Below are 1,153,433 nucleotides of genomic sequence, written 5' to 3' on the forward strand. Positions count from 1 at the left end.
TGATTCAGTTCAAACCATTTCACACGCCTCCATGTAGGCTTACATTGGAAAAGTATTGGATTTAATTCTCATAAAGAATCGATATTTTTCGATAAACTCAAGAAAATCGACCGTAGAACCCACATTATTTCAGACATTAAATATATTGTGTCAGGGTTAGGGACCACGAGTTGGTGGCACATTTGAACCGTCTCTCTTCACTGTGTACCGCTTAATTAGTGATAGCTTTGGGCCATCTATCTCTGATTGGTACCAGTGGAGATTGAACTGCCCACTCAGTCTCCAAAAGTTAGATAGGGCTAAATGGCCTCGCCTACTCCCCGTATACGGGAATAAAAAGGCGTTAGCTGATTTTTTTTTTATACAACCTATTTTTCGAACTACTGTAGGGTGAAGGCCTCTCCCATTGAATGAGGTTTGGATCTACTTCTCCCATGGTGACCCAGTCCATATTAGGAGAGTGGATCTATACTTGGTCGAATGAATGTATGAAGGTAGAAGACAATCACAAACATCCATGCCTACGCGGGATTCGAACCCACAGCCCTTGGCTGGAGAGCGGATATGCTAACCACTTGGCAATCAGGCCAGCTATATATATTCGAATTCGAATCCCGCCATGGGCATTGATGTTTGTGATTGTCTATGAAAATACTAGTGGTGGCGGGCGGTAGATGGCGTTGGTGTAGTTTTAGTTCGTTGTAGTTGGTGGATTGAGTTGTGGCGACAGAGTTGTAGCTTGTGTACCCTCCCTAGATGAGTCTTTGGACTCCCTGGAGGTGTCATGTAATAATAATAATAATAATAATAATAATAATAATAATAATAATAATAAGGTACATATTAAGGAGGATTGTGATGATGTAAGGATGCAGGGCGTGAAGGTAAAAGACATGTTCACTTTGGATGGTAGAAATGACTAAGAAGGTGACAAAAGTGGTAATCAAAAAGACATTAAACAGTTGCTGGTGCAATGAAGGAGAAGGGCGACGAAGTAAAAGTTGTGAGTCTGTTGCTACAGTGCCGTAAAGCCTAAATGAGAAAGAAAGCAATGATCGCGAATGAGTCAATGGAGGATTGCGCATCAGGAATGCTGTGGACTTTGTAGTGTGTGGAGTAACTTTGATGGAAGGAAGGATTTATTCAAGGCGGATAGCTTCATTTGAATGGATTTGCGATCAAAAGAAAGTGTGTTCAGCGAGAGTTTGGAAGTACAGAGTAAGGGAGAGTAGAATGTTTAGAGGTGGGATGCAAGTTAGCAGTGGTCCAGGCAACCTAGCGATTAGTAAATGGGAGAATGGTCACATGACGCTAAATGCAGCAACCCAGGTTCTTAATTTTATTGGACTAAGCAACACAAAGTGTAAAGAGGGTTGTCGAATTAAGAGGTGCTGCAGTTTATATACACTAATGCCAGAAGTAATCAAAATAAAGGTGAGTAGTTTTGTGCATTGGTTAGCCAAACTTGGCCAATTATAAGCATCAGTGAGACTTGATTGAACGAAGATAATATATCTATAGGAATACACCTCATAGGATATAATATCTTCAAAGAGAACAGAAAGAACAAAATGGGGAAAGGGGTTTTGCTAATAATAGTGAAAGAATTGAAGTCGAAAAGAATAGAAGTACGTCAGGGGGGAAGAAATGAAGAGAGAAGTTCATATGAGACTACCTGGTGAGATATACCAGATATAATCAATTTCATATTTTGTCTTGTTGACCCTTCTACACCCTATGTCCAAAAAGAAACTGAACTTTTCGAAAATAGAAGAAACTAGTGGCTCTACTTGTTGTATCTTTTTGTTGTCAAAAGCGAAAAACCTTCATTAGTGTTGTGTCAACTATTTATGACATTTGTTTCATTAGAAGCCGAGTTATAGTACCAAAAGTGACAGTGTGTGTTGACGAACGGTCAGAAAATGTGTTTCAAATAGAGAGCTGCGATTGACTTTTGTGTTAAACTTGGTAAATGTTTTACTGAAACGTATCAGATGCTTCAAAAAGCATATGGTGATGAATGCTTATCCTGTACTCCAGTTTACGAGTGGTTTAAGCGATTTCAAAGTGGTCGTGAGACGCTTGAGGACGACGAAAAGCCGGGCCGTTAAAACTTTGGACTGAGCGACGTTAACATCCAAAAAGTTCTTGATTCTTCAAAGAAAACCCGAAATCATCCGTGGAATAGAATTGAAGATGAATTGGGGATTTCAAAATCGACTGTGTACAATATTTTGACCGAGAGGTTGGGCCTTCATAAATTGAATTCGCGATTTGTTCCACATAAGTTGACCGACGACCGAAAAATATAACGAATTGAACTCATTAAAACCGCTCGTAAGGACTCAAACGTCCTTGAATGAGTATGAGTCAGAAAAACAAAGCTCCAGAGTGCTGAGTGAAGACCACCAGAAGATGGGCATCCGAAAAAAAGTCGCTTGGAGGAGTCAAAAGTAAAGGCAATGCTGATTTGTTTCTATGGTTCCAAGGGCATTATCCACAAAGAATTCATTCTGCTTGGCCAAACGGTCAGGTGAGTTTTATCTTGAAGTTTTGAAGAGATTGATAGCGAGAATTCGTCGCTTATGGCACAAATATCAGAATACATATAAGTGATATAAATGATTTTAATAATTATAATTGGCCTGTGTGTTATTTTCTATTAAAAGTTCGGTTTCGTTTTGGACAGAGGGTGTAGAAGGGCTAACAGAACGAAATATGAAATTGATTGCTGCCATAATCCAGTGGGTGTGTGCAGGGCCGCCCCGTGCAGTAGCATATTTTGCCGTCCCTTCTCCCTTATTTTTCGTATATTTTATACCAAGTTTGCCGCCCCAAAAAAACTTGCCACCCCATGCAAATGCACGTCTTGCACCGTTGGTAGCGCCTGTCCTCGGTGTACGGGAGAATGTAAATGACATGCACTGGCATATTAAATGATAAGTGCAGATCGAGTAATTATTACGGGATTTCAAATCGATATATATATATATATATATATATATATATATTATTTTATTTTTTCCTCGCAAAGCAGGCAAATTGGCCAAATGATATGCAATTAACAGAAATTCTGTAGAGAATTTTGTAGTACAGGCGGTGAATTCTGTAGTGTGGATTGTGTAATACAGTCCGGCCTCCGCAATGAGTGTTGTGACTCCATTGATGAGGTGTCATGTAATATTTATAAACACACCTCGATTTCTAAAGCAGCTAGATTATCCACAGAAATTATTCTTTTTAAATGCGAGTATATCAGTCATCAACGTGAAAAGATCGTTTGTCATTTAAGTCATGGGGTCCAATGATGATGATTCAGTGCAAACCATTTGACACACCTCTGTGTTTGCTTCCATTGGAAAAGCACTGGATTTGATTCTCATAAAGAGTTGAGGAATGTTTATATGAGCTATGAATACAGTTTGGCAGGGTAGTATATTCTGTAGAGGATTTTGCTGTGCATACGGTGTATTATGTAGTGAAGATGATGGATTGTGTAGTACAGAGCGTCCTCCCCAATGAGCCTTGTGACTCCATTGAGGTGTCATGTAATATTAATGAACACTGACCTTGATACAGTTTCACATTCTTTTGATGCTGAAATATTTTGCCTATCCGGATTGCTGTTTTGCGTTACTAGGTTCATATAATCTATTTTTTTTTATATAATCTAAATAAATATTATTATAATTGAATTCATAATTGGATGAATGGTCAGCAAAAGAGGGAGTCATAACATGTTTTTTTAAATCCCACCTTTCTTTATGCGTGTTATGCTTAGTTGCTTTTGAGAGAAATATGTTTAAAAAACTCAGCTTTTCTTATATTAAAAATTTTTATGCAGATAAGAATAGTCTCATGTCTTTCCAATAACTTGACAAAATTACAAGACTAAGTATCACTAATTTAAAAAGCGAAGAATTGTGAAAGTGATTAAGTTGAAAGGTTGCAACATCTGTGATTGATAAGTCAAGGGTAAGTTTGTTTTTATCCATATTTATTTATTTGTTTGTTTGTTTTTGCGATTCATGAACAGATAGATACTGTATGTAGATGTATACTTATATTCCAATTTTGAGAAATATCTTTAAATATGATATTTATGAGTGTTACGAACTCGCATAACATTAGGGCAAAGTCTTGGCAGCCATCTTATGACTCGATCTCCACCTACTGTCACCTGTTCAGTATCGTCAGGTTGCTGTCTGTTGGCTTAGTGTTTCTGAGTTTACATTTTTGAGAATAGACGAGAAGCATATAGTAATCAGCTTAAAATACAACAACCATTACGTATATGTCGTTAAGTCTGTGTTTTAGTGATTTTTAAGAAAACTATTTATGGTGAAGTTTCTAGTATATGCATTTATTTACCATTTTATCGCTAGCTTTCCTCTAATCGGTATCTGTGCACCGAGGTAGGTAGGTGTTTCCAAATGATATTTATGACTATGTATTCATTGGTACATATTGGTTGGGCAAAGGTATACAATCCATTAAATATAGATGAAGGAATAAACACATTAGTGCCTATTCATTGGTAATGATCGTTTTAGTGTGTTAAACTGTAGAAGCAAACTATGCCGCGCCGCATTAAACCGATAAATCTTATAAATTCAGACTTATAATCCTTCCTGGGACAACTGTTCATAAAATCGCTTTTCAAGAATTCCTTTTAAATTCATGATTATGTCATTTATGGGTGTAGTAGGGTTTCCCCTCACAGAACTCAGATAAAACAATGTAAAATGTGCAAACCACCCAGAGAACACATGCATTTAACAGACAAATGTAATGTCTGTCCTATAATTTTAATCATTCCCAATCCAGATTGAAGAATCTGAACAGAATTGCTTACAGTAATCTACAGGAAAGGGCTGGGAATGATTAGAATTATGGCACGTTTTTATATTTCCTTTAAGAACTATAGATATATTATTATTATTTGACATTTCCAAGGAATTCTTGGATTCATCATGGGAGGGCACACTACTCCATAATATATATAGATCTAAAACTTTTGGATTTTTGACAGGTGACTTGTGTAACCTTATGCATCCATCTAATTTTAATGAAGTAGTTTATCAGTTCATTGTCCTATAGTCAGAATACTCTTTCACTTAGTTGAAAAGATCCGAGTTGAATGCTTGTTGTAGTTAACAGAATAATTTTGCAGGCTAGAAGAATTTCATCTAGGCTTGATTTTCAGGTGTAGTATATGTACAATTATTGTACAAGCTAAGAAATAAACTACAATTATGTAGTTTATGTACAATTATTGGACAAGCTAAGAAAATGTATGGTATACATTCTCTGCTTGTACACCAGCTTGTAATGTGATAATCTATCAGATGCCTCTGATGGATATCCAGCCATTAGCTGCCTCTTGTACACCAAACTTTGTATGCCTCTTTAGAGAGGAAGTGAAGGTTGTGTATGAAAATTTTTTGCACCATTTTTTTCTCTACAGTCAGTGCCATGAAAATGAAAAGCCACATAAACAAACCACAGCATATGTCTCCTATTCTTTCACCAGAGTTTTTTTTTTTTTTTAGGATCTCTGTTAAAGGCTTCAGTCTTGGTTTCAGTCAGACTATTTGTATTGGCAAAATTGTATGCCTAGACTACATAATACAAAAATGAGTTATGTCATACATATCTTGACAGTCATTGGATGTGTACAGCAGTACCACTATTACTCAATAATTCTCAATTACCCAAAATTTGTTCCAAAGAACAAATTTTGGCCAATTTGAAGAATTAGAAGGTCTGAATGTACAATATGTTTAGAAATTTTGAACTGGAAATTGCCAACTTCCTATTGGTCTTGCAAATTTGATTTTCTCCATGATGGTTGAATATAATAAAAGCAGAAATCACAGAAGAGGATTTCTTCAAAAGTCAGCCTCTTAAGATCCCAGCATAATCCCCCCCCCCAACAATATTAAAAAATCAATAGAAAAATATACAAATCAGTGAATCAATTGAAGAAGAATGCTAAACATTTGTGAACTATCAAAATAGGCAGTATTAGAAAGCCTGGACATAAAGAAATAGACTGCATTTTAAAAGAGGTCTTAGCTTGGGGGAGGGGAAGATGATATTTCTAGGATTTTAAAAGAAATACATCCAAGAACTATTTATCAACCAGATCAATTGAAGATAAGATTGAATTCAACAGAAAGAAAGCATACCTAAAAGTGAAGTGAGGAAAAACACAGAGAAAGCTGAATTAATTTTATATCTAATTTAGAGAGAGTTAACAAAATTCAATCTAATAAGTTATAACTTAATTGAAGAAACAAGAAAGAGAACGAAAGAATCAATATGATAAAACTACATGAACTACAGTATTTTCAAAATTTTTAGTCATATGAAGAATAATATCATAATCCAAAAATAATCTGATAGAATGCATGGAACTTTTCAAATATGCTGATGAAACTCTCTAATCAAAACTTGTATATTTTATGAATAGAATATGAGATGAGAAAGACCTACCAGAATCCTAACGAATAGTTATTTTAGTTATTGAGATTTAAAAATTCATAAACATTTTTGCCTATGGTGAGATTTAAACATTCATATGCTGTCTCACTAACCAAAAGGTTGGTGCAAAGATTTGTTATCTACTCAGCAGATCATACCTGGAAAAGTCGTCACTAATAAAATTTATTTCATTTGGGCCAAAAGTGTGTACATTGTGTATCTATACCGAAAATGGTTCTATATTTAGTTGTGATAATGAATGGCATTCACAATACAAGAATGCTGTTATCAAATGCATCTTTTTATGATTGCCTGCAGTCGTGTCCTTACTTTTTTTTTGCTACAGTTTGAATTGTTTCATTATATGTGGCTACCAGGTCTTTGTTTCTGGCAAGTGTTTGTGTTGCATGTTTGAATCCAGTAAAATATCAGCATACTTCATAAATGCATCAATTAATTTCATTTTGTCATGGTATTATTATAATAATTAGAAAATATTACAAGTGGTATAGTGGTTATGTAGGATTTTAGCCTTGCTTTTTCTTTATGCAGGTTTTCCTATGATCCATATCTTTTAACTTTGTGTACAGAAGCAGCTTTGTCAGTGTAAACTTTATGCTCCAGTTTATCTCAGAAGCTGTGAGAGAAATTATTTTATTTTTTCTGAGTATGAAATTGAGATGAGTCATGTACTTCAATTTGATTTTGAAAAGCCTATGAAAGATGCCACACAACAAGCTGGTAATTAAATTAGAACAGATGGAGTTGGACAGTAGATCAGGGTGTTTGATTGGAGATTGGTTGCCTGATAGGTAATCAGTAAGTGTTGTGAATGGGGAACGATATCTCCTCTCCAATCCAACATGCTAATTTACTACCTGACCCATCTGTTCCAGTTTAATTACTAGCTTATTGTGTGGCAGTCTATTAAAAACCTTTGAAAAATTTGCCACTACATATGCATCTCCCTTGTTCAATGCATTATTGCCTTGTTATAATAAATAAGTAGATTGCTAAAAAACACAATCTTCCTTTGGAAAACCTATGCTGTCTGCAAGTTTGCCAAGGGAGGACACATTCTCTTTGTAAACCCATTGCAAAGAGAATGTGGCTGTTGTCAGCTCCATTCTGAATCTTGGTCCTCACTAACCTCTCTGACACTTTTAATCACAACTCCACATGCAGAATGGCCTATGATTCAAAGCCTTGGTTTGATCTTCTTCATGAAGTGGAACAGTTTTGTCCTCTTTCCCAAATTAAGCCCATAACAATTAAAGCCTATAATTTGGCTATATTATGTCTATAATTTGCATGCACATATATTTTTCTGGCCAGTTTGCTTTGCAGATGACCCAAGTTGCCTGAAGGGAAAAAACTCTGCCTCCTCTGTATGAGATCAGCTAATGTACTTGTAAATGGCAAAATTTTTTTCATAATTCATGTTCTAAAAAGGATTTGAATCCAGATCTTTCTGACTAAATGGTATCAATGCTCCCATCTTGAAGCAATCCAGTAACTTTATTACTGTAAGTTATGTGACTCATCTCAATTTCATACTCAGAAAATAATTTCTTCCCCAGCTTTTGAGATAAATTGAAGTATAAAGTTAATCAGCAAGTTGTGATAGGGTATGGTATCCCAGATCCGGCTCAAGAGCATGTTTTGAGGCCACTATTGTTTAATTTATATTTAATAACATTGGAAAAGGTTTGAATAGTGATATTTAGTTGTTTGTAGAAGTTGCCAAGTTTGGAAGAGCTATGATGAGTAGCACAGATGTATGATTTTGCAAGAGGACTTGAATAGATTTGGTGAGTAGGCAATAAGTGGAAGTTACCATTTCAACATTGCAAAGTGTAAGATTAGCAAAGATGGGATTGCAGAGTATAGAATTGGTGGGAATATCTTAAAGGAGATGAAGTTGGAAGTAATAGTGGATAAGGAACTGAAATTTCAGGGACATATTATGCTAAAATTGTGAGGACAGCAAAGAAGATAATGGCAATGGCACTAAGGTATTGAAGTAAGGATGTTATGGGTCTGCTATATAAAGCTTTGATCAGGCCACATGTGGATTATTTTCAAATGTTTTCAAAGAGATGGAGGGAGAGAGAAAAAGAGAGAGAATTGATTAAGATAGTTTCTGATCTCTGGAATCTTGAATATGAGGATAGGTTGAGGGAGTGTAGTTTGCAGAGTTGGGCAAATAGGAAGAGAAGGCGAGATGTGATTGGGACATAAGTTGGTTAAGGGATTATTATTATCATCACTACTTGACACCTCCAGGGAGCACAAAAACTCATCAAGCGAGGGCACCTACTCTACAACTCTCTCTCCACCACTCAGTCCACCGACTACAACGAACTGCAACTATCACCATTATCCACATCAGTGCCATCTACTGCCCACCACCACTAGTATTTTCAAAGACGATCACAAACATACATGCCCACGGTGGGATTTGAACCCGCAGCCTTTTGGCTGGAGAGCAGATACACTAACCTCTCGGCCAACCAGGCCGAGAGGTTAGTGTATCTGCTCTCCAGCCAAAAGGCTGTGGGTTCAAATCCCATTATTACTGGATTAATGGAGATGAAGATTATCATAGAATGGGAGAAGGTAAAGGACAAGAGGCCATACTGGAAGTTGCATAAGTGGGTGTGAGCACTGGAGGCAGATGAGGGGTAGGTTTTATGCATGGAGAATGGTAATTGATTCAGATGCATTTCCTGAGAGTATAGTAACTGTAGAGACAGTGAATGTGTTTAAGGCATGGTATTAATGAGCTGTATGAGTGATGAGGGGTAGGTTTTATGCATGGAGAATGGTAATTGATTCAGATGCATTTCCTGAGAGTATAGTAACTGTAGAGACAGTGAATGTGTTTAAGGCATGGTATTAATGAGCTGTATGAGTGACAGTGGGATCACCCATGATGTGTCATTGGGCTCCATGGAGTTTTGATGATGATAATACAGATAAAATAATACTTGCAAACAGCACATCTTAGAGATGATGGAAATCACATAATCTAAAGGCATTAGTTATTTAGAACTTCATAACTGATAAAAAAAAAAAAAAATGCTTTACCTTTCTAATTTGGTCAGAAATGACTGTGGGCTTATACAAAATTTGCACCATATCATTGAATGAAATGAAAATTTTCTATTAAATTTTGTCAATAATTAATTTTTGTTTTCTTTGAAGTCATCTTTTTTTGAAATGGACAATTTTGATATTTCTACTCAAATCTTGGCCTTGTGTGTAGTTATGTGCAATGCTTTTTTTTTTGTAAAACAATAGGTACTCATTCTTCACTAGCAGGAAAAATTTAAGATTTAAAAGATATGAAAAGAAAACCAAAGTGCTTACCAATATTGTTATTTCATAGTATGATAATATTTTCTTTCTTAATGATAACTGCTGCTGTCTCCTTTTGCCAAAATAAGCATCCTTATTGTTTGCTCATTCTTTCGAAATCTTTGTCCATCTTCTTTTCCACTCCAAAAGTTCTTTCCATTTGTTTACATAATGTACCTTCAAGCAGGACTATCATAACCTGCTAAGCAACTAAGGCAATGCCTAGGAACTAGCTTGGAGAGTAGCAAAATTGTATCTCATATCTTATTTTGAGAATTTAGTCAGTCAGTTATACTTCACACATAGAAGTAATTTTTTGATCAATAGTTCAGTAACTTGGCCATTCATTAATGTCAGTCATGCCTTGTTGGATGCTGATACCATCATAAACAAAAAGTCTTTGACACAGCCTCTGTGGTTAACTCTTCACTCATTTTCTCACTTGTTTTTAATTTCTTAACTGTGGGAAGGGGAAAAGAAGCTAGCAATCCTTTTCATTGTTTACTATATAGTTCAAGACATATATGTATATACGAGGGATGTTCAGAAAGTAAGGTCCAATGGGCTGTCAGAGAAACAAAAATATACTTACAAAAAAAAACTTTATTGGAAATTAAAGTAGACATCTTTCACTACTTTTCTACATAATTTCCACCATTGTTCAGGCACTTATCATAATGGGACACCAAGAGTTGTATACCTTCGTCATAGAAGGTTGCCACCTGTGATGCAAACCATATATTGACTGCTTCTTTGACCTCGTCATAGTCTTGAAACTGCTGGCCACCAAGGAAAGATTTCAGATGCTTGAACAGGTGAAAGTTGCTTGGCTCGAGGTCAGGACTATATAGGGGATGATGGAATTGTTCCCAGCCGAAGGTGGTGAGAAGTTGTTGTGTTATGCCAGCCGTGTGTGGTACTGGCATTATCATGAATCAAAACAACATCCCTGGTAAGCATGCCATGTTGTTTATTCTGGATCGCATGACGCAGTTTCTTAAGGGTTTGGTAATACATATTTGCGTTGATTGTGCAGCCTTGAACCAAGAAGTCTACCAGCAAAATTCCTTGTCTGACCCAAAACATGCACATGATTTTCTGAGTGGAAACCATTGTCTTCAATTTTTTCTTGACTGGTAATGAGGTGTGCCCCCCCCCCTCTATGAACTGTTGTTTGGATTCAGGGGTTGTGTGCAACACCCAAGTCTCATCTCTGGTGACAAGTCTGCTCAGGAAAGCATCGCCATCCTCATGTTCTCCATAAACCTCAATAATTTGCCGATGAATTTCAGCTGCTTTAACGTTTCTCGCATTCAAGAAATGGATAACTGACCTAATTTTACATGCGGCAGGCGATTCGATTTTCTTACATTAGAAACACACACCAAGAAGTGTACACACTGCAAGAATCTGAAAACGGCACCAACGACTTGCTAACGAATCAACAAACTCAGCACACATGCACACCATTGCGATCGCAGTGCTGCAGTGAAAATATTTAAAAATGGAACTTGCTTTCTGGATGTCCCTCGTGTGTGTGTGTATATATATATATATATATATCATCATCATCATCATCATCATGCGTATCAAGGATTTAGGCCTAGCATGGCCTGTTCCGGCCTTAGAAGTCATTGCTTAAGAGGATGTCCTGGTTTTCTTTTTCCTAATGGCTCGTACTTTAGTACATGGTAAAGAAATCATTTTACTAGGTTTTATCCAATTTTCGCAAATGCTGTATTCATCTAAGTGGTAAAGAAATCATTTTACTAGGTTTTATCCAACTTTTGCAAATGCTGTATTCATCTAAGTAGTAATATATATATATATATATATATATATATATATATATATATTATATTATTACTTAGATGAATACAGCATATGCGAAAGTTGGATAAAATCTAGTAAAATGATTTCTTTACCATGTTTGCAAGGGAAAAAGACAAATCGACTCATGTTGTACTTGACCTTCAGGCAGGACACAAGAATTTGTTCACTGCTTTCTATTTGCATATTCAATATATATTGATAGTTTACTAATAGAATGAAAATGATTCTGTATAGTGAAAGCCGTCTCCTTTTACAAACACAATACTGTACAAATGCTGGCAAACAAACCAAGTCAAGTTTTATTTTACCACTGAAATCAGCACGCAGCCATTGTGTACTATATTTAGTGAAACATAGGGTAATTAATTAGTTATAAAATACAGAATTTTTTTAATAGTTTATGAAATAATATGCAACTAGTTAAGTGTACCAAACTAGTCAGTGCATTATGTCTAGTAAATATTTCAGTATTTGAGTGGGATAATATTATTTGTTCCCCACATCACCAATGTGCTATATGTTCTGTATTCCCTCAACTGTGGTACTGATATTTATGAAAAAAAAAATTAAGTTACATGGAATAATAGTTATTTTTTTAATCCACGTTCTGTTGAAATGGTCTTTCATTCTTTTTTTTGGCTCTGCTTTGCATCAGCCAGACTAAACTTGAATCCCACTTTGTCATCATGGATGTTTGTGATTGTCTTTAGATAGTAAATGTAGAACGATGACCTTGTTTTTTGGATGCCTGAAGTAGTTGCAAAAAAAAGTAGTTCAACTTTCATTCATGATTGTAATGTAAGGAACAAAACTTTTACTTTAAGACATAGGATGGCTTTGCAAATTTTAGTACAGGTTTTTTGGTGTGTGTGTGTGTCTAAGGGGAAAATACCATCTAGACAGAAGAATTATTGGTATCACAACTAATGGTGATTTTTCTGGTTTTTTCTGACAAAAGATCAATGCAGGTATACAGTGGGCTGTTGATGGTATAGTGGAAAGTGATTTTTCTTAGCTGTCTACACAAGAGTTAGAGAAGACTGATACCAAGTATTCAGTCTTGTCTTTGTTACCATGGACGTGAGAGAGTTGGACGTGCATAGCATAAGTTGTACTCGGTAGCCTTAGTGAGAGACCAGAAAGATACTCTTACCATTTGATCAGGGAGCAAATTTTCTACATGTGACCAAAGTTTAATTTTTTACATTTGTTCTAGGCTGCTTCTGACTTAGTATGAAACTGAATTTTTGTAATGTGAAACTGAATCTTGAGCCACTCAAGATTATTAACATAAGACCTCCATGTATTCAAGACTCATCATGGGAGGTCCACACTTCCTGCAAAAAGTTCATTGAACTGTGTCTTAAACCCAATCATAGTTTCTGCATTCACTACACTTTCAGGCAATGCATTCCACTCACCAACCATTATCTATGCAGAGACTATCAACCAAATTCTGCAGTCCACACACCCTCAATCTGCCCTCATAGGGAATATTCCACAGAACACTCACCATCTTGGTTGCTTGCCTCTGAATCCTTCCACAACTTTCTTATCCCCAAGAAACCCAGGAGACCAGACCTGAGCACAGTAATCCAGATGTGAACTTAACGAGAACTTATAAAGAGGAATAACAACTTCCTTAACTTCATTTGTTAATGGGTTCTTCAATAACCAAATAATCTTATGAGCTACCTTAATAGTATGTCCTCTAAACTTCAACTCTGTCTGCCACCACCCCTAAATCCTTAACTACATCTGTTTCCTGGAGTACAGTTTCATCAATGTGGTACACAGCTTGTAATCTATTTATCCCAAAATGCATAACTTTATATTTCTCCACATCAAACTGATACCCATTATCTTCTGCCCATATCAACAGCTTATTTAAATTGTTCTGCAAGCCCTCCACATCACCTTGATTAACTATTACTCTATCTAATTTTACATCAGCAAACAAATGAATATTTCCTTTCAGGTTATTTCCTATATCATTTGTATACAAATTAAACTCTAGTGGTCCCAGCCCTAAAACTTGTGGCACACCACTAGTCACCTGTTTTTGCCTTGAATCTGCCCCTCCATATACCACTTTTTGATATCTGTCTAGCAGTCCACATAACCAATGTCATATCTGTCCCCATTTGCTCAAAATTTGTGTAATAGAGTTCCCTATGGTATTTGGTCAGATGCCTTTTGCAAAATCCAGTAGTCATTGTCTAGCCATTTCCTTTATCCAACTCAGCTGTCACAATTAGAAAAAGTTAGTAAATTACTAAACCATGACTGTCCCTTGACAAAACCATGTTGCCCCTCATAGAGTATCCATATTCTTTCCACCCATTCTTGAATTCTCTTTTTGACTAATTTTTCCAGTACTTTTACCACCACTCCTGAAATACTGATTGGTATATAATTTGCTATTGCAGTCTCAGAACCTCCCTTATGTAAGGGAATTATTACCCTCTTTCCACTTCCTTGGAACTCTACCAGAGCTGAGACTTTAATTAAAGAGCCTAGTCAGAGGCATTGCCAGTTACCTTACATGTTTATGTAAAACACTTGCTGATATCCCATCTAATTTCACAGCTGTATTTACATTGAGATTCTGCAATATCCTAAGAATCTCCATTTCATACACATTATTCCCACATAAGTCTGTCACATATATCGCAGTATTAACCTCAGTTGGATGATATACTCTTGCAGAGTGGTCACTCAGTAACTCAACTATTTCATCTGCTTCTGTCATCAGCACTCATTAAGGTTATTCTTCCATAGTCATTCTTCCTCCTACTTGCCAAGTAATGAAAGAACTCTCTTTGAGATTTCCTTTGGCCCACTTGGCTCATAATCTGATTTTATCTTCCTTACCATACTGGTCACCTTTCTCCTTATATACTCTCCACAGCATTTTCTTTTTTTCAAGCTCATTCTCAAATGATATTACTCATCCATCTAACTCTTACCTGATTAATCCTCCTTAGAGGTATATATACAATTTAATATAGCTTCCTTTAGATATCCCTTAAATATCACCCATATGCTACTAACATCCTAACATACAGAAAAATTAAAATTACTACATTTGGTAGATGTAGTAATTTTGTAGGTTTTACTTTCTTATAAAGAACAAATAGTTAAAATGTTATTAATGATAGGACAAATGAAAATATAGATGTTATCAAAGTTTTCATTACTCATCTCCATGACTTAAAAGATGAGTTTAAAAAAAAAAAAAAAAACATTTCTTGCCTTTTATTCCCCAAAGTGAGTTGATGGATCTTCGTACATATTTTGGGTATCAATAGATAGCCAGTCTGTCTGCTTCTAACAGTAGCTGAGACAGCTGTCAGCAGTAATTGAGTTCATGGCCGCCAATGATTTCCAAGGCACCAGGGTGAGCGATGGCCTATAACTATGCCGGGTGGTGCATTCCTAAAACTTAATTTGTATGTTGTCTGACATAATGCGACTTCTATGGCTAATTTTTTTTACTGAATTGTCTCATTAACACCCCCAACTGGCCATGATGTCTATAGATCTCCAGCAAAATCTGGATATGATTCTGTAACACCTATTGAATAACATGGATAAGAAGTGAGATTTGGTCTCACTATTTCATCCATCATGGCTGGTAGAGAGGTTAATAATTCTACTTCTCTGCACCAAGGTTTGTACTAACTTGGGAAACAGATGAAAAAAGGCCTAGTAAAAGTTCCTGTGGTCGATAATTGAATTAAATTTATGGTTTGTCTTCTGGTAGTGTAGTGTTTTGGAACCACTGCATAGCTTTACACACAAGCACTGTTAAAAAGAGAGCGAGAGAGAGATCTAAGCTAACTCCCTCCCTCCCCACTCATTTTTAGTAAATAATTGATGTTTTAAGGTTCTGTTATAGGATTCGTTTTTCTAGGCATGCTTCCCAGAATTCTTAGGCCTGTTAATTAGGGTTGTTTTGTTCGACAGCTCACATAAAACTGTTACTTTGAACAGGATGGATTAGACTCAAAATTGTAATATCAGATCTTTAATAAAACTTGTCAGTGGCTTTGTGCTTTTCATTTTAATTTTTTTTTCTTCATGTCGACATTTCTGAAATAGTAAACTACATAGACATAAATTGACATAAACATAATCTACTAGTTAAAATTAATTATTTATAAGCCAATGTTTCGTTATTTCAATAGCATTAGCAGAGACACTTTAACACTACATACTCAGTGAAGACACAAACTGAAATTACCTGGATAACAAGGATAGTTGTGCATGGAGGGCGACAGTGGTGCTCTTTGTGATTCATGTTGTTAATGATGATGGGTAGTTTGGATGGTGTGCCAAATTCTATGTAAAATCATACCATCATTGTGTTACAATTAATTGGATTCTGTAGAACTTGTCACTTCCAGGAACAGTCTTTCTGATTTAAACCAGGATTTGTGAAAGCAATTTGGCTTTCTTCCATTTTATAAAGTGGTCTTTCTGTAAAGCTTGTTGAGATAATCCACTTTTTTGGTTTATTCTGAATTTATTCAAGGTAATTTAAACTGGATTTATACTAAACTATTCAAGAAGGCTTACCCTTTTTTTAATTTTTTTTTTTTTTCCAACAGTGAACAATTCTAGTTTGTTTCAGACTATATGTAGGGGTGCAAAGGGACAAAATATGTTAATTATATATTGTAATTACTCCATTTGGAATTGAACAATTTTGGATTTAGGATTCCACACCATTGAGAGGAATTTAATAATTCTGTATTTGTGATATCTGTTAATTCAATTTTGGTTGCAATTGGAATCAATTGTAATGGCAAAAATTTGACAATCAGATATTGTGGTGCACAATTTCAGCCTGTATTGTATATAATGGAATACAAGCTGAAATCATATATAAAAAAGTGTAAGAACTTTCTTTTTTCTACCCCCATTTTGTCTGATAGGTATATTAAAGTATAGTAATTTCCATTGTTAAATTAATCATAAGTTCATGAGTGGTGGATGAAGTCCCCATTTAATCACTATAATAAAACCATTTTTGTTGGCAAAACAATCTGAAATGATAATTCCTCTCTGACTTGATGAAATTTAATAATTAGGATCATGAAAATGTGTAGGGTCATTTCATTTGGAAAAATTAGGCATATATACTGTAGACAAAATTGTATACAGTGCACATGCCAAAAATGAGTTAGTTTATTTGTAATAATGAATGTAATTATGCAATTGATAAATGCACCTTTTTTTATAATTACCTACAGTTATTTCCTTACTCGTTTTATTTAAAATGGAAATATTTTTAGTATATGAAGGCTATTTTGCTTGGGAATTTCTTTACCAATGTAGAAAAAATTTGAGTTTAGAAAAGATTGACAACATATTAAATTATAACAACCAAAGGACTATTTATTTCATTGTAATAAACTGTGAATCCTGCATTTAGTTTTTCTAAAATGTTAAATTGGACAAATTAACATCAAGCTGTGTGCATGTAAATAGTGCTTCTTTGAGATTAACATGGAATGCATTGTTTTTGTTTTCTGGTGTTTTTTCTTTTCTTTTTTATTTTTATTTTAGATATTTGGATACAGCATTTCTTGAGATAGAAAATTCACTTTTTTATGTTCTTTAAGATTGCTAGAATATAATTGTTTTACTTTTATTTCTGATTTATTGACTCTTACATTAATGCTACTTCTGTTTTAAATTGCTTTAATAGGTAGCTCCTTATCCAGATGGCAACAGGTCCATATAATTATTCTTATATCTTCAAATATATCATCATTGGTGATATGGGTGTAGGTAAATCCTGTCTCCTTCATCAGTTCACAGAAAAGAAATGTATGTTGTTTAACTTTAACAGCTTACTTTTATTTTGTTAAAATACTTTGTTAGGAATGTATGTAGTTTATTGAATTGATGTATTAATCATCAAATCACTGATACAGAATTCCATGATAGTATAATCTGATTCACTTCACATTTTCATCTAAAGCAGCCTTACTTCAGTATGTTTGATATATTTAATGCAATGCCTTTATTTGACTATATAAAATAATTGAAGAAATTCATGACTAGAAGCTGAGGGATAATAAAATAGAAAAATTGTTTATTATTTAAACAACAACCAGTTTAGTTGTTATAGAATTTATGGGTGTATAACATGAAAAGAGAAATATAAAAAAATATACATTACAGGAGAATGACAACTATAAATTAAGTTGAAAATGGATTGCTGACATTTGAAGGTATTCAGGATGCCATAGTATTGCTGGGCACATTTGTGTGGGCATGATCTCATGTATGGCAAAATTGGATAGTCTAGAAATGACAATCAAAGAGGTTATAGCTGAGGTTAATATTAAGATGTGCTAAATTGAGGACAAATTCAGTAATTCTTCTCTCAAGCTCATCATAACATCTAAAAATGTTTCTGATTTTTTTCACATCACTGGATGAGTGATAGAATCTTCATCATTAGGGTTAGCAGAATTAAGAACGTGATTAGATAGTGAGCTAGCTCTGGTTCTGCCATATGTGACGTTTCTCGCATGCTCTTGCAGGCTTTTGAGAGATAATTGCTGATAACAATGATCTCTTAATGTTTTAATTTTTAAAAAGTTGGACTAGAAAAAATCTGCATTTGCCAAGTTTTGCATTTAATACAAGAATTAATGAAATAAGAGTTGGTTATACTTTTTTGGTGCATTGACAAGAAGTCTGACATTGACAAAAAATCAAAACGTTTAATAAGTTAGCAAAAATTGAATATTTATGTTATAAGAATATACTTGAATGAATATGGCCACAACTTAAACTATTCATAATGTGGTTTAATAATGTATTTATCATGAATATCATATTTCCCAAATACTGTTAAGTTAGTTAGTACCCTTGCCTTAACTTGTCAATAACGAGTCAAGTTAGTGCTGGGCCTTACCTGGAGTGGTAGTCACAGTTGCTGTGTGTGTGTGTGTGGAAGTCACTATCAAGGCTATATGTCTATCTTTCCATCTAACTTTAAATGCGAAAAATAAAACATACAAGCATTGACAATACAACTAAAAACAAATCTCCCTTAAAAGCTAATCCCAATGAAAAAGACAGCCCAAGCACAACATGCAAAGCATTCAAGAATCCACACACACACACACACACAAAAAAAACCTCTTTCACATCTACTTAATCAACATTTATGGCATAAAAACTACCATAAATGATATATACTATTATTTATAGTTAGTGCTTTTTTTTTTTTTTCAAAAATTAGGTGCCAGTACTTATTCTTTGCCAGCAAGAAAAATTGAAAATTAAAAGGATCTGAAAATGAACTAAAAAATTATTTACAGATATTTTTAATTCATATTTTTGTAACAATAATAGTAAATTAAGAATATAACACACAGTTTATTAAGCATGAATTTATTCTACAAGGCTATAAAAAATAAGTGAAATGTTTGTGTAATTTTTTAATAAATTTATATAGAAAATATAAAAAAAATTTATATATAACATATAGTACTACATGAAAAATTTACATCACCACTAACTTTCTCTCTACAATTTTCTTCCAAATCAATTTGTTACTTGTCAAGACTCAATAGTATCAGATCTTATATTTCTGTCTTCTAAGGCACTTTTTACTGTATCAATTTACATATAGCTTGGTCTTCCTCTGGGTCTTTTTCCTGCCAACCTGGCAGAGAACACTTGTTTTGCTAATAATGTCAAATTCTTTCCTAATATCTTCATTTTTAATGTGATATTGCCATTGATGCCATCTGTTCATGCCTATAATCTTTCTCAGGACTCTCATATCTGCGGTCTATAGTCTTTGGTCAAGTGCTTTATTTCTAACCCAGCTTTCAGATCCATAAGATAAAATTGGTTTGAATATTGTCTTGTATACAGCTAATTTAGTGTTTTGACTAATTTCTCTCTTATTCCATATAAATTTTTCAATTGACTTCCTACTATACAAGCTTTGTTGATTCTGTTGTCTATTTCTATATTTCATTTACCATCTTCACTAAAAATCATGCCTAAGTAGCTGAAATGTTTTACTTGTTCCATAGGTTCTCCATTCATAGTGCAGTTGATATATTCAATGCTTTTGTCTATTTTCATTGTCTTTTGCTTGTTATTGCTGATCTTCATACCATATCAATTACATAATTACTAAATTGAATAATTGTCAATTATTCAATTTAGTCGGGGAATCTTGCAGACTTGTACTGGATTTATTTAGAAGTATAACATCATCTGCATAAAGTAAAGAGCTGAGATTAACATTTCCAATTCTGATATCAGGTTTAATACCACTTTTATGACTGTGCTGTCATCACTGCTTGTTTTCATCACCGCTAACTTTCTCTCTACAATTTTCTTCCAAATCAATTTGTTACTTGTCAAGACTTCAACAGTATCAGATCTTATATTTCTGTCTTCTAAGGCACTTTTTACTGTATCAATTTACATATAGTTTGGTCTTTCTCTTGGTCTTTTTCCTGTCAACCTGGCAGAGAACACTTGTTTTGCTAATAATGTCAAATTCTTTCCTAATATCTTCATTTTTAATGTGATATTGCCATTGATGCCATCTGGCATCAATGGCAATATCAATTCCTGATTGTATATCTGTTGAGTGTTTTTTATAACTATGCTGTCATCACTGCTTGTTTCATTTAGCAATTTTTTGAAGTAATTACTCTACAACAAGGATATCTTTTTCTCCAGTTTTCATGTCACCTTTATCATCTCTAATTCCTTTTACAGCACTCTTTCCGCCATTTCTGAGCTTTTTCAACATCCTCCAGAATATCTTGCCACCTTCGTGATATTTATTTTCTGTGTTCTTACCAAAGTCTTCGATTTTGTTTAGCTAGCTTTACACAGTGTTTAGCTTTCTTATATTTTTCTCTGTATTCTCTAAGAGCACATGCTAACTTACTTGCAAGAACTTTTGATATGCTTTCTTCTTTTCCTTCACTGCCTGTTTAACTTCCTGTGTCCACCATGGAGTTCTAATTTTTCTATCCTTGCAGACAACCTCACCACATGCCTCTCTAGCTGAATCAATCAATGTTTTCTTCAGGATTTTCCACTGAATCTCCAACATTTGGTTCATGTTCTCAATCTTTCATTTTTTCTTGAATAATGTTTGTGTATTTTAGTGTATAGTTCACATCTGAGAGCTGCTCAACTTTAATTCGCTTTAAAGCTTTCTCACATGTTCCTCTTTTCAATATAAAATTCAATTTTATTCTGCTCAAGACTAAATGGTGATCACTTCCAATTTCAGATCCTTAGTATACTCTGGTGTCCTACACCAGAGAGAAAACATCACCATCAAAAATAACACAGCCACTGAGACTTCTTATTCCTTGCCTCTTCTCTCCATGTGAATTTTTGTACATTTTTATGTTGGAACAAGGTGTTAGTAATAACCAGTCCGTGTCCTGAGTAGAAATCCAACAGGTGTTTGCTATTATTATTAGTTTGCTCTTTTCTCCAATTTTCCCAAAGTATTTTTGTATGTCTGACAATCATTTCCTACTCTACAATTTAGATCCCCAACAAGGATCAACTTCTCATTTTTCATTGTGTCAGTTGCTTTCTCTAAAGCCTCAAAGAATTATTCTACTTCTACCAATCAAAATGTAGTATTGTATTTTCTTGTGAATTGGATCTCATCTTACTTGCCCTTACCCTCATTAATACAAATCACCACACGTAATCACATCTCTCTGCTTAGCCTGATAAACACATCTCATCAATAGCTTTCTCAGCATATAAAAAAACCAGGAATTCTCCTCCACTGATGATGCTATCTTTCACTCACTCACCCAGATAACTTTGTACATATCCCAAATCTGTCTATACTTAGAATATTTTTCACATGTTTTGGATGAGACACCTGAAACCTCTCTGAAAATTCTTGATGTGGAAGAAAGCATATATAGAGGAGAGTAGTTTTTCATAGGTGGCCTCACTTACAGACTTCAACTTATCACAGACAGTTTCTGTCTTGTGTCTGTTTTATAGGTGCTTTCATGGTTACTCTTCCACTGAACTGACAACCATCATTCCTCCACTTTCTGTTGGGCCTGTTAAAACAAGAGTGGGATCTGCCCAGCATCCTTTTTCAGAACATCTGAAGACACACTGTACCTGCTTCTTCTCATTCTTTGTCTTCTGACACAATCTTTCTTATGAAGTATTCTTGCAGTTCCAAGAAAAATATTAGTGAACTTATTTCCCAATGCTGACCTGTACCCCACAATTGACATTGATGTGCTTATTGGTTTTCTACTTCTCCCATGTGGGATAATTTTTTTTTTCTTTCCAACCTGCAGCTGAAGGAAACAAGGTTATTAAGCCATTATATTATGTCTTAACTTCATGTATTAGTCTGACTGATTTGAGTTTTCAGCATGAAAAGGAAAACATTGTGCTATCACTGAATGAGACCAGCTGACTCACTCATTCACATCTTAGATATGATTGTAACTTGGCTCCTTCCAACCAAATGTCATTGTTAATAATGAGAGTATGTTGATATTAGTGCAATCTCTTTAGATAACCTTCAGTATTAAAACTGCTTGCTCTGATTAAGAAAACACTTCTGACTTCTTTTTTAAGTTAAGGGATATTACATCCCATATCGTTTCTTAGCTGAATAAGAAACTCAAAGAGTTTCATGCCGAATATAGTAGAAACTATATAAAGTTTGGCGATTCCAAGCGTAAGCAACTGACCCTAAAGGTAGTGCAAGCTGAGGCAACTCATGTCTAAGGTGGAGCAAGCTCCGATCACTATTCTTGATATTTACCCATAATATGAACTAAGCTCCTAGGAGCTGTATTTCTGTTCGACATTATGAGAGAAGGTCACTACCCAGACCGGTTTCAACCTTTATTGAGGTCTCATCAGTGAGTAGGTAGACCTAGTTAATATCAAGTTTGTAGCGAACAGAACTTACAACCCTTCTATGAGTATTGCCGAGAGGTGTCCTAATAAACTATTAGATATATGAAGAGCCAAAGGCTTCAATTCGGCGACATATGACTTGTTTAAATTAAGGGATATTACATCCCATATCATTTCTTAGCCGAATAAGAAACTCAGAGTTTCATGCCGAATGTAGTAGAAACTATATAAAGTTCGGCGATTCCAAGCGTAAGCAAATACCTGGATACTGCAGCAACTGACCCTAAAGGTAGTGCAAGCTGAGACAACTCATGTCTAAGGTGGAGCAAGCTCCGATCACTATTCTTGATATTTACCCATAATGTGAACTTAGCTCCTAGGAGCTGTATTTCTGTTCAACATTATGAGAGAAGGTCACTACCCAGACCGGTTTTGACCTTTATTGAGGTCTCATCAGTGAGTAGGTAGAAACTTGATATTAACTAGGTCTACCTACTCACTGATGAGACCTCAATAAAGGTCAAAACAGGTCTGGGTAGTGACCTTCTCTCATAATGTTGAACAGAAATACAGCTCCTAGGAGCTTAGTTCACATTATGGGTAAATATCAAGAATAGTGATCGGAGCTTGCTCCACCTTAGACATGAGTTGTCTCAGCTTGCGCTACCTTTAGGGTCAGTTGCTGCAGTATCCAGGTATTTGCTTACGCTTGGAATCTCCGAACTTTATATAGTTTCTACTATATTCGGCATGAAACTCTTTGAGTTTCTTATTCGGCTAAGAAACGATATGGGATGTAATATCCCTTAATTTAAACAAGTCATATGTCGCCGAATTGAAGCCTTTGGCTCTTCATATATCTAATAACTTCTGACTTCTGCTGTAAAACAAGCTGTTATAATGTTTAAAACTTATTCCACTTTCTTCATAAGGAACTGTTCACTGACTTGCATCTTAACATATATAAATAATTGGCGAGTTGTTACAAAGAAACTTTGTATTGCAAAAAACTGTCTATTCAACTCCTCAGTAAAGTAATATATGTTCTTTGCACTTTTGATGTTCAGTTTGATGTATCTTTTGCATTTTTTGCTGTTCCTGTTTGTCCATTGCATTTCACATTTGTGATATGTGATAGTCTATTGTTAATGTTTGCTTTCTCTAGTTGTAACTTATTTCTTTATTTCCATTACAGCTTTGTTTTTATGTAAAGCCCCCCCACCAAATGTGGTTATAAATTATCAAATTCCTGATATGTACTCTCAGGGAGTGTAAGGATATTATGATAGTACATAAAAAGTTTACATCATTACTAATTTCCTGTTGATGGTTTTACTTCAGATTAATCTTTGTCAGATGTTATATTTTGATCTTCCAAGGCACTTCTTTGTTTTCATGTGAGTCTTTTCCCTCACATCAAATACTTTTTACTAACCTTGCTCCCATTCTGTTTAAGTGACTAAGCACCACTCACACATTCCAGTATGCTAACAATGCATTCCTTGCTGATATCCTCATTTTTAATGATTGTACCATTTGAGACTATCTGTTCACTCCCCAGTTTTTATCCACATTCTCTTATCTGTGGTCTCCAGTCTTTGATCAAGTGTTTTTATTTCTGACCCAGCTCTCAGATTCCGTAAGTTAAAATTGGTTTGAATATTGTCTTGTATGTACAGCTAGGTTAGCTGCACATTCAAGACAATATTCTTGTATGTACAGCTTGTTTTGACTAATTTTTCTCTTATTCCATATAAATTTGTTCATTTGATTTTCTCTGGTACAAGCTTTGCTAATCCTGTTGTCTATTTCCATATTTAAATTGCTGTCTTCATTAAAAAATTACACCTGAATAGCTATAATGCTTTACTTGTTCTGTAGATTTTTCATTCAGGATGCAGTTGATGATGTTTTCAGTGTTCTGTGTTTTCATGACACTGAATGCCGACCTTTGAATGATCTCAGACATCTCCAGTGCTTTAGCAGCAAAAGAATTCCAGAAAATAGATGGCACATCAATAAATTTGATAATCTATTATAAAACTCTACTTTTCAGCTTCAACACCCTTTCTCAACTATTTGTCTTAAAGTGAAAATCTGATCTTGACAACCTCTATTTGGTCTGAACCCGTCTTATTTTTCTCCAAGTTTCTCTTTCACCATCTTTCTCATTCTCTTTCCAAGTATGCTTGCATAAACCTTTTAACAGTCCATAGAGAAATTCCCACATTCAGCTTTATTCCTTTTTTATAGATGGGAACAATTAAAGCTGTACTGCCATCTGGAATTCGGCCATCTTACCAGGTCCTCTGAATTATGCAGTGTAGCTACTGCAAAACTTTTATACATACATACTTAAACATTTCTGGTCAAATATCATCTACTCCAGCTGCCTTTCCACATTTCAAGTTATTTTACAGCTTTTTCTACCTCAAGTGTGATATGTACTCCTCTTTGCATTCCTCTTGAAAATTTTCTAGTATGGTTCTGTCACTGCTTGGTTCATTTAAGTCTTTCAAAGTAATTACTCCAGACATCTAGGATATCCTTATCTTCAGTTTTCATGTCACCTTTGATTCCTTTTGCAGTACATTTTCCTCCATTTCTAATCTTCTTCAATAGCCTTCAGAACATTTTGCAACCTTCCTAATATTTATTTTCCATACTCTTACCAAAGTCTTCCCATGACTTTTATTTAGCTACTTTTACACATTGCTAGCTTAGCTCTCTTGCATTTTTCTCTATTCTTTTAGGGTATCTTCCAGCTTATTTGCTAGGAACTTTTGGTATGCTTTTTTCCCAAACATCTGGGATATCTTTATCTTCAGTTTTGATGTCACCTTTATCATCTTTGATTCCTTGTACAGTACTCTTTCCAGTACTGCTTCTTTAACTTCTTGTGTCCACCATGGTGTTCTTATTTTTCTCTCCTTGCAAACAACTTCACCACATACCTCCCTAGCTGAATCAGTTAGTCTTCTTCTGAGTTTGCCATTGAGACTCCAAGTTTGATTCTTGTTTTCAGTTTGTTTCATTTTTTCTTCAATAATGTTTGTATAGTCGAGTCTATGATTTACCTATAAAAGTTACTTGACTTCAATTCTCTTGAAAAGATCAGTACGTAAGAAAGTTTTAAATGTGATATCCATTTTTATCCTGCTTAGTACTAAATAATGGTTGCTTCCAATTTCAAATCCTCTGTACACTCTTGTATCCAGAACCAGCATAATAACATTACAATCAACAATGACGTAGTCAATAAAACTTCGATGTATTTCATACAACATTACGTTGACATCATCAGGGAGATAGCAATTAACTATATTCAAAACATGAATCATAAAAATGAGTCATAAAGCATACTCATACTAACTCATTTCTTGATCACAGCTGAAAATAAATAATAATTTAGTAAACTGCTGTTGCTAGTACTCAACTGTGGAAGTTTGTGGCAGAAGATATCCTTATACCAAGTTTTGCTGTTATTAATGGAAAGAATGTCAACCAGAATTATAGCAGTCTTATGATAGTTAAGCACAGAACGTTGTAGTATTCAGGAACAATCTCTACTCTTGGACTATTATAATCATTTATTCCAAATAGAAGGAGATGAAAACCCAGATACTATAGGAGAAAGTCTGCAGTATTTTATGAATTTTGAAGCTCTGTTGTTTAAATAGTGGAATTTTAATACTGGAAGCCCAAAGTCTCCATGCCTCTTTGATATTTGAAGAAATTCCTTTTTAACTTATTGGTATTGGCTAGACAAAAAAAAATTGCACAGATTTTTCTTCAGCTTCTGTAATGTCTGTAATGTTTATTATGTACAACTAAGAAAGGAAAGTGGCTCAATTTTCCAGTCTTCTGAGGTTTCAATGTTTTTGTATTTAAGTTCTTGAACTGGTAATATTGGATAGGTGGAGAAGGGTATTACAGATGTAGTGAGAGGTTCTCTCTTAGAGGTTAGTCCAGAGGAAATGCTTCTAAAATTGTACTTTCCAAAAACTTTTAATTTTGTCTTGCCAATGTTGGCAGTTAATCCATTGATTTTTGCTGAATTTTTCTTAAAAAAAAGAAGTATGTGGCATCATTATATCCTTCACGTTGCCTACTACTACTGCTACATCAGTATATGCTAATACTTTATTTTCTTTTACAGTTGAAGGAATTGTTATCCTCGCACAGCACATAAATTGTCAACTTCCTGCAAAAAAGGTTCAAGAACCAATGCAAAGAGCAGTAGACTAAGAGTTTATGCTTGCTTGACTGCTTTTTGAATTTTGATTGGGTTTGATAGGAACTCGTTAACTAGGAGGCGGATAGTTGTATTGGTGTATGTTCCTTTGACAGATAGCAGTCTTTTGCCTATGCTAGTATGCTGAAGGATGAACAGAAACAGATGCTGGGTATTATCAAATGCTTGAGTAAGGTCTGCTGATAGTATTGCCATTGGTAACACTATCAGCAGACCTGATCTAATCTGCCTAGCTAATGTAAAAAAGCATTAACTAGGCAGATTAGATCAGGTAGCAGAAACAAATTAAATTCTCCTGCTGGGCTTGCAACGCCATACACCTGTGTACTTTTAATCATATATCTCGCTTTTACTTTGAGCCTGTTATTGATAATGAAAAAAAAATCTTGTAGGCCTCATCAATGGGAACCGGAAAGATACCACAGTTGAAGTAATGCAGAAGATATATTTTTCAAATCCAAGTAGCAAAAAGGTGTTATCATCTTATTATTAAAATACTCTAAATCTGAGATAGTTGTGTATGGTTCTAGAATGTAGAAATTACATTTATGTTTTATCCTTTACCAAAGTATAAGCAAAGTTTGCATAAGAAAGATCTGTACAATTATGTACAAGTAACCTAGTTTCAAAGATATTTCATACACAAACTTCATTGCTTACACTTGGAAAAGGATTAGTCAAGAATGTAATTTCTTGACTATATTTTTGACTTTAAATTATCTACAATATTTTTGTCTCAGTTTGTCTAATCATCTCTAGAACTTTTTTTTTCCTGCTGCTTATTGTCAAGAACAGTTGCGTCTTGAAATCTCATATGTGAGCTACTAATATATATGTTCAGAGGTATGACTAAATATTTATTTTGCATGTTCTCCTTCATCCAGTTTTTTTTCCTCACATTATTTGCTACAATGACAAAGAATTGTATAACCTTCCTGATTTACCAACAGGAAAATGGAGGACTATCTGGCTGCTTTTAGCAGGGTATGTTTAATCAGAAGAAATATGCAAATATTAATTTGTGTTGATTTTGATTTTGTAGTCATATGGTGTATGTAGGGAATCAGAGCTGTTCATTAAGCCTGTAAGATTGAGAGCGAGAATTCCAACTTCTCTATGGAGAAGTTGGAATTCTAGAGAAAACTGTTTCTTTGAAATGGAAGTTGGATGTTCAGATATTTATTTCCAAGTAATGATTTCTCTGGAATGAATTTTAGCATTTGAGAAGTTTTTTCTCCATAATGAGAGACTTCATAATCATGGGCTCTCTGGTTTACTTTGTTGATCTACACTGAGTTATCTTTGCATTAGGACTTCCTCTTCCCACTTACATATTCGGCACAATAATAAAGTACCACATGATATCAACATCGCATGCAGCTACTATAAATGGGCACACTTATCCTTTGTATATAATCAGTAAACATCTGCCAGTAATGGGGAAACATGGTGACTTAAGCCAGTTTGACTGCGATCAGATATTTGGGGCCCAGAATGCAGGTGCCAGTATTTTGGAAACAGCTGTACTTGTTGATTGCTCCTGTACTACACTATCAAGGGTACATCAGAACTGGATTACCCATGAACAGACAACTATGTACTCCCTAGGTCCATAATCAGCCATGTGTGGTTGATAATAGAGGTGAGCATCAGGTATCACGACTGGTATCTCAGTAACAATGTGCAACAGTTACATAGCTCACGACTAGTACAACAGCAGGACAGTTCGACTCATTTCCACTTGCACCATGCACTGTACCTTGTGTCGCCTGAGGTTCTACAGCCAGAGATCAACAAGGGTACCCATGATAATGGCCAGGCATAGCAAACAATGCCTTGCATGGGCAAAGGAACATTGGTAATGGACCCTTGACAAATGGAAGAAGTTCATCTGGAGTAATGAGTCCTGTTTCCTTTTGCACCTGCTGATGACCGTGTTTTGCGTTTGGCTTAAACAGCATGAAGCCCTATCGCCTGGTTGCATAGTTGAGGGCCAACAGGCCGTTGGAGGTAGTATTATGGTCTGGGTATCTTTTTCCTGGCATGTTCTAGGTTGTCGGTTATCATTCCACAAACACTGAATGGTGAATGCTACAGAGACATGTTAGCTGACCTCCTGCAGATATCTGCAGGAGGTCTGCCCCAACCACAGTGCCATCTTTCAACAGAATAATGCACTTTGTTATCGGGCTTGTACAACTATGTGACGAATTCACTACGATGAATTCGCCACATTGTCTTGGCCTTCAAACTCCCCTGACTATAACCCAATGAACATGTGGGATATGCTGGAATGGAGTGTGAGAACTGCTGATCCTCTTCCACAGAATGAGCATGAACTAATGGAGTTGCTGCAGTGAACATGGGTTAAGTTATGCATGGAGGATGTTCAACATCTCGTGGAATCTGTTCCTGGGTGTCTGTAAGCTGTGATTGTACAAAGAAGTGGAACAACACATTATTAGGTGGGTGTTCTTAATGAAAAGCTAACTCAGTGTAAATGTTTACATATGTTTTATATTTCTTGTGCATGATAGTTTACATCTTGTAAATTTAAAAAAAAAAAATAAATTTTGCAGGTAAGTTGGTCATAAATGAATTGTTTTGTAATTGCTATTTTAAACCTGTATATTTTTTAGTTATGGCCGATTGCCCACATACTATTGGTGTTGAATTTGGCACTAGGATAATTGAAGTCTGTGGTCAGAAGATTAAATTGCAAATCTGGGACACAGCTGGTCAAGAAAGGTTTAGAGCAGTTACTCGGAGTTATTACAGAGGTGCTGCTGGAGCTCTTATGGTCTATGATATTACTAGGTTTGTTTATTTATTATGCAATAGAAAATTTATTATTCTCATTATATAAGCATTATGTCAGAGCTTAAACCAAAGTGATTTTTCCTCCCAGAAGATTAAGAAAAATTACTTTGTGTGTGTGTGAGTGAGAGAGAGAGATGTTTACAAAAAAGTTTCTCCAATTTTTAAGTGTTTATATATTTAATGTTATTTACAAGCTTCAATCATTCTTGTTAAATTATTTATAAAATAGGAGTTAGTCACACATGATGCTGCTGCTTTAAGAGTAGCTTCAATACAGCAAATACTAATGGTGTGTGTATGTGTATATTTCAAGATAGTTTTTATTGTATTGGTACAGTTGCTGAATGGGACATTTATTGAGTGTTGAGTTCAGATAATCTAGCAGATTAACCATAAAAAGTTATTTGAAATAAAAAAAAAAAATTCAAATGGCAAGTTCTGTTAATGGTACAATCAATCTTTGTATATAGCAAACTCTTTGGAACCACAGGAAATTTCTTGGCTATGGTTATTTTTTTTTTAGGAATTTCATGTTCACGCCAGGGAGTTTTAGGTACATGGTATGCTGACCCTGGGAATTTGCTTTACTGTACGAGGGTGGTCTGAAATGTTCTCGGCCTTGACCATAGATGGCAACACTATCGGCAAGATTTTTTTTTTCCAATTTCTACATCTGTCATGAGCATCCATGTGAAATTGCAAGTAATTCTATCAAGTAGTTTGTTTTATACAACTGTCTGAAGCAAAAGTGTTGTCTGTAATCCTTGAAATGGATAATATTGAGTATCGTGCGGTTATAAAATTATTTTTAAAAGAAGGTTTAACGCCAAAAGAAATTCGTTGAAGTTCATAAAAGTTTATGGGCACTCTTTTCCTGTTATGAGCATCCATGTGAAATTGCAAGTCATTCTATCAAGTAGTTTGTTTTATACAGCTGTCTGAAACAAAAGTGACTGTACCAGCCTTGAAGATGATCCACGTGAAGGACGACCAAAAAGTGTATCTACACCAGAAATCATTGATCAAGTGCACGATATGGTATTGGATGACCGGCGAGTCAAAGTGTGTGAAAATGCTGAGACTGTAGGCATTTCAAAAGAACATGTAGGATATATTTTGCATGAAGAATTGCATATGAAAAAGCTTTGTGCAAGATGGGTGCTGCACTTGCTCACAGTAGATCAAAAACACACTCGCATGAAAAATCTCTGAACAGTGCTTGGAGCGTTTCATAAAGAATAAAACTGATTTTGTGCATTGATTTATTACTATGGAGGATGAGACTTGGATTCACCATTACACACCAGAATCCAAACGGTAGTCAAAACAGTGGACAGAAGCCGGTTGTTCAGTGACAAAGTCGGTTCCATCAGCAGGAAAGGTCATTTCATCGGTGTTTTGGGATGCTAAAGGCATTTTGTTTATTAATTATATTGAAAAGGGTAAAACAACCAGGAAATATTATTCGATCTTTTAGCCAGACTAGACGAAAAAATTCGTGAGAAAAGACCCGGTTTGCAGAAGAAAAAATTCATCTTTCATCAGGACAATGCACCTGCCCACAAAGGTGTTTTGGCAATGGGAAAATTAAGGGATCTGCACTATGAACTGTTGGAACGTCCACTTCATGCTCCAGATTTGACTCCTTCTGACTTCTATCTCTTCCCAAAATTAAAACCCTTCCTCGCTTGTCAGCGTTTTTCTTCAAATCAAGAGGTGATTGCAGCTATAGAGGAGTATTTTGCAGATCTTACTGACAGCTACTATAGGGACAGGATAATGGCTCTGGAGCATCGCTGGAATAAATGTATTAGTCAAGGGAGATTATGTTGAAAAATTAAAAATTATTTTGAAATTATAAATTCGTATTTTTCATTGTTTAACTGAGAACTTTTCAGACCACCCTCGTATGTATGGCTCTTCTGCATCAGGCAGTGTATTTTCATGAAGTTTATGCAACATTAACTTTTAGCATTTGTAATTTGAAATTATTTCAAGTTTTATATATAAAAAGGTGTGTACTCTACACATCCTCATTTTTTAGCTGTAAATCATTTGCTTTACATAAATTGTTTGCTGTTTGCATTATTAACAGTCATTACCACATATTTTTTGCAACTAAAAGTTTGAAAGAGTATGCTAGGACAAATGTATTTATTTACTGTTGTAGTTTTAAGTTTTTTCCACTGGGGTTGGACTATAATAAATTTAAATGCATGGATTTAGACAGTCATCCTAAGACCAAATTATTATTTATTTTTGTTTTATTTTTTTCAAACTTTGGACTACTATTTTTCAAAACTTTCAGGGACTACTATATCATCATCAAATTCCTGACATGTACCCTCAAGAGATATACAGGATATGATAGTACTACATGAAAAATTTTACATCATTATTAACTTCCTATCTACAATTTTCCTCCAAATCAGTCTGTTACTTGTTAAAACTCCAACATTATCAGATCTTATATTTCTATCGTCTAAGGCACTTTGTACCATATCAATCCACCTATATCTTTGTCTTCCTCTGGGTCATTTTCCTGCCAACCTGGCAGAGAACACTTGTTTTGCTAATATTTCCTCACCCATTCTGTTTAAGTGACCATACCACCTGAGATTAGCTCTGCTAACGCATTCCTGGGTGCTGACAATGTCAAGTTCTTTCCTAATAACCTTGTTTTTAATATGATATTGCCATTGATGCCATCTGTTCACGCCTCTAATCTTTCTCAGCACTCTCATATCTGCAGTCTCTAGTCTTTGGTCAAGTGTTTTACTTCTGACCCAGCTCTCATATCCATAAGTTAAAACTGGTTTGAACACTGTCTTGTATACAGCTAATTTAGTGTTCCGACTAATTTCTCTCATATTCCATATGAATTTATTCAGTTGACTTCCTACCATACCAGCTTTGTTGATTCTGTTGTCTATTTCCATATTTAATTTACCATCTTCCGTAAAAATCGTGCCTAAGTAGCTGAAATGTTTCACTTGTTCCATAGATTCTCCATTCACAACACAGTTGACATTTTCAATGATTCTGCCTATTTTCATTGTCTTTGTCTTTTTAATGCTGACCTTCATACCATATCTATTACAAAAGTTATTCGATTTAGTCAGGGAATCTTACAGACTTGGAGCGAATTTATTTAGAAGTATAACATCATCCGCATAAAGCAAAGAGCTGACATTAACATCTCCAATTTTGAATATCATGTTTAATACCACTTTCCTTCATAATGTGATCCATATAGATAATGAATAACAGAGGGGATAATGTACATCCTTGTCTCACACCAGATTTAACATTAAACCATCTTTCTGTACTTCCTTCAATTCTAACTGCTGACTTACAACTCAAATAAAGACTAAGTATTGCTTGATATAATGCCCCATTGACACCATATAACTGTAACGTATTGAAAAGCTTCTTTCTTGGCACCTTGTCATATGCCTTTTGCAAATCGACAAAACTTAAATACAGATCTTTGTTATATGCCCATGCTTTCTCGACTATTTGTCGTAAAGTGAAAATCTGAACTTGACAGCCTCTATTTTCCTGAATCCAGCTTGTTCTTCACCCAGCTTTTCTTCCACAATTCTTCTGAATCGTTTCTCAAGTATACTTGCATAGATCTTGCCAGGAACACTTAGTAGGGAAATACCTCTGTAATTCTCACATTCAGTTTTATTTCCCTTATTATATATGGGTATTATGAGAGCTCTACTCCAATCATCCGGAATTCGTCCCTCTGTCCAGACTTTCTGAACTATGCAGTTCTGCCACTGTAAGACTTTTATACCACCATACTTCAGCATTTCTGGTCGAATATCATCTACTCCTGCTGCCTTCCACATTTCAAGCCTTTGATGCCTTTTTCTACCTCAAGTATGGATATGTATTCCTGACTGCATGCCTGGTCAGTGATTTTTATCACTGTGCTGTCATCACTGCTTGTTTCATTTAGCAGTTTTTCAAAGTAATTACTCCATACTTCAAGGATATATTTTTCTCCTGTTTTCATGTCACTTTTATCATCTCTAACTCAGCACTCTTTCCTTCATTCCTACGGTTCTTCAACAACCTCCAGAATATTTTACCACCTTCTTGATATTTATTTTCTATGTTCTTGCCAAAGTCCTCCCATGACTTTTGTTTAGCTAGTTTTACACAGTGTTTAGCTTTCTTACATTTGTCTCTGTATTCTCTAAGAGAACAAGCTGACTTATTTGCCAGGAGCTTTTGATATGCTTTCTTCTTTTCCTTCCCTGCCTGTTTAACTTCCTGTGTCCACCATGGAGTTTAATTTTTCTATCTTTGCAGATAACTTCACTACACAGCCTCTCTAGCTGAATCAGTCAGGGTTTTCTTCTTTGGCTTGCCACTGAATCTCCAAGATTTGATTCCTGTTCTCATTTTTTCTTCAATAATCGTTGTGTATTTTAGTCTACCATTCACATCTGAGAGCTGCTCAACTTTTATTCGTTTTAAAACTTTCTTACATATTATTCTTTTCAATATGAAATTCAAGACTAAATAGTGATCACTTCCAATTTCAAATCCTCTGTACACTGATGTCCTGCACCAGGGAGAAAACATCACTATCAACAATAACATAGTCAATGAGACTTTTCTTATTCCTTGCCTCTTCTCTCCATGTGAATTTGTGCACATTTTCATGTTGGAACATGGTGTTAGTAATAATCAGTCCATGTCCTGAGCAGAAATCCACCAGGTATTTGCCATTATTATTAGCTTTACTCCTTTCTCCAATATTTTTGTATGTCTCACAATCATTTCCTACTCTGCTATTTAGATCCCCAACAAGGACCAACTTTTCCTTTTTCATTGTGTCAGTTGGTTTTTCTAAAGCCTCAAAAAATTTCTCCACTTCTACTTTAGTAGAACCTTTTATGGGACCATAGGCAGAAATAAGTCTCATTGTCCAGTTCCCCATTCTCATATTTGCCCACATTACTCTACTTGAGACTGCCTGCCATTCAAGAAAATTAGCCTCGTATTTTGTGTTGAATACTATGGCTACTCCTTCTTTTCCTTGATTTTCATTGCCTGAATATAAATACAATAAATAGAATATAACATTTTGTATTTATTGCTCAGAAAGATCCCACCAGTTTTTGTCTTTTTTGTTTCAGTCACCCCTATTATGTCGATCTGGTACTTATCTAATTCCTCAGCTAGCTCCATTTCTTTCCCATTCAGGCTTCTTATGTTGATAGTACCGATCTTTAACTCTGGTGATGTTGAGTTGGGGTGTGTTTTCAGATTTGTTCCAGTAGCTGAGTTTTTGGTGTTCGCCCTGGTTCCCTGGTGAAAACAACGGGGGCCTTGTTTAACCGGACAACGCCCCAGCCGGCATGAAATTTTGTCATGTTGTACCATCATTTTGTATTTTAATACAAATGATGGACTACTATAATTTTTTTTCAAAACTTTGGACTACTGTTTTTTAAACTTAGATGGCACCGTATTAGGACTTTAGTCTTGTGTTGCACGCTGCACTTACTTATACTAGCCCCACTGTTACATCAAATTGTGGTTGTCTTCCATTTGTAACAAACTTTGTTTGTGTGATCTGAAGGTGCTAGATATAATTCCAGTGAAATATTAGCTTTTAAGTTAATAGTTATTTTCTTATCAATCTGTGTTCACATCAGTATCGTTTAAATCAAATTCAACATGTAATAAATTTAGTTTAAGCCTTTATCCAAGTTTAAGTGAACAAAGTTTGTGCCTGAAGTATCTTCAGGACTGAGGCAACTTGTGGTAAAGGTGGACTATGCTTTCATCACTTGTCTTAGTATCTCCCAGATAATCCAGAGTAAAACTCTGTATTATCTGGGATATTACTCCATTGATTGACTGTTTTGTTTCTGAACCAACTCTCAGATCTCTGTTAAAATTGGAGGAGGTGGGAAGAGACATAAAACCAGAGAATTATTACAAGACCTATTTCTTCGATACACTGTCATCTTGTTCCAGGATGTTTCAACAATGTTTTGGCTGCTGTTCTTAGAAGAAAGAGAGGATTAGTTTAGCTATTTCTCTGCAGTGTATCAGCATTCTCATGAAATCCTTTGAAGAACAGTGTAGAAAGATAAAAAAAAAATATACAGCCTAAGGCATTTTGATATCTTTAACCAAGGTCATAGCAATATAATTTCTATGTCCTAAAAATATTTTGAGCTGCACATTATAGAAAAAGGCACATTTGTAGATATCTGCATTCTGATTCACATCACTATATTGTACAAAGGAAAGATTATTGGATACTGAGAGACAGAGGAGCAGCCTTAGTGAATAATACCATATAAACACAGGAATTAAAAAATATAAATCTTCTAACATCATTCTGGTTGAAAGGTTTATACGTTGGCTATTCATAACTATTATTTTTCAGGAAATTACAATGTATACTAAATAGTATTATAACATCATACTTTATTTTTACAGTTATTTATGATATGGATCACATGGGTTAATCTGGACACATCAGAGGTGGAGATTAATGAAAGACATGGAGAAAAAGCAAATGCTCAGGCCTCACTTAACATACCCAGCAATGTGACAAACAAAAAAAAATGGCATAGGTTTTATACAGTAATTATATAAGAAAATTGAAGAATTGACCGAAAAGATATGCACTCCTGCAAGTCATGAAATTGGCACTTATTATGCAGTTTAATGGATAAAATGGTATATATATTGTATGGTGCAAAAAAAAAAAAAAAAAAAGACTGAACTTCGATATCCCCTTAAGTGCACGTGCTGTGAGATATGCCATAAGACTACATGCACATTAATAGAAGAGCACGTATAGAGCCTACACCATTCATTTAGCTGTAGCAATGGTGTTGACATTGGAAGAAAAGACATTTATTGTTGAGCATTATTTTTGTTCATATGGAGTTGGTAGAGCAAATGGTCCAAGCCTACGATATGTTTGTAGGCTTAGTATCTTAGGCACATGTGGAGCTAGTGTTACAGTCTCTGCAACACAGTCAGTGCCGAACAGTGGGAAAAATTGGGATACTGAGGCAGTCACTACAGAGAATCCTTAAGGAGCTGGATGCCTTTTAATATGTCATTCAGGTAGGTTAGTGTTTAACGGCAACAGATTACAATGCATGGTGGGAATACTGTGCACGTGTGCTGGCTAGTGTCTATGAAAATCCATCTTTCTTCCATAATGTCTGGTTCTCAGATGAACCAGGTTTCTTGGTTTCTCAAGACCTGAATTTGTCCAAGAGAAACCTTTTTACAGTGAGGAAGTCATTGCATAGTGTGCAGTTTCTGGCCATTGCATAATTGGGCCCTTCTTCATTGAAGAGGGTGGTGTAACTCTGACCTTGAATAGAGAATGCTACATTGAGAATATGTTAGTTCTATTCACCCAAGATTTGCATAGAATGTGTCGTGCAAAATTCATTCCATTTCATGCACAGGTATTCCAACAGGATGGAGCAACTTGTTACACATCATGTGGTTCTAGAGTCTATTTATCAGAACACTTCCCTGGCAGGCTCATTTCGAGAGTCATAGAATTCCCATACCCATCACATCCTCCTGATCTCACATCACTTGATGCCTTCATTTGGGCTATGTTGAAGTTACGGGTTCCACCATGACCGCTTTCAATCCTTTCCAAACCTTTTTAACCCACTTCAACTTAATACACTCTAATTAGTTACTTTTAGCCTATGCTGTGTGGGAAAACTGATGCTAATATCAACAAATTGCAGAGGAATATTAGTTTAAAAATACTGTATAGATAGTGCAGTCACTTGAGCTCATTTAAATGGTAATTGATTTTTTTAGTTATGCTGATTTAAGTGAATAAATTTAGTGTTCACAACTTTACAGACAGACTGTTTGTTTCTCCTATTAATGTTACTCTTTTTTATAGACAAAAAAAGGGTAACATTAATAGGAGAAATATTAATTAGCATTAATTTTATTTCATTAATCCCTCATGTCATTGTTAAAATTGAAGCAAAAAAGAACTACAAATTTGTTTAAATTTAAGTGGCTGGAACAAATGTGATATAATTTGTTAATAAACCATATGCTTATGCAATATTTAAATAGCTGAAGGAGTAAGCATTTAGATATCTCTTATAGAAATATTTAGCATACAAGATATTTAACAAAGATTGTTGTCACTGGTTTTAGGCTTATGAAATTTATGGCTTGTGATATTTGCTGTTGTGAGCACTTGTTGAGTACAAGACTGGAAACTTGCATACAAAATATTTTTCATGTGTGCATGGGCCAGCAAAAATTAGAGGGAATATTGTTCGTCACCCTTACCAACAATTGCATTATCATCTGCAGTCATATGTAGATCACAATTTTCCACGTATTGTTTTTTTTTTTTTTTTTTAATAACTGAAACATTCTTTAACTGACCTATTCTAGTTTTGCAGTCTTGGAACAGACTGCAAAGTCACTGAAATTATTAAGAACTTTATATATAAATTTACTTATTTACTTATATGGTGGGCTTGATGATTATCTGAACTAATCGGGACAAAGGTTGGTTTGGTTAATCAAATAGTTCAGATAATCAAACATACATGAATATACCCAGTTTACATAAAACAAAGTGTAATTAGACTTACAATTAAGTTATTGTATGCAAGGTTATTACTAATATATTTTTAAATATGAATTGTTATAAAAAATGATCGATTTAGGAAATGGTTTGTAAATAAAATGTATATTATATTTATTTTGTAAGCTAACTCTCCCTCTCTACCATATTCGCTAGCTGACAATTGCACAAGAGGAAATGACACATCAAGGTCATGGGAGACTGTTAGTAGCTAAAACCAGCATTTAATTTTTAACTCCAATAATGAAAAATCAAATTAAGTCTCTTTGTGTGCTATACTGTATATATGTTCAAATAAAAATTAGGAAACAAATGCATTAAGTAACAGGAGTAATATTTAAGCATAGTAACTAGTGCACTAAAAGTAGATTTTGGGGACAGTGGTGGTTCGAATAACTCATGTTCAGATAACAAACATTCTACTGTACTTCTGTTTACTTGTAAACTGTGTGGCAAATACAATGAAGTCTCTTCTTAATTATAGATAACCACAAAAGTTTTAAAGATCTAAATATTTGTTTCTGAGTGAGCAATACATAAATTATGATAAGAGAATTCTGTATACCAAATTGGTTGCTTTTAAGTTATAAGAGGAAGCTGTATGCTAAATTTTCTACACTTATCATATAGGAATTCTTGTTCATTTGAGAACCATTGTGGGTTTAAGTCTCCATTGTGATTCAAAAATAGATTTTTTATCAAGGAAACTTTCAGCATGTCGAACCTTGTCTCAAATTTTGCTCAGTTATAGAACAAATACCTCCTACCCAGTCAAGTCTGGGTAGGAGGTAGATCCAAGAAACTGTGCATGGCTTATTGTGGAGAACGTTGAATGCAGATGGTTGTCTTCTTGTTTTGCAAGCAAATAGACAGCTGTCATTTTTTGACGATAGAGGCTTAACACCCTTTTTACTTTAAAAATTTTCATTACATAAAAGACAATGCATTTGCAAAGAAATGAATCTTCTTAATTGCTTTGGATGCTTGTGTAAGCTTTGTGACAACATTTCTGGTTCTATAATGCAGTACCTACTCTTCTGACTTTTGATTCATGGTTTGATGGGAATCACCAAAGTGTATTATCTCTGCTACCTTTTTCCACTCTTGATGATGAGAAAAAGTTTACTTCCTTCCTCCTCCTCCCACCCTTAAGGTACTCTTTCTATTATTTCTTTCCTTCTATTTTTTTTCTGTTTTAATATTTCACAATAATCTTGCTTATTTCAATTTTTTTTTCCCAGCAGTATTTCCTTAATATTTTGATTTTCAGTCTTTTTTCTAAACTTTTTTTTTTCATATTTTGCTTTTAATCTTATTGTTTTTTTTCATATGATGTATTTAATCATTGTTAGCTTCCTTCCACAAATATTTCTTCATATCCATCTTGTTTTCTGTTCATGTTTGTTATACAGACATTCTTTGTACTGTATCCTCTGAAGCCTTTCATAGGTTGGAGTACATCTCTCTTTGACCTGTTTTAAAAAGTGGTGAATATTTTGTTCAGCCTTTGTTGCTGATTCTGTTGGTTATAGCTTGTTGATAACTGATTTCTTAAGTTGGGTGAATTTGACATTTTAATTATTATTATTATTATTATTAACTGAGATTATTATTATTATTATTATCATTATCAGAACTCCCTGGTGGACACAGGAAGTTAAAGCGGCAGTGAAGGAAAAGAAGAAAGCATATCAAAAGTTCCTGTCAAATAAGTCAGCTTGTTCTCTTAGAGAATACAGAGACAAATGCAAAAATGCTAAACACTGTGTAAAACTAGCTAAACAAAAGTCATGGGAGGACTTTGGCAAGAATATAGAAAATAAATATCAAGAAGGTGGCAAAATATTCTGGAGGTTGTTGAAGAAGCTTAGGAATGGGGGAAAGAGTGCTGTAAAAGGAGTTAGAGATGATAAAGGTGACATGAAAATGGGAGAAAAAGATATCCTTGAAGTATGGAGTAATTACTTTGAAAAACTGCTAAGTGAAACAAGCAGTGATGACAGCACAGTGGTAAAAAACACTGACCAGGCATGCAGTCAGAAATACATATCCATACTTGAAGTAGAAAAAGCCATCAAAGGCTTGAAATGTGGAAGGGCAGCAGGAGTAGATGATATTTGACCAGAAATGCTGAAGTATGGTGGCATAAGAATCTTACAGTGGCTGCACTGCATAGTTCAGAAAGCCTGGACAGAGGGACGAATTCCGTATGATTGGAGTAGAGCTTTCATAGTGCCCATATATAAAAAGGGAAATAAAACTGAATGGGAGAATTACAGAGGTATTTCCCTACTGAGTGTTCCTCGCAAGATCTATGCAAATATACTTGAGAAACGGTTGAGAAGAATTGTGGAAGAAAAGCTTGGTGAAGAACAAGCTGGATTCAGATCAAATAGAGGCTGTCAGGATCAGATCTTCACTTTACGACAAATAGTTGAGAAAGAATGGGAATATAACAGAGATCTCTATTTAAGTTTTGTCGATTTGGAAAAAGCATATGACAAGGTGCCAAGAGAGAAGCTATTCAATACGTTACAGTTATATGGTGTCAATGGGGCATTATATCAAGCAATACGTAGTCTTTATTTGAGTTATAAGTCAGCAGTTAGAATTGAAGGAAGTACAGGAAGATGGTTTAATGTTAAATCTGGTGTGAGACAAGGATGTACATTATCCCCTCTGTTATTCATTATCTATATGGATCACATTATGAAGGAAAGTGGTATTAAACATGATATCAAAATTGGAGATGTTAATGTCAGCTCTTTGCTTTATGCGGATGATGTTATACTTCTAAATAAATCTGCTACAAGTCTGCAAGATTCTCTGACTAAATTGAATAGCTGTTGTAATAGATATGGTATGAAGGTCAGCAATAAAAAGACAAAGACAATGAAAATAGGCAGAATCATTGAAAATGTCAACTGTGTTATGAATGGAGAACCTGTGGAAGAAGTGAAACATTTCAGCTACTTAGGCACGATTTTTATTGAAGATGGTAAATTAAATATAGAAATAGACAACAGAATCAGCAAAGCTGGTATGGTAGGAAGTCAATTGAATAAATTCATATGGAATAAGAGAGAAATTAGTCGGAATAATTTCTCTCTAAACTGGGTCAGAAGTAAAACACTTGACCAAAGACTAGAGACCACAGATATGAGAATCCTGAGAAGGATTATAGGTGTGAACAGATGGCATCAATGGCAATATCATATTAAAAATGAGGATATTAGGAAAGAACTTGACATTGTCAACATCCAGGAATGTGTTAGCAGAGCTAATCTCAGGTGGTATGGTCACTTAAAGAGAATGGGCGAAGAAAGATTAGCAAAACAAGTGTTCTCTGCCAGGTTGGCAGGAAAACGACCCAAAGGAAGACCAAGATATAGGTGGATCGATATGCTACGATGTGCCTTAGATGATAGAAATATAAGATCTGATAATTATAATATTGGAGTCTTGACAAGTAACAGACTGATTTGGAGGAAAATTGTAGATAGTGTTAAATTGTGAATGAAACTATGTTGTGTAATTTATTTTTTTTTCATTCACATTTAACATTGCTTATTATGTATTAATCATGATTTGTATAAAAATTATTTATTATTCCTTAATTTAGGATTACTATTTAAAAATTAAATTTAAACTTAACCTACTATTAATTATTTAAACAATATCTGTAGAATTTATGATAACTAAATATATATATGATGTAACGAAAAATATTATTATAATTAATTCTATACGTAATGAAAGAGCGCTGATTAAGTAGCTCAAATATTCTGTTTATTCTTATTTGTGAAAATTTAACGTTATGTAATCACTCATGTAGTAGTAGAGCATTGTATTACATTAGCGAAATGTTTGCGTTCATTTGTTGTCATGGAGACGCATGAAATAAACAAGCACGAGTCGAAGAGAGCGTGACCTTCGGACTGAAAGGAGAGGAAAAGTAATAGATGATTTTTATTTAGAGAGAAGAGAGGAAGTTTTTGCGGAGCGGGAAGGAAGGTAGGATACAAGCAAAGGAAGTGGAAGAAAATTATAAGTTCTCTACGGCAGAAATTCATGAGAATAGTGTTTAGAAGTGAGCCAAAACATAGTGAATCATATACTTAGCTGCAAGTGAAGTCAGCTGTGTTGTAAAAGAAAATTAATCCCGTAACCGGATAAATAAAGAACTGGACATTCAATGGAAAATTCTGATTAGTTCCAGTTAGTCTAGGATTACATCTTAATTCTATGTTGCCCTGAGAAGAATTATATTGAAATTAACTAGTTTGAGAAAAGTAAACAAGGAAAATTATCAGTGCCTTATTGATGTGCTTTTTTTTTAGAGTAGTGAAGCGCGATTAACAGTAGTTCAGTTAAATCGTTGGAGAATTTTTATTAATGTGTTCCGCTAACGTAAATAAGTTGATTCATAAGTGTGCTCACAATTAATTGATGTATTGAAGATTGTATCTGGTAAGAGTAGTCATACTTGTTTGTTTATTCTAACATTAACATATCTTCGAAGTTCAAAGTCCGAAATAAGATTGCTTTGAATATTGTCTACCTTGATCAATGCTTCCTGTGAATTTAAACGTTAAGTACAGCTGATAGATATGTGGAGACTGATTAAATAAGAAGTTTCGTTTTTATTAACTTGAGTTAAGAAAGCTTGTGATTTTGAAACTGTGAATTGTATGTGAAAGTTTAGAACATTGAATTGGCATGAGTGACTTAGCAAGATGTATTAAGTTGATTGTATTGTTTCATTTTAAAGCAGTGTTCTTGTATTTGTTATATATATCATATATTAAATGTTTTATTTTGTTAATCTAAATATTGTGTTTGCCTGAATTCCTTTTTATTGCACCGTTCATAAATATTCGAATCTTGCAGGAACCCCAAGTAGAATAGTAAATAATTCGGCCTAAATAAATGAGGAGACTGCTAACTTAATTAAGAATTGATCCTACTATTTTATATAGACTAATCTAAAAATAGGGTGGCGCAGTATAATTATAAATTTCCCTACTTTTGGATCGGTGATCAATTTGCAATTAGTTGTTATATTGATAAGAGTGACTTAAACCAAGATGGCGGATTTAGAACATAACATGAAAATAGAACGTCACGACAATAGGAAGTTAAGAATGATGTAATTTTTTTCATGTAGTACTATCATATCCTGTACACCCCTTGAGGGTACATGGCAGGAATTTGATGATGATGATTATTATTAACTGAGACCTCCAGGGAGTCAAAGACTCATAAAGAGGCTATAAATCACCCAAACCAGCTGTCATACCTTGTCTTAAATTCATTCACACTCACTACCCCTAAAGGAAAACTATTCCACTCACTCACTGCTCTGAGAGAGAAAAATCTAACACTTACCCCTTTCTTGACGTCGAACAAACTTAATTTCCATGGATGCCTTCATGTTCTTTCTCCCACCTTCCATATAAAGAAAATTTTCATCTGATGATATCCTATAACACCCATTCAAAAGTTTGTAGACTTCTATCATATCACCCCTCTTTCTCCTGTTAACCAGAGTCTGTAATCCCCTTCACAATCTGGCCTCATAATCTAAATCTCATGATCCAGATATAATCTTTGCACCCTTTCTTGGAACAAGTGATTGAATTAGATAAATCAGAAACTGTAAAGTGGCTTTGATGTAGAGCTCTGCATTGATACTTCTCTGCTTCTGTTGAAATGCGTGTTAATGAATGCCAGAAGTATCAGAAATAAGGAGAGAAGTTCTTGCCATTAGTCATCTCGACTTGGCCAAAAATTATAGGCATCAGTGAGACCTAGTTGACAGAAAATGATATAAGACAAGGATAGAATGTAAAGGGTAATTTTTTTTTTTTTTCCAGGGTGAATAGAGGTAGTGACAAGAGGTGAGGCTGATGGCAGATTAACACAAGTGTAGGCCAAACAATTATTATGGGAGACCTGAACTATGGGGACATAGATTGGAGGGAGAAAAGGGAGCACGGAAAGATGGAAGTAGAATTTATTTGAGAGAAGCTGTGTCGGACTATATATCCAAGGTCAGGAGGTTTACTGAGCAGGAATTAAGTGGATGAGTAGAGACACAGAGCAAGAGCTGCTAAAAAAGGAAATGCTGCAGAGTGAATATAAAGAAAAAGGTGATCAGCATAGTCATGAACAGTTCAAAAGTGCAAGCCAGAAGGGTGACTAGTATGATAAGAAAAGCCAAATCAGATTATGAGAGAAAATTAGCTATGCAGGCCCAAGTACATCCACAAGAGTTATTTTATTATGTAGCAAGTAAAAGGAAAAATAACTATGATAGGATGACTTTAATCAGTGCTGATGGTAGGGAGGTGACAGAGGCGAAAGAAATAGTTGAGTTGCTGAGCGATCATTTTGCAGAAGTGTATCATCCAGGTAGAGATTTAGTAGTTGCTGATGTTGAGATAGACGAACAGGAGGTGTTCAGCATATTGAAAAATATCAATGTGAATATAGCAATGGGACTGGATGGTACATCAGCCTGTGTATTATATGAATGTGTAAGAGAATTGGCATTGCCTCTGAAATTGCTCATTCTCAGCTCTGCAAGGTTCCAAGGGAGTGGAAAGGGGTAAGATAGTTCCATTACATAAAGGTGGTTCTAAGACAGAAGTAGTAAACTAAAGTCCAATTAATATATCAGGGAGTGGTTGTTAAAATATTGGAAAAGTTGGTTAAAGGTAAAATCTAACAGTCGGTGGATAGCGATACAGTACTACATAGTGGGAAGCACTGCTGTGTAAAGGGTCTTGTGTTAGTAATTTATTCACATTTTTATAATAAAGTGACAGTGGAATGGGATAAAGGAAATGGCTACACCATGATATTGGACTTGTAAAGGCATTTGACAGAATACCACATGGGAAAACTATTACAAAAGTTGTAGCAAATGAAAATGAATATGAAGCTAGTAGCATGGATATAGGGGTAGCTGACAGACAAACAGACATCAGAGTTGTATATGGCAAAGTGGAATCTAGGAGAATGAGGGGGTGACTAGTGGAGTACTCAGTGTTCTGTACTGGGGCCATTACTCATTAATTTGTATATCAGTGAAAGAGAAAAAGATTTAAGGGAGAGGGTATTCAGTTGTTTGATGATGCCAAACTGAGGAGGGCAATAGTTGATAAGTGATGTAGATATCTTGCCAGGTCTGCAGAATGCTAAATATGAGGATAGGTTGAAGGTGTGTAGGATACAGAGTTTAATTGATAGGCAGAAAAGAGGGGGACATGGTAGAAACATAAGATATTAAAGGGGTTTTTATAAAATTGATGCAAAAGAAGTTGCATAAGAGTGTGGTTAGTAAGGCTGTGCAGACTCGATTTTTTGTGTGGTGAGTGATGAATGAGTGGAATGGATTGCCATAATTAGTTGACAATGAATGCGTTTAAGGAGAGGTATGATAGGTTTTGTGTGTATTAAAGTTAGTGTTGGTCTCCTACAATGAGTTTCTGGACTCCATGGAGATACCTTTATAATAATTGATAAATTTTATTTACAAAATACTAAAAGAAACTTTTTTATTTGGTAGAGGATTTGTGCTTGTAGTTAAATTACCTAAGGTAAGAATATTTATATTCAGTGAAACAGCTTGGATAAAGGGCCTGATAAACAACTGACTGATGAACATTAATTGTTTTTGTAGGAATTTGTCATGGAAAACAATATTCAATCTGGTCGACTGATTAAGTGCATGTAAAACAAACCAATAATAGGATGAGTCAGTGAGAGAATGAATTTTATCTTTGAAAGATACAGGAGATCTCTAAAGTATAGTTTCATTAAGAAGACCTTGAATCCAAATAGCTTTATAGTTTTTAATTTTGTTAATATAATATTTTTTATTTGGTCTTGAATCAATCATTTCCTGGATTCTAAAAAGAATGAAGTTAAATGTCATTGCACACCAGTTAGATTAAACTCTTGTAAATTTACTTAACACTTATGAAACAGTAAAGTGCATCTGTAAGTTACATCATGTGTGTAAACAGCATATACACAAACAAACAAACATTAGTCATTTAAACAAATTGTCACAGTCTCTTTACAGAGATAACAGGTTCTTCTAGATGTCTGTTACATCCCATTAAAATACATGTCTCCTGATAAATACATTTCATGAAATATAGAGTTGTAAGAACACTCACACCACTATGCATTAAGTGGAGCAAATGGATGTGTTCTTATATCTATAATTATCAGTACTAATTAACAAAGAAAGATAAACCAACTACTGGGAAGAATTCATGAATTTTAATTTGTATTTTTAGATTTTTGTATATGCTTGTATATTTTAATAAGTTCTTGATTACTTTTGAAACTTAAGTTTCATACATGAATGTTCTTTTATTCTTTTAATTTTCAATGTTAAGTTGAATTGCAATAAATCCTGGTGATGTCATTGAGATGTCAGATGAGATGTTTCTCTTGAGTACTGTTTTTTTATTAAGTTGTTTTTACTACAGGCGGAGCACATATAATCATTTGAGTAGTTGGCTGACAGATGCAAGAAATTTGACAAATCCTAATACAGTAAGTTTTGGCATTTACATTTAAGTTTCTATTTTGGAAAATATACTTCATGTACTAACATTGTGTTCAGCCTGATTTTAAATGCCAGTAAGAAATGTAATTTGTAGCTTAGAGATTTTTTTTTAATACAGTTGGTCTTCAACTCATGTTGTATGCATCTTATAACCTGTAACTTATAACTTGTACTTATGGTAGCCATCCCATTAATGCTTTTGCTGAATACCACCTCACTTCTGAACCCATGAACCAGGTTGTCATTGCTGTCTTCAAGGAATATTATTTATGAAATACTTTTGCTTAGGATATTACTGCTCCTGTGAGTGAGAAAACACTCAGACTTTTGAAAGGAATATAATATCTTGCAGCTTGAAGCAAGGTGACAGCAGAGTCCAAGTGATGTTTGGTGCAAGGTGTTGAAAATGTATTTTCATACATTCACAGGATTTGCAAGAGACAAAGCCTTACAAGAGATTCATGACAAGATAGTGCTGTTAGCTAAAGAGTTGGATATTGACAGTGAACATGTGGATCATTTGTTGGGCTGTTGAAGAACAGCCTTCTACTGAAGACCGTTTAGAGTTAGAAGGCATAGAAAGTTGGAAGAACAGAGAATAAAGCAGAAGAATGAAAAGAGAAAGAGTCTTCAAAAAAGTTTTGAAGTAAACAAATTGGCAGAGCCATTTGCCTCTGTTAATAAGGCAGTTTGGTTTTTTGAAGAAATGAATCTCAAAAATGGACATATTTAGTAAAGTAGACAGAATGATGCAATCTACAGTTGATTGTTGTAGAGAAATTTCAGCAGAAAAGAAAAAATGGCAAGCTGTGTAGTCCTTATGGTTCATATAGTGATTTCGACTTACAACCTTTTCAATTTACAACAGGATTTGTCAGAACAGTACCCTGTCAAGTCGAGGACTGCTTATATTTCAGTTTTTATTTATTTATATTGAATAATATAAATATATTGAAATTAGAAATTTTTTAATGCATCATGGTAAACCAGAACATGTTCACTGTGGTTAGGTGTTGAGGGGTTTGCAGTCTGTGTGCAGAGCCTTGGTCATTTCCCAGGGTATCTGATCATCTGTGTTTATGGACTGAAGTTTTGTCTTAATTGTTGATTTCAATAGTTTTTAAGCACATATAGCAAATTTCATTTGTAACTCTGTTGAGCACTTGTCAGTGTTGTTCTGAGGCCAGTGTTCTATGTATTGGTGCCTTCCACTGTTCTTTACACAGATGAGATTTTTAATTTCTTCTGGAAGTCTGTCAGCCAGTTTGTGCATGGCACATCCATGGCAGCTGTTAATGCGGTTATCTACTTTTCTAAGCTTGAAATTGAGTCATTGATTTTTCCTTTGCATTAATGGTTGGAAGTGATGATATTTTCAGTTGGAAGTTGAAAATATCACAACCACCAACTGGACAAAACTAACAGTTGTTAGTTTTGTCCAGTTGGTGGTTGTGATAATTTCATGTTTTGAGCCTAGTTAGAGTATTGGCGTAGGTAGCATTCTCGTTAAGCTGTAGAAGACATGCACTATAGCACGAATTGCAAACAGTAAAAGTTTAAAACCTTTCTGGTAGTAAAGTGAATTCCCTAGAAATTCATGCCCCCAAAACTTATCTGCTGAATTTTTATTTTCACATAATTCAGAAACTGTGCTCTCTGAGACAAAACATCTTTTTCCAGTCACTTTAGACCTTCTAATAAGCAGGCCAATGATCTTACACTGGACTATAAAATTCATCTCCCACCTAAAAACTCACAAAACACCAGTGCACGGTGGGATTTGATGACTAATAAATAATTATTCATTATCAGACCTATGATAAGATAATCTACCGAATAGCAATAAATTCAGAGAGAAAACTAGCTAAATAAACAAATGACAGAAAATCATACATACACAGACAACTAAATGCAAAAGATCAGCAGAACTGTACATAGAACACACAAAATAGGGGGGGGGGATCCTTAGCCCACCCGCAGTACTAATGTACGAATGCTATAGGTTTGCAAACCTATCGTGGATCATTAAAAAAAAAAAAATTCTGACTTAAGCTAACATTATCACTATTTTTATTTTAAATTAAATTTTGATTTAATTTAAGAAAATAAATTCAGGATTAAATTTTGATTTTTCTGGATCTAGGTAAAAGACCTCCCTTTTAGAGACAGCTGTTTTAAATTTATCTGAGGAATCATGATTATCTGTTTACTGAGATTTTTTTAATTTACCTGAATGGGCCACTATTAAGCACCCAGTCAGGGTGCTTAATATCTACAATTTTATAAACAGCTTGGGAAAGTCCTCCACTCCCAACTTTCCCTTTCTAACATCAGACATATCTTGTAATAACACAAGTTTTTCAAGTTCTCAATTTCATTTCTTTATATCTTTTTATGGTGAATCTTTTTTTTTTTTTCCTTCTTGAGTTTCTGTACTGTATTCTCTGACCAATTTCCAATCAATATTAGTTTTATACTGTGTCATTTAGATACAGAGAACAGAGGGATGAAAATCAGTAGAGAAAAGAGGATCAAATCCAAAAAATGGGCAAAAACAGGTTTCTCTTTGATATTAGAATAAATAACAGTCTGCTAAGCAAATAAAGTTTGTTGAAGATACAAATCCTAATCTCTTATTCTTTCATGAGATAAATTTGAAAGAATCACTTGTTGACTTGTTCAGTCTTTCACAATAGGCTGTTGTGAACATTTTATGTGTAACAGCTTATGCATTTGGAAAAACAGTTCTAAAGTAAAACTTATCTCTTCTGACAACAAAAATTCTCTGCCACCATACCTGCAAATTACCCCATCTATGAAGCATCTGGCAAGATTTTTCGAATTTTGATCTTTGACTGGAAATCCTTCAGGATATCTTATAAGCATATCTCCTACTACAAAGATGAATTTTTAAGGCAGATGGAAGAGGGTGTGTGTGTGAAGTGTGATTTGAATGCAAACTTGGGCAGTAATGTATCAGTGACGAAGGGTGAGAGTAGTGAGAATGCAAAGAGATAGCAAAGAGAGATACTATAAAAGAGCAGTGAATGAATAGTAAGGAAGTTATGAAAAAGTGAATGAGCGATCTTCGGAATGAAAGATCGATAATAGCATGAATATCACGAGCGATACAAAAAAAGTAGTGGAAGTTGGGAGTAGTGAATGTATTGCAAATGTTGTAAACGACACAGCAGAGTGTAGTAAGACAGAAGAAGATGCAAAAGATGTGGAATGGTAGAAAAACAAGTGAGGAATGGTAAAGAAAACAGCATAACAGATATGAACAGAAGTGAGGATGTGTGGACAGACTTATGTGTTCGTCGAACATGTTGTTTATTAATTTTAACGGTATAATAGAACACAGAAACTAAGTAAATAATTAATTTATTAACTTAATGCTGATATTTCGCTGGTGTTATAACCAGCATCTTCAGAGCACAAAAACACTGTTTGTCACAATACGCGAGACTAAAACAACATGGTGTACTTAAACAAAATTGTAGCAGCAACACAAAGACTAGAGTGCAGTATACACAATATGCTGGTTATAACACCAGCGAAATATCAGCATTAAGTTAATAAATTAATTATTTACTTAGTTTCTGTGTTCTATTATACCGTTAAAATTAATAAACAACAAGAAGTGAGGATATTAGAAAATAATTGGTAAGGTTGAGGAATGAATTAAGGCATATTACAGAGTGAAATAGAACATTTAGAAAATAGATTGATCAATCAGAGAAGAATGATTGCAGTGGAACTGTCAAAAGTAGCATAGTGCTATATGGGCTATAGTGAAAGATGTGAAAATGGAGCACATGTCGAAGAAGTATGTCTAAGAAGAGCAACAATAGGAAGAATGAGGATATAGAGAGGAGAGGAAATGCAGAGGGGCAAGAGCGATCATGTTGTTTGGATGTGGGGAGTAGCTAGCCAGGTATGAGATTCATGGAACAAAATATATGTGGAATTACAAAACAGGGAACTATGATAAATTAAGGGAACAGATTGGTAATGTGGAATAGCTCAATCATTTGAGAGAGAGAAATTAATAGTGCCTAAGATTTAGTTTGGAATCAATTGCTTATGGCAATGGTAAATAGTATTTCTAAGGGTCAGAGGATAAATAAAGTAGACTTATAGTAACTGAATAACATTAGAATGTTAGTTATATTATCTTATGAATAGCTTGCAGAAAGGAATTTTAGCTTAACACCATATCATTTGCTATCTATCCCAATTATCAGTCACTGTGTCTTGCATGCTTTATAACCTTTGATTAAAATATAAAGGGTGTTGATTTAACTCAAGTTTCCTTATTTAATATTGAGATAAATTGAATCCCTGAATTTCTTTAGTATATTTTGCTTTGATATTCCAATAAACATGATTTATTTGCATATACCTGAGTCATGCCTGATTACGATTCCGAATTACCACTTATAAAAATAGAATCTCTTTTGGTTGGAAGGAATTAGAAAGTGTATATGATCATAGATTTAGGTTACGACTGCAGTCTGAATTTATACAGCCATATTAAAGTAAAATATAGTGTAAGAATGCCTCAGAATCTAGTATTGTCTCCTTGAGTAAGGATCTTTTCTGCTATAGGATACTGACTGGCACAGCATAATGTAAATTTGCCAGTATTCGAAGAGGAAACAATGATAAATGTAAGTATATTAGGCCCGATATCTGAAGAAGTAAAATAGCGATTGAAAGATAGAAAGGGGAGATATAAAATAGGAAAATCCACGACTAACAATTCTTTGCAAAGTTTTTGAATAACCTACATGACCAGCCAGTGATGTAATGGTATTGGTTAATAGAGAATAACAGAAGTATCAATTTTGAACTAACACTAAAATTTTCTACCCTAATTAGCATGTAAGATCTCTTGAGTCAAATTTATTACACAGGTATCTTCATGGAGTCAGAAGACTGATTGTAGGATAACCACACTAACTTTTATATACGCAATGCTTATCATACTTTTCTTTAAACTCATTCACTGTCAGGACACTTATAACTATTTCTAGTAATCCATTCTTCTCATTCACCATGCTCCAAGCAAAAAATATATTCTACATACACTTACTAACCACACTCTTACACAACTTCCAGGGATGATCCCTAGTTCTCTGTTTGCCATATATTGAAAAATTTCTTTTGTGCCAATCTTATAGAACCCCCTTTGGTAATGTATAAGTGTCAGTCATTCCCCTCTTTTCTGCCTATCAACTAAACTTTGCAACCCACACACTTTCAATCTATCAGGAGCATTCCATAGACCTATCACCAACTTTGTTACTCATCTCTGAATCCTTTCCACCACCACCACCTCATTCCCAAGAAAACCCAGTAACCAAATCTCTTCACAATAGGCAAGGTATGCTGATTCATAGCCTTATAAAGAGGAATAATCTCTCTATCTTTATTTGTTAGTGTGTTTTTAATCTTTCATATAATCCTTTGAGCTGTTTTGCCAACTTTTGCAATATCTGAATTTCAACGTTGTCCACCATTATCCCCAAGTCCCTAGCCTCATCAATGTGATACACACTTTGTAATCTTTTCATCCTACTATGCATAACTCTTACATTTTGGCACATTAAAAAGAAAAGGAGGATTGAAAGCTCCTCTCTGGAATACATCTCTTGCTTAACCTTAAAATAGTTGCCCAAAACGAATTGCTGTTGAGCTTCTGTTATGCATTCTTCAAACCATTTTCCTCCTCCACCATGATTTGAATAGCAGATGAAATACAGTTATTATACATATTAGGATTTGCAACCTCCTCAGGGTTCTCCTGGGTTTTCTGTTGCAGCAGCCTCTGACAATTTGCTATAACATTTTGGACTCTAGGTGCATAAGAAGTTTACAGATTAAATTCTTGAACTTCCAATACCCATTTGATAATCCTTTGATTCTTATCCTTAAAGTTGTTGAGAAAAGATAATGGCTTATGGCTTGATCTGACTTGTATATCTTAACTGTACAGTAAATATTTCAGTTTTCTCAAGGAATGTTATATAGCCAAGGGCTTCTTTTTTTATTGCAGAACAATTCTTCTCTGAAGCATTGTTTCCTGCTAAGATAAGTCCCTGTTTTTTAAATGTCCTCTATCCACCTGTAACATCAATATAGGAAGTTTTGTCAAAGCTGATTCAAGAGCATCAAATGCTCTGTTCTTTGGTACTCTATTTGAACTTAATCCTCTTCTTTGTGAATGTCAAACTTTCAATAAAGTTTGACATTCTTACAAAGTACTTTACTTTAGTTTTTGGAGCAGAAAAAGAAGAGATAGCCTGTACATTAGCTGGGCCAATCTTATTCTTTCATGTGGAATAAGATGACCTAGATATAAAACCTCACTCAAGAAGAATTCATATTTTGAAATTTTTAGCTTCAGAAAAGAATTATTCATTTAATGTGACTTTATTTAACTTTATTATTGCTTTAGCATGTGAGTTTATATCTGAATTCCTCAGCTAATTGATATAACACCAAATTTATGAGCGCCTAGTAATGCTTTATATAGTCTTTCGTGCTTTGAGTCTGGTGTGCTGAAATCAAGCATTGTTGATATTCCTCTTTTAAAGATATCTGAGAGAAGCTACTGTTAAGATTTGAGTTTTGCAAATACTAGCACAAATGTAATTGAGCTGAAAGCTCCTCTGTGTTGTGGAGCTTTCAGAGGAGCTATCAGAGGTAATCAATAGGGTATGTACGTGTATCTAAGATAGCTATTTGGCTTCTCCAGAAGAATTTCACAAAGATATCAAGAGTTTAATTCCACTTTTAAATATTGTTGTAACAACATCTTCAAGCTGTCTGTATATATAAGAAAGGTTTAGTATGACTTAACAGGTTATTCAAACTTCAAGGTATTCATGCATTTTGTCACTTGACTCATTGTCCTGTGATGCTATTCTGACAAGAATCTTGTGTAATAAATCCTCAAATGGAAGATTTTTTATGTACTTAGAAATCCTGAAGATAATTCTTTTATTTAGAAGGAACAGCCATGGGAAGTCCTCTTTCTCCAGCTTTAGCCAACTTTTATTTAGAACATTTAGAAAAAGTCCTCTTCACATCTAGTTTCCCTCTACCATCTTTTTGGGTAAGATATATAGATGACATATTTGCTATTTGGCCTCACAGTAAAAACACTTTATCTTCCTTTTTAAACTGTATTAATTCCTTACATAATCTCTACTTCAAAGGAGCAAATCTCAGAAATCGAAGAATCAGAGGAATAAGGATTGGGAACTTTGGAAGTGGAGTTACATATGAAGGCTTTTGGGTATGCTATGTCTAGCAGAACAATGCCTGATTCATAGTAACAACTGTTATAGTATAATGATTAAAACTCTTCTCCAACCAAATATCAAATGAATTACTAGAAATAGTAGGGAAAAACTAACACTTCACGAAATAACTTGATACCAAAATCACATGACTCCATAGTGACGAGCAACTTTTGAACAGTTCCGCCTCTTGACTAAAGGTTTCCTTCAATATCTTTTCTCAGTATCCAATAGATTAACTTAATGTTGATGAATGTTCTTTAGTAAAGAAAATAATTCCCATGTAGTTACTGAAAAGTCCCTTTATCACATATTTTGCAAGGTAAACTGAGACATTTTACCATTAAGGGTTCCACTTTTTTATTTTTTTTTTAAGTCTAAAAGTTTTGAGACTGATGTAAATAAAACTATGAAAAAGTGATTTTTGATTTTGTTTGGAAAGGTCAGATAATCTTGTTTAAAAAAAAAAAAAAACTTGAAGTATGCTCCAAACCATTACACTTATCAGCTGTTTCCCAGAAAATCTTTTCATTCATTTAGACTGTAATGGTCCTGGCTTCTCAGAATTATGCAACTCCTGTGAGAAACAAAATTTTAATTTAGTAGTAACCATTTTCAAAATCTTCTGTGCTGCTGCAAGATTCTAATTTTAGATCCATCTTTTTGATTAATTCAGTTATCAGTTTTATTGTAAAAATCTGTGAGATTTTTACAATAAAACCAGCATATTGCTTCTGTCTTTGTATCTCCACTACTGGGCCTGGCTCTCACTGACGGGACCTCAATAAAGGTCAAAACTGGTATGGGTAGTGGCTCTTGCCTTAATGCATGGCATTACACATATCTGCAAGGAGATGTGCTTTGCATTATGGGAGATACTGAGATAGGAGTGATGGAAGCTTTCTCCACCTTTGTAATGAGTTGCCTGGTGTTGCACTACCTTACCCCCAGTCCTGAAGATACTTTCAGGTGCAAACTTTATTTGCTCACACTTGGATAAAGGATTAAACTAAACTTATTATTAATATAGTCAACTATATCAATGTAAAACGTTTGTGTCTTGCAATTGCTATATACAGTTCAGCCCAGTAAATAAAGCTTCTCATCTAAGAGAGTCCATAAACTTAACAGAAATTTAACAGAAAATACAAGCATAAATATCTCACAGAATTGCTTCCAATCTCCTCTTTTCAAAATCACAGAAATTTATAAACAGACAAAGACAAGAACTGTTTTTAAACCTCTGTGGGCACAACACATTTTCACATCTATCAAAACATGAATGTGAAGCATAGTTAGAATTGAAGAAACATTGATGGCTAGCACTTATTCAAGTGCTAGCCATCGGTTATTGCTTTCATAGTAAAGAATTTATGGAGGCACAACACACGTGTAGAATAATTACTTTACTTAACATTAATCAAGTAAGTAAAGTAATTATTCTAACACGTGTGTTGTATCTCCATAAATTCTTCACTATGAATGCAGCACTATGTAACCTTAAAAGAAAGAATCAATTATTTCTCTTAAGAGGTTTGATAATCCTTCATGCTCAGGAGAACACTTAACTGGATTAACTCATACTCATAGCTGCTTCTCAGAGCAAGAAATATGTACTTCTTACAGTATCATAGATATAGCTGTCATTTTAAATGGAGATATTAGGCTAAATTTATACAATGTTTTTGTATTTGTAGTTCTTTTATCATATAGTGTAATGGTAGGACTAGTAATATTAGATTGTCGTAATTAGTAATGCAGGATTAGTAATAGACTAATTTGGAGGAAAATTGTTGATTGGAGGTAAGTAATAATGCAAACTTAACCATGTAGTACTGTCATAGTATCCTGTACATCCCTTGAGGATACATATCAGGAAATCGATAATGGCAGGACAAAATAAGAGAAACTGCCATAATGAAATGCTTATTTTATTTTATTTTTTTAATCTTTGTAATGGGGTGGGGACAACCACTGATATGTACAGAAAATGGCTATAATTTACTGCATAAATCTTGCATTGGGTTAGAAAAGAAAATGCCAGAATCTTTTTGTTGTTGTTCTAGAAGAACTTTATTGAAGATAATTACTTTCGTTAAACAATTATTTTATAAATTAATGACATATATTTTTAAATGTTTATTTATTTGGTTTATTTATAATTCTAGCTGGAAATTGCTTCACAGAATGTTTTGTTTCTGCATTTTTTTTTCTATCGTTTTGATTTATAGAAAACAAGATGACTTTTCACATACCATGAATTTTTTTATATTTTTATAAAATTTATTTAGTATTTTATTTATTATTTTTGTTATATATTTTATTTTTATACATTATTTAAGTTAAGGGATATTACATCCCATATTGTTTCTTAGCTGAATAAGAAACTCAAAGAGTTTCATGCCGAATATAGAAACTATATAAAGTTTGGCGATTCCAAGCGTAAGCAAAATACCTGGATAGTGCAGCACCTGACCCATTTGGTAGTGCAAAACTATTCAATATAGGATGTAATATCCCTTAACTTAAATAAGTTCATGTCGCCGAATTGAAGCCTTTGGCTCTTCATATAAATAGTTATTTTTATATATTTCTATGTTAAGAAAAGATGGAAAACACTCGTGTGGAAAATCTTGATGTTTCTCTTAGTAAAATGTTTTCCTGTGTTTCATAGGCATCTTCAGTACAAAAATGGAATGGCAATTAAACAGTAACAGAAATTATAAAGAACCACCTTGGTAGCTAGTAAGATAACAAAAAAACAGTCTATATTATTCTAGCTTTTCCTAATTTTAATGTGATATGTAAATTAAAAGATAAGAAAGGCCAGCTGATTTAAAAAGTACTGTCTCTCATAAAAAGATAAACTTAGACCATCAGATCTGTTTAGGTTAGGACAGTAGAGCAGTGTTTCATAAGTTTCTTTATAAAGACATTCTATAAGAAATTTGCTTTTATGATGGATTCATGTCTTATTCCATTGAACTCTGTTTGATGGAGATGATGTGTTCAGCAGGTTCTAACTGTTCATAATATTTAGCATATGACTTATATTCTTTGTGATGAATAAAAACCGATCTTCCAGTTTGTAGTCTGTTTCCATCTTTTGAAATTTATTCTTTTTATGCGTACTCACGGTATTCCAATCTCGAAACACGTTTTAATGGTGTTGTGTTATCTGCAGTATACTTTGAGCTGCAGATCCCCTCTCTCTGTCACATTTCCAAGAATCTGCATTACATGGGGGGGGATCCCTTGTAATGCTCTTGACTCCCTGAGACCTCCAGGGAGTCAAGAACTCATTGAGGGAGGCTATAAATCATCTGAAGATTTTAACATGGGGGTTAAAAGGTTTTAACAACCCCCATGTTTCATCAAATTGTAATAATTTGTTCTTTTTCTTTTAGGCTATATAAGAAGACATGTCAATTCCTTCATGGTGATTATCACAACTTTTCAGCACACCCTCATATAAATAGAAATTAGCAGTTATGAAAGAGAGAGCCTAGCTGATCATTCATCAGCTAGGCTTTCTGATTAAAGGTAAAAATGTTAGTCATTCTTGTAATTATTTTTGATGTTCAGTTGACAAAAATAGCAAGAAAATCTTGTGCACTTTGTTTTGAAAAAGAAAGAACATTGTGAATGAAATTTGGTTGTGAAAAGATCATGTCTAGTGATGAAGAAAATACTTCATAGTTATTATTATTATGCACTCTTTTCTTAAAAACATAATTACATGCACCAAAGTGAAATATTTTAATTCTTTTGGGAACAATCTTCAAATCTGAAATATCATCTAATTCCTCCCCTCCTCCAAAAAAAAATTGGCAGCTGCACTTTTCTTTCCCTCCCATATCATTTCTTTTCAAGGCAATTGTATCAGATAATTTTTTAATAATAAAACTGAGGCTGTGATTACTAAAAATTACGAGATTGTGATCTTAGGGGTGATTAAACAGAATCAATTTTTGACAGAAATACTGTATGATATCTACAAAAAAAAATAAAAATAAATAAATAAATCAGTATTTCTATGTTGAATGTCCACTATTCATTCAAACAGTTGAAATCAAAACAACAACAACAAAAAAAAAAAAAATGATTTAGTATACAGTAAAACCCCGAAGTTACGCGGTAGGTGGGACCAACAAAAAGCACGTAAGTCGAATTCACATAACTCGGGGTATAATTTTGCATGTAATTTATATATACAAACATACAATTGGGACCAGAGGTTTACAAAAACACCTATATTTTTTAAGAAATATAATCATAATTGTAGTTTTTCGTACATAAAAAAAGAAAGTTATTTCGATGTTGATGGTTTCATAAAATCTAATAGATTCGTCTGACGGCATAATGTCTTTTTCTTGTCACGCAAAATTTCTGCATAGCAAGCTAATGATTTTTTTATTCCTTGCCTTGTGGCTACAATTCATTCCTTGTTAGAATCTATGTCCTCCAAAATCTGTAACCTTCCTTTTATGATTGTTCTTATTGTGAATTCCTGTAGATCAAACTTCTTTGCTAGCTCACAAATTTTCATTCCGTCTTCAAAATCCTTAATAATGTTGAGTTTTGTTTCCAAAGTCAATGTTTTTCTTTTCTTGCTAGCAGTAGATGAATCGGACTCGCTTCTTTTGGACAACGTTATTATTTTTTGTGATAAAATTTTTATCAAGAACATAACATTAAACAATTGCAAGGTTTGTAGACTATAAAAATCGTGTATGAATGGAGACTGCGCGAAACACATCAGTGCTTGTTCACAGCATGTGCGACACTGATGAATGCGGCCGGCACCTGAAAGATACAACTAGTGGTGAAGCAGGATGGGAATACATACATATAAGAAACCGCTTAACTCCGGATTCGCGTAAGTCGGGGTATGACTGCATATCAAAAGCTGGGTTAATGGATAGTATACTTGAATTATAACCAGAATATATGAATAAACACAGTATATACATATTATCTACACTATACTATTCAAATAGTAATTATTATTATTATCTGACACCTCCAGGGAGTCCAAAGACTCGTCGAGGAAGGGCACCTACTCTACAACTCTGTCTCCACCAACTACACCAATGCCATCTACCCCCAACCACTACCATTTTCACAGACAATCACAAACATCCATGCCAACAGTGAGATTCGAACCCACAGCCTTTGGGCTGGAGAGCAGATACGCTAACCACTCAGCCAACCAGGCCGGCTATTATGAGATTGTGATCTTAGGGGTGATTAAACAGAATAAATTTTGACAGAAATACTGTATGATATCTACAAAAAAAAAAAAAAAAAAATCAGTATTTCTATGTTGGATGTCCACTATTCATTCAAACAGTTGAAATCAAAACAGCAACAACAACAAAAAAAATTTGATTTATATATCAAAATTATAACTTGATCATGATTTTATTACAGAGCAGAGCTCTGATAGTATTATGGTAGGGAAAATTAATTATTAATGCAGGAGATGAGTACTGGCTCAGGTACATTACTGCCTAGACTTCTTTATAGGATGGTATATTTTTTAATTAGAAAACATGAAACCCTTATTAGGTTAACTTTTCTTGGAAGGAGCATAATTTGATGTAGGTTGTAAAGGCTCTCAGGAATACTTCTTGAGAAAGGCTGTTCCAGAGGACAGATGTAGACGGATTAGAAGTAGGTTTGGTGTGTTTGCAGTTGCATAGTTAAGGGTGCTGCAACCCTTGTATTAACAGGACTGAAAGTGGAGGAATGATGGTTGCCAGTTTGAGCAGCAGTGACCATGGAAGTGCCTGTAGAATAGACATAGTGCTGAAACATTGCACCTATGAGATAGAAATTGAAGTGAGTCTGTAAGAGAGGGATCATCTGTGAGCCTAATTGCTCATCTCTGGATAGCGTGAAGCATTTTAAAGAAAGTTTTAGGTGCACCACCCCAGACGTGAGCAATATTTTAAATGGGTTGATTTGGGATTTGTATATAGCGAAGAGTTAGTTGGGCATTTAAAAAAAAAAGGCTCTTGAATAAAAGAGAATGCTAAGTTTTTTGGATGTGGAGGAAGCTATTGATGTGATATGTTTATGTCAGGAAAGACTGGAGGTAATTGTTATTTTGCTGAAAGTTATTTTGGTAATTTGTGTATTACTGAGGATAAGGGTGGGTGAGCTGGGATCTCTTTCGCAAGAGAAAAGGCAAGACTGTGTTTTGGTGGCATTGAACATAACAAAGTTGTCCTCCCTTTTTGAAGGATAGTATGTAGATCAATGTTTAAGGCACTAGTTGTAGATTTTGTAGCCTGGTTTGTCAGTTGACCAGGATGAGTAGAGAGTACTATCATCTGCAAAACTGTGGATAGGATTAATGGTTATTGTGAGTAGGTTATTTATTTACAGGAGAAACTGGGTGGAGATTATAGGACAGAGCCTTGAGGCACTCCATCATTGTCAATGAAGCTTGAAGAGAGAAGCAATCTACCATCACTCAGAGAACAACCAGAGAGAAAGCTGGCTACCCAATTACAGAGAGTAGCAGGCAAGCCAAAGGATTGCAATTTGTTTAGTAGGCCTTGATGCCACACACACACAGTCAAAAGCTATGTAAATGTCAAGGGCGACAGCTCAAGTTTCTCTGAACCTTTCTGTTGCACGTATCCAGTGGTGGCTAATGCGAGCTGAGAGGTCAGCTATGAATCTTGAATAGCGGAATCTGTACTGGTGGTTGCTGATTAATTAGCGGACCTGTAAGTAGTGAAGGAGTTGAAGGTTGATGATTTTCTCCAGTTCTCCACTTTCTTATTGATGACTATTTTGGAGAGGGCAGAGGCGATGGTAATTGGTTGGTAGTTTGATGGTAGATTTCTGTCACCCTTTTTTGGAATAGGATGGACATGAGATTGCTTCTGTGCATTGAGATAAGTGCCAGATATGTATAATAAATTCTTGAGACAATGCAGGATGGATGTTAGCCCTGGAGCACAATGTTTGAGAACAATTGGAGAGATGCCATCAGGACCAGAAGGCTTTTTTAGTATCCAAGTTATTAGTAGTTTTCTGATTTCTTTTACTGGAGGCATATGGTGCTTAGATTCCAGTATGGTAGGAGGTGATTTACATTGGGCATCTATGCAAGGAAAAGAGTGATACTAGGTCAGCTTTATCTTTGGGTGACGTCACAGTGGTGTCATCAGGATGAGAGGTGGAAGTGCAGAGGAGAAGGAAGTTGCATCCAATGGCCTTAGCAAGAAACCAGAAGACACAACTTCTATTTGGACAGGTAGCAAGTTTTTTTGCTGTTGACCTTTATGAAATCAGATTTGGATTTGCTGATGACTGATTTGCATATGTTGTGTGTTTTGATATAAGCAGAATATAAAGTTGGAGTTCTTGATGTGAACCACGTGTGGTAAGCTGCTGAATTTTTTCTTTGCTTTGACACATTTTTGGATGAACCAGGACTTGGAAAGCAGATGAGGATTATGGGTTGAATGAGGATGAAGTCCTTCGTATCAGTGAGAATAATTTCTTTGACTCATTCACAGCAGGTGTTAGGGTCAAGTGAGTGGAAGCAGTAGTCAGCCAAGGAAAGCAGTAGAAATTCCAGAGGTTATCTCATTTGGCTGTTTTGTAATGCCAGAGGATGCAAGGTCAGGAGTGATTGGAAGAGGAGTGTTCTGTGAGAGAGTAGACTTGTAGAAGGTTGTAGTCTGAGTTGCTGAGAAGAGAAGTGACTTCTACAGTGTATATGAAAGGAGAACTGGTCAAAAGTAAAAAGAGATCCAGAATATGTGTAGAGTGAAGAGGGTTGTCAGGGCTTCGAGTGGGTTGATATACAATTTGTGTTAGGTCATTACTTAATAGCAAAGACTTCTGCTTCTCTTCCTACCCGGTTGGTGGTGTTGAGGAGGGAGCCAGTTAGAATTGGGGACGTTGAGGTTGCCAGGAAGATGGCCTCTGTTAGATCCTGAATGGAGATCTTTTGAAAGGAAATTATTCATTCAGGATTTAACATGTTAAAATTTAGAACTAAAGGAGATACCTGCACTCCAGCAGAAAATAAAGAAAATTGGTTGCTATATGTGAGAATATATATTCCTTATGTGTAATTTACTGAGATTTATTTCTGTCTAACCAGAAATCAAAATAGAGAATTTGTGTCAGAATAGAGAATTTGTATAAGAAAATTATTAGTTTCATTAAGGTATCTAGTATGCTGTAAATCACTAGACAAGTTGTAAGTAGTAGTCCAAAGGTCGTATGTGGGCCGTACAAGTTGAGCGTAGGGCCGGAGGCAATGGCATACGTTAAGGTGACGTTAGCACACTTTCCACAAAAACAGCACTCCAAGAGCAAAAGGAGAGTAAGGGATCAACTTGGGGGCATGAACGAAAAGGGATCGTGCGGGAAAATACGCAGCGGAAAAGAGGGCGCACGAAGTGGGAATATAAGACGATGCACGCCATTTTACAGGACTTTTTTTGGCTGTTCTTCTCGTGGGATCCTTTGACTGGTGGTTCGAGAGAGATGTGCATCGGTGCAGCGATGTCGGACAGCGGGCCTTTTCCTGGAGATGCTTGAGAGATTCCATGCGGAGCTAATCGTGAGATATCGGCCTCTGCAGAATCGAGCCCTCGCTGAATGTCCCATCGGAAGGAACGGAGAAAGTTTCCTTAGATGCGGTAACAAACACGTGCATGTCCGACAGCAGTTCAAGGACAGTGTAGCCCCAACGCCAGGCGCAGAGACAGCCTAATCGGAAGGTAACCAGACCCTACACATGGAAGCAACCTGATATCCGGAAAAGAGTTGGTAAAGTAGAGAATTTTATTATATGTTTCAGTTGTGTTAGAGGAAAGAAAATCGTGTAATAGAAGAATGTGGACAATTTACTAGAGAACTTTAGTGAGAATTCTTATTTGGAGTAGCTAGCGTCTGTTAAACAAAATTGTCTGGAAGTGAATATATATATATGAGTGAGACTGAATTTGATAAGTGATGCTGATATTGCAGAAAGTATTTAATTGAATGTCATCAGAACGTATAATGTGTAACTAATGAGTAAAACTTGTGGAAAAGGATTATAGTTTGTGTAGTAATGTGTTCCATGTACCTTATCTAGTTTTGTTTAGCATTTTCTGAACTAAGTATGATTTGAATTAACTTAGTATATATTGATTCTCTTAGCATGAATTTATTTAGTATGAAGTTGAGATCATTGAATATATGATACATCATAGTTGTAAATGTCTTGAAATCCCAATAAATATGTTTTATTACTTATGCCTGAGTTATGCCGTTATGCATGATTACGAGATCAAATTACCACTTATAAAATTGAACCTAGGCAGGAAGGAAATAGAAAGTGTATAGAGATAGATTACAGGTCATGACTGCTAACTGAAATCTATATGACCGTAACAAAGTGTTTATTAATGTGTATATGCCTAAAGTTCTAGGAAAGTCTCCCTGAGCAAGAGTCCCTTCTATTATAGGATTCTGGCTAGCGCTGCTTAAAATATAATTTGCCAGTATCCAAAAAGGAGACAACCCTAGATAGAAATTTCTTAGGTCCGTATGCAGAATAGATAATAGCGATTACAGAGATAATAAAGGATAGAAAATAGGAGAAAGCAACGACATAACACCTCACTATTTGAATAGCTGGATCACAGGTGGTCATATCTCATGGAAAGGAATGTGAAGAGATCTGAGTGATATTGGCATTTGGAGACCGGTAAATGCAAAAATTTAAGTTACTAAATGGAGCACGGAAACCTTGAGCCAGAGAAGGTCAAAAGCAGGGGATTCTAAATTAGTCGTTCCCTGGCAGTTCTGTCAGCTTTTAGAGGCACTGTGCCATTCAGTTATCTTTTAGTTATGATCTACCAGACCTGATTATTCTTTAAAAATTGATAGTTTTCATTTCTATTTCATCTTTATTACGCAGCTTGTCTGCCTAAAGTATGGCAGAATTCACGTGTGAATGATATCTGCTCCTGTTGACTGAATCTAAGATTTTTTTGATAACTGTACTTGTTTGAGTGATGTTTGACTACTAGTAATTGATTTTTGACCTTCTAGCAGACGTTGACACATGTAGAGTATGTATAAACAAATTTTTGGTATAAATTGTCTGAAAAGCATCATCTTGAAGCAAGATAATTCAGAACTATTGATAGCCTCTCATTATTACACTTTTTATTAGTTTCATTAATTGACAAGGGAACCCTAGTTAGGTTAAAGTTATTCAGCTCCAGAAGCAAGAGTGGCAAACATTTCCACTCTTCAAATGCTGTTTCATGAGCCTAGTGTGTCTATATATAATGTATGTTTTATCACTTAGCTCTGTTAAGGAGTAAAGTTACATTTATTGTTTTTATTTATATCTGATAATCTTTATGATAGGTAATCTTTCTCATTGGTAATAAGTGTGACTTAGATGCTCAGAGAGATGTAACATATGAAGAAGCAAAGCAATTTGCAGAAGAAAATGGTAAGCTTTTCTGTGTATAATAGGATAATCAACAAAAAATGTAAATGTCTACCTATAATCATCGTTCATTCCTCTTCCCCCCCCCCTCCCCCCCCAAAAAAACCTCAGTAACTTTTATATACAATAATGACATAAACAAATTTTTGTCTGTGGGAGGCAGGAATGAGTTGATATTGAAGCCTGAAAATATGTGTTTACATGGGATTAATTTTGTGAATCATGTAATTTTAAAAGTTGACTTCACAAATTTTTAGTTTTCTCAGATGGTCAGAATTAGATTTTCACTATAAGACAAATGCTTGAGAAATCATGGAAATATAACAAGGATCTATATTTAGGTTTTGTAGATCTGGAAAGGTATATGCCATTGCCAAGAGAAAAAAAAAACATAGTTATATGGTGTAAATGGGACATTATAACAAGCATTACATAGTCTATATTTGAGCTGTAAGTAGCAGTTAGAATTCAAGGAGGTATAAGAAGATGGCTTGATGTTAATTCTGGTATGAGACATTGTTGCACATTATCTCCACAGTTATTCATCATCTATATAGATCACATTATGAAAGAAAGTGGCATTAATTTGATATCAAAATTGGAGATGTACTCCTAAATAAATCCAATATATAAGTCTGCAAGATTTCCTGTCTAAATTAAATAACTGCTGTAAATAAGTTTGGTATGAAAATCAGCAGTATAGAGACAAAGATAATGAAAATAGGGAGAAACATTGAAAACATCAACTGCATCCTTAATGGAGAATGTATAGAACAAGGAAAGCAGTTCAGCTATTTAGGCACAATTTTTAATACGATGGTAAATGAAATATTGAAATAGACAACAGAATTAGTAAACTTGATATGCTAAGAAGTCAACTGAATTTATATGGAATAAGAGAGAAATTTAGTTAACACTAAGCTTTCATTTTAGTAAAATTATCAAGTCTACTATAGTGTTAAAAATAATTACTTTAATCTCCCTATGTTTCCACCTTGGTATAAACATAAAATTAAGGAGGCCTGTGAAATTGTAATCAACCACCCTGATCTCAACAATAATGGTCTAAAAATCCCAAGAATATGGATGGCACATAACTGTTTGTTCTAAGCAGTCATTATAAATTATAATGAGGACTGTAGTACTCCATGATTTTATGATTTTTTTAACACTTATGTTAAATTATGGATTAAGCTGCCACTATTGCTATATTAAAAGATATGAATTTGTTCTCTGGCCATGCAAAAATGGGATATAGCTTTGATGTTTTTTTTCACTAGAAGTCAGATCAGTAGAATAACAGTTGATCAAATTAGTGTCACGCACTTTGGCATGCTGTTTGAATTCATACACAGCATTGGGAAGATGAGGGTAATGTTATCTGTTAGGGTCAGCATGGTTTTGTTAAAGGGTGCTCCTTGTTTTAGTAATTACCTTTAAGGCATATACTGTCACTTTTTTTTTTTTTTGGTTTTACAAAGGCATTTGACAGGGTGACACATAAGCTAATATTTAAGGTACAGCATCAGTTTGGATATCAGATTAGTGAATTGGATTGGAGATTGGCTGTTTGATAGGTATCAGAGAGTTGTATATGAGAGAAAATATATCAAGGAAGGAAAGAGTTAAAAATGGGACCCTCAAGGCTCAATGTTGGGGCCCGTATTGTTTAACCTCTAATACTAATGACATTGTCAATGAATTGCAGGGAGATATTCAATTATTTGCAGATGGTGTAAAGCTTGGAAGGGGTGTCACTAATGGTTCCAATGTTGCAGCCATTTAGGAGGATTTGAATGAGCTTTACAGATAGGCAAATGATTCGGGGTGTCATTTTAGTGCAACTATGGGGAGCAGGATACGCTTTTGGAGGAAATGTATTGGATGAAGTGGGAGAGACAAGGGACCTTGGGGTGATTATTGATAGAAATTTAGGTGACATATTGCAAAGGTGGTAAACATATCCCAGAGGATTGCTACAATACTGAGAGGGATGCTGACCAGCAGAGACAGAAGAGTTGTGGTTCCATTGTATAAAGCCATGATCAGACCACATCTGGATTATTGTGCTGAAAATGTTATCAGGACTATACAATGTTAGCTATAAGAATGGACTGAGGACATGCAGACTGCAGAGTTTGGTCAATAGAAGGATAGTTTGCACCTGAAAATATCTTCAGGACTGAGGTAAGGCAGTACAACACCAGGCAACTCATAGCAAAGGTGGACCAAGCCAACATCACTCCTATCTCAGTATCTCCCATAATGCAAAACACATCTCCCTGTAGATATGTATAATATTATGCATTAAGGGAAGGGCCACTACCCAGACTAGTTTCGACCTTTATTGAAGTCTCTTCAGTGGGAGCCAGGCCCAGAAGTGGAGATACCAGGCAGAAGCAATGGTGAGGTCATCTTTACCCATAGGAGTTGCCAAAAGGTGTGCCACCTTTTTATTAAATTACTCTGGATTTAGAGAAAGATGTTGAAAGTTTATTTTTCACTTGGTTAGACTATAATAAATTTAGTTTAATCCTTTATCCAAGTGTAAGCGAACAAAGTTTGTGCCTGAAGTATCTTCAGGACTGAGGTAACTTGTGGTAAAGGTGGACCAAGCTCTCATCACTCCTTGTCTTAGTATCTCCCATAATGCAAAGCACATCTCCTTGCGGACATGTATAATGCCATGCATTTAGGGAAGGGCCACTACCCAAACCGGTTTCAACCTTTATTGAGGTCTTGTCAGTGGGAGCCAGACCCAGAGGTGGTGATACTAAGGTGGAAGCAATGGAAAAGTCATATATACCTATACAAGTTGCTAAAATGTCTCACCTCGTTATTAAATTACTCTGGATTTAGAGAAAGATGTTGGAAATTTGCACCTGAAGTTTAAGTTTAGTTTAATCCTTTATCCAAGTGTAAGCAAACAAAGTTTGTGCCTGAAGTATTTCCAACATCTTTTTCTAAATCCAGAGTAATTTAATAATAAGGTGATACACCTTTTGGCAACTTGTATAGGTAAATATGACTTCTCCATTGCTTACACATTAGTATCACCACCTCTGGGTCTGGCTCCCACTGACGAGACCTGAATAAAGGTAGAAACCGGTCTGGGTAGTGGCCCTTCCCTTAATGCATAGCATTATACATATTCGCAAGGAGATATGCTTTGCATTATGGGAGATACTAAGACAAGGAGTGATGAGAGCTTGGTCCACCTTTACCACGAGTGCCTCAGTCCTGAAGATACTTCAGACACAAACTTTGTTTGCTTACACTTGGATAAAGGATTAAACTAAATTTATTATAGTCTAACCAAGTGGGGGGGAAAAAACACTTTCAACTTCATGTAGTACACTCTTGTATATTATGGGTGTCAAACTCGTGGCCCGCGATGAATATTTTTGTGGCCCAGCCAAACGTTTGCCAATGACGATGATTATTACATATAGCCGTGTTGCATGCATATCCTTTACACGCAGGCAAACCATTTCCCCCACTATTTCTACCAGCTGATTATATACCTACTATCACGTGCCACGTCTAGTCGTCAGTCTTGTTTGAACTGACTTGTTTGGTGTGTGTAACAGGAAATATTTCGCTTTCGGTGAACAAGAAAAATAAGTTTATTTACGTTATTACACTTATTAATTTGTGCAGTTATTTAGTGTCTGGTAAGTTGATGTTCAAGAAAAAATATCAGTTTTTATTAAAATATTCTATTATTTTATGTTAACGATTATTAATTTTTATCAGTCCTTGTATTCAGCATGTCTCTATTGTAACCAAGTGATAGTAATAAACAAAAAATTGCTGACGAACATCAAAATTTCCAAGAAAAGTGGGAATTGGAGTATTTTTGCTGTGAAGTAAAAAATAAAATAATCTGCTTGATATGTAATAATGTTATTGGTGTACCAAAGTTATACAACATAAATCAAAATATGATAATTATGAAGGATTAATGAGACAAGAAAAGTGGAAAGAGCTGAAGTCAGGACTGAAAAAAACAACAGTTCATGTTTACTCAAGTATCACCAGAAAGTGAAGCAGTGGTGCATGCAAGCTACATCTTGTCAGTGTTGATAGCTAAACACTTGAAACTTTTTACTGAAGGTGATTTCATTAAAGAATGTCTAATTAATGCTGCAGAAATTATTTGTCCTGAAAATATAAAGGCTTTTCAAACAATCTCTTTGTCTCGAAATACAGTTGCAGAAAGAATTATTGATTTGGCTGACAATTTAAGTGTTCAGATCAAAGCAAAATTATCTAGTTTCGAAGCTTTTTCCATTGCCTGTGACGAGAGTACGGACATTGGGGTGTAGCTCAATTAGGTGTGTTTCTCTGTGCTTGTGACACGGATTTCAACATTTTTGAGGAATTATTGGAACTAGTACTAATGTATAACAGTAGTACAGGACAAGATATATTTAATTGTGTTTTTGAACTTCTGCAAAAATACAATCTACCTCTGTCAAAATTAACTTCTGTAGCTACAGATGGAGCTCCTTCTCTGACTGTAAAAAAACAATGGTTTCGTGGCATTACTGCAAAAAAAAAAAAACAAAGTGAAATTTATGACGGATCCAAGAGTAATCATATGCATTGCATTATACATCAAGAAGTATTATGCACGAAAATAATAAACATGGAAAATGTGTTGACATCTATCAAAAAAAATCATTGATTTCATAAAATCTAGAGGCTTAAATCAGCGACAGTTCTCTGCTTTCTTAAGTGAATTAGACAGCGAATATTCTGGTTTGTTCTACTATACTGAGGTACGTTGGCTATCCTGCTCCAAGATTTTTAAACAATTCTGGGACTTTAAAGAAGAAATATGTCAGTTCTTAATAACTAAAAATCAAGACACAAGCCTATTTTTTGACACAGTGTAGTTGCAAGATTTATCCTTCATGGTTGATATAACAAAACACTTATATGATTTAAATTTAAAACTGCAAGGATAAGATCAGATCATTACGAACATGTGTGACCAAGTTAAGGCATTCAAATGTAAACTAGTTCTTTGGGAAAAGCAGTTGAAAAATGAAGATTTAATGCACTTTCCAACGTGCAACATGAACAAATCAAGTTTAAGTGAAACTGCATTGTATGAAAAATACACAGAAAAATTTATAAGTCTTAGAACTGAATTCGAAACAAGATTTGCAGATTTAAAATTTTTGGAAGACAAGTTTTCTTTGTTTTCTTCGATTTTTTTCAATAAATATTGAATCAGTACCTAATCAAATGTAAATGAGATCCGGTGCGATTCAGATTTGAAGGCAAAATTCAGTGAAGTTGGCGTGCCTGGAGTTTACAAATATTTACCTGCCAGGTTTAAAAATATTCGAAAATTCGCATAGGAAATTATATCCATGTTTGGAAGTACTTATCGGTGTGAGCAGTTATTTACAGTTATGAAGGGAAATAAGTCTTTTGTCAGATCCAGAATTACTGACTTATCCAGAATTACCTTGGATCAGTTTTGAAAGTAATCACTGCGAACAAGATTTTCCCCCGAAGTAAGAAAGATAGTGACAGAGAAGAGATGCTAAGTGTCAGGGAGAAAACATTAATTTATCATTGTTCTTGTTCTTTTTTTATACTGTACTTTTCAAAATAAACCTGCGTTTTTATGAAAATTGAAGTTTTTGTTTTTTGCGGCCCACATAAACTTAAACCTTGATTATTTGGCCCGTATTAGCCTTTGAGTTTGACATGCTTGTTGTACATCCCCTGAGGGTGCATAGCAGGAATTTGATTACTTTTTTGTGACCTCTTCCACTGATGTTCCAGAATTTCATTTTTTGAAATAGCAGTCAAATCGAGGGATTGCTTGGTTAATAAAGGTGTAAAAAATGCAACATTACTTTTCACTGTGTTACATTTTTGCAATATTTATTTTGATGACATGTCTACAGTTTTGACCTCATTACCCATCTGTTGTTTCATAAATGTTGCTGAATGTTCAGCTAAGACAGGTGTGTCTTCAGTATGAAGATTTAAGGCCTAAGATTTTCATTGCCTAGTCAGAACCTACTCTCTTCCTTTTTGCTGACAACTGAAGTGTATTAAAAAAAAAAGTTTGTTCTCTAAAATAGAGCTTCTAGATTATTTTAATCCATTAACCATCCATGGTACTAATGTGTTATTGGCTTACAATTAAATTTTCATTTAATTCTAGCCAGCCAGTTTCAAAATGTGTCACGGATTTTGAATGTGCAAATAGTTAAAGTAAAAATACAGACATAAGGTTAATTTCTGAAGGAATTCCAAATAAATATTGCTTTTCACCTAAATTTGCCCTGCCTAGAGCTAAGGAATAATTTGATATGAACAGAATGAATATGATATCTTACTGAAAATATCTGATATTAACCTCTCAGACAGAATACATTTTGAAACACAACCTCTTGTAATAGTTTATGTGCAATACAGGTTGAAATTTTTCAGGAATAGCATTTTCAGTTAACATTTCTTTGTTTTTACGAGAATTGTTGTGATGTCTGCAAAAGTTGTTATTCAGACTTTTATTGAGTAGGCAGCAGCCCTTTTGTAAAAATCCAAGAGTGTGGAAAGTTATACATATTTTATTAACCTTCAACCTATTTTTGGATTATATCTTTAGACATACAATTTTGTTTTGACTACAAGTGATCTGATTGAAACCAAAATTGAAAACGCGGCAAATTTTAATAGACATTCTAAATGACAAATTTTATTAAATTCCATATAGACTTAGTTATTGCATCATATCATTATCATGAAATTGCATAAATTGAAGAATATGGGTTGGGATTATAAAATATTAGCATGGATAAGAGGATGGTTGATTGACATTTCAAAAAGTGGTATATGAGGAATGTGAGTCTGCAAGATTTAATATATGGTGTCTCTGGACCTCCAAAAGGCCTTTGATAGCATCTCCCTTCCTGCTCTCCTTTGAGCGCTGTCTATTGCTGGATGTCCAGAACCCTTCCTATGTTATGGAGCTATACTCGGGTAGCTCCATCACTATCACTACAAGGTCCTGTGCAACTTCTATTCCCGCAGTGCAGGGTGTTCGTTAGGGTGATTCTCTTATCTCCCTTTTCTTTAACTGCGTCATAGATGAGTTTCTTCATTCTCTTCCTAGCCATATAGGCTACTCTCTAGGCGCTTCTTCCTTTAATGCTATGCCCTTTGCGGACGATCTTATTCTCGTAGCCTCTACTAAGATACTGTAGGCTTGCAGGAACTCCTTGACCGGGCAGTTGACTTCTTCTCTATTCGAGGCCTTTCTATTAATGTAGAGAAGTCCTGCTCTTTAGCTCTTATCCCTTCTGGTCGTGACAAGAAGCTTAAGGTCGAGACTGTAGAGTTTTCCCTGCACGGGAGGCCGTTGCATGCTTTGACCATCCTGGAAGAGTGGAGATACCTTGGTATCATATTCATCCCAAAGGGAAGGTCTTCTATCCTAGAAGCTGGGATTGCTTCTTTGAGGAAAACTCCTCTCAAGCCCCAGCAAAGATTGTTTCTCCTTTCCCACTATCTCCTACCTCGCTTTTACCACAAGTTGGTGCTTGGTAGGACATATATCTCGGTACTGTCCTGAATGGACAGGGCTGTCTGTTCAGCCGTGAGATCATGGCTCCGATTGCTGCCTGACACTCCTACTGTATATTTCCATGCGAGGGTGAAGGATGGTGGGCTTGAGGTTCCATCACTTAGATGGCTGATCCCACGCCTGCGGCTGTCAAGAATCGCGCAGTTAGAACTATCTTCCCCTATCTGCAGAGCGGCTTTCTATAGCCAATTAATGCAAGAAGCCTTTAGGCGGGCTAAAGGCTGGTCCCATTATCAAGGTACTTTAATCGAGTCAGCACCTGCAGAACACGAGGGGCATCTCTGTTGCACTGTTCTGTAGATGGTGCTCCTTTAAAAGAGTCATATCTGGTGCCTCCCCAGCATGATTAGGTAAGGGATGGCACCAGACTCCTCCCTGGGTTTGAGTATATTGACCTTATCAGGACGAAGATCAATGCCCTGCCTACTCGAGCCCGCACAGCTCGATGGGGTAGTGACAACTCAAACTGTAGGGCTGGCTGCCACTACAGTGAGACATTGTCTCATATAGCCCAGTTTTGCTTCTGCACCCATGGGGTCTGCATGCAGAGGCATGATGCCATGGTCTCCATTCTGAACAACCGCTTTAAGAACAAAGGTTGGGAGACTGCGGTGGAACCACATTATAGGACCTCCGCAGGTTTGCATAAGCCAGATTTAGTGATTAAAAGAGATGGTGATATTTGGGTAGTTGATGCGCAGGTGGTGGGAACAGGGCACCCACTAACCTATAGCCATAATAATAAAGTAAACTATTATAAAAATAACCAAGATCTAGTTAGTAAGATACAGGAGGAGCATGGGGCAACTCTGAGGTTTACCAGCGCCACCATCTCTTTACATGTCGTATGGAGTGCAGATAGTTGCAAGGACTTAAAATAGCTTGTATACAGAAGGATATAAAAGTTCTTTCCTTGAGGGCCCTACAGGGCACACTGGTGGAATGGCGTTGCCACCAGAGAATGATTACAATGATAAATAGAACAGGTATAGGATAAAACACTTGTAAAGTGTGTTAGACAATGAGACCTATTTGTTCCTATATCAGTAGGATAACATCACTATCAACAATAATATAGTCAATGAGATTTTTATTTCTTACGTCTTCTCTCCATGTGAATTTTTGCATAACATATCCCAATCTTGGTTCAGAACACAAGAGTATACAGAGGATTTGAAACTGGAAGTGATCACCATTTAGTTTTGAGTAGGATAAAATTGAATATCATATTGAAAAGACAAGTGTAGAAGTTTTAAAACGAAAGAGTTGAGCAGTTTTTGCAGCAAATTCTTTAATTTTTTCTTGAACTATAGATTCAAATACACAAATATTATTGAAAAAAAAATTAAAGAATTTGAAAATAAGACCCTTAGAGATTTAATGGCAAACTCATTGATTCAGCAAAATAAACATGTGGTGAAGTTGTCTGCAAGGATAGAAATATCAGAACTCAGTGGTGAACTAATGAAGTTAAGAGGCAGTAAAGAAAAAAAAAAAAAAAGAAAGCATGTAAAAAGTTCCTGGTAAGTCAGCTTGTGCTCTTCGAGAATACAGAGAAAAAATGTAAGAAAGCAGAGCACTGTGTCAAAGTAGCTAAACAAAAGTCATGGGAAGACTGGTAAGAACATAGAAAATAAATATTAGGAAGGCAGCAAAATATTCTAAAGGTTGTTGATAAAGCCTTAGAAATGGAGAAAGAGTACTATAAAAGGAATAAGAGATGATAAAGGTGACATGAAAACTGCAGATAAAGATTATCTAGATGTCTGTAGTAATTACTTTGAAAGATTGCTTAATAAAACAAACAGTGATAGTAGTATAAAACACTCAACAAGAATTCAATCAGGAATACATATTGATAAATAAAAAAAAAGCCATCAAAATCTGAAATGTGGAAAGGCAGCTGGAGTAGATGATATTTGACCAGAAATGCTAAAATAGAGGTATAAAAGTTTTCCAGTGCTATACTGGATAATTCAGAGAGTCTGGTCAGAAGGTCGAATTCTGAATGATCGAAGTAGAGTCCTTAGTGTCCAACTATAAAAAAGGAAATACAACTGAATGTGAAAATTACAGAAGAATTTTCCTGCTGAGTGTTCCTTGTAACAATTATGCAAGTATTCTCAAGAAACAGCTAAGAGAAATTATGGAAGCAAAACTCAGAAAACAAGCTGGATTCAAGCTAAATAGAGGTTATCAAGACCTTAATTTCTTAGTTGAGAAATCATGAGAATATAATAATGATCTGTGCCTAAGTTTTGAAGATATGGAAAGGCATATGATATGGTGTCAAGATAAAAGCTGTCCAAAACACGACAGTTAGCATAAATCGGACATTATATCAAGCAATAGTTAGTCTATATATAAGTCGCAAGTCAGCATTTAGAATTGAATGGATGCAAAGAAAGGTTTGATGTTAAATCAGGTTTCAGACAAGGATACACATTATCTCCACTATTATTAATCATCTACTGAATTATGAAGGAAAATGATATTAAACCTGAAATCAAAATTGAAGATTTTAATATCAGCTCTATGCAGATGACGTTATAGTTCTAAGTAAATCCAGTACAAGTCTGCAGGATTCTCTGCCTAAACTGAATAACTGTTGTAATAAATCTGGTATGAAAATCAGCAATAAAAAAAGAAAAAAATTTGACAGAACTACTGAAAACATCCGCAACATCCTGAATGGAAAACATGTAGAATAAGTAAAAAATTTCAGCTATTTAGGCAAGAAACTAGCTCAATCAAGATGATGTTGGATTGATACAGTAAAAGGTGCCCCTTAGAAGACAGAATTATAAGATCTGATAATGTTGGAGTTCCTGACAGACAACAGATTAATTTGGAGGAAAATTGACAATAGGAAGTTAGTAATGATGTAACTTTTTCATGCAGTACAATGATGATAACCAGTACAAAGTACAAATTTCTGTACATTCCTCGAGGGTAAATGTCAGAAATGAATTAATATTATTAAGAGAGACTTCCAGGGAGTCATGGACAATGAGAGAGGCCACATACTACAAGCACCAACTGGAAAGTTAGTACTTGCACTCACATGCGCGCACACACAGAACACCAAATGGCAATCCATTCCAATGATGTACCATTCTGTGAGAGAAAAATCTATATCTCACCCCTTTGTTGATGCTGTTCATCGCCCTCTCGTCCTTTCTCTGCCCTCCATAAAATGAAAAATTACATCAACTGAAATTCTGTATAACCCTTTCAGAAGTTTGTAAGTCTCAATCATTTCTAGTGTCTACAAATTCTCAATCTGTCTTCATAATCAATGTTCCACAACCTTGATATAATTTTTAATCTCCTTTGCACTCTTTCCACTGTGTCAGAATCACCATGAAAACAAGGAGACACCAGACCTGTGCACAATAGTCCAAGTGAGGTCTTATCAATGCTTTGTAAAGAGACAAAAATGACATCCTTATCTTTACATGTCAAAGTTTCGTTTCAGCATTGCAATTATCCTCCGAGTTATATTTGCAATTTTGGAGGATAATTGTTATATGGCCTTTGAACTTCAACTTCCTATACTAAAACTCCAAGATCCCTAGCCTGATCAATTTCTTCTAGCATAATCCCACCAATACATTGGATATCTAATGTCGCTAAAGTGCATGACTACATTTACTAACATTGAACTGACGTCCATTTTCCCATGCCCAAAATTCCATCTTATTCAAATCATTCTGCAGGTATTGCATATCAGCTACATTTCTGATTACCCTGCCTATCTTTGCATCATCAGCAAATAGCTGTATGTCATCTGTCAAATCCTTCCCAATGTCATTAATGTACAGAGTGAATAACAACGGTTCAAAGACTGATCCTCGTGGTACACCACTAGTTTTTTTTTTTTTTTAATTTAATTTAATTTTTATTTTTTTTTAATCTTTGTACTGGTTATGGGCAGTACTACCCTTATATCTCGTCCAGACTTGATATAGGCCAATGAGACCTATTTGTTCCTATGGTTTCAGAGAAGATTCTAGAAAGGAAGAAGTGGAGAAATTTTTTGAGGCATTAGAGAAGGCATTTGATACAATGAAAAAGGAAAAGTTGGTAGATCTAAACAGCAGAGTAGGAAATGATTACCAGACATATAGAAATATTCTGGGAATATTTGGATAAAGAGCAAAGCTAATAATGATGGTAAGAATCTGCTATGTTTATATTCAAGGCATGGACTAGTTATTCTAACACTGTGTTCCAACATAAAAATATGCAAAAATTCACATGGAGAGAAGACATAAGAAATAAAAATCTCATTGACTATATTATTGTTGATAGTGATGTTATCCTACTGATATAGGAACAAATAGATCTCATTGTCCAGTTCACCAGCCTGATATTACCTACCATTCAAGTAAATTATCCTCATATTTAGTGTTGAATACTATAGCTACTCCTTTTCCCTGATTGTTACTGACTGAATATAACATCTTGTATTTGTTTCTCAGAAAGAGCTTAGCTGGAACTTATCTATTTCTTCTGTCAGTTCCATTTCTTTTCCATTGATGCTTCTTATTTTGATGGTGACAATCTAGATCTCTGCTGATGTTGAGTTGGGATATGTTTCAATAGCTGACTTTTTTTTACCATTTGCCATGGTTCTCTAATAAAGACAATGAGAACCTTGTTTAATTTAATCATGCCAGCTGGGATATGACATCCCAGCTGGCATGAAATTCTTTCTATCTTGTCGTTCCATTATTTTGCATTATGGTTTAAGCCAGTAAGAGTATCATTTTTTGGCTAAATCCCAAATTGCTAGCCCACCCTCTTTCGTTCAGTATCCAGGTATGTGGGTGCACCATGAGAAGGTCAGAGATCCTGGTCAGTTCTCCACATTTCTTAAAAAGACTTTGTGGAGCTCTTGTAGATGACTACAAGTCAGTAAACAAAGTTTTTTTTTTTTTTCTCTTGCTTTCCACTAAAGTTAAATTTCCAGTCAGCATACTGTCAGTTTACCACAAGCCTTGTACCTGCAATCAGTCCTGTTTCAGCTAAATAAGCCATACTGTAGATACAATATCTGATCAAAAATAGCAAGATACCTGCACATTCCAATAATGTAATGTGAAAAGCATTAATATGGAGTTGGTGTGTGTGTGTTGTGGCTGAACAGCTATAAGAACACACAAGCCTAACCGTTCTTCATCTCCTCAGGAACAGTTGTGGTACTGGCATTGCCTTCAGAGGCATTTTGGAACTTGGTGGTTAGTATTTCATTGAGGGCAGGGGATTTTTTTTGCACTTCAGCACTCAGTGCTTCTGGTCTATGATTTTATGTGGCCTACAAAGTCACAGTTGTGCTGTTGTTGCTGTAAGCATTTTCATTCCACAATGGGTGGATGGGAATTACTGTAGCTACTTGCTAAAGTCTAGTGGAAAGCCTTCCCATTGCAGCTATAACTGCCTTCAGTCTTATGGGAAGGCTTTCCACTAGATTTTGGCAAGTTGCTGCAGTAATTCCAATCCATCCACAAGAGCAATAGCGAGGTCAGTCACTAATGTCGTGATTCAGCCTGGATCGCAATTTTGCATTCCAGTTTGTCCCATGCAGTCTATTTGAGTTCTTCAACACCCATCTCATCAAACAATTCCTGCACATGGACTCATCTGTCAGACTACCAGATAGTGAAGATCAGAGAATATGTTCATTCTATAATCCAATGGCAGTGAGCTTTACCCAACACATGGCATTGCCCTTGCTGATGTTAGGCTTGTGTGCGTGCATGCAGCTGAAACAGCTATAAGAACACACAATCCTAACTCTTCTTCAGCTCGTGACAAAGTGTTGTGGTGCTGATGTTGCCCGTAGAAGCATTTTGAAACTTGGTAACTAGTATTTCAGTTGAGAACAGATTTTTTTTTTTTTTTTGAGCCATGAGCTTCAGCACTCAGTGTTCCCACTCTGTTCATTTAACACAAATTATGGACTCTACAACTGTGTTATAAATAATTATTTTAATTTCCCAACGTTTCGACCTTCATATTCATCTGGAGTATACACATCTATACAGGGATAAGCTAAATTACATTTCACATAGCATGCTGAAGAGACAATGATTTGATCAATGGTTATTCTACTGGCCCAACCTCTAGTGAAAATAAAATAAAATTACAATAAATAAATGAAATAAAATAAATTAACTACATCAAAGCTATATTCTATTTAAGACAACATCAGAGAAACATTCTTTCAATATAGATAGTTTTGTTACAGTAAAAATGATGCTGTAATTTAATATGACAATTGTTATATTAGATTTAGGATCCTGGATTACCTATGGTCCTATTCATAATTAACTCTTAGGAAGAAAGGTTAAGTGAGTAGAATATATGCCTTTCATATTCTTGAAATTTTTAGCCCATCATTATTGTTAAGATTAGGGTGATTAATGAGAATCTCACAGGCCTCCTTAAATTTACGTTCATACCATGTTTTGGTATGATGTAAACAACAGGTGCTTTTCCAGTCAATTCTATGTAAAGTGTAGAAAGACCAGCTTGACTATAGTTATTATATTTAATGTGGTGTTTTATGTTCCTTTTTTCTGATAGGAATTGCACATCCTGTTTCCCCTATATAGGGCAAATTACAGGTGCAATGAATATGGTATGCTTCAGGGTGGACCAACAGAGGGAGATGAGTTGAGTAAGTTTCTTAATTTTGTAAGAGGTTTAAAGGTGACTTTAAGGTTGTATTTTTGTAGTATTCTGTTTATTTTGTTTGATATCCCTTTAATGTATGGAATGGTTTCAGTTTTATTGTAGTCTTGTTTATTTTTGTTTTTAAGTGAGATCTTGTACAGAATTTTGTTAATAGTATTTTGGCTGTAACCATTTTTTTGGAAGGTATTGCTGATAAGATGAATTAAAAGTTTTCAGTAATACCTTCCTAAAAAATGGTTACAGCCAAAATACTATCAACAAAATTCTGTACAAGACAAAAATAAACAAGACTACAGTAAAACTGTAACCATTTCATACATTAAAGGGATATCAGATAAAATAAATGGAATACTACAGAAATGCAACCTTAAAGCCACCTTTAAACTTCCTGCAAAATTAAAGAACTTACTCAACTCATCCAAGGATCCACTCCCTCCACTGGCCCACCCTGGAGTATACCGTATTCATTGCACCTGTAATTTGTCCTATATAGGGGAAACAGGATGCACAATTCCTATCAGAAAAAAGGAACATAAATGACACATTAAATATAATAACTATGGTCATGCTGGTCTTTCTGATCATGCCCTGAACACTTTACATAGAATTAACTGGAAAAGCACCTGTTGTTTACATCATACCAAAACATGGTATAGTCCAACCACATAAATGAGAGCTGTTGTTGGGAGACTGCCAAGAAGAGTCAATTCATGTTGAAGGGGAGAAAGAAATAAGGCAATGTACGAATTGGTCACCAACACGTGAAATCACGTACTTTATACGTAAAATTTTCCAACTGTTATATAAGCAAATAGTTACCAACTTTAAAAACTACAATGATCATAAAAGAGAAGTTAATTTTCCAATGTGTAATAATAAACAACTCGTCCCACAAGACGGATTGATTACCCTATTTTTGGAATGGATTCTCCTTCTTCTGACATGCTCAGAAGTGTCGAAGGATCTCATATCTGTGGGCGTACTATATGAACATAAATTTAACGAGGCCTGTGAGATTCTTATCAATCACCCTAATCTTAACAATAATGATGGTGTAAAAATTCCAAGAATATGAAGGTGTAAAAATTCCAAGAATATGAAGGTGTAAAAATTCCAAGAATATGAAAGGCACATATTCTACCCACTTGACCTTCTCCCTAAGAGTTAATTATAAATAGACCATAGGTAATCCAGGATGCTAAATCTAATATAACATTTGTCATATTAAATTAGGACATAATTTTTACTGTAGCAAAACTATCTAAATGAAAGATTTTTCTCTGATGTTGTCTAAAATAGAATATAGCTTTGATGTAGTTAATTTATTTTATTTCATTTATTTATTGTAATTTTATTTTATTTTCACTAGAGGTGAGGCCAGTAGAATAACCATTGATCAAATCATTGTCTTTTCAGCATACTATGTGAAATGTAATTTAGCTTGTCTCTGTATATATATGTGTGTATACTCCAGATGATGACCTTAATATGAAGGTCGATACGTGGGAAATTAAAATAATTATTTATAACACAGTTGTAGAGTCCATAATTTGTGTAAAATGAATGCTGATCACCATGTAGTAATAAAGGAAAGGGTTCCCACTCTGTGATTTTATATGGCCTACCAAGTCACAATTGTGTTGTTCTAGGTATTTTCACTTCAGACTGTCATCACTTACAGTTGATTGGGGCAGCTGCAGCAGGGCAGAAATTTCCTGAACTGAGGTATTGCAAAGGTGGAATCCAAATCCTGTGATAGTTCGATATGAAATGTTAAGCTCTTCATTATGGCCCATTTTACTTTAATGTTTGTCTATGTTGATTGCGAGACCATGTGCTTCCTTTTATACCTATATGAGCCATAGTTTTGTTGTATATAACCATATGCTACTATAAAAGGATGGTCAGATATATCTAGACATCAGATAGTGTATCTGATGATCAGAACAAGTGGTACACATTTGTTTTCTACCTCTCATGGAGAACGTGAAATTTTTATTAGTCATAGTGTTAATAATTGGTGGATTTTTATATAGAGGAGATATACATATATATTATCTTAATATTTATCCTACCATAGAGATGATCTCTGTTTCTAACAGTTATTTTTTTTTAATTTCCGAGTGTACCTATATATTATTATATGCACAAGGGTTCACTCCAACTGGTGCAAGGATCTTAACTCTTTCAGAATCCAAATAATCGCTGACTCAAGACCAAAATACAAAATAAACACATTTAATAAAACAAAAACAATATATATACACTTCAAACAACTTTACATAACTAACTACAAATTAATTGGATCCAAGGCCTTTTTAAAATAGTCTTACACTTAAGACTAGACTAACACTTTGTTTGCACAATCACAAAATGTTCATAGCCAGTTTCTTTCTCTGTCAAGGCCCTTTTCTGAAGATATATAACTCCATTCTTCATTTTTACAGGATCCTTTCTCATCACTTATGTAGCACACATTAATTCTTCCGAACTTAATTCCATCTCTTTTCTTCAGTAGAAATAATAGTCAGATCCGGCGTCCTTAATACAAATGAAACTTCCTAATCAGAGTTTTCTCGAACATTCCTTTAGAACGTAAATAGCAAATTCTTCTTTTATTCACTAAATGCTTATTGACAGTCTTAACTCTTCCAATAAAAAAAACTTGCAGCTCTACGATTCCCTTTTCAGAATCTACTATTAATCTTTCAATTAGTGTTTTCTCCAATATTCCGTTTAAAACGCATATAGCAATATTTCTCTTTTATTTATCAATACTTATTCCACTTTGAAACTTAATAGTTCCACGATTCCTTTTTCGGAATATACTATTAATTTTCTTCCGACTGTCACTTAAAAAACTTAAGTTCCTTCGAACCTAAATATCTGCTTGCCTGTGTTCTAAATTCCTTCCGAACACTATCTTGTTTACAGGCATTACTCAGATACCAAATGCTTTCCTTGTCAGCTGTCAATCACACATCAGACTTCTTGGCGAGCATGCGCACTCCGTGACAAGTGAGAAACTAAGTACTGTATAATGGCTGACACGTCTCTGTTAGCGACAAGAGAACGTCCTCACAAAACTTAATATTTCAAACCATAATAAATTTGTTTAAAGTAACACAACTATTCAAATCCGGTAAGTACGTTAAATTTTTAACTGCTTTACATATCACTTTTAACAAAACAATTTCCATAATGGGCACATCGCAAGTGCCGACAATGCGTGTTATGAAAACAAAACTAATAAACATACTAACATAAACAATACGTAAAAATATTCAGAATTTTAATTATGATTATTTTTACAATAGGATCATTTGGAACAATACAAAAATTGTTCTTCTGAAATCATCCTGATTTAAACTGCAGTGACAATTTAAAAAACTGCAAAATTTTAGGAAATTGTGACCTTGAACTGTCAATTAATCCGATGAATAAGTTTCATTTTATATATGTAATCCTATGCAAATATTACATTTTTTCATATCATTTATATTTTTACGTACATTTATGTTAAGAATCTTAGTACTGTATTGCCTGTTGGCTGTGTTTTTATCTGAATAGTGTTGTCATTGCTGAGAAGAGAGTGTTAGGAAGAATGCATTTTGTAATATTTGTTTTCATTCCAGTGAAATACTTGTCACAAAATGTTTTATATTAAATACTTTATTTTATTCTATCATCAAATTCCTGATATGTACCCTCAGGGAACGTACAGATTACTAGGTGATAGTACTACATGAAAAGCTTACATTATTACTGTTTTCATATCAACAATTTTCCTCCAAATTAGTCTTATCTGTCAGGACTCCAGTATTATCAGATTTATATTTTAGTCTTCTAAGGCACTTCTAACTGCATCAGCCACCTAGTTCTTGGTCTTCCTCTGGGTTTTTTCCCTACTATCCTGACATCAAACATCTGTTTTCTTAACATTTTCTGATCCATTCTGTTTAAGTAACCATTCCATCTGAGATCAGCTTTGCTCACACATTCCCGAATACTAATAATGTCAAGTTCCTTCCTTATTCTTAATTTTTCAGAACTCTCATATCTGTGGTCTTTGATCAGTTGTTTTATTTCTAACCCACTGTTGGATTCACAAGTCAAAATTGGTTTGAAAACTATCTTGCATGTAGCTACTTCGGTGTTTTGACTGGTTCCCTCTTATTATTATTATCCCAAGACCTCATTGAGTCAAAGACTCACCTGGGAGGTCCTTTTATCACACACACACACACACACACACACACACACACACACACACACACACACACACACACACACACACACACACACACACACACACACACAGCTCATCATACCATGTCTTAAACACACTCTCAGGCAAGGCATTCGAATCATTTACAACTCTGCACGAAAAAAAACCTGTCTCTCTCACTCCCCTACTCACACCCTCTTTATACAGTTTCCAGGGATGACCTCTGGTTCTCCCCCCCGATCTCCCACTATTTTCTGTAGAACTTCTCCAGCATTGATCCTATAACTCCTTACCAACTTGTAGGTCTCTATCATATCTCCCCCCTCTTCCTCCTGTCCACCAGACTGCAAATTACATCTTCTCAATTGTTCCTCATACTCGACATTCCAGAGGTCAGAAACTACCTTAGTTCTTCTGAAAACAAGTGACCAAATCTGAGCACAATAGTCCATGTGTGGCCTAATCAAAGCCTTAATACAACGGAACAAGAATCTCCCTACTTCTACATGTCAGTGTCCTTTGCATCATTCCCAGAAGCCTTTGTGTTGTCTTCACAATTTTGGCTATGTGTCCCCTAAATTTCAGATCCTTATCCACTATCACCCCAAGATCTCTTATATCCTCCACCTCCAACAATATATCCTCACCAAGCATAAATTACATATAAATTTACTCATTTGACTTTCTAACACACCTACCCACCTACCTTGCTGATTCTGTTGTCTATTTCCATATGTAGTTTGCTATCTTCACTAAAAATTCTGCTTTGTATAGATTCTCCATTCAGGATTCAGTTACTATTTTCACTGTTCCTGCCTATTTTCATAGTCTTTGTCTGTTTATTGTTGATTTTCTCACTAGATTTATTACAGCTGTTATTCAGTTTAGTTAGGAAATTCTGCAGACTTCTATCAGGTTATAAGTTAAGGGGATAAAAATCCCTTATTGTTTTTCAGCCAGTAAGCGAAACTAAGATCGAACACTACGATCTGTAACGTTTCATGCCGACGAACTGTCAGCGTATCCAAGCGTAAGTGATCACTTGGTAGTGCCACACTACGGCAACTCGTTGCAAAGGTGAAGCAAGCTTCCTCACTGTTCTTGATATTTTCTCATAATGTAAAACACAGCTCTTAAGAGATGTAGTACTGTTTTACATTATGAGGAGAGGTCACTACCCAGACCGGTTTCAACCTTTTTTGAGGTCTCATCAGTGAGTAGCTAGACCTAGTTAATATCAGAGTTTAAGTGAAGAAAACTTACATACCTTTGCTATACGATTGACCGAAAGGTGTGTCACTATATTACATTATTATAACATAGTATAACTAAGATGAAAAGCCAAAAGGCTATTTTTTTCTGGCGAGGTTGATATAAGTTAAGGGGATAAAAATCCCTTATTGTTTTTCAGCCAGTAAGCGAAACTAAGATCGAACACTACGATCTGTAACGTTTCATGCCGACGAACTGTCAGCGTATCCAAGCGTAAGTGACCACTTGGTAGTGCCACACTACGGCAACTCGTTGCAAAGGTGAAGCAAGCTTCCTTACTGTTCTTGATATTTTCTCATAATGTAAAACACAGCTCTTAAGAGATGTAGTACTGTTTTACATTATGAGGAGAGGTCACTACCCAGACCGGTTTCAAAAAACAATAAGGGATTTTTATCCCCTTAACTTATATCAACCTCGCCAGAAAAAAATAGCCTTTTGGCTTTTCATCTTAGTTATACTATGTTATAATAATGTAATATAGTGACACACCTTTCGGTCAATCGTATAGCAAAGGTATGTAAGTTTTCTTCACTTAAACTCTGATATTAACTAGGTCTAGCTACTCACTGATGAGACCTCAAAAAAGGTTGAAACCGGTCTGGGTAGTGACCTCTCCTCATAATGTAAAACAGTACTACATCTCTTAAGAGCTGTGTTTTACATTATGAGAAAATATCAAGAACAGTGAGGAAGCTTGCTTCACCTTTGCAACGAGTTGCCGTAGTGTGGCACTACCAAGTGGTCACTTACGCTTGGATACGCTGACAGTTCGTCGGCATGAAACGTTACAGATCGTAGTGTTCGATCTTAGTTTCGCTTACTGGCTGAAAAACAATAAGGGATTTTTATCCCCTTAACTTATATCAACCTCGCCAGAAAAAAATAGCCTTTTGGCTTTTCATCTTAGTTATTCTATCAGGTTAGTTTAGAAATAGAACATCATTTGCATAATTTAAGGCCAAGTTGTATATATATATTCAATTTTGACATCAGGCCTAATGCCAATTTCCTTCATGATGTGAATCCATATAGATGATGAATAATAGTGAAGAGAGTGCACTTGTCTTGCACATGATTTTTACACCAAACCATCACTGAATTCTGTGTATTGCTCAATGTTGCATTTACACCATGTAATTGTAGCATTTTGAATAGCTTTTCTCTTAACATCTTGTCATGTGATGCCTTTTCCAGATCTACAAAACTTAAATACAAATTCTTTGTGATATTCCCATAATTTCTCACTATTTGCATTAAAGTGAAAATCTGATCCTTATAATCTCCATCTGGCCTAAACCTAGCTGCTTCAAGTTTCATCTTCCGCAATTTTTCTTATCCTTTAATTTATGCTTGCATAAATCTTAATAGAAACAATTAGAAGTAAATTCCTCTATAATTCTCTGTTTCCTTTTTTATAAATAGGTACTATGGCTGCTCTGTTCAAATCATCTGGAATTTGACCTTCTGAACATGCCTTTTGAATTTTCCAGTATAACTGCAGCCACTGTAAAACTTTTATATCCTCATACTTGAGCATTTCTGGTCAGATATCTGCTTCAGCTGTCTTTCAACATTCCTAACTTATGATGTGGCTTTTTCTATCTTAACTATTGATATGTATTGTTGCATTCCTCTTCAATATTTTTACTTTTGTCATTTCTTGTTTTATTTAGCTATCTCTTAAAGTAATTACTCCAGATAACTTTCACAATTTATGTGTATAAGTTCATCGTGTATCAGTTATGTTAGTATTAATTACAAAATGTAAAATTTCAAGTGGTCATTTAGAATTCTAAAATATTTGTGGAGAAGTTTATATATATATATATGTGTGTGTGTGTGTATTTATATATTTAACAGGGGGCTCTGCCCCCCCCCCCCCCCCGTGTTTAGGACTGGTAGGCCAGTTCTCCTTGAATTCTTCTTCTTTGTCTATGATCTCTTATGCTTTTAATCGTCGAGATTTTGCCAAAGAGATTTCCATGCCGTCCTATCCAAGGTTTGTTGTTTTGCTTCTTTCCAGTTAATTCCCTTCTTTTCCAATTTTTCTTTAATTTCCTTTTGCCAACCTTTCCTGGGTCTGCCTATGTTTCGTTTTCCCATTTTCTGGCTTTCATATACAGTTTTTGCTATTCTTCCTTCTTCCATTCAATTAAGATGTCCAAACCATCTTATTTGGGCTTGTGTTATGAATTGATTCAGAGGTGCAACTTGAAGGCCATCTCTTATGGTTTGATTTCTTATTCGGTCTAGTCTTGTTTTTTGTGCCACTTTCCTAAAATATTTCATTTCAACTGTTTGTAGTTTATTTGTGTTTACTGTTGTTAAACACCAAGACTCACGACTGTATGTTAATGTTGGTACAAACACTGAATGGTGCACTGCCATTTTGGTATTCTGGGTGACTTCTTTCTTATCTAGGAGTGGGCTTTTCATTGCATAGAATAGCTTTGTTCCCCCTCTTATCCTGTTGTTAATTTCTGTGTCTAGTCTACCATCTTCTTTATGGAATCTACCATCTTCTTTATATATGATCCCAAGTATTTAAAGGAGTGGACTTGTTCCAGTTGATGGTTCTCTATTTTTATTATGTGTTTTTGTTGGTTTCTAGATATGATCATTGCATAAATTTTATTTATATTTATGGTCATATTCCTTTTCTTTGTTTCTTCATACCAAATGTTGATATTGTACTGTAGATCTTCAGCTGTATTTGCTAGAATCACTACATCATCTGCAAAAGCCATGTGTGAAATCCTGGTTTCTTTCAGTTTCCTGTATCCTAGGTGGAATTTTTTTGTTTTTGTTTGGCATGCCTTTAAAATTTCATCCATTACTATGATGAAGAGAAGAGGGCTGAGGATACAGCCTTGCCTCACTCCTACATTTGTTTCAAATTCTTTTGAACTATTATTACATAATTTCTATTACTTTTGTAGAGGCTTTGTATGGCTGCTATTAAGTTATCTTGTATCTTGTTTTTCTTTAATGTTTGCCATATTAAGTGTCTGGGAACTCGTCAAAGGCCTTTTCGAAATCTATAAAACATGAATGTAGTTCTTTTCCATATTCCAATGTTTTCTCTGATATTTGTCTAAGACTGAAGATAAGATCCTGCATGCTTCTATTTTTTTCGAAAGCCATATTGCATTTCATCCAGTGTACCCTCTATTTGATTCCTAAGCCTCACTTCTGAAATATGGGCATATAATTTTCCTGGAACACTTAAAAACGAAATTCCTTTATGGTTTTCACATTTACGGTTGTCTCCTTTCTTAAATATAGGGATTATTATAGCCACTTCCCAGTCTTTGGGAATAATTTTCTTTTTCCATACGACATTGAATAGGTGTAAAAGAAATTTTATGGCTTCGTTCCTAAATTTTTTACTATTTCTGCTGTTATTTGGTCATGGCCTGCTGATTTGCCCAGTTTTATTTTATTTATTGCTGCTAACAGTTCATTTGCATGAATTTCTTTGCTCTGATCTTCTATTTGCTTGTGTGTCTTGCTCTCAGGGTTCTATTTTTTCCATGTCCTGCATCTTCCAATAATTCTTGAAAGTACTGTTCCCATCTTTCCATGATGTCTTCGGAATTTGTGAGTAACTTTCCATGGCCTGCTGATTTGCCCAGTTTTATTTTATTTATTGCTGCTAACAGTTCATTTGCATGAATTTCTTTGCTCTGATCTTCTATTTGCTTGTGTGTCTTGCTCTCAGGGTTCTATTTTTTCCATGTCCTGCATCTTCCAATAATTCTTGAAAGTACTGTTCCCATCTTTCCATGATGTCTTCGGAATTTGTGAGTAACTTTCCATCCTTATTTTTGATAAACTTTATGGGGCATTCTTTCTCTGACCTCATTCTTCTTAAAACATTATAGAAGAGTTTTTGGTTTCCTTTAAAATTTTGTTCTAAAGTATGTCTGAAGTCTTCTCAGCATTTTATTTTCTTTTCTTTCACTGAGGTTTTAACTTTATTTCTTTGGTTGTTGTATAGTTCTCTATCAACCTGCAGCTTTGATGTTATATATCTCTTCCATAATTGCTTTTTCTTTTTAATTTTCTTTTCTTTTTTTTTAGTTCTTCTTTGAACCTGTACCATAGGTTTTCTACATCTTGGTCATCATATATCTCTTTTTCTACTTCTTTCATCCTCTCTTCTATTTTACTTTTATACTCAATGGCTGTTTCTTCTTTCTTTAGTTTGTAGTTCTTTATCTTAACATTTATTTCCTTGCTACTTTTTCTACATTTTTCAACTTTTATTTTATGGATTGTTTCCAATACTAGTAAGTAGTGGTCACTGCCTATTTCAAGACCTCTATAGACTCTTGCATTTTTTGTATACTTCCAGTACGATCTGCTTATGATGGCATGGTCGATTATAGATTTTTCATTTCTACTGGGCTCTTCCCTGGTAAACTTATGGATTTCTTTATGCTTGAACATAGTATTTGCTATTACTGAATTATTTGTAAAGCAAAGATTTATTATTCTTTCTCCATTATTATTCTGGGTTATTTCTCCTTGAGATCCCAACACTTGTTTCATTTCCTCATCTACTTGATTCCCTACCCAGCCATTAAGGTCTCTTAGTAGTATGATATGCCCTTGAACTTCTTCAATTGTTTTTTGTAAGAGTTCGAAGAATTCATCTTTAATTTCTTTATTAGCATTATCGTTTGGGCCATATGCAACAATTACAGTGAATATTTGGTTATTTGATTTAAAATCAACAGTGATTGTCAACAACCTTTCGTTTATTAGTTGCCATTTAGTAATATATTTTTTGAGATCTGGTTTAATCATGCAAGCTACCCCTTGTTTTCCCCATTCTCTTGGGTTTATCCCTGAATAGAAAAGTATATACCCATCTTTCATTTTCTGGCAACCTTGACCTTTCTTTTTTGTTTCTGTGACTGCTAGCAGATCCAATCTTGATTTTTTAAATTCGTCTATTAATTCGTTTTCTTTTCCATGTAGACTTTTAACGTTCCATGTTCCGTTTCTCATGTACCTTTCCCCTTGCTTTATCGTTAACCATTTAGGCAGTTTGGCTATCTCTTTTTTATTTCTTTTTAATAGGTGAAATTTTAAGGTGTACAGGGGATTAGCCTTCAGCACCCGAGTCTGGTGGTGGGGCTGCCACCTTCGAGGCCCCCAGACCGGCCTATGAGGGAAGTGCTATCCTGTTGGTCCGCGGGAGGTATTTTATTTTCCTCCTACCCTTCACAGTAAACTATGACGAAAATTCTCCGATCTGCCACCAGGGGACGCGCTAGATGGCGGTTACAGGTGTCCCTCACAAGGGTTCTCCTTGAATTCTGATGACTCGAAAGGGGGGGTTCTGGCACCTACGGCGCCCAAACCCCGAGTTCCAGACTGATAGGTCAGTTCTCCTTGAATGCTGATGACTCAAATTTTGAAAACTCGAAAGGGGTTTTGCCCCCTCCCTCCGTGTTACGAACTGGTGTAGGCCAGTTCTACTTATATTCAGATGACTCGAAAGGGGGTCCGGCACCTACACCCCACCCCCTCCGATTTCTGGACTGGTAGGCCGGTTCTCCTTGAATTCTGTGATGACTCGATTTTTTGAAGACTCGAAAGGGGGTCTGGCACCTACGGCACCCAATCCCCCGAGTTCCGGACTGGTAGGCCGGTTCTCCTTGAATTCTGATGACTCGAATTTTGAAAACTCTACACTCAGGGTAGTCCCTGAGTTTCAAAACGTTTCAAATAACTTAAACAAAAAACGTTTCATAAAAAGGCTTATCATTTTATATTATAGAGTAGATTTATATATATTTATATATGTATTTTGCAAAATTCTTATCTTCTTCTTTCGCTATACCTTATCCCGTATTAAACGGTGTCGGTGTTCCCATACTTAATCTTCTTCTTCCAGATTTTCTGGTCCAGGGCATCTTCCCGACTCCATCCTTTCTCCCTAAGATCCTCTGCCATCTTATACCTCCTCTGAGTTTTGGCCTGACTCTTTTCCTCCTTTTCTCCACCTCCATACACTCCACTCGTTTACCAACATACTTCTCTCTACATGACCGAACCACCTCAGCCTGCTTTCTTGTACCTCCTTACTGATCGGTCCCGCCTTGATTGTCCCTCTGATGTATCATTCCTTATCCTGTCCTTCTTTGCACACCACTCATCCATCTCAACATCCACATCTCCGCCACCTACATCTTCCTCTCCTGTGCCTTTGTTATAGGCCACGTCTCTGTGCTATGGAGCATCGCCGGCCTCACCACCTTATGCAGCTTTCCTTTCATCTTACAACTCACTGTCTTGTCGCACAGGATCCCGCTCATCTTCCTCCAGTTCATCCAGCTGCATGTTATTCGGTGCTGTATTTCCTCATCCAGGTCACCATTCCTCTCGATGACTGACCCAAGGTACTTGAATTTCTTCCCTGAAGTTAACCTTGCACCCTGAGTCATATGATCATATCCTTGTCACTCCCCGTTGACATATATTTGGTCTTTACCCGGTTAATTTTCATGCCTCTCTCCTCTAATACCTTTCTCCACTCATCCAGGGTCTTTTCAAGCTTCTCTTGGGATGATTCGCAGAGAACAATATCATTGGCAAACATCATGCTCCCTGGCGCCTCCTTCTTGACGTCCTCCACTAATACATCCATGTTTAGATCAAAGAGGGGGCTCAGAGTTGATCCCTCATGGAGCCTTACGACAATGGGGAACCCCTCTGTCATGCCGACACTAGACCAGACCTGAGTTTTTGCTCCCTCATACATCTCCTTCACCAACCTCACGTACTTTTCTGACACCCCCTTCTTGCTCATACACCTCCATACCTCCTGTCTGGCCACTCTGTCGTATGCCTTTTCCAGGTCTATAAACACCATATGTAGCTCCTCCTGCATCTCCCTATATTTCTCTGTCAATCACCTTAGCGCAAATATTGCATCCGTTGTCCCTCTTCCTGGCATAAATCCAAACTGTTCCTCACCAATTTTTGTTTCCCACCGTATCCTTCCTTCCTTCAATTACTCTTTCCCATATATTCAACATGTGTGACATCAGCTTGATCCCTCTATAGTTGCCACAATCTTGGACATCTCCTTTTCCCTTGTAGATTGGGATATGAATGCTTTTCCTCCATTCCTCTGGTATCTTTTCCTGTTGGGCTATTCTCCTTATCAGATCCCATAACATGTCTATGCCCTCGCTGCCCAAGCTTCTCCAGGTATCTGGTCCTCCCCCCCACAGCCTTTCCATTCTTCGTTTTTCTCAGTGCCCAATACACTTCCTCTACTTATGTCCTGCACCGATTCTTCATTTGCCTCTCAATCCTCACACCTCTCTCTTGGATTCTCCTCATTTAGTAGATTACGAAAATATTCTTCCCATCTTCCTCTGATTTTGTCCTCCTCTCTTGTAGTACTACTCCTGTGGCGTCCTTTATCTGCTTAACTGATGTTATGTCTTTCGAGGCCTTATCTCTAGCTTTCGCTATTCTCAACAGCTTAGCTTCACCACCGTTTCTCTCCAGTACTTCATAAACCTCTTCAACTGCCTTCATTCTTGCCATAGCTCTCTTTGCACTTTTCTTCGCTAATCTATATGCCTCCTTGTCGGCTCTGGTTCCAGTCATGTCCCATTTTTTCTTTGTCTCTTTCTTTTCTCTGATCTCTAACTGCACTTCCTCATTCCACCACCATGCCTCCTTATCCTCAGGCGGCTCCTTTCCTGATGTTATGCCGAGCACCTCTTCTCCAATTTTTCTAATATTCTGACTATTTACGTCCCACCATTCTTCCACATCCTCTGGTAACTTCATTCCTTCCAATACCTTTTCTTTAAACTCATTCCTTGGACCTTCCTCTTCCAATTTCCACCACTTTATTTTCCTATCTTTCCGCCTCTTCCGTCTATTCTTCTTTCCCCCTTTTATATCACAGTCTATCATGACCAACCTGTGCTGTGCCGCTACACTTTCTCCGTTAATCACTTTACAGTTTTTCACCTCCTTCAGATGGTTCCTTCTGCACATAAAATAGTCAATCTGACTTATCCTATCCCCGCTCTTATAAGTTATCAGATGTCCAACACTCTTCTTAAACCACGTGTTAGCTATAGCCAGGTCGAAGGCCACAGCATGCTCTAAGATTCTTTTGCCTTTTCATTTCTTTCACTACTACTCCAACTCCTGTGCACCCTTTCGTCACCACTTTGTTGCCTTCCTACATGCCCATTCAGGTCTGCTCTGACGATCGCTCTCTCACCATCAGGGATTCCCATTACTACTTGGTCTAGTTCTCTTCAGAATGCTTCTTTCTCCTCCTCATCACAACCTACTTGTGGAGCGTATCCACACACTATCACAGCCACGCTTCCTTTAATCTCAAGTTTAACACTCGTAATCCGATCATTCTTCCGGCACACCTCGCAGACTCCACCCTTCAGCTCCTTGTCAATGATGATTCTAACTCTGTTTCTTCCATTCTCATTCACCCTGCTGTAAAACAGTTTATATCCTTCCGCCAGCTCCTTCGCTTTATTCTTCAGCTTCCTTCTTTTCATCATGTCTACTATCTCCCTACTCTTCTCATTCATTGTACCCACATTCACTGACCCGATTCTTACTTTACACACACTCTCTCTTTCTGTTGGACTCGCTTCTTTAGCCGAACCCATCCTTGGTTCGGTAGCCCAAGCCCACTTCTCACAGTCCTCGGGCGACAGAACTGCATGTCGCTTACGGGGGGATGCACTAGCCATTGTCCTTTCTCTGTTATTCAACATTTCATCCCTGGTTTTGGCATGTTTTTTATGGTCGGATGCCCTTCCTGACGGCAATCCTCCCCATTTATCCAAGCTTGGGACCGGCACTGAGATGGACTAACTTGCCTTCCCCGGTGGCTGGGTTATTTTGCAAAATTCTTATATATATAATATATATATATATACTCCCCCCCCCCAAGTTCCGGACTGGTAGGCCGGTTCTCCTTGAATTTTGAAGACTCGAAAGGGGATCCCCCCCCAGCACCTACAACATCCAACCCCCCCCCCCCCCCAGAGTTCCTGGCTGGTAGGCCGGTTCTCATTGAATTCTGATGACTTGAAAGGGAGGTACCGCCCCTATGATACCCAATCCCCCGAGTTCCAGACCGGTAGGCCGGTTCTCCTTGAATTTTGAAGACTCGAAAGGGGTTTCACCTCCTGGCTCCTGCAACGCCCAACTCTCTGAGTTCTGGACTGGTAGGCCAGTTCTCCTTGAATTCTGGTGACTCGAATTTTGAAGACTCGACACTCAGGGTAGCCCCCGAGTTTCAAAACGTTTCAAATAACTTGACAAAAAAGTTACAAAAAAAAGCTTATCATTTTATATTATAGGGTCGATAAATAAGAATTTTGCAAAATACAATGCACGATGTGCATTTACAATACCTTAATAATGTTGATGATAGGTCCATGTCTTGATACATAATATCTGGTGGCAATTTGCATGACATTTTGTGCTATTTATTTTATATTCTGGATCAGCCTGTGTGTGCATTCTTCCCCATTTACCTTACTTGTATGATTTAGATATCACTTTCTTTTGAACATTTTTTGTATAGTACTGTACATTATTTTGTACATTACTCACCCAGCAGATCCCTATCTTTTTCGTTAATTCATGAACTGTTTTGTCTTTGCATATTCCTTTAAATTTGGAAACCAGTAGCATATATTTATATATATGTGATGATTGTCTTTTTTTAAATCATCATTATGCTTATACATATTATTTTCCTTTTGTAGGCCTTATGTTTGTAGAAGCAAGTGCAAAGACGTAGGTAACCCTTTCCATATATTAAATTTATTAATTTATAAATATAATTCATTTAAATTATAATTTGTTTTTATTCATATTATTGTACATTGAAACAGCTCCATTTTTTCTAACAAATGTCTCAGTTCTTTAATCACAGAAAAGAAATTAACAGAGCTGAGGTATCTCTGTTAAGTGTAGGAAATTCACAAACTTTGGTTATCAGAAAATTTATTTACCTTATGTAAATATAAGGTTATGCACTTTGGGTTGCAAAGGTTGAATATTGAATATCACATTGATGGGTACTGGATTGCACCAAATTGATAAAGCTAGAGACTTTGGGATAATGGTGGACATAGAGTTGAAGTTCAGTGGTGCATATTGCAAAAGTTGGTAAAATAGTTCAAAGGATTACTTGAATGTTGAAAAACATGATAACAAATAAAGAAAAGGAAGTTATTATCCCTCTTTATAAGGCTGTGATTCACTGCATCTTGACTACTATGCACAGATTTGGTCACCTGGATTTCTTTGGGATCAGGAGGTGGTAGAGAGGATTTAGACAAGTTACCAAGCTGGTGACAGATCTGTGGAATCCTCCTTGTGAGGATAAGTTACAAAGTTTAGTTGATAGGTGGAAAAGAGGGGACATGATAGAAAATTATAAGATATTAAAGGGGTTTCATGAAATTGATTCAAAGGAAATTTTTCAATATATATGACAACTAATCAGAGAACTAGGGGTCATCTATGGAAGTTGTGTAAGAATGTGGTTAATAAGGTTGTGTGGGCTAGATTTTTTGCATGGAGACTGGTGAACGAGTGGAATGGATTGCCAGAATTAGTTGAGTGCCCTGTCTGAATGAGTTTTTCCTATTGCCTGAATAATTTTGAATCCTTTAATTTTTCATTTTAAAAATAGGTTTAATTTTAAATCAAAATGATGTACCCCATTAAGCATTTATTTTAGATTATTTTGAAACATTGTTTGAATTTGACTTCCTGTGTATTTTGTGTGTGTGTGAAGAAGTGTACTTATGCAGTTTTCATTCAGTGTGAATATCCTGTATTTTGCATCTTACAAAAACTTCCAGAAATGGGTTAGCAAACTACCACGTTTAATTTAGTGAATACAACTGGGTAGCATGCTCTTTCTCTCTTTAGACAGTTTGTAAACAATTGCAATAAATTTAAAGCTAGCCATCAAGAAAATTATTACAATGCAATTTTTCTTCTTTGTTTTATTAAAAATTAAATAAATTGTTAATAACTTTAGAGATTTTAAAGTAATATCCTTATCAGAATCCACCAGATCTACAGGGTGTTCGGGATAAATTTGACAATTTCGTAAGGAAAAAGAAAATCTTCTTTGTATCTATTAAATTTAATGAATTGACAAAAAAACATTACAGGCAGAGTTAATTACAATACTATCAACAAGATTTACTCAAAATAACCACCATTAGCATCGATCACAGCTTCAATTCTGCTTCGGAACCTCGAACAAGCTGATGCTACAGTCTCCCTGGGAAGGGCCGCAAAAACTGTTTTAATTTTATCCATTAACTGGGCTTTTGTATTACTGGAAGTGTGATTGGTGTCTTTTTCAACTGCGCCCCATACAAAATAATCCATGGGGTTAAGGTCTGGGGAGTTTGGAGGCCAAACATTTGGACTGGTGAAGTCGTAGAAATTTTCAGACAACCATTTTTGACTTTTCCCAGAGGTGTGGCAAGGGACCGAATCCTGCTGCCATACATACGGCCTACCATTGGCTACCCTTGTTATCCAGGGCTTGACTACAGTAAGCAACTCCACGAACAAAGCCCGAATTCCAATGCCAGGGTTCTTCAACACCTGTTCCTGCAGATTTGCGAGGAATTCTGCTGTACGAACGCAATCAGATCGTCTGCTAGGGATCTTTCTTCTTGCTACATCCTTGTAGTCACCATTGCAAGTCTCTAGTTCATGCCTGATTGTTTTTACTGTATTCAGGGAGCATTGGGCAGCAGTCGTAATATCCTTATTTTGATGGCGGGCACGAATCATCATGATACAAGTTATTCTCTTCCATGATTCAGGTGGGTTCCAGCTATCCATCCTTTCTGACATCTTGTATATGAATGAAGAAGGGTCCAAACTTTTAAATGAAGAGAAGTGTGTGTTAATACATGTAACTTACGGAAAAATATAATTAATTATAAATATGTCAAATTTATCCCGAACACCCTGTATATACTGTAGCTGTTGTCTTCCCCCCTCATTTATATAAAAACATTAACTACACAATCACCGAGAAAGGAGGAGAAAAAAATTTCCATAAAATACATAATCTTTATGTATTTTTTTTAGAAATTCTAATATTATATTTCTTTGTACCGTTTAGAACGTTTCATTTGAAATGAAGTGAAATTAGTCCATCCACAGTGCTAGGTGAACCAAAATAATTTGGTAGCACTATGGATGGACTAAGAGTTACATAATCTGGAAACCCTGGTATAGAGAGAGACCAAACATGAATATTTTTTGAGCAATTTCAGACTTTCAGTAAGTGGTTGCCTTGCATCTGGCAATGAATTCACCCATCTAAAGATATTTGCCAATTCTGTAATAAGATTCAAATCCACAGCCTGTTGGTTGGAAAGCAAAGATGATATCCACCTGGCCAACAAGACTAGTAGTCGTTTGCTTTCATGCCTCATTAGCACATTTGAAGAATGAGTGCCGTTTGATCAGAAAAACCAAGGTTCATATCCTCTAAAGGATGTGATTAATGTTTAGAACTAGCTAACTGAGGGTAAATTGTCAGTGTAGAGGTGATTTGGCAGAGAACACATGCACATTTAATAGATACAAAACTTAGTTACCTTGACATGATTCTAACCAATTATTTACTTATTTTTCTTTCCTTCTTCTGTCTTATACCAATCAAACTAATATTTATTTTTATTTTTCTCGAAACAGGTGCACATGCAGAAGTTATTACTCATTGTCTTATAGTTAATTGATATGTTTGATATATTCATTGAAATATGCAGCATCTGCATGTGTGTAGATTGCATCATTTATTTCTTTCGTGGACATGATTCTTACCTATTATATGTTGATGCCAATAATTTGATATACCAGGTGATTATAAAATGATGTCAGGTGTTCAGAGCCCTCTAGCAAGTAATGTATTGGACGAAACATACCAATATTCGGTAGACGTACACAGTGGAACATGTGGATTCGATTTAACGGGGAAAAAATAGTACCAAAAGTTACCAACAGGGGAAATTTTGGCTCTGTTTATGCAATAAAAGGAAAGCCTGAGATTTCTTATCATTCATAGATGAACTGCTTTTCGATGCCTCTTATCTTACGTGAGCGTGCTTTGTTAGTCAAACTCTATTATCAGCGGAACAATAATGCCAGTGGTTGTCTTCATGATTTTCAGCGTATGAAAAATTCACGAAAAGGACCGATTAGCATAACAAACTTACGTAAACTGATTCGGCGCTTTGAAACTACTGGAACTCTAGCAGTGCAGGTAGGCAGGGGATGCAAACCAATCAATCGCCAACAAGTTGAACGTTGCAACTGCTATTGTGGAACAGGAGATGACGAATGTGCAGGGTACCAGCAGTGCACAAGCAATATCCCGGCAAATGGATATCGCATATATGACTGTGTGGAAAATCCTACATCAGATGTTGAAGGTTTTACCCTTATAAAATCAGTCATGTTCAAGAATTGCGCCCTGGTGATGCGACCACACGAATCGACTTTTCTTTGAGATTCTTAGCGTGCATGGAAGTGGATGATGCATGGCCGTGGCAGATTTTATGAAGTGATGAAGCACACTTTTATTTGAAAGGCGATATTAACACATGCAACTGTCACATTTGGGCTGCAACTAATCCGCATGTGTCTGCAGATGCCTATTCACTCACCCAAAGTCACAGTGTGGTGCGGATTTACGGCATCTTTTATCATCGGTCCATACTTTTACGAGGAAAATCGCCACAACTGCAGTAAAGAGGATGTCTCTATTCGGCCATCTTCATGCAGGATGGTGCACCACCCCACATTGGACTTTAGGTACAGCGTATTTTGCGAAGACATTTCTCTGACAGAAGAATTATTAGTCGTGCATTTCCCATGCCGTGGCCACCGAGATCGCCTGATCTCAATCCTTGTGACTTTTGGCTGTGAGGATTTCTTAAAAGCATTGTGTATCAAGGACATGTACCCGATATTCCAACTTTGAAAGATTGAATGTTACACGTTAGACAAATCAATTCCGATATGTTGCGAGCCACTGTGGAAAATGTCATGCACCGTATGCAGTTCCTGGAACATCAGAATGAATGGTGGTCATATTGAACCTCATTTGTAATTAACAATAAACGTCATGAAATTGATGTGTGCTGTCTCTCATTTGTCATTTAGTCATTCATTAGTCACACCTACTAAAATTAATTTGGCAGTGCCAAAATTTCCCCTGTTGGCGACTTTTGGTACTATTTTTTTCCCCATTAAATCGAATCCACATGTTCCACTGTGTATGTCTACCGAATATTGGTGTGTTTCGTCCATTACGTTACTCGCTATAGGGCTCTGAACACTTGACGTTATTTTATAATCACCCGGTAAAAAAGCACATGCCATCACAGCAGTGAATCAGCATGCTGACTGATATATCATTATCAGTAGGCAGAGGACAAGATGTAACCAGGACCATAGCACAGGTACGTGAGGCACTATATGCCCCCCCCCCTCTCAAAAAAAAAAAAAAAATTAGGGCTCCCAAACAATGAGGGAGGAGCCCCAGTCTTGGGAAAAGTGTGCATACGGCTCTGGATGTAACAATAGTCCTGTAATTTAATGTATTGTGGTACTTTGTGCTCTAGTTGATGTAGGTTTTGATTTGCTTAAGTTTTCTATGATTTTTTAATTATTGCGTTTGCACAGAATGCAGTATTTTATTATTTTTGATGTTTATTTAATTCAGCACAGAAACGCATGCATAGCAAACAAAAATTCTTAATGTGAATTTTATCTGTGAATCTACCACAAAAGGTTACAAGCCTATTTTACTGCATATGGGCTTAGAATTAATTCAGCAATCCTGCCCTAAAGCCAAACATAGTTCTTTTTTAAATCACTTGTTGTTATCATGGTTTAACAGTGCATTACTCACGCAGTAGATCCCTATCTTTTTCGTTAATTCATGTTTGGACTTAACCTGCTTAGTGGAAGCAGGTGATATTCCCTCACTGAATGAGAAAAGATATCTGCCACTTAAAATTAGCATGATGACTTGATATTTGTATGATAATGGCTGAAAACAGAGCATCTATCTTAAATTGTTTTTCTCATTTAAATTTTAGATTTGCTGCACAGCATTTACTGAAATGTCATAAATGGCTTACAGTTGACTTTCACTATAGTAAACATCATTACAGCCAACTCTATAACAAATCATCAAAAAGCCCGAACAAATCCTCACAGGCATAATTCTATTATTCTAAAGTAAATTCACCATAGCAAACTGAATGATAAATGCACATAAACACAAGAAATATTTAATTAATCAAATATTTCGGTCTGGAAATAGCAGACCATCCTCAGTGGTATTACAGGAACAGTTATAAAAAATACAAGCTAGAATATTAACAATAATTTTATAACTGTTCCTGTAATACCTGAGGATGGTCTGCTATTTCCAGACCGAAATATTTGGTTAATTAAATATCATTCTTGTGTTTACGTGCATTTATCATTCAGTCTTATGTCACAAGTATCCTTAAAACAGCAAACCACAGCAAACTATTCCTACAAGTTTGCTGTAGTGAGGGTTGACCGTATATTATGCATAATGAAGAAATTAATGCACTGTTTGAGAGAGAGCATATTAACTTTATACAACTCTGTATACAAGATCAGGTGAGCAATAGTGAATTATGATTGAACAAACCATATTACAGTATACTTTCACTGTAGCAAACTCCAAGGAACCAAAAAAAAAGAAAAAAGAAAGTAGCTTACTGTAGTGGATAGTGAATGAGTCAGCTTTATGATCCATACAACTACTGAAGGACAAAAAACTTATTCTCTGCATCAGGAATACATAGCATATTAGGAAAAGTGCCAAATTTAGGCAGGAATAAAGTCATTATTCAGATAATTATTTTTTAAAAAAAAAATGAAGTCCTCTTATTTTAAACTTGATAAACTGAATTTAATACAAAATATATTTGGATTTACGCTGTTCAGTGGCAAGGTAGAAATGCCAAATCCTCTTTTATGACAAGTAAAAAAGAGTTGTTTACTGTTGGAAAATCTCATAGCATTTTTTGGATAATTACTGATGGGTATAATCATTGTATTATTAACATGTTTTAATTTTATCAGTTGTGGAAAGAAGATTGGATTGTTGTAATATTGCTTGTTGAGAAAACATTTTGTGAAAGTGTCTACCATATATGTCGGCGTATAAGACTACTCTCAAATACTACAGAAAACCCTCAATCATGGGTCGTCTTATACGGTGAGTATAAAAAGGGAAGCTTAATTTCTTGGATGAACATTTAGGTAGTTACAATACATCGTTATATAAGAAAATAGGCAGTGTTTATAAACAAATCAGATTAATTTTTTGTTACATAAATTTATTAAAAATATTACAATAGATGTAAGTCTTAAAAAAACAAATAATTATTAACCTCAATTTTCATGTTAATTTTCTTCATCTGTTGAAAATAGTTCTTCAGATTCATTGTTTAAATGATCGTCATATGGATCCCAGTTTGAATCCGGTAAATTGATTTAGTTTTCGTCATCATCTGTGTCTCACAACAGATCATCTTCCATACCGTCCATAAGATTAGAGATACCACACTTTTTAAATGATTTTATTACAATCTCTACTTTTACTTTATTCCATGCTTTGATCACAAAACTGCACAACATATCAAGTGATGCAGCGTGCATAGATCCACCCTTAAATGATTTTTCACCATTCAACATCCAATTTTTTCACTCTTCTCGCATGCGATCTTTAAATCAAGCGGATGTCTAGTGGTTGCAATATAGAAGTTAAACCACCTGGTATAACAGCAATTTTTGTGTTATTTTTTTTCTAGAAGACCTCTAGTATTCTCAGTTAAATGACTACGAAACATATCCCATACTAATAAACTGTGTTTCTTCATTATACTGCCTGGTCGCGTGTTCCACACATTATTTATCCATAATTTCACACCATTTTTGTCCATCCATCCTTTTTTGTGAAAATGTACAAAAACACCTGAAGGAAATTTTATCTTTGGTTTAGTTTTACTTTTGAAGATGATCTTAACTTGTTTCCATCAGCCAAACATGACAACACAACCGTAAACCTTGTTTTTTCATGACCTGTACTTCGAACTAGCACACTCTTACTACCTTTAGACTCCGCTGTTTTATTGCCTATCATATCAAAGCTCATAGGAGTTTCATCCATATTTCCAATATTTGACAATAGCAATTTATGTTCTTGTCTCAACTGAATAATAAATTTATGGAAACTGGTAAGTTTGTGGTCAAGATCTGCTGGTAGTTTTTGAGCAATTTTCGTTTTTGGTTGTATTACCAGATTTTGTCTGTTCATAAAACGATTACACCATCCTGAAGTAGCTTGAAATTCTATACTTTCATCTGGATTCAGTCTTGACCATTTTAGTGCATATGCCCTAATCATATTTCTTGTAACAAGATAACCATTTTGCCTTTGTTTGAATACCCATTCTGCCTTTGTTCGAATACCCATTCTGCAATGTGATTTTCCAGTTACGGCCATTTGGTGATCTCCATTCTTATTGCACATTTTTTCTTTGGCAATTTTTTTAAAATATCTTCTTTCTTCCTCCATTCTCTTACCATCTTCTCGGTTATGTGAAACTTTAGCAGCACAGTTATTAGTCTGTTTTGCCATTTCAATTACCCTTATTTTAAATCGAGCTTCATACTTTCTTCGTTTTGTTGCTGGTTCCATGATTTTAAATGATAACAATTTTAATCCTAAAATTTAAAAAAAATGCAAAAATAATAATTAATTAAAATTAGGGCTAATCACTTTTAATTAGGGTAATTTGCTTAAATACTAAATCTATGCTATGTAAAAAAAAATAACTGATATGCATAGATATAAAAATAACAGATATAACAACAATACCAAACATTGCATTAATACAAGAAAGAAGAAATTGGGGGATCGTCTTATGCAATCGACATAAGCTTAAAACCTATAAATTGCCTAAAATTTATTCCTATTCTTATACACCGACATATACGGTAATGTTTTTTTGGTATCTTTGGGAAACTTGAAATTTTATTATTCTATTGCAAATTTTATGTATTTAATATGGCTTACTGGGGTTCTTAAGAGGCAAAGCTGTATAACTGAGAGGAGACCTCCACATAGCCTTTAAAGGAATGCGGAGAACCAACCAGGGCTTCTGACCTAATGTCCAATCCTCACCTTCTTGTGGTGCTCCCTGTTGGTTATCTACTTGGATACTGAACGAACGAGGATGGGCTGGAAATTTGGGATTTAGCTGACCAAACTGTATTCTTATTGGATAAACCAAAATAAAAAATGATGGTACAACATGACAAAATTTCATGCCGGCTGGGGCGTCGCCTGGTTAAACAAGGCCCCCCGTTGTTTTCGCCAAGGAACCAGAGCGAACAGCAAAAAGTCAGCTACTGGAACAAATCTGAAAAGACACCCCAACTCAACATCACCAGAGTTAAAGATCAGTACTATCAACATAAGAAGCCTGAAGGGCAAAGAAATGGAGCTAGCTGAGGAATTAGATAAGTACCAGATCGACATAATAGATGTGACTGAAACAAAAAAGACAAAAACTGGTGAGATCTTTTCTTTCTGAGCAATAAATACAAAATGTTATATTCAGGCAATGACAATCAAGGAAAAGGAGTAGCCATAGTATTCAACACAAAATACGAGGCTAATCTTCTTGAATGGCAGTCAGTCTCAAGTAGAGTAATGTGGGCAAATATGAGAATGGGGAACTGGACATGAGACTTATTTGTGCCTATGGTCCCAGAAGGTTCTACTAAGGTAGAAGTGGAGGAATTTTTTGAGGCTCTAGAGAACTACTGACACAATGAAAGAGGAAACGTTGGTCCTTGTTGGGGATCTAAATAGCAGAGTAGGAAATGATTGTGAGACATACAAAAATATTTTGGGAAAATTTGGAGAAAAGAGCAAAGCTAGTAATAATGGCAAATATCTGTTGGATTTCTGCTCAGGACATGGACTGGTTATTACTAACACCATGTTCCAACATAAAAATATGCACAAATTCACATGGAGAGAAGAGGCCAAGAATAAGAAAAGTCTCATTGACTATGTTATTGTTGATAGTGATGTTTTCTCCCTGGTGCAGGACACCAGAGTGTACAGAAGGATAAAATTGAATTTCACATTGAAAAGAATAACATTTAAGAAAGTTTTAAAGCGAATAAAAGTTGAGCAGCTCTCAGATGTGAACTGTAGACTAAAATACACAAAGATTATTGAAGAAAAAATGAAAGAGTTTGAGAACAGGAATCAAACCTTGGAGATTCAGTGGCAAGCCTTGAAGAAAGCCATGATTGATTCAGGTAGAGAGGCATGTGGTGAAGTTGTCTGCAAGGATACAAAAATTAGAACTCCATGGTGGACACAGGAAGTTAAAGAGGCAGTGAAGGAAAAGAAGGCATATTGTTGGATTCTAATTATGTAGAAAATAGAATAAATGTTGTTTGATTCAGAATCCAACATGACTTTCCGTCACAAGAACTATATTTGTAAATATTATTTGATGTAAATAACATAAATTGTAATTGATATATAACTATGTCAAATATTTAATTGCTTAATCAAAGAAATGTTTTAATGGTAAATAGATTCTGTATTAAATATTATTAAGCTGTTTTATTTATTATTTTGTCAATATTGTAAGAACTTATATTTGTAATTTAACTATGCATTTATTGGAATGCAAATATTCTATTTATTCTTTTCATGAAAGTTAACGTTATGTAATAACTGAATGTAGTTATATAACCTAATGTAACATTCGCGAGAATGTTTACGTCTATCGGTTGTCATAGAGACGCGTGGAAATAAATGAGCGCGTGTGAAGGGAGCGTTTGTGGAGGAGAAGAGAAAAATAGATACGTAGTAGTAAGTAGGGAGTCGGAACGGAACTTTGGAACTATAAGGTAGCAAGGAAGTAAACTAAAGAAGTAGAAGTAATTAAAAGATTCCTAAGGATAGGAGTTGAGTAGATATTTTTTTATATAAGTGAATCTTATAGTTGGCTGAAAGCAAAACCAGCCGTAGTAATAAAAAGAAATTATTGCCGTAATCGGATAATTAGAGAGCTGGACATTCAAAGAAGAATACTGAATAAATCCAGTCAGTCTACAATTACGACTTATTTCTGTACTGCCATGAAAGGGAATTGTACGGAGATAAACTAGTTGATGAATGATAAATAAGAATAATTAATGTACCTTATAGTTGTTATCTGGATTTTTGAAGCGCGATTAGTAATGTTTTAGTTATTTAGTGTTTCGCAAGTGTGATAAATACAATTTGAAAGTGTGCTCACAAAATATTGGAAGTACTGAAGATTATTTCAGGTAAGGACAGTCATATTAGTTTATTTCAGTGTATGCAGATTTAAGTATTAGTTCCGTTGCGCTGTTTCTAACATTAACTGTAGCATACCATCGAGGCTGAGAGTTGAAAATATAGACATTGAAGTGATATCTACCGTGGTTAGTGCCTGTTATGAGTTAATCGTAGAGTGTAGCTGAGAGATACATGGAAACAGATTAATTAAGAATTTCTATTGTAATAAGTTGGGTATAGGAACTTTGTGATTCTGAAACTGTGAATTTGTATGTGAAAGTTTGGAAGATTGGATTAATATGAATGACTTGACTTGATGTGCTAACTTGACTGGTTTGTCATATTTAGAAGTGGAATTTATGTAATTGTTATATAACCATATATTAAATGTTTCGTTTGTTAATTTGAATATTGTGTTTGCCTGAATTTCTTTTTACTGCACCGTTCACAAAAATTCGGATCTAGCGGGAATCCCAGAAGGAAAGAAAATAAATACCATCGGCCTGAATGAGTGAAAAGACTGCTAACTAATTTTGAATTAAACTTACTAATTCATATAGACTTATCTAAGGATAGAGTGGCGCAGTATAATAGAAATTTCTCTACCCTTAGATCAGTGATTAATTTGCAATTAGTTTTCCTTATTTGATGAAAGTGACTTATAGCAAGATGGCGGATTCGAACGTCAAGAGAACACGTCACGACAATATCAAAAGTTCCTGGAAAATAAGTCAGCTTGTGCTCTTAGAGAATACAGAGACAAATGCAAGAATTCTAAACACTGTGTAAAACTAGCTAAACAAAAGTCATGGGAAGACTTTGGCAAGAACAGGGAAAATAAATATCAAGAAGGCTGCAAGATGTTCTGCAGGTTGTTGAAGAAGCTTAGAAACGGAGGAAAGAGTGCTGTAAAAGGAGTTAGAGATGATAACGGTGACATGAAAACTGAAGAAAAAGATATCCTTGAAGTATGGAGTAATTATTTTTGAAAAACTGCTAAATGAAACAAGCAGTGATGACAGCACAGTGGTAGAAAACACTGACCAGGCATGCAGTCAGGAATACATATCCATACTTGAAGTAGAAAAAGCCATCAAAGGCTTGAAATGTGGAAATGCAGCAGGAGTAGATGATTTTCGACCAGAAATGCTGAAGTATGGTGGTATAAGAGTCTTACAGTGGCTGCACTGCATAGTTCAGAAAACCTGGACAGAGGGACGAATTCCCGATGATTGGAGTAGAGCTCTCATAGTACCCATATATAAAAAGGGAAATAAAACTGAATGTGAGAATTACAGAGGTATTTCCCTACTAAGTGTTCCTGGCAAGATCTATGCAAGTATACTTGAGAAACGATTGAGAAGAATTGTGCAAGAAAAGCTGGGTGAAGAACAAGCTGGATTCAGGCAAAATAGAGGCTGTCAGGTTCAGATTTTCACTTTACGACAAATAGTCGAGAAAGCATGGGAATATAACAAAGATCTGTATTTAAGTTTTGTCGATTTGGAAAAGGCATATGACAAGGTGCCAAGAAAGAAGCTTTTCAATACGTTACAGTTATATGGTGTCAATGGGGCATTATATCAAGCATTACTTAGTCTTTATTTGAGTTGTAAGTCAGCAGTTAGAATTGAAGGAAGTACAGGAAGATGGTTTAATGTTAAATCTGGTGTGAGACAAGGATGTACATTATCCCCTCTGTTATTCATTATCTATATGAATCACATTATGAAGGAAAGTGGTATTTAACATGATATCAAAATTGGAGATGTTAATGTCAGCTCTTTGCTTTATGCGGATGATGTTATACTTCTAAATAAATATGCTACAAGTCTGCAAGATTCTCTGACTAAATTGAATAGCTGTTGTAATAGATATGGTAAGAAGGTCAGCAATAAAAAGACAATGAAAATAGGCAGAATCATTGAAAATGTCAGCTGTGTTGTGAATGGAGAACCTGTGGAACAAGTACAACATTTCAGCTACTTAGTCACGATTTTTAATGAAGATGGTAAATTCAATATAGAAATAGACAACAGAATCAGCAGAGCTGGTATGGTGGGAAGTCAATTGAATAAATTCATATGGAATAAGAGGGAAATTAGTTGGAACACTAAGTTAGCTGTATACAAGACAGTGTTCAAACCAGTTTTAACTTATGGATTTGAGAGCTGGGTCAGAAGTAAAACACTTGACCAAAGACTAGAGACCACAGATATGAGATTTCTGAGAAAGATTAGAGGCATGAACAGATGGCATCAATGGCAATATGGTATTAAAAACGAGGATATTATCAATGTCAAGTTCTTTCATAATATCCTCGTTATTATGAAAGAACTTGACGTTCTTTCATAATGTCAAGTTCTTTCATAATAACGAGGATATTATGAAAGAACTTGACATTGTCAGCATCCAGGAATGTGTTAGCAGAGCTAATCTCAGGTGGTATGGTCACTTAAATAGAATGGGAGAGGAAAGATTAGCAAAACAAGTGTTCACTGCCAGGTTGGCAGGAAAACTACCCAGAGGAAGGCCATGATATAGGTGGATTGATACGGTACAAAGTGCCTTAGATGATAGAAATATAAGATCTGATAATGTTAGTCTTGACAAGTAACAGACTGATTTGGAGGAAAATTGTAGATAGGAAGTTAGTAATGATGTAATTTTTTCATGTAATACTATCATATCCTGTACACCCCTTGAGGGTACATGGCAGGAATTTGATGATGATGATGATGAATATGGCTTACCTATTTTTATTTGATGGAAATTTTTTTTTTTTTTTTAACTCTCCTTGCAACAAGTTGCAGAACCTGTTGTGTAGATTTACTAAAAGCACGGCATATGTGTATCTTGTTGGCCGGTGCTTAAGAAAAAAGAAAGAATCTACTGATGTGTTTCTTTGAACATCTTAAGTCTTTGGTTGTACTCTTTGGAGAACTGCTCCAGAAGAAGATTTCTCCACGGTACAGAGGCAAATAGAATGAAAGAGAAGAAAAGTTGATTTTCAAGTGTTAAAACTAGAATGTTAAACTGGTTGCACCTGTTTTCGCTTCCTTAGAGAAAAGTTGAGGAATGATGAAAGTAGTTCATCAGAACATTGCAATTAAAATGCATGTAGAAAAACGTAAGGTAGAAACAGAATATTTCTAAGAAAGTGATTGGAGCGAGTCTCTAAAAGTTGTATTATCTGCTAAGTAGATTGTCCTTGTTTGGATAACATCAGGCATTTTTGGTGGATTATCCCAATTATAAATTTTAGTAGATTCAAGATTTTGTGTAGTGTGCTTGCATATGTGCAGATGAGTAGTGTCTTGAGCAGAAATGAACATGCCAAGGTTTTTTTGAAAGCTGAGAAAGATTTGGATGGATGGAAGCAATGTATTATATTTCTGCCAAGAAAGGTGAGAGGTTATTGTCAGCTCATTTAGAGAGATCTTTCTTGTGAAAAATAATCCAGAATTGTGCTTATTAGCATCAGGTTGTTATTGTCATGCTGAAGAATGGCCAAGAGATTAAGATTAACATTTAAGGCATTGGTTATGGAGAAGCTTGTAATGGTTTACAACATTTGTTAAATGGGAAGTGGAATGGAGTATATTATTGTCAATATAATTATGATATCCTAACCATTATGGTTTGGATTTTGAGGCCAATGTTTAAAATAAAAATTAGGCAGAAGAGCACAGTTGATAGTAGAGCACCGTGTATTTTTGCATTATGTATTAGAACGATAACTAAAAATCTGCAATGGATTGAAGGCGGATCATAAAATGGTAAATTATTAAGTAAGCTACTATGCTCCTGATCATATTTTCATCATCAGATCTCCATGGAGTCAAGTGATTCATTGGAGTTCTGTTGATGATGATAATATAATCAGGAGCATAGTAGCTTACTTGATAATTTATCATTTTATGATCTACTACTATTACACACACACACACGCACACACACAATCCTACCTTAATTATATTCGCTGTCTCCACATTCACAACACTCTCAGGCAATGCCTTCCAATCGCCCACCACTCTCCATGCAAAAAAATCTGCTCCTCACGCCCTCCTTGTACAGCTTCCATGAATAACCTCATGTTTTCCCTTTGTTTTTCCCCATTCTATGTAAAACATCATCCACATTAATCTGGTAACAACCCCTTAATAATTTATATCTCAATAATATCCTTCCCCACCTTCCTATTCACTAGTCACTGTAATATGCATTTCCTCAATCTGTCTTTATACTCAACATTCCACAGACCAGAAACCACCTTTTTCAATCATCTTTGGACCTTTTCCAATATTGCCTCATCCTTTTGAAAACCAAGAGACCAAATCTGAGCACAATAGCCCATATGTGACACCTAATAAATTATACAGTGGAACCATAACATCCTTACTTCTACACATCAATGTCCTCTGCATCATTGTCATAATCCGTTCTGCTGTCTTCACGATTCTAGCAGTGTGTCCCCAGAATTTTAGGTCCTTATCCACAGTCACTCCTAGAGCATCTTTGCTTCCCAAATTTTAAAACTTTACACTTTTCAACATTTAACGGGAATCTCAATTGCTTGCCCATTTAGCCCACTATGGCAAACAATTGGCTAAATCCTCTTGTAAAGCCACAACACTGGCTACATTCTTCATTGTTTTCCCCAGCTTTGCATCATCTGCAAGCAACTGAATATCACTATTCAGACCCCCTCCCAATATCATTAACATACAAGTTAAATAGCAATGGCCCCTTGGGGTATACCACCAGTAATTTTCTTCTTCTGGGATGTCACTCCTCCATACACAACTTGTTGATACCTATCAGATAGCCAATCTCCTATCCAACATACTAATCCACTATCCTTAAACTGGAAAGCCCTATGCTTTCCAGTTTAATCATCAGCTTATGTAGAAATTTATCAAAGGCCTTTGCAAAATCTGTACATGTATACATCACCTTTATCTAATGCATTGGTCGCCTTGTTATAATAAGTAAGCAGATTACTATAACATGATATTTCTTTAGTAAACCCATGCTGACCATCCAAGGGAATGCTGCTGCTGCTGTTATCAACCCAGTTCTGAATCTTGGTCCTGACTAACTTCTCCAATACTTTAAGCCCAACTTCAGACACAAGATTGGTCTATAATTCAAAGCTTTAGTCTTATCACCTCCTTTATGAAGCAGAATGACTTTACCCTTTTTCTACTCCTTTGGAACTCGGTCCAGTGCAAGACTCATGTTAAAAAGGTATGTCAAAGGTGTTAACTGTCTGGAATAATCCTTCAAAACGTGATATATCATCAAGCCCTATTGCCTTATTAACTTCAAGTTTACTAAATTCTTCATATACCTCCTGTTCACTCACTATAAGTACGATAACTAATATTTAAGGAATTGACAGCGTATACTAGAAATATAGATTAAATAAACTTTAATATATATTTTCCGATATTTCGGCGAACGTCACGTTGCCATCTTCTTGGGAACTTACTACAAAGACACGTGCACACAAGTACTAATAACAGCAAATGAGACTGAATCTAGGAAGCTAGCGTTTTCCTAAAGTCCTGATGGTGCCCCCTGGCGGGCTATATTGGTAGTTCTTGGCCTTTGGGCTGAAGTTCTTCTGATAAAAGTTTCCCAAATTTGGGGCAGTCTCATGCATCCAAATTTGTTGAGATTTGGCATGTTCCTAAGGGCCGAGGTTGATTCCATGAATCAACGATGAACAAATCAACAAATATGAAAGACTATTCATGGAATCAGCCTCGGCCCTTAGGAACATGCCAAATTTGTTGAGGTTTGAGGGTGTGAGGAGGAGATTTTTTATGTGGGGTGCATTGTGAATGCCTGTAGTGTAAATAACTTCTATATTATTATTATTTTGGTAACCTGCATGTAGTCAGACTCATTGTGGGAGGCTCACTCAACTAGCAACATGTCTATCATAATGAACTTTGAAGTTTAGACTGCAATTGTTCTAGCTACCATTTAAGGTTCTCTTAGAAATAGGTCAACGCTAGATGTCGTTGTATATATTTTTATTATTTTTTGATGTTGCAGTATGTGTAAATATATGCATATAATAGAAAAAACTTAAATGGCTGAAAGCCAAGAAGTGACAATAAAATTATTTGTTATAGGAATGCACAACTAATTTTGTCTTCTTAGGACTTCAGTGGGTACATAACATGGAAAAGAGAAATATCAAAAAATACAATTCAAAAGAATAACAGCTATAAATTAAGTTTAAAATAGATTGCTGACATATGAAAGTATTCTGGATGCCATGGTATTGTTGAGTATGTTCACTTGGGCATGATTTTGCATATGCCAAAGTTAAGCTCATCATGTTGGAGGCTTAATGGATTTTTTACAACACTCAAAAAGAATTAAAATAGAATTTAATACTTCCTATATTTCGTCCTAGTCACTAGGACATCTACGGGGATTACAAAAACAATTAATGTAACATATACACAAATAACAAACAATACTAAGCCCAACCACGTGGGTGACACTAAAGTCCTATCTAGGTAGAGCGCCCTCTAAGGGCAGTAGTAGGTGGCCTGGAATGTAAGGTGGGAACTCTGGTGATGAGTGTTTCCCAAATCTTCGGAAGCTTAATGCAACCGTATTTATTGAGATTTGGTTGGTTTTTGAGAGCTGCTGCTGCTTCTAAGAAAAGTCTCTCTTTCTTGAATTTGCTGTGGTGGAGCATGGTGGTTTTCTTCCATGATATCCTGTGGGTGGTGTCCAAAACATGGTCAGCCAAGCCTGAATGGCCATAGTTGTGTTTGAAGATGTAAGACTTGTGTTCCTCTAGACGGATGGATGCTGATCTGCCTGTCTGTCCAAAGTACGCCAGCTTACAGGAACAGGGTACTTTGTAAACTCCAGGCAGAGAGAGAGGAGGGAGCTGATCTTTCGTAGAACAGATAAGGGTAGCAAGTTTGCGGTGGGGCTTATATGCTGTGTGTAGGTTGTACTGTTTTAGTATCTTGGCTATTTTTTCGGATGTGCCACGGATGTAGGGTATGGTGATGGCATTTTTAAAATCTTGTTGACGGGGAATGGAGTTGATTATTTTTTTGATACTATGATCGCTGTAGCCATTGGAGAGGAAAGTGCTGTGTATGTGGTTAAGCTCAGTAGTGAGGGCGGTTCCACTGGAACAAAGATTGTGGGCTCTCTTGGTAAGAGTTTTAATAATGCCATATTGTGGAGAGGGGTGGTGGTGGGAGAGTTTGTGAATGTATCTGCCTGTGTGTGTGGGTTTTCTGTATACGGTGAAGGTAAGTGTATCATTAGGCAGACGTGTGACTAAGGTGTCTAGGAAGGGTAAACAATTGTTCTTTTCCTTTTCCATAGTGAACTGGATTCTTGGATGTAGACTATTGAGATGACTGAGGAAGGAGTCTAACGTGTCTGGGCCATGAGGCCAAATAGAGAACACATCATCTACATATCTTAGCCAGATAGAAGGTTTGAGTGGGGCTGAGTCTATGGCTTGTTTTTTTGAAATCTTCCATATAGAAATTGGCAAGGGGGGGGTGAGAGGGGGGAACCCATGGCAGTTCCCTCTATCTGCTTGTAGATTTTGTTGTTCCAAGAGAAATACCCAGAGTTAATGGCAAAAGAAAAGAGATCTAAGATGTCAGAGGGAAAAACGTTTTCTAAGAGAGATAAGGTGTCAATTAAGGGAATATCGGTAAACAAAGAGGAGATATCAAAGCTTACCAATATAATAAGCCCCACTGCAAACTTGCTACCCTTATCTGTTCTACGAAAGATCAGCTCCCTCCTCTCTCTCTGCCTGGAGTTTACAAAGTACCCTGTTCCTGTAAGCTGGCGTACTTTGGACAGACAGGCAGATCAGCATCCATCCGTCTAGAGGAACACAAGTCTTACATCTTCAAACACAACTATGGCCATTCAGGCTTGGCTAACCATGTTTTGGACACCACCCACACGATATCATGGAAGAAAACCACCATGCTCCACCACAGCAAATTCAAGAAAGAGAGACTTTTCTTAGAAGCAGCAGCAGCAGCTCTCAAAAACCAACCAAATCTCAATAAATACGGTTGCATTAAGCTTCTGAAGATTTGGGAAACACTCATCACCAGAGTTCCCACCTTACATTCCAGGCCACCTACTACTGCCCTTAGAGGACGCTCTACCTAGATAGGACTTTAGTGTCATCCACGTGGTTGGGCTTAGTATTGTTTGTTATTTGTGTATATGTTACATTAATTGTTTTTGTAATCCCCGTAGATGTCCTAGTGACTAGGACGAAATATAGGAAGTATTAAATTCTATTTTAATTCTTTTTGAGTGTTGTAAAAAATCCATTAAGCCTCCAATATGATGCCCTCACAGCACTTAAGCCTCTACACACGTAAAGTTAAGCTCAAGCTCATCATAGCATCTAAAAATGTTTTCTCCTTTCTTCCAGATCACTTGGTGAGTGATAGAATCTTCATTGTCAGAATTAAGAATTTGATTAGATATAACACTGGCTCTAGTTCTGCCATATGTAATGTCTCTCATATTCTTCTCTCTGCACAGCTCAGTGGATTTCTCCTTCTGATCAGAATAGGGCACATTGCAGTTACACCAAAGATGATAAACTCCTGGGCATCTTAAGCTGTCATGTTTATGTTTAGTTCTACAAAGTAAGGAACAGATTTTGGTTAGAGGAATGAAAGAAGTTCAGATTTTGTATTTTTTTTTTTAGAATTTTAGCTAACTAACTTTGGTTAAATGGAACTGATATATATGGAAGAGAGATGAAACCTTTTACATCATTACTATCTTCAATGCAGTGACCAAGCAGATTACATAGCAGCTTATTAATAGTCTGATTATGATAAACTGTTCTTCTGAAAGGTTGTATGAAGAAACTTAAGTTTCTTTGATCTCTTCTTCCCTGAGGAGGGAGCAAGCACATTTGTCTAATATAGAAATGATGCTAAGCTTTTGAGGCAGAGAATAATGAGATTGCGCATGAAAGTATCTATTGGTATGGATGGGTTTTCTGTAAATAGAGGTCATTAAATTATGGAGAGTTTATCTATCTATCTATCTGTGTGTGTGTGTGTGTGTGTGTGTGTGTGTGTGTGTGTGTGTGTGTGTGTGTGTGTGTGTGTAGATATACATTTTTTTTTTGTTAAAAATTGTTTTGTCCCAAAGAGATACTGTAATTATTTGTGATGACTTTCATTAAGTGAAAATAAATAATTAAAGCGTAGGGAGATAGTGTAAAGTTTTAAATGTGAATCCTGGTGTTATAATGCTCTGTATTTCTATTATCTATTTCTCAATCCTGCATTGTCTTTGTTCTTTACTTAATGAAATGGTTGGCTGCCACCATTATTTATATTTACTTGATCTTATGTTCTCACACTCTATAGTCTAACAAATCTATTTGTTTTTACAACTGTGCCATTTAGATTGTGTATTGAGTGTTAGATTATAAGATTTTAAACTAAAAACAAAGCAGATATTGTTAACATTCCCTACTTATGTTAATCTTTACTGTTAATTAGTTGTGGCTTGATTATTGATCACCTAAACTTTATCTTATGCAGGTTCAAAATTTTCAGGATAGTGCATTGACCATTTAATTAAATCAGAAAGGAATAGTTTGTGATTCACATTAACATATACGTACAGCTTATTACAATTTTTGTTATTTTCGATTCTTCCTAATTCAAACTTAGTTCTAATTTACTTTCTTAAAGCTAAATCACAATCTAAAATATCCTGCTTGTCATATATACACAAACTGACAATAAAGCATACCTTGAGTAAGCTTATTTCAATTTCAATTTACATTATCTTATTGTACCGATAAACAGACACTCTTGATGTACAATCTTGTTCTCAATTATCACATGCATAAGTACTTACAATTCTCATTCAGCACTGCCTCTTACATGAATTTTTTGTTCACACGAAGGTAATCTCTTTTGTCCTTCTTTCCTTCTGATGACTTGTTCTTGATTTCCTGCCAAATGTCTTCTTTGTTGAAGTCGTTGATTATTCCATGCCCTATAGGACCCTTAACATGGCAGCAATGTGCAGCTCTTTCCTTTCAATTCCTGACATCAGATCTCCCGTGGTGGCGGTCCCAGATAGAAAACTCAGAAACCTATGGTGTTTCTCTTTTGATTACTGACAGCAGACCTCACGTGACAGCAGACCCAGGTAGAAAACTCGAAACCTATGATGCTTCTCTTTCAATTACCGACAGTGGACCTCATGTGACGGCGGACCCAGGTTAGAAAACTCAGAAATCTATGACGCTTCTATTTTGATTACTGACAGCAGACCCAGGTAGAAAACTCAGAAACCTACAATGCTTTTCTTTCAATTACTGACAACGGACCCAGTAATCTGTGAAGGTGAAACCCTAAGACATAGTCCTTCTCGATGTCTTACCTTATATAGATCCGGACCTCCATTGTTATGCTTGCGCACGTCTCTCGAAACTTCCACATATGGTCACGTATTGACATCTGATCGTGATGATGTTATACTGCGCATGCCTTTTGAAATTGCTATATATGGCAATTCTTAGAATTCTTTACTATTCTTAGAATTAACTTACTAATTAGACATGGGTTAACATCGTTACATGATGTCATGCATCACATTATTTTAACAAATACTCATGGTTAATTTATTAGAAATACAAGATTATTAACAAAAATTGACATTTCTATAAGTTCAATCTACCTAGAAAAACATGTAAAAACAAATTATTAAAATTATGATTATTAGGTACATAGTAACATATCATAAGATATTTTACACTGCCACTGAAGGTAGTACATTAATATTAATACTGTGGATAGCTAAGGGATAAATAATTTGGAAAACCTTCTTCTAGAGATCAAAAATTGCACTTTTTCAAGCCACTTTAGTCCTTTAGTGATGAGGATGGTGGTTTCACTGAGTGAGGAAATCTATCTCTCACCTAGAAATATTCCCAAAATATTCATGCACATGGTAGGATTTAAACCCACATTTGATTGGGTACCAAATTAACTGCCAAGCTAGTTGTTTGGCAGTTACTCTGGATACGAAAAGCATGCTTCAGATTTTTATATAATCTATCAGTTCAGATTATTTTGTTATGCTCTTTTTTCCAGTTTTTTTTTTTTTTTACATTTTTCTAGTAGATTGAACTTATAATAAAGTTCAATCTACCTAGATAATAAAGTTAACAAAGATACCTTTCATAAAATTTTTATAAAATGGTATCTTTATTCACTCTTTCCATGATTTTTGTTTAGTTGCATATCTGTAATATATGCTGATTTTGGCAAAAAAAATTTGTATCCTTTCTTTCATAGATTCTTTAGTGTGTGTGTTGTACTCTAATTTCTTAAAACTGTGCAATTTTCTCCTCCTAGTGGTGAGAATGTAGAAGAAGCATTTCTTGAAACAGCTAAGAAAATATATCAGAATATACAAGATGGAAGGTGAGTATTAATAACACTTGAAGTAGAAAATTTCATTTTAGCATATTCTGAAATAGTTTTTTTTATTTATGTTGAATTGTTTAAAGTCAATACTGGCCTCATTATAATGAATTGCATAATTGGTTATTCTATTTTTCTTTATTCTCAGGTTTTCAAATTTCATGTGTCATTAAGATTCAGAATTTGAGATGATTTGAATTTTATATAATAATAATCCTAATTTATGTATAGATAAGCTTATAGTTGCTACTCTGTATACAGTCTTCTCTTTTATAATTATTATTATTACATGACACCTCCAAGGAGTCCTTGGACTCATTGTGGGAGGGAACATCACTACACTACAACACTACCACCATCAACACGCAATGCCATCTACTGTCCATCACTACCACCAGTAGTATTTTTTTGTCTGTAAATTGCATATGCATGTAATCAAAACTCTATCTCTCTCTGAGCAATAAATGCAAAATGTTATATTCAGGTAATGACAGTTGAGGAAAAGGAGTAGCTGTAGTATTCAATGCTATAGTAGGAGTAGCTATAGTATTCAACAATAAATACGAAACTACTATTTGATATGGCAGGCAATATCAAATAGAGTAATGCGGGCAAATATGAGAATGGAGAACTGACAATGAGACTTATTTGTGTCTATGGTCCCACAGAAGGTTCTATTAACGTAGAAGTGGAATAATTTTTTTGAGGCTTTAGAGAAAGCAACTGACAATGAAAAATGAGAAGTTGGTTCTTGTTGAGGATCTACATAGCAGAGTAGGAAATGATTGTCAGACATACAAAAATATTTTGGGAAAATTTGGAGAAAAGAGCAAAGCTAATAATAATGGCAAATACCTGTTGGATTTCTGCTCAGGACATGGACTGGTTATTACTAACACCATGTTCCAATATAAAAATGTGCACAAATTCACATGGAGAGAAGAGGCAAGGAATAAGAAAATTCTCGTTGACTACGTTATTCTTGATAGTTATGTTTTCTCATTGGTGCAAGACACCAGAGTGTACGGACGATTTGAAATTGGAAGTGATCACCATTTAGTCTTGAGCAGAATAAAATTAAATTTTATATTGCAAAGAGGAACATGTAAGAAAGTTTTAAAGGGAATTAAAGTTGAGCAGCTCTCAGATGTGAACTGTAGACTAAAATACACAAACATTATTGAAGAAAAAATGAAAGATTTTAAGAACATAAACCAAACCATGGAGATTCAGTGGAAAATCCTGAAGAAAACCCTGATTGATTCAGCCAGAGAGGTATGTGGTGTGGTTGTATGCAAGGATAGGAAAATCTGAACTCCATGGTGGACACAGGAAGTTATAGAGGCAGTGAAGGACAAGAAGAAAGCATATCAAAAGTTCCTGGTAAATAAGTCAGCTTGTGCTCTTAGAGAATACAAAGACAAATGTAAGAAAGCTAAACACCATGTAAAACTAGCTAAACAAAAGTCATGGGAAGACTTTGGTAAGAACATAGAAAATAAATATCAAAAAGGTGGTAAGATATTCTGGAGGATGTCGAAAAAGCTCAGAAATGGAGGAAAGAGTGCTGTAAAAGGAATTAGAGATGATAAAGGTGACATGAAAACTGGAGAATAAGATATCCTTGAAGTATGGAGTAATTACTTCAAAAAAATTGCTAAATGAAACAAGCAGTGATGATAGCACAGTCATAAAAAACACTCAACAGATATACAATCAGGAATACATATCCATACTTGAAGTAGAAAAAGCCATCAAAAACCTGAAATGTGGAAAGGCAGCTGTAGTAGATATATTTGACCAGAGATGCTCAAGTATGGAAATATAAAAGTCTTACAGTGGCTGCACTGCATAGCTCACAAGGCTTGGACAGAGGGACAAATTCCAGATGATTAGAGTAGAGCTCTCATAGTACCCATATGTAAAAAAGGAAATAAAAGTGAATGTGAGAATTACAGAGGTAGTTCTCTACTAAGTGTTCTTGATAAGATTTATGAAATTACACTTGAGAAACGGTTGAGAAGGATTGCGGAAGGGGAGCTTGGTGAAGAACAAGCTGAATTCAGGCCAAATAGAGACTATCCAGATCAGATTTGCACTTTAAGACAAGTAGTTGAGAAGTCATGGGAATATAGCAAAGATGTATATTTAAGTTTTGTAGATCTGGAAAAGGCATATGACAAGGTGCTAAGAGAAAATATTAAAAACAAGGATATTAGGAAAGAACTTGACATTGTTGGCATCCAAGAATGTGTTAACAGAACTAATCTCAAGTGGTATGGTCACTTAAACAGAATGGGAGAGGAAAGATTAACAAAACAAGTGTTCTCTGCCAGGTTGGCAGCAAAAAGACCCAGAAGAAGACCAAGATATAGGTGGATTGATACAGTAAAAAGTGTTTTAGAAGACAGAAATATAAGATCTGATAATATTGGAGTCTTTACAGGTAACAGATTGATTTGAAGGAAAATTGTAGATAGGAAGTTATTGGTGATGTAAGGTTTTCATGTATTCAAAATAGCCAGAGTTTACACAGTGAGATAACAGAGAGAACATTTTATTTGAAATCTTGTTTTTTAAAATATTGATAACGTCCTGTGTCGGAACGTTGGTAAAGAGTGCTACCACGTCAAAGCTCACCATGATATCAGAAGAATATTCCAACGTTCCGACACAGGACGTTATCCTTATTTTAAAAAACAAGATTTCAAATAAAATGTTCTCTCTGTTATCTCACTGTGTAAACTCTGGCTATTTTGAATTCGAAGGTAAACTATACAAACAGGTCAAAGGATTAGCTATGGGAAGCCCTCTCTCTCCTGTGTTAGCCAACATTTTTTTCGAGGACTTTGAAGAAAAGGAGATCTCCTCTTTTACTTTAAAACCAAAAATTTGGCTTAGATATGTGGACGATATATTCCTCATATGGGAGCATGGTACTGAGAATCTTAACAAGTTCCTCGACCACTTAAACAACCGCCATCAAGATATAAAATTGACTATGGAGATTGAAGAAAATAGTTCCATCTGCTTCCTAGATGTTAAACTCACCAAGACGCCTGAATCAATTAAAGTCTCTATTTTTAGAAAGCCAACACACACAGACAGATATTTGCATGCGTCCTCCCATCACCATCCAGCGCAAAAGTTGGGTATTATATCAACTCTAGCGAATCGTGCAAGATCTGTACTGTCAGATGAAGAAGAACTGAAAAAGGAACTACAACATCTTAAATGGACCTTTAAAAACAATGGCTACTCTCTAAAAAGTATTAACAACCAATTATCCCGCCAACGTAACAATGTAGAGACACAGGATGACTCCAAAGGTCATATCGTCTTGCCATATATCAGCACACTATCCAAAAAGCTGAGTAGAATTCTAAAGAAGTTTAACATAAAAATGTGCTTCTCAACTATGCCAAAAATAAGATCACGCTTCAACAACTATAAACAACCTCACAACCTTCTACAATTCCCAAGTGTATACAAGGTCACTTGTGAATGCGGAAAGTCTTACTATGGGCAGACAGAGAAATCTATCTTACTACGTCTCGAAGAGCATCAGAGAGACATTGCTTATAAGAGAACCAGAGCAACTGCTCTGTCGGGCCATGTCCTGCTTTCAATAAACACGAACAACGAAGGCCACCAACATGAAATAAATTGGACATTGACTTCAAACCTACACATCAGCCATGATGAAATAGAGCGCCGCATTGTCGAGTCAAGGGAAATCACCTTAGACCCTTTTCATTTGAATAATAATCTTAGCTATAATTTGGCAGACTCTTTCAACTCTACTATTAGATACTGGAGATCGCGTGATTCCACACACGCACAGGTGTACAACAATAGAACTTTAACTCGGACTGTAGTTCAAGCTCATAATAACTGTAATTTACAGTCGAATATTATGGCTTTATAATTGTATAGCTTTAGAGTGTGTCAATGTTAATTTAAGTGTCTTTTATTATCTTTCTATGTTCTTATCGCCTGAAGAAGTCATTTTTGACGAAACATGTTGCGTTTTTTTTTTTCAAATAAATGTCATTGTGTTATAATTCTCGGGTTTAAGTCAGTTAATTTAAAAAAAATGAACATATCCCAACCCCGAGTTAATAGTACGTTTCATATATATATATATATTAGAGAGAGAGAGATAGAGATAAAAGATATTACATCCATGGTTCTGCTTATGGATACCAGTTCAGGTGGCTCCCTATATTATGTATATTGTTAATATATGTTTCATAGTATGCTGTATTTCAAAAGCAACATCCACAGAATTCTATAACAATGCTTAATCTGATCCAATTAAACTAACCAAACATTTCAATAATATTGTTTTCACTGGAACTATCTCAAATTATTGGAAAATTGGCAAAATCTTGCATATATATCTAAAAAAAAAAGTTGATTTTCAAAATGTAATAATTATGGACCAATTACTCTTTTTTGCAATTCTTATAAAATCTTTGATTTTGTAAGAGTTTTTTTTGTTTGATTTTCTGGAAATTCCTATAGAATGGCAGTAGGTGTGTTGCTTTCCCATATACTGATTGTATATTTTTTAATTCCACAAAAAGGTGGGATGTCACAGACTCCAGAGATTTTAAATTGACTATATTTTAACAACGCTTGGGTGAGTCATGCCTGAGTATAGCTTCTCCTCCCATAATCCGCTACTTGATGCCATAGATGACAGGTTGTTGCGTGCAAGCAAGTTTAGTGTGGGACCTTACCACTTTTGTTACATTTTCTCACCTTACTAATGGCGGGTTAACTTATGTTTTTTATATGCCTCCTAGAGGATGCTTTGATAGAACATTAGTTTCTTTTCATTTACAATTTGAATTATTTCAACAACCAATCTTAGTGCTGTATTCCTTGTCACAATTATAATTTGGGCTGGTAAACTGCTGCATTGAAATTTTTTTTATTGGTGTCATTTTGAATATTAATAACTCAGGGTATGTCTGTTTTTTCTGCTGATATTTATACTGTAAAGTGCTATTATGAGTAAACAAACACACACAAAAAAAAAAAAAAAACTACACACACACTTCCATATTCACTTCACTAATATTTGCGGCCATAACATAATTTATGTGCTTCACCACCACCACTTACATATATTGATGCTACACATTATTTCTCATAGAACACCACTTGCTATGGATACCAAGTGGTGTTCTCATAGAATGCTACTTAGTGTCCATAGCAGCTATATCACTCAACTATCCAAACTACTTTGTGTGTTTTCTTCTGTAAAAAGGGCTGTGCAAATGTATTCATTTCATCTGACATCACCTGTCAGAAAATGCCAAACCTAGAATCCTCTCTTTCACTGTTCTGGCTCAATTTCATTGCATTCATTTGCTGTGTGTATTGCTTCCCAGATTCCATCCTGATCTCTAAAGCTTGATTTTCTGCATTCTAATTGTTTAAAAAGCATGGTCATCTTAACTGGAGATCTACAATGTTCTCACAACTCACTGACTTCCCTTTTCTAGCTCCATTGATCATTTTGAGCATGATCTTGCAAATTGGTCATCTACCCATCCTGAATAATCCTGATCTTTCCACCTAAAGCTTTGTTAGTCATCTGTCCTCCATATGTAATCTGTATGCTGTGTCATTCCTCTTGGTAACTCGGATCATATCTTGGTCCATGTTTCTTTTTCTGCATCATTCACCTAGCTATTTTTAGTCTTGTACCCATAGGCATAGTAATGGTGCTAAGTGGAATGATTTCTGTCATTTTTTTGCCCCTCTCCATGATGTGATTACTGTTTCTGCTTTCCTAATCCAAACATTTTTAAAGAAGACATTGATTCACAGCATCAAATACTAGAATAGTATTCTAACAGTGGACAAATTTAGGATTTATGCTGTGCTAGAAGTAATGCCACAAATAGACAAGAACATAAGTTTTCTGGAGGCTGAGAAGGTTATAATGATGTATATCAGGAAAGGCAAATTATTTCTCACTGTACCAAGAACATTTCCTATCTTTCACCAGCAAGATATCGAAAGAATCCTTAATAGCTTGAATAATACCAACAAGTCGTATAGTTCCCCCCTAAATGTGGTAAAATTTGTATCCATCGCCTTTTGCCTTCTGCATTGAATTTATCAATTTCTTCTCTCTTCATATTTCTGCACACCATTGCCAGAGTACTCTAGGACACTGTACTTTTGCCTCCACTCCTCTTATACATGAGTCCCTTCTCTTGCTAACCTTGAAACCTGTCCATATTTTTTTAATATATTCTGTTCCTCTTCATAAACTTTGTGGTGCTTAAAAATTCCAATGCTTTGGATCTTCTGTAGTACTGATCTCTTTGTCATTCTCCAGGTTCGTATCAGGATAACTTAACTTCAGTTTTACCTAACACAATCCTGTCTTATATCTTGTAATAAAGACTCATTTCACTCCCCCCCCCTTTTTTTTTTTGATATAGTTAGTTTAGTCAGGATCAAATTTTCTTCTTGACTTACATTTCCAGCTTTTCCTGACATACACTGACACACATCACATCCATAGCCTTCAGAAAAATTTGATGTCTCTTCTATTCATGACATCAGTTCTAACACAGTATAAATCTGCCCATTGTCAAAATACTCTTCTCATATTTGGGGTTATGCATTAAGGTCTCCCCCCCCCCCCATGTGGTGACCAGGGTTAAAGAATAGTCCTAGTGTAGCCATGTTTAAAAGGCAACTAAAATGGGCACCCAGTCCCTGGGATATAGCCAGATTCCTTCTTGTAAGGTTGGGCACAGAACTAACAACCCTGCCCTGTAAAAAAACTCAACTTCTTAAGAAAGTCAAAAGGAAAATTAACCAGACAGACTTCACTGAACGACCTGGACAATAGGGATTATGAATATTGACTTGGAAGCTGGAATGTCTTGAGCCTGAACAGACCAGGAGCATTGAGGAGTGTGTGTGAAGAACTACAGAGATATAGAGTGAGAATAACAGCATTGTAGGAGATATGATGGAAAGAAAGTGGCATATTTGATACCAGAACACATACTAATTTTTACAGTGGAAGAAAAAGCCTTTGGTACTGCATTCTTGGTTGATAAAAAATGGAAACACTCGGTTCTTGATTTTAAACCAGTTAATGAATGATTTTGTGTACTGAGAATAAAGTTTAAGATGTTCAATATTTCACTTATATCTACACACACACCAACCAAGGACTCTTGTGAAGAAGACAAAGTGAACTTCTACAAATCACCGGAGAGAGAGATATATATATATATATATGACCAGTCACCAAAACACGATGTTAAAATGGTTCTATGAGACATGAATGCCAAAATAATGGAAAGGAAGAGACCTTCCGACCAACAATTAGAAGAGATAGTGCACATGAAGAAAGTAATGAAAATGGCATGAGACTAATTGATTTTGCAAGTGGCATAAATATGATCATATGTACAACTTGTTTTCCACATAAAAAAAAAAAGTCCATAAAGTTACCTGGAGATCAGCTGATGGAATAACAGAAAATCAGATCATGTGATGATTGATAGAAGGCATGTGACAGATATTGTTGATGTAAGAAGTAGATACATGTTCTTTTTCCTCTACTCAACTTATTAATTTTCATTACTTGTTAAGAATTAAATATAAACAAAGAATAAAAATTAATAAGCTGGGTAGAGGAAAGAGAACATCAAGATATGACATACAAAAAGTAAAAGATGGCAAAATCAGACAAAAATATGTTGAAAGATTGAGAGAAGAAGAGAAATAAATGAAGAGAAAGAGGACAAATATATCAATAATATGACTATAGATAAAAAAAGGGAAAGGATTACCAAAGTGGCTGAAGAAGTTCTGGGATTCAGAAACAATGATAAACGAAATGAATGGTATGATTCGGAATGTAGAAAATGTGTTGAAGACAGAATACAGTTTGTCTAAAGATGCTTGAATGAAAAACTTGAGCAAATGAGAATGAATATAGAGAAAAATGAAAACAAGCCAAAAAGATGTGCAGAAGAAAGAAGCATGAATGGGAAGAGGCAAGGTTAAATGAAATTGAGATTTTGAAGAATACAGGACAAATTAAGAAAATATATAATAAGATAAAGGAAATTAAAGGTGGATTTCAGCCTAGGAAAACAACTTCTTGCGCAGACTGTGAGGGCAACTTGCTTGGTGGAAAGGAGGATATTTTGAGAAGGTGGGTAGAATATTTTGAAGATTTCCTTCAGGGCAAAACAAGCTTGGAAACTAATGTTCCAGAAGAAGATGAGCTTAACAAACCCCTGGCAAGTATAAGAAAAGCCAAGATAGAGGAAGCACCAGAGCTACACTAGGTGGAATTAGCTCTAAAGAAAATGGAAAAATAATAAAGCACCTGGTGAAGATGGAATACCAGTCGAGCTATTAAAAATGGTGGGCAATCACTATTAATCAAAATCCATAAATGCTTGTCAGAGGTATGAGAAACTGAGTCTATGCCTACTGAATGGTATCTTCCAGATAATCCAGAGTATTACTCACCTTATTAATAAATTACTCTATTCAGAGTAATTTAATAATAAGGTGAGACACCTTTTGGCAACTCGTATAGGTAAATATGACTTCTCCATTACTTCCACCTTAGTATCACCACCTGTGGGTCTGGCTCCCACTGATGAGACCTCAATAAAGGTCAAAACCGATCTGGATAGTGTCCCTTCCCTTAATGCATAGCATTATACATGTCTGCAAGGAGATGTGCTTTGCATTATGGGAGATACTAAGACAAGTGATGAGAGCTTAGGCCACCTTTACTCTGAGTTGCCTCAGTCCTGAAGATACTTCAGCCGCAAACTTTGTTTGCTTACACTTGGATAAAGGATTAAACTAAATTTATTATAGTCTAACCAAGTGAGAAAAAACTTCCAAAACCTTAATAAAAGCTTCAGCTGAGAGTGAGTCAGCTGGTCTGACATAAAAATGGTAGTTTTTTTTTTCCTCCAGAAGCTTGGGTTTTTCATTCCACGACACAGGCAAACGGACTGCAATATATATGCAATTAACAGACATACAGATTTTGCAGATTGGATTAACCACTATTGTAGTAGTAATTTGCTGTGAAGCCAAGTTACTTGATTATGACAAGCCATGAGTCTGACGCTTTGAGGGAAGGTGAGATATAAAAACACAAACAACTACGGATTAATATTCATACTTAGCTGGGCTTCAAATTTATTAAATGAACTTCTTGTCTTCCTTAAAATCCATCTGTTTAAGAAACATGAAGGGATTCCTTCTTTCTGCTTAATTGCTTGCCTGCAATTGGTACCATTTTGTTATAGGTATTGCTATTTTTCAAGTATGGAGTTTATTTTAAAGTGCTATCTTCCCTTAAAAAGATTTGTATAGCTTTCTAAATTTTGCAGTATTACACTCCTCACAAAAAAGATGACATTTGGACATAATGGCAAAGCATTACACTGTGCCATTACAAAACGTGATGTTTACCATATACACATTGTACAGACTTTAGCCAGTGAAATGTTCATGCTTCGTATATTTATAATCTGTAATTATTATATATGAATTTTTGAAGGTGCAATTTAAAAGTTTTAGGAATTAATTCCTGAAACTTGTAATATATTCAGGCAATAATGATCAACAGAAGAAAGGAATAGCGATAGCAATCAACACCAAACATGAAGATACTTCTCAATTGGAAGGCAATTTCAAGTTTATGTAAGCAAACTTCAAAATAGGGGAAATGGACAATGAAAACAAGTGGAGGAATTTTTTGAGTCATTAGAGCAGGCAGGTGACAAAGAAAAATGGACAAACTGGTTTTTGTTGGCAACATTTTGGGAAAATTTGGAGAAGAGAGAAAAACCAATAATAACATTATCTGCTGGATCTCTGCTCAGGATACGGACTAATCATTACTAATACCACGTTCCAACATCAGGATGTGCACAAGTTCACGTGGAGAGAAGATGGAAGAAACAAGTAAAGCTTCATTGACTATGTTGATGTTGATAACAATATCTTCTGACAAGTTCAGGATACAAGAGTGTACAGAGGATTTGAAATTGGAAGTGACTATCACTTAGTGCTGAGTAATATAAAAATGGATATTACATTGAAAAGAACAGTATGTAAAATTTAAAAAAAATTAAAATTCAGCACTTTTTATAGGTAAACTGTACCCAACTACACAAACATTATTGAAGAAAAAAAATGAAACAGTTGGAAACAAGAATCAAACCTTGTAGCCTTGCTAACAAACTCTGAAGAAAACAGATTCAGCTAAGGAGGTATGTGGTAATGTATGCAAGAATAGAAAAATAAGAACACCATGGTGGATGCAAGTTGTTACAGAAACAGTCCTGGTTTAAAAAAAAAAAAAAAAAAAAAGTTCTTAGCAAATTAGTCTGCAGAAATCCAAAAAGAATACAAAGAAAAATGTAAGAGAGCTAAGCTATATATAAAAGCAGCTAAACAGAAGGCACGAGAAAGACTTCAGCAGTAAGAATATAAAAAAAATAAATATGAAGAAAGTGGCAAAATACTATGGTGGCCATTGAAAAAAAAAAAAAAAAAAAAAGCTTAGAAATGGAGGAACAAGTACTGTAAAAGGAATCAAAGATGCTAAAGGTTACTTGAAAACCGAAGATAAGGATATCCTAGATATTGTAATTACTTTGAAAGCCTGTTAAATTAAACAAGAATAGTAGAGGAAAGTTTTCAAGAAGAATGCAAACAGAGTATACATTGCTTGGAAAGAAGTCAACAGTTCTTTCCAAGCATTTCAGGGTGCATTGCACCATGGAATGAGTCATGTGTTTGTAGTTGGTATAAATTGGAGGAATATGATGCTTCCAAGTCAGTGCAACTGTGTCTGGGTTAAATGAATGCAAGAAGGGAACTGATGGAGTTTGAAAGAGCCATTGTGATAGGATGCCATGTTGCAAGCCTCTCTGTTTGGCAAATTGTTGATAAATTGGACCATCCCAAGTCAACAATCAGTGATACCATACTTAGATGGAAGCACAGAGAGTCAAGTGCTAACCACAGTGGGTGATCCACCACACTCATTGAATGTGACCATAATGTGCTATGAAGGATAATATGTAAAAATTGCCATTTGTCAGCTGACACATTGAATGTGGAGTTCCAGGCATCAACTGGAGCACTAATCTGCACAAAAACATTCAGAACTGAAGCTTACAACATGGGTTTCTTGGTAGGACTGCAGTATGCAGACTCCACATTATTCAAACCATGTGCAGTGTCGTCTTCAGTTTACAAACTTTCGTCTTCATGCTACAAACCTTCTAACCAAGCAGATGGATTGGTGTGGGTATGTGGATGCCCAGTGAACATCAATTGAATATAGACGTTCACTGGGGGTGCATAACCCCCCCCCCCCTTATCTATGAAATTTGGAGGTGGCTGTGTGATGGTATTGTCCTGTTTTTTCTGGTTTGGCCTTGGACCACTTCCACAAACATTAAATTCTGAGAGGTATCTGAACATTCTGGACAATGCAATGCTTCCTGCTTTGTGGCTTTTCTACAGAACTGACTATTGTCTCTTTCAGTAAGACAATGCACTGTGTTGTCGTAAGTCTACTGCTGCTATAACCGTATGATTTGTGGACATGAGTGTCTTCACACTTGACTGGCCTTCAGGAGCCCTGATCCTCACCCCCTATCGAACATCTGTAGAATGAACTGGAGTGTTGGGTGGGTGAGGTGAAGGGACATCTGTATTTCAGTTGGAAATCCAGCAAAATATTACTGTGAAACACTTGTTGAAAGTTTTTCACTTGGTTATAAAATTAAATTAAAAATGCCAAGAAATTATATTTTTGTTTAATCCTTTATCCTAGTGCATGCAAACAAGTAGCCTAGTCATGAATTTCTTCATGACCAGGCTACTTGTATATAGAGGTTAACAACTTCATGTTAATTACTTTAGTATCACATGATACAGAACACACATCCTTTTGGGTATGTATTATGGGAAAGGCCACTACCCAGACTGATGTTGACCTTTGTCGATCAATGTCTCACATATGACTTCTGCATTACTTACCTTGGTATCTCTCCTGGGTCTGACTTCAACTGCTGAGATGATCTGGACAGTTGACTTTCTCAGAATGTGCATAGCCTCATACAGACCAGAAAGGATGTATTCTTTGCATTATGGGATACTATGGCAATTAATGTGAAGTCGTTAGCTCTGTACACAAGTAGTCTAGTAATGAAGATACTTCATGTACAAACTTTGCTTATGCTCCAGTGAAAGAAAGAAGGAAAAATTAAGGAGCGAGTGTTGTACGGTGACAGTATAAAAGGTGTAATAGATGAGAGTTTGACAAAATCGTGCTTTCCAGGTGCGAAAATTAATGATGTAAATGACACTATTAGAACACAAAAGCATAGGGTGAAAGAAATTATAGTAATGGCAGGAACAAATGATTTAAAAGGTGAAAAACTTGCTATGAGAGAGGACTTGAAGGAATTATTAGAGGTAGCAAAAGAAAAGAGTGAGAAAGTTAAGATAGTGAGTCTGTTACCGTGGTATTGACAGAGTAGAATTGAGGAGGGGGCCATAATTGTGAATGACTGCAGGTTATGCAGGAGGAGTGGTGTGGAGTGAGTTTGATGGGCGAAAAGACTTATACAAGAAGGATGGTTTGCATCTGAATGGATTTGGTGTGCAGAGACTGAAAAAAAGTGTTATTGAATGAAGTGAAGTGGATGTGCTGAATCAGGGAAACTGGAGCTATTGGGGGGGGGGCTGATATGCAGACATCAGTGAGGCAGTCGAGTGTAAGAATGTGTATAATATGCCTGAGCTAGTACGTAGGACAATAAACCAGAATGGGAGATAGTTAGTAAAAGACATCAAGATAGGGGTGGGACTAATGGGCTTCTGCACTTTATGTATACTAGTGCCAGGAGTGTTAGGAACAAGGAGGAGGAATTTTTGGCCTTGGTTGGCTCTTCCTGGCCACAAGTTATTGGCATTAGTGAAACATGGCTGACAAAAGATGATATAGCTAGTGGGATTGAATGAGAGGGGTATAGTGTGTTCAGGAGTGACAGGGAGAATAAAATGGGGGGAGAGGAGTGTTATTGATGATAGCTGATGAACTACAGCCAAGGAGAAGAGAAGTTGAACTGCAGGATAGTGAAAAGAGCACATTTGAGGCTATTTGGTGTGAGATTGAGGCTAGCAGAACAAAATATACAGTTGGGTCCTGCTATAGACCAGGTGATTACTTCTTAAATTGGAACATTTGATGGAGATAGCATGCATAGGCAAATAGACTCAATGAGTGGAAGACAGGTAATTATTATGGGGAATTTCAACTATGGTAACATTGATTGGAATGAGGAGAGGACACATGGGAGGAAGGAAATGTATTTTATTCTGTTACTAAGGTATAACTACCTGAGACAACATGTAATGGAATATACTAGGGGTTTGAGAGTGCTTGACCCAGTAATTGCATCTGAGAATTTGACTAATGAATATGACCACGTTGCCAACAATTTGTGAGAGTGATCGTAAGCTCTTGACCTGGGAGGTGGCTAAATGTGTGGAATTTTCAATTAAGACAGGGTATATGTGGAATTGCCGGGCTGGTAAGTATGACAAGCTTAGGAGATTTTGCTTGGTTCAGTGCCATAGCATGTAAAACTGCAAGGGCTGGATGTTGATAATGCATGGGAAGTGGTTAAGGAGCGTTTGCAGGAGGTAATGGCTGACTGCATACCTAGAGTCCGGATAGTAAATCAAGTTGGGGTTAAATGGATGAATAACACCATTAAGCTTGAGCTGCAAAAAAAGAAACAGCTGTGGAGGGAATTTAAGGAGAAAGGTGATCTGCAGCACACGAACAATATAAAACTCAGGCCAGAAGGGTAACTAGTGTGGTAAGAAAAGCAAAAGCAGATTATGAAAGGAAATTAGCAATGCAAGCTAAAGAGAATCCCAAACAGTTTTTTCGATATGCTACAAATAAAAGAAAAAATGTATACAGCAGAATGATTTTAAGGAAGCCGATGGTAGGGAGGCAACTGAATCAGTTGAAATAGCGGAATTACTGAGCGAGCACTTTGCAAGAGTATATCATCCAGGTGGTGATGTTGCAGGAATGAAGGAACCAATAGCTTATACAGGAATTGAGGTGAATGAAATGGAGGTGAATAGTATATTACAAAACCTTAAGGTGAATACATCTGTGGGATTGGATGGTATACCAGCTCGGGTCTTATGTGAATTGGTAAAAGAATTGTCAGTGCCCTTGACCATTTTGTTTAATTTGAGTCTCAGGTCTGGGTTAGTCCCGAGGGGGTGGAAGTAGGGGAAAACAGTTCCATTGCATAAAGGAAGTTCCAAGACTGCTGTTGCAAATTTCCGACCGATCAGCATATCAGGAGTCGTTGTCAAGGTTTTGGAGAAAGTATCAAGAGAAAAATGCAGGAATAGATAGATGATAATGGGATACTGTATGGGGGACAGCATGGTTTTGTGAAGGGTAGATCATCCCTCAATAACTTGCTCACGTTTTATAACACTGTGACTGCTGAACTGGATAAGGGTAATGGGTTTACAGTGATACTGCTGGACCTTGCTAAGGCCTTTAACAGGATACCACATGGAATTCTAATCAGTAAACTGTAGCATATGGGGATGGATATAGAGTTGGTGAGATGGATAGGAGGGTGGTTGATGGAGAGATATCAGAGAGTAGTTTATTCAGGAGTAGAGTCCAAAAGAAGGCCTGTGACTAGTGGTGTGGCGCAAGGTTCTGTTCTTGGACCACTGCTATTTAATTTGTTCATTAACGATATAGGAAAGGATCTGAGAGTAACTGTTTATTTGTTTGCTGATGATGCAAAGTTGGGTAGAGCAATAGTGAATGCACATGATGTCAAAATTTTGCTGGATGAATTGGATAGATTGGAAGACTGTGCTAAGGAGAATTGATATCAGTTTAATGCGGCAATGTGTAAGGTTATGCATTTTGGGGTGAAAAGAATAGCAGCAGTATACCACATTGGTGGAACTGTAGTCAGGGAGATTGACGAGGCCAGGGATTTGTGAGTGTTGGTGGACAGGGAGTTGAAGTTTAGGTGACACATTGCAAAAGTGGCTAGATCAGCTCATCAGATCACTTGGTTACTAAAGAATATTTTGATGAGCAGAGACAAGCAAGTTATTGTTCCTCTTTATCGAGCCTTGATAAGACCCCATCTTGACTGCTGTGCCCAGATCTGGACACCAGGGTTTCTTCTTGATGGGGAGGAGGTAGAGAGGATCCAGAGGTGAGTGACCACAATGATAGCTGGTCTATGGAATGAACCTTATGAGAACAGGTTGAAGATCTGTGTGTTGCAGAAATTGGTTGATAGGCGGAAGAGGGGTGATATGATTGAGACATCATATCACCCCTCAGAGGAAATTTTTCAGAAAAGGTCAGGTGGTGAGAGAACTAGGGGCCATCCATGGAAACTGGGCAAGAGTGTGGTTAGCAAGGGTGTTAGAACTAGGTTATTTGCTTGGAGAGTGGTGAATGAGTGGAATAAGGTGCCAGCGTCTGTTGTGGGTGCCATGACTGTGAGTGAGTTCAAAGCAAAGTATGATAGATACTGTGTGGATGCTGAATAGTTGTTCTGGACATGATGTTTAGGGCCTCCCTCGATGAGTCTAAGGACTCCTTGGAGTTGCCCATAATGATGATGATAATAATAATAATAAAAAATAAAGGAGAAATTATATTCTTGTTTAAACAAGATATAATTTCTTGGCATCTTTACTTTAATTTCCAACCAAGTGAAAAAAATAAACTTTCAACAACTAGCTCTAATTCAGAATATTTTTAATAAATAACATAAAATGGATTTAACTTATATTTTTTATTAGTATGAAATTTTCATCCTAGTATCAAAGGCATCTTCAATATGACTTTCAAATTAAACAATGGATTTAACTTATATATATATTTTTATTAGTATGAAATTTTCACCCTAGTATCTTCAGTATAACTCTCAAATTAAACAACAAGAACAGAAACTGGTATATTCAACAGTGACACATGCAAACTGCACATACATGATGTAGGGTGTTGTCACGGTCTAATTATATTAAAGTTTTAGTAAAAATAACTTTTAATAAGATTTAATAACAAATAGAAATATATGTATAATTAAATTTAAGTTATTCTAGAATTTGTGGAGAAGAACTGTTGCCCACAAGAGGGATAATTTAGGTCACTCTCTTTGTATCGACTTCCAGGAGATTTTTACTTTTATGAAGAACCTTAATTTTCTTCCAAAGAACTCGGTGTCTGGTGGTGATAGCATGCTGTGCAAGTCCCGATTGCTCTGGCTGCAGATCTCTGTGTTTGGCCATATGATAATCTACACTGGCAAAGAATTTGATACACTCAAGGGTGGGCTAAAGGCAGAAGTTTATCTTTAGCTGAGCCTTAAAAAAAAGTAGATATCTTTTTGATAGGAGGACACTTGTAGGTCAACGGATCTAAATAGTTTGGCTATACCTTCTAAGATGCCTTTAACATAGGGAATGGTGACATGACGGACCACCTCTGTATCACTATTTTATGAAAGGCAGATGACAAGATAACTCTCTAATTATTTATCTTGTTGACATTTGATTTGGTAAAGCCATTAGTAAGAAAAGTGGACTTGATGTGATTTTATTCGTGGGAGAGCAGCAATTCAGTGGAACAAAGAGTGTCTGTGCTCGATGTACTAAAGTCTTAATGGTGCCAGATTTTTGACAATTATGATGGTATGAAAGAGGATGAATGTAAAGTCTAGTATGTGTTTTCTTTCTGAATACTGAATTTGGTTGACGAAGTAACATGAGATCTTAAAAGGCAAACTGATGGTTCTCTTCTAACCCAAGAGTGAGCTGGATATGATGGCGAAAGGTGTTGATCTTATTGACAAACTCTTGTAGGTCTGTACGGGACTAATGCCAAACTGCAGAAACATCATCAACATATCTCTGGTAGGATGCTGTTCAGTATACGTTGTTCAGATCTTTCCATGAAGTAGATAGCTAGTGTTGGAATGTCAGCAACTGTAAGTTTCTTACATCTGATACAGAATGATATCAGAAACTTAGTTGCTGGCACTGCAAATTAAAAGGATATATAAATGAAGATTATAAAAATACTATGAGTATGTAATAAATAATAATGTATAAATAAAGAGTGAAAATAAGAATCCCAAGGATTGGGTTGAACTATGCACGTAATATTCCTTTTATCCCTGGAGGAGGAGTTTCAATATGCTCTGATAACTGATTGACTGTTTTCATATATTTTACTATTTTTTTTTTTTTTTTCACCAGCTCTTGAGACAATCAGGTTATGTGTGTGGTGCACCTGCACAATATATATTTGTTTCTAAAACAAATAGCTTTACTTAATCATTTGACCACTTGATAGATGCCTACATCCTCAGTTAAAATTGTCATATACCTGTTTATTAGAAAGAGAGATTGGGTTCAAATTCCATTTAGGACATGATGAATTTCCAGTTAACTATCAAGATACTTAACCCCCCCAATCTTGGTATTAGATTATTCTCACCTGCCCTTTTTTGCTTGAGAATGTTGGAAGTTGCTATATTTAAAATTAAAATGTTGCCAAATGTGAAATATCACTGTGAAATAATGTGCATTATTCCTATATTCAGGTAAATTTGTCTTATAAAAGTTTTTGCATCCTTTATTTTTTCAGTCTTGATTTGAATGCTGCAGAATCTGGAGTTCAGCATAAGCCAACGACACCAAGAAATGTACTAAATACTGACCAGCAACCAAATAAAGAAGGTTGTGCCTGTTAGCTCATTGAATAATTTTGGTAAGTTATGTTTTCAGTGTCATGTGTTGTGTCTGGGATAGTTGAGAACCTTTATAAGGGCTTTTCAACTGAAAATGAGTAGCTGATCTCATATGGATTTAGGTGTTGGCTATCCATATTTCAGTAGTTGACTTAACACCATACCCTAAATTAAAAGTTAATTTATTAAGCTGCTGTTATTTCTATGGGTTTCAACCCAGCACATTGGGGTACAAAACATACATAATAGAATACAAGGCACTAGTCATGTAACTATGTAAATAGTTCAAATTGCAACAGAGCAAAAAAATTAACATCTTATAATTGCATTCTCTAGGATGGAATATACAACATTCTATGGCCATTGTGTTGAAAGTGGTTTAAAGTAAAATTCTCTTACATTTTGGATAAAACTCAATTTGAATGTAGTGTTCTGTGTTCTCTGACAGTTGCTGTTGCTTTAAGGATGCTGATATTTCACTGGATTTGGAATCAAAGTGAATATCATCACTTAAATTGTCATATTTGAATGTACAGTACACAGTTTGTGCTTGAAGAATGGAACATTTATATTGGTAGTTGTATTTGTGGGTCATATGCTAGTACAAAGTTCCAAAAGCTAGCAGTTCTAGAAATACATTACTGTCGTTTATGGTTGGTTGAAAAGTATATAATTTCATCTTCCCTTGATGTTAGGTTCAGTGCCCTGTCATGGCCAAGTAGTGGTTTGCACATGAAGTATGTATGCTAATTGTTTGTTTGTGCTTGTGACACTAGTAAGCCTTCTTTGTGGAATGAAAATCCTGTTTCTGGTGTGGGGACCTACCATCTCCATATGAGATCAGCTAACTCATCTTCAGTTGAAAATCCCTTATAAAGGTTCTCAACTATCCCAGACACGATTTGGAACCAGATCTTTCCTGCCAAAGGGCATCGTTGTTACTAAGCTTTTGATGCTATAAAAGTATATTATAATATTGTTATTAATATCAGTATATTACTATGAAAGTCTATTATGCATCACCAAAAATTATATTTTCTTCATCCAAATTTTATCCTTGCATAGAGAAAAAAGTTTGCGCATTGAAGGATCTTCATGACTGAGCTTCTTGCAGAAGAACAGTTGACTGTATCCATAAAGTTGCCTTTTGTATCCCATATGATACAGCAACACTATATAAGTAACTTAGTCATCTATGCTACATAAGCTTTTATTTCTTTATACTAGAGTAAAATATATGCATCCAAATGATATAATTTCGTGTTAAGTATAATGTGGAGTACTCTAAAATCTGATTTTAAGTTTTAAGGAATGCATGTCACTGGTACACTATGAACTTGTAATAAATCATGTCAGCTGTTCATGTCCGGTTAAAAATCCTGTCAGCTACTCCATTTATGTTATATCCTTGTTAAGAGACTATTCTTACACCAGGTGTTAGGTAGATTTTCAAGAGTTCAATCCAGTTGGTGTAGTGACTTTTAACCATTTCTTTTAGAATCCAGGAAATGATTGACTCGAAACCAAATAAAAAAAAATATATATTTAATAAAACTAAATTAATGACTATAAAACAAGGCCTTCTAAATTAAATCTATACTTCAGAGAACTCCTTTATCTTTAAAGGAATATTTTCATTCTATTATTGGCTTGTTTAACATGGGCTTAATCAGTCTGCTAGACTGAACATTTTGTTTTTCGCAGTGAATTCCTACAAACAATAAATGTTCATTAGTCAGTTCTTTATTAGGTCCTTTCTCAAAATATAAAACTTCTCCTTAACTTCCATGGGATTATGCAGTTTTTTCACTAAGCATACATTGTTCCACTCATCCTCACTGTTAGACTAAGTATATTTATTCTTACCTCAGACAGTTAAATAAGAAGCACAAACCACTAATTCTTTCAGAGAAAAATAGGTTCTTATACTAATTTATAAACACTGTATCAAAGTGGACATCTTCATTAAAGCTGCTTCACAGTTTCAGATTTCTCTAATTCTGTCATTTGTTTTGATAAAAGAATTATCACTGGCATCCTTGAGACAGAAGACAAAACTTTTCATTTAGCATCTCTTTAAACATTGCAATAGGATGTCTATTTAATATCTCCTTTTATTTACTGTTCGCTTGTTGACAGTCCCAACTTTTCCAGTCAAAGATTTACCTTGCTAAGATTCCCTTTTTGGAATCCTGTATTAATAAATTTCAGCTGTCAAGTTTACTTAGAAACTTACTAAAACAAAATTCTCTGGTCTGCATTCTCAGACTTCCATTTTTTCACTTCTTGTTTCCTTTTGTTATCCATGTACCAAATGCTCTCTCTCTCTGTCAACTGTCAGTCACCCATCAAACTCCTCAGTGAGCACATGCACTAGTTCCATTAAGCAGCAGGTGAATAATAAATGCTGGCATGTTTTCGTCTTTAGTGAAAAGAGAAATGCCTTTATAACAAACACCAGATATCACTGTACACTTAACAATTGTGAATTACAATAAAGAACATTCAAATTATTACAACTATCAGATATAGTAAGTATAATTCATTTGAAATAATTTATATTTAATTTTAACATAAATATCAATATCGGACACTGCAAGTGCTGACATACCTGGTTATGAAACTGAAACTAATAAAATACTAACGTAAAGAAGGAATCGTAAAAAGATTATTGATTATAAATTATGACTATTTTTTACAAACTGATATCATTTCACGAGTAATTGTTGGGAAATATATAGTGTTCAGACATTTTTAATGCATTGTTAAGAGAGAAAAACAAATTCCACGCAAAGTAGTTGGGGGGGGGGGAAGAAAATCATAATTTACTTAATTTATAAGTACTTTTTCATGTGTTACATAATATCAAGGGAATAAAAATATTCCTATTTAAGAATTCTTTTACTAGACAATAAATCAGTAAATACAGTCAAAAAAAAATTGGGAAGATACTGTTTAAAAAAAAATAGCCATAAGTTTGTACTTATCATCACCATTTACAACGCTCATGTTTCTGCTGGTCCTCTATCAGGAAGTTATCGGAAATTAATTGTGGCATTGGAATTTCATTGTACAGCAAACACTGTCAGCCTTATCAAGATGTTTAGGTAGGCACATCTCCTGAGACACAAATGTATAGTTCGTTATTTTTGTTTTCCCCCACTCTTTTGAGAACTTAGATCTATTATATTTTGAAGAGGGTGCTTAACGGTCAAAGCTGTATAACTGAGAGAAGACCTCCACATAGCCTTTAAAGGAATGCGGAGAACTGACCAGAGCTTCTGACCTAATGCCCATTCCTCACCTTCTCGTGTTGCACCCTATTGGGCATCTACCTGGATACTGAACGGACGAGGATGGGCTGGCAATTTGGGATTTAGCCGACCAAATTGTATTCTTATTGGCTTAAACCAAAATACAAACTGATGGTACAACATGACAAAATTTCATGCCGGCTGGGGCGTCGCCCAGTTAAACAAGGTCCCCATTGTTTTTCCCAAGGAAAACAGCGAAAAGTTAGCTACTAAAAGAAATCTGAAAACACACCCCAACTTAACATCACCAGAGTTAAAAATCGGTACTATCAACATAAGAAGCCTGAATAGCAAAGAAATGGAGCTAGCTGAGGAATTAGATAAGTACCAGATCGACATAATAGGGGTGAGGTGACTGAAACAAAAAAGACAAAACTGGTGAGATCTTTCTGAGCAATACTAAATACGAGGCTAATCTTCTTGAATGGCAAGCAATCTCAAGTAGAGTGATGTGGGCAAATCAGAATGGGGAACAGGACAATGAGACTTATTAGTGCCTATGGTGCCACAGAAGGTTCTACTAAGATAGAAGTGGAGGAATTTTTTGAGGCTTTAGAGAAAGCAACTGACACAATGGAAAAGTAAAGGTTGATCCTTGTTGGGGATCTAAATAGCAGAGTAGGAAATGATTGTCAGACATACAAAAATATATTTGGAAAATTTGGAGAAAAGTGCAAAGCTAATAATAATGACAAATACTTGTTGGATTTCTGCTCAGGACATGGACTGGTTATTACTAACACCATGTTCCAACATAAAAAATGTGCACAAATTCACATGGAGAGAACAGGCAAGGATTAAGAAAAGTCTCATTGACTATGTCATTGTTGATAGTGATGTTTTCTCCCTGGAGCAGGACACCAGAGTGTACAGAAGATTTCAAATTGGAAGTGATCACTATTTAGTCTTGAGCAGAATAAAATTAAATTTTGTATTGAAAAGAATAACATGTAAGAAAGTTTTAAAGTGAATTAAAGTTGAGCAGCTCTCAGATTTGAACTGTAGACTAAAATACACAAAGATTATTGAAGAAAAAATGAGAGTTTTTGAGAAAAAATGAGAAGAAAAAATAGGAATGAAACCTTGGAGATTCAGTGGAAAATCCTGAAGAAAACGCTGATTGATTCAGCCAGAGAGGCATGTGGTGAGGTTGTCTGCAAGGATAGAAAAATCAGATCTCCATGGTGGACACAGGAATTTAAAGAGGCAGTGAAGGAAAAGAAGAAAGCATATCAAAAGCAAATCAGTCTGCTTGTGCTCTTAGAGAATACAGAGACAAATATAAGAAAGCTAAACACTGTGTAAAACTGGCTAAACAAAAGTCATGGGAGGACTTTGGCAAGAACATAGAAAATAAATATCAAGAAGGTGGCAAAATATTCTAGAGGTTGTTGAAGAAGCTTAGAAATGGAGAAAAGAGTGCTGTAAAAGGAGTTCATCATCATTATCATCAAATTCCTGCCATATACCCTCAAGAGGTGTACAGGATATGACAGTATTACATGAAAAAATTACATCATTACTAACTTCCTATCTACAATTTTCCTCCAAATCAGCCTGCTACTTGTCAAGACTCCTACATTATCAGATCTTATATTTCTATCGTCTAAGGCACTTTGTACCATATCAATCCACCTATATCTTTGTCTTCTTCTGGGTCGTTTTCCTGCCATCCTGGCAGAGAACACTTGTTTTGCTAATCTTTCCTCTACCATTCTATTTAAGTGACCATACCACCTGAGATTACCTCTGCTAATGCATTCCTGGATGCTGACAATGTCAAGTTCTTTCCTAATATCCTCATTTTTAATATGATATTGCCATTGATGCCATAGTCTTTCTCAGGACTCTCATATCTGCGTTCTCTAGTCTTTGGTCAAGTGTTTTACTTCTGGCCCAGCTCTCAGATCCATAAGTTAAAACTGGTTTGAACACTGTCTTGTATACAGCTAATTTAGTGTTCCGACTAATTTCTCTCTTATTCCATATGAATTTATTCAATTGACTTCCCACCATACCAGCTTTGCTGATTCTGTTGTCTATTTTTATGTTTAATTTACCATCTTCAGTAAAAATTGTGCCTAAGTAGCTGAAATGTTTTACTTGTTCCATAGGTTCTCCATTCATAACACAGTTGACATTTTCAATGATTCTGCCTATTTTCATTGTCTTTGTTTTTTTATTGCTGACCTTCATACCATATCTATTACAACAGCTATTCAATTTAGTCAGAGAATCTTGCAGACTTGTAGTGGATTTATTTAGACGTATAACATCATCCGCATAAAGCAAAGAGCTGACATTAACATCTCCAATTTTGATATCAGGTTTAATACAACTTTCCTTCATTATGTGATCCATATAGATAATGAATAACAGAGGGGATAATGTACATCCTTATCTCACACAAGATTTAAGACATAACATTAAACCATTTTCCTGTACTTCCTTCAATTCTAACTGCTGACTTACAACTCAAATAAAGACTAAGTATTGCTTGATATAATGCCCCATTGACACCATATAACTGCAGCTTATTGAATAGCTTCTCTCTTGGCACCTTGTCATATGCCTTTTCCAAATCGACAAAACTTAAATACAGATCTTTGTTTATATTCCCATGCTTTCTCGACTATTTGTCGTAAATTGAAGATCTGATCTTGACAGCCTCTATTTGGCCTGAATCCAGCTTGTTCTTCACCAAGCTTTTCTTCCACAATTCTTCTCAACCGTTTCTCAAGTATACTTGCATAGATCTTGCCAGGAACACTCAGTAGGGAAATACCTCTGTAATTCTCACATTCAGTTTTATTTCCCTTTTTATATATGGGTACTATGAGAGCTCTACTCCAATCATCGGGAATTCGTCCCTCTGTCCAGGTTTTCTGAACTATGCAGAGCAGCCACTGTAAGACTTTTATACCACCATACTTCAGCATTTCTGGTCGAATATCATCTACTCCTGCTGCCTTTCCACATTTCAAGCCTTTGATAACTTTTTCTACTTCAAGTATGGATATGTATTCCTGACTGCATGCCTGGTCAGTGATTTTTATCACTGTGCTGTCATCACTGCTTGTTTCATTTAGCAGTTTTTCAAATTAATTACTCCATACTTCAAGGATATCTTTTTCTCCTGTTTTCATATCACCTTTATCATCTCTAACTCCTTTTACAGCACTCTTACCTCCATTCCTAAGCTTCTTCAACAACCTGCAGAACATCTTGCCACCTTCTTGATATTTATTTTCTATATTCTTGCCAAAGTCCTCCCATGACTTTTGTTTAGCTAGTTTTACACACTGTTTAGCTTTCTTACATTTGTCTCTGTATTCTGTAAGAGTAAAAGCTGACTTATTTGCCAGGAACTTTTGATATGCTTTCTTCTTTTCCTTCACTGCCTCTTTAACTTCCTGTGTCCACCAGGGAGTTCTGATTTTTTTATCCTTGCACATAACCTCACCACATGCCTCTCTGGCAGAATCAATGAATGTTTTCTTCAGAGTTTACCACTGAATCTCCAAGGTTTGATTCCTGTTCTCAAAATCTTTCATTTTCTTTTCAATGATATTTCTGTATTTTAGTCTACAGTTCACATCTGAGAGCTGCTCAACTTTTATTCGCTTTAAAACTTTCTTACATGTTATTCTTTTTAATATGAAATTCAATTTTATCCTGCTCAAGACTAAATAGTGATCACTTCCAATTTCAAATCCTCTGTACACTCTGGTGTCCTGCACCAGGGAGAAAACATCACTATCAACAATAACATAGTCAATGAGACTTTTCTTATTCCTAGCCTCTTCTCTCCATGTGAATTTGTACACATTTTTATGTTGGAACATGGTGTTAGTAATAACCAGTCCATATCCTGAGCAGAAATCCAACAGATACTTGCCATTATTATTAGCTTTGCTCTTTTCTCCAAATTTTCCCAAAATATTTTTGTATGTCTCACAATCATTTCCTACTCTGCTATTTAGATCCCCAACAAGGACCAACTTTTCCTTTTTCATTGTGTCAGTTGCTTTTTCTAGAGCATCAAAAAATTCCTCCACTTCTACCTTAGTAGAACCTTCTGTGGGACCATAGGCACAGATAAGCCTCATTCTGCAGTTCCCCATTCTCATATTTGCCCACATTACTCTACTTGAGACTGGCTGCCATTCAAGAAGATTAGCCTCGTATTTTGTGTTGAATACTATGGCTACTCCTTCTTTTCCTTGATTGTCATTGCCTGAATATAACATTTTGTATTTATTGCTCAGAAAGATCTCGCCAGTTTTTGTCTTTTTTGTTTCAGTCACCCCTATTATGTCGATCTGGTACTTATCTAATTCCTCAGCTAGCTCTATTTCTTTGCCATTCAGGCTTCTTACGTTGATAGTACCGATCTTTAACTCTGGTGATTTTGAGTTGGGGTTTGTTTTCAGATTTGTTCCAGTAGCTGACTTTTCGCTGTTCACCCTGGTTCCCTGGCGAAAACAATGGGGGCCTTGGTTAACCGGGCGACGCCCCGGCAGGCATGAAATATTGTCATGTTTTACCATCATTTTTTATTTTGGTTTAACCAATAAGAATACAATTTGGTCGGCTAAATCCCAAATTGCAGCCCATCCTTGTTCGTTCAGTATCAAAGTAGATACCCAACAGGGTGCACCACGAGAAGGTGAGGATTGGACATTAGTTCAGAAGCCCTGGTCGGTTCTCCGCCTTCCTTTAAAGGCTATGTGGAGGTCTCCTCTCAGTTATACAGCTTTGACCCTTGAGAACCCCTATTCTATTCTATTCTATTCTAGAGGTTGTTGAAGCTTAGAAATGGAGGAAAGAGTGCTGTAAAAGGAGTTAGAGATGATAAAGGTGACATGAAAATGGAAGAAAAAGTTATCCTTGAAGTATGGAGTAATTACTTCGAAAAATTGCTAAATTAAACAATCAATGAAAGCACAGTGGTAAAAAACACTCGACAGGCATACAGTCAGGAATACATATCCATACTTGAAGTAGAAAAAGTTATCAAAGGCTTGAAATGTGGAAAGGCAGGAGTAGATGATATTTGACCGGAAATGCTGAAGTATGGTGGTATAAAAGTCTTACAGTGGCTGCACTGCATAGTTCAGAATGCCTGGACAGAGAGACGAATTTCCACTGATTGGAGTAGAGCTCTCATATAGTACCTATATATAAAAAGGGAAATAAAACTGAATGTGAGAATTACAGAGGTATATCTCTATTAAGTGTTCCTGGTAAGATATATGCAAGTATACTTGAGAAACGGTTGAGAAGAATTGTGGAAGAAAAGCTTGGTGAAGAACATGCTGGATTCAGGTCAAATAGAAGCTGTCAGGATCAGATCTTCACTTTACAACAAATAGTGGAGAAATCATGGGAATATAACAAAGATCTGTATTTAAGTTTTGTTGATTTGGAAAAGGCATATGACAAGGTGCCAAGAGAGAAGCTATTCAATACGTTACAGTTATATGGTGTCAATGGGGCACTATATCGAGCAATACTTAGTCTTTATTTGAGTTGTAAGTCAGCAGTTAGAATTGAAGGAAGTACAGGAAGGTGATTTAATTTTAAATCTGGTTCAGACAAAGATGTACAGTGGTATCTCGCTAATCCGAACTAATAAAAACAGTGTCATTTGGATTAGCGAATTTTTCCCCCAAGAGACAACCATAACTAGTGTTTGAGACAAAAATAATAAGATTCTAATGTTACATCAATTTAATTCTGTAAATAAATGAAGTAACTGATAGAAAAAAAACTACTCCACTGTAATGTAAAAACTTGAAAAATTATGCAGTACACAAGATTATTTTAGTAAAAAATTTAGTTTTGTATGTACCTATATTGTTGAGGATTCTGATTTAATAAAATTGCATAGTTCAGTACATAACTTAATTTGCATAAAAAATATCACTTTCTTGTACACAACACAAAAGAAAGTTTCACAATAATAACACACAAAAAAGTTTTATTTCTTTGTAAAAAAAAGTCACTGATTTTCTTTTGCTTCTTGGAAGCTAAACTTTTTTGAATGCTTCTTCTCGGAGCTGCATTAGCAATAAAATTTTGTGGAATGATGCATCATTCTGCTTAGCCCATTCTATACACACATTAAACTTGTCAACTGCCTCTTCATGTTTTACTTTTTTTTTCTTTGAGTTCTTTATCGTCATCATTATCAAATTCCTGCCATGTACCTTCAAGAGGTGTACAGGATATGATAGTACTACATGAAACATTTACATCATTACTAACTTCCTATCTACAATTTTCTTCCAAATCAGTCTGTTACTTGTCAAGACTCCAACATTACCAGATCTCATGTTTCTATCATCTAAGGCACTTTGTACCATATCAATCCACCTATATCTTCGTCTTCCACTGGGTCGCTTTCCTGGCAACTTGGCAGAGAACACTTGTTTTGCTAATCGTTCCTTGCCCATTCTGTTTAAGTGACCATATCACCTGAGATTAGCTCTGCTTACGCATTCCTGGATGCTTACAATTTCAAGTTCTTTCCTAATATCCTCATTTTTAATATGATATTGCCATTTATGCCATCTGTTCAATCCTATAATCTTTCTCAGGACTCTCATATCTGCCGTCTCTAGTCTTTGGTCAAGTGTTTTACTTCTGACCCAGCTCTCAGATCCATAAGTTAAAACTAGTTTGAACACTGTCTTGTATGCAGCTAATTTAGTATTTTGACTTATTCCATATGAATTTGTTCAATTGACTTCCTACCATACCAGCTTTGTTGATTCTGTTGTCTATTTCCATATTTAATTTACCATCTTCACTAAAAATCGTGCCTAAGTAGCTGAAATGTTTTACTTGTTCCACAGGTTCTCCATTCACAACACAGTTCACATTTTCAATGATTCTGCCTATTTTCATTGTCTTTGTCTTTTTATTTCTGACCTTCATACCATATCTATTAAACCAGTTATTCAATTTAGTCAGGGAATCTTGCAGATTTGTAGCAGATTTATTTAGAAGTATAACATCGTCCGCATAAAGCAAAGAGCTGACATTAACATCTCCAATTTTGATATCACGTTTAATACCACTTTTCTTCATAATGTGATCCATATAGATATATTGAATAACAGAGGGGATAATGTACATCCTCACACCAGAATTAACATTAAACCATCTTCCTGTACTTCAATTCTAACTGCTGACTTACAACTCAAATGAAGACTAAGTATTGCTTGATATAATGCCCCATTGACACCATATAACTGCAGCGTATTGAATAGCTTCTCTCTTGGCACCTTGTCATATGCCTTTTCCAAATCGACAAAACTTAAATACAGATCTTTGTTATATTCCCATGATTTCTCCACTATTTGTCGTAAAGTGAAGATCTGATCCTGACAGCTTCTATTTGACCTGAATCCAGCTTGTTCTTCACCAAGCTTTTCTTCCACAATTCTTCTCAACCGTTTCCCAAGTATACTTGCATATATCTTAGCAGGAACACTTAATAGGGATATACCTCTGTAATTCTCACATTCAGTTTTATTTCGCTTTTTATATATGGGTACTATGAGAGCTCTACTCCAATCATCGGGAATTCGTCCCTCTGTCCAGGTTTTCTGAACTATGCAGAGCAGCCACTGTAAGACTTTTATACCACCATACTTCAGCATTTCTGGTCGAATATCATCTACTCCTGCTGCCTTTCCACATTTCAAGCCTTTGATAACTTTTTCTACTTCAAGTATGGATATGTATTCCTGACTGTATGCCTGTCGAGTGTTTTTTACCACTGTGCTTTCACTGCTTGTTTCATTTAGCAATTTTTCGAAGTAAATACTCCATACTTCAAGGATAACTCTTTCTTCCATTTTCATGTCACCTTTATCATCTCTAACTCCTTTTATAGCACTCTTTCCTCCATTTCTAAGCTTCTTCAACAACCTCTAGAATATTTTGCCACCTTCTTGATATTTATTTTCTATGTTCTTGCCAAAGTCCTCCCATGACTTTTGTTTAGCCAGTTTTACACAGTGTTTAGCTTTCTTATATTTGTCTCTGTATTCTATAAGAGCACAAGCAGACTTATTTGCTTTTGATATGCTTTCTTCTTTTCCTTCACTGCCTCTTTAAATTCCTGTGTCCACCATGGAGATCTGATTTTTCTATCCTTGCAGAGAACTTCACCACATGCCTCTAGCTGAATCAATCAGGGTTTTCTTCTTTGGCTTGCCATTGAATCTCCAAGGTTTGGTTCCTGTTCTCAAACTCTTTCCTTTTTCCTTCAATAATCTTTGTGTATTTTAGTCTACAGTTCACATCTGAGAGCTGCTCAACTTTTATTCGCTGGAAAACTTTCTTACATGTTATTCTTTTCAATACAAAATTTAATTTTATTCTGCTCAAGACTAAATAGTGATCACTTCCAATTTCAAATCCTCTGTACACTCTGGTGTCCTGCACCAGGGAGAAAACATCACTATCAACAATAACATAGTCAATGAGACTTTTCTTAATCCTTGCCTGTTCTCTCCATGTGAATTTGTGCACATTTTTATGTTGGAACATGGTGTTAGTAATAACCATTCCATGTCCCGAGCAGAAATTCAACAGGTATTTCCCATTATTATTAGCTTTGCTCTTTTCTCCAAATTTTCCCAAACATTTTTGTATGTCTGACAATCACTTCCTACTCTGCTATTTATATCCCCAACAAGGACCATCTTTTCCTTTTGCATTGTGTCAGTAGCTTTCTCTAGAGCCTCAAAAAATTCCTCCACTTCTACCTTAGTAAAACCTTCTGTGGGATCATAGGCACAAATAAGTCTCATTGTCCAGTTCCCCATTCTGATATTTGCCCAAATCACTCTACTTGACACTGCCTGCCACTCGAGAAGATGAGCCTCGTATTTTGTGTTGAATACTATGGCTACTCCTTCTTTTCCTTGATTGTCATTGCCTGAATATAACACTTTGTATTTATTGCTCAGAAAGATCTCACCAGTTTTTGTCTTTTTTGTTTCAGTCACCCCTATTATGTCGATCTGGTACTTATCTAATTCCTCTGCTGGCTCCATTTCTTTGCCATTCAGGCTTCTTATGTTGATAGTACCGATCTTTAACTCTGGTGATGTTGAGTTGGGGTGTGTTTTTCGATTAGTTTTCTAATCTCATCATCTAATTCATTCTGTAGCATCATGTTTATAATTTCGGCATCCGATTTGATTTCAAATTTTGTGATTCATGCCGACAATACAGTACGTACTGTACAGTATAAAAAAGCAAATGTGAACATACACAATAATCAAAATAGGCCTACAGTATAATCATACAATCGAAGTAAAAATAATACTGTACTTTAATAATAATAGTTTAAATAATAATTATTAAATAAAAATAATAGTGCATAAAATAATAATACGTAATAAATAAAACTTTTTTTCCTTTCAAATCACAGTTTGGATTACTGGAGGGTAGGATTAGCGAGATTTTATGTCACCAACAAGAATCAGCTTGTCCTTAAATCAGCTACCATCTCCAATTACTCAAAAATATTCAAATAATTCCGTGTTGAAATTATTTGCATCACTAAAGGTGCAAATAAATCAGTCTACATCACTACTTGAAATTAACTACCAATCGAGTTTATAATCATCGTTTGTGTTGAATATATAATTTCCTCCTTTGTCTAATTCCTAGTGTTTGAATTGTTCTTCTGAAGGATTTCATCTATTTTGAATTTCTTAGTCTCCATAAAACTAATTATTTCAATGTATTTTATTCCTGTGCTAGTTCTAATTACTCTCCATTGTTTTTTTTATTATTATGATGGTATCCATTACATAAACTTGACTTCAAAAAATCATCATCAAATTCTCGACATGTTTCCTCAAGGGGTGCACAGGATATGATAGTACTACATGAAAAATTTACATCATTACTAACTTCCTATCTATAATTTTTCTCCAAATCAGTCTGTTACTTGTCAAGACTCCAACATTATCCGATCTTATATTTCTATCGTCTAAGGCACTTTGTACCTTATCAATCCACCTATATCTTGGACTTCCTCTGGGCCGTTTTCCTGCCAACCTGGCAGAGAACACTTGTTTTGCTAATCTTTCTTCTCCCATTCTGTTTAAGTGACCATACCACTTGAGATTAGCTCTGCTAACACATTCTTGGATGCCAACAATGTCAAGTTCTTTCCTAATATCCTCATTTTTAATATGATGTTGCCATTGATACCATTTGTTCGTGCCCCTAATCTTTCTCAGGGCTCTCGTATCTGCAGTCTCTAGTCTTTGGTCAAGAGTTTTATTTCTAGCCCAGCTCTTGGATCCATAAGTTAAAAAAGGTTAGAACACTGTCTTTTATATAGCTAATTTAGTGTTTTGACTAATTTCTCTCTTATTCCATATAAATTTATTAAATTGTCTTCCTACTATACCAGCTTTGTTCTCTATTTCCATATTTAATGTATCATCTTCATTAAAAATTGTGCCTAAGTAACTGAAATGTTTTACTTGTTCTGTATGTTCTCCATTCACAATGTACTGTATTTGCCGGAGTATAAGAAGCACTTTTTTCTTTGAAAATAGGTCTGAAAAACAGGGTGCATTTTATACGCCGACACTCAGTTTTTTTATGTTAATTTCATTTCTGGAAATTTTCTCTGTTCCGAGTTACGCGATTTCTCTTGCTTCCTTGTGGTGTGTGAGAGCATCCCAGTTACATAGAGTTCAGTGGATGCGCATGTTGTTGCGGTTGTTGTGAACGGTGATAAATTTCTGCCGTTCAATTTTCTCTAAATTTCTTGGCAAATTATGGCCGAAAAAGGTCAGCATTGCTACAGTATTGCATACAAGCTACGTGTGATTGCGTATGCTAAAGAACATGGAAACAGAGCTGCAGAAAGGCAATTCGGGCCACCCCCAACTGAAAAATGATAAGATCTTGGCGGAATCAGGAAGAAGATCTAAAAAAAGCAACTCACAGTAAATATAACCTACGAAGTGGAACTGCAAAATGGCCAGAACTGAATACTTGGATTTTTGACCACAGAAAAGCGGGACTTTCAGTTTCTACAAAAATGATTATTCATGAAGCAAAAGTGATAGCCACTAACAGAGGGATTGCCAACTTTACTGGATCAGCATCATGATGTTCCAGATTCATGTATGTGGACTGAAACAAAAATATCACAAAAGATGCCAACTGAATATGAAGAAAAAAATTATTGAATTTCATCGATTCGTCATTAACGCAAGGAAACAAGAAAATTTTGAACTTGCACAAATACGAAACATGGACGAGGTGCCGCTGACTTTTGATGTGCCCTCAAACAAAACTGTAGATTCCAAGGGCACAAAAGGTGTTACTGTTAAAACTTTGGGGCACAAAAAACCTCACTACACGGTTGTTTATCCTGCTGTGCTCATTGGACAAACTGGCTGCCACTATTGATTTTTGAAAGGAAGATGCTATCCAAAGAAAAACTGCTTAAAGGAGTGTTTGTACAAGTTCACGCAAAAGGCTGGATGGATGGAGGAGGAATGAAGTTATGGATAGATAAAATTTGGTCTAGGCGCCCTGACGGACTGTTGAAGAAGCCTGCCCTGCTAGTATGGGATCAGTTTCGTTCTCACAGAACAGAAGATGTTAAAAATAAACTCAAGGAATTGAAAACTCAGTTAGCTGTAATTCCAGGAGGTCTAACTAGTTAGCTTCAACCTTTAGATGTCTGTATTAATAAACCATTTAAGGGATTTATGAAGGAGAAGTGGAACAGCAGTCTTCAGATTTTGAGGTTACACCATCAGGAAGAAGGAAGAGGCCTGGCATTTTGCAAGTTTGTGAGTGGGGTCAATGCTTCATGGGATGCTGTGAAACTGACAGTGGTTGAATCATTTAAGAAGTGTGGCATTAGTAATGCACTGGATGGTACAGGGGCCAATTTGCTGTATGAGGACTCAGATTCTGATTTAGAAGAGGTTTGAAGTGTCTCTTCATTTAGCTCTGGAGATGAATTTCTGGGTTTTGACAAAGAAGATTAAAAGGTGGGTACTCTTCCTAGTTAGATTATGTATTTGTTGAAAGTAGACCTGCTTATTACTTTAAATTTGAAATACTGTAAATTCATTATTATATTCAGCGATAAAGTTTTTTTCCTAAAAAAAAAATGTGTACAAAAAAGGGGGTGAGTCTTATAGGCCGATGCATCTTATACACCGGCAAATACGGTAATTGATATTTTCAATGCTTCTGCCTATTTTCATTGTCTTTGGCTTGTTATTGCTGACCTTCATACCATATCTATTACAACAGTTATTCAATTTAGTCAGGGAATCTTGCAGACTTGTAGCAGATTTATTTAGAAGTACAACATCATCAACACACATATTGATTGACTTAAGCATGTAATGAAGTTGCTGTGAATAGAGAAAGTAGTAGTCCATGTGCTGGGCACTAGAAGTTAAAGAAATAGTGTAAAAAGAAGAATAATTTAAAATTTTTCTGGCAAATAGGTCAGCATGCACTATTATGGAATATGGAGAAAAATGTGCAAAAGATCTGTGTGGAAGTAGAAGAATAAAAAACATGGACATACAAATTTTGGAAAGGATAGAGAATATAAATATCATAGCTGAAGCTAAAAAAAGTTCAGAAAGGAAGGGGGAAAAGTATATGAAAATGAAAGCTCATAAAGATGATTATAAAAACTGAAGTTATCAGTCTTTTGGATGTCTGGAATGATTACTTTGAAAAAAATATTCCATTAAGTAACAAATGGTAAAACAGTGGTAGGAAATAACCAGGAAGGAGCATGCACTTATGAGTACATATTAATTCTTGAAATAAAACCATCAGAAATCTCTGAAATGTGAGAAAGCAACTGGAGTGGATGATATTCAACTAGGAATTTTCCTAAAATATGGTATATAAAAGTTTGTAAGATTGTACACTAGGTCAAATGTCGTTTAATTACAGTAATAACAGATCTTATTGTATCAGCTTATATTAAAAAAAAAGATAAAAGGTGGGGAACATTTGGTAAATTACAAAGGAATTTTGTTGCTGTGTATTTATGCAAGTGCAGTTGAGAAAAGGCAACGGAAATTGCTAAAAGAAAAATTTGGATAAAGGCATGCTATATTTGGGCAAAATATAGACACTGCAGGGACTAGTTATTTCAAAATATGAAAATTAACAAGAAATAACTAAGTTTCATAATCAAAATATTCAAAACATAACTAGAATGAAGTAAGGAATTGATAATGCAAGAAACAAGCAAGATTTAGTACAAATAGCTCATGCATAGATCAGATAACTAAGATTAATTAGTGAACAATCTGTTCAGTAATTAAATAATAACAAACAATATGTGTTTATAGGCTTAGGAACACATAAGTCTATAAAACTAAGGTTTGCCTTGATATTATGGCATATCTGCCTATTTTCATTGACAATAAACATTGCATATGAAAATTGCGAAAGATAAGTTATTGTAATGGAAATTTGAAAGATAACATTACAAACAAAATTGTACTCGAATAGAAAAGGATGTAAATTCTTCCAAAGTCTTATAGATGGTGATAAAACAAGCAGTTTACAGGGAATAATTAATAGATTAAATGATTAACTTGTTAATGATATATATATATTTTTTGATAGCTCAAAACAGCATGTGCATCAAAAAAAAAAAATACTCATTAAAGCAATATATCAATAAAGTTTGTTTAAATGAAAACAAAGCAGAGATAAAGATTAATTTAAAACAAAACAGAAAATTAAATTAGGAGATAGAACCTTTGAAAAAAAAGGAAACTGCATTCATCATAGCTTAGTAGTAAATAAATTCAAGACAATATTCAGAACAGAACACAAAATCATAGATTGCTTACACTCTCTAAGAAAGGTATATAAGTCTAAAGGAATAAAAAAAACAAAGATTTTCAATACAAGTATTAAAATAGTATTGTTCCAGAAAAATATTAGGAATATACTGGCTAAATAAAAAATGCTATCTCCCTCCCCTATAAATTTATATTTCAGTCTAATACAAGAAGAATAGAAATAATGAAAGGAAAATGGAAGGATAAAAAAAAAAAACCAAAACAGTATGAAATTGGAACTGACATTGGAGAGGGAAACAGATCTAAGATCAACTTGATATAGGGTCTTTTCAGAGATGAAAAAGATAGAGAATTTCTGGAAGTGGAATGAATAAGAACTGATGCTAGTGACACTGGTGAAAAACTGAGAAATATTTTATGCTCCATATGAAAGGTAAAGAATATATTGCTGACCTGGTGGCCAAGTGGTTTGCATATTTGCTCTTTGACTGAAAGACTTTGGGTTCGAATCCTGCCATGGGCATAGATGTTTGTGATCGTCTTTAGATTGGAGATTGATTTCATTGTGCAGTGTTGAGGCCACTGCCCCACTCATTAGATGCCTAAAAAAGAGTTCCATGTTTGTAAATAAAAAAATGCAAAAAAAGTATATGAAATTAATAAAAATAGAAAAAAAAAAAAATGCTTACTCCACCCATGCTACAAATGTACTATAGGTTTATAATTAACCTTTCATGGATGGGACAAACATAAAAAAAAAAAAGGAAAAAATAAAATTTTTACATTGCAACAAATAACAGCAAATCATGGAATATAATATTTTCTTCATCTCTATAAATCATATGATAATGGAATAAAAGAAAAAAAAAACACCCTCCAATAGAGCAATACACACACACACACACACACACACACGCCTACTTGAATATATACCTATAATTCATGAGATTTATCTGAATTTTTATGCATGCTTTCTTTTGAAATATAACTGATGGACTAAAATTTTTCATTTCATTTGTAGTTTAATATAACATTAACTATTGGCTAATCTATAGCATATTACAATTGACCTCTCGTTATAGCAAACAATAACCACAGGAATTGTGTATAAATGTTTGCTATAGTGAATATCCTTTTGCATTATACAACTAGGATTTTAGTCAGAAGTTTCTTCTGGTTTGTTATTAGTAAGTGTGTTATAATGGTGTTTGCTATAGTCCAAGTTGTATCTTCCACTCAGGTGTACAGAAATTCCACATTGGATGCTTGTAGCAGATTCTTTTCCCAGTAGGAGAAAAAAAAAGCATCGGACCATAAAAGGCCTCTTTAATATGTGGCTTTCACCTTTCCATCAAGATATTTCTGTAGATGCGTCTAGTTTTCATGAATTTTTCAAATCCAGATCAGTGTAAGATAGTTTTAAAATGTGTTTTTTGTGCAGAATGACCAAACATGTACATTGAAGAACTGGTGACTTTATTTATATATAAATAAATAAATATATATATATATATTGTATATTGTAATTGCTTAAATTGATAAAAACTTCAGTGCATGTGAGTTGTTGACATATCAGCAGCCATTTTAGCAATGACTGAGAAGCTCTCAGCCTCTATACCATCAGTACTACATTTAGCAAATCATTGGTGCACTGGAGAAATTACAGGAAAGCAATGTTGACTTAGAGCAGTATTTTGTTATGTGAATCCATTTAATTCATAGCACTCATTGAAATGTATATGAATAAATGAATGTAATGTAGGTATTTTCTAGAAATTTCTTTGTATAAAGATTGCTTTTCTCAGTTTCATGGACAATTTTAGTTGAAATAAAATGCAAAACAGTAACGTTTTTTAATGAGTGGCATTTTTTGCTTAGTAAATCAACATTTCATTTCTCTTTCAATTTTAACTTGGTTTTAATGTATAATTTACTTCTGATTTAAAATAGTTGAAAAAGAAACAGATAATAATCCAGTACACATTAGATTTAGCAATATATATCTAAACTGATTATTTATTTATTTATTTGTTATTTTTCAAGTTCTGCTCAGGACAATCTAACAGTTAGTAACCTATAGCACACTTATACTTTGGTTATAGCTAAAAGTTGGATAATCCAGAAACCTTGCTTTAGAGACTAAACATGGAATATATATATATATATACATACATACATACATACTAGGGGGGGCTATGGCACCCAGCACCCCCCCCCATTGTTCCAGACTGGTAGGCAGGTTCTTGAATTCTGATGATTTGACACTCAGGGGATTACCCTGAGTGTCGAGTCTTCAAAAGGGGGAGCTCTGGTGCCCAACCCCCCTAGTTCTGGACTGCCAGTTCTCCTTGAATTCTAATGACTCAAATTTTGAAGACTCAAAAAAAAAAAAAAGGGGGGTCCCCCTGGCGCCTATGGTGCCCAATCCCCCAAGTTCCGGACTGGTAGGCCGGTTCTCCTCGAATTCTGATGACTCGAATTTTGAAGACTCGAAAGGAGATTCCACCTATGGCGCCCAACTCCTCAAGTTCCGGACTGGTTCTCCTCAAATTTTGAAGACTCGACACTCAGGGTTTAGCCCCTGTGTTTCAAAAAATGTGACATAAAAAGCTTATCATTATATATATATATATATATATATATATATATATATATATATATATATATATATAGTTTTATTTTTTTATTTTTTCCCAAGTCACTTCTAACCTTCAGTAAGTGGAATGAGGATCTCATGTTGAATGATGAAATTCATCTACAACCTAAACTTTCACAAACATTTTTGCCATAATGAGATTCAAGCCCAACTCATTGGTTGGAAAGAAGATGCTATCTGTTTGGCCATCCAGGCTGGCAGATAGTTTATGTATCATACACATACAGCATAAAACTGACTAAAGTAAACATTAAAGTCTTTTTATTCCAGTGAAGTCAGTTTCTTTAACATTCTTGAAAAAACCAGAATACTGAGCTTGGTGTGTTATATAAGGCATATTAAAATCATACATTTATTTACGAAAATGTTTACAGGCATTCAGTGTATTATCCATTCTTAATTATCACTGCTTCCACATTTGGTTATGTCTTGTATTCCTTTTACCAATCCTTTTTTTCATGTTTGATAAGGCAGGTCATTTCAGCAAAAGATCTTGCTAATGGTAGTGAAGCATTTCTCACCAAGTGATTCTTTCAACTTGAACATATTAAAATCTGAAGGGTTTGTCAAAACTATATTAGAAGGGGAGGGAGAAGCACTTGCCATCTATGGATTTATTTAAGATTGGATACTTGTTGTTGAAGTATGCAGCTGATCATTTGCCCAATATCTGACCTGAGTCAGATTCTTCTTCTATATTGAAGTTGTCTTTTTTTCAGAACAAGAAAACTAGAAACAGAAATGTGCACACAATGTTTTTACTCAGCCTGACTTAAGTTGACATGAAGGTTAAAAACTGTTATTGCCTTAATATCCCATAATGCAAAACATGTATCCTTACAGACTTGTATAATGCTGTGCATTATGGGAAGGGTCACTTCTGCATTACTTCAACCTTGGTATCCCTTCTGGGTCTGGCTCCCACTGATGAGACCTCAATAAAAGTCGAAACCAGTCTGGATAATGACCCTTCCTATATTGCATAGCATTATACATACCCATAAGCTTTGCATTATGGGATACTAAGGCAAGTGATGTGAAGTTGTTAGCCTCTATATATTAGTTGCCCAGTCATGAAGTTACTTCATGCACAAACTTTGTTTTCTTACACTTGGATAAAGGATTAAACCAAGAATATAATTTCTTGGCATCTTTAATTTATAGTATAGCTAAGTGGAAAAACTTTCAACACCCTAGCCCTTTATGTACAGTTTTATGATATAGACGAAAGTAACTTAAAGAAATATGTGACCTTAATGAAATAGTTGTGAACATTTAACTAAAACCAGTTAACAAATATTTTGTTTTGATATTTAGATGTTTTGATATTGACAAAAAAAAAAAAAAAAAAAGTGGGAAATTTAAATGCAGTTAACCTGTTCATAGCAATGGCTATCTTTTTTAAATGTGTCATGTGTACTAGTCCTAGCATTTAGGAACTAAGGGATTTTTTTTTAAAAAAATCAGCTAATGCCATTTATTCCTGTATAGGGAGTAGATGAGGCCATTTTAGCCCTATCTAACTTTTGGAGACTGAGTTCAATCTCCACTAGTAGCCAATCAGAGATAGCTGGCCCAAAACTATCACTAATTAAGTGGCATGCAGTGAAGAGACAGCTCAACAAGTGTTGCCATCTCATGGTCCCTAACTGTAACACAATATATTTAATGTCTGAAATAGTGTGGGCTCTACGGTCTATTTTCTTGAGTTTTCTTGAATTTTCTTGACAAAAAACCCGAGATTCTGTAAGAAAAAATCTGCTTGCCCTTGCCAGAGATCGACTAACTCAGGAATCAGTCGAAAAAAGGCTTAGAAAAATTTCCTCTAATTGCCAAAGACTTGCATTTGAAAGCATGTCTTCCTTCGTGCGATCAAGCACTGTAGTGAAAATGCCACATCCACTGAGCTACATAGGCTAAGGGATTGAGGAGGAAAACAAAAATTATGATTTGCTAAAGTTTGGAAATAGTAAGTCTAATCTTACGATTAAGATTGGATGATAATTTAAAGCTTTGGAGCTTCCTATGAATAAACATTCCTATTTTATGATGCATCAATGCAGTGGCTGGGAATTATCTCTTAGAATCCTATGGCTAGTATTTACTCCACACTTGGGCACCAACCAGAAACATTTATTTGATTTGGTAAGTCAAGTAGAACCTTGATGTTTCAAGATCTGCTTTTCAGCTAACCTATGCCATAGTAACCCATTTATTACTAAAGGCATTTTCTTATGTGCAGCAAAGACTATGGGGTCAAATTTCACAGTAAATCAAGAATTTTTGTATAAACCTTCATTGGAGATGCTTATAGTTTTTTAGTTTTGTCTATTTTAATATATATATATATATATATATATATATATGTTAAAGATACCAAACAATTTTATAAACTTGATTTTAATCCTTTTTCTCAAGTAAGCAAACAGACAAGTCATGTTTGCGCTTGAACTATGTTCAGGTCTGAGGCAGCTCGTGGTAAAGGTGGAGTAAGCTCTGATCACTTTCCCTTAGTATCTTCCCTAATGAAAAGCACATTCCCTTGCGGAGATGTATGATGCTATGCATTAAAGAAAAGGGCCACTACCCAGACCGGTTTCGACCTTTATTGAGGTCTCATCAGTGGGAGCCGGGCCCATAGATGCCAAGGTTGAAGTAATGCAGAGCTTATAAATTTTACCTAAACAAGTTGCCACAAGGTGCTTTGACCTTATTAAATAAAAATCTCAAGATGAGAGAAAGATGTAGGAAGTTTTTTACCTTGGGTATATTATACGTTAAAGATATCAAGCAATTTTATAAACTTTCCTTTAATGCATAGCATCGTACATCTATGCAAGGTGATGTGCTTTGCATTAGGGGAGATACTAAGCAAAAGTGATCAGAGCTTACTCCACCTTTATCACGTGTTGCCTCAGACCTGAACATAGTTCAGGCGCTAACTTGACCTAATTGTCTGTTTGTTTGCATGGGAAAAAGGATTAAAACCAAGTTTATAAAATTGCTTGGTATCTTTAACGTATAATATACCCAAGGTAAAAAACTTTCTACATCTTTCTCTCATCCTGAGATTTTTTTTTAATAAGGTCAAAGCACCTTGTTTAGGTAGAATTTATAAGCTCTGCATTACTTCAACCTTGGCATCTATGGGTCTGCTCCAACTGATGAGACCTCCAATAAAGGTTGAAACCGGTCTGGGTAGTTGCCCTTTCCTTTAATGCATAGCATCATACATCTCTGCAAGGAGAGGGTGTGTGCTTTGCATTAGGGGAGATACTAAGCAAAAGTGATCAGAGCTTACTCCACCTTTACCACGTGTTGCCTCAGACCTGAACATAGTTCAGGCACAAATTTGACTTGTCTGTTTGCTTACTTGGGAAAAGGGATTAAAACACCAAGTTTATAAAATCGCTTGGTATCTATCTTTAACGTATAATATACCCAAGGTAAAAAAAACTTTCTACACACACAATGGTATCTCGATAATCTGAACTAATAAGAACCGTGCTCATTCGGATTAGCAAATTTTCCCAAAAGACAATAACTAGTGTTTAAGACAAAAATAATCGGATTCTAATGGTACATAAATTTAATTCTGTAAATAAATGAAGTAACTGATAGAAAAAAGCTACTGTAATGTAAAACTTAAAAAATAATACGGTACACAAGTTTCTTTTAGTAAAAAATTTTGTTTGTATGTACCTGTATTGTTGAGGATTCTGATTTAGTAAAATTGCATAGTACATAACTTAATTTACTTAGAAAATACCACTTTTTTGTACACAACACAAAAAAAATGCAAAAAAGTTTTTTTTATTTCTTTGTAAAAAAGTCGCTGAGTTTCTTTTGCTTCTTGGAAGCTAAACTTTTTTTCGAATGCTTCTTCTTGGAGCTGCATTAGCAATAAAATTTTGTGGAATGGCGTATCATTCTGCTTAGCCCATTCTACACACATTAAAACTGTCAACTGCCTCTTCATGTGTAACTTTTTTTTCTTAGAGTTCTTTATTGTCATCATTGTCTTCTAATTCATTCTGTAGCGTCATATTTATAATTTCAGCATCCGATTTGATTTCGAATTCACTTTCGGTTCTACCTGTAATCCTAGTTCTACTTGTTGAAGTAACGTAAAGATACACAAACATTGAGCAATAGTGGTGACTAATCAGTTCATTAACAACAGCAGTGATTCATGCCAACAATACAATACGTACTGTAAGTATAAAAAAGCAAACATGAACACACACAACAGTATGAAAAAAATACTGTACTGTAATAATAATAAAATAAAGAAACAGACTACACTTTATATTTATAATGAAGAATGTTCTTTGAGAAAATTGGACATCATCTCCCTTTAGAAAAACATGCATATTCCAAATTAAATTGATAATATTGGTTGGGAAATATCTCCTCTGAGTGATAGGGTATCTTAATGAAAAAAAAAGACTATGTTGGAAATATAATGAAGTTCGTGATAAACAGCATAAGATAAAAACAAGAACATTATGAGAAGAGATGAGCAAAGCAAGCCAAACCAAAGGAATCTTAGGGAATTTTATTGTGACACAAAAATGAAGGCAAGTTTAACAAGTTTTGTGTGCATGTTTCTCCTCACCTGGAAACTCAGGTTTTTCATGTTTCAAATAATCAGAGAACACATGGAATTAAAAGACAACATAGGTACATTTAATAGCCTTAGTTACTATGGTGTTGATCATAAATAACAGCAACAATGTATTATGCGATTGGTAAAGAAAATGAGAATGAGAGCATTTCTGATGGAAAGCACTTATGAGAATATTTTGACTAGAATAACATTGGTTTCAATCAAGTTCCAGATTCCGTGGGCCATTACAAAGAAATCAGCATGCTGAATTATTTTAGTAGTTGGAAATGATGAGAAGGTGACTGCTGCAAAAGAAATGGTTAAAGTATTGAATGGTTATTATGCCAAAGTATATTATGAGGATCAAAATGACAATACAGCTTAGATGGGAAAAAGAATAAAGAAATGTGACTAGTATCTGCTAAAAAATCTTGCTTATTTTGGATACTAGTGTGCATTGTTAGTGTCTAGAATAAGCAATATTTCTATCACTAACATCCAATGAAATTGGATATTACAATCAGTCAATCCTTGACTTATGACATATGTGACTTACAACTGCTTGTACTATTGAACATGTTGACTGAATACTACTACATTTTTGCAGCCCATGGACTGGATTTTATTGCTGCCTTCAAGAAATAACTTGCATTTTACAACAAATGTAGATGGAGCAAAGTGCTAGTAGAGTGTATGAGTAGTGTTTGAAAGAACTTGCTGAAAGGGTATGTTCATACAATCACAGGATTCGACAAGCCTTTCAAAAGGTTGGTGATCAGAGTGTTACTTGCTAAAGCGTTGAAGGTTGACATTGGAAATATAGATCATTTGCTAGAAGTTGTGGAAGAAGAGCTCCCAAATGAAGACTTATAGAGCTAGAATCACAGTTTCAGAAGATGAGAGAAAGAAGAGAAAAAAAAGCAGAGCTCTCCTTGCTAAAAAGAAAAGTTTACATTGACAAAATTGGTAGAGAAATTTGCCTCTATTAATAAGGTTATTTATTTATTTGTATGGCATGAATAACAAAACATGTAGTACAATACACTGTCATTTTAAAAACATAAAATTAAGTCATTTTAAAAACCAATAAAATTAAAAGGTTACATCCATATTGGTAAAATAATTCATAGCTTCGGGTGTAGCACTTATAATCTAGCTCACCTCCTCATGGTGCAACCTGGGTAACGCTAATTGAGCTATAGCGATTTGGCAGCCAGTCTAACTCTTAGTTCTCCTGGCTAAGTCATGCAGTCAAACAATACTGTTAAGGTAATTAATAATTAATAAGTAATTAATAAGGTAACTAATAAGGTAATTCAGTAGTTTGAAGAATTGGACCCCATAATGTAGAAATTTTACAAAATAGACAATGATACAATTGCTAGCTACTGAGAAATTTATACAAAAAAGAAGAATAAGGCAAACCATGTACACTAAGTTGGGTGTAATGTACAAATGTTTAAAGAAACCGACTTCTGCTGTCGCCTTATCTCCTGAAGATGAGCTTAGACTTCCCATAAGTTATGCAGCTGGTGAATCATCCTCAGAACGCTTCATTGCAGTTCATGAATTCAAAAATTTTTTGTTGGTGACTTAACCACTCTTGCCTCCTCTGATGAATTGTCTAATTGATAAACCAGTGGCTTTGAAGAATTACCCTTGCTCTATATGTGCTTCCAGTTGATTATTTTATTAGTAGGCACACAAAAGCACTGTACACTGATATTTCATTATTTATTCTAATGCAGTACTGCATGCAGTAGTTTTATTTATAATTTGTACATTGTATTATTTCATTACAAAGAAAGTAAAATTCATTAAAAATATAAAATGAATGTATACATTTTAGCATTCAGGTATGTTATTTGGTTATATACCCTTATGGTTGATATAGTATTCCAACTTATGACCTTTTTGACTTGGAATCCTGTAGTAAGTCAAAGGCTTTCTGTATCACAAAAGAGTTTTGTGATTCAGTACAGGAGCAGAAAGAGCATTTTGTGGAAGTTGTTGATGGGTTTTAGAGAAGTTAAGATGAATACTGGATCGGTAGGATGAGGATATGAATCTGTGTGTGTGTGTGGAGGGGGGGGGGGACATCAAATTTATTAATGAAAAAATGTTATTACTTTATATAAAAATAGTGGATATTAAAGATCCAACATTATATTCCTCCAATTATACTGGCTACAAATATGGAACTCATTACATGATACGATGCAGTTAATGGACATCCTTCCATGAGGATGTCCATTAACTTCTTTCCAAGCAGTGTGTGTTGTGTGTGTGTATACACACACTTTAAGATCCTCTGCTGCTCTGTCAGTATAGATTAGTGTTTCTCAACGTTTTTTGGATCATTCCCCACCTCAACGTCTCAAAGATTTTGATGCCCCCCTCTAGCATAATAGTCAACCAAGTTCTGAAAAAGTATAATATAAATATGTACATGTACATTTTCTAACCCCCCCCTGCGGGGCGTACTCCCCACGTTGAGGAAACACTGGTATAGACGAAGACCTAGATTCGATTTCGACGTGACGAACATTTATATGGTCTCTTTCTATTAAAGGTCAGTTAGCCGGTCTCATACGGTGGCGGAGGATTTTTTCCTTCTGGAAACTCGGGTTTTTCGTCCCTCAGAACAGGCAAACCGACCCCGTGAACACACTTATACAGACAAAAATACCTCCCTCAACGGCATGCTATTCGGCAAGTCGGTTGGGATTTACGTGCTTAAGTCGCATCATGTAAAAGGCCGACCCCAAATGGAAATAGGAAAAGGCACAGGAAGATATATACACTTTAATCGTCAAAAAATTCCATTTGAGAGACTTTTTTTATTCATATTATGAGTAAAAAAAATCTCTCAAATGGAATTTTTTGACGATTAAAGTAGTAAAGCCATCAGTGTTGTAATATCCTTCCATTAGAAAGTCTGTCTTCCTTTTATTTACATGAAAATTATACGCTTTAAAGTTTTTCTAGTACTTATTTTGTACTGTTTATAATAATGAACAATGGAAAATTGACCTGACCTAAATGGCAATGCCATTAATAACTGTAATATTTGTAATCTGTATAATTCAAAACTACAGCAACCCTAAAAGTTAATCAAAAGCAGCACATTTTTTTTTTTTTAAACTGACGAAAATGTAGTGTGTGTAGCCACTCACGTAGAACTATCAGTATTTAGTCAAGAGAGCTTGTCGAATGAATGGTAGTTACGACTGTATGCCACTGGTTACGCTAAGGATATACATTTGATTATGGAATGTTAGTCTTACAAGTGTTGCTCTCCATGTCTGTGCTGCCTTTCACCTCGTGCTAGGAAGAAAACAAATTACATCAATTATCCGTAAATGAAGAGCAAGTAGCCAGGATGATGTGGTACAGAAGTGTTGATATCTGCTCCTAGGTTTAATTTTTGACATTTAAAAAAAAAAGCATCGAACTATGTTGGATCTTCTTCCATTTATTTTGTGTTTAAGTTTGTTGAGTTTGACAGTCATGGCTTTTCCTCAAGGTGCTCCTGCCGAGGCATGTGGATCATTATTGCCCAGACATTATGGTACTAAGCCGCTACCTCCATACGAGTCACCGTATACTTTTACAGCATCGAGCAGCCACTATACCTATAACACTGATGGTATACAAGGTAATTTTATTTTTTTAAATTTTTTTAAGTGCTATTTACGGGGCCAGCGGTAAGCTTTCTGGCACTTAGGAAAAAATAACTGTCCCTCCTTTTTTTTCTATTTTGGAAACTGATGCATTTGTAAAATTACATTTTTGTAAATAAGCACCTTTTTTTTTTTTTTTTTTTTTTTTTTAATTTGCTGCCTTAAAAAAATGTACCGATTTGCCAAGCTGTAGTGTTAGCCCTGGTTATTGTGTTTTAATTATCAGTTTATATCATTCAAAAAAATAATGTTGGTATGAATATAAAAGTTATTGTCACTCATTCGTATCAATATATAACATATTGATACGAATATAACGTCAGTTAAGATTATAAACACTGCTTTAAAATTTGCATTTACAAGGCATTTTCTTATCATTAAATCATTTATTTATTTATGGAGAATTCGTGTCCTGTGCATAATTTCAAAATTGTTTTTTTTTTTTTTTTTTTTTTTTTTTTTTTTTTTTTTTTTGAAAGTCCATGTTGTGCTTTGGAACTACTCATCACGTGAATATATGTAGCATTTTTGTGGAAAGCAGTGCATCAGGAAGTGTTTGGTAGTAAAGGAAAACAACAACAACAACAACAAAAAAGTTAGAAGAAAAACGAACCATAGATAGATGGAGTCGGAATAATATTTTTTCGTGAAAGATAAGAACACTTCTCCAAACGCCTTTCCCGGAAAACGGGAACAAACTGGTTAGGCTAACAATCGTTTGTCCCCTTAAAAGGTCCGTAAATCTATTTTACCTTAATAGCATCTATTTCGGTGCCGACCTCCTCCCCACCGCTATCTAGTGGCTGGTCAATGATGCAACTAAGCCAGCCAAGCTTACCCTTTCTTGCTGGAAAGGCCGTAGCCCACTTTATTCTTTGTCTCCCATTCATTCCATGAATTCCACAGAAGTAGCAAACCAGTATAGATTTGAATGTCTAATTAAATTAGTCCCTATTATTAATTTCATACTAGTTATAAGAAACAATTGTTACAAGTTACTTGATGAACAACATCAGCATTACTGTAGGTATGATTTTTTTATTTTTAAATCGACTCCTTACTCGTGGCATTGTGACATAATTCATGTGTCAAAACAGAATGAAGATTAAAGCCTACGAATTGTGGCGTTTGTTAATGGTTATTGCCTTTGAAAGGCGCTATGGATAACAAACCATAAATAAGCTGTAAATCCAAACTGATCCAGTTTAGTAGACAGAAACTATTTGGTCATCATCAGTACAATAATATTACACATGTTCACAAGAATAAATAATTTTTATTATTGCGAAGAACCTTTATCATCACTGTTCAACTAAAGGTGGGTTAGCCGGTCTCATACGGTGGTGTTGAGATTTTCCTCCCAGTAATTTGTCTAGAAGAATATGCACAGTTTACATACATTAATATCGCTTTGAAAGAAGTCAACGGATGCCCCCATGGGCAAGGTGCATCCTGCCATGTAACGAGTCACGTTTGTAGCTGGTATAAATTAGAGGAATATGATGCTGCCAAGTCAGTGTGACTGTGTGACTGTGTCCAAGTGATACAGTTCTCAGTGTGGGGTCTTATGAGAGGGACTTCATTCCAGATGATTATTTTAGCATACCAATACAGCTTTCGTATTTGCACTGTAGTCAGTCAATAGATTATAGCTATCGGAAGCACCCGGTAATATGAAGTCGACCAAATGTTATTTCTATGTGCTAGGATTATTACGAAAAAAAAAGTGTCAAAATGACCATCTTGTAATTACAATGCAATTAAAAGATGGTCATAAAACTTTGAAACTTTTTTGTGCCATATAAGCTGTTGGAATACGATGGGCAATTTAGAATAAACCCATGACCAGTCTTTAGTGATGAGCTGGTGTAAAGTTCAAACAATGGAACCCGACTCCTGATTGACGGTTACAGTGAACCATTGGTGAACTACTCCTCACCCACCCAGCAGATTAAACCAACCCATGGTGAAGAAGAACTTATTAGGAATATATTACACTGCTTTATATGATATCAGTATCAATAAAATTGGTAAAGCAATTGAAAAGCTGTGAAATATGAACGAAAAATACTTCACATTGAGGTGAAGTAAACCGAAACATGGATTCCTAAATGTGCCAGGGAGATGGATTACGTGCGAATGCAAAGTACTTTTTTAAACGGAACTGCGTATTAAACAAAAAGCTGAACAACATGATATAAAATATTCAATGCCACAGAACTCTCCTGGTGCCATGTACGGACATCAGGAAATGAAGAATCGTGACACAAGGGTAGACATAAAACGTAGCTGCTATTGTGAATTAACAAGACTTATTATTTCATTGATGGATATAATGCGTAACCCGTAACGAACCATAACAAGTCCAAGCTTTGTCCTCTCAGTTATCAGCCAAGCAGTGTAAACGAGATATAACTTCCTTTCAATGCACAAATGCAAAGAAGAATGGCAGGCAGGCAGGAGAAAAAAAAAGAAAAGAAAACGAGTATAATTTCTTAACTCCTCAGCTTTTAAACAAAATCTTAAGAAATGATTAATAATAATAAAAGAAAAGTAAAGTCGTTATATTTTATTTTTCTTGTATGATTCTCTCTCACGCTTCATATTACTTTTCTTTTATTATTATTAATTCAACTCTTTCTCAAATTGTGATAGAAAGCAAACTGCTCTTTTTGTACTTGTAAATTCGCGAACAAACGGCACACACACACACCTGTGAATAATGAGTAATTCTCTTGCTTGCACGATACTTATTTGATTGTATTGTGTGATGTTTCATTTGAACGGGAAACCCTTTATGCCTCAATTGTGCGCTCTGTAATAAGACAGTATTTTCACGAAGACACACGCAATGTGCCAATTAAAAGCAAGCTGTTATATACCTTTCTGGGATTTTCAACCCGGAACTGAACGTATTTTGATATATGTCTTAATTACTGTTTATATTTTATGTGCATGTATTTAGCATTAAATTTTTAATTATTTGAAGAAAATGTTATCAAGCTCTACAATTCGCCATGCTTAAGCTCACAGAAGTGTTGAAGGCTTTTTGTTTTGTAATATTTTCTTTAAATTTTGTCTTGAAAAATGCAAGTACCTGTTTGATTCGACAAATGATTTGTCTTTTTTTTTTTTTTTTACAAATATAATAATAATAATAATACAACCTCACATGTCTACCAGTAACCACAGTGATGAGATGATGTAAAGGGTATATGGAGATATTGAAATTTGATAAATCTCACCAAAAGTGAAGACAATCTCATTTTCTTGGGCGATTGAAATGTAGTAATTGAAAAAGGAAAGTAGTACTTGTAATGCAATCGGAAACTACTGACTAGGATGCCGAAATGAAAGAGAAGATAGGCTTCCAGAATTCTGCCACCAATTTAATCTGATAATTATCAATACCTGGTTTGAGGTACCAAAAAGAATGAAGATATACTTGGAAAATGCCAGGGATATACAAAGGTGTCAAATTGATTATATTATGACAAGAAATAGATTTAAAAATCAAGTAAAATTATGCAAAAGTTGGAGATGACGCACACCGTGATGACAATTGGGTTTTATTGAAATGCAATTTGAAATAGACTTTCAGAACCAAGGAAAAAAAAAGCCAAAACGAAATGTGCTGTTTTCTTGTATTTTTTCTTGAGATTTGGCAGAAAAACAGCCAAATTGCTTGTTAAAAAAAATAGTAAAATATTACTCACACTAGGAAAAATAGACCTGTAATTAACATTATTTCATTGATCGCGCTACAGAATCATTCGTAAGAAACGGACTCCTTCGTAAAAAAAGGTTGAACGCCAGTGACGTTCGACCTTTTTTTTACTATGCGAGCTACTTTTCTATAAAAAGTTATTCGGCGATCTACTCTCTTATATAGATCACGTTCCCCCAACCTGATATCTGATTACGCACAAATAAACAACTAAAAAAAATACACAACTAAAAACTTTATTTGCCTATTTAAAAATTTATTTATCACTTTTAATTATTTTAATACAAAAAAAAAAAACATATTGGAATAAAATATTTATTTCTCTATTTTGGAAAACCAAAGTTAGAAAAAAAACTAGAGATTGATTACAAACTCACAAGTTACAGGAAATGCTGGTTGATTAAAAAAAAAAAAAAGGTTAATGTGTAATTTGGCATTGTTTGGACCTCGCAATATTTTCATAGTCAAGTTGATATGAAGAAGTGGCCAATCGCAGACAATCATCCAAATGATCATTTGTAATTTGGTTTCTTAATTGATTTTTTATGACCGTCCTCTTTGAAAAAGCGGATTCTGACAAGTATGTCGATCCGAAACACAGAATTTTTCGCGCAATAACAGTTAATATTGGGAATTTTTCATGTGCATACTTCCAAATGACTTCATTGTTTATTGATTTTAAATGTAAACTATTCTGAATGTTTATTATCTCAAGTTTTACTTCAGCTTGGTTTATATCAAACAGCCCACTAATTTTATTTGAAATTTCTGTGATGTTCAAGTTTTCTTAAAATGGATTATTGATGAAAGATACAATCATTTCAGTTTTATTAAAATCTTTAAATCTTGAATTTATTTCTCCCTCAACTAATTCTATTCCACGAATAAATTCTTTTAAATCACAACGAAGCATTTCTTGATTTTGTTCAAAAATTTTTAATAAATATGGGAGATGCCTAAATTCGCGGGCATTTATATTTTTCTTTAATAAAAGTAAGTATTGTTGGAAAGTTTTTATTGAACTTAACATGTCAATTAAATTTTTATCTCTACCTTGTAATCTAAATTTAAATTGCTTAATTTCGTACAAAAATCTACTAAAAATGATAAGTGTAACAGCCATCTTTTATCACTCAATGGTGGATAAATATCTCCTTTTTCATCAAGAAAATTTTTTATATTGTTAATTAATACAAGAAATCTTTCTAAAAATTGACTTCTGCTGAGCCAGCGAACATTATTGTACAACAGAAGTTCCCTCTCATCATCTGCCTGTAATTTAAATAACCGCCTTTGCAGGGCTTTTCCTCGAACAGAATTTACAATTTTAAATGTAATATCCAAAACATCTTTTGTTTTTAATCTTTTACTACAGTACTTGTTGGTGAATAATACAGTGGTACGTTAAAAAATCTGGATATTTGTCATCGTTTTTACATAATGGAATGAAGCCTGATTTATTACCTATCATTGCAGGATCACCATCAGTAGTAATAGACACAAGTTTAAAAAGCGGAAGTTTGTGTTGTTTCACAAATTCATCAAATGCCAAAATAATGTCTTCTCCCCTAGTCCTTCCCAATAATGGTATAATTTTCAAAAGTTCTTCTTTACTTGAATAATCTTGAAATACCATTAGCTGAGCAATATCAGTGAAGTCGTTTGATTCATCAAATTATAATGAAAACGCAACACACTGGTGAATGTCTAACATTAACCTTGCCTGGAAACTTTTCTCTGGCAATTGGAACTCTTCCTTTCGGCAATTTGAAACCTTGTCTGCAGCCTAGAAGTAGTCTCTCTCTAGCGACGTCTCGAACCGAGAAGCTCCTTTCTGGAAGCGGGAAACTCCTCTCTCAAGCAACGTGGATCCGGGCAGTCTCTCTGACGGCGACTCTGGACTGGGCGGCCTCCTCTCTGACAGCAATTCTGGAACCGGAACCCCCTCTGCTTGCTTCAGTTCCTTTTTATTAAGGACTGAAGCAAGCAGAGGATCTTCATGCGAGGTCTCAGAGGAGGACCTCTGAGACCTCGCATGAAGTTTGGCAACCCCCAAAGAATGGCAACCCCCAAAGAATCGGTATGTCTTTCATCTTAAGTTTCAGTTCGGCACTGCTTTAGTTCTCCTTCGCTTTCTTTTGATTGTAAGTTGCCGGCCATCGGAAAGTTGTTTGAACTCTTTCTGACTGACTTCGGAGATGTTTACACCTGGGCCTGCAAGCCTTTCTCATACAAGTTTCAATAACAATCTTTCTAATGCCGCCATCTGCAGCTTCGGCGACAAAAACATTGCCTTTGTTTTTAATACTCTGACATATTCTTATTAAAGCAGTATATACAGTTAGTTTCAAAACAGTTATTTACAAAAACATCTAATACAAACTATACCGAGACAAACAAAGTTTATTTTTTTACAATATTCACATGGGACTTAACCTAAGTAAAAAATTGATGTAATGTGCTTTGGAATATTTAATCTACAATCGAGTTTTTACACTTTGCTTATAATCGTATTCACTCGGCTCGCTGTTTGACTTTCACTGATCCAAATTAATTCATTTACCCAGACTTATAAGAAAATTACTGATTTGACAGTTTTAACGAAAAATAAACAATAGCAATACACTTAAAGCGAATTAAAAATGATACAAAATAATGCTAAATAAAATATTATGTTTTCAGTTTTAATTAAATTTGTAAGTAAGGAGGAGGAATACACAAGAGATCGACCAAAAATCGCTCCGCGATCGACGGGTTGAACACCCCCAGTATATGCAGTGCCGATTATACCGGTCTTACAGTTGTAATAAAAGTGTGTATGTGAAATATGTTCTCGACTTGCTTTAACTTTGTATTACGCTTTGGTTTTTTTCGGCTGGAATGATGGCGAAAACAACTGAGTCAGTATATTATGTGCGGTGATTGTATTTGCTCTTCTGGCTGATTTGCTTGTTTTGAGGGGTGAAAAAACCGGCCTCCTCTTTATGGCTAATTCATGCTTTGGTTAAAAAGAACTTATAATAAAGGCTTCTCGCTTGCTGGACTGGATTCGAACCGAGGTGTTTCCAGCCGAAGGGGGAACTTAGGATAAAATGTTGATGAAAATGTAATTTGTCCAGTACAAATTCAACCTGGTGGAGAGATTCATTAACAACTATTTCATATTCATTTCAGGAAACAATTACTTGAAATTTATGAACGAATTATATATATATATATATATATAAGAATAAGAAAAGTTTCATGAGAAGATCTTAATATTTTTGTGGATACGGGTTATTCCTGTTATTTATTTTTAATTAAAAACGATTATTAAATTTACGACTAATCGTAACTGTATACTATAGTTTCAATGAAGTCATTTATTTTCTAATTAAAGTCATGCATAGTTGATTTCATGTGCCAAATTGTTTTGACACGTGAAATATTAGATTTGTGAAGTGCAGGGGAATGACTATTTTGACCCTCCCTCCTTTTTTTTTCCTTTTTTAATCAATCCTCACACACGAAATGTCTCAAGACGTATCACACGGCAGTACCATGTATGGACAAGTGAGGTCGAGATAGGAAATGAGGATGTTAATATGTTGCTCGAAGAGCTGGAGGTTGTATTCTTCGGAGAAAACGGTAAGGGCAAAGACTATTCCCAATGACAAAAGTATACGGAATGAAGGAGGATGAGAAGTTGGTTCAGTGAGTCAATATTGCGTTTTAATTGGAGCTCAATGTATATGAATATTGACCAGCAACTGTCTGTCTTCGTAGAGGAGAATGGTGCTCAGTGATTGGAGGACGTAAGAGGGCAGGGTCATCCACTCAGTGAATATCCTTTTCTTCTTGGTACAAGCATGCATTTCACTTATCCACATATAAGTGAAAAATGGTATAGTAGGAGAACAGAAGTAAGTTCATTGACATACTGTTTATTTCCAGAGCTGGTTATTTATGCTAAAACAACTTTCCTTTCAATAATACATAATTATGCAAGATAACCGGCGGTTTGGATAAGATTTTAGTGATCAAAATATCATCAGCCAGTATTTTGATAAAACAGACTCCGCTAATCGATGTGTGTTAATATATATTGTAATTTTTGAATGGACCTGAAATGTTTTAATAAGCAACAAATTCTTATCGGTTCACATGTGAGATTGGATAATTTCTGAGTTAGAGAAGTTATGCATCTGCAGTCGGGAAGAGCAGGCCTTCCCCTTTTGTAGATTTAGTTAGCTCCTAGAGCTTTGAAATAAGTGAATACAAATATTTTACTACGAAATGTGAAGCGATATTAAGTGGTTGGCCAGTTGGAATTACGGTCGAAGCAACTAAAGCTACGAAGCCAGTGTGTTATGTTTATTAAGTGTATTCCTGCGCTGGTTTAAAAGTTTTGCTAGCGAAATCCAAGTTTTTAGGAGGAAAGAGCTGCCACCACTTACCAGACCTAACGCGTCCATTTGAAAATCCCTTATTATGGTTAATTGCGTCCTACAAAGGAAAAATGTCACGCGACGTCTCGCGCTTGAGTTACGTAGATATCCTGGAGACAATTTCTGATTTTCTTCTGCGTTTCACCCTTACTCCCATACCTCTTTTGACTATGATTATCTCTTTATTTGTCTTCAGTTTCTTTAACCATTCCCTTAATCGGACGATGGCGTTTCTATAATTGAGCTTTCTCCTGTTGAGTATTTTTGGTTTCTAAGAGTTTAGTTGGACATACTAAGAAGACCTTAATTCATCCCTTCGGTTTCTTGGTATACTATTTACCCTGCGGGAAGGTAGAACAGTTTAGTAGAAACTGCCGATACTACTATCACAATCTTCTAAGGACACGATCGTATTTACATTTTCCAGAAGAAGGAGGAGGAATTGGTACAACTTATTTCTTTCTTTATTTTATTTTTTTTTTTTTATTGATCTGTACCCGAAAATAATCGAGTATTATTATTTCCATTAAAATATTTTATGGGAAAAATGCGACATATTCGTTGCACTTTCTCAATGGAAAGTGGGATGTTTTAGCCTGCGGAGCGCGCGCATGCACACTCCCTTCACACACCACAGCCTTTTGCAAATTAATGCGGACTTGCATATATTTTGAAATAAATAACTTTCAGACATTTTTTTGGTTGTACGGCCTGCACTTCTGAGGTGTTTTAAATAGCCAAGAGATTTTCTTGGATTTATAATGGAAAAATTCCAGGTTAATGCTCAATTAATGCCTTTATTTATGCGGTTCCCAGTCACGAAAGGTGGCAAACCTATAGTACATTAGTACCGTAAGTGGATTAAGGATTTTTTTAAATTAATTTTTTATATTTTTTTAATATTTTGATATAGTCTTGAAACCTTGCTCTAGAGACCAAAAATGGAACTTATTCAAGTCTCGAATGAGCGGGGCGATGAAATTCATCTACCACTATTTAATTCCCTTAATATATATATATATATATATATATATTTATTTTTTATTTATTTATTTTTTTTTTACGAACAATAATACACAGATAAACGTTGTTAGAAAAACGCCTTTTACCTGTAGATAAAATTTTCTTGAAATAATTATTTTGTTTCCTTTAAACCCCTCCCCCTAGATGCAGAAGAGAATAGCTCATCAAGCTTTGTCTTATGTTTTACCGCACATATCCTTTCTTGGAGTCATTCTCTTCTCGAGGTCAGAAAGAATAGCTAATATGACTTCCGAAATTATTTCTTATTATTTAGCTCTTTCCCAATGAGTTTATTATTATTATTATGTTTTAATAATATTATTATTCACGAGAGGATGGTTGATCACCCTATAGTACATTAGTACCGTATATATGGGTAGTGGGTTAAGAAAGGAGGAACTTGTTTACATTTGATTTAAAAGACTGCATATTATATTCCTTTGGAAACACGTCAGGGGGAAGATTGTTCCACAACACAGCAGTTGCAGAGACGAAGGAGGAGAAAAAGAAACTTGTTCTGTGGGTTTCGAGGTGCACTGTGAATGTGAAGGGATGTTGAGCAGCAGCTGCACGTGTTCCAAAGAGAGCACTAAGTGGGGGAATTATTGATGCTATATCAGGTGAACTTTTCTCATGGAAATATTTCTAGAATACACATATTACTGAAGCCAAACGTCTGTGCGAAAGTGTTGCGAAATAGTTAAATAATGTGTAGACTACAAGTGGCTTTCTTGAAATCAGTTATTTACACATTTAAAGTTTAGCTCGAAATAATTTACAGGCAACATCAAAAGATTAAAAAAAAAAAGATTCTCTTTGAAAATATAAGCCGTTTATAAGGTGAAATTCAATGAACACAGCTATTATCAAGTGGTATACAAGGAAAAGTATTTATAAAATTATCAAGTTTGCATGTTCCAAATCATTTGTACAGGGATGTACAGTATATGCATACACATATCAAAATTTATGCTGAAATATTGAAAGGCGAAACAACAAATCAGCTATAGAAAAAATAATATTGATAGGGAAAATCGGGCACTACTAATAGAAAATCAGAACTCAAACATTGCATAGGGAACATGTTCAGTTCATCTAAGTATAGACCACTTAGATCTGAGATCTCTCTTTCCCCATGGAGCAACGTGTACACAACCATTTTCATTCACACGTTGTGTGACATTATAAGAATGCAAAGTGGAATGATCTTCCTACTTCTCTGCTTCATTTACTTAAATTAGCTATTTCGACCAACTTATGCACTGAGCCTATCACTGAAATAATTCTTACTGGCATGGAAATATTTATTCTCAATTCCACCATAAAAATTCCCCTAATTCTCATTCTCCAGAAGGTATACCAAGGCTGTACAAGAGAAGAGTCAAACATTCTGGCTTTCATCCAAACTCCATTTGCTATACTGCTTATGCTAAGAAAATTATCAATACATATAAAACTAATCTTGAACTCGAAAAAGTTAAAAGCCAGAACTTTGCATCCTGTCCGAATGGCAGTCCTACCTTCTCTGGTCTCTTGTGAAATCTATTCGTGTAACTTCTGTATATCGTTTTTCGTATCATATTACACATGGATGGTTCTATCGCATCGCCATCTTTCACAGAAGTAAGAAGTAAACGTCTTACTTCTAAAATTCATCTTGTACACTTGATCTTTGTTAATATCTTTCAACCATTAAATACTCCAAACTCAATGCATCCTTAAACCTTTCGCCAGAAAAGGATCAGAAAAAAGTTATCCAAATTGGATACAAAAAAAAAAGTCTCCTGGTCCTAATGGCGTTTCTTCTAAAGATTTGTGCTCCTTTTCTTTTTTTCCCCTTTTATTCCACTTTCATCTATCCTGCAGCCTGGAAATTTGACCACAGACATACAGTCCATTCCTAAGAAGGGTGACAAAATTTACCTTTAAACTATCTCCCAGTTTCTTTTGACTCATTCTGTCTACAATAATAAAAAGAACTATCAACTTTTACATCATCTAGAAGATCAACTAATAAACGATGGAGTCTGCCATTGTCATTCAATGGGAACGGGGAGATCTGCTTGCTTACTTATCTAACCATGTTTGGAAAAATGCCATGGAAACGTTTGACGAATCTCAACTGGTTGCTCTTGATATTTCCAGACCTTTTGACTGGATTTGATACAAAACGCTATTATGTAAGTGGCGACCATCTCTTGGCCGCCCCCCCTTCTTTACATGAACTATCTATTCAGCTGACCACCAATCTAGTAAACAGTTTTGTTGATAAGAACCCTTGAAATGCAAAGATCACTACAACATTTAAAATATAAACCTCAACTACCTTAAATCTCAAAACCATTCTTCAATGTGGTTTGAATACCCTTGTTAATTTCATCATCATGAAACCCAACTCTGCCTTATTTCCCATTAAAAAGAACCCTTTTCTGCCAGTCTTACTTTTGGCAACACCTAAATCTCTATATAAGGTTTATCTTTATAGAAGTACTCTAACCTCAGATTATCTTGGCATAAACAACTTATTAATCTTGCCTCCTCTGCATAGTTTTTTCTCTTTCGCTCGAGGCATTTACCTCTGAACAGCTTTTAAGTCTATGCAAATTGCAAATGTGTCCAGTCACTGAATACTGTTCTCACATCTTGGGTGGTATCCCTAAGAGTTCCCTAAAAATACACGATTCAGTGCAGTAAAAGAGCAGTTTTATTGATTCACAATCCTCTCACCACAATTCACTCACTCTCATACAGACATTCAGTTTTCACTGCTTGAATCAGATTACATGGATTATCTGTAATCTGACTACCAGTAAATGCGTGTGTTCACGGAGCCGGTTTGCCTTCTGAAAAAAAACCAGAGTTTCTGGAGTGAAAAATTTCCTTTATCTGTATGAGACCAGCTAACTCACCTTTCGACTAAAGGTGAGTTAGCCAGATAAAGGTTCCTCACGTCTTGGACGGGAATAGAACCCATGTCTTTCCAATCAAAGGGCTTCGTCTATACTGACCGAGCTACAGAGGCTTTAATGCAATCCATAGTACCTAAAACTAAATACGAGAGTTTCTTGCTCATCCACGTTACTAAGTTACCATTCATTGATCAACCTCGTATATGGAATCCGCTAACCCATTTCATTTCTGATGGAAGTAGAAGAGGCCGTTAAGTACTGAGTAACTTTTGAAGACTGGTGGGCAGCTAAGTTCCACCCTTCCAATCACAGATGGCAAGCCAAAAGTTACCAATGATTGTAATTTGTATCCAGGGAGGAGAGCGTGGCAGACAACTGTCGTCATTCGTAATTTCTAACCATAACACCATTTTATTTTGTCTGAAATAACACGATTCTACGGTTTATTTTCTGCGTTATGGAATTAAAAATCCGAATTTGGGAGCCAAACTCCTATTTGTTTGCTGTAAAAATTGACTATCTCAGGAATCGATCGAAGAAAAGTATGGAAAAAGTTCCTCTAATCGGCGACTAAAATTGAACTTAGAAGTCTTTTTTGTTGTTGTTAGTTACTCGCGATAACCACGTAAAAATTAAAGCACTTTAATAAATTAAATTACTAGTTTCGTACAACACTATTGTGTCCTCTTCAGATTGGGACAGAACACTAATAAAACAGGTATTTACAATGAGATTGCTCAATTAACACTTTTTAATTCATTCAACATGAGAAAGAGAGAGAGAGAGAGAGAGAGAGAGAGGTGTGGAACGTTGAAATGCGATATCTGACGCGAGGTTCACTCTTCAACATATTATCTTTGTAAATATCTACTTTACTAACTCCTCAGCTAGGAAAAATATTATATATAAAAAACTCCAAGGATTTCATAAACAAAACAGAAGTCTCACAGGATATTCCACAGATACCTTGGATACTTTGGACGGTAAAAGCTTGTTCATCAATGTTCCAAGAAAAGAGACATCAACCTTAAAAACATTTTTCCACCTGATCCTGTTCAACTTTTCAAGCATTGTCTAGAGAACCCTTTCTACTACAGAACACTTAGCTAATTTATACATGGAAAGGCTTGAGCAAACAGATATTGAGAGATAATACCATATACCACACCAAGATTATAGTTAAAATATGTAGACGTCATCATTTGGCCAGACTCAGAAGAAACCATCCATAACCTGACTTCCTTAATAGTTTAAACCACAAAATCCAATTCACATCATAAGTAGAAAAAGATAGATCCAATTGTTTCTTGTGTATCCTCATCTCAGTTGAAGATCATAGAAATCTTACTTTTAAAATATACAGAAAGAAGTTCAATACAGGCCGCTGTCTATATGCTAGTTCCCACCACCTGGCACAGAAGCGAAACAATCAAAATTCATAAAAAGAGAACTATTACGATATCCAGTGATGATGATGATGATAAAAAATAACTTATATTACAGACATTCTTTTAAAAAATGGTTACAACATCAGAACCACCAATAGCGTCTTGAATGCAGCATCTCATATTCCAAGACATCAACTAGACTACAAAGGTGCATTTCCCCCCCCTTATTTTGCATCAGAAATGTTACAGACAAAATAACAAAAATCTTACAATAATATAATTTAAAAGTTGCAATTTAACTGCTACGAAACGTCGTAAGATTACCAAAACAACGCTTATAAAGAGACCAGGAGTAATAATCAAAATCTTTTGTAATTGTGGCTTTTGTCACGTTGGACAGACAGGAGAAATCCTGTCAGAGACGTGGAGATAAAACTAGAACATAAATCTGCACTGGTTTTTCACACCACCAACGAAAAACATCAAGATAATTGGCAACTCACTAAAATGCCATATATAGAATTTAACAATTATGCACGTCAATTTAAGGAGGCAAATGAGATGATACGATGTCCGACAGTGCAATAAAAACCGGTCTAATCTTAAATCAACTCTAGACAGCATTCACAAAAGATCTACATATTCGTATTAATGAATTAGGCAAATACGACAAGCTATGCGATATTTTGCAACAATGAACCGCGGCTCTTTTTATTTGTGTTCTGTCCCATTTTCTTACAGAAGTATTAAGTACAATACTGCTGTACGAAACTAGTAATTTATTTTATTAAAGTGCTTTACGTTTTACGTGGTTTTCGTCAGTAATTAACAAAACATGGATACAGCAACCCACGGAAATTTTAACTCAGAACAGTTTCTCTTTGCACAGCCTAATATTGTAAATGCAAAACTCCACTTCCACAGGGCTACACACTTGTGTATGGGATATTCATTAAATAATAATTATAATAAATGAAAAAAAAAAACTGTATATTAGTTAATCCTGAAAACTAGTTTGCCAGATCCTTTATAAGATCGACATGACTCCTTTGTAATTATTAACAATAGTAATATAGTTCAGATTGTGGATCCAAATAACCTGGCAACTTTTGGTGGTGCAGCTGGATGTCATTTAAGTAATATATCTCTGACCGCAGATGTGTTGTCAGTAGTTGCTGCTAACTGTTAAGAAATGCTGAAAGCACTAATGTAAAGTCCGCTGGACTAATGATTTAGCAAATGTCTGAATTCCGGTTATGCTTATTGCTTTGACCCAATTATCGCCAAAAGTTCGCTATGTTTTTTGACACGCAACTATTAACCTGTTCATAGAATACCGGGGTCGAAGGGAGGAGTATGAAGTTAACATCATGAAGTCGAAGTACCAGTGTTGTTGCTTTTCTCTTGTAATGGGATATAAAGTAGGACAGTCCTTCCTTTTATCTTTACCTCATTCTCTTTTATGAAATAATCTATGGACATCTAGCCACTGTGAGAAAAGTCTTCAATACTCGATAAGCTGGAAAAGAATAAATTATTATATAATATAAAATAAATTATAAATATATTCTTAAAATATAGCATAACTAATACGTTTAAAAAAAAAAAAAAGGCTGGCTAGAAATAAACACCGAATGGGCAATTCTGATGAAGACGATAATTTAGAAGGCAACAAGTGGATGCTATGTAAAATTTAATAACAAGGCTAAGGATATGATAAATGTACAGATTCATTCAGAACCGTTATTTCTTAATTTTCGTTTCATATACTTGCCAAATATAAAATTTCACGACAGAGTTTCGAAATATAGCAGCAGATAAGACTGTGAAGTCGTTTGGCATCGTCAGCGAAGTTTGGCTTCTACAAATCGGAAAAAGCTTAACTGCTAGGGAATTCTTTGAGTTATTTATTTTTTATTTATTTATTTTTTTTAATTATTTATTTATTTTTATTTTATTTTATTTTATTTTTTTTTTTTTGCGACAGCAGCGCACAACACCGCCTTATTTCCCATCAAAAATCATTACGTTTACCTGTTCATTTGTCTTTCAGTTTTAGTTTATTATTTCAGCATTTGTCATGAAAGGTCTCTTCTCTTATCAGAAAGTGAAATAAGGGAAGTCTTGTTACTGAAAACTTCCTGCTAAACAACTTTTAGTATATGACAAAGAGTTGGCATAGAAATTGAGAACCTCATATTCTTAATAATTATATAAAGAAAGCTTTATTTTGGAAGTGCAGTGCAGGATATAATTTTGGAAATGCAAAACAAAATTACTACATAGATTTTAGTTTCCACTTATGTTATCGAGTTCCTTGTATACATGGCCTCCACTATATTGAATACGGACAGTTGTAAGAAGACCAATGCGGATGTCTTTGCCACTAGTTGGAAATGCAATTCATTTGAGAAGAACCAATATTAAATCATAGTTTGATTTAGTTGTTCTTCTGCTCAGTGTGTTGTTTTATTACGATGAAGCCGTCCTGCTTCAGTATGAGCTCGGTTAATTCACCTTAAAATATTAAAAAATGGGTGGCGGACCATGATTTAGAATCGATGATAAAGTACAGCCTGGAGAAAGGTCGATACAAGGACTCGCGTACCTCTCAATGAACCTCCAGCTATTCTCACTAGGAAGATAGGGGGGAAATCAGAAGTGTATACGCATTTTCTGTTTAATAAGTTTTAGATTACTGCTTATGATAATTAAAATTTAATCATATTTCGACATGAGAAGTTGGTTGAAAAGTATACTGGTTGACTTTGCCAAAATGGAGCTTTAGTTGATAAAAAAAAAACTGCTGTTTAGTAACTACTCCACTTAATGAAAAGTGTTTTCTTTCATTTTTGAAAGAGAATTAGCTTCTACACATTATTCTGGATGTGGGTCTGCTGTAGTTTTTTCAGCAAGGCTTTGAGACTGCTCCATTTTCAAGATTTTGGAGTATTTGAATTTCAGATAATATTCAAGATCTCAAGATTATCTGGGATCTCGCATTGCATCAAAGGGATGCAAATATTTATTATAACGATAAATTATAACGAATAGTAAAGAAAAAAAACTGACATGAAAAGCTGAGTTTATTTGTTCTTTATTTAATTTCTACTTGAACTCTCGAACTGCAAAAAAATCCGCTAATGCCTTTTATTCTCCTGCATAACAATTTTTATTATGTGATATTATGACGGCCTGCCAACTCCTTTTAAGGAGTTGGCAGGCCATTTGAGAGCTATATAGATTTTGGAGACTGAGGGGAAAGTTCAGTCTCTACCAGTAGCCAATCAGATATAGCTGGCACAAGACTATCACTAATTATAAATGGCATCCAGTAAAAGTGAAGACCAGTGCTGGCACATTGTGGTGGTCCATAATGCTAACACAATATGTTGTTAGAAATAGTGTGAAAAATCAATCGTATAGCTCACACCATTTCAGACAAGAAAATTGACTCTTGAACCACTCATATATATTATTGTTTTCCACCTTACTATTATTTATTATTATTATTTAAAGTGAGTGATTTACTAGGAAGCATACTTTATGGTCATCTGTCACCTCGTCCGAAATTAAACTGTTCGAACTTCATTTTCCCAACCACTAAAGTACTCATCTGGAAAATCACAATCGTATGAAATTTATAACTGGTGAGTTATTTATTGCAAATTTATTTTATTTTATTCCATTATTATTATTATTATTATTATTATTATTATTATTATTATTATTATTATTATTATTATTATTATTATTATTATTAAAAAACCAATATATAATAACCAACTGGTGTCATCCTCAGATAAGCTTCGAGGATGAAAGCAGAGAAATTAGTTCTCATCCAAGATGTATCATATGTAAACAAATGCATGTAATGTACATATCACATCTAAACCAAAGTATGTATTGTTAAGTATTATATGTAAACAAATGTATGTAATGTAAGTATCATATGTAAACAAATGTAAGTAATGTATCATATGTAATCAAATGTATGTAATAACTGTAACAAACGTATGCAATATAGAGTGATTATATCCATTGATATTGTATATATAGAGTATAAAATTGCAAAGAAACATTTGTAATAATCATCATTATGAATATTATAATAATATATGTTGTAAACAGTTATTATTATTATTTCAAAAAAAACTTTATGTACTAGAAAGTATTTGTTATGCATAATTGTCTTCATATAATGTATGTAATTTATCTGAGAAATAAAAAAATTATATACTAAAAAAAAATATTACGGACAACTCCAAGGAGTCCTTAGACTCATCGAGGGAGGCCCTAAACATCATATCAAGAACAACTATTCTGCATTCGCGCAGCATCTATCATACTTTGCTTTGAATTAATTTACAGTCATGGCACTCACAACAAACTCTAGCAGCTTATTCCACTCATTCACCACTCTCCAAGTAAAAAACGTAGTTCCGACACCCTTGCTAACTACACTCTTGCTTAGTTTCCATGGATGGCCCCTAGTTCTCCCATCACCAGACCTGTTATGAAAAATTTCCTCTGAATTAATCTTGTAAAAACTCTTCAGTAATTTGAATGTCTCAATCATATCCTCTTTTCTGCCTATCAACCAATTTCTGTAACCCACAGATCTTCAACCTGTAAGGTTCATTCCATAGACCAGCTATCATCTGGTCACTCGCCTCTGGATCCTCTCTACCTCCTCCCCACCAAGAAGAAATCCAAGAGCCCAGATCTGGGCACAGTAGTCAAGATGGGGTCTTATCAAGGCTCGATAAAGAGGAACGATCACTTGCTTATCTCTGCTCGTCAAAGTATTCTTCAGTAACCAAGTGATCTGATGAGCTGATTTAGCCACTTCTGCTATGTGTCCCATAAACTTCAACTCCCTATCCACCAACGCACCCAACTCTCTGGCTTCGTAAACTTCCTGGAGTACAGTTCCACCAATGTGATATGCTGCTGCTAATTTTTTTCACCCCAAAATGCATAACCTTACACTTTGCTACATTAAACTGACATTCATTGTCATTAGCCCAGACTCCAAACAATTACAACAAAAATTTGACAACAGACAATAACAGTACGAAAATCGATTTCGGAATAGAGTGAGAAGCATTCATATGTATATCTTCTTGTATTTAAGAAGCGTTTGTAAGCATATGTTATTAAATTATTTAGAATCACTAACTTCATTTTTAATTTTTTTTCCCCAGAAAGTATAGATATATTTGTAAACTTCTAATGGTTTGTGTATTGAATCTCAGAATTATGGAACATATATGATGCATGAGTGATTTTTGTAGCCATGAATGAATCCAGTCTACGGTATACCATGGATTGGATTCATAGTGTCCAAATCAAAGAAGACTACGAGGCCAGTGTATGATAATCTTAAACTGACTTTCTAACCGGATTGCCAGATTTGCGGGATGAAAAACCCTTCCATCTTAAATCTACCTATGATATTGGTAACTCACCGTCACCTGAGAAAAGCCTTTGTTAAGATTCTCGCATTATAGAAGAAAATTTCCAGGTGGAAAAAAAATCTAGATTTTATCCCCCAAATCTTATAATTACCGCAGGCATGGCGGTTGTTTTGGAGCCTTTCTTCCTAAATTAATTCGTTACTGATCCTTTCAAATGTCAGAAACAAAGGAGGGGGGGGGTCAGGAATATTCCACGATGCCTTATTTATTAGTTGTCGGACATCAACCTCCAAGAAATGTCGATGGAAGATTAATGTTGAGAGAGAGAGAGAGAGAGAGAGAGAGAGAGAGAGAGTATGCTACCTTTCCTCTGTCAACTGGCAATTCCAACGCTTAGTTACATTAAAAGAATGTTACACTGCATCTCTATTGTTTTACCTTTAATGACATAACTATAAACTATAGAGAGTGAGCGAGAAGAAATTATAGGGAAAATCCTGGTGTAGATTATATGCTTCGTATATAACCTACAGCCTCGAGAACAGTTGTTCTCTACTGAGAATTAAAGTGCAATAGAAAAAAATAAGCGCACGATGACATCTAAGACAAGTGCTAATATAATGAAATAATCGCATAATTAAGAGAGACAGCGAGAGATAGAATGAAGGGTAGGAACAAGTCATTGCAAAATACCAGTATTCAACGCCTACATGAATTAATTAAGACAAATCCGGAAAGTCTTAAAAATGTTATTATCCATAATTAGGTCATAGAATCAAATAATAATGTTATGAATAGCGAGCTCCTGCACCCTCACTATTATCAGAATTCGTCTCCTTTTTCTTAAATTTATTTTTATTCCTTGCCTACAGATGACAGACTTAATTATAATTATACTTAACTCGAAAAATTACTAGCATTACTTGAGTCCTTAACTCAGTTATTCTCTTCATTTTAATTAATTGCGAAATTAAAAACCAAGTTTTTAATTTCGCAACCCAGAAAAATTGATCGTTGATCTCACTCTGTTCTGAACAATAATATACAGTCAAGGTTTAGGAATACGGGGTGCTGGCATTTTCTGTCTTCCGTGTTCTCACTCTACCTCTTAAAATCGTCGGTGGTCAGGCACTAGCTACCATCAACAATTAGAAGAGTAAATTGGCTTCCTACTTATTTCTGAAATGTTAGCGAGGGCTAAAAGAGTTCTGCCTTATTTTATGAGAATAAAAGGCATTAGCGAATTTATTTTTACCAAGCAAAATTATCTCTTTTTCACCCTCTTCAGGCTTATTGCGTCCATTTCAGAGTTAAGCAGATTCTTTAATGTTATGGATCCACTTTATCCTCACTTCCTGGTAGTCAATTTCCCTGAACTTTTCTGTTTAGAAGCGTGTGAGATAGTCTATTAAAATTTGTGCTGATTACATGTCCTAGTCAAGGAGCTACTATTTAGCAGTCCATTAATATCACTTTTACACTGCTCTCCTGTTATTCTCACATTTGTATCATAGTTTTCCCATATGTTTTGATTTCATTTATAAGTATTATTTTTGCTCTGCAACTTTTAGTTGCAGGGCAAAACTTTCACGACTTTCTCACGAAGTCTTGAAAATCATCGGGCAGCCAAGAACTCAGCTATCGGTGAGGAATAAAGATTGAGCAGGATGTCTACTCATTTCCAAAAGTTAGGGCTAAGTGAGTTTCGACCAGTACTCTCTCTCTCTTAAAACTCTCTCTCTCTCTCTCTCTCTCTCTTTCTCTCTTAAAACTTACTATTAAGTTGTAAAATTAATGACTTTTAATTGATTTTGCTTTTACTTGTAATGTAGCAGGTATTCAGAATAATGCCTTCGTTCTCTGTGATTTCGAATGTAGTCTGTAATGTCCAAAATTCTTCAATACGTCTCTCGTTGTCATTCACTTTTTTGGTGTGTATTATACTAACGCTTTCATGTGCCTTCAGATGCAATAGTTCAAGGATTATGATTGAGAGTTCTAGCTGGCTAAAAATAAAGATCTCTTCAGCAAGGTATACAGCTAAGAGAATGCCTCAACACCGACTAGCTCACTTTCAGCTAAAAAGCTCAGAATTGGGATCTAGATTTTTCCAATCAGTGACGTGTTTTTACAACTGCGTTACAGAAACGCTTCCATTGCACAATTTGAAAATATTTTTTATAATTAATTAATGTCAATTTTATTCTCTATAGGGAGCAAGCGAGCCTTCAAATAACATATTGGCTCAGAATCCGGACCATCTTTAAGATGGAATTGAATATGATATTTAATTCAATTCGTTTGTCTGAAATTTCCCAAATATAGATATAATCAGCGACATATAAAACCAAAATATTTTATTAGTAGGAATTGCGAGATTTTCGTTGGAGCGTATCATTTTCTGATTTAATCCCATAATAAAACTTATCAGTAGTTCCTTCAGTTTAAAATCACTCTTTCGTAGGGTAGCAAAATTCAAATTGCGTTCGCAGGGAATTCCCCAACAGACGCCTCTTCATTAAATCTAGGTCACCACCTCTTTTCTCTAGGAGTACCTCGTGATGCGATTCCCTCTACTCCCCCCTTCTTTCACTGAAGTGTGCTACACTGCTAGTTTGTCTGCCCTCGTTTGCCCCGACGTCATTATGATAAGTATTATGTCATTTAGCAACTAGAGCAGAATTGGTCAGTTTATGAAGGATGTTAGGGAAGTTCTACATCATTCGCATAATTGCTTTATTATGTATCAGGAAGTCGTGTACACTCTGACTTGGTCTACTAACCAGTGTTTGTCAAATTACGTTACAAATCACCAGGCGGATGGGTGGGAGAAAAAAGAAAAAAATCTTGAAATAGTGATATTTCCTGTATAATTCAGTTATTCTGAATTTTTATTTTATATGAAAAGCCCTACCTCTCGTTTTCTAAACAAGACGAAAACAAAATTAAAAACATATCGATTTGTAAAGTTACTCTGGCCAACTTTTTTTGTAAATTTCACACAGCGCACTCAGGATTTAATCTTGGGGGGGGGGGGGGGCGAATTGAGTAGACAATTTGAGAACACACACTACGCATCGCATACGACCTATGACTACTGAGCATCTGCAATGTTCGCTAATTTATAAGTAGTACAGAAATAGAAGACACGACACAACATAAATTAAAAACGGAATTTTTCTAGTGTTTTTTTCCCGTTTTTTTGGGGGGACAAGGCCCCCCCAGGGTGCGCCACTGGCCATATATATATATATATATATATATATATATATTAGAATATTCCTTAGCGCCCAATTTTTAGGATAACTTTTATTCAACGAATGCACATTTTCTTGGCATTATTACAGTTTAGGGGATAATTTTAGGATGATGCACGTCACAAAATGGTCAGAGCATTTTTAATGTAAATTTAAATTTGAATGACCACTAGATGGCTGCACTTATGTGTGTATATTATGCTTCAAAGCGTAAAGATAATTTGTGAAAATCAAGTATTGCATAATGCATGATTTCTTTTATATTCTATGCATTGGCATTTTTTTTAGAATAAGCATAGAAGTGACTTTTTTTTTTTTTTTCTCGTAGCGCACAGAATTCAAATATTATTGAAGCAATGTATGTAATTAGTAAATCATTTTTACTGTTACGTATGAATCAGGAATAATTGCAATACAGTACAAATGACCATATTTGTCTGGTGCCTATTATGCAGTATGGTGCAAAAAATAAAATAAAATAATAATAATAATAATAATAATAATAATAATAATAATAATAATAATAATAACAACAACAACTACAGCGATATATGTTATGGAGTAAACAGGTGTCAAGTTCAGGTTTTTTATTTATTTATTTGTTTATTTATTTTTTTTAATATAGCCATATCGTATTTTGCGATGACATTCTGTTGAATAGGAAGTTTTATTATATTTTCTTTCTAATAATATAATATGTTAATATTCGGAGGAATATTTTATTACGAGGCGTACTACATTTATCTGCGAAGACACATAACCTCTTGCATTGTGAGGACATGATATGAAAACGGGTTCACGCATAAAACATAATGTCAAAATTCATGGAGGTGAAAAAAATAAAATAAATATTAAAAATATAATTATCATCAGACCTCCATGATAGTCAAAAAAGACTCATCGCTAGCCTTTTGGATCAATAAATAAAAAGTATTTTAAATAAATAAGTATACATGCCTTGCCACTTTCCATAGGAATTAGTTTATTAACCGTGTTGGAAAGATTGTTCAAGGGGTACAGAAGCTGGCTATTATGACGGATCATTTCAAATATGTTTCATTGAAATAAATCATAGAGACTCGACGAAATAACGAACTGCAAACGAAGACATATGTAACCAGGGCTGCGCCAACCCGAGGATGCAAGGGGTGCACCGCACCAGGGCGACAACATTAATAGGGCGACATTTTATGTAACTAATATCTAATTTGGATTATACAATGCAGTATTAGGGGCGGCCGAAAAAGTTTGCACCCAGGCGACAAATACCCTTGGCGTTCCCCTGTATGTAACCTTTCTCCTTTCATTTGGTACCGGACTTACATGAGATTACTCTTAAGAGTGGTGGACTACGCAGGATGGTTTCTAACCAATAAGAAATGGAAGTGTTTTTTTTTTTTTTTTTTCGAAATTTCCTTTATTGCTGTGTTACTTGTATCTACTTGTAGCTTCTCTAATTCTTTATTAGGAAGAACTGGAATTCTGTTAGTATGTAACAGAATGTCAGATATTGAGGGAACAAGACAGTCATCTGATGGATGCATTTGGAGACCAACCAATAATAAAACAGAAACAATTGTTTGCTCGAAAAAACGCGTGTCTTATATCTAGATTAGTGTTTCCTAACGTGGGGGGCATATGCCCCACGCATTTGATATACTCAAATGCATTTGATATACTCAAAATACTCACCATTGTCGGCGAGGGGGAACATCAAAATCTTTGAGGCGTTGAGGTGGGGGCATGATCCAAAAAACGTTGGGAAATACTGATCTAAATCAACACTGCTTTGGTCTTTGTACTAGATGCTTTCATATAGGCAATGCATTTTGAAAGGCAGTTTTGCTGTAGGTGAAAGAGTATCTATTATCTTTTATTATGTTTTAAGTTTGTCGATCATAAGGAGCAGTTTATGCTCATGTCACAATCAAGTTGGAAGCTTCATTCCCAACATTTTTTTAACAAACCACATAGAGTAGAAATGTATTGTGAACATCTGTACTTATTGAAAATAAAACATGCTACTATCGGACCACAGATGCGAGACCCTCGGCTGGCAATGAGCCAAGAAGAGTCAATTCATGTTGAAGGAGAGAAATTTAATAAGGCGATGTGCGAATGCGTTACCAACACGCGAAATCACGTGCTTTATACATAAAATTTCCAATTGTTATACATTTTCATAAAAATGTAAATTTTCATAAAAGACAAGCTAATTTCCCGACGTATAATAATAAAAAAACACTCATCCCACGAAACGCATTGATTTCCCTAATATTGGAATGGATTCTCCTTCTTTTGACATGCGCAGAAGTGTCGATGGGTCTCGTATCTGTGGTCGCATACATGCAGGGGAGGCTCGTGCATAGGCACTGCAGAACTGCAGCAACTCCAATTTTTCTCGATATATAAATATATTTATTAATTTATTTATATTTGCTTGTAATATTTAATTTTATCATCAACAATCCTATACAATTTTCTTATTTTGTATAAAAAATAATAAAAATCCATCTTGTAGCACTTGGGAGGGCGAAGGACGCTAGCAGCACTGTGTTTTCCACAGTGTCATATTGCTACGCGCGCAAGCTGCATGTCATAGTGAGATGCGAGCTATTAGCGTAATGCGGCACTGTCCGTCGCGCAGTTCCATTGTTGTTTATTTGCAGTTTGCGCCAGTAATGGAGTGTTCGTAGTGCTTATCGTGTTTACTCCGTCTCTTTAAATATTTGGACATTACAATTAAAGATTTAATTATAATGTCCAAAAAATTAAATCCATTCCTTTAATTACAATTAAAGGAATGGATTTTATTTTTAAGTAATTTTGAATTATACTAAACTGTATAATTTTATCGATAATAAATAATATTTTTTCATGTTTAATTTTTTTTTTTTTAATTTTTACCATAATTTTGATATTTTATCCAAACACGTATGCACTGAACTTACAGTGTGCATGTATATTTCGAAAGTTGCAGCACCCCCACGATTTCAAGCCACGAGCCGCCACTGAGTACATGTATGCTTTAAAACTAAAGCAGTTGGTGAAATGTCAATAATTTCTTTCGCTAATATAAACAAACGAAATAAACGAAGAAACTAGATACTGTTTTTTCCTTTACTTATTCTCACCTAACTGTTCATTAATTTTACACTTGTAAAGTGATCTAGACTGCTTCACTTCTTATAAACACAAGGCGCCTATAAATTGTTTATTTTATTTTATTTTTATTTTTTAAAAAGTACATAAAGTGTATAAATATTCAGTGTGCTATACCAGTACTTTCATACCTTTAAATTTCTGTTTCGTATATCATTACACTCTTTATAATATAGACTTCGTTTTTTATTACAGTGGAGATATCCGGCAGGAAATTTAAAGGTTTCCTCGTAGCTGCCATTGACCCCTACACAAATGAGAGAATCGGGAAGTGGATAAAAGTAAAAGGTACTGATACATTACCATGTGCTGCGGTCAGCCATTCAGACGGCCTTCTAAAAAGGAAAGTAATACTGTTGTGGCAACCCCCACGTGATCATGCACAAGGGAATGTTATTTTTGTGTAAGTATTTTGTATAATAGGCATAATAATAGTCGGTATGTTATCTGGTACTTATTGGCCTATTCTTTATACCGAAATATCTGTTTATAGCTTGAAAAGACGGGAAGTACTTTTCATATAGTTATATATAGACTCATGTTGTGTGGGAAATCTTTTTAGCCAATATTTGTTCACATTATTATTATTATCATTCAGATTGAGAGAGAGACGTTTTTCAATCTTTCATTAAATAAAATCTTTTTTTTTTTTTCAATTACAATGATATTATTATTTGACACCTCCAGGGAGTCCAAAGACTTATCGAGGGAGAATGTGCCAACAACATCGAACGATTGAAACCCTTCCAACTACTAACCGCGCTCAAACTTGCTTAACTTTTTGCGTGAACCATTAATAGCAGAGGCTTTACCAATCGACCAACCTTTAATAAATAAGAGCTTTAGCAACGTCATAAGTTTCACTTATAAAAACATTATAAGATAATAATCCATAAAGCTATTAACATTAATGCATTAGTAGTCTGATTAAGATAATTATAATTATTATTACTGCTGTCATCATCAGACCTTCATGCAGTTCAAAGACTCATCGTAAGAGGTTCTAGTACCGTATGCCTTAAATACATTCATTCTCTGCACTCACCACACTAAGTCAATGCACTCCAATCACCCACCATTCCATACAAAAAACTTATTCCTCACCCTTCCTACTCCCACCCTCCTTATATAGATTGCGGGGATGATCCCTGTCTAAATTAATGTATTAAACAAGAACTTGTTTATCCTTTATCCACGTGTAAACAAAGTTTGCGCATGAAGATACTTCATGCGCAAACTTCATACGATTAGGCCACTGGTGTATAGAAGCTAGTGACTTCACATTAATTGCCTTAGTATCACACAATGCAAAGAACACATCCTGCTATACATTATGGGAAGGTCCAACACCCAGACCGGTTTCGACCCTTATTGAGATCTCAAGGATTAAACAAGAATATAATCTCTTGGCATCTTTAATTTATTTTATAACCAGGTGAAAAAACTTTCAACAACTAGCTCTAATCCAGAGTATTTTAGCAATAAGGTAACTCGCATTAATTGCTTCAACTTTGGTATCTCCTCTGGGTCTGGCTCCCACGGATGACATTTAATAATGTCCGTCTTTGAGCTTTCTTTCTTTCTGGGAAGTAGAGCAGTTCTGCTCAGTGTGGGGATTTCTGCCTGTCTGAGTTGAACCACAGCTGAGTTTCATGTCCTGGAAATGAGTTTAGTAGTAATCCTTTAAGATCACTCAGTGGAATTTATAGTGTTCATGTAGATCATTCAGAGTTTTTGGAAAGTTGCCTCCACACTTTAACAGTACCTCAATAAAGGTTTGGCTCCCAGTTCTTTGTGTCTAGTTCTGGTGAATAGAGCGGCAGTGCTTGGGGGGGGGGGTGCCTGTCACTGAGTAAAGACACCAATTACAATTTGATACGTTTCGGAGTGATCCTTTTGAGTCACACCTTGAGATTTAGAGTGATCTAGTAGATCACTCAGAGGTTTTGGAGAGAGGTACACCCTACACTCACTAAACCTTAACAGTACCTTAGTTCAAATCGTAACCGGTCTGGGTAGTGGCTCTTCCATAATGCATAACATTATAATACCTGAAAGGATGTGCTTTGCTTTCTGGGATACTCAGGCAATTAATGTAAAGTCATTAGATTCTATACAAGTAGTTTAGCCGTGAAGAAAACTTTCAACTGGTAATAAGTGATGAATGAAGTGGAAGTGAGTAGTCTATTACAGAACCTTAATGTGAATACATCTGTGGGATTGGATGGTATACCGGCACGGGTCTTGCGTGAAGCGGCTAAAGAATTATCAGTGATTGCCCTTGACCATGTTGTTTAATCTGAGTCTCGGGTCTGGTTTAGTCCCGAAGGTGTGGAAAGAGGGGAAAATAGTTCCACTGCATAAAGGAGGATCCAAGACTACGGTTGCAAATTACCGACTGATCAGCATATCAGGAGTCATTGTCAAGGTTTTGGAGAAAGTAGTCAACGGAAAAATACAGGAATGGATTGATGAAAATGAGATACTGTACACGGGACAGCATGGCTTTGTGAAGGGTAGATCATGCCTCAGTAACTTGCTCAAGTTTTATAACATGGTGACCGCTGAACTGGATAAGGGTAATGGGTTTACAGTGATACTGCTGGACCTGGCTAAGGCGTTTGACAGGATACCACATGGAATTCTAATCCGTAAACTGCAACATATGGGAATGGATATAGGGTTGGTGAGATGGATAGGTGGGTGGTTGATGGAGAGATATCAAAGAGTAGTTTATTCAGGAGTAGAGACCAAAAGACGGCCTGTGACTAGTGGTGTGCCACAGGGTTCTGTTCTTGGACCACTGCTGTTTAATTTGTTCATTAATGATATAGGGAAGGATCTAAGAGGAACAGTTCATTTGTTAACTGATGATGCAAAGTTGGGTAGGGCGATAGTGAATGCAGAAGATGTCAAAATCTTGCAGGACGACTTGGATAGATTGGAGTTCTGGGCTAAGGAGAATGAATGCCAATTTAATGTGCCAAAATGTAAGGTTATGCATTTTGAGGTGAAAAGATTAGCAGCAGTATACCACACTGGTGGAACTGTACTCCAGGAGATTGATGAGGCCAGGGACTGGTGAGTGTTGATGGATAGGGAGATGAAGTTTAGGGGACACATTGCAAAAGTAGTTAAATCAGCTCATCGACTCACTTGGTTGTTGAAAAATACCTTGACGAGCAGAGACAAGCAAGTTATTGTACCTCTGTACTGAGCCTTGATAAGACCTCATCTCGACTACTGCGCCCAGATTTGGTCACCTAGGTTCCTTCTTGATGGGGAGGAGGTGGAGAGGATCCAGAGGCGAGTGACTAAGATGATAGCAGGTCTATGGAATGAACCATATGAGAACAGGTTGAAGATTTGTGGGTTGCAGAAATTAGTTGATAGGAAGAAAAGAGGAGATATGATTGAGACATTCAAATTACTAAAGAGTTTTTATAGGATTAATTCAGAGGATATTTTTGAGATCATTTTTGAGATTACTGGTGGTGGGAGAACTAGGGGATACCTGTGGAAGCTGGGCAAGAGTGTGTGGTTAGCAAGGGTGTTAGAGCTGGGTTCTTTACTTTTAGAGTGGTGAATGAGTGGAACAAACTGCCAGAGTCTGTTGTGGGTGCTATGACAGTGAATGAGTTCAAGGCAAGGTATGATAGATACTGTGAGAATGTCGGATAGTTGTGTGGACATGATGTTTAGGGCCTCCCTCGATGAGTCTAAAGACTCCCTGGAGTCGCCCGTAATAATAATAATAACTTCTTACTAACTTATATGTCTCGATCATGTCATCCCATCCACTGGACTCTGTAAATCGAATTCCCGCAATTCTGTCTTTATACTCGATATTCTAGTGACCAGAAACTATCTACGTCTATCATCTCTGAACCCTTTTGAAAACCAGAGTATATTTGCGGGTTACTCGTAAAAGATTCTGAATTTAATAGCTTTTTGGTTTCGGCATGGCAATTGTGGTATGGAGCATCGGAGTGTCGTCTGGAGTATCGAAATTCCTACTTATCGTTAATACTGACGACGTTGACACAGAAATCTGTGGTGTAGATTGTTTTCTAGAACCAAATGACTGCATTTGTCCCAGCTGCAAGGAACCAACGATGTCTGCATCAAAATTTTCATTCAGCGACGTTTGAGAAGGGAATGGTCGATCACATTCACAGTTGAAGTGTCACCTGATTGTGTAGTGGTTTGTAAAACATACCTACTAATTTCTTATCCACTTGCAATTCGTCTTGTAACTTAATTTTCTAATCTTCTCACGATCACCTTGCACTTTCCTTTTTTTGACATTTTTATGATTCTATTATATAATAACACTATATAATTGTTATTACTATTATTTAGCAGCTACAAATACATCTAGTTACGAAGTAAACAAATAAATGCAGAATGGCTGAACGGCCGATATGCAGTTGCATGATTGTGGGGCTCATTGTCTGTGAGTCCCCTACCCAAGTATCGTTCCTTACATTGTCATATGTTTTTTTCGCTGTATTCGACGCTGAAATTTGAGAAACATTTATTAAAGGGTATTTTCTGAATAAAAATGACTCTTGAACGATCTTTAAAAATACTGTGGCAGATATTAAGGCCTATTAGCACATACATCCATCGGGAAATTCTCGATAGCCCCCTCTCCCCAGGGGTAATTCGCCTTTGCTTAGCGTTAGTTGTTTCTGCTGTAATTTCAAACAGTATAAAAATTTGGAACTGGCGATCAATTAGCATTTTTTCCCATTGGAAAAGCATCTGTTGTAGTATGGCGCTAATTATGACACGAAGTCTTAAGGTAATTAGTATAAAATGCTTATGATGACTTGAATACATAATAAGATGTTATTTCTACTTTGCCTAATATGAAAAGATTATGATTGTATACATTAAAATCTAAGCGTCTTTCTTCGTTGCAGGGCCACCATCCTTAGTTCTTTTTCAAGATACTACAGTGGAGTGATCGCATCCGTCCCTTCTACAGATTTTCCACAAGATTATTTAGCATAAAGTTACAATATGGAAAAGTTTTAAGCCGAAGACTAAATTAGTTTAGTTTTGTTTGCAAAATATTCTGCCTCTTCGCTATGCACAAGTGGGGAATTCATCTAAGGCTGAATCATCACACAAAGCTGATTTGATTCTTTTATATTTGTCTCTTTATAGCAATCTACATTTTTCGACATCTGAATATCTTTAATGACAATACAGACTTACTGATTTTAACCTGCTCTGAATAGATTAGAGTTGGAAGAAAGAAGATACATATGAATACTGGATTCAACACTGTAATTGTTATTATGGAGAGATTCTGATGACTTAAATGACATTTCTGTGAAGGTTGTTCTGTTTTTATTCTCAAGAAGAGACACAAAAAAAATATTTCAGTAAATTCGAAGGTGAACGACAATGATGATGCGTAGTAGTTTTAGAAGAAAGAAACAGATAGGAATTCAGCTTAGAAATGGCTATAGAAATATGTAAAAAAAAACAAAAAAAAAACATGTAGCCTGTGTACAAGAGAAGTGTGGAGAGACACAATAAGTCATTTATTGTTCTCTCCTAGATTTTAAGATGACTTTAGGAGCACTGCTCACAAGTTTACAAACTAAATTTTGTAGTGGATTGGATTTTGTACGTATTATATAAGTAATTGTTTCAGGACAGATGCAGTGTCCTTCAGGATGAAAAAATATTTCGGGATCTAGATCATGATGCCTTCTGATTGTTTTCTGTGAACGATAAGCAGAGGCATAGAAAGAGTGATGCCTTTGATATTGTAGGAAAGTGACTTTTATAGATCATCGCTGGAAAATTCAACTTCTAGTTAGCCAGCTTTTTTTATAGGCAACCAAAAAAAAAAAAAAAAAAAAACGAATACAATCTTCGGAATTAAATTGGGATTTGGAAATTTCTGGATATTTAAAATTATTATACAAAAAATAAATAAATAAAAATAAATATCAAAAACTGAGTCCTGTCTAATTTCTCGTAAGGAAGATCTCATAGCACTTCCCCTAACTTTCAATAATTTTCAAAAAAAAAAAAAAAAAAAAAATCAGCTAACGCCTTTTTATTCCCGTATATACGGGAGTAGGCGAGGCCATTTAGCCCTATCTAACTTTTTGGAGACTGAGTGGGCAGTTCAATCTCCACTGGTACCCAATCAGAGACAGATGGCCCAAGGCTATCACTAATTAAGCGGTACGCAGTGAAGAGAGGCGGCTCAAATGTGCCGCCATCTCGTGGTCTCTAACCCTAACACAATATATTTAATGTCTGAAATAATGTGGGTTCTACGGTCGATTTTCTTGAATTTACAGGACGAAAAACCCGAGTTTCCGGGAGGAAAAACCTGCTTGCCCGTGCCAGAGATCGACTAACTCGGGAACCGGTCGAAAAAAGGCTTAGAAAAATTTCCTCTAGTCGCCGACTAGACTCGAAACCAAGACTTCCTTCGTGCGGCCTAGCGCGATGGTGTGCAAACGCCACATCCACTGAGCTACACAGGCTCTTTTCAATAATTTTAATAATACCAAAATATCCTACGTAATCAGTTGTGTCTCTCTTCGGCAGACGTACACCTACTGCCTTTCCTGAAGGTGTAAGTCATCTTCTGCCGCTTTTATTTAAAAAAAAAAAAAAATGGTGTACTTTTCCGTTCAAGACATTTACTTCTCATCTGTACAACTGTTAACATTGTATAAATCTGAAATCCAACCAAATCCACTATGGAATGTTCTTCAGACATTTCGAGTGGCGCACTCAAATCCTCTCAAAAATGACCCGTTGCTATTCGAAAGAATCGCAAACCAGTTAACTAAAAATCCCTCTTCTTGCAGACGTTTAGTTTCTTATGCATATTCTACGGGTACTTCCATGGACTATGCGCTGTTTAACCGGCCACTATCCTTCGTGCAGTTTCTTCTAAAACTGTAAGAAAACTACTGGTCAACACCCATTTACAGTCCAGCTCCAAACTTACTAAACCAGCTTCTCGTCCTCTTGCAATCCATCAACTTTTGTTCTTTGGAAGATTCTCTCTCAATCTGTCTTCCCCAAATACTACATCTTTCGGCTGTTCAAAAAAAAAAAAAAAAAAAAAACAACAAAAAAAAACATGTCAACCGATTTCCATTTTTTTTCTTGGTCTGCTGTACGTATACGACAGTCATGTACTATAGGTATTGAGACCTTTCGTGTTTATATTGACTACCTATTTTTCATCCTACTGAACAGAGGAACTACAGAAGGTAGACCACCAATACCATGATTAACCAGCTCTTTAGTTACCGTTTTCTTTAATCTAAAATAGGCAATCCATTTTTATTGTTTCCTTCTTTAAATTTCTCTTTCTTCTGAAAGACAAATTTAAAGAATTTTTGACTATAATCGAATCAATAAGATTCTGTTGACCTACCCTAATGGGAGAAACTATGAGGTTCCTGTTCTACTATTAATGTAGAGAGAATTTTTAATATCGGCATTCAACTTTATTCTGAAAAGTTGCATGATAATAATCTGTACATTGTATTTAATGAATCATCAGTGTGCTTCTTTCTAATATAACTGATTAATAAATTTGACAAGTGACAATGAATGTCAACCTACCCAGTCCAACTTTGCATGCATATCCTTCATCAGTTCCTGCTGCACTACTGCTTCGCCCTGTTGCGAATGAAATCATTTATATTGAAAAACTTTCTTGCAATGGTTAGGTAAGAATTTTTTTAACAACTGGATCTCTTTCAAGGAATTCTGGCTTAAAAAAAAGAGATGAAAACAGAAATAAAATAAATGCAGAAATAAAAATAAAACAATAGAAAGAAACATGATTGTATATATACTTCATATATATTGCACCATTAAGCAACTCATTTTCATTATTTTTGAAATATCGCAGTTTTTAGTTCTTAACAACTTGTAAAGAGCTTGCTAATTTTTAATCCACTAGATAGTACAAGAGTAACTTCTAAAATTCTTCCACATTAATTGTAGAACAGGTTAATAATGTCTGTAATTTCATAGTAACTTCCATGACAGTAGGTCAACAGAACCTTATTGATTTGATTCTAGTCAAAAACTAGAATTATTATTTTTACTAGGACTAGTAAAAAACCTTTTTTCAGTCAATACCCGAGCTAGTCAAATTTTGGTATATGCTTTTTTTATGCAAGAAGAAACGCATCAGAATCCACCATAGAACACACCTCAGTACATACAAATGAATACTAGTTACGAATAGGAACATCGCTTCTTATCTTAGCATACCGTTAAAATGCACTCAACCTCGGCGATGATGACAAGTGCAGATTGATTACAGAATTCTAAAATGGTAGAGCTAAAAGAATGCTGCTACTTACTCCCGATTTGGGAGTAAAAATGACGTTAACCATGCACTGAACTATATTATATCACATATCACCAGGTTTCAAATGAATCTGTGAGAATTCGACATGTCACTGCTAAAGTGTTACTACTCTACTAAAATTACACACACACACACACACACACACACACACACACACACACACACACACACACACACACACACACACACACACACACACACACACACACACACACACACACACACACACACACACACACACACACACACACACACACACACACACACACACACACACACACACACACACACACACACACACACACACACACACACACACACACACACACACACACACACAGTATTCTTCATTCTACAGTCTGTTCCTCTGAATAATATTTCAGAGATTAATAATCACAGTTACCGGCTTCATTCACTTCCGAAAACTAAAGTTGGGTGGGCAGTACCTTATATTTTTATATTTACCTCATAGCCTCCGATACAATACTGTTTGTAGAAGAAGACATAAGTAATTTATTTATGCATTTAATGTATTTTTTATTATTTTGTTCGATGCAAAATTGATTTGATTTCTTATCTGGATAAAAGGAAAGTATACTTCGATACAAACAATGCTCAATCTATCGACAAAAGAACAAATGACTTCAATAAAAGTTTCTTCAATTTAGTAAAAAAAAAAAGTAAAATAAAAAGCTCTATTCCCACCTAGGGGGTGTTTCATTATTTAAGTCTTTGGAAATATGTCTGCAATTTTACACAAAATGCACAAGGTGTGACGATGGCTAGTATCTCAAGGTCTCAAGAAAGGGATTTCAAGTTGTTTTACAAAGGCCTTGTTTATCATTTATTTTGATTTCTTAAAATTGAAATTAGTGTCTTAGTATAGATCTTCGGACACCAATGTACTCCGAGAAACATTCTTTTATTTCGAAGTAGTCTTCCAAAACATATGATTTAGTTTGGAACTACATAAATTAAAGATCGTTCGTATGTGGATGCAGTGATTCCAAGCCTTCTTGTTGCTGGAACACAACATCTAAGATTCCCTTTTTGGCAGGAAAACCTGGATTTGAATCCTATCTAGGAAAAGAAGAATCCTTATCTGGGCCTTTCCAAATGAAAGCGAGTTAGCCAATTTCATATGGAAGTGTCAGGATTTTCTTCTCGGAAAGTCGGATTTTTCATCTCGAAAGCAGGCAATCCCGTCAGAAGAATATACGCAATTGACAGTTATTAAGCACTATGACAAGAGGATTAACCACGCAGTACCCAAATCAAGATTCAAAGAAGCCAACGTACTTGTCCTTATCAGACCATTGAGCTTAGAATTCAAGATAAAATGGAGGATCCGGATATTAATGATTTCTCTAGTTAACTATAAAGCCTTATTTCTAATTTCATTTAAAATACTTATAATGTTTGCAAATATAAACATAAAATATGCTTTGAAATTATCTTAGTCTAAATCCTATTCTGAACAAAAATAAAAAAAAAGACCTTGAAGTCGTTGCGAGCGAGCTTCTTTAGGCCAGCCCATGTTTACATTCCCATATTCGTTCCTCATTCCTCCTTTTTATTGCTGTATTATTCGATTCCACCATCGTTTTTCGTACAGATTTATTCCTATTTATCAGATATCATGTATTCAAATGAGATGGCATGAGACTAAATCGTATAGTTTTGAAATTTCGTACAACCTTTAATGTTTTCATCTTCAGAATCTTAAAACAATGTGTTATTTAGAAAAGACACAAAATCCACCTTGTGTTGCGCTATGTCAACTTTATCTTCTTTAGGAATATGTTCTACTCTTTGTGTAGCTGAGTGGAAATGGCGTGTGCATTTTCGGCGTCGTAAATTCTCTCCTAGTCACCGACGAGACGAATGTTTACTAAGCCTGTTTTCGACTGGTTCCCGAGTCAGTCGATCTCTGGCACAGGCAGGTGGTTCCCCCCCCCCCCCTGAAATTCGGGTTTTTTGTTCCGTAAACACTCAAGAAAATCGACTGTAGAACCTACACGTTTTCCAGACACTGAAAACACAGTGTCTCTGATAGGCTACCTGTAGATATTGAACTGCTTCCTCCGTCTTCAAAATTAGATAGGGCTAAAATGGCCTCACCTACTCCCTATACGAGAATAAGACACATTAGCTGATTTTTTAGATTACTATATTATTGTATATATTGCACCGTTCAATTTAAAATAAGTAAACTATATATGGAAAATGAAAGTTTCCCTCCAGGAAATTTGGAATTTCCTTTTTCCACTGAAACAATTGAACCAACCAGAGTACACACGCAGTTGATTAACATAGTAAACAACGGAGACAGAAGTGTTTGCTTTGTCTTAGAAACTATTACATTTAAGAAATCTAGGACAGATACTTAGCTATAAGGCAGAAGGATCGAAGGAAATGAGAAAAGGACGTTATCACTGAATAACTATACATCTACTGATAAGCGTTTATAGCCAGCGTGAAGTTGAAGTTTACACAGAGCTCCAGAGTTATCAGAAAGATAGCGAGAAGTGGCTTCCATCATCACCTGATAGTGACAAACTCTACCTCCTTTTTTTATCTATCTTTCTGTAGTTTAAATTTCTTCTTCTTATAATTCTTTCATTTTATTGTTTGAAAACAGTGATTAAATGTTTCTGATACAATTATAAATAAATAAATAAATAAAAAGGTGCGTTAGTAGTCGTTATAACTTTCATTATGAACTGTGTGCAGATTGCTAGTTCAATCTCCATAAATAGATTCGATTCTAATCAACTATTACAGAAAAATCGATTTCAGAGTTAATTGATCTCTGGCTTCGAAAAAAAAATGGTTTTAACTCTAATAAAGGGAAACAAACTCAGAAAAATCGACCACAGAACACACACTCCAGCACAAATGAATACTAATTAATACTAGTTACGATTAGGAACATCACTTGTTATCAAGCACTCCATGAGCATGTGCTTAAACCCAGGGGCGAGCCGGCACAGTGTGCAATGTGTGTGCGACGCACACAGGCGCCAAAGAGGAGGAAATCCTTAAAAAAAACGTTTTTTTAAAGTGATTTTATTAATTTGTCAGACACCTGTGTGCCAACTAAGTTTTGCACACAGGTGTCAGACACTACTGGCGCACTACTGGGTATAGGGGCACCAACTAAAGTTTTGCACACGGTGCTGGACACTACTGGCGCATCCCTGCTTAAACCTTACAATGGACAGAGAGATAGAGATTAAACGGCCCATCAATTTCCGAGATGTTAGGTCCAAAAAATCAGTTCAGCATAAGCCCTTTAGGAAATGAAAAGACACTGGAGGATTTTACAGAGCAGTAGGAACTTCAGGTTTATTTACAACATATTATAAACAAGAAGAACATTCTCATAAACCGAACACACAGAAGTTCAATAAATTCGCGCTGTTTCAGACAATAACATACCAGTTTTGATTTAGAAAGGAATGCTACGAATAATATGAATACTCTTTAACCGAAGTCATTAAATCGTCGGTAGTCGTGAACTCGACTATTAGCAATAAGATTTCCAAAACTTATTTATGGTTAAAGAGTTTTGCACAGTCCTTTATGAGAAGAAATGACGTTATAGGATTTTTTAAATTTAATTTACTTTTATATTTGAATATATAAATATTAATTTATTCTTTTAAACTATATCTTGAGATATATGCCGCTAGGCATCGCGCTATTTAAAACTTATGAGTATTTACTCATTTATCAACAGATCATCTTTAAATAAGATTTATACTTTTTTTTTATCTAACTGCTGTTGATTACATGGAATTAATATTTACTGTGATCATATTTATAATATTTCTCAATATTGAAACATCATAATTTGCACCTTATGAAATTTACTCACATTACAAAATTCGTTCCCTGCTTATACCAATGAAGTTGCGTGCAACAGACCGACTTGAGTATCACAAAATCAAGTATGGGGAGAAAAAAAAAGTCATTGTTCAAGATGTAACGATGCAATTCTGAGTGGGTTATAATTACTATTATACAGTAAAATTCAGTGCTGGATTACCAAATAGGTAGAGTAGGCACTGGCCTATGGGCCCCCACTTCGTTTAGGGCCACGCGACAACAGATCAAAATAATATTGATTTGATCTTGAAAGAAAATTACAGTCAAACTTTCTTAAATTGTTTCCAAAAGATAGAAAAAATGAATCAACTCAAAGAAACGAAAACTTTACATTAAAGACTCTATAAAGAAAATACTATATTAATGTAATGTACCCATTAACAACTTAAAGTACATAAACCATAGGCATCAGGTTCATACTACAGTTTGCCTCCTAAAAGCTCATTTTCTGTCAGCTGTCAGTTAGTAAAAAATTTCGATGCAACCTACGTACGTGTAATGTACAGTAGTAATGGTCATCTCCATCTAGTGGCCGACGTGCACACTATTTAGTTCAATGTTATCCCACTAGAGCGCGCGTATTAGGAGATAATTTGCGAGGGGGACCCAGAGATTTCGACTGTCTAGGGTAGGCTGACCATGCGTACCGTTTTGAACGGGACAGTGCCGTTTTTTCTCATATTTCCCAGCCGTCCTGTCGTTTTAATAATAATGCCAATTTTGTCCCGTTTTTAATAAAAGCTATAAATATACTTTAATATTGGTCATTCATAAATTATTATTCATATAATTCATAATTCTTCACTGCATGCCGATTAATTAGTGATAGCCTTGGGCCAGCTATCTCTGATTGGCTATCAGTGGAGATTGAACTGCCCACTCAGTCTCCAAAAGTTAGATAGGGCTAAAAAACGGCCTCAAAAAAACGGCTAAAAAAAATCGGCTAAAAAAAATCAGCTAATGCCTTTTTGTTCCCTATACGGGAACAAAAAGGCATTAGCTGATTTTTTTTTATATAATTCATAATTCAAAACCTATAATCGTATATATCAATATCAATATAACCATGGAGTCGCACTGTTCAATACTAAATATCGATATCTGCAGTGATTTACATGTTCAATGTAAACAGTGAAATACATGTTGGTAACGCCTTGCGCATCTCAGATGAGGCGTCTGTTCTGCTGCAGCGTAAGTTTTTTGTTTTGCCTGTATTATAACAGGTGGCTTTATTATTCAATGACGGTTTTTTAAATTTCATATTTTTTAAACTTTTTACTTATTTTTTAAAGCTTTAAGTATATCATTGCAATGTCAAAGAAGCAAATATGCAGTTTTAATGACGATCTCCAGAAAGAATTCAAATTTATTAAACTGACAAGCTGTGTAGTGATGGAACTAAAGTGGTATGCCAGCATTGTAATGTCCATTTTCCCTTGCTCATGGAGGCAGAAGCGACATCAACCAAAGCTGAAAAGCTGAAAAAGCTGAAAAGACTCTGGCTTCAGTTGAACACACCAACTCGTTTATGGTGAGACGTGATGGTGATAGTGAAAGCGATAAAATTGCAGCAAGTGAAGCTCTTAGTTGCATATCATACTGTGCTTCATGGCCAAAGTTTTCGCGCAAATGACTGTTGTCGACATTGATAAAAAAAATTTATGAACCAAAATTTTCTTCAGCATGTACCCAATCAGAAGCAATAATTACCAACGTTTTATCACCATACATATTTGGCGAAGTAATAGAGGATGTGTATAAAACCAAAAGCATTACAGTCAGTTTAGATGCATCAAACAAAAAAGACATCAAACTTCTTCCAGTTGTGCGGTACCTTTTGCAAATTGTGGTGTTCAAGACAAAATTATAGACTTTATTTCTTCCTTACCTGGTGAAACATCCGACCAACAGTGTGCTATGTTGAAGGAAGTAAGTGACAAATTTTCCTTACAAAACAAAATTGTTGCTTTGTGTGTAGATAACATGAACACCAAATTTAGTGGTTGCAAAAGACTTCAGTTCAGTTTCAAAAACTTGAAACTGAACTGAAGAGGCAGATTATCAGTATTGGTTGCGGGGCACACATTATACACAATAGTCTCCAGTGTGTTGTCAACTGCTTACCAATTGATATTGAATGTTTTGCAGTGAAAGTATACAAATACTTCAATATATACGCAGTCAAAGTTGAAGAACTGAAAATCTTTTGTGACTTTGCAGCAAACAATTACATTAAATTGTTAGAGCATGGAAATACAAGATTTTTATCTATGGGTCCATCAACTGACAGAATTTTAAGCATATTTGATGGGTTTCGTTTTTATTTTCTTTCTTAAGAAAAATGCCCTGTTATGTTGCATAAATTGTTTGAAGATCCCCGTTTGCAATTGTGGTTGCCATTTTCAAGAGATCAAGTGTCTACGTTCCAAACATATATTAGCTTAATTGAAACAGATAATATTTCAACTACAGAAGAAGCCATGAACATTGAAAATCTTGTAAAAAATTTAGAGTCCAGAAAAAGTGAACGGTTTTTGTAACTATTAATGTCAAAAAAAGAAAAAAGTAAATGTTAGTAAATTCAGAAGAAATTAATGAGGCTAGGTTAAGCGCCTGTGTGGCTCAGTGGATGTGGCGTTTGCACACCACTGCGCTTCATCGCACGAACGAAGACTTTTTGGTTTCGATTCTAGTTGGTGACCAGAAGAAATCTTGCTAAGCCTTTTTTCGATCAGTTCCCGAGTTAGTCGATCTCTGGCACGGGCAAGCAGGTTTTTTCGTCCCGTAAACTCAAAAAAAAATTGACCGTAGAACCCACATTATTTCAGACATTAAATACGAGTGTTAGGGTAAGGGACCACGACATGGCGGCACTTGTTGAGCCGTCTCTCTTCACTGCGTGCAGCTTAATAGTGATAGTTTTAGGCCAGTTATCTCTGATTGGCTGCCAGTGGAGATTGAATTGCTCACTCAGTCTCTGAAAGTTAGATAGGGCTAAATGGCCTCGCCTACTCCCTATATACTGGAATGAAAAGGAGTTAGCTAATTTTTTTATATTTTTTTATTTGAAGTTTTTGAGGTAGTTAGTTGAGAATTTCTATGAAACCAGTTTAGAACATGTCAATAAGTGGGATTTTAAGGAACACTGAAAAGTTCATGTGGATGCTACTAAGGAAGACACCTGAATGGAAAGAAATACAGAACAGCCTGAACGAGGAACTCATCACATGCACAGAAACAGAAGAAACTCGTGTATTCTATCAGTGGACCCAAATAAAATCTATAATTGTAAGGCAGTTGAATAAATGAAATAAAGAAAACATTCCTGCATCCGATGGATGGGTACAGATTTTTTTTTTCTGAAATGAGCAAGAAACGCCTAGACTTTCAAAACTTTTATATAATATTGTAGAGTTTATTCTTTCTCTTCCAGGAAGGACAGCACCTGTTGAGAGAATATTTTCTGTTATAAGCAGTATGTGGTCAACGGAGAATTCTAGATTAAGTGTTGAGACAATGAGGCTATGTTATTTGTAAGAAAAAATTGTGTCATGGAGTGTGAGAAGTTTTATGATAAGATGTTGGACGACTGAAATCTGCTGCATAAGATCACTTTATAGGAGAATATTCATAGTACGATCGTGGTGAAATGCAGTCTCCCTCTACGCCTCCCTAAATTTTTGAATGTGTTTTGTCACTGAAGAATAATGGTAAGCTCAATATGTTTATGTAATAAAACGTTTTTTATCATCTTACTTTTTACTTTTTTCATGAATACAGAATATTACATAACCCTCGTCCCGTTTTTGTCTCAAGGAAATATGGTCAGCCTAACCTAGGAGCTTCCATAGGGTTTAATTCGGCACTGGTAAAATTCTGTTAAAATAAGTATTTGAGAATGCATACGTTTTGGAACTATTGCATCCCAAGGATAGCTATGTATTTGATTTTACGCATCCCACAAAATATTCACTAAAAAAATAATATACTAAAATAATATACTATAAAATAATATATATAAAAAATAATTCACTAAAGTTGTCTTTCCTAAATCATTTGATAAAATATAAAAATTTCCAGTTCATTTGCAAATTCATTTGATTTTCTTAATATTTTAAAACTGGATTTTGATATTTTTTCCCTAATCACGGAATACTATGAAACATTCTTCGCATGAAAGTTTTTACTGGCAATAAGTATGGCGAAAGGCTTAATCTATTCGAACGAAGATGGAATTCGAATGTCGTTGAGTGTTGTTAGCTTCTTATAAAGTAACCCCAGAAAAATAGTACAGGAAAAAACTATATTTATAAAGAGTGCTGTGTTGGCACGTATTAAGGATAAAGTGTCGAAATGAATCTGTAGATGTGTTTCTTGAACAGCTGGGGGATCGTAGTCTTTGGGGAAAACTGTGAAGGGGAGGATATCTGCTAATGTCTTTAATTTCCTTATAGGGAGTAGGCAAGGCTGTATAGTCGCATCTAACTTTTAGAGACTGAGGGGAAATTTCTTTCTCCACCGATAGCCAATTAGAGACAGCTGGCCGTAGGTTATCATCGCTTATACTCAGCAACTGACGAAGAGAGACTGCTGACAAGTCCCGTCATCTCGTGGTCCATAATACTAAACTATTTCTTATATATATTAATTGCCTGAGATGGTGTGTTCTACGGTCAATTTTCTTGAGGTTACGAGACCGAAAAACCCGTGTTTCTGGGGAAAAAATCCGATTACTCGTGCGAGAGATTGACTAACTCAGTAGCCGCTCGAAGAAAGGATTAGAAAAATGTTCCTCTAGCCAATCTAGAATCAAACCCATGCCTTTCTTCAGGCAGCCAAGCGCTGCGGAATGCAAACGCCACTTTCACTGATCTACAGAGGCTCTCTGTGTATGAAGAATGCGATTCCAAAAAACAAAGTAGGAGAAGACCGGGAAGAAGGAAGCTATATCTGAACATTTGAAGCTAAACAAAATGGATTTTGGCCAATATTTGCACTTAATTTTAAAAGAAAGTGCAAAAATGATATAGTCAGATCATTGGAGTAGCAGCAATAATAGATAAACGAAACGACATAATGAAGAAACAGAACATCGCTGAAGAAGCGTTTGAATTATTAAGCCATGTTCTATCCTCTGGATACCAACAAGCAATTTTATGGAGATTTTTGATATTGGTATTCGAAGTTCTGGCAAAATTTGGATTTATATAGTTCTATGGGTTGTGATGGTGAGCATTAATGCCTTGAATGGAAGACACCAAAGATTTTGGAAGTTAGGGAGATTATTGATTTTGTAATCTATGCTATGAAAGGCTAAAGGTGTAAATTAATCTGAGATGTGAAATCTAATATTGTATCATCAAAGGTAAAAGGAAGTGAAATGAGATCTTTCTTCTGTGAAATAAGACAGAACAGCATTTTGAACTTCACAAGTATATCCTCACCCACATGAAGAATACCAAGGTATTAGTTATGGAAAAATTTTAAACTTGAAATGATTATGTGCTACAAGGTTTGCTGAAGAAGAGGAATGGCGAGAGAGAGAGATTTGTCATCAGAAAAACTGTGGAATGTATATGTAGTCAGCAAAAAGAAGGTCGTTTATATGTAGGAGGAAGAGTGTGAATGAAAGTAAAGAGACCCTGGATATTCTGGTATTGATTAAGAAACATAAGGAGATGAAACGATGCACCATGGCAAGCAGTGATCTGCCCTATATGAAACTAATAACTCGATTGAAAAGAGTAAAAGATGGATAATAAGATGTAGATTGTTAAGTAAATCTCTTTTCTTGACTGATCAAATGCGTTTTTCCACTGTTTCCCGAGATTCGATCTTTGACAAGGGGAAAGTAGGTTTTTAACCCCAAAAACGACTGAAGAACTTACACACTATCACAAACAATAATATGAGTGTTGGAGTTTAGGGACAAGATATGTCGGCAGTTGCCTGCCTCTCTCTCGCTCTCCCTCCGTCTCCTGAAAAGCTTTGATTTATTGATAGCTTGAGTTCATATAAGTGAAGGCTTGCAGGATAGAGACTATTTTCCACTTATCTTCATAAGTTTTAGGACACAAAGGAGGTTTCACTTCTTTTGGAGAATTAAAAATAAACATTAGATTATTCATTTTATTTTTGAGAATCAGTAGGAACCTGATACTACTTACCATTTCAGTGAACCGTAATATATTCTGTGTTGTGTCCTAAGTACCAGCTGCAGTTAACTAACTATATTTATGAGCAGGTGGAACTGCTTCTTCTAGAAAAAACTTGAGTTTTGAAAAATGAAATTCAACAAAATCGACATTAGCGCGCACGCACGCACACGCAGGCACGCACACGCAGGCACGCACACACACACACACACACACACACACACACACACACACACACACACACACACACACACACACACACACACACACACACACACACACACACACACACACACACACACACACACACACACACACACACACACACACAGTACAGTACATATGAATAAATACTATTTAGATTAGAATGATATTCTCTTATCTAGCATGTAAAGTAATTCAAAAATTTGGTCTCTCTTTTAGTAAGGTTATTCAGAGGTGTACTCCATGAAACCTCAATGAAAATCTTTTTAGAGAAATAAAACAAATATCAATAAGCAAAAACAACAGTAACACAGTTTATAAAATAGGTTGTAGGAAAGTTGCTATGTATTGCTCATAAGTTTCATACAGAGTCTTTCATGATGTCCTTCAGGAGTAGCAGAACACTTCTGCAACTGCTAGATACTTCCCCCCCCCCTGATAAAACATTGAAAAACAAAGCTAAAGAAATATTTCCAAACAATAGGCCATTGAACTATTTATAAAGCACCTAAAATATAGAATACTGACACATCTTATATATATATATGACCTCATGAACATGTAAACTTATTGAGTCCAGTTTAGATGAGAAAAGTTAGTAATGAAATTCATTAGTACTAGAAGAAAATGCAATCAATACATCCTCTGTCCAAAAAGAAACCGAACTTTTCGCAAATAGAATAAACTAGTGGCGCCACCTCTTGTATCTTTTTGATATCGAAAGCGGCATCCTTCATTAGTGTTGTGTCAACCGTTTATGACATTTGTTTCATTAGAAGCCGAGTTATAGTGCCAAGAGTGACAGTGTGTTCAGACGAACGGTCGGTCGTCACGGTATTCATGCCGTACGCGAGGAATTCTTGCTATCAATCGCTTCAAAACTTCGAGATAAAACTCGACATTGGCCGATAGTCCAGGCGGACGAATTCTTTGTGAATAATGCCCTTGGAATCATAGAAACAAATCAGCATTGTCTTTACTTTTGACTTCTCTAAGCGACTTTTATTTCGGATGCTTCTCTTCTGGTGGTCTCTACTCAGCACTCTGACGCTTTGTTTCGAGCTCATACTCAAAACACCACGTTTCGTCACCAGTAACCTTCCTTTCAAGGTAAGTTTGAGTCTTTACGAGCGGTTTTAATGAGGTCCTTACAATGTTCAATTCGATACATTTTTTGGTCGTCGGTCAATTTGTAGGGAACAAATCGAGAATTCAATTTACGAAGGCCCAAACTCTCAGTTAAAATGTTGTGCATAGTTTGTTTTGGAATCCCCATATTCATCTTCAATCAATCTCACGGACAATTTCGGGTTTTCTTTGATGAAATCACTCACTTTTTGGATGTTAACTTTGCTCAGTCCAGTTTTTGGACAGCCCGGCTTTTCGTCGTCCTCAAGCATCTCACGACCACTTTGAAATCGCTTAAACCACTCGTAAACTTGAGTACGGGATAAGCATTCATCACCGTATGCTTTTTGAAGCATTTGATGCGTTTCGGTAAAACGTTTACCAAGTTTAACACAAAAGTCAATCGCCACTCGGAGATAACCAGGCAATGTACAGTTACTTGTCCTGTAGAAACATTTGGCATATCTAACCATATTAAATGCTAACTTATTTTTATTCCTTCTAACAATTGATGCAACAGCCAGAAACTTAAAAAAAGTTTATTTGCAAGAGAACTCATGTGTGCAGTTTGTATTCCCTCACTGTAGTATCCGTTTGCATATCTGAAAAACGCCGTCTCTCAGAAAAGTATCAGTCGTGAATTTCTTTTTATAAATTATGTAACACTGTGGTAGATAGTTAGTATATTGTGAAAATTAGTGTAGTCCCTTATACGAGGATGTTCCCAAAATTCTTTCTAGGTTTTAAGAGACTGTATCATCAGAACCCTCACATATCTGAAAAAACAAACAAACAAAAACATAAATACCAACTTCAGACTTTGTTTCGTAATCATAGTTTTGTCTTACTCTGCATTAGCCAAAGATAGATAAAACAACGAATTACTGGAGCAATTGAAAAAATGGCTATACACCTTCTGTCCAAAAAGAAACCGAACTTTTCGAAAATAGAAGAAACTAGTGGCGCTACCTGTTGTATTTTTTGATTTCGAAAGCGGCAATCTTCATTAGCGTTGTGTCAACTGTTTATGACATTTGTTTCGTTAGAAGCAGAGTTATAGTGACAAGAGTGACAGTGTATTTTGACAAATGGTCGGAAAATGAGTTTCAAACAGAGAGCTGCGATTGATTTTTGTGTTAAACTTGGTAAACGTTTTACCGAAACGCATCAAATAGCATACGGTGATGAATTCTTATCCCGTATTCAAGTTCACGAGCGGTTTAAGCGATTTCAAAGTGGTTTTGAGCTGCTTGAGGACGACGAAAAGCAGGGCCGTCCAAAAACTGGACTGAGCAAAGTTAACATCCAAAAAGTGAGTGATTTCATCAAAGAAAACCCGAAAGCGTCCGTGAGATTGATTGAAGATGAATTGGGGATTCCAAAAGCAAACCGTGCACAACATTTTAACCGAGAGTTTGGGCCTTCGTAAATTGAATTCGCGATTTGTTCCCCACAAGTTGACCGATGGCCAAAAAATGTATCGAATTGAACACTGCAAGGACCTCATTAAAACCCTCGTAAGGACTCAAACTTCCTTGAAACGATCGTTACTGGTGACGAAACGTGGTGTTTTGAGTATGAGCGCGAAACAAAGCGCCAGAGTGCTGAGTGGAGACCAGCAGAAGAGGGGCATCCGAAATAAAAGTTGCTTGGAGAAGTCAAAAGTAAATACAATGCTGATTTGCTTCTACGATTCCAAGGGCATTATCCACAAAATATTCGTTCTGCCTGGCCAAACGGTCAATGGTGAGTTTTATCTCAAAGTTTTGAAGCGATTGATAGCGAGAATTCGTCGCGTACGGCATGAATATCGTGACCGTTTGTCAAAACACACTGCCACTCTTGACACTATAACTCGGCTTCTAATGAAACAAATGTTATAGACAGTTGACGCAACACTAATGAAAGTTGTCGCTTTCGACATCAAAATGATACAACAGGTGGCGCCACTAGTTTCTTTTATTTTCGAAAAGTTCGGTTTCTTTTTGAACAGAGGGTGTATATCTTCCACATCACAAAAGAGAAAATCCGCTAAAACTATTTTATTTCCTATAAAGAGTATGCGAGGCATTTTAGCCCGATCTGACTTTTGGGGATCGAGAAGGAAGTTCAGTGTATACTGGTATCCATCTGGAATCCCATCTAGGATGCGAAGAATCTTTATAAGAACTTTTCACCTGAAGGGTGAGTTACCCGGTCTCATAAGGATAGAGAAGGAGTTTTCTCTCCAGGAAATTCAGATTTTTTCATCATTCAAGAAGACAAACTGGGCAGAAGAATGCATAAAGTTAACATACATAATATGCTAGCCTCACAGTTTAGTTGATTTGACTGTAATTCAAAACAAAGAACACCGTATACTAAACAGAAAGCGTACGAGATGCAGTAGCACCTTTAGAATTATTATGAAAAAAGTACAAAATAATAATATAATTTCATTTAGTCAGCACTTAGCTAGGTTTTCTACTCCTCTTGCAAGAAAGTTTTGTTGGACATTCTTGAGCACTGATGTTTGAAAGGCTTTTAAAAGTGATGGATTTCTAGGAACCTCAGTTGGACCCGCCTAAGCTGCATTACCTTAAACTTCGCAATGTTGAAGAACTGTGAGAGCTTAGGAGGTCCAGTTCGGATTCTGAAGATGCATAACGAAAATTCTAAAGGGGATACAACGAACCTTGTTTAAATTTTGACAGGATGGGGGACATACGTTGTATATATACCAGTTTTCATATAAAATGTATTATATTATTATTTCTTATTTTTGTCTTAAATAATTTGCAGTTCAAATATCCACTGCTTAGTTTATTTTTGTGACTTTATGAATATTCTGTTTATAACTATGGTACGGTAGAGAAGAAGAGTTGTGCAGGAATATTAACCGTAACCCAAAAGTATGCAGGAAGTCCCGTCATTGATTTCGTAACGATGGTCAGTACTGCAGCCTCTCAGTGGTTGGACAGATAAGGAATTTCGCCATATTTTATACGTCATTCGGAGAAGAGGTCGAAGGAGCAAGAATCTTTGAGGTTTTTATCATCTGATGTGGTGAAAATCATTCAGGTGAGTGACTTTAAAAGGAAATTGCATTGCGGATAACGTATTGTAAATCTGCTATTTTATGAATATCACATATTAAGATACTGTTCTGTTTGATTAGCCGGCATTTATTTTTTTGAAGTTACGCTGGTTGCCGATCTTGCTTATTAGCCAACGCCCATATGAATTAAGAAGAGTTCAGTAATTTATGAATATTATTTCTGGAAAATTTTGGTTGTCAGAATTTACTAATCGATGCTTACTTCGTTTTTCAGCATTGCCGATACAAGATGCTGCATTTTTGCATGTTAATGAACTTTTGGATGTTAACTACTAGAGAGGCGTTGGTCTTTAATTATTGAGGATCTTCTCCTAGGAATTTATGTTGTGTGTGATAACTTCCATTATATAAGCCTCTGTTCTTCTTTTATTTTTTATGCATTATAAAATCTAGAGGATAATTTATTTTTATGTGTAGATTCGTGATCAGTGTTAAATCGATGTAGAGAAGTTCTTCAGCCAGTTGACGAAAACAAAAAATATATTTTTAAGTCACAGTGCTTATGTGAAACTCATTTTGAAGAACTTAAAAGCGTTATAAATATGAAATTACATTTACAGTTATATGTTCCAACACGAAATATCTGTTTCTATTCAGAAGCGCATAGAAACCGTGGTATTACTGAAGCGGAGTATAATACCCTTGAAATTTCAAAATTTTCATATTCAAGAAGGACCCTGATATACCTTAACTGTGGGGAAAGATTGCATATTTCTTGACGTTTCCAAAGAGTGAGGAGGGGATGGATACATCAGAGCAATGAATCTCTGCTTTAATAAATAATTCTCATTATTATTTAATTCTCATTTCAGCTTTTTATTTATTATTTTTTTTTTGTGAAGGGGGAAGCAATTTTGTTTCTTTACTCAATAGAAAATTATAAGTTTAAAACCTGATAACACTGATATCACCAGTTGCTAATTTTGTTTTAGGGCATTTTCCATAAGTAGTAGTTATTCCTTGCAGATATAAGCATTTGAACAAGTGTTTTATTCTTTCTGAAAAAATAATTAACATATAATTTGTTTTATATTCCATAAATCTTAACATTGCTCCCAGATACAAAATTGCATTGGAACTCCACAGGAAGATTCATTTGACTCTTATTTATAATTTAATGACAATATATATATATATATATATATATATATATATATATATATATATATATATATATACACATATATATATATATATATATATATGATGATGATATATATATATATATATATATATATCATCATCATCATCAAATTCCTGCCATGTACCCTCAAGGGGTGTACAGGATATGACAGTACTACATGAAAAAATTACATCATTACTAACTTCCTATCTACAATTTTCCTCTAAATCAGTCTGTTACTTGTCAAGACTCCAACATTATCAGATCTTATATTTCTATCGTCTAAGGAACTTTGTACCGTATCAATCCACCTATATCTTGGTCTTCCTCTGGGTCGTTTTCCTGCCAACCTGGCAGAGAACACTTGTTTTGCTAATCTTTCCTCTCCCATTCTATTTAAGTGACCATACCATCTGAGATTAGCTCTGCTAACGCATTCCTGGATGCTGACAATGTCAAGTTCTTTCCTAATATCCTCATTTTTAATATGATATTGCCATTGATGCCATCTGTTCACGCCTCTAATCTTTCTCAGGACTCTCATATCTGCGGTCTCTAGTCTTTGGTCAAGTGTTTTACTTCTGACCCAGCTCTCAGATCCATAAGTTAAAATTGGTTTGAACACAGTCTTGTATACAGCTAATTTAGTGTTCCGACTAATTTCTTTCTTATTCCATATGAATTTATTCAATTGACTTCCCACGATACCAGCTTTGCTGATTCTGTTGTCTATTTCTATATTTAGTTTACCATCTTCAGTAAAAATTGTGCCTAAGTAGCTGAAATGTTTTACTTGTTCCACAGGTTCTCCATTCACAACACAGTTGACATTTTCAATGATTCTGCCTATTTTCATTGTCTTCGTCTTTTTATTGCTGACCTTCATACCATATCTATTACAACAGCTATTCAATTTAGTCAGAGAATCTTGCAGACTTGTAGCGGATTTATTTAGAAGTATAACATCATCCGCATAAATCAAAGAGCTGACATTAACATCTCCAGTTTTGATATCAGGTTTAATACCACATTCCTTCATAATGTGATCCATATAGATAATGAATAACAGAGGGGATAATGTACATCCTTGTCTCACACCAGATTTAACATTAAACCATCTTCCTGTACTTCCTTCAATTCTAACTGCTGACTCCCAACTCAAATAAAGACTAAGTATTGCTTGATATAATGCTCCATTGACACCATATAACTGCAGCGTACTGAATAGCTTCTCTCTTGGCACCTTGTCATATGCCTTTTCCAAATCGACAAAACTTAAATACAGATCTTTGTTATATTCCCATGCTTTCTCGACTATTTGTCGTAAAGTGAAGATCTGATCCTGACAGCCTCTATTTGGCCTGAATCCAGCTTGTTCTTCACCAAGCTTTTCTTCCACAATTCTTCTCAACCGTTTCTCAAGTATACTTGCATAGATCTTGCCAGGAACACTCAGTAGGGAAATACCTCTGTAATCCTCACATTCAGTTTTATTTCCCTTTTTATATATGGGTACTATGAGAGCTCTACTCCAATCATCGGGAATTCGTCCCTCTGTCCAGGCTTTCTGAACTATGCAGTGCAGCCACTGTAAGACTCTTATACCACCATACTTCAGCATTTCTGGTCGAATATCGTCTACTCCTGCTGCCTTTCCACATTTCAAGCCTTTGATGGCTTTTTCTACTTCAAGTATGGATATGTATTCCTGACTGCATGCCTGGTCAGTGTTTTTTATCACTGTGCTGTCATCACTGCTTGTTTCATTTAGCAGTTTTTCAAAGTAATTACTCCATACTTCAAGGATATCTTTTTCTCCTGTTTTCATTTCACCTTTATCATCTCTAATTCCTTTTACAGCAGTCTTTCCTCCATTCCTAAGCTTCTTCAACAACCTCCAAAATATTTTGCCACCTTCTTGATATTTATTTTCTATATTCTTGCCAAAGTCCTCCCATGACTTTTGTTTAGCTAGTTTTACACACTGTTTAGCTTTCTTACATTTGTCTCTGTATTCTGTAAGAGTAAAAGCTGACTTATTTGTCAGGAACTTTTGATATGCTTTCTTCTTTTCCTTCACTGCCTCTTTAACTTCCTGTGTCCACCATGGAGTTCTGATTTTTTTATCTTTGCACACAACCTCACCACATGCCTCTCTGGCAGAATCAATCAATGTTTCCTTCAGAGTTTGCCACTGAATCTCCAAGGTTTGATTATTGTTGTCAAACTCTTTCATTTTTTCTTCAATAATCTTTGTGTATTTTAGTCTGCAGTTCACATCTGAGAGCTGCTCAACTTTTATTCGCTTTAAAACTTTCTTACATGTTATTCTTTTCAATATGAAATTCAATTTTATCCTGCTCAAGACTAAATAGTGATCACTTCCAATTTCAAATCCTCTGTACACTCTGGTGTCCTGCACCAGGGAGAAAACATCACTATCAACAATAACATAGTCAATGAGACTTTTCTTATTCCTAGCCTCTTCTCTCCATGTGAATTTGTGCACATTTTTATGTTGGAACATGGTGTTAGTAATAACCAGTCCATGTCCTGAGCAGAAATCCAACAGATATTTGCCATTATTATTAGCTTTGCTCTTTTCTCCAAATTTCCCCAAAATATTTTTGTATGTCTCACAATCATTTCCTACTCTACTATTTAGATCCCCAACAAGGACCAACTTTTCCTTTTTCATTGTGTCAGTTGCTTTTTCTAAAGCCTCAAAAAATTCCTCCACTTCTACCTTAGTAGAACCTTCTGTGGGACCATAGGCACAAATAAGTCTCATTGTCCAGTTCCCCATTCTCATATTTGCCCACATTACTCTACTTGAGACTGACTGCCATTCAAGAAGATTAGCCTCGTATTTTGTGTTGAATATTATGGCTACTCCTTCTTTTCCTTGATTGTTATTGCCTGAATATAACATTTTGTATTTATTGCTCAGAAAGATCTCACCAGTTTTGGTCTTTTTTGTTTCAGTCACCCCTATTATGTCGATCTGGTACTTATCTAATTCCTCAGCTAGCTCCATTTCTTTGCCATTCAGGCTTCTTACGTTGATAGTACCGATCTTTAACTCTGGTGATGTTGAGTTGGGGTTTGTTTTCAGATTTGTTCCAGTAGCTGACTTTTCGCTGTTCGCCCTGGTTCCCTGGCGAAAACAACGGGGGCCTTGTTTAACCGGGCGACGCCCCAGCCGGCATGAAATTTTGTCATGTTGTACCATCATTTTTTATTTTGGTTTAACCAATAAGAATACAATTTGGTCGGCTAAATCCCAAATTGCCAGCCCATCCTCGTTCGTTCAGTATCAAAGTAGATACCCAACAGGGTGCACCACCAGAAGGTGAGGATTGGACATTAGGTCAGAAGCCCTGGTCGGTTCTCCGCATTCCTTTAAAGGCTATGTGGAGGTCTCCTCTCAGTTATACAGCTTTGACCCTTAAGCACCCCATATATATATATATATATATATATATATATAAAACTATAAAGCTGGGCTTTAAAAAGTTATTAAAATATGAGTCTCATCATATCACTGTGATTTAAAAGTATATTTTGTTATTTGTTAATTTACTGATGAATCTATTTTTCTAGTGCCCCAATTTAATGCTGTACAATTTAACCTGAATCTACACATCCAAAATAAATTATCCTTTAGATTTAATAACACAAACAAAAAAACAAAAAAAAAAAAAAATATGAGTGATTATCATTTATTCATTCTAATCTTGCTTGTTTTGTACTGTTTTCAAACTAAGCTTCAGAATAAAAATAACACAAACCTTCAGAAACTTTGTGACATTGAGTTACTCTTGTGCTGAACCAAATAACATGACATATTGCTAAATATTTCCTAATTTGATTAGGACTTATTAAATTATGAAAAGTATATAGTGCGACAGTGCATAAGAGGTATTTTTAGTGAGTTAAAAAAGAAAGATGAATGCAAGTGAAGGACATCAACCACCACAGAATTAATGGCAGCACCGAGAAGGTAGCTGAGATGTTATCTAGATATGGTAGCAATAAGCTTAGGAGAAGAGCAGAGAGATGATTGATAGTAGTTTGTGTATATATTGGAGTAAATTTAATGGGAAAATAGAACAGTATAAGAAAGGATTATAGATAATGAGGAAATAGAGCATAGTGTATTGTATGAAAAGGTAGAAAAAAAAAGGACCATAAGAGAATATGTGTGAGAGAAAGATTGTTGGAAGGACACAAGATAATGTATGACCACATAAGCAGGAAATTTTTTTTTTTTGGTGGTTGTCTTGTATTTATGGTCAAGCTACTAAGGTTAGAAGCCAGTGTATATCTGTAAATTGTACATAGATCTTCTGATCGGTTTGCCTGTTTTGTGGGAGTTAAATAACTCTGCTGGGAAACAAGAAATGAAAATAGTGAACAGTTAAATTATGTATGAAAACAGTAATTTACATCTGTATGCCAAAGTTTACAAGGTTTAAATAAGTATGAAAATGATCCAAGAGAATTATAAAAGATGCAGTTTGTACCTGAGTCAAGTGAACACAAACAATATTAATGTTATGAAATGCAATTGTGCACTTAGCTGATTAATTGAATCAAGCAATACATTCTTGTAAAAGCATGTGATGTCATTCATTATCAGTGATTGAACCCAGAGCTGTTTAGTACAGTGGATGGGCAGAACATGAGAACAAAAAAAGAAACTTTGTCTAGGAAATACATAAGAAGGAAGACTGTTCCAAAAGAAATAAAGGAATAAATGAAGAAAAAAAATTGTTATGTGAATTTGGAGTTGTCTTATAGTGATGCTGAATTGAAGTGATGCTGAATAGCTGCTATGGCACAAATTAAACAGCTTGGTCAGAGAAGCTGATAATTCCCTTTCACATTATCATAATATATGGGCTGATATGCCATCTATTCCCATGGTCATGTTCTCATTGTTTATACATTACATTCTGAATATTCTAAATGCTTCCAATTCTTCAACCTCTATTTTTCTATAAGTCAATATCACATCTGGCATTGCAATACCACTATCACCTAAATGGCACCCTTTTGCAAAATGATCACTCAGTAAATCAACTATTTGGTTTGCATCTGTTGCCTCCCAGCCATCAGCACTTTTTTTAAAGTCACCTTCCATTGTCATTCCTCCTTTTATTTGCCACATTGCAAAATGACTCTAAGATTTCTTTTGGCCTTATCAACTGGCTTTCTCTCATAATTCTCATAATTAGCTTTGGTCTCCCTTACCATACAGGTTACCCTTCTTTTCTCTGCCTTGTCCTGCTCATGGGCATGCTGATAACCTTTTTCTTCATACTCTCTGCACAACTTTTCTTTTTCTGCAACTCCTTTTTAATGATGCTGTTCATCAATCTAACTCTTACATGATTTATCCTTCTGCTTTCTCCAAACATCCCTTGACCATGCACCACCAATAGTGGTTGAAGGACATCTCTCCCCTCCAAATTCTTTTGCATGGCACTGCTGAAAGCTGACTGCTTAGCTTGTCATAATTACCTGCTTTGTAATTCCACGTATTTCCTTTCTTAACAGAAAATTCTGCATGTCTATCAATCTCCCAGGTCAAGACTACATGATCACTTCCTCCAGTTGGAGGCAGCATAGCTAGGTTGGTTACTGTTAAGTCCTCTGATGCTATGACCACATCTAGCACTCTCGAACCTCGTGTCCCCTTCATTACATGTTGTCTTTATTAATTATCTCTCTTAGAAGCTGTATAAATTCCATTCCATTTCCTTCCCTCCCTGTGACCATTCCTTATCCCAATGTAATCCCCATAGTTGAAATTCTCATAATAATTACTCCACCTGCATTCATTGTGCTAATTTGCCAATTTATGCTATCTATGTTCACCCTTATACTCCCTGGGTTATAGCAGCAACAAATTATATATTTTGTCATCATTATTATCATTTGAGACTATCATAATTATGTGATAGTCTCAAATGAAGTGCCCTCTGCATTCCTCTCCCTCTCCTGATCCGTTTGTCCTCGCTGAAGATACTATATCATTTGTATTCTATTCCTATGGTTATATCATCCTGAGTCAACCAAAACCACATGGTCACTCTCTCCAGCTGGTGGGAGAGAGATGTCATCTCGGTTATTATCAACTCTTTTTTGATGCTATGACCAAATCCAAAACTCTTGAACCTCTTGTTCCCTCTATTACATGTTGCCTAAGACATTTGTCCCTCAAGAATTCTAGAAATTCCATTCTCTTATTGCTACACGCATCTTCCTCTCCCCAATTTATACTGCTGTAGTTAAAATCTCTCATAACAATCATTCTTCTTGCACTTGCTAAGCTCAACTGTCTAAACATCTCCTGATCCCCACCTTGTATTGCTTAGCCCACTAAAGTTAGATCCTAGGGAGTTACATTCAATCATGTGATCACTCTTCCACTTACTAACCTCTGAGTTGCCTGGACCCACACTCACTTGCAGCCCCCCCCCCCCCCCAAACATTCTAGTTCCTGTCTTTTAGGGTTACACGGTGATCAGCACTCATATTTGTAGATTTAGGGACTCAAAAACACACGTGTTGAACAGATTATTTTATTAATTACAAATAAAATAAAACTTGACGTTTCGACCTCTATATCGAGGTCATCATCGGAAGAATACAACTGTATACAGAACCAAGCTACATGCTCATGCTTTTTATATCAGTAAACTATAAATCTACGTAGTTAATAAATTTTTTTTCTAGCCTGGCCTCTAGTGATAGAAAGGAAAAACAAAAATAAATAAAGAAATAAATAAAATTATATTAAAAAAAAAATATATATATATATATATATATATATATATATTATAAATAGATAAATGCAACTACAATAAACTGTTAGAGTCCTCATGTATTAATATTCTGGATAGTTACAAAATGATTTCTTTCAGTTGCTATTGAATGTTCTAAACACTTCACCAGGTCACCAGGTTGTCTTCTTGTAGTGGGAATTTTTCTAATGCTAGTTTAGGATGTTATACAGGTTGTAGATGGGTCCTCCACATTTTTGAAATGGTGAGGCCATCATTTTTGTTGAGATCTGGGTTGTGTTTGAGCATTTCACAAGACTCTTTAAATTTTCTCTCAAACCAGGTTTTGGTGCGGTGTAGGGACTTGGTATTTTTCCAGTCAATTCTATGGTATGTTTGGAGTGCATGGTCAGAAAGGCCTGTTTTACCGAAGTGGAGGTATTTAATGTGTCGTTTGTGTTTGTCTTGTCTGATTGGGATAGTTCGCCCTGTTTCCCCTATGTATGGTATGTTACATGTACAGTGTATTTTGTATACCCCTGGGTGTGCTAGGTGTGGAAGAGGATCTTTAGAGGAACTGAGTAGGTGTCTTAGCTTATTTGGGGGTTTAAAGGTGGTTTTAATGTTGTATTTGCGAAGTGTTCTGTCTATTTTTTCAGAAATGCCTCTAACATAAGGAATGGCAATGGCATTCTTGAAATCTTTTTTGTTCTTACTGGATTCTTATCTTTATGGAGGATCTTGTGAATAGTTTTTTTATTTTATCCATTTTTGATAAATGTTTGGTTGATGATTTTGTATTCTTGGTTTAGAGCCTGTTCATTCGAACAAATAGTTAAGGCTCTGTGTTTAAGGGTGCTTATGACACCTAATTTTTGTGTTGGGTGGTGGTAAGAATTTTTGTGTATGTATTGGCCTGTGTGTGTAGGTTTGCGGTAAACTGAGAAGGAGCGACAGCCAGAGGGAAGACGTGTGACAAGTGTGTCTAGGAAAGGAAGAGAGTCGTTTTTTTCCATTTCAATGGTGAATTGGATACGTTTGTGTTGTTTGTTTAGGTGGCTAAGGAATGTATTTAGAGCTTCGCGGCCGTGGGGCCAAATGGCGAAAATATCGTCGACGTATCTGAGCCAAATTTTGGGCTTTAGATATGCTGTCTCTAGAGCACGTTGCTCAAAGTCTTCCATATAAAAGTTAGCTATTGGGGGAGAAAGTGGTGAGCCCATGGCTGTACCTTCTTTTTGAAGGTAAAAATTGTTTTGCCATACGAAATATCCGGAGCGGAGTACGTGGGCAAAAAGGGCTGTGATGTCATGTGGAAATATGTTCTGTAGTAGTAAGATCGTGTCATTGATTGGGACATTGGTGAAAAGGGAAGTTATGTCAAAGCTGACTAATAAATCTTGGTCGGTGAGTGTAATGTTTTTGATTTTACTGATGAAATGTTGTGTATTTTTTATGTAGGAAGGGGACTGACCTACCAATTCCTTGAGTGTGGCAGCTAATTTTTTTGCTAAGAGATAATTTGGGCTGTCAATTCCTTCAACGATTGGGCGAAATGGTGTACCAGGTTTGTGTATTTATGGCAGGCCATAAATTCTGGGTGCACAGGCATACTGAGGTATTAATTTTTTTGTCGTTTCTTCGGGCCATGTGCGGACGGATTTGATTAATTCAGTTGTTTTCTTTTTGTTACGTTTTGTGGGGTTGTAGTTAACCTTTTGGTAGGTGTTATGGTCCGATATTAACTGGTTCATTTTTTCAATGTATGTCGTATGGTCTAACAGGACGGTGGAATTGCCTCTACAGTTTATTGTAGTTGCATTTATCTATTTATAATATATATATAATTTATATATATATATATATATATATATATATATATATATATATATATATATATATATATATGTAGAAATCTCTGGAACCTGGTTTTACTCCATTTCCCAAGTAAGCAAACAGACTAAAAGTCAAGTTTGTGCCTGCAATTGATGCAGAGATTTTTATTTAATAAGATTAAAACACCTTATGGTAACTTGTTTTGGCGAAATACTTACAAGCTCTTTATTACTAAATCTTGGTATTTCTATTTCTAGCCTAGCTCCCACTGACGAGACCTCAATAAAGGTCGAAACCGGTCTGGGTAGTGGCCCCTTGCCTTTAATACAAAACATCATACATCCCCTTCTTGGAGATGTGTTTTGGCATTAAGGGTAAATATTAAGATTAGTGACCGGAGCTTGTTCCACCTTTGCCACGAGTTGCCCTGGTCCTGCACTACCTGTGGGATCAGTTAGACTTGCATCAATTGCAGGCGCAAACTTGACTTTTAGTCTGTTTGCTTACTTGGGAAATGGAGTAAAACCAGGTTTAAAATTGCTTGGTATCTTTAACATATATATATATATATATATATATATATATATATATATATTTTTTTTTTTTTTTTTTAAATTTTTTTTTTATATAATTTTATTTCTTTCTTTCTTTATTTTTGTTTTTCCTTTCTATCACTAGAGGTCAGGCTAGAAAAAAAGATTTATTAACTACGTAGATTTAGTTTACTGATATAGAAAGCATGAGCATGTAGCTTGGTTCTGTATACTGTATGCACAAGTACTAACATTACCAAAGGCTAACTTCCTAGCATTATTTCCTGCTCTTTCAAATTCTGTACAGATGTTAAAGCAGAGAGAGACTAAGCACATCTCTTCCTACTTTACCAAAAACAGTTGACTGCTTTGTTGTTTTAAGGATACTTGCGACATAAGACTGAATGATATAATCACGTAATCACAAGAAAGATATTTATTTAACCAAATAAATATCTGGTTAAATATTTATTTAACCAAATACATTTGGTTAAATAAATATCTTTCTTGTGATTACGTGATTATATCATTCAGTCTTATGTCGCAAGTATCCTTAAAACAACAAATTCTTATCCTTCACGGGGAAAATGCTACCAAAATAACTGGTAAATTAGGAAAACTTTCAGTTATACAAGGTAGGTTACGAGCAAAGATTAATTTCTTAAAAAAGTGCCGCGACAACAAGATTATTCCCAATTTCGCTAAGATTAAAGAAACAATAAAATCTCCTGGAGCTCATAATATTTACCGGAACACAAGTTTATCTCTAATCCGTAATCAACTTAAAGCTGCTAAACGTGATCTTGCTATTCACAGTCATCAGACTTCTGATTTACGCACCTATATATCCACAAATTTGGATCCACATCTTTCTCACATAGTTCTAAATGTAGCTAAACGTTCTACTCAACGTGCTTATAATAAACTAAGTCAACATCTTAACCGTAAATATGAGGCTCTTTCGTCTAAACAATCCAAGCCATTCATAACTCCAGATAATTGGATTGTAAATATATCCGGACGTCCTTTGACTAAAAGCGAAACCCTCATCCTTTCAAAAGGACATGATTTTTCTATTGTTCCAAATAAAATACCATATCTAGATTTCCTAGTTAACATTGAAAGGAATCTTAATCATCTAACCAGCGATAAAGCTAATGCTCTTCGCCTAGAAGTCGCTTCTTCTCTACTTAAGGCTAAACTTCCTCCTTCTAACATATCTCCTTCTGAAATGAAATCTTTACAGTCCTTGAGAAAAAATAATCACCTCATTATCACTAAAGCTGACAAGGGAAAAGCAACAGTAGTTATGGACTCAGTAAATTACAGAAGAAAACTTTCTCTTTTGCTTCGAGATCGCTCCACATATCAAGAAATTGATTATAATCCAACCAACAGACAACTAAAGAAATTAAATTCTCTCCTTGATGAAGTCATCAGTTTAGATAAAGACACAATTGAAAGACTTAAAACTCATTTTGCAAGACCTCCTAGATTTTATGGCCTTCCAAAAATCCATAAGATTGACTATCCTCTTCGTCCAATAGTAGATTGCATTGATTCTCCTACTTACCGTATAGCCAAATATCTAGCTAAATTACTGAAATCTTACATTGGCAACTCGAGTTCTTTTTTAAAAAACTCCTCAGATTTCTTAGAAAAATTAAAAGATGTCTCATTACAACCTACAGATCTTATGGTTAGTTTTGATATAGAATCTTTATACACCAATGTACCTCTTAAGGAAACTTTAAAACTACTTGCTGACATCTTTCCTCAAGATATTATAAAACTATTCGATTTCGTTATACATTCTGGTTATTTCATATGTCAAAACAAATTTTATAGCCAAGTAGAAGGAACAGCCATGGGAAGTCCTCTTTCTCCAGCTTTAGCCAACTTTTATTTAGAACATTTAGAAAAAGTCCTCTTCACATCTAGTTTCCCTCTACCATCTTTTTGGGTAAGATATATAGATGACATATTTGCTATTTGGCCTCACAGTAAAAACACTTTATCTTCCTTTTTAAACAGTATTAATTCCTTACATCATCGCATAAAGTTTACTATGGAATTAGAAGAAAACAACCAGTTATCTTTTTTAGACGTTCTCCTCATCCGATCATCTTCAAATATTCTTACAACTACAGTATACAGGAAACCAACATTCACAGGTCGTTATATTCTGAAAGAATCAGCCCATCATCCATGTCATAAAACAGGAATTATAAAATGTCTCATCAAAAGAGCCAAAACTAATTGTTCTACTTTTGATTATCTACAGAAAGAACTTTCTACTATCCAGCAACACATGAAACTCAATGGCTTTTCTGAAAAAAGTATTCAACGTCTTCTTACATCTTATAATCCTCCACAAAACAACAAAGATTCAATACGTCGAGTACCTATTCCTTATATCTCCGGTATTTCAGAACCTATCGCAAGAATTTTGAAGAAATATGATTTAACAGCTACGTATTCTCCTATTAACAAATTGTCTTCTCATTTTCCTTCTCCTAAAGACAAATGCTCAACTTTATCTCTTCCTGGAGTTTATCAAATTCCTTGCAACTGTGATCTCTCTTACTTTGGACAGACTGGACGTTCTCTTGAAAAAAGAATCCAAGAACATCAATCATCCATTCTTCACAATAAACCTGAAAAGTCTGGTTTGGCTCAACACGGGATTGAAACTGACCACAGCATCCTTTGGTCCAAGACGCGCCTCTTACATAGATCCCGTTACAGGTTCGAACGTTTGTTCAAGGAAAGCGTGGAGGCCTTGCTCCATCATCCCAACCTGAATCGTAATGACTGCATATCTATATCAAAAATCTGGGAAAGCCTAATCAAGATTACTCATTAATTTTTTTTTTTTTTTTTTTTTTAATAGCAAATTCAATCATGTTTCTACTTCAAAATATTTCGTTTCATACTTAGTGATATAACATCACGCGGCATGTTCTAATTTCAACGATCTATTGTTAGTATTCTAGCTTGTATATTTTTTAAACTGTTCTTGTAATACCACCGACGATGGTCTGCTATTTCCAGACCGAAATATTTGGTTAAATAAATATCTTTCTTGTGATTACGTGATTATATCATTCAGTTGACTGCTTGTCTTCTCTGATTTTCTCTGAAGCCTGGAAGCAAGTTTCTCAAGGTTAAAGGAACTTTCTCAGCAAGTTCCTTCATCCTGACCTGATTGTATTCGTCCTCAAAAGTGCTTAAAGCTTGTGCTTTAGAATCATATTTGTAATCTTTTATGAGTATTAAAGATTGCAAAGACTAGACCAGTATCTATGCTTAGCATGGAAACAAACCTCTATTCAACCTATCCCCAAAAAAAGCAAGATAAAAGTTAATGATCAAGCTATCAATTACTTACATCTCTTATGCAATCGGTCCATGATTTGAAAGTCATCAGCAACTTGTTGGTGTTAGGTGTCTAAAGAGTGCTTTGTTCACCGAGCATGCTGAAGCACAAATTGAGGAAAAATTAAGCAGTTAAGGTGGAAGCAGGTGAGTTTGTGTGAAGGCACCCATGAGTCAAGTGAGTGTGAGAATGAAGAAGTGTGGAATTTAGTGTCTCAAGCAAAAATATTAATAGGGTTGTCAATTCAGGAAGTAAGAGTAATTGGGGTCCTAAAGGGATTCTTTAATTTCTATATACTAATGCCAGGAGTATCTGGAGCAGGAGGGAGGAGTTTTTTGGAATTGGTTAGTGCAACCTTGAGAAAAGTTATGGCCATTAGTGAGACTTGGCTAACCTCAGATGATGTAGTTACAGGGATAGAATGTGAAGGGTTTCATATTTTCAGGGAAGATTGAGAAGATAGGATGGGGAGAGGGGTTCTACTGATGATAGTGGTTGAATTGTTGAGCATGCTGAAGCACAAATTGAGGAAAAATTAAGCAATTAAGGTGGAAGCAGGTGAGTTTGTGTGAAGGCACCCATGAGTCAAGTGAGTGTGAGAATGAAGAAGTGTGGAATTTAGTGTCTCAAGCAAAAATATTAATAGGGTTGTCAATTCAGGAAGTAAGAGTAATTGGGGTCCTAAAGGGATTCTTTAATTTCTATATACTAATGCCAGGAGTATCTGGAGCAGGAGGGAGGAGTTTTTTGGAATTGGTTAGTGCAACCTTGAGAAAAGTTATGGCCATTAGTGAGACTTGGCTAACCTCAGATGATGTAGTTACAGGGATAGAATGTGAAGGGTTTCATATTTTCAGGGAAGATTGAGAAGATAGGATGGGGAGAGGGGTTCTACTGATGATAGTGGTCGAATTGTAGCCAAAAAAAAAGAATAGGAGATACATGGGAGGGTGGCTGTTCATTTGAACTTGTCTAGTGTGAGATCAAGGCTAGTAAGACAAAATATATAGTTGGTTGTTGTTATAGGCCAGGGGTTCCACAGATGATCTGGAAGACATGCATCAGCAAATTAGTACAATGAATGCAGGTCGAGTGATTATTATGAGAGACTTCAGCTATAGAGATATAGACAGGAAGAAAGATCATATGGCAAGAAGGAAATGGAATTTATACACCTGGTCATAGGATCAGAAGAGCACATTGCCTCCAGTTGGCAAAAGTGACGATGTGGTCTTGACATGGGAGATTGTAAAACGAGGAATATTCTGCCAAGTGGGTATATGTGGAATTATAAGGCAGGTGATTATGATAAACTTAGGAGGAAGCTTGAATCTTTTTGTGCCATGGCATAAAACACTGCAAGGGAAGGATGTCAGCAGTGCATGAGAGATAGTTAAGGGGCATCTAGAGGAAGCAATGTTAAATTATATACCTAAAGTAAGGAGGATTAATCAGGTAGGAGTTAAATGGATGAGTAATATCAATAAGTATGAGCTGCAGAAGAAGAAAATGCTCTGGAAGGTATATAAGGAGAAAGGTGACTAACAAATTCATGAACAGTACAAGGCTCAGGCAAGAGAGGTGACCAATATGTGGTAAAGAAGGCAAAATACAATTATTAGAAGAATCTAGCCAAGCAAGCCAAAGGACATCCTAAAGAGTTCTTTTGTTATGTGGATAATAAGAGAAAGAATGACCGTGGAAGACTGACCTTAATGAGTGCTGATGGTGATGAGATGACAGAATCAGATAAAATAGTTGAGTTACTGAGTGACCACCTTTGCAAGGGTATATCATCCAAGTGAGGTTACTGCTGTAACATATGTGACAGAGACTACTGATGTGGGAACAGAGGTGGATGAATTGGAGGGTTTAGGATATTTCAGAATCTCAATGTAAATTCAGCTGTGAGATTAGATGGGATATCAACTTGGGTTTTGCGAGAATGTGCAAGGGAACTGGCTATTATTATTACTACGGGCGAATCCAAGGAGTCCTTAGACTCATCGAGGGAGGGGCATTAAACATCATGTCCACATAACTATTTGACATTCTCACAGTATCTATCATACCTTGCCTTGAACTCATTCACTGTCATAGCACCCACAACAGACTCTGGCAGCTTATTCCACTCATTTACCACTCTAAAAGTGAAGAACCCAGCTCTAACACCCTTACTAACCACACTCTTGCCCAGCTTCCATAGATGTTCCCTAGTCCTCCCACCACCATCCTGATCTCAAAAATATCCTCTGAATTAATCCTATAGAAACCCTTCAGCAATTTGAATGTCTCAATCATATCTCCTCTTTTCTGCCTAACAGCCAATTTCTGCAACCCACAAATCTTCAACCTGTTCTCATAAGGTTCATTCCATAGACTTACTATCATCTTGGTCACTCGCCTCTGGATCCTCTCATCTCAACCTCCTCCCCATCAAGAAGAAACCTAGGTGACCAAATCTGGGCACAGTAGTCGAGATGAGGTCTTATCAAGACTCGGTACAGAGGAACAATAACTTGCTTATCTCTGCTCGTCAAAGTATTTTTCAACAACCAAGTTGATGAACTGATTTAGCTACTTTTGCAATGTGCCCCCTAAACTTCATCTCCCTATCCACCAACACTCCCAAGTCCCTGGCCTCATCAATCTCCTGGAGTACAGTTCCACCAATGTGGTATACTGCTACTGATCTTTTCACCCCAAAATGCTTACCCTTACATTTTGTCACATTAAATTGACATCCATTCTACTTAACCCAGACTTCCAATCTATCCAAATCATCCTGCAAGATTTTGACATCTTCTGCATTCACTATTGCCCTACCCAACTTTGCATCATCGGCAAACAAATGAACTGTTCCTCTTAGATCCTTCCCTATATCGTTAATGAACAAATTAAACAGCAGTGGTCCAAGAACAGAACCCTGTGGCACACCACCAGTCACAGGCCGTCTTTTGGTCTCTACTCCTGAATAAACTACTCTCTGATATCTCTCTATCAACCACCCTCCTATCCAACTCACCAACCCTTTATCCATTCCCATATGTTGCAGTTTACGGATTAGAATTCCATGTGGTATCCTGTCAAACGCCTTAGCCAGGTCCAGCAGTATCACTGTAAACCCATTACCCTTATCCAGTTCACCCGTGATCTGGATAAGGAGTTTTATAACACAGTGATAAGGTATCACTGTGTTATAAAACTTGAGCAAGTTACTGAGGCATGATCTACCCTTCACAAAGCCATGTTGTCCCCCATACAGTATCTCATTTTCATCAATCCATTCCTGTATTTTTCTCTTGATAACCTTCTCCAAGACCTTGACAATGACTCCTGATATGCTGATCGGTTGGTAATTTGCAACAGTAGTCTTGGATCCTCCTGTATGCAGTGGAACTATTTTCCCCTCTTTCCACACCTTCGGGACTAAACCAGACCCGAGACTCAGATTAAACAACATGGTCAAGGGCACTGATAATTCTTTAGCTGCTTCACGTAAGACCCGTGCCGGTATACCATCCAATCCCACAGATGTATTCACATTAAGGTTCTGTAATAGACTATTCACCTCCACTTCATTCACCACAATTCTCATATAAACTAATGGTTCCTTCATTCATTCAATGTCACCACCTGGATGATATACTCTTGCAAAGTGCTCACTCAGTAATTCCACTATATCGACTGATTCAGTGACCTCCTTACCATCGGCATTCCTTAAAATCATTCTGCCATGTACAGTTTTTCTTTTACTTGCAGCATATTGAAAGAACTGTTTTGGGATTCTCTTTAGCTTGCATAGCTAGTTTCCTTTCATAATCCGCTTTTGCTTTTCTTACCACACTCGTTACCCTTCTGGCCTGCTCTTTATACCGTTCGTGTGCCAGGTCGCCTTTCTCTTTAAATTCTCTCGACAGTTGTTTCTTTTTTTGCAGCTGAAGCTTGATGGTGTTCCATTTAACCCCTACTTGTTTTACTATTCAGACCCTAGGTATACAATCAGCCATAACCTCTTGTAAATGCTCCTTGACCACTTCCCATGCTCTATCGACATCCAGCCCTTGCAGTTTTACATGCCATGGCACTGAACCAAGCAATCTCCTAAGCTTGTCATACTTGCCAGCATGGTAATTCCACATATACCCTGTCTTAATCGAAAATTCCACACCTTTAGCCACCTCCCAGGTCAAGACCTTATGATCATGCTCACCAATAGGTGGCAACATGGTCATATTCATTACAGTCAAATTCTCAGATGCTATTACCAGGTCAAGCACTCTTAAACCCCTAGTATTTTCTATTACATGCTGTCTCAGATAGTTATCCCTTAATAATTGAATAAAATCCAGTTCCTTCCTCACATGTGTCCTCTCCTCCTTCCAGTCAGTGTTACCATAGTTGAAATCACCCATAATAATTACCCTCCTTCCACTCATTTCATCAATTTGTTTATGCATACTATCTCCACCATCTATTCCATCACCTAGTCTATAGCAGCACCCAACTGTATATTTTATTCTACTAGTCACAATCTCACACCAAATAGCCTCAAATGAGCTCTTTTCACTATCCTGCAATGCAACTTTTATTCTCCTTGGCCACAGTTCATCAGCTATCATCAATAACACTCCTCCCCCATTTTATTCTCTTAAACACACTATAACCTACACATTCTATCCCACTAACAATATCCTCTTCTGTCAGCCATGTTTCACTAATGCCAATAACCTGTTGCCAGGAAGAGCCAACCTCCAAAAATTCTTCCTTCTTGTTCCTAATACCCTGGCATTAGTATACATGAAATGCAGAGGTCCCTTTGTCCCACCCCCCCATCTTGATGCATTATTCTAACTATCCCATTCTGATTACTTGTCTTTAGTACTGGCTCGGGTACATTATATACATTCTTACACTCAACTGTCTCACTGATGTCTGCATATCCACTTCCCCTCCTCCTTGGTAGTTCTAGTTTGCCTGGTTCTGCACATCCACTTTCACTTCATTCTTTCATTTTAGATTTTCACTTCAGTGGCTATGCCTCTGACTATGCTCTTTAATTTAAGTCTTAGCTCTGGTAGAGTTCCAGGAGAGTGGAAAGAGGTCAGAATAATTCACTTATAAAGGAGGTTTTAAGACTGGTAACAAATTATAGACCAGTCAGTATCTCAGGTATGGTGGTAAAAGTACAGGAAAAATTGGTCAAAAAGAGAATTCAAGAGTGGGTGGGTGGATAAGAATATGATACTGTATGAGGGACAACATAGCTTTGTGAAAGGTCAGTCATGTCTTAGTAATTTGCTGACTTTTTATAATAGAGTAACAGCTGAGTTAGATAAAGGAAATTGCTACATGATAATTCTGCTGGATTTTGCAAGGCATTTGATAGAATACCACATGAAGTTCTGTTAAGCAAATTAGAACAAATGGGGATGGATATGACACTGGTTATGTGGATAAGAGGGTGGCTGCTGGAGAGATATCAAAAAGTAATATATGGAGGGGGCAGAATTAAGGCAAACTTTTGGTATGCTTTCTTCTTTTCCAGAGCTGCCTTCTTAATTTCTTGAGTGCATCACAAAATGTATTTTATTAATTTATTTTTTATCCATGTAGACTACTTCACCATATATATATATATATATATATATATATGTTAATGAAGCAATCAAATTATTTCTTTAGTGATTATCGGCAACAACATGTGGTCTGAATTTTGAGACTCTTCAATTTTTCTTCAATAATATGTGTATATTTTAGTCTAATAAACAAAGGAAGGATGCTTATGGGTCAAAGCTGGATAACCGAGAGAAGATGTTGAGGTAGTCTTTTTAGAAATGCAAAGAACCGACCAAGGCTTCTGACCTCCATTCTCACCTTCTCGTTGTGCACCTTATTAGGTATCTATCTACCTGGATACTGAATGAATGAAGGTGGGTTGGCAATTTGGGATTTAGTTGACTACACTGTATTCTTACTGACTTAAACCATAATGCAAATTGCTGGTACAATGTGACATAATTTCATGCTGTTGGGGTATCATGCAGTTGAATAAGGATGTGCACACCCACCCACCCACCCACCCTACCTGCCTGTTGTTTTCATCAGGGAACCAGGCTGAATGGCAAAAATTCAGCTATAGGAACAAATCCAAATTTAATATCATCAGAGCTGAATATTGGCATAACATAAGCATCAATGGGAAAGAAATGGAACTAGAAGATGAATTAGATAAGCACAAATTGTCATAATAGATGTTACTGAAACAAAGAGACAACAGCAGGTTAGATCTTTGTATGCAACAAATACAAGGTGCTATATTCAGGTAATAATGATCAGAAATAAGGAGTATCTATAGTGCTTAACACTAAATACAATGATAAACTTCTTGAATGTTGGCAATATCAAGTAGGGTGATTTTGGCAAATATCAGAATGGGGAACTGGATAATGTGAGATTTTTGCTTTTTTGCACAGAAAGTTCTAATAAGGAAGAAATGGAGGAATTTTTTGAGGCATTTGAAAAGGCATTTAACACAACAAAAAAGGAAACGTTGGTCCATGTTGGAGATGTAAACAGCTGAGAAGGAAATGATTACCAGACATATAGAAACGTTTTGGGAAAATTTGGAGAAAAGAGCAAAGCCAATAATAATAGTAAGTACATACTATATTTCTGTTCAAGACATGGATTAGTTATTAATAAAACTATGTTCCAACATAAAAATGTGCACAAATTCACATGGAGAGAGAAGATGCAAGAAATAGTCATGTTGACTACATTATTGTTAATTGCAATGCTTTCCCAATTGTTCAGGACACAAGACAATGCAGAGGATTTGAAATTGGAAGTGATCACCATTTTGAGCAGGATAAAATTGAATATTATATTGAAAATGCATGTAAGAAAGTTTTTATAATACATCAAAAGTTGAGCAGCTTTCAGAGGTGAACAGTAGACTCAAATATGCAAACCATGTTCAAGAAAAAATGAAAGAGATTGAAAACAAGAACCACATCCTGAAGAAAACATTGATTCATTCAACAGCAGAGATGTTGTCTGCAAGGATCGAAAAATCAGAACACCATGGAGAACTTAGTTAAAGAGGGAGTGAAAGGGAGAAAAAATGCATATCAAAAGTTCATAGCAACTAAATCAGCTTGTGCTTTTAGAGAACACAGAGATAAATGTATGAAAGCAGAGCATTGTGAAAAGTAGCTAAACAAAAATCATGGGAAGAGTTTGAAACAGAAAATAAATATCAGAAAGGTGGCAAAATATTCGGGAGGCTGTTGAAAAAGCTTACAAATGGAGGAAAGAGTACTGTAAAAGGAATCGGAAATGATAAATATAACATGAAAATTGAAGATAGAGATATTTGGATGTCTAGAGTAATTACTTTGAAAGATTGCTAAATGAAACCAACAGTGTCAACATAGCGGTAGAAAACACTCAACAGGAATGCATATCAGCACTTGAAGTAGAAAAAGCCATCAAAAAACTGAAATGTGGAAAGACAGCTGGAGTAAATGATATTTGATCAGAAATGCTCAAATATGGAGATGTTAAAGTTTCAGTGCACTTCATAATAGGCCTGATCAGAAGGTTGAATTCTGGATGATTGGAGAAGAGCCATTATAATTCTAATCTATAAAAAGGGAAACAAAACTGAATATGAGAATTACAGAGGAATTTATCTATTGAGTATATCTGGTAAAATTTATGCATGCATACTTGAGAAATGGCTAAGAAAAATTATGGAAGCTGGAGATCAGATTTTCACTTTATGACAAATAGTAGAGAAATTGTAGGAATATAACAATGATCTGTATTTAAGTTTTGTAGACCTGCAAAAGGCATATCATAAGGTGCCAAGAGAAAAGCTATTCAAAATGCTACAGTTATATGGTGTCAATGGGGGCATAATATCAAGCAGTATTTAGTCTTTATTTGAGTTGTAAGTCAGCAGTTAGAATTGAAGGAAGTATAGGAAGATAGTTTGATGTTAAATCTGGTGTCAGACAAGGATGTACATTATCCCCTCTGTGTTTCATTATCTATATGGATCACATTATGAAGGAAGGTGGCATTAAACCTGATATTACAATGAAAGATGTTAAACCTGATATCATTAGAGATGTTAATCTCAGCTCTTTACTTTATGCAGATAATTGTTATATTTTTAAATAAATCCAGTACAAATCTGCTGGATTTTCTGACTATATTATTATTATTATTATTTATTATTATTATTATTAAGAGAGACCTCCAGGGAGCAGGTCAAGGACTCATCGAAACAGGCCACATACTACACGCACCAGCTATCATACTTATTCTTGAATTCATTCACACTGCATGCATTCACAACATCCACTGGCAATCCATTCCAATCATGCACCATCCTATGAGAGAAAAATCTAGCCCTCATCCCCTTCTTTGTGGCATTCATTCTCAGCTTACAAGGATGCCCTCTTGTCCTTTCCCCATCCTCCATAAATTGAAAATTTCCATCAACTTAAATCCTGTATGACCCTTTCAGAAGTTTGTAAGTCTCAATCATATTACCCTTCTTTCTCCTGTTTGCTAGTATCTGCAGTGCACAAATTCTCAATCTATCTTCATAATCAGTATTTTACAATCCTGATAGCATTTTTAACACTCTCCATTGCACTCTCTCCACTATATCAGAATCACAACAGAAACCAGGAGACTAGACCAGCACACAATAGTCCAAGTGAGGTCTTATCAAAGCCTTGTAAAGAGGTAAAATGACATACTTATCTTTATATACGAATGTTCGTTTCAGCATTGTAATTATCTTTTGAGTTGTATTTGCAATCTTTGCTGTATGGCCCTGAACTTCAACTTCCTGTCTACTAATACTCCAAGATCCCTAGCCTTATCAGTTTCTGCTAGCATAATCCTGCCAATATAATACACTGGAAATCTAATCACACCAAAATACATGACCTTACATTTATTAACATTGAACTGATATCCATTTTCCGATGCCCACAATTCCAGCCTATTCAAATCATTCTGCAAGTACTGCATATCCGCAGCATTCCTGATTATCCTACCTATCTTTGCATCATCAGCAAATAGCTGTATGTCACTTGTCAAATCCTTCCCAATATCATTAATCTGGACACTGAACTTTGAACATAAATCTGGACACTGAACAAACACTGAACCTTGTAGTACACCACTGGTTACCTTAAATCTTGTGGACTCACATACCCCCCCCCCATAGACAATATTTTGATATCTGTCAGTCATCCATCCTCTTATCCATGCTAATATTCTATAATCCAAACCCATATTCTCAAATTTATGCAACAGTCTACCATGCTGTATTCTGTCAAAAGCCTTAGCAAAATCCAAAAGTATCATGGTGTATCCGTTCCCCTTGTCTAGTTCAATGGTAAGATTGTTATAGAATGCGAGCAAGTTGCTAAAACATGACCTTTCCCTTAGTAAACCCATGTTATTCATTGCGAAGTAGAGATTCGCTGTCAACCGATTTCTGAATGTGTGCCTTAACCAATTTTTCCAAAATGTTCACTACTCCCGAGATACTAACTGGTCAACAGTTGGATACATCGGTCTTTGCACCACCCTTGTGCAATGGAATTACCATAGATTCTTTTCATTCCTGTAGAATATTCCCTGTTCTGACTCATATTAAACAGCCTAGTCAAAGGAATATCCAGTTCAGCTGAACACTCTTTTATTGCACGTGCTGATATCTCATCAGTCCCTATTGCTGAATTCTTATTTAGTTTGTGCAACAGCTCTAATACCTCATCCTCATACACCTGAGTTTCTTCATCCAGTGAAGAAGTAGCAGTGAGTCAATATTGCATACACTAGGGTGATAGCTTTTAACAAAATGGGCACTGATTAGTTGAACAATCACTTTTCTTTTAGTGTTGCACGGTGATCAGCATTCATTTTAGAAATTGTGGATTTTACAACCGTGTTATAAATAACGCTTTAATTTCCCGACATTTCGATCTTCATATTAAGATCATCATCTTGAGTACATACAAATATACAAGGACAAGCTCAGTTGCATTACACACAATAAGCTAAAGAAATAATGATTTGTTTGTTTATCATTGTCAAATCATTGTTTCTTTAGCTTATTGTGTGTATTGTAACTCAGCTTATCCTTGTATATTTGTATATACTCCAGATGATGATCTTAATATGAAGATCGAAACATCGGGAAATTAAAAGAGTTATTTATAACACGGTTGTAAAGTCCATAATTTCTAAATTGAAAGTTGAATAATTTCTTCTGCATCACACCATCTGTACTTAGAAAAGATATTCTTTCTTTTACTTGCAGCATATCGAGTTGTCTTTAGCATGCAGAGCTAGTTTCTTTTCATACTCAGACTTTGCTTTCTGTACAACAGTAATGACTATTCTAGCCCGCTGCTTATAATTTTCATAATGCACGTCATCCTTATGCACACACTGTATTCCTTCCACATCATCCTTTTCTTATGAATCTCATGCTTAATAAGATTACACATCCATTTGACTCCTACCCTATTTGTCCTTAGAACTCTCGGAACACATTCTGATATCGCATCATTTAAGTATTATTTAAATTCTTCCCATGCACTGTCAATATTCTTCCTATCCAACAACCAATTCCATTCCTCTGAACTCAGTATATCCCTCAGTTGATCATAATTTTCTGCTTTGTAGTTCAGCATGTAACCTTTTCTGAATGGAACATTCATAAACTTAGTCACTTCCCAAGTGAGTATCGCATGATCACTGTCACCAACCAGAGGAAGAATAGTTATGTCTTTAACTGTAATCATCTCTGACTCTATAATCAGATCAAACATGCTGACCACAAGTTCCTTCTTGTCACATGCTGCTTGAGGAAGTTGTCTTGCAACAGCTCAATAAATTCATTCTTCTCATGAGATTTTACTGCTACCCAATCAATATTTGGATAATTAAAGACTTCCATTGAGATTCCTCTTTTCTCACCCATTGTTTTTATTTGGTAAAGCATTTCTTCATCACTAGCAACCAATTCACTAGGTCTGTAACAGCAGTGCACTATGTAATTGATCTTGTTAGATTCCACCTCACAGCAGATGGTTTCAAACTCACTGCCACATGAAATACTATTAGTAGTAGTATTGCAATCATAGGTCTCAACTCTAACTGGATTCAAATCATCCTCCGATATCAATAGCAGCATGCCCCCTCCTTTCCTGCCCTCTCCATCCATACACTCAATTCCAGTTAGTACGTCTGATTCTGATAGCCAGGTTTCACTAATGCTTACAATTCCCAACATATTGATGAAGGCAACAAACTGTACTCCTTTGTTTCTGATACTCCTAGCATTTGTGTACAGACATAATAATCTACCTGCATGTTCTTTTCTATACTCTTGTCTGCAGTCTTCATGACATAGCTGGAGAACTTGCAGATCTCTATTCTTCTCTGGTGCCTTATACATATAGACACCTTTACACATGTTTGGTGAGTCCGAACTGGACGAATACAAATTCTCTCCTTGTCAACATTTCCATGATAAAGCCCATACCTATCATCATCACAGTTATATAACATTGTCGCTCTTACACTCGCATTCTCACCATTCCTTCCTTTATAATTTAGTTTCCCTGACTGTGTGTTAGGTCTCATATGAGTTATTATTTTTTCAAGGCTCCTGATACCGAATGCATTCAGGTGTAGGCTGTCCCTCTAATATCCAATCTTCCCTCAAACTCACTCCACACTTCCAAAAACTTGCATCCATTCCTTCTACACAATCTATACATTGAATTGTTTGCCATCATAGCCCTTCTTCTTAATTCATTTTTATCATGTTGAGGTAAAATACTTACAATTTTCACTTTCTCACTCTTCATTCTCACCTATTCCAACAACCCTTTCATGTCCTCTTTTATACTGAACTTATCACTAGTTAAGTCATTATTACCTACTACAATTACAATCTCGTTTACTTTTCTTTTCTCTTTTTTTGAATTGCTTCCTTTATATTCTTAATTTTCACTCTGGGAAAATTCGAAGTTATAACTTGCTCATCAATAGCATGTTTTATTATAGAGTCAATACCAAGTAACATCCTTCTTTTTTTTACAAACATCACTCACCTGGTTTCTGTTACTTCCTGACTTACCTGTTTCCGTGCTTGGTTGTTTCTTATTCTGCTGCTGCTTTTTCTTTTTCTCTCCCTATGTTCATTTAAATGCTCTCGACTTTTTATAATTCCCATTTCGTCTCGTTGATGGTCTGCTTTAATTTTGCTGTTTTGGAGATTAATTTATTTTCATTAACCTCCTCCATATCTCCAATAACCTCATTAGCAGGGCTAGCCTTCTTGTTCTCGCCGGCAGTGCTCTTAGCATTATGTTTTTCTTGTGCATTTTTGGTGCCATTTTAAACTTATACTTATTATTGAAATGTTTTAATAAAAATATGTTATAAAACACTAAAATCTACACTAATATACTATAAAAAAAACTAATTTTCTAAGGGAAAAACACAATAAAACAGACAAAAATCACCAAATTTTACGAGCACCAAATTCACTGACCAACCACAATGTATCCTCGAACCAATTCCAGCAGTTATTCACTCAATATTGAATAACCATTGCAATAAATTTGGTACGAAAATCATCACTTAAAAGACAATGAAAATAGGCAGGAACATTGAAAACATTAGCCTCATCTTGAATGGAGAAACCTATAGAATACATAAAAAATTTCATCTCTTTAATTTTAATCTTTTCAGATCTTTAATTTCCTCTCCCTAAAGATTGACTTTCTCCAGTCCCACTTTTCCAATAGTGAAATCAGATTTTAATGCCACAATACCAACTGGTTTTCCTCCTCCAGCTGTAGAGATCTTGCAGACAGAGATGCTGAAATATTCGCCATCACTAATTACCTTACACAACTTGTTCAGATGCCAACCAGAATTACCTGATAATCCAAACCACGCTTCAAATACGCTAGACCTCTTCCTGACCCATCCAAATACACAGTGAATGTAGAGGGCCTGCTAGGCAATTTTGACTGCAACCTAGTGCTCATCTCCTCCTCCATGCAACAATGCTTACACAGCCACTCTCATACAAGAGTAGTTTGGCATTATAACAATGCCAAGTGGGACAGCCTCTGTAACTTCTATACCTGATTCTCATGGTTAGACTATTGCTTCCGACCTTCCAACTCAAACACATGCACTGAACTCATAATCAAAGTAATCCTCACTGGCATGGAATCATACATTCCCCACAGTACTCTGACCTGCCATTCCCCAACTAAACCCTGGTTTTCCAAAATATGTGCCAAGGCAGTATAAATAAAAAAAAAAAAAAAAAAAAAAAAACATACCATCATTGGCTCAGATCAAGAACTCCATCCTCCTTTCGAGCTTATACCCAAGCCCAAAATAAATGCAAAAAAAAAACAATCAATACTTCCAAAACAGAGTTCAAAAGAGCAAAAAGCAGGAAATTAGCAGCCTGTTCAAATGGCAGCCGAATCTTTTGGTCTCTCGCCAAAGCAATCGGCCATAACTTCTGTCCAACACTTTTTCCACCTCTATCATATCCAGATAGCTCCATTGCATCATCTCCTACAGAAAAAGGCCAATCTCCTGGCCTCGCACTTTGCTTCCAATAATCGACAATGGCAAATGTCCCCCAACCATTCCAGATGTCCAACATACAATGCCCACCATATCCTTTTGCCAGAAAGAGATCAGCAAAATACTGTCTAAATTAGACACAAAAAAGTCTCCTAGCACTGATAGCATTCCTCCAATTGTCCTGAAGGTTTGCACACTAGAACTGTCTCCTGTGTCGCTTATATATATCGTCTTACTCCACTGGTGTCTATCCCACAGCCTAGAAATTGGCCTATATTCAACCCATTCCCAAAAAGGGCGACAAGTCACTGCCTTCCAACTACCACCCCATCTTGCTCACCTCAGTCCTGTCTAAAGTAATGGAAAAAATCATCAATTTCCAACTCCTACACTACCTTGAAGCTACCTGCCTAATAAACGACCGTCAGTTTCGTATGGATTCCGTCGCTGCCGATCAACAGGAGATCTGCTCACATATGTCACCCATCTCTGGTCAAATGCCATGGAGAAGTTTGGTGAATCACAAGCAGTTGGAATTGATATTTTCCAAGGTGTTTGAAATATGGCACAAGGGCTTACTAAGCAAGCTGCCATCGTTTGGTCTATCTCAAGACCTCTGTAATTGGATTGCCAGATTTCTGTCTGGACCCTCACTATGTGTGGTGGTTGATGGCTCCTTATCCTCTCACCACTCAACTAATGCTATGGTTCCTCAAGGTTCTCTCCTCTCCAACCCTCTTCCTACTATATATATCAATGACCCACTTCAACTTACCTCCAACCCAATACACAGTTTTGCAGATGGCAGCACATTGCAATCCTCCCTTTCTTTTGATAAACCTTACTCCACACAACTCACCTCAACCTACAGAACAGCAACCACCACTGCTCTCAATTCAGACCTCCAAGCCATCCTCCAATAGGGTTCAGATAACCTAGTCAATTTTAATGCAAATAAAATCCAGTATTGTCTCATTTCTCATAAAAAAGAACCAGTTTCTCCCAGTATTATTTTTGACAATACCCAAATTTCAGACCTGAGATTTTTCTTCTTAGAATTACCCTCGCATCAAGCCTCTCCTGGCATAAACATTTAGCAACTATTGCATCCTCAACTTCTCAAAAACTAAGATTTCTCTTTTGCTCAAGATGTTACTTCATCCCTGAACAGTTATTAACCTTATACAAATCACAAATCCCCCAACCGTGGAATACTGCTCCCACGTATGGGGTGGAGTCCCCAAAAACTCCCTCAGATTGCTCGATTCCATACAGAGGAGAGCAATCAGCCTTATTAATGACCCATCTCTTAGCAACTCACTCCCCCACTTTCACACAGGCAATCTCTGCACCATGTATCTTGTACAAATAGTTACATGGAAAATGTTCATCCGAAATAGCATCAATAATTCCCCCACTTAGTTCTAAGTTCATTGGAACACGTGCAGCTGCTACTCAACATCCCTACACAGTGCACCTCGAAACCCAGAACAAATTTCTTCTCCTCTTCCTTTGTCCCTGCAACCACTATACTATGGAATAGCCTTTCCCTTGATGTGTTCCCTAGGGAATTCGAATCTAATATGAACAAATACTTTCTTTCCCAACCCAATGAGAGAGGACTTGAAAGTATTGTTAAAGGTAGCGAAAGAAAAGAGTGACAGAGTTAGAATGGTGAGTCTGTTACCACGGTATGACAGAGAGGAGTTTAGAAGGAGGGCCATAATCACAAATGACATTATGCGCAGGTTATGTCGATGGTGTGGTGTGGAATTCGTGGACGTGTGGAATGAGTTTGATGGGCGAAATAGTTTCACTGCATAAAGGAGGATCCAAGACTATTGTTGCAAATTACCAACCGATCAGCATATCAGGAGTGGTTGTCAAGGTCTTGGAGAAAGTAGTCAAGGGAAAAATACAGGAATGGATTGATGAAAATGAGATACTGTACAGAGGACAGCATGGCTTTGTGAAGGGTAGATCATGCCTCAGTAACTTGCTCAAGTTTTATAACAAGGTGACGGCTGAACTGGATAAGGGAAATGGGTTTACAGTGATACTACTGGACCTGGCAAAGGCGTTTGACAGGATACCACATGGAATTCTAATCCGTAAACTACAACATATGGGAATGGATATAGGGTTGGTGAGATGGATAGCTGGGTGGTTTGTGGAGAGATATCAAAGAGTAGTTTATTCAGGAGTAGAGTCCCAAAGACGGCCTGTGACTAGTGGTGTGCCACAGGGTTCTGTTCTTGGACCACTGCTGTTTAATCTGTTCATTAACGATATAGGGAAGGGTCTAAGTGGGACAGTTCATTTGTTCGCTGATGATGCAAAGTTGGGTAGGGTGATAGTGAACGCAGAAGATGTCAAAGTCTTGCAAGATGACTTAAATAGATTGGAGTTCTGGACTAAGGAAAATGGATGTCAATTTAATGTGACAAAATGTAAGGTTATGCATTTCGGAGTGAAAAGATTAGCAGCAGTATACCACATTGGTGGAACTGTACTCCAAGAGATTGACGAGGCCAGGGACTTGGGAGTGTTGGTGGACAGGGAGATGAAGTTTAGGGGGCATATTGCGAAAGTAGCTAAATCAGCTCATCAACTCACTTGGTTGTTGAAAAATACCTTGACGAGCAGAGAAAAGCAAGTTATTGTACCTCTGTACCGAGCCCTGATAAGACCTCATCTCGACTACTGCGCCCAGATTTGGTCACCTAGGTTCCTTCTTGATGGGGAGGAGGTGGAGAGGATCCAGAGGCGAGTGACTAAGATGATAGCAGGTCTATGGAATGAACCATATGAGAACAGGTTGAAGATTTGTGGGTTGCAGAAACTAGTTGATAGGCCGAAAAGGGGAGATATGATTGAGACATCCAAATTGCTAAAAGGATTCTATAGGATTAATTCAGATGATATTTTTGAGATCAGGACTGGTGGTGGGAGAACTACGGGACACCCATGGAAGCTGGGCAAGAGTGTGGTTAGCAGGGGTGTTAGAGCTGGGTTCTTTACTTTTAGAGTGGTAAATGAGTGGAATAAGCTGCCAGAGTCTGTTGTGGGTGCTATGACAGTGAGCGAGTTCAAGGCAAGGTATGATAGATACTGTGAGAATGTTGAACAGTTGTGTGAACATGATGTTTAGGGCCTCCCTCGATGAGTCTAAGGACTCCTGGTGTAGCCCGTAGTAATAATAATAATAATAATAAAACCCATACACAGTACTAATGTATTATAGGTTGATCTACCAACCTCTTGTGTATGGGCTCAACATTAAAAAGAAAAAAAAAAAACATAACTTTTAGTGAAGATGGTGTTGTGACGTTTCCTTATATTATTTATATCTCTACTTATTTGTTATAATACGTTTATACTCTAATCGTTTAGATTAACTTCTATTGTCTTATATCTTTCTTTTATCCTACCGCTTTCTTAACTAATCCAGTATTCTATCTTTCTTAAAGTCAAAACTCGTCTAACACTGTACCTTACTTATACACATTTATCCCTTATAATTTAAACTCTACAATCAAATATTCTCTCCTTCAGTGCTTTGTAGTCCTATTGGCCTCTCTATGTCCTGAACAAACAATCTGAAGAAGTTCACCCTATAAGTATTAACACATTTATATTTATGCTGCGCCAGCTAATACCTAGGTAGAAAGGATTCTTGTTCAGGGTGACCCCTTTAGAGAGTTAATGATTATTTGATCAAGCATAAATTTATCTCCCCCCCCCACTTGTCCTTTTCTTTCTTACAGTCGCGGCTCTTATTTATTGCATTAGTATTCATGGGTTTATCCCGCTTCGTTCGTTGTTATTTTTATGAGCGGTAGTTTTGAATTCATATAACATAGGCAGATCAGGCAAACATGAATGAAACAATTTAATTAGCTTTAAGGTGATACACTATAATACATTTCAAAACAGGATAATATGGTTGCACTCAACTCAGATCAAAAGCTCTAATTAACTTGTACTTATCACACATACTAAATCTTAATAACCTTAAATACAATCATAAAGTAAAATTCATTGATTATCATTAAGCCATTTGGATACACGTGGCTATCAGTGAACACATCAGCACAATTACACTTTTAGTTTAACATAATCTTGTATCTACTCATCCTCTTGGGCAAACAATTCTTAACACTGTCTCGGACACGTATCTAGTTGTAGGCTACTCTTACAGTTTTTTAAGTTCAGTCCAATTTAAACGTTCACACAGGTAATTCATTCTCTTCTTACAACTGGAATTAGTATTTCAAAAGTCTACATTACCATTTCTGTCCTTGAATTCTTAAAACTTGTTCCCGCCTTGTCTAATCATCAAGGCCTTCAAATATAGTCGCTTTGGAGGGTATCTTCCGTAGATCTGTGCGAGTAGAATCTCCGAGGGAAACGTGGGAGATGGCACGGTAACGTCGCCTTGAATGGACGGCTCGATTTAGTCCCTCCGTCGTACAACAACATCACGGCTATCCTAGAACACGGACATAGCTTGGCCCAATATGAACGCTACGACGGACGAACTAAGTGCCTTCCGCGACTGGCCAGGGACTTCCCTCCTATGACGAGCAGGACCACTCCGAGAGATCAGGAATCCAGGAAGAAAAAAGATCTTGAATCTTCATGCAAGGCCTTTTTGTTTAATTTTCCCCTCTCGGTAAATCTCGATATTTGCGATACATGCCAACTCGGTCACGTGTGTCCACGTCAATCTCATTAGCTCCCTCTATTATTTTATCGCATGCGTGTCTGCCTCCTATTCCTGGAAGACGCTTAGGTTTCCCTTTCCAATACTTTCATAATGCAGGATGGTAAAAGTGACCCTTGAACCCTGACTCACAGGCTTTACTATTTCAGTGCAAGAGGCTGGTTTTTCAAATGGATTTAGCCAGCTTACATGGATTTCTATTATCAGGCCCACACTTAATACAGATTATATTTAAACACTTTATATAATTTTATACAATTCCTTAAATTTTATCTTGACTCGTATTCACAAACAACTTATTTTTTCTATTGCCAATGTTCCATGCTCTCTGCCTGAGTAGAATTAATGTTGTGACCTGAATATTTTAATATAAACCTTTTTAATGCTTATTCAGGACACAACAGTGGCAAATTAAATATGGAATGAGCAACAGAATTAGTAAAGTTGGTATGGTAAGAATTCAACTAAATAAAGTTATATGAGATTAGAAAGAAATTAGAAATAATCAGATATACAGATTAGTCTATAATTTCTTGCCTTATCCGTATCACCACCTTTGTGAAGTGGAACAATTTTGCCTTCCTTCCACTCCTTTGGGATGTGTCACAAAGCTCTTGTTAAAGGTGGCCAAGGCTGATGCTAACTTGGAACATTCTCTTATCACATGTGGTGATATGTCATCAAGTCCTATTGCCTTATTGAATCTAACTTACTTAACTCATCATATATCTCTTGCTCGCTCACCATTAAACATTCTCTCATTTCATTCTCTACACTTGAATTTCTGATATCACACTGAGAATGAAACATCTTGATGACCTCTTCACTGAATACCTCGACTATGTTCTCTGCAGCAGTTACCAATCTCCCACTTCCATTCATTAAAATCATCTTATTATGATCATTCTTCTTTCTGCTTGCCATATATCGAAAAACTCATGAGGGTTTTTCTGAAATCATAAAGCTTGGATTGCATTTTTGTGTCCTTATTCTCCTGCCCCCCCCCATCCCCCATTTCTCTGTTCCTCTTGCATTTCTGTTCTCTCTCCATCTCTCACACTACTTCTGTTTCCATTGCTATGCACTTCAGTCTCTTCTGTACCACTCTCCTGATCTTTCACTTAACCTTTTCTGATGTCTTGATTGCATCACACACACACACACACTGCATTTCTATCTAGCAATAGTTACACTTCTAGTTCACTCACTCCAAAATCATTCAAATGCAGTCCATCACACCAGTATAATTCCATTCTTTCTCAAATGCATGCCATACATCCACACACATTCCCTTCTCCTCACACAGCCCTGCCAGCATACCATTCATGATTCTTACCATTCTCAACTCATAATATATTGTCATACCTTGACAACCCATGACAACCTTTCCCACTATACTGTTATCTTTCATTCTCCTCAATGACCTCCTGATATTTGCCCTTACATTCTCCTTTGTCCATTTAAATCGGCAATTTTACTTCCTGTCAGTCCCTTAGTTTCGCTGCCTCCCGTTCTGCCACACCTTGCTTTTGTTTCTGCATTCATACTTCCTTTTTCTGTTTCACATTCATTAACTCATAGTCTAACAAAATATTGCACTTTCTACAAATCCATACTTTATCTCATCTCCAAAATCTCTTCACAAACACATCTCTTGCATTTTGCCACACATTCATGTTACATTCACAACATTGAACCATTTTCGAAAAATCTGTTAACAGTATTTGATCTTCATGCTCACTCACTTAGTTGACCCTGTACGTACTACCATTGCATTCCATTCAAGGTGAGATTCAAAAATTCAAATTAAAAAAAAAAAGTCGATAACAAATCCACAAGGCCAATTCCACTGGCACACGCTGGCACTATGTTATCTACTAAGATATAAGGCTACCAGTAGCATCGCATGCCCGTTTTGGTTGGGTGTGCTGTCGTGTGGATTATGCAAACCCACAGTACAAAATTCATGTCAATTTGACTATATGATTGCATTTGTATTGATGCACGAAAGTTTTGAGAGTGCATAGCACATCAGAACTCATCTTAATTGGTCCAGTGCAATTATTTGTAGGATAACTTTGAATACTTTAATTTATCAATTTATTGTAACCAAATGTGCATAGAGTGGGGGAACACTCTGTTTGTTTTAGGAGACTTATTTGAAAACAACAAAATTTATTAGAAAACAGCAATGAAGGAGAATGCTCTATTTGGTTTTCACCTTTGTGTGATTACTCAAAGGTGAAAATATGTGAACCATCATTTATAAGACATGGGAAATGAAAGGAAAGAATAAGTGTGAGTAGAAATACTTTCATTAATGGCAAACAAATTATTAATAATTAACATTTGTGATATGTGTGTGTGTCCCATAAGTTGCTGGGTAGAGCGAATAACATGTGATCCTATCAAGTCTAGACATGAATAAGTGAATTTATGATGGCATAATTAAGAAAAGAAGGACTAGGAGAGGAAAAGAGATTTGTTTGCAAACTATGAATAATTAACCAATAATAAACAGCCACTAATACATTTACTAAAATAAAGAGCCAAAAGGCTTCATTTTGGTGATGCAAAATTTATAAAAGTCAAGTGGATATTAGATCCAGAATTATTTCAAAGCCAAATGTAGAAACTTTGAAAGTTTTGTGAAAGTAAGTTGACCAGAGAGCTTACGGGAATACTCCTGCTGGCATTTACGAGTCACCCTAGCACAGACCACCTTAGAAAACACGTGCACTGCATATATTCGCTTTCTAATTTTGTCCATTTTTTAGGTTTCATTCAGCTTTAAAATAATGCTGGATCTAATATCCACTTGATTTTTATAAATTTTGCATCACTGAAATGAAGCCTTTAGGTGCTTTATTTTAATAAATATTTTTATGCACTGACCGAGAGTTCGCTTACAGAAAATACACCTTCCGACGTTTCAAGTTCCTTAGTATTGCAAGAGCGTTTTTGCTCTCTTAAGGTTTCTGCCTGGTCTCTGAAGATAAACCAACCAGTTCGAAACAGCTGTCAGGCCAGCGAAACCTGAAAAACGGACCCAATTAGAAAGCGAATATATGCATGCCTGGGCATGTACATATTTTCTAAGGTGGTCCATGCTAGGGCGACTCGTAAATGTCGGTTGGCGTATTCCCGTAAGCTCTCTGGTCAACTTACTTTTACGAAACTTTCATAGTCACTAATACATTTAGCAGTTCATTTAAAAGACACTCAGTATACATTTTATGCAATAATAGGATACATAATATGTGATCATTATTGGAATTATCCACACTTTTGGGAATCCTACATTTATTGGGTTTTTTTTAAGTGGCAGCAGCTCTTCTCTCTTATCAGTCTCCTATATGCTGGTATTTTGTTGTAGATCAACAACTTCTTATAATACACAGAAGTATTCATTTTTATTTATGGATTGGATAAATTTTTACTGTCTGTTGTTTCCAAAGACTAGAATAAAAATGTCCCTATACTGTTAAAAAAAACTTTCCAACCTCAACAGATGCTATACTGCACAAGCAAGAAAAACAATTACCTTTGTTTATCACTAAATACAGTAAACAGATATTTAACATGTCTGTACTATATTTAGGAACAATTAGTGTAAGACAACTTCAACGACACACTTAATGGAAAGACACTCCGCTCCCATAGGCTATGCTGCATGCATGTAAACAGAACAGATTTATTGTAGCACTAAACATAACACCTAATTAAACACATTTGTCCTAACATATGCTTTCAAATTTTCAGTTCTCAAAAATATGTTTAACATCTATTTGTAATACAGCCATTGGATACAGAAAGCACTCAATTTATGAAAAGTAAAATGAATATATATATATATATATATATATTCATATATATCAGTTTGAATTGCATCTGAGATATTCGATATCATCCAGACATTTAACAAATGTTAATTTTAGAAATAAAATTCTACCATGGAAGTTGGACTAACGTGTCATATAAGCTTTGTTAAAATGTGACTGCTTGATGCAGAAGCAGCATACATACATACATACACTAAAAGCTAGTATACCTCGCAGGGAATAAAGGAACGACAGACACCCAGGTGTGAACGTGACATGTTAATATAATTTTAAATATGGAAAGCATAAAGGTCAAATGAACAATAGTTGTGCTTCATGCATGCCTTTTTTTTCTGAGAAACCAAGGGTTTACTCTTCTTGGTGAGGTTAGATTATTATTGGCAAATACTAGAGTGAGACACAGATAATTTGAATTTTGATATGATTTTTAAATACAGATATATATAATTCACACAGAAATTGGAAAAAGTAATCACTTGGAAAATTATCATTTATCTGGACTGAATCAAAGAAAGGCTGAAATAACTTGTTTTACTTACTTTATTTATACACAAGTTCCAATCTTCTGTTTTTCTTTAGGAATTGTGTTAGCACATCATCATAAAATGAAGGTTTTTCCTTCAGTTCCACCATCAGTGTCTTTTCAGTAGCGATTAAGCTTTGGCCACACAGTCTTTCCTATGTTTGTGTTCCTCTATAACATGTATGTATTCTCTTCGTAGCTGAAAAAAGAACGCTTGACTGTAGTAGTAGTAGAATGCAGAATCGACATGACAAGTTCTTCTAACTTATAAATGTCGATTAAATTTCAAAATAGAAAAGATATGGTTGGAAAAAAAAAAAAAGAAGCAAGATATGGTTGGAAAAGGGATTGCAGAGCAAAAATGTTAGTATTTTTTTTTCTTTCTTGTAATACAAATTAATTTCAAATAACCACAAGTTTTTGAAAAAGAAAAACAGATAAATACTAATAAATAAATACTATACAATAAATAAATACTATACGAAAACTGCAATTAAACAGATTTATTGATCTTTCTGTGGACTGATTGAATTTCATTGAATTTGAGGACTGGATCTGCTTTGACTGCCATTTGGCCTTCTCTGCATTCAAATGTTTTTTTTTTTTCATATTATTTCTTTATTATCTAAAAGAAAACATTTTTAAAAGTTGAATTGAAGTAAAATAATATTTTTTCTTCCATTTTTTTAAATAATAAGGTTTGATCCAACCATGGATATTCAACCAAAGGAAATAAAAGTTTTGGATTCTGTTGATGATATTCAAGAACGTAGAGATCAAGTTTTAGGTCGTTATGTGCAGTTCAAGAGTGAAGCAAGGTTAAAAAGGGATAAGTTGGAAGATTCTCGTCGTTTCCAGTATTTCAAGAGGGATGCTGATGAACTTGAATCTTGGATATATGAGAAACTTCAAGCTGCATCAGATGAAAGCTACAAAGATCCAACAAATCTTCAAGTAAGTTTTCAGATTAATCCTAATGTTTCATGTTCACATAAAATCATTCACACTCGTGGACATATAAGAATTTAATGACATTTTTATGTTTTGCTTTTTAATTTCTGAAATGTAGTTATCACCATATTGTAGTTATCAATAATGCATTTTATGTCAGACTTCATAGCTTAGTCAGAATGAAGCTGTTGTTTTTTTGCTAGAATAAAGATCTTCATCTGCTAAATTCACCCTTACTATCCATGCCTTGTTTCTTCAGCAGTTGTGCAAGGTAGTTCAAGCTGTAAACAAACAAAACAAAACCAAAAAAATTAAAATATGATATCTTTGAAGGAGCCAAATGTAGCAGATGCTCTTGTCCAGATGACAGTTGAATCTTTTGGTCTCTCACTGAAGCCATTAACTTCTGTCCTTCCATCGTTCTCATATTCAGGTTCTACCATTCTAAAATTATTCAAAGATAAGGTTGGGTAGCTTGGATACTAAAAAGTCTTCTGGCCCTGATGGTATTACCAACTTGGCTCATAATTTGTCTTCATTGGAGAATTAATCTACTAGAGCTGATTCAGAAATATCAAGTAAAGAAGATTTTGATTGTCTGAAAATCATTATTATTATACAGGTATCTCCATGGAGTCCCAAGACTCATCATGGAAGACCCAAACTATCGACACAATATCTTGAAACTATTAACAGACAAAGCACTCATAGCTAAATCAGGCAACCCATTCTATTTAATCACCACTCTCCAAGCAAAAAATATAGTTCTCATGCCCTTGCTAACCACACTCTTACCCAACTTTCAGGGATGACCTCTTGTTTTGTCCCTCTAGCCAAGTGCTGAAACATTTCTCCTTGCATCAATCCTATAAAAGATTTAGGTAATTTAAATGTTTCTATCATATTTCCCCCCCCCCTTTTTTTTTTTTGCCTATTAACTATCTTTTGCAATCGACAAAACCTCAATCTGTCCTCATAGGGAGCAATCCACACACCACTCACCATTTTGGTCACTAACCTCTGGATCCTTTCCAGCACTTCCTCATCCCTAAGAAACCCAGATGACTAGATCTGAGTACAGTAATCCAGATGTAGTTGTATCAAGGCTTTATAAAGAGGAATGCTAACTCCCTTATCTCTGCTTGTTAGTGTGTTACTTTAATAACCAAGTAATCCTGTGAGCTACCCTGGCTACTTTAACAACATGCCCTCTAAACTTCAGCTCTCTGTCTACTGCTACCCCCAAATCCCTGGCTCCATCAGTTTCCTAGAGTACAGTTCCCTCAATGTGGTACATAGCTTATAATTTTTGTATCCCAAAATGCATAACTTGACACTTTTCCACATTAAATTGACATCCATTATGTTTTGCTCATACTATCAGCCTATTTAAATCATCCAGACTCTCTCTGCATCACCTTGATTAACTATTACCCTATCCAGCTTTACATCATCAGCAAACAACTGACTATCTCCTTTCAAATTATTTCCTATATCATTTATATACAAATTAAACAGCAGTAGTCTGCAGCACACCACTAGTCACTTGTCTTCTCCTGGATTCTGCCTGTAACTTTTGGTATCTGTCCATCAGCCACCCTTTTATCCATATCACCATCCATATGATACTGCTGGATTTTGCAAAATCCAGCAGTATCATCGTGCAGCTATTCTCTTGATCCAACCCAGCTGTCACTCTATTATAAAAAGTTAGATTACTAAGGAATGATTGATCCTTTATAGAGCCATTCTGCTCCTCATAGAGTATCATATTCTTATCCACCATTCCTAAATTCTCTTTTTGATCAATTTTTCCAACTTTTCATCATAATGATGAAAAGAAATATATGAATAAATTATGGTAGTGCTTTGACTATCATTGTCAGGTTGAAGACCAAATCAACTACAGAAAAACATTAATGACGAGATGATTATATTTAATAAGCCATTGTTTAAAGGAATTGTTGACCCATTAATGCTGCCAAGAATCGAAAATTATGTTGTCCATTTTGAGTGAAATAGCAAGAATATTTCTTTCGGTACCAGTTATCAGTGTTTATAGCAAAAGCAAGAAACATTTACAAAGAAACCAGAAGTAGACTTCCAAAAATACCAAAAAATTGCTTTTCCTATATCACAATGTATTTTTACTTCATTTTTAATAAAATCCATAATTATTCTCTATATTTAAAGTTCAAAATCAAAGTTTTGCTAATATTCTTATTTTATTATTTAAGAAATAAAAGCAATGTTTTTTCCTAATTTTTATGCTTTTTTTTTAAATAAATGTTTCATTATAATGACTTATTAAATTTAAGGAGAGTAAAATTTTATTTTTGCATGTTCTTGTAGTTTTTTTTTCCTTATTTTTTTTGTAAAGTTTAATTCAGAGTGCTTTGATCAAATTGGACACAGAATATTGAATATTTGGTATTTGGCCAGATCATGCTTAGATCCATCCCTAATTTTTAGGAGTGTTGTTCTTGCTTTCATTATTCCTCTATTTTTCTCTAACCATCTAAAAATATCTGGTCAGTATTCATGTTACAGCTTCAAACCTATCAAACCACATTCCTTCCCTCTTTCTCTTTCATTCTTTATTATTATGTGACACCTCTAAGGAGTCCATGGACTCATTGTGGAAGGGTACACTACTCCACTACAATTCACCATCTCTCTCTCTCTTACTTAATCTACTCCTATCAACACTACTACTATCAACAAACAATGCCATGTGTACTGCCACCAATAGCATATTTTGTATGGAATTGCATGTGTTCTCTTGGCTGATTTGCCTGTATGTGGGATGAAAAACCTGAATTTCTGGGAAACAGAAACCCTGCTGCCTCCATATGAGATCAGCTAATCCACCTTCAATTGAAAAAGTCCATATAAAGATTCTTCTCGTCACAATGAGAATTAAACTTGGGGAGTTTTTTTTCCAATGAAAGGGTGCTATGTTCTGTTGTTCTTCCAGTTGCACTATGGAGGCACTCTATTGTTTGGAACAGCCTTCCTGACACTCTTTTTACCAGAACCACAATGGTCAGCTGTTTAGTACCTTATTTTTTTTGTAACCTCTTACCATTATAATACTGTGCTATACATTTGGCATCCTGTGCTTGATAGTATTATACTATTAACTTTTCATTATTAAGCTTCCTCCATGTGTAGAGGCTTAAGTGCTGTGAGGACATCATGTTGGAGGCTTAATGAATTGTATACAGCACTCAGAAAGGAATAAAAACAGAATTTAATTCTGCCTATATTTCGTCTCAGTCAATGAGACATCTTCAGGGATTACAAAAAAACTAATGTAACATAAAAACAAATAACAAACAATACTAAGCCCAACCACGATCTAGCTGTACTTAACCCTGAACATTGGTCTATTCTCTCTGGCATCTCGGAAGCTTCCGCACAGAAAGAATTTCAAAAAATAAAAAATAAACATATCAAGAAATTGAACAACCTTTGTAAAGCCAAGCCGCAACTGCAAATTCAACCGCTCCAGACAGTAGTTAACTTATCGTCCAAAAGGCTCAACGATGATGCCGTCAGTGCCCTAAGCCTTGACCACAATTTCGTGGTCGCTCCGAAAGAAGTGTCGGTGCTTAATGTGATGTTCAAAGTCGAATGCAGGATCTGTCACTTATCGGCGGAGATAGCAAACAACATCAGACTTGACGTCGCCAACAAAGTCTTCGCCTCCAAAAAGTAATTTATCGTCCTCCCAACGCACTGCTTTCGTGAAATTGCCAAAAGAAAAAGTATCGGCATCGCCAGAGCTGATGAGGGTAATGCCACAGCCGTTCTTAATGCCATGGAATACAATCAAAAAATGGAGATTATCCTCTGAGATCGCTCTACCTGCACCCCTCTAGAACACGACCCCACAAAAACACAAGTTAAAAAACCAACTTAAAAAAGTGTCTTCCTGGCTCCTGGAAATCACGAAAAAACTCGAACCTTTCTGTTTCTGTCCCCCCCCCCCCCAAATATAAAGTAGATGCCACTAACGCACCTTACTACAAACTGTAAAAACAGCTGGGCAACTCTCTGACCCCCCCCCCCCCTCACCAGACTTTCCACATCCTATATAAAAAACTCTACCCATTTCAAAACCCTCACAGAAAATTTAAACTTAAATAACACAGACATATTGGTAAGCTTTGACATCTCCTCATTGTTTACCAATATTTCCTTAATTGATACCTTAACACTCTTAAAAAAATGTTTTTCCTTCTGACATCTTAGATCTCTTTTCCTTTGCCATCTATTCTGGTTATTTTTCTTGGAAGTACAAAATGTATAAGCAGATAGAAGGAACCGCCATGGGTTACCCCTCTTGCCAATTTTTATATGGAAGATTTTGAAAAACAAGCCATAGGCTCAGCCCCTCTCAAACCTTCTATCTGGCTAAGATATGTAGATGATGTGTTCTCCATTTGACCTCATGGCCCAGACACATTAGACACCTTCCTCAGTCACCTCAACAGCCTACATCCTAGACTCCAGTTCACAATGGAAAAGGAAAAGAACAATTGTTTACCCTTCCTAGACACCTTAGTTACACGCCTTCCCAACGGTACACTTTCCTTCACGGTATATAGAAAACCCACGCACACAGGCAGATACATCCAAATGCTCCCACCACCACCACCCTGCTCAACAATATGGCATTATTAAAACTCTTACCAAGAGAGCCCACAATCTTTGTTCCAGTGGAACCACGCTTACAACTGAGCTTGACCACATACACAACATTTTCCTCTCCAATGGCTAGAGCAATCACAGCATTAAAAAAATAATCAAGTTCCCTCCCCATTCCCCAGTCTTCTCTTCAAAAAGAGTTTAGAAATGCCATCACCATATCCTACATCCATGGCACATCTGAAAAAATTGCCAAGAATTTAAAAAAGTACAACCTACACACACACACACACACCATTTAAGCCCCACTGCAACCTTGCTACCCTTATCCACTCTACAAAAGATCAGCTCCCTCCTCTCTCAGTGCCTGGAGTCTATAAAGTACTCTGTTCCAGTAAACTGGCATACTTTGGACAGACAGGCAGATCAGCTACTATCCGCCTGGAGGAACATAAGTCATACATCTGCAACCACAACTATAGTCAGTCAGGCCTGGCTGACCATGTCTTGGATACAACCCACAGGATCTCATGGAAAAAAACCACCATGCTCCATCACAGCAAATTCAAAAGAGAAAGACTATTCTTAGAATCAGCAGCAGCTCTCAGGAATCAACCAAATCTTAACAAATATGGTTGCATTAAGCTTCCTAAGATTTGGGAAACGCTTATCACCAGAGGTCCCACTTTACATTCCAGGCCACCTACAACTGCCCTTAGAGGGTGCTCCACCTAGATAGGACTTTAGTGTCACCCACGTGGTTGGGCTTAGTATTATTTGTTATTTGTTTTTATGTTACATTAGTTTTTTGTAATCCCTGAAGATGTCTCATTGACTGAGACGAAATATAGGCAGAATTAAATTCTGTTTTTAATCCTTTCTGAGTGCTGTATACAATCCATTAAGCCTCCAACATGATATTAAGCTTCCTGTGTACAATTTTTTTTCCAAATTAATCAGTTATATGTTAATTTCAATATGATGACATCTAACATTTCAGTCTTCTAAGGCACTTTTGACTGCATCAGTCTACCTAGATCTTGGTTATCCTCTGGATAATTTTTTTTGCCATCCTAACCCAAATACTTATTTGATCTCAGACTGCAGGACTTCCTTCAGTTCCAACAGCTAATTTATTACTTAAATATAATTTATATATTGCTTTGTGTCATGTCACATTCATACCATACACCAGTGTTTATCAAACTTCAGATATCCACATACCCCTTCTTAAATTTTCATTATTACCAAGTACCCCCTAATTAATTAATTAAAAATAAATAAAATAATTAATTAAAATATTAATTAAAACTAAATATCTATTTTATTTGAATTTATATGTTCACGTAAACAAAAAATATGATTTATTTTTAAATTTTGGTTCTCTAGAGATGTCAGACGACACATTCTTATCAATTTCATTTGATCCAGATGCAATATCAACGTTTTCTTGTTACTTACAGCTACTTGTATTTGCTATATTGCTCTCTTTTGGGGGCTTTTGTCATATTGATCATCTTTGATTCCTTTTACAGTGCTGTTTTGCTCTTTTTTTACTTTTCGATAGCCACTGGAACATTTTGCCAACTTCACCATATACATCTGCTGTATTCTTATCAAAGTCTTCTTATGAGTTTTCTTTGTTGCATTTTTCTTTGTATTCTCTCAGGCTACTTGATTTACTTACCTGAAACTTTCAGTATTATTTTTTTACCCCCAGTACTGTCTTTAATTTGTTGAGTTTTCCATGGAATTCATTAACATCACAAAATCCACTGTGAAGTTAGTAAGGAATTTTCTATTCATGCTGAAAACCTCACTATGTGTATCACTATCTGAATCAATCAATGTTTTCTTTAGATTTTGTCACTTAGTCTCCAAATTTTTGTTTTCAAACTCTTTCATTTTGGGTAGCATTTTGGATTGGACAGTGTATCATGTAGTGCAGAATGACCTCCCATGAAAGACTTTCAGACATTCAGACTCCATGGAAGTGTCATGTCATAATTATAATAGTAATAATTTTTTTTCTACTGCAGTTCTTACTCATGAAAGCTGCTCATTTTTTATAAATTTTCAAACTTTCTTTTCAATATGATATTCATTTTTATTCAACTCAGAAGTAAATGGTGATCACTTCCAATTTCAAATCTCTTGTTATCTGGAGGCATTGTGAAGATATCTCTATGAACAATAATATAGCCTATAAGACTTATGTCTTCTAAAAGTTCATGTGAATTTGTGCACATTTTCATGTTGGAACATATTATTAGTAATGACTAGTGTATTCTGATCAGAAATCTGGCAGTTTACTCACTATTATTATTAACTTTGCACTTTAATTCAGTTTTCCGAAAATATATCAGTATGCCTGGTTTTCACATTTTCACTTGCTGTTCAATAAGGAATGGCTTTTTTCTTTGTTATCTGCCTTCTCTAATGATTCAGAATTCTTCCTTGAGAGAATCTTTTGCTGAACCATAAGTATTAAATCTCACCGTTCATTTCCCCTTTTTGAAAATTTTCCCCACATCTTTGAAATTGCCTTCCTCCAGAAGTTTGTTTAGTATCCAAATTTAGTAGAAGTAGCTTTAGCTATGTCTGCCTTTCTGTGATCACTATGATAACATCTTTTGATATGGTAACAGTCTAAAGATAACATCTTTTGGTTATTATTTCAATATATCTCATCAGTTTTAGTCTTCATCTTGGAAACATTGAATTATATTGATATGGTATTTGTTCTGCTAGGTTCCAATTCTTTTCTGTTGATATATTTTACATTCTTAGTGCCTATTTTTAGTTCTTTTGAGGAGGCATTTGTTTCAGTAGGAGACTTTTCATTGCTTTCATTAGTTGCATGACAAAAACAGCAGGGCCTTGTGTATGAGGGTGGTCTTAAAAGTTCTCAGCCTAACAATGAGAACTCTTTTCTGTTGATATATTTTACATTCTTAGTGCCTATTTTTAGTTCTTTCGAGGAGGCATTTGTTTCAGTAGGAGACTTTTCATTGCTTTCATTAGTTCCATGACAAAAACAGCAGGGCCTTGTGTATGAGGGTGGTCTTAAAAGTTCTCAGCCTAACAATGAGAACTCTTTTCTGTTGATATATTTTACATTCTTAGTGCCTATTTTTAGTTCTTTCGAGGAGGCATTTGTTTCAGTAGGAGACTTTTCATTGCTTTCATTAGTTCCATGACAAAAACAGCAGGGCCTTGTGTATGAGGGTGGTCTTAAAAGTTCTCAGCCTAACAATGAGAAAACAAATTTATAATTTCAGAATTATTTTTATTTTTCAACATAATCTCCCTTAAGATTAATACATTTATTCCAGGGATGCTCCAGCACCATTATCCCATCCTTGTAGTGGTTCTCAGTAAGATCTGCAAAATATCCCTCTACAGCTGCAATCACCTCTTGATTCGAAGAAAAATGCTGACTAGTGAGGAAGAGTTTTAGTTTTGCCAAATCTGGGGAATAGGGGAGATGTTCCAACAATTCATAGTGCAGATCCCTTAATTTTCCCATTGCCAAAACACCTTTGTGGGCAGGTGCATTGTCCTGATGAAAGATGATTTTTTTCTCCTGCAAACCGGGTCTTTTCTCACGAATTTTTTCATCTAGTCTGGTTAAAAGATCGGAATAATATTCCCCAGTTATTGTTTAACCCTTTTCAAGATAATTAATAAACAAAATGCCTTTAGCATGCCAAAACACCGATGAGAAGACTGTCTTCTTTGGCCTGAACAATTGGCTTCTGTCCACTGTTTTGACTACTGTTTGGATTCTGGTGTGTAATGGTGAATCTAGGTCTCATCCATAGTAATAAATTGACACACAAAATCGGTATTCTTGTTAAAATGCTCCAAGTACTGTTCGGAGATTTTCATGCGAGTGCGTTTTTGATCTGCTGTGAGCATATGCAGCACCCATCTTCCGCAAAGCTTTTTCATATGCAGTTCTTCATGCAAAATATATCCTACACCTTCTTTTGAATTGCTTATAGTCTCAGCAATTTCACTCACTTTGACTCGCCAGTCATCCAATACCATATCATGCACTTGATCAGTGATTTCTGGTGTTGCATGTTTTGGACATTCTTAACATGGATCATCTTCTATGTTAACTTTTTTTACGTTCTTAACTATGGCCACATTTAAACTCAGCAGCCCATTTCTTAACTGTCATAAACAAAGGAGAAGAGTGACAATAAACTTTTATTAACTTTGATTAAATTTTATTGGCGTTAAACCTTCTTTTACAAAGAATTTTATAACTGCACGATACTCGATATTATCCATTTCAAGGATTACAGAAGACACTTTTGCTTCAGACAGCTGTATAAAACAAACTACTTGATAGAATGATTTGCAATTTCACACGGATGCTTATGACAGATGTACCAACTTAGAAAAAAAAAATCTTGCTGATAGTGTTGCCATCTATGGTTGAGGCCAAGAACTTTTCAGACCACCCTCATAAAATGGGTGATTATTCTAGCTGGCATGATATTCTTCATGTTATGCCATCATTTTGTGTTTGATAAAGCCAGTAAAGTATACATCTTGGTTAGCTAGATTTCAGCTTGCCAGCCCATTCCCATTCATTCAGTGTCCAGGTGGATACCTACTAACAGGGTGCATCACGAGAAGGTGAGGCTTGGACATTAGCTGAACTGGTTTTTCACATTCCTTCAATGCTCGCTTGTGGTCTCTTCTTAGGTATCTGAATTTAAGTTACTCTTCCATATGATCTAATCATCCATCCAAAAAATATGGAATATTTTTTGGATTAATCATTTGCAGAGGACTGGAGTATATGATATATGCTATTTAGCAATATCAGGTTCTCTTACATTATTATTATTATTATTATTTTTTAAACAACAGCCAGTTTTGAATAAATAAATAAATAAAAAGGAAAATACGATCTTTAATTTTATCATGTATATAAACATTTCCTAAATGTATAGTAAAAATGCATTATTTCTTCTAATTAGAAGTTTTTTTAACTAATGTTATACATAAAAGAAATCTTTTTGTAGTTATGACCTGTTGCAAACTGTTTAATTGCAATATTCATTTGTAAAAAGGACTTGCCGCTAAGTTATTTTTTTATTTTTCTAACTTATAAAATCTTCAAAAGAAAATATCAAGTTTTTCTGGAGATGTTTTCATGACATTAAAGAACTGTATTCTTATTTTTAACAAGTGACAGTTTTACTTTTGTCCTGCTGCCATGTTAGACATATATAAGAAATTAAATATGTTTTAATTACATGTTTACAAATAAACATGTAATTAAATAATGTATTTAATTACATGAATCCTTTAAGGAACTGTATTCATGTCACTTGTTGTAAACAAGAATACAGTTCTTTAATGTCATGAAAATGTTTGTGCAAGCAAACTACAATGCTAGTAGTTTGCTTGCACACAGTTTCTATTTCTGAAGTGGAAGCTGATATAGTGAGAGAGAATAAAACAGTTGGTGTGGATTAGAATGGAATACATTCTGAAAGTTGGAAGTTTAGGAGAGAAATATAGTTTAAAAGGAATTCTTAAGCAAAAAAAAAATGGAAAGGAGTGTTATGAGAGAAAGCTATCCCAAAATTAACAGGTGAATTTCTTTTAGAGGAAGCTAAGTTGGAGCCTAGATAAAAATGATAAGAAGAATTATATAGTTTCTCCCCTAAGCAATGGACAGTTCCTTTTAATATGTCAAGCAGCAAACTTATTCTAGTTAAATGCTGTAAACTTGAAAGAGATGAACTTTTTTTGTGTTCAAGGATAAGAAAGAAGTTTCCACAAGAAAAAGGAACTTTAAAATTATCTTTGTATTTCAAGGTTTTTCACAGGAAATATAAAGATAATTTTAAAGTTACCTTTAATTGATATGTTAATGAAAATATGAAAGAAGAAATTTGTTCTTTCTTAAGAAAAGATGCGTACAAATTATTATTATTTTTGCTTTCAAATTAAAACAGGTATGAGCTAATTAGACTTCATTGGCTGCTGTTAAGAGTGGAAGAAACTGTCTGATAAGTTTGAAGTTAACTGTTTTTGTTTGTGTTCTGATCAAATTTTGTGATTATGAAGAGAAAAAAACCTTGTGTGATGTTTATTTTCTTTATGTATGATGTTAAGAAATATGATGCAGATCTGTATATAGCATTTTCAAATCATGAAATTTTACACACATTATTTCAGCCATGCAATACCTGAATTTACACTGATATTATTTGTAAATAAAGAAATTAATTTTGAATATTTTTTATCTCTCACTCAATCTCTTAAGTTAATTTATTTTTATAATAAAATCTAGGTCCAAGTCTGTGATATTAACTGAAAAGGTTGATAAACCACTCAGGAAGAGAAAACAGCAGCATAGCATAAACTGATGTAGGAAGAGAACCATCGGTTTCATGTTACAGATGAACATTCAGAAATGATAATATTCCTTGTGATTCCTTTTTGAGGATAAATTTAATTCTGAGATGAAAAAGAAGATTGATATTTTTGTACAAATATCGCAGTTCTTTATCCATATGTTTCTAAACATCAAAAATGTTATTAATGCAATATGTGCACAAGGATGTGCAGAGCTAGCAAGTTTTTTTTTTTTTCCCCTAAATGCTCCAAAAATATTTTTTCTGAATAGGGATATGGACTAACCATAATGGTTCTTCAGTTTGTTTATAAAGTTTTTTTCTTCAGGTGAAATAATTGGAGTTAACAACAGATTTGAATTGCTTCCTAATATTTGCCAGAAAATCTCAAGATAAATATTCTAGAGCAGGGGTCTCCAAACTATGGCCAGCAGGTCAGATGCTGCCCGTGATATGATTTTATCTGGCCCGCCCAATTGGACTAATTTTTCAATAAGAATCCGCAAAAAAAAAAAAAAAAAAAAAAAAAAAAAAAAAAAAAAAAAAAACACAGGGTGTCGATAGATTTCAAATGCATTAATTAAAATTGTGTTCAAAATATATTCCCGAATAGCAAAAAAGTAACCGTAATCCAAGGTTATGGTCTTTTTGACTGTAAAAGGTCGGTTAAAATGGACTAACGAAGGAAAAAAATTTAAAAGAATTCAAAACGAAATAAAAAAGTTACATTCGAATAAACTTTTTTATCAACAAAAAAAATTTATGTCGCACGAAATAAGAATACCTAAAAAAGTCTGTAAAAACACAGTTAAAATGAACTAACAAGCAAAAAACGAAATAAAAACCAAATTTCCCAATCTGTATTTCGCTGACAAAAAACTCGAAGTTATACGAAATTAAAAAAAAAGTTACATGTAAATTGTCGATGTATATTCGGTTGAAAAACTAATGACTAGCAAAAATATGCTGATAGTGTTTGTTGTCATTAATATTCGATAATTTAATCTCACATATTCTGTAATCAGTTTTTATCTGCTTTCAATAAAACTCATATCTAGTTCTAGAGTTTTTTTATTACTATGGCCCGCTGAACAGTGCTGAAGTACCCAATGTGGCCCTCACGGCAAAAAGTTTGGAGATTGTCGATGTATATTCGGTTGAAAAACTAACGACTAGCAAAAATATGCTGATAGTGTTTGTTGTCATTAATATTCGATAATTTAATCTCACATATTCTGTAATCAGTTTTTATCTGCTTTCAATAAAACTCATATCTAGTTCTAGAGTTTTTTTATTACTATGGCCTGCTGAACAGTGCTGAAGTACCCAATGTGGCCCTCACGGCAAAAAGTTTGGAGACCACTGTTCTAGAGCATCAGCCAAAAGTATGTCTGTAACTGCAGGAACGATGTCAGAATCTGCCATGCTATCAGAATTTTCTTCTTTTCAGCCATTTTCTGTCCACTGCTAGATGAAGGCCTCCTCCAGTTCTTTCCACCTTTCTCTGTTCTTGGCAATGGTTGACCAATTTTTCCAAACAAATTTTGACAGTTCATCACTCTACCTTCTTTTAGGACGTCCTCAGCCTCATTTCCCTTCTTTTGGAATCCGGTTCATTACTATAGTGGTTCATTGCACATCTTCTCTCCTGGATAGATGTCCGGCCCATTTCCATTTTAGTCACTTATGGTGAAGAATGATGTCAGTGATGTGAGTCTGGCTTCTTATCTTTTAATGTGATGCCTAGCATCAACCTCTCCATTTTTCTTTGAGTGTTGTTATCAGAATATTGAGCATTAAATCTTCAGTGTTTGAAAAGCTTGTCATAATCACGTTTGACATATAATCCCTTCTTAACTGAAGATTTCACATTTTGCATCCTCTCAGGTCAAGACCGCATGATCACTCTCCCCAAGTCAGATGATATGGACATCTTGGTTATGGACAGATCTGATCCTGTGATCAGATTCAGCACTCTTCTAAGAATAAATGAATGCAACATTTTGAATAAAATCAAGAAATTAAAGAGTTCACATGTAAGTTGTGTGATAAATTTGAACAAGTAAGCACATGCTAACATAAATATGAGCAATGATATGTGTCTCACACTGAAGTAGGAAGAAAGTAGCCCCTCCTCCTTATCAATGAGTTTTATTTATATAGTTTTTTTTTTTCAGTTCTTTTTTTTATTGACCAAAGCCTGTGGGCAATAAAAAAAAGTTCTGTTTATATAATCAGTTTAGATTATATCTGTTACAAGATATGATTCACATTGAAGAACATACCTCTGGCACAACTTTTAAACAATGTAATTAGTAATTACCAGAATTGGATATTTATGCAACTACAATACTAACAGTGGAATCAGTTTCAGATTCCACTGTAAGTATTGTAGATGTTCTGTACTGTCATCTTTTTTTGTCATTTTCATTTGTATATTCATTATTTTCTCCTATATAATTTGGATGATCTTTGGGTTAATCCTAAGGCTGCTCTGTTGAATAATAAGTATATGACTTACCACCAACAGAGCAAGTGTCATGACCCTTACAGTTAGCCACTTTGATTGTGGCTACTAGTATTTGAAGAGTATTCTCTTGGATTGTTGACATGGTCAACTGTCATTTAACAACAAATTTTCCATACCACCAAACAGACTATTCCTTCTGTTCCTGAGGGTTTGTTATTGTGTGAATTTTGAGCATTCAGCAAAGCAGGTAATGCATCTGGGGAATGGAGAACATAGACAGTTATCAATATAATATACTGGGTTCATAACCTTAGTTGCTGTGGCAATAATTATAACCAAACCAAACTCCTTTTTAATTTTTTTTTAAGATTGACCAAAATTGTTGATTTTGCTATCTAACTGTTTGGATATATGTACAGGTGATGGACAAAAAAAAGTGGAAACCCTGAGCTATCGGGTTGCATTATCGATAGTTGTAATGCAGTGTCTATGATGCACCAAACACAGATGTACTCCCAATGTTCCTAGGGATGTATGCATAAAGGCAAACAGAGGCCTTCTGCTGTTTATTGCATGTTAGAATGGAATTTCAGAGAAGACCTCAGTGACTTTGAAAGGGGCTTGATTGTTGGAGCCTGGTGAAACAGCTGACCAGAACAGCTTAAATTGCACATGTTAGTTGAGGAACAGTCTCTAAGTTATGTTAGCATAGCACTTGACAGGACAAACATCATCAGCAAAATGCAATAGTGGACAAAAGCACTTACTTCAAGAGAGGGATGTTTGTGCATTAGTGTGCTGTATCATGAAAAATAGGTGGGCTACTGCTGAGCAATTGCATGAAAAATTCAACATGCATTGTAGATGCAATAGGTGCAAATTTGTCATTCCATAGGAATGACAAATTTGCTGACTTTAACACCTGCTTTTCAACAAAACCATTTCAACAAAAACTCTCGCTGTGAACTACACATAGATATCACTGTCAGGTTGCTTTACACAAGCCTTTGATCATTCCCATCAATGTACCTCATTGTGTCTAATGGTGCAAAGATCACAGACAGTGGGCTACACAACATTGGAGGGATGTGATATGGTCTGATGAATCTGCATTTATCCTTTTTGCTGCAAATGGATGAACATGTTGTGGCATCAGCCAAAGGAAGCTTACCAGCCAGAGTGCTTGTTTCCAACTGTGAAAGGTTTGATGGTTCTCTAATGGTCTGGGGTGCATTCTCATGTCATAGTTTGAGTCCATTTGTTGTATTGGAAGGCAAAAGTGGATGCTGCACGTTATCTTTCAATCATAAATGATCATCTTCATCCCATGTTGACACACTTTCTTCCTACGCAGCCAGCCACATTTCAAAAAGATAATGTGGTCACCCAGTGGTTTGCAGAACATTATGGTGAGGTGTCCTCTCTGCCATGGCCATCCCAATTGCCAGATTTAAACCTATAGAACATTTATGGGACATTTTAGAGTGAGCTTTCAGGCCACGTTTCCAACCTTTAAAGAAAAAAGGTGAATTGATCCAGTTTCTGTCAGACGAATGGTATAAAAATTTCTCCTGTTGAGTTCCAAGTACTGACAGTCTCTCTCCTGAAAGAACCTGGGATGTATTAGATACCCACAGCAGACCAGTGCATATTAATCTAAATGTGTCCTGTTTCCATTTTTTTTTTTTTTTTTTTTTTTGTCCATTATATGTAAGTCAGGTTTTATAACAGTAGTTAGTGTGTCTGTAATAGTAATAGCATTTAGTCAGGTTATCTTTTCTTTGAACATTGCTTTCCTTTGGTGTGGTTAGCTGTATGATAGTGTGCCATCTTTTTTGAATTCAGTCATCAAAAGTTAACTATTCATACCATTGGAGTTTAGCCAATTCTCAATATAGCAAACACCATTATAACAAAATTTGCTGACTTTAACAACTGCTAATAAGAAATTTAAACCTATAGAACATTTATGGGATATTTTAGAATGAGCTCTCAGGCAACGTTTCCAACCTCTAAAGAAAAAGGGTGAATTTATCCAGTTTCTGTTGGATTTAGTGTTTCTCTCCCAATTAGTGTTATGGCCACTTTGATTGGGACTGCCCAAACAAAGTTCCATAGGTCCAGTACTACCAGTTATGGTGCTGAATGCCATAGTTCCCAATTAAAGTGCCATTGGCACTTTGATTGGGCATATTGATTATATGCTATATTGACTTTCCTTTAGAACAGTAGTGCCACAGTGATTGAGCACTGTACCACTACTGTACTAAGTTTAATTAAGTAAGTGAACTATTTCTTGTGGTCCCTATGAGTTCACAATAGTGAGAATTGACTGTCACGATAATAAGTATAATGGTTTAGAGTAGTCAGTTTACTTTAATTTGATTCATAGATGTTCATTTTTAATTTTTACAACTATTTTGCATATGTTCTAAATTCAACAGTGGAGATTTCTTAAAATCTTTCTTTTGGCGTAAGTGATAAAAGAATATTGAATGATTTTGTTAAATGGCACATTTGTTATTTTCTAGGCCAAAATCCAGAAGCATCAAGCTTTTGAATCAGAAGTAGCTGCTCATAGTAATGCAATTGTGGTATTAGATAACACTGGCATGGAAATGATAAACAACGGACATTTTGCTTCTGAAATCATTAAGGTTGGTCAGTTTTAAAATGTTTTATAGAAGTTTAATTATATAGGCATATGAATTTTAATTTTTGTACAAAACACTTATCTTGGTTGTAATAAGTGAATTTCTGTAATTTAGCTATTCTGATTTTCAAAATAGTTTAGTTTTCATATAATAATAATATTTGGTTTCCAGATCAAGTGTTGATCAATTTTATATTTCAATTACTAGCATTGTATACATGTTAAAGAAAAGAGCGATTCGCATCACAACGGACAACGAGATCCTTCAAGATGAGTTAAATTTTATTTTCAACAATCTGTATTTGAACGGCTATCCAAGAAGACTAGTCAATAAAGTCCTTTTCTCTGAACCACCACAAAGAGAACAAGAAGATATTCAATATATAAAAATGATTGCAATTCTGTTTGTAAGTGGCATCTCCAACAACCTCAAACAACACAAAATAAGAGTAACATTTAAACCAATAGAATCTATTCATAAACTACTAAGATCTCCAAAAGAACCATCCTGTCTATAAATATGCTGGAGTTTATAATATTCCATGCACTTGTAGCTCTAGTTACATCGCACAGACTTCGAGAAGCCTCGAAATCAGGCAAAAGGAACACATTGGCTATGTCAAAAACAACAGACAGGATATTTCTGGCCTATCATCTCATTTCTCTACAACTAACTATGTCATCGAGTGGGACAAAAGCTGTTCTCCTTACATAGAGGAAGATTACTATTCAAGAATTTTCAAAGAAGCAGCCACAGTCGCCTGTTCTACTGTCAACCTTAACAGAAATCAAGGCCTAATACTCCCAGAAATATGGAAAACCCTAATCAGAACTTTAAAAATCGAAGAAATGAACTTTAATACAAACTACAGAAAGTTCCTTAGCAACAGCTAGCTAACCTTGTACATGCGATATGTGTTTCACTCATGTTCGATACTATTCTATTTGTAATTATTCTAGTCAGTTTTTTACAGTTAATTTTTGTCAGTTTTGCAGTTACGCATAATTGTGAGATTGTTTAAACTTATATGCGACATGAAGATGCCAACAGTTAAAGTGTGGTGAAACTAGTTGGTTCAGCTTAATAAAATTGATCAACACTTGATCTGGAAACCAAATATTTTTATTATACTAATTTATTTAACACCATAATAATAATAATTATTATTGTATCTCCAAGGAGTCCAAGGACTTGTTGAGGGATGGCCCATTTAGACATACATGCTTAAATTCGTTTTTAAAATTATGGAAACAACTACTGTGCATAGTAAAATTCTGTTTAATATAAACGAAAATAATCGTCAGACATTTCTACCTTCATATCACGGTCGTCATCATCTGGTATACATATACAGCCATGGGCTCACTGCTACCCCCCCCCCCCCCAGTCGCTAACTTTCATATGGAAGCTTTTCAGCAATCTGCTCTAGATTCCTTTACTGTAAAACCTACAGTAAAGTAGGTTTTACAGTTTGGCTTAGATACGTTCACAATGTTTTTGTTATCTGGCCACCCAACCATCAAACTTTAAACACCTTCCTTAGCCACCTGAATAACAATTTACTGTAATGAACAAGCTCTTAAACAAGAATTACAAATTATTAGCAGTTCATTTATAAACAATGGCTATAGTAAAAATACCATCAATAAAATTTCATAAAACTTCAGCAAAAAAATGAATAATATAGAAACAAATAATAATAATATTACAGTAAAAACCATAGCTTTGCATACATTAAAGGGTTATCAGATAAAATAAATAGAATTCTATACCATTAATCCTAATGCTCCTTTTAAATCACCTATAAAATTAAAAAAACATAGTCAAGGTTCCCTCCTCTCCCTCTCCTGGCTTACCCTGGGGTACACCAAATCCATTGCACCTGTAACTTATCTTATATTGGTAAAACTGGACACACAATTCCAATAAAAAATTCCATAAAAAAGAACACAAATGACACATGGAAAGGTACTTGTTCCTTACAACATACAAAAACCTGGTATGAATGCAAATTCAAGAAAGCCTGTAAAATTTTGATCCACCATCCTAATCTAAACAGTAATGGTGGCATAAAAATCCCAAGAATTTGGTTGGCACACATTCAGCCTGCATAAATTTTTCAAGTTTTTTTTTAAAAAAACAACTGTATAAACTCAAGAAGTTTTACAAGCTCATCCAGAGCAAGCTTTTAGAAACAACACCAGTTCCTACTGTGGGACTGAAATCCATGACCTGTTGGTTGTGGAGTGGGTATGCAATCCAGGCCTGCAGCTAGGGCTTTAAGCCTTATTGGCCACTATCTGTATTTTATATTATTATTATTTTTGTTCAAATTTATCTGTGAGTAATTATGTGAGAGCATGTTGCTCTCTAGCTGAATATACCTCTTATTGATTTGTAACCAAACAGATAACAGGACTCTAGCTTTGATGTAGTGAGTTTATTTTTTCTTTACCAGAGGTCAGGCCAGTAGTGTTAACGGTTGGCCAAATTAGTGTGACTTTAGCATACTATGCAGATTGTAACGTAGCGTGTTTCTGTATGTACTCCGATGATGACCTTGATGTGAAGGTCGAAATGTTGAGTGATTATTTTGGTTTATATTAAACTGAAGTTTTACAATAACACAGTTGTTTCCATAATTTTAAAAATGAATGACGATCACCATGTAACTTTGAAAGAAAGGATACACTTATGTAAATACTTGCATTTCTATCCTTGAACACATTTACTGAAGATGCACTCACAACATTTAATGGTGGCTTATTCCTACATACTCACTACATGCCATGAGAAGAACCTGTACCTCCTATGCTTGCTAACAATATTCTTATCCAGCTTTGAAGGATGATCCTGAGTTCTACCCATCCAAAAGTGCAAAATCTCTTTCCTCTCTCTCTTCCTCAAATTTTGAAGACCACATTCTCTCAATTTGTTTTCATATACACAATTCCATGGTCAGTTATCATCCTAGTTACTTGCTGCTGAATCTTTTTAGCTGTCTCCTATTCTCCTTAGACCTTGGGAAATGGCCAAGAGATTTGTTATAGACACTCTTAAATCACTTCTCTATCCATAGAGTTGGAGGAATAAATCATAAGGAAATTAAATGGATGAACAGAAGTCTCAACACAGGCATGATGATTATTAATGGATAGAAGGAAAGCAAGTAGATAACTATTATACAATTGTAGAGCTAGGTTTGATGCAGCCAGTTGTAGACCCATGTTTCTGGAGTAGTTGGTGTGGTTTTGAATAGGCTAATTAGGACCATTCAAAGGTAAAGGTGGGTAGATAGCACATTCATCTTCTATAGAGGACAGCATAACTTTGTTTATGGTAGGTCTTGTTTTAAGAATCTGCTCATGTTTTACAATATGGTGATGGCAGAATTGGATAAGGAGGAAAGAATATATCCTAATGTGGTTGGAATTTATTATTATATGGGTAAATACCCATGGAGTCAGAAGAGTCATCATGGGTATATATATCCTTTATACACACAATACCTATCATACCTCTTAAACTCATTCACTGTCAGGGCACTCACAACTATTTCTGGCAGTCCATTCACCAATTTCAGTGCAAACAATCTAGTCTGCCCACTCTGCACACCCTTACTCATACTCTTACACAACTTCTAGGTGGTGACCTTTAGTTCTCTCTTTCTCTCTCTCTTCATCATGTGTTGAAAGATTTCTTTTGTCATTCTTATAGAATCCCTTTAAGTTTCTATCATGTCTCATCTGCTGATCAACTAAACTTTGCAACTTACCACCGTCATCCTATCCTCATAGGGAGCATCCCACAGACTTTCACCAGCTTGGTCACTTACCTTTGAATCCTCTCCACCATCACCACCACCTGATGTGCACAGATTTGGTCACCTGAGAAACACATGTAACTTTAGTAGTAGTACATCTTGCTTGTCTTCATGTCGACAAGCAAGATGTACACCCAGAAATTTGGTCTGCTGTGGGCTCTCCATTATCTCTTCCAGTCCCTAACTTTTGCTTGGAAAAGTTTGAGGAGAATGCTTTATCACATTTGAAACTGTGCTTATGGAAGCAGTACAAAGGCAATACAGGAATCCCTCACTTTACAGTTTCGAATATCTTGCCTTTTGAATTAATATGGTTTTAAAAAATTGATACCACAATTTATTTAATGTGGGTTAAAACGTTTCTTAACATGTTCCATTCATGTTGGTCTGGATGAAACTTTTTTGGACTGACCTTGAGTTGAGTTGTAACTTTATTGTATTACTAAATATGGTACATAGGCTTTAATTGTCTCTGTACCATATTTAGTAATACAATACAATTTTGTATTACTAAATACAATTGTATTTAGTAATACAAAAGAGGAGATATGATAAATGTTTTTTTATCATATCTCCTCTTTTTCACTTCTCAACCAACTTTTGCAACATAGATTGAAAGCTTCCATCTATCTTCATAGAAAGCATTTCACAGATCGCTCACCATCGCAGTTATTTGCCTCTGATTCTCTCTCCTACTTCTTCATCTGCACAAAACCAGGTGACCAGTAATGCACAGTAATCCAGTTGTGGATGTATCAAGGCCTTATAAAGAGGAATGTAACTGCCTTATCTCTGCTTGTTAGTGTGTTTTTCAATAATCAAGTAATCCTATGAGCTACTTTGGCAACCTTAGTAATATACCCTCTAAACTTCAACTTTCTATCTACTATCATTCCCAAATCCCTACCTTCATCAATTTCCTGGAGTGCAGTTGCATCAGTGTGGTACTCAGCTTGTAATCTATTTATCCCAAAATGCATAACTTTGCACTTCTCACATTAATATGACAATTAAAATAATTTAAAATAATGACTTGGTTATTTTATCACCCATAATGAATTCCTGTATCATTTATGTACAAATTAAGCAGTAGCGGGTCAAGCACACAGAACCTTGTAGCACACTGCTAGTCACTTGCTTTCTCCTGGATTCTGTTCTTCCATGTGCTACTTTTTGGTATCTGTTCATCATCCACCTTTGTGTTCGTATTATTCAGCTTCACATTCATCCCTATTTATTTAACAGTTTCATGTCATATCCTGTCAAATAAATGTCTTTGCAAAATCCATCAGTATCATTTTATAGCCATTACCTTTATGCATCTCAGCAAACAGCTTGTTATAAAAAGTAAATTACTAAGGCATGAGCAACCCCCTCTCAAAGTCATGCTGTCCATTGTAGAGTATCCTAAGACTTTCTTTATCCAGAGAAATTATTTTGCCCTCCTTCTACTCCCTTGGAACTTTGCCAGAACTGAGGCTAAATTAAATCGTGTATTCAGAGTCATTGCCATTTCCCTTGCACATTTTCTTAAAATGCTAGCTGTTATCCCACCTAATACTCTGGCTATATTTGCATTGAGATTCTGCAATATCCTCGGTGCTTCCAATTCATTAGCCTCTATTCTCACATCAATATCTGTCACAACAATATCCTCGCTTTGGATGATATACCCTTGTAAAGTAGCTGCTCAGTAATTCAACTGTTTCATTTGCTTCTTCACATCACTACCATCAGCACCCATTAAAGTTATTCTTCCATAGTCATTTTCCTTCTTACTTGTTGCATAATGATAGAACTGTTTGGATTTCCTTTGGCCTGCTTTTCTAATATTTTCTTATAATATGATTTTGCCTTCCTTACCATGCTGGTCAACTTTCTTGCTTGACCCTTGCACTCTTTGTGAGCTTGCTAACCTTTCTCCTTATATACTCTACACAATATTTTCTTATTTATTCTTATTACTACTCATTCATCTAACTCCTACCTGATTTATTCTCCTTGCCTTGGTATACAATCTGATATTGCTTCCCCCAGACACCACGTGACTATCTCCCATGCATTGATAATATCCCTCCTTTTGCAGATTTTTTTGCCATGACACTGCTTCAAGCTTTGTCATAATCACTTGCCTTGTAGTTCCACATATACCCCATCTTAACTGAAACTTCCAATGTTTCTCAACATCCCAAGTCAAGACTGTATGATCACTCTCTGCCATGGAGACAATTTGGCCATGGATAGATCTTCTAATCCTATGACCAGATACAACACTCTCATACCTCAAATCCCTCCATCACATGATGCTTCATGGAATTATCTTTCAGTAGGTATATAAATTCCATTTTTTTCCTGCCATGTGATCTTTACTCCTTCCAATCTATTTCTCCATAGTTGAAGTTCACCATAATAATTACTTGACTTGCATTCATTGTTCCAATTTACTGATGCTTGTCTTCTACATCGTAACTGGAAACCCCCTGGTTTATAACAGCAATCAACTGTATATTTTGTCATATTGGTCTGTCTCACCCCAAATTGCCTGAAAAGAACTGGCGTCTGCTTGTGTTTCTCCTACTCTTTTTGGCTGCAGTACGTCTGTCATCAGCATTGCACTCCTGTTCTGTATTCTCTATCCTCCCTGATAACACCAAACCTTTTGCTTTCTATCTCTTTAACACATCATGTGCCGTTAACTAAGTCTCACTAATGTCTATAACTTTTGGTGAGGTTGCACTAACCAATGCCAACACAAAACAAAATATGTACAGGAGGGGGGGGGGCTGAAAAGCTCTGATAAACACCTAGAACAAAGATGATATTAAAGCAACTGATATAACCACAAGAAAGAACATATCTTAAAATCCTTTAACCCCTATGTTTCATCAAATGTAATAATTTGTTCTTTTTCTTTTAGGATTATATAAGAAGACACGTCAGAGGTTTGAAGAAATTTAACATTATCACAACTTTTCAGCAAGCCTTCGTATGTGTGTATATATGTATGCTAATTATAATGGTAAGGATCTGTTGGATTTCTGTTCAGGAGATGGACTAGTTATCACTAACACTTTGTTCCAACATAAAGATGTTAACAGATTTACCTGGTAAGAAGATACAAAGAATAAAAAAGTCTCATTGAGTATATTGATAGTGAAATCTTCATACTGGTTCAGGATGCATGAGTATACAGGGGATTTGAGGTTTTGAGCAAGATAAAATTGCATATCATATTGAAAAGAAAAGTAAGAAAGTTTTACAAAGATGAGCAGCTTTCAGAGGTGAATTGTAAACTTAAATATGAAGGAATTTCAAAACAATAATCAAATCTTAGCAACTCACTGGCATATTCTGAAGAAAACATTGATTGATTCAGCACAGAGTCATGTGGTGGAGTTGTCTACAATAATTACAAAATCAGAACTCCATGGTGGACTCAAGCTGTTAAACAGCAGTTATGGAAAAGCAAGTAGGTCAACATGTGCTCTAAGAGAATGCAGAAAAAAAATGTAAGAAAGCCAAGCAATGTGTAAAAATAAAAGTCTTGGAAAAACTTTAAGAATCTAGAAGATATATATGTGAAGGTGGCAAAATGTTCTGGAGGCTATTGAAAAAGTTTAGAAATGAAGGAAAGAGTACTGTAAAAGGAATTGCATATGATTGAGTTGACATGAAAATGAAGACTAAGGAAATGAGAGAAATGACAGAATGGTAGTATAAAATATTCAAGAAGAATGCGGTCAGGAGTATCAGTAATTAAACTCCCAAGGTGATTGTATTAATTATATTTGAAAGACTTCAGTTTCACAAGAAGTGACAAAACGGTGGTAAAAAATATTCAAGGAAAATGCAATCAGTAGTAAATATCAGTGCTTGAAGTAGAAAAAGTTATTAAAAACCTGAAATGTGGATGTCACCTGGAGCAGATGATATTTGACCAGAAATGCTCAATATGATGTATTAAAGTTTTATAGTGGCTACACTGCATAATTCATAAGGCATGTCAAAAAATTGAGTAGAAAAAAGTGAAGTACATCACTTTATGTGAAGTACTTCACTTTTAAAAAAGTGAAGTATTTCACTTTTTATAGTGCTCATCTATAAAAAGTGAAATAAAATTGATGTAAGAATTACAAATGAACTTCCCTAATGAGTGTTCCAGTTAAGATTTATGCAAGCATACTGAGATAAGGCCTAGAAAAATTGTCAAAAGAAAAGCTTGGATAAGAACAAGTTGTGCTCAAGCCAACAGATATTGTCAGATCAAATTTTCACCTTAAGATAAATAGTTAAGAACATTATAGGAATATAACAAGGTGTATATTTAATTTTTGTGTATCTAGAAATGACATATGGCAAGTTGCTGAGAGAAAAGCTGTTCAAAAGACTGCAATTATATGGTGTAAATGGCACATTGTACAGGACAATCTATACTCTATATTTAAATTATAAGAGAGTAGTTATTGAAGGAGGTACAGGAAGATGGTTTGATATAAAATCAGGTATGAGAATGATGCACATTATCTCCATTGTTATTCATCATCTATATATGTATGACAAATATATATATATATATATATATATATATGAAGAAAAGCAACATTAGGCATGATTCCAAAATTGGTGATATTCAACTCAGCTCTTTATTTTATGCACATGATGTTATATTCCTAAATGAATCCATTAAACTTCGTATGATTCTTCCTTAACTAAATTGAACAACTACTGTAACAAATATAGCATGAAAATCATCAATAAAAAGACCAACACTATGAAAATAGGCATGAGCATACAAACTTTGAAAGTATTCTGAATGGAATACCTATGAACAAATAAAACATCTCATATCTAAGCAGTTTTTAGTGAAGATGGAAAATTAAATATTAAAGTAGATAATAGAATAAAAAAGGTGGTATTGTGGGGACAAACTGAATAACTTATATTGAATAAGAGAAAAATTAGTTAAAACACTAAACTAGCAGTATACAAGACAATGTTAAATCAATTTTACCTTATAGATCTGAGAAGTAGGTTAGAAGTAAAATAATTGATCAAAGATATCAACTAGAAACAATAGTATGAGAATTTGAGAAAAATTAGTGGATTAAACAGATGCTATCCATGGCAGAGTCATACTAAAATTGTAGATATTAGGAATGAACTTGACTTTAGTCACTTAAACAGAATGAGAGAGGAAAGATTAGCAAAACAGGTGTTTGTTGCCAAGATGGCAGTAAAATGATCCAGAGGAAGACCAAGATCTTGGAGGATGGATACACTAAAGCATCTTAGATGACCAAATATAAGATCTAGCAATATTGGAGTCATCCCAATGACAGTGTAATTTGGAGAAAAATTGTTGATAGGAAGTTAGTAATGTAAACTTTTCATGTATTACCCTCAAGCTCTACAAAGGATATGTACTCTCAAGGGGCATACAGAACACTATGAAGCATGGTATCTTGTATGCCCCTTGAGGGTTACATATCAGGAATTTGATGATGGAAAAATCCAGTGAAGTTATTTTATCCTCGTGTGCTGTAAATAGAAATTAGGCATGTATAAATAATTACCAACTATCAAGTAGAATAAGACAGTTGGAAGTCTCTCATATGATTATAACAGACCTTCATTATGCTAGCAGCCATCTAAAAGCACTGTTACACTGAACTGCTTACATCCAAGACGCTGGATGATTTGTATGGTTAATCTGTCTGAACTCTGAATTGTATTTAATTATTTAGGAGTTTTCAGAGCTTTTCTCTTTGTATATTTCTCTAGTCAACTTGCTGAATAAACTGTTAGCTTTAAATAGCAAAATAAGGAGATATATTATTCTTATAAAAATATGAGTGAATTCCCATAATTTTCATTTAGTTATTATTTAATGTCTTCATATTTCTCACTTATATTTCTAATCTTTTACTTTCAGTTACTTAATACACCAAATTATTAATTAATGTATATGTATAAATAATGACTTACTTTTTGTAATATAAATATACTTTTCTGAGCAGTGAAGACTTAATTAATTTGTCATATTTATTTATTTTTTATAGCAAAGGTTAGAAGAATTACACAGGCTTTGGGAACTTCTTCTTTCACGTCTAGCTGATAAAGGTTTGAAACTTCAACAGGCATTGGTTCTTGTCCAGTTCTTAAGGCAGTGTGATGAAGTTATGTTCTGGATCAATGATAAAGTAAGTTTTGGGAAGATAAATATATTTCATTTCTTTCTTTCTTTCTCTGTCTCTCATTAAACACATACATAGAAGTATCCCATTTTTGTGTTAGGCACAGTGGCTTGTCACAACCAAGTAACATGGCCTGTTTGAAACCCAATTAATGCTCTGATAGGGCAATTAATCCTATCTGGTATATTATGTCTGTCAATTGCATGCATTCTTCTTCTAGCTTGCATGTTTTGCAGAAAGAAAAACCCTGCCACCTTCATATGAAACTGGCTAACTCACTTTGAGTTGAAAAGCCTTTATATATGATTTTTGCATTCTAGATAGGATTCAAACCCAGGTCTTTCCAACCAAAAGACATCATTGAAACAGACTGAGCTACAGAGGCTTCTGTACAGAAGTATACTTTTTACTTACCTTTAATATACTTATTTTAATTTTTGCTGTAGCTATAATGCTTCTGATAATGAAACACATGGGAACTGTCAGCTTTCTTTTCTGAATAAAATATTTTTATTATTTGGGCACCTCTGTGAAATCCTGACATTCACTGTGGGAGGCCTATGCTAACTTCACAATGATGTTGCATTTACAACTCTCTCAAATAACTTAATCCACTTATTAACCATTCTTCATGCAAAAAATTTAGTCCTCATATCCTTGCTAACAACACTTATTCAGTTTCCAAGAATAATCCTTTGTTCTTCTCTCTTCTCTTGTCATGATTTGAAAAATATTTTGTGTGTACATACAATGAAATCTCTTGAATGACTTAGCATGTTTCTGTTATATTCTCTGTTCTCTTTTTTGTCTGACAACCAAATTTTACTTCCTAAAAACATTTAATCTTTCTCAAAATCTTAATCTACATATCTTGTTACTGTCTTGATTACCTACCTTTCAACCCTCTCTACTACCACTTAATCATCCTTTATGAAATTCAGACAACTAAATTAGATTTGGTTGTCTAGGCTTTTTAAAGAGAGGTAGTAACTGTTTTATTTCTACTTGGCAATGTATTTTTCAACATTCAATTTATCCTTTTGTGCTGTTTTGCTTACTTTTGCAATATACTTACTTATCTTCAACATTATTACTTATTACTTCCATATTTCTTGCACTATCAGTTGCTCACAAGGAAATTACCATCAGTTTGGCTTGAGGATATTACCCAGCGTGTAATATCCTCAAGCCAAATGAAACCATTCACTTTTCAAGTACTCACACGTTGAGGACTTTCACAGTGAGAGGGATTTAGCAGTCCTGCACTGTGTTCTAATCAGAGCAAGTGACCATATAGTCTTTTCCTTGCACACATAACATGATTCATTTGAGACTATCTGTTGTGACAGAGGCTATTAGTATAAATTATGTTATTGGTTGTTGCTATAGAATAGAAGGTGCCATTCATTGACAGATTAGCATAGTGAGGTGCAAGCTGAGCAGTTATGGGCAAGCAACTTCAGCTCTGAGAACATAAATTGGAGGGAGGAAAGAGTGTATAACAAGTTAAAAATGGATTTATATAGTTACTAAGGGATAATTATCTGAAACAGCATGTGATGTAGGAGACCTATATTTGGTAATAGCATCAAAGATGTGTCCGTAATCAAGATAGCCATTCTGCCTTTGATTGGAGAAAGTGACCATGCAGTCTATCCTGGGAGATTGCTGCACATGTAGTTCTACTAATCCAGGAAGTTGTGAAAAATTTAGGAGGCTACTTGGAACAGTGTCATGTTATAATCAGCTAGAGAAGAATATCATGTCATATATATATTTTATATGTGTGATACTGGGTCTGGAGGGTTCTGAGATGTTTATTTATTTATTTTTACCCCAACTCAACATCAGCAGAAACCAAGACTGGCACCATCAGCATAAGAAGCATCAATGGAAAAGAAATGGAACTAGCAGAAGAATTGGATATGTTATATTCAGTAAATAATAATTGGGGAAGAGAAGGAGTAGCTATAATAGTAAACACTAAATATGAGGATAATCTTCTCAAATGGCATGGCAATATCAAGTAGAGTGATGTGGGCTAATATCAGAATGGGGAACTGGACAATGAGACTTATTTGTGCTTATGGTTCCACAGAATGTTCTACCAAGGAAGAAATGGAGGAATAGTTTGAGGATTAGAGATAACAGCTGACACAACAAAAAAAGGAAAAGTTGGTCCTTGTTGGAGATCTAAACAGTAGATAGGAAATGATTACCAGACATATAAGAATATTTGGGGAAAATTTCGAGAAAAGAGCAAAGATAATAATAATGGTAAGTACCTGCCGGATTTCTGCTCAAGACATGGACTAGTTATTACTAACACCGTTCTCCATCATAAAATCATGCACAAATTCACATGGAAAGAAAAAACAAGGAATAAGAAAAGTTTCATTGACTATATTATTGTTGACAGTGATGTTTTCCCACTGATTCAGGACACAAGAGTATACAGAGGATTTGAAATAGGAAGTGATCACCATTTAGTGTTGAGCAGGATAAAGTTGATCTTCATATTGAAAAGAATGGTGTGTAAGAAAGTTTTGAAATGAATCAAAGTTGAACAGCTCAGATGTGAACTATAGACTCAAATACACAAACATTATTGAAGAAAAACTGAAAGAGTTTGAAAAAAAAACAACAACAACCAGACTTTGGAGATTCAGTAGCAAACCCTAAAGAAAACTTTGATTGATTCAGCCAGAGAGGTGTGGTAAGGTCTGAAAGGATAGAAAAATCAGAACTCCATGATGGACTCATTAAGTTAAAGTGGCATTGAAGGAAAAGAAGAAAGCATATCAAAAGTTCCTGGCAAGTAAGTTTGCTTGTGCTCTTAGAAAAAAATTTAAGAAAGCAAAGCATTGTGTAATATTATCTAAACAAAAGTCATGGGAAGACTTTGGTAAGAACATAGAAAATAAATATCAGGAAGGTGGTAAGATATTCTGGAGGCTATTGAAAAAGCTCAGAAATGAAGGAAAGAGTACTGTAAAAGGAATTAGAGATGATAAAGGGAGACATGAAAAACTGAGGATAAAGATATTCTTGATGTATGGAGTACTTACTTTGAAAAATTGCTAAATGAAACAAACAGTGACAACATGGTGATAGAAATGCCATCTGGAATATATATCTGTACTTGAAGTAGAAAAAGCTATCAAAAACCTGAAATGTGGAAAGGCAGCTGAAGTAGATATTTGACCAGAAATGCTAAAATATGGAGGTATAAAAGTTTTACAGTGGCTACACTGCATGAGTCAGAAAGCCTGGTCAGAGGGTCAGGTTCCATATGATTGGAGTAGAGTGCTCATAGTACCCATCTATAAAAAAAAGATAATAAGGCTGAAAGTGAGAATTACAGAGGAATTTCTCTACTGAGTGTTCCTGGTAAGATTTATGCCATTATTCTTGAGAAACGGCTAAGAAAAATTGTGGAGGAGAAGCTTAGAGAAGAACAAGCTGGGTTCAGGCCAAACAGAGGTTGTCAGGATCTTATTTAAGTTAAGGGATATTATATCGCATATTGTTTCTTAGCCGACTAAGAAACTCAAAGAGTTTCATGCCGAATATAGAAACTATATAAAGTTCGGCGATTCCAAGCGTAAGCAAATACCTCGATAGTGCAGCACCTGATCCCTTAGGTAGTGCAAGCTGAGGCAACTCATAGAAAGGGTGGAGCAAGCTCTGATCACTATTCTTGATATTTACCCATAATGAGAACTTAGCTCCTAGGAGCTGTATTATTGTTCAACATTATGAGAGAAGGTCACTACCCAGACCGGTTTCAACCTTTTTTGAGGTCTCATCAGTGAGTAGGTAGACCTAGTTAATACCAAGTTTGTAGCGAACAGAACTTACATCCCTTTTATGAGAATTGCCAAGAAGGTGTCCTAATAAATTACTAATTATATGAAGAGCCAAAGGCTTCAATTCGGCGACATGAACTTGAATTGGTAATTAGTTGCCAGGATCAGATTTTCACTTTAAGACAGTTAGGTGAGAAATCATGGAAATATAACAAGGATCTGTATTTAAATTTTCTAGATCTGGAAAAGGCATATGAAAAGTTGCCAAGAGGAAAACTTCAGAACACTCCAGTTATATGGTATAAATGGCACACCATATGTAAATAGATTAGAAATAAAACTCTTTATCAAAGACTGGAGCCCACAGATATGAGAGTCCTGAGAAAAATTGGGGGGGGGGGGACTGTGAACAGATATCTCAATGGCAGTATCATATTAAAAAAGCATTACATAGTCTCTATTTGAGTTGTAAAGCAACAGTTAGAATTAAAGGAGGTACAGGAAGATGGTTTGATGTGTGCAACAAGGGTGTACATTATCTCCACTGTTATTCATCATTTATATGGATCACATAATGAAATAAAACGATATCAAAATTGGAGATGTTAATCTATGCTCTTTACTTTATGCCAGTGTTTCCCAATGTGGGGTGTATGCCCCACAGAGGGACAATTTGAATATTTGGGGGGGGGGGGGGGGGCAATTAGAAAATCTTTTTTGGAATTCTTTCTGTGCGGAAGTTTCCGCACAGAAAGAATTCCAAAAAATAAAAAATAAACACATAAAGAAATATAGCAACCTTGTGAAAAACAAACCACAACCACAAATTCAACCGCTCCAGACAGTAATAAACCTCTCTTCCAAAAGGCTCAACGACGATGCCATCAGTGCCCTTTGCCTCGGCCGTAATTTTGCCGTCACTCCGAAGGAAGTGCCGGTGCTTAACGTAATGGTGAACATCGAACGTGGAATCGGTCGCTTACCGTCGGAGATAGCTAACAACATCAGACTTGACGTAGCCAACATCCTTGCGCATTCTTCGCCGCCAAAAAGTAATTTATCATATTCCCAACGCACGGCTCTCCTGAAACTACTTAAAGAAAAAAGTATCATCATCACCAGAGCGGATAAGGGTAATGCCACAGTCGTTCTTAATACCAGTTAATACAATCGTAAAATGAACATTATCCTCCGTGATCGCACTACCTACATCCTGCTAGAACACGACCCCACAAAAACACAAGTTAAGAAACTAAAAATCTTACTCAAAAAAGTATCTTCCTGGCCCCCTGATGTCACGAAAAAACTTAAACCTTTCTGCTCCCCCCCCCGAATATACGGTTTACCAAAAATCCACAAACCTAATTCCCCACTCAGGCCTATAGTAGATGCCACCAATGCACCTTGCTATAGACTATCAAAACAGCTGGCCAACTTTCTGATCCCCCTCACCGGAAGGTCCCCTTCCTATATAAAAAACTCTACCCACTTTAAAGCCCTCACAAAAAATTTAACCTTGAATAAGACAGACATATTGGTAAGCTTTGATATCTCATCTTTGTTTACCAATATGCCCTTAATTGACACCTTATCTCTCTTAGAAAACGTTTTTCCTTCTGACATCTTAGATCTCTTTTCCTTTGCCATTAACTCTGGGTATTTCTCTTGGAACAACAAAATCTACAAGCAGATAGAGGGAACTGCCATGGGTTCCCCTCTCTCACCCCCCTCCCCTTGCCAATTTCTATATTGAAGATTTCAAAAAACGAACCATAGACTCAGCCCCACTCAAACCTTCTATCTGGCTAAGATATGTAGATGATGTGTTCTCTATTTGGCCTCATGGCCCAGACACGTTAGACTCCTTCCTCAGTCATCTCAATAGTCTACATCCAAGAATCCAGTTCACTATGGAAAAGGAAAAGAACAATTGTTTACCCTTCCTAGACACCTTAGTCACACGCCTGCCTAATGATACACTTACCTTCACCGTATACAGAAAACCCACACACACAGGCAGATACATTCATAAACTCTCCCACCACCACCCCTCTCAACAATATGGCATTATTAAAACTCTTACCAAGAGAGCCCACAATCTTTGTTCCAGTGGAACCGCCCTCACTACTAAGCTTAACCACATACACAGCACTTTCCTCTCCAATGGCTACAGCGATCACAGATCACATCCGAAAAAATAGCCAAGATACTAAAACAGTACAACCTACACACAGCATATAAGCCCCACCGCAAACTTGCTACCCTTATCCGTTCTACGAAAGATCAGCTCCCTCCTCTCTCTCTGCCTGTTCCTGTAAGCTGGCATACTTTGGACAGACAGGCAGATCAGCATCCATCCGTCTAGAGGAACACAAGTCTTACATCTTCAAACACAACTATGGCCATTCAGGCTTGGCTGACCATGTTTTGGACACCACCCACAGAGTATCATGGAAGAAAACCACCATGCTCCACCACAGCAAATTCAAGAAAGAGAGACTTTTCTTAGAAGCAGCAGCAGCTCTCAAAAACCAACCAAATCTCAATAAATACGGTTGCATTAAGCTTCAAAAGATTTGGGAAACACTCATCACCAAAGTTCCCACCTTACATTCCAGGCCACCTACTACTGCCCTTAGAGGGCGCTCTACCTAGATAGGACTTTAGTGGCACCCATGTGGTTGGGCTTAGTATTGTTTGTTATTTGTGTATATGTTACATTAATTGTTTTTGTAATCCCCGTAGATGTTCTAGTGACTAGGACGAAATATAGGAAGTATTAAAGTCTATTTTAATTCTTTTTGAGTGTTGTAAAAAATCCATTAAGCCTCCAACATGACGATACAGTAATCCCTCGATTGATGTGCCCCCAATTAGTGCGTCATTTTTTTTTTCGATACCCAAATTTGATTAGTGCGCCTCTAAAATTCGATTAGTGCACCTATATACATCTTAAAAATAAATGTTACAGATTTCAAAAATTTTCTATGTATACATTTTTTATAGCTGACTATTTTAAAAAGTCACTCACCAGAATGAAATAATTTAGTTATGATTTAAAACATTATTTTACAACATTTTACAACATTATTTTTAATGGCATACTACACTACTTCCATGTATGCTATGTATACTATGTTCCAAATTTTTACTGCCAAAATTTATGTCGTCTGCTAATTACATAGCATTTTCCTGATCATATCTCGTACCTCCTTTGCAATTATTTTCCTTACATTTTTTTTTTAATTTTAAAGTATTTTCCTAACCTTTCATCATGAGTAAAAGATTTAGTGAGCAAAAAAGTGAAAGTGTGAAAATAATCTCATTGGAAGAAAAACTTGAAATAATATATGAACAAGGTGAGTCCAGAGCAAAGATAAGACAAGAACACAAAAATGGGTGAATCAACTATAAGAGCAATTTTAAGCAAAGCTGTTGAATACAAAGTATTATAATGATTGAATTAGAGAGACTTCTTTGTACACGGATCGAAGATTGTAACAAAAAACGGATCCAGCTAAGAACTGATCTTATTAAATCAAAAGCATTAAGTCTCTTTGCAACTTTGAAAGAATGGACTATCAGTGATGGAAAAGAAGAATTCCACATTAGTGGTGGGTGGTTTGAGAAATAGCCTACACAATATTCTAATCACAGGCGAAGCTGCAAGTGCCGATAAAGAAGTGGCCGCAAATTATCCAGAGATTTGAAGAAAATTGTATAAGAAGTGGGCTATTGTGACCAACAAATATTTAATATCGATGAAACTGGCCTTTTTTTGGAGCCAGTGCCTTCCAAGACTTTTCTGGCTAAATCGGAGAAATCTCAGCCTGGTTATAAAGTCACAAAGTCGAATGAAATTACTGCTAGCAATATGCGATCCTCCAATATTCTTTTTAAAATGCCTATAACAATATTTCCCTTTTATTTATCAATACTTATTCCACTTTTGAAACTTAATAGTTCCATGATTCCTTTTTCGGAATATTATTATTATTATTATTATTGTTCCAGGCAACTCCAAGGAGTCGACAGACTCATCGAGGGAGGCCCTAACATCATGTCAAGAACAACTATTCGACATTGACATAGTATCTATCATACCTTGACTTGAACTCATTCACGGTCGTAGCACCCACAACAGACTCTGGAAGCTTATTCCACTCATTCACCACTCTCCAAGTAAAAAAACCTAGCTGTAACTCCCTTGTCTACCACGCTCTTGCCCAGCTTCCATGCATGGCCAATATGACTGGTGGTAGTCCTCCCACCACCACCAGTCATATTTTCAAAAATATCTTCTGGATCAATCTTATAGAAACCCTTCAGTAATTTGAATGTCTCAATCATATCACCCCTCCTTTGCCTATCGTCCAATCTCTGCCACCCACAAATCTTCAACCTATTCTCATAAGGTTCATTCCACAGACCGTCTATCATCTTGGTCACTCGTCTCTGGATCCTTTCCACTTCCTCCCCATCACGAAGAAACCTTGGTGCCCATAATTGGGCACAGTAGTCCAGATGGGGTCTTATCAAGGCTCGATACAGAGGAACAACAACTTGTTTGTCTCTGCATGTTAAAGTATTTTTCAGAAGCCAAGTGATTTGATGAGCTGATTTAGTCACTTTTGCAATGTGCCCCCTAAACTTCAATTCCTTATCCACCAACACTCCCAAATCCCTGGCCTCATCAATCTCCTGGAGTACGGTTCCACCAATGTGATATACTGCTGCTATTCTTTTCACCCCAAAGTGCATAACCTTTCACTTTGCCACATTAAATTGACATCCATTTTTCCTAGTCCAGTTCTCCAAACTATCCAAATCATCCTGTAAAATTTTGACATCCTGTGCACTCACAATTGCTCTAACCAACTTTGCATCATCAGCAAACAAGTGAACACTTCCTCTCATATCCTTTCCTATATCATTGATGAATAAATTGAAAAGCAGTGGTCCAAGAACAGAGCCCTGCGGCACACCACTAGTCACAAGCCGTCTTTTAGACTCCACTCCTGCATAAACCACTCTCTGGTATCTCTCCTTCATCCACCCTCCTATCCATCTCACCAACCCTATATCTATCCCCATCTGCTCCAGTTTACTGATTAGGGTTCCATGTGGTATCCTGTCAAAGGCCTTGGCAAGGTCCAGTAGTATCACTGTAAACCCATTACTCCTATCCAGTTCAGCCGTCACTGTGTTATAAAATGTGAGCAAGTTACTGAGGCATGATCTACCCTTCACAAAACCATGTTGTTCCCCCATACAATATCCCATTTTCATCTATCCAATCCTGTATTCTTTTCTTGACTAATTTCTCTGACCTTGACAATTATTCCTGATATGCTAATCGGTCGGTAATTTACAACAGCAGTCTTGGAACCACCTTTATGCAGTGGAACTATTTTCCCCTCTTTCCACCCCCCTCAGGACTAACCCAGACCCGAGACTCAAATTAAACAAAATGGTCGAGGGTACTGACAATTCTTTAGCAGCTTCTCGTACGACACGAACTGGCATACCATCCACTCCCACGGATGTATTGACATTGAGGTTATGCAATAGACTACTTACCTCCACTTCATTCACCACAATTCCCGAATAATCTATTGGTTTATTTGTTTCTGCAATGTCACCACCTGGATGATATATACTTGCAAAGTGCTCACTCAGTAACTCAACTATATCAACTGATTCAGTTACCTCCCAACCATCGGCATTCTTTAAAATCATTCTGCCATGTACATTTTTCCTTTTACTTACTACATATCTAAAAAACTGTTTCGGATTCTCTTTAGCCTGCATGGCCAATGTTCTTTCGTAATCCTTTTTTGCTTTTCTTACCACACTTGTTACCCTTCTGGCCTGCACTTTATACCGTTCATGTGCCTGCCAGTCACCTATCTCCTTAAATTCCCTCCATAGTTGTTTCTTTTTTTGCAGCTCAAGCTTAATGGTGTTATTCATCCATTTAACCCCTACTTGATTTATTATTCGGACTCTAGGTATACAGTCAGCCATTGCTTCATGCAAACACTTCTTAACTGCCTCCCATGCACTATCAACTTCTAGTCCTTGCAGTTGTACATGCCATGGCACTGAATCAATCAAACTCCTAAGCTTGTCATACTTTCCAGCCCGATAATTCCATATGTACCCTGTCTTAATTGGAAATTCCACACCTTTAGCCACCTCCCAAGTCAAGACCCTATGATCACTCTCACCAATTGGTGGCAATGTTGTCATATTTGTTACAGCCAAATCCTCAGATGTAATTACTAGGTCAAGCACTCTCTAACCCCTAGTATTTTCCATTACATGCTGTCGCATATAGTTATCCCTTCGGTTGGGTCGGATCCCCTCGATCGGGTCGAGGCTAGCTGGTGAAAGGACGTACTGTCGGAGAGCTCCTGAAAGATTTGATTTTTGTTGATTTATTAATATTTTGTTAGATTTAATTGTGTAATTTTAGTATATTATTGTAGTTTTATTAGTGTAGTGTTGTTGTCCTTATTCGCTCGGGCATATTATATTCATTCATATATTCAACTGCCTCCCTAATTACTGTATATCTACCCCCCCTTAATAAATCTAGTTTCCCTGAATTTGCACATCCATTACATTCAGCAACACTTTCTCAAGTCTCCTTACACCGTAACCATTCGAATACAAGCCATCCATATACTATTAATTTTCCTCCGACTGTCACATAAAAAAAACTCAAGTTCCTCTGAATCTAAATATCTGCCGACCTGTGTTCTAAATTCCTTTCAAATGCTATCTTGTTTATTTCTGTTACTCAGATACCGAACTTGTCAGTTGTCTATCACACATCAAACTTCTCAGCAAGCATGCGCACTCCGTGGCAAGCGAGAAACTGAGTACTGTATAATGGATGATATGTTGTCTCCATTAGCGACAAGAGAACGTCTCCATAAAACACAAAACTTAACATTTCAAACCACAATAAATTTGTTTAAAGTAACACAACTATTCAAATCTGGTAAGTACATAAATTTTTAACTGCTTTACATATCACTTTTGACAAAACAATTTCAATAACGGGCACATTGTAAGTGCCGACAATGTGTGTGTTATGAAACTAAAACTAATAAATATACTAACATAAGCAATACGTAAAAATATTCAGAATTTTAAATTATGATTATTTTTACACTATCATTAGATCCCCTTGAGGGTATATGTCAGGAATTTAATGATTCATGATTATTTCAGGAGTGTTAAAGTTGGAAGTGGAAAAGTGTTTTGATGAATTTTTTTTTTGATTACTTTGCTGAACTACCAAATAAATAGCAATATTTTTTATCACTTCCACACACAAGAGATCATAAGGCCCATAGCAAATAAATGTCATGTTTTGGCTAAATGACAAAGCGGTGACAGTATGGAATTTAAATGACAAAGTGGTGATGATAGGGAATGTAAATAACAAAGTAGTGACAGTATGAAATCTTCTATTCCATATATTGTAATTACTTTAAACTGGACACAAGGAACATCTTCAACGTTGATAAACTATCCAGAGCCATAAAACCCCCTATAGTGCATTCAGAGTGTTGCACAGTAGTAGAAAAATAAGTATCTCTAAAACAAACAGGAGGGATACAGTTGTTCTTGTCCTCAGCCACTTAGACTATGTCTAAGTGGCTGAGGAAATGTCTAACTTAAAAGACCATATCACACACACTGCATAACAGATGCTAACACACACAGTTTTGCAAATTACTATCCAAAATATTTCTTTATTATACTATATGGAATGTAATATTTCTAATCATAACTAGTCTTTATTTGTGTATAATAAATTTAGTTTAATCCTTTATCCAAGTGTGAGCAAACACAGTTTGCGCCTGAAAGTATCTTCAGGACTGGGTTAAGGTGGTACACACCAGGGCAACTCGTTGCAAAGGTGGAGCAAGCTACCAACACTCCTATCCTAGTATCTCCTATAATGCAAAACACATCTCCTTGCGGATATGTCTATTGTTATGCATTAAGGGAAGGGCCACTACCCAGACCGGTTTCGACCTTTATTGAGGTCTCTTCAGTGGGAGCCAGGCCCAAGTCGAGAAATCAGGCAGAAGCATTTGCAGGTCATCTCCACCTATAGGAATTGCCAATTGGTGTGCCACCCTTTTTTAATAAATTACTCTGGATTTAGAGAAAGATGTTGAAAGTTTATTTTCCACTTGGTTAGAGTATAATAAATTTAGTTTAATCCTTTATCCAAGTGTGAGCAAACACAGTTTGCGCCTGAAAGTATCTTCAGGACTGGGTTAAGGTGGTACACACCAGGGCAACTCGTTGCAAAGGTGGAGCAAGCTACCAACACTCCTATCCTAGTATCTCCTATATAATGCAAAACACATCTCCTTGCGGATATGTCTATTGTTATGCATTAAGGGAAGGGCCACTACCCAGACCGGTTTCGACCTTTATTGAGGTCTCTTCAGTGGGAGCCAGGCCCAAGTCGAGAAATCAGGCAGAAGCATTTGCAGGTCATCTCCACCTATAGGAATTGCCAATTGGTGTGCCACCCTTTTTTAATAAATTACTCTGGATTTAGAGAAAGATGTTGAAAGTTTATTTTCCACTTGGTTAGAGTATAATAAATTTAGTTTAATCCTTTATCCAAGTGTGAGCAAACACAGTTTGCGCCTGAAAGTATCTTCAGGACTGGGTTAAGGTGTTAGTAGTTAAGGTGGGTTAAGGTGATAGGAGTGTTGGTAGCTTGCTCCACCTTTGCAACGAGTTGCCCTGGTGTGTACCACCTTAACCCAGTCCTGAAGATACTTTCAGGCGCAAACTGTGTTTGCTCACACTTGGATAAAGGATTAAACTAAATTTATTATACTCTAACCAAGTGGAAAATAAACTTTCAACATCTTTCTCTAAATCCAGAGTAATTTATTAAAAAAGGGTGGCACACCAATTGGCAATTCCTATAGGTGGAGATGACCTGCAAATGCTTCTGCCTGATTTCTCGACTTGGGCCTGGCTCCCACTGAAGAGACCTCAATAAAGGTCGAAACCGGTCTGGGTAGTGGCCCTTCCCTTAATGCATAACAATAGACATATCCGCAAGGAGATGTGTTTTGCATTATAGGAGATACTAGGATAGGAGTGTTGGTAGCTTGCTCCACCTTTGCAACGAGTTGCCCTGGTGTGTACCACCTTAACCCAGTCCTGAAGATACTTTCAGGCGCAAACTGTGTTTGCTCACACTTGGATAAAGGATTAAACTAAATTTATTATACTCTAACCAAGTGGAAAATAAACTTTCAACATCTTTCTCTAAATCCAGAGTAATTTATTAAAAAAGGGTGGCACACCAATTGGCAATTCCTATAGGTGGAGATGACCTGCAAATGCTTCTGCCTGATTTCTCGACTTGGGCCTGGCTCCCACTGAAGAGACCTCAATAAAGGTCGAAACCGGTCTGGGTAGTGGCCCTTCCCTTAATGCATAACAATAGACATATCCGCAAGGAGATGTGTTTTGCATTATAGGAGATACTAGGATAGGAGTGTTGGTAGCTTGCTCCACCTTTGCAACGAGTTGCCCTGGTGTGTACCACCTTAACCCAGTCCTGAAGATACTTTCAGGCGCAAACTGTGTTTGCTCACACTTGGATAAAGGATTAAACTAAATTTATTATACTCTAACCAAGTGGAAAATAAACTTTCAACATCTTTCTCTAAATCCAGAGTAATTTATTAAAAAAGGGTGGCACACCAATTGGCAATTCCTATAGGTGGAGATGACCTGCAAATGCTTCTGCCTGATTTCTCGACTTGGGCCTGGCTCCCACTGAAGAGACCTCAATAAAGGTCGAAACCGGTCTGGGTAGTGGCCCTTCCCTTAATGCATAACAATAGACATATCCGCAAGGAGATGTGTTTTGCATTATAGGAGATACTAGGATAGGAGTGTTGGTAGCTTGCTCCACTTTTGCAACGAGTTGCCCTGGTGTGTACCACCTTAACCCAGTCCTGAAGATACTTTCAGGCGCAAACTGTGTTTGCTCACACTTGGATAAAGGATTAAACTAAATTTATTATACTCTAACCAAGTGGAAAATAAACTTTCTTCATCAATCATCAAAAAAAAATTTATTTGTGTGTGTGTGTGTGTGTGTGTGTGTGTGTGTGTGTGTTCTGTTTGCTGAGTTGCAGAGTTAACAATCAGTTTCTTCCAGCAGGAGAGAAAACCCTACTTACTTGCTCCAGGGGTTGACAAAATCTGAAATTGTATGAAAAATGACCTTGAAAAAGTTTCTCTAGCGAGTGACTAGAATTCATCAGTATGCCCAGCAACAATACACAGTTCTGCCTGTATATGTAAGAAATCAGTTTTACACAAACAGATTTAACACCTGTAGAGAAATTCTTGGTTTGTTTCATCATAAACACATGTCCAAATGGCTGCTTTAGTCTTCTCAAAGTGGGAGACATTAATTTTAGGATTTTCAGCTAGGTATCAAGGTTACCAAGATATTCCTTTAGATTTAGAGTTAAGGTTACAGTTTTCTTGTTTTCACAACTGGTATACCTGTACACATTTGTCACTTCTTGGTATTATATCCCTAATGGTGCCTTTCTTGCTAAGACAAAATTATGTCATATTCAAGTTCTGATATGTATCCTCACAGAATTATGATAGCACTTCATGAAACGTTTATATCATTACTACCTTCTTGTCAACAATTTTCCTGAAAATTAGTCTGTTATCTGAGACTACAGACATAATACGAACGACATATTAAGAAATTATTTTATTTTCATTATTACATCAAAGATGAAATAAAAGCTAATGATGCTTTAGTCTCAACATAAATTTCTGACTTGAAAATTTTCAGCTTGCTTATGCCTATCTTTGTTTAACAAGCCAGCATTTTATGTAATGGAAGTGAAAGAAAAGTACAGGTATTTTTACGTGATCATTTTTGTCAAATTCAAATGTCCGTAATGAAAAAAGTCAATAGTGGTGTAACAGTGAAGAGAACATTCACACATTTGCCAAAATACAGTTGTTGATTTTGTTCTTGGATCAGGTGGAACTACTTTGTTAATGTTCAGTAGTTATTCTCTCTCTCTAATGAATATAAAACTTGTGTCTTCTATGTATTGTTTCTTGATTTTGAGATTTTCCTCTGGATATTTTAGTTTTTTCATCTCTCAAAAAACAAAACAAAAAAAAAGGTATTTTGAATATTTTTTGCAGCTTGCATGATTAGCAACAGAAAAATCATTCAGTTTCTATAAACACTACACCTAATCAGTTGATACACTCACAGTTCATTTGTTTAGGGTATTTAAATGGTAGATCCAAAAGTAATCATGAGTTTAGGACAGTGGTCCTGATAATGTGAGTTGCAACTATTGAGGGGATGAGCTGTTTAAGCAACTTAAAGGAGAATCGTAGACTTCTTAAAATTATTTGAATGGCTAATGAGTGCAGTAAAGATTTTGAAGGAATACTTTATTTATTTATTAATTGAATTTTAAATAAAATAATCTTGCTTTTTTAAAAAACAGTTTTTTAAATTGGTTATAAGTTACTTGCATAACATTTTATTTAGTTTTATTTTTTTATGAGGTCATAACACAGTTTTTATCCCTAACTTGCCAGATTAAGCACTAATAATTTATTTAAGTTTTAATGCTTAGTGAGTATCTTAATTGCTTAGTCATTTCCATTTTGAAAAAGATATTTCATTATCTAAACCTAATTGTAATGTAAATTAGACATGATTTCTTTAAGCATTTCTTAATACTTGATGTATTTATTGTTTTTCTTTATATATAATTTTTTAGGAAGCATTTGTTACAACTGATGAATTTGGTCAAGATTTGGAGCATGTTGAAGTTCTTCAACGTAAATTTGATGAATTTCAGAAGGTATGAAATATTTTATAGCTTGATACATCTTATAAATCAAATTCTTTTTTAAACTAAAGATGCCAAGAAATTATGTTCTTGTTTAATCCTTTATCCAACTGTATGGATAAAGTTTGTGCGTGAAGTATCTTCACAACTGGGCTACTTGTATATATATAGAGGCTTTACATTGTACACCTGTTGGCAACTCGTATAAGTAAATATGACCTCTCCTATTGCTTCTGCCTTAGTATCTCCATGTTTAGGTCTGCCTCCCACTGATGAGACCTCAATAAAGGTTGAAACCGGTTTGGGTAGTGGCCCTTCCCTTAATGCATAGCAGTATACATGTCCGTAAGGAGATGTGCTTTGCATTATGGGAGATACTGAGACAAGGAGTGATGAGAGCTTGGTCCACCTTTGCTCAGAGTTGCCTGATGTTGCATCACCTTCCATCAGTCCTGAAGATATTTTCAGGCACTTACTTTGTTTGCTCACACTTGGATAAAGGATTAAACTAAATTTATTCTAATGAGAATCATTTAGGTTATTATTTTATTATAACGCGATCATTATTGATTCTATAATAGGAATCAATAATGTTTGAAACAGCTATCGCAACAGTGAAATCCTCAGTCAGAAACGCTAATCATCATCCATTACATAAACTTGACTTCAAAAAATCATCATCAAATTCCTGCCATGTACCCTCAAGGGGTGTACAGGATATGATAGTACTACATGAAAATAATTACATCATTACTAACTTCCTATCTACAATTTTCCTCCAAATCAGTCTGTTACTTGTCAAGACTCCAACATTATCAGATCTTATATTTCTATCATCTAAGGCACTTCGTACCGTATCAATCCACCTATATCTTGGTCTTCCTCTGGGTCGTTTTGCTGCTGACGTGGCAGAGAACACTTGTTTTGCTAATCTTTCTTCGTCCATTCTGTTTAAGTGACCATACCACCTCAGATTAGCTCTGCTAACGCATTCCTGGATGCTGACAATGTCAAGTTCTTTCCTAATATCCTCGTTTTTAATATGATATTGCCATTGATGCCATCTGTTCATGCCTATAATCTTTCTCAGGACTCTCATATCTGCGGCCTCTAGTCTTTGGTCAAGTGTTTTACTTCTGACCCAGCTCTCAATCCATAAGTTAAAACTGGTTTTAACACTGCCTTGTATAGCTAATTTAGTGTTCCGATTTCTCTCTTATTCCATATGAATAAGAGAAATTTCCAATTTCTCTCTTATTCCATATGAATTTATTCAATTGACTTCCCACCATACCAGCTTTGCTGATTCTGTTGTCTATTTCTATATTTAATTTACTATCTTCAGTAAAAATCGTGCCTAAGTAGCTGAAATGTTTTCTTGTTCCACAGGTTCTCCATTCACAACACAGTTGACATTTTCAATGATTCTACCTATTTTCATTGTCTTTGTCTTTTTATTGCTGACCTTCATACCATATCTATTACAACAGCTATTCAATTTAGTCAGAGAATCTTGCAGACTTGTAGCAGATTTATTTAGAAGTGTAACATCATCCGCATAAAGCAAAGTGCTGACATTAACATCTCCAATTTTGATAACATGTTTAATACCACTTTCCTTCATAATGTACATCCTTGTCTCACACCAGATAGATTTAACATTAAACCATCTTCCTGTACTTCCTTCAATTCTAACTGCCGACTTACAACTCAAATAAAGACTAAGTATTGCTTGATATAATGCCCCATTGACACTATATAACTGTAGCGTATTGAATAGTTTCTCTCTTGGCACCTTGTCATATGGCTTTTCCAAATATAGACAAAACTTAAATACAGATCTTTGTTATATTCCCATGCTTTCTTGAATATTTGTCGTAAAGTGAAGATCTGATCTTGACAAGCTGGATTCAGGCCTCTATTTGGCCTGAATCCAGCTTGTTCTTCACCAAGCTTTTCTTCCACAATTCTTCTCAACCGTTTCTCAAGTATACTTGCATAGATCTTGCCATGAACACTCATTAAGGAAATACCTCTGTAATTCTCACATTCAGTTTTATTTTCCTTTTTATATATGGGTACGATGAGAGCTCTACTCCAATCATCGGGAATTCGTCCCTCTGTCCAGACTTTCTGAACTATGCAGTGCAGCCACTGTAAGACTCTTATACCACCATACCTTAGCATTTCTGGTCGAATATCATCTACTCCTGCTGCCTTTCCACATTTCAAGCCTTTGATGGCTTTTTCTACTTCAAGTATGGATATGTATTCCTGACTGCATGGCTGGTCAGTGTTTTTTACCACTGTGCTGTCATCACTGCTTGTTTCATATAGCAGTTTTTCAAAGTAATTACTCCATATACTTCAAGGATATCTTCTTCTCCCATTTTCATGTTACCTTTATCATCTTAACTCCTTTTACAGCACTCTTTCCTCCATTCCTAAGCTTCTTCAACAATCTCCAGAATATTTTGCCACCTTCTTGATATTTATTTTCTATATTCTTGCCAAAGTCCTCCCATGACTTTTGTTTACCTAGTTTTACACACTGTTTAGCATTCTTGCATTTGTCTGTGTATTCTCTAATAGCGCAAGCTGACTTATTTAATGGGAACTTTTGATATGCTTTCTTCTTTTCCTTCACTGCCTCTTTAACTTCCTGTGTCCACCAGGGAGTTCTGATTTTTTTATCCTTGCAGACAACCTCACCACATGCCTCTCTGGCTGAAGCAATCAAGGTTTTCTTCAAGGCTTGCCACAGAATCTCCAAGGTTTGATTCCTGTTCTCAAACTCTTTCATTTTTTCTTCAATAATCTTTGTGTATTTTAGTCTACAGTTCACATCTGAGAGCTGCTCAACTTTTATTCGCTTTAAAACTTTCTTACATGTTATTCTTTTCAATATAAAATTCAATTTTATCCTGCTCAAGACTAAATAGTGATCACTTCCAATTTCAAATCCTTTGTGCACTCTGGTGTCCTGCACCAGGGAGAAAACATCACTATAACCTAGTCAATGAGACCTTTCTTATTCCTAGCCTCTTCTCTCTATGTGAATTTGTGCACATTTTTATGTTGGAACATGGTGTTGCTAATAACCAGTCCATGTCCTGAGCAGAAATCCAACAGGTATTTGCCATTATTATTAGCTTTGCTCTTTTCTCCAAATTTTCCCAAAATATTTTTGTATGTCTCACAATCATTTCCTACTCTGCTATTTAGATCCCCAAGAAGGACCAACTTTTCCTTTTTCATTGTGTCAGTTGCTTTTTCTAAAGCCTCAAAAAATTCCTACCTTAGTAGAACCTTCTGTCGGACCATAGAAGAATAAGTCTCATTGTCCAGTTCCCCATTCTCATATTTGCCCACATTACTCTACTTGAGACTGATTGCCATTCAAGAAGATTAGCCTTGTATTTTGTGTTGAATACTATGGCTACTCCTTCTTTTCCTTGATTGTCATTGCCTGAATATAACATTTTGTATTTATTGCTCAGAAAGAGCTCACCAGTTTTTGTCTTTTTTGTTTCAGTAAACCCTATTATGTCGATCTGATACTTATCTAATTCCTCAGCTAGCTCCATTTCTTTGCCATTCAAGCTTCTTGAAACGCTAATGAAAGGCAAATATACAAGTTCTTTGGCAGAGGTCTTATCTCAGTAGCACAACATCAAGACAACTCAAGCCAAAAGTTTGTATTTTCATAATTTCTCATTCTTTTTCAAAACTCAGCAGTAACAAACAGTTTTTGCTTACATAGTTCAGTATAAAATAATGGTAGTCTTGCTTGTAATATTTTTTGTCTAGTTGAAAAAGCCTTCTGAGGTCTTTTTTTTCATTAATAAGTTGATCATTTAGTTAATGTTCAGCTGAATGCTCACATACATCTCTTGGAACTGTTGCCATTCTTGGTTAATTGTTATATTACATTTTTTAAATAAAGTCCAATTCTATCATTATCTTAGAATTAAATCAGAGATAAGATCAGCTTGAACAAGTAGGAAGTAGTCCTAATTTGTTTCCATTAATTGTCTAAGGAATCAGCACATTTCAAATTTGCTGATAAGAAAAAAATCTCTCTGTTCTGTGAGAGAGTCGCCTTGGAGCAGTGAAAAGAAGAATATTCAGAGAAAATAGTTTTGAACAGAACCTATTTATTTCACTTTACTGAAGAAGGAATATTAGTATCACAGATATTAGCCAGTATATTTGCACACATTTTAAAGAAGTTATTCTTGTAAAGAATATTTGAGCAAGTTGACAATCTTTGTCTAGTACACAAATTATAGTAATAGTAAAATAGTCATTTGAAACAACCAGACCAATAAATGCAATTTATTAACTTGTTAGAGTATAAGTAATTGACTGACTGATTTAATTAAATTAGACAATCTAAGTTGATGGTTGATATATTTCAGTCCTAAACAGTACATAGAGAAATACACTTAAATTACTCTTTAACTTTTCCTTTAAGTAATTTAATAATGCTAAGCTTTACATACTGTTTATTGATTTGTTTTGCAAGACATAATAATGTGATTTTTTAATTTCAGGATATGACAAGTCAGGAATTCAGAGTTATTGAAGTTAATGAACAGGCAGATAAACTAATAACAGAAGGTCACCCAGAAAGAGAAGTTATTTTGAAGAGAAAAGAGGTATGTTTTGGTTGAATATATGAATAAAAAAAATACATAAAAATGACTTCTGTGTAGTATATTCATATGGAACTGTTGCAAGAAGTCTCCCCATCCACATTATAGTATTATTTTGATTATTTCTTCAGTAAGGGAGATTTATGGAGTTCTGAGATTGAGGACAGTGGTGTAATTTTTGCTGCTTAAAATATTATCTGGCATCATTTCCCTACCTGTATCTGTAAATTTCCCTACTGTAAATGTATCATACCACATTTCAACTCTGTTTAATAAAATATCACTTTATTGTAATGTTTGTCAAATGAAGTATGTCATCAGCAGACTATATAGGAGTTGATGTTAGTAAGAGAAGGTAATTTATTTATAGGAAGAAGAAGAGCATGTGCAAAAAGTAATGTACAGGGCCTTTGAATGCTCCAGCAGGAAATGTGAAGTTTGGGAAATTTGCCACAACATATGAATTATAAGAGAGGAAACTAATGACCCAGTTACAAAATGTGGAAGGTGAATCATAAGATCGTGGTTTAGTAAGTAGGACTCTATGCTAGACCTGATCATATCTAGGAAATATCAAGAGTAACCACACAAATTTCTCCAAACCTTTCCATGACTTTTATCCAAAGGTGGATAGTGTTTGCTAGATCTGCTGTGGAGTGAGAGCAGCAAAATTCATATTGATAGTTACTAATTGAATTGTGGATCTCCAGGTGGTGAGTAAATTAGCCATTGATGACCTTTTCTGTTATTTTTAATAAAACAGACGAGAGTAATGGGTTATTAGTTTGGAACACAACTTTTGAACATAGTAACAGTTATGTTGGGAATGGTGAATGCTATCAGAACTAGAAAACTTGTTATTCAAGCTATTAAGGATTATTCTGATATCTTTTTAATAACTAGAGGTGGCATGTAGTGAGTTGTTGGGTGATGTTATGCTATATCACCTGGATGTGTGTGTGTGTGAGAGAGAGAGAGAGAGAGAGAGAATGACATGAAAATTGAAGATAAAAATATTCTGGAGTAATTATTTGGAGAGATTAATAAGTGAAATAAGCAGACCCAGAACATTGTGCAGAAAATACTTAAGAGGAATGCAGTGAGGAATATATCAAAACTTGAAGTAGGAAAAAAAAATACAAAAAAATTTGAAATGTGGAAAAGCATCTGAAGATAATTACTCCAGCTTCCACCTACATATATGAGCATTTCTGATTGAATAATGATATTCAACTAGAAATGCTCAAATATGGAAGCATAAAAGTTTCATAGTATACCCATATATAAAAAAGGGAAATATAGTTGAATGTGAGAATTACAGAAGAATTTCTATACTGAATGTTCCAGGTGAGATTTTTGCAAGCATGCTTGAGAAGAGGTTAAGAATAATTGTGGAAGAGAAATTAGAGAAGATGGTTTGATGTAAATCAGGTGTAAGACAAGGGTGCACACTATCTCCATTCTTATTCATCATTTTTATCAATGGTGTCCAATCTTTTTTTTTGCATTTGCCACGGTAGTTTCTGGCATCAATTGTATATAATTACATATCAGATTATTTCTTTTTTTTTTTGAAGGAGGTATACGTTTATGAGTAAATATAAAAGATGGTAATTGTTGCAATAAAAGTTGAATTATATTTGTATACAACATGTATTTTAATTCACAATATTTTACACTTTTTTTAACAGAAAAGCATATACTTAACATTTATTTTCATTAATGTGATAATTGGCATTGTTTTCCTGATATGAAAGATTTAAATTTGGCATGGAATTAATGCATTAGTTCTGGCTCCATATTTTCAAATGTCCATTGGCAGCTACAGCCTATTGACCTGTAGCTGCCTTATGGGCATTCTAATGCAGTGGCAAAATAATACAGTGCACAACAGGTGAAAATGGTAGACCCATGTATACAGGTCATAAAACTTATTTTTTTGTACAAAATTTTAATTTTTTTTTGTAATGTTTGTATATATTTATAAACTGACATTCGTGGCACTAGATCCTTGTCATCCAACCCTATCATCACTAGCCACTGTACCAATTTGGTCACAAGCCCTTGGCCTTTTTGCTACAGTGGCTAGTGGTAATAGGATTGGATGACAAGGATCTGTGTGAATCACCATGAAGGAAACCAGTATTAAACGTGTTATCAAATTGGAGATATGCAACTTAGCTTGTACCTTATGCAGGTGATATTATACTCCCAAATAAATGCAGTACATCTTGAGGATTTTTTAACTAAATTGAATACATTGCTGTAACAGATTTGACATGAAAATCAGATATAAAAAGACAAACTCTGAAAATAATGAGCAACTTGGAAAGCATCAACTGCATTCTCAGTGGAAAGCTATAGACTAAGTACAAATATTTCTGCTAGTTAAGCACAATTTTTAGTGAAGATGGCCTATTAAATATGCAAAGCTGGTATGATGGGCAGCCAATTGAACAAATTTATATGAAGTAGCCACAGTTTTCAAACATATTTTAACTTAAGAATCTGAAGAGTTGACTTAGGCTTAAAGCATTTGATCAAAGACAAGAGACAACACTGAAATGTTTGGTAAAAATTATGGGAGTTAACTGATGACATCATTGGCAGAGTCATGAACATCGAAGATGTTAGAGAGGTATGAATGTGTGAGTAGACCTTATCTAAGGTGGTATAGTCACCTAAGCAGAATGGAAGCTTAGGAAAACAATTGTTTGATGCCAGGATGGTAGGGAATAGACTCAGAGAAAAATCAAGATTTTGGTGGGTTGTTGCAGTTAAATGTGCCTTAGAAGACCAAAATATGAGATCTAACAATTAATAGATTTGGAGGAAAAGTGTTAATATGAAGTCAAGGTAAATATAGTTTTCTCATAGTATTGTGGACCCCCCCCCCTTCCACTTCAAAACTTTAATATATTTCATTCAATGTAAATAGATATCATCAGAGAGAAAAACCAATAACTGATTCAAAACATTACTGGTAAGAATGAGTCATGTAGCATGTGCTTACTAGCTTGTGTTTTGGTCATAGCTGAGTCGACAGAATTACACTTTTAGAATTCAAAGGAACAACTGTTTTTAAATAGAAAACAATTGTCTTTTATTATTGGAATAATACAACTCTATATTGAGTTCTAATAGTTTTCAGAACCTTGGTGGAATTTTTTTTAAACAAATTTTCCACTTCAGTAAAGGTTGATAACCTTTCCTGTAATTTATGGATTATACATGACCAAAGCAGAGAATTAGATTGTGCAGTATGGGATGCTAGTACAACTTGATGCAAAGTTGACAAAAAATAAGGATAAAACTGTTAATATAATTTCTTGTTAAGTATAATTTACTTCCCTTCTTAGTAGCAAAAAATAAAATATATAAATAAATAAATAAAATAAAAATAAAGCTATAATAGGAAAATCGTTTTATCACTCTTTGTATTCACAACAGACATTGATAAGTGGAATACAAGAAGGAATTTTTGTTTTTCGCATATACGTAAAAAATAATCACATTGTCTATTAATAGGTTTCCAAGATGACACATTTTAAAAAACTGTACTTAGTTTCAATATTTATATAACCTCAGATGAGATTAAAAAAAAATGATTCCTATTGTAGTCCTCTCAGACTAGTTATCGAGTCTGACAGGACTCGATAACTAATTATGAGCAATTAGTGAAATGCAAAATAATGTGAAATTCAAGTTTGCATGCAAATCATTTACCACTTATTGGTACTAATAACTTCATAATTGCTATTATTTATTATAGGAGTTAAATGATGCTTGGCAAAGATTGAAGGCTCTCACTCTTCTCCGACAAGAAAAACTATTTGGTGCTCATGAAATTCAACGTTTCAATAGGTAAACATTGTTTGATTCTTTCCATATGATGTATCGATATATGTTGATCTGTCTGTGTTTTAAAAATGGAATGAAATGGCAATTATACTATGGTGGAAGATAATGTATTGTAATACACTGATCTCTTAGTTATCCAATCTTCAAATTACCAAACTCTCATTTAACCACTCCTTGAACCAATTAGCATGTCATCTAACTTAGACTAGCACTGCACAACCATATATTTGTGTGTGTGTGTGAGAGAGAGAGAGAGAGAGAGAGAGTCTCTATGAATTTTATCTGAACATTTGGATTTACTTGGGATTCATTTTGACAAAACTGGATAGTTAGCTTTGATATTTGAGTAAGGGAAGTTCAGAAAATTTTTAGTACAAATATTCCATTTCTCTCTCTCTCTTTTTCCTTCAATGATATCTGCATGTTTCTTTATGCATTTCATCATCATCATCAAATTCCTGCCATGTACCCTCAAGGGGTGTACAGGATATGACAGTACTACATGAAAAAATTACATCATTACTAACTTCCTATCTACAATTTTCCTCCAAATCAGTCTGTTACTTGTCAAGACTCCAACATTATCAGATCTTATATTTCTATCGTCTAAGGCACTTTGTACAGTATCAATCCACCTATATCTTGGTCTTCCTCTGGGTCGTTTTCCTGCCAACCTGGCAGAGAACAATTATATTAATGACCAAATTTTGTCTTTATTTAAGGGAAAGGACTACTACATTTGAGTAGAGAATTTCCATCTCTGAACTTCCATAGGTCCTTGAGAATTCCAACAGGGGGGAGGAGGAAAAAAGTATTTTTTAAAAATTTTTTATGGGACTCCTCACAAAAGGTAAACCTATAGTATATTAGTACCATGGACGGACAAAAGGATTTTTTTCTGTTTTTTTTTTTAATTTTACACACACACACACACACACACACACACACACACACACACACACACACACACACATTTATATATATGTCAGGAATTTGATGATATATATATATAATTTGTTTTGTATTTTTATCTATTTTTTTTACATAATCTGGGGAACTTTTTCAAGACACATCAGGTTTCCAGTTGACTTAATATGTTTATTATCTTTAATTTGAATAACAAAAATCAGTGTTTTCAAAAAATTGACTCTTATTAGTATATTCCTTTCATAATTTAACCAGATATTAAATGACATCCATTTTTGTTTGGTGAAATTATGAAAGGAATATACTAATAAGAGTCAATTTTTTGAAAATTGACTCTTATTAGTATATTCTTTTTGTGTTATGAGGATTATGTTATACTTATGATGATGGTTATGACATAATATAAAACTCATGTGTCAAGTGACATATATTCTTAGTTATTGCCAAAAACTATTTTTTAAAATTTAATCTAGATATGAGCAGTAGAGAGCACAGGCTAGAAGAATGAAAAGCATTGTATTATGGAAACCAAAATCAGATTGCAAAAAGTAGTTAGCTTGCACAAGCTAAAGGATATTCGAGGAAATTATGTGAAAAGTAAAAAAGAAAGAATGATCGCAGAACGATAGCTTTACTGAATGTGGAATTATTTATTTTTATTGACCCTATGGATGAGGGGGTTGCAAAACCTGTAGCAGATACTGTCATTTAGGCAAGGGATTAAAGAGAAAGTAGAAACATATGGATTTGTTTCTTGAACAAATCAACTTCTGTGTGATGACATTGTCATACCCATGGTTTAAAAAATGGAGTAGTAGCTCATTCTCTGAAGTTGGCTTTCTCATATTAATTAAATGTGAAAATTAAGTTAGTCATTTATTTTGCTAATAATTGTACTATTCGTCAAACTAAAAGTGCTTTCACTTTTGCTGAACTATTATCAGTCATTTTCACCTTCATTTTTTACCTTGATATGTTAGGCACATTGTCCTGTTACAGCCAAAAAACTTTGTTTCATATAAACCTTATTACCGTCATAATATGGCAATTAATCCTACCTGCATTGTTTGCTGTGTTTGTCGAAGCATGTATTCTCTGAACACTTTGCCTGTTTGCAGAATGCATAATGCAAATTCATTATAAAATATTATTACTGGAGTCGCATTTAAATTTAAATTCTTTATTTGTAAAATTTTCGGTTTAGTTTCTTAGCCATTATCTATACAGTTATAGGAAAACACACGTAAAAGAACAATAGAATTGACAGAATGTGATATTATGTGCACTATTCAGCTCCACCTGAATTAATATATATCCAAAGTAAATTAAAATAATTTAGTTAATAAATTATTTGTAAATATAAACAAAAAAATTAATTACGAATTAAGGAACATGTGAATGGTGAGTATTAGTCAGTATAACTTCCCAAAACTGAGAAAGTTTTAGGCAATTGTATTTGTTCAGGTTTGGGTTGTGAATGTGTTTGAATCCCTAGATGGGATTCAAATTCAGGTTTTTTCAACCAGAGAGCATTGCAACAAAAACTCTCAAGACTTAAATGATCATTCGAAGAATACTACAATAAGAAACTCACCTACTGCTTCCTCTTATTGTGTTAGACATGTTAGCCTTCCAGAGTTAAGTAGCTTTGGTTAAAAGGGATGCACTAAATATTTGGTTTTGCTTCAGTATTCAGCAGATTTAGTGTGTTTTTCCGATATTCAACTTTGACTGAATCACTGGAAAGATTTGATATTCGGCTGGCTGAAGCAGAAAAACTTCCCATTACATGTATCATATAGATGCAATTAATTGGGAATTCTCCCATTATCTTATGCAACTCCATATAAAGGCTTATTCTGTTTTGCTATAGCCGCTTTTTTTTGGTGTTTTTATTTTAGTTTACATTTTACTATCTTAAAAGTTATTTATATTATGAGTTTTAAAATTTGTCTTAAATATTAATTTGTATTAGTATTAAATATTAATTTGTCTTAAATATTGCCAGCCTGGTTGGCTGAGTGGTTAGTGTATCTGCTCTCCAGCCAAAAGGCTGTGGGTTTGAAACCTGCTGTGGGCATGGATGTTTGTGATTGTCTGTGGAAACCAGTGGCAACCGGTGAAATTTTAAGTGGGGGTGCTGCCTATACAAAATAAAAAAAAAATAAATCTGTAGATTTATTTATTAATAAATTGGTTACTGATTAGGAAAAAAAAAATAATTATTTTTATTTTTTTTATTTTGTATAGGTAGCACCCCCACTTAAAATTTCACCAGCTGCCACCAGTGGAAACACTAATGGTAATAGTGGGCATTGGTGTAGTTGCATTTGGTGGATTGAGTGGTGGAGACAGAGTCATAGAGTAGGTGTCCTCCCTCGATGAGTCCTTGGACTCCCTGGAGGTGTCACGTAATAATAATAATATTGAAAAATTACATTTTTGGCCATGAATAATAAGAAAGCAATATTTGGAAGTTTTAAGATTTATGCAAAGATTCAAAATTTGCAAATTGTAAAATATGCAAATAAATTATAATACCAGAATGAAACTCAAATAATATATTCTTTTATTAACGTAAAATTTTCATGGGGGTGCTTAAGGGTTAAAGCTGTATAACTGAGAGGAGACCTCCACATAGCCTTTAAAGGAATGCGGAGAACCGACCAGGGCTTCTGACCTAATGTCCAATCCTCACCTTCTCGTGGTGCACCGTGTTGGGTATCTACTTGGATACTGAACGAACAAGGATGGGCTGACAATTTGGGATTTAGCCGACCAAATTGTATTCTTATTGGTTAAATCAAAATAAAAAATGATGGTACAACATGACAAAATTTCATGCCGGCTGGGGCGTCGCCCAGCTAAACAAGGCTCCTGTTGTTTCGCCAGGGAACCAGGGCAAACAGCGAAAAGTCAGCTACTGGAACAAATCTGAAAACAAACCCCAACTCAACATCACTACAGTTAAAGATCGGTACTATCAACATAAGAAGCGTTAATGGCAAAGAAATGGAGCTAGCTGAGGAATTAGATAAGTACCAGATCGACATAATAGGGGTGACTGAAACAAAAAAGACAAAAACTGGTGAGATCTTTTTGAGCAATAAATACAAAATGTTATATTCAGGAAATGACAATCAAGGAAAAGAAGGAGAAGCCATAGTATTCAACACAAAATACGAAGCTAATCTTCTTGAATGGCAGTCGGTCTCAAGTAGAGTAATGTGGGCAAATATGAGAATGGGGAACTGGACAATGAGACTTATTTGTGCCTATGGTCCCACAGAAGGTTCTACTAAGGTAAAAGTGGAGGAATTTTTTGAGGCTTTAGAAAAAGCAACTGACACAATGAAAAAGGAAAAGTTGGTCCTTCTTGGGGATCTAAATAGCAGAGTAGGAAATGATTGTGAGACATACAAAAACATTTTGGGAAAATTTGGAGAAAAGAGCAAAGCTAATAATAATGGCAAATATCTGTTGGATTTCTGCTCAGGACATGGACTGGTTATTAACAACACCATGTTCCAACATAAAAATGTGCACAAATTCACATAGAGAGAAGAGGCTAGGAATAAGAAAGGTCTCATTGACTAGGTTATAGTGATGTTTTCTCCCTGGTGCAGGACACCAGAGTGCACAAAGGATTTGAAATTGGAAGTGATCACTATTTAGTCTTGAGCAGGATAAAATTGAATTTTATATTGAAAAGAATAACATGTAAGAAAGTTTTAAAGCGAATAAAAGTTGAGCAGCTCTCAGATGTGAACTGTAGACTAAAATACACAAAGATTATTGAAGAAAAAATGAAAGAGTTTGAGAACAGGAATCAAACCTTGGAGATTCAATGGCAAGCCTTGAAGAAAACCTTGATTGCTTCAGCCAGAGAGGCATGTAGTGAGGTAGTCTGCAAGGATAGAAAAATCAGAACTCCATGGTGGACACAGGAAGTTAAAGAGGCAGTGAAGGAAAAGAAGAAAGCATATCAAAAGTTCCCATCAAATAAGTCAGCTTGCACTCTTAGAGAATACACAGACAAATGTAAGAATGTTAAACACTGTGTAAAACTAGGTAAACAAAAGTCATGGGAGGACTTTGGCAAGAATATAGAAAATAAATATCAAGAAGGTGGCAAAATATTCTGAGGTTGTTGAAGAAGCTTAGGAATGGAGGAAAGAGTGCTGTAAAAGGAGTTAAGATGATAAAGGTGACATGAAAATGGGAGAAGAAGATATCCTTGAAGTATATGGAGTAATTACTTTGAAAAACTGCTAAATGAAACAAGCAGTGATGACAGCACAGTGGTAAAAAACACTGACCAGCCATGCAGTCAGGAATACATATCCATACTTGAAGTAGAAAAAGCCATCAAAGGCTTGAAATGTGGAAAGGCAGCAGGAGTAGATGATATTCGACCAGAAATGCTGAAGTATGGTGGTATAAGAGTCTTACAGTGGCTGTACCGCATAGTTCAGAAATCCTGGACAGAGGGATGAATTCCTGATGATTGGAGTCGAGCTCTCATAGTACCCATATATAAAAAGGGAAATAAAACTGAATGTGAGAATTATGGAGGTATTTCCCTATTGAGTGTTCCTGGCAAGATCTATGCAAGTATACTTGAGAAACGGTTGAGAAGAAGAATTGTGGAAGAAAAGCTTGGTGAAGAACAAGCTGGATTCAGGCCAAATAGAGGCTGTCAGGATCAGATCTTCACTTTACGACCAATAGTTGAGAAATATGAGAATATAAACAAAGATCTGTATTTAAGTTTTGTCAATTTGGAAAAGGCATATGACAAGGTGCCAAGAGAGAAGCTATTCAATACGCTACAGTTATATAGTGTCAATGGGGCATTATATCAAGCAATACTTAGTCTTTATTTGAGTTGTAAGTCAGCAGTTAGAATTGAAGGAAGTACAGGAAGATGGTTTAATGTTAATTCTGGTGTGAGACACGGATGTACATTATCCCCTCTGTTATTCATTATCTATATGGATCACATTATGAAGAAAAGTGGTATTAAACATGATATCAAAATTGGAGATGTTAATGTCAGCTCTTTGCTTTATGCAGATGATGTTATACTTCTAAATAAATCCACTACAAGTATGCATGATTCTCTGACTAAATTGAATAACTGTTGTAATAGATATGGTATGAAGGTCAGCAATAAAAAGACAATGAAAATAGGCAGAATCACTGAAAATGTCAACTGACTGTGTTGTGAATGGAGAACCTGTGGAACAAGTAAAACATTTCAGGTACTCAGGCACAATTTTTACTGAAGATGGTAAATTAAATATAGAAATAGACAACAGAATCAGCAAAGCTGGTATGGTGGGAAGTCAATTGAATAAATTCATATGGAATAAGAGAGAAATTAGTTGAACACTAAATTAGCTCTTTCCAAGACAGTGCTAAAACCGGCTTTAACTTATGGATCTGAGAGCTGGGTTAGAAGTAAAACACTTGACCAAAGACTAGAGACTGCAGATATGACAGTCCTGAGAAAGATTAGGGGCATGAACAGATGGCATCAATGGCAATATCATATTAAAAATTATCAGCATCCAGTGCATTGGCAGAGCTAATCTCAGGTGGTATGGTCACTTAAACAGAATGGGTGAGGAAAGATTAGCAAAACAAGTGTTCTCTGCTAGGTTGGCAGGAAAACGTCCCAGAGGAAGACCAAGATATAGGTGGATTGATACGGTACAAAGTGCCCTAGACGATAGAAATATAAGATCTGATAATGTTGGAATCTTGACAAGTAACAGACTGATTTGGAGGAAAATTGTAGATAGGAAATTAGTAATGATGTAAATTTTTCATGTAGTACTATCATATCCTGTACACCCCTTAAGGATACATGGCAGGAATTTGATGATGATGATGATGTAAAATTTTCACCTAAGTATCAAAGGCATCTTTAGTACAAGAATACTTAATTGTAATTGAATGTTAACAGACAATTCCAAAAGGTGCCACCTAAGTATCTAATGTAAGATAACTAAAAAAGGTCATTAAATTTCCTAACTTATTAAAAAGCATTCTTGTACTGAAGGTGCCTTTGATACTTAGGTGAAAATTCTATGTTAATAAAAGAAGATATTATGTGAGTTTTATTCCACTATTATAATTTATTTAAATATGGCTAGTCATGGTATTTCCTTATTCAAACAAAATATGTAAACAATAGGATAGCTGCATGATACAGAAAAAATGAAGTACTCATCTATGATTAATCATGTAAAAACACAAGCATAGTGATGAATATTTAAAACATAGTGAAACTGAAATATCAAAGCACAATACAAGAACAAGTAAGCACTGAGAATGTAAAGTAAATTCACCAAAACATCAAACATTATTTGATGTCAATGAATTAAAAAAAAAAGAGATGTAGATGATAAACAGACAACATTTTTGCATTAAACTATAGCTTTAATGATTGCATTGGATAACAGGCCATACACAGTTGTTCAAATAAAGAAGGATTTCTTAGGCTAATTGCACTGCAGAATGAGTGAACTTATTCTGCAGTGCAATTTCTCAGAGAAAATTTCTTTTGCCACTAACTACTAGCATATTCATTGAAAGAGTTTTTTTTGGAAGCCAGAGGAAATATGTGAAGGGGGAGGAGGATCTGGAAAGTTCTGATAACACCTAGAACAAAAATAAAATTTTCATATAAATTTTCAGTAAAGCAACTTGATATAACCACAAGAAAGAACATACTAGTAGCAGAGTTATGAAAGTAACTTATGTTCTTATATCCTCATATGTTCTTTCTTGTGGTTATATCAGTTGCTTTAATATCATTTTAGTTCTAGGTGTTTATCAGAATTTTCCGGATTCCCCTCATATATGAAGATACCAGATGTAGACTTCTTCCCAAAATGCTGAAAAATTTCTTTTCCGGTATCATAATTTATTGCTAATTCATTTTGGTAAATAAATCCATAATTATTCTCTATTTTTCACAATTTAAAATAAAAGTTCCATTAATATTTTTCTTTTATTTTCTATGTGAAATATAGATAATAATAGAATAATAATATTTTTCTATTATTCTCTACTTCACATTTCAAAATAGGTTTCATTAATATTTTGATATTGTTATTGTTTTTTCTTACATAAATGTTTCCTATAAAATTAAATCATAGTTTTATTATATTGAAATGGAAAATATTATGGATCCAACCATATTTTATAGTCAAATTCAGAAAGAAACAAAGTTTTGAAAATTTACTTTACTAGCAAGCTTATGAGAACATAACCTTTGGCATTGCAATTCTATTTGGCTTGCACTATTTAAAGGACATTGAACTCTGCACAGGTACCTGTATATTCAGCTTTTGTTTCACTGGCCTGAGAGGTGTTTCAAACGATCAGCAACAACCCTTAGTTAAACATACCATAGCAGTCCTATGTCAAAAAGTTAAATTCATCATCAGTGAACTATCTTAAAAAGTTTCAAAAATTTACCAGAACACTTATGAGAAAGTTATATTTTCACAAAGTCTGATAAATTTTCAAAACTTTCTACATTTGGCTATAAAACATGGATGGATCCATAATACCTTCCTTTTAGTAATTTACTTACTAATGCCAAATTAAGTCCTCTTGGCTCAATACTTCTAATATTTGATAATTTCATTATATTTGTGGAAAACAGAAATTTTGTTTTTGCTTTTTAACAAAGGGCTTAAAAGTCGTAATTTCTGCAATGTAAAATAAACAGAAATAGGGATATTAAAGATCCATGATTATTTCATATCTGAATACGTGTACAAAAGTTTAAAAGGTTGCAAATAAAGACCAGAGAGCTTATGAGGATACAAGTACTCTAAAAAAGCGTTCCATGTGTACACACACACACACACACACACACACACACACACACACACACACACACACACACACACACACACACACACACACACATATATATAAACTTGGAAAATTTTTTAAAAACATTGAGTTAAATTTTATAAACAAATGCTTTGAACAAACAATGTACTCATTAAAATATTTTATAAAATATTTTATCAATTTTTAATGAGTGTATTTTTTTCAAACATTTCTTTGTAAAATTTAATTCAGTATGCTTCAGCTAAATATTCAGTGCTTTGGTCATATTTCAAACCAAATATTTGGTTATTTGGCCAAATCATGGTTCAGCACATCCCTAATAGAAACCTAATTAGTGGTTAATCTACATGATCTGCTATGTATGTCCGCTACTTTGTATTTTCTCTTCAGTTTGTCTCTGTTTGTGGGATGGAAAAACTCAAGTTTCTGGGAATGAGAGAGCTCTGCCTCCTCTGTGTGAGACTGGCTAATTTATCTTCATTTGAAAAGCTTCTTCACATTTTTGATGGGATACAAACCTAGATCTTCTTTCCAGCTGAAGTGCATCATCATTACTAACTGAGCTATGGAAGCTACAGTGAGAAACAAAACACACACACACAAAAAAAAAAATTATATATCACACATATATATATGTGATATATATATATATATATCACACTGCCCTTCAGGGATTCTCTTGTGATGTAGCAAACATTCCAGAGTTATGGAGAAAAGTTACTCTGGCATTTGTGGGTGTAATTGTTCATGAAGTTTCCAAGATTTCAAAGAGTTGAAATGATATTTAAAAAGTTTTAAAGGTTATATTGTGGGTGGTTGGTGTAATTTAGTGCTCATGTAAAATTGATGATTTTTATTGTGCTTTTTCCTTAGAAAATTAGTGTTTTATACTGGATAAGAGGATGGCTGACTGACAAATATCAAAAAGTCATGTATGGGGATGGGTGAATTTGCAAGATTCAAGGTAATCAGTGGTGTGTCTCAAGGATCAATCCTTGGTACACTGTAATTCAATCTGTACGTTAATGATATTGGGAAGCAATGAATACAACATGCGACATCTAGTTTTTTGCTGATGATGCAAAAATAGGTTGGGTAATGAGGAATGCATCTGATATGCAGTACTTGCAGAATGATTTGAATAGTCTGGAATTGTGGGCATATGAAAATGGTTGTCAGTTTAATGTTAATAAATGTAAGGTCATGTGTTTTGTTGTAATTAGATATCCAGTGTATTATATTAGTGGGATTATGCTAGAAGAAACTGAAGAGGCTAGGGATCTTGGAGTTTTAGTGGACAGGGAGTTGAAGTTCATATAGCAAAAATTGTGAATACAATTCAGAGAATAATTGCAATGCTGAAATGAATCTTGACATGTAAAGATAAGGAAGTCATTTTGCCTCTTTATAAGAATTTGCAAGATGAGACCTCACTTGGATGGACTAGTGTGTGTGTGTGTGTGCGCGTGTGCAGGTCTGGTCTCCTGGTTTCTGTAACCATTTCGATACAGAAGAGAGAGAGAGCTCAAAGGAGAGTGTCAAAAATGATATCAGTATTGTGGAATACTCATTATGCAGCATATAAATTAAGAATTTATATGCTGCAGACACTAGCAAAGAGGAGAAAGAGGGGTGTTACGATTGGGAGTTACAAACTTCTGAAAGGATTATACAGAATTTCATTAGCTGGAATTTTTCATTTTATGGAGGGTGGGGAAAGGATGCAAGGCATCCTTGGAAGTTGAGAATGAATGGTCAAGAAGGGCTAGATTTTTCTCTTATCGAGTGATTGGAATGGATTGCCATTGGATGTTGCGTGTGTAAGTAGCGTGAATGAATTAAAGAACAGGTATGACAGCTGGTTCGAATAGTATGGCCTCCTTCATTGAGTTCCTGACACCCTGGAGGTCTCTCTTAATAATAATAATAATAATAATAATCTTATTTTAAGTGATATTATGGCATGCAAACTTATAAACAAAATTGGAACAATCTTTTACAAACTTCCACATTCTTGTTAGTACAGGTACCTGAGTGTGAGATGAGAAAAGAAGAAGAATAATCCATTATTGTGCAGAAGAAAACATGAATGCATTTTCAAGGAATTAGTGCTAGTAAGAAGACACCATAGAATGCTTAATTGAATTGGCATTCTCACATGTTGATATTCAAAAAAAAAAAAAAGTATTTGGCTTCCCTTTCACATCTGAGGTAGTCTTTAGTCTGTCTGAACAATCTATATGCTTCAATTTATTTGATTTCGAAGTTGAGATAGTGGTAATCTGTGCTTTTCACATGGTTGCATTCTACATGAGACACTGTCATTTTTATGCTGGTTGCTATTTTATTAGCCATGCATTGCTTTCAAGTTTTTCTTCTTTTTATTTATTTATTTTTTATGATTATTTAATTAATATCTTTCAGTTTATTGTGTGTCCTTCTTAACTATACTGAGATTTGACTAATAGTTTTAATGACTGATGTTCACTCAGTGCTCACTTGCTTATCTACTGTAATTTAAAATTGAATTCAGAGAATATTAATGATCTGATAAATAATTTATCTTTACGAAATATTGAGAGTGGTACATATTATTAATGTTGTTATTGTCAGCATTCTTATAGAAGAAAATAGTTTCTAACTAAAAAACTTTTTTGTTAAAACATTTATGTAAAATTTTATTTTATGTTAATAATATCAATGACTGCTAATGAATCATTTTAATTTAGGGATGCTGATGAAACCATTACTTGGATTACAGAAAAGGATGTTGTGCTATCATCTGATGATTATGGACGTGACCTAGTCAGTGTACAAACATTGCAAAGAAAGCATGAGGGGATTGAGAGAGATTTAGCTGCTTTGGAGGATAAGGTAGGAATTCTGTAAAGTATTGCCTACAGTTAGTAGTGAAATGCTTGTTGAAAGCTCTAGAAAAGACTGCTACAGTCCTTGTGGAATAGTTCATATTTCACAACATTTGAAGAGAACCACAGCATTTGAAAATGTTGTGGTTCTCTTCATTTACATCAAACTCAGATTTTTCTGATTGTTATATCTTGATGTACAATGCAAAAACATGGACATAATAGAAATACAAAATAATTTTATTTATAATATAAATCAACAAAATCAATAGCTATTTCAGACTGAAAATAACAGTCCATCAGCAGTTTCTCACAACATTTGAAGAGAACCACAGCATTTGAAAATGTTGTGGTTCTCTTCATTTACATCAAACTCAAATTTTTCTGATTGTTATATCTTGATGTGCAGTGCAAAAACATGGATATAATAGAAATACAAAATAATTTTATTTATCATATAAATCAACAAAATCAATAGCTATTTCAGACTGAAAATAACAGTCCATCAGCAGTTTCAGTGTATCAAACACTCAAATAAGAATGTACTAATTAATCAGTCAGCTCAAGTACTGCATGCTAGAAAGATTATGCCATACACGTTGATCTTAAACATTTGCCTTAATTGACCATTCAAGACAAGTTTATTGCATGCTACAAAAGATGCCATACCAAATTACACTTAAATTGCTGTATTATGAATATAAGGCAGATCACTTAAGGATCAAAGCCAAATAACTGGGAGGAGACCTCCCAACTGCTTTAAGGAATGTGGAGAACCAACTGGGGCTTCTAACCTAATGTCCAATCCTCACCTACATGTGCACCTTATTAGTAGGTACCCACAGAGCACTGAATGAACAAGGATGGGCTAGCAGTTTGGAACTTGGTTGGCTTAAACCACAAATACATATGATGGTACAAGATGACGAGATTTCATGCTGACCGGGGTGTCACCTGGTACATTAATAATATGTACCACTCTCAATATTTCTTAAAGATTCCTTGCTGAAAACAGAAGGCAGGGAAAGTGGGCAAAAAAATGAAAGTCATATATTGGAACAACTTTTGACTCTACATCTAGAAGAAGATGAATAAACCAAACATCAGAAGTACTGAAGATAGGAACCATCAATATAAAGAGTATCAATAAAAAGGAAATCGGATTTGCAGAAGAACTGGAAAAGTACAATGTGGACATAATTGATGCTACTGAGACAAGAACAGGTGAGATTTTAATAAATAACAAGTATAGGATATTATATTTGGGCAATAATGGTCAAGGAAATGAAGGAGTAGTAATAGCATTCAACACCAAACATGATGATAAACTTTTCATTGGAAGGCATTTCAAGCAGAGTTGTGTGGGCAAACTTCAAAATCGGGAAAGGACAGTGTAACTTATTTGCGCCTATGGGCTCACAAAAGGTAAGGAAGAAGTGGTGGAATTTTTGAAGTGACTGGAACAGGTAGCTGATATAAAGAAAATGGAAAAATTGTCTTTGTTGGAGATCTAAACAGCAGAGTAGGAAGTGACTCCCACCAGGCATATAGGTCTTGGAAAAATTTGGAGAATAGGGCAAGCTTAATAATACCATTTATTATGGTAAGTGTATGCTGGATTTTTGCTTAGGACATGGACTAGTCATTACTAACACCATGCTCCAACATAAAAATATGCACAAGTTTGCATGGAGAGAAGACACAAGAAATAAGAAAAGCCTCATTCACCATGTTGTTGTTGATAATAATAACATGGTGAATAACAATAACATCTTTAATTCTTTGTAAACTTTCTTTTCAATGTGATATTCATTTTTATACTACTTAACAATGAGTGATGGTCACTTCCAATTTCAAATCCTCTGTACACTCTTGTATCCTGAACCAGCATGAATATAGGAAGTGACCATCACTCATTGCTAAGTAGTATAAAAATGAATATCACATTGAAAAGAAAGTTTACAGAATTAAAGATGAGCCACATTTACAGGTAAACTGTAGACTCACTTCTACAAACATTATTGAAGAAAAATTTGAAACAGTTTGTAAACAAGAACCAAACCTTGGAGTCTCAGTTGCAAACTCTGAAGAAAATATTGGTTGATTCATCTGGGAAATTATGTGGTTAAATTGCTGTAAGGATAGAAAGAACATCATGGTGTACATGAGATGATGAAGCAGTCCTGGACAACAATGAGAAGAAAATATACCAAAAGTTCCTAGCTAACAAGTTGAATGCAGAAAAAAATATAAGAAGGATAAGCTGTGTGTAAAAGTAGCTAAACAAAGGGAAGACGTTGGTAAGAATATGAAAAATAAATATCAGGAAGGAGGCAAAATGCTCTGAAGGATATTAAAAGATCTTAGAATTGGAAGAAAGAGTACTTGTAAAAGGAATCAAATATGATAAAGGTGACGTGAAAGCAGAAAATAAGGATATCTGACATGTCTTGAGTAATTACTTTGAAAGACTTAAATGAACAATTAGTGACAAAGCAATAGTAGAAAATTTTCAAGAGGAATGCAAACAGGAGTTACTTGAGTTACATATTGATACTTGAGGTAGGAAAAAAAAACATCAAAAACTTGAAATGTGTAAAGGCAGCTGGTATTTGCCTAGAAATGCTCAAGTTCAGAGGTATAAAAGTTTTGCAGTGGCTACTTTGCATAATTCAGAAGGTTGAATTCCCAATGATTGGAGTAGAGCTCTCATAGTACCCATCTATAAAAAATGAAACTAAATGTGAGAATTACAGAGGAATTTCTGTACTAGGTGTTCCAGGTAGAATTTATGAAATAATGAAATGTGAAATGAAATAAATTTGAGAAAGATGGTGGAAGAGAAACTTGGAGAAGAACAAGCTGGGTTCAGGCCAAATAGAGATTGTCAAGATTAGATTTTTACTTTGACAAGTAGTTAAGGCATCATAGGAATAAAACTAGAATCTGTACTTAAGTTTTGTAGATCTACAAATAGCATATGATGAGGTGCCCAGATAAAAACTATTCAAAACACTACAATTATATGAGATAGATGGAACATTATACAGAGCACTACATAGTCTATATTTAAGTTGTCAGTCAGCAGTTAGGATTGAAGGAAATTCGGGAAGATAGTCTGATGCAAAATCAGGGTTAAGACAAGGATGCACAACCTGATATTAAAATCAGAGCTGTCAAATTTAGCTCTTTGCTTTATGCAGATATTGTACTCCTAAACATGTTCAATGCAAATCTCTGAGATTCTCTGTCTGAAATGATTAATGGCTGTAACAAATTTGGCATGAAAATCAGCAATAAAAATAAAACCAAAGCTATGAAAATAGACTTCAGCTACATTCTCAATAGAGAACCTATAGAACAAGTAAAATATTTCTGCTATTTAGGTAGTTTTTAATGAAGATGACAAATTAAATTTGGAAATAGACAATAGAATAAGCCATACTTGTATGGTTGGGACCAGTTGAATAAATTTCTATAGAATAAGAAAGAAATTAGCCAAGACACCAAACTAGCAGTATACAAGACAGTGTGTTAAAACTACAATAGTTTTAGGTTATTGATCTGAGAGTTTGATTAAAAATAAAGCACTCAATCAACGACTAGAGATCACAGATATGAGGGTTCTGAGAAAAATTATGGGAGTGAATGGATGGCATCAGTGGCAGAATCATATTAGAAATGAAACAATTAGGAAAGAACTCAATATTGTTTGCATTCAAGAATGTGTGAGCAGGGCTAATCTAAGATGGTATAGTCACTTAAAGAATGGGAGACAGAAGGTTAGCAAAACAGGTGTTTGATGCTAAGATGGCAGGAAAACCTATAGCAGGACATGTCTAGGTGGATTGATTCAGCCAGAAGTGCCTTAGAAAATCAAAATATGAGATATGACATGATTGATGTGCTGATAAAGTAATAGTCTAATTTGGAGGAAAATTGTTGATAGGAGATTAATAATAATGTAAACTTAATCATGTTGTGCTGTCATAGCCTAAACGGCCATTGAGGGTATATGAAGTGGGTTGACGGTGTTTTCATTTTTGGAAACAGACCTGGAGCTCTTTTTCTGGAATACTCTTGAGTTCTTTTATCACATTATGCTGGATATCAGTGATGTCAGAAAATCTTCATCCTTTTAATGCAGTCTTCAATTTTGGAAACAGCCAGAAATCACAGGGAGCTAAGTTGGGTGAATAAGTAGGATGACCTAATTCAGTAATCGATTTTTTGGCCTGAAACTCTCTCATGATGAACGCACTGTGGCTTGGCACATTGTTGTGATAGATGATTCACTTGTCAGGCCACAATTCAGGTCTTTTTTCCCAAACAGAATCTTGTAATCTTTTCAGCATCTCTAAATAGCATTGTTGGTTGACCATTTGTTCCTGTTCAATGAATTCATAGTGGACTATCCCCTTGTGATCAAAGAAACACACCAGCATGGTCTTGAACTTCGAATGTGACGTGCTTTTTTCAGATGTGGCGAACTCAGGGTTTTCCACTGCATGCTCTGGCATTTTGTTTCGGGATCATACTGGAAGCACCAGGTTTCATCACCCATAATTGCTCTTGGAAACATGCTTATTTGCAAAAAGATCAGTTGCAACTTGAATCCATTGCTTCAAGATTCGAGGCATAAATTTTGCATACTGACTTCTTCAGTTAAAATTACCCTGACTGTTTCTCGATTCATTTGCAATTCATCAACCATTAATCGCACACTTAATCATCTATCAGACACTGTACTAAATCTTACACTCTATTCACATTTGTATCTGTTGTTTTTGTTTTTGTCTGCCCACTTCTGGGATCATCGTTCACATCTTCTTGTCCACCTTTGAATCTCTTATGCCACTCAAAGACACTTGACTTTTTCAGAGCATCCACTTTCAACAATGCCAACGTTTCAGTAGCAGTTTTGCCAATTTTCACACAAAAATTTGATGTTAACACGCTGCTCCAAATTTCAATCGCACATTTTTATGCCAAAGTTTACATGCAGATCTCTATTATTTTTGCAATAGCCAACTAGCAAATGGTTTTGTTGGCTTGAGGTTTACTTGCATTAGTTAAAAGAATTGTATAAACACGATTACTCATGTGACTCCAACTAAATCAAAACACCGGCGACGCTACGTGGCCCACCTGGGAATTAAATTGTCACACCTTGTATATCAGGAAATTGGTGATGATGAAGGTTAATACAATCACTAGAATTTTATAAAATTAAATATAGTATATAAGTGCATGATATAAAGCTAGAAAGCAAATAGAATTCTATGGTCAACTGATTATTTAAAAAAAAAACAAATTAAACTATCATTAATTAACAGTATTCAAAGCAGTAATTTTTTTTCTAACTGCATAAGTTTTATGTGATCATTTCTTATAAAGTTACAAGAGTTAAGAAGGGCCTTGCAGTGCCTTCTTTAAAAAAATATTTATATAAAACTTGATTCTTTAATAAAAATGTAAAATTTTTGTCTTTTTTATCTTATATAACTCTATCTGTTGTCAATAGCATGCTCAGCAACCCCCATGTTCCGGTGTTTTTCTTCTGTATGAATTTCTGAACTTCTGTAGATTTCCAGTTGAATCTAAATATGCACTGCTGAATGAGTAGCAGTAAACACTTGGATAAGACATCAGATGTTGCTTGCCAGATAGTGCAAGGAGTGAAGGTAACTTTAGGTGTCAGAAGTGTGAGTTGGGGTTTCTTAGAATTGTAGAGATGTTCAGAGATCCCATTAACATTAGAAATTAAGGTATAATGGATATTCCCTTAATGTTGAAGTTGCAGGGGTCGTAGTTATATAATCTCCAACTTATAACCATTAAGTTATAAGATTTTTTTTGTTTGTTTGTTTGATCCAGTCACTTGCTTTCCATAGAGAGCTTCAGTAGAGTAACATGTGTAGACTCTGTGGATGTTTTAATAGTCCTGACTTCTGTTCAAGATGATGATGATTTGAAGTAATATGAAGGTAATGAAGGAAATATGAAGATTATTTGATTTTCTATTAATATAGAAAATATTAGTTTGCATTAAAAATATGTAATTAAATCTTTTGTTCATAATTGAATAAAAAGATGGCAATAATATGGTTTATGTGGAATCCAGTGGGTTTATTCTAATAATCTGTATGAGTTTTCTTCATGTTTTTAATGAAAACTGTGAGGTCCTTCTCCACTTATCTAACCTTGACAGAAATGACTGTATAAAGCTTTCACATTTCTGTAACAATGCTCTTTTATATGCATCTGTTGTGCAGTTTGAAGAACAACAGGATGTGTGTCCTTTGATTTGAAAAGACCTTAATTCAGTTCACATCATGATGAGAGGAACCTTTATATGGTTTTTTCCAGTTAAAGGTGAGATAGCCAATCTCATAGGGAGATAGCACAGCTTTTTCTCCCAGAAACTTGAGTTTTTCCCAGAAACCTGTTGCAAAATTGGTACATCAGCCCAAGAACATATGCAGTTAACAGATAAAATGCTATATGTGCTGGTGGATTATATTGTTTAGACAACACTACATAACCTATTGTCTAAACAATATAATCCACCAGCACATATAGCATTTTATCTGTTAACTGCATATGTTCTAATATAGTATAGATTAATATAGTATTATATTATTATACATAGTCCTGGGATTCCATGGAGATGTCATGTAATAATATATATATTGTTCATCGCTGTTATTAATAATTGAAATTAATTTTTTTTAAAAATTAATTCCTGAAGCATATTGGGTTTTGAGTTTGCAGTATACAGTTGTTTCATCTATTAACAGCATGCTTTTTATAGAATTTGATTATTTTAACTGCTATAATAAATTTCACTTTGTTTTTTTGATTATTTGATTTTCTATTAATATAGAAAATATTAGTTTGCATTAAAAATATGTAATTAAATCTTTTGTTCATAATTGAATAAAAAGATGGCAGTAATATGGTTTATGTGGAATTCAGTGGGTTTATCCTAAGCAAAATACCAAAAGCTAAATATAGATGTGAATTCTCTATCATTGTAATTATAATGAAAAATATTCTCTAAATGGATTCACCAGGTTTCACAGATTTCCTATTGGAACCCTTTCTGAAAACTATGATTCAATCAACAGATCCTCACCTAAATTTCCCTGTATGAGATGCTCTCAAATGAAATTCGTGTCTGCCAAAAATGTTCTGGGAGAAGTAAGATTTCAATGACTTGCCTATGATATGAAAATAACAGTAGAGCAAGTGTACATCTGTACAATCCCAAAGCTGTTGCATGAGAAAAAATTCATGGCATTCAGTTTTTTGTTTCGTTGAAGCATTTATGGGATTGTTTATGGGTGTTCAACATAATTCTTCAATACAATTCCCTATGATCTGACAATAGGATAAGATAACCAGCCTTCTTAAGAAACGTTAGCTTCTTGTTAGTATTTTAGACCTACTAACTCATTATCACCTAAGAAATACAAGCCTATATGGCTTCTATTTCTTTAGCATATCATACTAAACAATATATGTACCACTGCAGAGCAATTAAATATTGCTCTGCAGTAGTGTATATATTCATAAATTTCCCAGATGACAGTTGACTATGAGTCTCCTCTGTGAAATGCCTTAACTCTTTTTACGTATTCAACATTCCACATACAAGATTGAAATGACTTCCGAGTGAACTGGTTATCTCTAGGTGGCAAAATATGCATATTGACTAGTGATATCTATGCTTGCACAGTTGGAGGGAGTATCACATAATTTTGATTGTGTGTGTGTGTGTGTGTGTGTGTGTGTAATTTATTATAAGATTTCCATGCCAGAGCTAAGTTAGCCAGTCTCTAGAGTAGTGACAGGTTTCTCTCTCCTGCAAAACACTTTAAAATCACACATACAAGATAATCAAAATTTAAATATCTCTGTTTAAGTCCTTGTGGAGCACCACCCAGTGATCCAAATGCTGTGAAACACTGCAGGAATATGTTGTGTGCATCATATGGAAGTGATATCTGAGGAAAAAAATAAATAAAATAGCTTCAAAATTCATCACGAGGGCACTGTATGGTATACTGAATGTAGATGTAGTAATATTTTTGTGAATAAGAAGGAGAAAAGTAACAAGCATAAATAACACAATTTTATTAATTTCCCTTATGCATTCATGGGCTGTATTGTTCAATGTGTTGCCTTTCTTGGTGTGCTACAAACTGCATCCTTTGCAGCATCAGCCTTTCAGCATTGGCAAGTTATCAGGATGATTCCAGTAAACCCTTTCTTTGAGAAATTCCCAGAGCCAGAAGTCACAGGGGGGTTTCAGATCAGGTGAACAAGGTGGCCATGCAGTGGGAAATGCATGACTGATCACTCTGGCTTCTATAAAATGTTCTTGAAAAATCTCCTGTGTGGATGAATTGATGTGTTGAGGGGGCCCCCATTCTGCATATAAATGACTGAATACATGCACAGGTGCTGCTGTGGCACGACAAAATTGTTTATCATATCGCAATACCTCTGGGCAGTAACTGAGCAGGTCATAGGACCTGACTAGCAAATGTCCTCAAAGAGGAATGGTCCAATGATAAATGGTTCAGACAGTAACTTCAGGAGAATTCAAAGGAATTTGTTGGATTGCATGTAGATTTTGCTAAGCCCATATCCAATTTCACCTGAACAGCAATCTCTGTTCAGGTGAAAGTGAGCCTCACCTCCCCCCACAGAATCATCCATGACCACACAGCATCCAACTGCACTCAAGCAACGAATGTTAAAGCAATTGTCAGTCGATTTTCAATGTCCTGCAGGTGCAATTCCTTTGTCAGGGTTATCTTGAATGGGCAGAAATGCAGAATCTTCCATAGAATTTCCAGACAGTTGTGTAAGACACATCCATGTGTCTTGATACAGCACATGCACTGCAAGAATCAATGCTGTTATTCTTGGCCTGCTCTACTATGGCAGTAGAACTTCATTCACTTGTGAACTAATTGGTTTCCAACCTCTGTCAAGTCTAACTCCCAATGGTCCTGTTTTTTCAAAACGACTAATCATTTTTTGTAGAGTAAATGGAAATAGTCACTCTCATGAACAATTGTTCAGGCAATGAAATTCACTGAGTTCAGCAACAGCATTGCAGTTGAGGTAGTACAGCTTCATAAGCAAAGCACATTGGGGCAAGGTTAATTTCATCACTGTAGATGGTATTAACAACCAGAATTAAGGGAAAAATCTCACATCCATCTTTTGAAACCCTGCTGGCACTTGCCTAGTAGATATGCATATTCGATGCATTTGCTGTTTATAACGTATCCGTGGTGGTGAATTTTAGAACTACTTTTTTTTTCTTCTCAGATATCACTTTCACATGACGCTTAATGTATTCCTGCAAGGTTTTGCAGCATTTGGATCACTGGGCCTATAGATCTATAGGCAATAAACATATCTGTGTCACTGACACTATCATTCAGCATGTGGCAAAATAAATGAGTTGCTAGATTAGAGGGCTACCACTTCAAGTGGAAATTTAAGGGAGATAGATATCTTAACATGGACATACTACATAAAGATGGCAGCATGATTGGCCAATGAATAACATACTAACCCTCCAACCAACAGGCTTTGGGATTGAATCTCAAAACTGTGGCATGGATGTTTGTGAATGGCATCATAGTAGAGAGTTTTCACATATTAGAGTTCATATATATTTTCATCATGTATTATATTTAAGACAAATAAATGAGAATTGGAGATATAGCAAGGATGTGTATTTGAGTTATGTAGATCTCAAAACAGCATGCAACAAGATACCAAAAGAAAAACTGTTCGGAACACACTATATATATATATATATATATATATATATATATATATATATCGAGCGATATATCGTCTATATTTGAGTAGTAAGTCAGCAGTTAGAATTGAAGGTGGTACAGGAAGATGGTTTGATGTTAAATCAGGTGTAAGACAAGGATGCACATTATCTTCAGTCTTATTGATCATCTGTATGGATCACATTATAAAGGAAAGTTGCATATCAAAATTGGAGCTATTCTGCTCAGCATTTTACTTTATGCTGGTAATGTCCTAAGCAAATCCAGCAGAAGTATATAGGATGCCTTAACTAAACTGAAATGTGCCTAATAGCTGAAAACTCTGTTTCGGTTATTAGGCACAATTTTTAGTGAAGATTGCAAGATAATGTGGAAACAGACAACAGAATTAGCAAAACAGATATGGTTGGAAGTCATTTGAATAAATTGATATGGAATAGGAGAGAAATTTGTCAAAACACTAAATCCATTGTATGCAAGTTAGTGTTCAAACCAATTTTAACTTGTGGATCTGAGATCTTTGGCTAGAAATAAAACATAATCAAAGATGACTGGAGACCTCAGATATGACAGTTATGATATGACAGATATGAGGATATGGGGAAAAACTTAACATTTTTAGCATCAGGGATGTGTGAGCAGAGCTAATCTCAGGTGATATGGTCACTTAAACTGAATGTGAAAAGAAAGGTTAGCAAGTGTTTTTTTGTTAGAATGGCATGAAAAAAGACCCTGAGGAATATCATGTTCTAAGTGGATTTGACTGGAAGAAGTGCCTTAGAAGACTAAAATGTCAAGTCTGATAATATTTATTGTCCTGACAGATAACAGATTAATTTTCTACAACTCTCAACAGGAAGGTTGGTAATATTGTAAACATTTTATGTAATACTATTATAATATCCTGTACATTCCATGAGGTTATATATCAGGAACTTGATAATGATGATATATGTTTTATGTATTTTTTAGGTAATGACACTAGGACAAGAAGCTGAACGTCTTTGCAGTATCCATGAAGATCATGGTGATCAGATCAGAGCTAAGCATGCTGAAATTGTAGCTAATTGGGAAATGTTGAAATCCAAGGTATGTATCATAAAGTTAAGTCTCATTCCTTTTTTTTTTCCCTGATAGTTGTGTAATTTTAATGGCAAAATGAGGTAAAACCAAATTTACTCTGACATCACAATTGTCAGAAAACAGCTTGTTTAATGAAGTAACAGTACAAGAATGCTATTATGAAATACCATTTTTTATGATTCTAGATGATAATTTTCATTATTTGTTAATTTCTCACTGCTGACTGTGTATTTCATGATATTTATGTTTAATATGGATATGTACTGATATAGAAAAGCATATTGTAGAAAAATGATTAATATTTATTTTTGCTTTAAGATTACATTTTTAGAAAAAAACACTTTAGATATACTAAAAAATGACTATAACAAGGGCCATTAAAAAGAGTATAATAGGGAAATGGTAAAAAAAAAAAAAAAAAAAATTTAAATAGTATAAACCATGTAGCATGTGCTTGATTGAGGTCTTGGTCACAGCAGTATGATGAAGTGAACCCACTATTAGAGTTCAAAAGAACCAATGAGTAGTCATAATTATGTAATACGAGGATTATATATATACACACACACACACACATATGTTATATTAATAATAATAAAAATTAAAGATAGAGTTTATGGTGGGAATGTTTCACATGTTTCCAAGAAGAGACAATCAAATTTGAATCAGTCTTAGTTTGGTTACAGCAAACTTTATGACTGGTGTCAGTGACATGGAATGTGAGGCCAGATTTATCATATAAGTATTTGATATAATCTTTGTGTTTTTAAATGCTGATCTCAGTAAATTGGCCAGTTTGTCCAAAATAGCATAGTTTACAAAATAACAAAGCAGTGTTTGATGCTAAGATGGCAGGAAAAAGACCCAGAGCAAGACCACTCAGAAGTGCCTTTAGAAGAACAAAATGTTAGATATGACAATATCGGAGTGCTGACAATAGACTAATATGGAGGAAAATTATTCATAGGAGATTATTAATAATGTAAACTTAATCATGTAGTGCTGTCATAGTAGCCTGAACATCCTTTTGAAGATACATATCAGTAAATTGATGATGATAAGTTAATTTATATACTATTAGACAGTAACTACTCCCTTACTGTCACATATTTATATGTGACAGCAGGGGAGTAGTTATTGTTAATGTTATTGTTATTTTAGTTTAATTATTGTTAACGTAAATTGTTATTGTAGTTATTGTTAGTGATTCGTTGCTACTTTTATGATTCAGTGCAGTGATTTTGCATTTTTTTTTCTTCCAAAGTTTTGGGTGTTATTTATTACTAATGTATATTTAAATATCCAGATAAGTGATATTTATAAGCTTTCCTATGTATATTATTAATATTTCTATATAAATATTGTTAATTAAGCCCAAATGTTTGGTTTGGAAAGATAAATATGATTCCTGAAATGACTTGTAATTACAATTTTATTATCTGCATACCTCTTTGTTCATAATTTAAATTTCAACAAGATTAATAATCTTTTTCATTTGATACTCACTCTTCATTAAATAAGTTTGCTCCTGGAAAGGAGTATCTCAGTATAGATTAACTAATTTTACTTCTTTTTTTAGTCATATGCAAGCATACAGCATATGTCGGCTTTATCATTTCATCTTTTAATTTTTATTAAAATAATTAATTATTTTTTCCCCTTGAAATTAGACAACTATCACTTCCTGTGAAGGCTAAAATACTTTTTTTTAACCCCACAAGTGAGTTTATTTAAGATATGAGTGATGATATAAGCAGTGGAGTTACCCTTTTACACTGGGGATTTTGAAATAATACCCTCTGGATAATCATTGCAACCAATAAATATAATCTCACAGTAATCTTCTTGCTTTTACTTAATTACTATTTTCATTACTCCTTTGAATATTAATCACATAATCTTATATTTTGTTTATTAAGTTACTTTATAACCTTATCTTACATACATTAATAATGTGTTTGCAATATTAAGATATGTTAGTTAACAGTAGTTAAGTGACACAGCTTAATATTGCAAACAAACACATTGTGAGGCTCTCTAGCTCAATATTGATGATACACTTTGGGTAAGAAACCTGGGTTTTGAATTTCATTTAAAATGTGAAATTGATTATTCAGTTGAAGATGAATAAGCTGGTCTCATACGGATATGCCAGCATTTTTTCTTCTTGTAAAAATCTTTTTCTTTTGTGACATGAAACAGTCTAACCAGCGAAAGGAACATGCAGTTAATACAGTGGTCTTGTAGCCTCATTTGTAATTCCAAACAGCAACAACAGCAATCTTCAAACATTTCCTAACTTGTTTAATACATAGCATAATAACAATGACAGGTAGGAATAAGGAAGTGTTTGTGTCACTGCATAAAGTATTACTTAGACACTACACATGGCATTGATTAGCTCAACTTGGTTAAAGGTTATAAGTATTAGTGAGACTTGGTTAAAGGTTATAAGTATTAGTGAGACTTGGTTAACTGAAGATGGTATAGGGATAGAATGTAAGGGATATAGTATTTTCAGAGAGGACAGAAGGAACAGGAAGGAGACAAGTTTTTGCTAATGATAGTGGAAGAAGCCAAAAAAAAAAAAAAAAAAAAAAAAAAAAAAAAAAAAAAAAGAGTGGAAGTATGTCAGAAGGACAGGGGTGTCAAGGGCAGTTCATTTGAAGCTATCTGGTGTGAGATTAGAGGCCAACAGGATGAAGTATGTAGTCGGTGGCAGTTATAGACGAGAGGATAAGAGAGAGAATGCAGATGGCATGCATTAACAAATTAGCATGATGAGTGCAGATTGAGTAATTATTATGGGGGATGATTTTAACTATTGGGAGGTAGATTGGAAGGAGATGAAATTTATACAGCTGCTAAGAGATAGACTTCCTTGTCTGGTATTTGAGGGCATTATGGAGGGTACAAGACTAGGGGAAGACGAAGATTAACATGTTGGAAAGCCCTTAGACTGCACTGCATTAGGCTTTCAAAGTTTTTGGCATACAAAGGAGCTTGCTTTGAACAGAGAAGGTGGAGGGCTCTTATCCATGTAGAACTCAACCTGTCTTGAAGATGGAAGAAAAGAAGAATAAGAGATAATTACCTGAGACAGCATGTAATTGAGAGAACAGGAGGTTTGAGAGTTCTGATTTAGCCATAGCATCAGAAAACTTAGCAGTGACTAATTTAATCATGCTGCCTCCACCTGGAGAAAGTGATCCTGGTAGATTGCTAGCCATGCAGAATTTTCTGTTAAGAAGAGCTATATGTGGAATTACAAAGCAGTTGATGACAAGCTGAGGAGTAAGCTTGCAGATGGCATAAGAATTTGGAGGGGGAGATGTGTTGCCAGTCCATAGGAGATGGTCACTTGGTGTTTGAAGGATTGCAGTACTAGACTGGATACCCTGAGTCAGAAGGATAAACTATAGATTAATAAATAAATTAGGCATTAGATGGATGAATGGCATCATTAAGCAGGAGTTGCAGAAAAAGTTGTGGAGAGAGTATAAAGAAAAAGTTATCAGCATGCCCATGAGCAGTACAAGGCACAGGCAATAAGGGAAACCTGTATGGTAAGAAAGGCTAAAACTAAATAAGCTAACTAATGAGGCCAAAACAATTCCTAGAGTTCTTTTGCTATGTGGCAAGTAAAAGGAAGAGTGACTATGGACAGTGACCTTAATAAGTACTGAAGGGAAGTAACAGCAGCAAATGAAATAGTTGTGTTATTGGGTAATCATTTTGCAAGTATGTACAATTCAGATGGTGATTATGCAGTGTACAGATGTGACACTGACTTTTATTTTTATATTGATCCCATACACAAAAGGTCGAGAGACTTATAAGCACATCAGTGCTGTGTGTGGGGTGCAGATGAAGACTGAGATAGAAGTTTATTGATGATTTTTTTTTTTTTTTGAAGAGATGCAGGTTGTAGTTATTTGGAAGTACTTCATCAGGAAACCTGTTCCAGAGGATAGAGGCAGATGAAATAAGAAGAGAAGTAGGCTCGGTGTGTTTGCAGTTGCACAGTAAAGGGATGCTGATGCTCTTGTATTAACAGGTGCAACAGAAACTGGAGGAATGATAGTTGCCAATTCACTGGAGCAATGACCATGAAAGTATTGTAAAATAGACACAGTGATGACACACTGCATCTGTGAGATAAAGGCTGACGTGAACCTGTAAGAGAGGGATTATCTATGAGCTTAATTGCTCGCCTCTGGACAACATCAAGGATTTTAAGAAAAGTTTTAGGTATACCACCTCAAACATGAGCAGTATTCTAAGCACGGGCAGATTTGGGATTTGTGTATAGTTAGAGTAAGTTGGGTGTAAAATAGCTTCTTCTTGAACAAAAGAGAATGCGTAGTTCTTTTTATGCTGAAGACGCTATTGATGTGATGTGTTTATGCTAGAAGAGAGTGGAGGTAAATGTTAGTCTAAGCAGAGAGAGATCCATCTTGTCTACTGATTTGTGTATTACTGAAGGTAAGGGTGGTGAGTGGAGATCTCTTTTGTGAGAGAAAAGTCAAGATTGTGTTTTGGTGGCATTGAGCATGACAAGGTTGTCCTCACCCTATTGAAGGATAGTATGTAGATCAATGTTTAAGGTACTGGTTGTAGCCTGGGATATCAGAGTGCTGCATGGCTTGTTAAGTGAGTAGTATGTGTGGAGAGTATTATCATCTGCAAAGCTGTGGATAGAATTAATGATGATTGTGAGTAGGTTATAGGGCAGAATCTTAAGGTACTCCAGCACTGATGCCGATGCTTGAAGAGAAGGAGCCATCTTACGACAGTTCACAGAGAATGATCAGAGAGAAAGCTGGTTACCCAATTACACAGGGTGTCAGCCAGACCAAAGTAGTAGTTTTTTAGTATGCTGTAGTAGTAGTGTTTAGTAGGCCGTGATGCTACACATAGTTTAAAGCTATGGAAATATTGAGGACAGAACAAGTTTTTTCAAATGTTTCCATGCCATGTGTTCAGTGGCGAGTAATATAAGCTGTGAGGTCAGCTGTGGATCTTGAATGACTCAGCATCCACTCTGGTGATCACTGATTAGTTGGTGGGCCTCTATGTAGTGGAGGAGTGGGCTATTGATGACTTTCTCCATTATTTTGGAGAGGACTAAGGTGATGGTATTTGGTCAGTAGTTTGACGGTAGACTTCTATTGCCCTTTTTGGAATAGAATGGATGTGAGATCATGCATTGGGTTAAGAGATTGTAGAGCCCAGGATTGGTGTTAACTCTGGAGCATAATTTTTGAAAACAATTGGACAGATGCTGTCAGGACCAGAAGACTTTAGTATCCAAGTTATTAGAAGTTTTTGCTGTTGACCTTTATGAAATCAGTTTTGGTTATGAAACCAGTTATGAAGCTGGAGTTCGTGATGCAAGTCACATGTGGTAAGCTAAATTTTTTTCTTCAATGTTTTGATACATTTTCAGTTGAACCAGGGCTTGGAAAGCAGATGAGGATTATGGGTTGAATTAGGGATGAAGATCTTCATGCCAGTGAGAATAATTTCTGTAACTTTTTCACAGCAGGTGCTAGGATCAGATGAGAAGAAACAATATTCTGACAAAGGAAAGGAGGAGGAGTATTTTGGAGGCCATTCCAATTGACTCCTTTGGAGTGCCAGATGATGCATGTTTGGGAATGGATGGAGGAGGAGGAGTGGTGTTCTGTGTGAGAGAGGAGAAGAGACTTATACAAGATTGTGGTCTGAGTAGCTGAGAGGAGAGGTGATCTCTATGGTGTATCTGGAAGGAGAATTGGTCAAAAAGAGATCAAGTATTTGCAAAGTGAAGTGAGTTATCAGGAGGTAGATGTACAATTTGTTAGGTTGTTACTTATATCAGAGAATTCTGCTTTTCGTTCAGCCTGGTCATTGGTGTTGGAATAAGGGAGCCAGTTTGAACTGTGGGTGTTAAGGTTACCCAAGAAGATGACCTCACTATTTGGATAGCTGATTGCAGATGGTTGAGTTTTGTGAAAAGGAATGTGAAGAGGTCTGAATGGTTATCAGTGTTTGGAGACTGGTAAATGCAACAAATGAATGTTACTAAATTGGGAAAAGAAACCTTGAGCCAGAGAAAGTCAAAAGCAGGGGATTCTAAAATAGCTATTTGCAGGCTATGTCAGATTTCACAAAGGCACAGGCACTACCTTTATGGTGAAAAGAATCGTGGAGTGTATAGTTTGGGCATTGGATGTGGACAGTAATAAATGTAACTGCAGTCTGGGTTTCTGTCAGGAATAAGATGTTTGGTCTGGCAGACTGCAAGTGGGGGTGAATATCATTTACATTTGTGTTAATGCCACAGATGTTTGTAAAGTGGATGTGAAAGTGCATTTTTATGGCATTAACAGTGTCTCTCTCTCACTCACACACACACACACACACACACACACATACATCACTACTTGGATCACTACTATGGGTCTCTAAGAATGTTTGTCATGGCCTTGAAGGGTACCACTCATACTGCATGAGAAAGGGGTGGAACAGAAACCAAAATCCATGCTTTGGAGACCAAACATGGAATTTTCCATTTCAGACCTCCAATAAGCTGGGTGGTGGTATTTCACTGGTCATTTTAGAAACATCTGCTACCTAGTATCTATTTGGCATGTGCTCCACATAGGAAGGTATCCCTTTGTAATGGAAATATTCGCTGGTTTTGCCAGAGTCTCTGTTTGTGGAAACAGTGTAGGAAGGCAGGATTGACTTTACAGGGAGATGCTGTATATTGTGCATTTCTTTCCATTAGTGGCTTCAGTATTGCATTAGCATTGCAAAACCTTAATGCAAACACTTCAGTGGGATTAGATAGTATATTAGGCTATGTGTTATGAGAATGTGTGCAAGAGAATTATGACATGAATTTTGACCTCTGACCAAGTTGTTTAATTTAAGCTTTAGTTCTGAGAAGATGCCAATAGAGTGGAAAGAGGACAAAATAGTTCCACTGCATAAAGGAGGCTTCAAGACAGAAGTAACAAATTACAGGCCAATCATCATTTCAGGAGTGGTGGTTAAGGTACTGAAGTGATAAAAGACAGAATTCAGGACTTGGTGGACAGCAATATGATGCATTATAGGGGACAACATGGTTTTGTGAATGGTAGGTCTTGCCTTAGTAATTTGCCTACTTTATGATAAAGTGACAATTCAGTTTGATAAAGGTTGATTACTCAGCGATACTGCTGGATTTGAAGGCATTTGACAGAATTCCACATTGAACTTTGTGCATAAATTGGAGTAAATCGGGATGGATATGAAACATCCATCCTGATTTACTTGATTTGGATTGAGTATTATATATTGATTTGGATTAAGGCATGGCTGATGGACAGATATCAAGGTGTGGTTTATGGAGGAGTTAAGTCCAGGAGAAGGCAGGTGACAAGTGGTGTACTGCAGGGTTCAGTATTTTGTCCTCTGCTATTTAATTTGTATGTCAGTGATATAGGAGAGATTTGAGTGAAAATGTTCAGTTGCTGATGAAGACAGTAGTTAATGAAGATGATGTAGTGATTGTACAAGATGACTTAAAAAGACTGGCGGTATTGGCAAAGGTCAATGGCTGCCAGTTTAACATCAAGTGTGAGGTGATGCACTTTTGTGCAGAAGAAGAGTCACAAGCTGTGTACTATATTAATGGAATTAAACTGCAGAAAATTGATGATGCCAGGAATTTGGAGGATGATTGTTTACACAGAGTTGAAGTTTGGAGGTCATATTTCAAAGGTGGCCAAACTGCACATCAGATTATATGGCTGTTAGACATACACTGACAAGTAGGGTGGATAAGACCACATTTGTGATCTGATTACTTTCTACCTCTTCTTTATCCATAGGGATGAAGAAGAGGTAGAAATCATCCAATCCAGAGACAGGTGACAAAGATTGTAGCAGGTCTATGAAATGCTCCCTATGAGAATAGGTTGAAGGTCTATGAAGGTCTGTGGGCTTCAAACTAGCCAGTAGGTGAAAAAAGATTTGACATGATAGAAACATTTAAGTTATTAATGGGGTTTTTATAAGATTGACACTGAAGACTTTTTTCAGTACAGGGCAGGAAGGGAGAGAACAAGGGATCCCTGGAAATTGTTTAAAAGTATTGCTAGTAGTGATGTTAGAACTAGGTTTTTTTTCTTGGAGGATCATGAATGGATGGAATGGATTGCCAAGGTTGGGAATGCTTTATCAGTGAATGAATCAATGAAAATTTCCATGATAAATGTATTGTAGAAGGTATTGTATTGTAAATTTTCATTATTAAATGATAAATTAATTATAATCTCATCCATCATTATAGCACCTTCCATCAGTTTATAATTGTATATTCATTAAACATTATATTTATCCATTCCAAGCTATAAAGTGTAATAACTTTCAATGAATTTGTCACATAAAAAAGTAATCAAATTTAATTTCAGGCACAAGAACGACGTCGACGACTAGATGAATCTTATCTTCTTCATCATTTTCTTGCTGACTTCAGGGACCTGATTTCTTGGATTCATGATATGAAAACAATTATATCTGCTGATGAATTGGCAAAAGATGTAGCTGGAGCTGAGGCCCTATTAGAAAGGCATCAGGAACATAAGGTAGCATGGCTTCTCATTCCACATTTTTTTTGTTTATATGAATTGAGGAATTTTTTTTTCTGGGATATTGAAAAAATCATGTCAAATCTTTTTTCCAGCAAACTGACATTCGACAAACATAACAAAAAAGCTTTTTTTTGTTTTTTTTTAAATCTTGAAAGTTTGTGTTATTGATCATTGCTGTGATTTAATAATAATCCTAAATTTGAAGATTTGATTTATATTGCTTCATAAAGTTAGATATCAATTCAGTGGTTTGATATTGTTGCTTGTTTTAAAAACAAGTCAAAAACAAGATTTGAAATACTCAGCTCATCTGATATAATTTTTTTCCCCCATTGGTTTATAACTATGGAAATAAATCATTAGAAACCATTTTGACTGGATAGATTCATGATCAACAGCGTTTTCATAATTTGAAAAGATTGTGAAGAAATTTAATGAGCACATCTATATTCTAAAGAGATTTTTATAATCAGACTTCAGTGTAGCAGAAGTTCATGTCTTCTATTAGACTAAAGCTTTATGTTATTGAATCCATTTATATTGTATTTATGACTAGTTTTGTTCTTATGCATTTGGGGAAAAGAGTAATTAATTTATAAAAGTTTTAAAGGACCTTTCAACAGATGGTATTTTAATGCAAGTCTGATTTCATCCAAATAGCATTGATAATTAAACTGATTGATAATTAAAATGCTCACAGGTTCAGTTCTGCTATATGGAAAATAAGGTGAAAGACATACAAAAAATATAAAATTTCCTAGGAACAGGAGTAAAAAAACAAAAGCAGGAATTCCTGCAACCAGGAATCTTGAAAAATAAGCACCAAGTAGGTTTAATTTTGCTGATCTGTGGCCATGTCTAAGATTATAAAATGAAACCGTGAAGTTGGTCCTCCTCCTTCCTGATCTCCATTTTGTATTTTGAAGCAATTATAAATAAATGTAATTCTAAATAATGTGAGACAACCTTAAGTGAAGTCTTGAAAAATATTTCGTAGAATGTTTATATGAAAAGGATTTTATCACATGCAGAGCATCCCAGAAATCCTGTTGAATTCTGGCAATTTATTACTCATGTTTAGTATGCAAGTAATTTTTGTATCATTATGAAACATAAGGTTAGCTCTGTATTAACACTTTTTTTTTTAATATACATAGATGTAATTATAATTATTAATGGAAAATTTTCAATTTAGGCTTGTCCATAAATTACACATTGCTCATAATGGAATTGCAATTTTGTGACAGGGTTTTACCTTAGGGAAGAGTCTAAATCAATGTTATGAAACAGAAAAATGTTCAATTTTTTTCAACCTTCCAATAGTAATCTCATATTTGATTTTCTAATACATTTAATGCTGATTTGTATTGGAGCAGTAAATGGCATACCCCGTGAAAATTTTTCAGTTCTGTTTTTTGACTCATGCAGTTACTATTATTTTATTTGGCACTTCATAACTTTGAAAATAATTTACTTCATTATTGTTTTATGGTAATCCCATCCATGAGAGGTAGTTTGATTTGTAGTACAGCTGCTTCTGCTGCATGTTTCAACAGATTCAGAAGAGAATGAGGGAATTATTGATACTATTCATGAAAATATTTGCAGAAAATGCAAGCAGAAAAAACTGAACATTCTTGTGAAAGAGTGGGTTCAATTAGTGAGAGATGATTAATCAACCTAATTGCTCTCTTCTGTATTGGGTGAAGTATTTTTAGAAAGCTCTTAGTAACTGCACAAGCCCAAATGTGAGAACAGTATACGTTGACTGGATGGATTTGTGATTTGTATAGAGTTCACATATACAGAGCAATACAGCAGTACCGCAAGAGAAATACCTAATAGTTTGAATGCTGAGGAGTCAATTTTTATGATGTGCTTATGCAAAGAGAGATATGAGGTTAGATCCCAAGAAGAGAAATCTCATCTTGTCTAGAGATCTGGGTGTTGTTAAAAGTAAGGCCGAAAAAAAGTTTTTTGTGAGAAACAAAACAGATATGATGTTTACTATCATTGAAGAATAGCTTGGAGATCAGTTTAAATTGCAATAAACTTTTGATGATTTGTTTGGTGATTAGTGCAAGAATTGTTAAATGATATAGAAGAGTGCAGTATTCTGTCTTGAGCAAAATTGTATATTAGATTTGCAATCAACTGGAGAAGGTTATTGATATACAGAAGGAAGAAAGTAGTTTAAACAGCAGAGACTTGTGGAACAACAATATTAAATGCAAAGTTTGAGGATAAAGATCTATCCACCATTACATGTGATGTGCATCCAGAAAGAAATCTGGCAATTCAGTTGCAGAAGTCAGAAGACATATTTTACTTAATATATCTTTGTACAAAACCTAATCAAATGCCTTAGAGATATATCAAGGACAACCACTTGAGATTCTCCAAATATTTCTATGGTATTTGTTCAAAGGTGAGTCCCTTGCTTAGCCACAATGTTATAATCTATACTGGAAATTATTTATTGAGAGATTCAAGGTAGTGTAGAAGTTGAGAGTTAATAGCTTTCTCTATTACTTTTGAAAGACCTGACATAAGTGGAATTGGATAGTAATTAGATGGCAGATATTTATTGCTCTTCTAGGAATGAGTTGAATGTGGGCTTTAATTTCTAAGCTGCAGGATAGATACCAGTTGAATAGGAGACAATAAAAAGGTAACTTAGAACACAAGTCAACTTCATAGCAAACCTTCAGTACAATTTTAGAAATGTCATCTGGACTGGGAGATTTTGTTATCTAGTTTGGACATGGTTCTTATGATCTCTGGCAAAAACTCAAAGGGAGACATTGAATGTTATTATATTTGGAATTGCAGTAGGATATTTACCAAGATCTGCTATTCAGGAATTAGAGGAGAAATAAGAAGTCAGGAGATTGACTTTTCCTGTAGGTAATAATGTTGGAATCATCCATCTGCAAAAGAGATGGAAGCATGATTGGAGAAAGGTTATGGTCAGTATCTTTGGCAGGAGACCACAAAGCATTGCAACATTTGGACATGATGTGTTTCCTTCTCATGCCATTTCAGAATCAATTTTGGATGTACTGATAGTTTGACTATTTTTGCACTTTAGTATAAACAGGAAAGAAAGAAAGAAAGAAAGATTTCAATGAAAGCCAATTGCAGTTCTTGTATGGCTTTGACATACTTTTTGGAGAACCAAGGCTTAGGATGTGGATGAGAGTTTAAAGTGAATTGAGGAATAAATGTTTTCATAGCTATAAGAATTGCTTTGGTGGTGTATTTAATGCAAATGTTTGGATCAGAAGACTGAAAATGAGGCAACTAAGGAAATGAGGCAAGGTGCAAAGATTATCCTACGTTTTATGCGATACTCAATTGTGAAAGATTGTAGATCCATAGTATATTGGTACCGTGGGTGGACAAAGGGAACTACCCCCCCCCCCCCAACATCATCATCAAATTCCAGACATGTAAAGTTTGGATAGTGCTACATGAAAAAGTTACATCATTACTTACTATCAACAATTTTCCTCTGAATTAATCTATTCTGTCAAGACTCCAATATTATCAGATATTATATTTCTCTCTTCCAGGACACTTTTTATGTATCAATCCACCTAGATCTTGGTCCTCCTCTGGGTCTTTTTCCTGGCAAAGGACACTTGTTTTGCCAACCTTTCCTCTTCCATTCTATGTAAGTGACCATACCACTTGATATCCTTATTTTTAATATGATGCTGTCACTGATGCCATTTGTTCACTCCTGTAATATTTGTCAGAATTCTTAGAACTGTTGTCTCCAGTTCTTTGATCAAGAGTTTTATTACAAGTCAGTAATGCCAACAATATGTGGATGAGAGTGATGTGTGTTGCTACATGGAAGAAAGAACATTTGATTGTGGTCTGAACTGCAGTATATTTAGATGTTTTGTATATTTTTTATATATGCATTATGCAGCATCCACAGTGTATTTAGAAGAGTCAGGAGAGTGAGGGGAGGTCTAGCATGTTTGCAGAGTGATTTTAGCTACCATATATTCTGGTTGGCATGAGAACAATTTGCATAAAACTTTAGGTGATAGCAAATGTCTCAGGATCTCTAACTGCTTGATTTCTGCAGTTGGAAAAGAAAAGCCATTTGAGTTGTGAACATTACAATATCAAAAAAAAGATCATCTTACTATCTGGAAAATTGAACTGGATAAAATCAGTATTTAAAGAAAGGAAATCAAAGTTCTGATGGAGAGTGATAGAGACATCATATGAATCTGATAGAATGGGGCTGAGAAATTTTTAGCCAAAGAACAACAAAGAGGAAATTGTTAGTTAAAACTTTCTGACATGGTAGAGTGGACATGTGCACAAATACCAGTTTGTGTGTGTGTACCTTCTTTTCCATGCTTTGTTCAGCTTGTTTGTTAAAATTATTCTCAATTTTACAAATAAATTTCATGTCATATTTTCACTATATAAAAATAGTTTATATTTATGCCACAAAAAAAAGTTTACTTTTGTACCTTCTTTTCCTGCTTTGTTCAGCTTGTTTGTTAAAATTATTCTAAATTTTACAAATAAATTTCATATCATATTTTCACTATATAAAAATAGTTTATATTTATACCACAAAAAAAAGTTTACTTTTGTAAATTTTTTTTTTTCTTGAAGTCTCTTAATATTAGTACTTCTACTGTCACTAGTTGCCATTTCTGAAATAAGCTGTGTCTTAGAAATATGAGGAAATAATCCTCTCTGCCCCAGAAACAGCCTGAAAGCTTAGATTACTCTCACCACTATTGAGAAAGAAAAGAAACACTTCTCCAGAAGTCACACTAATGAGTGATAGTAGTAGTTCAGTATACATCAGCAATTTCTTGTTTTGTTTTCATCTGTTCGATCAGTTAGCAGACATCTTTAACAAATAAAGCTGATATTTATTTTGCAGACTGATACAGTATTTTTATCAAAATTATTTATTTTAGCAGTAGAATCTCATGCATTTATTGAGCTGTTCCGGGACAACTTCCTTAAGCAGCATGTGACAGAAGGAACTCTAGGTCAAAGTGTGTTAGATTTCATTATAGTGTTAGAGGGCGTTTCAGTTAAAGACATAACTATTCTGCTCCATTTGGTGACAGTGATCATGTGGTACTCACTTGGGAAGTGACTAAGTTTATGAATGTTCCATTCAGAAAAGGTTATATGCTGAACTACAAAGCAGGAAATTATGACCAACTGAGGAGTATATTGAGTTCAGTGGAATGGGATCAGTTGCTGGACGGAAAGAATATCGACAGTGCATGGGAAGCATTTAAACAATACTTAAATGATGCGATATCAGAATGTGTTCCGAGAGTTCGAAGAATAAATAGAGTAGGAGTCAAATGGATGTGTAATCTTATTAAGCAAGAGATTCGTAAGAAAAGGACAATGTGGAAGGAATACCGTTTGCATAAGGATGACATCTGTTATGAATGTTATAAGCAGCAGGCTAGAATACTCACAACTGTTGTACAGAAAGCAAAGTCTGATTATGAAAAGAAACTGGCTCTGCATGCTAAAGACAACCCACAAGAATTCTATCGATATGCTGCAAGTAAAAGAAAGAATGAATATGAAAGAATAACTCTTCTAAATCCAGATGGTGTGAGGGTTACAGATGTAGAAGAGGTTGTTCAGTTAATGAGTGCCCATTTTGTTAAAAGCTATCAACCTGGTGAATGCAACATTGAGCTCACTGTTACCTCTTCATTAGATGAAGAAACGCAGGTGTGTGAGGCCGAGGTACTAGAGCTGTTGCATAAACTGAATAAGAATTCAGTAATAGGGACTGATGGAATATCAGCACGTGTGCTAAAAGAGTGTTCAGCTGAACTGGCCATTCCTTTGACCAGGATGTTTAATATGAGTCTCAGAACAGGGAAGATTCCACAGGAATGGAAGGAACATATGGTAATTCTATTGCACAAAGGTGGTGCAAAGACCGATGTATCCAACTATTGACCAATTAGTATCTCAGGAGTGGTGGTGAAGATTTTGGAAAAATTGATTAGGGCCTGCATTCAGAAATGGGTTGACAGTGAATCTCTGCTTTGTAATGAACAACATGGGTTTACTAAGGGAAGGTCATGTTTTAGCAACTTGCTCACATTCTATAACAATGTTACCATTGAACTAGATAAGGGGAATGGATACACCATGATACTTTTGGATTTTGCTAAGGCTTTTGACAGAATACAGCATGGTAGGCTGCTGCATGAGTTGGAGAAAATGGGTTTGGGTTATAGAATATTAGCATGGATAAGAGGATGGCTTACTGACAAATATCAAAAAGTGGTATATGGGGGATCTGAGTCTGCAAGATTTATACTCGAGTAGCTCCATCACTATCACTACAGGGTCCCATGCAACTTCTATTCCCGCAGTGCAGGGTGTTCACCAGGGTGATCCTCTATCTCCCCTTTACTTTAACTGCGTCATAGATGAGTTTCTTCACTCTCTTCGTAGCCATATAGGCTACTCTCTAGGCGCTTCTTCCTTTAATGCTATGGCCTTTGCGAACGATCTTATTCTCGTAGCCTCTACTAAGATACTGTAGGCTTGCAGGAACTCCTTGACCGGGCAGTTGACTTCTTCTCTATTCGAGGCCTTTCTATTAATGTAGAGAAGTCCTGCTCTTTAGCTCTTGTCCCCTCTGGTTGTGAGAAGAAGCTTAAGGTCAAGACTATAGAGTTTTCCCTGCACGGGAGGCCATTGCATGCTTTGACCATCCTGGAAGAGTGGAGATACCTCAGTATCATGTTCACCCCAAAGGGAAGGTCTTTTTTCCCTTCCTAAAAGCTGGAATCGCTTCTTTGAGGAAAGCTCCTCTTGAGCCCCAGCAAAGACTGTTTCTCCTTTCCCACTATCTCCTACCTTGCTTTTACCACAAGTTGGTGCTTGGTAGGACACATATCTTGGTATTGTCTCAAATGGACAGTACCGAGATATCATGGCTCATGATATCTCACGATCTCATGGCTATCCATTCAGCCATGAGATCATGGCTCCGACTGCCGCCTGACAACCCTACTGCATATTTCCACGCAATGGTGAAGGATGGTGGGCTCAGGGTTCCATCACATAGATGGCTGATCCCACGCCTGCAGCTGTCAGGAATCGCGAAGTTAGAACTGTCTTCTTCCCTTGTCTGCAGAGAGGCTTTCTATAGCCCATTAATACAAGAAGACTTTAGGCAGACTAAAGGCTGGTCCCATTATCAGGGTACCTTAATTGAGTCAGAACCCACAGAACACAAGAGGTGGGCATCTCTGTTGCACTGTTCTGTAGATGGTGCTCCTTTAAAAGAGTCATATCTGGTGCCTCCCCAGCATGATTGGGGTAAGGGATGGTACCAGACTTCTCCCTGGGTTCGAGTATATTGACCTTATCAGTATGAGGATCAATGCCCTGCCTTCTCAAGCCTGCACAACTCGATGGAGTAGTGACGACTCAAGCTGTAGGGGTGGCTGCCACTACAGTGAGACATTGTCTCATATAGCTCAGTGTTGCTTCTGCACCCATGGGATCTGTCTGTAGAGGCATGACGCCGTGGTCTCCATTCTGAACAACTGCTTTAAGAACAAAGGTGTGACCGCGGTGGAACCACATTATAGGACCTCTGCAGGTTTGCGTAAGCCAGACTTAGTGATTAAAAGAGATGGTGACGTTTGGGTAACTGATGCCCAGGTGGCGAGAACAGGGCGCCCACTAGCCTATAGCCATAATAATAAAGTGAACTACTATAAAAATAACCAAGATCTAGTTAGTAAGATACGGGAGGAGCATGGGGCAACTCCGAGGTTTACCAGCGCCACTATCTCTTTACATGGCATATGGAGTGCAGATAGTTATAAGGACTTAAAACAGCTTGGGCTTATGCAGAAGGATATACAAGTTCTTTCCTTGAGGGCCCTACAGGGCACACTGGTGGCATGGCGTTGCCACCAGAGAATGACTACAATGATAACTAGAACAGGCATAGGGTAAAACACTTGTAAAGGCTTAGGCCTATATCAAATCTGGACGTGATGTAAGGGTAGTACTGCCCATTAACCGGTACAAAGATAAATAAAATGAAATAACAAGTGGTGTACCACAAGGATCAGTGCTTGGTCCACTGTTATTCAATCTGTACATTAATGATATTGGGAAGGTTTTGACAAGTGACATACAGAGTTATTTGCTGATGATGCAAAGGTAGATAGGGTAATCAGGAATGCTGCTGATATGCAGTCTTTGTAGAATGATTTGAATAGGCTGGAATTGTGGGCATGGGAAAATGTGTGTCAGTTCGATGTCAGTAAATGTAAAGTCATTCACTTCGACATGATTAGATATCCAATGTCGTATTATATTGGTGGGATTATGCTAGAAGAAACTGATGAGGCTAGGGATCTTGGAGTATTAATAGATAGGAAGTTGAAGTTTAGGGGCCATGTGTCAAAAATTGCAAATACAACTCAAAAGATAATTGCAATGCCGAAACGCACGTTCAAATGTAAAGATAAGGATGTTATTTTGCCTCTTTACAAGGCCCTGATAAGACCTCACTTGGACTATTGTGCGCTGGTTTGGTCTCCTGGTTTCCATTGTGATTCTGATATATTGGAGAGAGTACAAAGGAGAGTGTTAAAAATGATATCAGGATTGTGGAATACTGATTATGAAGACAGATTGAGAATTAGTAGACTGCAGACACTAGCAAACAGGAGAAAGAGCTCTGATATGATTGAGACTTACAAGCTTGTGAAAGGATCACAGGATTTCAGTTGATGGAATTTTTCAATTTATGGAGGGTGGGGAAAGGACGAGAGGGCATCCTTGGAAGCCGAGAATGAAGGCTGCCAAGAAGGGTGTGAGGGCTAGATATTTCTCTCATAGGGTGGTGCATGATTGGAATGGATTGCCATTGGATGTTGTGAGTGCAAGTAGTGTGAATGAATTCAAGAATAAGTATGATAAATGATGTGTGTAGTATGTGGCCTCCCTCGATTAGTCTCTGACTCCCTGGAGGTCTCTCTTAATAATAATAATAATAATTATGCCTAATCACCCTTTATCAAAAAGTATAAATTATCTGATACAGTTATCTTGGGAACAAAGAATGATTTGAAGGGGAAAAAGTGCAGATGTTGTTATGTAGACATTTAACTTTTTTCCCCCTTTGGGGAGGAATTACCAGCATATACAAACTGCAAATATTTCAGATTAATAATTTATTTTTAAAACTGTTCAAAAGAGAATTGAAACATATCCTTTGGGGAGTTACTTATATATTTTTAGTGTAAAATAGTAGTACAAGTGTATTTACTTCAAAAATGCTGCATATCAAATCTAGCAATAGATATATTTCTTTTCAAATGTGCAGTAATTTAATTTTTGATGTAATAATAATAATATGTAGCATTTTGTTCTTCATTGGGTAAGACTGTTTCAGGGCCAAATTTTATCTATAATATTGTCTCTCTTTCTTTCATTCATTCATTTTTCAAAACAAAGTGCAGAAGATTATTTTCTCACTATTTTTGCCAACTGAACATTGAAAATAATCATGAGAATGACATTAATAATTGTTTTAGTTGCATGTTGTGCAGAAAGCTAGGCTAATACATAATTTGTTTCATAACTTTTTGTTTGTCTTAATGTGTAATTTAATTCTTGGAAATTTGGAGATGAACTGTCACTCAAAGATAACATTAGACTTTATTATAAATGTCATGATTTGTTTTCTGTAAATGAGAACTGTACAAGTGTAGAAATGGCCAGCATTCTGTTGTGAAGATATTTATAACTAGAATTATGAATAAACAATGGCACACTTCTAAAATTAAGTCTTGTTTAGATTTAACTTAGAAAGAAAGAGCACACTTTAAAAATAAATGCCTTTGCAATTATTTTAGAAAATAATTTTTTGTCAAAATAATTTTTAATAAAGTTCTCTGAAAAAAAAAAGCATGGTCATCTTTTAGTTTATTTATTCACCTAATTACCATGGTCATCATGGTAATTAGGTGAATAAATAAACTAAAAATAAATGCTGAAATCAATTTTTTTTCCTATGTTCACATAAGATTTATGAGCACTAATGGATTTCAACCATTTTCCAAATAACTCGTAATGTTTTTTCTCTCTCTCTTTCTCTCTCTAACATAACATGTATTTCAGAAATTGAAGTTTCTCTTATTTTTTCTTGGCATTAACAACAAACATTATAAAACATGATAAAAGAACTAGAAATATAAAAAGATATTGTGTACATTTAGTCAATATCTTGATTTAAAATTAATTATGCTGCAAGTATTGTAAGGAATTATGTGTTTCGCACTGTTCAGTTCTGATGCAACTACGATTGCAAGTTAATCCAGTTAAGGGTTCACTTAGGTGTGAAGGATTATTACATTCCTTCATGGAGATAATTGATTACTAGCACTTCTCCATGTTTCTAAACTCTATAGTATGCTTCACATCTGGATTTTAATTGATGTAAAAATTTTTGAGGCTGATAAGGAGGTAAACATGTTCAGGTCGGGGCGATCATAGCTCACTTGGTGCAAACCCAACCATCTGTTGAAGTGAGCAAACTTATTGACAATTTTGTTCCTGCTTGTCACCAGCTGCTGCTGAATGGAAAATTCACTAAAAAACACACAAAAAATAAGATACTTAGAACCTCAAGTGAGGAACAAAATATGATTAACTCAGATTTCACCATCACTGAACTCAACGCTGCCATAAACCTATTAAAACCTAGAAAATCTGCAGGCCTTGATGATGTCTGTAATGAACAGATTAAACATTTTGGAAACTAAGACTAAAGAGTGGTTATTAAACCTATACAACACTTGCCTCAGAACCCTAAGGATACCAACTATCTGGAGGCATGCCAAAGTGGTGGCCTTTCTGAAACCAGGGAAAACCCCAACTGAAGCAAAAAATTACAAACCTATATCACTACTCAGCAACCTCTTTAAACTCTATGAACGATTAATTTTGAATAGGCTACAACCCCTAATTGAATCCCATCTTATTGCTGAGCAGGCTGGCTTTAGACCGGGCAAATCCTGCACATCACAAATTCTCAACCTCACTCAATATATAGAAAATGGTTATGAGCAAAAACTAGCCACAGGAGTAGTCTTTGTAGACCTAACTGGAGCATTTGATACCATAAACCATCTCACACTCAGAAATAAAATATACAGAATAACTAGAGGCTATCACCTTGTCCTCCTGATCCAATCACTCTTGGAAAACAGACGCTTTTACGTGGACCTTGGGGTAGGAAGAGCTGCTGGCACCACCAAAAAAATGGCCTACCCCAGGGAAGTGTGTTATCACCATTACTCTTCAACATCTATGTCAACGATCTCCCTATCTTTCCAGGAACTAGAAATTTTATCTATGCTGATGACCTTGCCATAGCTACTCAGTCAAAAAATTTCAAGTCCATTGAAACTACTCTATCACTTGCCTTAAATAGTCTAATCACATATTATACCAGCAATCAACTAAAACCAAACCCCTTGAAAACCCAGATTGGCCTTTTCCACCTTAACGATAAGGAAGCCAACAGGAAGCTACAGATTTCTTGGGAAGGCTCTAATATAGAACATTCCTGGAAACCAATCTACCTCGGTGCGACTCTTGATTGCACCCTCTCATATAAAACCTACATAGAAAAAACAAAGGCAAAAGTGAATGCAAGAAACAACATACTAAGGAAGCTTACCTCCTCCAAATGGGGTGCAGACCCATCCTATCACATTGCCTCTTTCAAACTCCATCAGTTCCCTTCTCACAGCCATTTCACCTGAATACAGTTGCACTGACTTGGAAGCATCATATTCCTCCAGTTTATTCTGACTACAACCATAACTCGTTACGTGGCATGATGCACCTTGCCTATGGGAAACATGTGTTGAGTTCTTTCCAAGCACTGTATATTTTCTGGCCTAGTTAGCATGTCTTTCTAACTGTGTGGGAGATGTATTTCATTGCCTAGTGTGAGACCACCAGCCTGCTTATTGGAGGCCTAAAGTGGCTTGAAAAAATTCCATGTTTGATTCCTAAACAGAGTTTCTAGATTATCTAAACCAGTGATTCTCAACTTTTTTCCATCTCAGTACATTTTTAATAATTTTAAAATTTGGCGGCACACTAACAATAAGATAAATTAAAAGAATTTTACTTGGTTAATTAATTCATGTACCTATAATATATTTTGTAAAAATAGCATACAATAATAGTTTGCAATAAAATATAAAATGAAATTGCATTACAAAGTAAACAAAATGTTTATTTAATGATAAATTACATTTAATGCGAAATTTGAGCATGTTTTTTTTGATAACTTCATTTATATTTGAGTGTATAAATGATAATGCTACGCTCATTTCGTGATCCAGATTTAAAAGTCTGGATCTTTTTTTCGTTTTTATATCGGTCAAAGCTGAAAATCCGAATTCGCACAAATAAGATGTGGAAAATTGTAATAACACACTTAAAGCTTTTTGTGATATTGTTGGATAATCGTATCTAAGATTAATCCAGAACGAATGAATTGATTCTTCTGAATGTTTTGAAATTAAATCTCAGTTATTACACACAGAAATCAGTTCTTCTTCTTCTTTCAAAGTTAGTTCATACACCGATGTGGCCTTTATCATAAATGGATTCCGAATCCAATCAAATTTTTTTATTTCTAAATTTGGAAAGTAATGAACAATTTTTTGCTCTAGTATTGTCAAATGATCAATAACTATTTTATGAATTATTTTATAACAATCTTTTGGAACTGACTCAAACTTTTCTAAACTACCTTCTTGTGCTTTATTCTTCCATAAAGTAATTTTTTTTTGAAATCCCAACAATTTATCGGTTGAGTTTAAAATATTTTCTTTTGGTCCTTGCAAACTCTATTTATGTTATTAAAAATAACAAAAATATCAGATAAGTAAGCCAGCTTAGTACACCATATTTTGTCATCCAACAAACCAACAAAATCATTATTATCTTGTTCAAAAAATATCTTTATCTCGTTTTTTAATTCAAGCACGTGAGACAAAACTTTCCCTCTGGATAACCACCTGACTTCCGTGTGTAGTAATAATGATTCGTATTTAGACTCCAGAGCCTGGCATAATTGACTAAACAGGCGACTTTTTAATGGTCTTGATTTTATATAATTAATCATTTTAACACATTGTTCCAGCACTACTTTCAATTCTGATGGTAATTGTTTTGTAACGAGTGTTTCCCGATGCAAAAAACAATGGGTAACTAATATATCTGCATTATGTTCTCTTACATGTGCTACAAATCCTTTTATAGATCCTGTCATAGCCGGAGCACCATCTGTACAAGTGGCAATGCACAAATTCCACGAAATTTTAATTTCTTGTAAATAAGAATTAATTTCATTGAAAATATGTTTTCCTGTTGTGAAATCAGATAATTCACGACAATATAAAAATTGATTAATTATATCATTTTCGTGAATGAATCGAACAAATGCAATTAAGTGTGCTTTTCCCATAATATCAGTTGTTTCGTCGATTTGTAAAGCAAAATTTGAATTTGCAAGAGTTTTAGCAGTATTTTCTTCAATATTTCGGGACAAGTCTATAATTCTGCGATGAATTGTGTCATTTGAAAGTGGTATTTTACAAACATCAATTTCTGCTGATTTACCGATCATTCTTTTTACAATTTTACGACAAGCAGGTAATATAATTTCTTCTGCCAAATTGTGAGATTTTAATTTGAGAGCAATTAATTCAGCCACTTCATAAGAAGCTATCTGAGCTTTTTCAGACACACTAATTTGCTTTTTAAAAATCTTTAATTGTTTGGATCTTGCAGATAATGAATTTTGAAAGTAGGCTTTGTTTTTTGATGCTAGCGAAGGATGATTAGTGAGCAGGTGACATTGGAGCTTGCTCGGAACCATAGCACTGTTTGATAATTTACAGCCACATACCACACACTCGGGAACAGTTTTATCATTTTCCATTGTAGATGTAAATCCAAATTTTAAGAAGTCATCATCATTATACTTACGATGAACATTACATTTTTTGGCGGAGGAAACATCTTTACTTGTACTGGGCTCGTTAGCATGATCGCTAGCATCATCATTATCGTTGTTAAGCTTTCTTTTTTTTTTATCCATTTTAGGGGGTTCATTGAAAATTAAAATAATTTTGTCAAAAAATTATTAAAAACAACATATTGTATATTGCCTTTGAATCCGTTTTAATTAAGTTTGACTACACAATATTGTGGTATTGCACGTACGAAAACGAATATATAAGTTGTAACTAACCATATGCACACATCAAGCGGGCGACTAGTAGACTAAACTAATATGTAGCTTTGTTAGCAGTAGCCAGAACTATAATAGTCATGTGCATTGGTTCAGCCAGTCCCCACTAGGAAGGTAGAACTGATTGAACCACTTGTCTGACGCCACTTATGTATGGGTATTCACAGTGGCGGCACACTTAAAAAATCTCACGGCACACCAAAGTGCTGCGGCACAGTGGTTGAGAATCACTGATCTAAACCATAGCCCAACCCATGGTACTAATACTAATGTACTATAAGCTAAAAGCCTTTCTTGGATGGGATTCACATTAAAAAAAAAAAAAAATAGAAAGAAAGATAGTCACTTAAATAAGAAAACACACACATATAGCAGTAGTAAAGATATTTCAATCAAATCATTCTGAAATATCTTTACTGTGATTGCATTTGTTTTCTTATTTCAATGGATTTTCCATAGTTGTCTTTCCATCAGAAGAAAGATAGCTGCTGTTTAAATGTGCACCTTTAATCCATTAAGTTTGAATTTCCCATAGTTCTCTTAATGTGGGAAATTCAAATGCAACATACTGATACTATGAAAGACTTATAGCAAAATATCGATTGTAAACTGTTTGTAGTAATTAAATTTCAATATTTTTTTTCCTCCTGTGGTACATGCTTATTTAGAATTAAGTAAAGTCGTTTCAAGTTTTGCTTATGATGATCAACAATGGATTATGGTTACTTTCTGTCATTTAGGAAATATGCACCACATAATGGCAGTAATGAATACAAAGGGAAAAATATCATAGATTTGCACGATGGCATGTCCAAAAAAAAAAAAAAATCCTTTTAGGCAAAGTAAAACATGTGATCTTGAAGTAGTAACCTTTTGGATTCTTGAAGATAAACTGATACATTGGTAATACATAACTCTCAGATTTTAGGGGAAAGACACGTATGCTAGAATACTAATTTAAAATTTTAATTAATACTTTCTATATTTCGGTAATGTTACATTACCATCTTCAGGGAATGTAAAAATGATATGTGCATTAAACAAATATGGCTGAAGAAAACAACAGAAGTCGTTCCTAGAGTCCTAAAGGTGCCCCATAGTGGGCTAAATTGGTTGTTTTGGCTGTTGGGTTGATGTTCTTAGAATGCAAGAATGCTGGAAGAAAGCCACTTCACTACACTGCAGCAAGTATAAATATGAGAGATTATTCTTGGAATCAGCCTCAGCTCTAAAAAAAACCTCCCCAAACCTCAACAAATTTGGATGCATGAGACTGCCCCAAATATGAGAAGTTTGCATTCTAAGAACATCAGCCCAACAGCCAAGACAACCTAATTTAGCCCACTAGGGGGCACCATTTGGGAGTCTATGACCGACTTCAGTTGTTTTCTTCAGCATTATTTGTTTAGTGTTAGTGCCTGCATGCGCATATCATATTTTTACTTCCCTGAAGATGGTAATGTAGCATTACCGAAATATAGGAAGTATTAATTAAAGTTTTTTTAATTAATATTCTAGTATATGTTGTCTTTCCCTAAAATCTGACAGTTAACATTTTGGATTTTATATTTTATTTTTATTTTTTGCAGAAGTTTAAAGAATAAGATGATATATTATTATGGGAACCTTTGCCTTCATATCTTCTTCTTATTCCTTCCCTCATCTTTTACTTTGCAGTGTTGAGGATTTTTCCAAGTTTAACCGTTACTGTATCGAGAATAAGGTTGTTAGCCCTGTGCATCCTAGTGTGTCCTATGTCTGTAGATGCACATGTTTGCAGGCAGGTTTGTCTGTTCTGGGGGACAAAAAAACGAGTTTCCTGGTGAAAAAAACCCTCTACCGCTGTATTAGACTGGCTAATTACCTTTAGGGAGTTAGCCAGTCTCATATAGAGACAGAGTCTCATACATCTGATGGGAATCGAACCCAGGTCTTTCCGACCAGATGGCTTCCTCTATACTACTGAGCTATGGAGGCTCTTGCCTTCATATATATGTACATATACTGTATATATGTATTTATGTATAAGGAAAGTTAATACCAGTCATTCTTAGTTGCAAGGCTCTAATTATTTATCTAAGAAAAAGAGCTACTACTACTAGAAGCACACCAACTATTATTGGAAGTCTTGAATTTTCACCAGCCAAAAGAAAATGTCAAGGAAGCAAATTTTTGAGAAAATTAATGTGCTTTAGAGAAAGGGGGTGGGGAATCCTTTGTACAGTTTTTAAAAATGATGATATATAATCATGTGTGGATATCTATTTTTGTATGTTTTAGTCGAAATTTTTGAAATTACAGGCAGTTAATTGACTGAAATTTTTTTAATTGATTGTAAAAAATAAGGATATATTTTACAATATTAAAAACTTTTTTTATTTATGTTATTCGTTAGGGAGAAATTGATGCTCGTGAAGATAGTTTTCGTACCACAGCTGAAGCTGGACAAGTTCTTTTAGATGAAGATCATTATGCTGTTGGAGAAGTTAAAGAAAAGGTAATTATAATAATATTTTAGTTATAATTGCCTGGATGGAGGCTGTGTAATAGTATGTAGGGTGGGGCACTGTCAAGGGCATGTTATAGCATGGAATCTAGTTGCCCTCTATATGAATGACATGTCTAAGAGTATCTTCTCTTACAGTGTTTTTCATGCTCTTTTACTCTTCATGTTTACCATACAAGCTTGAAAGTAAATCTAAAAAAAAAAATTACAAAAAAATACCCCTTCCCCCCCAAAAAATAAAAATTTATTAAATTAAAAATTCTTACAAAATTTCTTTCATATTCACCTCACCAATTTTCATTATATAAACACCAACCTAAATTATATGCATCACCACATACAATGAAGATTTCCAAACCTGATCATTTGACTGAACCCCAACTGTCACAACAACCTCAGCTCATCTTAACTGTCCAAACTACACCTTATATGATTCCTTCTGCCACAAGGATGGTGCTTATGCTTTTGTGTGATCTGACATCCCTTTCCAGAGGATGCCTTATTTTGAATCTTGTGTTTTTTTTACCTATTTTGGAGGAAGCAAATATATTTGGTGTAAATAACGATTTAAACAAACCATTCATTTCCCAACCAGGATTTGTGACGGTCCTCAGCACTGGAGATCTTTTCTTAACTAGTTCTCCTTCCAAGAGGTACACTGTTGAGGTGATTGCCCCTCTTGGTAATTCAGATCACAGTCTCATCCAACGTTCATCTCTTGTGGAATGTCCTCCTCTCAGACATTCACAATCTCATCTTGTTTGGAATGACAAAAATGCCAAGTGGGACGATCTCAGTGACTTTTACTCCTCCTTTCCATGGTCGGACTACTGGAATGGTGGAAGTTCCCACCCTATATACAAGCCATGGTTTTCCAAAAGTGTGCCAGGGCAGTCCAAGAAAAGCAACCTGCTTATCAGGAGTGGCTTGAGACAATAAAAAACACTAGCTTCGTTCATTGCCTATGTTGAAGCTTGCGATACTTGAAAACCATCATAAAAAAAGCTCTCTGAACTTGATAGGACTAAATATAGAAGGTGTGACTGCCATCTGTGCTAATGGCAGTTGTGCCTTCTGTACCCTCGCAATAGCTGATGGGTGTAACTTTTGTTCATCTGTGCTTTCACCTCTTTCTCATCCAAATAGCAGCATTTCAGCATAACCTAAAGATAAAGCTGATCTTCCAGCATAATTTTTTCTCATCCAACTCCTACATAGATGAAGACAAATTACCTCCTTTATCTGGAATATTGCATTGCATGCCTCCTATAGCTTTCCACCAGAAAGACATCAGAAGAATCTTGAATATCCTGGCTACCAAAAAGGCTTCTGGTCCTGATGGAATACCACCATCACAGGAGATGTGATCTTGAACTAACACCTGTTCTTTATTATCTATACATCACCCTGCAGTATGGAAGAAAGTCCACATACAGCCAGTTCCAAAAAAAGGTGATAAGTATACACCATCCAACTATCGACATATTGATCTCACCTTGCTGTTATCCAAAGTGATGGATAAGTCATCAATAATCAACTTCTTTGATATCCGGAGAACTGTCAACTGATCAATGACTGCCAGTATATGGATATTCCCAATCAAGATCTACAGCAGATTCCTGGTCTACATAATCTATCTCTGAACATGTGTCATGGAAAAAGTTCAGAGAAACTTGGGCTGTTGAATGGTCTATTTTCCTCCATTTGTAATTGGATTGCCAGTTTTCTCTCAGATCGCTCACTATGTGTAATGGTGGAAAGTGTTCTTTCCTCAGATTTTCCTGTTAATGCAGGTGTTCCTAAGGGCTCATTTGTTTCGCTCTCTTCTGTATATATATATATAATTGATCTACTATCACTGACCTCAAACTATATTCACAGTTTTGTTGATAATATATTGCACTCTCCGTTCATCCTACTTATATGATAAACCTTGCAGTGCTCTAACAACCTGGTCACCTTCAATGCTTTCAAAACAGTTTTGCCCATTTCTTGAAGATGTTGACTAGAGATTAAAACATATGCTGTCCATCCAACACACTGTGGGTATGGACCTAATTTCAGTGATTGTCATTAGGTGGTTAAAGAATTTCATCACCTTGTATGAGACCACTGTCCTGCTTATTGAAAGCCTGAAGTGACTGAAAAAGTTCCATGTGTGGTCTCTAGAGCAGGATTTCTGGACTGTGTAAAAAAAATCAATAAAAATCACATAAAGTTAATATAAAAATAGGAAAAAAAAATCCTAAGCTCACCTATATAAACTCACCTATAACATGAATATACTTCTGGTTTACAAGAACCATTCATAGTTGGAAGCCCCCCCCCCCCCCCAAAAAAAACCTCTCTTATTCCATATAAATTTATTTAATTTACTTCCTACCATACCAGCTTTGCTAATTCTGTTGTCTGTTATTGTTTATTTTACTTGTTTTCTGTAGGTTCTCCATTCAGTATGTAGTTGATGTTTTCAGTGTTTCTGCCTATTTTAATTGTCTTCGTCTTTATATTATTTCATTTAATAGTCTTTCAAAGTAATTACTCCAGACATTTAGAATATTTTTAGTTTTCATGTTACCATTATCATCTTTGATTACTTTTATAGTGCTCTTTCTTACATTTATCAACTTTTTCAATAACCTTTAAAATATTTTGTCCCCCTTCCTGATGTTTGTTTCCTTCGTCCTCACCGAAGTTTTCCTTTCATTTAGCTAGTTTTACACGGTACTTTGTTTTTTAACATTTAATCATTTATATTCTGTCAGAGCACAAGCTGCCTTACTTTTTGCCAAACTTTCTGTATGTTTTGTTCTTTTTCTTAATTGCCTCTTTAACTTCCTGGGTTCACCATGGAGTTATGATTTTTTCTGTCCTTGCATACAGCTTCACCTTATTCCTCTCTGGCTGAATTAATGCTTTTTTTCTTTTTCTTTCAGAATCTGCCAGTGAATCTCTCAGAGGCTAAGTTCTTGTTTTGAAACTCTTTCATTTTTTTCTCAAATAACATTTGTGTACTTGAGTGTACAGTTCACCTCTAAAAGCTGCTCAACTTAGATGATTCATTTTAAAGTTTTCTTACACACTTTTCTTTTCAATATGATGCTCAATTTTATCTTACTCAAAGCTAAATGGTGATCACTTCAGATTTCAAATCCTCTGTATACTGTTGTGTTGTTCTGAACTATCATTAAAATATTGCTATCAACAATAACATATCCAATGAGATGTTTCTTATTTCTTGCATCTTCTCTCCATGTGAATTTATGCCTATCTTTATGTTGGAACAGGGTGTTAGTAATAACTAGTCCATGTCCTGAACAGAAAGCCAGCAGGTATTTGCATTATTATTAGCTTTGATATTTTCTCAAAATTTTCCCAAAACATTTCTATATGTTGGGTAATCATTTCCTACTCTGCTGTTTAGTTCTGTAACAAGGACCAACTTTTCCTTTATCTTTCCATCAACTGCCTTTTCTAATGCCTCAAAAAATCTCTTCCTTAGTAGAACCTTCTGTTGGACTACAGGCACAAATAAATCTCATTGTCCAGTTCCCCATTCTGATATTTGCCTACATCACTCTGCTTAATGTTGCCTCTCTTCAAGATGGTTATACTTGTATTTAGTGTTTAATACTATAGCTACTACATTTTTGGAAATTATGGAGACAACTACCGTGTTTGAATAAAAACTTTAGTTTACTATTACTAAAATTTTACAATTCGACGTTTCGACCTTTATGTTAAGGTCATCTTCTGGAGTGTACAAATATACACAGGAAACAAGCTATACTACAATCATACTGGTTCGTTAAAGACACTGACTAACCGCTACCACAATTGTTGGCCTGACCTCTGGTGGGAAAAAAAAAAAAAAAAAAAAAAAAAAATTATACATCAGCGCTAAAGTCCTATTATTTGTGTTGGCTACTATATACATATATTAACATTATATTAACATCATTCCAGCCAGTTGGAGTGGAATGGTTTCTAATAATAGCAGATTGGCTAGAGTCCTGACTTGTGTTGAATCTTTCAAATTAGGTTGGCTGAATGTGTGCCATCCAGATCCTTGGAATTTTCATACCATCTTTATTGTTGATATTTGGGTGGTTTATCAGGATTTCGCAGGATTCTTTAAATTTTCTTTCGTACCATGTTTTTGTACGGTGTAAGGAGCAGGTGCTTTTCCAGTTGATTTGGTGTAAGGTGTTGAGTGCGTGGTCTGAGAGGCCTGCTTCACCATAATGGTTATATTTAATGTGTCTAATGTGTTCTTTTTTGCGTATAGGGATTGTCCGTCCTGTTTCACCAATGTACGGTAAGTTACAGGTGCAGCGGATGCAATAGACTCCAGGATGTGCTAATGGGAGGAGAGGGTCCTTAGAGGAGCTGAATATGGTTTTAAGTTTAGTGGGTGGTTTAAAGGTGGCATTAAGGTTATAATGTTGTAGGATTCTGTTGATTTTTTCTGATAACCCTTTAATGTATGGGATGGCTATGGTTTTACTGAAGTCTAGATTCGTTTTTGTTGTGGTTTTATAGAGTATTTTATTGACAGTATTTTTGTTATAGCCATTGTTTATGAATGTGTCACTAATGATTTTTAGTTCTTGTTTCAGGGCCTGCTGGTTAGAGCAAATAGTTGTGGCTCTGTTTTTAAGGGTGTTTATGACTCCATATTTTTGTGCTGGGTGGTGATATGAATTCGCATGTATGTATTGGCCCGTGTGTGTCGGTTTTCGGTAGACCGTGAAGGATAGATTGCCTGAAGGGAGACGTGTAACTAGTGTGTCTAGGAACGGGAGCGAATTTTGGTTTTCGATTTCGATGGTGAATTGTATGCGTTCGTGTTGTTTGTTTAGGTGGCTGAGGAATGTGTTTAGCGTTTGTCGACCGTGCGGCCAGATCGCGAACACGTCGTCAACGTATCTGAGCCAGATTGTCGGTCGAAGCGTGGCGGAATCAAGAGCCCTTTGCTCTTGATAAAAGAAAGGACTATAGCTACTACTTTTTTTTTCCTGATGATGACTTTTGTCATCAGGTGAAGTCCAAATCTGTATTATCATCATATGTGTGTTTTTGCTTATAATTTTAGTTAGATTAATCTTGATGATGCTGGAATAAATGCTGTTATTGAATTTAAAAGATGTTTTTTAAATAATTGTTGTTCATTTTCTATGTATCTCTATCTTTTCTTTTTGAGTAAAATATTCTTGCATTCCTCATTTGTCCATGGTCTCTGTCATACCTGCTGTACTCTACTTAAATTTTTTCAATTCCTCTTGTAACAGTTTAAGTTTTCCAGTTTTAAATAATGTTCTGACATTAACTGTTGATTGATTTTTAATATAATGGTCTTTGCTGACCATGTCATACTTCTCATCTCCCTAAAGTGATCTTTGAGGAGACATATTGACTGAACCAAACACAGTAACATTTAACACATCCCATGACCATTTTGTAAAAAGTTTTTTTTGGTTACAAAGTAAATTATACTTGACAAGAAATCATGTTCTTGTTTAATCCTTTACCTAAGTTAGGCACTCTTTGCATGCGAAGTATCTTCACGACCAAGTTACTTGTATATGGGGATTGCTGGCTATCCATCAGTTGCCTCAGTATTCCATAATGTAAAGTACACTTCCTTTTGCACTTGTATATTGCTTTGCATTACGTGAAGGGTCACTGCTCCAGACCAGTTTTGACCCTTTATTGAGGTCTCATCAGTGGGAGCCAGACCCAGGAAGAAATAAAGGTCGAATTAATGCATAAGTCACACTTTTTTTTATTACTTATATATGACAATATATATCACCTTATGACTGACTTTTACATTAATTCCACCTTGGTATTTTCGTGGTTCTGGCTCCCACTGATGAGACCTCAATAAAGGTTAAAACCAGTCTGGGTAATGATCTTTTCCATAATGCCTAACAATATACATGTCAGAAAGGAAGCATACTTTACATTATGGGATACTGAGGAAATTGATGTGAAGAATATCTTCATGACTAGTAGTCTAGTCATGAAGATATTTCCTGCGCAAACTTTGTTTGCTTACACTGGATAAAGTATTAAAGAAGAATATAATTTCTTCTGTTTCAATTTGTTCATAGTAGTAGTTATAGGCAAAATACTACAGCTGGTGGAGAATCCATTAAGGACTTAGGCCTAGGAACCTTGAGTGAGAAGGCACACTCCCACTCCAAGGAAAAGGGAGGAAAAAAAAGTAAGATTACTCCTAGCTTCGAGCATCCTAATGGCATTGGGAGAGGGAGCAGGAGAGGGGAAAAGAGATGAGAATGAAAGAAGGGTGGAACTGGTCTACAGGAATTTAGTTGCCTCATTTTTGATTTCGTGTATGCATTTTTTATGTTAGCTCCTGATAATTATTATCCTTGAGCAACCAGACCTTCCATCATTAGTTCCTCTGTTGCATAATTAAATCTAAACTCCCCCCCCCCCTACTCAGCCAGCTAAGTTTGCTCCGAAGGTTAACTATCTGTTCTATTATTATTTGTGTAAAGACACCTGCACAACTTCCATATCTGCATAACACCCACATACTACTTTATTAAAACTTAAACAGTAATGATTACTTTCTTTTTCATGAAAGATTGTTATCCTCAGCTGTATTAAATAGCTTATATATACCAAAAGTGTTTTAATGCTAGCTACTATGTGATTGCATGTCTCTTTTAAAGACGAATGTATTTTACTATTCAGTTGTATTCAAATTTCTGTTACTGTTCTTCAATCCACACTGATGTTTTATGTGACAAAATGAAATATTTGTTAATATTAATAAATTATTATTTGACTTGGCATATCTGTATTATGTAAATATGTTGTATTATTGGTGTATAATTGTTAATAATACTTCTCTCTCTCTAAGTAACTGGCCTGTCACTATTTCTTTCATTATAGTAACATGCTCCCACCATCAACTGCAGAGTTCTCATACTTATTAAGCTAACACTGTCTCAAACTTCTTCACATATAAAAATTCATTTCTCATGGTCTGAATTTTTCCTACTAAGCAATTATATCGTTATTCAGTCTTTTCTGTAGAAATCATATTGTTATTGTTGTGGGATTTAACTTTATTATTAAGCCCAATTCTGAAATATGCACAGTCATACAACTTAACTTTGCCAATTAATTATTTAAACATATTATTCAAAGCACACTTTAATGTCTTAATTCTTCATCCTTCTGACTGCTGCTTCTGTTATCATTTTAAATATCCTTCATCCCAGTCTTATGTCTTAAATTTTCAAATTAACTTTTTTTGACAGCAAGGTTTTAATGAAGTTGAACTACCAATATTTAGATGAATTTTATTGCCATCAAACTGTCTCCAGTTCTCAGTAGACTGATCCAATGAATTAATAAAACCATAGTTATATACACTGCACAGTTTGCATAGAATCTATTTAGCATTTACTGCTCTTACAGTTGATTCCTTGCTGTCAAGCATAGGCATTATATTGATGAAAGGAACCTTAATTGTTAATTTAGCAGCAAGTATGAGTGCCAAGAGTGCTCTTCTTGTCTTTTAAATAACTACACTTTTAAACCCTTCAGAATTTCTTTAATTTCCCTTATAGATAACATTTTATATAGTTTTTCTTTGGATTTTAATAACTGTTTTTCCTTATGAGGGAATCTTCAGATTTATGTAAAAACACCCATCTAAAATTTTGTTCAGCTTATAGAACATATCAAATAATACTTCTGTGCAAAAAATTTTAGCTACCTACCAGCTGTTTTGAAGCAGTGTTGTTTTTTAATTATGGACAACAAAACAGCTCAGGGTGGAAGGCCAATGTATATTGTGTCCATTCATTGTGTGTGTGTGTGTGTGTGTGCATGTTCTTTTGGACTGGCTTTTCTGTTTTTGTAACATGAAATGCTTGAGTTTCTGGGAGGAAAAGCCTTGCCATCTCTACATGAGTCTAGCTAACTCACTTTTATATGAAAAGCCCTATAAAGGTTTTTTCATATCCTAGAGGAGATACTATCAATGCTTTTCCAAGACATTATTGCTACTGACTGAGCTACCCACTTTGAAGCTGTACATTATTCATGACTATATCCATCCTATATGTGGCTTAGCATGGAGTAAAGATGGGAGGGGGAGGAATTGCACATTATAACTCCATGGAAAGATAATATTGTGATTGTGGTATCTTTAGCTGTGAAGCTTAATTAACAACATTATTTTTTCTTTTCTGCTTTACTTTTAAGTAGCAATGTAAAATAAAGTCTGATAAAAGTACTATAAAAGTATACCAAGCTGAATTAAATTGTTATTAAAGGAGGATATCAAGATGTATCTTAATGGATAAATCATAATGCTGGCTGGAAAAAAATAAAAAAATAAAAACTTGTACTAGGCAATAAGATGGAATTTATGTTAACTCAAAAGAAATAAAAAAAAAATAGAATGAGAGAGAGAAAGTAATAGAGTCATAGAAAGAGGGAGTAGGTTTATAGTTAGTTTAGTCTCTTCTGTTCTAGTCTCTAATCTCTGTTTCTCACTTTTTTTTTCTCTCATCCCTCTAAACCAGGGGTTCCCAACCCTATGCCTGCGGGCACCATAGCACCCGTCAACCAATTTGTGTGCACCCGCCGCTGTTCAATCGTGTGCCATATAGTTCGAAATAATCACGCAACAATTCATGGCATGCTATATGACTCATGCGTTAATGACACATGACGAGTATTAAACGCATACAATGTAAAGTAGACACGCATTTGAAGGTGTTCATTCCAGTTTAAGAACTGGAATATCATCATATTCTCCTAATTATGAAGCACTGGCCAATGAAATGCAATGCCAAAGATCACACTAACTTACATGTATATATTTAAATTTTTATATAATATAAACTTTTAAGTAATAAAACATTTGATTATAATGCAGACTTTGTATGTATTCATTTAACAAATGAATTCAAAAAATTTGCTTGAAAAAATAGATGGTGCCTGTCGCCCTATCGGTATTTTAGAATGTGCTCTAGGAAACAAAAAGGTTGGGAACCCCTGCTCTAAACCACTTTCTACAATTTCTTTTCAGTTAAAGTAAAACTTGTTACTTGGTACCTAATTTTGTCATTTAGTGTAATAATCAAACTTAAATAAGGCACTTTTTTTTTTATTTTTCTTTCCTCTTTCAATAATAGTTTAATTTAGTTCTTGGCTTTTTATTCTGATTTAGTAATTATTGTAAATAGAGAGTATATGTACTAAAATAAAACAACAACAAATAAAAAATCTTATGTTAACTGTGTCTTTTTATTATATTGTGTTTATTCAGTACTTTGTTTGCTTACACTTGAATAAAGGATTAAACCAAGTATATAATTTCTTGGTAGCTTTAATTTATGGTTATTCAGTACCTTTTATTATTTAAATTTATATTGTTTCTTCTAGTTAAAATAGAAAAATGTAATTTTGTAACATTCAACTGCACAACCAGAGATGTGACAGTCAGTCATTTTCCATATTCATGCCACCAATGCACACCACCAACAAAAATGTACACTTTTTTTTGGATACTTATAGCAAGCTAAAATTTCACACAGAATTTGATGTGTTCTACAATTGTGCAAAATTTGTGATTGTTCCCATGAGACAATGTTTGAAAGTCTTGTTTCGAACAACAGAAGACCTTTATATTGTATTATGTTTAATATTATATTATATTCTTGTGTTATATAAGTATTCTAATTGTTGAAAAATAATTAAAGAAACATACTTCCTTATTTTACAGTTAATGACTCTAGCTAACGAAAAACAGTCACTTTTGTCTCTCTGGGAAGAAAGGCGAATTCTTTATGAGCAGTGCATGGATCTGCAGTTGTTTTACAGAGATACAGAACAGGCAGATACGTGGATGGCTAAACAAGAGGTAAGACTTTTTAAGTACTTTGAACTACATTTTATGTGTGAACAGTAAAAGGTTATCAGCTGTACCTGCTTGTTGGCTAAATGGATGGCATCTCTGTTCTCTGATTAACAGGTTGTGAGTTTGATTCTTGCTATAAGCATAGATGTTTATGAATGTCTTAAGGTGGCAGGTGCATTATTTGTCCATAGTATGAGACCACTGCCAGATTATTTTGAGGTCTTAAGCAGCTTGAAAAATTTCGAATTTTGGACTCCAGAATATGATTGCCAGATTAGATTATGTAACCCCTAGTCTTGTCCATGTTACAAGTTAGTTTAATAACCTTTTGTGGATGGAATTTGCATCAAAAATGCAGAATAAACATGAGATTGACTCTAATGAATAGTAGTGATGCCTAATGAGTATGCCTCCACTAATTAAAATTATGGCAGAAAGTATTTTAGAGCAAAAATGGATCTGAAAGAGTGTGATCAGATTCATTTCTGGACAGAGTTGGTGTATATGCCCAGATGTGTTATTACTGTTTTTCCATCAGATTTATGTCTAATTTGATCTTATCAGATGCTTATAGATGTCGTCATCATCATCATCATCAAATTCCTGCCATGTACCCTCAAGGGGTGTACAGGATATGATAGTACTACATGAAAAATTTACATCATTACTAACTTCCTATCTACAATTTTCCTCCAAATCAGTCTGTTACTTGTCAAGACTCCAACATTATCAGATCTTATATTTCTATCATCTAAGGCACTTTGTACCATATCAATCCACCTATATCTTGGTCTTCCTCTGGGTCGTTTTGCTGCCAACCTGGCAGAGAACACTTGTTTTGCTAATCTTTCCTCGCCCATTCTGTTTAAGTGACCATACCCACCTGAGATTAGTTCTGCTAACGCATTCCTGCATGCTGACAATGTCAAATTCTTTCCTAATAGCCTTGTTTTTAATATGATATTGCCATTGATGCCATCTATTCACACCTCTAAGCTTTCTCAAGACTCTCATATCTGCAGTCTCTAGTCTGGTCAAGTGTTTTACTTCTGACCCAGCTCTCAGATCCATAAGTTAAAACTAGTTTGAACACTGTCTTGTATACAGCTAATTTGGTGTTCCGACTAATTTCTCTCTTATTCCATATCAATTTATTCAGTTGACTGCCTATTATACCAGCTTTGTTGATTCTGTTGTCTATTTCTATATTTAATTTACCATCTTCAGTAAAAATTGTGCCTAAGTAGCTGAAATGTTTTACTTGTTCCAGGTTCCCCGTTCACAACACAGTTGACATTTTCAACAATTCTACCTATTTTCATTGTCTTTGTCTTTTAATGTTGACCTTCATACCATATCTATTACAACAGTTATTCAATTTAGTCAGGGAATCTTGCAAACTTGTAGTGGATTTATTTAGAAGTATAACATCATCTGCATAAAGCAAAGAGCTGACATTAACATCTCCAATTCTGATATCATGTTTATTACCACTTAGCTTCATAATGTGATCCATATAGATAATGAGTAACAGAGGGGATAATATCCATCCTTGTCTCACACCAGATTTAATATTAAACCATCTTCCTGTACTTCCTTCAATTCTAACTGCTGACTTACAACTCAAATAAAGACTAAGTATTGCTTGATATAATGCCCCATTGACACCATATAACTGTAGCGTATTGAATAGCTTCTCTCTTGGCACCTTGCCATATGCCTTTTCCAGATCGACAAAACTTAAATGCAGATCTTTGTTATATTCTAATGCTTTCTCAACTATTTGTCGTAAAGTGAAGATCTGATCCTGACAGCCTCTATTTGGCCTGAATCCAGCTTGTTCTTCACCAAGCTTTTCTTCCACAATTCTTCTCAACCGTTTCTCAAGTATACTATCAAGTATACCAGGAACACTCAGTAGGGAAATATCTCTGTAATTCTCACATTCAGTTTATTCCCCTTTTTATATATGGGAACTATTAGAGCTCTACTCCAATCATCGGGAATTCGTCCCTCTGTCCAGGCTTTCTGAACTATGCAGTGCGGCCAATGTAAGACTTTTATATCACCATACTTCAACATTTCTGGTTGAATATCATCTACTCCTGCTGCCTTTCCACATTTCAAGCCTTTGATGGCTTTTTCTACTTCAAGTATGGATATGTATTCCTGACTGTATGCCTGTTGAGTGTTTTTTACCACTGTGCTATCACTTCTTGTTTCATTTAGCAATTTTTCGAAGTAATTACTCCATACTTCAAGGATATCTATTTCTCCTGTTTTCATGTCACCTTTATCATCTCTAATTCCTTTTACAGCACTCTTTCCTCCGTTTCTAAGCGTCTTCAACAACCTGCAGAATATCTTGCCACCTTCTTGATATTTATTTTCCCTGTTCTTGCCAAAGTCCTCCATGACTTTTGTTTACCTAGTTTTACACAGTGTTTAGCTTTCTTACATTTGTCTCTGTATTCTCGAAGAGCACAAGCTGACTTATTTGCCAGTAACTTTTGATATGCTTTCTTCTTTTCCTTCACTGCCTCTTTAACTTCCCGTGTCCACCATGGAGTTCTGATTTTTCTATCCTTGCAGACAATCTCACGAAATGCCTCTCTGGCTGAATCAATCAGGGTTTTCTTCAAGGCTTGCCGCTGAATCTCCAAGGTTTGGTTCCTGTTCTCAAGCTCTTTCATTTTTTCTTCAATAATCTTTGTGTATTTTAGTCTACAGTTCACATCTGAGAGCTGCTCAACTTTTATTCTCTTTAAAATTTTCTTACATGTTATTCTTTTCAATATAAAATTCAATTTTATCCTGCTCAAGACTAAATAGTGATCACTTCCAATTTCAAATCCTTTGTGCACTCTGGTGTCCTGCACCAGGGAGAAAACATCACTATCAACAATAACATAGTCAATGAGACTTTTCTTATTCCTTGCCTCTTCTCTCCATGTGAATTTGTGCACATTTTTATGTTGGAACATGGTGTTAGTAATAATCAGTCCATGTCCTGAGCAGAAATCCAACAGGTATTTGACATTATTATTAGCTTTGCTCTTTTCTCCAAATTTTTCCAAAATATTTTTGTATGTCTGACAATCATTTCCTACTCTGCCATTTAAATCCCCAACAAGGGCCGAGATTTCCTTTTTCCTTATGTCAGTTGCTTTTTCTAAAGCATCAAACAATTCCTCCACTTCTACCTTAGTATAACCTTCTGTGGGACCATAGGCACAAATAAGTCTCATTGTCCAATTTCTCATTCTGATATTTGCCCACATCACTCTACTTGAGATTGCCTCCATTCAAGAAGAGTAGCCTCGTATTTTGTGTTGAATACTATGGTTACTCCTTCTTTTCTTTGATTGTAATTTCCTATATATAACATTTTGTATTTATTACTCAGATAGATCCCACCAGTTTTTGCCTTTTTTCTTTCAGTCACCCCTATTATGTCGATCTGGTACTTATCTAATTCTTCAGCTAGCTCGATTTCTTTGCCATTCAGGCTTCTTATGTTGATGGTACCAATCTTTAACTCTGGTGATGTTGAGTTGGGGTGTGCTTTCAGATTTGTTCCAGTAGCTGACTTTTCGCTGTTCACCCTGGTTCCCTGGCGAAAACAACGGGGGCCTTGTTTAACCGGGCGACGCCCCATCCGGCATGAAATTTTGTCATGTTGTACCATCATTTTGTATATTGGTTTAAGCCAATAAGAATACAATTTGGTTTGCTAAATCCCAAATTGCCAGCCCATCCTTGTTCGTTCAGTATCCAGGTAGATACCCAACAGGGTGCACCACGAGAAGGTGAGGATTGGACATTAGGTTAGAAGCCCTGGTCGGTTCTCCGCATTCCTTTAAAGGCTATGTGGAGGTGTCTCCTCTCAGTTATACAGCTTTGACCCTTCTTCAAACAGATTAATAAAGCAGATACCATTTAATAAATCAGGCAATGGTGCAGTACAAAAAAAAAATGTTAAAAGAACTTACATATTAGACAATTATTATTATTTTATGGTTTCTCTTGGGAATCCAAGGAGTTATTGAGGGGAAGCTATTCTCATCGCACAAATCTAAATACCTATCATACCTTTCCTAGAATGTTTCACTGAAGATGCACTTGTAACTCGTGCTCACAGCCAGTCACCTACAATATTAACCTGAATTTGGTGTGCCTAATCCTTACTCAGCTTCTAGGGATGATGCCTGGAGTTCTCTTTTCCACCTGTCACAAGCTGCAAAATTTCCCTTGTACCTATGCTCTATGATTCCCTTACTCACTTGTCTGTTTCCATTATCTCCCCCCCCCTCCCCATTTCATTTATTTCTCAAACTCTGAAAACCACATTCCTCTCAAGCTTCATGAATCTTCATGGTATTATCTTAGTTATCTGCTGCTAATGGTTTCCAATCATCTTTTCATCTTGAATCCCAGGTTTATTAAATAATTTCTGCACTCGGTGTTTGAGCTGCTGTGTTAAGGCTATGTTCAGGAGTATATGTAAAATTCAGGAATACATGCAGCATATACACATGAGCTGATAATTTAATCTTCTAGAATCTTACATTAAGCTATAAGATTCTGTAGGAATGTCAGGAACAGTCAGTTTATCTTGTTTCATTTATTTTAATGATTTTAATTCACAACACAAGAATAATAAGAAAATAATTAATATTTAACTTATTTGCTGTATTTTTGCTGGTGTTATACCCAGCATCTTCAGAGTACAAAGAACAGTTTATCATAAGCGCCTCCGTAGCGCAATTGGAAGAACGACGGTACATTGCACCCTTTGGTTGGACAAGGCCTAAATTTGATTATCATCATTACCGGAAGAATCTTTATATGGACTTTTTCAACTGAAGGTGAGTTAGCCAATCTCATACAGAGGTAGCAGGGTTTTTCCTCCCGGAAACTCGGCTTTTTCATCCCCCATACAGACAAATCGGCCCTTCTGAACACACACAATTTACAGACAAAATATAGTAGTTGTAGTGGTGATGCCGTTGATGTAGATGATTGGTAGTAGAGGTTCGGTGTAGTGGTGGAGACGGAGAGTTGCACATTAGGTGTTCTCTTGCAATGAGTTTTCAGACTCCTTGGAGGTGTCACGAATAATAATAATATTACATGAACAGTATCAATTAAACTTCAACAGTCAGTTTATCCTTCTTTACTAAAGGATAAACTTCTTCAGCAGTTTATCCTTCTTTACTAAAGGATAAACTTCTTCAGCAGTTTATCCCATTTACCAGTGCTAAAAATTTATTGCCTTTATTCCTGATACTTCTCACATTAGTGAACATGCATGATAACCAACTCTCAGGCCAATGCATATTCAAGTAACTCTTAAAACTTGATGGATTGACTAAGTAGCCTGAGTTGAATATCAACTAAATTTTTTTCTTCACTGTCATAATTATTGTTTTACTTGTCAGACAAAACTAGGGACATTATTCTGGGGATTGGCCTCTCCATACTGCTGTTTTCCTTTACTCTCTTTGTTTTACTTTGGTGTATATGTCCAAGCCCTTGTGCAGCTATCCTATTTACCATCAAAAATGCTCTATCCATCAACATGCTGTACAACATTTCTTCTGCATAGTCTTTTTTTTTTATCTCATTCAATAGCTCTTTTATCTTCTCTCCTATATCTATTTTCAAGTTACTTGTTCTGACCAATATCATACTTTCCACTTGTTCTAAATGCTTCCATATAGCATTAATCATACCATGAATCTTCACTTCCAGAAAACGCACTTCCATTGATTATGGAATCACTGCACATCACCATATCTTTTCTCATCCTTTTCTGCTTTCTTGCACCTCCCTCCCTCCAATTTTTTTTTTCTCCTTTTTTATCTTCCTGATACTAATCACTTTTTCAATCTTTCCTATTCTCATTTGCTATTTTGAAGTCATGAATGAGATTTTTGTTGTCATATTGCACCCTTCTGTTTTTTACTCTTCTACTTCCATATCTAGTGTGAGATAGGTAACATGTTATCCATCTCACACTGTCTCTTACCTCTTTCACACCCATTTACACTCACTTCTTTCTCACTTATCACTACATTCCATATTAGTTCATTTTATCTCTATTAGAAATTTCATTTGCATCCAAAATCTAACATTTCTTTAGTTATATGGCAACCACAGATGCTATGTCAGATGGTATCATTTCCTTTTTCCACGAGCTACAAGGTGGAATCAAAAAGTTTCGAGACTAGTTTTGTAACATGCTAACAGATGCTCCCTGTGACTGCATGCACAGTCAGCACCAACCTTCATAAGTTAGTGTGCCAAAAGACATCATCCTGTGTACATTGGATGTTGTACAACTGGTGCTATTCTGACCACATGCATTACCACGTCTGTGATTTCATCATGGACAGCAAGTTAGAACAAAGAGCGAACGTGAAATTCTGCATGAACCTGGGCAAATCTGCCACAGAGACGTTTGACATGATTCGGCAAGTTTACGGCGATGCTGCAATGAGTCGTTCAAGGTGTTTTGAGTGGAACGTGCGTGCGCTTCAAGAGTGGAAGAACATCACTGGAAGACGACGAGAGATCAGGAAGACCTTCAACGAGCTCAACCCCCGAAAATGTCGAAACCATTCGGCAACTTGTGCATGAGGATCGTCGGAGAACACTCCACAACATCGCTGCCATTGTTGGTGTGTCATAGAGAACAGTCCGTCCCTAGGCTGCTGACCCAAGAGCAGAAGGAACACTGTGTCGAAGTCTGCCAAGAACTCCATCAACGTGCCATGGATGACCCGTCCTTCATGTCGAGGATCATTACCAGTGACAAAACTTGGGTGTACGGGTACAACCCTGAGACGAAGCAACAGTCTTCACAGTGGAAGAGCCCATCATCTCCACAACCGTAAAAGGCGAGGCAGGTCCGCAGCTTGACCAAGTGCATGCGCATCATCTTTTTTCGACATTCGTGGCATTGTGCATTGAGAATTCATCCCCAGGGGCCAGACCTTCAATAGCGAGTTCTACTGCCAGGTTTTAAGGCATCTGCGGGAGGACATTCGGCGAAAGCGACTGGATCTGTGGCACTCGAAAAACTGGATGCTCCATGATGACAATGCACCCTGTCACTGAGCTCTCTTCACACGTGAGTTTCTCGCCAGAAACAACATAATCTCACTTCTGCACCCATCCTACTCGTCCGATTTGGCTCCTGCGGACTTCGCCCTCTTCCCAAAAATGAAGATACAGCTCAGAGGTCGCTGTTTTGGCACCATTGCAAAGATCTAGCGCGAATCGCAAAAGGTGCATGACATGCTTCGAAAAGAAGACTTCCAGGACACATTCCACAAGTGGCAGGAATGCTGGGAGTGCTGTATTGCTATGCAAGGGCACTATTTTGAAGATGATAGTGTGTAAATGTAGATAAATAAAGTAATTTCTCGTAAACAGAGCTAGTCTCGAAACCTTTTGATACCACCTTGTACTCATGTGCAATGAATGCATTTCACACACACACTACCTATGCATTTCACACATGTATTACCTGTAACTTGTATAGCTGCTAACACTATATAAATTCAAAGTCCACTTAACCTTAAAATATAATTTTTACATTTGGAAGTTTGATGCTCTCCAGAAGAGGATCATGTAGTTAATAGTGAAACCTCTCCAAAGTTTTTTCACTTAGTTATACTATAAATTAAAGGTGTCAAAAAATTATATTCTTGATTTAATCCTTTATCCAAGTGTAAACAAACAAAGTTTGCACGTGAAATATCTTCATGATTGGGTCACTTGTATATAAAGGCTAATGGCATCACATCAACTGCCCTAGTATCCCATAATCTCCTAGTGTGCTTTGCATTATGGGATACTAAGGCAGTTGATGTGAAATAATCATTAACCTCTATATACAAGTAGCCCATGAAGATACTTCATGCACAAATATTGTTTGCTTACACTTGGATAAAGGAAGTAAACCAAAAATATAATTTTTTGCATCTTTAATTTATAGATGAAACCTATATCTTTCTTAACAGACTTGCTCTAATCATTTACAGATATTCTCTTTCTGCTTTACATCTTTTTTATATTTTCATGGGACATTTTTCTGTCAAATTGGCCACCATCATTTGCCAATTTTTGTTTAACCACTCAGCTGCTGATGACAGATGAACCATATCAGCTATCTTAAATTGTATTATCTATGTTATTTCAATGGTACCCTTTGCATCCATGTTTTGGATGATGGATAAACACATCATGGCCAGTAGAAGTGGTTAAACATGTAAAAACACAAAACTGCTAGTTAATATCCATGCATTCCACTTTTGACCTTTAGAGCCAGCTTCTTGTCTTTCTCATTCATTCTATCTTCTTCTGTTCTTTGTAATAACAGCCTTTCTCATATCCTTTTTCAAAAGGAATATAACTTCTAGCTGTCCATGAAACTTATTGTTTTTACATTTGGAGGTTTGATGCTCTCCAGAAGAGGATCATGTAGTTAATACTTTGAATAGTGAAATAGATAAAAGTTTGAATAGTGAAACCTTCAAAAGTTTTTTCACTTAGTTATACTATAAATTAAAGATGTCAAAAAATTATAAGAATATAATTTTTTTACATTTTGAGTTTTGCAACTCTTGCATTTAGTTTTCATATCGCTTGGCTTCTTAGCACTGGTAGTTATTGTATTGATACATATCTTGAAAGTTTTGTAATTTCTTGTGATTAATGTAGTTATAAATTAGTTTTTTTTTCCCCCTGTGTGAACATGTTACATTAAGATGTATTTTCTCTTAAGCTGAAAAGAAGGAAAAGATTTTCATCCATTTTTGCAAATAGATGTAATTTTTCTATGTGCGATTATTCCTATCCAGGTATCTCAGAATTGAAGAAAAAAAGCAGGAAATGTATTGGAAGTATATTTATTTCAATATACACCTATTTCTATTAAAGATCTTTCAAGTATTTTATTTTATTTCATTTATTTATTTTTATTTTTTATATATTTAAATATTTTACTATTTAATGTCTTTTAATTGCTAGGCATTCTTGGCAAATGAGGATCTAGGTGACTCTCTAGATTCTGTAGAAGCTCTTATCAAGAAGCATGAAGATTTTGAAAAATCACTTGTGGCTCAAGAAGAAAAAATCAAGGTATAATTCATTTATTTTTTAAATTCAGAATTTCAATGAAACCTAGATTATCTTTTTGGAAAATTTTAAAATTTTATAAAGCTGAAATTCTAGTTATATGTTAAGCAAGCTAATTTCTTTTAAAGCTACATGTATTTTTCATTTTTTTCATTTTAATTTAATTTTTTTAAAAATTTAATATAATGTCACTTCTACACATCAGATCAGAACCTATAGTAAATTGATACTGTGAGTGGGCAATATTTTTATTACAACTACAAAAAAGTCACTAACCACCTTCTCTTTTATGAAATTCTTATTTTATAACTAATTCTATTCCTGTTCCATAACATATTCTCTTTGAGTGTTATGATCTAAAAAAAAAATTTCATATATAAAAGAAGATAGAAATACTGATAAAGCAGGAAGTTGGCTGTAATTTTAGAAGTGACTGTTGATTAGTATTATTTCTGGTAGTGTTTTTATTTGTTGTATTGTTTTTGCTGTTATTCTGTTTCTGAAATGTCAGAAATTTATCATTCAGTAAAATTATTACCAGACCAACTGGCTTCTGAATTGCAACTAACTTTCTGCTTTCTTTAGTATGCTTCCAAAAAAAAATTTTTTTTTTTTACATATAAATTTTTTTTAGGAATCACTTATTTTTTTAAAGAAGCAGGTAAATTAATTGACAATAACTAGTTGAAATTGGTTAAGTGATTCATCCTGTAGAGGTATTGGCAGCAATTTACTTTCTATATATTCTTTGTATAGAAAGTAAATTTCCCTGCTCTTCTCCTTACCATTTTGGTCTGATTGTGCAAAAAAATTTTCAATGACTTTAAGCAACATAGCAAATGAATATATACTGAAAATTTAGAGAAAATTAGTTGAACAATGTAATCTTCATGTTATCCATGCAAACAAACTCTATCCTGTTTGTTCCAAGTAAGATAGCCTACACAACCTACATATAGGAAAATGCATCCAACTTCATTTTAGTGAAGTTGGATCTTTTTTTTTTTATATATATACAGAGTAGAGAAAGAAAGATAACTTGCAAAGAGGATGAAGGGAAACTTGTAGATTTTCAGAACACAGAAGTCTCGCTATCATCTTTGAAGCAGACCATAAAGAGTAGAAGCTCTAGATCTCTTCTTGAGGTGATAGAAAAAGTGGGTGAAGCTCATAATTTTTTCTATGAAATGTCATAACCATCAGACTGAAATGTCAATTTAAATTCACCTTTTGTTGCTGCTTATGTGGAAAAAAAGGTCATGGGCACTGTGATTTAAGTTTTTGATAGTACCAGACTTCGATAGGATGGTGATGAGATTTAGAATTACAGTATCTCCCTGTGTCAGTTGTGTTTCTGTAAACAAAGAATTGAAGACTGCTATTAGGTTGCTTAAGTGTGAGGGAAAGGAAGATTATTAGATTCAATTTCTAGTGTAAACTGGATTCTCTGATGGGTGGAGTTGATCTTATGAAGAAATGCTTGTGGAGTAAGTAAGATCAAGCTTATGTTGCCCCTGTGTCATCATGCTCTGTGGTTAGCAAACATCTGGAACACATTTCATTGGTATGAAATGCTGCCCAGGACCTAGATACAACACTGTGTGAGATTCCAAACTCTCTAGCAATACGAGTAATTCTGCAGTCTTCTTCAAGCTTTCCAGTAATTCTTCCCCAGATGAAATCATCTAGATGATGTATCTGAGACATTACAAGACATCCAAGTTTGCAACTTTATTCCTTCATGAAAAGAGCTTCCTTCAAACACAATTCACTTAGTTCAGCTGTTTGCTTTTATCCTGCTGAGTGCTACCACATGACTCCTTTGCATGCGATTCAAAAATTAGAATGTGTACTCACCTTCTACTTGAAAATCATCAGTTATACAAATTGCTGTGATCTGATTCATCTGAATTTGTCATTGTAATCTTCAGAAATAGGGTTTGGCCTTAGGTTTTGGACACCAATGTAACTGTAGTGTTTTGAAAAGCTTTTCTCTGAACACCTTGTAGTATATCTTTTCCAGATCAACAAAACTTAAGTACAGATCCTTGTCATATTCCTGTAATTCTCAACTATTTGTCGTAAAGTGAAAATCTGATTTTGAAAACCTCTATTTGGCATGAACAAAGCTTGTTTTTCTTCCAAGTTTCTCTTCCACAATTTATTTCAACCTCTTTTCAAAAGATTCCATAAATCTTAACTGAAGCACTTAGCAGAGAGATTCCTCTGCAGTTCTCACAAAATCCAGTTCTGATTTTGTGAGAACTGCAGCTTTATTCCCTTTTTTTCCTAGATGAGAACTATGAGAACTCTACTCCAGTAATCTGGAACATTTTTGGTTATAACAGCAAAACGAAATCGATGCACCATGGCAGGTAAGTTTGCACGTCAGCTCCATTCAAACACAGGTATGTGGATATCTCGAGAAACTGTGGCCATACGTCTGAAAGCCTGTAGCCTGCATCCATTTATCCACAACTCATTGTAGGGCACATTTTTAGTTGTGTTGTATCCATAAAAATTCGACAAGATACCAGTAGGCTAATGTACTCTTGATAGATGAGTCCTTTTAGTCTTTCCTCCAATACTAGATGACACTTTTATCTGCTGTGAAAGTGGTACTGCTTGCCATCATGAGAATGTTCTCAAACGATTCTATTTTCATTCACTTACTGATTTTCATACCAAAATTATTACAACAGTTATTCAATTTAGTCAGGGAATCTTACAGGCTTGCACTTGATTTATTTAAAAGTATAACATCATATGCATAAAGCAAAGAGCTGAGATTAACATCTCCAATTTTGATATCAGGTTAAACACCACTTTCCTTCATTATGTGATCTATGAATAACAGAGGAGATAATCCATGTCTGACACGAGACTTTACATCAAACTATGTTCCAGTACTTCCTTCAATTCTAACTGCTGACTTACAACTGAAATAAAGATTAATTATTGCTGATATAATGTCCCATTGACACCATATAACTCTAGCATTTTTGAATAGCTTTTCTCTTGGCACCTTGTCATATGCCTTTTGCAGGTCTGCAAAACTTAAATACAGATCTTTGTTATATTCCCACTATTTCTCAACTATTTGTTGTAAAATGAAAATCTGATCTTGACAGCCTCTATTTGACCTAATCCAGCTTGTTCTTTACCAAGCTTCCCCTCCACAATAATTCTGAACTGTTTCTCAATTATACTTGCATAAATCTTACCAGGAACACTCAGTTGGGAAATTCCTCTGAAATTCTCATATTCAGTTTTATTTCCTTTTTTTTTTTTTTTTTTTTTGTATATGGGTACTATGATAGCTCTATTCCATCATCATCATCATCAAATTCCTGATATATACCCTCAGGGGGTGTTGCAGGATATGATAGTACTGCATGAAAAATTTACATCATTACTAACTTCTTATCTACAATTTTCCTCCAAATCAGTCTGTTAAATGTCAAGACTTCAATATTATCAGGTCTTATATTTCTGTCTTCTAAGGCGCTTTTTACTGTATCAATCCACCTGTATCTTGGTCTTCCTCTGGGTCATTTTCTTGCCAACCTGGCAGAGAACACTTGTTTTGCAAATATCGTTCCTTTCCCATTCTGCTTAAGTGACCATACCGAGATTAACTCTGCTAATGCATTCCTGGATGCTGACAATGTCAAGTTCTTTCCTAATATCCTTGTTTTTAATACGCTATTCCCATTGATACCATCTGTTCATGCCTATAATCTTTCTCAGGACTCTCATATCTGCAGTTTCTAGTCTTTGGTCCAGTGTTTTACTTCTAACCCAGCTCTCAGATACATAAGTTAAAATTGGTTTAAACACTGTCTTGTATACAGCTAATTTACTGTTTTGGCTAATTTCTTTCTTATTCCATATAAATTTATTCAGTTGACTTCCTACCATACCAGCTTTGTTGATTCTGTTGTTTATTTCCATATTTAACTTACCATCATCACTAAAAATCGTGCCTAAGTAGATGAAATGTTTTACTTGTTCAATAAGTTCTCCATTCACAATGCCGTTGATATTTTCAATGTTTCTGCCTATTTTCATTGTCTTTGTCTTTTTAATGCTGACCCTCATACCATATCTATTACAACAGTTATTGAATTTAGTTCAGGGAATCTTGCAGACTTGTAGCGGATTTATTTCAAAGTATAACATCATCTGCATAAAGCAAAGAGCTGACATTAACATCTAATTTGGATATCAGGTTTAATACCATTTTCCTTCATAATGTGATCCATATAGATAATGAATAAGAGAGGGGATAATGTACATTCTTGTCTGACACCAGATTTAACATTAAACCATCTTCCTGTACTTCCTTCAATTCTAACTTCTGACTTACAACTCAAATACAGACAAAGTATTGCTTGATATAATGTCCCATTAACACCATATAACTGTAGCGTTTGTAATAGCTTCTTTCTTGGCACTTTGTCATATGCCTTTTCCAGATCTACAAAACTTAAATACAGATCTTTGTTATATTCCCATGATTTCTGAATTATTTGTCATAAAGTGAAAATCTGATCCTGACAGCCTCTATTTGGTCAGAATCCAGCTTGTTCTTCACCAAGCTTTTCTTCCACAATTCTTCTCAACCGTTTCTCAAGTATACTATCAAGTATACCAGGAACACTCAGTAGGGAAATACCTCTGTAATTCTCACATTCAGTTTATTCCCCTTTTTATATATGGGTACTATGAGAGCTCTACTCTAATCATCTTGAATTCATCTCTCTGTCTAGGCCTTCTGAACTATGAAGTGCAGCCACTGTGCGACTTTTATACCTCCATACTTTAGCATTTCTGGTCGAATATCATCTGCTCCTGCTGCCTTTCCACATTTCAGGCTTTTGATGGCTTTTTCTACTTCAAGTATGGATATGTATTCCTGAGTGTATGCCTGTTGAGTGTTTTTTACCACTGTGCTGTATTTACTGCTTGTTTCATATAGCAGTTTTTCAAAGTAATTACTCCATACTTCAAGGATATCTTTTTCTCCTGTTTTCATGTCACCTTTATCATCTCTAATCCTTTTACAGTACTTTTTCCTCCATTTCTGAGCTTTTTCAACATCCTCCAGAATATCTTGCCACCTTCCTGATATTTATTTTCTATGTTCTTGCCAAAGTCCTCCCATGACTTTTGTTTAGTCAGTTTTACACAGTGTTTAGCTTTCTTACATTTGTCTCTGTATTCTCTAAGAGCACAAGCTGACTTATTTGCCAGGAACTTTTGATATGCTTTCTTCTTTTCCTTCACTGCCTCTTTAACTTCTCGTATCCACCATGGAGTTCTGATTTTTCTATCCTTGCAGACAACCTCTCGAGATGCCTCTCTGGCTGAATCAATCAGTGTTTTCTTCAGGGCTTGCCACTGAATCTCCAAGGTTTGGTTCCTGTTCTCAAACTTTCATTTTTTCTTCAATCATGTTTATGTATTTTAGTCTACAGTTCACATCTGAGAGCTGCTCAACTTTTATTTGCTTTAAAACTTTCTTACATGTTCTTCCTTTCAATATGAAATTCAGTTTTATCCTGATCAAGACTAAATGATGATCACTTCCAATTTCAAATCCTCTGTACACTCTGGTGTCCTACACCAATGGGTGATGTTTTCCCACTGGTGCAGGATCAACAATAGCATAATCAATGAGACATTTCTATTCTCTAAGCTCTATTCCAGTCATCTGGAATTTGTTCCTCTGGCCAGTCCTTCTGAACTATGCAGTGCAGCCACTGTATACTTGAGCATTTCTGGTCAAATATCGTCTATTCCTGCTGCCTTTCCACATCTCAGACTTTTGATGGTTTATTTTCTTCCTGAAGTATGGATATGTATTCCTGATTGCATACCTGCTGAGTGTTTTTTACCACTCTGCTGTCACTGCTTGTTTAATTTAACAATTTTTCGAGGTAATTACTCCTTGTATCAAGGATATCTTTTTCTCCAGCACTCTTTCCTCTGAGCTTTTTCAACAATCTCCAGAATATTTTGCCACCTTCCTCTGTACACTCTGGTGTCCTGCACCAGTGGGTGATGTTTTCCCATGTTATTGTTTTCAGTATGAAATTCAGTTTTATCCTGCTCAAGACTAAATGATGATCACTTCCAATTTCAAATCCTCTGTACACTCTGGTTTTCTGCACCAGGGAGAAAACATCACTATCAACAATAACATAGTCAATGAGACTTTTCTTATTCCTTGCCTCTTCTCTCCATGTGAATTTGTGCACATTTTTATGTTGGAACATGGTGTTAGTAATAACCAGTCCATGTCCTGAGCAGAAATCCAACAGATATTTGCCATTATTATTAGCTTTGCTCGTTTCTCCAAATTTTCCCAAAATATTTTTGTATGTCTCACAATCATTTCTTACCCTGCTATTTAGATCCCCAACGAGGACCAACTTTTCCTTTTTCATTGTGTCAGTTGCTTTTTCCAAAGCATCAAAAAATTCCTCCACTTCTACCTTAGTAGAACCTTCTGTGGAACCATAGGCACAAATAAGCCTCATTGTCCAATTCTCCATTCTGTTATTTGCTCACATCACTCTACTTGGGACTGCTTGCCATTCAAGATTAGCCTCATATTTTGTGTTGAATACTATGGCTATTCCTTCTTTTCCTTGATTGTCATTTCCTGAATATAACATTTTGTATTTATTGCTCAGAATGATTATTATGGATCTACAGTCCAAATCGAGCCCTGGCCTCCTGCATATGTTGCATCCAATCATGTCTGTCCAAAACTTTACTTCTCCAGTTTGGACATTGTCTTGACTGATAGTGTCTGTCCATCTTGTCCTAGGTTTTCCTGTCGTTTATCAAAAATTTTACTTTTGTCTTTTTAAGAGTACTGTAATTTTGCATATGAAAATTATGCCCTGCCCAGTACAACTTTTTGAACTTACTGGTTGTGTCTGATCCTCTAGAGATCATGATCATTCATTGTGCACATATATATTTTGTTAAAAATGCAAAAAAAGAAAAGAATGAAGCACAAAGCTGCCTGCTTCTGACCTTTTTACTAGGTGTGTATCTGGTGGTCATACTTAAATACAATTATTATTCTAAAACATTCTTATTATTTTATGTTAGAGATATATGTATTCAGTATATATTTCATAGATTATCAATTTCCTTTTTATCAGATCAGAAATTACATTGCCTTTTAAAAGACAGATATTTAGTTCTACAAAGAGGAACTCTTTGTACCGCATAAAATATTTGTAAATAACATGATAAATAATTTGTTCATTGATCCCTATACTGACAAACAAATCTGAGATTATCAAATCACTTTTATGTACATTTTCCAAGGCAGAAAAAAAGAAGAGAGAGAAAGGTATGTTTTAAACAAAGTATAACTATATAAATTTTATAATCTCATGGGCTTTTTACTCAGTTTGGTGAAACATTCTTAATTGTGCTCCATTTATATCATTCCTCCCTCCCACCACCACCACAAAAGAACCTTCTAAACTTTGTTTAGAAGGTTCTTTAAGTTTTTTAAGTTGTTTTTAAGGAAATTTTGATTTTGCTAGTGTTTATGCCTAAATGTTGGCAACATATATTATTTAAATGGTCTGTTCAGCATTTGTAGGATTTTTCTAAATGGAAAGGATTGGTATGCCATGTGTATTCTGAAATTAAAAAAAATTTCATGAAAAATGTTATGCTACATTAAACTAGATAGACTTAAGCAAATTAATTATCATATAAGTAATTCGCTTTAATTTTCTGCTGAGTATGACGGTCTTCTTCAGTGAGAACATGCAAAAAATAATTTGAAAGATGAATCAGTGGAATGAAATTTAGCATTAGTGAGGGATGTAATGCAGCCTGATATCACATCCAGGAAATATTGGTAATCTGAACTTCTGATAGAAACTAAACAGATAATAGGATATGTTGTGTGTATGTGGAGGGGGGAGAGAGCACTTGCAATTTAAGCACCATTAGTTCCTGTTCATCTATTTCCATCAGGTATGTTGACAATGTCTTTGCAATTGGAATTTGTCTGTCTGAATGATAAATCATACTTTAAAAGAGTAATTCATTTCTTTCAAGAATTCATTTACATTCAAAGTTGAAACCAGTATTCGTTCTTCCTTTCTTAGATATTGATATTAACAGTACACAGAAGATTAATTCAGGAGATACATCAATACCATGTCTCTTCAACTTCCTTGTCAAACTTCTGGTATGATAAATATGCTAATCAATCATATGCATAATTCGGGTTCTGCTGACACCATCTTGCCTCAAGAATTTGAGTCATTAAGCCCAGCTTTTTGAAAATGGATGACATTTTCCAAAAGCTGGGCTTGATAATGATAATAGTAACCTCATAGAAAAAAAAAAAAATTGGATGCAGATGTTATTCCCTACTCCTCAAGATTTTAATTCAAAATATTTTAATTTTTCTTTATTGATTTATTATTAATTACATAATAGAGTAACTACTGAGGTATTTTCTCATTCTTATTTTAATAATGATTTTCAAGGCACTGGATGAGTTTGCTACAAAATTAATTGAGGGCCAACATTATGCAGCTGATGATGTTGCACAACGCAGAGCAGCAGTAAGTTGAGTTTTAGCTTTTTTCAGTTAAAAGTTTGCATGAAATGAGTTTTCAATAGAAGTTATATTTGTTATTGTTTAGTACTTGTTAAACATAGTTTTAATAAGTTGTAACTTCAATCATCATCATCATCATCAAATTCCTGCCATGTACCCTCAAGGGGTGTACAGGATATGACAGTACTACATGAAAAAATTACATCATTACTAACTTCCTATCTACAATTTTCCTCCAAATCAGTCTGTTACTTGTCAAGACTCCAACATTATCAGATCTTATATTTCTATCGTCTAAGGCACTTTGTACCGTATCAATCCACCTATATCTTGGTATTCCTCTGGGTCGTTTTCCTGCCAACCTGGCAGACAGCACTTGTTTTGCTAATCTTTCCTCTCCCATTCTATTTAAGTGACCATACCACCTGAGATTAGCTCTGCTAACACATTCCTGGATGCTGACAATGTCAAGTTCTTTCCTAATATCCTCATTTTTAATATGATATTGCCATTGATGCCATCTATTCACGCCTCTAATCTTTCTCAGGACTCTCATATCTGCAGTCTCTAGTCTTTGGTCAAGTGTTTTACTTCTGACCCAGCTCTCAGATCCATAAGTTAAAACTGGTTCGAACACTGTCTTGTATACAGCTAATTTAGTGTTCCGACTAATTTCTTTTTTATTCCATATGAATTTATTCAATTGACTTCCCACCATACCAGCTTTGCTGATTCTGTTGTCTATTTCTATATTTAATTTACCATCTTCAGTAAAAATCGTGCCTAAGTAGCTGAAATGTTTTACTTGTTCCACAGGTTCTCCATTCACAACACAGTTGACATTTTCAATGATTCTGCCTATTTTCATTGTCTTTGTCTTTTTATTGCTGACCTTCATACCATATCTATTACAACAGCTATTCAATTTAGTCAGAGAATCTTGCAGACTTGTAGCGGATTTATTTAGAAGTATAACATCATCCGCATAAAGCAAAGAGCTGACATTAACATCTCCAATTTTGATATCAGGTTTAATACCACATTCCTTCATAATGTGATCCATATAGATAATGAATAACAGAGGGGATAATGTACATCCTTGTCTCACACCAGATTTAACATTAAACCATCTTCCTGTACTTCCTTCAATTCTAACTGCTGACTTACAACTCAAATAAAGACTAAGTATTGCTTGATATAATGCCCCATTGACACCATATAACTGCAGCGTATTGAATAGCTCTTTTCTTGGCACCTTGTCATATGCCTTTTCCAAATCGACAAAACTTAAATAAAGAGCTTTGTTATATTCCCATGCTTTCTCGACTATTTGTCGTAAAGTGAACATCTGATCCTGACAGCCTCTATTTGGCCTAAATCCAGCTTGTTCTTCACCAAGCTTTTCTTCCACAATTCTTCTCAAACGTTTCTCAAGTATACTTGCATAGATCTTGCCAGGAACACTCAGTAGGGAAATACCTCTGTAATTCTCACATTCAGTTTTATTTCCCTTTTTATATATGGGTACTATGAGAGCTCTACTCCAATCATCAGGAATTCGTCACTCTGTCCTGGCTTTCTGAACTATGCAGTGCCACCACTGTAAGACTCTTATACCACCATGCTTCAGCATTTCTGGTCGAATATCATCTATTCCTGCTGCCTTTCCACATTTCAAGCCTTTGATGGCTTTTTCTACTTCAAGTATGGATATGTAATCCTGACTGCATGCCTGGTCAGTGTTTTTTATCACTGTGCTGTCATCACTGCTTGTTTCATTTAACAGTTTTTCAAAGTAATTACTCCATACTTCAAGGATATCTTTTTCTCCAGTTTTCACCTTTATCATCTCTAATTCCTTTTACAACACTCTCTCCTCCATTCCTAAGCTTCTTCAACAACCTCCAGAATATTTTGCCACCTTCTTGATATTTATTTTCTGTATTCTTGCCAAAGTCCTCCCTTGACTTTTGTTTAGCTAGTTTTACACACTGTTTAGCTTTCTTACATTTGTCTCTGTATTCTGTAAGAGTAAAAGCTGACTTATTTGCCAGGAACTTTTGATGTGCTTTCTTCTTTTCCTTCACTGCCTCTTTAACTTCCTGTGTCCACCAGGGAGTTCTGATTTTTTTATCCTTGCACACAACCTCACCACATGCCTCTCTGGCAGAATCAATCAATGTTTTCTTCAGAGTTTGCCACTGAATCTCCAAGGTTTGATTCCTGTTCTCAAACTCTTTCATTTTTTCTTCAATAATCTTTGTGTATTTTAGTCTACAGTTCACATCTGAGAGCTGCTCAACTTTTATTCGCTTTAAAACTTTCTTACATGTTTTTCTTTTCGATATGAAATTCAATTTTATCCTGCTCAAGACTAAATAGTGATCACTTCCAATTTCAAATCCTCTGTACACTCTGGTGTCCTGCACCAGGGAGAAAACATCACTATCAACAATAACATAGTCAATGAGTCTTTTCTTATTCCTAGCCTCTTCTCTCCATGTGAATTTGTGCACATTTTTATGTTGGAACATGGTATTAGTAATAACCAGTCCATGTCCTGAGCAGAAATCCAACAGATATTTGCCATTATTATTAGCTTTGCTCTTTTCTCCAAATTTTCCCAAAATATTTTTGTATGTCTCACAATCATTTCCTACTCTGCTATTTAGATCCCCAACAAGGACCAACTTTTCCTTTTTCATTGTGTCAGTTGCTTTTTCTAAAGCCTCAAAAAATTCCTCCACTTCTACCTTAGTAGAACCTTCTGTGGGACCATAGGCACAAATAAGTCTCATTGTCCAGTTCCCCATTCTCATATTTGCCCACATTACTCTACTTGAGACTGACTGCCATTCAAGAAGATTAGCCTCGTATTTTGTGTTGAATACTATGGCTACTCCTTCTTTTCCTTGATTGTCATTGCCTGAATATAACATTTTGTATTTATTGCTCAGAAAGATCTCACCAGTTTTGGTCTTTTTTGTTTCAGTCACCCCTATTATGTCGATCTGGTACTTATCTAATTCCTCAGCTAGCTCCATTTCTTTGCCATTCAGGCTTCTTACATTGATAGTACTGACCTTTAACTCTGGTGATGTTGAGTTGGGGTTTGTTTTCAGATTTGTTCCAGTAGCTGACTTTTCGCTGTTCGCCCTGGTTCCCTGGCGAAAACAACGGGGGCCTTGTTTAATCGGGTGACGCCCCAGCCGGCATGAAATTTTGTTATGTTGTACCATCATTTTCTATTTTGGTTTAACCAATAAGAATACAATTTGGTCGGCTAAATCCCAAATTGCCAGCCCATCCTCGTTCGTTCAGTATCAAAGTAGATACCCAACAGGGTGCACCACGAGAAGGTGAGGATTGGACATTAGGTCAGAAGCCCTGGTCGGTTCTCCGCATTCCTTTAAAGGCTATGTGGAGGTCTCCTCTCAGTTATACAGCTTTGACCCTTAAGCACCCCGTTGTAACTTCAATTGATTTGATATTTATTGAAATACACACATAATGAGTCACTTAATGGTTGTGGAGATCTCCACAGTAGCACTGAAGGAATGCAGAACACTAACTAGGCAATTTCAGTATAATATCCAGTTCACATCTTCTCATGAAGTGATATTGCTGTCATTTCTCCTAAAAATCACTGCAGTATAGAATTCCACATGATAAAAATAACAGGGCTTCTGGGAAAATGGGATATGGGCAGAACACTCAAAACCTTCTTGTAAGCAATAATACTGTACTTCATCATCATCATCATCATCATCAAATTCCTGCCATGTACCCTCAAGGGGTGTACAGGATATGACAGTACTACATGAAAAAATTACATCATTACTAACTTCCTATCTACAATTTTCCTCCAAATCAGTCTGTTACTTGTCAAGACTCCAACATTATCAGATCTTATATTTCTATCGTCTAAGGCACTTTGTACCGTATCAATCCACCTATATCTTGGTCTTCCTCTGGGTCGTTTTGCTGCTGACGTGGCAGAGAACACTTGTTTTGCTAATCTTTCTTCTCCCATTCTATTTAAGTGACCATACCATCTGAGATTAGCTCTGCTAACGCATTCCTGGATGCTGACAATGTCAAGTTCTTTCCTAATATCCTCATTTTTAATATGATATTGCCATTGATGCCATCTGTTCACGCCTCTAATCTTTCTCAGGACTCTCATATCTGCGGTCTCTAGTCTTTGGTCAAGTGTTTTACTTCTGACCCAGCTCTCAGATCCGTAAGTTAAAATTGGTTTGAACACAGTCTTGTATACAGCTAATTTAGTGTTCCGACTAATTTCTTTCTTATTCCATATGAATTTATTCAATTGACTTCCCACGATACCAGCTTTGCTGATTCTGTTGTCTATTTCTATATTTAGTTTAACATCTTCAGTAAAAATTGTGCCTAAGTAGCTGAAATGTTTTACTTGTTCCACAGGTTCTCCATTCACAACACAGTTGACATTTTCAATGATTCTGCCTATTTTCATTGTCTTTGTCTTTTTATTGCTGACCTTCATACCATATCTATTACAACAGCTATTCAATTTAGTCAGATAATCTTGCAGACTTGTAGCGGATTTATTTAGAAGTATAACATCATCCGCATAAAGCAAAGAGCTGACATTAACATCTCCAATTTTGATATCAGGTTTAATACCACATTCCTTCATAATGTGATCCATATAGATAATGAATAACAGAGGGGATAATGTACATCCTTGTCTCACACCAGATTTAACATTAAACCATCTTCCTGTACTTCCTTCAATTCTAACTGCTGACTCACAACTCAAATAAAGACTAAGTATTGCTTGATATAATGCCCCATTGACACCATATAACTGCAGCGTATTGAATAGCTCTTTTCTTGGCACCTTGTCATATGCCTTTTCCAAATCGACAAAACTTAAATAAAGAGCTTTGTTATATTCCCATGCTTTCTCGACTATTTGTCGTAAAGTGAACATCTGATCCTGACAGCCTCTATTTGGCCTAAATCCAGCTTGTTCTTCACCAAGCTTTTCTTCCACAATTCTTCTCAAACGTTTCTCAAGTATACTTGCATAGATCTTGCCAGGAACACTCAGTAGGGAAATACCTCTGTAATTCTCACATTCAGTTTTATTTCCCTTTTTATATATGGGTACTATGAGAGCTCTACTCCAATCATTGGGAATTCGTCCCTCTGTCCAGGCTTTCTGAACTATGCAGTGCAGCCACTGTAAGACTCTTATACCACCATACTTCAGCATTTCTGGTCGAATATCATCTACTCCTGCTGCCTTTCCACATTTCAAGCCTTTGATGGCTTTTTCTACTTCAAGTATGGATATGTATTCCTGACTGCATGCCTGGTCAGTGTTTTTTATCACTGTGCTGTCATCACTGCTTGTTTCATTTAGCAGTTTTTCAAAGTAATTACTCCATACTTCAAGGATATCTTTTTCTCCTGTTTTCATTTCACCTTTATCATCTCTAATTCCTTTTACAGCACTCTTTCCTCCATTCCTAAGCTTTTTCAACAACCTCCAGAATATTTTGCCACCTTCTTGATATTTATTTTCTATATTCTTGCCAAAGTCCTCCCATGACTTTTGTTTAGCTAGTTTTACACACTGTTTAGCTTTCTTACATTTGTCTCTGTATTCTGTAAGAGTAAAAGCTGACTTATTTGCCAGGAACTTTTGATATGCTTTCTTCTTTTCCTTCACTGCCTCTTTAACTTCCTGTGTCCACCAGGGAGTTCTCCCCCCACCCCCCCCCCCCCCCACCCCCCCCCCCCCCCACCCCCCCCCCCCCCCACCCCCCCCCCCCCCCACCCCCCCCCCCCCCCACCCCCCCCCCCCCCCACCCCCCCCCCCCCCCACCCCCCCCCCCCCCCACCCCCCCCCCCCCCCACCCCCCCCCCCCCCCACCCCCCCCCCCCCCCACCCCCCCCCCCCCCCACCCCCCCCCCCCCCCACCCCCCCCCCCCCCCACCCCCCCCCCCCCCCACCCCCCCCCCCCCCCACCCCCCCCCCCCCCCACCCCCCCCCCCCCCCACCCCCCCCCCCCCCCACCCCCCCCCCCCCCCACCCCCCCCCCCCCCCACCCCCCCCCCCCCCCACCCCCCCCCCCCCCCACCCCCCCCCCCCCCCACCCCCCCCCCCCCCCACCCCCCCCCCCCCCCACCCCCCCCCCCCCCCACCCCCCCCCCCCCCCACCCCCCCCCCCCCCCACCCCCCCCCCCCCCCACCCCCCCCCCCCACCTGGATGCTGACAATGTCAAGTTCTTTCCTAATATCCTCATTTTTAATATGATATTGCCATTGATGCCATCTGTTCACGCCTCTAATCTTTCTCAGGACTCTCATATCTGCGGTCTCTAGTCTTTGGTCAAATGTTTTACTTCTGACCCAGCTCTCAGATCCATAAGTTAAAATTGGTTTGAACACAGTCTTGTATACAGCTAATTTAGTGTTCCGACTAATTTCTTTCTTATTCCATATGAATTTATTCAATTGACTTCCCACGATACCAGCTTTGCTGATTCTGTTGTCTATTTCTATATTTAGTTTACCATCTTCAGTAAAAATTGTGCCTAAGTAGCTGAAATGTTTTACTTGTTCCACAGGTTCTCCATTCACAACACAGTTGACATTTTCAATGATTCTGCCTATTTTCATTGTCTTTGTCTTTTTATTGCTGACCTTCATACCATATCTATTACAACAGCTATTCAATTTAGTCAGAGAATCTTGCAGACTTGTAGCGGATTTATTTAGAAGTATAACATCATCCGCATAAAGCAAAGAGCTGACATTAACATCTCCAATTTTGATATCAGGTTTAATATCACATTCCTTCATAATGTGATCCATATAGATAATGAATAACAGAGGGGATAATGTACATCCTTGTCTCACACCAGATTTAACATTAAACCATCTTCCTGTACTTCCTTCAATTCTAACTGCTGACTCACAACTCAAATAAAGACTAAGTATTGCTTGATATAATGCCCCATTGACACCATATAACTGCAGCGTATTGAATAGCTTCTCTCTTGGCACCTTGTCATATGCCTTTTCCAAATCGACAAAACTTAAATACAGATCTTTGTTATATTCCCATGCTTTCTCGACTATTTGTCGTAAAGTGAAGATCTGATCCTGACAGTCTCTATTTGGACTAAATCCAGCTTGTTCTTCACCAAGCTTTTCTTCCACAATTCTTCTCAACCGTTTCTCAAGTATACTTGCATAGATGTTGCCAGGAACACTCAGTAGGGAAATACCTCTGTAATTCTCACATTCAGTTTTATTTCCCTTTTTATATATGGGTACTATGAGAGCTCTACTCCAATCATCGGGAATTCGTCCCTCTGTCCAGGCTTTCTGAAATATGCAGTGCAGCCACTGTAAGACTCTTATACCACCATACTTCAGCATTTCTGGTCGAATATCATCTACTCCTGCTGCCTTTCCACATTTCAAGCCTTTGATGGCTTTTTCTACTTCAAGTATGGATATGTATTCCTGACTGCATGCCTGGTCAGTGTTTTTTATCACTGTGCTATCATCACTGCTTGTTTCATTTAGCAGTTTTTCAAAGTAATTACTCCATACTTCAAGGATATCTTTTTCTCCTGTTTTCATTTCACCTTTATCATCTCTAATTCCTTTTACAGCACTCTTTCCTCCATTTCTAAGCTTCTTCAACAACCTCCAGAATATTTTGCCACCTTCTTGATATTTATTTTCTATATTCTTGCCAAAGTCCTCCCATGACTTTTGTTTAGCTAGTTTTACACACTGTTTAGCTTTTTTACATTTGTCTCTGTATTCTGTAAGAGTAAAAGCTGACTTATTTGCCAGGAACTTTTGATATGCTTTCTTCTTTTCCTTCACTGCCCTGAGCATCTAATTCTATTAATTAGAGAACTATTTGAGAGAAAAAAGATTTGGGAGAAAAAGTGTTTGATTACAAAAAAGGGGTTGCAATAGAGTTGTATATTGTTTCCCTGTCTTTTTAACGTTTATCATGAAAATATTATGAGAATAGCTGACTTGGACAAAATCCCAGCAAGGAATCTGGAGTGATTGATGCTTTTGAATTTAAAGATCTGGAGTGACTTATTAAAAAAAAAAAAAAAAAAAAAAAAGCTGTTATTACTATAAAACTTCAGTTAAACAAAAGTGATGGTTTCTGGCAATTTGGATGAATTGATGACTGAGAAAGATAAAATTCAGGTGGTCGAAAGTTGTGATTTACTGAGATCCAAAATAAGAAATGATGGTTAATATGAAGATGAAATTAAAAGAAGGATAGCTATGGGGGGAAAAAAAGCTATGTTAAAGCTGACAAAAATTATGCAAGATAATTTTAGCAATGCCACAAAAGTTAGAATTCTTAAAGCAATGGTATCTCCAGTAGTGATGTATGGATGTGAAAGTTGGATCATTAACAAGAAACACAGTAAGTTTAATAACATCATCCAAAGTCTTATGTAATCTACCACTAAGATATTTTGCAGTTAAGTGCTGTCTATGAAGAATGCTGCGAATTGTTAAGATATTTGGAACTGCTTCTTTTAAATGTGCTATAAATCTACTGTGACAACCAATCATAGTTGGTGCTCCATCAATTACATAAGCAATAATATTTGTGAGAGGAATGTTTTTAGCATTAAAAAAGTCTTTAACAACCTTAAAAATTGTAGAACCTTTCGTATCAATTTTCAGTTGTTCAGCAAATAGAAATTATTTAATTATTTCTTCAATAATGCAATTAGGCCATTAACAAAGCTTCATTGTCACTTGAGGTTGTTGTCTCATCAAGATGCAAAGAAAATTTTATGGTGTTTGAATCATTGCAAAGTTTTTTTAATGTCCTTGCCATTTTGGTAATTCATATTGATACTGAATTATTGCTGAGAGTAATTGACGATGTCATATTATTTTTACCTGGGCCAATCATGTTATCTAAAACTTCATTTATAGCCGGTAAGATGAGAGTTTTGCCAATAGTATGTGGCTTTCCACATTTGGCAATTAATTTTGAAAGTTTGTAAGACACAAGTCTCCCTTCTTTTGTTGGTTACTTTGTTTTGCAACCAACCATTTAAGTCCAGGACGATTTTTAAATTTAGTCTTTAATTCACAAAAGTACTCTACATCCTTTTTTTGCTTTATTTGGATGCTTTGTTCTTAAATACTCAATCATTCTTGAAGGCTTCATTTGAGAAAGTTTTTTCACATATTAAGCACATTGGTAACTGCTCATTATTTAAAGATGGAATAACTTCATATTTTAAATATTCACTTGAATATTGACTACACGTTCTTTTTTCACTCATTTTAGTGGACTACAGTGTTACACAATATTGATGAAGTGCGCCAACACACGATACCATGATCTAGATGTAAACTGCAAACTGCAAACCAAGGCTCTCAGATAGGCATTAGAAAAAGTAGTAGATAAAGCTTTTAAAGTAGTGGATTCTGCTAAAAATAGCCCAAATTAATTATTTTCTATGTAGAAAATTCCGACCAAAAAGTAGCCCAGTTACTTAATGTAATTGTATTGCCAGACATACAATATGAACAATGAATACAACTTTCTTATGTATTCATTGTTCAGCATAAAAGACTAAAAAGATTTCTGATTGAACCACAGATCTTTTTTTATAGGCTACAAAATGTAAGTTTGCATATTGCATTAACTGTATCCATTTTCTTGCAATTTGGATGTTTGTACTATGACTTGTGGTAGTATAGTGAAGCTTATTAAAATTTAGGATACCTTTTGAACTCCTAAAATTTTAGGTGCTCGAAAGATAGTTATAAAAAAATTAAGATATTTAAACATATTTTTTGTATATTTAGAACTTTTTTAAAATTAGGGTTCATAAACATTTTTTTTTTTGTCTGTACCATATCTGTTGCTCATTATAGGTTTCCTGTTTCTTATAATTTTCTTTATTGTTAAGTAGTTAATATTTTCATTATATTTAATTTCCTTCCTAGCTTTTGGAACGTAGAGGCGCACTTTTGGAAAAATCAGCAATTCGCCGTGCTATGCTTGAAGATTCCTACAGGCTTCAGCAATTTGAGAGAGATTGTGATGAAACTAAAGGATGGATAAGTGAGAAGTTGAAAACAGCTACTGATGAAAGCTATCTGGTAGGTAGCAAAATCTAATACAGTGGCTCCCAACTAGGGCGTTTGCATGCTCATATTAGGGTGGCACAAAATTTTTTCTAAATATTGAATATTGATTTACCTCAACATTTTGTAAAAAGAATATAGGATAAAAGATAAATGTGAATTTATTTTGTTGAATATATTTGGCAGCACCCCACTACATTTCTATTCTACCATGTATAATATATCAGTCTCTGTATAAGTTCCCTCTTGTTTCCTTCTGCACATTTTTACTGTTATTTCCGGTGGAGAGATATTATTTTGATGTCAAATGCTAGAAATAAGTATGCTGTGAAATTTTTCTAGCATATGTTGTCAAATGTTAGATGATTTTGTAGAAGAAATATTATTATTACTTCCAGATTTCCATGTAGTTCTAGATTTCACTGTGGAAAACCCACTCTATATTTTATCATGTCCATTATACTCCCTCTGCTTAAATGCATTCAGCTTCAATGTGCTCATTATACGTTCACTGAAATTGCATCCAACTTGCTCCTCCTTCTCCCCTATGTAAAACAAACAAACAAAAATGCTTTTCACTTTTTCCAGCAGATCACATCCTGCTCAACTTCACACTGCATTTAGAGAGTGAGAAGTTGAGTAACAGCCAACTGTGTAATAGTTACAGGATTGATATTAGACTTATAATGACTTGAATATGCAAGTAACTGCCAGAGAGATGTCAGAAGTAGTATATGGAGGAACATTGTCTCACTTGCATGTTAATGAGATTGTGGGTAAGTTAAGTTCATTATTGAACTTAACTTACCCACAATCTCATTTTTTTTATTTGATTCTATTTGATTCTGTGGCCAGTGTTGCAGGACGAGTTTGGCAGAACTGTTGATATAAATGTAATGAACTCTTCAAGTTCTTAGAGGCTTATGTATCCTGCTGGTTTTGTCTTTTAATAGTATTAATTTTGGCAAGTACATAGAACTGTAGGTTCTATGTACTTGCTTACTGTTAGAAAGAAGACAGGCGCTGGTTATCATTTGTATTATTTTTTGATCCTTCTTGGTGGTTTGCAGGAAGGTTATATTTAGTTTTCATGAGGGACCATGGTGGTGTTTGATAATAAGCCTTTCTGGGGGACTTGAATGTGTGTGGCATTTCTGAATGTATTATTTGAATAATGTCATTTGAATGTCATTTTGGTGAAGATGCCTTTGATGTTATCAAGATCCTGCTGATATCAGCAGCTGGTCTGATTAACTAAGTAAATAGTATCTCCATTTCCAACCACCAGACTTAAAATTTTGCTGTATCATAGATATTTGTGAATGTCTTTAGATTTTACAATGAATTTCATTGTCCAGTTTGCAATCGCTATCCTGTTTATTTCGAATCCTGAAATCACAGTTTTTGTATTATGTAGTTCTTCATTTATCCAGTTGGTTGGGTAACAGTTAAATGAAAATCCTAGTGATTAAAGATGGAAACCCCCCCCCAATTGATTTCAGGTATTGGCAAAATGCAAGTATGTATATTATATACCAACACAGTGTATTTGGTTATATGGTTTATATAACACATTCATACTGTTTGTGTGTTCGCCATGTTAGCTAGTTATTAAAAGGTTATAGTCATGGGCAAAAAAGTAATGATATTGTGGAGTTCAAAATGAGCATAATTGTTGAAACTTAATGAGGTGTCTCCATTTGGATACCACATGCCATATTCATTGTTCATGGCTACAATGGCTCAGGTGTACTCAGAAGAGTGCTAACCACTGTTGAATAGTACTTAACACTATACACTGTGGCCCACACATTGCACCATTGTAGGTTTTGTGACGTCAGATGTGTGGAGTTGATTTAAAACCAGTGGGGGAAGGATGACACCATCTCCTACTGATGAAAGTAGATGCTCATAGTGAGCAAAAGATGCAGTTCTTCTTATGGACTAATGTCCAAAAGTAAATGAGCATTATCCGGATGACAGTACATTACATTCTTGGACATATGGAGATCCAGTTCCCAAGATCCAGAAGATATCCTCATTATTGAATGAATATGACTACTGTGTTAGTTGCACACCTGTTTGACATCAGGCATCATGCAGGCATTCTGTGTATTTGTCTCTAGGGTGCAAGAGTCATGGTTTCCACTATCCAGGCTGGTAGCACTCCCATATCGTGATACCACATCATCCATAATTGTACATGATATGGAATATATTTTTCTGGTCAGAATCAGGACACCTGTTGCCATTGTGATTGTCTGAGTAGATATCACTTTTGTTCTTCATCCACTTGGCTATGGGTTAGAATCCACCGCACTGTGAGCATGGATATTTGTAAATATCTGTAGGTTGTAAGTGAATTTTATTGCCAGCATGAAACAACCATCTTGCTTATTGGAGGCCTGAAATGACTTAGGAAAGTTCTGTTTACTCTTCTAGAGTAGGGTTTCCAAATTATCTAACTCTTAGTGCTCACAATAGTAGTGTATTATTAGTTTTTGACCTTTATGGACAAGAGTCACAAAATATATATATATGTATATCATATGATTGACTTGGTGTACTCCATCTTGTAGCAATTGATGTACACTCTACTATGTTGCACTTGTTCCTTTGCTAATGCTGTAACAAGTTGGTGTGAGGAACAACAACATGACATCACCATCATGAATGTCTTGAATTTAATGGATTTCAGTCAAATTGAACATAAAAAAAAAGGAGTCTGTATGCCTCATACATTCCAGAGCATTCTTACTAACGTCATATCCACATCCTACACGACTAGCTGAATCCATGACACAAAAGGTAAGTATAAACCATTATTTGTGCCCAAGGAAGTGCAACATGATATTGGATAGATTTTTTTTTTTTTTTTGGTGATTAAAAAAAAAAAATCTACCCAATATCATGTTGGATAGATTTTTCATAGACAATCACCAACCCACAAATGAAAGATTGCAAGCTGTATAGCACTTCTGAGTGTGGTAAAAGGGTAAGAAGAAATTTGTTGATGTGTTTTTTTGAATAGTTGGAGGTTCTTTCGGGATAGAGTGGAGGCAGTTCGAAAGAACAAAGATAGAGGGAATAAAAGATCTTGGAGACGGTTCAATAAGAGATGTGGATAGTAAATGGATGCTGACCAGCAGTTGCTCTTCTTCTTAGAGTATTAGAAGAAAGTTGAGTAAGTGATAGCTGAACTGACTCAAACTACTTACTCCACTGCTATCATTGACCATGAAAGCACTTGTAGAAGAAGTATAAGGCACACACACACACACACACACTGAATATCTGTGAAAGAGGGACTCAGATGATTCTGTAAGAGAGAGTCAATTAATCCGATCAATCTCTTTTGGATAGCATTAAGCAATGTTAGTGAGGCTTTGGGCATACTGCCCTAAATGTGTGAGCTATATTCCATGATATAGGATAGGTGCTAATTCTGGAGCACAAGTTTTTCGAGTAGATATTTCTCCTTCAGTACCAGATGACTTGTTCGTATCCATTTATTCAGGATTTTTATGATTTCTTCCTCACAGAAAACTAGAGGTGGCATGAAGTGAGTAGTTCTTGGTAGAATGTGGGGGTACTTTGCCATGAATATCAGTGCAGGAATTGGAAGAGAAGAATAATACCAGTAGGTTAGCTTGTCTTTGGGTGATGTTACAGTGTTATCAATAAACCATTTGATGTGAAAGCAGTGGAAACTTGTATGAGCAGAAGTTAAACTTAATGGAGACTAGAAGGCTTGACTGCTGTTAGAAGTAAGTTAGAGTGTGGCATTTGGTCCTTTCAAAAACTGAGTGTGATATGCTGAATTTTTTGTCATGGACTGCCTTGGAACACTTGTTGGAGAAGAACCAAGTTTTGAATAATAGTCAGGAATTTTGAGTGGAATGAGAGATGATGGCCTTCGTTCCAGTTAGAATTATTTCTGTTCTTCAGTCTGAGTAGGTGGATCAGAGGAGCTGACACAGTAATCACACTAAAGGAGAAATAGAATCATGGAGGTTGTCTAATCTGGCATCCTTGTAATGCCAGAGGATATGAAACTGAGAAAGATTTGGGGTGTAGGTTGCTCTGAAGGAAATTTGGAAACTTGTTAGGAATAGATCAAGAGTATTGGTAAGATGGTAAAAATTATCTCTATTCTGTATTAGGTCATTACTAATAGTGAATGCTTTGGCATCCTCCCTTGTCATCTTGGTCAGTGGAATTGCAAAAGGAAATCCAAGGTGAGTTCCAGGCTCTGGAGTTCTTAAGGATGATGATCTCACTGTTTGGTTATTTTGAGTGCAGGAAGCTAAGCTTTAGAAATAGATAATTGAAGAATCTAAAGAACAGTTGGAAAAATAATAAAAATTTTAAAGGAAGAATGCAAAACTTTAAAATGAAAATCAATCTAAGCAAAACTAAAATAATGAAAATGGGAAGAGAGAGGAAAATATTTCAATAAACTTAGAAAATCACATAGTTGAACATGCAAAGTAATTTACATATCATGGCAGTCTCATTACTCAACCTCCTTGACAACACAGAAACATTAAAATACAGACTTAACAAAGGTGGTCTAATATGAATAAATTAAAAACAAAATATGGAAAAAATAACAGCATTTCAAAAAGCCTCAAACTAAAACTCAATAAAACCATTATTATACCTACAGGAACATATGGAGCAGTGATGAACACTCATTCAGAAAGAAATACAGAAAATCAGAGTATTTGAAATGAATGCTTAAGAAAAATAAATAAACTTGCTGGTTAGAACACAAAACAAATGAGCAAGTCAAACACAAATTAAACTATAGAGAAGATATCATAGCTGTAATTCTTAAACAGCAATTAAGATAGTTTGGACACTTCCAGAGAATGTCCTTTCAAAGAATACCAAATATAGTCTCGAATGGAATCATTGGAGGAAGGCGATCAAGAAGTAGACCAAAAGGAACTTGGCTACAGTCTCTGAAGGAAAGGTCACAATTATTGAGCTTCAGAGAGATGACAGAAATTACCAGAGATAGAACCAGATGGCAAAGAATTGCACATAGGTGACTCAAGCTTTCTTCTTTCTCATCTGATGGATGAGAAAGAAGAATTGAAGAGGTCAAAATGGCTATTGGAATTTGGGGAGTGATAGAGCCAGCAAATGAATGCAACATGGTGGTTATTATTCAGTGTTATTTCAATATAATGGGCTTATTTTTTGTGTATGCATTGCTCATTCTGGCTGTCCTTTACAATAAACTCTCATATATAACCAACTGTCTGTTTCTAGATGATGACAATATAGAAATAAAAAGCCTCATTGGTTTCCATTCTGTCATTCTCTTCTTTTCTTCTCATCCATATGGTATATTAAACCATATAGATCCTGTGGTATACTAAAGTAGCAGTATGCTACTTTACTATACTATAGGGAATAATGATTATTGATTCTAATTTACATTGTATCAAATCACTTTCTTTTGCATATTCTACTTGTTTATGGTGTATTGTTTTATCAACAGTTGTCTTTTTTTTTTTTTTTGTACTGAATAGGATCCAACTAATTTAAATGGCAAAGTACAGAAACATCAGAATTTTGAGCAAGAGCTGAATGCCAATAAGAGTCGAATTGATGAAATTACTAGCACAGGACAAGAGTTAATGGATGCTGATCATTATGCTTCTGAGCGAATCAGGTAATAGAATAATCTTTTAACAGCAAAGGTAAAATAAGATTGAAGTGAAAGGTATTTCATTTTTTTTCTTTAATCTTGATTAATACTAATTTTACAGATCATATCTGTTAATTTACTGTTCTTCTTAAAGAAGTCATAGAGGAAAAATGTTTAGTATTTATTGACTATCTGTATATGTCATATTTTAGTTTTTTTACAAGATACAGTTTGACATGTATGACAGGTTTGGATGGGACGGATTCTGTTTAAAAAACAGTAAAGATTTTACCCTTTTGAAGCAAACTAAAATTGATATTTGTCTTGTAAATTCCATGCTTTCTTAAATTTTTTTAAACTTTCTTAAAGAATCTTTTAAATTTCATTAATTTCCTACTCTGCTATTTAGATCTCCAAACAAGGACCACTTTTTCCATTGTCTTTGTGTAGACTGTTCACTCTAATCACTGGAACAGTTCTCTACTTCTTCCTTAGGAGAAACTTTTTGTCCATTTTGAAGTTTGTCCATATAACTTTATTTGAAACGTCCTTCCAATGAAGAAGTTTATCTTCATGTTTGGTGTTTGAATTGTAAAAATTCGATGTTGCCAAAATAAATTATCTAAAATATAGACTTTTTACATTAGGAATTCACCTAAAATTTCCTTGTAAAAATGTATATTTTAACCATCTATGTAAAGCTATTTGTATAAAGAGCAAAATAAGCCCAAAGGGAATTAACTCGCTCATTGTTTAAGAAGGGATGTAGAAGTATTGAAACCAAGAGCATCGCCCGAAATTCGGCATGTCTTTTGAAAATTATTCGAAAGACCTGTCGCAGGTGACCTTCAAGGTCAATATTGAAAGGGCACGGTGCAAATCAAAAGGAAAGGCCCGTAGGCAGGATTAAGGCGGTAAAGTGAGGAAGTAAGATTGGTGGCGAATATTCGAGAAACATTATCCAGGGTTCTCAAAACTACTCGCAAGACTCGCACGGGGACGCTAAGGGTCCCAAAAACTTAATCCAAGGTGCAGGGACTCTGGTGTTTATATGGCTTGGTTCTGAGATGAGAAAGGCTTCCTTTTCTTCATCCTGAGTGATCCATCCACGAGAGATCGAGGACCCGAGGTGTAAGTTCCAGTGGGGTAGAGAGAGACCCATCCACTGATAGTCATTCCAGTCACAGCCGAAGATATCCGGAGGCGATAAGTTAAGGAGAAATCTTGCCGTATTGGTCCTGAAGTCAAGTAAGCATATGACCTGACCTATGCAGAGATCCTTCGCCAGGCAGTTCAAGATGCCGGAAAAGCCTACCCTGTATCCCGCCAGCTGCCGCGACTATTCATCGGTGCCCTGTAATGCTTCGAGGAGACTTCCAAAACATGGAATGGAGGAGAGCAACCCCCCCCCCCCCCCAAGCGCTGGAATAAGGAAAAGGATGGAAGACACATGCAAGATAGGAAGAGACCCATGTGAGTCTATTTATTCATAATTTGTTTGCGATTTAAGACAGAATTCCCTATTGAACTGTTAAATTGTCTAGTTTACAGAGACAGTATTTAGAGTGTTAACATTTCTCATAAAGTGTGTAATCACTAATGAGTGAAACATGAGTGCAGTTAATTTCCCTGGAAGAAAATATTTTGCTATTGAAATTTCTTTGATTGATTATATGTGTACTTATTTAATTTTATGATAGAGTATGTTCTTGATATCATACCATTGGAATGTTTGAAACTCAATGAGGTGGATTGTATAAATATAATTGCCTAGATTATGATTAAGTGTTTGAAAGGAATGAGATTCTGAGAGATATATTTGTATACATGTATGTTGTATTTTGATTGATGCTAAATTAGGAATGTCAAGCACAACTAACGATTTCATGTTATATGTATAACTTCCTGATATTTGTAATATAAAGTATGCTTGTTGAAGGTCTAACTAAGTGTGAGAGAATTTAATAGAAACCAAGTTGAGTGATTGAGAATGACTAAGAATTACCTTTCATAAATGAATCTTGTGATTTCATGTGATATGTAAAATTATTAGACCAGAAATTAAACTTATTGTTATTGTTGATAAAAATAGTTGTCCGATTCAATCTTTTGCAATGCACTGATCCTAAAAACACTATTCGGACCTGATAGCGGAACCCTAATGATTAGTAGTGATTTAAGATCAAAAGCGAGTAATTTTTGCCATGACTGCAAAACCTTGGCTAAAATACAGGGTGTTCGGGATAAATTTGACATATTTATAATTAATTATATTTTTCCGTAAGTTACATGTATTAACACACACTTCTCTTCATTTAAAAGTTTGGACCCTTCTTCATTCATATACAAGATGTCAGAAAGGATGGATAGCTGGAACCCACCTGAATCATGGAAGAGAATAACTTGTATCATGATGATTCGTGCCCGCCATCAAAATAAGGATATTACGACTGCTGCCCAATGCTCCCTGAATACAGCAAAAACAATCAGGCATGAACTAGAGACTTGCAATGGTGACTACGAGGATGTAGCAAGAAGAAAGATCCCTAGCAGACGATCTGATTGCGTTCGTACAGCAGAATTCCTCGCAAATCTGCAGGAACAGGTGTTGAAGAACCCTGGCATTGGAATTCGGGCTTTGTTCGTGGAGTTGCTAACTGTAGTCAAGCCCTGGATAACAAGGGTAGCCAATGGTAGGCCGTATGTATGGCAGCAGGATTCGGCCCCTTGCCACACCTCTGGGAAAAGTCAAAAATGGTTGTCTGAAAATTTCTACGACTTCACCAGTCCAAATGTTTGGCCTCCAAACTCCCCAGACCTTAACCCCATGGATTATTTTGTATGGGGCGCAGTTGAAAAAGACACCAATCGCACTTCCAGTAATACAAAAGCCCAGTTAATGGATAAAATTAAAACAGTTTTTGCGGCCCTTCCCAGGGAGACTGTAGCATCAGCTTGTTCGAGGTTCCGAAGCAGAATTGAAGCTGTGATCGATGCTAATGGTGGTTATTTTGAGTAAATCTTGTTGATAGTATTGTAATTAACTCTGCCTGTAATGTTTTTTTGTCAATTCATTAAATTTAATAGATACAAAGAAGATTTTCTTTTTCCTTACGAAACTGTCAAATTTATCCCGAACACCCTGTAGGATATTAGTGATTATTTGATCTACTAGGGTATAAAAACTTTCTTTTGCCTATAGGGGAATTTCAGAGGCGCAGTCTTTAATCAAATAAATATCTGGAGATCCCAGGCGAGAAAAAATATACTTAAGGTAGAACAATAAGAAAAGAAAATACAAAAAGAATATTAAGTTAAAGAAATATATATATGATAGTCCTTATAAGGACCGGCTTAAAGGGGTGAAGCAAGAATGCTTTTCATCTTCCCCATTATCTGTAGAGGACAGTATAGGGATAAGGTGTTATTGAGCTATTAAAGCTCTGATCATGGCAGGAGGGTAACAGCAATAGCTGAGCCTCAGTTAGAACTTCATTGGTTACGACATTGCCATCCATTACCCGCCAAGGGTATTCCAATCACCGCATCTGACGGTCACTTATACATATGATAAGAGATAAAGATATATATATATATATATTTAAATGATATATAAATAAATAAAAGGTGTTTATTAAATAGAGAAGATAACTTTAGTTTACAGAATGCTATCACTACTCTTTCCTTTCCTTGATCGTTATTGCCCAAATACAACATCCTATACTTATTATTTAGTAAGAGCTCACCTGTTTTTGTCTTTTTTTGTTTCAGTAATGCCAATTATTTCCACATGGTACTTTTCCAATTCTTCTGCAAGTTTGATTTTTTTTCTGTTATTGATGGTTCCTATGACATTGGGTTTATTTGTCTTCTTCTCTAGATGTTGAGTTGGAGTTTGTTCGAGTAGCTGACTGTTCACTGTTCACCCTGGTTCTTCCCTGTGGAAAAACAGTGGTTGCCTTGTTTAACTGGGTGACAGCCTCAGCTTGCATGAAATCTCATCATGGTGTACCATCATATGCATTTGTGGTTTAAGCCAACAGAGAGATGGCTAAGTCCCAAATTGCCAGCCTATCTTCGTTCATTCAGTATCCAGTGGATACCTACTTATCTGGTGCATCATGTGAAGGTGAGGATTGGACACAAGGTCAGAAGCCCCAGTTGGTTCTTCACATTTCTTAAAAGTGATGTGAAGGTCTCCTCCCAGTTATTTGGCTTTGACCCTTAAGTGACCCCAACATTTTATGCTTAAGTTACAACTAATATTTATATTTAGGCCACATTTAAGTGGCAGATGAGTTTCATTGCCCGGTTTGAGACTACTATCCTGCTTGTTACAGACTTGAAGTGTCTTGAAAATGTTCCATGTTTGGTCTTTCAATCAAAGTTTCTGGATTATCTAACTCTTAGTCCATCCATAGTACTAATATTAGATAGGTTTACAACCTTTCTGGGATAAGATTTACACACACACACACACACACACACACACACACACACACACACACACACACACACACACACACACACACACACACACACACACACACACACATATAACATATAGTAAAATAATGATAAAATAGTACTAATGGAATATTGCTTAAAGTTCTGATGTCCATTCCTTGAGTAGTGTTTTTTTCACATTTTTTGCATTACATAATTCAAATGTCAGGGAATTTTGAGAAGCCATATTGTACAAATTCTAAGGTGTACATTTAAGTGGCTGATTTTTGAATGTCTGTGGAATATTAATTGTTTATCTTGGTATATTGGTCGAGTGGTCAGCATATCTGCTCTCCAGCCAAAAGGCTGTGGGTTCGAATCCCACCATGGTAGCATGGATGTTTGTGATTGTCTGTGAAAATACTAGTAGTGGTGGTGGGCAGTAGATGGCATTGGTGTAGTTGTGGTTTTGTTGTAGTTGGTGGATTGAGTGGTGGAGACAGAGAGTTGTGCAGTGGGTGCCCTCCCTCGATGAGTCTGGACTCCCTGGAGGTGTCATATAATAATAATAATAATAATTTAATATGAGAAATGATTAAAATATCGAAGGTTGCAAATGTAGCATTTTCATTTTTATAGCCATAGGATGACAGAAATAGTTGAACTTTGGCAATCTCTAGTTGAAGCAACTGAAAGAAAAGGAGGGAAGCTTGCAGAAGCATCAGCTCAACAACAATTTAACCGTGGTTGTGAAGATATAGAAATTTGGCTTTCAGAGATTGAAGGCCAGCTCTTGTCTGAAGATTATGGAAAGGTAGTTACACATTCATCTCATTTCTATGTTATGTGAATTTTTTTAAAATCTTTGAAAAGACAGAGTAGTAATTTCAGATAATATTTATAATAATTCTGTTTATGTAATTCTGTATTGTAAACTATTTATTCCGTAAAATTAACTTTATTCTCACTTTGCTACTAACTAGCAGGTAAATTATTGAATGTTATTTCTGCTAACATACTGTATAGTGTTGGATATTGTGTTTTCAAAGAAGACAGAGAGAACTAGACTGGGATGTTGCTGATAATAGCAGAAGAATTGCAGCTGGCAAAAATAGTTTTAACAGAAGGAAGAGGTGAGAGAGAGAGAGTATTTGAAGTTATTTAGTGTGTGATAAAAGCCAGTAGGACAAAAGATATAATTGGTTGCTGCTTTAGGCCAGGGGACACAAAAAGAGATATGAATGATGTGCATTGGCAGTGGTAAATAAGCTCATTGAGCACAGCACTAATAATTATGAGGAACTTCAACTATGAGGACATAGATTAGAAGGAGGAAAAGGTATGGGCAGAGGAAGGAAATAGAATTTATGTGGTTACTGAGAGATAATTACCTAAAACAGCATGTGATTAAGTACCTGGAGTTTGAAAGTATTTAATCTGGTGATAGCATCAGTGAATTTTCACATAACCAAGGTACTCACTTTGATTGGAGAGAGTGATCATGCATTCTTAACCTTGGAAGTGTCCAAATATTTGGAATTTTCAATTAATAAGAGTTAGCTGGTGATTACAAGAAATGCGGTGGGCACTTGGAGCAGTTCTGTGTCATAAGAAACTACCAGGGAAGGATGTCACTGAATTTTGAAATTATCAAAATATTTAAGTAGGACAGTATTAGATTGCATATCTAGTCATCAGTGTCAAGAGGGTAAATCACATGGGTGTTAAATGGATAACTAGTATTATTAAACATTATTTGCAAAACAACAAAATGTTGTGATGATAATGATGAGGTTGTTATATAAGAATAAAGGTGATAAACAAGCATATGATCAACACAAAGCACCATCAAGAAGATTGACCAACATGCTAAGGGTAATGAGGAAGACAAAATCAGATTATGAGATGAAATTAACCAAGCAGGCCAAAAGAAATTTCCAAGAGTTTTTCCCCATGTGGTGAGAAAAATGAATAAATTATAGAAGGATAATTTTAATGAACAGTAGTAAGGAGGTGACAGGAGCAAAAGAAATAGTTGAACTGAGTAATCACTTTAGCAAGTGAGGTCAAGGTGGTGATGATTTAGTGATTGAAATGATAGAAATTGATAGGAGAATAGAGGTAGATAAGCTGGAGGTGTTTAAGATATTAAGAAATCTCAGCATGAAAATACCTATGGGAATGGATGAGATATCAGCCCCATGTTTTACAGGAAAGTGCAAGAAAAATAGCTTGCTGTGTGGCAAGTAAAATGAAGAATGTAGTTTCATTAAAGTTATTCTTTAATAATCGATCCAAAGATTTCACAAAACAAAGCAAAAATCAGGCTGAGATCATATTAGATCAAAAATAGTCATATTAGATAAAATAATAGCACAATTTAATTATTTATGTTGTATAATATTGTATCTAAAAGATAAAGATATAGTTTAAAAAAAATTTTAAAAATTCCGTGAAACAGTTACAAGGACACTGAATTAAAAAAAAAACAAGACAATAAATCCAACTTCAATTTTATAAAGTAATGCCAGCTTTATTATATGGTTCAGAAATATGGACTATTAAAAGAAAGACCAATGTAAAATACAGCAGCAGAAATAAGATTTTTAAGAGCAATCAAAGGAAGATGCATAAAATAAGACCATATAAAGAATGAAGACATTAGAAGAGAGTAGGTATCTGTAGTTTAAATGAAAATATCAAGAGATATAGAGAGAAGTGGAAAGAGCATTTATATAGGATGGAAAGATATTGGCTACCAAAAGAAGTGGATAAACATAGACCAAAAGGAAAAGGAGAGAGTAAGACCAGTTATAAGATGGAAAGACTAGTGAAGTTGGAACAGACAAATCCCTAATCTTTGATAAGAAGAAGAACTTGAATGAACACTGGTAGAGAGAGAGAGAGAGAGAGGTGATAGGACCACCCTTGATATAGACTGTTTAGTATATCAAGGGTGGTTAAGGTATTGGAAAAGTGTGAGCCAAATAAGACAGTGGTTGATGGATAGACATCAGAAAATAGTATATGGTAGAATTGTATTAAAGAGAATGCAGGTGACCATTATGTGCCGCAGGGATTTGTACTTGGACTGCTGCTGTTTAATTTGTACATTACTGATATTGGAAATGATTCGAGGGGAAATGCACATTGTTAGCTGATGATGCTATACTAGAATGAAGAGTAAGAGCTAATAAAGGTGATGTAGAGATTTTCAGAATAAATTAAATAGACTGGCAATGTTGGCAAAGGATAATGGCTGTTAATTCAGTATGTGTTAAAGTGTAATGTAATGCATTTTGGGATGAAAAGCTTACATGTTTCGTAATTCATTGATAGAAATGGACTGTAGGAAAATGAAGCTAGGGATTTGTGGAGTGATGGTGGGCAGGGAGTTGAAGTTTAGAGGGCATGTTGCAAAAAAAGGACAAAAAAAAACCCCTCTAAGAATCTCTTGGATGTTGAATGCATTGACAAGTAGAGTTAGGAAGGTTATTGTTCATCTTGAAGATTGATTTAGTCACTTGGGTTTCTGGAGATGTGGAGATATGGATAGAATTCAGAAGCAAGTGATCCAAATGGCGACTGGTTGTGTAATACTATCTGTGAAGGTAGATGGAAGACCATTACAAAGTTTAATTAAAAGCAGTAAGGAGAGGAATGTGATAGAAATGTATAATATACTCAAGATAATTTGTTTTATTTTAATAACAGATATGCTTAAAATGCAATTGCTTTTCTTTTTTATTTTTTAACATAAATAGGAGTTTTAAAAGCATTTAGAATAGTTTTTCTCTCATTCTAGGATCTAACAAGTGTTCAGAATCATTTGAAAAAACATGCTTTATTGGAAGCTGATGTAGCATCTCATCAGGTAGGGTAGCTGTTTTAAAAAGTAAAATTGTAATAATGATCGTTATTTTCATTACATTTATACCACATTATACAGAATGTGTGAGCATACATGTGTGCACACATATCCTGTACATACTGTGTGCTAATGAGTTTAAGAATTATTAAGCAGTAGAACTGTTTAATAATTTCTATCTATTTGATGCGAAGTTAAGTACTTACAGCCTACAGGCCTAGGAAAGGCATGTTTTCTTTAGGTACTGACTTAGCATTGATGATGATGTACTTTTCATAGAGATGAAATAATGGAATTGTTAATTAATGTTTAATTTCATTTTTTAGTGTTGTGTGTTATTTCCATGAAATCTACCTGATGAGTTCTAATCAACACACACGATTCTTATTCTTTTCATTAATTTTTTTCTCTAAACCTTCCTCACATAAAATGAAAATGTATGCAATGTGTGAGCTAGGTTCACATGAAAAAGTTTGATATTTGCTTTAATTGACTGCATGTTAATAGGTTGTTATGAGGATTAATGCTGGATAATGATCATTCTATTATGGCAGAATGATAGAGACTCGGATCTGCATGCTGATAAGTTAGGAATTATTAACAGTAGAACTATTATCTGTTTAACATAGTTTAGGTAAAGGTTTGTTTGTAACTTCTGAAAGGAACAGTAGCTCATAGGATGTATCTGATATTTGTAGAATATAAGGAAGTGTCTTCAGCTTGCAATGATACACACACACACACTTCAGTATTATTATGGTAGCTGGTAGCTTGCATTATAGGCTTGCAAATGGCTCTTCTTGATGAAAACTTCTATTAAAATGGAGATCAGATAGTGTTTATCAAGGAAAATGAGGCTTGAACTTGAACATGGCTTGGGATCCAAAATAGAATCCAGAGCTACTACGTTTGATCCCAAGAATCAAGGGAAACAAAGCTGTAGACACTGCAGCTAGGTCAGCTTGACCCTTACAATATGACTACCCCTCCCTTATCTTACAAGATTGCCTTCACCTTACTAGATCTGCTTGTGGCTTACACTTATTACACTCAGATCATAAGACAGAAACTGATATTTCAGTATCAAGCATCATAGAATAGAGAGACTAACAACTAACTGTATCATATTAAGCCTGAAGTTAAATTGTGTAATCTTTGCAAGGACCATAGAAGAAGTTGTTCTTGCTGATCCCAATATTCCATGATGGTCACCTTTCTGTTGAGGGATGATGGCATGTCTATGTGTGAGTACTGTGGTTCTGTGGCTTCAAGCATCCACCATATTTTAGTAGACTATACTCATTTCTTAAACCCATTCACACGAGGCATCTGTTTATGATGGAGAGGGTGATTTCTCACTGGGATCCAACGTCCTGCCACTGTGTTCCCATATGGTGTGACCCATGGACATCCAGAAAGGATGGTTGTAGTAGGATTGCATTAGTTGATCCCTGTTTTGGCAAGACAGGTGGTTATGGATGACCTGTTTCTGAACATTCAGCTAGTAGCTTGCAAGGATCAGTGGTTTTGCAGTGTCTCCTACCTCATGGTTCAGGGACAGGGCCAAAGGTTCCCTGCAGTGCTGTCATTTCCTCTGGGATAACCCCAACATTCCAGTTCATAGTACATTTATTACTTCCCAGATAGTGGGTGTCCATGCATGAGCTCTGTGCTAGATAGGGATCATCATTTGGTTCATCAGCAGAGATGCTGATGAACCAAAAAAAAAAAAATCCATTGAGCATCAATCCTTCATTCTGAAATTTAACAGGGCCTCACAAGGCTCCATTCAAATACAGATACTGTAGGTACATCATTTGATAACAGAAATAAAAAAAAAACAAACATCTGACATGTATATAAATGCACTACTGTTTTATATCATCCATGCAACAAGTGAAAAGCCAGTTGGAAAAATGTCAATGTCACCCTTTTTCATTCAAAATGGTTTAGAATGGATTATTGTAACACACAATAAAATACTCAACTATTCTAGAGGTGTGATATCTGAACTTATCTCTTCATATGAAATCCAAGGAGATCCCATTCTGATATTACACCTCTAGAATAGTTGAGTATTTTATTTTACGAACAGAGTTTAAAGAACAAGGGGCGACAGATATGAAGCACATCTTGATACATAGGGATGGTCACCTGGTTCAGACCAGGAATATCATTCTTACTTTTGATACATCCAAACCTCCAACATCAGTTAAAGCGGGATATTTCAACTATCCTGTTAGGTTGTACATCTCTAATTCACTCAGATGCCAGAAATATGAGCATGCTCAAACTGACTGTCATGGCTCCACCACCTGCCTAATGTGGTAGTAAAGAGCATAACAATAATAATAAATTTTGCTCTGCACAGAAACCTAAATGTGTCAATTGTGAGGTGGGGGGGAGAGGTGGAAGGATGAAATAGAAATACAAAAGATGAAAACAAAACATATGATGCAAAGAGGAAGCTAGCCACCACAACACCTATCCTGTAACCCTCTTATGCTGAAAAGGTCTAAGAAAATATCAAAAGCATATTTCTGTTCTATCATCCAATGATTTCATCATACCTGAATTTTATGATCTTGAGTGCTTCTCATGTGATCTATTATGTAATAGAAATCTTCAGAAATGAGACCTATTATGGTCTCATTTCTGAAGCAACTCCAAATCACTATTCAGTGAGAACCCATTTGTCAAGAAAATTATGACAAAGGTACCACTGAAAGAAAAACCACCCCACCCCTACAGAAAAAAAAAGGATATTTCTGATTCCACTGAAAGTAAACTAAACTCAGCAACTGATCCTAATAAAACAGATGATGTATTAAATATTTTTCCAGAGGACGAGATGGACACTGTCTGTCCATACTTCCCAAAATCAGTTGAAAAATACAAACTAGACAAAAGTGAGGCTCCGACTTCCTGATAATTGAACAAGTCTACAAACCAAAAGAATAGAAAAATTCTTACAGTGGAATGTCATGATTTCCACCAGAATATTTGTGATATCAAGGTTCTTCTGCAGAAACACAAACCAGTCTGTTTCTGTTTGCAAAAACATATTTAAAACCCAGGTCCTCACCTTAAGATATTTCACTGTTATCTGTAAGGACAGAACTGAAGATGGCCCTGCTCATAGACGTGGTAGCTGTTTACCTATCAGTGGGATTTCTTATTCCAGTATGTTCCATTTATTTACCACTGGGTTCTGGGTAAAATCAGATTGACATTGATAATCTCATATTGCAACTACCCCAGCTCCTACTTCTTACTGATGACTTTAATAGATACAATATTCTGTGAGGTAGTGCCAACACAAATGGATGAGGCCATATCATTGAGCACATTCTTGACAATAACAACCTCTTCCTTCTTAATAATGAAAACAATTCCTTCTTCCATATGTCTCCATTTTTATATTCTTCAGTAGCTCTTATAGTCTGGTCTGATGTCATTCTTCTGCTTTTGTGGTATGTTAATGAGAACACATGTGAAAGCAGTCATTTTCCTGTGATTTATACTATATCCTCACTGGTTGACTGGTTGACTGGAATATTTTTTGCCTGTCATCTTGCAAAATTTGATACCAAAAACTGCCAGCCAAACACCTATGAGGCAGTGAGGTATGTCACAGATTGTATTATCCAGGCAATACAAACTGCATTTCCAAGAATATCATCTTAATTTCCATTCTATCCAAAGCCATGGTTGAATCCATAGTGTCAAGCATCCAAAAATATTTAGACAGAGTATGAGGTATATTTCACAGATACCCTGCCACATCAAATCTCATAGCTTTTAAATATGCCTGGGCCAAAGTATGATATGTCAGATGTCAGTGAAAAACAGACGTATATACTTTTCAATTACACAGCCAGTGCAAAAGTTGTATGAGATAAGATCTGAAAAATGAAGGGTAGATATAGAACACACCACTTGTCTACCTTGGAACATAATGTATATGTAGTTGCTAAACCCAAAACAGTTGCAGACACTTTAGGGAAAAGTTTTGCTAAAAATCAACAACAACAACTTCCTATCTTCCTGAATTTTTGATATTGAAAGAACAAGAGAAACACAGCTCAACTTTTCTACAAATGGGCAAGAGCTATACAATCAGCCATTTGTTAAAGAGGAATTAAAAAGAGCTCTTTAACTCTTGCATGGCAGTGTGGCTGACCATGGACATCTGTTGATGATAAAACATCTTTTATTATCTTCCCTGGATCTCTTTCTCTTACTGTGCAGCAGAATATTTACCAAAGAGAAGCTTTTTTTAGATTCATGGCATAACATAATTGTCACTGTCATCCAGAAACCAGAAAAGATCCAACACAAGGAACCAATTACTGACCTATTGCTCTGACTGTCTTTGTAAGATATTGGAGAAATGGTAAATTCTCTGGTATTCAAAAAGCAACAATCTTCTCTCCAACATATCATGTGGCTTTCATAGACATTGTTTAATGTTGGATCATTAGATCCTTTTAGAAGTATGTATAAGAAGTCCATTCCTGAAACTAGAACAACATCAAGTTTCAGCATTGTTTTATATGGAAAAATCTTATGGCACAGCCTGAAGATATGGCATATTAAAAGACCTCCATAATTTAGGTCTCAGGGAGTATCTTCCTATTTTTAATGAACATTTTTTCCCAGCTGAATCTTCCAAGTCTGAGTGGGAAGCACATTATCCCAGCCATTTTGCCAAGAAGAAGGTATTCCCAGAGCCTGTCTTAAGTGTGACACTTTGTTGTCAAAGTAAACTCCGTCACTGAACAACTTCTTTCCACAGTAAGCAATGTACTCTATATGTTCATGATGTCACAGTTTATTATTATTACCTGACACCTCCAGGTAGTCCAAAGACTCATAGAGGGAGGGCATCTACTCTACAACTCTATCTCCACTAGCCACAATCCACCAACTACAATGAACCACAATTACACCAATGCCATCTGCTGCCCACCACTACCACTAGTATTTTCACAATCATAAACAAATAATGGGAAGACATTATTCTTAGGTGTAAGATGTAGACCATTGCTTGCCTCTTGAGTAGAATGATGTAAGTGTTGTTGAAATTTCTACTGCTGCCTCTATTTTCCCTTTTTTGTGGGGATTTTCCTTAGTACTATTAACTGATTGTCTAGAGGCAGAATGTCCTTAATCAACACAGATGCTTCTACCAGTCGCTGGATGGTACCACCAAGACTTTCAGCTGCAGTTTCATGTGGACAGTTGTTTATTTTATGCAGTGTGCTTTGACATTTTTTGCAGGGCATGGTGCACTGACTAGTGATATGCCCTGTACTGTTGCAATTAAAACATTTTGCTTTTTCACAATTTGTGCCAATGTGGTTAGTTGACCCACAATTCAAACACTGCCTTTTCACGCCAGGTTAGTTCAACATAACTCTGACCCCTTCCATGTTAAGCAGATTAATAATTGATGTTTTCATATCTATGAGAATAGTCATCTCTCCATATTTCCACTTTAAATACTCAAAACTTCCTCTTCGTATTTCTTTAATCATACTGTATTTAGAGAGAGTTTTAACAATGATGTCATCTGTAAACTCAAGTGGAAATCTTTCAATCTTTATAGTATGTACTGAACTTCTAATTAATTGGTTCTTAAAATGGAAACCCTCTAATACAGTGTTTCTCAACGTTTTTTTGGATTGCCCCACCTCATCATCTCAAAGATTTTGATGCCCCCCCCCCCCCCCAACATACTTGTCAGCCAAGTTCTGAAAAAGTATAATATAAATATGTGCATGTACATTTTCTAATTGCCTCCCAAAATATTAAAATCCCCCCCCCCCATGGGGCATATGCCCCACATTGAGAAACACTGCTCTAATAGCTCATTTCTAGTTTCAGTATTGCTAGTTAGAACTTGGAACCTACCTCCTTTAAAGGAGGTAAAATAAATCTACTTTGTCCATAAGGACTTTAGCCACCTACCTGGATTCACATTCTTTCTTAATTTTGAAATCAATAGTTTGCTCTCTTGTGATGAATGATCTCATTTTAAAATCTATAAGCTCTGCATTGTAAAGATACCATTACAATAGCTCTGTTCTCTGTTTCTTATGAGACAATAGAAATTTAACTGCTTAGAGCTTTAATTTAACTGCTTAGAGCTTTAATTTAACTGCTTAGAGCTTTAATTGCTAGTGATCTGCATACATGTATGCAGATCACTAGCAATCCTGCATCGGGAAACTGCTTGCAAAAATAGGGGAAAATAGGAAGCCATAATTCCATGCTAATCGTTAAAACTACACCATCATCACCAGCATAAAAGTTAGTATTAAAAGCATTGAAGTTAGTATTAAAGTTAAACAGTATGTTAGTAAATGCAAACAGAAAGAAAGTACTTATTTATATGGATGCACATGCTTTGATGTTGATCACTCTGCGTGGTAATCCATGGTTGGTTCTTTTCAGAGATGATGATCAGCCTGTATTTTCACCCACTACAGGGTGAAGGTATCTCCCATTGTAGGAGAGACCATGCAGAAACCTTAAGAGAGCTAAAAACTCTCATCCAGTACTAAAGCAATCAAATGTCAGAGAGTTCACTTATTTTCCATAAGTGAATTCTCGGTTGGTGCGTAATAATAAAGAAAGAGCCATATGGCTTCCTTTTATATATGTAAATTATATATAAATATGATATTAAAGATCCAGTATTATTTCAAAGCTAAATGTATGTAGAAATACAACTTTGACATTTGATTGCTTTAGTACCTGAATGAGAGTTTTTGCTCTCTTAAGGTTTTTTTTTTTGATCTTTGAAGAGAACCAACCAGTTTGAAACAGCTGCTAGGCTAATGAAACCTTGATCAGATGCATTAATAAAAGGCAAATATATGGATTCTTTGGCAGTAGCATTCTTTTAAGTAGTGCAAGCTAACTTAACTCTGATGCCAAGGATTGTATTCCCATAAGATCTCTTGTGAAATTTGTGAAACGTTTTTAGTTTCTACATACATTCAGCTTTGAAATGTTAGATCTTTAATTTCCACTATTTCTATATTATTTATGTTGCTGAAATGATGCTGTATGGCTCTTTCTTTAGTAATTGTTCTTCTTTGGTGCATCAATCCGAATATTGATTAGTTATAGCAGCACATCATAACATCCTGTCTTGTGACCTCCTTTTTATCTCTTCATAACTCTTAGCTCCAGTTAGCAGCATTATGTTATTTATATATGAAATTCTTGGTCTGCCTCGTGGCCTCTTTCCTTCTACAGTCCCCTCCATTATTTCTGTAATAAGTCGCCCATGCCTCAGATGGTGTCCAATTAGGCTTTTTCTTCTCTTATTGATGTGATTCATTAGTGACCACTCTTCATGAACTGCGAGGGCGGTCTGAAAAGTTCTCAGCCTCGACGATAGATGGCAATACTATCAGCAAAATTTTTTTTTTCTAAGTTCGTATATCTGTCATAAGTGTCCATGTGAAATTGCAAGTCATTCTATTAAGTAGTTTATTTTATACAGCTGTCTGAAGCAAAAGTGTTGTCTGTATCCCTTGAAACGAAATGGATAAAATTGAGTATTGTGCGGTTATAAAATTCTTTATAAAAGAAGGTTAACAACAAAAGAAATTCATTTGAAGTTCATAAAAGTTTATGGGCACTCTTCTCCTTCGTTTTAGACAATTAAGAAATGGGCTGCTGAGTTTAAACGTGGCCGTACCAGCCTTGAAGATGGTATTCGTGAAGGACGTCTAAAAAGTGTAACAACATCAAAAATCATTAATCAAGTGCACGATTTGGTATTGGATGACTGGCGAGTCAAAGTGCATGAAATTGCTGAGACTATAGACATTTCAAAAGAACGTATAGGATATATTTTGCATGAAGAATTGAATATGAAAAAGCTTTGTGCAAGATGGGTGCCACGCTTGCTCACAGCAGATCAAAAACGCACTCGCATGAAAATTTCTGAACAGTGCTTGGAGCATTTTAACAAGAATAAAACTGATTTTGTGCATCGATTTATTACTGTGGATGAGACTCCGATTCACCATTGTATGCCAGAATTCAAACAACATCAAAACAGTGGACAGAAGCAGGTTGTTCAGCACCAAAGAAGACAAAGTCAGTTCCATTAGCAGGAAAGGCCATGGCATCGGTACTTTAGGATGCTAAAGACATTTTGTTTGTTAATTATCTTGAAAAGGATAAAACAATAACCTGGGAATATTATTCTGATTTTTGAACCAGACTGGATGAAAAAATTTGTGAGAAAACACCTGGTTTGCAGAAGAAAAAAATAATCTTTCATCAGGACGATGCACCTGCCCACAAAAGTGTTTTGGCAATGGGAAAATTAAGGGATCTGCATTATGAATTGTTGGAACATCCACCCTGTTCCCAAATTTGACTCCCTCTGACTTCTATCTCTTCCCAAAACTAAAACTTTTCTTCACTGCTCAGTGTTTTTCTTTGTATCAAGAGGTGATTGCAGCTGTAGAGGAGTATTTTGCAGATCTTACTGAGAACAACTACAGGGACGGGATAATGGCGCAGGATCATCGCTGGAATTAAAGTATTTGTCTTAAGGGAGATTATGTTGAAAAATAAAAATAATTTTGAAATTATAAATTTGATTTTTCATTGTTAGGCCAAGAACTTTTCAGACCATCCTCATATATTTACAACTTCATTCCTTTTTCTTTCTGTCCATCAAATTTTCATCATTTTTTCCAGCACAAAGTTCAAATGCCTCTAACTTTTTGATGTCTTGTTTTTTTGGCGTCCAGGCCTCAGAACCATATAATGCAATGCTCTATATGTATGTTTTCACTAGCCTTTTTTTGAGCTGGGTGCTAAGTCCTTTACTGGTAAAAATGTTTCTTCTGTTGTAGAATGCTTTTTTGGCCAAGATTATTCGTGCTTTAATATCTGATTGGTTTCTTCCATCTTCCGTGATAAGACTTCCAAGATATTTTAAAGAGGATACCTGTTGTATTAGGTTATTATTTATTTCCAGGTTTATTTTCATTGGATTTGCTTTACTTGTAATTAATAGTTTGTTTTCTTGTAATTAATTTTTAGGCTGTACTGTGTGAAAATTTATTCCATCTTTGTCGGGGTGGATTTCAGTTTGTTTTCGTTATCAGCTCTAACTGCTATATCATCTGCAAACCATAGCCAGTTAATATCAATTTCATTTATCTTAATTCCTGTTTCTATTAGTTCTTTCAATTTATGTATTGCATCTTCAATGTAGAGATTAAACAGTATGGGTGAAAGAGAGCACCCCTGCTTACACCTCTGTATATTCTTGCTATTGCAGTTTTTGTTTTATTGCTGGGTGTTTCTATTAGGGCTTCTTGGTGCTTGTAAAGATTAAATATGAGCCTTGTATCTCTCCAATCTACCTTTATTGTTTTTAGGAGGTGAAACATTTGGTTCCAGTCAGTACTATCAAAGGCTTTCTCAAAGTCAAGAAAGATTATCAGAATATTTTGATTCTTCCCAAGTCTTCTTCCGATAACTGTTCTTAGAGCTAGGATTGCTTCTCTTGTCCCCTGCTGTTTCCTGAATCCAAACTGGTCATTGCCAATATACTCTTCAGCCTTCCTTGTTAGTCTTTTTTGTATAATTTTTAGTATTTTTCAAAGCATGTCATGTGATATTAAGATTATTGTTTGATGATTTTCACACTTGTTTGCATTATCCACTTTAGGAATGGGTATGATAGAGCATTGTTTAAAGTCTTTGGGAATGATCTCTGTTTCATATACATCCTTTATGATCTAGAAAAGGTATGGCTTGTTATGTTTCCTGAATATTTTATTAATTCTGAGGGAATGTTATCAATGCCTGGTGCCTTTTTGGCTGGCAATTCATTTAGTGTCCATTCAAATTCATCCTTTAATATAGTTGGACCAATTTCTTCTACATCAAGTCTTGTTTCATCTTCTATAGCCTTGGTGTCTAGATCTTTTCCACTATATAGATCTTCTAAGTACTCTTTCCATCTTTCCAAACTTTCTTCCTTATCTATAAGTATGTTCCACTGTTTATTTTTGATAATTGTACTTCTTGTCTTGTTTTGCTGGCTTATTCCTTTTATAATGTTATAAGCTTTATCGATTCTCCCTGTCTTTGTTAGATCTTCTATTTCTTTACATTTCTCTGTATACCACTGTTCTTTTGCTTCTTTACACTAACTATTTATCATATTTTTTATATGTTTATATTTGTCTTTGCTTTCTTCATTTATGGAAGTTTTGTATTTTCTTCTTTCATCGGTTAGATCTAGAATGTCCTGGGTGATCCATGGCTTTTTTATTTGCTTGTTCCTTAATCCTATGCAATCATTGGCAGCCTTGATGATTGTATCCTTCAAGTGAATCCATTTTTTTCTCTATGCTTTTCTTTTCCTTCTCTCCAGTTTTAATGCTTTCATCAGTTTGCTGTTTATAGTTTCTGTAGTTTTCCTCTGTTTTCAGGTTATTTATGTTCCATTGGGGCTTTTTCCTAGGTTGTGACAGCTTTTTATATTTCAGATTGCATTTCAATAAAACCAAATTGTGGTCACTGTCAACATCAGCTCCTGGATAACTTTTGCATGATTTTACTTGATTTTTAAATCTATTTCTTGTCATAATATATAATCTATTTGGTACCTTCCTATGTCCCCTGGCATTTTCCAAGTATGTCTTCTTCTTTTTGGTACCTCATACCAGGTATTAGTAATGATCAGATTGAATTGGTGGCAGAACTGCAAATGTCTGTTTCCTCTTTCATTTCAGCATCCCAGTCCATACTTCCCCATCTCTTTACCATCTTTGCCTTCACCAATGATTGCATTCCAATCACCCATGAAAACAAGATTATCTTCCTTTTTGGTGAGTTTGATTAGATTCTCAATATCTACATATACTCTCTCAACTTCATCATCACTGTGGTCGCTAGTAGGCATGTAAGCTTGTATTATTATAATATTTGTTGGTTTTGCTTCTAGTTTTACCGTTATCGGTCTGCTACTACATTTTACTGAGTTGATTACTCTTCTTCCCCATTCCTTATTGAGAACCACTGCGACTCCATTTTTTGTCGTCTCATCACCTGAATACACGATTCTGTAATCACCACTCCAAAAGTCTCCAGTTCCATTCCATCTCATTTCACTAATTCCCAATATGGCTATTTTTAATCTATCCATTTCTCTCTTCAAATTTTCCAATTTTCCAGTTTGTAGGAGGGTTCTCACATTCCATGTCTCAATGAACGTACAAGGATTTTGCTGGTTTATGACCTGGTAAGCTTTGCTTCTTCCCCTGCTGTGCACAAGTATTGAGCCATTATGCGCTTTACTATCTTTTAGTAATGTCCATCCATACTGCTATCTTACTAGGGAAAAATAGAAGGTGGTATCCCGTTGCCTTCTTTGTCCAGCAGTACCTTCTAAAGAGGCTCAGTGTGTTAGCCATTTCTCATTCTTCATGATTGTCCGCCTACCTCAGTATCCTTTAAACCATTGTCACTTATGGTGATTTTCTGCTGGATGAAATCTGGATGAAAGTTGTTGCTGCCCCAACTTACAGCCTGCTGGGACTTATTGAATGGCAGTTACATCTGCTATGCCGCATCCCCATCAGTGGAAATGTGTGGCTTTTTATAGAGATATCCATGCCACTGTCTATCTTACCACTTCCTGTTTGTAAATGCCATTCAATTGTCCATGACTGCTTATTCATAGGTCATCATCATCAAATTCCTGCCATGTACCCTCAAGGGGTGTACAGGATATGATAGTACTACATGAAAAATTTACATCATTACTAACTTCCTATCTACAATTTTCCTCCAAATCAGTCTGTTACTTGTCAAGACTCCAACATTATCAGATCTAATATTTCTATTGTCTAAGGCAGTGGTCTCCAAAGTGTGGAACGCGTACCCCCTGGGGTATGCGAGTCAATACGTGGGGGTACGTCAAAAAAAGTTTTATATTGATAGGAAAAAAATTAAGTAAATAATTAAAGATAAAGAATATTACTTTCTTTCATCATTTAAACATATATCTAATATAGACAAAGACGTTATAAAGATCCTGTAAACTTAAATTTGCGAGTAGCGCACATTGGGTGACTTTGCACACATAATCGTCTGTGGCAAAGCTGTCATGTTTTTTAAAACTAGGGAGTAAATCTCTTACTTCTTATCATTGCCATTGTTTGTAGAGGATCCTAGTGTTGACAAGCCAAACTAGAGAAGGAAAATTGCTTAGTTATCCTGCTATCTACAGATGACAGTCAAATAATTAATACAACTGTGGAATTAATCCACAGTTGTATTAATTATTTGACTATTAGTAGTAAGTTTAACGATTTTTTAGTATATATTGTTTCTGTGCAATTCAAATGCCTTTTTGTGCTTACTTTTATTTACACTAGAAATAGTGAATTAATATTATCAAAATTGCTTACATTTTTTAAAAGTGTTTGATATTATCAATAGTAAATGAATTATATTTAAATTTTACAAATTAACCATCGCAAAATGGATAAATGGTTTAAAAAATTTCCTCCAAAGAAACCGCGAATTGAAGATAATTATGATAGTACTTCTACATCAGATGAACAACAAGGAAAAGATAGGATTGATTCTTCTATGCAAACAAGTTCGTTATCAGTCAAATTAAGTGATAAAAACATTAATCTGAAACTTAACAAAACCTTGCCCAAGAAAGTTCGAATTTATCAAGAAGACTACTTGAAATGGGGATTTACATCGACGATAGTCAACAATGAACCTCGTCCTACATGTGTATTGCGTCATGAGATGCTATGTAATGGAAGTATGAAACCATCATTATTAGTAAGACACTTAAAAACTAAAAATCCTGAACATGAACACAAATCTTTACATTTCTTTGAACGATGTTTGAAGACATGTAATTTTCAATCCAACAACTTAAAAAAATTCACTAAAATTAACGATAAATGCAACCTCAAATATCTCTTGAGGTTGCATTCTTAATTGCAAAAGACCAAAAGCCACATACCATTGGGGAAACACTTGTACTCCCAACCATAAAAATGTTAGAAATAATCCATGGAAAAGAATATGCAGATAAACTTAAATGTATTCCCTTATCAGCAAATACTATTGGTAGACCTATAGAAATCATTGCAGATAATTTAAAGAAGCAGCTATTAAAACAAATGACTCAATGTGGGAAATTTGCTATACCTTGATGAAAGCACAGATATTGCCAACATGTTTCAGTTATTGGTATTTACCAGATATTATTTTAATAATGAATTACACGAAGAACTACTTTTTTGTGAGGCAATTCAGAAAAGATGTACAGGGGAAGATATCTTCTCAACAGTAAATAACTTCTTTGTTAAAAACAATATTTTATGGAAAAACTGTTTAAGTATAACTAGCGATGGAACAGCTACTTCAATTGGTACAAAGAAAGGATTCAAAGGAAAAGTAATCGAAATAGCGCCACATGTCAAATTCATTCATTGTATTATCCACAGGTAAGCTATTGCGGCAAAAAAAAAAAAAATGCATCCTGATATACACAAAATACTGCAGGATGTTATCAATATAGTTAATTTTATAAAAACGAGGCCTTTGAATAGTAAAATATTTACAGTACTATGTCAAGTGATGGGCAGTATCCACGAAAATCTTCTATACCACACGGAGGTTCGTTGGTTATCTCAAGGAAAAGTGCTTAAGAGAGAGTTGTAGAACTAAAAGATGAGTTACGCATTTTCCTACTGGATAAAGATCAGAAATTTGCAGATCTTTTCAATCACGAGAAGTGGTTATTAATAGTATGCTACCTAGCTGATATTTTTGAAAAAGTAAACATGCTTAATTTATCTCTTCAAGGAAAAGGTAACATTTTAACAATGAATGAGAAAATAACTGCATTTCGAAAGAAAATGGTGCTGTGGAGATTTGAAAAGGGATGTTTTTTCCATCTTTATCTGATTTCGTTACAGAAAATAAATATAAATGTAAAACAAACAAAAAGTCTAATATCTGCACATTTAAAAAGTTTAGAGACATATTTTTGTAACTTATTCACAGATCTTCCTGACAAAGAATTTCAATGGATTTTATACCCATTTGCAGAAAATGTAAAAATTGACCACCTTACAATTATTTTTCAAGAGCAATTAATTGACATTAGATAACACAACTTTGAAAAACAAATTTCAACAGAAATCTCTTCACAATTGGTGGATGGGACCGAAGTCCGAGTATAGCAATTTAGTAAACACAGCAAATGATGCACTCCTACCATTTGGTTCTACTTATTTATGTGAGGTATCATTTTCTGTAATGACAGGTATTAAAACCAAATAGCGAAATAAATTAAACTTGGAACCAGACTTTCGTATCGCAGTATCAGAAGCCATCAAACCAGAATTTCAAGAAATTATGAAAGAAATGCAAGGCCATTGTTCACGTTAAATATTATAATAAATATGTTTGTAAGCTGTTAATAATAAAAATAATGTGTGAAAATATCTAGCGCTTTTAATTATTATATGATGATACAAGGCATATCTCCTCTTTATTTATAATACTTATTACAATAGATTTTTGCTCAATCAATTGGCGGTACGTGCTATTTATTTTTTCTGTCTTGCGGGTACGTGATCAAAAAAGTTTGGAGACCATTGGTCTAAGGCATTTTGTAGCGTATCAATCCACCTATATCTTGGTCTTCCTCTAGGTCGTTTTCCTGCCAACCTGGCAGAGAACACTTCTTTTGCTAATCTTTCTCACCAATTCTGTTTAAGTGACCACACCACCTGAGATTAGTTCTGCTAACGCATTCCTGCATGCTGACAATGTCAAGTTCTTTCCCAATATACTCGTTTTTAATATAATATTGCAATTGATGCCATCTGTTCACGCCTCTAATCTTTCTCAACACTGTCATATCTGTGGTTTCTAGTCTTTGGTCAAGTGTTTTACTTCTAGCCCAGCTTTCAGATCCCTAAGTTAAAACTGGTTTGAACACTATCTTGTATACAGATAATTTAGTGTTGCGACTAATTTCTCTCTTATTCCATATGAATTTATTCAGTTGACTTTCTACCATACCAGCTTTATTGATTCTGTTGTCTATTTCCATATTTAATTTACCATCTTCACTAAAAATCGTGCCTAAGTAGCTGAAATGTTTTACTTGTTCCACAGGTTCTCCGTTCACAACGCAGTTGACATTTTCAACGATTTTGCCTATTTTCATTGTCTTTGTCTTTTTATTGCTGACCTTCAGACCATATCTATTACAACAGTTATTCAATTTAGTCAGGGAATCTTGCAGACTTGTAGTGGATTTATTTAGAAGTATGACATCATCCTCATAAAGCAAAAAGCTGACATTAACATCTCCAATTTTGATATCAGGTTTAATACCACTTTCCTTCATAATGTGATCCATATAGATAATGAATAACTGAGGCGATAATGTACATCCTTGTCTTACACTAGATTTAACATTAAACTATCTTCCTGTACTTCCTTCACTTCTAACTGCTGACTTACAACTCAAATAAAGACTAAATATTGCTTGATATGATGCCCCATTGACATCATATAACTGTAGCGTTTTTTCTCAAAATTTCTTCAAAATTTCTCAAAATATTTTTGTATGTCTGACAATCATTTCCTGTTCTGCTATTTAGATCCCCAACAAGGACCAACTTTTCCTTTTTCATTGTTTCAGTAGCTTTCTCTAAAGCCTCAAAAAAATTCCTCCACTTCTACCCTAGTAGAACCTTCTGTGGGACCATAGGCACAAATAAGTCTCATTGTCCAGTTCTCCATTCCCATATTTGCCCACATCACTCTATTTGAGACTGCCTACCATTCAAGAAGATTAGCCTCATATTCAGTGTTGAATACTATAGCTACTCCTTCTTTTCCTTGATTGTCATTTCCTGAATATAACATTTTGTATTTATTGCTCAGAAAGATCTCACCAGTTTTTGTCTTATTCATAGGTTTCCCTGTTTATTCAGCTAACCTCTGTATCCAGAGGCCATTCCTATCTGCAACCTGGGGACCCGCTTGGCAGCATGTGACCCATGTCCCAAGTCTTTAGTGATTAGAAGCAGAATTTTTCCATTCATCCATCCATCCATCTTTCTCCTCATTTGATGAAATAAAGTCTTCACTTCCAGTCTTTTAATCAGTTGCAGTACCAAAACTTTACTGTTGCTGAGCTTTGGTGGATCACTCAGCCTTTCTTACAAGATCTAATTGATCTATTTTTATTTACCAAATATATGCCATCTTGTCTTCACCATTCAAGAATAGTGTTTATTCCAAAGAAGGAAGATGGATTTATACTCTCTACCATCCAGTTACAGTTGCTCTTGTTTACCACATTTTTTTCATAAAGTTGTAAGTGAATATCTTCAATCATACATCCAGCATAGTTTTTAGAGAGCTTTCATCCCTACTGATGGTTATGCTAAAAATATCTTCATTCTCTTCTCTTTTCTGTTTGAATCCTGATGCCAACTTTGGTAGTTTCTTTTTGTAAAAAGAAGCCATTCAGTAAATATTTTTGAACTATACTACCTAAAAAATACATATAGGTCAATTTGGTGAAGAAGTCTTATAGTCCTGTCCAATACATCCTTTACATATGAAATGGAAATTTTAGAAACTTCTTCTAGAGGAGGATTTGGGTGTGGGCCATAATTATTAATAATTTTATTAATTTTGAATTATATCCATTGGAGACAAAAGTAGGAGAGAAAATGGGAAGTATAGACAGGGCACTTTCAAAGAAAGAAGCTACAGCTGAGAAGTGAGAAGAAAATTTCAGAAATGAAGGGAAAGAGAAAATGAAAAGAATGTTAACCACTTTGATATCTTTGTCATCTGAAAGTGAGTGAAATGATTCTTGTAATGAACAATTCAGACTATCACCTTCAGGATCACACTTGAAATGTAGAAGAAAAATGATTGTTGATTTAGTAGCTAGCCTTGACGTTACCAAACTTAGTGATTTGAAAGCTGTAATGGTACTAATCCTGTCAGTTAAGAACCCAGGCCACAATCTTGTGGAATACAATGTCAGTCTCTCCTTCATTCACCGACTACTTTTTATAAATTCTTTAATGCAGAATTTAAAGCCGATGTGCTTTTAACCATTCACTGGAATGATAAAATACTAGAGGATATTTTGACAAAAGAAACTTGGTTGTCTGCCTCCTGATTCTCATTTCTGCTGGAGGAGTTGATCAACTGCTTGGTGTTCCAAACTCCTGACTGGAATAGAAGAACAGATAGCATGAGCAGTTTTTGATGTAGCAGTTGAATAGGATATCTGTGACAAGGTTAAATGCATGTGCTTCAACACTACTTCTGCAAACACTGAGCTGATAAATGGGCTTCCTCCATTTTGAATGAAATCTGGACAAAGACCTGTTGTGGTTGCTTTGCCATCACCATATTCTTGAAATAGTTCTGGAATTCATAGTGCTGTTCTCAGTTGGACCTTCTACAGACTCAGAAATACTTCTGTTCAAGAGTTTCAAAAATCTTGGACAGCCTTGGACCATTCCAACTTTTAAACTAGTGTGATGAATGAAAAGTCACTGACATTGCCAGCAAGATTATTACCTTCACTGAGAACATAAATTTACTGGGCGTAATATTAAAAACTAATCATCGCGACTCCTAAATATACTCCAAATCATTTCAAATTTTAAATTTTTTTTCGTAATATTGCAAAAACAATGAGAAGATACCTCATATGAAATTCAAAACATTTAAACTTTGCTATATTAAAATTCCTCTTTAAAGAATTTAAAAAAAAACAAAAAAAAAACATAAAAAGTAGTGTTTGTCTCTAGTACACCCACTCTCTAGCTGTATACTAGAGACTTAGTGTACTAGACTAGCATACCCAGTCTCTAGTTTTTGTAATAATGTGCAAACACCCTAACATGCACACACATAGTACACCTCTTTAGTTCAGTGGTTCTTAACTGGTGTTCCCTGGAACACTTGTGTTCTGCGAACTGGTTACAAGTGTTCCGCCGGTGAAAGATGTCACCTGACACAGTTCTGTCAGGTGACATTTGTAATTGACCAATACAAATGTCACCTGTCAGATTGGCTACTCTGAATAAAAATGTCAAGCGAATTATTTCCGTTATAACAGAACAATTAACAATATTGGAAGAAAAGATTTCAAGTTACTTTCCTTCCTTAAATACACACAATTATGACTGGATACGAAATTCATTTGGCACAGTTAATACATCAAGTTGTGAATTTTTGTTACAAAAAGAAGAAAATTAGTTACCTTGTCAACGGATCATACTCTAAAAATGAAATTCTCTGAAATAACTCTTGAGGAATTTTGGATTTTTGTCCAAGCTGAATACCCAGCTCTCTCCACAAGGGCACTAAAAATTTTGTTACAGTTTTCATCATCATATTCTTGTGAGCTCGGTTTCTCAATATTAACCCATATAAAAACTAAAAGGCGTGAAAGACTTACTAATATAGACAAGGAGATGAGAGTAGCTATATCACATATTAGACCTGATATTGCTGAAAGCCGACAAGCTCAAGTATCGCATTAAAGTAAGTTATATTTTTATTAAAAGTAACTCCATGCATATTTTTATTGTCAGTTTTATGACCCTAATGCTCTTGGTGTTCCCCAAATTTTTCTTATAATCAAAAGTGTTCCGTGACTTCGAAATGTTAAGAACCACTGCTTTAGTTTATAGTTATTCAACCTGGTCATGCCATGCTTAGTAGACTAAGAGCTAAATAATCTGGGAATAGCAGCATGAAGCAATGTAAAATACAGTAGCAGTAGAATCACCTGCTATTCATAGAATATTTATGATCTTTACACGACTAGCTTTAGTATTTCACTATTAAATGTCTTAATATTCAAAGAGACAAATACACACATCTTCATTAGTGCATTATAATTTTAAGATATAATGTTCCAATAGTTTGGGTTTCTAATCTTTGAGGAAAACTAATGAGTTTAAAAGACTGCTGCCAGGTCAGTGAAACCCATTAATAAGAAACAAAAGAATCTTTAAACATTGTGTTTTTAAGTAGTGTAATATCAAGGAAAATTACGTAGCAAAGTTAGTGAACATTTTGTGAACATAATGTCATACTACCAGTTATTTTAATTTCTCAATTGATTCAAAACAAAAAAGGTGGATAAATTCATAGAAGACTATAGAATCTCAAATATAATATATCATGATAAAGCAATTGACTAATTATATCAAACTAGTAGGAACCAAAGGAATAGTCTAGATAACAGAATGTTCATAATAAATTTCCTTTAGTATTAACATGTATGTATCTTGATGGAGTCTGAAGACTTACTGCAAAAGGCGCGTGCACGCACACACGCACACTATACCTTTACTGAAATTCATTTACTCACAATAATGCAAACCTCCAGCAAACCCATTCCACTTGTTTCACAACTCTCCAAGCAAAAAAAAAAAAGTCTGCATGTCTATTCTTACAGTATCAATTAATTACCTCAGGAGAGAAAATTAAGTCACGTCAGTCCTCTAATGAGCAGGGTATTGGTTACACACAGTAACAAAAACTATCTGCTACCTAAAAACATTCACAAACAGCCATGCTATATGACATCCAAAACATCCAAAAGACTGAATTTTAAGCCAGTCTTTTGGATGTTGAATAGAGATACTATCTACTTAACATATCACCGGTGTCATTGTCAACAGCTGGCAAGCAATTCATGCTCATAGACAGTAGTCATTGAATAAGAGATATAGTAATCTGCCATTTATCTGACCTTCAAAACAATGATCCTTCAATTAACTGACCTGACTTATGGCAGAGCACCATGTAATTGTTTTTCATTAATCTGATGCTTCAGTAATCAGAATGATAAGTTGCCTTTCCACTCTTGTCAGATAATCAAAAGATTACTGTACATTAAAGTTATCTAACATTGGTTGTATAACTTTTTTTTTTTTTTTCTGGATTATTATTAAGTGTGAATACAGGCAACTCTTTTTAGCAAATTCCATTATATGAAACTTGTTCATTGTAATAAACTACCAAAATGTTCCCACAGAGGCCTATAAGCAAAATGTTATTCTGTAGAAAATTGGCTGTAGCAAGCTGTTCACTATAACAAACTATTTCTGTACAGAACAGAAATTGCAAGTTCACTATTCAACTCTTACAATGCGATAGTGAGAGTTGAATAGTGAATTTTCTCTCCTGAGGTAATTAATTGATAGTGTAAGAATAGACATGCAGACTTTTTTTTTTTTTTTTTTGCTTGGAGAGTTGTGAAACAAGTGGAATGGGTTACTGGAGGTTTGCGTTATTGTGAGTAAACGAATTTCAGTAAAGGTATAATGGGTATAGTGTGTGTGTGCACGCCTTTTGCAGTAAGTCTCTTCAGACTCCATCAAGATATATACATGTTAATAGTAAAGGAAATTCATCATGAACCTTCCATTATCTAGACCATAGGTGGCCAACAACAGGCCCGTGGGCCACATGCAGCCCATAACGTGATTTGTGCAGCCTGCTGCAGGATAAAAACGTCACAAAGAAGCCAGCTGACTGATGGCCACCTTCAGGATTTGTTACGAATATCGTCATCATCGTTGAAAATCAACTTTGATGAACTTGTTGCCGCACATGAACGCCCACAGTGCACTCATTAAGTTGTTACATGTATAAAAAACCAGAAATATGTAATTAAGTTTAATTTAGCAACTTATATTTAAATCAATCAAGTATTTTATATTGTTCTCCCAGTAGTAAAATGATTTAACAAATATAGTAATTCAATACATATAACTATTGCCTTGAAAAAATGCAGAGTTTGTTTTTATTTAAGGTTCTGTCTAAAAGTGTGCGGCCCATGACGTTACCACTCATCATATATTGGTCCTCGTATAGAATGAAGTTGGCCACGCGTGATCTAGATTATTCCTTTGGTTCCTACTAGTTTGATATAATTAGTCAATTGCTTTATCATGATATATTATATTTGAGATTCTATAGTCTTCTATGAATTTATCCACCTTTTTTGTTTTGAATCAATTGAGAAATTAAAATAACTGGTAGTATTACATTATGTTCACAAAATGTTCACTACCTTTGCTACGTAATTTTCCTTGATATTACACTACTTAAAAACACAATGTTTAAAGATTCTTTTGTTTCTTATTAATGGGTTTCACTGACCTGGCAGCAGTCTTTTAAACTCATTAGTTTTCCTCAGAGATTGATAGAAACTCAAACTATTGGAACATTATATTTTAAAATTATAATGTACTAATAAAGATGTGTGTATTTGTCTCTTTGAATATTAAGACATTTAGTAGTGAAATACTAAAGCTAGTCATGTAAAGATCATAAATATTCTATGAATAGCAGGTGATTCTACTGTTACTGTATTTTACATTGCTTCATGCTGCTATTACCTATTTTACTACTTTTATGTTTTTACATGCAGAGTTAGATATTTCATTATTATTATCGTATTTCCACCAGGTGATAAGTCCATCTAGGATGATGATCTGAATTTTCTGAATTATCCAAATTCATGTTTAAATTAGATATATATGCATATTAAATTATGCCATGACATTATATGATATACACATATCATCTTCTATCAAATATGTTTGGGGTCATGTGTTTGTGAGGGAAAAACCAGAGTAACTCACTCATAACTCAAACTATTTATAGATGATTGTATCTGAAATATATTGTTTTACTATTCTAGTATGGGGCATGAGTTTTATTAACATTACATTAACTAAATGCTTTTATCCTTTTCTGTTTTAAATCATAAACCTAGTTTTGTTTTTCATTTTTTTTTTGTATTATGATATTTTTTCCATATTTAGGATCGCATAGATGGTGTTGTGATTCAAGCAAATCAGTTTGCTGAAAGGGGCCATTTTGATGCAGAGTCAATATTAGCTAAAGAAACTAGTTTAGTGCAGCGCTACAATGGTCTTCAACAACCTATGACAGCAAGACGTCAACGCCTTCAAGATTCTCTGAGGGTACAGCAACTTTTCAGGGATGTGGAAGATGAAGAATCATGGATAAGAGAAAAAGAGCCAATAGCTGCCTCCACAAATAGAGGTTAGGCAAGGTTAACATAGTTAAGAAGTTTGTGTTTCTTTTCATTTAATAGTAAAGCACCAGTTTTATATGTTTTTGGGGAACGATTAATGTTTTGAGTAAAGTAAAATGTTACATTTATGCATTAAGAGTAAAGTGTTTAGGTAGGAAAGTATGAAACTGATTAATGATTTTTAGATATTGTAACTGTGTAAGTACAGTTTTGAAGCAAGAAATAATAGGGTTATGAAAAGCTATCATTATAAGATCTGCTTGAAGATTATTCATTTTTCTAGTGTGCTCTTCAATCCATTATGACAGCTGCATTGCTTTTATCTTCCTTGATGTAATAATCTTTCTTTTTTTTTGCTATTATATAATTTTGAAATGCTTTTTTGAGGAGATTTAGCTTGGGAAAGGATGTTGGCCACATCTAGGAGGTATACTTTGGATTTCAATTCACTATGATTTCTAATTTAGACAGATTTAGATAAGCCTAAAAGTTATTCCCTCTACTGAGAGCATTGTCACTTACACTATTATTGACACTGTTGATAAACCATGCAGACTTTATATAGCTGTGGCTAGCAAGTTATGTACTGCTGGAGGTTTTTGATTTTGCATATATCTCCAGAATGATTCCAGTTTGTTCTCACTTTTTTCCATCTGCTTGCTATTTTGAACTAGTTAAAAGTATTTCATTAATGATCATTGTAGTTCATACTACAATATACTTAGAAATATACTTGCATATTATTAATTTCCTTATTAGAAATGCTTTTTTCAGGATGATATATCTGATTAGCTTGGAAAATGCTTTCAGGACACTTTCATAGATGAGCTTATTGATCTGGATTCAAATTTGTTGATGGGAGGAATTTAGTTTAGTTCTTTTCAGGCAAGTTCTGGTTGGTCTTATGCCAAAGTAGCAAGATTTTTCCATTTGGGAAACTGACTTTTTTCTCCAGCAAAAACAACAAACCCGTTTTGTGAAAACTAGTTTGTTTGATGATCCAGCCAGCAACTGGCTAAAAATGAGTTCATGAGATTATTATTATAATTATTATATGGGCACCTCCATGGAGTCTGATGATTCACTACTGGAGACACAATCTATCATACCTCTCCTTGAACCTAGTAACAGACAAAGCACTCGCAACTGACTCTGGCCACCCATTCTACTCATTCACAGCTCTCCAAGCAAAAAATCTAGTCTTCAAAACCCTACTGTTGTTGTTATGTACCATCCAGTCATTTTTGACTCTTGATGATCTTGTGAACAAAGGCTCTCCATCCCACTCGACCTCTTGTCCTTTCTTTCAGTAATTGTAAGTTGGTAAGTTCTTTTATGTTGTCCATCCAGCTCTTTTGTGGTCTTACTCTTCTCATTCCCTTAATCTTCGAAAACATAACTGCCTTCTCCAATGATTCATCAGCTTGCATAATATGACCAAAGTACATCAACTTCTGTTTAGCAATCATTGCTTCTGAGGAGCTTTCTGTCTTTATATTCTCTAAAACCTTCTTATTGTTCATCTTACATCCATAGGATTCTTAATCGTCTCCTCCACACCTATAACTCAAATGAATCAATTTGCTTTCTGTCGTTCTTAATAATCCAGCTTTCACATCCATACATTATTACTGGAAATGCCATTGCTTTGACAATTCTAACTTTCATGGCCTTACTCACACCTCTATCTTTCATAATTTTTGTCAGGTTTAATATTGCTTTTTTTTTCCCCATGACTATCCTTCTGAAATTCTCTTCTTCTTTCCATAATCCACCTCATGTTTCCTATTTGGTGTCTAGTTTTTCTACCTCTCTTAAGCCTGTGGCATTAAGAGAGTTGTTTTGTTCTTGTGGCATTTCTCTATTCACATATGGCTCCAACCTTTGTTGGATCACTTTCAGCATAACTTTACTTGCATGTGAAATTAAAGCAATAGTTATATATATCACACTCTCTGGTATTGGATTTTTTTTGGGATTGCAATCTCTAGGCTAGTATATTTTCTTCCAAATCTGTTGACATATTTCAGTCAATATATTCACCTTCATCCCCAGCTACTCTCAATAATTTCACTGACACACCATCAGCCCCAGGAGCTTTTCCTTTTGGCAGCTGTTCCATTGCTGATATGACTTCACTTTTTCATTATCATAGGTTCCTCAATAAATTCTCTCCTTTCAAATTCTCCTTCAATATTATTTTCTTTCTTCTACAAATTCTCTATATATCCTTTTCATCTTTCTTTCACTGCTTTTTCTTCCATCAGACATCTATCTGAATTATTTTTTACAACTTCTAATCTAGGGATAAACTTCCCTGTAACATCATTTATTTTTCTAAATAGATCTCTTGTTCTACCCGTAATATTGCTTTCTTCAATTTCCTTGTACCTTTTGTTTAGATGTTTTTTCCATATCTTTCCTAGCCTGTCTGGAAATCTGCACTCAATTGTCTAATCCTTTCTTTGTTTCTCTGAAGTTTCATTTTCTTCTTTCTTCTGTTATTTGAATAGCTTCTTCTGACAACCATTTACAATCTTTCTTTCTTATTGCTTTATTTAGTTCTAATTATCTTCCTGTCTTCTCCAAACTTTTTAATTTCTTTCTGACTTCTATTTGAAATGCTTCATTTAAGGATTTAAATCAAATCTGGCACTGTCCTTTTGTTTCTTCTTTGTCCTTAATTTCAATTTAACTTCAGCTATCAATAATTCATGATCTGTTCCATGATCTGCACCAGGTAGTGTTTGTTCTTCTTGAATAGCAAAATGCATTAAACTGATACCCATTATCTTTTGTCCACACTGATAGCCTATTTAAATCATCCTACAAGCTCTCCACATCTGCTTGATTAACTATTACTCTACCTAATTTCACATCATCAGCAAACAACTGAATATTTCCTTTAGGTTATTTCCTATATTATTTATGTACAAATTAAACAGTATCAGTTCCTGCACTGAACCTTTCAGCACACCACTAGTCACTTGATTCTGCCCCTCTATATACCACTTTTTGATATCTATCGAGCAGCCACTTCCTTATCCACTTAACCAGTGTCATATCCATCCTCATTTGTTCTAATTTGCGTAACAGACTTCCATGTGGTATTCTGCCAAATGCTGTTGTAAAATCCAGCAAAATCATTATGTAGCCATTTCCTTTATCCAACTTAGTTGTTACTCTATTATAACAAGTTAGTAAAATACTAAGACACAAAGCCATGTTGACCTTCATACAGTATCATATTTTTATTTACCCATTCTTGAATTCTCTTTTTGACCAATTTATGTAATACTTTTACCTCCACACCTGAGATACTGATTGGTATATAATTTGCTACTGCAGTCTTAGAACCTCACTTATGCAAAGGAATTATTTTGCCCTCTTTCCACTCCCTTGGAACTCTATCAGAGCCGAGACTTAAATTAAAGAGCCTAGTCAAAGGAATTGCCAGTTCCCTTGCACATTCTTGCAAAACCCTAGCTGATATCCCATCTAATTCCACAGCTGTATTAAAGCAGTAACCTCACTAGGATGATATACTCTTGCAAAGTGGTCACTCTTTCTCTATAAGTAAGAGGACGAATAGTCATTTTTGCTCTTACTCTTGCCACATAAAAAAGAACTCTTTGGGATTTCCTTTGGCCTGCACAGCTAGATTCTTTTTATAATTTGATTTTGCCTTCCTTGCCATGCTAGTCACTTTCTTGTCTGAGCCTTATATTGTTCGTGAATTTGCTGGTCACCTTTCTCTTTATATACCCGCCACAGCATTTTCTTCTTCTGTAGCTTATGCTTAATGATATTAGTCATCCATCTAATGCCTACCTGATTTACCCTCCTTACTTTAAGTATACAATTTAATACTGCTTCCTCTAGATGATCCTAAACTATATTCTATGCACTATCACCCTTCAGTGATTTATGCCATGGCACAGATTTAAGCTTCTTCTTAAGTTTGTCATAATCATCTGCCTTGTAGTTCCACATATACCCCTTCTTGACAGAATATTCCTCATGTTGTACAATCTCCCAAGTCAAGACCACATGGTCACTTTCACCAGTTGGAGACAATGTGGTCACCTTGGTTATAGATCGCTCTTCTGATCCTATGACCAGGTCCAATACTCTCCCCCCCCATCACATGCTGCTTTAAGTAATTATCTCTTAGTAGAAAGATAAATTTTATTTCCTTCCTGCCATGTGATCTTTCTTCCTTCCAGTCTATATCTCCATAGTTGAAGTCCCCCATAATAATCACTTGACTTGTACTCATTGTGCTAATTTGGTGATGCATGTCTTCCAGATCATCTGTAGAACTCTCTGGCCTATATCAACACCAACTATATATTTTGTCTTACTTGCCTTAATCTCACACCAGATTGTTTCAGATGAACAGCCACCCTCCCACTGATCTCCTATTCTTTTTGGCTGCAATTTATCTGCTATCATCAGCAGTACTCCTCTCTCCATTTCCAGATTATTCAGAAAACAACTACTGACCTAATTGGAAAAATAGAGTGAACAATGGTGATGATGATAGTACTGTGCTTTAATTGGCTTGAAATATTTTTATGTATTTATTCTAACAGACCATATGGGCCATTATCTTGGAATGGACCATTTTTATTTTATTTAAATTCCAAGTTTCTTGGAATTTTTATAATTAGGTCATTTTTATGAAATTTTAAACTTAAGATTACTTTATTATTTTTTTGCAATTTCTTTTCCAGATGTCTTTGTAGTCATGTTTTTTTTCATAAACAAGATAAAAACATGGCTAGAGGTCAGAACATAAATCCTGTTTATGACAGAGAAGTTTATAGATCTTTTTCTGTTGTTCCTGAATTACCATTGCTCATATAGCAGTTACAATGTCTTCTAAAAGTAATCCTGATGGTCTCTCAGATCATCATATCAAAATCTTGCATAATTGTGATTTATGTTCATTATTCACTTCAGTATGTTCATTTTGTTCGTGAAGATGACATTATGACAGGAATAGAGATGGAGGGATATGTAGTCTTTTGCAAAGACAGACAAAGCAAAGCAAAAAGGAGGAGTGTTATTGATGGTGGCAGAGGAGTTCTGCCCATCTAGGGTGGAGATGAAAGGAGCAATTACTGACAGTTGTTTTGAAACAGTATGGTTTGAAGAGGAGGTGGACAGGATAAAATGTTTAGTAGGGTGTTGCTATAGACCTGATAATGTAGAAGGCAGTGTTTAGACAAATTGGTCTCTGGCTAATAAGAAAAGGGTGATCGTTATGGGCGATTTCAATTATGGTAATATAGACTGGAATGAAGAGACAACATTAAGAACCAAAGAGAATGAATATCTTGAATTTTTAAGGGTTAACTACCTTAAGTAGTGCTTTTCAACTCAAGGTGAGTTAGTCGGTCTCATATGGAGGTAGAGGGTTTTTTTCTCCCTGAAACTCAGGTTTTTCATCCCTCACAACAGGCAAACCAGTCAGTAGAACACATGCAATTAACATACATAATACACTGACCTCATAGCCCGAGTTGCTTCAGTTGGCAGAGGCAATGACTAAGTGTATTCCAAAGGTATATGAGAGGTATATGAGAAATTGAGTAAATCTAAATAAACCAAACCATACCTTAAACAGTACATAACAGAGGCCACAAGTGGATTGAGGGTCTTGGATTTGATTATCCCATTAGAAGATATTGTTGTAAATGAAGTGTCACATCTTCCTCCAATTGGTGAAAGTGACCATGAAGTGATCACTTGGGTTCATGGCCAGACATATCAGGACTTTTGTGAGAAAGAGTTATATGTGGAACTATAAGGCAGGTGATTATAGCAAACTCAGGAGGCAGCTTGCAGTGATATTATGTGGAATCATGAATTGCATGGGAAGGTAATCAATGCTGCTTGGTCTCTACTTAGGAAGTATTTGGCAGAGGCAATGACTGAGTGTATTCCAAAGGTATATGAGAAATTGAGTAAACTCGATGTCACCACAGCCACAGGAGATTAAATAACATAGGTGTAAAATGTTATTTAAGATGACTGAAGAGGTGAAGCATGTGTTCTGGAAGAAAAAGTCATTGTGGAGTTGGCACAAGATAAGTGGAGATAATCAGATACATGAGGAATACAAGAGCAAGCAAGGAAGGTGACTCACTTAGTAAGGGTAGCAAAAGTGCAGTATGAGCAGCAGTTAACAATTAATGCTAAAAGAAATCCTAGGGAGTTTTTTTCAGTATGTGGCCAGTAGAAGAAGAATGATTATGGGAGGATGATGATGCCAGTGATAATGGGAGGATGATAAACACTGAGTACGATATAGTAGAGGTATTTAATAAATTCCTTAGTAGTTCATTAAAATATTCTATTCTTGTGCTTGTAACATAATGCAGAACTTGAGAGCAGTGGGAAAGGGGGAGGAACTAATGATGGTGAGGGAGCATGAGTTATATAAGAAAATTGAGTAAACTTGATGTCACCACAGCCATTGGATTTGATGGTATATCACCAAGTGTCTTGAGGGAATGTTCCAGAGAGTCAACATCTTTAACTTGCATTTTTAACCTGAGTCATAGATTAATTTAGGTTACAAAGGAATGGAAAGATGGCAGAATTATTCCACTTCATAAAAGGGATGGTAAGACTAAGGCTTCAAAATTATAGGCTAATCTGCTTTGTCTGGAGTTGTGGTCAAGGTGTTGGAGAAGCTAGTAAGGACAAGGATTCAGAACTGGGTTGACATCAATAGAATTCTCTTTAATGGACAGCATGGGTTTGCTAAAAGATGATCATGTTTTAGCAATCTTCTTACTTATTATAACAAGGCGATGAATGCATTAGACAAGGGGAATGCATATACAGTAGTATATTTAGATTTTGCAAAGACTTTAGATAGATTGCCACATGACAAACTAGTAGTTAAATTGGAACAAGTGGGGGTTGGATAGATTAGTTCATTGGATCAGAGATTGGCTATGTGATAGGTATCAGCAGGTTGTATATGAAGGAATGATATCCGAGAGAAGAGCAAAGTCACTAGTGGTGTGTGCCAGGGGGGTCTGTTTTAGGGGGTTGTTTATTTTGTATGTAAATGATATCAGAAAGGGCTTAAATGGTGATATACAGTTGCTTGTAGATGATTCAAAGTTGGGGAGCATTATGAGAAGTAGAGCAGATGTTGTAGCTTTGCAAGAGGACCTAAATAGACTGTCTGAATGGGCAAGTGTGTGGGCATGTCAGTTTAATGTTGCAAAGTGTAAGGTTTTAAAATTTGGAAAGCAAAGATGGGATGCAGAGTATAGGACTGGTGGGGATATTTTGGAGGAGGTGGAGGAGATGAAGACTTTGGGATTTGGGGGTTGTGGAACTTGAAATTTAGTGGACATTTTTCTAAAATTGTGAGAATGACACAGCAGAGTATGGGAATGATGCACAGGACACTGACATTTAGAAGTAAGGATGTTTTAATTGTATTGTACAGGACTTTGATCAGGCCACATATGGATCACTGTGCACAGATTTAGTTGTCAAGTTTTCAAAAGGATGATGAGATGTTGGAAAGGGTTCAGAGATGATTGACTAAGTTGGTTTCTGGTCTCTGGAACGTGGAATATGAGGACAGATTGACAGATTGCAAATTACAGAGCCTAGTGGATAAAAGGAAGAGGAGAGACATGATTGAGACCTATAAGTTGATGAGGAGTAATTATTAGATTAATGTAGATAAAATTTTTCATAGAATATCTGGAGATGGGGAAGAACGAGAGGCCATTCCTGGAAGCTGTATAAGGTGGGGTTGAGAAAGGGGGGGGGTGTGGAGTAGATTTTTTTACACGGAGAGTGGTAGGTGATTAGAATGCATTGCCTGAGAGTGCGGTGAGAGTGGGACCTCCTACAATGAGTCTCTTGACTCCATGGTGGTCTGCTGCTGAGGTTGATAATTTTTTATGGTATTATGCATAGTGAGTGAAGATTTCATAAATTTAAGATTTAAGTTTTGTTATATATAAGATAATTAAAAATGAAGCACGCACACACACACATACTCATGCACACGTGCATTTGTTTGCATTTATTAATGCAATTGTATGCTTCGTATCATCAGAACTGCCATGTGGATATGCAATGGCCATACAAAGGAGACTTCAGCATATTTTTAGTAGTTTACTTGCTTAATGTATGTTGTAATTCTTATGGGTTTACATAGAAATAACATTGCACATATATTATTGTATGTTTGTTTATAGTAGTGTCCTTATGCCTTGCACCCTTACAATGTACAAGCATAGTAGTAGTAGTAATGGCAGCCATTTTGTCACTCGAGTTTTGCTTTATGCATATTAGGAGTGCTATTTAGAACAGCTGTTCACTGGGTAACAAGAACACCAGCAAGAAGGGGAGAGCTGGAAAGAAGAAAAAACTTCTGACTAGAAGTTTTTTCTTCTAGTCAGAAGAAAAAGAGCTTCATCATCATTATTTTTATTACCAAAACTTCCGTGGAGTTAATATTCATCACAGGAGGCTTTGCTTAACCAGCAACTCTGTCACATTGAACCTTAAACTCATTCATACTACAGTGGATGTGTGCTTACCACGATTCATTGAAACCAAAAGAAAAAAAATATCATAATAAGCAAATTTCATGATTGGTTAGCAATGGGGACCAGATTTTTTTTTTTCCTAATAAAATTATCTAGATTGTTTTTATGTTGCTAATTATAAAGATATATAGATGGTATTTTAATAAAGAATATGTTAATAAAACGAGTTCATACCCTGCCTTTTTCAAGAAATTGTGGAAAAATAAACTATAAATTACAATTTAGTAAAACAACAACAAAAAATAAATTAAACCAAAATTTAAATGAAAAAAATGTATTTTTTGGAAACCTATGGGGGAAAAAAAAAAAAAAAAAAAAATATATATATATATATATATATCTGTTAATGCCCTTTATTCCTTATAGGAAATAGGCAAGGCCATTTTTAGCCCTATCTAACTTTTTTGAAGACTGAGAGAGCAGTTAAAATAAATAAATAAATATTATCAGTTGTTTATTTTTTAACAAGATATATTAGGACACAGAAAACATAAGTGAATAATTAATTTATTAACTTATTGCTGATATTTTGCTGGTGTTATAACCAGCATCTTCAGAGCACAAAAACACTGTTTGTCATAATACGCTAGACTATAACAACATGGTGGTGTAATCACCAGACTGGTTAAACAAAATTGTAGCAGCAACACAAAGACTAGAGTCCTGACATTGGCACCCTCTATATGAAAAAAAAAAAAAATTGCAGCTATCACATAAGACTAGAGTCCTAAACAGAGAAAAAAAAACTGGTACTAGTGTTTTCTTAAGATGACTGTCTCCCAGATTTTAGGCAAATTTATACAGCCATATTTGTTGAGATTTGGAGTGTGTTTCAGGGCTTCTGTTGCCTCTAAGAACAATCTCTCTGACTTGTAAGAGCTTTTGTGCAGTACTTTTGTGTTCTTCCAGTTGATCCTGTGTGCAGGGGTATCCAGAATATGGTCTGCTAGGCCCAACTTGCCATAGTGATAATGCCGGATGTATCTTTTGTGTTTGTTGTTGCGGATGTTCACAGTTCTTCCTGTTTGACCGTAGTAAGCTTGCTTACATGAGCAGGGTACTTCGTAGACTCCTGAATGTGATAAAGGGGGAATGCTGTCCTTGGGTGAATGGATAAGGGTTGCTAATTTGCTCCACGGTTTGAATGTGGTGCGTAGTTCATGTTTATTAAGAATTTTTGAAATCTTTTCGGATGTACCTTTAATGTATGGGATGCTGACTGTTTTGTTGTAGTTCTCTGTGGTGGATAGTGGGAGGGGTTTCTTAGGAGCGTTTAGTATTTTGTTTATCTTATGGAGATTATAGCCATTGGCCAAGAAGGTGTGGCGTAGGTGAGCCAGTTCAGCAACAAGAGTGTTGTCATCAGAACAGATTGCTCTCACTCTGTGGGTTAGTGTTTTTAAAATGCCATATTGTTGAGAAGGGTGATGGTGTGATTGTTTGTGTAAATATCTCCCTGTATATGTGGGTTTTCTAAAAACCGAAAATGATAGGGAACCATCTGGAAGATGTGTGATAAGTGTATCCAGGAAGGACAAACAATTATTAGCTTCCAGTTCCATTGTAAAGTGGATTTTGGATGTTGGCTATTTAAATGCGCTAAGAATGTTTTCAATGTCTCTGGGCCATGTGGCCAAATAGCAAGCACATCGTCAACATAGCATAGCCAAAGTGTTGGTTTTGAGAGCGGCTTATTGATTGCTAGTTTTTCCAGGTGTTCTATGTAAAAGTTGGCTAAAGGGGAGGGGATCCCATAGCTGTCCCATCTAATTGTTTGTATATTTTCCCTTTCCATGTAAAATAACCTGCCTGTACTGTGAATTTAAATAGCTGAAATATATCAGGGAGGAAGTGTGACTTTAGTAGATTGAGGGTTTCTATTAGTGGTACATTTGTGAATAGTGAGGTGATATCAAAGCTTACTATTAAGTCTGAGCTTTTTAGGGTATGGTGTTGTAAGACGCTTTTTAGGTGGGCTGCATTTTTGACAAAGGAGGGAGAATTGTTTGTGAGGGTGGCTAGTAGCTTAGCTAAATGTCTAGCCAGTTTGTATGTGGGACTATTTATACTGTACACAATTGGGCGTAAGGGTGTACCTTGTTTGTGAATTTTTGGTGCTCCATAAATCCTAGGTGTTTTAATATGGAAGGACTTAAGTTTGTTTTAAAAAAAGTCACTTCCTGTGTCTTTGGGCCAGGAAGTGACTTTTTTTCAATAATTTACGTGCCTTATTCTTTTGTGTGTTGGTGGGATTGCGATCTATAATTTTATATGTTGACTGATCTTGTAACAGTGTGTGTGCATTTTGTTTTCATATTCTGTCATGTCCATCACCATGGTTGCATTCCCTTTGTCTGCTTTTGTTATGATAATCTGGCTATTATTCTGTAGCTCTTTTATCCTGCATAAGGAAATCACTGATTTCCTTATGCGGGATATTATTTTTGGGAGGCTTTGATTTGATTAGGGGATTTTGATTTGAGCCGGGAGTTGTGGCGGTCTCTTGTAATCCAGCTTCTTGGAGGCTTGAATAGGAGGATGGTTTGAGAACTGGAGTTCTGTTTCGCAACGTTCCTGTGTCGATCGGATGTCCGCACTAAGCACGGCGTCAATATGGTAACTTGGAGGGAGCTCAGGGTTACCAGGTTGAGTGACGAGATGCGAACCAGCCCAGGGCGGGAACGCAGCAGGACTTGCCTGTGTAGCTCAGTGGATGTGGCGTTTGCATACCACGGCGCTTGGCCGCACGAAGGAAGACTTGGTTTCGAGTCTAGTCGGCGACTACAGGAAATTTTTCTAAGCCTTTTTTCGACCGGTTCCCGAGTTAGTCGATCTCTGGCATGGGCAAGCGGGTTTTCCTCCCAGAAACTCGCGTTTTTCGTCCCGTAAACTCAAGAAAATCGACCGTAGAACCCACACCATTTCAGACATTAAATATATTGTGTTAGGGACCACGATATGGCGGCACATTTGAGCCGTCTCTCTTCACTGTGTACCACTTAATTAGTGATAGCCTTGGGCCATCTATCTCTGATTGGTACCAGTGGAGATTGAACTGCCCACTCAGTCTCCAAAAGTTAGATAGGGCTAAATTGCCTCGCCTACTCCCATATACGGGAATAAAAAGGCTTTAGCTGATTTAGCTGATTTGATTAGGATGTTGGCCACATCTAAACGTATGTTGTTGGCTATTGTTGGAGGCAGGTCGTATATTCCCCATTCGATGGACGCCATTATTTCGGCTTTTGGAACTGGTTTAGGAGTCACGGCAAAATTGTGCCCTCGACTTAAGCACTAGTGGCTTCTTTGCTTAAGGTGAGCGAAGATAAATTTGCCTAAAATCTGGGAAAACAGTCATCTTAAGAAAAAACTAGTACCAGTTTTTTTTTCTCTGTTTAGGACTCTAGTCTTATGTGATAGCTGCAATTTTTTTTTTTTTTTTCAGATAGAGGGTGTCAATATCAGGACTCTAGTCTTTGTGTTGCTACTACAATTTTGTTTAACTAGTCTGGTGATTGCACCACCATGTTGTTATAGTCTCACGTATTGTGACAAACTGTGGTTTTGTGCTCTGAAGATGCTGGTTATAACACCAGCGAAATATCAGCAATAAGTTAATAAATTAATTATTCACTTATGTTTTCTGTGTTCTAATATAAAAAATAAACAACATGTACGACGAACACATAAGTCTGTCCACACATTTAAATATTATCAGTGATGTTTGCTATTCTAGTTGGCTGGTGGAAGGATTGTTTACCATTCAGAATAGCAACAAACATCTGACTTTTCTGCAAAGTCAAAACCTATAATAAAATACCCAGTCTTGCCATTTGTCATGAGAAGAATGTCTCGTAGTAGTACATTGAGATGTAAAGTATGGATGAAGGCGACTCTACTATTGCACTTGAAGATGCAGGATGTTCTTATGAATAAGCTCTGGATTTTCAGTTGCTAGTTATGAGTGTAACTTATTTGATAACCAACAGAGACGAATGATTTTGTGAGAGATCTGAATCTTTCTAAATACAAGACTGCAGTTTTATAGTTAGACAAGCAACATTGGAACTTCCTCAAAAGGAGGCACAAAAATCACTTGATTTGAAAGCATCGACAAAATTCAAAAAAATTTTTTTTCTATGAGTACTGACCTTTTATTTTTATTATTATTATTATTATTATTGTTCCGGGAAACTCCAAGGAGTCGACAGACTCATCGAGGGAGGCCCTAACATCATGTCAAGAACAACTATTCAACATTCACACAGTATCTATCATACCTTGCCTTGAACTCATTCACGGTCGTAGCACCCACAACAGACTCTGGAAGCTTATTCCACTCATTTACCACTCTCCAAGTAAAGAACCTAGCTCTAACACCCTTGTCAACCACGCTCTTGCCCAGCTTCCATGCATGGCCCCTAGTCCTCCCACCACCAGTCATATTTTCAAAAATATCTTCTGGATCAATCTTATAAAAACCCTTCAGTAATTTGAATGTCTCAATCATATCACCCCTCCTCCGCCTATCGTCCAATTTCTGCAACCCACAAATCTTCAACCTATTCTCATAAGGTTCATTCCACAGACCTGCTGTCATCTTGGTCACTCGTCTCTGGACCCTCTCCACTTCCTCCCCATCACGAAGAAACCCTGGTGCCCATAGCTGGGCACAGAAGTCCAGATGGGGTCTTATCAAGGCTCGATACAGAGGAACAACAACTTGTTCGTCTCTGCATGTTAAAGTATTTTTCAGAAGCCAAGTGATTTGGTGAGCTGTTTTAGTTACTTTTGCAATGTGCCCCCTAAACTTCAACTCCCTATCCACCAACACTCCCAAATCCCTGGCCTCATCAATCTCCTGGAGTATGGTTCCACCAATGCGATATACTGCTGCTATTCTTTTCACCCCAAAGTGCATAACCTTACACTTTGCCACATTAAATTGACATCCATTTTTCCTAGCCCAGTCCTCCAAACTATCCAAATCATCCTGTAAAATTTTGACATCCTGTGCACTCACAATTGCTCTACCCAACTTTGCATCATCAGCAAACAAGTGAACACTTCCTCTCAGATCCTTTCCAATATCATTGATGAACAAATTGAAAAGCAGTGGTCCAAGAACAGAGCCCTGTGGCACTCCACTAGTCACAAGACGTCTTTTACACTCCACTCCTGAATAAACCACTCTTTGATATCTCTCCTTCAACCACCCTCCTATCCATCTCACCAACCCTTTATCTATACCCATCTGCTCCAGTTTACTGATTAGGGTTCCATGTGGTATCCTATCAAAGGCCTTGGCAAGGTCCAGTAGTATCACTGTAAACCCATTACCCGTATCCAGTTCAGCCGTCACTGTGTTATAAAACGTGAGCAAGTTACTGAGGCATGATCTACCCTTCACAAAACCATGTTGTCCCCCATACAATATCCCATTTTCATCTATCCAATCCTGTATTCTTTTCTTGACTAATTTCTCTAAGACCTTGACAATGATGATTCCTGATATGCTAATCGGTCGGTAATTTACAACAGCAGTCTTGGAACCACCTTTATGCAGTGGAACTATTTTCCCCTCTTTCCACCCGCTCGGGACTAACCCAGACCCAAGACTCAAATTAAACAAAATGGTCAAGGGTACTGACAATTCTTTAGCTGCTTCTCGTACAACACGAGCTGGTATACCATCCAATCCCACAGATGTATTGACATTGAGGTTATGCAATAGACTACTCACCTCCACTTCATTAACCACAATTCCCGTATAATCTACTGGTTTATTCGTTTCTGCAATGTCACCACCTGGATGATATACTTTTGCAAAGTGCTCACTCAGTAACTCAACTATCTCAACTGATTCAGTTATCTCCCTACCATCGGCATTCTTTAAAATCAATCTGCCATGTACATTTTTCCTTTTATTTATTTTGCAATAATTGTAATGGAATAATGTTAGTACCTGGGAGAAAACATGATTCCAGTGCATGGCATTGTTTTATAGTTGAATTGAAGAACTTGAAGGGTGCTTCTACACACTGAAAATAAATATTACACTGTTCCTGTAGCATATGATATCCATATGAGAATGTGACTTTGCTTCTTAAATATGTTAAATGGATGAACACAGATGGAACATTTGCAATCTCAGAGTGACAGCAGTTTTAATGAGCATGGGACTAAGTTTTATGAAATTTTTTGTTTTTTAATGTATGAGGGGGGCTAAAAAGTTCTGATCAGCACCTAGAACAAAAATGATATTAAAGCAACTGATATAATAACCACAAGAAAAAATATATCTAAAACCCTTTAACCTCATGTTTCATCAAATTGCAATAATTTGTTCTTTTTCTTTTAGAAATTATGAGCCACTTTAATATCATTTTTGTTCTAGGTGTTTATTAGAACTTTTCTGCACCCCCCCCATTGTAAATGAGACAGTTGAGCTCTCTCACTTGCATAAAAGTAGCAAGTGAGATTTGGTGCTAGTGGAGAAAAGTGTTTTACATTCTGCTCTTAGGAAGTGGAGAATTTGTAGTCCATTTGGTAATGATAATTTCCTTTGGTTTGAAATACTTGAGTTTGAATTTTTTGAATTCAGAAAAGCCCTCGTAAATCATTACAAGGGCTTTTCAGCTGAAGGCAGGTTACCAGTGAATTATATGAATTATATCTGTTGTTTATTAATCATGTGCTTATTTTGATTGCCGCCACTTTATGGTCTCAAATTATTTTCTCTCTCCTCTTATACATATATGGCCTACTCTTATTAATCTCAAATCCTGTTTGTAGTTTTTGTGATGACATCAGCCTTCATTCATCTTTTTCATTTACAAATACTGTAGTGCTCAAACATTTCAGTATTTCAAACACTACTCAACATTTCAAACACTTCTCAATGGAGTGGCAAAGTCACTCCATTGAGAAGTTGAACCTTGTTGAACTTTTCTAAACAAGCAAGAAGTCAAGACTGTGAACACGGTTCACAGTCTTGACTTCTTTCTAAAAAGAAAGAACTGTTTAAGTAATTAAGAACAATTAGGTAATACTCAGTTTTCCTAGCAAGATTACAGTTTGCTTCTTGTAATGATTTACAGTGTAACTTTCCTGGCACAAACACACCACATTCATGATCCCTCTCATTCTTTAAAAACAATTAAAAAAAAAAAATCCTTCAAGATGCTAATTCTCATCTGTACAACTGCTAATGCTATAGGTGAGATAACGAATGATCAAGAAGACAGTTCAAATGATGCCTCTCTCACCCATCCCCCAGGCATTCTCAATCAGTTTCTCAAAGACATTGTATCTGCATTGTGCTTTTTCTTATAGTTTTGTGTGTGTGTTGTTCAACCAAACTGGCCACCGTCTTTCTTCCACATTCTTTTAAGCCTGTAAAAACACAAATAACTGCTGCCCATGGTCAATTCTAGCTCTTCATGCTTACCATACCAACTTCTCATTCTTCTCTTTGATTCCATCTGTTCAAGAAACATATCAACAGGTTCCTTCTTTATCTTTATTGATATGCTTGGCCCTGATGTACAATAGATATTTCAACATCTTGTGTGGGTGGGTCTAAATGTTAAAAAAAAAAAAAAACCAGTTCTCATGCTCTCAAGTTTTTTCCTATAAGGAAAAGAGATTGGATGGTAGCTTTTAATGGCTTTTGTATTAAAGACTGCATTTCTGTCATCTTTACCTGAGTGATGATGATGAACAGCCTATTTTTCTACCCACTGCAGGGTGAAGGCCTCTCCCATTGAGGGAGGTTTGGGTCTACTTCTCCCATGGTGACCCAGTCCATATTGGGAGAGTGGGGTGAATGAACCCCTACGCGGGATTCGAACCCGCAGCCTCTTGGCTGAAGAGCAGACATGATAACCACTTGTGCCGGCCTTTACCTGAGTATCCATTCTTAATACAAGTTTTGCTCATTCTTCTTTCTTTACACAATTATTTACTATTATTCATCTGAACAGCAGAAATTTTAACAATTCATTATGCATAAAGAAAGTAAAAGAATGGTAATAGTTTATTTTGTTTTGAAGCAGTAACATTATTTAAAATAGGGGACTGTAAAAATTATTAAAAATATCAGATGAGACTCTTTTGAAAAATGTTCTGAGAATATGATTATTTTTCTAAATAAGTTTGAATAAGTTTTTTAAATAATTAAAAAAAAATATTATTTAGGTAGAGATCTAATTGGAGTTCAGAATTTAATTAAGAAGCATCAAGCTGTTCTAGCAGAAATTAACAACCATGAGAATCGCATCAGAGCTGTTGGTCAGGTGGGAGAAGAAATGATTCATGAGGGTGAGTAGAAACAGAAAATTATGTGTTACTTTTTTTTACTTAAATGTGAATGTAATGATGTAAATTTTTCATGTAGTACTATCATATCCTGTACACCCCTTGAGGGTATATCAGGAATTTGATGATGATGATGCGAATGTATACTTTGTATTTCTTTTTCTCTGTTTTGTAAAGTAATATGTTGTTTTTTAAAGGCCATTTTGCCACAGAAGAAATTCATAAAAGGCTTCAGTCATTGGATGAAAAGTGGCAGCAATTAAAAGTAGGTTTTTATACATTTTTATCCCCATAATTTATGTTTACTTTTTTTTTTTACATTAGCTTTCTTTTGAACACACACAGAGAGTGAAATAAGAGTGCTCTTATAATGGACATTTTGTCAGGACCATCTAAAAAGTGTAAATTTGAGAAAAATGTAAAATTTTGAGCAATGTAAAATCAAAACTTCAGTGTGTGTGTGTGTTTTCTAAATTTACACTTTATTTTTTTTTATCCTGAAAAAATATAAAAAATTTACCTGATTTTTCATTTCATAGTTCAGTTCTTAGCTTGATCCCCCCAAAACTTCGGTAAGCTGGTACATATCTGTATATGATGCATGCTTGTGCCATGTGACATTAAAGCTTCATTCTTGTCATATGTGTCTCAGTCATAAACAGTAACCAATCAGGTGAACATGAAGTTCAGTAAGGACAAAATTTTATCATGGAATAAGTTGTGTTGAAACACAAATACTGTTTTAAATGCATTTGCAGTGCAAGAGTTTTGTTAGAAAACCCTCATTTTATGGGGGGGGCCTCAGGCTACTTGAGACCTCCCATAAGCACTATGGTAATCTTGCACCAGGAATTAAAATTTCATCAAACACTTAAGTTGGAAAGCAGAGATCTCATGTAAGCCAGGCCAACAAGCAGTACAGTAAATAAAGTATTGCAGTTACAAATCTATTCCTGGTTTTCTTAAGGCAATATTATAATGTCTTTTCAGCAAAAGTAATAGTAGTTGTCCTGGTGAATTTGTTTGAATTGACTAACAGTGCACAAAGCTGTGGAAAAGATTGCTTTTTCCATGTTGAAACTCTCACATTGATATTTGAAGACTATGAATTTGATTATTGTTGATTACTTTGATTCAGTACATTAAATGGAATTATGAAGTTAAGTATATTAATGTCAAAAGCAACTTCATAGCTCACTCAGTTTAGATGAGCCCTTTGATTATAATGACTCTGGTTTCACTCTCATCTACAATGTAGAAACCTTTATCAGGTGTTTTCAATCAAATGGTGAGTTAGCCATTCTCATATGGAGGTGGAGCTTTTTTTATTCTCTTAGCAACTCAGATTTTTCATCTCAAGGATCAATAAGTTAATATGTTAAGGATCAGTAAGTTAATAAGTTTGAATACTTACACAGAAAGTGTGAGTCTACATGTAACCATAAATCAGGAAGGAAGGAATGTTGCATGTGTCAAATTGTTGAAGTTGGACTTAAGTGTCAGAAGAGATATTAGTTATAGTGATATCGACTACCAAAAGAATTGGATATATAGAGACCAAAGCAAAACAGAGAGAGAGAGAGAGAGAGAGAAATACAATTTGCAAGGTGGAAAGACCAATAAAGCCAGAACAGGCAAATACACCATCTTTCAGAAGAAGAGAAAAAAGTTACAGCAACTGCCAAAGAATGTGACCAAGTGCAGTAACTTTTCTTCTAGTTGGTTGGTGACAGTGATCATGCAATTTTAACTTGGGTGATAGCATATCATGTGGTAGTTTTGATTAAAAAGGGATATATATATATATGGAACTATAAGGCAGGTGATTATAATAAACTGAAAAGGCAGCTTGAAGCTGTTCCTTATATCAGAAACTGCATGATAGAGGAATCAACAGGGCATGGAAAGTAGTCAAGAGCTGTCTCAGGAAGCTATCATTGACTGCAGGGAATCTAAATAGATGAACATCACTGATAGCAGCATGTAGGCCTTGTTTAACCTGGCTAATCCTCACCTGGCATATTTCATCTTATTGCCAAACTCCTTATCATATTTCATACTCTTTACTATACTCTTTACAACTATTTGAGAAGTAAAATGCTTGCAAATTTTGTCTCACTAAGAGACAGAATTGTACTACTTGACTTAATATTTAAACTTTTTAACATAATCTCATACATAATTTCAATAACCCAAATCCTTAGTACAATTAAGACTATGAATTTGTGCATTATGGCTCCATTATTCAGATATCAATCCATGTTATTAGTTTCTGACATTCCTAGTCTAGTTAGCTGAGTGGATAGCATCATATTCTCCAAGCATCAGCCTGTGGATTTGAATTTCACTGCAGACATGGATTTGTGAATATCTTTAGATGATAGATTGTTTTCATTATCTTGTGTAAGGCCACCATCCTGCTTATTTTAGACTTGAAATAGCTTAAAAAGTTCTGTGTTTCCCAAAGCTCACAGAGAGGAGCGGTATAGCTTTACAGCTCTTTTGTGGATGGGATTGGCAATAAAATAAGAAAAAAACTATATGTATTGTTTATTAAAAATTGATTTGTGATTGCCAAACATTTAAATTTTATAAATATTATATGCCGTATATAGTCTGCGCAGTTAGCCTAGTGGCTATGCACTTCGCAACCATATGCCTGGGGAAGGAGTGTCCTAGGTTCGATTCCCGTTGACAACATGAGGAGCTTAAGGATCTTTCTCGGCAATTCCTCAGTCTTGGGTGTGGACAGCAGAGTTTTTTCCATCAGTTTATCTGTGGTTTTTCATCCTGCAAGCAGGCAAACTGGCCCCGTGAACACACACAGGCTACTGTCATAGGATATAGTACGGCAAGGAAGGCAATGGGAAACCACCTTGCTCATAATCATTTCCCTAGTATGGTAGCATATAGCTACCCCCACCAGGTGTAATTAACTTTAATTTTAATTAAAATAAGTTCTTAAACATAATGGTCTCCATAATCATTATTCATAATGATTGTTGATTACTGTGTAACCCTGAAAGAAAGAATAAAGAATACAAATAATAATATGAAAAAGAAGAAAGAAAAACTTATGTATTATAAATTTGTTTGTGATTGCTAGACATATGAATATTATAAATATTATATGCTGTATATATATATGTGAATAATTTGTATATTGCATATGTGTATGTTTTAGGATAAGGCATTACAGAGAAAACAGGATCTTGAAGATTCCTTGCAAGCCCATCAATATTTTGCTGATGCTAATGAAGCAGAGTCATGGATGAAAGAGAAAGAACCAATTGTAGGGAGTCAAGATTTTGGAAAAGATGAAGATTCTGCAGAGGTATGTTAAATTCCATTCAGCTTATTTAAATATAATAAATGATATTAATTTTAGTAATACAAGTAAAGAGTTAATACTGATATGATTTAATGAAGATAACGAAGATTACATCAAGAAACATTTTTTTACTTTCTAATCTTTAACAAGTTTTGCAACCTCCTTGAGAATAAATATTGAGGAGATGGGGGGAGAGGAACTTGTCAGGCCAATTCACAGTGCCTGCCTGGCTAGGATGGATTCTTTTAAGTGAAGATTGCAGAAGGAAGGAAGGAGAGACTGTTTGAGCACAGAGGAAATTTCTAAATTTCTGTTAGCTTTCAGGAGAGTTTAAATGGGAAGTTAGGTAATAAAAAGTAGAAGTGAAAAACAGTAGGTAGAATTATTGTGAGAGAAAGAGAGAGAGATGAGTGTGATAATTATAGAAAAGAGGGGGAAAGGAGTTTGGAATAAAGTAAGGAATACATCTGTTTCCCATTCAACTTGGGAAAGTTGAATGAGAAACAGATGTAGCTGGTATAAATTGGAGGAATATGATGATCACAAGTCGGTGCAACTGTGTCCAAGTGAAATGGTTGTGAGAAGGGAACTGAGTAGTAAATGAAAGAATAATATGTAAGGGTTGAAATAATGAAAAATCTAAAAGATCTACTGAATAAATTAAAACATAAAATTATTAAAAACGTGAAAACAGAATAGAGCAGAATGGTGGCATAAGTTGAAGGATAACATGAAGAGAAAGAGAATGGAATAGATGTAATAGCAGGACTTAACATATGCAGAAAGGTGTGGGAGAGGGGAAAGGTAAGGTTATCTCCCATGAGTCTTTATAATAAGCATATTATACACTGCTTGGAAAGAAGCCAACAGACAACCCCCATATGCAAGGTGCATCATGCCATGTAACGAGTCATGTGTTTGTAGCTGATATAAATTGGAGGAATATGATACTCACAAGTCAGTGCAATTGTGTCCATGTGAAATGGTTGCGAGAAGGGAAGAACTGATGGAGTTTGAAAGGGGGTATTGTGATAGGACTCCATATTGCAGGCCTATCTGTTCAGCAAATTGTTGACAAATTTGGCCATCCCAGGTCAATAATCATTGATACCATACTGAGATGGAAGTGCAGCGAGTCAACCTCAAGAGCTACCTGCAGTGGATGACCTACCACACTCACTGAAGGTGAACCATTGGGTGCTACAAAGGATAATATGTAAAAACTGCCATTCGTCAGCTGATACAATGATAATAACAACTGAAACACGAATCTACACAAAACATTCAGAACTGAGGCTCACAACATGGGCTTCCATGTAGGACTGCAATATGCAAGCCCCACATTACCTGAACCAACATGCGATGCTGTCTTCAGTGGTGAAAAGAGCATGGAAGCTTGGAAAACCGTGTTATGGAGCGATGAATCATGCTACACCCTCTACCGAGCAAGTGGACAGGTGTCGGTGTGACAGATGCTTGGTGAACATCTCTTACCTGAGTGTAACCCCAACTATGAAATTTGGAGGTGGTGGTGTGATGGTATGGTCCTGTTCTTCCTGGTTTGATCACAAACATTGAGCTCCAAGATTATCTGAACTTTCAGGAGGACAGTGTACCATGTCACAAGAATACTGCTGTAACTGTGTGGTTTGTGGATACGAATGTCACCACACTTGACTGGCCTCCAGAGCCCTGATCTCAATCCTATTTGAACATCTGTTGGATGCACATTGGGTGAGGTCAAGGGATGTCTGCCCCACAATAGTCCAGGACTTCATTACATGCCTCCAGGAAGAATGGTCTAAAATTCTCATTGATCTCTATCATCATCCACTTATGGAGAGTATGCCCTTTTAGAATTGCTGCAGTCTTTGCAGTAAAAGGAGGTCCTACATCTTATTAAGGTGGGTGTCATGGCTGTTTGTTTCTCACACTATGGTGTCCATTGACTTCTTTCCAAGCAGTGTACTTGACAAGAAATTACATTCTTGTTTTAATCCTTTATTCAATGTAATAAACATAGTTTGCATGTGAAGTATCTTCGTAACTAGTTTGCTTGTTTATAGAGTTGACTTCATGCTAATTGCTTCAGTATTCCATAATGCAAAGCACACCTCTGGGCTCTAGCTAAAGCTATTGGTTATAACTTCTACCCAACACTACTCCCACAACTATTACACCCAGATGGTACTATTGCATCATCATGCATAGAAAAAACCCAACCTCCTGATTTCTACTTCTCCTACTCTTGCATGGTAAATGTTCCCCAACCATTTCAAACTCAATGCTGCATTTGATCTTTTGCCAGAAAGAGATCAGAAAAATTTTGCTCAAACTGGATACCAAAAAATCTCCTGGCCCTCCAATTGTTCTAAAGGTCTGTGACCCAGATCTGACTCCCACCTTATGCCACCTATTTACACTTTCTTATTCCACTGGTATCTATTCTACAGTCTAGAAACTAGCCTATATACAACCTATTCCTAAGAAGGGTGACAAATTCTTTCCTTCAAACTACTCAATATCTATTCAATTGAGGGTGGATGTCCCTCAATTCTTTCTAAAATAATAGAAAAAAACCATAAATGCAAAACTTCTACACTACCTTGAAGACTCTCATCTAATAAATGACCAATAGTATGGATTCTACCACTGTTGATCAACAGAGGATCTACTAACCTGTGTCACCCATCTCTGGACAAACACTTTGGAAAGGCTTGGCAAATCTCAAGTGGTTGCTCTTGATATCTCCAAAGATTTTGATTGGGTTTGGCACAAAGGCCTATTAGGGAAAACTCAGTCATTTATTCAGTCTGCCCCCAACTTCTGCAGTTGGGTAGCCAGCTTTCTGGCCAGACGCTCACTTTGAGTGATGGTAGATGGATGGCCCCTTATCTTCTATCTATACAACTAACACTGGGGGTCCCACAAGACTCTGTTCTCTCACCCACTCTCTTCTTTATATACATAAACGATCTACCCCAGCTGACTGCCAATACAGTACACAGTTTTGCTGATGACATATTACACAAATCCTTTTTGTTTGATAAATCCTGCAAAGCACAAATCACCACAGCTTCCAGAAATCTAACCTCTACTACTTTAATCTAATCTTCAAAGCATTCATTAATGGGGTTTGGATAACATTATCAACTTCAATTCCAGAAAAACACAACTCTGCATTATTTCCCACACAAAAAAAAATCCTGTTCTTCTAATCCTACCCTTGACAATACTTCAATTTCTATTCAAGATGAGATTCACTTTCTTGGAATAACTAACTTCTAATCTCTCTCTCTCTCTCTCTCTTAGTACAAACATATCACAACTACTGCCTCTTCTGCATCCAAAAAATTAGGCTTTCTCTTTTGCTCGAGGTGTTACTTTAACTTTGAACAGCTTTTAACCCTATACAAATCACAAATCCATCCAACCATTGAATACTGCTTTCATATCTGGGGTGGTGTCCCTGTAATTTGTTCTGCAGGTTTTTTGAGGTATCCTTCCAAAGCTGCAGAATGAGTTTCTCATCTTCTTCATTTATCCCTTCCACCATGTGTTTATGGGGTGGTGCTGCTACTCTTATGTTTCCCAAGGAATACAACACACAGCTTTTCAAATCAAATGTGAATAAGTTCCTTATTGCCCATCCACAGTACTAAGGTACCATTAAAATACTGGATTCTCTCACTAATACACTCCACTCACTTTCACACAGGCATTCGGTCTCTGCAGTCTGCATCTTCTATAAATACTTCTACAGCCACTGTTCATCAGTTTGCATTAATAATTTTCCCACTCTTGTAAATCTATCCAAACATATGCAGAAGCAAACCAGCATGCTTTCACAGTTAAACTCTTAAGCAAACTTCAACTCTCAATAAGCAAACAGTTGAACTGTTTGCTTATTATATTCAGTGGAAATAAGAGAGAGAGAGAGAGAACTTCTTGTGCTGGAACTTGCTTGCCTGTGCTTATCTCATTTAATACACAGCCATCCATTTAACAATACACATTTAGATAGGAATTAACATGCTAAAATGGGAGTAATCACTTTATCTTGATTTCAGTAATTGCAATGGCAAGATAGTATGAGATGTTATCACATCATTCTTGTTAGTGTGATTCTGGATATGTCATGAGAACTAATGTCGTTGTCAGTCCTTGTGATCTGACAGGAATAAAAAGCTTACATTACTAGTTGCTAACTTTTGTGTATCTATTCTAATAAGACAGAAATATATTATGCTTGAAAAGAAATTAAATTATAGTTGAGGTTTAAGATTATTAAAAACCCCAGGCAAAATTTAAAACAGTCCAGACTTCTAGATTGAATTTACTACTATGATTTTAACCAATGACAAAAACATAAACATTTAAATAGATTAAACTTTTCATCTGTTTAGAACCGGTTGTATGAGTTCAAGTGACAGCATTGTCTGGACAGTAGGCACTCTAAACAAACATGCCTCTGCAACTTGTGGACATCAACATCAATTTGTCCACATAGAGCAGGCTAGAAGTAACTAACTAGCGTGCATTAAGTTGGAATGGGTTAGAGTAATATTGGAGTGGATACATTGGAAAAATTACCAAATAAAATAAGTGGCAAGTATGATTTATCATATAATTCATTTTTATCGTATATGTTCAAAAATTATTGACTGTAAATTTGAAATTCTGAAAGCAAAAATTTAGTGTATGTAGTTACTAGGCATGTGTACTCATTCATTCACAAGCTTGTGCCCATAGTCATTGCTTGCTGGAGAGTAGCCATATGTAGCTCCATGATAGGTGGAGAAGCTCTGCCACTAAATTAAACTCCCTTCGAGAGTGAATCATTTTTCATGCTCTTGTTTATTACGGCCCTCATCATGGCCCAAACCATGTTCGGAAACCATAGAAACATCCACAGAAAATCAAAGTAAGAAACAAAAAAAAAACACAAGAAGCTGCATCAAATACACTCACATCACACCAGACTGTCATTCATATTTTAACTGCATTCATTTCAACAATGAGTACAGTCACTATTTTAGTTAAATTCATAATCTTGAGTTCTATGCACTCTTACACATTTTATCAATATTCATCAATATTTATCATCAATATTTTGCCATCTTATTAGTTTTATTATTTTAATTTATTGTATATATGCTTTTAAAATCTATCTGCTTATGAAAGTTTTATGAATTTTTCTACACTTTTTTTATATTTTGTTTTATATCTGTTTCTACACACCCTTTACATTTGTTTTTCTAGACTGATTTTTATGTTTTTCTGCTTATGAGGGGAGCTGAAAATTTCTGATAAACACCTAGAACAAAAATGATATTAAAGCAATTCTTCTTCATCATCATCAAATTCCTGAAATGTACCCTCAAGGGGTGTAGCAGTTTTTCTTATATATCCTAAAAGAAAAATAACAAATTATTACAATTTGATGAAACATGGGGGGGTTAAAGAGTTTTTTAAAGATATATTATTTCTTGTGGTTAGATCAGTTGCTTTAATATCATTTTTGTTCTAGGTTTTTATCAGAACTTTTCAGCCCCCCCCACCTTGTATATACAGATTTTTATACCTGTGTATGTATTCTGCTTATTTATTACATACATATTTGTGTATTGACACTGTATTATTATAGCTTTCCTTGTGTCATTAAACCCAAATCAAACAAAGCAAATGAACATAATGCTTGCCTTCATATCCTTAGGTTGCTTTGGCTACAAATCTAAAACATCTAAATGCCTTTCAAACAATCAATTACTTTTGAACATTGAGCTGATATGTATTTGTATGCAGCTATATTAAGGATGCAAGGTCACCTTGAAGTTCATAATGTCATAATTGTGAAGCCTAGCTTTCTCTCCCCCCCCCCCCCCCAACCAATTGTATAGTAGTTTTTTGTTTGCTTTTTAAATACTTCAGTTTTATTTACTTATTTGTCTTGCAGAAAAACAAGAATTTATTTTTTTAGTATTCTTCACAAGGTAAAACTGTCATGTAAAAGTTTTTGGAATGTTGAACATTTTCAGAATGAAAATTTTTTTAAAACATTGTTTCCCTGATTATTCTAATTACAGAACAGTTTTTTTAAATTACCATGCATATATATCAATTTTAATTTTTTGTTATTGTTGACTGGGATGTTACTAATATATTCATATGAAGGGAGTGGTATATCAGTGTATCATACCTATGTTAATTCAATAATAGATGAGTTTGATTCATTTGTTGAGAATCATGATAGTAGTAGATGATTAACTCCATTCTAAGTGCAAAATAATTAATCATATAGGTTAGTGAAATTTTAACAGTAATTTAAATGATAAAACTAAACTATCTATAAAATACAATAGTTATTATATTCATATGAGAAGTGGTTGATATGCTTTACAAAATTAGTTACCATGCATACATTGTATGTAATCATGTTTTAATACCACTTACATTCAAGTTGAAACAATTGTTTTATGATAGCATAGGTAAGGCAAAGCCAGACTTTCTGATACTTGATGCCAATGAAAGCAAGCATTTTGCAAAGACCATTATGATGTATGGTGGTATAAAATGTGGAAGAAGATGTTTTTTTCTCCTGGAAATAGGTTTTTCATTCTACAAGACAAGCTGGCCAGAGCATACATGTAATTGACAAGTAATGATAATTGGTCTCTTAGTCCTACTTCTTTTGTTTGAGATATTTTCAGTAATTTCAAATAGCTTTTGTGATGAATACAGGAATATCAGAAACCATAATGATGAACAAGTTCTCTGACACAAATTTTGACTTTGGAGGCATAATATCAAATTAGTACTTGTAAGCAATTAACTAGGGAAACAGTTAATCAAGAAATCTGTTTTTATATGTAGAGATGATGTCTGCAACATCAGAATATATTATTGTAAGTAAAAGAGTATTTTGACAAAGGAACAGGTAGGTGATTTAGTCTTCAGTGAGATTTACAATATGACAGAATTAAATCATTTGAAAAGATTGGTAATCCATTTTATTATAATCACTGAAAAATGTGAGTAAAGATAAGGTTTATAAAGAGCAGTGATTTCAAAAAAAAAGTTCTACTCCCTGAAAAAGATTGCTTTGGAGCATGTCTAGCAAGGGAGATGAGTAGATAGAATCTTTTATTAGAAATATTTGCTAATATCCAGAAACAGAGAAGTATGTTTTCCAGAAAAGAAATTTTAAATGCAGATGTTATTCAAACCAAATTATCAATAGCTATATAATGTAAGATAGTATGATAGTTGTTCATCTGTTTAAAGAGCTTTGTATATGCATCTATCCTGTTCTAATCAATATTCGTCAGTTTAAAAGAAAATCTAGTGTGTTTTGTGATATGTAACATTTGTTTTATTGATCTGTATGCAGCAAGAATTTAAGTAAATCTCTAAGGTTTTATTTAATGCACACGATATAAATGTATCAGGGGTATAATTGATTTTAAAAAAAATTCAATGTTGAGAAACGTAAGTCAACAGTGCCTGAGAATTTAAGAAACTGTTGGGCATATGAGCCAATTTTTAAGAAATCCAAAGAAGTCACTTATGTAGGTTTGGAATTGTGAAAAGTTTTTTACCTTGGGTATAATATATGTTAAAGATACCAAGTATTTTTAACATATTCCTTTAATCCTTTTTCCCAAGTAAGCAAACAGACAAGTAAGTCAAGTTTGCGCCTGAACGTGGTTCAAGACTTATGGTGGTGGTGCAACACCAAGGCAACTTGCGGTAAAGATAGATTAAGTTCTGATCACTTTCCTTAGTATTTCCCATAAATGTAAAACACATCTCCTAGGCGATGTATGATGTTATACATTATGGGTGGGGGTCACTACCCAGACTGGTTTCAACCTTTATTGAGGTCTCATCAGTGAGTAGGCAGACCCTGAAATGCCAAGGTTTAAGTAATACAGAGCTTATCAATTTTACCTATGCAAGTTGGCACAAGGTGCTTTGACCTTATTAATTAAGAATCTCTGGATGAGAGAAAGATGTGAAAAGATTTTTACCTTGGGTATAATATATGTTAAAGATACCAAGTAATTTTATAACCTTGGTTTTAATACTTTTTCCCAAGTAAGCAAACAGACAAGTAAGTCAAGTTTGTGCCTGAACGTGGTTCAAGACTTATGGTGGTGGTGCAATACCAAGGCAACTCGTGGTAAAGATGGATTAAGTTCTGATCACTTTCCTTAGTATTTCCCATAAATGTAAAACACATCTCCTAGGAGATGTATGATGTTATACATTATGGGTGGGGGTCACTACCCAGACTGGTTTCAACCTTTATTGAGGTCTCATCAGTGAGTAGGCAGACCTTGAAATGCCAAGGTTTAAGTAATACAGAGCTTATCAATTTTACCTATGCAAGTTGGCACAAGGTGCTTTGACCTTATTAATTAAGAATCTCCAGATGAGAGAAAAAATATAGTGAAATGGTGGTGGGAAAAGAAACAATTCCAAACCTATGTTAAAGATACCAAGTTTGCACCTGAATGTGGTTCACCATGTTCAGGTGCAAACTTGACTTACTTGTCTGTTTGCTTACTTGGGAAAAAGTATTAAAACCAAGGTTATAAAATTATTTGGTATTTTTAACATAGATTATACCCAAGGTAAAAATCTTTTCACATCTTTCTCTCATCCGGAGATTCTTAATTAATAAGGTCAAAGCACCTTGTGCCAACTTGCATAGGTAAAATTGATAAGCTCTGTATTACTTAAACCTTGGCATTTCAGGGTCTGTCTACTCACTGATGAGACCTCAATAAAGGTTGAAACTGGTCTGGGTAGTGACCCTGAGTTTCAAAACGTTTCAAATAACTTGACAAAAAACGTAACACAAAAATGTTACAAAAAAAGCTTATCATTTTATATTATAGAGTAGATAATATTTATAATAATTGCAAAAGAATGGAGGTTAAAAATCTAAACATAATTGCCAAAGAATATAAGTTTAAAAGCTCTGCATCAGAAAAAAGGAAGAAGAAAAATGTAGTGACTCACATTTAAGAAAAAAAAAAGCGACATAAAATTTAAATATATAATAGAAAGAAAGGAATGATAATAAGCCGTTTTGGCAAGCACATGACCAAAAAATGACAATGATCAAGATAAATAATACTCATTTCATATGTATAGGAGGGTGTCGTGGGTTTAAACAGAAGAGAACAAACTTTGTTTTGAATGAACAAAGTTAGAATCTTACTTAGGTGTACAAGGTTCAGTCATCAAAGTAATGCATGAATCAGAGCATTCAGAATAGAGAGAATGTCTTACACCAGATTATTACAACCAGCACTTAATTGCAACCTAATGGAATAAAAGATTCAGAGGTTATTTTAGAAAGGTGGTAACACTAATTTGATGAAAAGAGGTACAGACTCTTTCAGTCTAAAATCTTCTATACAGGAAGACAAATGAGTCATGTTATTTTAAATTCTAAATTATTTTAAATTCTAATACTATGCAGGTAAATGAAAGGTTTTTAATTTTTTTTATAGGCATTACTGAAAAAACATGAAGCTTTAATGGCAGATCTAGAAGCCTTTGGTAACACAATTCATGCATTAAGAGAACAAGCACAGTCTTGTAGGGTAAGTTATATCTTTTTGCTATAATTTTGGTAGAGCACATAGAATTACATATTTTCCTGTCATCACATTTAATCCAGAGATGCATATCATGAGGAGTTGATCATAATGTGATTCTCCAGATAGAAATTTATTCGTGAAATAAATAGATCTAGCACATTTGTTACTTATTCTCCATGAAGATGAAGTATCATTTTTTATTTTGTTATATAAACTACAATATGTTGCTGAAATGAGTTCATTATCATGATATTGAAATCTTCGCAATGGAGATTTAACTGCTGGAAGAGGAAGCTGTTCTTTGTAACTTTTCCTGTTTATTGTAACAATATTTAAGAGTTACATTTTATTACAACCATTAGCATATGGTGATGGAGCTATGGAACAGAGCATTTTGTATAGAAGGGAAAATGCGTTTTTTTAATGCTGCATTGTGCATTTGTGATAATGCTGTCTTAATGCTTTAAAAAAAAAAAAAAAAAAAAAAAAAAAAAAAAAAAAAAAAAAGAGAGAGAGAGAGAGAGAACCAAAGGAATAGTTTGCTATGATGGCAAATTATCCTTTGTAATGGCAGCACTGTTGTGGAACTTTTGTCAGGACTTAAATTTGCTATACTGAGTGTGTTCACTATAACAGTCTTTGCTATAGTGAAAGCTGATTACAATATGGTGCACTGATAGCATAATCCTTGTACATAGATTATTGGCAAGAATAATATTCTGTTTCAAACTCAAAGAACATTCACAGACATTTCAGATTAACATGTTCAGGATATGCAGTTAATATTCTGGATAGATACATATTTAAAAACTAATTATTAAAAATAATTATTATTCCAGTGACAGTCTCCCAATACCATCATAATGAAATGTATTGATGGCTAGATGATTCAGAAACCATATAGACCAAATGTGATAGTCACTCTATTAGAAATAAAATAGCAAGCATTATTAGCATCATTATTTTTGGCTTTCCATCAGGAGACATAAGTCCATCTAGTTTGGCAGCAGCATGATCTCCACCAATTACTTGAATTCATATTTATACTTTGGTATAAACATTATAAAAGTTATGACTGCCAAATGTCTTCAGAGTCAGTTTTATGTTTGTGATGGGTAAAGCCAAAAAAAACTCAGAGGAAGTTTTGAACTTTTTTTTTGAACTTTATATATATATATATATATATATATAACTATCTGTTATATTAACTCGGAATTGGGATATGTTCATATTTTTATATACTGACTTAGATCTGAGAGTTAGAACAAACAATTAAATTTATTCATAACGCAACATGTTTCGTCGGAAGGCCAACTTCTTCAGGCATGAAGAAACACAGAAAGCAAATAAAAAATACTATAAAGAAATATTATGTCACTGAAATTTGACTATAAACTTCAGTTAACTTTGAACTGCAGCTACAGTCCATGTTAAAGTTCTATTGTTAGGCATCTGTGTGCGTGTAACTTACCAAGACATCTGACTCCATAAAAATCTCCATCTTTAGAAAATTTACACACATGGATAGATACCTACATATGTCTTCACATCACTATCCAGCACAGAAAGTGGGTATCATCTCAACTTTAGTGCATCGTGCCAGATCTGTACTGTCAGATGATGAAGAGCTAAAAAAATGAACTACAACATCTAAAAAGAACCTTCATGAGTAATGGCTACTCTTCAAAAACTATTAACAAGCATCTATACCGCCACCATCAAAACAACTCAGAAACACAGGACAACCCCAAAGGTTATATCTCCTTACCATACATCAGCTCGCTCTCCAAGAAACTACGAAGAATTTAAGAAAGTTTAACATAAAAACGTGCTTCTCTACTCTTCCCAAATTAAGATCAATTATAAGCAAACACAAACCAGCTCACAACCATCTACAGTTCCCAGGAGTGTACAAAATTACGTGCAACTGTGGTAAGCCATACTATGGCTAGACGGAGAAATCCATCCTCCTACGTTCTCGAAGAACACCAGAGAGACATTGCCTACAAAAGAACTAGAGCAAGTGCCCTGTCAAGCCATGTCCTGTTTTCAGTAAACACAAATAATGAAGGCTGCAAACATGAGATAAATTGAACAACAACTTCAAACCTTCATATATGCCACGACGAGGTAGAACGTCGCATAGTCGAGTCTAAGGAAATTGTTATGGACCCTCATCATATGAACAGTAACTTTAGTTACAATTTACTGGACTCATTCAACTCTGCTATCAAATATTGGTGCACTCGTGAAGTCACACGTGCACAGATGTCTAACAATAGAACTTTAACACGGACTGTAGCTCCAATTCAAAGATAACTGAAGTTTATAGTCGAATTTCAGTGACATAATGTTTCTTTATAGTGTTTTTTATTTGCTTTCTGTGTTTCTTCATGCCTGAAGAAGTCAGCCTTCCGACGAAACATGTTGCGTTATGAATAAATTTAATTGTTTGTTCTAACTCTCGGCTCTAAGTCAGTATATAAAAAATATATATATGAAGTTCAAACTCTCTTCTTCACTATCTTTTCATTGTGCCCTCTGCTAGAACCTGGTTCAGCTAAATTTAGGCGGCCGATGAATTCTATTGCACAGTGTGAGACCACTGCCCTGCTTATATACCAAAGCTCCATGTTTGGTCTCTAGGGCAAGGTTTCCAAACTATGTAAAAATAAGTAAAAAAAAAAACAAAAAAAAAAAAATTTTAAATCAATGAAAATAGAAAAAGAAATCCTTAGTCTGCTCTTGGTATGAATGTACTATGGGTCTACAAATAAACCTCTCATGGGTGTAAGCCACATAAAAAAAAAAATGCAGTCTACTCCTGCTGTTTATCTTATATATACCCTGAATGTACTTCTGTTTACTCTATTTTAATACAATTCCTCTGTACATTTCATCAGTCTTTTCTGAAGATTCACATTTTTCTTGTTAATATTTTTCTTTAAATGAATTCACATGCATTTAAAAACCTTGGCAAGTAAAGCTGGCAGCCATGATCTATTATTTGTCTGAAAGACATATAATGGTATCATTACTGCATTACTTTTGCCTGCAATTCAAGATTCATTTAATTCATCCTACAATCTGCTGCACTTTACTAATTGCCTTATCTTATATAATTTCCTGAGTTTAAATTTCATATCTGTCAAAATACCCAAATCTTTCATTAAAATTTTCTGAAGCCTGTCCTCTCATGTAATATTCTAACATTATCTTCTTAACTAAATCGATATATATACTTGCATTTGTTCACATTTTAAGCCCATATCCTCATCTATTATTATAGTATTTTGCAATCATCCTTTAAGAAAAGCCCTATTTATTCTCTAATCTTTTTGGAAATTACCTGCAGCAAACATAAGGAATAAATAAATCGTGAAGGAATAAATACATAAATAAATCAAATCAAGTTTCAAAATGCAAAATTTGCATTTTGAAATTTGATTTGATTCAGAAATATATGTGAAAAATCCATATTTCAGAATTTTGAATTTTGTTTGCAGTAATAACGATGATAATGAAGTATTTCATTATTTTATGAACGTAACAACAGCTACAATGTTCTGTTTTTGCACATAATGTTGGATTTATTTTCAATTACAATAAGGGAACAAAAAAAAAAAAGAAGGGAGCATACCCCTCAATTTATAAAATTATTGCAAGTTCAATGAAGGTACAGTTTGAACATACATGCAAATTTTTACACAGGCAACAAATTTTTATTTTTATTTTATTTTTTTTAATCTTCAGATGTAGGAAATATAAGTAGTTACAGCATTTCAGATTATTAGGTTTGGACTACCAAGTGCAGAAACCAACCACTTTGATAATGCATAATACTTATAAAAATATGAATATTTGATTTTTATTTTTATGATTTGAAATAAGATAACTTTTGCAATTTTCTTGCCAGTGGAACAGTTTGCAAGTACTAGTTTTACACAAAAATTCTACTTAAATTGAAACTGGTATTCTATAAATATTAATTGATAAAAATGAGCCAAACCAATGTACTGGTCATCCTGAGCTTCTGCCTGATACGAAACACATGTGATAGCAGTCCAGTATGAACATGTTAATTACTTTGGTACTGTACGCCCACAGATATGAGACCCTTTGACACTTCTGCGCATGTCAGAAGAAGGAGAATCTATTCCAATGATAGGGTAATCAATCTGTCTTGGGGATGAGTTGTTTATTATTACACATTGGAAAATTAATTTTTTTTAATGAACATTGTGGTTTTTAAAGTGGTAACTATTTTGCTTGTATAACAGTTAGAAAATTTTACATATAAAGCACGTGATTTTGTGTGTTGGTGACCAATTTGTACACCAGCTTATTTTTTTTTTCCCTTCAACATGAATTGACGCTTCTTGGCAAGTTGCCAGACTAGGGGTCTGGTATCTGTGGTCGGAAAGTATATCCTAAATAATCATAACCAGATAGATACCTCTGATTTGCTTAGTTCTTGGAAACTGTCATTCTTGTTATGAGATATGACATGACAGCCTTATGACAAAATATATTATAGTTTGGAATTATGGTTAAAGCTATTAACTGATGCCAATATAATTATGCCTAACAGTCACTGTGTTTATTCCAGCTGGTTTGCCTGTTTTGCAGATAAAAAAACTCAAATTTCTAGGAGGGCAAATCCAGTCATTTTATGTGAGACAAAGTGATGAAAATTATGCTGCAGGAATATTGTCAGGGTACAGGACAGTTCAGCAGCATATGACCAGAATATTGGCCATATAGAGTGGTATTTTGCAATATAACATCTATAGGATTGGTTATGATTTTATTTTAATAAATCCTCATCATTTTCTAATTTATGTATCCTCAAGGGGGTGTTCAGATACTATGACAGTACTACACGGTTAAGCTTATATTATTATTAATCTCTCAGCAATTTTCCTGTCAGTTACTCTATCACTTGGCAGCCAATATTGTCAGATCTTATATTTCTCTTTTCTAGGGCACTTCTGAATGCATCACTCCTTCTGGATCTTGGTTTTCCTCCAGGTATTTTTCTTGCCATCTTGATATCAAATACTTGTTTTACTGACCTTTCCTTTTCATTATGCTTAAGTGACCCTACTACCTTTGATTAGCTCTGCTCACATATTCTTAAGCTAACAATATCAAGTTAATATTTTAGTATCAGTCTGTCACTGATGCCATCTCTTCACTCCCATAATTTTTCCTAGGAGTTTCATATCTGTGGTCTCTAGTCTTTGATCAGCTGTTTTACTTATGAGCTCTCAGATCCACAAGTTAAAGTTGGTTTGAACACTGTCTTGTGTTCAGTGTCTTGTATTTGTTCCTTTAGTGTTTTGATTAATTTTTCTCTTACTCCATATAAATTTATTCATTTGACTCCCTATCCTACCAACTTTTTAAATTCTGGTCTCTATACTTCATTTGCCATCTACACTAAAAATTGTTCTAGATTAGTTGAAATATTTTACTTGTTCTATAGGTTTCTCCATTTGGATGCAGTTAATATTTTCAATGTTTCTACTTATGTTCATAGTTTTTGTCTTTTTACTTCTGATTTTCATACCAAATATATTACAGCAATTTTTGGTTATTCAGAAGGAATCCTCCAGACTTGTACTGGATTATTTAAAAGTTAAGCATTATTTGTATAAAGTTAGAGCTGAGGTTAACCTGTTCAATTTTGATATCAGGACTAATGCCACTTTCTTTCATAAGGTGATTCATGTAGATGATGAATCAGATTGGAGATAGAATGCACCCTTTTCTTACACCGTGATTTATATCAAACTAGCTTCCTGTACTGCTTTCAGTTCTAACTGCTGATATACAACTTAAATATAGACTGCATATTGCTCTGCATGATGTTCAATTTATCCCATATAATTGTAGCATTCTGAACAGTTTTTCTCTTTGCACTTTGTTGTATGCTTTTTCCAGATCTATAAAATTTAAGTTCAGATCCTTTGTTATATTCTAATGATTTATCAACTATTTCTCTTAAAGTGAAAATTTGTTCCTGACAACTTCTATTAGGCTTGAACCAGCTTATTCTTCTCCATGTTTCTCTTCTCTAGTTTTTTCTTAGGTTCTTCTGTAATTCTCAGTCAGTGTTATTTTTCTTTCTTTTTTTAGATGGGAACTGTGAGAGCTTTACTCCATGTCATTCTGTCCAGGCCTTTTGAATAGATATGTATGTGAGCATTTCTGGTTTAATATCATCTACACCAGTTGCCTTCCCACATTTCATAATTTTGATAGTACAGATATGTACTCCTGATTGTATTTTACTTGAATATGTTCTTCTTTCAAAGAAAACAAACTAAAGATGTTCTGGATATATTCCAGAGATACAGAATATCTTTAGTTTCAGTTTTCATGTTAAAATTATCATGTCTGTTTCTTTTTACATTGCTCTTTCCTTGATTTGAAGCTTTTTCAATAGCCTCCAGAACATTTTGCCACCTTCCAAATATTTATCTTCCATATTCTTATAGTTTTCCCTATGACTTTTTGTTTAGCTACTTTTACATTAGCTTGGCTTTTACATTTTTCTCTGTATTCTCTTAAAGCATCTGCTGACTTGCTTCCTTGGAACCTTCAGTATGCTCTCTTTTCTAGGACTGCTTCTTTAACTTCTTGTCTCCACTGTGAATTTCTGATTTTTCTTTTCTTGCAGATGACTTCGTCATATAGCTGAATCAATATTTTCTTTAAAGTTTGTCACTGATATTCCAACGTTAAAGTGCAAATCTTTAATTTATCACAACAGGTCATGATTCAAGAATCACAGATAGAGATTTTTTACTGTGGTTTTAAATTTTTTTTTTTAAAATCTTGTATTGAATATATTCTAACCGTTAATAAATATACACGAAGAGAAAGTTGAGAAAGTATATCTGTTCATAATATTGAATTCATGCCTAGCTTCCCAGTGTTTATAATGTGTTTCTAATCTATGCTAAATAACTCCTGATGGTGTTATTTAGCATAGAAAACATGGTGTTGGTAGTTCTAAATAGTTAGTGCATCACCTGAAGTATTGCGAATTACTGTAAATTATGAGTATTAAATGATAAGAAATTGATAGATTTTTAAAATATAAAAATAATAAAAAAGCATGCAAAGAATCAGAAAACAAATGATTATAAATATGTGTTTTATTTTATTACTTTATTTAGAGAATAGATATTTTTCTTCATTATAGCAACAAGAAGCACCTGTAGTAGACCATGCTGGAAAGGAATTTGTGATGGCATTATATGATTACACAGAAAAAAGTCCGAGGGAAGTATCTATGAAGAAAGGAGATGTGTTAACTCTTTTAAACAGCAATAATAAGGTATGATTTGCTCTTGAAGTAAATATATTTTCCTTTTAGTTTAGTTATACTTGTTAAGTTTAGGGGAGGGGGTCTTTCATAGTCGATGTCAATTCCAAAAATAGTCTCTCAGGGACTTCTATTCAGCACAGTTGTTTTCATCCATTTAATCATGTATGAAGAAAATGGAAGAAATATCCAGAGCATGGTCTGCCAGTCCTGACTAGGAGAAAGTTGAGATGTTGCCATGTAGATGATCATAGAGATGTAGTTTTTATGTTCTTCAAGGCAGATGTTAACAGATCTACCAGTCTGTCCAAAGTAGGCTAAATTGTAGGTATAAGTAATTTTATACACTCCAGAATGTGCAATAGGATGAAGCTGATCATTGGGAGAATGGATGAAGGTTGCTACCTGGATGTGTGGTTTGACAATAGCATGGAGATTATATTCGGTAAGAACTTTAACTATCTTTTCAGATATACTCTGGATATTGGGGTTGGGAATAGTTTTGCTGTGATCTTGTGTGTTGGGTACAGGAGGATAAGAGAATATGCAGTATTTTGCCTATTTTGTATGGGGTTGTATCTGTTGGCTAAAAAAATGTTGTGAAGTACCTAAGTTCAGTGGCATTTGAACTTGGGTCAAATGAAACATACCTTTGTGTGTGTCTCATTTGAAGAATAATGAAAAATAACGAACTGTTTGGTAGTCATGTGACTAGTATGCTAGGAAGGGCAGACAGTTATCAATTTCTTTTTCTGTAGTGAAGTATATTTTTGGATGTTGACTTGGCTGTTTAAATGCACTAAAAATGTATTTAAATTGTGTTGGACCATGAAGCCAAAAGATGGATCATTGCTAACAACAAATACAGGTATCCCTTGCTTAATGCAGTTTTGCTTAACGTGGGATTTGATTAACGTGGCAAAATTATTTGCGACATCCCTTTATATATGTGGCAAGAGTTTTAATTAACTTGCTTTTAAATTTACCAAAATTCCACCAAATACGACATTGTTGCTACAACCCATGGACATGGGCGTCATTGCAACTTTCAAAGTCTATTTTCTTAAAATGACATCCTCAAAGTCAGTAGAAACAATAACAGGAGAAAATCTGATTACGCTCCAAGAATTTTGGAAAAATTTTAACATTAAACATGCAATTGAAAACATTCATGACTTGTGGGAGCTAGTGTCTTCTAGCTGCATGAGGGCTGTTTGGAAAAACCTTTTGCAGAATGTGCTAATGATTTAGGTGATTTTCAAAATAATGTGAACAATGTAGTTTTGTTCACAGGATTTGAAGAAATCGTTGCAATTGGCGAAGACCTTGTTTTTGATGGTGCTGATGCAGAAGATGTTAAATAATTATTGGATTCAAATTCAAAAGATTTCAGTGACAACAATCTTCTTGAAATTGAACAACAACGTGCATAATTTTCCAATAATTTGTTCGTTGTCTAAGACAACGAACAAATGGAATATGAAGATGAGGTTCCAAAGGAGATAACAATCAAAGAACTGGATGGAATATTTTGCAGTTTAGGATCCAAGGATCTGGATCCATATCCAAGTAATGGATATGATCCAGATGTTAATCGAAGAATGCTTGTTTGCTGATTTTAGAGAGTCATTTTGCTTGTTATCCTAGAATTTATGCTGATAGGAAAATAAAAACTAAAACTGTTCAAATGACTCTTGATAACTTTTTTTTCATAAAAAATTGCAGTAGCTAATGTAGATGCAAGCATTTATTGAACATTTACTTTGCATTCATTTTTTATCTTTCCTAAAAGAGTACTGCATAAAACAAATTATTAATACAGTAATCGATCATGGACGAATTGTAATTTTTATCGTTGATTATTATATTTGATTAACACGATTTTGATATACGCGGTAACATCGAGGGATTAATTAATCACATTAATCAAGGGATACCTGTACATTGATATTTCTTCCAGCTTAATCACTGGAATTGGAGAGTGGAAGTCAGTTTAAGACATAATTATAAAAAACAAAATCAGTTAGCCTCTTTTAATGTCAGTCTCACATACAAAAGATTGTAAATAAATGAGTAGACTGATCGTTAGATAATTTGGCTATCCTATTCTAGAAAACAAAAACAGAGCTTTTTTTTCAGTATTCTTCAAAGCTCCATAAGAAGGGATAGTGGTCATGTTCTGGGCATTGAAATAGTCTTTCACCTAAAGATTCTTAAACATTCATACCACGGTGGGATTTGAACCTACAATCTGTTGATTGGAGATAGAGGTGCTATCCACTTGCCAACTGTGGATTATGTTATTGTTGTCAGTGACAACTTCAGAGGATTTGAAGTAGGAAGTGATAATCGTTTAGTTTTAAGCAGGATGAAAATGAATATCACACTCAAAAGAGAAATATGCAAAAGTTTTATAAATATTGAGATTCATCAGTGCTGAAATATGAACAATAAGATTCAGATTTAAAAATATTTTTTTTGGAATTAATGAAAGAGAAAACAAAAACTATGCTGTGTAGAGACTGAGTAAATCAGTCAGTTATGAAATTAATTTCAAGATTAGAAAGAACTTGGTTGTATTTATTTGGAGTTAAAAGCAGTCATGAAAAGAAGAAATCATGTGAAAAGTTCCAGGCTAGTAACTCAACATATGCCAACACATTTTCCTATAAATTTTATAGGAAAATGTGGGAAAGCTATGGTATGTTTCAACTAAGCATTTAAGACATTTTTATTTTTTATTTTATTTTTTATGTTTATGTCCAAAAGTAACTAAACAATGGTTATGAAAAGAATATAGTCAGAGAAGCATTTGTTGTAGGTGGAAAAATGTTTAGAAATGAAGTTGGTAGAACACAAAAAAGAATTGAAGATCATAAAAGTGTTATAAAAAAATTAGGGTATTCTAAATATCTGAAGTAATTTCACATAAAATAATATATAGAAAAATTTTAGTAAATGAAGTAGGAGTACAAGTGATAGAATATATCAGGAAGGAAGCAACTATAGTATATTTCAATAGTGAGGTGGGGAAAAGTCATTAGAAATATGAAATGTGGAGAGGCAGCTAATGGAGATGATATTATGGTGGTAGTGGTGTTGAGAGTGTCAAACTCAATGTAATAGTTTCCATTTATGACTTCCCTTTATTAAAATCATAAAATTTTGCTCCAAGTATTTAAGACTTTTTTTTTCCTTGATGTGAAACCTTAGGCCCACCCACAATATGTAGGTACTTTGGACCCACCAACAGTACCTACATATTGTGGGCAGACCTAAGGATTAGATAATATTGAACCTTGCTCTCAAGACCAAATCTCAAGACAACATTTCTCATAGCATTTCTGTATGTCTGGGATTCATATCTTAATTTGCTCTTTAGCTCTTCAACATGAATCAGCTTTTCCATTTGCTTTTTCTAATGATTTGAAATAATTGTACTTTCTTCCCCAATGAAACTTTTAAGGGAAGATAGGAGATACAACAAATCTTTATTATCCAGTTTCCTATTTTGAAATATACTCATCTCTCTTCTTGAAATAAATTTCTCTTTAAGAAGTTTATCATCGTGTTTAGTACTGAATACTATAGAGATATCTACCTTCCCTTTCTGTGATACCTTTTCTGAATAAATCATCTTATAATACAACCTAATCATATTATTTAATATGATTAGGTTGTATTATCATATTATATATATATATAATTTCAGACATTGGTAAGTCTGACAGCTCATCTCTTCAGTCAGCATCCATTTGGATGCTGACTGAAGAGATGCTGACAATAATGGAGTATGCCATGAGGATGTGATGACTGAGCATTGGGCTAGAAGACCCAGCAAGTTCTCTTTATTTCTTATAAACTGTGTGGAAGCTTTCTCCTAGTTAATATAGATTCTACCTTTATGCAATTTTAAAAGCAGTTGCTTGAAGCATTAATGGCAGAAAAAAGGACCAAACAGAAATAGTAACGTCTAGGATGGATCACTGCAGTCAATTTGTACAGTTCTGCTTTTAGAAGACTGAAATTTAAGCATTAATTATATTAGAAACCTAGCAGAATAAACCATTTGGATGAAAACTAGGAATCTTGTAAATAGTCCTCTCTCACTATAGCAACTTTTTTTATGAACAAATGTACTAGTTTACCCTAGTACATTTCCATTAAAGTTGCATCATTGGTATAGAGCTTTTGGCCAGATCTTTTTGATAGTTTATGTAGAGTAAACTCAGTGTAATGTTGTTTATTATAGACTAAGTTTGACTGTATTGAGTACATTTTATACTATTATATGATTCAATGCCATGAAATGTAAATTTGGTGCCACTTTTTTGACTAGTAGACATTTCTACTGTCTACTGCTGATTTTACCCCTCTTGCTCTAATCACTAGGCATGTAATTTTAATATATATTTTTTAAATTGATGATAATTTTTAATTATCTGATAGACTATCTATCAGAATGGAGCCCCCTTTTCATTTATTTATCCAGAATTTGTTTTTGGCTTTGTATAAATAGAAAAATATGTGGTACTCAACCAATCGACTGTAAAACACCTGTCTCACTATATTCATTTTCTAAGAATTAAGGAATCTTTAATTATATTTACAATATATCATCTCATCTTCCTTTACCCCTCTTTTACCTTGCGGTGTCGAGGGTTTATTATTAATCATTGGAACTTAAACTGTTCACAGGATAAGGTGGTCAGCCCTACGCCCCGGTGTATCCTAAGTCCGTAGTGTTGAGTTCTCATGGCTGGTTTGCCTGCTTTGCGGGATGAAAAACTCCAGGATAAACTGGGGAAAAAACCCTACTGTCCATGCCTAAGACCAGCTAACTTGGCTATGGTTGAGGAAGCTCCTTCAGCTCCTCACATCACTGATGGGGAATCGAACCTAGGACACTCCTTCCCCAGGTATATGGTTGCGAAGCACACAGCCGTTAGGCTATCTGCGTGGACATTTACAAGTATACAATTTTTTTTTTTTTGTTTTGTTGTTGTATTCACAAATAAAAGGGTTTCTTTTTATTTGTGCATACAACTTTTATGTTTATTTTAAAGATCAATCACAGTTTAAGATGTTTAATCACCAAAGTATTTGATATGCAAGACTGTGACATTTTTATTTAAAAATTGTTTCTTAATTCTGTCAGATAAAAGCATATATACATATATAGATCATTTTTTTTTTATCAGTTATTTTTAATTTACCATGTCTTTGTATCTTGCAGGACTGGTGGAAGGTGGAAGTAAATGACAGACAAGGATTTGTTCCTGCAGCATATGTCAAAAAAATTGAGGCAGGATTGTCTGCTAGTCAGCAGCACCTGGCTGATACCAATAGCATTTCAGCAAGACAAGCCCAAATTGAAAGTCAGTATGAAAATTTATTGGCACTTGGTCGTGAACGGTGTTCCAAGTTAGAAGAATCATGTAAAGCATTTCAGTTAGTTAGAGAGGCAGCTGAATTAGTACAGTGGGTCAAAGACAAGGTAAGATATTTCGGAAAGTGGAAGTACAGTTAAGTTTTTAGTTTTTGTTTAGAGATGTATGGAGAATACTGAGAAACAGACTTGTGTTCCTATATAAAATTGGTTGTTTCCAAGGATAAGTTTGTATATAGGAACACAAGTCTGTGGGAGTCTTCTTTGTGGTTTCTTTGCCTACTTTAGTAGTAGATAAAGTTTCCACTTTAGGCCATCAATTCATATTCCACTGTGACATGGATTAATATTCTTGATTTCAGCAGCATGTATGGAAAAGAAATTTGAAATGCTTAAATATGTATAATAATTATGTAGAATAAGTTGCCGGCATTTCAGTTCCATAGTCTGTTGGACTGCTAGGCATCTTCATAATAGTTTTGATGTGCTGACTCATCAGTTGTGTGTGCTTCTGAAAACATTCCACAGGTGTCTTACTCCACAGATAAATGCTTGCATTTTCATCAGATTTGATGGTGGTTATCAACATAGGTTTATCTTCATCATGTGTGTATTTTTTTACCGCCCTCAGAAATGCTCAGTGGAATTGAGATTTGATGTATACTGTGGGGTGTGAAAGGGAACAGTTAGTTAATAAGAGTCAATCAAGGACAGCCCCTTTAAGAGTTTCCCTGTGACTTAGTGAGTTATCCTGTTTGAAGTATCTCTCATGTATATGGTAAACTGTTTGGGCAGGTTACACCAATTCATTTCCTATCCTATATGTCATCATTGAGTGAGAGTCAGAAAGCATGTCTAGGATCATTGTTTGGCAACCACTGCCTTGCATTGTTGTTACTGAGCATGATGGATTCATGCCTTTTTGTCCTTTTTAACCTACTTTTAAAATAGAAGTAACTGGATGTTATTACTCTATTCTATTCTTCTGCCGCTCCTCTGGTATGTGGTGCTGATATCCAGGCTTCACCTTTCTTTTATAAATTTGTAGCTGTTTTTGTTGGTTTGCAGTTATACCACCATTCGCAAAAATTGCTGATGCATACTGCATTGTGCACACACATGCATCCCCCCCCCCACTCACATTTTTGGTTGTATACCAAGCATCTGTTTGACCATCTGTAGTCCATTTTGTGCATCAGGATCATTTATTTGCCTTACACATCAGTTGGGTTGTTTCTGGCCACTTATCAGAAACTGACTTGATGCTTTCTGTTTATCAAACTATTCTTGATATATGTCTGAGATGGCATTGGATTCCTGCTACCATTTGGCTATCTTTACAGGACAGTCGTTTCAGAAATACTTTTACCAACTAACTTCCTAGCAGCTACTGTTATCATTTTTTTTTAATGCGAATCATCCCACCTCAAAGAGGTTGTAAGCTTTATCGTCCTTTAATACTATACGTGAGGCTAAACATCGGATCATTCATCTTTGTTGTAGAGTCAAAACACGAAACTTTTTTAAATCACTTCACATCTCCAGTAAGCAGAGTGATGATCTCATGCTAGTCAGTGAAATTAATCTAACCCACAGTAGAATTTGAACCTGTGACCTGTTGGTTGGAGAACATTAGTGTAATCAGTTCTCAGGCCTGTTATAATAATACATACTGTCTCCCAGAAATGTGTGTCAAAATCTTGCTGCTAGTGGAAGGGAATGTTTTAATAGTGGTATGTGAAGAACACTGCAAAGGCCATGATTTGCTGAAGAGTTTGGTGAAATTATCCGTGACTTAGTAGAAAATCAATTACTACATATCTTGCATTCTTTGCAACTTCAGCTTACTTATTTATTCTATATAGATGCTGTCTCTGCTCTGTACATTTTCTGTAAATATTAAATTTTTTCTGATTTAATGTAATGTAAAGAAAACTTTAATGTAATATAGATTGTTCAGCTTCTTGTGTTTATGGGATTCCATCTACTCTTTAAAGAATAACAACTACTTAATAATCACTAAAACACATCTCTGAACAGTGCAACAGATACTCTCTCAAATGGGATATAATGAAAAATGACCATTGAAGAGGTAATCTCTTCATAGAGAAATAGAGAAATTACATAGAGAAATCAGAAAAGCCATCAAGCAGGACAAGGAAATTTTTATGCTAATAATGTGTGCGAAGATGTCTGCATATATATTCCTTTAACCAAACTATATAATTTGAGTCTCAGAACAGGGAAGATTCTGCAGGAGTGAAAATAATATATTGTAATTGCATTGCATAAGGATGGTGTAACTGATTTATCCAACTATCGACCAATCAGTATTCTAGGATTGGTGGTGAAGATTTTGGAAAAGTTGGTTAGGACTCGCATTCTGAATTGGGTTGACAGAGAATCTCTACTTTGCAATGAACAGCATGGGTTTACTAAGGGAAGGTCTTGTTTTAGCAACTTGCTCACATTTCTGTAATAATGTTACCATTGAGCTAGACAAGGGGAAATGGATGTGCCATGATACTTTTTGATTTTGCTTTTGACATGGAAGACTACAGCATGGAAGACTGTTGCATAAATTTGATAATATGGGTTTGGATTAAAATATTACAATAAAAATAAAATGTTAGTGTGGATCAGAGGATGGCTGACTGACAGATATCAAATAGTGGTATGGGGGGGGGGGGGCTGCAAAATTTAAGGTAACTAGTGGTGTATCACTAGGATCAGTCCTTGGTCCACTGTTATTCAATTTCTATATTAATGATGTTGGGAAGGACAAACAGCTATTTTGCTGATGATGCAAAGATAGGTAGGGTAATCAGGAATGTGGATGATATGCAGTACTTGCAGAATGATTTGAATAGGCTGGAATTGTAGGCATGGGAAAATGGATGTCAGTAAAGTGTTATGCACTTTGCCACAATTAGATATCTAGTGTCGTATTACACTGGTGGGATTATGCTAAAAGAAACTGATCAGACTAAGGATCTTTGGTGTGTTAGTAGATAGGAAGTTGAAGTTTAGGGGTCATGTAGCAAAGATTGCAAATACAACTCAAAAGATAATTGCAATGCTGAAACAAACCTTGATGTGTAAAGATAAGGATGTCATTTTGCCTCTTTACAAGGCCTTGATAAGATCTCACTTGGACTATTATGCATATGTCTTCTGTTGTGATTCTGATACAGTGGAGAGAAAGAGAGATAACGTGCAAAGGAGAGTGTCAAAAATGATATCAGGATTGTGGAATATAAATTATGAAGACAGATTCAGAATTTGTAGACTGCAGACACTAATCATCAGGAGAAAGAGGACTTACAAACTTCTGAAAGGGATATACTGGATTTCAGTTGATGAAATTTTTTATTTTTTGGAGAGTGGGGAAAGGACAAGAGGGCATACTTGGAAGCTGAGAATGAATGTCACTGAGAAGGGGATGAGATCTAGATTTTTCTCTCATAGAGTGGTGATTGGAATGGATTGCCATTGGATATTGTGTGTGCAAGCAGTGTGAATGAATTTAAGAACAAGTATAATAGGTGGTGCATGTAGTATGTGGCCTCCCTCAATGAGTCCCGTAATCCCTGGAGATCTCTCTTAATAATAATAATAATACATGTGAAGAGACAGAGTTTCAGATGTGGAGGCACACATAAAAGAATGCTTTATTTAGTTTGTGACCTAAAACCAAAGTTTAAGCTAAATTGAATGACATCAATGACACTAATGGAGAAGTATGAACAGAAGAACCAGAAATCTAAAACAGATGGAAAGAGTACTGTGAGGAACTGTACAGCAGTGAAGATAAGGAAAAATCAGAGGAGCCCTCTCACCAGGAAAATTTTCAATTTGGAACTACCTCCTCTTAGGCCTAGGGTGTTGAAAGAGCAGTTTAAACAGCTTAATAACAATAAGGCCTTGGATGCAGAGGGGATTCCAGCAGAGTTAAGGCCATTGGGGATGCAGGAATAAGAGTGTTTCATAGATTACAAGAATGTGAGAGACAGCATCGTGGCCTAGAGAATGGAAGAAGTCAGCTTTCATACCACTGCACAAGAAGGGAGATACAAAGGATTGCAAGAACTATAAAACTATTAGTTTAGTCTCTCATGCAAGTAAGATTTTATTAAAGATAATTCTAAATAGGATTCTGCTGAAGTTGAGACAGGGATGCCTGAGGAACATGCAGGTTTTAGGAAAGGCAAGGGTACCAGATACGAGATCCTTTGCCTTAGACAGATGATTGAAAAGTATAAAGAATTTAGATTCCCTATGGTAATGTGTTTCATAGAATACTCCAAGCTTTTGACTGCTCAGCTTGTAAAACTGTAGGAGGTAATGAAAATAATGGGTTTTCCTCAACACAAGTTAGTTATCTTGTTGATAGCTAACTTGTACAGTGAACAAGAAACCACAATAAGAACAGTCGCTGGATTAACTGATTGGCTTCAGGTTGGAAAGGGAGTTAGGTAATGATGCCTACTTTCTCCCCAGCTGTTTAGTATTTATGCTGAGGACATCATTCATGTATCATTGGATGAGCTTAAAACAGAATTAGGATAGGTGGTAGATTGATCAGTAATCTGAGATATGATGGTGATACAAATCCTTAATAAAGTTAATGAGATCAGTAAGAACAGAGGACTTCAGCTAAATCCTAGCAAGATAAAGATTATGGTTCTCAAAGGAAATACAGACAGGGAAGCTCCTGAGAAACAAGTGTACGTTAATGGAGAAAGAATTGAAGTCAGCAAGTTTGAGTATCTGGGATTCATTATTAATGTGAAGAATTACTGTTCAGAAGACGTCAAAAGATTAGAATGACTCAAACAACAGTCGGAGACTTGTCTAAAATCTGGAAGGATGGATCTATCTCCACAGAAACAAATTGAGGATTTTGGATGTAGCTGTTTTACCAGCAGTATCTTACAGATGCACGACTTGGAACCTAAAGAAGTTTGATAAAAAAGGATAGCTGCATTTGAGATGTGGTATTAGAGAAGGTTGTTTGAGGATATCACATTCTGAAAGGCAGACAGATAGATGGGTGCTAGAAAGGATTGGCAGAACTTTAAGGCTCCTTAAGGTTATTGACAGAAGAAAGTCGAAATGCTTTGGACACATTGAAAGGATGGAAGAACTTCTCAAAACAGTAACAGAAGATAAAGTTCCTAGAAAAAGAAGAAGAGGTAAACCATCAATGAGATGGATGGATGGTGTGTCTGGAGTGACTGATCTTCAGAAAACTAACGCTTCCAGAAAAGCATACAACAGACCCACCTGGCAAGGACTGGTGTGGCACATTACCGAGCTATGTAGTGACCATATGGCATCTGATGAGGTCCAGTGAATAGATGATGATGACCATTGAAGGTACCACATCTGTTCAGCAAAAACAAGCAACTGTAAGTAGGGCAAAGGAAGAAACGCTTCTATTGAATACTAGAAGACTGGAGAAAGGTTGCATTGAGTGATAAATTCTGGTTCCTGTTATTTCATGTAAGTGGAAGAACATGGTATGACAACAACATAATGCCATAGATTTATCACTCATTGGATTAACATCACTCAATAAAATTGTCAATATTAGGAATATTAAAAAGGTCTACTGTGTCCCAAAATTCAGACGTGAAAGTGTCATCCTTTTTATTTAGGACAATTTGATGAAGCCAAACAGGAATCTCCGGATAGTTAGTCAGAATGGAAGTGTATTCTGTACAACAGTTTTGGAAATTTTTTCAGTTAATCCTCTGAAAAGTATTCATGCCTGTTTGACCAGTCTTAATTTACTTTTAGTGCTGCCCAGAGAAAGACTTAAGTTCATTTCTAGTTGCTGACTAGAAGAACTTTTTCTAAGCCTTTGTCTGGTTCCCGAGTTACTCGATCTCTGGCATAGGCAAGCGGGGTTTTCTTCGAGAAATTTTTTTTTTTGTCCCATAAATTCAAGAAAATTGATCACAGAACCTACACTATTTCAGACAATAACATATTGTATTAAATTTAGGGACCACAAGTTGTCAGTACCTGTTTGCCAGTCTCTTCACTGGATGCTGCTAAAATTCGATATATGATAGTCTTGGGCCTCTTATCCCTGATTGGCTACCAGTGGAGGCTAAATTGTCCACTCAGTCTCCAAAAGTTAGGACTAAAACTGCCTGCCTACTCCCTATACAGGAATGAAAGGTATTAGCAGATAGTGGATGAACCAGATATAGTTCCTGTGACTTTTAATAGATTTATATCAGTTTGTTCAGAGGAAAGACTGTTGTAAGATTAAGGCACTGTGCATAATAGGAAAGGAGAAGAGGTGGGATGAATGCAGAATCTTTGGTAGAATAAAGAAAAGGGACAGTTTTACTGACTGAGTGTGAAGTTGGAGTTATAGTGTATTTCTTTAGAAGTTTTAACAGTACAATCTTGAAGAATCTTTGATATATGGAATGTTGAGCTAATTTTGAACTTGTCTTGGAGATAAAGAAAAAACAAATCTCTGTAATGAAGTATAGAAAAGCACTAATGTTAGGGTTTAACCTAGCATTAATACTTTTTTTTCTTTCATCTCCAAGAAATTAGTTTTATCCAGTCCTCCACTATGATGAACTATTCCTTTGGTCTGTATAGATTCAGTACAAATGACACTTAACATCAAAAGCTAGTTGTAGCTGTTATTGACAAACTCTGTGTACATTTGTTATCTTACTGAAAAGAATTGTATTCTCTTATTGCAGGAAAATGGTTGCAACTACACAGAATGCAAATTTTGTGGCCTGAATAATGTTGGTTCACTCAGAAATCATTTCAGTCTCCTATGCCAAATGCTGAATATGCAGAAAGAATCAACAGCATTTTAACAGGGAGGAATATAGTCAGATGTCATTTGGGGAAAATGTCTGTATGTACTGTTATACATTGGTAAGCATTCCTAAGTCAGACTGTTCATTGAACAGTTTCTTAGCAGCTGCTTGTGTGTTTACACAAGCAGCTGCTAAGAAACTTAATCCAGTTTCAAGCAACTGCTAAGAAACTGAATTAAGGGATAATAGTAGCCAGTTCAGAGGAACAGCATCCATAAAAGTACGTATGAAAGAGCCATAAGGCAGAAGCAGAATGTCTGTGAAAAATGTTTATATAACTTCCTTATAGTCAACTTTTACTGTAATAACAGACTTGTAGGATCAGAAAAAAAATTAAAATAGGATGTTTGCAGTACTAAACTTCTTTTGTAGTAGCACTGATGCTATAGGTCTTTATCTGATACTTTTTGGTAGTTTGTTTTAATGAATGATATTTATTATAACAATGTAATGCGTGCAGGAGTCAGAAAGCTGCTGTTGTGTTTACTGTACTGAAGTGAGTTCATTTAACTTTTGCAACTCTACAGTAGTAAAGGATTTCTGCAGGTTGACCACTGTGTTATACACAGAACTGTACCTGACAGTAACTAATCAGGTTTCCTGACCAACAAGTAAATAGTGATGCCATTTACTCTGCCACATAATCCCTGGAGGGATTCCACTCATTATATTGTGGTATGTAGAAAGAGAAGGGCTCTTCCAAGAAAATGTGCAGATAGGAGACATTCTACATTGAAAAATGATGTAGATAGGCTTTGGAGTTTTCATCTGCATTTCCCATACTCTGTTTAACCTATCTTCCCTATTATTCATGTAAGGCAAAACATAGAAATAGTTATTTTGCAAATCAGAAAAAATTATCCTATAGAAAAAAAAAAAAAAAAAAATCAGCAAAAACCATCCACTCCCCTCTCCCCCTAAAAAATCCCATTAGCAACAAAACTACTACCTAACAAACCAAAACACATTGATAATACATGCAAAAAAAAAAAGGTTTCCACATACCAACATAAATTATGTGCATTATCAAACCTGACTTGTTATTTGTCATGGAATCTCAACTGGTGATCTCACTAACTGTTGTCTGCCTTAGCTATCCAAATGACACTGCATGATTTCTTCTATCAGAAGGACAACATGACTATATTCAACAGATCAGAAATGCCATGTCACTGACAAACCTAGAAACACCTGTTGATCTGCTCTGGTTCAAAATTTTCTTTCTGCATTTTGTAGCACTCATTAATTGCTACTATTGCAGCTATTGCAAGTTACAGTATAGAGTATGAAGCTGTAGTCTTAGTCTTAAGCCACTTGTGATATGTGAATATTTTAATTAGGCTGCTTATTGCTGTTCAAATTCAGGTAACCACTTTGACCTTTTTGATTATTAATCTCTGAAGGCTGATTTTCTGTTTTTTGTTGTCAAAATATCTATACTGTGTTGTTGTTTTCCTTGGAGATTTTGATGTTCATAACTCAAACTAGCTTCCCTTTGGATGGATGAAGGCAGAGGCATTTGCTGCTAGCAGTAATCTAAAATAAATTATCTATTAATCTACCACAAGAACACCAGGTAATCCTCAACATCCTGTAGTTTTCTTAACCAGCTCTTCTTCCAAATGCACTGTAGATGTTGGTTTTTCTTATTTATAACTCAATCCATAACATCATCCAAGTTTCTTTAAGTATGGAACAGTCTTCACCGATTCTCAGTGTTGTACTCTTTGCCATTACAGTGATGTCAAATGAGATTCCATGAATTCTACTTCTTTTCATTATCTGATTGCCATTTCCATTCTTCTGACTGAAGCATCTACTTTGACTGAATAACAGAAATTATTCCAGTTGGAATGAAGGCTTTCATCCTTCTTTCCTATTCCATCAAAATCTCAGACCATCATTCATGCCTTGTTTTCCCAAGTGTGGAAGTAGGCAGCCTAATTAAAAAATTCACGTATCACAAGTGGCTTAAGACTAAGACTCCAGCTTCATACTCTATACTGTAACTTGCAATAGCTGGAAAAAAAAAAGTACAAATCTAGATCAGAATTTGAAAGAGCTGAATGCAGAAAACATATTTGCCATTCAAACAGCAATGGGTGCAGCTTCTGCCTTTCCATTCCTCACTTCTCACACATCCAAATGCTACCATTACAACCTCACTCAAATATAAGGTAGATGCATTTTTTTCTCCTCTAATTCCTGCATTAATAAGCAGCAAATTTCTTCACAATACAGCTCATTGAATTTCTCATCTAGTCTTTCATCACAAAGAAATTAGAAGAATTCTGAATAGTTTGGACACCAATAATTATGTAGTCCTGAAGGTATACCCCCATTTGTGCTAAAATCCTGTGTTCCAGAATTAGCACTCAGCATTCCTACTTGTATGGCATCTATACAATCATGAAACAAGCCTCTATTCAACCCGTTCCATAAACAGGTGATAAAAATTATCCCAAACTGTCATCTCGTTGTTCTCATTTTAGTTCACTAAACATCATGGAGTAGGTCATTAACAATCAAACTTCCTCACTTGGAGATTCACAAGCTAATAAGTGATCCAAAGTATAGATTCCCCCACTCTTGATGAACAGCACATCTCCAATTCATTGCATCCCACCTTTGGACACTGGTCATGTAAAGGTTTGAGAAACTTAGATGATCACTGTTATTTTTTCCCAATCCATTTGATCATATGGTGCAGGGACCTACTCAGTAAATTACTGTCACACCCTTTTCAAGCAGGTTGTTAGCTTCCTTTCTGGTTGTTTGTTCACTAGATATGCTAGATGGCATCCTGTCCTCATTTTCCCCCATCAGTGCTGGTATACTCTAAATTCTGTTCTTCATCTATTCTATTCTGTACATAAATGACTTTTCCTCACAGACCACAAATCTTATCCATAGTTTTGCTTAGAATGGTACAGTATGCAGCATTCTCTTATTTATGTGAGAAACCTTGCAGTATGCAAATGATTCAAACTTCAGGATCATCTATAATTATTTTAAACTCTGGTATCCTTTCCATCCTCAAGTGGAATGAGGTGCTCCAAAACAGTTCTCCTTTTCTCCTTTGCCTTGCATAATAGTCAGAGCTTGAGTTAAGATCAGATTTCTCCTCTTGTGTTGACTTGGGCTATAGCCTTTTCTTGCAAAAAGACATATCCATAGCCTTTTCAGCCTCCAAAAAAACTAGGCATTATTTTCCACTCAAAAAACCACATCTCATTTACAATTTTGCTCTACACAAATCACCTCAACCTACAGAACATCAACTACCACTGCTCTCAGTTATGATCTCAAAGCCATCCTTCAATGGGGTTCAGATAACCTCATCAATTTCAATGCTAGTAAAACCCAGTTCTATTCTGTCTTATTTCTCACAAAAAAAACCCATTTTCTCCAAGTATTATTTTTGACAACACTCAGATTTCCAGACAAGATGAGATTTCTCTTCTTGGAATTACCTTGACACCAACAAGGAGAAAAATAATGATTAAGTGATGATTTTTTTTTTTTTTTGTCTGGAGGACATCTTTATGACATCTTAATTATTATTATTATTTTTTAATATGTGAATTCTGCTCAGAGAAGGTTGTAAAACCTATCACATATTAGTACTGTAGATGGATTAAAGGTTAGATAATCTGGAAATCCAGGATAGTGGTCTCACAGGATGATGAAATTCATCTCCCACTTAAAGACATTCACAAACATCCACAGTTATGGCAGAATTCAGACCTGTGGCTTGACCTGTTGGTTGATAGTGGACAAATATCCACTTAGCCAACTAGGCTGGCTGTGTATATACAGTATATAATAATGTTATATTTTTACATGTAGTTTTAAAACTTTATTGGATGTGGTTTTCCTTCTTTAATGTTCAGTGTTTTTTAATATGCAAAAAATGTTTTTGTTTTTATTGTAACAATTTATATTGGTATATATTATAGTACAAATATATATTTGGTTTCTCTAACAGGAACAAGTAGCTCAAGTTCAAGAAGTAGGAGAAGATCTTGAACAAGTGGAAGTTCTTCAGAAGAAATTTGATGATTTTATGGGAGATCTTCAGGCTAATGAAGTTAGACTTGCAGAAATGAATGAAATTGCTACACAACTTGTCAGTCTTGGGCAAACTGAAGCTGCTGTAAAGATCCAGACTCAAATTGAAGTATGCTTATATCTCTTAATTACCTGAATATTTTTATTTCTCTTTTATCATGATTTTGCTTGAGAATAATTTTTTTTTAGACTGTGCATCAGTGCGAGAATCACAATGATGATGTTGCTTTCCATGCTGTGATTTTGTACAACAATCAATATAATAAATAGAAGCAAACAGTCACAAATGTATTTTTTGAAGGATTAAGTTAAGAAGGATTAGATTTTACACTGAAGAGAATTGAAACACATGTAATGAAATGTTTTCATCCTTTTAATTAAATATTTCTATTTGTAGAGGGAGGAATAGCTTAATGTTGTGCAAGTATAGTTACTTTCTAGCAAAAAAAATAATAAATAAATAAACATAATAAAAAATTTTAAAAAATGTTAAAAAGTAACCACAATTATTTTTATACAAAAATTGATTTGAAAACTTACTTACATTAGGTTCTCTTCTCTCATCTCTACATCTAAAGTTATGTGTTAAAAATATTATCATTTTAGCTTGTGTTTTCATGGGAATAAACCAATGGTAAACAAGAAATTACTAATAGTGAAACTAATAAGAATAGCATTGATTTTTTTTTCCCCTCCAAGAAAAGCATCATAAGTGCTCTTTTTTTTATATTTTTATTTTATTTATTTATTTTTTTTTTTTTTGAGGAGTGTTGACTAATGAATGGAAGAAACTGGTTTTTAATGGGGACACTTTCATATTTGCTTTAATGTAAGCTGTGATGTTTTGTCTTTAGTATCTAAACTAAGCCACCATCACCATTTGTAATTCAGAAAAGCTAACTTTGCATTAAATGGCAGTCTACTGAATGCATAACTTTTGCCAGCCTTGAACTGATCTAATAATTGCACTTTAGTAGCAGACACATCACCATTCTTTTCCCCCACTTATTGGGCTCACTATTGTTAGCCATGTTTTTATTACATATTTAAAAACTAAAAGGGCCAAAAAATAATAATAATAAATAAAATAAAGTTTATGGTGAGAGTTGCACATGTAGCATTTCAACCATAAACTAAGGAGGCTGTATATGAGAAGGCAATCTTTATTATTATCATGCAACACCTCCAAGGAGTAAGGACTCATTGTAGGAGGGCATTCTACTCTACTCTACTCTGCTACACACATCTCAGAGTCTCCCCTACTATTTAATTCTCCAGCTACACACAGGACATTGCTACTATCAACAGTATCTACTGCCCACCACTACCAGCAGTAAATTGCATATGTTCTCATGGCCAATTTGCCTATATGCAGGATGAAAAACCTAAATTTCCAGGAGGAAAAGCCCTGCTACCTCTGTATTTTGTGCAAGTATTGCGCAAATGGCAACCATATTTCTTGTCACTCAGCTTCAGTTCATATTACCTTCTCTCCTGCAAATCATATTGAGGCTAGTAGACCCTGCAGTCTGCAAAATCAGGATATCAGAAAATTACCTGTGAATAAGCAAATTGGTAAGTGGCAAAGGAACTAGTAAATACAACTATATTTATCACTATGTAATTACACCAAGTTCATATAATGTCTGTCAATTGTTCTAGATCAAAAATATTTTTATTTTGTTAATGTAACTGTGTACATGTATTTTTTAGTAGTCATCTTGTGACTTGCAATAGCATTTTTGATTCTGTGTAGAGCTGTGTCATGACTCTTTCAGCTTACTCTGTGCAGTAATATGAAGCTTCCTACGTGCTTCCTTCTAAAACAAGAATATAATTTCTTGTCTTGTTATAATTTAATTAAATAATTTACTCTGTGCAGTACATGTGTGTAACTTGGAATTTTTTTTTCACTTGGTTAGACTATAATAAATTTAGTTTAATCCTTTATCCAAGTGTAAGCAAACAAAGTTTGCACCTGAAAATATCTTCAGGACCGAGGTAAGGTAGTGCAACACCAGGCAACTCTGAGCAAAGGTGGACCAAGCTCTCATCACTCCTTGCAGACATCTATACTGCTATGCATTAAGGGAAGGGCCACTACCCAGACCGGCTTCAACCTTTATTGAGGTGTATTTAAGTAAAGACCTCTCTAAAAATTAGACAATCCCGAATGATTGCCCAACTCAGCTTTGTTCCACTCAGTGACAGGTTCACCCTGTCACCACGACGAACTTCTCAGCGTTGGCTCTACCCAGTGGCAGGCTCACCCCACCACCACCAGACACAGCCATAATCTCAGCGGTGGCTCTACTCAGAGACAGGCAAAAACCTACCCCAAGCAGAGCCTCTCATATATATCCAGCATGGGAGGCAGACTCACACATGGAGATACTAAGGCAGAAGCAATAGGAGAGGTCATATTTACCTATAGGAGTTGCCAACAGGTGTATCACCTTATTATTGAATTACTCTGGTTTAAATCTTTAACTTAATAACAATCCAGTTAGAACTGAAGCATCAAATTATAAACCAATAAATCATGGCATGTGACAAGGCTGTCCCTCATCAGTACCACTTTTATAATATATCACTGCCATGATATATTATAGCCATGGTATATTATATTGTCAGACATTGAAGACTCACAGTTCGTGAAATTATCCCATTATTATGATTGCCATCCTGACACTTATGCGCAGATAATGATGTACTCCTGACTGATAATGAAGATGAGTTGTAATATTCTGTACACCATTTAAATTTCATTGTTGAAAAATTTAATATAGAAATATCAAGTAAAAATCAAAATTAGGCTTGCAAGGAAAGGAACATATTTGAAGTAAAAGATATCTTAGGAATACAATTCTTAAGTAAGTCACTTTTCTTTAACTATTGAAAATGATTAATAATAAAATCCAAAACAACAGAGATTAATTAATCAAGATTTTAATCCAAGAAAATTACAAAAGTACACCAGAATTAAAGCATATCGACATTGGCAAAATCAGTATTTACATATGCTCCAAGATGAACAAGGCTTCCATTAGTTGAAATGAAATTCATGAGAAACTGCAGGATATGTATTACTGGACTGGAGAAACCAGTTATGTAATGAATAAACTAAATGTGATACCAATAATACAATACATAATAATACATTCTGCAAGACAAAAATGGTTACAGCATGTAATCAGAATGGACAGAACCATGATATACAGATTCTTTGGTATATCTCTATATAAAGATTGTCAGGATGACTAACCAAGAGATAGCTAGACTGTAATAGGCATACTGCTGAATAGGATGATGATGGTGAGAGCAAGGATATTACCATTATTCAATTTGACATTTTTGTCTCATTGTTAATAATAATTTGGAAGAATTAGATCTCCATCAGCTTTCTTCTAAAACTCACTTGCTGATATTTTAACTTACTGAAGAGATTCCAAAAAAAAAAAAAAAAAAACTGGGAATGATCAAAACTAGTGGATCACCTCATCAGCATTTGAAACAGTTTGTTCCTACATTCTTAGGAAAAAATTACAACAGCATTGCTTTGCTTGAGTATAGCAATGCAGTTTTTTTTTATTTTTTGCTATAAATGCTATATAATATCGTATATCAAGAAATGCTATGTTAGAAAATTTGCACTGCAAATGTATAAGATTTAACTATGTCAATGAAGCTCATAGGCTTCATGAATAATAATTGTACAGTTCTGAGAATTATTTATGAAAAAAAAATGATTTAGAGAATTGCTGATACATTGCTCTGTTTGTTGGCTTTCAGAAGGATACTAAATTGTATGTTTCTGTCACTTAATAAATGGAGTTGTATATTCCTGAAGTTTCCAGTTGAATGTACACTACTTATTATTGATAAAACTGCTTTGTGATTTACATTTCATAACAGACATATAAACGAAATACCTCGCTGAATTTGATGATTTTTAAGACACGAGGACACATTTTCTGATAATTTGAATAAAATGTATTATTTGAATGAATGAAGGTATACTGAATGAATGGTAGACTGTTTGTCAATTTCGAACCTAGCTGACCAAATTGTATTTCATGTTAGCTTGTACCAGAAATATGATGGTATAACATAATGAAATTTCATGCTGACTGGAGTGTTGTCAAGATAAAAAATAACCTGTTTATTTTATCAGAGAATCAAGTTGAACAGTGAAAATATAGCTATTATGAATGAACACACTGTGTCAGAAGAATTGAAGAAAGGCACCATCAGCATAAGAAGTATCAACAGAAAAGAAGTTGACCTGTTAGAAAAACTAGATAAGCACCATATGAACATACTGTAGACTGAAACAGGATCCTAGTAAAGAAATAAATAAAAGTTGATGGATCTTGAATATCCTCATTATGTATTATTATTATAGGCTGTTATATTTGGGCAGTAGTGATTGAGGGAAAGAAAGGAAGGAGTAGCCATAGTGTTTAAGGGTCAAAGGGGGTGCTTAAGGGTCAAAGCTGTATAACTGAGAGGAGACCTCCACATAGCCTTTAAAGGAATGCGGAGAACCGACCAGGGCTTCTGACCTAATGTCCAATCCTCACCTTCTCGTGGTGCACCCTGTTGGGTATCTACTTTGATACTGAACGAACGAGGATGGGCTGGCAATTTGGGATTTAGCCGACCAAATTGTATTCTTATTGGTTAAACCAAAATAGAAAATGATGGTACAACATGACAAAATTTCATGCCGGCTGGGGTGTCGCCCGGTTAAACAAGGCCCCCGTTGTTTTCGCCAGGGAACCAGGGCGAACAGCGAAAAGTCAGCTACTGGAACAAATCTGAAAACAAACCCCAACTCAACATCACCAGAGTTAAAGATCGGTACTATCAACGTAAGAAGCCTGAATGGCAAAGAAATGGAGCTAGCTGAGGAATTAGATAAGTACCAGATCGACATAATAGGGGTGACTGAAACAAAAAAGACCAAAACTGGTGAGATCTTTCTGAGCAATAAATACAAAATGTTATATTCAGGCAATGCCAATCAAGGAAAAGAAGGAGTAGCCATAGTATTCAACACAAAATACGAGGCTAATCTTCTTGAATGGCAGTCAGTCTCAAGTAGAGTAATGTGGGCAAATATGAGAATGGGGAACTGGACAATGAGACTTATTTGTGCCTATGGTCCCACAGAAGGTTCTACTAAGGTAGAAGTGGAGGAATTTTTTGAGGCTTTAGAAAAAGCAACTGACACAATGAAAAAGGAAAAGTTGGTCCTTGTTGGGGATCTAAATAGTAGAGTAGGAAATGATTGTGAGACATACAAAAATATTTTGGGAAAATTTGGAGAAAAGAGCAAAGCTAATAATAATGGCAAATATCTGTTGGATTTCTGCTCAGGACATGGACTGGTTATTACTAACACCATGTTCCAACATAAAAATGTGCACAAATTCACATGGAGAGAAGAGGCTAGGAATAAGAAAAGTCTCATTGACTATGTTATTGTTGATAGTGATGTTTTCTCCCTGGTGCAGGACACCAGAGTGTACAGAGGATTTGAAATTGGAAGTGATCACTATTTAGTCTTGAGCAGGATAAAATTGAATTTCATATCGAAAAGAATAACATGTAAGAAAGTTTTAAAGCGAATAAAAGTTGAGCAGCTCTCGGATGTAAACTGTAGACTAAAATACAGAAATATTATTGAAAAGAAAATGAAAGAGTTTGAGAACAGGAATCAAACCTTGGAGATTCAGTGGCAAACTCTGAAGGAAACATTGATTGATTCTGCCAGAGAGGCATGTGGTGAGGTTGTGTGCAAAGATAAAAAAATCAGAACTCCCTGGTGGACACAGGAAGTTAAAGAGGCATTGAAGGAAAAGAAGAAAGCATATCAAAAGTTCCTGGCAAATAAGTCAGCTTTTACTCTTATATAATACAGAGACAAATGTAAGAAAGCTAAACAGTGTGTAAAACTAGCTAAACAAAAGTCATGGGAGGACTTTGGCAAGAATATAGAAAATAAATATCAAGAAGGTGGCAAAATATTCTGGAGGTTGTTGAAGAAGCTTAGGAATGGAGGAAAGAGTGCTGTAAAAGGAATTAGAGATGATAAAGGTGAAATGAAAACAGGAGAAAAAGATATCCTTGAAGTATGGAGTAATTACTTTGAAAAACTGCTAAATGAAACAAGCAGTGATGACAGCACAGTGATAAACAACACTGACCAGTGCTGTTCATGCAGTCAGGAATACATATCCATACTTGAAGTAGAAAAAGCCATCAAAGGCTTGAAATGTGGAAAGGCAGCAGGAGTAGATGATATTCGACCAGAAATGCTGAAGTATGGTGGTATAAGAGTCTTACAGTGGCTGCACTGCATAGTTCAGAAAGCCTGGACAGAGGGACGAATTCCCGATGATTGGAGTAGAGCTCTCATAGTACCCATATATAAAAAGGGAAATAAAACTGAATGTGAGAATTACAGAGGTATTTCCCTACTGAGTGTTCCTGGCAAGATCTATGCAAGTATATTTGAGAAACGGTTGAGAAGAATTGTGGAAGAAAAGCTTGGTGAAGAACAAGCTGGATTCAGGCCAAATAGAGGCTGTCAGGATCAGATCTTCACTTTACGACAAATAGTCGAGAAAGCATGGGAATATAACAAAGATCTGTATTTAAGTTTTGTCGATTTGGAAAAGGCATATGACAAGGTGCCAAGAGAGAAGCTATTCAATACGCTGCAGTTATATGGTGTCAATGGGGCATTATATTTAAGTTTTGTCGATTTGGAAAAGGCATATGACAAGGTGCCAAGAGAGAAGCTATTCAATACGCTGCAGTTATATGGTGTCAATGGGGCATTATATCAAGCAATACTTAGTCTTTATTTGAGTTGTGAGTCAGCAGTTAGAATTGAAGGAAGTACAGGAAGATGGTTTAATGTTAAATCTGGTGTGAGACAAGGATGTACATTATCCCCTCTGTTATTCATTATCTATATGGATCACATTATGAAGGAATGTGGTATTAAACCTGATATCAAAATTGGAGATGTTAATGTCAGCTCTTTGCTTTATGCGGATGATGTTATACTTCTAAATAAATCCGCTACAAGTCTGCAAGATTCTCTGACTAAATTGAATAGCTGTTGTAATAGATATGGTATGAAGGTCAGCAATAAAAAGACAAAGACAATGAAAATAGGCAGAATCATTGAAAATGTCAACTGTGTTGTGAATGGAGAACCTGTGGAACAAGTAAAACATTTCAGCTACTTAGGCACAATTTTTACTGAAGATGGTAAACTAAATATAGAAATAGACAACAGAATCAGCAAAGCTGGTATGGCGGGAAGTCAATTGAATAAATTCATATGGAATAAGAAAGAAATTAGTCGGAACACTAAATTAGCTGTATACAAGACTGTGTTCAAACCAATTTTAACTTATGGATCTGAGAGCTGGGTCAGAAGTAAAACACTTGACCAAAGACTAGAGACTGCAGATATGAGAGTCCTGAGAAAGATTAGAGGCGTGAACAGATGGCATCAATGGCAATATCATATTAAAAATGAGGATATTAGGAAAGAACTTGACATTGTCAGCATCCAGGAATGCGTTAGCAGAGCTAATCTCAGATGGTATGGTCACTTAAATAGAATGGGAGATGAAAGATTAGCAAAACAAGTGTTCTCTGCCAGGTTGGCAGGAAAACGACCCAGAGGAAGACCAAGATATAGGTGGATTGATACGGTACAAAGTGCCTTAGACGATAGAAATATAAGATCTGATAATGTTGGAGTCTTGACAAGTAACAGACTGATTTGGAGGAAAATTGTAGATAGGAAGTTAGTATTGATGTAATTTTTTCATGTAGTACTGTCATATCCTGTACACCCCTTGAGGGTACATGGCAGGAATTTGATGATGATGATGATGATGAGCCATAGTGTTCAACACCAAACATAAAGATAATCTTCTGAAATAGCAAGTGGTATCAAGTACAGCATGGGCAAAACATCAAAATGGGAAATTGGACAATGGGACTTATTTGTACCTCACAGGAGGTTCTAGTGTACTAAGGAAGAAGTGGAGGAATATTTCTTCAGTAGAAAAGGCAGCTGGCATAAAGAAAATGCTAAAGCTAGTCCTTGTTGTGGGATCTAAACAGCAGGTAGATAATGAATTCTTCTTCTTTTCTGTTCCATCATCTATGTGTGGATGATGAGGCTGAATGAACTCTTTCCACTTCTATCTGTCCCTGGAGAGTCCAAACAATTCTGTCCAGTTTGATATCACTTGTTGTGATTTGGTTTTTCAGATCCTCTTTTATTTTGTCTATCCATCTAATTCTGGGCTGCCCTTTGGATCTTTTACCTTCCATCGTTGTATAGAGAGCTTTAGATAGTAATCTTTCTGTTCCCATTCTGGTCACATGGCCAAACCATCAGTCTTCTTTCTTGAATTTTGTCTAGTATTGTTATTTCTGGTTTTAGTCGTTTCCTTATGTCTTCGTTTCTTAGTCTATCCAGCAGAGATACTCCAAGTAATCTTCTTAGCCAACCCATTTCAGTAGGTAATAATTTTTTCTCTTCAGCCTTTTTGAGATTCCAGCATTCACTTCCATAGAGAAATATTGGGAGGACCATTGTCTCATTTTTTTTATTCTTCCATATTTTATTTAGTCATCCAAAAGTTTGGGATGCTTGACTGATTCATCTGTTTATGTCTTTTGTAATTTCACTGTTGTACTCAATTACTCGTCCAAGACAGGTGAAATTTTTTACTTGCTCTAAATAATCAATAGATAATGAATCCAAGACATAAATGTTTTGGGAAAAAATTGGAGAAAAGATAAAACCAATGGCAATGTTAAGTGGCTGCTGAATTTTTTTTTAAATTTTTTATTCAGAATGTAGACATTTAAGTTTAACTGTTTGCTTACTAGTTTGAAGGCGATGGACAATCAGAAAAGAAACCTTTTACTTCATCCTGCCTTTTCTCTCCTCAAGTGAGTAGCTCTTGATCACCATATTTCTCATAGCCTTGGTTGCTTCAGCCATAATTCCAAAACAACCACTACAGCTGCCCTTAGTGATGTGCAAACTTATATTAGAATTAAACAACTTACCATTATGTGGGAAGTTTTCGGTATTGAGACCACATTATATGTAATTAAAGAGTTTAATAAAAACAAGCAATTAAAACCTGACAAGTTTCATAAGTCGTAAGACATCATCAAGGGTACTGGTACCTAAAAGTTTTACACAATGAAAGCCTAACAATTAATTACACTTATTAGATGTTTTTGATAACTTCACAACTGTAACATATAATTGATAAACCACAATACAAATGGTAAATTTGTTACAATGTGTTGGAACATTGCTATTTGTTGCTATCAAAGGTTGTTGCCACAAGAGCAATGAGTCTCATAGATGCCTGGTTTTTTCATGGGGTGATGTGGTGGTTTTGGTGGATGCAGAAATCTTGATGTTTTTTGTAAAGGTATAAAAGCCACTTTTACGTTGTACTCAATGCAGCTACTTTGTCTGTGACATTCTTGATGTAAGCCCAGACAGGAAGGTTGGGAGAGATCTGCATGTCTGAATATGTAAAAGATCTCGAAAAAAGAAGAGAGCATAAATCAGGCCTCGCATTCCACACAATCACTACTGGCCATCACATACTTTGGCAACAAACAAAAATGTCATATAACTGTTTTACAAAAAAAATTAAAGAAGCCTTGCAAATGCTTAGGACCTCTATACAGTGCAGTAAAAATCAAGGCTTAATTTTACATCAAGTATGGTCTGCTTTCATCAACCTATGATATAACACGTGTAATACTGCAGAACGTGATAGCAACAACTAATAATGTTCCAACATGTGTGTAGTAACGAATTTACCATTTGTATTCTGGTTTATCAATTATATGTTACAGTTGTGAAGTTATCAAAAACATCTAATATGTGTAATTAATTGTTAATAAGCTTTTGTTGTGCACAACTTTTAGGTACCAGTACCCCTGAAGATGGAAGTCTTACAATTTATGAAACTTGTTGGGTTTTAATTGCTTATTTTTATTAAATTTTTTAATTGCATAATAATGTGGTCTTAATACCAAAACTTCCTACAGAACTACTAAACCACAGAAACTTATTTGCAACTTATCATTATTTTTAATAAGCAATCAAGTCTTCCTTTTTCTTGACCATGTTGTCTCTACTTGAAAGAGAGATACATATTCTTTCACATGCCACCAGTCAGCTTTTTTAAACTGTCCTCATATGTTAGTTTGCCTGTTTGCCTCACTGTAGTGATGCTTTAGAAGTCAAATGTCATTAATTTTTATTCAAATTTAATTACATTCTTTTTGAAATAATATAATGTTATTCTGCATTATTAATTTTGTAAATTACAAAAGCAATTTACACATCTTACTTGACTTCTTATTCCAAGCTTTTCTGTACTTGGAATAGTGTGCTATCTTGCAAGTTCTAAGTTTTGCTTCATAAACCTTACTATTTTGCAAAGGACTACTTAACATCTTAAAAATTATTTGGTGCTCTATCATTTGCTTTCTGTTTATCCTACATGGTGATATGTCATCATTGCTGATTGTTTATTGCAATTACCTGAATATTTTGTTTATAAAATATGGTCATGATTCTAAAGTGATTATTTGAATTTCAGCTAAAAATAGAAAAATAATCAGTATATGTCTTTAAATACATTAAAGATTTATATCAGGTCTTTAAATTGAATCAACTTTGAGCCTTTGATAATATATTAATATGGTTAGCTTTTGTATTTTCCATTAAGAACTAAGTTTTAATTAATTTTTAGAGGATATTCAACTTTGTACTTTAAATGCTTGTATTTATTTAACTCTTATAGGATCTTAATTCAAAATGGCAGAATTTACAGCATGTAACATCAGAAAGAGCAACTCAGCTTGGTTCAGCACATGAGGTGCAACGGTTTCATCGTGATGTTGATGAGACAAAGGATTGGATACAAGAAAAAGATGAAGCACTTAATACTGATGATTATGGTCAAGATCTCAGAAGCGTCCAGACTCTACAAAGAAAACATGAAGGACTAGAAAGAGATCTTGCTGCCCTTGGTGATAGGGTAAGTTGACACGTAATATTTCCATTACGATATGATTTTTTTTTAATGTCTTTAATATGTCTTAACATGTAAACAATAAGCTTTGCATTTTAGGGGCTAAGATTGTCTTCATTTCATTTCTAGCCTCATTGCAATATATATTCAACTATGAATATCTCTTGCTTTCTCTCATTTTTAGAGTAGTTTAATCTAAGTGATAGTTCCCATTCAATATTATGAAACAAAGCCTCTTAATAGTAAATAAGACCAGATGAAACTCAGAGCATTCTGATGTCTTTATGTAAAGTACGGATAAGTTTTTGAAAGGATACAAAATTAGTCCTTTAGATGGATTAATGAAGATACTACCAGAAGAGTAATGATTAAGAAAAGGAAGAAGTAGCTATAATATTCAACACTAAAATAATGTTCTTGAATGGCAGACATTCATGGGCAAAGCATCATGAATGGCAAAATGGGGAATTGGGGTGATGAGACTTACTGTGCCTATCATCTCCACAGAGGAAGTTTTTAAGTCATTAGATGAGAATGTGGCTGTCATAAAAAAAAAAAAAAAAGTTGGTCCTCTTTGATATAAGAAGCTAGACATTTATTAAAAAACAAAAAGAAAGAAAGAAAAATTTCTAGCAAGTAAATCAGCATATACTCTTAGAAAATAGAGAAAAATGTAACAGAGCAAAGCAGAGTGTGAAAGTAGCTAAACAAAAGTCATTGGAGAAACTTGGTAAGAATACAGAAGGTAAATATCAGGAAGGTGGTAAAATGTTCTGGTGGCTGTTGGAAAAGTTTAGAAATGGAGCAAAGAGTAATGCAGAAGGAATCAAAGATCATTGCCATAGTATCCCATAATGCATTCCATAATATCCTTCAGTTGCCTCAGTATCCCAAAATGCAAAGCATACTTCCTTTTTTAAGTGTATACTGCTATGAATTATGGGATACTAAGACAATTGATGTGAAGTCAGCAGCTTCTGTATACAAGTAGCCTAGTTGTGACGATGTGCAAACTTTTCATGTGCAAACTTTGTTTGTTTGCTTACATTTGGACAAGGAATTAAACAAGAATATAATTTCTTGTCAAATATAATTTACTTTTTAACCAAGTGAAAGATATTTTCTATAACGATTGGAAAGAGGAAATAAAAGGAGAGAAGGAAAATATATTTATGATTCGCACCCACAGAAGTTGTAAACCTATAGCAGTTTATTACTGTGGATGGACTGAGGTGATTTATTACTTTATTTATTTATTTTTTACATAATCTGGAAATGACCTGGAGATTGAGCACATAAAATCTGGCAATAGCACTAGAGGATTTGTCCATAACCAAGGTGGCCACTTTGTCTTCAAGCTAAGATTGATCATTGAGGTGGCTGAACATATCTGTCTGGGACCGGGATTTTTACTTCAGATGTGTATATGTGGAACTGCAGAGCTTGTGCCCATGACAGATGTTACGTAATTGTCTGGAGCATGCCAGCACAGGATGCTGCAAGAGAAAGAATAATGTTAGCAGTATATGTGAAATAAAGAATATTTGAAAGATGCAACATGATCCTACATACCCACAATCAGAAGAATAAATTAAGTGGAGTAAAATGGATGAGGAACAACATTAAACAAGAGCTGGAAGAAAAAAAAGCATGAAGGTAATATATGAGGAAAAAGTGATCAGCAAGCTCGTGAATAGTCCAAAGCAAATGTAATAAGAGTGATCAGCATGGCAAAATTATATCATGAGAAGAAATTAAATATGCAGGCCATTAGTAATCCTACAGCTTTGCTGTGTGGCAAGTAAAAGGAAAAATTGTTATGGATGGATAGCTTAAATGAATGCAGCTAGTGAGTTTCTGGAAGCAGCATGAATAGTTGAATTACTGTGTGGGTGTATTGTCCAGGTGAAGATAATGCAGTGACTGTTGGATGACAGGCTGGCCTGCTGGTTGGCTGAGTTATCATATTTACTTTCTAAACAACATGCTTGGATTTGAATCACCATGTGGACATGGATGTTTGTTATCTTTAGATGGGAGATGAATTTCATAATCTAGTGTGAGATCACTGTCCTGCTTATTGGATGCCTGAAATGACTTGAAAAAGATCCATGTTTGTTCTCTAGAGCTGGGTTTCCAGATTATGTAAAAATAATAGAAAAAAATCCTTAGCCCACTGTACTAATGTACTCTAGGCTTATAATTTTTCATGGGTGGGTGTCACATAAAAGGGAGAGAAAAAAAAAGATGAATTCTTGATATTACAAAATCTTAATGCGAATATGCCAGGGAATGGGATGGGATACTTGCCTGTGAATTATGAGAAGTGCAAATGAATTAGTAGCTTCTCTGACCAGACTAATTTAGTCTTCAGCACTGGTAGGGTTCAAGGGAAAGGGGTTATGAGGACAAGATAAGGAGGCTTCAATACAGGTACCAAATTATACACACTCAAGAGTGGTGGTTTAAATATTAGAAAACTTGGTTCAAGGCAGAATTTAGCAATGTGAAGATAGGAATATACTACTTTGGGAATCAGTTTTGTGAACGAAAGGTCTTGTGGTAGTAGTTTGCTTTGTACAATGAAATGATAATTGAGTTGAATAATGAAAATAGCTATTCCATGATATTGCTTCACTTTGTAAAGGGATTTGGCATGATACTATATGCAATCTTATTATCTAATTTGGAGCAAATGGGGATGGAGTGGAGTTGAATCAAGGCAAAGGCAGGTATTAGTGATGTGCCACAGGACTCTATACTTGGAACAGCCAAAGTACAGTGGGGATATCCAGTTGTTTGCTGATAATGTAAAACTGAAAAGGGCAGTAGTTAATAAAGGTGATGTAGAGATCCTGCAGATTGATTTAGATAGATTGACAATATGTGCTGTATCCCTTTGTCTAATATGGCAAAATTTGACATTATACATTTGTCTGAAATGTTTACAAAGTGTTTGTGCATAATACTGAACTATATCGACAGGAGGTTTAATTTTAGAAAACTCGTTTCAAAAGTAGGCTAAATAGCACAAAGAATCACAGATGCTGAAAAACACACTAATTAGTAAAGATAATGGAGGTTATTATGGACTGCAAGTGGAATACAGATTTGGTCACTCATTTTGTGGATGTGAGGGAGTATTGGAGAGGATTTTAGGGATGGATGATCAACTAGGTGGCAGGTCTGTGGAATTTTCCCTGTAAGGATAGATTGTGAGTTACAAAGTGTGGTTGATAGGCAAAAAAAGGGAGTATATGATAGAAACATATGAGTGAATAAAGCGATTTTTATAGGATAGATGAAGAAGAAATTTTTAAATACGTGATAGAGATTAGGGAAGGAGAACAAAATATTACTCGGAAGTTGTGTAAAAGTATGATTAGCAAAGATTACCAGAGATAGTTGTGGATGCAGTGAATGAGTTTAAGGAAAATTGTGATAGACATTGCGTGTGAGGCACAGTTAGAATGATCCTTCTACGTGGAATCTTCAGACATTCAGGAGATGTTATGCTAATAATAATAAAATACTGTAGATAAATGGAATTGAATTGACAAGTCGAGAGGATTGAAAGAAGAAAAACTCTCTGGAAGAAAGCAGAATATAAGAGAAAGAGGCCTGCAGAAGAAAAGTATAACAGTAAGTTTTGTTAAAAAAAAATCAGATTTGCTAATTAGCAAATCTGAATTTTTTTAAAATTCCATAACATATTAATAAATTAGAATTTGTTAATTCTCTTCAAGGTCATACATGTGTGTTTCTTGGTTTTTTACTGCATAAAATTAATTATTAAGACAAATTTATGCATGAATTGTAGTTTAGATGACTGAGATTCAGTGATTGGCAGTAGTTCCTGGGTTTTATTTTACATGCAAAAATGAATTATTGAAACTTATGCTCATACTTGCTGTACTAACAAACAGATATTTTTATTCCAGATATTCTAGAAGAAGAAGAGAGAGAGAGAGAGAGAAGATAAAAATAGAAGTCTGCCATCAAACTAGCAACTTCTTGTCTTCCCCTCAGTGCTCTCTAAAATAACTGTGCCAAGTTTATGGTACTGCCCCTAACACCTGACAATATAATGTTCCATGTTACAAAGCCATGATAGTAAACATATGTTATGATGAAAATACTATCAGAACTACTTTCATGCATTAGTTAGCAGAGAGCATAATCTGAAAACTGAAAACAATATTTGCATGATTAACAGGAATGCAAAATTAAAACAAGATAGTCCTCTTCATTTATAGAATTTTTGTTTTAATGGAAGTTTTCCTATATAATTTAGGAAAAAATTGAAATGGATACTATATGAATGTAATCAAATGTGAATGTAATCATAGTTTCTTTTGAAAATTTTCATTGATGCTATGATTGTTATATGAGAAACAAATTATCATCATCATCATCAAATTCCTGCCATGTACCCTAATGGGGTGTACAGGATAAGATAGTACTACATGAAAAATTTACATCATTACTAACTTCCTGTCTATAATTTTCCTCCATATCAACCTGTTACTTTTCAAGACTCCAACATCATTATCAGATCTTATATTTCTATCGTCGAAGGCATTTTGTACCGTAACAATCCACTTATATCTGGGTCGTTTTCCTGCCAACCTGGCAGAGAACACTTGTTTTGCTAATCCTTCCTCACCCATTTTGTTTAAGTGACCATACCTCCTAAGATTAGCTCTGCTAATGCATTCCTGGATGCTGACAATATCAAGTTCTTTCCTAATATCCTCGTTTTTAATATGATATTGCCATTGATGCCATCTGTTCATGCCACTGATCTTTCTCAGGACTGTCATATCTGCGGTCTCTAGTCTTTGGTCAAGTGTTTTACTTCTGACCCAGCTCTCAGATCCATAAGTTAAAACCGGTTCTTTCCTAATATCCTCATTGTTAATATGATATTGCCATTGATGCTATCTGTTCATGCCACTGATCTTTCTCAGGACTGTCATATCTGTGGTCTCTAGTCTTTGGTCAAGTGTTTTACTTCTGACCCAGCTCTCAGATCCATAAGTTAAAACCGGTTTGAACACTGTCTTGTCATCATCATCGTCATCATGCGTAGCAAGGATTTAGGCCTAGCATGGCCTGTTCCAGCCTTAGAAGTCATCGTTGAATCGTTTAAGAGGAAGTCCTGGTTTTTTTTTTTCCTAATGGCTTGTACTTTGAGGCTTGTTTTGGTAATCTTTCTGTTTTCATTCTTTGAATGTGTTCCATCCATTTATGTTTGTATTTTTTAATTTTTTCTATTACTGGTTCTTGGTTTAATTCTTTCATAATTTCTTCATTTCTTTTGTGATCAAATAGGGTATACTTCACAGTTTTTTCTCATAAACTTCATTTCTGCTGTTGTTAATCTTTGTTTGTCTTTTTGTTTTATTGTCCAGATTTTGCTTCCATACATTAAGACTGGTAGGGCTAATGTATTGTATACTTTTAATCTGGTTTGTTTTTGAACTAGGTTTGGTATAATATAGAGTTAATTATACCTGTTATTTTTAAATATTTTGCAGTTTTTACGTTTATATCTTTTTCATTTTCATATGTGATCATACATCCTAGGTAGTTAAAGAAATTCACCTGTTCTAAGATCTTGTTATCTATTACTATTTTAGTTCTTGCTGGATCTTGTCCTTTAAAGGCCATAGCTTTTGATTTTTCTGTTGATATTATCATACCATAATCTTTGGATATCTCATTTAGATCTAAAATAGCTTTCTGTAAGTTATCTTCAGAATTTGTAATTATTATTTAGTCGTTGGCAAAGAGGAGAGTGTTTAAGTTTACTGTAGGAGAAAGTTTAATTCCTTGATGTAAATTTTTATTCCATTTTATTATTATTTCATTTAAGTAGATATTAAAAAGAGTTGCTGAGAGGGGGCATCCCTGTCGGACCCCTTGGTTTATCCATCTCGTATATGATAGCTCGTGATTTAATTATATTTATTTAATCATATTTAATTTACCATCTTCACTAAAAATCGTGCCTAAGTAGCTGAAATGTTTTACTTGTTCCACAGGTTCTCCATTCACGACGCAGTTGACGTTTTCAACGATTCTGCCTATTTTCATTGTCTTTGTCTTTTTATTGCTGACCTTCATACCATATCTATTACAACAGTTATTGAATTTAGTCAAGGAATCTTGCAGACTTGTAGCGGATTTATTTAGAAGTATAACATCGTCTTCATAAAGCAAAGAGCTGACATTAACATTCTCAATTTTGATATCATGTTTAATACCACTTTCCTTCATAATGTGATCCATATAGATAATGAATAACATTAGATAATGTTATATATTATAATAACATGAGATCCATATAGATAATGCGAAACAAATTATCGAAATGCATTCCTAAAGAAATTTGACAACCATAAGAATATTTTAATCTTATTCATTCTTAGCAAAAAAAAAAAAAAAAAAAAAAAAAAACATTTATTTTTGTAATACTTGTGGAACTCTGTTTCATTACTTAGAATTTTACATTCTGAACTATTTCATGATGTTTTAGTGTAAATGAACTATATCTGAAATTAACTTTCACAGATACGGCAGCTAGATGAAACAGCTAGTCGATTAATGCAAACCCATCCAGAGGCAGCAGATACCATATATACAAAACAAAAAGAAATAAATGAAGAATGGACCCAACTTACTGCTAAAGCTGATGCTAGAAAGGAAAAGTTATTGGATTCATATGATTTACAGCGTTTCTTAGCAGATTACAGGTATTGTTATTATGATACTTAGCTTGTGTTAATTCACATTTATATGGTTTCTTTTTGCTTGAGAAATATGAGTGGTCATATGGTCACTTATATGTGTGAGGCACTGAGACAGATGTTTGTTTTTTCTCCAGATTTATGGATGTGAACAAGTATTTTGTTACATTTCCATATCATAGTCTATTGAGATAGAAAATGATGTATATATTTTTAGATTCTTGCAGGTGTTAACTCAACCCAATTATAGGTCCAATTAAAATTTGTCAAGCACAAAAGATCATAATCATGGAATATAAAAACACAAAATCTCCCCCCCCCCCCCAAAAAAAAAAGAAAGAGTTCACATTTAGTTTACCAGCAATAGCAATAGTGGAAAGAGCAGTCATTCAACAACCAAACACAAACTTTTTGATTGTCAGGCAATTTCAAGCAGTTTGGGCAAAGTTTAAAATGGGGAATATTGGACAATGAAACATATTTGTGCCTATTGGCCCACAGTAGGTTCTAAAAAGGAAGAGTGATGAAAGAAAGCAGTTGACATAAAAAAATGGGAAAACTAGTCCTTGTTGTATGTCTGAAACAGCAGAGTGGGTAATGAATCTCAGACAGAGAACTGTTTTGAGAAATTTGGAGAAAAGAGCAAGGCTCTTTTCTTTTATTAATAATGGTAGTTTCTTCCTGCTAGATTTCTCTTCAGGACATAAACTAGTCATCACTAACAAACTCTAACATGTGCACATCACTAACATGTTAGTGATGTGCACAAATTCACCTGAAGAAAAGACACAAAGAAAAAAAAAAGTCTTATTTGTTATTTTATTGTTGATAGTGATATCTTCATGCTGGTTTGTGATACCAGCGTATACAGAGATTTTGAAATTGGAAGTGATCATCACTTATCAAGTAACCAAAATGTTTTATTCATTAAAATAAACATCTTCACAATCTACAGTTCTTTCCCAATGAGATACAAGTTTGTAAATTCTGCTTTTATAAAACATGTAATAAACCAAGCAACCTCCACTTCAATCTCTGTTTTATTGCAAATCTGTCTATTTTGCATGTAATTGTTTACTGGCAAAAAAAAAGATGATAATCACTTGGAGAAATGTCAGGAGAATATGGAGGATTGAAGGAGTATCTCCCATCCTAAAGCAGAAATCTCACAGGTAAGTTTTGTAGATGAGGTTTTGCGATGTCCTATAAGAATAGCATTTTCTTCTGATTAACTAGTCCTGGCTGTTTCTGAAGTAATGCACATGCTTGCGTAATTGTTTGGCCTGCAGCAAGAAATTCGTAGTGGACATATGCACGGTAAAATTGATTAAATTAATAGCTACAAAACTATTTGGATCCAAGGCCTTCTAAACTAACACTAACTTTTGAGATCTCCTTTATCTTTAAGGTATAAATTCATTCACTCACTCTTTCATTCTGTTAATGGTTTGTTTCACTTATACTTAAATCAGTCTATCAGACTGAACATTTGCTTTCACAACAAATTCCAGCAAATAATAAATGTTCATTAGAGTAATTTCTTTATTAGAATTCCTTTTCTCAAAATATAAAACTTCTTAACTTCTCAGGGACTGCATAGTGTTTCTGTATTTAGCACATATCATTTCATTCATCCTCATTATTTCACTGAGTATAAATATTCATACCTCAGGCAATTTAATTACAAGTCACATAAATTATAAATTCTTTACCAGAGAAAAACAGGTTCTTTTATTACTTAAATGTATCAAAGTAGAGCCTCTTTGTTAATACCACTTTACAGTTTCAGATTTCTCTAATTCTTTCGCTTGTTCCAACAGAGTAATAAATATATCCAGTGTCCTTGAGATAGAAGATGAAACTTTCCATTTAGTGTTTCTTTGAATGTTGAAATAGAACATTTATTTGATAACTCCTTTTATTTACTGTTCACGTGTTGACAGTCTCACTTTTCCAGTCTAAGGTTCACCTTGCTAAGATTCCCTTTTCAGAATCTTCCATTAACATGTTGCAACTGTCAGGTTTTCCAAAAAAAAGAAAAAAAAAAAACCACCTTTCCAAACACAAATTCTCTGTCTGCATTCTCAACCTTCCATTTTCTTTCTCTCTCTTTCTTCTTGTTTTCTTCTTCTCTATCCGGGTACTGAACACTCTGTCAGCTGTCAATGTCAATCACCTGTCAGGGAAAAGTTAAGTTATGGCTGATGCTTTTTTGTAGTTGGTGAAAAGAGTTATAGTGAACAAGAGATATGACAGTATAGACTTAACAATTGCGAATTACAATAAAAAGCATTGAAATCATTACAACTATCAGATATCTGGTAAGTACATTAATCTCACATACTTTATATTTTATTTTAACATACACATCAATATTGGGCACATACTGATTATGCATAGCTACGAAATTGAAACTTATAAATAATAATAAAAAAAAAATAACATAGAGAAACAATTTAAAAAAAAAAAGATTCATAATTGTAAATTATGATTATTTTTCCAAAGTGGAATGATAACTTTTATATCTCTGTTTGTGTAAGTAATCATATGAATTACTCTGGAAACATTAGCAATATGCACTCTCAAATTTTACTTGACAAAATACATAACTTGACACACTTTTTTCACGTTATTAAATTGGTATCCATTATCTTTTGCCCATACTTTCAGCCAATTTAAATCATCTTGCAAGAGCTCTGTACCTCACCTATTACCTATTTATTAACTATTACTATTACCCTACTTAATTTTGCATCAACAGCAACTAATTGAATATTTACCTTCAAATCATTTTCTATATTATTAATACAAATTAAGCAGCAGTGGTCCAAGCACAGAGCCTTGCAGTACACCACTAGTCACCTGTTCACGCATTCAGTACTAGAAGTACACAGCATAACTAAATGAATGTTATTTCTTATATGAAAAGACATGGAGAGTATCCATAATTATAGAATCACAGGCATCACAGTAAAAATAAATTTATTGTGCAAATAGTTCATCTTATGTATTGAAGACATGATCATCATCACTGGGAGCAGAGAACAGTAGTAAGAGATTATCATATTTCCTGTCACAGCAATATTCCTAACTCAGATGATACTCTTGCAAATATACATATACAATGAATTGTGTGTGTGTGTGTGTGTGTGTGTGTGTGTGTGTGTTAGAACGGAGTTTTCAGAACGGAGAACTACTGTGGCTTCTTTGAAATTGCAACACCAGAAATTTTCTTCTAGATAAGACATGGAACTTTTGTCCCATTCAATGGTGTGGCTTGTGTTGAAGAAGTGGAGGACTAATCCGGAACTATCTATTCTGTTGTTTTTAACCCTTTCTGCCCTAGTGATTCCAATGGAATCGCTAATGTCTTGGCTTTCGTAGCCCATATTACGTGGTGAATGATTCCGATTGGTATCGTACGTCGTAGTTCCATTTCTTTAATATAATAACAGGTATGTATTATACATATAAATCTTACCAATATCGGTTTTTATGACTTAGTAGAATGATATGCATATATTGGATTATAGAGTATAAGCTCGGAAGTTGAATATTTGCTACCAGAATATAATGATTCCATATGGAATCAGTTGGTCAGAATTCCTATCCTGAAATGTATTTTTCATCAAAATACTTGATACTCTTGCTTTTTTAGAACTTAAGACAAAATAAATAGAAAGAAACATTTTTTTTCACTTGTAACTTTCAAACCGATCAAGACGATCTGTAACATATTAAGATCGCCAAAAGACAGCAGTACCTTCTTCAAATATGCTGGAGTATACAATATCTCTTGCTCTTGTGGTCTAAACTACATAGGTCAGACATCAAGAAGTCTTGAAATAAGAAAAAAGGAACATGTAGGGGATGTTAAAAACAACAGAATAGATAGTTCTGGATTAGCCCTCCACTTCTTCAACACAAGCCACACCATTGAATGAGACAAAAGTTCCATGCCTTATCTAGAAGAAAATTTCTGGTGTCGCAATTTCAAAGAAGCCACAGTAGTTCTGTGGCTTCTTTGAAAAGTCATTCTGAAAACAGCCTAAACAGAAATCAAGGAATGATCCTACCTGATGTATGGAAAACCCTAAATAAGCTTGCCAGAATTTAATTTCGCTGCAAATTACAGAGTGTGCACAACAAGGAAACACATGCTCCATGCTTATGATGTTACGCGTCTTTTTAATTTTGTTATATTTATACATTTGTTCTATGTACTAGTGACTCTGAGTTGTCTTTACCATTTGTCTTTACTCCTGAAGAAACCAAACAGCCCAGTTGGTGAAACTTGTTGGCATAATTTATCATTAATTTATTGGTCCAAAAAAAAAAAACCCAGTGTAATGTTATTCTAGAATATATATCCTTATAAATTATAAATCCAGAATAACAACAACAACAACAACAAAAAAAAAAACAGCTCTGATAAATAAATCCAGGAGGGGGAGGAGAATCTCTGATTTAAAGATGATTTTATATTTTACTGGAATTATATATTCCTGTATTCTAATATCCTGCATCTTTAATTCCTTTGATTCAGATGCTTTGCAAAACAAATATGGTAGCAAAGAAATTGGTGAGCAGAGTGTGATGGAGGATGTAGTTAGGTAGTTCTGGTAGTTATAAATATATTTTTATAATAATTAAAATATTAAATTTAATTATAAATTTTGTTAGAAATTTTAATTATAAAATTTTGATTATAATTGATTTTCTTAACTATTTAAGGGAAAGGGCAAATAAAAAAGTTTGATCTGTATATTTATCAAGTTTTTATAATTATAATGCATCTAACCATTAGCAAATGTGCATTTTTTAAAATGAAATTTAAAATATTGTTAAAAAAATTTAAAAGCTGTTCAAATATACAATCCTGTTATATATTATTCTTATTATTAACACCAGACTTCCGTGCAGTCAAAAGACTCATTGTGAGAGGCACACACACCTCTACACACAAAGCCCATCAGACCATGCTTTAAGTTCATTCAGTGTATCTTTGTTCACCACACTGTTAGACAATATACAGTCCACTCACCAATCTCACTCTATGCAACAAATCTGCTGCTTTCTCCCTTGTTCACATCCACTTTATACAGTTTCCGGAGGTGTTCCTTTGTTTTGTCCCCTATTCCCATTCTGTGAACAATTTCTTCTGCATTAACCTGGCAACAACCTTTTACCAACTTAAATGTTTCAACCATATCCCTCTCTTCCTCTTATTTACAAGGCTTTGCAAATTGCATTCCCTCAATCTGTCTTCATATCCCACATCCCAAAGGCCAGTTATCACCTTAATGTGATGTCTTCACAACTTGTGCAATGTGACCTCAGCCCTTTGTCCACCACAACTCCAATTTCCCTTGTTTTCTCAACCTCCTCCAAAATCCCCACCAAGTATATACTTTGTATCCCATTGTTGCCTACAAAATTTCAGAACCTTATACTTTGCAACATTGAACTGAGTTATATATATATATATATGTGTGTGTGTGTGTTTTATGAGTTTTATATGAATTTAGTTGTCCACTCATAAAATCTATTCAAGTCCTCCTATAAGGCTTGATTCAAGTCCTCCTATAATGCCTGCTTGATCCCCCCCCCCCAGTTTTGCATCATCTGCAAACAGTTACACATCTTCAGTAAACCCATTCCAATATCAGTAATATACAAATTGAATAACAGTGGCCCCAAAACAGATCCCTGCAGCACACCACCAATACCCCTTCAAGACACTGCACCCCATACACAACTGCTGACACCTATCTGAGGGCCAGTTACCTATCATCCAATCCCATCTGCTCCAGTTTAGTTACCAACTTGTGGTGTGGTAATTTATCAAAGTCTTTGCAAAATCTAAGTATATCAGTATATATGCATTTCCCTTATCCAATACATTTGCAGCCTTGTTATAGTACATAAGTAAGTTAGTAAACATGACCTCTCTTTAAAAAAACCCATGCTGACAAGCACAGATAATACTGCTATCAATCCACATTTGTATTCTAGCTCTCACCAACCTCTCCAATACCTTAACTACAACTCCAGATAATGCCTAGATTGCCCTATAATTTCTAGCCTTATCACTACCTTTGTTAAGTGGAACAATTTTACCTTCTTTCCACTCTTTCTGGACTTGTTCTGTTGTAAGACTCTTGTTAATCAGGTAGGCCAAGGCTGATGCTAATTACCTGGAATATTTCCATAAGACTCATGGTGATATGTCACGAAGTCCTGTTGGCATCTAGATTACTTAACTCCTCCTTCTCATATTTCTCTTGCTTGCTCACCAGTAAGTCTTCTCTCATTTCATTCTCTACACTTGAGCTTCTCCTGATTTCACACTGGGAATGAAACACCCTGATGAATTGCTCACTGAATACCTTGACTATGCCCTCTGCAGTCACCAGTTTACCACTTTCATCCATATGTTATATTAAATGTGTTATACAGTATATAGCTTTCTATGCCAATATGCAAAACATCATGTAGACAGTAATCAGCATATTTTTGGTGAGTCATTTGATAATTTGTAATTACATTTCTGACTGTGTATTAATTTGTTTAAAGTTATATTTTCCTCTTACAGAGATCTCACTTCATGGATTAATAGTATGATGAGCCTTGTCTCTGCTGATGAATTAGCTACTGATGTTACTGGAGCTGAAGCACTCTTGGAAAGACACCAGGTATAGTTTAAATTATATATATATATATATATTTGTTAAATTTTAATGACTAAACACCAAGTATTTAAAATCAGAACTTTAATAGAACATGACTAGTTTCATTGGAAAGCCGACTTTGTCAGGCGTCACAGCATAAAAATATGTAAAATGGAAAGACCATAAAAGCATTGCATTTTCAATATAACAGAACATGACAATTAACTGTAATATAAGTTTAACTTGGAGACCGAGTTCTAGTTGAAACGTCACGTACATGCATGCATGTGAATTCATGTGGGTGCCAATATTGAATGGCAGAACTATGTGAGTCTGGCAGACTGTAACTTAGATTGCTATTCATGTGGGAGGCATCAAGAAGTATTTCTTTCGATTCCAGTATTCGTCTCTCGAATTTGTCATAATATTTGTGCACAACAGTGTTAAATTGGAATTTAACAACGGTTGGTTGTTAAATTCCAATCTATTTGATGTTTGAGGCCTTCAACATTGGTGTTTGCAGAAAACAATATATGACTTGACAAGACACTGGCCTGAATTCTGTTCTAAGATATGTCTCTTCGGTGTTCTTCTAAGTGAAGAAGGATTGATTTTACAGTCTGACCACAGTTTACTGCAATCACAAGCTATTTTGCAGACACCAGGAAACTGAAGATTATGATGTTTCTCTTTCGGACGACTTAAAATACACCGGAGCTTGGGTAAGGTAGTGAAAAAGGTCTTAATATTGAATTTCTTTAAGATTTTTGCCAGTTTTGGGGAGAGAGAACTAATATAAGGTAAGGAGATGTAGGCTTTGAAATTGGTTGTATCCTCATTTGGTGGTTGATGGCAGTGGTGAAAAAAAAAGTCTGTTTATATTTTTCTCAGAGTATCCATTTTGTTTGAAGGTACTTTGGAGGTGTTTTAGTTAATTTTGAAGCTTTTGTTTGTCTAATAATAAGGATCTGGTATCCATTTTGTTTGAAGGTACTTTGGAAGTGTTTTAGTTAATTTTTAAGCTTTTGTTTGTCTAATAATAAGGATCTAGCTCGATGGCCAAGAGCAGAGATGATGCCAAATTTCTGTGGGGGATAGTGGTGCGAGACAACCTTCAAATATTCCTTAATCACCTAAATACTATACATCCAACCATCCAATTCACCTCAGAGTTGGAAGTGGACAGTTCCCTTCCTTTTTTAGATATTAAATTAACCAGAATATTCTGAAAAAATTGAATTCGCAATCTTTAGAAAACCTACATGCAGACTTGCATGATTATCCCCCACAGAAATTTGACATCATCCTACTCTTGCCCATCGAGCCAGATCCTTATTATTAGATGAACAAAAGCTTAAAAATGAACTAAAACTCCTCGAAAGTACCTTCAAACAAACTGGATATGCTGAGAAAAATATAAATAGACTTCTTTTTCACCATCACCATCAACCACCAAATGAGGATACAACTAATTTCAGGTGGCCAACTAACAAACTTGTCTTCATGCTGTAATATCCTCTGATAGATTTTAAGAGGATGGAATTTAGATCTCTTGGTTCAAAGAACTTCATGTTTAGCTCGGAAGAGGCAATAGAACTTTTACTTTGCCAGAGTATATGGTAAAGTTTGCCATCTATATCACATGCAATAAAAGTTATACATTACTACTTTGGTTATGACACACTGCAGTTATGTTCGGTTCCTTTTAATGGCAAGGCAGAGTTTTAGTGAACACTAACATGACGTCCAAGTTCACCATTAAGTTGAAAGTTTTTAAATTTAATTTTTCAGTTGCAGTTACAGATAAAAATGGAATTTTTGATGTATGAAGTGGTTAAGATTTGTTAAAAATACTTGAACAATAAACATTGTTATAAATAATTGGGTTTATTGTCATATTAAGATAAACTAAATGAATATAATGAAGATTTTCTACCTTTGTATCTGGTAGCTTCATTTGGGTTATTAGCCACCATAATATGCAATTAAGATTTGTATACAGTCATCAGTATAAACCATTAACAGTATAAACTATGGAAAATTCAAGTCATGTGTTTCAAGTATTATGTTTGCCATCTGCTTTTCTTACTGTCTTACTAAATAGCTTAAGGAAATTATAACGTACAATAGAATATACATCATCATCATCAAATTCCTGCCATGTACCCTCAAGGGGTGTACAGGATATGATAGTACTACATGAAAAAAATTATATCATTACTAACTTCCTATCTACAATTTTCCTCCAAATCATTCTGTTACTTGTCAAGACTCCAACATTATCAGATCTTATATTTCTATCGTCTAAGGCACTTTGTACCGTATCAATCCACCTATATGGTACAAAGTGCCTTAGATAGAAAAATAGAATTACATTAAAATAAATTTTAATACACTTCTAATATTTCGGCAACATCATGTTGCCATTATCACAGGAACTTAAATACAAGGCACGTGCACACAGGCACAACACACAGTAAATGAGGAACGAAGCAGTAAGCTATTCTTTCTCCTAAAAGTCCTGATGGTGCCCCCTAGTGGGCAATGTTGGTATTCTTGGCTGATTGGGCTGAAGGTCTTTTGATGTAGGATTCCCAAATTTGGGGCAGTCTCATGCGACCAAATTTGTTGAGGTTTGGATTGTTTCTTAGGGCTGTGGCTGATTCCATGAATAGTCTTTTGTGTTTGAATTTACTACAGTGTATTATCGTGGCTTTCTTCCACCATATTCTATGGTGGGTATCCAGCGCATGGTCTGCAAAACCAGAGTGGCTGTATTGGTGAAAACAGATGTAGTCCTTGTGTTCTGAAATTCTGATATTAGCCATCCTGCCTGTTTGGCCAAAGTAGGACAGCTTACAAAAATTCTAAAAAAACATGACTTTACTTCTTGTTACAGACCTTATAAAAAAAATTGGCATCTCTTATCCGCTCCACTAAAGACCATCCTCCCCCCCCTAGACCTACCTGGTGTATACCAAGTCCCTTGCAGTTGTAAGCTGTCCTACTTTGGCCAAACAGACAGGACAGCTAATATCAGAATTTCAGAACACAAGGACTACATCTGTTTTCACCAATACAGCCACTCTGGTCTTGCAGACCATGCGCTGGATACCCGTCATAGAATATGGTGGAAGAAAGCCACGATAATACATCGTAGTAAATTCAAATACGAAAGGCTATTCATGGAATCAGCCTCAGCCCTAAGAAACAATCCAAACCTCAACAAATTTGGTTGCATGAGACTGCCCCAAATTTGGGAAACCTACATCAAAAGACCTTCAGCCCAATCGGCCAAGAATACCAACATTGCCTGCTAGGGGACACTATCAGGACTTTTAGGAAAAATAATAACTTCCTGCTTCATTCCTCATTTACTGTATGTTGTGCCTGTGTGCACATGTCTTGTATTTAAGTTCCTGTGATAATGGCGACATGACGTTGCCGAAATATTGGAAGTGTATTAAAATTTATTTTAATATATATTCTATTGTACGTTGTAATTTCCTTAAGCTATTTAGTAAGAATGTATAACCAACGTCTTTCCATGAGAAACTTTTCATACTGCTTTCAGGTAATTGTTAAAGAATTGTGTTGCGAAATATTACAAGATCTGATAAGAAACTTCTATACTTCATGAAAAATCAAGCTCTGGTTCCTATTAAGAAGTCCCTGTAAGTTAATTCATTTTGATGAAATTACATAAATGAATTTGCCTAAATAGTTCTTTAAAAAAATAAAGAAAATATGAATCAGGAAGGTGGCAAAATGGCCTGGAAGCAATGGAAAAAAAACTTTATAATGAAAGAAAGTATTGTAAAAGGAATCAAAGATGATAAAGGAGGCATAAAAACTGAAGAGAATGAAGATCTGCACTGAAGTTTAGTAGATGTGTGTAAAAAGCTATGACAAGGTGTGTCTAGTTTTCTATAAAAGTTTGTTTAGATCCTTTCTGGATATCCAGATTGATTACTTTGAAAGATTGTAAAATAAAACAAGAAGTGATAGATGGTGGTAAACAGTCATGAGGAATGCAGTCACACATGTCAATTCTATCTTGAGGTAGAAAATACCATTAGAAATCTGACATGGAATTTCTGCTAAAGTAGATGATATTTGATTAGAAATAGTCAAATTTGGAAGCATAATAGTTTTACTGTAGGTATACTGCATAATTCAGAAGGCTGGTCAGAAAGTCGAATTCCAGGTGATATTTTTATTTTTTATATCAACCCCCACAGACAAGAGGTCTCAAGAACTATAAAGTGACAGGTGCTTTGTGTGGGCAAATGATCAAAGAGAAGCAACAAATCTGTTAATTTGTTTCTTGAAGAGTTGGAGGTTGTATGGGACAAAATGTATGGGAAAGATTGTTCTCAAGGAAGAGAAAGATAAGTTGGTTCACTGAGTCTTCAGCACTGGGTTTAGACCAGAGCAAGGTGATCAGGATCTGATTTTCACTTTAAGACAAATAATTGAGAAATCATGGGAATATAACAAGAATCTGTAATTAAGTTTCATAGGTCTAATAAAAGCTGTAAGGTGTGGCAAGATAAAAGCTGCCCAAATCTTTACATTTATGATGTAATAGGAACATTATACAGAGCAATACATAGTCTGTATTTAAATTTTAAGACAACAGTTAGAATAGAAGGAAGTATAGGAAGGTGGTTTAATAAAATCAGATGTAAGACCATGGTGCCCCCCCCCCCCTTCCCAACACTCATATTTATCGTCTCTGTGAATCACATGAAAGAAAAGGGCATTAAACCTGACATCAAAATTGGAGATGTTAATTTCAGCTTTATGTATTTATTTATTCAGTCTATTGTGGCACAATGGCTGTAAGGCTGATACAGGCAGGTATGGCACCATCTTATGAAACCAGTATAATCATATTGGTTGTAAAGTAATTTTGTCTATAAATTCTGTGTGCTCTCTGACCAATATGCCTGCATGCTGGATGAAAAACCTGTGTTTTTGGAAAAAAAAAAATTCTGCTATCGTCATGTGGCATTGGTGACTTGTCTTCAGTTGAAAAAAAGCCCACATAAAATTCCTCTTGTCAAACAAGAATCGCACTCAGGTCTTTTTTCATTTAAAGTGTGCAATGTTCCATCATTCTTCCAGTCCAGTGCAATTCTTTAACTAAATTCAATAACTGCTGTAACAAATTTGGCATGAAAAGATTTTACTTATAGAATAAGTAAAATCTTTCAGCTATTTAAACACAATTATTAACACGGCAAATTAAATATGGAAATAGCAGAATAAGCAAAGTTGGTATGCTGGGGAGCTAACTGGATAAATTTATATGGTATAAGATAGAATTAGTCAAATACTAAACAAGCAGTATACAAGACAGTGTTCAAACCATTTTTAATCCAAAAGTTGGGTTAAAAGTATAATAATTGATCAAAGATTAATTATTATATTTTTAACCCCATTTTCACATGTCTGTAGTTTAGATGCTACAGATATGTGAGTTGTGAGAAAAATTAGGGGAATGAACAGATGATATCAATTGCATCATCATATGAAAAATGAAGATATTAGAAAGGAACTTGACACTGTAGTCTGAAACACAATGGTAAAGGAAAGGTTAGTAGAACAGGTATTTGATTCCAAGATGGCAGGTAGAAGAAGAAGAAGACCAAGATGTAGGTGGACTGATGCAGTCTTAGAAGACAGATAAATAACATTTGACAGTATCAGAGTGCTAACAAATGATAGACTAATGTGAAGAAAAATGATTGATATGAGAATAGTAATAATGTAAATTTAATTATGTAGTACTGTCATAGGATCCTTACCTCTTGAGGATACGTATCAGGAAATTCGATGATGATAATAGTTCTTTAAAACAATATCATAAGAAATTTTCTTCCAAGTGTTGTGGAACTATATTCAATTCTATGCTGTAGTTTGTAAATGAGACTTACAGTTATTTTTTTATTTTATTTTTTTTATTTATTTTTATTTTTATTTTTTTGTAAGTGTAACACTAAAAGAAAAGTCTTACAGTTAAGTCTGATCTCATTTCTCTTACAGGTAACATTACTATGATGTTAACCTTCCCACCTAATTTTATAATTGTTCTCAGTTTGACCAATGTAAAACTTTTCACAGGAACAGTGAATTTTATAACTCTTGAAACTATTTCTCTCTCTCACTCAAAGGAATACTATCTTTGGGATTTGGGAGACCATGTGAGACTGCATGGTTTTTGGACTGCTTATAATTACCTTAATTCTAACAACCCTTGGAAAGCAATATGAAAAAGATAATGGCAACAAAATATTTGAAAAATGAGACTTGAATTTTTCATAGTTTATAATGATAAGTTTTTAATATTTTAGTGTCAGTTATCTGTTTGACATTATATATAAGAGAACCCTCTTATATATAATGAAATGTTTGAAATGTTTGGTAAATTTATAATAGTAAACACATTAGTAAATACCGACACAATTCAATCATTCATACCAGTGTCGGCACGTATCCTCTTTTTCATGACCCCTGGCAAAATTTTAGTCACGTGTGATGTGTAGTGTTTGTTTGGCAAACATTTAAAATGACCATGTTCGCATTTTTCATAAAAATGGAGAAAAATGAGTTTCGTGCAGTGATAAAACACTTATTTCAAGAATTGAATGGCTGCACATATAAAAGCTGAGTTAGATGTAGTTCATGGGGACTCTGCACCAGCATTAAAGACTATTTATTTTTGGATAAATGAGTTTAAACGTGGTTGTAAGTCCATTGAAGGTGAAGCATGTTCCGGACACCCGACTGAGGTCACTACGAAGGAAATGATTGACAAAATCCATGGTATTGTTATGAAAGACTGTCGAGTGAAAGTGCGTGAGATTGCTGAGATTGTAGGCATCTCATCTGAATGGGGGTATAATATCCTGAAAGAAAAATTGCACATGAAAAAACTGTGTGTGTGTGCGATGGGTGCTGCGATTGTTGACTGTCGATCAAAAACACATGCAAAAAGACATTTCAACACAGTGTTTGGCAATGCTTAATCACAATTTGCAGGATTTTTTGCATCAATTCGTGACTGTAGACAAGTCCAAGCAGCAGTCAAAACAGTGGACAATGCCTGGTGAAAGAGCACTTAACAAAAAGAGACCATTTTATCATCATAGACTATTTGTAAAAGGATAAAACAATAACAGGAGTCTATTATGCATCATTGTTGGACCATTTAAAAGAAGAACTGAAGAGAAAATATCCAAGATTGCACATAAAATGTAGTCTTTCATCAAGACAATGCATTGTCCCACACATCAGCTGTCGCAACGGCTAAATTGCACGAATTGAGGTTTAAATTGGTTCCACATCCACCTTATTATCTGGACTTGGCCCCGTGTGACTTCTTGTTCCCACACTTAAAATCCCTGGCCTCATCAATCTCCTGGAGTATGGTTCCACCAATGTGATATATTGCTGCTAATCTTTTCACCCCAAAATGCATAACCTTACACTTTGCCACATTAAATAGACATCCATTTTCCTCAGCCCAGTCCTCCAAACTACCCAAATCATCTTGCAAAATTTTAACATCCTGTGCACTCACTATTGCTCTACCCAACTTGCACCATCAGCAAACAAGTGAACACTTCCTCTCAGATCCTTTCCTATATTGTTAATGAACAAATTGAAAAGTAGTGGTCCAAGAACAGAATCTTGCGGCACACCACTAGTCACAGACCGTCTTTTGGACTCTACTCCTGAATAATCACTCTCTGATATCTCTCTATCAGCCACCCTCCTATCCATCTCACCAACCCTATATCCATCCCCATATGCTGCAGTTTACTGATTAGAATTCCAGGTGGTATCCTGTCAAATGCCTTAACAAGGTAGAATCACTGTAAACCCATTCCCCTTATCCAGTTCAGCCATCACTGTGTTATAAAACGTGAGCAAGTTACTGAGGCATGATCTACCCTTCACAAAACCATGTTGTTTCCCATACAGTATCCCATTTTCATCTACCAATCCTGTATTTTTCTCTTGACAAATTTCTCTAAGCCCTTGACAATGATTCCTGATATGCTAATCGATTGGTAATTTACAACAGCAGTCTTGGAACCTCTTTTATGCACTGAAACTATTTCCCCCTCTTTCCACCCCCTCGTGACTAACCCAGACCCGAGACTCAAATTAAACAAAATGCTCAAGGGCACTGACAATTCTTTAGCCGCTTCACGTACGACATGAGCTGGTATACCATCCAATCCCACAGATGTATTGACATTGAAGTTTTGTAATAGACTATTCACTTCCACTTCATTCACCACAATTCCCATATAATCTATTGGTTCATTCATTCCTGCAATGTCACCACCTGGATGATATACTCTTGCAAAGTGCTCGCTCAGTAATTCAACTATATCAACTGATTCGGTTACCTCCCTACCATTGGCATTCTTTAAAATCATTCTGCCATATACATTTTTTCTTTTACTTGCAACATATCGAAAAAACTGTTTGGGATTCTCTTTAGCCTGCATGGCTAATGTTCCTTCATAATCCGTTTTTGCTTTTCTTACCACACGCATTACCCTTCTGGCCTGCACTTTGTACCATTCATGTGCCTGCTGGTCACCTTTCTCCTTAAATTCCCTCCATAGTTGTTTCTTTTTTTTTGCAGCTCAAGCTTAATGGTGTTATTCATCCATTTAACCCCAACTTGATTTTTTATTCGGACTCTAGGTATACAGTCAGCCATTGCCTCATGCAAACACTTCTTAACTGTCTCCCATGCACTATCAACATCTAGCCCTTGCAGTTTTACATGCCATGGCACTGAACCAATCAAACTCCTAAGCTTGTCATACTTACCAGCCCAATAATTCCACATGTACCCTGTCTTAATTGTAAATTCCACACCTTTAGCCACCTCCCAAGTTAAGACCCAACGACCACTCTCACTAATTGGTGGCAACGTGGTCATATTTGTTACAGCCAAATTCTCAGATGCAATTACTAGGTCAAGCACTCTCTGACCCCCCTAGTATTTTCCATTACATGCTGTCACAGATAGTTATCCCTTAATAACCGCATAAAATACAATTCCTTCCTCCCATGTGTCCTCTCCTTGTTCCAATCAGTGTTACCATAGTTGAAATCTCCCATTATAATTACCCTCCTTCCACTCATTTCTTCTATTTGCTTATGCATACTGTCTCCATCATCTATTCCATCACCTGGTCTATAGCAGCACCCAACTGTATATTTTGTTCTGCTAGTTTCAATCTCACACCAAATAGCCTCAAATGTGCTCTTTTCTCTATCCTGCAGTTCCACTTCTATTCTCCTTGGCTGTAGCTCATCAGCTATCATCAATAACACTCCTCCTCCCATTTTATTCTCCCTGTCACTCCTGAACACACCATACCCCTCACATTCAATCCCACTAGCTATATCATCCTCTGTCAGCCATGTTTCACTAATGCCAATAATCTGTGGCCTGGAAGTGCCAACCAAGGCCAAAAATTCTTCCTTCTTGTTCCTAATGCTTCTGGCATTAGTATATATGAATTGCAGAAGCCCATTTGTCCCATCCCTATTTTGATGCCTTATACTAACTATCCCATTCTGATTTGTTGTCTTTCGTACTCGCTTGGGCATATTACACACATTCATACACTCAACTGTCTTCCTAAAGTCTGCATATCTACTTCTCCCCCCCCCCCCCCTCTCCTTAATAACTCTAGTTTCCCTGATTCTGCACATTCACTTCCACTACATTCAACACCTTTTCAAGTCTCCGTACACCAAATCCATTCAAATGTAAACCATCCATCTTATATAAATCCTTTTACCCATCGAACTCACTCTACACATCCACAAATTCCACACCACTCCTCCTGCATAATTCACTCATAATGTCATTAGCAATTATGGCCCTCCTTCTGTACTCTTCACTGTCATACAGTGGCAACAGACTCACCATCCTAACTTTCTCACTCTTCTCTTTTGCTACCTCAAACAATTCCTTCACATCCTCTCTCATAGCCATTTTGTCTCCTTTCAAATCATTTGTACCTGCTACTACTATAAATTCTTTCACCCGCTGCTTTTTCATTCTAATTGACTCACTTACATCCTTAACATTTGCACCAGGTTGGTATGATTTTGTTAAACTCTCAACTATCACACCTCTTACTAAAGAATATTCATACAACACTCGCTCTTTCATTTTGTTTACACTCACTATCATACTCTTATTTTTCCTATCATACTTTTGCCGTTTATTAGTTGGTATGCTTGGTAAACATTTTTTCCAACGCTCCAGCTGCTGATTTGCCCTGTGTATCGCTCCGCATAACCGTGTGATCTCACTTATTGCATCAGTCTCATAATTTTTATTTTCCATTAATTCATTCATTCACTCCGTATGTTTACCTTCATTCTCACTTTCAACGCCACTCTCACAACTATCTGGTATTACCTCGCAAATATCACTCGCATTCATACCTCGCATATCACTATTTTCTACATTCTCACTTTTAACAACGATATCACCCTCACGACCTGAAACGCTCTTTAAATCCTCACATTTCTCACACTTTCTGCACACATTCACTCCACTATCGTTGTTTAACCAGACTCCAACCAATCTCCTCAATGTATACATTTTGCAAACGGTACACTGAATCAAATCCTTTAAATTAAAATTTTTAGACAAAGATGGTGACCTGGATGCCATCTTTATATTTCTCTTCATGGGGGCCATGTGCACAAATAATCATATCTATCAATTTACTAATTAAAATACTTAGAAAACACACAAAAATCACCCAGACATGCTAAGATACGAAAAGTAAATAATACTATGTAAGATTCACGCAAATTTACCAATTATTACTCAAAATAATACTTATCTGTTCAGGAGCTCTCTACAAACACTACACACCATGTAGCCCTCTATATATATATTTATTTTTTCGGTTATCTGTATTTATTAACTATTGGATTAGAATATTGTTTTTATGGATTTTTGCAATAACCCATAACCCATATATGCAGATGATAAGTTACTAAAGAAAGTCATGTCTCTGGTAGTCATGACATGACTTTCTTTAGTAACTTAATTTTTAAATAGTGTTTGCTTGCAATGCTTCTGGTTGTTCTTGACTGGTAGATCTTTGTTCTCTTAATTAGGGCCATATTTTCTGTTATATTCAGTAGTATTTGTGATAATGGTTATATTCTTCATATTAGGATAGTGATTTCTGAGATAGTTAAAAGCTTTTAATTCTCTTCATTGGTTTAGTTATGCTGTTTGTCCAACAAAAACAATCACAACATCTTGAAACATGCCTAATGATTTTAAATTGTAATCTAAATTCCTGGTAAAAAATGATAATTGAAAACTGGAAAGAGAGAGATATTATGCATTCATAAGATTTAGTAATAGCAGAAAAAAATCAGACAAGAGTTTGACACTGCTTCTTCAGCTTACTTAATCACATTTCATGTTTAAATAATGGTACAATTATTTTAAATGAAAAAAGAAGTTGTGTAAAGTTAACCATTAAGAGAACATTGGTCACTCATGATCACAGAAAGTGAGACAGAAGTTTGTGTAAGGATTCTCATTTATCACTATTTAACAAAACGGAGCAATTGCCAAGACACTTACTTTCACTCATGATGTGCCACAAATATTCAGGAATAACCTTAACCTTTATTTCAGGAATGCACCAAGGAAATATTAGATAGTGATATTATTGTACCTGCAGCTCAGATCAATGAATATAATATTTTGCAAGCCCCAAATCATATGACTAAACTTATTTTAAATGAGCTGAAACTAATGTATTAATATTTATGTAAAATAAATACAGTACACATAATGAAAACAGGAAAACAGGCATTGGCAGTTACTGAAACAAATCAACAACAAAACACACATACACACAATCTGAGCCCTGTAGCAAAAAATGTATTGGAGAAAATTCTTGTTAGAGAATTCCATCTAAAAACAATTCTCTTTAGGTGGGAGAGTGAATTATATCTATGTCCGTGGTGGGATTCATATCTTGTAACCTGTTAGTTAACCACTCAGCCAGCCAGGCTCGAAAATTACACTATTTACAAATCTCTTCTCGAATACCACCGAATGAGCTTCATTTATTTTTGCCATCCTGTTTATGGGACATTCAGCATTCCAAAATGAAATTCAAAAATGCTAACTTAGAAATGTGCAAAAAAAAAAAAAAAACTACATGTCGATAAAAATAGTCTTACTCCAACACATTATACCTGTGTATACTACAAAAAAAGTGCAAAGCTATGGTATTTTGATGACTGAAATTTATTCAGTCATCAAAATATCAAAATGCCTTGTTGATCTATCGGATAGGTGGATACTCTATCCGATAGATCAACAAGGCTTGTTTCTCAAGTTTATAAAGAAAGATAATAGCTTCCCTTATCTGAACTTGTCACTGTTTTCCTATTCCAATCTTCATACAGTATTCTGTCAAATGCCTTTATAAAGTCCAGCAGTATCACGATAGGATAATTTCCTTTATTTAATTAATTTCATTTGTCAGTTTTATTTTAAAAAAAGGTAAGGCATAGACTCGCATTAGAGTTTTTATGCGACTGCCATCCACGAAAGGTTAGTACATTAGTATGCCATGTTTTTATGTTGCTCTCACCCAGAAAAGGTTATTTGCAAATCTATAGCATGTTTTGTACTGTGGGTAGTCTATGGAATTTTTTTTTCTATTTTTGTCAATTTATTAATATTTTATATATATTTTTTAAAATTTATTTTTTACATAGTCCAGAAACCCTGCTCTAGAGTGTAACTTTTTCAAGCCACTTTAGTCCTCCACTAAGTGGGGCAGTGATCTCAAACAGGCCAGCGGGAGATGAATTTCAGGCTTGAAATTCATCTCCCACCTAAAGACAATCACAAACATCCATACCCATGGCAGGATTCAAACCTTCAGCCTGTTGTTTGGAGAGTAGATATGCTAACCACTCAGACAACCAGGCCAGCAAAAGGTCCACCTGGCAATTGGATGGGCATGTTAACTAACTTAGCAAAGCTAATATATTATAATATACCAGAATTCAAATGAAAAATTCTTCCACAGCTACCTTTGATTCATAATATAGTTTAAAACATGTTGTTGCATCTTCCACTTTGTTGTATTTTTTAATTTTGTTTACTGAAAGTTCACTTCTGCTATCCACTTAGCTCACCAAATTTATAACTTGCTATTGGTGACACTTCACGAAAAGTTGAAGCATGTTTAGGAAGTGACATATTATAATAGTAAGCAACATTTGTTTTATAAAAACTCGGAGAAATATACTTCCATTGTAATGTATAATCAGCACATAATGCAGTAGAGTCTGCTTCTCAATATATATAAAAAAAGTCTTGATGTAGCTTTTGTTTGCTAATTCTTTAATACAATATGGATGAAAACTGGAATATAATTTCTTGTCAAGTATGGTGTAGTTGACTGAGCAAAAAAAAATTCTTAAATGTATTATTTTTAAATTAGCATTTGCATATTTTTCTACAGCTGTAAAGAACTGTGCAATTATAATAAATTTAGTTTAATCCTTTATCCAAGTGTGAGCAAACAAAGTTTGCGCCTGAAAGTATCTTCAGGACTGGGTTAAGGTGGTACACACCAGGGCAACTCGTTGCAAAGGTGGAGCAAGCTACCAACACTCCTATCTCAGTATCTCCTATAATGCAAAACACATCTCCTTGCGGATATGTCTAATGTTATGCATTAAGGGAAGGGCCACTACCCAGACTAGTTTCGACCTTTATTGAGGTCTCTTCAGTGGGAGCCAGGCCCAAGTGGAGATATCAAGCAGAAGCATTAGCAGGTCATCTCCACCTATAGGAATTGCCAATTGGTGTGCCACCCTTTTTTAATAATTTACTCTGGATTTAGAGAAAGATGTTGAAAGTTTATTTTTCACTTGGTTAGAGTATAATAAATTTAGTTTAATCCTTTATCCAAGTGTGAGCAAACAGTGGCTCCCACTGAAGAGACCTCAATAAAGGTCGAAACTAGTCTGGGTAGTGGCCCTTCCCTTAATGCATAACATTAGACATATCCGCAAGGAGATGTGTTTTGCATTATAGGAGATACTGAGATAGGAGTGTTGGTAGCTTGCTCCACCTTTGCAACGAGTTGCCCTGGTGTGTACCACCTTAACCCAGTCCTGAAGATACTTTCAGGCGCAAACTTTGTTTGCTCACACTTGGATAAAGGATTAAACTAAATTTATTATACTCTAACCAAGTGAAAAATAAACTTTCAACATCTTTCTCTAAATCCAGAGTAAATTATTAAAAAAGGGTGGCACACCAATTGGCAATTCCTATAGGTGGAGATGACCTGCTAATGCTTCTGCTTGATATCTCCACTTGGGCCTGGCTCCCACTGAAGAGACCTCAATAAAGGTCAAAACTAGTCTGGGTAGTGGCCCTTCCGTTAATGCATAACATTAGACATATCCGCAAGGAGATGTGTTTTGCATTACATTATAGGAGATACTGAGATAGGAGTGTTGGTAGCTTGCTCCACCTTTGCAACGAGTTGCCCTGGTGTGTACCACCTTAACCCAGTCCTGAAGATACTTTCAGGCGCAAACTTTGTTTGCTCACACTTGGATAAAGGATTAAACTAAATTTATTATACTCTAACCAAGTGAAAAATAAACTTTCAACAACTGTGCAATTATAAAGAATTAATTTTTCTTTATGACCATGATTTTTTAAGCTGTTTATTTATGTACATTTATTTTGGTGAATATTAGAAGTAAACCCAATATTTCTTATACTCTGTTGTGTATTCCTGTTGATTAAAAATTGATCTTTGATATTTTAATTTATAGCTACAAGTTTTAGAATCCCCCCCCCCACCCCTTATGCTTTGATAAAAAGTATTATGTATTTTTAAAATTAGGAACATCGCACAGAAATTGATGCACGTACAGGAACTTTCCAAGCTTTTGATATGTTTGGCCAGCAACTTCTCCAAAGTAATCATTATGCTAGTGTTGAGGTTCAAGAAAAATTGGAGAAAATGAATGAGGCTCGCAGGGAACTAGAAAAGTAAGTCTTCCTTGTACTTCATTATAACCATCAGCTGTGTGTATATGTAGGGTATTTGCATTCGATTCTTTGCTTGATAGTTACCACAATAGAAATATATTAATAAGGAATGATATGAGTGTGGTTTGCTTGGCCTGATGACATCAGAAAAAAAATCATCAACAAAAAAAATAAATAAATAAAATATAAAAAATAAAGTGAGTTGTACATTTTTCTCAAACTTGTTGGCATTGATTAACTGGTGCATACTTATTCATATATCCTTACAAATTAAATCGTGCAACTACTTGCGAAAAATAGAAGGTCTAGATATCATTTATATAGAACTAAGATCTAGATCTCAGTTCTGTATCACATTAGGTGTGCACATCTGAAAGGATGTGTGCTTTGTATTATAGGATACTAAGGTAGTTAATGTTAAGTCATCAGTCTCTATATGCAAGTAGACTAGTCATGAAGTATCTTACACTGAGACAAAGGATGAAACAAGAATATAATTTCTTGGCAAGTTTAATTTAATTTGCAACCAAGTGAAATTTTCTACTTCTAGGAACAGTTTGTCAGATTATACTTTTTGATATAAACATTTTAAACAAACGGTTCGATTTTGTGACTACTAAAAAAATACCTTACTCGCATCTTGACAAACACCAAATTATCTGTCAAAAGATTACTATAGGAAGAAGCATTTGTCATTAGAGAAGAAACTTCAAACTTAGTTAAATGTGCAAGTTCTCCATGGAACAGTATATCTAGGGGAATTAAAAAAAAAGAACAGCTTTAAAAAATCTGATATCAAATCAGAACATACTGACAGTTAAAACTGACAAAGCAAATGGTTCACTGATCTTAAACACAGTGGACTATAATAAAATAAAAATTTTACTATTATAGTGTATTTTTTCTAATACATCAAAATATAGGTCAGTAACTAGAAATTCTATTGATGCAATAAAAAATAAAACTATTGGCCTGTTAAATAATACTACAAGTTAGTTGGCTGAATCTATGTCTAAATTAAACATTTTTTTTGTTTTGTTTTGTTTTTTAATCTCCAGAAACCAAGATTTTAAGGACTATCTAAGGTCCACAAAGTGGGAGCTCCATTGCACCAATTGTAGTTGTCATAAACTGTCCTACCTATCAGATTCTCATTACTTGGCATCTGGACACAACAGGCATATTGGCAGGACATCATCCTACATAAAAAGTTTCATACTTTAAAACTATACAGAAACTTCCACTTCCACTACAGAACAATGACCTTCTAGTGAACTTCAATGCATCATTTCTTTTTCACAAATGTACCAGTAGATGTTACGTTTGCTTCCCCCCCCCCACCCACACACTTGTGAACTCTTTAAGCATTTTCTTAAATGTGGATATTTTAGCTGGAACAACCAGCTACATAAACAAACTGAAGGTATTGCAATGGGCTCCCCATTGCTAACATATATTAGGTTTTGTCTGACTTCTATATCAGAAAGATCTTTCACCATCTTACAAAGCTGTCAGATGTTCTCTTTAGTGTCTGCTATAAACCTGCTCACACAGACAGATAAGATACCTTCATGCTGCTTCATACCACCACCATGTTTAGAAATCAATGACTCTTCAAAACTTTAGCCTTTGTGATAGAGCAAATTTCATTCTCAGAATCAGAACTGCATCTGGAACAGCAGGTTTTACCATAATTTGAGCAAAACAAGTACAATTAAAAAAAATAAAAATAAAAAAAACTTTGTCAAACTCCCTAAAAGAACAACAAACTCCCAGTCCTAAGCTATTCTCTCTCTCTCTCTCACACACACACACACACACAAAAATCTCTGCCTTACATCAAAGACAAAGACAGCTGAATAGGATCACCCAAAACAATACAGGATTAGCCAAACCTGAGGAGGATCAGGTTTGGCTAATCCTATATTGTGGTAGTTCCTTTCTTCCTGAGGTGGATCAAAAACCACCAAGATCCTCTTTCCTTTCCAAGTGTCTATCCCCTGCCAGTGTGGTATACAATCTTTTGGACAGAATGGACTACCTTCGTCATATAAAAATTCATATGACAAACCAAAAATGGATTAGCACGACATATCTTAGAAAGAGACCACTTATCAGGTTGAACAAGGCCAAGTTATTACACAAATTGCACAGAGATCATTCTTGGAAGGCACATGTATTACAGAACCCTAATAACAGCAATGGAACATGGCGGTGTTCTACACAAATTTTTGAGCACCGTCTTATCTTTTCATCAATGTTAACCATTTAGATGGCTGCAAAGGGTGTAACTCTTGCATCCAGTTTCCTTGCATGTCACTTCCTTGTTCTGTAAGTCTTTTTACTTTATCTTTTTTGAGAGTGCACTATTCAAGGGATTTGGTGAAACATGCTGATGTTTCACCAGCATGTTTCACCAATACTACTGGATAATGCACACTCAAATTTGCATTATCCAGTAGTAAATTGTTTCATTCTTATTACACTTTGTAGTTCTTCCAGAAGCTTCATCATTAGCACTGCATTACTTTTCATAAAATTCAAGTAGATCATGACAAAAGTCAATGGCAAACTACTGTTTGCCATTGATTTTTGTCATGGAATCATACCTAATATTGCATATGCAGATCTGCTTATTATTGTACTCTTTATTGTAATATAATTATTTAGTTGTAAAAATTATGAAAAAATTCATTTAACCCTTTGACATATAAATTATTTTTAAACTCTAAATTTGTTTGAAATTAACGTGAACTTCGTAATGTCTGCGGTACATCAAAATCAATTTTGAAGTTGTGAAAATGTGCTGAACAGAGATGATTAGTGGTGTTTTTAGTATAAACTTCATATTTATTTTATTTATTTTGTCATTTTTGTTTTATTAGACTGCTGTATTTCGGCTTGGAATTGCTACCCTTAGAATCAGGAATTGTTGGTTTTTGGCCTTCCTAATTTAAGACTTCATATGTTAGTACTCTGGGCTGAAAGATTGGCACCTTCTTTTCTATGTGTGATGACTTTGCATTTGCAGTGAAATTAACAGATGAATGGAAATGCTGGAGAGAAATAGGATCCCGACAAGGCACTTATTTATTGATGCACCAGAGTCTAGCTTGAAGGCATTAGTTTCTGTGCTCTAGAAATAAATACCCCTGGATTCTAGTAGTTTATGCTATCCATTTGAAGGAATCCTATGAAAATATGGGTTTTCCTCTTTAATACATTAACTATGATGAATATAGGTGGAACATTTGTGATCTCAGAGTTGTGCCACCTTTTAATGGCTTATAGCTAGATTTCACAAAATATTGTTGGATTTCATACAATAATATTTCTAAAGATTTCTATTATGACTGTAAAATACAACCATATACAGAATTTAGTACCCATGGGCACTGTTTAATACTTGCAGACATTTGATTTGGCATATTTTTATTTTTCAAGAACATTATTAACAGACATTCTATTGTGCAAATTATAGTCATAACATTTTATCTTCTGAATTGTTTTGTTTTTGGTTTGAAGAGGTAGCTTTCTTCATTTAACACTCAAACTTCAGAGATTGCTGTAATGAATGCATTTGACATTCTCGCATGTTTTGGACTCCCAATCCTGAAAGGTTGTAAAGTGTAAAATGTTAGCACTGTGGATATATTCCCCTCTCTTAAATAATGTTTTTCATATCATCTGGAAACCCTTCTCTAGAGAAACTTTTTTAAGCTACTTCAGAGCTCTGAATAAGAAGAGGAAATATTTCAGCAGTTGGCAAGAGGGGGTAAGATCATCCCTGGAAATTGAATGAGTGTAGTTAGATTAACTTCTAGACTAAATTTCTAGGCTAATTTTTTGCTTGGAAAGTGATGAATGAGTGGGATAGGTTGCTAGGGTAATTTTTAAGTTCTTTGTTTGTTAATGAGTTCAAAGAGATGTATGATAGATATTTTATAGATAATTTAATTCTCTCATGATGAGTCTTTGGACTCCATTGAAGTACCTGTGCAACAACAAGAATAATACTTGTAGATAAACTTATGCATTGGTTACAGATGACTTTAAATTTTTCAGGAAATGACAACATAATAATAATAATAATATTTTGTTACTTCTTTCCTTGTATCAGTTCCTAATATTACTATCAGTCCAGATTGCAACTTAAATTTGAAATAAATTTGTTGATAGTCAATATTTCAGTTTAATTTTTGTGAGAAATTAAACTTGAAATGAAATTTAAGTTATCAAGCTTCTAGGAGTTCTGTTTTTGCTGTGACTTGTGTTTTCATAAGCTTCACAGCAATCTCATCACTAGTTTTTTATTCTTTTTAGGCTGATGATGATGAATCTAAGAACCTAATTGAACCTAATCAAAACAGGCAGCACATGTTCATTAATTTTTGCCAACTTGCCATGCAAAATATAGGTTTCTCATCTTTTTCTTCCTAGTTTTTATACATTTTGCATATCCATATTTAATAATTCATATTTAAATTCAGTAATTTAACATTGTTCCATGTCTCCAATTTATATACTTTTGTTTAATTATATATTTTTGACTTTTCACTTCCTGCAGTCACAATTTCTGTACTGTAAATTGAACCTTTAATTAAATATTCTAAAAAATGATACATAAATATGGAAAGAAAATATAATAAATCTTTCATATTTATATTCCATATTTATATATCTTCAAAAACAAAATTTGATTATTATGGCTTAAAAGCTATAGATTTATGCATCTTTGATTAGTTTAATATTTGGAAAGCTCTGTTTAAATTAATTCAGTTATCTTCTACATTATTGTTCCTTAGGAGCTAGATGAAATTCTGTATTTCAGAAATCAAAATTAGTAGAAGAGAAAAATTTTTTTTTTTACTCTTTATAATGATCCTTTGTGTGTGGAGAAATTAGTTGAATTTATTATTTTTTTAGAGCTTGGGCTGACAGACGTATGAAGCTCGATCAGTGTTTGGAACTACAGCTTTTCTACAGAGACTGTGAGCAGGCAGAAAATTGGATGGCAAGTCGAGAAGCATTCCTCAGCTCTGATGATATGGGTGGAGATAATGTTGAAGCACTTATTAAGAAACATGAGGATTTTGATAAGGCCATCAATGCTCAGGTACTTGTTTTTTGTTGCCTTCTGAAATCTTAATTACAATTTTTAGTGTATTCATGGACAATTATTGTATAATAATTTTTGAAATTTTACTGCCATATAAATTAGCAGATACATTTCACTTTTTCCCCCCCTTTTCTTTCTTTTTTTTGAACATGTAGGAGGAAAAAATAGCAGCTTTGACAGCTCTGGCTGATCAGCTTATTTCAGCGGATCACTATGCTTCTGATGCAGTTAAGGATAAAAAGGAACAAGTTTTAGACAGGTTAGTATAGAGGAAATAATGTATTTATTCCTCTTTTGAATTTGATATTAATTGATTACACATATGACTTTAACTCACAGTTTCTGAAATATGTTGAGACATGTTTTCATAATCATTAGGTGGAGCGCCTTATTTAATTTAAAAAAAGATACAGAAATGTTTGAAATAATTGTATTTTCCTGCTTCAGACAAGAAGAATTTATCATGATTGCTTGAGACAGTAGCTTTTGGATTGAAAATCTTTTGACTCAACTTGTGGGTTTCTGCAGATTGTAGCCTGAGGAGGTTAACCCCAACTGGCAATGACGTCTTTAGACGTCCAGCTAAAGCTGGATACTATTCTGTAACACCCGATGAAAACATGGATGACATGCATTTGACATGTGAGAATGTCAGATGCATTCGTTATAGAGATAGTGAGACCAAATTGCACTTCTCATCCACCTTTGCGGGTACTGTCCGACCACAGATCCGAGACCCTAGTCTGGAAACTTGCAAGAAGAGTCAGTTTATGTTGAAGGGGAAAAAGAAATAAGCTGATGTACGAATTGGTCACCAACACGCAAAATCACGTACTTTATACATAAAATTTTCCAACTGTTATATTAATTTGTATATATTAATTTGGTATATTAATGATATAGAGAAAGATTTAAGGGGACGAGATATTCAGTTTTATGCTGATGATGCAAAAGTATGGAGGGCAATAGTTGATAAAGGTGATGTAGATATTCTGTAGGATGATTTAAATGAATTGGCATTGTGGGCAAAGGATAATGATTGTCAATTTAATGTTGCAAAATGTTTGGTTATGCACTTTGAGTTGAACAGGTTACGTACTGTGGATTGCACTGATGGTACTGATTGCAGGAAATTTATGAGGCTAGGGACTTGGGGGATAGATAGTTGAAGTTCAGAGGGCATGTTGCAAAAGTTGGTGAAATAGTCTAAGGATTAGTTGGATGTTGGAAGACATGCTATCAAGTAATAATAGGGAAGGTTAACAACTGTAACAGCTGTTTGTAATAAAGCCATCGGATATAGTAATCGCTCAACTCATGACAACATTCAATTGGATTGATTGACACAATAACCAATCACAGCTGCTAGGTGCTGAGTGAGCTCAAAATTTAAGCTCACCTAGTCACGCCTGCTCAGCGGTTTAAAAATAATACACAGCTAAGAATTTGACATGATGCGCCCACTTTACATCTTTTCGAATGGCTCGAAGGTGTATGCATTTTGAAAGCACACCCGGGCTATTAACACAAATGTAACGCAATGTTTACGCTACAAAAAAGCTCTTTCTTTATGAAGCACTAATGCTTTATTAGCCTCGTGAAGAGGACAATGAAGCATTAGTACAGTATATTGTGTTCAATTTTAGGAATCGCATGAAGTCTGCGAACAATTGAGTGAGTCTTAAATGAGAATAAATGCAAATATATAATATCGGTGATACTAATATTTCGTGGATGAGCACCGCACACCTAGCACACTCGGAATATTCGCCCCTGGTATGTAGAAAGGTTAGTGTGGGTCTCCCACATCGAGTCTTCTGATTCCATGGAGATATCTGTATAATAATAATAAAGTAAGTCAGCCGGTGCTCTGAGAGAATATAGAGAAGAAAATAAAGTTATTTGTAAAGGTAGCTATGCAAAATTCATGAGATGACTTTTGTAAGATTTAGAAGAAAAATATCATGAAGGTGGTAGAAATATTTTGTGGCTATTGAAAAAGCGAAGAAATGTAGTGAAGAGTAGTCAGAAAGGAATCAGAGACGATAAAGATGATATAACAACTGAAGAGAAGGATATTCTGAACATGAGGATTAATCCCTCAGAAAGATGATTAAATAAGATAATCAGTGAATAAGGGCAGTAATAAATATTCAAGTGAAGAACAGTCAAGAGTACATAACAAATATTTGAGGTAGAAAAAAGTCATGAGGAAAAACTCAACGTGGAAGACCTGGATTGATGATATTTGACCAGAAATACTCAGATATTGAGATAAAATCTTTACAGCAGAGAATATCATGCAAACATATTCAAGAAAAGACTAAGAAAAATTGTGGATGTAAATCTTGAAGAAAAACAAGCTAAATTCAAGCTAAATATAGATTGGCAGATCAGATTTTTACTTTAAGACAAACAGTTCAGAACTCATGAAAATATGACAAAGATCTCTATTTAAGTTTGGTAGTTCTTGAAAAAAGAATCTTTTCCAGGAATGAACTCAACAAGAATGCAGTCAGGAAGAGATATGCATACTTGAAGTAAGAAAAGCCATCAAAAATCTGAAATGTGGATAGGCAGCTGGAGTATATAACATTTGACTAGAAATGCTCAAATATGAAGATATAAGAATTTTATAGTGGTTGCACTACATAATTCAGAATGCCTGGTCAGCAGGTCAAATTCTGGATGTTGGAGTAGTAGTACTCTCATAGTACCTATAAAAAGGGAAATAAAGCTTAATGTGATAGCAATGGCATTTCCCTATTGAGTGATCCTGGTCAGATTTATTCAAGTATACTTCAGAAACGGCTAAGAAAAATTATGAAAGGGAAGCTTGGTGAAGAGCAGGCTGGATTTAGGCCAAACATATGCTGTTAGGATTAGATTTTCTCTTTAAGACAAATAGTTGTTGGGGTGCTTAAGGGCCAAAGCTGTATAACTGAGAGGAGACCTCCACATAACCTTTACAGGAATGTGGAGAACCGACCAGGGCTTCTGACCTAATGTCCAATCCTCACTTTCTCGTGGTGCACCCTTTTAGGTATCTACCTGGATACTGAACGAATGAGGATGGGCTGGCAATTTGGGATTTTGCCGACCAAATTGTATTCTTATTGTCTTAAACCATAACGGGCCCGGTTAAACAAGGCCCCTGTTGTTTTCACCAGGAAACCAGGGCGAACAGCGAAATGTCAGCTACTGGAACAAATCTGAAAACACACCCCAACTTAATATCACCAGAATTGAAGATCGGTACTATCAACATAAGAAGCCTGAATGGCAAAGAAATAGAGCTAGCTGAGGAATTAGATAAGTACCAGATCGACATAATAGGGGTGACTGAAACAAAAAAGACAAAAACTGGTGAGATCTTTCTGAGCAATAAATACAAAATATTATATTTAGGCAATGACAATCAAGGAAAAGAAGAAGTAGCCATAGTATTCAACACTAAATATGAGGCTAATCTTCTTGAATGGCAGGCAATTTCAAGTAGAGTGATGTGGGCAAATATCAGAATGGTGAACTGGACAATGAGACTTAGTTGTGTCCATGGTCCCACAGAAGGTTCTCCTAAGGTAGAAGTGGAGGAATTTTTTGAGGCTTTAGAAAAAGCAACTGACACAATGAAAAACGAAAAGTTGGTCCTTGTTGGGGATCTAAATAGCAGAGTTGGAAATGATTGTCAGATACAAAAATATTTTGGGAAAATTTGATGATGATGATGATGACGACAAATAGTTGAGAAGTCTTGGAAATATAACAAGGATGTGTATTTAATTTTCATAGGTCTAATAAAGGCATATTACAAGATGCCAATAGGAATGCTCTTCAAATTGCCACAGTTATATGGATATTATATTGAGTAATACATAGTCTCTATTTGAGCTGTAAGAGTCAGTTGAAGGAGGTACAAGAAGTTGGTTTGATGTTAAATCAGGTGTGCGACAAGGGTGCACATTATCTCCACTGTTATTCATTATCTATATGGATCACATTATGAAGGAAAATGGTGTTAAATCTGATATCAAAATTGGTGATTTAATCTCAGCTCTTTACTTTATGCAGGTGATATTATGCTTCTAAATAAATCCAGTGCTAGTCTGCAGGATTCTCTGCCTAAATTGAATAACCATTGTAATAAATCTGGTATGAAAATCAGCATTAAAAAAAAATTCAGCGGAACTACTGAAAACATCAAATGCATCCTGAATGGAAAACCTATAGAATAAGTAAAACATTTCAGCTATTTAGGCACAATTTTTAGCAGAGATGGCAAATTAAATATGGAAATAAACGACAGAATTAGCAAAGCTGGTATGACAGAAAGTCAGCTGAATAATGTTTTTTTATGAAATAAAGTAATTAGTCAAAACACTAAATTAGCTGTATATAAAGCAGTGTTCAAACAAGTTTTAACTTGTGCATCTGAGAGTTAGGTTAGAAATATAACACTGATCAAAAACAGATATGAGAGTTCTGAGAAATACTAGGGGAGTGAACAGATGGTATCAATGGCAGTATTATATTAAAAATGAGGACATTAAAAAAAAGAACTTTCCATTCCTAGCATTCAGGAATGTGTTAGCAGTGCAAATCTGAGGTGGGTATGGTCACTTAAACAGAATGGTAGAGGAAAGATTAGCAAAACTATGCCAGGTTAGCAGGAAAAAGACTCAGAGAAAGACCATGATCTAGCTGGACTGATGCAGTAAAAAGCCTTAGAAGACATAAATATAAGATCTGATAATTTTGAGGTATTGACAGATAACAGATTAATTTGGAGGAAATTTGTTGATCGGAAGTTAGGATTGCATGAAAAAGTTACATCATCACTATCATAGTATCTTGTACATCCCCTGTGAAGGTACATATTAAGAATTTGATGATGACGAGTTCTGGAAAAGGTATGTGATAAGAATGGCTGTTCAAAATCCTGCAGTTATATGGTGTAATCAGGACATTGTGCAAAACATAAAAGTAATTTTTAATTAATTAAGCCAGCAATGAGAATTAAGGAGATGACTGAAGATGGTTTAATGTAAAATCAGAATTATGATATGGCTGCATGCTATCCTCTTATTTATCATCTATGCGGATCACATTATGAAAGAAAACATTAAACCTGATATCAAAATCAGATATATTTAACTCATCTCTTTACATTATGATGATGTTATATTCCTAAATAAACATAATACCTTCAAGAAGTAAATTAAATAAAAGCTGTCAAAAATTTGGCATGAAAATTAGCAATAAAAACTAGAAAGGAATGTCCCCTTAAACTTATTATCAGAATTGGAAATACTCAATCTTTTATTGTATTCATTTTATTAAAAATGTAATCATACGATATTTTCCATATTTTGAAAATGGGCAGGAACATTGTAAACATTATGTTTACAATGCTTGCCCAATACCATCAATATGATACACCACATGCAACTTTTTCAACCCTAAGACCATGGTTCTCAGTAGAGAACCATAGAAGAAGAAGAAAGACATTTTGGCAGCTTAGACAATTTCAGAAATTGGTAAATTAAATATGATAATAGTTAACAGAATAAAGAGGGGTATTGGGAACCATTTAAATATATCATTCAAGTGGTGATTTTCCAGTTGCTGATGTTACATACCAGATGTTAGAGATGTATGTCAACATTGAGGTAGATGAACAAGAGTTATTAAGCATGTTAAAAAATATGAATGTGGACACAGCAGTGGGACTGGATGGCACATCAGCCTATGTACCACGTAAACGTGCAACAGAATTGGCATTGCCTCTGATGAAGTCGTTCAATCTAAGTCTCATCTCTGGCAGGGTTTCAAGGGAGTGGAAAGAGGGTAAGATAGTACCATTGCATAAAGGTGGCTCCAAAACAGACGTAACCAACTACAGGCCAATTAATATATCGAGAGTGGCTGTTCAAGTATTGGAAAAGTTGGTGAAAGGTAAAATACAACAGTGAGTGGATAGGGATGCGATACTCTATAGTGGGCAGCGTGGCTTTATAAAGGCGTGTCCTGTCTTAGTAACTTATTCACATTTTATAATAAAATGACAGCAAAATTGGATAAAGGTAATGACTACACCATGATACTGCTCAACTTTTCCAAGGCATTTAACATACCACATGGAAAACTAGTACAAAAACTAGAGGATGGGAATGGATATCAGGTTAGTAGCATGGATAGAGGGATGGTTGACGGACAGACACCATAGAGTAGTATAGAGTGGAGTGTAGGAGAATGATGGTGACTAGTGGGATTCGGTACTAGGGCCATTACTTCTTAATTTGTATATCATCGACATATGGAAAGATTTAAGAGGGCATATTCAGTTATTTGCTGATGATGCAAAACTGGAGAAGAGCAATAGTTGATAAAGGTGATGTAGATATCCTGCAGTATGATTTAAATAAATTGCCATTGTGGGCAAAGGATAATGATTGTCAATTTAATGTTGCAAAATATAAGGTTATGCACTTTGAGTTGAAAAGGTTGCATATGGTGTATCATATTGATGGTATTAGTTTGCGGGATATTGATGAGGCTAAGGACTCGGGGATAATGGTGGACAGAGAGTTAAAGTTCAGAGAGCATATTGCAAACGTTAGTAAAATAGCTAACTTTACTTGGACGAATTACTTGTTGAATTACTTGTTTACATGTTGAAAAACATGCTAACAAGGAATTTATTATTCTCTTTATAAGGATATGATTCGGCCAAATCTTGACTGCTGTGCACAGATTTGGTTGCCTGGGTTTCTTGGGGACCAGGAGATGGTGTAAAGAATTCAGAGATGATTTACCAAGATGGCGACAGGTCTGTGGAATACTCCCTACAAGGATAGGTTGATGATTTGTGGGTTATAAAGTTTAGTTGATAGGTGGAAATGAGGGAACATGATAGAAACTTTTAAGATATTAAGGGGGGGGGGGTTATAAAATTGATGTAAGTGAAATTTTTCAATATATGACAAATAGTCAGAGAACTATCTGCCATCCATGGAAGTTGTGTAAGTGTAGTTAGTATGAGTGTGCGAACCCTTTTTTTTTTTTTTTTGCATGGAGAGTGGTGAGTGAGTGGAATGGATTACCAGAATTGGTTGTGATTTCCCTGATGGTGAATGGATTCAAGGAGAGGCATGATAGGATTGGTGCATATGATGGTTGTGGGTCTCCCTCAAAAAGTCTCCAGACTGCATGGGGATGCCGTTAATAATAAAATAGATTTATAGAACTTGTTTTAATTTATTGATCAGAGCATTGTGCTAGAAATAAAACAGTTGATCAAAGACTAGAGACCACAGTGATCAGAGTTCTGAGAAAAATTAGCAGAGTGACCAGATGGCATAGTGACAGAATCAGATTTAAAATTATGACATTACAAAGGAACTTAGTCATGTAAGAATGTGTAAACAGATATAATCTAAGCAGGTATGATTACTTGAATGGGATGAGGAAAGTCACTTACAGAATATTAGAAGAAAGTTTTTTTCTTTTTTTCTTTTTTAAGTATTTGATGCTAGCATAGGAAAATGAACCAGAGGAAGATCAAGATCTAGGTAGATTGATTAAAATGTATGAATTATTTGGAGACTCCAGAATTAACAGGTTAATTTAGAAGAAATTTGTTTACAGGAAGCCAGGGATAACATAAACTTAATTATGTAGTACTAGTACTATAACACCCTCTACTCCCTTGAGGGGTACATTTCAAGAATTGATTTATATTTATATATAAGGGGTCACTACCACTGTGGCATATGGAAATATGACTTCTGCATTGCTTCAACCTTGGTATCGCCCCTGGGTCTGGCTCCCGTTGAAGAGACCTCAATAAAGGTTGAAATCAGTCTGGGTAGTGACCCCTTCCCATAATGCATAGCATTATACATGTCTGCAAGGAGATGTGCTTTGCATTATGGGATACCGAGGAAAGTGATGAAAACTCAGTCCACCTTTGCCACGAGTTTCCCCATTCCTGAAGATACTTCAGGCGCAAACTTTGTTTGCTTACATTTGGATAAAGGATTAAACTAAATATATAATTTATAATCTAACCAAGTGAAAAAAATTTCCAACATCTTTCTCTAATTCAGAGTAATTTAATAATAAGATGTAACACCTTTTAGCCACTGGCATATGGAAATATGACTTCTGCATTGCTTCAACCTTGGTATCACCTCTGGGTCTGGCTCCCACAGACGAGACCTCAATAAACATCGAAACTGGTTGGAAGCTTGGGTGATGGATGGCAATGCTGTAGCCAATGAAGTTCTAACTGAGGCTCAGCTGTTGCTGTTACCCAGGTAGAGGGGCAACGAATGGCAATGCTATAGCCCATGAAGTTATCTGAGGCTCGGCTGTTGCTGTTGCCCTTTAGATGAGATATGAGCAGTTCTGCTTGGTGGTGGTGGGGTGGGCCTGCCACTGGGTAGAGCCAATGCTGAGAGTTCTTCTCAGTGACGGCATTAAGCCTGTTACTGAGGGGAACAACCACTGAGTTAAATGATCCTTTGGGTCACTCATTGTTGAGTGATCTGGGGGATCTCACGAGTTTTTGGAGAGGTAACCCTGCACTTAAACAAAGAAACTGGTCTGGGTAGTGACCCCTTCCCATAAATTATACATGTCTGCAAGGAGATGTGCTTTGCCTTATGGGATACCAAGGAAAGTGATGAGAACTCAGTCCACGAGTTGCCCCAGTCCTGAAGATACTTCAGGCGCAAACTTTATTTGCTTACACTTGGATAAAGGATTAAACTAAATATGTAATTTATATATCTCTCACCAGCTGTCTTCCTTATGTTCAGTGACATTTTTTCTCAGATCCTGCCTGTGGTTTTGCTGATGCTAGTGCCCTCCATTCTTTTTCATCATTTGAAAAATCTTATGTTGCTCAAATGATTTAGACTTCAGGATTTTTCATAGCTGGTGTCTTGGATGCTGATGTCCTCACAATTCTTGAGTGGGGTGAAGTCACCTGACAAATTTTAGTGCCTATGGGTCCACAGTCCTCCTATCTTGTTTCCTGGAAGGGAGCTTACTTTGTTCCTTTTGCTTTTGATGGTATTCCAATCTCTAGTTGGTATTAGTTTTCTCTTCTTGAATTGACTCTCATATCTAGCTTATTTTGGTCTCCAATGGACTCGGTCTTTTTTATTCAGGATACTCCTCCTTCTCTCTCTCTCTCCTGACAGTTTAATTAATCCCAGGTCCACCCAATCTTGAAATATTGTTCTCACATTTGGAATGGCGGACCTGGGGGTCTCCCTTGGAATTGTCAGTCATATATAGAGGAGACAATCCGCTTGATGGATACTTTTTAGACTCTCTGAAGTCACCTTTTTTCTGCTTTTTTTAAACTTTTTTTTTTTTTTTTTTTTTTTTTTACACTTTATTGGGTTCTGGTTTGCTGCTCTAATCATGTTACTGTAGTCATGAGTACTTTAGCTGCAGGCTTGTAAAGCTGGCTTTTTTTTTTATTCCTTCACCATCATCCTGTGTTCTTTGAAGTGGTCATGCTGTTTTCCTTATTGGGTTCAGCTCTGTCTTTTTTGGGAAAGAGATTGCATTTAATAGACTGCATCTTTCTCCCCAATAGCCCACACATGGTACTGTTGTGTTTCTGGGATTGATAAATAAAAAGTTTAGGTGGAATACAATGGCTACCAATTCAGTTTGTCAGTGTAGAGTTAAACTCTGGGATGAAAAATGTACAGGCTATGTATTCCATAAATGGAACTGGATTGTAAGAAGTGGATGAGTTAAAGGTGGACAGACTTGAAGTTCAGAGGTGACATATTGCAAAAGTGGGCAAAATAGCTGAAAGGAGCACTTGGATGTTAGAAATGCACCAACATGTAGGGATAGGGAAGCAAATTATCTCTCATAAGTTTTTGATATGACCACATCTGGACTATTGATGTGCAAATTTAGTTTTCTTGGGGATGAGAAAATGGCATGGAGAGTATTCAGAGGCAAGTGAAATGATGACTGGCTTGTGGAATGCTTATGGATTACAAAGTTTAGCTAATAGGCAGAAAAGAGAATGTATGATACATGCCAGCAAAGGTTGGTCGATTGGTTGAGCCTCTGCTACTAATAGCTCGCAAAAAGTTAAGCAAGGTTGAGCGCAGTTAGTAGGCTGGAAGGGATGAAATCGTTTGATGCTGTTGGCACACTTTCCCTCGATGAGTCTTTGGACTCCCTGGAGGTGTCACTTAATAATAATAATAATAATAATAAAACATAAGTTACTAAAGGGATTTTATTGAATAAATGATAAATTTTTCAGTACATGGCCAGATGGCAAGTATCAGGGATCATTCCAGAAGTTGTATAAGATTTAGAGAGTGGTAAATGAATGGAATGGTTTGCCTAAGGCACTTATGAATACCTTGTCAATGAAGAGGTTTGTTTAAGGAGAAGTATTATTATTATTAAGAGAGTCCTCCAGAGAGTCAGGAACTCATTGAAGGAGGCCATACTTTTGGCACCATTTGTCATACCTGTTCTTGAATTCCTTCATGCTACTTTGCATACACACAACATCCATTGGCAATCCATTCCACTCATACACCGCTCTATGAGAGAAAAATCTAGCCCTCGCCTCCATAAAATGAAAAATTTCATTTACTGAAATTCTGTATAACCCTTTCAGAAATTTGTAACTCTCAATCATATCACCCTTCTTTCTCCTGTTTGCTAGTATCTGAACTCTACAGATTACCTTCATAATCAGTATTGAGAATTTGTAGAGTTCAGTATTCTACAATCCTGATATAATTTCTGACTCTTTCTTCACTGTATCAAAATCACTACAGAAACCAGGAGACCAGACCTGTGCGCTATAGTCCAAGTCAAGTCTTTCGCATTGTAATGACTTCCATATCCTTACATGTCAAGGTTTGTTTCAGTATTGCAATTATCCTCTGAGTTGTATTTACAATTTTTACCATATGATCCTTGAACTTCAACTTCCTGTCTACTAAAACTCCAAGATCCCTAGCCTGATCAGTTTCTTCTAGCATAATCCCACCAGTATAATATGACATTGGATATCTAATCACACCAAAGTGCATGACCTGAATTGGCTGTCAGTCCAACATTGAACTGGCAGCCATTTTCACATGCACAATTTTAATCATTCCAGTCAAATCATTCTGCAAGTATTGCATATTAGCTGCATTCCTGATTACTCTGCATCATCAGCAAATAGTTGTATGTCAATGAGATACAGCTGTTTGCTGATATTGAGTCATACTGAAAATTCTCTACTGCCTCTGTTTAGGGTTCTGTAGTTTTTTAATTGTAATTTTGAAAAGTTTTATGCAAATGAATTGGAGATTATAAAAATGAAGTTTTCATATCTGCTAGTATTTACTGGCCTGTCAAATTCGTCTCAATGTCATTAATGTACAGATTGAACCAAGGACTGATGTTTGAGGTACAGTGGAACAAGGACCTGATCTTTGAGGCACACCACTGGTTACCTTGAATCCTGCAGATTCACCCTTCCCCCATACATGACTTTTTTGATATCTGTCAGTCAGCCATCCTCTTTTCCATGCCAATAGTTTATAATCCAATCCCATATTGTCCAATTTCTGCAACAGTTTTCCATGCTGTATTCTGTCAAAAGCAAAACCCAGAAGTATCATGGTTTATCCATTCCCCTTGTCTAATTCAGCGATAACATTATTATAGAATGTGAGCAAGTTGCTAAAACATGATCTTCCCTTAGTAAACCTATGCTGTTTATTGTAAAGTAGAGATTCTCTGTCAACCCATTTCTGGATGTGAGTCCTAACCAACTTTTTCTAAACCACCACTCCTGAGATACTGGTTGGTCAATAGTTGGATACATTGGTCTTTGCACTACCCTTGTGCAATGGGATTACCATACATTCTTTCCACTCCTGCAGAATCTTCCCTGTTCTGAGACTGAAATTGTATAGCCTGGTTAATGGAAAAGCCAATTCAGCTTAACATTTTTTTAGCATCCATGCTGATATCCTATCAGTTCCTATTACAGAATTCTTATTCAGTTTGTGTGCTCTTTGTACTTCCTCCTCATCCACATGAGTTTCCTCATACAGTGAAGAGGTAGCGGTGAGTTCAATATTGCATATTCTATTGCAATAACTTTTAGAAAAATGGCTACTCATTAGTTGAACAATCACTTCTGCATCAGTCACCCACATACAATCTGCATTTAGTAGAGTTATTCTTTCAGATTCATTCTTGTATAACCAGTTTCTTTTTATACTCAGTCTTAAGCCTTCCATACAATACTTGTGACTCCTCTGGCCTGCTGCTTATAACTCTCATAACTGATATCATCTTTATGCACACCACATGGTATTCCTTCCACATCATCTTGTTCTTACAAATCTCTTGCTTAATTAGATTACACATCCATTTCGTGCCTACTCTATTTATTCTTCAAACTCTATTTTGATATTTCCTCATTTTAAGCATTTTTTAAACACTTTCCATACACTGTCAATATCCTTCCCATCCAAAGAACTGATACCATGGTGCAGAACCTAGCATACTGCTGAGGTGGTCATAATTTCTTGCTTTGTAGTTCAGCTGGATTCCGTGGAGATGCCTTTATTAATAATAATAATAATTACAATTACATATACAATTACAGTTAATTATGACAATAATTAATCAGTAATATTAATAACAATAATAAAGTTTTCTGAATTTGGAGATTTTTGACTGTCAGCATTGAGTCATATTGAAAATGCTCTACTGCCTCTGTTTAGGGTTCTGTAGTTTTTTGTTGTAATCTTGAAAAGTTTTATGCAAATGAGTTTGAGATTATAAAAAATGAAGTTTTCATATCTGCTAGTATTTACTGATGTATAATAATAATAATAAGGCATAATACTTTGTAATTCATAGATGGCATCATTTGAAAGAAGCCTTGATAGAGAAGCGTTCTAAACTTGGAGAATCTCAAACACTTCAGCAGTTTAGCCGGGATGCTGATGAAATTGAAAATTGGATTGCTGAAAAACTTCAGATGGCAATGGATGAATCATATAAAGATCCTGCTAATATTCAGGTAAATTAAAGAATATGAATGCTTATTTCGTTTCATTTATTAAACATTTAATTTGATGTTATCATCATCATATATTGAAAATATATTTTGGATAAAGTCCCATTAAATAAAATCAGTTCTACAGTAATAATTTTTGAGGCGATCGGATAGATATGCTATGAGAAGAATTAATAAGTATTTTGTGGGTGTATATATGAACCTTGTTTGATTAGAGGATGAAGTGCTGCTTGAGAGGCAAGATCTACTTAATAACTTAATACAAGAGGACGAGATAGTTAATATTATATATCATTTGCGATTGGTAAGATTGGAGATAGAAATGATGTATTTCTAAGTAATTCTAAGGACTTTAGCTGGTTATTTGTCACAGGAGATACTTGGCTTGAAGTTGTTCTCAGGTTGACTACTGGCCCTCTGATTGGTCAGATGCCTTCCTCACTTTATTCTGTCTTTGACCTCTAATCTTTAAAAAAAAAAAAGAAGAAAGAAACAAAAGAAAGCAGAATTCAAGCTAAACCGGGAACTATAGAGACCAAACTTTTATATTAAGACAGTCAAGAAATCATTGGAATATAACAAATATCTGTATTTAACTTTTATAGATCTGAAAAGACATATGATAAGATGCTGAGAGAAATGCTTTTCCAAATGTTACAAGTGTGTGTGTGTGTGTGTGTGTGTGTGTGTGTGTGTGTGTGTGTGTGTGTGTGTGTTAATTGTGAACATTATACAGGCTAATATATTTAGCCATATTTAAGTCAAGTATGGCCATACTTAATATTGCAATGTCAGCAGTTAGACTTAAGCATATACAGGAAAATCATTTGATGTAAAATCAGGTCTAAGTCAAGTGCCGTCCTCACTGTTGCTAATATAACAATACCTATATAGATCACATTGTTATCATTATCATAATTTGGCCTCCATAGAGATACTCATCATGGAAGGTTGTCACTATTACACACATGAGCTCATCAAACTGTGTCTTAAATTCTTTTACTGTTTTTGCCTTCGACACATTCTCAGGCAATAAATTGTACTCACAAATCAATCTCCATACAAAAAAATCTTGTCACTCATCTGCTCACACCCTTCTTATTACAGCATTCATATAGCATCTCTCTCTCTCTCTCCATTATTTGAAAATCTCTTAGGATATATATATGTCAAAATCTATCTAATAAATGTCAATCTATATCTAATAAATCTAATATATATCCTAGTATAATATAATATAATATATATATCCTCATATAAAAATGTTAAAATGATAAAATCTAGGATATATATGTCAAGAACTAATGATGACATTCAATGTCAGAATTATATAATATGAAGATGTTAGAAAGAAACTTGACATTATAATTCATAAGTGTGTAATTAAAGCTGATCTAAGATGGCATGGTCATTTAAACAGAATGAAGAAGTGAGAGAGGAAAGGGTAGCATAACAGTCATTTGATGCCAAGATGACAGGAAAAAGCCTTAGAGAGGAAAATAAGATGTACGCAATATCAGTGCAGTTAGTATTATTGCATTAGAGGACTAAAATGTATGATCTCACAAACAATAATTATTTTTAAAGGAAATTGGATTTTTCCTCTTTCAAACCAGTCAGAGGAAGACATGCAATTAACAGACATAATATGTTTCATAGCCTTAGTTTTGCCATAAATCAAAATATCTCTTAGAAGAAATAGATGATTGGAAACTAGTAATAATGTAAAATAAAACAGGCCCTCGGCATTGCCCTCTCCAACATGCTGCCTGACAGGTGTCAGTAGGAATAAAACACCTTAGTGTTTTAGGAAACTAACAGTCAGGTACTTGAGGAGTCTTGAAAGATTCCGCAAGTGTTACAATTAGGTTCAGTTCTATATACTATGTACCAATGTTTTTGATTTAGCTGGTGGCAATTAATGTGGAGGTTTCAACTCTGAATTTCATATTTACTTTTAAGAAGACAGTGGAGTTGAGTAGGAGTGATGCGGTCAGAATCTAAAGAATACAGTTTAAAGAGTATGAAAAATTGGTTTGGTGAGGATGAAGCTAAATGTATAAGGATGTTTATCAGAAGCTGCCTATATTCATGCATGATTAGAGAGAAGTGGAGGAACAGCCAGTTCACTGGAGCAGCATTTATGTATCGAAAGACAATGCAGAATCAAATAATCTATGGGTAAAGTGGGCGGAAAGACTCAGTGAGGGAAGTGTCATCTGTTAAGCAAATGACTTAAAATACTTCTCACTAGATGTGAGAAGTAAGAAGTAAGTCATGTTTAGAATTAAAAAAAAGAATATCAAGCTTTTTTTTATTTTTATTATTATTATTATTATTGTTTTTGAGGCTGAAGGGAAGTGACCGTGTGATGTGATGTCAGGATAGTCTAGATGTGAAGTCAGCCTAAGAAGAGGAAACTGATATTGGTTAGTGAGTAGAGTGTTATTAGTGAGGGAGAGTGAGGCATGGGCTTTCTTCCAGGAAATAAGGTAGGATTGTATTTTGGTAGCATTAAGTCAAGCTGGAGTCATTAGGGTACTACAGGTTTTTTTTTTGGATGACAAAGAGGAATAAAGTGTACTTGTCAACAGCAGAGCTGTAAATAAGACTTGATGTAGTGAGAGAAGATCATTGATATAGAGGAGAAAGGATATAGGTGAAAGCAAAGAGCCTTGAACTACTCCAGCATTGATGGGAAAATCATATAAGAGAGAACTATCCACCACTACATGCGATGAACAACCAGAGAGGAATATGGCAGTCTGCTCATAAAGGCTGGGAAAAACTATAAGATAATAGCTTGGAAAGAAGGCTGTGTTTCCAGAATAAATAAAAAGCCTTGAAAATATGAAGATTAAGTATGTGGAATTCTCCAAATTTTTCTCTTACCTATGTCCAGAGATTGGTAAGGTTATCAAGGAGATTCACTGTAGAACAAGAATGGCAGAATTCATATTCGTGGTCACTAATAAACTGATGGGTCTGTAGATAGTGAAGAAGCTGGTTGTTGGTGACCTTCATGATTTAGAGAGTATGGAGATGACAATAGGATGGTAATTTGATGCCTGACTTCTGTCCCTCTCCTTTTTTTTTTTTTTTTTTTTTTAAGGGATAGGCCAGATAAAAGCTTGCTTTCATGCTTTTGATTAGATGAACAGAACATCTTGTAAAGTGATACCAGATGGATGTTAATTCTCAAGCATGAGTTGGTGACCTTCATGATTTAGAGAGTACGGAGATGATAGTAATTTGATGGCTGCCTTCTGTCTCTCTCTCTTTTTTTTTTTTTTTTTAAGGGATAGGCCAGATAAAAGCTTGCTTTCATGCTGTTGATTAGATGAACAGAACATCTTGTAAAGTGATACCAGATGGATGTTAATTCTCAAGCATGAGTTGATGACCTTCATGATTTAGAGAGTACGGAGATGACAATAGGATAGTAATTTGGTGGCTGCCTTCTGTCTCTTTTTTTTAAGGGATAGGTCAGATAAAACTTGCTTTCATGCTGTTGATTAGATGCCAGATGAGAACATCTTGTAAAGTGATACAAGGTGGATGTTAATTCTTGAGCATGAGCTCTTAGTACACCTGGAGTTATAACATTTGGGCTGCAGGACTTATTACTATCAAGGCTATTGAATATTTTTCTGATGTCCTTCTGTTGAAAGATCAGAGGAGGTATACTGAGGGTTGTTTATGGAATAGTAGGAGGAGATTTGCCTCATTTGTGTAAACAAGAGTTGGAGGAGAAGACTAATACTAAGAGGGCTTCCTGATCTCTAGGACATGTTGTCATTGTTCCATCAGTGAGATAGAGAGGAAGATGGAAACTTAATAGGGTAGAAGTTTTGCCCACCAGCTTTGGCATGGGACCAAAAGGTTCAACTACTGTTTGAGTAGAAGGCACATGCATTTGTCTCTTACAGAGTCAGCTTTAGATTTGCTGATTTTCAGTTGTTACAGCTGTAGTGTAAGCTGAGGAAAAGGCTGAAAGCTTTAGCTTACAGCATTGAATGTATGCTACATTTTTTATCTAGTGTCAGTTTGGCATGCTCGTTGAAAAAAACTAAAGCTTGGATAAGGATCAGGAATTTTGAGCGGAATGAGGAATAAAGGTACTTATCACCACAAGAATAATTTTGTTTATTAGATCAGTGCAAATGCTTGGATTGGAAAGTAGAAATGATAATCAGACCTTGGAAAAGAGGCTTAGAAATCCAAGGTCAAGATGTTGTTCATGTTTGCTATGAGGAACTAATTTGCTGTGTATTTGAAGGAAAATCTGGTTCAAAAACAATGATGAGAACTGGAAGAATGACGAGAATTATGTGATATTCTGCTAAGTAGAGTAACAATTTGTGTTAGATCATTACTGAAGGCACACAATTCAGTTTTTCTGTAAGGTTGTGGAAAGGAAACTAATTGAAATTGTGGATGTTGAAATCTCTAAGGAAGATTATCTCACTGTTTGGGTGATTAGACTTTATGTAATCAATTTTCAGAGAATAGATAATCAGAGGTCAGTATAATCATCAGAATTAAGAGAGCAGCAAATAAAGCCCATAAAATGAGGCAAGGAAATCTTACTGAAAGTCTGTTCACTTTCTTGCAGAACATATTAAATGGAGGAAAAAAAACAAAAAAAAAAGAGAGGTTATGGGTTTGAACCTCACTGTGATATGGATGTTTGGGAATGCCTTTAGGTAATAGATAACTTTCTTCACTTGATGGAGAATATTCACCAAAGATTTTTATCACTTTTGTTTCAATATTTCATCATTTGAATTAAATGAATGAATAAATAAATAGTTATAAAGAAATGAGTTAAGCATTGATCATAGTCCATGTTGCAATTTAGAAATGAAATAGCTTCTTATGAAAAGTTTATTGATGCATTTTGTGTATGTATGTAATGAATGGAATATCTGATATTCCATTTATTGATTGAACACCCAGAATTGAATATTATACTTCTTTCTTTTCTTAAGATTTTTCTCATTCTTTAATGTTTTTTTAGCATGTTAAACAAGCACAAAAATACACGTTAAACATAGCATGCATAATGTATTACTTGTTAGCATCAAGTGTTGTCTATTTAATTTATAACAATATTTTGTGAAATAAAATCTCTACAAAATAATGAAGATAAAGAAGTATAATTTTTAATTTCATTTTTGCATATGTTGTACTACAATTTATTTTTGATCATAATTTCTGTTTTTCATTATATCTTTGATAGAGTAAGCATCAGAAACATCAGGCTTTTGAAGCAGAGCTTGCTGCCAATGCTGATCGGATTCAAAGTGTATTGGCCATGGGCCAGAATCTGATTGATAAACATCAGTGTGCTGGTTCAGAGGAAGCAGTGCAAGCACGATTGGTCTCAATTGCTGATCAATGGGAATACCTTACCCAAAAAACACATGAAAAAAGTATGAAATTGAAGGAAGTAAATAAACAGAGGACATTTAATGCAGCTGTCAAAGATATCGACTTTTGGCTTGGAGAGGTTAGTACTTGCAGAGATTCTTTTATATTTTTAGTTTTATTTGATATTTTGTTGTTCTGATTAATTTACCATTGTTCTAGGAAATTTGTATTCATCTGATCATTTGCCATGGCAGCACACATAAGTATCCTGTAATTAGGTGGCCTTTCATCCCAGTTTACCTGGGGTGGTCCCTGAATGCGTATCCAGGACACTGAAAGTCTCAGATTTCCGGGACTTTCAGTGTCCTGGAATACACATTTTAGTTTTAATTTCTAGTTTGTGCCATTGTTGTGACTCTGATTTCAGTTGCTATGTTTCAGTAATGAACAGATAGTCCTTATGAAAGTGCCAGTGACTCATTCATTCATTTTAGGTTCCACAGTTTTGTAGACTGATTTAGTCAGTCACGATTATGTTCGTAGTTTTATATCACAAGATATTTCTGTTTAGAAATAAAACTGAAAGCAGGCGAGTCGTGTTGAGTGACAATGCAGAACTAAGCTGTAGCATATGAACTCTGCCGAAATCGACAATGAAAAATCAATGATCCTGTAAAATAAAATACTGAAGTGTATTTAGGATTGCTTTACTTATTGATTTTACTGATTTACTGAAGAATTATTGAATCTGGTAAAGTGATTAATACCAGTGCAATGAGCATCCATCCCAAGTTTTTAATTAGTATTAAGTTTTTAACTTCTGCATCATTAATTAAAAATGAAATTAAAATTATGTTAAAAATTTCACCATTTCCAAATTTGTTATAACTGTTTAATTATACCTAAATCATCTTCATTAGAATATAACAGAACTATAATTATAATTAGTAATAATATTATTTATCAAGAAAATTATGAACTATATATAACACATTTTATTTATTAAATGATGCATATATACTAAAAAAACTATAAAGGAAATAACTGGGTGTGGGGCTTTTATTATTATTGAATAACAAGCAATTCTGATGAGATGAAGCTGAATAGCCATGTGGTATTCCCCCCCCCCACACACACACAGATGGTAAGATTACAATAATATACTATTGGAAGGTGTTAATGATGGTTTGTTAATGACTTCTGAAATTCAGAAGAATTTCAGTGTTATGATGAAGTTTTATGGAGATTTACAGTCTGTTTAGGATAATACCATTTCACATTCAAAGTATCCATAGACATTTGTGATATGACTTGATTGCATTTCTTTTGATGGAAATTAAATATGTAGAATAAAATCAGAAAGAAATTAATACAAAAATTAAAAATGATACATTTGAAAACTAAAGTACAGTGAAGCACATTTAATAAAATTTGAATTATTACTTGGGATATAGAGTATATATTTTTAAAATAGAGCCCAGAATCTTGCATTTGACTGATGGTTTATCCACATGAGGTCAGAAAAGCTGGATTCATCCAAGTTATTCATGCATTTTAACCGAGACATGGATAGAACATGCTGAGAAATATAATAAACATGAAACCATGATGAAAGGATTACTTACTAATAAATTTAACTTAGTACAAATATCTGGTATCAGAATACATCAACAGTGTAAAGTTAGACAAACATTTATGTTGAAATGAACAAACAGAACAGTATATTAGCTTCGGCCCAGGCCTATGCTAGAGAGAGAGAGAGAGAGTGGAATTATCTGGTAGCATCACAAATTAATAGTCTCCACTTGAAAATTAAGTTCACATTATAGACAGAATAGGAAGATTATTTTTACATTTCTTATATTTTTACGTTATGTATTTTTACATTTCACTGTATCACAAACCCATTTTCACTGAACTATATTCACTGTGATTCTCGTAGACAGGCTTATACGTTGGTTATGCATTACTAAATCATTTAAGGAATTGAACAACGTAGATATGAATATAAATTAAACTACACTTTAATAAATATTTCCGATATTTCAGCAACGTCACATTGCCATTTTCAAAAGGAACGTGCACGCAGGAACTACAACACAGTAACTGAGAATGAAGAGATGAAGCTATTGTTCTCCTAGAAGTCCTGATGGTGCCCTCTAGCAGGCTAAGTAGGTGTTCTTGGCCGTTGGGCTGAAGGTCTGCTGATGTATGCCTCCCAAATTTGGGGCAGTCGCATACAACCAAATTTGTTGAGGTTTGGAGAGTTTCTTAGGGCTGAGGCTGATTCCATAAATATCTTTCGAATTTGTATTTGCTACAGTGTATTACTGTAGCTTTCTTTCACCGTATTCTGTGGCGTGTATCCAGAGCATGGTCTGCAAGACCAGAATGGCTGTACTTGTGAAACCGGATGTAGTCCTTGTGTTCAGAAATTCACTGTGATTTGTCACCCCCATTCTTCTTAAGAATTTGGAGTGGTTAAAATTACCTGCACAGAGTTGTTCCTCTGAAATATTATTTTAAAGAAAGTAGACATAATCCAAAATATCATGCTCCAGAATGATTCTTCTTGAATGCATCAGTCCGAAGATTGGTTAATGGTAGTAGTATGCCATAATATCCTATCCTGTGCTTTCCATTTTATTTTTTCATAGCTTATAGCTCCAGTTATTATCGTTAAGTTGTTTATATAAAAAATTCTTGGTCTGACTCTTGGCTTCTTCTGTTCTACAGTTCCCTCCATTATTTCTATTAGCAGTTCTCCATTCCCCAGGTGGTTTCCGTTTAGATTTTTTCTTTTATTGTTGTGGTTCATTAGTGACTGCTCTTCTTGAGCCATGTTTAGAACTTCTTCATTAGTCTTCTTTCTATCCAACTAATTCTCATCATCCTTCTTCAGCATCAAAGTTCAAATGTGTCTAACTTTTTGATCAAGTCACACCTATGTAATGCTATGCTCCATATATATGTTTTCACCAGTCTCTTTTTTAGCTGAATGCTGAGTTCCTTTACTAATAAACATGTTTCTTGTATTTTAGAATGCCTTTTTGGCCAAGATTATTTTTGCTTTGATATCTGATTGGCTTCCATCTTCCACAATGAGACACCCAAGATATTTAAAGGAAGCTACCTATTGTATTGGGTTGTTATTCATGTCCATGTTTATTTTTATGGGGTTCACCTTACTTGTGATTAGTACTTTAGTCTTATAATTAATCTTTAAGTTGTATTGTGTGAAAATTCTTTCCATCTTTGTCCCAGTAGATTTCAGTTTTTCCTCATTATTAGCAATAACTGCTATATCATCAGCAAATCGTAGCCAATTAATTTCAGTTCCATTTATCTTAATTCCAGTTTCTATTAGTTCTGTTCATTTATTTATTGCTTCTTCAATTAATAAATGTAGAGATTAAATAGTATTGGAGAAAGAGAACACCCTTTTCTTACACCTTTGCATATCCTGACTTTTTTTAGTTTTGCTGTTGGTTGTTTCTGTTTGGACTTTTTGGAGCTGGTAGAGATTAAATATGAGTCTTTTTGTCTCACTCCAATCTACCTTTATTGTTTTTAAGATTTGAAACATATAGTTCCAATCAAGACTATCGATATCTTTCTCCAGGTCAAGAAAAACTATTGGAGTATTTTTATTCATCTCAAGTCTTCTTTTAGTAATTTTTGCATGATCTAGAATTGCATCTCTCTCTCTCTTGCTTCCTGAACCCAAATTGGTTATTGCTGATATATTCTTTAGCATCATTTAGCATCAAACAGCTGACTAAACTCTTTAATAAATGTCTAAAACAAGAAAAATTTCAAAAAATTGGAACAGTTCACTTCTAATATTAATTTTTAAAAAGGGCAATAAGGAAGAAATTAAAAACTACAGACCTATAAGCCTACTCCCCACCATATATAAAGTATTCACAAAAATTATAAATAATAGAATAAAATCTAAACTAGAGGGAATCCAATCCTGTGAAAACAAACTGGATTTAGAAAGAATTACAATACTTTGGACCATATTCACACATTAAGACAGCTCATTGAAAAATCAATTGAATACATTAAACCCTTATGTCTGGCCTACATAGACTACGAAAAAGCACTTGATTCAGTTAAAACATCTGCAACACTAAAAGATCTTGAAACACAGGGAACTGAGAAACCATATATTGAAACACTAAAACATATTTATAATAATGCAACTTCTGTAATTAAATTATATAAAAACAGTAAAAAAGTTCCCAATACAAAAAGGCATCTGGCAAGGTGACACCATATCTCCCAAATTATTTACAGCTGCACTAGAGAAAGTCTTTAGAAGCCTTGATTGGGAAACAAAAGGTATAAACATAAATGGAGAAAGGCTGCATCATCTGAAATTTGCAGATGATGTTGTCCTAATAGCAGATAATCTTGAAGATCTGGAAGAAAGGCTAATCAGCTAAATGAAGTCTCCAAAGTAATTGGATTAAAAATAAATAGAGAAAAAACAAAAATAATGATGAATAAATACATAAACCATAGAACTGTCAAAGTTGAAAACCATGAAATAGAACAAGTTACTTCATATGTATATTTGGGCCAATTGTTATCCTTTGAGGATTGCCAAAGAAAAGAGATTGAACGAAGAATTCACCTCGAATGGATGGCTTATGGGAAAATGAGAGACATATTCAGAAGTGACATCCCTATGAGTCTAAAAAATGAAAGCTTTCGACCAGTGCATACTTCCTGTCCTAACATATGGAGGAGAAACATGGACTTTAACAGAAGCCCTAAACAAAAAACTGAGAACAATACAACATCGCATGGAGAGAAGTATGCTAAAATAACATTAAGAGATAGGAAGACAAATACCTAGATAAGATCTCAAACAGGTGTCATGGATATTGTAAAATACATTAAACAGGCTAAGTGGAGATGGGCTGGCCATATTGCTAGATGCAGTGACGAGAGATGGATTAGAAAAACAATAGAGCAGAGTGGAGACCAATGGCTGGAGCAAGACATAGAGGAAGACTGACAAGAAAGTGGAGGGATGAACTGGAACAAATTGCAAGAGTGAGATGGATGGGAGAGGCAGAAAACCGAGTGGTCTGGAAAATTATGGGGGGGAGATCTTCGTCTAGCAGTGGTCAGTACCAAAAATTTGAAGATCATTTGTTAATCTTTTTGTATAACTTTTTGTAAGATTTTTGAAGCATGTGATATTATTATTTGATGATTTTTACACTTCTCTGCATTATTTACTTTAGGTATGAGAATGACAGAACATTGTATAAAGTCTTTGGGAATGATTCCAGTTTCATATATATCTCTTATAATCTTGAATAGATAGGACTTAGTTATGTTTCCTGAATATTTTATTGATTCTGAAGAAATGTTATCAACACCTGGTGCCTTGCTAGGCACCAGGTGTTGATAATTGTTGAATCATTTAGTACCCATTCAAATTCATCTTTTAATATGGCTGGGCTAATTTCTTCCATCAAGCCTTTTTTCATCTTCTATTACTTTGTTGTTATCTAGATATTTTCCTTTATAGAGTTTGTTGAAGAACTCCTTTCATCTTTCAGAACTTACGTATAACAATGCTTTCATGTTTATTTTAATAATTGCTCTTCTTGTTTTGTTTTTTGGCTCATTCCTTTTATAATGTTATGTGATCTGTTCTTCCAGTCTTGGTTACTTCTTATTTATTCAGTCCATATTTAAAGAGTTAGTGATTATTTGATATTTTCATTGTTTAATAAGCCACGTTTGCAGAGCTTTATCCATTGTGACTCATTACCATCTCATTCAAATATAAATTAAAATTCTTTGCACAGTGCTTGCACTATCTGCTGCTCTGAAATTGTTCTCAAAGAAGGTGGACATAATCATATGCACCATGTTGCAAATTGTTACGCTCCATAATATTCAAAAAGTTATATAATTATGCACTTCTCCAGATGTGTTCAAAATATGCTTCAGATCCATCTGATGATGGGTTTCTGTCTGATATGTTAAGGAGTATTAAAATTAATTTTCAAAATATTTTGGAAATATCAGTTACAAGCTTAATACAAACCATTGACAGATTCAAACTTTTTGCCTTCTGTCAAGAATAGATTATCTCCAATGTGTTTCATCTAAGGCATGAAGTGCATTGTGCCTGTGATTTTTCATACTTTGTGATAAGGTTTTGGAACTTAAGGACTACATTCAGTTACATTTTGCAACATTAAATTGACAGTCATTATCCTTTGCATACAATGGCAATTTATTTAAATCATCCTGCAGGATATCTGCATCACCTTTATCAACTGTTGAGTAGTGGCCCTAGTACTGAATCCTGAGGTACTCCAATAGTCACCATCATTCTCCTACACTCCACTCCACCCAGTGGTGTGTTGGGACCAGCTCGTGCGAGCCGGTTGTTAAAATTTTTCAAATTTAACGAGCCAGTTAATGTTTTTAAGTCGGGCGGGCCGGTTATAAAAATTCTTTATGAAAGGATAGATGATGAATGGTAGTATATACTTGTAAATATTTTGAAATTGTATAATAAACACTTACATATATTATTATTATTATTATCAAAAATAAATGCATAAAGGAAAATTCACAAAACACAAACTCAATTTACGAACGGGAATTTGGAAATGATTTTATTTACTAAACAATGTCTATATTCGTTAAAACTCAAACACATTATCAAAACTCCCGAACTGGGTATTTGAATAAACAATAATGCCTTATTTTTTGGCGAATTTCCAAGAATTTACAACATTAAATTCTTGGAAATGCAACATTGTTGCACTATCAATAAATACAAAAATTCGTCACGACGGCTACAGTCTCTGGTCATTTAATCGACTATGAGTGGTAATATTAGTGTTACATATTTTTTGTTCAGTATTTCATTTGATAATAGGTAAGTTGTAGGTAATATAGGAAAATTTTCTTTAATATATGTTTTTATTTCAGTTTTTTTCTTTTTTTTTAATAATTAAAATAATTTTAATCAGGGTTAGAGTTTTGCGGTCGAAAAAGTGGATAGCCGTTAGTTGAAAAATTGAAATAGAACGAAACTTCTTAAACATTAAAAGGACAAAATTGAAGAAGCAGAAACAAAGACATCTGAAGATACAATAGAACTTTGTGAAGAATCAGATTTTTCATAAAGCGAGCCAGTTGTTAAAAATTTACCAACACACCACTGACTCCACCATATACTACTCTCTGGTGTCTGTCTGTCTGTCAGCCATCCCCTATCCGTGCTACTAGCCTCATATCTATTCCCTTCTCCAGTTTTTGTAATAGTTTTCCATGTGTATGTCAAATGCCTTGGCAAGGTTGAGCACTATCATGGTGTAGCCATTACCATTATCCAATTCTGCCATCATTTTATTATAAAATGTGAATAAGTTACTAAGACAGGACCTACCCTTTACAAAGCCATGCTGTCCACTATAAAGTATCACATCCTTATCCACCCACTGTTATGTTTTACCTTTCATTAACTTTTCCAATACTTGAACAGTCACTCTTGATATATTAATTGGCCTGTAGTTTGCTACCTCTGTTTTGGGGCCACCTTTATGTAATGGTACTATCTTATCCTCTTTCCACTCCCTTGGAACCATGCCAGAGATGAGACTTAGATTGAACAATTTTCTCAGAGGCAATGCCAATTATCTTGCACATTTATATAGCACATGGGTTGATGTGCCATCCAGTGCCACTGCTGTGTCCACATTCATATTTTTTAATATGCTGAACACCTTCTGTTCATCTACCTCAATGTTGACATGCATCTTTGTAACATCTGTAACATCAGCAACTGTAAAATCACCACCTGAATGATACACCTTTGCAAAATGATTACTCAGCAACTCAACTGTTTCTTTTGGTTCACTGACCTTCCTACCATGAGCATTGTTTAAAGTCATTCTACCATAGTTATTTTTCACCTTACTTGCTACATAATAAAAAAAAAAAAAAAACTCTTCTGGGTTTACTTTGGCATGTTAGGCTAATTCACTCTCATAGTCTGATTTAGCGTCAGACTATGAGAGACTAGCGCCATACTAGTCATCCTTCTTTTGCTTGCACTTTGTACTGCTCACCTGCATGCTGATAACTTTTTTCTTTATATTTTCTCCACAATGTTTTATTTATTTATTTATTTTTTTTCATCTCTTGCTTTATAACCTTACTCATGCATTTAATTTCAACTTGGTTTATCATCCTGACTTTGGATATGCAGTCTGATACTGCTACTCTCATGCAATCTCTAACCACTTGCCATGCACTACTGACATTCTTTCCTTGTAGCCTCTCAAGCTGTGGCACTGCTCCAAGATGACTCCTGAGTCTCTCATAATCACCAACCATATAGTTCAACATAAATCCATTCTTTACAGAGAATTCCACATGTTTGGCAACTTCCCAGAACAATACTGCATAATCACTCTCCCCAGATCCAATGCCCTGAAATCCCTTGTCCCCTCTTTAACATGCTGATTTCATGTAATTATCCCTTAACAACTGTATAACTTCCACTTCCATCTTGCCATGATCCCTTTCCTCCCTCCAATTGATGTCCCCATAATTAGTCTCCCATAGTTGTTTGCCCTACACTTATTGTGTTAATCTGCTGATAAATGGCATCTATATCTTCTTGTGACCCCCTGGTCTATAGCAGCACCCAACAACATATTTTGTCCTATTTGCCTCTATCTTACACCAGACAGCTTCAGATGAACCATCTCCCTCAGATCTAATATCCTCTTTAACTTCTAATTTTGTTGATTGCAATTTTTCAGCTATCATCAGCAATACCCCACCTCCTGATTTATAGCATTTTTGAGAGAATTTGTTAATTGAAACTCCTACTGCCTTCATGTGCCATTTAGTTATTGTGTAATACAGTCTTCTTCCCCTTCCACCCATCCCACCCACTGCCTTGCACATATTAAGATAATGCAGAACTTAGATTTGCAAGTAATTAATCACAATAAGTTTCTTGATTTTATCTTTCTACTCTTTGTATTGGTCTCCCTTAGTATTTACTAGTACTTCAAGCTGATGAATACATTATTATTCCATTCAGTTATTTGACTGGAAACAGTATGCTGACCCTGAAGCTACACACAGCATGATGATGTCACAGTCATTGTGAGCAGACTATAAGACAAATTTATGTATATAAAATCCATTAGCAGCTGTACAATAAATAAATGAAACATATTCTTTAAGGATTTGATGTGATGATTGAAGAAATTGTAAACATTTAAAGCTCATCTTGAGATATCAGCGTACTCTCTAAAAGGAAAAGAAAAACATGTTCTGTGTGTCCTTCACAAAAGAGACATATCAGTTACATACTGTGTTAAGTTTATTCATTCTGACAAATATACATGGAATGTTAACAAAATAGTAATGATAGTTGCTGTTTATAAATGTCTATGAACTTACAGAATTTTGAGAATTGTATATGTTTTTTGTATATAACTGCTCAATAATAATTTTCATGAGTGAATGCTGTTGTAAAATTAACAGTCACTTGTTTCATTCGCTGTTACTTGTGCTGGAGAACATACTCTTAAGAGTTCATATGAAATAATAATATTGCTTTAGTGTGACCATTTTAACATAATTTCTAAATTTTTGAAATGGACACATCCAGTCACTCTTATTAAGATTGGGATGGCAGTGGAATGCTAGTGAGCAGCCAGTAGTCTTAGTGAAGCCTATGAAAAATAAAATGAAATTATTAAATAAACATACCATTTCCAAAAAAAAAAAAAAAAAAAATTAAAAGCATTAATATTTATAAGTGATTCAATTGAAAAACATTTAAAATGATTTTTTAAATATTTTAAAACCAAAATTAATGTATCATGCATATGAATCTTAGAATAGTGAGAAATATTGCATGAATATGATAGACCATGAATAGACTATAATATTCATGATGACATGCACAGCATTTAATAGTATTCATTATTTTTTTATTCCATTCTTATGGAAAAAAAGTTCCTCACCACTGGAAAATTTATCATGAGTATTTTTGATGTTTTGATGAAAAGTTTACCCTTATTGTTGAGCATGCAAAATCAGTTAATTTGCCATTACTGATTAATTTTTTTTAAACATTTTCTTTTAAAAATTTTTTTATGCATTATAATTATAGGTGGAGTCTCTTCTAAAATCTGAAGACTCGGGGAAAGATTTAGCTTCAGTCCAAAATTTGATTAAAAAGCATCAGTTAGTAGAAGCAGATATCACTGCACATGAAGATCGCATTAAAGACATGAATGGATTAGCAGACAGTCTTGTTGATTCAGGGCAATTTGATACTGCAACTATACAGGAAAGGAGAACCTCCATTAATGAACGTTATGAAAGAGTAAAAACTTTGGCATCATATCGAAGAACTCGTTTAAATGAAGCTAATACCCTCCATCAGTTTTTCAGGGATATTGCTGATGAAGAATCATGGATAAAGTGAGTTGCATATTTGGTATTAAAAAAGCATGCTAAATATCAAATAAGTATTTACATAAAGTCTTTCAAGTATTTCCAATAAATATTTTTAGTCATGATTAACAGGCATCTTTACTAATTCTGACTAAAATGCTTTTAGTTATGATTAATAAAATATTGATGCAAGGTCGGAATTATAATTTTGGGATTATACAACTCAATTCTAGAGAAGTTGGTCATACTCATTTCTCTGAATATCTGGATAAATATTTTGAAGAAATATTTATTCAGAAAAATCAAGATCTATCAACCAGAGTGACTGATTATCACACCCGAGTTATGATGATTAGGTATTGCTTGCAAAGTTGGTCTTTTGTTGGTGTTTCTGGTTGTTTAAAATAGAAAATAATTATATTTCTTTACTGGTTGACACAAATTTTAATTTTTCTTTTTTTCTATCAGAAAGAACATTCTTCTATTAGATATTTAAAAAAATGTGCTTAAATTATTTGCATTGAGTGTGCTCTTCAAGACATATGAAAATCATTGGAAAATATTTGATATTAATCTATTTAGATTTATAATGTTAATTTTAATATTTTTCTGTTTTTGTTTATATAGCATGTAAATAGGCATGTTACACTAAAATCCTTGGAATAGTGACTATGGAAGAAGGTGAAGAAATTTGTTATGTAAATCATTTTCAAGAATAATAATCCACTATCTCCAAGATGAGAGAAAAGATAGAAGGAAGTGGATGGGGTAAAAGTTAAATAAGGGAAGTTGATGGAAAAGGGGAGATATGATTGAGACATTCAAATTGCTGAAGGGTTTCTATAGGATTAATTCAGAGGATATTTTTGAGATTAGGACGGTGGTGGAAGAACTAGGGAACATCAATGGAGGATGTTGATTGGAAGGAGGAGAGGACACATGTGAGGAAGGAACTGGATTTTATTCAATTATTAAGGCATAACTATCTGAGACAGCATGTAATAGAAAATACTAGGGGGTTTGAGAGTGCTTGACCTGGTAATAGCAGCTGAGAATTTGACTGTAATGAATATAACCATGTTGCCACCTATTGGTGAGAGTGATCATAAGGTCATCACCTGGGAGGTGGCTAAAGGTGTGGAATTTTCGATTAAGACATGTGGAATTACCGTGCTGGCAAGTATGACAAGCTTAGGAGATTGTTTGGTTCAATGGCATGGCATGTAAAGCTGCAATGGCTGGATGTCGATAGAGCATGCGAAGTGGTCAAGGAGCATTTACAGGATGTTATGGCTGATTGTATACCTAGGGTCCGAATAGTAAAACAAGTAGGGGTTAAATGGAACACTATTAAGCTTGAGCTGCAAAAAAAGAAACAACTGTGGAGGGAATTTAAAGAGAAAGGTGACCTGGCACACAAACTTTATAAAGTGCAGGCCAGAAGGGTAAAGAGTGTGGTAAGAAAAGCAAAAGCGGATTATGAAAGGAAACTAGCTATGCAAGCTAAAGAGAATCCCAAACAGTTCTTTAAATATGCTGCAAGCAAAAAAAAAACTGTACACGACAGAATGATTTTAAGGAATGCCGATGGTAAGGAGGTCACTGAATCAGTCGATATAGTGGAATTACTGAGTGAGCACTTTGAAAGAGTATATCATCCAGGTGGCTGAAAGAATGAAGGAACCATTAGTTTATACAGGAATTGTGATGAATGAAGTGGAGGTGAATAGTCTATTACAGAACCTTAATGTGAATACATCTGTGGGATGGGATGGTATACCGGCACAGGTCTTACGTGAAGTGGCTAAAGAATTATCAGTGCCCTTGACCATGCTGCTTAATCTGAGTCTTCGGTCTGGTTTAGTCCCAAAGGCGTGGAAAGAGGGGAAAATAGTTCCACTGCATAAAGGAGGATCCAAGACTACTGTTGCAAATTACCGACTGATCAGCATATCAGGAGTCGTTATCAAGGTCTTGGAGAAAGTAGTCTAGGAAAAAATACAGGAATGGATTGATGAAAATGAGATACTGTACGGGGGACAGCATGGTTTTGTGAAGGGTAGATCATGCCTCAGTAACTGGCTAAGGCCTTTGACAGGATACCACATTGAATTCTAATCCGTAAACTGCAACATATGGGAATGGATATAGGGTTGGTGAGATGGATAGGTGGGTGGTTGGTGGAGAGATATCAGAGAGTAGTTTATTCAGGAGTAGAATCCAAAAGATGGTCTGTGACTATCACATGCTTCAAAAATCTTACAAAAAGTTATACAAAAAGATTAACAAATGATCTTCAAATTTTTGGTACTGTCCACTGCTAGACAAAGATCTCCCCCCATAATTTTCCAGACCACTCGGTTTTCTGCCTCTCCCATCCATCTCACTCTTGCAATTTGTTCCAGTTCATCCCTCCACCTTCTTGTCAGTCTTCCTCTTTGTCTTGCTCCAGCCATTGGTCTCCACTCTGCTCTATTGTTTTTCTAATCCATCTCTCATCACTGCATCTAGCAATATGGCCAGCCCATCTCCACTTAGCCTGTTTAATGTATTTTACAATATCCATGACATCTGTTTGAGACCTTATCTAGGTATTTGTCTTCCTATCTCTTAATGTTATTTTAGCATACTTCTCTCCATGCGATGTTGTATTGTTCTCAGCTTTTTGTTTAGGGCTTCTGTTAAAGTCCATGTTTCTCCTCCATATGTTAGGACAGGAAGTATGCACTGGTCGAAAGCTTTCATTTTTTAGACTCATAGGGATGTCACTTCTGAATATGTCTCTCATTTTCCCATAAGCCATCCATTCGAGGTGAATTCTTCGTTCAATCTCTTTTCTTTGGCAATCCTCAAAGGATAACAATTGGCCCAAATATACATATGAAGTAACTTGTTCTATTTCATGGTTTTCAACTTTGACAGTTCTATGGTTTATGTATTTATTCATCATTATTTTTGTTTTTTCTCTATTTATTTTTAATCCAATTACTTTGGAGACTTCATTTAGCTGATTAGCCTTTCTTCCAGATCTTCAAGATTATCTGCTATTAGGACAACATCATCTGCAAATTTCAGATGATGCAGCCTTTCTCCATTTATGTTTATACCTTTTGTTTCCCAATCAAGGCTTCTAAAGACTTTCTCTAGTGCAGCTGTAAATAATTTGGGAGATATGGTGTCACCTTGCCAGATGCCTTTTTGTATTGGGAACTTTTTTACTGTTTTTATATAATTTAATTACAGAAGTTGCATTATTATAAATATGTTTTAGTGTTTCAATATATGGTTTCTCAGTTCCCTGTGTTTCAAGATCTTTTAGTGTTGCAGATGTTTTAACTGAATCAAGTGCTTTTTCGTAGTCTATGTAGGCCAGACATAAGGGTTTAATGTATTCAATTGATTTTTCAATGAGCTGTCTTAATGTGTGAATATGGTCCAAAGTATTGTAATTCTTTCTAAATCCAGTTTGTTTTCACAGGATTGGATTCCCTCTAGTTTAGATTTTATTCTATTATTTATAATTTTTGTGAATACTTTATATATGGTGGGGAGTAGGCTTATAGGTCTGTAGTTTTTAATTTCTTCCTTATTGCCCTTTTTAAAAATTAATATTAGAAGTGAACTGTTCCAATTTTTTGAAATTTTTCTTGTTTTAGACATTTATTAAAGAGTTTAGTCAGCTGTTTGATGCTAAATGATGCTAAAGAATATATCAGCAATAACCAATTTGGGTTCAGGAAGCAAGAGAGAGAGATGCAATTCTAGATCATTATTTATTCATCATTATTTTTGTTTTTTCTCTATTTATTTTTAATCCAATTACTTTGGAGACTTCATTTAGCTGATTAGCCTTTCTTCCAGATCTTCAAGATTATCTGCTATTAGGACAACATCATCATTTTTAATCCAATTACTTTGGAGACTTCATTTAGCTGATTAGCCTTTCTTCCAGATCTTCAAGATTATCTGCTATTAGGACAACATCATCTGCAAATTTCAGATGATGCAGCCTTTCTCCATTTATGTTTATACCTTTTGTTTCCCAATCAAGGCTTCTAAAGACTTTCTCTAGTGCAGCTGTAAATAATTTGGGAGATATGGTGTCACCTTGCCAGATGCCTTTTTGTATTGGGAACTTTTTTACTGTTTTTATATAATTTAATTACAGAAAAATAATTTAATTACATGCAAAAATTACTAAAAGAAGACTTGAGATGAATAAAAATACTCCAATAGTTTTTCTTGACCTGGAGAAAGATATCGATAGTCTTGATTGGAACTATATGTTTCAAATCTTAAAAACAATAAAGGTAGATTGGAGTGAGACAAAAAGACTCATATTTAATCTCTACCAGCTCCAAAAAGTCCAAACAGAAACAACCAACAGCAAAACTAAAAAAAGTCAGGATATGCAAAGGTGTAAGAAAAGGGTGTTCTCTTTCTCCAATACTATTTAATCTCTACATTTATTAATTGAAGAAGCAATAAATAAATGAACAGAACTAATAGAAACTGGAATTAAGATATATGGAACTGAAATTAATTGGCTACGATTTGCTGATGATATAGCAGTTATTGCTAATAATGAGGAAAAACTGAAATCTACTGGGACAAAGATGGAAAGAATTTTCACACAATACAACTTAAAGATTAATTATAAGACTAAAGTACTAATCACAAGTAAAGTGTTTCGCAGGGTTCTGTTCTTGGACCACTGCTGTTTAATTTGTTCATTAATGGTATAGGGAAGGATCTAAGAGGAACAGTTCATTTGTTCACTGATGATGCAAAGTTGGGTAGGGCAATAGTGAATGCAGAAGATGTCAAAATCTTGCAGGATGATTTGGATAGATCGGAGTTCTGGGCTAAGGAGAATGGATGTCAATTTAATGTGACAAAATGTAAAGTAATGCATTTTGGGATGAAAAGATTAGCAGCAGTATACTGCATTGGTGGAACTGTGCTCCAGTAGATTGATGAGGCCAGGGACTTGGGAGTGTCGGTGGATAGCGAGATGAAGTTTAGGGGACACATTGCAAAAGTGGCTAAATGAGCTCATCAAATAACTTGGTTGCTGAAAAATGCTTTGACAAGCAGAGACAAGCAAGTTATTGTTCTTCTGTACAAAGCCTTGATAAGACCTCATCTCGACTACTGTGCCCAGATTTGTTCACCTAGGTTTCTTCTTGATGGGGAGAAGTTGGGGAGGATCCAGAGGCGAGTGACCAAGATGATAGCAGGTCTATGGAATGAACCCTATGAGAACAGGTTGAGGATTTGTGGGTTGCAGAAATTGGTTGATAGGCAGAGAAGGGGAGATATGATTGAGATCAGGACTGGTGGTGGGAGAACTAGGGGACATCAATGGAAGCTGGGAAAGAGTGTGGTTAGCAAGGGTGTTAGAGCTGGGTTCTTTACTTTTAGAATGGTAAATGAGTGGAATAAGCTGCCAGAGTATGTTGTGGGTGCTATGACAGTGAATGAGTTCAAGGCAAGGTATGATAGATACTGTGAGAATGTCGAATAGTTTTGTGGACATGATGTTTAGGGCCTCCCTCGATGAGTTTAAGGACTTCCTTTAGTCGCCCGTAATAATTGTAGTAATAGTAATAAAGCAGTCAGTTTGGAGTATCACTATGCATTTTTAGCGATGTACAAAAGAACAGTATCTTTGATGCTTAATCAGAATCTTCAAAAAAAGTTTCTAAAAAGTCCCACAGGAATGGAAATAGGTTAAGATAGTACTGCTGCAAAAGTACTATCCCAAAATAGGAAACATCTGATTATAGACCACTTTACATTTTGGGGATGTTTTAAGATTTTGGAGCATTTAGGTTTAATAACTTATTAGGGAAATGAGATACAGATGTATAGTAGACAGAATAGGTTTGGTGAAACCTATTTTATTTACATTTGAAGAGAAAAGAGATGTTCAATGGATTTTTTTAAATTGTCTTTATAATCTAATATACCACAAGTGCTATTATTTATCTCATCTTCCTGTTATATGCTATGCTTAAATGGTTTGTCATATCTAAGAAACTTGGCTTCACAAGAATTCAACATTATGACAGGCTAATTTTATTTAAATAATCTGCTATGTCTATTGATTGTGTATATTCTCCAGCCAATTTATTTAGAGACACGAAAAACCTGAGCTGCTGGGAAGAAAACTATCTGCCACCTTCATATGAGAATAGCTAACTTACCTAGAACAGGGTTGAAAAGCATGTATTGGGCTTGCTTTCTGACAGAAAGAACTTCATAAATGTTTTTCAGGTCCTAATAAGAAGTGAATCCAGGTCTTCCCAGCAAAAGGGCTTAGTTATTACTGGCTAAACTTGTATATAGAGGATCCAGGACATTGTTTTTATTTACTACTGAATAGATGTGCATAACTTTTTCTCAAGTTCAACAGTATTGTTATTTTAAATTTACAAATATGGAATACACATACACACGGAGAGAGGGGGGGGTATCCAAACATAATTGGAATTATTATTATTTTTAAATTTTATTAAAGTTTATAATACCATATTCTAGTGTCCTTCAAAGTACTCTCCATGTGAGTGAATGCACTTGTTCCAGTGTTTTTTCTTCTGCCAGTAACAGTTCTGGAACTGTTCAACTAGAATACTGTTTATGGCCTCCAGCGCCTTTTCCTTCACTTCATCCACATCAATGAATTGCTGCTCTTTCATTGTTTTGCTTATCTGTGAGAATAAAAAAAAATCACATGGAGAGAGATCAGGTGAGTAGAGAGGGTGGAGAACAACTGCAAACACAAATTTAGTAGACACGTTTCATTTGCAAATCTTCTGTTAAAATTTGCTCTCACAAATCCATGAGAAATTCATCTCTCCAGAAACTTGCTCAGTGGTCTTTCAATGATGTTCATTGATTGCCTGGCAAACTTTTTTGATGTTTTTATTTCTACTTGTTGAAGGTCGGAGATTGTGATTGGTCTTCAACTGACATATTCCCATTTTTGAAATGGACAGACCACTCGTAGACCTGAATTTTACCTAAAGCATCATCCTTAAAGGCTTGCCGAAGTATAACAGTAGTTTCAGTGCAGTCTACCCAAAAGAAAAACAAAATTTCCTGCATAGTCTCTGTTCCTTGTGGTCAGCCATCACAAGATTGTAAGCACTAACAAAATAGCAGAACAGTGAACCAGTTCACACAGGATGATGCCACTTGCCATACTGGCATGGAAAACTGCACATTCACGATGCCTAGTGGCATAATCTATAACTAGAAAATGTGCATGCACCAAGTTCAGATTCCAGTTATTTTTGGGTATCCCTTTGCATATCACCATAAACCTAACAAATAGGGCTGAAATGATCGCCTCCAATCATAAAATGGTATATTTCATAATAGTTTTTCCCATTCTTGTATAGTGACATTATTCATTATTACAGTAATGATTAATGTACATCCTAATTAACCAATTAATTTCATTTCATTTAGCCAGAGCAGAGTTGCGTTTTATAATTTGAAATGTTTTCTCATTTGCATATATAAATGGTCTGTTTGAAACAAAAATGGAGATGGCTCAGTATATTTTGTAATGAGTCCAATATTAAATTTAAATAAATTTGATAGAGTCCAGGAATAAGTTGCATATAGATGGACACAACAGATGAATAAGTTGCGCTCACATTTTGCAAAATATACCTTAAAACCATTAGCAAAACCTGAAAATATATTGTGATAAAAATTGTTACTTTGATATCACTTATTGCACGGTGAATTGAAGACTAGATTCCTCTCTAGTTTTGATAAGAACACTAGTTTATTAATAGGCCAATTTGATTACTAGTCCATGTTGCATGTATGTGAAGTGACAAGAGAGGTGATCAGCCACACCTTTTTATGATTCCATACATTACTTTCATAAATTTCATATTACCCCCCCCCCCCCCTCCAAGTTTTTTTAAATGTGAATCTCACTCATGAAATGCTGTAAATTATTTATTTCATTTTTATTTTCCTAACTTTGTCGTGAAAATAGTCTGCATTCCACATATATCACCAGAAGAGGCCTAAGGCCCAACAATATTCTGTGCTATCCAATTCCAGATTTGAGGAATTGAGAATTCTTTCTCTGGTAAGGTCTTTACATTATAAGCATCCTGCAAGGCATGCAAAGACAGTCTCTTGAAATCAGACTGAGGAAGTCCATATAACTTTGCTGACACCAGACACCTCTAAAGGAAGAGTGTCTCCATAGCTCATTTGGTATGGATGAAGCCCTTTGGTCAGAAAGACCTGTTTGATTCCCATCCATGACATGAGGAACATTTATCTGTTCTCTTTCGGCAAAAGATGAGTTAGCCAGTCTCATAGATATTATACATAGCATTAACCATGGAAGTAGGGGTTTTTTCACCCAGAAATTCTGGTTTTTGCCCCCCCCCCCCCACACACACACAGAACAGGCAAACTGGTCCTGTGAACACACACGGATTACAGTCAGGAATATTTAAGAAACGGTCCCTCTCAGCCATAGGCCTGATTTGTCAGCTATGCCAGTCCCAAACCCGGATAAAATAGGGGAGAGATTGAGATGGTGCCGTACCTCTCTGTGAAAGGGGCTCACGGCAGTTGTATCATTATGTTGTATGAAATAAAAATAAAACTTCTAAAGGATACAGTTGCAGAGGTAAATTTTGGTATGATGTCATGCTCTTCTTGAACAGACGATGCACACCTCTTGGTTTTTAGAATAAGCAGCTCTTTTATGATGGACAGTAGTGAGTGGTTGTTCACCACCCACAACTTAAACATCAGTAACGACTAACTCATCTCAACTCTTTACTCCAGTGTCAGGCTTTTTTGATTCAATGTTAGTCTTATAGTAAGATTCTACTGCCGTTGGAGAGAAGAGAAAAACAAAGGTACACTCCTTCAGAACTAAGATAGAATATAAGGACATGCCATGTAGGGAAAACTCAGAATTCTTAACCTTCAATTTCTTTTCTCTACCAGAGGAGACAAAAGAAAGCATAGTCAGTTTTGTCATATTAATGTTTAGGCCTTGAACTTGAAAGAAGTTGACTGGTTGATTGAGTTCCTGAAAGCCTTTTCTGGTAAAGGCTATCAGATCATTGATGAATGGCATAGCATTAACCATGGTTGTGCCAAGTGAGTATTGGTTTGGAAGAGAGCAAAGAGACTCATTGATGACACAGTTGAAGAATATAGGAGATAGAGAATCTCCTTGATATATGCTTCTAAGTGCTGGGATGGATGCTGATCTGGAGTCCAGGTTGCAAGAAGTCATGCATGGTAGTATGATAGTCCTCTAAGCCTGTTTGGCAAAACATGTTGTCATATTAATCTGTCTTCAAAAGATGCCTGCCCATATTATGATGTAGAATTTCTGTTGTCTTGACTGAATAACTGTCTGCAGAAACTGATTGGTCCACATGTCACTGCGATTGAAATCGCCATCTTGAGTAAACATTGCATTGTCTTTGAAAAGCATATAAGATAGAAATTGATTAAAAAAAAAAAAAAAAGAAGAAAAGAGATAAAAACCACTGGCAGTTGACAAAGATGATCGTGTGGTAAAAGTGCTTGAACCTGCTGGAATGGTAGGGATAAAGTCGATTTTCATGCAAGACTATCCATATAACTGCTTGGGTTAGACATCCTCTTCCACTCACTAATATTCTATGCACTAGTGAATAGATTTTTTACCACTAGACACTCTTTTCTCAGTTTCTGTTTCTTTTACTGTTTATCTTCTTCATGTTATGGTTCATAAACTGTGCAACATTCACAAAAGCAGTGATGAAGATGAGTGAACATTTGAGAGCATGGAATTCATTGACCAGGAAAAGTCTCTTAATAAAGCTGATATGCATTTTTGTTGGCAGATCCTTAAGTGTATCCATAATAAAAGTCAATAGAATAAACATAAACTCATCCTCTATCGTATAACAATGGCATCATGACTGAGAAACACTGAAACAAATAATACCAAACTGTTTTGCATGTTTATCAGTATTTGTATAGCAGATACTAAGGGCTGCAGCTCAGAAATGCAAGCTTTCCAGTCCCATGTTTATGGGAACCCTTCTGTTTGTTTTGAGGTGTAGAGTACACTTTCAAAGTTTTATGACGGGGGTGTGGGGATCACCCTGCAGAATGAATGATTTTGCGGAATCACAAAATCATTCATTGAAACAAGTATTGTTAAGAAGCACAATCTTCCATAATGGAGACAAAAACCAGGTATTATACATACGCTCAAGAAAAGGGTGATCTCTTTTAAAAGAGATGAAGAAAAACTTAAGGAAGAATTACATTCTCTACTTGTGAGCCACAGATATTCTAAGAAAATGGTATAAAAAATACTATTCTCTACTCCGCATCCTGCTCCACAGAACTTTTGTTTCTATCTTTTATATAGGTAGACTTTTCCTCAAGATCACCAGCCCTCCACAATCCTTTCAACAAACATCCTGGGGTTTATAATATTCCTGTTCTTGTGACCTTTCTTACATAGGACAGACATCTAGAAGTTCAGAAATCAGATGAAAAGGGCATATTGGAGATGTCAATAACAACAGAGAGGACAGCTCAGGTCTAGCTTTTCATCTCTCTCTCTCACACACACATACACACCATAACATTGAATGGGACAAGAGCTCCATGCCTTACATAAAGGACAACTTCACTGCCTGCAACATAAAATAATCTGTTATGGTCATCCACTCACAAGTCACACACACAATAGAAACTAAGGAATAATTCTATGTGATATTTGGAAATCGCTCATTAGATCTTTTTGCACGTCAGACTTTAACTTTTCAGCCAACTATCCTACACGCATCACTGAACAGTAACTGACCTATGCTCCAAGTGTTTTCTGTTTTTAATTTATTGTAATGGTTCCTACCCATTTCTGTATTTTTAGTAATGTTATGGTTCATGTTAGCCTTTTATTGCAATATTTTGTTCATCCTAATTCTAACAGAAGCCACCAGTGTATGTGCCAAAACTAGTTGGTTTGACTTATTTGTATTAATGTGGCCAAATAAACCCAATATATTTGTTCTTATAAAATGAAGACAAAAGTTATTCATCAGTGCTGGTAAGAATGAGCCACAGTAGGATAAACCACATATCTTTTTATATAATCTTTCCATGAGGAATGAATCTACTCACTATCTATCATCAAGAAACATACATATGAACATGACATAAGCTGCATGACACCACACAAAAATGAACCTCTTTATATAACTGCTTTTTTAATCATTTATGCTGGCCTGACCTTGGTGAAAAAAAAATTCATAAATAAATAAAAATTTAAAAAAATAATAAATGGAAATAAAATCAATATTTTTTTTATACATAATAACTATAATAACATCATCATCATCAGTTGCATCAGTCTTGGGACTGGTAATGGCTCAGCAGCAATTTCCGCCATTCCGCTCTCTCATTGGCTTTCTTCTTAACCTCCTGGTAACTCCTCAAACCCGTGCTGTCTTTGACTTGGTCAAGAAAGCTTTTCCTTGGTCTACCTCTTCTTCTTTCCCCCCCTATTTTGCCTTCAGTTATTCTTTTCACAAGTCCATCATGTCGAAGTATATGTCCAAACCACCTATCCCTTCTAATTTTGATCGATTTTATTAGAGTTCTTGTTTCGTTTATCTCTCTCAGGACTTGTTGGCTTGATTTTTTTTCTGTCCATTTTATTTTGTTCATGCGACGCCAGCACTACATTTCAAAAGCCTCCAATCTTCTTACATCTTCTCTGCCTAGAATCCAGGTTTCACATCCATCTCTTTACTAATTTTTTTTTCAATTGTAGGTTGAGGTTTCCTGTTAAAATGTTTTTCATCTTAGAGAATTGGGCTTTTGCATTGTTTATTCTTGATCTTATGTCTTCTCTTGTTCTGCCATCTTCTGTTATTAGGCTACCTAAATATTTAAAGCTTTTCACTTGTTTTATTTGTTCCCCGCTGATGTCTATATGCTCTGTATTGATAAGGATTTTGCCTGTAACAATTATTTTAGTCTTATCTGTGTTGATTTTCATTTTATATTTTTCAAGGTTATCAGCTATCAGCTAATGCCTTTTTATTCCTGTATACGGGAGTAGGCGAGGCCATTTAGCCCTATCTAACTTTTGGAGACTGATTGGGCAGTTCAATCTCCACTGGTACCTAATCAGAGACAGATGGCCCAAGGCTATCACTAATTAAGCGGTATGCAGTGAAGAGAGACGGCTCAAATGTGCCGCCATCTCGTGGTCCCTAACCCTAACACAATATATTTAATGTCTGAAATAATGTGGGTTCTATGGTCGATTTTCTTGAGTTTATGGGATGAAAAACCCGAGTTTCCAGGAGGAAAAACCTGCTTGCCCGTGCCAGAGGGGGCAAATATATAAATTTTTCAAGGTTATTATTTAGTAATTCTAGCATTGTTTTTAACGTTCTTCTGTTTTCTGCTACAAGGGCTATGTCATCAGCAAATCTTATACACATGACTTGCTCACCATTTATCTTTATGCCACTATTTATTTTATCTTTAGTTTCCTGAATGGCCTTTTCAATATATAAATTAAATAAAAGTGGTGAAAGTATACATCCTTGTCTTACTCCACTCCTTATATTTATTCTTTTCTCCTTGTCATTGATTTTAATCAGTCCATTTTGTAAATTTGATAAATTATTTTCTTATCCCTCAAGTCTATGCTGATATTAGTTAGACAATTTAGGAGTATTTGCTGGTTTACTTTATCAAATGCTTTCTCTAAATCAAGGAAGCAAATGTAAGTATTTTGATTAAGGTCTAATCTTCTTTCTGTTATTGTTCTTAAACAGAGTATTGCCTCTCTTGTTCCTTTATTCTTTCTGAATCCAAATTGGTCTTCATCCAATAGACAATCTATTTTTGAATAAATTCTATTTTGAATAATTTTTAGCAGAATTTTGCTAACATGTGGGATTAAAGCTATTGTTCTAAATTGGCTGCATTTGTTTGCATTATTCTTTTTTGGTATTGGTATTATGGTTGATTTCATAAACTCCTTTGGTATTTCTCCTCTATCACAGATTTGGGCTATTAATTGATAGAGTAAGATTTTTGTCTCATCACCTAGATTTTGTAGCAGTTCTATAGGAATATTGTCTACACCTGGACTTTTTCCCTTACTCATTTCGGACAGTGCTTTATCAAATTCTTTTCGCATTATTGGGGGTCCTAGATCATCTTCATTTTGATTTTCTATGCTGATATCAACATCAAGTTCGTCGCCATTATAGAGATTTTCAAGATAATTCTTCCATTCCATTAATATATCCTCAGATTCTATTAGTAATTTTCCATTTCATCTTTGATGGCATTGTTTTTGCTGTTCTTATTAAATTTGAAAGTCAGTTTGTTTATTTCTTTATAGGCTTTTCTCTATGTTTTCTTTTTTAAATAATTCATCTATGCTATTACACTGTTCTTCCAGGTATTCTTTTTTGGCTTGTCTACATTTTCTTGTAATTTGATTTTTAAGATATTTGTATTTGGCCACATCTTCTTCTTTAACAGCATTTTTATATTTTCTTCTTTCATCCATAAGGCCAAGTATTTCGTCTGTTATCCAATGTTTTCTTTTTTCTTTTCTGCATTTTTCAATAATTGATTTGATGAATTTGTAATTAACTCTTTAATCATATTCCATTGGTTTTCAATATTATTCTGACTATTTATGTTTTCTGGAATGTTATGATCAGTTGCATCTTGGTATCCTCTCTTTACTTCTTTACTCTTTAATTTTTGGTTGGTTTGTATCTTTGGATTTGTTTCCTCTGTTTCAGTTCTGTTTTCATTAAGACAAGGTTATGGTCACTACTAATGTTGGCACCTGGATAGCTTTTACAATTTTTTATTTGGTTTCTGTATCTTTTCTTGACCAATATATAATCTATTTGATATCTATTTGAATCCCCAGGTGCTTCCAGGTGTATCTTCTTATTTTTGGAACTTGAAATAGTGTATTTGCTGTAACTAACTGTTTTTGTGTACAAAATTCTATTAATTGCTTTCCTCTCTTATTCCTACGTCCAAGACCAAATCTTCCTGAAACATTATCGCTCTCTTCTCCTATTATAGCATTCCAATCTCCCATTATTATTGTATTGTCTCTGTCTTTAAAGCTGCTCCAGATTTCTTCTATTTGTTCATAAATTTCTTCTATTTCTTCATCGCTATGTTGTGATGTTGGCATGTAGACCATATAATATAATAACATATAATTGATTAAAAAAATTACAGTGGAACTACTTCAAATGCAATTGTACAGTCCTGTTGTCTTAAGGTTTTAGTTTGTTGGGGTTCTGCCTTCATGTTCTGGATCCTATATGGGTTACAGATGGGTCTTCTAGATTCTTGGAATTACTAATCCATCATTCTTGTTGAGATTTAGATGATGAATCAGCAACTCACAAACTTCCTTGAGTTTGCTTTCAAACCAGGTTTTGGTGCTGTGTAGGGACTTGTTGTCTTTCCAGCTAATTCTGTGATTTTTAGATTGGCCAAAGTAAGATAAACCATAGGTTTATCTTACTAGGTCTGAATAAACACCTGGGAAAGCCATTGGTGGTGGAAACTTGTCTTTAGCCAAACTTAGAAATGAAGAAATCTTATGGAGAGAGTGGATCATCACTTGAATACACTGGAATTTCATTACCCAGTGTGAGACCACTGCCCTGCTTATTGGAGGCCTGAAGTGATTTGAAAAAGTTCCATGTTTGGTTTCTAGAGCAGGGTTTTGTACTATGTAAAAATAAATTAAAAATACAAAAAATATATAAAATTGATAAAAAAAAAAATAAAAAAAAAGTGAAAAAAAATTCTTATCACACCTACAGTACAAAACATACTAGAGGTTCACCAATAACCTTTCATGAATGAGAGCAAACAAGTAATAAATAAAAAGCGTAATTATTTTCTTATTATGCTGAGATATAGCTTTAACATGGGAGAGAATTTTATAATTATCTCTCCTCTGCACATTTTCTTGTTTTATTCTTTATAAGAAGAATTCTTATGCAAATAGCTATAGAAAAGGCATGAAGCAGAATATTATTATTATTTATTAAATAAATAAAGGGAATTAATGAACCTCTTTATTGAATAAATAAAGGTCATCAGTTAATTTCATTTAATTTCTTTTGTATACAGTCATGAAATTTTGCAAGACCATAATAATACTACATGATAATATTCTAGTGTAGATTTGAAGGTAAAAGTTGAATTGGTTACATAATTAAAATGGTGAAAAGATATGTAATTTTATATGAAATAAGATTGTAGTGGATTTTGCTAGCATTAAAACTAATAGGATTATTCCATTAGAGAATGGTATGGTGATCAGCATTTAAAGTGGTATGTTGTTGAGGTTTTTTTTGGAAGTTTTTTTTTTTTTCACTTGATTAGACTATAATAAATTTATAAAAAAGAAGGATTGGCTATGGACTCTTCCCTTGCTCTTGGTTTAGCTAACCTATTTATTGGAAACTTTGAAAATAGCGCTTTAAACAATTATCATAAAAAACCAAAAATATGACTATGCTATGTAGACGATATATTCATCATATGGCCAGGAACAACAGATGAACTCATTGCTTTCAAAGATTACCTAAATAATTTGCATGATAATATAAAATTTACTTTAGAACAAGAAGAACTTAGGAAACTGCCTTTTCTAGACATTCTATTAGAAGTCAATGAAAAGGATAATAAACTTCCTTTCTCAATATATAGAAAACCCACCAACACAGGAAGATTTCTTAATGTGGCCTCACACCACCACTACCACCACCCTTCACAAAAAATAGGTCTAATAAAAACCCTAAGGGACAGAGCATATACCATTTCCAGCACAGAAAAACAGAGAAATGAAGAATTAGAATATCTAACACAGATCTTTCAAAAGAATGGTTATGAAACCAAGACTATCAGAAAATCCTCCACACACCTCCTTACAAGCATTTCTCAGAAACAAGATTTCAAAAACACTATCACACTTCCATATATCAAAAATGTTACAGACAAGATGGCTAAATTACTTAACAAATATAACATCAAAGTAGCCTTTCTGCTGCTGGAAAAAATTTCGAGTCAAGATTTCTGCATCCCCCGAAACCTCCTTATCATCCTTTAAAAAAACCAGGTGTTTAGAATTTATTGTTCTTGTGGCATCTGCTACGTAGGAGAGACAGGAAGATCTGGGGAAATTTGCATGAACGAACACCAAAAGAATGTCCAAAACAGAAGAGAACACAAATCAGGTCTGGCTTTCCATACCACTTCCACCGGCCACAATGTACTCTGGCAGAAAACAAATATGTCATACATAGAAAAAAAACTGTTACATAAGGAAATTTAAAGAAGCTGCAAACATGCTTAAAATACCAACACAATGTAATAAAAATTGAGGATTAATTCTCCACCAAGTTTGGTCAGCTTTAATAAAAAATATACCTCAATCAGACCTCGGACATTATGAACGTGAACAACAGAATGTGGCATCATCCAGCATTGTTTAAACTCAGCGCTGCTTTGAATCTGCATTCTGATTTTTAATTTTATGAATAGTCAGATGACTACAACTGTATAGTATGAACTATTACTAATAATTTCTCTTTTCTTTGTGTTTTAAACTTTAAGTTACCTTTTACTCTTCAGGGGTAAAAGGTAAAACCAGGTGTTTACAAAATTTTTTTAATTTTGTAAACACATTTCGTAAGTCAAACGACTTACGAAACTTGTCGGGTCTTTTATTAATTCATTGTGTTTTATATAGCTTATTAAAAAAATGTGGTCCAATTACCGGAATATGCCATGTGAACTTCTAAACCACAGAAACCTCCGCTTACAATATAATAAATTTACTTTAATCCTTTATTATTATTATTATTATTATTATTATTATTATAATATCACACCTCCAGGGAGTCGAAAGACTCATCGAGGGAGGGCATCAACTCTACAACTCCACGTCTCACTACTCCACCAACCTTCATCATCTGACACCAACGCTGACTACTCCTACCACTAGTGTTTTCATAGACAATCACAAACATCCATGCCCACATCGGGATTTGAACCCACATTTTGGTTGGAGAGCAGATACACTAATCACTCGGCCAACCATGCCGGTCTGGGTAGTGGCCCTTCCTTTATCCAAGTGTAAGCAAACAAAGTTTGCTCCTGAAGTATCTTCAGGACTGAGGCAACTTGTAGTAAAGGTGGACCAAGCTCTCATCACTTGTCTTAGTATCTCCCATAATGCAAAGCACATCTCAGCAACTTGGCAACTCGTATAGATAAATATGACTTCTCCATTACTTCCACCTTAGTATCGCCACCTCTGGGTCTGGCTCCCACTGACGAGACTTCAATAAAGGTCGAAACTGGTCTGGGTAGTGGTCCTTCCCTTAATGCATAGCATTATACATGTCCGCAAGGAGATGTGCTCTGCATTATGGGAGATACTAAAACAAGCGATGAGAGCTTGGTCCACCTTTACCATGAATTATCCTCAGTCCTGAAGATACTTCAGGTGCAAACTTTGTTTGCTTACACATGGATAAAAGATTAAACTAAATTTATTATTGTTGAAGTTTTGTTGTTTTTCCACAAACAAGCTGCCCTTGGACAACCCCCCCCCCACCAATGAAACCAAAAAGTTTATAAATGAAAAAAAAAAAAAAAAGAATGCTATCATTAGAAAATCTATGGCTGAAATTCCAAGCCAATGAAAATATATATAAGAGTAAATAATTATTAACAGTAAACAGCATAGATATATTATTCATGATTAGTCAAAGTTTTAAGAACAACAGGATAAATATTTTCTCTCTAGTAAGATGTTACATATATTTCATTACTAGACAGGAAACCATTCATCTTGTTGTGGAGTAAGATTTCCATTTTGTGGAAATGCGGGTAAATTTTTCATGACATTTGCTGAAACAATGTAAGCAAAGAAACTTTACTTTTGATTAATATTAGTGACAAATTTTTGCTAGCAGTTTTCATGTGTCTTGCTTTTTAGACTTCAGAATTCATTATAATGAATTCTAAAATGGAATAAAATGGAATAGTATCTGCCTATATTCAATTTTGTCTTCACATCAACATATTAAGTTATTAATACAGGTAACTCTTGTTATACACGATTTCATTATCCTTGAACATGTATGGCAATACAAAAACAATAAATGCAAATTATAAATTATAAAATAAATGAGAATTTGAATAGTGAAATGAGTTGATTAATGGACTTTCATTACCCACTTTCCCTTTTTTTTATGCGGCATAATTACAAGGACATTGTGATATGCCCTTCAGTTAGAAAGTCCTAGGTTTGAATCACTTCTAGAAAATGTGGAACCTTTATAATGTCTTTCTATCTGAAAGAGAGTTAACTGGTCTCATACAGTGGTGGCAGGGTTTTTCATCTTGCAAAATTGTCACACTTATTGGAGGACATATGCAGTTAACAGGAATATACTGGCCTCATAGCCTTAAATGCATTGACCATAATTGCAACAAATTGCCACTGAGCTAATTAAAGGTTTATTTTTTCTTTAAGTTTTTGAAAAACATTTGTGATTATTTTTAGATAGCTCTGAAAGAAGCATTTTACAAACTTTCAGTATGGATTATTGAACATGTAAATATTTATATTTACATGTGAGATTAATGCTGAGACATACATTGAGAATTGCATATGAAGAACTTAATTATTTTCTTGCAATTTTACACAGTAGTTTAAAGCCTATATCCAATTTTGTCTTCACATCAACATATTAAGTTATTAATTCAGCTAACTCTTGTTATACACAATTTTGTTATCTTTGTTTTTGCATATACACAGTTTCATTATTTTGTTACATAAGGGCTGTCACTGTTTCCTCTACAAGATGTAGAAGCTTCTGCACATGCGTCTTGTTTCCTTCCCCTGTATATTGGTTCAGCAGCTCAGTGTCCATTTTTTTTTGTCCCTACTGCTTTATTGGTCTGTGCAGTATTTGACTTTATATGTAAATAACTTTTGTTTTGTGCTCTTTGAGCAAGATGTCTGGCATGCGACAAACAGTGAAAAATAAGAATAAAAAGAAGAATGTGAATAAAGATCAAGTAAAGAAAAGCCCTAGGAAATCCCATTCTTCAGAGATTAAGTTGGAAGTTCTGAATTGGTTTGATAGAGGTGGATGTAGCATTCACATTCAAAAGGCCATAGGACTGGTGTGATTCTACATTCTCCTTTATATGGCTCAGCATGCCATATAAAGAAGATGTGATCATGATGTATTAATCATGCAAATACAGAACTACTTTAACTGTTATTTGTTTTATACATACTCAATATTTTATTTACTACTCTTTTTCCTTAATATATATGAAAAATTGGTGCACTTTTGATTGAATTAACCTTTAAAGATCAGAATCTTGCTCTCTTGGGAATGCAACTTTTATTATCCTATGTCATGAACCTCCCATTTTATGCATTTTTGATATACACAGCAATTCTTGAGAATGCAATCTCCACATATAAGGAGAGCTACCTGTATTAGTTAATGGTTTTTTAAATATAAAGATATTTTTGTTTTTTAAATACAGTAAGGCATTGCAACTTATTGACTAATTTTATACACATGGGCCACTGATAATTGTAAAGTTCATGTATATTATGATAGTATGTTTTGTGACATATCTCTCTAAATATCATCATTACCAAAAATTCTGTTGATCACTATTGGTGATTAGTGAAACTATCATCAATGTTAATTAGTATGTAAATATAGTAATAACACTGGAAGACAATATTTTGAATACAGAACAAATTTTCTTTCAGAGAGAAGAAACTTTTGGTTAGTTCTGATGATTATGGAAGAGATTTAACAGGCGTGAAAAACCTACGTAAAAAACACAAGCGTTTAGAGTCTGAATTGGCATCTCATGAACCTGCAATACAGTCAGTTCAGGAGGCTGGTCAGAAGTTAATGGCAGAATCCAATCTTGGAGTTCCTGAAATTGAACAAAGACTACAGGCTCTGGAGCAGGCATGGCAAGAACTAAAACAGGTTTGTACAAAAACTTGAATAGCGAAATAAGGTATGAAATATACCGGTGAAATTTGAATTATAAAAGATTGAGCATTACCGACAATTACCAAAAACATTACTGGCAATATTAAAACCTGTACTAAACCTGGATAACCATCTTATTTCAGTGTGCTTTTGCACACTGAAATAAGATGGTTATCCAGGGGTAAAGTGCTATTCCGAATTTTAGAACTTAAGAATGAATTATTGACCTTTCTTTCAAAATGAAGGTACAGATGCTTTTGTAAAAAATGTCTTCAAAAATTTTAATAGTGTTAATACAAATATCCAAGGGAAAAATGAAAATATTTTGACATCCACTGACAAATTGCCAGCTTTTCAGAAAAAAGTATTTCTTTTTTGAAAAACCGCATATCAGAAAAAAATACAGTAGATATGTTTCCCTCGCCCCATAATAACAGTGTCGAGGGAATTATTTCCTTATAACAGAACATTTAACAATATTGGAAGAAAAAATTTCAAGTTACTTTCCTTTCTTATATACACAATTATGACTGGATACAAAATCAATTTGGCACAGTTAATACATTGAGTTGTGAATTTCCATTACAATAAAAGGAACAATTAGTTACCTTGTCAACAGATCGTACTCTAAAAATGAAATTCTCTGAAATAACTCTTGAAGAATTTTGGATTTTTGTCCAAGCCGAATACCCAGCTCTCTCCACAAGTGCACTGAAAATTTTGTTAGTTTTCAACATCATATTTGTCTGAGCTTGGTTTCTCAATATTAACCAATATAAAAACTAAAAAGCGTGAAAGACTTACTAATATACTCGTAGACAAAGAGATGTGGATAGCCATATCACATATTACACATGATATTGCTGAAATCTGCAAAAGCCGACAAGCTCAAGTATCGCATTAAAATAAGGTCCAATTTTATAAAAGGCAAGTCCAGTTACGGTTGGTGAAGACGGAGAGTTGTAGAGCAGGTGCCCTCCCTCGATGAGTCTTTGGACTCCCTGGAGGTGTTATGTAATAATAATAATAATACTGCCAGCTTTTTTTTTTTTTTTTTTTTTTTAAACGTCCTCAACAGCTTTGCCTTCCTCAGTTATGCTTATTCATTTTGAGTGGCATTAAATTGGTAAAATATTTTAATTCTTATTCCCGGAAACGTTTATTTAAAGTCGACAAAAAAAAGAAAAAAATGTTATATCTTCCGTAATTGTTTTTTTTTTCCCTCTTGTTTCTCTTTCATGTTGTGCTGTTTGATATTTTAAATTTGCTATCTTATAAAGTTTGGAATACGAGGAGACTAAGATGACTCTCTAAGACATAGCAAGAAACAAATAACACTATTAATTGATAATGTATACATTTCATCAACTTTTAACTGTTTGCATTATCAGGACTACAAATAAAAATATTGGAAATTAAATGAAAACATAGGCCTAGGTCTTCCAAATTTTAAAATGAAGTTCCTGTAGTGTTGCTTTAAAGCAATTCATATCTTATAAATATACCTTTTTGAGTTGAATGAAATGCTAACTGGACTTTCTAGGTGGTAGGTGACTTTCATTGCCTGGTTAAACACTGCCTTGCTTATTGTTTTACCATCTTGGAAACGCAGGGTTTTTCATCCTGCAAAACAGAAAAACAAGCCCCATTAATACACACATCTACAGACATAAAATATTTAACAAACAAGGAAGGCAATGGGAAAACTTATTTTGTTCTATAATTATTCCCTAGTAAAGTAGCATTGCTACTCTACCACCCATTAGGTTGAGAAGAGAAAAAAATTCAATTGGATTTTAAAAATAGTCATAATCTACAATTATGAATCTTTTTACAATTGTTTTTCTGCATTAGTTTTGGTTTTGTAACCATGCACAATCGGCACTTGTGATGTGCATGATATTGATATGTTAAAATGAAATGTCAAGTATTTGAGATTGATGTACTTACCAGATACCTGATAGTTATAATAATTTTAATGTTCTTTATTGTAATTTATAATTTACAATAAAGATATCACAACACAACAAGTGTTGTGATATCTGCCATTCATCATAAAGACATTCTCTTTTTGGCACCGATGACAGTGTCAGCCATTTCTAGCCACTCGCTTGCTGCTTAAGGCAAGAGGTGCATGCTCACCAAGGGGATTGATGGATGATTGACAGCTGACAGAGAGAGTATGCAGTACCTGGATAATGAAAGAAAACAAGAAAAGAGAGAGAGAAGAGAAGTAAGAATGCAGACCAGAGAATTTTTTTTTAAGAAGTTTTTAAGGAAACTTAAGTCGGAATAAATTAATAGTAGAATCCATAAAAGGAATCACAGTAAGATGAATCTTTTACCTGGAAAAGTTGAGACTTTCAGCAAGTGAATAGTAATTAAAAGGAGATTTTAAGTAGATGTTCTATTTAAATGTTCGAAGAAACAAAATGAAAAGTTCATCTTCTGTTTCAAGGACACTGGTGATATTAATTTATCAGAACAAGTGATATGATTAGTGAAAGCTGAAACTGTGAAGTGGCTTTAATGAAAAGCTCTACTTTGATATAGTGCTTATAAAGCATTAAAAGAAACTGTTTTTCTCTGGTAATAAATTTATACATCTTATAATAAAACTGCTTGAGTTAAGAATAATTATACTCAGTGAAAAAACAATGAAGATGATGGGAACAAATGTATGCCAAATAAGGAAATACGGCATAGTCCCAGGGAAGTTAATAAGAAGTCATATTTTGGGAAAAGGCCTAATAAAGAACTGACTCAAATGAACAATTGTTGTTTGTAGGAATTCAATGCTGAAAAAGGCGTCTTCCCTCTGATGTGAGGGAAGACGCCTTTTTGAAAAAGGTTCAGTCTAGTAGGCTGATTAAGCTCATGTTTTACAAATCAATTAATAGTAGAATTGATACATGTTGATTGCACTGTTAATTGTTCTGTGATTTAAATTTTATTATTATTATTGTTATTGAATGAACACTCCATGGAGTCTAAAGACTTATTATTGGAGACTAACTATTTACATAATATCTATAACATCTCTCTCTTTGAAGTCATTGACAGATATTTTACTGTAGGCTTTATTTCAGGTTTTAAATATATCATAATTAAAATGAAATTATACTAGAAACAAATATGATTACAGTCAACCCTCTTATAACGCGATTAATTTGTACCACGTTATATGGAAACCGTGTTATAAGAAACTCAGATTTAACGTGCAAACCAGGTTAATTCGTGCCACGTTATATGGAAACCGTATACCGTGTTATACGGAATCCGCGCTATAAGTAACTCAGAATTAGTACTAATCAGATTGATTCGTACCATGTTATATGGGAACCACCCTTTAAATGATTTAAAATTTGGATTTTGTCCTCAAGAGATATAAACTTTCTTTTTAACTGTTTTCTTGTTTCTTTTGTGTCTGACATTATGCAAACCTGGGGTTAACAATTATTTTATTATTATTATATTACAACAAATAAAAAATATTACCTACAGTATTGTGTAATGTTGTCCAATTACGATAACACAAATTAAGCGAGCAAAAGGCACTTTATTGAACACTAATCGTGATATGTACGTCTGCACGGATTTACAGACAGTTTCCTACTAAGTTGCACTTAAAATTGATGACAAAGTGGGTGGTTGCAACAGCGAAAGTTCGGCAGCGCTATTGGATAAAAAAATTCATGCAAATATGCAACAGCCAATCGTACGGTCTATTTTAAGCATTAAAACAGAGCACTGTCAACAATCTCGCATCGTTTCTTCGCTTATAGGGGAATTCCCTGATAACTGAAATTGGAAAATGGTGATGTACCTTCACCAAAAAGAAGGGAATTTCCCGTTAATTTCAACTGTAAAAATTTAACACATAGATAAATTCATGCTATAGAGAATCTTCTTAAACCAATTAAGTTGATGGAATGTTGTTGAACGGAAACCGCGTTATAGGAGGGCTGTCGCAATTTTGGCTCCGCGTTATATGGAAACTGTGTTATAAGAGTACCGCATTATAGGAGGGTTGACTGTACACCACTGTTCTTTCCTTTTTCAAGGAGACCAGTAGTTCTGATTAGATGCATTATTTAATTTTATTTTTGGTGATGTTAACAGCTACAAATCTGCAGTTCATATATTTTTTAGATGGCAGCAAATAGAGGTCATAAATTAGAAGAATCTCTTGTGTATCAACAATTCTTAGCAAGGGTTGAAGAGGAAGAAGCTTGGATATCTGAGAAACAGCAGTTACTTTCTGTAGAGGATTATGGTGATACCATGGCTGCTGTTCAAGTAAGTTCTGTTTAATTTTAAAAAAATGCTAATGGATACATCTTTTATCTATTTTTTTTAAAAAAAATATTATCCATATTATCAAGTACATTATTTAAATGAATAACGTACTTCAAAATCTTTCTGGTTAAGGGATCCCTTAAACATATTTATGATGGAGAAACAGACAGGACTGCTGTTTGAGCCTGCAGTTGCAAAACAAGGCTCGTATCTTTTTTTGATAAGACTATTTAACTTTGCGTTAGATATCTACCCATAGTACTGATATATGCTGATGAGTTTATCGTTTGCTCTTTTGATTGTTATAATGAGATATAGTGTGCTGAAAGTGAATGTAAAATTAGTATTATTCTAACTTAAATAGCATTATGGTGGTATATTCTAGACTGTTGCAGCAAATTTTTTCCCTTGGTTGGAAAATATATTCAGAGTTGGCTATATACTTCATGTGCACACTGATTATTTACTTATCTGATCAACAGATATACTCTCCATCACAATTTGGAAAGATGATACAGTATTTCAAACTCTGAATACATGGTGTAGTTGGACTTATTATTTTATTTGCACTTGTTTCAACATATTCACTAGGTATTAGGGAATAAGTCAAAATGTGATTATGCTAACAAGTTTTTTTTTTTATTTATACAGTCAACTATTACTATATCAACCATTATAATGAACTCATTCATTATTGGGGGTGGGGGGGGATGTATATTTTTTCCTCTGTGTTAACAAGCTTTTGATTTATGCAGTCAACTTTTACTATATCAAACAACACTATAATGAACTTATTCATTATGAAAAAGCCCCAGCCAAAATATTCTTAGCCCTTATTCTAAAGGAAATTCACTATACCAAACTATATCCATGATATCCAAATAGGTCCAAGAGTTCTCAGCAGAGAACTCTTGGACCTACTACTAAACTTTAACATCCATATTTAACTATTGGAAGACCATAGGGCATATATTTGGACCCACTGTTATTGAACTGAGCTAATTTATGCTAGTTTTAGTTAAGAAAAACTTTCAGACATGTGATTTCCACATTTTGTATAACTACTGTATTTGATATATAAACAAGAAGAAAACCAAGGTCATGCGAATAAATGAAAAATCAAATAAAGAAATTAAATTAAAAAATGAAACAATTGAAGACGTTGATACTTTTACATACCTCAGATCAACAATAAAGGTGCAATACACAAATGAAGATGTTTTACAAAGAATTGCTAAAGTACAAAGCTATTTCAAGTTATTAAATAAATTATGGAAAGCATCAAATATTACAGCTAAAGTGAAAATTAATATCTATAAATCTATTATGCGAGCAGCTATATGGCTCTGAAACTTGGAAACTTACCAAGGCACAAAGTATAAATTGGATATTTTCCAAAACAGATATTTAAGAAGAATTTTAAAAATTTTTTGACCAAATACAATCATTAATGAGGAACTTTTAAAGAAAACTTTCTCCAAGTCAGTAGATGAAGAGATTTGCCTAAGAAGATGGAAATAGACCAGTCATGTTTGACGCATAGGGATAAACAGAATTCCTCAAGTAGCATTGATTGGGCACCAGAAGGGAAGTGCCCCAGAGGTCACCCAAAAACAATTAACTTGGAGAAGAATGATGGAATCTGAAATGAATGAGGCAGGATGGGTGAGCTGGTTGGAAGCAAGAACAGCTGCAAAGGACAGGGGCAGATGGAAAACCAGCATTGCAGCCTTATGTGCCCGTAGGCACAGAAAGCATTAATGATTGATGTTGATTGTATTTGACCAGGAGAAGAATATGTATGTGTGTATGTATTTGAGGACCCAAAATTTGATTGTCTTGGATACTTACTTCTCCATTTTATTTAACTTGTGGCTTATATCACAAAAGCCATTGTACTTAGAAGTCAGAAAAGAAATGGATATCTGCTTTTGAGATGTGGTGTTACAGAAGGCTGTTGAGGATATTATACTGAAAGGCATACAAATGAATGGGTGTTACAAAAGATCAGTAGAACTTTAAGGCTCCTTAAGGATATTGACAGAAGAAAGTTAAAATATTTTGGACACATTGAAAGGATGGAATGGGGGGACTTCTCAGAACAGTAATAGAAGGTAAAGTTCCTGGGAAATGAGGAAGGGGTAGACCATCAGTGAGATGGATGGATGAATGGCATGTGTGGAGTGACTGATCTTCAGAGAGTTGAGGCCTCCAGAAAAGCAAACAACAGGACTACATGGCAAGACCTGGTGTGGTACATCACCGAGCATCGGAGTGACCATACGGTATCTGTGGATGCCCAGTGAACATATAGATAGATTGTACTTACCACCACTAAATTTTGTATATGCCCTATTCTGCTATTAGAAGCTGTGGGCTATATTTCCATGCAACACTTCCTTGATTTTACCATAGAGGTAGGTAGGTTCCCTCCCCCCCCCCCCCATTTTTTGATTTATTGATTTTTTTTTTTTTTTTTTGCAATTGATAGAAGATATTAGGATACTGAACAGCATCAGTAAAAAATGTACTTAATGTTTATTCACATCTAAAAAAAATGGTTTAGATGTTCTGAATGGAATTTGACTGGTGAACTGAAAAAAAAAACAATTCTTCAAGATGAGTCACTTGAGAACTTTCCAGGAAAAAAAAGTTAATTGACTTGAGCAACAGTGGGTAATCGTTTTGTAAAGAAAAAGGGTGATTTTTCTGAAAATAAAATTAGGTCTTTTAATAAACCGGACAAGCTTAGTTTCTTGCAGAACTTACCTCTATGAGACCTAGAACTGACTTAGAATTCAGAAGAATTCTAATCCAATTCTAGTTTTTCTCCTGTAAAATTGCCTGTATAAAAGTCATGCTGCTTATGAATGATCATTTTGGCTATTACAGATTGCTTGGAAAATCATTGTTCAGTAAATGATTTTTTGCCTTGCACCAAGGTGGTTGTTACAGGCACATGTTGACATTAACCTAGGATTGTCTAGATTTTAGATTTCCCAAAGTTTCATTAAAAATTATGTTCATTCTGTAATACAGATAACAATAGGCCTAAAATTTGGTTTATACCCAAATAACTTACTATGCTTAAGTTTGCTTTAATGATTTCAAAAATAATGTCCATTTAGGGGGTGGAATACACATAAGGATTTTTTACATCCTTGGGAGATTATATTTTCTCAGAAATATTTATTTTAACGTAATATTTTAATCATATTCTTTTATAAAAATTTTGAATAAAATTAATTGATAATATATAGAAAATGAAAGAACATTTTTAAAATAAATGTTTATTCAGAATTCTCAATTTTCTTGATGAAAATCTTATTAGTTTCTGTTTCAGTGACAATTTTAGGATCTTTATATAATGAACCAATATTCCTTTTCTTTTCTTTTTTAAAATACTATCAGCAATATCTGTTATCATTTTAATGTTCTAGCATCCCTAATACCCTCCTTCCATTTCTTTTTATATCTAGATGAAATCCTTCCCTACTCTATTCACTCATCACACCAACATTTTCAGGAATATACTCTAAACGAGATTAGAAGAAATGAACTTTCAATCCCATATTATAATGTAATTTTCCAAATTGCATTGTAATAAATTATAGAAAAAAAATTATAATTTAAACCATGCTTTTGAAATCATGATCTAATTTCTAAAGCACATTTTGCAGTTATAAAATCTAAACCTTTTTTTTATACAAATATAAAGGAATTTTTTTTTTTAATATAAAAATATCTTAATTAAGATTTGGAAGTTAGATGACAACACAACAAAAATACTTGATATATCCACCATTCTTGTCTAATGCATTAAATACGTTGCTTTGACAACTGTAATTTTATATGAAGCAAAATTTGGAAAAATACTGAGGAAAAGCAGCCAAATATGAGCACAGAAATATATTTCCAATAACCTCAAAATGAGACATGAATAGAACAATAAAAGAAAGAAGTAACAAACCAAATAGACTGAAGATTTTTAAAGTTAAGAATTAAGAAGTTTAAGAACTAAAAAGTTAAAGAACAAAAAAGGAACAATGAACTTTTTTTGCAACATATACCAAGCCAGCAGTATAACAATGCACCTTTCATTTTTTGGGAATCATCATTATCAGATTTCAAACTATGATCTTGACACATGGTTCAAGAATTATGTATTAATAAGTCATATTGGTTTGAGAGTAATGGGAAGTAAATTTTCCTGTTTAATTGCTAAGAGTTCGAGATTAGATATGGTCTTTTTGTGTTTGTGTGTTGTTAGTTTGTATTGCTTTTTGCTAAGGATTCAGAACAACATAAATAAACATAAATTACTCTCTGTTTACTCTCAAACTAATCTGACTCTTAATACATAATTTCTTGAACCAGAATTCAAGCTCATAGTTATTAAAAGAGAAAATATTTTATGACTACAAAAACATTCAGTAACACAAAGAAATTTATTAGCCATTAAATATGAAAAATACACCTAGTTTTGCCCACCTAAAAAAACTGGTGGCTTCATCAGGACTTAATAAACATCAAAAATTTGTAAATGGATAACAAAGTTGACTAAATGCTGAAAAACATTACACAAAAAATAAAATTGTGCTAACAAATAAACATGAAATTGCATGACATGCATTAGCTGTCTGCATTTAATGACATGGCAAAGTTGAATTTATAATGTTAAAATATTTAATAAGCAATTTCCATGTCACATAATATGAGCTCTTGGTTTTTGTTGTAGTGATCCATTCGCATGGATCACTACAACAAAAACCAAGTTAGGTTGTAGCGATGGATCACTACAACCATGGATCACTATAACCTAACTCTTACGGACCTATTATCAAATTTACATTAGAGCTTGAAAAAGAAGGAAAACCTCCCTTTCTTTGATGCTCTCATGAGTAAAAAGTCTGCAATGGTGCTATTCTTGAGGTGTATCATAAGCCTACACATATAGGACATTATCGTCATGTCTCATCCTTTCACCATCCTTCTCAAAAATTAGGCATAATCCATATGAATCCTAAAGAATCGAGCAGTTCCTATTTATACAAAATAATGATCAACTCAAGACCAAACTTCAGACACTCTCAAATATTTTTGTTCTCACTGGCTGTTCTAAAAAAAAAAAACAGTTGACAGGATTTTATTTTTGAACCCTATCTCTCTCAATAACCAGAATATTCCACATAGACCTCTTCTTGATTCTTAATTTTAAAAAACCCACAGTCCATTTGATTCATTATCTATTTTGTTATTTGTTCTATTTGTGTCTCATTTTGGTTATTGGATATGTATATTTCTATGCTCACATATTTGCTCTTCATCCTCAACATTTTTTCAAAATGTTATAGTTTTGTCTCAATCAAGTCCTACTCCAAATACTGTGTCATCACTTCCTTCCAAAAAAATACATCAGCATATCTATTCAGTAATAATTTTTTAATATGTAAAATTTTTACTTTGTTTAAACTTAGGCTTAGGTTGGAAATAGGGACATCTCTATTACCACAAAAGCTTTGCTATTTTTTGTTAATCTGTTTGATTATTTTTGAAGAGCTTAAGGTTGCATTTTTGGGGAATGCTTCATGGGGATGGCTGTTTCACAGAACCAGAGTAGGTGAAAATATCTGCAGCAAATGCAATGTACAAACTGATCATTTGTGAGACAATCATTGAAGAGTATCTATGAGAGAGAGAGAGAGGGGAGGGTCATCAGTCAGCTGAACTATTGTCCTTCTCTGAACTGTGTCAAGAATTGCTAGAGAGGTCCCAGGTGCTTCACAAAAAATTGGCTTCCATTAAGGTTTGTAAGGCTTTGTTATCCAGGTTATCATGATTCTTCTGATGTCTTTCTGGTGAATGACCGTGGGAGGTGTGACTCTTTCTGGTATGGTAGTGATTTGCTATCTGTGCAGCAGTTTGAGGAATAGAACGATGTCAGGGAACCATCTTTATCTTTGGGTGTTGCTGCAGATTATTAGCTAACATTCAGCTGGCATCTATCCCCAATAATATGAAAGGTTTGTTGAGTGTTAGTGTATCTGCTCTCCAGCAAGTAGAGGCTGTGGGTTTAAGTTCTTTTATGGGCATGAATGTTTTTGAATATCTTTCGGTAGTATATGAATTTCATCACCTGATGTAAGATCCGTTCCACACTTATTGGAGTCTTGGAGGAATTGAATGTTTTCTATGTTTTGTATCTACAGCAGATGATCTATAGTAATTATCTAACTATCTAACTAATTATCTAATTATCATGAACTAAAGTTCATGCACAGTAAGTTTATAATCTATAAAAATTTACGTAGACAAGCTTATACATTGGTTATGCATCACTAAATCACTTAAGGAATTGACAACTGCCCCACAAAAACCAACCATATGGCTTCGCTACATTGATGATGTGTTCGCTATTTGGCCACATGGCTCTGATACACCCTCTCCTTCTTAACACACTTAAACAACCAACATCCCAGAATCAAGTTCACTGGAAAAAGAAGAAAACAACAACCTCCCTTTCCTAGACACACAAGTCACCTGCCAGCCTGATGGAACCTTGGTTTTCTCAGTTTATAGAAAACCCACCCATACAGGCAGGTACATTCACCAACCATCTCCCCCCCCCCCCCCATCACAACAATATGGAGTGGTGAAAACACTGTACAACAGAGCTAAACTAATCTGTTCTAACGACAAGGCCCTAAACACTGAACTAAATCACATTCTCAACACTTTCTCAGCCAATGGCTACCCCCCCCCCCCCAAAAAAAAAATCCAAAAAATATTGAAACCAACAAACCATAATCTCTCCCCCCCTTTCACAACAAGGGTTACTCTAAATCCATCACCATTCCCTACATCTGAGGCACCTCGGAAAAAATTACCAAAATCTTAAAAAATCATGACTTGACCTCGTGTTACAGACCATACAGAAAATTGACATCCCTTTGATTTTTCAGCCATCCATCCCATGGATGGCTGCAAGGGACCTACCTAGTGTATACCAGGTCCCTTGCAGCTAAACTGTCTTACTTTGGCCAAACAGGCAGGACAGCGAATATCAGAATTTCGGAACACAAGGACTACATCCGGTTTCACAAGTACATGCCACAGAATACGGTTGAAGAAAGCTACAGTAATACACCATAGCAAGTTCAAATTCCAAAGACTATTCATGGAATCAGCCTCAGCCCTAGGAAACTCTCCAAACCTCAACAAATTTGGTTGCATGAGACTGCCCCAATGGGAGGCTTACATTAGCAAACCTTCAGCCCAATGGCCAAGAACACCTACATAGCCTGCTAGGGGGCACCATCACGACTTTTAGGAGAACAATAGCTTCATCACTTAATTCTCAGTTACTGTGTTGTAGTGGCTATGTGCACGTGCCTTTTTTGTAAGTTCCTTTTGAAGAGGGAAATGTGACGTTGCCAAAATATCGGAAATATTTATTAAAGTGTAATTTAATTTATATTCTTATGTACGTTGTCAATTCCTTAAGTGATTTAGTAATAAAAATTTATTGGTTTGGAGTCGCATTTAAACAAACAAACAAACAAAAAACAAACTGAACTTCTGAGGTGATGAAGGAAACAGTTGAAAAGATCCATTGGCAGGTAGGTAACCAAACTGATAACACTAGCCTCTGGAATTATGCATAAGAACTCAGATTTAAAAAATGTGGTCTTTAAATTTTGTGCAATGGATATAGGAAAGCTGATAAGATAGAAACATAGTAAGGACATGTTTATGGTATAGTTACAAATAAAATTTTCCATCTTATGGAGATTAGGATAGAATTTGAGGTAATTCCTGGAATGTGTTGAAGGAAGGAGAGAGAGCGAGAGAGAGATATGATAGGTATTTAGCCATGAATAACTTAAAGGGCTTTCCCTTAGTGAGTTCCTGGATACCCTGGAGGATTCTCTATAATAATCATAATAATTAGCTGGTAATTCTTCAGATGGTGAAGAAACCTATTGATCATCTCCTTGATTTTTGAGATACCTGATATGAGAGCATTGAAACAATGGTCAGGTATCCAACTTTTATCACCTTTTAGAATTGACTGAATATATGTTTGCATTCATGCCATAGGGTAGATTCTAGAATAGTAGGAAAGATTAAAAGATGAAGCAAAATAGGTGATAATTCATGAGCTCAAGTTTTGAGCACAGTTAGAGAGATATCACAAAGGCAAGAAGTTTTTTCGTGTCCAGGCTAGTGAGGATTCTTCTGATTTCTTTTTGCCAGAAGACTAGAAAAGACATGGAGAGAAGTTCTGGTTATCATTTGAGTTAATAATTTTCCATGAACATTTATGCAAGCATTGAAAGAGAGAGAGAAATGATGCCAGGATGCTGTTATGGTGGTGCCACCTTGGCATGTGAGAGGTGGGAGCATGGAAGGGCAGAAGTTACATTCAATGATTTTTTTTTGAACAGGAAGCAAGTTTTCTTTTGGCCTTTCAAAATTACCATATTTTTTGGATGATAAGACGCACTCCAAATTTATGAGACAATTTTTAGAAAAAAATATTTTATTATATAAAGATATTTACAAATTCTTACTTAATTTTTATTTATTGTTACAATCATTTGTATTAGCAATATGTAGTTCATCTTCACTCTCGGCTATCACTTGTCTTGTTAATGTCACCGTTCGTATTACTTTCGTCTGAACTATTCACTCCCTTCAAAAACTGCGTCATCTTTGGTATCATCCATTGCATTACTTATCCTGCATTTCTTAAATGACTTTATAATCGTCTCTTCTTTCACAGCTTCCCATGAATTTTTCATCCAGGTACATACTTCTGAAATTGTTGGCCATTTCATACATCCTGTTGCTGTAACATCGTGATTTGGCTTTGCCATCCATTTGTTCTACTCTTCCCGCATAAAATTTTTTAATGGTTTATTAATAGATCCATCCAAGGGTTGTAATTGACTTGTAAGGCCTCCAGGAATGACAGTTAATTCTGTATTCATTTCTTTTAGAAGCTTCTTTGTTGATTCTGTTTTATGCGCTCTGAATTGATCCCACACTAACATCACAGGCTTTTTAAACAACGCACCTGGACGTTTTGCCCATATCTTTTGTATCCATAATTTCATTCCTGTTTCATCCATCCAGCCTTTATCTTGAACGTGGATAATAATGCCATGAGGAATTTCATCTCTCGGTAACGTTTTTCTCTTGAAGATTAACATGGGGGGGGGGGGTAGTTTTGTTCCGTCCATGCAACAAGCTAAAACTATAGTGTAGTGAGTTTTTTTGTGACCTGTTGTTTTGATCACTATTTATTTGGTGCCCTTTGAATCTACTGTCCGATTTGAAGGAACGTCAAAAGTTAGAGGCACTTCATCCATGTTCGCAATTTGATTAAGCTCAAAGTTAAATTTCCTTCTCGCTGATATGACAAATCTATGGAATTCTATAATTTTAGCTTCATAGTCAGCCAGCATTTTTTGGGCTAGAGTGGTTTTTGTACACATGCATAACCCACATGTCTTTTCATAAATCTAAAGCACCAAGATGGTGATCTGGTAAAATCTAAAATTCCATTAGCAGTTGTCCATCATTTCGCTTCAAAAATTATCATTTTTGTAGAAACAGATATTCCCATGTTTCGATGATTTGTTACCCAATTTATCATTTGTACTTCTCATTCTGGCCATTTTTCTAGGTGCGAACAGAATGTTTTCTTGTGTTTACATAACAGTTTTAATCGTTCCTCTTGTTTTCTCCACTCATGAACCATTTTTTCTCTTGGTGGTGGACCAAAATGTCTTTCTGCTGCTCTGTTTCCATATTGTTTTGCATAATTTATCATATTTAATTTATAACTCACATTATATGAAAGTCTTTTTTGTTTTACACTCATTTTTTCTAATTTTAAGATAAAAATTTTAACGACTAATAAAAAATAATTCAAATGAACTGTACAAAAGCGCATATGTTTACACGCTAATGACTGTTGACGCTCTAAATCGGTGATTCACCCATATGCAGCAAGATAACTTAGATACCTACCTTCCGTGGCGTACTTACTAATTTTATTAACATATTGCACCAGTAATTGAACTTCGCTAACAGCTTCGGTACAGTGTAAAGATTCGTATTTTAATGTTACCTTCGGACCATAAGACGCACCCCAATTTTCAGTCAATTTTTCTATGTAAAAAAGGTGTGTCTTATGGTCTGAAAAATATGGTAGGTTTTTGCAACTGGTATTCTGAAGTGTTAGTCTTGAACTACTTGTGATATGCTGAATTCTTTCTTGGTTTGGGATTTTGAGTGGATGGAGGATAACATTTCAATTGGAATTGTTTCTGTTATTCAATTATAGTAGATGCTTGGATCAGGAGAATGGAAATACTAATCACTCCATGCAAAGGAGTAGAAAGTTAGAGAGGCATTGTTGCTATTTGGCAGCATGATTATGTGAGAGGACACAAGACATACTGATAGGGTTAGGGATGCCTTGTAGCAAAAACTAATTTGGATAAGGTTATGATCTGAATTGCTACTTTTTACTAGTGAATAGTTAGATAATTTGTGTTATGTCATTGTGAACTACATATACCTTGGCATCCCATCAAGCTTTGTCAGTGATGTTTGGGAAATCCTGGTGTTTAGGCTTGTATGTTAATTGTCATATATGATGTTGTTTTGGGTTATTGACAATATAGTCTAAATAATAACTAAAAATTTACCTATTTTTTGCCAAAGTTAAATTGCTATCTTCAGGTATTAATACTCTTGTATCAACATGTGCATTAGGCATACACAGGTTTCATATAGATGCTTGGATGTTGATTATTCATGTTGAAGTTTAGTTGAATAATGCCAATATTTTGCCTTGGGCACAAAGAGATATATTGAATTTAAAAAAAAAAGAAAAAAAACATATAGTGTAAAACTTGCTAGTAGTAATTTTGACTACTTTTGGCAAACACTAGCCAAATTAAATTAAAGATGCCAAGAAATTATATTCTTGTTTAACAACTAGTCAAAATATTAGATACAAAACTGTTCTGCATACAACTGCTTGCCATTTCATGGTTTGATCCCTGACTGGAGAAAGTTTATTAACTCCATCAGTAAGTCAAATTGTACCTAATGCAGAACTAAAACAAGTGAAATGAACAGAATGAGGCAAGAAAATTTGAATTTGAAGGGGAAGGGGAATGCAATAACAGTTCCAATTTTATGTATTTAAAATAAAAGTAATATTCAGCATTTTGAAAAATTGTTTTTAATATAACTTTTCATTAGTAATTTTGGTGAATGTTTATTAATCATAATAGTGTTCCTCAGTTAAATAAATTTATCTATTGAAAATTTTGGTATAGGTATAAATTCATTTGAAAATATTTGTTATTATTTAATATAAAATTATGATTTTTCTTTTTGAAAGAAATTCAGGTTTTCAATCACCACAGTCAGCAAAAGAATAATGAGTTATCAGGGGGCACACATGCATATAAAGATACATACTTTTAGAATAGGAACATTGTTTCCTATCTAAATGCTGTAGATTGCACTCTGCCATGGACGGTGAGAAGCAGAGACTGGCTAATTGCCACTTTCCAAAACAAGAGCACCTTATTCCCTTGGAAGAATGCAAAAAAGCATTAAATACTATTTATGATATCAGTATCACTTTTATATAAAAATAATTTTATTATTTATTTTTTTATGTAGTCAACTCTCATCATAGTGATTTCATTTAGACTTAGTCTTACTTCTGACTTCAACTGTATATTGTCTATATTATATATTAATGATATAAGTTTCAGTATCATTTGTTAATTTATACATGGGTTATTCTTTACTGTAGGGATTGTTAAAGAAGCATGAGGCATTTGAAGCTGATTTTGCTGTGCATAGAGAACGAGGACTAGATATATCTACTGATGGAGAGCAGTTGATCTCTCAGAACAACCATCATTCTGATAGCATAGCACAGAGACTCAAACAACTCCAAGCACGCCTGGATGCCCTGGATAAAAGTGCTGTAAGACGCAAGAGCAAACTCATGGATAATTCTGCCTATCTCCAATTTATGTGGAAAGCAGATGTTGTGGAAAGCTGGATTGGTAAATTATATTTCAAGCCTCTGTCTTTCATTTATTTAATAGAGATTGCATAATATAGAATTTCCTCATGTTGATCTTGTGGCTCAAATTCAAATTTTCTTCCCTCATTCTGTTCATTTCACTTGCTGCCTGTAGTGCTCCCATTATTCAGCAAATTGCTCAAAAGTTTTTGCTTCTGAAATCTAGATCTCCTTTGGTATGACTTCCTTAGCAGTTACATAATTTTCCCAAAGTTACACTTGCAGTGAAATCATTCTTACTGGTCCCATTACCTTTGTAACCTTAAGTCTGCTTTGAATTAACATCCTATATTCAGGCTTTGATTTCCAGTGAACATCCGAGGCAGCAGGTAAAAAAAAAAAAAAAAAAAAAAAAAAAAAAAAACAGAATGTATCATCTGTGAAGTAGAACATTCAATTCACTCCTTTGCATGCCGAAGGTAAGGATGAAAGAGAGATACTAAGGATCAAAGCCACATTGACATAATATAAATTGACACATTCACATAAATTTTTGAAGAAAACCAAATATTGCAGCATGATCATCTCATATCAAGATGCAAAGAGGAGGCTTGACATTCTAGGCATGAAGAAGTTCTCTTATAACAAAAAGGTAATGGCCAAGAAAATATCAAAAGTGACACAGACCAGTGTCACTTGAATTATAATTATTAAAAGAACACGTAAGACCACAGTAATAACTTTTTAATTAATAAGGTACAGATATTTCATACTAAAACTAATAGTACATCTTCAGTGTCACACAAAAGTTATAGGAATGGAATACAAGTAACGGACATTCGGTGGATCACCTATTAAAATACAATTGTTGCCGCGTGCTAGGAAATGATAGAAAATAATAATTAATTAATATTTAAGATAATTGTTTTTTTATTTAAGATATCATTTCCTTATCTTAAATATTAATTAATTATTATTTTCTATCATTTCCTAGCACGCGGCAACAATACAATTGTTGCCACGTGCTAGGAAAAGTACTTTTCATTTGCTTCTGAAAACCAGGAAAATATCTAAAATTTGCAAGTAATTATTGCCCAATTGCTCTGAGTAGTATCTTTGTAATAAGATCTTTGAGAAAATGATTGACATTCATCTTCTGTGGTATCTAGAAAGCAATGACTTTTTTCCAACTTACATTGTGGATTTTGTAGTTGCTAATTGACTTTTGACCTATCTAAAATATCTATCAATGTTACATTCTGAAAAGCATGAATACTTGGTGTCAATTTTCTTCAACACAGCCCGGAGATATGTGATAAAGACCTTATTATTATTATCATTATTATTACATAACACCTCATCACCAAAGACTCATCGAGGGAGGGCACCTACTCTACAACAAACCGCAACTACCATCGTCTACACCAACACCATCTACCATGCATAATCACTCACAAACATCCATGTCCACAGCAGGATTTGAATCTGCAGCCTTTTGGTTAGAGAGTGGATACACTGACCACTCAGCCAACCAGGCTGCAAAATATTATAACACTCAATAACTAAATAATAACACTGATCAATGACAGAAGTCACTTACATAAAAATTGTTTATTTGTAGAATTTAATTTTTAATACATTACAAGTAGATAACAAAAAAAAGAAAGAAAACAATTAAATTGAAAGTACTTGATATTATGTGCACTATTGAGTGCAGGAAAATAACCCATCTCCATTAATAGATATCAAGAATAAATAAAAATACAATAGTTAATAAAATATTTTGAAATTTAAATCAAATTAATCAATTAATTAATTACAATATATGAAACAGGAATGATGAGCATTGTTTAGGGTAACTTTCCAAAATTGAAAAAAGTTTAAGGCAATCATTTTTGTTATGGTTGGGATTGTGAATGTGCGTGTTTCACACCTTGCATTGTACAGTCTTTCCAGAAGAAAATAGCTTTTGTGTAATACTTTGGTATTATTCCACTGAATTCTGTATTTTGTAGATAAGGTGTGGCTTGCTAAACCAGATTTATTGGACTCCTTAAGTGATATTCTTGATGTTCTTTAAGACAAATTTGTGCAGAATGACCAGTCTATCCATAATAACATAATTTGCAAGAGTAGGAAATTCTGTAAATCCAGGTTAAGAAAGAGGAGGATATTTGCCTTTTGGAGATTTACAATCTTGTAAATCAGTCTGCAAAGAAGTTTTGCTATTGTTTTTATTTGCTATTTTTGTTAAAGTCCTTTAACATATGAAAGACATATTCTGGAAACTTAGTCTTGAGGAAAGTTAAGATGAAGGCCATAATTATTGATTATTTTTTGGAAGTTTTTTTCAGTTGGTTATGCTATAAATTAAAGATACCAAGAAATTATATACTTGGTTTAATCCTGTAAGTTTGTTTTTCTTTTTTTTCCCCACTTGTTAGACTATAATAAATTTAGTTTAATCCTTTATCCAAGTGTAAGCAAACATAGTTTGTGCCTGAAGCATCTTCAGGACTGAGGCAGCTCGTGGTAAAGGTGGACCAAGCTCTCATCACTCCTTTTCTTGGTATCTCCCACAATGCAAAGCACATCTCCTTGCAGACATGTATAATGCTATGCATTAAGGGAAGGGTCACTACCCAGACCAGTTTCGACTTTTATTAAGGTCTTGTCAGTGGGATACAGACCCAGAGGTGTTAGTACTAAGGTGGAAGCAATGGAGAAGTCATATTTACCTATACGAGTTGCCAAAAGGTGTCTCACCTTATTATTAAATTACTGTGGATTTACAGAATTACTCTAGGTCTGGCTCCCCTGACGAGACCTCAATAAAGGTTGAAACCTATCTGGGTAGTGGTCCTTCCCTTAATGCATAGCATTATACATGTCTGCAAGGAGATGTGCTTTGCATTATGGGAGATACTAAGAAAAGTAGTGATGAGAGCTTGGTCCACCTTTACCACGAGTTGCCTCAGTCCTGAAGATACTTCAGGTGCAAACTTTGTTTGCTTATACTTGGATAAAGGATTAAACTAAATTTATTATGGTTTAATCCTTTATCCAAGTGAAAGCAAACAAAGTTTGTGCCTGAAGTATTTTTAGGACTGGGGCAATTCGTGGTAAAGGTGGTATGACTTCACATCACTTGCCTTAGTATCCCATAATGCAAAGCACATCTCCTTGTGGACATATATAATGCTATGCATTATGGGAAGGGTCACTACTCAGACCAGTTTTGACCTTTATTGAGGTCTCTTCAGTGGGAGCCAGACCCAGAGGTGATAGTAAATTTGAAGTAATGCAGGTCATATTTTCATATACCAGTTGCCAAAAGGTGTCACATCTTATTATTAATCTCTAATCTCTAATACAGAGTAATTTAAGAATAAGGTATGAGACCTTTTGGCAACTGGTATATGAAAATGTGACTTCTGCATTATTTCAATCTTAGTCTGGCTCCCACTGAAAAGAGACCTCAATAAAATCGAAACTGGTATGGGTAGTGACCCTTCCCATAATGCATAGCATTATACATGTCTGCATGGAAATATGCTTTGCATTATGGGATACTAAGGCAAGTGATGTGAAGTCGTACCACCTTTACCACAAGTTGCCCTAGTCCTGAAAATACTTCAGGTGCAAACTTTGTTTGCTTACTTACACTTGGATAAAGGATTAAATTAAGTATATATTTCTTGGTATCTTTAATTTATTGATTATTTGTCTATAGTTTTTGTATTATTATCATTAGAATTAAAGGTAGCTCTGAAAATAGACAGTTCCTTGTCCTTGTTTAGAAGAAAATATGTTGAGCATATTTTATGAGCTATGTGGACTAGAGATTTGACTATACCATATTTCTGACAAGGGTGATGATATAAGTTTGAATCCATCTATTTGCCAGTATGGGTTGGTTTTCTACACATACTGGCCACTAAATTAGAAACGTTTATTTAATACTATGTTTCCATATAGATTGGAAATAAAGAATTAACCAGCCTTTTGTGTGCTGACAATCAAGTTATTTCTGCTGAAAATAAAGACCAATTACAGAAAAATCTACACATAATGAGCAAAGCAATAGAAGACTATGACACGAAAATCTCAATAAATAAAATGAAATCAATAGCATTTCAAGGTAAAGAAATTAAAAGATGCAAACTAGTTATCCACAGCAAGTAATAGAACAAGTGAAGAAATTTAAATATCTAGGAAATTACATAAGTCCCAATGGAAAAATCGACATTGCCTATAAAAAGCAAAAATTCCTAGCCGTCACTGGAACTTTGAATAGATACTTCAGTAAACAGATCTCTCTCTCTGAGATCTCCTTATGTCTGAGGACTCGTGATCTTCCTGATGATGCTTCGCTATTTCTTTCTCCTCCTGTGCTTCTCTCATTGCTTGTTCTAGTTTAAGTCCAGTGATTCTTGATATTTGATCAATTCACCTGTGTGTGTGTGTGGGGGGGGGGGGACTTTCCTCTTTTTCTTTTTCCCACACGGTTTACCCTGAATGATTATTTTTTCCAGGCAGTTTCCTTCCCTTCTACATTTATGTGTCCAAAATATTGCACTATTCTCATGTCAATTATTATCAGTCTTGTGTGGATATTCAGTTCTTCTAGGATACTTTGTTTTTCTGTCCAAGACACTCTTAACAATCTTCTCCAGCACCAGAGCTTGAACGCCTCAATTCTTCTTCTGTCACCTTTTGTCATTGTCCAAGACTCAGAAGCATAGAGGAAGATTGAAAAAACTCAGGTTTTTACAAGCTTAATTTTGGTCTTTTTGGAGATGTGCCTGTCTTTCCAGATCTTAGTTAAATCAGTCATTGCTTTCTTAGCTAGTGCTGTTCTTCTTCTGATCTCTTTTTTACATGCATCTTTTTTTGATATTATCACTCCAAGGTAGTTAAAATTGTCGACAATTTCGATTCCTTCTATATCTATCTCCTCTGCGTTGTTTAAAACCATTATTTTGGTTTTGTCTTGATTTATTCGCAAACCATGGTTTAAGCTTTCCCATTCTAATTGATTTAGGATGGATTTTAGAATGGTTTTAATTCCTGTTCATTTGTTGCTATTACCACTTTGTCATCTGCATATCATAGGTTAGTGCATTGTTTAAAACCATTATTTTGGTTTTGTCTTGATTTATTCGCAGACCATGGTTTAAGCTTTCCCATTCTAATTGATTTAGGATGGATTTTAATTCCTGTTCATTTGTTGCTATTACCACTTTATCATCTGCATATCATAGGTTAGTGATTGTTCGGCCACCTAATTTAATGCCTCCATTCCACTTTTCTAGAAATCTTTTCAATATAGTTTCGCTGTAAAGGTTGAATAGTAATGGTGAGAGTATGCATCCTTGTCTTGATCCTTTTTCAAGTCAGAATGCAGGGGACACTGAGTTTTCAATTCTTACTGTTGCTTGATTTCCTTGATATAAGTTCTTTATGAGGGTTACTAGATGGTTTTATTCCTGATTCTTGCATGATATCTCATAAAATATCCCGCTTCATACAGTCAAAGGCCTTGGAGTAATCTATAAAGCATAGATAAAGGCTTAAGTTGATTTCCCTTGCTTTTTCAATTATTTGTCTGATGTTAGATATATATGATCTCTAGTTCCTCGATTTTTTCTGAATCCTGCTTGTTCTTCTGAGATCTGCTTGTCTATAAAACTTTGTACTCTTTCCTTAATAATGTGTAATAAAATCTTGCTGGTATGTGAGATAAGGGCAATGGTGTGGTAGTTTTCACATTTGTTGTGATTACTTTTTTTGTAGATTGGGATAATGGTGGAACTAGTCCAGTCATTTGGCCATCTTCCAGTCTTCCAGATTTTGTTGCATAAATCATGTATCTACTTGACATTCTCTCCAAGGTTTTTCAGCATTTCAGCTGGTATTGAATCAGGACCTGGGGCTTTGTTATTCCTTAATTTTTTGATTGCGTTCTACTTCACTTTTGAGGATCTCCAGTTCAGTTTCCATGTTTTCCATAGCCCCTTCGTCTTCTTGTTGAATAGCTGAGTCCTTGTAAAGCTCAGCGCAATACTCTTTCCATCTTCTGGCTATGCCATTAGTGTCATTTAAGATCTTGCCATTTTCTCTGCAATTATATTAAGTTTTGGTTTGAATTTTTTGGTTATATCCTTAACCTTCTTGAATAAATCTGTTGTTTCATTAGAGTTGGAGTGTCTTTCTGTTTCTTTACAGATGTTTTGGATATAGCTATTTTTATCTTTTTGACAAGATTTCTTAATAGCTTTATTCAGGTTCAAGTAATTTGGGTTTTGCCAATCTGTTGTTTTAATTTGTTTCCTTTTTTCAATTAGTTCTAGGGTTTCTTTTGTAATCCATGGACAGATTTCTAGAACAACCCAAATAAAACTATATAAAATAATAGCCAAACCAATTCTGAAATATGACAGTGAAACATGGACTTGGGGAGAACAAGATAAAAGACAGGTGGAAGCTGCAGAAATGAAGTTCCTAAGACCGCTCACAGGCTATAAAATAATAGACAGGATAAGAAATGAAGAAATAAGAAAACAATTATCCATAATTAACATAACAGAAGACATCACAAACTATAGAAAGAACTGGAAAAACCACATAGAAAGAAGAATAAGGACAGATGGCCAAATATTGCTTGGAAATATAAATCAGAGGGACACCAATCAAGAGGAAGACTCAGGAGGAGATGTGCAGAAGACTTTTTAAACCCTTGAAAACGTTACAGGCAAACAATTACCTAATATGGGAATCGAAGAAGAAGTTTCCATATAGGTATGTGACTGCCAGTACTGATCCATTTCAATTCCCTGCACATAGTTCAGTGAGATATGGACAAGAATAGCCTTCATTAAATGTTTCGGTCAATTGCTGCACACAACAAGTTCTGTTTGTCCATACAAACTTTCTCAGATGACAGCAATCTCATTTCTGACAGACCATCTTAGGACCACAGTTACACCCCTTAGACAAGCAATATAGGTTATTTTTCCACTGATTAAACACCTGGGATATCTCACTTTGGAGAAGCCAGTCTCTCTTCTGATTTCAAAATCATGGCTCCAGCCAGATGGATGCTCACAATAAGCACTTCATTTGAACTCCAAAAGATCCTTTCCAAATTGTGATTGACACTATTGACGATTACTGACCAGCAGCATTCTTAAATAGTTGCCTAGCACATATAACCAAGTGTTTTGCATATATACTGCATAAAGGTTTCTAATTCAGTGGCAAGTATGTGTATGTACTGAGATCTTGCCATTTTTTATTATTATTATTATTATTATGGGCGACTCCAGGGAGTCCTTAGACTCATCGAGGGAGACCCTAAACATCATGTCCAGAACAACTATTCAGCATCCACACAGTATCTATCATACCTTGCCTTGAACTGACCCACCGTCATAGCACCCACAACAGACTCTGGCAGCGTATTCCATTCATTTACCACTCTAAAAGTAAAGAACCCAGCTCTAACACCCCTGCTAACCACACTCTTGCCCAGCTTCCATAGGTATCCCCTAGTTCTCCCACCACCAGTCCTGATCTCAAAAATATCCTCTGAATTAATCCTATAGAAATCCTTTAGCAATTTGAATGTCTCAATCATATCTCCCCTTTTCTGCCTATCAACTAATTTCTGCAACCCACAAATCTTCAACCTGTTCTCATATGGTTCATTCCATAGACCTGCTATCATTTTAGTCACTCGCCTCTGGATTTGGTTGATGTATCATGAGAATGTCCAGAAAATGAAGACAGTTGTTATCTTCTTAAATTAAACTAAACCAGTTTGTAAACTAAATACCTTTCTTATCTCTCCAAAAAAAATTATCTCTCCAAATATTATTATGTTATTATGGTTGTTCTGCACAAATTCATCTTGAAGAACATCAAGAATATATTAAGGTTAAGCTTTGTTCCCCAGTGCTTAACCTAAAAGTGCATAACACCTTTTTGCTGTGCAAATAAACTCAGTAATAGAACAACTTCTTCCCACTGTTTTATATTGTTTGCTTTACATGTTTTCTATTATTCATGTAACATGAGGGTCATTTAAAGGCATCTGCAATAAACAGTAGGAGTTGATCATATATATTTATGGGCATTGAGTAATGGTTTCACATTTCCAGCAGAAAAAAAAATTAAAGGGCCTGTGTGCTTTTTTATTAAAAATGCAGTCTTCACCCATACCCAGAGTTAGGGCTAGGATAAATTATTATCCAAGTAACAAGAAGCCAATTTCATCAGATTTGTTTTTGACAGAAGGTTTATATTTTTGCCCATATTTGTTAACTGAGAGAAAAGTGCAAGCGAGCCCTGAATATCCATAGTATCGTATCTTCTACAGCATTGTGTTTAGAGATATAAGATTTATTGATAAACTGACCTTAGATATTTAATTCGTACGTATGTTCGTACAATATTGCCTACCGGTTTCACTAGTAACTGAGTGGCTTTCTCAAGCTTGAATAGTACAAAAAAATGGTAAATGCAAAAAAAGGTTTAAGAATACGAAAAACGTTAGTACCTGTTAGGTAGCTAAGGTAACATGTTCGCATGACATGTCTGTATGAATCGTGACTTTCTACTAAGTATCATGAACACGTGTTACATGCAAATGTGTAATATGATTATTCATGTACTGTAGTTCTGTTGGACTGAGAGAATTAATTAGATTTTTTCCAAGTATCCTTCAGTATGGCCCCTTGATTTCTGTTTAGGTTGCTGCCTGTGCGTAGCACTACTGCTGCTTCTTTGAATAATCGATGTCTGTAATCATTATCTACGTAGGGCATAGAGCTGTTATCCCAGTCTATAGTGTGGTTCGAAGTTGAAAAGTGATGTGCTAAACCATTGTGATTTACATTGCCAACATGTTCTTTCTGTTTTATTTCCAGGCTTCTCGAAATTTGTCCAATGTAGGAAAGACCGCATGTGCATGGAATTTTATACACACCTGGATATTTATAAAATGGAACACTGTCCTTAGGAGATCTTAGAACCTGTCTGATGCTAGTAGTTGGTTTAAATACAATCCTGATGTTATGGGCTTTTAACAATCTCGCAATTTTGGTGGAAATTGAGCCCATAAAGGGGATGACTGCTGTTGAAATTTGCTGGGAGACTGTTCTTTCTTGTTGGTTATCTTTGTATAGAAATTTGTTGATGATGTTTCGAGGATAACCATTTTGCGATAGTGTTATAGAGATTTGGGACAGTTCTGTCTGAACTTCTTCATCGTTGGAGATAAAGTTTCTGACTCGATTTCTGAACATGTGGATAATGCTCTGTTTACGTGACCTATGATGGTTTGAAGAGTAATGTAGATATCGTCCAGTGTTCATAGGTTTTTTGTAAATAGATAGATTGAAATTGTTACCTTGTCTTTTAACTAGTATGTCCAAGAAGTGTAGTTGTTTGTTGTTTTCTACTTCTAGAGTAAATTTGATTTTATTGTGGAGTGAGTTGATTTTATTGACAAACATATGTAGGTTTTCCATGTTGTCCTGCCATATGATGAAGATATCATCCACATATCTCCACCATATTGAAGGTTTAGGAGTAATGTTGGTGAAGATTTCATTTTCAAATTTCTCCATGAAAAGGTCTGCACATGGTGGTGACAGAGGGTTGCCCATGGCTAGGCCTTCTAATTGTTGGTATATCTTGTTGTTAGCTTTGAAGAAATTTGATTGTAGGCAGTGCTTGAACATCTTTGTAATATCAGCATGAAAGAGATCTTTGATAATGTTCATGACTTCTTCTACTGGTACATTCGTGAATAAGGATACTACGTCTAGATTGGCCATTATGTCTGTTTGTGTTATCTTCATGTTTTTGAGTTTGTCAACAAATTGTTGAGAATTTTTTATGTAGGATTCTATCTACATTACTCTTCAAACCATCATAGGTTACATAAACAGAGCATCATCCACATGTAGGGAAATCGAGTCAGAAACTTTATCTCCGACGATGAAGAAGTTCAGACAGAACTGTCCCAAATCTCTATAACACTATCGCAAAATGGTTATCCTCGAAACATCATCAACAAATTTCTATACAAAGATAACCAACAAGAAAGAACAGTCTCCCAGCAAATTTCAACAGCAGTCATCCCCTTTATGGGCTCAATTTCCACCAAAATTGCGAGATTGTTAAAAGCCCATAACATCAGGATTGTATTTAAACCAACTACTAGCATCAGAGAGGTTCTAAGATCTCCTAAGGACAGTGTTCCATTTTATAAATATCCAGGTGTGTATAAAATTCCATGCACATGTGGCCTTTCCTACATTGGACAAATTTCGAGAAGCCTGGAAATAAAACAGAAAGAACATGTTGGCGATGTAAATCACAACAGAATGATCACCTCCGGTTTAGCACATCACTTTTCAACTTTGAACCACACTATAGACTGGGATAACAGCTCTATGCCCTACGTAGATAATGATTACAGACATCGATTATTCAAAGAAGCAGCAGTAGTGCTACGTACAGGCAGCAACCTAAACAGAAATCAAGGGGCCATACTGAAGGATACTTGGAAAAATTTAATTAATTCTCTCAGTCCAACAGAACTACAGTACGTGAATAAACATATTACATGTTTGCACGTAGCGCGTGTTCATGATACTTAGTAGAAAGTCACGATTCATATAGACATGTCATACGAACGTGTTACCTTAGCTACCTAACAGGTACTAAAGTTTTTTTTTATTTTTAAACCTTTTTTGCATTTGCCATTTTTTTGTACTGTGTGCAAGCCCGTAGTCAGCTACTAGTGAAACCTGTAGGCAATATTATACGAACATACGTACGAATTAAATATCTATGGTCAGTTTATCAATGTCTTATATCTCTTAACATTTTACGACCAAAAATATGTATAAGAATTGTGTTTAGTTCAGTGTTTTCTTCTACATCCGTATGTACACTCATTTGTTAAGCTCAATTAATGGTCACAAGTATATGATTTTGAAGTTGGAATTTCCATAGACTTGTATGAACATCATTTTAATATGATCTGAATCCTATTTCAGCAAAGTTCAAGATACGTTTCTTTTAGTTTTGCTTTTATTATGTTCACAGAAGCAAATTGCATCCCAAATTAAAAGAAAGGAAAACCATTTTCTTTGAGGAAAAAAAAAGTATCTATCCTTATAATTAATATATATTGATTCAATAATAATAATAATAATAAACTATGCTATTTAAATATTTATAAATACTCATCTATAATGATTATGAAAAAACTTCAAAATTGGCACTTATTTTTTTATATAAACTAATTTTTTTAAGTTGATGTTAAAGTGGCTTAGCACAAAAAAGGAATTAAATGCAAGACTAAGTAAAAATGTAAGTTTCCTAAGGGGGAAAAAAAAACAGTAAATAAAATAAACTGTGTTGATTTAAACAGATAATTGAATAAAGGTGTGATATTCCTTTTATTTATAACTAGTTCTGAAAGGAGAAATCACATTTTTTCTGATTCAAACTTAATTTTTATATTTCAGCTGATAAAGAGGTGCATGTTCGTTCTGAAGATTATGGTCGCGATCTTTCATCTGTTCAGACACTTTTGACTAAACAGGTATGTGTTCAGCTTTTTTATTATTGCAATAACCTACACCATATTTTATAAGATTACAAATATTTTTATAAGTAGAAAGGCATTAGTGTTGGCAGTTATTTATTTTAATATGTTCACAATGGGTGATTCATGCATTTCACTTCACCCAGTAGCTTGCTTTACTGTATGTTTATAACCCTTCTGCTTCAGGTGGATGCATTTTTACAAAGTGTTCCATATATTTGCCTTGTTAGTTGCAGTTTTTTTCAGTTTATTTATTTTATTTTGGTTTATAGAATTTTATTTGTAAAATTAGTATTGTTTCAGTGATGTAGAAAATCTCGAATGCAGTTTTAACCAATTTCAAGTCTCTCTCTCTCTCTCTCTCTCTCTCTCACTCACACACACACACTTTTACTTGCTTTTGAACATTTGCTTTACATGATGCAAACATAACAGTATTAACTTACAGCATCCCAAGATCAACATATGTATGATTTATTAAGCTCCTGATATTTCCTGGATTTTAAATTATATCCTTAGGCACACAAAATCACAGATCTCAAGACACTGACATATCATATAATTATGAAAACATTTCCAAATTGTAATAGACAAAAGAACTAATATTCTATTGTGGTACTGTGGTAAAGTAGGTTATTGCTGCATTAATTTGCTAGAAAATTTGGAGATGGCCATTTTAAGACCACCTTCAGCTCAAAGCTGTTGGGGTTTGGTTTGCAAAGAGATTCATTGCTGATGCTGGCTCCAAAAATTCTCACTGATGTGTAGTAGTACTTTTTAGATAGTGCTGTAGTTTTCTTTTATTTAATGCTATGTGAAGTGGTTTTCCAGTCTTGACTGATGTAGTGATGATAACATAGGATAACATATGTATTTATATTATTCAAGGTAGACATTAACAGATATCTCTCTCTGTTCATAGTAGTTAAGTTGCAAGCACAGAACTCTTTAGAAACTTCTGGAATGTTTATGGAATGGAGTTTGTCCTTAGGAGGAATCATATAAAGTTACCAGTTTGATGTGTAGTTTAAAAGTGATGGAAAAATTATATACATGAAGGAAAGTCAGTAAGTAAGTTAAAAAAATAAAACAGGTGAAGTATGTACCTCAGAAAAACATTTATTTTTCTACAATTCCCTTCAGCACATATACATTTCTTCTCATCCAACTTTGTACCTCATTTCACCCTCCTGATTATCAATAAAATATTTTCCACCACTGTGCTATTTCAGTGGGCTAAACGGGTGAAAGTTACTTTAGGTGTGGTCAGAGCTGTAAGGTGGATGCTGAGGTTCCCACTGACGTTCTTCAATTTTCTACAAAGTTGCTTTAGCTGGCCTGGTCATTTCTGACAAATTGTATCCTAAAGCTTCAATAAAATTTCACAGTATGATGTGGCATTTACATTTTCACCACACCCCTGAAAATGGGTATCCGCAAAGACCTTAAGCGTAATCTTTCTCTCACTGATGGCATAACTTTGAACTTTGTGATTGTCAGCGAAGTGGAATGTTTCCATTTCATTGACAAACAACTCTCACCATAAACATGATATTTATCTCTTTATGAATGTCCTTTGCAAGAAGTCCTTTTGTCCATATGATATGTTCAATAGTGCTGTTCAGTAGTTGCACACCCCTCAAGCTATTTTAGACTGTTGAAAACAGCTACAAAGTATTTGCATGCACATCTGCTACATGAACTATTATTATTATTAGACCTCCAGGAAGTCAAGGTCTCATTAAGGGAAGCCATACATTACCCACAACAGCTGTCCTACCTTCTCTTAAAGTCATCCACATTAGATGCACTCACTACTTCAACAGGCAAACTTTTCCATTCACTCTAGCTCTTAAAAAATCTAGCTCTTTTCCATTTCTTAACTACACATAACCATGATGTCCATGGAATGATGCCCATGGAATGATGCCCATCTTCCATATAATGACAAATTAAATGGAAAAATTATATGGTCTGGGATAATAAATTCAGAATACTATCTTTGGTCAGTGTATCAGTTACTGAATGAGAAAGATATCAGCAGCACATAGGAAGCTTTGAAATGATGTGGTATCTGAATGTGTCCTTAGAATTCAAAGAGCAAATAGAATGGGAGTAAAATGGATGTGCAATCATATTAAGCAAGAGATCCATAAGATGTTGTGGAATGAATACTGGAAACTAATTACAAAATACATAAAGTGCAGGCTAAAAAAATTACCAGTACTGTACAGAAAGCTAAATTGGAGGTTATAAAAGAAATTGGCTGCACAGGCAGAAGGCAACCCAAAAGAATTATATTGTTATGCTGCAAGTAAAAGGAAGAATGAATGCATGCAGAAGAATAAATTTACTGAATGCAGACAGTACCCTTGTATCAGAAGCAGATGAAGTAATTCAAATTAGTGCTCACTTTGCCAAGATCTATCAACATGGTGTATGTAATAACATAGTGCACGCTACTACTACATTGAATGAAGAGATAGAGGTGCATGAAAAGGAGGTTCTAGAGCTGTGGTATAACCTGGATAAGATTTCAGCAATTGGTACAGAGGGCATATCAGTATATGTGCCAAAGGAATGTTCAGCCAAGCTGGCCAGGCCCTTGACATGTTTGTATATTTTGAGTCTTATCTCAGGAAAGATCCTGCAGGATGAATAGAATGTATGATAATTCCATTGCACAAGAGTGGTACAAAGACTGATATGTCGAACTATCAACCTATTGACATCTCAGGGGTGATTGTATAGAGAAATTGATAAGAACTTACATACAGAAATGAGTGGGCAAACAAGCTATACTTTGCAAGTTGTTGGAAGTTTTTCCACTTGGTTATATTATAAATTAAAGATACCAAGAAATTATAGTCTTAGTTTAATCCTTTATCCAAGTGTAAGCAAACAAAGTTTGCACCTGAAGTATTTTCAGGACTGGGCACCTCATATATAGAAGCTAATGACTTCACATCACTTGCCTGAGTATCCCATAATGCAAAGCATATATCTTTATGGACATGTATAATGCTATGCATTACGGGAAGGGTCACTACCCAGACCAGTTTTGACCTTTATTGAGGTCTCATCAGTGTCAATCAGACCCAGAGGTGATACCAAGGTTGAAGTAATGCAGAAATCATATTTCCATATATGAGTAGCCAAAAGGTGTCACACCTCTGGATTAAAACTTTCGACAACAATTTCTAATCCCGAGTATTTTAATAATAATAAGGTGTTACACTTTTAGTCTACTCCTATATGGAAATATGACTTCTGCATTACTTCAACCTTGGTATCACCTCTGGGTCTGGTTCCCACTGATGAGACCTCAATAAAAGTCAAAACCGGTCTGGGTAGTGGCCCTTCCCATAATGCATAGCATTATACATGTCCATAAGGATATATGCTTTGCATTATGGGATACTAAGGCAAGTGATGTAAAGTCATTATCTTCTATATACAAGTTACCCAGTTCTGAAAATATTTCAGGTGCAAACTTTGTTTGCTTACACTTGGATAAAGGATTAAACTAAGACTATAATTTCTTGGCATCTTTAATTTATATACTTTGTAAGGAACATCATGTGTTTACTAAATGGAGGCCATGTCTCAGCAATTTGCTAATCTGAGTTGGATAAAGGGAATGGATACACTATGATACTGTTGAACTTTGCTAAGGCATTTGATAAAATATCATATGAAAGGCTCTTGCATAAACAGGAGAGTATGGGATTGGAATATAAACTATTGGCTTGGATGGATGACTGATGGAGAAGTATCAGAAAGTGGTATATTGGGGTGTGAATCTGGCAGATTTAAGATGACTAGTGGTGTGCCCAGGGGATCAGTCCTTGGACCATTGTTTTTTAATCTATACATTAATGATATCAGAAAAGGACTAACAGGAGATTTTCAATTGTTTGCTAATGATGCCAATATAGGCAGGGCAATCAGAGATACTACTGATATACAGCATATATAGGGTGATTTGAATAGGCTAGAATTGCAAGCAAACAATAATTGCTTATTAATTCAATGTTAGTAGGTGTAAAGTTATGCATTTGGTGCGATGCAGTATCTAACAGCATATTATATTGGTGGGATTATGCTTGGAGAAACTGACACGGCTCAACTTGTAGTTATGGTGTATGTATAGAAAGTTAAAAGTTCAAAGTTATGTAACAAAAATTGCAAAATAAACTCAAGGGATAATTGTGACTTTGAAACAAACATTGACATGTAAGAAGATGGAAGTTATATTGCCTCTTTACAAGGCCTTGATACGACTGCACCTGGACTACTGTATGCAGATTTGGTCTCCCGGGTTAAGATAAAGAAGCTGTGGAAAGGCTGCAAAGAATTTAAAGATGATATCAGGATTATGGAATGTAGATTACAAGGAAAATTAAGAGTATGTGGACTTCACTGGTAAAAGCTGCTATTCTTTTTTTTTTTTTTTTTTTTTTTTTTTTTTTAGTGAATGGCACAATTTTTAGTGAATGACAAATTACATTTGAAAATAGACAGCAGAATTAACAAAGCTGGTATGCATAGGAAGTCAACTGAATAAATTGATATGGAATAAGAGCGAAATTCGTAAAAACACTAAACTAGATATATAGAAGACAGTGTTCAAACCTGTTTTAACTTATGGATCAGAGCTGGGTTAGAAATAAAACACTTGATCAAAGACTGGAGACCACAGATATGAGAGTCCTGAGAAAGATTAGGGGATCGAACAGATGGCATCAGTGGCAGTATCTTATTAAAAATGAAAATGAGGAAAGAGCTTGATAGTGTTAGTGTTCAGGAATGTGTTAGCAGAGCTAATCTCAGGTGGTGTGGCCACTTAAACAGAATGGGAAAGAAAAGATTAGTAAAATGAGTGTTCGTTGCCATGATGGTAGGATAAAGAGCCAGAGGAAGATCAAGGTCTGGATGGATTGATACAGTAAAAGTTCCTTAGAAGAGAGAAATATAAGATCTGATAATATTGAAATGTTGACAGATAACAGGTTATTTTGAAAGAAATTTGTTGAAAGTAAGTTAGTAATGATGTAGCCCTTTCATATACTACTGTTATAATATCCTGACATAACAGGATATTCCTCATCAAATTCCTGATATATGTTAGGAATTTGATGAGGATGACATTTTGAGAATGTAATTGATATTTTCTGTTTGCATATTTTCATTAATTTGAGAATAGAAATAAATATAAGAGCAGAAACTTGTTCTCATAGTTATCTAATAGTCAACAATTCTTTTAATTTATTATAAAAGTTGGTTGTCTTTTGCAGCTCAAATCTTCTTATTCATTATAAAGTATTATTATATTTAGGAAACTTTTGATGCAGGATTAGCAGCCTTTGAGCAGGAAGGAATTCAGAGTATTACACAGTTGAAAGATCAGTTAGTGGCAGCAAATCATGATCAGACTCCTGCTATTATTAAAAGACATGATGATGTGATGGGCAGGTGAGCATTAATTTTTATTACAATAAGTACAGTTTTATTTTATGAAATAAAATTATCTTGGTCTCTTTTGTTGTGTTAGTTCTAACAGGCAGTCTGAAACTTTCGTAACTATTAGTGCTACATTTATTTAAATCTAAGGTTACTATTTAATATATACATTATTTATGCCATATGCTACATCATTTATACATTGTGTAATACGTGTGTAAAGGCTTAAGTGCTGTGAGGACATCATGTTGGAGGCTTAATGGATTTTTTACAACACTCAAAAAGAATTAAAATAGAATTTAATACTTCCTATATTTCGTCCTAGTCACTAGGACATCTACGGGGATTACAAAAACAATTAATGTAACATATACACAAATAACAAACAATACTGAGCCCAACCACGTGGGTGACACTAAAGTCCTATCTAGGTAGAGTGCCCTCTAAGGGCAGTAGTAGGTGGCCTGGAATGTAAGGTGGGAACTCTGGTGATGAATGTTTCTCAAATCTTTGGAAGCTTAATGCAACCGTATTTATTGAGATTTGGTTGGTTTTTGAGAGCTGCTGCTGCTTCTAAGAAAAGTCTCTCTTTCTTGAATTTGTTGTGGTGGAGCATGGTGGTTTTCTTCCATGATACCCTGTGGGTGGTGTCCAAAACATGGTCAGCCAAGCCTGAATGGCCATAGTTGTATTTGAAGATGTAAGACTTGTGTTCCTCTAGACGGATGGATGCTGATCTGCCTGTCTGTCCAAAGTACGCCAGCTTACAGGAACAGGGTACTTTGTAAACTCCAGGCAGAGAGAGAGGCGGGAGCTGATCTTTCGTAGAATGGATAAGGGTAGCAAGTTTGCAGTGGGGCTTATATGCTGTGTGTAGGTAGTACTGTTTTAGTATCTTGGCTATTTTTTCGGATGTGCCACGGATGTAGGGTATGGTGATGGCATTTTTAAAATCTTGTTGACGAGAAGGACGGGGAATGGGGGAGGAGTTGATTATTTTTTTGATACTGTGATCGCTGTAGCCATTGGAGAGGAAAGTGCTGTGTATGTGGTTAAGCTCAGTAGTGAGGGCGGTTCCACTGGAACAAAGATTGTGGGCTCTCTTGGTAAGAGTTTTAATAATGCCATATTGTTGAGAGGGGTGGTGGGAGAGTTTGTGAATGTATCTGCCTGTGTGTGTGTGGGTTTTCTGTATACGGTGAAGGTAAGTGTATCATTAGACAGGCGTGTGACTAAGGTGTCTAGGAAGGGTAAACAATTGTTCTTTTCCTTTTCCATAGTGAACTGGATTCTTGGATGTAGACTATTGAGATGACTGAGGAAGGAGTCTAACGTGTCTGGGCCATGAGGCCATATAGAGAACACATCATCTACATATCTTAGCCAGATAGAAGGTTTGAGTGGGGCTGAGTCTGTGGCTCGTTTTTCGAAATCTTCCAATAGAAATTGACAAGGGGGGGGGGGGGGTGAGAGGGGGGAACCCATGGCAGTTCCCTCTATCTGCTTGTAGATTTTGTTGTTCCAAGAGAAATACCCAGAGTTAATGGCAAAGGAAAAGAGATCTAAGATGTCAGAGGGAAAAACGTTTTCTAAGAGAGATAAGGTGTCAATTAAGGGAATATTGGTAAACAAACAGGAGTTATCAAAGCTTACCAATATGTCTGTCTTATTCAAGCTTAAATTTTCTGTGAGGGCTTTAAAGTGGGTCAAGTTTTTTATATAGGAAGGGGACCTTCTGGTGAGGGGGATCAGAGAGTTGGCCAGCTGTTTAGATAGTCTATAGCAAGGTGCATTGGTGGCATCTACTATAGGTCTGAGTGGGGAATTGGGTTTGTGGATTTTTGGTAAACCGTATATTCGGGGGGGACAGGAGCGGAAAGGTTTAAGTTTTTTCGTTACATCAGGGGGCCAGGAAGATACTTTTTTGAGTAAAATTTTTAGTTTCTTAACTTGTGTTTTTGTGGGGTCGTGTTCTAGCGGGATGTAGGTCGCACGATCGCGGAGGATACATTGTGTAATGTATTCACATTAGGGAAGTTGCTTAAAGGTCAACTTTTAGGAAACCTCTGCATAGCCTTTAAAGAATGCAGAGAACCAACTGGGATTTTTCACTAATGTCCTGTCTTCACCTTCATGGAATGCACTCTTTTAGCAGTATGTGGCTGGATGCTGAATGAACAAGGATATTAACTGTCCAATTGTACTTTGTTTTGGCTTAAACCAAAAACAAACATGATGATGATATAATTTCATGAAATATCATGTTGGCTGGGGATGTCATCCGGTCCTCATGCTATCTTCATCATGAAACCAAAGTGAACAGTGAAAAGTCAGATACTGAATTGAACCCAGCATCAGCAGAATTGAAGACAGGTACCATCATTATAAACTGGCCGAAGAACTGGAGCAGTACCTTGTTGACATAATTGATGTTGAGACAGAGAAGACTAAAACAGACGAAATTCTGCTAAATAATCAATATAGAATCTTAGTTAATTTGAGCAATTATAGCATTCATTATTACTAAACATGAAAACACTTTTTGATTGGATGGTGATTTCAGGTAGTTATGTAGGCAGATTTCAGAATGGAGAATTCAACAGTGAAACTTATTTGTGCCTGTGGTCCCACAGAATGTTTTACTTAATGAAGGAGTGGAGATTTTTTTTTTTTTTTTTTTTTTTTCGAGTCACTAGAGAGGGCATCTGACATAAAGAAAAACTTGGTCCATCTAGAAGATCTAAAACAGCAGAGTAGGAAATTAATCCCAGGCACATAGAAATGTTTTGGAAAAATTGGAGAAAAGGGCAAAGGAAAATAATAATGGTAAGCATCTGCTGGAAATAAGAGAAGTCTCATAAGTTATGTTATCATTGATAATGATATTTTAACACTGGTTCAGGATACAAGAGTATACAGTGGTTATGAAATAGGAGTGATCGTCATTTAGTTTTAAGCTAGATAAAATTGAATATTACTTTGAAAAGAAAAATATATACAAAACTTTTAAAATGAATTAAAGTCAAACAACTTTTAGTGGTACTGTAGCCTCAACTATACACATATTATTTAAGAAAAAATGAAAGAGTATGAAAATGAGAATGTTGAAGTGTCACGGGCAAACTCTGAAGGAAACATTGACATATCCAGGGAAACATATGGTGAAACAGAAAACTTTGAATTTATGGTGGCTCCAAGAAGTTAAAGAATCAGTCCAGGAAAAGAAGAAAGCATATGGAAAGATCCTAACAAGTGAGTTAGCACATGATCTGAGAGAACACAGGGGAAAATGTAAGAGAACTTAGAGGTAAAAGTAGCTAAATAAAAGTCCTTGGAAGACTTTGGTAAGAATAAATATAGAGGATAAATATTACATTGGCAGCAAAATGTTCTGTAGGATGTTGGAAAAGCTAATTGAGGAGGGAGTAAAAGGAGATGGTAATGGAAATATATAAACTGAAGATATTCTAGATGTCTTGATTAATGAACAAAATGTGCAGAACAGTGATAGAAAATATTCACAAAGATTGCAATCAGGAGTACATATCGATCCTTGAAATGAAAAGCCACTAGAAACCTGAAGTGTGACATGGCAGCAGGAGTATTTGACTAGAATTGCTCAAATATGGAGTTATTATAGGTATTATTTATGGAAAAATTCCCATGTTACTCCTCTAAATAAACTATTATTTTTATGGCTATATAGCCTACTTTCGTTTAGGAGTGCCCCTTTTTTTCAATGTCATTGTTATAAAACTAACATATGAAGAATAATATAGGAGGAAATTTTGGACATACCTTTTTGGATGTTGTTGGCTGTCTCCTTATCCTGGCGATATGCATTCATCTGTTGTTAAGCTGTTAAAGGAAGGGGGTTTGGGAAAAGTGGGGGTAAAGCAATGTGGGGGAATCATTTGAAAAAACCCGGGCTATATAAAAATAATTTGGAGTTATAAATGTTTTCCATTGACTACACTTCATAATTCATAGGGTTTGGTTAGAAGGTTCATTTCCATAGTCATTCATTAGTTTCTCTGATCTGGATGTGGCACTCTAATGAATGACTGCTTAAAGATTGATAGCCATGGTTTTCGGCTTATTTCTTATCTCTAACCATCATGTCGGTCAGCACTTTATGAGCATGGCCCTAAGAATTTCATTTTCCTTTTCATATCATTCAGTAATCTTTTTTTTTCGAGAGATAGATTCTGGTATTGAAATCACATGTTTATTAAATACGAACAGGTTACGTCACAAGTTTCGTAACAAGTTTCGTAAGTCGTGTGACTTACATCATCAGGGGTATCGGTGTATAAAAAGTTAAGCACAACTAACAAAGATTAAATTCATAGTTAATTGGATGTTTCCAACTGTAACATTGAAAAAAATTGAAACATTCGTTACTGAATGTTTGTTGGAACATTGTTATTTGTTGTCACGTTTGTGTTTCACGTGTGTTATGTCTCCGAGATTTGAGGAAGTTATTTTTTTTATGAATGCTGACCAAACTCGGTGTAATATCAAACCTTGGTTTTTGTTGCACTGTGTAGGAATTCTAAGCATTTTTGCCACTTCTTGAATTTCCTTGTGAAACAGTTTTTTTCAATATGTGACATGATCATACTTTTTTTTCCCCCATAGTACTTTATGGCCAGTGGAAGTTGTGTGGAAAGCTATGCCTGATTTGTGTTCTCTTCTTTTTTTCTGTCTTTTTTATGTTTTGCCATATGAATTTCTCCTGACCTTCCCATCTGGTCTACGCAACAAATGCCACAAGAACAATAGATTTTGATAGACCTCTGGTTTTTTTATGGGATGGTGCGAAGGTTTTGGTTGATGTAGGAATCTTGATATTTTTTCTAAAGGGAGAAAAGCTACTTTTAAGTTGTACTTGTGGAGCAATGTCGCTGATCTATCTGTGACATTCTTGATGTATGGTAGTGAGATTGCGTTCTTGAAATCTTGGTTTTCCACGTTGTTTATGGGAGCTATGTTGAGGATTTTCTTGATTGTTTTTGGCTCAAATCCATTAAGTGTGAGGTTCTGTGTTAAGTAGTGCAATTCCCCATTTTGCCTCTTTTTTTTTTTTCCGTGCTGGATATATTATATGCTCTGTCTCTCAAGGTTTTTATTATACCTAATGTTTGTGAGAGGGTGGTGGTGTGAGGCTGCATTAAGAAATCTTCCTGTAGTTGTCAGTTTTCTGTAAACAGAAAAGTTTATTCTTTTTTCTTCTTCATTTTTTTTCTATGAGGATATCCAGGAAAGGTAATTTTTTTATGTTCTTCTATTTCCAAAGTGAATTTTATATTTGGGTGTATTCTGTTAAGATATTCTTTAAAAATAACTGATTTGTCGTTCCTGGCACGAAATGACAAAAATGTCATCCACAAAACGTACCCATTTCTTAGGTTTCTTTTTGATAGTTTTTTAGAGCATTGGTTTCAAAGTTTTCCATGAAGAGATTGACCAAAGCTGGTGGTGGTCGGGGGGCAAGGGGGGGGGGGGGGACATTGCTAGTCCTTCCTTTTGTTCTCAAATTTTGTCCTGGAATGTGAAAAACATATTTTTCATGCAATGTTTGTATAGTTCTACAACGTCTGGTGGGAAAAGATTTTCGGGAAGAGTCACTATATCATTTCTCGGTAGCTAAGTGAAGAGGCTGACTATATCCAAGCTTGCTAAAATGTCTCAAGGTTCTATATTAACATCCTTGACCTTCTCGATGAAATGTAAACTGTTCTTTATGAATGAATCTGTTTTTCCTATATGTGTGGCGCTAACATGTTTGTCAGATATTTCTCCAGATTTGATGTCGGGGAATCTCTTCCATCCACTATCGGCCTTAATGGTGTATCTTTTTTATATATTTTTGGTGCTCCATAAATTCTTGGGACTAGTGGGTGTTTTGATGATAAAGTTCGCTATTGTTCTTCAGGCTAGTTAGGTATCTTTTTGATTAAGTCATTAGTTTTATTATGTGCTCACCATGTGGGATCTCTGGCAATAGGCAAATAGGCGGTGGAATCCTCTAAGAGGGTGTTTATCTTTCTTGTGTAATTGTCTGAGTTCATGATGACTTTCACGTTCCCTTTATCTGCTTTAATTATCATGATATTGTTGTCCAGTCTTCATTTTTTAAGTGCTTCAGATTCCAGTTTTGATAAGTTCTTACTTGGAATTTTGCATTTTAATAGTAATGCAGAACTTTGTATGCGGATGAGTTCTGCTGTATCGCTAGGCAAATTGCGGATTCCTTTTTCAATTTGTGCAATGATATCTACTTTTGGAATGTGATGTGACATCAAAGGGAAATTAAAGCCTTTCATTAGGAAATTGTTTTATACTTTTGACAGCACTCGTGAAGATAGGTTAATCACCACAGTGATCTAAATGTTTTTGTTGTTTTTCTTTTTCTTGCTGAAGTAAATTGAATTTCCTTATTAAATAGCCTGTGTGGCTCGGTGGATGTGGCGTTTACACACCACGGCGCTTGGCCGCACGAAGGAAGACTTGGTTTCGAGTCTAGTCGGCGACTAGAGGAAATTTTTCTAAGCCTTTTTTAGACCGGTTCCCAAGTTAGTTGATCTCTGGCATGGGCAAGCGGGTTTTTCCTCCTGGAAACTCGGGTTTTTCATCCCATAAACTCAAGAAAATCGACCGTAGAACCCACATTATTTCAGACATTAAATATATTGTGTTAGGGTTAGGGACAACACAAGATGGCGGCACATTTGAGCCGTCTCTCTTCACTGTGTACCGCTTAATTAGTGATAGCCTTGGGCCATCTATCTCTGATTGGTACTAGTGGAGATTGAACTGCCCACTCAGTCTCCAAAGTTAGATAAGGCTAAATGGCCTCGCCTACTCCCGTATACAGGAATAAAAAGGCGTTAGCTGAGCTGAGCTGAATTATATTTTTTCTGTTCAGTAACCGATGTAGCTTTATTGTATGTAGTGATATCAATATTATTCCATAGGTCAGATGGTAGCGAAGTGGCTAATTCACTGTGTATAGCAAACATAAAACATAAAAAAGACGTAGAAAAAAGAAAAGAACACAAATCAGGCCTAGCTTTCCACACAACTTCCACTGGCCATAAAGTACTTTGGGAAAAAAAAAAGTATGATCATGTCATATATTGAAAAAAACTGTTTCACAAGGAAATTCAAGGAAGCTGTAAAAATGCTTAGAATTCCTACATAGTGCAACAAAAATCAAGGTTTAATATTACACCAAGTGTGGTCGGCATTCATAAAAAATCTAACTTCCTCAAATCTGAGACATAACACACGTGAAGCACAGAACATGACAACAAATAACAATGTTCCAACAAACATTCAGTAACAAATGTTTCAATTTTTTTAATGTTACAGTTGGAAACATCCAATGGAGTTGTGTTTAACTTTTTATACACCAATATCCCTGATGATGTAAGTCATATGACTTAAGAAACTTGTCAGGTTTTCACTTATCCTGTTCGTATTTAATAAACATATGGCCTCAATACCGGAATCTATCTCTTGAACAACTGACCCATAGAAATCTTCGTATACATATGGAAAACCTTTTTTTTTTTTGGTTTTGCACTTTCAAGTGCTTGTTTGTCAGTAACCTTTCATATCCAGCTAATTTTCATTCTTCATGGTAACATCTCCAGAGCTACCAGTCTTTATTCTGTTTCTTTTCCAGTAGTCCATGTTTCTGAAATGTGCATTTATATTGAATATACATAAGTCACCAGTCTCGTTTTTGTATTTATGTGGACTATTCTGTTATAAGTATTTGTTTCATGTTAAGAGAGACTGTTTTGGCTATTTGTAGTTATTTCTTGTTCACATTTTCCATCATAAGTAATTAGACTTCCCAGATATGGTCTAGGGTTGCTTTTATTATGTTAGGTTTTTTATTCATTGCTGTACATATGATTGTCATTCTTTTTGTTTTCTATGTGTTCACTCTCCCACACACATGAGACTTATAGCAAATAAGTGTTGTTAGTGGGCTAGTGGTCAAGAGAGAAATAATATGTTGATATTCTTACTGAAGATCTGGAGGTTGTAGTCCTTTGAAAATACTTCATTAGGACTGCTGTTCTGCAGAATTGAGGTTGATGGAATAAGACAACTGGAAGTAACAGGTTCAGAGAGTCTGCAGTTCATCTGTAAAAAGGTGTTGGACAACTGCTGATCATGTTCTTTTAGGTATAGAAGAAATGGGAGGGGAGCATAATGAGGGTTCTTGTCTGTAGAACAGTGACCATGGAAACTGACCATCTATGACACAGAACCTGGGAAAGAGAGAAATGTCATCAAGCAAATGAACTGCACTTTTTCTGCACTGTATAAATGTACCACCCCAAATGTGAGACCATATTCCAGTATTGGGTACTTTAAGATTTGAATAAGCAACTGGGCAGGAGAGAATTAATGTCTTCAGCAAGAAAGTATGCCACATTTTCTAGAAGATGAAGATGCTATAGAAGTGATATCATCATGTCAGGAAAAGATTAGGAGTTTTGTTAATTCATTAACTGTAATTTTCCAGTTCCTGTTCATTCTCAGTGATTAGTAATGTGTCATCTGCATAATCTTAGGTTATTTATGTTCCTTTTTTTGATTTCTTGCATGATCCTTTCTGAGAAGATTCCAGAAAAAAGTAGTGATAATACACATTACTATCAGGCTCCTCTTTTCATCATCATCATCAAATTCCTGATGTATACCCTCAAGGGGTGTACAGGATATGATAGTACTACATGAAAAATTACATCATTACTAACTTCCTATGTACAATTTTCCTCCAAATTAGTCTGTTACCCTGTTAAGACTCCAACATTATCAGATCTTATATTTCTATCTTCTAAGGCTTTATACTGTATCAATCCATCTATATCTTGGCCTTCCTCTGGGTCCTTTTTCTGCCATCCTGGCAGAGAACACTTATTTTGCTAATCTTTCCTCTCTCATTCTGTTTAAGTGACCATACCACCTGAGATTAGCTCTGCTAATGCATTCCTGGATGCTGACAATGTCAAGTTCTTTCCTAATATCCTCATTTTTAATATGATATTGCCATTGATGTCTGTTCATGCCCCTAATCTTCCTCAGGACTCTCGTATCTCCGGTCTCTAGTCTTTGGTCAAGTATTTTACTTCTGACCCAGCCTCAAATCCATAAGTTAAAATTGGCTTGAATACTGTCTTGTTTACAGCTAATTTAGTGTTTGGCTAATTTCTCTCTTAATCCATATAAATTTATTCAGCTGACTTCACGATTTTTAGTTTTAGCGAAGATGATAAATTAAATATGGAAATAGACAACATCACTAAAAATCATGCCCAAGTAGCTGAAATGTTTTACTTGTTCTATAGGTTCTCCATTCACAATGCAGTTGATATTTTCAATGTTTCTGCTTATCTTCATTGTCTTTTTAATGCTGACCTTCATACCATATCTATTACAACAGTTATTCAATTTAGTCAAGGAGTTATTCAATTTAGTCTTGCAGACTTGTAGCGGATTTATTTAGAAGTCTTTTTATATGCATATATAAAAATAAGTGTGTTACTTATTTTTATTGTGGATTGTTGATTCCAGACCAATGTTTTCTAAGAATCCTATAAGTTTATTGTAAGAAACAATATCATATACTTTTTTAAAATAACATGAAGCAGGTCGACCTGTTTTTTTTTGCACAGCAGTAGATCTTTCTCATCTGTATAGTATGAGCCAAATTTAATTTTTCTTTCTTTATTTATTTCTTAATCTTTTTCCTCTTTTATTTCTCTACTATGTGTCCCTTGTAAGATTTATGCAAGCATATTTGAGAAGAGCCTAAGAAAATTGTGGAAGAGAAATAGTTTGGGAATCATATGGATATAAGAAGGGTCTGTATTTAAGTTTTCTAGATTTGGTAAGGGCTTATGCCAAGGTGTCATGAGAAAAGCCTGTTCAGAATACTATAATTATGTGGTATGAATCGGAATATTGAACAGCACATCTAACATGTGTCAGCAGTTAGAATTGAAAGAAGTACAAGAAGACAGTTTGAAGTAAAATTAAGTATAAGACAAGGGTGTAATGTACACTGTCTCCACTCTTATTCCTCATTTATGTGGGTCACATTATGAAAGAAAGTGGCATTAAGCCTGATATCAAAATCAGTGATATCCAGCATAGTACTTTACTTTATGCAGTTAATATACACCTAACAAATACAGTGGAAGTCTTCAGAATTCTTTAATTAAATTGAATAACTGACTAACTCCTATAACAAAATTGGCATGAAAATCAGGAATAAAAAAACTAAAACTATGAACATAGGCTAGAACATGACAATCATCGACTGCATTCTCAGTTGGGAGAACTTGTAGAACAAGTAAAATATTTTAGCTGTTTTTAGGCTCAATTTTTAATGAACATAGCAAATTATTAGTATATATGTATTAATTCAATTATGCCCCATTTCTATATGCCCAGTGATGAATTTTGGAGAGCATCATTTGGTACCATTGAAACTCCATAGGTGAATATGGAAGCATTGAGGAATGTTCTATGGTGATCGTGTCATGGTTTGGTGATTACTCATCATCAGATTATTTCTGTGAGCCTTCAGCAAAGGGAAGATGTACTCAAGTAAACATTAACAACCAAGGCAAAATTCAGCAGAATTGTCATTAATTTTGTCACATTCGAGTATCTCTTCAGAAGCTGTGTTATTGAACACTTTTTGTGAAGAATTTGCAGACTTTGCATGAGCATCTCACCTTAGCTGAAATGTTAGATCAGGACAACTAAAGCTAATATCGCTACTTGAGTTGATTGAAAGTATTCTGTGAAAGATCACTATTGTCATTTAGTTTGAAGCTGTGATTATATATTATTAATTACTTTATTAAAAGAAATTTCTTCAACATTACTGCTATGTCTGCTATGTGAGTACTTAAGAATACACTGTTTTTTTTTTTTTTTTTTTTTTTTTTTTTAATTGATATGTTTTTGTATGGGCTAGAATGTGTTGATGGAACAGATTAAAAAAAAAAAAAAAATTAACAAGTTGCAATATTTTGTTGTTAATTTTCCAAAACTTATAGATGGTTCAACCTCAGAGCTGCTTCAGAGGCTCGTAAGCAGAAACTGCGCCGTATGCAAGAGCAATTTAAGCAGGTATGTTAGCATTCTATCTAAAAACATAAGTAAGTTAAATAATGATTGCAATAATTAAAAGAAACACATGTATTAACCACAGTGAAAATTATTTAATTGTAAATATTTCATCCTAAGTATCTTAGGACATCATCAGTACAGTAGCTTAAAACAATAATAGGAATAACATACAGTTAGGGTGCATGATTATATTTCTATTGTAATCATGCACCCTAACTGTATGTTATTCCTATTATTGTTTTAAGCTACTATACTGATGATGTCCTAAGATACTTAGGATGAAATATTTAATTAAATAATTTTCACTGTGGTTAATACGTGTGTTTCTTTTAATTATGATCGCACCACAGGTTTCGTTATTTAAAAAAAAATGATTGCAGTATTTCATGTGATACAATTTATTTGCCGTTCAAATGTATACACTACATTTGACTGACTCCAAATTGTGGTTACTTATTAACAGTATAGTATAATACATATGATTGATTCTAAGATTGGTGGTTATTGTTATATATGTTGTTGTAGTTCACATTTTAGCTAAGGAAAAAAAAAACTAGCTTTGGCAGCAATATCAAATAGCGAATCTGCATAGCATTCTAAGAAGTTTTACCTTTTATGTCATGGTATACAATTTAAAAAAATTCGTATATAATTGAGGATGCTAATGGATTTCTAAGCTCTGTTATAATTAATCTTAAATAGTAAATAAAATACATATCATATTGCTCATCATTTAGTATTAATTTTTATGGCTATTTTTCTTTAGGAGTACCCCTTTTATGATGTCATTGGCTTTTTACTCAATTTTTAGAGCATTACTGATGTTTTAAAGACAGATGCATGAAGAATATAAGGAAGGAATAATTTTGGACATACCTTGGCAGGATGTTACTGGTTGTCTTCTTATTGAGTGGCATCTCCGGCATATGGCAATAAACATTTATATTACTGCTGAAGTATGATACAAGGAGAGGGGGGTGGGGATGGAAATGTGGAGATAGAGAGATGTTGGAGAATTGCTGGTGAGACAGAGGTATGTGAATTTAAAACTCGATTTTCAAGGGTGGGCTGTGAATTGTTTGGCAAGAAGGTGAAAGATAGAAATTTTTGGGGAAAGAAAAAGTATAGAATATGATGAAGCAAGATTAGGGGTGTAAGTAATGAGGTGTGAGCTGTTTCAACTGTGTGTCATCTTCAGAGCTTGTGGAAAAAGTGGAGACTATGTCATGTCGGCTTGGTGTTTTTGTCTTGGGTGTATCTGTGTTATTTTCTATTGTTCAGCAGTAATATAAATGTTTATTGCCATATGCCAGAGATGCCACTCAATAAGAAGACAATCAGTAACATCCTACTAAGGTATCTCCAAAATTATTCCTTCCTTATAATCTTCATGTATCTATCTTTAAAACATTAGTAATGTCCTAAAAATTGAATAAAAAGCCAATGACATCATAAAAAGAGTGAAAAATGGGCCATAAAATATTAGCCATAAAAATTAATATTTATTTAGAGGGGTAACGTGGAAAATTTTCCAGAAATAATATCTGTAATATCTATTTTATATTATTTTTTTAAATTGTCTATTTCTGTAGCCTTGGATGCCACAGATACATATGAGAAATACATAGCATGTGATATATGTTAATATACTGTATGTATATATGCATATTAATATAGAAGAAAATAATCAAGCAATAATTTTAATTATTTTGACTATAAATTAAGTTACAGTGAAGGTTTAGACATTTCTAACAAAATTAACAAATTCTCCAAAGTAAATCAATAAACAAACAGAACATTAAGGCTAGCAATAGTTATCAAAAAATGTAGACTAAAAATGTATATTTTATCAAAACCAACTTCATTATATGGCAATGAAGCATGGGCAATAAGAGAAAGAGATAAGAAAATAATCATTCTGGCAGAAATGAAATATATGAAAACAACAGCAGGTTATACAAGATTAGGCAGAATGAGAAATGAAACATACTGAAAGAACTATCCCAAACACCAGTACTGGAAACCAGTAGAAAAATACAAAACCAAATAGAAAGAGCATCTTGAATGAATGACATATGATAGTATACTCATAAAAATGAACTACAAACCAACAGGTCATAGAAACAGATGCAGACCGATGGAATGTTGGGCTGAGGCTAAAACAGGTCACTTGGCCTAGATTTGTGTTAGGAGGAAGAAGTAGTATATCAATACAGTTATGTGTAGAGTAGCGCAAAAACAAAACGAAAACAAACAGAGAAATATTTTTTTTTCTCAGATGAAATTATTATTATTATTATTATTTTTCCTGGAAATGGACAATACATCTGCAGAAAATAAAATGATATTTCTTAACTCTTTCCTGTAAAATAAAAGGATCTATGAATAAAATATCTTGTTCAATTTTGCTGATTTGAAAAATAAAATATTCCAAATATCTACAGTAATAGATATATTGTTAGGGTTGATCTGGCATTGCATTTTTGAAAAAGATATAATTTACCCCCCCCCCCCCCCCATGCTTCTAAAGTGAAACTCATTTGAATATCTTTTGCGAAAACAAGAACCAAACTTGTTGGCTCATTCATCAATTCAGTCCGGCACGTAGTGTGGAGTTCTTTGAAAAGATAGAAAAATCAGAATTTAATGTAGGCTTCAATAGTTAGACAGTCCAAGAAAATAATTTCTGGCAAGTAAGTTAACAGGTGTCCTGTAAGGACACACAGAAAAATGCAAGAAAGCTGAGCTGTGTGTATCGAAGTAGCTATACAAAAGTCATGAGAAAGGTTTGCAAAGAATATAGAAAATAAAGAGGTTTGAGGTTATACATGATTAGTTTGGTGTATTTAGCACTATTGTAATTTTTATCTGTTTTATTGTGTTTTTTCTTAGAAAATTAGTGTTTCATAGTACAGGTAATCCTCATATAACGCAGATATTAGGTTCCATAGAAATGCCACTTTATATAAATCATGTTATGCGAGACTCAAATCACATAGAAAAAGTAGGGTTAGGTTCTGAAATCGTTTTTTTTTTTTTTTTTTTTTTTTTTAATAAAGATTATATCAACAATGACATATCCAACAAAAATATATTTTTGTTTAATTCAGGTAATTCATGTAAGTTAAGAAAACATATAAACTATGAAACAAATACATAGTATAAAATTATAAAAAAATTATAAATTGTATGTAAACTTCATTGTACATAATGCAATATTTTAGGCAAAATAAAATAAAGTGTATATTTTAATCGTCATCACTGTCTTCAAAACTAACATTTCGTAGATGTTCTTTATTTACAAGTGGCCAGACATCGTCATCACTTGAAATCTCTTGGACTTTATTTGTATAATTCTCATTGCATACTTAAGCTGATTTAGTTATCAAGAAGTCAGTAATAAGACCTTGCTTACCACTATGCTGCAATTTTTTATTAAGTTCATAATATGGAGCTAAACAAATATCCAATTGTCTCGTGAATTTTCCGGAGCGCTCCATTGAGAGATCATTATCTATAAAATAACTTTTTTGCCAAGTTCACTCCTTCTGCTAATTTCTTTAAACTGAATTCTTTAACGGATTCATCGCAATCAGAATCTTCGGCAGAACTTTCCCTGCCATTTGGTTCGACGTCATCTATTAATTGTACCAGTTCCTCCTAATTTAAATCTATTTCCCCATCAATTAATTCACTAATTTCATTTTCAACCATATCGTAAAAGTGCTTTAAGTGGCCAATACTATAAAAATAAATTTTTTACATAAAAAAACATGACATATTAATTATGTATGTAACTCACCAAAAAATAAAGTGCTCAGCTTGAGATTAACACACTTATGATTTTTAATGCACTTTCCTGGCAGAAAACAAAGACAATTTTCAACAATAAGCACTTTATATGGCAAACAATTGACGTACATGTGTCCTAAAGGATATTTCCCCTAATATAAATTTGCTACATGCGCGATACGGGCAGATGCAAATTTAACAAAGATAAAATTTGATTTTTAAGTCATGCGTCAAAAAATATATGAAAAGATAAAGGGTTACTACAGTTTGTAGACCATCTTATATCGAAACCGCGTTGTATAAGTACCATGTTCAACAAGAGATACTACAATTTGTAGACTGTGTTATATTGGAACTGCTGTATAAGTGTCGCGTTATACGATGGTTACCTGTATATTACCTGTATATTCTGATTTTGTGTTTTTGTAATATTTGGTGTTTTCATAACATATATTTTTTGTGATATTGCAGTATTAAACAGTGTTGTAAAATATCACCAAAAACATGCAAGAAATGGGGGAAAAAACAAAAAAAAGAAAACAACAACAGTGAAGTTGAGAACAAGAAGGCTTGCTTCAGGATAATGAAAATGAATTAACTTCCATTTATTAGACACACGTATTCACAAGAATATAATAATTTCATTACTGCAAATTTCATCATCACTGCATCAGCATAATCACAAGTGAAGCTAGAGAGTGCTGAAGCATTTCTACACCAACCACATTTAAATTGGAATGACATCTTCTCTATTGCTAAGATTTGGCACAGTATCATCGTTATAAATGGCAAACAATAGTGCATTTCCCCCCATTCTAATTTTTTAATTAGTCTTTTAATTAATTTTTTTAATTTATTATTTTTTAAAAATTTAATTTAATATAATGCTGTGTCATTTCATTATCTAATTAAATTTAGTTTTATTTCAAATCACTTAATTTTAATCTTATTAAAACCACCCACTAGATGGTATCTAACGTTGGCTCAGTTCTGTATATAGGATTAACATTCTTTGTTCTAACTTAACCTTATGATTATGCTGATTCTTTTTAATGTTGACCTCACACATGAAAGGTCACAAGACCTATAAACACTACTGTGCCATGTGTGGGAAAGTGATTAAGGGAAAAAAAATGTAGCCTGTTGATATGTTTCTTAAAGAATGGGAGGTTGTACTCAGCAGTAAAAAAAAAAAAAAAAAGCATGGAGGAGATTGTTCCAACGAATTGGTGAATTAGAGGTGAATGGAATGAAGGAAGCTGATGAGAAGTTAGTTCAGTGTGTTCGAAGAAAGTGCAGGAAAGGTATCAGCCAATTCAGAGGAGCAATGCACATGACAGTACCTATAGAATAGGCTCCAACCCAAATGTAGGAACAGTACTCCAAAGTTCGATGGTCTGAGACTCATAGAGCGTTAGGAGTTGAGAGGAAGAGAAATAATGTTTAGAATGGAAAAGAAGACCAAGCTTTTAGGAGGCTATGTAAGTAATATGTTTCCTTCCTTCTCTTCTCATCCATCTCCCTTAGGATGGGTTGAGTCCAGTGGTTTATGATGAATTAATGCAGCCAGCTCATCACTCCTGTGCTGCATCCCCCAAGGGCAAGTATTTATGACTGTAATCTGTGTGTGACAAGTGCCATAAAGCAATGAACATTCTACACACCCATTCTTCCACCTATGGGAGTGCTGACAGATGTTCTTTGCTTTGTTTGTATGCACTGATAAGAGCAAATCTTGACTATGGGCTCCAAGTCTATTCCTCTGCCAGGGAGAGTACACTGTCCACCCATTCTGTAGTCTACCATCAGCTTTTTGAAACTCATAGAATTGAATGCTTTAATTTTGTGCCTGTCTGCACAGAGCTTTCAAAATCTGATGATCTAGTGGTATCTTCTGCCATCTTTCCAACAAATTAGAGGTGAATGGAATGAAGGAAGCTGATGAGAAGTTAGTTCGGTATGTCAGAAACTGGAAAGTGTATGAGTGTTGGCCACTGCTGCTCATTAATCTGCACAAATCCCACTAGAATGTAACAACTTTACTACTTGTACATGGTGTGAGTAATGAATTTAACAATCCATTTAACATTTCACACAACTGGATATCTAATCTTGCAGAATATATCTTTCACAACTCTAATTTTCTTTTTTTTGCATGAATATCAGCCACAAAAGGTTACAAATCTATACACATTAGTACCATAAAGTTGAATGACTACTACATGGTGTGAGTAATGAATTTAACAATCTGTTGGATTGTTAAATTCATTACTCACACCATGTAGTAGTCATTCAACTTTATGGTACTAATGTGTATAGATTTGTAACCTTTTGTGGCTGATATTCATGCAAAAAAAAGAAAATTAGAGTTGTGAAAGATATATTCTGCAAGATTAGATATCCAGTTGTGTGAAATGATCATTAAATATTCTCTTCAGTTGCTAATTATTTTTATAATTTTTATTATTATTAATTTTTTTTTTTTTTTTTAGTTCTACATTATGAGTATCTTTCTTCAAGGTCTACATTTCACAGTATAAAATTCTGTTTTGTCCTTCCATGGACTGATGTGACAATGTTAGACTGTGTTTCAGAATATTTTTCACATATATGTCATAGCAAGTTATCTGTTGACACACATTTTACTTTTCAATCATGAAGATGACTTCATTACTAGCTAAACATTAATTGGCTAATTAAATTTATCAATTATTACTTATGTTTAAGTGTGAAATTTTCCATAACTATATTATGCATTTATGATTATTTATTATCATTTTATTTAGAGATTGCATGCCTAAACATGCCATTTATTAATCATAAAATGAATATATAAAACATCCAAATATGTTTTTTTTAGATTGAAGATCTCTTCTTGACTTTTGCAAAAAAAGCTTCAGCCTTTAATAGTTGGTTTGAAAATGCAGAAGAGGATCTTACTGATCCTGTCCGATGTAACTCCATTGAGGAGATAAAGGTAAATTTCTGAATTTTTATATACTAAATGTCAGTGTCTGTCATAGCCTTTTTTTTTATACGAGAAAAACATAACTATTTGAATAAGTTTATAAAAAAATAATAATGTGCATACACTATATAGATATTAGGAACACTCTTTATAGAAACTGAAATTGTATGACAAGACATGGCTTTGTCATTAGCACATGGCTCTCGTTTAGCTCTGTCACACTTCTTCCACAGTCTTGGCATACTCTTCACCAATTTGTGAACAAGTTAGGTATTTTGAGTCATTCCTCTTTCAGTATGACTACCATTCCATGTAAAATTGTTGAATGGACTGGTCTGGCTGCACCTAGTGCACCAGTTCATCCCAAAGGTGTCTTGTCAAGTTCAGAGGAATCTGTATAGGCCACAGGGTTGGAATCTGTATGGGTCAATCAAATTTTTCTCATCAATTTCTTAACCCTTGTGTAAAGAACCTATTTCTTCTTAACACTGAAGAAATAGCTTTGGAACCTATTTTTTTTTTAAGCATTCTTCCTTCCTGTGTAGCATCTTTAATGTAAAAATAAAACACCTTAGGATGTGACATCTTTGTTCCTGATTGTGTTATTTATATAGTATGTATGTGTTCTTCAAACAGTGCTTTTATCTAGTATTCCACTAATAAAGAATCTCATTTTAAAATGAGATATAGTAGCAGCAGCACCTCTTTTTAAGGTGAAATTACCAGCTAACTATCTAACCAGGATTCTGGATCCTGGTTAAGTATTTATCAACGTGATCATCATCAAATTTCTGACGTGTATCCTCAGAGATGGACGTATAGTACTATATGTACATCTCTATAGTACTGTTACATGAAAAGTTTTCATAATTACTAAATTCTTATTGGCAGTTTCCCTTCGTATTAGTCTGTAATTTATCTATCAGGACTCTAAGATTATCATATCTTATATTTCATTCTGTCTTGTAAGGCACTTCTAACTGCATCAGTTCACCTAAATCTTGGTTTTCTTGCAGGTGTGTTTCCTGCCATCCAGTCATCAAACACATGTTTTGCTAACCTTTCTTGTCCTATTCTGTTTATACCACTTGAGAATAACTCTGTTCACACGTTCATGATTGCTGACAACAGCAAGTCCTATCCTAATGTCTTATTTTTTAATATGATTCTGTTATTGATGCCATGTGTTCGCTCCTCTAATTTTTCTTAGAACTCTCATATCTGTGGTCTCCAGTTTTGATCATCTGTGTTATTTCTAACCTGATGTTCAGATTCACAAGTTAAAATTGGTTTATCACTGTCTTTTGTAAAGCTACTTTAGTATTTTGACTAATATCTCTCTTATTTATATTCCATATAAGTTTAATCACTTGATTCCCTAAAATACCAGATTTATTAATTTTGTTGTCTAGTTCCATATTTAATTTGTCATCTTCATGAAAAATCTTGCCTTTAATAGTGGCAATATTTTACTTGTTCTTTAAATTTCCTACTTAGGATGCAGCTGATATTTTCAATGTTCCGTTTTATTTTTAGTAGTCTTTTGCTGATTTTCATACCAAATTTGCTTTGTAGAGAAGAAAAGAGTGGGCATCAGTGGTAGTAGCAGGCATTGAATGATTTAGTTGTTAAAAAAAGGAATGTTGATAGAGACTTGAAGAAGTTGTTGCAGGAGGTAAAGGATAATAGTGTTTTTGGAAAAGTTGTTAATGTGTTGCCTAGATATGTCAATAGTGAATTGAGAAGGAGAGCAGAGATAATGAATAGCAAGATGGCTGAGTTGTGTGAAGCAAAGGGGAATCAGTTCGTGAATCTGTGGAGTGAATTTGAAGGAAAGCTGGAATGGTTTAAGGTTGATTTAAGCACCAGATTGTGGTGAAATTACTTAGGACCCATTACATGCACTGTGTATATGGAAGGATCACTGGTGAGGAAGAGATCTAGGATGTTTGGGGAGTAATTAGGGTTATCTGTTATTCTGGTTGGCATGTGAACAATTTATGTAAATTTGTGACTGATGGCAAATGTTTCGGCATCTCTACCTGCTTGATCCATACAATTAGAGGAGGAAAGCTGGTTGGTCTTGTGGACATTAAGATCTCCTAGTAGGATGATTTTGCTGTTAGGGAAGTGGAACTGAAGAAGATCAAGGTTTAAGGAGAGAAAGTTAAAGAGCTCAGAGTGTTAAGTGGCATTGGTAGAGTGATAGAGACAGCAAAAGAATTTGACTGAATGGGGCAGGAGATTTTCAACCAAAGAAAGCCAAAGTTGGGTGATTCTAGGTTGGATACTCTCTGGCATGGTATGTCAAAATGCAGATGTCCTTGGGTCCAAAGGGGTCAAAGAGTGTGTGTGGGAAAGTTAAGATGAATAGTACTAGGGAGTGGTGAAATTTGGGTCTCCCAGGAAGAATAGGTGAGGTTTGGTAGACTGGAGATGGTAGTGGACACTGTTAAGATTGGAGTTGAAGCCACGGATGTCGAAGTGGATATGTAATGCTCTGTGGGGCATATATTTGACTGCAAGGGTGAGGCATGTTTCCTATGCAGCACCTGCATACTGATCTCCATGGTGGCTAATAGTGCTGTCGCTTGATTTCTGCATCAAGTTTTGGCATTTTCTTCAAGTGTTTTCAAAGTTGACCTTCTTATTCTCTCTGGATGAAAGTTAGGTTAGGTTGAACTCATAATGATTGGAGGCAAGTGCCTTTGAACTTGTTAATTGCTGTTATTAGTTTAGGTTTAATTGCATGGCATAAGCAGGATATATCAAGCAATATAGTCTATATTTTAGTTTTAAATCATCATTTAGAATTGAAGGAGGTACAGAAAGATGATGTAACATAAAACCAGGTGTAAGACAAAGATGCATATTATCCCTACTTATTCATCTTTTATATGGATTGCATTATGAAGAAAAATAGCATTAGACCTGATATCAAAATCTGATATTAGACCTGGTCTAATATCAGATTTTGAAGATCTGAGATGTCAATCTCAGATCTTCACTTTATTGCTCATGAGAATGTCATATTCATAAACAAATCTAGTACAAGTTTGTAGGATTCTGTAACTATATTGAATAACTGCTGATAATCTGGAAATTTAGCATGAATGTGAATAAAAGAGTCAGAAACATCAAAAACATCACGTGTATCCTGAATAGGAAACTTATAGAACAAGAAAAAATATTTCAGCTACTTAGGCACAATTTTTAGTGAAAAAAAAATTCCAACCTTTTTAGTGAAGATCGGAAATGAAAATATGAAAATGGAAACTAGAATAACCAAGGCTGGAAAGATGGAGAGTCATTAAGTTTAAATGGAAAATAAGAGAGAAATTAGTCAAAATACCAAATTGATAGTATACAAGGCAATGTTCAAACTAATTTTAAATTAATAAGAATCTGAGAGATGAGGTAGAAATAAAGCAGCTGATCAGACTAGAGATCACAGATATCATTGGCATAATCATATTATATAAAAAAAATATTTTAAAAGAATTTGACATTCTTAGCATTCAGGAATGTCAGAGCAGAATTAATTTCACATGGTTTGGTCATTAAAAGAGAATGAGAAAGAAAAGATTAGAAAATTTAGTGATGCTAGGATGCCAAGAAAGATCCGGAGGAAGAATTTAGGTGAATTGAGGCAGTTAGAAGTGCCTTAGAAGATTCAAGTATAAGATCTGATAATATTGGAGTCCTGGCAGATAACAGATTAATTTTGAGGATACCTACCCCTTGAGGAGTACATATCTGGAATTTGATGAATTTTTACAGCATTTATTCAGTTTACTGAAGGACGCCTGCAGACTTGCACTGGATTTTTTAAACTATAACATCATCTGCATAAAGATAAGAGCAGAGATATTTTTATTACTCCCACCAATGAGAGGCAGAAAGGCCTATAGCAAATAAATACTCTGTGTGGGTAGGCATCCAGAGCAGAGTAATCTCCTGATATTCTCAAACTATTGGAGATTGTAGTCTTTTGAAAATACTTCACAGTGGAGGCTGTTCCACAGAATTGGAATGGATGGAATGGAAGATGACCAGGAATAGTAGGTTTGGTAAGTATGCAATTAGACTATAAAGGGATGTTGAGCAGCTATTGCTTGAGTTCCTGTAGATCTGGAAGAAATGGGAGGAATAATGGATGCTAGTTTTGCTAAACAATAACCACGGAAGAAACTGATCTTCAATGAAAAAGTGGCTGAAAAGAGTGTAAGAAATGTGTCATTATTCAACTGTGAACTGCCCTTTCTGAATTTCATCAAGAATTTTTAGGGATGTCTTAGGTGCACTACTGCAAACATGAACAACAGTATTCCAAACTTGGGATTTGGGATTTACTGTTCAGAAAGAAATACTGTCTTGAGCAGAAAAGGATGCCAAGTTTTTTCTGGAAGCTGATGATGCTACAAAAGTGATATGGTTATGCCAGGAAAGGTTTAGAGTAAGAGTCAGTCTGAGAAGAAAGATTTGGTCTTGACTGTTGAGGTGAGCATTAACAAAGAAGTGGAGAAAATCTGAGGTCTAGTTTTGCAAGTAAAGAAGCAAAACTGTATTTCATAAGCAGTGAAGTCTATTAAGTTGCTTTCAGTCCAATCAAGGATGCTATGGAGATCAGTGTTCAAGTCATTTATTACAGATGATATTGAGGCTTGAGATGTTTGAGCAGTACAAGGCTTGTCATGTGAGTAGGATGCACATTGAGAGTGTTATCATCATCAAAACTATGAATAGTATTTGCAGTCAATGAGATTAGCTCATTTATATAAATTAGGGAGAGGTTTGGTGAATTCACAGAGCTCTGATGAACACTGGCATTAACAGAAAAATTTGAAGAGAAAGAGAGAGAGAACACCATCCATTTCCTGACCATATACCCGAGATGAGGTAGTCCCACAAGGTTCTGTTTTAAGTATCATGCTTTTTTGCAATCAAGATTAACTTGATAACTGAACAACTTCCTCCAGCAGTGAGTAATGCCCTCTATGTGAATGACTTCACCATCTTCTGTCATTATTTGATATATGAGGGCCAGAGAAAGACAGCTGCAGCAAACATCTCTCAAAATGGGTGATGTCAAATGAGTTCACATTTTCACAGTAGAACTGTTTGTTTACATTTTTGCTGTAGATATGGTCTTCATCCTGATCCAGAACTTGGACTAGGAGAAACTTTAATCCTAGTTGCACCAGTAGCAAAGTTCTTGGTATTCATGTTTGTAAAAAAAACTCAGTTTCCTCTCATTTGTCAGTTGAGAGCTAAGTGCCACAAAACAATAAACATTCTTCACATCCTATTTTTTACCTCTTGGGGTGCAGACAGATAATTCTTTGCTCTGTCGGTATCATGTGCTTATAAGATTGAAACTTGATTATGGGACTCAAGTCTATGTTTCTGCCGAGAGTATTCTACAATGGTAGATATTTCACCATTGAGCAATAAGAATTTCAGCTTGAGAATTTCAAACTTCACCGATCCCTAGTCTGTATGTCAAAGCAAACGAACCCCCTTTGTCGCTTCAGTCATTGTCTCTATTATTATATTCTACAAAAATAAAATCCCTGTTAGACCATCCCACATGACCAACTATTTTTTGCTCATGGTGAGAGATCTATACAACATCCATCAGACTACTATATGACCCTTTAGTTTGCAATTAAAAGCTCTTATACAAGATCTAGATATTGGAGTAGACAACATAGCTCAAATGCCACTAAATACACTTCCACTGTGGTATACATACCACCATGTAGCCTTTTCTTTTGCAGGCTTCCCAAATTTTCCACCCCTCCTGTTGTCTACCAGCATCTCTTTCAAACATAGAATCAAATGCTCTGATTTCATGTCTGTTTATACTGACAGTTCAGTCCATAGTGAGATTTTCTGCTGTCATCCCAGACAGTATTATATTTATTCAGAAACCTCTAGAATGTAACATCTTTCCTGTTGAGCTGTATGTGATAGAGCATGCATTAAATTACATATGGTTGCATTGCTACCCAAGATGTATAATATATTTAGATTCACAAAGTTCTCCACAGGGAGTAAGATGCCTAGAGCTGCAGAAACCTTCAGGGACTCTCTTGAATACAACATGCCCTCTATCAGTTATGAAAGCTATACTTGGATGTATGCTTCTGTTGGATTCCAAGCTACATTGGTGAGGAAACAAGGCTGCAGGTACTGTAGCTGAGTCAGCTAGTTTCTCATGCTTCCACCTTCTGCCTGTCCCATACACTGATTACAGACTTATCATGACATAAGACAGAGACTTTTATCCCAGTGGTAGTCATCATGGAATAGAGAGAGATCAGTAATGAGTTCTATCTAATCAAGCACAAAATCAAATTGTGGTGGATTAGTCTACACAGGGACTACTGTAAAGAGGAAGTTGTTCTTGCTCTGCTTCACATAGGCCATAATCATCTTATAGACTCCTGCTGAGGAGCAATGTCATGCCTGTATGTGAGTTGTGTGACACTGGACTAACCATCATTCATATTTTAATTGACTGCTCTCATTTTGCCAATGAGCAAAATATGTCTGAGTCCTGTACACTCAGGCATTTTATCAGATTCATCGTGTCACCTCAGTTTTTAAATTGTTACAGAGTATCAGTGTTTATCATCTTATATAAATTATATACATATTAGTTTTATTAGTTTAATATATTTTATATATGATTTTAAAATAATGCTTTATTCTTTTTCTTCTCTTTTTTTACTTTTTTTTTACATTTGTTTTCTACATATCTTTTACATATGTTTTTCTACACCTAATTTTTATAACTGTTTGTGCTCTTTTATTTATGTGTTACTTTCTGTACCACTGAGATGTGTAATTTGTTTTTATATATAAACATTTTAGATCTATATATGCAACTTATTTATTACATTGTGTACTGGTACAGCATGACCATAGCTGTACTAGTGCGAGTAAACCAAAAACAGTTGAACAAACCGTACATCTCTGAACCTTTTTCAAGAATATTAAAGAAATATAATTTGATGCCAACATTATAAAGCTAATAATAATGATAAGTCTCTGTTGAATTTTTGCTCAGGATATGGACTAACGCCATGTGCACAAGTTCACTTGGAGAGAAGACACAAGAAATAGAAAAGCCTCGTTGACTATATTATTGGTGATAGTGAATTTTTATGCTGGTTCATTCAAGATTCAAGAGTTATTACTTAGTTTTAAGTAGGATAAAACTGAATATGACATTGAAAAGAAGAGCATGCAAAAAAGTTTTAAAAATAATTAAAGTTGGCAACTTTTACCAGTAAACTGTGGACTCACATTATTGAAGAAAGAAACATTATTGAAAACTATTCAAACATTATTGAAGAAAGAAACAGTTCAAGAACATGAACCAAACCTTGGAGTCTCACTGGAAAACTCTGAAGAGAACATCGATTGATTCAGCTAGGGGAGCATGTGGTGAAGTTGTTTTCTGTATGTAATAGAGCATACAGAATGCCATGGTGGGCAGAAGAAGTTAAAGATGCAGTCCTGGAAAAGAAGAATGCACACTGAAAGTTCCTTGCGAACAAGTGTGCAGATATCCTAAAAGAATACAGAGAAAAATGTAAAAGAGCTGAGCTATGTGTGTAAAAGTGGCTAAACAAAAGTCATGAGAAGACTTCGGTAAGAGTACAGAAGGTAAATATCAGGTAGGTGACAAAATGTTCTGGAGGCCATTGAAAAAGCTTATGTAATAGATCATACAGAATGCCATGGTGGGTAGAAGAAGTTAAAAATGCAGTCCTGGAAAAGAAGAATGCACACTGAAAGTTCCTTGTGAACAAGTGTGCAGATATCCTAAAAGAATACAGAGAAAAATGTAAAAGAACTGAGCTATGTGTGTAAAAGTGGCTAAACAAAAGTCATGAGAAGACTTCGATAGAGTATAGAAGGTAAATATCAGGGAAGTGACAATGTTTTGGAGGCCATTGAAAAAGCTTAGAAATTAAAGAAAGAGTTCTGTAAAAGGAATCAAAGATGATAAAGCTGACATAAAAACTGAAGATATGGATATCCTAGGAGTAATTACTTTGGAAGACTGTTAAGTGAAATGAGCAGTGACAGAACTGTAGTAGAAAGTTTTCAACAGAAATGCAACCAGGAGTTCATATTAGTACTTGAGGTAGGGAAAAAACCATCAAAAACTTGAACTGACCTCGTGTTTTCACGAGGTCAGTTTACCTGTTCTCAGGGATGAAAAATCTGAGTTTCCAGGTGAAAAAAACCCCTATCTCTGTATGAGACCATCTAACTCACCTTTAGTTGAAAGTGACCAGATAAAGGTTCCTCATGTCTTGGACAGGAATTGAACCCAGGTCTTTCCAATCAAAGGGCTTCGTCTATACTGACTGAGCTACAATGGTTCTGATAATGGCTTGTTAATCTCAAGCTGAAATATTTGTAAATAACTGTTATTAACTTTTCTTGTGTTCACATGTTAAAAATATTCAAGTGTTATGAAAGTGAGTGCCTGAACTGCTTTTCATGTCAAAAGTGAGCATGGTATGATGACTATCACATAAGGTATGAAAATTGAGTGCCAAGAGAACAAAGAGAGGAATTTAGGACTGACTTAAGGTGAATGAAATACAAAATGACAAGGTGACTGTAATGAGAAAATTGGCTGTGATACAGTCGTCAACAGGATAGTGAGCTTCAGTGATTGGAGAAGCATTTCAAGAGTGGTACAGTGGAGAGGAGTAAAAATGTAAATGTGAGGGAGAAGAGAAAAGAGTATAAAATTACAGAGGGACACTTTGCAGGAAAACAGTGTTATGATATTTCCATAATCAGGTATATACTTGAAGATTGTGATGAAATTGTGTTTTTGCTGCAAAGAATAACAATGTTAGTGACACTGTTAGAGTAAGAGGGGAAAAGTGAAAGAGTTAATAGTTTTGGCAGATATGAGTGATTTGAGATGACTGCAGAGGAATTATTATTAAGATTGCAGAAGATCTGATGATAGCAAAAGAATTGCAACCAACTAGAGTAGTTCAGTAGGAAGGTCAGGCTAAGGGAGATATCATATTTGAGACTATTTAGTGTGAGATAGAAAAAAATGGCACAAAATAGTCATTTGCTGCTATAGGTCAGTGATTGGTGCAAAGGGAAAGATACAGACCCCCCCCCCCCTCTGTAATTTTTAAACTGACGTCTAGATGTCACTACGACCTCACTTACCGGTACAAAAGGAGGCATGGAGCCATGTGTTGTTCAATGATAAAAAGTACGAGCAGAGTGGGTAGGTCGAGGGAGCTCAATGACTTTGAACGTGGACTAGTTATTGGTTGCCACATCAGTAAGAAATCTGTCAGAGACATTTCAACCATCCTCAAGTTGTCCAGGTCAACAGTTGGTGATGTGATTGTGAAGTGGAAATGCGAAGGCACAACCACAACAAAACCACAGTCAGGTAGGCCATGTTTAATGACAGACAGGGACCGTCTAGTGTTGAAAAAGGTGGTTCGTGGAAATCACCAGATATCGAGTGAAACAATCACCTGGGATTCCGCAGTGCTACTAACTGTCCAGCCAGCACCATGACTGTGCGTCGAGAGTTAAGAAGAATGGGGTTCCATTGTCGAGCAGCTGCCCATAAACCAAACATTTCTCTTGTAAACGCTAAATGCCACCTGCAGTGGTGTAAAGAGCAACTCCACTGGACAGTGGACAACTGGCAATGTGATTTGGAGTGATGAATCATGCTTTACCATGTGGCAGTCCAATGGGAGAGTCTGGGTGTGCCAAATGCCTGGAGAATGATTCCTGCAGGCGTGTGTAGTGCCAACAGTGAAATTTGGAGAAGGTGGCGTTACAGCATGGGGATGTTCTTTATGTGGACTTGGCCCTCTCATAAAACTACACAGAAATCAAAATATGGAAGGCCACCAGGACATTTTGACCCATTGCGTACAGTCTACAGTAGAAGATCAATTTGGTGATGACTATTGTCTGTATCAGCATGGCAATACTATCTGCATAAAGCAAAGTATGTGAGGGAAAGCAAAAATACTTTCAAATTTAAAGTCTGGTAAGCCTAACATAAACCAGAAAGTTACCGACCTATTACTCTCCTCAGTTGTTATTATAAACTCTTTGAAAGACTTATTTATAATAGAATAAGCTCCACAATTTTTAAACATGTTCCAATAGAACAAGCTGGCTTCAGACAAAATCGTGGGTGTTGTGACCAGGTTCTCTCTTTAATAACTCACTCATATAAGCTGGTTTTCAAAAATTGTTAAAAACATCTGCAGCATTTATTGATTTATCAGCAGCCTTCGACACTGTCTGGAGACAAGGCCTTCTTTATAAATTATATAAAATCATCCCATGCAAAACAATAGTCCATATCATCAACAATATGCTAAGAGATAGAAGATTTATAGTGGCTATAGGTAATAAAACTAGAAACGAAAGGAAGTTAAATAATGGATTGCCACAGGGATCTGTTTTATCTCCCTTATTATTCAATCTGTATAGATCTGATCTTCCCGTCATTACATCAAGGAAATTTTGTTATGCTGATGATAGAGCAATAACTATACAGCACAAATGCATAAGTCATACAGAAGAAATTCTAAAAGCTGACATAACTATACTGGATGAATATTTTAAAAGATAGAGACTCTGTTTAAATAGGAGCAAAACAGTAATATCTTGTTTTCACCTTGGCAAATGTGGAACTAAAAATTGAATTGAACAATACTATACTTCCATATAATAAATTCCCTAAGTATTTGGGAATTTATTATATGGAAGTTATTATTATATACACGTTCTCTCACTTTTAGGCAACATCTTTCAAACTTGGCATACAAACTAAGGCATATAATAATATCTTACAGACACTGTGGCACTTCTTGAGGTTCAAGGGCCTCTACCCTTTGGACAACAGCTCTTGCTCTGGTATTCTCAAGTGCTAAATACTGTGCTCCTGTGTGGCTGAATAGCCCTCACACGAGGATTATCGACTGTCAATTGAATAATACCTTAAGATTAATTACAGGCTCTATTAGATCGACTCCAACTTATTGGTTACCTCTTTTAGCAAGCATTATTCCTACAGAACTACGTAGATTGAATTTTTTAGTCTGTGAATTTCAAAAAATTTCTGGTAATCCAAACCTACCTGTTTATAAGGACCTCCCAACTCTTAACGTCAATAGATTGAAATCTCATCATCCATCACTACGAGCAGTAGAAGAACTAGACCTAAATAATTTTAATCCTCTATCAAAATAGGGGAATAAATATCAAGGAAATATGGAAGGAAAATACGAATGAACATTTGCATAACATGTTTAAAGGTATGTAATTGCAGATGTAGACTTCTGTGGCTAATTGGTTCAAAAGATATATTTCGGTGATTACACCACATTTTTTTTATTATTCAGTTATATAAAACACTGAAATATTAGTTCCCGACAAGTTTCGTAAATCGTAGGATTTACATCTTTAGGGGTAAATAGTATAACTTAAAGTTTAAACAAGAGAATTAATAAATACAAATCATAACCGTCTGGCTATTCATAAAACTCAAATAACAGAATGCAGATATATAACGTTATTGACGTTGAATATATCTGCATTCTGTTATTTGAGTTTTATGAATAGCCAGACGGTTATGATTTGTATTTATTAATTCTCTTGTTTAAACTTTAAGTTATACTATTTACCTCCTGAAGATGTTAATCCTACAATTTACGAAACTTGTCGGGAACTATTATTTCAGTGTTTTATATAACTGAATAATAAAAAAATGTGGTGTAATCACTGAAATATATCTTTTGATGTTTAAAGGTAATCAAATCATAACACGTTTGGATCTACCTTCCAAAACCTGGTCGATACTAAATAGGATTCGGACAAACCATGGCCTATGTGGAGATACTCTATAAATGGAATAGACAGTCAGCTCCAATAGTGATTGTGGTGCTCCATGACAGACTATGCAACATATAGTAAAAGAGTGCACCTTACATGCTTATCAGAATGACTGGAATAACTTTTTACAAGCGGCTCTGAAGCTGTGACCTGGATTTCAAATTTAGATCTGAATTTATAATGTTATATATGTTAGCATATTAAGACTTTTATTTTAATTTTTTCAATTCCTTGGATTAGATCTATGTTTTCCTTTAAAGTTTTAACTTAAAATATTTTAAACTCTTCAATCCTGTTAATATATAATGACATGATTCTCTTTTTTAACATCATGTTTTTGCCTTGAGCTGTGTATGTGAGGGAATGGTTTGTGGACAATAACATTCCAGAAATGGACTGGCTGGCCCAGAGCCCTGACCTGAATCCAATAAAGCACCTTTGGGATGAATTAGAACGCAGACTTCACTCCAGACCCCAACGACCCATATCATGAACTGCTCTGGCTACAGCTCTTCAGGAAGAATGGGCTGCCATTCCTCCAGAGATGTTCTGATACCTAGTAGAAAGGCTCCCCGGTAGAGTTAGAGTTGTCATAGAAACAAAGGGTAGACCCACTCCATATTAATGTCCACTACTGGAAAGTGTGTCACAGGGAAAATCTGATTACAGTTTCGAGTAGGTGTCCTGATACTTTTGATCAGATAGTGTACATGACATGCATTGGCAGGTTTGCTCACTGAGCACTGGGTGAATGTATTCACCCATATCTAATTGTGAGTAATTGTGAATAATTATTATTCACTCTGGAATGATGCCACCACTCTGTTTCAGTAAGCAGGATGGTGGCCTCATACCAGGTGATGAAACACATCTCTTACCTGAAGACAATCACAAACATTCCTGTTCATTACATGATTTGAATCTGCAGCCTGTTGGAGAGTTGAAATGCTAAGCACTTGGCAAACTAGGTTAGCAGTGGCATATTTCTCACAACCAGTGGTCATTAAAACAATCTAGTCATTTTCAGATTTTGCATTTAAAATTACATATAAATATATCAGTCCTTCATAAAATAAAATAAATTTGCAACCTTGTTGACCAGTTTAATGAGCTGCTACTCAAGCGCCTTTTTTGGATTTTTGCCATGCCATATTATTGGTGATTTAGCAAATTATGTTTATCAGAAATTTGTTTTAATACAGGAGCAGATATAAATTCTATTATTTGTAACTTATTTTAATGATATTGCAACACCATATGAACTAAATTATAAAAAAATATGTTTATTAACAAGCTTATTTTACTGGATTTCAAACCAGCATCTTCACTACATGTTACAGTTAATTATGTAGTTAAAATAAGTTATAAGTAACACTCAGCACCTAAGCTTGTCTATTAGATAAATGCTATTATATCTGATGAGACTCATTTTCTTCTAGGCATTAAGGGAAGCTCATTCTCAGTTTCAATCCTCCTTGAGTTCAGCTCAAGCAGATTTTGAAGCATTAGCAGCATTAGATAGACAGATCAAAAGTTTTAACGTTGGTGCTAATCCATACACATGGTTCACAATGGAAGCATTAGAAGATACATGGAGAAATTTGCAAAAAATCATTCAGGTAACTTTCCATTATTTTATTATATTTATTTAATTTTAATGTATAATCCAATACTAGGAAACAAATTTCAGCAGCATCAACATTAACAAACTTCTCAAGACTGTATTGTTTGAAAATTACATTGGCGGTTTCTGTGAAACATAGTTAAGTACAAACCACAAGAGATACCAACATTATTATTTCCTGATATATACCCATAAGAGGTTTACACATTACTATGATGATACTATACAATTGATTTTTATTATTTCTATCATCTTGTCATGTTTTTTTGAATTAATATTTTATTTAAGATATTCAGTGCTGTTATATCTTACATTTTGGTCTTCTAAGACATACTGACTGCATCAATCCACCTAAATCTTGGACTTTTTTCCATATCGTCTAAGTATAAAAAACCTGTTTTACTAGTTTTCATCTTCCTTTCTGTTTAACACGTTTGCTGCCAACTACGAGTATACTCGTATGATGCTTACCGCCGGCAATGAGATTACCCATACTGACCTTGAAGAAGTGAAAATGCTTGGCGTGTGGAGCTAGCAACAAAACTGTGTATACTCGTAGATGGTATATGCTCCACACAAGCCAATTACGAGTATACTCATATGTCGATTACCGCCGGCAACGAGATTACCCGTACTGACCTTGAAGAAGTGAAATTGCTTGGTGTATGGGAACAAACTATGCCGAAGTAGTGGCAGCAAACGTGTTAAATGAGCATATTATACCGCCTTTTGATTAATTCTAGTCACACGCTTATGAATGTTAATGATTTCAGGTTCCTTTGTAGTTAATCAGTAATAGATCATTGGCAGAACCATATTTTAACATGGTTCTGCCAATGATCTGATCTGTATGCAGTCATGCTAGCTTTGATTTATTATCTTCTTTCTAATCTATCTTTCAGATCCACAGGTTAAATTGGTTTGAATATTATCATGATTACTTTTACAAAGAGTTACAAGGAATATATGAAAAATTAAATAAAATAGACCATATAATTATAGCCAGAGATCTTAATGCCAGAATAGGAATGAAAAAAATTAACAATAATATACAAAAATTTGGAGAACCAACAGTAAACTAAAATGGAAAGCCACTCACTGATTATGCAATATATAATAATTAAAAATAATGAATACATTTTACAAACATAAAAATATACATAAATAAATGTAGTGTGCAAGAGGACAAAAATCAATAATAGACTACTTTATAGCAAATGAAAAAGCAGCAAACCTCTTCCTAGACGTTAAAGTTAGAAGAGAGCTAGAAATTGACACAGATTACTATTTAGTATAGGCAAAACTGAGATTTCCACCAAACTGGCTACAAAAAATACAAAAAATGAACAAACTAGAGAAACAAAATCTAATTACAAAGTAAGACTACTGAATGATTCAAGTATAAGAAATTTATACCAACAGAGATTAATAACTACTTGGAAAAAATACAAGAAAATGAAGACATTGAGAAAGAATGGAATAATATAAAAGAAATTATGCATTTCATATCGCATCAGCATATGAAAGTCTAGGAACACACAAAAAATATCATAAAAATAAAAAATTACATATGTGGGACATGAAATAAAAACAATAATTGAAAATAAAAAGTGGCTTTTAAAAGATGGTTAGGTAGCAAAAAAACAAGAAGATGAAATTGAATTTAAAAAAAGGCGAGCAATAGCCAAAAGAGAAACCAGAAAGAGACCCAGAGAAAGCTGGGAAAAATTTGTATCATATCTAGAAAATGACATATACAAAATAAGACCCAGTGCATATAAAATACTAAAACACATAAATTCAGATATAAGAGAAACTGCAAATATAAATTGTAATAGATGTAAAAGAATTCTTGGATTACTTTACAGATCTTTGGACGGATAATACTAGCACAAAAATAATTACACCAGAAACTTACAAAATACCTTAAATGATATGATAACAATGAAAGAATTAAAGGACAACCTAAATAAAATAAAAAATGGCAAATCAGCAGGAGAAGATGGGATAAACTCCAAACTGTATAAATTTGCTGGAAAAAAATTTCATCAAAGGTTACTAAAATTTTTAAATAAAATTACAAATGGACAAATACCAATAGAATAGAATACAAGCATAGTAATACCTATATTTAAAAAAGGGGATAAAACAAAACCTGCTAACTACAGAGGTATTAGTTTATTGAATACATTCTACAAAATATATAGCAGAATACTTAATGAAAAACTAAAAATATACAGTGAAAAAATATTATTAGAATGTCAAAATGGATTTAGAAAAGGATGCTCTACAATAGATGCGGCTTTCTGTTTAAAACTACTTATAGAAAAAAGAAAAGAATTTAATTTGGAAACTCATCTTTTTTTTATAGATTACGAAAAAGCATTTGACAAAGTAAAAAGATATATACTGTTTGATATATTACAAAGAATAAATATACCTAATATTTTACTACATGCAATATTGAATATATACAAAGATAATGAAATAAAAATAAATATAAATGAAAGTTGTTTAAAAAACAATCTATAAACCAAGGAGTAAGACCAGGATGCCCTCTGTCTCCAACACTTTTCAATTACCTTAATGAAATATTAATACAGTGTAACACCTTAAACAATCAAGGTATAGAAATTTCCCAGAATAACAAAATAAATACACTATTATTTGCAGATGATCAGGTAATAATATCAGATAAGGAAGACAATTTACAAAGAGCAATATATAATTTAAACATTATAGTAGAACAGTTTGGAATGAAAATTTCCATAGATAAAACTAAAACAATGGCATTTTGTGGACAAACTCCAGTTAGAAGTGAAATAGTTATTAATAATAAAATAATACAACAGATAAATACTTTCAGTTATCTTGGATGTGAAATATCATATGAAGGAGAAAAAAACATAAAATTAAAAACTTCAAAATTTTTACAGATTATAAGCCTGATAAATAGAACACTCAACCCAAATATAGTACAAAAACAAAAAGAAACATGCTTGAAAATATACAATACTTTAGCAGTGCCCACATTATTATATGGCAGTGAAATTTGGGCAATAAACAAACAAGATAAACAAAGAATAAAAACAAGTGAAATGAGATTTATGAGAAGAATAATGTAAAATACACATTATTAGATCAAAAAAGGAACAAAGACATTTTAAAAGAACTAAAAACAAAATTAATAGAAGAAAAAGTAAACAATTATAAACAAAAAGGGATTGAACATGTAAACCGAATGGCCAACACCCGACATCCTAAACAAATACTAAAATATAAGCCAACTGGAAAGAGAAGCCAGAGTAGACCTCAAAAAAGAAGATATTGGATGGATAATGAGACTGGAACAGACCAATATGGTCTATACCTGTAATTAGTGTTATGATGATAATGAATATAAATTTATTTGATTTGGCTCTCAACCATACTAGTTCTACTTATTGTATTATATCTTTCCATGTTTAAATTGCTCATCATCATCATCATCATCATCATCAAATTCCTGCTATGTACCCTCAAGGGGTGTACAGGATATGACAGTACTATATGAAAAAATTACATCATTACTAACTTCCTATCTACAATTTTCCTCCAAATCAGTCTGTTACTTGTCAAGACTCCAACATTATCAGATCTTATATTTCTATCGTCTAAGGCACTTTGTACCGTATCAATCCACCTATATCTTGGTCTTCCTCTGGGTCGTTTTCCTGCCAACCTGACAGAGAACACTTGTTTTGCTAATCTTTCCTCTCCCATTCTATTTAAGTGACCATACCACCTGAGATTAGCTCTGCTAATGCATTCCTGGATGCTGACAATGTCAAGTTCTTTCCTAATATCCTCATTTTTAATATGATATTGCCATTGATGCCATCTGTTCACGCCTCTAATCTTTCTCAGGACTCTCATATCTGCGGTCTCTAGTCTTTGGTCAAGTGTTTTACTTCTGACCCAGCTCTCAGATCCATAAGTTAAAACTGGTTTGAACACTGTCTTGTATACAGCTAATTTAGTGTTCCGACTAATTTCTCTCTTATTCCATATGAATTTATTCAATTGACTTCCCACCATACCAGCTTTGCTGATTCTGTTGTCTATTTCTATATTTAATTTACCATCTTCAGTAAAAATTGTGCCTAAGTAGCTGAAATGTTTTACTTGTTCCACAGGTTCTCCATTCACAACACAGTTGACATTTTCAATGATTCTGCCTATTTTCATTGTCTTTGTCTTTTTATTGCTGACCTTCATACCATATCTATTACAACAGCTATTCAATTTAGTCAGAGAATCTTGCAGACTTGTAGCAGATTTATTTAGAAGTATAACATCATCCGCATAAAGAAAAGAGCTGACATTAACATCTCCAATTTTGATATCAGGTTTAATACCACTTTCCTTCATAATGTGATCCATATAGATAATGAATAACAGAGGGGATAATGTACATCCTTGTCTCACACCAGATTTAACATTAAACCATCTTCCTGTACTTCCTTCAATTCTAACTGCTGACTTACAACTCAAATAAAGACTAAGTATTGCTTGATATAATGCCCCATTGACACCATATAACTGCAGCATATTGAATAGCTTCTCTCTTGGCACCTTGTCATATGCCTTTTCCAAATCGACAAAACTTAAATACAGATCTTTGTTATATTCCCATGCTTTCTCGACTATTTGTCGTAAAGTGAAGATCTGATCCTGACAGCCTCTATTTGGCCTGAATCCAGCTTGTTCTTCACCAAGCTTTTCTTCCACAATTCTTCTCAACCGTTTCTCAAGTATACTGGCATAGATCTTGCCAGGAACACTCAGTAGGGAAATACCTCTGTAATTCTCACATTCAGTTTTATTTCCCTTTTTATATATGGGTACTATGAGAGCTCTACTCCAATCATCGGGAATTCGTCCCTCTGTCCAGGCTTTCTGAACTATGCAGTGCAGCCACTGTAAGACTCTTATACCACCATACTTCAGCATTTCTGGTCGAATATCATCTACTCCTGCTGCCTTTCCACATTTCAAGCCTTTGATGGCTTTTTCTACTTCAAGTATGGATATGTATTCCTGACTGCATGAACAGCACTGGTCAGTGTTGTTTATCACTGTGCTGTCATCACTGCTTGTTTCATTTAGCAGTTTTTCAAAGTAATTACTCCATACTTCAAGGATATCTTTTTCTCCTGTTTTCATTTCACCTTTATCATCTCTAATTCCTTTTACAGCACTCTTTCCTCCATTCCTAAGCTTCTTCAACAACCTCCAGAATATTTTGCCACCTTCTTGATATTTATTTTCTATATTCTTGCCAAAGTCCTCCCATGACTTTTGTTTAGCTAGTTTTACACACTGTTTAGCTTTCTTACATTTGTCTCTGTATTATATAAGAGTAAAAGCTGACTTATTTGCCAGGAACTTTTGATATGCTTTCTTCTTTTCCTTCACTGCCTCTTTAACTTCCTGTGTCCACCAGGGAGTTCTGATTTTTTTATCCTTGCACACAACCTCACCACATGCCGCTCTGGCAGAATCAATCAATGTTTTCTTCAGAGTTTGCCACTGAATCTCCAAGGTTTGATTCCTGTTCTCAAACTCTTTCATTTTCTTTTCAATAATCTTTCTGTATTTTAGTCTACAGTTCACATCTGAGAGCTGCTCAACTTTTATTCGCTTTAAAACTTTCTTACATGTTATTCTTTTCAATATGAAATTCAATTTTATCCTGCTCAAGACTAAATAGTGATCACTTCCAATTTCAAATCCTCTATACACTCTGGTGTCCTGCACCAGGGAGAAAACATCACTATCAACAATAACATAGTCAATGAGACTTTTCTTATTCCTAGCCTCTTCTCTCCATGTGAATTTGTGCACATTTTTATGTTGGAACATGGTGTTTGTAATAACCAGTCCATGTCCTGAGCAGAAATCCAACAGATATTTGCCATTATTATTAGCTTTGCTCTTTTCTCCAAATTTTCCCAAAATATTTTTGTATGTCTCACAATCATTTCCTACTCTGCTATTTAGATCCCCAACAAGGACCAACTTTTCCTTTTTCATTGTGTCAGTTGCTTTTTCTAGAGCATCAAAAAATTCCTCCACTTCTACCTTAGTAGAGCCTTCTGTGGGACCATAGGCACAAATAAGTCTCATTGTCCAGTTCCCCATTCTCATATTTGCCCACATTACTCTACTTGAGACTGACTGCCATTCAAGAAGATTAGCCTCGTATTTTGTGTTGAATACTATGGCTACTCCTTCTTTTCCTTGATTGTCATTGCCTGAATATAACATTTTGTATTTATTGCTTAGAAAGATCTCACCAGTTTTGGTCTTTTTTGTTTCAGTCACCCCTATTATGTCGATCTGGTACTTATCTAATTCCTCAGCTAGCTCCATTTCTTTGCCATTCAGGCTTCTTACGTTGATAGTACCGATCTTTAACTCTGGTGATGTTGAGTTGGGGTTTGTTTTCAGATTTGTTCCAGTAGCCGACTTTTCGCTGTTCGCCCTGGTTCCCTGGCGAAAACAACGGGGGCCTTGTTTAACCGGGCGACGCCCCAGCCGGCATGAAATTTTGTCATGTTGTACCATCATTTTTTATTTTGGTTTAACCAATAAGAATACAATTTGGTCGGCTAAATCCCAAATTGCCAGCCCATCCTCGTTCGTTCAGTATCAAAGTAGATACCCAACAGGGTGCACCACGAGAAGGTGAGGATTGGACATTAGGTCAGAAGCCCTGGTCGGTTCTCCGCATTCCTTTAAAGGCTATGTGGAGGTCTCCTCTCAGTTATACAGCTATTGCTCTCTTCACTAAATATTGTACCTAAATAGCTGAAATATTTTACTTGTTCTGTAGATTATCTATTAATAATGCAAAGATCTGTTTTCATCTTTTTGTTCCATGTTGATGATGAATTACAAAGGAGACCATCTTTCTATACATTCTATGGCTCAACTCCTAAGTTATAACTTGAGTATAGTGTGTTTATATGCACATACTATTCTCTCTCTCTCACACACACACACACACACACACACAGACACAGAGCAACAATAATGTTTTGATGGCATTCAAATTTATTGGCTTATCTTTGTCTCACTTTGAGAATGGTGAGGAGATCAATGTTTAAATCATTGTTTTTGGAAGATCTTGAAGCTTAAATTGTTGGAGTATTAGAAGATTTCTTGAGTGAAGAAGAGGAATGGAGAGTACCATCATCAGCAAAACTATAGATAGGATTTGAAGTTAGAAAGAGAGAAAGTCAAGAGAGAATGGTGGAATATAATGTATAGAAAGAAGAGCATGGATGAGAGTGCAGAACCCTGGGATACTCCAGCATATAAAGAAATCTGATAAGAGGAAGCCATTACCATGACACACACACACACACACACTGGATGAGCAGAAAGAAAACTAGCAATATAGTTGCAAAGAGCAGAAAGAAGACCATAAGATGGTAGCTTTGGAAAAAGATCTTATTGGCAGAAGTGATTAGATAGAGCCTTAGATGTATCAAGAGTAACCACATGAGTTTTTTCCAAATCTTTCAATGATTTGTGTCCAGAGATAGATTGGGTCAGTGACGAGGTCTGCTGTAGAATAAAAATGGTAGAATATATATTGGGGATTATAATTATGATGACTCTTTCTTTTAAGGTTACATGGTGATCAGCATTCATATTTACGAATTTAGGGACACAAAACACACGTGTTGAAATGATTATTTTACTTGTTATTAATAAAATAACAATTGACGTTTCGACCCCTGTATTGAGGTCATCATCAGAAAAATAATGTGTATATGAAAACAAGCTACATGCTCTTGCACTCTACAAGGGTAAATTGAATCTATGCTGTTAATTAATCTTTTACTTAGCCTGACCTCTAGTGATAAAAAAATAAAAAAATAAAAAAAAAAAAACTCTAAAATCCTCCCATACTAAGCTTTTCTTCAGGACTTGTACAGTTCAGGTTGCTGTACTAAGATTTTCTTTTGGACTTGCACTGTTCAGGTTGCTGTTGAATGTTAAAACAAAAAACTTCACCAAGTCTTCTTGTACTGAGATTTTTCTTTGGCTTGTTCTGGTTGCTATAATGGTTGCAAAAGGGTCCTCAACATTCTTGGAATGGTTAGACCGTCATTTTTGTTCAGGTTAGGATCGTGTTTGAGCATTTCACATGCTTCTTTAAATTTCCTCTGGAACTAGGTTTTGGTGCGGTGTAGGGACTTGGTACCTTTTCAATCAACTCTGTGGTATGCCTGGAGTGTGTGTCTGAAAGGCCAGTTTTTCCAAAATGGAGGTATTTAATGTGTCGTTTGTGCTTGTCCTTCCTACTTGGGATGGTTCGCCGTGTTTCCCCATGTATGGTAAGTTACATGTGCATTGTATTTTGTAAACACCTGAGTGGGCTAGATGTGGAAGAGGATCTTTGGAAGGACTGAGTAGGTATCTTAATTTTGTCAGGGGGGTTTAAAGGTGGTTTTGATGTTGTATTTGTGTAGTGTTCTGTCTATTTTTTCCGAAATGCCTCTAACACAGCAATTTTCAACTGGTGTGCCTTGAGATTTGTGAAAACAAATTAATTGAAAGAAATAATGTAGTAATTTGTGCATTTATTTATTAGTGTCTGATCTTCCATCTGCACCTGAAGCTCGCTTTTTTATATTTTAAGAAACTTAGGGTTGGTGAATCGATTTAAAATTGTGTGTTAATTAGCTTTAATCTTTTGATAAGTGTGTTCACAAATAACTTCACAGAAAAGAAAATGCAGTAAATATGTTTGAACTAACGAAAAAAGTGCAAACTGAATGAATGAAAATCTAATAGATCTAATTTTACAAACCTTAAGATTACTAAATACAAATATTGAAAAATATTTTCCCTCACTTGACATATCCTTCGATTGGATAAGAGATCCGTTTGTCTTAAGCATATGTAAATTGGGAAATTTAAAGATTACAGAAGAGGACGAATTAACAGATATAAGAGATGACAGAGGCTTAAAAGTAAAACATTCAACAATAGATACTACTTCGTTTTGGTGATCTCTAAGAAGTGAATTTCCCAATATTACCAAAAAAGCAATAGAAGTACTTCTTCCATTCTCCACGTCATATTTATGCGAATCAATCTTTATCGCAATGAATATTATTAAGAACAAAAATGGATCGTGGCTGGAAGCCTTGGAAGATGATTTAAGAGTATGGCTATCTAAAATTTGACCTTGCACAAAAGACATTCTGAAACATCAAGCTCAGATATCTCATTAAAATTAACTGCAAGTATGTATATTATTTAATATTGATTTGAAAAAATCAATAAAAAATTAAAAAAAAATAATTTTGAGTATTGTTTTTCTTACTCAAAATGTCAAAAATATAGTTTACATTTTTTTGGAGCTAAAAGGATAAGTAATTACTATTATTAATATCTTGTGTGTGTTAATCAATCAAAATTATGCCTATTTTTTGCCAGGTCATCAAAAAAATTAAAAGGATATATTTTTAGTGTGCCACAGAATTTTAATAATTAGTCTAGGTGTGCCATATTATGAAAAAGGTTGAAAATTACTGCTCTAACATAAGGAATGGCAATGGCATTCTTGAAATTTTTTTGTTTTTAGTGCTGTCTCAGTAGAGAATGTTGTGAATATTTTTTTTACTGTATCCATTTTTTATAAATGTATGGCTGATGATCTTGTATTCCTGCCTGCACACCCGGAATTTACGGCCTGCCAAAAATACACAAAACAAACACGGCACTATGTCTGATTGTTGAAAGAATCGACAGCCCGAATTACCACTTAGCCAAAAAATTAGTGGCACACTCAAGGAATTAGTAGGTTATTCCCCTTCCTACATAAAAAATACACAACATTTCATAAGCAAAATTAAAGACATTACATTCAACGACTCAGCTTTGACATAACTGCCCTTTTCTCCAATGTCCCAATCAACGATACTATTGTGCTTCTACAGAACATATTTCCACACGCCATTACGGCCCTCTTTGCCCGCGTACTCTGCTCCAGATATTTCATGTGGCAAAATAATTTTTACCTTCAAAAAGAAGGTACAGTCATGGGCTCACCACTTTCCCTCCCCAATAGCTAACTTTTATATGGAAGACTTTGAGCAATGAGCTCTAGAGTCAGCATGCCTAAAATCCAAAATTTGCTCAGATACTTTGATATTTTTGCCATTTGGCCCCATGGCCATGTAGCACTAAATACATTCCTTAGCCACCTAAACAAACAACACAAACGTATCCAATTCACCATTGAAATAGAAAAAAACAACTCTCTTCCTTTCCTAGATACACTTGTCACGCGTCTTCCCTCAGGCTGTCTCTCCTTCTCAGTCTACTGCAAACCCAGCCACACACACACACACAGGCCAGTACATACACAAAAATTCTTACCACCACCCAACACAAAAACTAGGTGTCATAAGCACTCTTAAACACAGAGCTCAAACTATTTGTTCAAATGAGCAAGCTCTAAAACCAGGAATACGAGATCATCAACCATACACTGGCCTTTCAGACCATGCACTCCAGACATACCACAGAATCGATTGGAAAGATACCAAGTCTCTACACTGCACTGAAACCTGGTTTGAGAGGAAATTTAAAGAAGTATGTGAAATGCTCAAACACGATCCTAACCTGAACAAAAATGACGGTCTAACCATTCCAAGAATGTTGAGGACCCCTTTGCAACCATTATAGCAACCAGAACAAGCCAAAGAAAAATCTCAGTACAAGAAGACTTGGTGAAGTTTTTTTTTTTAACATTCAACAGCAACCTGAACAGTGCAAGTCCAAAAGAAAATCTTAGTATAGCAACCTGAACTGTACAAGTCCTGAAGAAAAGCTTAGTATGGGAGGATTTTAGAGTTTTTTTATTTTTATTTTTTATTTTTTATTTTTTTTTATATATCACTAGAGGTCAGGCTAAGTAAAAGATTAATTAACAGCATAGATTCAATTTACCCTTGTAGAGTGCAAGAGCATGTAGCTTGTTTTCATATACACATTATTTTTCTGATGATGACCTCAATACAGGGGTCTAAACGTCAATTGTTATTTTATTAATAATAAGTAAAATAATCATTTCAACATGTGTGTTTTGTGTCCCTAAATTCGTAAATAAATATGAAGGGGATTATAATTAACTGATGGGTTTATAGGTAGTGGCTGACTTTTATCTCTCTTTTTAGGTACATGCTGGAAAAAAGGCTTTCATGCTGTTGGGTATATGCTAGATCAGAAATGCAGCTTACATAGGTGATACAGGATGAATGCTAATTCTGGAGCAAGTCTTAGCACAGTTGGAGGGGAGGTATTAATATCAAGGCCATTGAGTATTTTCTGATGTCTTTCTGATGTGAGATCAGAGGAGGCATGCTAGGTAGTTCGTAGGATAGTGGAAGGAGATTTGCCGCATTCATATAAACAGAAGTTGGAGGAAAAGACTGTCTCCAAAACCTTATCTTATACTATTAAAGCCTACCTTATCTTTAGTAGAGGTTACCATTGGACTATCAGAGAGAGAGAGAGAGAGAGGTTGAAACTTGGTAGATCGGAAGTTTTGCTTGGGAGCCTTGGCAAGAATAACAATGCTCAACTATCAGTAGAGCAAGAGACAAGCTTAGTGCATTTGGCCCTTACAAAGTCTGCTTTGGATTTGACTATTTTATCAGTTATTACGTGCTCTAGTGTAAGCTGAGTTAGATGCTGAAGTTTTTAACTTGAGAGACATTGAATGTAAATTGAATTTTTCTGTTGAGTGCTTTAGCACATTTGTTGGAGAACCAGTGCTTGGATAAGGCTGTGGTTTAGGTGAAGTGTGGAGGGAGGGGGAGGTAAAGCCACTCATTCCTAGCAAGAATAATTTTTATTTATTTGGAGCAAGCAAGCATCAGGAATGCAGAAACATTAACCTGTGGAAGAGAGGCATAGAAATCCCAAAGGTCATAACAGTTGGCACTATTAGAGTGCCATAGAACATAAAGCTGAGATTTGCCAGGAGAAGGATGACCTGTAGAACAAGAATCATGGAACAACGTTATGTTTAGGTTACCAAGGGGAGAGCTAACAGTCATTGATGTATTTGAAAGGAGAGCTAGTTAAGAAGTTATCTAGGATATTGGAAAAATGATGAGTATTTTCTGTTATTCTTGGTAGGTTGAGGAATAATTTGTGTTACATCATTACTGATAGCAAACAATTCTTCTTCTCTTCTAGTTTTGTCTGTGAAGTTGTAGAAGGGCTAGTGTGAATTATGGATATTGAAATCTCCAAGGAAAATTTCTCTCTCTCTGTGATTTGATAATTGGTTGGCCTGGCTGGTTGAGTGGATAGTGTTTCTTCTCTCCAACAAACAGGTTGTGGGTTTGAATCCCACTAAGGGTAAGGAACTTTGTGAATCCCTTTAGTGGAATATAAATTTCATCTTATGTGAGACCACCTCCTTGCTTAATGGAAGCTTGAAGCATCTTGAAAATGTTCCATGTTTGATCTCTAGAGCAGGGTTTCTAGATTATGGAAAAAAATAAAGATATAAAAGCATTAGGCATTAATAGTAGTAATGTATTATATATTTACAACCTTTTTTTGGACTGGAGTCACATAAAATTATGTGACTCCATATGTGATCAACTTTTAGAGATAAATAATCAAAAAGGTCAATTTAGTTATCAGAATTAAGAGAATAATAAAGTCAGCAAGTGAGTCAAGGAAATCATGAGCTAAAGCAGATCATATAAAGTTGATCTGCTTTAGCTCAATTTATTTTTTTTCAATTGCCCTTTTTATGGAATACAGCATGCATGACTTAATGTGGAAAGTGAGGTGAGCTGTGGTTGTAGAGGATGTCTTGGGTGAAGAATCTGTGGACACAGCATGGGGAGTGCCCAGAATCCAGATTCCATATGTTGCTTTGATAGTGTCCTCTGCAGGCTAGCTACTATACTCGAATCCCCTCCAGGAACAACCTGGTACATGAAGCAGAAGGATTATTTACCAGCTGATCAGGAAATCTCCTGAAGCGTTACTAACAGGTTTGGTCTTGTTTACTGTCTAATGGCTGACAGAGGCCATTTTACTGCTGTACCCTCAAATTGAGGAGGTATTGGTCCCTCCTTAATTAATTAACATTGCATGTGTGAAGAAATGGTGGGAATAGAAACTAGAGATCCTATTCTGGAGACAAAACATGGCACTTGACACCTCCAGTAATTAATGTACTGGTGTTTTGCCAGGCATGAAAGACATCTTTCACATAGAGGTCTAGTTGGCATTTCAAAGGCAATGCAAAATTATATAAGTAAAGTGGATATTATATCCAGCATTATTTCCAGGCCAAATGTAGAAACTATGAAAGCTTCATAAAAAGAAGTTGACCAGAGAGCTTACGGGAATACACTCACTGGCATTTAGAGTGCTTCCCCCCCCCCCCTCCAGCTAGACCGTTGTGTGTCTGTGCATAAATATGGCCCTGTACATACTCAGCTTTGAAAAGCAGTGAAATAGTTCAAACCCTTGAAAGATAGTTATATATATATATATTTTTTAAAACATTGTTTTGAAGTAATGTAAACCATATCATTTAAAAGATCTGTTTTGTTAATAAGTGTATATCGACCTTCTCTGTTAATCATATTAACATAATTTGAATAATGACTTATTTTTAGGAACGTGATGTTGAACTGGCCAAGGAAGTCCAGAGACAGGAGGAAAATGATCGTCTCAGAAGGGAATTTGCACGTCATGCTAATGCATTTCACCAGTGGTTGGCAGAAACAAGGTTAATAATGAATTATGTTTTTCAATATAATGCTCCAAAAGAAATACAGCCTTAAAAGCAAAACTGATGTGATGGAAAAATTTGGATGAACTTGTATGATTTGCTCTTAATATTTCACACAATTGATGTTGTCTAGCATCAAGGTCTTCCTATTCAAACTGTCATCTTATAATTTCCTTCTTGCCTTTTTGTGGTTAGATTTCCACCTTCTTCTCACCAGATATTCTTTATAAATACTGGCATAGTCCCAGATCCATTCTTTCACCCATGCTCATTTTTCTTACGTTAGTTACCTTCTATTGCTCCCTCATCACCACCAAATGACTAATACAGGATGGCCCATAAGTCATGGAGCATATCATACATAGAAAGGGCTCATCTTTGTGAAGTAACTCCATAAGTTTTTTAACATTACCAGATTTTTTTATTTGATAATATTACATGCAGAGTAAGGGTAAGGAACATCATTTCTAACTTTCCATCAACAATTTTCCTCAAAATTAGGCTTATCTGTCAGGATTCTGATATTAACAGATCTTCTATCTTCTAAGGCATTTCTTACTATCAGTCCACACCTAGATCTTGGTCTTCCTCTGAGTCTTTTTCTTGCCATCCCAGCAACACTTGATTTGATAGCTTTTTCTTTCCCATTCTGCTTAAGTGGTCACACTGCCTTAGATTAGCTCTGTCCACACATTCACGAATGCTAACAATATAAAGTTCCTTAATTTTCACATTCTTAACATGATTCTGCCATTGATGCCACTGTTTGCTCTCAAATTTTTCTCAGAACTCTCATATCTGTGGTCTCCAGTCCATGATCCAGTGTTTTTTTTCGTACCCAGCTGTCAGATCCACAAGTTAAAATTGCTTTGAACACTTTTATAAAGTAACTTTAGTTTTGACTATTTCTCAATAATTATATACTTTGCCATATCAGTTTTGCTAATTCTGTTGTCTGTTTCCATATTTAATTGCCATCTTCTAAATTGTGCCTAAGTAGCTGAAATATTTTACTTATTCTATAGGTTCTCCACTCAGGATGCAATTGTTTTCAATGTTCCTGCTTGTTTTCATAGTCTTCTTTTTATTGCATATTTTCTTTCATACCAAATGTATTGCTGGAATTATTTAGTTTAGTTAGTGAATCATGCAGACTTGTACTAGATTTATTCAGGGGTATAAACCATCTGTATAAAGTAAATTGCTGATTTGAATGCATCCAATTTCGATATTAGGCCTAATTCCAATTTATTTCATAAGGTGATCCATATAGATGGATCACCTTATGAAAGGTGATCAGTGTGGTTATGTGCACCCTTTTCTCATTTTTGATTTAACAATGAATTATCTTCCTGTACCTCCATCGATTCTCACTGCTGATTATAACTCAAATATAGTATTGCTTGATATGATGTTGAGCATATTGTCATACCTTTTGATCTACAAAACTTAAATACAAATCTTTGTAATATTCCTGTGATCTCTCAACTGTATATCTTAAAATGAACATATAATCCTGACAACCTCTAAGCCTGAGTCTTGTTTGTTCTTCTCCAAGTTTCTCTTGTATGATTTTTCTTAGCCTCTTCTCAAGCATGCTTGCATAAATCCAGAAGTCATGGTTCAGAAAGGCAAATTTCAACTTACTGGAATTCAGCCTTCTGACCATGACTTCTGGATTATGCAGTGCAGTAGCTCTTATACTGAATGGTAACCATTTCCTATTTAAAATCCCCTGTATACCTTGTGTCCTGATCCAATGTAAAGATATGACAATCAACAATAACATAGCTAATGAGACTTCTTCTTTCTTGTGTCTTCTTTCCATGAATTTTTGCACATCTTTATGCCAGTATGTGCTATTAGCAATGACAAGTCCATGTTTTGAACAGAAATCTAGGAGGTGCATACCATTATTATCATTGCTGTTTTCTCAAAAATTTCCCAAAACCTTACTGTATCTGCTATCTTAGATCTCCAACAAACATACAGTTTTTCTTTGTTAGCTACCTTCTCTAATGATTTAAAAAAATTCCTTCACTTCTTCCTTAGAATTTTTTTGTGGGACTATAGGACAAAAGTCTCATTATCCAGTTTTCTGTTTTGATGTTGCCCACATCACTATTTGATATTAAATGCCATTCAAGATTATCCCTGTGTTTAGTGTTGAATACCAGAGCTGCTACTTCCTTTCCCTAATCATTATTGTCTGAGTGTACCATCTTGTATTTGCTATTTAGAAGAATGTTACCTGTTTTTTTTTTTTTTTTTTGTTAACTTAGTGCTTCTCCAATTCTTTTGCAGATCCATTTCTTTTGTATAGGCCTCTTACATTAATGGTGTCATAATTTTGTTTTGGTTTAAGTGAAGAAGAATACAATTTGGTTGGCACTACTAAATTTCTGCCCCCATCCTTGTTCATTCTATATCCAGTAAATATGTATTAATAAGGTTTTCCACAAGAAGATGAAGACTGGACATCAGTTAGATGTCCTGGTCAGTGCTATGTATGAGTCTTCTCCTAGTTATCCAGTTTTAGACCTTTAGTGACCTCTCTCTCTCTTGCTCGCTTCTGGATTATGCTGTAACTCTTATACTGAATGGTAACCATTTCCTATTTCATTTCCATTTCTCTCTCTCTCTCTCTCTCTCACACACACCAGTTCCTATCCATATTTTGCTGATTTGAGAAACCGTGTAATGCTCAGATTTTCAAGATCATATGCAATGCCTCTTAAACACTGGTCTATTAATCATTTTCATAGTGGGGTGAATATAATGTAGTGAACTTCAATGCTGTGAAAGACCTATCTTATTTCCCAGAAGAAAGATATAACTTCACTCCTAGTTACTTTTGATGTTGTTCTAATCTCCAATCAATATCTGTTTCTCTTCTTTGCTTGACTCTTACACATCTATCTTATCCTGGCATAAATGTATCACATCCATAACCCTCTTAGTCTTCAGAAACGTTGGTATATGAGCAGGAGAGAAGTAATATCTTGAATGAAAAACGTTGTTTTTCATTCAAGATATTACTTCTCTCCTGCTCATCTCTTAACACTTTGTAAATTCTTAGAATATCATTCTTACATTTGGGATAATGCACCAATAACCTCCTTCAGAATTCTCAATTGTTTTCTAAGGAAAATCTACTTAATAGATGCCCCCTCCTCTCTCTCTCTCTCTCTCTCACACACACACACACACACAGGCTCCCTCCAATTACTTCTCATAATTGCTGTGTTCTTCATTGTATTTTTTACAGATACTTTTGCAGTTGCTGCTCTACTGAACTAGTCATTCCTCTGCTTCATGTAAGAACAAGATCAGTTGCTGGTCAACATCTGTACACAGCTAAACTCTTAACTTATCCAACCAACTTCTCATCTTCTTTCTTCATTTGGTTTACCTCTGTTCTTTGGAATAACCTTATTGATAGTGTTTTGATCAATAGAGATACCCCCCCCCCACTACTCAAGAAACACATTAAGAGATAAAGGACTTAAAATTTCTGTTGTTGGTTGTATCCATGTTTTGTTAATTATAACTGGTAATTAGTTTACGGAATTAACAATGCATATAAAGATATTAATTAAAGGCAACTTTAATGAATAACTTCTATATTTCGGCAACGTCACGTTGCCATCTTCAGGAACATAAAAATATGGTATGTGCATGCAGGCACTAACAAAGCAAATGAGGAAGAAAGTAAGAAACTAGTATTGTTCCTAAAGTCCTAATGGTGTCCTCTGGTGGGCTAATTTGGTTGTCTTGGCCGTTGGGCTGAAGTTCTCATAATGTAAGTCTCCCAAATTTGGGGTAGTTTCATGCACCCAAATTTGGGGTAGTTTCATGCACCCAAATTTGTTGAGGTTTGGAACGTTTTTTAGAGCTGCTGGTGATTCCTTGAATAATCTCTCGTATTTAAACTTGCTGCGGTGTATTATTTTAGTTTTCTTCCAACGAATTCTATGGTGGGTATCTAAGGCATGGTCTGCCAGCCCTGAGTGGCTATATTGGTGGAACCGGATGCAGTCTTTCTGTTCTGAAATCCTGATATTTGCTGTCCTGCCTGTTTGGCCAAAGTAGGACAATTTGCAGCTGCAAGGGACCTGGTATACACCAGGTAGGTCTAGAGGAAGTGGTTGGTCTTTGGTAGAGTAGATAAGGGATGCCAACTTTTTATATGGTTTGTAACAAGAAGTAAGGTCATATTTTTTGAGGATATTGGTTATTTTCTCAGAGGGGTGCCCTGGATGTAGGGGATGGTGATAGATTTGGTGTAATCTTTATTGTGGAGGGGGGGGGTTACTGGTTTTAGTATTTTTTGGGGGTTATAGCCATTGGCTAAGAAAGTGTTGGGGATGTGGTTTAGTTCGGTAGTTAGGTCCTTGTCATCTGAGCAGATTAATTTCGCCCTGTAATATAGTGTTTTCATAACCACATATTGTTGGGATTGCTGGTGAACTTCTTCTAGAACTATTTTTACATTTTCGTCTCTTAGAGACACTATTTGCTTTTTCCTCAGTTTTCCGGAAATTTCGTTGATTTTCTTATACAGATTGAAATTATCATGTTGTTTCTGAAGCAGTTCAATTTCAGTACATAAATTTTTCATCCAATTTTCCTTGGCTTCTTTTATTTTTTTCTTGATGATGTTATGTGTTTCTGTATACCTGGCTAGGTCTTTGTTTTTATACATTCTTCTTGTATCAATAAGAGAAAGAATCTCATCTGTCATCCATTCCTGTTGTTTTATATTATTCACATAACCTACTTCTTCAATACTTGTTGTTACGATGGCATTCTTTAAGCTATTCCAAAGAGATTCCACACTTTTATTTTCTTCTATGTTACTCTGTTGTAATTGCAGGTTAAGCTGTGTCTTGGCACTTTTATTTATGTTCGGGTCTTTCAGTTTTTCTACATCAATTTTCTTTTTCTTCTTTTGTGATTTTTTAGCTGATTTTAATCTAAGACGTACTTCTGCAACTATGGGATTGTGGTCTGATGAGATATCTGCTCCAGGATAAGTCTTTGCACTCTTTATACTACTGTGGAATCTTTTATTTATCAGTATATAATCAATTTGATTTCTGACAATATTATGTTGGTTATCTTGAGGCGATTTCCAAGTGTACAGTCTTCTTGGTGGAAGTTTAAACCAGGTATTTGCTATTGTTAGATCTTCTTCCTGACAGAATTGGACTAGGCGATCTCCTCTGTCATTTCTGGTGCCTAAGCCATGTTCGCCAACAATTTCTCCATCACCCCCTCTTCCCACTTTTGCATTGAAGTCACCCATCACTATGTTTATATCATGTTTCTTTGTTAGGTTTTTAATCTCTTTTAGGTGTTCATAAAACTCTTCAACATCTTCTTCACTTTTGTCAGCTGTGGGTGCATAAGCTTGGATGATATTTATGTTAACGGGGTTTCCCTTAAGTTGTAACAGCATTATCCTTTCAGAAAATGGAATCCAATTTATTACTGATTTATTGATTTCTTCATCTACTATTACAGCTACACCATGTCGATGTTTGTTCTCATCATTCCCAGAGTAATACATTGTCATATTATCTTGTTGACACTTTCCAGATCCTGGCCATCTTGTCTCGCAAATTCCCAAAATCCGGATGCCCAGCCTCTTCATTTCTCTTGTGGCATTTCTTAATTTGCCAGCTTCATACAGAGTTCTGACATTCCAAGTTGCAATTTTAAAAGTGGACACCATTTTGAGCCCGGAGATTCTTCGCACCCCTGTCCCATTTAAGGGACGCCGGGAACTTGGGGCCAATTGTAAGGGTTTGCTCGCCATGGTGGTTGTTCTGGAGATAAGGTAGAGCAGTAGTTTCTCCGTTTTCTTTCTGCTCCGCAGTATTACAGACGTACACAATATAATCATATTGTATGTGATTATGAAAACACTATATAACAGGGCGAAATTAATCTGCTCAGATGACAAGGACCAAACCACTGAACTAAACCACATCCCCAACACTTTCTTAGCCAATGGCTATAACCCCCCAAAAAATACTAAAAGCAGTAACCCCCCCCCCCCACAATAAAGATTACACCAAATCTATCACCATCCCCTACATCCAGGGCACCTCTGAGAAAATAACCAATATCCTCAAAAAATATGACCTTACTTCTTGTTACAAACCATATAAAAAGTTGGCATCCCTTATCTGCTCTACCAAAGACCAACCACTTCCTCTAGACCTACCTGGTGTATACCAGGTCCCTTGCAGCTGCAAATTGTCCTACTTTGGCCAAACAGGCAGGACAGCAAATATCAGGATTTCAGAACACAAAGACTACATCCGGTTCCACCAATACAGCCACTCAGGGCTGGCAGACCATGCCTTAGATACCCACCATAGAATTCGTTGGAAGAAAACTAAAATAATACACTGCAACAGTTTAAATACGAGAGATTATTCAAGGAATCACCAGCAGCTCTAAAAAACGTTCCAAACCTCAACAAATTTGGGTGCATGAAACTACCCCAAATTTGGGAGACTTACATTATGAGAACTTCAGTCCAACGGCCAAGACAACCAAATTAGCCCGCCAGAGGGCACCATTAGGACTTTAGGAACAATACTAGTTTCTTACTTTCTTCCTCATTTGCTTTGTTAGTGCCTGCGTGCACATACCATATTTTTATGTTCCTGAAGATGGCAATGTGACGTTGCCGAAATATAGAAGTTATTCATTAAAGTTGCATTTAATTAATATCTTTATATGCGTTGTTAATTCCGTAAACTAATTACCAGTTATGTATGACCAATATATAAGCCTTGCTACTAGTTTTGTTAATTAGTGATGGAAACCATGAAAAATTAAAGCACTTTAATAAATTAATTACTAGTTTCATACAACACTATCATGCACTTCTTCAGATTGGGACAGAACACAAATAAAAAGCACTATTTACAAAGAGATTTCTGAATTAGTAACAAATTTTTTCAATTCATTCGTTATGAAACAGTTGTTGAACATAGCATTGAGATATCAGACACGTGGTGTATTCTTACAAGATATGCCATTGGTTGTCTCATAACCTAATTCATTAACATGTATATCCTTTATGTATGCTGCCCACAGTTGATTTAATATTAGACCTTAGTTTTTATCACATCATCAAATTCTTGATATATATATATATATATATATACACACACACACACCCTCAAGGGGTGTACAGGATATGATAGTAGTAAATGAAAAATTTGCATCATTACCAACTTCCTATCTACAATTTTCCTCCAAATCAGTCTTAAATCTCAAGACTCCAATATTATCAGGTCTTATATTTCTGTCTTCTAAGGCACTTTTTACTGTATCAATCCACCTATATCTTGGTCTTCCTTTGGGTCTTTTCCTGCCAGAGAACACTTGTTTTGCTAATTTTTCCTCTCCCATTCTGCTTAAGCCATACCACCTGAGATTAGCTCTGCTAATGCATTCCTGGATGCTGACAATATCAAGTTCTTTCCTAATATCCTCGTTTTTAATATGATATTTTCATTGATGCCATCTGTTCATGCCACTAATCTTTCTCAGGACTCTGATATCTGTGGTCTCTAGTCTTTGATCAAGTGCTTTACTTCTAACCCAGCTCTCAGATCCATAAGTTAAAATTGGTGTAATCACTGTCTTGTATATAGCTAACTTAGTGTTTTGGCTAATTTCTCTCTCTTATTCCATATAAATTTATTCATTTGACTTCCTACCATACCAGCTTTGTTGATTCTATTGTCTATTTCCATGTTTAACTTACCATCTTCACTAAAAATTGTGCCTAAGTAGCTGAAACATTTTACTTGTTCTATAAGTTCTATTCACAATGCGGTAGATATTTTGAATGTTTCTGCTTATCTTCATTGTCTTTGTCTTTTTATTGCTGACCTTCATACCATATCTATTACAACAGTTATTCAATTTAGTCAGGGAATCTTGCAGACATGTAGCTGATTTATTTAGAAGTATAACATCATCCTCATAAAGCAAAAAGCTGACATTAACATTCCCAATTTTGATATCATGTTTAATACCACTTCATGATGTAATCCATATGGATAATGAATAAGAAAGGGGATAATATGCATCTTTGTCTGACACCAGATTTAACATTAAACCATCTTCCTGTATTTCCTTCAATTCTAACTGCTGACTTACAACTCAAATAAAGACTAAGTATTGCTTGATATAATACCCCATTAACACAATATAACTGTAGCATTTGGAATAGCTTCTCTCTTGGCACCTTGTCATATGCCTTTTCCAGGTCTATGAAACTTAAATACAGATCTTTGTTATATTTCCATGATTTCTCAACTATCTGTCATAAAGTGAAAATCTGATCTTGACTGTCTCTATTTGGCCTGAATCCAGCTTGTTCTTCACCAAGCTTTTCTTCCACAATCCTTCTTAACCGTTTCTCAAGTATACTTGCATAAATCTTTTCAGGAACACTCAGTAGGGAAATACCTTTATAATTCTCACATTCAGTTTTATTTCCCTTTTTAGATATGTGTACTATGAGAGCTCTACTGCAATCATCTAGAATTCATCCCTCTGTCCAGGCCTTCTGAACTATGCAGTGCAGCCACTGTACAACTTTTATACCTCCATACTTGAACATTTCTGGTCGAATATCATCTACTCCTGCTGCCTTTCCACATTTCAGGCTTTTGATGGCTTTTTCTACTTCAAGTATGGATATGTATTCCTGACCGCATGCCTGGTCAGTGTTTTTTTACCTACCACTGTGCTGTCATCATTGCTTGTTTCATTGAGCATTTTTTCAAAGTAATTACTCCATACTTCGCAGATATCTTTTTCTCCAGTTATCATGTCACATTTATCATCTCTAATTCCTTTTACAGTACTCTTTCCTCCATTTCTGAGCTTCTTCAACAACCTTCAGAATATCTTGCCACCTTCTTGATATTTATTTTCTATGTTCATGCCAAAGTCCTCTCATGACTTTTGTTTAGTCAGTTTTACATAGTGTTTAGCTTTCTTACATTTCTCTCTGTATTCTCTAAGAGCACAAGCTGACTTATTTGCCAGGAACTTTTGATATGCTTTCTTTTCCATCACTGCCTCTTTAACTTCCTGTGTCCACCATGGAGTTCTGATTTTTCTATCCTTGCAAACAACCTCACTGCATGCCTCTCTGGCTGAATCAATCAGTGTTTTCTTCAGGGCTTGCCACTGAATCTCCAAGGTTTGATTCCTGCTCTCAAACTCTTTCATTTTTTCATGAATAATATTTGTATATTTTAGTCTACAGTTCACATCTGTGAGAGCTGCTCAACTTTTATTCTCTTTAAAACTTTCTTACATGTTCTTCTTTTCAATATGAAATTCAGTTTTATCTGCTCAAGACTAAATGGTGATCACTTCCAGTTTCATATCCTCTGTACACTCTGGTGTCCTGCACCAGTGGGAAAACATCAGTATCGACAATAACATAGGCAATGAGACTTTTCTTATTCTTTGCCTCTTCTCTCCATGTGAAGTTTTTATTACATTGGATCAATATCTTATCATCTTGCATTCCTCCTTAAATTTACATACATAATTGTTAAATTCCATGTATGGTATTTTAGTGAGTTGTGGAAAGCTAGTCCAGATTTATGTGCCTGTTTTTTCTCCACATCTGTGATATGTTCTTTTTTGACGGATTTCTCAAGACCATCGTTGTTCATGTAACAAATGGTGCATTTACAAAAAGATTTTTTGTATACTCCTGGTCTCTTCATAGCCAGATTAGTTGTTTTGGTGATCTTAACATGGATACTTTTCGTAATGGTCAGCAGGCTACTTTTAAGTTACATTGTTGTAGGATTTTTGCTATTTTGTCTGTAATGTTTTTGATGCAAGGTAAGGAAACCGTGTGTCTTTAGTCATCTGGTTGTTGTGGGGCTTGAGATAGTTCATGCAAGATGCTGTTGATAATTTTGATGTTAACCATTTTTTAGAAGAATATCTCTTTCTTTGAGAGTTTGATGATACCTCTCTTCCTATGCTGGGTGGTGGTGAGAAATAGCATGTAGATACCTACTTATATTGAACTTCTTTCTGTAAACTTCAAAAGTAAGATTGCAATGATCTTCAACTGAGATGAGACTATCTCGTAAGAAAATAGATTTGTCTTTTTCTACTTCTGATGTGAACTGGATTTTGGGGTTCATTGAAGTTATGGAAGGTTTCTTCTGAGCCTGGCCAAATGATAAAAACATCATCTACATATATATATATATTAACCATAATCTTGGTTTCATATAGTATCTCTCAATAGCTGTTTGTTCAAACCTTTCCATGGGTAAGGTTTGAACTATAAAGACATAACATAACATGCATTATGTTATGTCTTTCTATAGACATAACATAATGCATTTTGGCCATTGCCTCTGTCATAATGCAGCTAGTTACATTAAAAAAAAAACACAGATTTTCTGAATAATAATCCCTTTGAAATCAGCTTGTTGTGAAGCAAATACTTGAACTACACTGCTAAAGTGTCAAAATGTGAGTAATCACTTGTAGTGGGCACAAGTAGCCTTGAAATATCTTATTACTGTAAGATATTTTGAAGCTGCTTTATACTTCATGCCTACAAGTAATTGACTACTGTCCAATTCTGACAAATCCTGTCTTAATGTTTGCACTGAAATCACTTCTAATACACGTGCTTTGTCTTTTATGATAAAGTGCATGTATTAGAAGTAATCCTATGGGACTCGAATCTCAGGAGGTTATTATAGGGCACCCTGAATTACAATATACTTGGATACATCCAGTGGTTTCTTGAGTCATTGGTCTTACATAGACTTGCATTTTTTCATTCTTGCCAGTTTGTTGCAGTTACTGTGCAGTGAATTGAGCTTAATAAATTTGATTAACCTCTAATTGTTCATAAATCAATGATTTAATTATTGTATATCATAATACACAACTAAACTCTTAAACCGTGCCATCTTAATTAGGGATAGGTATGTGCATAAAACTTTCAGTAAGCGAATAAGTGTTGTAAATAACATCAAAATTTTAGTTTGAACAATATTAAAATAGTGCATATAAAATGTCGGCGTCCTTTGTTTGTGTGTGGAAATCTTTTGTAAGCACATTCTTCTGGATTGCCATTGGGACCAAGCTGGCAGCTATACACTGAAAGCTTCCTTGCAGACTTCCTTAGGTTATTTTGAATATCTGAGTTCTCTCTTGTAAGCATGCTTGATCATTCACTTTTTTGTATGGGTCTGTGATTATTTCACAATCCTTTCAGTGTCCTAATTCTCTACTGACCTGATGACTTCTTATAATCACTTGTTAAAATTACTGCTTTTCTGAAGCTAATGTTGTTTTTAATCATCTGAAACAGAAGTGTACATTTATAGTTTAGGATATTTTATTTTTATTTTATTTTATTTTTTTATAGGATGGATGCTAAAAATCCTTTAAAATCAGTTGCTCCCAACACTTCAAATAAACCAATCAAGTATTTATCAAGTACTATTGTGTTGGAACAGTGTGCAGAAAATTCAAGTAAAATTCACTGAAAAAGCATTTCATCAAAATTTTAGTTTTTTTTTTTTAAATTTATTTATATTTATTTATTTGCTTTTTCTTGAATTTGTCACTCAAATTATTTCTTGTGAATTTTCAGGGAACTGTTCTTGTTTCTTCTATGGGCTGTGGTTCATTTTGAATGCATTGTTTATCTTATACAAATCATTTAAATCTTTAAGTAATGTAGTAGTAGTTGTTAAAAATATGACATTAACATATTGGTTACCATAATGTTACTGATATTTGCAAAATGAATCCTTCGAAATAATATAGCCAAATACAGTGTGAATCACATCTTTATTTCTGTTATACATTTAATTGTGGGCTATTAAATATATTTTGTCATCCACTTAATGATGCTATTTTCTAGTTTTGATAGCACCTGCTAGTGTTGAGGCAGTCAGTTTTGTTAATTAGATTAAATTAAATTATGATAATTATGTCTGCGCTGTTAGCCTGGTGGTTTTGCGCTTCACAACCATATGCCTGGGGAAGGAGTGTCCTAGGTTCGATTCCCGTCAATGACGTGAGGCGCTTAAGGATCTTCCTCAGCCATAGTCAAGTTAGCCGGTCTTGGGCGTGGACAGCAGGGTTTTTTCCACCAGTTTATGTTGTGGGGTTTTTCATCCCGCAAGCAGGCAAAACCGGCCTCGTGAACACACACACGGATCTACAGTCATAAATACGTAACCCCCCATGAGGGGCTCAACTCATCCCAGTAGGTAGGGGGGAGAAATAGGGAGGAAACTCCATACGAATAAATAAAATAAATTATGATAATAATAATAATAATAATAATTATTATTATTATTTAGTCTTCCATGGAGTCAAAAGACTCATCATGGGAGGTCCCTCCTAGGAAACACAAAGTCTATCATACCATTCCTTAAACGCATTGACCGTTCTCACTCTCACCACACTATCAGGCAATGCATTCCATGGTTCAACCACCCTCCATGCAAAGAAACCACTCCTCACCCTCTTTCTCACAGTTTCCTTTTGTAACTTCCAGGGACGGCCCTTTGTCATGACTCCTTCCCACTGTTCAACCGAGCGAAAGAACTCCCCAGTGTCAACCCTGTAAACACCTCTGAACAGTTTAAAAGTCTCAATCATATCACCTCTCCTTCTTCTCTCCACCAAACACTACAGTCCACACTCCCTCAGCTGATCCTCATAACTAACATTATACAGACCCAACACCATCTTTGTGATCCGCCTTTGTACCCTTTCCACAGTTAATTTATCCCCTTCAAATCCTGGGGACCAGATCTGAGAACAATAGTCTAAGTGTGGTCTGATCAGAGTCTTATACAACGCAATGATAACTGTTTTATCTCTGCAGGTCAGTGTCTTTCTCATTATTGCAGCAATCTTCTGTGTTACCTTCACTACCTTTGCAATATGTCCCCTAAATTTCAGGTTTCTATCAATCATTAATCCCAGATCTCCTGTCTCCCCTACTTCCTCCAGTTTAATTCCTCCCATAGAGTATGCAGCATCCCATTGATGTGTCCCAAGCCTCAAGACCTTACATTTTGCTGCATTAAACTGAAACCCCCATTCATTTGCCCATCTATCTAGCTTATTCAGATCCTCTTTCAGGGCTTTCACATCTGCACTATTACTAATAACCCTTCCCAGCTTCGCATCATCTGCAAACAACCGAATATCCCTTGCAATCCACGAACATATGTCATTGATATAAAGATTAAACAATATAGGTCCCAGTACTGAGCCCTGTGGAACCCCACTTGTAACCTTCTGCCTCTTTGATATTGCTCCACCATACACAACTCTCTGATACCTATTGGACAGCTAATCCTGAATCCAGTTGACCAATCTGACATCCAGACCCATGTGCTGCAACTTGAATATCAGCTTATCATGTGGCGCCCTGTCAAATGCCTTTGCTAAGTCTAGGAAAATGGCAGTATATGCCTTTCCCTCATCTAATGCTCTTGTAACTTTATCATAAAAGGCTAGCATATTGCTAAAACAAGAGCGCCCCTTCACAAATCCATGTTGACTCTCACAGATAACATTACTCTCATCTTCCCAATGCTGTATGCGGTCCCTCATGCTACTTTCTCCAAGATCTTACTAACTACTGATGACACACAAACTGGCCTATAATTAGACACTTCCAGTCTGCTACTGCCCTTATGCAATGGCACTATCTTACCTTCCTTCCATTCCATGGGCACCTTTCCCGCAGCCAGACTTTCATTGAAAAGCCAGGTCAAAGGCACTGTCAGTTCCTTAGCACATTCTCTCAAAACTTGTGGTGAAATACCATCTCCAGTCCCACAGTTTTACTAACATCCAGGGTACTCAGTATGTGGAACACACTCTCCTCCTGCACCTCTAAACCTCGAACCTGCCCTATCCCTCTAGCATTAAAACTGACTCCTCCAGGATGAAATATTCCAATAAAGTATTCATTGAACAATTCCACTATGTCCTCTGCATCAGTCACTCTATTCCCATTTTTATCCCTCAATGTCATTCTTCCACAGTCATTTCTCCTCCTACTGGCCACATAGCTAAAAAATTCCCTAGGATTTTCCTTGGATGTAAGGGCCAATCTTTTTTCATATTCCAGTTTTGCCTTCCTTACCATACTAGTCACTCTCCTGGCCTGTGTCTTATATTCCTCATGCATCTTCTCTTCACCTGTCTCCTTATATCTCTTCCATAGTCTCTTTTTCGCTTGCAGTTCCTGTTTAATATTGTTTGTCATCCACTTTATGTCAAATTATGTCCTCTTCTTCATTCGTGGAATACAGCTTGCCATTGCTCTAACAAATATTCCTTCACAACTTCCCAAGCACAAATGATATCCCAGCCTTCCAATTCCTCCCTCCATGAAACTTCCCCAAGTTGACGTCTAAGACTATTATAATCACCTGCTTTATAATTCCACATACGTTCCCGTCTCTTTGATACTCCTGCATGTCTATTCATTTTCCAAGTCAAAACCATATGGGTACTCTCTCCAGCTAGTGGGAGAGATAAAGTGAAATAGATAGAGATTATGTAGTTCTCACATCCTTACTAGCCATGCTCTTACTCAGTATGCAAGTATGATCTTCCCACCCTTCTTTCCTAGCATGTATTGGAAAAGTTCTCCTGTATCTATCATATAAAATCCCTTTCATGGTTTCTATTTATTTTCAGAGTGAATATTTCATAGACCTGACACCTATAATTACTGGATTCTGAATTTTTTCTCCTCATACTTCCTTATCCTTATGAAATTCTAGTGACCAAATCTGTGCACTGTAGTCTGGATGTGATTGCATGAAGGTCTTATAAAGGGGAATGATAACTTCTTTTTCTCTGCTCATCAGTATCCTTCTCAGTATTTCATCAATCCTTTGTGCTATTATTATTTTCACAGTATGCCCCTGAATTTTAGTTCTCTCTTCATTATCGCTACCCAATTTTAAGCTTCTTCAATGTCTTGCAACATTAAGCTTGCACACATTATTGTTTTTCCATAATCAGTCTGTTTAAATCTTCTTGCTTGATCTGTCCAGACTACTTGTCAGATATGATTGCCTGGTCTTTCTTAGAAAGGGAAGACATTCAAAAAAGTGCCTTGTGGGTAAAACAAGATAAATAAATAAATTAAATTCCGTGTGATGATACAGTGTTCCCCTTTTTTACTGGAGTTCACGGTACCATCTAGTCCCCCCAAATTTTATCCGAGCTCAGGAACCGGCATAGCTGATGAATCAGACCTATGGCTGGGTCAGTATTCCTGACTGTAATCCGTGTGTGTCCTCGGACCAGTTTGCCTGCTTGTGGGATGAAAAACACCAGATAAACTGGTGGAAAAAACCCTGCTGTCTACGCCCAAGATCGGCTAACTTGCCAACGGCTGAGGAAGATCCTTAAGCTCCTCACGTCGTTGATGGGAATCGAACCTAGGGCACTCCTTCCCCAGGCATATAGTTGCGAAGCGCAAAGCCACTAGGCTAACCGTGCAGACTAAAACAAGATAATATTGGTTCTATGGAACTGTTCATGTGTGAAGACAGACTAAGGGAATATGAGCTTCAAAGTTTAATAAGAAATAGACAGATTATTATTATTATTATTATTATTATTCCTGATACCTCCAAGGAGTCCGAGGACTCATCGCAGGAGGACATCTTCAACTGTCTCTACACCTTACCTCTACTACGAATCAATGCCATCTACCGCCCACCTCCAACACCACCACAACTAGTAATTTTTGTCTGTAAATTGCGTGTGTTCTGAAGGGCCGATTTGTATGTATGCGGGATGAAAACCCGAGTTTCCGGGAGAAAAAACCCTGCTACCTCCGTATGAGATCGGCTAACTCACCATCGATTGAAATCGACCAGATAAAGATTCCTCCCGTTGCGACGAGAATCGAACTTGGGCCTATTCCAATCGAAGGGCGCAATGTACCGTCGTTCTTCCAATTGCGCTACGGAGCGCATTGAGAGAAGATACAATAAAGATATATAAATTGGTAATGGGATTTTACAGTATAGATACAAGTGAAACTTTGAACTTTATTGATAGAGGAAGAACTTGGGAGGGGATCATCCTTGAAAGCAGAACCTGAGTAAGGGTGTGTGTTCAGGAAAGTATGTGAAGTCACTGTTCTTATGGTGTGCATGTTTGGAATGGATTCTTTTATGTTGAGAGTGCATCTTCAATGAACGTGTTCAAGGAAAGATGCAATCAATATTTTGATATTGCATTACTAGAAGGGACTTTCCCCTTGGTGAGTCTATGGACTCCATTTAGGAACCTGCATACCATTACTACTACTACTAATAATAAAATATTAATGAGACCAAGGATTGTGCCTCATCATTCAAAGGAAGGAAGGAATGAAATGTTTGATTGAGATACTAGTGTTTTTTATTTGCATCTCAACCACAAAAGATTGTAAATGTGTGTTTAGTACATATCGTGGGTGAGCTAAGAGTTATCTAATCTGGAAATCTGCTCTAGAGACCACACATGAAACCTTTTGGAGCAGAGTTGTGGTTTTACATTAAGCAATGAAATTCAGACTTCTTTGCCCATAGTGGGATTTGATTCCAGAACTTGTTGGTGAGAAAGCAGATGCTAAAGTCATGCATTCTACTAGGTGACTAATTAGGGATCATTGAAGAAGTAAATTATCAGAATGAGGTGTGATTTGGCAAAGCGTCATCATAAATATTTTGGTAGAAGCAAGGATTTTTAAGAGATATTTTTGATATGCCATCCCAAATATGGGATTGTTGTTGTAAGACAGGGGATGAATTTGTACAAAAGTCTAATAAATGTAATATTTTTATTCCAAGAAATGTTGGAATTATATATCATCTAAGAAGAAACATCTGTTTACTTTCTTATTGTCCCTAGACATTATTATACTAAGAAGTAAAGAGGAATTTTTATATCTAATAAATTTTATGTTGCATTAATGATAAGTATGTTGTATTCATTGCCATCATTACCATTCTCCAGTTATGTGGAGATAGAATTTAAGGCACCAGTTATAGGCATATTTAGATCTCTGATTGTTTGAAGACACAAGATTTTTTTCAGTTGAGAAGAAATGGATTCACCTTCCTTGTCAAATCTCAGAACAGAATTTACAGTTCAGGAATTATGAAACATGTAAGAAGAAAAGAACAGACAAAATAGCAAGATTGCCTTTAAGGCAATCCTGCATTTCTATGATATGCAACATGATATTTATTATCAGAAGAGGACACTACCATCCAGCTGCGAAAGAAGAATGACCATAAGAACAGGACCTGATCAGAACTTTTTTTTTAAACTGACTCTTTTAAACAGACTATCAAATGCATTAAAAACATCAAGGCCAACAGTTTTGTTCTCTGAGGTTTCCCACAGAACTTTTTCAGAATGATATAGGCAACTATCAATTGGGGAATTTGCATAAGTTATTAAATGGTTTATAATTAAATATTAAATCTGTGATTTATTTTAGTTACTATAATTGTCTAATAACTTTAGAAGCAATAATATGTGCTGTTTTATAATTTTAATTCTAACATTTTTTCTTTCTTTCTTTCTTCCCATACTTTCATGTTTATGTAACTCTGGAATATCAGGATGTGGCTTCTAGACGGGTGTGTATATTTTCATTTCTTTTCACTTAAAAACAGTTCTTCTGTAAGCATTGCTAGCTATATGTTTAATATACAACATTTGGAAAGAAGTCATTTGACACCCCCATGGGCAAGGTGCATCATACCAAGTAACAAATCATAGCCAGTATAAATTGAAGAAATATGATGCTCACAAGTCAATGAAACTGTGTCTAAGTGAAATGGCTGTGAGATGGGAACTGACAGAGTTTAACAGAGGCATTATGATAGGATGTCATACTGCAGGCTTATCTGTTCTGCAAATTGTTGACAAATTTGGCCATCCCAGATCAACAATCAGTGATGGTGTATTGAGATGGACGTGCAGGGAGTCAGGGTACTATGTAAATATGATCATATATAAAAACTGCCATTCATTGGCTGACACATTGAATGTGGAGTTTTGGGCATAGACTGGAACATGAATCTGCACAAAAACATTCAGAACCAAGGGACACAACATGGATTCTCATTGCAGGACTGCAATATGCAAGTCCCACATTACCCTAACCAACATGCAGTTGTCTTCAGTGGTGCAAAAAGCATGTACAGTGGGATGTGGAAGCTTGGAAAGCTGTGTTATGAAGCAATGAATCACACTACACCCTCTACTGAACAGATGGATGGATGGATGTGGGTATGGCAGATGCTTGGTGAATGTCTTTTGACAGAGTGCATAATCCCAATTATGAAATTGAGAGGTGGTGGCATGATGGTATGGTCCTGTTTTTCTAGTTTGGCCTTGGACGTGTATTTGTGATTCCATGAACATTGAATTCCGAGAGGTATCTGAGCATTCTGGACAATGTGGTTTGTAGATATGAATTCACCACACTTGACTGATCTTATTACATGCCTACAGAAAGAATGGTCCAAAATTCCCAGTGATTACTATTGTACACTTGTGGAAAGTATGCCCTATTGAATTGCTGCAGTCATCGCACAGGAGGTCCTATACATCTTATTAAGGTGGGTGCCATGGCTGTTTGTTTCTAACACTATGGTGTCCGTTGACTTCTTTCCGAGTAGTGTCTGTGTGTATGTGTGTACGTATATACAGTATGTATTGTTTTGCATACTGTTATGATATTATAATTATCATTAATTCTTATTTTGGGACATCAGGTAAATATAGTTTAATTATTTTAACTGTTCTGACATTATGATATTATATAAGTGTCACAAGTTTATCTTCTGGTTAAGCAACTTCTGGCAGAAATTAATATGTTTATAAGAGAGAGAGATATTGGGAATTTTTAATGAAAAAAAAAACTGAATTTGTTTTCTGAGTTTGATAAGTTTATATAACTTATTTTTAAAAGAACTTTTTTTTAACTAATATATTTTCCACCATCCCTTCCCTTCAGAAGATGCACATTCATTGTTAGCTAAAGAAATTCTAAAGCCTAACCAGTTTATCTAAATACATGGGCCCATGTATTCAGACTGGAACAAGTTTAAAAATTTATTACTTAAAATAAATTTTTAAACTTGTTTTTTAAATTTTTAAACTGTTAAACACAGAATAAATCTAGGATAGTCTACTGTGATCCAACTTACAAATATATGGTAAGATACACATCTCTTCAAAGAACTTAAAATCAAAGTAGATGGCTCAATGGCACACTCCACACAGTTCATGATGTCGAGACCCATAAAAAAACTGTGGGGAGTGTCCTCTTCTACAGTTTTGCTGACGATAATACACTCATTTGTCCTACTCATTCAACATACCATGCAGTTCTCATTTCACAATTGTTTACAAAAGATTGTTTACAACCAATGTTTTAAACACTGATAGCCTAGTCATCTTCGTTGCTAATTAAGTTTTGCTTGTTTTCTCCCAAAAGGGTTCTCAGTTCATTTATGCTTACCTGTAATTATACACAAATCAACAGACAGATCAGATCTTATTCCTTGTACTGGCATGCTCCTTTCTGCTCCAGATGCTGCATCTCATCCATTCAGTTAATAACTCATTACAAATCCTAAATCTGCTAGTCCTTAGAATACTGTTCAATGTTTGGTGTTGTGTATCCAAACCATCCCTAAAAATTCTTAATGCTCTCCAGTGGAGAGTGATTCTGCTCATAGATGATTTCCCTATCTCATCACTCACACACTTCTCTGTGTTGAGGGCTTCCATTGTCACTGCACCACTGAACTGTTGAACATTATATTTACATGTCCTATTGGCCTTATTAAAACAAGAGCATCAGTTGTCAAACATACCTTTTCATTCCAACTGAACACACCAGATCTATTTCTCCTCTTCATTTATTCTATCCACTTCTGTCCTCTGGAATGGTCTTCTTTGTCAAGTGTTTCCCCAGCAGCTATAATCTTCAACTCTTCAAGAAAAATGTCAATGGATTTTTTTCTTTCCCAACTCTCTCTTGCAACTGACATACATGGCACTGCTGTTCTATAGGTTTTTCTACCTCTAATGTGGGATTGATATTTAAAAAAAAAATGCAAAAAAATATCTAAGTTAGAGGAAGTGTTGTAGAGGAGATTGAAGAGATTAGTCATTAATGAACCTAATAGTTCTCTTTTGTACCAGTTTCAGGGAGTGCTTAAGGACTCTAAATGACCGAAGGTAATGTGGATGATGAGACAGAAAGAAATGAAATAGCATGCTTACATGCTGTCTTTCAGAGGACAAACCATGAGTGAGAGAGAGAGAAAATTGATTGTTTTGTGGTACATCAGGATGGGCAATGAAAGAAAAAGTGAATAGGAAAAGTATGAAAGTGCAAGTAACTGAGAGTAACAAGAAGGTATTGCATGGAGATTCAATGATAAGAAATATACTTAATGAGAAAGTGACTTAAGCATTTTTTAATGAGAAAATGCTGAATTCAGTTTCATAAGTTTCAAATCTGAATTGATTGGTGGTGATGATATATAAGGGTAATAAGGGTAACTGTGGGTCCGAATGTTGAAATGCATGTACATGAATGCCAAAGTATCAGAAATAAAGAAGAGTTTTTGATATTGGTTAGTTCAACTTGGCCAAAAATTATAGTCGTTAGTGAGGCCTTGTTGCAGGGATAGAATGTAAAGGATATTGTATTTTCAGGAAGGATAGAGGGAGTAGGACAGGAGATGGGATATTGCTTGATGATAACTGAAGAACTTCAACCGACAAAATTAGAAGTTAAAGAAGATTGGGGGGGTGCTAGTAATTTGAGGCTTTCTGGTGAGAGACAGAGCCCTATAGGACAAAATATATTGTTGGTTGCTGCTCTAGATCATGGGGTCCACAGAAAGGTGTGAATGTCATACATTGGTAGATTAGAACATGAGCACAGGCTGAGCATTTATTATAGGGACATGGATTGGAGGGAGGAAAGGGGATATGGCAAGATGGAAATGGAATTTATAGTTGCACATAATTGCCTGAAGCAGCATATCATAGGGGAACTAAGGGTTTGAGAGTGCTAGATCTGGTAACATCAGATGATGTATCCATAACCAAGGTAGACACTTTCTTTTTAGGGTTACACGGTGATCAGCATTCATTTTAAAAATTTTTTATGGAATTTACAACCGTGTTACAAAACTTTTTTATTATCCCGACGTTTCGATCTTCACATCAAGATCATCATCTGGAGCGTACATAAGCATACAGAACAAGCTGAGTTACATCATTAACTGTAAGCTAGAGAAACAATGATTTGATCAAATGTTATTCTACTGGCGTGATCTCTGGTGAATAAAAAAAATAAAATAAAATAAATAAATAAATAAAAAATTACAAATAAAATAAAATAAAAATTTTTTTTTTTACATCAAGCTAAATTCTATTTTTACAATGACAGGAATAAACATTCTTTTAGATGGTTTCTTTCAGGAACAATTGGTGTCCTATTTTTAGCATTACAATTCCTATTTTTGATTTACAATACTGGATTTTCTACAGTCCTGTTAATAGTTGTTCTTGGTGAGGAAGGTCGAATATATGCCTTCCATATGTTTGGGATTTTTAAACCATCATTGTTGTTCAGATTGGGGTGGTTGCTGATAATCTCGCAGGCTTCCTTGAATTTCCGTTCATACCATGTTCTAGTGTGATGTAGTAGAAACATGGTATGAACGGAAATTCAAGGAAGCCTGCGAGATTAACAGCAGCCACCCCAATCTGAACAACAATGATGGTTTAAAAATCCCAAACATATGGAAGGCATATATTCGACCTTCCTCACCAAGAACAACTATTAACAGGACTGTAGAAAATCCAGTATTGTAAATCAAAAATAGGAATTGTAATACTAAAAATAGGACACCAATTGTTTCTGAAAGAAAACCATCTAAAAGAATGTTTATTCCTGTCATTGTAAAAATAGAATTTAGCTTGATGTAAAAAAAAAAATTATTTTATTTTATTTGTAATTTTTTATTTATTTATTTATTTTATTTTATTTTTTTTTATTCACCAGAGGTCACACCAGTAGAATAACATCTGATCAAATCATTGTTTCTCTAGCTTACAGTTAATGATATAACTCAGCTTGTTCTGTATACTTATGTACGCTCCAGATGATGATCTTGATGTGAAGATAGAAACGTCGGGATAATAAAAAAGTTTTGTAACACGGTTGTAAATTCCATAAAAAAAAAAAAAAAATTTTAAATCAAGGTAGACACTCTGCCTTCAATCTGTGAGGATGACCACTCAGTCTTGTTCTGTGAAGTTGCTAAACAAATGGATTTCTCCCTCAAGAAAGGGTTGAATTACAAAGCTGGTAATTATTACAGACTTAGGAGGCATCTTGGAGCAGTGCCATTGGTTTGAGAGGCTACAAGAAAAGAATGTCGTGCATGAAAAGGTCGTGGATTGTTTGAGAGAAGCATTATCAGGCTGGAGTGCATATCCATGGTCAGAAGAATAAACCAAGTTGGAGTTAAGTCGCATCTCTGGCGAGGTTCCAAGGGAGTGGAAAGAAAGATAGTTTCATTATATAAAAGTGGCTCCAGAAAGAAGTAGCAAATTATAGATCAAAGAGGTAAACCGTGAGTAGACATATCGGTACACAATAAATAATGGGAAAAACTCACGTAGAAAGATTATTTATTAGTATAATTTTCGCCTGTGTGTCACAGGCATCCTCAGTACATTAAGCTCAAAATTAAACACTAACTGACAATTCCAAAAAGCGCCACCTAAGTAGCTGGTGTGAACAAGCTGAGTTACATCATTAACTGTAAGCTAGAGAAACAATGATTTGATCAGATGTTATTCTACTGGTGTGACCTCTGGTGAATAAAAAAAAATAAAATAAAATAAATAAATAAAAAACACCAGCTACTTAGGTGGCGCTTTTTGGAATTGTTAGTTAGTGTTTAATTTTGAGCTTAATGTACTGAGGATGCCTATGACACACAGGCGAAAATTATACTAATAAATAATCTTTCTACGTGAGTTTTTTCCGTTATTTATTGTGTACCGATACGGCAGGTCCTGCCTTAGTAATTTACTCACATTTTATAATAAAGTGACAGCAGAATTGTATAAGGGAACTGGCTACACCATTGATACTGCTAGACTTGGCAAAGCCGTTTAACAGAATACCATGTGGGAAAAACGCTTACAAGTTGGAGCAAATGGAAATCGATATGAAGCTTGGAGGTTGGATGGAAATGGGGAGGGGTGGGACACACACCATAGAGTAGTATATGGTGGAGTCGAATCGAGGAAATTATGTATAACTATATAAAGAAATAACATATCTTAAAACCCTTTGACCCACATGTTTCATCAAATTATAATTATTTTTTCTTTTAGGATAAATAAAAAGAGTTGCTTTAATATCATTTATGTTCTAGCTGTTTATCAGAACTTTTCACCCCCCCCCCCCTTGCCGTACCTGAAACTGAGTGATAATCCGGTTCTTCATAATGTTACTATTATTCGAAAGGACAGGACAGTGGAGGGACCTACTCACAAAGCACTTGCCATCCTTATGGACAACCATGCCCTCTCTCTTCCAACAAATCAAAATTAACAGCAGCATATAAGCATTTGCTGCAAGACTCTTGGTAGGAAATGTAATAACAGTGGGCTGCACTACCTCCTTCCTGCCACAGATTTTTCACAAGATGACCTTGATGATGTCATATTGCAGTTACTATCATCCCCTGGTTTTGATGGGGAATTTAAATGGACACAACACTCTCTGGGGTAGTGCTTGAACAAACATGTAGGAAGAGTTGTTGAGCATATGCCTGACAACAACAATCTCCCTCTTGACAAATCCAGGAAGCAACACCTTCTTCCATATGCCGACTATAACCTTCACTGCCATCAGTTTAACTATCTGCTCACCCTCCCTTTTCCCATTGTTTTAGTGGGAAATTGATGGTAACCTATTTGGGAGCGATCACACTATCCCATGATATCCACTTTTTAACATGGGCAACCATGTACATCATGGATATCACAGTGGAAAATTGAGCAAGCTGACTGGTCCACCTTTACCTCATTAGCAGTAATGAGATAAAGTCCTATCAGGAATTCACCGAAGTATGTAACATATATTATTAAAGTTGCAGCCACAACTACTACAATTATTAAAACATCTAGTCAATTCCAATGTTTTCCTAAACCATGGTTGAAAATTGCACAGCAACCAAGCAAGTCCAGAGTAAGCTTAGGGTATTTTCTCTAGATACCCCACAACAAAAATTTAATTGCTTTTAGGTGAACTCAAGCCCGAGCAAGGCTCATCAGTCATCAGAGCTAAAAGGAATTCTGGATTCAATTTATTTCTTCTTCTATGTCAAGATCCACCAACAGCAAAGAAGCATGGGAAAATAATTCTTGAAAATGAAAGGCAGATGTACCACCTGCTGGCTCTCTATCCTTGAGCACAATCGTTTGCACAGCTGCTTATCCAAGAGCAATTGCCAATACAATCAGAAAGATTTTTGCAAAATCATTGTTAACATACTGTATTGAGTTCCTTTGAGTTCCTTGTCCAAAATAAGCAATGCAGAAAAATTAACATCATTTCTTCAAACACCACAGAAGAATATAACAGGCCATTTACCAAAGAATAAATGAAAGCTGCTTTGCTTAAGTCCCATCCAACTGCTGTTAGACCAGATAATATCCATTATGAGATGGTAAAATATCTGCCAATATTGGCTATGGTTCAGCTGTTGACTTTTATGATGGAAATTTCTCTGATACCTGGCAAAAGCAATTATAATTGCTTTTTGCCAGGGAAGGAACCAAAATTCTCAAATAACTATCCAATTGCTCTGACGAGCTGTTTGTGCATGATTCTATAAATAATGGTTAACTCTCATCTGTTATAGTTTCTGGAGAGAAACAACCTTTTCTCCAGAACACAATCTGGGTTTAGAAAATATTATATCTACCACTGATCACTTTGTCCAGTTAGAGATGCCTTCCTAAAATGCAAGTATGTAGTATCAGTTTTCTTCAATATGGAAAAAGCATATGACACTGCTTGGAGACATGGAATACTGAAAGACCTATATAATTTTATTCTTAGAGGGAATCTCCCTCTTTTTATCAAAAACTTCTTGTCTAATCAAATCTTCCATGTCTGAGTGAGAACGGCTTTCACTTTCCCTTATAACCAAGAAAAGGGAGTCCCTCAAGGGTAAGTTTTCATTGTCACACTTTTGGCAATCAAGGTCAGCTCAGTAGCAGAACAATTTCTTCCAGTAGTAAGTAATTTTCTTTATGTGGATGACTTTGTTCTCTTCTGTCACTCATGTAATCTGAGTATCATAGAAAGGTAGCTACAGCAAGCCATTGTCCATCTCTGAAAATGGGCACTTGTAAATGGTTTCAGATTTTTGCAGCAAAAGACAATTTGTGTGCATTTTTTCCACAGGTAGTGTTCATCCTGGCCCAGAACTCCAATTAAGATAATCACTACTTGCATCACCAGCTCAAATGTCACGTTTCCACTATGACAATCATACATGCCAATACATAGCTTTTCTTTCAACAGGCTACCAAAATTGCAGCAAGAGCTTCTCCAGGTGTTTCACGCCAAATCCATTTAAATGCAGCCCATCTCTTTTATGCAGTTCCATCCATCCATCTCTCAAATTTATCTCACATGTTCACAAAATGTGACACATTTTGTGACCTCACACAACTCTGCTGGTATACCATTCATAATTTTTGCTAGCCTTCTCAGCTCATCTGAGCAGCATGCTGACTATCTAACCTACCACTATTATCTTTTATCCTCATCGACAACCACCTCACATCCATCCTTATATTATCCTTGTTACCAACCAAATAATTTGTGCTTACTATTTCTACTTCTACTATCACTAGTTTGCTTGCTTACTCTTCATTCTAAATTATAAAGGGATGTTTATTAACTCGCTTATATTTCACTGGATTTCAACCCAACCTCCTCAGAGCAAAACATTTTTACATTTTACAGGTGATAATGAGTAAGTGAAATGATTCAAATTATAATGAACAAATGATTTAAAATCCTAATTTTTTGGCTAAGTGGTAATTCGGGATGTCGATTTCTTCAACAATTGGACATTGTGGCGTGTTTGTTTTGTGTATTTTTGGCAGGCTAAATTCTGGGTGTGCAGACATAATGAGGTATTAGTTTTTTGGTAGTTTCTACTGCCCATGTGTTAACGGATTTAATTAATTCAGTTGTTTTCTTTTTGATGTGTTTCGTGGAGTTGTATACCATTTGGTAGGTGTTGTGGTCCGATACCAAATGGTTCATTTTTTCTATGTAGGTTGTCTGATCTAAAACAACAGTAGTATTTCCTTTAACTGCTTTTGTGATTATAATGTCCTTGTTATTTTTTAGGGATTTGACAGCCAGTTTTTCATTTTGTTTAGGTTGCTGCTTGGTTTTTTGTTTGCATTTAGTACGCCCGATGTTTCCATACGTATTTTGTCAGCTAGATTGGCGGGGAGGGATCTTAGACCTCTCTTGATATGATAAATGATATCGAGTTTGACCTTAGCGAAAGTTCACCTTGGGTGAGGTTGTAGCTTGATTTGTTAATAACCAGGCCGTAGTCCAATGGCGGTTCATTGCTCTTAACTTCAGTTGTTGGTGATTGGCTGCTCCTGGTGATGTCGGTTTATGATTGGCTGCTCCTTTGGTTATGGCGTCCTGATTGTCTTGTGCTTTATTGCTGTTTTAGTGCTTGGAACTGCTTTATTAATTTTTCCTTGTTTTTTAGTAATAGGTGCTTGGCCATGCCATCTGTGATCTTGTCTAAAATATCCCAAATTTCAGAATTAACGTAGCAGGATAGCTCTAATTTTAGTTGTAAAACTTTGGCTTGGGCAGATGTTAAGTTTTTTCGTGCCTTGTGGATTTGTTCCCTTAACAACGCTTTTTCCAACCGGGCATAAATACGGAGCACTTTAGCTGATGTAAACTTTTTTTTAGTTTAATGCAGTTAGGGATTAAGTTGCTGTCTCTACATCGTTTCAAAAAGCTAGTTGATTAATTAGCAAGGAAACACGTATCTTTAGCTTACCATAGAGGTTGCACTGCTCGTGGGTCAAATCTCCATGGATTATGATGACTCTTTCTAAGGTTACTCGGTGATCAGCATTCATATTTACGAATTTAGGGACACAAAACACACGTGTTGAAATGATTATTTTACTTATTATTAATAAAATAACACTTGATGTTTCAACCCCTGTATTGAGGTCATCATCAGAAAAATACGTGTATATATGAAGACAAGCTACATGCTCTTGCACTCTACAAAAGTAAATTGAATGTACGCTGTTAATTAATCGATTACTTAGCCTGACCTCTGGGGTTTTTTTACCACTAGAAGTCAGGCTAAGTAAAAGATCAGTTAACAGCATAGATTCAATTTACCTTTGTAGAGTGCAAGAGCATGTAGCTTGTCTTCATATACACATGAATTTTTCTGACGATGACGACCTCAATACAGGGGTCGAAACTTCAAGTGTTATTTTATTAATAATAAGTAAAATAATCATTTCAGCATGTGTGTTTTATGTCCCTAAATTTGTAAATATGAATGCTGATCACCTTGTAACCTTAAAAGAAAGAATTTAATTTTTTTGATTTACAAAGGCTTCTTTTTAGGGTGCCTGGCTATCAATCCCTGTCGAGAGTCTTCTCCTGAAGTTACAAAGCTTATGACACAACCTAGTGACTTGGCATATTAAAAGACCTGTTTAATCTTGGTCTGATGGAGGGAGGGGCATCTTCCTATTTTTAATTAAGAATTTCTATCCAACTGTGTCTTCGAAGTCTAACTGGGAAACACATTATCTCAGCCATATCATGAAGAAGAGGTGATTCCTCAAGGCTCTGTCTTAAGTGTCACCCTCTCCACTATTAAAGTGAACTCAATTACTGAATGCTTCCTTCTAGTAGGCAATTGCCTTTATGTCAGGGGTTTTACAATTTACTGTCACTTCTGCAATATGAGGGTCATTGAAAGACAACTTCAACAAACAATCGATCATGTCTCTTCATTGCACTGTGGATTGTGTGTTTCTGGAAGAAACACACTCTCCACCCTGTGATTTAAGTATGGAACAAGTGACTTCTGTTATCCCTGTAATTCCAGATGACAAGTTTTTGAGACTCATCTGTGTGTAAAGAAAGTTAACTTTCTTTATACACATTTGTCATCTTTGACAAAAGTGCAGAAAAGCATTGCACTCTATCCTCTACTGAATGGGATGCTGATCGATGTTCCTTGCTCAACATTTATCATGCACTTCTACGTTCAAAGCTTGAATGTACAAGTAAGTAAATCTTGCAAAACTGTAAATCTTACGAGGTTTATCCGATTAGCTATTGGTGCTTTTTGCACATCATTCATTCAAAGTCTTTATGTTGAATCAAATGAACCTCCTTTATCACTTAAATGACAATATTTGTCTCTTAATTATGTTCTAAAAATAAATTCCCTTCCAGATCATCTTACACGCACTAGTCTCTTTTCCTTGCATTGGGAGGTCCTGTATCTCGCACTTCAGACTGCCATCTATTCTTTTGGTATGCACGTTAAAGAGGCTATGAAAGCTATTAGCACGATTATGACAACATTACCTGCACCAAACAAAACAGCATTCCTTCATGGCAGGTTGACAAAGTGAGAGGTTGCAGGATAGGGTGCCAGCCCTTCCAAACCACCCCATCCTACAACCTCTCGCTTTGTCAACTACTGAAGTCTCATACATCCTCATCTGTCTACCTTGAATTGTTCAATGCACACAGAGCAGCCCATTTGGATTCCTTGCCCATCTATACCGGTGGTTCAATATCAGAGATCTCTATTTGCTGTGCTGCTGTGTTTCCTAGCATTACAATCTCCAACCAGATTCTACTTGATGGTAGTAATTATACAGTGGAGTTGCATGTCATTCAGCTTGCATTTGTGCATATCAAAGAAAACTCCTACGAAAAGTATATACTTTATTCAGACTCTTTGATTTCTTTATTGGCTATCTCCTCTCTGGTGTATAATCTACATCCAGTGCTTGGTGAGGTGCTGCAACTCTTGTACAAAATAAAAACCCTTAATTTCAGTTTCAGTTGTGTTGGATTTCTAGCCACAATTGAATTAAGGGAAATGACATCGCAGATGCAGGCTAGATCAGCTCGTACTTTTTTGATGTACTGTTTGAAGGTCCCATATACTGACTACACACGGGTTATAAAATGAAATGGCAGTTGGACAACTAACTCCCGACAGGAAGCACAGACGAACAAATTACGTGAGATTAAGCCTGAAATTAATCATTGGCAATCTAGTCAACGTAGAAACAGAAAAGAGGAATTGGTTCCTGCCAGGCTATGCATAGGTCACAGTCATCTCACACATTTACTGAAGGCCAATGACCCACCAGTGTGTGAGAAATGTAACACTCATCTTACCATTAGTCATATTCTGGTGGAGTGCTAGCACCTCATATGAGAGAGATGGTATCATTACTTATCTGGCTGAGCCCTAAAAACTCAGGCAGATGTTGTTAGACTTGGACAAATTGCATGACATTTTTACGCATTTGTCATCTTTGGCAAAAGTGCAGAAAAGCATTGCACTCTATCCTCTACTGAATGGGATGCTGATTGATGTTCCTTGCTCATCGATCAGCATCCCAAATTTTTGTATTTTTACAAAGCATTAATTTATTTAAAGCATTTGGTTATAAATTTGTTTATATGTAGATACTGCATTGCAGATACTAAACCTTGTACATACATTTTATTTACTCATTATTTCTTCTTATAACTTTGTATATATATTTTATATTCACTAATTTTGCATTATAACTATTTATTTATCTATCAACACTTTGTGTACTGCTAACTTGTGTCCGGTGCAGTATGATCCTTGCTATCCTTGTGCCATAAAACCACAAATCAGTCATTCTTAAAATAGGAGATAACCATTGGTTTTTTAAACCAACTTTATCTCCTATTTAGTTATAAGGAAAGTTGACTGTTGATGGTCTTTTCCATTTCTCTTCAGTCCTTTCCAAAGTAACAGAAAATGCCATCAAGTCTACTTTTCCTGTTACCTGGAAACTCATTATTTAATCATTGGCCCCGGTATTGATTCATTTTTCTCACTGCATAGGGGGATTCCTTGTCTTTTCAATCCACCTCTGAACATGTGTCATGGGAATGTTTCTAAGACATTTGATTGAATCTGACATAGGCCTACTCAGCAAACTGACCACTCATAAAGGATAGAATAATGAATGGGTGGTCAGCTTCCTCTTTTTGGCCTATCATTTCTATTTCTATCATTTTGGCCACTCTATATCATCATAGAGTGGCCAAAATGATATACCATGGGTCTGTTTTTTTTACCTGCCTTCTCCTTTAGTGATTTTTTACTCTCTCTCTGACCTCAGATGTGAGCTGTAGTTTTTTAATGACAGCACTTTACATTCTTCTTTTCATATGACAAACTTTATGGTTTTCAAGCTTCCACATTTTAAAATTAGTGATTGTCAACAATAAAAAGCAGATCTTGATGCATTTCTTTGGTGCAGTGAGGATAACTAATCAACTTAATTGCAACCAAAATAGTTCAGTATTCTTTCTTTCCTGCTAAACACCACACACACACACACACACCTCATTTCACTTTAACTACGAGAACTTGGGCTTGCATTTTATTATTATTATAACATACCACCTTCAGGGAGTCCAAAGACTTATCGAGGGAGGGCACCTACTTCACAACTTTCCATCTCCACCACTCAATTCACCAACTACAATGAACCGCAACTCTACTTTCATCATTTACACCAACACCATCTACCGCTGACCACCACCACTTGTATTTTTACAGACATCCATGCCCACGCTGGGATTCAAACCCGCAGCTGTTTGGCTGGAGAGCTGATACACTAACTACTCGGCCAACCAGGCCGTATTTTCCTCAAGTCTCTTTCAGGCACACATCTCACATCTATTATGGATTGATATGCAGTTATTATGCAGCGAGTCAATTAGAATACAAAAGCAGCGGGTGAAAGAATTGATAGTGGTAGCAGGTACAAATGATTTGAAAGGAGACAAAATGGCTATGAGTGAGGATGTGAAGGAATTGCTTGAGGTAGCAAAAGAGAAGAGAGAGAGTTAGGATGGTGAATCTGCATCTGCTGTATGACAGTGAAGAGTATAGAAGGAGGGCTATAATTGCAAATGACTTTCTGTGTGAATTATGCAGGACGAGTGCTGTGGAATTTGTGGATGTGTGGAGTGAGTTCGATGCGCAAAAGGATTTATATAAGATGGATGGTTTACATTTGAATGGATTTGGCGTACGGAGACTTCAAAAGGTGTTGTCGAATGTAGTGGAAGCGGATATGCAGAATCAGGGAAACTAGAGTTATTATTAATGGGGGGGGGGTGAGGTAGATATGCAGACTTTAGGGAGACAGTCGAGTGTATGAATGTGTGTAATATGCCCAAGCGAGTACAAAAGACTATGAATCAGAATGGGATAGTTGGCGCCAGGGTTTCTTCTTGATGGGGAGGAAGTGGAGAGGATCCAGAGGCGAGTGACCAAGATGATAGCAGGTCTATGGGATGAACCTTATGAGAACAGGTTGAAGATTTGTGGGTTGCAAAAATTGGTTGATAGGCGGAAAAGGGGTGATATGATTGAGACATTCAAATTACTGAAGAGTTTCTATAAGATTAATTCAGAAGATATTTTTGAGAATAGGACTGGTGATGGGAGGACTAGGGCCATACATGGAAGCTTGGCAAGAATGTGGTTAGCAAGGGTGTTAGAGCTAGGTTTTTTACTTGGAGAGTGGTGAATGAGTGGAATAAGCTGCCAGAGTCTGTTGTGGGTGCTATGACTGTGAATGAGTTCAAGGCAAGGTATGATAGATACTGTGTGAATGTCGAATAGTTGTTCTTGACATGATGTTAGGGCCTCCCTCAATGAGTCTGTCGACTCCTTGGAGTTGCCCAAAATAATAATAATAATAATAATTAATCAAAGCAGTAATCCATTCCACACTCATATGCGCAAACAGAACTCACAAAACCGAATTCCTTTCATAAATGTAAGTGCTTAAGGAACAATGCTAATTTAAATAATAATAAACATTGACAAAAGAGCTGCTTTAGTTGGCCAAGCTATCTTTTCATATTCTCTCTTTAAATAGTAAAGTAATCTATTTTATTTTACCAAGGCAAAAAAAGGACAATACCAGTCATACTTTTAAAGAGTTAGCTGAATAAGAATGATAAGCTGAATGTGTTTAACAAAATTGGTTTTGTAGTTGTATATGCTTATTTATTGTTAATTGTTGATGCTGAAAATTAATGCATGTGGATTCTACATGTTCTTTGGTGAAATTAAATTACATAAAAAGGAATTTTGAGACCTTTCGAGGTACTGTGAGCTTGCCACCCCTAGACTTGTCTGAGAAGAATGGTGAAAAATGTAGGCACAAACAAATAAAGTCACTTTGCCAAGTTTATAAAATGCTTGGCAAAGTGACTGCCTGGCTTATTGGTATCACAAAGCAGAACTCTTCCACTCCTCTCTCTCTCTCTCACGTGCGTGCATGCATGCATGTGTGTGAGGACCTGAAATACATATACTTAATTTTAAATATGAATTGAAAATCAAGAAAATTATCTATCATAAACTTAACATTAAGGCTGAGAGAAAATAAGAGAATTGTTATACATTATAAGAGAAAATATATTATACTTGAAGAAATTATAATTCTGTTTTAATCTTGTATACAAGCATAAGTATGAAGTAACTTCATGATGGAAAATATACGACTTCTGCATTGATTTAATCATATTTGGTCTAGCTCCCACTAATGAGACCACAATGAAGGGTGAAACTGGTATGGATAGTGTTCCTTGCCATTATATTTTGCATTATGGGATACTATGGCATTTGGTATGAAGTCAGCAACCTCTCTGCATAAGATTTTTGCTCCATCTGACTTCCTCTGTTTTTGAAACTGAAAGAACATTCAAGATGGCATCACTTTATCAAATTATTGTGTAGCAAGGATTGAAACTTATGCTTATACTTGGGTATAGGATTAAAACAAGAATATAATTCCTTGTCTAATGTGATATACATTGTGTAACCAAGTGGAAAAAATTTCCACGACTACAAGTGAATGATTATTCTATAATTTTTATAGATCTTCAATGATGGAAGGTTCAGGAACCTTGGAAGCACAACTTGAAGCAACTAAAGTAAGTCTTAAGTGATTACATAGTTTTAACAAAATTCATTATATAACTCCCCCCCCCCCCCTTATAGATGTATATTTATTATAGTTTTTTTATTTAGTATAGAATGGGATAAAGATAAATATTTTACTTTTGTATTTAATTATTTTATTTTTAATGCTGCTGCTTCTCATGAAAGGCTGTATTTCATGTGACCAATTTGTTTTAAAGATTTGAAAATGTACATCTTTAACTGAAATATGAGGACATTTCACAATGTGATGATTCTGTTTGTTTTATAAAACAAATTCTTATCACATTTTTAAGTAAACTAACATTCATTTTTAGCTCTTCTTTCACTTTGATGTGAAGTTTCACTCGACTACTAAAGGCTTCTGAATTACATCGTGGATATAATGCAGAATGAGAAAAGGATGACAGTAATTGAAAATACATGCAGTGATTGCATCTCTGACTACATAATATTTTTTACTTGGCAGCATTCAGCGAAGATTGTTTATGATGACAAGTGAGTAGTAATCACCGCTGTTCAACATTAGGTTGTGTCAAGCATCACATCTTGTCACTTCTTTTTTTTGGGTTATGAGTGGTATTGTGCATCAGAATAAACTACAGAAATCAGACACATATTTCAAAAGCATTTTTCTGCACAGCTTTTTCTCCAAAGCAACAATGTATGGCCTCAGTGTATGGCCTCATACTAGTGCCTGAACAGTTGTGGAGATTTCACTATTATGGACTCGCTGTCTTTTTTCTTTCACTTTAAAAAAAGAGGATAGTCTGATGGAGCCAGATCCACTGCACACACACACACAGATTTTGCTCTATCTGACTCCTCTGTTTTTGAAACTGAAAGAACGTTCAAGATGGCATCACTTTATCAAATTATCAGTTCATGATAGTGCTAGTAATAACACTACAGTTGTGACGAACTCATGAAAATCTATTTCTGTAATATAGTTGAATATTTCTGTTAGAAATGTGTAAAATTGCAGAATAAAGTTCATGGAAGGTACTTTTTTTTTATTTCAGTGAAATGTCGATTCCCATTACCAAAAGTAAAATGAAATGAATGTATGAATAAATAAAATAAAAATTTAATTTAAAAAATAAAAAGCATGACTTTTTCAGTATTTTGTTTCTTGATATAATTTTATAAATAGCTAGGATACTGATATATATATACAGGGTGTTCGGGATAAATTTGACAGTTTCGTAAGGAAAAAGAAAATCTTCTTTGTATCTATTAAATTTAATGAATTGACAAAAAAACATTACAGGCAGAGTTAATTACAATACTATCAACAAGATTTACTCAAAATAACCACCATTAGCATCGATCACAGCTTCAATTCTGCTTCGGAACCTCGAACAAGCTGATGCTACAGTCTCCCTGGGAAGGGCCGCAAAAACTGTTTTAATTTTATCCATTAACTGGGCTTTTGTATTACTGGAAGTGCGATTGGTGTCTTTTTCAACTGCGCCCCATACAAAATAATCCATGGGGTTAAGGTCCGGGGAGTTTGGAGGCCAAACATTTGGACTGGTGAAGTCGTAGAAATTTTCAGACAACCATTTTTGACTTTTCCCAGAGGTGTGGCAAGGGGCCGAATCCTGCTGCCATACATACGGCCTACCATTGGCTACCCTTGTTATCCAGGGCTTGACTACAGTTAGCAACTCCACGAACAAAGCCCGAATTCCAATGCCAGGGTTCTTCAACACCTGTTCCTGCAGATTTGCGAGGAATTCTGCTGTACGAACGCAATCAGATCGTCTGCTAGGGATCTTTCTTCTTGCTACATCCTCGTAGTCACCATTGCAAGTCTCTAGTTCATGCCTGATTGTTTTTACTGTATTCAGGGAGCATTGGGCAGCAGTCGTAATATCCTTATTTTGATGGCGGGCACGAATCATCATGATACAAGTTATTCTCTTCCATGATTCAGGTGGGTTCCAGCTATCCATCCTTTCTGACATCTTGTATATGAATGAAGAAGGGTCCAAACTTTTAAATGAAGAGAAGTGTGTGTTAATACATGTAACTTACGGAAAAATATAATTAATTATAAATATGTCAAATTTATCCCGAACACCCTGTATATATATATATAGGTGGAATAATCTTATGTTCATAATCTGCTGCATCTTATGATGTAGTCAGTTTTGTAAGGTGAATAAATTCAAGTTTCTGGAGAGGAAATCTGAGCCACCTTCATGTAAGACAGGCTAATTTAACTTACTTAAAAAGTCTTTATAAATGTTCCTTGAGTCCTATGTGGTATCTAACTTGGTGACCACCATTGGTCTAATGTGTAAACTTGCTACTAGCGCTGATGCTGATACTATTTTTCAATTATAATATATAATTGTTGTTACATTTTTCACTTTATCACTGTAACTACAAAATTTTCTTTAGTAAAAAAAAAGTATATGGAGCTTGTATGGTTATATTACTGGTTGTAAGTTTCTAGACCCATGTAGAAAGGGAGAGATCAGTAGATCATTAGAATCGAGTAGCACCAGTGTTGCACTAACATCACCATACAACTACCATAAACTGGTTATTAACTTACCTCTGCTGCCAAAATATTCTTAGTATTTTCTATTCAAAAATATATAATTCTTGTTAATTTTTGCACTTTATCAATGTAGATACAAACTGTTTTTAGTAAAGGAACAAGAATCAAATTATGTCATAGTTAGCATACAGATAAATACTTCTTTTTGTATAGGTCACATATGAAATATCTCAGCACGAGTTATCTCGTATATCAGTTCCTGAATTAAAATTAGTTCATACCTATAAAAATAAGTGACTTATGTTAACTGCATGTTGATGTTATTGCAACCTTGGTGCTGCTTTTAATGTGCTGTATGATCCCTTTCCCCCTGGGGTTTAGAAATTTTGAACCAGTAATATATACATACAAGCTCTGAAAACATGTTCGTGAAACTTGGTTTTGCAAGTTTTATGTTTATTTTACAGATATCTTGTATTACTACTGTTGTTTATTCATTTGTAAAAACTGTTTAGTTAGATTTCACTATAATTACTCCATACATCAATCTTCCCATTCCTTCATTTGAAATATCTGCATCAGTTATGACGTACTTGTGGTCCTCAACAAAGTTCAGTACAACAAATACAAGATATAATTGGCTTCCTAATGTAGACAGCCGACTATAAGTTGTCTCGTAGTTGGCAGTCAATGGGTTAAACACTGTTAACTGTCTTGTTGAGAATAGTTCCATATGTTGCACTTCATAACTTGTGTAAATATGCTTCTCTAGATAAAAAAGTTATTGGTTATTACTTGGTTTAAAATATTTTTATTTTAAACTTGTTTAGCGTAAAGCAGCTGATGTCCGTGCAAAACGTAGTGACCTGAAGAAAATAGAAGATTTGGGAGCACTTTTGGAAGAGCATCTGATCTTAGACAATCGTTATACCGAACATAGTACAGTTGGTCTAGCTCAGCAGTGGGATCAGCTTGACCAGCTTGGTATGCGTATGCAACATAACTTAGAACAGCAGATACAAGCAAGGTAATGGGACTTAGCACTTAGAGTAGATTCATGTTTTTAGCATAATTATATATAAAACAATCATTTTAGTTAGTTCTCTGCATGCCTAGTTTGCTGTGTTCAGTATATATTTTATAAAAATTCAAAATTTGTTAATTCTAATAATTTTTAGTTTGCTGTGTATTTATCATGCATTTGATGATAATCCTTATTTCCCAGAATCATCTTCAAGTATGGTATACATGCAGAATAGCCCCATAAGCTTTCATTTATTAGTTTCCTATTAGCAGTTTTCTTCCAGATCGGTGTATTATTTGTTGAGCAACTTACTTTTAAGAGCAACTTAGCTCTTAAAGCTCTCCTAAATATGTAAGCACATGCATACCTTAGTCTTTCTTTGGGCCCTTCTTCTTGCCATTTTTTATTTTAAACACCTATCTTACTAATTGTTTTTCTCATAAATCTTAAGTACTACTAATCTTGGAAAAAACATTAGGTGTAGAGGCATTCTGTAAGGTTATTGTATAATCTGTTATTTAGCAAATTTTGATTCTAATTTTGTGTAAAATTTATGGACTCCTCAATTTAATTTGAAAGTTCTATACTAATCCATAAAATACATATTCATTACTTTACACTGGAACAAAATTTTCTGGAACTCAATAATTGTTTTTATTAAAGAATTTACGGAAAATCATATATTTTATTGATACATCATAAATATACACCGCTGGTTTTCTGGCAATAACAGATTGTCTGGCACCTTCTTTAGTCTAGACAAAATTATGAGAGCACATTCATGGAATTTCAATCCATAAAGTTTGTGACAAACCATGAAAGAACACCTCAGTCTCAAGCAAGTATATAATACAAAACTACATTATATTGGCAATGCACACCTTGAAGGACATTAACAGCAGAGGATGAAGTGAAGCCCACAGGATTCAGACAACCTAAGAATTAAGTTACCATCCTAGGATGCTCAAACACAACAAACAGGCACAGATGTAAGCCACTGGAGATAGGAAGAGCTAAATACCCTGGACCTCGAAAGGCCTTACAGTTTTCAAACTGTAAGGCCCATATCCCACTAGGGGGAAGGGGGGGGGGGCAGAAGCAGTGATCAATATTATTGATTTTTGAGCACAATTCCTGCATGAGCTTGATATTCTATCTACTTATTTCAATACAAAATAGCATTAAAACACTCCATGTTTTGAAAAAAATATGTGCTGAAGAACAAGCCCAACCATCTGCTTAAATATTTTTTATTCTCATAAACACACTGAGTTAGAAATTTAAAAGTTGTAAGTTTAAAAATAAATATCTCCTTGTGCTATTTTACTTTTAGTGTAGTTTGAAGTATAATTGTGCACTATCCAAAAACTGTAAGTACATCTTAGTTTTAGTAAAATGAAATACATGCTAAGATGAAAACTGTACGTCAATATTGTTTTCTGAAAACTATGGGGGAATGCAATGATTTTTTAGAAAAAAGGGGTGTGACTATTTAAGAAGTTTGAAAATCACTGACTTAGATTATGCTAAAATGATTCAAAAAACCTGAAGCCCTATCACACTGCTCATCTGCAGGTCTATTGGAAATTGCAAAAAATATCATTCTTACAACTGTTCAACTCACCCAAGAACCTGTATAAGAAAAATGTGTATATAATTTATTTACCAAATTATATGAATTATTGCAATCTGTGAAGGCAATTTAACGTGAAAAGATTTCATGTGAAATTGTTTCCTTGTTAGTGACTGGGAGAATGTATGAACATAGCTTCAATACTAAAGAAATGTTGGCATAAGTTGTGGCCTGTCTTGATTTTTAATAATTTTCTTGATAAATATGTTAGCAATGATTTTACAGGATTTAATGTACCAAAGAAATGGAGAAAGAAAGTGGGGCCTGCTTCCAAGGGTATAGCAAGCAAGGGTGGAATGGATAAACATTAGCGAAGAAACACCTGTTGTTGTTCATCATTCTCTGGCTCTGAAATTATAGACATTATTTTGAATCTGGATAAAAATCATGAAAGAATTGTACTATAATATGTGCTAATATAAATCACTTTTAATTTAATAATTAGGTTTCTAGATCCATTGTGCTTTAGAGAAATGTGAAAAGTATAATCAGCAAGTCAGTATTGTACTGATAAATTATTATTACATTACCTCAGTTGTTTTGGCAAGACTCTGGAACCAAGGAGCTGGAAAATTGGTTGTGTACCTGTGTAACATATATACTTGGTGCCATCATGATCCTTAAGAATTTTTCTACAGATATGAACTTACATTTTAGGTTTTTGACCATTCAGCACAACAGTTTATTCTGTCTTCTTTGCAGTATGTTCTACCACACTGGTTGTAATGCGATACCGTTATTTATTACTTTTCTTCACCCCCCCCCCTTCCCCACAATGCAACACAAGCAGATATAGCAGACTGTCTTCTTTTTGTTCATGGTACACCATCAAAAATATTCAGACACCTGCCCATCTCAACTTTCACTCTAACATAAAAGGCATTAATATGGAGTAATCCATCTTTTACTGCTGTTACAGCCTTCATTCTTCTGGGAAGGCTGTCCACTAGATTTTGGTATGTTGCTGCAGTAATTCCCTTTCCTTCCATTCTTCCAAAAGAGCATGAAGGAGGTTAGTCATTGATGTCAGGCAATTCAGCCTGACAGTTGGCATTTTAATTCATCCAGCAGATATTCAGTGAGGTTGAGATCATGGTTCTGTGTAGGCCAGTCAGTTCTTCAACACCCACCTCATCAAACCATTTGCACAGACCTCATTTTGTGGATAGGGATATTGACATGTTGTTACAGAAAGAGCTTTCACTGAACTGTTGGATGAATTAAAATACCAACAGCATACTGTAATGTAATGCTGTCTGGTGCATTATTGTAATATCTTCTTTTATTCTTTATTACTAATTAGCAGTGCACGCTTTTTCTCTTGTAACCTTCCTTACTTATTCTACTGCATACTATGTTTATCCACCTTCCGTATTTACTAGTCATGTGCCTATGAACACTGGAAAATTTATTTGTAAGACTGCGCCATCCAGTATATCAATATTTGGCATAAGACGCAATAAAACATCCAGTAGATCTCTCTCTTACTAGCGTAAATTCCTTCAACAAAGTTTACATAAACAGTCGTGGTTATTAAGTAATTAAACTGCTCTTTTAATTCCTTAGTTGTTTCCTGCTCACAAGTCCGATTATTTTTAGAAAAAGTGCATTGTAAAATAAAGGATCAGACAGCACTCTTTTAACAAATAATTAAAAGACATTTATTTACATTAATATGAAATATACATGAATCAGACAACAGGGAGATTGCTTTCTCTATCCATCTAAAAAATCTTTAGTATAAATTAGAACCCTTTTACTTCAACACTAAATAATCTCTTTAACTCAAAAACTTATTTACTCTCTGTTTACAAATTCATCTTATTAAACTTCTAGTTTACTTGCAAAGAGGTTAGCTAACTCTCTGTTAAGTTATTTTACAAATTTGATATCAACTTCTAACATGCCAAATTGACTCTCTTATGAACACTTCTTATTATTATTAAACTAATTATTTTAAACTAATTCTTAACAGTCCATCTACAACATATTATAAGAGGAAATGTACAAAAGGATGGAACTTACAAAAGGCTCTGTATTGCACATTCAGTCAAAAGTCTTTCACTAAAGTCTTATGATATTTCTTTCAACTCTGATTTCGAGCTTCCTTCAAGAATGTCCGGCATCAGCAGTATCTTGTCGGGAAAATAGTGGGCTGTGGACTGCAACCTGCGGTACTCGTATAGCTCCGGCAAAAGGTTGTTCTCCAACAGCGAAAAGAAAAACTTCTGAGCAAGCTGCTTCGGGTATTTACATCGGTTTTTCTCCTTTGGCTTGGGCTCACCATAATGCCTGGACGACTGGCTCCTCTATCTTGCTGTCTCCAATAGCTCAAACTGCCGCCTCCAATAACTGAAACTGCTGCCAACTCTCTCTTTTGACTGCCAAAATGGGTTCCCTATCTCATCTCGGCGACTGGAAGCCCTATGCTCGGCTCTGTCCCTTTTTATTTTGCCTTCTCTGAGACCTTGCACGAAGGGTTGTAACCCCCTAAGAATTTGGCATGACTCTTTCATCTTCTTTTAAGTTCAACCTGCTCTTAGTTCTCTTCCGTGCACTCTTTTGATCGTAAGTTGCCGGCCAGCAGAAAATTGTTTGAACCTTTCAGAATGACTTTGGAGGTGTTTATGCGCAGAGCTTGTAAGCACTTTCTCTTACACACAAAATTCGTAAACAACCTTTCTTATGCCCTCATAGAGAGCTATTATACAACGTTCCGGTGGCAAAACATTACCTTTGTTTTTGACATTCTAAAATATTCTTGTTAAAAGAGTAAATATAGTTAATTTCCAAAGGGTTAAATTAAAATAATATCTAGCACAAAATATACAGAGACAAACACGGTTATTTTTACAACATTCTCATTGGACTTGACCTCTGTAAAAATTGATGTAAAGTGCTTTGGTATTTTTAAGCTACATCGAGTTTTTACAATACTACTCTATAAGTATGCTGTAATGAGAGCTGACAGTAACAAATAACTGCTGATTAGTAACAATCCCTTTCATGCATTGTTACTAATTGCCATCATAACATTAAGGCTTTCTTTGCATTCTAAGGAAGATTCAGATTTTACTGCAGGTAACTTTTTTTTAATCGTACAATGAAGATTTTTGAGAATAGCAGTAGACACAAGATAAACACATAAAGATTTACATATTTAGAATGCATTTTGAGTCTTCAAATTATTCATATATTATACAATTCTTAAAGCTGGTATGTGATTCTTATTGATTACTGTAATTCATTCATTCTGAAACATATTTGCACTTTTTTTTTTTTTTACTTTCATATGATTGTCTAAAAATGAAATTTAATTTTTAAATATTTTGTTGACTTATGTTATTTTTGCCATGTGGTCAGCTTTCAGTACTGTAAATGTAAAAGAAGCAAAAGAAGATTGCTACAGTAAAATTTCTTTAGCATTGATGTTGTGTAGCTTTGTATGGTTCTTTGTTTTTTTTCCCCCCTTAGAAATTTATTATATTGAGTACATTTACCATAATGCTTGTCATAATGAGCTAACTTTTCAGTATTATATATTAATACAATACAGCAGGTGCCTGCTGTATTAAACAGTTATAATGAAATGACAGTTTATGACAAACAGAAAAGTTCCAGCCATAGTTTCACTTTCACAACATATTTTGAAATTGAAATAATGTTGTTTTAATTTCATAGCATATTGTCTGGCACATCTTTTGTTGTAAATAATGAAAGTTCATAATCCTTACAGTGAACTGAATTTACTAATAGATTGTCATCATTTATGCTTGGAAACATTTATATTGAAGCAGATGCATATATTTTTAACTTATTCTATCCACCACAATACTGTTATGTTAGAACTGTGTCGACATAGTAACAGATGCAAAAGAAGGTCACTATGCCTTAGATGGAAGGATGGCTCCACCTAATGTTGCAGCTGCTCCACTTAATTAACTGTTTCAAATAACTGCTGATTATAGTTTTTTGTGAGTAATGCCATGGATAGTTCTATATAAAATTCCTTATTTTGTGAAGTTTTAAGACTAGAAACTGAAACTTATGGTTACTTATTTGGCAGATATGGCATTCTATGCTAGAGATTACCCAAACCTTGATATATAATCTTTGTATATATCAAGACAAAATAATATTTTATACTTTCGTTGCCTCAGCCTTTACTGCTCTCCTAATCTAGTCACTATTCTGATCTTTTTGATTATTTATCACTGAAGGTTGACTTTCTATAGCTATTATCCAAACATTTTCCTTGGACACTTCAATATTTATAAGTCAGACTAGCTCCCCTTTTCTAACCTTATAGATTATGGGGGAAGAAAAACAGAATGATTTGTTATCAATAATAATCTAAGGTCAAATTGTTCACCTGCTAACCAGAATACTACATAATTCTCATCATTCTATCTACCACCTGAACCCTTTACCTTTCTTTACCAGCTGCTTTACTTTCTTTACAGATACTAGCTCTCCTCTTTCAACTCCAACCATAATATTGCTCGTATTTTAGAAAGTTTTTTGCTTGGTTATGAAACGAATCATAACAGTTCTAATCCTGTTTTCATATATACTCAAGTATATATGAAATATTCATATATACTTGAGTATATATATCAAGTATAAATGAAAAGTATATATGAAAATTTCATATATTTGTTTGCATTTATACTCAAGGTATATATGCAAACAAAGTTTTGAGCATAAAGTATCTTCACAATGCTTTATCCTCAAACTAGGCCACTTATACATAGAGCATGTTCACACCACACCACAGCTCATTTTGTGTTTAAAAGATTCTTTATCCATAAGGTAAAAAACTTTGATTTCGAATTTTTTTAAATTTTTTTAATCAAAATTTTTGATTATAAGAGTTCAGTCTGTACATATTTAGTTCATTATGAAGATTTTAATTTTAGGTAATATAACATTTTGAAATGTAAACATTAATTTTGCAGTTTTGTTTTTATGATTTTATAATCTTACTTTTTCTATGTTATTTTGTATTCTTTATATTGGTTTTCTTCAGTCCTTGTCATTCTGTCATCAATGTATGATTTCCCACCATTTCATTTATTCTCTTTCCTGCATATTTTCTTTATTCTCTTTTCCATAATTTTCTTTGTATTTCTGTCATTTCTTTTGTTTATATATGGTTCCTGCAATGCATAAACAATGCTGTGTTATCAGTATATGATTTCTCACCATTTCTTTTGTCTACTGATTTTGATGTCATTTGTTAGGAAATTCAGTTTGCTGTTGGTATTGAGAAAAAAAAAACAACTCCAAAAAAGCTTTGAGCTTTTTTACTGTTTGTAATAATGAGCTTAAAATAGTATTGGTTCTGTGGAACTTAGACTGGAACTTGTCTGTATTCATTTATCCTGCAATTTTTTGACACTTGTTAAAAAATGTAAAAATCATGTTATATTTTCAGAAATCAGAGTGGAGTATCAGAGGATGCCCTTAAAGAATTCAGCATGATGTTCAAGTAAGTGTTTGCATTATTTTGTGTGTTTTAAGCGCATAAAATTTTATTCAGTGTTGTGTAATTTATTTTTTCACTGAAATGCTTAATATTTAACAATGAATCTTTTTATTTAACGATGATTTCCTCATTTACTGAAACATCAATACCACCATATATTGCTGGAAATTAATAATGCTATTACAAATATAAATTTAATCTAACCTGTAGTAATATAATTTGAATGTTTTTAGTATATAAACAAATGCTGCATGTGAATTTTTATGCTGTTTCCACCCACAAAAGGTTATTTACTAACTTATAGTACATTTTGTACCATATGCACTAAGGTGGGCTAAGGATTTATTTTTACATAGTCCAGAAACCCTGCTCTAGAGACCAAACATGGAACTTTTTCAAGCCATGTCAGGCCTCCAATAAGTGAGGCAGTGGTCTCACACCAAGTGATGAAATTCATTTCTCACCTAAAGACAATCACAAACATCCATGCTCATGGTGGGATTTTAACCCACAACCTTTTGGTTGCAAAATGTGTACACTAATTACTCAACCAACAAGACTGACAGGTTGAGCACATTATTAGCACATTATGTTTTTGTATATAACCATCTCATTTTTGTTTGACTTTTTCATTTTGTTTCCCCCTAATATGTTTGTATCAGTAGGAAAAAATATGCATGTGTTACGTCGTGGTTTTTCTTTAAAATCTATGTTACTATTATCCCCTCTTGTGCCAAGTAAAAATTAGATCTCCAGTTTATCTCTCTGGGGCTGTCTTCTTTTCAAACTCTGACAAATGTGTTTGTTCCAGGTGCCCCAGTCAGATCCTAGGACAGAAGAATTCTTGCTCAGAGCAACTTTTCCAGAGTTCTAACAGCTACCTAAATTCATTAAATATATATAGCATCGGTAGAGATCTCAGTTTGCAGTCATGGCCCTATCCTTTCTAATTATTCTTTTCCTTCCCCTTATGCATTGGTTCAAACTTTTATGAGTGGTAAATTAGTCTCATGCTCAAACAAAACTCAGGCTTACATATTAAAACATGTTTATTAAAGATCTAATGAGTTTACAATTAGGTTTAAACATATCAAAAGCTTATCACAATACCTATACTAAATCAACTGACAATCATAAATGAACACTCTAGTTAATGAACATATAACTCATATCCTCTAGTCAATTAAAACACACTTAGCATGGGAAAATACAAGTTTACAATTTTAACTTCAAATGCTAACACAGACCCCACCGCATTAATTAGGTCTCACACAAGAATTTAAGTCCTCCAATTACCAGTCCAATGGAGCTAAGTTACAATGCATATAAGTCATTCAAAAAAGTTCTCTAGGCAATTGTCCATTTTTCTTCCAACTAGAAATTGATTCATCCTTTTCTTCTAATGCTAATTGGTAATAAATAAGAAAATTCTGTACATTACCCCTGCCACATGAGGTTACCGTGTCCCCCTTGTCCGATCTTTTACTGTTAGATACTTTACCGCTTCATTGGGTTGCATCCACATGGAGGTCACTTCACTTGTCACGTACAACCATTTTCTGCACTCTGCTGGGCAAATGCTAGTCTCACTGGTCACAATCGTCAGACTGCCCGTCTTCCTGGAGGAACTTTCCATTGTCTCATTCTGGCAGCACTTCTACCGATGGCCCGAGTCGGTGGACGCCGTTATCTCGTGTACAGCTCTCCCGATATTCTCCAGTCAGCAAAGGGGGGAAACTTGCTCTCCAATGCCATAGAATTCCCTTTTGCTGGTCAGCATCGTGGGTCCAAATGAAAACAGGAACAGAAAAAAATGGGGCCGAAACCCACGCAAACCCGCATTTATTATTCCTTGTTGCAGAAGTTTTCTCACAGCGCCTTCCTATTGGTCCTCAAGTTGTTTAGTCACAAATCTTCTCTTCAAGAGTGCTCTTTTCTGGGAGCACGAGTTCAATTCGCTTTCCACGAATGGCTTCACTTTGGGCGTTACACTTATCTTCGGTAACTCACATGCAACCTTTGGACTTTTGTTTGCATTGACATACATTTTGCATAGAGTATTTTTTCTTACTAGTGTTTTCAAACAACAATATTTCTATCTAGACAGACAAATTCCTCCTTTTTTGTACTTCATTTTAAGGTAATTGAATTATGTTTTCTATTAACAATTTGTTTCTTTACTAACAGTACAAGCATTTCTTGGTTATTATTGTATTCTTGTTAAATCTTGAATGAATGATCCTTTTGATGAAAAGTAGTTCCTTATTCAAGATCTAACAAAGGCCCCTCCCCCTTTTATTAAAAAAAGTTTTCCTAAAATTTTTTTCTAACTTTTTCCTCACTTCTCTGGAGATGACTTTTCCACTTTGCTTAGATCTTAATTCAAACTCGTGCTTGGGCCAGAATTCATTTTCTGGATCTTCAGTGATTACTCGGCATGAGCAAACAGCATTGTTATACTTATCTTGCTTTCCTCGAGAGATATACTTGTCACTTGCTATTCTGCTGTAGAGTCTCTTAGTCCTATCTTTTATGCTGATGTGGTTAATTTCTATATTCCCTTTGTAGGCAGTATTTTGTCCCCCGCTTGTGATTTCATTACGCTCTGGCACCTTAATTTCATCTGTGTTGCCAGATCTGAATTTTCCCCTTCCTTTGATATGGAAGTTTCATCTGATCCCGATTGAGCCATATGGCTCTTGCATTCTTTAGTCAGTTCCAGATCATTCATGCACTGAGACTTGTTGTTCAGAGGGATGCTTCCTTTATCCTGAGCTTGTGATTTTTGATCCGCTACAGTAAATCTCCTCCTTCCAAGGAAACAAATCCCCCCTCTCGAATAGTTGCATGAGAATCCATACTTTCATAAAAATTCCTCCCCTAGAATCAACCTTAGATGAGGGAGATAGTTTCTGGGTAAGACTATGAAGTTGTGTGACACATATAAGCCAAAATCAGGCAGTCCCACTCTCAGTCTTACCGACTTCGTAGCATGAGTGGTGGAAAGAGATATCCCTAAAAGTCTGATGGGTTTTCTTAGGCGCTTGATTCTTCCTTTTACGTAGGGCTCCAGTTCCCTGAAATATTTCTCTGAGATGACGGAGGCTTGGGAACCGGTGTCAATAAGTGCCCTGAAACCCTTCCCACAAGTTCTTCCATTCACAGTCGTTCCAGGGAAATATCCCTGACTCTGTTGTCCCTTTTTGTCAGATTGCCTAACGCAAATATGTGACTTTGTTTCTGATTGCTATCTTCTTCTTGAGTTTCCCAGTGTAACAAAACAGTCACGGGCAAGATGCCCCAGTTTGTTGCAACTGTAGCACCTAGGAACTTCTCGACGACCCCTCCTAATTTCTCCGTCCGAGGACAAAGGAGAGTTTGTATTGCACTTGGCAGACAGTTCTGTCAACTTCTGCATCATGAAGTCCATTTTATCTAACATCAGTTGTTGCAACTTTTCAACTTCTCTATGAACGATATTAGTTATCCTATCTTTGTGAAGGGAGAAATTCTCCTGATCCTTCGGAGAGCCTGATGTCAATTGACTGACAACCGTGTCAAGGCACTCCATGACCAGCTGATGCAACTTCTCTATTTCTTGTCTGACTAAGGAGCGAACCTTGCTAAAATCACAGGCATTAGCAGCAACACTACATACTAATTCGGTCTTGTTCCCCTCAATTCCTCTCTGCACCTTCTGTTTCTCTTTTATTTCTAAGCCCTCCTTTCCTGAATTTGGATCCTTAGCAGTGTCTCTATCCTCCCTAATTACATTAACTGGTCTAACAGTGGATGCAGGGACAAATATTCCCAAGCAACTGCTCTCTTTCTTTCACTGCTTTGTAACAACTTTCCAAGCTGGTTATGCTCTTTCCAAAAGCTTTCTCTCTCAGTTCCTGCCTTAAACCTATTCTGAAGTGCTGAAATACAGCCCAATCTAAATGATGCTTTTCCTCGTGAGACACACTCATGGTACTTGCAAGAGTGAGCAGCCTGTTATGAAAGTTGGACATGCTCTCTTTTTATTTTTGCACCATTCTTTGAAGTTTCCATAGGTTAGGTCCTACATTTTTTGCCTTTGAAAATTGAGAAATGAGGATTTCCTTAAACCTTTGGTAATTCAAAGTTTCTTTCAAGATTGGCGAGGAGTAAAAGAAACTTTTTGCTCTTCCAACTAGTGTACTACGAAGCAGAATAAGTAGCTGGAAGTCACTCCATCGCCCGATCTTTCTAAGCTCTTCTATATATTTAAAAAATGTTCTCACGTCATCAGTGTCCTCTCTGGAAAACTGAGGAAAAATCTGCTCAGGGTTTATAGTCCTAAAGAATTCCGAGTAGTTTAGATCGGAGCTCGACGGAAGAGACATACTTGTACTTTAGCTCACTCTAATGTACAAAGATTATTTATCAAATTTCTTTTCTAAAATCTCTTGATTGCTGTGCATGAGACCAAGACCAAATTACTGTGATTGATCCAATATTCTCAATTAATGGAACAAACACATCCTGTCGGTTGCGCCATTGTTATGTTGTGGGTTTTTCTTTAAATCTTTGTTACTATCATCCCCTCTTGTGCCAACTAAGAATGAGTTCTCCAGTCTATCTCTCTGGGGCTGTCTTCTTTTCGAACTCTGACAAATTTGTTTGTTCCAAATGCGCCAGTCAGAGTCCTAGGACAGAAGAATTCTTGCTCAGAGAAACTTTTCCAGAGTTCTAACAGCTACCTAAATTCATTAAATATATATAGCATCGGTAGGGATCTCAGTTTGCAGTCATGGCCCTATCCTTTCTAATTATTCTTTTCCTTCCCCTTATGCATTGGTTCAAACTTTTATGAGTGGTAAATTAGTCTCATTCTCAAGCAAAACTCAGGCTTACATATTAAAACATGTTTATTAAAGATCTAATGAGTTTACAATTAGGTTTAAACATATCAAAAGCTTATCACAATACCTATACTAAATCAACTGACAATCATAAATGAACACTCTAGTTAATGAACATATAACTCATATCCTCTAGTCAATTAAAACACACTTAGCATAGGAAAATACAAGTTTACAATTTTAACTTCAAATGCTAACACAGACCCCACCGCATTAATTAGGTCTCACACAAGAATTTAAGTCCTCCAATTACCAGTCCAATGGAGCTAAGTTACAATGCATATAAGTCATTCAAAAAAGTTCTCTAGGCAATTGTCCATTTTTCTTCCAACTAGAAATTGATTCATCCTTTTCTTCTAATGCTAATTGGTAATAAATAAGAAAATTCTGTACATTACCCCCACCACATGAGGTTACCGTGTCCCCCTTGTCCGATCTTTTACTGTTAGATACTTTACCGCTTCATTGGGTTGCATCCACATGGAGGTCACTTCGCTTGTCACGTACAACCATTTTCTGCACTCTGCTGGGCAAACGCTCATCTCGCTGGTCACAACCGTCAGACTACCCGTTTCCCTGGAGGGACTTTCCGTTGTCTCATTCCGGCAGCTCTTCTACCGATGGTCCGAGTTGGTGGACGCCGTCATCTCGCGTACAGCTCATCCGGTATTCGCCAGTCAGCAACGGGGAAAAACTTGCTGTCCAATGCTGTAAAATTTCCTTCCGCTGATCAGCATCATGGGTCACAATGAAAACAGGAACAGAAAAATAACGGGGCCAAAACCCGTGCAAACCCACATTTATTATCCTTTGTTGCACCCTCTTTTCGTTGCAGAAGTTTTCTCACGGTGCCTTTCTGTTGGTCCTCAAGTTGTTTAGTCACAAATCTTCTTCTTAAGAGCGCTCTTTTTGAGGAATGCGAGTTAAATTCGCTTTCCACGAATGCATTTGCTTCTGGCGTTATGCTTATCGTGGGTAACTCACAAGCAACCTTTGGACTTTTGTTTGCATTGACATACATTTTGCATAGAGTATTTTTTCTTACTAGTGTTTTCAAACAACAATATTTCTATCTAGACAGACAAATTCTTCCTTTTTTGTACTTCATTTTAAGTTAATTCAGTTATGTTCTCTATTAACAATTTGTTTCTTTACTAACAGTACAAGTATTTCTTGGTTATTATTGTATTCTTGTTAAATCTTGAATGAATGATCCTTTTGATGAAAGGATCATTCATTCAAGATTTAACACATAGTATAAAGACAGTTTTAAATGTCTGGTTTTCTCATGGGAATTAATATTAGTGAAACATTATTTTATAAAGTAAATAGCTGATTGTTCTATAAAATAGCTGTTCTTACTTCTTGAAAGCCTTCTGAATTGTACATTATGGCTTAGTTATCTATGTATTTTTCTAAAATCAAAATTATATATGCAAAAAAAGGAAATAATTTTTAGGATATTTAAAGGTTAGCTAAAATTTTTTGTTTATTTTCCTCATTTTGATTTTGATAATGATTACTTGTGTTTGATTAATGATTATTTCAATGGTGAGTTCATTTTATGAAGTAGAACTGGATTTTCAAATTCCATGCTATTCTGTGTAATAATGCTTTTTTTAGAGGAATAATGGAGTAGTTACAAGTGGATAGCTAATTTTTTTGTTAAGTTTAGTGTGTTTTTTATAAATTTTACACAGGAACTGATTTTTAGACTCTTATGTGCTTAAGTTTATGAAGGAGTGGTTATTATAATATTTACTGGATTTATCTACTTTGTAGTTAGATGTGGCATGTTTTGCATCCCATGAACCTGAAGAACATGTTAATTTATTTTTAACAGTATTGATGAGAACACAGACTGATAAGAAAATAATTACCATTTAGTAACTTATTTGCTGATATTTTGCTGGTATTATATCCATCATCTTTAGAGCACAAAAACAGTTTGTTACACAGCAGCAACAATCTGGTATAACAATAGGGCTAGTTTAAACAATTACAATGAGCAACATAAAGGCTAAGGTCCTAATTAGGTGGCATCTGTGTTGGAGGAAAAAAATAGAGAGAGAAAGCAGGTATTAATTAGGTCTTAAGATGACTGCCTCTCAAATTTTTGGTAAATTTATACAGCCATACTTGTTGAGGTTTGGATCGACTTGCCATAATGACAGTGCCACATGTATTTTTTATGTTCACTGAGGTAGACATGATGTGGACATCTGCCTCAGTGAACATAAAATGTAGCACTTGTGTGTGCCGAATATCATTTGAAGTGGTGCAATCCAAAGATCACTGTCAGGTGACTTATCATTACACTGATCATTTATTCTGTAGTGTTTTGGTATGACAGTGTTTGGAACATGCTCAGAGAAAGCTATCGTAGTGCACAACCCTTACAGTATAATTTGGAGTAGTTAGAAGAGGTATTCTGGTGTCGGTCTTCTTATGGTCCAGAGTACCATTAGTCATAGCACCAGATGTCTTTAATGCCATGCCATATAATTGACCCTTTGAACAACTTTGTTATATCTGCACTCCAGCAGGTCTTTGAAGCTGAATCCATGTTCCAGCATGATGATAATGATGATATTCTTTTTGGAGCCAGGATTTTAAGCTTTATATCCTGCTTTGAAACAAATGAAGTACCATTATTGGCCTAGCCATCACAGAAGATTACTATGAATTGGATAGAACATCTTTTGGAAGAGTTGAATTGCCAATTAAGATTACTGAATTACAATATTACCAATTACAAATTAGCCAGTTACAATATAAACTGAAGGGATGGCTCCATATTTCAGCTGTGTCGGTTGTTATAATTTGGTCAGAAGTGTTCCAAGAAAGAGCAGTGCTTGATATAAGTTAAGGTAGGACAGTGACCAGGCATTTTGTTACCTGAAGCAAGGTGACAAAAGGGTGTCTGTGTATACTTCATTTTATTATAAAAACCATTATTATATAACAAATATGGATTTTGCACCTTTATATGATGGCATCCAAGGCAGGTACCCTAGTACCTTGCCTCTGGTCATGCCTGTCACAATGCCTTATGGGTTAAGGGATGACCTTACTGTTAATAAAATTTTTTTAAACTTTTTTTTGACATCTTTTATTAGATATTATAGGGTTACTCCTATACTGAATTCATTAAGTTTTGTGAGCACACTCTTTGCTAAAAGAAGTGATAGAGTTACAGATGCCCTTTCACAAAAATTGAGTAGAACAAGTAAAAAATCCGTGTTCATGCTGGGGTTCTAACCCATAGCCTGCAGGGCGGACAGTGGGTATGCTGTTCTCTCAAAAAAACCTGGCTAGTTTATTTACTTCCCTATTAAAATAATTTATTTTCAATATTAATGTTTGCAGTTACTGAAAATACAATGTAGATTTAGTTTATTTTATATTTGCTATTTACTGGTTCAGTAATTATTAATTGTAAGATACTGATTTGCTCATGCAGATATTTCAGTAAGCTCCTTAAAAGGTTTACAGGAATATAATTCTGTTATCATATGTGAGCATTAATACATCTGAAAGACTTCTTTTTATAACAGAATTAGTGATTCAGTACTTCTTAAGATGTTTTTCTTTTACAAATGGCTACAATTGTAAGCTAATTTTAATTGTTGAAAAATGAGAATGCTCTAACATTTAAATTCTTGCTTCAAAGGCTTATTTTTATTATATTAACTAGGTGTAATTTATTACATATAATATAAAAGCCCTGGTCCTGAGTTAGTTTGTGGATAATGTAGATGGATGCATTGTTAATTTAACAGAAACAAATTTTAGTCAGACATTGACATTGTTTAATTAAAGTTATATTGTAAGTGGGTTCGTTCATATGCTGCTCTTACATGTAATAATTTCTGTTATGATAGACATTTTGACAAAGAAAAATCTGGACGTCTGAACCACCAAGAATTCAAGAGTTGTTTGAGGGCACTTGGCTATGATTTGCCAATGGTAGAGGAAGGACAACCAGATCCAGAATTTGAAGCAATTCTTGCAGTAGTTGATCCAAACCATGATGGTTATGTGTCTCTACAAGAGTATATGGCCTTTATGATATCCCGTGAAACAGAAAATGTCCGTTCCAGTGAGGAGATTGAAAATGCATTCCGTGCAATTACATCAGGAGATCGGCCGTATGTTACAGCAGATGAATTATATGCAGTAAGTCTGAAAAGGATACTTTTTTTTTTAAATTTTTCTTTAAAAAGACAGTTTATTTATGAGGATACTCCATTTCCTAAACAGTGGAAATGAGTTTTTATTTTTCATGTGTTATGCCTTACAGAATAATCTCTTCCATTTCATGCAAAAATATGCTCCAAAGGGATCCCCCCCTGTGGGGGGGATCCCTTTTGAGCATATTTAAGAGTCCTTTGTTCTTCCTCTTTAGTTTTTATTTCTCTCTCTCTCTCTCTCTCTCTCTCTCACACACACACACACACACACAATAATTTCCTTTTCATATTCAGACAAGAATTGGGGGAGGGAGGATATTAAGTAACTTGCAATGTAGTCATAGTGCATTGAGATCTACTATGTACAAATAATATGTACATAATGCTTAGTTTTCATGTATCATATAACAAACCACTGAAAAGTCTCTAAACTTCATTACACTAAAAGAATTTTGTTATAACAAAGTACTTCTATAACAAATTATTCCTGTGTTTCCTACAATTTTTTGTTGCAGTGTGGATTGACTGCCTTTCATTTATATGTCATTATTCAACAAACACAAATTGGTAGTCAGAACATTGATGTTTACTGTTTTAAATCAAAATTGATATAATGAAGCCAGTTTTTAAACACTGTAATTGGATCTGTGGTTCTCTGATACCAAAGAATTTTTAAAATATTTTTTTTTCCTGTAAGAATGAGAAAAAGACCTGAGGTATGTTATGTAAATAATTTTATTTTTTATTTTGGTTTAATAAAAACAAAATTATATATATATATATAATATTTTATCTAAATATTTTACAGATATAATTTTTATGTAAAACAAAACAGTGATGAATTCTGCTCTCTCAGATTCACTAGGAACAAACTTCTCACAAGGCCCCAACCAGAACTTAAAAAGTACAAATATAAAAGACAGTGACAGAATTAATTATCTCAATTCTTATTTATTCACTTTAAGATGCAAATATTCCATTGAGAAATGTCAGAATTTTTTTATCCTGAAAGATTTAGAGAGATTGGAAAGTTCCTCAAAAATTCCATAGCATCATTTCAGATATCTTCTGGTAGCGATGGCAGTAAAAAAGCATTCTCAACCATTCCACCAGGCAGCATCTATAGGTATAAATTCCATAACACTTAGTAAAATATTGCTCTTGCAGGAGCATAATGCAAAAATGAAATCTTCTTGATGTTCTAGATGAATTTGGAGAGAGCAAAACTAAAACTAATAATAATAGTAAGCTTGTTTGATTTCTATTCTGGACATGGACTAGTCATTGCAGGTAAGACACTGAGGAAGACCAAGGTGTAGGTAGAATTGATACAGTGCTTTAGAAGACTGAAATATAGCATCTGACAGTATTGGAGTCCTAACAGATGAGAGATGAATTTGGAGGAAAAATCTTGATAGGAAATTATGTAAACTTTTCATGCAGTACCATTATAACATCCTGTATACCCTCTGAGGATAAGTATCAGAAATTTGATGATGATAATGAAAGAAAAATGTGTGAGAAAGTTTTAAAAACAATCAAAGTTGAGCAGCTTTTAAAGTTAAACTATAGTCTCAAATATTATTCAAGAAAAAATGACAACATTTGAGAGCAAGAAACAATTTTGGAGAATCAGTGGCAGATTCTGAAGGAAAAAATTCATTGATTCACACATACAGGAACATAGTGAAGTCATCTGTAAAAATAGAAAATCGGAACTCCATATGAACTCGAGAAGTTAAAAGGGGCATTCATGGAAAAGAAGAAAGCAAATCAAAAGTTCCCATGAAGTAAGTCAGCATCTGCTCTGAGAGAACACAGAGAAAAAGTTAGTTAAACAGAAACCATGGTAAGAATTTGGTAAGAATATAGAAGCTAAATATTAGAAAGATGGCAAAATGTTATGGAGGCTATTGAAAAAGCTTAAAAATGGAGGAAGTTGTATTGCAAAAGGAATCAAAGATGATAAAGGTGACATGAAACCTGAAAATAAAGATATTCTTGATGTCCAAAGTAATTACATTGAAAAATTGCTAACTTAAACAAGAAGTGATAAACAGTAGAAAATATTCGAGAGGAATACAGTCACAAGAACAAATCGATAATAGAGGTTAAAAAGCCATCAAAAGCCTCAAATGTGAAGTGGATGATGTTTGATCAGAAATATGGAGGATATGTGATCAAATGCTTAATGGCTTTACTGCATAATGCAGAAGGTCAAATTCCTTATGATTGATGCAGGACTCTCAATTCACTTTGGATCTTACTTTTACTTTCACCCCGTTTAAATCTTTTAATTATATCAAGTTTTGTATCTAAGGTAATTACTTTCCTCTTTTTTTTTCACTAAATGACGCAGTTGTGGGACTTATTCTTTGACATGATTAATGGGCTGTAAAATTTACGAAGAACGTAATTTGTAAATACGTATAGCAAAACAACTGGAGCTTGTAATACACCTACTCTTAATGCTGGTGAAGTAACTGGCTGGCACTTAGGCTCTGGGAGCACGGCTGCGTGGGAGGAATGACGTCATCATGCTCACGCCACGAGGCTTGCATGTTTTTGCGTAGTAAACTTAAAGGCACATTAATTAAAATTCTTGTCGCATATATAAAGGGATTGTCGCAATTAATTTCGGCACTTTAACCAAATCCCACGTTAAGCAAGGAAAACCTGTATTTAATTTGCCTTCTCACTCCAAAATTGTGCATATTATTATTATTATTATTGTTATGTGACACCTCCAGGGAGTCCAAAGACTCATCGAGGGAGAATGTGCCAACACCATCGAATGATTGTGTCCTTCTAACTACTAACCGCACTCAAACTTGCTTAACTTTTTGCAAGCCGTTATAGCAGAGGCTCTACCAATCGACCAACCTATATATAGATGAAATGTTTTACTTCTTTTATAGGTTATCTATTCAGGATGCAGATCATGATGTTTTCAATGTTCTACCTATTTTCATAGTCAGTCTTTTTATTGATAATTTTTATATCAAATTTGTCATGGCAGTTATTCTATTAAGTTAAGGATTCCTGCAGACTTGTACTAGATTTATAAGAGTATATCATCAATGATTGTGAGACATACAAAAATATTTTGGGAAAATTTGGAGAAAAGAGCAAAGCTAATAATAATGGCAAATATCTGTTGGATTTCTGCTCAGGACATGGACTGGTTATTACTAACACCATGTTCCAACATAAAAATGTGCACAAATTCACATGGAGAGAAGAGGCTAGGAATAAGAAAAGTCTCATTGACTATGTTATTGTTGATAGTGATGTTTTCTCCCTGGTGCAGGACACTAGAGTGTACAGAGGATTTGAAATTGGAAGTGATCACTATTTAGTCTTGAGCAGGATAAAATTGAATTTCATATTTAAAAGAATAACATGTAAGAAAGTTTTAAAGCGAATAAAAGTTGAGCAGCTCTCAGATGTGAGCTGTAGACTGAAATACACAAAGATTATTGAAGAAAAAATGGAAGAGTTTGAGAACAGGAATCAAACCTTGGAGATTCAGTGGCAAACTCTGAAGAAAACATTGATTGATTCTGCCAGAGAGGCATGTGGTGAGGTTGTCTGTAAGGATAAAAAAATCAGAACTCCCTGGTGGACACAGGAAGTTAAAGAGGCAGTGAAGGAAAAGAAGAAAGCATACCAAAAGTTCCTGTCAAATAAGTCAGCTTGTGCTCTTAGAGAATATAGAGACAAATGCAAGAATGCTAAACACTGTAAAAACTAGGTAAACACTAGGTAAACAAAAGTCATGAGAAGACTTTGGCAAGAATATAGAAAATAAATATCAAGAAGGTGGCAAAATATTCTGGAGGTTGTTGAAGAAGCTTAAGAATGGAGGAAAGAGTGCTGTAAAAGGAATTAGAGATGATAAAGGTGACATGAAAACGGGAGAAAAAGATATCCTTGAAGTATGGAGTAATTACTTTGAAAAACTGCTAAATGAAACAAGCAGTGATGACAGCACAGTGGTAAAAAATGCTGACCAGGCATGCAGTCAGGAATACATATCCATACTTGAAGTAGAAAAAGCCATCAAAGGCTTGAAATGTGGAAAGGCAGCAGGAGTAGATGATATTCGACCAGAAATGCTGAAGTATGGTGGTATAAGAGTCTTACAGTGGCTGCACTGCATAGTTCAGAAAGCCTGGACAGAGGGACGAATTCCCGATGATTGGAGTAGAGCTCTCATAGTACCCATATATAAAAAGGGAAATAAAACTGAATGTGAGAATTACAGAGGTATTTCCCTACTGAGTGTTCCTGGCAAGATCTATGCCAGTATACTTGAGAAACGGTTGAGAAGAATTGTGGAAGAAAAGCTTGGTGAAGAACAAGCTGGATTCAGGCCAAATAGAGGCTGTCAGGATCAGATCTTCACTTTACGACAAATAGTCGAGAAAGCATGGGAATATAACAAAGATCTGTATTTAAGTTTTGTCGATCTGGAAAAGGCATATGACAAGGTGCCAAGAGAGAAGCTATTCAATACGCTGCAGTTATATGGTGTCAATGGAGCATTATATCAAGCAATACTTAGTCTTTATTTGAGTTGTAAGTCAGCAGTTAGAATTGAAGGAAGTACAGGAAGATGGTTTAATGTTAAATCTGGTGTGAGACAAGGATGTACATTATCCCTTCTGTTATTCATTATCTATATGGATCACATTATGAAGGAAAGTGGTATTAAACCTGATATCAAAATTGGAGATGTTAATGTCAGCTCTTTGCTTTATGCGGATGATGTTATACTTCTAAATAAATCCGCTACAAGTCTGCAAGATTCTCTGACTAAATTGAATAGCTGTTGTACTAGATATGGTATGAAGGTCAGCAATAAAAAGACAAAGACAATGAAAATAGGCAGAATCATTGAAAATGTCAACTGTGTTGTGAATGGAGAACCTGTGGAACAAGTAAAACATTTCAGCTACTTAGGCACGATTTTTACTGAAGATGGTAAATTAAATATAGAAATAGACAACAGAATCAGCAAAGCTGGTATGGTAGGAAGTCAATTGAATAAATTCATATGGAATAAGAGAGAAATTAGTCGGAACACTAAATTAGCTGTATACAAGACAGTGTTCAAACCAGTTTTAACTTATGGATCTGAGAGCTGGGTCAGAAGTAAAACACTTGACCAAAGACTAGAGACCACAGATATGAGAGTCCTGAGAAAGATTATAGGCATGAACAGATGGCATCAATGGCAGTATCATATTAAAAACGAGGATATTAGGAAAGAACTTGACATTGTCAGCATCCAGGAATGCGTTAGCAGGGCTAATCTCAGGTGGTATGGTCACTTAAACAGAATGGGCGAGGAAAGATTAGCAAAACAAGTGTTCTCTGCCAGGTTGGCAGCAAAACGACCCAGAGGAAGACCAAGATATAGGTGGATTGATACGGTACAAAGTGCTTTAGACGATAGAAATATAAGATCTGATAATGTTGGAGTCTTGACAAGTAACAGACTGATTTGGAGGAAAATTGTAGATAGGAAATTAATAATGATGTAATTTTTTTCATGTAGTACTATCATATCCTGTACACCCCTTGAGGGTACATGGCAGGAATTTGATGATGATGATATCATCATCGGCATAAAGTACCATGTTCAATATTTTGAATTCTGATATCAGCATTAATGCCACTTCACAATGATTCTAACAGATGATAAAAAATAGGGAAGCAAGAGTACACCTTTGTCTCACATCTGATTTTACATCAAACCATCTTCCTGTAACTCTTTCCATTCTAACTGCTGACTTAATTTAGACTATGTATTGTTCAATATAAACATACTATTCATTTACACAATATAATGCACAATTTTGAATGATTTTTCTCTTGGTAACACATCACATATCATTTGCAAATCTATGTAACTTAAATGCAGATTCTTGTTACTTGTATATTTCCATGGTTTCTCATCTATTCTTGACAACCATCTATTCTTTTCTATTCTTGACAATTTGACCTGAACTTGGCTTTCCTCCAAGTTTCTTTTATACAATTTTTCTTAACCTCTTCTCAAATATAGTTGCATAAATCTTACCCAGGGCACACACACACACTCAGTACAGAAATTTCTCTATAATTCCCAGATTCAGTTTTATTTCCCTTTTTACAGATGCAATGCACATGTAACCGGACTACTATAATGGTTGAAATGGAAGGTCTGTTGAATATTTGGCTGGAAGACTGCAATCAAAAGATAATTCCAATTAGTGCCTATAATATCACGCCTAAAGCTCTAAGCATGTTTTAAGCTCTAAGACTTAAAGAGACTAAATACAAAGAAGACAATTCAAAATTCACAGCTAGCAAAGGCTGGCTTAAAAATTATAAATCTAGGGCTGGATTTAAAGAATGTGAAGGTAACAGGTGAAGCTGCAAGTGTTGATGAAGATGCTGCATCTACATTCCTGCTGAGCTGCAGAAAATTATTGAAGAAAATGATTAAGATTACTGCCAAATTTTCAGTGTGATGAAACTGGCCTCTATTGGAAAAATATGCCATCTAGAACTTTTATATCCAAAAAAAGAAGCAGCACCACCTGGCTATAAAGTACCAAAAGATTGCTTAACTGTTATGCTTGGAGGGAATGCTAATGGAGATTTTGAATTGAATCTGCTGCTTGTCTGTCGAACTCAGAATGCAAGGGCTTTAAAAGGATGTAACAAGAACTCTTTATCTGTAATTTGGCGGGTGAATCAGAAGGCTTGGGTTACCCAAAGTCTATTCGAAGATTGGTTTAAGTCTTATTTTGCCCGGCAGTTGAAGCTTATTGCAAGAGAAATAACTTAGCTTTCAAAGCTCTTTTGCTTTTAGATAATGCACCTGGTCATTCAAATTCTCTTACTGATCTGTGTGAGAATGTGAAAGTTTTATTTTCCCTACCAAATACAACATCATTGCAACAACTTATGGATATGGACGTCATTGCAACCTTCAAAGCCTATTTTTTTAAAAAGACATTCTCAAGGGCAGTAGAAACAACAACGGGAAAGCAGCAAGTAATGGATATGGATCTAGATGTTAATTGAAGAATGCTTGTTTGCTAAGGTCTGGAGAATCATTTTGCTTGTTATCGTAGAATTTTTGCCAATAAGAAAAAAAACTAAAATTGTTCAAACGATTTTTGATAATGATAACTTCTTTTGATAAAAAAAATTGCAGTAACTAATGTAGGTACAAGTATTTATTAAACATTTACTTTGCATTCATTTTTTATCTTTCCTAAAAGAGTACCATATAAAACGAACTATTAATACAGTAATCGATCATGGACGAATTGTACTTTTTACCATTGATTATTATATTTGATTAACGCAATTTTGATACCTGGTAACATTGAGGGATTAATGTACTGCATTAATTGAGGGATACCTGTATGGTAATTGGCAACAGAATATATCTAGTATAAGTAGGGAATCAATGAATAGATTTATATGGAATAAGAGAAAAATTAGTTGAAACACTAAAGTTATTGTATAACAAGCAATGTTCAAATCAGTTTTAACTTATGGATATAAGAGCTGGATTAGAAGTGAAACAGTTGATCAGATTCTGGAGATCACAAATGTGAAAGTTCTGAGAAAAATTAGAGAGCGAAGAATGGCTATATCAGTTGAGATAGGTCACTTAAACAGGAAATGGAAAGGTTATCAACACAGTGATAATATCTGGAAAAAGGCACATAGGAAGACCAAAATTTAGGTGAATTTATATGGTAAGAAGTGCCTTAGAAGACTGAAATATAAGATCTGACAATATTGTAGGCCTGACAGATAAGAGATTAATGGGAGGAAACTTGTCAATAGTAAGTTTGTAGTAAACTTTTAATGTAGTACTACCATAGCATCCTTGAACACCCTCTTAAGGGCATGTAGCAGGAATTTGATGATGAATGTACCAGAAAGCTAAGTCTTCCTACTAAGAAGAGAAAATAGCTTCAAAACTCTCAAAAAGCATCCAACTGTTATTATTTATTTATTTTTAAAAAAAAAAAAAAAAACATCTGTTATGGCTAATATCCATTATCTTCTCAGCTCATACTCTGTAGGACATCATATCAATAAATCTGCTATCTTGATATCTGTTACCATAAAAGCACCAACAACAACATAGGCATCATAAATGGCAACCCTGAACTCTGAGGAAAAATGAATATATCTTAGATCTATAGAGAGAATGGAGGAAATATATATATATATATATATATATAACCTGCATATCTTAGAAGGATCATATCACAATGTCATTTTTATTCTCTAAGAAAGTGATAGACTTGCTCTCTATACTAATCCAAATCTAATGATGAATACTAGACAAAGGAGGTCCTTAAATCTTTGAAAACTCGTTGAATCCACTAATCTGAAATAATTGCAAAATTCTTGTTGCTGCTGATTCTTCCAAAATATCTATTACATGAAAGGCCTCCTACAGAAGCATAAGCTTATCTGTTTTTGCATTACTAAAACCTGTTTTGTATGCAAGCTTATACACTATATTGATTATCACTCACATTGGTATTTTAGAAAACAGATGTCAATGTGTATAATCTAAGTAAAAAAAATATGTATTTTCTGTTATTTCCAATATTTTGCATTGTCAAATTGGCATCATTATTAGAGACACTATTATTACAGATATTTGCAGGCGTGATATAGGTAAGAAAGACTGAAGCACAATAAGAGAATCAAGTTCTACAATTCTAAAGAATACCACCTAGTGGGTATGATTAGGATCAAAGTCTAAGGATAAGTCTCCCAGATGTGTGGTAGTTTCACATGGTTAAACTGGTTGAAGTTATAGTAGTTCGTGAGTGCAGAAGCAGATTCATAAGTCTTTCAATCATTATTATTATGCAAGCTTTCCAGGAGTCAAAGACTCACTGAAGGAGGACCCCTTACAAGTTACTCTACCTAAATATCTATTTTTATTTATTTTTTTTTAACATTCAATGATGATGCACTGGCATTCATTTCACATGCTTACCTCATACAATGAGAAGAACCTGGATCTCTTATTCTTTTGAATTATATTTTTACTCGTTTCCAGAGATGACCCTGAGTTCTCCCCCCCCCCCACTTCTCATGATCTGCAAAATATCACTTTTGTCTACACTCTAAGATCACATTACCATCTGTTATGTGTTGATCATATCTCCTTTTTTCTGTCTGTTACCAAATGTTGAACATCACATTCCATAAATTTGTCCTTATTTGGACAATTCCATAGGTCATAAACATCATGATCACCCATTGTTGGATCTTTTATCTTCTCATCACCTTGAACCAAGTGACCATATCCAAGTACAGTAGTCAGATATGGTCTTATGAAAACCATGTTAAGTGGGAAAAACATTGCATTTATATTGCTAAATTTATACTTGCTTCTCTAAAGTAAAATGATTGGATCAGTAAGACCTGAGTGGCTGTAATGTAAAATTGTATGTAATCTTTTGTGTTTTTTAATCATGAAATCATCTGTGCTGCTAAATGAGAAAGTTTGCAACTAAAGAGTACAGATTCTGGTAAACTTGTGAGAAACCTAAGGATTGGAATTCATTCCTTGATGAGTAGATGAGAGATGCAGTTAGTGACTGAATGAGATTTTGCAAGATGTGTTAAGGGAATATGCTAAGGAACTGACAATGCCATTAATCCAGCTGATTAATGAAAGTCTTATTAAATCCTTAGAAGTCCATAAATAGTGGAAGGTCCTTATATAGCAGAAGGAGGATAAGATTAAAGATAGGATTGTACAAGAACAGTGATAAAATGTGAGGCATTAACCAGTTCCTATTTGTTCACTGGTTGTTAAGATTTTGCAAAATCAAAGAGCTTATATACATAATTGTACAGATGAGGGCTATATTATTTATGGAGGTCAGCAGGGATTTCCTAAGGGGTTGATGAAGGAAATGCATGTACCATCCATTCTCATTATAGCAAACTACCAAAGAGAGATGCTATAAGCACAATGCTAAAGAAAATGCACTATAGCAGACTGTTCACTATAACAAATTATTTCTGTGCTCCTTATAAGTTTACTTTAGTGAGAGTTGTCTGTATGATATTTATGTTGCAACATGTGGGTTTAGGTAGATATCAGAATATATTATTGGATTGGTAGTTTGCCGTTTGATATCATATAGTTGTACTGTACTGTATATGGAGAGGTATGACGGAGAAGGAAGGTTATAAGTGGAGTCCACAGGTTCATTATTAGCATTACTATTCATTCTTTATGATTTTTGTCACTGGATGGCATCAAAGTATGCAGATGATGTGATGCTATTAAGGAGTATTAGCAACAGTAGCAGTGTTATGGTTCTTCAGGATGATTTCAGTAAGTGCAAAAGATAGGCAATAAGTGGGGTTATTGCCCATCTTTCCCTAAAATTAAAAACAATGCTTCATTAAATGTAATGGAAAAAGCAAAGAAGATAGGGAATCTTGGAGTGGTGATGATGGATAGAAATTTGGAGTTTGTGGGATATATTGCAAAATGGTGAAGCAATTCCACAGGATTTCTACAATACTGAGAAAGGATAATGACTAACACAGATAAAAGTATGGCATTTCCATTGTATAAGCCATTATCAGACCACATCTAGACTGTTGTGCTCAGATTTCATCACTAAGATTTGGAAGGGATGAAGAAATTTTAGAGTACAAAAGTAGGTAAAAAAAAAAATATATATATATATATATATATATATATATATATATATATATATATATGTTAAAGATACCAAGCTATTTTAAACCTGGTTTTACTCCATTTCCCAAGTAAGCAAACAGACAAACAAGTCAAGTTTGCACCTGTAAGTGTTGCAAGTCTAGCTGACCCTACACGTAGTGCAAGACCAAGGCAACTCATGGTAAAAGTAGAATAAGCTCTGATCACTAATCTTAATATTTACCCTTAATGCAAAGCACATCTCCTGGAGGAGATGTATGATGCTTTGTATTAAAGGCAAGGGGCCACTACCCAGACCAGTTTCGACCTTTTTTGAGGTCTCATCAGTGGGAGCCAGGCTAGAAATACCAAGATTTTAGTAATACAGAGCTTATAAGTATTTTACCAGAACAAGTTACCATAAGGTGTTTTAACCTTATTTAAGTATTTTACTGACCCTACACATAGTCTTGCACTACGTGTAGGGTCAGCTAGACTTGCAACACTTGCAGGGTGCAAACTTGACTTGTTTGTCTGTTTGCTTACTTGGGAAATGGAGTAAAACCAGGTTTAAAATAGCTTGGTATCTTTAACATTTATTATACCCAAGGTAAAATACTTTCTACATATATACATATATATATATCAGGACTGTGGATTATTAGTTGTGCATATAGACTGAGGACAGTAATCTGCACTTTAGTAGTTAGAACACAAAGGGGTGATATAATTGAGATACTTAAGCTGTTGAGAGATATTTACTGGATGGACACTAAAGCAGTTTTTGAAATGGTAGAACAACTAAGTTGCATCACTGGAAGCTGCATAAGGGTATGGTGAGTAAGAGAGTGAGTAGATTTTTTTCATTAGACTGATAGATGCATAGAATGTATTGCTTGTGAAAGTGGTGAGAATACAGACAGTAATGACTTTAAGCAATGATATGATAGACTTTGTGGCATCTAAAGTGAAGTTTTGTGATAAGTCTCATTATCCAATAGAAGTTCTGAATAATAATAATAGTTTACCTTTACGTTTAATTTTTGTTGCACACATGTAAAGTTTATTCTTGCTGAATCACTCCAGCACACTAGTTTTCATTTCATACATCGGTTGAAGAAGAAACATTATCTTATTAAAAATCATGTTCAAAATGTTACTGTTTATATGAGATTGATTATATCAGGTAATTGATAGAGTATCATATTCTTATCTGCCTCATTCCTGAATTTAATCTTTGACTAACTTCTCCAATACCCTTAATACTATTCCTAAGATTTGAAGGATTTTAATTGTGTTTTGACTATGACTTTTGCATACCACACCTGTTTTTACTGGTTTCTAGAATCTGAATGTGCAAAGCATGTTATTTTCAGAGAGAGAGAGGGAGATGGTAGCCTTATTTTGGATTTTGAGAGTTTTATTGGTCATCCAGCAGAAAGCTTCTTTAGTGCAATTGGAAGAATGTTGTGCCCTTCAATTGGAAATGGCCAAAGTTCGATTCTTATTTTGACAGGAGGAATCTTTATATGGTTTTTTTTTTTTTTTTCAATTGAAGGTGAGTTAGCTGATCTCATGAAGGTAGCAGAGTTTTTTTTCCTCCCAGAAACTTGGGTTTTTCATCCCGCATACAGATAAATCGGCGTTCAGGACATGCACAATTTACAGACATAAAAAAATACTAGTGGTGATGGGCAGTAGATGATGGTGACAGATGGAGAGTTGTAGAATAGGTGCCCTCCCTTATGAGTCTTTGAACTCCTTGGAGGTGTCATGAAATAATAATAATATCCTTGCAAGGAGGAAATATTTATAAAATTGGATGGTAGACTGGAATTGGTTGTCTGACCATAGTGAGTTAAATAATGACAGCTATTATAGAAAAGTTAAGTTTTTCTCAATTCTTTAAGACAAGTTTACAAGGAAATACAAACTTGAAACTTGGGAAATAAGTATTTCCCAAGTTTCTGAAAATATAAAAGTGAATTGGAAATTCTGAAAATGTTTAAAGAAAGGAGTAAATTCTGAATGAAGGTGCTGATGGGAGAAGATTTCCACATAGTCTTTTAAATGCAGAGAACTAACCAGGGCTTTTGACCTAATGTCTATCCTCACCTTCTCATAGTGTACCCTGTTTGGTATCTGGATAGATAATGAACAAGGCTAAACTGGCAGTTTGGGATTTAGAGAACTGTAAATTGTTTTCAAAATGTATTCATATTGGCTTAAACAATAAATTCAAAATGATGGTACAGTATAACAGAATTTAATGCTGGCTGGAGGTGTTGCCTGATTAAACAACCCCCCCCCCCGTTATTTTCATCAGTGAACTGGAATCAACAATGAAAAGTCAGTGACTGGAACAAATCCTAATTCAACATTAGCAGAGTTCAAATTGACACCAGTATAAGAAGCATCAGTGGGAAAGAAATTAAACTAGCGGAAGGATTGGCATAATAGGTGTTACTGAAACAAAGAATAACAATCAGGGAAAACTATAGAATTCACTAAACATGAGGATAATCTTCTTGAATGGCAAGCAATATCAAGTAGAGGGATATAAATGTAGAAACAGGGAACTGGATAATGAGACTTATTTATGCTTATGGTCTCACAGAAGTTTCTGCTAAAGAAGTAGAGAAATTTTTTGAGGCATTAAAGAGGGCAACTGACACAACGAAAAAGGAAAAGTTGGTCCTTTTTGGAGATCTAAACAGCAGAGTAGAAAACGATTACCAGACATATAGAAATGTTTTGGGAAAATATGGAGAAAAGAGCAAAGCTGATAATAGTGGCAAGTACCTGTTGAATTTCTGTTCAGGACACAGACTAGTTATTACCAACACCATATTCCAACATAAAAATGTTCACAAATTCACATGGAGACAAGATGAAAAAATAATAATAGTTTCAAGATGAAAAAAAAATGTTGCTGTTGACAGCAAATGTTTTCCCACTGGTTCAGGACACAAAAGTATACAGTGGATTTGAAATTGGAAGTGATCATCAATTAGTGTTGAGAATGATGAAATTGAATTTCATATTGAAAAGAAGAGTGTGTAAGAAAATTTTAAAATGAATCAAAGTTTAGCAGCTTTCACAGTTGCACTGTAGATGCATTACACAAACATCATGAAAGAAAAATTGAAGGAGATTGAAAACAAGAACCAAACCTTATAGATTTCAGTGGCAAAACATGAAGAAATTAATGATTGATTCAGTCAGAGCATGTGGTTGAGGTTGTCTGCAAGAATAAAAAAATCAGAACTCTTTGGTGAACTCAAGCAGTTAACGGGGCAGCCAAGGAAAGGGAAGGAAGAAAGTCATATTGAAAGATTCTAGCAAGTAAATCAGCTTGTGTTCTTAAAGAATACAGAGAAAAATGTAAGAAAGTGAAGCACTTTGTAAAACTAGCTAAACAAAAGTCATAGGAATACTTTGGTAAGAACACAGAAAATGGATATTAGGAAGTGCCAAAATATTCTGGAGGTTATTGAAAGAGCTTAGAAATGGAAGAAAGAGTGCTGTAAAAAAAATCAGACATGATAAAGGTGACATGAAAACTGAAGATAAAGATATTCTAGATGTTTGGAGTAATTACATTTAAAGATTGCTAAACAAAAACAAGCAGTGATGGCATGGCAGTAGAAAATACTAATTAGAAATGCAATTAGGGAATACATATCAATACTTGAAGTAGAAAAAGCCATCAAAAATATGAAATGGTGAAAGGCAGCTGGAGTAGATGATATTCAATCAGAATTGCTCAAATATGATGACATAGAAGTTTTACATTGGCTACACTTCATAATTCACAAGGCCTGGTCAGAGGGTCAAATTCTGGATGATTGGAGTAGTGTTTCATAGTACCATCTATAAAAAGTAAAATGAAGCTGAATGTGAGAATTTAAAGTGAAATTTCCCTACTGAGTGTTTCTGGTAAGGTTTCTTCAAGTGTACTTGAGAAATGGCTTGTGGAAGGGAAGCTGAAAGAAAGACAAGCTGGAATCAGGCTAAATAGAAGATACCAGGATCAGATTTTCACTTTAAAACAAACAGTTGAGAATAGGAATGGAATATAACAAGGATGTGTATTTAAATTTTGTAGATGCAAAAAAAGGCAGATGACAAGGTGTCAAGAGAAAATCTATTCAAAATGCTCACTCATATGGTGTAAATGGGACATTGTACCAAGCAATACCTAGTCTATATTTGAGCTGTCAGCAGTTAGAATTGAAGAGGTGCAAGAGGATGGTTTGAAGTTAAATCAGGTGTGAGACAAGGGTGTACATTATCTCCACTGTTATTCATCATGTATATGGATCACATTATGAAGGAAAGTGGTATTAAACCTGATATTAAAATTGGAGATGTTAATCTGAGTTCTTTATGCAGATGATGTTATACTTCAGAATAAATCTAGTACATGTCTACAGGATTCCCCACTTAAATTTAATAACTGTTGTAATAGATTTGGTGTGAAAATCAGCATTATAAAGACAATGACAATGAAAATAGGCAGAAACATTGAAATCGTCAACTGTATCCTGAATGGAGAACCTATAGAACAAGTAAAACATTTCAGTTATTTAGGCATAATTTTTAGCAAAGATGGCAAATTAAATTTGGAAAAGGACACTAGAATTAACCTGGTATGATTGGAAGTAAACTGAATAAATTGTTATGGAATAAGAGAGAAATTAGTCAAAACACTAAACTAGCTGTATATAAGACTGTGTTCAAACCTGTTTTAACTTTTGATCTGAGAGTTTGGTTAAAAAAAAAAGTTGATCAAAGACTGGAGACCATAGATATGAGAGTTCTGATAAAGATTACGGGTGAGCAGATGGCATCAGTGGCAGTATCATATTAAAAATGGAGGATATTAGGAAAGAAGTTGGCATTGTTATCATTCAGGAATATATTAGTAGAGCTTTTCTCAAGTGGCATGGTAATTTTAAACACGATGGGAGAGGAGTGGTTAGTTAGCAATAAAAATTAACAAGATGTTATGAGCCATTTGTTTTGATGCAGTGCTAGTCCCAGGAACAAAATTCTTACTCTCCTGGAGGCCAATTTTTAGAAATTGCCTATTTTTTGATCAGGATTGCAATGTGATGTAACATGTAGTATTTGCAAGTAAGTTCAATTTTATTTATAGTAAGCCAAACATATACAAAATAATTGTCTTGTAATGATATAATCAAGAAAAGCTATAACTTATATAACCAGACTAAAAGTATACAATACATTAGCCCTACCAGTCTTAATGTATGGAAGCGAAATCTGGACAATAAAACAAAAAGACAAACAAAGATTAACAACAGCAGAAATGAAGTTTATGAGAAAAACTGCAAAGTATACCCTATTTGATCACAAAAGAAATGAAGAAATTATGAAAGAATTAAACCAAGAACCAGTAATAGAAAAAAATTAAAAAATATAAACATAAATGGATGGAACATGTTCAAAGAATGAAAACAGAAAGATTTACCAAAACAAGCCTTAAAGTACAAGCCATTAGGAAAAAGAAAACCAGGACATCCTCTTAAATGATTCAACGATGACTTCTATGGCCGAAACAGGCCATGCTAGGCCTAAATTCTTGATATGCATGATGATGAAGATAAGCTATAAGTTACCTTTTTTTTTTTTTTTTTTTTTTTTTTTTGTTTCAAAAGTAGTACTAATTCTAGTGAAGATACTATTACAAACAAAATTACAGACTATCTGAAAGAGCCTAGGGACTATAGAGCTGAATGAAAAAGATTGACTATATACCCTAACCATTCTGAGTATTTGCAGGGAAGAGGGGGTGGGGGTTAGCTGATTATTCAGGATTACAGTTTTAAATATTTTATGTTTATTTTAGTGATGGAGGATGAAAGTAAGGATCTCATTGCTACACCTTCATGCTGTTTTTATAGACCTGCTTGTCTCACTAAAATTTAAAACTTAAAAGATTTAAGACATGGCTTATAGATCTTGGGTATGAGTTTCTGCATGTCATGTTACATTTTAAAAAGGAATGTGGTATTAGTCTATGAGGGGTGGGGATGTGGAAATTTCTAATAAACACCTAGAACAAAATTATATTAAAGCAACTGATATAACCACAAGAAAGAACATACTAGTAGCAGAGTTATGAAGGTAACTTATGTCTTTATATTCTTATATCCTTGTATGTTCCTTCTTGCAGTTATATCATTTGCTTTAATTTCATTTTTGTTCTAGGTTTTATCAGACATTTCCAGACCCCCCCCACTTGAGAATGTTGGCCACTTAGTTTGCTTAACTAAGTGATTATTGCCTGCTAGAACTTTAAATGAAAGTGGATTGTGTAGAATTTTTTATACAGAACAATATCTTACACATAATTTTGTTGAATGCTAAATATATAACACAAGGTATATAGGTAGATAAATTGATAGTTGGGCTCCAGGTTTGCAGATTTTAGTTATACTCTATAGCCTAGGTATGCAGAGATAATAAGTTTTTTTAACTTAGCGATAACTTCAGTTTGACCATTTTCTGTTGTACCTCTCCTTGAACTTATTGACAGACAAAGCATCACAACAGACTCTGAGAACTCATTCACTCTCCAAGCGAAAAATCTAGTCCTCACACCCTTGCCAATCACACTCTTAATCAATTTTTAGGGATAACCCCTAGTTATTCCCCCTGCGCCCTGAAATATTTCAGCTGGCTGCTGAAATATTTCCTCTGCATCAGTTCTATATTACGGTAACTTAAATGCTTCTGTCACATTCACTCTTTTCTGCTTATCAACCAACTTTTTCAACTCACAGATCCTCAATCTGTCATCATAGGGAGCATTCTATTCCACTGACCCACTCACCATCTTGGTCAATTGCCTCTGGATCCTCTCCACCACTTCGTCTCCAAGAAAACAGGTGACCAGACCTGAGCACAGTAAATGATTTAGCAATACCAAGGCCTTATAAAGAGAGATGATAACCTCTTTATCTCTGCTTGTTAGCATGTCTTTCTTCAATAACAAAGTAATCCTACAAACTACCTTATTAATATGAAGTTCAGAACTTCAACTCTATCTACCAACACCTCGAATCCCTTGCTTCATGAATTTTTTGGAGTACAGTTCCATAATATGGTATGGAGTTTTCTTTTCATATCAAAATGCATAATTTTATACTTTTGTATGTTAAGTTGCATCCATTATCTTTTGCCAATACTGTCAGACTATTTAAATAATCCTGCAAACTTTCTACATTGCCTTTGTTAGCTATTGCTCTACACTAATGAAATGAAAGTTCAGATTTTTGGATTAGCAAAAACCTGAACATTTCCCTTTATTTCATTTCCTATATCATTTATGTACAAAATAAACAGTAGTGGTTCAAGCACAGAGTCTTACAGCACACCTGCTTTCTCCTCAATTCTGCTCCTCCATATACTACTCTTTGGCATCTGTCCATCAACTACCCTTATATCCATATCACCAGTTTCACATCCATCCCCATTTATTTCACTTTGCATAACAGAGTCTCATATGGTATCCTGTCAATGCCTTTTGCAAAATTTAGCAGTATCATTGTGTAGCCATTCCCTTTATCCAATTTAGCTATCACTGTGTTAGAAATAAAAACTAATAAATTACCAAATCATGATCTGCCCTTCACAAGCCATGCTGCTCCTCCCCACTTCACTTGTTCCTGAATTCTCTCTTTGACCAACTTTTACCACCACTCCTGAGTTACTGATTGGTCTTTAGTTTGGTGCCAGTCTTGAAGCCTCCTTTATGCAAAGGAACTATTTTGCCCCCCTTTTACTCCCTTGGCACTTTACCAGAGCTGAGAATTAAATTGAACAGTATAATCAAAGGTAATGCAATTCCTTTGCATATTGTTTTAATATACTAGCTGATATCCCATCTAACTCCACAGCCATTTCTCATTTTATTCAGTATTTTTACTGTTGGCCATGTCTTTGATCAAGTCTTATTTGACTATGCAGGATATTTTTCATTTTCTAAAAACCATTCAGTTTAATTTTTATTATTATTTTTTTTTAATATGATTTTTTCCCTAGTGTTAAAAGGTCTTCTAAAGCAGTGCTTCCCAAACTTATGGATGTAAAGGCTTTTGGAAAAATTAAAATATTTCACGGCCCCCATGAAAAAAAAAAAATTGCATGTGATCCGTGCTATCAGCACAGTCGCCCTACACCCCAAGTGTATTTCTTTCCCACACATCGCCTTCGCCTGTGTACACTAGCAATGAAACATTAATTTAAAGCGCGAAAAACTTGGCATTTTAAACGAGCAAAAGATTTTGCATTTGTGAGCTTTTCTGTGCTTCTTATCAACACCTTTGAAATTAAACTTATATAAATAAGCATATATTTACTAATATTCATTAAGCGCCGAAATATGCAGGAAGCAAAATTTGTGAACCAACACCAATGTATGATTTTTTCCATTAAAATATAAAAAATAACAAAAAAGAAATAATAAATAATAAAAATTAAACATGTTTCTTTTAAGATAAAAAAAATCTACTTAGTATTAAAATATTTTAAATTTGTTTTCATTATTTCATGGCTCCCTCAACAAAACTAATGGCCCCAAGGGGGGTGGCGGCGGCTCACAGTTTGGGAAGCGCTGTTCTAAAGTATACATATTCTTCTACTTATTGTTCATTGTTATCTAGTTTTCTTCAGTATTTGCCATTATTTTAGTTTTTATTGGTGAATAAAGAAGTGATGCCTAAACTGACCATGATAAAATTAATGCAGTTTACAATTAAATTTTGGATATAAGGTGTGAAATGGGTAAAATTTTTTATATAATAAGTGTGTCAAGTTAGGGAAACAGGGTTAAAATTTTGTTAATGGTTTGGCTAATCTGAAGGATGTGAAGTCAGTAGCATCTTCTACTAGCAATAACCTTCTTCAACTATTGGTTGGAAAGGAAATTTGTGGGTCTTTAGGTAATCTGTATTCTAAAAGGAGCTTTTTGTTAATTTGTAGCCAGTTCTATTAAATAAAACTGGATTTATTTGTTGAAAAAGTATACTATGTAATGTAATTCTGATATACTTTTATATATTTTTTCAGAATCTCACTAAAGAAATGGCTGATTACTGTGTCTCTCGCATGAAACCATATGTTGATCAGAAGACTGGACGCACTGTTACGGGAGCTTATGATTATATTGATTTCACACATACTCTCTTTCAAAACTGATTTTTTTAAGAAAGAAAAAGGAACACCTAAAACTGTCTTTTTACATTGTTACTTTTCTTTTAGTTATCACACGAGCATTCCAGTAAGAATCTCAAATGAAAAAAATTCATTGCTGCATTTTGGTAGTTAATAATTCTGTTATGTAGCTGAATTCATTTGTAATAACTGTAAGGAATCCATTCTATAGCTTTGATAGATGTTGAGCTTTCATATTGGTTTATAACCAGAATCTTCCTTTCAAACATTCCTGGCCTATATTTATATATATATATGTATGTGTGTGTGTTTTTATCTCCGTTTAATGAAACTTTAGAGCAGCTTTATTATTCTTAAGTGATTATTTTATATACATATTTATATTTCGTATATGTTTACTGTTAGCAGCTGTTTACTCAATTTACAAAAGAGTTTTGTATTTTTAAAATTATACATAGTTTCTCTGTATGATAAACATGTTGAAATTATTCTGTATCTGTTTCTTTTTGTGTTTTCCTCTGCCTTGGAAAAGGTTTATTAAATGCAGCTTTGTTATATTTTGTCTGTCTCTTTACTGTTATTGTGTATATATTATATATGTTATAATCAATTTTGCTATAACAAACTTTTAGGGACCAAAGGAATATTTTCTTATAGTGGAAGTTCGCTATAGTGAATTTCTTTTGAAATAATGTTGGTGCTATGAAGCTTTGACTGGAATTTTTCATTAGATGAAGTGGGTTCACTATAACGATCTTTATCATAGTGCTGGTTAACAGTATTTCATTTTAAATTCTCATACAATGTACACATGATGTTGAAGAGTTAATTTACATTTAATGGTTAACAGGATAAGTAGTCAGTCCTGTGTCCACAGTCTAGCTGTAGTATGCAAGGATTCATCATGATGGCTCATCTGTTTTTATGAAGTGGAAAAATTGACTACTAGAACAGTAAAATTTTGAAGTAACTTAAAGAAGAAACTTAATAAAGTTCTTCTATTCATAAATAAATAGCATTTGAATTGGAATCTCTTTGCCAGGTAAGTGATGTATGGAAAAATAAAAAGTTGCAGAGATGTGCTAATTTGATGTTTATAAATTTATTATTTTTATTTTCAAGTACTCTTATTGCAATCTTTTTGCTTACTCATCTAAATAAACAAAACAGGAATGTGATTTTGATATGTAATATTTCAATTTGAAAATCATAAAATATTAAAATTATTAATGAATCCTTGTTAAATGTCATATTCCTTAGGATAAAATAAGCATATTTTTATTTTGGGATTTTGTTTTACATTTTATTTTTAGCAAGTACCAAATTTCTGCTTCACACTTTGTATTAAATATGCATTTTTGATTATATAAAGAAATTATATGCAAAAACTAGAACTGTGATTGCTCAGCTCTTTACCCACTATCCCCAAATCATTTTAGGATTTTGAAATCTCATCTAGAAAAGCATTTGTACAGTTAATTTGTTTGCAGTTGATATATTGACATGAAAAAAATACTATTTGCAGAATCATCTAAACTTTCTAATTTTGCTGTCCTCAATAAATTAATTAAAGAAGGAATGAATGTCATGATTAAACATTTCTTGGATTTCTTTGTTGCTCGGTATTCTTTCTTTTCCATATTTTTTTTTTTTTTTAATATATATATATTTAAATTTGTTGTTACACAACTAAAAGCAGGAAAATATTAACAAGAACATATATCTGTGTGAAACACATGCAGAAAAATCTAACAACATTTCAATACCATTGAAAAATACATACAAATGAATAACATCACAAATATTCAGATTTTCCACATACAGATTTTGAATGTGTAGTTAATTTCATTAACTACACATTCAAAAAAAAAAAAAAAATCCTAGAAGTGGTTAATTAATTTTTGTTTTCAGTTTAGTTATATTCTATGTTTATAAAAAAGAAACCAACAAAAAAATGTTCTGTTCTTCAATATTTATTTAAAAATAACATAATTTTGTTATCTGCATGTATAATTTGCATTTATTATCCATTATTATTATTATTATTATTATCATTATCATCTGAGACCTCCAGGGAGTCAATGACTCATTGAGGGAGGCTGTAAATTACCCCTACCCACAAGGATAAATTATTCCACTCACTCACTGCTCTCTGGAAGAAAAACCTAGCTCTTACCCCTTTCTTGACTGCAAATAAATTTAATTTCCATGGATGTCCCCTTGTTCTCTCCCCACCTTCCATATAACGAAAAATTTCATCAGTTGAAATGCTATAACACCCATTCAAAAGTTTATAGACCTCTAATCATATCACCCCTCTTTCTCCTGTTAACCAGAGTCTGTAATCCACATACTCGCGATCTGTCCTCATAATCTAAATCCCATAATCCAGATATAATCTTTGTAATTCTTCTTTGCACCCTTTCCACGGCTTCTTTATCCCCTTGGAACCCCTTGAAAAATACATGCAAATGAATAACATCACAAACATGCAAATTTTCATTTAATTATCATCTAACAGAAATCTTTGGTCTTATTAAGGACTTCTTGAAGCAACTCTTTGCCATTTAAATTAAAGTTCCTCAATTCTGTAATATAACCCATATATAGTCTTCTCACAGTTGAGAGAACTGTAACTTGCAGAGTACCAAGAAGAGTCAATTCATGTTGACATGTTGAAGGGGAGTAATGAATATGGCAATGTACAAATTCGTCACCAATATGCGAAATGATGTGTATTTTATACAATAAGTTTTAAAAGAGGTAAACCGTGAGTAGACATATCGATACAAAATAAATAATGGAAAAAACTCACGTAGAAAGATTATTTAATAGTATAATTTTCTCCTGTGTGTCACAGGCATCTTCAGTACATTAAGCTCAAAATTAAACTAACTGACAATTCCAAAAAGCGCCACCTAAGTAGCTGGTGTACGATAACTAAAAAGGTCAATAACTTTCCTAAAAAAAAAAAAAATTAATACAATAAAAAGTTAGGAAAGATTAGCTGATTTGTAAAGTACTATCTCCCATAAAGGGGATAGACGTAAGCCGTCGGATCTGTTTAAGTTAGGAGAATGAAGTAGAGTTTCACATGTTTCTTTATAAAGGCGTTCCATGAGAAACTGACTTTTGTGAAAAACTCTTGTCTTTCTCCAATGAACTCAGTGTCTAGTGAAGATGGCATGTTCAGAAAGTCCAGACTTTTCAGGTTTAAAGTATTCAATATAAGATTGGTGTTCTTCTAGCCGAACAGAGGCAGATCTTCCCGTTTGTCCGAAATAAGATAATCCACAAGCGCACAGAATCTGGTAGACACCTGGATGATTAAGATGTGGAAGCTTGTCCTTAGGAGAAGTGAGAAAGGTGGAGATTTTTCTAAACGGTCGAAAGGCAACAAAAATATTCAGTGGTTTTAAAACTTTTTCTATACGTTCACTGATGCCTTGTACATAAGGGATAGTAATGCACGTTATTTCCTCTGTTAAGACCAGTCGTAGATTGTATAGGTTGCCCCACTTACAAAATCTCAAAATTTTTATCAAATTTACTCTCCTCTTCAACTAGAAGAACTGATACTTATATAAAAAATACTTTGGATTTCAAAAATAAAATTTCAGATCTTCATTTGGACGTTTCTGATATCATGATCAGTTTAGATGTTGTTTCTTTATTTACAAATGTGCCTCTTTCGGAAAGTATTGAATTACTACAACAGGAATTTCCTTCAGACATTGTAAACGTATTTGATTTTGTAATAAATTCTGGTTATTTTTCCTTTAAAAATAAGTTGTATCAACAAATTGAAGGAACAGCAATGGGTAATCCTCTTTCTCCTGCTATCTCCAATTTCTTTATGGAATATTTTGAACAACGTATCTTTGACAATATTTCTCCCAGACCTACTCATTGGTTCAGATATGTCGATGACATTTTTGCTGTATGGAATAGCTCTTCTGATGAACTTCAACAATTTCTCACTAAGTTAAACGCATTTCATCCTAGGATCAAGTTTACCCTAGAAGTAGAATCAAATAAGCAGTTAGCCTTTTTAGATCTTCTAATTCGTCGCTAACCAGATGGTAACCTACATTTCTCAGTTTATAGAAAGAAGACTCATACAGGCCATTATATCCATGCAGAATCTCATCACCATCCCAGTCAAAAGTCAGGAACTATTAAAACACTGGTTCATCAGGCCCACTCCTTTTGTTCTACAGACGATCTTTTACAGAAAGAACTACAATATATAACTTCTTCCTTTCTATCTAATGGTTATAAGAATTGCTTCATTAAAAGAACTTTGAGTAGTTTTAATATGTCTTCCTCTTCAAACACAGAGGAAATAACATGCATTACTATCCCTTATGTACAAGGCATCAGTGAACGTATAGCAAAAGTTTTAAAACCACTGAATATTTTTGTTGCCTTTCGACCGTTTAGAAAAATCTCCACCTTTCTCACTTCTCCTAAGGACAAGCTTCCACATCTTAATCATCCAGGTGTCTACCAGATTCCGTGCTCTTGTGGATTATCTTATTTCGGACAAACGGGAAGATCTGCCTCTGTTCGGCTAGAAGAACACCAATCTTATATTGAATACTTTAAACCTGAAAAGTCTGGACTTTCTGAACATGATATCTTCACTAGACACAGAGTTCATTGGAGAAAGACAAGAGTTCTTCACAAAAGTCAGTTTCTCATGGAACGCCTTTATAAAGAAATGTGAAACTCTACTTCATTCTCCTAACTTAAACAGATCCGACGGCTTACGTCTATCCCCTTTATGGGAGATAGTACTTTACAAATCAGCTAATCTTTCCTAACTTTTTATTGTATTAATTTTTTTTTTTTTTTTTTTTTTTTTAGGAAAGTTATTGACCTTTTTAGTTATCTTACACCAGCTACTTAGGTGGCGCTTTTTGGAATTGTCAGTTAGTGTTTAATTTTGAGCTTAATGTACTGAAGATGCCTGTGACACACAGGCGAAAATTATACTATTAAATAATCTTTCTACGTGAGTTTTTTCCGTTATTTATTTTGTATTGTGTATTTTATACATAAAATTTTCCAACTATTATATAAGCAAAATAGTTACCACTTTAAAATCTAGAATGTTCATAAAAGAAAAGCTAATTTTCCAACGTATAATAACAAACACTCATCCCACGAAACATGTTAATTATCCTATTATTATTGGAATGGATTTGCCTTCTACCATGCACAGAAGTGTCTGACTACAGATGAGTATCTGTGGTTGGACTGCACATTATTGCACTTTATATTTTAGTTATGATAGAAGTGATCAAAAGTTTGACCAGATTTTTAATTCTCAAGATTATTATAATATGCTGTTACCACATCGGTGTGCTAATATTAAGAATAGATGTTTCCTTAAGGATATACCTATTGCTAAGAAGGCAGTAAAACTATATATAAGCATAATAAAACCTGCATTATAATCAGTTTTTTATTTCAATTTACAAAAGTAAATTGAAATAAAAAAACTAACTTCAGATCTACTAACATTTATGCTATAAATTACATAATCAAGTGTTTAATATTTTAATATTACAACAGGTTTAATCTTTATAAATTAAAGATGCCAAGAAATTGTATTCTCAGTTTCATCCTTTATCCAAGTGTAAGCAAACAAAGTTTGCGCATGTAGTCACTTCATGACTGGGTTACTTGTATATAATAGAGACTAATGTCTTCACATCAGTTGCCTTAGTATCCCATAATTCAATGCATATATCCTTATGAACATGTATAAAACTATGCATTATGGGAAGGGCCTGGGATATTAAGGCAATTCATGTGAAGTCATTATTGTCTATATAGAAGTAACCCAGTCCTGAAGTGATTTCATGCACAAACTTTGTTTGCTTCCACTTGGATAAAGGATGAAACTGAGAATACTGCTTTCTAATTCAAAAAGTATTATCTTGTTCATGAACACTATAGCCCTGTGCATTGCATAGAGGTATGGTCTCCTGTATCCTGGACTACTCTGAAGATATTGCTTTTGTTATATATTTATATTTGTTTTTATACTTACTTTTGTTTGTTACTGGTTAAATCCTTTCTCATTTAAAACCTTATTCAATTAAAGTCCTACCAGCTGCTTTATAGTTATGTTGTTGCTTTCTCTATATTTTACTGCTTTATATCTTCCTATTCTATCTTTCTATCGCTATTTTTCTTCTTCAGATATCGGCCTAATATGCTTACATCTATTTATGTCTAGGACTGTTTTCTCTTCGGATACCAGCCAGTTTCCTATAGTAGAAAAGGATTCCTACTCAGGGAGACAATACTCAGTTCTGAGCCATTCTTACACAATACTTTACTTTAATGCTGCTGTAAAGATTCAGACTATTGCAGTCGTGACCTAAATCTATAATTATATACACTTTCTAATTCCTTCCTGCCAAAATAGGTTCTATTTTTATAAGTGGTAGTTTAGAATCGTAATCAGGCATGATTCAGGTTTAGGTAAATATGACATGTTTATTGGAATATCTAAAGATTACAAAATTCATACACTCAATTATGACTCAATACTAAATGAAAACTCGAGTTAAGAGGTTAACATATTCTAAATTAATTAAAGGTCATAAAGCATGCGAAACACTATAACTGCATATTGGGATAGATAGCAAATGATATGAAGTTAAACTAAAATTCTTTTCTGTAATGCTATTCATAAGATAATATAAACAAACATTCTAATGTTACTCAGTTACTAAAATCCATAATTCTGATCTCATTAAGTTAATCCTATCACATACAATTACAAAAGATCTCTTCCAAACAATTCTTCTTACTCTCTCAAAGGAGGTTAACTTTCTAATTAAAGACTGTCCATAGAGTTCTTTAGAATACTGTTCTTAATTTCACATTCGCAAACAATCTTCTCTTTTCTAATGAATTTTATACACAAAATTAGAGTAATTTTACCTTACTGAACCTTTTGTATATCTTTCAGCACCACGTGTACGTCTGGTTACTTCTTGTCTATTGGCTGTCCATACACCAACGTAGGGGTAATGCTATCTTCATTATTTCTGCCGAAAACGGACTTAAATCTTTGCGTTTCAGGAACAACTCGATGGGACTTCTCAGCGACAGCTTGATTCTGCTAGGACGAAATTTTTTACCTTTAGCTCTGCGTAGAATCCTTCTCCATTTTCAAGAAAGCCTGCTGTCCGACATGTTATCTTAGCACAGACGCTTCATCCCCCCCTTTACACGAACTCCCGCTAACTTCCGAGCCACCAAACAGGAAAACGATACGACAAGAGAGACATTCTGATACGGCACTCGTCCCCTTATATTCCTCCTTAGAGCGCCCTCTTTTTCCTCAGTCCCCTTTGCACACGACCCATATCTTTTCACCCCTTGGGTTCATCCCTTGCTTTTTCCTGATGCTGTTATGCTCTTGTATTCCCAGAATTCGCGTCAATATACGTTCCGCTTAAGCAACTGCCGCCAGCGTTACGCTGTACACGTGTGGTTTTATACCTTCCAAGAATTATTATTTAGTAACTATTTGATGACTCACAGTTAATTTTACACAGCTTAAGTGAGGCTTAAATTAAGTCAGTTTATCCCTCTTTTAAGACATACTGTAATAAAATCTTAATATGAACACAATAGATTAAATATATCGTACATGAAATATGGAATGCAAATTTTATACACAAAGTGAAGAAGTTTCACTTTTAATTTTAGCTGATGTGCAGGTATTTCTCTTTTTTTTTTTTGTAAGTTTAATATGTTGGATTCTGAATGAATGATTTCTTTGCAAAGATTCCTTCATTCAGGATCTAACACTTTGCTCAAAACTTTTGCTAACTTTAAATTCCCAAATGGGAATTTAATATTTTTTCCATATTTGCAGCACATTTACTAATTGATCCTTGCAAATACAACTAACTCTTATTATAGCAAACACTGTCATAACAAACTTACTCACTCACTATAACAAACTACTGAAAAGTTCTGACCCAAGTTTTAGCATAGAAATTAGTCATAATTTCTATGCTAAAAAGGCAATCATGTACATTTGACTTCCACTATAGCATACCTATGGGAACCAGTGATAGTTTGTTATATTAGATGGTTGGCTATAGCGAATTTCTTTTAGCATAGCATTGTGGCTAATGAGGCTTGGATCAGAACTTTTAATTAGTTTTTATAGTGAAAATATTTTTTGATTAGAAGGCAGTTGCAAGTAGAGTTATGTGGGCAGACTTCAAAATGGGGGGGATGGACAATGAAATTTTTTTTGTGCATATGGTCCCACAGAAGGTTCTGCTAAGGAAGAAGTGGAGGATTTTTTGAGTCATTAGAACACACAGTTGACATAAAGAAAATGGAAAAAATGATCCTTGTTGGAAATCTGAACAGCAGAATATGAAATGAATCCCAGCATATAGGAACATTTTGGGAAAATTTGGAGAAATGGACAAAGTTAATAATAATGATAATAACTATTTGCTGAATTTTTTCTCAGGACACAGATTAGTCATTACTAACACCATGTTTCAACATAGAGATGTGCACAAGTTCACACAGAGAGAAGACACAAGAAATAATAAAAGTCTCATTGGCTACGTCATTGTTGATAGTGATATCAACATGTTGGTTCAGGATACAAGAGTGTACAGAGGATTTGAAATTGGAAGTGACCATTACTTAGTGCTGGGCAGGATAAAAATTAATATTACATTGAAAAGAACAGTATGTAAGAGTTTTAAAAAGAATTTAAGTTGAGCAGATTTTACAGGCAAATTGTAGACTTAACTATACAACATTATTAAAAAGAAAAAAATAAACTAATTGAAAATGAGAACCAAACCGTGGAGTCTCAGTGATCAATTCTGAAGAAAATACTGATTGATTCAGATAGGGAGGTATTTGATGAGGTGGTCTGCAAGGATAGAAAAATAAGAACACCATGTTGGACACAAGAAGTTAAAAGAGCAGTCCTAGAAAAGAAGAAAGCATACCAAATGTTCCTAGCAAATAAGTTGGCAGATGTCCTAAAAGGATAAGGATACAGAGAAAAATGTAACAAAGCTATGTATAGAATTTACTAAATAAAAGTCAATGGAAGATTTTGGTAATCATATGGAAAATAAATATCAGAAAGTTGGCAAAATGTTTGGAAGACTTTTGAAGAAGCTTAGAAATGGAAGAATGAGTATTGTAAATGGAATCAAAGATGATAAAAGTTACTTGAAAACTGAAGATAAGAATATCATAGATATGTTGTAATTACTTTGAAAGACTGTTAAATGAAACAAGCAGTTGTAGAACAGCTGCTTAGTGTAAAATTTTAAAGAGGAATGCAATCAGGAGTTACATATCAATATTGAGGTAGAAAAAGTCATCAAAAATGTGAAATGTAGAAAGGTAGCTGGAGTAGATGATATTCAACCAGAAATGCTTAAATATGGAGGTATAAAAATCTTGGCTACATTGCATAATTCAGACATCCTGGTCAGAATGTCGAATTCCTGATAATTGGAATAGAATTTTCATAGTACCCATCTATAAAAAAGGGAATCAAACTGAATGTGAGAATTAAAGAGGAATTCTGTAGGTAGTTTTCAGTATTGAGACCACATTGTAATATAAAGAGGTTATTAAAAATAAACAAGAAAACCCAACAAGTTCCGTGTGTCATAAGACTTACATCATCAGGGGTAATGGTACATAAAAGTTTTGCACAACAAAAGCTTATTGATGAATAATTATTTTAGAATATTAGATGTTTTTTCATAACTTCACAACTGTTAAACAAATTGATAAACCAGAATCCAAATGATATATTCATTAATGTATGCATGTTGGAACATTGGTTGTCATGTTCTGTGATGCATGCGTGCTATATCCTAGGTCCGTGGTGGTTAAATTTTTGATTAAAGCAGACCACACTTGATGTAAAATCAAGCCTTGATTTTTATTGGACTGTGTAGGGATCCTAAGCATTTGTGCAGCTTCTTTAAATTTTATTGTGAAACAGTTATTATCAATATATATATATATATATCATGATCATCATCAAATTCCTGACATTTACCCTCAAGGGGTGTACAGAATATTATAGTACTACATGAAAAATTTACATCATTACTAACTTCCTACCTACAATTTTATGCTAAATCAATCTGTTACCTGTCAAAGCTACAACATTGTCAGATCTTATATTTATATATCTATCTTCTAAGGTGGATTGATACTGTATCAATCCACCTATATTTTGGTCTTCCTCTGGGTCTTTTTCCTGCCAACCTGGCAGAAAACAGTTGTTTGACTAATCTTTCCTTGCCCATTCTGTTTAAGTGACCATACCACCTGAGATCAGCTCTGCTAACGCATTCCTGGATGTTGACAATGTCAAGTTCTTTCCTAATATCCTCGTTTTAAATATGATATTGCCATTGATGCCAACTGTTCATGCCCCTAATCTTTCTCAGGACTCTCATATCTGCAGTCTCTAGTCTTTGGTCAAGTGTTTTATTTCTGACCCAGCTCTCAGATCCATAAGTTAAAATTGGTTTGAACACGGTCTTGTATACAGCTAATTTAGTGTTTTGACTAATTTCTCTCTTATTCCATATAAATTTATTCAGTTGACTTCCTACCATACTAGCTTTGTTGATTCTGTTGTCTATTTCCATATTTAATTTACCATCCTCACTAAAAATCGTGCCTAAGTAGCTGAAATGTTTTACTTTCTATAGGTTCTCCATCTTTGTCTTGTTATTGCTGACCTTCATACCATATCTATCACAACAGTTATTCAATTTAGTCAGGGAATCTTGCAGACTTGTAGCGGGTTTATTTAGAAGTATAACATCATCCGCATAAAGCAAGGAGTTGACATTAACATCTCCAATTTTGATATCAGGTTTAATACCACTTTCCTTCATAATGTAATCCATATAGATCAGTGCTTCCCAAACTTCTGAATGTCAGGGACCCCTTTGGAAAAATTAAAATATTTCATGGCCCCCCTCGAAAAATCATTGTAATATAGACATATATAATTATAATATTTATTGTATTTATATTCAATACAAAACATACACAGCGAATATTGCAAAAATCAAATGCAAATATTACATTTTAGCATATCTTACTTGCACGTTTGACATGTCACATCTTATATTTTTATATAGATAGATATATTGTTATTGTACATTTGCACTACAAGCACATGAAACGTAAAACGATTAGTAATAAAGAAAGAATTAAAAACATAGAAGTTTAATAACAATTTAATGTGATAGATGTGTTTCAATACTGCTACACAAAAAGTCGGTATCAGGTGAAATATTTGAAACTGCAATTCTTAGATTTCTGCTTTGAAATGAAACTTACACGAATAAGCATATATTTACTAATATTCATTAAACCAATGTGTGATTTTTTCCATTAAAAATATAAAAAATAACAAAAAAAGAAATAATAAAAATTAAATATGTTTCTTTTAAGATAAAAAAAATCTACTTCGTCTTAAAAGATTTTAAATTTGTTTTCATTATTTCACGACTCCTCCCCTCAACAAAACCTACAGCCCCTAAGGGGGCCGTGGCCCACAGTTTGGGGGAAGCGCTAATATAGATAATGAATAACAGAGGTGATAATGTACATCCTTGTCTTACACCAGATTTAACATTAAACCATCTCCCTATACTTCCTTCAATTCTAACTGCTGACTTACAACTCAAATAAAGACTAAGTATTGCTTGATATAATGATCCACTGACACCATACAACCAGTGGCGTATTTAGGTATAGGCTTGGGCCTAGAGTGGCAAATTTTGATGGGTGGCGGAAATTTCCAGGCTCTCATTTTTTAATTATATTTATATTACGAATTTACGATATAAATAGGTTATGCATGTAAATCAACATGTTCATTAAATATCGGGGAGGGAAGTACTTTCTGCAGGCCTAGGGGTGGGAAATACCTAAATATGCCATTGCATACAACTAGTGTTTTGAATAGCTTCCCTCTTGGCACCTTGTCATATGCTTTTTCCACATCTACAAAACTTAAATACAGATCTTTGTTATATTCCCATGACTTTTCATCTATTTGTCGTAAAGTGAATATCTGATCCTGACAGCCTCTATTTGGCCTGAATCCAGCTTGTTCCTCACCAAGCTTCTCTTCCACAATCCTTCTCAACCATTTCTCAAGTATACTGGCATAAATGTTACCAGGAACACTCAGTAGAGAAATACCTCTGTAATCCTAGATGAGTCTTTGACTCCATGGGGTCTTGGGTAATAATAATAATAATAAATTCTCACAATCAGTTTTATTTCCCTTTTTATATATGGATGCTATGAGAGCTCTACTCCAATCATCTGGAATTTGTCTTTCGGTCCAGGCCTTCTGAACTGTGCAGTGTAGCCACTGTAAAACTTTTATACCTGCATACTTGAGCATTTCTGGTCTAATATCATCTACTCCAGCTGCCTTTCCACATTTCAGACTTTTGATGGCTTTTTCTACTTAAAGCATGGATATGTATTTCTGATTGCTTGCCTGGTCAGTGTTTTTTTATCACTGTGCTGTCATCACTGCTAGTTTCATTTTGCAATTTTTTGAAGTAATTACTCCATACTTCAAGGATATCTTTTTCTCCAGTTTTCATATCACCTTTATCATCTCTAATTCCTTTTACAGCACTCTTTCCTCCATTTCTGACTTCTTCAGCAACTTCCAGAATATCTTGCCACCTTCTTGATATTTATTTTCTATATTCTTATCAAAGTCTTCCCATCACTTTTGTTTAGCTAGTTTTACACAGTGTTTAGCTTTCTTACTTTTGTCTCTATTCTCTAAGAGCACAAGCTGACTTATTTGCCAAGAACTTTTGATATGCTTTCTTCTTTTCCTTCACTGCCTCTTTAACTTCCTGTGTCCACCAGGGAGTTCTGATTTTCTATCCTTGCAGACAACCTCACCACATGCCTCTCTGGCAGAATCAATGAATGTTTCCTTCCGAGCTTGCCACTGAATCTCCAAGGAGCATTCCTGTTCTCAAACTCTTTCATTTTTTATTGAATAATGTTTATATTTTAGTCTACAATTTACATCTGAGAGCTGCTCAACTTTTATTCGTTTTAAAACTTTCTTACATGTTCTTCTTTTCAATATGAAATTCAATTTTATCCTGCTTAAGACTAAATGGTGATCACTTCCAATTTCAAATCCTCTGTACACTCTAGTGTCCTGCACCAGAGAGAAAACATCACTATCAACAATAACATAGTCAATGAGACTTTTCTTATTCCTTGCCTCTTCTCTCCATGTGAATTTGTGCACATTTTTATGTTGGAACATGGTGTTAGTAATAACCAGTCCATGTCCTGAGCAGAAATCCAACAAGTATTTGCCATTATTATTAGCTTTGCTCTTTTCTCCAAATTTTCCCAAAATATTTTTGTATGTTTGACAATCATTTCGTACTCTGCTATTTAGATCCCCCAACAAGGACCAACTTTTCATTTTTCATTGTGTCAGTTACTTTTTCTAAAGTCTCAAAATATTCCTCCACTTCTACCTTAGGAGAACCTTCTGTGGGACCATAGACACAAATAAGTCTCATTGTCCAGTTCCCCATTCTGATATTTGTCCACATCACTCTACTTGAAATTGCCTGCCATTCAAGAAGATTAGCCTCTTATTTAGTGTTGAATACTATGGCTACTCCTTCTTTTCCTTGATTGTCATTGCCTGAATATAACATTTTGTACTTATGCTCAGAATGAGCTCACCAGGTTTTGGTCTTTTTTGTGTCAATATATATACACGGTGTACCTGAATTCATGTCCCAAATGTGAGGGGATGGTACTACACACTGAAACCACCAATATTTGTCATAGAATATGGGGCTGCAAACGCAGCCTGGTGCCAGTAGGGGGGGGGTGCAGACAAGGTGGCATGGCTTAAAAGCACTGCATTGGCTAAATCCCCAGCATTCTCAGCATCGACTGGACACGAGATGGAGCAGTTTAAGAACGCAGAGAAAGCCGATATGTACCTGATGTATGGTGTAGTCGAGGGCTATGGTAGAGAGGTACAAAGACTGTACCGTGAGCGATATCCTATGCGCTGTGTACCTGATCATAAAATGTTTGCGCAACTGCACTGTCAGCTATGTGAGGCAGGCACCTTCCACATTAGTTGACATGATGCCAGACGAGCACGGATGGTCAGAAAGCCAGCTATGAGCGAGAGACATCTTGCGCATGGTGACAGATAACCCAGGTATAAGTACGTGATCTGCTGCTTGGAGCCTGGGTGTGCATCGGAATAGTGTCTGGCGAGTACTGCATGAAGAAGGGCTACACCCCTATCACTTGCAGCGAGTGCAGGCATTGACAGCTGTTGATTATCCCCTGTGCATGGATTTCGCCCAGTGGTTCCTGCAGCAAAGTGTCGTACAGCCCAATTTCCCCGTTCGTGTGCTCTTTACAGATGAATCAACTTTCTCACGTGAAGGTGTAGTCAATGTCCATAATGTGCATTTGTGGGCGGCTCAGAACCCCTCATGGTACACATACACAGTTGAACAAGCAACGGTTCGCCATCACTGTCTGGAGAAGGATCGTGCATGACTACTTAATTGAACCCTACCTACTGTCGGACTGCCTCGATGGGCGAGCGTATGATATTTTCATCAGGTTTTGCCAGAATTGCTTCAGGATGTTCAAATCGCTATCCACCCTTGTATGTGGTTCTAGCACGATGGAGCACCCCCCCCCCCCCCATTTCAGCATGGATGTGCATCAGCATCTTAATGCCACATTTGGGAACCGATGGATTGGTCCTATCCCGTGGCCCCCAGATCGACCGATCTTTCTTGTCTCAATTTCTTTGGGGATATTTGAAGAGTGTTGTGTAAGAGATGCCGTGCAGTCTGCCAAGGATCTGGTAGCTGATTCGTCGCAGCCGGCAATGTGCGCGACAAGCTCAGTGTTTACAAGCAGGTACGCCAATCACTACTCCGCCGTTGTGCTGTGCGGACGTTTGAGCATTTGTTGTAATGATCTCCAATAAATGTCACTCTGGAAACCTGTGTCTGTCCTTGATTTCTGACTCCTCACTGCGTTTGTGGCCGCATATTCTATTATGAATATTGATGGTTTTGGTGTGTACTACCGTCCCCTCACATTTGGGCCATGAATTCAGGGACACCCTGTGTGTATATATATATATATATATATATCTAGCTACTCACTGAGGAGACCTCAAAAAAGGTTGAAACCGGTCTGGGTAGTGACCCCACCCATAATGCATTGCAGTATACATCTTCTAGTGAGATGTGCTTTACATTATGGGAAAATACTAAGAATAGTGATCAAAGCTTTACCCACCTTTACAATGAGTTGCCCTGGTGTTGTACCATCTTTAGACTTGAACTTTGTTTCAGGCGCAAACTTAATTGTTTGCATACTTGGGATTAGGTGCTAAAATAACCAAGCATATAAAATTGCTTGGTTATCCTAATATATATATATACATACACATAAAAAAAATGCTATTGATAATAGATTTACAAGATAGAATATTTGCAAGTCTCAACATTTTAATTATATTACAATGTGGTCTCAATACCGAAAACTAACTTTTTGTTTGTTGCCAGATTACTTGATGGCCAGTAGTAGTTGTATGGAATGCTAAACCTGATTTGTGCTCCTGCCCCCTTTTCTCAACATCTTTTACATGTTCAGACATGCGGATCTCTCTCTCTCCCAACCTTCCTGTCTGGCATACATAGCAAATGCCACAAGAGCAATGAATCTCATAGACCTCATGAATCTCTTACGATGCACGAAACTTGTCATGTTTTTTAATCATTTATTTTTAATTAACTTTTTATATTACAATGTGGTCTCAATACCGAAAACGACCTACAGAACTGCTTAACCACAGAAACCTACATCTACAAATTAAAGAGGAATTTCTCTGCTAAGTGTTCCAGGTAAGATTTATGCAAGCATACTTGAAAAGAGGTTGAAAAAGATTGTGTAAGAGAAACTTGGAGAAGAACAAGCTGGTTCAGGCCAAATAGAGGTTGTCGAGATCAGATTTTTACTTTAAGACAAATAGTTGAGAAATCATAGGAAAAAGACACAACAAGAAGTATGTCTTGGTCTTCCTGCTTGTACAGAATATATCAGCAGTTATGAAAATTAGTCAGAATTGCCACTGTCTGTATATCTTTAGCCACAACTTAAATGTTGGAGATCAAAAGCAACAGGAGGGAGGAGAGAGTGAAAAAAAATTCTTTCTCTCCTTTGTGGCACTGTTTATTAAGACTACTTCATAATTACAAACTCAATAAAATAAAACCTAAACTGTAAAATTTAAAGTGATTGTTAAAAATGAACTATTTACAGTATAATATAAAGAATTAAAAGTAAATTATCCTTTGGGAGTTTAGACTAAAGGATTCTAAAACATAAAAAAAAATGCTATTGATAATAGATTTACGAGATAGAATATTTGCAAGTCTCAACATTTTAATTATCATCATCAAATTTGCAATGGAGTCAAGAGACTCATCACATGAGGTCCCACTCTCTCACACACACACACTGCTCATCATACCTTGACTTAAATGCATTCACTGTCTCTGCACTTACCACTTTCAGACAGTGCATTCCAATCACCCACCACTCTCCATGCAAAAATGTACTCCTCATCCACCTTCCTTGTATTCCAGGGATCATCTCTTATTCTCCCTCTATCTTCAGACATTCTATGAAAACTCTTATCCACATTAATCTGGTAATTACCCCTTACCAACTTATGTGTTTCAATCATGTCCCCTATCCTCCTATTTACTAGACTCTTTAATTTGCATTCTGTCCTCATTTTCTATGTTTCATAGACCAGAAACCAACTTAGTCAACCATCTCTAAAGCCTTTCCAACAACTCATCATCCTTTTGAAAATGAAGAGACCAAAGCTGTATACAAGTAAACGATATGCAGTGTGATCAGAGCCTTGTATAATGGAATCATAACATATTTCTACATGTCAGTTTTTCTGCATCATTGCCATAATCTGCTATATTGTCCTTGCCATTTTAACAAAATATCCCCCAAATTTCAGACCACGTTCCTATCCACTATCACCTCCAGATCTTTCAACCCCACCCCCTCTAAGATATACCCACCAATCCTATCTTTGCTTCCAAATCCCAAATGTAAAACCTTACACTTTGCTACATTAAACTGTCATTCCCACACACTTGCCCATCTGAATGGGCAAGTGTGTGTGTGGGATTGCCAGTTTTTTGAATGATGCAAACTTTGCATCATCCAAAAGCAACTATATATCACTATTTAAGCCCCTTCCAATGTCATATTACATACAAATTAAACAAAAGTGGTCCCAAAACAGATCCCTGGTGTACACCACTAGTGACTTTCATCTTCTGGGATATCACTTCCCCATACACAACTTGCTGATATCTATCAGACAGCCAATCTCCAATCCAGTGCACTAATCTACCATCCAACCCCATCTGTTACAATTTAATTATTAGCCTGTCGTGTATCTATCAAAGGCCTTTGCAAAATCTAAATATGCTACTTTATATGCATCCCACTTGTTCAACATATTTGTCACCTTGTTATAATAAGTAAGCAGATTGTTAAAAATGATCTTTCTTTAGCAAATCCATGCTGTAGATCAAAGAATATTCTGCTGCAATCAATCAGGTTCTGAATCCTGGCTTCACTAGCTTCTCTAACACCTTGACCACAACCTCCAAACAAGCAGATTGGTCTATAATTCAAAGCTTTAGTCTTATCACCCCCTTTATGAAGTGGAACAATTTTGTCCTCTTTCTACTCCTTTGGAACTTGGGCAAATCTATGACTCATGTTAAAAAGGCCAGAGTTAAAGCTGTTAACTCCTTTGAACATTCCCTCAAAACATGTGGTTTATACACCATGAAGTTCCATGGCCTTGTTGACATCAAGTTTACTCAATTCCTCATTCATCTCCTGCTCACTCAGCATCAGTTGTTCCTTCCCCTTCCCACTGCTCTCAAATTCTGAATTATGTTACATTCAAAAGGATGGAATATTCTAATGAACTGCTCGTGCTTTTCTCATGCAGTGTCTCCCCCCCTCCCCTGTTTGTCTTGTGTTCTTTCTCGATCATTGAATTACATGTTAACTAAGATCTTCTTATGACTTAATTAATTTTTCACAGATAACTTTCTTGCGTGTGTGTTTTGAGGTTGGGGAGTGTGACATTGATAGCTATTGCAGGTAAACACCTGAATTTTCAACTTCAATTTTGGGCAACTCCAAGGAGTCCTTAGACTCATCGAGGGAGACCCTAAACATCATGTCAAGAACTATCCAACATTTGCACAGTATCTATCATACTTTGCTTTAAACTCATTCACACTCATGGCACCCACAATATACTGGCAACCTATTCCACTCATCTCCAAACAAAAAACTTAGTTCTAAAACCCTTGCTAATTCTACACTCTTACTTGGTTTCCATGGATGGTCCCTAATTCTCCCACCACCGGACCTGTTCTGAAAAATTTCCTCTGAATTAATCTTGTAAAAACTTCTCAGTAATTTGTATGTCTCAATCATATCACCCCTTTTCTGCCTATCAACCAGTTTCTGTAACCCACAAATTTTCAACATATTCTCATAAGGTTCATTCCATAGACCTGCTACCATATTGGTCACTCACCTCTGGATCCTCTCCTCATCACCAAGAAACCCTGGCACCCAGATCTGCATGTAGTAGTCAAGATGGGTCTTATCAGTGCTCAATAGAGAGGAACAGTAACCTGCTTATCTCTGCTCATCAAGGTATTCTTCAATAACCAAGTGATTTGATAAGCTGCTTTAGCCACTTTTGCTATGTGTCCCCCTAAACTTTAACTCCCTATCCATTAGCACTCCCAAATCTGGATTCTTCAATTTCCTAGGGCACAGTTCTACCAGTGTGGTATACAGCTGCTAACCAAATATTAGTTATCAAAATATTGCCTCCATGCTTGAATGGAGAAGTAGTATACATAAACCACATTTGCATCTAGATACTGTAGCAATAATTACTGTACTTGGTTTATAAAAACAACACATGAATTGGATAAACAGGAACATAATTTCACTTCTCCATATCTGTTGACTTGGCAGAGTGTTTCAGCTTCACATTATTAAATGAATTCAAGTATTGAAAAAGTGACAAATGTCACTTAGTCCTAGTCTTCATGATGACACTTGATGCATCAACCATTATGATGATACATTCACATGTAATAGATATCTTACTACAAACATATATATATATATATGGGCATCAGCTCACAGCTGCTACTCCACTTGATATTCATTCTTCACGAATCAGTTTGAAAGCTTGTGTCTATAGACAGTCACACTCGTGTCACAAGGAATGGCATTTTGTGTAAGCATTAAAAAGAATTCCATGTGCAAATAAGATTAATAGCAAGTAGTACAGTGGCGGCCCCTGAAGCTTTAAGTGGGGGTGCTGCCTACACAAAATAATTAAAAAAAAATTATTTTTTTCCTAATCAATTACCAATTTATTAATAAATAAATCTGTAGATTTATTTATTAATAAATTGGTTACTGATTAGGAAAAAAATCATTTTTTAAAAAATTATTTTGTGTAGGCAGCACCCCCACTTAAAGCTTCATGGGCCCGCCACTGAAGTAGTGTTAACTAAAGTCATTTATATTGAGCTTTATGGTATTTTATGACATCTTGATTGTTAGAAGAACTAGTTTATTAGTTATTAATAATTGTTTTTTGATGCATATCATTGTCATCATCAAAAATGAGGATATGACTTAAATTGTAAAGTTCAGGATTATATCTCTTGGAAATGTTAAAATCAAGTTATGAAGATAGCTGTGTTTGGGAATGGGGGGGGGGGGGAAATTGGAATAAATTAAAAATATTTTATACACTTCAGGATATACATGGAATATATATTAAACTACCTGTGTAAAGTGAGTAACTTATATATTATTATTATTATTCAGGCCTCCATGGAGTCAAAAGACTCATCGTGGGAGGTCCTTCCTAAGAAACACAAAGTCTATCATACTACTCCTTAAACTCATTTACCGTTCTCGCTCTCACCACTCCATCAGGCAATGCGTTCCATGCTTCAACCACCCTCCATGCAAAGAAACCACTCCTCACTCTCTTGCTCACAGATTCTTTTCGTAACTTCCAGGGATGGCCTCTTGTCATCACTCCTTCCCGCTGTTCAACCAAGTGAAAGAACTCCCCAGTGTCAACCCTGTAACCACCTCTCAACAGTTTAAAAGTCTCAATCATATCACCCCCTCCTTCTTCCATCCACCAAACTCTGCAGTCCACATTCCCTCAGCCAATCCTCATAACTATCATTGTACAGTCCTGAAACCATCTTTGTTATCTGCCTTTGTACCCTTTCCCCAGTTAATTTATCCCCTTCAAATCCTGGGGACCAAATCTGAGAACAATAGTCTAAGTGTGGTTTGATCAGGGTTTTATACAATGGAATGATAACTGTAATAAACCTGTACAGGATATTGTTGCATGTGTATAGTCTTGTTTACTTCCAATTGTTAGGCCTTGAGTGTCATATGATAGAAGTCATACCTTTCTTCTGTATGTAGTTGTCCTGGGCGTGAAATTCTATTTAATAATTGTGAATAGCATCCTAATGCGTGCACTGTTTTAATAGGAATGCTAGCATGGCATAATTATTGGTGCAAATCCATCTCTTGACAAAGAATCCTATGATATCAATATAACAACAGTATGTCCTAGAATGGAATCCTGTGGCACTGCTATAAACATAGTTGGATAATCAGCATATATATGTATGTCTGGTGTTTTTGGGAAGTCATGTCATGTGGAATGAAATTACTTCTAGTTATGAAATTTCCAAAGTATTTACAAGTATTGGAAGTTTATTTTCCACTTGGTTAGAACTATAATAAATTTAGTTTAATCCTTTACCCAAGTGTAGGCAAACAAAGTTTGCGCCTGAAGTATCGTCAGGACTGAGGCAACTCGTGGTAAAGGTGGACCAAGCTCTCATCACTCTTTGCCTCAGTATCTCCCATAATGCAAAGCACATCTCCTTGCAGACATGTATAATGCTATGCATCAAGAGAAGGGCCACTACTATAATATAGCTCCTAGGAGATATATTACTATGTATTCTCTCATAATGTAGAATAGTAATACATCTCATAGGAGTTGTGTTTTGCATTATGGGAAAATACTAAGAACAGTGATTGGAACTTACTCCACCTTTACTATGAGTCGCCCTAGCATTGTACTACCAGGTGTTGGCTTACGTTTGGACTCGCCGATCTTTATATTTATATAGTTTTCTATATTCGGCATGAAACTCTTAGATTAGATTTCCTATCTTTGAGTTTCTTATTCGGCTAAGAAATAATGTGGTATTCAATATCCACTTAATTTTGAATAGTTCTGTAGAGAATTCATTTTGTCATTTCTTTTATTTTTGGTATACTTCTTTGGCCGCTCTGCATAATTTCTTTATTTTGTTTAAAGATGTATATTCAGGTTTATGTTTTGCTTTTCTACTTTTGCTGAACAGATTTAATATACTTGAATTCACCTATGATTTTCTTCCATTTTGAGTCTTTTTTGGGGATTCAGTCGTAGGCAGCATCTTTAAGTCTTCTTGAAATTTTCCATTCTTTTTCTGTCTTCAGTTTGTTTCCATTTCATGTTCTACATGAAACTTTCAAATATGTTCAAAACTTAGTTTTTGTATGATATGTACTGTTAATTGGGTGTTTATTTTGGGTAATTGAAATCCCAAAAGAGGTAGTGTTTTTAGTTTTATTTTTAATTTTTTCATATAACTGGAATGCAGTCTAAGTCTACACTCTCTACCAATAATTGTCTGGATACCCCTGTTATATGAAATTATGGAACATTTCAGGTTAATAACATAAAAACTAGTGTACAGATAATAGAAAGCATTATTTCATCATAACAGTTGAACACAAGTGGTATGGCAACATGATGTGAACTCAGTGACTTTGAGAGAAGTGTCAATGTGGGCTGTCACCATTGGTGGCCCATACATAAGTACTGCGACACTGCAGCACCCCCAAGGAAAAAATGAAAACATTAAATTTTGTTTGTGTTTATAAATAATAACAATGCTTACAACATTACATAAATGCAATACAACATGTTAAAGGTTATAGCTTATGTTTTGACATTGATTGAATAGTTAATAATTGGAATTGTTCGATTAACGCTTTAGATTACGAAACAAATGCACTGCGATCTAACGCCTATATTCGTTTGCTCTTGTCATTGCACGTTATGTCATTCCCAACTGTCCTTATAAGGACTGGCTTAAAGGGGCGAAGCAAGAATGTTTTTCATATTCCCCGTTATCTGTAGAGAGGACAGTGTAGGGATAAGGTGTTATTGGGCAATTAAAGCTCTGATCATGGCAGGAGGGTAACAGCAATAGCCGAGCCTCAGAACTTCATTGGCTACAGCATTGCCATCCATTACCCTCCAAGGGTATTGGATTGAATGAATCAATCACCGCATCTCACGGTCGATTGATTCCCGAAAACCTTCATTCCCAACTGTAACTGCTCAAACGGCAGTATATTTTTAGTATGCTTACACGCCTTATTTCTGTGAGATATGAAACGATTATTATTGGTGCATGTGCATGGTGAACTATTTTTTGTAAATGTTATTTTATTTTGTTAAAATAACATATAATTATTTATTTATTATAGATACAAGGCTGAATTATGACGAATGACTGTTGAAAATATGAAAAGAATAATATTTTTTCAATTATTGTTACACGAAACAAATGCACCGTGATCTAACGCTGATATTCATTTGCCTTGTCGTTGCACGTTACGTCATTAGATACACTGCTGCTTGGGCAGCGTATCTTATTTTTTTGTAAATCTTATTTTATTTTGTTAAAATAACATAATTATTTATTTATTATAGATACAAGGCTGAATTATGACGAGTGTCACTGTTGAAAATGTGAAAAGAATTATATTTTTTCAATTATCGTTACACGAAGCATGCACTGCGATCTAACGCTCACATTCGTTTGCACTTGTCATTGCTATTGATACGAAACTTTCATTATTGGTGTTTGTTTGTGGTGAGGAAATATTTTTAATAAAGAAATTTTTAATATGTAAGTTTATTTATTAATAAATTCGTTACTGATTAGGAAAAAAAAAGTTTTTTTTTTTATATATATATATGCAGCACTCCCACTTAAAAATTTTTTTGGTGGCATATCCATACATGCCATTGCCGCTCAACTGGAGCATCCAAAATTAACAGTTGGTGATGACCTCAACAAATGGAGACGTTCTGGCATCACTAGTGCAGGAAAACACCCAGGCCTGCCACTAAAAATGACTGACAGGGACAGGAGTGTTTTAAAATGGGTGGCACGCAAAAACCGGATACAAATGACACAGACCATCCGTGATGAGTTCCAGAGCGCTAGTAACACCCTACTGAGCACTAATACTGTACACAAAGAACTCTATTTACTGGGTTTCCACGGAAGCACTGCTGCACTCAAGCCAAACATCACAACAATGAACAAGGCAGTTCATTGTTGGCCTGGTGCAAAGAGCATGTGAACTGGGCAATTGACCAGTGGAAAACATTACTCTGGAGTGATGAATCAAGGTTCACCTGTTTCCATTCTGAAGACATGGTGTGGAGACAGCTTGAAGAATGCTTGTTACCACAGTGTGTTGTACCTATGATATAAAGTTTGGTGGTGGAGCAGTAATGGTGTGGGGGTTCATTCAGCTGGTTTGGAGTGTGACCTCTGGTCGTTGTCCATGGTTTCATGAAGGAAACTTTGTACCTTGATATTCTAGATAATCAGGTGATGCCTTCACATTGAAGTTTTTATGGAATGGACCCATGTTACTATCAAGACACCAATGCCCCATGCCACAAAGCTGCAGTTGTTATGGAATGGAATGAAGAGGTGGGTGTTAAATGACTCCTCTGACCTGTGCAGAGTCCTGACCTCAACTCCATCGAACACCTGTGGAATGAATTGGAGCTACAATTGAGGTCCAGAGCAGCACGTCCTCAATCTGTCGCTGAACTCAGTGCTGCTTTGTTGGAGGAATGAAGACAAATTCCACCTGATGTCTGCTGCATATTGGTGGAAAGCCTCCCTCAGAGGGTGCAGGAGGTGATCAAAGCCAAACGTGGATATACCCTATAATTGTAAATTGCTAGTTTTCAGACACTTATTGGTAGTAGTATATATTATGCTACTGTATATTTTTGTTTACAATACTATTTTAAAATATTTTCTCAATCACCATATAATTAATCTGGATTATTATTTTCCTGTCTGGGCTTTTCCAAGTACGTAGTCAACTTTTTTAGTTGTTGAAAGATATTTGTCATTATCAAACTATTTTGCTCGCAATGCTGAATTAATCTTCTCTTTCAGTCATATCACTAGGTTACAGTTACTGGGGAATCTCCTCTTCCTATGGATCCAACTTTACATTTAAATCTCCCTTAATGATCACAGTATCATCTTTATTTTTATAACCTTTTGTTATCTTTCTATTGAACATTGTGAATCATCAGTTAAAGAGCTTTAGTCATGCAGAAAAAAATGGGTCCACCATGACACATACACTGATGTATGTAACTACAGGATGATGCTAAATGTCAGAATCCTAGAATAAACTCCAATAACATGATTTATGAAGATGATGATGATGATGATAATGACTCAAAGCTATCAGAACAGTCATCGTTGAATCAAGTCCATCTGAAAACCATGAATAGGTTGTTATGAATAGCAACATGAATGCCATAATGTTATACCAAACTGGAAAATTTGAGAATTTAATGGAAGGAGTGCTAAGAGCTCTTTAACTTCTTCCTCTCAACAGCTGTCAGTAGGTGCATAGATCTAAAGGATTCCAATGTCAAAAGATTTTCTTTTAATTTTAATTAGTATGATTCTGTCACTTATAGTCTAATATTCAAGAATACTTTGGAAAAGCTTTTTTCATCATGACTTGAACATCTCTTGTGTTTCTTCACCTCTTGAATAGATAAAGTTATCCCTTTTATGTTTTCCATTTCCTACCCATATAGATGGGATTCAAGGTGAAGTAACCTTCAGATAATTCAGATAACCTTGCTAACACATCTTTGATTATTTATCTCTGAAATCTGATTGTGAGATTCTCTTCCTGGAGACTTCAGTGTTCATAATTCAAACTGGCTTGTCTTGTCTAACTTTACAGATCAAGCTGCAAGGGAAGCATAACTATTTACCAAGTTGTGATTTAACACAAATTGTCGACCTACCTATCAAATTGCCAGATAACCCTCATTCTCCCAACACCTTGAATCTTTTTCTTAACCAGCTCTCCCTCCCTCCCTACAAACACACTGTTGATGTTTGCTCTCCTATTGGCAACCCATAAATATAAACTTGTCCATGTTTTTATTTTAAAAAATCAGTCTTCTCCTAGTCAATCACAGCTGTGCATCCTGTAGCACTACAATGGAACCAACTGGATGATTCCAGGATTTTTGTGCTACTTTTCTATGGATTGATTATTCTTTATGCTCTCCTGATTCAAACACTTGCTCAGATCAAATAGCTGAAATAATCCCTACTGGAATGAGAGCTTTCATTCTACCCCAGATCCGCTATTCAAGCCCTGTTTCGTCTACATGATGTGTGATCAGTACAAGATAAGACTGGAGTCAAAACCCAAACTTCTCACTTAACCTACACTATACCTAAACTGTAGGAAAATCATACCAAAGAAGAATTTGTAAGTAACAAATGCAAAAGGGTTGCCTTGTGGTCAAAAGATTATTTAGCCTTCTAGTCCCTCAAGGCTGTAGAATGTAGCTTTTGCCCTTCTTTGTTTTCACTTCTCATATCCTGATGGTGCCATTTAAAACAGATCTCTAGGCATCAGTCTTGTCCTCCAACTCTTGTACAGATGACCAAGACAAATCTCTTCCCAATATATCACAAACTGCTTTCATTATGCCATCTCTGATCATTCACCAGAAAAGCATAAAAAATACCCAGTAGTCATCATATTAACTCGCCTGGTCCAGATGGTATTCCTTCAACTGTGCTAAAAACTTTGCGCTCCAGAATTAACACACATCCTGTATTGCTTGTATGTTGTCACATACATTTAACCTCTACCAAAAGCCATTCTGGAATCAAGATTTTACCCAGCTTGTCCCTAAACAGGAAGATGAAAATCAGCCATCAAATTATCATCCCATTATCCTCACATCAGCACTCACAAATAATGGAGAATATCATTAATGGCCAGCTTCTTCACTACTGAAGAGTCATCAGTTAATACTTTTGCCACTCTTGCTCTACAGCATGCCTTACTAATTTTACCTGCATTGAACATAATCTGTGTAGAAATCTAATGAAACTCAGGAGATTAATCTTGATATTACCAAGATCATTGATCAAGTTTTGAACTGAGACTATGTTAACTAGTCTCCCTCCTGCTGTATGCAACTGGATTACCAGCTTCCTCACTGGTTATTCATTGAGTGTCATTATGGACAGTATCCTGCCATTGGATTTATCAATGATAGTGAACCTTCAGGCTCTGTGTTCTTATCTACCCACTCTTCCTCCCAAATATCAATGACCTCAAATCATATCCATAGTTTTACTGATACATACTCAATTCTTGTTCTTCATACAAGTAGCCTTGTAGTACTCAAATTATTCAAGTTTCAAGATTTTTCATAACCATTATCTTAAATTCTAATCTCCTCACTATTCTCAAGTAAGAAGATGATAATCTAGTGAATTTCAATTCAATCAAAACAACCTATTATCAAAAGAAAGATCTTACTTCATTTCAATTTTTGATAATGATAATAATACATTTAGTTTAATCCTTTACCCAAGTGTAGGCAAACAAATTTTGCGCCTGAAGTAGTTCAGGACTGAGATAACTCGTAGTAAAGGTGGACCAAGCTCTCATCCCTCCTTGTCTCAGTATCTCCCATAATGTAAAGCACATCTCCTTGCAGACATGTATAAAGCTATGCATCAAGGGAAGGGGTCACTACCCAGGCCGGTTTTGACCTTTATCGAGGTCTTGTCAGTAGGAGGCAGACTCAGAAATAGTGATACTAAGCAGAAGATTACATTTACTTATACGAGTTGCAAAACGGTGTACCACCTTATTATTAATTTACCCTGGATTTAGAGAAAGATGTTGGAAGTTTATTTTCCACTTGGTTAGACTATAATAAATTTAGTTTAATCCTTTACCGGAGTGTAGGCAAACAAAGTTTGCGCCTGAAGTATCTTCAGGACTGAGGCAACTCATAGTAAAGGTGGACCAAGCTCTCATCACTCATTGTCTAAGTATCTCCAATAATGCAAAGCACATCTCCTTGCAGACATGTATAAAGCTATGCATTTAAGGGAAGGGGCCACTACCCAGACTGGTTTCGACCTTTATTGAGGTCTCGTCAGTGGAAGGCAGATCCAGAAGTGGGTCTGCAAGGAGATATTTTGATACATGTCTGCAAGGAGATGTGCTTTGCATTATGGGAGATACTGAAACAAGGAGTGACGAGGGCTTGGTCCACCTTTACTACGAGTTGCTTCAGTCCTGAACTACTTCAGGCCCAAACTTTGTTTGCCTACACTTGGGTAAAGGATTAAACTAAATTTATTATAGTCTAACCAAGTGGAAAATAAACTTCCAACATCTTTTGATAATGATCTGGTCTGAAGAGAGTTTTCTTACGACATCAATATGTCATCACTTCAAATAAACTTGGTATTCTTTTTCAATCAAAAACACTATTCTCTCTCTCTCCCCTATATTTGTATGTTGTTCACACCCTATAAAGGTTATTTACAAATCTATAGTACATAGCTTTTAATGCTTCTTGAATCAACCTGACCATAGAATATTGTTTTCACATTTGTTTTTGGGACAGTCCACCCAAAACTTCACAAAGAATTAATACTCTTTAATATTAATTGTATATGGCCCTAAACCGAACAGGTGTATATCTTTCAAAAGGAGGGGGGAACCCTACTTTCCTCAAAATTGTAATGCAAAAATCGGTTGAAGTAAGGCCCAGAAATATTTCTGTAATCTGCAAATTGAATGACTAGCTCAGTGGAAATTTATTGGAGATCTATCTCCATACACGGGGTACCCTTCAAGGCAATGACAAACATTTCGAGGATACATCAGTTAAAACAAAGGTGCTGCCAGTTAGTGGATGGGTACGAAAATATCAATGTCAGTAGTCTTCAAAAATAGCGTTTGCATACGTAGCGCTAGGGGCCTGAAGAAAGCCATTCCAAGTTCGATTCTACTCACACTCTGGAGCAGGGGTCACAAACTGGCGGCCTGCGAAGACTTCGTATCCGGCCCGCGACCTTAATGATTTATTTTCTAAAAATCAATGTTTCTAACATTCTGCAGGGATTAAAACAGAAAAGATTCAAACTTCTAAATGTTTTGACAGCTTTAAACAAAAGTAAAACTTATGACTAAAATTCTTTGTACCATGTTTCTATCATCAAATGTTGGTAGCACTGAATGGAAGTTACTTGTCACGCAGCCATTTTAAGCCATGTGATACAATGTCAATAAGTTACAGGTTATCATTGTAATATGATAGTGTGTTAATAAAAATTTAAATCTAAAATTTAAATGGTGGTGTAACTGTTTATGTAAGTTGTAAAGGCCCAACAACAAAAGGACCTTTATTAGAACCTTCCTTTTTTAAGATCATGTTTTGGTTCACAGAATAATATTGAATACAGCCCACATCAGATACACTGTACATCTAATTGACTGGCCCTTTTGCTGCATTTGAATTTGAGACCCCTGGTTTTAAGGAACTTTTCTAACCCTTCCAGTTCCCTAGTGAATCAATTTCTGCCATGGGTAAGTGTTTTTGTTCGTGTTTTTTCTCTCCCGAAAATTTGGGTTTTTTTGTCCTGTAAACTCAGGAAAATCGATAGTAGAACCCGCACTATTTCAGACAATAATATATTCTGCTAAAATTATAGGCCATGAGATAGGGAACTTCTCTGTCATACTTTATTCACCGGATGCCATTTAACATTAATAATTTGGCCAGCTGTCAAGAATTGGCTGATGGTGGAGATCTACTGTCCCTCAGTCTCCTGGAGTTAGATAGGGTTAAAATGGTTTTGCCTACTACCAATGGGGAATAAGAGGCATCAGCGACTTTATGTTTATATTTGATTTTTAACTTGAGTAATGGGATTCAGCAATCACCAAAAAAACTTCAGAACTACTGGACACCTGTTTACTATAATTTTCTTGAATTAGTTCTCAGAGAAAAGCAGATGCTTAGAATATAGCCCTATTTTTGGTAAAGAGAAATGAAGGGAATTCCAGATGCAAAACAGATATTTTTCACGTGTTTGTTTGTTTTTAGTACTATAGTTCGTTTTTTGATCAAGTATACACTTTCAATTTTTTTCAAAAAAATAAAAAAATTAAAAAACTTAAATAAGAAAGAAAAAAAAATTCTCATTTTTTCTCAGAAATTTCTTGAAATATTTCTCATTTTTCTCAGAAATTTCTTGAAATATTTCTCATTTTTCTCAGAAATTTCTTGAAATCGATTCTCTTTTCGTTTGTCATTTAAACGTGTTTCTTCTTGTATTGGCAAACGAAAACGAAAAAAAAAAACATCGCGCACGTAATCAAATTCAATTAATATGTAAATTAATGAGCTCTTGAGAAGTGCTTCGTTTAAGTGCACTAAATTACTTCACACACACATTTTCTATGGGCAGAAAGTAATTTGCCCCCAAGGAAACTGCTCCTTCATCCCTCAAATGTCATCAACACAAGGATGCTTCTTTCCCAATTATAATGCTATCTTTAGAACGTTTTCTTTGTCCAAAAGGACTTGATATGTTTTTTGAAGAAACTAATTTGTTCGTTGTTCGCTTTTAAATATTATATTGAAATCATGAATTCAATTCTGGTTCATATTACCCTCATACAATATATAGGACAAGAATTAACTTTTCATTTTCTAGAATACATTATTGTTTTTATTATTTACGCCCAGTCTTTTTTTGTGGAAAACTGGTCACAGAATAAATGCAGTTAATGGATATAATTCATTATTTTCATACCTTTTCGTAACTTTTCTCATAATTGTAACCAAATAAAACACAGCCAATTTTGAAAAAAAAAAAAATAAATAAAAGATAAACATGTGAAACACTATATCCATTATGGTTTATCCATTGTGTTCGATTTCCATATCTCTTTCCTGCAATAATCTACACAGCAAAAATATATTTTACACTAAATCAATCACCTCATTCTCATCTTTTCTCGTTAAGATTTCATAACTTTTCGATGGTCATAGATGTTCATTTAATTACGCCATTGCTTCTGAATAACAACGTTGATTAACATTTCTTTATTAAATGGGATGCCATGAGAGCAGTGACCATTATAAATACTTTAGTCGACTTCAGCAAGTTCAGACGATAGAATTAACACTAGCAGTGACATCTGGAGGGTGATAATCTTCTAATTAAGCATACTAAATGTGTCTTGAGATTGTTCGCCCAATCTCTCGTAACATGTTCGTATGATGCCTCTCTTAATATGTGACATACCGTTCCCTACCTTACTGATTACAGCGAATGTTTGTGCAGAATAAGCTTTGGCAGTAGCCACAGCTGTTACTTCAACTTTGCCTGCAACCGTCGGAGTGGCGGGTGTCGGTCCCAGCTGTCGTTTCGTCTGAGAAGCCGAGACTGTACTTTCTTACATATAATGTCCTGTTCAGCTTATTTAGTATATACATTGCCTGTTTTCAAGCTTCGTTTACTGTCATATTCTGAACAGACCTTGAAATGTGCGTCAAGTGGTGAATTGTATGATTATAAAACAGAATGGGATGAGAGTTATGCAAGCTCCACGAGGCGTTTCCTTCTTGATATCGAAAATAATTTTTTTCTTTTACTTTTTTTTAGGTTATACTATGAACTTATTAGTGATTGCATTTTATTGGTCATTAATGTATACATTTCATATTTATGTGTTTCCTGCTGCTGAACATACGATACATGTATTGCAGCTTTTCTGAAAAAGATTACACATATCTTTGAATGAGGTTAGTTATTTTTCATTGCGGTTCTTTCTCTTTGCTTTACAAAATTTTCTCTTGATTATATAGTGACTGAAATTCGTAAGTTAGAAACAGATTACTTCTGCCGAATTTGTCTAGCAAAAAATAATGGATGCAAAAGACGTTTTCTATATATTTAAAGAATAGAGTTTCAAATATAGTTTGAAAACAAATTAAAAGAATATTAAAAAATTAAAAAGTAATAATTAATAATTAATAAAAAACAATTAATAACACTATTTTAATTTAAAACTCGGTTTTATTTATTTTTATTATCACTGACAGCAAATTAAAACTATTTCTAATTAAATGGTGAATGAGAAAAATGATAATTTTATTTTTAACGGAAATCCTCAACTTCCGAAACTGGAGTCAAAATTTATATTCGACAGCTGCACATTCGACAATCATCCAACAACTATGCGATCTTGAAATCAACTTTAACCCATACTTCAAAATAAGAGAAGGTAAAAAAAAAAAAAAAAAAAAAAATCATTACATATGCAAATTATGAGTTAGTTTCAGATTATAGAAAATCGGTTGGAAATCTTGATGCCGGCTGCAGTTTATTGTTTGATCTTTTGCTTCACACTCGTCTTTTGCTGTGTGAAGCACTTCCCAAACTTTAGCACACTGCAAGCATTCTATTTTGTCTTGGATTTTTAACCCTTTCGATTTGTGTTTCGAATGATATATGTCTTGTGTTTTCATACGTCCCATTTTCAGCCAATTATGTAATGTAAGATATTCTTAAATAATGTTTGATTAATCATGTATTTACCCACATTTTATTTCACTAGTATGCTTTTGCAAACCCGGTGGGTTATTACACAAGCTATAATTTAGAATGCACTACTAGAAGGAAGATTATCATCAGAAAGTGCTGCCATCCATTGAGCTAATATTGAACCAATAAAGGAAAAAATCAATACATGTTTAATCTAGCTTTTATCAACTTAAGTCAACTTACCGAGAAAGGAGCATTATAGAATTTGATGATGACGTTAATTTATAATGGTATCATAATTAATATTTGGGACTTTCCGTGATGGGAGTGTTGGTCTGACGGGTAAACTTTGTTGTTATTTTGTGATTATGGTGGAAGTAGCCAAGACTATGAGGTCAATGCATTAGATTTGCTAATTGTGCGTGTTCTTAGGCTGGTTTGCCTTTTATTTGCTGGATAAAAACTCATGCTATCTAAAGGGGAAACTACCACCTATGTATGAACCGGTTAACTAACCTTCAATTTAATCATTTCCAAACACACGAGAGGCCACAAGGCGTATAGCAAATAGATGTGAACTTGGGTCAAGCGCAACTAATCGGTTGATATTCTTCTTAAGGAGCTATTGGCTCTAGTCTTTGCGGAATACTTCACGAGCAAGCTGTTCTACAGAACCGAGGTAGATGGAATAAAAGAAGACTGGGATAACAAGTTCGATGAGTTTGCAGTTCAACCTGTAAAAAGATGTTGGCCAGTTACTGCTCGCGTTCTTGCAGGTCTAGCAGAAATGGGGGTGCATAATGGACGCTAGTTATGCTGAACACTGCCCATAGAAATAGCAGTAGAAGAAACACAATGCGGAAACTGATCATCTGCCCAGTGGCCGAAGAGACTGCAGTTATCAGTCAACCGACCACACTGACACATTGTATTGATTTCCCGATTTCCGCCAGCGATGTGTCTTTTGCTCATGATTTTTTCAGCATTGTTCAAATAAGGAAGAATTCAGCATCAATATTGGTGTACACAGAGCCTGCGTAGCTCAGCTGGTATAGACGAAGTCCTTTGGTAGGAAAGACCTGAGTTCGATTCCCTGGCATGACGTGAGGAACCTTTATTCTGGTCTCTTTCGACTAAAGGTGAGTTATCGGGTCTCATACAGAGGTAGAGGGTTTTTTCTCTTCCCGGAAACTCGGGTTTTTCGTCCCTCAGAGCAGGCAAAATGTGCGTTCACAAGGCAAACTGGCTTCGTGAACACACATGGATTATAGACATGAATACGTCCCAGCCATATGTCGGTCCCGAGCCGGGATAAAATTGGTGGATTGAGGAATGCAATGGTGAACTACTCTGTAAAAAATCTCACCAGAAACACTTTGTGGACGATGCCTACAAAGTCACCTACAACTGAAACAACTCGGAAACAACTGAAAAGGGTAAAACCAGAACCATACTGGTACATAACGATATTTCTTGCATATGTCCTCAGCTTCAGTTGCCTTCTTTACATTTTTAGTTCAACTGCATACTTACTACTTTACCTCATATTTAATCATTTTTTGTGTTCATTATATGCGAGGCCCTCTATAAGCGCTGGGCCCGGGGATGTGTCCCCTCACTTGCTCGGGCATAAGTTAGGATGAACAGAAGTTCCGTTTTTAACGGCATTATGCCCTCTTTCAGCTACTGATCATCCAATTGTCCCAAGAAATTCCGAACGGTGAACCCAATGTCCAGTTTTTTTTTATTTTTTATTTATTTATTTTTTAAACTGCGTCCCATTTTTCTTATTTTTCCTGTGTTGCGTACACTTTAACCTAGCTACGCAACTTGTTGCAAATTAATAAAGAGGTTCGCCCTATTTTTAATAGATGGCATTATATTCCATTTAGATTGCATTATAATGCACACGAGAACCGCAAATATGAGTCGACTTTTGTGTGTAGCATGGCCGACGCGACAGCCAAGTGCAATGAATTATAGTCTTCTCTTTCTTTCTTTTTTTTTTTTTAATTAAAATATTGATGCGCTGTTGGTTTAAATCTTTGCCATGATTTGAAGGGTTTAGTAATTAACTTATCACTGAAAAACACACGTACTAACCACAGTGATAAGTTTAATACATCAATATTTCATTTCAAGTATCTTGAGACATCCTCAGTATTCAAACAATACTAGGAATAACATACAGTTAGGGCGCATGATTACAATGGAATCTCAATTATGCGTGCCGTAACGTGTTATAGAAGTAAATTAAATATAACTGGAAAAAAAAGATAACATATATAAAGAGATTATTTTAGGCAATTTTGTATGACAATATCCCGTACTTTAGGAATAGCAAGAACTTCATTACTGTTTAGATTTGGTCTGTGAAGTAGGGCTTCAGCACTTTCTTTATATAGACGTTCATATTTAAATAAAGATCTATGTAAAAGTTTCGACTTTTCCCAATGGATCCTATGGTTTGCGTTTTGAACTCCGTGTTGAGAGAGGCCAGATTTCTTCGGTTTGAAAAGACGAATATGGTCCAGATGTTCCGAAATGCGTTTCTGAACAGATCTACCTATCTGTCCAAAGTAAGACAATTTGCAGGAGCATGGGACCTCATACACGCCAGGTAACATCAGAGGAGAGAGTTTGTCCTTGGGAGAAGGTAACAAGTTATAGATCTGGTTGATGGGTTTGTAAGTAGTAGCAAAATTGTATTTTTTCATAATTTTTGGAACACTTTCGGAGATGCCTTTGACATAAGGTATGGGAATCCTGTGGGCTTCTTCTTGTCTAGGTTGATGTGTGGTGAAGTGACTGATGATTTGTTGAGTTATTTTAAGATTGATATCCATTTAGTATGGCTATATTTTTGATTATTTCTAGTTCTTGGTTTAGAGATTCTTCAGAGAAGCAGAATCTGTGTGCTCTGGTAACTAGTGATTTAATGCTGCCAATTATTTGAGATGGATGATGAGCGGAAGAATTGTGAATGTAGCGACCTGAAAATGTCGGCTTGCGATAGACAGACGTGGCGATGGAACCATCTTCTTTTCTTTGAATGTGTAAATCCAGAAAGGAGATAATACCCTGTGGAGATTCTTTTTCTAGCATAAAGTTGATGCAAGGATGAAGAAGGTTTATTTTATCTAGAAACAGGTGTAATTCTTGTTCGGAATGATTCCAGACTGCAAAGACGTCGTCGACATATACTAGCCAAATTTTTGGTCTAGGTTCAAATGTGAAAATTTTTCCTTCAAGGTATTCTAGAAACAGAATACCTTGAAGGAAATATACCTGGCTTCGCTCAACACGGAGTTGAAAACCCAAACCATAGGATCCATTGGAAAAAGTCGAAACTTTTATATAGATCTTTATATAAACATGAACATTTATATAAAGAAAATGCTGAAGCCCTACTTCACAGACCAAATCTAAACCGTAATGACTTTCTTGCTATTCCTAAAGTATGGGAAATTGTCATACAAAATTGTGTAAAATAATCTCTTTATATATGTTTTTTTTTTCAGTTATATTTTAATTTAATTCTATAACTCGTTATTGCACGCATATTGAGATTCCATTGTAATCATGCGCCCTAACTGTATGTTTTTCCTAGTATTGTTTGAATTACTGTAGTGAGGATGTCCCAAGATATTTGGGATGAAATATTTACGTATTAAATCTTATTACTGTGGTTAGTACGTGTGTTTTTTAGTGATGAATTCACCACAGGTTTCATTGTATAAAATAGTAAAATAAAAGAAATAAATAAATAAGCTAACGCCTTTCATTCCCTAATAGGGAGTAGGCAAGGCCTTTTATACCCTATCTAGCTTTTGGAGACTAAGTGGACAGTTCAATCTCCATCAGTAGCCAATCAGAGATAGCTGGTCCATGTCTATCACTAATTATAGCAGCCACCGACGAAGAGGCTGGCAAACAAGTGCTGCCATCTCTTGGTACCTAACCCTAACAAGACATGTCACTGTCTGAAATAATGTGGGTTTTTACGGGACGAAAAACCCGAGTTTCCGGGAGGAAAACCCTTTTACCCGTGCCAGAGATCGACTAACTCGGGAACCTGTCGAAGATAGGCTTAGAAAAAGTTCCTCCAGTCAGCGACTAGACTAGAACCTAGGTCTAACTTCGAGCGGTCAAGCGCAAAGGACGTAAGCGCCACTTCCACTGAGCTACATAGGCCTTCATATAAAATAGTAATTAACTTACTTAATTATAATTTAATTTAACAAGATTTCCTTCCATAACGGAACGTCGTATTATTAATAGCAAAGTTTTATGCTCTACAAACAAAGCATAAATTTTTTGTGGAACATAATAGTTATACAGGATGTAAATGGAACCGAAACATCTCGCTGCACCACGGCTTAGTATCATGCATTACTATTCGTTTAGATCAGTGATTCATTCAAGCCTGAAGTCCGTTCCAGTTTTGGTGAGGTAATTAATACTTATGAAAGAAATACAAGTGAAATTGTCGGAACTACGGAGAAATGTCTGAGATGTTGAGCGAAATATAAATTAACCGCAAGATAGTAACGTTTTGTGGATAGTAAGGACAGCTGCAATACCAACTTCAGTGGCATTGTGAGAAAAACAACAATATCTTTCATAAGTTAAGCGAGAATATGATAACGAACTTCTTGGGCTGCACTTATGGTGCATAACGTTTGCAAAGAAAATATGTTGCTAATCGATGTGGAATCAATTATTAACAATGTTTCAACATCTTCATGTTTTCTCTAATAGAGGTGTGTCGTTAAAATCCTTCTGATAGCGAATGCTGATTAGAAATGGGTCTCAAAAATCAGCTGATAGACGATATTATCATCAGAGATATTAAATTTAATTTCTAGGATACTTTCCTAGAATGGGCCAAGCCCTTTGCAGAGCTATGTGACTTTAATTGAGTTTAGTTAAATATCTTCCATCTTGGTGTGTTATTCAAGTGTCTCGAAAACATATCCAAAACGAACATCAACATACTAAAAGTAATGTATATGAATGTGAGACTGTTGATTGGAGGAAAAGGGGTGTGACGCCCGGAGAGAAGTAAACTGAAACAATTCAAGCAATGAAAAACTAAAGACAATACGCATTGTGAGTTTTGTGTCAAGAATTCCGGGCAGGAATATACCATAGGCGGTAGTGATTTTTTTAATGAACGCACTGTGGACTGGTGGAAGGAATCAGCTGTCCATTCAAACTGTATAAGCATTATTCATAACAAAAACACATTTTAAAGACGTGTGGGCTTTTGTAATTTCAGAAAGGAACAGCCAATGCTTTGATATGACAAAGATATTAGTAGTATATATCCTGGACCATCTGCTCAATAAAGAAACTGACGGTGATAAATATGTAAGTAATCTATGTTAGTTTTAATCTAGCTATGACTATTTGGCATTAAACGAGTACAAGAGGATCTTTTCAAGTAGTATGACGATTCATGTAAACTGATCATGAGTGTACCTTTTTTCGTTACAGAAATCTGGTCTTTATACGAAAAGGGAGGCACCATTTTCTGTTTCTCTCTCTCTCTCTCTCTGTATAAATATAATGACAGTCCTTGTAAGGAAAGCAATGAGCTGGCATTCTCTTTGAACAAAGCCAAGCGAAATGACAAAAGATTTACTTGGATTTGCCAATCATTGTTGTTTTCTTTCTTTCTTTTTTTTTTTTTTTGGACGTTTTTTCCCCTCTTGTTCCCAATTCATTGTCTCTTCACGTATGAAGTAACTTTTACTTTTTGTTTCAAACAGACATGTCAAATAATGCATGACGATTTTCACCGAAAGAAAGAGCCATGAGGAAAGTGGATTATATGTTCATTAACCTGTTTGTTCAGTTTTCGGGAGGTAAAAAACTGTATGAAAGAAGCTTATCCACCTCAAGATGAAAAGGCTCTCTAAATAATCTTTTCAAAAGACGTGAAATAAACTTTTCACGCCCTTTGAAAAAAAAAAAACAACTAAATCAATATCAGTTTAGTTTTCATTCTTATCTAACCAACAAAGAACACACCAAATATATTTTCAATTAGTTTCATTCGATTGCAAGAGTCTTGGAAACAAAACAGAGACTGATTCTTTAGAAAATGAATTTTCTTTCAGGTTTGCGATGCTCTGCTCTTCGCTTTTGTTTTGTAAACTGATTTCAGTCAACTTCCACGAATTAATTAGCTGATTTAGAGTGATACATATGTCCATAGTCCAACAACAGTTCAGCTTAAAGTGATCGTTCAATAATTGATCTTATGTAATTAAATTCAAACAGCTTCCATGTAGATTTTAGTTGATTCCTTTGATTGACTTGCATTTTAGAATAAACAGTGGCAGATGGCCAAATCGCGTCAGCGGACTGATTGTACAGATCACGTTTTTGCGAAATGAATGTCGATACAAAATGTTTTTCTTGCTCACAGTCAGCAGACTTCCATTTAGCTGTTCGGTCACTTAGTTTTAGCATTTGTGTGTGGACTGTTTAAATTAAAATGGCAAACGGTGGTATACCCGGACACACTCCACTGCTTTTGTCTGAATACAAAATGAATTCACTTTGAGAAAACATTAAATCAATGCCGTCTTTGATTTTAATTTGATTTAAAATAACATAATTTTTTAAAATCTATATCTGATCTTTTTGCAAATCTTAATTTTTGACAGGATTATTTTCTTTAAAAATTACACTTTTTTTAAATGAAAATAAGTGGAACTCTTTTAATATTTTCTTTTACCGACTTCAGCATCACCAATAGTTGAAGTCACTTCTATCTACTGTTTATAGCTTATACAGAACGACGATGCTGCAAGACAAACTGCAGCCATATCGTGTTCCTAATCCTAACTATTACTATTGTCTAAAATAGTGTATTTTTGTGAGATGCAGGGTTGAAAATTTTAGTTTCCAGGAAGAGAATATCCCATTTGTTTGAGAATATCCTACAATGACTAACTGTGGTATCTGCTAAAAGGCCTATGGGAAAAAAATTCCTCGTTCCTCTAGTTAACGACTAGAATTAAACTTATAATAGTCTTTATTCTACTGATTTAGCGTTATGGAGATTATTACAAGACTGCGTAGGCTGTCTTGTAACTCCTATCCAAAACAATCACATTAAAACGTTAATCAGACTGGTAATTGTGATTGCTTAGTTTGTTTTATTTTATTTTTTTTCATGCACAGAGTGATGATATTTTAATTTTAGAAAAAACTCTGCTTGGTGTGCCAAAGATTGATTAATTTGAGAACAGTCTGAAAAACGTTCAGTCAGCGAATAGAGTCAAATCTGTAACGTTCTTTCTTCTAGTGGTCAGTCATTATGGAATCAAAACCATTGTCAAGCTATAAGAGGGAGCAAATATTTTTAAAATTCTACATTGTTCCCACCTTGTTCTTTAAATTGATTTAAAGATTGTTCACCATAGGCTGCTATCAAGTAAAGTCCTGCAAACAGGAAGCTTGAAAGTACGAGAAAAAATGAATAAAAGTTTACTTGAAGTAAATTTACTGCTTTGTACAACTTTTTCGCTTTATTTAAGAAAACTACCTACTGGTACTTTACTCGTTCCAGCATTGCCCCAAAATGTTTTGAAATATAAAAATCATTTCACCATGATTTCCCAAGTGATTCGCTATTATTTCCCAAGCGGTAACCATATGCAGCCTTTTTTTTCCTGCAATTTTATGCTAAAGTAAGAAGTCCTGACCAGAAAGAACACTTTTCTTATTACAATTTTTTAAATAAATAGTTTGTTTTCTTAACGTTTGTCAAAGTTAAAACAACTGGTTTTGACAGTTGAGATTTCAGTAACATTTGTTTGAATCGCAAAACTGACGCGGAAAATAAATAAATTCAAATCTCGTCTGCTTTTAAAGACAAACTTCCAAAGAGTCAGATGTCGCTCGATACGTGAACGTTTCAAATGTAATAGGATAGCAGAATGCACGAAAGTATTTTATTATATTTCACTGAACTTGAAAACAATAAATAAAGGATGTTTGAGTGTAATTTCAACCCTAACAAATATCTGTATCTGTGACCTATTATACAACGTTGATTGCAACCCAAACAGAAGATTTTGCTTAACAGTTAAAGTTAAGTGGCGAAGGCAATGAGACAAATGCATTATGTGTGTCAAATGCTATCGTTTTCATTGCCTTATTAGTAAATGATAAAACTGAACTTCTGCCTGAAATTGGCGAAATACATTTTCAACCGAAAATTCTAGAAAGTCATCTCCAACTGTTTAATGATATTCGAACTTTGTTTTTTCCAACCAAGGTTATAAAATATATATTTGCATTTTATAAAATTTGGCTATATTTATTTTCTTATCATAATTTCCTGAAATGTACTTTTAATAGATGTATTGGATACTATTATATGCTAGTATAATAATGCATTTTCATTTATGTTTTCTTTCTTTCAAGGTTACACGATGGTCAGCATTCATAGTGAAGAATTTATGGAGACACAACACACGTGTTACAATAATTACTTTACTTAACATTAAGCAAGTAATAATTGACGTTTAGACGAATGTTATTTGCTTAATGTGCAATATACAAGCTACTTGACGCTGCATTATACAAAAGTAAAATGAATCTAAACGTTTGTTAATCATTTATCCTAGCCTGATCGCTGGCGAGAAAAAAAAAAAGGAACTACATTAACCAATTTCTAAAGTCCTTTCGTATTGAGATTTTCTTGTCTGGGGTTGTTCTGGTTGCTAGATGGGCTGAAGATGGGTCCCCTCCACATTCTTGGAATAATTAATCCAAGGACTTAGTGCCTTTCCAGTCAATTCTGGGGCATATTTGGACTGCGTAGTCTGATAGGCCTGTTTTTCCATAGCGTAGGTATTTAATGTGGCATTTGTGCTCATTTTTTCTGATTGGGATGGTGCGTCCTATTTCCCCTATGTAAGGTAGGTTACAGGTACAATGAATTTTGTGAACCCCTGAATAGGCAAGGTATGGAGGAGCTAAGTAAATTTCTTAATTTTGCCGGGGATTTGGAGGTTGTCTTAATGTTGGATTGAAGTAGTGCTCTATCTATTTTTTCCGAAATGTCCCTAATGTAGGGTATGGCTATGGCATTCTTGATCTTTTTTGTTTTATGTTTCCTATTATTTAATTTTTATTTTGTTATTTTCTGCAATGAGTATTTTCTTTGTTTGCTTACTATAATTTGTACCTGGTAGAGCGTTTGTGTTTCAATAATTTCTCTCAAAATTAATAATCTTTTTTTCTCAATAATCCAAAACGTATTTCTGTTAGAAGTTTCAACAGACGACATTAAGTAGAAAAGTAAGGAGAGCTGAAAGTGTAGGACAGAAAGTTTGTTGATCTGAAAGAAAAGAGAAAAAAAAAAGAAAAAGATAGCGCCTCCGGCTTCTTTCCACGGGAGGCAATAATTTTACAAGTTTATGAAGACTTATATCATCAAGAATTATTATTTCACGAGTATCACTATGGAGTCCTGAGACTTATTGTGAAAGACCCAAACTACCAACACAATATCTATTTTACCTCGCCTTGAAACCATTAACAGAAAAGCACTCACAATGGACTCAGGAAAGCCATTCCCATTCACCACTCTAAGCGAAAAATCTAGTCCTCACACTCCTGCTAACCTCATTACCCAACTACTTTTAGGGATGACCATTTGTTCTGCTACATCCAGCCAAATACTGAAACATTTCCCTGCATCAATCTTATAAAATCCTTTAAGTAACTTAAATGTTTCTATCATATTCCACCCCCGCCCCTTTTGTTCTCCTATCAACTAACTTTTGCAATCCACGAACCCTTAATCTATCCTCATAGGGAGCATTTCTCAGACCACTCACCACCATCTTGGTCACTTGCTTCTGGACCCTCTCCTCCATATCCTCAAGAAAACCAAATGACCAGACTTGAGCACAGTAATCTAGATGGGGTCGTATCAAGGCTTTATGAAGAGGAATGAAAACTCTCCTATCTCTGCTTGTTAGTATGTTCTTCAACAACCAATGAATTCTATGAGCTAACCTGGCTACTTCAGCAACATTCCTTCTAAACCTCTCTATCTACTACTAATACTATTAACCCCCCTCCCCCCCCAAAAATCTCTGGTTTCATCAGTTTCCTGGAGTATAGTCCCCTCAATGTGATACACAGTCCAAAATGCATCATTTTACACTTTTCCACATTAAATCGACATCCATTACGTTTTGCTCATACTGTCAGCCTGTTTAAACCATCCTGCAAGCTCTCTACATCACCTTGATTAACTATCCTATCCAAATTTGCATCATCCGCAAACAACTGAATACCTCCTTCAGCGGTACACCACTAGTCACCTGCCTTCTCCTGGATTCTGTTCTTCCATCTACTACTTTTTTTTGATATCTGTCCCTCAGCCACTTTTTTTTTATCCATCCCCATTTGTTGCAATTTGCGTAAGAGAATTCTGTGTGATGATTTCAGAAATATGCTGATTGTAATTAAATTGTTATGTTTATATATACTGAGCACTATCATTTAAAAATAAACATTGAGGAAAAATGTTTTATTAATATAAATTATGGAAGTTACTTACCAAACTTGTTTATGGAAAGGGTCATAAAATATATGTCCCTACAAAAGTGATGGAAATTTTAAGTACCAAACAAGGTAAAAACTGTATATTTGTTTCTAAATATTAAGGAAAATTCTCCGAAAAAAAATGATATGATTAATAAATCCCAAAGTGAATTCTCTAGTATCCATTAGCTAAGCTATCACTAATGGATGCTAAAATATCCATTAGGGATAGTTTCGAGAATTATTCAATAACAAAAAGAAGAATTTAAAAAAAAAAAAGGAAAAAAAATTAAACTTGAGGCTTTTCATATTCACGTAGAAAGCTGCCTGTACTCCATCTTGCGTTTATTTTCAAAGGTATTCTTTACAGCGATAATCAAATTCAGGCCTAGTCTCTGATTGGCTGAACGATAACTTAACACGTTTTCTGTAAGATCCACATGCGATAAATGTATGTTTTTTGACATTAAGGTTTTCCTGATGAACTTCTATTGCCAATCATTATATAACAATCTCAACTTGTTTCATTTGTTTACGTATCGATTATTTTAACTTTTTACCAACTGTGAGTTATAATTACAGGCGTAGATTCCGGGTTGAGGAGCTTATTTTTTGTTGGTGGTTTACCTCGCGGGAAGGGGATCTTTTACGAGGTTAGTAGTAAAAGATCCACAAATTACGATCTTTACGATCGGCATTTTACGATCTTTATGAGTTCTAATCTCATAAATATTGATTGATTGTTTTCATAAGGATTTTTATTAGATTTTTGAAAGCATTTCGTTTTTAAGTTGTTCGGTATTTTAAAAAAAAACTTCAAAAAAATTTAGTTTTAAAAAATTTTTCAAAAATAATTTTACAAATGTCTTTCTATAAAGAAGTTTGTAGTTAACCGTCATACATTTTTAGACCTATTTTATGATTATTTAACTTAATAAACGAGTTTTCCTCGATATTATTGTAAAAAAAGAGACTACCTCCATTAGCTATTTAACTGCGTTGAAAACTAATTGAGTTTCTCTAATAATATAAATAGCATTATAAATTCTATAATGATTATATTCTATTTAAGTGGAATGAAAATGAAACAAATTCACAAGTTTGATATTATCTTTCACTACAATTATTATTATTATGACGTGGCCCTCCAGGGAGTCCAAAGACTCATCGAGGGAGGGCAACCACTCCGTCTTCATTTAATCCACCAGATGAATCTTTCCACCTTATCCGAGAAAGCATGAATGTGGTTCTACTGTATATAGTAGAACTTGAACTGTATTGCCTGTGCTGCTAAGATTCACTATCAATGATGACTGGTAGCCGTCCTTATACAATCCATGATATACTGTTCATGACAGTTTTAATCCACTGATTGCGGATTTATCTTTAGGAACATAAATGTAAAAACTTTCTGCCCGGGCACGCCACAGATAGATGTTCATATTTAAAACAATCCTGCCATAAATGAGTAATTCATAGGATATGTGAGCCAATGTTTTCATAACTACTAAAACTATTTCTGTAAGTAGAAATGGTCAGATGTGGATAGAATACACGCTGTTAGCCATTCGCCATTGATTTCAAAGTTGTAGTTCACGACAGTCCCACTTCATAAAGTATTATAAGAATGACATTATCAAACGGATGGATGAGCGATTTCCGCTCATCATAAAATGGAGTACTTCGAAGAATAGTACGTGTGTAGCAAGTTAAGCTTTAAACTGTGAAATAGCAATAGAAACCTTTGAGATGTTGGAACTTGCTGAAATGAAATGAGCAGAACTCAAACATTTGATTATTTTTTCAAATTAAAAAACAGAGTAAGGGATGTTGATGATGCTGGCCATTGGAGATGTTCATCGATGAATAAAATAGATGTTAATATGTTACTGATCAAGGAACACGTCCATAAAAAAACAGGAATCACTATACATGCAAGTCAGATAATTGGTTGGAAATTTCATTCAGATCAAGCCAAAAAATCTTCACTCAGAATTTGAACGTGTGAATTCATGTCTCGTCTGTGGAGTGAAGAGTAGAATGAGAATCCAACCGAATATCCTAGCATACAACGCGTTTGCTACAGTGTTCAAGAGAATCTTCAAATACTTCAACTGTTCCTTCTTCGTTTACCATAATCCAGGTTAGTACTCAAAGATTTAGCACCGAAGATGATAACATCATAGTTTTTTTTTAAAAAAAATCACCGGCTTCTAGACTTGCTGGATTTGACATTGTTTTCAATAATAGTAAATGTGGGGCTCACTGGATCACCTGATCCAGTGAGCCCCGCATTTACGAACAGATAGAATAGATCAATTCTGATAAATAAAAAGAAAACTAATCACCCAACGTCACTTTATTTCCCAACATTATCGCAAAAATATCCTATTTGTTTTTTATTTAATAAGGAATTTACCTTATATCTGTGATGATATATCTTATTCTTATATCATCCCGTATAGCTCATGACTAACATACTTTTATTAATTAATACAGTGAAATACAGAATTAATATCGAATACAGAGTTATCAGAATTATAGTTCCATGTATGAAAAACGGCGTGCTGGAATTATTTCTCTGCTACACCGTAGTTGAAACCGAGACGTCAAAAATATTCAATACACGTGCCTTTTACTGAAGCCAAGAACTGGAACCGCTGTTGCCAATGTGAATTTATTGAAGGGTTATGTTTTCTGAAGAGTTTTATGAATTAAGGAACATCACAAGATAAGTGACCTTTCTTGATATTCATAACATGCATAAGAAAAGTACGAAGATGGTTCTGTGTTTTTTCGATCTACTTAAATAACCTGACTGTGAACAGGAGATATTTGAATAGCTACAGAAAACTGAAAGCATTTCTTCAGACAAGCTACCAAGCTGATATATATATATATATATATATATATATATATATATATATATATATATATATATATATATATATATATATATATATATATATATATATATATATATATATATATATATATATAAAAAGAAAAAAATTATATAAGCTAGACATCAGTTTCGAAGATAGATAGGATATACATCAAAAATATTGGATTCTACAATAAATACGATATTACCGAATACTTTTGATATCGTGAACTGTGCCGTTCAGTCCCTGATGCACAACTTCAATAAAGATGCAAATAGTAATGAAAAATCAAAATCTAAATTTATTGAAATAGTACTGACCGAAAAAGTTAACAATTTTTCTATGTGTATTTCTAAATATATTAGAATTGATACAGATCGCCTCTCTTTCTCTGTGTCTTAAAGAATAAAACACGCACATTTTTTGAGTACTAAGTTAAATTGGTTTTAATTAGGTCTATATTTAGTCTTATTAGTTGTAGTGAAGGGACGTATAAATAGTAAATGACCAATAAGTAGTGTCTTAGAGCACTTTCCCGTATTCTTCCCCTCTTCCACAATATTCAACCACATAATGAGTAACCAACAGTACACTGGTGTCCAAAAGTTAAGGATAAACTGCATTTTTAACTATATATGAAAACTGTTTCACGACTACAGCCAAATGCGGACTTAAATTTATTGCCAGCATATTAATAAATAATATTACACAAAAATGTGTTATAAATTTCGTATAAATTAAATTGCAATACTTTTTCGGCAAAAGAAACAAATTTCCAAAGGACGTAGTTAAGGAATTAATGTTCAGTGTTTACAGAAAACTATACAGAGAGACATTTTAGATTGGAATATCCATCCCAAACTGCGAGGCAGCTCTCACAACGCCATATCATGCTTAGCACCAAAGAGTTATGGAGGCAAACTGGCCCACTCATCCTTCAGAGCAAGGATAAAGCCTTATTTGTTTTCTCGAGGGGAATTTCGACCGGCAATGCGTTTCCATATTGCGCCCCAAACGTGTTCTGTAGGATTCAGATTGCTGGCTACTGGATTTGATTAATAATCTCGGTCTCCAGAAGTATCTCTACTGCTGTGGTGTGGCATTATCATCCACAAAAATGAATTCCACGCCTATGACACCAGGGAATAATCGAATATGACGTTGAAGAACTTTGCTACGTTATCATTCACCAGTCATAGTTCCTTTTTCCAGCACTTGTAGCTCGCTTTCAAGAATTCTCGCATGGTAAGCAGTGCCACTTTCATGCCAGATCAAGTAGAATCAGAGGAAAGACTAAAACGACTCTCATCTGTAAAGTGTATTAGCCCATTGGTGCATTGCCCAATTTTTATGGATACAACACCACTGAAAACGTGCTCTACGATGGGCTGTGGATAGAGAAACGTAGACTACAGGCCTACTTGTTGCAGACGTCTTGTCACAGTTTATCGAGATATCCCCTTACCTGTGCTTGAATTGAGCCGATTTGAAAACTGAACTGCCATGGTGCGTCGATTACTAAAAATCTGTCTTCATGCTCCGTGGTAGAGCGAGGGCGACCTCTTTGCAAAGTCTGGAACATATTTCATTGGTTTGAAACGCTGCCCAGAGCCCGGATACAACGCTATGCGAGATTCTAAACTCTTTGTCAATATCAGTAATTTTGCATCCTTCTTCAGGCTTTCCAATAATTCTTCCCAACATGAAATCATCTGGATGATATCTTTGAGACATTATAAGACATCTAAGTTTGCAACTTTATTCCTTCACAAAAAGAGCTTCCTTCTAATACAATCCGCTTAGCGCAGCCTTTTGCCTTTTATCCTTTGAGTGATACCACGTGACCTTCTTTACGCGCGATTCGAAAATTTGAATGTCTGCCCGCTTTCCATTTGAAATCCGATTCGCAGGGTTAGCCTAGTGGCTATGCGCTTCGCAACCATATGCCTGGGTAAGGAGTGTCCTGGGTTCGATTCCCATCGAGAACATGAGCAGCGTTCTCGATGGGAATCGAACCTATGGGAACGTGAGCAGCGTAATGATCTTCCTCAGCCATAGCCAAGTTAGCCGGTCTTGGGCGTGAACGGCAGGGTTTTTTCCACTAGTTTATCTGGGGTTTTTCATCCCGCAAGCAGGTAAACCGGTCCAGTGAACACACACACACACACGGATTACAGTCAGGAATACTGACCCAGCCATGCCGTGTATCATCATACGATTATTATTTTTTTTTTTTAAATTTGAAATCCTCAGTTATACACAAGCTGATTCATCTGAATTTGCGTTTATAATTTTCCGAAATTTTCAGTATTCATCCTTAGGTTTTGGACATTTAAAGATGACTGATTTATTAATTAAAAAAAATAAAATTGGGAAAAAACACATTAATATGATATTGTCGTTCGAATTTTTATAGAGAAAAGAAACTGTATTCTCATCAGAGAAATCTACATTTGGGGGAAGTTTTTGACAACGCAGTGGCCTAAAACTTCCTAGGATATTCATTAATAGATTAAATAATAAAAGTTAATAGACATTTTGGATATTTAATAATAGATTGAGTCTAGTTAGCTTTTTTTATGCAGTTTGTAATTAACTCCAGGACTGCAAGATTTCTGTGCAGGGCCGGCGGAAGTAGGCATGCAATGCATGCAGGAGCCGCTACGAAGGGGGCGTCGCCACCGGGGCACGGTTCATAAGTTCATTTTTAAGAAACAAAACTTTTATCATAAAAACAAAAAATTCTTAGAATGATCAATATTAAAATAAACAAGGCCGGATACACCGAATAAAAATTAAAAAAAAAATTGTATATTGCCGCCTCTTTGATCAGCCGGCTGTTTACAATTTTGCAGCGAGAGCAGGCTAAACTTGCCTGCAGAATGGTGTATCTACTGCAGTCTATCTAAAGTGAAACGGTGAATGGTTTTTATGCGCAGAAACGAATTTTCGTACAAAATATTTGTTCCTAGTTAGCCAGTCATATGGTACGCATCTCAGTAGGCTACTGACAGCAGCGCAGTGCAGACCATTATTTCGTCTCTGTGTCGTGTTGTGTAATAATTTCTTGTGGGTATAAAATAGAAATGGAATCAAAAATTAAAAAAAAAGTTATCCGGTGCATAAAATCGTAAGCGTCATGCTGCGAAAGAAGCAGTTATTAAGAAACAAACTGGGGTTCTTAATAAATTTGTTAAAATATTAAAATATTCTGATGTAGATTATAACCAACTCGATACATCAGAAATCAGAGTTGAAGAACTGTGTACATCATCCAGTTTTCAAGAAAGTACTATTGCAACTATTGAACAAGATAACAAGACGCATGATTTAAGTGAAAAACAGTTAGGAGAAGATTTAGTTGTAGTTGACCACGAAACTAACACATTGTTAGTCTCTGTAAATTTAAAAGATCCAGGTGAATGGGGAATTGATGAAATTGATGAAAAATTACGAGTTGTTTTAATTGAAATGGGGCCTGTTCAAAAGAGAAATATAATATATCCCAGAGATACATATGGCCGTAAATTTGGCGACACGTATTATAATAGAAAAATGGAAAACGGGAAGTTCGTGCCAAGAACATGGCTCATTTATTCCAAAACTTTAAATTCTGTTTTTTGCTTTTGTTGCAAACGTTTTGCACCTGCTGAATCAAGTAGTCTTGTAGAAGGTTATAACGATTGGAGAAATGTAAGTACAACTTTGCATAGATATGAGACTAGTTTAACTCACATGAAAAATTTCTTAAAATGGAAGGAACTTGATAAAAATTTAATAATCAAAACTACTATTGATTGCCAGACTCAAAGCATGTATGAAATGGAAAAGAAACATTGGACGAGTGTTTTAGAACGCTTGATTGAAATTATAAAATTCCTTGGTAGCCAAAATTTAGCTTTTCGCGGATCATCTGATAAATTATATGAAAGGAATAACGGCAATTTTTTTAAAATTAGTCGAACTGTTTGCGAAGTTTGATCCCGTTATGGAAAAATCATGTTGAAAGGGCCCTACATCGAAATAATAGAGTACACTATTTGAGTAAAGACAGACAAAATGAAATTTTGGAAACTTTAAATAACGCAATCAGGGATAAAATTTTATTATCAATTCGAAAATCTAAATATTATTCCATAATTTTAGACTTCACACCTGATGCAAGTAAAACAGAACAAATGACCATTATTATTCGCTTTGTTTCCTGTGACAATGGAATTGTCAAAATCAGGAAAAACCTTTTAGGTTTTATAGATATATCAGATTCCACAGGACGTGGTTTACGTACAACAATAATGGAACGGCTGGAAAAATGGAACATCCCCATTGAAGACATGCGAGGTCAAGGGTATGACAATGCGGCAAATATGAAAGGGAATAAAATATGGGCTCCAAAATTTCCTTTTGAACAAAAATCCTCGAGGTTTCGTGCCATGTGCTGCTCATACTCTAAATTTAATCATTAACGATGCAGCCAAAGTGAATGCAGATACAATTAGTTTCTTTACAATTATTCAAGAAATATACAATTTCTTTTCATTCTCTTACAAACATTGGGCAATCCTTTTAAAGTTCGTAAAAAAATTAACCTTGAAACAGCCATCAGAAACGCGATGGGAAAGTAAAATTAATGCAATCCGCCCTCTACGATATCAGTTAAGAGAAATTTACGATGCACTTTTTGAAATTTTAAATAATGAAAATTTTAATAAAGAAACTCAGCATGAAGCACAAACATGTGCTAAAATAAAGGACTACAAATTTATTTGCTCTCTTATAACTTGGCATGATTTACTTAACAGAATAAACCTGTGAGTAAAATGCTTCAAGACAAAAATATGAACATTACACTTGTTTTACAATCTATCGAAAACTTAAAAATATTCTTACAAGAGTATCGATCACATACAAATTTTAAAGAAGTTCTAAAACGGCAAAAGAACTGAGTGAAGAGGTGGACGAAGAAAAAGAATTTAAAACAGGTACGGAAATTCGACGACGAAAGAAGACACGACAATTTGACTACGAGCATCATGACGAAACGTCACAATCGCCAGAAGATAAATTTAGAGTGAATGTGTTTTATACACTTCTAGATGTTGCAATGTGTTCGTCAATAGAACGTTTTGAACAACTAAAAACATATTATGATAATTTCAATTTCTTGTATAGATTACTACAAATTAATAACGAAGATTTACGAAAAAGCTGTGACGATTTAGAGATTCTCTTGAAGGTCGGCGACAATAAAGACGTAAATGCAATATCTGCTTTCCGGGATATTTTTCGGAAGGATAATTTAAATATTCAAAAGCCCTTTTGATATTCGTAATTTTATTGTGTCCAATAATTTATCTTTCCCTAACTTTTCAATTCCTTTAAGAATACTATTAACCTTACCTGTTAGTGTAACGAGCGGTGAACGTTCCTTTTCCAAGTTGAAATTGATTAAAACCTACTTAATAACAAGTATGTCACAAAAAAGGCTTGTTAGTTTGGCGTTAATAGCTATTGAAAATGATATATGTGCGGAATTAGACGTTAAGAACATTATTTCTAATTTTGTGAATATTAAATCAAAAACCCTAAAATTTTAATTAAAAAATTTCAAGTATATTTATGTAATTTAATTTATTTTCTGTTATTCTGTAAAGATGTAATTTTTTGAATATTTATATTAAATGTTCTAATTATTTCTGAATTCTTTTCTTATTTTCTCATCTATCTTGAGTTTCTTTTATTTTCCTAAAATATAGTTCCACTTATAAAAATTATTAAAATTTTTTTACAAGTTACTAAGAATTTACTAACTCGTAAAATGAAAGAATTTTTAAACTTTAGTTCAAATAAATTTTAACTTTAATTAAAATTCATTTTAATTTTGTTAGCGATTCAGGTCAATGAGAAGGCTATAATCCCTGTATCATTATATTCAACGATTAAAGTGAAGTGGCTTTCTCAAAATTTGCTTTAACTTTTAAGAATTTTTTGAATATTCGGGTTTTTAACGATTATCCTGCCTAGTCAACACCCCGGGTTCGTTACATTTAGCGAACCAACGTGTGGCTGTTCTGTCAAAATTTATTTAAGAAATTCCAAATAATTTTTATTTTTATTATCGTAAAAGAACCACACACGCCCGGATCATTACAGGGGCGTTTAGATAGAAATTGCATGTGGGCGCCAAAGACCCTAGCGCCGGTTCTGTTTCTGTGTATATTCCTTTTTGGGAATAAAAGGCATCATGATCATCAGTAGTGATTTTATGTTCACTGCTGATGGAGACAAATTCTTCCTTGTGTCCTGTCTTGAGCTTTTCTATGCCACCGATCTCCAGCCATTTCTTTATTCTTATTCTCTCACAGTCTCTTTGATCTTCGTATAGCTTTCTTTCCAATTCTGGGATACTATTCTGATATCGACTGTGTCCATTTATGAGTTTGACTTGGGCTGCAATATACCCCGCCCATTGTCATTTGAATCTTTTAATATTCGAGCTTTCATAAAAGCCATAACAACGTTTAGGAAGTCCGTGATGGGAAAACGTCTGCTTCAAAATAGGAATGAAACTTTTAATTTCAAAATAAAAAGAAAAATGCAGTTGTTTTGATGACTGAACTTGCAAATCACCGATTCATAATGCGTGTAGAATCTTAACAAGCTGTTTAGAACTGGATTCAATTTTGTTAAGATTTATTTGTATACATTTTTATACACAATGCAGATTAAATCATCGTATGCAATAAACCTAAATAATTTTTCAAGAATCATAGCAATGAATTTTAATTTCTTCATGCATTTCATTGATGTAAGTAGAGAATGAGAAATAAGCAAATCGCAGAGATAACAATGAAAAGTATAAGGAAAGCCGATGTGTGTGCTCATTACCTGAAGACTCAAATGATTGACCTCACACAAGAAGTCACGACATGCTTTCCAACAAAAAAACGTTTTAATCCATCCCCTTCACTGTTGTTACAGGGTTGTTTGGAAAGGATTAAACGTTTGGTGATTTGTCCTTCTAAATAGTGACACATTTAAAGCTAATTAATTGTGTGTTCACAGGGAGGGACATGAAGGTGTTTTTTTTTGGATCGTTTTGTTTGTCTCAACCAACATACGGAGATCTCGGGGTAATTAGAGGAACTGAAGGATGTAATTGGCACGCCCGAATGCTAACTGTAAAGACATTCAAAAGAATATTGCAGAAAAGAAAGAAAGGAAGAATGGAAGGAAAAAGCGAAGAATCGCTAAAGGACGTTTCGTTGCCGGCAAGACTTTTATTCCAGACACGATCATTAACGGAGAACATGCGATTATCGATCTCCCCTCTTAACGGCCAAATTAGTGTCGGCCACGTATTGGAAAACGTACTTCATCTGTTTCATCGCACAAAGCCCCAAAGAGTAAGAAGGGCATGAGAAGATCGATTGGAAAATTAGTGAATGATGGAAGTGTACCATTGATCACAAGCCGACAAGAACTCTTAATTGATTCGTGATTATAGAAGATAGGCAAATCCTTTCATAGACGTCAGCTGAAATAAAACGTCGTTCGACTAGACAGGACCGCTTTCTTCACGCCTCTGGCTTATTCTATTGAGGCAGACTGAATTCTGCCTTAAATTGTGCTAAAACCTCGTCTTACGATCATGTAGGTTGTTATCGCCTTCCCATGGTCATTAAGAAAAGCTACAAGAGCTCAGACTTGACGATAAAGCAAAGTCCACTACTACAGGATACAAAACAAAATGTAGTAACAAGATCTTTTCTGTGATGGCTTCCTCCACATTCAGAAAGAGTGAAGAGCCGAACTTTCAAGCACATTTTCGCCTTTTATTCATTTACAAATACAATCAGAGAACGTTATTTTGACATAATACTTGTTTCGTCAAAACTTATAACTACTACGTATATTATTATTTAAAAGAAATCCGCATCTGCTAGCGCCTTTTATTTCCTAAAGAGAGCAGAAAGGACCGTTTAGCCCTAACTATCATTTATAGAATAGAAGAAGTCAATCACAGATAGCTGGTCTAAGGCCATCTATGATTTTAATTAGTATACTGGGAAAAGAATACGGAAGACAGCTGTTACCATCTCGTAGTCTCTAATCCTAACACTAAAACTAAACAGGAGTTAGTCGTTCTGGAGACGACAGGGTTGTTTCCTTTCCAGGAAACTCGGGTCAACATCATGCGAAAACAGGAAACCATGAGGAGAAAAGACGCAGTTAATATGCATAATATATTGGCCTCACAGCCGTCTTGCAAAACAGGAAAATGCAATCTGCAGGTTTCAATATCATTTGTAGATGCTTAATAAGTGATTAGTGTGTCAAATAATATTAAGTTAAACATTTTTTTGGAAGTTGTGATCCCTTACAAATATGGTCATACGTTCTTCGTAATACACGCATTGCCTGAGGATAATTATTAACCACCGAAACGAAAACGTTGAGATGTTTGCAAGATAAAGATTGCTAATAAATAAACGCGATAAAGTACTTAGAAATATTTAATTATCGATATAAAGGAAATATTTGCTAATATCTGGTCTCTTTCATTCAGAATATACTGTATCTGATATGAGTTAGCAATAGGTGGACGATTACGATGACTAGAACACATTGGATCTTACTGGAACGTGCCCTGACCTTTCGCGGATAGCAGTATTAGGCTGTACTGGGTTAGTCAGAAGTCGCAAAATTCTTGATGTTCGATAAGTTCACAACCATTTGCTCCTTCCGTCTTATATTAAATATTTATAACCACAGTTCTTTAGAGATACTTTTCATCGCATTTCGCTTTCTTCCCATGTTGTTTGTGGTACACTATTAGACAGTCTCTGGGTAAGCGTTTTGTATGCAGAGTAGTGTAAATAAAGAGCAATAAAACTGTCACCAGATCTTATTTGCGTCATCGCTATACGATCTGTGTGACAATAGTCGTATATAGACCAAAACGGTGAAAAAATTACAGGAGGCCATGCCATCTTCTAATATTCCTAATCCTAGCTATCCTAGTCAGTATGTGTGACTAAGCAGCAGTTAAAAACATTGATTCTCCTCCCTCCCTCCAAAAAAACAAAACATGTCAATTAACGAGTAATTCTAGAATCAGGTGGATAATGATAATATATATGACTTAGTGATTTTTTTTTTTTTTAAATTACGTCTAGTATTAAGTTGGTCGTTTTACTTATTGTGGTTACATGCAGAGCTAGCACATGTGTTATCGATTGTAAATGGATCTAAATGTAGTTATGCCTCCTAGTCAAATAATAATAATAAATATTTAATTTTTTTCATATACAGTTTTTAAGATCACCAGTTCGTATTTCGTCTAGAAACTATATGAAAATGTATATCTAAGACCGCGTTTCTTATAACACTCACTCTAATCTCAAGGTTGGCTTGTAAGGTCACCTTTGTTTGAAGTTGCTGAAGACAAAGACACTGCAAATTGTGTGTCGTCCTAATTCACTTCCGTCCAATGAGGCGCGCACTTCCATTCCGAACTCTTCTGCTGTGTAGCCGAAATGTTACTAAAAATGTGTGTGTGCGTGCGAGCGTGTGCCAAGTATAGAAAACATGACTACTACTGCTAGTGCCTTGATGGAGTCTGTTCCATCAGCAACTAATCAGGCTAGTGTCTTTGTATGTTGGAAAAAGAACTAGGAGAAAAGCCATAAAGGTTAAATCCCAGTACCGGAGAAGATGAAGGTCCAGTCTGTTCTGCGATTACGGTAATAGGATTGTCGCCACACTACGGGATCCATTTGTCAGTCGTAGATTCAGCGAGAGGAGTGTTTAGAGAGCACGCTTTAAGTCAAATGCTGGCAGACGAGAGCCACAAAGAAGTGGAAGTGATTTTGGAATTTGTAGAGACAGAAACAACTTTCTCCCTTTGATGGGTGAGAGGGTGGATGAGCATTACGATGTGGTAGTTGTCTCCGAAATTGGATGAAAATAATAGTTCTGTTTTCTTAGTTACTTCACTTCTCCATTAATCTGTAGCGTTATCTTTAAACAGTAGAATTTCCAGCGATCTAAGAAAATGAGGTTGTTCCAAGTTTTTTTTTTTTTATTATTATTTAGTTGCAAAATGGCACACACACACACACACACACACACACACAAAAAACATTCTCATCTAATCCTTTACAATTAACAACTTTTGTAAATGTAAAATTCATATAATTTTCATATGAAAATAATTAATAGGTGTATTTGTTACTATTAAATTACTCTGAATTATTTTAATAAATTAAAGAATTTTTTACTTATTTAAAATTCATATTATACTTAACAAAAAATTACATTCTTACTTAATTATTCAAGTGTAAAAAACAGTTATATCACACGCAAACTTTGTTTCTTTACACTTTGATGAAGGATTAAACAATATAATTTCTTGCCAAATACAATTTACCAAAAAACTAGGTTAATTTCCTTTACTCGCGATTATAGTGAATTAATCTGCATGCATTACAAACCTTTATAATATCCTTTTATTTTCGACCATTAATTTCCAATAGCGGAATTTATACGTAGTGTTAACCACAAAACGATCTCTTTTACAAGCTCAAATTCCCACCTTTACACTCAAACGCCTGCCTAGAGGTTTATTGAAGTGAATAATTATGCATCTTTAATATGTAGACTCCCTAGGGATAATCGTGCAACCGGAACTACGGTTTTCGCGACGATACGCTCACAGTAACTAATGTACTGCTTTAACAGTTTTCCCTCGAAGCAAAAACTTGTCGATCTCTCGGTAATTTGATAAATTTACAATAAAAGCGCCCCCACTCTTCTGCTTCTTTCTGTATTGAAGGTGTCACATTAAAAGCTGCGTGAATGTTGGTTGTTACCAGAAAAAAAAGAAAAAAGAAACTCTTTCATTTCCTGGAGTAAAATCACAAAAACTTTACTTTTTTTTTTTTTTGTCTCTAAGACGTAATTTAATTTAACACCCAGTAACCTTTTAATATTCGTTAGCAACACCCATAGGCGCTGTCTTTTTATATTTTTTCTTGCGCAAGTTTTATGTACTTTGAGCGACCTCTGGTATGTATAGTTTACAAAGTGATCATAAATTTGCACATTTAATAAATGAAATATCTACAACCAGAGCTGTAAATCTAGTTAATAAATTACTTGTCATTTCATCATTTTTAAAAAAATCTTACGAGTTTTCTTTCTGTATTCAGTTCAGAAAGAACTTGAGATAACAAGCTGATGTTTTAATATTAATGGTTTTAATGGCTAAGTTCTTTAAAGTGCCTTATTTCTGAAAAAAAAAAAACCTTTTTTATTTTTTTTCACAATAGCAAGTTGTTTACCTTGGAATAGGTAGGATAGGGTTATTTCGAATTATAGTTGAAGCAACTATGCGTTTGAGGTCATCACTGTATTGTATACTGTTTTCTCTAACTTCATTTCTATTTTGTGGGATGAAAAGTTGCACTACGGAGTCGCCACCTGGTGTGAAATAAGCGAACATTCTGAAGCTGTGAACAGTGTTGTATGTTTACGTGACAAATAGCCGATGCATTAATTAAATCAATACAAGAATAACAGAAATAAAAAAATAATACCAAACACTGCAGTCGCTCAGTCTTTGACCGCTATAATTTAATCTTGTGATTATTGCGAAGTATGCGAATGGTTTTCTAAAGTTCGTGATTTGGTTGTGAGTCAACACAACCTAGGGTTGATGTGCTTCTGATGTAATTCTAAGTCCAAGTTTCAAAATTCTAATTTTTCTGAGCAAGTCACAGGGTAGACTGCTAAAAGCATCCATATTAAAAAATCAGTCAACTACGAATGTTTTAATAAAATCGAATACCGAAATCGAAATTTAAATCGCAAATAACTTCAGGAATCTGTATGGTTTTGCTTGCACATTTAGGACTGAACAAATTACTAAACTGCTGCCCGATTTTAATTTCTTCTTCTTATTATTATTATTGCTAGGGCTCAAAATACGAATCAGTCGAATAGTTTGAAGTTGCCTGCTTCACTTGTGATAGCTTGAACAAACTATCTTCCTTCTGGACAATAGTTTCAACTAAGAACGCAAAACTAGAACATCCCAAGGTTTAGTAGAAGAAGGTCCTCTGGTTTTGAAAGTACTAGCAGTAGCAGAATGTTCTGGATTTGAAAAGAAAACGAAAAATATCCACTCAGGGTTTTAAGCATCCTAAGAGCTTTTCTGATATACACAAAACCTACCTATTTGGTTCTCTTTGTTTCATTCGGATTCTTTGAAAAGAGGACTGCGTTAGTCTGGATACATTATTCCTTTCAGATATTTCTTCTGTGAGATATTCCTTCTACAAATATTTTATCATTTCTTCTCAAAATCGGAACTGAGTATATCTCAGTTCTGATTGCATATGTGAATAGAATGCACAGTGAGTAGATCTACAATACAGAATTATTATTATTTTACTTATCTTTATTCTAGCTCTTCATTATATTCCTTTAATTCCTTTGAGTAAGAGCTGTCGCGTCTCATCCCCCTCTAAGAAAATGCAACGCTGTATCCTACGCTGATAAAGTGGCCAACGCTTCTGCAATCAAAAAGAATTGTTCATCTATCGCTGTGCTTCTAATGAACATTTGCTCAAGCAATTCCCTTAATGCTTCTCCAGAGAGTCTGGATTACTCGAAATGCACGGCGTCAGAAGCCGGAGCAAAGAGAGAGATAACTGTAGCGCCCTCAGTGCGTCTCACCTGCTATAGAAGACGGTGGTGGTGGTGGGTAACAGATGGTTAGTTTGTTATGTACAGGAAAGCTAAGATGACTGAGAAAAGAAAAAGAACTGAGACAGACAGACATTAAGACAAAGATGATGAAAGAAAGTGGGCAAAAAAAAGGGGAACAAACAATGTAATTGGGGAGAAACCAAATTGATCTGAAGTGCAATAAGATAGATAGAGAAAGTTTGTACGTTCACGTGTGCCACACATACACACACACACACACACACACACACACACACACACACACACACACACACTTGCAGTTTACAAATATCACTAACCAAATCTTCCAACATTAGTTCAACATGAAAGAGGCCAGTTAGGCATTTACTTTAAACACGAGACGCTTCCAGAATCCATCTTTATTAGCAGCTTTTGTTGAAGAAAGGGCTTCAATGCAGAGATAGAATTTTCAAATTGTGATTTCTGTCAAGAGTTGTTTCGTTTTTAGAGTATGTTAACACATGTAAAGCAATGAAACGAGTATATTGTCTGTTAATTACGTGTGTTCGTAAGCTGGTTTGTCTATTTTTATTGGAGAAAGTATATTGTGTTTCGTTACTTTAATGTCAAAGTTAAATCCACTTTTTCTTTGAAAAGATCGTATAAAATTCTTCACGTCCAAGAGGGATCAGAATTCAGAATCTTCTGGGTTCGAATCATGGTATGGACGTTGGGAAAGCCGAAGAGCATTTTCGCTTTCGAGTAAATTATGGAGGTGCATTTTCGTTACGAAAAGCTTCAAAAATCTGTAAACTCAGTAGTAAAGCTGGTGACTTCCTAAATAACAGGAAATAAAAAGAGGCTGCGCATAAGAGGAAGCAATATTCTTCAATAATGATTCAAAGTGTTTCCCTATTTATTTCCTGAGATTATAATAAGAAAAATAAGTGTATGAAAGATAGTTAGATTTCGCTTTTCTGGCTTCCGAAGGGAAGTCTATTATTATATTCCCCTTTTAGGTGACAGAAATTACGTACATGAATGAATACAGAACACAGCAAGATGACTACATCGTGGTTTACAAGACAAACACGAAGGTTTGGCAATACATACTTAGAGTAGTTAGAATTGAGAATGCCTTTCTTTTTATCTATCTTTGACTTTAAGTAAGTAACTTAGCAACAGTTGTGGAGAATTAAAAACTTCCCTATAGATGATCTCCCAGTTTGAAAGATTACAAATATCAGAATACAACAACGATATAATGTTTAACTGATATCTACTTCTCTTTCAAGAAACTTTTAAGTCTGCTAGTCGAAAAATAATGAATGATGTGCAAAAAATGAATAAATAAATAAAAAGGAAAACAAAAATCACGCGAGTCAAACACTAACTTTGAAAATGGATCAGATATTACATGAAAACTGGCAAAATAGCTTTAGAAGAGACGTATCTGATATCCATCCAATACACATGGCCAGAGCTTCCGTTCGTCATTTGGTCCAATCATCTACGATGAGAAAAATATTAATAAGGAATTTTTAGATAAAATTTACTTTTGCATTGCATCATTCATAAGTCCTCTTTAATAGCGAGCGGTGAGTTTGATACTACCTTGAAATTTGAAATTTAAAGTGATTCAAGAAGTATGGCACATATTATATTTGTTTACTTAAATTTAGGGGATATTAAATCCCACATAGTTTTAAAACCGAATAAGAAACTCAAAGATTGGAATCAGAGAGTTTCTTGCCGAATATAGTAAACTATAAAGTATCGGCGACACTAGCGTTAGCCAATGCAAGTGATCCTAGTACGTAGTACGATACCGGACGACTATGTGGGATTTAATATCCCCTAAATTTAAGTAATGTTTTCATTGCCGAAATGAAGCTTATTAGCTCTTTATACTTAAATATTTGTTTATTTATTTTAAGTGTTTTGATTTACTCTGTTAGTTGTAAATCTGCTTGCATTATTTCATTATAGCTAATAAATTGGCGAACTAGTTCGCTGTTCCTTGTAGACTTGATGAGAATGACAATCAGTCAATAAGAGGTCTAATTATCCCTTCTTAACCCACACCACCTCAATTAATTTTCAATGTGGTTAGCAAGTGGGCAGCGTTTCTATTTTTCCAACCAACAGGCTGTAGCTTCTAACTTTGAGTATAGGTGTCCGTAGGTTCGAATCCAACTTTGAGCATGGATGTTGGTTGTTAGTGCCTTTAGGCGGGAGATGATTTTCACATTTCGATGTGAGATCTCCACACTTCATATCTGAGACCTGAAGTGAGTGAGACCTTGAAAAACGTTCCAATTAGTGGATACTGCAGGTTTCTAGATGCCTTAGTTCTTCTCTCACCAACAGTAGTAATGTAGGTTTATAACCATCCTGTGGATGAGATTGTTATAAAAATAAAGCATATCTGGCGTCAAGAAAGTAATTCCGCTAGTTCTTAAAATGATAGCGTTGCTTATTAGTAGTGGTTTTGTTTCTCTAGTTTACCTTCTACACTGAGTTAGCTTTGCATTAGGAACACCCACCTAATAACGCGTTGGTCCACCTCTCTGTTCAATCACGGTTCGCAGAATCGTGATTGAACAGATCAGCAGTTTCCACAAGGTGTCGAACATCCTTAATGCGTAACCCGACTTATATTCGCTGTAGCAACTCCTTCAGTTCATGCTCATTCCGTGGAGGAGGATCAGCAGTTCAGATACCCCATTCTAGCATAACCTACACATGTTCAATTGACTTACAGTCAGGGGAGTTTGGGGGGGGGGGGGGCAAGCAAATATGGCGGATTCGTTGTCGTGTTCCTCCAACCAGTCAGTAGTTGTACGAGCCTGATTACAACGTGCGTTTTCCTGTTGAAAGATGGCGCCGTGGTCGGAGTAGACCTCCTGTAGATATGGATGGAGATGGTCGGTTAACAGGTCCCTATAGCGTTCACCATTCAGTGTTTGTGGGATGATAACTAATGGACCTAGCGCGTGCCAGGAAAAAGCTCCCCAGACCATAACACTAATTCCACCGGCCTGTTGAACTCCTCTGTTTGCACAGCTGGAGTTCAACAGGCCGGCTTCATACTGTTTACGCCAAATGCGACCAGGCTATCAGTTTGGTGCAGCAGGAAACTGGACTCATCACTCTAGACAACCTTCTTCCATCTGTCGAGGGTCCACTGCTGACGTTCCTTGGCTCAAGCGAGGCGATGCCTGGCTGTCATCATAGGTACCCTTGTTGTCTCCAGCTATTGACCCCCCCCCGGATGATGCATGTGAAAATGGGTCGAACTGACCCACTGGTGGGTGAGCTATGTGACTGTTCCACGTCGTTGCTGAGATACTAGTCGTGACACCCGACGCTCACCTCTAGGATCAATCACGCGTGGTTGACCAATGTGAGCCCTTCTGCTGGATGTCTGTTCATGGTTCTTGGTACACCCTAGTTACAGTAGTACGGGAGCAACCAACAAGTGCGGCGGTTTCCGAAATATTGGCACCTGACCTCCGGGCCACAACTATCTGACCGCGGTCAAATTGGCCTACGTCGACAAATTTCCCCATTACTGGCAAACGTTTACTGCAGAGGATAGGTGTGTCCATTTATAGTAGCCGCACATGATGTTGATATCACATAGTACTTCGTTATCGCACCGAATATGTAAATCGGTGGGGGGAGATGTTCTTAATGTAAAGCTAACTCAGTGTATTTTCAGAGTTTTCGACTGATTTCTTATTATATGTAGTAAGTATTTATGAGGGTGGTCTGAAACGTTCTCGGCCTAATAATGAAAAAACGAATTTATAATTTCAAAATTATTTTTATTTTTCAACATAATCTCCCATAAGACTAATACATTTATTACAGCGATGCTCTAGCACCATTATCCCATCCCTGTAGTGGTTCTTAGTAAGATCTTCAAAATATCCCTGTAAAACTTCAATCACTTCTTGATTCAAAGAAAAACGTTGACCAGCAAGGAAGAGTTTTAGTTTTGGGAAGAGACAGAAGTCAGAGAGAGCGAAATCTGGGGAACAGGGTGGATGTTCCAACAATTCATAGTGTAGATCCCTTAATTTTCCCATTGCCAAAACACCTTTGTGAGTAGGTGCATTGTCCTGATGACAGATGATTTTTTCGTTTGCAAACCGGGTCTTTTCTCAGGAATTTTTTGTCTAGTCTGGTTAAAAGATCGGAATAATATTCCGCGGTTATTGTTTTATCCTTTTCAAGATAATTAATAAACAAAATGCTTTTAACATCCCAAAACACCGATGCCATGACCTTTCCTACTGCTGGAACCGACTTTGTCTTCTTTGGAGCTGAACAACAGACTTCTGTCCACTGTTTTGACTGCTGTTTGGATTCTGGCGTGTAATGGTGAATCCAAATGTCATCCATAGTAATAAATCGATGCCCAAAATCAGTTTTATTCTTGTTAAAATGCTCCAAGCACTGTTCAGAGATTTTCATGCCAGTGCGTTTTTGATCTGCTGTGAGCAGCGCGGCACCCATCTTGCGCAAAGCTTTTTCATTTGCAATTCTTCATGCAAAATACATCCAAACGTTCTTTTGAAATGCGTATAGTCAGCAATTTCACGCACCTTGCCTCTCCGGTCATCCAATACCATATCGTGCACTTAATGATTTCTGGTGTTGTTCCACTTTTTGGACGTCCTTCACGCGTGGATCACCTTCAAGGCTGGTACGGCCACGTTTAAACTCGGCAGCCCATTTCTTAATTGTCGAAAACGAAGGAGAAGCGTGCTCATAAACTTTTATGAACTTCGAATGAATTTCTTTTGGCGTTAAACGTTCTTTTACAAAGAATTTTATAACCGAACGATACGATACTCAAATTTATCCATTTCAAGGGATACAGACAACACTTTTTCTTCAGACAGCTGTATAAAACAAACTACTTGATAGAATGACGTGCAATTTCATATGGATGCTTATGACAGATGCACCAACTTAGAAAAAAAAATTCTTGCCGATAGTGTTACCATCTATGGTCGAGGCCGAGAACTTTTCAGACCACTGGTATTTTAATTTCTGATTTCTAATGAAATAGTTTTGAATATTAAATCTGCATGCTAATCATTCTTCGATTGCATTATCTTTTGATTACTTTAGTACAGAAGCATATTTTGTTTAAATAAATTAAAGAAATATATCATTAGGCACAAAACTAGCAAGCACAATTTTCTGCTAATTATGGAATTTTCTCCTGACAGTAACAAAATGCTTCGTAAAAATATACATTCAAATTCATATCTAAATTTCTGTGGATATTTTGTTTCTTACCGTATCGCTTTGAAAGGAAAATATATGTAGTTATAGAGAAGGAGGATACTTCCCTTTGCCTAGATGTGATAGATTGGTTGCCAGGGGAAACAAAAGGATTGCTGCCCATCTTTATAATGTTGGCCAGAAGCACGCATTAAACATGCCCTAATGTCAGATACGAGCCTACCCTACACCGTTTACGATGTAGGTGAACAATGAGGCAGATGTCCGAAGATGTAAGATTAATGTTTTGTGAAAAGCATAAACTACCATTCTTACTCATTAACCTTTGAACTGTGCAGTTTTGTAGTTAATTATGATTTAACTCAGCTAATAAACTCCATTCTTTACGAAAACCGTTTCTCAAATGGATGATGATTTACTCTATTATTTAATGGGAAAAAGTTCTATGGAAATTGTTTATTACTAGAATTTAGTATATTATGTGTAGGGGGGGGGACGCGAGAGACTTGATTGCAGAAGTATATAGTAGCAAATTCATTTTATCCTTTGATTTCTGATTTCTACCTTAAGATTTGCATTTCTTAAGATTTGCATTTGACAATTTTATCTACATTCAACCTATACGACTATTACAGGATACTGTCAAGACGCTGTTGTCGAGTTTGGTTTAGTTCGTTTAATAACCGGCTTGCTTTTTGGACATGGGAGTGTTCCTGATATTTCAGCACTGAAGTAGTTTGGGGAGTGCTGTTCTGTGCTGTACTGTGTTCTGACTAACTAGCTGACATTGATAGGTTCGGTCACTGGATTAGTGTTTATGGATATGTCACTGAATATTCTGTGTCAAGTATCTGAATGTGGGCTAAACTTATATACGCAATTTCTCATATTTGCTGGTTCAAATAATATATTACATTTTAACGCGCATAGTAAGATTCATTAGATTTACGGCCAGGATATTTTGTGTGTGTGTGTGTGTGTGTGTGTGTGTGTGTGTGTGTGTGTGTGTGTGTGTGTGTGTGTGTGTGTGTGTGTGTGTGTGTGTGTGTGTGTGTGTGTGTGTGTGTCCATTGAGTGATTTGCTATTTGCAGAATTTAAAAATAGATTTCAGGAAAATCCTTCCACTTCTGTGTGAGATTAGCGAAGTCGTTTTCTGTTGAAAAGCCGTATCGAATTTCAACATAGAATGTGACTTTGTGAAATCTTATTTTTGTGCATTTTTTTTTTTTTTTTTTGCTTGTGCTTGAATTAAAATATGGTTTTCATTAAAATCACCCCATTGATTGTCTTATATAGCAAGTGATATATCGCCGAAATTATCAGATGAACATTTTTGGATCAGCTCATACTGTGTATTTCGTGATAGTAACGCATACAGCGACTTGTTCAAACAAGTCAGCGTGCATCAAAATCAGTCCTGTAGTCTTTGAATCAATCTGCTGCTAATCGTCACCATGACGAACAGGGAATGCCCGGTTTACTGTTGTTCTAAAGATTAGTGATAATTATTTAGAAAAAATATTATTCATATTGAATGAGATTTGACAAATCTAAGATTGGCTTGAAATGCTAAAACAAGTTTGCGAGGATCAAATGAGTTCAGACCAATAATTACAGAAATTAAGGGGAACAACAGCGCCAATTATTATTATGTGACACCTCCAGGGAGTCCAAAGACTCATCGAGGGAAAGTGTGCCAACAGCATCGAACGATTGAATCCCTTCCAACTACTAACCGGCATCAAACTTGCTTAACGTTTTGCTTAACCTGAGTAGCAGAGGCTCTACCAATCGACCAACCTATGAAGGAAGATGCCAGACAACTGACAGACTAGCATTTCAAATTTATATTTTATTTTTCAACTTTATCAGAACGTTGAAATACAATTACTTCATTCTAGTAGATTCTTCCATTTTCTACGATTAGTAACCGAAGAGATAAATTTAAATAAACAATCAGTATGTGATTTTAGAAATGAAATATGAAGGCAGTGGATCAGCTCAAAGTGCTTTCTTTGTGAGATTGTTCTTGTGTAGTAAAACATTCTGGCTTGATTGCTTACTTTAATCCCTGAAAAATGATCCAGTCCACTAAACTTCGCTGTTGTGATAACCCACTCGGATTCGTATTCGTAGTCGAGATTGTTCATACCAAGTTTCAACAATCGATTGTTATACAATTGTTTGCACTCATCTGGGCTGGACATTTGAATTCTGTCATTGGAATGAGTAAATTTTCTTTTATCATCCTTTCCAGGGAGATGGGATGAGACTAAAAGTGACTGATAAATTATCCCTCTGTTTAATTCAACATTTTTACACATGTTAAACGTGTAAAACGATGTTAAACGTGTTGGTGAATTCATTTTCAGACCATTTTTGATTCATTGAGTTTGAAATGATTAATACTTTCAGAAAGCTACTCATATATTACTCTTATTGTAATGTTATTTAATACAGATCAAATAAAATCTTATTTTATTTTAATAAACACATCCTGATGCGTTGAGCTGATTTCTTCGTCATGTTCTTCCTCAACACTTTCATACACTTAAAGGAAGGCTTTGTTGGAAATCGGAATAAATTCTTCTCTTCACTCATCTCTCTCTCTCTCTCTCTCTCTCTCTCTCTCTCTCTTTAATTTCCGTTCTCACGATTCTTTGTCCGTCTGTTCCTAAGAGGACAGCGAAGTAGTTACGCTTACTTCGAGATAAAATCCGAATTGAACTCCGAACGACAGAAAGTACAATAAGAAATCAAACTCTACGAGTGACTTAAGACATTCTGAAACTTTCCTAAGAGTTCTTTCTCTTGTTTACACTTCTCTAAGCATTTCTACACCCGTCCCACGTTTCCTATTTCTGTTTTTTTTCATCCTTTTTTTTTATTAATTCAAACTTTTCTTATCTCGCGCTACAAATATACTTCTAGGCTTTTCTTAATTCTTCCAGTCTCTCGCCAAACGTCAAGACTTCATCCAATTCTTAAGGTAGTCTTTAGATTGCGTGCACGAGGATGTAAATGTTCAGTTTACTAACTGTGCCTTATGGCATATGGTGCAAGAATGTTTTACGTTTCGCTGATTACCAGTTTGTCGGCAAAATTTACGTAGAAATTTGTTTCGAGAGGAGAGAGAGAGAGAAAGAGAGAGAATCCGTCTTCTTTAACATTTAAATAACGCAGTCTTTGAAAGACAACTGCATTGACAAACAGTTTCCACACCTCTCCTCCATATTCAGCAGCTCTTTGCTTCCAATATTTTCTATCGGTTCTTTGGATCTCCAAATCTTCGTCTTCATAGACCAAAAGTGTCTTTTGAAGCGTTCAATGACGTCCAATTTTTTTCATCTTTTTTTTTTTCTTTTTATGTATATGTGTGTTACTAGATAGATGCAGTCAATCACTGTGAATGAAGCAAGGCGGGTTTTCGTAGGTCGCTCGCTAGTGACGGACTACGGATGTACGGACTAATGGACAGTCTTTGTTGTCGCGTCGCTACTAAATATTGATTGCTTCGGAGGAGAGGTATGTCAGGGTTCTCGCGTTTTTATTGAGACTTTGTGGCTGACTTCTTTGTTACTTGCTTGTTTGTTGATGGTCTTGAAAATGGATTTTTCTTGGGGGCGTAGTTTGGAAAACAAATTCGTGATTTTCTTCAGTGTAGTACTTCCCGTAATTAGAATGATTAATAGAGTGAGAATAACGCTCTTAATATCAGGAGGTTGAAGAATTTCATTGTTTGTTGGTAAAGCCACACAATGTAATATTTGCTTTTATCAACATCGTAGTTGAAATGTATGAAGGTTTATTTTAGATAAATGGTTGTTATATTTGAAAATAAATAATTTTATAACGTTATATAATTAAGTATGAATATTTAATTATATTATATATTAAAAAGCACTGAGGCGAGTCGATTTTTTCTACATTCTTTCCCTTCATTTTCTTACTAAGTGTAAATAACAGCCATCACTATTTCTTTTAATATCCTATTTTATGATCTAAATTCCAAGACGAAAATTATGTGCATGCTGTAAATTTTAATATATTTGCGTCATTAGTTCTGAGCTGTTATTCGATGTAACATTACTATTTACTTTTGGTAAGTCAGTATATACAAAATGTCCATGCGTTTACGGTTCTGGATTCCCTGCCTCAGCAATGTATTTCTCCCAAAGCAACATTTGTAATGACTGTCAGAATATAAATCCAACTCAACTAACCTGTCTTGATACGAACATGATATTTACATATTGGAAGCATATTTCCGGCAGATGGCTCCAGTGAAGCGGACAATTCTACACGAAAAAAATTGACAAGTTTTTTTTATATATATTTATATATATATTTAGTTGCGTATCGTAAGCACGCTATTCGAAGAAGACGCAGATGTTTTTCTTTAAAGTCTGTTTGGTTATTTATTAGTTCAGACGTTGCCCGGAATAAATTTTTGCACGCTGTTTGCTAGTTTTTATTTGAGCGTGCATAATTTCAGCAAATTCTTTTACATGTTTCGCCTTCAGCTTTTCGGTTATACGTACTGACAGGAGGAGAAGGTTTTGCATACGACATATAGCGAGCTTCTATCACGTTAACTGATTTAGCCTTCATTCGTTCTTTTCTCCCGAGCGAGGGAATACACATAATATATTGTAAAAAATATTTAATTAAAGGCTTTTCGAATATATATTAATATTAAAACATTCGAATTTGATAAACCTGACGTCGCTTTCAAAAAAGATAAATACATATTAAAATATCTGTCTTTATCATGGATTTTATCAAAACCGGAATATCCAATTTCATGTTGATTTCTCCTGGATCTTCTTTCCTATTTAGAAAGAAGAATGTTTGTCCGATTTCAGGTTTATATGGTCTCTACCGCCACCTAGTTTTACGTTTCCTAGTTTTACAAAGAAAGAAAAAAAAATTAATTTCTTACATTTGAGGACTAAAACTGTCAGTATTATTTACCATGTAGATAAACGGTCTATTAAACATGGTCTTCGCTATTTGAACATTTCTATTACGAATGATAGCAATAATATAAACACGTAAAAGTCAGTTCAGTGTTTATATTATTGTACGTGTTTATATATTACGTGTTTATAAACACGTAACTGACTTAGGGATCAAACGTATGGGCACTTTGAGACACACCGAAGTAGGAAACGAATGACAAGTTATTATTTTAAGTTTATTTTGCTAGCTGAATAATACTTAGATACAAATAGTTACATTAATACAAAAATAGCCTACATCAGTTAATTTATTTTCGATTGTGACTGCTCGTAAGAATTGTTTATGTTGTCATTAAGGGGAAAGTAAGGACTATATTCAGTTTTTCATAATAATAGTTATTATCACTAGTTTTATCAAATAAATATGAATAAAGCGCGATGTGCTTTTAACAAAATATTCCATAATTCCATAGATTCCAATTGGACGATCTGCAGTCAGTTTATCAGATGAGTACTAATTATATATTTCAATAAAAGTTCACCCGATTAAAATTAATATTCCAGATCCGTTTTTGTCATTTGCGTAAAGTACTCTGTTTCTAATTTTTCTCATTTTAGTATTCTCATTTCTGTCTTTATTATGTGATTAGACATAACTGAGGTCGAAAGCATGAGAGGTAAGTAAAATACATATCTTTACTCTTCAATCTTTCTCTCAGAGAGCGAGCTTGCTATGCTGTTCCTTTGCTTCTATTAGACCTTCTGTCGCTTTTCAAAAGTTTTGGTTTCCAACGCTAGAGTTCTTGAAACATTCCAGTACTCTGTAAACGGCAAAATGTATATATTTTACTACACCCACCCACATACCCACTCACGCATATTTCCAAAAACATGATGCATAATAAGAAATACAAAATAAATCTGATTTCGTGAACTATCATTGGCAGAATCAATCCATAATAAATGATGAAGTTTGTATTCAAATATTAGTTAGAGGTCTACTACAAAATAAAATAAATCTGAGAGAGAGAGAGAGAGAGAGAGAGAGAGAGAGAGAGATCATGATACCGTTCCAAAAGCATTCCATATCCACTCCTGTATTTAAGCCTTATGATCTGGTACAAGTGATGTGGTTAAGGGAAAGAATAATTTTGGTGATTTCTATAACTTGAGTTTTTCTTGTTATAGTGAAATTCCATCCTGAAGAAGAACGAGAAATGCTTAAAATATTCATATTTTCAAAGAACACATTTGCAATACTGTGGCAGAATCACAAGATTACAGAAACATTATAAAGTAAAAGAGAAAACTTAGACTAAATTTTGTATTAAAACATGTATTATACGATAATAATGTTTGCTGATAAAATGACGGATAGGATGTCAAAGTTTAGCGGATAATATAATTAAACTAAACTTTGGGATCATATCACTCATATGACACAGATGCTGTACATTATCTTGTCAAATTTGCCATGTGGATGGTGCGGTGATAAATGCGGTATCTATGATGGTTGTACGCGATAAATCACACCTGAATGAAATATACGTGAGCAGTATTTCTGTAGGTCAGTTGATTGCTGGGTTAGAGGCTAATTATAGTTCGCCTATCGTGAAACTTACGTACATAATTGTACATAAATTTCTGATTTCGCTTTTAGCTGATGTGAGCGGATCTGAATTATTTCATTTATTTATTTTAACTTTAAGGCATGTAATGCTAAATACAATCTGTTTTTTTTTTCTCTCTTTGCATTTTTAATTAGTACAGATTTATTTAAGTCTTGTATTTCTAGTTTTTTTCCAATCATTGGGTTGAAAACGGAATCTGTATATTTCTGACCCAATCTCTGATGCAGAAGTTTGAGAATTGATAGAGAAAGGTGAGATGTCTAGATGCATACAGGCTCTACTATTGTCATGGAAAGTTTTCATAACAATCATCTATTTTGAGACGGATTCTATTTTCCTTTATTATACAGAGATATTTCTTTAGGGTTATAATATTAATAATATTTATTATAATATATATATTTTATAATATATATAAAATATATTATAATTTTATAATTATAATATATAATATTATAATTATATTTATAATTATATATATAAATTATAATAGACCTCTATCATATCACCCCTCTTTCTCCTGTTAACCAGAGTCTCTAATCCACATACTTGCAATCTGTCCTCATAATCTAAATCCCATAATCCGGATATAATCTTTATAACTCTTCTTTGCATCCTTTCCACAGCTTCTTTATCCCCTTGGAACCCGGGAAACCAAATCTGCGCACAGTAATCCGAGTATAGTCTTATCAAAGCTTTTTAAAGAGGCAAATTACTTCCTTATCCTTACATGCCAAGGTTCGCTTCAATATCGCAATTTTCCTCTGAGTTGTATTTGCAACTTTTGCTATGTGATCTTTGAACTTTAAATTCTTATATATCAATACACCAAGATCCCTTGCCTCTTCAGTATCTTGTAGCATAACCTCGCTAATATAATATGCCGCTGGAACTCTAATCACGCCAAAGTGCATAACATTAAACTGATAGCCATTTTCGTTTACCCATATTTACAGTCTATTCAAATCATTTGTAATTGCTGAATATCAGTAGCGTCCCTGATTGCCCTGCCTATCTTCGCATCATCAGCAAACAATTGCAAATTTGTTGATAGACCCTGCTTGAAGTCATTAATGTATAGATTGAACAATAATGGCCCAAGGACTGAGCCCTGGGGTACACCACTGGTTACCTTAAATCTGGCAGATTCACACCCATTGTATACCACTTTTTGATATCTGTCTGTCAACTATCCCCTGATCCACGTCAATAGATTATGTTCCAATCCCATATTCTTCAGTTTACACAACAGCCTATAGTGTGGTATCCTATCAAATGCCTTAGAAAAATCCAACATTATCATAGTATATCCATTCCCTTTATACAACTCGGCCCTAATATTGTTATAAAATATGAGCAAATTGCTAAAACATGACCTTCCTTTAGTAAACCTATGCTGTTCCCTGCAGAGCATAGAATGCTTATCTACCCATTTCTGTATGCGAATTCTTACCAACTTCTCTAAAATCTTCACTGCCACACCAGAGATACTAATAGGTCGGTAGTTTGACACATTAGTTTTTTCACCACCCTTGTGCAATGGAACTATCATACATTCCTTCCATTCCTGTGGTATCATTCCTGAGCTGAGACTCAAGTTATACAAATGTGTTAAAGGCCTAGCCAATTCAGCTGAACATTCCTTTAACAAACGGGCAGATATTCCATCTGTCCCTATTGACAAATTCTTATCCAGGTTATCCAAGAGCTCTTCAACCTCATTTTCATGACCCTAACTCTTCATCCAACGTAGCAGTAGAACCATGCACCAAGCTACATACACCTGGTTGATATATCTTAGCAAAGTGAGCACTCATTAACTGAACAATCTCCTTAGCTTCCGACACTCGTGTACTATCTGCATTCAATAAAGTTATTCTTCCACATTCATTCTTTCTTTTGCTTGCGATATAACGATAAAATTCTTTTGGATTGCTTTTAGCTTGCATGGCCAATTTCTTTTCATACTCCGTTTTAGCTTTTCTCACAATACTCGTTATTTTTCTGGCCTGAGCTTTATATATTTCATAACTCCTCTCACTCTTATTCTCACGATATTCTTTCCATATCATCTTCTTCTTGTGGATCTCTAGCTTAATAAGGCTGCACATCCATTTCACTCCCAACCTATTTATTCTTCGAACACTAGGGATAGATACATTGAGATACCTCCTCATTAGCACTTTTTCAAAGATTCCCATGCATTGCTGACATTTTTTCCATTCAGTAAATGATGCCATGGGACCAAAGATAGTATTCTTCTAAGTTGATCATAATTTCCAGCTTTGTAATTCAGCATGTAGCCTGATTTTATCGGAGCTTCAATACAAGTAGATACTTCCCAAGAAAGAACAGCATGATCACTGTCACCAATCGGTGATAAAATAGCCATATTCTTAACAGAGATCCCTTCTGATGCTATGAGCAAATCCAACACTCTTTGACCTCGAGTTCCTTCTTTCACATGCTGCTTGAGAAAGTTATCTCGCAACAATTCAATAAATTCCTGTTCTTTCTGATCATGAGATTTCTCTTCTACCCAATCAATGTTTGGAAAATTAAAGTCACCCATAATGATAATTCGCTTGGTACCCATAAGGCTAAATTGGCGATGCATTTCTTCGTCCCCTACAACTGAGCCGCCAGGTCTGTAGCAACACCCCCACCATATATTTCATTCTGTTAACCTCCACTTCACACCAAATAGACTCAAACTCATCGCTACATGGGACATTGTTACCATCATTGTTTTCTTGTATTTCTACCCTAACTGGACTTAAGTCATCTGATATCATTAGTAGCACTCCTCCTCCTCTCCTATCTCTTCTGTAATTCCTAAAAATAGTATATCCGTTAGACTTGATCCCACTTACCATATCTGATTCTGATAGCCTGGTTTCACTAATGCCAACAATCTTAGGCCACATCGTATTCAATAAAGCAACAGACTCAATCCCTTTGTTTCTAATGCTCCTGGCATTTGTGTATAGACATAATAAATTACGACCTAGCCTATTCTTATAATTAGATATGCAGTGTATATGGTCTTGTCCTAGAAGTTTCTCTTTTCCCTCCTCAGACATACTTAAAAGGTCCGAACACCCAAAGCATATTTTTCCACTCCTTCGCCACATACATAACCACGTTCAAAGGCATTTATATCTTTATCACGTTTGTATACCATAGCTGAACTTTCACAATTTTATTAATAATTCTGCACATTGAAAAAAAAAACAACCGCTATAGCCTTCCCACAGTACCCAATGTCCTGTAGGTTTGCAACTTTTAGCGAGAGAGTCACATCAAAAAACGAAAAACACTTTTGCTATAACTGATTTTTCATTATAGTTAATATAAAGCACAAGCGATTTTTGTAATGGAATATTTTGACGAATTGAACGAAATTTGGTAATTTGAGTCACTATAAAGTATTTTTGAGTCGCATAAGTTGCATAATTTCATAAAAGAAAGTAAAAACAAAATTATATCTGTGGGACCTAGACTTCTTTAAATTAAAACCTTCTTTAGGTTTAAATATGATTATAATAAACCGGGTCATACATAAAATTGCGATTACAAAACCTGACTTTGTAATCTCGTTTTCTTGATTTTGTTATTGTTTTACAAATTTTACAAATGCATCTAGAAGAATATTTACAGCATACTCTTACTAGAGAACCTCTGTAATTCAGTCAGGATAGAAAACACCATTTAATTCAAAAAACTTGGGTTCGAACATCGTCTAGGACAAGAACCTGCATAAGGATTTGTCGTCTGAAAAGAAGTTATAAATCTCATACTAATGTGGAAACTCCGGTCTTTTACCTCCGACTGAAACAGATAAACTGGCCAGAAGACATAAATTACCAAATATAATACAGCCTATTTTAGCCGTAAGTCAGGCTAATACTCAAAAACCCTAATTTTGTTTGAGTAAGGTACTTTTAAACGTATTATTATTAGTTATTTATTTGTTTTAAATGCATTAAAAGAAAAATTGGTATAAGAAAAGAGTGGAAAGTGACGGACCCAGAGGAAAGGATATTAAATTTAAAATGGAAATAGAATATGCATAAATGAAAAACGAAAATTACTTAAATTCCAGAGAGAAAAAAAAGGATGACTTACTGGAGATAGTTGAGGAATTTTTCGAAGTGTTATATGTTGATATTACATGTACAATCACAGACTGATAATGACATACCCACATGAAAAGAAAGGAATCACAATTCTCTTCATTTGATAGCTTAGTAGTAAGAGAAACTGCTTGTTTTCGACAAAAGTTGTGGATCCAAATTCCAGTAAGCCATGGATGTTTGTAAAAGATCCTCGAATTTACAAGGCTTTCTTTATTATTTAAATTAAGGGAACAACATTTGAACAATTGATGAAACTTGACTTTTATGACGGACTTTTAAAATATTAGTGAGAGACAGACGATGTTTTTATGAAGTATAGAAGTGCAATATTTGAATAAAAATATAAATAAATATTCCACACATTTTTGTTTATCAACGTCTACTTTGATTCCAACTAAAACTTGTCTTACAGCTTTAAAAACTGTCGCAGAATGTCAGAGATGTTATACTTCATGGAGAGGGTCACTCCAAGCACGTTTTCCGCTGCTACTTTTACATCTCGAATACATTTCTAGAATTTCAAGTGGCTCTTATCCGTAGTTCAAAAACGGTTTCTCCTTCGCATGCACCGTCCCCCTACCAGCTTGGAGCAATCCACTTGCTTCTCATCTGTCCTCAAACTGCATTTCTTACACTTAAGAAGACGACATTAAAACTCGTGACAAAACTAGCACACGAAGATGCCTCCTACTGAGCACGCAGTTTGCATCGGCAAAGCGAAAGGAGAGGTAAATTAAGTTTTATAGTTTTTATCCAGTTTATGACGCCAGTCATCGCACGTTCGTGTTTTCCACAAGTCACGTGACGATGGGCTGCATGCTGTCGGTGTAAAGTGAAAGTGTGTGTAGGGTGACTTTGAAGAACGATCTCAGTTTAAATACATCAAAATTCTTGCTGATGTAAAACGTGGAAAAAAAAAAGATTCAGTTTCTAAGTCATTCATTGCGAAAGTACTGAGCATCTTCAGCGAAGATGAATGTCTACTAGAAACAAATCAATTCCCTAGTGTTACTTCACTACATTTTTAAAAATCATTGTAATCTTCGTACCGGAAAGAAAGACGAATTAAAAATGACTACTCTGACGCCAAACTTTATATGTTTTCAACGTTTTCATACTCCACGTTTTTCCAGCGCTACAAACTTGATGAGCACTCGAATATACGTTCCGCGACCTACATTACAGTTTCAGGAAATTTTTATTCCGTTGTTTCATATTATAAATGCAGAAACTGCCTAAGTCCTGGAAATATTTCACTTTCATATCTCCAAGAAGTTTCAGGAAATTGGTAACTCCGTAACGGCAAAGTTAAGACAGCTACATGACAGCAACTTCCGTTTGTGAAGAGAAAATCTCAAATTCTTTACGAGCACCGATGTGCAGTGGTGACAGCTAATCAGTAAATCTCTTAGAAGTTTATTCGTTTTGGTTCTTGCTTTCCAAAATTACTCTCGAACCAATTTGTCTACGCAATACTAACGTTACTAACTTATTTATTTTCGTTTGGTAATAAAAAAATATTGAATAAACAACGATATGAACAAATCATTCCTAAGAACAATCCTATGTATTCCCATGTATTTATTTCTAGACCATTCGAGAATTGGTTCGTAAAATCAAATGCAAAACAATACTTTTCTATTTCTTTAATGAATATCAGAATGAAGCTTGCAAGCTTTCCTGGCTGTCAAATGATAGCAATATTTATGAGACAGCCGCCTAAGCGACAGGAAGGGTAGTAGGATCACAATAACTGCCTTTCCCCTTTCCCGCCCTCTCAGTGTGATATGTGACATGCGGTGTATTTATTAGACCTTTCATTCCACTAGAGAACACACCATTTCCAAGGTTGTTGTGAATGCACGAGCTACGATATGTTTGGTCCACTTGGCAATCTCCCCTATTTATCAAAGGTTTGTGCGGAATTGGACCCTGTTGACAAGGCAGTGTGTACAACTACAAACTAACCCGCATCACGAGGAAATATGTATGCACATTAATATGTAGAAGGCGGTCTTGTCTCGATGGCCGATGTTACCAGCTGTTAAAAGCAGTCAATAAACGTCAGAAGGCCTTTGTATCAGCAGCTTCTCCAGATGTCGCCAATAAGCCTCTTTACATTGTGTATGACGACGTGACTCTTCTTCGTCGTTATTGCCGCTGCGTGTGCGCAGACAAGGATCTTCCTGAAGTGTGGCAGGAGAGCCAATAGTGCGTTACTAGGTAATGTTCCCGATTTACCCTACTACCAAGTGAAATATGATCTTGAATTCGTTTGTTGAGCTCCCAACTAATTAGCGAACAATTAGTATGGCAAGGCTGTGTTAAACACTGCAAGTTGTTCACTCAAGCTATTATTCACGAGGCTTTTAGAGAGATATCTCGCAAAACCATTACGATTTGGTATTCTGTTTGTAGCTCAACATCGACCTTAATCATGGTGAGCGAGTTCTAAACTGCCGACATACAGTTGAAAGGATTTTCGAAGTCTTTCAGGGTCATTCGCAGTGGCGCACCCAGAGGGGAGGCCAAGCCCCCCCCAAAAGATGTATGCGATGCGTAGTGTGTATTCGCAAATAGTCTACTCAACTTTCCCCCCCAGGTTAAATCCTGAGCGCTCGGCCCCCCTCCATGATTAAATCCTGAGTGCACCACTGGGTCATTCAAACAAGGGATTTGTGGTCGTGTACAATACTTACTTGGTTATTTAGATGAATGTTTAGCAAGTGCCTGTCCGCAGTTTAGTTAAGACCGAGAAGCACGGGTTAAATTATGTCATAGCATCTAAGGCTATGAAGTTTATGCATTATAAATTGTGTGCCTCTATAAGGACATGTTTTGTGGAATAAAAAAAAAAATTGATATTCGGAGACATATAACCTTGCGGCTACTGTTATGAGGATGCTAACTTATCTTTATTCGAAAAGCCCTTAAGAAAAGATCTTGAACACCGCAAATAGAATCGACTCTCGCTATTCCTATCAGAAGGAATTCACTGGTGAAGACAACGCAACTTTTGCTCTGCATTTAGAAAGATGTGCGATCATATCTTATAGACTGCAAGAATCTTTAAAAGAGCTTTTCAACTAACGGTGAGCTGCAAGTCTCAATATGGGGATGAAAGAGGTTTTTTGTATCCTTCGAAACCAACAAATCGAATCAAAAACCATACTTATTTAACACACTGATTCATCTTGAGGGCGCCATAAAAACTACATGGAACTGGAATGAAAAACAAAATACTTTACGAATTAATTATTTACATACCGGTGTTTCGCCAGCTCAAACTAGCATTATAAAAGGCACTTTGAAGACACATTAATCGAAAACTGAGAATGAAATGACCTCGATGACAGTCAGGAGCAACGATTATGATGCGCTTCACGATAACTTCGTGATTTCTGCTGACATGAGGACATGGCAATAGGCCAAAATTTGTGTAAGTCACGACATCAGTTACTGCAGTAGAACTGATGTCGTGACTTACACAAATTTTGGCCTATTGCCATGTCCTCATGTCAGCAGAAATCACAGAAGTTTTCGTGAAGAGCATCATTATCGTTGCTCCTGACTGTCATCGAGGTCATTTCATTCTCAGTTTTCTGAGAATGGAATGACTGGGATCTATATAGTGTAGTAGCTATGTTCCACATGATTAGTTAGTCTTCATCTATTGTATAATCCGCTTTTAAGTTGCCTATACCGAAAATACTTTATATGTCATTTTCATCTGACCACGGGGATCCGTCCTATCCTGTCCTTCTCAAATATTGGAATATGGAAACATTAACACGCATAACACAACCATCGTGGCGTTGGCTTCTTCTTTCATAGTTCTAACCAAACCAATGTACTCTCATACCAGTTCTAGAAAGATATTGAATACGATATGTTTGTATGATCATATCATATGTTCACTGGGCATCCAGAGATGCCAAGTAATACCTCAAGAGCCACTCCGATGCTCGGTGATGTGCCACACCAGGCCTCGCCATGTAGTCCCGTTGTATGCTTTTCTGGAGGCTTTAACTCTTTGAAGATCAGTCACTTCACACACATTATCCACCCATCTCACTGACGGTCTACCTCTTCCTCTTTTTTCAGGAACTTTAACTTCTATTACTGTTCTGAGAAGTCCTCCTTTCACCCTTTCAATGCGTTCAAAATATTTTCTTCTGTCATCAATATCCTTAAGGAGCCTTAAAGTCTATTGATCTTTTCTAACACCCATTCATTTTTACACCTTTCAGTGTATGGTATCCTTAACAGCCTTCTTAACACCATATTTCAAAAGCAGCTCTCCTTTCTTATCTGACTTCTTTAGGTTCCAAGTCTCACATCAATAAATCGCTGTTGGAAAAACAACCGCATCCAAAATTTTCAACTTTGTTCCCATGGAGATAGATCCATCCTTAGAGATTTTAGACAAGTCTCTGACTGCTGTATTAGCCATTCCTATCTTTTGAACAGCAATTCTTCACATTAATAATTGATCCCAGGTTCTCAAATTTGCTGACTTCCTCAATTCTTTCTCCCTTAAGGTACACTTGTTTCTCAAGAGCTTCTCTGTTTGTATTTTCTTTGAGAACCATAATCTTTGTCTTGTTAGGATTGAGTTGAAATCCTCTGTTATTACTGATCTTGTTTGCATGCTTAAAGGTAAATTATCATAAAAACTTGACTTATTTTATTTTCTCCAGAATGAAACATTTCTAAGTTTTTTTTTAATTCGCTGTCGAAACTGTGAGTTAAAAGCAATTCAAATAATAGAAAAGAAAGATGTTGAACAAACTTATTTATTTAGCAATTCAATGTAAAACACAAGAATAAGCATTTATTTTACCAGTTTCCAAATACCGTTACACGCAGTACTCACTGATGCAGCTTTATCGTAAGTCCATGAGATCGCTTCATCATTCAAACTCTCTTTTATCTTCATAGACTGGTGACACTTTCAATGCTTATCGTGCTCTGGCTAAATGGGAAAAGTTGAGAGTCAGCAACTTGTTGAAAATCCATTATTTTGAGATGCATATCAATGTTTGCTGAATATTTTCTGAATATCGATCTTCAAAGAAATTTCAAAAATTGTCATCAAATTTTGTCTAGTTTCCTTACACTAATTTACCAAAATGGATCATCATTTGGATAATTTTGTTTTAAATAATTTATCAAATGACATAGGATTGTTTATGAGATTCAGTTCGTTTGTTAAATGCATACTTCTTTTTTATTTTATTTTTATTTTTACCAAGTCTAAGATACACTGGCAAACAGTTTTTAATATTTAGCAAATAATATGAAATAAATAAATTTTCATATGAAAATATTTAGCAAATATTTTCATATGAAAATATTTGCTAAATATTTGCCAAATGTCCATATTAAAATACTTCAGCTGACGCTTATACTTCTGTAAAAGCCTTTGAGGATGATTCGTCTTAAATTTTAGCACTTGAAGTATTTTTGTAACTTTAAGAAAGAATCAGTTACACATGGAACAAAGGTTAATTAAAACATATGTAATGATTATCTGATTTAACACTCTTCAACGTATACATATATATGTGTGTAAAAAACAAAAACATAAAATACCAACATATAATATTAAAAATAAAAGAAACAAGTCCGAACAAGTGGACTACAGGGAGAAGAAGATGATAAACTATGAGTATGAATATAAGCAAAGCAATGACGCTTCCCTTGCATTTGTAGTAATTTGGTCGCCGTGTTAATTAATCAATGTATTATTCATCTGCTGTTCGACTATTTATTCCTGAGTTAATTGCTCTTGGGCTGTGGCTATGATTTTCCGAGCGCTCTAGTTCTCCCCCCCCCTCTACAAACATGAAATTGATCTCGAATAGATACGTAGTATTACATATACTGCATGTTGTATATCAATTAAAAGAATTTGGCCAATTCCAGGAGTTATGCCGTTGCTACCCGAGATGTCTTCCGCTGGACGACGGATTAATAATAAAAATATTTATTGATCTGTCACTCTATTAAACTGATAATTAAATAAAAGCAAACAAACAAATGAAAATTCTGCAACAAGAAAAATAACTACAATTAAAGTAAACGCATTAAAATCCGGAGTTTATTATCAGACTTCTTGTCGCAGTATACTTTGGTCGTAATGTATTTTGGTGGTATCTGCGAATCATGGTTTTCTGTAGTGTTATATCGTTCGTTAACGCATGCATTCTCTGTTGAACAATAGGCGTTCAACGTGGCTAACAGACTTTGTTAGCAGTCACGAGTCTTTGCTTGGGGTCGTTTGTAACAGAATGTTTATTTATTTAGGTGTAGTCTAGCTCTGGGTTGTTTCAAAATACCAGACATCCTGCAGTTATCCTACTTTCGTTTTTGTAGATGGTTACAATTGATCATCTCTATTGATAGTACTTCTATTGATTAGCTGTTTATATTACGCTGGTAATTAAAATTACGGCAAAGTATGTGTAATTATATTTGAAAATTATGTGTGTGTTTTTTTGAGACTTGCTGACTTATCTTCGGAATAGAATGTTCATGCAAATGTCCATCTCATGCTACGAACCTAGTCTTTCCACCAAGAGTTGATGGCTGCGGTAATGCTTCATGTCATGGCAAGTTCGGATGCATTCATGCTTAAGCCACATTTCTTTAGATAGCAAAGATATGTAGTATTAGATTTTCACATCATTACTGAAAGTAATGAATTTGACACGTTGTTAAGATTTTTCAATGAAGAATATGAGAATATATACATTCAGTGCAGACATTATAATAGCCATGTAACAGTTGTCCCTGATGATAAAACTCTGCAACTATTATTATTATTATTATTACTTGATACCTCCAGGGAGTCCAAAGACTCATCGAGAGAGGGCGCTTACTCTACAAGTCTACTACTTAATTCACCAACTACAACGAACCGCAACTAGACTAACACCATCTACCGCCCACTACAACCACTAGTATTTTCACAGACAATCACAAACATCTATGCAAACGGCCGGATTCGAACCCACAGCCTTTCAGCTGGAGAGCTGGTAAGCTATTCTTCACTGGAAAAATATTTCCAGTGAAGAATTTCGAATCGACCTGCGCTCACCAAAAGAATGTGAATGAGGATGGAAACACTATTCAAGCAGGGGCGTAGGCTGCACATTTTAGCACCTACAGAATTTATATTTTTCTCCATGTTTAGTGGATGATGGTCTGAAAAGGAATGCAATGAAGGACGGTAGCCGTCCAACGAATTCAACATCTTAAAGTAGTTAAAATTCTTCTTTGATTGCTATAGTTTGTTCGCTGAAGCACGTTTTCTCAACTAAATAAAAAAATACTAGAATAGAAAACAGTAAAGGATCCTTTCTAATATCAGTTTCTTGTAAACATTTAGCATGACATCGTTAGGAACCAGTTGAATGGATTATACATCTACAACAATCGCTTGCCTATTTGTTCGTCATCCCATCGTGAAACGAACATTGGTTCTCTTAGAGCACCTTTTCTGCAATCGCCATTACAGGCGCACTATCAACATGATAGAGTACCTCACATTTTGCTACAAACGTCAACCAGCTTCCTAAAACGAGCAATTCTCTGACCAATGAATTGGCAGCGACGATCTACAGAACTTGCGACTGAGGTTAATCTCAGTCCACTAGACTTCTATGATGGGGAATAATGTGAAAACCAAAGTGTACGAATGCAAGATGGAGACAAGGGATGGACTAACTCAGTGAGTTTTCGATGCTGTAAGATGTGTTAACGATGCTGAAGTTCTAAATAACAATTTCCATAGTCGAATGAGTTAGTTTCTTTATTTAAACTGATGGCCATTAGTTTAAAAATTTATTATAGAAAACTATGCACGGTAATATTTGTTTCGATAAATAAATGCTTTTTTATTTTGTTTCAAACTATTCCCATATTCGTAACTCCAGCAGTATGGAATATCGAATCGCATTCGTCTTTATATAACATTTCTAACTAGAAATATCCATGGAGAAAGTATGGCTATAAAATAACCGAACACACCGTACGCAAGGGGTGGAGAGGGGGGGATATTAGTATGCTAAATCGTCTCTGTATCAAAGATGCAAGAGCCCAAATGCATATATCAAACCGCTGAGGGCTTACTTTGGTTAAAGCACTGCTGTTATTGGATTCCAAAAAATATTTTATTATGATAGCTTAATTAAACGTAATTGTATAATCCACGACTAGACTAAAATATTCTTTTAATTTTTCTTCGATTCGTATTAAAGTTAGGAATCTGAATCGACTTAACTCCATTTATTACTCATTTATATCCATTTTTGGAAATTGCAGACCTTAGCTACCTCGCTTTTTTCGCCTCCACTGTTCGAGAAAGTTACCATATTGGTTTTTGTTTTCTTCAGGCGTGTTATATGAGTGATCTTTGTAAAACGAAACATCATCCTCATTCAGTAAAAAATATGCAATAGGCATGTAGTTGTTAGCAATGAAGTCTATTTTATCTTGATTTCTATTCTGTTTATTCTTTGTAATACTATTATACCAGCTGGATTTATTTGTTCATGTTCTTCTTTGGAATGTCCGAAGAAAAATAATTTTTTAAACATTCGGAAATAAAAAAAGGAAGTAAAGATTTAAATAGGCTTAATAGAAATTAAATAGACTCTGAATAAAGTATTTTTTTTAAAGGGAAGTAAATTAAACTACTTAATAGAAATAATTCAACTTATTAAATACAATGATCAAGCTTAAAAATAATCAAGACTAATATACCAAATCACTATAAAACGACAACACAACATCCCTATTCAGAGTGTACAATTGGATTGTTGAATAGATCAGATGACAAAGAATAATATTTACATTTCTTATGCTAATGGTAACTTGTTGGATGAAGAAATGTTGAATCATTTGTAGAATGTGAATTCCCATGGTGCACCTAGAATGTTTTAGATCTTTTCAATCAAGGTTGAGTTAATTTGACTAAGATAAAAAAAAAATCTTTTCTCTAAGTTATCATAGTCGAAATGTTATAAGACACAGTTTAGATTATCTAACTATTATTCCATTCGAGTAAACGAATGTTTCAGTTAAAACGCATAACGAGATAAAAAGGTGAACAAACTTTACGTTCACCAAAAGTCTTTGAACTCTTTATGGTATGAGCGTTGACAAAAGTCACATGAACAAGGCAACGCACCAACCTTATCGTTACGTAAAGTAGAAGGTATTGCAATATTGATTAGTCGACCAGCCAGTCATCTCCTGAACTGCCGAAACGAGTGGACGCCAATTGTAAACCAATCTAAAGCATCCTCAGCTTTAGCTCCCGAACCAACACACACACATCAGAGAGCGGCTCACCGATGTTACTGTTTACTCTGTTTGTAGCCTATAGAACAGTGCTGCCACCTACGTCGGAAATCTCGGTAACTGATCGATTTCCAATTGAAGTAACTTGCAGTTTTAAACTCCATGATGAGGTTCACGTGTACTGCAAAGAGCTAAATTGGTAAAAGGTGTAATTTTGAATCTGAAAGCAGCTAACATAGAGCGAGCCACTTTATGCTTCTCTGATTCATTTCTTCTAAAGGATTTTTTACTGAATTTTTTTTTAAAACTTGACATTTGAAAATTGATTAGTAGGAAGACACGAACATGTGCTCTGTAAGAAAAGAACGGAATATGAATAGACTCATTTTTACAGTACTTTGAGATTTTTAATTTTCATATTTGAAGATGAGCATTCTGAACAACTTCCAGTTGACAGTTCTGAATAGAAATTAAATTCAAACATACTTAAATAAGATTAATACGTGAATGAGGCATCAATGTCACTTAAGCAGTTTTCACTGCTCTTATAGTGTTGGAATTAACGTTGCATGTTGAAGCTAAGAGTTCGATTGCGCCTTTAAATCCTTCTACTCTTCACCTGTAGAGGGCATGTTTACCCAGAGCGACGACTGTTCTTTAATGTCAAGGAACGAGCGTTTTGTAGGCATCGTATTCAAGTCACGAACACGGTAATCAGCAACCCCCTGAATCAAAAAGTTTTCTAACATTTTTCTATCTTTCCAAGACGATAAGAACAAAGTCTGGAAGTTCCTTTTGTGCTGCTGTCTTAGCAAACTCTTCGCAGAAAAGTCTAGTGCTGTTATTTCTGAAAGTTTTAGATTATTTCTTTGTGAAGTGTTCTTCACGGATTGGCGTGCGTTACTTAGTTTCTCCTGACAAACGTATTTAGCGGAGTGATTCACAAAGTAAGTAGTAGACTCATCGTGATGCATACGGAAAACGAATACGTCTGTGAAAGAATGTTGTTTGCTATTTAAAGAGACGTGTCTCATATGAATTCTATAAAGGTCTGAGAGAATTTATAGCATTTCTCAGAATTATATTTGGAGACATCTAAAAATTAAAACAAAAGTAAAGTCTGAAGAAAAAAATTGAATTTTGCTTTCCGATATAATTCTAAACTGATAATGGGTTTTAAAAATAAATCTTAGAACTATAGGATATTTTGTCTCGATTATCTGCAAATCATTGGGAGGAAGGCCCATAGCCTATCCAGATTGGCTTTCGTAACCTTTTAGCATAAGGTAGTTAGTGTTAGAGAAAGAAAGGCCATTGGAGATGAGTTGAACTTTCTGACAAGAGGAACTTTCTCGACTTGTTTTTTAATATAGTGATATTTCCTCAATATTTCCATGAACACATCGGATACTGTAAGAAGTGTAGGAAAAATTGTGCTTTTAAACGAGTTATCTTCATCTTTTCTATTTCGTATCGCTGATATTAAATCTTAAGTCATGTTTGCGTTTATTGCCTGCAAGCTACGGAATCAATTTAGTATTAATTCGTTCCACAAATTAATCTCATTACATTCACCTCACTACTTTAATTTGCACTTCATAAGGAACGAATGATTTTTTGTGCATTACTGTTAACGAAATTTTGACTATTCATCCAGCCAACATTTAGCGAGGAACCAAATCACACGTTCTCTAGATAAGTCTTAGTGATCATCATCATCATTATTATTATTATTTTTTTTTTTTTTGCATTTCCTTTAGCATTACCCCATAATCTAATTTCAGACGTTAATATTTGACTAAACTACTTCTTTTAATTTAAGTTTTATACCCTTGCTCTAAAGTGGAATAAAAAAAAAACACTCTTCATGATGTGAGCAAATTTTCATTCCTACCTAGTTGATCTTTATAAGTTCGCTGAATAATGGCAGTAGTTTGGTGACGATTCTGAATTTAATAAAATCAATTTAATTGTAATCTTTATGCGTTTTTTTAGTTCTTCGAGTCCTCGCTAGTTGTAGCAATAAAGCCGTTATTATATATTACAGAGCTGGGATGCTCACATTTTCCATACTTCGATGTGGGGATGAGAAACTCAAAACAGAGAATAAAGAAAGTAATGTGGAATTACAAAGATCCTATTTTTTTTAGACGCAATATATTATGACGCTTACAAGAATAGAATTTTCTGTTCATTTGTAAGAGAATCAATAAGTCAATAATACTGCAACTCCTCCAGTTAATTATAAATTTTTATTAGTAAGATAAAAAGCATTCGATTTTGTTGTAGTTATTCGAGTCTTTCACCAGGAGAAACACGTCCATTTATATATATATATATATATATATATATATATATATATATATATATATATATATATATATATATATATATATATATATATATATATATATATATATATATATATATATATATATATATATATACATTTATATATATATATATATATATATTCGATGCAAATGATATATATATCTATCATTTGCATCGAACTCGTGAAAAACATAAATATTTCCAAAAAGAAAGCAGTACCCTGAGTAACGCAATTCTCCCAATTTGAAACCAAAGCATCTAAACGGATCATGGCAATATTCCTACGGGAGCCTAGACGAGATTTTAGTGATAGAAGAAAGAATCGCTAAGCCAAACGAAAAATCTATCACATATTTTTCCCACTGGTGCCAACAATAATTGCTGGATGTGGTAAGATCGGAGAAACCCACCCACTGATGTCATCAGCAAAGACAATGAAGACGGACGGACTGAAAGGTTATCTACTGAAAGGCTTTCAAGAATTCGATTTTTTTTGTGACTTTATAAAGCACGTGGGTTAAATGAATTCTCGGTGGACCATGAAAAAAAAAGAAGGGTAATATAGTTAGTCGTCTATCTCTGTCCTCTAAATTGTGAGCACGTCGGGATGGCTAGTCAATTACATCCATTGCTATTCGAACTGCTGATTAATTCTCCTCGTTCACAAGTTGACAGGCAATGTTCAGTAAAACCATTTCTTCTCGATGCTCCAGTCCTCCCGTGACAGCAGCCGAAACACGAACATTCCTGTCGCAGAGTAGAAACATCGTCATGATGTCCTCGCTGTCGGACACGATACTCTCTTCTTAAAAGCCACTTTTACGGCACGCGTTCCGAGCTGATATTAAGTCGATCATCGAATTTTGCCGTAACTGCGAGACGGGAGAGAGGAGACTCGGGAGTTGTTGGAAAACTAACGTGCCTCTCTACTCTTCTTTCTTTATTCCTGTCTATCTATCTGCCTTACGTCTTTGCTCCTTTGGAAGTAAAGAAATGGCCACAACTAGCGGGGAGTCGTCACTCAGTTCGCAGTCAGACGTATTGTCTCTTAGTGGACATTTATCTTATCACGAGATGTCCGGAAAGATGATTTTTCACTTCCATCTGCAACGAAAGATGGATGTAATCGTGCAATGGGATGTCGATGACACCGACACACATTTTCGACATCTTCCGTTTTGTTTTAGTGTCACATTTTTTTAGAAACTGAATGTCGTGCTTTCGACAAACGTTCGCACCATTTCTCTTTCACCACTTTCTGTCGCTTTCACGTTTCATTCCTCTTTGATTTCTGCATCTGTTATTGTCTCTCTCTCTCTCTCTCCGTTGTCTTCTTGAACTTTATTAATTATGCTTTGTATTTCTTTAGCAATAATAATGTTGTGACTGAAGGACAGATATAGATAGTGGACCATTATTCTTATTTGGATATTATTTTTGTGTGCGAATTGCAAGTTATCAAACTACGAGCTTCTGAATAACCCACGAACATATTTATGTTCAGGGGACCAAAATAGACCTATATATGAGCTAGAAAAAGACATCTGTCGAATCGTGATTTCTTTCCCTACCCTCCTTAAGCAGTTTATACTTTTGTTTACATATTAAAATATCAGATTGTGAACAGATTCATGTAATTTTGGAGGAATGTTTTTATGCAGTTTCTGCATCTGTTATAATTTATATTTAAGCATAAAATACTTCCTTAGAAATAATAACATCCAAGGACATCCTTTTCCTTTTCTCCTTTTCGCATCCCATACAAGTCGCATGCTCATACATACATAAAAGGTATCGCATGTAGAATTCATTTTGCAAAGATACCATATGAAAGTCTGCTTGAGAGAGAGAGAGAGAGAGAGATGTACAGAATACAAATTTAATCTATTCAGAGAAGTAATTACGATAGGTTGAGTACGAGATGCTATTCAATAGCGTGAAATATTTTAAATGAAAATGTCTGTAATCCAAAGGCTGTTTCTGTAGTAGTTGAGTTTGCTGAGTATAGCAACAGAACAAAAAATATAATGTTATGTTTTTCTATATGGAGCTTGAAAACGGAAATAATAAATAATTCATCAAAGTGAGTGACCCTAGGGAATTTCTAAGTAGGATGTGAAAGCGGATTCTCCCGAATTATGTCATAGGAATGAAGGTAATAGAACAGAATAAAATGTGCCTTTCTTCACCACTCAGGAGGAGATCGATCGAATTTTATTTTCTACCGTTTGATATTTGCAGGATACCGGCAGTAATGAATCTGACGTTCATTTAAATTAAATCTAGTCCTCACTTGCTACTTTGCTTTAATTCTATTACGTAGATACGCTAGTATTCATTGATTTCAGTAATCGGGTTCACTGGATTTCTTCTCTAGATGAAAAAAAAAAAAAACAGCGATTTACAAACAGAAAAAGCAAAACAGAACGAAAGAAATAGAATATTGGGAACACGATTGTAAGGTTGTGCTAAATCAAGAATGATGAACATCTAAACGTTTTTTTTCAGTCATCAGGTTTATTGGATCAAATTAGGTTGGTTATATAGCTTAAGATTTAATATTATGTAATGCTGTTTAAATAAGTGCTGTGTACTGAACCTCATCGAATCCGTAGAATGGATTAGGATACCACTGAGAAAAAGTCACGTCAACAGACTTGACTTTTGTAGTTCAAATTTTAATGTTTTAATGTTTTTAATGGATTTTGCACCAACACAAAGAGAAATTTGGATATCAACTTAAGGCGCGTACTTTATTCTGTACAGCATTTGATCGTAAGTGTTGGAAATTAAAGAAAAAAATAAACCTGCAACTCACACGAAAATCGCACTCATACGAAAATGTACACATTTTATATCTCAATCTCGCCACCTGAGAGGTTGGAAAACTTCAGGAGCGTACTGATGCGTAATTAGGGAGAAAGATTAAATCTAAGTCTGTTGATGATTTCTTTTTTTTTTGAACAAGTGGACGGTTGTACTTCTTGAGGAAAACGTGTTGGAAAACACACACACACACACACACACACACACACACACACACACACACACACACACACACACACACACACACACACACACACACACACACACACACACACACACACACACACACACACACACACACACACACACACACACACACACACACACACACACACACACACACACACACACACACACACACACACAGATTCTTTCCGCACATTTAAATCTAAGACACAATTTGGGCTGATTTGGGATTTATACAGAATTAGGAGTTGTACAGGTGAGAAAGTGTCTTGATTTGCAGCCGGGATGGCTATGGATGTTATGTGTTCGTTTCAGGTGAACCTGGAGGTATAAGGCAACCCAAGAAAAGAAATGATCTTGACTAGAGTTGTGAATATTATGAAATGTAAGTTGGAGTGAAATGATATTTTGCTTTCGATAAATAAGACATGACTGATTGTGTATTGGTCGTGTTGAAGTTCATAAAAGTACATGCGCATGTGTGGTTGACCACAGTGCATGATGCAATTTCTGTCGGTTGCATTGACCATCAACTTTTTGGTTGTGGTAAGTTAAGGCGAAGGTGGAGAGTAGATGCTGAGTTCTCTAAGTATGGTCACAAATTTAGACTAACATTGGTGAATAACATCGAGTTGGGTACAAAAACTATCAAACGTAATACCGTGAAGATAACATCAAGAAAGTTGGATATGAATCTACGAATATCTCCATTGGTGTGTTTTTTTCTGCAGAAGGCAAAAATCGATTCACATTATCGTTTCCAGATTCCTTCAGCATTAAAACTAAATTACAAATGAAAACCTTTCGAAACAGTACTCTCTAGTGTATATTTAGAGATCTTATTCAGTACATGAAATTTCAGGATTACTGCACTTGTTCGAGAAATTTTATCCAAATAATAAATAATTATCTGAAATATGTTCGACTATGTAAGTATTTAACAAAACGGTTATGTGCTTTTACGTTTTTCATTCAAGCCACGCACATTTTTATGTGGATCTAATCTTTATAGGATGTGAACTAGCATATTAGTATCGTGGATGGGTGAGTGGGCTAAGGGTAAAATAATTCGGAAAATCTACTCTGGCATCCAAACATGAAAAGTTTCAAACAACGTTGGACTTCCACTTCCAATAAACATGATAGTAAGCTTACACCAGTGAAATTCATCTTACATAGAACAGTATTAAGACGAAACTATAAGAAAAGCGAAATATTACGTTCATGGTGAACTGCAACGAACATAGATTAGAAATAGAATTTAAAAGAAATCGGTAGCCAGCTATCAAATAAACATCGTCTATATTACTGCAACTCATAATTAATGCAGAGAAACGAAGATTGGAACGTGGAAGAATTGCTCCTTGAAAGAAAAAATAAGAATACGCTGTGAAATATATAACTGCAGACATAATCCAGTTAAGTTTTTTTAATCCTAATAATCTTATAATACTGAATAATCACACGACATCGAATTGTTCAGAAATATCAATATAATGTTGGATGTTTTTCCAGAACATTTCACATCGGGTCTTAAGCTGCACCAGAGCCCACACCCCCTTCATTATTATTATTATTATGAATCAGAGATTCAATAATCATGTGTGATTATACAGAATTCCTGATTGAGATACTCTCAGATGCTCTAAATGTGCTGCTAAATCTTGAGAACGAATAACTTTTGTTCAATGTCTTTTAGTATTAAATGCATTTCATTGCCGATGTGAGACCATGCCTGCTTATTGTTGGTCTGAAAGACTTTGATAATTGGTCTCAAGCACGGTTTCTCTACTGTTTGATCGTTAGCCTACCTACTAATATACGATATTCACATCTGAAAACTTTAGCACGCGAGATTCTTATAAAAATCGAATAAGGAAGCTTATAATAGCATCTCTTTGAAATCCGTTAATTTAAAATCTGAATTTCTCCCCATTTCTGGTACATTATATACAACTTGCAGTATGAAAACCTGCTCTTTTGTTTTAATTGGTTTTACCACGTGGCTTATGAGAACAGCAACATTAAAATGGTCCAAACTCAAAGCTTTTAAGAATAAAATACTAATTCAAGTAATATAAGTATACAAAGTGAAGTAGGCTTAATTAATAGGAAAAACATCTTTGGATAGAAAGATCGTTATACGTAGTAAATCCATTTAAAAATAGTATCTGTGTGTGTGTGTGTGGGCTCGCGCCCGCGCGCCCAACACACAAGCACCCAAATCTCTATTCCAGATACCCTTGATCACTTCCTTTGATGACCTTGCTACACAAAGTCTCTCTCTCTCTCTCTCTCTCTCTCTCTCTCTCTCTCTCTCCCTCCTCCCTGCTGATTGAGACGTTAATCTCTCCGTAATTACTGCCTCCCTGACAACCACTAGTGCACTATCAACCACTGAGAATCGATACACTTTCTGCCGCATCCGGAGATGATGTGATGTTTGTTTCCGCCAACAAATGACGGATGGATGTGTAGCCGGAATGTACGCATCATTTCTCACTCCTGTCCACAATGGAATGAATTTACCTTTATCTAGCGGTGTTGTGTTTAGGTTTTTTGACGGTTTGATACACTTTCTCCAACAGGGAATACTTTTCCTTTCTACACGCCCGCCATCACAAGAAACATCGATGCAGAAACAAGGAAGCAAGGAAAAGTTAGAGGGCACTGCATATCATCTTTGATAGGAACGGTGCTGTGTATTGCATTCAATAATTGCACTTTCTTTAAACCATAAATATATTTCTTCTGTCTTCATAATCCTTACTGGTTGGTGGGGTAGCAATGCTACTTTACTAGGCTAGGAAATTCTTATACAGCAAAATGGTTTCCAGTTGCATTCCTTGTTGTTGTTTTGAGAAGCGATTTTGATAAAGATAAAGCTTATAAAGATTCTTAGCCTCATAGACGGAATTCGAACGCACTTCTTTCCAACCAAAGTACTTCATTGAAACCAACTAAGCAGCAAATGTTCTTTCTCAATCTAAGGTACCCGAATACTATATGGTGGGAGAATTTCATGGAAGGACTGTTATAAAATATTTAGTATTGTAAAAAGTTCCTGCTATTTCATTCCTATATACGTTTAGTTATTTATTTCATTATTTACAAAATAAGGTCAATAAGTTGCATATAGCAAACGGTCTTAAATCTTATCTTTGATTACATTGTGCGTTATAGCAGATCTCAGTTTGTGCTCGCGTTACAAATTTGTGATTTCACTTAGGTCAGTTTAAAATGTCAGTTCATTCTTACTTGAAGAATTAATGCTGTGATCAAGTGACTTTCTGAAAGTTTATCATCTCTTCAATGATCTTCATGATTATTTTTTGTAAACATTTTATTACTGAACAAGTGTTGAAGTGCAAAACGAATATTTGATTTCATTTTCTTTCTTTTTTTTTTCTTTTATGGATTTAGAGATAAATATGATTAGTTGCATACGGCATGCAAAACTGCGTGCAGTTTTTATTCAGTTTCAAAAAAATTGTAGGTTGGCATGGATAATCGATGAGTCATTAACTTAGCTTTATGAAAGCATGTATCTATCTTTATTTAAACTCATTTCGGAGTATTAACTTCCAATATCAAATTATTTCAATATTAAGCTCCAAGTTTGCTTTGGGTTTCAGTTTCCATGTTGAAAGTGTTACAGTATTAGTAAATTTCCTTGGCGGTGGAGGAAATTTTTGAAAGAAAAGCAGTCACCTTTTACACTTTAAAAAGAGACCGTGAGTTAAAAACACATAAAATCTTTAATCACTTTGATTTTTTCTCCTTATTAATTTTAACTAATTATCAGGGTAGGACTAACACATTAATTGCAAGCGTAGAGCAGTGCAAAGTGGTTCACTTCCACTTACGACATTGTGCACGCATTCCTAAGCCAATAATTCGTTATTATTATCATTATAATTATCATCATCATCATCAACAGACCTCCATGAAGTCAAGAGACTCATCGTGGAAGGTCCCCCTCTCACATGCACAGCTCATCATATCTCGACTTAAATGCATTCACTGACACTACACTCGCCACACTCTCAGGCAATGTATTGTAAACTACTTACTCTCCGTCCAAAAAATTTATTCCTCATCCCCTGCTCAAAATCACCTTATATAGCTTCCAGGGATGGCCTCTCGTTCTTCACCTGTCTTCAGATATTCTATAAAAAATCTCATCCACGTTAATCTGGTACTTACTCCTTACCAACTTATACGTCTCAATCATGTCTCCTCTCTTCCGTCTATCCACTAGGCTCCGTAATTTGCATTCTCTTAATCTGTCCTAATATTCCACAATCCAGAGACCAGAAATCAACTTAGTAAATCGTCTCTGGATCCTCTCCAACATCTGATGATCCTTTTGAAAACCTGGCGACCAAACTTGTGCACAGTAATATATATGCGGCCTGATCAGTTTTGTACAATGGAATCTAAACATCCTTATTTCTATATGTCATTGTTCTCCGCTCATTCCCATAATTTGCTGTCTCGTCTTCACAATGTTAGCAAAATGTCCAAGAAATTTCACGTCTCTATTCCTCCCTCCCCTCCAAATCCTCCCTCCATCTCCTCCACCTTCTCCAAATTATCCACACCAATCCTACACTTTTATGCTTTGCAAAATTAAACTGACATCCTCGACACTCGCACATTCAAACAGTCTATTTAGGTCCTCGTGCAAAGCTACAACATCTGCTCGACTTCTCATAACTCTTCCCAACCCAACGTAAAGAACTTTATATCACCATTTAAGCGCTTTCCAATGTCATTTACCATAAAAATTGAACAACAATGGCCCCAAAACAGACTTCTGGGATACGCCACTAGTGACTTTCTGGGATATCACTGCTCCATACACAGCCTATCGATACCTATAAGATAGCCAATCTCCAATCCAACGCCCTAAATTCTAACTTAACTACTAGTGTGTCACGTGTAATCTATCGAAAGTCGTTGCAAAAGCTAAACGTACAATATACACAATATATAGTATTGTGGACATACTTGCCGTACTGTAGATCCAATTTAACCAACATGGAATGTCAGAACTTGTAGATCATATACTGAACACAGATCATATAATAAAGCAGAAACACATGAATCTATTAAAGGGCGACTACTTTAGATTTACAAGTGTATTTGAAGTCTTGTCAGGAACTTTCCTGCATCATAACAAATATAAAAAAGGATTTGGTGTCCATCTGAGGATGTCGGAAGATATTAGCTGCAATAAGAACGTTATAGAGTTTTAGTTGTTTTCAAGTTGCACAATTATATAATTTTAAATGTTCTATAACTGTATAACAAATCTAAAGCAAGTCATCTTTGGGCATCATGCGACTTAGATCAGCTCGTCTACTTTCGTTGGACTTGATATTAAATTTTATACTGAATTTAGACTTAGAGATTTTAATGGATCATTCATCATATTTCTCTTCTGGATGCTGATTTTAAGCCATATTTCTGACACATTCGTGTTAAATGTGTCAGAAATTTAAAATTTAAAAGGTGGTTCAAAATTCATTCTGCGTACAAACTTTGAGAGGAGGTAGAGAACATCAAAATTAACCATATTCACGTAGGAAAGCATGACCGGAAACGCCACCGGAAGGTACTAACAGGGACACAAAAAATACAGAAGTAGTGTAAAAAACTTTATTAGACGTAACTGAACAGTTCAACAGCGCCACCTATTACTTTCGGGTGGCGTTTCCGGTCATGCTTTCCCATGTGAATACGGTTGATTTTGATGTCTCTACCTCCCCTCAAAGTTTGTACGCGGAATTTTGAACCACCCTGTATATATATATATATATATATATATATATATATATATATATATATATATATATATATATATATATATATATATATATATATATATATATATATATATATATATATAGGAAGGAAGAGTTTTACAGAATGAGACTTTGCCACATCTTTATGAGATTGCTGACTCAAGAAAGTGAAGTAAGTACATCAGCCTTTGTGAATGTTCTTTACTTCATAACAAGATTCGAACCAAGGTCTCTTCGAGCAAAGAAATGCATATGTCATCTCTTTTCAGATGCTGTGTGGTACTCCACTCTGTGTTCTACCCGTTATTAATTGATTATCGTACATTATTTTCCATTTTTAATTGCAAATTCTCAAATAATAATTTTAACATTCCGAATGCATTATTTTTTACAGTCTTATTTCTTTGTTTAGATATCCAGATTATTTTTCATGGGTTATGTTCAGCATTTGAGGTTTTCTTTTTACTCTACATCTCTAATATGATCTGTTTGCCCAAGATTTATTAAATCTAACAAATATTAAGATATCAACAATAGTCAGTTCTAATACTTTGCAGTAAATTTCTAAATTACAGAATCATTTTAGTTAGATTATGAAGTAGATAATTTCTTGGTGATCAGCAATGGACATAAACCATCGTTTTAGAAGTTAATATCAAATTTGATTGCTCCTGTTATCAAATCCAAAGAGTGCTTTGGACATTGAGAAGGTTACGCAGTATTTGTGGTGTTTGTTTATTTTATATTATTAAGTTACAGTCCGAAGACGTTTGTATTCTTATAGATACATCTGGATATTCATCTCCGTATCTTAAATGTTTCATGAGGAGGAGGGAATGTTTTGATATATATTTCTTCCTGAAATTTCTTATACTGGATTTAACTCTTTCTAGTCTTCATTTCAGGTTTTTCACTCATTTTTACGGAATTATCAAGAGGTTTGAGTAGTGCGATTGTGCGTGTTTGGAATTATGGAAGAAAAAACTGGTTTCTGACGTAACTCCAAGTCTTTCCAACCAAACTGGTTTGTCGGTAGTGACTGAGATAAGGAGATGCTTAACGATTGATTTCAGATCTCTCTCTCTCTCTCTCTCTTTCTCTCTTTCTTTATTTCAACAGACAATTTAATAGACTGCCTCCATATGTGACGGTCACTTTTTTGGTATTTTTTAAAAATGAACCCTACACTCGAGAGGTCGTAACATATGTCATATCAGTGTGTTGGCAAGTGATTACAGAGAGAAAGAAGAAATAAGTTAATGTGTTTCTTGAACATTTGGAGATCGTAGCCCTTGGCAAAAACAATATAGCGAAAAAACTGGTTTCTGACGTAACTCCAAGTCTTTCCAACCAAACTGGTTTGTCGGTAGTGACTGAGATAAGGAGATGCTTAACGATTGATTTCAGATCTCTCTCTCTCTCTCTCTCTTTCTCTCTTTCTTTATTTCAACAGACAATTTAATAGACTGCCTCCATATGTGACGGTCACTTTTTTGGTATTTTTTAAAAATGAACCCTACACTCGAGAGGTCGTAACATATGTCATATCAGTGTGTTGGCAAGTGATTACAGAGAGAAAGAAGAAATAAGTTAATGTGTTTCTTGAACATTTGGAGATCGTAGCCCTTGGCAAAAACAATATAGCGAAAGCTGTTCCAAAGACAGAAGTAGATAGAATGGATGAGAATGAGTTAGTTAGTTCGAGAAATCTGAAGCTGAACTCTGTATAGACGTTGACCGTTAGCTCATGTTTTGTATCATTAGACAAAAGTGATGGAATATCGGTGGTCACTTCAGTGGAGAAGCAGCACCCCAAGAAAACACCTATATAAAACGCATAATTTCCTTTCGATGCCTACTACAAAGGAGAAGGCATTTTTATTCGAAGAACAAGGAAATGGCCTCCATTAGATGCTTAGATCATGTCTAGTCTGTAACTTCAAAACTGTAATAATGTATACGTTTTGAACTACTCGATGAGCTACTTCGTTGTGTTCCAGATATCGCATTCACTGAGTAGCTTACATGGCCTATTTTTAGTGATAACCAAACTATAATTCTTTCCAGGAACTTGATGATCGCCATGGCAATATGTTTCTTGTATGATAAAACTTAAAAATAAGTTATTAAATATTCATCTACGGGGGATAGAAGGGATTAGTAAAACAGACTTATGGGTTACCATTGCTGGGAATTACAACTAAAACAGCTAAACCTATGAGGCCGTTGTATTATGTGAGGCGCTTATATTAGAAATATTTCAGTTATCTCAAGGTATTTATTCTCAGAACAACACTCCAAAGATTCCTTTCACATATTACCAACAACCGAACCACTATGAGGAGAGATTCTTGAAACTCTTACCTAGATATTCAGCTCTAGCAGCTTCTTATTTCTCGCTTAGTGATGAGAACAAGTGGCTTAAATAATGTTGATGAGTTAATTCATTATCTATTAGTAGTTCCGAAAAGAATTTTTAGTATCAACGCTGTCTTCATAATTGTTTTCGTTTTCTCTTCTTTACTTTATTTATCGCGAATGATGATTATTAAATTGTTCCAAATGACCAAGGCAAAGGCAGATATTTTGACCAAACGTTAACTTGTTGGCAAGCGAGTAAACCTCAAAAGAAAAAAAAATATCTACACGAGTTAGATCAGAAACACATCTACGTTCTCGTTTCTTTGTTTCCCGTTATGGTACTGTTGCCAGTCAGTAATGTCTGCGGACCGCTGCTCCCGCCTTACGGTATACATGCAGAACATCAATACCTGCATCGATCAACTCCAACTGTACTTTAAACTTTTGTAGACAGCACTACATGCGAGAGAGAGAGAGAGAGAGAGAGAGAGAGAGAAGGGGAAAAGTGGAAACGCACTCTAAAAAAAAAAAAACGTCGCACTACGTTCTCTGTCGGTCTGAAGGGGGTGACAGCGGTGTAGGAGGTGTAGGTTTCGAGCCGTCACTGATGACGAATTCCATCCTCCTCTCAATCGATAGGGCGATGCGCGGTTCACGATAAAGCGCATCAGTTTCAGGACGCGTCACTGGTGGCGGGAAAGGATAGAAATATTAGCTCAGGGTCAAAGGTGAAGCAAGATTAAGTCATCAACCGCGCTTGCACCGAACAACAGCTGATGGCGATGGCGTGACGGGGATATACTCCGAGGAAATTGAAATTGTGTGTCTATTTAGAGGTACAGGAAGTGTGGCATGAAAGATAGGCGGCCTTTCTTGGCACCGGCTTACAATAACCTTTCTTTACATAAAGGAACGGTAGCAGCCCGAGCATCTATGTAAGCTTTAACGTGTCGTTTAAATAATTATCTTTGATACCTTGTATGCGTAACGGACGGTATTTTATCACTGAAAGAATGCTTTGCTCTCCACATCCATCACAACTCGCATGACATGAAGGATTACTTCGACATCAGCTCTTTGCACCACTCTCAATTTATCCTTCTTTACTCGAAATTTGGATGAGAAAATCTGCATAAACATTATCAGTAAGACATTGGTTGACGTCTTAGGTCAACCTGTTGTCTAAGAAATGCTTTAAACTGCTAAAGATATATAAAGATATTAAAGCGATTATTACTATGAAATATTTCTGTTGTTTTTCCGTAACAATTGAACCAGGAATAGTGGATGATCTATTCAGCCCAGAGAGAGAGAGAGAGAGAGAGAGAGAGATGTATTTTTCTCTGCATAACCTCAAAATTATTAATTTCTTTAAATGTATTCTTTTAATGAATTCAGTTTTAAAAATTTAGTTTTGCGATATTTGTTGATGCATTTCTGGTTCATTATATCACATTTTATCACTGAATCTTTAGTCGTACCTTTCTAACTTCATATTTAGTGATTCACCTGCTTTTATTATTATTATTATTATTATTATTATTATTATTATTATTATTATTATTATTATTATTATTATTATTATTATTATTATTATTATCAAGAGAGAACTCCAGGGAATCAGTGACTCATCGACGGAGGCTACCGCTTACAAATCTGTCTTCGTAATCAGTATTCCACAATCCTGATATCATTTTTAACACTCTCCTTTGCACTCTCTCCAATATATCAGAATCACAACGGAAATCAGGAGACCAGACCTCCGCACAATAGTCCAAGTGAGGGCTTATCAAAGCCTTGTAAAGAGGCAAAATTACATCTTTATCTTTACATGTGAAAGTTCGTTTCAGCATTGCAATTAATTTTTGAGTTGTATTTGCAATCTTTGTTATATGGCTCCTAAACTTCAACTTCTTATCTACTAGCACTCCAAGATCCCTAGTGTAATCAGTTTATTTTAGCACAATCCCATCAATATAATACGACATCGGATATCTAATCACGCCGGAGTGAATGACTTTACATTTACTGACATTGAACTGACATCCATTTTCCCATGCTCACAATTCCAGCCTATTCAAATCATTCTGCAAGTACTGCATATCACCAGCATTCCTGATTACCCTGCCTATCTTTGCATCATCAAAAAATAACTGCATGTCGCTTGTCAAATCCTTCCCGATATCATTAATGTACAAATTGAATACAATACGAGTGGACCAAGCACTGATCCCTGTGGTACAACACTGGTCACCTTAAATCTTTCAGAAGATTCACTTCCCTCTAGATCACTTATTGATATCTTCCAGTCAGCCATCCTCTTATTCATGCCAATAGTATATAATTCAATCCCATATTCTACAGTTTATGCAACAGTCTTCCATGCTGTATGCTGTCAAAAGCCTTAGCAAAATGTTATCATAATTCATCCATTCACCTTGTCTAACTCTGTTGTAACATTATTAGAGAATGTGAGCAAGTTGCTAAAATATGACTTTTCCTAAGTAAACTCATGCTGTTCGTTGCAATGTAGAGATTCTCTGTCAATCCATTTCTGAATGGGAGCCTTACCATTTTTTTCAAAATCTCCACCACCATTCTAGAGATACTGATTGGTCGTTATTTGGATACATCAGTCTTTGCACCTCCTTTGTGCAATGGAATTACCACACATTCTTTCCATTCCTGCAGAATCTAACCTCTTCTGAGATTCATATTAAACAGCCTGGTCAAAAGGGATAGCCAGTTCAGCTGAACACCTTTTTTTTAGCATACGTGCTGATATCTCACCAGACCCTATCGCTGAATTCTTATTCAGTTTTGCAAAAGCGCTAATATTTCGTCGTCATACACCTGAGTTTCTTCATTGAAGAGGTAGCAGTGAGTTCAATGTTACATACACCAGGTTGATAGCTTTTAGTAAAATGGGCACTCATTATTCTACCAACATCTTCTGCATCTGTAACCCTCAAGCCATCTGCATTTAGAAAAGATTCTTTCATATTCATTCTTTCTTTTACTTGCAACATATCGATTGAATTTTTGTGGGTTGTCTTTAGCACACAGAGCCAGTTTCTTTTCATACTCAGACTTTGCTTTCTGTACAACAGTTATAACTATTCTAGACCTCGCTGCTTATAACGGATATTATTCTTGCGCACACACACTATTTCTTCCAATCATCCTTTTCTTACGAATCTCTTGTGCAATAAGATTACACTTCCATTTGACTCCTACTCTATTTATTCTTCGAACTCTTGGGACACATTCTGATATTGAATCATTTAAATGTTGTTTCAATGCTTCCCATGCACTGTCGATATTCTTCTCATTCAGCAACCGATCCCATTCCACTGAACTCAGTATGCTCCTCAGTTGGTCATAATTTTCTGCTTTTTGGTTCAGCATGTAACTTTTTCTGAATGGAACATTCATAAACTTAGTCACTTCCCAAGTGAGTACCGCATGATCACTGTCACCAACCGGAAGCAGAATAGTCACGTCTTTAACTGAAACGCCCTCCGACACTATAATCAAATCTAACACTCTTTCACCTCGAGTTCTTTCAGTTACATGCTGCTTGAGGAAGTTGTACCGCAACAGCTCAATAAATGCATTTTCATTCTTCTCATGAGATTCTGCTGCTACCCAATCAATATTTGGATAATTAAAGTCTCCCATTATGATTAATTTTTTCGCGCTCATCTTTTCTATTTGGTGATGCATTTATTCACCATTAGCAGCCGATCCACCAGGTCTGTAACAACACCCCACTATGTAATTAGTGTTGTTAGATTCCACCTCACACCAGATGGCTTCAAACTCACTGCCACATGAAATATTGTTAGTAGTATTACTACATTCATAAGTCTCTCCTCTAACTGGATTGAAGTCATCCGATATCATTAGCAGCACGTCCCCTCCTCCGTCCTCTCTATCCTTCCTAAAAATATTGTACCCTTTACACTCGATACCAGTTAGCATGTGTGATTCTGATAGTTAAATCTAACTAATGCCTGCAATCTGAGGTTCCGACTAAATTTTTTTTCCCATTGATAACATACTTTTCAATCTATTCAAGATCACGTTTCTGTTTAATTTTCTGTCTGATTTTTCGTTCGTCGGTATTTGTAATTTTTATTTTTTGAAATTGTTGTATTTGAAAATATGCTCAAGCAGAGGAATTTGTGTTCTTCTTGCGCATGCTAATCTGACACTATCGTTAGATAACTGTTAAGAGAACGCAATGAACTGTGAATGTTTTCTTGAAAAACAAAACATTGTTTCTTGTAGATTCCATAATATAGGTATAACTGAATCATTTAAAACTCCAAAATTTGTTTTTTTTTCGGTCAAGGTAGCTGCTAGTTATCCATACAGCTCGATTTCATTGTAGTTCAATCACGATTGCTTTTCTTTCGGCTACAACAGAAAGCACTTCATTTTTTCTCCCAATTTTGCTTACGTATTGAGAGGTAATCTATTATCAGTATTCACGACATCCGGTAAAAAGACGACTTAAACATTTTTTCCCCTTAGGATTTGGGAATCTTAATGTTATAAGAGTGAGCATTATGACAGAAAAGATTTCTATCGTTTCAGATTAAGTGACTTTGAAACGTATTTAAAGATACGCAGCAGTGGATGCTTTTATTGTTTACTGTTTCGATTGATTTCAGGAGGAGGAGGAGGAGGATTGTTTTCCTGCTCTCAAGCACGAACCTTTCTAATAATGGAAATATCTTCATAAGAAAACACTTATGTTACTTACGATTCCCATAAAATGTTAACTACATTTAATTGATTCTTCAAGACGAAGTCTATGTTCAATTGAACTCACTGAAGTATAAAAATATACTTCAGAATTTCAAGAAAATGAAAAAAAAATTGCTTTTCTAGCCTTATTCGCTCTTTCCTAATGAAATGCGGATGTTTTGTTCGTCCAATTCTGCAAAGATGTACAAACCCAACTTTATGGTAATTAAAATACGTGGAAATCGATTTTAAGAAAAAATAAAACGACTTATTCAAAACCCATCAACAGGATGTTGGTGTTGGTCTCGTACGTTGATTAGAGGTCGGACAGGCTTAAAAAAGTAGAATTAAACATCGAGATCCAGATTTCTGGATCTCGGGATCCAGCTTCGATTTCTCCGATGTCCTCTTAAATCCAGGTTTCCTACTTTATCATCTTCTAATCCAACGTCCTCGTTTTCTGAGTATCCCCTGACCTAGTGCAAATTCCTCAAAGCACACACGAACGAGTATTCCTGCACAAAGAATACTTCAGATGACCCCTTACCCCACTATTGCACGCTTTTCATGTTTTAACCTCTCTTTACCTCGTTTTTAGGTTGGTTAAATTGAATGAAACACTCGAATTTCCTGGAAGAAAGGCATGCACACCAGCCCTTAGTTCTCTTTCAGAGGCAAAAATCCCTTTTCACGCGAACTATATCCATTTATTTTCAAACTTTGTCTAATCCAAGTTGTTCTTTCTACTCTTATGAGGGCTCGTGATCTTATATATATACTATGAGGAAAAAGTTGTTATGCATGATTCTATCTTGTCAGTTCAAAAAGGAAGACTACAAAAAGTTGTTTCGCTGTTTCTGAGAAAAATAAGGTTTAAAACATTCAAGAAAACAATTTCTGTGCACTAAGAAATATCAAATGTCTGTGGATACTCTGTTATTATTTATAAGATCTGAATGAGAACGTACTGTCATTTAATCAAAAGAATACATCTTTACGCAGATCAGCTAGATATATTGAACTGTTTGGTTTCTAATAACATATATGATGGGATATGATAATGTTTAGTAGAAAATAGTATTAAAAACAAAGTAAACTAAATAATTCATTTTAATAATCACCATTACTGACTGCATTATTGTGTGTTTCATTACTGTTTGTAATTCAATTATTTATTATGCCTTTGAAATTTCGAATGTTTGTAACGATATAATATACACAACTAAATTGCGAATTTGTGAATGGAATTTCTTCACTGATGATTCATATTTAAAAATAGATGAAAATATAATCTAGACGTGAAGGATATTTTAGCAGTTTTGACGCCAACAACAGGGTGTCACAAATGCTAAAAGAAACGAGATGGTTGTGAGCATCTGTAGATATTGATTTCCACAGATTCGTTGATCGATCTTTTGCATGCTGATACAGATCAAACAAAATATCAGCCGAGTATGTTTCTCAGCAACTATTGATAGAATAGTTAAAGAAAGAATGCTGTTTATGAATCCAAATTTCTCCATCAGATATTGCACAATCGTTTCGTATCAGGCCCCAAAAGAACCTTCCTAAAATAGTAAAAATAGAAGGGACTCGAACGTTCTATAGGTTTTACATTCTTCAGTTAATCACGTGAATTGTCCATTGTTCGTACAATGTAAGCATGGCATATATTGTACTGTACATTCACTAAAATCGCTAAATGTTTCATTATTTGACTCATTAATCTGTTATTTCATTGCACAACATTAATCTTCCTACAATGGGCATTCTCCAATAACTATTGAGAATCTAACTATTGGAAGTAACTTCAGAGGTGCTAATTGTAGTAATAATAAAAACATTGTCGTGTATCTCACTTGCTTAATTTCATAGGCCTTAAATCAAGATGCTTTTATAACTGATGAAATCAATGGTATTATATGAGCACTATCTAGATCATATTAATGATGGATTCTGTGGTTGCGATCCTTCCAAAAAGTATTTGAAGAATACAATAAGCTATCTTATATTGTGTTATTGTTCTAGGATTTGTTAAAATAGATAAAATGTATGTTATTTTCAGTTCCTGAAGAACATTACTAATGATAGTAAAATGTTGTTTATTATTATAAATACCTACTGAATAATATAATTTTTCAACAATTAAGGATACTAAAGGTGTTTTAATTTGAATGCGTGGATGAATGTAAGTATAAATATTATATAGAAAAGTACCTAAGAATACAATTCATGAAAAAAGTTACAAATAAAACCCTTCGATGGGTGAACGCTTTTTGAATAGAAAAAGTTTAGCTGCTCATGAGACTCGAATTGATTTGTATACAACTATTCGAATCTATTACAAAGTTGTATACAAAGCAACTAGTTTTTATCTATTCGAATCATTTAACTTTTTCGACTTTAAAAAATATTTTGGAGTTCATTAATTAATTACTCAGTATTTTATATTTACTAGTCCTGAGGACCAAAACTAAATACTTTGTTTCATCTACCTTACTTTTCTGAGATTTTAAATATTTTTGGCTGCTAAATTACCATCTTTTGCACAGGACAATATATTTTGTATCTTAATTGAGACTGTAAGTGTTTATGAAAAGGATCCGTGCAACTTCTGTTCATTTTTCTCTCTAGCTGGACTTGATGAATGTTAAGATGATGGATTAATTCAGTTATAAGTGCCTTAGAAAATAAAAATCTAAGCTCTGATAATATTGGAGTCCCAAAATTAAACATATTAATTTGGAGGAAAATTGTTGATAAGACGTTCAGTAATAATGTAAACTTCATCATGTAGAATTATCACAGTACACGCCACTGAGAGTACATAACAGGAATTTTAAGATGATGATTTTTTCGAATCTTTTATCGAATCACATCATAATTTATCATATATATACATATTTGTCCCCCTTCTTCCTCCCCATGATATATTCTTATCCATCACGCTTACGATACACAGTCCTATCAAATATTATGACCACACCTGCTGTGATCTCAGGAACTTCGAAAAAGGCATGATTTTAAGATACCAGTTGAAAGGTGCCAATTCATCAACCGATGATGAAGGGTTACTACCCTTCGTGGTGGAAGCAAGTTGTTCCGCTATTCGTGCAAACCATAGACAAAAAACTGTGGAACGCCTGACTGCGTAATTTATCCAGGGACGAATAGCAGTGTTTTCCAAATTACAATTCGACATATCTCTACCGTTTCGGCCTCTAAAGTATCCGGAGGCACATGGTGATCATCGATGACTATGTCTACAGTTTGGAATTGAGCGATATCATTAAAGCAAGGGGAAAAAGTTACCTTTTTTTTTAAGTTGCCCTTACACAGTTAAGCTGGACGCGATGAATCTCGTGTTCAGCTGAACCGCGTGGACGATAGGAGAAAGGTTAGACCTCAACCTGGAGAGTCATCCTGAGGAAGTGGCATCTTTATGGTATGGGAGATGCTTTCCTGGGAATTTTTTTGAGTTCTTATATTTGTAGACTATGCTATGAACATAAAGTGCCTGACCATTGTGGTTGATATCGGGTATACCCCTTTATGGTGAATGAATGTCTTCCCAGATTGCACAGCTTTATTCCAGTAGGATCGTTCAAGAGTGGTTTGCCGAATACGACAGCGAATTGTTATAATGGCAGCCGAATTCGCTAGACTTAAATTCCATAGATAGGTTTAAGTCGATCGAGAAATTCTGCATTCGTTTGAATCCTCGGCAGCGAACACCAACAAATCTATGGGTAGCTCCTGTAGCTCCTTGATTAAATTACACTGAAGTCACTTTAGCTAAGACTAGCTCCGTCTCTCTCTCTCTCTCTCTCTCTCTCTCTCCCCTCTATTTATTGATGAATTGATGAGACCTGATAATCAAGTTCAGCTTAAAAAGCAAAAAGGTTTTATCACAATATAAAGTAAAACAAAATAATTTCAAGTGGCTTAAGAAATCTCCTGGTAACTTCCACGAAGTTTGTTTGTAAAAGAAAGATCATTATAGATTCGATTATAATCGTCAACTAGAGGAACAGTTTACCAAAGGTTTTTCCCCCAAATGCTTCGATCTTTGTTAGAGAAATTAGGTTTTTTATTCTGATAAGAATCTTGGTTTTAATCCTGAAGCTCAGAAAAATGCACCGCAGAACGAAAGGGTACATAGAAATAATTAGTAACCTGGATTGTTTATTATTAACATTGCCTGTTATCTATCACCATGAGAAAATGCAATTGACGTTGGAGTGGTGAGAAGTATGGAATAGAACGGCTTGTTACCAATTAAAAAAATAATAGAAAATTCTAAAAAAGAATGGTTGTTCGGAATTACGAAGAATTCCGAACAACAACAGTTTTTGTAATTACTATCAACTACCACTATATTCATTTTTGTTTTCAAACTATCTAGAAAAAGTTTTGGATTCACTTCTGAACCCACTGCGTTATATTTTCTTTCACTGTTTAAGAGAAGGTTCGACTTTCCTTAGATCATTATTCGTTCAACGTTTTTCTCAATTCTTAAAAAAGTTATCTTTTGTTCGAAAAAAAAGAATAAACAACTGCTTCAACCAGATCCAACACTTCTGCTAAACAAACTAAATACAAACTCATTTATTACACACTACTCGTCCCATGTTCCGATATATTTTGCGACTCCTGTCAAGCATCGTCTAAAATCACCCTAGATTACATTATTGTCGAACCATGCTATTCGATCATCGCGTTTGAAGCAATATTTTAAATTATTTAGAATACTTTAAATATCGAGTGAACATTTTAATTAGTGTTAAATCAATTAAAATCATATGATAGGAAAATTAACTCGGAATCAAATTTAACTGCATAATTTTAATTGGAATTATACTGAATAACATTTTCTAGAATAGAATAGAATCAATACTTCCATGTTCTTTAATTCAGATGTTATCTACTTAATATACGTCAAAACATTTTATATCATTGCAAATTAAAAGTCATATAACGCATCAGCGTCTAAATTACACATTTGTGCAAACCATTACTGCTACATTAAATGGAAATTACTGTTTGTTTGACGATGCTTTATCACTGTTATGTCTAACGAAGTTCGTTTCAACATTTCACTTAAGTTGCCTAATGCGTAGTTCTGTAAATTGCTTACATCTTGATGTACCGAATTAGTATTTTCTGTAGTAATTTATTAATTTTGAAGATTTGGATAAATTGCGACTTCCGAAAATAGGTTTTCTGTGAAAACACTTCTTCTTTCGATTCCATTTTGTGTTAATTAAAGGATTTAATTTAAAATTTTGAATTTACGAAAACATTTTGAATCAACTGAGAATGGAGTTGCAACGTTTGTAAATCAATAAATATTTGAGGTTTGAACGACACACTGATATCCAATAAATATTTATGGTATGAATTGTACGAATATATGGAGAAATTGATCCTATTCCTTCATTTACTTACTTTAAATGCATTGCAGAATTTTTCCTCATAACTACATAATGTCGCATGTTTATTTTTAAACCCAAGAGAAGAGATAAAACGTCGATAATCCACACGTTTCCCACAAAAGAATTATCTGCTCATACATTTCAGACTATCCTTTCTCCAGAATTAAAAAAAGCAAGACATCCTTACTATAGATATTAGAAAATACCTCAATAAAAAGTTAATTTATGAGGCATTAACCACAAAATTAGAGGTAAAAGCACTCAACGGCCAACGTCCTAAAAATTATATCTTCTCTTGCGAGTCTGAATGGGTAAAATAATTACCTCTTTAAGATAAGATAATGTGCATAATATTAAGATAATGCTATGCTACTAAGTCCATTTAAACTACAAAAAATCGAAGCAAGCAAGCATTATCATTTGTTACTCTCATGAAAAGATTGCGATCACCGAACCATGTTTGCTGGTTCTCAAGAGGTCTCTTTAGACAGTTTAATTCGGAACCTTAAAGTCTGATTTAAAATGGCTTGTTTGGAACGGGAATATAATTTGCTTTTAAGAAAGACTTGGTTCTCTCAATTACAAAAAAAAAGCATCCATCCCGTTTGGTTACGTTGGCAAGTTTATAATTCTAGCAAATAGCAAATGTCTTTTTTTTGTTATTAAAATGCGCCCTCTATATTAGTCAGTACTATATTAGATATCTAGGAAAATATTACAATCATTGTTGGAAATAATGATGTCTATTCTTCTGCACTTTTGGGGTTGAAGAAAATGGAGGTGATGTACACACACGTATACGCTTCATGCAATAGACACAAATAGTTTTCAACTTTGTCTACTCTGAATGAGATAGGATAACTCACCGTCATTTAAAATGATGGTCTTACAAATACCCTCGCATTCAAGACAGACTCGAACCTAGGTCTTTCCAGTCGAAGAGCAAATATGGTATCATTCTCATGACTACTGTATAAAGGCATCACCCATAATTACAAAAATAGGTGAGTGGTATTATGAATCATGACAAAACTAACATATTTGCTATGGGGATTGTAGAATAAAAACGACGGATATCACTATATAAATAATTCGTTTTACAGCATCTAAGAATTAGTGTCAAATGTTCACTAAAAATGAGCATCTTGACGTGTTTATCAAATCGTGAAATGAAAAGACTCATATTTTGGGATGAATTTTATCCTGAAGTCATCGAAATCAATTTTCAGCATTGAATCTTCCTACGACATTACAACATTAAGAAAAGCAATCTACCTAAAGAGGAAATATTGATAATCCGACTATAAAATTCTAAATATAAGCAATAATTGTTTGGAGTGGTTAACCAGCAAGATTATTTTAAAACTAGAGTGTCCTGAAAGCTGAAATATCTTAATAGTAGGAAACTTCACTTGAAAGTGACAGGCTGTGACATTTATGACAGTCCATTAAGTCTCACACGGAGAGTGAAAGATGAGATAAGGTTATACGAACCTATCTTAAGAAAGTGGAAAAATTGAAGGATAAGAGGATAAGCAGAAGCAAAGATGACTGACAGATAAAAATGCGTAGTGAGATAATCAGATCATTTGGAAGGCAAAATTAATTTTCACGTGATAAATGATTTTGACGAAATGGCTGGAATTACTACAGCAAACAGTTGAGGCTTTTAAACCAGTATGTCATCTCTGTTAACTATATTATTCTTCGGGTATGTTCAGAAGAAAAACACTGCCAACATACTATGAAACTGGCTAAGTTATCTTCAGTAGAACAGAACTCGACGAGAATTTTCGCGTGATCAACACGACCGCAGACTACAGCGCAAAAGCCACATCGTCATTATGACTGTGCTCTGGACTCTTAGTAGAAAAATAAAAATTTGCTGCTGCTTGCATTTCATTTGTTATTCTTTCCATTTGCAAGCGAAAATATTCTTGAATGTCATATAGTGGCTCAGTAAGATTTAGGAGCAAGCGATCCCAAACGAATACCTACTGCTTTTTGCCTAAAATGAGTGATATTTATATATTTATTTATGCTAGTTAGGTCCATATTGTAAAAAGAGAAAAATATATGAAATGTCCTTCAAAATATTAACCTCAAAGAAGCTACTAAGCAAATGAAATAATGAAGATTATCTTATACGATAATAAACAAAAGTAATTACGGTCTGACTGATAAAACATTGATTATTTGAGAAATAATTACCAGGTTTGAATGAGTGATTTGAATCAAATGATTATACTGACCAGAAAAACTCAACAAAAAGAAGGAGCGACTTTATGATCACCACGTAGTTCAAATGATGATAATTTTGTAAAATACCCATCATCATTATTATCATTAAATGGCACTTGGAGATAGCAAATAAAAAACTCAGACTATTTGAATTAGGAGATTTAAAAAGGAAAAAAATTTGGTTAAAAAATATTTCGCAACGAAAGTGACGGATATCAGTGAAGAAATATTAGAAAACGGAGTACGATATCAGTGACCAAATATTCAAATTTGTATACATAATGTTGTAAGTATAGGAGTAATAAAACTATTAAAACAACACCCATATATTTCCATAAATTATAGGTGAATCTCAAACGCGTTGGTTGTTTTCTGATTGCCTGACTTTTACGCAAGCGGATAAAATCATTTCATTTGCTAGACCACAATTCGTTTCATTCCTAGTCGTATTACGGAAATTTCCTTGCGTCAAACAGACATCCGAAAGATATGTTATGTGGTCAAATCTTTCGTGCTTAAAATTCCTGCATATGCCAACGCACCACTTAAATCACCCCTTAAGAACTAAAAATTTTAAACAGGAACCAACATTTATTCCAAAGCTAATTTTCATTATGTAGTATAGCTAGATGTTCTTAATGATTGCCTTAGGAGAATCCATAGCATTTAGCTCAGTGCATCAGTGAAGAAAAATAACCAAATATACCTTATAATTATTAATTTAGAGGATACTGTTAGTTTACAAACTGTCTTCCTGTATACTATAGTTCTAGATTTAGAGTGCTGATGACCCTTTTGGTGGATTCGCTTCTAATGGACTCTATCTTTCATTCTGCTAAAGGATTATGTCCTTTGTATCTGTTGCGTGTACCACTGGCAATGCTGGTTCAAGAGTAATGAAAGTTGCTATAGTATCGCATATATCTAGCTTGCGAAATACGAGAACAGTAGCTTTGAAATGTCAAACATAATGTGGTCCTACACGAAACAGAGATTATCTCAATAGCTGCTAATAAGGGATTCAGTGATAGCAGATGATTTCAAGAATCTGTCTCTAGTCTTTCTACTCGACATCGTATACATTTATCTTGTTCAAGATAAATACGGAGCTCAGGAAGTTGGCATCAAGATGTTGTGGTTGAATACCTTGAGTTATTGTGACTTCCAGATTTTTTTCATAAGCACTAAGCATGTGCGAGCATTGCGAATATCATCCTTTAACTGCATACTTGCTTACACATACACTTTTTAATATTTGGAATTGAATTAAAGGTTCATAGAAAATGTCTTCAATTCTAATTGAGAACATCAACAGTAACATGAAGGAGAGAATAAAGGCAAAAACAGAAGGAAAGAAAGATGCCTCCAAAATATAGATGTATTTTATTTCTTTCCCGTGGTACGATATCTCCTCTTAATAAGAACTATGTATACATTTTAAGACTGTTATTAGATTTAGAAATTATATGATATATTATTATATTAGTTATATTATTAGGATATAGTTTTTACCAGTGATTTTTATTTCATTACATTACAGAGTAATGATATCGTTGTTACAGCAAGTTTTTTTATCCAAGAAACTCGAATTTTATATTCCCCAAACAGTCAAACCGGTCCCGTCAACCCACAGTTCTATAGACATAACACACACTTACTATTAGGATAAGTGTGTTATAATACCAAGCTTGATGCATTAAATTGCCTGAAACTCCTAATTATGGGACTCAACATTTCTCAAACGGATATAAGTTGAATGAATGGAGTGACGTCGTAGTTTATTTTATCTTTATGACTGTAAAGAATCCCACAGAGACAATCAAATATATGCATTCCATGTACGATATGTACATGGCAGTTAAAGGCGTATAAAAAGCTAGTACTAAACATTGGAAATTCGGGAATATTTTAAAGAGGAGACTTTATAAATCAAATAATTTCATACACATTCATCAGTTTGAAGGAGGAGAAGAAAGAAAGAAATTCTTAATTATTATATATAAATAACTAAAAACTAAACCTGAGTAATGTTTTAATTTTTTTAAAAAAAATCTATTTCCCCTGCAAGATACCCCGAGTTGTCTTTGTATGACAAGCAAATACTACGGAGCATACACTTTCCAGGGGATAATTGCTTACAAAAAATTGCTTGAGTCAGTGTATAAAACTAGAGGATAGATAGAGAAGCATCATGAACAACCATGTGCCGATCTATAAAAACTAGCCCTTTCCGTATATTTACTTTTTCCTGCTGTTTTATTTTTATGAATTACTACAAGAGAACGTCAAATCATAGCGTAGTTTTAATTTGATTAAAATGAAATACGACAAATGCAAATCGCAATAAGATTAAAACAACGACAACAACAACAACAAAAAAAATCTTTTCTTACCTTCAAATTATTGTCATACAGATGATTAACTTCGAGGAATAGAAAGAAAAAAATTATACTTTTTCACAATAATCATATAAGCACTTTAACTGATTTTCTTTGAAGGGTTTTTTTTTTTTTTTGTTCCCAAGAGATATCTAAGAAATCTCAGTTTTTTTTTTCTTTTCAAGCATGGCTTAACTTTATAATAACATTTCAGATTTTTAACTTTGTCCAAAACTTAAATTACTAACAACGATTCATCTTAATTTGTTTACATAGTATTAATGTATAGAACTTATTAAGATTTTATTTTATTTTCTGAAATTTCGATGTCTGAATAAACCTTTGCTTTCGTATTTGACGCATTTTTATTTAATCTTGCATAATTGCAGATTTATCCAATAAGAATATCAAAAATTCTTCATTTTATGATAATCATGTAAATGAGAAAAGTTCAGAATGTAAATAATGTAAAAAGAATAAAATAAAATTAAAGAATGTAAATAAGAAAAAATACAAAATTTAATCTGCGTCAGAAGTCCTTGTGATCGAGCCATTTGCTAAAAGAAAAAAAAAAGGTAGATTTTTTTTATTATCATTTAAGATTCTTAGTATCTAATATGCAATAACTTATACTCAAATTAATCTTATTGATATAAATTTTCTTTAAAAAGAATGCTTTAATTTCTTCTTCGGCTGTAGCGTTCATAGTTAAGCAATATCACCAAGCAAACATCTTACATCGATCGTGGCATTTTCTCGTTCAACTGTTTCCGAGTTAGTGAATCATTTTTATTGCGTCAGACATTTTCTATTACTTGGAGAAACTCAAATGATAAGGTTTTGAATCTCATTGCATTAACCGTTTTATTTATGAAGCTATTACTATAAAATAGAGCTTATACTGATGCAGTAAGAAAACTCTGAGAAGAATAACGTACATATATGTCATTAATGGACATAAAATGCAAAGTTTTACAACCAAGGAATGAGGTTTATTTAATTCCATTGTTTCCATTAGAGATTTCGATTTCATTTGTTGTTCATTCTGTAGGAAAAAAATCAATGAAAGTTGACTTATTCTCTACTTAATAAGTAAATTTGATTCTCGTTTATCAACATTAAGGAACGTTTAATATTATTTTTTCTTTTATTTAGCGATTTGGTTTCACCTAAAAGACAAACCATTCCACCAAAGAAGTAATAGAAAGATTTTGCAATAATGATTTGCTTCATGATGAATTACTACAACACGTGACTTGGGGGATAAAACTTCACGTTATTACGGTGGAGGCCATTCTCTATAGCTAAGATGGATTAAACTTAACCCCGGCTAATAACATTAAAGCCGATATCAATTCTTAACCAGTCGCGCCGATTCACTAATCGAGTAGTCACTAGAGGGCGCCCCGCTAACTCGCCTTTCTTTAGATCTTTGTTATCCATCCCAACTGCTATCAGTTCCTGCTCTCTATCTGCGGCCACTCTTCTTTGTGGACTTACAATGTGCGGGTTAATCTCCACATCGCTGCTTCTTGCGTCTCCACGACACGTTCCGATGTCGGCCGACACTCTCTGACTTCTCGATCTGTAGCGGGATGCTAGGTTCGTTGTTATGGAAACCATGTAATGCGAAAGGGCAAATTCCACTGCCGGGACCGCTATAAGGTTGGAGAACTGCGTGGCAGGCGGTCTGCATATGTTCGCTCTGCCGAGGCCAGAGGGAAAAATGCGGAACGTGTTGCATCCTTTCGCTTCTCCACGTGGATGGTCTTCTGCTTCATGTACACCAAAAACACTTGCGAGGGCATTCGGACTAATTGTAATGACAGCAATGTACAGTACGGGGGCATCGGATGATATCCTGGACAGCTGGGATAAGGAAGAGCAGTTTGGACCTCTGCCTGGGAGTGATGAGGTGAGTTTTACTGTGGAGGTAATTCTTATTATTACGCTTAACTTTATAGATTTTACGAATGCACTTGAATGGGATACTAGTTGTTCCTTGAGTACTCGTAAATGACTGCTACGTCATTCATGTTTCAGCCATAGAGCAAAATACAAAATAGTAAGAACAAATTTTTATGATCGAAGGCAACACATTTTTACGAATTTTGTTTCATACTTCAATGAGATTGGATAGTTATTCTTTGATGGAAAAATTAAATGCTGTATTACGTTTTCCACGTTTTCCAGCAAAACAGTTACAGGGAGTTTTTATTTATTTATTTATATTTTTAAGGTGTAAATGAAGAATTTATTATAGTATGTGGAACTACCTGAATTGACATAATATACTGAAAGGGAAAAGAGGAAAAGAGATTTAATCACAAATATCCGGAGAAATTTTGGCGGATGCAAGACCTGTACTGATGATTGTCCTTAAACCAATTTTCGGTCTGTAAAGAATGTCCAAATTGATAGCGGCAGATGCTCCGGATATCTTACCCTTTGTTAGTCAGAAGTTCCAAGTTAAGCAATACAAACTCGAAGGTAATTTGTTTGTTTTTCAGTTAAAACAAATGTCCCTAAAAGCAAGTGACAAATTGTGCTGTTCAAAATGTCCACTTCTCATGCAACTGTGCGATTTAACTGTTTACCATATATAATTTTTCTGCTCGTCCTGTACAAAGTATTTCCTTTATCAAAATGGATTCCTAATCCAAGAGAAAGCCACTCATATCTCAAATAAAAACACTTCCGAAATATATTTTGAAATGAATATAACTCATAGATACTATTGGAGTATATTACTATTAGCGCAATCCTATTCTCTTACTAATTATTTGTAGAACAAATTCGGTACTCGTGATACTAACATTGAGAGTTGGTAAAAGTCGCTGTAATGTTTTTCTTAATCAAATACCTTAGGAATAATAGACTAATAGAAGGTTCAAAGGACAAGAATCTACCATTGCGTTTTGAACTTCATTGACTTTACTAAAGCATTTGATTCTGTTGACAGGGAACGGCTATGGGAACCGCTCAAACTTTATGACATTCCACCTAAACCTATCAGGGCAATCAAGGCACTATCAGGGATATCAAGCCACAGTACGTTAACGGAGACAAAACAGACAAGTTTCCCATCACCACAGGTGATGAAAGTTAAATTTAATGAAAGTTAAATCTGGAATCCGTATCATTTTTTGTTTCACATTTGACGTCCGTAGACGCCGTATGGTCACTGCCGTACCTCACATGGTTTTGGCAATGATGTGTTCTGCTAGAACAAGTGGTAGGGTCGCATATTCCCTTTTCATACAAAGTTTGTAGGACAATCACAAACATCCATGCCCACGGCGGGATTCGAACCCGCAGCCTCTTGGTGTAGAGTGGACACGCTAACCACTCGGCCAACCAGGCCCGAATCCTTATCAAAGACCCATATATACAGATGCACCTTGAAGAAATGAGCTTTGCAGATGATATAGTTCTCATTAACTCCAACATTGCAGATGCCCAAAATCACTTCAACAGCCTTAGGAGAACCGCAGAAATATTTGGACTAAACGTAAACTCCAAAAAAAAAAGATATTAAAACATCCGATAGATGGGCACATCTATATAAATCAAAATGATCACCTTGAAGAAGTAAAAGACTTATATATACCTTGTATCACACATCTCAGACTCCTTAACACACATTAAAACAAGAAAACAGAAAGCACTGCAGTTTCACAGAAGTCTTAATAAAGTATGAAAGTCGAGTCTCATCTCAAAGGAGACGAAGGTTCGTCTTTACAAGTGCACCAGCCAGTCTATCATTCTGTACGGCTCCCAGACCTGGAACACCTCAACAAAAGCAGAAAGCAATATTATAAATAGCTGTGGAACTCTGGATTACTCCTGCGAAGACCACATTCCTAACTCTACTATATTAGATGAAACCCAGCAAGATCCTCTAGTCAGCACTGTTCAAAGAAACCAAATAAAATGGCTGGGCCACCAACTCACACATCCATCCTCTGTACCCTTTGATTCTCTGGTCCTCTACATCCCTACAGATGGAAAAAGAAAAAAAGGCAGACCCCGAACTCCATATTGGAAATACATCAGCAATATTCTCCCTGTTTTCCCCAAACTCTGTGCATCAGAGACGCGTCAATTAGAATATGACAGAGTAGCCTGGTTTTACTTCAATTAATAACAACCTCCAAGTCCTATCCTAGTGTACACAGACTACTTACTTGTTTTAATTGGTTTTCCTATTTATAATTGTAAAATTATAAATAAATGATGATGATGATGACCTTAGGAAATATTGCAGAAACACGAGAAATGAAAATGACTGATTGAAACTTTATGAGATGTGGTGTCACCAACACTGTAACATGGATTTCATAATATAATTAAAATGCCACATGAGAGAGAGAGAGAGAGAGAGAGAGAGAGAGAGAGAGAGAGAGAGAGAGAGAATGTCAGGCTTTCAATCTTGTTGACAATACGTTTCACTTGTTATTACTAAAAGTTGGATGAGTACTATATAAGTAATATACGTGGATTCACTCAGATCCTCGTCTGTGATTGAACCAATTTTGATTCAGTTGTTTACTTTTTGCCATTTGAATAAGAGTTAGATATTCATATCACATAGTTCTGAAGACGTTTTATTTCTATGCCATGAACATAAGTTAAAGTCGTATCAAAGTCATATCGATTTACTCCGTCGGCGTCATGCAGAAAATCGGAATATTTTTTACTGCTCTTTCCTACACCAGCCTCGAAAAGTTTATTTTAACCATGGAAAGCTTAGTAACTATTTTGATTGCGTTTGAAAAGCACCAATCAATTTCCCCTTCTATCGAATTAGTCATTTTGTGTTATTAAAATATTCTGCATTCAGCATGTATACAAAAATAAGCGGATTTTCTTCATTCTTATGGAAATCTCACTCACAAAAGGCTTTTAGCTTATATTAGTATTAGTATACAGTGGATGAGCACAATGATAGATAATCTGGAAATCCTTTTTTATATAATGAACTATAAAAAAAACATCTCGCACTTAAAGACGTTCACAAATGCCCTCATCCAGGATAGAATTCTAACTCACAGCCTGTTTGGGAGAGAATGGGTATGCTGTCCACTCTGCCGTTCAGACAGGCGGTTACTACTGAGTTTTGAAACATGCGTTCGTGTATTCCGATCAGCTGGTTACGTGATATCAATCGATACAATAATCAGTTTTCTAGAGTGGCTTAATACAGCACACGAACTTCTGAAATAAAAATCTAGATCGACAAAACGATTCCTCTTGTTCCTCCAATCCAATCTAGGATACAAGGACCATTTATAACAGATGTCGTCTGTTAGTTGGTCTCATATGAAGAAGATAAGGTCTATTGTTCTTCGTGAAATAGATAGTTCGGGTTTCCGAATTGAGACACAAGTATTTACAAACATAAAAGATTCGCCTCACATTGATCAGTTGAATTACTTTGAAGTAAATAAAATCAATCAAACAAGAGATAAAACTGTAATCTAGAAACAAATCTAAACATGCATTTAAATGTTTAAATTGTTTTTATACTAATTAGTATAAAATCATTTTTAAATTTTATTCGATCAAACTGAAATTCTATATTTTGAACAGTTTAGTGATATTCTCAGTAGATACTACAATTTATTTAATTAGACAAAATATCACTACCAATATCGTCTTTGTTATTGTTCTGTTTTATTAATCAAAATTCAGGAAGGTTTCCCATACACGACCACCATCCTCCTCTGTCGCTAGCAACATCAATTAGTTGCTTCATTATCATAGCATCTCATTATTATATATCGATTCAATTTTCATCCGTCCAAGACGGATTTTAGACAATTAATGCAGTCAACGTGCCTTTCCTCTGCTACAGTCCCTAATAGTAGATATGTTATATATCGGTTTGTCTTTTTTGAGTGAAGAAGCAACTAATTTTCCAGGAGAAAAAATCCTCCGCTCCGTTTGAGACTGGCTAACTCACCTTCAGTTGAAACGTACTGATAAAGGGTATTGGCGTCAGAATTAGACCGCATTCGAAACCACGTGTTTACAACCAAAGGTTTCCGCAGAAACCAATTGAGCTAATCTCACTTGAAATCCACTCCTTCATAGGGTTTTTGAATAGATGGAAAAATATCATTTGAATAGTATTTTTTCGCTAATATTACCACCAGTTGCAGTACGTACGCATCGTAGTTACTCTTTCAGTTGCAATGTGATCATACACAGATGTTAACGATGGGGAAAGATGGGAGAAGCCTCATATCACGAAAATTTACTAATATAATACCTTTGCTAACGAGTAACGATGTCAAAAAAAGAATATGTCAGAGTGTTCAGTTACCTCCATTAGAAAAGACAAAGTGCTTAAATCAGAGAAGAAGAAGAAGAAGAAGAAGAAGAAGAAGGAGGAGAAAAATAAAGAAAGATAGATAGCGAGATATAGAGATATTAAACGGAGTGACTTTGCCCGAGACATAAACCATTGTGATTAATTTGCACTGCATATTCATGTTTATCTTAAATAAAGAAAAATTCACTTCTATTTGTGTTCTCAGGCGATTTTCTATTTTCAAAGATTAAAAACGATACTTATCCAGAGAAATAACACACTTTCGTTCATAAAGCCCAAGTATAGTTCTTGCTTTCTAGAAGGAATTTGAACATGTTGAATAGCAAGACTTTTCTTCATCATATATTTCAGGTTTTGCACTTTATTTATTAGATTACCTACGCTTAATGGCTTGGAAAAATGCTGTTTCCTCTGTGGATCACGGATAACGGTCTTTGTTGCTCGCACACGATACCAATGTTCAATAGGTAGTGCAACTTCTCATATGTGGGATTGATATTAAAAAAAAAAAAAAATATATATATATATATATATATATAAGACATCAATCAAGTAAAACTCTGAACTAAAAAACAATAAGTAAAATTGATACTTCTTTTACGATCACGCCATAAACAGATTAGCTACAATTTCTGAAACGGTCTAAGCTTTATGCAAACAGTCTTGATAAAATGATCAACTTAAGAGTATTTACTCATACGGAATTAAAACTACTTCCTGAATCATTTGCAATTCTGAACAATTTATCATTCATCTACACGCATACACGTACACAAATCTTTCTAATATGATTTCTAAAAATATAACAAAAAATAATCACAAGAATATATACGAATCACCATTAAAAGACTAGAAACCTGTCTCCGAAAGAAATAGCAACCGTGTCGAATTCACTCTTCATCATACGTTATTACTTTTGTATTGACCTTTAACTGCTCTTTAACTCACCCGTTATTTTCCATTGAATTCAACAGACTGTTAAGGTGCAGTGTTTGGAAAAATATCGAACTTCTATTATTTTTCTCATAATGGATACATAGATGATTCTGGTCTTCTAATTAACTAATTATGCTATGCATCACGTTTAAATATCTCTGTTTTGGTAATGAAGTTTAGATGAATAGGGCCAGATTAAAGAATATTAAAATTCTTTTACTTGTTCAATTCAAACACTCAGTCACAGTTACTACCGAATCACCTAAAGCTACGAGACGAGCAAATCACGTCTCTTTACTGTTTGTATTATCCTCTCGGTTTGCTGGATAAAACAAAATCCTGAATTTTTCTTAGGTGAAAAGCCTTCTACCTCCTTATGAGGCAAACTAAATAATTTTCATTTGGAAACATTTATGAGGGCTCTTCGTTCTAGACGGAATTCGATTCGAACCAATTTAGGTTCTCCAACTCGATGCATTTGGTTAATTTGGCTTATAGAGTTTAGGGAAGAGGCGATTCAGATCAGTGTATTATGCCTGCCAGTGAAGTGTGTACTAATGATCGGTTTGTCTGATTGGTGGTGAAAATCTCTTCCACTTCCATATGAGAACGGACAACTCATCTTCAGTTAAAAAGCCTCAATAAAAGTTCTTCGCATTCAAACCTAGGTCTTTCCATCGCCGAGCTATACATATATACGGACAGGAAGACAGAGAACCAATGTAACTAAAAGGGTATCTTTCTGAAATGACTTTTAGTTTCATAATGATCGAACAAGAGTGTGGAGAGAAAGAGAGAGAGAGAGAGAGAGAGAGAGAGAGAGAGAGAGAGAGAGAGATTGGTAGTGTGTATTCCACGAGTAGTTTCATCAGTATCCTTCCAGTTATTTAGGCTTAGAGATAATGTTGTCGTTGTAGTGAAGCCATACCTTTTATTTGTTTTATCTCCTATACAAATTTCATCAGAAGTTTAGAAGTTTAGGTAAACTGATATCGATAGAGGAATAAACAAACATAATGACTGTATAAGAAATTATTGCCTGCGTAAAATGAACGTGTAACTGAAAATTCCTTTGAAAATATTATCTGATTGGATTGTTCATCAATGGCAATAGCTAGTTATAAGTTAGAATTTTACACACACACACACACACACACACACACACACACACACACACACACACACACACACACACACACACACACACACACACACACACACACACACACACACACACACGCGCGCGCGCGCGCCTCAGAGCACTGGACCGTCCATTGCTTCGCATTTTATACTTAGAAGAGATGTCCAGTTAAAGCGACTAGAGTTTTGTGAATGCAGTAGCTTCACACTGCAGAAGAATAGATTGAGAAAGTGGAACACTTTCTCTCTTATTGTGATGTATCGGTCACATAGTGTGGTGTGAGAAGTTTAGTTTGATCGATCTTCGTTGTTGTACTGAAAGTAGAAAGTATGGGCTAGTCTACGAACACCTTAGAGCTAGAAGTTCCAGTCAGAAGTAGCGCAGCAAGTTTTTTTCCCCCCCCTTCGTATTCATCTTTTGTCCTCATTGAGCAGCCAGAGTGTCATTTATGAATTACTTCTTAATAATATATCATGAAGACGATATTGCTGTCGTGATATGAATGAAATGTACAAGTTGGTTTGCACATATCAAATCACTGCAATATAAAAGTAAAATTTCGATAGAGATGAGCTGAACAGAGAATCTGACTTTTCCATATGACACAAGCTGTACGTAATGTTGCACTGAACCAGTGTTTATCTTCACTCGTCGTTGTTCATAATATTTGATGATTTTATCCGTTTCTCTTTTGTAATATATGTACATGTTTATTGGAGGAACATTACTGATAACACAAGGGTACTGTGATTTAAATAGATCGTAAATTATTTTAAACGTACATTGTGCATATTTTGACGAATTTTCAAGATTTGCATATTTCCATATTCCACAAAAGCATATTCGCATTTTAAATGTAAATAAATACAGAAAAATTATATATAACAGTAAAAAAAACACCGTTGTTACCATTTCTTATACTTTTACTAGTCACTGTTATTTTATATTATTTAAAGTCAAAACGTTCGTGGTCTTTTAAAAATCTTTAAAAGGGTTTTTCAAGTGAAGATGAGTTAGCTAGTCACACATGGAGGTAGAAATGTTTTTCCTCCGAAAAATCGTTTTCATTTATTCCGCAAAATAGGCAAATAGACCAAAAGAACACATTCTACTTACAGACGGCCTCAGTTGCTTTGGGTGTAAAGTCAACAACATGATTTAGGAAGAACAGATTCAATATCGTCTCCATCGGTAGCCTTGCGCATGTGTAACTCAGGATGTGCACTCCAACACTTCCGTAGTAATTATAATTACAACAACTTCAATTTTCTATTTTAACTTTCGTGATGAAGCCCATTTGGATGCTTGCATTTCATCATTTACTTAACCATGTAGGAGGAAAAACTAAGAATGTAAGGTGTGCTTCAGGTGGCTAAGAAATCCTTTTAATACAACTACTTATTCTTGATTCCTCGCTTCCTGCAAAAGTAACGCTTCTGAACATTTTTTCTTTTTTAATTGATTATAAATCCTTGATATATTTGTCGTCAGATAGATTATCCTGAAAGATTTTTGTAAGTTATCATTGCTAGAAACACTGAATCAAACATTCCGGCCATCAATTACACTGATTTTTTTGTTTCGTTCTATTTTGTTGAATTATTGCCATCTTGACACTAAATGAAGCGAATGCTCTGTTTAAAAATATTGAATGAACTGACTGCAAAAATAACTAGGAGTTCTTTGAATGTTCTTTGAATTATACAATTCGAAAGACGAATTCTGTTTATGGAAAGATTTTATAAATCAGACTTCATAAGAACCTGTGAATTTGAGTTGATACTTAATAGCTTCCTTTTCGAGACAAAAACATTTTCCTTCTATTGAAATATGACCAATCACTACGGAAAAAATCAGAATTCGATATTCATATTTGACTCAAAACTGTCAGCTTAAGCTTCCATTCGAAGAAAAACAAATCACCCTACAAAATTAATTTAAGACTGTTGTTACATGATTTTATTTTGGGAATATTCCAAAAGCTACGGTAATGAAGTGTATAATTTAGGCTAATTAAATTGCATGTTCTCTCTGTCTGATTATTCAGATTTTTGTAAGCAAAATATGAATTTACGAAAAAAAAATTAGTCTCCTCTGTACAAAATAAACTCTTTTTCAATTGAAAGGTTTCTGACATCCTACATGAGTTTGCTTTTGTGTGTAGTGTTGACTCTTTATGTTTACTGAGAAAATATGAAAGAAGTAATCAGCTAATGTTTTTCTTTCCTTGCCTATATTACTTTAGTAGTGCTTAGTTCAGTTCCAGTTTGAAAGAGAAAGTCAAGAAGTAACGCAAGTTTGGAAAGATTTTGAATTTCCATTCCTGCATAGTTGTTTATATATGAAAGATCACGAGTGATCTCTTGATACATCACCCCATTAATGTTGTAAGCATCTCACAGTGAAGATCCCTTTCAGGAAGACACTAGATATGAAAAATGTTTTAGAACATTGGATCTGAAAATGTTTTAGCAGAGATGAATAAAAAAAAAGCAAGATGTTCCATAAATGTTTGCGTTGATTTGAGAGAGAGAGAGAGAGAGAGAGAGAGAGATTATCATATCTTTCCCCGTCTAGTGTTGCTATTGTTTCTGATAACCTATTCATTACATAAGCGTTAATGATGTTTTCGCTAATAAGACACATTTCGTGCACATAGAGATACGCAGTATTGTCATCAAGGTACCACATAATAATTATCAGAGCTGAAAGAATATCAAGGACCACGTTGAAGTCATCATTTCCACTTCAGACGAAAACCTCTTCAAATAATCATTGCGTTCATTATTCCTCTCTGTACGTTATGTTTTCTTTTGTAAATTTTCAGCACTGCTAATATTTTTGCCACGACTAGTCAAACAGCAATTGTTTCAAGGTAGCCACTAAAAGGAAGATTTCTTTCCTCATGATACAAATTTCGTTTCCAAATTTCCTGTTTAAGGAATACAATAAATGAGACCATTTCTTATTTGTTTGTACATCTTGGAAAAGTGTGGTAAAAATCTCTACACAAAGATAAGAAACTTGTTACGTTTTGAAGAGGAATATGAAACGCCGTTTCTCTTGACTGAGCAAACGAACCATCCCCTAAAGGCAACTACATCAGTTGTTTATGAGGCTGCCAGTTAAACTAAGGAAGCTCATTGGGTTTGAGAGTAATTAAAGTCGCTCCGTATTCCGGAAATGAAAGGGAACGGCTGTAATGAAAGTAATTTTTTCTTCTCGACACTTGGGGCATCCGCGATTTATATTTAGAGGGAGAAGAAATCCCCTTCAGGCTCTTTTGATGTAGTTACTAAGATATTTTCTTTCTGTTTTTTTCATAGCTAGAGGGCTTATAGAACATGAGATACACCACAATTCTTTCTTTTTCTAACATGCATTTACTTCGTTGAGAGAGAGAGAGAGAGAGAGAGAGAATCGGTAAATAAGAAGTTAACTTTCTCCTATCCATGTGTTATGAGATCTGCTAGGAATAGATCCCTAAGGAAGTAACAGCACGTATATATAAACCAGCAAGAGACCAGTGGAATAAAGAGAACTACATAGAATTTCCCCTCTCAAACTAACCAAACAGAGAAGTGAGGATATTTTTGATGCAGTAGACAACCGTTTTAGCAGTCCTTCATGAATAATAAAGACTCAGGGGATATACGAACAACAAATTGAAATTTCAAGAAGGGTAGATTATAAAGATGGTAAAAGGTGCATTCTAATGTTCTTTTCCTAGTTGTTAAAAATTGATTCCTCGTCTTCAGACATTTTCGTATCAAATTCATCACATTACTCAACAACTACACCAGTCAAGAACTTTCCGATGCTTAATGCTTGCACTCAAAGTTACACTGGAAAATATTCATTTCCATTCTACCAATTAGAACTAATATGTAAATTGTTTCATTCCAACATAGACTTCTTCCATTTCGATTTTTGTTTTGCCTCTTTTTCTTCGCATCTTGGAAGGTTATTGAACTCCGGTTTCTTTTGAAAAATGCGAACCCACGCTACTATTGATACTCCCAATAACTCATGGACTTTCCATAAGTCCACATAATGCCCGATGCTAGAATAGTCATCTCACTTTACGAAGGAGAAAACCGTACGGAGCGTGGAATTCAGGAGTCTATCGTTAGGCAGAGAGGTCGGGATATACGGGCGTTCAGATTGGAGATTAGTTTTCTGGTAGTCACTAATACTTCCTTAATAATCGAAACGGGTAATCAGAAATGACCTGTTGGTGTTTACCAAAGTTCATTAGTAGATTATATGAGAATATTTACGTATGCTTTTTTCTTAAATATTTACGGGAAAATACATCCAATATTTTAGAAGATTTTAGAAAGGTACACTGCTAGTACCTTGAAGATAATACGAAGGCCAATTCTCTAAGAGAGAGAAGAGTATATGAAGATAGTATTTAGTATTATGAAGGTGTTACGGAGGTACTATGAGTATTCTGAAGGTATTATAGAGGTACTGTGTGTACCGAGGAGGAACAGTGAAGATATTATTAGTGTTATGAAGATACTCTATCGGTACTATGCGTATTCTAAAGGTATTATGAACGTATTATGGGGTTACTATGATTACCGCGAATGTTTTATGGAGATACTCAGGATGTACGATGAGGATACTGTGAGTACTATCATGGTATTATTAAGAAACTATGAGCACTTCGGGAATATTATGAAGGTATTATGGTCGACGCCACCGAACTCCAGTAGGTGGCGTATGAAGCAGCGTTTGTAGTTAGATTGGTTAGAGTAAAGTGAAAAGAGTTGATTACGAAGGAGACAACTGGTATGAGGGGGAGTTAATGAAATAGTTCCTGAAAGTAGCAAAAAAGAAGAGTGAGAAAGAGTTAAAACAGTGAATCTATAGCTACAATAAGACAGATGAGTAAATGTGTAGGTTATGTAGGAGAAATGATATTTGGTTTATGGATGAGTGGAGTGAGTCTGAGACGAAAGAACTTATACATGAATAGTTTGCAATTGAACGGGTTTGGAGTTAGTGTCTGAAAAAATGTTGTTGAATGAAATGAAAGTGGAAAATCAGGGAAAAGATATTTGTGGGCAAAGCTATTGAGTGAGTCCACAGATATCAATGAGGCAAGTGAGTGTGAAAATGTACAAAAATGCCTAAATACAGCTGGTATCAAACCAGAATTGGACAGTTAGTATAAAGGCTACTGGAATTAGTGTGCATAAGGTAGCCTAGGGGCCCTATTGCACCTTATGCACTAATTCCAGTAGCATTCGGAACCAGGAGAAGTTTTTGGAATTCATTAGTTCCTTGTCGTCAAAAGTTATTGGCATTAGTGAGACATGGCTGACAGAAGTTGATACAGTTAGTAAGATAGAACTGAAGGGAGGATAGAGAAAAAATAATTGGGTTGGATATTATTGATGAGGACTGATAATCTGTAGGGAAAAGAGTAAATAGGAGGTAGTAAAGGAGTGTTTGAGGAAAATAATAGCAAGCTAAATGCCTAGGGTCAGGTGGATAAATCAAGTATAAGTTGAATGGATGAATAGCATCATTAAGCATGAGTTAGAAAAAAAGAAGTGATGGGAAATCAAAGAAAAAGGTTACCAGCAGACCCGATGAGTGACTAGTATGGTTAGGTAGGCAAAATCAGAGCACGAGAGGAAACTAGCAGTGCAGGCCAAAAGTAATCCCAAAGAGTTGTTTGCAAGGAATTGCAAGGACAACAAATCTTTAGAACTGTGGACATATATGTTTACCTCAGTTTCTTGGGAGTGAGGAGAGGGAGTGGATCCCGGGTAAGTATAAGGAAGAATGAATATGGATAAATACGAGTACATTTGGTGAATGCCAACAGTAGGAAGTAACTGAAAGAGAAGAAATTGTTGAATTACTAAGTGAATATTTTACAAGGGAATGTCATCCAGGTGGAGATACTGCAGCAACAATGTATGGTGATTCAATGACCGCGAGCCTCTTTTACGAGGAGGTAAGTCGCCACCTCATTCCCCCCTATTTTTATCCTGGCTTGGGACCGGCATAGCTGACAATTCAGATCTATCGCTGGAGGGATTGTCTTAAGTATTCCTGACTGTAATTCATATGTGTTCACGGGGCCGGTTTGCCTGCTTGAGCGATAAAAAACCCTGCTGACGCCCAAGACCGGATAACTTGGCCATGGCTGAGGAAAATCCTTAAGATCCTCACGTCGTCGACGGTAATCGAACCTAGACACTCCTTCCCCAGGCATATGGTTGCGAAGTGCACAGCCACTAGGCTAACCGAGCGGACTATATGTAAATAAAGATAGATCAACTGGATGTGCATAGGATATTACAGAACCTTGGTGCGAATAGACCAATGGAATTAGAAGGTATATCAGCTCGAGTATTATGAGATCTTTGACAACATCTTCTTCCACTTGGGGAAAACCCAAAGGGATGGAAAGAGGAGGAAATAGTTCCATTGCATAAAGGAGGCTACAAGAGTGAGGTAGCAAATTATTTGCTGAACAGCATCGTAGGAGTGATAGTCAAGGGATTACAGAAGTTGGTTAAGGGAAATATCTAGGACTGTTTGTCATGCCTCAGTAATTACCTTTTATTATACAGTAACAATTGAGTTTACGCTACTACTTCTGAACTTTGCAAACGCTTTTGACAGGATACGGCATGGAGCTCTGATAAATAAATTGCAGCAAATGGAGATAGATATGAAGTTGGGTATGCGGATAAGAGATTGGTTGGTTGATGGAGAGATACCAGACAGTAGTTTATCCGGAGTAGAGTCAAGTAGAAGACTTGTGACTAGTAGCGTGCGTAGGGCTTTGTACTTGGGACACCACTGCCTTGATTCGTGCATTGATGATATCGGAAATGATCTGAGATAAAATATTCAGCTGTTTGCCAATAGCGAAAGATTGGGCATAACACTAATAAATAAAATTGATGTTAAAAGTTTGCAGGATGACCTAAATAGTCTGGCAGTATGGACAAAGCAGAGGGGTTTCAGATTACGGTGCCAAAGCAGGATTATAAGGTTATGCCTTTCGTGGTAAAGAATACCAGTCTGTGTACCAGATTGCAACCATTCTCATGAAATTGATGAAGCCAAGGATTTGGGAGTGTTGGAGGATAGGGAATCGAAGTTTAGAGGGTATATTGCAAAAGAGGTTAAAAGAGCTCATTGGATTACTTGGTTAGTGATTATATTATTATTATTATTATTATTATTATTATTATTATTATTATTATTATTATTATTATTATTATAAAGAACGAGACGACAAACAAACAATCCATGGATAAATGGCGATATACTAAATAGTATTACTGTAAAAGAAAATCTATGGATAAAACTAAAAAGTCACCCAGTAACACACATTTACAAACCTTATACAAAAACACAAGAAATCAACTAACAACAAAAATTCGAAGGGAAAAAAGACACTACTACTTCCAAAAATTCATGGAATATAACGACAACATGAAGCAAACAGGGGCTACACTCAACGAATTAGTAACTCGAAAAAAGAAAACTTCAGCACAAGATTTTATTGAAAAAAGTTTCGGTCAGGACAGAAACCAAGAGGAACTAGCAGATTCATTCAACCATGCCTTCACAAACAATATCACACAACTCAAAAAAGGCAATCTACCAACGATCAACAAAAAACTACCAATACAAAGTTAACAACAAACTATATATTTTCCACCCGTAACAAAACAGGAACTGAAAGAAGCACTCCTACAACTAAAATCAAAGACCACTCCAGGAATAGACAAAATAAGACTCACAGACCTTAAAACAGACTTTGAACAAATAAATTCAATACTTTTGAGACTCATGAACATAATATTCGACACTGACATTATTCCACAACAACCAAAAATTACAATAATTACGCCAATTTACAAACATGGTAAAAGAAACGATACTCAGAACTACAGACCAATAGCTACCCTATCAGTCATCTCCAAAATTCTAGAAAGAATAACACACACCAGACTACAGAACTATTTACAGAAGTTGAACATCATCTCACAAAACCAATATGGCTTTCAGAAAACAAAAAGCACCTTCACATTATTAGAAGACATCGCCGACGCAATAAACAAAGCTCTCGACATAAACAAGTACGCCGTCCTTATACTGCTGGACCTAACCAAAGCATTTGATACACTTGAATATGACATACTACTCACCAAGCTATACTCAATGGGTATAAGAGGAACACTGCATACATGGTTCAGGAACTACCTCTCAAACAGAACACGAGTAACAAAATAGGTAAATGTCACAGTCGAGGTATACAAATAAAACACGGAGTCCCTAAAGGCGCCATATTATCACCCACTCAATTAAACATATACATTAACGATGTTCATAACATGGCCATTTACAGGATTGATGCAGAAGAAATTTTTCATAATAGGTCTGGAGGTGAGAGAACTAGAGGTTATCCTTGGAAAGTGACAAAAGGTGTGGTTAGAAAGAGTGTGATGACTGGATTTTTGGAGAGGGGGGGTGAACGAGTGGATGAGCGGAATACGTTGCCAGTGTGTGTGTGTGTGTGTGTGTGTGTGTGTGTGTGTGTGTGTGTGTGTGTGTGTGTGTGTGTGTGTGTGTGTGTGTGTGTGTGTGTGTGTGTGTGTGTGCCATGACTACGAATGAGTTCAGAGCGAAATATAATATTGCGCAAATATTGAATAGTGCTTGGCATACTGTTTAGGGACTCTCTCGATGAGTATGTGGGCTTCGCGGAGTTTCCTATATAATAATAATAATAATAATAAAGACCAGTTTTATTTTCCCTATATATTTATTATACAAATACACACGAATATTTCTGCATACTTGGAAAATGCTTTTGTATGTAGCGAATTTTCTGTAAAGTAGAGACCACACACACACACACACACACACACACACACACACACACACACACAGAGAGAGAGAGAGAGAGAGAGAGAGAGAGAGAAAATCCATATTAGAAAGGGTGCTTCATGTGATATATACGAAATGAATGCCTTTGGTACAGAGAAAAATTGCTTGTTGTTTTTCTTAGAATTTAAAGGTAAAGCACTGATTCATGTTCTAAAAAAGTCCTTGATTGAATAAGTTAAAAACTTCCACATCTTCTGTCGAGCATTGAAATAAGAAAATATCTTTTTATATTCAGAAAACTAAACTAATTAGTTTGGTTTTCTGAATATAAAAAGGCACTGAGACGATTAACACATGTTTATTAGTTTTAGGTTTGGCCAGGATTTTTTTGGCAAAATAAACTCTTTGGCCTCTTTCTGAGCCATGATAATTCACTTTAATCTGCAAACTCTATAAATATTCATTCACATCCTATATATGATTCAAATTTTCAGCCTTTCCAATGAAAAGACGTGGTTCTTTCTACTGCGCTACGAAAGCACCAAAAAAAAGGATGAAAACATTAAATTCTGAGGGACGCTTGGAGTGAACTTTGTTGATTATCTGAAACCAAAACTTGACGATTCTTTGGATGCTAATATAATTCGTGTTTCGTTTACCAACATAAAAAATGAGAATGACAAACGTGAGAGTCAGTTGTATGGGAAACAAAAAACAGAAAAGAGGAAAGAAGAGAAAAGAGAGACAGTGAGAGAGGCTGGGGAGGAGGAAAGAGGATTTAAAAAAAAAGGGAAAAAAGTATAACACGAAATCAGACATAAAACAGAGACAGAGAGAGAGAGAGAGAGAGAGAGAGAGAGAGAGAGAGAGAGAGAGAGAGAGAGAGAGAGAGAGAGAGAGAGAGGCTATGAATTTGAGCGGGGAGGGAGAAAAAAACCAAGTGTGTGTGTGTGTGGTGGATGTGATAAAGTGATAGGCGCCTTGGAAGGCTGACAAGAAAGACGGTGAACTGATTTGCTGCAATGTGCTATTGGATCGTGACATGGCATATCTCTGAGCTCGTTAAGAAAAGATTGTCTTTCAGACAAGTTTTCTTGTCGTATGACAAGACGGTCCGTAATCTTCGTCTGAATAAGGCAGGAAGTAAAGAACTTAGCTAAGAGGTTTTTGCCTTTGTAGGTAGTTAGAGGAAGGATCCTTAATGAACACTTCTCCGTCGCAAATTCTACGGAGAAAGTTAGCTACTACAATTCAAATAAGCAACAGTAGTTTGCACCGTTACGTAAGCCAGTTTTGTTGTTTGTTCGTTTTATTCTGTTTACACAGTGCTAGTTTGCTGGAGTGAAAGGAAGTGTTCAAAATGCTCACATTCGCTAGCTAACGTAATTATTTATATGCCCGTATATCATTTCTGTATTCGTTTATACTTCAGCAGAATAACAGAACTAAACGGAAAAGCAAAACAACAGTTCTTTTATTGTACTTTTACTCCCTTTTTGCTTTCGTTCGAGGTTCTGTTTTCCTCCCTACTTCGATGCAGAGGTGGTGTTTTGTTTTTCCAGGTAGAGGTGCTTTTTGAAATTATGGAATCGCTGAAAAAGAGATTCCAGAGCTCTTTTTCATAGCATGATACTAAAAATCTTTCTAACAATAATAATAAAAAGAATCTCATTAGTATCTCATCGGTTGTTTCCGATTATTCTAATAGGCCAGTATCGTGTTTATATTTAAGCCTATCCTGATCAAAACAACGACATTAAAATTTACCTTTTCATTGTTGCGAGACACATAATTACTTGAAGAAAAACCAGAAACATTTAATTTTAATAATATTGAACTAGATACAACGAATCTTTGTGATACCGACATGAAACGTGCTGGAATTATATATGAGAAATTAGTAACATTTTCCAAGAGCATTCAAATTAATGTCGTAACTAGTCTCCTAAGGAGGTAGTGTGCTTTTTACTCTCTCGATAACCTTTTTTTTCTTTCTCAAAAATACACTTTATTGCATAGATAGCCGAAGTATAATTGGGAGAATAATAATATTATTCTCCCATATATGAGTACGGTTAGATTTCGAAATCTAGATTATTTAGTCACCACCGACCATTCTGTCTAATGAGGTGAATAAAATCTGAGATGACGAATTTGAATGTAAACTTACATACATCAGTAAAATTGCTAATTAATTAGTTAATTAGTATATGATTATATACCGGAGACACATAACGGTATGCACGAGCACTATGTTATTAAACCGATAAATCACTAAAATGTAATAAAAAAAAAGAATAACAGAGGAACTTGGGAGAGTGTCAAGAAGTCATGTTTTTTCTTGGAAGCGATCATACTTCGTTCTAACAAGATTTAGGGTAAGTTAAGATGGTTAATAAACTGAAATTCGTCATTCGATTGGTAATTCGAGACAAATTATGGCGATCAATTGCAACGAGATTCACACTTGCAATATCCATAACGCATGCATCTGTTAATAGCATACAGCAAAGTGTCAAAAGGCAAAAAATGTGTCACTTCGAAATAACTTCCATCAGACATTCAGAAAATCGAATTTGGTACCCAACATGTTTCCATTAGAGATGTTAAGAAAAAAAAAACTCTTTCTTACTCCGAACACGTTTCACATTTGAAAGGTTGTTACAAGAATGACTACTTTTTTCTTGACATTTGAATGGATAAGAGAAACACGAAAAATGCTTTCTATTGAATAAGCGGACGCTTGACAGCTCCTGTTTCCATGGCAACTTTCCAAATTATGATATCCTAGTTGACTAATAATAGGTCAGCAAACTATAGACGAATAATACTGATAGCTCTTTCACTGATTTGATATCCGAAGTAATCATATGTTAGATTACGATAGAATCCTACAGATTTAATTCAAATATTATGACGTATTAAGCACTCAAACGTTCTGTCATTAATGTTAGTCGATATTAACTTCGACCATATAATTGAAGCGTTGTTGAATAGCAATTGTTATTATACAGGAGGATAGCAAAGTGACCTCTGGGATGTACATCCTTCACTATGTATCATTCTCTGTCGATCGTTCAAATATAAACGTTTTTTGGCTAAATGCTGCTTCGTTTCCGACATACTGCAACAAAGGGCTCAGAACCGTCTTCTTCCTCATAGATAATGTGCGTTTAATAGGATGATGGGTGACAACTGTGTTCCAAATGACACATCACGTGCATATCGATCTGGACAAGTTGTTGCAGTAGGTTACTTGGTTTACACTGTCGTTGATGTTATCAAATCCATTGTCTGCAGTACTCATGTCTCGTAGAATAGTGTATACCCTTTTCCAGATCAAGGGGTTTCTTCTCACCTTGTAGCTTAAAGTCTTATTAAAAAAGGAAATATATGCTAAAGTTCAATAAGCCTATTCAATCTCTCTCTCTCTCTCTCTCTCTCTCTCTCTTTCTTTCTTTCAAAGAAGATATAGGATAACTTTAGTATACATTATGATGTAGTTTCACTCCGATATCAGGAATGTGTTCTAAATTATGACCTGTTATATCTTTACGATATCTGGTAGGCCCACTGAGTCACACTCCATTTTATAACTTGCAGATTGTGGACTCTCGCCGTGTAAGAACAACACCCCTAATCTCTAAAAGCTAAAATATGGTTTAGAGACTACGTTTGGTTTCTAGCAAGATTTTAAAAATAACATAAAACACGAGAAACAGCATCATAATACATACACACATTTAAATGCTTAGTTCGCTTATAATGTTCAACTATCCAAGTCTTCGCGTATTAAAAGGATTAAATTATGTAGCTAAATACTTCTGGAACTTTCTGATTACTGTTATTCTTAAATACCTTCAGCCGATTTCAAAAAGATTATCCTTCAATTTTCTTAGAATTTTTAAGTCTAAATTAGTTTTGAGAGAAGTATGGTACTCAAGGAACCACAAATAAAAGACACTACCTTATGACCAAATTTAAGTCTAAGCAATTCGATCTAGTTCGAGCCAGGTTGTAAATCTCTCGTGTTATTTTCAGATTTTTTAATCTGTATTTACTAAAATTAGTTCTAACTTCACTTAATCTGTACTGCATGGAGGTTTATCAACGTATTGCCATTCGTGTACCTACCTGTGTGTTATTATTTTACAAACAACCGCGTTTTTTCTTCGAAGTCGCTTTCGTTCGCATTCCTATTTCAGCAATTAACCTATTAATAATAAAATTGAAAACGTGTTTATATTTCCTAATAAGACAGAACTCGTTTAATGCAAGTGAGATTCAATAATGGATTGAAGTATAGTAGCCATCTTCGGCTCTCACGGAAAAGATTCATTGCCAACATCGTATGCTAGACTCGCTTATAAATTTCCGGCAAACTGTGTGGAAAGTATGCTGGATGAATAAGCAATTCCATGTTTCTGAACAAATGGTATTATCATCGATGGAAAGAATTTAAGCTAAAATATACTAATTCCTGCATATATCTGCAGACGTTTTTGAATCCATTAGTGGTCATGAAGAAGATGATAACCTGATTAAAAGGACTCTGCTAGTTTGAAATCGCTCGGTCCATAAATGTACTGTATACGATTGTAGTTCATTAATCTTTCATAAGAGACAGAAAAACCATTACGGACAAAATAAGAAATGAAGTGAATTAATCGCATCGGCAATCTTTGTTTTCCACACCATTTTCCTTCTTTATCTTTATCATTATCATTCAATTTAAAAATTCCCATAGATCCTTGCCAGCTGTCGTATTTTAGCATGTCTGTTCTAATCGATATGCTTATTAATTCTATAATCGTGTGCTTTTCGCATTCATAGTTGGTTTAAAAAATTCCTTCAATAGCTTCAGACTTACTTCTGTGTAAAAAAAAACGATTTCTTTGAACCTGAATAGAATATTTAACATGAAAAATATTGTCAGCTATTCACATGAGGCAACTGTTGCAGTTTTTCACCTGGCCCATGGTTATTTAACTGTTCAATCCTTTTCTTTAATATTTTTCCTTTATAAACTAGAACTTGTAACAACTAAGAACAAATTTGGTTCTGAGTTGTTACAATAATCTGCTAAAAGTTTCATTTGTTCTCTGGAATGATCTTGAAGTTCTTAAGATTTAAAAGATTGATAGTTTTTATTCTCTGGCTTATGAAAAAAAAAACAATGGAAACTTTTGTTTTAAATTCGATGCATAAATAAATGAACCCTAAGAAAAAGTGGTAGTACTCAACAGCAAGTGTAAACTGGAATGGACCGTGATGGTACTTTGACAGTCCAATCAGAAGGATATGCAATTTTCAATTAACAACACACGTAGTTTGTATCTAGTCTGGGATCAAAAGAAAATTTACAAGGTTAATACTTTAAAGGAAGTTGAGTTAGCTAGTATCTGTCATAATAAACCAGTAAAGTTTTCCCCTGGAAAACTCTATTTTTAGCCATAAAACAAGTTATCTATGAGCTTAGTCACTTTGGAGTAATGTTGACAATCACAGTCACAGATTAAATGTTCTCGACAGATGCTTTTATTTATTGCCAACCGCTTCATCTGAAATTTGAATAAGCTATATAAAAAGAAAATATCAGGAAAATTTCCTTTTTTATTCACATTTAGTTAAATCATATCATAAATCAGTGCTGTAATATTAAGATAGGTAATACCAGGTTCATCATATTAAATCACGCAAAAATACATCATTTGGTTTAAAACACACAGAGAGAGAGCAGCGCATATTGTAAAATGCCAAGTTCTATAATTTACATCATATAATTTCACAATGAGGGATAGAGAGAGAGAGAGAGAGTAACAATGTGACAATGTATTAACCTGATATTTATACAAGGGGCAGACTGTTTTTGCTTGTTTTGTATAAACTATTCTTCCCTCTTTTTACCTGGATACATCGTGGACGGAGTTCTTTTTACAGCTCTTTATTTAAAAGATGGAATTCTGTTTTCTCTTCCTCACCCTTCCGGCTATTAAGACTGTATACTCAAGAGATTAAGTGCAGTCCAGGTAGGCCCGTTCTTCGATTTGCTGACAGGTATGTAAACACCTGTTATCGGATTACGTGGACGGAACCCAGAAATGCAGCTTCCTGGTTTGCTCATCAGATCAATAGGCTGTGAGGGTAAAGCAGTGCGTGAACTAAAGTAATTTTACTGCGGATAATGGCATTAAAAGGTAGGGCTAATGCATCCATCAGGAGGTTGGAGGAAAGAGCGAATGCTGGTTGAGTCTTATTCTGACAAAATCCATTAGATTAGGACAATTATTCTTTTCTGTCATCTCGACGACACCGATGATAATTAAGTTAGTTTTAAATCCAAATTCCATCTAGTAGACAACACATTAAGAAGGACTCCCATGAGTCCTTCTTAATGTGTTGCCTGAAAATCAGAAAATTTGGATAATCTGCAGCATCCTGGTTTTGTAACATAGTGACTCTCTATTCGACTATCAGCAGTTGTTATTTGGGAGTAGACTCAAATAAAGCTATGAAGCAGAATATTCCATCTGTCAATTGCGCATGTTCTTCTGCCAGTTTTGTTGTTTTGGTGGATGAAAAAAAAAAAACAGAATTTCCGGTAGATAAAAAAAAATGTCACTATCATATGAGACCTAACTCACTTCCAGGTAAGAAAGCCTCTGTGGAACTTCTTCGAGTTCCTAGAGGCGATTTGAATCCAGGTTTGTTCAACCAAAGAGCATTGCCGATATGTACGAGTACTGGGCTACTGAGGACTGCTATCAGCAGAGATACGAATCACCATACTTTTGCTGCATTCACTCAATGACTTGAATTGGGAGAATCGTCGAGATGGCATTAGCACAAAGTTAAACACCCGAATACACATTACTGATCCGGTGTCCCATTTATTAAATGTGTAAATTTCAATTTAGCATGGTGAATTTCTTCAGAAAATATCGAAGTAATAGTGTGAACATTTAGTTAGTTTGAATAAATTCTATGATATGTTTTAACCTATTATTTATTAGTATATAATAACTGTTTAAGAAGATGAAAAAAGGGTCTGCGATTTTGGCTTAGTGATGAATGCAAAAGGGACACATTAATTAAAGGATGGGAGGATCTTTTTACCAAATAAATTAGATAATTCTTTTTCTCTTTAATGATACAATAAATGTGGCCCAATGCGATTATAATGGATGTTTTAAAATAAATTATAATGCTGCGAATATGTCTCAAATAAATGCTAGCAACTATCATAAAATATCGACATCTTTCATAATCTATAAAGTTACGTATGAATGTTCGGCCAAGAAATACGACAAGGCACTTTTCTCATCGAATTTTAGTTTACGTCGCCTCTAGCTCTGATCTTGTAATATAAAGACAACCGACTGGGTTACTTACAAGATGTAGCAGCGGAATAGGATATTGCTCGAACATAAGCTATAAGAAATGGGAATAAGACTTTCTACTCGAGACTCGATTACATTCTTGAAGGACAAGACAGAACAAGAGCGCAACCTTCTGACTGGGGAAATGAAATTCCAGCTGTACTGAAAATAAAGAAAAAGGAAAGAAACGATTGCAAAAGAAAGCGCGGAGAACGGGAAGAGTTCGAGTTAAGAAGACTTTCTTAAGGATGAAAAACTGATTAAACTCTTAGAATAGAAAGTAACAATGGATTCGACACAGCTCAGCGTGGAAAACCCTTTGTAAGTATGCAAAGTACAAGACGAAGTTGCAAGAATTTCTTACATATGTTCAGATTTTGGGTTTATCTTAAAATGGTTGACAGTAAAGCATTTCCGTGTGTTTTCATATACCACAGTTTTCACCCTTTTCAATTCCTTACTTTTCTTGACGCCGGAAGGTAACTTGAAACTAGACGAAATACTTGACGAGTGTTGTCGGTTCTTCGTTGAGATCTCAGAAATGACAGAAACCTTCCAGGGGATATTTTACATTGGTCTGTATAACAACAATAGTCCGACAGCATCACTTGAAGAAACATATTTGCATTTTTACATGTCTGCTGAATGGAGAGAAGTATTAAGAATATTCGCTCTACAAGAAGATGCTAAAATAGACGACGCAGACCACTAAAGAACCGACAGTAGGAAAAAAAGAAGAAGAACTGTTGTCAAAAGAAAGTAGTATTTGAAAGGAAATATGAGAAAGTACATCCCCTGGGAAGCATAACGATGGACAGAAAGAGTGAGAACAATGGACTGAGAAGCAATAAGAAATCGCTATATATAAAAAAGTAGAAAAATAAAAAAAATACTAAAATAACTGAAAAAATCCAAAAGCACGTCAAGTGTGTGTTCCCTGTGGAGCCAGAAGAGAACTATTTCCGGTTCACGTCCTACTGCCTTCCGCTGTGAGGACAAAAGTTAGGTTAAGATGAATGGCAGAGCCGTCAATGTTTCTGCTGCCTCCTTTCTGCAGTACTAATGAAGCGGCAAGCAAAAAAACAAAAACTGTAGCCTCAGTGAGAAAGAACCCTGACGACTAGGATGGGGGAAGGCAGGCGGAGAGAAAGGAGTAAGGAGGGAGTATTGTTTTTAAAGGCTCCAATGGCAGAAATCATTAAGGAGCTTAGATGTGATGGTGAAATGACACGGGAAAGCTACGGGCGGATCAACCGGCATCTTTTGTATGGCCAACGGTGATCTGCGCTTTCTGGATTATCGCTACAATAAAAATGTGGGGTGGAAAAGGGAAAGGGATACAAACGTTTTTGATTGGAATGTTAGGTAGAGGGGGGGGGGAATGCACTTAATGATTCGCCGAAAGAGGAAAAAGAAAATATACAACATGCGAGATCTAAAAAAAAACGTAAGACAGAGATCTTGATAAAGAGTTCTCTTTACGACTTATGTTTTCCAAGATATATTCTTTCTTTCACATTGCAAACCTTGTGGAAAAAACGATAAGTTAAGTTGAAGTTTGGATTTTTAAAAATATTTAAGACAATCAATATCATGAGCGATTTCATGACGCTGACCTTCTGAAGGGGACTGGATGCGTTTAGACAGCAAATGATTTCATTCCAATTTATATTCTCGCTTTGTGAGCATGTCAAACGTCATCTACAAAGCAAACCCAACTTTCCTAGCTTAATAGCAAATTAGTGCTGAAATGGACAATTATTGTCTAGAGTTCTAGTTATTATTACCGCGTAGTAAATAACGAGGACTAGTTAAACTAGTTGGTGAAGACTAGTTAGTGACTAATTACATTGGACTTCATATAGGCCTGTTGTCATGGGCAACTAACTTGTCTTTTTCATAAACTAATTTAATGGCATGATAGCGCTACTAATTCTATCATGTTTGTCTGCTGTTTATCAACGAGTGTTGATAGAAATTCTTCTACGTTATCGTTCAAGGCTACTGTCATTCTGAAATAGATTTGAACGAACGTCTTTTCAACCAAAGATCGCCATCGTTACTTTCAAAAGTCTTTTTTATTGACGTAAATAATATTTAATTAATATTTTCTATTTTGAATAATACTTCTTAAAAGAAGTTTTGATTTTCTCGTAACAGGAAAAATTACTTTGCAAAGTATAAGTTTCAAAAATATCCTCTCTTCTCCTATTCATTCTGAGAGTGTGTTGGATTTCATTTATTATGACGGATGACTTAAAGTCAATGCAGTCGCAAGGCTGGAATTCAATCATGCAATCTGCATTAAAAATTGTTCCCGACAGGATTGATAAATAGGGCTTCCTCGAAAGCAGAACGTTTAATTTTTGAGAATGAAAACTTAGCCACGAGCAGGTATAATAACAATGGCAGGCTTTCATGCTAAAGAAACGATAACTTTCTAAGAAAGCGATTCTTTATCCAGAAGGGAGTTTATTGATTGCGTGGGAAGTTTGCAGCTGGCCAAAGATGTGAGCAGTGCGGTTGAAAGACTATCTGTTGAATTTTCTAAAAGTTTAATATCGAGACTTGACATCTTTTCCCTTATTCTTAAAATACAATCCCTCAAGGTAAGCACAGCCTGTCGGACTTTTCGCTAAATATTCGAAAGAAGGAAAGATGTATTAGACGTCTCGGATAACTGGCTGAAGACTTATCTTTCGGTAAATAACGTACCTGTGGATGCAGGCCTACTAGCGAGAACTTTTAATTCATTTTCCGAAGAGGCACACACAACACACAATATACACCCGTTTGCGTTGCACATATAATTTATTAAGATAAACCAACCCCTATTTAATATTTTAAATATTCATAATACATTTAAATATTCAAAAAGTATTCACAAAATTCATTTACTGGAAACAATTTTCTTGGACCATTACACACAAAAACAATTTAAATATTCAAATAGAGATTGCTTATGACTACAATATACAGTAGTCTGCGATTTTTCAACCTCATTAAAGTTATGTCTTTAAGTATAGAATTTTTTATTATTCACAACCTTGGATCTTCAATCTCCGTAGCCCAGACGTTAACGAGGATGCTCTGTATTTGGAAGGATATGAGTTCGAATTCATGTAGGATGCGGAACCTTTTTAAGTGCTTTTTTATTCTGAAACATGAGATTTCTCATCATACAGGACGAACCAGAGAATGCAGGAAACTAGACAAAATATATGTCGATGCTTTTCAGGACTGATCACTTCAATCCCATTAAATGTAATATTCGGAATGCTGGGTCTTCAGATGATAAGCTTCAGATCTGTGTGAAAAGGAAAGAAGAATAAAAAGTCACAGAATAGAACGATGATCATTCAGTTTTTAATATACTTTATGTTATTGTATAACTCGATTTATGACTGGATAAATCGAATTTTCATTGGATTACTCCATTGTGCTGATAAATCGATTGATAACTTGCGCTGTTGCTGAGAACCTTCATGACATATATCATGATATTATAAGTCCTTCCTTGATGGCCATAAGTCTTTGGGAGAAAAACTTGCTACAACAAAAATAATAATTTCCCTAATCATAACTGTGGTGTTTTAGTTCTCTGTGTCACAGAGCCACATTCCTCAGGAATACAATGCGGACAAATGCCAAAGCAAGTTTTCCACATGATATACCTAACTCATGAATACTCCCTCTGCATCTTCGAATGATGGACTTAAATAGGATTGCCTGTTAAATCGATGTGATAGAGATGGTATCCTTCAACCACCTTCTCTAGCGTAATTTTATATTTACAAATTTCACCTCACCATCAATGAAACAGTCTGGCAGCGCAGAATTAAAAAAAAAGCCTGTAAGCAGGTGTGTTATTGCCATCACCTTCTGACACCTCCTTATAAAGTTAGCATAGATGCCAATACATTTAAACCACTGCAGATACACTTGCCTATACATATTTTATCTTCGCTCTTTCTGGACAGCTTTGTAATCTTAATTACATTTTATTCAATTTTAGAATTTCAGCATTTTACTTGAATAATTATTATTCCATTACTATTTCAAAGATTGCCTGTCGTTCAGTGTGAATATTGGTTTGTTACATTCGTTTTAAACTAATTGTCTGTATGAACTAAACGACATGTTATTCTTCTATAAAATTGTTTAATTCCTGTTGTTTCGATTTCTACTGATGCAAAGAAAGTTAGTTCGAGTCCATTAGTGATATCAGAATAGCATCAGTGGCGTGTCCAAATGCTCAAAGAAAATCCACACTCAGAGAAAATGTTTCTCTTTCTTTCCTTCTCTCTATGGACCAACTCCGCCAGAGTTCAGTTACTAAACTGATGTACGTGAGGGATTCAATTATTTACGTCACTCTTGGTATAGCACGAGTGGCTTCAGGCGAAGAATACCTACGCAAACTTAGTGGGATTCTTTTGTAGCGATAATCGACAATATTTATGGCACTTCATGTAATGATGGTAAAAAGCAATTTTTGGCAAATGTGTTCATTCGCAAAAGAATGAAGTACTCTCAGTATCATTTTATCTCATAATCCTTTTTATTCGTCTCTCTCAGTGATCGCCTAGATTACAAAAGTGCCGAATACTGTAGGGGGCAAATGGTTGCTACGACCAGTTACAACACAACTTCAGAAATTCCATTCAGTGGAATGTTGAAGCATCGCCAACTTAAGTCATTTGCTGATTTCCAGTTCCCTGGGGATATCTGAGAAATAATTGAGGAAAAGAAGCTCTAATGAATCATGGGAAATTGCTGTCCGTGTCCCAGAAGATTGGCCCAAATAACAATTTAGTGTAGTCTAGTTAGGGTCAACGACCTCATTCTCCCGATGTAAAAGTTGAGTACCTGCAGGAGTGGTGTGATGGGAGACAGGTAACACAATGACATGGACGTAAGGAATAATTAAATAGAGTGATAGTAGCGAAGTATTGGCAATCCGGCTAATGGTCTTCTTACGTCACAGTGCCTTTAAAACAAAAGCCATGAAACAGTTGGGCAGGATGTGTTTTAAAGGCACAAAAGAAATTTCTCGAAAGAAGAAGAAGGCCAAACAAGCAAACTTAAGTACTTCTACAATCACTATAATACTATCGAGCTCAAAGTTTGTGGCGAGAAGGAAACTTGTGAAATATTCATTGGTGATTAAATTGCTTGAAGAAGAATTTGGGATCGGAATTCTCTATCTCTCTATCTCCATTTCCCTCTTACTTTTTCTCTGTGCACTTTCTTATGAAGGTCATTTTGTAGCTTAATCCTACTGTTTCTATTTCGGGATCAAGTACAGTATAACTAAGCCTAGGTAAGAGACTTCAACATTCCGATCTTCTTGAAATACTAATTTTCATTAAGTTCTGACACAGTTAGGACTAGTGAAGGTTTCTTCATAAATATTTTAAAATATGATAAAAATATGTGTTCATCTTCAGAAAATATAATATCTAGCTTTTTATTCAAAACAAGATTCGATCAAGTGACACAGCTGCTTAGGATCTTGGCTTTGCTGGATATACAAAAGTAAATTTACAAAATAATACAAAAGTAAATTTAAAGTGTTTCCGATTCAGGAGTATTCAGTAAATACTTAACGTATACTTTGTCCAGCGAGCAAGTCGTTGTCAGTACTCTTCATTATAATGTCATACGTCTCTGTAGTAACCAGAGAAATCCGGAGAGAGAAACGTTTTCTTTGCGTTAAGATCTTTTGTCTTAATATATATTTACATGGAGAATATGAAGGATGCAAGGAAGCATGAATACATATTTTTCTCATGGTGTGTGTCCCACTCATTAAGATATATGAATAACGTGAAGCGCTCACAGTATTTAATAAAGTAGTGGTTAAACCAGGCAGTAGTCACCTCAAAGGAGAAGTAAATAAACCTTCTACTGTTATTTAGCTCTCTGGAACACCACACCTGGAACACTACTAATTGAAGCAGTTTAATTATAAAACTGTTTTTCATTCTTCACAGTGCACCAGCAAGTTGTGTTTAAAGAACTGAAATATTTAAAATTCATGCGTTTCCTTTCTTTTCCTTATTTATGAGCAGTATCAAAATGCGTGTTCTTGTACTGACTGCTAGATGACGCTACTGTAATTTGTACAAATCTCTTCTGCTTAGTTTACATAGAGTAGACTCTTCTGGGTGCAGAACTGGAATATTTTATTGGTTTCCCATTTGCAAAAGTGTAGTATCGCCTGCTGACATTCTGGGTTGAAGTTTGTGGCAAGCGAAACATATGGAATGAGACAGATTAATGCACTTGTCTATTCCAGATGATCTACTGCATGAACAGGAAGATTTGAAGAGAAATAGAGAAGAGGGCTAAGGATACCATCTCTAATATGACAATGATCCTCCTGCATTATGTTTTCTGTGAAACACTTCTATTTCTGGCAACGAACAATATAATTATTGCCATTCACTCTTCTTATTTCTAAGATTTAGCACCGTGCGGATTTTCTATTTTTTCAATTTTTTATTTTTTATTTTCAAAATTCAAGTTGGCCCTAGAGGTGGTAGGGAAATATAGTTGTAGATATTATCATGCTTTATAAAAATATTGTACGATATTCTTCTCCAACAAAAAAACAGAAGTTTCAGAAATACAAACCGGGAGAACTTTTAAGTTTTGAGTATCAAGTCGCACCGTGGCGAATAGACGCAAGTTGATAAATACTTTAGAAAATGAATAAAAAAATACAGCGTATCCTGCGTACGGTACACTTTCTTATTTACTTTTCTTAAGGCATTCAATCAATTCGTTTTTACTTAACAAAGAATTCGAAGTAACTGAATGAGTGAAAATTGCATTGGAGTAATTCATTACAGACATTTTTCTAAAGAAGATGTCAATCATTAAACGGATATAAAAATTTAACCCTAAGAGAGAGAGAGAGAGAGAGAGAGAGAGAGAGAGAGAGAGAGAGAGAGAGAGAGAAACAAATTAATTATTGTATCCCGAGAAGCTAATTATAAGATTCTCTTTCAAAATAGCCATAAGCTAAATTTTTAAATAAAGATTTATTTTCTAAGTCCCTTTCTTTCTTCCCCAGAGATTAATGAATGTAAACAAGAATTAATTGATAAATTATGCAGTGCACTCAGCTACTTCTAAATCAAGAAACCCAAGAATAAACTCTGGAACTATTGTTGCCCTTGTTCAAAGAGAATTAGGCCACGTGAATTCCCTTCACGTTGACAACTCATGATCGCTGTTAGAGTGCATCACTTGTGTAATGCGAGACGTTTTATTGGGGTTGACAGTAGAAGACTCGCCGAGAAACGTAGAAGTGGATGTTGTATCTGAATACAGATTCGATGCATTATATCCACACGCTGTTGGAATGTCTGGCTTTGTAGGGCGAATATATCCACAAATCCTGTCTATGGTCTATAGGGAAAGAAAAAAAACAGAAATGTTATTGTAATTTCTAGAGCTGTATCGAGTGCAATGTACATTACTTTTTGGGATATTCGGTCTCATGATATTTCAAAAAGAGAACAAACAAACGCGAATCGTTTAGTTTAGTTCATATATAATGAGATGAATGTATGAGAATGGCTGCTACTTTATAGTATGTGTTAGCTAGCATGGTCTGTCGATTTTTGGTTGCCCAAGAAGACCTTGTCATTCTTGTTCGACTGACTTTAGTATTGCTTATTATACTGAGTATTACTGACAACAAATAGCCATCAAATGCCGCAGAAAACTCCGAATTTCTTTCCTATCAAAATGTCATCCGTGTAACTCCCTGATGTTTAAGTAGCAGTCCCGGTGGAAAAGGAGATAAAATACGCTGTTGGAGAACTTTGCGCTACAGACAGACTATGGAGTTTAATTCCCCCGTGGTGTGAATATTTGTAAGTTCTTTATTGAGATGTTGACTGCAAGGAAGTTGCAGTCAACATCTAATAATAATGTATTAAATATATATTAATACATTATTTCATTTTGGATCTTCAGATAAAGTATTCTAGAATAGTACTGTTTCACTCATATGCTATACTCTTCTTATTAGCAATTATGCTTTGGGAGATTAGAGATGTTAGAAATTTTGGGCAGAAAAGATTTGTTATTATTATGTTTTTCCTATTTCTAACCTTTGGTGCCATCCCGTTTTATCTAAAAAAAAAACAACAACAACGCAATACTGAATTTCGACCCCCCTCCCCCTTCAGTACACGCGCTATGAGATATGCCGTTCGACTACATGCACATTAATAGAAGAACACGTGTAGAGTCTACGCCATTACATTTAGTTATAGAAATGGTGTTACTGTTGGAAGAAAAGACGTTACTTGTTGAGCTTATTTTCGTTCATACGGAGTTAAGTAGAGCAAATGGTCCAAGCTAAGGTCCAAGGATCGGTGTATAACCGTAACGGATTACGCTGCACGGCAGGAATACTGTGCACGCGTGCTGGCCAATGTCTGTGAATCCGTCCTCCTTCCTCCATAATGTCTATAAGGTTTCTTGGTTTCTGGAGACCTGGATTTGTCCAAGAAAAACCGCTTCACGGTGAGAAGGTCACAGCATGATGTGCGTTTCCGGCCATGGCATAATTGGGCTCTACTTCATTAAAGAGGGTGTGCAACCTTGACCTTGAATAGCGGACGCTACATCTAGAATTATTGGTTATTCACCCAAGATTTGATAGGATGTGTCGTGCAAAAAACATTCCATTTCGTGCACAGGTATTCCGACAGGAAGGAGCAACCTGTCAGATATCACGTGGTTCTCGATCCTATTTATCAGAACACTACCCCCGGAGGCTCATTTCAAGGTTTACAGAATTCCCGTATCCTTTATGTTCTCCTGATCTCACATCACTTGATGCTTTCGCTTGGGGTATGTTGAAGGAAGGGTATTCCACCATGTAAGGGATTAAATTACACGATATGTCCAGCGGATGTCCCAACCCTTGTTCTCCAATACGACTGAGAAACTTCGCATACGCTACGAAACCTGTCTGAGAGACAACGTGCCTATTTCGAGCACGTAATCTCTCATCCTTAATGTTTATTCGACTAAGATTTCACTAATGTGTGAACATATATTTCTTTGTTAATAAACCCGTTTACTCCATAGCATCTATTGCTGTAGTTATTCAGTACTGTTTTTTTGCGCAATACTGTATTTTCAAATGTTATAAGCTTGACAGCAGTCGATTGAAAAAAAAAAAGTATTTATATGTATGATCGATTGTCCGATTATTCTGTAAATGAGCGTTATCTCAGGCTGATTTTATATACTTTTTTCTCAGTATAAAAATGTGTTTCTCCACTCACTCTCCGTGTGTATACAGAATGGAATTATAAGATGTTGAATCTCCCCACGAAACGGATGTTGTAAACTTTTCAAATATTACAAAATCTTCCTCGCCAAGTGTAATACGACCACTACCATCATCGTCATCAGTGGTCCAACAGGCACTTAAGCGCACACGACCTTCCAGCTATACTTGGACTTCGCAACCGATAAGGTGCTTACCCATGTCTCCCGGTGTGTCCTATGTCTGTAGATGCGTGTGTTCACGGGGTTGGTGTTTGTCTGTTCTGGAGAGGAGAAGGAAAAACCCGAGTTTTCGGATGAAAAAAACGGCTAATCACCTTTCGTCGAAAGAGATCAGATAAAGTTTCTCACGTCACTGAAGGGAATCGAATCCAGGTTTTCCGATCAAAGGGCTTCGCCTATATCGACTGAGCTACGGAGGCTTTGTGATACCAACACCACACACAACATACAGTGATGTACACTGTCTGGAAAGAAGTCAATGGGCACCACATTGTGAGAAAAGAAGAGCCATGGCGTCCACCTTAATAAGATATAGGACCTCCTTTCGCTGTATAGTATCACTGATTGTTGACCTGGGATGGCTCACTTTGTCAACAATTCGCCGAACATATAGGCCTTGAACCTGGAATCCTATCACGATGTCTCTTTCAAACTCCGTCAGTTCCCTTCTCGCAGCCATTTCACCCGGACACAGTTACACTCACTTGGGAGCATCATATTCTCCCAAATTATACCTGCTGGATTCACGCGACTCGTTACATGGCACGATGCACCTCACCCATTAAGGGTGTCCGTTGACCTTCAAAGCATGTGGTGTGTGTATCTGAACAGGAACGTAATGGTGGAAGATTCTTGGATTTCTTTTCACCATTACGTTCCTGTTCAGATACACACACACACACACACACCGCATGCCTATACCTATGAAAGAGACAGCGGAGAGTGTTATTTAGAATTTATGTCGCTTATTTAGAATTTAGAATGACCATTGCTGTATAGGGGTGCTATCAAAAACCAAATCTCGTCTATCTTATTTACAGATTCGTCAATCTGCATAAAGACTTTTCTGTGGTCTACTGTCTGATGCCGTGAAGTGCACAGCATACAAGTCAACCCTCGATGGGTGATATTAATTTTGTACAGAATGCTATGGCATGGAAATTCGAGTTATCATTTAGCAAGTTATAAGACTACCAATACCATAAAAATCGGGTTTCGGCTTTGTTATGCATACTTCACCACAACAGGACATTCCTGAAATCACAATTCATTGAATGGAGATTGGACATTCTGGCCACCAAACCAACCGGTCGGCTAAAATTCACAGTTTCTCAATTATCTGTGGCAGGATGGGCTGAAGAACTGCGAGTGCCAATGTTGCACTGACAAGACACAAAGTCCGTTTTCTTAGAAACATTAAGACAACGTTTAAGACAATAATTAAGACAATGAATTCAGGGCAAAACAATACTTCTCTGCACTGGCTAACTGCGGAGGAAAAATAAACCATAATACCTATTTATCTATTTATCCATATAGAAAAATACCTATTTTAGAATAGGTCTAGAAGAATATAGAAAAATATCTGCAGTCTTATCTGATTGCAAAAGGAACACTTGTGATACTTCTTAGTCTTAAGAACATCTAAAGATTTCAGTCTTTATTCCGACATCAAGAAACCAAACCGCACAAAAGACACATCAAATAGAAATTTATCCAAATAAAAAAAAATCCAGATTAGTACAGTCAAGAATTCTCAACTGAAACTAATTTTTATTTTAATAATTATTTGTAAATGAAAGGTCATCATTGTAAATCACTGAAAACGTACGATCTAAATCTCTGTGACTTCATTTCACAATTCATTGCTAACGCAAATATGTAACTAACGAATAAAAAAAAAGTTCTGTAATATCTCGGCTTCTCTTCTGAATAATTTGGATGCTATTTAACATGACAGTAAAATTTAAACAAATAACGCGCGTTTACTACCAATTTTTCTTTCTGACTTGAAACATTATTGAACGATTAAGTGATTTCTTACAAGAAATGCTTGCACGTGCTACCAGATAACGACGCGTTTGATTAATTTTTATTCCCAAATCAGGCAGTAAGGCCAAGTTTTTAATGAGAAAACAATTTTGAAATGAATGAAAGCTTTTAGGAGAAACAAAAATGTCGCTTAATGATGTTTAATAAAGTGGCAACAATACTGTTGCTGGTTAAATTATTAGCCAATGTTGTTGTATCCCACGAGGGCATCGCAGATAATTAGTTCTTTGCTACAAGATTTGGAGATATTTATCATTGTTCTTACAGTTTCATTTATAATGTTGGGGATTCTTATTTTAGTTTAGCACATTCTCCAATATTATTGTTGGAATTTGTACCCTGAAGCGAGGTTGTTGATCGTTATCTTTAATTGAAACGTGTGTAGCTCTTACAATTTTACAAGAACGAAAAGAATAATAAGCCATTTTAACGTCACAATTTGATTAAAATAGCTATTTACTAAATGACCTAGAACAGCAGGTTTATCGTAGCGTTATCGAAAAAATATTTCAAGTTAATGAAAGTGGTTAGCAAATTGAACGACTGAAGTGTATTGTTTTCTTCTATCACCCAACGAAACAGATGGAGAAAATTCTCATTGAATAATTTTCCAAATTTCTCTTATGTGCTTATGAGAGTTATTTTGATTCTTTCTAATTATATAAATGAATGTTGGTGCAATTATAATAACTGATGCAATAAGAAACAAAAGAAATGTCATTTAACTTAACCCTTCCCTCCCCCCAACGTTCTCTTTGATGATCTGTTGGGCTTAGAAAGACGGGAACAAATCCGACAAAACATGATTCGTCGTGATAAATATTATGTGGTGTGTAAATGCATTCCAAATCGTTCGCGAGCTAACAGGGAAGCAAGTAGGATTTCGGTTAGCAAATTACTTGACTTAAGGGCATTATACAGATGCTAGTTAACATCTGCAGGGAAATCATCATTAGGTAGTGGTGGGGATGTTGAAATGAGTAATAAGGAAGGGATACGTACCTCCCGCGCTCATATAATAGTTTATTACCTACTTACATACGAACAACGATCACTGTAATCTTCAACAGCCCTCAACGGGAAGTACATTTTCCTGACTATGTAGAAATAACCTTTCTCATTATGTGTTGGTAGAACTGTTTGTGATAAACACAAACTATTATTTTTGCAGGCGGTTTATCGCAATAGAAGGATTTTCTTTCATGAGAATAAAGGACACATTTTTACGCTGGTTATTGGTATTTTTTAAATGAATTGAAATGTATATAATATAATAAATAAAACCTTTGAAAGCAGCTAAACAATCAACCGCAAATTAATATTTCAGTTAGGGTTTATGCATTATGAGATCTCAGTAGATGTTACTGTTGTCTTTCCTGAAGTCTTTAAATCTTCGGCAGCCATGAACTTGACCACTGGTGATACTTAACAGTTTATTCGTAAAATGTTTCACCTGCATCCATTGGGGAATAAATGGATTATAGGATTAATTTGTTTATTTTTTAAAGCTTTCTTTAATCATTTTCTTTGGCAAGTGCTTCATTCACCAACAAAAACGCGTCTCTCCACATGGCCACTTACTCCCTCATCCAGACAGAGAGGAGAATAGACCGTACACGATATTCTATGTTCAGAGAACAACCAGAAAAAGTTGTTTAGATGTCTACAGAAACAGAGTAACTTCGTTACTATCTATAAACAACATAAAACTTAGCTTCTTTATCCAATCTAGAAATATCAACCCAAACCTAATACACTACAGGGACGAACTAAATCTCTCAAGGATGCAAACTCACTTATTCCGACCAAACTAGCAGAATTTCTCCGATCTCAGAAGACTTCGCATAGATAAAAGGCTATCTGAGTTCATTAAAGTAAATCTAAACATGAAAAACTGTTTTATAAGTCTACCTCTGTTTTGAATAAACACTCTAAAATTAATTAATTTAGTTGCACGAAACTGCCACAATCTGGGAGACTGTCTCACTAGACTTTCCCCCAACAGCCAAAAGTACCAAACCACATTTAATAGGTAGCTTTCCATTAGTATCATAGCATAGGTTGTTGATGTAATAGGTAACATAATAGAAGAATGTTTTCAGATGCTACTCATGTAGCATCTGCACACAATAATTACAGTAAACTTATAATTAATAGTAACACACGACTTTACTAGTATCATATTTACAATAAGGAAATTATACGTAAAATTCTCATTTGACAATAAACAATTAATCGAAATTTTGAGGCTGTTTAAATTTTCATGAAAACCTAAATTACAGTCTATATAATTCTTTTAGAAAGAAAAAGATTTTCTATTTATGAGGCAAACACAGCGGTGGAGCGTGGCAGCAACACAAAATACGTATGTGCAATGCATTTTTAAGGAAAAAATCAGAGAGAGAGAGAGAGAGAGAGAGAGAGAGTTTCATTTCGGGCGCAATCGATATAATATACCGCCAGGTTTTGTGGTCTGTGGGTGGTGCATGTTATGCACGTCTGTCCACACATGACAAAGATCTTTTCCCCCAGCGGGTCGAAGCTGATCCTTTATTCTCTCCATGTCAAAATGTCATCAGTAGACAGCCACTACAACGAGGATAATATCCTTCCTCCTCGCCCGTATTCATCACATGCCATCTCCAATGGAACCTGCCCTAGGCAGAATGAATCCAATAAACGTAGCCTATTTCTTTATAAATGAACTTATGAAATATTGGTTTCTATTTAAAGTTTGGTTGAAAAACAATTCTTTTCTTAACGTTAAGCATTTTTCAATTTTTAAGTTGCCATAGGAACATAGAAAGCGCAGATGAGAACCAGAAGTGGAAAGGAATAAATTGTAATAGGTGGAAACGGCTCCAAAAGAATTCTCGCGTTGGTTGAATTAAATATAGATGGTGAGCTATATAGCTTTTAAGACTAATGCATCTCATCTCATCTTCCTTATACCCTCTTTTACCTTGCGGTGTCGAGGGTTAGAGACTAATGCATAAACTTTTATAAATCAATCCGATCTACAATACCCTACTGATACCATCATGCATATACGTATGCATTTTTTAATTCTCTTTGGTTTGCTGAGAATCGTTGCATGTACTTTTATGTAACCGCAGTCAAATCTCTCTGCAGTATAATTTTTTTTTTAGTAATCAACTTCGCTTTTGTAGTTGATTACTAAAGTCAACATCGTCCCTTTCTGCTATAGAAAATAATTTTTTTTACATCTTTATAATTGTATTCACATATCCCTACTCAAATAGAAATGCTTCTCTAGCACGAAATAAAAACGAATCACTTGCTCACCTGAAAATTCAGGTGAGTCATAAAAATACAAATACGAACTGCACAAACAGTATGAATTACACGTTCACATTGATTTTTATAGCAATAAATTTAATGAAATCTTCAGTGATAGAAGCGTGTAATCCAATAGAACAGAGATCATATATTTTATAATGATCAAAGCCTCCTTTCCTATCTCTCATCTCTTTGTGGAATTAAGATACTTTCTTAAAGTGACACTCTGGTATAGTGCAACTACTGTAGAGCGCTACATGATGAGTTCTCAGAGATTAGGATGTGTGTATGCGAACGTGTGTGGCGTAAATACGAAGAAACTCAGCCATGTAATAACGAACATAAAGAATAAAAGAGAAAGAAAGAAAATAATTCACGATTAAAGAAAAAAAAAGGGACCGTGGAACGGTCTTGAGAAGGCGAGAAATAGTTAGACGTAGCTTTTTCATTCTTTCTTCATCGGACACAGCTGTTTTCTAGACTCTGATGAGTTTTTCGTTCTTTCTTTTTACCAGTTCCTGATGGAGTTTATCGTCTTGCTCATTCCATAGTTATTTTTAATCCTGAATTATCGTTCTTCTTTTCTTAGGCTTCTTCTTGATGTTCTTAGAAAAAAAATGTTAGTGAAATTCTAATGAAAAATTATTCTTCATACTGTACTTTTTTCATTTCCTGTTGACCTTTTCCGATGTGCTGCAGTTTAATATGCTAATGTATAATGCAAAAATGTTAGTGTCCAATCCGTGCGTTAGGAAAGCATGCTGTGCCATTCCTTTCAATCCAGTTCCCCCATATCCTTTCTGGTATCTAAGAGTATATAATCCTCTCCTTATTTCTTGATATCATCTAGAGTTTATATATCAAGTCAGATAGGTGAAAGACCATTGCAATAATTCTCCGTGAATAATGTCAAAGGAAGGTTTTATGAAAATGGAACTACTCGAATAAATCACATCTGATTATGAGTCCGATTTCCATAATAATGTTTCTAGTTGAGAGTATTTTTCTCATTATTGTTGAAACATTTTGCGTGTATGCATCTGGTTTGACCGATTTTTTTCAGGCAAAATTTTGGGATCTTAGAAAATTGTGCTCTTAAAATTCCTTCAGGATATCTGAATCATTTAACTTAAAAGTAAACAGATTGGTTAGATTTCTTTCCTTTTTTATTTTTAATTATTTCTGTCCTACTCAGAGAACGTTCACTTATTTTTCCCATAAGAGAAATTTCTGAGTAATGAACTAAACCCTCAAACCATTTCTTCTGTTTCCTGTTGTTAAATAGACTTAAACTTGTTTGTTTTCCACAAAAATCCCTCGTCAACGCAGGAGTTTTTTTTTATGAAAATCAAAAGGAATCCATTGAGAGAGTATTACTTGACATGTGATCGGGTTTAATTTAACGTCGATCTCTGATTAATATGGAGAGAATCCATTGGCAACAGCCTTAATTATTATAGAGGTCCACATTATGATTTAACGTTGGTTAAAACCTACAATATGGACTTGTATTAAGATTCAAGCTGTTACCAATGGATTCTCTCCATATTACATGTATTCTGTCCATGGTTAATCCTAACCAACATCAAAAGATCTGGTTTTGGAACTCAAACTGTGTTAAAACGTTCAAATCCGTTTTGGATGCAAAGAACCTTTATTGCAATGACTTTATGGTCTCGATTCACTTGATATAATCTTAAGCAATCAACTAATTTACTAAAAATTAAACAATTATGAATTAAACCATGAAAAGTAATATCGTTTGGGATCATTCATGTAAACATATTCGTATTTTTTGTTAATAATGCTTAGTACGAAACTCAAGTTACTTCCCTTCACTAACTTGTTGAAATTGGTTGCGGTCTAAAAGTGCTGAGCTTCTTCCTTTTCTAAGGACGTTCATTTCAAGGTCTTGGGAGGCTGATTAGTTGGGATTTCATCATTAGCGACTTACTGCTCCGAGGTGTCTCGAAGATCTCGTTAACCTGGTCTGAACACTGGTCACGTTGCTGTTTCGACGATACTAACTTGTTTAGCGACGTCTACATTTTTCCACAGTCCACCGTTCTTTGAATTAATTCGAAATGTCTCGTTTGCAGATTGCACGAACTAGGGCGATTATAAAAATATCCTGGACACCTGTTTATAGCAATCAGACTTAAAAGATATTTTAAAATTTTTGTTTTATAAGTTATTGGACGAAGAAAACTTTTGACGTCCTCTTAAATGCAAATTGTGTCATTATAGAGGTCCACATGACTATGAAACATTAATGCCAAAGTCTAAACAGGAGAGAAGAATAGTTAGTACACAGACTTCGAAACTGTACTGAAAACTGGCGATGACTGGTTACTTTTCATACCTTTAAGACATTAAGATTGAATATAACTATACATCAAACCTTGGATGAATATTGCTTGTGGAAAGATCTCTGTAAAACTTACCTCTGTAAGTCAGACTCGTGTCAATAAGACAAACACGAGAAAAATGTCTCATAAATGTCAGCAGACAATTATTTATCCAAACCTTTCCATGGCATTTGTGCGTAAGTGAGTTAATTCAGAGGTGAATAATTCATCTAGGAATTGTGGATTTGTAGAGAGATAATTGGGGTTCACTAGTCACAGCGAATGTTGTGTACATGGAATTCGCATAATGTCCTTTCACCTTAAAGAATTAGTTTAGCATTACGGCTGAGGCGTTTATGAGGTTAGAACGTCAAATTCATCTTACATATTGGTCTATAAAATCGATATATATAGTCCAAATATATTTATAATCGAAAATGTTTAATACGGAATTCATTTACTAGTTAATAGTTTATTAAATAATAAATTACTATTATTTTTAATTAGTAAATTATTATTATTTTATTATTACTTTCATTATTGAGTCTCTGTTATTATTCTTTTGATATTAATTTCTAAAAGTTTTCTAATCTTCTGAACTCGTAGACTAATTTCAGATTAATCTCATAGATCAGTTTCTTTTTTATAATAAACATCATTATGTTTGATTACCAGTTTGCATGATCTCACTTTAACAAACTGTAGAACAGGAAGAGTATTTCTTAGAGAAGTTTTATAATACAGTTTCGTGGCGTGTAAACTTGATGAAGTTATTGATCTGTTGTGGGATGTTTAACACACGCATTGTATGTTTTCCACTATTGACATTCCAAACATTCCTTACGGTAATAAATACTGAGGTCTTGTTAGATGAAAGATAGTTCCTTAGCCAAAAGTTTATAAAGAGAAAGAAATATTTCTTCTTTCTCTTTTAAAGAGAAATGCTGAGCCTCCGTTGCTCAGTTCTTATAGGCAAAGCCCTTTGGTCAGATAGACCTGGGTTCGATTCCTTTATCTGGTCTCTTTCGACGAAAGGTGAGTTAGCCGGCCTCATACGGAAGTAGAGTTTTTTCACCTAGAATGAAATCCTGAAGCTGATTTTTGATTTGTCTTAGCGTGCATCGTAATTACATGAAATAAGCTGATGATCCAAAATATTATGACACCCAGCCCATTTTAGGCCTAGCAGATTGCACGACTGACAGAAACAGACTAGTGCTTGTGTGAGTATCTTGTTATGGAGATTGTTCTCATGGATATTATTGGGTCATCTCCGTTGAACATAACTTGACCGCTGATTCTTAACTGGAGATTATACAATTCGGTGCATGCGTTGGCTTTAAATGTTGAAAATATGGTCCGATATATCTGGACTTTTCCACCAAGTATTCCAGCATATTCAAGAATACTGTGTGTTTCCCTGACCGCCTAATTATCTTGATTTAAATCGAACATTTGCTGGGTGATGTGTAACGTCTAATTCGCAGGTCGATGCCGCTGTCTCGCTCTTTCGCTGATCTTCTGAACGTTATTCTGTACAGTTTGTCCGGAATATCTCAAAGCGCCTTCGGTGGTTCACTTGAGTTAATGCCAAGGCTCGCGCAAGCAGATCAAAACTCCTAGAAGAGTTTTGCTTTGGCTCATTGGTGTATACGGATATATTTTCTGTTGAAATATATTTTGCTTAATATACAGAATGTCACCAAAATTTACTTTTTGTGTATTATTTGAACTGAAGCGTGGAACCAAAATGCAACTTAAAAATTCTGCATATTTTTGTCACCCTTGGAAGCAACTTACGCTCATGTTTCGTGACTAGAAGTTTCTTTTGCAGATTTGTTCAGTTTTGTAAATCTTTATTTTTTTGTCTTCCAGTGAACTCATTAGGGTAACAATGTGTTGCACTAATGATAGTCTTGCCAAAATTAACAGTTATATGTTGGTGTGTTCGCAGGTGTGCACAGAAGCTTTGTTGTCGTGAAATATTTGGTTTGTTTAGTTATTTATTTATTTTTTTTTTCGGAATTCACGGAACAATAGTTGCACACTTACATTCCCCAAGATTGATTAAAATGGCCTCGTATTATCCATACTCTTGAGAGATATTTTAAAGATTTATTATGCCTCATTAAATTATGCATTTTATCCGTCCTTCATTTCTAGGATTGAAGAGAATCAGGTTGTTGTTGCTGCTGTTGATATTTTTAAAATTCCATTTAGGTAATTAAAGCTAAGACAAATTCATTTCTTTGCATAATTGAGACTGTTTTCTGCCGGTCTGTGGAAAATCTGAGTTTCCTGAAGAAAAAACCTTTACTACCTCCAGTTAACTCACCTGATGCTTAAACATCCCCATACATACTCCTCTCTAGTTCGTTTCCTAGACAGGAATCGAACCTGTTTAAATCTGCTTAAAAAAACCTTAAGTTTTTTTAAGCAGATTTCGTATGTAAAAACTATTCACATTATTTTATATACATCTTCATGAGAATACTAGACATGAGTGGGCTTCGATGAAAGGCATTTCGTTGCCATCTACTACTAAGACTTGAATATTTATTTCGGCGTTTTGTTTCCCTTTCCTTCACTGTGTTTGATATTTGTTTGAACAAAATGACAGGGATGAATGCCCTAATTTCCTTACTGGTATTTTTTGTTTTCATTTATTACTGTTTCATGAGAAGTGCGTTAGTGAGTCTCACACGGATATGTTTCCCTCTCTTTTTCTTTTGTATCTAAAACAAGAAAACTGGCTACAATATGAAATCAATGTGCCTTGTTCTCAAATTCTTGGCTGCTTGTATCTAAGTTTTAACAATCACAAGCGTTTTTTCATTTCTTTATGCATTCAGAAAAACTCAATTTAGAAAAAAATTCTACTTATCTTCGAAGTTTTGTTAACAAGAATTTTTAAAGTATCTTCTTCCAATGTCACTAACCTTCTATTAGAGAAGAGATCGTCATCTCTAATAGAAGGTCATCAGCTTTTAGAGTAGGACATGCATCTTATTTTTTTATTAATGCTTTTCTGATTTAGGATTCTACTGACTTGGTAGGATTCATTGTTTCGAACCCGTTGATTTTCCACTGGGGACCAGTTAAACGAAACAAACAGAATTTTTGGGCTCGCCATCATCCTTCTCATTGCCACAAGTAAGTGGAGAACACACATTACTTGTAATGCAATGGCAACCTACCATGATCTTACTTCCGTAGTCACAAAACTGATACTTCTAAATTTTATAGCATGAGTTGAGCTGCTAACAAACCTGGGAAAATGAAATAAAACAGGTGTATGCCATTCAATTATTATGAATAGAAATTATATTTATAGTACGATTATTACCTACTGTTTTTCACGTTACAGAAGGAATGGTAAATCTTGGATCGTTTGGATCCAAGGGAGTTTTTATCTCTTTGACTTATTGGATTAGATAACTTCGATTAACTTTTAAACAAAAATCCGAGTCTTGCAACTTCCGTATTTGTTTAAGTAAGATTTATTTAAGAAATAAAAGGAGGAGTAACTAATGGCGAGAAAGGGATTTTTAGCTTTAGATTGCATGTGGTAAGCGCTGAATATATCAACAGTTTTCCTAGTATTAGGGATTCACATGAGATTTCCAATTGCCGGTGCTCTATGGATTCATTCTGTCTTCGTGCTAATTATGTCTGATGAAGAGAGAAGCGAGATAAGCGGAACGATCACGACCCCCGTTGTATACAACACCTAAAATAATGTGACATGACCTTTACATGCAGCTATTCTTGTATGTCAGGCTATCTAAGACCGTGCTGTCTCCCTAGTAGTCGATGCTCCGTCTTTAAGGCTCAAGGATATAATGGGATGGTTGCCAAGTTGAATATAATGACAGAATGACTTATCAGTCAGTACGCGCGGGTTTATTGAACGCACGCTCTTGTTTATGAACTGCTAATAACCCAGGTGACGGAAGGAAATTGGGGAGACTTAAGCGGCGAAATTACTTCCTAATTGCATTGCGGAGCGCGCGGAGAAGGAATAGTAGCGGTGGAAATGAGGCGTTACCATGGATATGGTGCATGCGGAATGAAAGGTATACAAGAACTCGGACGTATAGGAAGAGATTAAGAAGACTAAGGACAAGTCAAAAACTACACGTCTGATATAGTTAAAAGACCACACATTTAAGAAAGTTACTCTACACAAGAGGCACGTGACTCTCTTTGGTCCTGTTTATAAATGCAGGAAAAGTCGTCCGTAGGGTTACAAAAAAAAAGGGGGGGGGATTTATTTTCCATCTTCAAATAGAAAGTGCTTCATGTAGATGTGAGGTTTTGGACTCTGGTTTTGCTCAAAAGGTATTTTTTGATCCTACTAAATCCTTTATCTCGATCATAGACAAGTCATTTTCAGATAAAATCTTGAATATACTCTCTGATGGTGTTTCCAATACACTGTCAATGCAGATTTTTTTCCGGAAATGACACACACACACACACACACACACACACACACACGCAGGCACGCACGCACGCTCGCGCGCGTATTTAATGCTCTTATATATAAATATACAATTGATAAGAATATCAGCGAGGAGATCTTTAAAATATTGACTCCTTATTTCATCTAGATTTTTTATTATTTCATAAAAACACTTTTCAAAAGTAAGTTAGGTATCCTAAGGCTATGAGGAAATAGTATTATGTATTCCAACTGCGGGTTTGCTTCTACAGTTTTGCAGGATGAAAAATTGGTTTCCAGGGAACTTTGACGTCTATATATGAGAATGGCTAACTTACCTTTCGTTGAAAAAAGAACTTATCAAGGTTTTCTTCGAGTTCTGGGTGGATTCGAACTCAAGTTTGTTTTCTTCCAAAACATAGAGCACTTTAATGCCGACTGAGCTACAGAGGCTTAGGCGTGATCCTAAACAGTCACCATAAATAATAGAATGAATTATAGTAATATAACACAATAATGATCAAGATTGTGGTAAAGAAATTGGTTAAACAGATTAGTATTTCCCTAAATGTGCGCATTACCTTCTTTCTTTCTTTCTTAGCATTGTCTGCACTTCACGTAAACAGAACTGTACGATCTTGGATGTAGGTTTCCTATGAATTTGTCATACATTTCATCAAAAAACTGTTATTCTGTTTCAGATATTTGGTGATCTTATTGACTGATTACTTTCATTAAACTCTACTCGCTTTTTTGGGATGCTCAGTTGTCGTTACCTCTACGAACATGCTAGTGCTTCAAACTCTGGGAAACTTATACAATTTCAATAGCTCTTCAAAGATCATTAAATGCGGTTTAATCAATCCATTTATGCATTCATGTCACAATGGAGATTGAATACCTTCTCTAATTAAGACTATTGCAATTATATTCCACTTTGAAACCTCAGAACGTTCTATTTAGTAGTTGCATTGACATTTCCTTCTGGCAAATGACATTGGTAATTATTATTTAAATTTCCAAGCACATACTGGAAATATGACTCTATAATTCCTCTTCTATGGTCATGAGAATTTCACTGGCATCTAGCAAAGGAAAATATATTAATTTTGTTCCTGATTTCTTAGTTCTTGAAACATATGATTTATTTGTACTTGAAATTTAACTACCACTAAAGTCGGCGGACCTGCCTGGTTGATTGAGTGGTTAGCGTATCAGTTTTCCAGCCAAGAGGGTGCGGGGTTTGAGAATGCTACACTGGGCATTGAATGTTTGTGATTTCCTTCTTCTGCGTGGAAAGGGCATCCGCGCCCTTACTTAGTCTTCTAGCAGAAAGCTTCATTCCCAAAATCCTATGAGGCATGGGATTGACCATACGGCGTCAGTGTCAAATGAGAATAACTAACTAAATTCGGTGGACAGCCCTGCGTTCGAATCATCCAATCGATGAAACCAGCTATTTTATATCTGAACAAAGGTAAGTGTAAGATGTTATGATTTCTTTCTATGAAGTCATTTTTCTTTCTTTGCAGTTTTTCCTCCAGAAAATAAACAGTCACGTAGCAGATAATACCTGCCACCAGCTGATAGCATGTTAGACTCTTTATATCTTTAGTTGCCTCGTTGCTAATCTATTTAAAACTGCTATACTTTAGTTAATAAAGTCAATTTAGCTTTAACTTCTTTAATATTCAGAAAAACTGGAAAGGTTTCATACACGCCAAAACTTTTTATAGTGTATCTACTTTTTAATTAACTTGCTGATCTAAAAGAGATATTCTTTTCTTTAAGAATTTGCATATCCTTGAAATAAAGTTTAATATGACAGTGAAGTTCTTGGATAATTATCTTCTACTGATATGGCCGTCATTATCAAACACCTCTTCTAATCGATGTCACTTACACTTTTTATCGCGCTTGCTGGAAAGATTTCTTTCTTTCCTTTTTTAGAAATTTTCATCTGCCAATTACTGTCTTCATACTTTTCGTATTAGTTAACGTCATAGTCACCTAAATGCTTCTGTGAAGGAGTTGCAACGCCTTTCTGTAGAGAAGCTTTTTCTTCTCGTCAGAACATATCGCTGAGCACACGAATTCTTCCTCTCTCTCTCTCTCTCTCTCTCTCTCTCTCTCTCTCTCCAACACCTAATTTCATAAAACACTTAACAGCTTCGTTTAGAAACGGCATCCTTGTATTAATGATTTTATTATTTTTCATTTTATAAATTCATGCGAATAGAAATCCACAGACTTTAATTTTGGGTTTTATTTTTCATAAGAAAAGCTAGTCGGATGGAAAAATAACGATTTCCCTGTTTTATATAATAGGCATTCCACTTCGTGCACTGATGACAAAGACACAAGAGTACGTTGTTTTCTGGAGAAGACACAGAAAACAAGAACCGAAAGAAAAAATCAACCAGTAGAAAAAAGATTCACAAACTACTCTTGACATCAAATAATTTTACACAGAAAAAAAAACAACAACTTTAGAAGACATTCTTGTTGTTGTGAACGCGATTTTTCAAGACGACCATTTTTATGACACTTTAATTTTATCAATAGGAGATTGCATCAATTAAAACCTTGCACAATTATTCTTATTAATAATGATTTCTGTTCCTATTATTATTATTAGTTCTTCCACTTCCAACTTCCACTTCCAAGTGAGTCCCCTAATGAGGGGTTTACGTCGAATTACTGCAGATGGCTCGTCACTCTTCTGCTACATCCCTTAAGGGCAATAATCTGAATGATTCGTGTTTGTGTTCACGGGCCGGTTTGCCTATTCTGAGGGACGAAAAACGCGAGTTTTAGGGATAAACCCTGAAACTCTCTACCCCCGTATGAGGCCAGCCAACTCAACTTTGGTCGAAAGACACCAGATAAAGGTTCCTCACTTCATGGACGGGAATCGAACCCCCCCCCCTGGGTCTTTCCGACCAAATGGCTTCGTCTATACCGACTGAGCTACGGAGATTCTTCCCCTGCTGTTCAGATGGCATTATTATAAGAGGCTAATGTAACGGAAGTCAGAGACTCTTTTCATATTTAATATCAGTTAAATATGCCTATTTAAATGTTTATGCTTAATTGTTTCCCAAAATCACACCTTTAGTTGGGATATTTGACTTTCTGTGATAACTATTTAAAGAACATGGATCCGTCTTCGTAGGCTTAACCTTGGTGTTAAAATGAAATATATGCATGACAAGCAAGAGTAATTCAGCTTTACTAGGATTGCAGCAAGCGATAAAAAGAATCTACAAAAAGACCTGTGATGAACTCTAACGTTAGTTGCATTAAACTGTATGAGAGGTGAATCCTGATCTGGACATAAAATCCAAATATTCATAATCCGTTAAACTGATTTTATACAAAGGAAATTATACGTTAACTCAATAAAAAAAAAGTTTTATTTGTTTCGTGTAGGTGCATCTCATTTTGATTGATCACGTGTCTACAACTGATATTTGTATAATTTATATTTGAAGTGGTGAAGTCTATAGTAACAGAAGTCTATAAGCTGTTCATCATAATTTAGTCATTTTTTATTGTAGCTGAATGGTGAACAGTTCGCTTCAGCACCCTCTTTGAAACAATTTTCAAACTTGTATGACATGCAGGAAATCGTTGATAAGTGCTATACGATTAGATGGTATGAAAGTCTCAATTGATGATGCGAAAAGCAAGAAGTTTCACGAAACTAATTATTCTATTCCATCTGTTTCTTTCATGTATAAGAATACCGGCATAGCATTTCTAATGTGTCCTCATTCCACAAAATTCTACCGAACGGGTGGCTGAAATAGGATAAAGAAGATGAAAACCCAAAAGCAGGCTTCTGGGTTAGGTAAGTCCAGAAGCCTACTTAGAAACCAAAAGCATGAATTTTCTTATATCACTTCAGGAGACCAATAAGCAAGGTGTTACACAGAGCAGTGAAATATCATCTATCACTAAACTTTGTTTATGATAATTCTAAATGATATCGAGAGTGAATATAAAATGAAGGAAAAAATTACGGCATCCTTTATAATAAAACTATTTTAAAGTGCATGAGATAGAAATTTAATCATTCAAACGATCGATCATATAAAACTCTAGTTGGAATAAAAATTTCAATGCAGTTGAGAAGTTTACACAACATCCAAAGACTTTCGCGTGATATAGTTTTAAGGTAAACAAAAAAAAAGATCTTTTGTAAGTTAAAGGAAATGCTAAGAGTGATTACGTGCCTACGTGTCTCGTCTTTTTATTTCTTACCGCATTATAAGGATCACCATCTGAAGAAGAACCTTTGTTTTAAATACATTATCTATCCCTCACTTTGGTAGATAATGTTTTCTTAGTCTATGTCATTTAGCTTGAAAAATCTTATTAGAGCCTTCCAAATCTCGTAGCTTGATTCACTTGTCCCATTTAAGGATTCACATGAGAGATAATTTGCGTAGAAGACTGTCTTTAGTAATGAAAATCGAATCTGTACAAGCTATTTGGTTGAATTCTCAGTCATTTTCATGACTGACTGTGAATGACATCGGTGAGAACGTCTTTAGTATGGCCACATATTGGCTGGTGTCTCCTACATAAGTTTTCTTTTCTGTATTTGTAATTTATTTCATGTATTTTTTTATTCTGCACAGTGTGTCTTTCAATGGAATCGGCATCTTTTAGAAGATATAATAACTTTTATGGTTTCCTCATCGTCGTGAAGGTAGCATTTTTAGCAGTAAATGAAGAACGTTTGCAATCTGAATCTGTTCTTACAACACATATGAAGTCGACTCCACAATGATGCCCATTCGGCAGCCCCAGCCTGGTAATTAGTTTGCATTAACTACAGAGGAACATCACGCTGTGTAAACTTTAAAAAAAATATTAAAATTATGCTTAGATACAATCATCTGCATCTAAGTTGCCTTAGCTTGTATTACTTAAAAGACACGAGCGCTGCTCAGTGTCCATATATTCACCTTTTATTAGTACATTTGATAAAGGTTTCACCTGCGTGACTTCTGTTTCATACTGGTTGGTTCTCATCAGAGACTAGGCAGAAAACGTAAGAGAATGAAACCCTAATTCTTTATGAAAGCAATCCTTTATTAGAAGGTTGCATTTTTCATACGTGGATTAGGTGTGTAATAGTAATTATGAAAAAAATAATCATAAGGCTTCATTTTGGCGATGGTAAATAAATAGAAATGTTTTACTTCGCCAAATTAAGTCCATGGAGCTTTCTTTGATAATGCTTAATTACTTTTGTCTTACTCTTTGATTTAAATTAAAATAGAATATTACTTTCTTTTACAAAAGCAAGGAACAGTCCGTTGAGCTTGTATTGTACATAACTGACAGGCAAAACACCACATCGTGTGAGAAAGCTATATAAGTTACCTTTCATTTCATGAAAGTTGGAATGACAGTTGAATGATATTGGCTGAGCACGTCACGTGAATGGAGCCCATTACTAAAATTTTTATTTTTTCTTATTTATTTCTGCAGCATTATTGAAATCTAAAGCTGATTTATCAGTTTTCAGTACTATTAAGATGATCTAGAAAAAGACGATGTAAGGTAATTTCGCTGACAATTACTGTTACAACTATTTATATTAAAATACACTGCTTGGAAAGAAGTCAACGGACACAGTGTGAGGAAGAACAAACAGCCATGGCGCCACCTGAATAAGATGTAGCACCTCCTTCCGCTCCGATGACTGCTGAAATCTTACGGGGCATACTTTTCACAAGTGTACGATAGCGATCAATGGGAATTTTCGACCATTCTTCCTGAAGACATGTAATGAGGTCCTGGATTGTTGTAGAGCGGACGTCCCTGGACCTCACCCGACGCTCCAGTTCATCCCACAGATTTCAATAGGGTTGAGATCAGGGCTCTGTGGAGGCCAGTCAAGTATGTGAAAATGAGCTGCATTTTCACATATTACGCAGTTATAGCAGTTGTCTTAAGACACGGTGCATTATCTTGCTGAAAGAGAAAATGTAGACAATGAGAGAATGAAAGAGACAATTCCGTAACACCACAAAGCAGGAAGCATGACATTTTCCAAAATGGTCAGATACCTCTCGGAGTTCAATGTTCGTAGCAAAACAGGACCATACCATCACACTTCATCCCCGAATTTCATACTTGGGGTTACGCACTCTGGTAAGAGACGTTCACTGGATATCTGCGTATGGAGGATACCAAATGCACACTTCCGTCTACTAGGTAGAGAGTGCAGAGTGATTCTCAACACAGCTTTCCAAGTTTCTGCGTCCCACACACACACACACACGCTCCTTCCACCACTGAAGATGACACTGCATGTTGGTTCGGGTAATTGTGGGGGCTTTCATATTGCGGTCCTACCATGGAAACTCACGTTGTGAGCCTCTGTTCTCAATGTTTGTGCAGATTCATGTTCCAGTCGACTCCTCATCCCGGACTCCTCATTCAATGTGTCGGCCGACAAATGGCGGATTTTTACATATTATCCTTCGTAGCACCCTACGATCTATGTTCGTGAGTGTGGTGGGTTATCCACTGCGGATGACACTTGCAGTTGACCGTGTGCTTGCATCTCACTCTGGTATCCTTTAAATAAATTATAATACCGGAATAAACTCCTCGCGTAAATTATTTTTATTAGTATAGTTTTTTATGCTAATAAAAATTAGCATAAATTATATTAGTATAATTCATTAAATTTCCTAACTTATTAAAAAAATACAATAAAATAAAATAAAATTAGTACTTTTTAAATACTCTAATCTTTCCTATCTCCTACAAAGGGGATAGACGTAGACCAATGGAGACTTTAAGGAGAATTTCCTTCCAAACAATTTGCTAGATACGGTAAAATATTAAGAGGGCTAAATGCATTAACAGAATAATATTACTAAAGCATTGGGAAAAAAACTCAGTTATTCCTACCTGTTGTAAATTAAAAGAAGTTTTTAGGTCTCATAAAGCTCATTGGATTTATTTAAAGGCTAGTAGGTCACTTTTTGATTATCAGCTATATGAAGCTAAAAAATCTTAGCCCTCTTAAATAGACAAATTGGTTATATAACGAAAGCCGCAAAATCTGTATTAGTGGCTGAAACGTTTAATACTAATTTGTGCATATCATCGACTTCATACCTAAAGGTTTTTAATGCTTCTCTTGATAAGTTAAAGCGTAAGTTTGATTCACTGGTAAGCACTCTAGAATCAGTACTAATGTCTGTGATACGGACTGACTAGTCATCAGTTTCTGGCCATCCACTAACAGAGAATGGCCTTTTTTGTTTTATCAAACGGACATGATTTCGCGTCGCTCCCAATAAGGCATCCCTTATGGATTTTTTCATAGCATAGATAGAGGTATTCGATCCTTATCTCAAAAAGCAGCTAACAGGACTCGTTTCGAATGTGCAAAAATTCTTTTTAATGCCAAGCCTCCTTGTCCTAATCTATTTTACTTTAAATTTAAAGCACTGAAATCATTTACGAATAATAATAATTTAATTATTACGAAAGCTGACAAGGGAAAGGCTGTTGTTGTTCAAGATAGAAAAGAATATGTGAGAAAAATGTCTCTATTACTCCAAGAACTAATCAACTTACAGGCCCCTTACATCGAATCCTAAAGGTAGTAAAATAAACAGACTTAATTATCTTATCGATAATATCTACTTGGAATTAAGATCAATAGAAAAAAACTTAAAACCTTCTTCGGTAGTCCACCTAGATTGTATGGTCTTCCCAAAGTACATAAATCGGGTATTCTGTTAAGACCAGTTGTAGACGGTATAGGATGTCTCACTTATAAAATTTCAAAATTCTTATATAATTTACTTACTTCTTTAAATAGAAGAGCTGCTATTTATATGAAAAAACTTGGGATTTCAAAAAGAAATTTCAGATCTTCATTTGGACGCTTCAGATCTTATGATTTGTTTAAATGTTGTTTTCTTATTTACTAATTTTTTTATCTGACAGCATTGAATTACTACAACAAGAATTCACCCATTGTTCAAATATTTGATTTTGTAATATATTATGGCAATTTTCCCTTTAAAAACAAGTTATATGAACAAATCAAACGGACAGAAATGGACAATTCTATTTCTCCTGCTATTGCCAACTTCATGGAGCACTTTGAACAACGTACCTTTGAAAACATTTCACCCAGACCTACTCACTGGTTTATATACGAAGATGACATGTTTGCTATCTGGAATGGCTTTTCTTATGAATTGCAACAGTTTCTCTCTCTAATTTCACTTCATCCCATGATCCAATTCACTCTAGAAGAAGAAGTAAATGAGCAGTTAGCAGTTTTAGATCTTTTAATTCTTCGTCAACCAGATGCTAGCCTACATTTCTCAGTTTTTCGGAAGACGACTCATACTGGCCATTATATCCATGTTGAATTTCATCACCATCCCAGACAAAAGGCTGGAACTATTAAAACATCAGTTCATCTGGCCCACTCCTCATGTTCTTCAAATGAACTATCAAAGAAAGAATTATGACATATTATTTACATTTTTTATCGAATAATTATAAGAAATTCTTTCATCAAAAGAGCTTTGCACAGTTTTATTATCTCCACCTCTTCAAATACAGAAGAAATAATTCGTATTCCTATCCCTTATGTGCAAGGCATTAGTGAACGCATAGCGAAAGTTTTAAAACTACTAAATATTTTTGTTGCCTTTCGCCCCATCAGAAAAATCTTCACCTTTCTCACTTCTTCAAAAGTCAAGTTTCCACATCTCAATTATTCAGCTCTTGTGGGTTATCTTATTTTGTATAAACAGGAAGATATGCTTTCATTCGGCTAGAAGGACACAAGTCTTATATTCAATACCTGAACAGACAAGAGTCCTTCACAAAAGTTAGTTCCTCATGGAACGGCTTTATAAAGAAACATGTGGAACTTTACTTCGCTTTCCTAACTTAAATATCTCATGGTCTACGTCTATGCCATTTGTGGGAGATAGTGCATTTTATATCATCTAATTTTTCCTAACTTTATTTTATTTAATTGTATAATTTTTTTAATAAGTTAGAAAATTTAATGACTCTTTTGTTATCTTACATTAGCTACTAAGGTGGCATCTTTTGGAATTGTCAATTATTGTTCAATTAGCTTTTTAAATTCTTGTACTGAAGATGCCTTTGATACTTAGGCGAAAATTATACTAAGCATATTTAAATAATTTATTTAAATATGCTTACTGACGGTATTTCCTTATTGAAACAAGTATGGTATCACTGCTTTTTGAACTGGGATTGGCCAATTTGTCAACAATTTGCCGAACAGATAGGCCTGAAACATGGCATCCTATCACAACGCTTCTTTCAAACTATCTTTAATTCCATTTTCGCAGACATTTCATCCGGATACAGTTGCACTGACTTGAGGGCATCATATTCCTACCATTTATACAGGCTACAAACACGTGACTCGTTACATGGGTGTGTCCGTTGACTTCTTCCCAAGCAGTGTATATGCTTAATTTCCTTACCCAAAATACAGAAGTTTTGCATGTGATGTTGTAGTTGTTTCTCCTTTTCCACATTTAATATCCAGTCTTGTGACATTTAAAAATAATGAAAAATAATAAAAAGTTCACGTGATACTTTAATGTAACTATTATTTATTCTATAGATGGTAACGTTTGTTCATAACCAGATTATTGTTAAAAAGGAAGCACATTTTTGCTTTCTCTTATTGCCCTATTGCTTTTACAATAGTGACAGATAAAGACTCATAGATTATAATCTATAAAAGTGAGCTTTTAGAGTCGTTTTGAAATTTCCCGCACTACAAGAAAACTCAATATTCTTTTATTTTGCTCAAAAAAGAAACACCTTTCAAATATGTTTATCTTCAATAATACTCAAATTTACAGACAAATCAAACTCCGCTACATAGAAAATAACGTTAACCTCCACTTCTCCTTATGAGTATCAAATGTGCAAGCCTTTCTCTCTCTCTCTCTCTCTCTCTCTCTCTCCCTCTCTCTCTCGCTTTCGCTCTCTCTCTCTCTCTCTCTCTCTCTCTCTCTCTCTCTCCCCCCCCCACTCATTCTGTTCCGAGGAACTATAAATTCTTCAAAATCAATCCGAAATCCATTTTCTGATGGAAAACTGCACTCCACTTATCAATAGTTCCCTTATTGTTCCCTGAACATTTCTCATTCTCTTTGGAAAGCATCACTTTTTGCTCACATTTTCTTCTTCCAGTCTTCTATTACTTTCTTTTGGATCTGACACATGTGCGTTAATCATTATTCATAAAGTTCAACTCTAAACAGGCTTCTTTCTATTTATTTATTTTTTTCTTTCTACTTCTGTTCTTTAAAACAAGATTAACAATCTTTGCATAATCTATTTTGATAAACCGAACAATCCTCTTATCTTTTCATTCGCCTTCCATTCTTTAGAATCAACATCCTTAATAATACATCTTTAAAAACTATAATCTGTAAATATTGCGATTCCCACTTATTAAATTCTTTAATAAAGAAACCATCTGTAGTTTTCAATGGGATCTGAGAGTTCTTCAAGGAAACTAGAATTTATTATTTTCAAACTCAAAAAGCGATTAAGAACACTAGTTTTTGATAGATAAAGGGATACTCTATTGCCTTTGATGCTTTTACACTAATCCTAATAACTATAGATCTCATCCGAATATCCAGCTTTAATTTTATTTCGAATTAGCAATCACGTTTTATGATTCATTGTTAATGCCTATGACAAATTCCGCTTATTATTACTTACATTTAGAAAGGCTAATATATACGTAATCTGAATAAAGGTGTCATCCTTATTACATGCTTCCTTACGTGTTTCCGGTTCTGGAGGAGAAAAAGATGTTTTCCCCTTATGATACATCCTGCTACCTGTTTTTAGGAGCTACTTACCTTCAGTTCAAAATCCCTCTTATCATTGCCACTCACATTCTATGTGGGATTCGAACTCAGATCTTCATAAACCAAAGAATCGTCTTATGCAGGCGGTTCTTTAGTACTACTCTGTTTGGTGCCTCATACTCAGCTCCTCAGTATATCATTACCTGATGTCTTCTAAGTTACATTGAAATTGAATGAAACTTCTCATCTGTTTAATGATATTAGCATAGTTTCCATTATTTATTAATTTAAGTCTTCTTGATTATACATTGCTGGACGGTTGATATGGAAAATGCTGGGGTTTCGAGAAGTTGTGATTGATGTTTAATTACTGTTTTCATTTTTTTTATTCCTTTAGCACGTTATTCAATTTTGTTCCGTCTCTGCAGATTCATTGTGATTAGGAATGATTATCTGTTTTATTTTTTCAATGTTAAAATTTTCATTGATGATATTAGTTTATAATTTAATCAACCTTCTTCTGCATAAAACATAAAAAAGTTTTGCATACCAGTGTATTATATTTCAGTTTATAAATATTTTATCTGTGAGAGGTTAATAATGAAGTAAATTTACATGAATACAACTTCAATTGTGCATTATTTCTCGTACAAAGACTTTTCCTTCTATAATTATCGTCGACAGAAACCAGATCTCTCAATACCAAATGTGTCCAGTGGGAATAGTTGATACATTTAGTTCACTCTAACTCTAAAATATCTCGTTTCTTTGGGACCAGAATGTTCCCACTTGTCAACCATAAATTTTTCATGATAAGTCGAGAGTGTCCTTTTCATGAACGAAACTCCCGAAAATGCAAATTTTGTTCGTTATAGCCTTGCAAAATGAAACGACTTCCGATGAATGATAATTGGTACAGGTGACGAGTATTAGAGTTTAATATTATTATCGAATAGGTAATTGCATAGGCAGAAAATTGTATGTATGTACACATACACACTTCAATAATTTTAGAAATTATCGTCACAGACGTCCACTTTGTGAAAATATGAGCAAGTAAAAAAAAAGTAACAATATTACATAAGGCTATGTTTTGGAGAGGGAGTTTAATGTCTTTTACTCCGAATATAATCTAAAAATGTAGTTATTGGTTAAAATCCTGACATCCGCAATAAAACATATGAATATATACGTAATTTAATTATGTTTAGACCTCGTAAACCCATGGCATATTAGTACAATGGGTGGAGTAAGGAGTCGATCTATTTTTTTAAAATTAATTTTATATATTTGCTGTATTTTTATTTTATTTTTATTTTTTTACAGAGTCCGGAAAATTCTCTAGAGAAAATCACAAAAATCCACGCTCACGACGGGATTCGGACCTGCAGCCTGTTATTTGGAGAGCGAATACACTAGCCACTCATCCCACTAGGCCAGACTACTCATCACCTATATGGTCCTATCCTTTGTGATCTTTCATATCGAATTACATCAGCATTCTTCCAACAGTTAATTCACGATGATAGATCACAAGAACAGGACAACCACGTATAGGGGATCAATATAAATTCATGAATTAAAATATAATTTCTCCCTTTCGGTTCTTTTTTTATTTTATTTCTTTATAGCACAACTATTCATTCTAGACAAATTTTCAATTCTGGGTATGGTAGAATACCGTTCTCTCATTTGTAAAGATACTTTAAAGCTTTCTCTCTGCTTTACTTCTTTTCAAACAGAATAAATTTATCGTATCGTCACGGAAGATAAATTTATTCTGTTTCTTTTCTGCTGATAATTCCGTGGAACATTTTACACCAGAACTAGAATTCACAAAAAATCGGAATTGGCTATATTATTATTATTATTATTATTATTATTATTATTATTATTATTATTATTATTATTATTATTATACGAATTTCTCAATCAACGGCTGCAGTGGAAATCAAGCCAATTAAACATAGATTTCGTCTCATAGCTTCCCAACACAGCAAAGAAACCAATAAATAATAACTGGTGTCATCCTCAGATAAGCTCACAAATAAGCCTCGATGATGAAAGCTGAGAAAATACATCTCATCTCATCCAAAATTAAAAATAAATAAATAAAATAAATAAAATAAAATAAATAAATGTATCATATGTAATGAAATGCATGTCATGTACGTATCACATGAACAAATGTATGTAATGTTATGTCACATGTAATGATAAGAATGTAATGTATGTATCATATGTTATAAATTATTATAATTATTATTGCGAAAAAAATTATTATTATTTTTATCAGAATACATGAATGTATCAAATGTAAAGAAATGTATGTTATGTTGTATCATACGTAAACAAATGTAAGCAATGTTGTTTCATATGTAAACAAATGTATGTAATGTATGTATCATATGTAATAAATTATTATTATTGTTATTATTAAAAAATTATTATTATTATTACTAAGAGAGACTTCCAGAAAGTCAGGGACTCATCGAGGGAGGCCACATACTACACGCACCAGCTATCATACTTATTCTTGAATTCATTCGCATTGCTTGAACTCACAACATCCAATGGCAATTCATTCCAATCATGCCCACCCTCCGAGAGAAAAATCTAGCCCTCACCCCCCTTCTTAGCGGCATACATTCTCAGCTTCCAAGGATGCCCTCTCGTCCATTCCCCACTCTCCATAAATTGAAAAATTCCATCAATTGAAATCCTGTATGTCCCTTTCAGAAGTTTGTAAGTCTCAGTCATATCACCCCCTCTTTCTACTGTTTTCTGGTATCTACACTCTACAAATTCACAGTCTGTCTTCGTAATCAGTATTCCCCAATCCTGATATCATTTTTGACACTCTCCTTCTCATTCTCTTCAATATATCAGAATCACAACGGAAACCAGGAGACCAGACTTGCGCACAATAGTCCAAGTGAGGTCTTATCAAGACGTTGTAAAGAGGCAAAATAACATCCTTATCTTTACATGCGAAAGCTCGTTTCAGCATTGTAATTATCTTTTGAATTGAATGAATTATAATTCATTCAATTCATTGATAATATAATTGATAATTATCAATTCTCATTATTGAAAAATTTCACGGAAACCACTATTATTGTGATATCGTCACTAATACAGATGGTCACATGATAATGACAATGAAGCAGGAACTTTTTATTTATGAGCAACAGTTGCGATGTGTAATCCCTACTGATACGTTTTGCAGATGCATATTGAAGGTAAGATTTTCGTATTGATACAGGTAATGGTTATCTCCATTTCTGCCTTCATTTGTTCAATCATACTTGATTATTTCTTATATATATTATGGGAATTTTTATAAGAAATCATTAAATTGATTAAACTCTGGTGATTTGCTGGTTTTAAGGACTCTGTTAGCATTTTATTATATAGATTACTTTTCGAGTTGATGTGTGTGTGTGTGTGGTAAAATTCCCTGGTTTTAATTGCTTACAAACTTATTTAAATAGTTAATCATTTATTACTTCTTTATTCTACATACAGAATTTGAGAATTTTCACGGAGTTTTTTACATGCTTACTAATGTAGACCACCATTCATTAGCAATAAAATGACACCGATTCTATTGCTCCTATTTTAATAACTGTATTTATTTAAATAAATAAATATTTTAACATTTATTTCCCAAAAGAAGTGGGAAGAGATCCTTTAGCCCTAACTGGCTTCTTTTTTGAAGATCAATAGACATTTTGTCCAAACCCTCCAACGATCACTGATAGTGAGCTCAATCAATGAATAAAGCATTTTTTTGGGGGGAGAGAAGTTACGGAAGACAAGTGCCACTATCACATGGGCCTAAATTCTAACAGGTGCATATTATGTTTTACAAATTGGAATTCTGCGGCCGATATTTTTGAGTTGCAAAGTTAAAAACCCGACAAAAAACCCTCGAAAACACTCGAAGTAAATCGGGAATAAGCTGAAGAAAGACCTGCCTAACAAAAATATCTGTAGTACTTGACTACAACCAAAATAAAATGGTATAGTTAATGGTTTTTCTTAAGGAAAGTTTATCACCGTGAAAGCAAACGCCATTTCGAAGAGGTTACAAACGTACTATGAATCATCTTGATTTTTAATTTCTGAAGTTTAATGAATTAATCTTTCGTTAAGTAGCCACTTCTTGAGAAGTATTCGTAATAATGAAAGGTACTGTTCAGGTTCTGCTTCCTTTAATCGTAATATCGATTTAACAAGTCCAAAACGTTCTTTAAAAATGCTGGATGGAAGGCTATGTTACTTTACCCTGAAGTGCCACTGAGGTTTATGAGAGAAGTGAACGATGATGATGCCACCATTTTTTTACATAACTGAATTTTTTTCTTAAGCTAGTTTACTACAAAAAAAGTTTATAAAAATACTACAAACTTATACAAATTCTTATTAATGATTTATAATTATTTTACGTTTACGAAACTGTGATGTACGTGATCTCATATATGCGATTCGGGGTTTCTCTATATGTTCTTGTGTGTAGATTTTTGAAACACAGTAACCCAAGAAATAAGTAATATTTTGAAGTCCACTTTTTTTTTTTTTTTTTTTTTGTAAAGGATAAGGTAGCACAGAAACAACACACATTAGTTTGAAAGACTTGAAATGTACATATCACAAAAATAACTTTTAAAACTTCGCAGTAAATTTTGAATAAAAAAAACGAAACATCTTTCTCATCCTTTTCTACGTTTGTCTACGGAGTGAGATATCGTCGGTTGCGCCATTAATGTAATTTCTCTCTTTTTTGTGTAATTTTTAGTTCTAATCTAATTGACAACCAGAGAAACACTTTGAGAAGGGTTTTCGCTCGTGCTAAATTAGTTGATTATAAAGTTTTTTACGCCAGTTTTACTTCAAGGAAAATAAGCGACTGTCATTCAAATAATTGCGATCTAAAGATCAGGCATATCGGGTTCTGAGTTGGTGATGCACTAATCTAAAAAAACTTCGTACTGTTTGATCTGAAACAAATTTGTCTTTCATAATATTCTGTAACAGCAGTTATATGATTTATAATGCAGACGTTGAAGCTGTATAAGGCATTCTGTCAATTTTCTGTCTTTATTTTAATATTAATTGCATTTTTAATTATGAGGCGATGGATATCGGTTTCTTAGTTGCTATCAGTTAATTGACGCGTGAGAAGCCAGTAACCTAAATGATGTACAGGAAAAGTCTCATTTAAATTAATAAATCTGATTAACGATTAAATAAACACTTTAACCTTGAATCATTTCGGTATTAATGTACTACAATATATTTATTTTCATAATTGATAAAAATTGTTTCAGTTTCAGCATTCATCAAAGGAATAAAAAATGAAAAATCAGTTCATGTTGGATAGAATGACAGAAGTGTAAAAAAAAAAGAATCACAAAAATGGAAGCAGTAACAGAGACACGCGTCGACATGGAAAACGACATTAAAGCATTCGACAGTGATGAATGTCTTGTTTGTCTTAGATGCTTTATCGAAAGGGAATCGTGTTTCTGAAAGGTGGTATGGATAAAGTGGAGAGAAAGAGTAGAACAGTAGAAGCAGAACTAGGCGTGGTTCTTTAGCATCCTTCCGGTTATTGCTGAAGAGAATCAAACAACTTCTCTGAAAGGAGCATTAAGATCTATCTTGTCACGACAGAATAAGCATTTCTGTCTTTCTTTCTTTCTTTTTTTTTTTTTCTGCGCTGAGCTAAAACTTCCGCGGTGTTATTAGATTTTGACATTCAATGCTCCTCACGAGCGGTGACAGAACCCCATTAAACTATCTCTACTGATAGAACAACTGTCAGACCGTCGAAACTGAGCGTCTCTCGTATTAACAGCGTCGAGCCTCGCTGTGTAAATTATTTCTTTATCGTTTCTACGAGTCTTTAATTTCGTTGCCGCTACCAAGTGGTGAGGTGCTAACAAACATTTTTATCGCAACGAGCTTTCTCGACACGTCTCTTTGTGTTTCAGCCGATGTGAAGTGTTTTGAATGCTTCAAATATCTCCGCATTTCCTTTCATTGAGTTAGATTAGGCACTTTACCGTGATGCGAACGTCCAGCTCTTAAAACCCATCCCACTCCGTCTTTAATTAGAGAAAGCGCTGTCAGCAGGAAGTACATTCAAACTTGGCCGGAGATCGTGGAGCAAATTGTTCATTTTATTAACACTACAGTAGAATGTCGTTAACGCTCTGTGGGTTAACTCTTCTGCAAGTCGTCAATAACTCTTCTTCCATAGAGTTGAGCATTTCCATATGGCCTAGTGGACAAAAAGTGCGAATGCTTGAAAACTTGTATACTTTTTTCTATTTAAAGATATTTATTAGTAAAAAAGTTGGTGGAAGAAAATATCTGAAACAAACGAGCTTGTAAAGATCTAATGAATCATGCTAGTAAAATACTTTAACAGAACACAGTAAAGTTTAAATAAGCGTACATGCAACACTTTAGTGTAAATCATTGAACAGGAGCTACAACCTAAATATGAAATCCGTGCAGTGTTTGAAATAGAAAATCCAAACATTAATGTGTAAAGGATCCGAATTAGCATTCCATCATTTTCTCTTAAAACAGAGGCAGTAACACTGTGCACACGAGATTGTTGTTTTTATGGAAAACTAATTCACGAAAACTGAATACTTCAGTATTAAATTCAACTACTTTGAAGCATCTTGAAAATGTTATAATACAAGGGGCGCAAATACTCTGCCTGTGTTTTACATTACAATGCTGAAATAGACTGCCCTTGTCAAAGAGTACTGCATGGCTATTTGAAAGAAAATAGTGCAGTCTGTATGAGAACAGAACGTTTTTTACTTGAAAAGGGACACGCTTTAGCTCTGCTAAAAGTCATGCGATATACAGAGTAAGAAGAGAAAAGTCCTACGGTATGATAACCAAAAGATTCATGGAAATGTTTGGACTTGAAAGTAACAGAAAATTGATGGTTCAGATTGAAATGTATCTCTTTTGCATAAATAATAGTTATATATAATAATAAACAATAAATTATAAATAATAGTATATATAACAGCTGCTATAACAGTAGCTGCAATACTGGTGTTTCAATAAGAGTAACTAGTAACACCAGTTAAGAGCTCTAACAGGAGAGAAATTGCATGATATTCTTTTGCGATATGGAGAAACATTTATTACAACGATCTAGTGTAAACGTCAACTGTGAATCTCTCTCTCTCTTTTGGTTATCGAAACTGATTCGGTAAACCATCACAATAATATATTCGAACATACTGACACGATATTATCTTTATCATCTTTAAGCCATCTTAAAACATTATAAAGACAAAGATAAAGGATGAATAAGAAATCCTTAAACGTCTTGTTTGTAATTAATCGGCATGCGAGAGTTCATCAAAAATCATTAATCTGTTCTGTCTTACAAGTAGCTTTCTATTTGAATTGTTTTCTATTTGTCTCAACTTTGGTAAGCAATAGCAAAGGTTTGAACTTTTTTGTTGAAAGAGCAAGATCATGCGAGAAAGAAACTTGCGGATTTCCCACTTATTATTAGTACTTAAGACTATTTGGAATTCTTTCTTCAATAAAACACGTATGTTTAATTAATTGAGTTTCTTGATAATGATATTCCTAGAAATAAACAATAAGTGGTTTGAAGTATTTTGCTTCAAGCCCTACATACAATTTTATGGCTATTTGGAAAAAATCTTAGATTCCGCTGAGAAAAGAAACAAAACTTATTTTGAAATTTTATGATGTTTTTCATTCAAGACAAATACGCATTGTTTCTTCTAGCTTAAAAGTTGGAGTCCCTTTTGTTGTGATCTCTCTCTCTCTCTCTCTCTCTCTCTCTCTCTCTCTCTCTGCTTTCAATGCTAGATTTCAAAAGTTCTGTTTGTTAAAAATCACTTTTCTCAGCAAAAAAGCAAAATGGGATTATACACGATGCGCAGTGGTGTGGAGAGCTCTGCTGTAAGTAGTTTATTTTATTATAAATAAACCTGTTAATACCATTTCTAAAGCTCTGCTCTCTTCACGAACTTTTAGCGTATTTTCTACTTAACCTCTTAGATGTAGAAGGTACTTGTGTCTGTGCAAAAAAGCACCATTTTATATCCATAGCACACGAATCCAAGAGGAGTATTTTCGAAGTTTTTCCGTGCATATTTGTTGGGTTGAATAGAATTCGTATTTTGAATTCAATGGTTTCTACCAAGATGAACTACGCACAGTTAAATCAAGGTGTCTCGATTTAACTGTGGTTAAATCAAAGCACACTGATTGAGAATTGTTGATAATGATGTTAATAGTGAAAAAATCATGCGCATTTATTTTTCAGTTGTTGTTTCTTTCTTTTTATTATGATAACCTCATTACATTTTCATATCATTTCTTTCTCTAACTCTTTGGATCATCAGATACTTCTTACAATTTTTCTCTATCACTCCCAATCTTTTTCTAATTTTCTTTTGGAATAAACTTAAGATTTCAATTTATTTCTTAGGTTTTGTTTATCTATCTTTTTCAAATCAACCTTCAAGCATTTTCCCAAGACAATCTCTTTATTTTCTTCACGTTATTGTCCGTTCTGATTGCTTTCAAAGTGGGATGATTAGGATATCTTAACTTTTATCTTTTAGTTAGAAAAACTTGGATTCACATTTTTTCCAGGATCAGAGTTACTTTTTAAGGCATTTTCAACAACTGTGAGTTAACAGTTTAATACCGGAATGAAAGCATTTTATCTCACAAATCAATCTGCGACACAAGCAAACCAGCCGGCGAACACAGACATAAATACTCTGCTTTCATAGATGTAGCTTCTCTTCGTAATTCAAATTGAATCGAATCAAACCGGCTTCATCTTAACATATTTTTTAGTTGTTTATGCTTTCAATATTCACGCATTTTCTTATTTGCTTATAAATTATTTGTTATATTTCATACTGTCATGTATTTCATGTTGTGAATCCCCTGATTTTTAACAACTTCTTTATATTTCCGGGATATTACATTTCGGTTTCTCAAAAATCTATATTTCTTATGCATATTAACACTGTAAAAATACCACAGAAGAGATTTTATATTTTATGTTACATCGCATTTTATAAAATCTTCTTCGGCACAAAACATGTTACACAAAAGTATGCGTGCTTTGCGTATTCCCAATGTTCATAATTAATTTAATCTTATTTGTGCACTTCCTTGAGTTGAATCTTTATTTTTATTAGTTATTTTTAGTAAACTGAGTTTTGTATTCGTTTGTTAATTAATTATTCATATCTTTCCTTGATAGTTTAAGTAAATTCTAGAGCTTTTAGTGAACTTAGCTGACTTAATAATGCGCGAATGTACAATTAGATCAGCAAGGGGACTTGTGATTTGTGAACAAAATATTTCCAAAATATCATCATCTACCATCTCTTACTCGCTTAGATAGACGTATTTATTGCTTTACCTATTCATTTATTTCTTCATTTGTGTACTTCTTTTGGTTTGCAGTGAATGTAGCATTCCAAATGTTTAAGGCAACAATCTAGATTTTAGAACAGGCTGTAAATCGGATGTGAAGTTTCGGAAGCAGAGACCCACATTCGTCGCTCGCGCACACACACATACCCACATACACATGAATAATTAAAAGTAAGAAGTTTCGTTTCAAATCGTGTTACTTGAGTATGCAACGATGGAAAAAAAAAACAGGATGGAAACCACTACTCCAACATAACTTATTCAAGTGTAATCATTCTCAATAGCACAACTGTAAATGGGTTCCTCCACAATAAAACAGAGAAAGAGTCTTCATTTATATGTCTCTGCACATGACAAAGAGAAAACATTATTGTTGATTAAATTTATTGTAAGTACTGTAGTGCAAAGTTAGAGTCTGACTAAATACGGGCATTTGCTACCTTTAGTGTAAGGCACACTCATTGGACAAACAGATGTTCTCCACTTGAATAATGACGCTCCGAACCAAAAGAAAATTTATCCGAGTCATTAGCTTTGAAAGCAATAGCGACTCAAAAGAAAGATTTCGTCTTCCTTCATTAGCATCCTAATACTTAAGACTTTAGTTAGAAAATTGCTAGGGACGTAATGATATTTTTCTTTACATAATCTACCCATAATTTATCTTTTGAGATGATAATTATGCCGACATTCACACACTTTACCTTTTCTTACCTCAACTAATTATTTCTGTCTTTATAGAGTCGACGCCTTTGTTCCAGCTCATGCAACTGTCTTGCCCAACAGTTGGAATGTCCAGAGGGTGTGCCAAAGATTATAGACGGATGTGGATGTTGCGTCATCTGTGCTCGTCAGCAAGGTGACTCCTGTGACCACTTGCAGCTGTGCGATGTACAAAGGAATCTTCACTGTGTTCGGCACATCAGTAAACTAACAGGAATATGCAAAGGTAGGAAGAGAATCGAATGCCTCATTACAACACTGATAAAACTAATTAATTAACAAACCGGATACTGAATGTCCTTGCTCGGAAATTTAGAAAGAAAAAAAAATGATTAAACGGTTTCCAAAATTAACTATGAACTGGTGCAGAAACGAGCTAAAAATAATTCCAAGTAAATTTCTTAATTGACTCGTAACTACTTTTCGGTGTAAGATATTATTCTTTTCGTTTCGAACAGTCTATTCAAGTGTATTGAAGGGGATCAAATACATCCTGTCTCTTCTTCATATGACTAGTTTTGTGTAATGTGAAATCGTTCGATGGAAAACTAATCTGTAACAAAGCAGTAACGAAAACAGTAACAAACTGCGCGCGCACACAGCCATCTTGTATACGCCATCTTGACCATACATGACAAATTATATAAATTTTGATTCGCATACTGAACAAAGATGTCAAATAACAGGAATTCGTTTCTAAACGTACAAAAACAGAGCTATATTTCTTCTATTTTTATTTTCATGTTCAACACACTTCGAAGTTATACAGACCTGTATACAGAGCAACATATCTTAACCTTGTACACTAATTTACCTTCTCCATCCTCACACATACTTATTTGTATCGAAGCTGATTTTTCTTGAAGGACCACAACGTTCTGTTTTACTCCTTAAATATGATTGATGTGATGTAGTTGGCTGCCACTTTCACTTTGGAAGATTTCCGACGTTATGATATTTTTTCCCTTGCAAATTGCCTGTTAGTCTAAGCTCCTTTCTGGAAGTGAAAGTGCTGTTTTACTAAAGAAAATAAACTGCAGCATTGAGATAATACAGAAGGAAAACTATTTTTCTGACTCAGTGTTTAGCTTAATTTCCTTGATATCACTGTAAGAATTTTTCGTTGCCTTGACACTGATCCATTAAATGGCTACTGGATGCATATCAAATCCGTTTTAATCTGACCCCAAACTGTTATTCCCTTTTCCCTTTGATACTAAGATTCCAAAAATATTGAAATTTCTACAATGCCACATAAAGTTTACCATTAAGTTGGGATAATGGATTTACAGAATCCATTTAAGCGTCATTTTTGAGTATTCTCTACTAATTTACTGATATAAATCTTTGTCCTGATATAATTATTTTTCCGTGACCTTAAAAAATAAACAATCATCATCTAATCAAGTATATTTTAGACATAATCCCTAGTAGAATAGCCTGCAATAGGCTTTTTGTTTCCGAAACGACTTTAAACGAACAAAAATATTTGGCAAAAACAAGAAAACAAGAAGATCACAATTATGTAGTGAGAGCCATAATAATTAATTTTCTCAGCATTTTTATGGATAATTCTACCACGTGGACTGCTTGTAGATTGCCAACATCACCTATCATGTGTTTTCTCCCTCACGGAACATTTCTATCACGGTTTTCACTGTTGAATGTACTCTAAGTTTTCTACAAATAACTGGAACAGATGAACCACAGTTTTTCATTTTTAAAATCACATCTTGAATATTCTAAATTAAACGAGGACTTGATGTCCTGCTTTAGACTAATTAAGCTAAATTTATGTATCTAAAATAAGTAGATTGAAACGAACTATGTCATTTAGAGTATTAAGTCTAAACTACACTCTTTATACCGCTGCCTCGCTATCTCCTTTCACACGTTTGGGTCTATAAATATTTTCAGTATTTCTATCAATAAAGTCATGTTTTCCTTTATGATTCTTTCCCTTTTTCTTTCCAGTAAAGGAAGGTCAAGGTTGCCACGTAGGCGGACAAGATTTCAGAGATGGTGAGACATTTAAATTGGACTGCCGGACACAATGCACTTGTCAGAATGGCACGTATGGTTGCGTTTCATTATGTCCTCATGAAAGCATCCGTCCATCGAGTCGATGTGGAAACCCTCAACTTGTGCCTCTTGGTGGGGCGTGCTGCAGGGAGTGGCTGTGTCACTCGACGGAAGAGCCAGGTAGGTGTAACTCCAACCCTTTTAGTAAAGAAAATAGTGTCATCGCATTCCACATTGCATTCCAATAAATATATAGGCTTTATTATGATCTAAACGTCTAATGCGACACGCTTTTAGGATAACTCCTTATTAAATAGTTCACATGCTGTCAGTTGTGAACTAATAGAAAAGGTGTATTTATCATACTTGCAATAATGCAACATAAAGATTAGTTTGATATGGGAAAACTCATTATAATTACCACCGAGAAGTAACTTTACGAAGTATATGAAGCAGAATAATATTACATCTTTTAATTGAGTGTGCTCTCTGATCTTTTTTGCTTAATGTATAGAATGAAAAACCAAGTTTACCTAAAGGAAACCATGTCACTGCCGTATAACATCAGCCAACCCAAGTTCAAAATACTTTATAAAGTTTTCTCGCGTTTTTGGTTATCAAACCCAAGAAATCATGCACGGGGAAAGCCAAGAAATAGATTATGGGATTTCCTTAAAGAAAGATTAGAATGTTTCAGTTTAATTGAAATTACTGTAGAATCCATTAGGGCTCCGACAGCTTCTCTTAAGAAGTATTCCTCCCTAGAACGCTTGCGAGGAATGCCATACAATACGAAACCGGCTAATTCATCTTCACTTGAAGTGATCCAGATGAATGTGGTAGAGGTGTTATACAGAATTGGAGGTAGTCTTCTACACACACACACACACACACACACACACACACACACACACACACACACACACACACACACACACACACACACACACACACACACACACACACACACACACACACACACACACACACACACACACACACAGTAAATTGATAACAGTTTTTTTTTACTATTTGCAGAAAAGAATATCATCGCAATGCCGTGGCAAATATATTGACAGGATATTTTTGATTCAGTAAGTGCCATGCAGAAGTTCATTACCGAGTACTATTTTAAACAGAGGGGGGGGGGGAAGAGAAAGAGAAAGAAATGATTTATAGCGAAAAAAAGAAGCAATAACCCTGTCTGCTGTAGAGGCATTCCGATGATATAAAGCATTGTGATTACTACTATTCCCGAACAGGAAACACACGAATTTCACGATGGCGCTTTAATTTATGACATCAGTTAGAATGTATATGGTGTCAGGGATAGACAGTAATTGGAAACGGGGAACGAGACACTTGTAAGAATCAAAGAATAATGTGCTGGCAAGTCACCCGTAAAATTTCGGAATCCACTCTTGAAAGTGAGGTGGGAATGCTACATAACGAGAGAAGACACTTGCAACGACATAATTCACTTACACAGCCGTCTTTTCATTTCTCCTGGCCTTAATTTTAATACGAAGTCACCCACCTCATCGATAAATGCGTTACTTCGCAATGGCTCAAATTATAGCAAAGAGTTTATTTAAGTCCTATTCATAACAGTGCTATTAAACAGTTGATGATTTATACAATATCATCTTAGAACCTTACATTGTGTTGAAACAGAATTAGGGATCTACCTATAATTCTTTCGCATGATTTGTTCATCGCCTTCGGTATTTATTTCCTGATTTTGTACTCCAGCTGAATACCATTTATTTTCAGTGTATCTGACACCTTTAAATATGCATAGTTTAAAATCATTTGTCGACACTCTAATTTATAATAATTTCCCTCCAGTATTTTATCCGTATCTGTATATATGGAGTCCATCGCATTCGTATATTGATTTCCAGGAGTTTTCAGATTTGCCCCAAGGAGAACGCATTTATCAAGTCTCAAGCTCATTGTAATCGATTCACTGAAATGACACACGCAGTTTTAGTGAGCATTATGACTGCCTTCTTTTGCTGGCGTAGGATCTTCGGTTGGAAGCCACTGAAACAAAGGAATAATTCACGATTCTATAATGATTGGGAATGACAATATATAGATTTAGGGCAGAAGGTATATTTTTTGAAAGATTACCTTCCAGAGTTATTACCGTTTTATTTATTTATTCCTTTTTTTTTGGATTTTTTTTTCCAGGAAACGGGCAAGTCTAACGACAAAATTTTTTCAGGCTTATCAGATGAAAATAGGGATGGGTGGATTTAGTTATGGGTTAGATGGGGAAATGCTTAGATAATATAAAGGAAATTCTATCAAAGTGAAATATAAAAGACAGATGAGGAAACTTCTAAATAAACTAACATCACGCAAGCGCAAAAGCTGAAGAAAAAGATGAGTATTATGATACTGAGAAGAGCAAACATTCACAATGAAACTATGCAGATTCAGGTAGCTCAGCGAGTATTACTTACAGAAGCATTCTAGATGTGTATTCTGATTCTCTAATAATAAATTATTTTTACTCAAAGTTTTGGAATGACGATGTCTGATTTAAACCAAAATTAATATTCTTGAAAAATATTAACAAACATTTCAAATATCAAATATCATCAAACTCCATCCACCTAGGGTGACTTTGTTTTATGCGAATTGCGTAATGTGGATTGATGAAAACACAAAGTAAACCTCACAGATAAAAGCATTCTATCAAATTAAGAAAATTTTTTAGAAGTCATACGAAATCATCAGCGATTTTCTTACTTTAATCCACCATATAAGAAAGAAAAATATAATAAGACATCATTATATATGAGTTATGTCTCGTAGTTTGTAGAATATGCAAAGTACTCTTTTCACTCCACTTAGAAAGCAAGTTTATTTTGTATACAACATAATGGTAAATCAGTAAGCACCTATGCATGACGAAACATTATTGAGTAAAATGTCTTTTAGAAGGGCTAATACTCTTGAGATGAATTTAATCATTTTGATGTATTGGTTTATTGAGATATGCGCAACTAACTGAACTTAATTGTGTTTAACTTGATAACAGGAAAGCACATCGATTATTCACATCTCATCATACTTAAAGTGACGATACAACGGTCTTGATAAAAACACCTTAGATTATTAATGAAACTATTAATAAGCTAAGATGTGTGCCTCAACGAAATTTTCAACGATTTTCTCTATCTATTAAGGTCGAAATTTGGAATAAAATGAGTAATCCACAAACCTCGATATAACTATATTCCTGGAAAGATATGTATGATTATCATACAGATGCAAAATGCATCTTTCCGCTTCCAAAAATAGACTATATTTTGTATATTGCATTTATTTTATAGATTGTAAATCAATATCTACAAGTTTTGTTTATAAAAGTAAAGTAATAATCCCGATATCCCGGCGCTATCAATTAATTTTTATTATTAGCTTCTCATCATTAGAAATTCTCCCAAATAGTCGCTGAATGTACGATTATTACGCAAACATTGCATCTGCTGCAGAATTTGCGTTTTCTATAATTAATTACACAATCTAAATATGAAATGAAGTATCTTCCTTGAACAATCTTATTTGTTTTATCCACAAGTCAACGTGTTATGTTTGCTAATTGCATACATTCTCTTCCAGTTTTGCTTGCCTTTGTGCAGGAAGAAAGCAATTAATGGAAGGAAACAAATCCTACGGTGTGCGAATTATGAATAATCTTTCTTATTATTATTACAACTATGAACCGTTTATATTATTTATGAGGATTGCGCACACACATATATATATATATATATATTGGTTTACAAAGTAAAAACTAAGAAGTTTTGCATTCCAGTTAGCATGCTCTTATCATTTTTGATGGTTTATTAAACCATCAAACCGATTACTAACTGTGTTTGATTTATGGTTATTGTAAGTTTCAGCAAAGAAATCAATGTAAAGCTATTTCAGAGTACAATCAATGAGGCGATGATAAAAATAGATCTTCGAATATATTCTCATTCTCAAAAATGGAACAAAAAATGCGACAATGCAAAAACAAAACCTCTTTTTAACCTTATTACTATTATTTTCTGGAGAGGAAGGAGGAGAAATCTACAGGAAGTCGGTTTGTGCTTCTCACCATCGTTGAGGTTACATTCATTCGCACAATGCAGGATAAGAAGTGATGCTTCTCTCTAAATCAGTATTTATTGCATGCACTCAATATACTACAGTCGATTCTGCTGTGTTACAGTGTTAAATTTCAACTCTCCTGGACAAAAGTCCTGTTTGTTACCTCCAAGCATTAAGTAACTATGAATTCATTTGAAAAGTGCCGCAAATTATTAAAATTAAAAAATAAATAACTTGGTAATTTTAATTGGACTGTTCGTGCTTAACTGAACTATAGTAAAAGGGTTCTTTTAGAAGAGGGGGAGCCTCCGTAGCTCTCAGTCGGTATAGACGAAGCCCTTTGGTAGGAAAGACCTGAGTTCGATTTCCGTCCATGATATGAGGAACCTTTGTGTGGTCTCTTTCGACTAAAGGTGAGTTAGTTGGTCTCATACAGAGTTAGGGGAGTTTAACACCCGGAAACTACTTCGGTTTTTCGTCTCCCAGAACAGGCAAACCGGCCCCGTAGGCAATCATGGATTACAGTCAGGAATACTTAAGATCCAGCCACAGGCCTGATTCGTCAGCTATATGCCGGTTCCGAGCCCGGATAAAAATGGGCGGGGGGGGGATTGAGATGGTGCCGTACTTCTCCGTGACCTCAAGACCGTTGTATCATCATACGCTAAATAAATAAATTTAGAAGAGGGTAAAATTACATTCATGCATGGGATTACGAATTAACAGATTCATTTCAAGTTGATAATATTCTAGGTAAAAAGGATTTGAGTTTACAGTTTTGGCGTATCTCCTGAAGAGAAACTCATGATCTCACTTTGTAAGGTGCTTTCATTTTAAATTATATCAGATTTTGAAGGTAGTAATTTCCAGTGTTATTTCTCATATTTTCTGTTTATATTTCGTCTTCCTGAAATGGTCCAAAGGAAAGTATGTAGAAATCAAAGTGAGAAATTACGTATTAAAGCAGAATATCGTTAAGGTTTCGCGAGAGCTTATTCTACTGTCGACACTTGCCAAACTTTTCTTAGGTAGCTGTAAGCGGATGCTTTTTAAAGCTTGCATGTTCTTCAAAAAGACATCAAGACGATTCCGTAGACCGAATTCGAATCCTAACAGTAGCGATGAAAATATGTTCAAAGTGTTTTCGACCACAGCTCAATTACTCTCTCTCTCTCTCTCTCTCTCTCTCTCTCTCACTCACTCAAAGAAGCTTGGTAGTTATTTGTTTCAAATTTCTAGGCTATTCGGCTTCATCAGAATGGCTGCGAATCTTGCCTAGGATATAAGGATTTGTGAGGTTGCCTGTGTCATAAGGGTGATAAGGTTCACTCCCTGTTAACCGCATGTGAGACAGGCTTACATTCTGAAAAACAGGCAAACTGGAGGGACATCACAGGCAATTCACAGGAATAGTGCACTTGCGTCGCAGCCTCAGCTGTTTTGGTGGTAATTCCATTCAAAGTAAACCAAATGCAATAAAACCAGACAACGCACGCTGTGAATACTCAGATTAACAGGTCATATTACTTTCGCCCGATAACCTTAGCAACCTTAGAATTATTTCTAAACAATTCAAACCACAACCTATCCAAAATAACGATTAAATACTTCACCGAATTCTATGAATTTACATATTTTTATTATGATTTTCCATAGTCATAATGAATGTTTAGAATCTGAATCTCAGCTTGAGCTGAAGTTCTTGAACATTTTAATGTGAACTGAGTTCATCATACTTTACTTCGTTATGACTGTTAAGGAATATGTTGGAAATTGGTTATATGAAAATCTGTTCATTCAGGGTGACTTAAGTGCCCTGAATAAATGTCAGGATGAAAGGAAAGTCGATTCTCAGTTCCTTCCAAAACGACACATTCTGATATTGTTCACATGACTTCGATGTTGATAATACAGTTTTATGGTGAATGTCGTTGATATGTGTTAATTAATATTTAATTAAGAATTTAGTCAAATGAAATCTCTAATATCTTTCTCCGGTAGTGATAGGTCTCTCTTTATTTGGATATGGTGTACTTGACATATTTGTTTATTGATCAAGAATAGAATATATACAAAGGTATGGATATAAATCATAGCCTAGTTAGGTACACAGAACTATTTAGAGCTGTGCTGATACACAGTCATGAATGTAACGTGCTTGAAAAGATGGAATCGCTTTATCATTTTTATAAAAAATGGGATCTGTTGCAATGCAATAACCTTCTGTGTAAACTACTGCGACATACGAAGCAAATAGTTTAAATAGTAATACAAATATAAAACATACTACAGAAACAGAATATTCGAAGAGGAATAAAATATAAAAAACACTTCACTTATTGGCTCAAATAATTTTCAATTTGACATCGAGATAATGGTTATGTTTGAGATCGTACTCAATTTATTAACATCGCTTAAATCTTGTCAAAATGGAAAGCAAAATAACTGATCCGTAATTTCTGTTTTTCTGCACATATTTCTGAACCATCACGTAAGAAGAATTAACTATTCAATAATTTAATAAATAGAATTGTCCAAAAAATGATTTCTTTAAAAGTGAAATATGAAAATTCTTTATATATATATATATATATATATCACTTGCCTAACAAACTTGGTTTGATTTTCGTAAGCGGAATACGATAGCGTTGATTGATTAAGAAATCAGAAAGGATGTTGAATGTACTGGCTTAGTTGTGAAAAAGCATTTTTTGAACTTACCAAAATTAGCGTTTTGCTCCTTTTATTCATAAAGGATGGCATTTATTTTGTTTTTCACATGCTTGACAAATTCAAAAATAATAATGTGCATAATAATGTTAAATAATATCGAATTAATGCAACTTAATTTGATTGTCTTTGCTTGCTATTTAAAAAGAAATTGTCTTTGTTCTAAAAGGTATCTAAATTCTCAAAAGTTTTCTTCTTTTGTGTTGAATAATTTTGTATTGTCTTAATTCAACTTAGAACAACAAGGGAAAATTTTGTTCATTAAGTAGCACATTTCATATATTTCGCACTGACCACCTATTGGCGAGTTGGCATCTGTAGCATACATTACGATTTTAATTAACAAATTTCTAATGATAAAGGTGCTGAAAACCATTCTCAATAAGGATTGGTCTCAAAGTTACAATTTACACTTTGAAGTTACGTATCAGTGGACAGAGCAGGATTAGCTAGAGTTCCTATCTACCGCACTGACTGCACGCACGCACGCACGCACGCACGCACGCACACACGCACGCACGCACGCACGCACGCACGCACACACACACACACACATACACACAGAAAACCAGATAAGCTAATCAACCATTACTCTATAACTGAGTATTTTTAAAAGTTTTGAAAGGTTCTGAAATACTAAGAATAATATAATTAGTATTCAAATATTTATTCATATATAATAAGGAGTCACCGTAGCACAGTCGATATAAATGAAGTCCTTCGGATGGAAAGACATGAGCTCGAATGCCGTATGATGCGAAGAACCTTTATCAAGGCTTTCAACAGAATGTTAGTTAACTGGACTCACCCAGAAACTCGAGTTTTTCATCCTACAGACAAACCGGCCCAATTAACATGCATATCTACAAGGCATCAGACATACCTTTAGAGCAACAGACGAAGGAAGCCGGTTGCATTAAATTACTTAATTAGGAGACTCAACCCGTGTAATGAAGGGGATGTTATTTACATAATAAGCAAATATCAGATAAAATTGGAGGGAATTATACACATTATGAGGGGTTTTCAAAAAGTAACATAGCACATATTTGTCTTAATAAGGATGAAAGGGAATGAGATAAAACAGGGTAGATAAATAGATTCATTATCAAAAAGGCCGCTATTGGAGTGTGGTGCTACTTTCGCCTCCCAGTTAATTCCAATTGCAAGATGGCGGCCACCGTGCGAGTATGGTCTAAAACAGGTGTACTTGAAGACATTCGTTTTTTGCAAGCAAAAGGGGGTTTCACCAAGTGGTATTCACCGTGATCTGGTTGCTGTGTATAGAGAAAATGTGATGTCAAAGAAGCAGGTGTGTTTTTGGTGCAATGAATTTAAAGCGGTGCGTGATGACATTGAAGATCGACATCGAGCAGACAGGTCTTCATCGATCAGCACGGAAGACACTTCGCTCATTAAGGGCATCATTCTTGAAGACCCGCGAGTGGAATTGTGTGAAATTGCACAATTGGTGAACTTTAGTAAGTCCACTGTTTATTTACGAAATTGTTCATGATGTCCTTGACTTTTGCAAGGTGTGCTTCCACTGGGTGCCCCGATAATTGTCAGAGGAGCAAGGCAACTCGCATGGGGATATGTATGGAGTATCCATTGCGATACAGCAACAAATGCAAGGATTTCCTTGCTCACTTAGTCACAGCAGACGAAACGTTGGTTTATCACTTTACCCCGGAGAAGAGACAAGACTCCATGACCTGGAAACATTCATATCCAACAAATGTTCCCACTGTCCGAAGAGTCATGACCACAGTGCTCAGACTTGGCGTTTTGAGATTGCCAAGGAGTTCCGTTGGTGGACTTCTTGCAGAAGGGAGGAATAATTAATGCAGAGCTTTACTGTGCAAAGTTAGACAAATTGAAAGCCAACATTTGACGCAAACAATCAGAACTCCTGACAAGTGGCGTGATTTTGATGCACGACAAAGCTATTCTACTCAAAGCGCACATCACACGTGAGTAGTTGCACTGTTATCATCGGGAAACTCTGCAACATACACCATATAGCTCATACTCGTCGCCTTTACATGCAATACTTCTCCTTCCTACTTCACATGCACTATTTGTTCTGCCCCCATTAAGAAACACCTTTTCGGAAGGCATTCACTACCGATGACGAAGTTCATCAGGCTGTGATGTTAGTTACTGGGTGTGAGTTCATCAACACCAGTACTGATTTATCGTTGTGACAAATAGCATCAATATATTTGGAAATTTTGTGGAGAAGTAGTGCATGTTCACTTTTTTCTTGATGTATAATTTCAACTTCCTCTTATTAAACATCCTCGAGAAAAAATGTGTTAATTTACTTTTCGGAAATCTCTCCTCATGCATTGCTTTGAGCGATAAGCAGAATTCTGTCACTACGATCCTCTTGAAATTGCTTCAAAGTTTGCAAATACGTTAAGAAGTATTTCATGCAGACATGCACTTCTCACGTCGATTTTCTCTTTGAAGTACTTTTACTGACGCGTTCTACCATTTGCCAGGACTTCCTCGCCTTAACCCAATCAACGAGTTTTGAAATAGTGAACACGTTTTAGTAGTCCTAAAGCTCCCATGATGCAGATATCTTTGTACAAATTTAATCCTATATCTCTTGCCCATAAGACACCTGAATGCACACGTGCCCTACGTCGACACTGCGAATGTCATTTTCTGTCGACAGCTCCCGCTTTTCCTAAGTGCCCCTGTGTACTTGGCTAGAATGCTTTTAACAAGTGTTATCTCTTCTAAGTGAAAAAGACCATCTCCTTCACAATACTTTGTATTTCTTTTAAAACTGCTCTAAAGCGCTAAGTGTAACGTGATCCAAGAAAAATCGATTACGAGGACAAAATTAAAAATAAATTATGACTTAACACGGCAAAATGTTATGCACTACTTAACCCGATATTTCGTAAGAATTATGCGAGAAATAACTACAAGAAAATTATCTTGCATCTGGATTATTCCTTAATATTGGGATCTAATCTGAAACTAAAATTTTCCTCATTCTATTCAATTCTAGAATAGTCTGCATGTGGAAGGCCCTGCAACAAATTATATATATAAGAGAATGAATTGTTTCCAATATAAAAAAGAAACTTACAGATAATCCATTTCTATGGATAACGCGAGCCTCGGTAACTCGGTTTCAACGACCCTTGGATTGGAAAGACTTCGGGTCAATCTCGTCTGGAGAACTTTTATCAGTTTCATTTGAAGGTGAGTTAGTAGATCTCGTATTGAGGCGAGGAAGGTTTTTTTTTCTTCAGGAAACTCGGTGTGCCTGGTAAAACATACAAACAAAGACGTCTATGGAAACCAGGATTAATCCTATTTTGTCGGATCTGTTCACAAAAGCCTGCATGATATAATGTAGGTCCATGAATAATCATAAAAAACGTGGATAAGAACTAGAACAGAATTTATAAAAACTGATCAAGAAAAAAAATGTACAAGCGATGATGAAAGCAAATAGCAAAAATAAAGAGAGGGGAAAAATTAAAAAGAAACATATTTTTTCTTTTCTTTAAGGTTTTATCTGAAGGGTAATTAAAGAAAGCACTGATGATCTGAGTATGATTGCTATCCAATCGGAATTCCATGGTTAGTACAGAGAGAGAACTCTCAATTAATTTAAAAGAAGGAAACAAATGAAAACCTCTAAAATTATTTCCAGTCCTCTGGGCGCATTTCGTCAGTCTGCTATTACTGTCAAAGTTCAAAGGAAGGAAGTCAGAGATGTTTCTCATCTTATTCTTCTTCTTCAAAGGATGACTTTTGTCTTTGATGCCTTTGTTCTCTTTTAACAAGACAAGGTCGACGTGTATTGTATCTATCATGTCACAGAGAGAGAGAGAGAGAGAGAGAGAGAGAGAGAGAGAGGCTTAGATAAAGCAAACACGCTTATACGTAACAGCAATGGACCAGTTAGATGTTTGTAATGGATGTATGGAAGCCGATAGGATAACAAAGGCTTTGATATCAGAAAATCATACTCGGTTGCTATTCGAAGCAGATTGAATAAGAATCACGGAAAAATTACTAGCATCCTTTATTATTCTGAGAATAATGAGAACACAGTGGAGTCGACAGAATTTCACTTCACAAAGACCATAATGCTACATTTTCATGGTAATGGTATACAGCTGGAATGAATTAGTTTTAGAAGGATAGCTTCAAAATGATTTAAAGTATAAAGTCTGAACCGTTTTTATACTTTTTGACAATATTATTGATACTCCAGTTCGCAATTTTGGAGTGCCCTAATCTTTTAGATTACATGTAATACATGCCAATCATAAAACGATTTATACAGAATCTTCCGACGAACTAATATTATTTATATTACCCGAGAAGTTATAATTTCTGAAGTAATGAGATTATATATATTTTACGCCACTTTTGTCTTTCTTATATCACTAGGAACAAACTAAAGCTCATACATAATACGAATTTTCTAGTGTGAGATCAACTGCTCATCACTGATACGTAAAGTTCACAGGGAATATTTATAAAAACAAAAATTTAAGCTGAGAGTGAATACACTGATATCATACAAAGGATTTCTATTCATTTCTGTTCCCGGAAGCTTCGATTTGTCATCCTATGCAACATAGAAGTCACTCAGGTAAACATAATGATAGACATAGCTTACATGCAGCATTTATGATAAAAAATAATACACTTATATGTGTTTATCTTTGTCAATAAGCGTATGGTTTTTTGAATGCCTTTGCATATTATTAAATAACAGTAACAATCCAGATATGTGCTGTCAAAGATATATGACTTACTACAGTCACATTATAAAATTTAAAAGCTCTGAGACGAACTGTCTATCATCCTCGATCTTGATTCTTTGCTCTAAAGAGAATTATTTCTCTAAATCACTTAACTTTTCATAAATATTCGAAGCGTACTTCAATAAATATTCCTGTTGTTTTTAACTTTTTATTCTTTTTACTTATCTCTCAGTTCGAAAAATATTATTTTATGCACTTTCTTGTTTATTTGGCTTTCCCCTAAAGTAAAAGAAGAAGAATGCTTGCGATACTCGTCTGAGTGGAGTCCTTGTTCTGCAACCTGCGGTGTCGGTGTATCTATAAGGCTAACAAACAATCCTGACTGTCAGCTTCGTAATGAGAGTAGAGTGTGCCAGCTGAGGCCTTGTGAAGATGCCGTTATGGGCAATGTTTACCATCGGATGAGGGTGAGTTCTGTCAAACTACTTCATTACGATATTTATTTAGTTAGTTGTCGTGAAGCTTTTTAAAAAGAGGGATCAGGAATAACAAATGTCACTGAACACTAATATCAACCGCTCGCGGTATTTAGAAAACTAGCTCAAAGTCGAGGCAACGTGATAAGGCTGTCATCAGCTGGATAGACTGCTGATTTAGATGAATTTCTCCTAGTTTAATTAACTCGGTAATATTTTCACAGGAAATTGCGACGTTGTATTGGCGTAGAGCAGAGAAAGAACAACATTAACTGTCACGTGTATACATAGAATGCAGCATCATATTAACCACTAAATAATTCGGAATGTTGGCAATAAAAATAAGGGTCTGTATGCCGTTTCTAACCTTAATGTTTAATTAACAAACATAAGCAGCTGTGTGCAACACTGGAAACCAGAGATATATCAGTAATGACATTACCGACGATGAAGCGTAAAGGAAGAGGAGACGTATATAATTTTGTAGAAATATAAACCACTGCTTTTAATTAATAGGAAAAAAACATCATTGTAGTCACTTTTAGTCAATTTTATTTGATACGTAAGATACTTCCGATTAGCGGTAGCGCAGGCAACTCGTCTAGGATGGCTTGTCTGGAAACCTTTACAAAGGTGTTTAAACTGTAGCTGAATTACTTCTTCACATGAAAAAAGAGAAAGTTAGTCGAATAAACTATTTGCCCGTTATATACTTGCCTCATAACCTTTATTATTTTGGTTGTAATTCCCATCAATCCAACGCAACAGTTTTCTACAGTTTGGAAAAATAAGTGCGTGGGTAAGAGCTCACAACAACCTAATAAAGTTGGGTTTATTGCGCTTTGAGATGCACGTATCATTTACGTGTTTAACTCCTGATAAAACGACATTCAGGCATTCATATGTTTAGCAGAAAAACAGTCAATGTTTCTAATTTTGAATGTGTAGCTATATATGTGTATTCCTGTAATTCTGATAGCTAATTTATTAAATGCGTTTCTTCAATTATTCACGAGAATTGCGTGAACTCATATTCTTTGTTTCCAAATAGTCACTATTATGAGTTCGATTAACTCAGTATTGTGAACTGATTGATCAAAATCAATTTATTCTTAAACTCTAATATATAAAGAGGAAGAGATGCGGGACTGTCTGTCTATCCATCTAGTGATTAAAGTTAAATTGTTAGGCCTGCTGATCACATTTCAGGCTAAGTTCATACACGTAAAGATGGTTGACTTATTATCCCAGGGTCATGAAAAATGAGTCTATATTTAGGTTCTAATTTTGATTTAGGAGACATTATGATTTATTATAGGTAGGTATAAGCGTATTTTATTTTATTTTTCTTTCTTTTGTTCTTCTTTATTTGGTTTATTTATTCAATTTTCCTTTTAGATGAATTTCAAATTGTACAAGTATCTGTTAGATTCATGTTTCCCAGTAGTAGGAATATTGGAATCCCACTGTTTGAATGGGTTTTATTTAGAAATCTTTTAAAATATTTTGAATCATTTTGACTTATTTAATTCTAGTTTTAATCATGTTATTTTAAGGCATATTTGAATAAATTGTTCGAAACTATATAAAAGTACATGCTATGAATGGCAACAAATAAACAGTCTACGGTACATGAGCTACAACCAGCAATGCATTCAACTGTTGCGAACAATATCATTATAAAGGAATGTTATTGCAAAAACTCCTGATTGTCTTTTATTATTATTCCATACTTGTTTATTTTCTTTCAATGTCGATTTTTTTCATATTCAACGGAAGCAAATTCAATAGGTTGCATAGCTCAGTCAAGATAGCAAACGAATCTTAAAGTCTTAAAGTCCGTAGATCGGTTAAAATATCTTATTTAGAAATGATGGGATTTTTCCATCTTAGTAAATCATCTCCGTTGATATACAAAACAACAATACTTCCAGGTATGCAGATAGTAATCACACCCAGTGGCTCTAACAGGAACTTATTCGATGACCTTCCAAATATCTTTGGATTTCGTAACCATAACTCTAAGATGAGGTAGTCAGCCGTATGCCTCTAAGTATTTTTTGTCACTAAACTACGGAGCTGGTTTGTCTGGTTGAGATAGGAAATTCTCGAGTTTCCGGGAGGAAAATCTTGCCAACTCCTTATGAAATCGGCTAACTCAACTTCAGTTGAAAAGCGCAGATGAAGGTTCTTTCCTTCCTGGATTCGAATCCTGGTTTTTCCACCCAAAAGGCTTCGTAGACACCGACTGAATTACAGGCTCTGGGTGAGTACATAGAATTCCCACATGTGCCAAAACCTAACGAGCATGTAAACTTTACCCTCCTAAGTATTAGAAAAAAGGCAAAAGAAAGAGAAGAATAAATTTAGGATTTCTTGTTGGCAGACTAACTTTATGAGATCAGTGCATGATGGGTGTTAATTTTCTGGTCAGTCTACATGCGTCGCAGCGTAAAAAAACCCAATTTCGGGAAGAAAATCCTCTGTCATCTCACTATGAAATCGGCTAACAATAAAAGATAAAAAAAACTAGAAAATTTTCACATTATACGTTAACGTAGGATAGTATGTTTTTGTTGTTCGTTTTTAAAGTTTTCTACAAAAATGGACATTAAATTTTCCCAAAATTTGAAAATTCATACAAATACAGTAATCAGTTTTATTCTATTCTTTCAGTGGTACAGAACTACGCTGAAAGAAAGGTCCAAAGGAGGACAAACGCTTTATTTAAAATGGCATATTGATAATTTTTTTTTAAATCTTCAGAACATATTATCTGTGAAGTATTTTTTTTTTACTTTTATACACAATTAAATCACGGTATTAAATATTAAAATAGCCTAACATAACCTAATATATTAAGACGTAATACATCGCTCACATTCAAGGAACTTTTTCATTTCTCAAAGTGTGTCAAATTCTTTCGAAGAAACCACTCTGCAAATTTCGAACAGCTGCTTAATGACTCGTAAAGTCAATGGAATAATTACGCGAATAACAAAGTAAGGAATAATTTGTTGTGCAACTAATTCCATCGGTTCGTTACTATGTGGTTTCTAGCAGCGTTTCATTTCCCATGATACACGCATGTGCCAACCGCACTGGCACAAATCATCTTCAAGTATTCGTATTCGCACGGAAAAGTAATAGAGAGTCGGATGCCTCCGTATCAGAAGATATTCCGTAGTATTGAGAAATAAAACGACTCTTAGCATGTCAAAGACAAGTGTTGTAAATCTCCCGTGTCACTTTGGCTGCTAGCTAATTAAGAAAACAATTTACCGCCTTAACTGTAATGCAAGACTTGAGAAACAAATGTAATAAGATGTAAGTCTTGGTCACTGCGAAAGGCAGCGTTGGCCTTGTACGCGTGAATAATGTCGTGCAATTATAAACAGATAAATTTGAGTGATACTGAAAGATAACAAATTTTAATTAGTTTTTTTTAAATTATATTCAATGCAAATATTACTGATAAGAATTTTGAAATCCTTCAATTTTTTTTTTTTTTGTTCGTGACTGTATTTATAAGTTTGTCGGCAGTGGCGCTGCAGTCCATATGGTAAATATTTACTCGGAAAAACTAATAACATTCTTTCCAAATACTGCATTGTGCTAATAATTTACTTGCAGCATTAACTTTAAAATGATTCAAGGAAAGCCTGATTATTTTTGATGCTAGTGTTTCACCCGATTAATCATATGGAGGAAATAATTTTGTTTCTTTTAAGATTTCTTGCAACAATAACACCTTATTTGATCTATGGTAATAAATTATGAATTATTCTTTACAATACACTTATTATGTTTTTTTTATGAAATTTGTTTTGCATAAAATTCGGGATTAATTATCTTGTTTACAATGTTCTAAGAAATTCATAAATAACGTGTGCATTTCTAAGTCAGTTCAGGTTATTTATGAAAAAACTAGACAGTCTTCATTAACATAAATCCCTTTTCTTTTGATAGTAAATAAAAACTAAGCCACGCACTATTCTTGTTAAACACTGTCGTATAAAGAAAAAAAAATAAAAGGAATAAAAAAAAATAAAGGCTTAAGATGTCATATGTGATTATCTGAGGATAATAAATATTCAAATATTTTTGTCTTAACCTTACATTCACGGCAGTAACGCCAAGGGAATAGGAGAAGACACAAAAACATACAAAACTTCATTTTCTTTCAAAAATAAATGAAGTAAATGAGAAGAAGCGAACAATAGGAATTATAGATGTTGATGTTTAACTATCTAAAACATTTAGATGAAAATTGTGATTTGCAAATCAGGCTAATTTAAGTTTAGTTTCAAACTCCTTTGCAATATTCTTATTGTAAAGTATAAGACGTTTTTGTTTTCCTATTATAAAGTATATTTACTTGTTTTAAAAGTGGACTGTCAATCATCTCTCACACTTTGCTTTACACCACCTATGCAATAATGGAATTTCCACTTAATGACACTTTCGAATTCAATTTACTGTAAATCGATTTAGTATTTAGACGTTAAGATTCAGAAAGAAAAATAATTTTCTTAAACATTAGTCGAATCAAAAGAATTAAGATAATTTCAATTGTTTTCCATTTTTTCCATTAATTGTTCTGAGTAAACGGATATTTGGTATACTAGATAACCTTTCAGAATTCTTCGTTTAAACAAATTTCATTAAATTAGACTTTGATATGCTCCTCTTGTTATTTATAGTATATGCAAAATTTTCTTTGAAGGAAAGTTTAATGAAGATCCTAAATCAACAAGGAAATGAACGCTCATTGCCTATTCACCTGTTTAATATTGCCTATTGACAGAAGAAAACATAATGAAGAAAACATTGAAATTTAAGAATAGATAGAAAATAAGAACTAAAGAAATCAGATTTCGAATGATAAAAAGGGAAAAATAGCGTAATTTAATTTGAAAATATTTTGAATAATCAGTGGCGAGAGAGAGAGAGAGAGAAACCACAGTCTCATAGGTCCAGATAAGCACAGTCAGAACTGTAAAATCAATGCCGAAAGTAATGCACTCTCTAAGTCTGTGTGATTCATATTAGACATTTCAATAGTGTTTTAGGAGTTGGCATGCGTGGAGCGCAATTACTTAAATTGAAAAGGCATTGTTACCCTTATTGATCACAAGAACTTTGTGCGATTGCAATGGAGGGCAACACCCTAAGCTGATTACAATGTCTGCATGCATTTCAGGTACACGAGAAACCACGAATCAAAGTGTACTTGTAAAACCAACACGAAGAGTTTAAGACCATGCAAACGTACTAATGAGGCGGATAAAAGAAAGTATTTGGACGGTTCGATAAAATAGACAGCGCTCATCAATGACGCACGCACGCACAAAGCATTGATGATAAATATGAAACATAATCACAGACACACTCTTTCCATTTAGAGCCTGTTCTCTAAAAGCAACCCATTTCACTCAGTAAACGTAGCACATTTCGCTATTTGCAGAGCATCTTCCCTTTATAAGAAAATAAGAAGTACCTTTGATAGCTGAGAAACAGACCAGCTAATCGGAATCTATATTCGTATATTGATACTATAAATAGTTTAACAGGATTTGCCTGTTAAAAACCTGAATTTAGCAAACAAAATGAGGTCAATAAAAAATTAATTACTCATTTTGAATAACATTCTCTTGGTTTCTGACAGAAATTAAATCTCATAAATCACACATCTGACTGATTATTATTGAAAGTTTACTCTGTCACCCGGATTTTGTAATTTTAGGTGTTTACTAACCATTGACACAAATGCCGTAATCCCCGAGGAGTACAACACCTCTCTGCTTATTGATCTCGAGTTCAGCTGACTAGAGGTACTTCGTGTTCGTTCTACTTTACTGAGTCGAAGACTTCGATCGGATTATTCGAAATGAACGAAAACAGCATAGGCGAGGCGTGTACTTGAAATAATCTAAGATATAAACGACAGCTGATTTGGTGGACGTCGATATCAGGAATGGCATTTCATGTGATTTTAGGAATTAGGGTCAAAAGTTGGCATATATAATTATATGAATCATATGACATTGTTAGGTGGGTGATATTCGAGTCTAAAAACTGTAGTATATCTGATGTGTAATCCTGTAATCATGTATGTACACTTTTTGTTTATTCATCGTATTTCTTTTTTTTTTCAATTTTAGTTTTATATTTTATATTTATGACATGTTAATATTCTGTCAGAACCAAGTAATGTGGATTCCCGATAATTACAAAATCCATTACAAAACAAAAAATTGTGGTGGATTTTGTGGACTTTCTGATAACAATTCCATCTCTTACATTCTCAACATATTACTGCTTAGGAAGATTTTCTTCAATAATCAGTTTTGAAATATTACTAATTATAAATAGGTTACACCATTTTCACTTAGAGTTTAGTAATTTATTTTTAACATATTTAATTTTAACATATGGATAAATAAAACACTAAGATTAAGCGCCTCCAACCATATTAGAAAGATCAGGCATCGAATTGCACATCAGACGAAAGAACCTTGATAAGAAATTTTGAACGGAAGTTACTTGGACTGAAACAGACAGAAAAGGTTTTATTATTATTATTATTATTATTATTATTATTATTATTATTATTATTATTATTATTATTATTATTATTATTATGAAACTCTATTTACAGCTATAAAAACAGACAAGATGACCTAAAAGTATAGAATCAGTAAACGTATTTTGGAAGAAATTAGTTTTAGGAAAACAATATACGTGCCATCTAATAGGCTAAATTTAAATGAATACTGAGTGGAAGATGACACAAGAAAAGATTCAAAATGTGACTGGCATTCTATTTCTCTCTCTCTCTCTCTCTCTCAATGTAATAAAGGTAATATTGTTCACTAAAATTAGCGGTATTTTAAAATTGTTTGAATACGAACAGACACTTCGAAGAAAATTGGATCATCTTGGACCATCTAATGTATTACATGATCCACAAACTTTCTCTTACACCACCATAGAAGCAATACGCGGAAAACAGAGGTTCAAGGCTATGAGAGAACATTCCCTCAGAGAGCATTATCTGGTATTCTCTGAGAACCAATAGCATACAGAAACAGTCTTAAATATCTGTCAGGTGTTCTTTTAGCGGAGAGCTTTACATAACTAACTACTAATCTCATTATTCTCTAGACTTTACGTACGGAGTAAATCAACAGCTTATCTAAAGTGCTATCTGTTAGAGATCCAACTATGCATTATAATAATTGAACTGGCTAAACTCTTCGGGCATTGATACTTCTCCCTCTTCCTTTGCCTTTCTCCTAGCGTTGTCAGATTTGATTACGAATAGATAATTAAATCTTGAAACGGCACAATTTCTCCATTAATCCTATCATTTCAGGTGTTAGTGTAATTTGCATAAATACTTACTACAAACCTGAAAGTTTGATTTCATAGAAGCTGTCTTCGAACATGACACTTGTTCCATTATATCCTATCGCCAGCTGCAATACATTTAGGGGTAATCTATTGAACTCCATTACTCATGTAGAGGGGGCTCTGCTTTGTGATGTGAAATTCAGCCATATGGTTCTCGTGAAACTAATAAGGAAGGACTGTTTGAAGCAATCATCCGTACAGAACAACGAACTAACGTGATTACCAAAAGGCTTAGGCATATTAATCAGATGTCTTCCGGCTGTTTTAATTGCAAAAGCTTCAAATCAAGTTGTCCTTGTTAAACATGTTTGACATCTGCCATTGATTGTATGCACGCCAAACAAGACTTCGGTTAGTGATTAATTTTACAGACATTTCATTTACTTATTGCCCTATTGACAATGTCGCTGTAGGTCGCCTATGTTCATCATTCATTTCTATTCTAAAATGAATTCTTTATGAACATAAACTATACTTTACAATGACGTTATCATCTTCAGGAAGAGCTAAAGAATATTAATTGTGATAGAGACTGGTAGCATATCCTCTTGGATAACTAACGTAACGCAAAATCTGTATTATGAGAAAGGCCTACAAATTTCATTCCTGTCATTGATTAGACGACTCATGAAAGCCTTTTATCAGCCTGTTACTGACTTACTCAATTTTTAGTGCAGCTGAGTGCTTTTTAGTTGGAGAAAACACTAGTTCTTAACTTCGCAGTTAGAAAAATCAACTATACACTAATAATAATGAAGAAAGGAGCTGCCAGCTATATTCAAAATTAGGGATAAAATAGTTCCCACTCACTTCCTTTTGCGGAATGAAAAGTCATTAGAAGAATTCTTAAATACATCTTTATAGTTTTTATAGGCGAGGATTTATTGCCATTATTTTCAAAACAAACTAGCGAGATAGATATTCTGTTCCCCACACTTTCTACAGACAAACAGACACTAATGTGCCAAAACATTATGTTCACCCAGCTTTTATCTGAACAACGGGATTGCACATTAACTGAAAACAGATCGATGGTGGTAGTATCATGGATATCATTGGGTCCTCTCATCCCAACGAATACACTTTGATCCCTAATTTTTACCTGGGGATTGTTTCGCACCCTATAAGGTGACAGTGTGGCCCGATGGGTCTGGACTCTTCCAGCAAGAAAATGTCTTATATCCCAAGGGCAGCGTTGTGCAAGCATGGTTCAAAGAACATTGCACATGCTTTCCGTCTAATTTTCCTGATTTAACTGATTTAACTGATTTAACTCCCATCTAACATTTGTGGCATGTGTGCGTTGTTCAGTTACTCATTTCCAGGAATGTTATTTTGTCTGTTGGTCCAGAATACTTCCGAACGCCTTTCGTGATCTAGTGGAGTAAGCAGTTGTCTAGGCCAAAGGATGCCCAACACGCTACTGGATTGGTGGTGATAATGTTCTGGCTCATGAGTGATTTATAAATCTCATTTAAAAGCAAATTTTTAAATCTCCTCCTCTTTAAAAATACTTCTATGAAATACCGACAATGTTATTCTGGATCACTTTCTTTCAAGGCTAAGAGAATTAATCCTGTCTCCATTTCTATCATTGAACACAGCACCATCTTCTTGTGTCCTACATTACTTAGTCAACTTCAGTAATTCGTCTACTGGAGAATGAAACCTGTCAGATTCTCTATAAATATCCACTGATCCTCTGATACGAAACTACTCCTTTGCGAAAGATTTAGGTCACAGTTAATTTGAATTACTGCATCTTTTGGGATACATCTGGATGCCAAAAATGAACATATTTGATTTATCCCGTGAAAATAAAGTAAATGAAACACACACTGTAGATGTTCACATACAGTCACAAAATGCACAATCAAGATGCTCCCTATTGATTCTACACGTGCCAGCGAAAACAGATAAATTCTATATTTTTTATATCTTCTCAGGGCTCTCAGCCATAAATTTTACTTGACACAGTTCATAACAGAGTACAGTATTACAATAAACTACAGAGGAAAATCTCTTAACAAATCATGAACAATGAAAGAATATATCACAACGTTTCAATACTATTAGTGATGATTAATGAGAAGGGATAATACAACTTAAGCCAAAGAAATACTCTTGATTTTTTTTCTGAGTGAGTAAGATTACGTCTTTATAACATGAAATGGAGAATTCCTTTATTTTTGAAAACATTTTGATAGGGAAATAGTCTAGTATGGTTCAAGAGGGGCCTTCGCACAGATAAAGCTCCCTCGTTATGTACAATTAGCAGATGAAATCTTTAATTGAGACCGCATATCGCTTTTTGATGTATGCAGTAGGAAAACAAAATGCTGGTGCATATTAAGGTTTACGTGTTTTAAGTTAAAGTAACACTTAAGAAGGCAAGTTTTGCTATACTCTTAAACGATAAGTAATTACTTTTTTGAAGTAATTATTATTATTATTATTATTTTATTCACATAATTGATACACAATCAAAACAAGATATCATATAAATAAAAATATGACTGGTGATTCAAAACAATTCCGATTCTACCCAAGAATCTAAGAATAGTCCGTCAGGTAGCGTCGTAAAATATGGACTGTTCCAAATAATGCTGTTTTTTGTAGGTCATATGGGGTCACTTCATTGATTTTTAATTGCTGTAAATAGTTGGACAGCTTCTTTGAAGTTGCACCAAGTGCACCGATAACTATTGGAATGACTTCGGTGTGTTTAAGCCATTATTATTATTATTATTATTATTATTATTATTATTATTATTATTATTATTATTATTATTATTATCTGAGACCTCCAGGGAGTCAAGGACTCATCGAGGGAAACTATGAATCACCCAAACCGACTGTCATATATTCCCTTAAATTCATTCACACTAGCTGAACTCACTATCACCAAAGGCAGACTATTCCACTCACTCACTGCTCTGTGAGAGAAAAACCTAACTCTTACTTGAGTTAGGTTTTTCTTTCTTGACTCTGAACAAATTTAACTTTCATGGAAGCTCCCGTGTTCTTTCTCTCTCTCTCTCTCTCTCTCTCTCTCTCTCTCTCTCTCTCTCTCTCTCTCTCTCTCTCTTCCCGCCTTCCATTAGACGCTATCCTGTAACAACAATTAAAAAGTTTATAGACCTCTATCATATCACCTCTCTTTCTCCTGTTAACTGGAGTCTGTAATCCACATACTCGCAATCTGTCATCATAATCTAAATCCCATAATCCGAATATAAACTTTGTAACTCTTCTGTGCACACTTTTCACAGCTTCATTATCCCCTTAGAAGCCGGAAGACTAAAATCTGCTCACGATACTCCAGGTGTGGTCTTATCAAAGTCTTATAAAGAGGCAAAATGACTTACTTATCCTTACATGTCGAGGTTCGCTTCAACATCGCAATTATCCTCTGAGTTGCATTTGCAACTTTGCTATGTGACCTTTGAACTTCAAATTAATATCCACCAATACGCTAAGATCCCTTGCCTCCTCAGTTTCTTGTAGCATAACCCCGCTAATATAATATGCCACTGGAAATCTCATCACGCCAAAGCGAATGACTTTACACTTGCAATTACTAACGTTAAACTGACAGTCATTTTCTTTTCCCCAAATTTCCAGGCTATTCAAATCATTTTGTAAGTGCTGAATATCAGTAGCATCCCTGATTGCCCTGCCTATCTTCGCATCACCTGCAAACAATTGCACATCTGGTGTTAGATCATGCCTGATGTCATAATGTATATATTGAGCAATAATGGACCAAGGACTGAACCCTGAGGTATACCACTGGTCACCTTAAATCTGTCAGATACACACCCACTGTATACAGCATTTTGATACTTGTCTGTCAACTAGCCCCTGATGCAAGTCAGGAGTTTATATTCCAATCCCATGTTCTATAGTTTATGCAGGAGGCTTTCATGTGGCATCCTATCAAATGCCTTAGAAAAATCCAACAAGCTATGCCTTTCACATGTTTGTATAACTTGAGTCTCAGCTCAGGAATGATACCACAGAAATGTATGATAGTTCCATTGTACAAGGGTGGGTGCAAAAACGGATGTGTCTTATTACCGACCTATAAGTATTTCTGGTGTGGTAGTGAAGATTTTAGAGAAATTGGTAAGAACTCGCATTCAAAAAAGGGCAGACAAACAAGTTATACTCTGCAAGGAGTAGCATGGGTTTACTAAAGGAAGGTCATGTTTTAGAGATTTGCTCATATTTTATAACAATGTTACGGCCCAGTTGGATGAAGGAAATAAATACACGATGATAATGCTGGATTTTTCTATGGCATTTGATAGAACACAACGCGAAAGATTGCTGCATGTTACATACACTTGGTTGATATATCTTAGGAAAGTGAGCGCTCATTATTTGAACAATCTCATTTGCTTTCAACACTCGCGTACCATCTGCATTTAATAAAGTTATTCTTTCACATTCATTTTTTTGCTTGTGACATAACGATAAAATTCTTTTGGATTGTCTTTAGCTTGCATGGCCAATTTCTTTTCATACACCGATTTAGCTTTTCTCACAATACTCGTTACTTTTCTGGCCTGAGCTTTATATATTTCATAACTCCTCTCACTCTTATTCTCACGACCTTCTTTCCACATCACCATCTTCTTGTGGATCTCTTGTTTAATAAGGTTGCGCGTCCATTTCACTCCTAACCTATTTCCTATTTGAACACTAGGGGTACATTCAGATACCGCCTCATTTAAGGACTTTTTCAAAGATTCCCATGCATTTCTGACATTTTTCCATTCAGTGACTGATACCATGGGACCAAAGATAGCATTCTCCAGGGTTGATCATAATTTCCAGCTTTGTAGTTCAGCATATAAACCTTTCTAATTGTAAGAGCAATATAATTAGATACTTCCCAAGAAAGCTCAGCATGATCCTGTCACCAATTGGTGACCCATAAGGCTAAATTGTGATGCATTTCTTTGTTCCCTTTAAATGAGCCACCATGTCTGTAGAAACAACCCACCATATATTTTCGTCTATTAACCACTACTTTACACCAGATATACTCAAACTCACCGCCACATGATAATACTAGTCTTGGATCAACTAGGCGCCAATTGTGCTTTGGTTCTATAACTTCTCGCGTGGAGAGTTGATATAAAAATTAATTCGAGCAATAAGGCAACGTTTCGATTGTTTTATTATCTTTTATTTTTTTATATTATATGAATTGGGTATTTATTTGCTTATCGATGAAATATCTGAAAATAAATGAATGAATAAAAAATGGAACTATAAATAAATGTTATTGTACGTAGATATAAATAGCAGCTTTTTAACCATATTTTATTCATTTTAACCTTATATTTTGTTTTATTTCCTTTCTCAAATATCTTATATAATTTTTTTACTCAATTGGACATTCATATTATCCACATATAATTATTTTATTATTATCATTCTTTTTATTTCAGAGGCGTCATCAGTACCGTGCAACTATCCGAAGCGCATTTCCGATCACCCTTATAGACCAGAGAAACTGCACCAGCCTTCGTCAATACCAACCGAAATTTTGTGGATTCTGTGGTCATCGCAGATGTTCCGAGCCTGCGTTATCAACCACACTGAAGGTTGCATTCCACTGCCCACCCACGCATGTAAGAGATGCAGCACACGTCGTAATCAGAGACTACATGTGGATAGTGAAATGTAGATGCATCAGCCACTGCTGAAGAAGTAATCCCAATGCATCATTTGGATTCTGCAGGGTAGAGAAATAAACTCTTTAATTAGCAGTGATCTTTGAGCCATGATGTTTGTAGATGTATATTGATACAGCGATTTGGTAATTAACAATCAGCAAGAAATTGATAGGAAAGAGGACAAGGTTTGGAATTTATGAGAATAGCCCGAAAGTTATATGATTGGTTTTTTACTCGAACATGAAAAGTGAAGGTTAACTCATCTCGAATGACAATCTTCTATCATCGTAAGATGCAGTAATGATCACCTCGACGAAATCCTCACTTTCAGAACTTTGCACATCGGAGTCAGTATACCAATTATGGCCGAATTCAACACGGTACAGGCTGAGAAACAACAATCTCAACCTTTAGTTATCTTCTGGGAATCTCCACTTTTTTGCGAATAAGAAGACTTCTCACCTTATGAATTTTGCAGAAGTATTTTCAGAATAATTTGTTAAGTGTTATGGCAACGATATTCTCTAATTTCCACGGTTTGAATGCTGAACAGAGAACTAACTTTACTTTATTGAACCTAAGTATTCATAATAATCGTAGCTCGCATTTGTAGGTAATAAATGGACGTTCGTTTAGAAATATTTTATACATTTCTGTATAAAATACCTAAAGAAACCCTTTTGAGAGTGTATCACAATGCCTCATGAGGATAAAATAGGTGATAAGCAAACCATCAGCTCAGATAAAGCGAGAGGAGACAGTTCACGTAAATGACTAATCGTAAAGTGCGCAGTTGATTGTGGATATCAGTGGAAATTGAAAAACAAAAACGCTAAATGCGATTGGTGAATTCCTCTTTTATACTGCTACCGTAATGTGACTACATCAGAATTTCTTTTATTTTATTTTAGAACTATGATCGTAATTTCTTTGTCAAACATCAAGACTAAAGTGAACATTACGAATAATAGTTAGGAATAGATCACGTGATATACAATAAAAACCTCTTAATAAACTTTTGTGATGCCCCAACTTTTTTTAAAAAGAACTTGGAATTATGAGAGGTTTACTCACATATCCTGTTCAAGTATCTTCAATAGGAGTGAAGTTCCGCATTGCCATTTTTATCATTAACTTTATGTAAGAAGTAATGATTTGAATGTTGTTCTCAAAGAATCATGATCAACATTTTTCATCAATCCTGCGCTATTGATAAACGAAACGAAATACAAAAATATTTAATATTGAAATCCAACACCGAATTTCTCGAAAGACGTGAACCATTTCTTAAATTCTCCCTGGTTCCACGTGATAGAGATCAAAATCAAAGAATGTATGCATTTAATGGTTCTTGACACCGAAAAAGGAAAAAAGTCGCATTTGAAAAAGCAGTTTTAAGAGTGTTAAATCTGTTCTTGATTTAAATATCGTTTGCTGTTATAAAACTGTTGGAGTGGAATATTATTTTGATTGTATAACTGAAAGCTAAATTCAGTGAAAAGGAACTCAAATGACTCATCTATTGCTTTGATGGTTTATTGCAGAGATTATTGTAGCATGCACAAGAGTAATCTATTTATGGGTAGAGTTTGTTTGGCGTTGTGTACAGCCAGATGTATTGGTATTTCACAAAGCGTTTTATTATCCATTCAATTATTAAATTTGTTCATTTAAATAAAGAAAATCACTTTTTTTCTACGCTGTTACTATAACTTCATTGATATTACAAATAAATTTGGATTTAGGTGTTAAAAATTGTGTTTTTCAGGTAAGTATGATTAAAATGACGTTAATGAGATGCTAATGATTGGAGTATTTCTGCTTTAGATTGTTTCGAAGTGGATTGTTTTGGACCAGGATAATCTTTCTTGATGTAGTAGCACCAGCAATTTTCCATCTACGAGTGATGACATAAGTAATGGTGGATTTCGATTTACTGACACGGGTAGCAATATCACGGACAGAAAGACCACTGATGTGACACTCAACTACAATCCCATGTTCGAAGTGTGTTAGTTCAGCTGAACGTGGCATCTTGACATCGAGTACAGTGCAAAACGTGCAACATATCAGTTTTATTGCCAAACATACGCAAACACTCCGTGAATATTTGCGTGTGGTAGGATCCGAAATTTACATGGCTAGTAAGGTGTCCAAATACTTTTGTCAACATAGTGTATAACAAATACAAAAATTGTATTCGACGAAGATATAAGAGTATAATGATTGTAACTTACACTGAGTGGCCACTTTATGAGGAACACCCCCATTTTTCTAAATGAGGAGATGGTCCTAATAAAGTGGCCGCTAGTGCACAATCTCTTTTTATACAGTCATTTCAAACTCCCGTATCTCAATTGGTAACGATGTTCTTTGGCACGAATCCTGTATAAGTCTCAAGTAACCTTTATAAGATCGTTTTAGCTGAATATGAGTTATATGTTGTCCTAATAAGGCGATAGATTTTTTTTCTTTGAAAATCAGTTTTTCATTACGCAAAACAGGCAAACCGTCCAGAAGAATATACACAGTGAACAGAAAGAATACAATTAGCCTCAGTGCCTTAGTTATTACTTCGGTCGTGATTCAAAAACAACTTAACCCTTTCTGGTTATCCCTCGTTCCTTACCAAACTGTCCTCTTTATTCAGTTGTTTTGGTAAATTTTAATTCCTTCTACGCTACGATATTCAATTTCAGTTAGTTATTACTTGTCTGTATTAAAACCTAAGTTGTATGTAGAATATTTATCATGTCGACTAGAAAATTAAGGCAGAGTATTTTAATATATTAATAAGTATTTTAATAAGGACGTCCTTCGCTTCCATATTGCTCTGGAATCTGCATTATGAACCAATAGACAGATGGTCATTTCACTCGAGAAGTGAGAAGAAAATATTTACATCTTCCTGTTTTATTAACTAGTAGCATTCTTTGCGTGATACGTACAATGCGTTCCATCCCAATGGGTAGCGAATGCATGAGCAGAAATACTCATGGAAGAGATAAACGCACTCAACCCACAATGACAGATAGACCGCTCCGTATCTACTGAGTCGATTACTGTATTATGTAGCTTATTGCGGAAAACGACACGAGCTCGGAAGGGTTTCAGATTTGTAATATCATAAATGTTAATAGATTTGGGAAGTGCTTATAACTGTGCAGACTGTTGTATTCTGTACGATAGCACTCAAGCCATTGTGGAGTATGAGCAACATCCTCAGCGAACTCTTGCTCGAACAACTGCTTAAGCGTAGCAACCTGATGGTGAACTGGATAATGCAGATTTTCTACCGGCGTTAAATGAAGTTGGTTTTCCACAGTTTCTGCAACAGAATTGCCGTCAAGACAAAGTACTATTATTATCACGGTTAACGTATAGAAAACTGGCTTCATAAATTTTCAAAATAAATCTTTGATTCGTTCTATTGATGCATGTTTCTGCTTACTCAATAATTATGAAAATTTCTATTAAAACCTCTGAGTTAATTTTGATCACTTCTGAGTTAATGTTTAATATAATAGGAGAAATCAAATCACACATTCCTGTCAATAATTATTCACAACGTATTAAATAAAAATCCTCAGAAAACATTTCCCATCAGTAAAGTACTCCAAGAACTCTTTACCGTAATATCTATAACTGTCGCAGAAAAATATCTCTACCGGTACCATAGATGTTTTTCTTCTTAGGCGTTATTTTGCATATGTTCTATTTGTAGTTTAAGCAGAACACAAACGCGAGTCTCTGTGTGTGTGTGAAGTATATCGTTGCCAAACTTTCTTCTCCAGCGCGTGACTTTCAGAATGGTTCGTGATGGCAAAAGTTTTAGGCGTAAACTCGTGCACGATATCAGAGCTCAGTTATTGAAATGCATGCAGTTAACGATGAAGGTCTGTAAAACTTTAAACTACTTATAAGTGATTGTAACGATTTCAATGATAACCAAACAACTAAGGCTACGAGATGGGTATTTATGTCTATTAATTATCTGTATTGTACGGGAGATTTTATTTCGTTTGAAAATTTATAAACCAATTTCCTGGAAAGGAAATATGACGCTGGCCGATACCATATTTTAGTTTTTTTTTAGAGATTTTGGAACAGTAAAGATATGTGAAATATCAAGCTACGATTAAATGCAATTTACTAGCTGTTTAATATACATAGTATTAAGCGTCTCTGTAACTCATTTGGTAGCGATTTCATTTGCAACGAACGGGTATTGAATCTTGAAGAGTTCAAGAGGAGACCCCTTCATGCAGGCTTTTCAACTGAAAATGAGTTAGCAGCTCTCACACAGAAATAGCAAAATTTTTACCTTAAGGAAAGTCAGAAAATTTTGCATTCTATAATTAGTTCCACAATAATTCTACTATTAGTCCAACCTGACGAAGAATATATACACAATTATCAGACTACAGAGCCAGTAGATTCATAGATTCAAATCACAGCAAGTTGTTTAGAGAAAACAGAAGTTATCCACTCTACCATCTTTGGCTGCACATAAAACCATTGCTGTTCTATTACACTTTCAGCTTATCCTTTAGCTGGGAAACACCAGCGTTTTATTCTAGTTGCCAATGTGAGTAATTTTATATCAAAATAAAAGTATTTTCCAACAGAAAGCATGTTAGCTGGTCTCTCACAGGAATGTTAGATTTTTTCCTTCTTGTATATTTAACACCCAGACACAAACCATTCCTAGTCACACTGGGATCAGACAAGAACACTAAAGAGTATAATAATCAGTAATGCGTGGTCATTGGCTGAGTAATGTAATTGTAATAGTCTTCTGACTACACCATTCCTCTTACAACGACCAACTAATGCAATTGTAATCAGAGAATTTTGGGGGATTAATGCAGTAAGAGACAAAGGTTTTATCCACAATAGATTAGCTGTTGTGTGTTTATTAAAGTAATTCATTAATACGTTAATTTAATAAAACAATAATAAATACATTGCGTCTCATCTCATTGTTTCGTTAATGTGTCTTGCAATAAAAGATGCGACATAAAATTATCTTAATGTTCTACGACTTTTCCAAAAGTTATTGAAAGACTGAGCAGCATTCTGGTTTAGCTCATTGAGTTCATTAACTTGGAATTTTGACAAGCGCATTTATTAAATTATTCACAGGAGTATGAAATGCATAATGTATTCCCGTGGTGAGCACTTTGCCTCAGGGACTGGAATATGAGAATGTAATTTAAACAATTTCAGGATCCAATGAAATGAATTAATTGTACTGCGTCTATTTGTACACGGTTTCTCCAAAATGTTTTTTCAAAGATAATCGTAGCCAATATGATACTGAAATATACGTATAAACTACATATTATACTGAATATCATATTAGTTTATATTATATCAATTTATCAAAAGAAATGGATTACTTACACTCTCCTATTTCTGATTTATTTTGGGAAATGGATAAATTTGGCTTCCTCCTTTGTGATTTCAGAAAGATTAGTGCTATCTCACACTGAAAGCGTAGACGAAACACACATGAATACGATCGATCACTATCCTCATAACATGTCCCTAACTTTCCTAGTAATTCGGAGCACATATCACCTAAGAAATGCCGTAGACGTTCTGAGTTGTTGGTTAAAACCTGAGTTTCTTTTTGGCGAAAAGAAAAGCTTTAATTGCTTCTCCAAATATATTCTAAATTTGGAACTAATCGGTCAGGACTGGTTTCATGTTCCGTTATAAATTGTGTGTGTGTGTGTGTGTGTGTGTGTGTGTGTGTGTGTGTGTGTGTGTGTGTGTGTGTGTGTGGTGAGCGTGCACAAAATCATATTCGACATTATCCTACTCCGACCATTTTAATAACCATGTCTTGTCGACAGATTACTATAAAATAAACTCAAGTTCGTCCCTTTTCTTTTTAATTTCATATCACACACAAAAATTAGATGAACTAAATTAATAGGATCAAATAAGGAAATGAAACAAATCGGCAGTTTAGAACCAGTTTAAAAAGGATTCATTCAGAGAACATTAATTGTTTGTGGTATTTATAAGTACATCTTGATTATTGATGCGATATTAATACAAATATTTTTAGTTAATGTTCGTTTTCTTTATTTATGAAAAAGATATTCTTACGTGTTGCAACGTTCAAAAGGTTTCCTCCCAAATCATCGTCATTTGTATTCATTTATTTGTATTCATTATTCATTATTCTGCCACTGCATACGCATTCCCAATACATTATTTTTGTTGCCTACTGATTTTGTCCTTAAATACTGTGGTTTTATCAATACCTGACTTTAACCGAAATGGGAAAATCTTGTGAATTTTTAGCATCTACTTTCTCGTTTGGTTTTAAAGTTTAAAACCCCCGAATATGGCTTTAACTATTCCCTCCTCTCTAGAGGATTTCGAGTTCTCATCCATATTTATTCATATATTAAAACAAAGTACACTCGGGACATCATTTACCTAACAGAATTCGTATGAAAAAAAAAAAAGAAAATGGACCTTCTAAAAATTCTTTTCAACTCACTCCTCAAAATGGCCTTAAGTTAACGACTGCTTTAAGTCAGATAAGGAAAATTTGCATTCTATTAAATGGTGTTGCAAGAGCCTCAATGATTTATATTCTAAGGTTCGTTTTTTCTTCTCTTTCTCGGCGCATTGCGTGTCGTCTGTACATCACTCGGTAAGAGGCGCAACCACTGAGGATTATTCCAAGCATTTTACAAGCAGATAGCTTCATAATTCCTTACATGTGTCGCTAATGGCTACATTAGAAAGAATGAGATCAAAGAAGGAAACGGAAAGAAAGAAAAAAAAAACATTCTATAAATAGACAATGCTGGCTATAGAAACAAAATGCAGAATATCGAGTCGTTTCTTTGAACTCTGGCACCTAACATAAACTTTAATAAAGAGAACCGAACTGTTTTGAAATCCGTAGCGGAAGGTCGAACAATAAAAAAATGGAAATTTATTCTTATACATGCGCCATAGAAATTCTTATTGAAATCTATTTTAATTGGCACGCACCGAGCTTCAATAAGAAAAAAAAAATCACGTTTTCTTCGCTTCGTATTGAGAGTCGGTAAAGTGCCATTACTCGAGATATTGTGCTTCACGGAAGGCAGGTCTTAGGTAAGGGCTCATAAACATAGTCGTTTATGAAGCTCAGTGCTATTGACAAAGTATGTGAAAGGAAACTGTATATTTTAAATATCTATAAATAAATAATAAAACGTATTTAAAGGTACTTTGAAATTGAAATGGAGTATTTCGTAAAATTTAATGATCTCTCTTAAAAATAATGACATTCGAAGATTTATCCGTTAAAAAGAAAGAATTCAAGTGGACCACTTCGATTAGCGAAACAAACGAATACCCCCCTCCATACACACACAACACACACGGACGCACGCACATTAATAGACATAGAAAACTATGTAAATATGATTCATTACCTAATCATTACCAAAATTAGGTTTATAATAAGCCAAGTTACTTGGTTTTAAGAAGTAAGTAGGTGGGATATAAATGGGAAGATGGGGTTGATATTTAATGGTCTGGCAGCTCGGAATGTCTTGAGAGGGCGCTGTCTGTCCTGCACTCCACCTTTAATCATCGATTCTCCCATGTTCATCAGCGAACTGCTTCATTTTCCTTGTTAATAAGAAATGAAATTACATCAAAAATAAATCGCATTAGTTTGAATCATAATTTGTATTTCTATGGAAATACAAATATTACTATGCTATCAAATGTTTCACCCAAGCAGAAGCGTATCTAATGCAAAGAACATCATTTTATAGACGCTATGAAAGTGATGTGGATGGAGTTCTAGAATGATGTGTTTATAAAGGGGTAAGTATCACCACGTTTACGTTGAACTTAAATGCTACATGGTGAAAAGCTTAACGATTTCGAATGTATCGTAAACAGTTCATATTCAGATATGGTTGCGTACCTAAACTACAAAAACTAGAGTTGGAAATTCAAGGAACAGATGTTTTGAAGTGTGATTATGTGGAACCCTTTAGCCTATTTGCTTTTATGTATACAGCCATAAACGGAAAATGTAGCCCACGTTCTTGGCAAACATTGCATTTCGTACACTTTTAGAAAAGATCATACCTCATCCTTCAAGACAAAGTCCACTGCTACACAGCAGTTTACTATTCCTTGGATTGTGAATGCTATCGTTGCCTATAATGGACAAGCAGCTCAGAACTCCTATCTTAAACCCTGTCACAAATGTCACAATCAACTATGTCACAAATACATAACGCTGAATTCCAAGATCTGTTCTTGGTACCTCTGAGCAGTTATGATGTCTCATCAGATAACAGAATTGTACCCCATTTGAAAGGGCTCCAAGTTATACGTTCTGCGCGGTTTGTGGTTAATAGGATACAAACCATTGGCTTCCTTGAGAAGAGTTCACTTGAACTGAGCCTTATTAAGACAGTCCGGTGGAAAAGGTTTTCATACGTGGCATCAGTAACGTGAAGAAAAAGTTGCTGATAGGACATCGTAGGGGTTTGTCATGCCGTTTGTCAGTTAAAGATGCTGGAGTTATGACTGACCCACGGACCAAAGCAAGAAACGGGAAAGAAGTGGTGTGGTCTCAATCCGAGTTTTTATAGGCAATTTGTATCGTGTGCGCACCACCTTCAGTGGCAGATCAATTTCCATTGGATACTCAGAATCAACTTGCCAGAATGACTGTTTTATCTATTTAATATAATTTCAAATATTCGTTTTCGGAGACACTGTTAAAATAAAATATTCATGAAAAACATTTTGTTGTTTTTAATCTTGTACAGCCATGTAGTGAACATTCGCAATTCACCCTTTAGAATAAGGACTAAAAATATGTGAAATGGGCGAATTACGCAAAAAGCCAACTTTTATAATTTGAAGAAGGAATTTCTTCTACGGTTGAAGATTGGATACAATAGCTGTTATAGCTGAAAGAGTTCAATTTTTAGTTTCAATTATTATCTAATTTAGTACTAGTGAAAATGTCTCTATTTTTAAATTTTTGTTAATAAAAGTTTTGGTATAAATTTGTTTATTTAATAAATAATAAAATCAAAACATTAAAAAATAGGAAAATTAATGGAAGGGAAAAGTTTAAGCCGACCTATCCTTAGGATGATGATTCTCACATCTTGCGTATCAGTTCGGTAATGATTACGCAATACGTGAAACACGAGTGCAAGGTACAGAGTTTCATGATTTTGTATAGGGTACAACACTTTAGGCTGCGATTATGATTTATTTCTTATAACAATACAACTTCGCATAATGCGTTACGAAGTTGCCTTTCTTTTTTGTGTTCTGATATTTCTCTTCTTGTGTATCCTCTCCGGAAGGTCAGTTTGGATCATTCCGAATCAGAGTGTACAACTCTACCATCCTGTTAATCTTCCAATATTTCTTCTTTAACCATATCTTTAATTCATCATTCCAGGAAATTCCCAGTCTATCAGGAGCTCACCTTCCATTCGGTATTCTTTCCACATTCAAAGAGATGTTTTCTCCTACTGATCTCATTAGTCTTCGACTTTCTTTTTACAGAGTGATTCTTTCTATTTCCAAAAACTTCAATATCTTTACATTAGTTTTGTAATCCATCGAAAAATCTCTCTCCTTCTTTGGAAGCACCATGTCTCAACAGACTGTCTTTGCACACACACACACACACACACACACACATTACGAATCTTATTCATCCGTGAATTAGACTATCGAGTCTTTTACTGACGACATAACATTTTATTCCTTTTTTTTTATTTACATTCCTTAATTTCCTCTACTTCTTTGACTGTGGACTGAATTCTCGTTCTATTTTGATTCTTTCTTTCTTCTTTTATTTCCTGCTTATTTTTTCCTCCGTTAGATATAGTTTACACCATCTTCGTTTATTTGTAAGAAGTGTCATTTCAGAGTCTTATAGCATTTTTTTCATTTTCTTACAAAACTGATGATACTATCTCACGTAACTTATTTGGTTTCTGTGTTGCATTGTTTTAAGTTTTCGCTGTGCCTGTTATTTTTCTATATTCTGAAGTGATTGTGATCTCTGCTTATTGCCCACTTCAACTTTACAGCTAAATCCTCAAAACAAATTACTCCTTTGATAAATCTCATTTTAAATTTCTATTTCAGTGATTTAATATACTCTCTTTTTGGTGGTCTAATTTGCCCTGAATCGGCAACGAAAACTTGAGAAGTTAGTAATATTCTTAGAACTTTCTTAGTAACACAAGGTTTTATTATTTTTCTAAAATATCAAAAAATAAGCAGGAAATAAAAGAAGAAAGAAAGAATCAAAATGGAACGAGAATTCAATCACAGTCAAAGAAGTAGAGGAAATTAAGGAATGTAAATAAAAAAAAAGGAATAAAATGTTATGTCGTCAGTAAAAGACTCGATAGTCAAATCCACGGATGAATAAGATTCGTAATGTGTGTGTGTGTGTGTGTGTGTGTGTGTGTGTGTGTGTGTGTGTGTGTGTGTGAGAGAGAGAGAGAGAGAGAGAGAGAGAGAGAGAGAGAGAGAGAGAGAGAGAGAGAGTAAAATGCAGAAAAGAGATTTGTTAGAATATCTTTGCTGCAGTCAATTGGGAATTTCTCTTATTGTAAAGTAAAATATTATCTATGAAAGTTTCTCTAGACTTTTCACATTTCTTTACATAAGACAAACTGCACCATGAAGATAGATAATGCTTTGCGCACCCTTAAACACATCCACGCACTAACAGTTATCGTATTAGATACAGCAAAACGGCTGCACATCATAGAAAAATCACCTTTAGCATTCGCTGCATTACCCATAAGACTTCCGTATGAAAGGATTCCCGACGACTATCCTCTTAATCCTCCTTCTCCCCATCTCCGTCTGAATCAGCATTTCCCGTCACAGCAACAACACGTGAATTCTAAGGCGCTTCATGTTCTCTTCGTTTTTCGGGTGACATTCCTGACCTGTTATGCCTCCGAAGGTCAAAGTGTAACCTACGGCAGCTCGACTTCTTTCATTTTGTGCGGACTTGGCGGCTAATGCAGTCCAAGAAGACGTTATTAGAAGGGCCACGAGCCCAGCTGTGTCCTCACACTGCATCACCTAACCCGAGAAATTTCTTACAATCTCAATTTATCTGTGAGCTGTGTGTAGCTTCTTAGAGCGTCATTTCTTCTTCTTTCCCCAAGCCGTGCAATCCTATTTCACGGGTCCTTTCCCACATCTCAAGATTTCTTCTAAAGCGTTCATTTTTATCTTTCTCACTAGGTACGTGTGGTGGGTAATTTTAACACAGCTCGTTGCTAAGCTGGCGCAGTCTTGATTTCGGTAGATGAACCCGAACTGGAAATAAACCGCGTGTTATTCTACGCGGTGGATTCTGTTAAAGCACACTTGAACAGATTCATGCTTGACAGGCCAAAGGTTATCAAAACTATCCCCGCTAGCGCGAAACAGTGCAAGTAATTCAGTGGAAAATTATTCGAGATGTAAAACGAGAAGGCAGACAGCGGAAGAAAACACCAGCAGTGGTCAGCTGAAAAATACACTAAGGATTACTAAATGCAAATTTGAACGATTAATGATCTTATCTGTTAGGTTCTCTCTTTTTCTGCATTTATGTAATCATACGCTCTTTATATTAGATTATTATACTAATCATACGGTGTACTTAGGCTAATTTGGCTTCACATTGGAAATAAATGGTTTACAATGTTCTATTGCGAAAAATGAGGAAGTGTTTTACTAGTTTCTTTGTTCTCTGACAATCGTGAAGTTAAAAACTATTCACTTATATAATACTATAGTCGTTTTTCGTTGACTTCCATTATAAGATAAAATAGAGCTTAACGCGCTAAAATAGTTTCTATTCCATGTTTAAAAAACGTTTCCCCCCCTATCTTGTAAGTTGGCCTTGACTACTCATCTTGAAATAGCAGCGAGCACATTCCACTGAGCTGTAGATAATCGCCTATTTAATTCTTGACGAGATAAACCGCCATGTACGCTGTGCTGAACCCAAGCAGAAAATGTTGTTACCATAGAAACATATTTCATAGTCGACTAAACAAATACAAATACAATTACTTTTATATAGAAAGAGAGACATTTACTTGGAGAGGCGGACTTAAACTATGGGAAAATAAAAGAATTATTACTACAGCAAACAACCTAATATAGAAAAATCAACAGATGTTGAAAATCTTGTCCAGCCGAAGGGTATTATCAAAACCGATATTGAAATTCTGAAGCTCCGAGAAAATGATATGGGAAACATCAAAAGAATATAATTTGTATATATTTTTTTCTTTTAATTATTTCACAGTTAGTATTTTACGATGGAATAAAAGTTTTCATTATGATGAAAATGTTTGCGAAATTAAATGTTACATATTTCATTATCTTTTTCCCTTGGAAGTAGTTTCTCATTCTTTATTTTTAAGGTGTTGCTAGATATTATTCTAGTCCTGCATAAAAATGTCTCATTACTGTACATTAAAACCCCACATTACCGCAAGTTTGAAGTCTTGCTTAGTTTGCATTACGAGAGTAAAAAGAATTTCTCTCAGACAATTTCTTTGTTTTCTTATGTTTTTAATAAGTTCACTTCGTTGTACAAATAAGACTGCAAAAGTCTCATTAACATTAGTATTCTAAGAGCATTGTAAGACGTGAGTTTATCTTCTTAGTACGTGTCTTCAACACCACCTGGATTTTCTAGATGCTGTAGAAGACACGCTCACATCTCGAATTACAAAACTTTCACGTAGACATAAATCTACTTGCAGTTCGCTTAATGTTCAGCGTCGTGTATTAAGTTTGCTAAGTAAAAAATGGATGAAGCAATTAAAAGAATAAAGAGACATCGTGTATATAACATGCACAAATATTGTAAGTTGACCTATATATCTGCACGCACACACAACCCAACACAACACACAGACAGAGATTTAAACAGAAATCGTATCTATATCTTCCCTCATTATACATGTTGAAATCTGCACTTTTCTACATTGTAACGATGCAACTCCACTGCGATGTAAATATAGAAACATCATTAGTCTTAAAACATATAAGGATGCTTGTTGTCATTTTTTCAAATTTTCTGAGGCATGATTTAATGTATTCTCATAACATACATAAAATGCATAAAATTTTTTCACATTCAAATTATTAAGTGGCACTTGTACCATAGAAACAAACAAACACATAAGCACAATTTAATGTAACTAACAATTGAAAAGTTGCACAGTTTGATTCTTATGCCTTTTGAATTCTAAGATATGAACAATAAGAAGCGTAATGGATTCGAAATGCAATGTTCGTCAAAGATAAAAACAGTTTCTTCTGGCATCCAATTTGGATGCATATTTCGATGCAATTGCCGTGTAGGTTTGATGCATTGTCAATGTGCTCCTTGACTATACCTTGTTTAAATATGTTTGTAACTTTTCTATTTAATAAATGAAATATATATAAGCTAAAATGAGCTATAACTATAGACGAACTGCCTAAGCGTTTGGAGAGTCCTTGTTCTCCAGCATGCAGATTCAAATCATACTGTGGAACAGATTTTTGTGAAAATCTTTAGATGGTCGATAAGTTTTCATTACCAGGTGTGAGACTACTGCTTATTGGAGGCCTGAAAAAACTTTCAGTATTTGTTTAGTCTTTAGAGCAGGTTTCTTAGTACACACGGAATTTATAATCCAAGAAAACATCATTAGTTAGTGGCTATTGAATCCAACATTATGTCAAAGCCGAATAGAGAAACTACAAGAGTTTCAGAGAAACTGTAAGAGTTTCATGCCGAATATAGAAACCATAAAATCGGCGGATTCAAGCGTCAGCAGATCTTTCATGACAGCGACAACTCGTAGTAAAGGTGGGTTAAGCTGTTAAGCTCTGATCAATATCCTTAGTATTTTCCTTCTTGTGGTTTCTCTATTCGGCTTTGAAATAATGTTGGATTCAATATCCACTTAATTTGAATAATTTTACATCGCCGAAGTGAAGCCTTTTGGCTCTTTTTTTCAGTAATTCTTGGTGCCTTTTGTGATGTGACACCTCTTGGCAATTCGTATGGTAAAGTATAACCTCTACATCACTACAACCTGAGTATTTACAATTTGGATCTGACTACTCACTGATGAGACCTCAACAAAGGTCAAAACCGGTCTCGGTAGTGGTGATGAATGGCAATGCTGTAGCCCATAAAGTTTTAACTGAGGCTTGGCTGTTGCTGTCACCCAGGTCCAGGTTGGGGGGGGGGTAATGAATGGCAATGCTGTAGCCTGTGAAGTTAACTGAGGCACGGCTGTTGCTGTTACCCCTCGACATATAAGCAAACGAGCAGCTCTGCTCGTCGGTAGGGTGAGCCTGCCACGGTGTAGGGCCAATCGGTTCCCAGAGTTCTCAGTGGCAGAGTGAGTCTGTTACTGAGCGGAACAACGCTGAGTTTTTGGAGTTTGACATGTACTTGAACATCAACAAAGGTCGAAACCGGTCTGGACAGTGATCCCTTCCCATAATGTATAACATCATACATCTCCTAGGAGATGTGTTTTACATTATGGGAAAATACTAAGAATAGTGATCAGAGCTTAACCACCCTTACTACGACTTTCCTCTGTCATGAAAGGTTTACTTACGCTTGGATCCGCCGAAATTTTTATAGTTCCTATCTATATTCGGCATGAAACTCTTGCAGTTTCTCTGAAACTCTTGTGGTTTCTGTATTCGGCTTTGACATAATGTTGGATTCAATATCCACTTAATTTGAATCATTAGTGGCGATAGATGGCGTTTCGTGTAATTCATACATCGAAGTGCAGCGTGTAGATAATGAGATGTGTGGATGGAGGTTTTCAAGTAGTGCGTAAGGAGTGACCTCCAGCGATGAGTCGTTGGACTCCTTGAAGGTGTCAGTCATGTATTAATATTAATAACAGTAATATCGCATCCATAGAGTTGGTATTTTCTGTTCGTTACTAAGATGATTGTTGATGGAAATGAGATGAAAATATTTTTTAAATTGACGATGGAAGTAGACGCAGATAGATCAACGTTATAATTAAATAAAGCGTCTCCGTAGCTCAGTCGGTATAGACGAAGCCCTTTGGTCGGAAAGACCTGGGTTTGATTCTCGTCAGTGATGTGAGGAACCTTTATCTGGTCTCTTTCGACGAACGGTGAGTTAGCTGGTCTCATACGGAGGTAGGGGAATTTTTCACCCGGAAACTCGGGTTTTTCTTCCCCCAGGCAAACCGGCCCCTGTGAACACACGCATCTACAGACATAGGACACACTGGGAGCATAGAGCTAACCACCTTATCCTTGGGACGAGTACGGTTTGGAATGCTAAAGACAGCTCTGTAGCAGGCCACTTGGCCTAATATGTAAAAAAAAAGAAGAAGAAGAAGATAGATTTTCTTATATAATGTAGTGAAGAAGATAGATGCTGTATAAATAATACAAATATATTTTCAAAAATATTTAAACATTGCAGAAATATTGCTTTTTTTTTCATTCATGTATTGAGCTATTACTGTCACACTATTTAGTGTACATTTTAAAGTTTTCACGAAGTCACTTCATTCTACAAGGACCCATTTGAGTTTAGAATGAAAATCTGAACTGGTCATTAAATTGTAGTCACATGGTTATCCATTTCTAATCATCCCGCTGTTATAATTTAAAAACCACTGCAACCGTTTCTATTCTTCTTCTTCTTCTTCTTCTTGTTTGCCAGTTAATTCAAAACCGAACTTGGAACTGAACACTTTATGAAGATATTTAGTTAAATATCTTCATGACATGGAAATTAAAACATAATTAACTGCTAACTTCAAGATTTTGAAATAAAACTGTTTAAGACTATCTTTAATGTACTCCGTAAGAATCAATCCAATCATGATTTTTAAAGATCAAAAAGAAAAACCTGATTGGAAAATGTATTCAATTTGCTCGATTGCGAGTCCTTTGATAGCGAATCGATGTGAAGAAAGTTGAAGACCAAACTTTTCCTTCGTTCGATCATCGAACACCTCGTGATATTTTCTATTTTTGTTGCTCCTCCCAAAGTTCCAAAGACAGGTCAGCTACCTGGGAATCTCTCTTTCTTAGCGGGCCTGGTTGGTTAGCGTATCCGCTCTCCAGCCAAAAGGCTGAGGGTTCGAATCCCGCCGTGGGCATGGATGTTTGTGATTGTCTGTGGAAATGCTAGTGGAGGTGGTGGTGATGGGTGGTAAACGGCGTTGATGTAGTTGCGGTTAGTTGTAGTTGACGATTTGAATGGTGGAGATACAGAGTTGCAGAGTAGATACCGTCCCTCGATGAGTCTTTGGACTCCCTGGAAGAGGCACGTAATAATAATTAAAAGTGCCACGAAATCTTAGCTGAGTAACTCATAGAATTAAGGTCAACTATTCATCATATATTATAAATTATTATAACTTATATATCAATACTTCCCTGATATAAATAATTTTTTCAACAAACATCAAAATTTAACAACATTTTCCGAAGAATACTGATATGATCTTTTTCTTATTAATCTTTCCTTTTTTATTAATCGCTGTCCAGTTGAGAGGTTAGGGATGCCTAATTTTATGTCCATCCTCTGTACACGTGAGATAAAAAACGGGAAAAAAATCAATATTCCTCCCAAACACTCTGAGTATGTTGATCCAGTCAGTAGTAAGCCGAAATGCATTGATCTCCATAGAGATCCCGAAAACTCTGGGTGCCGTCAGTTAGGTGCCGTAAAAAACTTCCGGTAAACTTGTCGGATTCCCGTAGCCGTCAAGACTTGCATCAAATCATGTTTTATACACTCTCCCACGTATAATTCTTTCCATAAACAGCTCCAGTAACAGCTACGGTGGCCTCACTCGTGCTGTCAGCCCTGAGTGAACCTGTGCGCTAGTATGTTATCTCTCTTTCCGCAAGAGTAGCTCATGATAAAGCGAAGGGAGAAATGTTCAAGAACAGTTTTCTTTTCGTATTTTTTTTTTCTTTTTGTTTATTTGTTTCGCCAGCTGCACACAAGCTGAAATAGCCATGCGAGTAACTGTCACAACTCCGTAGATTGTTGAGTTGGTAAATTCTTGTGAAGTGACCTAAGTGCTCGGTAATAATATTACATAGCTCGCTAGGGGTGTTTACAAACACATGGCGTTGACAAGAAACTTCTTAAACCTAATGTAGTGAAGAATTACCAGAGTCGAGAGAAAAGTATTGTACCATTATTTACTCCATCAAACGAACAACTGCAATTCAGATCTAAGTGCACTATAGGAGTTGCTTTTTGTCATCGATTTTGTCGTTGTCTTAAAAAATGTTTTGTTTAATATCATTAATCCTATGAATCACTTCTATCTACGCAAAAAGTAATCCTTCAAAAAGATTAGTTACGCAAATAAACATTCCAATATCTTCCTGATCATAAAAGAGAATTGCACGCACTTCGTTGTCCAATTGGAATCATCAGGTAAATATTCAATACAAGACACACTATCTATTATTGCATTTGACTTCTCTCCCCTGGTGTTTCGAATACAGTTTCTAATAAATGTTTATTGTGACGTCATCAACCTAATTTGCATTGAATGAATGGTAGCAAACGATCTTCTATCCAGTCGTTCATTCACCTTGTTTTAATTAAAACTAGCTGTAGGCTGGCTACTATCTGATGAACGATTCTCCTAATGACAGGCGTCCCTAACGATGCGGATTAATAGCCAGAATTCACAAATCTCCTGGAAGCAAAGGTCATTTTAAGAGCGGTTATGTCGTCACGCCTTTCTGGTGTTTGCACTGATTTACAATTAGCCAAAGTCTCAAGCACCAATTTGTATACCGTTATATTTCTATATGATATCACTAGAGGGCAGCACTAAAAAGTTATTCCGAAGGAGTCTGAAAGCTTTGTAAATGAGAATGAGTTATAATAAATAAAGATTAATTTATAACAAATGAATGTTTTTTTTATGTTTTACTATAATAACGTCTTAATCTTCATAGGTTTTAAATTATGGTAAAAATAATTTTAGTTTTAGTGCTTGAAAATATTCGACCAATCTCTATGTGTAATATTGGTTTCATAAATAGATTTGACCTACAGAGTATAGTTTTTTTATAGTTTTAAAACAAAAAGATTCAATTACTCCCAATAGAAAGACTTACGTTTTGATCACTGCACTTAAAAGAACTGAGCATGCGCAACTAAAATCATATTCCGTCCGAATTCAATCAACTGCTGTAATCCCTAACAAACTCATTGCTCAAGTTATTTACCGTTTCAGCTCAACACACACACACACACACACACACACACACACACACACACACACACACACACACACACACACACACACACACACACACACACACACACACACACACACACACACACACACACACACACACACACACACACAGAATTGCGCATCTGAGTTTGTGTTATCATAATTAGACGAAGAAGCAGACAGAAAACTCACTGTCCATTACAGAACTCTAAGTAGATATTAATTGGTGTAATCTAGGCTAAGCCTAATGCCAGGCAAGCAGAGAAAGTGATTGCTTTCTACTTGATTGTGGAACCAACTTCGTATGCAATTAGATAACGTTGCTAGGTTACAGATTCGCAACGAAGGTCTGCTTCTCTTTGCTTTTGTCATGAGATAAGAGTAAGGTGAACGCAGACTGGCATTCGATGAACAAATGTAATTCTTATTCATTCTCACGAGACTTGCTTAATTATTATCGGATGTTCTGGTCGTGTTCAGCCTATAAATATTTTAATAGCGCCATTCGGATAACTCATTTTTTGAATGTAAGTTTGTTTCGCAGTAAAGTAAGATCTTTCATTACAGAGATGTTTTCGTATGTCATCATGTCTCAATACTCCGTGGCCTACACAACGCGTCTCCAGTGTGTTTGTAAACTGCTAACATATTTGAGCATAAGTAAAAAACATAATAATTTATTTCATTTAATTAATGTTAAAAATTAAACAGGTTGTTGTTTTCCGTATTTTTTCAAATATTCTGTTTAATACTATAGTATCAATAAATTTAAAATGTCTTAAAAAGTTTTAGATTTAAAATTTTGAGAAATTTTAATTCATCGACTTGAAATTTCACATTGCAAGGTTAAATTTTAAGTGATAGACACAAAAAAGGGAACCATTCTAAATAATCGAATACATGAATACATTTAATTTAATTACCAGACAGTCAAGGCATTCCCAGAATGTTTTAGAAGATTTGGGGAAGTAATATGGTAATGTAAAACCAAAACTACTTGTGTATAAAAGTCTTCATTTATACCAAAGTAATCAAGCTTTCTAATTGTTATCATGAATATATTTGAAAGCAGACATGCAGATATATGTAAACATCACTAAATTTTAAAACATCACCACATGTTCTGGTCAATTATTAAAGCATGCTGCTGGTCAGTGATCGTCAATCGTGTTGATCACGATGGGAAAAACAAATAAAAAAAAATCATCTTTCAGAGTTCGATAAAGTGTAAAGGGCTTATTGTGGGTACCCGTCTAGTTGCAGCCACGATTTAACAAACAACAAGCTGAGTGATTTCTCAAAAGGCGAGATATTTGGAGTGTTTAATCAGTGGGAAAATAACCACACATTTTTCATACAGTCTGTCAAGAACGAGATTACTGGATTCTGAGACAGAAATCTCGTTCTGATGAACAGAACTTTCTCTCTCTCTCTCTCTCTCTCTCTCTCTCTCTCTGTGTGTGTGTGTGTGTGTGTGTGTGTGTGTGTGTGTGTGTGTGTGTGTGTGTGTGTGTGTGTGTGTGTGTGTGTGTGTGTGTGTGTGTGCGTGCGTGCGTGCGTGCAGAAGTTGACCGAAGCATTTAATGAAGGCTGTTTTTGACCCACATCTCGCCGAAAACTCTAATTGGCAGTCGAATGCTTCTAGGGAAACCACTGATTTCTGCGAAGAAACAGAATGTTCATCAACAGTGTTGTCAAAAACACCGTAACTAGACACTGGACCGGAAAAAGTCTTGTGGCTGGACATGCATCTTGTTCTGTACCAATGACAGGCAGAGTTTGGCGGGAGCCGTATCAAGCAATTAATCTAGCTCGTCTTGTAAGCACAATTCAATGTTCTAAGTTGGTGTTATGTTCTAGAGTACTCTGTAAGTACGGAACGGGTCCCCTAATATTGGTAATAGGTCGGAATATCTGAATATTGTTGCTGATCAAGTCTGAACGACAATACTACTGTCCATTGCGCAAGAATCGTTCAGCAGTGGTTCACCAAGGATGACAGAGACTTCACCCTCTTCTCTGGCCACCAGAAAGACCGGATATGAATCCCAATGAAAATATGTTTAGCAACGTCCTCTTACGTCAAATCTGTGCCAGTTAAAGGACTGTGTGGTGAACACCTGGTATGTTGTAAACATAGATGTAATCCAACATTTTATGGAATCTATGTCAACCCGCATATGCGCTGTAATTCTATCTAAAGGAGGTCCAACACTCTATTAAATCAAAGTTTCTAATTAAAGTTTCTGTGAAAAAAGAATTACAATTCGTTTGTTATACTTTTATTAATCAACTACTGGATTCCTTTGCGATTTAGTAGCCTTACTTCGACGAAGAAAGAGCTCGCAGACATAAATGAAAGAGATATACTCATGGCTAGAAAGGGAATTCGAAGTAGGCCATGTCTTCATAAATGCCTTTGACTAAGCATTCTTTATTCACTGTCGAAATTATGTAAATTTAAAAACCCATCCAAATAATGCTTTCATCTCTTTAACTTTCTTACAACGAAATAATAATGTTTTGTGAGAAATTGAAAGTTAAAAAGAACATTTTTGATAATAATGCAAAACCATTTAATAATAAAAAGAATATAACTATATATATAATATTTTACAGCATTCATTACAGAATTACGTTTTTGAATATTATAGCACAAGATATATATTAGAGATAAATTTTTTCCGCTGTAAAGATTGCAGTTTTCCTTTCATTGATTTTTAGGAGGATGAATTGTCATATTTTAAATTTCCTGGAAAGAATTCTTTAGCATATTGAAGTTTGAGAATGATAGGTTTGAAGTCACTGGTTTTTAGTTTCACGGGAATGTCGAGAGAGAGAGAGAGAGAGAGAGAGAGAGAGAGAGATTTTGTTTTTTGCATGGAAGCACGTGAATGACTGCCATCAATAAATCCATAATTTTATACGGAAACTTGCCATTACTCATAAAGATCTATTACTTAGATCAACACTCAAGGAGAACTAACCACAAAACAGAAAGAAAGAGAGAAAGAGAGAGAGAGAGAGAGAGAGAGAGAGTACACTGCATTGAGATATTGTTTCCACCTGCTTTCCAAACTGCTAGCATAATTTCAGAATACGTTCTTAAAATTCTTTTTCGTTTCTCTGAAATGTTTCTCCTAATATTGATAATAAGAAGGAGTTTTCTTGTTAGTTTTTTGCAACGAAAATAGTTGAAGATTTTGGAAAAATTGGTTAAGACTCGCATTCAGAAATGGGTTAACGGAGAATCTACTTTGAAATTATGAGATTAATATTCTATTCAACTCAAGAGTTATAATTAAAATGATATCACGCATTGGAATTCAGAGAAGGGTGGCATGGAAACTGTGACGTGTTCTTGCATCGAAGTTACATCTAAACAATTGAAATTATTTGATTCTGAAAAATTATATTTTGAATGCAACATTAATTTATGTTAAAATACAATTCTTAAAATGCTAACTGTGCTGAATGAATTATATTCGATATCTTTGTTATTATTTCCAAATATAATGCGAGCATTTTTACAATATAATAAAGTTTGCAAAAATAAAAATACATTTTTATATTTCAAAGCCAAAACTGCATGTATTTATAAAATATTTCTTTTTTGTTTTAAACGAAAGTTGTCATTCAAAAAAATTTTCTTCTTTGAACTCTAAATTAATCAAGATGTCTTCTCCAATATTGGTTTCATTAGAGCAGTTGATATTTAACTAGAATGAAACATTTGTACTCCACAAAGGACGCTCTCCCTCTGTGTATGTCATTCTACGAATGACATTCACATTACACTGAACATGAATGTCCAGCTATGAAATATTCATCGACTGCATGTCGCCTTCCACTTAGCTAACTCAGTGGCAAAATATTAATTTTGCCACTGAGTTAGCTAAGTGGAATGGATATTCCATGACACTTTTAGATTTTGCTAAGAATTTTGACAGAATACAGCATGGTAGACTGTTCCATAAACAGGAGAATACGGGTTTGGATTATAAAATATTAGCATGGATAAGAGAATGACTGACTGACTGACAGATATCAAAAAGTGGTATATGGGGGATGTGAGTCTGCAAGATTTAAGGTAACCACTGGTGTATGACAAGAATCGCTCCTTGGTCCACTGGTATTCAATGTAAACAATAATGACATTAGGAAGGATTTGACAGTTGACATACAGTTGTTTACTGATGATGCAAAGATGGGCAGGGTAATAAGGAATACGGCTGGTATGCAGTACTGAACATGAATATCCAACTAGGAAATATTCATCGACAACATGTCACCTTCCAATAAACTCTTGAATGATTTAAATAGGCTGGAATTGTGGGCATGGGAAAATAGCTGTCCTTTCAATGTTAATAAATGTAAAGTCATGCACTTTGGTGTGATTTGCTATTCAATATCGTATTATGTTGGTGGGATTATGCTTGAAGAAACTGTTGAGACTAGGAATCTTGGAGTTTTAGTAGATGGGAAGTTGAAGCTCAAGAGTCATATAGCAAAAATTGTAAATACAACTCAGAGAATAATGGCAATGCTGAAACGAACCTTGACATGCAATGATAAGGAAGTCATTTTGCCTCTTTACAAGGTCTTGATAAGACCTCACTTGGACAATTGCACGCAGATCTGGTCTCTTGGTTGCCGTGGTGATTCTGATATAGTGGAGAGAGTGCAGAGGAGAGTGTTAAAGATAATATCAGGATTGTGGAATACGGATTATGAAGACAAATTGAGAATTGTATGCTGCAAACTAGCAAACAAGAGAAAGAGGGGTGATATGATTGAGACTTACAAACTACTGAAAGGATCATCCAGGATTTCAATTGATGGAATTTTTCATTTTATGGAGGCTGAGGAATTCTTAGAAGCTGAGAATGAATGCCGCCTAAGAAAGAGGTGAGGACTAGATTTTTATCTCATAGGGTGGTGTGTGATTGGAATGGATTGCCATTGTGTGTGTGTGTGTGTGTGTGTGTGTGTGTGTGTGTGTGTGTGTGTGTGTGTGTGTGTGTGTGTGTGTGTGTGTGTGTGTGTGTGTGTGTGTGTGTGTGTGTGTGTAAAATCAAAGAATACCATGTAATTCGTTTTTTCTTGACAGAACATACTTCATCAGTTCAAACCTACCTTTAGTTCGTAACTGTATACGACATTGGTGTCATGTCAACGGCAGTGCAGCATGTGAGGAAGTGTTGTCCCAAGTCTGAAAATAGTCGGGTCAAAGACGAAAGCAAGAGTGGACGTCGCGTCGTGCTTGGTGACTTCGAGATTCACAGCTGCTTCTGATAGTTCTTACGATGGAAATAAAATAGCTAACTTACTTTCCAACTTATTTTCTTAGGAATAAAAAATTTTTTGGTTAGAAATAAAACAATTATTTTTAAGAAATTAAAAATGAATTCTGATAATAATTTTCTTATGCATTAAATGTAAACTTACTCCTACCATTGATGAAAATTATTAAATAGTCGATTTAAAGAAATAAAAACTCAATCAACCGCTAATCTTCTTTATTGTTTTTTTTAATTCTAACCGATTGGTTATTTTAAACAATTAATGTAGTTAAATTTTAAAATGAAATAGAAATGAAGTAGAATTATGCCGGTTATCACGAGCTGTTGTATTGCTTGCTAGTTTCAACTTGTTTTGACTTTTTAATGGATTAAAAATTCAAAAGACGCTTTATTTTGTTAAGACTTCTTTTTAATATTGGCAGCAAAGATTCAGAACATTAGATAGGTTTATGAGTTTCATACAAATGGAAGTCACTATTAAAATTATGCTAAAAACCTTTAATTTACGTAAAGAAGCTTTTAAACTGTAACATCTACTAGAATTAAAGTCTCATCAAAACCAATACATGTTTCTTTTTTCTCTCAAAGATTTAGATGATCCTGTGACAGGGTAGTTGTTTTCTTTTTTTTTTTTTCAGAAAACTGTTTAATATGTTCGACCCAGAAAAAAAGGTTCCAACAAACCTATGATGTATCAGTAACGTTTGCGTGTCGAGGGGTGGGGGGGTGAGCTAAATTTTTCTTTCATCTTTTTTTAATTATTTTATTCCTTTTTTTTACATTGTCCGTAAATCTTTCTCTACAGACCAAACATGGAATTTTTTCAAGCCACTTCAGAGACTCTAATAAGATAAGTTGACTGTGGTCTCACACCCGACGATGAAATGCATCTCCTACAATCAAAAAAGATCGTTGCCCACTGCAGATTTGCAGCCTGTTGTAGAGAAAGTACATTAACCACTGGACCAACCGGAATTTTTCCCTTTTAAGCAGATATTTTTAAAATACGTCGATTAATATGAATAGGATTAATTGAAAATTAAACACCACCAATAAAATGTTTTTTGTTAGTGTTTCTAGAGAATAAGCACATTATACTGCGGTACTAATAGTCATACTTTATAATAAAGCAGTGGCGCACCCAGATGGGGGTGTAGGGGCCCTGACCCCCAGAAAAAGAAAAAAAAAAAAACACAAACATTTCCAAAAAATCTTTTCTTAATTAAAATTCTTTTTTTTTTTTATTTATGTTGTGTCGTGTCTTCTAATTTCTATACTACTTATGAATTAGTGGTCACACAAGGTGGGAATACCCTATAGCTCTAGGGAATCACGGACGCTGTGAACACAAGGCGAACGAAGTAGTGCAGGGGCTGACAGAGCGCTACTTCGTTTGCCCGAGCTCAAGTTGTGGTAAAAAAAAAACTGTAAAAACCGTTTGCAATACGTTCATACAAAAATGCCATTGATGCAGTTTCGAAGTGCGACAAAATGATATATCCTAACATCTATAACTTATTAAACATATTTGCAACACTTCCGGTAACAACATACGTCAGTGAAAGGTCATTTTATATCTTACGTCTTTTAAAAATCTATTTGAGATCTACTATGACACAATCACGATTGAACGGACTGGCTTTGCACAGAGAGATTAATGTAACCGCTACTGAAGTAATTCAAGAGCTTCGTAAAAAAAAAAAGAAAACTGGATTTTATTCTTTAAATAAATATTTATAATCACCTAATGAATTTTATTGAATTTGCATTAAAAATATTTTTATCCCTTCAACTCGGCTCCCCCAAGATTAAATCCTAAGTGCCCCACTGCAATGATTTATAATCATATTTATTACATTATTATTATAATCATAATCCTACTCTCTCTCTCTCTCTCTCTCTCTCTCTCTCTGTGTGTGTGTGTGTGTGTGTGTGTGTGTGTGTGTGTGTGTGTGTGTGTGTGTGTGTGTGTGTGTGTGTGTGTGTGTGTGTGTGTCTGTTTATTTTTTATTAAATACTACAATCTTATGCACATTAACCGGTATTGATTCTCTGCAATCATAAAGAGAGTTTGCATGCTCAATTATTGTTTGAAATAACGTAATAACACAAGTTTAATTAGAATAGCAGTTATTATGAAACCATATTACACACTACATGCAAATAACAGTTATTATAAGATGATATTTACAACTTGCAGGAAAGCATCAGTTATATTGTCATTACTCACAATGTTCCGTTAAATTTTCTTTCCCTTTTTTTGAGAAAGACAATGATGTTACTTCTGCGTTGAAAAGCGAATTGTGGTGCAGTCTCCCTGATCAGCAAGGAGTTGATTCCATTGATTCCAATCTTGATGGAAAAGATTTAAGGTGTTGTTCTGTTTGTGGCGATGATGCATTTTCTCTCACCTTTTATTTAAATGCTGCAAGCAGATAGTCATCTGCTTCTGTCAGTGAAATTGTTGTCCTATCTGGTCGTAGATAGAAGCTATATATCATCGCTGTGATGAATAGATAATTTCAGATGAAATGATTTTTGACTGTGCGGGTATAAAATTAAGATATAAATGGATAGATAGTTGTTGAATGAAAACTCCGAGTTTCTTGGACGGAAATCGTGCACCTCTGTATGAGGCTGACTGACTCCTTTTTCTTTGATAGGTCCATGAAGGTTCTTCGCCTCCTTGACAGGATAATTTTATCATTTTGATAAAATTATATTATTTTTTCTTATCTGGCCTGCATCCAAGACCTTGCTGTAGGACCCATTTCATACTAGTATTATATATGTGAACACAAGGTTTAAGAGAGAGAGAGAGAGAGAGCATTTTATATTCTTTTTGAATACCTATAGGTAGTCCTTGGGGGTTAAATGATATTGTTAACTGAATTTTAGTGTTCCAGAGAATATAGATAAATGGAATCAAAGAAGAGGTAAAGCAGCTGGTTCGATACGTTTTCACTTCGACTGTGAATAGATATGGAGCAGTTGATGTTCGTGTTTTACCCGTTTTTACCCCAAGCAGAGGACTAATGGGTGCAAGCTTATTGGATCAGTATCCATGGAAAAAGCCATACAAACAAATAAACTGCCTCTTATGTGAGCCTGTAAAATAGGAATCATCATTTAGCGTTATTCGCCTCTTCTGAGCAGAATGCAGGATTTGCGAGGTGTTTTGATGCACCCACTAGAATGTGTGAACAAATATTATAATGATGTGCAGATTTGCAATTTTTTTATATTGATCCCATGCAAAAAAGAGATCAAGCAATTCATAATGTTGTGGAGTGCAGATGAGGACTGAGATAGAAGTTTATTGATGCATATGGATGAGAAGTATGATCTTCAGGGTGAACAGGCAGTTTTAGGTGGTAAGTCAAAGAAGAGAGATCTGATCAAGTGTGAGGAACTCAGAATTAATGATGGTAAGCTGAAGAGAGAACAAATGACCTTTTCGAAGAAAACTGAGACAAGACTGACTCGTGTTTTGAGAACATAGAAGGTGACAAGATTGTCCTTTATCCATTGAAAGATAGAATGCCGATTAATGTTTAAGGTATAACTTATGGAAATATGTTGAAACTTGGAAGAGTGGAGTATGGCAAAGTGCGTGAGATGAAAGCAGAGATCGAATGTACTACAGTTAACAAAATAATGGATAGCACTGGAGGTCAGTGATAGAAGATGATTTAGGTACAAGGGAAAAAGTTCGGCGACCTGAAACGGTAATAGGAAAATCCCATCATACACAATGAACGACAATGGAGGAATTTGCCTGCCCAGTTACAAAATGTTGTACGTAAACCATAGCAAGGAAGTTTTCTGAGAAGGCCCTTAGGCCATAATCGATCAAAGGCCCTGAGAATGTCACCATTATTAGAGGACATTTTCAGGGCATTTGATCGAGGTATGATGCAGATGATCAAGAATGAAGGAGTTCACACCGGGAGTCGCTGACTAACTGGAGGACCTCCAGATGATGAAGTTAATAACTTTCTTCAATATCTTGTAGAAGACAATAACAAGACATTGTTTGAATAGCCTTATGACAGACTTCTATATCAAATGTTTTGAGAATAGACTGAAAATAGGTTTGTTTAATGCTGTCAACTCATTAGAAAAAGTATTATAGTGCAGTGAATATAATTGTATCCGCGAGACAGTTTTAAGTACAACGAGGAATAATATCAAGATCAGAAAGCATAAAGAATCATGAATGATGTAATGTAGTTTTTATGAAAGATAACAGAATTCATGAAAAGCATATTCTTGTATAGCGGGAGGTAATTCAAAAATTTATTTTATCTTTATCTGGGATAAAATATGCAAAAGGTTATTTAGAAGAATATAAGGAAAATGTTTAAATCGCGTGTTTTGCACTTCAAGAGAAATATCTCTTTACAGATTGAACCTTGAATTCTGCCTGTGACTCACAAGATAACATCCCAAAGACGGAAAAGAATGAGTAAATTTCACTCGCTCCATATTAATAAGAATATTTGTAATGTTTTACGACTAATACTTAAAAATAGAGTGAATTTAATTGTGAATAGCCGAAATGTCCGCATGAATAGATAATCTTAAAATAAACGACATTTTAAGGTTGAAGCCGAATAAAAAGAAATACTTTATTCCAGTGTATATTACAGTGCCACTGCTATTTCATTCTTCGTTCAGTTTCTTTTTTGAGAATACCAGATTTATTTAAATGACTGGATCACTAACGTCTTCATTCTCAGTTGCGCTCAGCGCAGAATATCTTAAAGGAGTGGTAACCTAGTGCTTCTTGAAGTAGATATTTAACAAACTATCCGGTTCATCGCAGCCTGTTTCATTTGATCTCAAATAGCTTCGGCATTTGTAAAGAAAAACGAAGTCTGGCATTAAGGAAGTCTTCAGACAAATTGCTTCAACTCGTTAAGTTGAATGTTTTAACTGAGGTGTGATTAAAGAGATGTTCATCTCGCGCGCCTTCTAAGAAAACAAAAACAATTATTCTTTGCTGCTAAACTAATTAGGAGCGTACAGAGAAAGAATAGCTAATGCAGTTTTGTTCTTGTTTATCTAAATGTGTGCTAATTAACGAAGAGCGAGTAGCTGTACGGAAAACGTGTTGCGGCATGTAAGGGCGTGCTATCGCTTCTCTTTTGTAGACACAAAGAATTCTGTAGTTTAGAATAACGATAGACACACTGCCCTCGGGAATACATCACCTGCAAGGCCAAAGGTATCCCGACAAGGGAAATGAGTAGAATTTTTCTAAGAACACTCAAAGGAACTTCATAAAAGTAGCCGAAACTCTCGATTTTGTGGTGTATATGCCAAAGTTTTATTTTTATTTATATGCTTCACTTTCATCAGCACCAATTGAAGTTTAAAATAGGAACAGTTCACATCGAAGTGAAAACAAGTGCAAGTTTTATTTGGAATAGTTAGTCTTTAGATAATCTGGAGAACTAATTTTTTTTTATTCATTTTGTATTATTAGCGACTAGCAAAATAGTGGCAAATGCAAAGTAATATTTTCTTGAATATTCCAAGAAAAGATTATTTCGTGACCCACCGTTCTTGATCGGCATCCATTCCCGCTTGCTACTTAGTGATCTGAAGCATTCATGAGACTTTCCAGATATCGCACCTGAAAGATAGTCCTTCGAGGGATTATAAACTTAGATAAGACACGTGCGAATGATATTATGTTTCGATTACTCATATCTAATACTTATTGAACATCCGAAGTACTCAATATCAAGCGGAAGGCGTGAGGCCACAAGCCTTGAGTAGCGAAAAGTGACTCGGCTAAATTCACCTATCAATATCTGTTGGCTGGAAACCAAAGCAACTATGAAATGTGACCCAAACAACGGTTAACAAGCTACTACAAGATCTACGCAAATTCCAGTACTTAAGATATCTACCGTAAGATACTGAAGATATATCGCTTAGATCTACGGAACACATTAAGTCAAATTTAATGTTATTCAATAGTTGGCGAAAATATGAAAATATTCTATATTTAGTTCGGCAGAATTGAATTAATCTAATTTTGAATTTCATTAAATTCATGCTAAAATCGTAAGTTTAGTTTGTTTTTTGTCCAATTTACTTTTTCATATAATTATTTGCGTAACGGTACTTCCTTATGAAACACTCCTAGTGTACAACTTACGTCACTGTCGTGCTGTCGGTATTACACGAATATTCTGATGCAGAAAATATTGTCAACATGATGAGCTTTTTAGTAACTTTCATTCCTATCTCTATAACTCTATCTATCTCTGTAGTACTCGTCTGAAACATCTGTAAATGCTTTTCATATATGTTTAGTTGGACTGGTTAACTTAAGCGACATTTTATGCTACTTTGAAATAACTGAGTGGTATTTCTAATAGCAATAACTGATAACCGTGTTATTTGTATGCAATAGTCGGAGATGTTGGTCTATAAGTGGTAAAATATCATAAGAGAAAATTACCGACCACATATTTTTAATTATAATATACTCCAGGAGCTACCTCAGCGCAGTCGATAACGAAGCACTCTGATTGAAATAACCTGGATTTGATGCCTCGTTCAGTATCAGAGTGATATTTATAAGAGCTTTTCAGCTAACTAATCTCATACAGTGAGAGTAAGGCTTTTGTTTCTGGAATCTCGGGTATTTGATCCTGAAAATATGCAGATCTTGAGAACACGCAGCTAACAGAAATAATTTTCACAGTCTTTGGCTGGCCACAGAGCCTTAGCCGCTTCGAAATAAAATACTCAATGAGGAAGATATTTAAAATAGTCCATTATTCCTACAACATCCATTTTGTACATCTTTCAGGAATACAAAGCAGTCACATACTAGCAAATAACAAATGGTTATTTTACTCTATCTATTCACTATTCGCTAAATCAGTGTTTATGATGAATGTACGTTCTTTCCCCAGTAGAGAAATGAACCACAACATTCGTCATCTCGTATTTTCTCATGAAATATAACTTACCGTAAAATGAAGTTTATAAAAGAAGTTTGGAAGGGAACGAATCTTGCAATTCGAAAAATATCTTTTCATGTTTCTTTAAAAGGAAACACGCGTATTTAAATGAACAATTTAGGAGCTATTTCTAAGCATTTTTTCCCCATATTCATAAGGCGAACATCGTACATCAGGTATTTTACTTCGTTCATTGCTGATATCGTGCAAAGGTTGATAAATTTCCATCAAGAGGATTAAAGATAGACGCTATCAATTTCCTTGACTCTGACCAAATGTATTCCGATAAGTTGTAAACAGCAAACTCGTACAAGGCAGCCTAAACAGTCACTTTAGTCCCCAGCTTTTCCAATAGTAATTTGTAGTTTCCAATTCATGGAGAGTTTTGTTGAAAAATCAATACGTTGTTGGGAGCTCGGAGGACGTAGAGAGTTAAAGCGACGAAGATTGCCACTAACAGTGAGATATGCACGAACGAATTGTTGCCACCAAGTTTTATTGCTCGAGAATTTTTTATTTATTTATTTCTTTTTTTGTTCGAGTTTATTTTTGCATTTAAACTTCTCAGCAAAGTAAATGGAATTCTGAGCCAACTATAGAAATAAAAAAGGACTCGGAAATTAAAACTTGGAAAACATTTCGTCCTATTTAAGACGTCACTCGTGCTGTTTCTGAAGGAAATGTGTTTAGAGTTAAGTCGAACCAATCCAAGAAAAGAGGAAAAAACAATTTATCCAACAAATAAGTATATCCCTTCAGAAAGGTGGCGCTGTGAATATTGTAGACGTAACAATCGGAGTCAATGCGTGAAATTGTAGATTTGTTTCTGACGCGTGTAAAAACTAAAGGCAAGGTTTAGGAATTGTTGTGTTGCGCAAATAATGCGGTTTTATTTTTGTGAAAGTTTTGTATCACCTCAACCCCGTATGTATGGCATTAAAGCAAATGCCAAAAACAAGATTTGGGCGTGGATAACGTATCTTAGAGTTCTGTAGAATTTTGGATTTTTTTTTTTTTTATTATAAAATGCAATATCTGGGGCCTCTAAGAAGAAATACAATAACTCAACTTTACCAGTCGGTTGTTATAAATCGATTAAAATGAACTGGTCACCGTAAAATTCCCAATACTTCGAAGATTCTTAGTTCGTTTCCGGTATGAAAAAAAAATTAGCTGGGAACATGTTACATATGACCAATACGAGGGAAATTCAAAGAGCAAAAGAATTTTGCCTGCAATGAAACAGGACCTCACTATACACACTCAGAGACATATTCAGACATGTTTCAATTTCCATTTTTCGTTTTCTTTGCTAGCAGATATAATGATAAGCGCGCATGTAAAAATGTGCGAATGGATGGGCCGATTTAAAAGTGGCAAGAATTCTTCTAAAAGAATTGATAAAATTATAGCAAAAGCAACGAAGTCTACAATGCTAGTATAATATTTTGTTAACTGCGGGTGATTTCATAACCAGTTTTTGCAATTATTTTAAGAATAAAACCTGCTTTCCTGGTTGCAAATTATCTACCGCTCATTGAAACTGGCTAGTGCACCGTCAATTAGAGAGCTCTTATAAAGTTGCTTCACATTCTTAACAAAATTATAATCTAGGTCTTTCCAACAGAAACACAAATAGACTTTGCTGGACTTCCTCAGGACCGAATGTTAAAAGAAAATAATTTTAGATTAAAATAGCTTATAAAGATTTCGAAGAGTCCATAAAGGATAAATACATTGATTCTGAGATAAATAAAACTCAACTTATATAAGACATTTTAATGCACAAAGAGATTTGCAATGTCTTCTTTACTTTAAAATAAATTAAGGAATAAATGTCTTGACAAGAGCCTGTGTAGCTCAGTGGATGTGGCGTTTGCATACCACGGCGCTTGGCCGCACGAAGGAAGACTTGGTTTCGAGTCTAATCGGCGACTAGAGGAAATTTTTCTAAGCCTTTTTTTGACCGGTTCCCGAGTTAGTCGATCTCTGGCACGGGCAAGAGTAATAAAGAAATTCGACCGTAGAACCCACAATATTTTAGACATTAAATATATTGTGTTAGGGTTAGGGACCACGAGATGGCGGCACATTTGAGCCGTCTCTCTTCACTGTGTACCGCTCAATTAGTGATAGCCTTGGGTCATCTATCTCTGATTGGTACCAGCTGAGATTGAACTGCCCACTCAGTCTCCAAAAGTTAGATAGGGCTAAATGGCCTCGCCTACTCCCCGTATACGGAATAAAAAGGAGTTAGCTGATTTTTTTTGATGTCTTGACAACGAACAGGCACATTATCTAATGGTATTCTCAAATGATTGATTTCAACGGAAAAAATAATCCGAAATTTTAGCTCAATGATCATATAGAGGCTTGACACAATGATGCTTTGTGAACATATAATTTGTGTGTTTACATTCGAAATTAACAAAAGTATGAATCACTTCATGCAAGTGTGGTCATTCCTGTTTTGTTCTATTGAAGCTTGTTCAGATCTGTACCAATAGCTTCCAAATCTCGGGATCATGATAAAGTGAATATATAATTTTAGCGAATTTTTAGAAATTTGATTTTCAATGGCAAAAATAATTTACGTAAAACAGACCCGGCATGTAAGAATATAAGTCAATTTTTTAGAAGAAGAACAACGAAACATTAGCTAATTTTTTGTTCGCTACCAGCAGTGAATACATCCTATGGAAGATCAACAAATAATAGTTCTTACAATGAGAATGAATATTTACCAGAAATTATATTTCAGAACAGTAAAACCTATGGAGATCTTGCTGACATTCATACCGAGTAAGAAATAAATGTATGACTGTTGAACATTTTCCTATATTCATGTTTCAAGTTGGATATTATATCTGGAAGTTTGAAAGTCCGCAATATTCCTTTGAGATATGCTTTTATTCAAGCTCCTTCTTCTTAAACCTCTACAAGGATTTCCTGATAATCACTAAAGTGATGAAAATAACTATATTTCCTTTGTATAAAAGTGGTTGCCTTCTGGTGAGGGTAGCACTAGTCTACTTTTACGGACAATAAACAGACGCCAGCTAAAAGCACACAAGAACATCAACGTGAATGAAGCCATTCCCATTGGTATCTCGGAGCAGACGAAATGTAAATGTCTGGTCCGTCTTCTCTTGGCGATCATAACATCTCCTTTGTGAGGACAAACTGCTACGGGCACAAACAGCCTTCATCATTGATGCCACACAGAGAGACCGTTGCTATACATGACAGCACTTTTTTTTATAACCAAGTTCCACTATATCGTTTCCACTGTTGCTTGGCAATGATAAACCGATAAGCGAATATATCTGTAAATATATCGCAAAATATTAGAATGGAATTCTTAAACCGATATGAGAAGGTTCGGTTTAAAGAAGGAAGGAAAGATATGTTTGAAATCGTCTGTGAAGAGTATCAGCTAGAAAATTTGAATTCATCACGTGATCAGATGCATCTCACCGTTTCCACAGTAACCAACAGTGTTTATATATTAATGCCATGGTTGGTGTAGTTTAATTTCTTAAATTTATATCTACTCAAGATATTTATTTTCAGACTCTTCAGAGAGAGAGAGAGAGAGAGAGAATGTCTATCCGTCTTCGTATTCTTCACCTTTTTTTCTCTAAGATCTGTCGTATTATAATCCCGACCAGAGTTTTTGCTTTAAGCCTAATTATCCTTGTGTTTGGTGGCTATTCCAGTTTCGTGTTGTACACGTGACGGGTCTGACAAACAAAATTGCGTCTCATCTTGCCATCCGTCACACTATCGACATATATCTTCGTACCTCCGATCCCCTATTTGGAGATCATTAAATAATCTTTTCTCCGGGGTATCCAGATCGCCTTACTAGCGGTGTGTCTCTCCCCCTGCAACAGTACAGTCTTGTTACAAGATACAGTCACATTAACGAAAACAAATAGCCTTTTCTAACGACGCTCCCGATGGCAGCGACCATCAATCAATATTACGAAGGGTTGCTGTGATCTCGGAGGATGTTGGACTGTCAAGTGACACCCGAACAACGTACTTTTTTATCCATAAACTATTTTTATTTGGTTTTGTTTGAACATCTGTCGGAGAATTTTTGCTACGCATTTACAGCACACACACACACACACACACACACACACACACACACACACACACACACACACACACACACACACACACACACACACACACACACACAGCTTCATTCACATTGCACAGGCTTACTCCTATTCCTATTACAACGTTCAGCCACCAGAGACTTGCTAGTCACTGAAGCAGTTTCCTACAGGAAACTACAAATATTTTGCCGCCTATACATTTACCAGCGTGTGTGTTATTAGATTGGTTTTATATGTCACGGTAGGATACACGAGCCAAGCTTTTTTGGCCGGTAAAACTTTCGAAGTCTTAGATGATCTGTTTGGAATGCAATGCATTTATCAAAGGCTCATTCACGTATAAATCAGGAGATTTCATTTCACAAACTATTTTAGTAAGGTACTCCTATATTAAACATTTTTTCGTATTGTATATTCACAAACCATCAAAAACATGGGTATTTTGATGAATATTATACATTTTTAACAATGGGAATTTTATGGTGAATTCCAGGTATTATCGCAATGGATCGCACATTGCAGGTTGTATCGCAGAATCAAATATACTTCATGGGGGTAGTTTAGCATGTTAAGTAGCACTCGCGTGCAAAATGTTAACTGCAAAAATGTGCTAGTTGGCTGTAATTAATGGCCGAATCAACAAAGGCTATGAAGCGAAGTATTATATCTCTGTAAATTGAGTGTATTCTTCCGACAGGTTTGTCTGTTTTGTGTGGTGAAAAACCTAACTTCCCTCATGAAAAAAACTTTCACCACCGTTTGAGATAGGATAACTTCCCTTCTGATGAAAAATAACCTTAAGAAGATTATTTGCATCCCAGATAGCATTTGAACACAGCTCCTCCAATCAAAGATCGATACTTACTGAACTATGGGAGCTTATTAAGCTTATTGCCGTCCTGGTTGGCCAAGTGGTTAGCATCTCCGCTGTCCAGCCAAAAGGCTGCGGGTTCGAATCTGGTCGTGGGCATGGATGTTTGTGATTTTCTGTGAAAATACGAGTAATGGTGGTGGTGGTGGTGGGCGGTAGATGGCATTGGTGTAGTTGAGATTAATTGTAGTTGGTGGATTGAATGGTGGAAACAGCTATAGAGTGGGTACCCTCCCTCGATGAGTCTTGGACTGCTTGGAGGTGTCACGTAATAAAAATAATAAAGAATAATAAAAATAATAATACTTTACATGGGAGATTGGGAAACCTATAGTACTATACCTACAAGAAATGTGAACAAGTTCCGAGACGGAACTTATTTGCATTTAGTTCGATGAGCTGCAAATTATTCCTTGGGGAAACACATAAGAAGGGAGACTCTCACAGAGGACTCTAGTAAAAGGGATAAACGAGGAATAAAAAAAATTGCCTTGTGGATTTGGAGTTGAATTGTAAAGAGATGTATTCAGTAATTGTCGTTTCTGTTTCAATGAGTCTAACAGATGGTAATGGAATTATTAATGCCAGTTCGGATGAAAGTATGTTGTAGAAGAAGCATTTGTAGAAGATGCAAGCAGTGGAAACTCTGTTCCTGTGTGAGAACATGTGGAATGAATTAGTGAGAGATGGTATTATTGAGTTAAGTATTTTTGGATTTGAATGTGTGTAAAGTGAACTTGCTATTAGGAGAAAAGTAACGCCTTGAACGAAAGAGAAATCGTAATTGTTTGGATACCCAGGAGACATTAATTATAATATGCTTAACGGTAGTAGCGTTTTTATGATAGAATAATCCCAAGAAGAGAGAGATAACATCTTGTATAGAGATTTAGATATTGGGCAGAGAGAGAGAGAGAGAGAGAGAGAGAGAGAGAGAGAGAGAGAGAGAGAGAGAGAGAGAGAGAGAGAGAGAGAGAGAGAGCAGAGTTGAAGAGGAAATCCAGTTGGTGTTGTGAACATTAAAATCCCTGAGGAAGATGGCTTCGCCGTTAGGAAAGTTAGACTTCTGGAGAAAATCAACATTTAAAGAAAGGAAATGTTCAGAATAGTTACGTAGCAATACAGGCAGCAGGTGATTTACAGGCAACCTCTTCGAAGTGATGAGGTAGAAGATGGTAGATTCTTTCAATGAGCGATACACAATTTAACAGAATGGTAACACCTGATTCGAGAACACAGTGGTATCTTAGGAGTATCTGCCCGTTCAATCTAATTATTTCCTCTTTTTCAAATGTATGTAAGAATATCTGTTAAGGGTTATGAGAATTCTACAATCTAAAAGACAGACCACAGTCGTTCAGATTTAAATTAAACAGTATTCTGAAAAGAGTATATTGGCACTCACAATTTGCTGGAATAACTGACCTCATCACGTTCCATTTCATACATTTCAGTAAAAAAAAGCAAGCAGCTGCAGGTAGATCTATAACTTTGAAACGGATGAAAAAGATCACTTGATGTACCGGACTTAATTTCAGTTGTCTTATGTTGAGAAATGAAAATGAACTAGTGTACGATGATCAAACCAAACAACATTATAATTAATTACAATCTACTAAGGTTTATTAGTTTCCATATGAATATGATTTATGAACTTAAATTCCCTACAAAACCTAAATCCTTTTCTTAACTCCCATTAGGTGTTTTCATTCAACTTTTATCCGTTTAATATCACCTTCCTGTGAAATCTTACATGCTCACGACGGTGCAAATTGAATTTTAAACTTGCTTGCTCTTCAAATGTGTTTGAGTTCATATTGTAAAGGATATATGTTATCTTAAAAATTAAATAATATACCCAGCTATGTGTCATCAGCGAACAGGACACATTTGCTCTTAATATCTGAACGTAAATCACTTATTCGATATATTAAGCACTAAGAGTCCTAAGACCAAATCTCTGTGTATCAACTTCTAATTATTTTACTGAAATCAAAACAAATCACATCATACCCATCAACTTTGTCTATTTGTCATATAAAATCTTCGTAAAAAGAGTCAGAAAGTTTGTCACAATCGATCTTCCCTTGACGAAACCCTACTGCCTTCTGCTAATATGAGACCCTTATCAATGATTCCCAATTAAATTTTTCCATTGCTGGATACCATTCCATTACAGTTTTCAATTAATTTCTCCATTACTTGCCTATAACCATAATAAGTCTAAATGGTCTAAATCCTTTTTTTATGGGGTGAACTACGCTCATGAACTGAAATAATCTTGGCAAGTTTCCAATTAGTTGGTACAATACAAAATCTCGATGAGTCATCTACAATAATGAAAATTACATTAATTAAATTTAACATACATCTACGTACCACTAAAGGGAATATATTATTATTAATTATAACCTTATCAACTAAATCATTTCAGACATCAGACAACTTCCTTCTGTAGTATTACGTCATGTGGTGAACATTTACTCTCAAAGAGCATTTCCTGTAGAGAAGTGTCTACGTGTACATCTGCAATAATGCTTTTTAAATTTTTTTCATCATCCATCTGAACCATTTAAAATTATTCATGAGAAACTGATTTATGATCAGTTCTTTTTTTAATATCAGTTTAGTTAACTAAGTTGTTTGTATGTATAATAAGTTAGTTGACAAATCTGATCAATATTTTCTCCATTCTTTATTTATGCAGCCGATAGTTACTTTGAAAAAATGTGAGCATTAAATTATAGCATATTATTCCGGTCTTACGCAAATAGCATTGGAGAAGAGCTACGTTGTGAATTTATAAAATTATTTAGGAGTAACATTTCCTTTGCATTATATATTTTAGGACATTGTGGAAATGAAATAGATATTACTGCTGAATTATGGTCATTAAAATAATATATGCGTAGATCTCAAGAATTCAGTCTGCAAAATAATCATGTTGCAGTCTGCAATTGCGAGTTCCTCCTCCTCCTCCTCCTCCTCTTATTTCAGTAATTATATCGCGATTACGTAGCTTTGCAGATCTATGAAATTATGTACATTTTTAAAGGCTTTCATCGAGCTTATCTGTACCTCTGCAGGCTCCAACTATGCATCAAACTTAATCTTTCTCCCGAAACAGAAATGCCTTGGCCATCTCTTCCATAATCCACAAATGCGGTAGTGTCAAAAATGATGAGATAAGTCCCTTTTGCCTTACGATTATGTTATCCAAGTACGTGAGAGTTTTCGTGCTTAACCTCCATCTAATCCTTGCATGCAGAATGGAGTTCTCTTTATTATAAACGGAAAATATTACGACCAGGAAACGTCCACATTAAATAAACGTTGGTTCTACCCAATCAAATTAATGTGTAGTTTTATGTTACATTTTATTTATCCAAGCATCTGTAGCAAGTAAAATAATTCCCGGAAAGTGTTATTGTAAGATTAAATGAACAAATCCAATTATGATGGAAAAATTACTTTTTTTGTGCGTTCAAGAAATAAATTCTAGCGATATCAACTGATTATTATAAATAAAATTAAATATTAATAAAATCTTTATTTTTCTTTGCAAATCAATAGGGAATGCCTTATCATCTTAAAAATGACATGAAAATGCATCTGACGTTGGCAATGTCAGATGCATTCTCACGGCTTGCTGGATAAGAGATGATGTTCCTAATCCTAACTGGAATTTTTGGTATGAGTTGTAGGCAATAAAAATCCAATTTTCTTCTTTGCTTCTTTGCTGTCAATGATCGTGTGACCTTTCTCGCCTCCATGACTAGAATTAAACTTATAAGACATTTCTACTACGGCTTGCATCATAGAAGTTCAGTTAAAATTTGCGTATGTTTGCTATGATTCTCTAACTGTTCAGGCATAATTTCTGTTAGTTTTTCGTTGCTACACCGAAGGTGATAACAATTATAACAAAAAATATTTTCTGATTCCATATTTCCGTATCTTTTTCAAAATACATAATCAGTGATTATTAGCCATTATAAAAATCTGTTATCAATAACAAAAGACTAGCACTTCTTTTTTTATAAGTGATGATTGTTACCAGTTCATTATCATCATGCATGTGTCCTGAACAATAATAAATGGTGGAATATTTGATGTCATATTTTTCAACTGTTTATCATTTATAAATACCTACAGGCCCATAATATATTATCATTGAAGCATTTTTTGGACAATGATTCCATTCCATCTTTGAGCAGTTTTGCATGAAAAAGTTTCATTAAAATTTAATTAAACTGAGTTAAACATTCGTTTTAATTCTCCTAAAATATCTTCATCTTCCAAAGCAACCGAATATCTTCGGAAGCCTTTAAGATAATGCGTTTACTCGAAAGATCTAATCATTATCTTTTTCCACTGCGTAATTTAGCGAACGTCTCAAGTTCCTCTGGAATAATTGTTGAGGCCATCAACGAAATTATAATTGGAGACATAATTCTTTGCTTTCTCTCTGTCTAAATCTTATCTGTCTCGTTCAGAATTTTTTCCCCTTCTGTCTGCTGTTGTCTTGTCGTCATCACAAGACTCATGTTTCAATATTCGGGAAATAATTTTGTGTTTAAGAGTGCATCAAAGACCGGAAGATGAAGATTTTCCATCTGTGGTGCTTATTAATATAAGGATTAATTAATCCAACCTGCTTCAAAAAAGTTATGAAGCAAGTCCCTTCAAAAGAAGAGTTGGGATATCAAAAAGATCTGCATCGATAATAAAGACACAGAAATGAAGTAAACACCATCAGATGCAAATTTAAGAGATTTTTCTCTATGTGACATTTCTAGTATGAAAAACACTAGATTGTTGTGGATTTTGCAGCGTTTTTATCGCTTTTTTTATTACTTCTAAAGTTATGAAGAGAGTGTTATTCTGTCAGTTAGTTGCTTGTGCTCCTCTGACAGGTTTGCCTATTTTGCAAGATGAAAATAATCCTAGTTTCCAGAGGAAATCACTTCAATTTCACTAAGAAGTTTGGATGTTATGACAGACATTCATTTGCATCGTGAACGAAGTGGATGTTCTATTTTTTAATTTTTAATTTTATTTTATAAAGAGAATAATTTTACCGAAGGAAAGGATAAATTAATTCTTTTAGCCTCTGCTTTATAAATACTTCGGATCTTTTCAAATGGCATTCAAGTTAAAGTTATTGTTTTATAGTATATCATTCAGAATTTCGTAATTTTCTTTAAAAAAAAAACACGGATTTCTTCCTTGTTTTCTTTTTTCTTTAGAGAGAGCGATGTCCAAATCACGTCCATCAAAAAAAAAAAAAAAAGAGAGAAAAAAAAAAAAAAAACGATGCATAAAAATTATGAATCCTCTCCTATGTTATTACATCCCATGTATTATCTGTGCAGCATACTGTATGTTTACGAGATCGAAAGAAAAATGAAAACAAAAACATGTTAGAATTTCTGTTACCACAAGTAATTAGCTCATTGATTAAGTTCTTAATAATTTTGAATGCAATAAATGTAATGGATCAAAGAAAAGCTTTACTAGGCCAGAGAAGCACACGCACATGTACCCTCTCCCCCTCCGATGCTGTAATTCTGTACGTTAATAGAAATGCAGTTCTTGCCGAGATAACAAAATGGTTTATTAAGTTCTTTCTATGATTTCATTAACTGGTGAAAACAATGGGATTCGAAAAGGGATGCTTGCTGTCTGCTTATATATAATCGATCTGTCTTAGTATTCAATTTTAAACAAGTTGAAGAATAAATTCAGCTTTATCAATAGTTTCACAAGAATCTTGATTAAGGTTGGCCAAGAAGATTCTACAGTAGATAAGCACAGTTGTTGTAGATAAAATAGACACCATCCGTCTTTTTCTTAGTTATAAAATGAACTTGCTGTTTATCAAAAAATTTTTAATTGTCATCGTGTAGAATCAGATTCTACAAAAGGTTCTCATAAACTATCGGATGACTTTTTAAGAAGTTGGATGAACCTCATCTTTTCCTTCTTAATACAATCGATGTATTTGATAACCGATAAATGTGATATTTTAAAAGCATACAATCAATGATTCATAACTCTGTTATCAAACTAACTTGAATTGAGAATTCCTGAGTAATGCAGCTTCACTGTTGAAATGCATGTGTCTAAAGAGAGAAGGTGTGAGAGAAAATGCAAGTGGTTCTACACTTGCATTTTCTCAGATGTACGGAATGCTTTTTATCATTGCTGTTCATTTCAACATCATATGTGAACTTTAAAGCTGTTAACTTAATAAAAGGCATTACAAAGGAAATTTAACTTTTCTTGAACTATGAATAATGAAATATAATAATATCAGCAATTATAATACCAGCCAATACAGTTAAGCGACTTGGAGCTCTTTGGATGTTTAAATACCAGAGTCACGGCTGAAAGCTTGGCACCTAATTAGCCTTCCGAAAAAATAGGTATAAAGTAGCAGGAGTTACTAGTTTCATGCATGATGATTTAGAGTGACACACACATATGAAAAGTTCTGGATTGGAATTACATCATAGCAACTGAGACCACGACGCTCATATATTGCCAGAGGATTAATGTGTTGTTAATTATGTAGGTTTTCCGACTAGTTTGTTTGTTTAATGGAAAGGAAAACTTGCGTTTTTAACTGGAACTTCTTTTACCTACGTAGAAGATCACCTAGCGTCCCGTCAGTTGAAAGGTTATAAATATTCTTTCCGTGATAGACGGGGGGGGGGTCGACGTTCTTCACATGCAAAGGACATAATCTCTATCAGCTGCATTGGTAGGAACACTGTAACGATACTGCCTGAAAAGACTTCTGTTTAACTGTTTAGTTAAAATGTGTTAGTACGATATTTTCACAAAGGTTATAGAGACATTCATAACAGAATGTTTTATACTAATTTTCTTACCGATGTCTAAGCCAGGGATACGGGGAATGGTGAAATCATACAGCTTCGAAGTTTATGAGGTTCAAAACCGATGCAAGTTATATAATTCTCATTATATGCTGCCAAAGTCACATAATTTCGATTCTTTATTCACAGATCTTTTCTCCTTAAATGGATGATTGGTACATTGCCAATATCGAAAATGACAAAGAGTAGGTCTTCTCCTCACATAGTCTCAAGAAATAGCTGCAGTTAATTCTTCCTATTTATTACAAACCAAATGAAACTGTTGATAAAATACCACTTTTTATGTTCTGCCATTGTAATCTTCTCCACTGAGTTATTATTATGAGTAATCTTCTCCACTGAGTATGCATTGAGGCTCCCCTTTCTGATTTTGAAGATTTATAATAAGCAGCTTACGAGTCACTGAATGAGTTATCTTTGTTCCATAAGGATACACAATATTTTCGCTCCATGGAAGTTGTTTTTCTGTCTTTATATTTTATTTTGAATTTCTACTTTGTTTCTATATTTAAGATTCCTATTTTTTTCTTTAATTGTACGTGAAAACCAGATGCTAATTAGATATACCAAATAAAACGCATAATACACACTTGCATTTATAATTAACGAAAAAAAAACATTCGTTACAACACACACTCGCGATCCACGTGCTGACAGATTAATTGTTGTTTAGCTAACAACAAAGGAGTCGAGAATTACAAAAACTTCGTGCAGCAATAATTTAATTTCATAAAAGTGAGTTGAATTTTATTACGGAATCAGAAACATGGATTTACATATTTAAATTGTGGTCTTAACTGATGATATTAGATTAACATCGCTATATGGGCATCGTTTAGAAAAGATTAAAAGAACTGGTAAAAGATGTGTAAAATATGTCTCTGCAAGCGTTTTATTATCTATTTTAAATTGATTTTAATGATAAAAACGCTTTCATTAGCTTTTTATATCTTTCTGATTAGTTTAACGAAGACGTTTTTTCCATTCATTGCCAGGTGTTCTTGGCGCATTTCATTTTATGCAAATGAATGTATAGAATTCATATTTTACGGCAATTTGCACCCCTAACCTAACCAAGACATTTAATCCATTGGTCTAGGGGTTGGATAAACTGAGAATCCTGTTACAGTGTTTTTTTTTTTTTTTTTTTTTTTGTAATTTCTACTTCTCTCCCCTTCAGTAAGTAAGGCATTATATCATCACAATCATAAAAATCATCATCAAAGTTGCCACACACACACACACACACACACACACACACACACACACACACACACACACAATCACACACACACAATCAAAAATTTTAGTGCTTTGTGTGTACGCGTGCGTGTGCACATTCTTCTTATTTTTTTAAAGTTATTTTCCCGGTTTTACGAGATCAGTAAGAGATTTTACGACCAATAAAGTCTTAGAGGAACTAACAGTATTATACCATTAGGGTCCATTGACTAAAATACATATTATTCTTTAAATAACTCGGAGGCTTGATGAAATACATTCATTGTTTGTTTTATTAGGACACTACGGAAAATATGTTATCGATTACTACGGGCCTTCTGATTGTCGTGTTATTATCATGAATAAAAGGCTGAAAGACAAATATCAGAGATGGATGATGGCGAACTGGCAAAATAAATTCAATTATAAAAAAATCCGAAAATAGATTTGAATTTAGAGTTCAGTTTCTAATAATTATTTTGGACTTTTAATAATTATCCAGACTTCTGAAATTTAGCCTTAAATTATGATATTTAATTTAGAATTAAGAAATATAAAATGAACACCATTTTTAAATTTATTCTAATTATTAGCAGGATAAGTTGGGGAGCATAAACGATAGCTAAAATACCAGAAAATAACAGAAAAGTTGATTCCAAAAATATTAAAAACGCTTACTAAATGTTAATATAATATGGTCTATTGAAATCAACAAGTTCAATAATTAGCTAATATTTCCAAATTCGGTCCTGAAATATTTGTTTCTGTTAAGTGATCCTTGGGCGCATGCGCCAGATGGACACCAATTGATATTGTTACAACTCATGGCAATGCTCGCTTCAAATATTTTGTAATTCTTGTGATTCCTCAAACGTAAATTTCATTACCATTAAAAGCATTACTTTAACGTATTTCACTCTACAAAATTAATTAGAAGATTGTGTTAGAAGAAAGTTCGAACTTCATGATATTTTATTCACCAGACATTTTGAAGAAAATTCAAAACAGAGCCTTAAGAAAAATACTGATAAGACGCAAATGGCAGTTTATAAAATAACAGTACACAAAAAATAAGAAAGATTTGCTGTGTTGTTTCTGGTCAAGAGATTAATTTAATTTGCTGTGAGTGTTTCAATATGGGGAAATGAGAATGGAAACACGGCGAAAGAGTCGGGGATTTAAAGCGATGTAATACCATTCTTCCCGAAGTGCGATTCTGATTTCTCTTCCCCCACCTCATCCCCGTCTGTACATCAAAATGGAAAACTGAATTAGGGAAGTTTAGGAAAGTTGATATTTGACTTTAACGTTTGTAAACGAATTACTCACACGGACTTGATTCTGTAATTACTTTGGACTTTGGTTCTGTTGCGATAAAACTGCATTCTTGAACTTGTGTTATGTAAACTCGCTTGCGTGGGAAAGTTTCAACCCTTCGTTCTCATTATGACGCTACAAACAGAGCTAGCATTTAACTCAGTGATTCAATTAACTCAAAAGTTCGACTTATAATTTTCCGTTTGGTCCAGAGTTAGCTTTTCAGATCGTGGGAATCAACATCTCTCCGGGTAACGTCGAAACTTTATTCAACATTGCGGATTTGAGATTAGAAATGTATGTAGCCGTCAATTTAAGGAATAATTTATTATTTACTTGATCATAATGTTTCTGACATTACGATGTGTCTCGCAATCTTTTTGTGTTTGAAGTTTCGTCTCGCTCGAATAACTTCTTTTGTTTCGGATAACCATCCAACGAAAAGACTTTGGTTTTCTTTGTGTCAACGCTGTTTCTAGAATCTAATCACATGACTTCTCACGATTGCCGAACCTTACAGACGTAATATCCTGGGAAAAATCGGTATGACAATCATCTTATACTTCAGTGCCATAGAAACGTTCAAATTTAATGCTGATTATCTTGACGACAATGTTGTTATCCGAATGATCAAAATTCGCAATTTGTTCTCCACAGAGAAAATACGTCGTCCACCATTTCAGGAGTTTATCAGTTAAGCTTCCTTCGCATGCAGTATCAGATCTCCATGTTTGTAAACATACAACTATTAAATTAAAATGTACAAAAATATTTTAATAACATTAATTGAAAACTATTAAACTAAAGTAGAAAACTTGAGTCTAGATGACTCAAATTCTGCAAATTCTTTATACACCACTCCTTCACATCATCCACTCACTATCTCCTAGGCCATCCTCTTCTATTTATGCCGTCCGTTGTAAGCAGTATGAAGGTTTTCTTTCTACTTATCCATTCTTCAGATATTTTCAAAATTTCAGTTTCGTTTGAATTATTTTCTTCATTAGATTTTTTTTGCAGTTTACTTCGCTACACAGTTCTTTATTTGTTACCTTTTGCACTCGTCGAATCTTTCTATGGAGCACTTGTGAATATGATGTGTCCAGCAGTCTCAGCTTTGTGGGAAGGCTCGCTGATTTACTTATCCACATCTCGTCCATTGCCTCTAGCTTTACTTTGCCTTTTGTTATCCGAGATCTTATTTCTTTCTTACAATCTAAATCATGCGTCATGTTGCTCCATAGGTATGCGAAGTTCCTAACCTCTTACAGCTCTTGTCTGTTCATCTTTAATTGCATTTTTCATCCTCTTCTCTTCGAATATCATAGTTTTTGTTGTATCGATGTTCATTATCAGCCATTATCTCATTATTTCTTCGCTTAACTTCAGTCCTGTTATTTCTAGTTCCTCTTCATCTTCTTCAATAATGACTATGCCATCTACAAATTAGAAGTTGTTTATCTTAGTACCTTGAGTTGAAATTCTCATTGTATATGTTTCACTGTTCTTTCTAAACGTAGGATAAAGATGCTTGGGCATGTTGGGTCTCCTTGTATTGTATTTTGCCTCTTGTTGTCCAGAACTATCTTTCTATCTCTCTACAATTTCTTCCAGCAGCCTCTGCATTGATGTTCTGTAAGAGACATACCACTTTGGTGCCCACTCCATAAAATCTGAGTACACTCCATGCCACTTTTTATGGTCAAATGCTTTCTGAATGTCAACATGAATAAACATTTTTATTTTTATGAAGAGCTTTCTCTACAATTGACCTTGACATTAGTATTTGGTACACAGTAATTCTGTCGCTTCTAAATCCTTCTTGTTCGTCTTCCAGATTTGCAACATCACGTGTATGATAAATTTCAAATTATTTTATTTTTTAATATTTTCCCACATCTCACTCCACCCTTTCTGGTAATACTCATCGGAAACTTTTAACATCGACACGTTTTGGAATGGAACAAAAAATGAACGCCGTCCATTCTTTTCCTCCCAATCAGTGATTTTTCTAATATTATTCGACGCTTCCGCTGCTGCTTGCGCACAAATTGCTCTTTCTATTACGGAGCATTTGTGAACACGTGTATCCCACATATTTTGGGATGCACGTGTTCACAAATTATCCAACACAGTGGGATAGCCTAACACGCTGTCCCACTGTGTTGGATAATGCGTTCTTCCTATACATGAGCACGACGTACAGTGATATAAAAATTATCGTAAGCAGCATATTTAAATTTAGACTCAACCTCAAAATAAATATATCGTACATATTCCCCATGCTGCTGGGTACTAGACTGACAGAAAAAAATGTCAAATCCTGTTCCTCGTTCACATCCTCTCCTTGGTGGAAGCCTCACTCTCCCGACCCCCTCTCCACAGTCTCTAGGTATTGAAAGGATTAAACATTCCAATGCATGTGTATCAAAAGTAACGAAGAGGCTGACTGACTGGTTCACGATAGTTGTCTACTCTTCTATACCAAGATGAAAAAAGCTAATCTGCAAAATAAAAAAAGTTATTAAATTCTTGTTGAACCGGCATGATTGACTTGTGAATAGCATATCCACTCTCCCACAAATAAGTTGCGGGTTCAACCTTTGTGACAGTGGTAGACAATGCTCATTGCCTGCTGTGAAACCATCATCTATTATAGGCCTTAAGTGGTGGCTTCTAGAAGAGAACCATATTATCTAACCCTTGCCCCACCTACGGTACTAATATACACTGTGGGTAAGACTCACATCGAAAAGAAATTATTATTATTATTGCGTTAAGTTTGCTTGAAAAGGAGTCCAAAGACTGATCGAGGGAGGGCAACTACTCTAAAGTCTAACTCACCTTTAACTCACCTTCAATTGAAGACAAATCCATATAAAGATTCCTCTTATCACGACGAAAATCGAACCTTGGCTTCCTTCCACTCGAAGGACGCAATACGGTCATCCTTCCAAATAATTCTCACTGGTGCATAGTGGGAAATGAAAATTATAATACAGTATGGCGCAAAAAAAAAAATAGTCCTGAACTTTGACATCCCCTTTATAGTTATTTTATAAACCAAAAGTTTAATAATATCACTTAGCTTTGTTTTATTTTTTTTTACGAAACTACTGTGTTATCGAATAAGCAAATCCAAATCTAAAATCGTGAATAACAATACGCTTCAGTACTTATTATCAAAGACTTTTATTCATATTAAAGCTCTTTTCCCCAAAGGGATTACATATTCATTGGAGTATTTCAACAATGCGCAGTTCGCAGATATCCAGTCTCAATACACATTTTTTATTCTAAAATAATATTTTATTATTTTTTTAATTAAAAAAATAATATAAAATGTGTATTTTCTCTCTTGCTTCTATTTTTTTTTAAATTTAAACTTTAATTTAATATTTATTTTTAACTTACTACTTTTTAATTTCAGTTATTGGTGCTTTCCGAAAAGATTTCTAAATAATAATAATAATAATTTGGGAGTCATTTTGGGAAGAATTTCTGATTTCTTCCTGGAAGCTTTGCAGAACTTATCTTATGAAGATAATAGATGGCGGTGGTTTCATGGTTATGCTACTATACTGGTCGCAAGCCAGGTGTTGATTTTACTGTTTGTTGGTATGTGCTTGGAAGACTTCAACTGCTATTACAGTTTAACTTTTTTTTTTTTTTGCAAGTAGGGTTGGATTTGGACATGGTGTGTTTGTGTCCTTGTGGTGGTGTTTTTTGAGAGGGGTTTGTCATAGGTTGTGTGTGGGGGGGTGGGGGGGGTGGATGAGTGGATGGGTGGGGTATGTGGATGTGGGTGTGAGAGAGAGAGAGAGAAACAAGAATTTCTCTATTTTTCATTCTCGCTATAATATTTATATAGCGCCTGTTTCAGCTCTCTGTATGTCCCAAGGTTTCTGTTGTCGAACGGCAGTTTGTTTATCATGTCAAGTACGTAGAAGTTTCGGGTGGCTTTGCCGTACTGATTGTTGTACTTATATGTTATGTAGTTTGTGGTCTTGTTATTTGATATGTTGTTCTGGTTACTCTGGTTACTTATAATGTTTCTGTAGTAATGTTTTAACATGACTGTGGAGTGGCATAAGTGTTTAACCTTAAATATTTTGTGTTCTGTCCGTGCGGGTTGCATAAGTGTGGGTTGTTCCCAGAATATCAGTTTTACCATTTTATCTTGCAACCATTGTAGCCTGTTAAGTATGTAGTCTGCCCGAATGCATATGATGTGATTGCATATCTTAAAATGTTTTCACATAATGTTTCATAGATTAGTATTTTTATGTGTGTCGGGGCTATGTCTTTTAATCTGTATAGTAGGCTTGCTATTATCCTAAGCTTGGTATGTAAGTAGTTTGTATGGCTATTCCAACTTTGGTCAGCATCTAAGTGAAGTCCAAGATAGCCTGTTGGTTTCACCTGTGTGATGGTTGTGGTTTTAGGTTCTGCACTTTGTGTATTAGGAGGAAGAATGTTTGATAGTGAGATATTTAGTTTCTATGGGCAGCGTTTGGGGGTTTTTGAATATCATTAGCTTTGTTTTTCCAGGGTTTATATATATTCCCTTTTCGGTTAACCAGTTAGTGATTTGATTGATGTCGTGTTGCATATTTTTGTAAGCGATATTTGCATTGTTGTGAATGGATACTATGGCCGTGTCGTCTGCGTGCTGGAAGATTTTACGTTTTAAGGGAAGATGTCTTATGTCGTGTGTGTATATGTTAAATAGAATGGGAGATAGGACAGCTCCTTGCGGTACTCCGCAGGTTACTGGTACCTCTTTGCTGTATGCTGATCCCATACGTGTGATGTGCTTTCTGTTTTTCGTGTATGCTTTAAACCACTGGAGTAGACGATCTCCAATTCCGATATGCGTTAGTTTCGTTAACAAGGTTTTGTGTGTTAGTGTGTCGAATGCTTTTGTTAGGTCAATGAATACCACTAATGTTGTTCTGTTTTTATCCAATGCAGCGTTTATTAGATCTGTGAAATCTTCCAGGAGTGTTTCTGTTCCTTTATTTTTTTTGAAAGCCATGTTGTGTTTTGGGTATGACCTGAAATTTTTCAATGTGTGTGGAGAGTTTGCAATGCACGATGCGCTCCATGATTTGATAGATTACAGACAACGTGGCGATGGGTCTGTAATTACTTATAATGTTTCTTTTTCCATGTTTGTGTATGGGTGTGATTAATGCTGTCTTTAGTGTTTCAGGTATGTGTCCCGTTTCGAAGATTTTATTTAACAGTTTTTGTATAACTGGAAATAGGTTGGTTGAGTGTTTCTTGATGTCTTTTGATCTGATTCCGTCTATCCCCGGTCCTTTGTTAGGATTAATTTGTTGAATTGCCAGTGATAATTCTTCTTTTGTTACTGTGGGGAACCACATCGACATTCACTAGGTCCACATCGCCATGTGGACCTAGTGGAGAATATTCGTTTGTGTGAGGAAAGGTTGTTTCTTGTAGTTTTTGGAAAGGGTTCACGAATTGCTGATTAAAGTTGTTTGCCAACTGTTTGAGGGATTTGGGGTCGCAAGCAAAGCTGTGTTTCATTGTTTTTGAGGCAGTGGTTTTGTGTATATTGTCCAGCATTTCATTAATCGGGTGCCAGGTTTCCTTCATGTTCTGAGCTGTTGTTAACTTGTTGCTGTAGTACTTTCGCTTTTGTTAGGAGATTCCGTTTTATTTTGTATTCAGCTTGTAAAGCGATATTGCTTGGCGACTTCTTAAGTTGTTTCCATAGGGCATCTTTTCTTTGTATGTCTGTTAATATGTTGTCTGTTATCCATGGATTCTGTTTCGTTTGGGGGCGTATTTTTATTTTTGTTAATGCTTTGTTATATATTTTGTTAAATGCAAGTTTAAGATGAATCTGAATCTGTATTATATACAGATTCAGCAGCGTCTAAAGATGCTATCTGCATTCAGTCTGTTTTTATGATTTCGTCGTTTACTATTGTTTCGTTTAGAATGCTATAATACTGTTTTGTAGTCTCAGTGAGTTTTGTGGGTTCTGGTTCAGTGTGTAACTGTAATGCTGTGAAATAATGGTCTGCCAGTTTGCATGTTTGTCTGTTTGGAGGGGCCCATATATTTATATGATCAATACAGGATGAGGTTGTTGTATTTCCGACTATATCTTCTCGTGTATACGACTGTATGGATGGAGTTATGTTATATGCTGATAAGAGGTCTAGATGTTATTCTGTGTTGTTATTTATGTTCCTAATGTTTATATTCATGTCTCCTATTATTATCAAGTATTTTGAGGCGCCTTCTTTTGTGGCTGGAAGCCATCTGTTTAGTTCATCTAGAAAATTTGTGGTGCTTAAGTTGGGTGGTCTGTATATTGCGTTTAATATCAAGGAGTTTTCTTGTTTGATGTTTTTAATTTCGAAGCATATGTTTTTTGCGTATTCTAGTTTATAGTTTATTTCTGATACTTCTAGTTTATGTTTGGTAAATATTATTATATCACCCCCTCGTTTAGTTTGTCTGCAGTGTTTGTGTTGTTGGAAGTGTGGCATTTGGTAGATGGTTGCTTCTTCTTCGTTTGTCGTAGATACTTCAGTCAGTACTAAAATGTCTATATTGTCTGTATCTTCCTTCAGATCAGCTTGCAGGGTCAGCCAGTAATTTTGAATGCTTCTGATGTTGACGTGGAGAATAGATAGTCATTTTTTGGGGATAGGCACTTGTTTCCATTCTGTTATTGATTTCAGAATGTGGCAATTTTCATGTTTCGGGCTGATTACATTTTCTTGACGGTCTTCATTCGTGTAGGTTGGTGTGCTGGTCCCTTCTTTATAAGTCCTCAATATTCCTTTTAATGTGGCAGCCTGTTGAGGTCTTCTACGGATTTTATTTGGATTGGTTTTGCGTCTTGTGTCTATAATAATAAAAATAATATAATAATAATAATAATAATAATAATAATAATAATAATAATAACGCAAACTTTTCACTTCGAAGAACCATTTGATGTCGATTGGTTTTTAATAAGAGATACGAAAATTGCAATCATGATCTACAGCAAAGTTATGAATCACAAAAATAAAAATAAATAAATTCATATAAAGAATTTAAAATTTCCTTAAATGTTTGAACTTTCGAAGTGAGTTTGTTTTAGAACATTCACGGAAGTATCTAAGACTAAGATGTGATCACGTGATATTCTGTGTGAGAACTCAATTGAGGTTTGTCTGTTTGAAGGGAAGAACTCGGAGATACCGTGCAGAAAGATATTTTGTCACGTGTACTTGTGATAGGGTAACTTACCACGCTATAGAAAAAAAATATTAATTCTGGTTTTGTTTCGTTAATCCTACATGTGAATTAAAATCTATAAGTACGAAATGTTTAATATAAGATCGTGTCTAATTAACACAAATTTAATAAAACACATAAAGAAAAGAAGGGGAAAATGTCGGTGAACTTCATAAGTGTTTAATGGCTGCTTTAACTACTAATCTGATAGACTTTAATATATAATTTGACAGAAATAGAGAGAAAAAAAGCTGGGAAAATCACTTTAGAAAATATACAAATTATCAATGTTAAAGGGTAGTTGAAGTATTCTTCTTTCTATCTCGTAAGCTGAACAAAACCTTAAGCGAAACGTCTGCTGAAAGAGGTTCTTACAATTTTCAACCTCGCTCTGAAGGAGAACGAGTTGAAGCTTGAAAAGAAAAAAAGATAACAAAAGATCAATCTGAAATTCGAATATTTATTTAGTTTCTCAAAAAATGAAATAAATAAAATAAGCAAATAAAGAAAGAAGCATATCCCCTTTCAAGAATTGCGACGAACATCATCGCAAGTGAAGTGGAAAAGTACATGTTATGTTCCCTTTTTTTCTTGTCTTTTATCGCATTTGAAAAGACGACGCTAAAAGTTTAAAGGATGAGCTGTGAAATTTTTGAATCGCTTACAGATTTCAAATAAGAAAAAGGAAATTCGCAGTTGTAGTATTTGGTTTCTTTTGAATAGAAACACCTCTGAATTAAGAAAACAAATTCGTTAATTTTCATTTATTTGGATGATGTTTTCAATCTCTGTCCTTAAAAGGTTTTATGATATGTATATATATATTTAATAATTTTAATTTAATCAGGTTGTATTACGTTGCAGTCATTGGGTTTCCTAATCTCCAGCATAGAAATTTACGAGAACTTTCTATAACAGCAAAATAGTATGGGGAGAAAGATGTACAGAGTTAAGACTCATAATATTTCGTTTATGTCATTTATTTATTTTTAATGAAAAAAAAAGCACTTCGAATTTGACATAAACTGTCAAATCACAAACATTCGTGTGTTCACGATATCTACTCAGTCAACATCACGGGAACAAAGACCAACAACAGAAGCATAGTTAGAGAGAAGATGCACATCTCCTCCACTTAACAAACTAATTTGCATAAAATAATGATTGAAAAACACAACGAGGTTATTATCCCATCGTGTATTTTATTAGTTATTTTCTAGTTATAAACTCAAAATTGGGGAAAACAATAAAATATCTCTAATAATCCCGCAAATAATTATAGTGTGTGTGTGTGTATGTGTGTGTGTTTATAGACCTTCGAAACTTCAATTTAGAGATCTGGACGTATTATAGATGTGTAGTATCTCCAGACGCTGAGTTAAATCTAAATAATGCTGGGACTCGGCATTTATTCTAACAATTACTGAATGTTAATAAAATGAGCATTGTTCAAATAATTATGGATAATAATGTATGGATTTATACGAAAACACTTTCTGCATTAACATTGTGGCAAATGTTTTTAAGTTAAGTTATATTGATAAACAAAAACTGATAAAAAAACAGGGGAGAGGAAACTTATAAAGCATTTCAGATTAACTGAGGTCTGGTTCAGTAAATGTGTGTAGACGTTGATTGGAGAAGGTAAAAGAATTATAATATTCTTCTTTACATGAAAATGGAGTTAAATTGATAAACATCGTAAAGATCATATGGAGGATCATCGCTCATCACCTCTAGTTTTCATCACTATGCCCAACAGAAGATAGGTAGATTGGGGTTGTCTGGGATTACAGTTGAAGCAACTAAGGCGATGAGGTTTGCGTCTTATGAATGTTAGTTGGGTGTGGTTTAGTGGGCGGTTTGTTCGTTTTGCGACCTCCACATCAGACCTGCTATTTCTCTTCAGTTGAAGAGCTCTTTTACAAGATCGTTGAGTTATAGACGGAATTCAAACGTCTGTTTCTCCAACCAGTGGACATAATTATTATCAACGGAGCGATGGAAGATCAGATAATTAAGTCGGAGACTTTTATCTTTAAACAGTGCTGTAGGATGAAAATAAACTTCCGATTTCATAACTTCTATTCAATCACAAGTTATAATTTGTTTTACATCCCCCGTAGCGTTTGTTTATAGGGGTTTACTTGCCGCACTCTTTTAGTCAAATTCAGTGAGTGTCGCTGTTTCGACAAAGAACGCATCAGCGAACAGAAATCTGCGGAGTTTAATTGAGCAACGACGACAGGAATCTACCCAAATACACCCGAACAAGCAGTGAGTAAGCGGGAAATTCACTAATTTAATTTTACTAAGAGGAGAATAATTTAGTTTGATTTTCTTTGTGTGGATAAGGAAACGAAGGTTGTCCTGTAGTCTCACATTGCTGTTTATTGATGAGAGAAGAGACGTTTCAATTGTAGCTTGGAGTTTACGAACATTGGTTTCTTTGGGAATCTCTTTTGGTTTTCTCAAATAATATCGAGGGAAAAAAGAACCGCATTTCGTCTTAAGTACTCGCAGAAGAAAGACGGTTAAAACTACGCGTTTTTGATTTTTTTTTTTTTTTTTTTTTTTTTTGAGGCGATGATGGTGTTAGATGCCAGCATCTGTAAGGAACGAGTCACTCTTTCTTCTAAAGACGTAATAAAATTAAAAAAAAAGGAAAAAAAAAAAGAAATACTCGCAAATAATTCTAAGAGTATCGCGGAACGAAAGATTATTTTTTGTTTACTTCTTAATAACCTGCAGTTTGTTAATTTTAATTAACAAACGCCGTAGTTGTTAATTAAAATTTCGTAAAAATTTCGTAAAAAAATACTACTCACGTAGTATCTTTAATGATGTATACTACGATTACTTCCTACACGATCTCATCTGTTTTTTTGAATCGTCTGCTAAAAGAACGCCATATTCACGATACAGTTAACTTTATCTCAAAATAAATGTTTCTCAAATGAAAACCTTTGCATCGCTCAGTGAAGTAACAGATATCGAAAATAATTTATGCAAAGTAACATTTTGAAATCCTTCATTCCTTGCATCGTTTCGTTTTTAGTCTTTCCCTTCATCTTTTCTTTAATGGTTTTGAAAGCCTTCCCCAAGTAACAGTCATAAATCATTAATGGAAGGAGGGATTCGTCTCAATGACAACTGATGGAAAAATTGATTGATCAGAACTGACCGGTAGCAATGCGCAATGAATTCTGTGAACCTCTGCCGAGGTACATGGAATTCATTGCTGAAGAACACTTCCGGTACATCGGAACCTCTCGATTAACGCAGTGATGACACTATTGCTTGGGGGCATACTTACAGAAACAACAAACATGTCGTAGGCTTGGACCATTTGCTCTACCAACTCCGTACGAACGAAAATAATGCTCAACAATAAACATCTTTTCGTCACCATTGCTGCAGATAAATGTAATAGCGTAGACACTACACGTGCTCTTCTTGCCTAATTTCCTATAGGATATTACGCAACATCTCGACGCACCACATACTGGTAAAGATTGCCGAGTGAAGAAGCTGGGAGAGTGAGTGAATACTGATTGGGCTAATCTAAATTGGGCTAATCTAAAATTCCTTTACAACCCGCTTACCTACTAAACGGGTTGTAAAGGAATCGTATATCTTCAGAATCATGGATTGGTAAGACGCGGAAATCCTGCTTTAGAAATCAAGCATGAAATTTTTTTTAAAAATTTCACTTCAGGCCTTAAATAAATGTGATCTCACACTAGCAATGAAATTCACCCCCCCCCTTTCAAAGATAACCATAAACTTCCCCCGTTTTTTGTCCTTTATCTTCATGCAACCAGAGTCAGTCAGAAAAAAAAAAATCCTCATCTGTCACTCGTTGTAAAATATCTGCAAAGGATTAATTTTTATTTAAACTCTGCAGATATTTTCTTAAACCATTTCATTTATTTATCTTTCCAGTGTGCTTAAAATGAAATAATTTGAGATCGGGACTATTTTCCGTCTTCACAAAACTATTCTATTCCAGTTAATTTAAACGATATTGAAAATAATCCTACCGAACACATTCTGCTGATTATATTGATACGCAACAGATCATATTTAAATTTTACTAAAAAAGAAAAGAACTAATTGCTATTTAATGATTCTGAAGGAGAATTTAAAAATAAATATATAAATACAACTTTTTTTTTAATTGATGAACAGTCCCACCGGTAGATGGAAGCACTATATAAGTTATTTTTCGCAACTTCTCAAACTTGAGTGATTCCCAACGTAAGGTTTTTCTACGAATAGGAAAGAACAACTTTTGATTTATAACTAATTCATTTATACATTAAACGCATAAACGCCAGCAAAATGATCGGTGGACATGCATTTTAAATGTGCAAGTGAATTTTTCTTCTTCCTTGTATATGCATATAAAGGGGTATCTGTTGAGCAATTTTTGGCATAAGCATATATTTATAATTGCTATACAATTATATTATGTCTACAAATTCTATTATCGTAGTGACAGCCAGATTTATAACTAATTGTCCACTATGAATCTGCTATTGCAAATGTAGAAGATAAAAGCAGGAACTACGGCGTTGATAGAACGAATAATTTGCGCATTATAACTCTGTGGCGATTTTCACAATAAAGGACTATTTATTTTAAAATAAATTTAAAATTTAAAAATTACTTGCGTCGTCATCTAGAAGCTAGTTTAGTGATGTGAAAAGTGTCTTCACATTACATTCGAAAAGAGGATCCAACTATATCCTTCGATTATTAGAAATACCTGAGTTTGAATCCTGTCTGAAACCCAAAGAAGATTTGAAAAAGTTTTTCCCACTGAAGGTGAATCCGTTATTACTGTCAAACGGAGATTTTACTCCAGTAAACCTAGGTCTTAACTCCCACAATACGAAGAGCGTACTCAGTTAAGGGATATAACACTGATCTCATAGCCATACTTGATTTCGCTCTAATTTCAAGAGTCAGGCGTAGTAGAAGCCATTTTATATTTTTCAGATTACCCATAATGCATTATAGATGAACCTGATGATATCAGAGAGTTTTTGCATAGCCGTTATATTAGCTGTCTAGTTTTCACCTAATCTAACAAGAATGGGTTACTCATATAGCTTTTAAAACTGTCCCAGTTGTACTAAGTATTGATTTCACCTGGTTTTTACTTTTTAGGAAGGCTTGTATTGTAAATCATCTCTTTACTTATGATTAATGTACGTTACAGGTATTTCATCAATTCTAACTAAATCAAAGTAATAGTCGATATGTTTCTTACTAGATGGCAGCACTACCCAAAAGTTTTAAAACCCATTGTTTCTATCCCTGAAACTTGTTCACAGTTCCTGAGAAGTTAGTTTATAATTATTACAAAAAAAAAAAAAAAAAAAAAAAGGACAGGGTCATACTCGTTTAGAATTGATTACTTTTATTTTAGTGTATTTGTATTGGAAAAAATCGAATGGAATATACAATAGTGCCTAGTTACAAGTAAAGAGTATTTGGGGAATAGACAAGCAACAGCAATAAAATCATGTCTTGTTCTTTAAGGCCTAGACGGCTTTCTGATGCATAATGACACAATTCTTCGTGCATTCTGTGAAATGAACAGCTATATAATTTTGTTAATCAAAATGAAGTATATGTTTTCTTACCCCCTAGCGTTAATCATTCTCCATACGAAATCTAAACTTAGATTGAAGACAGATTAATAAGACTCCAACGCTTTTTAGTCATCGTCACAACTGGCTATTACCATTTTTAATATTTTGTGTACTTTCTTCACTTCACCAATTGTGCTGCCATCTATTAGGAGAAAATGTAATCCATTTAGAACTCTTTTTAACTATTGGGAAGAATATGTAACATTTTGGCATATCTGGTAAGAGGATTTAACGATGCTGTGAATATAAAATAAAAATATTAAATAAATAAAGTTTTCGCTTTCCTAACAGTGCAAGGATTTCTTTTTTTTTTTTTTTTTTGCAATTCAGATTTTCATTCGTTTTTTAAAAGAGATGAACGATGGTGTCGGAAAATTGGAACACAATTCCTTTCTTAATAATAAAAAAAGTTGAAGTCCTATTTTTAAATGTAATATTAATAAAAGAATACTATTCTCTCAACTGCCCATGCGCTATGCTTATTTCAGTAAAACAAACAAATCAACAAAAAAAGAATAGATGGTATCGTGCCTTAGTTTTTAAAAGTGATGTGTGATTAATACAGAGAAAGCGCAAACGTTTGAACTAAAGGCTGAGGTGAGAATTCTTACACAGAGACGTTCCTCTCTCGATGTAAAACGTTTACGAACTTTGAACTATTTCTTCATGCATAGCGTTATTCGAATATACTTGTTCAACTAAAAAGTGCTTCTATCGTATATCATGGTTGAATATCACTGCCGATGTGAATTACTCATCATATAAAGTATACAGGGTATGGCTACATATCTATTTGCTTTTTTACTCTGACTAGCTCTTGGGAATTCCTAATATTGTTTGTTTAGTTTATTTATTTATTTTATTTATTTATTGGAAAGATTGAAGACGAACTGCAGAAATCAGTTTATAATTTAAATAATATTACACGACAATATGGCCTGGAAATATCAACGGAGATAAACTAAAGTCATGGCTTTTCATGGAGATAACCCTGTCAGAAGTAAAATAGTAATAAATAATAAAATAATTGAGCAAGTTAATAATTTCGAATACCTAGACTGTAAAGTATCTTACATAAATGAAATAGATATTGATTTTAAGATGTCGAACCTTATAAAACTCACTGGAGTAAGGAGTAATTAACAGAACTTTAAACCTAATTACGTACAGAAACACACAACACTTAGAGTCTACAAAAACAATAGCCAAACCTATACTATTATATGGAAGTGAGATATGGACCTTCTTAGAAAGAAATATACAGAGAATTCAGGCAGAAGAAATGAAATTCCTTAGAAAAACAGAAAAACTAACCCTATTAGATAAAAAAATGAAATAGTGAAATAATTAAAAATCTCAAACTCAATCCCATGACAAACTCAATGATCATAGGAAAAACGGGCTAGACCCTATAGCACGTATGCAGAGAGAAAGACTACAAAAAAAGATCTTAACGTATGCAGAGAGAAAGATCTTAACATGTAATCCTAGAGGAACAAGAAATAGAGGATGACGAAGATGAACTGAGTCCGAAAAAGGCCACGTGGCCTAGAACCTACATAGGAAGACGAAGACGATGCTTTCCTATTGAACATACGAGTATATCGTTGCAATGGCTGAAAAGACGTAACAATAGGAATACGGACATCATGGCTTGCTTAGATGCTTGCATATCAGTCTACAGGCTTCAGTCTACAGCTTATCTGTACTAGATAACTCACTCTAATCATTCCTTGTAAGTTATTATCAACATTAATTATATTTATTGTAATTCATCTTATAGTTTTTGCTTTACTTATCCAACTGTTTATGATCGTCACTGTGTATTTTTTTCCCACAGATTGTCTCTATCTGTTTTGTTGCTGACCTGCTATTTTTTACCATACCCTCTCTCTATAGGAACATTTGCAGCCACGAGCATTCTGCAAATTACTGTCTAATTATCACCCAACATTTCTTTCATCTTTTGTACAGAGCTCTTTTTTCATAAACGATAATAATATCCAGTCAGAATTCATGTTTACGTTGCATAAAATTAAATATTAATCAATGCTATTTACATAATCTGAGTTTAATTACACTCAGTTTTATCCTTACGATTTTTTTTTTTTTGAAAATAATTTAACTGAACATAAATTCTGCTTGAAGTGCATTTATAGAGGGCATTGTTTTTGCTAACAATGTTAATTTAATTGGTGGGTTAAATATTCCTTTTCTTTTTATTGCTAACGGATGCCTGTAGACAGAAATTATGAAAGAATCTTACAGCATGTGAATCTCGGCCTACGCGATGAATAAAAATATTATAATAAAATCCAGTTTGAGAAAGCATTCTAAATAATTTCGGCTTTTTAATATTGTGACAATTCGTTGACGTTCCACCAAAGATAAATATTTCCCTTTTACTCATTGGTGTTACAACCCATGTAGAGTCATGACCATCTGAATAGTTCCTCCATTCTTCCGAAATCCTGATCTCCGGCTCCGAAATCAAACAGAATTTCCTTACAGTTCCTTGTCTACATTATTTGTTTTCATAAGAACCCGTGTATCTTCATGCCAGTGAGATAAATTGTTTTCGTAATGATCTCGTGTATCATCTCGCAAAGGCTACCGTATTACCTTTCTGCTCCTAATTTATTCTAATTACATGATCGGAAATTATTACCATATTCTCACTCAGGATTTGGTAAATAGGAGTCAGAAACTCCTATTTTGTGTGTGTGGCTTAGTCTTTCCGATGAGAAAAACTTTAATAGAGTTAATGCCTTATGCAAATAAATTTCGAAATGCGTTTAGTTGAAATGCTCAATGGTGGCAAAATCTCTCTGATTTATGTATCGGAATTTCTTTTCACACAATTGACAGCTGAATGCATAAAATGAATTATTCAAAGATTGGAAGAAAACAACTTCTTTTGAGGCAGTAAAAGTCCATTGTGTGCCTGTCTTTGTGCTCTGAATGCGCTCCTTGCTTCCCTATATGACCAAATAAACGTTTCATTAGCGGTTACAAAGAAGAACCAGACGGATTTTAAATGGCTTCTGCGTTCATAATGATTGTAATAATAAAGAAAAACATAATTAGTTTCCTAGTTCACTCTGGTGAAGTTATGATTAGTTTCTAAGGATTATTATGATAAAGTAAGAGCGACGACATGAAACAGATGAGCTTTTCTTACTCTTGTTGCATTAATACTTCAAGAAAAGTAGTTAGTTTTATTTTTTTTTAAAAAAAATCGGGCTCAACCTTTTATGGAGCTCCTGTTGGAGAGTTATAGAAAAATAGCTGAAGGGGAATATTATTAAATGCTGCACCTATAAAATGTTATCAAACCTTAAATGGATTTGAAAATATTTGCTAATGAATGCAAATATCAGCTGATGATGAGGCATGCAATCCTATTGGATGCGATTTATCAAGCTGTAGGTAGGTGGTGTCACTTCGGAATGTTTATTTTCCGAGAATCCCTTGTTCTTTACTTCAAGAATCGTCTGTATTCCAATACTGAAGAGGCATGTACTGAAACATTATTGCATAACCAAGGACATCATAAGCGGAAAATCCGGGAACTGTAATCTACAGACCTAACATGGATTTGAGCGATTTGTGGCCTCCAGTAAACATATAGCTGACGAAGAAACGCATCCACCACTCACATTTACATCCAAACAACAGTTTTATCACTTTTAAAACAATTAGTCTTCGAAAACACATTTTTTCCCTGATTTTTCAACTTTTCCGTTTGCTTAATATGCCAGTCGATTGTTGTTGACTCCATCCATTCCCAAGTATTAAGGAACGAAACTAACTTGTCTGTATTGTTACGTCACTTTCGTATATGATTTCGACATTGATTGTAGCTATTTTTACCTCGCAGTTCAATGTTTGTCTGGAAATGTCAAGGTATTTAAAAATAGCTTTTCAGTTAGTACAAATTCTCGAGCACCTTCCTGATTAACTGGCAGCCAGTTATCTGCCATCCATTTGTCTTCTAACAGTCCCTTTCTAAGCAGGTGTAATGCAATTAGCCTGTTTCTGCTGACTTTACCCTGTTGCAGTGTTAAGTAGAATGATTCGCAATTTATCTTCATTTCTATGCGTGTGGAGAGAGAGAGAGAGAGAGAGAGAGAGAGAGAGAGAGAGAGAGAGAGAGAGAGAGAGAGAGAGAGAGAGAGAGGAGAGTAGGTTGTTCATGCATGACTCGTGCCATGTGATCCTCACAGGCGTTGATCGTTTCAATGAATCTAACGCGTTTCTGATCTCCGTTCAATCAATTATCTGCGTTGTTGACTCCTCTGTCCAGTCTACGAAACACGTGATAATCTAATTTTATGCGCGCCCTTGGGTTGCTTAATGGCCATGATTTTCGTAAACTTTTGGACAGTTGAATGACTGAAGTTAGTTCACCTGAACGCACTTAGGCCACCGGATAATCTCTGTGTTTTGTTATACTTCAACACTGGGCAAGTATCTCATTGATATGCTTCACACTATAGGGGAGGCTAACAATAAAATCAGAAGAGATTGAAGCATGAAAAAAATATTTTTTGTGCAGAATTATTCCAATGTATGAAGTGTTCAGGAGTGATTTTAAATGAGATAAAAGTGATGTCGGGAAGGCCATGGAAATTTTGGGAATTTGTGGACACGCATCATGCTTTTAAAAATAATTATTTTTAAAAGGAATTTGGAAACGTAATCTATATATTAATATACAGAACTCACATGACATTTCTTATGAGTTGCCTTGGTATTGTGCCATAGAACATAGGTAAATGACAACCATAATCCTACGCAGATATGATTAACAGCTCTCTTAGAGCATTAATAATAATTGATTTAAAGAAATCAAATTTACTTGGTCGTGATAGAACACCGAGCCACACACAAACACACACGTGCGCGCGCTTTTATCTATAATAAATGGTGTCACGTATGCTGGGTTCCACTCTTTCATTTCATAGATGAAGCCTGAAGATGAATTTGCTGTCGCTAATGGTCACACACACTAATTCACCTGAAAACCAAATTACGAGAAATTCCTCTTGACACTCTGGAAATTTTCTTAATTCTTTCTCTTTTTAAATATACTAAAGATGTTAGTTCTTCTCTTGGTAGCTGCGTTTCCTTTAATAAAGATCGACCTCCACACGGCCACTCTCAGGCACGTGTCATTTAGCACTAAGCTAATGCTAAATGGGATGACCTTCGGTAATTCTGCTCCTATTTTCCATAATTCGATTATTGTTCCGTTTTCCCGATCCAAACACCTGCTCCCACCGAATAACTGAAATAATCCTTCCTCGATTGGGAGCTTTCATTTCCCACTCGACTCTCCAACCTCCTCTAAGCCTTGGTTCTCGAAAATATGTGAACAATCAGTCCGAAATAGAAATTGGCGTGTCTAAAATGGGTCAAGTAAAAATCCTAACGTCTGCAAAAAAAAAAAAAATTCTCAATAAACAAATCCAAATCAAACCTCAGAAAGAATCAAATGCTAAAAAAGAAAGAAAAAAAAAAGCTTCCTAATGAAATGGTAGCTGGATTTGGTAAGACCTTTGGACATGATTTCTGCTCTTTCGTGCTTCAACCTCTCTTACAAAGAGACAGTAAAGTAACATCGCCTAAATATAAAACTGACTCTGACATCAATAATCCCAACCAAGTCTTCGACAGAAGACCAAAAAATCACTTCATACCATACAACACTATTGTCCTGCTATGTCACAAGAAACTCACCCAGTTCGCCATTACCTAGATTACCTAGAGAACTCAGAAATTTGATTCTGTTAATGCCTAAAGCTATCCAGAGAGAGAGAGAGAGAGAGAGAGAGAGAGAGAGAGAGAGAGAGAGAGGAGAGAGAATGCTTTCTATAACAACATTTCCTATAGCATCGGTGTACCTATAAGAAATGCATCTATTCTACTCAAGTCAGGTGTTTCAATCAGTGAAATTCTGACTCTTAATGCAGGTTTTGATAACCGCAGCTGCGTTTTATTTCGATTCCTTAAGGAGCATCAGAGGGGAAACGCTGCAGCAAGAGTTGTTAGAGTAACAAGTTGCTGGAAAATCGGTTAACGGGGAAACACTGACGGCTAGCACAAGGGACCAACCCTTGGTGACGTCACCAGGTCGGAGAATAGCTCGGATTACACGCCTAATCTCATGCCGCTGTTGTTCAGGGACGACTTTATTATGTTCCGCGCACCGAACCGTTAAACGGAGTACACGAACTTCTTTGAAGCACGTGGATTTCGGGAGCGGTGTGTGCTCTTGAGATAAGGAGAAGAAACGGGCAGAGTTGACTGTTTCTATTCTGTACAAAGAAGGAACTTACGAGAGAGCTTTACGGACACTCTAAATTCGCTTCCCTCGTCCCATCAGAAAAGATGTCTTTTATGTTTCGTCTTGGTATACCCATGTGGGGAGTCTTCTAAAACTCTTCGAAGCGACAAACGTTTGCTACTCTAAGCAGCGCGTCCCATTTTCAATCGCGGATGAGATTAACTTCCGACTTCTTCCTAAATCCCTTCTTATAGCTGAAGCTAACTAGTAGTGGAGCACGTGTCCCTATATCCGTGGAAGCAGTGGATAGAAGTGCATTGGGATACGTCTCGCGTCTTATTTCCAATTTTCCAAATTGTATTTCTTCTTTATTACTTTTCAAAGAATAGTAAGTCATCCGGATGCTTCTTCATTAAGAAGCATCCGGATGACTTACTATTCTTTAAGAACAGGATCATTATCATTAAGAACAGGATCCGAGCTCTTTCCGTGGTTAAAAACGAAACGAATGCACAGGTAGTTTCTAATTTAGCGTAAAAAGGAAATTGCTTATAACTTACATGGAAATAAATAAGAAACAAAAGAAATTGGTTCTGTCACCGTTGAGATTTGTTTGCTTGCAGTGGAAGCTAATGAAGCAGCAATTTTTCATTATCGTGTTTATTCGGGTATGAATTTCTGATTGTAAAACGAAAGCGGGTCCTACCCCTTATACGGAAAGAGAGAAAGAAACTTCTGAATTATTTAATGTATGGCAGTCACGTGTGGAGAAAAAAAAACCTCTTGAAAGTTGAATAAGTGTCATGTCATAAAAGCCAGTTACAATGCGTAGCGAGTGTGATGAATATTTTTCTCCGACTTCATTATTTTCAAAGAACCAAGGTGACTAAGACCTAAGCACAGTAATCCAGATGAGGTCGTATCAATGATTTCTAATAAGGAATAAAAACTCGCCTATCTCTGCTTGTTGTTAGTATGTTCTTCGACCAGGAGAACACACACACACACACACACACACACACACACACACACACACACACACACACACACACACACACACACACACACACACACACACACACACACACACACACACACACACACACACACACACACACACACACACACACGCACACAGAGTTAAAGAACCATAAATATCGATTTTCGTAGTTTTAGGTGCTTCAATTGTAATTGAATAAATTACAAATCAATCCCTTCGATGTGACCTGCTAATTAGTGAAGTAATTAGTCGAGTATGTAAATTAAGTTGTGTAACAGTAAAAACCCTTCCAGAGTTCTTATTTTAATTCTTTTCTATTCTGCATTCAACTGCAGTGAATGTGTCATCTCATTATCTCTTTAAGAAATGCAGCACGAGAGGATTATTTCAGTCCTATTCATTCGAAGAAATGTACGCAAGCTAAAGATTAATGTGAAGAGCTAAACCTAAAAAATACAGCATCATTTCAGTTAAGTCAAATGAATCTGGATCACCTTTAATAACTCGTAAGACAGTCATTCCATTGGCTAAGTTTAATTCTAAAAAAATACAAAATATGGCAGTACTTGTGTAAAATGGTGAAAGATGGCGGTATTCGTTTTATTAACGTGGTAATTCTTGTAATATGTATGGTGAAAGAAAAGTTTTGAAAGCGAACGTTACATTTTCACTTGAATTCTTCATCGCCATTTACCTGTTTTTCTCTTAATAAATATATGTATATAAGTTTATCATATCACGAGACTGTGTGCATCCCTTCCAATAAATATTCGTTTTTTGAAACTGATGGACTTTCGCATGAATATTATTCCACGAGAAGCACAACGGGAGCAACGTATGCACGCGATTCTCTTTGGAGAATTTCGACTAATGGAATACAATCTAAATCTTCAGTGAGTTGATAGAAGAAATCGAGATGGTTCTCAGAAAAGTGTCAGAACTCAGAAAATAGATGCGTTATCTACTCATACAATATACAGCATATAAAGTAGACTCTATGTAAAAAATGTATACATGTAAGAACGAAACTTCATTTCATGGAAAAAAAAGACATGTTAAGGTATTAACTGTACGTAATACATCTTTGGGAGTAAAAACACGACATGCGATTGGGTAGAACTGTTTGGAATTAAGAAAGCAAGTGTTATTATTTTAACACATGCGCGTTACAATCTTACAAGCTCAGATTTAAAGATAACTCTGCAGTGATCTAAATATCATCATAAAATTCATGACGCTCATGGGATATACAGGACACTCTGATTTTACTTCATGATTAAGTCGTTATTGCTAGCTTCCTATCACTATTTTTTTTCAATAGAAGTATTGTTTAGATCTTATATTTCGGTCGTCTAAGACAATGTTTCTTAAAATTTTTGAGACTACAGAACTCTACGTAAAAAAAAATATATATTTTTTGAGGAACCCCTATGGAAAATTCAATAAAAATTTGACAATGAACCTACAAAATATTTTAATCAAGAAACACATGATACACGATATTACAAATAATAAAGTAATCCCCGTGTTTTTTAGAAATAAGCCGATTTAGTTAAATAAAACAGTATTTTTATCGTATTTTTATCATTCACTGAAAGTTGTTTCCCCCCCTGAAAACTACATATAATACAAGTTTTAAATGTCTGTATGATCTGAGGAACCTCCCCCAATTTAAGAAACACTTTGGAATGTTTGTTCTAAAGAACCAAATCTAAGTCTGCATCATTCTACCTTGATCTTGGTCTTCTTCAGGATCTTAATGCTATTGGAAAAATATTGAAAACATATTGATAATACCAACGAGTGATAATTTTCTGTACATGATAGTTCGTTTTATTAATAATAAAACCTGCAAATTCTGGAAAAAGAAACAATATGTTTTTATGACCATGTTCGAGAAAAGTATAATCATTCATAACATTCAGAAATAAAAAAAAAACATTTTTGTGGGTAACTTTAGTTTGGTTTGCTATGATCGTTTAAGAATGTTCTTGAAAACAAGCTGCTTAATTTTTGAAGTAATTTCTACTTGAATTTAAAAAAAAGATGAAACTTATGAATCCTGATTATTTTATTGGATTACAGATGTTGAAATTTTGGTCTTTTTAAAATGTCCTAAACAGAATAAAAGTTAGGTACCTTTCGTCAGTCGAGTTGGCCCAAGAACTCTTTCCGTCTAAACTTTCTTAAGAATTTTCTTAAGAACTATAAAGGAAAAACAAGAAAGAACAGTGGGATCATCGTGTCGAGGTCAGTGACTTGTGGAGAACAAGGTGCGGTGAATATTTGATAGGACGAGGTCTCTTTGGTTGTGTATTGTAGCGTGAAATCAAAGCGCTGCAAAGTGCGCAGAAAACCAATAAGTCTCCAACTTCTCTGCGTTGGAATTTTTCAGGCTCGCAGTCAAGCGGGGGGGGGGAAGGCTACAAAATAAGGGTTTAGCCTTTCAGTGAAGAAAAGCAATTCTCTTTGCCTTTCGTACGTTCGATGTAGTAATATTTGTTAAGAACTGAATGTTACCACTGATGTGATTCTGTTCGTATCGAGAACAGATTTACAGGTCACTGGCAAAAGATTTGTTGTGAATACAAGGAATGTAAGATTTCACTTAATTGTAGTGTGCATGTGTTTTGTAAGGAATCGGTGATGCTGCATTTGATGATACATAGAGGGGATTTCTTTCTTTCTTTCTTTAGTTAGGCGGTGCATCTGCAAAACCTAAACGTAGTTGGATAATTTGAACACTAAAGTTACCCTAATTATGTTCATTTTTAATATTTTTAACTTCACTTTAATGTTTTAAGCTATAAAACTAATTTAAGACAGAATCCCTTCCGGAACGCAATGGTAAGAATTCGCGAATAAACCCATTTCGTAATAAGATTGGTTTAGGAGTTAATAATTTTCCATTACTAAATATAATTCCAGTATAATTATTTGTCAGGGTTAATTGTATTATTATACATTTGTAAATAATATGAAAATACGTTTATAAATATCATTCATGTGATGATCTGTAAATTTTATCGCCATTCTATTTGATATTATTCAACTCATTCAATTTATAGACATTCTATCGCCTCTGCTTATTACTGTGAGTCATTCTCGTATAACTAGCGACAACTCCTCATCTAGAGAGAGAGAGAGAGAGAGCGAAATCGGTAACTATTTCGATCTTCCTGGAAGATTAGAGCAAACACAAGAAGCGTTCACGTGTTTAATAAAGGTGAGCCTTTTTCATCTCCTTCCGTTTCGTCGATTAATGTGACAATCGCACAGCGTTTGACGCACCCAATAATGACATGAAATACAGTAAATGCTGGCAGAGGAAGTAGTTAGATGTCCTCTATACGCAGGAAATTTCATGAGAGGAGATATATTCCACATCTGCTACCTACTGCGAATGTTGGTTAACAGGTGCCGGTTGGCCTCGATAGTTCATTTAATAAAATCTACTGCTTATGAACTGTATATCTATCTTTTCTTTAACTGGATAAATTGGAGAAACAAATGCTATTTTCGAATCCTATGTATTCTAAATGGTACTCTCAGTAAAAAGCAACCCCCTGTTTGGTTCTCAGTATTACGACAAGTATGCCTGCTAATTGCATTTATTCTTCTCTCCCACGAGTGGATGTTTTGCCGGACAACATCAGCTTTCCTGAGAGGGGTAAAAACTGTGCTACGTATGAATCTTTATATTTTCATTATCAAGCCTTCATAGGCTGGCCACTTGGTTGTCCGAGAGCGCCGTATTCGCCATTCAAACAACTACAGATTCGCAGGGATGGATGTTTGTAATTGTCTTTATGTGGGAGATGAAGTTCACTGCCTGGTGTATGCCCGTCCCCGCGATTACTTGCATCTTGAAGTACTTTGAAAAAGTGTCACATTTGGTCTCTAGAATAGGGTTTATAAAACAAAATGAGAAAGATATAAAATTAATAAAATAAATAGAAAACTCCTTAACCAGTCTATGGTGTTTAGTAACGTACTGCTGGTTTACAACCTTTCATTAAAATATTCCTTTCGTCCTAAATGGATTTGACGAAAACGCAGGTTTATTTATCTCACAAAACAGACAGACCGGTCATAAGAACACACGCAGTTAAATTATGTAATACACTTGGAGTGAGTCTTTCTGGAGTAAAATACTTTTAGACCCTCCCCCGTTGGTTTCTTATTCATGGTTGTAATTGATATACGTTTTAGTTATATTATTCAATAAAAGTTATCTTATTATTTATGATGCATTTATAATAATTTAAAATATTGTATTTGTACTTAAATTATCTTATCAATCGTATGCCAGTTGGCGTCGTAGTTAACTTAGACGTAATTGTAGCATAGCACAGCACATGCGCATTCTTATCAAATTCCTTCATACGCATTCTTTGAAAATCTCATTAGTTAAAGTTGAACATAAATCAGATGAATATTTATTTTTAGCATTACGTAGAATCAAAGAGAGAAAGAGAAATTCAGCCTGGTATTTACATTGCATGTTGTTCCTTTTTACTTTCCTTTTCTTGAGACGTAACCAGCCCACCTGGTCATAACAATGACGGTCATAACGTGGCTTCCTTGCAGTTATGGGGAATGATCTGTGCAGACATTCATAGTCTGTACTCACTGCATCACCTGATGCGATGAGTGTGTTGATTCTCACTGGCACTCCACATTGGTAATTCCATCAGCGTAGAAAACTGGAACTGGATTCATCGAACCAATTCATCAGGTCATTTGTTTTTCTTCAATTTCCAGTGTTTGTTCTCTTGGTTTTTCCTGTTCTTCACTGTATTTCTAACTGTTATTTTTAGCTGGCAGGAAGGGTGCCAGCTGCTGTATACACATCCTTGTTCATTAGGACAGAGGTTTCCAAATTTTCTCGCTTCAGGACGCCCTTAGTGTCTTAGTAATTTTTTCACGGCGCCCTTAAACCAAGAGAAACACCATTTTAGGTCCAAACTACTTACTTAATATTTAAATAAGTAAAAGTTATGAAATTTTGAAATATCCTGCAGATTCTCTGTGAGTTCTCTGCAGCGCCCCTGGAAGTTGCTGCGCGCAGTTTGGAAACCACTGCATTAGGGGTCCCCTGCACCCTGTAATGTGTATTCCGTTTCTGACGACTGTTGTCTTTTATCTGTCAGTTCCATCGAAATCAGTATCTTACCATTTACTGCCATTCACAAGCTACCGACATGGCAACATAAGTATCAGCAAACTGTCATCTTGCTCAGTTTTTAAGCACTTGAGCAAGATGACAGTTTCCTGATACTTCTGTTGCCATGTCGGTAGCTTCGACTGTCCTATTCTATTTCATCGTGGCATTTCTTCATTATTGAGTCGTATTGCTCACGCACGCACACTTACATGCACAAACTTCTCCCTTGAGATCTGTCTACCAGCATTTTGTAAACTGTAACTGTAACGTGACAGTGTCTTTGATGAAGTAATGGACTCAAGGGATGATAGAGGCTATTTAAAGTAATTTTCATAAAATAAGAGATTACAAGAAAATCCTGTTTTGCCACCACCCCTTTTAAGATTCTCTTTCTAAGACGTGTTCGTTACTTTCGCGCGTGGGGACTTCTTTAATCCCGATAAGTGCTGGTGGTGTGAGTAGAAGAATCATTTTCGCTGTTCTTCCCAATTCCTACGAGATTCAAACACTGAAATCTATCTTAAGCTCATGCGATTTGGACCACCGAGGAGATAACAACATCGCCAAGATTTTATTTATTTTTTAGCTTCCGCTGGTGATGTAGGAAACCACTTTTAAAATTGTTTTACTTCATTTTACAAAAAAAACCAATAATTCAGTTAGAAGTAAAACATGTCTTTTCACGAGTTCGAAAAGGTCAACTAGAATTCGAACTCATCACTACTTGGCCTCATAGTTGCATTTGCTATTAATTACCATTAGCTAACACATTTTGGTTCGTTTGAAAAAATTAACAATTTATAAGGTTTATTACTAAATTAAATAAATTAACAGCAAACACAGCTCTCTGCGTCTCTTGTCGTTATTCAAGTATCTTATTGATTGACACTCGGTTTCAAAATCTACGTCACTCAGTCACGCACCTAAATATATCCACAGTGGATACAGATCGATGGACTGTTCGTAAAATATCACTCATTCGACTGGTGATGCGTCATCTGACGCCGTTCTGTTTTCGCCATCGGATGTTACCGCAGGATGTCGACATAATTTGCATTTTTCTCGAAAGTGTGACAGACGTTGGTAATAGGCTCACGAAGCGACACCTGTCGGAGAACCATGCGTTATTTCTGTTCGGTTTCCGTGTGCTGTTTGGCGCTGAGGGGGAAACTACCTGTGGGATCAAGGGGTACTGAGAAATAGAAGGAAGTCGGTATAATAATATTTCATTTGATGTTATTTGACCTGAAATCAATCATAATTGAATCAGTAGTGATTCACAGTGATTCACAGTGCATCCTGAAACAATGTTAATTCTTAATTATGGGTTCCCACCCGCCTCTAAAATGACACCTGGGACGAATTGCTTAGTATTTGTTTTCTCCAACTGAAGTTCTTAATTGTTATTTAAACAATGTTTATTTAACAATCATGAATACATAAAATAACCAAAAATACTTTTAATTATAAATGTATTGTATTTTCCGTATACGATATTGCACTCTGACTTTATTATTATCCGACTTGTTTCGTGCTGGTACTGGTGATGCATTTGGTTGATCTAAATATCATTTTCTATTTGAAAATATTTTCCAGCTGTTCCTCATTAAATCATTTAGAGACATTCGAATTTCAGAGAAGTTCTTTAACTACTGATGCTGTAGTATGAAATATGAACCCTGTGGCCCGATTTAGAGAAGAAAAATATCACTAATGACCGATATTATTATTATTTTATTATTATTATTATTATTATTATTTTGGATGCTAGAGAGAGAGAGAGAGAGAGAGAGAGAGAGAGAGAGAGATTGTAGTGTCATTATATCAACACAATGCCTATCTTCGCTTTACCAGATCCAGTTTCTGTTTGTGCTCACTGTTGACCAACAACCGCTTCTGCATCAGAGGTTCTAGTGTTAGCCAAATAAAGGTTTCAATAATTAACCTTCTAAAGATTCATTTAGGGAGCATCTCGGGGCGTGTTTCTCCCATCAAATCGTCATACACCTTGTAAGAGCGCTGTAGGATCGCGTCATAATGCAATTTGAAGTCAGAATATTAAAATCCACAAACTCTTATCTGTTGAATTCCCGTATATACGTGACGATTAGGGAAAACATGCCGCTTTCTGCAAACGCGAACATTGTGTTAATTTGAATTGGGTTCACGACGTTCGTAAATACCCAGAAACGTAATTGAATGCGGTTGAAAGCTCTGAACATCACAACGTGGTGAATCCTTTTGCTGATAACGCATTCAGCGTGAAAATGGCAAAGAGAATTAGTGCATATTTTCACACACACACACACACACACACACACACACACACACACACACACACACACACACACACACACACACACACACACACACACACACACACACACACACACACACACACACGCGTTCTTCCTGCTTCGTTGCATTACTACAGATTATCTGTAATTTTAATGTGGAGTGTCAGCAAAGTGCAGTGTTTTTCAGATGAATTATACTTTAAATCTGTTTGTTTTTTTACAGAATATCCAGTGTTTCATTTATTTTTCGCTTTCAGAGCCTTTTTCAAAACAAATAAAGAAAAACAACCTTTTGGTATTATAAAAACTCATCTAAAGAAAAGTGAACTTTTTTTTAAAATTCCGAATATTATCTGCATTGAGTATCTTCGTACGATGTTGTTATGTAGTCAATCACCATATTAATGAGTTTTAATTATTGTTTTTATTTCAAATGTTATTTCCTATTGTTCAATAATTAAGTAGAAATTTACTTGACAAAAAAGACAAAAAAAAGTAGACAATGAATAGACAATGTTACCGATCGTCTGCTTTAGAAATTGCACAACAATAGAACTAGATTTATACTCGCTTTGTTTCTAAATGCTATTTTATTGTCTGTTTTCAAAATTGTATAATTGTATAGATTTATATACTCATTTTATGCGTTAATATTTTTTTTTTAAAGAAGCAATTATAAAACTGAAATTGTTAGAATAAGACCAAAATGCCTTTTGGAAAATGCAGAAATCACCAAGAAAAGTATCATTAGTTTGGTAATAATAATTTTATTTTATTCGTAACAACAGAAAACAAGAAATAAAATCACGAACAATGCAGTTTGAAAATACAACAAACCTAAAACTGGAGGACTTCATACTGGCCATTTGTTGGGGAAAATGTCCTCATTAGTGACTGATGCGTTTGTAGTGGAAAATCCAATTTGCTTTCCATTTCTTTAACGATCAATAAGTAGTGGTTTGTTATGGTTTTGTAAAATTTCTGTTAGTCAGCTGTTTCAGTCTTACTAGCTGTAGGGTTCAGTATTTGAAATCAACCAATTAAAGGCAAAACATGTTTTTTTTTTTTTTAATACAAATTTCCATTTTAGAAACACAAAATATAACAATTACTAATGCTGCCATCTATCCGCGCAGATCAGTATTAGAGTACAGATACCGTTGATTTTTATTTTTAAACAAAACACAATGTTGTCTAATCGCAAACGTTTATTCTGATTATTCTGATATTGTTTTTTTTCTAAACTAGCCACAGCAGAAACTACACTTTGCTGTAGAATAATACTTGCTATGTACATTTACCTACAAAAACACTTGCAGTAATCATTTTATTTGAATAACATTCATTTAGACAAACTAGTTTTTTTTTTTTTACTTCACTTTAAAAAGCATAGAAAATCTTCGATTTTGCTCATTCTCACAGAAATATTCTGCTTTTATTTGTTTTCAGTTTCTTAGAGCAACAGTTCCTTAGTTGAGCTCCTCGTAGAGGAGAAGATTCAAGGCAGATTTCAACTATAAATTTCCTTTCATATTCTTTCAATTTATTTCTGACATGAGGAAATACGATGAAAAATAATTGACTTTTTTCCCCCAATAAAAATTTTGTTATTGTTATACTTCTGTAAAATTTTCATTGAGATTTCCCTAACCAAATTATGGTTTAACGTGTCAGTTGAAAAACAATGGCGACCTGCCAACAACCACAAAGAAGCTTCTGATTATTGTTGCGATTATAACAATGAAAAAGACAATCATATTTATTAAGCAGTTCATTATACAGTATAATATTTATTACAATCCTCTGTTATTATGTTAAAATCCATTCAAATCTTCTATTGTAATCTTCGGGACCTGTGCATACACTAAATCCGCCCCTACACTGTGAAGTCCTTTTACCTTGGCCAGTGCAGTACACACGAGTCTTCGCTGGCATAAAAAGCAGAAAGAAACAGCATCAAATCATGCTAAAACAATTCATCCTTGAAAAGCCTGTTCAAGTTATGAACAGGCTTTTCATGGTGGTCGTTATGTCGATCGCACGGCTTCCAGTGTCTTAAACTGAAATAGTTTTGAATTTATTGACGTCGTGAAAATTCAATGGTTCTCCAGATTTACACATTTCTTCACTTTCTTTTGATTTTAATTGCACGCCTCATTTTTACCAAATTATTCTACATACTGTTTGGGTAGAGTCATTCTTTGTCCATGTTGTTATAGCTCGCAGTTCCGTTCGTCAATACAAACACAAATTCTTCTTGACGGCATTCTAAAAGCAATAGTACGTGCTATGTATGAGTGATTGTTAACCGGATAATAAATACTTCATTATGTCCTTATAAAGAACATTTCCTTTTACTTTGACATTATTTCTATAAGGATCAATTGCCTATTTGCCATTTGTTTTAAATTAACTTCAACATTTATGGAGATTGGTCTAATACTTCGATCAAAAGGCACTTCCAAAATACCGACTCTCGACTGAGATTTCCAGGTTTTCATTGATTTGCACGAAATTATTGCTACCGTAGGTTTATCACAGTAAGCCATGTTGTATACACTCATACGGCTGATTCCTAAAAATCAATTCGATGATTCCAAAATTTCATTGTTTGGTTTGAATGACTCCAAATTTCAAGAACGGCTCCAGGCCTGCACCATTATTATTTGCTTGAAGAACTATTCATAATACCATACAAATATAGTTGATAAATCCCCAAAAGGACTTCATAGTTTACATAATGTGCTGCTAGGTCTCAGTTTCGGAATTATAAAAGGCTTAGGATTAGAAATAAATTCTTTAAATTTTGTACAGGAATCGCTGACTATCAAAGGGAAAGTTTTTGATCGATTCTTCTTCTTCCATTCGTGAATCAGAACTTCCCCTTGCTAATTCTAGCCTATTAATAGTGAGAGTACAGATTGATGCCCACCCCATTTCCATTCTACAATATTCCATGAAAGTGAATTCTAATGGTTCTCATTCGTTGCTCGTAATGCTCATATCCGATTTTTGACACCGCTTCGTCAGACTACTACGATACTTGTGATTATTCTGTTGTAAACAATGTTTTTTCTATTGCTGTTTGATAGATTATCCTAATTCTTCTACCCTACTTATGGATAACCTACAGATATCCTCATAACTCTTAAGTTTCAAGAAATGTCCCTCTTATCCGCCCCACCCCCCCTCCCATTCCAACAAATTTGGGTTTTAACTCCTTTCCATCGCATTTGTAACTTAGGAACAGCAGTCGGATATGACGTACAGGAAGACTTGTTAAGTCCGTGTTCTCTTCCTACTGATGTCATTATAGGATGTTCACAACAATGGTTGCTATGGTTCTAGGACTTCTGCGCATGTTTTTAAGGTGAGAAGACAACCATGATGATCAGATCGGAGAGGACAGCCCCAGATTCCTCTCGATGGTTCTTAAAGAAAAGCATTCTTTGTCTGTTGGTGATTAAGTATTCCCCAGGTGTTCTGTAGACAACGTTGATGTTTCAGAATCGCTCAAGGCGTCCATCGCTGCAGTTGCATTCGGACAGTTTCCATCACAGGAACATTTGGTAATCCACATGTACAACTTCTCTGTGTTCACTCCATCACACACGAACTTCAGCTTTCTCGTGAAAGAAGATGTCGGTCCACAACAAGTGGTTCCGTAACACGATCCACAATAGGAAGGCTGGACAGTATGAACACTGACACAAGTCTGACCGTCAGTCAGCTGAACGGGTCGAATACTTCTTATTGTAGCTCGACAAAGGTGGTTCATCTGAAATAGAGATAGAAATTTTTTCATTAATTATTCAATAATACTAGATTATATAATATTAAATAAATAGAAATAGAAAAGTACAGAAATATAAACCAAATAATGCTCTAGTGAAATATTTAAACCAACACATCAACACAATAATGTATTTTCAGGAAATTTCCATTCAAATAAATGTAAGACATGATTGTGCTTTCTTCAATAAAGATATCTCAGAAAATAATTCAATGTGTAATACCTAAAATGGTAAAAATAGCACAAAAATCCAAAACATGTTTGTTTTTGTTTTCGCCATTTTCTTTTTTTCATAACTATTAAGTTAATTTAAAGTAGCCATTGTTATGGAAGACTCGTGCCTTACGCGCGTGTAAAAGAATATAAAATTTCAAATAACAGCGCATTGTTGATAAGAGTTTGCCTAAAATATGTAACACGAGTCATCTCATGTTATTGGATTTCTAGATTGCCGTGAGAGTTAAATATTAAAGACAGTTAAAGAAATAAATGTGTACAAATCGGATTATTTTTTTATCATAAAACGAACGAAATCACGACTGTAATTGGTGCCCATCAAGCAAATGCATCTCAGGAGGATAACTGTCTCAATGCTGCCAAATACGAAGCCGGCAAATACTCACAATTCTCATACATTGCATTTTAAATAGAGTATAAAAAAAGCAATTTTCTTAAGTGTGTTCTAGAAAAAGTGGCTGTTTTCTTGAGTGAATTCAGCAAAAAGATCAAATCATGGCTTCCTTAGGAATTATTAAGTGAGAGTTGGGGAAAAAAAAACTTATAGAAGATAGCAAATTGCCTCGTAACTTTCGCCGGCAGGTTTTTAGAGAGCTATTTTAGGGAACTGGAATAAGTAAAGTTCATTTAGTATGCACTTAGAAACTTCTTTTACTGATGATTGTCGATGATCGGTAACACACGAATATTTTTAGAAATAAATCCGATTCAAGATTCAACGTATTTTTTGTGGACAGTTGCAAGGATGCCGCGCATGCGCCCTTTGACAGGGCAACAACTAAAGTTCTATGCTCATTACTGATAGGAGGAACACTTATCTGTGATAAAAGCATTCTTTCGCCTGAAGGCAAGTAAACCGGCTTTGTACCAAAGAAACAGAATTTGCCCTACGAAATAAATCGGGTTTTTCATCCCACTAAAGCGAAACTGAACTAAGAACATGCAAGATAAATTCGGCCATGATCATCGAAGTGTACAACTGGCTCTTCAGTGGTATGAGGATACAAATAATTAAAGGGTAGATCAAGAGATCGGGGAAGTTATCTAAGGTTGGATTTAAAGAGACGGAGGTATTTGCAGAATCTATTTTAGTGGATAATGGTAACCTGAATGATGGGCGGAAATATCACGAGATAGTGGATATACGACAGGAACCAGGAGGGAAAACAGTTGATCTTTAGTGGGGAGATGGATGGATGTCAAGCTTATGTGAGGTTTTAAATCCCTACAGAAATTTGTTTGTTTAAAGTTCTGACTATTCTTTCTTTTTGAGGTTCCCCGAATATTTGGAGTAATAGTGTCATATAATCTGTACGCTGAGAAGTGTGAGGAAGTATTTTGTTGCTTTCTGGTTAGATATCCCTCTTGGGTCAGATGTACCCTAAATAAGAACTCTTTCCCTTCCTCCTTTTGTGTGCACAAAGTTTCTTGCACCCACAGATTGGACGGACTGAAAGATTTGAAGCGCCACAAAAAAACAAAAAAATAAAAATAAACCTCTGCAACAACAGTAGATTGTCAGGTCTACCTTCGTAGATGATTTCCTCCTTCGTAAGACTTTAACTCTAATCCATTCCATTTCATGGTGTTGCCTCTGGATGATATCTCTGTGACAGAGACGAAATGTTGGAGATTAGATGCGATTAAATGTGTTGGAGATTAGAATGAACATTAGATGTTCATTTAATTCATTCCTACAGGCAATTCGTTTCCATTAAATATAAAAACATAAAACAAAGAAGAAAAAACACATTTGCCGTAAGCATTTAGATGGTTTTGCGGTAACTATACAAGAAAAAAAAATTAAACCAATTAAATAATAATTATCTCATATATAAAGATAAAGATCTGTCTGGTATACATACTGCCACCAAAGTTAGCATGGTCTTCACATTAAAAGGATAACCGCAGGCTACGTTTGGATATCAAACTTTTAATGTAAACAGTCTCATTACTGAATCCATACACGATATTATGGTTGCTTGCCTTTTGTTATGAGAGCTGATTGCCATATAAATATGTGATGTTTCCTTCTATTTTCCTTTTATCCTTTCTGTCTTTCTTTTAAAATTAGAAGAAGAAAAAAGATAAATCCTATTGAAGAGGAATACCTTCAAGAAAAAAAAAAAGATCTTACTAGGATGAGTACCACAAATTGCTAACCGACTTCAATGTATAGATGTAATAAATACAGTCTCCATCTTTAAAACGAAGTCTTATTTAGAATAAATAGGAAATTTTATTTCTCTTAGGATAATCAAGTACAAGCGCTCTTAGGAATTTCCTCCGGGTTCTCTAGTTTCATAATTTCATGAACGTAAACTCTTCAATAACTTTTTTTGCAGTAGTGTTATGTTTGTATTAGTATAAAATAGAAGTTAAACAAAACGTAGAGAGAGAATATATGAAATTTTGTATTCATATTTTTCTGCTTGCATGAGACTCCTTATTAGGCACTGCATATAAATACGTTTCTCGATATTCTCTTTGTTACAGCGATCACAAACAACAGACAAAAAAAAGAAATTGTTGTTTCCAGTCGCCTTTATCGGATGTATGGAGTCTATCAACTACAAACTTTCCAGCTGCATATTTATGAGTTTGCAAAGTAGCAAACTGGGAGTGACCGAACAAATAGTACACTTGGCTCATCTTGTTCATCTCCCCCCCCCCCCCCGTTCCTCCCATCTATCCCTACCGTTTACGAATACAGTTGAGAAAATAAATCGATTGCAGAGACAGGTGTGTGTGTGTGTGTGTGTGTGTGTGCATGTGTAGGCGGATGTTAGTACTGATCAATACTTGCGCAGAGTTTCACTATACTTTCAAGGTTTCTGCACGTTATCAGAGCTGCTAAGACCACCTTATAAGAATGTCAAATACTCCCACTTGTATGCGGGATGTGATGAATATGGGAATTTTTGAAGTCTCGTACAAAGTGCTCCGAAAACAAACTGTTTCCATAACAAAGTTGTGCATTGACTTTATTATCAAAAAAATTCAAAATAACACGGATAAGAAACATGAAAGATTTATTTTCATCTTTTTGAAACATCAAAGACCTTTTTTGGAAGCAGCGCACTTTTGAGACAGATTCATCCGACAGCTTTATGACACTCCACTTCGATCTACGCAACTCATCACAAATGCCATTTGCAAATACAATGGTTTCAGGCTAACTCACCTGCATAGTGATGAACTTTCCAATATGACTTTGGCTGCTTGATTTGAACTGATCTACGTTAAAACGTGGTACAAGATAGAGGCAACCTTAATCAAAAAAAAAAAAAAAAAATTCGACGTGTAATTCATCATGCATTTTTTTTTTTAAAGTTAAATGTATTCAGCGAAGAGAGACCACGTTCAATCTTAGTTTAACATGACATTTTTTTCAGAAACCAGATGATCAACAAAATGCCCTTTTTCTATTGAATGACTAAAGCAAATGAGATAAATAAGATCGATTCTAATCTGGTATTATTGGGAGTGGAGGGGGGTAAACTTGGGCTGAATAGATCTAGAAAAAAAGGATTTGTGGTAGATAGTGCGTCGTACAAAAAGGTAACGTTGAATTCATAATTAGATTTAATAATTAGTTTTAGCATCCATTTAACAAAGTTTTTCTAATGTATCCTACAGTGATTGAGAAACATCGAATAGCCATAAATATTTCCCTAAGACAATTATATTCACGATGTTTCAAAAGTTATGCACCGATCAATGCTATATTAAAAATGAAAATAAAATATGTACTAATATTATAATTTTTTTTCAGTTAATGTTTTTTTTTTTTGATATCTTTATTGTGTGTGAATTCGAGCTGTTGCAACAATAAATAAATTCAAAACTTTCGTTTGGAAATTCCAAACTAAAAAGTGTCAGAAGGATTAGCTACATCATTTTAGATTAGGGATATACTAGAATTAAGGATATACGAGAACCTAATATTCTGTTGATTAAATTGTTTACAATGCCCATGAAATGTTACTTACCCTGTGCTGATGATGACGAATTCCCATAATGTTAGTTGTCGTATGATCCGGGGTATCACAGGGACGAATCTCACATAATCTGCTTTCATTCTTCGTCTGGCAATCCGAGTTGTTGTTCGTCGTCCGGATAGATACACCGGGTCCACATGTCGCGTTGCATGGTGTCCACGAACTGACATACAGCGTACACTTAGGACGGAATACTGCAAAAGGAGGAATCAATTGGTGAATGTTCAGTTTTTTGTGAGGACTTCTTAATCAGCTTTTCAGGGAAACGTGAAGCTTATGCACAGTATTTTAAGATGTTTATTGGTATATAAATTACTTGAATCATCAAAATAAAATTCATAATTATTGATCAATTAACCTTTCTTGATATCTTAGACAATGTAATTGATCGGCATGAAACTCTTAGATTAGATTTCCTATCTTTGATTTTCTTATTCGGCTAAGACATAATGTGGTATTCAATATCGACTTAATTTTGAATAATATAATTAATCATTTAAATGAATCTTATGATATATCTTAAAGGATTTGTATCATATTAAATGTCATTAGATATAGAACCTAAAGAAGGATGTCACTCGAAGTAAAACATGCAGAAAATTCACAGTGGCCTTAGATAAATAGCAAATTCTTTAGTAACAAGCTATTCTAGCTGCTACATATCAGTGGAAGATGGAGTGGGTGGATTGGAAGGAAAAAGAGAAAGAAGGGACATACAAATATGCATTTAGATATCACTGACGGTCAGTATGAGTGTCACTATGATGGTCATGAGTTTCATATTTGTCAACAGAATATAAACGTCAACAGAATACACCCAATACACCCTAAAGCTCAGAACTAAAAAAAAAAGGAAAAGGATCTGCTATACTCTGGTTCATACTGTAATGCGTTCTTTCTCTTAGACTTTCTTTAGAAATATATCGAAAAATTCAGGAGCTCAGACGACAAAAGATTTCTGGTTCCTAATGATATTTCTCCAGTTCTGAAAAAAGTGACTCTCTCCTGAATTAATATCCTGATTATATTGTCTCTGTACTCTTTCGTACTCATCTGGAATCTGTTCTATAGCACGGTAGAAAGCCTGGATTCTGTAGACCACATAAAATTGAAATAAACATCTGTCAGCAAATTATTCATCCACTGTTTTTTGACGCTAACCAGCATGAACGATAACCAGTATGAACCATCCCCTAAACAGTCTGGTTATCAAAATGCTTTGGCTAATAAGTGTATTCATATTCAACAAAATAGCTTATATGCATTATTCTCAGTAATTTTAAACTGGATGATTAATGTCTTTGTAACTCTCTCTGTGGCTGAAAGCTGTTTCTATTAATTCATCACATAACAAAGACAAAATTCACTTAAGAACTTAAGAATTCAGGCAAAAGAAAAAAATAAATAAAGGCTAATGCTTTATTAGATTTGTTCGTGTTAAGCCTCTCTCCCTCTCTCTCTCTCTCTCTCTCTCTCTTTCGTTTTTAAGTAAATAGCTCATTTTATCCTTACTTTTAGTGGTCAACGTCATAAAAAAGTAAACAGCTGCACGAACCAATTCACTTATTAAGATTTCACATTTTACCCAAAAAAGTGTTGAACGGGCTAATTTTAGTGAAAAGGATGTTAATTAAAAAGGCATGTAATGAAAACTTTCTACGCATTCAAGGCAAACAGCAAATAAACGCATTAAAGCCATCTGGTGCATGCACAACGAAACACGTTCAGACTCAAGTAAAGAACTTGGATTAAAGTTACAACAGCCGCTGCCACACAACTGAATTAAATACGAACACGCACTAACACACAAAAAAATGTACTACATATAGTTCATTAATGCCTGTAGCATTTCCTTGTAACGTAGAATATTTCATGTTTTCTTTAGTCCGTTACATACCTTTGCACACTCCATGAGAGGAGTAAGGCCCTTCATAGACACACTCCAGGTGGCGCTGCTTGTCACACAGTTGTACTTTATCGCATACATCATTTTCCTGCTTCGCACATATCGAACAACAACCGCATCCGTCTGTAATGATGTTAACACCGTCTTTACACCTTGGGGGCTCGGAAGAGCACGAGCATGGATATGTACAATGTCCTCGTATCTGCAAAAGAAGTAAAAATCGTAAGAGTTAAGCTTTGTCTGCCTCTTTGCTTTAGGACTTAATGCTTGAGGCTACAAGAAATAAAAGTATACATATTGAGAATGTGATGGTACACATAACTACTTGTGATGTGAGTTGACATGGTGGCTAACGACGCTGTACGGGAATTGTGAATCTGAAAGATCTTGTTCCATACAACATATTAGAGAACTTATACGGTTTTCTTTATGTCTGATGTTTTCTTTACTTTTCATAGATACGCGTAGTGTAACATTCCATATTTCGATCTTATCTATGTGAAAGATACTTCCTAATTGAGCAATTGCGTATTTCTAGAAAACAACTGCATCTGCAGCTATACGAAGAACCAATTAAAATGTGCATCTGAGAAATATGCGCGAAAAAAAATTCTTTTGTGTTTTTTAACTGAAGACCTTTGTGTCTTCCGATTCCCTTAATTTGTTACTTTTTTTGTTCCACAGCAAATTCATTTGAATACTAAGTTTTAAGAAAGCAAACATGTGTTCCCTTGAGGATATTTTTGTTTGCTTCTAGACGAAGTGCAGGCGGGCGAAAGCAGATGGTGATAAAAATCTGTTGTCCTTAATCAATCTCTTCTGCTTCAGAGAAATAGGGAACGAAAGGAGCTGCTGTTGTACTGACTGATGTGCGAACTACAGGTCTTACAAGCATCGCATTAACTACTAAAGGATGTAATAAATCTTAAAAGAAATTTCCCCGTTACTTACACTTTGAGAGGGGGGGAGAGTTCGTAAAAATCGATCCCATTATTGAACTAACAATGCTGTTGAGTAGAATCCAACTAATGTCCTTATAGTCCTTATAAGGACTGGCTTAAAGGGGGGAAGCAAGAATGCTTTTCATCTTCCCCGTTATCTGTAGAGGACAATGTAGGGATAAGGTGTTATTGAGCTATTAAAGCTCTGATCATGGCAGGAGGGTAACAGCAATAGCCGCGCCTCAGTTAGAACTTCATTAGCTACAGGATTGCCATCCATTATAATAATAATTTGTGAGTTCAACAAATCTTCATCATCCGCCTGTAGAGTAAGATAGGCTGAAAGTCAGCAGATAGTAGGAGAGGAAATAAAGATAGAGTGCATAGTGGTAGAGTAGGTTAAAGAGGCCTCAGTTGACCTGTTTTAGCTGTTTGCCCCCAGGGGCGTTTCTAAAACGGTCGTTGATTTTTCACTTTACAAAAAGGAAAAATCCTAAAAAGGAAACATGCAACAAAACAAACAAAACAAAAGTACAGAGAAAAGCAAAAATTGAAAGGTAAACTTAGAGGTGGAGGAAGGATCTGGCCCGAGTGATGCAGCTCACAAGGAACTGCACCGCCTCGCTGTAAGCCTTCGCCGCTCGGATTCTCAGGTCCTCCCCCACCTGTGATAGCTGAAACCGGTGAAGCTGTGTACAGAAACCCCACAAGGTGGTTACTGTGTCTCTCTTTTGTTGTGGGCAGTTATTATTCTTTTGGCCACCTCACTTCCCTTGGCCATGTCTAGTTTGCAGAGAGCTATGAAGAACGCCGAAGCTGCCTCCGCTTCTAAATCCTGGGCTACCTCTACCTGCTCAGGGGTGACTTTGCTGATGTCATCAACGAAGATGTCACCCCATTTTGCGCTGACGATGTCAGATCCATGTTCCCCTGTGAGGAGGAGTTCAGGTTCTCCTATTTTTTTCATCGCTTCTTTGAATTTTTCCGCCATCCCTGGGATACCTCTGATGAGATGGCTGAGAGTCTCCCCTGCTTCCGCGTGAGGGACTTCTGGGTGGGCGGTCTCAGATACTTTTGCTGTTTTGGGCGTTACCAACTCTTCTTCCTGTGGGCTTAATGGCCGTTTGGAGGTGTTGGTGTTCACCTCCATCTTTCCTTCTTCCCTATCTATATCTGTATTAGTATCTATATTAGTATTTATGGTTTCAATAATGACTGTTTCTTCTTGTTGGATTTTACTGCTTGTGGAAGTTTTCTTCCCCTTACGGTTTTTCTTAGACGTGGAGGTATGGATTTCTGTTATATCAGGAGCAGCCTCGAAAGGAGGAGAAGCTTCCTGTGCTGTCATTTCCATTGCTTGGTGGAGTTGCTGGCGTGATTGCACCACCCATCCTCTCAGCAAGGGTTCTGGATGGGCATGTGTCCACTTTGTGGTCAATGACCCCACATTTCAGGCAAGCTGACTCACAGTTGTCTTGGTTGTGGCCTGCTTTGAGGCAGTTTTTAGATTTCACTCTAGGACAGTCTGCCCCAAGGTGAGTGAAGGCACCACATCTAAAACATTGTTTTTTTTACACCAGGGCAGTTTATCATTACTCTGGCGGATCCAATAATAATGAAGTTGGGAACGGGCGTTTTCATCTCGAGGGAGATGTGGACTTCACCCGACTTCCATTTGGGGTTTTCTGCGTCATTTAGGACTTCCACCTTGTGTACAACGCCCCATTTCCCGAATATTTCGTGGATGATCTTTACATCGGTTTCAATATATTCTAAAGGAATCTGGGGATTCTAAATAGTTTGGTAATGCTCCCTACCAAAAATGGAACTATTGTTTTTCCATTACACTCGAATCCTGCAAGTAGTTTGTCTCTTGTTTGTTCACTCCTTACTACTACTTGGAAGCGGCCACCACCAAAGGGAGTAAAACCAAAAATCTGCTCAGCGCCGACGCTTTCGATGAGATGGCTGGTGAGGGGGGGGGGGGGGCTAAGCTATTCCCACGACCGAGTGTGTTATTCTTGCCCCAGTCCGGGGTTTATTCTGTATCTGCTGCTGTAGTTTATTATCAAGTGCCTCTATGAGACGCTTTGCCGATAATAACTGAGCTAACATATACTATACTACAATTTGCGCTTAGCTAGACGATTTGCTAATCACCTATGAGAAAAGTTCACAAAGATGAACGCTAACCATACTACAGAAATGATCCTGTGAAGTATGATCTTCTTATACTAGATATTACATATATCACATACTATTTTACACTCTCCGAGGGTATTGGATTTAATGAATCAATCCTCCAACTAATGTCCTTATCCTTATAAGGACTGGCTTAGAGGGGCGAAGCAAGAATGCTTTTCATCTTCCCCGTTATCTGTAGAGGACAGTGTATGGATAAGATGTTATTGAGCTATTAAAGCTCTGATCATGGCAGGAGGGTAACAGCAATAGCCAAGCCTCAGTTAGAACGTCATTGGCTACAGCATTGCCCTCCATTACCCTCCAAGGAAAACTCCAACTAATGTAGACTATCTTCATTATAGATCTAGTATCAGTATATACGATATTATGAACTGTATATGTTTAATACTAATATAGAGAACGAAATTATTTTCATTTTGCGAAACTAAGATCACAGATCAGAGAACATTATAGATGCATTTATATTTTTATAATAAAAGTAAAATTTCAAAATTAAATTTCTTCAACTTAAATAATAAAGATAAAACTCAACTCTTTAATTTAAGCTTAAAACTTTTCAGTTTCTTTCTATATTTGGCTATAAATTATGGATGCATCCATAATATCCTCTATTTTAATATATAAACTTAGTTAATTTCTTAGTACAATAATTAAAGGTGACCAATTTTATGAAAACTGAATTAAAGGATATCTCTGTACACTGTACATTTTAACTCTGAAATATAATAGCGCATTATAAATCTTTTCAATGTTTTTATCCTCTTTATAAGGTAATTTTTACTTATTTGTGAAAACGAAAAGATGTCAGTAATTAAAATTGTAGTTTTTCATTTCATTTTGTGCTAATGAATTTTTCGCTGTTTGTACCATAACGCGGAAAAAACCATCACGTGTGCTTTCTGATACTCGTTGTACACCGCTTGTTATTCTCAATAAATTCCTCTTCAGTGTCACACTAAAACCGTTCTCCAAACTAAATCTAATTAAAGTTAGTAATCGGAGATATTATCATTTGACTTCCACAATCTTGTTTTTCTCCAAAAGGGAAAACATTTTTGAGAGATTGGATTTATCTTTTTGTTTTCAGAATATTCGGATTTAGAATATTTGAACATTTCTAAGCACATAATTATTATGCGCTTTCTTTTTATCTAGAAAGTCAAGATGATGTATAAAACTCTGTTTATTGAACGCTGATAATAGGAAAGAAAATTGAGTTTTTTTTTAATTATTATTCATTTTTATTCGGTCTATTTTTTTTGTAGAATACGGAGTTACATACAAACTTATTTATATGTATGTTTCCATCGGATATGTAAAAACACATGAGATTTAAATCCAATACTGTTTATACGAAATTTATATAATCGTAAATACTACGGAAGTTCAAAAAAAAAAAAAAAATCTTTCTATCCATTCTAATCTTCTGTTAAAACTTTTAATTTAAACGATAAAATATAGAAAAGCCTGTCACAACGTTTTAGCCTACATTCTTTGACAAAGTATTTAAACAAATTTTAACCATTTTAAACATCACATGGTATAAAATTAAAATATTTTATTCATTTTAAATATAAAAATAATCTAAGTTAGATTCATTAAACTGGAAAATGACCGATTCCAGATGTAATTCTAACCGTTACTCTAAGGTATTGTTTCAAGTCCTTAACGAAGATTCCTTTGTACATGAATATGTTATTCTGATCTGATCATCCTTTATGTATTTTCAAACTGCAGTAGGAGTCATTGAAGCTGTCGAAGTTACCTAGAAACGGAAAGGCGCTTGTGAATGGTGCTTCGATAACTGTTAGCTATTCCTTTAGACAGACCGGGTATAGTTGGAATCGTAAAATTTTATAGCGCTTCTCTAGGGGTTATTCTGTAACGGAACAGATTTATTGCTATCATTTCGGCGTCAACTTGGAAATGCGACACCTAGTAGGCAGGCAACACGCACCTGTGGATGTGTAGCACACAGCTTTACTTGGTTTGTGTTTCGAGAAGATACGCTGATATTAGAGAGAGAGAGAGAGAGAGAGAGCTGAAAAATTTTATTATTCATGTAATTGCCCAAACCAGAGGCACATTTTCGGAGATACTCATTTAATGTACGTGTCGCATGGTATTCGACCGTGTCTGTTTTCCATGCATTATTCACTGTATGTGTGGAGATTACCACGTGGTAATAAATATCGGCAGCAAAGGAAACAGATGAACTCATTACAAGCCTTTGAATTATTACTTTGTCGAAGAGAAGCTCAAATTAGTGGATACGAACTTAACTGAAACATGGATGGATTAGTGCAAAGTTTCAATTATTGATTTGATCTTAGCTCGAAACAATTTGACAACATTTTTAATTTCGTAGTATTTTTCTAAGCATTTATTTAAATAAAGTCACTTTGCTCTTTGTCTGATTTAAAACTCAGTGGAACTCATGTAAAGTAATCTGGAGTTCAGATGACATCGCTTTTTTTTAGGAGTTTGTATTTAATTATTTCCACTCACATAATCCTACTAATGCCATAGAAATATATAAAAAAAAGTTTTTATATTTTGGAGATGGAGTGTAGAAGTCCTTGAACGGATTCTGTTGAAAATAAACGCATGTTTTGTTACTTTAGTTCGGGCTGAAGTGTTCCTTGAGGTCTGGAAAAAAAGTTATTGTGAGTAAGGATCCAGGAAACAGGGTTTTATCCGTCAAACAGGCAAACCAGTTAGAAGAACACACGCATTTAACAGACATAATACACTGGCCTCATAGCCTGAGTTACTTCGGTAGCAATTAATAACAAGCAACAACTTTCTTTCTTTCTTTTCAAATATTCATCAAATCTCACAAAATACATGTAAAAAGAAGAAGAAAATAATCCAAATGATCTTTATCCTTTCTCTCTCTCTCACACTGCATATTTATATTTATGTATTTGTTAATTACACAGTTACCATACGAGCCACTAGAGGCCGATACTTGTCTTGGAAGGTCATTCGTAGAAATTAATAACAAGTTTACAAAAAAAAAAAAAAAAAGAATCAATTTATCAAACGAAATCTAAACAATCTTGTGGGAAAGAAATTAATGTTTTCACTAATTAATTTTCAATCTGGTTTCGAATCTTAATAACTAATGATATTCAGCCTGTATCTTACCCACCACTGGAGGAAGATCTCCCATTGCGGGTAGTAATAACCTTGTGACCTTGTAGTTGACTGGCTTCAAACTGAAGCCAGTTATCCTATTACAAATTAATGTTCTACGTTACATAACCTGCTTTCAATGTCATTCCTTTAAGTCCGCATTTTTAAGGTTATTATGATTTTTTGTCCTTATGATAGCGTTTTTGATACGATAATGCAAAACCACAAAAATGGATCCATTTCAGTTGTTAACGTTGTTAAAATAAATAAATAATTACAACTTTCCAGTCCTTTTTTCCCCAGTCATAGAATCGCACCATTTTAGACGAGTGTTAGTGAAGTAAATCACGTGAAAGCGGCAGGTGTTTGCCATACTATACCTCCGATGCCTTGAACAGTACAAATTTGCACACGAAACTAGTCGATTTTTAGTTTAATTAAGCATTGTATGGTATGTTACGTCACAAGTCATTTTCAGTGAACGTCATTACAACCGCCAAAATCGAAATCTCGCATGCCCATGTATTAATGCGATTTTATTTTTTAGTGTATTTCTTGAACGTCTCCTCGACAATAAGAACTTCAGCTTCTGAAATGGAATCGTCGTTAAATTAATTGAATGATTAAACTAATCTAAAGTAAATTACTTACGTAAATTAAATGTGCTAATAACTAATAACAAAAACCTTAACCACATTCTTTTTCTTTCAGAAAGCTCTCCAATATTGTTTCAGTGCTCTGGTTAATATCTGCAATTTGAGTGAAATTGTAATGCAGTAGAGATTGCGCATTCCTTTCAAATAGATAGTTTTCTAAATGCCATACTCAGTTTCTCAGCTTTCGTTTTCTTCGGGATATTTAATTTAAATAATTGCAAAATTTAAATGACTATTTCTTGTTTCATAATCATCATAGAAAGCTATGGAAAGCAGATTTCGGTTCTTACCAAGATAACACTGATCCCCCCCCCCTCCCCCACCTCAAGCAGGAAGAAAGAGCTCGAATAGGGATAGAGAATCACAGTAACTGATCTCGGTCATTGAAATTTAACCGAGGCTGCGAAATGTCAAGAAAAGGAAAGGACAAGAAAAGGTCAATTTTTCAAACATTTGAAAAAGGAAGATTGCATAGGATGGTAGCTATTCACTTACAAGTGATGGATTGGAGAAACATCCAAGGCTTACTTTTTCTGACAGTATGTCGAACCAGTGATGACATTTGACGAAACACTCGAGAAGTAAGTCGTTATATTTTCAGAGAGAAGAGGATTTATTTTCCATGTAGTACAAGAGAAATACTAAAAATGTGGAGATTTTACTCCAAGGAGTAAAAGGAGTATTGATCGATCCTTATTAATCTTTTGTTTGGTTTAGTATTTTTCCTCATTGAGAAAAAATGCTCTTCAGGACAACGAAGCATCTTCACTTTCTGATATACTTTAGTGTACGTCCACTATTTTTCGCCCTATAATCGAAGTAAGTGCTTTTTCAAAAGTCGTTAAAAAGCCATATGCTTTTATTATATTGTAAGCAGACGGTCGTGACGAGGATATTTTCCCACGGCGAGCTATGTGAGGAAAATCGGTTTCGTATTGTATAAACTTCGCAACATTGAGGACTGGATATGAGTAATAACGAATCAGACCGGGCTTAGTGTGAAATATATATTGGAACGAGCGCAGTTCGAACCCATTCTCCATTGATTATAACTCCAGTGAGGAATTCAGTGACACTTGCTATAGTGTTAATGATATCAACTAACTAATAAATAATGTTATTAATTTGCTTTAGTTCTTGATCTAATAACACTTAGGTTCTAGTCTAACAGAACTTAGTTTTTTTTAGTCTAGAAACGTACGTTCTTAATCTAATAACGAATCAACTGTGCAAAAATTATTTACGGAAAATAATTCCAATTTAATTACTAACGGAACAAAATGTGACGCGGAAAATTCACCAAATATCATTGGACAACTAACAGAAATAAAAAAAAGCAATCCATAAAACACAATTAACCGAAAAATGCAATTTATAGAACAATACTTAACCGAAAATGGCAATCCATAAAACTTCTAACCAAAAAAAAAAGGCAATCCATAGAATAATAATTAGACGAAAAGAGAAATTCATAGAACAATTAATAGAAAAAACAAACCGTAGAACAACAATTGATGGAAAAATGCAATCCATGAAATAACAATTAAACAAAATAAGCAATGCATAGAAGAACAATAAAGAGAAAACAACAATCCATAAAACAACAATTAACACAAAAAAGCAATGCATAGAGTAACAATTATCTGAAAAAAAAAACAATTAAACGACAAAAGTTAGCAGAAAAAAGCAATCCATAAAACAACAGTTAACAGAAAAAAGCAATCTACACAACAATAATTGAATGAAGAAGCAATTCAAATTCACGGAACAACAATTGCCGAAAACAGCAATCCATAAAACACAATTAACTAATAAAAGCAATAGAATAAAAATTACTGAAAAAAAAGCAATATATAGTACAACAATTAACCAAAACAGTAATCTATGGAATAACAGATAAACAGAAAAATCAATTCATAGATTAACAATTAACCGAAAACATCAATTAATAGAACAACAGTTTGCTGAAAAATCAATCCACAGAATAACAATTAATCGAAAACAAATTCATTGAATAACAATGAGCCGAAAACGAAATTCATGGGACAACTATTGACCGTAAACAGCAATCTGTAAAACAACAATTAACCCAATAGAAGCAATAATTAGCACACAAAAAAATAGAAATTCATAGAACAAAAATTAACCAAAAAAGCATCATTCCATAAAACAACAATTAACGAAAAGAAGCAATCCTTAAAATAACAATTAGCAGGAAAAAAAGCAATTAATGAGATAACAGCGAGCCAAAAACAGAAATCCATAAAACAATAATTAAATCACGAAACAATCATTCCGTGGAATAACAATCGACCGAAAATAGCAATTCATGGAGCAATAATTATCCAAAAAGCAATCCATAGAATAACAGTTACCTTAAAAGACAATTCGTGGGCAAGCATTTCTCCTGTAATCCATAACTGATCAAAACTGGACAATTTATCCCAACAGCTAAATCATCAAAGAAAGCAATTTATCGAAAAAGGAACTGAAAGAGCGTTTCAACATAACAGCGATTGACTGAACTTAAAAATATTTTAGCACTATACTTAATCACTGAAGTATAATAAATTATTATAAACTTCTGGAACTCGTGTTATTTAATTAACTTTGAATTATTAAATTTTTTCAAAAAATAATCACTATTCTTGGTTGTTAATCAGCAGTTAATGATAATGCGTTATTAATTATGAGTTAATAATTAATAAAATGTTATTAATTAAAAGTACTTATTTCGATATACTCATAATTAGCAACTCATTATGAATTTGGGAAGATAATTTATTTTGTGCTCGTATGCGAAAAAAAAAAAAAAACGGAAAAATGAAGTGACGTTTGAAATGCACATTTATTTTCTGTTCCTGATAATTAAAAAAGTTACCAACTTTGATTTTGGATTATTTAGAATTAATAATAATTTGGTTGACCAAAACCATTCCCCACATGAGTAATATATATTATTATTTAGAACACATGTAACGAATGAGAATTTTGATATAATAAGGCACATGTTATACTTAACTATAAATATGTATTAAAATGCTGAAGGATTGTTCATATCCTTTAGTTTTAAGCTAAAGTTCAAACTATTCTGAAGTTAATGGGATATTCTAAAAGCTACATAACAAAAAAATTATTATAATTATCTCTTTTATATTGATAGCGATCTGCGCGGTTAGCCTAGTGGCTGCGCGCTTCGCAAACCATATGCCTGGAGATGGAGTGTCCTGGTTCGTTTCCCTTCGGCTCCTTACGTCACTGAAGGATCTTCCCCAGCCAAAGCCAAGTTAGCCGGTCTTGGGCATGGACAGCAGGGTTTTCTCCCAGTTTATTCTGGGGTTTTTCCTCCCAGCAGGCAAACCGACTCCTTGAGCACACAGGCTAGTCATAGGATACAACACGGCAAGGAAGACAACGGGAAACCACCTTGCTCGTAGTCACTTTCCTAGTATGGTAGCAGAGTTGCCCCTACCATCCGTAAGGATGAAAAGGAAATCATTCCATTCCATGTTTATAGCGAATCAAAGCGTGAATAACATGCTTTATGAGTAGCAGTTGGCACGACACTGGATTTTCAAAGTCAGAAAAATCTGAAGGAATCAGTAATAGGTGATGAGAAACTTGAAGTCGAGTTGATTCAATATGCTTTTTTGAAAATGTGACTGGCTGATTTAAAATATTTGTATAGAAGGGCCACCGGGCTGAGTTGTACGTATATTTGGTGACTGAAACTTTTATTTAATACCACGTTGGTTGTACAGTATAGGGGTGCGATTGCCAGTTCCTATCCTCTTCAATTTCCTGCGCATACTTCGGCAAGTAGGAGTATGCTTCGGTCAATTGCTGCACGCACGAAGTTCTGTTTGTCGGCACAAGCCTTCTGAGATGACGGTGATCTCATTCCTGACAGACGGTCTTAGGACCACAGTTACGCCTTTTAGACAAGCAACGCGGGTTATTTTTTCCACTGATCAAACGTCCGGGATATCTGATATAGGATCAGCTCGATTGTTTTCAAAATCGTGGCTCCAGCCATAAAAGGGCACCCACCATATAATCCCTTTATGGAACTCTCCGAAAGATCCTTATTTTTCCTATTTAGATCAACACTGTTGGCGATTACTGACTAACAGCATTTTTAAATAGTTGCCTGGAACATGGAGACACACGTCACCAAGTATTTTGCAGATATGCTGCGGAAGTGACGTTTACGTACATCTGCATAAATCTTTCTAATTCACTGACCGTTATGTGTACATATACGTTACAAAACAATATTCTAAAATAGAACTAAATAGTTATTAAAATATTTGATGACCACTTAATCTGGTGTATCGAGTTGCTCAGATTAGATGGCTATGTTGCCTAGCTTTTGAAAAGATCACTTAATTTTAATAAGAACATTAAAACCATATTTCATAAGCAGATAATTATTTTACATGAATTATGAAAAGGAATTCTTCGAAAATTATTGATCAATTATTCTTTTTGTAAATTATTTTAAGATGAATTGTTGTTCGAGGAACTGTTATTTGGAGAATTGTTTTTTCGGTGATTTTTCTTTCTCAAAATTGCCATTTGATGAACTGTCTCAAATTATTATTCAATCAACTCATCCGATAAGCTGTTTTCGATTAATTTTCATGGAACAATTAATATGGGACTTTAAAACCACAAAATTACCAATTTAAAGAAAGAAATGCAACAAAATATCATGGCTACTTAGTATAGAAATATGATGAAGAGAATAATAAAAATAAAGGTGCAAATGATTTTGAACAGAGTATCTCCCTAAATAAATAAAGAAAAAAAGAAAACGATATCATGATAGAAATAGCAATGTTCATTGGTGCTTTGGAGGAGATTAAGAAATTATTTTTGTTGTTGTGAAGAACTCGCTAGCATGGAAATTTTCCATGAATAGAGATTTATGCAGGAAAGCCTTATTATTCCAACACTGTTGATTAAGCCGGTGGAGAAGCTTTCGTTAACCAGCCTTTGTTTCTGCGTTCTCATTGAAAAATAAGTTATTACAACATTAATCAAATACTCACCACTGAACTATCCCATCTTTCATTCTTTGTTCTTAGTGCTGTTGTTTCTCTGCTCTGGTTTAGCATTTGGAGAAAATGCCTTTTAGACCTCTTAAAGCCATAAAGGGAAAACTAATTATTTAATCTGCAAGTGAATTTGTTAGATTAAGAAATTATTAAGAAATTAGGAATACCACAAGATGAATGAGAAAATTTACGGCGAACAGAATGAGAAATGTCAGAAAATAAAAAAAAGAGGAAATAATGAATCGTAATTGGGTTAAATGGGTTGAAAACGTACTTCATAGACTTGAAAGAATGGCAGATGAGTACAAGGGGTGGAGAGAGAAAATAAACCGAAATAATAAATCGGAGAAGAGATAGCGAAAGGAATAATTATAGGACGAAATGGTTCACGCAAAATGAATGTAAAAAAAAAGTGCTAAAGAAAATGAAAGAGGGAAGGAGTGAAGAGCAAAAGTTAATTTAAAGGACCAAATAAACATTAAAGGGAAATTGTCACAGGAAAGGGAAACGCTGTTAGGGTCAGTAAGGAAATGGAATAATGAAGGCAAATGAAGACAGGAAGATGAATTGTAAAGATGTGGAAATCATCCCGATTCGCTACCGGAAGTAATCACCCCATTCCGTTACCCGCCGTTTAATGACGGAAACGAGCACAGTGAACCACTGAACCAGATTAGTGCAATAATAGACTCGCATGACGACGTGTCGCACCGATGGGTTTAATATCCACATTTTAAAGTGACGGCCGAAAATAGCCTTTCTGGTCACCCCCTTTATCGACCGTTCGCCACCTTCTGGGAACTCCGAGGATTCCGATTCGAAATGACCCGCGATAAGAACACTTTACTGCCACCAGAAACAGTTTTCGAAGGTTTTATGATCCCGTACGTGATTAGTGACACTGGTAGAGGGAGGCACGCGCCTACGCTCGCTTTTAATGACGGAAGACTCTAATAGCACAGCTGATACGCCGCAATACTTAAGGTAAAGTTGATTCGCATCCCACCCATCCTCAGTGTGTGTGTGTGTGTGCGTGTGCGTGGTATATCCAAACATAGATGCTCCGACGTTAAATACTGAATTAAATATCCACCTGGTGGCAGCAAGATATGAGAGAGAGAGAGAGAGAGAGAGAGAGAGATGCGATCAGGAATCTCTGATAAGCTTCAGAGCACCGAAACCCGCTGATATATCACCGCGGTTTTCAGAATCTTGTCATTAACGAGAACTTGTATTGAATAAAATAGTTCCGCAGGGAGGGAATCTTCATTGCTGTAATCAAATCCTGATTTGGAAAATATTTCATTTCACGTTTTATGTGTTACCCGAAGATTTAAACTTTTCGCCATTCCCCCCCCTTAATGTTCAAGAATCTTAAACTTGGCTACTTAATGGTCGCGAAATCAAAACTAACTCATCAAACCATATACTTGAGCATAAATTCGCCACTGGAACATATACTAAATTAGATGATCACGTGTAATCAAAAGAGGGCGCTAGAGTGCAGCAGTCATTTCAGAGATTACAGGACTGCGATCTTACACCTCAAAAAAATTTCATAGTTAACCCTCTCAAACACTTGCAATAGCTTAAGTTCATAGAATAACTTGAAATTCATCCAAACTAACTTCTCTCACTGCTCGTCCATTCTTTGAAAACGATAATTCGTTTCCTGACATTTCACACCTACTTATTCAAATTCACTTCAAGAAGACTGTGGTCAGGTTTACTTTGCTACTCTCAATTAGGAATCGCTGGGCTGAAATTGAATAGACAACTAATTGGTGGCTGCGTCGATTATGACGTACACCGCTCTTTATAATCCGAATATCAAGATGGAACAACCAGTTTACAAACTTGCTCTCCAAGCTGGAATAACCAATATTTACTTAACTTATCCTTAATATACACATTTTTCAAATATTTAATGGCATTCCATGTATTATTTTATACATCATATACTTCACATGCGAGAATATTATCTGCATCATTTTCGATTATTTATTCAGTATTTCTAAATAATTTCAGTAGTTTGGAGCGGTTTATCTGCTTTCAACTATGTCTTCTGTACTCTTGCCAAACGCATTCCCTTGTATTTTGTATTTTTTTTTTAAATGTATAATTTAGCTTTCCTCTATTTTTTCTGTAGGAACACACGCGGATTCGCTTGCCAGGAACTTTTTCATATGATTGATTCTTATCCTAAACTGTTCTCTTTTATCTTCTTCGGAATGTTTTATCCTCTAATCTTCGTTTCTTAGGCTTCTATCCACCTCTGTCAAATTTCTTCGGTTTCTTAATGTTAATATTTTTTCGTTATTTTTCAGAACATGTGCTAAAACGATCGGTCCATTATTCACAGTAGAATTGTAACAATGTAAACCATTTCCTCGAAATTTTAAGAAAATAATTTTCATAAACCATAAATCTAGGATTCATTTTAGATTCTATTTTACAGCTTCGTCACAAGAATCATTCTTTTTTTTTTTTTAGTATATTATTCTGTTTGTATTCTCAATGAAGAAAGCAAGGCAGTATTTAACTTGGCAACATCCCAGCGTGTAAGATTAAAAAAAAACACAGCAAAAATAGACCGTGCTCAGTTAAAAAAATCTCTGTGACACAGAAGTCACAGAGATTTTTTTAACTGCGCACGGTCTATTCTTTTTGCTGTAGTGTTCCTATTCCTTAACGTTATAGTGAAATTATTGCACAGATTTGATCACTCAAACTGTCAACTCATCTTTCGCTGGAAGCACAACGCTGGAAGCAAAGATTACACAACTGGATCATAAAGTATAATTAGTCTTCCGCTTTCCTTATGGGATAATGGTTATATCCCCTTAGTGATCAAACTTTCGCTTTTAAACTTCTAATTATATAAGTATGCACGATCGTATTTGACTGGCTGACAAATCATGATGTTTATCCATTTTGAGGCTGAAATTCGGTACGAAGGTAGCTTTTCATGTGCAAATGAGTCCCCCCCCCTTAAGCAGTTCAAGATATAGAGAAAGGGGGTTATTAAATGCTTGGGATATTAATCTTTCTATATTTTGTAGTTTTTGAAGTTTAAGATTACGAAATCGTTACCATTACATGCCTGGAAGACTGGCGCATTCTGATCCCACAATAATTGGCGTCTTTCTATTTCTAGAGAAATAGTTTTTCTGTTATTCTTTTCTGATGACTGCTCAAAGTCGCGCTCCATGCGGAAGGATGTCGACAAACGGAATTATTGCGTGCGTGTATCATTGATACAACTAAACAAATTTTCTTCCTTTCATATCTTAAAGACTTTCCATCCGTTATTTCTTTTGAAACTTCACCTGGAGAGCTGCACACTCAAGAAAAATACGTCTATTCTAAAAACAACTTCCTATTCTTTGTTATCCCTCAATATTCTCTAACGGGAAAAAAAAGAACATCGACAACAAAGATTTATGAAATTCCATTGTTGTCGATTTGCTGCATGTGGCGCAACATAACTGGGCCACGAGCGCAACAATTGAATGGTGATGCGCGCAAAGGAGGTCTATTTGAAATGCTGGCAAAGATACAAATTCAAATCATTGGTTGCGCAGAAATATTTGCCTACTGCATGATGGAAGTTTTTAACTCGGCAGAGCCATAAACTCAGAGAAAGGTACTCCGAAACTGTTTGTGCTCTTCTGACTACAGATATTTTTATGATAAATTTTACTTGAAACTCTTTCATGTAAGAACGCACGCAGCACCACTTGGAGTTTTATGCTATAATATATAACAGAACGTAGGTTTTCGTCTGGATGGGTAGTTATTTTCAGTTTTCTATATATTTTTTAGTGTTTTGCCAATAAGTAATTTTAAAAGTTGCACAAAAAATAATTTTGTATGCAACTTTTACACGAAAACATTTTTTTTGCAACTTTTTTTTTCTGTCTTTTCACATAATTATTTTTTATCTTTTATTTCTATTTTTGTTTAAGTATGTTTCAGTTTTCTGTTTTGCACTTATCTGCGCAAGATAAGTCGAACTCTGTAAAGATATGAATCATGTAGTGTAGATTCAATTTCAGGATAACGAACATGTAAGTATTCGCTATCCAACTTCGTGTCCTTCATCTTGGACAGCGTCAGCTGACTTGAGAGTGGGATAGAAAGGGAGGAAGAGGAATAAAGATTGAAAGTGACCTTTTCCAAGTTTCGTCTAGAAACTACTCTTCTGCCATTCAGATAAGCAGTCTCCTCCTGGGAGAATGTTGGCCTTTCTCTGCTGCGCTTTATCTGTTGGAGAAAGAACACCGTAAACTTCGTGAATAAGGTCACTTGGAAGAAAATGATTAAGAATAACCTATTCATGGCGAATGATAGCATATCCAACAAGATTTTGTTTTATTTTTTAAGAAATGTTAAACCAGTTGTATGATATTCATTGCATATTTCTTTTATCTTTCTTTTAATCATACATATTTTTATATAGAACTGGTTTGTTAAAGCGTATCGGAGGTTCGTTTATTTTTCTCCTTAAAATAAAATCTCAAAGGCAAATTACGTCTGCCAGTAGAAATTAAAAGGCAATTAGGGTAACTACTTGAAATCACGCATTACTGAGATCCAAAGCGGTTTCTAAATCTAAGCCTAAAGAAAGTATTTCAAAGGTGATGAGAATGCGATTTTAAAAAATGGGTTCAGGAAGATGCTGAATCATTAGCATTATGAACTGTACAGTTTAGGAAATAATGAAAAGGGAATTTAGGAAATAACGAAGAATAATCTGTATTAAAAAAAAACAACTAATTTTTTTAATATCTCTTTGTTCATGCTGTGCGTATTTCCTGGAGCAGTTTACACAAACGATTTTCACAACAATAACGGTGCCGGTTAACTAATACAAATGGTTCCCCATCGTGAAATAATTTATAGTTAAGCTTTTAAGACGCTGTCGCACGTGCTCTGATTTCTTTTTAAAGAGAACGGCAGAGCAATATTCACGTAGAAATACTTTTAAAATTTTAAATTACTTAAAACACAAAAAAAATTAAACTAGAGCTTTAGGACCGAATAGTTCGTACCTTGAACTTTACTGGTTCTTCAATAGAATGTAATCAAAAGGTTTTTGTGTTAACCTTCTCAAATCTACAATCTGATGATGTCGGAAATACCAGTAATAGTAAAGAAATTGCTTCAGATAAGCAACGTCTCATCTAGGATCAGCGCAATCCAGCCATGTCTCTGTTTCTGCATTCACATTCTTTCCGAGTGAGTATTTCACTTTGTTTTCATTATTAACCACTGCTGTCGGCTCAAGGAATGCACGTTACAAGTTCATTTGAAAGCATGAACACGACTGAGGACTGTCATTCACATTTAATCTTTCTCTTTCGATTCTTAGATAGTTATTACACTACTCTTTCTCGTTCCGCCACCCTCTGCGTTCGTATGTCTTGGTTAATGAAACCTCATGAATCACAACTATTCCAAACCAGAATTAATCTACCTGCTCATGGATGCTGTATTTGTAATTCAGGCGAATGCTTTGTCCATAAAAGAAGAAGCATTACAGGCTACGTAATAGATTCAGATTTCCTTCCAAGTCTAAAATAAGGATATAATAAAGATATAATGTATTATAACTAACCTTCTGTATCCTGTTAGGTTTCCAATAGGGTTATTTTCCATTGCAAGATTAATAGTTGATTAAATACATTAAAGAAGATTTTTTTAATGTTTATAGTACATTGTGTAGTTGATCACTATCGCGCAGCAATATCATTTACAAAATGACATTACCAGTATTTAAAAAAAATCGTATAACCCTTAAGGAATAAGGGAAGTATCTTCCACAACTTGAATTTGAGAATAGCAGTAATTTATTGCGGAAAAAATAAAAAAGCATCGAATACCTCGTATGACGAACTCCGCTAGACAAAAATGGCACCTATCTTGTGTTTTCTTACCATGTTACTCTTTAAATATTGAAGTCAGGGGATTTCAGTCATTCTAGAGAAATTCTGTGTTCTTTCCTTGTCATTCTTTTTTTTTATAGTATCAGTATAAAATGAAAGTATGCCGTATTTCATAATTAATCTCGGTGGATGCATCTGCTATCGGACTATTTTTACACGAACTTACATTAAAACATGACGTCATAGCTCCTAGATCCATAGGTAACGACTCACCGCATATTCTTCACATTTTGGTTGCTTTAATATTTAATTTATGGCGAACTTTGTACCGTTATAGGGAAGTTTGAAAACTTTGTCTAAGTAAATGCATAACGGGCATAAACACGTAGAAGTGGAGAATAATTAAGGGGAACACAAAAAACAAACAGCAATTTAGAATTAGCTAAGCTATACAGCTCATCCAGTATACGTTGTAAAAAAAAAGAGAACAGAATACATAAATACCGTAGCCTGTTACAAGGTTATAGCCCTGCAACTGTTTCCAAGCTAGACAGTATTATTTTAGAAACTGTAACAAATGCATTCTCCACAATTCACTTTAAAGGCCTATTTTTTTTTTTTTTTTTTTTTTTTTTTACGGATTGCAAGCAATCGATGGATATCGGTACATTACTGTCGCCCACGGAAGAATTAAATCAGCTAAAAATATCCATGGATAGCAAGAAAATCGTAATCTCGTTTCAAGGAACTGCGAAAATGCAGCAATTTCTTCTCTCCTTAATTGTTTGTGTCAGCACAAAGCTCGTGAGATGGAGTGCTGATAGTAGTCGGTTGAGGAGAGAGAAGGTCAAGAATGTTCGCCATTCTTCGTACAACTTCGATCAGCTATATACACAGCCCTTTCGCGACATGGTGCCCCGTAATACGTCGAAAGTTTCGCAAGCGCTGACCTAGAATGTTACTTGGGGAATATTTCTGATCTTTGTTACTGCCGCATCCCGAAAATACAAAATCAATTTGATTCTGCGTCAACGAATGCGGGTGGGTGGAATGCTGTCGGGAGTTTTAAGCAAAATTTCCAGAATTTCGTTTGTAAGAAGAAGACGTCACATTGTGTATAATATAGAGATTCAATCGTGTACGAATGCGTTACAAGTAAGAATCGGATTTTACATATTCCAGTTCTAATTCGCTGTTATCATATAATCATAGACTTCTTTGTCGGGTTAAATTTTAGCGCGAAAATAATCCCAGCGCATTTTTTTTCATGTTGAGCTCACACTTGAGGTTGGTTGATCAATCTATTGTACTGTGTATAAGTCAATTTTAATACACTCATTAGTAGTAATATAGTTTCGGGAACAACCTAAAGTTGACACTTTTTTTGTGGATAAGCAGCGCACGGGCACAAATTCCCTAAGCATGATTACAGCTTAACGTATTCTGCAAGATATTCTCGATTTACCAATTTTGGTAAACCGAAGTTAGCATAATATTAATGTAATGCTTATAAATTTTTCTTATAATGTAATGCTTATAAAGTTTGTATTATTCAATTATTAATTGAATTATACAAACCAGAATACATAAAGAAAATATATTTGAAATGAGAAATATAAAGAGAGAGAGAGAGAGTGAGGTTCGCTTCCGATATCTGACCTGTTGCGTTGCTGCGTTCTGACAGCATAAAATATTCATGGCAATGATGAAATTTCTTAATCTTGGTTATGTCTTAGGACTAGTATTGTAACGATCAAACAATTTGGTTGTTCATTATTATAATTTGGATAATGCTAGAGCAATTAATCTTATCTCCATAGTCTGCAGGTTTGTTTTTGCCCAAGGAAAACATCCCAGATTCCTGACGAAAAACCTCTCCTCCTCCCTACAAGACTGTCTAACTCGCCTTTAATTGAACGACCCTTATAAAGCTTATTATCGTACTGAGCCCATGCACACCTCAACCTTTTCAACCAAAGATCATCATCGCTATTGGCTGGATTATGGAGGCACCAACTCTATTTTTTACAAATAGATTTTTCGATCTTTGATTTGTTAGAGTGCATATCTAAATTAAATGCGAGCTGTTTCTGTGAATTCTAATCTATTTCATTTTTTCATATTTTACAGACGTTTATAACTGTCTGGTTATGACTTATATAACTGATGGCCAATCTCGAATAATCAGAGACTATCGTTGTGGATTTATCTGCGAATGCATAATTTTGCACAGCGAAATCTATTACTTAAGATTATTTAAGACTAACAATATTATAAATTAATATAAGATATTATACATAAAATTAAAATAGCAAACGGAGTAGTCGTATATTGATAATATGAAAACATTAAAAATTTCCCCCATCATTCCGGGATTATTATCCACGTTTACAAGTATTGTTTGGAGGTGTAACTTATAAAGTTTACCTCAATTTATTATTCAAAACAAACCTCATTAATATTAATCTACCAATTCATATTTTACTGTTGAAATATACACATTTATAGAAGGAATGCCAATCTTAACTTACTTCGATTTTTGACATATACAGAAGCATGTCTGTTTTCTTTCGGAACAACTGCAAAAAATTCTCTTACGAATATTTTCAGTGAAGCAGAAAACACAAAATTTTGACATGACTGTTTACAACAGTTGTACAGAGAGAGAGAGAGAGAGAGAGAGAGAGAGAGAGAGAGAGAGAGAGAGAGAGAGAGAGAGAGAGAGAGACAGACATTATTCTGCTAAAAGGCCCGAAGCTTGACGTGTCACCATGCTTATAACGAATTCTCTCCCGTTTCTCCTCCAGTGATCAGATTTTTCTGATGGAATACACTCCTGTATCTCTCCTATTCATACGAAAAACAGAAAATCGTTCTTGATCCAATTGAAAATATCCGAACTTGGTTATTTTCCTTTTCTAGGCAGTATCTCGACAGCTTGGATTGAAGGGAGGGCTAAATAATAATTTAAAAAAAAATGACATCATCTTATCTCTAACTATATTTGCAGGATTTAAAGCTTTGTTGTTGCCACAGAAAGATTTTATTCCGAATTGTATATCGAAATGTATTTTTCCTTAATAATTTGCATTATTTACGACTTCATTCTTTAACGTATTCAAATGTAATATGCTTTTTTATTATTTTTTAAGATATTTCATTCTTCCAAAGATTTGCAATCGAAAGCAGATTGGTACTGTGGATCGGGTAAGGTTAGAGAACCCTGTTCTAAACACCAAACACAACTACTTTAGGCATCCATTAGTCAGGGCTGTACTTTTTCACTGGTCGATGAAATTCACTCCCCCCCCCCCTTCCTAAAAACATTCTCAAACTTCCATAGTGGGAATCGAACATTGCAGCCTGTTGGATGAAAAGCAGAGACGCTGTTCATTGGCCAATGAGACTGGTATTTGCACAAGATTATATTTAGATGCAAAACAAAACACGATTTGTGTGCGTAGTATAGCGGCATTCGTCTTTAATTATCCCATCCATCCTCCCTTCTCATCTCCGTTCGAAGACGGATAGAGTCCTCTAATTAGTGTTTTGGGCAATTGAATGCAGCCGGCTTGTCATTCCTCTACCACATCCCTGTAAGAACAAGTATTTATGTCTGTTGATATGTGTGTTTACTGGGCCAGTTTGTGGGACGAAAACCACACGTTCTCGTAAGGAAAAATCCTGCTACCTCCCTATAAAACCTACTAATTTACTTCTAGATGAAAAGCGCTGATAGGAGTTCTTCGTTTCTTAGACAGGATTCGAAACCAGGTATTTCCAATCAAAGGACTTCCTGTATTTACGGACTGAGTTATGCAAGCTCTCATTCATTGTTATTCTATTTCCTTAAGTGTGGTGATACTGGCAGAACAAATTCTCTTGAATGGATTAGTTGATTAATATCCAACTGCGATAGAGATTAGTCAGAAAATTGGAACCATCGTGTTCTAAAAAATCACCAAATCTATGAGAAACCAAATAATAAATATTTCAGCATAATCTCTAAAAAAACAAATAATAATCTCAAAAATTATTTTATTTCAGAAATAAAACAGAACCCTACAAATATCAGACAACATTGGTAGACTTTCAACAAGATTGAATTTACAGTCTGAAAACTTCCATGCTTTTACTAATAATGTGTGTTGTGAGTAAAAGGTTTGTAAGGTTTGCTTTGCTACTGTGGAAAGCATAGCTCATTAAAAATATCCAGAAGCTCATGTAGTAGCAGAGAAAGCTTCATAGGACTGACGACAGATTCATATTATTTTTTATTTCTCATTAATTAAAAGTTTACGAAGATTTTGAGTTTTAGTAATGTATTTAATAACGAATAATTTAAACTGTAGTTTTTTTATGCCTACCTGAAACAATCCAAGGTTGTTAATATGAATAGTAGTCCGAATTTTTTTTTTACCATTTTCATTCAGTTGCACACGTAGTTATTAAATATGTTTTTTTTTCACTGTAGAGGACCACTTTTCTAAAAAGGAACTGTGTGTGAAATATTAAAACGAAAATTTTTAAATGAAAATTGGTTTGATGTCAGCGTGCTTCTTTTCAGTAATTTTTTTCATCTCTCTTCGTAAGCTTGTTACTTCCACGTTCTGTGTACTAATGTTTTTTTTTTTTTTTTTTCTCGCTTCATGTTATCCCAATAATGATGTTGTACGTCTTCTTATAGAACACATAGCCAGGAATTTTCTATCTGCGTGGAATTCTCCGTGTATGTTTGTGCGTTGAGAAGATACATTGGCATTGTCTTAATGTTATCTCAATAAAGATAGTTCGTTCTGGACAAAACACAAGTGCCATCTATGAATCAAACGGTGACCTATCAAACATTTTTCCCACACAGACAGTAGACAATTAAAAAGGAAAAAAATATTATATCCAGCAATTTTGAACGCGTATCAATGCTGTGGGTCTTGATAGCAGAGGGAACTTCGTGATATAGAGGATACTGTATCTGTAACGATTCATTTTAACTAGCAATACTAACAAGATCTCGATCTCGTTTATTATAATCCTTCAGTGCTGTAAATAGGCCTTTTAAATGTCCTTAATGGGAATTGGATCATTAAGCTCTCAGACCCTTCTACATAGGATTTTGCGATACAGTGGTTACGCCACTGACTGTAATATTATGAGAACTTCATTCTATCTCTGGCTCTCTTCTCGTTGCAATGTCATCAGTTAATTAATACGTGTTTCTAAGTTTAGATGAATAATGCATTAATAGTTAGATGTCGAATAATAACGTTGGCTATTTGGTATAGTTAGGAGTTTGAGTTGTCCAGACCAGCTGGAAACCAATACTATAATCTAACTGCGAATAATCGAATGGCTTACCGCTGTGTATTGAACCCGTTGCATAATTATATACTTGCGGAAGTTTATTTTTATTTAATCCAATATACAACCGTGTTTTTTTTTAATATTTATTTCTGACTGTGTCGCATCTTAAGATGATTTGTGTACCACTGATAAGAAACTCCCCTATTTGTTAAGATTTTGCTTTCTTCAACAACGTGGTTTTCGTATACGAATTAATCAAAGTAATTTGTTGCAGCTTATTAAATTTAAAATATCGAAATACTTTCTTATTATAAGTATTCAAGAAAAAAACAATCAGTAAAAATATTATTTCTTAAACTTTATTAGAACCAGCGGTCTTTTGCAGCCCGAAGCAAAAAAAAAAAAGAAAAAAAAGCAAAGCAAGTGAAATATAAGTAGGTTTATGCTATGATGCAACATTATCAGCTGATATAAAACTACCGAGGGTGACACATAACCGAGAAATATACTTAGGGAGCTAACAGAAAGGAAAGGTGATACGGAAGCCTTGGTAGTCCGATGTGGAAATGTTCAACCAGATGTTCAAAGTCAACAGCGATTAGTAAAGAATAATACCTAAAGAAGTTCAGAGTTTCAGATTCTAAGAAACAGCAGCTGCACAGAAGCGAACCTCAACACTGGCCGTCGGCAGTGCGCACTACACAGGTGCAAAGAGTATTGCGACTGGTCAATGACCACTGGAATTCCGAGATATGAAGCATGCGCAATCAGATGAACGAGTGTGAGTGGCAGATGTCACTAGAATTTCTTATTTCAAATTCAAGAACTCAGATTTTGATTGTTGTGCCAAAGGATAAACATCGACAGATATGTAGGCTGTCCTTCGGGAAAATACAGCGATTCTTATATTGCGGCGACTTTTCGGAAAGGACTTGTCTCTTTCAAAAGAAGAATTCACCCTATCGTTCTGTAGTTGCTATTGTGGTCTAGTTTTAGCCAAAAATTACGTGAAAAAAAATTTCTTTGCCTACACCGAGTCAGACCGTAACTAAAACAAAACCCAATTTTTCCCATTTTTAACACTATTAGGACAAACTGGAAAACGTAAAGCGCTGAAGACAACAACATGCACTGGTTCGTAGGTCGATGCAGTACTGAATTAAGAATGAACTAATAAACCAGATCACAATGTTGCACTCTTCTCTACCAATGTAATAATCCCAGCCAAAAGATTACAGATACGTAATTCAAGTGTGTACAATTTAGGTTCCTCTGAAATATAATGCTTTTACAATGCCTATTTGAATACTTGAGTCCCAATCTACTTCAAAATGTTCTTTGATCACTAAAGCAGGAGTTCCGGGTATATCTAACTTTTGGTATAACTCTCAGTTGTTGTTTTTTTTAATTTAATTTTCCTAACATATTCACCGCACCAAAATATTCAATTTTTCAATATTTGGAAAAGTTGTATTGTTTATAGACACCCATAAAAGTCTCTGTGAACATCATCTCTTAGAAATTTGTTTAATCCGTTCGAAAACTAGAGGTTTATATATTACATCATTTCTGTAAACTTATCTGACAGCCTGACACATAAACTAACCAATTGTAAATCTTAATAATGAATGTTTCCAGACAGTTATCGTACAGTGACATAATTACTTGAAATTAAAGCGTGATAACTTTGGCCAATATGTAAATTCTTGTTTGGTTTATAATTCGCATACTTGGACATAATGAATTTTGTCTAGACAGCTTACTAGACATACATGTGAGAGATTTTTGAGTTATGACGAGATGTCTATGACGTCTCGTCCTGACGTCCATCTCCTACTATGTGGGAAGGGATTTCATCGGTCAGAATAAACTTGAATCTGAACGGAGTAATTCATTTTTCTGTAAGAAGAAACGATGAAATTAATATTTCAAAATAAAAAGCACCGTTTCCTTCTAATCGACTTTTTTAAAAGTTCGGACTTGCTGTTCTACCTATTTTGCATTGGATTTAATATTTAATAGGATGCCGCAGTAAGTTTTGCTTTTGTATACGTGACTAGAGAAAAAGAGAGAGAGAGAGAGAGAGAGAGAGATGGAGTTCATATAAAAGCATATTCTTATTTAAAGACACATTTTCGTGGTTCTTGAAAAATTAAAGGAAAATATGTTGTTTCTTCTGCATATGCAAGCGATATTAAAATTCGCCATTGGAATGATATTTTGTAACGTTGTCTCAAGCAGTACTAAGCCGCACTTGTGTCTTTCGATCGGTGATATGAAGTCGGAGAATATATTTCGACACTTTCTGAGCCTTATCCACCAGTAGTCATTTCGAGGCATAAGGGTAAACGATATTTTTAGTTAATATACATAAATGAAAAAAAGAAAGAGGAAAACAACGAGAAGAAGAAGAAGAAGAAGAAGAAGAAGAAGAAAAGAACATTTCGTGAGGAATTTGATTGTTTTATCAAAGGAAAATGTCACATCTGGATGTATAAGCAACTCTGTGATCTATACTCAGCTGTTGTATACAGAAACAGACATTTAACTGTTAGTATTACTATTAGTTTCGTCTTTGGCGTCCATAGCTCAGCCGATAAAACGATGCCCTTTGATTGGAAAGACCTCTGTTCGAATAAGATCTAACACACGGAGAACCTTTATGAAGGCTTCTCAACTAAAGGAGGATTAGCATATCAAGGCCATAGAATTTTCTTCCAGGAAAATCAAATGTTTCTATCCCTGCAAACAGACAAACTAGCGAGACGAATATACACAGTTTACAAACAAAATAATCCAATGCTTAAATGAAGGCTACACCATAAACTTAAGAGATGCCATCGGTTTTAAACAAAACCATTGTGGTAGCTTTATCCTTAAAGAAAAATAATAATCTATTAGGTGTCATTAAAGAAAAGACCATAACCTGTTGTGGTATTCTTAGACTTAAAGGAAAAGACAATAACCTACTGTGGTGTCATTAGCGTTAAAGACACAGATCATAACCTATTGTGGTATCATAAGGAAAAGACGATATCCTACTGTGGTCCTTAAAGAAAATATTATAATCTATTATGGTATCCTTAAAGAAAATATTATAACCTATTTTGGTATCCTTAAAAGGAAAAGACCATAATCAACTCTGGTAGCCTTTAAGAAAAGATCGTAGCCTATTGTGGTATCCTTAAAGAAAAGATCATAACCTATTGTAGTGTCTTCAAAGGAAAATATGATATCCTTCTGTGGTATCCTTAAAGAAAAAGATTATAACCTGTTGTGGTATCATAAGGAAAAGACGATATCCTTCTGTGGTATCCTTAAAGAAAAAGATTATAACCTGTTGTGGTATCATAAGGAAAAGACGATATCCTACTGTGGTATCCTTAAAGAAAAAGATTATAACCTGTTGTGGTATCATAAGGAAAAGACGATATCCTACTGTGGTATCCTTAAAGAAAATATTATAACCTATTGTAGTATCCTTAAAAGGAAAATACCATAATCAACTCTGGTAGTCTTTAAGAAAAGATCATAGCCTATTGTGGTATCCTTAAAGAAAATATTATAACCTATTGTAGCGTCTTCAAAGGAAAATACGATATCCTTCTGTGGTATCCTTAAATAAAAATATTATAACCTATTTTGGTATCCTTAAAAGGAAAAGACTATAATCAACTCACTCTGGTAGCCTTTAAGAAAAGATCGTAGCCTATTGTGGTATCCTTAAAAGGAAAATACCATAATCAACTCTGGTAGCCTTTACGAAAAGATCATAGCCTATTGTGGTATCCTTAAAGAAAAGATCATAACCTTTTGTAGTGTCTTCAAAGGAAAACACGATATCCTTCTGTGGTATCCTTAAAGAAAAAGATTATAACCTGTTGTGGTATCATAAGGAAAAGACGATATCCTACTGTGGTATCCTTAAAGGAAATATTATAACCTATTGTGGTATCCTTAAAAGGAAAAGACCATAATCAACTTTGGTAGCCTACTTCGCATATTTGGCAACCTACTTGGTAGCCTACTTCGAAACCTTAATTTAAGAAAAGATCGTAGCCTATTGTGGTATTCTGAAAAGGAAAAGACCATATCTATTCTGATATCCTTAAAAAAAAATTCCAACCTACTGTGGTATGCTTAAAAGATATTGTCAAAGGAAAGACCATAATCTAATCTTGTATACTTAAAAGAAAAAAATTATTACCTACTATGTTATTCCTGAAAAAGCTAATACCTATTGTTGTGCACATAATGGAAAGTCTGAAAAGCAAAAACATTTATATTTAGCAAACAAGAATTTGATTTGTATAGTTCTTATTTTATTATTAGTAGTAGTTATTATTTAAGGAAAAGATAGCCCAAGAATTCTATCAGAGTTTCAAATCTTCAGCTAGATATCTTCAATTATAACCTACAGAAACACTCGCTTCAAAATTTCGTAGGCATTGCTTTGTACACACGGTATTACTATATTTATAGAATTCTATTCATGTTAAACAATAAAGCTCGATATTCAAAGTTCTGTGAAGTAACGTATAACTTTCGGAAACTTTGATGAGGTTGATTTCCATTATACATTTTATCGATGCAGCCCATTTATAATTAATCTCGTATAGTTTGCCGCCCTACTTTCCACAAACTCGGAACACGATACTGACTTTGTTCTTTTCGTTAGCTTCATAAGTAAATAAAGTCCAATGTAAATATTAATGCCCTCTGTGCTCCTCGGTTTTATAGCTTCTGGAACATTCCTTGAAATATGACAACTAGGCTTCTCTGAGCTAACGCAAGAGGAAACCTTGACAACGGAGATTTATAATAATTTGTTTGTTGTCTCTGGTACGCGACTCTAGAACTAGGACATCAGTGCAACAACTGAAGGATGACGTGAGCGAAACAACAACAAAAAAAGGTGGATTATTACTAGGCGATATTATGCTTTTTAAATTCTTTGCTTTATTTTGCTGGCATTATGACAAAGTTGGAGGGTTCTACTGCGAGTAATTTGCCTTTCTTTGATGCGAGAAATATTTAACAAAAAGTAGTTGGATGGTTGTTTAGCTTATGCCAAAGCAACTGAGGTTAGTATGAGGAAAGTGTTTTATGTTTTTAGCTTAGCTTATGTGGCCTTAATTCGTATCCATGAGATAGAATGAGATAGTAAACCAACCACGATACTGGTTGGTTTACTATCTTTCCTGAGAGGATGGTTTTCTGTTGGAACTGGAAAACGACAACAGAACATTAAATGAAAAATGAAACTGAACGCATTAAGAACCATTACTTAAAATTGTAATTATCGGATGTAGGTTTATTTATTTATTTTATAAAAAAACTAACTTCGTTATGCTCAAAAAATAGATTCTTGTACTTCTTTTTTCTTACTGTCTGGAAAAGCATTGTTATTTTTACTCTGATCTGCTATAATTACATTTCCTTCCTGTCTAGTAATGGTCTGCTTAACGTGTGACCTTCTGTCTGTCCCATTAGCACAAAGTAGATGTTTTCTTTCTAGCTGTGTTGGAATGACTTTTTTTAATCGAAAGGACGAGAAGTTTTTTCAGTTACTCTGTAGAGCTCATTCTTACACACTAAAAAGCTTCGAATAGACAAGTTTTAATTTGTTTACCACCTGAAACATGTTTCTTAAATTGCAGCTGCACATTGTTTTAGAAATGTAGCCATTCGTCTGGTTAGTCATGTGGTTAACAGATCTGCTATGTACGCTGTTGGTCCGAATCCCACCGTGGACATGGAAGTTTATGATTGTCTTTAGGTGGTAGACGAACTCTATGAGACCGCTTATTGGAGGCATGAAGTGGCTTGAAAAAAGTTCCATTTTAGTTTCGTTTGCATAACTCCGGATTACGCAAAAATTAATTTAAAAAACAGGAGAAAAATTATTTTATTAAAAAGAAAAAAAAATATTACTGCCATTAAAAAAAAAACTTTTCATTTTGGTATGGGAGAAAGACTAACTCACCTTCAGTGTAGGTTATAAATTCTTATAAAGATTCTTCTCGTCCTAGACAGGATTCGAATACATTCAATAGAAGATGCAAGGCATGATATGAAAACATCCACCTTTCCTATACCCCCCCCTTCCCATCTCTCCTTAAAATTTCCTCGCCAGTTCGTATGCACTAAAAGTGTTGTGAATGTGTCGGGACAGCAAAGAAATTTCTTGCCTGAGGGTCGTATACTGTCAACGTGAAATGATATCGTGACATGTCAACGTTTACCTTTCGATATTCAAAAGAAACGTCCACATTTGTGGCAGCCTGAGGTGCTCGCGCTTTTTAACAACGCTTCTATAACACACACGATTTCAACCACACCTCACTCGCTGATAGCGAGATAACCTTTATTTTATTTCTTTATGGTCCTGAGCGACTTCCGCATGTTTGGCTCATTGAAGAACGACCTTGTTGTCCAGTATATCACAAGATCAAAAAAAGAAAAAAGAAAAAAAAGAAGTCTTCATCATTTTGTAGGAAGTTGACTGCTTTCTACGATAGAGGTAAAAATTAAAAATATAGGGCTAAAACTTAGAAATACCTCATTAAATTTGAAGATTATGTTAAAGGATGTACTTCAATTTACTAATCATTTATATTCAAAAGTAATCATAAAACTAAAATTCGTGAAACCAAAATTCCAAATTTTCAATTTACTCTTATATTAAAGATATAATTTCTGATCTATTGATTCCTTCAAATCAACAATCCATACAGTTTATTTATTTATTTATGCTTGTGACTACATGAAAACTGGTAAGTGAAAAGTACAATCACAATTTCCAGCAACAAATGATGAAACTCCTAACATATAAAAGTTCATTACATAAAAGGCACAGCCTGCTTTCTAAGTCTTTCCTTTTTTTAAATAAAAAGGAAAGACTTAGAAAGCAGGCTGTGCCTTTTATAAAGCAAAAGTAACTTGTCATAATTAAGCCAGGGACAATTATCGTTCTGCTGCATCAAGTATGACAAGGCTCCATGTTCTCACAACACTTCACAACATAAAAGTAGCTGCATCCGAGGTTTAAGTAGAGAGCAGTTGTGTCTTGTGTGAGAAAACTTGAGCCATTAGAGGAGGCCCATTTCAAACTGTATCATCATCTTCTAACATGAGGAGGAGTTCTGCTGATACTATGACGAGGTCTATGAGAGTGACTACGAGATATTCTGTTTCCTCTATAACCACCGCCACACCAACTACAGGTCAAGATCTAGGCTGAAAAGCCAATTCAAGGCCTCATCCGTAACCTAATGGATGTCCTGTAGGTCACCACCATGAAATTCGATCCTTGGGCAGTCGTACACAATATGAGTAATCGTCTGAGCCACGGGAGAACAATCACAATAAGGGTGATCTGACAGCCCCCATTTATGTTGTCAAATCTTCCCTGACTAGTTCTGATCCTGTTTATGGATGATCAAATCTTCCTAGGAAGATCAAAACCAAGCTGCGCAGCACAGGGGATCTTCTACCAGGAAGCCGTTTGTTGGGCGATTGTTGGACCAGTATTCTCTCCATATGTCAGATATTGATGCCAGCGCAGCTGAAGAGAGTTCGTCCATGGACCAGAGAGGCTTTCTAGATTTGATGCGAAGACTAAGTGGATTTATGAGAGTCTGGTGTATGGTAGGAGTGGGTTGCTCATTGCTTTATTAAATTCCTTAATCGAGGCTTGTCTTCTCCGTATGTGTGATGGAGCAATGTTAGGTAGAACAGGCAGCCAGGAGAGAGGGGTGCTTCTCACTGTCTCACTAATTGTGCACATGGTAGAGTTCAGCTGGGTGTCTATAATGTTTGTGTGTGTGTACTTCTTTCCCAGACAGGGGCACAATATTCTGCTGCAGAGAATGAGAGGGCTAGTGCAGACAACCTTAGGACTTCTGCACCACAACCCCAGGTTGTTCCAGCAAGCCTTGAAATGATGTTATTTCTAGTTTTAATTTTATTGGAGAGGTTGATAATGTGCCTTTTATAGGTTAGGCTTCTGTCTAGTCTCACTTCAAGGTATTTTGGGTGAGGCTGATGTTCTACCATTTTTTCACAGAAGGAAAGATTGAGTTGTCGATTCGCCTCTGCATTGTACAGGTGAAATACTGAGGACACTGTTTTCATTGGATTTGGCTTCAAGTACGTACCTCTGCTTGACGTACTCTTCCAGGTGTTCAGGTCTGTATTCAAGGTTGATTCTAGGTTGGTAAAGGAGGTGGATTGATGTAAGATGGCTAGGTCATCGGCGTGCATATACTTGCTTGATCTGGTATGAGGTAGATCATACACATAGATGTTAAAAAGTATAGGGGATAACACAGAGCCCTGAGGAAGACCGTTGTGAAGGAATCTGGGTCTGCGCTTTTTTCAGCCAATATGGACCCGGATCTTTCTGTTGGAGAGAATAGAATTAAAAAGTTGTAGAGTTGTTTTACACTTTATAATATTTCCTAGTTTTAGGACCAGAAAGTGTCATAAGATCCAGAAAGTGTCATAAGCAGATGTTAGGTCAATGAAAGTGGCTCCAAATTTAAGTTTCTTTTGGAAGCCTGCTTCAATTTGAGTTGTCAGGCCAGGACCTGATCACAGCAACTTCTTCCTGGCCTGAAGCCAGCATGTTCAGTCGGGAGTGCTCTTTCGATGAGGGGTGAAATTCCTTTAAGGAGAATTCTTTCAAAGGGCTTAAAGGTGGTGCAGAGGTTTTTCACTTCATTTGGATCTTTCCCTGGTTTGGGCACTGCAATTAGTTTGGCTTCATGCCACAGCTTTGGTAGTTTACCAGTCATGATGATTTCTGAGAAAAGGGCAGCCAGCCATGTTTGGCCATGTTGACCAAGATGTTTTAGGAATTCAGGGAGTATTCCATCCACTCCTGCAGCTTTGCCATTCTTGGTAAGTTTTAAGGCTATTTGTACCTCTTCCCGAGATACTGGGTGTACGAGTTCAGGAAGCTCGGGTTCCATCTTCAGGAGTTGTCTGATGCAAGCTTGTACAGAGCTGGGATGAATCTTGGAGGTTTTCAATAAATGATTAGCCATTTGATCAGGAGTTATCTGTTGATTTGTGTGTCGTTGGCTCTGCTCCACCTAATTTTCTCAAAAGTGACCAGCTTCTCCGACTAGATGTGATGAAATCGAGTTCATTGATGGTTGAGATCCATCTTTTCTTTCTGTTTTTATCCATGGTTGATATAAGCTCCTTAGCAATAGCTGGATCTTCAGTTTCCTCATATTTGGCTAGGAGTTTCTCCAACATGGGATATATTGTTTTCTAGCCTCTATGTATAGAGGCTTTTGCTGCAGATTTGAGTAGTTTAACGAATCTAGGATAGCAATTAGGAGTGGGTGGAATTGCTCGAATGGTTTGCTCGATTTGTTTCTGAAATGCAGACAAGTTGGACCTGCGGAGATTCCATCTAACGATTGGTGTTCCGCTGATGACTGGGATTGATATTCCTATCTCTATTAATGTAGGACGTTGTTGACTATTAGGGAATCTGTTAAGGATGGTTCTGGTTTATGGAAGAGGGTGGTCTTCGGAGTCTTTAGTGATTATGCACAGATCTGGGGTGTAGGTTCTGTTCTATCTGGCTGAGTAAAGTCAAATACAAATTGTATCTATCCATCCAGTTTGCTAGATTATTACCATCCCGGTTGTTAGAGGAATAGCCCCCACATGGTGTGATGGGAATTGAAGTCACTAACATAGATAGCAGGGTGAGGAGGAGGTCAGTCCATCTGATCAGGCCAGGATTGCGATGGAGGTTTGTAGACATTGTAGATGGTGATATTTTGAACTTTAATACCCATGGAGTATTCTGTATCAGGAACACTTTGGGTTATATTCTTGAGACCAGGCCGGATATAGGTTGCTAGGCCATGCTTGAGGTGGCAGTTATAAGACACGAGAATGAGTCCTGAGATCTTTAGTCTACTGAGGGTCAGGCACATTGGTTTCCTGGAGGGTCAAGACATCAATCCATACAGTGTAAACCATTTAATCTACCTGACTGAATGTTTAACATTACATAAAGGGGTCTCAAACTCAAACGCAGCAAAGTAAACAGTTACACCACTAGTTATATTTTAAATTTATAACCATTTTTATTTTTAATTTTTAAAAATATAACAAGTTTAGAAAATATAAGTTCAATTACATTTTATTCATACTTTAAGAAAATTATTTAAATACATAATTTTGACTTACAAAATTAAAGATTTTTATCTAGGAGTCCTTTTTTAATTTGATTTTGATCCTGAAACCTGACATCTTTTCTTCTGTACTAACATGCCAATATCTGATTTTTCTTTCGTGTTGCAAATATCAAGTATTGCATTTAATCTAGAATATTTTATTCGCGAGCGGAACTTTGATTTATTAAGTTTCATAATTGAAAATGACTGCTCATATACATAAGTACTTCCAAAGATTGATAACAATTTTGCGCAATAAATTTTATATTTGAGATACTTACTGCCGAGGTATTTATAAAAATTTGGTATGCCAATTTCGTTATATTTATTTTTTAGTTCAGTATTGCACTGGAGTTCAATTACTTCCATTTGTAATTCTTCGTCAACATTTTAAATATCAATTAAAAAAAGGTGAGCTGAAAAATAATAATTCATTTTCACACTGGTTCAAATCGGAAAAAATATTTTTTTCGAATTCGATTTTCAATTCTTAAATTTGAGGAATGTACTTTTCAGCATCATTATTATTTCGAGAAATCGATTTAAGTGTAGGAAAGTGGGCTAAAGCATTCTTTGCCAACTGGGTTTTCCAAAGATAGAGTTTTGCCAGAAATGACTTAATTGAATCATACATATGACATCTCAACTGTTTACGTCCTTGCAGAGCAGTATTCAAAGTGTTTAACTGGCTTGTTATGTCAAATAAAAAGGCCAAGTCTTTGTACCAATCTTCATCGGTGAGCTGAGGAATCAATTTTCCTTTCGATGAAGTAAATTTGTCAATTTCTTTTAAGATTTCAAAAAATCTTTTTAAAACGACACCACGACTAAGCCACCTAACCTCCGTATAATATAGCAAACTGCTGTATTGTGAATCCAGTTCATCCAACAATGCATTGAATTGTCGATGATTCAAGGCGTGAGAGCGTATCCAATTTACTGTTTTAATTACTACACTCATGACGTGTTCCATCTTTAGTTTTTTTAGCACAAACTCTTTTGACTCCTGGTGTATTATTAAATGAAACGTTTTAAGTTTATCCTTGCACAACATTTCCTTTTTCATTTGAAGTTTTGTAACAAGTCCCACATTAACACCAACCATAGCAGGAGCGCCATCTGTAGTCACACTTACTAATTTTGACCAGTCCGGGTGAGCATTTTCAAGACTTTTCTCAATACACAAATATAAGTCATTTGCTGTCGTTGTTCCTGACATAGGCACTATAACCAATAGTTCTTCAGTCACATTCATAGCGTCATCAACGCCACGAATAAATATTGCTAACTGGGAAGTATTAATAATGTTAGTACATTCATCAACTGCAATAGAAAACGCTACAAAACTCTTTATTTTTAAGGCAATATATTTTGGAAGTTCTCTGCTATAGCTTCAACACGCTCAGTAACTGTATTTTCTGTTAGGCTTATACAGGGTGTCCAAAAATTCACGCAAGATTTAAATTTAGCGCCATTTGTGCGGTAAAGTGTTGCCAACGAGAAAAAAAGACAGCGTGACAGCTGACAGTTCAGGGTTATTAAAAATGGAGCGCTACACGAAGGAACAACGCATTTTCATTGTTGAGCAATATTTTAAAAATAATGAAGGTTTGGCAGCTACAGTTCGCAATTTTCGTACAAAATATGGTCGGAATAGTGATTTAACTTCAACTGTGAAAAGATTAATTAAAAAATTCAAGGAAACTGGATCAATTAGTGATCTTATACACTCTGGCCGTCCTTCAACAAGTCGTTCAACAGAAAACATCGAAGCAGTTCGTGAGAGTGTTGCTGAGCGTCCAGGAACATTAATTCAGCACCGTGGTCTTGAATTGGGAATTTCGAGAAGCTCTCTACAGCGTATTCTCACGAAACATTTGCATCTTTATGCTTACAAAGTTCAATTGACTCAAGAACTAAAGCCTACTGACCACACACAGCGAAGAGAGTTCGTTGAATGGATTATGGAACAACAACAAGTGGATGCTTATTTTTCGAACAAAATCATCTTCAGCGATGAGGCTCATTTTCATCTTGATGGCTTCATTAATCGACAAAATTGTCCCATTTGGGGTTCAGAAAATCCACGAGTGATTGTTGAGAAACAAATGCATTCACAACGTGTCACTGTTTGGTGCGGAATTTGGGCTAGAGGCATGATCGGTCCATTCTTCTTCGTAAATGCGGCTGGTAATGCAATAACAGTTAATGGTGCTAGCTATCGCGACATGATAATCCAGTGTTTTGTGCCTAAATTGCAAGATATGGATGTGGACGACATGTGGTTTTAACAAGACGGTGCCACATGCCATACAGCCCGAGAAACAATTCAATTGCATGAGTCATTTCCTGGTCGTGTAATTTCCCGTTTTGGTGATCAGAATTGGCCGCCCAGATCATGTGACTTAACGCCGTTGGACTTTTTTCTTTGGGGTTTTTTGAAGTCTAAGGTTTATGCCAACAAGCCCACGACCACCCACGCCTTGAAGGAGGAAATTGAGCGCTGTATCAACGAAATTCAGCCACATTTATTCAAAACGGTCATGGAAAATTTCGACAAAAGAGTGCGTATGTGCCAGCAAAGCCGTGGAGGCCATTTACCCGATATGCTATTCCATGCATAACCCTATACTGTATACTTTAATGAATCAATAAGAAATTACAATTTTTAATTAAAAACCTGTGTTTTCTATCAAAATTACTTCTTGCGTGAATTTTGGGACACCCTGCTTTGAAATGCTTGCTTTTGTTTTCGGACATATGATTTCGGCTGCACTTAAAATACAATTTTTAATAAATTCTCCATCAGTAAAAGGTTTCGAAGCCAGAGCAATTTTTTCACTTATGACGTAACTACATTTAACAGCAGCATCACTAGTTGTGATAATATTGAAACTTCAGTTCATTTGTAAAATTTTAAGTTTGCCATCAGGCATCTTTTCTGTATATTTATCGCAATTCTTATGGTTTGTTTCATGATGGCATTTTAGGTTATATTCTTTCACCACGGCGACACTTTTTCTACATATAAAGAATGTTGGAATATTTTTTACTTCCACAAAGTAAAAATAATACAAAGAAAAATAGATCAAGAAGGCAGAACCTTTTAAAAAAAATGGGAGAAGGCAAATTATGCCTTCTCCCATTTTTCTTGAAAAGTTCGGCCTTCTTGATCTATCGTTTTTAATTTTAAATTCAGACATTGTTATGGGCAAAAAATGTAAGTTATTGAATTAACTCTTTTTAACACACAATCATATTACAATGGTAACCTGTAGCTTATTGACATTATATCACGTGGCTTAAAATGGCTGCATGACAAGTAACTTCCATTCAGTGTTGCCAACATTTGATGGTAGAAACACGGTAAAAAGAATTATAGTAAGTGTTACTTTTGTTTAAAGCTGTCATAAAACATTTATAAATTTGAATTTTTTCTGTTTTAATCCCCGCAGGATGTTAGAAACATTGATTTTTAGAAAAGAAATCATTAAGATTGCGGGCCGGATATGAAGCCATCGCGGACCACCAGTTTGCGACCCCTGATTACATGAGTAAAATCGATTTATTAACGAAGGCCATGAATGAATATATCACGTCTGTCGAATATATCGCATCTCCGTGTGTTCTCTGTGCGGTTTGTCTGTTTTGCGAAGGAAAACCCGCTCAAATTGTAAGAACGAAACTCTTGCCACCTGACTCACCTTGCTGGCTGAGCGCACATCCTGGGTTCTAATTCCACTGTGGTATGGAGATGATCTTTATCATCCGATGTGAGACATCATCACTCTGTTTATTAATAGTCTAAAAACTGTCTATACGATGGTTTCCGGATTATCTAATGTGTGGTCACTTGGTATTAAATCCATGGTATTAAATCCGCTGTAGGTCAAAACTTTCACGGGTAGGATTGACATTAAAGAATTTGAAAATCTATAATAAGTATTAATTTGAACACAGCTAGTCCTTGTCTTCTCTCTCTTTATATATATATATATCTATCTATCTTTCGAGCGCCCCCCTCTCTCTCTCTTCGGTCTTCCACTTTCTAACTTTATCAAACCGAGTTAAACAGAGCTGAAACTTAACTCTCCCACCAAACACATCTGCACTGCATTTAGCTTCCTTCTCGTATCGAATTGGCGACCTCAGGGCGGAAATAGAAACCTTAATGAAGCGTTCCCTCAATATTAGCAGCATATAAACACTATAAATTACGTTGGACCTTTCTCTCAACTTCGGCCTTCACTTTTAATCACAGAACGAGCTCTGGAGCTCCCAAAATAGTAAAATTAATCACGCAGTCTATAAGTAATAGCGATAGAAACTTGTGGACTTGACTTCTAAATTAATTCTCCGAGTAGAAAGTTCTTGTATTGATCGATGAAACTTTAACGTAAAGGTTAATAAGAGAAAAGATTTATGTTAAACTCTTTCTGTCCCACTAAATTAAAGGAAATTCATACCCAAACACTGCCGGCGCGTCTGATCAAACGCCTACATTTTTCCATGTTCATTAGAAAGAATGAAGACTGTTGCTTGGCGAAATCTTTTCAGAAATACTTAGTTGCTTCAGAATGCGTGAGCAGCTGGTTATCCTTCCAAACACCTCTTGAGCTTACATGTCAGTAACTTATCATTAACGACAATTTTCACTGTATGTAATGCAAATTATTCCTTATATAAGAGAAACTAGTATTGCAGATGGTAGTCTACACAGATTGGAGTTGTTCTGTGCTAGTGAAGCTATTTCATTCGAATTAATTATATGGAGATCGGATAAAATGCCTCATATTTACTCATATCCAGTTAGCTATGGAAGTGCAAACATCCCCAAGTAATGCTTCATGTGATGATTAATTTCCATCTCACTCTCGTTCTCTCTATGTGGGTGCATTACGTAGTAGCAAATGAAGCATGATGAGATAACCATGAATATTCAGCACCTTCATTTGAATCAGTGCCGTATTTCTGTTCCCCACACTGAACCCTTACTAGACACTGTCTTCACGGAGTGGACAAACACATCACGAAGTAAAATCTTCTCCGGTAACGACATTTATTAAACATGTGACATTTTCTACTTCCACATACCTTCTCGGTGAACACGAATGTTTTTAAAGTGAAAATCACAGGCGTATTCAAGTAAGTAAATATTAGTGATATCCGGAAGTATTACATGGTAGCAAATAACCAAGAAAATATTTGATATTTTCGAAGAGTGTTAGTCGATATTTTTTAATCCGCCTTATTATGGACAGTTCCAGTTGTAATTTTTAGTGGTGTGTGATTCCCTTTCTTCATGAATATTAAAATAAATCAAAAATTCGAAAGAAAATAAAAACAGTCGAAACCATATTACTTCTTTCTCTTAAGAATGATTTGTTGAACATATGGAAGACTTTTGAACTCCGTGTTCGCTTCTCCGTACTTCTAAAACATTTTTGTCATTATTTTCTCATTTTCTTCTGATTCGTATCTAAATCAGTTTGCGCAACTTTTTAAATTATGGTTTTTTAAATTAATTTACAAAAACGAAAGCCTCATAAATGTAAAAAAGTGTATAGCTTGTTCACAGTCGTTTTTTTTTTGCAAACGTCCATGTCTCAAGTGGAATTCAAATTGAATAAATAAATATGTAATATTTTATTAATTACGGTAAGGAAAGAGACACGTTCATATCACTGTACATCGATAATGAAATATGATTCTGAAAAAAATTATTAAATCTTCGAGGAACAATCACTAAATTGTTGAATTCTTTAAAATTACAGATTGTCTGGACCCGATCCGAACAGGCAGATACATAATTCAAGATTGTAATTTATTATAATTTAGTTCATGCGCTATTCGAGTTTACAGTAGTGATAAAAGTCCAAACATACGAGAGTAGAAGAACCAAAAATGGCGCTTTTTATTAACATAAAAATAGAATGTTATGAGGAACATGCGTTTTGATAGAAAGAACAAACAGTACTTATTAAGCGCCAGTCTAGTACTATTATATAATGAAAAGAATTCACCTCAAAACAGAAGTAACAGCTGCGCTAAAGTATTCGAGTACTAAATGAAAAGTAGTTACGAATACAAGGAAAGCTTTTCCACATACTAGTAAGAGGTGGATGAAAGATGGAAACAGTTATAAATGATAATATTGAAAGTATATGATAGTATTTTCACTGCAACTTGATAATTTTAATAGCATCAAAGCGATCACATTATCAAGCCATTATCAATATAATACCTGGAAAAAATGCCGAATCATTTGAAAACAGGGAGTAGAAAGATGTGCCAATAGATCTGACCGATAAAGCATTAAAGAAAGAGAGTGAGAGAGAGAGAGAGAGAGAGATCAGATAAATTTATCTCGTCTTTCCGATATATAGTTTTTATATAACATATTTCAAAAAATTGCTTTAAGGGATTTTATTTTTATTTTTTTTTGATGTAACATATTTTAGTCCTTTTTATTCGTCTGTTTCCCATAAAAATCATTAAGCATATCTTCAGTTCGTTAGTTTCGTCTATCCGTGGGCATTCTTATAACCGCTCTGCTCTTTCTGGACAGATTTTGCTATTTTTGAATTCCCACTAAACTTTTTCCAGTTATCTCAGCTCTGATCAGATCAGATTACTTTTAGTTAAGTAAACGTTTCTAAGCAACATAGAATTATTTGTTTTTTACTCTAGTGGGAAAAACTTTCCATTTATATCCAAAAACCAGTTGATGAGGATGCTAAATTGAAATATGCACAGTGCTTATTTTAGATGCCACTTTGCTCGATCCACATACTAAAATACGTATTATTATTATTACTATAAGGACACAAACACACCATGTCCAAATCCAACCCTACTTGGAATAACAAAGTTAAACTTTGTAATAGCAGTTGAAGCCTTCCAAGCACGTACCAACAAACAGTAAAATCAACACCTGTCTTGCCACCAGTACAGAAATATAACCAACACGAAACCAAGACCATCTATTATCTTCCTCAGATAAGCTCTGCAAAGCTTCGAGGAAGAAATCAGAAATGCCTCCCAAACTATTATTATTATATTAGTTATTCACTCAAAAAAATAAAATAAAAACTCTGTATAATCATCACTGTTAATATTAGAACATGCGTTGTAAATGCACAATACAGAGGCAAAGAGTGTTATTAAAATTTTTAACTGAAATCCGATGTAGAAAAATTTTATAAAATTATACTCAAGATAACTATTGTATATATATATATGTGTAAATATATTAGCAATGAACAAAAATATTATTTATTAAAAAATATATATATCATTATTATTATTTAAAAATATTATTAACCGCAAGTATCTGCTATTCCCAATTGTAATGTATTATATATGTGTGTGGGTGTGTTTTCTCTTTTTGATGTTTTTTTTTACGAAATAATGTTCCTCAGAATGGAGGAAGATTTATCTCAGATCTGCACACTGACTAGCGTTTCTACATAAGAATTGAAATTTTACCTGAAAAGAAAGAAAGAAGAAACTTTGCTTCAACGTGCCTTATGAAGTTTGCGAAAATGGTGCAATGGATCGCTGCAGATTGTTACACCCTGATATCTTAAGAATGTAAAATTCTCAGTTATCATGGTGTAACATTAAGAATAAATAAAATAAATTAAAAACCCTGCATAAAAGATAATAGTTGAATTAATTAAAAGAAAAAGAAAGATTCTTGCATCGAATAAAATATATAAAAAAATAAAGGTGTTTGTTAAACTAACTAACAAAAGAAAGAATATATTAATATTGTGATATGATATAAAAGAGAAAATTTAAATAAATAAGATAGAAAAGGATTAGTCATAAGAGATGGTATGTGAGAGGATAGAGATTAAGTTATTAAGTAAATTCATAGAAAAATTTTGGAAAGGGGATTAAATTAGAGGCTAGCACAAGAAAAACAGCAGAAATTGCTTAGGGTCAATTCCCGGATTGAGACATCGTCACAGGCTCGCCGATCAAAGGACGTTGGGCAGAAAAACGCCACCCTAATTGGTCGGTGAAGTATAAACAAGTAGGGGGTGGAGAAAAGAAGTTAGAAAAAGTGCCGTTAGGAGAACAGGTATAAAAGGGTTGGAAATCTCCCCCCCCCCCACGAGGCTTTTTTGGTTTTGGTTTTGATTCTGTTCCAGGAGAGTCCTTCGCGAGCTCTTTCGTAGGGATTTCACGGTGTTTTCCTGAGTGGCGAGATAGGGGTTATATCTCTAAGTCACAACACAGAAACAAAAGTGAGCGGGATTTCGATTCCGGATTTCCTATGTGAGAAGCGAAGAATGCCATAAAGTCGAGGAAAAGGAAACATATTCTTTGGGTTTCAACTTCAGTGACAACCACGAGAAGGGGAAAGCTGTAGAGATATCGATATCCACGTGGCGAGTTGCACAGCCGTCATATAGATGTTTCAATGTGTGTGGAGTTACGAAAAGTCAAGACCGCGTAAGCCTAGTTCAATTCCAAAAGGAGCGTAGAAGAAGCAGATTATCGAAGAGGTTATACCAAGCTAGTTCAATCAGAAGAAGGTAAAGGCCCATATGAAAACCTCAAGAAAGAAAGGTACTGTAAAATATATCTTATGTTAACTAAAATTTGTCTGTAATAAGTACCATTATTCTAATACGGAACTGTTGAAGTGACCAAGGAAAGTTTATACTAGGACCTTAGTATCTGACAGAATATATTAAAAGTAAGCTGACTAGTGTTAATGTTATGTGAATAATTAAGTGTCCTGAGAATTTTGCATGTCTGTTGTAATGTATAGGAAAGTTAAAATGTCATAGTTGTGTGTTAGTGCATAAAATGGTTTAGTTAATCTACTTAAATTTTGAATAGTTAAATAGTGTGAATTAATCTTATTTGTCCATGTCAAATGAATTTACGTATTGAATGTGTATGGCGGCATGATCGTAATACTAGTTATGTGTTAGTGCAGTAAATGATTTAATTAATCTACTTAAGTTTGAATAGTTAAATAGTGTGAATTAATCTTATTTGTCCATGTCAAGTGAATTTATGTGTTGAATTGTTATGGCGGCATGATCGTAATACTCATTATAGGATCATAGCCTAATTTCTTGTAATAAGCTAATGTTAGTTTGTAAGTATTTAGTTTAGCATTAAATTGAGTAATCACAAAAATTGAATTGTACCATGTTAAGGAATTTAATAAACCTTTGTTCAATGATAAAAGAGTTATCTGAAATTGCTGTCCAATGCACCACTTGAAAAATTACGAACCTAATCACGTGAGAAATTAATGTTAAGAAACGAGATAAAGTGTCACGACTGCAACATAGTTACACTTTCTGACATATTTTAGTTCTTTCTCCTTGTTTTTGTATGTAACATCTCAAACTAAATATCCCAAAAGGCGCAGTATAAATACAAATATTAGGGGTACTAAGGAGAGAAATAACTTAGATATTAGTATAAGTTTTGGTGATATCTCGTGCGTAGATAATAGAAGAACATAGATAAGCAGGAATTGTTAAATAGAATAAAGATCGTAAATTGGGACACAACAACATTGCATGCGACTCGTTTCCATGGAAGCCTGAGAGCATTAAAGACAATCTAAATGGAAGGCCATCGACAGCAACGGATGACACACACATCGGTTATCGTAAACACAAAACTTGTGATGAAATAGTAAATAAAGCTGACATTCAACCACATCTGTTTTCAGAATTCGCTGAAATTTTGAAGAAAAGAAATGTTGATGCCACGCGGGTATTAACACCATACGACAGAAAATCAGCAAGAGGATTTGTAGAACTGCTGCGTTATGAGACTGAAGGCAAACATTTTTTGGCAAAGTATTGCCATAAAACAAAGATAAATGCGAGATTTTGAACCAGAACTGAAAAGTCAATCTTTACAGCTGAAACATCGAAACCCTCCTCGTCTAAAAAGAAATAACAAATCCAAGGACCAGTTAATGATGATTTACAACAAGAACGAATGATAGCAACACACAGGGTATCTGCTGGATTGACTAGGAAAACAGCATAATACGGGAATTCTGCAAATATTTTATTTCAGAAAGTTCGTAGCAAAAGAATTGACATGTTCGTAGCCCAAACCTCATTCTCTGACAATGAGAAATTATATGTTTCACGTGATCCGATGATAACTAATTTCATGATGGACTTCGATCTGTTTCATAAGTGGAAAGAACCCTTCCGTGGAAAACGCTTCAGTACCATCGAAATTTCTGCTGCATTGATCCAACTTATCAAAACACAATCAACGAAAAAGATTTTCCGATATAAAACAAGACTTTATCAAACATTGGTCATCGATCATCATCAGAGAGAGAGAGAGAGAGAGAGAATGGAAATTATATTGGAGGTAAGTAAATGTATTTCGTTTAATGAATATTTGGTTTAACTCAGGAGCACACTCTGCAGAACGTTTGAAATAATTCTCACAATTTAGGTGGTAAACAAATTGAATTTCATCGCCCAGTACGAGACCAACTTTTAGCTTATTAAAGACCTGAGCAAGAAAGTAATAATGCTGCTTTATTCTATCCATGTAAATACTCTAAGTTATAAATATACAAATATACTGTAACTATGCATACGTATTTTAGTGTTCTTGAATAAGAATTAGGTAAACATCGTAAATTTAGAATTCGTAAACAGTTCAACCTAACAGATCAATATTAAAACTTCTATCTTTAGAACATTTATTGTGACGTCTTATTTCGTGGATGAAGTTTCATTTTTTGTTTAGTTATTAAGAGATGAATCCAGGAACTCATTATTTTTCCCTTTTTCCATTATCATCAGACAGGTAGTGGGAAGGCGACACGTTGGAAATAATCCGCATTGCCTTTAAAACGGGCAACAGTTTTTACTTACTTTTAGGAGCATCCTTTAAGAAATCTCTGACGGCAGAAAGATAATAAAACACTGAGCGACCTCACATATTGATTGTGATGTAAATCGGGGCCAGGAGAATGCTTGCATGTCATCGTTCGATTCCCCTCCCCCTCCTCCTTGTGTAGCTTTCTATAATAAATTGTTTCTTAGTTCGGAAGAAGGGCAAATGATCCCACTTCCTGCTTACATTACCGACTTTCCCTCCCTTCTCTGGGTGAATCGGGATTCTCACTGTGCTTGTATGTGCGGCACGAGGCAATTCGTCGATCAGTGACCTTTCCTTTTTTTCCCCCTACGCTTTCCATAATCAAAAGAAGTTTTAGAATCGTTTTGACATCGTACATCGATACAAACTTTTCTATGAGGTTTTGAAGCAGATGATATGTCTTAGAAATCTTTAGATTGCGTTGGACAGTCGTATAGAATGCATTTATTTTTCTCAAAATAATATTCTAAAGGCTTTTTTTTATGTTTAAGTGAGTTATTGTAGGGTTTCTGCAGTCGCACAAGAAAAGAAACCAGAAATAGAAATATTAGATTTCTTTAAGTTAATAATGGAAACAATTCTTCGATATTTAAATGGTTTTGTATAATTAAAACATACACTATTAAAATTTTAATTGAATTTAAGCACAAAATAGGGAGAGAAAAAAATGAACAACTTTGTCATATGGAGTCGCACTCCATTCAACGTTATCAGTTCATTTTTTTTTTAAATGAGCAACCCCATTAATCTTTTTTTTATATCATGTATCTTATATTTATTTACTGTCCACGAAAGAAAATGAAAAGAGTCAAGTTTTGGCTCAAGATTAATTTGAACTTTAAGAACAAAAACACAAAAAAGAAAGAAAGAAAAAGGAAAAAGAAACGAAGAGAAAAGAAAAACCTCCATTTACCGTTTAATGACCCGTACGGAGATACGACTAGCGTCGACATGTGTGGGTTATTTCTAGCCAAGAACAAATGTCCTGCGAGAAAAACTCGTTTCATACAGCAAGACGAGAACTATTAGGATTACAAAGATATTAATCTCGACAAAAGACGACGAAATCTGATACGGTAAACTTCCTGATGTTCGGTGCAGCTAATGTCCATTATGGGAGGCGGGTCGATGGAACTCTCCTCCGAACAAGGAGATGTTTGAGATCCGAAGACGCACTCCATCGCCAAATAGCCGGCAGAACATTTTCTCTCTTATTACTGACGTCTACATACAGACATCAATACTCAAATCCTCTTCCAACATGACTTAGATATGCAGTTAGTTTAGATGAATTATGTCAGTTACTTATGAATGGTAAGTAATGAGGAGAAACATTAATTATAAGAAGATATGAATTTGGATTGTTTCACCGAACTAGAAATAGTAAACACAATAGACATGCCAAATGATAGCATATCTTCATATTGGTCTTTGTTTGTTTGTTCTAATTATTTCTGACTTCATAGTTATGACGTTACGATCACTTTATGCTATTCTCACCTCATTCAGTGTTTGTTGTATTTGCACATACGAAGGGAAACTCTTATAGAAGGCCAAACAATGAAACAGAGTACGTACTAGTTTTCTAAGTCTACCATTTTAATTCGGATTCACAAAATATCCAAATAAAGTAAAAAAAGAGCAAATACAGTATTTGATTAAAATTACTAATATGGCTAAATCTACCACAAAGTCTGCACAATGACAAATACCGATGTAAGAAACATTATATAATCATGTTAAATTTTCACAAGTTAAATGGCAGCTTTTTTGTTGGAAGCCAAGATTTACATTTAAGACGAACTCCACTTTTGTTTCTTCTAATATCCGTTATATAAAGAGGGCAGGTCGAGGATAAAAGACATCAATCTTAAAAATGATGAGATCATGGCAGGCTTAAGATGTCACTCTTCTTCCCACATACATTACCCACAGGAGAAGTAATAACATTACTAGGAGATAAACTCTCCGGAAAAGTTATAATACCCCTCCCCCTTAAAACATTGTATAAATTCAGTTATTTTGAACCCATGGACATTGTCTACAAGCACAAAGGCCCATTAATGGGAGAATCCTCTATCCTGTGCACTGTCAAAAGTCTATGCGGAAGCATTCGAATTAAAAGGCCATGAGCACTTCTCGTTACTATGAGGACTCTATAAAATGATTTTGTTTTCTCGATATAGAGTTATGGACAGGACACACTGCAGGAGTTCGTAAATCATCTGAACAATCAACATCCAAAAATGAAATTTAGATGAGTTAGGAAACCCTTTATGGACTTGAGAATTTTTCGCTCTTTGAAGATTGTAGTTCGAAGATGTATTTCATCAGTATAGACACCAAAAATTAACCGTCATATAGATATTAGGAGTTCGAACCGCGAACCTGCATTCCCTTTCATGATGATGAAGTAATAACAAAAAAATGCACATTAATATATTTTAGTCACGTTCCAGAAGAATGAATGACTTTGACAAAAACATTACCAAGCTTTTGTTCCATCCTTAAACACACCATGCAGTCGTTAACAGCAAAACAGAAGGACTTGTCTATCTTCAATACGCAGCTCAATTACAGACACGTTAGCGAAAGTTTTCAATTAGTACAAATTCTGAGCTACATTACACCTGCAACCGAAGTACAAACTTTATATCTTCCAGTACAATCAAAACATAACAGATCAACACCTGAGGTACTCAGCTGTTTATCTCCTTCAGTGTGATGATAATGTCTCATATTATAGACAATCAAAAAAATTAATAGAACAGCTCGTAGAGACACAAGCTAGAGATATGATGTACGGAAAATCCATGATTTCAGCTCCATCTTACCTGATTGTTATCATGATGCTGAAAAACATACCGTGTAAACCTCAAGCTACAACTTATCAGATTATCATTCAACTAATATATATACACACACACACACACACACACACACACACACACACACACACACACACACACACACACACACACACACACACATATACATACACGAGGGTGGTCTGAAAAGTTCTCAACCTCGAACATAGATGGCAACACTATCCGTAAAATTTTTTTTCAAAGTTGGTCCATCTATAATAAGCGTGCATGTGAAATTGAAGTCGTTCTATCAAGTAGTTTGTTTTATACAGCTGTCTGAAGCAAAAGTGTTGTCTGTATCCCTTGAAATGGATATAAATTGAGTATCGTGCGGTAATAAAATTCTTTGTAAAAGAAGGTTTAACGCCAAACGAAATTCATTCGAAGTTCATAAAAGCTTATGAGCACGCTTCTCCTTCGTTTTCGACAATTAAGAAATGGGCTGGCGAGTTTAAATGTGGGCGCCTTGAAGGTGATCCACGTGAAGGACGTCCAAAAAGTGTAACAACACCAGAAATCATTGATCAAGTGCAAGATATGGTATTGGATGACCGGCGAGTCAAAGTGCGTGAAATTGCTGAGACTATAAGCATTTCAAAAGAACGTGCAGGATATATTTTGCATGAAGAATTCAAATGAAAAAGCTTTGCGTAAGATGAGTGCCACGCTTGCTCATAGCAGATCAAAAACACACTCGCATGAAAATCTCTGAACAGTGCTTGGATCGTTTTAACAAGAATAAAACTGATTTTGTGCGTCGATTTATTACTATGGATTCACGATTACACACCAGAATCCAAACAGCAATCAAAACAGTGGACAGAAGCCGGTTGTTTAGCGGCAAAGAAGGCAAAGGCGGTTCCATCAGCAGGAAAGGTCACAGTTTCCGTATTTTGGAATGCTAAAGGCGCTGGATCATCACTGGAATAAATCTATTAATCTTAAGGGAGATTATGGTGGAAAATAAAAATAATTTTGAAATTATAACTTCATTTTTGCATTGTTAGGCCGAGAACTTTTCAGACCATCCTCGTATACATAGTCTTATAACTTTTCCTATAAATAGTGGAATATTTTATTCTAAAGGAAGAACAATGTGCATCCCTTTGTTTGAAGAGACCTGGTTGGACGTCCTTAAGGAGAAAGAGAGAGACTTGCACAGTATTTGAATAAATTTAATTTCTTGGTACTATTAACAAATGTGTTCTTATCTCAGAGAAAAAGTAGCATAGATGGAAGCCAGAAATACTCGAGAATAACGAACAGATCATTATAGATGGAGACATGAAATTCAACTTATACTTCCCTACCTTTTTTCTATAAGTAATCCTACAATATGACGGAAGGCGTCTTTAAATATGGCAAATAAATTCACGTCTTACATTGCTTCATCTTACGAAGGTAATCTGCGTTCGGAAGGTGGAAATCGGTCAATGACGTCAGCATCTATTGATCAAAGTTTTTTCTATCTCACCAGTGCGAAAAAAAGAGCGAAACAGATGAGCAGATTCTCCTTGAAAAAAAAAAAAAAATCATCGCTTTAAAAGCCCCACCGAGCATCTCGAAACTCTACTGGCAACGAGAGACAATTAAGAGAAGTTTGAATTAAGTGCAAAGTAAAGTCAGTCCCAGTGGGCGTCGTTTTCTTGTTTTACTTCCCTCCATCATAGAACGAAAAAACGACTGTTCACTGCCCGTTTGGGGACTTGTCAGGTGAATAAAATTATCTCGTAGGCTGGATGTTTTAAAGTAGAACGTTATCGGTGGTGTTTCAACTAGAAGAAATGCGTTAAAATCTTAATATCGATGCAGTTGGAAAATAACCCAGGAAATCTGAATTATTATCAATTAATCTTTCATATTACTTTACGGTTATTACAGCCTTTAGGAGTGTCCCTTATTTTAAATACATTGGCTTTTTTACTCAAGAAAATTTTATTTACGGCATTATAAGTGTATTTTAAAGGAAATTATAGCAGAATAATTTAGGAAGAAAATTTTGTACATACCTTGTTTAGAAGCTAGGATGACTTCATTCTCCATATTTCTGCTGTTAAAGGGGGGGGACGTGGAGGAGGGGGAGTGTTTGACGCAAGGCGGGAAGAATAATTTTGAAAACCCGGGTTTTTCTAAAATAATATATATATATATTATACTTAAGGACGCTTCTTTGGGGAAGGGTTTTATGGGAAAACTGGGGCGGGGGAGAGCGTTAACCGGATGCGAGCCGTTTCGGTCGTGTGCCGACGAAATCACCATCCTGTACAAAGGACTTAACTTTGCTGTATCCCCAAAATACGTACCGAGAAAAGACATCATTATCGAAGTCCAAGCGAAACTTGAAAATGACCCAAACAGAGATTCTATATTCCAGAAAATAAACAACATTATAAATAGCAAAATAATAGTGAAACCCAACATTACTCCAAACTTATAAAAAGCTCTATTATCTTTAAAATGAACCCGGATATAATGATCACAAAATCAGACAAAGGTGATACTGTAGTCATCATCGACAAAACCGATTACCACAACAAAATAACGGCCGTCCTAAACGACCAACACACCCACCAAAAAATCAAAAATGATCCCAACCCCGATTTCATAAAACAAATCAACAGCACCCTACACACCTTAAAATGTCAAAACAAGATTGACAAAAACACAACCCCCCCCCGCACCACACGCATCCCTTATATGTTCCGTAACTTCAAAACCCACAAAGACCCGATACGGCCTATAGTCTCCTACAAGAACACTACCACAGCACCCTTATCAAAATTCGTTGCCAAACTCATCAAACATTTACAATGTCTAACTCTATGATTGAAAATACGGACGACCTATTCCAGAAAATAAATAACATTACTTCATCCCGAGATGATATCCTCACCTCATTGGATGCAACTTCATTATATACTAACGTGGATGTCACCAGACATTAGACATCGTACACACACACACTACTCACAGAGGACTACTCCCTGCACACACACACACAAAATTAACACCTAATGACATCATTAACCCGATCAAACCTCACAATATCAGCCACCTTCTTTAAGTTCAAAAACAACATATATGTTCAAATTTTTGGTCTCCCTATGGGCACAACATCAATGGACAACTAGCGGAATTATTCCTGGTACATATAAATCACTCTTACTCCACCCCCACCCCTCGGCATCACCTTTTATGGCAGATACGTGGACGATATTCTATGCATTGGTAAACCCACACACATCACCGCCTTACAAACATCCCTCAACAATTACAGCAACAGACTAAAATTCACCATGGAAACTGAACGGAACAAATCCATCAATTTCTTAAACCTGACACTAATCAGAACTAACAACAAAATAGCTACGAAAATATACCACAAGCTCACACATATCGGAAACTACCTCCAGTTCATACTACCCATATTCCATTAAAAAATCAGTCATCCTATCACAATTTATAAATGCTTACAAATTCTCAACCAACCGTAATTATCTCAACACGGAATTAAAAAAAATTAACACGGATATTTAAAAATCGCAACTATCCCACACAACTAGTAAATTACGCAAACGGAAAAAATCCCTTCATAACAACAATACAACCAAAACTGACTTCCCAACACGTATGGTCATCAAACTGCAATACATCCAGAACACATACAAAGCCTACCAATACATTTTCAAACACACGGACTATAAAGTATTCACCACGAACCAAAAATTAGCAACTCTCCTTAACCCACTAAATCGCTCACATACGAAGAAATATTTGAACATCACAACGTAGTCTACAAATTTCCTACAGAGGCTCCCCCATTAGGTCTTTATGGACTAGACTATAAGAACAGTTCCGGGACTGTCACATTCCTATTTCGGAACATTTAAACACTAAAAAAAACAACACAACATCAAAAAGAAAAATAGAATACAGAGTACAGGGAAGACAGAAATAGCGGCTCACGCCCTTGAACTGAAAGATATCGCGCAAATCGAGAAGGCTATAATAATAGACAAACAAGAAAACGAAACAATGCTTAGAATATCGGAAACAATAGCCATAAAATGTGACAAAAACTCAATCAACGTCCACCGTACCTAATTTCCGAATGTTGGAAGCTCAAAATTTACGAATCAGGTCACGCCTCCGACCAATAAACGACAACAAATGCTCTTTTTTTGGCAGATCCCCCGCCCTTTAACAGCCTAACAGTAGAAATATGGAGAATAAAGTCATCCTAGCATCTAAACAAGGTAGGTACAAAATTTTCTTCCTCAATTATTCTGCTATAATTTCCTTTAATACACTTATAATGTCGTAAATAAAATTTTCTTGAATAAAAAGCCAATGTATTTAAAATAAGGGACACCCTTATTTTAAATACATCTCCCTTTCTCTCTCTGCAGGTTACGTAATATAAACAGAAGCCAGCCCTCCTATGTCGTTAGACAAAGCATAATCTTACTTTTAAAGCTGCTGTTGTTTATTAACAACGCTGTGTTCTACGGCTGGTTATCACTTGTTTTTTGAGCAGGGAAGAGTATTCTACTTTCGTATGAATTAAGATAATTCTTTAAAATCTTTTAGACCTTTGCATGAAAAAGATAATGGTAATTGGTTATGGAAGAAGTGGGACTTCCTCGAGATTTCCGTGTTCAGCTAATGTTTGGACTTATGAAAACCAAAAATGTAAATATAGAAGGATCGAATAAGATTCACAACCGCAACACACTTACTGCATTGACCTATGGGTTTCATGTTTCTAGTGTTGAACTCTGCGAGCGTTAGGAACGCGCTGAGTGCGTTCTTTAAAAGTACTTCATGAAAATGCCGACGAGGCGTCTAGCGTATTTGCACATCTTTAAGATGCATACCGTAAGAGTCTAAACCTTTTAGACCGTTTTCTTGTTATAAATGAATGCGTCGGCAAAATTAGTTTATTAGATTTTTTTTTTTTAGTTTACTTTGTAGTTTTCAATCAAATAGCATTAAAATGTCCAAGAAACAAAATAGAAAAGAAAATCTGCTTATATCTTCAACTCACTGCAATAAAACACATTCCGAAACGAACAACTTTTATATCTTACAAACGATGCTTTTTATTCACTAAAATACGAAATGCAAATTTCGAATTTTTTTTTTTATTTCCATAATACTACAGCACTGGAAGAAAGGCCTACAGATTCTATTTTATTCATCAATTAGAGGTTTTTTGTCTGGGTCTGATTTTCAGCCTGTTCCTGAATGAGACGCTCTCTGGGACGTAGGTATTTTCTCCCCTAAATTCGGATATTTTAATCTCTCCAAGCAAAAAAATAATCGATCATAGAACTCAAACAATTTCAGTTGTTACCAATTATGATTCAGGAACACAAAATGGCTGCAACTGTTTCTAGTAAGTTTGAACAGAGGTCTTAAAAATCTATGAACTTCGCTATTGGTGACAGATAAAGATAGAGACTAACTGTCCACCTATTTACAAAGAGTTAATACGAAAAAAATTCAACCTTATTCAGAGGAATAAACAGAGTTAAAGGAAGTTATAGTTTTATTCGAAACATACCATATTTATAATCTGTTCAAAAGAATAAGTAGCGTTTATAAGGTTACATTAACTGTCTTACTATTAATTACATTAACTGTTAATTACGGAAAAATAAGCTTAAGGTAAATTTTAATTGAAGTTGAGTAACATTCAACATTTTTTCCTTAATGTGGATTTGAATTCAGAAAAAAAAAGATGGAACGAGAAGAGAATTGAATAATCTTTACAAATGGGGTGAATCGATTTACACGCAAGAAAAATATTTACCAACAAAGAGGAGAAGATAACAAATTTGTTTACCTCCTGATTTCATTATTTATTCTGATATCTCTTCATTTGTAGAACTTCTCTCGTTGTCATGGTAATGAATGTTTGAAGAGCGGGTATCAGCTCCAATGTAATCCAAGTGGATAAATATACAGGAAACAAAGTTTTGCTAATCCTCTCACTGAGCTGTTCGTTTATTCATACGGCACCAGAACAGCAGATGCGTGCCAGCCTCTTCTAAGTGAGTGCAGATCCGAATTTTTTTGAAACCTGAATTTAGCAACCGCAAAACAAACTTCTCTCCTCGAAAGACATGAAGGAGTATGCGACACTGCTTTATAATAATAAGAGAAAAAAATCTAAAGAAACTTTTCAGGCACTTAACAGTATTAACATGGGATAGAAATTATGCATCACGTAAAATACGATCCATAAAAAACTTGTGCAAGATTTTGAGACAAAGATAATATTATAAATTCTTTTTTCTTATGTCGGAAGCCTTTGGCTGTTATTGTTGCTAACCTAAGATCCATCAGTGACCCTAAGAGAAGCTTCTTTGGATACGAGACACAATTATATATTCCGGTCATTATTAGCTTGTCGGTTTGTTCCAAAATTTGCAATTCTAACTTCCATTTTCGACGTCGACCGTATCTCATTACAAGAAAGTAGGGGGAAATCCGTGTCAAGAATAAAGAATGCCTCGTCTTGTCTAATCCACCTAACGCTGACAGCAAGTTTGAAAACTAGATCTATCCTATTGACAGACATGAATATGCTAATAAGCCCATCTTCAGTTTCTTGCTTTGAAATGCACAAAATTTCTTGGATAACCAACTCAGTACAAAAACCACGAAAGGAAATGCTGAGAGAGAGAGAGAGAGAGAGAGAGAGAGAGAGAGAGAGAGAGAGAGAGGTACTAATAACGCAAATGCACGTAGAGGATCACGCACTTCTCCAAATGGGAGATACTCCAAATGGTAGGATTTCATCTTAAGACTACTTTCACTTAGGTGGTACTGCATTTAATATAAGTGACCGAGCCTGCCTTGCTAGTAATGCATAAAACGCATGCACAGATAAAAAAAAGTAAGTAATCATAATGGAGATACTTATTACCACTGACCACTATTGTCTCAAGAAAATTAATTAAACTCTCAGCAAGATTCATTTCTCAATTTCTATTCTTTCTTTGCAAAGGTTCCAAGTGAATTTCGTTCTTTACATGTTCTTAGATCTACCTCAGCAAAATATTTCGGTTTTAAGATAGATATAGGACAGAACTAAAGAATGCTACTCTCTATTGGAAGCGAAACTAATAGATTAATATATACCTCACCGTACGTAATTTTTGTATTGATGGACGGTTAACGATTGTATGGAATTACAAGGCAAATAAGGCCATGGGAGAAGAAGATATACAGAAGTGCTAATGCAGCTGACATTTCTATTATGATACCATGCTAGATGATTCCGATAGCAGCACACTAAACTAAAATATTAGCAAAAGCATACATTAGCTGAGCTAAAATATTAGCCAAAGAATTCGGAAAGAGTCACTGGAAAGTGATTATTGCTGTGATATTGCTACAGACTATCTGACATACAATAGGTTGACCTTCTTACATAATTGAGGGATAAATTCAGATGTATATGCTTTTCCTGAATCCAAAGGTACAATTCTTAATAAACCAAAACTTTTTCACAATATGAAGAATTACTGATGTATTCCTTAGAGTAACATGCGTTCAGATTCAACATTATTATTATTTGAGAAAGTTGAGTTGTTTTGAAAAAATGGCAGAATCCACTAAGGTTATGAGACTGATATGTCATACACGTTAATTGTATATCTCCTTCTTGCTGGTTTGCTAGTTTTTATGACTGAAAAAAAAAACAACTTGAAACAAATAAAATCGATTACTAATAACCATTAGCTAGAAGGACGTTGTCTTCCATTGAATAGCAAACGCAGTTTCTCAGAGGAAAAACTCTGCTACCTCCATATGAGATCATCTAACTCACTTTCAGCTGAAAAGTCTTTAAAAAGATTCTTGGCTAGCAGTTCTTCAATTGGTAACCGGGACTCGAACTTTATCGAAAAGGCATCGTTGATTCCGAGTGGGCAAAGAAGGTTCTGTTGAAAGAGATAACGCGAGTGATGTGCAAATTTAAATGCCTTGTCCCATCCCTTTTAAGCTAAAATTATTATTTACTTATAACTCTTTCATCATTCTTTCGTAAGTGATGCGAGTAAAAAAAATGTGCTAAAGGCTCAGGCAGTACAATTCGAACAGGTCGCTCCACCTGAAAAGAGCTTTCATGTAGTCTGCTGCTGCCTGTAGCAGCTTCTCATACGAGCTTCATCGGTCAGGAGAAAATTAATTATGCAAATTACTGTTAATTAATTAGAAGTTTAAAGACGTCATCACCATCTTGCTCCTGCTGGTAAACAATTGAGAGCTAAATAGAAAGAACTCCTGGACAAGGTTCTGTTGCCAGAAATTAGGTCAATTAAGTTGGTAATGATTGAAAGGAAGTGAAAAATGGGAGGCGTCAGCACTTACAATCACTGTACTACCATAAAAGTTCAAAAATACAACGAACTGCTCAGAATAAGAAGATTGTTCTGATATTTTTAGTCCATTTTGTGATAGAAAGAAATTAGATTTATATACATCTGCAGATGTACGTAAATCTTATCTACAAAGTACACGTTACCTGTCAGTTATACTAAGGGTTTTAAGAGTTTACGTTATACTTTCAAAAATACATACCAAAGACTGCCGATACGAGTAACAGGGTAATTACAATGGTCACATGTAAGGATGGATGTGATTTAGCCATTTTACAAGACACTGGTATTGATACGACCTCAACAAAACTATTGTGCGCAGATGTAGTCTCCTGGTATCTGAAGTGACGTAGATACAGTGGAGAAGGTACAAAGGTTAAGAATGCTAAAGATGATATCGAGAGTGGGGAATAGATTATGGCGAACAGATTGAGAATTTGTGGACGGCAGATACTAGGAAATAGGAGAAAGATGGAGTCATATGACTGAGGCTTAACAACCTCTGAAAAAGTCATACAGGACAGATAGAATTTTTCATTTTATAGAGGGTGGGAAGAGGACGAGAGGACATCCATGGAAGATGAAAGTGAATGCAGTCAAGAAAGAGATGAGATTTTTCCCTCATAGAGTGGTGCACAATTGGAATGAATTATTGTTGAGGTGGTGAGTGTATGCAGTGTAAATTCTGAACGATAAGTGGTCTCCCTCGATGACCTTGACTTCCTGGAGATCTTTGGTATTAATAATAATAATAATAATAATAATAATAATAATAATAATAATAATAATAATAAATACTCTTGAAATACTGACAAAAAAAAAACAATACATGAAGAAAATGAAAAAGAGGAGACTTTGCTGCACTTTATCACACACTGTTCATTGCGATTTAGATCAGGGCGCTAAACCACAGTCCCCTGTGGGTAAGCGATATCCACAAACACCAAGCGGGTTATATCTTACATGACTGGTGTTCGAGGATGACAGTGCCAGAAGAGTTTTTGCCTTTTTACATCAGTGTTCCTTTTTCTGGTGACTTCCGAAATGCAGACCGTAAGATTCAAGTGAACTAATTCAATTTTTTAAAAAAAATTAGAGAAATATATATCTGAGTATATTCCCAAATTGTTAACACGTTTTGCAGACATGATAAAGAATGACCTCTTTCATTCAATATTAATGTCGACAACTTTGTGTCCCTTAAACTATTTTATATTCAAACTGAGACTGTCAAGAAAAAATAAAATTGGTCCGACTGAAAGCAAAGTCCATTTCATCAGAAGCATTCATCTGACACTCTACCGTTGCTTTTGTTTCCTCAGCGCCTTCTGTATTGACTGCTAGAGTTTACAAAACATCTAACGAATGCCATCCTGACTCCTAATGAAAATTGCAATTGCTAATTTCCGCTTAATGCTCAAGAAACCAGAGTTCCAGGATACTATTCTTATGTGCTTCTTCAGCCATGCTATGTTGTGTATGGATCCTCAAACGTTCTGGACAGAGGACTCCTTATCATACCATTCGAATATGATCTCATGAAATGTTCAAAATAATAGAATTTCGTTTCCAGAGGTGAGATCCGTTTACGTTGGTATATTAGGATCAGCTGAATGTCTCTGATCGATGGTCTTATATGGTCCGTGGATGAATTGTTTCATTCAAGCATCCTGATATTCTTGCAGCTTTTGCAACTTTTTCTCGGACTTCTACATGTGCCTTCCTTCCAAGTTCGGTTGTATCCCTAAATAGTTGAAATTTGTTATTTTTTCAATAATAGTACCCTCCAATTCTAATTTGCATCTATACTGAAATAAAGGGCCAAACGCTTCACTTCGGCGATGCAAAATTATCTAAATTAAGTGGATATTAAATCCAACATCATTTTAAAGCCGAATACAGAAACCATAAAAGTTTCGTGCGAAAATTGACCAGAGAGTTTGCTGGAATACACCGCCGCCATACTACGAGTGGCGCTAGCCGAAATGAATTTGAAACAGCTGTCAGACTAGTGAAACCTTATCAAAACGAACCAATAGGAGGTGAATATACGGGCGCTTTATAAAATAATAAATAAAACTAGATTAGATAAAATAAAAAATACATTTATAAGCAAACAGTGTGAAATAACAAGCAATAAACAATTGGGTAGCAACCCGAAGAATAAAATGGATTGAAGAAGTGGAGAGAAGAAGTGAAAATAGAATAATAAAACAAGTCTATATTTGGAAACCAAAGAATAAAAGAACAGGAAGACCTAGAAAAATATTAAAAGACACTATTAAACATGATGAAGTCTTGGTCGCAACAGATATTGCATCTAATGCTTGAAGAAGAAGAAAAAGAAGTGGATTGGATGAATTGGTGGATTGTCTATAGTGGATAGGATATACGTTACGTGTATCCTATCCACGTAACGTATATCCTTGGTACTTGGTCTGGTGGTGCTCGTCTGCTGCGTGTTTCTAACTTGCCTGCAAATAGCATTCTAGGTCTCCGTGTAGTTCGGGGAGATGGGTTTGATATTGAGGTTATGGGTCAGGATCACAGCGAGGAATATATTTCGAAGTGTCTGACACATATGACTGCAGTTAAGTGGCAATAGTCCCCAAGGCTAGATTAAGGATGTTTATGCAGAGAGCCGCGGTTTTTAATTGCTTCTTTATCTCACTTTTACAGCATTTTATTGATGTAGTCGTGTTTTGATGGCTATTAGTATGACTTTCACTATTTTATCACTTAATTAATGATGAGGGAGAGATAAGTGGGAAAGAATTTGAAACGATTGCAGCGCTGAAGTATTTTAGATATAGTGATATATATTAAAGAGCTGCTGAGTTAGAGATTTTAACCACGTAACTCATGCTATTACAATAATATAATATAGTTAGGATTGATGGAAACAAAATAGCAGCATGTTTTCTGTTGTACCCTCTCTCTCTCTCTCTCTCTCTCTCTCTCGGAAGCCTTGGCTCTTTGAGAGCTCAAACTTAGTGTCAGCGAAGGCTTGAAAGACAGCACCGCTTACTCCCTCTGGGAATAAAAGGTGGTAAGGATTATTTAAATAAATACTTTAGGTGAGCTTTTTTGCTTCCCAAGAATCATTCAGATTTATGTAGTATTGCTGAGTTGAAATAGAATCATTATTATTTCGGAATCGAGGCCAGTCTAAAATAGAGTCCAAAACGAAAACAAAGGATGCTTGAATATCTCCTGAATTTGAACTATCAATGTTTGTTAAGTAACTTCTCCTTCTTCTTCTTCTTCTCCTTCTTCTTCTTCTTCTCCTTCTCCTTCTCCTTCTCCTTCTCCTTCTCCTTCTTCTCCTTCTTCTCCTTCTCCTCCTTTCTTCTCCTTCTCCTTCTTCTCCTTCTCCTCTTCTCCTTCTCCTTCTTCTCCTTCTCCTTCTTCTCCTTCTTCTCCTTCTCCTTCTTCTCCTTCTTCTCCTTCTCCTTCTCCTTCTTCTTCTCCTTCTTCTCCTTCTTCTTCTTCTTCTCCTTCTTCAAGTGTCATCCCCTAGAAGGAGGTTGGCAACGATGTTAAATAACTATTTTTACATAACTGAGAATTTCTATGACAGTTTTAATAATGGATTGATACCTTTGAACAGAAAGTGATGGATTGATATAGGAGATTATGGTCAGTGAGATGCCAATAGCTTGTTGACCATTAACTTTACGAGCCATGGTTTGTTTGGGATACGTAGAGAATAAAGCCGTTACATGCGGGTTACAGTTGGTGATGTAGCATATACAGAAAGGAAAAAAATGCAAATGACACACAATATAAAGATTCAGATGTTGTAAGTAATGTATTGGATGTAAGTTACCAATTTCCGTTTTAAACGTAGAAGAAGGAGAATCTTTTTTTAATGATGAAACCAAACAAAATCGAACAGTCTTGGGAAAGTCATTAGAACCTCCTAATGACTTTCCCAAGTATAAGATAAAGTCAACTGAATTTAGGAGGTTCCTGAGAGTGTGGAGCATCAAGAAAAATTACGATAATTTAATAATATCACAAAATAAACTTTATAAAGTTTTTGAATTAGAAATAGCAACAATAGAACACAAAACCCATCAGAAAATAACGAATAATGGATAGACCATAAAAGAGAAAATACCGATATCGAAGAGACTGAATCAAATGAAAAATTTACAAGTATAAATCGCCTTCACAACTTGTAACCATGATTACCAACAAGTAAGTCCAAATGTAAAACTCTAAAGTCCAGTAACTTAAAAATACAAACTACATACAAAGGCCAATATTTTTCTCATATTATTTTACGCAGCATTTCAGTGATCTTTATTTGCAAGCATGGAAAGATAAAAATGAATACGAAAATACAAAACTGTTCATGGAAAATATTGATTAGGAATCAAATATACTGCAATCTAAAGGGGAGAAAGTTCACTACATATAAAATCTAACATTCCGCAGATGATATCATGTACTCATTTGCATAGTATAAAGCAAGAAACCCTGGCAGAATTCTCAGAATTAAATCAAAGCTTTGTTCAGAAAATAGTACCGACGTCCTTCATGTCAATACTGACTTAACCTGCACTCTTATCTCCACAAATCTTATAGATATTTTATCCCTAGCCCGTGAACAGAATGAGAAATGATAATTGCGCATTGAGTAATTTTGGAACTATTAGCTGTCTACTACATCAGAACAACCAAAATTGAATGAATTTTATGATAAATCAACCTACACTTTCACATTTTTCAGAGCTGTCTGGTTGAAAACTTGGTTCCTTCTGGAAGGAAAATCTTTCTTACCTACCCGAGAATTGGCAAAAGAAACAAAAAAGGCCTAGAAAATATTTTTGTATGTGGTTGGAATCCTACAAATTTTTCTTGTTTTCATACAAAGGATAATGTGCTTTAGAGATTCAAAAATTATTATTAATAATTATTACGAACCATATTTTTTCACAGACATCACAATTACATATTTGCCTTACCTTATAGGAAAACTGTATTGATCACGTCCTAGTCAAGACGAAATGCAGAAAGGCATCTCACTAAATAGGCAAAACTTCAAAGAAAGTCTTCATGGACTCGAATCACAAAATTCAGCAAAATATAAAGTCTTAATTATAAATATAATCAAAATATAAAGCAAACACCAATACGAAGAGATTGCGAAGTCTCCACACCTTAAAATCAACTTCTAAAATGAAAAAAAAAAAACAGATGTTGGATACACTACCACATCATACGCTTTCGAAGGTTTATCTCACGACTCTGAATCAGTCGGTCTATTGTAGGCTAAGACATCCTAAATCAAGTATATTGGACTTTCCACTCGAGGCAATTGCAGCGTTTTGCGCTTGGGTTGTTAGAAGATTCAGGTGTACTCGTTAAAAAAAACAGTGAGATTCAATACAAGATATTCTCAAATTATTTAAGAACTTCTAGAGTTATCACAGGGCATGATTTTTTCTAATCCTGACAAAAGTCATTAAGCTGTATCCTCCTTCAAGCCGTTTTATTTTTAAACTGAATCCTCTAAGAAAACCTCACGCCATTTGCATCACTTATGTAACCGCTATACAAGTGCTCGTGTTATTATTATTATTATTATTATTATTATTATTATTATTATTATTATTATGTGACACCTCCTGGGAGTCCAAGGACTCATCGAGGGCACTCTACTCCACTTCGCCAAACACATCTCATCCTCTCCACTACTACTTAATTCTCCAACTAAGAAAATCAACACCATCTATCGCCCATCATCACCAACAGCAGTATTTTTTGTTTGTAAACTGCGTGTGTTATCAAGGCCGATTTGACTGTACGCTGGATGAAAACCCGAGTTTCCGGCGAAAAAACCCTGCAACCACCGTATGAGATCGGCTAACTCACCTTCAATTGAAAAAGCTCATATAAGGATTCTCCTCGTCACAACGAGAATCGAACAACCCACGTCTTTTACAATCGAAGGCCACAATGTTCTTGTTCTTCCAATTGTGCTACGGCGGCTTATGGCTTATGTGGTTTATAATTTTTTAGGCAGAGCAACGCATATCAAACACTATCGTAAATACACAAAGTTTAATTCTGATTTCAATAAAACGAAAACCCATTAAGGACAACTGTATTCGAAGTGATTTCTTTAATGCGAAGCAGAACCGTTAGCAAACTTTACATTCCACCTTTTAGGATGATCAGGCCTTCGAAGAGATACAGGATTCACCCTTGTGGGCAAGGGTGAATCCTAATTTCCCGACCATTGATATCGACCGAGTACGAAATGGCTATTTAAGTATACGAAATAGCGAAAAAGGAGATGGTTCTCATAACAAACTGCGTTGGAATATTGCTGAGTTGGATATCTGTGATCGATGATCGTCTATTATCGGTGGATGAATTACACATACGTAGAACTCACCTATCCAAGTGTACAATAGTATGCTAGAATATCAGGAAATGGGGATTTGGCGGTGTGTCATTGACGATATCTCCCTAACTATACTTCTAAAGAGCGTTTTAGGCGGGACTGGATGTTACAGGTCAGGATTCCAATCATGAATATATTTAGAGGTGTCAAACACAAACGACTGCAGAGTTGAATTATTATATTCCCTGGGGCTAGATCAAGGATATTGGACCAAATAGCTGCTGATTTAGATGAACATTTATCTCATTTTACAGCGTATTATTTGGATGGAGTCGTATTCGGTGTGCTATTTTTACTGATCACTAATAAGGCTTTAACTATATTATAACGTATTGAATCATGATGAGGAGTAGAAGTGGGTGCAACACTTTATTAATTACGAAGAATAAAAATGCAGTATTAAAAGATACGTAATATCTAAAGAATTCTATAAAACTTAAAATATAAATACTGATATTCTCCAGCAGGATGTGACTGTGTGTGTGTGTGTGTGTGTGTGTGTGTGTGTGTGTGTGTGTGTGTGTGTGTGTGTGTGTGTGTGTGTGTGTGTGTGTGTGTGTGTGTGTGTGTGTGTGTGTGTGTGTGTGTGCGTGCGTGCATGCGTGCGTTGGCTATCAGGATTTCGTTTAATTTTTTTTTTTTTTTTTTTTACTGTGGAAATTTTCAATTCGCAACTCGAGAAAATTGACCATAAGACATTGAGCACACTATGAATGAATGCTTGAAGTATGGAAGAATAAAAGGCGTTAGATGACTTTGCAATAAACTCTTTAGGAGAGTTTGTTCCACTTGTTCAACAATAATACAGAAATGATTCAGTTTTGTTCAGATGAATTATTATCACAAATCGCAGAGCATAAAACGAAAAATGTAAAGATAAAAATCCTCTAAGATCTCCCGTGTTTGATGTATTAATGTTTCATAAATAAATGGTAATTTTACATATTGATTTGTGACTTAAATTGAGAACTCGAACAACTCTCAAAAATGGGCTGTTGGAGTCCAATGGAGCATCAGTGGAGTCCTGACCAAGCCAAGGGGATTATGTCACACATGCTAGGATCGCAGTGAATATGAATTTTACCTGCTCTGGTTTGTCTGAGTTACTCGGGGTGCAAAATTCCACACGTACTGGTTACAGGCGATGCGTATATTCAGAAGCAAAACTAAATCGATCCGTACAAGGGATAAACCGGATAACTGGTTAGAGGAGTTAGCTGATTATTGGTTTTAAAGTTTAATGCCTTAAAACTGTATTCAGTAACTTTTCACAAACATCATGAGAGAGGGATTACAAAAAAAAAAAAGGGGGGGAGGGTTACGAAGTTTTATCCGATACAAGACTAATAGTGCTAATAAGGTTTGTCATGCCTTTAGGGCATCAAGGTCAACTAAAAAAATTAACAATATCGCAAACCTGTTGAAGGAAATGAAGAACTTCATATGGAACTGAAGTTTTTAAATTAGAAGCAGTGCTTCAACTAAAGCAGGAAAATCTTCACATAAACCTACATATTTATTCTCTCTATGTTATTGACATACGGAACTATAGAACCATAGAATCCTACAAGAAACAATTGCTCAATTAAATGACAGTTAATAAAAAATTAATATAAAATATAAAATAAAATCACTTTCTATTTTATATTCTTCGCCAGTTTTAATCAAATTTTCCTACAAGCAAACTAAAGATAAAATGCCAAGGCTCACTATTTTAAAATACTTCAAGTGTGAACAACAAGAAACCCCGATGTTTATCTCAGATTATTTGAAGCCATATTTTGAAACATCTCTGTTTTATTTCTAAAGGACGGAAAGCTAAAAATGAAAAATGAGTACCAGTTTTTGTGGATAAACGGATGCAAAACTGGTACTCGTAAGCAGACGATATTCGTTTGCGTAATATAAAACTAGAAACCCTTGCGGACCTCTAAGTATTCAAATCAAAACTGTATTCCGGAAATTGCATTAATCTGCTATTCGAAGTATTACATGAAATTACATTACATTCGAAGTATTATATGAAATACTGGTCAGTATTTCAAAAAACACAAATCTTATTATAAACGTGTCAGTAATATGGTAAGGAGTGAATTAAAAAGCCAAATAATTCTGCTGCAAAAACTAGGCTGTTGCAAAACCTATTTCTAATCAGTAAAGGCTGATATTAAAAAGTATATCAGAGAATAAATAAACTAATAACTGAAAGATGAAAGGGGAAACTCCAGGAATTACTACTAAACTATTTCATTCAGAATTTTCAATCATACAGACCACCAATAACTTATACTAATTCTTCTTCATTAATAATTTGGAAAATTTGAAACAGAAGCTGTCTCCATATATCACATATCAGCAAAAGGGCTTACCACAGCGAGAGAATTGCATGGATTTTCCATCCGTTCCAATGGATGAAATAGTGATGTCAACTCAAATGTACAATTTGATTCCATTTAATGAAATTTCATTCTTTAAAATAAAGAAAACCGTTGATTTTCTAAAAATCCCCTTTGCAAACGAATCAGTATAATATTAGAATCAGGAAATATTTCTGTTTAGTTCAAATCAGATCTTATTACTCTAATTTTAGAAAGAAGTGGAAACCAGGAAGGAAAAAGTAAACAACTATTATGCCATTTACAATCTCTGTACATTGGAATAAAATAATAGAATGAATAGAAATGTCTTCAAGGCATACAGTGGATCACATCATTCTAATTATAAAACTAACAGCATCAGGATTCGACGGAAAAATTCATTAAGTGATTCAGGAAGAATTTAACGCACAATAGTTGATAAGAAGCTACGTGCACCAATAGAAAACCGTTTTACATTCTACGTTTTTTAATATTTACGTAAATGATATTCATATACTGTCCGAAAACTGGTCTTCTTCTTTAGTATTTTTGCCCTCGCATAGATCACGATATGAAGTGGAACAACCATATTAACTACCTGCAAAATAAATTAAGTATTATCACAGCAAAATTGTTCCAAATTAGAAACATAGTCCCTCCTAACATCAAATCGTTGATGTACAAATCTTTGTGTGACGCAATAGTCTACTACGACCTGATTGTATATGAAACAACGACTCACTACAAAATATAGAAACTCAATAACCAGAGAAAATTTTACCGACTGAAAATTACATATTTTTCAACTCTTGATAGTTAATAGACAGAAGTCCAGTGACAGAGAAGGTCCAGAATATTACTTCCTTCTGTATGACATTATATGTTAGTGCAACATCTTTACTGTAAAAACAGAATACAGAGAAACAAGAAAATCAACTATGTCGTTCGTCGGCCGCACATTCCAGCGGCTACAATAGCACCTGGCGCCAAGTAGTAAGAAATCACTATGCATCTCCTATAGGAAGTGCACTTCAAGTTAACTAGAGAATAATCTCCATTTAAGAGAACTTATGATTGTCTTAAAGATTCTTTATACAGAACATCATGAAATTATATCAAGTGAAAATAAATGGTGAATATAATTACTACGGTATCTTAAAAAGCGATGTCTTCAATTGAAAAACTTATAACAAAAACTTGGTACGGATATATATATAACAAAGATCCGTATTTAAGTTTTACAGATCTGGAAAAGGCATACGACAGGGTACCAAGAGAGAAGCTATTCAATACGCTACAGTTATATGGTGTCAATGAGGCATTATATCAAGCAATACTTAGTCTCTATTTGAGTTGTAAATCAGCAGTTAGAATTGAAAGAAGTACAGGAAGATGGTTTAATGTTAAATCTGGTGTGAAACAAGGATGTTCATTATCCCCTCTGTTATTCATTATCTACATGGATCACATTATGAAGGAAAGTGGTATTAAACATGATATCAAAATTGGAGATGTTAATGTCAGCTCTTTGCTTTTTCCGGACGAACCGCAAAAAGAAGTATAATTTAGAAGTATAACGAATGTTATACTTCTAAATAAATCCAGCACAGGTCTACAAGATTCCCTGACTAAATTGAATAACTATTGTAACAGATTTGGTATGAAGGTCAGCAATGACAAGACAATGACAAAATAGGCAGAAACATTGAAAATATCAACTGCATTGTGAATAGAGAACCTATAGAACAAGTAAAACATTTCAGCTACTTAGGCACGATTTTTAGTGAAGACGGTAAATTAAATATGGAAATAGACAACAGAATCAACAAAGCTAGTATGGTAGGAAGTGAACTGAATAAATTTATATGGAATAGGATAGAATTTAGATAAACACTAAATTAGTTGTATACAAGAGAGTGTTTAAACCAATTTTAACTTATGGATCTGAGAGCTGGGTAAGAAATAAAACACTTGACCAAAGACTAGAGACAGCAGATATGAGAGTCCTGAGAAAGATTATGGGCATGAACAATGGCATCAATGGAAATATCAATTAAAAACGAGGATACTAAGAATGAACTTGATGTTATTAGCATCCAGAATGTGCAGAGCTAATCTCAGGTGGTATGGTCACTTAAATAGAATGGGAGAGGAAAGATTAGCAAAACAAGTGTTCTCTGCCAGGTTGACAGGAAAACGACCCAAAGGAAGACCAAGATATAGGTGGATGGATGCGGTACAAAGTGCCTTAGACAATAGAAATATAATATCGGATAATGTTGGAGTTTTGACAAGTAACAGACTGATTTGGAGGAAAATTGTAGATAGGAAGTTAGTAATGATGTAAGTTTTCATGTAGTACTATCATATCCTGTACACCCCTTGATGGTACATGTCAGGAATTTGATGCTTATTATGATGATGATGATGATGATGACTTCTTATCGTACACCGGATATGAATCTTCGATTATTTTCGAATACATCCTTAAAATTATGATTGACTCAACATGCACTTTATACCTAAATTAATAATAATAATAAAAGAATATCTAAAAAGAGAATTAATTGAAGAAATTTAAACTTATTGAATCAGATGCCTTTTCTGGCTGGAATTCTATTGTAGAAATTGAACCGAACGTCTTTCCTACAAAGGGAAAAAACGCACATGTGGCTCTCCCTCCCACCTTCTTGAGTGTGCAGTCGAGGCATTCTGAATAAAAATGTTCATATAAAATGTATGAATAATTTAAAAAAAAAATATTTTTATGTATTTTCATTTCCCTGAGGAACCAGGAGACATAGTTTTAGTTCTGACATTTTGTAACAAATAGAGCTCCAAATAGAACTGAAATATCAATTGAGTTCTGGAGATACGTAGGAGGAATAGCAAAGCTGAGAAATGCCTATGAATGGAAATTAGGTGGAATAATTCACATGCAAAAATAGTTTTTTTCAGGACTGTGCCGCTATTAGCCATAGATTGTAAATTAAGCCATACACAAACATTATAACAATAACAAAAAAGCAGAATAATTATCTTTCGATCAACATTTCGAAGAACGAAATGGCGGTTAGGAGAAGGAGATCCATAATAGTAGACTGGCCTGTATTTTATTACAATTATCGGAATTGATGTAGAATAAAAATATCTATTGCTGTTTCAAAGACTTTACTCAATAAAGAACCAATAAATTATTTGAAATATTTCGACAATATTTAAAGAGAAAATATACTTAATACTCGTATCACACTCCAACGCTATTCAAATACCACAATAACAGGAAAATTTAGAACAGCTGAAATTTGGAAATATCAGTAGGAAGAAAAGTCCCTCAGAGCATTCTCTTTCTCATATTTATTTAATTAATATCGGTGGGAACCAGTAATAGAATCCATCTCAGAAAAATCTGGAATATCTTTAAATAGACAAAAATTACATCATAAGAAATACGAACATGATGTAGTTATTATTTACAGATAATAAGGAAAACTTATAAAGTATATAATGAAAAACCGACAAAAATACATCAAGGGCTATGCAATGCAAATAAATGTTAGTAAAATCATGGCAATCGGTATAAAAGAAAAAAAATGTAATAAAATATTAATAAAAATGGAAGGAAATAAATTAGAACAGGTTGAAGAATTTAATGGTTTAAGCTCCTCAACATGAAGTTATTAAACAGATGATCTCCCATAACCAAACTTACAAATATTTTAAAGAGTATACATCAACAGAAATAAATTCACATCAACTATGAGTTGATGTGAATATGGAAACTGTTACAATATGACACTGGCTACTTATTCGCGTGTGAAGAACTTTTGAAATGGTCCTCGTGTACAATCCGCACATTCAGAAGTGACACGCTCCCACTTTTTATAATTGGAAATTATTTTATGTATATTTTAGAAAATTTTAAACTGTAGATTATGACCATTTAGTGTTCTTTGAAGTATTATATTGCCTCTATTTATGAATTTATTTATGAATGAGAAAAAATATCAATGGCAAGCTGTGTTATGAAATGAAGTGAAGAGTAAAGTAATCCTCTCTTGTTTTTATCGCCACATTCACCCGAAATATCAATCTGATTTATTTACCTAATTATTTATTTGTTCCTGTATACGTATACGATATTGATGTATTCGTGGGCTTGGTATTAAGAAAAGGCGTTGTCTTTATTTAATGAAAAGACTGAAGTAGATTTAATTCAAGGATAGAAATCGATGTTCGATGGTGCGATATTTTTTTCAGCTTTCACCCGCTAAACAGATTCATCAGAAGGTGAAAATACACACCAGAGAAAGAAAAATATTTGCCTAATGGTCTTAGCGAACTCGGCACTAATTCAAATTGATTCACTAATCCACATGACAAATCCTTCCTAGCGCAGTGGATATCGGTGATGTCCTTTAGTTGTAAAGACCTTGGTTTAAATTTTGTTTATACTCAATAGGCGAGTATAAATGCTGTTTCATTAATGACTGATGTAACTTCGAATAAAAACGTGGATATTTTTAGGAAAAAGTCTTCCCTTTACTTATTTAAGTGAGCAAGTTTTATTCTTTCCTAAAATAAATCTAATCTCGTCGCAAGGTAAAGTTCGATTTTTATTCTCACTATTGTTAGGATTGTAAAACAGTCACTGTTTTAATAATAAACAGCCATTAAAACAATGACTGTTTCTTTATCCTTTTATAAATTCAAAACACAACTTTAACTGCTTCGTTTATAATATTCAAAATATCACACACCAAAATCCAATATGTGGTTCGGTTATGCTAATTCATAAGCACATCGCAATTATTTTGTTGTTATTACATGCAAGCTCATTTACGAATTATTATCTTCATTTCTTACAAATCATACAATCTGCTTTATCCGTTTTAGCATTAGAAGCCTTTGAAGTTGTTCAGAAAGCGTACAAAACGGCATTTTAACAAGAAAATCATTGGGTGTGTTTCCTTTAATGTTGTCATCATGGTTAAAGAATTTGATCATTGCAGATCCCTTAGTCTTTATTGCTAATCATTGCACATAATACAGGAATCTTAGTTTTATTGTCCACAAACACGTCAAAAATTCACGAAAGTATCCACAAATACCAATGTTTCCCTCCATCTCGGCAAGGGCTTTATGGTTTCTTCAATTCCCCTTTGGGTAAAACATTCCACAGTGTTGTATTGTGTTATGGTGTTTTCATTCCTCACGAAGATAATGAAAATAGTTGGCTACAAGTTTCATTCTGTGGTTCACTACAGTTGAACTTTAATTACTTTCCAAACCTCAGTTTTTATTTTTTTTCCCATCTTGCAATGATCGTGATATTAGTTCGAATCCAACAACACCGTAAACTCAGAGAGGAAAAACATTGCTTTACGACATCCGCAAACAACTAATAAAAACTTTTAATAAACCTCTGAAGAGGGATTAAAATTTGAAAACCACCGGAGCGATCCTTTACGATCCGTAGTTCAAATAGAAATTTGTAGCTTTAAACTCAAGTAAAATATAATGCAGTAATCTTGGTCAGTATTGGGCCGACGTGTATATTCTCCGTTTCCTCAAGATGAAAACTAAATTCAGAGTCTAATTGCTCATTTAATGGAGTGTAAAATTCCCTTGTTTCTATCATCATTACTGCTATATGTAATCATAATAACGGCAGCCTTTTTAAAGATTGGGCGTTACAGCACTAACCTTTATTGATTTCTAGTAATATCCTGTAGAGTGCTGACAAATAGCATTTTCAACCACAAGTGTTTCCATTCTTTCTCATTCCACGTTACAAACAATTTCGTAGCCTACTGCATGCTTTGGTTATTCATTAATCTTGAACGATAGGAAGTAAGCGGAAAATAAACTCCCTTATACGTTCCTTCATTTTTTTTTTCATTAGTGAGTTACCGTATTTTGTATTTAAAGAAAGGGAGAAATAAATGACCGGCGTTAGCTCGACTTGAAACAATTATAAGACAATTATCTCGTGAGGCGTACCTGCACTTTTCAGATGGTGGAAGAAAGTAGAAGCGTCACGAAATGGGAAGAATAAATTCTATAATGTGTTTTGATTTGGTTATCGAGCGAAATCTCTTACGAATTCTTGAGATAATTTATTCTGAGTTGTCCTACTTTAAATGATAATATGCAAACGGAAGAATATGCAATAGATTTATAGATGCCTCGTAGTTTGATTGTTGTCGGCTCGCGCTAATGCTGCGCGTAACTGAACATAAATTTGCCATGACAATTGGTAATTCTATTTTTATCATTAGAAATAATGAAATAAAGTAAAAGACAAAAGAAGAATATATTAACATACATGAAGAATTCAACTTTCTATTTTAAATCGAGAAAATGTTCTTTCTAAACTCTTTGATTATAATCTAACACACGTCTTTCCTTGGAGACTCCATAAAAGTACCTCCTGGATGTTTCGAATCGTTTAAGGCTTAGAATTTGTTTCCAATTTTTCTGAAGTTCAATTTTTTTTTACTTTTTTTTTATCTTGTTCTTGTGTAACTTTAACTAACAATACCAAAAGCATTGGTTCAGAAAATTCTTTGGTGCTGAGGCTTTCAACTGCGTAAAAGTAAAAGAAAGATTTAGTAGGTTGGTTTACTCTGAGTAATCGTATTCGATGTCATCGGGATGGTGATAGTAGAGTACTTATTTAGAATGAGAATGTCGTGCAGAGTCGGTGCTTAAATCGAATAGTATTGGTCAGAAAACGTCTTTAAGACATTCCAGACATTCCTTCGCTTTCAACAGCAAATAGTTCCAGTAGACGTAGTATCGGGAGTGATTTTGAAGTGTCTGAAAATGGACGTAGATGTTGTTGGAAAATAGAAACGTTTTTTGTTGTTCTTGGCAGGAGTTATTTAAGACTGCATGAAATTGGTTTGGTCGTGAAATACATTAAAAGGAAAGATGCCGCAGAATTTTCCCTGATTCATAATTCCTATTGAGATAACTTTTTTGTATACCTTGCTGATGTTCTTAATGTTATTCATTTGAATATTTTAATGCTCTTCATGCATTTTTAAATGCTCTTAATTTAAATTTTAATGCTTTTTTAAAAAATATTTATTAAATATTAATTATAAATTATTAAAATATAAAATATATTAATTAATTATAAAATATTAATTTAAAAAAAAAAATATATATATATATATGATTGATAGTGCGACAGATATAGTGGCACTGATCAATCCCAAACAACAAAAACAGCCAGGTTTTTAAATAGCAACCAGTTCTAAAATTATTTTAAAGTCTACATTTGAACCAGTTGTGGAGGCTTGTTCCTAGCGCCAACTGAAATCATTCTGTCTGTGCACTAAAACTGTCGCTTTCCATTGCAAGAAAGTCGAATGTTTTCTGACTTCTTCTTTGTTTTGTAAAAGCGGAGACAATTATTGATCTCCTTCTGTTCGTTTTATGGCAAGAAACGATGGTGTTATCATATCCCATCAAATCGGCTTTGTTTTACTGCTACATATTCCCGAAATAACGCCACTGTCTCTCTAAACAAATCAGAACACAACTTCCCGTTGATTACCTTTCCTCAGTATACTTTATACGAAAAAGGGTCACCGAAAATTTAATACACGAACTGAATATCGAGATAAAACGTTAAAGGTCCATAACTACGGCATGTTTATGACAAACCTACTATTGTGTTCTCCCATTTTCTGCGCAATTGAATGAGCATCGTGCGTAGCTAAGCAACCGGACTGCGTGAAATAAAACACAATCACGTGGCAGTTAGTTCAAAAAGGTTTACTGTTCTTTCTCTGCTGATTCTTTTGAAACGGGGACAAATAATGACCATTGATTGACGACAAGACAAAGTAACGTTTGACGCAAATGCCATCTACTCTCACACTCTTCTAGATTTACAGCGAAGACAAAAATTTCTAACGACCACCCTTTTGGTGATGCTCTTTTACAATGCACACTGCATAGTAGCACGGTTGAAGTATTTTGTTAGGCTAATAGACCCATTTAAGCGTTTCTGCGAAGCCATTACTAAAGGATGGCTAATATTACAGCGAAATCAACCATAAATCTGCTTGTGGAAACAGTCAAAGAATATAATCCTGTTTGCAGGCAAGTTACTAAAGTGCTTTTGATATTATAAATTTAAATTGCAAAGTTCCCAGGCTATAACGCTGGTAATTCCTCAAATCTATAAAAACAATAGATAAGGTCGGTTTATTATTTCCTGCTCATCTCGTGTAGAATGATTTCTCTGTAATCGGATGATTTATATTGGTTTATCTGTAACATACCCGTATGTCATATTCCATGTCGCATAACAGAACAGGCACTAGAAGATGCGATGAAGGAATTTCAGACTGACCGGCAGATGTCACTACTGCAAGCAGAATCTGATGGTTTATGTTCTGTTCATATTAATATTTCGTTTTAAGAGGGGGGGAGGACACTATGTGCATAACTAAAAAAAAAAACAGTTCATTTTCGTTTTGTATTCAAAATTCTTTTTTTCCCCACATTCATAGAATTGTGTATTACAAATCCCTTCTTCGGAGTCAAACTATAAACCATGATTTCCATTCAGATATTTTGTACCTTTAAATGATATATGCTTTCTACATCATGACAATGCACTTGCTCACTTTTCTTTGTCTTCAGAGATACGCCACGCAAATACAGCATGAATATTGAGCTGCACCTTCCTTACTCCTTAGAATCAAGTTGGAATGTAAGGACTAAGGAAGATGCAGCTCAAAACCCGAGATTGAAGTTGGAATCTGAGGATAATCCATATTGGAAATAAATGAAAAAAGACGAAACGAAAACTGCAAGATATTCTTTTCTATTTGAAAATACAGAACTACTAAAAAATCAATGTTTTCTGCAGTTCTCAACGAAACTAAATCGAAGTAAAGTTTGAAATAGCAAATGAATGTTGCGATCGCAAAGCAAAACCATAAGCAGGAATTCACTTATTATACTTCTCTCATTTAACTCAGAAATAAGATGCTTGTTTGTCAATTGCACTTATTTTTTCATCTTTAATTTTTTTCTGAAAAGGCAACCGAAACTAGTTTTATTTTTCTATCTGAAATGCCTTTTAACACGTAATCAGATGCCATTTTTTTTATAAAAAAATGCTTTCATGTTGCGCTCTAATAATGGACTTTGAGTTATTCACCAATTTTTAAAAAAAGGACTAGTTCTACAAAATCACTTAGTAAAAATAACATTAAGACAGGTTAGTTTAGTAACTAGTCTATCTTGACGTTGTTATCTTCTATGAAACAAATTTTACGAAAAAAGCAAAAAGATATTTTATCTTTCTCTCAGACTATCTGTCTGTTTCATTTTAATATCGATGATATCCTCAAATCATTCCATCGCTGATCATTTCAGTTTGGGAAAACAACAACGATAATAATAATGATAAATTGAGTTGCAAGGTGTCGTCATCTCCAATATGAAGCGACGGCTGTACCACTTTGGACCAAAAGTTCATATACACATGCAAAGTGAGCGGTTGCATAAGCTTTCCCATTAGAATGTTTTGGTTTGATTCAAAAGATATTTGTAATTTATTAACTAACTCGCGGAAATCATACATTTAAGATTTATGAACATATTCTCTGTTTTGCGGCATATGATCATAGTTTTGCTTTTTTTATATTCGCCTCCCAAGTTCCGCATCATCAGATCTGTTTCAACTTTTACCTTAAAAAAAAATTCTTGTTCACCTAATATTTTCGTTTTTAAGACCAAGTTTTATTATCTCAAAAATTTCTGTGGGAGTTTTTTTTTCCAAATCAGAACTTCACGTAGAATGACTCTTCTCTGAAATAACAGCGATGTCAATAGCTAAACGGTATTTCGTTTAATTGCGATTATAATATATCGCAAAACTTCAGTTACAAACCCCTAAATTTTAATCCATTTAATCTAGTCTTATGTTATATGCATCCCCTTATAAACATTAACGTTCATAGAGAAAAGTCAAAACCACCACACGCAGTTCAAAATAAATCTGATCTGGATTTTTTCCCCTTACATATAACGCAAATGTATTCTTCAGTAATGGCTACCTCGTTGGCCATAACATTCTTCCATTAGAAAGACCTAAGCTATTGTTCCACCTACGATGCAAGAAACCTTTATATTATCTTTTCAGTTGATCTTGAGTTGGGCAAATTTACGATTTTATTCCTGCAAGAAGTTCTGTTTTAATTGATGCAAAATGGACAAAGACCTATCTCAAAATTACATTCACTTCGTCAAATACAAAAGACATTGGCTTCGAGGTTGTGGAACATTCTCCCTCAACCGAGACTTGGCTCCAGACAACTAGCTATTTCCTAATTGAAGACACATCTCAAGGATATCCATTTTGAAAATAGCGAAGCAGAAGCGAAAAAAATTGTCCCGACAGACCCAAAGAGTTTTAATATAATAGTCTAAGAAAACGTTTTACGCAGTGGAGAAAATGTGTTGAAAGGGAGAGCGTGTCGATAATAGCAAAGGATAAAATACGTTGATAAATAATTCGAAGTCTCTACTTTATATAAATAAAAGCAGAGACCTCAATTCATCTTTTGATTTTTTTTGGACAGTGACGGAAATGACAGCCCTGTCATTACCCATATATTATAAAAGGTCACATAACTTGTCAGTAACAGGTAGTTGGACTTAATACACGATAAGAAGATAGAATCATATTCTTCACGAATGTTTCCCAAGTTTTAATCAATCACATTCTGAATCGGAAAGTTGTCTTACAGGTTTCGATTCACTCTTCGCGCTAATATTTTAAACCTAATATTTTCTAATGCTTTCTGATTAGTTCCACCCATTTCGGCGGAGTCTATTAAATCCTTAAAGGTTACACTACGATAACTTCCAAACTGCTTGTCCTTAACTCCGCCTTTCTCAAACAACCTCCTCATGCAGATTAAATATTTCTCTGTGTTAAGATTCTTAATTCGTATCAAGACACCAGAACGCCTTTCTTAAATGCATTATGCATCATCCGGGAAAAAAAATGAATTGCAAGCAACGAATGGCTCCTTAACAAAACATTTAGGAAATTAGTTTTCGAAACAAGACTTAAAGTAGAAAGACACGAATCACAGCCACACCCTCGACTTCTGCCGTGCATGTACAACTCTGTTGTTTTCAAATGGAAAGCTGGTTAACGACAATCATACACACCCAAGACATCGCCTATAAGGGTAAGAAAGATGAAATTGCTAGTTTTATTGCAGAATATGCGTTGAAAGTAAATGTTAGTCTGCACAAAGTATTCAGTGACAGAGAATAATTTAGTATCCGTTTTATGCTAATCATTCAGTTTGCAGGTACAAAAATAAGGCATTAGTTTTTAATGATTTACGTTTATTAAATATGACATTATTTTACTGTATATTATAAATATTACATATGAAAATGTTTCTCGAAATCAGTCAGTTACCTGACTGGACTAGAATATTGTCAGATCTTATATTTTGGTATCTAAAGCACTTCTCGCTGAATCGATCCATGTAGACCGAGATCTAGATGGCTTGATTGGTTTAAACCAAAATAACGTAATGGCATAACATGGTAAAATTTTAAATTTATAATTTAAAGAAATCGTTTGTTTTTTGGTTTCCGGGCGGATAAAGTACTTGCTCTCTTACCAACAGGTTGGGGGTTCAATTTCTAACATAGGCATAGATGTCAGTAATTGTCTTGATCTGAGAAATGAAGTTCATTGTCCGGTGTTAGGTCACCTCACCCTAACTACTGGAAGCAAGAAGTGGCTTAAAATTTCAGTGTTTGGTCTGAAGTGCATTGTTTTCAGACTATGTAAAAATGCAAGAAAATTAGATTAATATAGTTCGTAGATATCCAATAAACTAATGTAGTACAAGTCTCCCGTTTAAATCTTTCTTGGGTTGGATTTTTCTGTTTGACATTTAATTATAAAGAAATGCACCGAGTTTCATTCATTATTGGCATGTTTAACAATAGTCTGAGATAATTCTGTAATTCTTTTTCCATCTGCCTGGCATCAAGAACTAATTTTAAGTTTATCTTTTACATATCATCCTCGAAAAAAGATGAAAGTTAAAAAAAAAACGAATTGTTGAAAAATGTCTTGTTTAAACTCTGCGCGTATATATTTCTCTTCCTTGTTGTTTTACTCGCTAACGGGTATTGTGCGTGCCAGTATGGCATTCATCCTAGAGCTGCGATTAAGACCGCAACAGCGATCTCTAAATCAAAATGCTTCCAAAATATACTTTAGTAACTTAAAAAATTCTTTTCAGTGGTATGCTATATTTTAATCTCCACCATAATGTAGATGTCTGCAACTCGTGAGGAACAAAGCAGTCGAGAAGAAGACTGGTAGAAAGAAGACGTCTTAGCAATGTCTTATACAGAAATACTTCTCATATTTATTTAGTGAAGTAAATTATATTATATAAAGTGAATTTTCTTCACTTTATATAATATAATTTATGACACGAAAGCTATTTTCATGAAATATTCTTCTAGTTAAACTCTTAAATGTGTCATGAAATATTTATAAATATCTATATAGCTACTATTTTAATTTAGGTATTTTATTTATTTATTTACAAAAATATCAATGTATAGCAACAGTCACAGTTTTAGACGACCAAAAATTCCATATTTCTTCCATAGTCCGTATTATCATATCAAAAACATTTTACCACTTCAGTTGTCTTTGACAGATCAAAGATCCCCTGCAAAGTTTGCTTCTTCGCATAGCACCGTCGTTCTGCAGAGGAGCATTCGAAACTTTGTTATTCAACAATTCGCATAATATTTTTACTCTAAGAGCATAAAGGAAGTATTTTGCGATAAAATGAAGTGATAATATATATTGTAATCAAACTTCACGAAAGTTTAAAAATCTTAAAAATTTTAGAATAGAAAAGGTTGTAGTTTTGGTTTTATAAACCTTCATCAAAAGTAGTTCTTAAAAAAATCATCGCATTGTCAGTTTCTTTGAAATTATCGAAAGTTAATATTATTAAAATATCTAAAATTATCTAACATTGTCTTATTAGCTTAAATCTAATATCACACAAGATGCAGACATTATGATTAGGTCTCTTTGAAAATCCAAGACCTATTTTGTTCAAATTTTAATAATTTTCTGTAATGTGCACGCATTACTTCATAGCGAGCCTGGCAATTCATCTTTCGCCTACTGTCTGACAGTATTATTATCTACATTCATAATTAGTGTTGGCGTGGAACAGATTGAAAAAGACTCCCATAACACTGAACATTTAAACAGCTTGACTGGGAAATGCTCTTCCTCATCTATTAAGAATTTATTATTTTTTTTTAGAAAATCCTAATGTCGTGATAACTGCTATGCATAAAACCTAACAAAGTGAGTCCTTTACATTTTTTAAAAAATATATTTCTGGGTAATCAGGAGATGTTAAATTCTTGTTTCATTTTCCAGTAATAAAATAAAGCAACTGTTTATTTTGACCATCATTTCATTTTCTCCTTTTCTTTTGGCTATCTTTTAAAATCTCTTCCTTTGTTTGCTGTATGCGAACACAAACAGGTGCATTCGTTGAGGCTGATGTGTTAACTAAAATCAAAACGAATTTGCAACCAGAAAAACAAGGAGTACAACAATAAAAGTTTTTTTTAAAGAAATAAGTTATAATTAATTAAAAAAGACAATATATGCAGAAGTACTTGATGACACTTTTCTATAATTAAACAGTAAGTAAAAAATGTTAAGTTTCTATCAATTCCTGATTTGATGAAATTTCTCTTCAATTTATTATACATTAATTTGAAGTTTACAAAAACTGTGATTTTTCGATGACTTCTTGGCGAATTGCATTTTGATCAATTGCTTTAACAATTAACTTTGGCCGATGAAAAACGTTTTCATTTTTTTGTTCTCTGAATTGTTTTTTTCTCGATTAAATGCAATCACCTAATTATTCTTGAAATGTCTTTTCAATCGATCATTTTCACTAAATCTTTTGAAATAAGTAATTTATTTAGACGTTTAATATTTTCTCAACAAAAGAACATTTCGTGTTAATTATTTAATTACCATAGAAATTATAGCCGGCCTTGTTAGCCCTTGCCAACTAAGCCAGCTTGGCCTGGTTAATCTTATTATAAACGTAGTAAACATATGGAAATACTCCAATGATGAGTGTATGAATTCATTTTTCAAAATACATTTTTTTCATAATTAACAATTATTTTATTATAATTGAACAATATACCTTTAAGATCATTGTAGCAAATAACGAATAAAATGTTCTATTTTGTAATCTTGTGTCTTAAATATTTAAGATAATTAGAAGAGTTGTCCGATTATTCTTTTATTTTAAAACATTATTATAAGTACATAATAGGGGCCGAAGTAATACATTTTGCTGATTTTATGTATAAATAACGTAAATCATGAAATAATAACATAAAACCATACTTTGTAAAACAGTGACCAGACGTTCTAAAAGTTACTGGATAACCTGAAATGGTAGTGTTGAAATGCATTAGTGGTCAGGTGTGTTTGCGTGTATGTTCTGCAGTGATCCACATAATGACAGTTCCCTATTGTCATGCGTGCATATCACTAACGTCATCGAAGCACATTCTAAAGCTTTTACTTCTCGGCATTTGATGTTTTGCATGCATTATTGTACGGATGACACAGCTGGCATTATAAATAATTATTTATTGTATAATACATGACATCGAGTGATGTTTTCGAATATTTTGTAAAATTGTATGTTTTACCTTCCAGAGTTAAGAAGTTAATGTGTTTTATTAAATGTCATCTGCCAAGCCCTAATCCCTAGCCGTATACAGATGTATCACTTAGGGAACATTATTTTCTTTCATTAACTTTAATACTGATACCTTATAAATCTTATAATAATTCTCTTGAACATAGAAAGGTTTTGTTTCTGTAACATCTTTATGACCTTACAAATAAAGACATCTTACCCACATTTGCTCTTTCAAACAAAGTGGAGAACATATTGATATATAGCGAATTACATGACTTCTATTCATCTGACTGAGTAAAATGGCCAAAATAATGGCGAGTGGGAAAAAAGAGTCATGCACTTTTCCTTACTGTCATCTTCGCTTCATTAGAGAAACAAAAGGCGAGAACTAATGACTGTACTTAGGGCGTTTATAATGGCAACATCACACAAAGATAGCATCCACTAAAATACTGAAAATATAATTGACCAGTTAGCTAATGTTATCTAGTCTACTAAATGGCCGTATTCTAAATCACGTTTGCTGTTTCAAGAGTAGAAAATTCTTCTGTTGGTTTTATAAGTGGGTGAAGAACACTAACTATAATACTCACAAAGCGAAATATCAGCCGAACTAGTGATGATCCCTTTTTAACTATTGCAGTGATTATTTGGTATGAGTAATGTGCAGTAGCTAGGTATTCATGTTATATTTCATTACCGTTATTTATACTCGAACAATACAAAAAAAAACCTCACACTGAATTACTGTTCGATTTATCAGGAAATCAACTGAAACTGGAAAATTAGCTCACATTATACTCGACTATGTGTGCAGTGCTCCGCTCCAACTTTATTTTTCATGAAAAAGTTACGTATTTGGTTTAGTGAGTCATGTTGTTGTATACATTCTCAACCTTGGCAGCATCTTAAAAAATCCTATGTTACCTTAATGCGTGTTTTAGAAGACGAAACTCATAGTAGTTGTTTTAACGCTCTTCTTTCTGAGGACACGAGATTAAGATTTTAACCTCAATCGCAGGTAACTTTCAATGGATAACTCCGCTATGGGAATAATCTCGGAGCTGAATATTAAATGGTATTGACATTGAGCTGTAGTATCAAGGATCTTATTGATCTTTGCGCTACATTTTTAGGAATGTGAAAAAGTTTCGCCGTTACTTCGTTATGTAAAAAATCTTAATCTAATTTTTTATCGGCATTGTTTTAGTTTTAAGGTTTGAGACTAGAACAAGTTACAAATGCACTAATTAAGAACTCCTTGAACTTCCCAGGTGGTCTTCATCTGTTTTCGTAAAACATATTCCGGAATTTTTTGACCAGAACATAGGCCTGACGATAAATGACTGCAAACCTAGCGGATTTCGTTTCGTTGAGTTTAATTAGCACTGCACGCACGTTGAATAAAACCCTTTAGAAGCCTTAAGCCACAAACTTCTGAATTAGGCAAGATTTTCACCACAAGGACTTTTTACGATACTTGAAAACACAGAAGTTAGATTTTGTTACACGAAGTCACGAAACAAGAACTTTGAATAGAAACAATGGAGATTGCGTGAAATGAAGGAATTTAGGAAAGAAACACAGCTAACGATGTTTAAATTCAATAAAAAAACATCTTGATTTCCTAATTTGCATTCAAGATTACACAAAACAAAGAATAAGATGTAAATCGTATTCGTAGATGCCGCATACGAAATTCCCTTACTTGTATTTTTTTTCTTTATCCGCCAGGGTAGAGTTCTGGTCGCAGTATTCGAAATCCATCTCTCTTTCATTGTAAAAGGGGCACTTCCATATTTTATAAAATAATACACATGAAGAGTACTGAAGATGCGAAGATCGCATTGCATTTCGGGTGAAATACGGGGAATTTTATAAATAGAGTGCACTCCAACCATAATTGCCCTCCAGGAATGGGCAGTTTATCGAAATTGTCATCTTTCTCATACGAAAAGAGCTTTTAAGAAAATCGGAATGCGAGGCACATGCAAGGTCGTTCTTCCGTTGAATATTTGATCAGCAAATACGGTCTCGCGCGCCTTCAACAATGGAAAAATGATTGCTGTTAGCGGCATTTTTGTGTGAATTGTTTGTCACATTTGCCTCTAGCGTAACGATCTAATTAACGTTAAATGAATAAAAATATCATTTTTGTACATTATAACGAATTTATGCTTCACCTTATTAATATCCGTATTTCTCTTCTGTACCAGCTGATTGTTTGTGTATGAGACAAATCGTTGCCGTTATTCTTTTAAGCGTTGGCGCTAATTGGAACTAGTGAAATCTTCCATTTGTTTCTTGTTTTATATATCTGAAGTCTCAATTCTCGAGTATCTTACTTTAAATTTTAAACTGTTATTTACTTTTTATTCCGATTGAAAAAAAAAAAATGTTTATCGTTATTGCTATCATTAAGTACACTATCTGATCAAAAATATCCGGACGCCCTTTGTAGTGGTGGATATAGTTGATTCAGGTATGAAAGAGAGCTCATGGAATCTTGTAATCTTCCTAGACAATGGTCGTGAGCTAGTTTTCATCGTTCGTACTGAGTCCTCTAGTTCCAGTGAAGAGGAATCTTAACTCTGCGACCTATAAAGACATTCTCGACAATTCCCAATTTCCAACTTTATGGCAACAGTTCGGTGAGGATTCTTTCTTGTATCAACAAATATTTCCCCCCTCATTCAACAAAGCGAGGTCTGTACGGAAATGGTTTAATGAGATGGGTGTTGAAGAACTTTACTGGCCTGCACCGAGCCATGATCTCAATCCCATCGACCATTGGGTGAGAAAAAAATATCTACGCAACCATATGATACTGGGAACCTTGGAAGAATGGACCTTTATTGAAAATCATCAATAAAGGTCCATTGTTTCCTAGATAGGATTCGAACTTAGATCTTTATAACCTAAGAACTGGACTACAGATGTTCTTGGTTTAGTATTAGAACTCAGAAATATTTACAGGCAGGATTAGAGAGCTATAGGGGTATAATCCTTGTCCTCTTAAACCTGTAAACGTGTTCGTTCCAACGTCGTTTAGTCAAGGATGATGTTCACCACATTTTGTATGAAATTTCGATGAATTTTTGACAGAAAAGAACGTCTTAGCCTTATCAGAATAGCCAAAAAGACGTTTATGAAGATTAGCAGTTCATCCAGCAGATGGCCGTTAAAGTTCAAAAAAAAAAAAAAGTCGAGCAGAGAGATGTTTTTCAATTGGAATTTTTCCGCGACTTCATCAATGGCTGTGACAGATGTCAGGGGAGTTTCATTAGCGATTTGGAATTCAGTTTTGTATCAACTCCTTGTGAGTATTCTGCAGATCAAAAGGAAAACAGATCGCACTGAACTCAGAACTTATTTCAACAGGTAGAAGGAATGTAGAATATTGTAATACTATCTCTCTCTCTCTACCAGAAATCGAAGATTGTTCTGCTAGGAACAAGATTTAATGCCATCAATTCCAATTAAAAACCGCATGAAACAGAAATGAATGGCTTCATTAGGAACTAGAAAGGTCACTCGAAGCGACTTCTACATCTTAAAAAAACTGCTTTGAATGTGATAACAAACATTAAGAAATGCGTTCAACATGTTCCGTTTTAATTTCCGGATGATAGTTCCTGAACCTGTATTTGCTTTAATAAATATAATTCTATTATTTATGTGAATCCCATCCTTGTGGGAAACGAATGGATCCAAGTACTGAAGTGTAATCCAAATAATGCATCAATGCAGACTTGGAACATAAAAAATGCCTGTAATCATGTCTCTAATTTCAATGCGTTTTCGACTTTGTTGGCCTATTTCCTTCCTCAAAAGGAAGGAAATCTAATAATCTTACGGTCTCCTTTTAGAGAAACCATTGGAACCGGAACAGATTTTATATCTGGCAGGAATGGCTGTTCCTATAAGGAAATACTTTTGTTTCGTAAGTTACAAACTTGAGCGACTGATACGAATAAGAGAGGACTCGATTGCAGTTTATAATGCTGTTGAGGGAATTATAAAAATACGTTTACATTTTCCTCGAAACTGCATCCTAGGAGAAATATTTCTGAACTAATGAAAAGCATATGTAGCTTCGATTAAAAGAAAAATTCTTTTATTGAAAGAGTAGCCAATTATTTTAACAAACTCTTAGAAAGTATTGTGGAAGCAGACATTTAAAAATTCAGGAGATTTTAGACAAATATTTGGAGAACATTAATTCACGAATATTCTTTTCATTTTCGCTTACGTACAGTACTTTCATTGCGAACGGCTTTATTTTATTGGGCACAATATTTTAATTGCCTGTAGTGTATGAGACTATCATGGACATTTTGCTCTTGAGGATTCTATGCTGGCGTCAATCCTGTATAAACTTCACTTCCGTGAATCGGATTGAATATTGATACTAATTCATTATATTTCAGACGAAGGAGATATTTGATATATTTTCTTCCGTCAAAAATTTATAATGTTAAAAGCTCTACAATAACTAATTATAAAAATGCAAGAATATGTGAAATATAGAAATCTGCGTACGGTACCTTATAGGCTACAAGAAATTGTCTTCTAACTTTTGCAAGTTTTGGAAAGAATTTTCTTTGAAAAATATTCTTTTATCACCCGATATTTTACCGCAGTTATCCACAGGGAATAACAGAGATCCAGGTTGTAATCTGGTGTTGCAAAACGAAAAGCAAAGCCACTTCTTATCTCCTTCCAAGACATCCATCTACGCCAGCGGAAGTCACAGGATGTTATTTCAAGGTTATACTTATAAAAAAAAGCGCTCTTTGACTTAAGAGACCCCTTGGTCCTATAATCGTCTTTCTACTTTCTTAGAAAATGTATTTTGATACTGTTCTTAAAAAATATAAAAAAATGTACGCTCTTTTCGAGTCGTACTAATGCATTTGCTGCAGTAATAGCAGAACATGAGACTGATGGCTGCGTGATATGTAAGAACATCAAGACAGAAGTGTTCACAGTTTTGTAGTTGTTTTTTTTTTCCTTTTCGTTTTCTTGTCTCCGGAAACAAGACTACTTTGGGGCAGTTTTCATTATTTTCTTTCCTTAATGATGAGAAAATGAGCAGGACTGAATAGAAATGCACTTCCTTCGTCCTTTTTAAATTAAATAGAAACATCAGAATGAATAGCTGGTACGTACTGAATGTGGAATCCATTACTTCATCCTTTCAAATTTAATTATTATATTTTTTTTCAAAAGAAAGCATTCGCTTTTATGATTCTGATTACTCTTTTTGCATTCGCTGTTGTGGGCAAACAACTACAAATGAAGATAAACTTAAGAATATAGTTTGGTTAGGGTATTTAAATTGAAAATGTTTGATATTTTAAGCAACTTCCAGTGAATAACGAAGTACTATTGAACTTGAACATAACGTTTAAAAGCAGCCTGCTTCTTGATTTATTTCCAATCGTTAATTTGAACGAAACTTTCTAAGAATTTGGTCTTCGAGGTCCATTTGAGTAACTTAACTCATCCTGATTCAATTCTTAGCATTTTTCTTTTTTAAAATTCTTTTTATTCTGTCTAGACGAGGTCTGACTGAAAACTAACAGGTTTTCAACTTCTAAACAACATTAAGGACTTACAAACTGCAATAGAAGCAGTTTTAAGCTTTAAGAACTTCAGCTAAGTTATGTTCTAACATGTCGAAAGAGTGAAGCCTTTAAATTTGCCAATGAAAATTTAAAACATTTTTTGTGACTCACCTACGAAAGGTTTATTTGTAAACCATATTACATCAGTACGATGGGTGGGCTAAGTTTTGTTTCCTATTTTATTGTATATACTCGTATATTTCTATTTTTACTTATTTTTAACCTAATCAGGAAACCATTCTCTAGAGACCAAACATGGAACTTTTTAAGCCACTTCAGACCTCCTGTCAGCGGGAAGGTGGTATCACACCAGGCAATGAAATTAATCTCCCATCTAAAAACAATCACAAACATGTATGTCCATTGGAGGATTCAAACTTGCAACCCATTAGTTGGAGAATGGAGACGTTAATCACTCGGGCAACCAGACAGGCCAACATTATTGCAATATATTCACCAATAATTGGGATAATTAAAGATAAATGCATTGCCATTTTTTCTCATATTATTAGCTAAGTACATAAACTACCAGAACTCTGTGAACAAGATATTTACATTTATTTCCTTCTTTAATTCCAGCAGTAAAATATCATTGAATGATTCGTATGGAAAAAAAATTAATTAAAATATACAAGAATGTCTTAAAACGTTGACAATCCACAAATTTTGAAAGATTTTTATAGATTTGGAGAGACAAGATGCCAAGTTTAATCAATGTATAGAAAGACTAGAAAAACAAACAAAAAGATGAAAACTATTATGAAAAGAAAGACGAACAATTTAAAGTCAGATGAGAAAGAGCCAGGAAGTAATTTTAACAAACCATTGTATGGAAAAACGAAATGATTACTGCAGTCTTCTTCCATAAGTGACTGAGATAGACATGCGTCATCTTTAATTCAGGCAATAACACATCAAGAGGTAAAACAAAGACAGCCTGGCGATCGTTAAAGACACACACACACACACACATACCGATTTGTCACGTGCTTAAAACGGCTTTTTCTGACAAGAGGGTTTTGTTGATATTCGTTAGTCATATTTAAAGTAATAACAACTTGTACAGAATGTCACCGACACCCGGGGCAGTGACGTATTTCCAATAGCGGAAACAGAGAAAGGAAAGAAGTACAAGCAAAAGAGTATTGATGTTCTCGAAGAAAATGGTTAGAATGATGAATAAAAAATATAAAAGAAATTCACTTAGAGTTTCTTAGATATCTTTGAGAGTTTGTAACGATCTTCCACTCGTCATAAAATGCAGAAATGTGCAATCAAGGTTGAGATTTTGTCCGTAGCGACATCTTATATGATGGATACACGTGCACAAACACTCCATATTGTTATGGGTTTATGGGAAGAAAGAGATGCCCGGATCTGTAAGGGATCTAGCATTGAATGTGCATGTGATTTAAGGTTTACGCATACCTAATTCGTCGAAACATGGAGGTACGACATTTGCATTTCATCAGGGTTTTATGTTGTTCTTTGAAATTTCTATATACTGTGGGACATCGATAGGATACGGTATTTTTGAATGCCCCGTCTCTTCATGAATAAAAAAGTCTAAAAGGATTTCTGAAATGCCATTATTGTAACCGTTTGCAAGGGAAAAAAAAACCCTACTAGATTCTGCATCCAAGAAAAATCATTTCTTTTATTCGTCTAGTACGGTTGACGACATTTTCCAAGAATACACAAAAGCGTAGAACTAGACTGGAAATACCTTTCCTGTCCGTGCAGTATTGTTCGATCGATCTTATCACCGATAAAATCGATATACCAGCCGAGTGCAAATCTTTTTTCGCGAATAACCGTAGAATTATTGTCAACCACCAGTATAAAGTCCTATCATTCTCCTCTGATGAGCTGTTCAAGAAATTGAGGTCAATCTGACCACCTAGCAAATGAGTCTCTATTCACACTCACCACGCTGTGAAATGTCCTTCACACAATAAAAAAGAGATAATTAACGAGGCTCCAGATAACATTCTAACTCTCCAGTTAACTATTGTTCTTTAATCATTCCTGTAAGCATTCAGGTGGATATTTTGATGTCACATTCACACGAAAACAAGTTTAGGTATTTAATTTTTGATGCCTGTTTCGAAGTTGAGGAGAAAGATTACTGCCAATCATTATAGTATTTTTTAATTATTAAATATTAATTATATTAAAAGCCCTTTATTTTTAATACGACCGGTAGCGAGCAGAGGTATCAGAGACTATAATTAATGATGAATTAAATCTAGAAAAAATCAAGGGAAAAAATATAATGAGTGCATCTAGTTGTGATGATGAGTTTAAGAGAATAATAATGAGAATTCTATTGCTGATATAGAATTCTAATTTTTTTAAATCTTTCTGAAATAAACTGCAAATCTTAAGACTTGCTAACGTAATCCTTCAGCCACATCTTCTTCTTCACTGCGGCTTCGTATTAATGCGTTGTCATCTCCAATTTTTATCAAAAGCGAAACACACTTCGGACGACTGTTTTCACTTTCACCACAAATATTGTAATCTAAATCTGGCAGTTGACATGCGATTATTTGTATGACAGTTTTGATAGGTCTGTCAGATCCAATGACGTACTCTTTTCCTGACATTAAATGTAAAGGATATAACCGAAAACAGATTTCGTGAATGTTTGTGTAAACAGCAATGACGGACGTAATCGGCAATCGATGATCAACAAACAACAACATAAAAACCAAAATTGATTTTCTATTTTTAGAATTTGCAATGAAGAGATAGAACTGCCAACGAAGATACAATATTGAGGAACTTGCACTGTAACCAACTACACATTTACAAACAAGAGAAGGTTCTTTAAATAGAAGATAGGATGCTTAGAATTGCCCGTACTAACACCATCACGACGGTATGATGCAACGATAACTATTTCCCTCAGAGACGATTTCATAAGGCTCTTCTACCAACTGATTATCTTCTTATGTCAGTAGTATAGCTACTCTATTAGAGCCATGAACTTTATTAAGTGGGGTTAATGATGTGCTTTTATGCTGTTCGGGAGACAGAATGATGAAGACATTTGAGTGATCGTCTTTCATAATAATAACGAAAAATACGAGACGTCCAGAATGTATGGTCCGTTTTTTTAAATATTTTCACTGCATCGCTGCAATCGCGAGCTAAGTTTCTTGATTCCTTAGCAAGGCGTTGGTGCATTTTCAGACATTCTCGCAGTGCGTACGCTTTGTATATTGATAGTCATTAAAAATTCTTTTTAATGACTATCAATGCCAAAATCGAAATCCTCTTCTAAACTGCTTTTTTTTATTTGCATCCATCTTTAAACCAACATCTTCAAGTTTCTTATTTTAATCCAGAAAATAGGACAGTAAATGAAATATCACATTCCCCTGGCAACGAGACTCGGCGTTGTGGTTGTCTGAAGAGAATTCGTTACTTTCAAGAATACTGCGCTTGCTTACATGGCGTGGTGGGATGCTTGGACAGATGTGATGGAATATGTTTGATTTTGCGAGTCTCTGGCGGGAAGAAAAAAAAAAGAGAGAGAGAGAGAGAGAGAGTCCAGTAAACTCGGGCGGTAAGGAATGCTATGACACGTACTTGTGGCTGATTAATGGCCTTTCTTCTATACAGCTGTGACGAACCAGTTGTGTAAACGTCAGGAGAAACATCCGCAAATTCGTTATATATATATATATATATATATATATGACAGAATGATCATTAACTCGATTAACATACATAGTTTTATGAAGAATTAAATGACTATAACCGAGATTTAAGTAAAAAAGGTTTTAATATAAACACACTACTAGTTTCGGCCTGTAACAGTCTTCTTCAGGTGACATTATAAAAAAATAAAATAAAAATAAAAAACTCTAGTGTTTTTTTTTTTTTTTATGTCACCTGAAGAAGGCTGTTACAGGCCGAAACTAGTAGTGTGTTTATATTAAAACATTTTTACTTAAATCTCGGTTCTAGTCATTTAATTCTTCAAAAAAAAAAAAAATATATATATATATATTTAATAAGCCTATCAATATACGTTGTTAATTTAAAATTAAGTTATCATGGCATTCTATGTAGACTAAATAGAAATCTTAACTTTGTCTTTGAATTTCGCTCATGATCAGTAAAATGGAATACGTCATTAAGACTTTCGCTATTTCTTAAACTCTTACCATTATTCCTTATTGCAGTCTAAATAATCTCAGATTCATTATAAACAATATAAAATATTTATTCAGTTATTGTTCACCTCATTTTATGACTCACTCTTGAAATGGTTGTTTTTAGCCTCTCATTTGTCAGTCTGTCGATAAAATTTAAAGTATGACTGTACAAAATGTGTCCACTCCTATGAAAGTTTGCTTTTGCGATCCTCTACTTAAAAAATAATAACTCAGTTCTGGTTTGAATGCGTTTGGATAATTTTTTTCGATTCATTTCGTATTTTTAAATGGAATCATTTATATAATCAAAATTAGCCAGAGCGATGTGAAATGAGATATTTTTAAAATTATAAGTAAATTGTCTACTGCACAGAAATCAAAAACTAGTTCGGTTACTGTAACAATTAAATGACATCACCATACAAGAATGCTGTCACGTGACACGCACCATTTTTATTATCTTCAATCATTTCCCAATTATTGCGTATTTTGTTCATAAATAAATAAAATAAATCTGTATTATGATTTCTTGTTTTGTGATAAAAAAATGACTTGGATTTCTTCACTCGAAATTACTATTTGTTAGAAGTGGTTGGATCTCGCTTCTCGAAAATTTGATTTTTCTCAAAACTCATAAATAAATTTAATATATGAAAACCTTTATTTTATTAACTTAGGAGAGCTTATTTAAGTTCTGGAGACAGAGAAAATTGTACGGAACTGTAGTATTCCATTAATCTCTGATACAGAAATAAATAGACTGACTTCTCTATTAAAACTAAAGATGCTTCTTTCACAAATGGTACGTAGATATCAATCACGATATTAAGGTCACGACTGTTGATTTTTGTAGGTTTCTTCCTTCACACACACACACACACACACACACACACACACACACACACACACACACACACACACACACACACACACACACACACACACACACACACACACACACACACACACACACACACACACTTCCGCGTCGCCAAATAATCTCGTTCCTCATACCGTCTGTTTTATTCTCCAGACGATTCTATCAGGCGGAAATAGTCTTCATATTTATTTATTGGATTTGTGTTTGGCTTGGCAGCTTAGGGACGATGTTTGTGATTCGCGTTCGTTCGAATCTTTCGATTACGGGAATGAATATATAGGGCTTCAGGACTTAAGTTTTCGCATCATCTAGATTAAAGACAGTGAGAACATGTTCAACAAAATAACTCCATATGTGTGTGTGTGTGTGTGTGCGCGCGCGCGTGCGTGTATGTTTATGCCTGAACTGATGAACAGAATCATTTGTTATACAGAAGTTAGACAGCCTTCAGTATGTTAATCAACAATTGACCTTACAACAATTGTTTGAAATCACGTGCATGACAGGAAAATAAAACGTTGTTGCAGTGAATCCTTTTTTGCATTACTAAAGTTATCTGAATTTATTTTTGAAACTAGTTTGTTTCTAAGTGTCTGCTGCTGCATGGTCAAATATCATTGCACGTGCTGTTCAAATTACGAGTTTATGATTTTTGAATGTATTTCCTTTTTCTTGGTTATCTCTGACAAGCGAGTTGTTGTTGTCATGAGCACTAGAGTGTCCCAGATGTCTATAATTATAACCGATTCTTTTGTATTTAGCGTGAAAATTGAACATAATTAGCGAGTGTTAGGTTTTAGAATTCTCTGGACCAGCGGAATAGTTTCCACATGACTTACGTTCGCCGTCCTTTCTGTTCTGCTGATATTTTATCAATTTCTGACGCTGACTCTTCCTTCTCACAGGCGATCGAATTACCTTTCTCTCATCAACCAAAGGTTTTGGGCGCGCGCATCGATTCAATTTCTCTCATACATTTTTATCTCTTTATTTTTAGCAATTTCTGATTTTTTTCTGTAAAAAAAAGGTCTCATTCACTTGCTACCGGGAATGATATTTGGGCCATTGAAGAGACTTCATCACTGCCAGGTAATTATTTTTATCCTCGGTCATTGCCATCAGCTAGTTCGAGGTTGTTAAACGAGTACGCAATTGGAATGGATTTCAAGGAGGCTACAAGGTTGATACCATTAGTTGTGAGACATTTTCAAGGAAATGCAGGATTACAAAGAACACTTTAATGTCTTTAGATGTTTCTATCGCAAAAATGAAGTAAGTTAATGTATCTGTCGAAGGTAAGGAGTTAAATGATGATGCTAAAGAAGACTAAAATAAAATATTAAAAAAATATTAAAGTGTATTGATTAAGACATTAAACTAAGATATCCTGAGAGATTATAAACAATTCGACATTTAATTTTTGTCGTGTTTATCTTCAATGGAGATAAAAAATAATACTCAACAGAAAACTACAAAAATTCTTAATGAAATTGACGTAACTTTTCATAAATCTCTTCTTGTAAAATATTACGAGTCTATAAGAGTGTAGTATAATACAAGTAACACTTCATTACTATATTTTGTGATTTCCTTTTTTTTTTTCTCTTTTTTGTTTCTTATGTTTGCAGTTTTTTTGCTGGTTACTTTATCTCGCAACGACAAAGGATATTTTCTTATTATTGCCAAGCCATTCAAATCAAATACGAAACATTAGACAAAAGGCAGAACAAATGTTTCAAAATGAAGATAATAAATTCTTTACCGGCAGCTATGATAAAAGAAATGAAAGAAGTTGAAGAGCGTGTAATTTAAGTGAATGCCATATTAAGATGTTTTATGCTAAGTTAAATAATTTAATTAGCTGGCTTAAAAGGCTCTAATGAGATATAAATAGTGCTTTGTTAACAATCGAAAACAGCTTCAGTATCCTAAAGGTCATTAGTTTAAGCAGTTTGGATTCAAGTACTGAATTCAAACTGCTTAAACAATCCGAGATGAAAAACTCAGGTTTCCCATCAACGAAGATCTTGTTCAGAAGAACGTACTGGATTAACAGATATTTTCTAGCATGAATTAGTTTATATAACGCCGAGTTATTTGGCTAAGTAAACCATTGAGCCTGAAAAATTAAAGGAAAGGTGAACAATAAAAGATGTACAAAATATTTGGAATGGAAATTCTGAAAAATTCACAGTCAGTGATAAACCGTGTTCACCTTGATTCTCCATTCCTATTGAATTCCTGTCCGGGAACCGAATAAGGATTTTAATTAAAAACGTGTCTAGGCTTAAACTGGTTACTGTAATATCCGTTTCCAGAATTTGGGAAAAATACACAGATGAAAATGGAATTGGACACATCTAAGGATGCTTTTCCCTTCCTGGGGAGAAAAACCTTAAACTTATTCGATTAATGAAATATTCATTAAACACACTTTATATAATCTAAGGTTTGCAGAAACGCTTTAATTACCATAACATTCCTTAATTGAGAGTAAGCAATATTCTACTTCACTTAAAAAGAAAGAAAGAAACACACTCAAGTAGTTCGGTAGAGGAGAAGATGGATGCTACTAGAATTAAGAATGGGCATTTTGTAATTCAGCCACGTTTCTTCAAGTGGTAAATATTTCAAGATAAGATGTTAAAAACTAAAGTGGTGGGTGTGGAGGATGTTTATTTCCAATTTAGGACAATGGCGACTTGGTTTGGTATGGACGCAGGAACACGTGCTCAGTGTGGAAAACACCTGTCTTAAAAATAATGTGAAGAAAAAAAACATCACGCAATCCGCAAATACAGATCATGGCTCTCGTTGGTGTACGTGCATTCCTGCACTGACACGCACCAACGCGAATCTACGGCCATGTCAGTGGCTTCAGAAATAACAAGGATTATCTTTCCCCCCCCTTTCCCCCTCAAATGCGAGTAGGTATTTGAAACCTTAGGACTATTTGTAGCGATACTGAGTTCCTGCTTATAAATTTGTATTCCGTATGAAGTAATGTTTTTAATCTTTAACAAAAAATCCAGAATTTATAAAAAAATAAAATCTTATTTTAATCATTGCGATTTTAAGATATGATGACTTTCTCGATTTCAGCTGCGATCTTATAGATAAGAGGATAAGAACTTTTAGAGATAAGGTAAGTTATCTTGGAATAGAATCCATTATGAAATTTAATTGTGAAGCTGACCGAGGGGTTTAATATCAAGTCCAGATGCGTCGGAGCTATGGGAAGACTTTCTTCCTGCTTGATAAATTAATATAGACCAACAGGAATATGCTAATTGACAGCAAATATTATTTTGTTGTCATACTCGTATATTAGTGAACCAAGTTGTAAGTCTTCCACGTGTCTATACTTAAAAGATTTGGAGATTCAATAGATTCACGCATATTATTATTCACTATATTAGCGAATGACATTACGATCAAGTATTGTGGCTTCATATAAACGAAGTTTTGTTATCATAGCTTGCTATACGTGTGTTTGTCTATTCTGCAGTAGAGTTTGCGCCCATATTTTAAAACTAAAGGGCATTCTCACTACCAACTGCACTTTCCAATAGTGCCGAGCTTTATTTAAAATCCAAACAGCAGAAAGATTGTGCACACGAAACCTCGATTTTAACACACTTCTAATTTCTCTCCTTGACGTCGGCGTGATTGATGACCCTTTTCATACTTCGATTATCTTTAATAGAATGCAAATATGTTTAAGAATACGAAATGTGCCTTTAACATTATGTGACTGTTTGCCTAGTACGATGTTTTGAGGTATCATTTCGTAACCTCGTCATTGTATTGTCATTCTAGTGGAATGTCTTTTCTTCTTCTTTTTTGGTCTTTATCAGTTTCTATCCAGAATGAAGTTTCCCTTTTTGTAGAATTTATTCACCACGAAGAAGTTCCTGTTATTTAATTAAAATGAACTTCACTGTTTAGAATTTCTTAAAGTCCACATAATTGACCTTACAAACGTCCTGCGCAATAAAACTATTTAAAACCATTCATGAGAATATACAAGAGGTTTTAGAATTCTCTCTTTAACTCACAATGAATTTTTACCACTTAATTCCACGAGAGATTCATTAAGTTCTACAAAGAGGACATGAGCGAGCGCTAGTTTTAATTTCTAAACGAGATAATTAGGTGACATTTAAATGGCTGAAAATCTCTGCAAGTCCAAGTGGAAGTCTTTATGTAGACTGTGTAAGCAGGAGAAATGGAGATCTTAACTGAACTAAGACCTGAAATTTAGTTGCTCTTAATTTCATTGTTGACATGTAAAATAAGAAGACACTTTTATAGTGCGGTAAATTTAGAATGAAACAAAATATTATTATTGTTTTGTTTTTTTCAAGTACTTTGAGCGCTAATTGAGCTTACTTACAAGAGCGAGTGTGTTCTCAAGATTTGTTCAGACCGAAATCTTTACGGTGAAAATCAGAAGTCAAAGAAAGCGCTACTGTAGGAAGAAAGCTTTAAAAAAAGAAAGGAAAAAGCAACCTTATTATTTTAAAATTTCTAAAAGGATTTGGAAAATTGTGACAATTTTTAAGAAACATTGTGACTTATTGGGAGAATCTCGTTTAAATTTCAAGTAAAAAATTAAACCACATATACTAAACTACAATCCGTCGATGATATTACGAAGGGAATTTAAAAATAGCGCCAAACAGCTGCAGAAGACCAAAGGCGAGAGGCAGGATTGCCTTTAATGTGTGTATATCGCTTCAAATGGATATTGTCGTCGCTGCAGTAGTTGGCACTTGAATTGAAATGCGTTGCAAAGCTCGAATGTCTATTATAAGCAAGCTATTTTCATACGGAACTGTAGTTTAAAGTCGTCTGTCTGACGAGCAGTGAACATAAAATGCACCATCATAATTCGAAAGTAGTCCCAGAATAACTTTTCAGACTCAAGTGAATTCATTGTTTCCATCATTTCTGAGCCTATTGTGTGTGTGCTTTCCTTTCGTTCCGACATGAATTTCCGTTTCCTCGCTAAATTACCGTTAAACATTTCTCCCCGTTATGTCACTTGAAATTCTGAATGCAATAAGAGGTTTTCGTATCCTTCAGTAATCTGCGGATAGAATTGAAACGGTTCTGGTTAAGCGATGGATACATTTAGATGAAACCAACGGACCGGTTATGCCTTCCTATTAAGACGACGTTTACCAGTAACAAAACGATAACGCTACACTAAATAACCCAGCTAGTTTCACATTATTTGCTATCCAAGTTAAACTACGCTTAAGGCAGAGAGAGAAATGAAACTAAGCCAACCAGTGTTCATTATTTCGTCATGGCTCGTGTGTAACATAGCAACGAAGTCAGATTATTTTCTATATTTCATTACGCATTATTATAAGAGAAAATCTACATATTTAAAAAGTTCTTTTTGGTTCGGTCACGTGATTTCTAACAATCGTTTTAATTATTGCTACTATACGTATTAAAAATCAAAAGAATTAAAAAGAATGACAAAGTAACTCTTTTTAAAATTATTTTGTTTTGATATTTCAAATAATTTACTGGCGGTAGTTGGCTATAGTTTCGATTACTGTTTGGTTCAAGCAATACGATTATTCCTGAATTCTTCCAATGTAAGAAAGATTTTTTATAGAGTAATCTTAACGCAAATAAAATACTTTTACGTCTCTGCCCTTTACGGATTTATTTTTAGCAGTTCACTGTCAGAGCATACTTCAAGGGGGAAAAAGGCAATAGATTTTTTGGAGACCACGAGCAGCTAACAATTCAGTCTGAAGAGGGTTTATAACACTGCGCCAATGCTGACAATAGTCCTTGAAAACGCTCCAGTGTGCTTTAGACATGATGCTTCAAGAAGAATAGAAGGAAACAAAGTTCTGATTCATGGGATGCATCAAGTGGTCTTTTTAAACCATAAAACTCTATGTATTCCAAGGAATGGAGACGTTTATTAGATATATCGAATAAAAGAGAAGTAAAACCGCATATTTGTATTTTAAGAAAAAAAAATGTTTTCGTTGAGTGTTCAACTATATCCAAATATTTCTGATAACATTGCAAAGAATGTGCTAGCATGTTAGATATACAAATTAGGTGACTTATAGCATGATATTTAATATAAAAAATCATAACTTTGACATCCTTTTCAACATCAGTACTTTGGACCGCTGTCATCGTATGTTTTTAAAGACCAAAACATACGATGGTATTAAGTGAATTCTAGATTTGGAATTTTGCTAATTCTAAAAATCCATTTTTATAGCGAACTCAGATTGAATTACAAGCGCATGAAAATCACATCAAGAATTCCGACAAAATTCTTTGATATTTCGAGCAATTTCTGAATAATTCTGAAGCAACCTGCATTTGCGTCATTTAACGCTAGAAGACTTCTTTAATTCCATCTAATGGTGTTCATGTACGGAATGTGATAAATCTAATGATCATTATCATCATCATCATCATCACACAAACGCCGTGTTATGTGTGTGTGAGCGCACATTGCTTTTCTTGTGTTGGTGGAGAAGCTCCTGCAACTCAGCACTAGTCAATAACTGCTGTAGTTTGTGTGTGTGTGTGTGTGTGTGTGTGTGTGTGTCTTGTTAACAATAATTGGGTGTGTGCTCTGCACCTTTTGGGAGCTTCTTTGCTGCATTCCTGTGGGAAGTGGTTTTTCTTTGTTGTCTGCTTCAAGTCTCTCCTGTTCTTTCGTCGTGGCTGCATACAAAACAAAAACGTATCGAATTCCACACACACACACACACACACACACACACACACACACACACACACACACACACACACACACACACACACACACACACACACACACACACACACACACACACACACACACACACACACACACACACACACACATCAGTTACACCTCTGCTGGTCTAATTAGAGAAGTTTTTTCTCCCTTTCGATTTGGGATTAGGATTCATTAAGATAAAACTTTGATCAAAGTAATTAAAGTAGGCGAAACTATTGCTTTTTTAGCTATCCTCTGCATCCTTGGCTGACGTTGTGTGATCAGTTTGGTGCGATACACGTGGATAAACAGTAGCAAGAATCACTTAAAAGTCAGGTTTGTGATTCTATAATGAACATAATAAAAATGTGAAGACATCGTCTTAGAATACTACACAACTTCTTCGTTCTTTCTTTTAAAGTGTGTGCAACAACTTTCATCATTATCTTTCCTTCATTCATTTCGTTGTTATACTACGAATTCATTTCTATAACAGATATTTTAATTGAATTTAAAATAGAGGACGCTGATCTTCAAAGATAAGATTGAATCGCAACGGGTAGGTTGTGGATTTTCATTGGACCTGATTTCATCACATTTTTAAAATTTATATTTCCAACAACCTAATTAATTGTTTAGAATTTTATAAACGTAGCGGTAAAGTCCATGTGCTATTGATTATGTTATCTGTCCACTGCGAATTATGTGTGTAATCAGGTGCGGGGATTCGAACCCACATTCTGCTAATCAGCCGACATCGTTCTTCCGATTACATCCAGCTGCATCTTCCTTGCATTCCAGAATATGCAGAAAATTCAGATTATATATACACGGAAAAATATACAGTAGAAAAGTCTTCCGTATCCATCAAGAACAAATTAACAGCCTTGATTGAAAGGTCTTAAACTCGTTTTCAAATCAAAGCATAATTTCAGTGTAGATCTTCCCAACCGAGTGTCACTTGACGAAAGAGCCGTCAGAGTGACGTATACTCCCCCATAAATGAATGAACCAGCAATGAATGGTACATGATAAGACTTGTGCATTATTTAGTTGTGTATCATGTTTGCATTTTGAACATTAATAAATAGAAGATTTGTTTATATTTTACTCATAAATTCTTAATCTATCCATTACTGATAATGTGTATATAGATTATATTCTAATATTTTACCATGAATAACGATGTCGTTTTTTACTACAAAAACGAGTTTTGAAATAACCTAAATCGTTTAAAAAAAGTCTGCTATCAACTCAGTCAGCTAATCAAATGCTAACTCACTGTGTAGATGATAATAAAATAATCCGAAAATAAAACAAAACTAAATATTTAAAAGTAATATCGATCCTACTATTACTGATTTGGGAAAGAAGTAAACTTCACTCAACTCGCTTGAAAATATCAAGGAGATTATTGTTTAAGGCACTGATTATGAAATATCTTGAAACTCGAAATGGTTGAACACTATAAGGGTTGTTAAACTAACAGAACGACTCAAATGTTCCGTCATCAGCAAAACAATGGATACGATTTGTGGTCAATCTAAGGGAATGTGCATAGGGAAAAGAATGTATATGAAAGCACAGCATCCACATAGCGTTACTTCTGTGTGGAATTCTTTTCAAGTTATATCTTCGAAGAAATTATATGTAATTAATCAGATGTGTCTAGTTTTGAGTGAATGCTTGAATTTTTCTAGCAGTTTATCCTTTTAACATTTCTTTACCCTTTGAAGGAACCACGCCACACTCTTTTAACTGTATGGTTTTGAAATTCAGCAGGAGGTGTCGGGTCTCTTTTTGACTTATGCAAGGTAGTTTGATTTTTTTCTAAATTTCTCTTCGTGTTTAGTGCACCATAATATTAATATGCAACAATAACTATTAAATGCTTTCCAAACTGAGTATATCCCTTCCAGTTTGTTACCGTTTAGTTATGAATATTATCCATAGAGATTAATTTTTTAAAAACAAAATGTTGAATAATAACTTACGAAAAACTCGTCCAAAAGATGATGAAATAATTGATAATATATTTATACGTTAATCTAAGCACGTAGAAAAGTCTCATAAAAATAATGTTTACGTGGTTGAATATCTTTAAATGTACAAGTAATTATTATAAACATTCTTAGCATCGTCCTAAACAGAAAGTGGTTTAGAACCATACTGTCTTATAATAAGACCTTGCTAGAAGATTTTAGAAGTAACAGAGTTCGCAAACAGAGAATGTACAAGGTCTTCATATATATGCAACTACCTCATGAGTTCTGTTCATCTGCAGGACATTGGTGCTCAGAACGAGATGAACAGAAAATTGAGGAAGAAGAAAATTGTTGACATAGGACTGTTTAGTGGACTACTAAACATTATAAGAAATGAAAAAAAAAGAAGAGAAAACCTTTTCTGCGAATTTAGAGTTGAACTACGAAGGAGTGTCAAATATCAGTAAATTCTATGAACTTATCAAGAGGAAACTCTTCAAAATTATTATTCGTTAGATGAAAACACTAACGAAAGCGGTCATGAAAATATTTGAGAAAATGTAGCAGCATAAACTGAATATTTCATAGACGAGAGTGAAGTAAACTGGTGAGGATAGATCATTAATCAAGCTAATTGCTCGCCTGTATTGAGTCAGGAATTTTAGGCAGCCTCTAAGGGGCATCATCTAAATGGACGAACATTATTTAGTTGGACTAATTGCAATTTGTATAGTATTAATTGAGATTAATAGCCATTCAGAAGACAACACTTTGAGAGAATGAAGTAAATCCGATTTCTTGGATGCTACGGAGTGATATTGTTAATATGTTTATGCCAAGGAAAACAAGACTAACAGAGTTTTCTCAAGAAGAGTAATCTCTACTTGTCTAGAGATTTGGATGTGGTCAGAAGAAAGACTGAAAAAAAAAAGTTTTAAAAACTGTACTTAATTGTGTGTGTGTGTGTGTGTGTGTGTGTGTGTGTGTGTGTGTGTGTGTGTGTGTGTGTGTGTGTGTGTGTGTGTGTGTGTGTGTGTGTGTGTGTGTGTGTGTGTGTGTGTGTGTGTGTGTGTGTGTGTGTGCGTGCGTGTTATACTAAGAAGGTTGGTTTTCTTCTATGTTCTTCTGCATTAATTGACCTTAAAGATATTATTTATTAATAAGAGCAGCCAATTAAGATTTTCCAAACTATTCATAGCATTTTTCCAAAGGTGATTGACATAAGCAATATCCCTGCTTATCTACAGCAATGCAATATGTACTAAAGATCATTTAATGGCTGAGATGTTTCCAGGGAAGTACCAAAAGCGAATCTGAAACATTATCATTAACAGTTCTTTAGTTTGACTTGTTAATGGACATCTTGTAATTAGACAACTCAAAATAAGTGATAAATTATTTCATTTTCTATCACTTTATTTGTTTGTATTAGCTAGAATGTTATTTCATTTTATTCAATGCGTAACACCTTGTGTAATTTTTTATTTTAGGTACGCCATACAACATAGAAAAGTAAAAGTCATAGAAGGCTAAAGGAATATGGTGGAGCCGCTCTAATTTGTTAGGTGGGGCTTCAAATATCAGCATAGAGTCTGAATTCATAAAACTGTAACGAAATTATGATTACAAACACTTCTCTATGTTCTCTAATCGGAACAGTGATTGGGAATGCTCCTCTATTGTTTTCCAAGTTGTTTAAAGATAATTTCACATCATTCAATATTTCACCATACGTTATTCGCTTAATCAGGTTGCATCCTGTTGGAGTCTACTTTTTACTCCGTTGTATATTCTAGCTGTTGACTGACTTCACATTCGAACACAGAGAACATTTATTTTAAACTGCACCACTCTATGTTCTAATTCGCACAAGCAACGTTGTGAAATCAGCCATCAGTTAGTACCATATAGTTATCAACTTAATTCAGGCCGAAATTCTCCTTATTGAATATAGGGTTCTCGCTAAGATTCGAATTATTTTAATGAGCGGTGCAAGCTAAGATTCGAATTATTTTAATGAGCGGTGCAAGCTAAGATTCGAATTATTTTAACGAGCGGTGCAATGAAAGAAATCAGGCAAACACAAGATTCAACTCAAATAAAAAAATATTTAATGCTTTAGCACATAAATTTACACTGAAACAAGGATTTCTAGTAGGGGTAATACAGTAGTATTACTATAGTAGTAATACATTTTATTAATATAGTAGTAATACAATTAGGAATGAATAATTTCTCATTAAGACATTAGTAATTTACTCAGCTGAGTATATCATTTACGATCAGAATTTATGTATATAAATTCCACTCTTCTTATTATCAAGATTTCAAACACAATTTCACTCTAAACAAAGCTATCGTTTAATGTACCTTAAATATTGATTCACTTTTAACTATTCAGAACAATCACAAAATAGAAGTCGTCAGCCATTCATTTAGAATCTTTAAAGTTTTATCTATCTAAAACTATAGTCATCAGAAAGTTCAGTTTTAATTTTACATTGCGTTCTCACGTAACAGGCTTCACTCTATCACACATTCAAATATGAACTATTAATCCAGAGTTACTTCTTATATTATGTTTACGAGGAAATGCTTCACTATATCACACATTCAATCTTGACTGTTAATTTCAGCAATATGAACTATATCATGTTCTCCAGAAACAAGCTTCACTACTTCACACGAGGCATAGAAAAGATATCCTTACCGGTGTAAACAGTATAGCTTCCTCATTATCGAGAATCCTAGAAACATTCCTGGTTTATGAATACTTTCACTTTGAGAGCACACAAATATTATAGTATCCTGGGTTTCAGTAACTGATTATTTAACGCGGGGGAATTTATCTTCTTTCTCGTAATTGTCTAGCTTTCAATATTTCTTACTCCTTCTTATTATCCTTTCATCCTCCACTATCCTTCTGCGAAGCGATAGGAATTTAAAAAATAATAAGAGCGCGAAGAAAGATAAGTCAAAATACACATCGGCTCCCAATCCTTCCTGCTCCGTTCAACCCCTGGTTATCTCTTCCTTCCCTCTTCCTACTGTGTTACTTCTATTTCATCTACTTCTCATCACATTCTCTTCTTCTTTCCCTCCAAAATCTCGTTCTAACTGGTTTTGTTGACATCGAACTGGCTTCTTGCATACTGTACAGTAACTCACGCTAAAGCACCCGCTGGCTAAAAATAACATAATTTCTCATAACAACCAATCAAGTCTTATTTTAAAGAATTACTTGGATACATTACATTTTACTAATAGCATAATAAGATTGCATATTTTACAGTTTTTATCTCTGTTTTAGTAACATTAATTTCATAATACAAGCGATATTTAAAAAATAGTTTTCAAAACTGCATTTCATCTAAAAAAAAGAAAACAAATAAATATTAAAAAACAACTAAAAAAATTATATGAACAGCATGCTATTAATAAGAGATTATTAGTCTGATGAGCAAATATGGCTCAGGGAATGGCAGATTATGTTGGACTCTGAATAAAATATTAATAATTTTCATTTCTCTTCATTCAGAATCCAACATTGAATGCGAATTCAATTGAAAGTGATTGGGAATGCCCCTCTATTGTTTTCCAAATCGCTTAAAGATAATTTCACATCATTCAATATTTCACCATACATTATTCGCTTAACCACGTTGCATCTCCCTTGCAATATTTTCATGTCATAATTTAGGCGAACACACATTAAATATTTCGTTTATGAATATTCGTATTCATCTATTGCATAAAAATAAGTAGAACACACGAAATTAGCAGATACCGTTTAGCCTAACTGGTCAGTGTTAAACCTATTCACAATCAGTTTACAAAAACTTGGGTTATATTTTTTACATTAGTTCAATTAAAAATGACACCAGCAACTCCTGCACGTTCCTTTGAATCCAATACGATTACCTGCAACAAAGCTCCTCCATTCATTCATAACTCAACTGCAGAATGATTGAAAATTTTCTTCATTCATGTCTTGTTCAGTACTTTTGGAAACTTCTCAAGAAGAACGCACATATGAAGAAAGGATCTGTACCATTTGCTATAATAATCCACTGTTATTACTAATATATTAGTCTATATTTAAAATGCATATTATTCATGTATACTATTCATATATGAAGACTAAAATCTACAGTATAAACATTCTCTTTTAGATCTAAATTAGACCCACAATGGAAATATTATGAGCATGACATACTTGTAAAATAATCCCTTAACTTATTCATGATCCAATATGGTTTATTCACATGAACCTTATACTAAACTATAACAGATTCAATAACCTTTTATCATTGAGATAAAAAAAAAACTTAATATTTCGTTATTTTTAACAGGAAGATGCTGTTTGATCTACGAATGCTTCGCATAATTTTTTGCATCTTTTTTAAGCAAAATTCAGAACTAAATCAAGAAACAGAACAACTCAATGCTTACTTATACAGAATTTTAAACACACACGCACGCACACACAAACACGCACATCAAAATAGTCATTTCATCTACATGTTACTCCACTATTCATTTCCACTCACAATAATTGCAATCTCATTCCTCCCCTCTCTCTGTTGATCCTTAGATGGCAATTTTGCATCAACAATTAGCTAACATATTGAATTAATGCTACTTCCGCTATTGAAACCGGAAGTTTTCCATTTTCAGTGCTAGACTCCAACACTTAAAATTCGGTTCTGATCGAACATCTTCAACAGGTGTAAAATACATTTAAAAGCACATTTTCCATTGGTACAAAATATTTGTATTAAATTCGAATGTGCATTTACGAATAAATCAGTAGATTCTAAGAGACAAAAGTGCATCAGATTACACAAACGTAAACTATTTCAAATTCGTACCTGCGGTTTGATTATTTCTATCAACACTCGGTGTTTTCTTTCCTGTTGCATTGCTTTCATCGTTCCACTTTTCCTTTTCTCATATTGACTGCCGCTCTAAACTTGACTTTATAGGATTTGACAGCTGATTCCTCTTAGGGATCCATCTAGAAATATCATCTACGATTTTCGGCTTTGCTAGTTGTGAATTGGGACAGATTCTTGTTTTTCGTATTTCTTGTACTTCACTTTAGTGCTTTGTTGATAGACTGAATTAAGAAAGAACTCATTCCTTCACAAGATATGCATGCTTTTAAGAAGTTCTTTCTCTTGCGTATTTACACATGGCTGCTTCCATCTAAAATCCATAAAGTATTAGAGATAGTTTCCAGCAGTCAGAAAAGCTTTTTTTTTTCAACCCAATAAACACAAATATAGAATTTCAAACGCAATCGGTGAAAGGGGATTTTTATTCTAAACGCATTGCTTTCGTCAGCGAATGGACGGAAACATACAAAGCTTGAATCAAAGCTACTTGGAAAGCACACAGAACTAGTGGGTAGTTTACTTCCTACTTTTTCTTCCCAACTCCTTTATTTCTCGGTTGGATTCATCCACTTCTACTCATCTTTTATTTCCATCTCCTCAGAATTTCATATGAATCCAACTACAAAGTTTACTTATACTTTTAATTAGAGAATAATTTATAATAAATTGTTCATTTATACTTGCGGAATGACAAATAGGACACACCAAGTCTTCTTCAATTAAAATACGTAATTCAATTTCAGATTATTTATCGGAAAATTAACAGTTTGCCAAAAATGAAGAATAATTGAAAAAGAATATTACAAACTCTAGGAAGAAAGGCAAAAACCTTTTTTTAGGTTGGTGATATTTTTAGTGTTATGCAGCATATCAACTAAATATAGACATGGTATGGATTTAACTTATTAGATTATGAAATCACAGCTTTGAAACACTTTATTTGAAAACTGTATCTTTTTAGATCATGTTTGAACTGTATACGCAGTCCGTCTAAGACTCTAATATCGTGAGAGAGAGAGAGAGAGAGAGTTATTCTAAGGCTAAAGCAATTGAAAAAGGCACAAAATTAGTGAAATAATATGAAGAGTATTAAAAATTGATTTTTTTAAAAAAATATCAGAGGAGAGAAAAAGGAATTAATGAAGAATTAACCACTTGAAAAAACCAGAATAAACAATCTAGTCTAACCCCAATGATGGAAATCAATACTGAAAAAAAAATTAATAGAAAGGAAATCTGTAGCTTGCTAAATCTGCTGATCGATAAAAAAAATGCTAATTGAAGAAAAATGTCAGATATATCTGATGCACAGAAATGTCCTCAATAATAGTATGAATCTAATAACAATAATAATAATAAATGATGGACACTGGCAGGAACTCAATGCAAGCAAATGTGCGATAGTAAATCAGACAGTTATCTGATTGGTTGAAAATATATTTCTTATATCACGTGTCATGCCGGCCGGAAGTAGCTTGAAAAGTTCCTTGTTCTCGAGAGCAGTCTTTCCGGAGTATGAAATAATACGCGAAAAAATATGAACAATATATAAAAAATTCATTAATAAAGGGAACAAATCTTAGTCCGCCCACGGTACGTATGTATTAGAGGTATAGAAGCCTTTCGTGGGTGGGAGCTACACCTAAAAAAAAATTCAGTGATGTCGGAGCAAACAAATAGAGTTGCAAACACTAATTTTTACATCGACGTTGTCGCTGAATGCGCAAATCGATGAAAGTATGGTGTTCTGAATCGAATAAAGGATAATTCTGTTTATAAGGGAAACTCAATAGACTCCTTATAATATTTCAAACAGTTTTATACAATAACATTATCTGGTAATATTATATTGTAAGAAAGACAAGATCAGGGAACTTTTCTATCTGTTCCTTATATCACTCCCCAACATCCTAATTTTATTTTTCATTTTCGGATAACCGTTAAAGTTCATAGGTTAAACACAAAGATTCCATCTATATGTGTCTTGATCATTAAGGCGACAATGTAGAAGTTACCTTGAAGATTCATTTCCACAAGAACTCCCTCTTATAGTGCGTTCCGGGTGTATTTCATATCATGTGCTCCAGCGAACGCGTTGATCATCTCTATACTGGCAATATCATTTTCGTGAGGTCGATAAGCGATAAAATGTGACCTCCGAGTCCTGACCATTAACGTAATATTAGTAACTGAAGGCACTGTTGGAGGTGACATGCTGGTAATAAAGCTGGTCGTATTGAACAGCCTTTGATGTGCTGCAAGTAGTGGTCACCGTCGCCTTGAGGCTATAAAAGCAATTGTATCGTGTCGGAAAAAAAAGATGTTGGGATGAATATTCTTAAGGATTCAGAAATTTAAAAAAAATGTATATAGGACGTCATTGAGAGATGTCCCATGAACAATTTTTAATTTAAAAAATGTCTACAGGACACCTTTCATTAAACAGTTGTGTCACTAATTGATGGTTAAAAGGGAAGACTCGATCGATGAGAATCGTTCACCCCCTACTGAATATTTACTGCGCATTTTAAAAATAATCTTTCTATGATAAGTTACGTAAACACTAGTCTCCCATAAAAGATTCATCACTAACTGTGTATGTAAACGGTTTCTCCGTTATCTGCATTTTCTAGTAAGGCACACGTGTTTTCTACAGAATGAGGACACAGAAAATAGAGCCTATTGTTTACTTCTTTCTCAAATGGATACATAATATAAACACAGAGTTTAAAGATTCACTTACCTGTCCATAGGGATTCGAATGGGGATGACTTAGACGATAATCTTCGCAGTGAAAACAAGGAGCCCTTTGATTGACGACGATTCCAAAGCCAACACTAAGAAACAAGAGAATGACACTAATTCTAGAAGAATGTTTCGAAAGTGGCGCCTCGACGAAGTGGCCGACGATGTGCTGCAGCGTAAATTTCAACTGAATAGCGACTTTTCCCATTGCAGTGGCATCCGAGTTAATTCAGTTTATCGGGAGCATTGTTGTTGAAGGCAGCCGGTTGCCAAGTTACCGATCTGAAAGCGAGGGAGGCGCGTGCACTCGCTGCCTGAAATCGGCAACTTTCTGTCATCAGTTGCACACACACACACCAGAAATACGTCACATCTCGTTCAGTGGTGACGTCAGCGAGCGGTGAAAGACTGCCATTCAGAGAGCTTAACCTCGTCCCGAGGAAAAGCTATAGAATGTAGTTCTTGCTGAAGGTCGACCACGATGGTTGAATAGAACTTTCCCTTAAAGATTTGTGAAAGTGGATTGCATTACCGTTGGCTATCACAGTGGAGAGAGAGAGAGAGAAGGGGGAAAACATAGACAAGCTTTAAGTGAAATTAGATTGAACACAATTCTAGCTATAACTTTCAACGTTTTTGAGCTATTTCCAATTTATTTAGAACATTTTCAATGGGCAAAACTAACTTAAAAAAAACCTCTATGACGTGGATAATGCAAATTTCATTTATGTAATGGAAATAAAAAAAAAAAACAGAATTTATTTTAAGGATTCTGCTTTTGAACTGATCCTACAATAAAGACGGAGGATCATTGAAACGTGTTCTACCAATCCCATACCAGATCTCTTTACTTTCATTTTAAAATAATGTAAGTTTCAATTACATTACCAGATATCTTTCTAGAATTCGTCTCACTATTCAACTATCAGTCTCCGGTACGTTTCATAATCATTTATTCAATCTTCTGCATTACGAAGAATGAAGTAATTGCACTAACAAATGCTCTTCAACAATGAGTATCATTACACGTGGAACGAGACAGATTTATCTACTAATATTTAACTGTAGAGTTATAGAAGTCAGATATTACAAAAGTAAATTGTTTCCATTTGTGTTGATTATCGTATCAAAAATAACCGTTTGCAAAACTCTATAAATGGAGGAGTGAAATGTTCGATAGAACTAATGGTGAAGTAAATCTGATAGTGAAAGTGAACATTGATGTATAGGATTGGTTAAATTATAGTTATCCCTATTAACATAATTGTATACGTTATTTTATTTTGTGATAAAGTATTGTATTTAAAATAGTCATGAAATTAAACTTAACAAATTAATCTATTTTATATGATCTACTTATATGGATCAAGAAAATTTTCTCAATTAATTATTATTTGCATTAACTAAAATGTAAGCAGAAGATTAGTTCATGGTCATCAAATACAGTATATAAGCAGAGGTAAGTGTTGAATTCCGTTCTATATTGAGAGTACTTCGTGACATCATTATGTATCACGTTTCGCATGTGTACGACAGAAGAATCAGTGCACGTATCCGATGGCAGTAAGCTAATACGGATGTGACGTTTCTCTTCTGTGTTTCCATGGCAATAATTGGTTCTGCCTGCGTATACCAGTAACTAGCCAGAATTAACACACGCAATTAACAGACATAATACCCTGGCCTCGTAGCTTTAGTTGCTTGGGACGTAAGTCAAAACAAAGTATTGCAACTATATTTCTTCATCCTTCATTTCCAGGTTAGTTATGCAGAATTTTCGGCATTTATTTCAAGGTCGATGTACATGGCATTTCAATCTGTGACATCGAAGTACAAAGGCCTGATTTATGATATTCGTTTCTTTACTTAAGTCAGTCTGTTGTGTTTTTAAAATATCTATGATCCCTTTTCTGTAATGAGAAAAATCATATTCATCTAATTATAAATTCCATCTAACGAAAAAAACTGTCATCAGCGTAAAAGTTTTGGAACCGTGCAGTCTTCATATATTGATGGAGTGTCGGGATTTTACAATCTTCGTGTGGTGGTGACGATCCGTACTCTTAGAAGCATTCCCGTTTATTTGAAGACTGCTCCTTGTCTTTTTGCCAGGAATGGGGATGGAAGTGATGAGCATTAAGCCTTATAACGTCTCAGAACAAATTTGTTAGACCTATTCCACACCTTAATTTAGGTACGTGACTTCGGTGTATCATTGGGTGAGTCTATTTATTATTTATACTGCATATTTCCAATGTTTGATAGATCTTCAGATAAATTATGTTAATATCCTTATGCTAAGAAGATATTATTTCTTATGTAATACGTTATAATCATTTGGTAATCCGGGACTTGATACCGTAAGCATTGAAGAAAACCTCAATGCTATGGAACTGAAGCAGAGGTAGTAGATTATTGTTGGTAGGCTGACACTGTTTATTTTTCAGAAAATCGAATTTTCAATCCTTAAAACGACAAACTGTCTGTAGAATTCTGTTATTCATAAAGTTATTCATCAATCCAATTCTTTTGTTGAGTTATGTATCAAGATTTGTTGAATTTATACTCCAGAAGATTGTAACCTTATATAACCAAGTTCATCTTTGGAGTCATTTTTGAAAATATTGTTATGAATTTTTGGGGAAATGTTTTTTCAAATATGCCAAATATGAGAAGTTATTCAAAACAATAGAATAACACTCGTGTTGTTTTCCTTCACAGATTCATGTATATACAATTAATAATGAGCAGGAGCATTGATATGGTGTGAGAAACCAACCTATTCTATTGCACTACATCTCAGGTGATTTTATCCGCTTATTTTTCAGTGTTTATTGAGTTGCCGTAGATCATTCCATGCACGTATATCTTGATTTGCACCAAATTTTGCCACAGCATCTTAAGAATTTTTAACCATTTGTGTTTCGAACAAAATTATTCTGCTTACGTGGTACTTTGTTTTCTAGGTAACAGAGTGAAATTATGTTAGTAATTACGTTCTCTATTGAAATAAACTTTTCTTTAGTAAAGCGAATGCTTAAGCTAAAGAATTACTTGGCATCCAGTAACAAATATGATTTTTGAAGCATGAAAGCTATAAGATATCCTCTGTAATTTTATTCGTCTTTTTTTTCCTTGGGATTTTTTCTCATTGATTTCATCGTCATCACACAGTTACTGATAGTTTCTTCGATATCACAAATCAGTCACAAATCAGTAAGGATTGTTTTGCTACTGTATGCAATTCTACCGCCCACATTTTCATAAATAAAACTAAAATATTCTTTAAAAATCGGTCCCTATATTTAATGACAATTAAACTAAGAGTCAGTCGAATCTGCTTGCTCTTTTTTTCGAAAAAAAAACAAGAAAAAAATTGATTAAATCGTGTAGCTTGTTTTGTTTTAAGTTCTAACCTTTTCCCAGATGCCAAGAAAAATTCTAAAAATTGAAGAAACTTCTGCTTTTATCTAGAAAATAAAAGTTTGTGACTTATTCGATAAAATTAAAGAATTCTTTTCTTTATTTCTTCTTTTAGAATTCATATACTAGATATCTTATTCTTTATCTGCATGTTTTACGTCATTACTTGCTTAGTTTTCTAGGAATATTTATCCATTCTACTAACATAAAAATACTTGTGCAGAGCTAATGATTTGCTATGTAAATCACGTTATTTTCTTACTTTTGTGTTTACTTTTCATAGATTAATAAGAAGGGTCTCGCTTTCTTATTAATATCTAATCAATAAACACACGGGGAGTTAAAGCAGATTTCTTTCATTCACAGATAACATGCAGATAACAATAGGCTGATTAATTTTGTTCCGATATTTACATATTAGCTTCATTTTGCATTAGTATCAAACTCGTGTTTCGTGCTTGCGATCTCGCGCAATTTTTTTAAGCTTACTGACGTCACTTGAGAATGAAATCTACCAGAACAGCTGTCCATTCAGTTTAGAATGTAACAAAGGCAAGCTTCAAGATTACACGTGCTCCAATGCATGCGTAGGACGAGACCTTTTTTTTTAGTCATTATGAGCTACATTTTTGTGTATTGAAGTGAAAATACATTCGACAAACACAAGAATGCAGTGAAAAGTTGAATTTCTTTTTTTTAAGAATATGCTTTTCTTTTGATATAATAAAATTATTAAAAAAATGCATGTTTGAGCAAAGTTACAGAAATGAGATATTCATTATCTTCTAGATGCAAAGAAAGAATCTCAAATGCGTTTGTTAAATAAACACGTGTAGGAGATTAAGAAAAAAGTTAGAACAGTTGAACCTAAAATGGAAATTCTGTATTCTCTGTTTATTGATGCGGTATAACTTCAAACATGATTTTAACCCGCCACCCTGCTTATTGGAGGCCTGAAGTGGCATGAAAAAGTTCCATAATTACCAGTGGTATAAAATAGATACATTGAATGGATCCTATAACAATATCAACAACGATTATGCAATTAATAAAGTCAATGACAGAGTGCTCGCTTTTTGCATTATGTTACAATGAAATAAATATGCACTCAAAAAATTAAAGATATTACCAAGAAATTATATACTTGGTTTAATCCTTTATCCAAGTGTAGGCAAACAAAGTTTGCCCCTGAAGTAGTTCAGGACTGAGGTAACTTATGACAAAGGTGGACTGACTTCTCATCACTTACCTTAGTATCCCGTAATACAAAGCACATCTCTTTTCGGACATGTATAATGTATGCATTATGTGAAGGGTCACTACCCAGACCGGTTTCCCTGTTTAAGTGCGGGGTTACCTCTCCAAAAACGTGTGCGATCACTCAGATTACCCAACAATGAGTGATCCGAAGGATGTTTATATTTTTTTCTACTTCTAACAACGTTTCTGTAATCCAGAGTAATTTCATAAGGTATGACACCTTTTGGCAAGTGGTATAGGAAAATATGACTTCTGCATTACTTCAACTTTGATATCACCTCTGGGTCTGGCTCCCACCGATGAGACCTCAATAAAGGTCGAAACCGGTCTGGGCAGTGACCCTTTCCATAATGCATAGCATTATACATGTCCGCAAGGAGATGTGCTTTGCATTCTGGGATACTAAGGCCAGTGGTGTGAAGCCAGTTCATGGCATGAAGATACTTCTGGCGCGAACTTTGTTTGCTTACATTTGGATAAAGGATTAAACTAAGTATATAATTTCTTGGTATATCTTTAATTTATAGTATAACTAAGTGAGAAAACTTCCAACAAAAATATCTACTCAGTTGCTTACAGAAGCACAGCATGACGGACTACTTATTTAAGGCAATATTCACTTCAGAAGCTGCCTTACCGATGAGAGTTTATAAAACATCCGGCTGTCTTTGTGATCAAGAGAGAAAGGGACAATCACTTATTGAATCTAATTTGCTGTATTTGTAATGTGGATGGGCACCTAAACTTGCTCTCATCGTATATACTATTTTCTTGTCGAGGGGATATATATAGTATTTCTCACATGGTTCATCTTCCTGGATTCATTGCTGATTCTTAAAACTTTCCACACAACAACAACGTGATGGTGCTATTATATCCAATAGAGACTCCGTAGCTCAGTTGGTAACAACGAGGTCCTGGGTCTGAATCTAGACTAGAACGCGCAGAACATTTATAAGGGTTTTTCCACAGGGCAGCTAACAAAATACAGGCAAAAACGGATATTATTAATATCCTTAAATAACAGCTCAAATAACAAGCATCCATTCGGACTATCACACACATTTAACGCTAAACATTGAGTGAATAACCGACAACAGGTACGATCATAAGATAGCAGTTCATTCGAGCCATAGAACTCGTAATGGCTGTCAGAAGTTGAGAGGGATACGTAAATGCACATTGATAGTGACAGGGAAGTAAAAACACGCGATACGCAATACTTGCTTACTCGCACGTGTTAGAGAGACAACCCCGAAGTGCCATTAGGATGTCAAATTCAAGACAGGCAGAGATTGGAGAAACACCCTCTGGCAACAGACGCACTTTAATAAGTTTCCTGGCAAACACAGCAGAGATCAAAGGTAAACATATGGGGATCGAAACGCAGTGATTTGCGTTCAAAAGCCCATCGATCGTCGTGATGGTGTGTTCTCCCTTTTCGCTGAGCGCGGCGTGTTTGCTGCGATGAAGAAGGAAGCGACCAGGAAAGCAACAACCATTAACATGAGCAAGGAACGTTGCTTTCACACGAAGACAGTTTGCGTTCTTCTGTAGCTGAGTTAATTATACAAGAAGTGTCTATCTGCGCAAAGGAACAGCAGAAGAAAGTCAATAAAATTTAGAAGAAGCCAGTTTGTTTTCCTCTCGCTTCAGTTCCTTGAGTCATTTCTTACGTCTTCCTCAACGCACTGTATGTATACAACGAAGCGATTACACGTTGCTATTTCTCCATCCTGATGCTTACACATGTGGTAATGAAAGTGCAGCGAACTGGGCAACTGATGTAGAGAGTAATGCATATTTTATCGACAACTCTTGCAAACCTTGCACCGAGTACAAAAAAAGGGGAAAAACGCAAGTAAAAGTTTTTTTTAAAAAAAATAAAGTTTTGAGTTCGGCATGTTCGTATTCGCTAGCAGTCGTCTTATCCAGAGGGACTAGTCTTAGGTGGAAGTTACTTATTTAAAAAAATTAGATTTAAATTCCCATTGCACGCACTTTCAGAAGAAAAAAACGAGTGGTCATATTTTTCAGCTGATATTTATTCCCAATTTTAGTTCATTAATTACTTAACAGTACCAATTTCACCACAGACTCATTTCGTATTAAATATCATGTTGGCAGATGAAATTTCGCCGAAGTAACTACCCCAAACAAAGACAGACAAACAAAAAATCCCTTTCTTAGTGATAGAACACAACACAATGAGTGTGTCTGACTATCTTTGTGAATGCTATTTTAGATTTAGATTTAATATTGGAGACACAGTCATCTTGTTCTTGATCCGATTAAACTTTTCCTCCTTTAATAAGAATCATAACCCAAGAAAGATTTGAACTTGTAACAGTGCCTGCAATGTATTACACGCGTTGCCAACTCTTGTTACGTAAACAGGTCCAAATAATCAGGAACTCTTCTCCGAAGTTTAGACATAAGTTTTGACACGCATCAAGCAATTCGGTATTATTAAATTACCATGTAAACCATCAATTTTATTTTAAATATAATTTTGATAGAATTTTTCCATTTCACACAAGCACTTGATCGGTCTGTTTTTTTTTTTTTTTTCGCGCTGTATATTTATAAAAAATCTCTTTGGTTAGCTCACTTTAAGCCAAAGAAGGTTTGTTATCGGTTTAAATCACACTGTATTTTTAAGTCGATTCAAAATTATGCAAAATTGTGTTTTACAACTACCAGCACATAACTCACACTACCATCTGCACAACGATATGATATAATAGAAACAATGACCCAGAAAGCTATATCCATTGACTAAAATATACTCTGTACATCATACTATAAGATCTATGGTAAAGAATTACCATACATCTCAATTTATTATTATTATTATGACTTTATTCATACAATTAAAACATAGCCAATACAAGATTCAAACAACGACTGATGATACAGAGCAATTCAGATTCTACCAAAGAATTCAAGAATAGTCTGTCAATCAATCCTAATATATGGGCTATTCCAAGTAATGCCTTTTTTTTGGTAGATTATAGGTGGCCAATTTATTGATGTTTAATTCTTGTAAATAGTTAGATAGCTTCTTTGTAATTGCACTAAGTGCACCGATAACAATTGCCATGATATGACTTTGCTGTGTTGTGTTTAATCCATTGCCGGTCAACTTCTATTGACAGATCTCAATATTCAGTCATTGTTTTTATTAAAGTTGTTATGGCTAAGATGGCAATCCGAAAGAATTTTATAAGTTATGCCGCAAACAAAAGAAAGAATGAATGTGGAAAAATAACTTTCCTAAATTCAGATAGTAGTCCAGTATCAGAAATTAATGATATTGTTCAATTAATTTTGCTAAGATATATCAACGAGGTGTATGTAACAGAGACTCCTTCGGACGCTATGAACAAAGCAAACACTCTTTGACCTCGAGTTCTTTCTTTCGGATTCTGCTTGAGAAAGTTGTCTATCAATAACAGGAAATATCCATTTGTTTGCTGATGATGCAAATTTGGGAAGAGCGATAGTTAATGAAGGTGGTGTAGATATCTTGTAGGATGGCTTAAATATGCTGGCGGTATGGGCAAAGTTAAATGGCTATAAGTTGAATGTGGCTAAGTGTAGATGATGCACTTTCGGGGGATGAGATCACATACTGTGTACTATATTGATGGAATTAACTGCAAGAAATTGAGGGATTTTGAGGGTGACTGTGGACAGAGAGCTGAAGTTTAGAGAGGGTAGCAAAACAGTGCATCGAATTACTTACAAGCAGGGATAGGGAAGTTATTATTCCATTTTATAAGGCTACATGAAATTGAAAGTCTGTAGGTTCCAAAAATTAGCTTATTGGCGTAAGAGACGAGCTGTGATAGAAACATATACTTTTTAAAGGGGTTTTATAGGATGATACTGATGACTTTTTTTCTGTAGTGCACAAAGGGAGAGAACAGCGGTTATCTGGAAATTGTGTAAGAGTCTTGTTATTAAGGATGTCAGGACTAGATTTTTTGCTTGGAGAGTTGTGAATGGGCGAAATGCGTCGCCAGAGGTGGTTGTGAGTTCTTCTTCTGTGAATGAATTTAAGGAGAAGTATGACAGGTATTGCGTGAATAATGGTAAGTGTGTCAATGTAGGATCTCCCACGATGAGTCTCTGACTCCATGGAGACACCTTTTATAATAATAATATTTTTTAAAAATTTCACTTTACATATTTTAATTCAAAATTTACATTTGAAGCTCCTTTTTTGTTAGTAGTAGAGCTGAATGCATTCTTTTCACTTTATTTCATAATACATTTTTAAAATCGGTCATAATTTTAACAATACGTTTTTAATAACAATAACAATAATACTCTTAATGATCTTCGAAAAAAGTTATACTTTTTTTAACACCATGATAAAAGATCTCATTGCTAAGTACTTCGTTTTTGTTCTTCTTCTCTTCTTCAATCTTCTGGTTCTGTCCACTGCTGGACGAAGGTCTTCCCCATGACTTTCCAGATCACTCGGTTTTCTGCCTCTCCCATCCATCTCACGCCTGCAATTTGTTCCAGTTCATCTCTCTCCACCTTCTTCTCGGTCTTCCTCTTTGTCTTGCTCCATCCATTGGTCTCCACTCTGTTGTTTTTCTAGTCCATCTCCCGTCACTGCATCTGGTAATATGGCCAGCCCGCATCTCCACTTAGCCTGTTTAATGTATTGTACAATATCCATGACACCTGTTTGAGATCTTCAGATATTTGTCTTCCCATCTCTTAATGTTATTTTTAGCATACTTCTCTCCATGCGATGTTGTGTTGTTCTCAGCTTTTTATTTAGGGCTTCTGTTAAAGTCCATGTTTTTCCTCCATATGTTAGGACAGGAAGTATGCACTGATCGAAAGCTTTCCTTTTTAGACTCATAGGGATGTCACTTCTGAATATGTCTCTCATTTTCCCATAAGCCATCCACCTAAGGTGAATTTTTCGTTCAATCTCTTTTCTTTGGCACTCCTCAAAGGATAACAATTGGCCCAAATATACATATGAAGTAACTTGTTCTCTTTCATGGTTTTCAACTTTGATAGTTCTATGGTTTATGAATTTATTCATCATTATTTTTGTTTTTTCTCGATTTTTATTTTCAATCCAATTTGTCTGGAGGCTTCATTTAGAATTTAGCCTTTCTTCCAGATCTTCAAGATTATCTGATATCAGGACAATATCATCTGCAAATTTCAGATGATGCAGCCTTTCTCCATTTATGTTTATTCCTTTTGTTTCCCAATCAAGGCTTCTAAAGACTTCCTCTAGAGCAGTTGTAAATAATTTGGGAGATATGGCGTCGCCTTGCCGGATGTCTTTTTGTATTGGGAACGTTTTCGTTTTTGTTACAGTAAGTAATATTAATAAATTCAAATATTATTAATAGTATTATTACAACTCATACAGTTTTTTTATGAGATCACATCAGATACCCACGCAACTCAACAACCTACCAAGATTATAGACTGGCTCACGAAAAACTCCATACACCTAAACTCAGAAAAGACAAAATTAATGATATTCAGAAATCCACTGACTCGACCAGTTGATAACAAATATATAACCATCCAACATCCACTTTCAAGTTAAAACACGTAGATAACTACAGAATATTAAAAAACTAACTCTGGAAAATATACCAAGAAAGTTAAGAAACCATTAACACTAATATACACATTGCAAATAACTAGCAGCCAATGCCTACATCCCATGAATAACAGTAACAACAACACAAATAGTGAAGGCTAAATCCCACTCTCTTCATAAAAGCGCTAACCCAAGCTTCGAAGTAGGTGGGATTAACTTGCCTCACTCATCTATAAGTAATCCTTATAAGTAAATGCAGAAATTTGTATGTTTTATCACTATTTCTCTATTATTATTATTATTATTATTATTATTATTATTATTATTATTATTATTATTATTATTATTATTATTATTATTATTATTATTATTATTATTATTCTGTATACTCTGTATTCAAAAGTTCTGTATAGTCTTTATTGTTAATATTAGAAGAACATGTGTTGTAAATACATAATACAGAAGTATCGTATTGTTTCAACCTGAGTGATTGTAGTGGTTTTGCTGTTTTGTGTGTTTTTTATGTTGGAAAGTGGATGTTGGATGGTTATATATTTGTTATCAACTGGTCGAGTCAGTGGATTTCTGAATATCATTAATTTTGTCTTTTCTGAGTTTAGGTGTATGGAGTTTTTCGTGATCCAGTCTATAATCAGATTTATATCATGTTGCATATTTGTTTGGGCTATGTTTGCGTTATTATGGACGGATATTATTGCTGTATCGTCTGCGTACTGGAATATCTTACCTTTGAGTGGTAACTGATTAATATCGTGCGTGTAAATGTTGAATAGAGTTGGGGAGAGTACAGCTCCCTGTGGCACTCTACGGGTTACTGGTAGCTCTCTGCTTCGGTTTGACCCGATACGTGTGATATGCTTTCTATTTTGAAGGTAGTTTGTAAACCACCTGTGAAGAGGCCCGAGTATTCCAATATGCCTCAGCTTTTCTAACAAGGTTTGATGTGTAAGTATATCGAATGCTTTAGTTAGATCAATAAAGACTACCATGGCAATTTTGTTTTTGTCTAAGGCGGTATTAATTACGTCTGTAAAGTCTTCCAAGAGAGATGTTGTTCCCTTATTTTTCTGAAAACCATATTGTGTTTTGGGAATAATATGAAAGGTCTCTGTGTATGCTGTGAGTTTCTTCAGTATGATCCGCTCCATAATTTGACTGATAATTGGTAATGTTGCTATGGGTCTGTAATTGCTGATTAAATTTCTTTTTCCATGTTTGTATGAGGGTGTGATTATGGCGGTCTTTAGCATACTTGGTATCTGTCCAGTTTTAAATATTTTATTTATTAATTTTAGTATGATAGGACTTAAACTAGTTGCATGTTGCTTTATATATCTTTAGGTCTGATACCATCAATTCCTGGGCCTTTGTTTGATTTGATTTGATGTATTGCAGAGAGAAGTTCTGCTTCTTTTATGGTTGGGAACCATAATGTCTGTTTTGATTGTGGTCCAAGTGGAGGGTCTCGTTTTGTGATTGGGGGAATATTTCTATGCAGTTCTTGGATGGAGTCCGCAAAGTATTGGTTAAAGTCATTTGCTAGTTGTTGGATAGGTTTTGCGTCTTTCATGAAGCTGTGTTTTATGGTTTCGGAGGCGTTGGTGTTGGGAACACAATCGTGCATCTCATTGATCAGATGCCAGGTTTGTTTCACGTTTTTTGTGCAGAGGTTAGTTTGTCTCTGTAGTAGCTTTTTTTGCATTTCTGATTTGTGTTGTAAGGTGATTTCTTGTTATCTTATATTCAGTTTTTAACGCTGTGTTATTTGGGTATCACTTTAATTCTTTCCATAGTGTGTCCTTTCGGTGTATTTCTAAGATTAAGTTTTGTGTTATCCAAGGATTTTGTGTTGTTTTTGAACGAATTCCGACTTTCTTTGTAGCTTTCTTATATATTTTCTCCAGTGTGAGTTTGCTGTTGTTGTATAAGATATCTTCTGAATCTGATGCCAGGTGTTCCCAGTCTGTTTTTGTTATTTCGTGGTTGACTATTTCTTCGTCTATTATTGTTTTCTGTCGCTTTTCTTTTGTGGAACATTGCATGGATATTGTTTTGGTGTGCAGGTTTAGAGCGGTGAAGTAACGGTCTGCTACTTTGCACTTTATGACTGATGCAGTGTAACTGTTTGGTGGTGCTCGGACGTTTATATGATCTAGACAGGTCACAAATACTATCACTGGAGGCAGTGATAGTATTTCCGAATATTTCTTCTCTAGTACATGATGTTATTGTTGGAATTAGATCATACATGGATAGCGTGTCTAGGTATTGTACAGTGTTGTGCTGGTTTTTGTTTGCAATATTTATGTTTATGTCGCCAAATATCATTAGGTATTCGGTTGAGCATATTTCTTGGCTTGAAAGCCAGCAATTGAGTTCCTGCAAGAATTTTATCATGTTTAGGTTTGGTGGCCTGTAAATAGCATTTAGTATTATGGGATGCTGTCTATTGGTGGTATCAGTGATTTCGAGGCAAAGGGTTTCAGCATGCTCAAACTGATAGGCCGTTTCTTTTGCTATTAATTTTTGTTTGATAAGTATTAATATTCCACCCCCTCTTTTTGTTTGGCAGCATGATCTATGTTGTTGGAAGCCTGGAATTTGGAAAGCAGTCGCTTCGTCATTAATTATGGAGACTTCTGTGAGAATCAATATATCAATAACATCAGTATAATTCCTCAGATAAGCCTGTAACAATAAGTGTTTTCGGATGCTTCTAATGCTAATATGCAAGATTGAGAGACCTCTCGCTTTTACTGTGTATTGTTTACATGCATCAAGCGATTCGAAAATACAATTACTGATGTATTCTGGTGTAATTACATCTATCTGGTGGTTCACATTCATTTTTGTTGTGTTGAGATCTTCTTATTGAACTAAGTTGGAGTCTTTTGTTTCACTCTGGCAACCTGTTTATATCTTCCGAGCTTTTTATTTGTATAGATTTTGAAGTCTGTGACTTTCTCAAGAATATTTTGCCGTCTTTGATCCATAAAATTGATACTTTTTTCTTTTTTTTTCTTTTCTTGCTTGGCACAAAAGATTCTGATTGAAAGGTGTTAAATACTCAGATAGAAAGATTGGCATATTGTCTTGCGATGCATTTAAATCCTTGACTACTGTTTTATTTAGTCTGCTGGCTTTTATGAGATTGTCTCTTGTAGCCTTACTTGTCAGACGAACTATGACTGCTGCGGGTCGTGGCGAGCCTTGTTTTCTGTTCTTCCCGGGAAACCGATTTATGGTCTGAATATCATAATGCTCTAGGGGATGTCAATTGCATGGCCTAAATTTAAAACTACGTCTCTGAGATTTTCTGTGGATTCAGTTTCTGGAAGACCGATTATGACAAGGTCTTCTTTATGTTGTTGTCGGTTTAAAACTTCGTATTGTAGTTTCAGGGAATTAAATTCTTGACGGAGTTCCGATGTGTCTTTTATCAATTTGTGCTGCCTGTAAGTTAATCCGTTAATGCTCGTTTTAATGTCTTTTACCGTTTGTAAGACTCCTTCGACTTTTGAATTATTAAATTTAACAAATTTTTCATATTCGCTAATTTTTTTGTTATTTCTTTATTCTGTTTATCAAATAGTTCTTGGACAAGATCTACCAAGCTGGCTTTTATATTTTCTAAACCTTTTTTCTAGTTATAAATTTACGGAACTCAAATTATAAGACTCACCGGTGTTTTGTTGTCTGTTCAGTTCATCGTCCGATTCTGCCTCTGGCGTAATCAGTTGCGCCGTGGGCCGCGGCGTTTCTTTGTTCTCTCTACAGTTTAGGCACATCCATGGCATTGGATTTGCGTTGCCATGTTGTTTCTGAAAGTCTGGAACATGTAAAGTGAAGATTCCTATGGCATTTCCTGCAGGTTATATGACATCCGTCGGACGGTAATTCCTTCTGACACTTGTTACACTTCATGACTCACCTTTCTTCCTTTGGACAGCTGTAAAGATGGCGACGTCCTTTGTTCTATACACGTTAGCAACCGCGGTGTACGCTTCAATTTTTAGCACACTCAGATTTTGGATTCCACTTGGCCGATTTCGATGAATTATATGTCACTGTCTTCAGCGTGACAAGTAGAGTTACTTTATGACACGTTTAAATTAAAAACAGGAGTTAGAACCACATTAAAACTATAAAAAAGGACCAGCGATACAACCCTGCAACCGTTCGTATGCCTACACAGCGCCCTCCTATATAATAATAATAATAATAATAATAATAATAATAATAATAATAATAATAATAATAATAATAATAATAATAATAATAATCATTCAGGCTATTTACAGTTCTATGGTTAACACATTGCAATCTGTTCGAAGAGTTTTTTCAGTGGTACTGAAACAATAGCAATATTTATAACAACTATGATAATGGTGATTATGAGGATTAGTTGATTAAGCCGTACTGAGGCCGGCTAATCCCACCTACTTCGAAGCTAAGGTTAGCTTTCATGAAGAGAGTGGCATACACTATTTATGTTGTTTGGTATACTTTTAATGGATGGAATGTAGACGTTGGATTCTGGTGATTTGTGAAGTGTATATAGGTGTTAATGCTATATCAACTGTGTTGGTATAGTTTCCAGAATTCGCGTTTTAATGTTCTGTAATTGTCTGTTTTAAATTTGTGTAGGTTGTTGAGCAGCGTGAGTATGAGATGAGATGTGATCTCAATACAGAACCGTATGAGTTGTCGAAGGGTCGTCTAGGGGTGTAAATATTTGTTGAAGTGTCTATGGATGTGAAGAGTTGTGGCTGATTGTGTTTTGCTATATGTGTCTGTTGTTACGATAGGTGAAGTTGAAGTAATTCCTTAGTAACATTATTTAGTGTTTAAATTTTTAATGCTCAGGATTCTGTGTATCGCCATGTGTGGTTCGGATATTGGATGTTGTGTATAAGGTGTCCAAATCACTGTTGACACAGTTTTCTTATGTAATGTTTCAAATTTTGTTAGATGGCTGTTTGAAGTGTTTGAGTAGACTGAAATATAATAGTAATATTTTTTCCCTTTTCCCTTTTTTTTTTTTTTTCGTTGATCTTGGTTGAGATGTAATTTCTGAGCTTTCATCCTCGAAGCTTATATGAGGATGACGCCGGCTATTTATTATTTATTGGTTTGTTTTCTGTGTTGGGAAATAGGATGAATAATAATAGTAATAATAAAAATAATAATAATCGCAATATTGGCGAAGCCTTTCATCGCAATTGATGCTCCTAACCTAAAGAATTCTCCTTATGCTCCTAAACAATACTCTTAATATATTAGTACTTGGTTGTCATTTCTTGTCTCATTTAATCTTCTTAGTTTGCAGTAATCTGTAAAATGCGTCTGTTACTATAGACGATATTAAATTAAAATATTTAATATTTTTCTACCGGATGTGAAAGGGAGTTAAAATTTTTTCTAAAAAATTGATTTAAGTTTATGATGATCACAGATGATTTCCATTCTTTTTCGGTAATGATAAACATTTTATCATAAGTTTAATCTGGATTTTGACATATCAAAATCCAGCTGGTATGATCCCAGAGTTTATACATTCCTGGCAATGAATCGTTCAGTTTCAATTATTATAGCATTTAAAGCTTTTAAACTTCTTGTTATAAGACTTCTGTGCTAATCAAAATGTTAAAGAGTTTAACATAAATCTTTTAATTTCAGCCATAGCTTGCTTCTACCTTAAGCCTAGCTGATAAGTGCTTAATATCTAGTCAGCGCAAAAAATAAAGAAAATAACTTTTTGATCCTTGTGGAAACACCATAATACTCTAGAAAAACAAAGTTGAGATCTATCCTGGTTTAAATTTAGCCCCAAAAAATTAAACTGATTCAATCAGACTCCTGAGTGAACTATGGTTCAAAGAAGACAGTCCTCAATCTGACATTAACTAGCTTTCGACCTATCAGAAGTCTGGTATGGTATATTCATTACGGTGGATCTGAAATGGTTACCTACTTTACAGATTTACAGACAGAAACTGAGTTCCCCCCACATCAGAGAGTTCCTTCTACCATTTTTCATGTTTGTAAAGATTAACGTCATATTGTTCGTAGCCCGTTTCCACTTCAAAGTAATTCCGACACTGATGGATATCAAGTGAGAACAAGAATAATACCTCTTAAATTTAAAATAAAACACAGAACAAATGAAAGAATGTTTTTACTTAGGAATGTAAACATTGTTTAATATTTTCAAGGCTACTGGAGCAGTTTTGCCATAAAATGTTCATCAAAAATTACAATATGTGGCCTGTTTGTAGTCAGCAATTATCTAATGTGGAAATTATGGATGACGCAGTGCAGAATTATACATTCAAGTTATTTCTTCCCAAAATTGCAAGCTAAAGCTTCGATAAAATGAATAACACAACAGATTCTGCCTCTCCAATCCAACCATAAAAAAGAACTTTGTACTGTTTGCAACAGTGCTATCTGGTGGCGGTGATAAACTCCAGAAAATATCTATTATATTTGCTCTGTCTGCGAATTGGCTATGACGAAATGCTGGTCTAGACTTTAAGGTAATCAATCACCAAATTGTAGTGAACTCATATTTCATGTAATCCTGTCGTGGAGTACCATTATTATACAAACCTGCATGCGGTTAAGTCAACACGGTATATGGTCAGATTAAATTTATATGAATAAATAGTATACAGCTTGAAATTGCAGATCATAATCATACATACATCACATATATATCACTTTGGTCATAAATCAAGTATTATATGATCAGGAGAGCCATCTCTTTATGCTATTACAGCTCCGTTCTGGAACCCGACTATCAACTTATGTATACGCGTAATCTTTGAGTAGTGATTTTGATGCTATGGATGGTAATATGTGCAGGAATGCGGATGTTTTGTAAATACTGTGTAATACCAAACTATATTATCTCTCTCTCTCTCTCTCTCTCATATGAATATCGTCTTCATAAATGCATAATTTCTTTCCAAATCATCTTTTCCAACTGTCATATCTGAAATAATCAACTAAATCTCTGATCAAGCGATTGCTTCTGTGGCTAAACAAACGTAAATGTTTAACAGTGTTTAACATCTTTATGAAATCCTGTTTCATTAGAATATTGAATGACTTGTTTCTCATTAAAACAACAACTAGAGAAGTGTACTTTCATTTAATGAGGGTTCTTGAGCACCAATAAGGTTTACTATATGCCATTCGTACTGTCAGATGTTTTCGCACTTTCTTAATGAAAACAATTAGCGATAAATTACTGAATGAATCTGTGAGAAAACGTCAAATAAGAGAGACAAACAGAGATGATGAAGTTGAAGAAACTAAATGAAACCTGACAAAGAAAATTATTGAAATGTACCGATAGATGCTATAATTTTGATAAACAATAAACAGAAAGAAACATTCACTGTTAGCAGAATTATTAGCCAGAACAAATTGCTATTCCTTTAAGTTTTTAAGTAACTAAGATAAGGTTTGACAAATCTTTAAGAGCAGACATTAGCTCAAATGTGCGTGCCTAACAATTACGTAATGAACAAAAGTAGTTTTTGCTGACTCATCAAATGATGGGTCAGTCTACATTTAATTTCATTACCTTAATGAACATCATTACGTAAAGAGACCAAGCGATGAGACTAAAGAGAGACAGAGATGATGGCAGTTCTTTGTGGTAATTGTCTGATAGTGATAACGTCTTTAGAATGGTAATGGACTTTACGAAGCCACGATCTTAATCGCCGTTTTGATAACTTTTAATCAGAAGAAAAGGCCTAATAAAGATTCACAAACTTCGTCGCCACTAAACTTTTCAGACACACACACACTTAAGGATAGATGTGTTGGAAGATTGCACGCACAGTTTCAGGTTATGAGAAATATAGGAGAGTGATCCAATGGAAATTTCTACGTTGTGTGATACAATAGCTATGAAATGGTACAATATACCATTTTATATTAATTTTATATTGCATGGTTAATAATTATATTAATATGCAAACAGTGTCATAGTCTTGAAATGGGGCGCTAATACTTGAAGTGTAGTATTTTTTCACAGAAGCGAAACATTAATTTTAGTTAATTTTGCATTACTGCATCTTCTCTAACCAGATGAACGTTAGATTTCGTAACGCAAAATTTTCGTTGGGCTTTTGTCTCGGTTACCAACTTCCAAATGTCACGAAAGTACTCATTTTGTACTTCAGACTGATGAGCTACTTCGATTCTTGTCAGTCGAAGGGGTAATGCTATGAAAACACAAAGATTAGAAATGCCATCGTAGAGAACGAGTTTCCCAGTCGCATTACAATGAATAAACGTTGTTCTGATTAGTCTAGTTACAGATTTCATAAGTTGATTACTTCAAAGTTGTTTCAAGAAAAACTAGTAATAATTATTAGCACACGTGAATTAATTCAAACATTCCTGTAATATAGTTGAAGGAAGAATCTAGAAGCAGTCTTATTTCAATTACTTTCCTATTAAATAAAATCCGTCTAATTGATAGTCGCTAATTTATTTTCGTCTTGATCCCGTATAGAATTATTCTTAAATATTAGATGAATTCGACGAAGTGATTTCTATTTATTTTTTATACCGATGCAGCATACTAATTTATTATATAAACCATTACGTCATGTTGCCTGGGTGATAAAAGTGGCAACAATGACAATGGGCACATGATCATTTGTAAACTAATGATATTTAAAATACAAACAATATACACCAAAGCATGTAATCACGACTTCTCATTTAAACTTTATCATGTGCTATATTAATATGGCTTAAAGAATGGCTTTATTTTGATTTATTTATTTGTTAATTTTTTGTGATAATATTATAGCTATCATATTAGTGACACTACTGGTAACTATCAGTGCTATTTCAGAGGAGCTTTTCATAGAAAGACAGACAAATTTCATTTTAATTAATGATGATTACAACTGTTCTTTGGTTTCGTAATTTCGATGGTTCTTCTCTGTAATCGAGTAAATTTTTTATTTCAAAATGGTACTGATTCAATACAACTGACAAAGAAATTCTGGATACCATATCGTCTTTCAAAACATATTTAGCAAGAGCTAACTAGAAACCCTGCTGTAGAAACAAGCGTGCACCTTTTCAGGCAAATTGAGGCTTCTAATAAGTGGCCTAACACCGGGGGATGAAATACCTTTTCCAATAAAAGACATTCACAAACACCCACATCCTTAGTGAGACCCGAACCAGCGATCTACTGCTAAAAGAACAGCGAGCGCTACGTGCTCAGTCAAACAGGCCTGAATTAGTACATGTATGTTCAAGTTCTAAACATTTTAACTGTTCTTGATGAACAAATGCATTGTTCATCAGGAGGATACCAATTCCCTTTGTAATTGCAAAATAACGACGGATGTTTCTATGTTTTCATGTGTTCTTCACAAACGGAGATTGTTATCATTCAGAAACTTCCCATTAAGCAACTGCTGGCAGTTTATCATAATGTAGATATTCTTGTAACTTCGGTGCTACAACAAAGAACAATCAAACAAATGAAATTCATTTTTACTTACTTTCACGTGACATTCACAGCACGTATTTCTTTTTTTTTTCTCAGTTTGTAATATTCATCATTTGCGTAATTTTTATTACAGTTTCGTTCTTGTGTTTTTGTTACCCGTTTTTCATCAACTTTTCTATTCTCGCATTAAGATATGCAGTCCATTATGTTTTCATAAAGATGCGTTTTATGAATTTCTTAGCTTCTTTCCTTTCCCCCATAGTAATTTAAAATTGTAATTTTTCTTCGGTTCTAACACCATTGTAATTATAATATTTTTAAATGTTGATTACTATCTACGTTTCCTAATTTATTTTACGCAAAATCGTTCTTCTAAATTCTCCATTTGATTTGTAAGCGACTTGGATTAAAGCTCAATCTCAAATTAATGCATTGTGATTATTTTCTATTTCCGACAACCTTAATAGCAAACCATCAAAGACTTATATGAGTATGCCTTTTACTTACTCACATTTTTTTATTTCTAATATAAACATTTTTTCTTCTTTGACCTAAGAGAAGAAGTTGGAAAGTAAGTTAGCTATTTTATTTCCATCGTACGAACTATCAGAAGCAGCTGTGAATCTCGAAGTCACCAAGCACGACGCGACGTCCACTCTTGCTTTCGTTTTTGACCCGACTATTTTCAGACTTAGGACAACACTTCCTCACATGCTTCACTGCCGTTGACATGACACCAATGTCGTATACAGTTACGAACTAAAGGTAGGTTTGAACTGATGAAGTATGTTTTGTCAAGAAAAAACGAATTACATGTTATTCTTTGATTTTACACACACACACACACACACACACACACACACACACACACACACACACACACACACACACACACACACACACACACACACACACACACACACACACACACACACACACACACACACACACACACACACACACACATGTAAAATCTTTACTCGAATTCATGTACGTAATGCAATGAAAGCGAAAGCAAATATTCTTCATTAGAATTCTGAATTCTTCGTCCCATCCTCATTAGCCTGTTAATCGATTGATTCACAATATCCTACAAAGTAAAAAAAAAATAACGTTATTATGAAATATCCCCCTTCCAAGACAAAACAAGGATTAAATTAGAGGTGCCTATAGTTTAGAATTAATTCTGTCTTCATTGGATCTGTTTAGCATCGGTTCTAAGCAAAAGAGAAAGATAGTAGGATTAGATTACTTGTTGTTTCGTTGGGCGGCTTGTTTGCTGTTAGAGCCTGTGATCAGCTTAGTGTTTACACAAAAATTACTTCGTGGTACAAATTAGAGAAGCCAGCAGATATTTAGAAGACGATGCTCTCTTTCATCTGCAAAACTAAGACAACCAAACATAAATTATGGACACTCAATACTCTTTTTCTATCTTAATTAAATCAATGGTCGCATTTGCAAATATTTGCAGAAGTAATTTGCGAAAGATTCTTTCCGTTCAGTTCTTAAAGGGCAACACAACTCAAACATCGTTCGTTTATTTACTTAGAATATTTCAAGGTGGCATTTAACATCCAACTTCGTAACCTCATTTTTCATTGGAAATCAACAAATTGCAGTAAGGATAGAATAAAGCTGCTTCGTGTCATCTTATCTGCCATCCCATTCTGCCGTGATTAATGAGATGCTTTGTATGAAACACTCATCGTGAACACCCCGGTTCTGTCATGAAGGTGATTGATAACATCGCTCCTATTGTTTCACCCTTCTGCGGTTTCCTCTCGACACCGTGATTGCTCGGCTGTTTTATTTCTAACACTCATCACCATAAACAGCTGACGGTGGACTGCTTTAAACCCGTAATGATTTCCGTTTATCTGATTTCTTAAGGAATTTGTTCTGCGGTGCCTGCTCCAATTCACATTCGAAGGACGGAACAAGTTTAAGAACAAGAATCCGCCTTCAACGTACATCCGATTTCAATTAAGCTTAACTTTTCAGTAAGGATTGTTGTCATATCGCTCAGGAAAGAAAGCAATTAATTGATGATTAGTTGGAGACATTAACTGCGTTATGCTACACTTTGATAATTGCACTTTATTCCCTTACAGCTTTGATACATTTCCCAAGAAGAAAGCCTGATCTGAATAACAAAAGAGAAATATTAGGCATCGAATCAACGCTGTTAACACCAATCTTTCGATTTAGTTTCAACGATTTTTTTAAAACAACTTCACGATGCCATTACAACTTTTTCTTTCGAGACCAACTTGAGTTTCACAAAAAGTAAAAAGTCACAAGATGAGAGTTCTAATAATTAAGAAAGAGTAGATATAACTCACTAGAGCTTCCGTAGCTCAGTTAGCATGGAATAAACGAAGCCCTTTTGGTCGGAAAGACCTGGGTTCGATTCCCGTCCATGACTTCTGGTCTCTTTATCTAGTGGTTAATTTAGTTTCGTTTTTTTTCTTTCCAATCATACTTTATATTTAATTTAAAAAGGCAAAAATATATATTTGAAAAAAAAAGCATATATTCGAGTCGTAAATGCAACAGAGAGAGAGAGAGAGAGAGAGAGAGAGAGTTGCGTAATTACGACGCTAAGTAATTGCTGCAGAACATACGACTTCACCGTAGTAATAAGGGCATAGCTTCTGTGTTAAACTACCATTTCTAAAGCCTCCACGGCGTTGTGTGAGAACAATGGCCTTATCTTGAATTAAGAAATAATCAAGTCTTTGTAGTCTGTTCCTCAATTATTCTTAAATTAAGTCTTAAAAGTACAAGATTTCTTTTAATAATTTCAAGAAATCGTCCAACTATTGCAATTTCAAAATCTTTACCTGCTTTCGTAAATGAAAGCGAAACATATTTTCGTCAAACTATGTACATACAGTATATGATTTTAATAAACCAAAACATAACAGAATTGGATATTTACATTTCATTGTGACTTTAAATTAAATGGAAACATCAAAGAATGATATTGGAGTGTGTGAATTAGGTTATCGATATTTCTAGAAGTTTCTTTTATGAATTCAAGAAGCGGTGACCATAAAGAACTTAATCGATTGGATTCAGTGTATGCCGATATTAGGCTGGACGACAGCCATTGCAGAAAAGGTGTTTGCAGCACAAATGCTTGCACGTAAAAGAAAGCAATCGACTATCTTTACTCTCTAAACTCCTCTCTCGTACTTCCACCTAGGGATGCTGCAAAGTACGCTAGGATTATTCATGCACACCGAATGTACCCATCCCAGTTTTGCGAGAAAAAGAGAAGGTATGTCATCAGGAAGTTATATCACCATTTCGTAAGTTATCTTTTCCATAATGAGTTAAGATGAATGACCTCCGTAAAAAGTAATTATTCTGTATCTCAAACTAAATGAAAAATCTGAATTTCCAGCCGAATCATCTTGGCGAATATGGAAATGGAACCTCCATATTCGCCAAATACACGGGATTCGAACCCCGGTCATTGTAAGTAAATGGATTTTTCTGAGATGTAACTGACCGAGGAGAGTCCTCATGATCATTAGTTGACTGCAGGAGAATATTACAACCATCAAATAAGTAATTAATGACTTATTAATTAGTTAGGTACAAAAATTGGCGATTTGGATTTTCAAAGAATTGCAAGCGCACATTATGAGAACAACGAAGATTCAATATCAACTCCCACTAACATAGCCATAAAATACTTTATATTGGTTTGTATTTTTAATGAATGAGGCAAATTTTAATTTCGAGTGTAGACCATAAAATGATGAATCGCTATCATCTGCTTCCCTTAATTCTGAGGGAAACTTTGTTCTAAAACAAATCATGAAAGGTCAGTAAAATGTGATAATTTCTCATACGTAATCTTAAACCCCACTGATGTTAACTGTGTAAAGGATTAATGCACTTTAAACGTGTGATGAGGCTTATGAAGGAAAATGGGTTATTGGATACCACTCGAATTGAGTAGGTTATTTTTTATTTTGGATTGTTAACGTGATATCTGTTTCCCCGTTAATGGTAGCAATCCCCTTCTATATACAGGATAGAATGGAATGCAGCCATTATGTTAGCGCAATACAGGAGATAATATTCAATTGAATGAAATCAACTAACAACTGTTAAAAGAGCCTTCTTTATTCTCTTGCATATTTACCGTCAATTTTGCGTTTATGGTTTTCATGTAAACAATAAACAGCATGTAGATTTCTTGGGAATACGTCTTTGGAAGCTAATATTACAAAATCGAAAATAGATTTTCACTTCCGCACTGTAAAGATGCACCAGTTGAATGGATTCTGTCTACCCAGCAGACGCTATAAAATCAAAACCGAAAAGCGTACTTCCATGATAGCAAAATCCAAATATTAAGTATCTTTATCGTTTTTACTATGAGACTTTCAGAACTGTAATAGTGACTTGAAATCATAATACAACGATTAAACAAAAATATGAGACTCTCTATTGTTACAAAACTGAAAACAATAAGGCCAATTAGAATGCAAAGGTTTAAATGACATTCTTCACTACCTGTTTCTTATTTGGCTTAATTTTACAAGATAACAGGATGTCAAAGAGTGGAAAATACAGAAATCCCAAAGATGTCCTTGACTACATATTTTAGATATTTTTTTATTTAACTTTACGGTTTTGTTTTCATATGTCATCTGCTGATCAAAATGTATCACAAACAGATAATAGTTCTACTTATGCAACATTTGACTGTAATATCGGTAGCAGAAGACGAATTTATTTGACGTTGTTAAGTGTTGTCTGTAAGTGAAGGAAATATCTGTTTCCCCTTTAATGGTAGCATTCACTTCTTACATATGAGATAGAATGGAATGCAGCCATCAATGCTATTACTTCTGCTAGCTGAAATGGTCAAATAAAACCAAAAAACAATAACGTGTATTTTATTTTATTTTAATCGATTTGTTACATATTTTTATGTAAAACTTCTTATTGTAATAAAGCAGTAGTATGACAAAAGCTAGCTTATCCGGACTTCTATCCTACTTATTTAAACACGTGGTTTATTTGGCTTGTCTCTTAAACAGGAGCTTCCGTAGAGCAATCTAAACGATCTTTAGAAAGTGTTAGAAGTTAGTCTTGAAAAAACGAGGAAACTTTATAACGTATTATCAATCGAAGGTGAGTAAATATGTTCTATTTACAGAATATAAGGGACATTTCCTGCAAAAACTTACATTTTTTCTTCTTCTGCAGACAAAACATCATACGCTTAGTAGGCTTTTGGTAATTCTAACCAATTCCAGTGCATATTAATAAACTGCAGGGTAAAGGTTCGATCACGTGTCTGTCTATTCTTGTTCCAAATTGAAACCGCCATATTTTACGGATGATCCTTACATTAACATTCATCGTTTGCTATATATTCCATCAATGTTATTTCCTACATATATAAAGTCCAATTTTTCAAACTCATCTTAGGAATGGGGGGAGGGGGTTCTCTCTACAAGGTTAACTCATAGCTGTCGATGACCAATTTTTCCGTTTTGTGGGAAAAACGTCGTTTATTGGGAAGAAAAAATAAAAGACTTTCCACCGCTTAATCTAAGTTTTAAAATCACTCCATGAGACTTCATTATGATTGTTAATGGCTCCTCAGATGGGATTCGAACCCCGGTTTTTTAAACGAAATACCATCGTCACTACTGACTGAATTATAGGGTCTAGTCAACATTTAGGAATTTAACCTACAAACCAGTTCTGGTTGGTAGGTTGCTGTTGGAAGTGTTCATAAGTAACGATCATAATTTCAACTGTTGGTATAGAATGCCGTATGAGTAAAATGGTAGAAATTCGTTGGGTGACTTGGACAGGTTGGCTACAGGAATCAGATGACAAACGACTTTTGTTTTATGCTTACTCTATGAAACAACATTAATTAATAAAGTCGTGTTCAGAATGATTCCATGCATTTTCTTCTGAAGCTTCGTTTTGTGGAAAGAATTTGTCCAGTTCAATTTAAAATTATGTTAAAGTTTCACTATATATTTGATGCATTTTTGTATACATCGGACATGCCTAAATATGCCTAACATTTTAAGATACGAACTATATTATTCGTTGCTCATAAAAGATACATAACTTAAATCAAAATAACCAATCTGGAAGCATGTCCGTACATACAAAATCGTTTTTTTTTTCAAAATGTTGAATTCATGCCAACTTTTCCAAAGACCGACCTTCCAATGAAAAATAGATCTCAAATAGAAATACTACTGCTGAAAATAAAAACTTTTCAAGACTACTGGCCAATCTACATCTAACAAACGACCTCCTTCTCCTAAATATCAACATCTCTTATAAAAAGGATGCATGCGAATAAAGGCAACAAATCGAATGAATAATCCACTACCACCCTCTACCTTTTCTTAGTATTTGTGTTTTTCAATCTCTTGCAAGAGAAGATGAATGTCAATAGTATCACGTATATATCACTGACAACAGTTTGAAACTTATATAGAATGCATTGAACTTCTTTAGGGTTCAAAATTAACATATCGTCTTAAATTTGCACAGTACATTCAGTGTTTCCATTGTGCATAATAAGTGTTTACACTTGGTATGCGCAATAACTTTTTATACTCTAATCCTGAAATTACCTCTAGAATCAAGTCAGTTTGACACACAAAACTATAAATTATTATGTCTAGAGATTACTGACAAAGCACTCGAGTAAAACAAAAAATAGAAATAGGGACTTTAAATATTGGCCAGCAGACTGGTCTCTCCTAGCTTTTGGAATTAAATACAGTTTATGGAAAGTTTACATTAACTTACATTGAGTAATAATCGTGGAAGTTGTAGAAATATAACCAGGGATAAAAACTTTATTGAATACTTTGTAGATGGCGCCATCCTTCAGGAATTCGTTTTATAGATGTTATTTATTTAATGATATTATTGAACCTGAAAGACTATGCGTTGACTTTAGATATTCATCTCAGAATATTCATTTCTAAAAATTAATCTAATAAAATAAATAAACGATCTCTCCATAGAAACAGAAATTTCTGACAAACTCACCGATGTTTTCCAATACACTACAATAACTAAACAGTCGCTTGGGTATTATTTGAGTTTTACGACACATAATGTGAGTCTCATTAGTGCATTCTGGGATTTCAGCACATTTCGTGCCAAACTCGCCGGTAAATAATGCGCTTTAATTCATGGCGATTTTCCCGTAGAGCTGCTTCCTTTAAACAGCTCTTACTAATGAAGATTTCTCTCTAACGCAGCTATTTCGCTTATGTGTGAATTTCTTTCTTGGAACCTTAATTGTGATCGTATCTGTGCATTTAAACCGCATTAGCGCGCACGTCTAAGTTGTATGCCCTCTAAAAGTTCATTTTAGTTGTTCCAAAACATTTCAGATACTTAAGAAAGAAAAAAAGAAACTTTATTTTCTTCAATAGCGTGTTTTTATACCTCTTTTAATAAGGTGGTCTAATTGCTGCTCCAGGAAACGTATCGGAAGGTTCACGGAAGATTAGCTTTACGTGTGAGGGAAAATAATTAAAATCGCGACGTTCCATTATAATGAAACGTGTGCCGCCTCCGTTTAAATCTGATCTTTTCCGGAATACTGTCAGTCTCTATAAAAATGCTCAAGTTTTCCTTGAGGTAAGAAGTCGAAGTAATGAGAAGTCTGCTAAGCAACACCTGAAGACAGAGCTGTAATAAGACAACTTTCTGTTCGAAAATGTCAAGAATGGCGAATGACTAACGGTATGCAGTATTTGATAAATTTATTTCATCGGCATATTTGCGCATCGCTGGAATGAAGTTGTTTCCGAGATGCAGAGAGAAGATTTTATTACTTACGTGTACGACTGCTATTAAGGCGAGGGTGGTTCGAACATTCGTATGCTGATCCAACACACACACGACAGGTTGGTTAGTCGATCAGTTGTACGTTAATATCATGGATGGGAAGTGAATTGAGAAAGGAGAAACTTGTTCACATTAAATTTGAAGACCTGTTTGTTGTATTCTTTAAGAAACACATATTCCACAATACAGTAGATGGAATGATTGAGAATAAAGTGCAACTTATATTGTGAGTTTGGAGTTGAACTGTGAAGGAATGTTAGGTGATACCTGCAATCGTTTCAATGAATTTAATAGAGAGGGGAATAATTATTGATGTTATTTCATTTATTAGTTACCATGGTAAGACAGACGGTCATTAATCAATTTAATGTTGTTCTCGTCTGTATCGAACTATTCTTTTGTGGTGCTCCAAGGGGCAGCAATCCAAATGCGAGAGCACAATTTGACAGCTGAGAGGATTTGTGATTTGCGTGCAGTTTATAGTTGTTTCGAGATAGAGTGACCCTTGAATGAAAGAGTTTTTGGATGACAAGCTAGCAGGTTTTAATGTGTTTATGCCAAGAGAGGTCGATGTGAGAGTAATGTCAAGGAAAGAAATCTTTCCTTGTCAAAATCTAATGTCAAGGAAAGAAATAAGTAGACGATAAAAGCTCTATTTTGCTGGAAACAAATCAAAAGTATGTTTTTATAGCATTGAAATTGACAATGTTATCCGAATTTCATTGAAGAATGGTTTAGATATTAAAATTAAAAATAGTGGATGTCATTGTTCTGCGTTGTAGTGATTTGTATAATTCGTGATTTGTGAAATTAGAAAGAAGAAAGAATTGTACTGTCATCATCGAAACTGTGTATTAGATAGTAGTCAGCTCGAGTAGATTGTTGATATATATAAGGAAGAGGTTGGTGAGAGACCAGAACCTGCTGGACTCTTAGCATTAGTTGCATAGCTAGAAGATAAGGAATCATCAATCATCACACTGGTCAGAAAACTAGCAAACTAGAACTCATTGGACAAACCAAATAATGGGAAAATTCATAAAAGAACTGGTCAAAAGCTTTGGGGATATCAATAACAACTAATTGAGATGTGCGAAACTTTTCCATTGTATTGTCCATAGATAGGTAATATTTGTAATTATAGGAGTTAACATACCACACACTGCATAGCAACACGAATATTTTTGTCTAGCATGTATATTTCCCATCCTAGGAATAAAAGAGTTTACTTAAAAAGTAACTGTTGAATTTATTTCTGATGAACTATGAACAAAAATAGAGAAGAAAAACGCAGCTATTCAATTTTGAATAAAATACTCGAATTAAAACTTTAATGAATAATTAGGTTGTTTATACTGATGAAAAATGATTATATTTCGGTTGTTTTCATAAGAAACAAAAGTTGGCATACTTTAGAGATACTCCTTTAAGACATTAATTAATATTAATGTGAGATGTAAGAATTTAGGCTTGAGATTCTGTTGACATCACTGTATGGATGTCAAACTCTAGTGAATAATTTAGTAAAATAAGAAACTGGTGTAGAAAAAATGTCATTTGACTTAATGGTGAAAAATATAATAAAATATTCTCCACTCTTAACCATTAAAGTGGATTTTACTATGCTTTCCTATTAACGCGGAGGCCCGCTTCATAGAACTAACGCTGCAATATGTTCTTTCACAGCCGGTGGATTAAACTGCGTACATAACAGAGATGAGATTCTTCGTGGTATGATGACAGCGTGATTACAGGAATTGTCTAGAGGTTTCTCTTTTTTTTTTGTTATGGTTTGTTGAAAATCCTCAGCAAAAACATTCCTTATTTTACATTGCTGTTAGAGAAATCTCTTAATACGCAAGCGATTTTAAGACCTTTGTGTAGGATTAGGAATGTACGTTAACAGGTTCTCTTCTGGAAATAAAAATAGATTGTTCAAAATAGTTGGATGGAAAAGAATTCGTGTAATGTAACAGGTTAAATTCCCTGTGGGTTTTCCACTTTAGACTCTGCAAGAATTCTGCTCACATTAAGGAAGAGTATCGAAGAAACTTTTACCGCTTGAAGTATTTCGGAATTAGTGAAGCCTGCCTGTAATATTTATGGAGATTCCATAATTACAAGTGACATTACTCGGTCTTGAATATGTTGAATAATTAGATCGTACCTCTCGAATGAACAAAAATAATACGCTTCAGTTGCGCATATTTTAATTCTGAACAAACATTGAGATGACTTGATGCCAAACTTTTATCACAAATATGATACGCATTCCTTTTTGAACCTTGTGTAATTTAAATGCATTTAGCTGAACTGAATCTGTAGGTTATAACAAGATGCCATTTGTCTGTGTAGAAACATTTTTTGTAAAAAAAATTCGTACAATTATTTTTGAAATTAAGTTATGGTAATTAAGATGTTAATTACCATATCCTATCGTTTCGTTTATTTCGTCAACCATGATAACCATTCTTACAAAATAAATTAAATTAAAATTAAAATTAAATAATAATCAGTGGAACGTATAGCTCATGACCTACTGCAGATTTTCTTTCGTAAACATAATTTTCGGATATACTTAAACATATATTGTTGTATGTAAATTAAAAGTGTTTTCTTCGCTGGCTTCGGGATGAAAAAATCCTGTTATCTCCGTATGAGAGCGACTTATTCACTTTCAACTGAAAAGACTAACAAAGTTTTTTCTAACATTGGACAAGATTCGAACCAGGTCTCTTTCCAACGAAAGAGATTTGTCGAAATCGACTCAGCTACGGTTATTCTATATCAGTGTAAAACACTGATAAATATTCAGTACAGATATATTTTTAAATCTGCTTATTAAGTCATTATTTTAAGTACTATGAGAAAATTTAATGAAGATTATTTCCACTCACACATTTCGACTGCTAAATAGGCAGTCTGCCTAATTTATACTCTCTACTTCAATGAAATATCAGCAATACTAACACTGCTATAGACAGTGAATATTGAATTTCTAAATCCAATATTCACAATCTAAGTTTATTTCTTAAGTGGATGAAAATGGAAATCCAATAATAAATATTTTGTAGGATTATACAGATGTGCACTATTTACTCCAGAGCAAAAGTAAGTATACAAATGTAAGACATTTGAAATAATTGTGAAATCATTTTAGTTAACCATGAACACTTTCCGAGAAACTGGAATTCGATTGCGTACTCGTAATTTCAAATTAAAATATTTCCATCTTACTATGGGATGCAATACGAGTCTAATTATTGTGCCTCCGAACGTCTCGCGGGCAGTTCAACATAAATGTTGACGGAAAAGCTTCATGGATTCGGATAATTATTTGTAGACTTTTTGAAGACTACTACGCTGAGAACGGATGAGAGGACAGAATATAATTGACCAGATGTGGATCGACGGGTAAACGTAAAATTGGAAGGAAGAAAGGACCCGCTGTTTACGGTCAAAAAATTATTGAAGCGTTAAATGCAATAGCTCTCAAATTTATCAACCACCTACGTCTTGATAAGTAAATAAACACAAACAATGGTGAGAAATAAACTTCATTGACCTGTGAGGTTAACCTTCCTACTTCCGGGAGGTATAAAGAGAAAAGTTAAATGTGTGGTTACTTAAGCAGGTTTTCGGATTATCTAGCCAAAGTTCATTCACGGTACAAATGTACCTTTCTCTGGAACTTTTCATGATTCAGTGGATTTATATAAAACATATAAAACTTTTGTTTGGAATTCTTTCACTGTCTAAAACTGAGTTCATTTCAGAATGCTGTTTAGTTCTTTTCTTACTTATATTCGTCATTTCAATGTTGCGGTTATTTCATAGAATTCGGTATATCAAGACTTTTGGTTTCTTGTTTTTATTTATTTCTTAACAAGTGAGTCCGAGTCTTGAGTCTGATACGTTATAGAAAGTAAAGGAATATTTATTGTCCTGTGAATCAGTGATACAGCATAATTCGTTGGTTTTTCATGCGTACTTCTGAAAATAGAACACCCTTGAAAGATAAGTTACATTCATAAAATTGCAGTTCCACAACAAGTCATTTTTACTTTTAAAGTGGGAATTAAAATTTTTGATGCTACGAGAAAACGAAGACTTTCTAGTATCAGTTTCTGAATATGTGAGAAGTGGACGTGTCTTTATAACTGTATATTAATAAAGCAGGTTCTGAAATTCAGGTGACGACATTAAGAGGTGCCTTTCTTTTTCTCATTTCTTCAACATTCGCAACGTAATTATGGCTGAACGAGTTTCCCATAATGAAGTTTATGATGGCAAGAATTTATAGCCTTATCATCTTCCCACAGAAAGGCTGAACCTCTCTATGACCTGTCCGTTTAGTGTAAGCACGCTACGATTTAAACCCACTGTGTGTTTCACGTGGAGTCCCATTAAGCTAATTTTCTATAGCTTTCAAACATCGCCACGGTAGAAGTATCGATGGCCACTTGACGCGTTGGCTTTTACCCCTGGAGAGTGTGTGTGCAGCGTTTGACGTCACGCACACATTTGGCCTACATTACCCGCCTGTGATGAGAGTCACTTCCATCACCCTCCCCTGCCTGCTCCTCCTCCTCCTTCAAATACTCTCTCCGTGAAATATAGAGTCAACAGCCGCCCGTGAGAGTACTCATGATAGTGTCCTCTATCATCGCTTTACGAGGGTTTTCTCTCAACGCGCGAGACAAATGAAAAATAAAATGCGATGAAGAAAGGAAAATTAGACGAAAATCTAAGTGCTCCAGCTAATTAAGTAAAGGCGCGAGAAAGAAAAAAAGAAGAAAAATAAGAGATAAGAGAGAGAGATGCCAGAGGAGAAGGAGAAGACGGAGGAGGATGAGGACAAACTAATTTGGACAACCATTTTGAAGACAAATGATAGCATTAAAAGTTTATGTCCCTAATTTTACTTATAAGAAAATGGTAAAAAGACATTAATAAGAAGAACGTATTCTCGTGAACAGCAAAGACAGCCAAGAACGGTCATCACTACGATAAATGTAACCGCTACGATAAGGATGCCAGAGCTGCAATTTGGCTCCCAACCGAGGCGGAAACCAGCTGTTGGTAGAGGAACAGTCACGGACGAAAATAAATAACTTCTCAAAGAAAGAACGAAATAAAGAAAAGTGAAAATCTTGCAAGAAGCAAAGAAAGTGCAATTTTCTCTGCGTATAATAGTTTCTTTTTTTTTGTTGCAAGACGGCCGTAATTTTAACTTGTATGCTCGCTGCCTTATCCCTCCCTCCTTTTCTGTTCTTTACTTCAACTAATTCTCTAGTTGTAGATCCATTAACTCCGCTCCGAAGTTTTTTTTCTTGATTGAAAGGAAACAAAAATCTGCAGACTTTCCATTGTGCAATGAAATCTTTGTAAAATATGCCAGGTTGCTACGTCAAGGAAGTGATGATGAGAACCTTCGCGAGACTAATAATCGGGAAAGTTAAGATTTCCGTTGTAATTGAACGCTTTTTTTCTATACCATTTTGAGAAAGGAAAAAAATTCTGTCGCTTTCCTCGGTAATGGTGTTTTGCATTTACCAGAACCGTTCAGTTTTTTCCCTTCGCCATACAATGACAAATAGTTAAAATACTAAGAAGAAAAATAAATAATTGTTGTATTTATTGTAATTTACTGTGTTCTAATCTTAACAAGTTTCATCTCTGTACTCAACATACTACCCACCTACTGTACTAACATAATTATATAGTGAACAGCTTGTGAGGAACGACCGGACATTGCATACTTAAGCAGCAGGATAAAAATATAATGAATATTTCTTTTTAACAATATTATTATATGCGATTTATTATTAAATTATGAATTATTCCGTGTTTTAATAATAACAAAAACTAACACTAGAGCCAAACAATTAACTCGTTTGGCTCTAGTGTGTCGTATTCAAATATTGCTAAGCATGCACCTTTCCAATGATTTCACTCCAAACTCCATACACACAGAGACATAGGAATGCGCATGCTCTTTTGAAGTGCGCATATATTGTTCATTATTAAACGCAAACGCATCCATTCTATCTTGGAAAGTTTAATTAAATCGCTTTGCATAGCACCGGAATATGATACTGATGGTGTGGTGTATTTTCATGCTTTAGAAGTCAAGGCGTCGATAAACTGCGTTGGTGTGTTGTTTCCAAATTTATACTCGTCTAATTACATCCTATGTAATTCTCATTAGATAGTGTACAAAATATTATTTCTCTTTTTTTTGAATCTATCTTCTCTCTCTTCACTCTTTAATTAAGGTAATTTTCTCTCTCTCTCTCTCTCTCTCTCTCTCTCTCTCTATCCAGAAGACTCACACACACACACCATCAGAGATCTGACTGACACAATAACTATTTAATTGGAAGCACTGAAGAGGCTTTCGATGGAGAAAAACATAAAATCTACCAACAAGGAAATAATCAGCTATATAATTCCTCTCAAATGTGAAAAGCCATCTGCCAACATGCTACCTTCTTTCGTGTAGTTCCAGCTTTTATCCAAGTCAAGTTCTAGTAGTGATTCTCTCTCTCTCTCTTTTTCCACATCAAACTTTGCTGTTATGTGATACATGAAAAATGTATGAAGACATTTTTAGTCGCATCTTAAATTTTATTCTTGTAGATAAATTGTAATAAGAATTTCCAAGTACACGGATTGTTTTTCACAGTAAATCAAAGCTAAGGAGCTATTAAGATTTCTAGTAAATCAATCCATATACACACATTACAACTTTATCATTTTACAATTTTACTTTACAATTAGCGAAAGCTATGTTCATTTCTCGATCATATATAAGTATTAATGTTGTTTTTTTTCCTTTTATATTTTCAGATTGCATCAATTAATATACAAATCTCCATTACAGTAATGCATTAAGCTACGGTGTGTTGGGTTTTCGCACTCAGAGCATATCTGGTCATTAACCAAAGAATAATGTCCTTCATTTCACTGAAGCTGGCGCAGATGATGAACAGTTTTCCCAGAAACGTTGTTTCGCATCAAAATTTAACCCGTCTCTTTCTTGACTTCATCTAAGTCTCCATATATTGTATGTGAAAGGAAAATCTATAAGTTATTTTTTTCGAGAGTTTTCGATGAATTTAGATCTTGTAGTTTTGATACTCTTTTTTACTGAACATGATTAGCACTCTTTACGAAAGGAATGTTTGGGGTCACTAACACTTCCCATTATCCATTGATTTCTTTATGTTTTGTTGCAAATGAGCAGGCCCAATTTATAACATGTGTAATTATTCTTTTTATTGCAATTTAAATTCATTCCAAAGGCCGACAAACTCTTCTATGCCATTTTCAGTTCAAAAACTCGTATCATTATTCTTTACGACTTAAACGAGATTCGAATTCGGTTCTTTCCAAGAAAGAAAAATTGGTTTTTCTTTCATCGGAATCACATCAATTCACATAATTGAAAATTCCGATGAAGCTTTAATGGGGATAATTGATTTGCCATTGAGTCTTTCCCATAATAATATGTTGCTCATCACACTCCAGTTTAGATGATATGGTTAAAGAAGATGGATGACTTCTGTATTATTAAACACGTTTCGAGAGAAACTGTTTTATTTAGTTTGGGAAAATATCAGCACGTTCCTCTAAGCTTCTTCAATGGATATCAATTAAAGCCAAAAATAACGGACTCATCATGGCAGGACAGTCAGTGCTATTTTTAACGTAAATTTGACAATCTTGTTGTTTTGTTTACTTTCTTGTTGGTTCTTTGGCTTTTAAAACATCCTCCAGTTTGTTTTCCAGTGACAAATTATAAACTCTTCGTTATTTAAGTCATCGTCGGTTGAAAAGAAAAAAAAACAGTTTTCATCTGGTTCTCATCCAGTTAAACTTTCACTACTTCAAGAGAGAAATTTATTTTTATCACTTTTGCGAAACATTTCGTCTTGCAGTGATGTTAATTACACCTGACTTTGTTTTCAAGCTGTCCGTTCCATTTTAATGCTGCACACAGTTTCTGCAAGCTGAAGATTGTCTTGCGAAACCCAATCCAGAGGAGTGATTTCTTTACTCTCGAAAGAAGAACTTCTGTAGTCGGAAACAAAAATGGGAACTGCATTTGCACACAACAAGAGAAATCGGTTTTCAAGTAATCCTTCGAAAACTATACACGGTACGAAGGAAAATATTAAAATAATAACAATAAAAACATTCTGATCATTAAACGCAACACTTAACGTATACGTATTAGTATAGGGTATCACACAAAGTGTTCTGAAAGAGTTTCTTCATTCATCGCTTCACATGGGCACACATAATGAAACCTTAGACCGACAAGACAAGCGGTAGCTACTCATTAAAATCAACTCGTTATTATTTTTATTAATCACACACACACACACACACACACACACACACACACACACACACACACACACACACACACACACACACACACACACACACACACACACACACACACACACACACACATGTAAAAATAAATGAAATAGCTGAAAGAATGTGCCTAAAATTAAATTTGAGATAAAAACATTTTTAAAGACTGCTACTAAGAAGCGGTGGAATGAAAAATAATTGGTTTATGTTAATTTCAAATAAGTGGGCAGCATTTGCTTGTTCGTGGCAGTAAGTTCTTGATTATATCTTGACAGAGTAACTATACGGGAGGCATATACCTACTGATTGTTTCCGCCTCTTCTGTTTTGGTGTATCGCTCTACCTCTCTGTGTTTGTGTATTTTTAAATCTTGTGGATGGATAGTTTTCTTTTATCGTTTTGACTTATTTTTAGATCTTGTGTTTCTTGTTTTGTTATATTAGTTTTTTTAGCATTTTTGTTGAAGGAGAAGGCATTTCTTATTCCCAGTCAAGAGATAAGCTTTTATGATTATATGAATATCTTTGACATATGAAGGATAGAGTTTCATTGAGAGCGTTTGGGTTTTGTTTTTTGCATCAACCATAATGTATTTAGTTCTGTGGTTATTGAGTGTCCATTATTTGTCACATACTTTTCCATTCTGGACATTATAGAAAATTGAGACTACTAGGTCAATTTTAAGAATGAAAGAGCAGCCTTACATTTCTAAATAAAAATTATAATAGATTATGTTTTGTTTTTTTAAATTACACAATTCTTGAGATTGATTCGTCAACCTGGACAGCACCCTCTGTTGAGATGTGAACTCCAGATTGGGAAATCAAAACTTTAATAAAACAAAAGGAGTTTTTTCAGAGAGGATTTATAATAACATTTATCAAATTTCACATTTTAGACGTTCGTTTGTTTGTTTATACAGCCGAAGTAACTATAAGCGTGAAGCCTACGTATTATGACTGTTAATAGAGTGAATTCGTATGGATAATTTACCTCATCTGATGGATTAAAACTCCGACTTTTTGGCAAAGAAAATTACCTCTAATCTCCGTATGAAAATGCCTAACATAACTATAGTTAAAAAAACTCATATAAAAAACTCAATGCTTACTTACACACCAATCACACTCCGATTAAAGAATTGCTCGGCTTTTCTTACTCAGCCAACCATTCCAATCAAAGATTCAGTTTTCTAGCTTCGAGAAGTTCTCTGTTAGGATTGCACTCTAAACTAACACCAAAGTGCAATCAGAGAAATATTACAGCTGTAATAACAACGCTAATTGTTACGCTGATTACTAGAACATCGCTCTACTCAAAGACTGCATTTACAGCCCTATCTTGTTTATCACTTCTCTCAATGTCCCACTTTAACTCGCCTGTTTCGTAAGGATAAATTGACCAACCAGTATTTCGTGTAGTCTGCCACGTTAATTCACATCACCTACGCAAATGTATGTAGGGTCGATGTTACAATCAACCTCACTTCATTGCCATTAGCGATGATTGCCACACGCATGTCGACATTCACATTTATATATTAAGGATTTATTCAGGTTGCTTCCACTTCGCCTTTCAACATTTCAGAATTCATCAACGGCCAAACACTTACAAAGGATTCTAATATCAAACTTACACGTGTTGTTATACTTATCCAGATCTGTTCGTATGTTGCAGCTATAATTTAAATTTATAGACCGAGTATCCTCTTTGGCGTGCTCAGTGTACTAATAACTAAAAGATGTTTCATAGTCGCTGACGTTATATCCGTCTCTAAGCGCCAAATAATAAACTGCTCGTGTGCATAAGCACTGCAATCATTTCATCTTGTAATCGATGAAGTATAGTCTATTTTGAAGTTTTACCACCCAATTTTCATAACCTTCGTATCTTTCTGTTAATTCAGAATTCAGTTTAATATATCTAATTGGTATTTATATATTTTGCTACTTTTTATCACATAGTGTGTGACCACAGATGCGAGAACCTTGACTGGCACAATGCCAAGAAGAGTCAATTCATGTCGAAGGGGAGAAAGAGGGCGATGTACGAATTCGTCACCAACACGCAAAATCACGTGCTTTATACGTAAAATTTTCCAACTGTTGTAGAAGCATAACAGTTACCACTTTAAGAACAAGAATTTTCATCAAAGAAAAGCTAGTTTTCCGACGTATAATAATAAACACTTATCCCACGAAACGCATTGATTCTCCTAATATCGGAATGGATTCCCCTTCTTCTGACATGCGCAGAAGTGTCGACGGGCCTCGCATCTGTGTACTGTGGTCGGACAGTACATATTTTGGCTTTCAGTTCTGACTTCATTAATTGTTTAAGATGTATTTGATTATTATTGCAGAGTTTATTTCTGATAGTTGGTATTCCAAAAGGAGTTGACGCGCCTAACAATAGTATAATAATAATATTTCTAATATTCCTGACGAAGATGTGAAAGTAAAAAAGTTCGTAATAATAAAAGCAAACCAATTTCTATTCAGCATAGATTTTCCCACTTC

The 1,153,433-nt window shown here is 35.0% G+C and overlaps 4 protein-coding genes and 1 non-coding gene across 7 annotated transcripts; all 5 read left to right on the plus strand.

Moving 5' to 3' along the window:
• The first annotated feature begins 3,749 nt into the window (after positions 1 to 3,749).
• Positions 3,750 to 153,392, plus strand: LOC150098064 (ras-related protein Rab-14). 3 transcript variants are annotated; one of them, XM_090406123.1, is made up of 9 exons: positions 3,750 to 3,975; positions 17,396 to 17,517; positions 29,500 to 29,677; positions 46,826 to 46,892; positions 64,617 to 64,704; positions 94,310 to 94,340; positions 116,424 to 116,492; positions 134,266 to 134,388; positions 152,776 to 153,392. In XM_090406123.1, exons 2-8 carry the CDS (start codon positions 17,412 to 17,414, stop codon positions 134,369 to 134,371), a joined length of 645 nt encoding a protein of 214 aa, XP_090262249.1. In that variant the 5' UTR covers positions 3,750 to 3,975; positions 17,396 to 17,411; the 3' UTR covers positions 134,372 to 134,388; positions 152,776 to 153,392. The 3 variants fall into 3 exon arrangements, with proteins under 3 accessions (XP_090262249.1, XP_090262250.1, XP_090262251.1); XM_090406124.1 differs by lacking the exon at positions 3,750 to 3,975 and adding an exon at positions 4,166 to 4,419; XM_090406125.1 differs by lacking the exon at positions 3,750 to 3,975 and adding an exon at positions 4,166 to 4,415.
• An 8,864-nt stretch (positions 153,393 to 162,256) lies between these two features.
• On the plus strand, positions 162,257 to 192,815 carry LOC150098065 (putative defense protein 3). Its single transcript, XM_090406671.1, has 3 exons — positions 162,257 to 162,458; positions 187,992 to 188,199; positions 192,725 to 192,815. Exons 1-3 carry the CDS (start codon positions 162,257 to 162,259, stop codon positions 192,813 to 192,815), a joined length of 501 nt encoding a protein of 166 aa, XP_090262797.1.
• A 17,693-nt stretch (positions 192,816 to 210,508) lies between these two features.
• alpha-Spec (alpha spectrin) lies at positions 210,509 to 720,316 on the plus strand. The gene is made up of 50 exons (XM_090406229.1): positions 210,509 to 210,614; positions 247,765 to 248,020; positions 264,061 to 264,186; positions 274,066 to 274,206; positions 289,853 to 289,936; positions 294,481 to 294,585; positions 298,355 to 298,446; positions 309,978 to 310,122; positions 320,918 to 321,034; positions 329,476 to 329,649; positions 346,395 to 346,496; positions 356,284 to 356,421; positions 365,458 to 365,568; positions 374,103 to 374,180; positions 384,195 to 384,350; positions 389,879 to 390,021; positions 395,083 to 395,257; positions 398,249 to 398,317; positions 420,244 to 420,487; positions 437,276 to 437,398; positions 437,593 to 437,660; positions 440,580 to 440,729; positions 450,251 to 450,343; positions 457,554 to 457,688; positions 462,913 to 463,173; positions 473,914 to 474,105; positions 484,883 to 485,119; positions 491,690 to 491,871; positions 498,461 to 498,560; positions 513,512 to 513,660; positions 518,587 to 518,776; positions 518,935 to 519,038; positions 531,707 to 531,869; positions 537,109 to 537,378; positions 547,426 to 547,739; positions 567,604 to 567,832; positions 571,991 to 572,137; positions 583,986 to 584,244; positions 595,751 to 595,827; positions 601,169 to 601,305; positions 612,390 to 612,462; positions 619,115 to 619,231; positions 632,590 to 632,769; positions 646,493 to 646,605; positions 664,317 to 664,334; positions 680,035 to 680,089; positions 683,439 to 683,635; positions 690,703 to 690,756; positions 699,524 to 699,818; positions 719,652 to 720,316. Exons 2-50 carry the CDS (start codon positions 247,778 to 247,780, stop codon positions 719,778 to 719,780), a joined length of 7,254 nt encoding a protein of 2,417 aa, XP_090262355.1. The 5' UTR covers positions 210,509 to 210,614; positions 247,765 to 247,777; the 3' UTR covers positions 719,781 to 720,316.
• LOC150098067 (signal recognition particle RNA) lies at positions 431,559 to 431,850 on the plus strand. The gene has a single exon (XR_016549625.1).
• A 113,011-nt stretch (positions 720,317 to 833,327) lies between the features above and the next one.
• LOC150098068 (CCN family member 5-like) lies at positions 833,328 to 926,594 on the plus strand. Its single transcript, XM_090406672.1, has 5 exons — positions 833,328 to 833,516; positions 898,835 to 899,042; positions 900,791 to 901,018; positions 912,715 to 912,896; positions 925,784 to 926,594. Exons 1-5 carry the CDS (start codon positions 833,328 to 833,330, stop codon positions 926,039 to 926,041), a joined length of 1,065 nt encoding a protein of 354 aa, XP_090262798.1. The 3' UTR covers positions 926,042 to 926,594.
• Positions 926,595 to 1,153,433: the final 226,839 nt, after the last annotated feature.

This window comes from Typopeltis vanoorti, chromosome 16 (genome assembly GCF_054136105.1).
Source record: "Typopeltis vanoorti isolate ZY-2024b chromosome 16, IOZ_Tvanoo_1.0, whole genome shotgun sequence".
Lineage (NCBI taxonomy): Eukaryota > Metazoa > Arthropoda > Arachnida > Uropygi > Thelyphonidae > Typopeltis > Typopeltis vanoorti.

Excerpts from the sequence above, each read along its gene's own strand:
- LOC150098064 (XM_090406123.1), top strand. The coding sequence starts at position 17,412 with ATGGCAACAGGTCCATATAATTATTCTTATATCTTCAAATATATCATC. Across the intron at positions 46,893-64,616 it reads ATTTGACAAATCCTAATACA|GTAATCTTTCTCATTGGTAA; the intron begins GTAAGTTTTGGC and ends TCTTTATGATAG. Across the intron at positions 64,705-94,309 it reads GCAATTTGCAGAAGAAAATG|GCCTTATGTTTGTAGAAGCA; the intron begins GTAAGCTTTTCT and ends TTCCTTTTGTAG.
- LOC150098065 (XM_090406671.1), top strand. The coding sequence starts at position 162,257 with ATGTTGGATCTTCTTCCATTTATTTTGTGTTTAAGTTTGTTGAGTTTG. Across the intron at positions 162,459-187,991 it reads TAACACTGATGGTATACAAG|TGGAGATATCCGGCAGGAAA; the intron begins GTAATTTTATTT and ends TTTTTATTACAG. Across the intron at positions 188,200-192,724 it reads CAAGGGAATGTTATTTTTGT|GGCCACCATCCTTAGTTCTT; the intron begins GTAAGTATTTTG and ends TCTTCGTTGCAG.
- alpha-Spec (XM_090406229.1), top strand. The coding sequence starts at position 247,778 with ATGGATATTCAACCAAAGGAAATAAAAGTTTTGGATTCTGTTGATGAT. Across the intron at positions 264,187-274,065 it reads TTGCTTCTGAAATCATTAAG|CAAAGGTTAGAAGAATTACA; the intron begins GTTGGTCAGTTT and ends TATTTTTTATAG. Across the intron at positions 513,661-518,586 it reads GCTCGCAGGGAACTAGAAAA|AGCTTGGGCTGACAGACGTA; the intron begins GTAAGTCTTCCT and ends TTATTTTTTTAG.
- LOC150098068 (XM_090406672.1), top strand. The coding sequence starts at position 833,328 with ATGCGGAACGTGTTGCATCCTTTCGCTTCTCCACGTGGATGGTCTTCT. Across the intron at positions 833,517-898,834 it reads CTCTGCCTGGGAGTGATGAG|AGTCGACGCCTTTGTTCCAG; the intron begins GTGAGTTTTACT and ends CTGTCTTTATAG. Across the intron at positions 912,897-925,783 it reads ATGTTTACCATCGGATGAGG|AGGCGTCATCAGTACCGTGC; the intron begins GTGAGTTCTGTC and ends TTTTTATTTCAG.